General features: G+C 42.9%; 3 protein-coding genes and 2 non-coding genes across 7 annotated transcripts; 2 read left to right on the forward strand and 3 right to left on the reverse strand.

The window, feature by feature from the left end:
* Positions 1–92,698: 92,698 nt before the first annotated feature.
* Positions 92,699–856,590, reverse strand: LOC126189032 (protein outspread). 2 transcript variants are annotated; one of them, XM_049930867.1, is made up of 28 exons: positions 856,090–856,590; positions 467,581–467,661; positions 269,323–269,388; positions 189,417–189,605; positions 185,299–185,374; positions 184,958–185,152; positions 182,758–182,961; positions 180,443–180,744; positions 179,759–179,899; positions 177,811–177,972; positions 175,785–175,960; positions 163,081–163,281; positions 161,662–161,812; positions 152,292–152,459; positions 149,875–149,966; positions 141,021–141,122; positions 140,389–140,625; positions 132,728–132,962; positions 130,298–132,573; positions 129,911–130,013; positions 128,070–128,279; positions 125,584–125,731; positions 125,379–125,502; positions 119,054–119,206; positions 117,816–117,966; positions 105,874–106,009; positions 97,065–97,175; positions 92,699–94,440 (listed from the first exon to the last, which is right to left on the reverse strand). In XM_049930867.1, the coding sequence occupies exons 1-28, from the start codon at positions 856,213–856,215 to the stop codon at positions 94,304–94,306; spliced, it is 6,453 nt and encodes a 2,150-aa protein (XP_049786824.1). In that variant the 5' UTR covers positions 856,216–856,590; the 3' UTR covers positions 92,699–94,303. The 2 variants fall into 2 exon arrangements, with proteins under 2 accessions (XP_049786824.1, XP_049786835.1); XM_049930878.1 differs by lacking the exon at positions 105,874–106,009 and having other exon boundaries at positions 94,304–94,440.
* Trnat-ugu (transfer RNA threonine (anticodon UGU)) lies at positions 468,299–468,372 on the reverse strand. The gene has a single exon. It is a non-coding gene; the product is annotated as a tRNA-Thr (tRNA).
* Positions 856,591–956,041: 99,451 nt separating the features above from the next.
* Positions 956,042–984,040, forward strand: LOC126189047 (uncharacterized). Its single transcript, XM_049930906.1, has 6 exons — positions 956,042–956,169; positions 956,344–956,509; positions 957,141–957,325; positions 981,695–981,827; positions 983,271–983,434; positions 983,517–984,040. The coding sequence occupies exons 2-6, from the start codon at positions 956,357–956,359 to the stop codon at positions 983,599–983,601; spliced, it is 720 nt and encodes a 239-aa protein (XP_049786863.1). The 5' UTR covers positions 956,042–956,169; positions 956,344–956,356; the 3' UTR covers positions 983,602–984,040.
* Positions 984,041–1,024,652: 40,612 nt separating this feature from the next.
* Positions 1,024,653–1,130,357, forward strand: LOC126189036 (sin3 histone deacetylase corepressor complex component SDS3). 2 transcript variants are annotated; one of them, XR_007537901.1, is made up of 9 exons: positions 1,024,653–1,025,089; positions 1,042,280–1,042,343; positions 1,081,896–1,082,009; positions 1,090,229–1,090,430; positions 1,091,569–1,091,746; positions 1,109,246–1,109,348; positions 1,110,415–1,110,493; positions 1,125,634–1,125,718; positions 1,129,937–1,130,357. XR_007537901.1 is itself a non-coding variant. In XM_049930891.1 (8 exons), exons 1-8 carry the CDS (start codon positions 1,024,966–1,024,968, stop codon positions 1,130,030–1,130,032), a joined length of 966 nt encoding a protein of 321 aa, XP_049786848.1. In that variant the 5' UTR covers positions 1,024,653–1,024,965; the 3' UTR covers positions 1,130,033–1,130,357. The 2 variants fall into 2 exon arrangements, 1 of the variants encoding a protein (XP_049786848.1); XM_049930891.1 differs by lacking the exon at positions 1,110,415–1,110,493.
* On the reverse strand, positions 1,045,303–1,045,377 carry Trnat-ugu (transfer RNA threonine (anticodon UGU)). The gene has a single exon. It is a non-coding gene; the product is annotated as a tRNA-Thr (tRNA).
* Positions 1,130,358–1,151,130: the final 20,773 nt, after the last annotated feature.

Below are 1,151,130 nucleotides of genomic sequence, written 5' to 3' on the forward strand. Positions count from 1 at the left end.
AAGTGTGGTGTTCGATGGCTACCCAGAAGACCTGCCCAACAAGAGCATCAACTGTGCTGAGCGCCTCCGCCAAAGCAAGAGACACACTACTCCTTAGGTCATCTTTACCGAGTTAATGATGGTGACTATGACTCAGGAGCAATTCCTTTCCAATGACAGACATAAAGTTCGTCTCATTAGCTTGCTTATTACGAGGCTTGGAGATGAAGGCTTCCTAGTAAAGCAAGCTAATGAAGAAGCAGACCACCTAATTGTCAGCAAATATATATTTCTTGAAACCTGGAAGAAGAAAGACCTCATCAAGAGTATTTGGTTCCAGTAGTTTCAAAGTGGCAAACAACATCAGAAGGCCACTCATATTTCTCCTCACCGTAAGTGGATGTGAACAACTTCAGCACTCTTCAGTCAGGGCAAGAAGAAAGTGGTCAATCTACTGGTCAAAAATAAATGTCTTCTGGAAGATATCAAACCTTTCTTAGAGCATGACACTCAAGCTGAAACTATCGATGAAGCTGGCCTCCGATTTTTTTAACAACCCTCTATGGAGGTACGGCAGGAGACACTTTAGACGAATTGCGATTCGACCTGTTTTCCAAAGCGATTGTGAAATCCAGATTCACCCAAGCATCCCCACCACCAACTTCAGAAGCAGCTCGCCAGCATTGCTTGAGGATCTACTTACAAGTTCAGATGTGGATAGGACACCAGATGGATCCACTCCTCTGGGGATGGCAGGCCTCAGAGTTTGGTCTTGGTCCCATTCCTACCTCCAAAGAACCAGCTCTTCTCTCAACAATTTCCTGTAAATGCAACGAGGGCTGTAGTTGTGGGTGTCGGAGGGCTGGTATTAAGTGCTCATTAATCTGTGTCAACTGCAAGGGGAACTCATGCACTGACTCCCTCCAACAAGATGAAACTGACGAACCAGATGTTGATGAAGACCTGGATTGTATAAATGAGGTGACCAAAGTTACTGACTTTGAGGAGCCGAGTGACGGGGCGTCGGACTCGGAAATTACAGACTCTGAGGAGCCGAGTGGTGCAATGACAATCAAACGTCGACGTATTTGAAATTTGTGTACTTACTTACTTTTACCCTTTTCATCTCATACATTTATGTAAAATTTTGTAATTACGAAATATAGTTTCAAGGAGTGTCTCTCTCTTCCCGCCTCCTTTATATCAGTTGAATGGATATCACTATATTATAGCGAGGGTTAAGAACGGAGACGACGTATCTGACAAAAGACAAATTTTACAGGAGAGCTAAAACACACAACTTTAATAAAAATTTTGATTGCTTTGATTTTTTTATTTAGAGCATAATCATTTATTACTCTCAGGTTGTGCATTGTCTTTCTTGCATCATTTTGTTATAACATATATTTTTTTCACTTACAAATTTTTTTGAGCCAGGACTTTTTCTGACATGTCAGATACGAGGTCTCAGTTCTTAACCCTCGATATATGAAAAACTATTTTAATATTATTTTTCAAATTTTATAAAATTTTAATATTTTATTCTATTACTATATTAAATAAGTACAAGACAATTGGTTGCTATAGTTCTGTATTTAAAAGAGTGTACATAAGAATTACTGAAGAACTGCATTTGAAATTGTCTTCATTGATGTTGGGAAATTGTCCAACTTTAATGAGGAGCTGTACACAAAAAGGTGGTTCAATACATTCACTTTTGGTTTCATTGAATGCACAATTTATCTCTCCATATCTTTTTTCTGAACGACATTATTGATTACCAAAAAACAGATGTTAAAACGAAAATGTTTCATGAACATGTAAAATTGGCCCAATTTTGAAGAGCACCAGTATGGAAACCGGCAGTCCAAAAAATGTGCGGATGGTCTCATTCAATGCAGAATTTCATGCCCTACAATTTTTAATTCCTCTATGTTTTCGATATTGTGAGTCATTTACGAGATATAATCACAAAACCGAAAAAATACCCCTTTTTCGGGTACATTTTTGCCCCCCACCACTTTTCCACAACTCCGCCGAGAGGGAAAACCTAGGATAGCCATACTGGGACACAAACGAAACCATTAAAACAATAAAACCTTTTGTAGCAATTATTTCCGATTTGAATGCTAATTCTACTCGACTAATAATTTGCTTACATTTATTTACAGTGGTGCTTACTTAGAAGCATTACTATGTTTAACTACAGTACACTGTCGAAGCAGATTATGAAATTCTCTTCTTTACTCGGTTCTATTGAACTGGAATTATATATACATCACAGAAAATATGAAGATAAAATATTAAACTAAAAACTTGAAAGTGAATTTCTTCAGATGCTTCTACAATGTACTTAAACAAAAATAGTAGCGCATTAAAAGAAGCACCATTGTAAATAGATATAAGCAAATCATGATCCACATTGTTAAGATAAATACCCTCTGCACAAAAGTATATTTTACTCTGTGGAAGACCTGTAACATTATTTCTGTTGACTACATCTAAAAACGTCTTTGCAATTATTTATGTCAGTTTGTTATTGTCGATGTATACTGTGCACAGAAAATTGTATGAAGTTTAATAAGAGAAAGACTCTGCACAAATTGACCATAAGACTACTGTAAGTACAAGTTGTAAGGGTAACCTTAAATGGCAGTCGATGCTAACGTTTAACCTCTGCGAGTAATTTTTGAGAAAGTTGTGACTGTGAGATAACGTAATGGAAACAGAACAATCAAAACTGGGATTCGTTTCCGAAACACTCCAGCACAGTAGAACTAACAATAAACAGGTGGCTCAGGAACAGACGTTCTCCCAGTACAAAAGCAAGTTGTAACGCTACGAAACTTCCTGACAGATTAAAACTATGTGCCGGACCGAGACTCGAACTCGGGACCTTTGCCTTTCGCGTGCAAGTGCTCTACCAACTGAGCTACCCAAGCACGACTCACGCCCCCTCCTCACAGCTTCAATTCTGCCAGTATCTGGCTAAGGCTAAGTCTAATCTAGCCTTCCTTGACACACATACAATGAACTCTCTTTATATAAGTTCACGCAACGACACAGTAACCTGACCTTGCAGATAAATTTACTACTGACTTGAAAGTCAGACAAACAAATGGCCAATGAGATAGCAAAGAGTAACATAGGCCTCTCAACAATACGTACGTTAAATGAAATAGATGCAGCAGATTATAGAACCAACCTCCAACACACATGAAACTAGTAGCAATACTAAACAGGGAATAGCATGAAATGATTCTGATTTAAATCAGGGCGTCTGTTAATGATCACACTATAGAACATCATTGCTTAGTACAGGATCTCCATGCCTGTGCATTAAAAACTGGTATTTGAATAGCTAACACAGTAATCATTTCTTTCTTAAGCTCGGTTTGAAGCAATTAAACAGAATGCAAATCTCAGTACATTGGCTCTGAAGGTGACTGCTTTGCTTCATTAACTAACTATCCTAGTGCATGAGGGCCCTTAAATTTTCATGGTTTGAAGGACCATTCTCATTAACAAAACTACACAAGTATATATGAGGAATGGTAAATATTATCATCAAAAATTATTAATTAAGTAATGCACAAAAACCATAACTCTTTAAACAACTAATGTGCTTCGATAGCAGTATTTTAACCTACTCAAAATATAGTTGGCTGTGCAAGTGCCATCGCAACCCTAAATTCAAGTTCAAACAATTTCTCATGAAATGAACGCTGATAAAACTTTGTAATTCTGATCGAAGTGGATAAATGCCACAATTAATAATCTTTTTCACTTCAGATCAACTTTAGTATTTTCGGGCAGCTTTTCAAGAAAGGCAAATTATTTAAGGAAATAACTGCAGATTGATTTAAAATTGCACTGGAAGTGGAGTATTTCTGAAACCATAAAACTGAATTTTGAACGCTATAACTGCACACATTAGAAAGCAATCATAACTATTTTTACAGCTGCCTAATAAGTCTCAGGACACTCGGAACTAAACTCACTAGGATAGGATTCCTGTCCAGGTTTCTGATTTGGATAATCACGGGTGTAAGACAGAGTTTTTAGCTACACCACGAATATTATTAAAATCAACCAAATTTCACAAATACCTGGTCCATTTACAGAGTTACAAATACAAATAATTTAGTGGAAGGCTGGTGGTACTGGTGGCGTAATTTGCATTGGTTGTTAACATGACTGCGATGCACTCATGCCAGTAATGTTGGCCTCGCCCTGCTACAGATCTTCTTGGCGTCGGAATTATATTTTTATAGGGACAAACCATGCCATGGTAACAGCATCAACAAATGCAGCATCCGAGGCCCACAAATACTGCTTTAAGCTCCTCTGGCCTCAAAACTAAAAGAATGTGAGCCATTACGATTTTCTACTGTTGGCGAGATGTTAACAACAGCACTGCTCAGCCCAGACTCCGTACACGTCACAAAGGTACCGAGTTGCCACTTGCGCGGCAACCACACCATTTCCACTCTGCCAGGCTACTTCCGTAGCTGCAGAGCTTCCCCACATCTTTTACATTCATCCCTACGTTCCCTAAGGACTAAGTCATTTATAGTACGTCATACAACAAATCATTCCAGTAGTTATTTAAATCCACAAGCACATCGTTCAAAAAATTCACATAACTGAAATATGAATACATAGTCAAAAAATTTCCATGACATATACAACATTCTATATAAGCAGCACTACAAATTGGCATAGGAATATCGATACAGATCCAAAATAGGTAGAAAACAGGTGTTACAATGTTCTCCCAAATTTCTCCAACAGCTATATATAATCAACTAGCATGGAGAGCTGCATCAAACCAGCCTCAGGGCTGAACCCACAACAACAACAATCAACTAAAAGAATTGCTCGTTTTTTTATATACTGCAGCAAAGTCAACAGAAAAATGCAGAACGTCCCACATCGAAAACACTACGAAACTATGGAACAGTACACAGAGAAAAAGGCACATGAAAATGAAAATAAATTCCCGAAACGCATTGCATAAAATGTAAATAAAAGAAAGTCCTGAGTGGTAGCAGACAATTTATTTATAAACAAACCCATTATCGTGTCCGGAGTGTAGCAGACAAGTTATTTATAAACAAATTCATTATGGTATAACACATGACAAAAAAGTGGCTAAACACATGTAAGTATGAATGAATATTTAGACATGTCAGATTTAAAAAATAAACATAAAAGTTCAAAGTCAAGAGCATAGGGTACCTACAAGAAAGAGTAAATAAACTTTTGAAATATTCATAAGTTGGTATTTAACTGGCGAGTCTAGTTCCGAAATGCTGTGCAACTTTTGGAACGCCATTCCATTTCCCTTGATGCTCTCGAAGTGCGCTCCCGCTCAGAATACGGCTGATATTTCGTTGGGGCATCCCGCAGTGACACAAAAGCTCCTGCATAAAGCCCCATTCATAAGGAGAATACGTGCATCTTCAGTCACGAGTTCGTAATCTGTTCAGTCTAACCCATTACTTACGCGGTACTTCTGACTGAGACGAGAGAGTTCTTCCTGTAAAGGCGACGTGTATACGAGGTTTTTGCAAATATTGGCATTGTTATAATGACTTGTACTTGTTGCGGATGATTGTTTCTGCTTCCCTGATACGTAGCCGTCTAGATCTAAAATAGGCGTGTTATGAGTGGTATTGAGGCTTGATGGACTGGAAGAAGCTGTAGGTTGGTAGAAATTCTTTTGTATTCTCTCATAACTGAGCCAGTTATTCGGAGATCTGGCAGCTTATTCGTAGAATATAGACAGTGAATCCTCAGGTTGAGCCGCATAGCCTTTTTTGTAATGTATTCCTGGATCTGCGTTTTCCAGTAGTATTGCTCCAATCTCTCTTGAACGATAGTTTGCGGCCTAGGGTAGATCCAAAGTATTTCGGGAAATGGTTGTACCACGTAATGACACCCGGATGCGTGTAATATATTACTAATTGCGGAGGAATATTTTATGTTTTTCCAACTTACCTCTCACATAGATTATGCAGTTATCAACTTTCATTTTCACTGCGTTATCACTATGTAAATTTAGTGATGTGTCTGGCAAACTATACTCAACAGTATTCTCCATACCAACACAATGCCACTGTCAAAATCGAAGTGGTTACTGATGAAGTCAGTCGGCAGGGTTCAGATCCCTGCCTAGTCATCCAAATTTTGTACTTCTGTGGTTTCTCAAAAATCGCTTAAGGGAACAGCAATGTAACTCATTCGAAAGGGTCGAGGTTGATTCCTCTCCCCATTGGTTTCTGGCAGGTCTGCTGTCCCAACTCTAATGTCGTTGAATGCGAAATTTACCAACAATATATAATTTCTAGAAAAAACTGTTTTAAATTTCACAGCCGTTCAGTTTGTTTCCGACATTCCGTTCCATAATTAAGGGGTACTGTACAACTGCGAGCCTGTGTATTGTGTTCCTTACTAACCATACGATTTCTAGTAATAGTCAGTGCTGCGAGATGAATGTCGTCAATTATTCAAACCGTTACAATAAGTATGAATCAGACGATCATCAGTCCGAAGACTGATCTGATGCAGCTCTCCACGTTACTTCATCTTGAGGAAACCTCTTAATCTCTGCATAGGTACTGCAACCTACATCCGTTTGAACTACACTCCTGGAAATGGAAAAAAGAACACATTGACACCGGTGTGTCAGACCCACCATACTTGCTCCGGACACTGCGAGAGGGCTGTACAAGCAATGATCACACGCACGGCACAGCGGACACACCAGGAAGCTAGCTGCGAAACATTTGTGCACCGCCGCAGTCAGTGTCAGCCAGTTTGCCGTGGCATACGAAGCTCATCGCAGTCTTTAACACTGGTAGCATGCCGCGACAGCGTGGATGTGAACCGATTGTGCAGTAGACGGACTTTGAGCGAGGGCGTATAGTGGGCATGCGGGAGGCCGGGTGGACGTACCGCCGAATTGCTCAACACGTGGGGCGTGAGGTCTCCACAGTACATCGATGTTGTCGCCAGTGGTCGGCGGTAGGTGCACGTGCCCGTCGACCTGGGACCGGACCGTAGCGACGCACGGATGCACGCCAAGACCGTAGGATCCTACGCAGTGCCGTAGGGGACCGCACCGCCACTTCCCAGAAAATTAGGGACACTGTTGCTCCTGGGGTATCGGCGAGGACCATTCGCAACCGTCTCCATGAAGCTGGGCTACGGTCCCGCACACCGTTAGGCCGTCTTCCGCTCACGCCCCAACATCGTGCAGCCCGCCTCCAGTGGTGTCGCGACAGGCGTGAATGGAGGGACGAATGGAGACGTGTCGTCTTCAGCGATGAGAGTCGCTTCTGCCTTGGTGCCAATGATGGTCGTATGCGTGTTTGGCGCCGTGCAGGTGAGCGCCACAATCAGGACTGCATACGACCGAGGCACACAGCGCCAACACCCGGCATCATGGTGTGGGAGCGATCTCCTACACTGGCCGTACACCACTGGTGATCGTCGAGGGGACACTGAATAGTGCACGGTACATCCAAACCGTCATCGAACCCATCGTTCTATCATTCCTAGACCGGCAAGGGAACTTGCTGTTCCAACAGGACAATGCACGTCCGCATGTATCCCGTGCCACCTAACGTGCTCTAGAAGGTGTAAGTCAACTACCCTGGCCAGCAAGATCTCCGGATCTGTCCCCCATTGAGCATGTTTGGGACTGGATGAAGCGTCGTCTCACGCGGTCTGCACGTCCAGCACGAACGCTGGTCCAACTGAGGCGCCAGGTGGAAATGGCATGGCAAGCCGTTCCACAGGACTACATCCAGCATCTCTACGATCGTCTCCATGGGAGAATAGCAGTCTGCAATGCTGCGAAAGGTGGATATACACTGTACTAGTGCCGACATTGTGCATGCTCTGTTGCCTGTGTCTATGTGCCTGTGGTTCTGTCAGTGTGATCATGTGATGTATCTGACCCCAGGAATGTGTCAATAAAGTTTCCCCCTCCTGGGACAATGAATTCACGGTGTTCTTATTTCAATTTCCAGGAGTGTATATTTATGTACTTGTCTCCCACTACAATTTTTATCCCCCCCCCCCCACCCTCCGCCCAACTTCGATCCAACACCAAATTCACAATTCCTTGATGCCTCAGGACATGTCCTGTCAATCAATCCCTTCATTTTAACAAGTTGTGGCATAAACTTCTTTTCTGCCCATTTTCATTCAGTACGTCCTTACTAATTACGCCATGTACCATCTAATTTTCAGCATTCTTCTATAGCTACAATTTCGAAAACTTCTACTCTCTTCTTATCTGAACTGCTTATCGTCCACGTTTTACTTCCGCACAAGACTACACTCCATCTTAATATCCTTTTTATTTATTTATTTATTTAACCGGTTATCATTTCATCTCTTCCGTATTGCGGCCATCATCATTTATTTTTCTGTACAAACATCAAAATTCTTCAGTTCCTTTCAGTGTCTCATTCCCTAATCTATTTTCCTCAGCGCTGCCTGATTTTATTTAACTACAATTCAAATACCTCCTTGGTTATCTTTAGTGATTGCTAATGCACAAGCTGAATTAAATCAGGGATAGCAGTCTGGTTTCTGAACAAGTACTAAATAAGTTCTCGCTTCAGCAACAAATGCAATAAATATGGTTCAAAATGGTTCAAATGGCTCTGAGCACTATGGGACTTAATTTCTGAGATCATCAGTCCTCTAGAACTTAGAACTACTCAAACCTAACTAACCTAAGGACATCACACACACCCATGCCCGAGGCAGGATTCGAACCTGCGACCGCAGCGGTCACGCGGTTCCAGACTGTAGCGCCTAGAACCGCTCGGCCACCTCGGCCGGCCAAATAAATGTAGGGCTGCCTTCCTTCACCCTACCTTCTAAGACAATTCAGAGGAACAGTATTGCCCACATGTTCATACATTTCTCCGGAAGCCAAATGGATCTTCCCCGAGGTCAGCTCCTACCAGTTTTTTTCATTCTCTAAACCATTAGTGTCAGTGATTTGTTACTGTGACTTCTTACATTGATGGTTTGGTAGTATTCGCATCAGCTTTCATTGAAATAGGATTTAGTACAATCTTCTTGAAGTCTGAGGGTATCACGCCAGTGTCATATCTTACACACTAGGTAGAATAGTTTTGTATCGACTAGAATCATACACAGTATATTTTTTCTTTGTTTATGGCGTTTACCTCGATTAGTATATATATTATATATATTATTCAGTACAAGGGATGGACAAAAATATGGAAACACCAGAAACAACATGTTACAGTGCTTATTACAGAATAGAAAACTCGTCGGTATTCAAAACAGCTTCTGGTTGTCCCAGAATATGTTGACGGTGGTGCTCAGGGGAGAAGCGACAATCCATCCCCATGATCACAAAACCAGTCCTGGACGATGCATGTTATCTGAACGGGAGCCCTGTCGTCTTGGAACGCAGCATCCCTAATGGGAAACAACAGTTGTGCCAAGAAATTGTCCTAACCAGCCAAAATAGTTACATAGTCCTTGGCTATAAAGAGAACTTAGAGAATAACCATGGGGCCCGTGGAATACCAGGAAATGGCTGTCTACATCATCACCGGATCCCCGCCATTGGGGCTCGTGGGACATAAACTTGGCCATAAATTGGACACAGTACGAATTACGATTCGTTCGACCAAATTACTTTCCTCCATTGCCCCATAGTCTACGTTTTATGGCTTCTGTTCCACGCTTTCCTGTTATGGGTATTTACGTCACTGATTTACATCTACATCTACATGTTTACTCTGATATTCACACTTAAGTGCCTGGCAGAGAGTTCATCGAACCATTTTCAAACTACTTCTCTACCATTTCACTCTCAATGGCGCGTGGGAAAAAGGAACACGTAAGTATTTCCGTTCGAGCTCTGATTTCTCTTATTTTATTATGATTATCATTTCTCCTACGTAGGTGGGTATCAACAAAATATTTTCGCATTCGTAAGAGGAAGTTGGTGATTGAAATTTCGTAAATAGATCTCGCCGCAAAGAAAACCGCCTTTGTTTCAGTGACTGCCACCCCAACTCGCGTATCATATCAGTGACACTCTCACCCCTATTGCGCGATAACACGAAACGAGCTGCAATTCTTTGCACTTTTTTTATGTCCTCCGTCAATCATACCTGGTAAGGATCCCACACCGCCCAGCAATATTCCTGCAGAGGACGGACAAGTGTAATGTTAGCTGTCTCTTTAGTGGGTTTGTCGCATCTTCTAAGTGTTGTACCAACAAAGCGCAGTCTTTGTTTCGTGTTTCGCCTCCCCACAATATTATCTATGTGGCCTTTCCAATTTAAGTTGTACGTAATTGTAATTCCTAGGTATTTAATCGAATTGACAGCCCTTAGATTTGTGCGATTTATCGTATACCCAAAATTTATCGGATTTCTTTTAGTAACCATGTGGATGACCACGCACTTTTCTTTGTTTAGTGCCAGTTGCCAATTTTCACGCCATACAGACATTCTCTCTAGATCAATTTGTAATTGGAATTGATCGTCTGATGATTTTACGAGACGGTAAATTACAGCATCATCTGCAACAAATCTAAGGGAGCTGCTCAGATTATCACCTAGATCATTTATATAAATCAGGAACAGCAGAGGACCTATGACACTACCTTTCAGAACGCCAGATATCACTTTTGTTTTACTCGATGATTTACCGTCAATCAATACGAACTGTGACCTCTCTGAGAGGCAATAACGAATCCAGTCACACAACTGAGACGATACTCCATATGTACGCAATTTGATTAATAGTCGCTTGTGAGAAACGGTATCAAAAGCCTTCTGAAAATCTAGGAATATGGAATCGATCTGAGATCCCTTGTCGACAGCACTCATTACTTCGTGGGAATAAAGAGCTAGCTGTGTTGCACGAGAACAATATTTTCTGAACCCGTGTTGGTTATGTATCAATAAGTCATTTTCTTCAAGGTGATTCATAATGTTCGAGTACAGTATATGCTCCAAAATCCTACTGCAAATTGAGGTCAGTGATATGAGTCTGTAATTCAATGGGTTACTCCTATTTCCTTTCTTGAATATTTGTGTGACCTGTGCTACTTTCCAGTCTTTAGTAACAGACCTTTCGTCAAGTGAGCGGTTGTATATGATTGCTAAGAAAGGCGCTATTGTGTCTGCATACTCTGAAAGGAACCTGATTGGTATACCATCTCGACCGGAAGACTAGCCTTTCTTAAGTGATTTGAGTTGTTTCGCAACACCTAAGATATCTACTTTTATGTCAATCATGCTAACAGCTGTTCTGATTTCGAATTCTGGAATATTTACTTCGTCTTCTTTCGTGGAGGAATTGCGGAAAACTGTATTTAGTAACTCCGCTTTAGTGGCACCATCATCGGTAAAATTTCCATTGCTATGGCGCAGTGACGGTATTGACAGCTTTTTTGCCACTGGTGTACTTTACATACGACCAGAATCTCTTTGGGTTTTCTGCCATATTTTGAGACATTATTTCGTGTGGAAACTATTAAAAGCATCTATCACTGACGTCGGCACTACATTTCGAGCTTCCGTGAAACTTAGCCAGTCTTGGGGATGACTGATTTTAAAATTCTAGCTCGTCCTGCAAACCCGTGCTTATGAGGCTCCCTTCGTGTTGTTTTGGTGCGGAAAGCGTTCACGGGTGCGACATTCAGTTATGCAGAGACTTTTGCACCTGTCGTCCTCTTATGTTTCGTCTACAGTGACCATCCCTCACTATCACTCAACAAACATTTTCGTCCGCATTGTGACTTAGCGGAAGATATTTTTGCACCTCCGCTGTACGTTGTATAAATCTTCTATACGGTGCCCTTTGAAGCGTCAAACACTTCAGTTACCTTGGTTCGGAAGCACCCACCATACGAGCAACAACAATTTGTCCATGTTCGAATTCACGTAGCTCCTACATAATGCACTCACAACTACACGGGCCGGCCGGAGTGGCCGAGCGGTTCTAGGCGCTTCAGTCTGGAACCGCGCGACCGCCACGGTCGCAGGTTCGAATCCTCCCTCGGGCATGGATGTGTGTGATGTCCTTAGGTTAGTTAGGTTTACGTAGTTCTAAGTTCTAGGGGACTGATGACCTCAGAAGTTAAGTCCCATAGTGCTCAGAGCCACAACTGCACGATACACTGCTCTGCCCACGACCGGCACTTAAACTCTATTGAAGACATTTCACGCGTGTCGTTCCTGGTCAGATACAGCGCCAGCTGCAGACCTGGATAACATCTGCATTTACGCTACTGACCATTAAAATTGCTACACCACGAAAATGACGTGCTACAGGCGCGAAATTTAACCGACAGGAAGAAGATGCTGTGATATGCAAATGATTAGCTTTTCAGAGCATTCAAACAAAACTGGCGCCGGTGGCGACACCTACAACGTGCTGACATGAGGAAAGTTTCCAACCGATTTCTCATACACAAACAGAAGTTGATCGGCGTTTCCTGGTGAAACGTTGTTGTGAAGCCTCGTGTGACGAGGAGAAATGCGTACCATCACGTTTCCGACATTGATAAAGGTCGGATTGTAGCCTATCGCGATTGCGGTTTATCGTATCGCGACATTGTTGCTCGCGTTGGTCGAGATCCAATGACTGTTAGCAGAATATGGAATCGGTGGGTTCAGGAGGGTAAAACGGAACGCCTTGCTGGATCCCAACGGCCTCGTATTACTAGCAGTCGAGATGACAGGCATCTTATCCGCATGGCTGTAACGGATCGTGCAGCCACGTCTCGATCCCTGAGTCAACAGATGGGGACGTTTGCAAGACAACAACCATCTGCACGAATAGTTCGACGACGCTTGCAGCAGCATGGACTATCAGCTCGGAGACGATGGCTGCGGTTACCCTTGACGCTGCATAATAGACAGGAGCGCCTGCGGTGGTATACTCAACTACGAACCTGGGTGCACGAATGGCAAAACGTCATTTTTTCGGATGAATCCAGGTTCTGTTTACAGAATCATGATGGTCGCATCCGTGTTTGGCGACATCGGCGTGAACGCACAATGGAAGCTTGTATTCATCATCGCCATACTGGCGTATCACCCGGCGTATTGGTATGGGATGCCATTGGTTACACGTCTCGGTCACATCTTGTTCGCATTGACGGCTCTTTGAACAGTGGACGTTACATTTCAGATGTGTTACGACCCGTGGCTCTACCCTTCATTCGTTCCCTGTGAAACCCTACATTTCAGCTGGATGGAATGTAGTCGAATTAAGTCGGGTGATGCTGAGGGAATTAGATTAGGAAATGAGACACTTAAAGTAGTAAAGGAGTTTTGCTATTTGGGGAGCAAAATAACAGATGATGGTCGAAGTAGAGAGGATATAAAATGTAGACTGGCAATGGCAAGGAAAGCGTTTTTGAAGAAGAGAAATTTGTTAACATTGAGTATAGATTTAAGTGTCAGGAAGTCGTTTCTGAAAGTATTTGTATGGAGTGTAGCCATGTATGGAAGTGAAACGTGGACGATAAATAGTATAGACAAGAAGAGAATAGAAGCTTTTGAAATGTGGTGCTACAGAAGAATGCTGAAGATTAGATCGGTAGATCACATAACTAATGAGGAGGTCTGGAATAGAATTGGGCAGAAGAGGAGTTTGTGGCACAACTTGACTAGAAGAAGGGATCGGTTGGTAGGACATGTTCTGAGGCATCAAGGGATCACCAATTTAGTACTGGAGGGCAGCGTGGGGGGTAAAATCGTAGAGGGAGACCAAGAGATGAGTACACTAAGCAGATTCAGAAGGATGTAGGCTGCTGTAGAGACTGGGCGATGAAGAAGCTTGCACCGGATAGAGTAGCATGGAGAGCTGACTCAAACCAGTCTCAGGACTGAAGACCACAACAACAACAATGCACGACCGCATGTTGCAGGTCCTGTACGGGCCTTTCTGTATACAGAAAATGTTCGACTGCTGATCTGGCCAGCACATTCTCCAGATCTCTCACCAATTGAAAACGTCTGGTCAATGGTGGCCGAGCAACGGGCTCGTCACAATACGCCAGTCACTATTCTTGATGAACTGTGGTATCGTGTTGAAGATGCATGGGCAGCTGTACTTGTACACGCCATCCAAGCTCTGTTTGACTCAATGGTCAGGCGTATCAAGGCCGCTATTACGGCCAGAGTTGGTTGTTCTGGGTACTGATTTCTCAGGTTCTATGTACCCAAATTGCGTGAAAATGTAATCACACGTCAGTTCTAGTATAATATAATTGTCCAATGAATACTCGCTTATCATCTGTATTTCTTCTTGGTGTAGCAATTTTAATGGCCAGTAGTGTATATTCAGGCATGCATGCATGCATGCCTAAGACTGCCGTTGTGAAATACTTGAAATGTATTCACAGTTGCGAATACGGACAGCCACCAGGTGTATAATGGAATGAGGACAATGAAAATTAGTGCATGACCGGGACTCGAACTCTGATTTCCCTCATATCGCGAGTGGTCGCCTTACCATCAGAATGACTTGGTACTATCATGACACTTCAATAGACCATAGTCAAATCATCATGTAACATAAGATGCAAATGTGAGAAAAAATTAATTATGATAACAGAATAATAAATAAAAGGAGAATGGAAAAAAACGAAAATGTAGCCGAGAAACCATCACCAAGCTCACATGATATGTATCAACAAATATTTTTGTACGGCTTTTTAGTATTTTTTTAATTTTTTTATTATTTTGATTTTTTAAATATATCTTTATAGTTGGTAATAGACGCTAAAAGTAGAAGGAAAAACGAAACCAGATTACATCCGAAATAGCAAATTAAGAAAAATCCCAATTTTATTGCAAGAATTGTATACGCTCATGTATATCTATACCTTATCTATACACATTTTAAAATAGAACTGGAACGATGTTGAGCCAAAACACAAAGTAAAACGAGCAGGGAAACCAGGAGAGGACAAGCCGAAGCAATCAGACAGGGACACACATAACAAAGAAAAACACTTATCATCAGAAAAATTAAATTAACCAACACCTTGCCGACGGAAAACAAGATTCAACATGTTGGCGAAGAGATCTCGATCTCGACGCATGCGCAAGCATGTCCAATAGTCAGTGATCTTGTACAGCATGAAGTTCATGTGGTCTTCCCCCTCGCCTTCTACAACATCATGAACGAAGTGTCCCAGCAACCACAAAAGAATCTGGGCGCTATATGATGTCCGTAGTGTATGCAGTCTCAGAAGATCTAGTAAGTAAGGTCAATTGTGTCCTAATCCAAGACCAGTTTGCCATATGACCTCCACAAGCAAAGCGATGTCCTATCGTATCAGGAGACGGACAACGACTACATAAATCCGTGTCACTAAGCCCAACACGGAATTGGAATCAAGTTATTTACTACCTTATATCACGAGGACGTTACGCGCACTGACAAAATCGGAAGACTGATACTGGCCAAACTGTTGTCCATGTTGTTTGCGGCGATTCTCTTTCAACGAGGTTCGGGCAAGGTACTGCTTCCCAACGACTCTTTAGGAATTTCATGGTGAGGACAGGTCTCCATAAGATGTCCGCCCCTAAATAACTCACCACTAGATAGAGGTCACCAAGGTGTTTTAACTTATAATTTATGCGACCAACATCAATAGGGGGTTCAAATGGCTCTGAGCACTATGGGGCTTAACATCTGAGGTCATCAGTCCCCTAGAACTTAGAACAACTTAAACCTAACTAACCTAAGGACATCACACACATCCATGCCTGAGGCAGGATTCGAACCTGCGACCGTGGCGGTCGCGCGGTTTCAGACTGTAGCGCCTAGAACCGCTCGGCCACCCCGGCCGGCTCAATAGGGGGTTCAAGACAAGCAGGACGGACATACAGAAATAAATGAGACGTGAATGTGTGAGTTTCTTGAGTCATCGTCAAAACAGTACGACACACATATAGCATCTGCGTCTTACTTCGTATATCAGTCAGCTCCAAACCCCCAAAGGAACGAGGCTTCGTGATCACCTCATACCGTAAGCGAAATACATGTCTTTTCCGTAAGAAACGACCAGACAATTGCTGTAGTTTCTTTGCCATCATTGAGGGAAGCGGATAAACTTGTGCCACGTAGTAAGCTTTGCATACGACATATGTATCCAATAAAACTTCCTGGCAGATTAAAACTGTGTGCCCGACCGAGGCTCGAACTCGGGACCTTTGCCTTTCGCAGGCAAGTGCTCTACCATCTGAGCTACCGAAGCACGACTCACGCCCGGTCCTCACAGCTTTACTTCTGCCAGTATCTCGTCTCCTACCTTCCAAACTTTACAGAAGCTCTCCTGCGAACCTTGCAGAACTAGTACTCCTGAAAGAAAGGATATTGCGGAGACATGGCTGAGCCACAGTCTGGAGGATGTTTCCAGAATGAGATTTTCACTCTGCAGCGGAGTGTGCGCTGATATGAAGCAGTTTTAATCTGCCAGGAAGTTTCATATCAGCGCACACTCCTCTGCAGAGTGAAAATCTCATTCTGGCATATATATCCAGTATTCGGACTTTATGGAGCAGAGTAAGAGAACGCCTTTCATGCTCTAGTATCGTTCCCTGAATCTTTTCTGTAACAGACTTCCAGTTGAGCGCAACCATTTTGAGTGGACAACGATCGATGATGATACCAAGAGCCGGCCGCGGTGGTCTAGCGGTTCTAGGCGCTCAGTCCGGAACCGCGGGACTGCTACGGTCGCAGGTTCGAATCCTGCCTCGGGCATGGATGTGTGTGATGTCCTTAGGTTAGTTAAGTTTAATTAGTTCTAAGTTCTAGGCGACTGATGACCTCAGAAGTTAAGTCGCATAGTGCTCAGAGCCATTTGAACCATTTGATACCAAGAGACGTATGCCGATGCACCGCAATAACACATGGAACAACCGCGTCATCAAAACCTCGTAAGGGAAGAAGCTTGCATTTACCTTCATTAAGTTTTGCACCTGAACTCTAACAAAAATTATTAATTACAGCCTTCAGTCGAGGTATCTCAGCAGGACTGCGAAGTAGAACCATCACGAACAGCTGTAGTTCCGCCGGAAAGCGCCCAACCGGTCAGCTGGGATGCTAGTATCCGAAGTAGGGGCTCCAGAGACAACACAAAGTCATAGACAGCGGGCTTCCTTGAGGCACTCCCCTACGGATATTTATTGGGGGCGTCAGTTGGCCATTAACAACCACCGAAGCCGAAATACCCGTAAACAGATTTGAGAGCACTCGCCGTGTGTCAACAGTGTAACCAGCTGCCTCCAGAATTCGAAGCAGAAAGTCGTGATTAACACGATCAAATGTCTTATTGAAGCCGGCTGGGGTGGCCGAGCGGTTCTAGGTGCTACAGTCCGGAACCGCGCGACCGCTACTGTCGCAGGTTGAATCCTGCTTCGGGCATGTATGTGTGTGATGTCCTTAGGTTAGTTAGGTTTAAGTAGTTCTAAGTTCTAGGGGACTGATGACCTCAGATGATGAGTCCCATAGTGCTCAGAGCCATTTTTTGAAGAAACGAAAACAGGACGAGTTTGAAAAAAAGTTGTTGGATGTTGTGGAAACGACTTTGCAACAATCACATAAAAAGGAACCTAGGACTAATGATCCAGATGAAATGTTCTTACTTTCGCAAATGCCCCTTATTAAGAACTTTAGCCCAGCTGACAAGATGGATTTTCAATTGAAATATTTACAATTGGTTCAGTCCCACACACATGCACAGCCGTCCCGAATTACATCTGACAGTGACTAACAATCATCTCAGTCCACAAGCAGCACACCTACAATGATCTTCGAGGAAAAATCAGAAGATTCAATCCTGTTCCTTTATGCATTGTAAACAAATAATACAATGAGTAATAAAACTTCACTTACCATTTCGTAATTGATAGTTTTTCTTCAGTCCTTATACAATGACGTAGTCGAGTGTTTCTTTCATTGATAACATTCGACACATTAGGCAGCAGACTTTCGTATTACTTAATAGACATAATGTAGTACTCAAAAAACGTTTCAGTGTTTTCTTTAAGTTTGTTGTGTAGCAGACTGAATGTTCCCCTCTCTGATCTGTCCTCAATTATTGGATTTCAGTCTCTTTTGTTTACGTCGTCTCCGTCGAATCAGTAACAATGCAGCAAATATTATTGTTGCAGGTTGTTTACTTAATACATTGATTTCTCAGTGCTGCGATGTCACCCAGGCAGGTCAGAAACGCTACTGAGCCATGTATGGCCACATTCACGTCTTTGGTCGCTAGGACGCGTTGCGCTGAAAGAAGCTACATACGCGGTCGAACGTGGCCACCACCATGCGACTTTTGAAGCTGCTTCTTTAGACGCTGAGCGTCCAGCTTCAAAAAACGCAAGTGTGGCCGTAGCCTAAGTATGGTACGACGAGGTACGCAGCTTTGATGTTTTGCAACAATCGTTTCCATCACAGCCGACGTCCTACTATTAACTGCCCTCGCCACAGTCTTATAATCAAAGTTTAACCAAGTAAGTTGGTGAAAGCCATCAGGGGCAGCCGGTCCAGCGCGTTTCGGGATTAAAACAATTTTCCCACTTTGAACGAGGTCGGCACTACTCTACCATGTAACACTTCATTCAAAAGGGAGGTAAGGGTAGCATCCAACAACGGCCAAACGCCCACGTAAAACTCCGTGGGAAGGCCATCTAGACCCGGGGACTTTTGAGAAGGCGATCCCACAATAAGTTTGTAAACTTCCTCACGCTGAAAAGCAACTAAAAGCGTTGCATTATGTTCAGGTGTAATTATTGTATCCAAGATGCTGACAGACTGATGACCTCAGAAGTTAAGTCCCATAGTACTCAGAGCCATTTGAACCAAGATACTGACAAGTGTGTCGTAAGAGGTTTCAGTGGACTCATCGATTTTGTAGATGTCTACACACTACTGGTGTAAGATACGCACTATAGCAGCTTCCACCATTACGATACGTCCATCATTTGTCGTGAGAGAGTGAATCCAAGAGCGTCGGCGACGGTTCTGATGCCGAAGCAAATGATATAAGGAAGTCAGTTCTTCCATCACCAATGAACGCGGCTTCGATCGGATTTTCAAACCTTCCATTTGTACTCTCTTCAAAGTCAACAATCTTGCCTTTACCCGCCTAACATCCGCAATTTGCAGAGGGGTGTGATCCGAAGCGGCATGAAATTCACGCAGGATGGAACAGTAATATTCATAAGTTCTCCGAAAGTCTCGCCCTTCGGAAGCACAGAGAAGTATCAAATTCTGCTTCAGCCTCGGTTTTGCTAGCTGTGTCCACCAGCCAAGGCTGGAAGAGTATTTCCCAGTGGACCGTAGAGTATGCTTACTGCCTCGCATCTCTTCATCGAGAGAGGGGTCAGCTAGATGACCGACGTTTAAAATCCACGGAGGGCGAAACAATTTGACTTGTTGCCGTTCAAGATTGAGAATTGTGGTCACAGCACAGTGATCAATAAAGGAGGCTGGGACGTCTTCAGCATTAAGAATACTATCACTCAGGCAGTCTGATACGTAAAACCTATCTAATCTGCTACTAGAAGTCGCAGTAAAGTGGGTAAATTTAAGTAATGTCGGGTATTACATATCCAGACGTCTTTTAGGTGCAAGGAGCAGACCCGTTCATGTAATTCAGGAGAGAAATTAAAATTTGAAGATTTATCCGCAGGACGCAATACACAGTTAAGATCACCACCCAACAGAATACCCTCCTTATAAGTATCCTCTTTATAAAAACGCGAACGATCCACTCCGCGACCAGTGCCAGAAGGGGCGTATAAAAGAACCAAGGTAAGATTAAAAAGTTGACAACCTATGCTCCTGCCAGAATCCAACATTTCCACCTCAGCAATAGGAATGCGAAAACCAAGTAAGGAGAAATTACTAAATAACACCTCCTGCAAGAATACTATGTCCGCACATGAATCATAAATGAACTGATTCAGGGAAGCCAGTCGCAATTCTGATTCCACACGATTAACATTTAAGGAAAGGAACGTGTAGGCTTGGGTCATTGACCATAACTATGGAGGGATGTACGGAAGGTATTGAGCAGAATTAGCTAGACAGCTGAGCGTCAAGGTCCATTGCGGAGTCGACAGATGAATCAGACATCTGGGGACCAAAACCCTCATCATCACAACCTTTTTTGTTAGATTTCTTACGTGCCACTGCTCAGTCAGGTTGTATACGCTGTTTCTTTTTGCTACGTGGCATGGCGGTCTCTGCAGACGGAGGTGTGGGAGGGGTTATAGGCACAGCCTCCTGCCCCTCAGAACAAGGGTCATGTGCTCCAGGTCCAGTCACTAAGGCGGAAGCATTCTGTGGAACTACCAACGCAACGGGTGATACTTGGTCGCTAATTTTATTCTCCTCAGGAGTTATTGTAGATGGCAAATTCGGGCAACCGTCGGCGTCGGAAGAAGAAGGAGCAAGAGGACATTGCTTTGTCTCAGACTGTAACGGACACAAAGACGAAGGGGGGGGGGGTGACTCCGTTCCCTCTCCACACTTAGGCAGCTCTGGAGGAGCCACTTCGCGAACTGGAGGGATGGTGGAGATAACTTCTGCGCCACTCGCCGTGCCACGGATGGGAGGTATCGTAGCATCGAGAGGAGCAGGGACACAATCGATACGGAGGAGGTTGGGGCAGAAGGCTCAGCCAAATCCTCACCCTCACCATCTTGAGTGAGACGTCGCTTATTTGTCACTATAACGGGTTCTACCTGGGGGCAATAGGTTTCTGAACCTGTCGGGGAGGTGATGATGATGATGAGCGTTTGGCGTCATTGGCCGGGAGGCCCCTCGCGGGGCAGGTCCGGCCGCCTTGGCGCAGGTCTTATTACATTCGGCGCCACATTGGGCGACCTGCACGCCGGATGGGGATGAAATGATGATGAACACAACACAACACCCAGTCCCTGAGCGGAGAAAATCTCCGACCCAGCCGGGAATCGAACCCGGGCCCGGAGGACGGCAATCCGTCACGCTGACCACTCAGCTACTGGGGCGGACGTCGGGGAGGTAAAGGCGGAAATTGAATTACACGATTATCGGAACTGACTGTTTGCTCATTATGAGCTGAAGCAGAAGCAGGTCCGACGACGGGAGTGGAAGGAACAAGATCAGTAACTGTCAATTTGCGACGCTGCATTAATGACGGCTTTAACACAAAACCCTCCGCGGGCAATTACACTTTCATTACATAGGAAGCAGGTTCCCTCTTGACCAGTATACATGACACAGACGCGATAACCACACACTAGTAAATGTGATGGAATATTGCTTTTAACATGCATTTCCACGGAACGAATTCCACTATAACACTGCAATCCGTGTTGAGTAGACCAACGTTCACGACGGAAGTTTTGAACACTTGAACATTGGTATAGTCAATTTCAGCATCTGCGAGTGACACCATACTAACAGAATTATCTCGTGATTTCCCTAAATCACTCCAGGCCAATGCTGGGATGGTTCCTCTGAAAGGGCACGGCCGACTTCCTTCCCCATCCTTCCCTAATCTGATGAGACCGACGACCACGCTGTCTGGTCTCCTTCCCCAAACCAACCACCCAACCAACAAGAATTATCTCGATGCTTGAACGAGACTTGAGAACTAAGTCGCGACAATAATCTTTCAACGTGAAGGGGATCCATCAACTTCGCGTAAAACAGGTACTCGTCTGCGTCAAAATAAGCGGCGTGCACCTGGTCAGAGCTCACATGAATGGTATCGACAAGCCAGTCGTGGATTTCTAGAGACCCGGGCTGCACATGTCGCGTTGTTTTATCGAAAGTGAAGCTCAAAGTACCTTTTCGTGGAATACGCGTGGAAACCATTGTAGCCATAGCGGAGCGGCCGACGCTCCTGCAAGTAGACGAACACAAACAGACAGTAAGGCGGAGCGGAGGCGCTAAGACTCACTCGGCAGGCAGAAGAACACTAACGAGGAAAATTTCAGACAAGCGACGCTGCGGCAAGTGAAATAAACAAGAACCTTCCCGCTCGGCGTTCGGAGCAGAACTGTACCGTTAATCTATTCGAGCACTCCCCACAGCCAGACCACATCGTCAACCATGCGTCTACAACCTGCACCCGTACAACCATTCCCGCACAGGTGAGACATTTTAATTGAAAGTTGCTTGCCCGGTGTCGGATATGCGTGCATGTCCGAAGGCACACTGCATCGTGTTTCTGAACAACACAGGCACTGCAGCATCGCATATATCCACCGGCATCGGGCAAGCAACTTTCAATTAAAATGTCTCACCTGTAAGAGAATATACCTAATGGTTGTACGTGTGCAGGTTGGAGACACATGGTTAACGATACATGGAAATTTGGGTCTGACTGTGGGGCGTGCTCGAATAGCCTAATGTTAAGGCGACCTCTCGTGATAAGTGGGAAATCGGGGTTCGGGTCCTGGTCAGGCACAAATTGTCATCGTTGTCATTCCATTATACAGCTGATGGTTGTCCAGATTTGCATCCGTGAATACATTTCATGTATTCCACAACTGGTTGTCAGAAGACAAAGTATCGGAAGAAGGATTGGACGGTTTGGGTTTAAGGTCCCGCCGACGGCAAAGTCATTAGAGACGGAGCGCAAGCCCTGATTTTGGAAGGGTGCTTAAGGAAATACGCCACTTCCTTTTCGAAGGAATCACTGCGAAATTTACCTTAAACTAATGGAACCACCAGAGAATCGGAAAGATTGGTGCAGGACCGAATATTCGAGTAGAGGGCATCCACTTCCACCATGTTTCTAAGACTGTTCCAACGATTAAGTGAAACAGGGTAGTTGGTAGCACACCACAACGGCTGAGGACGACGATGAGCTACACGGGCCCCCGACTTAGAAGATGCAGTGCTTGGTCGAGTGGATGAGGCGCCTGCAGTCAGCACTCGGTCAGTTGCACGTGGAAAGAATGTTTCCCAGAGTACTGTGCGGCAAGTATTACGTGCAACGCAGCTACATTCCTACCAGCCACAGAACTCGGATGTGTTGACTCCAGCTGACGTCGCACTTCATGTTGTGTTCAGCTAATGGTTCTTGCAGCCTTAAAGTGGATTCTGACTTTCCTGCGTATGCACTTTTCACGGATGAAGCCTATTTCACCAGTGACGGAATGCTACGTAGCTGCAGTAGTCATGTCTGGGTCGACGAGAATCCCTGCACTACACTACAGTGCACTGCACTACAGTGATTACATTCTTCTTCCACGCTTAAATGCACCAGTGTGTACAGTATTTATCAGAGACACACTACCTAGGTTCCTGGAAAATATGCCACTTGTTATTCGTCAACGAATGTGGTTCCAACGTGGTGGTGCCCCACTTCATTTTGGACTGAGGGTTGTTGATCACCTGGATCTAGCGTTCTCGCTTCCCACGTCCGGGTTCCCGGGTTCGATTCCCGGCGGGGTCAGGGATTTTCTCTGCCTCGTGATGACTGTGTGTTGTGTGATGTCCTTAGGTTAGTTAGGTTTAAGTAGTTCTAAGTTCTAGGGAACTGATGACCATGGATGTTAAGTCCCATAGTGTTCAGAGCCATTTGAACCATTCACCTGGATCAAAGATTCCCTGAAAAGCTGATAGGCAGAGCAGGTCTTGTTTCGTGGCCAGATGTTCGCCTAAACTCACCACAACTGATTTCTTCTTCTGGGGCCATGAGAAAAGTTTTGTGTAGGAGACGCTTGTCGAGACTGAAGAGGACCTCCCAGCAAGAATTCTCACTGCCTGCGACACTGTTCAGATGGTTCAAACGGCTCTAAGTATTATGGGACTTAACATCTGCGGTCATCAGTCCCCTAGACTTAGAAATACTTAAACCTAACTAACCTAAGGACATCACACACATCCATGCCCGAGGCAGGATTTGAACCTGCGACCAGAGCAGCAGCCCGGTTCCGGTTCAAAAATGCTTCAAATGGCTCTAAGCACTATGGGACCATAGCAGTCGCGCTCTTATCGAGTTCTCTATCGGATGAAGTTAGTGGAGCCTTTATAGTTCGTAATTTTTCTCTGGTTGATGGTACAGAATAACGGCAATGGACGTGAATGGGCCCTGAGGAAAGTGGATCTGTTCAAAAATGGTTCCAATGGCTCTGACCACTATGGGACTTAACTTCTGAGGTCATCAGTCCCCTAGAACTTAGAACTACTTAAACCTAACTAACCTAAGGACATCACACACATCCATGCCCGAGGCAGGATTCGAACCTGCGACCGTAGCGGTCACGCGGTTCCAGACTGAAGCGCCTAGAACCACACGGCCACACCGGCCGGCAAAGTGGATCTGTAGTACCTGCCTGTAGTTTGGAGAAGCACCACAATGCAATGGCAAAATCCATATCCTTCCCCCAGTTCCCAGCCTGTCTTTTATACTGCCTCGTGTTGCAGGAGGAGGATTCGTTTCCGTCGAATGGTCAAAACACAGTTCTGTCACAGTAACTCAGCTTCGCCTGTCTCTACATGGGTTGCAGAAGGTGGTAGATATAGCTTTCTCCGACTTCTACTCAGTTCCGACTTCAACTGGAGTTATCACATGCGCAAAGCTGCAGAGACAGTAGCACGGAGTCTGAGGGGTAGTTGCAAGATGCATAAGGACTGCCTAAAACCATGTTAGAATTTTACTGGGGCAGATAGGTTCGAGAAAGGTAACTCGTTTCGAGATACGAGAGTGCCAGAAATATGATTCACATGTGGCTATAATCATTAAAGGACTTCTCCACAGGATCTAACGCAAGTATGTGGTTGAATGGAAAGACTTCATATCAAATCATAGACGTCATTTCTACCGAACGAGTAGAACTAGAGATCTGAAAAGCTAGTGTACATTTCTTACACCTCAAGCATCACACCATCTACTACTGTTTGTGATCCTTCTCAATCAGTCGTCGCCTATAACTCAGTGGATATATTGCAGAACCTCTCACATGGTATCAAGACAGAATACTTTACAAATACTGGAGAAAAATCTAGTGGCGGCGGCGTGAGGGGCTTGCAAATAGCGGTTTCATACCACGTTCCTTAGTCAAATCGCTTCCAAACTTCAGCGATTTTATGACGAGGTTGCATCGTGGGTTATGTGTAACCGGACTGCTGGTCTGATAATATACACTCCTACGATCACCACCTCGGTATTTGTCTGGAAAAACCACGTGATTCATAGGTAATGCCATATGTGGACTTATAAAGCCAGTATAGCTTTTAACATGGATACTTTGTGCACATGTTAAACGAAGATCGCTTGTGATGGTATTTTTTTAACATATAGCGGTTTGTAAGACAATTACGCCTCTCTTTCTAAGGCACTCGCAAGAAAAACTTATGAGACATGTCCACCCATTATTGATTTTCGGTAAGTATTATTTTGTATCGCCAGGAATCAGTTATTAATGAAGTATTATACTCAGTACTAGGGGGTGAGTGAAAGGTTCGTCCTTGAGCATCAGGCTTTTAAACTATGTGTTTGTGTTCCGAGAAGTGCAAAGGAAATAACTATATCCAGTCGTAAGGAAGGTATGGATCAGACGTGGAGTACTGTGATAGCAAAGGGAAGAGTATGTCAAGTCATAAGAATGGTACCTATATTTCTATTTCCAGAGCCACAGCCATCAACAGGGTGTATTTCCGGTGCTTCACTCTTTGTCGAATGTTGTTAACTGAGACTGCAATGGTAACATTTAGCTGTAGGTACAGGGATAAAATATATATGAGACCAATTTTTTTCCCTAGGGAGCAACTGCACAGTCCATGACTGCAGCGCCTTAGACCGCTCGGCTAAAGACTTATGTCCAGCACTGGTTGAGTCCTCTTCCCGCCATTTCCTAGGATGAGGTGGTGGTCGGATTACTTAGGTTAGCGGAGGTAGCCCAAGTGCCCTTTCTTTCCCGCTATTTTCGTAAGTTAGTAGAGATAGCCCAAGTGACCTTTCTTTACCACCAAAATTCAAACTTCTCGTCAGTTCCTAGGAAGAAGTGGCGGTTGGATGACTTAGGTTAGTGGAGGTAGCCCAAGAGCCCTTTCTTTCCCACCACTTTCTTAAGTTAGTAGAGATAGCCGTGGTGTGTTGCATTGTCCTGGTGGAATTTGAACTTACCGCCATTTGGTGGAGGAGGAGAGGGGAATGGGGGTTAGGATAGCGGAGGTAGCCCAATTGGCCTATCTTCCCATAAAAATCCGCCATCTTGGATGACATCATGGCCGCCATCTTGGATGACGTCACGCGCTGTTGCCAAGTCTACAGGCCACCATCTTGGATGACGACATCACCACCATCTTGGATACATCTGGCAACAATGGAAAGTGTCACCACGCTGCTTTGTTCCACTACTCACCACCTCCTCATACTCTTACGGATTTATGGACAGCCCTGCAAGAGTCATGTTGTCAGTTCCCTCCAGCACTACCTCAGACATTAGTCGAGTCCATGCCATGTCATGCTGCAGCACTTCTGCGGGGACCCTACACGATATTAGGCAGGTGTGGCCAGTTTCTTTGGCTCTTCAGCGTATACATAAAATTACAGGCGCCAGAGCCTATGACAGTGAAGCTCAGTTGTTTCGTTGGATGACCTTTCCGGACATGGGTTCCAATTCAAAATGGTATGCACTTACTTCCCTCTACAAGTCCTAGAAATTTGTAATGGGAATTTCCGTTCACCCTGTGTGTAGCACATTTCTCAGGATACTGCTTTTATACTACATTTGTTTCAAGTTCTCCTGGACTAGTCTCAAAAAATTCCTTAAAAAATGTACAAATATGCTGTCATCAAGTAGTCACTATGTTTTATTTTGGAGACTGGTAGTACTTTTACATTTTTTGAACTGTCTAGTAGTCTGTTGTGTGATAGTACCCAGTTTTAGCAGGGTGTTTATAGTAAGTTTTACACAGATACTGTTGTGATAATCATCTTTGATTCTTGTTCTATAACTGTGCGGTTCTCTGTTTAGCATCTGTGCACAGTTTTTTTTGGGATACATGACTGTTTCATATGTGTATACAGAGCGCAATGTCAAAATTTTAAATGCTCTGAATTCGATTTCTAAAGATTTTCTCGGAGATAGCCTTCCAGCTCAGCTCTAGTCGTCTGTTTACGTTCATTTTTGCTGCCCTATCCCATTTTATTACACTGTATAATGAATGTGGGTGAACTAGTCCAACTTTAACATTTTCGTTCAGGTGATATACCCTCCTGGAAATTGAAATAAGAACACCGTGAATTCATTGTCCCAGGAAGGGGAAACTTTATTGACACATTCCTGGGGTCAGATACATCACATGATCACACTGACAGAACCACAGGCACATAGACACAGGCAACAGAGCATGCACAATGTCGGCACTAGTACAGTGTATATCCACCTTTCGCAGCAATGCAGGCTGCTATTCTCCCATGGAGACGATCGTAGAGATGCTGGATGTAGTCCTGTGGAACGGCTTGCCATGCCATTTCCACCTGGCGCCTCAGTTGGACCAGCGTTCGTGCTGGACGTGCAGACCGCGTGAGACGACGCTTCATCCAGTCCCAAACATGCTCAATGGGGGACAGATCCGGAGATCTTGCTGGCCAGGGTAGTTGACTTACACCTTCTAGAGCACGTTGGGTGGCACGGGATACATGCAGACGTGCATTGTCCTGTTGGAACAGCAAGTTCCCTTGCCGGTCTAGGAATGGTAGAACGATGGGTTCGATGACGGTTTGGATGTACCGTGCACTATTCAGTGTCCCCTCGACGATCACCAGTGGTGTACGGCCAGTGTAGGAGATCGCTCCCCACACCATGATGCCGGGTGTTGGCCCTGTGTGCCTCGGTCGTATGCAGTCCTGATTGTGGCGCTCACCTGCACGGCGCCAAACACGCATACGACCATCATTGGCACCAAGGCAGAAGCGACTCTCATCGCTGAAGACGACACGTCTCCATTCGTCCCTCCATTCACGCCTGTCGCGACACCACTGGAGGCGGGCTGCACGATGTTGGGGCGTGAGCGGAAGACGGCCTAACGGTGTGCGGGACCGTAGCCCAGCTTCATGGAGACGGTTGCGAATGGTCCTCGCCGATACCCCAGGAGCAACAGTGTCCCTAATTTGCTGGGAAGTGGCGGTGCGGTCCCCTACGGCAGGTCTTGGCGTGCATCCGTGCGTCGCTGCGGTCCGGTCCCAGGTCGACGGGCACGTGCACCTTCCGCCGACCACTGGCGACAACATCGATGTACTGTGGAGACCTCACGCCCCACGTGTTGAGCAATTCGGCGGTACGTCCACCCGGCCTCCCGCATGCCCACTATACGCCCTCGCTCAAAGTCCGTCAACTGCACATACGGTTCACGTCCACGCTGTCGCAGCATGCTACCAGTGTTAAAGACTGCGATGGAGCTCCGTATGCCACGGCAAACTGGCTGACACTGACGGCGGCGGTGCACAAATGCTGCGCAGCTAGCGCCATTCGACGGCCAACACCGCGGTTCCTGGTGTGTCCGCTGTGCCGTGCGTGTGATCATTGCTTGTACAGCCCTCTCGCAGTGTCCGGAGCAAGTATGGTGGGTCTGACACACCGGTGTCAATGTGTTCTTTTTTCCATTTCCAGGAGTGTATTACGATGGAACTCTGGCAGTGAAGCACATTTGTCCCTGATAGGAAAATGACATTCCTTATTCCATCATATGGCCACCTGTCTTTTAGGTTTAGCAAAGTGATATCTTATTTCCAAAGTGAAGTATCTCCTGAAATGAATATTCTCAAGTCGGCCGAAGTGGCCGAGCGGTTCTAGGCTCTACAGTCTGGAAGCGCGCGACCGCTACGGTCGCAGGTTCGAATCCTGCCTCGGGCAGGGATGTGTGTGGTGTCCTTAGGTTAGTTAGGTTTAAGTAGTTCTAAGTTCTAAGGGACTGATGACCACAGCAGTTAAGTCCCATAGTGCTCAGAGCCATTTGAACCATTTTTTGAATATTCTCAGGAAACAAATTTTAAATAATCAGCTTAATTTTAATTCCTTAAACCTACTTATTGAAATATGTTCTAAATGCGAACACAATGTCGAGGAAAGTCCGGTTCTTGGGGTGAGAGAGGTAATGTTGATTTTTGAAGTTAGTCACTTGGGAACAAACCCACAGAATTTGTATGTATATTTTCATTAAAGTCAGGCATAATTTTTATCTATTTAACGTAAGAATTCTACCTCCATATACCTAATCTCGAGCACTATTTAATTTGCTGGATTAAACAAATAGTTATGTTAGAGTAAAAATCACAAAATAACTGGTAAATTTCGTACAAAGGTAGTGTTATAGGCCCTTCGCTGTTCCTTATCTGTATAAATCATTTGGGAGGCAATCTGAGCAGCCGTCTTCGACTGTTTGCAGGTGACACTGTCGTTTATCGACTAGTAAAGTCATCAGAAGAGCAAAACAAATTGCAAAACGATTTAGAAACGATAAATGTATGATGCAAAAATTGGCAATCGGCCCTAAATAACGAAAAGAGTGAGGTCTTCCACATGAGTGCTAAAAGTAATCCGTTGAACTGCAGCTACGCGATAAATCAGTCAAATCTAAAGGCTGTAAATTCAACTAAATGCCTATGAATTACAGTCACAAAGGAATACATAGAAAATGTTGTGGGGAAGGCTAACCAAAGACTGCGTTTTATTGGCAGGACACTCAGGAAATGGAACAGGTCTACTAAGGAGACTGCCTACACTACGCTTGTCCATTCTCTTTTAGAATACTGCTGCGCGGTGTGGGATCCTTACCAGATAGGATTTACGGAGTACATCGAAAGAGTTCAAAGAAGGGGAGCACGTTTTGTATTATCGCGGAATAGGGAAGAGACTGTCATTGAAATGATAGAGGATTTGGGGTAGACATCATTAAAACAAAGGCGTTTTTCGTTGCAGAGCAATCTTCTCACAAAATTCCAATCACCAACTTTCCGCCGGCCGCGGTGGACGAGCGGTTCTAGGTGCTTCAGTCTGGAAGCGCGCGACTGCTACGGTCGCAGGTTCGAATCCTGACTCGGGCGTGGATGTGTGTGAAGCCCCTAGGTTAGTTAGGTTTAAGTAGTTCTAAGTTCTAGGGGAGTGATGACCTCAGATGTTAAGTCCCATAGTGCTCAGAGCCATTTGAACCATTTTGAACCAACTTTCCCCTCTGAATGCGAAAATATTTTGTTGATGCCGACCTACATAGGGAGAAACGATCACCGTGATAAAACAAGGGAAACTAGAGCTCGTACGGGAAGATATAGGTGTTCGTTCTTTCTGTGCGCTATATGGGATTGGAATAATAGAGAATTGTGGAAGCAGTTCTTTGAAACCTCTGCCAGGCACTTAAAAGTGATTTTCAGAGTATCCATGTAGAGTTAGATGTAGAAAGACTAAATTATTCATTATGTCAACGGAACAGCATTTGCATGCACTCGAAATAAAATATCGTTTCATAAAACGGCTTACCATAGTGCCCGTCAATTATCCCTAATTTACTAAAAAGCTGATTCACATAATCCACCATTCTGAGGGTTGTAAATATGCTGAGAAAGACAGCACAACATACCATCACATTATCCTTACGGCGTGTTCTCATAAAGTATGTAATCTGAAACGGTATCGTAGCCTCTGATTATCGTTCTCTTCCTTTCTCACTTTTCTGTATCAAAAATAGCATTGTTAATAAAACTGCTCTTTCGAGACTTTTGTTTATCATCGTAGAACAATCCATGAGGCTGTGGTAATCTCCTCACTGAAGTTTCACTGTCTTGCAACGTCCTGAGTTGTGTTTACAAGCCAGTGCAGTCTGACTGACACCCCGAGTGCCTTATTTTTCTGCCATTGTGATGGATTATGTCGCCTGTTTCTGATATAGCATCATCACATTTACCTGTACGCTTATTTCTTATCCAAAAGTGGCCGTATTGTATACAGACAACAAAATTCACACAAAACTTTGCAAGTCAAGACCGACTTTACGAGCACTGTTCCCACACGGTCAACAATTAAGTTTCAGCACGGGGATACACAACGAGCATCCCCCCTCCCTCTTCCCCCAACCGTCCCGCAGAAGATATTCGAACTCGTTCGGGTAGACACGGGCATTATTTTCACGTCATTAGCACATGACTGACGACGAGGAAGATTACAGAAATAATAAAATTGGGCAATAAGCAGTCAGCTCAGCTACTGGCGGGCACTGTGACGTCACCATGAGCAACATTCTTTCTCCCTGTTTTTTTTTAAATGAAAAATGTTTTTCTGGTGCTAAATTATTAATTTTAAAGGTATCCAGTTTTCTACGGTAAGCTTGTGTCGTGCACGTCGGTAACAGATCAAATCGCTGACCCACGTTCTGTTTCGAACCGTTGACCTAAATTCAAGAACTTGGTATACAATCTGCTGGAATACGTTAACATAAGGAATTAAGAGTTGCACGCTACGACTAACAGGAAACAAAGCGAATTCGCATTCTTGTCACCGACGCTAACATGCAGTACGGTAAATATGCTAAACATTGCCATTATTGGTCTGTAATGCTGGAAAATAATTGTAGACATGTGATAAGAATAAGAAACATCGACCATTTCCACTTACACACTTAATTTGCTCTTGACCGGTTTTGGTTATTTTATGCAACCGTCGTCAAACAACAGTACTGTACAATAAATGTATGTTATAATCATGGAGTGTGTGTTGTAACATCAAAGTGCAGCATTTCTAATGGGCGATGTTTTGAAACAACTACGCTGCCTGCATTAAAGTTATGTCGTAAATTGAATTTCTCTACAGAATTTTTTTTCTTCCAAATTTTTATTCGGTTGTTCTCTATTAGCAGGATAAATGCCATGTTCTTGTTTTTTGAGGCGAGCTGATTGTGGTTCTCTTACTTGTTTTCGATGACAGCAAGAAGGATGAATGTTCGCGTTCTTCGGGAATTTTTATTATTCCTGGGTGAATAGAGGAACCACTCCGTAGTTGTACAGAAGTTTCTAAAGACATTCCTGTTTCAGAATAATTTGTTGCGTCCATTTATAAGAGCAAACGTTAATTGAAACCACTTTTCTGAGGGTTCGAACATTACTGCATGGCAAAGCACTTGATTGAATGTATCTGTCTTAAACGCTCTTTTATACAATAACTTCAACAATTATAACCGAAAGAAGTTTCTTCCTCAAAAAGGTTCTTAGAAGTGATAAGATCTAGTACGACTGTCTGCTACATTTAAATTGCCTTTTTTACAGAATTTCGACAGCAAAACTCCTTCTAGCCTTGCATGGAAGAGGAATATGACATAAAACTTAAGTTCCTATTTTGTTGCGGTTGTGAAAATTACAGCTTACAACAGTACAGCCTATCGCTGTGTAAGGCTTGCATACAACTTTAACACCAGTGGGCTGCTTGTTCTGGAGGTTTCTGGAGACCCTAGGTGACGATACTTCATTCGATACTCACGTGGATATGTTTGCTATTGTTGAATCGTTGCAGCTGCGGAAGTACTACACCGAACTGCTGCGATTCTTCGGTGTGTAAGACCCGATGATAAGTCGCTGTAGATCCTGCCATGATTATGGTGGTCGGCATTTTGAACAGTCTTTAAGGTAGTACTTCTGCAGTTGCTACGTCTACGTCTTTACTCCGCAAGCCACCTTAATGTGTGGCGTAGGGTACTTTGTGTACCCAATGGCACTTCTCCCTTTTCATGTTCCAATCCCGTATGGTTCTTGGGAAGAACTGTTGCTGGTAAGCCTCCGTGTGGGTTCGAAATTCTGGAATTTTATCATCGTGGTCTTTTCGCGAGATATACGTAGGAAAAGTAATACATTTGTTGACCCCTCTAGAAAAGTACGCTATCGGAACTTTAAATGTAGAACACATCCTGGTGCAGAACCCCTCTCATGGAGCGTCTGCCACTGCCTTAGCATCTCCGTGACGCTTTCGCGATTGCTAAATGAACCTGTAACGAAACGTACTGCTCTTCTTTGGATTTTCTGTATTTCGTCAAGGAACACTTGAACTTACAGAGCGAGCTGTGTCCCATACGATCGTTCTTTTCGGAAAGCGTGTTGGTTCTTACAGGGGAGATTTTCGGTCTACAGAAATATCATAATACGCGATCATAAAACGTGTTCCAGAGTTCTAAGGCTTATAGTTTTGTGCGTCTGTTCGACGGCCCTTCTTGAAACCTGGAACGACCTGTGCTTCTTTTCTAATCATTAGAAACCCTTCGCTCATTTAGAGACCTAAGGTACACTGCTGATAGAAGACGAGCAAGTTCTTTCGCGTACACTGTACTCGAGTTGTGATTGGAAAGTTTTAAGAATGGATCCTCTACTGCTTACTGGTTTGGCGGGGAGGTACACGGAGGGTGGTGAGTGAGTCATTGCCTTGTCCTCGAACACCCTCTGACAGCAAACTGTTTTTCCTTTACTCAGATTATTGTGGCAGCTGGTCGAGTGCGGATCTGTTAGGGCTTGTTGCCGGATTCTGTCTGCGTGAAAATGGACGTAAAAACGGAGTAACGAGTTTGTGTGAAATTTTGTTTTAAAACCAGGAAATCAGCTTTGAGACTTACGAACTATTAAAAACAGCTTTTGGAGATAATTGTATGAGCCAGTCAAATGTTTTTGTTTGGTTCAACAGATTTAAAAATGGCCGCGAATCATTTGAAGATGAACCATGGTCCGGCTGTCCTTCCACCTCAAAAACGAATGAAAATGTTGTGAAAGTTTGCGACTTAGTACACTCTGATCGTAGACTTACAATTAGGGAGATGGCCGAAGAACTTAATTTAAGTTTCTATGCAGTTCAGTCAGTTTTAACTGAAGATCTAAACATGTGTCGAGTGTCCGCAAAACTCATTCCAAAAGTGTTGTAAAGTGACCAGAGACAATACCGACTTGAAGTGTGCCAAGAACTGATTAATCGGACTAAAATTGACCCAGATTTGTTAAACAGGGTAATTACAGGTGACGAATCGTGGTTATATGGATATGATACTGAAACCAAACTGCAGTCTTCGCAGGTTCGCCATGATCGAAAAAACCAAGGCAAAGTCGGTCGAAGGTGAAAACAATGTTGGTGATTTTTTTCGATTCTACCGGTATTGTGCATTATGAATTTACCCCTGGAGGACAGACAATTAACCAGGAATACTACAAATGTGTCCTTGAGCATTTGCGCGAAAAGGTGCAGAAGAAAAGAGCTGCATTGTGGAAAGACCGGAGTTGGGTGCTACACCATGACAATGCTCCAGCTCATCGTACCTTCTCCATCGTTGAATTTTTGCCCAAATTCAAAAATTCAAAATTCCTCTGCTTCCACAACCGCCACATTCCGCTTATTTGGCCCCTGCGGACTTCTATGTTTCCTAAACTGAAATTTTCACTGAAAGGGAAGCAATTTGACTTGACTGAAGACATCCAGGCAAATACGGAGAGTGTCCTTAACACACTTCAGGAAAAAATTTCCAGGAATGTTTCTATAAGTGTAAACACCGTTGCAGTCGGTGTGGGGACTATTTTGAAGGAGATGCATCACTGTAGCAGAAAGTACCAACAATGTACAATTACAAGCCCATTCTTAAAATTTTGCAATCACGCCTCGTATGATCGAACTGGTATCCCGTTAGAACCAGTGGCGTTTCCTCCGTTGAGCGATTTCATTTGCTTTTCCGTCCCTTGGTGTCTTGTTTCGATATCTGTGATTTTTTCGCTCGTGCAACGATGTAAAGGAGGCATTACAGTGCGATCTTCCTCTGTGAAACAGTTTTGGAATAAGCCTTTTAAGATTTCCGTCTTTTCTGTGTCTTCTCTGTTTCAGTGTCAGTATGATCACAGTATGTCTAGACCAGTGGTTTTCAAGCTGTTTGAGCTTCGGGGGCATTTAAAAGGCCGAAAATAATTGTGTGAGCCCTATACACACGTTTCTGAGTAATATTTTACGACAATCAATACAAGAAATAATACCGTGATAAAATAAGAATTAAGTCGTTTTGCCGGCCGGTGTGGCCGTGCGGTTCTAGGCGCTTCAGTCTGGAACCGCGTGACCGCTACGGTCGCAGGTTCGAATCCTGCCTCGGGCATGGATGTGTGTGATGTCCTTAGGTTAGTTAGGTTTAAGTAGTTCTAAGTTCTAGGGGACTGATGACCACAGATGTTAAGTCTCATAGTGGTCAGAGCCATTTGAACCATTTTTTTAAGTCGTTTTATTATGAATTTCGCGTCCAGACTACAGAAAATACAACTTATATTAATAATTATGTGAGAGATTCATGAAGCATGATTGTCATCCAACTACGAAGGCCGAGCGCCGTGTTGCCTCCTACCCTGCCAAGACGAAAGGCAAAAGAAACTATTAAGTGAAATGTATAAAAATGAAATAAAGCAATAAAACTAACGATTAATGCAAATTATAGAGAAAAGTAATAATGGAGTACAAATTAAATGTACCTTACGTCTACTCTTTCTAGTGTTTGTGAGAAACATGAGCCTGAGGTGTCCTCGCGATTTCTACAATGTTTGGAGGTATATTTGAAAGACAAACACTCATTTCCTTGTCAATACATTGAAGAGTGCCTCTCTTTTTACATTTAATTGTGGTAAGGGCAGAAAATCCTAATTCACATAAATATAACGTCGAAAATTGAAGTAAAATGTTTAAAGCCATTCTAGATATCGTCACGTATTCTTCTTTTATAGAAATACAAGTCTTCAAGAGACAATTCCTTATACTAAATCATCAGTCCACTATCAGTAGATGTAGCTGCCAGTTCTTCTTCTTCTCTTCTTCTCTTAATGCTAAGCCGAATTCACCGGAAGTTTCCATGTATAGGTTTCCAATCCAATCGTACTGTTCAGTGTTGAGGGATGAAAAATATGAACCCAGTTTCTCTTCTAAACTTATTAAATGATCTACTACTATTGGAGATATTTCATTTATGCACATGCTCCTTACCAACGGGAACACTTCCAAAGTTACCTTGAATACTGCAATCTGGCAATCCAAAATTCAGTCCGAAGGAGGTTGCAAAAATGTAAATGTTTCATTTCTTCAAAAAACATGAGAAATTCTTGTTGTAGCTCATGCAAACGGGCAAATACTTTCCCCCTCGACATCCACCTGATTTCTGTGTGTAAAAGCAACCGTCTGTGTTTTGAGTCTACATCGATACAAAGTTTTTGGAATAAACGGGTTTTGACAGGACTTGTTTTAATAAAATTATTTAACATCTGAACAACTTGCTCTAAGGCTTTTTTTTTTTTTTTTTTTTTTTTTTTTTTTTTTTTTTTTTTTTTTTTTTCTATTAAGGCCTTCCTATGAAGAAAGCAGTTAGTTACGATAACATCTTCGGCCGGCAGGGGTGGCCGAGCGTTTCTAGGCGCTACAGTCTGGAATCGCGCGACCGCTACAGTCGCAGCTTCGAATCCTGCCTCGGGCATGGGTGTGTGTGATGTCCTTAGGTTAGTTAGGTTTAAGTAGTTCTAAGTTCTAGGGGCTGATGACCTCAGATAAGTCCCATAGTGCTCAGAGCCATTTGTTTGATAACATCTTCATTTTTATTTTATTTTATTTTTATTTTTTTCAAACAAAAGAAATAAGGCCCTTAACACAGCCTACCAGTGAAGGTGCGTCATCTGTACAGATGCCTACATACGACTTCCACGTTAACTGCCACTTATTAAGATAATCATTTAAAATGTTGAAAACGTCCTCACCTTTAGTAAACACGTTTAATTCTTTGCAAAAAAGAAATTGATTTACTCTTTGATCTTTATTAATGAAATTGACAAATACTAAGAGTTGCCATTGGTTGGTAATGTCTGTTGATTCATCAACTTGCAATGCAAAGTTTTAATGGTGGAGATTATTACTGCATACATTTTTCTCAATATCAGGAGACATTTGTATAATACACTTGTGAACTGTATCATTCGACAAAGGAATCTTGCTTATTTTCATAGCTGCTTCCTTTCTAAGCATCGTCATGTCCATTTTTTTGCAAGCAGGCAAAGAAAGCGACTCACCCATAGTACGAACTTTCATACTTTTTGTTATTAGTTCAGAGACTTGGTAGGAAGCGATCAGAGCTTTATCAGAAACAGACATTACATTTTTAAAAGAATTTTCTTCCCTAGTTTGCTGTTCAGACAATCTCTTGAAATAGCTTAAAGGTTTATCTCGCAAATGTGAATGCATTGTTTTAAATATTTGCTCAATTCACAGTAGGAAAGGATAATCTTCACCCCCAGTCCAAGTGAAACCATAGCTTAAATTGCTTTCATTGTACTTACGAGTAGGCCGCTGTTTTGCTTTTTACTTGGATTATTCGATGGCATGCTTGTTTTTCATAAATCTGTCCATTTTATTCGATTGTATTTTGCATATAAGATTCACTTCTAGCACTTTGAAAATTAGCAGTACAATGTACACAAAACACGAGCCACACGTACGCTAACCACCCCTCAGTGACATATCACCTGAAAGCTCTGCGATAACGTCAAGCGCACAACAATGGAAAAGCGTTTCCCTTCTGGGCCTCGATTCTTGTGGCCTCATGGGTTTGCCAACGATAGTTTTCAAGTTCCGTTAACCTTGCTGGAAGCTTCTGTCATGAATCAGCTTGATCACTAAACTGCAGTGGAAATGACGCTCAAAAGTAGCAAAGCTTCATGAACAATGACGATTATGTTCACATCTGCAACTCATCCTTAGCAAAGAGCATGGAATTCTTTTAGTCACGGACAGCTCGAGGTCAAACAATAAGCAGCTGTCATAGATAATTTCCTCTCTCAGTTTCTCTTTTCAATAATATTTTACTGACAACAGAGAGTTATACATTTTCAATAAAATGTTATTAAAAAGTGACTGGTTGCAGATGTTATTTACAATGTTTTGATACGCTGTCGCGGTACCTAAATAGGCCTTAATGGCCAATAATCATAATATGCAATTCACTTCCTACCTGCTGTTGCAGCGCTACTCGGAAATGGTAGAATAGGTTCGCATTCATTGAGAACGAGACGAAACCTTCCGAATTCCATGGACAAGTTGTGATCACATGCATATCGCACAAGGCTCAATTTCAGCATGTTTACTATTATAAAAGAAAAACGCCCATAGGCAGATCAACTGCGAAACGAAAGCACGAGATGATCAAATAATATTTGTACGAGTTTCCGTCGGAAAAATCCGTCAGCCGTCGAATAATTTTTCACCGTTTGCTCCTGATTCTGAACGTTTGGATCTGACCAGAAATCCATTAACGCTTGACAACACTATGGATTAACTCAATGTTTATTTACAAACTTTAAGAGCGATACAAGCGTCGTACCGTTTTGTTACGGAAAGAACGCACGGAACGAGGCGTGCGAAAATAATTTGCACGGCGCCTACAGGGCGAAGGGTGGTGAGAGGAGGGATGGTTAGGAAAATTTCACGACCAGTGCTACTCATCCACTGATGCCTGTGCGCCTGGTACCAAAAAGCAACTAAGATAATAATATTTTACACACAAAAGTGAAAAAGGTTCGCTAAAAGCACATTATTTCTATCAAAAATTGTCAAATTAAGGTAAGGCTGTTGTAATGCAGTTCTTGTGCAAGGAGTTCAAGAAAATGGCATTTGAGGCATTTATTAATTATGAATGATCATGAAGCGTTATGTTGTAATAAACTTGCAGTCCATGGTTGCAGTCTCGGACTGCAAGTATTTTACAACATATCAAATAAGGTACTGTGTTGGCCACAACAAACTATAAATACAGTTACATTCATTGTTAAATGAATTAACCACACCCACCACTGCATATTGTTATGATTCAAGCAATGTGACAATTTTCTGACCATCCTGTTTATCCAGACCGCAGCATTCTGTCATCCGAATAATTATTTTTCTCGCCCCACTGCGAATTACCCTTTCCCTAGAATTCCTTACACTTCTCGGAGGTGTGAGGGATGACCTCGATGGGCCAGCAATGGCTTTATTATCACTCATTATTTTGAAGTATCTTTGTCCAGTTCCCAAACAGCCGCTACTGTTAGATAGCTAAAAAGAGAAGAGAGAAGACAGTAGGCATGAAACGTTCCGAATACTGTCGATACTACAAAGAGAATAAGCCACCTTATTTCCTTAACCAAACTGAACTAATTGACAAAACTTAAGGACTCGTTCCATACTGTACCGGTCGTGAAATGAATAAAATTGAGTGCTATATGTTCTTTTATATTTGGCCATACGTTTTCCTAAAATATTACAGGATGCACCTGGAAAATGTTCTAGGGGGCACCAGTGCGCCCTGGCGCACACTTTGAGAGCTACTGGTCTAGACAAATGGCTTCGATTCGTTTACTGATTTAACATAAGACCAGACCATTTTAGGATCTTTTTACCAATATCGTAGATAAATTTGCAGCGAAACCCTCTCTGCTTTTGTTGCAGCTTCCTATCCCTAATACGGTTGTCAGACTGTGGTGGGTCTTTTCCATCCCTCACAATTACACTTGAGACATACTTGTCTAAAGCGTGTTGTACTATGCTCTTGAACTTTGTCCATTGATGTTCAACATTGTGAGTGCTGGAGACAAGATATTCGTGATGACTTGTCACATAATGTGGAATATGTCTCTTGTCGCTCTTGATAAACAGAACGATTTTCCTGCCTTTTTTTGTATTCCTATTTACAGCCGTATTGAGTGATGCTGTAATGGCCTTATAGTCGCTGGTTCCCTGTTGTACACTGAGTTGAAAAGTTCAGTACTGTTTGACACCAGCAGGTCTAAGATGTTACCTTCACGAGTGGGTTCTTTAATTAAATGCTCAAGGTAATTTTCGGATAAGGCACTTAGAACAATTTCATATGATTCTCTGTCCCTACTACCAGCTCTAATCACTTGACTCTCCCAGTCTGTAGGTGGTGAGTTAAGATCTCCGCCTAAGTCTACAACATGAGCGGAAAATTTACTCGAAATGTTCTCCAAGTTTCCCCTCAATTGCTGCTGAGGCACGAGGTCTATAAAAACATTCGATGACCATGTTTGTTCCATCTGTAAGACTTACACTCATCCAAATTACTCGCATTCTGAATCTGTAATTTATCTTATTTCTTTGCTATAAACACGCTTCCATCACCAGCGTTCAACCTATCTTTGCAATAAACAATTCCAGGCGGAATTTAGAATGTTATTGCTATTAATCTTTGGTTTCAACCAGCTTTATGCCACTGATACGAGGGGGGTCTGATAAGTCTGGTAATAAATCAAGAAAAACTCACCTTACTTCTCGACATAGTCTCCTTAGAGGGATAGGCACTTGATCCCCTGATCCTCTAATTTTTCATCCTATCGGAAAAATAGATTCTGTCAAACTCTAAAAAATACTCGTTGACTGCAACTATCACTTCCTCATTTGATTAAAATTTCTCACAGTAACCCAAAGTTTCAAGTTAGGAAAGAGGAAAATGTGACTTTGGGCTAAATCTAGTGAAAATGGTAGATGAGGAACCAACTCAAAGCCCACTTCATGCACTTTCGCCATTGCTATCCCTAATGTGTTGGATGGTGCGTTATCCTGGTGAAGGAGCACTTTTTTACGTATCAAGTTTGGTGTTTTTCGGCCAATTCAAATTTCAATCGATCTAACAGTGATGCATAATAGGGTCTCCTTACGTTTCTGCCGTTTTCCAAGTAACCCATGACGATTATTCCTAGGGAATACCCAAAAACAGTGGCTATCCCCTTACTAGCTGACAAAATGGTCTTTGCCTTCTTCGTTTCACTTTCACGAGCCTTTGTCCATTATTTTGACTGTCGTTTTGACTCTGGTGTGTAATGATGGATCTGGGTTTCATCAACAGTCGCAGATCGGCGCAAAAAGTCTTGCGGATTGCGATTAAACATCGTCAGGCATTCTGTTGAAATGTTGAGTCGGATGCGCTTTCGGTTGACTGTGAGCAGTCGCGGCACCCATCTCTCACATAGCTTCTGCATTGCCAGTTCTCCGTGCAGGATATTATGCACTCGCTCAACTGAGATATCTACAGTCCCAGCAACCTCACGAATTTTTATTCGGCGGTCTTGCATTATAATATCATAGATTTTGTCAATAGTTTCCTTTGTGGCGACCTCAACTGTACCGCCGGAGCGTTCATTTTCGGTGCTTGTCCGACCACATTAAAATTCATTAATCCAGAAGTAAATGGTCTTCAGTGATGGCGCAGAGTCCGCGTGAACTTCATCCAATTCTGTTTTGATATGTGCCTCAGTCCAACCATTAAAATAAAAAATGTTTATTGAAAGCGTGAAACTTGGTTTCCTCCATTTTCAATCGCAGTCGACACGCTGACCATTTCAGATGGCTGTCAACACTGAACTGTACGCTGTATATTGTTGAAGTTCTTTATACGATCCTTGGAATAATCAAGTGTACCAACCGTGAAGGTGCAACAAAAATGTTCCATTCTTTCGTGGAAACTTACCAGACCTACTAAGCCACCATCGTACTCTGTGGACTTTGTTACCATTTAAAAGCGAGATTACGAGATTATTTTTGGACCTTCCATAGACGCTCCTGCAATTAACTAATACTATATTAAAGTTTTCTTTTCCCAATCTGCTATGACTCTGGGCTCAGAGGGCACCTTATCGGGCCAGTAGGCTGTGAGCCCGTACTCTATATTGATAGACCTGTTTGAAAACACTATGGAAAATGTGTATACTAGGGGGGACCCAAAAGAAACCGGATTGCGAGGGCGCTGCCACTCGTAGACGTAGTGCATGGTTCTCACGCTAGATGATGTTAGTAGAGACCTTCATGAAACAGCTGTGCAGACGGCGTCAGTGTAGAGCTGAACGTGCAAGTACGGTATTGTGTTTCTCTGACTGTTGGCGGGTTACCTCTGCGAAGTCGTTATGGCAACTTTAAAAGAACAAAGAGTGTGTGTGAAATTTTGTTTCCTGCTTTTTAAAAAAAAACTGCAACGCAGGCACACCAAATGCTTCAGGAAGCTTTCCAGGAGGACGCTACGAGCCGCACACAGGTTTTCGAGTGGTTTGGGCGCTTTAAACGTGGTGATATGTGTTTTGAAGACCAAGCTCGTTCTGGACGCCCTTCAGCATCGCGCAATGAGGAGAACATTGAAAAGGTCCGCCAAAAGATCAAACGAGGATCGTCGCCAAACGATCGACCAAATTTCAGCAGAGAGAGGAATCAGTTGGAGCTCGTGCCAGCGGATTTTGAGTGAGGATTTGCACATGAGACGTGTTGCTGCTAAATTTGCTCCGCGCCTTCTCACACAGGAGCAAAAAATCATCCGCATGAATGTGTGTCAGGACTTGAAAACAGAGATTGCACGTGATCGAAACTTCTTGAACAAAGTCATTACAGGTCATGAGAGTTGGTGTTACGGGTATGACCCAGAAACCAAGCAAGCGTCAGGCCAGTGGAGGACTCCCAAGTCTCCCAGACCAAAAACAGCAAGGCAAGTGAGGTCAAATGTGAAGACGATGATCATTGTCCTTTTTGATATTCGTGGAGTTGTGCATCGGGACTGGTTTCTGCATCACGACAACGCTCCAGCACACACGGCCTTACGAGTGACCCACTATTTGGCATCTCCACGCTCCGTATTCGCCGGACCTAGCCCCTTGCGACTTTTTCCTATTTCCACGAATGAAAAAAACCGCTAAAAAGGGAGCGTTATGACGATGCGGAGACGGTAAAAATGGTTCAAATGGCTCTGAGCACTATGCGACTTAACTTCGGAGGCCATCAGTTGCCTAGAACTTAGAACTAATTAAACCTAACTAACCTAAGGACATCACACACATCCATGCCCGCGGCAGGATTCGAACCTGCGACCGTAGCGGTAGCTCCGCTCTAGACTGTAGCGCCTAGAACCGCACGGCCACTCCGGCCGGCGGAGGCGGTAAAAACAGCTTTGCAAAGGGCACTGGACAATACCAAACTTGAAGAGTTCCAAACATGCTTCCAACAGTGGGAAAAGAGACTTGACAAATGCATCGCATGTAATGGAGAGTATTTTGAAGGTGACTGAATTAATTTTGTAAACAGGTTCATCAATAAATTTTTTATGACAACAATCCGGTTTCTTTTGGGTCCACCCTGGTATGTGTTAACTGTTTGTTGTTACTTTACTCTGTTCTTCGTGTCGTACGGTTTACTGTATGACGAATAGTAGAAAATCACCGTTCACTTGCGCCAGAATACTCAGAAAATATCCCTAAACTACCTTCGAAGTTTTGTGGATGGAGCTCGGGTTCTTCCTTAACTAGTTTTCATAAAGACAGAGTGATCTTTTCTTTCGGACTGGCTTTTTGAATAACCCTGCTTTATTCACACTCCCTGATATTAAATGTCTTTTACAAAAAATTTACTGTCCAATCGCATTTTAATCAGAGCTTTTGTAGACTTCAGTGGCACTAGCCAATACAGTGTTATTTCTTAAAATTGTTCAGTAATACTGCACTGAAAGCTGTTCTCAAAGCAGTATGCGACTTCTCTCCCAAATATACAAGGTTCAAATGCATCCTTTTCATCACTGCTACATTAGCCGTTGCTGCACAAACCGAATAAGTCTGGCGTGCTGTGTGTAACAGGGAAGAAGCACGCACGAAATGGCCGAGGACGGTGGAGCGGAAGACCGGGTTCCGACTGTTTTTAAGCCGCGCGCACGAATACGCGCGCATTCCGCGACAGCGCGGCCACGGGACCACGCGCGCGCCTGTGATACTCCGTGGAGCGCAAGCACACGCGGCAGTCCGCTCCGGTGATTCTTTTGCTGTCAAAAGCTGTTCGCGGCCCAGTCCACCTCCGTGTTCCCAAAGAGACACGTGGGGGACTTTCAAACAGAAGCCACAACTTGATTCCAAATACTGTACTCGCAGCAAAACGTGAAAATATTTTACCTTGCTTTATCATCCATTTGCAAGTGTTTGTAGAGAATTTCAGCAAATTAACTCCAGATTAAAGTACATTACTACTCGTCTGCGAACTCTGCAAATACGTTCGCGAGTTTGTCTTTCCATCGGCTAGTCTCTATCGTAGAGCGGATTGTACGCTGCACTCGGTTTAAAATTTCGTCAGCAGATTTTCTGTACCGAGGGGAACAAACAGACAGTGCCACTTTCAAATGACTTCGTTGTAAAGGAATTATTTCAACCCGTGAACAAGAAAATCTAGGAATATTTCTGCATTCACGAGCAACTGTACTGTTAGTTTAGTTATCAGTAATGGAGAGAGTTTTCATAAGCGCCATTTGGCCAGAACACTAGAAGTAAAAGAAGTAAACAGTTAACGACTCTTTTTGAATAATATCGCATGTTGCTTCGTCAGTGCGTCTCTTATCCCTTGAATCGTAACAAACTGGAAGCCTCACTGTAATTGCATCCTGTAGGCTATGCAGGCTCGGATCTAGGGTACGGCTGTGAGGATGGGATTGCGGGTGTCAAAGCTGGTCCTCCTGTCCCTCATCGCTTAAATACACTCTAACACAAAAAAATGAAAAACAGAATCACCACGAAGGCATTATCGGAATGAGGCGGAAATAAGTGAATGTGACGTACGTGTACAGACAAACAAATACACTCCTAGAAATGGAAAAAAGACACCGGTGTGTCAGACCCACCATACTTGCTCCGGACACTGCGAGAGGGCTGTACAAGCAATGATCACACGCACGGCACAGCGGACACACCAGGAACCGCGGTGTTGGCCGTCGAATGGCGCTAGCTGCGCAGCATTTGTGCACCGCCGCCGTCAGTGTCAGCCAGTTTGCCGTGGCATACGGAGCTCCATCGCAGTCTTTAACACTGGTAGCATGCCGCGACAGCGTGGACGTGAACCGTATGTGCAGTTGACGGACTTTGAGCGAGGGCATATAGTGGGCATGCGGGAGGCCGGTTGGACGTACCGCCGAATTGCTCAACACGTGGGGCGTGAGGTGTCCACAGTACATCGATGTTGTCGCCAGTGGTCGGCGGAAGGTGCACGTGCCCGTCGACCTGGGACCGGACCGCAGCGACGCACGGATGCACGCCAAGACCGTAGGATCCTACGCAGTGCCGTAGGGGACCGCACCGCCACTTCCCAGCAAATTAGGGACACTGTTGCTCCTGGGGTATCGGCGAGGACCATTCGCAACCGTCTCCATGAAGCTGGGCTACGGTCCCGCACACCGTTAGGCCGTCTTCCGCTCACGCCCCAACATCGTGCAGCCCGCCTCCAGTGGTGTCGCGACAGGCGTGAATGGAGGGACGAATGGAGACGTGTCGTCTTCAGCGACGAGAGTCGCTTCTGCCTTGGTGCCAATGATGGTCGTATGCGTGTTTGGCGCCGTGCAGGTGAGCGCCACAATCAGGACTGCATACGACCGAGGCACACAGGGCAACACCCGGCATCATGGTGTGGGGAGCGATCTCCTACACTGGCCGTACACCACTGGTGATCGTCGAGGGGACACTGAATAGTGCACGGTACATCCAAACCGTCATCGAACCCATCGTTCTACCATTCCTAGACCGGCAAGGGAACTTGCTGTTCCAACAGGACAATGCACGTCCGCATGTATCCCGTGCCACCCAACGTGCTCTAGAAGGTGTAAGTCAACTACCCTGGCCAGCAAGATCTCCGGATCTGTCCCCCATTGAGCATGTTTGGGACTGGATGAAGCGTCATCTCACGCGGTCTGCACGTCCAGCACGAACGCTGGTCCAACTGAGGCGCCAGGTGGAAATGACATGGCAAGCCGTTCCACAGGACTACATCCAGCATCTCTACGATCGTCTCCATGGGAGAATAGCAGCCTGCATTGCTGTGAAAGATGGATATACACTGTACTAGTGCCGACATTGTGCATGCTCTGTTGCCTGTGTCTATGTGCCTGTGGTTCTGTCAGTGTGATCATGTGATGTATCTGACCCCAGGAATGTGTCAATAAAGATTCCCCTTCCTGGGACAATGAAATCATGGTGTTCTTACTTCAATTTCCAGGAGTGTAGTAACAATTTCAGAAAATTGGATGATTTATTCAAGAGAAAGAGCTTCACAAATACGGCAAGTCAGTAACGTGTTGCTCCAGCTCGGGCCCTTATGTAAGCAGTTATTCGGCTTGGCATTGACTGATAAAGTTGTTGGGTGTCCTCCTGAATGAGATCGTGCCAATTTCTGTGTAATTGGCGACTTACAGCGCCAAAATCCCGAGTTGGTTGGAGGGCACTGCCCATAATGCTCCAAACTTTCTCAATTGGGGAGAAATCTGGCGACCTTGCAGGCCAAGGTAAGGTTTCCCAAGCACGAAGGCAAGCATCAGAAACTTGGGTCCTGTACTGGTGGGCATTATCTTCCTGAAATGTAAGTCCAGGATGGCTTGCTTGTAGGGCAACAAAACGAGGCGTAGAATACCGTCGACGTACAGCTGTGCTGGAAGGATGCCGCGGATAACAATTAAAGGGGGCCTGCTGTGAAAATAAATGGCACCGCTGACCACCACTCCTGGTTTCGGCCCGTATGGCGGGCGACAGTCAGGTTGGCATCCCACTGCTGTCCGGGGTTCCTTAGACATACATTCGCTGGTCGTCGGAGGTCACTTCAGAGCGGGCTTCATCACTGAAGAGATTTCTACGCCATTCAATGAGATTCTAAGCCGAAGACGTGTCTGGAGACGCCCTGGGCAGCGGTGGAATAACAATCTGACTGTCGCCCCGTATACGGCCTGACAACCAGGTTTGATGGCCTGGTGGCCTGGTGGCCTGGTGTGCCGTTTCTTTTCATAAGAAGATCTTTGGTTGTCATCCACGACATACTTAAAGCACAGCGGTACATAGACGACATACTATGCACTATCCTGGGCTGACATTCCAGCAAGACAATGCCCGCCTGCACACAGTGACAGTTTCTGCGGCTTGTCTTCGTGCTTGCCAAACCCTGCCTTGGGTATCAAGGTCGCCGAATCTCTCCCCAATGGGGAACAGTTACAGCATTATGGTCAGGGTTCTCCAACCAGCTCAGGATACTGATGATCTAATGCGCCAATTGGACGGAAATCGGCACAATATACCTCAGAAGAACATCCAACAACTCTATCAATCAATGTCAGGCCGAATAATTCCTTGCATATGGCCAGACGTGGACCAATGCATAATTGATTTTCTCAATTTGTGAAGCTATTTCTCTTGAATAAGCTATCCAATTTTTCTGAAATTGTAATCATGTGTTTGTCTGTACATGTACGTCTACATCACACCTACTTATTTCCTTCCCATTATGGTAATTCTTTCGTGGTGCATCGTTTTCTGGTCTTCGAGTGTATCACTTACTGCCACTCTCACTTCTAATGAGCCACAGAAGCCTAAGACTTTAAAGATAATAACAATGCAGTATTTTTGTATTATAGTCCCTATAAATAGAAAAAGCCGAACACAACGGCTAAGGATAGAAATTTTAAATGTGGAGAGAGCATTAATCTTATTCTGTAGACGTCGTTTAAGAAGGGATTTTTCGAAATTCCACGCCCACAGTGGTGTAATAGGGGATGAAATTTGTTTTTGAAAATATGTTGCTATTAAGGCAATTTGAAGCCAGACCTACGAAAATTGGTATTTGGTTTCTTGGCCAAGAATAAAGAAATACGTGTTTCAGTTTTCTTGGAAATTTCTTGGAAACTGGTGATTTCTTTAAACAAATCATTATAAAGAACTACTAAAGCATTTTTAAAGTTATGTCTATGGACATTGGTATCTGACTTTTCAGTTGGAAATAAAAAGTACATGTTTCAGCCCCTAAGTGGTGAAATGGGGAATGAACATGTTTATGGAAAGATGTCAAAGCATTTTCTAAGCTATATCAATGAAATGAAATATAACGTATTTTAGTGTTTTTGGAAATTCAACCCCTAAGGGGATGAAATAGGGCGTGAATGATGCACTGAGTCGTATCACCCACCCCAAACCACTATGGATAGAAACTTGAGATCTGGGGAGGGTGTTGATCTTAATCTGGAAGCACCTTCTGGTAAGGGATTGTTCGAAATTCCACTCCTAAGGAGGTGAAGTAGGGAATGAAAGTTTTTTTGAAAATATGTTGCTATTAAGTCAGTTTTGAAGCTATAACTACAAAAATTGGCATTTGAATTCTCTGGCAGAAATTAAAGTATGTGCTTCAGCAGTTTTGGAAATTCAACCACTAAGGGGAACAACAGTGGGTGACAACTTTTTTCGAAAATAAATCATTACTAAAGTCCTAATAAAGCATTTTTAAAGCCATGAAAATCGCTATTTGACTTCTCGGCTAGAAAAAAAAAATTACATGTTTCAGTGTTTCTGGAAATTCACCCACTAAGGAGGTGAATAGGGCATAGAAATTTTTATGAAAATATTTCATTATGAGTCTTGGTTAGGAAAAATATACGTGTTTCAGTGTTTTTGGAAATTCAACCCCTAAGGGCGTAAAATAGGGGATGAAAACTTTTATGAAAATATTTCGTTATATGAAAACATTTTTAAAACTAAATCTATGAAAAATTTTCTAAATAAATATGTGTTAGGTGTTGAAAGTTATTATGGGAATATCACCACGAGAATTCAAAATGCAGGATTAACAAAGATTTCTGACTCTAGCTGCCAGAACTGCTTTTCGTTCAGAATTAAATTCGGAAAAGACAATGCTTATATCGCCTTAATTAGCGTGAAAAGTTTGGAAGATGTTTCAATTTGAGAACAACATAAGAATTCGATTAAATGAAAAAGAAAATCTGTGCAGTCAACGCGAGCGAAGCAGCGTTTATCATCTGCATTTCTTCTTGGTGTAGCAATTTTAATGGCCAGTAGCGTATGTTTTCACAGACGTTACGTTGCCGGAAACGTTCCTAGAAGTTACCTAACCATTCGCAATAGACCAAATATTCTGCATTTGATTTAATTCCGGATGGTAAGGAGGGAGGCGTAAACCAACGTGACCAGCAGTTTGTAGAATCTTATGGATGGAGTACTCGACGGTCCTTGGCGTGCTTCTTTGAGCAAGCTCATAGGGAACAGATTGCAGCATGTCATCCGAGAAAGGGATAATTTCCTTTGTTAACCATGTTCCGATATCGTCTACAGTAGAATTAGATGTTGGAGTTTAGATTATCTTAACTTTGTCATGTGGAGCATTGTCGGGAGTTAGTACAGAGTCAGGTTTTAAATTGGGAATCACGTTCCTTTCAATCACGTTTCGTGCTTTTGTTGCTTCAATGTGATTGTGGTAACCTCCGTTTGCTTGATCTGACTTCCACATGGCAGGCGCATTACGAATAAAGCCATGTTCACTGTCAGCTGTTATTAGGCGTTGTCCATTTGATACTGGTTTGAAGAGACAGTGAATTGTATTATCAGTCCAAGATTTCCCATTTACAGATGATGATAAAATGAAAGTTTCGTCAACGTAAACAAGGGCCCTAATTTTTTTTGACTGCTTCAAATACGCAATTCTTTTTTCTATGATGTCGCTTATTTCTATCAATATGGGCCTGCTTGAGAGTTTTTTTTTCAGCGCAAACCTAATTTCTTTAATAACCGCCCTACACCGGTGTTGCCACCTTGAAAGTTTACAGCTTCTTTCAACTTCTGTTTAATTCCTACTATCGTAGGCAGTCGTTTTTCGTTCAGGTAAAAGTTATAACCAAGCCTCATCAGACATATCAATTTCTGCAATTGTTTTACACTTATATTTTTTATCTGGAGTTACAATTTCCTTCCTCCGCCAGCTTCCAATAGCCTGCCTTTCCTTTTAATTTTGTGGATAGTTTTACGAGAAACGTCTGTGATCACGTGGGCTCTCAGCTGAACTTATCTACCACATCTCCCGAGACCAGGCCCGGATATAGGAGGGGGGGAGGGGGGCACAACAGGGTATCAATTCATTCATATTCTTGAAGAAAAAGACCTTGATTCGCAAGGTGCCTAGCATCCAGCGGACGTTGATCTATCGATTATTCATATGATTTTGAAATGCATACCTGTTGGTTTTTGAACATTTTTGAACACATTTGAAGTTGATTTCTGAACGAATCGTTAAGTTGATTTTTGAATGCGTGCATAATGTACGTGATGTCTCTGCCAGGGGAATCCCCATCGCATCTAGAAATAAAACCTTTCCGGCGGGCAAAAGAGAATGGGGCTATAGGAGCTAAGCTGAGTAAATCCGCACGGGGGAATGCGAATCGTTGTTTGTTTATGTGCTTTATTGGGCATGTGAATGGTCAGCGTTGTTATAATTATTAGCGAAATGCACTGATTCATACCACCAGAGTGGAAATAAACGGCTGACAGGAAAAACAGGTAAGAAAGATTACATATCATCTACTGGTGTATCCAAGGAAATGAAATTTTAATGAAAATTTTTTGGCAGATCGCTACACTACTAAGGACCAGTTGTATAACGTAGTCCCCGGTTAGCAGCCACTGAAGTTCTTTACTCGGAATAGCACGTGAGAACGCCTAACCGGAGAATTAAAGGCGGAATAAGTAAACGCACGTTTAGTGAAATTAAACGGAGAATAATTTTTGGCAATGGCAGGAATAATTACAGAATTAATGAAAACAAGATTGATTGTTAGAAAGAGAAGGAGAAGAAACGGGGACATAACACAAATTATATGGAAGAATATGACGATTTCAAATTTATTTAGAAATTCCACAATGGTAGCATTTTTGAGAAACTGGAGCGTATGAATGAACAATGAAACTATTTCCTAACATAAAACTTTTTGCTCGCAATAGACCTAATAGTGCTTCGTGGATTATATTCTGTTGTGTTGTGTATGTAAATGAGGTACATAAAAATGACCATTTGTGCCAAAACTGTCTCGCTTATTTGGCGTGTGTTACAACTGCTGCGATATTAGAAAGGCCTATGCCATTTTATCTAGCAGACAGTGACAAAATAGGCGTAATCAAATGGAGAAACCATACCAATCTTGGGTACTATTCGTATTAACAGCTTTTTCTGTATTAGGCAACGACATTTTGATTTTTCATGTAGCAAAACGGTGAATAACTTCGATGAGGAATAGATTCTTTTGCAGAAAGGGAAGTACACCGTGTAAAGCTGTAGGTAGATTAGAGAGGAAAAAATGCTAGGACCAGAGGATTGAAGAAATGTATACGATCTTGCTAGTCTCTTGTCTTTACTGCTTTTATGTTTTCTATATTTAATTTTATGTCACGCCATGAGAAAGTTATTAGCTAATAGGCAATATAGAGTGCAAATTTTCGGAAAAGTTATTATTCTCCCGGGCACAAATAATTCCACTCAGAATTAATTGTTAATGTGTGTTCCTGAAGTGTCCCTGAATATTTGACTCCTTTTTGGACCAAGGTAAGTGAATTTAGATCTTAATGTAGATTGTTATTATTCCTAGTATTGATACTATGTATTGAGCTATTGGTTGGAAATAGAGACATGTGAAACCGACTGACTGGAAGCAGGAGAGGCACCATAAGACATTTTAATTTCAGAGGGAAATAAAGTGGCGTGTGATGGAAGAATGCTGTATGAAGAGGCGTGGCACAGCACTTAGGCAAACTTAAGACCAAATAACATCCCTTACATTTTTTCGAATATACATGTTTTGTGTATCAAATTGTTCAGAAAGATGTGCGCTACTAAATGAACACATTTTTTTAAAAAAATTGATTTTTTTTAATGTACTATCTCAAACGCTTCAGGGAGGGGGGCGGGGGAGGGGGACGGACGGACGACGACGACAGCGCCACTATCAATTTCAGAAATATCGTAGATCCGTGGCTGTGAACTGTTCACATGTGCGTTGTTGCCACCAAGACAATTCCTGATCATTTTAGATCAAGCACAGAGGAAACTGCAAGTTATTTTGAAATTCACTATAACTCAGAAGAGAAAATCTTATCGCTGTTTTTAGTATCTTGCAGTAGTGAGGGGTCAGCACCAACTGCGTCTGACCACAATTGCGAATTCATTTTCCAGTAGCAGGAACTAATACTCGATACAGATGTTACGGGATTCACCCAAATCCTGTAAGATGGGGAGCATGGGAAAGATAGTGTAAGTCAGGACGAAGAAAATACTACTGGTAATGCCAGGTGGGGAAAGTTTTGTATTAATGTCAGCAGACGAATTGCAGAATTACCAATGAGAACAAGTTACAATATGCCCATTCTGGATTAAGCAGACTACCTCAGAGACATTAGGAGCGGAAGGATACCCATGGGACATCTTTGCAACACAGCCTTCTTTCTAGAAAGCAGGGCATCAGATATACAACGCAGTGGTAGTCTAGTTATTGCGAATTGTTATGAGTAAGGGTGTTCTAATGTGCAGAACATTTGGACTGAATTTTCGTTCCACAGACACAAAGATGAGATGATTCTCGTGGGTGCAGCACATGTCAGATAGCATAACATAAAAAGTAGTCACTTACCTGATCATTTGTCAGGAGATTGTCAAAATCTGTGAATACATTACGGTAAACTGGAACTGCTAATACTTATGGAATTAATATACTGTCAGAAGGAAACATAGCTATGCACTTTTAGTAAATTTATCGTACGCATGATACCAAATCTTGACTGTTGAAGTGCTGTCAAAACTGAAATGTAACAGACATTTTTACTTAAACTGGTCTAACAGTCCCTGTTAAGATACTCATCTATAGGCCTGGAGTAATAGGAGTTGTGTATCAAAAAGTCTCTCAAATTCTGTTTAAACTGTGCTTTATCTGAAACCAAGTTTTTAATGGTTGCTGTCAATTTATTGAAAATGTGTGTTCCTTAAGTGTTCCTGAATATTGGACTCCTTTTTGGACCAAGGTAGGCTAAGTGAATTTAGATCTTAATGTAGATTGTTCTTATTCCTAGTATTGATACTATGTATTGAGCTATTGGTTGGAAACAGAGACATATTATTTGCAACAGATTTCATTTACGAATAGATATACTGAGAAGCAATGATTAGAATACCATGTTCTTCAATTTACAACCCCAAATAAGTCTTATTACATGCTTTTGCGCACTAAAAACTTTTGCTCAGTGTGACGAATTACCCCAAAATATGATCCCCTATCTCTTACATCGCATTGCAAATACCGACTTGTTTAGATGCTTCATCAATTCTGTGGTATACTCTTCCTTACTGAATTTATTAATGAGTTGGAATCCCAGAAACTTAATACTGTCAACCTGTTTGATCTGCATGTCTTCATATGTTACACACATGCTGGAAGGATATCTCTTTACAGGTTCTGAACTGCATGCAGTTGATCTTTTCAAAGTTTAATGACACTGAATTAGCTGTAAACCATTTGTTAGCGTCAGTGAAAATTTTACTAGCAGCCATTTCTAAATCTGTATTTGACTTGCTATTTATTGCAAAGTTTGTATTCTCTGCAAACAAATAAAACATAGCATTGGGCAGTGTAACAGATGAGGGTTCGTTAATGTACTCAAGAAAAAGTGTAGGACCCAAGGAGGAATCTTGAGGAACACCACATTATTAGGCTTAACTTCAGCATGTCTTAGCCATTGAAGAAATATTCTGCTGATAAGAGATTGATTACGCAAGTAACTTAAGGTAGAACTCAACTCAAACAATCCCTATTTTTGATTAATTTTGTTGATATGTTATCATAACAATACCATATTGATGAACAATACGTGACATTTCTGAGTCAACCAGACATATCCACTACTGTACTTGCCCAACAAACCTTTGGAAATATTACCTTCTAAGAACCTGATCTTCCAAAACAATACCTTGGATACCACCTTGCTCAGTTCACTGTATGGGTTTACAGCAGTGCAGGAAGGCCATATTAGTACAGAGCAAATGTTTCAACACGTTCAACTGTATCACAGTAGGTACCACCAAAGAATCTCATCTACAGGTAACATCTCACTCCTGGCTCTGACTTGTGCAGCCTATGTCTGTCTACAGCAGAGAGCTGCCTGTCCTCTTGAATTTCCCATCCACCATATACTGACCACATGGGTGATCCTTAGAGTATAAAATGAATAATCTTTAAGTGTAACAACCATCAAACATTTGTGAATTGGACTGGACTAACGAGAAAGCAGTTCGAGTTAAAAATGTAAATAAATATAAAAATAAAGGTGTAAAATGCAGTAAGTAATGTTTAAGTACTGCACAGATTTAACACAGTTCGGTGAACGATACATTCCTAAGGAGGGAGGAGTGCTGTGCCAACATCTTCCATGCAGACTTCACAATCTGTGAGCAAATGGGCCATTCTGCATCCTGTTTAATTTTGAAGCATGGATAGAAAATTAGTGAGATGACATGGTGCAAGCCCTGAGCCAAACACAGCGGACCACTGGCTTACCTCATGCTGCACTGACTTGGCCCTCTACATGCCCAGATGTGATGACTTGTCAAAATAAATTCTCGCCATATGAACACAAATAATGACTGCTCCAGCCCAGCAATATCTGTCTTGGACTGCTACCCATGCGAGGACTACTCCTAGCCAGCCATCAACCTGATGTGGATAACCCAGTCTCATTTACAACTAAGTGCTGACTCCACTAGCTGTGAGTCTAGATCTGATGCTGGAACCTTCCATCTTGTGTCTCCTCCAGGCTGCCAAAGACTGACTTCTTGGCATCTGCAAGGGGTCCTTGACTTGTAGTCAACTCCTGGGTGCATCGTAACAAGCACTCGTCAAGGTGCTGATGCTGTCTCTCTACTGTTGCCACCTTCCTGCTTGGTGCCCTCACATTGGACACCAGCTGGCTGCTGCATGTTTTTCTGAAGTGAGCTGCATCACCTCAGAGTCAGTGCACACCACTGAGAGGCAGTCTTCGGTAGCTGTATGATATCTGGCTGAATGAAATACAATGTTGGCACATTCCTGATTGTACAACTGCTATGATACTGGTTTTTCACATCAACTGCCCAGTTCACCATCCTGACATATATGCTGTTAAAACCTATTTGACCATCCAGACACAATAATAAGCATTTCAGCACACAATCACAAGTAGGTAGGAGCAACATTCTGCATATACGAAAGGATTTTGCATTAATTTTTTACTTTGAAACACCATTTTAATGTTGGCTGTTTTTGAGGTCAGATTAATCCTCCTGTAACAAGAAAAACCATCTGTCAAAATTTGTTGGGGCAGTGAGTCGAATGGAGCTGGGATGAAAGACTCAGGTACACCAGATTCAGGTATGTCATTCTATGCTGCTTCAATTCTTTGTCAGAGTTCATCAGTAATAGTGGCAGATGAGTCGTGGCATGCCAGTCTCTGGGCAACTCATTACCAGATGTTTCCAATGAGAGATAGATATGGAGAATCAGTCGAGTACCCACCCTCTATACTGAGCAGGTTAGGACAGCAGGGCCAGCATGCAGTCTTTTACTATCTGGTTGAAAGAAGTCAGGAGACCTCGAAGATAGGGCACAGCCTCAGTCTATTTTATGTCAAAATTGCAATGGCTGCTGTCCAATTTACGAGTGATGCAAACCAGGAGGATTGTGTTGTGATGTGTAACATCATTCCAGATACTGGACCCATATGACAATGATGAATGCAGTCTGGTAGCCTTCATTCTCCTCGAAGCCTCCACTCCTTGTTATGTCGACTGTGATGAAAAATTGAGGCCCATCATAAAATATGTGATGCCAGTCCTGTTTCCAAAGTTCTCATTTGGTGTGCCGTGTCGGCAGGCCCTTCTCAGCTGCTGCACTTAGGGAAGCACCAATAGTGGCCTCTGTGCTGACAGGCCATAGTGCTCCATAGATTGTCACATAGCCAATATGAATAACTGTCTTACTACGAACAAACCCATTACATCGCTGTACAATCCTACATGGACAAGCAAATTAATGTCTATCCTCTTCAGCACTAGTCATACAGGGCCACTGAGATACTGGAGAGTATTGAGTATGGGACTCCTGAACTTTATTTGTATGACAGTCACAGGATCTATACAAATACAAGCAGCAATATTGTGGAATGATAAACAACAGTCCTGATAGACTATGATCATGCAGCTGTCGAATTATTACATGTGCTAGTAGACATTCCTCCTCCTTATGAAAGGCATAACACAATCTTTTAACAAACAAAAAACATTCAAATGCTGTATAATCTTTCTTTATATACAGAAAGTAGATGACATTACACCTACCACCTTCATCTGGTTGCACTGAAATGCTAAACACTAGCATATCCAAACATGTAGTACAATTCATGCCAATAAGATACTTTTTGCTAGCCATCTGTCTGCTGTGGCAATTTTTGCAGTGTAGCTTTGAAATCCGAATGCTTTAACATTGTGGTATCAGGAAACTTGAGCACCTTAAGCAGCAAAAGCTCTAAGCAATTCTGGAGATCATGTGTGATGACCAAGTCATCAACACCCAAGTTCTAAAAAGAGCACCTTTCAACAACGTATAAGCTGGTGTCACCCATCATCTGGCGAAGATGGAAGGGACAGATCCTCCACATGAGTGACATCAGACTTCCATCGCAAGCACCTTGCAGTGAACGGCATTCTTGTTAGAGATGGGTTACACAGATCAGTTGAAATGAATCACGAAGAGAACCAGCTCAGTCCTTAGAGCCAATGGAAACCAGCAGAAGATTGTGAACATCATCTGCATACTGTCACCATGGTTATTGCTGCACTTTTCTTCAAAGTCAACCAAGTTCAACTACAACTACTGAGGGTGCTGCAGACAACACAAAGTTCACTCAAAAATTGCTCTGTGCAGTCAAAAATTAAAAAATAATTTTGTGCAGAACTCGAAATGGATTACATTACGCCAAAGCACTTTGCTGAGTTAACTGGTTCTTAACATCACAGAAGTGATGTACATCTAGTGCACCATTCACACTTGGTCAGAAATGCATAGAGTAGGAAGTAGATTGCAGCAGTGCCAGATGCAGGCAAGCGCGGGTGTTGTCCCCGACAAAATACGACACAGCTGTTACAACACTGCGAGGTGTAGAAACAGCTGACACAGCAGTAGCGAAGCAGAAGAAAGCAAAAGCCATTCTAAACTGGTGGCTATCTAGTCATTTTATATTATAGTCACTACTGTTAGTATCGCAGTTCTACTACCACATGCCTATGATGCTGGAGGAGATGCCATCTGGAATGCTGTTTGTGGACCACAGTTCGGCTCTGCGATGGGACTGTCCACCCTGAAACCACAGGAGTTGCAGCCACCATCACTCTGGGCCAGCACAGGCCATGGGAAGCAGTTTGACGACCATCAACACAGGGCCATGGGTCACACCATTGTGTGACCAGCTTGCTGCTCACTGGGCAGTACTGGGCGTGCAAGTCATACCACTGCACTTGTGACCATAGTTAGCTGAGGCCACCAGGACCGGAGTCATTGCTGACAGGTGGCTGTGTCACTAATCATTGCTCAGCTGATGCTGCAGTGTCAGCGTTACTGGATGACAACACACATGAGGCCACAGGATGCCGCAGCCATGTCACTGATTTCTGTATTAAACCATGGCAGGGAGCCATAATTAAGTAATTTGGGAACTTCTGGCTGTTTGACAGGCACTACACAGCATCTTCCTGCACTCCAAATCCACCAGGCGTCTTCACTGGTGTCAGCTCAACACCTGGACCTACAGCCTACAGTGTGGTGAGTCAAGAAATTTAATTTTTGCTGTCAAAGTGTTTCAATGATGGAAAAGAATCTTTACTGCCGTGCTCTTTGTAAGGTGAATTTTGTTAAAAGTAAGAAGCCTGTGGATTTGTCACACTTAAGAGGTAGTCACAGCTGTCTAGTACCTGATAAATGCATGCAGTCTAAGCTGGAAGGTCATTCAGTACTATATACAGAATCAGTATCAGTAGAATGTTTCACATGTAATCATTAAGGTCATGTGGCTAGACACTGGCGAGAATCAAAATGATTAGATGTAAAAATTAAGTTAATATATTTTATTTTGTGTCTCTTGCAATTGTTGGCGTTTTGGAATGTGTATTGAGAAGAACAAGTCTTTTACAAAGTCAGGGATGCAATGAGTATCAGAACCAGATGCAGTTCACATATTGTTGGAAAGGTTAGCACAACTGACAGCATTTAATATGGAGTTTAGTAGACTGGTAAAAGAGCAGTCTCCACAGTGAAGTATAAATTTGATAGCTGCAAGTTTAGTTGCTCCATTCTCTGGTAAATCAACTGAGGGTGTGAAAGCATTTGTTGGTAATCTTAGGAATTTGGCAGAGGTGCAAGGATGGTCTGATGCAGAACTTTGTATGGTAGCAAAATTAAGATTAACTGGAGAAGCAAAAGCTTATGCGTGTTATACAGAGGCTTTTGGGGGAGCTGGGATATTTGATGAATTCAGGAAGTGGTTGGCGCAAAGGTATATAAAGCAAAACAGTGCCACACGTTTTAGGGAACAGTTGGGCAGAGTAGCAAAGAGGCCTATGGCATTTGGAATCGGTAGAAGAATTTGTGGACAGAATAAGCATGATCTATGGTTACATGTACAAGTTGGAGTAGAATGCTGTGGTGAATGAAGTAATTTTATGGAAGGCTGAAGTGAGGGTGCTTGACACATTTTTAGGAGGGTTGCTTTCAGAAATGTCAAGGTGAGTACAGACTGGAGTGCTGACTGATCTGTGCACAGTTCTCAGACTGGCAGTAGAATGTGAGGAAATTGACATATCAACAAGCTGCAAGCTAGACAAACATTGTTTTCAGCAAATATAAGATGTTACGTGGACAGATGGGACATGTTTGGAAGCAATGTCGCCAGCTGTGGGGGACTGAGAATAGAGGCATAAGTCAGCATAATGGTAATGGTAGTTTCAGAGGTAGGGTACAAGGAAAGAGGCAGATGTTAACATGTTAAATGTCAATGGGAACCCGAAGTCCACATACGGGCATTTCCAGTAAAATTAGATGCTACAAAGTCATACACAAAGGATAGTGTCATCATAGGAACAGTACAGAAAAAGAATTGCAGGAAGTTTTTGGACAAAGGGGTGCATATGTTAGCTGCCATTGGAGATCTGTAGGATGGAACCCAGCAGAGATGTCACACCGTTGGGATTATATAACAACAAAAACAATCTATTATTGATAAAATTATTTAATTGGATAGATAAAAATATACTCACCACATGGTGGCAGAACACACACATAAAAGAATGTTGTGACTGGCAAGCTTTCAGAGCCAGTGGCCCCTTCTTCAGGCAGAAGGATTGAAGGGGAAGGAAGAAGGTTGAAGGAAAAGGACTAGAGAGGTCTATGAAATGAGGTAGATTCAGGGAAAGTCACCCAGAACCGTGGGTCAGGGGAGACTTAGCATATGGGATGAGAAGGAAAGACTGATTATTAGAGTCTGCATCACATGTGATTTGAAAATCTGAGAGCTTGAAGTTGGAAGACAGGATAATATACAAGACAGAGATTACTACTAAATCATCGTGCACAAGTTACAGCAATACACCACCTTTTTCACCTCAGCCTTCACTGCACACAGTTACCCCACCAGCCTAGTTAAAACACAGATTTCCCGGGCCATAACATCCAATCCTGGTACTGCTGATCCCTCCGCAAAACAGCTTTCGAGAACACACACAAAAAAAAAAGTTCAAATGTGTGTGAAATCTTATGGGACTTAACTGCTAAGGTCATCAGTCCCTAAACTTACATACTACTTAACCTAAATTATACTAAGGACAAACACACACACCCATGCCCAAGGGAGGACTCGAACCTCTGCCGAGACCAGCCACACAGTCCATGACTGCAGCGCCGTAGACCGCTTGGCTAATCCGGTGTGGCTCGAGCACACCATTGGTGACTCAGTATTATCCTGGTCTGGAAAGTGTTAATCAGCTACTTCGACAGGGCCATGACTTCCTAAAATCATGCCCTGAAATGAGATCCATTCAGTCTGAAATTTTGCCCACCACACCTAGAATAGCTTTCTGTCACGCTCCCAGTCTCTGCAATATTCATTTTAGATCCTATGCTCCTTCTGCACCCATCTGCCATCTGCCTACCCTATGTCTCCTACCCCTGTGACTGTTCCTGCTGGAAGACTTGCCCTATGCACCCTCCTGCCACCACCTATAATAGCCCTGTATATCAAAGGGAGAGCCAGCTGCTAAATGACGTATGTCATACACCAGTTATTATGTAAACACTGTTCAGCCTTCTACATCGGCATGACTACCACCAAATTATCAATTAGGATGAATAGGCACAGGCAAAGGGTATATACTGGTAACTTGCAATATCCTGTTGCAGAGCATGCTCTACAACATGAAATTCGTGACCTTGGCACCTGTTTCATCACACACACCATCGGGATTCTTCCTCCAAACACCAGCTTCTCAGAACTCTGCTGGTGGGAACTAGCGCTACATGTCCTTGGTTCTCGCCACACACATGGCCTTAATTTACGTTAATTTCTTCTGTCTCAGCTTTTCTTCACTGTAACTACTCTTTGCTTCACTCCGTTTTAGTGTTTTACGTCTTTCATTGTCTTTCCCATCAATTTTTCACTGGCCCTTCCCAACTCTGTTACGTACAATGCATCTAGCTTTTCACTCTTATTAATTTGTGCATGATGTTTTAGTAGTTGTCTCTGTCTTGCATATTACCCTGTCTTCCATCTTTAAGCTCTCAGGTTTACAAGTCTCAGCCGATGCAGTCCCCAACAATCAGTCTTTCCTTCTCATACTGTACAGTAAGTCTCCCCTGAACCGCAGTTCTGGGTGACTTTCCCAAAATCTACCCCTTTTTGTAGACCTCCCCAGTCCTTTTCCTTTAGCTTTATTCCTTCCCCTTTAACCCTTCTGCCTGAAGAAGGAGCCACTGGCTTCAAAAGCTTGCTACTCAAACAGTCTTGTGTGTGCTCTGCCGCCACTTGATGAGTAGATTTTTCATCTATCCATCTATCTATTACACCACTGGGATTGGTGGACATAGATCTTTTCCTGGGTACAGTTCAGTTCAGACAATGTGTAGAGATTGTGTCACACAAGAGGGCTGTGGCATAATTCTGGGGTTGGATTTCTTGCATCAGCATTGTGCCAAAATCAACCTCCGGCGGCACATGGTGGAGCTCTATGGGAAAATGTTTCAGTTGGACAAAACTGCTGCCAGTGTAGCCAAGTTGCGAGGTAAATCTATCAAGTATGACAAGCCATTTAAAATGCAAACAGTTACACTAACAGTCGATTCACACAGTTGTGTACCTAATGGTACCAGGAAACCACTAGGGATGTTGTGTGGGGTGGAATTGTTGAAAGAAACTGAAGTATTGGATCAGGCGGGTTGTTTAGTGAAAAGAAGAGTTATACATGTACAAGAGGTACATAGCGAAACAATCGACACCTATGTTTGTGGATGATTTTGGTGCCAAGGATTTAATGTTAAGAAAGGGGTGGTTGATTATGTGGACATCCTGGAAGAAGAAGAGTGGGACACATGGGGGCTCGCCACAGACTGTCGCCGAATCCCATTAAAACTGCATTACAAAGGAAAGAGAAGCTCCTAAAAGAGACTGATAAGGAATATACAGAAGAGTTACTGGTGAAATTCAGAGGTTTGTTTCTTCCAGAAGGGCCATTGCCAGTAATGCATAGTATGCAGCACCAAATACCAACAGGATATGAATCACCAGAATTCCAAGGTACTTGCAGCCAATTCTGGAGGAATTAATTGATCAGCAGCTGAAGGGTGGGATTATTGAGAAAAGTAATAGCCCATGGGGTGGGGTGGGAGGTTGTTGGAACTGTCGTTGAGCTCAAGAAACCAGTGGATGGACCATGAAAATATAATGCCAGGACTGTAACAGGATCCTACCCTTTGCCAAACATTATGGAAACCACAGACCATTTAGGCCAGTGCAAGTATTTTTCAGTATAGGAATAACTACCATCAGCTAGAAGTCACTTCAGAGGACTGACCAAAAACAGCACTTTCTTCACCCTCGAGACATCATCAATTGAGGAGGATGGTTTTCAGATCGCAGAAAGCACAGGCGACATTTCAGTGGGTGTCGAACAGAGTCAACGCATGGCATATCTTTATCATATAATTGTCCTTGCAAGTGATGTGAAGCAGCACATACAACACCTAAGGGAACTATTCCTGAGATTGAGAGCCATGAATTTAACTTTAAGTACAGAGAAGTACAATTTTGGGTTAGAAGAAGTGGTGTACCTTGGTCACATAATTAGTTAATAAGAGGTTCACACAGACCCAAGGCCAGTTAAAGCCACAGTGAATATCCTGTACCTGAATCAGTGAAGGAACTACTATCATTCCTTGGCGTCCTGAATTATTACAGTAGGTTCATAAAAGGATTTGTGGGTATTGTCAGACTATTAACACAATTTCTGAAGAAAGGTTCAAAGTTCATTTGATCAGAGGACTGTCAGCATGCTTTTGAGAAACTGAAAGAAGTTTTGTCAGCAAGACCAGTCTTAGTGTTTCTGAATTTCAATAAGGAATTTATTCCGTTATGCAGTGCACCCAACCATGCACTTTGTTGTGTGTTGTCTCAAGAGATAGAGGGCACAGAGCATCCAGTGGCCTATGCATCAAGGCAGATGAACTCAGTGGAGAAGAATTACTCCACAAAATAAAAATAAATGTTGAGCCTTATTTATGGTATCGCCTACATCAAGTATTATCTCTATGGGAAAAAGTTGTGAGTGATAACAGATCATGCAATTTTCAAATGGTTACTCAGTTGAAGGCTCTATCTAGTAGGTTGACACAATGAGCAGTATGATTGAGTGAGTTTGATTTTGAGATCATAAATAAATCTCGAAAAAAAACTGGGAATGCAGACAGGTTAAGTAAGACACTAGCAGTGTTACAAATATGTGGTAATGAGCTTGAAGAATGGCAGACAGCACAGAGGATGCATATCAAATTAAACAGTTTTATAAGCAGTCACAGTTTTGTATACAAATGGGTAGGTGTGCAGAGGAACTAAGTTGAGCTGCGAATGGTGGTGTCAGCATAGCTGAGAGATAGAGTATTATGGAAGACTAATGATCACACGTCAGCAGATCATGGGGATTGTAGTGAAACGTCCCCATAGAACAATTATACACGACTGTGCTTATACTGACACACAATATTTTTAGCACAACACAATCTGACTTTCAAAAACCCCTACAAAAGAATGGCCCTGACTAACATTAACCTATACCTTTCACAAATCACTTACCTCACAAAAATCTTCATTACTCGAACTACTGCAATACAGCGAGTGCCACTACTGCCAGCTAAATAAAAGATTCAAACTACAGAAGGCACTAACTACTGATAGGCATAGTTAGCAAATGAAAGATTTTAATAGAGAACAAACAATGTATTTACCTCAATAGTGTTAAAAAGTCACAATGTATATAGCAGTTCATGATATCCAGTATTACAAATTTCAAAACTCCGCCATCTCTCTCCTCACATCCACCACTGCTGGCGGCTCACCTCCAACTGCGCAACGCTACGCGCTGTTCACATCCAGCTGCCCAACACTACAATGGCAGACAACAATGCAAACTAGCCACAGACTGCACACAGCACAACCAGTGATTTTCATACAGAGCGCTACGTAACGTTGGCAATAAGAAAACATAAACAGCCTACTTACATAGCTCCCATGCTCCCCACAAAAAATTTTACTAATTGTTTTGGGCAGTAGCCAATAATGATTTGATAAAATTTTTCATAATTACAATAACAAAGATATCAAATGCACACACTTATTGATACAATGTTGGTCAAAAGCAAAAATTTTCTCACAGTCCATAAAGACAGTCCTGATCATTCATCACAGTAAAATTGCAGTGTTTTTCTCAAAGTCTGAACAATAAAAGAAAATGCACACGGAAGTAGTGGATTTCCATGCAGTCTTAAAGAAGTAGTGTTGTCCTTCCAACAGAAAGACAGTGCTGACTCTCGACATGCAGACAGGTAATGGGCCACAACAGAGTAAACCCACAGCAGAGTCATTCGAAGTTTTGAAGACTATTGGTAGGTAGGTCATCACAGAGCAAACCACTGTAGTCCTGGTAGAGATTACGGTATTGGTGGGCCACCATAGGTGTAGACCCACTGTAGTCCTTGTAGAGATGGCCAGCAGCCATCTGTTGTGACTGTGCAGGTGCACAATCACCAGTGAAGAGTCTTTCGGATAATATAGCAAGTCCATAACCACCACTTGTGCATTCACAAAGTTTTTGGAATTGTCCTTAGAACCAGAAATGCTGTTATCCAGTCCCTTGCTGAATTATTAACACATGTGCAAACACCATCAGTCCCTACTTCTCACATATTGTCCATTACTATGACCAACAGAAACGTGTGCAGTGAAATGTGACTTACAAGTTACTTAATTTGATGAGCTGGTGTCAATTACAATTTTATAACATAAGAATACAATAACAAAGGTACAAAATACATCATTAAAGAACATAACAATACAGATAACATTTGTAGTACAGGCTTTACAAAAAAATCGAAATAACACATACATCAGTGTTACAGAAATTATGACATAAGTAAATACATAAAAGATCAGAAGCTTTTTTCCAGGCGTCTGTCGTGCAGCTGGGTGCCCACGACGCATTACGCGAAGGTGGTCACTTAACTTTCTTACCAAAATATTTACAACAGCAGTTTCCGCTACAGTGACAGTCTCATATAAAAATATTTCAGAGGTCAAGAATTTGCGTTACAAATCTGTAGAAACAAAATCCTATTTATATAACAGTGTCCAAAAAATTTTCGTCGGCATTGTAATACATTCACGCATTTACATACATTTCATAATTCTTAAAGTACGATTCTTGGTTTCCAACAACCTTTTTCACAAACCAGAGTCCCTAACCACTACTCATTATTCCTTACCTTATTCGTCGACACATCTTCAATATTTCATCATAACAGATACGTAGCATAATCAAATAACTCATATAGCATCAGCTTATTGATCATAAACATACCGCAACAGCGTAATATACATAGTCATCGTAATAATAACATCATAACACCTCAGTCAACTCTCAAAATCGTCGTAGCTTCCTCCAGTAATTTCAAAACCTGAAAAAAATTCTCTGCTCATGCCAAAAGTGTCATCTGCCTCAAAACCTACTTTAAAAATCGTGATCCCATACCAAATATATCATTCAAAGCTCTCATAATATCACAATGGGTCCGAAAAAATATGAACAGTTCACAAAGTACAGACAAAATACAGTTTCGTAAGTGTGAAGTTATCCAACGGTGTAATTACTGCCGTAGTAAAAAAGTTTGTCTCTCTCAGTTAAATGATCAGATAGCTGTGTAATTATGTGTTAGAGAAATATGGTACCGATGTGTAAAGTTGTGTGAGCAAATACCATATTGGCTAGGGCTCCTTGTGCTTGCCAAACACATGGTACACAAAGTAAGCGTGTACCCCCCTGAGGATTAATGTAATTATACCCTCAGGTGTTACAGATTACAGCAATGGAATGAAATGTATCACGGAAAACTTTCTTTGTAATTCAAAAATCTTGAAAAATAAATGGTTTAAGTACAAATTTAACCACTCAAATGCGTGTCCTGTAGCGCTAAATGTGCGTCTTGCTGTAAGATAATTCTGTGGAAGTGTCGTAATTATCGTCCTCTGTAAGCAAAGTTCTGCTGAAGTCAATGTACTTACCTCATCATAAACGAAAGTGAAATGCTTTGTGTATAGATATCGTAGTTATTACGTACATTACCGTGATCAAGAAAGTACTATAATGTAACGTATTGTTGTGCTACGAAAGAGGCTGTCTCATTGTAGCTATACCACAAAAGTTACTACTAAAACATGTTTTACTTTCCAGAATAATTCAGAAAAACTGTGCAGATATAAAACAGAAACACCGCAAAAGCAACATTGTAAATTGTCACTCATTAGTAGCGTCGTGATAAAATCGTGTAGCTGTCACATTAACTAACCACTGTGTCATCTGGTATCTCACAGAAAGTACTTTAAATCCAGAATGTATTTTCAAGTAAACCAAAATGTTGCACTAAAATCTCATTAGCAGTACTGGTAAATGTTCTAAGTATGTGAGCCTTATAGTCGTTACGTAATCGTGCAACTAACAAGCAAGAATGCACACACACAATAACACTGTGTCGTCTGTTCACAAAAACAATGCATTCGTAATTTCTGTTTAAATAAGTTCTCTTGGTTCTTGACTGGATATTTAACTTCAAACATTGTTGCATGGTAACAGTTTCTAAGTCTGACAATGCATACTAGAAATGTGAAGTGAAAAGTTTTATGGCAAAGACAAAGTTAAAAAGCAGATTATCTTTGGTTTTACATGTGAAATGTGGTGTAAACCTTTACTCTTCCTAGTACGCAGAGTTTCAGCTTCAACGCAGTTATCATGTGGTATACGTCGGATTCTGTAAGGTCTATTGTAAACTAGAAAGAGTTTGTGACTCAAGTGTTTCATCTTATGTGACAATGAATGAGCTTTAATGAGAACTTTGTGACCAGTATATAATTTCTTTGCATTTGCTTTACCGTGTAGTTTTCTCCTTTTGTCTGCTACAGATTTTATATTTTTAAGAGCCAAATCAATTATGTCTTTGTGTCGAAGTTTACGTGTATTCGGGAAAGGTACAAGCTCTCTGATGCTGTTCGGTGGTTCTTCATTCTTTAGTACAAGAGTAGGTGGTAGAGCAGTGGAATGAATCATGAGGCATTTCATTCAGCACATTTTGAAATAAGTGTAAATATCTGTCCCAATGCTGATACTTTCTGTGACAATAAAGTCTGCAAAGCTTATTGATTTCTTTCATAATCCATTCACACGGGTTACAATGTGGTGAGTACAATGAAATAAAAACAGGTTTGATTTTATGGTTCCGAAGCATGCGTGACCAAACAGCAGATCTGAATTGCGGTCCGTTATCTGAAATGACTTTAGCAACGTGGCCAACTTCACGTAAGAAATTTTTAACAAAGGCGTTGGATACAGACCGTCCAGTGGCTTTACGTAACGGAGTGACAGAAACAAATTTTGAAGTAAGTTCAACAGCGACTAGAACGTACGAAAATCCATTCGATGTTCTGACAAGGGGTCCCAAGAGATCAACAGCAGCAAATTCTTTTAATTTAGAAGGAATGATAGGAAACAACGGAGCACGATGTGAGATAGTAGATGGTTTCGCCTTTTGACAAAGTTTACAAATAGACAAGACCAGGCGCGGCTCGTGGTTTCTATAGTGGGGAAGGCTGCGGCATTTATCGATCGGAGCCAACATAGACCTCGGGTTATGCTACAGATTAGTCTGACATAAACAACTAAGAATTCAGGTAGACGGGGTTGGCAGATCACTCTGTACCCATAATTTTACGTACTGTATCTTCTATAATCAGGTATTAAATATCATTAGAAGCTAACTTCGAGTTAAAATCTTTGGTAAGTGTTTTTATACGTCATCATTACATTTTCTGACACTTTGCAGCAAATCATCTGGAAAGACGCGTTTCGGAGAGATCTTTAATGCGGGTCTGGATGCACAAAGTTCTTTCACTTTCATTCTATGGCCGTGTTCCAAGTTTTTACCTATTAAATTGCACACTGAATTCAGATTGCGCTTGTTTCACACTCGCGGTATGTCGCAGATATTCACCAGCAAGTAAAACTCACTAAAATCTTGCAAAATATACTCCGAAAAAGAAACTTGCTAATATTACACGGTATCAACAAAAGCAGTCAGCATCAGCAAGCAAGGAAAGTAAAGTAACGGGACAAATTTCGCGCGCTTTGTCCTCTAACCACTTAGGAAACTCTCGCTAGATGGCAGTACTGGTATGTTACTGTAGTGTAGTGCACTCTGGCGGGATATTTGCAAACTTATTCTAAATGTGGATAAAATAGCCAATGGCTGAAACACAACAACTATGTAAAACTTTATCAAAACTATAATAATAAACGTCGATTAATGACGCATCGAAGCGTAGTAGAGATGTGCAGAGACAGAGATTGGATAGCGAAGTTTCGGCCACTCTACATTCCTTTATTACATAGATAGTGGAACCTGAAAAATGTGTGGTGGTTGGTATGACACCCTTAGGCTGCAAGCTCTGAGCCTTCGGGTCGCCCATAAAGAGCAGTACTATGTAGAAGCCACGCCCCCAAACCGCTACTACATGCAGCATACGGACGTTCGAAGGCGCAGCCTAAACACTACTAACCGTTCGGAAAACATCTATCGATACAAACAGTTCCAAAAACGTTGACCGCCGTTATTTTAATCGGAATGGGAAATATGCGAAATTTGTCCTGATAATTTAAATTATGTAATACGTTCTTGCGAAATTTACTTTAACATATATTTTGGGGCGGCTCCGACTCAGAGCCTTTAATTACGAGCCGCGCCTGGACAAGACTCTTCGAATTCTCTTTTCCATATTGTTAAAATAACAAGTCGTTCAAAGAATATGATAACATTTTCGTGGACCAAAATGTGCGTAGCTGAAATGAATGTACCAAATGAGCTTATTAACAAAATCGTCTGGAATGCAAAGTACCCATAGCTTGTCATCAACAGTGCAGCGTTTGAAGAGTATGTTGTTTCTAACCAGGTAATAATGCCGAATCTGAGTGTGTGTCTTTTCATGCCATTTACTTTTGATGTCTTTCCAAATCGGATCTTTATCTTGTTCGTGAGCAATGTCCTTTAAAGGTGTGGTGATGAAGTTTTCAAAGGCGACTTTCTGAATGTAAAGAATACTGAAATTTTTCTCGAGATTGCCTTCTGTGTTACTTTTCTCAAGCCCAGCCGGTGCGCGTGACAGTGCGTCCGCAACAATGTTGTCCTTGCCGGGAATGTAGACTACTGTGAAGTGGAATTCTTGCAGAAACAATGCCCAACGTTTTAACCTGTCATGATTTAATTTCGAAGACATAAGAAATTGTAAAGCACGATGATCACCGTCTACTTTTACGTGCTTGCCAGAAAGAAAGAAACGGAATTTGTTAAATGCCCAAACGATAGCTAAAGCTTCTAATTCAGTAACGGAATAATTTTTTTCAGATTTTATTAGCACTCGGCTAGCAAAAGCAATGGTTTTCTGAACGGTAGTGTCATTTTCTATGGCTTCTTGAAATAAATGGGCACCAAGACCGACTTTAGAACAATCTGTGCTAAGGCAGAAATCTTGTGACAGATCTGGATGAGCTAGTATTGGCGCGTTAAGTAGCGATTCTTTCAAAGAATTGAATTCCAACTGTGCTTGTTCGTCCCAGATCCAAATAGTATTTTTTCCAGTGAGAGAACAAAGTTTTGGTGTAACAAGAATTTGCATATTCAGAAAACGACGGTAAAAATTTACGAGACCTAGAAAACTGCGGACTTGTCTTTTTGTGGATGGAACTGGAATGGCTCTGATTGCTTGTAACTTTTCAGGATCCGGCTGAATGCCTTCAGAAGAAATAATATGTCCCAAAAACTTCACCTTTGTCCTACCGAATTCAGACTTTTCCAAGTTAACTGTAATTCCAGATTCTGCAAAAATATGTAACACGCTGTTGAGGATGCGACTGTGTTGTTCCCATGAGGCTTCTGCTATCAGAATATCGTCCACATATAAGGTGATGTGACGTTTTAAGAACTCAGGTAATATGGAATTTAGCCCGCGAATGAATGCTGACAAAGAAATGTTCAAACCAAAAGGAAGTTTCCGAAATTGATAACAAACGCCGAAACAAAGGAAAGCTGTGTATTTTCTACATTCTGTATGAATTTCGATCTGATAAAAGCTGGATCTGAGATCAATAGAAGACAACACTTTTACACCATTAAAATTTTGAAGAAGTTCTTCTAACGTTTGCGGCCTGTCTGTTTCAGGAATGATGATAGTATTGATTTGTCTCAAATCTAAGACGAGCCTGATCGATCCATTTTTCTTCTCAACAACATGTAATGGACTGTTGTATGAGCTTACTGCAGGCTCAATAATGCCCTCGTCAAGCATAGATTGTATTTCTGTTCTAACATGGTCCCTATAATGTGCTGGAATTACGTATGGTCTAACACAAAATTTAGTATGCTCACGAACACGAAATTGGTATTGAAATCCCTTGATTGTTCCTGTTTTGTGAGTAAACACTGTGGAATGTGCTTGTAAAATCTCAAAAAGGTCTTGCCTATCACTGTCATTACAATTCTCAATTGTTTGAATTTTATTCTGAATTAACTCATTAGTATCAAGTGCGCCGTCGATATCATCCCTGTCATTACTTGCAGAGTGATTGTTAGTGTCAAGTTCCGTCGAAAATTCCGAACTGTTGTCTAACAGGAGGTAAAGCCCATTAATTTCTTCGTCATGGTTTGAGAGCCAATCTTCAAATTTCAAAGCTATTGACCTACCTTCTTTCTCTAAACTTAATTCAGCATCGTGAAAGTTTAAGATTACTTTGTATTCATTCAAAAAGTCTACTTCCAATATAATTTCCGTCGACAATAATGGAACAATAAGAAAGTTCATAGAGAAGCTGTGGCTTTGACAAAATAATTCTAAGTTGGTTTGTTGGCGTACATCTACACTTTTTCCAAAGATTGCACCTTGTAATTTAATCTTTCGTAACGGAAGTATGGGACAATTGTTTGATTTGTTGCATTTGCTAAAGGCTGTTTCACTAATTACTGAAATGGGACTACCAGAGTTAAGTACTGCCGTAAATTTTATCATTTACTGTAATGTGAATCACAGGATATACAATGTTGTTATGTTTTAAGTCGTGCTCCTGGAGTAGGATGTCCCTAATGTCTTCCATTTTTACGTAATTACTAGCTATGGCAGCTGCGTCGTCAGTTTCATAAGTACGTTTTGTGGCTGCCAGCGGTATGATTCATTGCCTATTGTGTCTTTGTTGGCGCGCGTCGTTATTGGGATTTGGAGACCTAACTTCTACAAATTCGCCTAGTCGAGAGGGCCCTGCTCTGTTTGAATCCCGCCAGTTCTGATGCAATTCAGCTCTGTCGTTACGATCATATCGTCTGTCGTCATGTCGGTAGATTCCATAGTTTCTTTCTTGTCGGTTACGTGGTGGAGAAGTTCTCCCTGAATCGTAACTGCGCGCTGGACCGTTGCGTCTAAAGTTATTCTGTCTCCCTTGATAATAATTATTTTGGTTCCCATATTATCTGTTTCTCTGATTGTCTCTGTGATAGTCACTACCGTGGAGAGGCGATCTTTCCCTGTAATTATTACTACTCTGCCAACGGTTGTCATACGGGTGGTGTCTGTTTTGGTCACGGTTTGTGTTGTGAGAATAGCCTTGTCGTGTCCAGTTATTATTTCTTTCATCGCGGAATTGCGACGGATGTGACCTGTAATTGTTGTGTTCCTGTTTTCGCGTTCCGCGATTGTCAGTGTCAATTTCTAATTCTTGTAAGAGTCCCTGAAAAGCTTCAGTGTCGTCTTTGCAACGTCCTGCCAAAATAATATGTCGTAAATGTTCAAGTAATTTGATTAAGCAAATGCGGATGAGTTCTGAGGGGCTGTATGGGTTTGACAGGTACTGATTCTTGTGCAACATGTCTTCAAAATATTTCACAAGACTGGAAAATTCAGATTGTTCGAAATGTTTCTTCATTATGATGCTATGTTTTACTCAGTCTTGTATAGTTTGAGACCAATATGCTGAGAGGAAGGCATGGTAAAATTCTCCTTCAGTGTGACAATCGTGAATGACAGATCGCATTCTTACAGCTGGTTCATTCTCTAAATAGCCACACATAAATTCTAATCTGTGCTCTAATGACCAGCTGGGAGGAAAACAATGAGAGAATTGATGGAGCCACGCTTGTGGATGAATGTCGTTGCCAGAATTCTTAAATGTTTTAAATTTACGTGTAGTAATGAACAGCTTATAGCCAAAATCATCATGTCGGCGAGTCGCATATCGGTCATTGTTACGTCGTTTCGGCGGCTCCATTTCAAAATTCGGTGCACCTTGCCAATTTCTTTCATAATTTCCGAAATGCGCTGTGTAATTGTTTTGTGGCTCTTCCGTATTTCTATGTCCCTCTTCCCATATTGGGGCGCGAGTGTCCTCTGAAATACGTAATTCTTGTATTACCTGTGTCAGCTGATCTTGTACTTCCCGGATTTCTCTTTGGTGTTGCTTATTAATTTGATTCTGATTTTGTTTTAATTTCCTAATTTGTTCGCACTCTTCTGTGTCATTAAAGACTACCGGTTTTGTGTCATTCAGATTATCATCTACCTTCGTAGATAAATTATTTAGCTGATCAGAAAGTTCAACTACTTTCTCTGATAATGAACTAATTTCCTCCATGTGTCTTTCTGAACCAATTTTCAGAGTATCTACTGTGTCCTTTAAGTTTTCCTGAGTTTTTGCAAGTTGCGTAACCGAATCGGTAGATGCAACTGAGTTAATTTTAGCTTGCAAGGTCTCATGATTTTCATGAACAATAGTTTGCAGTTCTTTTATGGCTGCTTCGTGATTCTGTAATGCATTTTCATGACGCGAAAAAATAGGTTGGAAATGCTCACAAATTTGTGTTTTTACGTCATTACAGACTTTTTGACATTTCGATTCAATGTTATATAACTCAACAGTTAAATCTTCACGTGTTTGTTCGAGAGTTTGTTCCAATGAGTCTAACTTTTGAAGCTTTTGTTCCATTGCGTCTAACTGTTGCTGTGTTTGTCTCTGGTGTTGTTCCATTGTGTCTAACTTTTGAAAATTTTGTTCCATTGTGTCTAACTGTTGCTGTGTTTGTCTCTGATTTTGTTTCATTTGCTGCATTAATTGCAGTAATAATGTATTAGTGTCTGGAATCTGTTCCTCTATGCTTTTCGGCAGTGCATTTGCACCGGCAGCATTCACATTTTGACAAGCAGAAAATGTGTTTTGACTTATTTGAGAAAACGGTGAGGCCCCAAAACCTGAATCTACAGTATTTGCAAGATTGTGTCCTGTCATTTCGGATTCCTGAGGCAAGCTGTTGCCGACCGATCGATCGATAATGCTTTCCTGTTTACTACCTGTTTCACTGCCTACACCATTATTTGCAGCCCGCTCCATTTCCCTATGCACAATTACCAAATTACTAGTTTGAACATTAGCTAATTCATTATACGGTGGCGCTAACACACTGCTTTCGTCTTCACTGTCATTTCTCAATTTACTTTGGAGCCTAGTATTACGTTTTCCACACGCCATTATTGTCACAATATTTCACACGACAACACAGAAAAGCACAATTTGAAGAGCAAAATAAGAAAACACATTAACATAGCACTGGAAATAATATCTAGTTAATTGCAAGCGCGGCTGCGAAATACTTGGTGCAAATCTACATGCATGCCACAAGTGTTTTACTGTACAACAATGAAAAACTACAACTACAAAGGAAATTCTCTCTACAATTACGCGCTAGCAATAAACAAAGGCTGCACTAATTTCACAAACTACAAGAAAAAATCGGAAGATTCCAGTGAGGTATCCTCGGCTAAGGGTCGACATATGAAACGTCCCCTTAGAAAAATTGTACACGACTGTGCTTATACTGACACACAATATTTTTAGCGCAACACAATCTGACTTTCAAAAATCCCTACAAAAGAATGGCCCTGACTAACATTAACCTACACCTTTCACAAATCACTTACCTCACAAAAACCTTCATTACTCGAACTACTGCAATACAGCGAGCGCCACTACTGCCAGCTAAATAAAAGATTCAAACTACGGAAGGCACTAACTACTGATAGGCATAGTTAGCAAATGAAAGATTTTAATAGAGAACAAACAATGTATTTACCTCAATAGTGTTCAAAAGTCATAATGTATATAGCAGTTCATGATATCCAGTATTACAAATTTCAAAACTCCGCCATCTCTCTCCTCACATACACCACTGCTGGCGGCTCACCTCCAACTGCGCAACGCTACGCACTGTTCACATCCAGCTGCCCAACACTACAATGGCAGACAACAATGCAAACTAGCCGCAGACTGCACACAGCACAGCCAATGATTTTCATACAGAGCGCTACGTAACGTTGGCAGTAAGAAAACATAAACAGCCTACTTACAGTAGGTCTACCAAAAGGAGACTAGCAGAAAGACCCTGGTGGAAGAATAAGCTGAAGATGGACAAATATATATATACAGAATTGCATACAGTCTGCACAGATAGTGGATTTGTGTCAGACAAGGATAACACTGCACACATTACCTGAAACATTAATACAATTCTAACTTGTCAGGATTGATTTTTTAGGTTCTTTCAGCAAAACACTTGCAGGAAATAAATATGTACTCATGATTATAGACCATTTTTCAAGAAACATGTAAATGTTTGCAATGCCAACCAACTGGTAGCAACAGTGGCAAAAGCACTAGTAAAAAACTGGTTACTGAAGTTCAAGGTACCTGAGATGATAGTGATGGATCAGGGAACCAACTTTATGTAGGATTTGTTCAAGGAATTGTGTGAGCTTTTTTGTGTGAAAAAACTACAGATGGGCCCTTTCATCCTCAAGCTAACGGTAGAACGGAAAGAAAGCACAGGCCTTTAGGGAAGTTGGTAATATACTATGTGAACACAGACTGTACCAGTTGGGACATTCATGGTACGTGGTCTCAGGGTACAGCTTGAAGAAATGCGCGAATACGGGATTATCACCATACTAGGTAATATACTATATAGGGTCATAAGGTGCCATCACTGTTCAACATGGTAAAAACTAAGAAGGGTATTACAGGAGAATCAGTTAAAGAGTTCAAGTGATAAAGCAAATATGTAACATGGCGTGCAGGGCTAATGACAGGGAATAGAAAAGCAAGAAGAAGAAGTGAGCCATTTAGAAAATGTGCTGCCATACATGGTTGCCCAATGGCTAATTTTATTGACTTCTCATATTCCACAAGGGAAGACAAAAAAAAATTTTGTGAAGTATCAAGGGCCATATCAAGTTGTGGAAACAATGTCACCAGTGAGAGTCACGAGTCTTGCCAATGAGGATGACAATTGTACATGTGGGACATTTGAAACTGTTTCAAGTGATTCCAGATGTTATTCCAGGAAATTTGCATTTGGATCAGAAGGGAGAAGTCAAAAAGAAGGTGCAGGGTGGTGAATGAGAAGTTTTTCCTCAGGTTAGGTAGGTCAGGTGACAAGATGGTGTGGACCATAGCCCAGCTACAGATTGTCAATGAAGTAGAAGCATTGCAGGGCCAACACCTGGAAGGGGTAGTGCCGTCACTGCTGTGTGGTACAGGTGCTATTTAATGTGTGATAATGTATTACTAGTTGAGACGACTAGAGGGAGTGTTCAACAATTTCCAGAAGGGTGTCACAGAGTACTTAAAGGTGTTAACAGCGCTATGTATCAGGACACGTGGGACTTTTGAGAGGTTGACACAGATTTTGGGGGTTATACTGCATACAAGAAGGAGGAGAAGTTGGATCAATGTGGGGTGCCAACTTCTGAAAACTGTATTTGCAGTAGCTGACAAGTAGGGCATCAGAAAGATGGACAACATGGTAGAAGAAGTGAAACAATGGCTGAAAGGAAACAAGGCAGGAAGTGAGTGACACACTACACAAATCAAAAGTCTGGGGAGAAAGATGTGTTAATGAATACTTAGTTATTATGCTGCCTGACTGGGTAAGTAATGAACTTTGCAAACACTGAGGAATAATCAGTGAACTGGAACATTAAGAGGCTATGGGCCAAAGTTGAAATATTGGATAGGGAGTAGGGGTAACAAAGTGGTTGCAGTCCTTGTAGAATAGTGTTTGGGAAGCACACAGGGAGGAGTCAGAAACATTGTAAGCCATGCAGCTAGCTGTGCAAGTATGACTGGCAATAAACTTGTCATCACCAGATCAGTAACTGGAGCCGCTATGACGAGTGCAAAAAGAGCTATCGCTGTAATTAAAATTAGCCTTGAAACCCAGCCATAACAACTTGCCTTTCCATTTTAACCTAGTCACAGTAGAAGCAAGAACTGATGGAGCAAAGGTGTACATTTCAGTTTCCTTTCCTATAGCAGGGAAGCAGAGATGGTATCAATGTTATGTAGTCCACATAATCTACATCTACATTTATACTCCGCAAGCCACCCAACGGTGTGTGGCGGAGGGCACTTTACGTGCCACTGTCATTACCTCCCTTTCCTGTTCCAGTCACGTATGGTTCGCGGGAAGAACGACTGTCTGAAAGCCTCCGTGTGCGCTCTAATCTCTCTAATTTTACATTCGTGATCTCCTCGGGAGGTATAAGTAGGGGGAAGCAATATATTCGATACCTCATCCAGGAACGCACCCTCTCGAAACCTGGCGAGCAAGCTACACCGCGATGCAGAGCACCTCTCTTGCAGAGTCTGCCTCTTGAGTTTGTTAAACATCTCCGTAACGCTATTACGGTTACCAAATAACCCTGTGACGAAACGCGCCGCTCTTCTTTGAATCTTCTCTATCTCCTCCGTCAACCCGATCTGGTACTGATCCCACACTGATGAGCAATACTCAAGTATAGGTCGAACGAGTGTTTTGTAAGCCACCTCCTTTGTTGATGGACTACATTTTCTAAGGACTCTCCCAATGAATCTCAACCTGATACCCGCCTTACCAACAATTAATTTTATATGATCATTCCACTTCAAATCGTTCCGCACGCATACTCCCAGATATTTTACAGAAGTAACTGCTACCAGTGTTTGTTCTGCTATCATATAATCATACAATAAAGGATCCTTCTTTCTATGTATTCGGGATACATTACATTTGTCTATGTTAAGGTTCAGTGGCCACTCCCTGCACCAAGTGTCTATCCGCTGCAGATCTTCCTGCATTTCGCTACAATTTTCTAATGCTGCAACTTCTCTGTATACTACAGCATCATCCGCGAAAAGCCGCATGGAACTTCCGACACTATCGACTAGGTCATTTATATATATTGTGAAAAGCAATGGTCCCTTAACAATCCCCTGTGGCACGCCAGAGGTTACTTTAACGTCTGTAGACGTCTCTCCATTGATAACAACATGCTGTGTTCTGCTAAAAACTCTTCAATCCAGCCACACAGCTGGTCTGATATTCCGTAGGCTTTTACTTTGTTTATCAGGCGACAGTGCGGAACTGTATCGAACGCCTTCCGGAAGTCAAGAAAAATAGCATCTACCTGGGAGCCTGTATCTAATATTTTCTGGGTCTCATGAACAAATAAAGCGAGTTGGGTCTCACACCATCGCTGTTTCCGGAATCCATGTTGATTCCTACATAGTAGATTCTGGGTTTCAAAAAACGACATGATACTCGAGCAAAAAACATGTTCTAAAATCCTACAACAGATCGACGTCAGAGATATAGGTCTATAGTTTTGCGCATCTGCTCAACGACCCTTCTTGAAGACTGGGACTACCTGTGCTCTTTTCCAATCATTTGGGACCTTCCGTTCCTCTAGAGACTTGCGGTACACGGCTGTTAGAAGGGGGGCAAGTTCTTTCGCGTACTCTGTGTAGAATCGAATTGGTATCCCGTCAGGTCCAGTGGACTTTCCTCTGTTGAGTGATTCCAGTTGCTTTTCTATTCCTTGGACACTTATTTCGATGTCAGCCATTTTTTCGTTTGTGCGAGGATCTAGAGAAGGAACTGCAGTGCGGTCTTCCTCTGTGAAACAGCTTTGGAAAAAGGTGTTTAGTATTTCAGCTTTACGCGTGTCATCCTCTGTTTCAATGCCTTCATCATCCCGGAATGTCTGGATATGCTGTTTCGAGCCACTTACTGATTTAACGTAAGACCAGAACTTCCTAGGATTTTCTGTCAAGTCAGTACATAGAATTTTACTTTCGAATTCACTGAAAGCTTCTAGCATAGCCCTCCTTACGCTAATTTTGACATCGTTTAGCTTCTGTTTGTCTGAGAAGTTTTGGCTGCGTTTAAACTTGGAGTGAAGCTCTCTTTGCTTTCGCAGTAGTTTCCTAACTTTGTTGTTGTACCGCGGTGGGTTTTTCCCGTCCCTCACAGTTTTACTCGGCACATACCTGTCTAAAACGCATTTTACGATTGCCTTGAACTTTTTCCACAAACACTCAACATTGTCAGTGTCGGAACAGAAATTTTCGTTTTGATCTGTTAGGTAGTCTGAAATCTGCCTTCTATTACTCTTGCTAAACAGATAAACCTTCCTCCCTTTTTTTATATTCCTATTAACTTCCATATTCAGGGATGCTGCAACGGCCTTATGATCACTGATTCCCTGTTCTGCACATACAGAGTCGAAAAGTTCGGGTCTGTTTGTTATCAGTAGGTCCAAGATGTTATCTCCACGAGTCAGTTCTCTGTTTAATTGCTCGAGGTAATTTTCGGATAGTGCACTCAGTATAATGTCACTCGGTGCTCTGTCCCTACCACCCGTCCTAAACATCTGAGTGTCCCAGTCTATATCTGGTAAATTGAAATCTCCACCTAAGACTATAACATGCTGAGAAAATTTATGTGAGATGTATTCCAAATTTTCTCTCAGTTGTTCTAGCACTAATGCTGCTGAGTCGGGAGGTCGGTAAAAGGAGCCAATTATTAACCTAGCTCGGTTGTTGAGTGTAACCTCCACCCATAATAATTCACAGGAACTATCCACTTCTACTACACTACAGGATAAACTACTACTAACAGCGACGAACACTCCACCACCGGTTGCATGCAATCTATCCTTTCTAAACACCGTCTGTACCTTTGTAAAAATTTCGGCAGAATTCATCTCTGGCTTCAGCCAGCTTTCTGTACCTATAACGATTTCAGCTTCAGTGCTTTCTATCAGCGCTTGAAGTTCCGGTACTTTACCAACGCAGCTTCGACAGTTTACAATTACAATACCGATTGCTGCTTGGTCCCCGCATGTCCTGACTTTGCCCCGCACCCGTTGAGGCTGTTGCCCTTTCTGTACTTGCCCAAGGCCATCTAACCTAAAAAACCGCCCAGCCCACGCCACACAACCCCTGCTACCCGTGTAGCCGCTTGTTGCGTGTAGTGGACTCCTGACCTATCCAGCGGAACCCGAAACCCCACCACCCTATGGCGCAAGTCGAGGAATCTGCAGCCCACATGGTCGCAGAACCGTCTCAGCCTCTGATTCAGACCCTCCACTCGGCTCTGTGCCAAAGGTCCGCAGTCAGTCCTGTCGACGATGCTGCAGATGGTGAACTGTGCTTTCATCCCGCTAGCGAGACTGGCAGTCTTCACCAAATCAGATAGCCACCGGAAGCCAGAGAGGATTTCCTCCGATCCATAGCGACACACATCATTGGTGCCGACATGAGCGACCACCTGCAGATGGGTGCACCCTGTACCCTTCATGGCATCCGGAAGGACCCTTTCCACATCTGGAATGACTCCCCCTGGTATGCACACGGAGTGCACATTGGTTTTCTTCCCCTCTCTTGCTGCCATATCCCTAAGGGGCCCCATTACGTGCCTAAAGTTGGAGCTCCCAACTACCAGTAAGCCCACCCTCTGCGACCGCCCGGATCTTGCAGACTGAGGGGCAACCTCTGGAACAGGACAAGCAGCCATGTCAGGCCGAAGATTAGTATCAGCCTGAGACAGAGCCTGAAACTTCGTCAGACAACCTGGAGAGGCCTTCCGTTCAGCCCTCCGGAATGTCTTTCGCCCCCTGCCACACCTCGAGACGACCTCTCACTCTACCACAGGTGAGGGATCAGCCTCAATGCGGGCAGTATCCCGGGCAACCACAGTAATAGTTGGATCGGGGGATGCGTGGGACGAGCTGGCCGTCCCCGACAAACCCCCATCCGGACCTCTACAGTGATGCCCATTGGCAACAGCCTCAAGCTGTGTGACCGAAGCCAACACTGCCTGAAGCTGGGAGCGAAGGGATGCCAACTCAGCCTGCATCCAAACACAGCAGTTGCAGTCCCTATCCATGCTAAAAACTGTTGTGCAAAGAACGTCTGAACTAATCTACAGAGAGAGCAACAAATCGACACAAAATTTAAACGGTTATTAAAATACAAAGTTGCCTAGTAAAAGCAGTAATGCTGCTACTTGCGCACTGCTGACACACTGCTCGGCGGCGGAAGGAGACTACGCGATTTTACACTATTCAGGTGCTAAAACGCGATGCTACAACTATCAAATACTATAATACGCGCGAAATTTATGAATTAAACAATGCAAGTACCAAAAACACGCAAAGGAATTAAGAATTAAACTATGTAACAAATGAGTGAACTAGGAGTATACGACTTGCTGCTGCAGCTGCTTATCCAACGGTGGCAGGGAGCACACTGACTGTGACCAACTGACACTGGCCGTTCAAAACAAAAACAGAAGACAAACGATTACGCGAATTTACACTACTCAGGTACTAAAACGCGATTCTACAACTCTCAAATACTATAATACGCCAGAAATTTATGAATTAAACAATGCAAGTACCAAAAACACGTAAAGAAATTAAGAATTAAACTATGTAACAAATGAGTGAGCTAGGAGTATACGACTTGCTGCTGCAGCTGCTTATCCAACGGCGGCAGGGAGCACACTGACTGTGACCAACCGACACTGGCCGTTCAAAACAAAAACAGAAGACAAACGACTACGCGAATTTACACTACTCAGGTACTAAAACGCGATTCTACAACTCTCAAATACTATAATACGCCCGAAATTTATGAATTAAACAATGCAAGTACCAAAAACACGCAAAGAAATTAAGAATTAAACTATGTAACAAATGAGTGAGCTAGGAGTATACGACTTGCTGCTGCAGCTGCTTATCCAACGGCGGCAGGGAGTGATACTGAAGGAGTCTGTTAGGGTAAAAGTGCAGTGATTGTTATTGATCACAGAAGATAAGAAAAGGCATGTGGAAATGGAGGAAGCAAAGCTGCAGAAGTGTTACAAGTGTGAAGTTAAGGCTTGTCTGGACATTGTAGTAAGAGGTCAGAACTCCCGTGTGGTGAAGCTATTGCTGGGTCAGAAAATGAAAAAGGATTGTAAGCCAGTGGTGATTAGGCCCGAGTTGTACTTCCAGTAGATTGTGGCGCACCTTTGATAAAGTGACACTAGTAGCCAATTGTTCTAAAAGGCGAGGCTCAGGACAACAAGTTAAAGCTAGATGGAAGTGGATTGGTGGTAAACAGGGCATTATGTGAAATAGTGAGACCTACTTTCCATCTACCTGCCACAATTTCAGGAATAATCCATCTGAACATTTTGCAACCTCAGTTGTATTGGTCACAGAAAACTACACAAGTGTTACCTGCCATGCATCTGACTATGATGAATCAGACTTTAGGACCCAAGTTTATTCAGTCCATATACAAATCCATTAACTAGCAGGAAGGATGACTCCCTGTAGACAGTGTCGGAGCATGTGGATCGATATGGGGAGAACCAGTACCACAGGGAAACAAAATTGACCATCACTGTACCAAGAATTGCAGTGACACTTATTCTACTAAGTGTAGTCCTTGCACAAGAAGTGGAAGAAGTAGTTTGGACACAGCCACTGTTGAAACCCAAGTGGACTGGATTTCCACAACCTAGGAGGTGGTACGGGAATTATAATTTTAAGTGAAGTTAAGCTAAAAAGGAAATGACAGAGCTTAGCACAAGTAGTGCATAAGAGATTGTAATGATATGAGTAAACTTCAGTAAGAAGCAGACCAAAGCCAACAGGGCCAGCTGCCAGGGAATTTGTCACTCTAGTGTTGCTTAAGAATAATCTAGTTTAAGGCAATCCGAGGGTACAGGTCTTGTCCAAGGGGAGGGTACTGTAGTGCTCCTACCATATTTGGCCAGAAATGCACAGAATAGGAAATAGACTGCAACAATGCAAGGTGCAGGCAAGAGCAGGTGTTATGCCTTACGAAATGCAACACAGTCATCACAATGTTGCAGCCTGGTCAGGTGTGGAAACAGTTGACAGAGTAATACCTAAGTGGAAGAAGGCAGAAGCCTTTCCTCACCAGCAGACACCAAGGCGTTTAGCACTCAAGTGTTTAACAAGGCAGAGCAAAGCTCAAGCAAATGCAGCCTGAAAGCATATACATATCTAGCCTTTTACACTTAAGCCACTTGTATTAGTATCAAAGTTCTACTTCCACAGGCTGTGACGCTTGGGACGTCACCCCAAACGCTGTTCATGGGCTGCAGTTTGACTCTACGCCATGGCAGTCTGTCATGAAACCACAGGAGTTGGAGCTGTCACCACTTCCGGCCAGCATGACCCCTGGGATGCTGTTTGCCAGCTGTCAATGATGGGCAGTGGGTCAGTGCCATTGCATCACATGCCTGATGCCCACTGGACTGTGGTGAGGGTGCGAGTCATGCCACTGCACTCATGGCTGTAGTTAGCTGAGTCTACGGTGACCAGAGTCATTGCTGACATCAGCTGTTGCCTCATAAGCACTACTCAGTTGACGCTGCAGTCAGTCAGCATTGCTGTATCACATACAAGAGGTCGCTGGGTGCCTCAGCCACACTATTGCTTGCTGCATTAAACCATAATAATGCAATTTGGGAACTTCTGGCTGTTTTCTGGTGCCACACAGTGTCCCCCTGCACCCCAAATCCACAAGGCATCTTTATACATATCAGTCATCTTTTTAATAATGTGGGAATTGTGTGAGGGACAGTAGCTTCACAATTCTTGTTTTAGAGGGAACATTTTAAATTTGTCCCCATAACAGTCTTGAGATACATCCAAACTCCCTCAAGATTTTGGGAGAATTTCTATGACAAGGTTCTGGAATAATAGTTGTTAGCTACTCTGCTCTTCATGTGTGATAAAAGGACACTGAAATACTGTAAATTGTAGTAAAGAAAGTCTAACATGGCTAACTGAGGGGACTGTTATATGACTGCAGTCGTCCCTAAGAAATAGACTTAAAAATCTTATATCACGTAACTGTCAACATGTTACCGTAAATCTCAATGAGTAAGTGTAAAACTATTGCGAAGTAACTGACACACGTCAAAGCAAGACATCACCAGTTTTGATCACTGGAACATGCAAATATTTAACAATAAATTTATTAATATAAAACAATCTAGGTACCTGATCAACCACAAAGATTTACAAAGATACGCCCTTACACCGCAATGTAGCTGTCCTAAACATAAATCATTCTCTTGCAAATCAGCTGCACAAACACAGTTCTTACCTTAGATCAACTTAGCAGAAAGGAAGTTTTTTTTTCCTTTTTTGGGCTTAACTGTCACTCTACATGTGCATGAAAAATGACTCACAGGGGCTGCCAAACACTGCACAACAAGTTTGTGAAACTCCCAGACAGACAACCAATGCTCAGCAAGGATGTGAAAGCAATTTATGGAAACCACAGAAAACCCAAATGATGATGGCTAGACTATGATTTTAACCTCACTTCTCCCATAGAATATTGCACAAGAAAATCTTAAGATACAACAGCAGAAAGAAACAGATATGTAAAATCAATTTTTGCAGTACAAGAACTGATGTATGCATTGGGGAACAGTAAATATTTTCTGGAAAGATTTGAAACCAGTAAAAAATGAAGGTGCTGTGGAACAGCAGCGAATTTTTAAAAAAATGCTGAAACAAGAAAGCCCATAGGTGATGGCCACCCAGTGCTATTTTTTAAAATAATTCATAGAATTTAGCTGACTTGTGGTCAGAAAGTATAAATATTGGAATTCTGTCTAGCCTTTTAGAAGCAGGCAGTATCCTGTGGGGCATGCTGCACTGGGAAAGTTTCCAGGATTTCACAAAAATTGAGAGGACCTTCAAAGTTAAAGAACTGCTCTGAAGCTACTAAGTGGAAACTAAGTTGCAAATTCGAAGTCTCAGAGAGAATGACCAATGGAAAAGACTGGAGTCAAATCAGTAATCTGTTAGGCTGTTGAGAGCATTTAGAGAGATCAGAAAATTCTGATTTCCAACTGGAAGGCCAGTGCGAACGACAACGAGAGCAAAAGGAAACAAACATGTACTCTCAGGGAAACAAGAAGAACTGTGAATGTTAAATTTAAATTGTTAGTAAGGGGATATCATAGCCCCTAAGTAGGAATGTGGAAAATAAATTCTGTGTGTGGCAAGGGAAGGAAAGCTTCAAAAACCTAACATAATCAAACAAGGGGGTCTGTTCATTTCAAGCCAAACAAACAATGGTCCACCCACTAAATGATAAAATTAGTTAGGTCCTTCGACAGATCTTCCTTAGAGAAAGAATTATGAGTGGTGATCATTTCTAGTTGTACGTGTTTCACATTTACAAAATTTTGAGTATTTATCACACCTAGCACTTTTCCTGCAGATAATTGGAAACGGGAAGATACAATAAATTCTAGAAACTGAGGAAACAAATATAAGGCAAGATAAGGTGAAAAATAGGAACTATGTAACAAGGTTTTAGATGTAAACTTTAAGAATTTTGTATTTGCTCAGGGCACAAATGTAAACTATACTAGCCAACAGTGGCTCGATTACAAAGCCAGGGAGCAGAACCCCAGAAGAGGAAATGAAACTCAAACATTTTAATCTATCTACAAGGGAGCTCAGAGTTCAGACAATACACAGAAATGAGCACAGAAACAAATACAAAACACAACCAGCGTGACCAACTGAACAAATATGCACATGGAAACAGAGGATGGGGTAAGGCAAAGGCCAGGTCCAAGGTAGATGAAATGCATAGGTAGTGCAAGAACTGATTGATGGTTCTGGCCTATCGCCACTAGCAGGTAAACACATGGGTCAGTGGTTCTGTCCTTGCAATGCTTTGTGCACATTGTGATGGCTAGCCACACTACTCTGCCAAGAGATTAACACCAACTCATTTGCATCTGTATCAATGTCCACTGATGGAGATATTAAATCCCAACCTTCTGAAAAGGTCACATAGAGCCAAACATGCAAACTTAATGCTGCAACCTCTGTCACAAAGCTGGCGAGGGTATGAGCTTCCCTGGCAACGTAGCTGTTCCCAAAGAAGCCAATACCAACACAGCAGGCATCTCTGGAGCAGCAGAATAATGCGGAAGCTGGTCTAACAACAGGTCTGCCTGCATCAATGGGGGCGACGGCTCATCCACACAAGCCGGTGTCTTATTCCACGGGCAAAAGAAGGATGGTGGAGGGTGTGCTTACTACTGCAACTGGGAGCTGCTCACCAGGAAAATGGCACGACAAACCCCAGCAATCAGCTGGCATGGACACAACACCATTGCTGGTCCAATCAGTCGTGAATGCACCTGATTTGAATGACAGATCAGCTGTTCCTGACCGATATCCATCAAAAATAAATGCCAACCTTTGTTGCCCACCCCTACACCTCTTGGTCAGCCCCCAATTCCCCACCCCCACCCCACCCCACCCCACCCCACCACCACCACTCCTCCCCCACTGGCTAAAGGAACATGTCCAAATTACAGTCCTGTGAGGAAAGTGCAGAGGGCCATCATGAACCAGAGCTTATGACTTGGGGTGCAATAAATCCAAAAGACCCCATGGTTGGCAACCGTGCAAACATTCTGTCTCTTACTGGTTACAAGGATCTGGGTGGAGATCTTAATAGCAAAAATTATGGACGACGAGAGAATAGTAGCTGTTGATGTCGTGGAAGACAGTTTGGAAACATATAGGAAATTGGACAATGCATCATCTAACAACAACCACATGCTACCCACAATGGGGCCTGTAAAGTCAATATGCACCCTGTCTAAAGCATGCTCCGGGACAAGGGGAAAACTAATGTGATGGTACAGCCTGGTTCTGTGCACAGGCCATGCAAGCCCACACAAGATATTCAATGCCACAAATGATCAACTGCCAAAAGACATGATGCCATGTCGAAGCCATCATACGAAACATATCAAAGTGTGGCTCATGCATCATCTGGAGTATGCGACAACACAAAACCACAGGGGTGACCACATGATATCTTTGCAGCTCCATGACAAGCATGAGGACTCCCTGGACCACAATGAGGCAGTCACATAGGAGGAAAAATATAAGCTGTTCCAACTCCATTCACAAAGGAGGGTGCTCGGACCATCCTGTCTGGACTGTTGAAACTATTTTCCGAAACAACAGGTCAGCAGCCACAACCTCATTCACCATCAATTGAAAATGAACAATGTCTGCTACAAGTCATTGTCCAACAAGAAAACAAGAACCTCCTGTAGGTTGAACTCTGAATCTGGTCATGCTGGCAACTGCAATAATGCATCATCAGCATACTTCATGATGTACCAGTTCAGAATGTACTAGGGATAATTATGACAGGAGCACACCTAAGCCATACTGGGATGCATCAGTGGAGATGGGTAATGCTTTATCCAGTGTACAAGAAGCTAAACAGGGAGAGGAGCACAAACACTGGTTGAGAGACTGAAAAGCTCATAGACAATCTGCACATCCACAAATCTGATGCCCTTTTGGTGAATGAACTTAGCATAATAAGAGGTCTTGCTCAGAAAGGACTGGAGCTCATCAGATTCCTGAGAGCCAGTAAATTGTGTGTGAAATTTCATTGTGTGTGAAATTTCATTGTGTGTGAAATTTGAGGGAACTGTTGTGGTTGCCAACATTTCCGGTTTTTGGAACAGTGTGTATAAAGAGGCGATTGAAATTAGGTTGACTGATAATTTAATCAACAGAGACAATGGGTTTCCTCTTAGCAAAATGTGGAATCCTGTATTATCTCACATCAAAACTGAACGTTCTTCAGTGTGGTCTTGATTGCGATATATCGTTGCCAGCAGTGTTTCACTAAGGGCGGCGCCACCTCCCTGTTTTGGAAGGCAGAAACCGTTCAGTACACGCATGCGCCGTGTACTGAACGGTGGCCCATATAGGACGTTGATTTGCAACCTGGCGTCAGTTCTCAGTGGGATTCATCAGCATAAGCAGCATTTCCTTGAAGATGGTGAACAGTTGGATCGCCGAAATATCGAGTCAAGTTGATTTTAGGATCCGGCAGCAAACCCGAAGAGACTTTCAAGGAGAAATGGCGCCGAGGTCCTATCAATGCTGCAACTTGGCCGTAACTGCATCACACATGGTGAAGGTAATGGGGCAGGACTGACAAAATTTAAATATTGCTGATGGCTTATGGGAGATGTGTCCCAAAATTTTCTGCCTGACAAAAGGTATGAGCATAGTAAAGTGTCCAAACCTTGAAAGGGAACTGACTGACATTCTAAATGTACTTTGTCCCTTGTCTGGAAGCCAAAAACAGAAAAGGCGTCTAACCCTAAAATATCTTGCACCACCAGTTCAAAAAGGTTCAAATGGCTCTGAGTACTATGGGACTTAACATTGAAGGTCATCAGTCCCCTAGAACTTTGAACCACTTAAACCTAACTAACCTAAGGACATCACACACATCCATTCCCGAGGCAGGATTTGAACCTGCGACAGTAGCAGTCGTAGCCGTCGCGTGGTTCCGGACTGTAGCGCCTAGAACCGCTCGGTCACCGCAGCCGGCTTGCACCACCAGTGAATTAACCACTAACAACGAAAGTTGTCATTCCACATTCTTACAATGAGCTGAACTGGAGAACCGCTCCTTCACAGCAATACACTATTTACTGTAAGACACAACTTACCTAGTGGTCATTGCAACGCAGGCAGCTCCGAAGTCTGCATGTGTCTAAGTTAATAAGGCTGACTGTTGCTCCTGTACCTACCCAATACTCAGTCACCCATTCACAACCAGCATTAGCAGAATATGCTCTGGTGATGCCAAGGGGCACACGAAGACAACTTCCAATTGCAGCCTCCAGTGGCTGTTGTGCAGCTCACCAACTGTCACGAACTGATAGCAAACGGCCATTGGCACACATCACACATGGAATCTCCATATGGGTAATCCTGTCAAATATATACCATATGACAATCGAGACAGGTCCATGAACTTAACTTTTACCCACCGGGTCTGTTACAGGTGAAGGTGTGGAGCACTGCGACTTCATCACACTCATATAATCAAAGGCACCTTCACATAGTGGCTCAGGGGAAGACACAGTTGGCTGACCAATCTCACAAGACAACACCATGGGTTCTTTACCACGCATATCAAACTTTGCCACCAGTGAGTTGTCAGACATTACATCACATGTCTCCAGTAAGTTCATGTGATTCAGCAATCTGGGCACCTTCAGCTAGTGAAGGGTCATGTGTTAACTGGACAGTCAAATCTGTAATTAGTGAGTCCACATATGAAGTGGTAGACTGGAGACACTCAAATTGACTCATGAGAAACTGAGCATGTCAGCAGTCACAGTCAACCTACCTGGGGCGTTTGTGGTGCTGGTTAAACTGCAACTGTGGCATCATAACATGGGTCTGATGTCCAGATTCCTGCATCAGCAACTGACAGAGTTCATCAAAGTTAAGTCTCTTCAGTATGGTGGAGGCTTCAAATTTAGCACGATTACGTACACTATGCTGCCAGATGATAACAAGATCTCACTAACAGCTGGACTGACAATAAGTATCACCTGACAGTGCAGCAAGAACTGGCACAGATAATTCTCACATCTTTCCACAGACTTGTGAAAGCTGGCAACTGGTGTCAGTGGAGGAGGTTCTATGGAGGCACCTCGTCTGCCACCAGTGCAGTGCGAGAGTGGAGCAATTCCGTGTTCTGTTTGAGCAGTTCCTGCATCTGCTGCTGCTTTTCTTGCTGCTCCTAGAGGTGCAAGTGCTCCTGCTCCTGCCATCATTGCAAAAATGTGGGGTCTATAGCAGTCACAAATTAACACCTATGCAGATATAAAAGTGACAAAGTAGTACATTCCCACTTGTGTGCCCCTTTTCTTTCTTTTGTAGTGACAATGTACTACTTTGTCACTTTTACATCTGCATAGGGCATGACAACACTGTGACACTGGCATTGTCAGCACAAACGTTAAGTATACTAGCCGACGTTGGCTCAACTACAAAGCTTGGAAGCTGAGCCCTAGAAAAGGGAATGAGGTTCGAAATCTACAGTGTAACAAGAGTCCAGCACCCTTAGAGACAAACATGGAGAAAAACACAAAACACAACCAGTGTGAGCAATTGAACATCTAAGCACACAAACAGAGCATGATGCAGAGAACTGATGGGTCCGGTACATCACTGCTGAAAGATAAACACCTGGATCAGTGGTTCTGCATGGTTGGTTCACATGTGTCATCTGACAGCTAACCAAATTACTCTGTCATGAGTTCCCACCAACTTGTCCGTGTCCATATTGATGTCTGCTGACAGGGACACTAAAAATATGTCCAAGGTTTTTCTATATGAAGGGTTGATAATTTGCATGTCTCAAAGAGAATATATGCGAAAAGCAGTGAGTGAATTCGAGGGGTCTCATGGGGCAAAACAAGTTCTGCGATATGCTATATCATCGACTCAAAAAGTTTGAAAAACATTACAGCTTGTTGATAGGAAGACAAGCCTCCCACACAGACTGCAGCAATCTAGGGTGGGGGGTTACCTGTCTATCTTGTTGTCTTCCTTCTTCACCTGTTCCATTCCTCTTTCTTTCCTTTTTTTATAATAGCTCCACTGACAGAGCTGGTTTTAACCCTAATGAAGTTTTTTGTGTGTCATCACAAACAGCCATCTTTTCTCTGGAAGTTTCCAATCATACAAGTATTTCTATTATCCAGTTAGCATGGCTCTCTCACCCTGGAAACTGATTACCTCTAGCTTCCTTCTAATGTAACATGATTGATTGTGAGGAACTCAAGTTGTTAAATTTCTTTCAGAGAGCAAATTATTTTTTTACAAAAGGATAAATAGTGATGGCATTCACATACATTAAACAGCTAAATTAATGGCCTTGGTTCTAATAAACTTCTTTTTTAAAACAAATATGAGTGCAAGTACTTCAGTATGATTCAGAAAGAGACAAACAGCACTGAAATAAAATATTGCCCTCTTTAAAGAGATAATCATTTCACCAATAGAGAAACAAATTCAACTGAACTAATCAGAGTACTCATCGCTAGTAATATGGTAGTCATTGAAAAAGTTCAGATGAATGAATGAATGGAAGCACTAAGTGTCAAAAGTTATCTTATGTGAAGTAAAATTAGTACTTTGTTGAACCGGCACATTCATTCAACAGTGGTGGTGAAAACTAAATAGATGTTGCAGCTACACTACTTTCAGTTGTATGACACTGTGTTGATTAGTTACCACATGTGGCTCTTTTGTTCCAAATTTAGGTCAATATTTACTAAATAAATTTTAACTGTGTGAAGGTATGTGCCTTAAGACATCCAGATTTATCTGAAGATTAGGGGTACTCAGGGAAATGCTTGCTGTGAAAATAACGTACCAAGTGCCTCACTGATAGCAAATGTAATGATTTATTAATCATTAAGGTCACGGTACTTCAGTTAATATTTAGTTTATGGGCAAGAAATCCTAGAGAACTTAAGCAGTAGTATTTTGTTAGGAAAACCTTTGTTTGTTTTTCAGTTACTTTGGTAGTATCCACAAAATTCTATAGCTCTACTGAAGCTAAATAATAAATGTGGCAAAATCAAGATGCCTCACAATAAGAATCATTATTAAAACATTCTCTGTTGTTAATTTTCTTTTGGCTCAAAGGAACTGATACCTTTAATAATTAAAGATCATAGAACATTTTCATATAAGTTGATGAATAAATTATACCCAAAATTGACAGAAATACACTTTCCAATAAATAAAAATGTAAATGCTATTTCTGTAAAGACAAAGATTTCTCCATAACAACCTCTTACCTTTTCCATGGTTAAGTAAAAGACTCAATGTAAATATTAAAGTATTATAGATGAGAAAAGATTTCATATGTTGACTGCCATGAAGTCACTACCAGCCACAGCAGAGCCTCATGCCCTACACCACGTGCCCACTGGCCTTCGATGAAACATCCATCACTATGCGTGTAATAGTCAGCATGTTAAAAATAAAATGCAGTTCGAGAGCAGTACTCCAAGAGCCTAAAAGGATAAAAAGCAAGTAACTGACTATCTTTTATTTTAATTCAGCAAATATAAAAACTGTGTTGTAATGTAACCACTATACAATGTCCCACCTCCAAGACAACAGCTGCCTCCAGGGCCTGCTACCTCTGTAGGAGACACGCACCTATCTGCCTATCTGCACTCTTGAGACAGGACCTCTCGCACCCCCCTCCCCCCTTCCCCTTTCCTGTGAAAGATACGCACCTGATGAGGCCAAGAGACATCCCAGGGTGGCATTGTACACCTGGAGAGCTAAAATTTTTGACACCCTATATGGATGTTTCTCTGTGGTGTTTAGAAGACTGGAAGGGGCACAGATTCAAACACCTCATAAAACTGGAGGTAAGACATTACCTAGACGAAAGAACGCTTGTTATAAAACTCTTTTTAGCATCTGCATGTACTGCCCAGAGAAGTTTGGGAATAATGGCATACCTGACACAGTGCCAAGCTGAAGTGAAAGGAAATTTTAGCAGAGGAGGAGGAGGAGGAGGAGGAGGAGGAGGAGGAGGAGACAAATGGATGAATTAAGGGGGCACAAAACATAAACTGTTAACTGGGAACATGCAGTTTGATAGGTAAAAGGAATTTTGGCTGCAATATAGTGCATGTAGCCACGGGATTTGTGGGCAGCACAAAACAGTAAAGAAGTATGGTGAACAATAATTTTATTGGCCTGAAGAGGGACATAAGCTCACCAACTGGGTGTTTGGTTACAGCCAGGGAGATAGCTCTGGAAAACACACAGAGATTGCTCTGGAAAATATTTGTAATCAAGATGGGAAGGAAAGGACACTTGTCAAACAGACGGCAAAGGAGACACTTCCTGGCACGAGTCATATACACTTGAATCCCGAGTGTAACTGCTGCAAATGTGGACAACCAAGTTTGGCCACTGCCAAAAGATATGCCCTGCTGCAGGCTCCATGGCTGTCACCAGGAAGTATGACCTGTCGTTTGAAGCATGCCTGCCTGCTACTTTCACACTCCCAAAAAACACTTCCAGCTGCCCATGGCACGTCTTCCTCCATGCTGATAGCAATCTGATTGCCACCCAGTATAATCCAATATAGCTCTCTCTCATTCAGACCCATATGCCTATTCCTTTTGTCTCATTGCAACCACAATTTAAAACCATGATAACAACCTGGAGAATCTTGTAATTGATAACTGACAAATAATTATTCCTTTTTACTTGAATGAACGCCATTTGCACATTGTATTTGAATAATTATTGTGTATAGGCACTTTAGTTCCTCAAATATAAATATTTGAAACTAATGTAATTATGTTCTTGTGGCTGATGCTCCTAACCTTTTTATATAATTTGCAAATGCTGCAGTCAAGTGCAATTTAATATGCTGTAATCTTCAAAATTTCAACAACAACAGTGTAAATAGGATGAAAAACAACTTATGTCAAGTATTACAATAAAATTATGGCTGAAATATAGAAAATAGTAATATTGCTGTGAAGTCAGCTAAGGAATGGCATCAATATTTACATAGAAGCCATACTCTGTCATTTATTACTTCACTTACAGATATTGTTTTTTTGATAAATCCAACTTACAAGACAATTGGAATAAAATAACAACTTCACATGGCATATAGTTTATTATACATTCAATACTTTAACATTCCATTCTTCAAGAAATGGCAACATTTAACATAAAACTGGCATACAGCTTTAGTTTATAGTGTTGAATTATCTGTACATAACAAGGTGCATTCTGAAATAAAGTATCACAAAAACATAACATCATGTTGCAGTAAACAGTTAACAAATCTGTGAACCCAAACGAAGGGAAACACTGTATACTGGTACAAAACTTTATCGCTTTAATTCTACACAAATTAATTTTACATAACTGACGTGCGTTTTCTCTTGGTACATACATACATACAATATGTACAATATATACATACATACCATGAGCAAAGAATTAATTTGGTGATTCACAAATGATTGCAACATAATTAATATATATGAGAACTAAATAAACAACGTAGGTGGGTTGATGAGTGCAGTTACTTTACAGTTTGTTTAAATGAACTGCTTTTATTAATGCAATACATTGTTAATTGCCTTCAGGTAAACTGTCATAAATAGAACTATATACTGTTAAATTATGAACTTTACAGTTATGTACATATTTGGTTGCTAACAGATAATGTGCTTTAAAGCCCATTAAAGATATTGCAGAAAATCCACACACACTTGCACAACAAATCTCATATGGTATAACTTATCTCAAAAATTTAAATGTACACATACTTCATACATAGAAAATAAATAATGCCCAAGAAACTATAAATGTTAAGGTGACATGGCAACTTTACTTATGCATGACACAAAATCTGAAATGGCTACTCTTTGACAATACCTGAGAATGAGAGCCACTTCATTTAACCATCATGATAGTGACAGTCATCTGTGGCACAGCCACTATCTCTGTATAGAAAAGAGATGAACATTCGACCATAAATCTCCCCTCCTCTTTCAGTTACCTCCTTGAAATTCTACTTTATACTGGAATATATTTTATCACCATCCTTGTGGAGCACTAATTTGTATTTAAAAAATCAACAAATCTCTTTTTTTTTTGGTAAAGAAATGCTGCCATATGCATTCACAGAAGAAATATAAAAAGGACTAAATCTATATCCCATATAAAAATGTGTAGCATTTTTTTGTATAAAAGATCTTAATTTTCTTTATAAAAAATGTCCCATTTTATGTGTGCCATTTTGATATAGTACAATATGGGAATAAGCTCAACTGTCTTGAAATTAAAGCTCAAAAGTCGATTTATTACACATTTACTTCTAAAGATTTAGTAGTCTGGTGGTCTCCCATGCTCATACACAACATCTCTACACTAGTTTGTAAACACAAGCAATTTTAACTCAACTTTCTCAAAATTTAATGTAATTGTGTAAAAATTGTGATTACAGCTTCTTCACACAGTACTTTGAGGCTATGTTTTTAATAGATAGTGTTTTTGTTTTCACTATTACAAGCTGAGTAAAACCTGGAGTGACACTAGTGGTGTCTTCAGTCTGATTTGCACAAGCAAACTGCTTTCTTTTTTGCAGAATAAATGGAGCTGCAGAGCTGCTATTACAGTTTAAGATGCGTGACTCATCTTTTTTTGAATCTGTGTTGTTGCATCCCCTCCCCTCCTCCGACATTCTCACACTTAGTGTTCGAACAGCTTTTTGCGCTCGGCCACCATCCCACCCAGTGGACAGGGCGATGGGGAGTGGAGGGGGACAAACCATAAAAAAGACTGCTGAAGGTCTCGTGAACAGCTGTTATCTGGACACCGCATCAATTCTGTGAAAGAAATTTCTAGATCATCAACACAGAACACCATGGATTTGCAAGGTTGTTTCTATCTCTAGAGTTTACAATAATTGAGAAGATACAAATATTGTATTTATCATATAAAATTAAAACATCAAGAATGACAGAGTGTGTGCAAAAATGTCTATGATTAAATGACATTGTTTACTGGTTTCCAGCATTCTGGAAGGCAAAACCTCAGCAACTGTGTGGTTTACCAAATTATGCAATAAAGAGCAGAGAACCATCAAAGTTGCAATATTTTTTAATTACTTAATTACTAGTTTCAAGCCTAAGCTGATTATCAAATCATTTAATAAGCTATGCAAAACCACACATTATGACAGATACAGAATACCTTCCGCACTTCAGTGTCTCAGTTAAGTGAATGAAGTTTAGCCCTGTCCTGCTTTATAAGATGTGTTTAACAAGAATGAACAGTCATGTGGCTGTTATAATGTATGATTCTGCATAGCTTATTGGATGATTTGATAATAATAAAGAAAATTAATATCACATATTCGATGGTTCTCTGCAATTTACTGTATAATTTGATACATGGCATTCAGATTTCCAGAATGTCTCGTAAGCTCCTCTCAACAAAAGTGTTTTTTATGAAATTTGTTTGTGCTTTAGCTATAGTTAGAAGATACCGATTAAATATGAGTTCTTTTAACATCCATAAAAGTCCATTATTAAGTTAACCAAAGTTATTTTTCTCTAATACTAAATATTTCCTAGACTGTGGATGCCTGTGTGTTAACACACTGCCTGTAAAAACTTAACTAAATGAAAAAATACTCTAAAAACAGAGATTCCGTGACTTACCAAACGGGAAAGCGCTGGTAGATAGGCACAATAAAAAACACACAAAAACACACACAAAATTTCGAGCTTTCGCAACCCCCGGTTGCTTCGTCAGGAAAGAGGGAAGGAGAGGGAAAGATGAAAGGATGTGGGTTTTAAGGGAGAGGGTAAGGAGTCATTCCAATCCCGGGAGTGGAAAGACTTACCTTAGGGGGGAAGGCACACACACACATATCCATCCACACATATACAGACACAAGCAGACATGTTGCGAAAGCTCGAAATTTTGTGTGTGTGTTTGTGTGTTTTTTATTGTGCCTATCTACCAGCGCTTTCCCGTTTGGTAAGTCACGGAATCTCTGTTTTTAATATATTTTTCCCATATGGAATGTTTCTTTCTGTTTTATGAAAAATACAGGGAAACATTCCACGTTGGAAAAATATATCTAAAAACAAAGATGATGTGACTTACCAAACGAAAGCGCTGCAAACCCAAATCCTTTCGTCTTTCCCTCTCCTTCCCTCTTTCTTGACGAAGCAACTGGGGGTTGCGAAAGCTAGAATTTTGTGTGTATATTGACGTGCCAGCACTTTCGTTTGGTGTATATATATAATACTCTAATATATATATATATATATATATATATATATTCCTTATAAACATTGAACAGGTACAAATGAAAGCACTACAACCAAGCTGACATCTACCCTGATCCAAGGAACAAACACTAGCTGTAAAATTTACTGATCAATAAACTTTCAAAAATGCAGCCATGTATTAGGCACATAAATCTGACAAGCAAGTGTGACAAACAATTTAGAAGAATTGCAAAGGGGAAGTAAAATTACCACTGGACATCAGTGCCTTACCAACTCAAAAGTTCAAACAATCTTGCACAGTAACTTTATTTATTGCAAGCAAAAAGCTGAAATGCCAGACCTTTATTCTTGTAGGAGAAATTAAATTGATGGACACTGACATGTAAATGAGATTAAAAAATGGAAATAAAAGAAGAAAAAGCCATGTTGGATAAACATTTGAGTGAGAAAAAGCAACAGAATAATGTACCTAACATTGTAGTGGGAGAGGACACGGGGGCAGATAGGCACTAAACTAAACAAAAAGAGTGTGTGTGTGTGTGTGTGTGTGTGTGTGTGTGTGTGTGTGTGTGTGAGGGGGGGGTGGGGACAACAAGTAGGCAATAAACCAAACAATCAGACATATTTTGTCCCCACACAATTTCAATTTTATTGTAGTAGTAGTAGTAGTAGTAGTAGTAGTAGTAGTGTATAACTGTGAGTTTTAAAGAATAGTCTCAATGGCACCATCAGTGTTTATTTAGGACAAATGAAGGAAGCATATACCCAAGGGGTCATCAATTTTGCTCATCTTTCATTCAATTGTAGTGACCCGTGTATACTCCCTTGTAAGAATGTTGTTTTAGGTTTTAAACAATCACATGACGAACTCCACAAAGCCAAAGGCTGTCATTTCATCTTATTTCACACTCACTGTTTATTTCTAAGTTAGTAGTACGACAATCATCACTAAGTATGCAACTATTCAATAACAAATTTTCTTATTTGTAACTTACAGTCACACAAATGTATGACATTAACAGACATGTATATAATATACATTGGAATAACACACAACATTATGCTACACACTGGAGACAAGGAAACAGATTAGTCACAATACCGCCACCTGCCACACTCAGTTATCCTATGTGACATGTAGAGTAGAGTGTTAGTAATGCATCTGACTACGTACCAATGCCATGTTACACTAATGCATGCCAACAAACCTGCAGGGGCGAGAGCTGGCGGTTCCTTATGCTGTTTGGATATGGAGCATTGTCCTTCCTGATTTTTGTCTCCGTCTGTATCATGTCTGTTTGACACACCGACCTCGGAAGCTGAATACAGATTAGTACATGGATTAGTTTTAATTTTTAAGCTAAAAATTTAAAGAGACAAATAGAGTGGTATTGCTTAATGCAATGTGTAGTTTTAATACCACACACTACAGTTTTGTTTCTGTTTGGTAATAAATGGCCCTCACCAAGTTACTATGCATACAGCTTCTCAAATGTCAAACAGCAACCATTAACTATAAATTCATGATAACCTTGCAAATGCAAGGCCAGATGTGATTAAAATATTCAGTGAGTTAGAAACAGCTAACCAATCATATGTAGGTAGCACCTTGTCCTGGTCTCCTTTGAAAGAAGTCAGTGTTTGTAGTAGAGGCAGTGCCCATCATGCACCCTCTCCAGCTCATCATGCCACTAGAGCTGTTGAGTGTACTTTAATGGAAACTGGGTGAACTTTCTATGGGTATCAGCACAGCAAAGCATTAAAAAAAAAAATGAGTGTGTGGACCTCCTCAGAATGAACACAACGGACACTTGCTTAGCCCCTAATTTCAATCTGTGTCCTCAATGAAACACGTCAAAAGGGCAGTGGCCAAAACATAGAGGCAGCTAGTATTGTAATCTGAAATCCATCTCTCCCTTCCTCTTTACAAAAGATTACCGTTTTCACATTTGGTGAATGCTAGTCAACGTGTACCACAAGGATGTGCTAACAATATGACAACTACGACAACTTCTCCAGGCATTTCCAAGGGATAGCAATGAAATTCACCAACTTGCTCAGGCAACCCAACTTCGGCAGTTGATTCAACTCATTTACTCCTTTGATGTTAACAGTATCATGACTGGTGTGTAAGGGACCAAGCAAGCTGAATTACCAATTTGCCACTAGTATCACCTCCATCCCTGCATCATGAAAATATGACTTAAAGACTCATCATGCACTGTTTTACTGATTGTAGGCCATAAAGGAAAGTGAAGGGGATTACTAGGAGAGTTAAGACATCAAACATGTGAATAAGGTGACAAACTAGATGATATGTTGCCCATGAGTGGATGTAAATGGCTGCTGCTGATATGTGACATTTGTTGACTGATTAAGATGACTTTCATCTTTTGCACTGGAAATGTTATGATGTCCAGAGGTTCTACTCCCCTGATCTGTTTACAATGGTTTGTGTCCCCCACACATGCTACACACTTGTACAGTTCACTCCATCTGATTAACATGACTATTTTAATTCTTCATCTTCTCCCATTTTCCCCCAATTTGTGCTTTCCAATTTACACAAACACTAATAATAAAGTCAGTCATCCATATACCCATTCCTTTTGCTCAACTATTACATTTACTACCTATTTCTCCCACACATGATTTATTTCACCTCAACAGAACTCAACCTTCAATTGGTCTTTCTTTTTATTTTGCTTTTAATTCTATACTGTTATTCCCGTTTACCATTTACCTCTACAAATTTTAATATGTTTGATTGCATTAACTTTTACAGAAAATCATTCCGATTTTTAATTCCTTATTTATCACATGAAAAGTAACATTGTAATTGTGATTCCTGTTACAGATCAAATTTCTTCTCTCTCAAACACTTGAACTGTAGTGGCAAAATATCAAACATCAAAGCAACATATTTCAAAGGAAAAAAGCTAGTTCTGATCTATCATAATTATTATGTCACTGGATCACACAACACTTGTAACATGACAAAGTACTTATGCAAATCTCTTGAATTATTTTGCCATTAGTTTCACACTCTAAATCTTGTAGGGTCACAATCAAATAAAGCAATAAGGAAAGGAATATGGATCACATTCTATGCAGATTAGGAAGCCCAGGTTCTCTGTTCGAAACACGTATCTGATTCAGAGGTGTACAAATTTTCCTTTCAGTCAGCCTGCCCCTGTCTCTGACACAACCATTAAAGCAGTTCAACCTGTTGTGATGGAAACCAAAGAGTACATGTATACTGAAGCACTATGGTTAAAGTTGGTCAACTCATGTTTCTGCAAGCCTGGCCAGTTTCGTGGGCCCCATGCAGCCTGCTGCACCTGACAAGTTTTCACAATCAATCCAATGTGGCTAATGAATGGGCAGCTATATATCTGCATAGGTAGTTTCACTGCAGATTAGTTATTATAATTAGTGGGAGCAGTAAAATGAAAAAATCAAATTATAGGATCACTGGTGAGAAATTTAGAGTTGGGGAATATGTACTAGCCATGAAACAACATGGGAAAAGTTTGTGTGCACTTATGAGGCAGCTTCAAATAAACTAGTAGGTGTCTCACAATGCAAATTGTGTAAAAAGTTACTAAACATTCATTTTGGAACCTTGAGTATGTGTTATGACATTTGACCAGCTGTTTGCTTACTCCATCAGTATTTTGAAAGAGGACAAAGAGTTAGTGGCTGACAAGTGTTTGGAAGTGTGTGCCAAGGCCTTGAGGCCGTTTATCAGTATAGAGGGAGAAGGCTTTCTAAATTCATGGTAAACATTAATCAAAACAGGAAAAAAAATGTCTCAGTAGATATTAAAACTAGTGCCTTTTCAAGTGAAACTAGGAAAATACTAACCTTTGCTAATAAAATGCCCAGAAAAGTGTTCCCTGGCATAGTGTGTGCTATTCACACTGGTATCTGTGCAAGTACAATTGACTTATAGACATGGAATTATAAATATGTGCCATGTATGTCTGTTACGGTGTTCTAAATTCGGACTGGCATTAGAATAAATATGTATTAATGCGCTCAGAATTTTCCAGTGCCCAAAAACTGGAAAAAAGCATTTGCCAAAATTAGATTTGTCACAGATCAGGCCAGTAATATTGTTGAGGCTCTTGATGCATATATAAACATCTTCGATGCATGGCTCACCCGGTGCAAACACAATCTTTGAGCATGCTCTGCAGGAACAGCATTTGAAAGAAAATGTCTTTATGTATTAGCTGTTCTTAAGTAAGTTAGACCTATTTAGACCTATGGTTTCCTCTCTACACCTGGGAAACTGGAGTTGGAAAATGACGACGACCTATGGTTTCCTACTTCAAGTAGTCTCTGTGCAAAATTGAATTCATCTTTAAAACAATGTGTTTCAACTCACAACAGAATAATTATTTTGACATGCTTCAATCAGAACATTCTCAGACTGAATCAGTGAAGGCTGTTTTAGATAGCGAATGCATCTCTGATAAAATGCTAGTTTGTGACCACTGTATACCTCCTCATAGCATTACTTAAGCCATTTAAGGAAGCAATAGTTTATCTACAGTGTGATAAGGACAAAACCTTATATTTATTTCTACTGTGGTTTTACCCCTTAATAACACTCTGTACTCAGCAGGATGACGAGGTCATAATTTTATTTCATCTGGCCCTTATGGTATTTCTTGTATGCATAAAGTTACAATGTTTGTGGTGCCTGAATACCGCACATTGAGGAAGCCAAATGACAATGAAAAAATGTGTGTTTACCAAGCAGCTTGACAGATGTGTGCTGATAGTGAGTTTTTGAGATTATGTGGGTATTTTAATTATGTGCAGTTTAACTAATGGAAGGATCTCAACATTATTCTGAAAATACACATGCTCAAATAAATATTTTCAAAATAATCTGGGTCCAACCATATTAATTTGAGATCTACAGTGCAAAAGCCGATTCAAAGAAGCCAAGAAGTAAATACAGGACATTACAAGAAAACAAAATTTGAGTACTGGACAGAAGATTCTCTCCTAAATGAACAAGTCAGTACATGCATTATAAGACATTATATGTAAAATTCACTTTTGTTTCAGATTAAAATTTCTGATTTCAATGCTCTCAAATGACATTTATTATTGTTTATAAACTGTTTTCAACTACTTATGTTTGCTAAATTAGTGAAATATATTTTATGAGGTTTGTCATAAATAACTCTTTAATTAAACTGAAGGATATTTTGTGGGGTAGAGTTCTTAGTTCTAAAATTTTTGAAACTTCTGCAAAATAACAAACTGAAAGCAAATTTTAAGGTTGGTATTAGGAACACTGACCTATTCAGCCATAAACTGTTCCTCTCATCTCATTTATTCATTAAAAACAAATTTCTACATAACAAAGTTCAGTAAAAATATGGAGGGAATGAGGGAAAAATAGAATGGATTTGGGGGGGGGGGGGGGGGGGGGGGGGAAGAAGGTGTACAAAAATTTAAGTTTAAGAAAATGGATTTGTGGTAAGTATACAGTGAATGGGTAAAGAGAACCACACTTCACACACACTGTGCAGGGGTATGATCCAATTGCTGCTGTAAATAAAAAACAAAATGAAGAACACAGCATATTGCAGTGAAAGTTTCATCCAGTTAATACAATTTGTATCGAAGTTTTAGGACAGTTCTTGTACAGTGTAAATACTCTTGCATTAAAGGAGAATACTCACCAAAAGCAGAAGCGTTGAGTTGTCGTTAGCCACACACACACACACACACACACACACACACACACACACACACAAAAAAAACTTGCTAACACACACACACACACACACACACACACACACACACACACACACACACACACACACACACACACACCCTATCTGTGCCCCTATATAGTGTCGGCTGGATTAACAGTGCCAATGCTTCATTTCTCTGAGGTGGATTCGTTGTGATGGGGGGTCGTGTCATATGGGGTGGGTAGAGGGACAGGGACAGGGAGGCACGAGGCAGGGAGAGGGACTGAGGGTGGATGGCTAGCAGCTTAGAAGAATCCATTGGTTTGCCGGCTACAAATGCAGGAGGGTGAGGTGGCAGGTATATAGGCTAGGTATGTAACACATGATTGTAGTTTCTGGTGGGAGCAGTGAATGCTGGAGACAATGTGGTGACATGAATTTGGAGGGGATGACAGGACCAAGGCAGGGGAAACTGTTGGGTGCAGGGTGGGTTACCTGACATGGAGTCCAGGATGACTATGGGAGTGGAGAATGCACTGTAAGGATAACTCCCATCTGCGTGGTTCAGAAAAGCTGGTGGTAGAGGGAACAGCCACTGAAATTAAGCATGTTGTGTGCTGAGCTGCATACTGTGCTACTGGGTGGTCAACTTTGTACTTGGAAAGAGTTTGGCAATGCCATCCGTCCTGGTGAACAGTTGGTTAGTAGTCATACTGACATAAAAAACTGTACATTGTTTGCAGCAGTATTGTTATATGGCATGGCTGTTTTCACAGGTTGCCCAGTCTCTGATAGGGTAGGATATGCCCATGACAGAACTGGACTAGGAGATGCTGGGTGAGTGTGTTTGGTGGGTCTTGCACCGCCTGCCACAAGGATGTATTACCTATGCCAAAGCGTTGGGAGTGGGAGCACCATAGGGATGGACAAGGATGTTGTGCAAGTTGGGTGGGCAATGGACAATCACTTTAGGAGTGGTGGGAAGGATCTTGCATAGAATGTACTTCATCACAGGGCAGGATGAGTGATAATCAAAGACCTGGCAATGATGTGTTTCAATTGTTCCAGTCCAGCATGATATTGGGTTCAACCCTTTGTAGCCGATTCTTGGGCAGTGGTTGGAAGATGGGCAGTGTGTGGGGATATGGCACAGGAAATCTGTCTGTGGACCAGGTTTTGGTGGGGGGGGGGGGGTAATTGCACGTCTGTGAAGGTCTTGTTGAGGACTTCTGCATACTGGGCAATGCATTTCTCGTCTCAGCAGATACATTGACCACAAATAGTAAAGCTCTGTGGAAAGTAGTTTTTATTGTGGAAAAGATGGCAACTGTCAAAATGCAGGTTATTAGTGGGTTTAATGCAGACAGAGTTGTGAATGGACCCATCAGACCGGTGGAGATGAACACCCAGGAAGGTGGCGTATTGGGTAGAGGAGGACCGGTGAAGCAGGTGGGAGATAAGGTGTTGAGGTTGTGAAGGAATGTGAATAGGGTGTACTGACCCAAAGTAAGATATCAACAATGAACCTAAACCAGCTTAGGGGATTGGGTGTTTTGGGATGTTAGGAAGGTTTCCTCTAGATGGCCTTGAAAGAGGTTGGCATTAGAAGGTGTGATGTGGGTACCAATGGCTGTGCTATAGATTTGTTTGTATGTCTTCCCATCTGTGGAAACATAGTCGTAGGTCAGAATATGTACTGTAGGGTATATAAGAAATGATGTGGTGGGTTTGGAGTCTGAAAGACGTTGGCAAAGGTAGTGTTCAATAGCAGCAAGGCCATGGGCATGAGGGATGTTGGTGTATAGAAGGGGTGGTGTGAACAGTGATGAGTAGGAATCCAGTAGGTGAAGGGTTGGGGATGGTGGAAATTTGGTGGAGGAAGTGTTGGAACCTCTGATGTAGGAGGCTAGGTTTTGGGCAACTGGTTGGAGGTAATGGTCAACAAAGGTGGAAATTCTTTCAGTGGGTGCACAATAGCCAGCTACAATGGGCTCTCCAGGACTTTTAGGTTTGCGGATTTTGGGGAGCATGCAAAAGATGTGTGTGTGTGTGTGTGTGTGTGTGTGTGTGTGTGTGTGGTGGGGGGGGGGGGCAGATGATGGAGGAGATGGCCTTAGGGGAGAGGTTCTGGGAAGGGCCTAGGGATTTCAGTAGGGATTGGAGGTTATTCCAGATTTCTGGCTGGGATCACCCTGGCAGAGCTTGTAGGTGGAGGAGTCATAGAGTTGGCAGAAGCCATCTAGAGGATACCTTTCTAGCCTCCCAAAACTCTCAACCCATAATCTGTTTTGAGTTCACTGCTGAGATCTGACTTCAGACCAAGACACCCTATCCACATTCCTTCACAACCTGCTCTCCTACTCGCTTCACCTGGTCCTCCTTTACCAAACATGGCACCTTCCTGGATGTACATCTCCACCTTTCTGATGGTTCCATCCACATCTCTGACCACATTAAACCCACTAACCATCTATCACACCTACATTTCAGCAGCTGCTATTCTTTCCACAACAAAAACTCCCTCCCATTCAGCCTTGCTGCTTGTGTATGGTGTATCTGCAGTGATGAGAAATGCTTTGCCCAGTATGCTGAAGGCCTCAACAAGGCCTTCACAGACAGACAATACCCCTCCCCATTCCCACATACCGCCCATCAGCTACAAAGGATTGAACCCAATATCATGCTGGACTGGAACAACTGAACCACATCATTTGCCAGGGCTTTGATTATCACTCATCCTGCCCTGCAATGAAATACATTCTATGCAAGATCTTTCCCACCACTCCTAAAGTGGTTCTCCATTATCCACCCAACCTACACAACATCCTAGTCATCCCTATGGCATTCCCACTCCCAATGCCTTGCCATAGGTATCATATCCTTGAGGCAGACCAGGGTGCAAGACCCACTCAATACATACACCCAACATCGCCTAATCCAGTTCTGTGACAGGCTTATCCTACCCCCATCAGAGGACGTGCAACCTGTGAAAGCCGGCATGTCACATACCAACTCTCCTGGAAACACTGCACAGCTTTTTATGTCCACCAGCTATCCACCAGGATGAATGGTCACTGCCACACTGTTGCCATAAACAAAGTTGACCATCCGGTGGCACAACATGCAGCTGAGCACAACTTAATCATATTCAAATGGCTACTTCACAATCTGTAGCATCTGGTTCCTTCCCTCGTGACCAGCTTCTCTGAACTATGCAATGGGGGTTATCCATACAACACATCCTCTGCACCTGTAACTATCCAGACTTCAATCTTGGGTAACCCACTTTCCTCACACCCTCCACCCAACCGTTTCCCCTCTCTCCATTCTGTCATCACCTCCCAATTCACATCACATCACCACCTTCAATGTGCTCCACTCCCAACCTTCACCTACAATTGTGCATTACATGCCTAGCCCATGTACCTGTCAACCCTGCTTCCCACATTCCTAGATTCCTAGTCAGCAAAATGACTGACTTCCTCCAAGCCACTAGCCACCTACCCCATGTCCCTCTCCCTGCCTCCTGCCACCCTGTCTGTCTTCCCATCCCACCCAACACACCCCCACCCAAAGCCAGTCCACCTGCTGAGAAACAAAGCATTAGCACTGTTAGTCCACTCAGCACAATGTAAGGGCAGAGGTGCAATAACTCTGAAAGCTAGCAAGTTTTCTTTCCTTTATGCATGCCTATCGACAACTCAATGCTTCTGCTTTTCAGAGTGTGGTATCCTTTAACCTAATTTATATTTATACCATTTCTGACTTTGTAGATGATTCTGGTGAAATAAATCTTGTACTTCTATTTACTTACAAACTTTGACAATCAGAACATAATATATTAAAAGACATTTAAAAGGGGAGGAGTCAACCACGAGGATATTACTTTCTTATAGCTTTTCCAATGTTTCATTTAACACACAACAATAATTTACATTTTTACTAGCACTATGTTTAATGCTCTAACAGTGAAAGCTAGACAATATTTCTCTACAACAAAAAAATAAATAAATAAAACATAATAAATCAGATTTGAAAACTGTATGAACCGAAGCTTTCACAACTGGTACACAATTTACAAGACTTCACCAAACCAAAATAGATCATACTGTAAACAAAAACACACACACACAAATAACAAATAAATGTCAACTCTGTTGTGTACAAATGCATACCTTTTGAACACGCTGCAATGGGCACATCAGCCTTCTCTGACAGGCACTGTACCAAGATTTGCAGAGAGAGATGTAGTTTTAGGACAGTTATAGCTTCTTAACAGGTTAGAAATGCATACCTTTCTCATGTGGTGGCCATGCAGTTGCCAACTGTTGCAGTCTATTCCACAGAGCTGTCAGCACAGCCCCATCACCATGGCAACCACCGCACTCATCACGTAAGCGAGAGCACAGGGCACTCAGCTCCTCCCCATGCTGTTAGTTTAACACACACAAGCAACACATTGTGACACAAGCACAACAACTGAACTTGACCAATAGATGCTGTTCTAATCTTTCTTAAAAATTATCTAAAAACTTTTGGTGAGGACTCCCATGGTATTTCATGTAGATATTAGATTTCAAGGGGATGAAAGAAGGAGGACTGCAATTAAGCCAAGTCTTAGGAGAAATTACAGGCAGAGTTACTGTCTTACTTGGCAGTATTTAATATGTCGTTGGTGACTAAGCTGCCTATATTCAATTCTGAATTGTCATCTTCCAACTTAAAAATGGAACTATAACTGGTGCCTTTTATGAACATGATCAGAGGAAAATATTAAAAATCAAATGCTCAAAGAAAGGTATGTTGAGAGATCAGAATATATGGCACTGCTGATAAAACACCCGAGACAATTCAGCCCTGCCGAAAGAGATCTACCAACAATAAGAAACAAAGAAACTAACCCAATTGTGATATTTTGATTGATTGTAATGAAAGAAGTTTACTGTTCCGTTCACTGCTTTCTCTAAGAAGGTGTCCCAAATGATTATGGAAAAGTATGTCTGAAAACGGATGGTCCTGGGAGGGCATCAATGGTGAAAATTCAGTGATAATACTGAAGTACAGATATGAACTAGCAAACACACACTTAAAGCAAACAAGCAAAACAGTCACTTTTCTCTGTGTGTAGCTGTGACCCTAGACAACAGACTCACAGTAATATCCAGTTTACAATTTACTTCTACAAACAACAAAATGACAATATTATAAAAAGGATAAATTACTACTCACCTCATAGAGGAGATGTTGAGTCACAGACAGGCACCTAAAATACTGCTACACATGTGAGCTTTTCAACAAAAGGCCTTCTTCACACACACACACACACACACACACACACACACACACACACACACAAACCTCTAGCTCTGGCCAGAGAGGCCAAACTGACCAGAGACAGTGGTAGTGTGTGTGAGATGTGCATGAGTGAATGTGTGTATGTTGCCTACTTTAGAAGGAGGCCTTTTGGTCAAAAGCTCAGAAGTTTAAAGTCTTTTTAGTGTGCCTGTCTGTAACTCAACATCTTTTCTACATGGTGACTACCAATCTGTCCTGTTCATAATACTGTCATTATTCCAGTCTGGTATTTCCACGTTTAACTTTGACAAAATTAGACATCTGAGCTTAAAAGTCTTCATCACATCTCATCTGTCTCATAATCAAGCAAAAACGTTATACAAGTCATGTAACTACAGTTAGGCAAAGTCTACAAATATTTGTGCTAGCACATTTAGTCAGGAGAAATTCAATCTGTATTAAATAAAAAGACAGTTACTTAAAATTTCTAACTATTCGTGAGTATTTTCAGTATTAGTACGATTTACAGAACAAAAAAATTTTACTGGTTGTTGCCACTGTCACATTCTCAACTACACAATGCAATCTGGATATATTCTGTGACATATATTCCATGTACAAATAGTGAACACCATGTTTGTTACTGAAATATTAGAGGTTCACTGACACAAAGAACTGTCTAACAGAATGCTTTCTGTACCACAATAAAAACTATTTTGAAGAAAAACACACGAAGCTGCCGCCGCCACCACCACCACCACCACCACCACCACCACATTTATATTTTAGAGGAATTAAACATTAACATTAAACATCAATATTGAAATAAGCAGATTTGTTATGGAAAAACCTCTGACAGTAAAGCACATCATAATCAATGAGATGACTGAAAAAAGCTCAGTTATCAGCCATGTTAACAGTATATACTCAGCAAGGGATAGTATATGAATCCCACCAGTTACACACTCCCTTTCACACTTGTTTCTGTAATTTAGTATAACACCAATCACGTGTTACAGTAGACTGGGTTACCAGCAAAGCATGCGATGATTGAACGTTTCATCATATTGCAAGTACTGGTAAAGTGAAACAAGCTATGAATGTCTAATCTGAATTTCAAGCACGTATTCCCTTTCTGTGAGTATCTGGTTATCTGCCCTGTAACTTCATTTTCCCCAGGAAAAAATTAGGAAAAACAATGCATCATTTTTTGAGATCAAATGCAAACTTCGTTTTCTGGATGACACTGTACTGTACTGTACTGCATTAGTTGTCCAAACTTGTCATGGTACACTGTAGGAATTTAATGCGAACACCATTTTTAAAATAATTACAAATCAGGACTAATCAGATGTCGTCAATTTCAACACAATTTCAGTTTCAGTAGAGTAAAAGTAAATACTGAGTGAAGGCAGAAGGATATGTAGAAATTAACAACAAAACATGTCACATAATTTAGACATGCATGTACACAACTGGGATGCATTTGCGAAGGAATGAGCACCCAATTTCCAAAGAAAAGTGATACCAGAACTTTACACAATACTTCAGGATTTTTTTAATAAGACACTTCACAAGGTAAACTGTAAATGAACCAGTGAGAGGGGTCTCATTTTCTCTGGAAATGAAGTAGCATTGTTAAAGACTGTGGTACACTGAAGGGCAAAGTAGCATTGTTCTCTGGCAAAAATATTGAGAACATAGTTACAAGGAATACAAAAGCACATGTCTGGTTTAGTTTGGTAAGACATACTACAGTAAATAATGTATAGAAAGAAGAGAGGAAATATTGGCAGTCATTTTGGATGGTGTAAGTGTGGTAAAAAACCCTTTTTTTTATTGAGAGGTATGACAATTGTACTTGGGTGCAGAACTATTTATCAGCATGAAGTAAAAATACTCAGTTGAGGCAGCAAATTTTGGGTTTCGTAGAGATGATAAACAATTGAAATGAATTTCAATTTTCAGTGCAAAAATGCTAACTTTCTTAAGATGGCAGAAACTGTTTCCCTAATAATTTCTTGGGGAAATCTTAAAAGTTTCATGAGAACAGTACATACAGCCTGTGAAAATGATTATGAAAGAGTATAGAATTTCCACTGAAATTTAGAATATGGGAGATTACAGCTAATTTGAGAAGTTACTAGTTTTCTTCAGGTGGTAGATAGTGAATTTGCAAAATGACAGACCAGATTTGAAATACATTTATGGAACTGATATTTCTTCTCACCCAAAGCAGTGGCGAAAAACAGAAATTTTAAGACTGAGGAGTAACTGAGTGAAGTGGGGTCATTCCAGGGAAAACTGGCATGAATCTGTTAACTCGACATAATATAACAAACATCTAGAATGAAGGCAGCATGTTCACCACTGGAAATAGAATAAGAGCAGCACAATTTTCTACATCTACATCATTACACAGCAAGTCATGTAACTGTGTATGGTGGAAAGTACTTCTTATACCATTGTCCATCCCTGTTCCATCTGTGAATGGCATTTGGGAAAAATGAGTGTGTGTAAACCTCTGTATTAGCTATAATTTCTCTAATTTTCTCATTGTGGTCATTTTGTGAGATATATGTGGGATGAATGTGTTGCCCAACTCTTCCTGAAATGTATTCTCTCTGACTGTCAATACTAAATCTCTTCATGTTGCACAATGCCCCTCTTGTTGAGTCTACCACTGGAGTTTGTTCAGCTCCTCTATAATGCTCTCATGCCAACTACATGGTCCCCACGATCATGTGACAAAGCACAGTGTTCTTTGTTGGATCTTCTCGATCTCTTCTATTAGCCGTACTTGTAAGGGTCCCACAGTGATGAGAAATATTCAAGAATTGGTTGAACAAGTATTTTGTAAGCCACTTCTTTTGTGGGTGAGTTACATTTCTCGAATATTTGTTCTACCAGTCGCAGTCTGTAATCTGCTTTTCCTACTATTTGTTTGTAATTGGTCATTCCATTTAAGGTCACTCTGGATAGTTACTCGCCAATATTTTTCCAGCCTTTTGTTGTCAATGCTGTAGCTGTACAACAGTAGATCTCTTCTCCTATGTATGCACAATATGTTACATTTATTTATGTTTGGAGTCAACTGCCAGACCTGCACCATTCTGCAGCAGTATCAATCTCGTGGAGGAACAAAGAGAACCAAATTTTACAAGATCTCTATTTATGGAATCCAATTTCACTTTTGTATCGGATATTTTCTTTTTTAAAAATCGTCATAACACATGAGCACAAAACATATTTCATACTTCTACAACAGACTGTTGCCAGCGATGTAAGGTCTGTAATTATGTTATCTGTCATATCACCTTCCTGAAGATCAGAATGACGTGTGCTTTTTCCAGTGCTAGGTACCCTTTGTTGCTCAGCAACGTACAATAAACTGCTGTTACAAGGGAATCCAGTTCTTTTGCATCATCTCTGTACAATTTTAAAGGTATCTTACTTGGTCTTGTTGCCTTTCCACCACTAAGTGATTGTAGTTGCTTCTCTGCTCCTTGACTGGATATCTCACTTCCATTTAGACTTTTGTAAGACGATTTAAAGGAGGGACTATATCACTATCTTTCGTGGTGAAACAATTTCGGAAGAGCGAATTCAGTATTTTGGCCCTATCTCCATTAGCTTCTGTTTCAGTGCCAGTATGGTCGCTGAGAGACTGAATAGTTCATTTCAAAATGCTCACTCGTTTTACTTCCCGTCTTCTTAGAGTTTTCAGTCATAGCAGTTGGCAAAATTTTAATTTCAAAGACACCGGATGCTTCTATCATTGCTCTCCTTATGCTCATTTTTACATTTTTTAGCTTTTATTTTTCAGAATGAAGCTCTCTTTGTTTACATTGCAGATTCCTAACATGGCTATTAAGCAACAGTGAGTCTTTCCCATCACTTAAGACTTGGCTTGGAACATACTTGTCAAAGGCATATTGAATTATGCTTTTGAATTTTGATTTGTACCCCACACATTTGTACTCAGCACTGAAAACTTGATGTTGACCATTCAGACACTCAGCAATTTGTATCCTTGCAATCTTGCTAAGGAAAATTTATTTCCCACCTTTCTTAATATGCCCTTAATCATAGACGTTATCACAGCCTTCTGACCACTGATACCCTCCTCTACACTAACTGATACAAAAAGTTCATAATTATCTGTTGCTTGGAGGTCTGGTTTCCTAACTGTCTGCTCAAAGGAATTTTCAGAGAAGACATTCTGAATAATGTCATGCAAGTCATTGTCTCTGACATCAATTTCTGTATTTAGCAAGATGAAGACCCCCCCCCCCCCAAATACAACAGCATGATCAGAAAACTTATTAACGAAATTCTGAATGTTCTCTCTGAAGCATTCTAGCACTACAGTTGGTCTATACTGTCATACTGTTTTTGGCCCATCATTGATGCTTAACTTCACCCAGATTAATTCAAACCTCACTAGATGCTATTGAACTCTTTACCGCAAGAAAGACGCTGTCATATTTTGCATCTGGCCTGTCCTTACAACAAATATTCCAATCTCAATTTAGGACTTCATTGCTATTTACTTCCGATTTCAACCAACTTGTATGAAAGAAGAACATAACATGAGCCTTCCAGAAATATAAAGTAAACACGAATTAGAGGAACAGTGTGTGTAATGCAAAAGGACAGTATTTGAATAGAGTGACATTCCAGCTGCAAGTACCAAGATCTTGGAGAACAAACCAACGCAAAATTGAGACCTTAACCCATTCTGAAAAATAGAGTGAAATAGTATTAAATTACAACTTTGCTCGAAAATAGGCATATTAGTACAAAACAGTGGCAAAGTGCTAAGCAATTAGTAGAGTTATTTGATGAATTTGGGCATGTAATCAAATATATATTATTTTGGTATGGTTTGTGTGGTACTATAAAAAATTAACATCTTCCCAAATAATGCACAAAGATATTTAATATTTTGAGCAAGTACAATTTGCTTTAGCTGCAGATAATGACCTTCCTATAGTCTTAAGCATTCCAAAATATTAAACCTACTTCTTAAGAGTGAGGTACAATGTAAATTCATAACAACTTGTTGGATCACTGTTCTCTTTCAGTATCCCCTAACCCAACCCATTAAGCCCAAAGTAAAAAATACACAGAGTACTAGTATCATCACTCACATGAACAAGGTGTTTCTACTGAATTCATCAGCTAACTGATGTATCACATATTTTTAGAATTGTTTCAAAGGGCATGTCCAGCTTCTGGCCATACTGAATACTACTAGCTACGTCTGGTTGCTCAGTTAACCAACACTACCTGAACTCCTGATATTATTCTTCATTGATACACACATAACACTATGTAATTCCATTGGTCACCAATGGAAGATGTAAGCTGTGAGCAAGAAGAAAGTTTAATCTAAAATCCCTAGCATCGTTCTTCTCAGAAGTTACTGTCAATACAATGTGATGATATTTTGAAACAAAGTTCAGTTTAGATAGTAAAAATGTTTATGAAATGTAAATTCAGCTGTCTGAGTAGGATAAGTGAGAGAGTATGATTTTTAAACACATAGCCTGCCAATACTTTGAGTTAAAATCAAAACTATCTTTAGTGTTTTGATGGTGCTAGATATGGTGTACATTAAGCCATGGGCCAAGGGGCAGTTACAATGGTATTCATTGTAAGGAAAGTCTGCTGAAATCCCAAGGGTTAAAATAATTTTCATTGCTGAAATCTGGTTTTTAATGGAAGGCTGGTAGCAGAGTAGAGTACCTGGTTAGCATACTCTGGATTTAAAATATCACATGCTCATATTGCTCAGTTACACATTGGAAACACTGGCAATTTAGTGAAGGATGATAAACTGATGGCTGAAATATTAAATTCTATCTACAGAAATTGTTTCACATGAGACTACTGCTCTCTTGAAGGAGGGAAGGTCACTGGATTTTATGGGATACCTGCACACTTGCAACACTTAAAAAAGGATATATATATATACAAAGATGATGTGACTTACCAAACGAAAGCGCTGGCAGGTCGATAGACACACAAACAAACACAAACACACACACAAAATTCAAGCTTTCGCAACCAACGGTTGCTTCATCAGGAAAGAGGGAAGGAGAGGGAAAGACGAAAGGATGTGGGTTTTAAGGGAGAGGGTAAGGAGTCATTCCAATCCCGGGAGCGGAAAGACTTACCTTAAGGGGAAAAAATACAAGCAGACATTTGTAAAGGCAAAGAGTTTCGGCAGAGATGTCAGTCGAGGCAGAAGTACAGAGGCCAAGATGTTGTTGAAAGACAGGTGAGGTATGAGCGGCGGAAACTTGAAATTAGCGGAGGTTGCGGCCTGGCGGATAACGAGAAGAGAGGATATACTGAAGGGCAAGTTCCCATCCCCTGAGTTCTGACAGGTTGGTGTTAGTGGGAAGTATCCAGATAACCCGGACGGTGTAACACTGTGACAAGATGTGCTGGCCGTGCACCAAGGCATGTTTAGCCACAGGGTGATCCTCATTACCAACAAACACTGTCTGCCTGTGTCCATTCATGTGAATGGACAGTTTGTTGCTGGTCATTCCCACATAGAAAGCTTCACAGTGTAGGCAGGTCAGTTGGTAAATCACATGGGTGCTTTCACACGTGGCTCTGCCTTTGATTGTGTACAACTTCCGAGTTACAGGACTGGAGTAGGTGGTGGTGGGAGGGTGCATGGGACAGGTTTTACACCCCAGTCCTGTAACCCGGAAGGTGTACACAATGAAAGGCAAAGCCACGTGTGAAAGCACCCACGTGATTTACCAACTGACCTGCCTACACTGTGAAGCTTTCTATGTGGGAATGACCAGCAACAAACTGTCCATTCGCATGAAAGGACACAGGCAGACAGTGTTTTTTGGTAATGAGGATCACCCTGTGGCTAAACATGCCTTGGTGCACAGCCAGCACATCTTGGCACAGTGTTACACCGTCTGGGTTATCTGGATACTTCCCACTAACACCAACCTGTCAGAACTCCGGAGATGCGAACTTGCCCTTCAGTATATCCTCTCTTCTCGTTACCTGCCAGGCCTCAACCTCCGCTAATTTCAAGTTTCCGCCGCTCATACCTCACCTGTCTTTCAACAACATCTTGGCCTCTGTACTTCTGCCTCGACTGACATCTCTGCCGAAACTCTTTGCCTTTACAAATGTCTGCTTGTGTCTGTGTATGTGCGGTTGGATATGGGTGTGTGTGTGTGTGTGTGTGTGTGTGTGTGTGTGTGTGTGTGTGTGTGCTCGCGCGCGCGCGCGAGAGAGAGAGTGTATACCTGTCCTTTTTTCCCCCCTAAGGTAAGTCCTTCCACTCCCGGGATAGGAATGACTCCTTACCCTCTCCCTTAAAACCCACATCCTTTCGTCTTTCCCTCTCCTTCCCTCATTCCTGATGAAGCATCCGTTGGTTGTGAAAGCTTGAATTTTGTGTGTATGTTTGTGTGTCTATCGACCTGCCAGCGCTTTTGTTTGGTAAGTCACATCATCTTTATTTTTAGATATATTTTTCCCATGTGGAATGTTTTCCTCTATTTTTTTAATATATATATAGCAAAACCTCAGTTGACACCATGTTTCTCAATTGCCAGAAAATATTTGAAACTGTTGTGCATTGTCATAGTCTAAACCAAATGCATTCTTCCAGAATAACCATCTATGTACGTGAGTGTAATAAAGACTTTTTATCAAACAAAACTATTAAATAGTGATAAAGTTGGAAACCCTGCAAAGAACTGTGATATTGTCATTAGTGTTTAAGAGTTGTACTCAGGGAGAACATAACTTTATCATGCAAATAATAAGAGCTGAGCTTTAACATAATCAAATGTCATGTAATGTCTGTAAATGGAAAATGCCCCGTTATTTCATTACGTCATTGCTGATTAATCAATAAATCTGTAACAGCTCTCAGAAGGAAAATGCCTAAGACCCAACCAACTAGTTTGGCTCATGCTTGGCAGGTCACTTGTGCATCATCTAAAACTAAAGGACTCAGAGACATTTTGGTTCACTACCCCCTGGTTTTGAGAATACTGCCCCTACAGATCATGCCACACAACTGACTCAAAACTGATGGGATCAATAGATAACTGCAAACTGAGCATATTTCATGATCATCATCTACATGATCCTCTAATGCTTATTTTCAGAGAAAACGAGGTACGAAACTTTTGTGACTGCTGCTTACATATCTGTAAGGTTAATGCCCTTCAATGAAAGCAGTGCTGGCTGAGTAACTAATTCATCTGTCTGGGAAACTGAGGACACACGTTTGATGTATAATTGTATTCTTCATGTTTCCTCCCACTCCAAACCAAAATTGTTGGGAATCTGAGGGTTAGTAAGGTATATTTCTTCTGTGACAGACTCACAAATATTTATTTCAGCTCTGCTCTCAGGCTGTGCATCCTCTGTTATTAAAATTGTGCAACTGGAAAACTGTAGTGAACAACCTGATACTACTAAATACACAAAAGGATGACTTATTACTAACAGAAGACGACCATATTGTTTCACAAAATGTATTTTATTCTGCAGATATAGAATAAAAATTCTCTGCACGTATGCTCATTGTTTGCAACAGAATCATAATGAAGAACTATTCCTTTCAATTGTCATGTATAACATTACTGCTGGAAACCATCACTCCTTGAAATTCAGAACTATGCCGTGACTAACAGGCAATGAGGATAGCATATCTGGAATCTTGCATATGTGTGCACTTTTCCCATATGTCAGTACAAACAAAATTTCACCCACTTGTCCGTGATCCCTCATGATGAATTCAGAAAAGTCCTTCTCAGAGTTGTTTTCATACATAGATGATCCAAATTTTCATTCTTTGCTAATCCAAGTAGTTTGAAGAATTTATTTATCTACCTTGTTATTATTCCTGATTGATTTATTCACCTTATTCGGGAGGACAACAGTTCAATCCCGCGTCCGGCCATCCTGATTTAGGTTTTCCATGATTTCCCTAGATCACTCCAGGCAAATGCCGGGATGGTTCCTTTGAAAGGGCACGGCCGACTTCCTTCTCCATCCTTCCCTAATCCGAGCTTGTGCTCCATCTCTAATGACCTCGTTGTCGACGGGACGTTGAACACCAATATCCTCCTCCTCCTCCTCCCCTCTAATTTCGATATGAAGAGAAATAAATAAGAAAAAAATGCAGAATACAAATAGGAATCAAATACAGGTCCTCGACTTCCCAGCCTGTCACTCGATTAGTGCTGCTTTCATCAAAGGTAGTTTACCTTATGCATACATAAACAGCAATCATAAGAATTTCTTATCTTAATTTCTCACAAAATAAGCATAAGTGGACCCCAAATATAATGATACAAAATGTTCAGTTTTCAATTATCTATTGTGGTGTAACAGAAATTAGCACCAGCTATACAAGGATTCTTACTACCCCAGTGTACTTTGTGAGTAAATAATATACTGTCATTTTTGGAAGGTGACTATCAACAGTATGTATAAAATGTATGTCTGACCATCATCTGCATTTATTTTAAACCCAAATGCTTTTAAAAAGGGTAAAACATGCATTTTACAAAATATACTGTCATGATATCCAGAATTTCATTTCTTATTTGAATGTTGTCATGATAGTTTTGTACATAAATGGTTGTTTCTGTGTGGTTCATGTCTTATGGAAGAGTGCAGCAAAAGGCCAATGACAGCACCTTCATCACTGCTGCCAGAATGTTATGCCAACCACTGATACACACCAAGCACGGCCAGTGTGTAGGAGAACGTCCTGCCAGCAACTGTGGCCCACCTCCATCTTCAACTGAATTACGTAATGAGAATTTTGTAATTGATGAGAAATGGATGTTGTTGTGCTAATTTGATTAACAACACTGACAATTTTTTTACGAAGTTAACATTTTTACAAAGACTGTTGAAACTATTTTTGCTCAAGATGGAGTCTCTTGATGTTCAGATTTGTAACTGCTCATCAGGAAACTTATCTGACTGACTGACTTCAACATTTTGTGGTGACTTACACCCTGGTAAACAAAAATATGAACACATTCACGAGAAACTGTAAGTCAATATCTACCAATTGCAAGGTTGATTAGCTGAAAGTTTAACTTCTGCTATACGTCTACATCAGAACAAGGGTTGTAATGCCACATTATGTATGCAGTCAATTTTGAATCAATTGTTTCTCATTAATTTTAGTCATCATTATCTCAAAAATGGAGGAACTGAGAGCCATAACATCTCTGAGTACTTCCTTGCAAGTTGTACAGTAACAACATGCTAAACGTACATGAGCCGAATCAGTCCGTCTGTCTGTCTGTCTGTCTGTCTGTCTGTGTGGGAGTCATTTTATTAACAACATGAGACACACAACCTTAGATGCACTTAACTAAGAAAATTTTTCTTGTGTAGATGAATATTCTTTCTCAGCTGCTGAACAAGCCTTTGCAGCTCCACAAACCTGAACACAACAGGAACTTTACTTGTATTTGCATCTGTTAAGCAGTCAGTTTCCTACACTTCTCACTGCTTTACACATCTCTTCTTCCCATTTTCAAACAAAGATCCTTGTTAAAAAGTTAAATTTTACTTACCTTATTCTTACTGAATGTTAATATGCTCTTTAACAACAATAACAATTGAAAACCATAGCATGCAAGTGCAGCTTATGAAACACTGTAGAAAGCACCGTACAAAGGAATATTCACACAAAATGGAGTGAGTGCTACAATAATAACTACACAAAGGAACTGTACTACAAATGACACTACCCACAAAAACATTTCCTTTCACACATGCTTCATAATGTCTGTCTACACAATATCCTTTCCGTAGACACTAGGTTACTGTCTTCAAACTACTTTCATACCTAATACAGTTCAGTGTTACAATGTCTCAAGTTTATATTTAAAGTTTCTCAAATAAACTTACAGCATGTGCAACATTCAACTGCTGTTGCAGTTTCTGTATTTCTGCACATTTTTCTTGCAATCTTGATTCCTGATGCTCTAACAATTCTGCGGCATCTTCTGATGAAATCTCATTTGCTTCAGACATTAAATGTGCTCTCAGTTGTTTGTTCCTGGAAATTAAATGCAAAATACATGTACACACAATAAAAAATAAAATCAATATTCTATTCATAGGTAACATAAGCTACTGGGTAACTTCTTTTTTGGTTTTGTTTGCTTCCCAGTATACAGCTGCAAATTCTAGTTTCAATATATTCTGAACTCAATAACATGTAACTAATTGAGGTAGCACTAAAATTATGATCTTGGAACCCTTATCAGGATGAGTAGCGTTCAATTTTTAGTCAGCATCCACATGCTATTATAATATCAATGTCTACAAAACATATAACATCCGTCCAATACTTTCCCTTCACAGGCAAAAATTCATAACTTTCTATGAACGAAATCTTGACTGATGACAGACGACTAGCCTTAAAAATCATTTTAATAATAGCAGAAGTATACTCTAAGTACCTTGTTCCATTTCATTTTAAATGCTTTTCATATTGTGGGAATGATCACTGCATACACAGGACATATTTCTACAGGACTCTTATAAAAGCAAAGGCAAAAATCAAAACTACAGAATATGAAGAGATATAAAAATTATGTTGATAATTTCTGGAAACTTATTTGCCCAAGGGCTATAATACACTAAAGAATTTTAAAAAGAAAGTCCCTCTTAGGAACTACAACAGACATAAGAAGGTGGAAATATTTCAAAAAATATGGTGTGTAGATTCTATACTTAATTCACTAACAACTACATTCATGAGCAATTTAATTAGGTATAGGTCCTGTGTTCAGGTGACACCATGGTGACTGGCATGGCCCGGTGTGCTATGTGAATAGGATATATGTCAGAGCTTCTGTTGGCAATTGGTGTGACATCTGGGATGTTGCTGAGTAAGATATGTATGCTTTGGACACAATTCTTACCTATATTCAAAAGTTGTGGGTGTTGGTTGAATGGTTATAGAAAGGACAGCTTTGGGTCTCGTTGATTCTATGACACAACAGATTTTCACCATAATCAGATTGGAAACATGGGCTACGTGTTACTAGATATGAGTCTCCAATTCAGTTGCTCATGAGTATGTAACTACTGTCTGACACACTATCTCATCAGCAGAACCATATGAAGCTACTGTGTACCTTGCATCCAGCTGAAGAATGTGTTGCTGTGCTTCAGCAAGCTGCTTGTTAGCCACACTCAGTTGCTCTTCTAGTGCTGCTGACTCAACACATTTAATCGAATACTTCTCGGACAGTGACAGAATTTCTTTCTTTATCTCTTCCATCTCTGCCCTGCAATATAAAATTCATTAATAAGAATAATTACAGCACTGTTACTGTTTATGGAAACTGTCTTCCTCCTTTTGATAACAGTCTCCCTGCCATTTAGTATGGTACAGAACCTAATTTTTCTTTCATCTGAGCACTATATGACATGTGTGATGGTCATACAGCTAAAATGGAGGACAGTAACAAAACCCTTGTAAAAGAAAAAAAATATACGTCTCAAAAATCTATAATAGTTTATTTTATTACGAGTTCCACTGATTCAAATAGCATTACAGTTGCTAGGTTACAGTACAAGTTAGTGTTTTTTGCAATGTTTAGAACTATGAAATTTTAATAAAATTTGCAACAACAGATACAGTACCGTACAATATACTAGATTTTTGATACTCATATCATCTAATGACCAATCATAATACATGAAAATAAGTAAGGTACATAGTACAACAAACACAACAATAATTTTTACATATACACTATGAGATGTTCAGAGTACTAATAGCTTGATATCTGTAAATCAATATGATATATTTTACAGCAAAAAAAAAAAAAAAAAAAAAAAAAAAAAAAAAAAAAAAAAAAAAATTATATATATATATATATATACCTAAAAACAAAGATGATGTGACTTACCAAATGAAAGTGCTGGCAGGTCGACAGACACACAAACGAACACAAACATACACACAAAATTCAAGCTTTCGCAACAAACTGTTGCCTCATCAGGAAAGAGGGAAGGAGAGGGAAAGACGAAAGGATGTGGGTTTTAAGGGAGAGGGTAAGGAGTCATTCCAGTCCCAGGAGCGGAAAGACTTACCTTATGGGGAAAAAAGGACGGGTATACACTCGCACACACACACACATATCCATCCACACATATACAGACACAAGCAGACATATTTAAAGAGATACACACACACACACACACACACACACACACACACACACACACACACACACACACACACACACACACACACACACACACACACACACATCCATCCGCATATACACAGACACAAGCAGATATATATATATATCTTTCACGCCGATCACCTGCCGCCCTACCTAAAACCTCTTTCCTCATTACCTTAGCCAGCTTCATCCTGACCCACAACTTCTTCACTTTTGAAGGCCAGACATACCAACAATTAAAGGGAACAGCCATGGGTACCAGGATGGCCCCCTCGTACGCCAACCTATTCATGGGTCGCTTAGAGGAAGCCTTCTTGGTTACCCAGGCCTGCCAACCCAAAGTTTGGTACAGATTTATTGATGACATTTTCATGATCTGGACTCACAGTGAAGAAGAACTCCAGAATTTCCTCTCCAACCTCAACTCCTTTGGTTCCATCAGATTCACCTGGTCCTACTCTAAATCCCATGCCACTTTCCTTGACGTTGACCTCCACCTGTCCAATGGCCAGCTTCACACGTCCGTCCACATCAAACCCACCAACAAGCAACAGTACCTCCATTATGACAGCTGCCACCCATTCCACATCAAACGGTCCCTTCCCTACAGCCTAGGTCTTCGTGGCAAACGAATCTGCTCCAGTCCGGAATCCTTGAACCATTACACCAACAACCTGAAAACAGCTTTTGCATCCCGTAACTACCCTCCCGACCTGGTACAGAAGCAAATAACCAGAGCCACTTCCTCATCTCCTCAAACCCGGAACCTTCCACAGAAGAACCCCAAAAGTGCCCCACTTGTGACAGGATACTTTCCGGGACTGGATCAGATTCTGAATGTGGCTCTCCAGCAGGGATACGACTTCCTCAAATCCTGCCCTGAAATGAGATCCATCCTTCATGAAATCCTCCCCACTCCACCAAGAGTGTCTTTCCGCCGTCCACCTAACCTTCGTAACCTCTTAGTTCATCCCTATGAAATCCCCAAACCACCTTCCCTACCCTCTGGCTCCTACCCCTGTAACCGCCCCCGGTGTAAAACCTGTCCCATGCACCCTCCCACCACCACCTATTCCAGTCCTGTAACCCGGAAGGTGTACACGATCAAAGGCAGAGCCACGTGTGAAAGCACCCACGTGATTTACCAACTGACCTGCCTACACTGTGAAGCGTTCTATGTGGGAATGACCAGCAACAAACTGTCCATTCGCATGAATGGACACAGGCAGACAGTGTTTGTTGGTAATGAGGATCACCCTGTGGCTAAACATGCCTTGGTGCACGGCCAGCACATCTTGGCACAGTGTTACACCGTCCGGGTTATCTGGATACTTCCCACTAACACCAACCTGTCAGAACTCCGGAGATGGGAACTTGCCCTTCAGCATATCCTCTCTTCTCGCTATCCGCCAGGCCTCAATCTCCGCTAATTCCTAATTTCAATCTGCCGCCGCTCATACCTCACCTGTCTTTCAACATCATCTTTGCCTCTATACTTCCGTCCCGACTGACATCTCTGCTCAAACTCTTTGCCTTTACAAATGTCTGCTTGTGTCTTGTATGTATGGATGGATATGTGTGTGTGTGTGCGAGTGTATACCTGTCCTTTTTTCCCCCTAAGGTAAGTCTTTCCGCTCCCGGGATTGGAATGACTCCTTACCCTCTCCCTTAAAACCCATATCCTTTTGTCTTTCCTTCTCCTTCCCTCTTTCCTGACGAGGCAACCGTTGGTTGTGAAAGCTAGAATTTTGTGTGTATGTTTGTGTGTCTATCGACCTGCCAGCGCTTTTGTTTGGTAAGTCTCATCATCTTTCTTTTTAAATATATTTTTCCCACGTGGAATGTTTCCCTCTATTATATTCAATCATATATATATATATATATATATATATATATATATATATATATATATATATATATATATATATCTGCTTGTGTCTGTGTATATGCGGATGGATATGTGTGTGTGTGTGTGTGTGTGTGTGTGTGTGTGTGTGTGTGTGTGTGTGTGTGTGTGTGTATACTTGTCCGTTTTCCCCCTAAGGTAAGCCTTTCCGCTCCCGGGATTGGAATGACTCCTTACCCTCTCCGTTAAAACCCAAATCCTTTTGTCTTTCCCTCTGCTTCCCTCTTTCCTGACGAGGCAACCGTTGGTTGCGAAAGATAGAATTTTGTGTGTATGTTTGTGTGTCTATCGACCTGCCAGCGCTTTTGTTTGGTAAGTCTCATCATCTTTCTTTTCAGATATATTTTTTCCACGTGGAATGTTTCCATATATATATATATATATATATATATATATATATATATATATATATATAAAAAGAAAGATGATGAGACTTACCCAACAAAAGCGCTGGCAGGTCGATAGACACACAAATAAACACAAACATACACACAAAACTCAAGCTTTCGCAACAAACTGTTGCCTCATCAGGAAAGAGGGAAGGAGAGGGAAAGACGAAAGGATATGGGTTTTAAGGGAGAGGGTAAGGAGTCATTCCAATCCCGGGAGCGGAAAGACTTAAAAAAAGATGTCTGCTTGTGTCTGTATATGTGTGGATGGATATGTGTGTGTGTGCGAGTGTGTACCCGTCCTTTTTTCCCCCTAAGGTAAGTCTTTCCGCTCCCGGGATTGGAATGACTCCTTACCCTCTCCCTTAAAACCCATATCCTTTCGTCTTTCCCTCTCCTTCCCTCTTTCCTGATGAGGCAACAGTTTGTTGCGAAAGCTTGAGTTTTGTGTGTATGTTTGTGTTTATTTGTGAGTCTATCGACCTGCCAGCGCTTTTGTTGGGTAAGTCTCATCATCTTTCTTTTTAAATATATTTTTCCCACGTGGAATGTTTCCCTCTATTATATTCATATATATATATATATATATATATATATATATATATCTAAAAACAAAGATGCTGGCAGGTCGACAGACACACAAACAAACACAAACATACACACAAAATTCAAGCTTTCGCAACAAACTGTTGCCTCATCAGGAAAGAGGGAAGGAGAGGGAAAGACGAAAGGATGTGGGTTTTAAGGGAGAGGGTAAGGAGTCATTCCAGTCCCGGGAGCGGAAAGACTTACCTTAGGGGGAAAAAAGGACGGGTACACACTCGCACACACACACATATCCATCCACACATATACAGACACAAGCAGACATCTTTGTTTTTAGATATATTTTTCCTTCGTGGAATGTTTCCTTCTATTATAACTATATATATATATATATATATATATAAACAAAGATGATGTGACTTACCAAATGAAAGTGCTGGCAGGTCTACAGACACACAAACGAACACAAACATACACACAAAATTCAAGCTTTCGCAACAAACTGTTGCCTCATCAGGAAAGAGGGAAGGAGAGGGAAAGACGAAAGGATGTGGGTTTTAAGGGAGAGGGTAAGGAGTCATTCCAGTCCCGGGAGCGGGAAGACTTACCTTAGGGGGAAAAAAGGACGGGTATACACTCGCACACACACACACATATCCATCCACACATATACAGACACAAGCAGACATATTTAAAGACAAAGAGTTTGGGCAGAGATGTCAGTCGAGGCAGAAGTGCAGAGGCAAAGATGTTGATGAATGACAGGTGAGGTATGAGTGGCGGAAATTTGAAATTAGCGGAGATTATATATATATATGTTCACAGTATAGGACATTCAAGTTCTAAAACTAAACTACACAAATGTACACTCATTTATGCTAAAAAAATTCCCTAAATGAGCAGAATGAATTTTAAAAATGTATGTATCAACTTGTTCTTGAATGCATGAGTAATTTACACCTTTCTGCACAAGGGTAAGATTTGTCTGATTACTGTAAAAGCATTGTTTTGCCCTCTGTATTGTGACCGACTTCATATAGTGACCACAACGTGCAACAAGGTTTTGAAAAGCCAATGTTTTTGTTAATGAAGTATACACAGTAGAAAAGTAGATGTCATTCTAAAATCCTATACTTTCCAGAAAAGATTCCTGCAAGACTGTCTTGGATCAACACCACTCATTATGTTTCTAACTCTCTTCTGAGTAACAAGAACTTTTTTTCTGGCAAGAGCTGGTTACTCCAAAAGTTTATGTTGCAAAACAACAAAGTATTGAAACATCTTAAGTATGCAGCTCTGGTGCCATCATAGTGTGTAGATGAAGTCATTATGAATATGGCAAAATTTGTGGAATGAAGTCTTTTTGACAGATCTAGGAAATGGCAGGGCCAATTAATTTTGTTACCGATGTACACACCAAGAATTTTTAGAGTCCACTTGCTGTATTTGTTGTGCATTACATTTTATATTTATATCCTCTTGTTCTTTCTGTTGCTCATGAAATTGTACCTAATGAGTTTTTTCGACATTTAGAGAGAGTTCACTACACTAAACCAGTACACCATATTATCGAATGCACAGTTAGCAGACATTTCCAAGTTTTCCCACCTATTTATCCATTGAATGTACTCTGACAGAGTGAGAGGTCATTTCTAAGTATAAGAAATAGCAAAGGCGCCAAAACCGATCCTTGTGGCACAGTAGTTTAACAGATGTGTGTGTAACTGGCTGGTCACTACTAAATAATCATCTCAACCACTTTACAACATGCTGAAACCATGCCTGTTTATCCTTTTCTTGTTAAAAGTCACCACTTGTAATTTAAAACATGCACCATCTCATGGTTATCAAAAATAATATACAGAGGCATAAATTTGGAGTTGCCCTTATTGTCCGTATACTGCAGAATGGTTGAGTGCAAGGGCATAAATTGGTAACTTCCCTTTGCCATAGAAGACAGTCATGTGCACCAAGGCAGTACCCCATCCATAACTAAGGCAGAATGATCTTTTCCCATCTCAGTAGGAGGTGGGGTGTTTTCCTAGGCCTGTTGATTGGGTTAATCTTCATCTCAAATTATTTTGTATTCATACTATTTATTTAATTGGGGGTTGGTGAAAAGCAAACTTTGTACTAAAATTCTGAAATCAGTGATACAAGAAGCAGCATAATGAAGCTACATACGAAACACTTACAAAAAGGGAAAATACACAGACTGTTTCAAAGTCATCTGTTATGCAATCATGGTATACTGCTCCCCGCTTACTCGCTTGGAAATTATGGTTCTAGCACCAAAACTTTTAAACATAACATTTGTACTTGCTACAATGCTAAATGATCTATTATACCTTTTTTCCTACACTTGTTAGCTGCATGCAGTTCTATATAAAGCAGTTTCTAATCAGAAATTGTTTAGACTTACTCATGTTCTTTATGAAGTGCACCAATGTCGTGTGTAGACTGCATCTTCTTTATGAATTCAGACTTAAATTTTGCAATCTCTTTCTGAACTTCAGTTTCATGTGCTTTTCTCATAGCATCTAGGGCTGAAAAATTGGTAGGGTTATTTAACACACAATTGACTACCATATTATAAAGCATCTGTTAAGATTAGTTTTAATGCATACCTGCAAGGGTGGCCTGTGTTTCCTCAGCAAGTGCCTGCTCCTTTTCCAGCCGCAGTTGTTCCAATTCCTGACGATGTTTCTCTTCCAATTCAGCTATTATACGTCTGTGAGAATTTTCCATTGCAACCAATCCTTTTTCACACAGAGCCTGTTAGAGCAACAGACAGAATGTTACAGCACTATGTTAAAATCAGAAATCAAGTCGCTTAACAAGCAACAAAACTTTACACTGTGATTCATGCCGCTTATGATGTAACTGCTGAAATAGTCCATGCTATGGCATTATCACTTGCAGCTAGAATTCCTTATGTGCATGCATCAGAACAATTCTGCATTATTCGCCACAAATTACTGCATCTTTTCCCCCTACAAGATGCCAGCTGGTCACACAGCTGGTTGCGTTATTCGCCACAAATTACTGCATCTTTTCCCCCTGTGTGTGTGTGTGTGTGGGGGGGGGGGGGGGGGGGGGGGGGGGGGAGGGGGGAGAGACAACCTCATGTCCCTGTAGCTCAAAAAAGAATTTTTTGTACTCTGGCCCGAAAAATGATTATTCTAAGAGCTAGGAAGTTTCTTTTTGCCTGTGCCTATCGACAGCTCAACACCTTTGCTTTAATCGAAAAGTGTTTCAGTTCTACCAGAACTTTTCTACAACAAAAATAATAAGAGTTCAGCATCATATAAACAATTAGAAAGATTTTGTTGAAAACATGTCATGCTCTTTTATGAGGAACTGCACTTGAATTTCAGTTCAGTAATACAAGAAAATCAAAGAACACCTAAATTTGGACAGAATAAAAATTTGAAACTTTATCTTCTGAATAATGGTGTAGTGTTTTAAGCAGCACAGGACCTCACTCACTCACAGATGGTTTATAAAGTTTCAAATTATATGACTGAGTGGTTAGGGGAAGAAGAAATTCACCTGCTTGAATATGGCCATCACCATTAAAAGGGCACTGTGTATTTAGAAGACACCACTATTGATAAAGAACAAAATTTATGTCATATGAAGCCTTAGAGTGCCTACACAATGTCATCTGATGCCTTACTCTTCTTACTTATTTTGAGGATAACACAATGAAAATGTTACCCAGACTATGTTCAACAATATAAGTATACAGCACAACATAATTATGAGCCTTTATTGGATGACTGCCATACAAAAATGGAACATGTTGTTAGAAACAGGATGAAGGATGGCTCACTGTATCATATTTTTTTAAAATACCTATTTCTCAATTCAATTTGACATTTCATAGTGATTCAAGGTGTTGTCTAAGCTCTGGCATCAACTTTGCTGTTCAGTTTTTTCTTTCCTTTTTTTTTTTTTTGTTGTTGTTGATAATCCTGGTCAATACAGATTAACTGTTGTGCATTACTACTCCTCAATTATGTCTGTCTGGGGATCAGATGTACACTAGTATTTGGTAAAAAGTTGCTCCATCTAAATATTCTGCCAAAAGCTGCCTTCATTACTCATTGAATACTGGCCAGTTATATGGCTGAATACATAATATGCTTTCTGTTGTACTTTCAGACAAATTTTCTCCATTACAAGAACAAATGATTGACAATTACAGCTCACATACGACAAAGGAGATGATGTGCTCTGGAGTAAGTGATGTTTCTCAACACAGTTATTTTCACTATTTTCATAGCAACCATTAATTTGAGTAGTTTTGTATAATAAAAAGAGCAAGAGCATAAAAGATTTTAAGCTCAATTCCATACAAATATTTTGGAAGTACCAACATTACTTTGATCAGTTTAACACTTGTTTAATATTTATCCAAAGCCACAGAAATCAAAGTCTTTCAATCTTTACGATGAATGGTTACCACCTGCTTATTTTTTCAGATAATACAGGGTGTACATAAAGTCCGGAAACACTTTCAATTATTTATTGCACAAGAACCAAACGTTGTACAAATATCATACCTATGTCATTTTGAAGAGAAACCCTGAAGGGTTTTTTTTTAATATAAATATATACCACCACAGCGCAGTTTGATAATTTGCAGATAGTCAGCACTAGTTGCAAACATGGCGAGCAGACGTCCCAGTGTGAGTGAAGTGAATGTGGAGCCATGCTTGTGATTAGTGCTGACTATCGACGAATTACCAAACTACGCTGTGGTGGTATACATGAAGAAAATCTTTCAGGGTCTCTCTTCAAAATGCAATATGTATGACATCTGTACAGTGTTAAGTTCTTGTGCAAAAAATAATTGAAAGTGTTCCCAGGCTTAATGTACACCTTACTTTTAAATTTACGTGGTAATTCATGTGTACTTTACTGGAACACAGAAACATCAGAAAACTGTGTGTACACAAACTATAATAAATTTTCCAATAGATTAGAGCCCAAGATTACAGTTCTGCTTGATATTCCAGGTGAACACTATTAAATCAAATAAATTCTTCAAATAGTAACATTACGAATTCATTTGTATGGTAAAAAGAAAAGAAAATCATTGTCTTACCCTGAGGTGTTCAATTTCAGCTTGATATCTCTGCCTGATGTTCTCCTCACCCTCAATGTCCCTTTCAAGTCCTTCTGCTAGAGTTTTTTGATATGCAGCTCTGAGATTTTCCACCTGTTGTGTGTATTCAGAGTCCAGAGTACCCAGCCTACGTTCAAGGCGGCGGGCTCTTTCTTTTAACTGTGTCTGCTCATGTTCATGTTGAGCAATCTATGTGAAACATATAATAGCTATTTTTAATTACAATTTTAATAACAAAATTAAACACTTTAATCTGCAACAGAAGTAAATATGACAAGCAAATCACAAAAACCCAAGTCATTTACAGCTTGATGAAGCCAATTCTCACACCACTATTTCATAAATGTTACATTTCATTTTTTACTGTACAGCGTATAGACAAAAAGAGATAAGAAAAAAGTCTGTAAGATATGAAGAATGCTAAACTTCTTGACATGGCACATTCTAGGCCAGAGAGAGAGAGAGAGAGAGAGAGAGAGAGAGAGAGAGAGAGAGAGAGAGAGAGAGAGAGCAGTTGCTATTGTCTAAAAATAGCATATTTTATTTGTGATGTACGAGAAGGGTTGCCTACATGCAGATTTATAACTAAAACTGTGATGTTAAAAAGAAAATACATTATTTCTAATATACATCCGTATTCCACAAGCCACCTTATAGTGTGTGGTGGACACTTCATGACACACTGTTCAGCATCCTTCAATATACTCTACACTACTTCAAACATACTGTGTTGTTACTGTTCAAAGAGCTTATCTCTACATTTACTGTTTGCAGTAAAAAGTTAATGCCAGCAACTCATTAATTTCATTCATTTTCATTGTGTACTGCACAGGGAACTTCTGTCATCAGGTAAAGAAATTTAAGTCTGTAGTATGTGTGTGCAGGGGACAAAGGAATTATGAAAATCTTATACTTTATGATTCTGCAGTTGTCTCTCATGGTCATCAGAATAACCACAGAACTGAGAGTAATTAAGTGGTCGAACTATCAGCCACATCTAGTATGTAACAATAAAACTCGTGACATTATTTAGCAACTACAACAATGTGTACAGGAGTTCTTATGTTTTACCTGGCCTATCATGAACTTTACATAAGTGAAAGAAACAAATGAAGAAACAGGTGTTCTGTAACAAAACAGGTATTACAAACACATTATTCATCATTTACTGAAGTTTGATACGACATAGGGAGAGGAAAATAAATATATGTACACTAGGCAACAGTAAGAATAATCAACACTGTAGATGTGGAACAACACAATTAAAAATGAGCTTCATGTGACATTAAAACCACAGATAGTGTAAAAAACAAAAACAGGTACTAAATTTATGATATGATTCTGGATCAAGGTAGGGGAAAGGAAATCTACAGAAAAAGTGGCTCAAGGGGATAGCATGTGACAAGAATCAAAAAGATACAATTTCTCCAAGATTTCTGGTGAGGTGATACTGATGTGACCAGTAAGCTGATGAAAGTAGGCCTGGCAAACATTTCTCATCACCAGTCTAATCTATATTTGGAATCCCAGAGTGAGATTTTCACTCTGCAGCGGAGTGTGCGCTGATATGAAACTTCCTGGCAGATTAAACCTGTGTGCCGGACATAGACTCTAACTCGGGACCTTTGCCTTTTGTGTGCAAGTGCTCTACCAGTTGGTAGAGCACTTGTCCGCGAAAGGTAAAGGTCCCGAGTTAGAGTCTCTGTCCGGCACACAGGTTTAATCTGCCAGGAAGTTTTATATTTGGAATAGTGGTAATTTTTACTGTGATCATTTAACAATGAATTTACAAATAAAATAAATTCTTGAATAATTCTTACAAGAGCCTGCTGTTGCTGCTCCAACTCTGCTTTTAGAGCTTCCATTTCCTGTTGATGTGACTTTCTCAAGAGTGATACACTTTCCTGGTGGATCTCTTCAAGCCTGAGACAAGAAACAGTACAATAAAATAACTGTAATGGTTGTGACTACCATGTGATAGGTATATATCTACTGCTTCCTGCATGTATTACTACTTTATATGATTTGATGTAAATAACATACATTGCAGATTACAATGCAAGTATGAAAGATAATACACATCATAATTTACAGTCAAGCTGCATGTCAGTAGATCTGGTGAAGAAGTTAGGCAATTTACAATTTTTACATAATTATCAACTGATCATACAAAATTTTATTTTTCTTGATGAATAATTGGGTCTTACCTTTTCATTTGTTCCTGTAGTTCCATGCATTTCGAACACTGGTGTTCATGCAGCATGTACCTATTTAAGTTGGCCACCTGTTCTCGAAGTGCGGAACATTTACTACACACACTGTGCCAAGTTACTTCCATATCACAATCTTCCACATCTGTCAAATGTTGATATCCTGCATCAATTTCAGCTGAGCACAACATTTCCTGAGAAGTTAAATGATTACGAAGAACTGCTAGATCTTTTTCCAGGTAATAAAGATCCTTAAGAACTTCTTGAGCAGATTCCTGATTCGCCTTCTGGCCAGTTAGACAGTTAGGTTTATCACTGGAGCCACTATCAAGTAATCCTTCACACTCAGAATAAAATTTGTGAAATAAGAATTCAAATTCTGAACCAAGTTTCACATTAGTCTCGGGTGTTTCATCATCCAGAAGTCTGGCAAGAATTGGTTCACTGTCTAAAAGGTGTACTACATTTGAATCTGTGACACTGTTTTCCACCTGTTGTGGGAGAGGTGATCTATCTACTACTGAAGAAGATTTTTCTTGCACGATTACACTAATTCTAGCATCAATTAAAGCTTTATTAGCAATCACATCTGCAAGTTCTGCTAACAATTTTCTTGAGTCTTTTGTGCTTTGACTGTGATCAAGGTTCTTTATTATATCTTTATTCTGTTTCAATCTTATTATATACTCTTCATACTTCTTTGTCAGCTCTTCAATACCCATTTCCATTTCTTTCCTCAAAATTTCTTCAACCGTTTCTGCCCACTGTTCCAAAAATGAACGCTGTGTTCCAATAAAGGTAAAACTGGCTTGCCTTTCTGCTGTCAGACTAGATTCATAAGCTTGACTGCACCTCATCGCAACATGTGATATTTCAGCTTGTATAAGTTCATGATTTACTGTTTCCTGTGCAACTGTCCAAGCTTCTCTCAACTTCTTATCTTCTAGTTTACAGTTGTTTGCTTCAACTATTTCATCAGTGTGGCTCAAGGTCTCATATGCCAAAGACTGTGCTAACTCATCTATTTTCACTTCCTTGTATTTTTTCACACACATACTAAGATCGTTCTGTTTCTGCAAAAGTATATTAATGACATGTGTATCTTGAGTGCCAGAACGTACAGTGTCTTTTACTATTTTTGACTGAACTGCATCAGAAAGAGCTAAAGTCCCCTGTACAAGCAATCTTTCAGAAAGAATTTTTGTAAGATGTTCAAGGGAGCTTTGTGAACTTTTGTAACCAGAGTTATTTGTACCACTTAACTTCAGTTTAAGAGCTGATATTAGCCTACTACTTTCCAGAATCTCACTGTCAACTACCCACTTTTTAAAATCCAAAAAATTTTCTTTGCTTTTTAAAACAGCTTGCAGTACCCTGCTTATTATAACTGTTTCATAAGCCAGTTTTTCTGCGAGAAGATTTAATGATGCTTTGTAGTCTAACTGGTTACTGGCATAAAGACACTTTCTTTTTTCAAAAAGTGTTGACAACTTCTGTCTCAAAACATTTTCTAGTTGACTTACTACTAAATTTACAGAATTTCCAATTATTTGTACTTCCTCAGAGTCAAATACCCTATCTGTTTCACTCTCGCAGTACTGTGTGTTACACTGCTGCAGAATATCTTTAATTTCTGACAACCTACATTCTAAGGATAAGAAATAATCTAACACTGAAGAATGATCGACAGACTCTCTGTAAGTCTGCATTATGTTCAAACACTGTTGTACTTTTTCTCTTGATTTTGCAATCATTGCATCTAGTGCATGTAAGCGCACCTCTGCTTCAGAACATCTGTCACTTTCTGCTTGTTCAACACTCACCTCCACTGGCAGACCTGAGTGTTCTGGATGTTCTGGTGATGAACTTTGTGTCGTCATGTCTACATCATCTGTCTCTGATGCCAAGCTTTCAGTCGCTTTGGCCACTTTTGACTCCAGTGCAGACAGACGAATCAGAACCTTCATTGGCTCAGAGCTTGTTGCACTATCTAATGACTTTCTCCTTAGACGAGCTGATGAAGATTTCAAATTCTCATTGCTACCCAGTTCCTTCTGTGTTAGCTGTGGCGATTCACTTCTTGACACCCTAACTGATTTAGGGATATCAGTGAATGGTCGTCCTGCTTCCAGTGCATTTATTTTTGCTTCTAGTTCTCCCAGTTTTTCTTCTAGTTCTTTACATATCTGAAATGATTCTCTGCCCTTTAAAGATAGGGAACGTCTTTTTTCTCGGGAGTCTGACTTTGAAAGCTTCTGCTTCAGGCTACGAACCTGTGTAAAAATAATTAATCAGAATTTGTACTTCATAAAAATATGAATATTTTCAATGACAACATTTTAGTATTAGACTCTTTACAAAGTGACTAGTTATTTGAAGAATAATGTATACGAGTAAGTACTTAAAGAAAAGTCATTTTCCCTTTACCTGTTTCTCAGCAGAGGTAAGTTTTGACGTTAAATCTTCTATACGTGACACCATAAGTGCAGCCTGTGCCCTCTCATTTTCTTCGCGGTTCTTTGCATCTTGCCGCAGGGCAATACATATAAGTTCAAGATCATCATAAAGAGCATGAGACTCACGTAATTCACGTTTCATCGCTTTAATTTCCTGCACAGCTTTCTCAAAACGTGCTCTGAGTTCATCACACTCTTCCAAAACTCTGGAAAACATTCAGTTCTTAACATATGCATATTAAAGAATATAATTTGAAAACAGCTTGTTCAGTACTCACAAGAAAACCCACAAAATAGTGGAGTAATGGAACATCTAACACCAACACAAAGCATTTGAAAAAGAATCCTTAAGTCTAAGAGTAGATAACTGCATGGTAAGAGCTTGCTTCAGATTTATTTATTTATTATTTATTTATTAATTATCCATCTTTAAGCACTAAAAATGCTAACAATGAAATCTTGTGTGTACATACACATTTACAATTACATAAACATCATTATTGTTTGCCAGATACAAAATTGCCTATCATACTGCACATGATGTACTCAATAAATTCACATGTATATAAGTTTCATTTAAACTATATTGTACTTGAGATCATCTTTGGGGCACATTTTGAACTCTTCTTCTATATAAAATGCTTTTTCTCGAAGCCATTTCTGTGTGGTGTTTTTGAACGTACTCGGTGGGCACACTGTGTAGCTGCACTGGCAAAATATTTTTACCCCACATATTAGTAACTATCTGGACTTTTCTTAAGTCTGATGACTATGATGCTGATTTGCTGTTTTAGGCCTGTGTTAGTTGATGGACAGATAGTTGTATTTTGTGAATGTATTCATTTTCTTTTGTATTTATTAGTCAGTTTAATATAAAGAGGGATGTAACTGTTGGTATTTTTAGTTTTTTGAAATATAGTCTGCAAGGCACGTTATTTCTAACTCCAAAGATGCATCAGTTGCTTTCTTTTGCCAAATGAAAACTTTTTTGCTCCAGGGGAATTTTCCCATAACAAAATAGCATATGTCAAGTGTGTGTGTGTGTGTGTGTGTGTGTGTGTGTGTGGAAGAAGGCATAGTATGCATTGAGCAATAGCTTATCATTAACACAAGACCTTAGCTTGCCTAACAAGTATGTAACATGTGTTAACTTAGAAGAGAGATAACCGTTATGATTCTTCCATGTTAATTTTGAGTCAAGGTGGACCCTAAGAAGTTTAAAAAGTCCAGTCATTGTCATCATCTGTAATATATAAACTAAAGAAAATATTACAGTGGTTTCATGATTGATACACAACTCGATAATTTTGAACCACTTACTAGCTGCTCCGAGACAATCCCTACTTTCCTGGTTTAATGCTCTTAAGTCTTTCTCAGCTGTAACAAACCATCATATTCTTTAACTGCACACTTTGTTTTTTGTTACTCAGATAGGATCTGCTTAGAGATAATTCTGAGCATCTAAAAACATAGCAGCAGAGTTTTTCCTAGTAGAATTTTATGACAGAGTCTAATGCTTTGCTGAGATCCACGAGAACAGCATTTACAGGTGATCTCGATTCAGATTACAATAGTGTAAATAAAAAAAAAATTTTAATTGCTTTTACTGTTGACAAGCCATATCTCAAGCCATACTGTGAGTCACTAAGAATGTTATTCACAGACAGATGTTTACTGATTTGGAGCTTATGCTGTACTCTAGTGCTTTCGACAGGATGGGTAAAAGAGAGATTGGTCGGTAATTATTAGGACGACTCATCTTGATTTGTCACAGGAAATCATTAACAGAATTCTAGGCCTTTGTCGATAAGGTGCGGCCCAGTTACATAAAGGTGTAAGACCATGTCTTCTGGCAGTTCCCATAATTTTCCTGCTACTTTAGGGCAGCTAGTTTTGAATGTATCTGACAGCGCATAGATAAATAATGTAAATGCATTTTCAATATGAGTACTCTGGAGCAGAATGCCATTCCAGTTCGTCATTTTTAGCCTGTGTTTCAAGTTATCAGTGTTCTCCTCATTCAGCAGCCCGTGTACTTAATTTCATTGGAGTCAGATGCAGGCCTTTTAGTTTTTAATTTAAACCAGATACCTTTATGGTCTGGAAAAAAAATAATTATTATTATTATTTACAGCTCATGCAAAATTGATACGTGTTTCAAAGTTTTACTGATCTTCAAAGTAGTCACCAGCATTGTGTATAACCCGTTGCCAGCAATGATACTCTAAGCAGTGCCAGTTGTGTTGACAGTTCGAGCAGCGCGGTCTATTGCCCGATGAATTTGTAGCAGTTTTGAAGTGAATATCGTAAAGTGTTTCTTTCAGTTTATTGAGTTGAACTTACAAGGTCTTAAATCAGGGGAGCGCAGTAGGTGGCATAGCACTTAGCAGCCCCATCAGTCAAACAAATCAGTAACAGCTTGCACTGCACTTGCTTGAGCATTGTCCAGCAAAATGATGGTCAGATCCTAAAGAAAGTGTCATCACTTCTGTCTCTATACTGTTCATTTTTGGAATGCAACCTACGACCAGCTTAGAGACAGAAGTGATAACACTTCCGCAGTGCAAGCTGTTACTGATTTGTTTGACTGATGGGGCTGCTAAGTGCTGTACCACCTACTGCACTCCCCTGACTTAAGCCCTCGTAAGTTCAACTCGATTTCTAAACTGAAGGAAACACTTCATGGCATTCATTTCAGAACTGCTACAAATTCATCGGGCAATAGCCTGTGCCACTCAAACTGCCAACACAACTGGCACTGCTAGGAATACCATACGACTTCCACATCGCTGGCAATGGGTTATACACAATGCTGGTGACTAATTTGAAGATCAGCAAAACTTTGAAACACATATATATTTTGTACGAGCTGTAAATAAATAGTTGCCACTATTAAAGTTCCAACCCTCATATATGTTAATCATTAACACTAAAGGCACTGTAATCTAAGTCTATGCCACTGCAAACATATATTGAGCCCCTCCCTCCTCCCATAGTTTTGTATTCATCTACAGTGACCCATTACTAAGTCAAAACCTGATGCTGCATATAACTGCAGTTAATTTTCACTTAGCCAATGTTCATTAATGCGTAATATAATATTCTTGTTCACTTCTAACAAAATTGTTGAGATCATCAGTTTTATTTTTTAAAGACCTGATATTCCTGTGTACAAATAATGAAGGGTCATGTTCACAAAAGAATAGATCTGGATTCTTATGTAGCAGCACATCAGTTTGCTTGTACATTCACCACTTGCAGATTATGTAGTTACATCTATGGCCAGTTTCTTGATGCTTTGGAAACAGATGGTGATGATGAAGTGACTTCCCCAGTGCAGCCATAAAAAAATTACTGCTGCTTTCCGGACCTTTCCTTGTTCTGGAAGACACACATATAGTAGATTGTTTGCTGTCACACATGTAGTAGGTACTTCATCCCCTTCTTCCCCCCCCCCCCCCCCCCCCCTTTTACACCTTCATTGCCATCACAAAGTGTCTGAGCACACACTTATTTACTTTGCAGCCAGCCTGTTTTAGCACACTGATTGGGCTTTTGCTTTTAATAGATCCATTTGGACTTGAGATGGCAACTTGATACTTATCTGGGCAGGTGCACTGACAATTTCCAATGAATTTCTCCTTTGCTGAGGAGAAGTGGAATGGGTAATGGTTTTACCTCTCTCTGTCCTCTGAACACCATGCCCCAAAGCTGGTTTCATCATCTGAATGAAACTTACTGAGGAGGTAACTAGGTTTGTCAATGCAGGCATCTTACATTTGCATGGAGAAATAGCAATACTTCAATATATTTTCTGTTTTCCTCGTGTTAAGATGCATTCCAAGCTTCATGTAGTCTCCTCTTTCTAATAGTTGGTTCATGTCAATTACAGTGATGTTGGCACATACATGTACTAGTTCCACTATACACTGAAGAGCCAAAGAGACTGGTACACCTGCCTAATATAGTGTAAGATCCCTGCAGAAGTGTTGTAACATGACGTGGCATGGACTCTATTAATGTCTAAGTAGTGCTGGAGGGAACTGACACCATGAATCCTGCAGGGCTGTCCATAAATCTGTAAGCATGTTGCAAGGCATACCAGATATGCTCAATAATGTTCATGTCTGGGGTGTTTGGTGGCCAGTGGAAGTGTTTAAACTCAGAAGAGTGTTCCTGGAGCCACTCCGTAGCAATTCTGGATGTGTGGGGTGTCTCATTGTCCTGATGGAATTTCCCCAAGTCTGTCGGAATTCACAACAGACACGAGTGGATGCAAGTGATCACTGCACATGCCCCACACCATTACAGAGCCTCCACTAGCTTGAACAGTCCCCTGCTGACATGCAGAGTCCATGGATTCATGTCCATCCACTTGATACAATTTGGAATGAGACTCATCCACCCAGGTAACATGTTTCCAGTCATCAACAGTCCAATGTTGGTGATGATTAGCACAGGCAAGGTGTAAAGCTTTGTCATGTAGTCATCAAGTGTACAAAAGTGGGCCTTCAGCTCCAAACGTCCATATCGATGATGTTTCATTGAATGGTTTGCATGCTGAGACTTGTGGCCCAGCATTGAAATCTGCAGCTATTTGCGGAAGGGTTGCAATTCCATCACGCTGAATGATTCTCTTCAGCCATCATTGGTCCCATTCTTGTAGGATCTTTTTCCAGCTGCAGCGATGTAGGAGATTTGGTGTTTTGGCAGATTCCTGATATTTACAGTATACTCGTGAAATGGTCGTATAGGAAAATCCCCACTTCATCGCTACCTCAGAAATGCTGTGCTGACTGAAACACCAAGTTCAAACCCACTTAAATCTTCATAACCTGTCATTGTAGCAGCAGTAGCCGATCTAACAACTGCACCAGACACTTGTTGTCTTACATTAGGCACCGTATTCTGCCTGTTTGCATATCTCTGCACTTGAATACACATCAAGATTTATATAATGTATATCATTTCTGGCTCGTAAATTCTATATGGGATTTAATACACAGTTGTAGTCTTATATAACTCACTTTTGAGATTAATGTCTGTACTGAACCCAGTTTTATTCTAGAACAGTCATTAAAACCTGCAATAACAACCACTAAAAATCATAGGAGAAAAGAACATAGAAAATCGATAGAATCTCTTTTGGAACCATGTTTTTCTTTATTGGAAGCTAATGCGGACAGTAACCTAAAGGTGAAAAAGGGTTTCTATATTCTGTGCAAATTGGTTATCTGTGTACATTTTTTCCTTTGACCATATGTACCTTCGCCTGTGACCTGGAGTCTTTACTAATGTTAATAACATCACTCCCCAGTCCTCCCTAGCCCACAAATTATCTGCAGATGACAAATTTCTGTTCTAATATGGATTGTTTATAGAGTTCTCTTGGATAATTGCAAAAATATCTGTGAGATATGGAAGAAATAAGGTCTGATGATTTTACTTACAGATAATCCACAAGTGAAGTTTGGTGGCCTACAGAACAGTATTTGAATTGGTTCAGGTCATTCTACCAAAATAATCCAAATTATTAACAAAATTTGTCTGGGATAACAAAATCTATGCGGATTATGAAGGTTTCTTGAATCTATAATCTCAAAATATTTATTCCTGAAACCATAGTAATATACATCACGGCATTCTTGTTATTATAGCAAAAGCTTGGTTTTCTGGGCTGCTGGTTAACCCTTTCGTGAGCCGTGGGAAACATGCTTCCCACTACAATGAACTCGCTCCTAGTCCCGTAGGATTCACAGTTCCCACCTCTGTACGGTGCTACCACCTAGTGAACAGTATAGGGTACTACTTCCAGTCGGAAGTTCCTGCCGTTTTTGCTGTACCTTCGCACAGAGGCATTGTATAGCTGAGTGTTGCTCTGTAGAGGAGCCTTTCAGTGTTGTTTGCGTGACATTTTGTGATTTTTTCCTCAAAGCTATAGTATAAGGTAAATACTTTTGATTTACCCAAATTTATGAAGGAAAATGTAAAATTGGAACAAGGGGAATTCCAGTTTGAAACAAAAGGAGCCATTTCTGCAGTAAAATGGATGGATAACCATCCAGTCACTTTCCTATCCTCAATTCATGTCCCATGAGAAACAGCCACAGTGAAAAGTAAAGACAATGATGGTACTAGTACAGAGATTTCTTGTCCTGAAGTTGTGGCAGAATACAACAAAATAATGGGTGATGTCGATAAGAGGGATCAATTACGAGAAAGGTATGCTATTGGCAGACATTCTGTAAAATGGTGGCACAGAATATTTTATTTCCTGGTGGATGTTGCTGCAGTGAACAGTTTTATCCTGTGCAAAATAAGTAAAAGAGAATGTGGACAGCATGATCAGCTCACATACAGGATCCATCTAGCCAGACAATTGATCGCTGGCTTCTCATCCCATAAAAGGCATGGACAAAAACCTGTCTTTCCGGCAAAAGGGGGTAAAGTACCTGAAGATTTTCGGGGGCTGTAGGGGAGCATCAACCCATTTTAGGAGAAACCTACTGGACGTGCCGTCATTGTAGCACCAAAGCTGCGGAAAAGAGCACTCACTGTGTTTGTACATATTGTAAAATACTACTTTGCATACACCCATGTTTCATAAATTTCATGGCAAGTAATTGTGAACAATCATTGTAACAAGAGAAGTAAATTTATCAAATAAATGTGACATATACTGAAAAAGTTGTTTTTGTCATTTAACTCCAAGGAAGGGCAGTGGGAACAATACTTCCCACCTTCTTGTGTGACCTCACTTTCACAATTGAAGCAAATTTGATATTCTGTATGATAAATATACCTATATGTTAACTACTATCTGCTCTCCATTCATTAAAAAAAAACTGCTAAATAATTTTTCCCACGAAAGGGTTAATGAAAACTTCAGAGTAATTTAGGGGAAGGAAGGACTAAACTCTCACAGCTTGCATCCACATCTGCAAGTTGTGGTAACAATAAGGAAAAAGAAAAAAAGTAGAAATTAGTCTAAGAAACATCGTTTCTTACATCAGCTATACACATCGAAACCACAAAATGAATGTGCAAAAGAGACCAAGGGTATAATATTTAGAAAAAAAAAAAAAGTATCAGCTGGTGGATTACATGCACTGTGTCAGATGAAGGATTGCCTGAAAGAAAACAGGATTACCAGCAAAAAGAAGAAGAAATGTTTGCAAGCTGCATAGAACGTATGTTCAGAAATTGCAGACAAAAAGACAAAACTTGTAAGTAACTGATCATAACAATGATAATAAATTAGAATCAGGAAATGTATATAACTCATCAAGATGCACACTATGACAAATTATAAGACTACATAAAATCTGTAGGAATCCTCGCAATCAATCGCTAATATCCTTAAAAAGAATTTATTTTCTACAGAAACTTGTTTAATATATGTATTATGATTACTCAAGTCAAAGTGCAAATCGGAGTTAACTGAGCAATGCTTGAGAAGCAGAATTTAAACCTGTTGGTGACATGATAAACCCATGTGAGAATGACAGAGCATCTGGCCCTTGAGAAGCACCCAAAATAAGTCTGCATGATTATAGTCTTTATTCCAATTACGATTTTTCCCGCACAACTCTTGCACACTTTACTGTCGCGTGCGCGTGCACACACACATACCTGTCCTTGTCAAGGGATGACAAATCACGTCGAAGGTCAATGTTTGTTAGGTCACTCAGTGAACCAAAGCTCCGTCGCATCTCTCGTGAAGGTGACGTGACAGTTGAAGAGTGACGGCTGTTCTCTCTGGCCATCGCAACAGTCCTCTCCAAATGTGTACAACGATTCTCTGATTCTTGCAAGGCTGCTTCGGCATGTTTCAGCTTCTGTTGCCAAATCTCGCCATCCCTGCTATATCTGCAACAGTGAAACAGTTAATTGTGCTTTTTGTACCTCTGTGAGTACAAATGCCACTAAAGTCACAATGAAATTGGTTCTACACTTCAGTTTTGTTCATTATGCTTTAAAGTGCTATCAGCAGCGAGCTCACTCACACTAAAGTTGAACTGAAAGTGTTTAGAACAATAAGGATGGAGCTAGACACTATTAAGGAGTTGCTTTACTGTGTATGTATCTTAAACTTTGCTTATTTCAGTAAAGTGAAGAAATACAGACCACAAAGATGCATCAGCATGGAGGTACAGCAAAACTACTGTCCAATTTCCGACTGAATTGTGTAGTATCAATGCTTTAGCTGAAGCCAAACTTTGTTACTAATAAATCTACAAGCATTCAATGGAAACAGAACTTACCTGTCACTAATCTGTTCGTATAATGATCGCCAGTCTGGGCCAACTGCCTGCTGCCTCCAACGTAGCAGGAGTTGTTCATGCTCTTCTAGCAGCTGCTTGTAACTACAGACAGATACAATATGCTTGCCGAATGTATCTACTATGGATAACCTACTCTAAACACTCAATTGCTAGAATAATATGAATAAAACAAAATTAACTAACATTACACTGCTGATATAAATTCTCATGCTAAACTGACAGCTGACAAAAGGTGATTTACTATTATGGTAAATTGCAGAACTACAAAATACTCTGCAAAGCAGTTAAGCTCAAATTACTGTATTTCTTAAATAGGTTACTTTCAACATAGACATACATCTGACTACACAATAAAAACTGCCATGGTGCTTTTCTCAGTTTACCACTTAACTGATGCTCATCAAATTTTCCATTACAACTTTTATTCAACACTTGGCTGGGCAAATGGGGAATACATAGTTCAAAATAAGTAAGTCCCAAAATAACAATCTAAAATTTCCCTAAGAAGTTAATACAAACCATATGTATACACAAATAATTAAGGGAATATATTTGTCAACTATGGAAAAATGCATAACAGTAAAATATTATAGACAGAATATCTGATTATAGTTAAGATCAAACTCTTGAGAAACTGGCAAATTGAATGGGAGTGGAACAAAGAAATGAACTGGGAAGGTGAGAGAGCAAATGCAAATGGATGACAGAAAGGTGCTGCAAATAAACTCGACAGATTAAACGAAGTATGGAATATTGTGACAGTAAAGAAAGGAAAACATGCAATTTGGAAAGAATCAGAGGTAAAGGAGAATCACAAGTAAACATGGGAGGGACTATGAGTTCAAGAAATAAATGAATGGGCAAGTCTTTATTTTAAAGTATCACAACATGAAAATATAACTGTTTCTGATCCAATTTTGCTGATGCTGATACACATCAGTCTTACCTATGTTGAGTAGGAAGTAAGTTAGTGGACCCCATAGTGTATTTTAATGAGAAAGGCATAAATGAGCACAACTATAACTTTTAAAATGTATTGCCTGTTACATACTATAATAGTGAGGTCTGTTCATAATCTTTTGATGTAAGATAGTTCCCAAAGTACTTTTCAGGATACATTCCTGGATTTCTCTTTAATGTCTCACAGCAGAAAATGGTTTTCCTGTTTACACCATTTTCATTTCTTTTCATAGAGATTATTCACTCCTTCATAATTTGTTTACAATTAAGATTATAAAATACATCCTCCAATTCATCCTCTGAGTAAAAAGTGACGGGAGTCCATTTTTGATGAGATCTTTTTCTATAAGAAAGATGCGTGTATCATTCTTTTGCTGTTTCTTATACAATATTGCAGGAAGTTGCATGCCACATCAGAACTCAAACCTGGAACCCAGTAAGAGCATTGCCCATGAAAAGGAGTCATTTTCTTGATTCCTGGTCTGTACAAAGTTTGAATGTGCAAGATGTTTTCAGTGTTTAATGCACTGCAATGTAAAAGACTCATTCCATATATTGTTCTAATTTCTCGTTTTTTCAATGACCTGGAAAATTTTCCTTGACTGCTTAACGGCCCCATTCTATGGATTCATATTTTACGCAAACCCTAAACAACTCAAGAGCTCGTGTAGAACTTGCCAATTAATATGGCCAACTGTGTGCACTTGCAGAACTTGCACCAAATGAATCACTATTTGTGACATTAATGGAAAATAATGATGAATAGCATGCTAAGGTGTTATCTAGCCAGAATACCGAATGTAAAGAAACACTGTAATATTCTGTGAATAGCACAGACAAGAAATTTGAATGCTTCACTTGGCAAGTTTCTTCAGATTATAGTAATTTTTATTGAATCCCACCTTTTAAAACTACTGTGTTATTAACTACAAACCTATTTCTTCTGGCAGATATAACAACAATTTCATGTAGTTCAATGGCCTAGTGAAAGTCTTTCAATTGGACACTATTTTGTCAACCTGCATGTCCCTATAACCTACCACAGTTATACAATTGGGGAAATGGACCTAGAATCTAACATTGAATCCACACCATGTGATGTTTCTGGCAAATCTCCACATTATTGAGACTTGAATCCTAAGGTAAAAGGCACACTGAAACATCTCTTGTCTGACCAGAATTGATCCCGCAGACTTTCAGTTTCCTGGCGATTGGTTGGTTGATTTGGGGGGAGGGGACCAAACAGCGATGTCATTGGTCTCATTGGATTAGGGAAGAATAGGGAAGGAAGTTGGCCATGCCCTTTCAAAGGAATCATTCCGGCATTTGCCTGAAGCAATTTAGGGAAATCACGGAAAATCCAAATCAGGATGGCCAGACATGGGTTTGAACCGTCATCCTCCCAATAGCGAGTCATGTGTGCTAACCACTGCACCACCTCGCTCGGTTTTCCTGGTGAGTGCTTTCCTGCTAGATCACCTGATTTATGCAAGTCTCTTCAGGTGTGACAGAAAAACTAAATGCAACATGCAAAAATCTCAGCTGGAATTTTCTGAAGTTCACAGCATGTTCAATACTGCATAAGGAATGTCTTCTTTTCATCTGCTGAAACTTGTTCCCATGAAGGCTGCAATGAATCTTTTGTTAGTGGAGTTGCTTTGGTATTTTTCATTCTAACAAGTTTATAAATAAGATTGTCAATGAAAAACAGTTAAAAATATTGTAAGTTAACATTGCGTGCTAAGTACTTTGACGACCTTGAATCAGATCTGTCTGACAAAGAGTGCAGGGAATCAATAAAATCACTATAAACCTTTCAGTCACACGTAGCTGCCTTCCTTACCATTAACTTTAGTCATTGCAGTTTACATTACAGCCTACAGGAAGAATTTTCCTTACCTACTGTCATCACTAAATGCACTCTCATTCATAGTAAGCTCAAAATGTCACATCACAATATTATTATTCTTCTACATATATTTTGCCAAGTATTTTTATATGAGCAAAAACCATGCAAAAGGTACAATCAATTGCGTACATCAAAACTTCCAGTGTAATGTGAAACTGAGCAAATAATTTATGCTATCTGCTGGATAGATTTAGTACTACATTAGGATACCTGTAGCTGTCTCTCTTAGCACAGGAAACAATTTTATTACTGATTAAAGATATAAAAGATAAAAAAATATCCAATGTTTCAGCCACTGTCTTACAATGAAATAGGAAAGGAAAATCATTATGTTGGACAAAATGTAACATTGGTTTGGAAACAGTGATGAAAGAAGAGACAAACATTGAAGAGGGATAACAAGATCGGAGACATTTGTTCTCAGTGGCAAACAATCAGCACGCAGTCACATCCCCTTTTTCCAATTGAATACGGACTGGAGAAGCATACCCATTCACTATATTGAAAACTGGCTGTTTTATTCTATGACATTGCTTTTTGGGGTGTTTTGTTCTGGTGGACAATGAGTGTTGCATACAAAGTCCTGAGCTTTTCAGCTCTACTGTTTTAATTATATGTACGAGTGGCTTTTAGTGCCACAAAACCAGTAGTGATCCAATAATAAAGGACTAAATACAGCTGAAGCCATTTACCAATACCCAAGATGACTACCCATAGCTGTGGTTGCCCCACCTACAAGATTGTCTGCAATCAGTCACAGGTTACTGAAACTTGGTCATTTATTTTACATTACAGAAAAAAACTAAAAGCAATAAGGATAACATACAAATGACTACTATAAGTGCTCTAATTTCTGAACTGATTAATTCTTATAAGAGAAACTTAAGTATCAGCAGGAAAACTAAATTCTCTGTAGCAATATTACTATTCTGCTAGGTTATTAAGGGAAAAAAAATTGATTCTCAAAATGGAAGTAGACAACTATTTTAGAATATCTGTCAAGGGCTGTGGCAGACATAGCCACAAAATGTCGCTTAGATTTGAACTATGTACCAAGACACCATCATCACACTCATTCTAACACTGTGGCTATTTTATGTTCCCATATTATTAATATTTGTTAAAAGTTTGTAAAGCTCTCATCAAACTCAAAGGGTGATTTGAACAATGCAGTCCTTCACTTGCAGTCGTTCACTAGGCACGGTTCCTCTAGACGGTGTGCTGTTGCCTTCCTCCAACCTTTAAACTTACTTACCCACCCAATTACAGGGAAACTTTCAGTTTAACGTAGGGTTTGAACCACAGTGCAGTTCAGCATTTTCACATAAACAAACATTTGCCACAAATGAAAGAAGTGCAAAGCGACAGACAAAAATTCCAGGACTGGCCACAGACTGAATCCAATACCTTTGGACTCATAGTCTGGCATTTTACCACTGACATAAGAAACCACCTTCCCCCCCCCCCCCCCTTCTCCCCCATGAACTTGCCGCTGGTGGGGAGGCTTGCGTGCCTCAGCGATACAGATAGCCGTACTGCAGGTGCAACCACAACGGAGGGGTATCTGTTGAGAGGCCAGACAAACGTGGTTCCTGAAGAGGGGCAGCAGCCTTTTCAGTAGTTGCAGGGGCAACAGTCTGGATGATTGACTGATCTGGCCTTGTAACGCTAACCAAAACAGCCTTGCTGTGCTGGTACTGCGAACGGCTGAAAGCAAGGCGAAACTACAGCCGTAATTTTTCCCAAGGGCATGCAGCTTTACTGTATGGTTAAATGATGTTGGCGTCCTCTTGGGTAAAATATTTCAGAGGTAAAATAGTCCCCCATTCGGATCTCCGGGTGGGGACTACTCAGGAGGACATTGTTATCAGGAGAAAGAAAACTGGCGTTCTACAGATTGGAGCAGGGAATGTCAGATCCCTTAATCGGGCAGGTAGGTTAGCAAATTTAAAAATGGAAATGGATAGGTTAAAGTCAGATATAGTGGGACTTCGTGAAGTTCGGTGGCAGCAGGAACAAGACTTCTGGTCAGGTTAATACAGGGTTATAAATACAAAATCAAATAGGGGTAATGCAGGAGTAGGTTTAATAATGAATAGGAAAATAGGAATGCGGGTAAGCTACTACAAACAGCACAGTGAACACATTATTGTGACCAAGATAAACACGAAGCCCACACCTACCACAGTAGCACAAGTTTATAAGCCAACTAGCTCCGCAGATGATGAAGAGATTGACGAAATGTATGATGAGATAAAAGAAATAATTCAGATAGTGAAGGGAGATGAAAATTTAATAGTTATGGGTGACTGGAACTCGATAGTAGGAAAAGGGAGAGAAGGAAACGTAGTAGGTGAATATGGATTGGGGGAAGAAATGAAAGAGGAAGCCGCCTGGTAGAATTTTGCACAGAGCATAACTTGGTTCAAGAATCATAAAAGAAGGTTGTATACATGGAAGAAGCCTGGAGATACCAACAGGTTTCAGATAGATTATATAATGGTAAGACAGAGATTTAGGAACCAAGTTTTAAATTTAAGACTTTTCCAGGGGCAGATGTAGACTCTGACCACAATCTATTGGTTATGAACTGTAGATAAAAACTGAAGAAACTGCAAAAGGGTGGGAATTTGAGGAGATGGGACCTGGATAAACTGAAAGAACCAGAGGTTGTAGAGAGTTTCAGGGAGAGCATTAGGGAACAATTGACAAGACTGGGGGAAAGAAATACAATAGAAGAAGAATGGGTAGCTTTGAGAGATGAAATAGTGAAGGTAGCAGTGGATCACGTAGGTAAAAAGACGAGGGCTAGTAGAAATCCTTGGGTAACAGAAGATATATTGAATTTAATTGATGAAAGGAGGAAATATAAAAATGCAGTAAATGAAGCAGGCAAAACGGAATACAAACGTCTAAATAATGAGACCGACAGGAAGTGCAAAAATTGCTAAGCAGGGATGGCTAGAGGACAAATGTAAGGATGTAGAGGCTTATCTCACTACAGGTAAGATAGATACTGCCTACAGGAAAATTAAAGAGACCTTTGGAGATAAGAGAACCACTTGCATGAATATCAAGAGCTCATATGGAAACCCATTTCTAAGCAAGAAAGAGAAAGCAGAAAGGTGGAAGGAGTATATAAAGGGTCTATACAAGGGCGATGTTCTTAAGGACAATATTATAGAAATGGCAGAGAATGTAGATGAAGATGAAATGGGAGATATGATACTGCGTGAAGAGTTTGACAGAGCACTGAAAGACCTGAGTCGAAACAAGGCCCCCGGAGTAGACAACATTTCATTAGAACTACTGACAGCCTTGGGAGAGCCAGTCCTGACAAAACTCTACCATCTGGTGAGCAAGATGTATGAGACAGGCGAAATATCCTCAGACTTCAAGAAGAATATAATAATTCTAATCCCAAAGAAAGCACGTGTTGACAGATGTGAAAATTACCTAACTATCAGTTTAATAAGCCACTGCTGCAAAATACTAACACGAATTCTTTACAGACGAATGGAAAAACTGGTAGAAGCCGACCTCGGGGAAGATCAGTTTGGATTCCGTAGAAATGTTTTAGCACGTGAGGCAATACTGACTCTATGACTTATCTTAGAAAATAGATTAAGGAAAGGCAAACCTGTGTTTCTAGCATTTGCAGAATTAGAGAAAGCTTAAAGCTTTTGACAATGTTGACTGGAACACTCTCTTTCAAATTCTGAAGGTGGCAGGGGTAAAATACAGGGAGTGAAAGGCTATTTACAATTTGTACAGAAACCAGATGGCAGTTTTAAGAGTCAAGGGACATGAAAGGGAAGCAGTGGCTGGGAAGGGAGTGAGACAGGGTTGTAGCCTCTCCCCGATGATATTCAATCTGTATATTGAGCATGGAGTAAAGGAAACAAAAGAAAAATTCGGAGTAGGAATTAAAATCCACGGAGAAGAAATAAAAACTTTGAGGTTCCCCAATGACAATGTAATTCTGTCAGAGACAGCAAAGGACTTGGTAGAGCAGCTGAATGGAACGGACATGGTCTTGAAAGGAGGATATAAGATGAACATCAATAAAAGCAAAATGAGAATAATGGAATGTAGTGAATTAAATCGGGTGATGCTGCGGGAATTAGATTAGGAAAAGAGACGCTTACAGCAGTAAAGGAGTTTTGCTATTTGGGGACCAAAATAACTGATGATGGTCGAAGTAGAGAGGATATAAAACGTAGACTGGCAATGGCAAGGAAAGCGTTTCTGAAGAAGAGAAATTTGTTAACGTCTAGTATAGATTTAAGTGTCAGGAAGTTGTTTCTGAGAAAGTATTTGTATGGAGTGTAGCCATGTATGGAAGTGAAACATGGACGATAAATAGTTTAGACAAGAAGAGAATAGAAGATTTTGAAATGTGGTGCTACAGAAGAATGCTGAAGATTAGATGGGTAGATCACATAACTAATGAGGAGGTATTGAATAGAACTGGAGAGAATAGGAATTTGTGGCACAACTTGACTAGAAGAAGGGATTGGTTGGTAGGGCATATTCTGATGCATCAAGGGATCACCAATTTCGTATTGGAGGGCAGTGTGGAGGGTAAAAATCGCAGAGGGAGACTAAGAGATGAATACACTAAACAGATTCAGAAGGATGTAAGTTGCAGTAAGTACTGGGAGATGAAGAACCTTGCACAGGATAGAGTAGCATGGAGAGCTGCATCAAACCAGTCTCTGGACTGAAGACCACAACAACATAAGAAGCCACATTGTTATATGTTTATGAAAGTGTTACACAGGGAGGAGCAAATAAAAGAGGCCCAGACAAGCAGCAGTATTAACGGACGAGGAAAAGACCTACAGTTACTTCCAACAGGATGGAGCAACTGCCAATACAGCTGGGTGAACCTTGGAGCACATTTACATACTCTTCATGCCTGACAGAGTTGTTAGCAGACGTCAGCCTGGTCACCTCTCTAGCTGGCCACCCAGGTCTCCTGGTATGACTGTGTGCAATTACTTTGTGTGGGCAGCCCTCAAGTCTAAGGCAAATTGCAACAACCCTCATAGTCTTCAAGAACTGCAGCAGAACATTTCAGACGAGTTTGCAGGAATTTCAGCTGTCCATCATCAATCTGCCTTCAGCAACTTGCTGACCAGGGTCAAAAAGTGCCAGGAGATGAATTGGGGTCAGTTTAAACATCTTCTACAGTCAGGTTTCCACTGCTGTGTTTCTTTGTGCCCTGTAACTCTGTTCTCCGGGCCACTTTTATTTGCCTCACCCTGTACTAATTCCCCCCCCCCCCCCCTTCTTACATGAAATTCACAACTATGTGTAGTATGGTGAGTATGCTGGCTATCAAAGACCAACATTGCAACTAAGGTGTACCTGACAAATACATCAGTGATTTGTACGTATAATACTACACTTCAAATGGGAATATTTAGGATTTTAGGACAAATCCAAAGCTTGAAAACTAATAGCTACTCAAGAGTGAAACAGATTTGGAAACAAAAAAATGCAGCTGCTCACTTTAAATTCAACGACATGATGAAAACAGAGAGAAAACACGGTCAACTCAGGAAACAAAAAATATGGGTGTAAGAATTTTAATAACTGATTACCTCTGATGTAACAAAACCAGATCTCTGCTGTTTCTTTCCATTGAAATCGTGAGGAAAGTTTTCAAATTAATCATTAAATATGTCTCAGATTCGACATTTTTTTTTTAAAAATGGGAAATGTTTCTGGCTACATATTTAAACTTCTGCCTTAATGACTTACCTGTACCACTTAACTTCCGAAAGTATTCAAGAAGAAAAACATACAACTTATGTTTGAGATTTAAATAGGGAATAACAAAGAAAGTACATTAAATGCACTCAGTCTAAAAGATTCTGAATATCTAGTTTTGTAGTTTTATCTCTAGTTTAAAAACAAACATACAATGGTGAATCATAATGATTTCAGCATTCTTACCTTTCTTTGAGTCTTTCCAATTCCTCTGCTTCTCTTGTCCTAACTTCTAACTGGTGTTCAGTTTTCTCCAAAGAATTCATTAAATCTTTTACCTGAAACACAAACATTTAAGGAACTTTTAATTCCTAGCTTTTTTGGTTTAAGAATCATGTAATAAGGTTGTACATGTGTAAGTGACATGAAGACACTGCAAGGTTTCGGACTGACTATACACCGAAGTGTCAAAGAAACTGGTTATAGGCATGCATATTCAAATACAGATATATGTAAACAGGCATAATACGGTGCTGTGGTCAGCAATGCCTAAGTGAGACAACATGTGACTGACGCAGTTGTTAGAGCAGTTACTGCTGCTACAGTGGCTGGTTATCAACATTTAACAGAGTTTGAACGTGATGTTATAGTCGGCGCATGACCAATGGGACACAACATCGCTGAGGCAGTGATGAAGTGGAGATTTTTGGGACCCCTGATACGTCTAGATACAACTTTGACAGGTGACTCGCACATAAGCATCCTGTCTTGTCACCTGCATCCATTCATGTCCATTGTGCATTCCGACAGTGTATAATGTCAAGGAACAAATTTCAAAATTGGTTTTAGACTGACATTTCCAAGGGCAGATGTGAACCATAATTTATTGGTTATGACCTGCAAGTTAAAACTTAAAAAGGTAGGAAATAAAGCAGATGGGATCTGGATAAACTGAATAAACCACAGGTTGTTAGAGAGTTTCAGAGGGAGCATCAGGCAACATTGGACTGCAGCAGTCAAAAGGAATACAACAGAAGATGAATGGGTAGCTCTGAGAGATGAAATAGTAAAGGCAGCAGAGGATGACATATGTAAAAGGCAAGACCTAATAGAAGTCCTTGAATAATGCCAGAGATATTAAATTTAATTGTTGAATGGAGAAAATATTAAAATGCAGCAAATGAACCGGATAAAAGGGAATGCAGATGTATAAAAACAAGACTGGCAGTAAAAGCAAAATAGCTAAGGAAGAAAGGCTAGAGGAGAAAAGTTAGGCTGTAAAAGCATGTATAACTAGGGGGAAATATAGATACTACCTATATGAAGATTGAAGAGATTGGTGGAGAAAAGAGAAGCAACTGTATGAATGTCAACAGCTAAGATGGTAAGCCAGTGCTAAGCAAAGAAGGGAAAGCTAGAAGGAATTTGAGAGAGCCTCAACAAGAGAAATGAACTTTAAGAGACTATTATAGGAGTGAAGAGGATCAAGATGAAAACGAGCTGGAGATATGATACTGCAAGAAAAATTTGGCAGAACACTCTAAAACCTAAGCCAAAACAAGGCCCCCTGAGCAGACGACATTCCCTCAGGATTTTTTAAATCCTTGGGGGACCCAGCAATTATTCCACTTCATGTGCAAGGTGCAAGATATAGGAGACATGTGAAATACCCTCATACTTCAGGAAGAATGTAATAATTCAAATTACAAACAAGGCGGGTGCATACAGTTGCGAATATTTACCCTCATACTTCACAAAGAATGTAATAATTCAAATTCCAAACAAAGCAGGTACTTACAGTTGTGAATATTACAAAACTATCAGTTTAAAAATTATGGTTGCAACCTCAGGAAAGACCTGTTTTGCGTTCCAGAGAAATTAAGTTACATCCAAGGCAATACCGACACTCCAATTTTTCTTAAAAGCAGGTTAAAAGAAAGTAAATCTATGTTTATAACATTTGTAGATTTAGAGAAAGCTTTTGACAACATTGACTGGAATATACAAGGTGTGATTGGACAGTTTAAAGAATGGCTCCGCTACTGCTTACTGGTTTGGCGGGCAGGTACACAGAGGGTGGGGAGAGAGTCATTGCCTTGTCCTTGAACGCCCTCTGACAGGAAACTGTGTTTCCTTTATTCAGTTCATTGTGACAGCTGGTTGAGTGCAGGTCTGTTAGGGCTTGCTGCTGGATTCTGCCTGTGTGAAAATGGATGTAAAAACTGAGCAACGAGTTTGTGTGAAATTTTGTTTTAAAACCAGGAAAGCAGCTTCTGAGACTTACGAACTAATAAAAACAGCTTTTGGAGATAACTGTATGAGCCAGTCAAATGTTTTTGTCTGGTTCAACAGATTTAGAAATGGCCACAAATCATTTGAAAATGAACCACGGTGCAGCCCACCTCAAAAACAAATGAACATTTTGTGAAAGTTCACTCTGAACGTGTTTATGCATGCCACCAGTCCTTCTACCTGATACTCTAAACGTGTGTACCTCTTGCTAATCAGCACCACCAGGCAACAAAAATTCAGTTCAGTTGTATGAGCACAAATCAGTTCACACAAACAACTCAACATTTCCTTTACAATTTTGTTAATAATAATCGATCATTTTCATTAAATCTAAATGGATATTGACTCTGCAGATTTCCCAATCTTTTTACCTTATTTTCAAGTGCAGCAATTTCCACTTTGTTTTGCCGTAGTTTGAGAAGCTCTTTCTCTGCAATACTGACATCACACAGAGCAATGCTTAGACGTCGTTTCAAGTCCTCTACCTCTGTTGATTGACTCTCTGCCGAGTCAAACAAAGAGCTCTTCACCGAGTCGACCTGAAACAGTTTTCCTTTGAAAAATGTGCAAATTCACAGTACAAAAATGACATAGTTCTACTAAGCATTTTCTCTGGGGTGTGGATGTCTACAGAAATACAACAACTGGAAAATACAAACTTTTCACCTATGTGCAGCAAAAAGTCTGGATTTGAGTAATTGTTCAGAATCATTTATTTCTATTTACCTTGAGTATTGTAAATGGCCATTTCTAAGAGTATTAGCTTTCATATGAAATCTCATATGTCTTCCCACATTTTTGGTTGTCTTTTCTTTCCCTTAACTTCTTGAAAGAGATAGTTCTAGTTGAGAAAATTCAGTATCAGTTACTTGTTTGGGGGAGGCGGGGTAGCCATTGGATGAAACGAAATTCACTTGACTTCTAGTCTGGCTATGTTTCTGTGGAAAGCTAACAGTAATACTTCTTGTTCTACAAAGTCTTATTAAATAAATAATTTACGCAAAAAATTGTTAACAGTTTACTTTGTTTCTGGTGTCTGTTGCACAACACCATAATGGCAGAGGTATGTGGCCAGAATAGTGAAATTCTACAAAATTAATTACTCATTATGACAGAACGGAGGAGGACGAGGAAGAAGAAGAAGAAGAAAAGCATTAAAATCTTCATGTCCCATAATAGTCAGTGAAGATGAATCGAGTTGGGACAACTAACAAATTTTGGCATTGTAAGAAAATGAAACACCTACAGCCGTCCTTATGATCTTATTTATTGTGTAGCTACCATTTCTGGCACTTCAATGCACCATCTTTAGGCCTTAGTTCATGCTTAAAGGGTTAACATGATCCATATATATGCTGCATCAGTGGCCAATGTAACACGTTTATGCAGACTATCTGTAACTGTGATGTCAGCATCCAGTCAATAGTCCGTTGATGGTTGGAGATAGAAGGTAAAAGATACAGGTAAAAGGAACATTAGGGCAGCAGGAAGGTTAAAGGACAGGAGGGGGAGGGGTGGAGGTGTGTGTGTGTGGGGGGGGGGGGGGGGGATCTAATGAAGAAATGTTAGTCAGGAGACAATGTGGGGAAGAGAACATGGATGGAGATGGAAATCATGGTGCAAAGAAGCAAGGTGGAGCTCAACCGATAAACCTACCCAAGGGTAGGCAGGCGATGTCCCAGTCACAAAAAGAATAAAATAGAAGAGGTGAGCAGGGGAAGAGCGGATAGTGATGGCATACAAAACCAGGAGCTGGGACCACGAAACCGCAAGGGGAGGGATCCCAGCATCAACCAGAAGACTACTGTCATGTCTAGTGTGAAAGCAACTGGTGGCTAAACTGATACCACGATAGTGAACTGGGTCCAAGAGGAGCAGCATAGAAGGGGCAGCTGAGCCACAAACTTAATGACCACAGTTCAGATGACCCAGAACTAATGCCCGATAAAAGTGGAGAAGAATCGAATGATCCGCACCCCAAGAGGTGTGAACAAGGAAGTGAAGACATTGAGTTTAAGAAAACAGCCAACCTTCAGATGATGGATATGGGGTAACCAAGTAAGCTTGTTGTCAAAAAGATGACCCATGAAACAGAACTGGGGGACCACAGTCAGGTGTTGGGCATTGAGGTACAGCTCTGAATCACAAAGGACGTAGTATGGTGACAAATATACACCACCCTTGACTTAAAGGAACAGAATTAATAATCATGCAGATGTCCATGAAAAAGTACAGTGGAAGACATCCTGAAACTGTCACTCCACAGAGGCCACTGAGTGGGAGCTAGATCAAATACATAAACCATCTACACAAAGAGCAAGGGCGACCAACGGTCTGGCGAAGGCCACGAGTCCATTAATTGCAATGAGAAAAAGAAGTATACTTTATACAGAGCCCTGTGCATTATCATTCTCCAAACTGGTGAATGAAAGTTAAGAGTGGGCCCCAAAGACCCACTTGTGGAGCGTAAGGAGGATGTGATGCCACCAAGCTGTGTCATAGGCCTTACAAAGATTGAGGAAAACTGTAACAAGATGGTGGCACTGATAAAAGGTCTGCCAAACTGTGGTTTTCAAATCAAAGCAGATGATTGACTGGAGACCATCCGTTCTGAAACCCACAATGGTAAGGAGAGAAAAGGTCCTGAGATTCAAGGACCCAACTGAGCTGAGAAGCCACCATCGATTCAAAAGCTTGCAGGGGACATTGGTCAGACTGATTTGCTGGTAACTATCAAGGGACGGTGGAACCCTTCTGGGTTTAAGTACAGGAACCACAATACCACTGAGAGGAGAAAATGCCTTGGAGACAAATACAGTTAAATAGGGAGGAGATATTGTCACTGAAGAGGATTGAGTTGTTGAAGCTATTGCTTATGGATGGAATCGAGGCCAGGGTCTGAACCATGGGATGAAGAGAGGGCCAGAAGAAGTTCTGATTCAGTAAGAAGTGGGAAGTTTCAGTCCACTGTTCCTGGAGGAGTAAGGCAGCTAGATAGGAGGCTGACACCAATGTCATCACAACATCTATCACTAGGTGTTCCATGAGACCCAATGGATCTGTACAAAGGTCACCTGGAAGGGCAAGGTCAGGGATGGAAGGCTGTCAATTGCAACTGGGGGGAGGGGGGGGGGGGGTGGAGCATAGCCCACACCCATGACAAAGGGACACAAGAACCTAGGGAGGAGACAAAGAATCCGTAACACACCTGCTTGCTCTGTTTGATTAAGTAACGGGCTTTGGCACAAAGACATTTGAATGTAATAAGACTGGTGGGGGATGGGTGCTGCTTAAGATGTTGCAAGGCACGACAGCGATTGTGGATGGTGGTGGCAATGGCTGAGCTCCACCATGCAACTAGCCAGTGGTGAACGGGGCCCGAAGAGCAGGTAACAGCAATGTCAATGGTGTGAATTATCTTACAGGACACATCACAAATGACTTCATCAATACACTCTAAGAAAGAGGGTGTAAACATTACCTGGGAGGTATATAGAGGCCAATCAGTGTGATGGAAAGTCCAGCAGGGTAACCAATCCATTGGGAGGTAAGAAGGGAATGAGAGAATCAATGTGAAGTGGTCACTATCACAGAGGTCATTGTGTGACATGAGCAAAAGACCAATGCAGAGAAAATGCCACAGGTGGCAATAAAATGAGTAAGGGAACCATCATTTAGAGGGCACAGGTCGTGGTCTGCAAGAAACTGGTCAATTAGGAGCCCCCGACTAGACAAAAAAAAGCACTGCCCCACGAAGGATGGTGGTTAAAATCCCCAATAAGGAAGAAGGTAGAGAGGGAGGAAGTTTCTGAATGAAGGCAGTTACGGCAAAGAGTGTAAGTGGCCTGTCACAAGGGTGGTACAAAGGGAAATCCATGTACTAACAATGTCCGTACAGACCGATGTGCAAATGCCACCAGAGGCCTTCAGAGGGCGAGCATGGTTCCGACAGAATGCACTGTACCAACGAAGAGTCATTGAGTTGGCATTAGTAAAATAAGATATCTAGAGTCACAAGCTGCCAATTAGAAGAAAATAAGGGATTGCAACTGTCTTAAGTGATGGTAGAGTCCACTGCATAAGCAGGTAATGGGGATCTCAGTGGGAGGCGAGTGAGCTGGTGCCAGTCACACCACTGAGTCAATGTGTGTCACCAATGAGGATGGGGTGACATCCATAAATAAGAGGTCAGACTCAGCTTGTGAGGGGAGAGATGGCACCTCTGGGGACACCAGAGGGGGCTTGTCCTGAGACTTACAGTTCTTCTTCTTCTTCTTCTCTTTCATAGGTCAAGGAGAGCAAGGCATGGAGAGAGAGCAGGCCTCTGCAAGATCCGGAACTGAGAGTGGGCAGTCTTGGGGTGCATGGACTGTGGGTCCTGCAACTGAGCTGTGGCAACAGATCTCTAGCATGGGAGACACTGAGGGAGAGGAGTCCTGGGAGTAAGCCCCATCATCAATGGGTGCCGAAGAAAGAGGATACATCTCCAGCTGAGGAGGAGGAGGAGGAGGAGGGGCACCCGGAGGCCAAGGGCATGGGAACTGCAGGGGAGGGGAGAAAGGAGAGAGGGGCAGGACTAGTGGGGAGGAGAGGGAAAGGACGTAACAGAGGCAAAGTTAGATGTCATGAACACAGGGTGAAATAGGCAAATTACTGATGAGCCTCAGTGTATGATAAATGATCAAGGGACTTATACTCCTATATCTTCTTTCCTTCTTATAAACCAGGCAGTCTGCTGAGTGTGGAGAGTGATGCTCATGACTATCAACACACAGGTGCCGGAACACAGGGGCTCCCCTCATGGAGTGGGTGTCGACATTCATTACAAAGAGGTTTCTCCATAAAGTGGAAATACGTATCCGAAATTCAAACACGAAAAATATCTCACAAGTGGCATATAACTTCACATCGTGCTGATAACAAACAAGCTTGATCTTCTCTGGGACAGATCTCACTCAAATGCCAGAGTAAAGGAGCCAGTATTGATGCAACTGTCCTTACAACCTTTCTGAACATGCCACACAAAATGAATTCTCTGTGATTCTGAACTGCCCCAGAGTGCCTCATCAGTTTGAAAGTTGAGGTCCATAGGATAAATCACTCCTTGAACCATATTCCAAGTCATCCCACCCCCCCCCCCCCCCCTCCCCCAAGCATGAAGGGCCATAGATTGGGTGGCAGAAGTAGTTTTGATCAACAGTGAACCAAGCCAAATCTTAGTGAGAGGTTTCACTTTATCAAACTTGTCTTCGGCATCTTCCACAAATAGTAAGAGCTTGGTGGTAGTGAAATTGTCCCTGTCTGTCCTAGTGCCGGCCAGGCAGTGGGGAAAGTGTTTCATCCCAAGTCAGTGAGCCTGGCCAACCTCCCAGGATGCAGTCAAGGAAGGGAAGGCTAGAGTGTCATAAGAAGCAGTATTAAATGATTCATTGCCAGCTGAAGAGATGGCCATATAATACCAGCCAATTTTTTTTTAACTGTGGACAAAACTTTCTCTCATCCTCTACATGGTAGCATATGGCACACTTTGTTAACAGGTATTTTTCTGTTTACAGAGACAACAAGAGTCTCTAAATTGTCAATACCAATGCACAGTGCTCTGTTTACATGGCAACTTCCTGTTTTAATTCCTTCTGAATGCATGCTGCAGTGTCCTGTCCTGGATGACCCTTGGTCGCAAGTTGTGAATGCAGTTTGTTTAGGGGTCCAGCTACACACACTGAGCAATCACAAGCCTGTTATATTGTGGATTCCAGAGGCAGTGAAGCCTGAACTTACTGCGGGGATTATAGTGTGTAACTAAGTGGGGCATAAGGAGTGAATTCTGGCAGTGGACATTGATTTGGTGTGTCTGTATCACAACTTTCTAGTTACCATTTGCAGATTGTGAGCCGATACGACAGTGTTCACTGATTTGGCAAGACACTATGTTCATGTGATGATGTAAAGGGACTGACTTCGTATCGGTGCACATTGTTCACAAGCAGTGGTCTGATTACTTTATACTGTCTCTATGAATCTGACTGTTCACTACATTTTAACGTTGTTCTATAGTAAATGCTTTGTATGACTGCACATTGTTCATGCACAGCCAGCTTGTTAGACTTGCAGATAGGACCACTATACTTGCAGGCTGCATTAAGAAGCCATGGTTTCCCATTTCTAATACTGAATTTACCCACTGAGGATCAGACAGACCTAACTATATTTTTGCCACTTTTGATTTGTTAGTACCGTAAGGTACACGGAATCAAGACCTATGTTACGATCAAACAAGCATAACTCTATCTTATGTAGTTTCCGTTTCAGTTTTCAACGTATCTACATTTTACGAAAAATAGTAAGGATCAGACAGAAGAGCTAATCCATTTTTAAACCACAGGACACAGTGTTAATTTGCGAAACGGAACAGCTCTTACATTTCTCTGATCCTAGCAGGACTATTAGAAGTTGCTTTTCCCGCTACTTTTATGTAGACGCATCGTCGCCATCGTTCTGTGACAACAATGAAATGCGATTTCCTGGCAAGGAAGACAAATATTGTTTCAGTTGTGAACAGATTTACAAGCAAATAGGAGCACTATGGAGTCCACAGGAAGAAGGACGGTGGAAATGTGCCTGGAGAAGGAACAGAACTTAATGGAATCTTGTAAGTATTAGAATCTGTTCTTAGTGTGTATATTTCAGTACTAAGAACTATAATAAAATAAATAATAACAATAATAATAGTCATAGCTGAAGAAGAATGTGATGTGGAGATGCTCAGGACATCATTGGTTCAGGACAGATGATAATCCTCTGAACCGAACAACACTACAGATTCTGGTGAGTAGCCAAACAATTAGTGAATACCTGTCATGTTATTATTACAGTCAGCAGTGTTGAACATAGAACGTCCCTTGTAAAGAATGTTGTCACAAAAACTGTTGAGGATGCAACTACTGCACAAGTAACTCATCGCACTCAGGATGGGGAAATTGCAGATAAAAATGCTGGTATTGAGAATATTAACAAAACAAAGACAAAAAAGGGTAGCCGTTAAAAAGGAATGATAAAGAAATCAAAGAAAAATCAATTGACAGCATGGTAGGGCATATATTTCTAAGAAGAATTCTGAAGTTCTTGCAAGAAATTTGAAGCCAAAAGATTGCTCTAAATGTCCACGACAATACTGAGCAACACAGACAAAATATGCATAGAGCCTACTGGGATCTTGGACCAGTTGAGCTACAAAGACAGTACCTAAATAAGTTAGTGGAAGAAGAAGAGAAACAAACTGTGAGGACACAATCGGGTAACTCATGAAGGAAGAGGACCAAAAAATTCTATCTAATAAAGGGATCTGATAAAATTCAAGTGTGTATGCAGTATTTTCTCAAGGCATCTGACATTTCTGAAACCTTTGTAAGAAATACTATTGGAAAGAAAAAACTGAGAAAGAGCGAAGAGGATGTCATGGGCCAGGTATAAAGAGACCAGAAGAAAGTAAAGAGTCTATAAGGAAACACATGAAGAGTTTTCCTACCCTTCCTTCTCATTACAAGAGGAAAGAATGCACAGCAGATTATTTACCTGCCGATATGTGCATTAAGATAATGTATGAGTTATATTGAGAACAATGCTATGAGGAAGAAAAGGAAAACAAAGATTTTAAAAGGGAACAGGAAGAGCATTTGAAAAGGAAAGAAATGGCAAGGGATTTTAAGAACATTAAGAAAGGAAATGCAAGAAAAGGTGAATCTTTGCTAGTTGAATTTGGCTTACAAGCTGTGCTTTACTGCCCTAGAGTGGATGCAAAGGCAGTATTCTATAAAAGAAAGCTCTCTGTGTACAATGTCACAGTTCTTAATGTAGGAGGAAAAAAAAACAGATTGCTACATGTGGGATGAGACAACAGCAAGAAGGGGATCCATGGACGTGGCTTCATGTATGTGGGATTTTTTGAAAAATCATGCACAAGGAAAACTGATAACTTTGTTTTCTCATACATGTGGGGACCAGGACAGGAATGCCAACATGAACACTGTATGTTTGCATGCAGCGAATACACTGGACATTCCAACTATCGACCAATGCTGTTTTGAGCCTGGACATTCATTCACAAATGGAAGTAGACTCGGTGCATACGAGCATCAAAAGAAAAAGTAAACATATGGATATTTTTCATTCCATTGGCTGGTATACAACTGTAAGAATGACCTCCAACAAGAGTGACATAAATGGATAACACTCAAATTTTCGATTTCAACCAGCTCCAGAAAAAAATAATTCAGAATAGGAAAACTGCTAAGAATGGAGAAACTGTGAAATAGCTTAAGATTGTTTGGATATAATATAGGAAAGATCAGCCTGAGATGATGTTTCTCACATATTCCTACGATGATCTTGCTTATAGTACTCATTTAATAGCACTGACACACATTCCCATATCTTGTTCCGTGTAATCTGTATTTATAAAGACATTATTAACACAACTGCAGTAATCTTTTATTGATAATATTGCTTAAAGTTGCATATTATTTGTTTGGCATTCATATGTTATATAGCAGCAGTCCTTAAGGTAAGGATTGGAAAAACTTAACTACGTGCATAATTCCATAAAATATTTCATTGGTGTTCACCAAGTGACTACAATATGTACCACTTAGTAGAAAACAACAATCAATGAAGTATACTTTTTATTTACCATATAAAGGTTTGTGAAAACTATTATAAAGTACTCAGTTTTTTGGACAAAATCTTTAAATCGAATTATCTCAGAACACTGTTTTTGGAGTTACGTTTCTTTGATCCTAAATGGGTGAACTGTTTCAGGGCAGTCTGTGACATTTCCTTATATTGTTATGAACTGGAGTGGGTTGAAGTTGATATATCAAAGTACATGTCATGACAGTATGAGCTCTTAGGATCCAACGAATTATCCTCATGGTTCAATTTAAATTTAGTACCAGTCTGCTCGTAAGTTGTTAAAATGAGCATGTGTTTTTAAAACATACTAGAATTGGTGTCCCGTACACCAGTTGCCTCCCCCTCCCACATTTCTATCCCACACAGCAGTTCCCACACAACAGTTCCCACACAACAGTTCCCACACAACAGTTCCCACACAACAGTTCCCACACAACAGTTCCCACACAACAGTTCCCACACAACAGTTCCCACACAACAGTTCCCACACAACAGTTCCCACACAACAGTTCCCACACAACAGTTCCCACACAACAGTTCCCACACAACAGTTCCCACACAACAGTTCCCACACAACAGTTCCCACACAACAGTTCCCACACAACAGTTCCCACACAACAGTTCCCACACAACAGTTCCCACACAACAGTTCCCACACAACAGTTCCCACACAACAGTTCCCACACAACAGTTCCCACACAACAGTTCCCACACAACAGTTCCCACACAACAGTTCCCACACAACAGTTCCCACACAACAGTTCCCACACAACAGTTCCCACACAACAGTTGCCCTCTTTCAAGCTGACAGCCCTTTCCAACCCCTCCCCTCACTTCCCAGCTCTTTCTCCCTCCACCTACTCTTCTGACGCAACCCCTCACCACATTCTACCTGGCAAACTGCAATCTTGGCACAACTGATTCTGAAAGTAAGAAATTTATTTATTTTAGTTTTGTTCCACTCGATCCCATTTTCATAACTGGTAAATAGTCATATCTCTTTAGAGTAAAACATACATTACACATATTTAAAAAAATCGTTCTAGAACTTACACCAATGCTTTCCTCTGCATCAGATTCAGGAAGTTCCCCACAGCATGCCAGTAAATCTTCAGGACGAATAGAATCCAAAGTAGAGTGCCGTGATGAAGGAGGAGATGATCTTGACCTTTTATATACACGTGATCTTGAGTTTGATCTGGACCTATAAGCGAACAGAACTTAAGAAGTCTTGTAATGAGGTGAAACATTGTACTAATGCATCAGGTAGAAATTTTTAACTGTACTGAAGTTTCACGGAGTCAGTTTTACAAGCTGTAGGTATGGTAAAATATTATTTTCAAACTCACTGCAGAAGAATTACTAGCCATTAGAGCCACATAAAAAGAATATAACAAGCTAAATGTCACAGGGGTTAACATACAGGCACTGAGGAATTGTCAAAGTTTACTGAGGTAATGAGCTGGCCAAGCAATGTGCATCTGCAGTCATAAACAAAAAATAGAGACTGCAGCTGTTCACTGCAGATGAAGCATTCATGACTGAGGGAGGAGGTATTTTCTATACAGGAGAAGACAGAATGCGTATTATGGCTGGCTGAAATGTGATCAGCTCTAAGTGCAATGGCATTTCTGGGCAGAGAATGGCCCTGTGCTCATCTCTCCCTACAGCATCATGCAGTGGGACCATTATTTTTAATAGACACGAAGTGCTGAATCACAGTAGGGAAAACACTGAAACACCAGACCACTCAGATGGCCAACGACGATGTACCACGCATCAGATGTCAGAAGTCCATGGGAATCAATTCATGCCACAACACCAGAACTGAACATACTGGAACTCAGTGCCGATTGTTCTTCAGCCAGATCACAAACAGTTTGCTGAGATAATGCTGGAATGTGCCAACAATAACCGTTTCAAATGAGGTCATGTTTTATGTCAGTGGAAAAGACAACAGGCACAACTGCATGGTTTGATGAACTGAAAACCCACATGGTACGATTCTATACAAATATTATAGTTTGATGGTGAATCTTTGATACTATCTGCTGAAATGTGGAATCATTTAATTGCACCCTTACTCACTATGCCAAAGTTGTGTGCTCCTATCTTAACGAGATGTTTTCAGCCCACTGGACTGAGAAAGAGTACCAACATATGGTCACCATGCTCACCTTATGGGCCCCTATTGTGAGAGTCCACAAGAGGTAGTGTGTGGCACTCATGTGACTGATGTTGCAAATTTGCTTAGACACATTCTGGTGACTACACTTCTGCCAATGGCTGTGAATTTGCAGCAAGTGACAGAGTATCACTAGATACAGTCTATGCTGCCAATAGTTCTCATGCTGAGGTGTTCTTGCCAACTATGTAAACCTCGTGCACTTTTCAAGTCATATGCCTTTTGTTCTCATTTGTTCATTGCGGATACCTCTTAATTTTTATGTATTACAGAAGATAACAAATTACCTGGCTTTCTCTTTAACTCTTGAGATAGGTGTCCTGTTTAGTGGTGGAGATGGCGGCAGAGGAGTTAGAGATTCACCCCAATCTTCACTCTCCCTCCTTCCACCTTCTGATGCCGTTCTGTACTCTTCATCTGAAGAGAGTAGTACAGACCGTGGTGTTGCTGGAGTGCTTGGGACAATGGATGGTTCCGCACATGCCAACCTACAAAACACAGTATGCCATTACTAAATTTACCATTTTCATATATAATCACCACAGTAAAAAAGTCACATTTACTAACTAAATTTATACACAAAACTTGGCTGAAAGTGAGTTTTATCGTATTTACTCGAATCTAAGCCGCACTTTTTTTCCGGTTTTTGTAATCCAAAAAACCGCCTGCGGCTTAGAATCGAGTGCAAAGCAAGCGGAAGTTCTGAAAAATGTTGATAGGTGCCGCCACAACTAACTTCTGCCGTCGAATATATGTAGCGCTACACAGGCATCCTTTGTCAGCACAAAGACAAATACTGGCGCCAAAACCTCTGCGTCAGTAAATAAAATTTAAAAAAAAAAAAAAAAAAATTGGAAGACGAGCTTTTTTTCTCCGCCCGAGTTTCGACCACTGCTTTTTCATACATAATCCAACAAAGTAAATACAAATTCCGTATTGTTCATCTTCGAATTTCAATGTACTACGAAAATCCGACTGGTAATACTGGGATTTTTGTCAATATGGCCAACTCTACGTTCTGAATTTTTTCCTACCTGTGAGAAGAGATGGTTGCTAATACGAACCTGATGAAATGTGAATCACATGCAGTATTCTCTTCACCATAAGAATAATACGAATATAAACATTTTGCCATGTATTCTTTCGTGTTTGCTTCTATCTCATTTAAATCCTGTCTGCCAAATAAACTACGAAACTAGAGTGAGACAACAGCAAACGCGGAAGAATATACGTATCGTGTCATGTTTATATTCGTATTACTCTTATGCCTAATAGTGATACAGTCAGAAATGAAGCACGGCAACTGACGAGATTTTTAAATCTAAGATGACTAATTTCTGTGCAGAATTTGATGTACTAAAGAAGCGGCCGCAAAGATTTTCAAACGGAGAAAAATTTTCGCCAAACTCTCGTTCAGAACATGTTCTATCATACGCAGTCTATTATTTGGTTCTTGTTGATCATTATCAAAGAAAGCAGCAGTGTAAGTAACAACAAATAGCAGCCTCTTGCCATTGTTTCGCTAATGAGACGATTCCTCTCTTTTTTTAAATTGTAGGCGGTGGTAGCGCGCACAAAAGCAAGCCATGCTGCGAGCAGCAACAGGCCGTAAACACGCACTATCAGAATGCGACAAACAATGCATGACACAGTATAGTAATGCATTTTCAGCTTCGAGTGACTGACGTAAACACCTATAACATAGAAAACGGCACTTATCAGATCAAAGCAAAATAAGCAATCGATTCAAATCAGACGAAGCACGTGAAAAAGGAAGGGTATCCGTATAAATACGGACGGAGCGCCTGACGCATAGCAATGGCTACCTGGTAAAGCTTAACTGCTAAGCTTTCGACTCGAACCAAACTACTGTAGCTGTATCGTCATTCATTCGACCTAAATTGTGTCTCACATTACAATGGACCAACTTTGTTTCGATTTGGAGGTGCGGCCTAAAACTTTTCTCTCCCCTTGAATTTCGAGTCTCAAATTCCAGGTGCGGCTTAGATTTGGGAATTTTTTTTTTTTCCTTTATTTCGCGTCTCATTTTTCAGGTGTGGCTTAGATTCGAGTGCGGCTCAGATTCGAGTAAATATGGTAAATTGTAATTAATGAAAAATAACACAATTCCATAACTTGAATCTGCACTGTCATCTTAAAAATAATCTTTTGCTGTAACAGTATATTTTGGCAACAAATCTACACTGAAGCCAAGCCCTAAAAGCTGAATAGTCCTCAAGTTTTTTTTCAATTTTTTTCCAGATAACTCTAAAAAATCTGTCACAAAAGCTCACATAATGTTATTATATAACACTCAGCTCTTATTTTCTCAAAACTAACACCTTAATGCACACAATATTTGTCACATACCACAGAGTTTTTGCATAAATTAGTTTTACTGTCAATCTATACACAACGGATGCATAATTGATGAAGAACAGATGCATAATTCATGAAGCTTCACAAGTTCAACTTAAGGAGGGGAAGGAATAAAACTGATCATTATGCCTTCATTTTTACACCACAACAGAAAACTGAAGTCTTGTTTGCTACGTTCTCATTTTCAGTGGCAGTCCAAGTAGGTCCCAAGAATTAAGAAAACCAGCATTGATCCTGATGATGCAAATGAACTGTTAAGTTGCTAACTGCAATTTATGGATCAATTGTATCAAATCCCTAAGAATTTATTAAGCAGTTAAATGACAATAACCACTAATCAAATTATGTATCATCAGAAATTGGTGATAATTGTGCTCTACAAGGCTCTCCAGATACCTACTGATGGCTTTTAACAACTGTTTTAAAAAATTAAGATGCTCATGCATAATTTAAAACAAAATACCAGTGGTTGAAAATACCGCTTCAGTTGTAATTTTTTTTTTAGTATCCCATGACCGGTTTTGGGCTGTTACAAGCCCATCTTCTGGTGTTGTACTGGAAATAGCAAGAGACGGGAGATAATTTTAACACACCGGAACACACACAAAAAAATTTTTTTTCTAAAAAAGTTTTAAAAACCTTTAAAAACATTTTGAAACCCAACAGGAGGTTTTGAAAGGTTTTTTTAAAAGATTTTTTAAAATTTTCTTAGAAATTTTTTTTGTTTTTTTGTGTGTGTTGCGGCATGTGAAAATTATCTCCCGTCTCTTACTATGTCCAGTATGACACCTGAAGACGGGCTTATAACAGCCTGAAACCTGTCGTGGGATAATAAAAGAAATTTACAACCGAAGCGGTATTTTCAACCACTGGTATAATACTCAGTTGCGGATGTTCTTCCAACAGGACTGTTTGTTAAAACAAAATATTTTTCTAGAATCTTGAATTTACCAAATACTCAGCACCATGTCATTTTGGAATTTAAGGGCCTATACTTTTCTATACTCTACTGCCATAACATATTGCCATCCAGTACTGGATCCTTACCAGATAGGCTTGACAGACGACATTCCCAATGTTCAAAGGACAGATCATTTTTTATTACCATCAAACAGAGGGGAGGAGGAGGGGGGGGGGGAGAGAGAGAGAGAGAGAGAGAGAGAGAGAGAGAGAGAGAGGAGAGGAGAGGAGAGAGGAGAGTGTCACGGTTACAATAAGGAGTGTGTGTCACGGTTACGATAAGTAAGTTAGGGTGGCAAACATTAAAACAAAGGCAATTTTTGTTGCTGTAAGATCTTATAACAAAATTTTAGTCATAAATTTTCTTCTCAAAAAGCCAAAATATCTATTTGACCATCACCTACTTGGGGAGAAATGACCACCACGAAAAAATAAGATCTCACATATTCATTTTTCCTGTTTTCAAAGAGGGTGGAAGAGGAGGGAGGTGAGTATCTTGGGAGAAGGTACGCAACCAAAGTTGTAAGGAGTGAAAACATGAAAATGCAAATGAACCACTTACTTGCCAACAATGTACATTACTGTAAGAGATCGTACTCACTCATTCACTTATGTTCCAGTGATCCCACCTTTAGAAGTCCTACTGAAGCCCAAAATTTAAGGCGAACTTCAATGCACGATGCTTTTAATAGTTTCCACAACAGGACTGTCCCAAAATCTCTTAGAAAACCCAACTAGATTCTGTTGATATATAAAGTACACCACCGGCAACATGAAATCAGTACCTTCACTACACAATAACAATCGTGATGTCAGTGCCACTAAAGCACATGGTTTTCTGAAACTCCTTAACCAAAGGAGAACTACTAAAGATGATAGCTGAAGAGGGATTCACACTTGTTAACAAGAGAGCAAACAATACATACATCACACACAATGGTAGCAGCACCCAGACATAATTCTTTTACAAAGGCAACAACCTCGAAATAATGGACTACAACGTGATATATTCTGCCGTGAGACACCAATAAAGAAACACTGTCCAGTGACAACCACCTTCCAAATGAAAGAACCTAAATGCACACAACAGAAAACAAAATACACAGGAAGAACCTCCAGAAAGATGGACGAGAATAAAATACACGAAAATGGGGACAAGCTTACCGTCTTTGAGAACAAAATACAAGAAAAGAATCTAAGGACCTAGATGCTGCAGTAACAGCACTAGAAGACATAATTAAAGCCACAACCACTACAACCAATGAGGGAAAGGGATGGTTCGATCAACAATGCTACACAGAGAGAAAAAGAGTCTTACTAGCCCTCCACGTGGCCAAACACACACAAAAACAGGACGACCTGATCACATATAGCAGACTCAGAAAAGAATACGAGAATGTCCTAAAAAAAAAACGAGATGATTTCACAGAACTCAAAGCTAAAAGAATGGTGGAAGAAGCAAAAGAAAATCCCTACGTAGCTCTAAAGTCATGAGTCTCAGACAACGGGGAAAATAGAGATGCCAGTCTGGGAGGACCACTTCACCAACATCCTAAATCAACAGAGAGTCAACAAAGCTCAAGAAACAACAAGACAATACGAAGACATCAGAAGGTTCACGACAGAGGAAATTAGAAACACTATGTCAACACTGAAGAACAAGAAGCAGCAGGGCTGGATAGGATATTCAACACACACATCAAGGCAGCCCAAGAGGTTTTAATTCCAGCAATCCCGGACATGATGAACTCCGCACAGGATGAATCCTGGAGAGATGGAGAACCTCAACAATCACAATGCTGGACAAGGGGAAAGGAGAACCACATGACCCGAACTCATACCAGGGAATCACCCTACAGAACAACCTCCTCAAAATACTGAAAAGCCCAATGAAGACAAGACCAACAGAAGAAAACGACAACAAGATCCAGAGGAACAATTTGGATTCAGGAAAGGCCGAAGCACCCTACATGCAGTCAAAAACCTAATAGACGACAGAGGAGAAAATAAGACTCCCGAAAGGAAAATTTCACACAGTACTCGTCAATTTTGCAAAGGTGTTTGACAATCTCAACATGACTGTAACACGCACCAAACTAGAACAGATGGTGGAACAAAACAAGGAACTAAGCATCTTGACACACAACATCCTGAGCAAAAATGCCATCATAATATCAGAAAACATAATAACCTCGCAAGAAATTACACAGACAAATGGAGTGTCACAAGGAGACACCCTCAGTCCCTTCTGTTCAACGTAGCCACATACGACGTGGTCCTAGCAATAAGAACTTTGACTCCGTCCCTCAAGATCTATATATACGCACATGACATGGTGGTGGGATCACACGATGCAAATGAACTACAGGAAGAAATAAATGCTCTTGGAACATGGGCTGAACACAACGGACTGCAGATAAATGCATGAAAGATTGTACACATGGTCTTCAGGAAAGGATTATGTCTATCCATGAAGGACAAAATATACCTCAAACGAGAACCTCTACAAACTACAAACAGCTTCAAATATCTGGACGTAATGGTTCAGCCACATCCAAAGCCATCTACATCAGGTCACTAAGCGAACTATCCATGGATACAGCCATGGTCCTCTTTGCAGCCAAAATTGTTCCTATTCTAACATACGGAATAGAGATAACATGGGAAAAGCTAAGCTATGGAGACCTACTACGAATGAAAAAAGTGAAAAACAGATTCCTGAAGGAAACCCTTGGAATTTCCAACCACACAAAGTCAAGACTAGTGTACAAACTCTATAGAGAAACATTTCTAGTAGAGGACCTGAGATGGAAATTCAACTTGCCCTACACAGACAACTGGAAGAAAATGCAGCTGGAGAGGGAGAAGAAAAAGAAGGAGATATGGCCAGAGTTCTGCTCTTCAGAGGCCATGATGAACAGAGCATGGACCAGCACAATCCAGAGCTCAGAGCTCTGGTGTGATGGGTGCTGTAGTTTTTTCCATGTGGGTGACTGTAGTGGCGTGGGAATAGGGGAAGTAAATGAGACTCATCAGTGGTTTTGTAGGATTTGTAGCAGAGATAGGAATATACTAGAACAGGAGGGGAAAATTGCCACCCTTCAGGCTGAGTTGGACAAGGCCAGGGGAGATCTTGACAGGTTAAGGGTAAAGAGAGGTGGGAGAAAGGCAAAGAGAAGTGGGAAGTGGCAACAGGAGGAACAGGCCTAGAACTTTGTCTGACAGCTTCATGGTGAATGTGGAAAATAGATTTGATCTGTTGCTTCAGTTAGAAGCTGGTGAGCCTCAAGCAGTTGCAGGTGTAGACAGGGCACAACAAACTTCCAGCGGCAAATTGAAAAGTAAGAATGTAAGGAAATCAGTAAAGAGAAAGAAAGTGTTGTTGTTAGGTAGTTCCCATGGAAGAGGTGTTGGCCAACTTTTGCAGGATGAACTAGGATCAGAATACCAGGTCACCGATTTTTTCAAACCTAGTGCTGGTCTGGAGCAGGTGACAGAGGATTTAGGATCACTTTGCAAAGATTTCACTAAGAAAGACACCATGGTTATAGTGGGTGGGGCAGGTAACAGTATTGACAGACATCCTGGGTACAGTATAGAGTGTGACCTGGCGTAGATTGCCTCACCATCGAAGCATACTAGTGTTGAGTTTGTATCTGTTCTTGGGTGCCATGACCGACCTCATTTGAGCTCTTCTGTCAAGAGTGTTAATTTGGAGCTGGAACGGCTGCTTATGTCGGGTGCAGGGTCACACATTGGTGTGGTTCCTGTTGATTCTCTCAGTAGGTGGGATTATACTAGGCATGGCCTTCACCTCAACAGGAAGGGGAAGGGTAAATTGGCTGGGGAAATAGCAGGAAAGTTAAAGGGGGGAGGCACTGTCATGAGTGGTAAAATACCAGTGGTTATAGGGTTCAGGAAAGACCCATTTTTAGGGTAGGGAGGACAGAAAGAAAGCAAATTTTAAGAGAGGTTAGAACTGAGACAAACCTTAAGTTTGAGAAAGAAATCAAAAAACATAATTCCAGCTTATTACATCAGCATAAACAGCTATTGGTTAAGAATTTTCAACAGTCGGCAGATATTATAACTCTACCAAATTTTAACTCAGTCAATGTGAAATGTCAGCTATCTTTATTGCATCAAAATATTCGAGGACTGAGAAATAAAATTAATGAATTAACTATCTGCATAGATGAATTAGAGTCTTCAAACCCAGCTGACACAATCTGCCTCTCTGCACATCATGTGACCACTGGTATAGAACTTTTAAGTGTTACAGGGTTTAGGTTAGCATCTCACTTTTGTAGATCAGAAATGGAGAAAGGAGGAGTTGCCACATTCATTAGGAACTGTCATAAATTTAAGAACATAAGACATTCATAAATTTTGCCTAGAACAACATATGGAAGCATGTGCAACAGAATTAGAATTTCACAAAAAATCCTTCATAATATTAAGTGTATATCGAGCACCTGCAGGTAACTTTAATCTGTTTGTAAACCACCTTGAAGCTGTACTGGCCCATTTAACAACCAAAAACAAAGAAATAGTTGTTGCTGGTGATTTCAATGTAGATTTCCTTAAAGACTCTCCCAATAACAACTTATTTGAGTTAGTAACACTATCATTCAACTTAATTCCCACTGTAAAGTTCCCCACTAGGGTAGCCACTTGCTCACAAACAGCCATTGATAATATCTTTATAGAAAAGTCCAATGAACAAAATTATGTTACAAAACCAATAGTCAATGGCCTCTCAGACCATGACATGCAGTTCCTTTTGTTAAATGTTAATACTGAACAGGGTATAAAATCTGTTAAATCTGAGCTCAAGAGGGTAATCAATAAGCCAAAAATTGATTATTTTAGGACACTCCTCAGAGACATTCACTGGACTGATCTTTACAGCACTCATGGCATGAATGAAAAATATAACACTTTTGCTAATAAAGTGCTTACCTTATTCGAACACTGTTTTCCCCCAAAACTTACCAAGGTTAGAGCAAAGTCTACAAAAAAGCCATGGATTACTCGAGGAATAGGGGTATCTTGTAAAACAAAAAGGAAACTGTATCTGTCAATTCGAAACGGTTACGATGTTGATGCTATAGCACATTACAAGAAATACTGCAAAATATTTAAGACTGTAATACCGATGTCAAAGCAAATATATTACAAGGAAAAGATAGTCATATCAGATAACAAAATAAAGACAATATGGGATATAGTGAAGGAGGAGACCGGTAGAACCAGACACGAAGAGGAACAAATAGCATTAAGAGTAAATGATACATTGGTGACAGATGTGTATAGTGTTGCAGAACTTTTTAATAAACATTTTATAACTTTTACCGAAAAGATGGGGTTGTCAGGTTCGGTAGATGCTGCTATGGAATACCTCAGACCAGAAATTTCAAGCAACTTCCATAATATGAATTTGACCCCTCACTACTCCAACAGAAATAATGTCCATCATAAAATCTTTAAAATCAAAAACATCTAGTGGGTATGATGAAATATCAACAAACGTAATTAAAGAATGTGATTCCGAGCTAAGTAACATATTAAGCTATCTGTGTAACCAGTCATTTATCAGTGGAATATTTCCTGAATGGCTGAAATATGCTGAAGTTAAGTCACTGTTTAAGAAGGGAGATAAAGAAATAGCATCAAATTTCCGTCCAATTTCACTGTTGCCAGCATTCTCAAAAATTTTTCGAAAAAGTAATGTACAGTCGGCTTTATAACCATCTTATCTCAAATAACACTGTCAAAGTCACAGTTTGGATTTCTAAAAGGTTCTGATATTGAGAAGGCTATTTACACTTACAGTGAAAATGTGCTTAATTCATTAGACAAAAAATTGCAGGCAACTAGTATATTTTGTGATCTGTCAAAGGCATTTCACTGTGTAAATCACAACATCCTTTTAAGTAAATCAGAGTATTATAGTGTAATAGGATATGCTGCAAAATGGTTCAAATCTTATATCTCTGGCAGGAAACAAAGGGTGTTATTAGGAAAGAGACATGTATCAAGCATCATCCAACTGGGAACTAATTACATGTGGGGTCCCACAAGGTTCCATTTTGGGGCCCTTACTTTTTCTTGTGTGTATCAATGACCTTTCATCAGTAACATTACCACATGCCAAGTTCGTTTTGTTTGCCGATGATACAAACATTGCACAAAAACGTGCAGTAAGAGTTATATGTGGTGTGAACTCAAGATCATCCTGCAGAAGCCTGTTTAGGGAACTAGGGATACTAACTACTGCTTCCAAATATATTTATTCCTTAATGAAATTTGTCATTAAAAATATATCACTTTTTCAAACCAACAGCTCAATTCATGGAATCAATACTAGAAATAAGAATAATCTTCACAAGGATTTAAAGTCACTTAGTCTCATACAAAAAGGTGTGCACTGTTCAGGAACATACATTTTCAATAACTTGCCAGCAGCCATAAAAAGCTTAACAACCAATGAAATTCAGTTTAAGAGAAGCCTAAAGGATTTATTGGTGGCCAACTCCTCCTACTCCATTCATGAATTTCTCAGTAAAACCAACTGATTTGTGTATATAAAAGTACAATACAACTTCTGCGCAATTTCAGTGCAGTAATGTGTTCATTGTAAATTGTGTGTGTGTGTGTGTGTGTGTGTGTGTGTGTGTGTGTAAGTACAATCTAACTTCTGCACCATTTCAGTGCAGTAATGTGTTCATTGTAAATAAGTATTATAGTAGTTGTATTACATGTTTATTACCTTACAAATAAATAAAAAACTTTTTTATTTTAAATTCAGTGCATTAGTATTTGTAAAATGACTTTCATATGTGTTCATTAAAAAATGATGATCATTCCACTTGGGACCTGTGCAATGGTACAGTAGCTTATTTGTTTTAGTTGTAAATATTTGTCATGTATTGTTGTTTTTCTGACATGTTCCACATCCTGGAGGACCTCCTCACTACGGATCAATTGGAATGAAAGTAAATCTAATCTAATCTAAAGACACTTCATAAAGACGAAGACATACCACGATCCAGACTCAATATGCATATGTGAACTCTGTGAAAAACATTGTGACAGACACCACATACCAAAGTGTAAAAACCATGTGAATCAATCATAGACCTCTGTGTTAAATAATATATCTCAATATGCACAACTTGTGCACAATAAAGTTTATTATATATTATTAACCAAAGGAGGCGAAGCAAATATTCCAGAATTCAAATCAAGAATAAAAGCTAACATGAGTAACTTAGAAGTAGATATTACCGGTCCAGTGAAGCAGTTTAAATCACTTAACAAAGGCTAGGCCTCCAATCTAGATTGTATACCAGTCAGATTCCTTTCAGGGTATACTGATATAATAGCTCCATACTTAGCAATCATATACAACAGCTCACTCATCGAAAAAACTTTAACTAAAGAATGGAAAGTTGCACAAGTCACAATAATACCCAAGAAAGGAAATAGGAGTAATCCACTGAATTACAGACCCACATCACAAAAATCGAGGCTTTTGGAACACATACTGTGTTTGAAGATCTAGAAAATGATTTATTGACGAACAGTCATCACTGATTCATAAAATACTGTTCTTGTGAAGCACTGGCTCTTTACTATCACGAAGCAATGAGTGCTATTGACAGGAATGTCAAATTGATTCCATACTCTTTTTATTTCCAGAAGGCTTTTGACACCTTTCGCCACACGTGACTTCTAATCAAATTGTGTGCCTATAGAGTATCGTCTCAGTTGCATGACTGGATTCACAAGTTCCTGTCAGAAAAGTCACAGTTCACAGTAACTGAAAGAATGTCATCAAGTAAAATGGAAGTAATATTTAGCACTCCCCAAGGAAGTGTTATAGGACCTCTGCTGTTTCTGATCTACATAAACAATTTAGGAGACAATCTGAGCAGACCTCTTGGATGGTTTGTGGATGATGGTGTCTTTACTGTCTTGGAAAGTCATCAGACGATCAAAACCAACTGCAAAATGATTTAAAAAAGGTGTTTAAGATGTGAAAAATGGAAATTGACTCCAAATAGTGGAAAGTGTTCAGTCATCCACATAACTACTAAAAGAAATCTGCTACATTTTGGTTACACACACACACACACACACACACACACACACACACACACACACAAAAAATCACACAAATCTAGAAGCTGTAAATTCAACTAAATCCTTGGGGATTACAATTACAAATAACTTAAATTGGAACTATCACACTGACAATGTTGTCTGGAAAGCAAACCAAAGACCGTGATTATTGGCAGAACATTTAAAAATATAACAAGTCTACTAAAGAGACTGCTTACACTATGCCTGTCCGCCCTCTTCAGAAATACTGCTGTGTGATGTGTGATCCGCATCAGATGGGAACGATGGAGGACATCGAAAAGGTTTAAAGAAGGGCAGTTCATTTTGTATCATTGTGAAATAGGATAGAGAGTTCCATGGACAAGATACATGAATTGCGATGCCAATCATTAAAACATTGGCATTTTTCATTGTAGAACCAACTTTCTCTCCTGAGTATGGAAATATTCTGCTGACATCCACATACCTATGCAGAAATGATCATGGTAAAATAATAGAAAACAAATCTTACACTGAAAGACTTAAGTGCTCATTTTCACCGTGTACCACTTGGGAGTGGAATGGTAGACAAATAGCTTGAAGGTGTTTCAATGAATCCTCTGCCAGGCACTTAAGTGCAAATTGAGTAGTCATGATTTAGATGTAAATGTAGATGATACAGAATGAATCGACACATACTTCAGCAGAAGCTCTTCATAGAAAAATGATCTGTACACAGCACCACCAGCAGCAGCAATAGTGTCACTAAACTGCCTAACAATGTTTGTCCTTGTGCCAAATAAGTTTGATTTACTAAATAAGAAAGAGTGCTTCTGCTTTGGAAAAAGATGCAGCTTCATCAGTTATACTAAATAGCTCCTGTTTACCTCCTACCAGTAGTTTAATATTTATGGTGTTATGAAAGGACAGATTGCTACTCAGCCAATAGAGGAATAGTTGAGTCACAGCCAGGCACAACAAAAAGACTCTTATATGTTTAAGCTTTCAGTCAAAGTGCCTTCTTTTGAGGTAGAAAAAATACACAAAAATTCATGCAAGCACAGCTCAGAGTGTGCCAGTTGTACTTACATGAATGTACGTATTTTCTACTTTAAAAAAAGGCCTTTGGTCAAACGCTTAAATGTATAGCAGTCTTTTTGTTATGGCTTCCCGCAACTCAACATCTTCTCTATACAGTGAGTAGCAACTTCTTCTTTTCAAAATACTGTCATTATTCCAGCCTCAGTTTTCCACTGTTTAATATTTGCTTTATTACACTGGTAATTTAAAAGAAAATAGTTATCTAGATTTGTAAATACAGTGGCCTGTTTACAATTCACTACTACTTGTCATCCAATTCTGTAATGAATACTTCAACTTGACATATATCTACCAGAAATTTTCAACTGCTTAGCTTAGATCATTTGTAGGAGGGGGCTAATGAAGTACATTTTCAATTTTCCTTTGAACTGCTACATATTTCTAATTTCTTGCTTTTACTTTACTGGAGAGTGTGATCCGCACTTCACATACTAGAAAAACTTACAATGGCCTACAAGAAAGTTGATTTCCTCCAAGGTCACTGTCAAGTTTTGCATCAGTCACTATTACACCATCCACAACAGGATCCTTCAATCCTGCAGCTCGACGGAGTGCTACCATCCAGTTTGCTCTAATACCAGACGTAACAGCTGATAGCACACACTGCTTGCTGTCCCATGTCTGTAATAAAATACAGCTCACATTAGCTACATAAGTACTGTACAAAATGGAGTAACTTTTCAGTTAACAAGAAATATATGTCAATTATTTCCAGAAACTATGAAATTGAATTTAAAGCAACCATGCTGAATTGGTTTTAGAGGTTATTTTCAATGACAAACAAGACACTTCACAGTAATATTAAAACTTTAAACATGGCTGCATTGTCAACGACCGTTACAAGGTAAAATTAAAACAATTGCAGCACTTTGTCACAAAAATAATGTCGTTTCGAACTAGTTTTAGGCCACTTCTATGAGTGCCTTCATCAGAAACAAAACCTTTAAAACTGGCACGACACGTATGGCACGTGACACGCCAGTTTTAAATGTTTTATTTCTAATGAAGGCACTCGTAAAAGTGGCTGAAACTCTTTTAATTTTACACTTCATGGTCACAAATTTCTCTCTAAGATTCCAAAATATATTCTGAACACTTGGTCCATTTTTCTTAAGTGGATAATTATCATTTTTATTACACTTCTGGCAAACGAATGTGAATTTATGTATTTGCAGTTTTTAAAGTAAAATTTAGGTTCATAGCATACAGCATTACAATGCTACATAAATAGCACATATATAGAGCATACTTGAAATTAGTGTACTAAACAGATGAGACTGGAGGAAGAGATTAATAATGGACAAACAATACAACAAATTTATTACATCTTACGTAACGAGATGTTAGCACCCACAAAACGTCTGGCAGTGAACGAGTAGCAACATGATGTGTGGTGCCCACAAAAAGTGCCGAGTTTCAACCTAACTGCTGAGCAGAGAGTCCGAAAGCATGGTGAAAAAGAGACATGGGACTAAGAGTATGTGACAGCACAAAAGATTTAATGGCATAAATTCAAGAGAGCACAGAAAAAGTAAACAAAAATCCAAAATAAGCTAGCATGTAACTGACTTCTGAGTTCGCATAGCCAAAGCAGTAAAGTTACGAATCCAGAAGCGCTGCTGAATGTGTGCAACTCTCACACTGCTTACAGTGGAGTCACAGATCACTCTGACACCTGATTGCAAACCACACCAGGTCTGACAGTGCAAGTCTGACAGAAATACCAAAAAATTCAAATCCATTTGTATAACTCTGAGGTAGAAACAGTGATAGGCTAAGTAGGAGAAAAGGGTATGAGTAATGCTGATCATCGTCAGAAACTCTAATAATGTTCACAGTGCTATGCCCCATAGTCCATGCCCCAAAGCATGGACAGAATGTAATATGTTAATGTTGCCACATTACTATTGCCACCTATATTTCTGTAAGAGAGGCAAGACTGTGTGAAAATGCAATCTGAGCATTGGAGCATCATGCAAAATTAACATTCCCCATAGTGCTTTGTTGTTGTTGTCTTCAGTCCTGAGACTAGTTTGATGCAGCTCTCCATGCTTTATATGACAATATTATAGCAAAGTTTACATATGAAAAAAATGGTGTGCAACTCTCATTGCACATAGTAATTAATGGTACTGCTACATAAACCACTAAGAATACAAACAGTTTTCAGCTGAAAAAACAGTAACAAGATTTTTTTAAAAAACTGACACTTAGCTCTATTACAGGTGACAGTTCAATCAAAAAAATGCCTTTGTAGCTTTTCAAAATTGACATGCACATACAGTGTTCTCACATATTTCACAAACCACATAAAAATTGCCAACAATACTATGGTCTCTTAAGGCAAGCAAGAATACTATCCATAAAATAAATTTTGATCATAAAATATAGACAAATGTATACTGACAATTTGAAGCAATATTTGTGAAATATCTAATTCTTGCACAGTTTCCTATCATGAAACTACTTACATCTATTTGGAAGCCGTAATTTCTGGCCACTTGTACTTCAATCACATTGCTGACTCCATTCAAGTCAATTACACCATCCAGTATACCATTGTCTTCTGCTGTAGGATCTCTATAATACATCAAGGCAGCACCACGAAGAACAAACCAATGTTTATTCCATTCCTAAAACAAGACGTAAAATGAGCACATAAAAATTAAAACTGGTTCGGACAACAGAAAAAGGTGCCCTGGACACATTCATTTTTTAACCTTAAAGTAAAGCCTGTTAGCCAACACCTTCAAACAAAGAAAAGAAGAAATCACACCTGAGAGGAACATGTAAATATACTTGAAAACAAAATTAAAGAGTGTCCATACAGGCTTCCACAATAAAAATTAATTTTTTTCTTCTTTTTCGTAGTCTTAATTTAATTATGGAGTTGTCCAGTTTATATATGCTTACAGAAATGGCTAAAAGTTTTAAATGGACAGCTAAATACAAAGATAATAGCCATAGAAAACCTGATTTTTCTCCCAGCACCTAAAAATGTTCACACAAATTACAGAAATTCAGCCAGGTAGCGCCTCTGACAACTGCTCTTGGCTAAGACATTACCATAAGTTCTTTGAACAGAAAACCAGTCTTATGAAGTCACAACAGAGACAGAAACACAGATAATATGCACAGTCCTCCTTCCTTCACTATGACTTGGAACGTGTGTGTGTGTGTGTGTGTGTGTGTGTGTGTGTGTGTGTTTTTGGTAACAGTTTCCTTCACAAAGCTTCATTGTTATGCTATTTATATGTCCTCCTTCATCCAGTTTTACACTGCCAGATTATCGCTATACAGAGTGAATCAACAATAAAAAACAAAAGCAGGATAACAAGTACCATACATTCCTTAATCAGTATCACCATCCAATAGCAATATGTAATTACATCAGGCCTTTTATGAGGTATAATATGAGGTATAATATTGTGATAGTCTTACCACTACATAACCAATATTTACAATAATTATGGATAAACATACAGGAATAAAGAGATTGTCAGTCATACCTAACTAACCAATAATTTTTACTGTAGGATAAACAATGATTATGTTAATAGTAAGGGTAACAAAATATAAGGTGAGGCACACAATACAAGAGAGATTAAAGTAGATGAACATGGAGAGAGTGGGCAAAGCAATGAAGATAAAATTATGGGAAAATGAGAATAAAAAACCTCATTGATGATAGCCAATAGTTTGAAAAGTATGCAGAATGCTAAAATATGAGAGATAAGTGAAATAAATGGAAAGCCTGCTGAGACTAATGGAACTGTAGTGAAAAGGGGAGGGATGTGGGTAGGGTGGAGGAAGTAGGGAGGAGGCAGGCAAGAGGGGTGAGAAAGAAAGGATTAATACAAGACAAGCTCTAATTAATGAAAGAAAGAAAATTTACACAGTTACGTTCAGCTCCCTCTATAGAATTATATGGCTGTGTCACTGGCTGAGTGGATTCAAATAAAAATTTTGGTACAGCAAGTGGACAGAAACCATACATGTTGCACAACATTTTCTTCCGAATTACAGTACCTCTGCAAGCAGCTTGCCTGTACACATTTATCCACTTGTTTATTGTTTTTGTGCTCAACCTAACACAAAACTCCACAGTGTCTTTACAGAATAGATCATTTAAAGGACTGAAATATGCAATGCAAGGTAGGTGAAAAATGAGATGTGTCGGGAGAAACTGAAATGATCACACGGGTAGACTCAGGGTGGGGCTTAAGACTGACTGAACAGTGCTAACGCAACAGCTTTTACTAAAGAGTTAGAAAGACTACAACATACATTTCAAACACGGTGAAGAGTGTTGTGGGCTATGAACACAATAGTAAGGACATCAATATATTTAAATTAGAATAATTTGTAGAGCTTATTTTTTAGATTAATTGAAGGAATATATACATATAAATATCACACCTTATTTGTACCCAATTTCATTAGCCAGCCTTTCTTGATGTTCAGCAGTTCCTCTGCAGGGAGATCAACACGTAGCTCAGAATTTGGTGAGTATCTTTGGCTTGAAAGGTCGAGTCCACAACCATCAGGATCTCCACGTACCTTGAAAAGCACAATAATCATTTATAAATATGAAAATACGTTATATAGTTTCAAAACATTCTCCATTTCATGCTTTGGAAATAAAATTACCATTACTGATGACTAAAGAGTAGAATGGGCTATGAAATCTATTGCAAAATCTGATAGAAAAAGACTGAAAAAGTCAATATCAGAAGTACTAACATATTTACTACTGAATGTGAACATTCTTGGATGTGATCATCAAGTACTGATTTTTGTCAATGATAGAACAAAGTTGGATTATCCATATTTCACAGGTCACTTTGCACTCCATTGCATTTGAAACTCTTCCAATAGACAAAGTGGACTGGTAATTACTGAAAGCACAGCATATTTCTCAAAACTTCCAAGAAGTAAATTTTTCCAGAAAAACGATTGCTTTATCTGCATACTAAAGTAGTTTCTGTCAATTATGAAAAGGACATTAACATTAAAAATTTTGTTTCTTAAGCAAAGCACTGTCAATATAAAGGAAAAGGAAATTAGTGCAATATAAATTCCACTTGCATAATAGGTACTAACATTTGATTTTTCCCGTAATAGTTTATCATCTCTGGTATCAGCTTCTGTCATTCCTCGCAATGCAGGATTGATAAATGGTTTCTTTGTTTGATCTTTTAGTTGCTGTTCTTCCTCACTACATTCACCATCTCGAGTAGGCTTCAAGCTGCTGGCTTTATGGAGGTAGAGACTACTGGCAATAGGAGCATTTCGCTTGTAGCGGACCCTTGTTATAGAGTCTGCAATATCCTTAAGTTTTTCATCTCTTTTGCTCTCACTATCATAATTATCAAACAGTATCCTCCGAGATGAGTCCGTTTTATCTGTTGGAATATGAAACCATGATTTTAAGCACACACTTAAATAATTAGAAGAGACCAATACATTTATCTAGTTACAAAAAAAATTTCAAATGTGTGTGAATTCCTAAGGGACCAAACTGCTTAGGTCACCGGTCTTAGACTTACATACTACTTAAGTTCTTATGCTTTAAAAAAAAAAAAAAAAAAAAAAAAAAAAAAAACACCACACACACACACACACACACACACACACACACACACACACAAGGGAGAACTCTGCTGGAGGGGCCGCGCAGTCCGTGACATGACGCCTCAAACCACACGGCCACTCCGTGCGGCCACCCAGTTACAAAATACAGGGTTTATAAATAACAGAACACCAGCAGAAGGACGGACAGAACAAAGAGGGATGTATGAATATACATCACTTGTGGGACAGTTAATAATCTGATCTCCTTTCTACACAGGTTCATTTTCTGTGGGTATTTTCTTCAAACAACTGACTAAATAGTACAATGTACATTGGCTGTCGCAAGTGGTTGTGAACTAACAGTCTGACATTTGAATCTTTTGCATTTGTAGTACCATCTTTTTATTCAAACATGTATGCTCCCTTCCCTCCCATTCCTCAGTCCACTGATCCCATATTCTGGAGGGACAATCACATATTTAATTTTCACTATAACCTCATTTTAGAGCTATGGGTTTTCATCAGCATATAAAGATCTTTAATATACAACGATACTGTTCTCATGTAACGTGCATGTTTAGTGACTGTGCCTGATTAATGGTGCATTTCCAGGTATTCTGCCAAGTTGTTGTTTCCACTTTATCCAACAGGTTTTTGAGGACTGACCTAGCCGTCTTCTTCATGTGCTGCGAGTTTTGCTGTTAACATGTTAAGAGCCAAACTAGCAGCACATGAAGAAGAAGACGGCAGGGTTGGTGTTGAAATTCTGTGCAGAAAATGGAAAGAACAACTTTGAAGAACACCCAGAATCACACCATTAATCAATCATGTTACAGAAAATGTGTGAGTGTTCTATGGCACTATGCCAACTGCCAGTGCCAGTATCCGGGATGTTGAGAACCAGTTGTGGGCCAGCTTGCCTCAGGGGAGGACATAAATGTTTTATGCCACCCTTCCCAATCTAATCAGCTCTTGCATCCAAGGCAGAGGGGGAGTAATATCATACTGATAAATGGGCTCACACTGCCAAGTACTTTATAAATTTGCTTCGATATTGTTATCACTGAAATTATATGACATATCCCAACTGGGAAGTAGTTTCATTCATTTCCTGCGACACTTCTTAATGCTTCACTTTTTTTGTGAGACAGTGCATTTTAAATGCATCACAAAATTTGTTACGTGCTGTGCCCAATGGGCTATGACCCAAAGAGGAGGACACTGCAATGCACTTCATGTTTTCCGTGCCAGTCTGAAAGTTTCAAATTCAATTTTTTACACGATTTTAACTATAATTGAGTGATAATCTGAGGCTTTCCACTAATACTTTCAGAGGCCAATTTTGATCATCTATTCTGACAGCTCTACGTTTTAGATAACGGTCAGTTAATAACGAGCACTTTGAACAACTACCATGCCTCTCAATCATTAAATGATCTTAATATTACAGAATAATAATATCACTACCAATGTCTCCTAAATATTACATGGATGTCATGATGTATATTGGAGACAAATGTGAACAGTCTTGACTCCAATGAATACTACACAAGTCACAGTTCAGCTTATAAATATATTTCAAAATCGGCAATAGCACTCTAGTAATAAAACACATTAATTTAATATCTTACCAGAACTATGTGGATATGTCACTCACACACACACACACACACACACACACACACACACACACTCTCTTCTCTCTCTCTCTCTCTCTCTCTCTCAGCTTTTTATCACTAAAAGTAAATAAAAACATAAGGCAGTTTAAATTATGAGATTACAATGAAATTATCTTGGCAAAGCTTTACTTTTAAAAAATTGCAGAATTTTATTTTAGATTTCACCTTGTATATCAGCTGACGCCATTTTCCTTTCTCGCCACGAAGGAAGAATACCAGGTACACCAGAGAAATCTTCCGAGAAACTTCGGGCTGACTTTACTCCACGTTTCTCTCTATTTACAACACGTCTAGTTCGACTCTTTTCCTCTGTTTGTATTTTATCTCTTGTTGGTGGTGATGCTGATGACACAGGTTTGTCACCATACCCTTTATTGAACAAAGAAGTAAATAATAATTTCACAGTTATGTATAAAATGTACAAATTATTTATGGACAATGTAGGAAAAGATAGATTGCCACTTACCATAAAGAAGAAATGTCAAGTTAACAGACAGGCATAATTAAAAGACACTCACATACAGCTTTCAGCCACAGCCTTCATCAGTAACGGGTGTCTCCAATGAGGTGTCATCTTTACTGATGAAGGCTGTGGCTAAAAGCTATCTGTGAGTGTCTTTTAATCGTGCTTGTCTGCAGTCTACCTTTTTCTACAATGTTGATGTTCCTACCTGAAGTTTCCATTGTTTGATTAAAATTATTTATGGAAAATTCCTACAGTACTTGGAAGAACATAGGGCATATTAAAAACTGCACTACGCAGTATTGTTGTTTCATTACAATATTTGTTTTATAGTCCATAGTGAAATTCTACACAGATCCAATAAAGACAGAAAACTAACATTACTTTAAATTCTCATGGTCAGTAAACACCAGTCACAGAATCGTTACTCTGCAGTCACTCTGCAGGAGAGACGCTCAGTAGCTCGGTACGGGCTTTTGTCAAAGTTTCGAGAACATACCTTCACCGAAGAGTCAAGCAGTATATTGCTCCCTCCTACGTATATCTCGCGAAGAGACCATGAGGATAAAATCAGAGAGATTAGAGCCCACACAGAGGCATACCGACAATCCTTCTTTCCACGAACAATACGAGACTGGAATAGAAGGGAGAACCGATAGAGGTACTCAAGGTACCCTCCGCCACACACCGTCAGGTGGCTTGCGGAGTATGGATGTAGATGTAGATGTAAATGTAGTCACATCATTGCTGAAGTAGCAGCCACTTAATGTTTTTCTCGCCATAAGACAGTATGCTTGTTGCAAAAAGTGTAACTGTTCCCCATCAACATTCCACTGACTCCTATCTTCCCTCTGACTCGCTCTCTTTTTACCTATTCATCACATTCACCAGTTATTTTGTCCCCATTACATAGAATGTCTGTATCAGTACTAACATGTGTGCTGTTTTGGCATGTACATTCTTGTACTTCTAATCTGTATAATTTAATGTAAGATTTATTTTTCACAGCTTCTTTGAGATTGCATTATACTCGTGTTTCTACATAGATATATACAGCAGTTGTAAAAGGTCAGTGCGGCTGGTCCCGGCGGAGGTTCGAGTCCTCCCTCGGGCATGGGTGTGTGTGTTTGTCCTTAGGATAATTTAGGTTAAGTAGTGTGCAAGCTTAGGGACTGATGCAGTTAAGTCCCATAAGATTTCATACAGACATTTTTGTAAAAGGTCATTATCTTTGGACAAACAGTCTTTGTACAGCTATAAACTCTCACTTATGGATCTGCAGCTGATGGTCTAATGGCTAGCGTTGCTGCCTCTGGATCACGGGGTCTCGGGTTCGATTCCCGGCTGGGTTGGGAATTTTCTCTGGCCGGGGACTGGGTGTTTGTGTTGTCATCATTTCATCATAGTCATCGTCATCATCATTTGTGACAGTGGCTAGATTGGACTGGGTGAAAATAGGACTGTGTAAGAATGGGGCCTTTGTACAAGCGCTGATGACTGCGCAATTGAGTGCCACCAAACACCACCACCACCACCACCACCACCACCACCACCTCACTGATGATGTGTTGCCACACTGCTTAGTCTTAAGTTGCTGGGAATGGCCTCAGAAGCCAAGGGGCCTCAGAAGCCAAGGTCACTTCACAACTAATTTTAAAATAAATGTTATTGTGGAACATACATACTGCGCATTTTAGTTTTTAATATGTATAGATTATTTTCACATGCTATACAGATATGTTGGTAGTACTAAATGTAAAATGGGAGATCTAATTACACTATTATGTCTAAATCATTGTGCTAACAGACAAACCATGTCCAAAAGCAGAAGTGGTTCACTTGTAAACACTTGGGTATGCATGAATGAATGTTTGTACTCATTTCACAACAAAATTTTATTACCTTTGGTTGTTTCTGTTGTTGGTGAGGTGTGCAACTCTGATGGGACAATGGTTGATTTTGGTGAAGTCACATCTCTTGTTGGTATCACATCTGCTTCACTCGTAGTCCATTTACGCTGTGGCGCTGGAGGAGGTTGTCGTAAAGGTTCAGTATGACAGCTGTTGAAGCGTGGTCGTGTGTCGCTTGGAGTAGTTGCTAGTAATGAAAAATGTATGAAATGTGGCTTTATTTCAACAGTGATTTTCATACATCTGGTGCATAAATTACATTAAACAAGTCAACATACCAACTCCCTCTGCCTTAACTTTGTAAAAACAAATAATAATCAAGCTAACATTCACCTCTGACTGACTGTGTAGGTGGAAGTATACTTGATGACTGACCTCCAGGAAATGTTGCATTCCTTTTGTGCCGCCCCTGTAAAAATAGCAGGAATCCATTTAAATGAGCTGTAATGTAAGCTTTTTGTAGTTCTGTGAATACAAGCTGCTTGTTAATGTCACACATTATGCTAATTGGAGAACACTTCAGAAATGAGGGTGGGAGGAGTGGGTGCATCACACCGTTACGTGCAAAAAACGAAGGTATAAAAATACCTTCCTGAGATCCAAAAAATTAGCACTGAATGCTTGTGTTTACACTTTTCTGAAACAGGACAGTGGATCCCCCAGTACTGAGCACTGATCTTTATCTAATGTAATAGAAAGTACTATATGACAGTAATTGTGAATCATTAATCACAGATGTCATAAGATCATGTAATTAGGAAATGTATAATGAATACCACAAAGACAGGCTAGTATTAAGTTCTCATAATGTCAACAACAACAACAACAACAACAACAACAACAACAATAATAATAATAATAATAATAATAATAATAATAATAACAACAACAAAATGTTTACAAATATAATAAGCTACTAATCCACTAAATAAAATCTTTGATACTGCACTATTCCTCTCAACATGAAGCAAAGTTTATTAAACGCTATCAGTATTACAAGTTGCAACTCAGGTGATGTGAAATTTAAAAACTTTCTGTACGAAGGAAAATGAAATGCAATTGTTGTAGAACTGTAATTTTTTCCACTAACAATATCACTAGTGGTAAGCTAGGGCGTGATAATCCTAATCAGAAATAAACATAGTATCTTGTACTTACAGCACTTGCACTGCACTAAAATTCATATACACTGTTGTACTTCATCAAAGACCCTAAATTATTTCACTCTGAAAAATCAAGTGGTCTGAAGATGGAAGTGAGGAGTCACCAAGCTACCAGCAGAGACTGCATGATGAGCCTTGACACAGGCAGGAACTATCCAATTTGGCCTTATCCCAGATGGCAAGTGCTCAGTCATTCAACAATTACATAACCCAACAGCTGATATGAACAGTAATTTCAGTCTTCCTCTATTCTAAATGGTAGGAATTTATCACCAGCAACGTAGCAAATTAATTTCAGTTTCAATGTCTGTACTTAACCGTATTTCACATACAATACATTTATTTAATTGTTTCAAGTAACAGCCACAGCTTTGGCTCTTTTGTGAATATCTGAATAAATACAAAAATATTTGAGTGACAAGTAACACTACACATGATGACAATGACTTTAAAACAGATAAAAAAGGTTAAGAATTAAAGTCAAGGAAATAAAAAATGTGGTACAGATAATGTCTGACACTTTCATTTATTTCACTTCACTGCTAAATGAGGAACAGATTTCAAGTCTGTTATCTTGTACTGTACACCGTGTCCCAGGAGGAATTGTCAGTATTCAGGGATATGACAGGAACAACCATTTGAAGCTAGGAACATATGCCCAGTTCCAAATGATTTCCACAACAGAACACATTTAATGTATATTTGTTTTGTGCTTGTGATGTGCATGTTTGTTTCTTACCTACCCACCCCTTTGACATTTTATTCTAGCCCAACTTAGCTTGTTGCTTTCAGCCTCTTTACTCGGGATGTATTTCTGTCATTTTAGTCCACTGGATGCGCAGTTGTCCTCGATGTGTTGTGAGTGAAGTAGTATGATGGATTGAGAATGTATCAGACAGAAATATTGGTTAACTGCATGCCACACATCTACACTCATCAAAAGTATGTAAATATGCTGCATGTTTAAGACTCTTGCGATGCCAGTATTCCTGCTGCATCAAATAATACTGTCCGCGCTTTCGAAAAAATCAAATTCCTCATTGTGGCGTGTTTACCAGAGTTTTTAGCACAATGCATGGAACAGATATTCTTTCAAGTTCCCCATTTTTTTCTGAACGTGTAGTTCAACAACCTGTATAGTAAGCGCAACACATTGTTTAAATGTGTGCAACATGGTCCTACTACTAGCACACAGCGACTTTCTGCACTTATCAACGTGTGGCAAAAAGCTGAAAACTTGAACCCATTTCACATAAAGCATGTCCACTATCTTCAGAATGGCGACAATGGCACACGACATGAATTCTGTCACTGGTTAAATAGCAGTCATCACTTGCTTCCATTGATACTATTCACTGCTGAGGCCATGTTTACATGGAATGGTATCCCCATATGGTCATTACAGAGTGAGTCCTGCTACTATTTCTACTCCAGTCCTATACTGGACAACTGTCTTTTTTTGGCCAAATATAAAGTCTATTTTTACTACATAAAGAAACTAGTCACAGTTAACAAACAGCCCTTGATCAAAATTGGAAGATTATAACAAGACCAGGATGGTATGAAGCAATGTGCAATTGGAATACTAGAGATCCAGGAAATAAGAATCAGGGTTGAGAACATGATGGACAGGAATACTTAACTTAATGCTATTTGTTTAAGAGAACTGAGCATTATGCACACAAGTTAGTGAAGGATACATCAAAAGGCAAAACTTCTAGCATAATACACAGGTGAGCTTTGAAGTGAGGAATATAGATGAATAAAACCATGGTGATTAAAGATATGAAAATTGCAAACAAGTTAAAGCACAGCATGCTAAAATATGATCAAAAAGTCTAGCTGTAATAATGGTGTAAGCTGGTCTCAAGTTAACTTGCAATCAAATTACAGTACTTAATGCAGATACTGTCTGGGAGGTTGAAGATCAAGCAGTTGAGAATATACACAGCTTTCATTATTTGGGCCGAACGTATAAGGGAAGCTACAGATGAACAAGAGCATATTGAAAAGATATCAGATACTGCAGAAGCTATTACACAATGCAAGTACAACCTCGTACACGACAGTTTGTATACAGCTGGAAGAAGACGTATGAAAAATTTTAGAAGGTATCAGGAGAACAGAAAGTGACATTTAGTTGGGATACATAGATCAAGACTGGAGTTGCTTAAGCATATTGAATCAATTTCAAGTATTATACATAAGAGAATTCCAGTGTATGTTGTTAAGATGTATGAAGACAACTTGTTGACCACAAAATATGGAACAAAACATGCTTAACAGCAAACAATTGGATGTAAAAAAATTAAGCAGCACTGGAGTGCAAATGGAATACGTAAAACAATTTATCTGCAGCAAAATGATGGAAGATGTATAATCAAAATTAAGATCACATAAGCAGAGAGAAACAGATGCACGAGAATAGAGGTATTGTGGAGGAGGGGGAGGAGGAAGAGGAAAAGGAAAAGAAAACAGGTGTGCTGTTTATGCTATAATTGTTTGCAGATACATTTATTTCATTCTGTGCAGATAGTTTTACTGAGTTCTAATGTAAAAATAAGAATCACCACTGTAATGCTCAACATCACTGAAAATGGCAAAGAATCATTTAGAAATCTGGCATCAGAAGTCGCTTAGTGATTATGTTGAACTTGCATTTATAAGAATACATAATCAGTTTCTTTTTGTGGAAAATTGCATTTGGATACAACAGGTAACGACAATGTTACAGTTGTAAGTGGTGGTATCCTTACGTAAACTTTGATTGTATGACCTCTAGGTGACATGATCAGTATTTGCTACTTGTGGTAAGACTTAAGTTTCCCAATGTAAAATGTATGAACCCCCCTGAATTTTAATCACTTGAACTATCTATGTCCTGACAAATGTTAGTATTTATTACATTTTCAGATGTGACTCAGGTGTTCTGAGATTTTTGTATCTTTCTTTTTACTCAAGCATCTTCTTTTGTCTCTCATTCTAACACCATCATTTCCTTTTACACCTTCTCTGAGGTAGTTAAAATCTCTTCCTTCATTCGATATTCCTGAATGTTCCCTCTCTTTCTCTGTGAAATCTACGAAATATTGAGTATGAATGAATAAATGAACTTGTAAATTATGGGTCAAAATGCTACTAGGTCTTGGTGGATGTACAGGACAAGATGTTATTAGAATAACTACAATAGGCTAGTTATATAGATGTAAATACGGGTCTACATTCTATAAGTAGGTATATCCATACTAATGCATTTGCATAAAATTTAATATCTCTAGAGGTACATGCCTTGGATCTTGGGTAAACTGACAGTCCATCTGCCCACCAACGGCATTCTTCACGGCTGGTGCCTTTGACGAAATGAACGCCATCAGGTGCTGTGATCGCTAGACTAAATGCATTCCCCGTCACTTTCTCAGCATCTGCCACTTCCAGCACCTTGTTCATATCAATGCTTGCCTGGGGTACTGTGTCGGGCTGCAACATAAGTAACAAATAGTGTTAATAAGTATCAAATAGTGTTAACATTAATTATGAAAGACAAACATCTATATCATGTTGCTGAATATTGTATGTTTATCTTTCTGTAATTTTGAAAATTTGTGAGGCTGCCCTGAATGAAATCACGTGACTGGGGAAAAAAGCAACCCCTTCTGGTAAATGATGAATCAATTGAATTCTGACATGCTACACTGCAACAGACATACTACACTGCAACACAAAAATTAAGAATAAGAGACTGTCCAATTAACGAATTTTCAAAACTAACACTGTTCTGCAGCAACAGCCATCAGCTAAGTCAGAGCCTTTGACTTTAACAAAATAACGTTGCACATCACACAGAAATGTATTCTGTAGATTTTTTGTGATACTGAAGTAAAGCTCATTAACAGAAATACTGATATCTTCAAACATTTTACCGATTCTGGCCTAAGAAACTAAAAAAAAAGAAAAGATTGACTGTGAGGATGGTAATGACATCCTTAGAGGATTCCTATGTTGGATATATCAACTTCGCATATTGTTCCCTCACTGGTAGAAAGGCTGCTATCAAGCCGACAGTTGGTTTGAACAAAACATGTTCTATGTTAACATTTGGAAACTTTTGGCGTCAAAATTTGTTCGTCCAGCCACTCACGTTATACGGGAGAGTGACTACGTACTTGCTAAAATAAGGTGGTAACTTAAGTTTACCGTCGGTGTCAACAAAAAGTTTTAGTCAGGTATTCGTGGAACTCTAAAGGTACAAAGTAAAACGATATTACAAAAATTACTTGAAATGCTCATGCACATAACAGTGTACGAAAATTAGTAAAATTATATCACGTGACATCTGGTCGTCTATAGCCCTTCATAACGTAAGTGGTAAAATAAACTACACCTTTTATGTACAAATGACATACTGCAACAACAGGCTGTTAGAAAATGTCGATTTTCGTGTTTGGCAGCATTCAGGATTCGGCAGTTTCACGACAAATTCACTTGTATTCATTCTAGTAAAAAGAGAAGAAACGCGCATACTGCTTCTAGACAACCTATAACAACAATCTTATAAGTTTTCAATTCCACTCCAAAATCTACTACCCCAGTGACATTATTATTATTGTTGTTATTGTTGTATAGTGCACACAATTATTGTGCGTATAATACACAGAATAAATAAATATAAAAATCAATAATCACCCCAATGCCCACAATGATTTCCGATTATCCTCACAAGTTTAACTACAGAATCCACAACAACAGAGTGCGAAGTTGATTCATGATCGTACGTAACGTCTACCGTAGCAAGCTACACTGGCGTTTAAGCGGGAGAAATTGTGCCTTCTTTATTTTCGCAGTGATTGTATACTGTTCACCAAATCTTGCCTTCACAATTCAGTAAACACGATATTCGCAAAGCTAGCAGTCCCATCTACGAAAGTGGTAAACAGCAATGTGACGACGGTTTAAAGGATGGTGGGGGGAAAAATGCGAAAGGAAACATGCGCGAAGTTGCATATCCACATCGTTACCGTTTGTATCTTGTCAGGTGCACAGGCGTCTACAGAAACTGTCAGTGCTCATGATAACTTTTTGTTGTTGGTGGTAAAGTGATCCAATTTGTGTAAAACATTCGCGGTTTCGAGAACGTTTTATACAACAGTGTCGTTGCGAAAGACTTTGTTCTCAAAGTGATTCAGTTTCTCAACTACTTAAGCAGCTCTACTTGGAGGTGGATTGTTTAGTCGATTGTCTTAAAACGACTCAAAAGACGCTGCTATACAAGATGGTCTTCTAGGACATATGGTGAGGCAGCTCTTTAGAACTTAGCATATGTACACAAGGCGTCGTGTAATACACTGGGGTGACAAGTGTCATGGGACAGCGATATGCACAGATACAGATGGCGGTAGTGTCGCGTACACAAGGATAAGGCATTGTCGAAGCGGTCATTTGTACTCGTGTGATTCTTGTGACAAAGTTTCCGATGTGATTATGGCCGCACGACCGGAATTAGCAAATTTAGAATTCGAAATGGTATTTGGAGGTAGACGTATGGGATATTCCGCTTCGGAAATCACTAGGGAATTCTATATTCCGAAATCCACGGTGTCAAGAGTGTGCCAAGAATACCAAATTCTAGACATCACCCCTCACCACGGACAACGCAATGGCAACGGCCTTTACTTAACGAGCGACGGCAGCGGAGTTTGCGGAGAGTTGTCATTGCTAATGCACAAGTAACAGTGCATGAAATAACCGCAGAAATCAATCTGGGACGTACGACGAACGTATCCGTCAGAACAGTGCATGGAACCAAGGTTACTAACAAGGAACTATGGCAGCAGACGACCGACGCGAGTGTCTGGTAACAGCACGACATCGCCTGCAGTGCCACTCCTGCGCTAGTGACCATATCGGTTGGACCCTAGACGACTGCAAAAGCGTCGTTTACTCAGATGTGTCCCGATTTCGGTTAGTAAGAGCTTATGGTAGGGTTAGAATGTGGCACAGATCATACGAAGCCATGGACGCAAGTTGTCAACAAGACAATGTGCAAGCTGGTGGTGGCTCCATAATAGTGTGGGCTGTGTTTACATGGAATGGATTGGGTCCTCTTGTCCAACTGAACCGACCACTGACTGGAAATGGTTATGTTCCGCTACATAAAGACCTTTTGCAACCGTTCATAGACTTCATATTCCCAACAACGATGTCATGCCACTGGGCCACAATTGCTCACGACTTTGAAGAACATTCTGGACAATTCGAGCGAATGATATGGCTACCGCGTGACTGCTACGGTCGCAGGTTCGAATCCTGCCTCGGGCATGGATGTGTGAGATGTCCTTAGGTTAGTTAGGTTTAAGTAGTTCTAAGTTCTAGGGGACTGATGACCACAGATGTTAAGTCCCATAGTGCTCAGAGCCATTTGAACCATTTTTTTTTATATGGCTACCCAGATCGCTCAACATGAATCTCATCCAACATTTATGGGACATAAGTTAGTGGAAAGGTCAATTCGTGCACAAAATCCTGTAGCGACAACACTTTCGGAATTATGGACGGCTATCTAGGCAGCATGGCACAATATTTCTGCAGGGGACTTCCAACGACTTGGTGAATGCATGCCCCGGCGAGTTGCTTCACTACACCGGCTAAAAGAAGGTCCAACATTATATTAGGAGGTGTCCACTGACTTTTGCCACTTCACACTGTATGACCAACAGAGACAAAATGGACCACTGAATAAGCAGTTTCTGAGAGAAACTGAGTACCAGTGCGTCCGCCTTTAGAGATGTGGTCTTATGTATTAATAAATTTGGACTGTATTAACAAATCGCTGCAAGAAAAGAGTGCTACCATTGATGTGTCAGAGTTTGATACTTGGTTTCGCGTAAAATATTTAACAGCTACATGCAGGAGTAGTGCTGAAACAGACAACCAAAGCCAAAGATGATTGTGAGCCTATATGAGTACAAGACAGTTTTTGTGTTAGAAGGTTGAAAAGAATGCCCTGAGAGGTGGCTGCGACGAGGCACAACCGATCTGTGTTTAGAAACTGTTTGAGCTAGAGTACCTCAATGTTCGCGATGGACTGAGAAGCGTAACGGAAAAACTGATTCCTTATACATGAAACCATTTCGCCTAACTTTAATTTCATGTGAAGATATGCCTTAAATGAAAGCTCTGTACCTTATCTTGAAAAATTTGCAGCGTTATCAATCAGCGGAGTTAGTTAACGAAATAGCTGCTTTCAAGTTCCTGGTGAAAGAGATAATGAAGAGCATTCACATGACTTCCCATTTGTTTATTGAAAGTGGGTGTAACACATTCTTCTTCAAATAACGATGTAACTATGACGGCATCTATAATGTGAACGCAATTTCAGCGAATTAAGGACGGTAAACTACTTCAGATCGAACATAGATGAAAGCTGGCTGTCAAGTTTTGCAATCCCATCGATAGAATATGACACTGTTAAGTAAAGTCGGTAGCATGCGTTACCTCATATGTTCTGAAACGTCGCGCATAAAAACGGGGTTCTTCCGCTGATAGAAAGGTGGGGTAAAGTGTTTAGGATAGTCCTTGGGCTAGGGACCATTTTTATACCAAAAATGGTTCAAATGTCTCTGAGCACTATGGGATTTAACTTCTGAGGTCATCAGTCTCCTAGACTTAGTTCTACTTCAACCTAACTAACCTAAGGACATCACACACATCCATGCCCGAGGCAGGATTCGAACCTGCGACCGTAGCAGTCGCGCAGTTCCAGACTGTAGCGCCTAGAACCACTCGGTCACTCCCGCCGGCGTTTTTATACCCAACGGAAAGGTCGTGTGTCACTAACCTGCAGTACACGGTCAATGTATGAATATTACACACTTCCTCCTGCTTACACAAATGGAGCAAACAGGTTGGTTCTTTTTGCAGTTGATGTAGTCTATGGTGGGCCTTAGGGGGATTAGAGGCACGATTAGTTCATGGGCGGTTCCTTAGAAAATCCAAAAAAGGTCCATTTGCTCATACCAAAATCGAGCTGCGAATTCCAATTTTTACGATATAGTCCTAAGATACCGTGATCGAACAATCTTTAAAATTTTATTGGTATCTTCATCCGTTTTCGAGGTACAGAGGTTCAAAGTACCCTTCCTGTACACGTAAAATATGTACGCAGTCCGGTGTGAGGCGAAAACATAGTTCGTGACGTTGCACGGAGAGATGTGCTGCAAAGTGACTCCATTATCAACAGAAGGGTACTAGGAACCCCATGTAGTACTGAATCATATGCAAAATTTTGGTGCATATAAAATCCGGTCTGAGGTGTAAAATTAGTTTTGTGTTATTTCAATTTCACGTAAGTAAACTATCAGAATCTTAGTGACCAATAAAGTTCTTTTCATATTAATGACGAGCCCTACTGTGGCAGGGAAAAGAAGGGAACCGTCGGAAAATGATCCTATTGGAACACAAAAAAAGAAATAGGCTATATTTGTGTTTAAAAGTTGCCTCATTTTACCTTCCTTAGCACTTTTAAAATTTTCTAAATAATTGTGGCGCCCGAACATATTCGTGCATTTTATTCTGAGAGAGGGGAAGAGACTGTAGTGGGACAGACGGAAAGGTAATAATACTTAAAGATAACAGACAGTGACTGTGGTATAGAAAGAGCACAGGAGACACTCGTGGTGTGAAACAAACGGGACACAGTGACAGGGGAACATAGTTTGCATAGACAGAACAGTGATAGAAAAAGAGTGAAGGAGAGAGTGCGGGTGGCAGAGGAATAAAGATAAGGAGAAAATAGAAGAGTGTGAGAGCTAGTGATAATGAGAGACAGAGTCTATGACCGTGACCGAGATATGGTGACAGTGAGAAGAGTCAGCTGCAGTAGGAATGAATGAATGAATAAATGAGGTAACGGGGGGGGGAGAGAGAGAGAGAGAGAGAGAGAGAGAGAGAGAGAGACTGTGGTGGTGGTGGTGGTGGTAGTAGTAGTAGTAGTAGTAGTAGTAGTAGTTCAGAACGAAGGACTCTGTGGCTGTAACGCAGGAAACGACGACAGTGAGTTGGGCTGAATGGGTGAGTGACAATGGGCAAATGGAGGTGGATGCACTAGCGGTGTGGGCGAGTCAGAGTTAGCGGAGCTTGTGGGAGTGAGAGGTGAGTTGTCATATTAAAGGGAGTGTGAATACGTTCCCGTGCCAGAATTTTTGGGAAAAATTTTATGGGTGCTGAGGAAGGTACAATGAGACAGCTGGTACCCCACTTTTCAGTAAGAGTCTTTTAAACAGGAGCATATTCGCCTCTTCCTGTTCCTATAGGAGCATTTTTCCGCTAGTTACAATAAAATCGCCATTTCTGGAAAAGGATATTTTTTCAAAAAATTGGCTCTGAGCACTATGGGACTTAACATCTATGGTCATCAGTCCCCTAGAACTTAGAACTACTTAAACCTAACTAACCTAAGGACATCACACAATACCCAGTCATCACGAGGCAGAGAAAATCCCTGACCCCGCCGGAAATCGAACCCGGGAACCCGGGCGCGGCAACCGAAAACGCTACCGCAAGACCACGAGCTGCGGACGATATTTTTTTTCCAACTCTTAAGTGTAGACCTTTATTTTGCTTCTGATTAATAATTCATGTGCTATTAATAATTTATGAGTAGTAAATAGAGTATGATATTTACTATAAATCACACCAAAACCAATGTGCATTAGCTGCCATATATAATAAGATATGGATTTTGTTTTACTTTCAGTGTTTCTAGAAAGTTCGTCAGGATGGTACATTTAATTTCTCGTATACAGTAATTTTCGTCAACATAGTTAATTTAAGTAATATTTTTAATATTGCTTCATTTTTATTAAACTTACTTACAAAACTGAAAATTCTGCCAAATATACACAGAAAAAATCGCAGAATTAAGGTAGTTTTACGGTGAGGGGTGTGCGGTTGTTAGCTATGGCAGTCCGCAAGCCTTTCATCTTGTTATTTATCCAATTGTGTTTATAATATTAAAATGTGTGAGTAGCTACAAGGAAATTCGAAATGATTGTAAAAACCTTCCTATACTTAATGACGTATTTCCGATGTCGATTGATACACAAAAGACGTTAAAAAGAGTATAACACTCAGTCTCTTTTAGCAAGTAACTAGCGACAACTTCGTGAATCCACCTATAGTTGAATGATACACAAAATCAGCCGTATGTATAAGAAATGAATAATCTCTGTCCATTCGAACAACTGAATAAATTTTGGAGTACTGGATTCAAATATGACTTATGCTTTATTTAAGAATACCACCAAAGCGACTGAAAGATGTCTATCAATGACAGCATATTCATTTATCATTAGAGACTTAACTGCGAAACTGACTAGATCTAAATGGTTTGGAATCACTCCTATGTAGCCATTTTTTATTGCTGACAGCGTACCTCACAAATCGGAAAATACTTTGTGTAGCTGTAAAATGTTAGTTGTCCTGTAATAGCAGATTCACGTCGAACTGTAACAAACTTGGTGAGTCGATTCTGGTAATGCAGAAAGACAAGCGAAGAGTACCACAATGTAACTAATAGGATCACGTCTGAGAAAGTGCCGTGGTGTCCAAACCAACTTCTAGTATGATGAATGTTGTATTTAAGATATTTATATCAGCATCTGCGGAAACATCCACAAAAAGACTTCACTCTGTGGAAACACTACGGCCCTCCTCTCGAGAAACGCTGCGTGGTACATCTGGAAAAATTGTTTTTGATCTGCACTGTACAGACACTGTTTTCCATAAACCTTTCTTCCAAGTCTGGAGCCTTACCTACCTCCTCGAGTGTCTCAAAGTTTGAGCTTTCCTTTGCTTTTCCTCTCTGCACTTTCTTCAACACGGAAAGAAAGAAAATAGTATACCTCTATAACTAAATATACGACAAAGGCACCTTTCTTGGAACAGTAATCATACCAATTAAGAGATATAGCAAGAAATCTGAAGGACATAGTACTCAGCCTAATTTCTCATGTAGCTTAGTGTTGCTAAGAGTGCTGAATAAAAGGCTAAATGGCAAGCTCGATAGATGGATTGAGGAGGAGCTGTTCTGATATAGAAGAGGAAAAGAAGTAAAAGATGCTATTGCCCTGTTAAGATTTATAAGGGTAAGATGTATCGAGGAAAGGAGAGAAATTTATGTTGTAGTTTGGACAAGAAGAGAATAGAGGCTTTCGAAATGTGGTGCTACAGAAGAATCCTGAAGATAAGGTGGGTAGATCACGTAACTAATGAGGAGGTATTGAATAGGATTGGGGAGAAGAGAAGTTTGTGGCACAACTTGACTAGAAGAAGGGATCGTTTGGTAGGACATGTTTTGAGGCATCAAGGGATCACAAATTTAGCATTGGAGGGCAGTGTGGAGGGTAAAAATCGTAGAGGGAGACCAAGAGATGAATACACTAAGCAGATTCAGAAGGATGTAGGTTGCAGTAGGTACTGGGAGATGAAGAAGCTTGCACAGGATAGAGTAGCATGGAGAGCTGCATCAAACCAGTCTCAGGACTGAAGACCAAACAACAACATTTCTTTTGGAAAAAAAGCTTTCGACAGAGTTCAACGGAACAAGCTGATGGGTATTTTGAAGAGGAAAGGAGCAGACTGGAAAAAGAGAAGACTCATACAGAATCTATATTGACAACAGAGAGAAAGAATTATTGGCAATTTAATGTCTGAGGGAAGCAGCACTGGAAGGGGCGTTAGGCAATGTTGTTGGCTGTCCCCTTCGTTGTTCAACTTATACCTGGAAGAGATTATTGCGAAAGGCTTAGATGGAAGTGTGTATAGGTGGAAGAGAAAAAGATTGTATAAGATGTGCTGATGACATGGTATTACTGGCAGAAAGTGAACAAACTATAAGTAAAATGCTGAAAGATCTGAATTAAATGGTGCGGAATGTGGGATGAGAATAAGTACAGCAAAAACAAAGAGAATGGTAATCGTCAAACCAAGGAGACTGGCAAATATTAGTATAGAGCATGTTGTTACTGGCTAGGCAAGAGCATTTAAATATCTTGGAAATACAATCATTGAGGAGTTGAGATGTCATCAGGATGTGAAAACTCGCACTGCTATAGCAAAGGCGGCATTCAGTAGAAAGGAGATTATTACGTGGCAAACTGGATAAATGTCTGAAGAAAAGACTAAGCAAGTGTTTTGTCTGGAGTCTGGCAATATATTATGAGGCAGAAACATGGACGCTGAATGGAAAAAAACACACCGCTAGAAGTATTTGAGATATTGATGTGGAGGATAAGCTGGATGGAAAGAGAGAGTAACGAAAGAGTGTTGGAAAAGGTTGGTGAGTGGAGAAGACTGCTGTAGGTTATAAGAGAAAGGAAGAAGAACTGGGTGGGACATTCATTGGGGCGGGAGTGATTGTTAACATACAGTTTGTGAGAGGAGAGTGGGAGGAAGGAGGAGATACAACATGATAGATGACATAAGGGAAACGGAAATTAGGCGGACGGCAGAAGACACGAGAGCATGGAGAGTTACTATGTGCAAATCTGCCGATGGGCAGAACACTAATGACGAAGTGAACACACTGCCGACCATTATAGTTGCAGCACTTTGAAAGATAGTAAAAGTTGCTTATTATGTGTATACAGTACTAGCGAACACGGAAATCTCTCGCTTCTCTCTCTCCACCTGAATCGGTGGGGATCACTGATACACAGGCTATGACAGACCTCTCCTGCACCTGGATCTGGATTTTAATCTGCATATGGGTAGGATTACGACGTTTCGGACGATTCAGATTCCGTGTTATCCTAATCATAATACGTTGTAAATAAAACTTTCCTGTTAGAACTGACCGCGAGGAAGAAAACAGAACACTGCATAGTCGCATAAACGATTTGTCTTAATATTTAAATGCCCTGTTATCTCAGTTACAACTGACTGCGAGAAAGAAGACGATAGCACACATATTCACAACACAGCGTAACACTATGTCTTGCAATCGTTTTGAAAAGAAAGCCTGTACCTCATAAACTCAAAGACTGCTATCCAAGTTATCGGTTATGCGAACCAGAGGCGATCGTGTCGGGTACCCAACGGTAAGCTACACCAAGAACGATGACGAATACAATCCGACAACCTTCGTTCTCCTCGTCCATTACGACGCTGTACGCAACGACAGAGCAAAAGAAGTGCAGGCTCCCTCTGACCCTTATGCTTCGAAGCATGTGTAATAAAAAGGTGTAGATTTATGAATAATGTCAGAAGGTTACCCAGTGATAATTGTTCATAAAGAAACAAATAGACTTGTTACTGCATGCGTCCTTTCAAACAAATGAATGACGCATGTCATACGTTAGCAGTCTCAGCTGCATTTCGCTCTCTTTCTGACTGTTATGTGCCCAACCGAAGCAATAGGCAAATGACCCTCTGAAGTATGAAAGCTGCATTATCGAAAAGACCAGAAGTGTTAAAGTAACACTAAGGCTCGTCCACAGGACAAAACAAAGTTCACAACGAGTTACAGTATATGCGCTTTCCTAGAATAATAAAGGAGCTATTCAAAGACTGAAAAATTTTAGGTAGGTTGAAGACTGATACACTCATTCCATCTCTGAATGAACGTAGACACCTGTACCAACAGAGGCACTAAGCAGCGTGTTTGCTGGCAACAGCTACTACAGTAGTTGAAATCAGTATAAGGGCATGGATATCTGTAGGAAAATTAACATTGTTGGTTGGAATAGTTGTACACAGTGTATATGCAACAGCATGAGATCCAGTATACCGACAAATGCAGTCAAACGGTATCGAACTTGATGTCAGTAATAGAGTATATAAAAAAAGAGTCATCAACGATTCAGATGGTACATGCTGGAACTCGGTACAAAGGCAGTCGGCTATGTGACTTTAATGCAGATAGGAGACAGACCTCATTCGTGACGGTGCGTGCTATGAACCAAGTGAAAATCAGTGCGTCACAAGGAAATAGGACTCTCTAATCGTCAAATCGCCAAGAAGTTAAACCGTGCAAGTAGGGGATTGATAATTCTGTTAGACTGGGCGCACGTTATGGACAGAACGGCAACATAGAAAATTATCTGAGGCATGAAAACTGTCACTTCTGTGCAACGCAAGGACTACAAACCATTATTCTTCTCAACTTGCTGCTGCTTTACAGTCGCCAGTAAACGTCAGATGTGTACGAGAAATTTTGTTACATGATATATTGCATTCGAGAAACAACTGCTGAAACCTGCTCTAACTCCCAAACATAAACTGGATAGAATGGAGTTTGCTGAAAATCATGTGTCATGAACTTCAGAATGTGATAAAGTGATCTTCAATAATGAGAGAAAGTTTAATTTAGATGAGCAGGATGGATTTCAGTATTACTGGCAAGAGCTGAGAACAGAGCAGCAGGTAAGAACGAGCAGAAATTATGGTGGTGAAGTGTTATTATCTAGGCAGTCTTCTGCGCTAAAGGTAAATTACGCATTCCTTGAATGAACAACTGACTGAACTCTCAACATGTGCACTGAGATGCTACAGACAGAACTGATCAGGATGCATGATGACCTAGAGGCCGAAAGTCTTATGTTTCAACAAGATACTGTATCTGTTCATGTTTCTGCTACAACCAAAAACTGGTTTTTAAATAAAAAATATCGACGTCTTGCTCTGATGTGCACATAGCTTGGATTTGAACCCCGAGGAAGAACCATTGGGAATACTTGCAACGCGTGTTTATCGCAATGGAATGCAGTTCGAGGCCGTAAGTGAGATGAAAAGAGCGGTACGAGAAGAGTGGGCAACTATTTCGCGGTAAGAATTGCAAAGCCTAACAAATTCAATACCGACGAGAATGTTTTAAGTAATTAGTAAGAAGGGAAGTTAGACAAAGTACAAACAATACACGTCTGGACGAGTGTCTTTATGCCAATTATGTAAGAAACTGTGTGTTTCTGTCTTTATATGTACCTACTAATTTCATAATAAATTCGATACGTGCGTGCTTCAGACATTGTACTATTAGTTTTCCAGGAACCCTGTCTTTATACTGATGTCACTACTGTATAAGCTCAACATACAGGAATCAAGTATTATTTTCAAATTCGTACAGCCAAAGAAGTGTCAGTCAGATCAACACAAATGTTCAGTGAGCAGGAAGCAACCGCCTTACCTAGTTCGAGTGGGAATAAAAGCCTCCATCAATGCAGGCGTACGTACAGGAACTAGGGCCAGGGCCGCTAAAACTGTTAATTTTTTTTTCTATTAAGCAACAGCTGTATTACGAACGGGTAACGCAAAAATACTTCATAACGGTGCGCTAAGAAAGACGTGAGTGTCGCAAACGTTGCAGTGCAGATGGGAGCAGTGTGGGCTACGAATGATGGCGAGAGGACCGCCGTGTGGGCCGAAATTTGGTCCTGGGAATGGTGTGGGATAAGAGGGGGGAGGGGGGGGGGGGCGTGTAGGAATGCGCCCGGCTCCGCGCTGTGACCTTCGCACCGGCTACTACCGCCAGATGGCGCACAACTCTGGAGCCACCAACCTCCTCGTACACACAGGCGCTACTCCACTGTCAGCTCACTCGTCTCGCTAAACAAGTTGCGCCGAACGTCAAACAATGGAACAATGTGGCTGGCGTTAGTTTATATCTGTGAATTCCACGAGTAACCCATTTGAAAACATCACGGTACAAACATCGCAGTGCCTTAGAGGCATGGTGCTATGTAGTCAGTAAAATGACAGGACCAGAGTTGGTTACGTGGGAGAGCTTAAGTGGTTGCCTGTAGTTAAGTCGAATATGAACCATGATGTAGTTAACACAACCAAATTTGAGTTTCAAAATCTGTATCCACCGAAATAAATCATGGCTGCTCTCTTCATAACCTTCGTTTACATTTCTCCGAGGGACTTTAAGAAGTTAAGTCACTATTTCACGCTTTCCCTCGTGTACTGGTAGTGCGATATTCCTTAGTAAGCTCTTCGACGCAATAAAGTGAGCAAAAGATTTACAGTTGCTACTATCGACATTTTTCCTGGTCATCAGTTTTCATCTGGATATTCTTCAGTAGACGGAAGCAAGTCTGCTAAGACAACAAGTCCGAGTTCCGGTTGGGAATATTACTTGATCATTCTGAAAATTGATTTTAATTGATCACAATAAACTCGATGACCTATCATTCAGTCCAGCGATGACACAAACAAATTAGCGCAAAACTGAAAATAAGGGAAACTTATGACAAGACCCGTGGTCTCTCGAACAACGAAGCGCGCAATGTTACAGAAGAAAGGTGCAGGTCGCTCCTTTCTATAAGAAAGGTCGTAGAACAGATGCGCAGAACTCTTGGCCTGTGTCGCTGATTTCAAGGTGTGGTAGACTTGCGGAACGTTTTTCCTGCGTACATATTAAATGGAATTTACTGGATGATGCATTATGGCTTATACATAATTATTGTGAAATATGACTGTGCTTTCGTTCTCGATAGTGAACGAGACCCATCTCAAAACCACTCAGATGAATATGTAACGGTATACAGAGATGAGCGCTAGCAGAAGAATACGGTGACTTTAACTGTGTGAACCATTCAAAGATGTTAACAGCACCTGCGACCTAAAGAGGCAGTTGGTATCTTTCTGATGAACTCATGGTTACGGCTATCGCTAGAGCGACATTCTTCACACTAAAACGAGATCGACAAAACATAACGATTGCATAGATAAGTATCAGCACCGGTTTCCCGAGACTTCTGCTGTGTCATTGTTTTGCAGAAACTCTCAGCTCTTCCTTCCGTGCTAAGTAAAGTCAGCATTCCAGCTTTCCAGTTCGGTAGTTCGATGACAACCCAACAGGAGAGACAACTGAATGGGATACACTGACGTCACTAAGTCAGTTCCGATCCACAATTTGACAGTTTCTATCCGGTAATAGATTTCCCAACCAACGTCCAGTGCGCCCTGCAATATATAAATAATACGCGTACACAAACGCAGCACAATTCTTCTCTGTCCCTGACACTGCGAATCAGGAAGTCACTGAGGTAACTCGCCTGTTTCGAAGAAGATTATGACCCTTACTTTAATTTATGATAAGCTTCCTTATAATTTCTAGTTTAGAAACGTTAAACGCCTTAATTTCTGGATGTTTCTTGGCATCTTTATTTTACAAGGAAATGAGAACGAACGAGGCAGACTTTACCATAGATGCAAAAGAAAAACCGCATCAAATAAACTTCGCTCCTGTTTATACGTGAGCATAAGTGGGCAAAATTACAAATACGAAAGCAGTTCGAACTCCTTTTGAGAGCTTTGGCCTGTTCCTATTGATTGGTTCATTTTAACAACGTACCCAATACGAACAATGCTATACTACGTTTTATTTGCCTTTCTTCGCAAACGAAGAATAGCGATTGTTGTGGAAAGCATGATGTAACCCGCAGAAGTGCCACGAGAAAGATTCATTACCTGATTCCCGCGAACAAAGACTCTGAAAAGATACGGCGTTTTCTCAGGTAAGATGACGCTTGAATAAGAAATCTGTTGTGACATTTATTTCAGCATAAACCTGCTATTTCTCAGAAACAGTTACGAGCGACCATAAAGATAGCAGTTTGGAATGGTCCGTCAACTATCATCGAATACGAGAGCTGCAAGTTAACTGCTGCCCTATTGCGCTGTTCTTATAGTACAGGAACGCAATTATCAGAACGAAAGTTGACTTTTTTTAACATAAGGAAGAAAGGATATCCGACGAGAATAGTCTGGTGTGCAGTGTTTCCCTGTACAAAACAAACATTACTAAAGCGCTACACTCGAAATTAAAGAATATGACATTGTTTGGTACGTATTAGCAGTCTTGTTTTTTTCTTTGCTGCTTAGAAGTGATGCTGGATAACTGATCCATCTACAGCTATACATATACTCTGCAATACACTGTCGAGTGCATAACAGAGCGTACATCGTAGCAGTATTGGCCACTCACTGCCCTACGCCATTAGCGAATGCAACGAGAGAAAAACATGTTTCTTCGCGCTCTCATTCCCAACCTGATCTCAGTTACCTGTGACAGCGTTCTTCAAGTACCAATTCTCTATAGATGCTCAATGTGGTAACGTGGCCTAACTTCCAACAATTTCCGCTTAAGTTCTTGAGCATCCCCGTTTCACTACCATCTATGACTGAAGATCTTCGTAGCGCTCATCTGCTGCCTTACCTTCCTGATAGCGAACCAAACGCTGGGGTAGTGTTTTGGAGGACACTCCACTGAAGTGTATTGTATGTGGTTTCCTTTACATCTGCCTTGTATTTTCACAGAATATTTTCTACAGTCTTAAGTCTTCCAAACTCTTTCCCCAAGACCGATTTAAAGTTTTCGCACTCTTTCCTTTCGCTCAATAATACAGGGTGATTCAAAAAGAATACCACAACTTTAGGAATTTAAAACTCTGCAACGACAAAAGGCAGAGCTAAGCACTATCTGTCGGCGAATTAAGGGAGCTATAAAGTTTCATTTAGTTGTACATTTGTTCGCTTGAGGCGCTGTTGACTAGGCGTCAGCGTCAGTTGATGCTAAGATTGCGACCGCTCAACAGAAAGCTTTTTGTGTTATTGAGTACGGCAGAAGTGAATCGACGACAGTCGTTCAGCGTGCATTTCGAACGAAGTATGGCGTTAAACCTCCTGATAGGTGGTGTATTAAACGTTGGTATAAACAGTTTGCAGAGAATGGGTGTTTGTGCAAGGGGAAAAGTTCTGGACGGCCGAGAACGAGTAATGAAAATGTAGCACGCATCCAGCAAGCATTTGTTCGCAGCGCAGGAAAATAGACTCGCAGAGCTAGCAAAGAGCTGCAAATTCCACAATCTACTGTATGGAGAGTCCTACGAAAAAGGTTAGTTATGAAACCTTATCGTCTGAAATTGGTTCAAGCACTGTCTGCAGCTGATAAGATTAAAAGAATCGATTTCTGTGATTTTATCCTTGCTCAAATGGAAACAGATGAATCTTTCGTTTCAAAGATTGTGTTTAGTGATGAAGCAACTTTCCACACTAACGGGAAAGTCAACCGTCACAATGTCTGTATATGGGGCACTGAGAATCCGCGAGAAACAACTCAGTATGAACGTGACTCGCCTAAGGTGAACGTTTTCTGTGCCATTTCAGCCAATAAAGTTTCTGGTCCCTTTTTCTTCGAAGGTGCTACTGTAACTGGACTACAGTATCTGGAGATGTTAGAGAATTGGCTGTTCCCTCAGCTCGAACAAGAAGCACAACAATTCATATTTCAGCAGGATGGAGCGCCACCACATTGGCACTTATCTGTCCGTAACTACCTGAACATCAACTACCCGAGGCGATGGATCGGCCGCCAGGCAGCCCGTGACAGAGCAGTTCATCACTGGCCTCCAAGAAGCCCTGATCTTACCCCCTGCGATTTTTTCTTATGGGGGTATGTTAAGGATATGGTGTTTCGGCCACCTCTCCCAGCCACCATTGATGATTTGAAACGAGAAATAACAGCAGCTATCCAAACTGTTACGCCTGATATGCTACAGAGAGTGTGGAACGGGTTGGAGTATCGGGTTGATATTGCTCGAGTGTCTGGAGGGGGCCATATTGAACATCTCTGAACTTGTTTTTGAGTGAAAAAACCTTTTTAAATACTCTTTGTAATGATGTATAACAGAAGGTTATATTATGTTTCTTTCATTAAATACACATTTTTAAAGTTGTGGTATTCTTTTTGAATCACCTGTACATCTCCATTGTATTAAATAATGTAAATGTCTCCGGAATTTTTCCCCTTGTCTCGAATCGGAGACTATGGGACTCCTTTCTTGTTTACGGACATTATATTACATTCGTCTACACTATCTAATCGAAAGTATCCGGACAGCCCTATGTAATGCGAAATTGACCAGTAGATCTCAAGAGAGGTGGACACGCCAGTGTAAAAGGAGGCGGGGAGTATCGTGTTGTTAGTAGCGCAATGGGCAGAGACGGTCAAGACGATTCTCACATATTATTGAAGCTAAATATACAATAACGAGCCGAAACATTATGATCACTGCCCACCGTAGAATGCCTCCTGGTGGTGTTGCGGGCACGCGACGCCGTAAGGAAAGAATGTAAGCGGAAGAGAGACGAATGGGCAGTCATTATGCGGAAATCCACTGATATAAGCGGTTTAGACAAGGGGCACATTGCTGTGTCGCTGTGGTTGCAAACGAGAATCTCTGAAACGGCGAAGCTGGTCGCCTTTTGTCGTACTACTGTCGTGAGCACCAATGGAAAGTGACTGAAGGATGGTGAAATAACGAGTAAGTCGTATGGTATTGGACGAGCACGTCTCATCACAAAACGAAGAGGTCGGAAGATGCTTCACTGTGTAATCCAGGCTAGGCAACGATTTGTGGCATATCTGACGACAGAGTACACTGCTGGCGCAGGCACCAGTGTTTCGGAGCGCACCGGTCAAAGGTCTCATCCACATCACACGATTCCTACGTGTTGCTGTGTTGACACAACGACACCGTCAGTTATGATGGCAGCGGGCACAGTGTCACTGAGTTTTCACCGTGTATCACTAGAAACGTGTCGCTTGTCGAATGAATCGCATTTCTTGTCACACCGCGTCGATGGTTGTGTCCTTACACGCTCTCATCCAGGCGAATGGCTGCACGCAACATGCATCACGCCACAGATGCAGGCCGGCGAGGGTTACGTTACGAGTTATACTGAGCGGGGCTTCCATCGCATCTGTGACGGTAATCGAAGAGGCATCATGACAGTACTGAACTATGTGAACATTATTGCGGACCACCTGCACCGCCTCATGCTTGAAGTATCCCCCCCCTATGGCGATGACATCTTCCAGCAGGTTAACTGTCCGTGTTGCGAGGTAAGAATCGTGCTACAGTGGTTTGAGAGGTAGTATAGTGAACTCAAATTGATGTCATGGCCAGAAAATGTGCCTGATCTGTGCCCACTGGAATACATACCGGGCGGCAGCTGCGTGTCCGTAAACCACCATCCCGTAATTTGCCGGAATTTCTTGACCTGTGCGTAGACATCTGGTGCCACATACGTCTGGAGTCCTGTCAAGGACTTGTAGGATCCACGCCAAGCATTATTTCTGTAGTACTGTGCTTGAAAAGTGGAACAACACGCTATTACACAGGTGGTTATAATGTTTTGGCTGTCGGTGTATATAGTCTCTCTGCACATCCACGCACGCACAGTGTATACCAAGACATTGTAGTGAATTAAGGAATTGCGGAAACGTTATGACAGAACTTTAAAGTTAAGAGTGAGTGTATATGCTCCATTAATTATGCAAAACTTGGGAGGCAAGACCATACAGATTAGAATTTACCACACATAATTCCAGGTAGATCTGATGTACTGTCAGAAAGGGACCGTCGAGCATTTCGGTGGGTTGCTGAAAAAAAATAGCATGAAATCAGCGGGAGGAAACACTCCTGAGTTCGAAAAAGCTACCAACAGTCCAGCTAGCACAATGACTGTCGGTAGGGAGTTAAAAAAAATGGGGTACAATGTTCGAACATTTCCTCATAAGCCACACACTTCTGCTGTCAGTGCTAAGTGACGCTCGAGGTCGTGTAAAGAACGACGCCACTGGACAGTGAATGACTGGAAACGAGTTATTGGAGTGATGAATCACGCTATAGCCTGTGGCAACTCGATGAAAGAGTTTGGCGAATGCGTGGAGAACGTTACCTCCATCGTGTGTAGTGCCAACAGTGAAGTACAGAGGAGGTGATGTTAACGTATGGAGGGTGTTTTTGTGGTCTCGTCATTGCGCTTATGAAAACGCTAAATGCGGAAGGTTACCACCTATTACAGCACGATTTACTGCTTACAGTAGGCTGTTTGTATCAGCGTAACACTGCACCCTGTCATACAGTAGCATCTGTGAAAACTATGGTTTGTGGACAATAACATTCATGAAATGGACAGGTCTGCTCAGAGGCCCGACCGGAATACAATGGAACACCTTTGGGATGAGTTAGAACGTCGACTTTGCTCCCCAGACCGCAGCGTCTAACACTGCTACCCTCTGTGGTTTCGGCTTTTGAGGAATAATGGACTGCCATTCCTCCACAGACAGCTCGTTGAAAGAGTCCCGAGCAGAGTTCGTCATAAAGATGAAGGGTGGACACAACCCACATTAATATTTACTAATACTTTGGATCATATGGCGCACACTTAGATTTTCATTCATTAGACCAAGAGCTAATTCCGTCTAACATGTTTTGCATTTCTGAACGACCATCCAGCGAAAGTAGTTTCCTGAAGACAATAGCAACACCATTAGCGGAGCATTTTGTTAGTGCTGCTGACAATACGTGATAGTTCTTTAATATACAGGGTGGTTATAATTAAATTTTCGCAACTTGAGCAAGTGTGGACGGGAAACTATTTACCGTATCGGTACCCAACTTTATAGGAATGATGTTCAAGACTGGATGCGACAGTATTTGCATTCTTAGTAGTATTAGTGTCAGGACTTGCCGTTAGGTCGATGCTAGTAGGGCGACGTAGGGTTGAAACGCCAGTGGCAGTTTGCATTACAGTTGCAGACAGTCAACTTTGGTCTGAGCAAGGTGAGCAGGGCTTTACCGTGAAAGCTGCTTTGTCAAAACAACAGCAATAGTGCTGCTCCTTTTCGCGAGTATCGACGCATTAAAGGAATACGGAGAAGTCTTCCTTCCACACAGAAGTTCAAGAACATGATTCGGAAGTTCGAATTAACTGGCGATTTGGGAACTGCTCCTGGGAGAGGCCGACGCCCAGTTGTGCCACAAATTGTTGAAGTTACTGTTGCCATGGCTGAGACTGCTGGATGCAGTGTGTGATCTTCATGCAGTGTACGAGCTACCTCATGACAGTTGAACTTGCGTGGTCCACTGATCGCAAAGTGCTGCGAACGGCATCTCTAGTGCGGTTTCAGGCTGTCGTGGATGTAGCGGGTCGTCACACTAATCAACGTTTGTAACCTAGAATGTAAACATGGTACGGAATTACCAAATTTTACCCTCTCATGTGGAAATTAAAACGTGTTTCTTTCAACGGTTCATTCATTATTTCCCTTTTGCTTGCCCTTACAAATATTCCACAAACGTTCATAGTCCTACGTTCACTCTTTTATCGTACGGGTCCTCTCGAGTAGCGAAAGTTCCACCCTGTATACTGACATCGGAGGTCCTATTACGCTTCCTTCTCGTACTCTCGTTGTAGCAGTCGCCTATGTTGAAAATTCGGCGCATCGTATGCCGTACTTACTTCTTTTAGTGAAACAGCATTGTCCCAATCGGTTTACAACAGAGAAGGTACTCCTTATCATCATCTCCTGTTCGCCAGTCGGCGAACGCTTTACAGCGTTGAACGTCAGACAAAAATCTAGGAAGACTTAATCTATGTAGGCCGATTCATCTGGTTCAACTACTTACAATATATCATGTGTGACAAAGTTTTTCTTCTTTTCCATATGAGTGGTACTTTCTAAACTCTCGGCAACCCAGGACCAGGTGTTTTCAACGGGGGATGTCATGGCCACTTCCATTACGGAATTTTTGCCCTCAAAAGACATTCCTGTTGTCGCACTATTCACCGTGTCTGAGCCATTTTAACTTTTTTTCTTTTCCTGAAAACGGACGTCATTTTGCGACTCTAGAAAACACTCAAAAATGTGATCGATATGATAAAGGCCCTGCCAGTTGAAGCCTTTCAGCGCTGATACTAAGACTGGGAACAACGACTCCGCCGGTGGTAGCTGCCGAAAATACTTTGGTAGATAAAGAAAATCAGTCTCATTACTTTTATCACACTCTTCGTAAACAGCGCCGACTACTTTGGACGCAGCTGTATCTTGTCACAGGTACAAACTTGCTTCCGGCAGCAGACGGACCTACACCTGGTTTTGTTGATCAGCTGCTAGATACTGGGGCAGGACGAGCAAGTTTGCGGCGACAACACCTGACCCAGACGCGGTCAGCTGCTCATGACGGGCGACTGTGCTGGAGGTTAGGGGCGACAGCGAAGCGTCCCGCGCGCCGCCGCCGGCAGAGCTAACCGAATTACCCGCGGCAAGCTTGCCTCTCGCCTCGCCTTGCCAGCAGCCGGTAATTTACCTGGGATCAGCGGCACTCCTCTCTGGCCCTCGCTCTGCTGGGTGCGGCGCAGTCGTGAGGAGTTCCAACGTGAAGACCCACTCACGCAAGTGCACAATTTTGGAACACTTCTTATGCTCGCGTATTGTGACCGAAAAACCTTCTCTCTAGGAACCACCATGGATCCTGCGAACAACTGCCTTGTGAAGTGCTCTCTGTCCATCCACGAGACTCGGAAAGCAAGATTCAGGTTGATACTGGAAGCCGCAACGCAAGAAAAATGTAGGAACCTGTAGTGGATCGATGCTTGGGGCACAGATTGGCACTTGACCCTGAACACATACAGTCACATTAATTAAATATGTCTAGGTATGCGAACAAAGCAATTTAATATTGAATGACCACAAATAATTGGCCAGGTGCGAGTAGGCCACATGCACTGAGGGTTCTGTAAAAACTTAATTATGTATACAGACAGTTCATCCATTCCGGGAATCGAGAATCTTGACAATTTTGCTTGTTATCGAAATTAATATTGGCACGATATCGGTTCCATGGATCCAAAAATTTTAGAGTTTTTTTTTTAAATTTCAGTAATATACATGTGACAAAGTCATGCAAGAGACAGGCGATCATTATTATAACAATCAGTAGTTCTCCGTTCAGGCTCACAGGGTCGCATAGGTAAAAGTCAAGCATTAGGCAAAGAATGACTTTATTGCTGATATGATGCGTTTCGGAATTTATCCAGCATCAGATATCCAGGAACGATTACTGCATGTAGATATGGCCTTTCTACCTGTGTGTTAAACAAAAATTCGCAGTCTGCGACCATAGATAAATTCCGAACTGCTTCATATGAGGAATAAAGTCATTCAAAATGGTTCAAATGGCTCTGAGCACTATGGGACTTAACTTCTGAGGTCATCAGTCCCCTAGAACTTAGAACTACTTAAACCTAACTAACCTAAGGACATCACACACATCCATGCCCGAGGCAGGATTCGAACCTGCGACCGTAGCGGTCGCGCGGTTCCAGACTGTAGCGCCTAGAACCGCTCGACCACACCGGCCGGCAATAAGGTCATTCCTTGCCTCATGTTTCACTTTTACCACTGCGTCCCAGTCAACCTGAATGCACAAATACTTATTGTTTTAATTTCAAATTTGACGTTAGATAAAAAATGAAAAAGAAATATTTTTGTGTGATATAATTACAAACTTACAGTTTTCGGATTTCTTCTTGCTAAGTTTCATGATTCTAGGCCAACTGGAAATACCCTATAGGGTTTGATGAGTGAGTTGGCGAGTATCTAAGTATCGTTTGGTTGCGTGACTTAGAAGCTTCAATTTCTTACATCGCCAAGGAACCATAGACCTCAGTATGCGACAAAGTTAAACCCGATACGTCTACTCATTCCCTAGAAAAGGAGTTTTTAACAGTTGGACAGACAGACGGACAACAAGGTGATCACATAGGGTTCCGTCTTCACCGATTGAGGTATAGAACTCTAAAAATCAATCGGAGAAAAAGTAGGTACCAGACTGATATTCACTGGAAAAGTCCTCACGGATTGTAGCTCAGTCACGAAGGCTGATTCTTGAGGATTGCTCCTCAGCTCGGGACCCTTACCACCTAAGATGAATACAAACAGAGAAGATCCAAAGAAGAGTAATACTTTTCGTCTCTTGTTCGTTTAGCAATATCCAAGTCGTCACGGAGATTCTAAGTCAGCTCCTGTCGGAGACGCTACAGGAGAGGCTTCGTGCATCACTGTTTGGTATATGGCTAAAATTACGCGATCGCACGAGCCTTGAAAAAATAAACAAGATACTGAAATTGCAACACTAGCTCATTTCACTTTGCAATGACGCAAAAAAAAAAAAAAAAAAAAAAAAATTTCACAGAGTCCGTTTAAGAAATTAACACACAACGTTGTAACTTACGGAACTTATTAACCTTGTGACAAACTGTGTTATATTAAAAGGCCATCATGATTGGCTTCAGCTTTCTTTTTCTATAGAACGTAAGTTACTAGGTTTAACTCCAGCAGATGAAATATCAGGCAAGCGGAAACCCACCGTCAGAGATCCGACGTGTCGAACGTGCTTAAATGGTTTACCAACATCTAGCATCGCCGACACGGATGCGGAAACAATACTCGTGTGGACGGGTAGTGCTTCTCTTATCCGCGCTTGGCTCTAGATATGTCCTTGTTCTTGAAAACATAAAATCAAACACAGATAAATCCAGCGGTAGACAAAATTATTTGCAGAATGTGTTGTGTACTATCGATGCACTGCCCATATATCGAAATGAATGGTATCGATGAAGGTACTCTCTATCACTTCATGTCGTGTGAGCCCCTACCGCTCCTGCTACTCCTCTGTCGTGAGTTATAGCATAGACGAATGTTTTAAAATGGGCTCTTACACATGAGGTAGCAAACGAAATTAGGCCTAGCGTACGGTGTTTTAAATGCAGCCCCGCAGACGCTTCCTACTGGGTTGTCACGCTCGATTAAATAACATCACGTGGTTTTCTCTTATCCCCATATCCAGACATTTAGTGTGAAACAGCATCTCATCACGCTCAAGTTCGTTCCGGCCAACTATGATTTTCCAGTAAGGGGTAAAAAATTTCAAAAAGTCCGTCTCTCTATGGTATTATTATTAGTATGCACTTCTGAGTACTAATTTTTAGTTGATGCAGAAGACACTGCACTCGCCTATTTAGAATCTGGTCGAAGGTAACCGCAACCATAAATCGTCCATCGCAATGAATTCTGTGGTCTTACACATAGCTTCCCGGGGCATGCTTTTCCTTGGCGACAGCTTTTTGGCGGACTGACGTCCCAAGAATTTCCCTCGAATTTCTACAAAATTCTCTGTTCACGCGTATTCAAGCCGGATCAGATACGATAGGTCATTAATGACCTCCTCTTCAATAGTAAAGTACGACTCTCACTAGAGGACGTATACAATTAAATGCTAATACCGAATTTCTAAAGTTTATCTCGCGATCGTAATTGTTATTTTACCCAAGTTGGATGCTGATGAACTTGATAATCATTGTTTAGTTCCAGTTTGTTGAGAGAGACCCCGGCCAGTCATGAATACTTTTAAAAAGGCTTTTATTCACTGCCAGTACCGTTTTCGGACAACTAAGACGGTCTGCAGAGGCCTCCAGTTGTTTTACTACTTGTCACAGCTGGCCGCTGTGGCCGAGCGTTTCTAGGCGCTTCAGTCCGGAACCGCGCTGCTGCTACGGTCGCAGGTTCGAATCCTGCCTCGCGCATGGATGTGTGTGATGTCCTTAGGTTTAAGTAGTTCCAAGTCTAGGGGACTGATGACCTCAGATATTAAGTCACATAGTGCTTAGAGCCATTTTGAACTTGTCACACTTCTGCGCAACATACCTACACCTGAAACGTACTCCAGTGATACTTGTTCGGTCTGAAAAAAAAGACTTGTCTGTAATTGGGACTGCCTTGCTGTATATTATGAGGTGTTGATGTGCCGTTTTCGACGTGTACGCAAGGTGCTTGCCATTAAATGTTTCGTGCTTTCTCTCAAAATTTCGTATGGTAAAAGGTACAAAATATTTACCATTGCAGCACATGGAAACGAGGAAGGAAGATTACTGCTGAATTTCCTGTCTACAGTGAGTTCATTCGGATTCGTTAAGGATGGGGAAGGAAATCGACTGCGTCCTTTCAGAGCAATCATCCCTGCATTTGCCAATCATCCCTGCATTTGCCTTAAGCGATTTAGGGACATCACGAAAAACCTAACTCTGAATGGGTGTACGCTGATTTGATCCGTCATCCTCTCATATTCGAGTCCAGTGTGCTAAGCACTGCGTCACATCGCTCTGCACAGCGCAGCAGATTACAGGAGCAGACCTGTTGCTGAAAACACTGACAATGCAAGTAAACAGATGTAGCCATCTTGAGATGGACACAGTTGTCCGAAGCCGGTAATGGCTATAGAATAGAAGCTCCTTTTTTTTTTTTTTTAATTCATGATCATCGCCATTATTTCAACAGGAGAATTTTATATGTGGGTCAGCAACTGACAATTTTTTTTTCTGGAAACAGCAGGTCCACACAATTATAGTCATAATATAAGAAACATTAACACAACAGCAGTCCCTCCCAAGGGCTAATTCAATGATACATGTGCATGCGCAACCTTAGTTTAACTGTGGGAAGTGATGATTCCAGGCTGCAGCTTGACAGACTGGCACCTGGGAATGCGACCTCGGAGTTAGCAGCAAAGAAACTAATATACACTCCTGGAAATTGAAATAAGAACACCGTGAATTCATTGTCCCAGGAAGGGGAAACTTTATTGACACATTCCTGGGGTCAGATACATCACATGACCACACTGACAGAACCACAGGCACATAGACACAGGCAACAGAGCATGCACAATGTCGGCACTAGTACAGTGTATATCCACCTTTCGCAGCAATGCAGGCTGCTACTCTCCCATGGAGACGATCGTAGAGATGCTGGATGTAGTCCTGTGGAACGGCTTGCCATGCCATTTCCACCTGGCGCCTCAGTTGGACCAGCGTCCGTGCTGGACGTGCAGACCGCGTGAGACGACGCTTCATCCAGTCCCAAACATGCTCAATGGGGGACAGATCCGGAGATCTTGCTGGCCAGGGTAGTTGACTTACACCTTCTAGAGCACGTTGGGTGGCACGGGATACATGCGGACGTGCATTGTCCTGTTGGAACAGCAAGTTCCCTTGCCGGTCTAGGAATGGTAGAACGATGGATTCGATGACGGTTTGAATGTACCGTGCACTATTCAGTGTCCCCTCGACGATCACCAGTGGTGTACGGCCAGTGTAGGAGATCGCTCCCCACACTATGATGCTGGGTGTTGGCCCTGTGTGCCTCCGTCGTATGCAGTCCTGATTGTGGCGCTCACCTGCACGGCGCCAAACACGCATACGACCATCATTGGCACCAAGGCAGAAGCGACTCTCATCGCTGAAGACGACACGTCTCCATTCGTCCCTCCATTCACGCCTGTCGCGACACCACTGGAGGCGGGCTGCACGATGTTGGAGCGTGAGCGGAAGACGGCCTAACGGTGTGCGGGACCGTAGCCCAGCTTCATGGAGACGGTTGCGAATGGTCCTCGCCGATACCCCAGGAGCAACAGTGTCCCTAATTTGCTGGGAAGGGGCGGTGCGGTCCCCTACGGCACTGCGTAGGATCCTACGGTCTTGGCGTGCATCCGTGCGTCGCTGCGGTCCGGTCCCAGGTCGACGGGCACGTGCACCTTCCGCCGACCACTGGCGACAACATCGATGTACTGTGGAGACCTCACGCCCCACGTGTTGAGCAATTCGGCGGTACGTCCACCCGGCCTCCCGCATGCCCACTATACGCCCTCGCTCAAAGTCCGTCAACTGCACATACGGTTCACGTCCACGCTGTCGCGGCATGCTACCAGTGTTAAAGACTGCGATGGAGCTCCGTATGCCACGGCAAACTGGCTGACACTGACGGCGGCGGTGCACAAATGCTGCGCAGCTAGCGCCATTCGACGGCCAACACCGCGGTTCCTGGTGTGTCCGCTGTGCCGTGCGTGTGATCATTGCTTGTACAGCCCTCTCGCAGTGTGCGGAGCAAGTATGGTGGGTCTGACACACCGGTGTCAATGTGTTCTTTTTTCCATTTCCAGGAGGGTATTACTTTTTATGTCCGCTCCTGGTAGCTGAGTGGTCAGCGCGACGGAATGTCATACCTAACGGCCAGGGTTCGATTCCCGGGTCGGAGAACTGGGTGTTCTGTTGTCCTTATCATCATCATTTCTTCCCCGTCGACACACAAGTCGCCGAAGTGGCGTCAACTCGAAAGACTTGCACCAGGCGAACGGTCTACCCGACGGGAGGCCCTAGCCACACGGCATTTCCATTTCCGTAAGTCTTTTCAAATGTACATTTGCATTTTTAATGGAGTTGCTTACCTGACTTCTGAATTTCGCGCTAAGCAAATCCCATTGGTCGCTTAACTTGCTATTGACGTCTTGAATCCATGAGCTGTCACATGCTATACATCTTTTACGTTTGCTGCAATATCTTGGTAACTAGTAAAGTTATGTGAAATATGGTTTATTCTCCGGCTTCAGTACCTGTCAATAGATGGAAACTTTTTTTTATGGTCCCTGGTTTGGATGACTTGCAGGGTGAAAGAAATCGGCTTTCTGCGAAATATAACTCTCTTGAAACTGCTACAATCCGTTAAACATCCTTTAAAAATTCTTGGCAGTTTACCAGCTGAAGTGCGACGCGTTTTACCCGTCGCCAACTGAGAATTTGCCGCGAAGGAATGCGTGGTTTTAGAGAAGTCCATACAAAACATTCACGTGTACGTCCTTAGAATTATAACAATAGCATCATAAGGAAGACTTTTCTTTTTTTGTGGTGCAGGTCTATAGAATGCATCCCTACTGCTAGCCTAACAGCACGAACACAAACTGGGCTCGAGCCAGCGATCCTGGAAACAGTCATCGTTTCCGGAACGAATTTTCATTGTGCAGAGGAGTCGGTGTTGATTTGTAACTTCCTGGCAAACTAAATCTGTGTGCCGGACCAGGGGGACTCTGGCGTGGGACCTTTGCAAGTGGCCTAGAGGCAGGTTCGACTCCCCGTCCGACGCACAAAGTTTCGGTTGCCGTTTAGGGATGCTCGTTGTCCAACTCCCCAGCTGGTGGGCGTGTCAGCACGTAGCGCTGGCTGCTGGGTTGGGTAGGACGGCGTTGTACGGGGCTGGCTCTCCCGGCTACACGTGGTGGGCGAGGTTATCGGCCGGGCCGCCACGCCCCTGGGCCCGGAGCGGCGCGCCAGACGGCCGTATTGATCGGCCAGCCGACGAGCTGAGCTGAAGCTGAGTCATGGAGTCTGGGCAGCCCACGGGGAGCCCCAGCAGAAGCTGCAGGCCGCCTCCCCGACACACACAAACGTACACGCGTACACTCCGCGGCGCTGCCGTATCACCCACTGTAAAGGCCAGGCCAATCTCAACCTCAACCTCAACAACCTCAACAACCTGGCTCACACTTTGCCAAACAAGAAGACGTAACCGCCAGGTAGCTGCAGTATAGTTTCATTTACTTACGACTAGTTTCGATAATATTTTTTTGGTCAACTAACTGACACGAGACTTTCTATTTACTTATTGGTGTGTGTATTTACATTCACAGCACCTCATGATTTGCTACGTTGTCGCTAAACCGCTGTAACAAAACCTGTTTTCGAGGTTTTGAACAATACAACTAACATGGCAGAACCTAGAATCAGTCTGGTGTAGAGTTGTAGAACTATCGTAGACTACCGTAGATATGTGTTGACTATGGTTGTGTTCCTAGTAACTGTGGTCAGGTAGTGTCGTGCCCGCACTATATGTGTGTTAGGCGTGTTGCGTACCTATCGGGCGTTGCCTCATACCGATCGCTTTTTTTATGTACGCGATCAGTGCCTCACTAGGTTCCCCTAAAACTGGAAGCTGAGAGCAGTCTAGCCAATGAGTGAGGATATAGAAAGGTCTAGTTAATCTACAGAAAATTTTTGTTCTAGACAGTTATCCTCCTGTCTGTTACTTAAGAATCAACAGTATTTATAGCAAAACTGGAATTTTCAATGTTTAATTCAGGTTTTATTCGAAAACTGTTAATCAGTAACGTGAAACAGATGGATGTTGTAGTAAAAATAAGGAAAACAATACACATTTATCATATAGCGCTATAAAACGCAATTTCCTCAACAAAAAGCTAACATACAAATATCCAGAAAACAAAAATATACCAAACATCCCTTCAATACTTCGTCGAACTTACATAAAACATGCTGTTTTGTTAAAAACTGACATTCTGCGCCTGTGGCTGTGTGCAAAATATAGTTTGACTCCTACATAGAAAGTAACAGCAACCAACTGCTTTTTTCACTGTTATTTATTTATTTAAATAGCGCCGTTACCTATTTCGAACCAAAAGATTCAGCTTCAGGTGGCTATTTCACGTTAAGGTACAATTTTACATTAGCATTCGCCTTTTCTTTTCCCAACTGATGGAATTTCCGTGGGGTGATGGTGGCGACGAAAAATCCGTGCGATTACGTTCCAGTGCAGACGGCTTATGACCTTGCAGCAGCGAAAACTGTACGATGCCCTTCCTTTATGTATATACATGCACATAATCTAAAGCACCACTCACACACTAAGAAGTTTCACCACAGGTGGTGATTTGGATACACTGATCGATTATTTGGATACAATTAATTGATATTATTAATCGACTCGTTTAAATAATTGAAAAGGCCAATTACTCTATTGTTGCTTATAAGCGCCCATTCCGAAAACTCTGTCGCTAGCACGCACACTGCTCCTTCAATTGTTGGCCTGTTGTGCTGTGACTGAGTCATGCGGTCAAAATTTTGGGTAAACAAATAAAGGTAAAAAATTGTGAAATAAATTATTACTAGGATCATTTGATACGATCCTGCCGCTAAGTGCTGACGTAAGAAAAGGTATCCACCGAAAAGTATCGGTGTTGGGATGAAAATACTCGCTATTAAAAAGCATCAATTTTGTTTTTGTGTTCCTGCACAAAAATCGTGACCGATACAGAAGTTCCACTCCCGCGGAGAGCGTTCCCAAAGGATTTTACCTCCAATCCTCAACGGTTTTGGACTATAGAAGTATGGTAAAGTGATGCGGATAATCTGAACAGTCTGGCAGAAGTGACACGAAGAGCTGTGAATCATTGGCTACATGGAATGCACGACCGAGACCAAACCATCACAGAAATAATTTGTCCACGAGAAGCCTTATAGTATAAGATGTTCCTATTGCCCTTTCTATTTTAAGGGCAGTCAAGTCACAAAAAAAATGGTTCAAATGGCTCTGAGCACTATGCGACTTAACTTCTGAGGTCATCAGTCGCCTAGAACTTAGAACTACTTAAACCTAACTAACCTAAGGACTTCACACACGTCCATGCCCGAGGCAGGATTCGAACCTGCGACCGTAGCGGTCACGCGGTTCCAGACTGAAGCCCCTAGAACCGCACGGCCACACCGGCCGGCGGGCAGTCACACATTGATACGCAGTGTTCTTTGTGCGATGGCTACTTCAGCTAAGTACTGGTCCTTAAACTTTAAGGGAGAAACAACTGAATAGAGTCAGCGCCAATAGCGTGGTCCTATGAATCCAAATCATCAGTAAATGCAAACGCAACAGACAGATAGTTCGACTACTGATGCTTGCGATTTCAGGTTACGTGTTGCATACACATATTTGTTTATGCAAGGTTTTGTAACAAAGGAAAAACGAGAGGAATTAATTCGTATCACATTACACTCCGCAACAGCCAAAAGGTAAACAGTTTCACGGATGACGAGAAATTTCGTTTGTCACTGAAGTATCTCGGTCGGACTATGTTCCGAGTAAGCTCGAAGTCAGCGGCAGCAGTGCATGTGAACCACAGATTGCTATGTTGATACTACAATGAAATGAAAATGTGACTGTGCTGGTCACTTATATTCCGACCACATTTCGCTTTTGGCTCGCCAATTTTTCTTGAAGTATCATGCTGGACAGTGTTACGGAATGCCACTGGAAACAGCACATCTTGACGCCCGCCCCAGGAATCACGGTTACTGAACGCATAACGTAACTGCTCGATGGTTGTTATTGCATGTGGAACTCTGCAATACTTATCTCCAACGCATCCCTCACGTGCCCATGGGATTGCGCTGGGTAGCCGTGCGGTTTAGGGCGCCTTGACACGGTATGCGCGGCTCCCCCCGTCGGAGATTCGAGTTTTCCCTTGGGCATGGGTGTGTGTGTGTGTGTGTGTGTGTGTGTGTGTGTGTGTTTTGTCCTTAGCCTAAGTTACTTTAAGTTAGATTAAGTAGTGTGTAAGCCTAGGGACCGATGACCTCAGCAGTTTGGTCCCACAGAACTTACCACTAATTTCCAAAATTTGCTGATGGGATTTTAAGTCGGGGGAACGACAGCTGAAATGGTTCAAATGGCTCTGAGCACTATGGGACTCAACATCTGTGGTCTTCAGTCCCCTAGAACTTAGAACTACTTAAACCTAACTAACCTAAGGACATTACACATATCCATGCCCGAGGCAGGATTCGAACCTGCGACCGTAGCGGTCACGCTGCTCCAGACTGTAGCGCCTAGAGCCGCACGGCCACTCCGGTCGGCGAACGACCGCTGAGTACCCTCTCGTCCCAAGGGCGCTACCTGCAGTTTTCGATGCAGTCGTGCACTATCATTCATACAGATGAAATCAGGTCCGAATGTATTCCTGAAAAGACGCACATGGAGATGCAGTACAGTGTCAAAATAGCACTGACCGGTGAGAGTACCGTGTTCTGAGATGTGAAGGTCATACAACATTATTCCTCCTCAAACCTTAACACCTGGCCCGCCAAAACGATCATGTTCGGCAATTTTCCTGGGTGCATTACGTGGTCCTATCGGCGTGCATCTGAGGGTACGTCCAGAACTTTCCTTTTGGTCCAGTCGCTATGCGCCGAGCACCATCACAAACGGTGCCGCTGATGAGCGGATATCGACAGAACACAACGTACTGGCAGTCACGAAAAGAGCCCATCCCCATCTATTCACTGTCCCACTGTGGAGCGTGAGATTACGTGCCTTTTAGTCTTGTTAAATGTTATTGCAAGTATGATGTGTTTCTCTTCTTGCGTTTGGCACGAAGTAGTGTTCATCTGCTGCTATAGATGGTCGTGGTCGTCCCCTCCTCTCTTTCGGGCACCACTTACTGCGGTTGGGAACACTCCTCACGCACATGAAACAAAGCTTTGAGCAATACCAAACTCTTGCGCTACACTCGTCACACTTCCTCCTCCTTCCAGTTTGCCGATGATTCTTCCCCTATGTGAAGTCATCCAAACGTTGTCTCCGGGGCATGTTGTAATGTACACCACCAAAGTGCACCGTAACTACTCGCTGACTGACGCACACTGTCTTTTTCCTGCTTCTTCCACTGCTTCGTGTTGCGAGGCCAGGCCCATTTGGCGCTAAAGTCACACTGACGCGAAGTCGTGTGACGTCTAGCTTTCTGTGCACGACTGGGAGGCCTCTTGCAACATGCTCCCGCACTTTCGATTATTTTCACCGAGTAGTGAAATCGTCCTTATACTTCGTAGACCAGTGTATTACAGATATTAAATTATTTGCGTGACACATTTACTTTTCAAATTTTCTAACAAGTCCTTTTCAAATGGCGAATTTCTCTGGGCTGCAGTTTCTTCAAGGATGTGCTAAAGCGATCTACCAAGCACTGATGTAAATATATTATTATAGTGACATTTTTGTGTATAACCACGACAAAGCAGCTAAAACCATTGCTGTTGTAGAAATAGTTTGGATGGTATGTCAGCATCCGGCAGATTTTAGAATTTTAAACAGTGTATACCACACGTCCGTGATTCCAGAATGAGTTATGTATCTATTTAGTGTTGTGAAAGTAAGCAGGCCCGTTGTACAGAAACCTAGAATAGATTATATGTCATACTCCAGATCGATATGCGTTGATAGCACTGACTAGGTTTTTAAGCTATTTTAAAATTATGGACATACGATGTACGCTATTTTAAAATCCACGCCATGATGACGCAGTGTGGTGGTTATACATAAAATATTTTGTGTGTTATGGTAACTTGCATTTGTAGGATGGATCTACACCTACATCTACATACATACTCCGCTATCCACCACACGGTGCGTGGCGGAGGGTACCTCGTACCACAACTAGCATCTTCTCTCCCTGTTCCACTCCCAAACAGAACGAGGGGAAAAATGACTGCCTATATGCCTCTGTACGTGCCCTACTCTCGGTAATCTTTGTGGTGGATGGATGGAGGAGATAGTGGTCTTACGAGAATCTGCAATGAAACCCACATACTGAACAATGAGAAGCCCCCCCCCCCCCCCTCCCACTCGCATTGCCATCTCCAGCTCGCTTCGTCAGCTGGTGAACACACAGAGTTATTCCCTCTGGAAGCTCAGGGGCAATCTATCAGAGTAGTTATTTAGCGCCACAGCTCGTAAGGGCGGCCAGAGCTGAGTCGCTAGCCAGGCCTTCACGTATGGTTTGGCCCGGCTGACCACGCCGACAGCCGCAGACAGCCTTGCGGGCTCGCGCGTCCCCCCCCCCCCCCCCTCCCTCGCGGCTCTCCGCTTACGTGTCCACATAAGTGCCTCGGCCCAGGCTGTATTGCTTTCGGCACCTCTGCTTTCGCCGCGGTCACAACTTAGGCCTGTACTACACAGTAAAAGAACTTTGTCAAATGTCCTTTGTAAAAGACGTTTTGTAAAATCTTTGACAGTGTAGTAGGGTATTTTTATCATATCGGGTGGTTATAATTAAAGCGCAGCTACTTACAGAGATCCAGTGTGGGCTATAATTACCGGTTTAGAGCGAAACTTTCTAAATAATGCGTTGATGCGGAACCGACTTACGCTGGAAAACATTAGTTCCAATTCTGGCCACCAGGTGCAAATTTGGCGCCGTGAATGCAAGAAAGACGTATACAAATGTTTCCATATGTAATAGATTAGGAACGAGACATGGGTATAGAAGGTTAAGCAAGCGAGAAAGGCGTAATGTTGGATTTTCTGTTAACTGCTGCTTACACAATTTGTTCAATCCGTTCACCGGAGACGTCAATGAAATGCTGTATAGTGCCAGATTTGCACCTGTCGCCAGATTTGGAACTAATTTTTTCCATCGTAAATTGGTTCCGTATTAAAGCATTACCATGTCTACCGAGTTTCGCTGCCTACGATATTATAGCCCACACTGGACCTCTGTGATTAGCTGAACTTAAATTAAAGTTATGAACTTTAATTATAGCCGCCCCGTATCTTTTATGTAAGTTAGATTGTGGTCCTAGCTTTTACGAAAGATTTGTCAAATATCTTTGACGGTGTAATACAGACCTTAGCAACACACAGCGTCCAAGCGGTGAGATTACCGCTAGATACTTCTCTCAGCTTCCCATCTATGTGGCTTTCCATCAAAACCGGCACGCAAGTCACCCAATGTGGCGTCGACTGAAATAAGACTTGCACTCGGTGTCCGAACTTCCCCGGATGGGACCTCCCGGCCAACAATGCCATACGCTCATTTCATTCCATTAAAACGATTCATAGTTCATACATTCCCTGCATCTTCTGTTAGTCGTTCCTCGACACCCTTGTAACGTCTCACTCCAATAGTCTATCAGCCTTAAGTCGTAGTCACTGCTATATTTTTCCTTCATATTTATAAATAAACCAAATTTGTATTATTTTACGATATTTATGTATGTCTTAATATTAATAACTACGAAATAAAAAAGTAAGTGAAAACCAAGGTAACATAAGAGAAATACAATATCGCCACTACGTAAACCCAAACCAAAATCCATCTAAAATGCTTCTAGCATTGTGTTTGGTATAATTCTTCTTTTTACTTGTTTTAACCGTTCCTGCATATTTCCTTTGCGTTCCTGGTAGGTTAAAACAGCCACGTACTTAGCTACTCCTTCGACGAAATTATCTTCTCCTTCATTTCAGAGCACACAGTGTTTAGTATGATTGAGACCTGGGGATTGGGGAAGTGCTTCGGTTCGATCTTCATTTTGTATAATGTCATGCAAGGCGCAGGAGAAATATTTTTACAGGAACTGAGGCAAGAACACAAACACTACACCAAGGAGAAAGGTCCACATTAACATATGCTCAAAATGAAAAACATTTGAAAAAATCTCTCAGACACGTAATTTGACGTGCACCTGCACCCGCACAAAGAATGGTTCAAATGGCTCTAAGTAATATGGGACTTAACATCTGAGGTCATCAGTCCCCTAGAACTTAGAACTACTTAAACCTAACTAACCTAAGGACATCACACACATCCATGCCCGAGGCAGGATTCGAACCTGCGACCGTAGCAGCTGCGCGGTTCCGGACTGAAGGGCCTAGAACCGCTCGGCCACAGCGGCCGGCTGCACCCGCACACGCATACCCTTGTCGGATTATTGTTTATCACATTTGTACAACTATCTTTTGCTGGTGTCGAATGGTTTTGCATATTGCCGTGACATGTTGGTGAATAGACTCTTTATGACGAACGTGTACTGTATAAACCATTTGGCTTAAGCGGTTTCACAGATAACAATATGAAATACTGATATCTAGAGAACGCATCGGCCATGGAACTGTCTCTCCACTGCCTATCCGTCACGGCAGATTCAGCCAGTAAATAACAGTCTGACTGAAATGCATAAACCATTTTCGTCCTCTTACTTGCAAGGCCATATCCTGTAGCAACTCTTTAAGACTATACTGAATTACATTCTGGCTACGCAGTATCTCTGAGTCATTCGGCACCACCACTTTCAAACCACACATCAATCTTAAAGTGTCCTTGAATAATTTCAGAAATTATAAATTTTTGACTTGTTGACCACCCTGTTGAACTCGGGTTTAGTATTTTAAAATACTAATGCTATTAACATTTAACATGAGGAATTATATTCTCTTGTCTGAGAGGTTATTGGCTGTTTGTTTTGTAATGGAAATTTGTTCATTACACCTGTTCGTGGAGATATTATCAATGGCTATTTTTCAGCAATTAGCTACCCTAGTTGAGAGGTTTGCGGTAGGTATTAAGTTGAATGACAATGTTACTGACAATTTTGCTGCTGGTGTCAAGCCTGAAGCATCTCCTGAGAACTTTAAACCATATACAAAAAATGGTTGTTAAAATATCCCCGTCTTGTATACGCAGGCTCATCTGTAAATAGGACCAAAGATACAAACAAAGAATTGGGATTCTGTACAAGAAACCAGTGGTAGACGTTTCCCCGTGTTCGATAATCGGCAAACCGAATTACCCTATGCACATTCGGGAGGACGACGGTTCAACCCCGTCTCCGGCCATCCTGATTTAGGTTTTCCGTGATTTCCCTAAATCGCTTCAGGCAAATGTCGGGATGGTTCCTTTGAAAGGGCACGGCCGATTTCCTTCCCCATCCTTCCCTCACCCGAGCTTGACCCGTTGTCGACGGGACGTTAAACACTAATCTCCTCCTCCCTACGCACACTGACTCGAACTGCCAGTGAGATAGTCTCTCTAATGTTGTATTAGGAGATGTGTCACACGCTACAACGACCTGCTGAAAACTGGAACTTCTTCGACAGCCTGTAGAATGTGTCCTGATCATTAAGAATAAAATCGTCTAGATAGCCAAATGAAATTCTTTACTTATTACAACGTTTCGGCATATGTCATCATCAGGTATCAAAAAACTCTGAATTGCGAAACAACGTTCAGTGTCAATATCGGGTACAGATTTCAATATGGACTCTGAACCTCGTTTCTGAAGTTCAAAGTTTTTTTATATCTGAGGATGGCAGGTAGCGAAACGTCGTAATAAATAAAGACATTTAATTTAGCGATCCAGACTGTTTTATTCATTAAATATTCAAGACGACTGAGGACGAAAACTGGAAATTTGTTTCCTTTATTAATGAGTTACAGAACCCGTATAAGCATGTGGCGGTATACAGCAACAAAACGCTGGATGGTTCTGCTGTCTCCTGCTTGGAAATTTATTTTCAGACGGATTTGCATCCTTGTGCCCAACACAATTTGTGTGATCGTACATAAAAATCATATGCTCACGAACTGATATACTCTCGCGGTTAAAGAAAAACCTTTTTAGATACCAATGCGCATTAAACTTGAACGAGAAAATCTAGGGTAACAGAGCGCTTATTCCGGCTAAGTGGAAAGTTTTGTTAGTATATGTCATTAATTTAAAATTAAACGTATTTTTGCACACACTGTAACCTTTGTACCACCTCAGAACAATTAACATTTTATCTTGGCTTCTGAACTTACTTTACGGGAATATCACAATGTGGAATAAACACGCAATTTTCGGCTCTGAAATTCCTTTTCCGTCGCTGCAGGTTACTAGCATTCGCTGATCAAAGTAGCTCGCGGAGTCGTCATTCCGCTTCACGTCTAACGGTGCGATAGCTATAAAAAGCTAACTGCTTGACTATGCGTGTGAAAAAGACACTCACGTACTTGGTGGCCGAATATGATAATCAAGTAACGCGGTAAAAACTGATCATCAAAAAGAGGAACATTACGACAACTTATTAACTCAGATATTTTGAAATAATGAAATTATATACAGGTACATCTTCATCATATCACAGTTTACCTTCTATTTTTAGTATTTATTATATGAAATATTCTAAACAGACTGACGTAAAAGTGTGGCCGTATATTAAAGTGAAATACTGTGTAGTGAGCACTGGTATCTTCCAAGTGGTATATCCGCCGATTTTCTTTAGATACGCGGCAATTTTTTGTGTAGTCGTGCTTATTACTACATTTCGGTTAGGAGGAATGTAGGAATATCTTTACCTACTGGACACTTGCAAACCAAGAAAAGTGCACAGATTATTGAAGTCAAGAAGCCATTAAGTTTTGGTAATGGACTTTTCGTGTCAATATTACAGGAGAACCTCAGTTCAGGCGTGTTAAGATATATTATTCTAATCAGCAGTATTGCGAATTTTGTCACACTTTCAATCGGTACACAGACAAATGTTCTCTGTAGAGCTAAGTAGATATTTTTCTTGTACAAATGAATCAGGAGGAAAAACGAGTGAAACTGCGTGATGCTGTCTGCCGTTAGATACAAAGGAATTAAGCAGAAACAAACAAGAATAAAAGACTCGATTGGAAGATCAAATTATTAGGGTAAGGTTTTGCTTAACACCTTTTCTACGTCTCTTCCTGGACTCGGTTTGGAACCAGTTTCCGAACGAACCTGACGAACAGGTTAACAACCAGTCATGGCCCAGATATGTTCTACAGGTCACCATGTGAGACGAACATGGAACCAAGAAAGAAGTGATACCCGTTTCTCTTGCGAATAAAGTTTGCACATTCATCGGAACATACCACAGAGCATTAACCTGCTGAACTATGACTGTGAAGTCACCTAGAAGGGGAGTAGGTATCGCGATTACACAAGCCTCCCTTTTGTGGTGCAAATTTTCTGTCTGCTCTGGTGACGAAACTGTTTACAAACTACATCTCCGCTAGGAAGAACGTTTTTACCTACTGCACTGTTCCAAAGCAAGAAAACATTGCAGTACTGCCCTCAGTACGCAGCAAGAGAGAGCACACGCATTATATCGAATGACTTCCCTGATCATTACATTTAGCCTTGGTCCGTTATTCCTCCAAACAATGCATGCTGTCGCCGACCGGGGTGGCCGAGCGGTTCTAGGCGCTACATTCTGGAACCGTGCGACCGCTACGGTCGCAGGTTCGAATCCTGCCTCGGGCATGGATGTGTGTGATGTCCTTAGGTTAGTAAGGTTTAAGTAGTTCTAAGTTCTTGGGGACTGATGACCTCAGAATTTAAGTCCCACAGTGCTCAGAGCCATTTGCATGCTGTCAATACCACTGTTACGTCTGCACTAGAAGCAGTCGCAAAAGTAAATAAATAAAAACAGCATGCTAATCACAGCAACCCTGTGTCCGGTATAGTGGGAGACTTTCTTGATTTTTGGACAGCGGAGGCCAAAGCAATGTCACGCGTGCCCCCAATCCAGACCACAGAATACAGTGTTGAACGGTCTACGCTAACAGGTCCATACCCGTTTCAGTGCACAGGTTTCGAGGCTACACGACTTACGCTAAGCAGCACTGTCGATACTATGCCCCACACGACTTCGACCACTCTGCGCATTCGGACTCTCTCATATGCTGAGACAACACTGCAAAATTACTAACATGCTACTGGTATACTGTCGTAGGTATTCTCCGAATTTGTATTCATGCAGGCCACTTTTCCGACTGATTTTCACATACGCTAGTTAACATGGTTTTCTGCGAATTAACTTGTGTTTATACCGTTCTCTTCCCCCCTGAACCATGGACCTTGCCGTTGGTGGGGAGGCTTGCGTGCCTCAACGATACAGATAGCCGTACAGTAGGTGCAACCACAATGGAGGGGTATCTGTTGAGAGGCCAGACAAACGTGTGGTTCCTGAAGAGGGGCAGCAGCCTTTTCAGTAGTTGCAGGGGCAACAGTCTGGATGATTGACTGATCTGGCCCTGTAACACTAACCAAAACGGCCTTGCTATTTTGGTACTGCGAACGGCTGAAAGCAAGGTGAAACTACAGCAGTAATTTTCCCGAGGGCATGCAGCTTTACTGTATGATTAAATGATGATGGCGTCCTCTTGGGTAAAATATTCCGGAGGTAAAATAGTCCCCCATTCGGATCTCCGGGCGGGGACTACTCAAGAGGACGTCGTTATCAGGAGAAAGAAAACTGGCGTTCTACGGATTGGAGCAGGTAATGTCAGATCCCTTAATCGGGCAGGTAGGTTAGAAAATTTAAAAAGGGAAATGGATAGGTTAAAGTTAGATATAGTGGGAATTAGCGAAGTTCGGTGGCAGGAGGAACAAGACTTTTGGTCAGGCGAATACAGGATTATAAATACAAAATCAAATATGGGTATTGCAGGAGTAGGTTTAATAATGAATAAAAAAATAGGAGTGCGGGTAAGCTACTACAAACAGCATAGTGAACGCATTATTGTGGCCAAGATAGATACGAAGCCCACGCCTACTACAGTAGTACAAGTTTATATGCCAACTAGCTCTGCAGATGATGAAGAAATTGAGGAAATGTATTATGAGATAAAAGAAATTATTCAGGTAGTGAAGGGAAACGAGAATTTAATAGTCATGGGTGACTGGAATTCGACAGTAGGAAAAGGAAGAGAAGGAAACGTAGTAGGTGAATATGGATTGGGGCTAAGAAATGAAAGAGGAAGCCGCCTGGTAGAATTTTGCACAGAGCATAACTTAATCGTAGCTAACACGTGGTTCAAGAATCATTAAAGAAGGTTGTATACATGGAAGAACCCTGGTGATTCTAAAAGGTTTCAGATAGGTTATATAATGGTAAGACAGAGATTTAGGAACCAGATTTTAAATTGTAAGACATTTCCAGGGGCAGATTGTGGACTCTGACCACAATCTATTGGTTATGAACTGTAGATTAAAACTGAAGAAACTGCAAAAATGTGGGAATTTAAGGAGATGGGACCTGGATAAACTGACTAAACCAGAGGTTGTACAGAGTTACAGGGAGAGCATAAGGGAACAACTCACAGGAATAGGGGAAAGAAATACAGAAATACAGTAGAAGAAGAATGGGTAGCTTTGAGGAATGAAATAGTGAAGGCAGCAGAGGATCAAGTAGGTAAATAGACGAGGGCTAATAGAAATCCTTGGGTAACAGAAGAGATACTGAATTTACTTGATGAAAGGAGAAAATACAAAAATGCAGTAAGTGAAGCAGGCAAAAAGGAATACAAACGTCTCAAAAATGAGATCGACAGAAGTGCAAAATGGCTAAGCAGGGATGGCTAGAGGACAAATGTAAGGATGTAGAGGCTTATCTCAAGAGGGGTAAGATAGATACTGCCTACAGGAAGATTAAAGAGACCTTTGGAGAAAAGAGAACTACTTGCATGAATATCAAGAGCTCAGATGGAAACCCAGTTGTAAGCAAAGAAGGGAAAGCAGAAAGGTGGAAGGAGTATATAGAGGGTCTATACAGGGGCGATGTTCTTGAGGACAATATTATGGAAATGGAAGAGGTAGATGAAGATGAAATGGGAGATATGATACTGCGTGAAGAGTTTGACAGAGCACAGAAAGACCTAAGTCGAAACAAGGCCCCGGGAGTAGACAACATTCCATTAGAACTACTGACAGCCTTGGGAGAGCCAGGCCTACCATCTGGTGAGTAAGATGTATGAGACAGGCGAAATTCCCTCAGACTTCAAGAAGAATGTAGTAATTCCAATCCCAAAGAAAGCAGGTGTTGACAGATGTGAAAATTACCTAACTATCAGTTTAATAAGTCACAGCTGCAAAATAATAACGCGAATTCTTTACAGACGAATGGAAAAACTGGTAGAAGCTGGCCTCGGGGAAGATCAGTTTGGATTTCGTAGAAATGTTGGAACACGTGAGGCAATACTGACCCTACGACTTATCTTAGAAGAAAGACTAAGGAAAGGCAAACCTACATTTCTAGCATTTGTAGACTTAGAGAAAGCATTTGATAATGTTGACTGGAATACTCTCTTTCAAATTCTGAAGGTGGCAGGGGTAAAATACAGGGAGCGAAAGGCTATTTACAATTTGTACAAAAACCAGATGGCAGTTATAAGAGTCGAGGGACATGAAAGGGAAGCAGTGGTTGGGAAGGGAGTGAGACAGGGTTGTAGCCTCTCCCCGGTGCTATTCAATTTTTATATTGAGGAAGCAGTAAAGGAAACAAAAGAAAAATTCGGAGTAGGAATTAAAATCCATGGAGAAGAAATAAAAACTTTGAGGTTCGCTGATGACATTGTAATTCTGTCAGAGACAGCAAAGGACTTGGAAGATCAGTTGAACGGAATGGACAGTATCTTGAAAGGAGGGTATAAGATGAACATCAACAAAAGCAAAACGAGGATAATGGAATGTAGTCGAATTAAATCGGGTGATCCTGAGGGAATTAGATTAGGAAATGAGACACTTAAAGTAGTAAAGGAGTTTTGCTATTTGGGGAGCAAAATAACTGATGATGGTCGAAGTAGAGAGGATGTAAAATGTAGACTGGCAATGGCAAGGAAAGCGTTTCTGAAGAAGAGAAATTTGTTAACATCGAGTATAGATTTAAATGTCAGGAAGTCGTTTCTGAAAGTATTTGTATGGAGTGTAGCCATGTATGGAAGTGAAGCATGGACGATAAATAGTTTAGACAAGAAGAGAATAGAAGCTTTCGAAATGTGGTGCTATAGAAGAATTAGATGGGTAGATCACATAACTAATGAGGAGGTATTGAATAGAATTGGGGAGATGAGGAGCTTGTGGCACAACTTGACTAGAAGAAGGGATCGGTTCATGTTCTGAGGCATCAAGGGATCACCAATTTAGTACTGGAGGGCAGCGTGGAGGGTAAAAATCGTAGAGGGAGACCAAGAGATGAATACACTAAGCAGATTCAGAAAGATGTAGGCTGCAGTAGGTACTGGGAGATGAAGAAACTTGCACAGGATAGAGTAGCATGGAGAGCTGCATCAAACCAGTCTCAGGACTGAAGACCATAACAACAACAACAACAACAACATATACCGTTCTAGCGCAGTTGGAAAACTGTACAGGAAATCCGGATGACCTGCGTTCGTAGTAAACGCTACAGCAAGTGTGTGTAAATGGACAGATGGGTAATGTGGTATAGTAAATGTATTGACGTCTGCCACGGGGATCTTGTCAACGGCGGTCTGTGAGGCGTGCCTTTGTGGTGCCGAACGCTCAGGCACTGCAGCTGAACGCCAAAATGCAGAGTCAACAGCACGGCTCGGCTGGCTGGTAAACAGACGCCGGCCGAGAAGTAACACTGGCTAAAAGCTTTGCGGCCGAGTGACTTCTAAATATTTCCTCACAGCCAGGTCACACGTGTTTGTACTAAGAATACCGGCTGTACACAGCCGAGGAGGCACGAGTGGGCTTCCCAGAAAGAACTGTGCCACATGGATCGATCAGTACGACAGTCAGGCGCAAATGCGAACAGGTAAGTGTACATCCCTCAGATCGAACTTACTACTGTTGCATTTAGAATTACCACGAGCTTACAATGATATACTGTCTTTGTAGGAAAGATGTGGGTGGATACGTGTAAGGGCAGGTGTTTGATGAGACGTAACGAGACCATGTCACAAAAGAGATTGCAATCTATGTTGTAACCACCACCTGACTTGCAAACGTATTTCGGATGACCCTATCATTGTGTGTAATCGACGTTCATATGGTCTAAGGCGCTGCAGTCATGGGCTGAGCGGCTGGTCCAGGCGGAGGTTCGAGTCCTCCCTCGGGCATGGGTGTGTGTGTTTGTCCTTAGGATAATTTAGATTAAGTAGTGTGTAAGCTTAAGGACTGATGACCTTAACAGTTAAGTCCCATAATATTTCACACACATTTGAACATTTTTGACGTTGATATATAAAGTGGACCGATGTTCACTTGGCGTATCCCAAATGAGGTGAGATCGTTGTTGAAAAAGACGTCCAGCTGCACTTTCCTTTGAGAAAGGTAGTTTTAAAGAACGGAGCAAAGTCATGAGAGTAGCAACTGGGTTGTACCCTGCCTGGAAGTGCCTTCAAACAGAAAGTAGCAAACTTAAAATGGGCTTAAACCTACCACAAGTCATTTTAAACATAACCGCGGCTAACTTAGACTATGTAGCTTTAAAATAACTTCTTCCTTACACATGTTTAAGAGATTGTTAACCAAATGTTATGGTCATCACATCGATTAAAAATTTACCCTTATGTGTGTGGTGAAAGTACATGATATTGCGTTATTTTCTCGACCTCCATCCATCTTCAAATACACTAAAAAGTTGTTTTAGATACCCTTGAAACGGCTGCAACTGCTCGTCATTGTAGCTTCGTGTGAGGATAATTATTCCCTTATTACGTAAGACTCTCAAAGAGCAATAATTCGCAAACTAACGCCGTCACGTTTCACTTAGTAGGCCAATACATACACTGAAAATATTCGTGAGTACCGAAGTGACTTCGGTACTCACGAATATTTTCAGGGCGTGGGAACCAGATATGGGCCGTCGGAATGCGTGGGTTCCGAAACTTCATACCTAATATTTGTTTCGGCCGCCCACGAGTAGGTTCGTTGTCGTGGTGGTTCGATCTCTAATACAGACCTGTCTTTCGCATCTTCTCCTGAAGTGTTCCAAACAGCTCAGGAAGGCATACTCCAGCATAGCCAGCATTACTAGTCTACAAAGTTCGGTTGTGACCATGTATCCATTTGCGGCGAGTTAATTTTTCTCCATAATTTTGCTAATACTCGAAATCTCTTCATTTTTATTGTACGATCATCTACAAGAGAAACCGGGAAACAATACGACTTGGTATAATCTTTCTTGTTTACATTTCGCTGTCTACCCCGAAGAGTAGAATGGGCTGTTCCAAATCCGATTTATTGTAGAGTTCAGTTCTTTTCAGCCAAACAGTTGGCGTAGCGCGCATTTCGCGGCCACATATAGTGTTTAACAATTTTGGCCAGCATGATTTAAGCCTCCAAATTATTTAGCGACAGCCGACCGGTGTGGCCGAGCTGATATAGGCGCTTCAGTCTGGAACCGCGCGACCGCTACGGTCGCAGGTTCGAATCCTGCTTCGGGCATGGATGTGTGTGATGTCCTTCGGTTAGGTAGGTTTGGCTCTGAGCACTATGGGACTTAACATCTATGGTCATCAACCCCTAGAACTTAGAACTACTTAAACCTAACTAACCTAAGGACATCACACAACACCCAGTCATCACGAGGCATTGAAAATCCCTGACCCCGCCGGGAATCGAACCCGGGAACCCGGGCGTGGGAAGCGAGAACGCTACCGCACGACCACGAGCTGCGGACGGTTAGGTAGGTTTAAGTAGTTCTAAGTTCTAGAGGACTGATGACCTCAGATGTTAAGTCCCATAGTGCTCAGAGCCATTTGAACCATTTTTTATTTAGCGACAAATTCAAACACCGCTCTTGTTCATTGTTAGACTGTGCTGTACATACAGACAGCAAACCTCACTGGATGAAGAAATTTGTTTTAGATCTTAGCGATCGTCGGAGATCCAGTCCGAAAGTTACAGCGAGTGCAATATTTCTTTCGGACACTGTCTTTTTCACTCATTCATTTCACACAAAATACGCGTTGGCAATAGCCGGACCAGCAAGACAATTTTTTCGTGACTGAAGTTGTTGAACTAAAGGACGCCTGAGGCCATGGAAGAACCACCACGAACTGCGAAACAAAATTAGCCGGCAAACTGATTCTAATTAAAACCACCTTTCAAATCGTGAACAAAAAAAAAGGAGCACAGAAAAACACGCTTTTCAGCTCATGAGTTGACAGCCGCTAAACGGAACGCAACTATGGAACTCGTTCTACCAGTTGTTTACAATTACAACAATTGATAAATCTGGATGTTCCTAGTGAATGTCTCTTCTCGAAGGGAGACCACTTCAAATATTTTCTGTTCTTGTTAGGCAATTTACTTCTAAAATAAGACATAGTATGTCAATAATTTCTTCATAAAAGTGACAAGTCCCTAGGAACCAACTAGTAAAGTTGAAAACAGGTTGGTGAGGTCGTGTTCATAATATACTTTATGTTGATATTAACAGGTGTCTTTTGCCTTTTATAACACTAAGCGTTGATACGTGAGTTGCATTAAAAGTATACGTTTTCGGAAACCATACTGGCTGCCGTGAGAACATTGTTTTGTTCCACCAATGTCATTATGTTTGAACTTTGTCAATGTTGTAGAACATTGCTGCATTTAGAGGCTAATAATTCATGGCGGTTGCTCTCTCATCCCGAAGGTGTATAATCACACGAGGTACTCTGCAGTCCCGAAGACGCTAGAAACTTTCCTGAACAAGTTTGCTTATAAACTCACTTGACAAAAACATTAGACACAACAGTAGAACACACCGTCGGAGTGGAGCGCTGCAGATATTGTAGAAATGGCAACAGCAGTCAGGTAAGCTCCACCGCTCACGTAAGACTTGCCAGAGAAGTGATGTGTTTACGCCAGTCTGGTGAATGGAATCAGTGCAGAAAGATGAGTCTATAAAGAGACGTGGCATGATAGCTGGAAGAAGCTATCGTGTTTAAACGTGCTAATGACCAAATCGTGAATAAAGCTGCCCGATTTGTTGGTGTACCAAGTAGGACTGTTCGAAGTGTTTACAAGGAACAGTGTACCACTCAAAGCCGTGTAGGTCGTAGAAAGATCCTAACAACAGGTGCCGGAATTTCACTTCTGGTCAGTGACAATCACTATTGCTGCTGTCAGTGAATGAAGTCTCGTCTCCATCAGTTTCCGAACGACCACTGCGAAGCAAACTGCATGCAGTAGACACAGGGAGTAGGGCGCTTCTCGAAAGGCCATGCTTTCCTCAGCACATAAAGCTGTATGACTTCACTGGTACAAAACAATATAACAGTTGGACAGTAGCTCACTGCAGGCGTGTCATGCGCTCCAACGAATCGTGGTTTTGTCTTTTTTTCAAATGAGGCGAGTGCAACGACAGCCCAACAAGGCTGCCAGTAGCGTGCAGCTATTGTAGGCCAGACCAGAGAGGGTTCTATGATGTTTTGGGTATTTTTTCTTAACGTATCTTGGGCCACTCATTCGTGTGACCGTGAACATGAATCAGGATGAATCCTCTTGGCAGATTAAAACCGTGCGCTGGACCGGGACTCGAACCCGTGACCTTTGCCTTTCGCGGCCAACTGCTCTACCCATTGAGCGACCCGAGAACGACTCACGACACGTTCTCACAGCATTATTTCTGGAAGTATCTCATCTCCTACCTTCCAGACTTCAAGTAAATTCTTGTGAGTAACTCGCGAGACTAGCATTCCTGGAAGAAAGGATATTGCCGAGACATGGCTTAGTTACAAAGTGAAAATTCATTCCGGAAACAATCTCCCACGCTGTGGCTGAGCCTCGTCTCCGCAATATCCGTTCTTCCAGCAGTGCTAATCCTGCAAGTTACGCACTAGATTTGTGAAGTTTGGAAGATAGCAGACGAGGTTCTGGCGGAATTAAAGCTGACAGGACGGGTCATGTGTCGTGCTCTGGTAGCTCTGTTTGTAGAGCACTTGCCGGCAGAAGCCAAAGGTCTCGGATTCGAGTCTTGGTCCAGCACGTGGTTGTGATCCGCCGGGAAGTTTCATATCAGCGCACTATCCGCTACAAAGTGAAAATTCATTCTGTGTGGGTCAGTATGTTTATTTCTATATTATCGATGATCTACAGGTGTTCTTTCTTCTATCACGTCTTCATGGTATGCTATGGTGAGTCCTATCCTCCGATGACTGCCTCTGGACACGGGGTCCCGGGTTCGATTCCCGGCGGGGTTCGGGATTTTCTCTGCCCGGTGATTGAGTGTTTGTGCTGTCCACATCATTCGTAAAAGTGGTAGACTGGACTGTGTAGAAGATTGGGACTTTGTAAGGGCGCTGATGACCGCGCAGTTGAGCGCCCCACAAACCAATCATCATCAGAATCATCATCCTCCTCCGATATGACAACGGCCGCGTTTACATGGCCTAACGAACACATTCATGGTTTAACCAACACTCAAGTCATTCTATCGCACCTCGACTGACACGCTAAATCAACCGATCGTAAACCCAAACCACTTGTCCGGGACTATTTGGAACAGTGGATGAAATGTAGGTATTTTGTAGCCTCACGCGACCGAATCATCAATGAGTGGTGTTAGCTGGATATACCTAACCTGAAGAAACTTGTGGACTGTTGTGAGGTTAGAGGCGATGCTACACGATAGTACCATGATGTCTGCTCGGCTACTCTTTTTTTTTAAGTTTTACGTCGTTCATTCCCAGCTTCGTTCTTTTTAGCCCAATATCCGAACAGGGTAGGATTTGAGCAGAGGGGCTCCCACTTGTGAACATTTGGGAGGGTATTTCCAGACCTGGATTTGCCAAAAAACCAAGGACAATCTCCCGAATATCTCGGTCGGACTGTCGGAATGGGACTATTTAAATTTATTTGTGTACCAATGTTGTGCACTGTCCCGGCCAAAACTTACAAGTTGCGTATGTGTGTGTCTGAGATGTCTTTTTGCGGCCCGATTGTGTTACCAGCGCAACTACTCCTATCCTGCGAGCGCGACCAGCTGATAGGAGCAGCTCTGATCTGACGAGCGACCTGTCAGCCGAGTTGGTGGCCAACCTGGAGGCAAGGCCGCGTCCCAGAGTCCTTGAGCCGAGCGCGATGGCAGCAGCAGAAGCGGCCGCAGGCGCCCCGGGCACTTGCGGCAGCGGGTTTTAATTTGGCGGAGCAGGTGCTGGCTGCATTCCAGGCGCACAGCGGTACCCGCGAGGTCAAGGCTCCCCGTGGGCGGGGCCTGCCGGTGGCCGCCTCACACACGCCGCTGCTGCACGGCACAGCCTGGCATTACACACTTTACCGCGGTCCTTACCCCGTCCGATGGCTCGTTGCTTCCCACAGGTGTGTGACTCACCTGACACGTTTGATGTACCTTGCCCCGGTACTCGAAGTCGGATATCCGCATGACGCAGGAGGAAACGAGGGGTAAAGGGCTCTAACAGCTATGTTATCCGAGCACGCCCCTCAGCTTAAAACTGCCATTGCTCGAAATACATGTAAAAACTGTTCAAATGGCTCTGAGCACTATGGGACTTAACATCTGAGGTTACCAGTCCTCTAGAACTACTTAAACATAACTATCCTAAGGACATCACACACATCAATGCCCGAGGCAGGATTCGAACCTGCGACCGTAGCCGTCCCGTTGTTTCGGACTGAAGCGCCTAGAACCGCGAGGCCACCGCGGCCGGCGAAATACATGTAAAGTTGAAGAAGAAGAAATAGAAACTTTCATGTTTGCCGATGACATAGTAAATCTATCACAGACGGCGGAGGACTTGGAAAAGCAGCTAAGCATAATGGATAGCTTATTAAATTCTTCTGTACCCGCTGCGTAGCGCATGTCTTTTAACAACATTGTATAATAATAATTTCTAATTCCAAGTAGGTTGCTAAGTTTCATTGCTTTTATTTTTCAACAGGCTTATTTCGAATATTTTGCCATCAGGTTATTCGTAAGTAAATGACACACAATTTTGGTACATTATTTGTAATTTGAAAGTAATTATAAAATGGATTTCATTATTCTACATTTTTATATACGTCTGATGGTCTTAACGTCCATGCGATATCGGTGGTTCTGTCACTGCATATTTGCTTCTTAGTAACGTTCCGTTGGTGTTATTGTAATAACAATCGTTGGTTACCACCTTATCTGATTTATTATTTTATGATGATGATGATGATGATGATGATGATGTTTGGTTTGTGGGGCGCTCAACTGCGTGGTTATCAGCGCCCGTACAATTACCCAATCTTTGCTCAGTCCAATTTCGCCACTTTCCTGGATGATGATGAAATGATGAGGACAACACAAACACCCAGTCATCTCGAGGCAGGTGAAAATCCCTGACCCCGCCGGTTATTATTTTATGTAGTTATCAGATTATATTCTTCGCATCGGTATTTTCGTGACACATTGTTTGACAGATAAACCAGCGATATTGTATCGTTATAGGCATCGCTGTTATGGAGGTATTTATCTTTGCATGTCTATAACACATCGCTGGGTGCTGTCATTGTAATCTAGTTTCGTAGGCGGATTTCGGTAAAGGTTGTGTTCGTTCTTTTTAATTTTCTTAAGTGCGTCTTTGACTGAAATGCATGATGTGGCTAGCCTCTTGAAAAAGAGGTGAATATTAACGAAAGGAAAACAAAGGTAATGGACTTTGGTCGAATCGCATCAAATCAAACAATGCTGAAGGGATTAGGTTAGGAACTGAAACACCCGTAACAGTAGATGAGTTTTGTGATTTGTGGGCAGTAAAATAATTCACTTTGCGCGAAGAAATGAGACTACAAAATGGTGGCTGCTAATTGCGAGAGAAGCGTTTCTGGGAAAGAGAAATTTGTTCACATCAGACGAGAATTTAAGTGTAAGGAAGTCTTTTCTGAAGATGTTTGTCTGGAGCGTTGGATTGTACGGAAGTGAAACGTGCAAGATAAACAGTTCAGATAATGAGAGAGCTGAAGCTTTTGAAATGTGACGGTGCAGAAAAATGCTGAACATTAGATGGGTTGATCGGATCACTTATAACGAGGTACTGAATCGAACTGAGGGAAAAAATCTGTCGCACAACTTGACTAAAAGAAGCTATCGGCTGATATGACACATTTTAAGGTTTAGAGAAATTGTGTATGAAGTGTGTGTGTGTGTGGGGGGGGGGGGGAGTGGTGGTAAGTATTGGGGAGAAAGATTATAGTACGAAGTTGAGCAGAGATGAAGAGGTTCATAGATGGTAGACTAGCACGGAGAGCAACATCAAACCTGTCTTCGAACCGAAGACGACAGAAAGAACATTATCCTTTCGCTCGATTTGCTTATGAGCAAAATTGTAAAGCTCCGGATTATTATCAATTTAGGCAGAACGAATTCATCCAAGCAGCTCAGAGATACTGATGCTAGAACAACAGGGTAGAACAACAAGGCAAAGGACTATTAAGTGGCAGGAGTTGAGTTATTGGGATACAATATATTCAGATAATTCAGACGCATCGTAAAATAAATTTTGCACCGCCGTTGTATGTTTCGCCTAAGCCTTTTCAAGACAATTTCAACCATATCATAACGCAAACTGAAGCACCCAACTAACGTATTTCATTCCTTAACAGGGGAGGAAACTTTGAATAATAGTCGGACGTACACTTTGTATGCTATGTACACCGTCGGTCCAAAAAATTGTGGGACTAATTTTATTCGTGGTGTATAAGCGACGTAGGTACTGTGGCAGATGTAAACTGTCAGGCAGTGTTAAGTGGTGGACTTGGAGCCGTAGTGCGTCGACGTCGCCGTGCCACAAAACGTAATCGACCAAAAGCTCTGAATCAAGCGTTAAAGGCATTCTTCAGAACATCATCACGTATTGCTGGGCCCACAGCACAGTACAGGTCGGTGTAAGACATCATGGAAATGAATGCTCCAAACCAGCTACAATAAGGTAATACGTTTTTAAATATCTTACCTACAGGCCTGAATCGGCTTATTGCCATTGTCAAGTTACCTGCGAAATTACGTCAGTAAGACTATCTGTACAAAAATTGCGGCTGTTTTACATCTACATCTGCGTTGGTGCTTACGTCTCGTTGGAAGTGACGACCACATTGCATCTATAGTAGTCTTTCTGTCATATCTCGGTAAGTATAATAGTTCTTGTAGTTACGAAACGTAAAAATTCGTTTCTGTCAGATATTTTGACAATTCAGTTTTTGAAGATCTCTACTATGATTCTATATGTTCACAAATTATATACAACTTACCAGAGATGCTGTTACCTGTGAATGTTTTTATTTTCCTTTAAATTTTATCCATGGGTCGTGTAAGTTTCGTTTATCATTTGGCTATGTATTTCGTGTTCTATTGTGTCAATAAAATTTTATAGATCGTATTTATGTTTAAAATCTTTGCGTTCATTTAGAATGTCTTGTGGTTACTTCCTTGTATAAATATAAATTTCCTGCTCTTCGAGAATGTTTATAGCAAGTACGTTCGGCATGTTTCGTAATATCTCTAACGCAGTTTCAATTTTCTCAGTTCCGTGGTGTTGTGTTTTCAAGTGTACATAGATGGCTGGCTCTGAGCACTATGGGACTTAACATCTATGGTCATCAGTCCCCTAGAACTTGGAACTACTTAAACCTAACTAACCTAAGGACATCACACACATCCATGCCCGAGGCAGGATTCGAACCTGCGTCCGTAGCGGTCGCACGGTTCCAGACTGTAGCGCCTAGAACCGCTCGGCCACCCCGGCCGGTCCTGAAGCATTAAAACCACCGTCTTAACTTGTTATTAATCATCCAGCCTGGAAACGTTTTGGACTGACGAGGTACAGCGATTGGGAGAAAAGTATGTTGCTCCAAATGAGCGACGGACAACCCGAATCAGAACAGGGGTACGCTCTTCTATCTCCTACGAAGTAGTTTCGAGAACTGGGTTATTTTCTGGATATGTATGTTCCAGTTCCAATTATAATTATCTTGTCTTATAATCCCTTTCTCCTCTGCCCTACCTTGCTCGAAAGTCATCTCAAATATATATCACATAACGATGACGCCAAAGGAAACAAGACTAATTCTAAAGTCAGCCAAGAATCAACAGCCGTGTTCCTTATTTTGTTACTGTTCCGTTTAGTCAATACAAGACTGTAATGAAGATTTTCAGGCATCATGCGTGGGAATCTTTGGAAAAAAAATCATAAAATCATTATTTTTGTGAGAGGCTATTTGGAAAATTTCCGAAGATAGTATTCGAGTAACAGTAAAATTGTTTTAATGAATTCATTGTTTACATTGCGTGCAGACCAGATGAGCAAGGTGTTTTCGGAGCCTCTGGTTTCGCAAATATAACAGGAAAGGTAATGGTACGAGGTACGTCCAGCTATTTACTGTACAGTGGTCTGCGGGATATCCGTCTTGCCATAAAACTAGGTTGCCCCAGGTCCGTCTACCTGAGTTAAATACCTCCAACTATCTTCACAAGCAGCACTGAAAATGACGTTTCTCTTACCACTGTGTCCTTGATCTTTAACTTTTGCATAATTAAGTCAGTGACACATCCAACGTCCGGTATACAGGTAAACATAATTTTCAGGAGTAGATGTACTGCTATATCTTACTACACCAGCGGTAACGCCTGTCTCCGGCGTCCACTTACTGTTTCCCTTGACGGCGATCTTGCCCGCAGTGTTCATTAATCCCGAGCGAAAGATTTACACGCGAGTGCGGCTCTCGCCTTACTAGGCAAGTAGGGTACATTCCAACACACCCTTTTTCTCTTCTTTTCTTTGCGGAAAAAAACGATACCGTTTTTAACGCGAGCGGCTGTAGGACAACCCGGAGGAAGTTGCAAATAACACGAGACACCTTCACCGCCACTTACCTGTCGCTTGCCATAAATTACGCGTCCTGCACTTTGAATTTAATGCCACGAAACGCCTTGTGTCACGTCTTAACACATGCAGACTGACGAGAAGCAGGTACACTTTAGAGGTGGATCTTTTAAACGTTACAGAAACAGACGCCACACCTTAGCGACGTCCGTAAGGGCGGAGACAAGGTCGCCGTGACTAACAGTCGCAGGACATTTCCATAAACGTCACGGTGTCTCTTAGAGAATGTATCCTCCGGAGGAGAGCGCTGAGAAAGGCAAACAGCTGCTGCGAGATGGCAACGGCGTAGTCTGAGAAAAGCAAGCAGTGGTCACGGCGTACGTCTATAAGGTACTGTTCTGGCAAACATCCACGAAATGGTCGTGCGTCATCAAAGTGAGCCGCATTTAAATTGGTACGCTAACCACAAAACGACGCTACGAGGGTATTTGTGTGTCTCAGACCGACTTCGGGATCTCAGCGTAAAGAATAAGGGATTTGGCAAGGTGACCAGATCGCCCCGTAGACTGCTATCTCGCTACACAAGGAGGTGACCTGCACTCAGATCGAGTGCACGCGCTGAATAACTACGGCAGATCCGGTACACTCGCCAACCTTTGGGTAATTTTTACCCATTGTTACGACACCCAGACGAACAATGAAGTTGCTACAGTCTTTCAGTGTCAGAGAAACCAGACAAAAAAGTCAAATTAAATGTAGCTACAGATAGCTGCGACAAGTCACTTATGAAATATTTCTTTATTTCCATTTAGTAGTTTTTTAGCTTTTTCAAGCTCATCTTTATATAAGATATGCACGAATTACGTGTTCATGTTTATAGCATGCACTGGGTGCTGGAGATCGCTTCGCGACAACATGAGCTATTGCGGTGTTGACGTACAAATGACAGCTTGAATTATCAGTATCTATCAGCCGAAGAGTTAGACACTGTTTACTGTTCGTTACCATTATTTTGTAAACACTAGAGTCTTAGCAGAAACTAGGCAGGACCCTCCATATGCTGCGATACGGCAGTTTTACAGGGCATTCTGGATGCTGACTGGTTTCTGTTGACAGTCTAGTGTTCACAAAAGAAAAGGAGGACGTATCCGAAGCCATCATGGAAATGTGAATCTGGCAGTGCAGGGTAGTGAGGGCGGGGGAGTAAAAATTAAAGAAGCAGATTAAGACTTGATTATTGTAAGCAGGTTCAAAATGATGTAGGCTGCAGTAATTATGCAGAGTTGAAGGTGCTTCCACAGGACAGATAAAATGGAAAGCTGCATCAAGCCAATCTTTGAAGAAAAGAGCACCACCACCACCACCACCACCACCACCACCACCACCAACAACAACAACAACAACAACAGCAACAACAACAACAACACAATGTCGCTGGAAGACTCCCGAACCCAGAGACAAGCTACAAACACCTTCTGGATGCCTAATCTGAAAATTAAACTGAAAACAGTACTTCATCGAAATTTGTAAATATTTCCGAAGTGAATTGTTGTGTGTATCTGAATCTATCTATACCTCATTTAATGTATTGTCACGCAGTTTTTCAAAATCAGCACAGATAAACACGAAACAGCAACAGTTTTATTTATTCACGGTCGGATGTGAGCACCTAAGTTTGTTATCAATCAGTCTGTTATCAATCAGTCTGTGGGAACCCGACGCAAGTAAATTAGTTCTATGCTATTAGTGCTGTTCTGCGTTTATGCGAAATTACGTTGATGGCTATGGGGGAGACTAAGGAGGGTACGTAACCCGATGACTGAACATAGACTACTCCGCTTGAAATAGCATCAAGCTGTACACAGGGCTTAACGTCCCCATCCAGCAGACGAATAATCTACAACAGAAAAATATGAGACGCTGAAAATCTTGAATTAAATCAAGCAATTGGCGTGCACGTTGGATATCGGGTACTACGCGACCACATTCCCCGTCTTTCGTCTTTCTAGACAAACTATGGAGTGGGTAATAGCATTTATCTAAGTGCCAAAATTGGGAAGTTCCCTTTTTTTCGTAGTAATGTGCCCACTGACGCCAATGGATGATGCAGCCGCTATGTCGAGAGCTAACTGCCCATCAAAGGGATGTAACAACTAAACACCAACTTGACCTCAAAACTTTTAAAGAGAAAAAACTACACTTGTAAGTTTTCAGGTACAGCAATCGACCCCACGTGAAAATTTTGGCGATAATTCTGACAGTACGCAGTTACAACCTTCTGAAAGAACAGGTTTTAAACTTCAGTGCGCACCAGTTTAAAGTCTTTCGTTCCGCTCCACAGCAATCACCTGTTGCCCGAGCACCAAGCACCCGTTTAGCGGAGTGACAACCAGAACCCTCTCGTATTCGCGGGCAGCCGCCGGAAGAGGGGCGGGGTTAGTGGACACATCTGGCCAAAGTGTTGCTTGAGATCACAAGTTATTCTACGCGAAAAATAGGTAAGTACTGTGAGTACGTAATATGTCAACCTCACGGACATACACGTTTAACAGTATTTTAACAATATTATGGTGTTGATATTCTACAGCTATGTATATACGTCTCAAAATCGAACTGAATAAACCTAAGGAATTTGAGAATTACTATAAAATGAACTTGACGATTTTCAATTTACAATTTAAGCACGCGATTTGCGTTTAAGAACGGCAAAACTTCTGCAAATCGACTTCACTATAAAAGCGCCAGCTTTAAAATCCAAAGAAAAATCGCAAAACAGTGATGTTGATAATTAAACAGTTCTATCCTGAATGAGATTTTCACTCTGCAGCGGAGTGTGTGCTGATATGAAACTTCCTGGCAGATTAAAACTGTGTGCCGGACCGAGACTCGAACTCGGGACCTTTGCCTTTCAAGGCAAAGGTCCCTAGTTCAAATCTCGGTCCGGCACACAGTTCTATCCTATTTATTTAATGATCAATCGTTTCATTCATTTTCACTGTATCTGTGAATCGTAACATAAAGCTGATTTAGGCAAAATAATATCTGGCGCCACGTACAGGTTAGAAATCGCGCATTTTGACACGGTGAACAAATGGTGTTATCTACGTCAAAATAGTATTTTGAAAACCTCTTACCCCGCTGTGCAGTACTTCGTGCTCGGATATTAGATGGCTGCAGAGGGGCGGAGTGGGTGAAAATTTATAAATTGTAGTTTCACATGGTCATAACTGCGCACAATTACAATTATAGTCCAAATTTTTGCGTGGAGTAGATTGCTGGGGCTGATGCTTTGCACTGTGCTGTTTTCTTCTTAACGTATGAGGCCAGATTGGAGATGTTCACTTGTAAGTACCGCCAGCATTATCATCAAATTGTGTATGAGACCTGTGTCTCACTCTGATATAGTCTGCTGCTCTTAAAGTTTACTGTTCCATTTAGATGTGGGTGTTTTGTGAAACGGATGTCTAAGCTGTCAGTTCATCAGAAAATGGGAAGGAGGAACGGAAAAGGAAGCTGATGCACGGACAAGGAGTCAGTGGAAAGTACTACACTACTCAAAAGAGATACGGTAGGACAAATCCTCTCAAGAAAATAAACAGAGAAGTTAGCCATGCTACACGACTGCTCAGAACAGGAGCTGATCCCGGAATCGTTTACCAGAATAACAGCTATAGTGAGCACCTTCAGTAGGAGAAGGCTTTTACTCTGAAGTGAGGAGTCACTGCTCTTTACAAGAGGTCAGCAGAGTCTCCGTGCTTGTCTGCTGCGAAACCCTGGAGTGTAATAATGAAGGCGGGCATCCGTGGTATGCTTGAATATTTGAGTGAACGAAGCAAGAAAGTTTAAAACAGCTTAGTTTAAAATTCGGTTTCCCAAAATGGACGTAACTCTTTCTGACTGATAATTGTAAAAACAGTCGTTGGGCCTGGTTTTACCACAATTGTTGCTGTACCTGAAAATGTTCATTATTCTCAACAGTTAACAGAAGAATAAATAATCTGTTTAAATTTTTTCCGGTGTACTTGTTACCTCTCTGCCGAGAATTTTTTTTTAAGAAACTTCGATTAATTAGTTTTTCAACTCTACAAATGTAGTGATACAAATTTTTCCACCTGAGAGATTTGAACAGGCTATCTTCAGATCGACTGTCAGCACAGTAGCGCTCGTTGGCGAACTCAACTACAGAAGCTGGTTCTGCCTGAGGTGTCTGGGGCTTCGGGGAGTTGGCGGACTCGGGGAGGCTGAGCTGGGACTACTGTGACACCGTACTGCGAGGGCAGGCGTGCAGACACGGGAGAGAAGGCGACTCCGGCGCGGCCAGGCGGTGCACAGAGTGCTTGCCCGTCCTGCCCGCCGGCCGCCGGAATGTTAATTGCGACGCACATGTCGCGCCGCTTTCTCGCCAGACACGGCTTTCGGTCTGGCCCCAGCCAGAAGCAGTCTCCGCCCAGTACCAGCAATGCACAGGTGCGCCACTCCTACAACGCCGGAATGAGTCCCACCCTCCGCTCACACCCAAACCACCAAATGTTGTGTATCAACCTAAACACCGACATAATTCGCGCTGTGTGCTGTCGTTAAGTACAACATGTGTAAATGGCAATTAAAAGCAACACCACAACTACGGAGTATAGGAAAAGTGTATACTTGGTAAAGCGTCAGATCGTTGTACTACAAAGCCCGAGTTCGAAACCCAATCATGGCGATATTTTTTTTAACAATTTACGCGTGAAATTCTTATATGGGAGAACAGTTTTCTGACATGTAAAAGGACGTTTCGGCAGAGTACATTTGTATTTGGAGACTAGAAATCTACTCTGTAGGAATCAGCATGGGTTTCGGAAAAGACGATCGTGTGAAAACCAGCTCGCGCTATTCGTCCACTCATAGGGCCATAGACACGGGTTCCCAGGTAGATGCCGTGTTTCTTGACTTCCGTAAGGCGTTCGATACAGTTCCCCACAGTCGTTTAATGAACAAAGTAAGAGCATGTGGACTATCAGACCAACTGTGTGATTGGATTGAAGAGTTCCTAGATAACAGAACGGAACATGTCATTCTCAATGGAGAGAAGTCTTCCGAAGTACGAGTGATTTCAGGTGTGCCGCAGGGGAGTGTCGTAGGACCGTTGCTGTTCACAATATACATAAATGACCTTGTGGATGACATCGGAAGTTCACTGAGGCTTTTTGCGGATGATGATGTGGTATATCGGGAGGTTGTAACAATGGAAAATTGTACTGAAATACAGGAGGATCTGCAGCGAATTGACGCATGGTGCAGGGAACGGCAATTTAATCTCAATGTAGACAAGTGTTATGTGCTGCGAATACGGAGAAAGAAAGATCCCTTATCATTTAGCTACAATATAGTAGGTCAGCAACTGGAAGCAGTTAATTCCATAAATTATCTTGGAGTAGCCATTAGGAGTGATTTAAAATGGAATAACCATATAAAATTAATCGTGTGTAAAGCAGATGCCAGACTGAGATTAATTGGAAGAAACCTAAGGAAATGCAATCCCAAAACAAAGGAAGTAGGTTACAGTACGCTTTTTCGCCCACTGCTTCAATACTGCTCACTAGTGCGGGATCAGTACCACATAGGGTTGATAGAAGAGGTAGAGAAGATCCAACGGAGAGCAGCGCGCTTCGTTACAGGTAATCGCGAAACCGTTACGGAGATGATAGATATACTCCAGTAGAGGGCTCTGCAGGAGAGACGCTCAGTAGCTCGGTACGGGCTTTTGTTGAAGTTTCAAGAACATACCTTCACCAAGAAGTCAAGCAGTATATTGCTCTCTCCTACGTACATCTCGCGAAGATACCATGAGGATAAAATTATAGAGATTACAGCCTACAGAGAGACATAGATGTAGATGTAGATACCGACAATCCTTCTTTCCACGAACAATACGAGACTCGAATAGAAGGGAGAACCGAGGTACTCAAGGTACTCTCCGCCACACACCGTCAGGTGGCTTGCGGAGTATGGGTGTAGATGTAGATGTAGATAGTGTCATCTATACAGATGTACTCTATAGATGTGGTATTTGCAGCTAAAGAAGTGAAAGCAGACTGCCAAAAGAACATTACTACAAATTCCGAAACGTCCCTTTACATGTCAGAAAAATGTTCTCCCATATAACAATTTCACGTGTCAACTGTTAAGAAAATCACTATAATGGATTTCGAACTCGGAACCTGCGTAGTACGATGATCTGACGCTGCTGATCACAGTCGTCTGCAAAACGGGGAGAAGAAAGGGGCGCCCGAGTCCCGCCTTCATCCGCCTTTGGGATATGGAATATTGAATTTGTATTGATCGCAGAATTCAGTTTTTAAATAATTGGCTATGATTCTACTAAACCGCCTACTGAGCATATTGCGATATTATGTTGCCAAGCGTCAACGGAAACATGGTACTTTTAGCCACTAGTAAATTACGCCTTTGACATCTGCTCAGTAGCGTTTTCGTCACCGTTTCACAACGGAGACGAATGCGAATCCGAATCTCTACAGAACAGTGCCGAAATAAAGTCACAAAATTTCTTTTCCGTCGCTTTCTCTTAGATTTACTGTACAGAGATAGGGCACATCAAACACCATGGCGCAAAGATTTAGTCAACAACACACTGGACACGCACCAAATCTCTCGCCAGTACAACATAAACCTGATCATAGTACGTCTGGCTGAACTCCTTCGCAAAAGTCCCAACGATATTCAACAGGCAGAAATAGAATTGCAAATTCTGCAACCCCCTGGTATAGCAACGTCTCAGACTGGGGATAACGACTTTTCGGTTCAATCTCAGGCTGTTCAGAATCGGTTCTAACGGCCAGTTGGATTGTGGGTTTTGGAGGCATTACGTGGCGTAACGTCAGACTACTTTACAGCTCTTTTGCTCAATGACTAGGACAAGTCATGCTGCTCAGAAGGTAATTCAGTTGTGTAAACGTGTTGTGAAATAGATGTTAAGCTGAGTCATTGTATTAGTTTTTACGTCGCACGTCCCCCTAATGCGCCATGCACACCAACACACAATTCAGAAACTGAATACAACAATGTCTCTACGAAACAGATTTTTGCAAGTCTTCCTTAACGAATTTTCTCAGCGACGATGAGGAAAGGGGGATGGTATGACACGTCTGGTTTATAATACACAATTTCAATACAGGAGTTCTTTCCTTTCTCTTTTATTTTTGTGAAAATTGTAACTACATTATAACGCAGTGCATTGACGATAATATGCATATGTATACATAACATGTCCAGTGGTATCATGTCTCTGAACAATAATGTAAATTGACACCTGAAATCTGAAAGACGAGCCCTCAGTGGTAGAAACGCGTCTTACTTTTAAAATAAAATAAAAAAAAGCCCACTTGCTGAAGGCAAATTTTTTTTTACTTTTACAAAAATAATACAGTCATGGTTACAGCTCTCTCAACAACGAATGAAATGTTATGTATTAATTATTACTGTCAGACGTACTAATTGTTATTATTAGTTATTACGTATTTTTGTTACTTAATTACAAATTTAATTTAAAGAGCCTTCGTTGGGGAAGGATCCGAGATCGACTCCCGGTATCGCCTCAGAGGTAGACATCTAGAACGGGGTCCACTCAGCCTAGTTACGCCAGATTAGGAACTGACTGAATGAAGGAGCATAGGCACTACCAGGTTTTCTCTACTGGCAGTAGCGGCAGAAGGGATTGGCGACATACTAATCACGTGTCCCACGATCGCAGATCGCTCCACGCACTGTCTTGTAGGTAGCAGTCGGCTACTCGAAACAGATCTAAGACCTAATCCCGCGAGTGGTGTTAACGCTTACAAATTTAAAGAATCGGTATTACAGCATCAGAACTAAAATGCGAGGTGTCATCTAAACCAAGGAAGTATAAATCAACCGTTAGCAATAACGGAACACAGTACTGATACCACCAAGTAACGTTTACTTCCATTAAGCGAGGTGGGGTAGCCGATAACAGACTAGATTGGTATTCGAGAAGCCTGGGGGCGTAAGTCCTCACCCAGTCATACTGTCTTAGATTTTCGTGGCTTTTCTGAGCTATGTCAGGCAGGTACTGCGATGGCTCCTTTCGCAAGCGATATGCTTCCTTCTTACATTTTTTCCCAACTTGGCTAGTTCTCAACCCTGATGACCGTTACGTCCACGGTTCTTCCTTTCTTTGCTCCTCCCGATAGGTTATCCTCGCTGCAAATAAATGGTGACATTAAATGAAACCTACAAATGGCTCAACGTAAGACCCCAGAATTAACAAGTGAAGTGGTGCTCACATCTAATTACTGATTGTACAATAATTTTATTACTCTGAACTGCGCAGCTGAGAGTAGATATGTACAGGCAGCCTAGGTAAGTGGTATTTCACGGTCAAACGCACTGCGTGTTAAATAAGCTATCTTGACTGTCGTTCGGCCATTCAGCCGCCCCCGACCAGTCTACGTCTGCCTGTGACTGAGGTAGGAGGGCAGAACTAATTGGAAGACTACGCTCTCAAGACACACAGGAAGAAGTACAGCAGTGGATGACCGACAGAAAAACGGTTGTGTAGTTAACTCTTCGCGTAGTTTGATGATCATGCACGCAACTTTGTTGAACAGTACTGCGAAGTCATGGCTCTAGTAATGTGACTGTGATCATTCCCCTGCTGTTGGTCAATAGTACTGTCAAGAGGGAACAATAACATCGTTCACAAAAACTGCGAATTAGAATTGCACGAAGGAAGGTAGGTTAGTATTTAACGCCCCATGAACGATGGTATCATTAGCGACGAAACTCAAGCTAAAGTTGATCATGACAACGGCTAATTTTTGGCCCTAATCATTTCAGTGGAACGATTTCGGTATTCGTTTAAGTTATTTGGAGAATGCAAGTAGATGTGTTCCTGGTGATATAGTACTAAGCCTTGAAGAGCGTTACTTGAAATTTATTAATTTGTACGTTTGCTGATAATGCTGTAGCTCGTAACTTTTTTTAATATGTGATTTCGCAGGTTTCCTGCCGTGATATATGCAACGCAAAGTTTCACCTTGTTAACGACAACGCAGTAAGGAGGAGAGTATTCGTAACACCTGACATAGAACTCTAAACAGCCAGTGAAATATGTACACAAAGAAATAACATCGGTGGACATCTAAAAATCTATTTCTCGTTGCATATTGTTTTCACTATCGCTCCGCGGAAATGAATCAAAAACGAGAAAATACGTAGTGCTGACACACGATGGTTGGTTTTGACATAATGCAATGAAAGTGTTGCTCATAAACAGTAGCTTATTAAGAATTCTACATTAAAATGATGTCCATAGTAGCTTGTTCTTCTCAGAGTTACACTGTTGTTGGTGCGAAGCAACAAGTTACGAAAACCTGTCTTTAGAGAAGCCAATAAACAAACTGTGAGGATACGGTAGTCACTTGCTCACATATATTAATAGAGTGGCTGAAATACTGAAATAGTTGGACCTAACAGTTGACATACCGCATTTTTACTTCACAATGTGAGCAACGAACGGGTGAGTAGTGTCAGTGAGTGCAAAGAACGCTTCGTGGTTGGAAATCCGAGTACGGCAGAAGTGTGTCGTCTTCGTCGCGTGTTTAATTAAGATAAAATGTAAATTTCTGCTGACGTACATTGTATTAGTTTAAAAATACTTTAATAGTATACGCGAAATGTTATTCGAGTAATGTTAATATCACTAATGATGTGAATGAACAATAAATACGAAGCAAAACGTAGAACTACATCTGGTGATTTCATAGTTTATTGGATACATATACAAAAAAGTTACTTTTTTCACCATCACTCCCCTTCTTTGCCCTCCCTCCCCTCTCCCCAACCTACGTTACACCACCGTAGAGATGGGAGGAAGTCACAATGCAATCACCTAAACACACATTTGCCTGAAAAGAAGAACCTGCCAGCAGCAGAACTAGAGAAAGGAGGGCAAATTATAAAGAGTAGACACAAGCGCATTTTCCGCGTGGGATCCATCAAGGAAACAAGCAGTGTGGCGCAGTGTACTGCGGCACAGCAATCCTTCACCACACATTGGCAGCTTTAGATCTACACTTGTACCACCTTCACTGCCGTAAACTCCACACCGCCCTCAATCCGATGTGCTATACCAGTGGTCACGTCTCTAGAAGTGATCAAAGCATATGAAACACAATGTGATCAAAATCACAATTTCCAAAACTGCGTTCCGCGTTACACTAGTGTTCTGCGAGAAATGATTAAGTGCTCCGCGAAAAACTATTAATAAACGTTTTTGTTAGGCATTTTGATGATATTAATAACTTTTTAAATTTTTTATGATTGTTGCGTTACTTGTTATGATTTAAAGTTGAAGTAATCCCTGCGTAAAACAAGTTTTTCTCTTTTTTTAGAATTTTGTTAACCTTCAAGATAAACAAGGTATTCTGTCAAAGTGCCATGATTCTCAAAGTGCTCCGTCAGCGTAAATGTTTGGGAACCCCTGATCTAGATCTGTGTATGTACTTTGCAAACTGCTGTGAGGTCGATACAGGGTGTACTGCCCACTGTGTCACATGCTAGGGTTTCTTCTCATCCCAACTGCGCATGGGCGTCTCTGCCATATTTATAGAAATTATTCACCTTAAACTAGTTCATGAAACTTCCTAGGAAGACTCTCGTAGGAGCTGGCGTGTACCTACAACTGTCTTCCAATTCAGTAATTCTTTTTCCTTCTACTCTCTATCGCGAATCAAACAGACGTGTGACCATTCGTGCTGCATCCCTTTGAACAGTTTAAATCTCTCTGGTATGGATCAATTTTGTAATATGAGACGCACAAATGTTTTGATGGCAGTCTCCTTTGTAGACTGACTGTATTTTCCCAGCATTCTGCTAATGAACGGGAGTCTGTCGCTTCATCTACGACTGAGCTTATGTCATCATTCCATTTCATATGCAAACACATCCGGTACTTGTATGAATTAAGGGTGTTGAAATCACAAAATGGTTTCTCCTGGGATAAAAATAAAGGTTCTTTTCTGTACGAAGGTGCTGCAGACTCCGTGACAGCCAGGTCTTATGCGCCCAACACAGCAATGCGTCGTATCTCGCGAAACTGGTTGAAAGTGTCACAGTAGTCCTAATCCGTGCTTGGCCACTGGCGTGGTGACGGCGACTATTCTCCTCTCAATATCCACTGCACAGTGCGTAGTCGACAGCGGTGGGCCTGTCGGAGCGTCCCGAGAACCCTCAGCGGACGGCGACATTAAGCCTCTTAGAGAAACGACGGCGACGGCGGCGGCGACCACTCGCAGCGAGTGGGGAGCCCGAGGCGGCACTTGGCGGGCTTGCAGTGCCAGCGCGGGCTTCTCTCCTGGCAAGGGGCTTCCAGCGCTCAGGAGCAACTGCGCTGCGCCGTTCGCAGCGGGGCACCCGTCAAAAGAGGGCCGAAGGGCTGACAGGCATTCGTGCCACACGTGACAACGTACCGGCTGGGAAAAGTCCCCAAAGTAGGGGGTGCGAAATAGCAGCTGCAGCCCTCTCTTCGAAAGGTTAAAGCCTAAATATCAAAACTAATTCCAATTACATTAATTGTAAATCGCCACAGCAACTGGCCACATCAGTACGCCACTGATACCTTCAATGCATTTACACTCCTGGAAATGGAAAAAAGAACACATTGACACCGGTGTGTCAGACCCACCATACTTGCTCCGGACACTGCGAGAGGGCTGTACAAGCAATGATCACACGCACGGCACAGCGGACACACCAGGAACCGCGGTGTTGGCCGTCGAATGGCGCTAGCTGCGCAGCATTTGTGCACCGCCGCCGTCAGTGTCAGCCAGTTTGCCGTGGCATACGGAGCTCCATCGCAGTCTTTAACACTGGTAGCATGCCGCGACAGCGTGGACGTGAACCGTATGTGCAGTTGACGGACTTTGAGCGAGGGCGTATAGTGGGCATGCGGGAGGCCGGGTGGACGTACCGCCGAATTGCTCAACACGTGGAGCGTGAGGTCTCCACAGTACATCGATGTTGTCGCCAGTGGTCGGCGGAAGGTGCACGTGCCCGTCGACCTGGGACCGGACCGCAGCGACGCACGGATGCACGCCAAGACCGTAGGATCCTACGCAGTGCCGTAGGGGACCGCACCGCCACTTCCCAGCAAATTAGGGACACTGTTGCTCCTGGGGTATCGGCGAGGACCATTCGCAACCGTCTCCATGAAGCTGGGCTACGGTCCCGCACACCGTTAGGCCGTCTTCCGCTCACGCCCCAACATCGTGCAGCCCGCCTCCAGTGGTGTCGCGACAGGCGTGAATGGAGGGACGAATGGAGACGTGTCGTCTTCAGCGATGAGAGTCGCTTCTGCCTCGGTGCCAATGATGGTCGTATGCGTGTTTGGCGCCGTGCAGGTGAGCGCCACAATCAGGACTGCATACGACCGAGGCACACAGGGCCAACACCCGGCATCATGGTGTGGGGAGCGATCTCCTACACTGGCCGTACACCACTGTTGATCGTCGAGGGGACACTGAATAGTGCACGGTACATCCAAACCGTCATCGAACCCATCTTTCTACCATTTCTAGACCGGCAAGGGAACTTGCTGTTCCAACAGGACAATGCACGTCCGCATGTATCCCGTGCCACCCAACGTGCTCTAGAAGGTGTAAGTCAACTACCCTGGCCAGCAAGATCTCCGGATCTGTCCCCCATTGAGCATGTTTGGGACTGGATGAAGCGTCGTCTCACGCGGTCTGCACGTCCAGCACGAACGCTGGTCCAAGTGAGGCGCCAGGTGGAAATGGCATGGCAAGCCGTTCCACAGGACTACATCCAGCATCTCTACGATCGTCTCCATGGGAGAATAGCAGCCTGCATTGCTGCGAAAGGTGGATATACACTGTACTAGTGCCGACATTGTGCATGCTCTGTTGCCTGTGTCTATGTGCCTGTGGTTCTGTCAGTGTGATCATGTGATGTATCTGACCCCAGGAATGTGTCAATAAAGTTTCCCCTTCCTGGGACAATGAATTCACGGTGTTCTTATTTCAATTTCCAAGAGTGTATCTGAGTACGAAATGCTGCAAACAAAGATGGGAAAGCTGTCTCGTATACCTTCGGGCAGTGAAAAGGACGGCAAGTTTGGCCGTTAGGCCGAGACACACAGTACAGTCCCGATATCCTTCAGCCTTACTTGGTCAGCCGGCCGGAGTGGCCGAACGGTTCTAGGCGCTACAGTCTGGAGCCGCGCGATAGCTACGGTCGCAGGTTCGAATCCTGCCTTGGGCATGGATGTGTGTGTTGTCCTTAGGTTAATTAGGTTTAAGTAGTTCTAAGTTCTAAGGGACTGATGACCTCAGCAGTTAAGTCCCATAGTGCTCAGAGCCATTCGAACCTTACTTGGTCACATTTTGCGAGCAGTAGATTTTAGAGGATGTTCGCCGTTATCTTGGCAAGAGGTGAGTCGGGCGCGGTTCTTTCAAGTCACCCCTGCTTGTGTTGGTCTCTGAGTCAGGTGATAGGGACCTAAATCAACGGAAAAATTCAAACACGAGTTGTTCTCTCTCAGTTTTTCGCAGTCCTCGAGTTACGTGACAGCTCGCGGTCCGTCTCTCCACCGCTGCCGGTGCACCGACATATGAGTAGCTTCCGTAAGTTAAGTAGTACAGTCATTGTGTCCGCCCCACACAAAGCCGCCACGATAGCTCAGCGTGTTCGGTCAGATGGCTGCTTGCCCTCTGTAATAAGAACAATAATAAAAAAACTGAGTAAAGGAATCAACGATCAGCTTGAACGGATGTCTAGTGACGTCCGCCTAGACCAATCGCAACGAACTATATCGAACAAAATGACAAAAAGAAAAAAGAAAAAAAAAGGGTCAGCGCGTTGGACTGCCACGCACGGGGTCCCGGGTTCGATTCCTGGCTGGGGCGGGATGTTTTCTCCCCTCAGGCACTGGTGTTGTCCTGTCGTCATCATAATCATCATCATCATCATTTCTTCCCCACTGTCGACGCGCAGGTCGCCTAATGCGACGTCACACTCAATAAGCCCTGCACTTGGCGGCCGAACTTCCCGTCTGCGAACTCCCGGCCACTGACGCCATACGCTCATTTCCATTTTTACTGTCATTTTCTCCATCGTGTAATACGACATCATTTTCACTCCGGTGTGGCCCTTCCTGAAGAGACTTCTGGGGGTCTTTCTGCAGCAGAGTAATGTGCTGCAACTGTATTCTCTTTTTCACTGACAAATTTTGCCGGTCGGAGTGGCCGTGCGGTTCTAGGCGCTGCAGTCTAGAACCGCGTGACCGCTACGGTCGCAGGTTCGAATCCTGCCTCCGTCATGGATGTGTGAGATGTCTTCAGGTTAGTTACATTTAAGTAGTTCTAAGTTCTAGGGGACTGATGACCACAGCAGTTAAGTCCCATAGTGCCCAGAGCCATTTGACAAATTTATCTTATTATTGGGGCCAGTAACGGCAGTAGGGAGGAGCTACCTTATTGCTTGCAAGATATGATCATTATCAGTAAAACTACACGGCAAAAATCTCTCCTGCAAGTAGGGCAAAAAAGCTGCATTGCCTTGCAAGGGATAAATTATTTCACCACCTTAGTTGAGAGCGAACTAATTTCACTTGCACGACAACATCTGCACCAATTACCGTCCACCTAATCTAGCTCCTCCATCCCCGCCATACTGCTGTTAACTGGTGGACGCAGATGAGTCCTCTGCCCTGCTGTATACGTCAAATAGCTTTAAATGTGTCGCTAAGGTTAAAAAGTCATAATTAGTCACTGCTCTGTAGCAATCCGTTTGCATTCAGATAAATTCCTAGATCCAGTCACGACTGGATCTGGACTGGAAATACATACAGCTAATAAGATTTTTTAAACTGGTTCTTTTTGCAACGGCGTCGCAAAACACGCCGAAGAAAAAGTTTCAGGATATCGATCTAAAGATGTGTGTCAAAAAGCCACACCAAAATTACACTAGCTTCCAGGGAAACACGGTTCATCCCCAGTGTAATAAACTTCGCTCAGTTTGTTTCCCTGAACAGATCCTGCTCCAAAGGCACCAGATCTAACACAATGGTGCCACCGTACACTCTACTTTGAAAGTCTCAACCCTTGTTCAGCTACCACAACAAAGATGCTGCCATAAAATAACGCGCGCCTCTCTCTCTCTCTCTCTCTCTCTCTCTCTCTCTCTCTCTCGCGCACGCACACACACACACACACACACACACACACACACACACACACACACACACACTAAGAGAACCAGCCCTGAATCAGATTTTTTTGTTCAGAGTAACCCTTGATATTTGTGGAAACTTTGAGAATCTTTAGCATAATATCAAAGAAGTGTGTTTTTCGCTCACGTAATTTGTCACCAGTTCACACACTCCATTCTGAACTGACGTCTGACAGAATCACTCTTAACGCATAGTAGGTGCCACCGACGACATCAAAAAGATCTTCCATCATCTTAGGTATTTCGAGCACACAGGCACGTTTAACAATTGGAGGGGACATGCAAAAATCTCATAGGGGTTGCCTTTGTCTTGGGTTCATCCGAATAAGTACAGTGTATTTCGGTACTATGAAGAAAGCTAAGTCTGAGAAAATCTATTAGGGAAAGTGGAGAGGATGAGAATCGGCTGACGAAAAAAAAAATAAAAATAAAATAAAATAAACAACGGGAGCTGACACTGAAATTTTGATGCTTCAAGTAGGTCCGTGTATTACTCTGAGAGAAAAACTGTCTTGTCCATTTCAATACCGTACATATATCAGAAGAGGCTAGATAAACCGACACGTACGCATCATTCGTTGTGGCAGCCTTTCTGTTGAACGGGAACGACAGCCGTTAGGAAGATGAAATAGAAAATGTCATGTGATTGCCAGACATTTGGCCAGCTCCCCAAAATCGAATGCCTTTCACCCTATGAACCTGTGAATTCTATCAGGTGCTGCTGCTTATTTATATATCCATTTGGTCGTGGGTTCGCAGTAGCGAATATCGTCATTTATTGATTATTCTATGGGCTCCACTATCTCACATTTCAACACTTCGCAGAGACTACCTGCTGCCCAGTCGCCAGTGAGTGGACGATCTGGAACAACGCGTCTACAGCGAAGGTCAATGTATATACTGGAATGTCCTTAGCAAGAAACAGAGTATTATTGGAGACCACCTGTGCCATCCGGTCGGTGATATCCTAACACTTGTGAAGCCAATGTGAAATTTATTGAGAACAATGTAATGACAATGGTGATTCAAACGCAACAAAAACAGTAGAAGAAAACTTCGTTACTGCTTGGTCGACCGGTTATCTGTTCACCACAGAACAGTGTACCCGTTTCAGCAGCGCCGCGCTTTCTTCGAGGAGGACAATGGCGACTTTTTCCCCGCTGCTGGTGCCAAATAGGAGCGCCTTCTCTTGTTTAGCAGTAAACAGAGCGACCGCAGGACAAGCTGCGGTTTCGGGCCTCTGCCGAGTGGGGGCGAAAGGCGCGATTCCTGTAGCGGACGATCCACAGGAATGACGTTTTCGGCGCGGATGTTGCCTCATTAGACAGAGGAAGAAAGCTGAAGTACGTTGGCGCGGCCGTTTCAGGTGAAAAGGAACGCCCCAGCCTGTATCAGATCGCTTTCTCGGCGGCGCACGGAGTCCGCCGCGGGCTGTCTGGCTCTCGTGGACTCTTACACGGCCAGTAACGGCCCAGGGACTAGCGGATCCATGACGCGCTCACCGCCAGCGTGCATCTAATTTACGACCCTCTATTATGCCGTTCGTGATTCGCCCCCATGAACTACCCGCCCCCCCCCCCCCCCCCCTTCGCCCGGCAGCGCTCAAATTTATTAACGACACGAAGGCCTGGACGTGGCTGTTGCTTCCGTACTGTTCGTCTACGGCGCCAACGGTACACCAGCGTATGATACGCTATTAGCATGGGTATCGACAGAAATTTATTTAGGTCGGAAGGGGGACAGGTTCTGAAATTGTCGTTTATATAAATGAGTTGGTCAATTTCGGACGTGTCATGCCACAAGCCACATAATGCTACACTTGGCTAAACGTGAGATATTTTTTGTGTTTGTGTGTGGAATTGCGATAAATCAGTTCTGCAACAGAAATCTGCAAAATATGCCTCAAAAAAACCACACGAAAATGGTATAACACACTACAATATTTATTGTTTTACATTCCGGTTTCGGCTGTTACGTCATCCCAGAGAGAAAGCTTTTGACAATGTTGATTGGAATACTCTCTTTCAAATTCTGAAGGTGGCAGGGGTAAAATACAGGGAGCGAAAGGCTATTTACAATTTGTACAGAAACCAGATGGCAGTTATAAAGAGTCGAGGGGCATGAAAGGGAATCAGTGGTTGGGAAGGGAGTGAGACAGGGTTGTAGCCTATCTCCGATGTTATTCAATCTGAATATTGAGCAAGCAGTAAAGGAAACAAAAGAAAAATTCGGAGTAGGAATTAAAATCCATGGAGAAGAAATAAAAAACTTTGAGGTTCGCCGATGACATTGTAATTCTGTCAGAGACAGCAAAGGACTTGGAAGAGCGCTTGAACGGAATGGATAGTGTCTTGGAAGGAGGATATAAGATGAACATCAACAAAATCAAAACGAGGATAATGGAATGTAGTCGAATTAAATCGGGTGATGCAGCCGGGCGGATTAGATTAGGAAATGAGAAGCTTAAAGTAGTAAATGAGTTTTGCTATTTGGGGAGCAAAATAACTCATGATGGTCGAAGTGGAGAGGTTATGACTGGCAATGGCAAGGAAAGTGTTTCTGAAGGAGAGAATTTTGTTAACATCGAGTATAGATTTAAGTGTCAGCAAGTCGTTTCTGAAAGTATTTGTATGGACTGTAGCCATGTATGGAAGCGAAATGTGGACGGTAAATAGTTTGGACAAGAAGAGAATAGAAGCTATCGAAATGTGGTGCTACAGAAGAACGCTGAAGATTAGATGGGTAGATCACATAACTAATGACGAGGTATTGAATAGAATTGGGGAGAAGAGAAGTTTGTGGCACAACTTGACTAGAAGAAGGGATCGTTTGGTAGGACATGTTTTGAGGCATGAAAGGATCATCAATTTAGTATTGAAGGGCAGCGTGCAGGGTAAAAATCGTAGAGGGAGACCAAGTGATGAATATACTAAACAGATTCAGAAGGATGTAGGTTGCAGTAGGCACTGGGAGATGAAGAAGCTTGCACAGGAAAGAGTAGCATGGAGAGCTGCATCAAACCAGTCTCTGGGCTGAAGAGCACAACAACAACGTCATCCCAAGGTAAGAAGATGAACAGATGTGATTGCGAAATTTTTGTGTGATCAAAGGTTTCTACCAGTGCATTTACAAAGTATCTCAGTTGGTTTCCATAGCAGACAATTATTGAATTTGATTTAGGACCAAAACTTGAGGAAAATTTCAGTAAAAATACTACGTAAAACTATTTACCTTAAAAAGGATGTGACAAATTAAATAATGCACTACATGACAAAATTACAACAATTTTTCTGAAATTGAAAATAAGTTGAACAATTCTTAGTAAGCTTCGCTGGAATGTTCCAAGAGGGTGACTGAACAAGATAATCTCGTCCGTAATACCTTATTTCAAACAAGAAGAATATTACAAGTGACAGTAAACAGGTAACTGAAACAACAGCAATTACGAAAAGTAAAATTTTAACAAGGTAAGTGAAACTACAGTAACTGAAACAAAGGAAAATGGAGCGTCTGAGTAGGAGGGGTACTTTACAAAGTGGTCTGGATCGGATTATTAGCGGTATTTGCAGTTAGAAGTGGCCACTGAAGCAACATTGACTGATCATTCAGTACTAAGCTAGGACAAATGGACGTATGTTTATTAATTTGCATTATTTTAAGAAAGTACTTCTTCCTCCAAGTGTGGTTGTTACGTAAGACTTGACGTTGTACTTTGTAACTGTGCCTTCCTTTAAAGCAGCTCGTCTTAGCATCCGACTTCCTGTACCTTCGAAAAAATAATATTGTGGAATATTACAGTAGCGTCGTGTTATCAAATATTCTACCAAAAACCTACGGGAAAGTCGTGTGTGTGTGTGTGTGTGTGTGTGTGTGTGTGCTCCTAATGGACCAAACTGCTTAGGTCATCGGTACCTAGACTTACACAGTACTGAAACTAACGTATGCTAACAACAACAACACATACACCCATGCCGAGGGAGTACTCGGACCTCCAGTACGAGGGGAAAAAATCAATTAATTCAATAACTGTGTACTCCAGATTGTAGGCAGTGGAGGAGGGGCTGGGGGTTCCTAGGGGGTGACCGGGGGCAGAGAGAAAAAGAGCTGCCATTGCCCCATCTTCTCCTCCCTTGTGGAGGCCTATGCCTGTCCCTACGATTACGTCAATGATTGCACACACTCTCTATAATCGATTTGTTTTCACTAACTGTTTAATTTAAACATTTCATTCAGCATCACCTAAGTTGATTTGAACAATGATCTCCACGAACAATCTTTATTGGAGCCAATGTTCATCTGCTCACATTTCACCCAGCTTCCTGTTCGAAGTTATTTTGAGATGCCGCATCCGCGGAGTAGAATAGGCATTACGGTAGACAGCAAGCAAGCAATTTGACATTCACGTCGTTCGCAATTATATAACAATGTCTTACCACAAAAACTGTGAAGTTTGACTTTTTTATGCTGACAAAGCTTCCCTGGGGATGAACAAGAAGTGTTACATTTTAAACTCAGATATCAGAATAAAATTTTAATATACAATGAGTGCTAGTTCGCCTATGCAACTGACCCTTTTGACGACGTGCTACAAAAATATTTCACATACTGAGGAGGAAGCACTTTTATATACTTTCATTCTCCAGTCAGAGGAACCTATTCCCGTAATGACCCATGATGAATCAGGGACTTTCCTGTCAAATACAAGACATCTTCAGCTGGTAGTGCGGCAGAGGGACTCCCAATTGGGAACATTTGGGAGGGGATTTTCAGTTCCAGCAGTTGCCTTAGAAGCAACGGAAACCACCTGAGAATCCTTGGTCAGAACAAGAGGATGGGAACTATTTTTAATTTAATTCTTGGACAAAATGTCTCAGACAAAAATGTGGAAGCCGAAGCCCAGTGTACGTGATACTACCTGTTCGTGTGTGCACAAAACGAAGTCGGTGGCTTCCTCGACCTGTGCCCTGTAGCTGCGCTTCCGCCGTTTTTGCTTGTTGCGTGACTGTGTCTACCGGAGGAAATAATGTGAGTTTATTTTTCACTCCCGCAAGGCATTACGTACTCCGACAGCGAGAATAAACTTAATTTTCCGGAAGAATATGTGTAAGAAACTAATCTTCATATAGGAAAGTTAGACTTAATATCGTAACATACTACATGTTTACTACAATTTTTTGCTGAAACTGATGACTCCTGTACAGTGTAAGTGTGGGATATTTGACACCAATATTGGCCGCTAGCTGCACTGCTTTATTCGTTTGCGGAGAGCCTGCTTCCCAGGAATAGTCGGGCAACATATTATGCCCTCTCACGTACGTTTCGCGGAATGATCAAGATGAAAAAAAAATCAAAGTAGTTAGGGCCAATGTGGAGGTCTTTCCTACGATTGTTCTTCGCACGCGCGATTTGGAATGGGAAAAGACACCATAAGGTGGCTCGCGGAATGTATGTGTAGATATAGGCAGAGCAACGAAAGACTTTCTGTATATCTCCGTACATGCAGGATTTAAATCAGGCGAATTTGGTCGTTGAGGTATCAACGTTAGTTCACTGTAACCTTCTCAGACCATTGTAGCATGGTTCTGGCTTCGAGAAACGGGCAATTATGCTGCTGAAAGCAGCCGTCGGGAAAGACATCAAGCATGAAGGGATGCATGTTGTCCGCAGGTGGCGTGGTGTCTTTGATTACTACCACAGGTCCCATGCAGACGCAGGAGAATGTCTCCCATAGCATAAAATTGTTTCCGCCACCGCGCGCAGCCCGTTTCGAGCCGCCGTTCACCTTGATGACGGCGTATGTGGGGACTGCTATCGACCTACTGTAGCAAAAATTTGAGTTATCCGAGGAGCCGGTACATTTCCATTGATCAACAGTCGAATCCTGGTAGTCCCGTGACTACTGTAATCGTAATAAACAATGTCATTGGGTCATCGTGTGAACACATGGGGATGGTCTGACGTGGAGCTCCATGTTCAATAGTGTACGATGAATGGTGTGCTCCGAAACAATTGTGCGTGCTCCAGCACTGTTCTCTTTCGGAAAAGATGGCACAGTTCAACATCTATCCTACAGTACAGAGCAGACAAGCCTCCGAGCCCCACGTTCTATGAAGAGTCGTGGACGTCCAACCATTTAGCGCCTAGTTGTAGTTTCACTGTCCTCCTACCTCTTTCCGTAGAGTCCCACGACAGTAGCACGTGTACATTCGACCAGCTTCGTCATTTTCGAGATGTTCGTTCACAGGCCTTGCGTAATAATAATCTGCCCGTTGTCAAAATCGCTTATCTCAGTGGATATCCCCATTTGTAGTCCTTATCTTATCTAGGGTGATCCACCCTTCCGCGTCTGCTCCGTTTACATACTTTTGTTATTTCATCAGTGCCTCCAATGCACCGGGTGGCATCCAACGTAGCGGTGGGCAGTGCTCATAACGTTTTGGGTGATCAGTATATACTAAATATTAACAAATGGTTTTCAGCATGTCATAAGATAACTCACGAAGTTTTGCTTCCTCATTCATACACATAAATGTGAGCACCGTTGGTGGCATGGATAACGTTTAGTCGGAATTACATATCTTTCCACGTACGATTCAAGATCTCCACGGTGGCATGTTCAAATGCATTGAAAATGTTTTCTTAAAGTTATGTAGGTCTCTAACCTTGGTTCGGTACACCGGATCCCTTACAAAACCCCACAGGAAGAAGTCTAGTGGTGTGAGGTCAGGGGATCGTGGCGACCATCGAATTGGACCATCTCGTCCAATCCGGAAACTTTCCATCTACACTCCTGGAAATGGAAAAAAGAACACATTGACACCGGTGTGTCAGACCCACCATACTTGCTCCGGACACTGCGAGAGGGCTGTACAAGCAATGATCACACGCACGGCACAGCGGACACACCAGGAACCGCGGTGTTGGCCGTCGAATGGCGCTAGCTGCGCAGCATTTGTGCACCGCCGCCGTCAGTGTCAGCCAGTTTGCCGTGGCATACGGAGCTCCATCGCAGTCTTTACCACTGGTAGCATGCCGCGACAGCGTGGACGTGAACCGTATGTGCAGCTGACGGACTTTGAGCGAGGGCGTACAGTGGGCATGCGGGAGGCCGGGTGGACGTACCGCCGAATTGCTCAACACGTGGGGCGTGAGGTCTCCACAGTACATCGATGTTGTCGCCAGTGGTCGGCGGAAGGTGCACGTGCCAGTCGACCTGGGACCGGACCGCAGCGACGCACGGATGCACGCCAAGACCGTAGGATCCTACGCAGTGCCGTAGGGGACCGCACCGCCACTTCCCAGCAAATTAGGGACACTGTTGCTCCTGGGGTATCGGCGAGGACCATTCGCAACCGTCTCCATGAAGCTGGGCTACGGTCCCGCACACCGTTAGGCCGTCTTCCGCTCACGCCCCAACATCGTGCAGCCCGCCTCCAGTGGTGTCGCGACAGGCGTGAATGGAGGGACGAATGGAGACGTGTCGTCTTCAGCGATGAGAGTCGCTTCTGCCTTGGTGCCAATGATGGTCGTATGCGTGTTTGGCGCCGTGCAGGTGAGCGCCACAATCAGGACTGCATACGACCGAGGCACACAGGGCCAACACCCGGCATCATGGTGTGGGTGGTGTGGGGAGCGATCTCCTACACTGGCCGTACACCACTGGTGATCGTCGAGGGGACACTGAATAGTGCACGGTACATCCAAACCGTCATCGAACCCATCGTTCTACCATTCCTAGACCGGCAAGGGAACTTGCTGTTCCAACAGGACAATGCACGTCCGCATGTATCCCGTGCCACCCAACGTGCTCTAGAAGGTGTAAGTCAACTACCCTGGCCAGCAAGATCTCCGGATCTGTCCCCCATTGAGCATGTTTGGGACTGGATGAAGCGTCGTCTCACGCGGTCTGCACGTCCAGCACGAACGCTGGTCCAACTGAGGCGCCAGGTGGAAATGGCATGGCAAGCCGTTCCACAGGACTACATCCAGCATCTCTACGATCGTCTCCATGGGAGAATAGCAGCCTGCATTGCTGCGAAAGGTGGATATACACTGTACTAGTGCCGACATTGTGCATGCTCTGTTGCCTGTGTCTATGTGCCTGTGGTTCTGTCAGTGTGATCATGTGATGTATCTGATCCCAGGAATGTGTCAATAAAGTTTCCCGTTCCTGGGACAATGAATTCACGGTGTTCTTATTTCAATTTCCAGGAGTGTATAAATGGGCGGACATTTAGGGATCAGTGGGGCGGTGTCACACATTGCTGGAATACATAGGGTTGCGGGTGTTCCAATTGTGGCACAGGAAAATCTTGTAACATGTCCAGATAAATATCACCGTTGACTGCAGGCTCGAGGAAAAGAATGGACCCATGTGTCGATTGTGCGTCAATCCGCACCAGGTATCGACCTTTGAATTGTCTCTTTCCATTTTACGTTTAACATGAGAATGCTGTGAATCCCATATACATACGTCATAACTATTCAGTTTGACGGATACATGAAACGTTGCCTCATCGCAGAAACAAATCTTTTCCGAAAACTGATTGTTTCCGTCAGGCTTGACCAGCACTTCCATTGCAAACAGATCGCGCTGAGATTTGTCCTTACGTTTTAGTGCCAGATCTGCTGCGCCTTGTGGAGGCATAGTTCTAACCACGTATGCAAGACATTGTGCACTATACCTACAAAGTAAAAATAACTTCGACTTATCACTTATTGTAAACCATTTGTTAACGTGTACTGTAGTTTTGAAGTTTTTAAAGTCTGAAGTTGTAAACATAATTTATGGTCACCCAGTATTTCACACAATGAAAACTAATCGGATACAGCTGGTAAATAAATGTACTGCAGGAGTAAACAGTTCAACTTGCGAAATCTTGCAGTCTGATGCGCTTGCAGGACCGATTCTAACTTACTACGTTCTCGAGTCCACTTAGCGATGGTTTGGAAGGTAGTGCTCGCAGCGACAGATGATGTGTCTAGTGAAGTAATGCTGTGTTTTGATGTTCCAAAATCCGTATGGCATTTTCAGTTCTAAGCAAAAAATTTCGATTTAATTGTGCATGATATTTTTTTTCTGTCGGCATACAACGGTTATGAATTTCTGCTTCAGACAAAACTTGATCTGCTGGAGACACACCTAAACAGCGTTATCGAGCAAGGTGGTACAGTTGTTAGCATACTGGACGCGCATCCGATAGGACAACAGTTCAAATCCGCATCCGACCACAGATTCATTTTGTCGATGATGTCGGGATGAGTCATTTGAAAGGACGCAGTTTTTTTCTTTCCCCTTCGTTATTTCAGCCTGGGCTTGTTCTCAGTCTGTAATGACCTCGTCGACGTGACGTTAAGTGCAAATGTTCCTTCCTTTACGGAAAATAGTAGTTGTGGTTTCGAATTGCGTGTAAACATGCAGAAGAGTAAGATAATGTATGAGTCAGTTTAGCGTAAGGGTAAGTTACTGACTCTTGTAATACACTCCTGGAAATGGAAAAAAGAACACATTGACACCGGTGTGTCAGACCCACCATACTTGCTCCGGACACTGCGAGAGGGCTGTACAAGCAATGATCACACGCACGGCACAGCGGACACACCAGGAACCGCGGTGTTGGCCGTCGAATGGCGCTAGCTGCGCAGCATTTGTGCACCGCCGCCGTCAGTGTCAGCCAGTTTGCCGTGGCATACGGAGCTCCATCGCAGTCTTTACCACTGGTAGCATGCCGCGACAGCGTGGACGTGAACCGTATGTGCAGCTGACGGACTTTGAGCGAGGGCGTACAGTGGGCATGCGGGAGGCCGGGTGGACGTACCGCCGAATTGCTCAACACGTGGGGCGTGAGGTCTCCACAGTACATCGATGTTGTCGCCAGTGGTCGGCGGAAGGTGCACGTGCCAGTCGACCTGGGACCGGACCGCAGCGACGCACGGATGCAAGCCAAGACCGTAGGATCCTACGCAGTGCCGTAGGGGACCGCACCGCCACTTCCCAGCAAATTAGGGACACTGTTGCTCCTGGGGTATCGGCGAGGACCATTCGCAACCGTCTCCATGAAGCTGGGCTACGGTCCCGCACACCGTTAGGCCGTCTTCCGCTCACGCCCCAACATCGTGCAGCCCGCCTCCAGTGGTGTCGCGACAGGCGTGAATGGAGGGACGAATGGAGACGTGTCGTCTTCAGCGATGAGAGTCGCTTCTGCCTTGGTGCCAATGATGGTCGTATGCGTGTTTGGCGCCGTGCAGGTGAGCGCCACAATCAGGACTGCATACGACCGAGGCACACAGGGCCAACACCCGGCATCATGGTGTGGGTGGTGTGGGGAGCGATCTCCTACACTGGCCGTACACCACTGGTGATCGTCGAGGGGACACTGAATAGTGCACGGTACATCCAAACCGTCATCGAACCCATCGTTCTACCATTCCTAGACCGGCAAGGGAACTTGCTGTTCCAACAGGACAATGCACGTCCGCATGTATCCCGTGCCACCCAACGTGCTCTAGAAGGTGTAAGTCAACTACCCTGGCCAGCAAGATCTCCGGATCTGTCCCCCATTGAGCATGTTTGGGACTGGATGAAGCGTCGTCTCACGCGGTCTGCACGTCCAGCACGAACGCTGGTCCAACTGAGGCGCCAGGTGGAAATGGCATGGCAAGCCGTTCCACAGGACTACATCCAGCATCTCTACGATCGTCTCCGTGGGAGAATAACAGCCTGCATTGCTGCGAAAGGTGGATATACACTGTACTAGTGCCGACATTGTGCATGCTCTGTTGCCTGTGTCTATGTGCCTGTGGTTCTGTCAGTGTGATCATGTGATGTATCTGACCCCAGGAATGTGTCAATAAAGTTTCCCGTTCCTGGGACAATGAATTCACGGTGTTCTTATTTCAATTTCCAGGAGTGTAGTTATGGGATCACATTCGGGAGAAGCGAGGTTGAGAGCCCTGTACGGTCATTAACATCGAAGTTTTCCGTAGATCCCTAAAACATCCAAGGCGACTGCTGAAACGGTTTATTTCGAAATGTTACACCGCGTTCCTGTCCAGTCGAAGTCTAATCCGAGCTGGGGTACAGTTCTTTAAAAACTGAATCTATCTAATGCAAAGAATATCAAACCTTAATGAAAGTGACTTTTGTAACTTAAATTCTCTGCTTTACCTCGGTTATTTATGTTTGACTACCTGGGGTTAAATTTTGAAGGGAAAAAAAGTAGAATGAGCACCTCAAATACAGCAGGAACCCATCTGAGTGGCTATCCGGCGCCATCACCGCGTACGCAAATCAGAGGCCCGTTATTTCCGTGAATTACATGATCTACGCATAGACATCTAATGGCACATACCTCCACAAACCTACCAAGAAACTGTCGGATCCCTGATACGCAGAATCAGAGAATGTTTTTCGTTCCAAAGATGGACAAACAAGCTATTAAACAGGTTGAAATAATTAAATCAAGACCCTAAGCTGTCAACAGGCGTTGATATACATCAGCGGGGACAGTTGAAAATGTGTGCCCCGACCGGGACTGGAACCTGGGATCTCCTGCTTACATGGCAGACGCTCAATCCATCTGAGCCAGCGAGGGCACAGAGGGTAGTGCGACTGCAGGGATTTATCCCTTGCACGCTCCCCGTGAGACCCACATTCCCAACTTAATGTCTACACACTACATTCGTAGTGCTCCTACCCAATACACTCATTACTCGCGGCAGAAAATCTTACCGAGTCCCGTAAGAGTTCGGGCAATGTGTGTGCATCCAGCACAGAAGAAGGTCAATGACCGGTTAACCTTGACTATATGTAGTATCTGCTCTTTCGGTCATATCCGAAAGAACAGATATCATCTTCATATATTAAGCAGGTGGTCGTAATTTTTTGTCTCATCGGTGTAATTTTGAAGGTATTAAAGTCTTAAGTTGGAAAGATAATTTATGCGCACACTGTATATTGTCTGTGTGGCAGTGGTAATTTCTAGTATCCAGCATGGGCCTTCACAATCTTCATTTTGCACGCTTTACTTCCACAACGACTGTTCAGTAGCTAGTGTCTAGTGGTTGCTGGTACTCACGTGCTCGTCCACAGAGTAGCTGAGCTCCCCGTCGTCGTACAGCACGAACCAGCGGCGCTGCCATCTCTGCAACAAACAGATCCGTTATTTAGTCTCTGGATAACTCAATCAAACACGAATAAGTCAAGGCATGAGGTCCTACGACAGTTTGAAATAAAATAAAGCAGTTAGCCGAACGAATAAGAGGAGATTAGTGCTGGACGTCCCGTCGACAAAGAGGTCGTCAGTGACAGTGCACAAGCTCGGATTGGGGAAGGGCGGAGAAGAAAAGCGGCCATGCCCTTTCGAAGGAACCAACGCGGCATTTGCTTTAAGCGATTTAGGGAAATCATGGAAAGCCTAAATCAGGTTGGCCGGACGCGGGTTTGAACCGTCGCCTTTCCGAATGCCAACCGGACGAATACAACAGATTGTCACGTATTTCAGTTCGTAAGACACACACAAATTAATTTGTGTGTGTGTGATTCTCTGACTTCATGAATTAAATAAGTCTACGGTTGTCTCCGTAACAGAGGCCACTGATACGCTCGTGCGGCGGTTCTACACTCAGAAGAAGCTGGTTCGAATCATAGTAACGGAAGAAATTTCCACTGATAGTATTTTATCCGGCAAGGAGGGTAGAGGTGGTGGCGTGAATTTCCCGAACATCGGACGTTGTGCCCAACGTCATGTAATGCATCTCAAACCTTCACACCGCCTCTCGTAGACTGTCGGCGTGTGCCCCGTGCCTGTAGCGAGTTTCACCCTCTCCCCTCTATCGTCGTCGTCGTGATCAACAACACATATACCACTCTGCGCTATACACAGACTCATTACAGTCATCTGCTCTAGGCAGTTACGCTACACACACCTGGGAAACAGGCCATCAGTGGCGTTAATAGAGAAGCCTCAGACGAGACTGTGAGACGGGGGGGAGTTCGTTGTCATCTGCACTGACTGCGCTCTCAGAAGAAGAAGAAGAAAACTCACAGTTGCCAAGTCGCGGCCTCTAGGAATTGTTTACCATGAAAATATCTTTTCCGCGTAGTTTCATCTAAAGAGGGCTACTTTCAGAAAGTTAAAGCGTGGGACAATATTTTGGAAACGAACCGTTTTAGTTCTAAGACAAGGAAAATTGGATACTACGGAATCCTCACGAATTCTATTATAATTACAACTTATTTTTAGTGTCATAGAAACTAATTAAAAATAAATTTTTGATATTATCATAAAATGATTAAGATATCACTTTTTTTTTCAAAATTCCACGGTTTCTCCACTCAGGTTACTGATGCAACTACTTGTACATCAAAGCCAACTGACCGTCGTTCAGTTACCGATAGCAGTTTTTACGTATAATTGTACGTAGATGTCGTTAAATATAGGAAGCCCTCGACCATAGGTCACCAACCAAGCTATTTCAAAGTCACGAGTTGCCATAAAGTTGTTATTGTTTCATTAATTCGTCGAAGGCCTAATCCATCCAGATAGCTTTTGTTACGCGAGTTTAGGATCGAGCGAATTCTACAAACTACATAATTTATATGAAAACTTTTTTTGTACGCATCCGAATACACTTTCGTTCTATTTGATGCTTCATCTATAGAGAACACAAAGAGTGACGACACACTTAACAGCATATACACAAGCAAGAGGTGAGGCCTGTCACCTACGTGCTTCGAGGCAGCATCTCTGTCGCATGGTAACTGCATTAGCGTCCACATACGAGCTCAGCTCTGAAAACTAGTCTTTATTTTTTACATAAATATTAGAGTACGTAACTTAATTAACAAAATGAAACCCAACATAGAGGACTTTTAGAAGTGTCATGTATCTTCGTCATTTATAGTGTCACAAGTTTAAGTATCCACCGCAGAACAAGTAAACACATTTTCTCTTTCCAACGATTTTTTTATGGTTCTCAAAAAATTTTTGTTTACATAATGAACCATATGACATAAATTGTTTCGAATTTCTCATTTCAGAATTCTGCGAAGGTAAGCTCCGCACTTTTCCATTTGAGGCACTGTGAATCATAAGGCCCCCAAAGAACAGAACGAAAGTTTTGAGCAAAATAGATGTTTATGAAAATCAGTTTTATAAACAAACCACCACTCTCATAGGTGTGAACTGTTTTTTCTTAACTAAGTCTCAACATCCTATACATCCTATGAAAGAGCCTTTTAACAGTTGTAAAATTTGTAATTAGTGTGAAACAAGAATCAGAATTTAAACAACAGGTACTTTTATGCACCATATGTACAATTATGACCTGCTCCAACATCTCATGGACTTCGTTATCGCCATTTCATTAAACACATTTTGTGGCTTTAAGTTCAGATAAAACTGCCGATTCACCTCCGATTATGAAGTATTACTGCTACGATATGATGCAGACACTAAATTATGTTGTCAACCCCAGAGAACAATTGAGTAGCGCAGAGCAACAAAATTATGCTTTGTGCTTTTGACCCATATCAGAGAAAATGGTTGGACAGTTTTTCGTGGATGTTCATATACAGTGTGGCGCTACAGATACAAATAAAGCTCGTTCACCGAAAGATCACCAGATGTGAGCTTTAGGTTTTTTAACCCGTATGTACGCCACAGATTTTGTTGTGCTAGGCTACATCCACAAGAGCACTAAATTCCTATGTATAGCTGTCTTACACAATACTTCAGAACTGGTAAGATCAATACCAGCCGAATAGACTTAATGGAGTTCGTATTCTCTGCACAGAACTTTTTGATTTTTCAGTCGTTTAACACATTTCTCAGAAAGTTACCATTCGAACACGCATTCATCTACAAAAAGTAATGACCACAATATATTTTTAAAACACGTGCCTATCAGACTGCTTCTCGCTTTATTTTGTGAAGTGTGGAAAGCGGAGTTTGCCGCCGCTTAGAGAGAGCCCGTAAAAACTGGAAACAAATATATAAGGCTGTAGCCCAATAGCTGCGCGCGTTAAGTCGGCCTCCTGATAAGAACGTTATTGCACCCGAAAGCCACTAAATTTTTCTCAGTAGCGGTGCCCACGTGAACAACGCAGCGAGGCTGCAAACCAGTAATTAGCGGGAATATAACGCACCGCAAAAGGTGAGCACCGCAACCGTAATGAAGAAGGGGAAAATCTCTATCTCCGTGGGCAGCCCCATAAATTCTGCGCGGCTTATTAAGTGGATTTGGAGAAGCTCACGAGATCACTAGACTGCCTACGTACGCCATAAATACTATCTCCCGCAGCAGCAACTTGTTACCTGCAAGCAGTCTCCCAGATAAAACGCCTCGTATTATTATAAATAGCTGCGCGAGTTCCGACAGCAGCTGTCGGTGCGGGAGAAGCTGTTCGGAAATTTTTGAGTAATTATATAGTGATCTTTATATGCGAAATTTCGTTATACGCATAAATTGTCACTTTCATGTAGCTGTCTACGATCCTACTTAAAATTTTAATTTTTATTGTTTTATGCAATTTTCATTGTCTGGCAGTTGAAAGTGAATTTTAAGAAAGCGTTCATTTACAAAAAGTAAATACGCAGAACACTAAAGTATGATAACTTTTGTGGAAATCATTAGATAATGAATGGAAGTAAAACGAGCCGCATGATAGCTTTAATTGGTGATTTCTTTATTGCGACAACCGGTTTCGCTTCACTAGAACAGCATCCTCAGGTGAACTACGTAAGAAGGAAACGATCCTATGTAACATATATGATCAAAATACTACGAGGGCTGTTCAATAAAGAATGATCAATTTTTTTTTGGCAATATACCTTTACTCATCATCATAATTTTGATGGTCCTTCTCAAAGTAGACTCCCATGAATGCGATGCACTTGTCCCAGCGTTTCTGCCAGTCTTCAAATATATACTGGAAACCGTTTTTTGAGAGCTACTTCAAAATCGCCTCCACAGCCTTCACCACCGCTTCTGATGATTGATAATGCAGCCCACAAAGGCGTTTCTTCGTGTTAGGGAATAGAAAAAAGTCGCACTGGACTAAATCCGGACTACAGGGAGGGTGAGGGATGGATGCACTTCACGTTGATTTTTGCAAGATATTCAGGAACAACATTGACAATATGCGGCCGCGCATTATCGTGGTGCAGCATCCAGCCTGCTTCACGGAAATGTGGTCTTTTGCGCCTGATATGGACTTGCAATGTTGTCAGGACATCCCTGTAGTATTGTCCAGTTCCTGACGCGTGTGAATGCTGATAAACGATTCCACGAATATCAAAGAATGAGATGATCATAACTTTCCCAGCAGCAGCAACCACTTTTGCTTAAAAAAGCAGTTGGTGATGAAGGAGATTTCCCACACTGAACTTTGCTGTTTGCTCTCAGGATCAAAATGATGTAGCCAAGTTTCAACAGTAGTGATTACATTTGAAAAACTCCGAATCTTCCTCTAACATCAACTTTAACAACATGCAGACCTGCACGCGTATTTCTTTTTGCTTGGGAATCAGCAGTCTTTGAACCCATCGACCGCAAACACTTGTCATGTGTAATTTTTCTGTCACCAAAGTGTGGGTGGCACCCAATGAAATGTTCAGTATTTCAGAAAGTGATCTTGAGGTAATTCGACGATCCTCTCGTACAATGATGTTTTCTTCCGTAAGAGTAGTAACTGGAGGACCGTGTCCACCTTCCTTTGAAATTGATTGTCTCCCCTCTTTAAACATTATAAACCACCTTAGAGCTGTGCTGTAGGGAAGAACAGACTCTCCACAGGCCTCCTGTATCATTGTATAGGCCTCAGTTGAAGATTTGTTGAGACGAAAGGAGAACTTCAAAGCCGCATATTGTTCCTCGCGTGTTACCTCCATCGCAGCGGTAGGCGATACTGAACGTGTCTGACGTTGCCTGCCTCTCACGGGCGGGAACCAGGAGTCCCAACAATAACACTGTCCGCTCCTGGTAGCTGAGTGGTCAGCGCGACGGAATGTCATACCTAACGGCCCGGGTTAGATTCCCGGCTGGGTCGGCGATTTCCTTCGTTCAGGTACTGGGTGTTGTGTTGTGTTGTCCTTATCATCATCCTTTCATCCCCGTCGACACGCAAGTCGCCGACGTTGCGTCAACACGAAAGACTTTCACCAGGCGAACGGTCTACCCGACGGGAGGCCCTAGCCACACGGCATTTCCATTTCCAACAATGAGACTACTACGGAGTGTTTGTTGCACGCTAAGCTAACAGAATATCATAAGATTAAATTTTAGCGCTAGAAATTATTATCATAAAAAATTATGATCATTCTTTATTGAACAGCCCTCGTATATGAAACTTTCACAAAAATTTTTGAAATTTTTAATTTTTCTGGAGAATTTTAAGAAAAATAAATATTTATGTACCTCTTATGTGAAGTATTTAAACAGGCAGAAACAATCAAAATTAAAACATACAATAGCGTCACAAGAGCGCACCAAGACGTCCCGAAAGTTACGTGTCAATAATTACGTGTCAATAACGGCCAACGTGTCACGGTTTTAATTTAATGTCCTCGATTTCATGGTTCCACACGGTTACGCTTATCGGCTTGTTGCTCAATCAGCCTCACGGTCAGGAAGGTGTGAAAAAGCGTTTGGGAGGAGAGGGGGGGGGGAGTTGATTATTTAGATCGCTGAATGCCCCAATTTTGTTATTTCCTTATTATGTCTTTCGTTTTCAACGTTGTACTTAGATGTGGTTTTTTTTTCTCGTTGTGCACGACAGCACTATTCGCCCCGATGTCCTCTCTTTAGGGATTTGATTTTTTAATACGAACGCTGGGAGCGTTTTGGTTACCTAGTGTGACACTGTTGTACGTAAGTTTTAATTTTTACTTTTGCAGTTATTTAAATACTTTGTATAGGATCTATAAAAACATTTTAAATTTTTTTCTTAGAAGTCTAGAAGAAATTAAAAATTTGATTTTTTTTTAAAAAGATGCTTACAGTATTTTGATCATATGTATTACGTGGTATCCTTACCTTATTATGTAGTTAACCTGAGAACCTGATTTAATGCAGCGAAAGCGGTTGTGACCATAGAGAAATCACCAATTACAGCTGTGTTGCGGTTCATTTTACTTCCAGCATTAGAACGTTCTGTGTGACAAATGATTAGGATTACGAAACAGTATTATGGTCGCGCCACGAATTTTCCGCTGTTAGAGGCGCGAGTGGCACGCTAATAGCAAAGTGCCCTGTCTGCATGCGCAACACGTGCAGCGAAGTCCTACCGGCAATACATTAACCACATCACTGTAGTGTGATAAGCAGGCAACGCTTGTAGTTCACGCTGTTACTTCTCCTGTCGCTCGTGCAGTTCATCGTACATTATACTGACAATATCCAGTATGTAGTGAAGCCCTCTTTTTCTACAATCACAGCCGTAAATGTCACGGCACGGAATCAATACGAGATGGATGTTCTCGCTGTGGAATGGTTGGTTGATTTGGGCGAGGAGACCAAACAGGTCATCGGTCTCGTCGGACTAGGAAGGACTGAGAAGAAAGTCGGCCGTGCCCTTTCAAATGAACCATCCTCGCATTTACCTGAAGCGATTTAGGGAAATCACAGAAAACCTAAATCAGGATGGCCGGAAGTGGGTTTGAACCGTCGTCCTTCCGAGGGCGAGTCCAATATGCTAACCACTGCGCCACCACGCTAGGTTTTGGAAAGTTTTTTTTTCCAATGGCTGCTGGAGAAACTTTATGAACTGAACCACATTCTAAAGAAAAGAGCCATTTCTCAAAACTAAACAAATTGAATTAATATAACGGGCGTTGAAAAAGTTCCCGTTCGAAGGCCGTACAGTCCAGGATCGGTATGCCAATTAGGCAGTGAGTAGTGAGGTAATCATCCCACCGACGCACCAGGTCTACGATACGTGTTTGTTAAAACACCGTGTTCTGCTGCGTGAAGGTGTCCGTAATTTCGTGCTGCTCATCTTCGTTCGACAATACTCGTCGACTTATCAAGGTCTTTTGTAGGGGACCGAAGAGAGGGAATCGCACGGGGTGAGTTCAGGACTACAGGGTGGGGGGCGCGAGTGACGTAACTTCTGCCATCCTTCCAGAGCGACTGGCGTCTTGTGTCGATTCGCGACCAGCTCAGAACTCGACCCAACATTGTACAACGGTGGTTTTCGACAGACACGTTGCCCCATACATATTCATTATCCGACGGATGTCTACCGGTGTTTGTCCTTCGGCAGCCAAGAGAAGGATAACAGCACGTTGGTCCGGTTTGAACGCATTTGGTAATAACGTCGCCATAGTTCACTTTTCCGCACGCACATCGGAAAGACACGAATGCCACACTGGTCCCTTTCCTACATGTTGGTGCTTACATATCTGTATCGGAATCGCGCTACGTTGCCTGTACACTGCAGTAATGCCCTCAAACGGAAACGTTTTGATCGCACCTTATATTAGTGTTATTCGCTAAGCACCATTATACTGCGTGCAAAATTTAACTAACTATTCATGGATGTGGGTGCTATACATGGTGATTCCGTGATGTTGATAAAAACTGTCAGGGATGAAGGAGAACGGTAAATGTATCAATTTGAGGTAAGGGACCCTGATCCGGGAGTGAACGAGTCGAAAGTTATAAGAGAAAATCGTTCTGATAGTGGATCTCTCCTGCTGAAAGATCTTTGCTTTCCATATTTTGGGAGAAAGTAATATGGACCAATAGAAGAAAAAAATTGTCTAGTAATCATGGGCTCTAAAATGCATTCCTTAAGGCTATGAAGATTTTCTGAGTACATGGTTGGTTGGTTGGTTTGGGGAAGGAGACCAGACAGCGAGGTCATCGGTCTCATCGGATTAGGGAAGGACGGGGAAGGAAGTCGGCCGTGCCCTTTGAAAGGAACCATCCCGGCATTTGCCTGGAGCGATTTAGGGAAATCACGGAAAACCTAAATCATGATGGCCGGACGCGGGATTGAACCGTCGTCCTCCCGAATGCAAGTCCAATGTCTAACCACTGCGCCACCTCGCTCGGTTTCTGAATACATGTGTGTCACTTGAGCGAAGATGCTCATAGCTCTTAGGGTATGGATTTTAGTGACCATGCTTACAAGACTTTTTTGCTTCGAACGATCGCTCCTGTCGGTTTCCTGAATACTGATCATTCATCCTGGGACATACTGTATTTGTTTAGATCACAACGTTAGAAGAAAAATAGAAGAACTTATTGTGTGACCTGAAAATAGCGGAGGACAAAACTTTAATATAAGGTTGATTCTGTATTCAAAGCTGCGCTAGAAAGACATATATACTGCAAGTTACATGCTTTATGCTCTTACACACCGTGGTTTGCTACAGAAAAATTCCGATTTCACTAATGCAGAAGCAGCACTGGGGGATCCGCAACGGTTTTGTTACCATCAAGATTATAGGGCAATGAAAATATGCAGAAACAAGAACCCACTGTAATGAAGCCCAATGGACAGCTATCGTGGATTAACAGCAACCGAGGCTTATTTTGGACAACTTGAAGTTTGTTAATATGTGTAGAAGCAGCATGTCCCCTTGTGTGCAGGCATAAAACCTTGTGCTTCTGTTATCTACCTGCGAAGTAAGATACTGTTTTTCCTATTGACAGGTAATCTTTTGCTTAATGAAGGACATAAGGCATCCAACGCAATGTTTTATTCGTTCTGTCTGTTACATCTTTCTTGAAGGCCAGGCGCATATCCAGCATGCATCAGCTTAAGTCAGAGCTGCTAATAACGGTGGACCAACGAGAAGTCAGCAGGTATCCAAAATGTGAAAGTGTGCTGTTAACTGTACATAGTGTGCAGGTATCAGTATCTCAGGACCGGCCTTTTTTTTCGCAGCGGAGTATCAAAAGATTAACATACCTGGAACTGAAACTGATTAGTAATAAAATTATTTGTAATCCAGACGTAGGGATCTTCAATAAGCAAATCACGATCACACTATTCGTGCGGCACGTCTCTGTTAATACACTACTGGCCATTAAAATTGCTACACCAAGAAGAAATGCAAATGATAAACGGGTATTCATTGGACAAATATATTATACTAGAACTGACATGTGATTACATTTTCACACAATTTGGGTGCATAGATCCTGACAAATCAATACCCAGAACAACCACCTCTGGCCGTAATAACGGCCTTGTTACGCCTGGTCATTGAGTCAAACAGAGCTTGGATGGCGTGTACAGGTACAGCTGCCCATGCAGCTTCAACACGATACCACAGTTCATCAAGAGTAGTGACTGGCGTATTGTGACGAGTCAGTTGCTCGACCACCATTGACCAGACGTTTTCAATTAGTGAGAGATCTGGAGAATGTGCTGGCCAGGGCAGCAGTCGAACATTTTCTGTGTCCGCAACGGCCCGTACAGGACCTGCAACATGCGGTCGTGCATTATCCTGCTGAAATGTAGGGTTTCTCAGGAATCGAATGAAGGATAGAGCCACGGGTCGTAACACATCTGAAATGTAACGTCCACTGTTCAAAGTGCCGTCATTGCGAACAAGAGGTGACCGAGACGTGTAACCAATGGCACCCCATACCATCACGCAGGGTGATACGCCAGTATGGCGATGACGAATACACGCTTCCAATGTGCGTTCAGCGCGATGTCGCCAAACACGGATGCGACCATCGTGAAGCTGTAAACAGAACCTGGATTCATCCGAAATAGTGACGTTTAGCCATTCGTGCACCCAGGTTCGTCGTTGAGTACACCATCGCAGGCGCTCCTGCTTGTGATGCAGCGTCAAAGGTAACCGCAGCCATGGTGTCCGAGCTGATAGTCGATGCTGCTGCAAACGTCGAACTGTTCGTGCATTTGGTTGCTGTCTTGCAAATGTCCCCATCTGTTGACTCAGGGATCGAGACGTGGCTGCACGATCCGTTACAGCCATGCGGATAAGATGCCTGCCATCTCGACTGGTAGTGATACGAGGGCGTTGGGATCCAGCACGGCATTCCGTATTACCCTCCTGAACCCACCGATTCCATATTTTGCTAACAGTCATTGGATCTCGACCAACGCGAGCAGCAATGTCGCGATACGATAAACCGCAATCGCGTTAGGCTACAATCCGACCTTTGTCAAAGTGGGAAACGTGATGGTACGCATTTCTCCTCTTTACACGAGGCATCACAACAACGTTTCACCAGGCAACGCCGGTCAACTGCTGTTTGTGTATGAGAAATCGGTTGGAAACTTTCCTCGTGTCAGCACATTGTAGGAGTCTCCACCGGCGCCAGCCTTGTGTGAATGCTCTGAAAAGCTAATCATTTGCATATCACAGCATCTTCTTCCTGTCGGTTAAATTTCTCGTATGTAGCAGGTCATTCTCGTGGTGTAGCAATTTGAATGGTCAGTAGTGTAGTAATGCCGTACGGATAGTAATATGCCGCTATAAATGGAGCAGTATGTTTGTTTCGTGACGCAAGGAGCGGGATGCGCCGTACAGCTGTGGGTTTATCCCGCGACTGCAAGGATGGTGGAACACGGTTCTCAGGCGGCGGCGGCGGCCTCGCGGCGGGTAGCGCGCGGCGAAAGCAGGCGCGCTCTGCTCTTGTTACGGCCGCTATCGATACCTCGCAGCTCGGGTGACCCTTCTGGAATTACAGAGCCCTGCCGCCCGCGCTGTCCCTCACCCCAATTACGCGTTATTAACTTCGCCAGCAGTCTGCCGGTGATGAATTATAGCTGTCGTGTCCATAAAGTTACTTGCAACGAGAGGCTACATCCCGTTATTGACACATCGTCCAGTCACATTAATGTGACCACCCGTCAAAAGCCTGAATAACCACCTTTTGCAGCACGGACCGCTGAGAGAGACGTGCACGAAGAGAGTTAATGAGGCTTTGGAATCTACAGACATGGATGTGGCGCCATGTCGACTCCAGCGCCTTGACCAGCTGCACTGTTTCTCGGTGGAGGATCCACGGCACGTACAGTTTGACCGAGTTGGTCCACACATTCTCGACTGGGTTTTAATCCGGTGGGGTCGGGAGGCCAGGGGGGTTCAGCAAACTCATCTGGTGCTTCTAGAATGAAATATTCACTCTACAGTGGAGTGTGCGCTGATATGAAACTTCCTGGCGTGAGTCGTGCTTGCGTAGCTCAATTGGTAGAGCACGTGCCCGCGAAATGTAAAGGTCCCGAGTTCGAGTCTCGGTCCGGCACACAGTTTTAATGTGCCAGGAATTTCACATTAGCGCACATTCCGCTGTAGAGTCAATATTTCATTCTAGAAACATCCCCCAAGGCTGTGGCTAAGTCATGTCTCCGCAATATCCTTTCTTCCGCTAATGCTAGTTCTGCAAGTTTCGCAGGAGAGCTTCTGTGAAGTTTGGAAGGTAGAAGACGAGGTACTGGCGGAATTAAAGCTGTGAGGACGTGACATGAGTCGTGCTTGCGTAGCTCAGTTGGTAGAGCACTTGCCCGCGGATGGCAAAGGTCCCGAGTTCGAGTCTCGGTCCAGCACACAGTTTGAATCTGCCAGGAAGTTTCATCTGGTGCTGATCGAACCACGCACGAACACTGCGAGCTGTGTGACATGCTCCAGGTACATTGTGCCGAGAAAAAACAAACTGCATGTAGGGGTGGACGTGGACCCCAAGGACAGATACTTACTTCCGTTCATCCACTGTGCCTTCCAGAATGACAAGGTCACACAGAGAATGCCTCGAAAACATTCCGCAGGCTTGTACTCTTCCGACAATTTTTGCAAGGTGTTAGCTTCCAGAAAAATCATTATATCTTAATCAAAAAGTTTCAGTTAAAGTGAGAAGAGAAAGTACAAACTGGATCGGACTAGGAAAAGGAGTAAGACAAGTATGCTGTCTAACACCTACTCTTTTCAACGTCTACTTGGAAAATATGCTTGACCAATGCTCATTAGATGATAAAGGCGTAGAAATTGGAGGAAGAAGAGTAGGGTGTTCGAGGTTTGCTGATGACATGGTCCTTCTAGCCACAGGGGAAAAAGAATTACAGGATTTGGTGGACACCATTGAAACTAACGGAAAAAAATATGGAATGAAAATTAACACAAGTAAAACAAAAGTATTGGGACTAGGAGGAAATAAGGAAATAAAAATTATGCTGAATAGAGAAATACTTTAAGAGTAAACATGGGGCCCATGGAAAATCACATTACGGCTGCCCATATCAACGGTGAACCTCCACCATGTTTAATTCTTGCGCCTTAAACTAGGCATGAAGTCTGAAACAGTGTGGAACAAACTCGCCCGGCCGAATGGCTTTCTTCCATTGTACCATAGCACACGTTTTATGGCTTCTGTACCATGTTTTCCTGTTATGTGGATTTTCGTCACTGATGAGTGGTTTTAGATATCCAGCTCGTCCTGCAGTTCCCTGGTTATCTAACTTTCTTCGTGTTGTTTTGGTGCTGACAGGGTTCGCGAGTGCGACATTCTAACTTTTGCAGCTGTTGTCCTCTAATTTTTCGTCATAATTCTCTTCTATGAACGTTTGTTACGATCACTCAACATACACTTTCGTCCGCGTTGCGACTGATGGTTTTCCGCTCTCCCTTTATGCGTTATAAATCTTCGATATTGTGCTTCTTTAAATACCAACACTCAGGCCACCTTAGTTACGGAAGCACCCACCGTGTACGAGCACCAACAAGTTGCCCACGATAGAATTCACTTAGTTCCGACATAATGCAGTCACAACTCCACAGAACACTGTTCTGACCATGATTAACACTTGCAACATATTGAGCACATTGCACAGGTGCCATTCGAGTTTAAATACAACAGTGCAACCTGCTTGGCTGGCGTCTGCATTTACGGTTCAAATGGCTCTGAACATTATGGGACTTAACATCTGAGATCATCAGTCCCCTAGACTTAGAACTACTTAAACCTAACTAACCTAAGGACAGCACACACATCCATGCCCGAGGCAGGATTCGAACATGCGACCGTAGCGGTCGCGCGGTTCCAAACTGTAGCGCATAGAACCGCTCGGCCACCTCGGGCGGCCAGCATTTATGCTCAAGCGTTCATTTCTCGCTGCGTTTCATTATTTTTTTCCCCAATTGCTGTGAATGTATTGTGCTTTCTGTTGTTAACGATATCCAAAGATCTATAGTTTTCTTCCTTCGAGTTACGCGTCGTCTATTTCGAACTGCACGTATTTCGCAAATGGAATACCATGTTTCATCCTAGCGCCGCCACTTGCTTGGAGCACGTTGCCTCAGTCCCTGTAATTCTGAAGACAGACGCCAGCGTGCTATTGTAGTAAGTATACAGTGGCCAAGCCGCCGATCGTGGAACACGGGGTTGCGGCAGCTCGCGGTGCGGCGTGCCGTCCTTGTACGCCTGGGTCAATGACGTCACACCCACAACGAGGCGAGTCGCTGGCTCTACCACAGCAGCCAGCCTGCGATTGCCGGGCTGCCCAACGACACCGGCATCCTTCTTCCCTGCAACTTTGCGCGAGAGGAAAAAGATTAGGCGCTATCTTTCACGAAGGACTCAACTCGCACTCTAGTCAAAGATCGGGCGTAAGGGAAGAAACACCTGACTACTCCGATGCTGCCGAAAACTAACAACTAAGCTGACACACTATTATTCGACAAAGCGAACCGTACACTCAGCCAAGGCTGGAGCAAACTTGGCCACAAGATAGGTACCGCCATGTTCCTTTTCAAATCAGCGCCCGCTGCTACCTCGCAAGGAAAACTGATCGCAGATAAGGCCTTCTCGTCCAGTCGCGACAGCTTCCCGTTAAACATTTATTGCCGATGAGAAGAAGAAAGGAGTTACACTACTGGCCATTAAAATTGCTACACCAAGAAGAAATGCAGATGATAAACGGGTATTCATTGGACAAATATATTATACTAGAACTGACATGTGATTACATTTTCACGCAATTTGGGTTCATAGATCCTGAGAAATCAGTACTCAGAACAACCACCTCTGGCCGTAATAACGGCCTTGTTACGCCTGGGCATTGAGTCAAACAGAGCTTGGATGGCGTGTAGAGGTACAGTTGCCCATGCAGCTTTAACACGATACCACAGTTCATCAAGAGTAGTGACTGGCGTATTGTGACGAGCCAGTTGCTCGGCCACCATTGACTAGACGTTTTCAATTGGTGAGAGATCTGGAGAATGTGCTGGCCAGGGCAGCAGTCGAACATTTTCTGTATCCAGAAAGGCCCGTACAGGACCTGCAATATGCGGTCGTGCATTATCCTGCTGAAATGTAGGGTTTCGTAGCGATCTAATGAAGGGTGGAGCCACGGGTCGTAACACATCTGAAATGTAACGTCCACTATTCAAAGTGCCGTCAATGCGAACAAGAGGTGACCGAGACGTGTAACCAATGGTACTCCATACCATCACCCCGGGTGATACGCCAGTATGGCGATGACGAATACACGCTTCCAATGTGCGTTCACCGCGACGTCGCCAAACACGGATGCGACCATCATGATGCTGTAAACAGAACCTGGATACATCCGAAAAAATGAAGTTTGCCATTTGTGCACCCAGGTTCGTCGTTGAGTACACCATCGCAGGCGCTCCTGTCTGTGATGCAGCGTCAAGGGTGACCGTAGCCATGGTCTCCGAGCTGATAGTCAATGCTGCTGCAAACGTCGTCGAACTGTTCGTGCAGATGGTTGATGTCTTGCAAACTTCCCCATCTGTTGACTCAGGGATCAAGACGTGGCTGCACGATCCGTTACAGCCATGCGGGTAAGATGCCTGTCATCTCGACTGCTAGTGATGCGAGGCCGTTGGGATCCAGCACGGCGTTCCGTATTACCCTCCTGAACCCACCGATTCCATATTCTGCTATCAGTCATTGGATCTCGACCAACGCGAGCAGCAATGTCGCGATACGATAAACCGCAATCGCGATAGGCTACAATCCGACCTTTATCAAAGTCTGAAACGTTATGGTACGCATTTCTCCTCCTTACACGAGGCATCACAACAACGTTTCACCAGGCAACGCCGGTCAACTGCTGTTTGTGTATTAGAAATCGGTTGGAAACTTTCCTCATGTCAGCACGTTGTAGGTGTCTCCATCGGCGCCAGCCTTGTGTGAATGCTCTGAAAAGCTAATCATTTGCATATCACAGCATCTTCTTCCTGTCGGGTAAATTTCGCTTCTGTAGCACGTCATCTTCGTGGTGTAGCAATTTTGATGGCCAGTAGTGCATATTGCCGCCAGAGATGTGACTTAACGTGAAAGTGAAATGTTAAAGTTGAGAGAGACAATGACGCTCAAATTATGGCAAGATGTATCTTCGACAAAGGAGAAGCTAAGTGTAAACAGTGCATACCTCATTGACGATGTGGGTAGGTGTGTAATTAGGCAGCAATTTCTGCCGTATTATGGGCAGTACAAACGAAGACCAACTTCGCGAAAACTACACGCCTTTGGTCCTACACAACTCGCCTTCAAGACAAGCAAGCAAACTCTGGCAAGATCTGTTCTGTATAAGAGATTTCGTTTCAAAAGGTGGCCGAATAAAAAAACAATTATGTGAGCAAAGGAGACGACATGCATAACGCATGAAATTTTCAGGAGAAAATGGAGAATTAGAACTGAAGTGGCTAATGATTTATTCAGACGAAACGTGCATTCATACTCTTTAAGAACCCTAGCGTGTAACACTGTTACTACCTCTCCCTGTTTCTAGGGTATAAACACAACGGTGCTGACATCCTTTCCAGGGCTTCAGTTTTCTTTGCAGGGTAATATTTACGAAGCTGACAATGTATGTATCTGGGGACTTTTAACACGAAGCACAAAAGACGACTTGTGACAGCAAGAAATCTCTCTCTCTCTCTCTCTCTCTCTCTCTCTCTCTCTCTCTCTCTCTCTCTCTCTCTCCTCCCCCTTCCACGTCGACTACTTTGGGCTTTCGCCAGAATTCTGTGTACAGGGAATATGCGTGTTTTCCAATATTCCCCAGCGCAATGCAGCAATCAGTCCTATCAACCAACCTAATAATATATTTACAGGACGAACAAATTTATTTTACTTATTTCAGGTTCGACTTTTGTCTCTTCTTCGTTGAGTCTTTTATGTATCTCTGCATGTATTATTGATTAGGAATTTTACAAGTGGCAACGTTCTCATGCGCTTAACATCTGTTAACATTTGCATACAGGAAAAAATACCATCTTCGAATGTTGTGAAACTAGAAGATGCTAATCATCTGCACGGTAAAATACACTCTTAGTCGCAATATGGTGCTGCGCTGTTACTGCAAGCATTACGCCAGCACATTACTCGTAGCAGAAATAGAACGGGGGCGCAAGAGTAGCGTGACAAATGCTGCACTGCCGGCGGTTACGTCACAGACCGGAGCAGGGCGGCGTGCTTCCGGGCGCATGCGCAGATAGCCTTGGCGCCAGCGTTCGCGGCCGGCAGGTGTCGTGACGTCACGTTCAGTGTGCCGCCGTAAACAGCCCGGCCTGCCTTACGTAAATCGGAACATCGATGTTGGGTATTATCTCGCGCTGCTGTCCGTAAGTACACTCTGCTACCTCTATTTTCGTATGTCTTGCACAAAAGAAAGAAAAGTTAAGAACTAGAGACAATACGAAACATGAAATAGCCTGTAACGCCGGAAATGCATATCCTCCTATTTCCATCTATTGTAGTATTATTTTTTTTTCCTTGTTTTGTTACCTCAAGATATGACATTTCTGTCTCTTTGTATATTGTAATTGTTTTACTATTTGTATATTTATGCATTTATGTCGATGTATAATTGGTTTGTTTCGTAAATATCATTTGTATTTTTACGCTGGGTCTTGCCTAGGGAAAACTGCTATCGAACGATTACGGCGATAGGTCGTGTGAAGAATCAAAGTGTGTAGGATCTTTGGTAGTGTTAACTCTGCCGCGTGGAGCGCGGGCTGAGAGAAGGAGTCTGGCTGGAGTAGCGAGTGGAGCAGGTGTGTTGTGTGACGCTCCCGCGAGTTGCCGCGCTTTCGGGGTTTGGCAGCATGTAATTGCGCTCGACTTGCGATGATAGTTTCTGACATGGTGTCGCGGACGGGAAACATTAACTAGCGCACATCAAGAGCCCGTTTCGTCTGGTGACCGTGTCGAGAAGAAGGCGCGCCAACATCCAGCTTCTGCAACAGCGACGGCCGACAATGAGTGACTGTCGCCACCTCCTCGATCGACGGCTTCAAACCTTCAATCAACCATCAAGGAAGACTGGAAGCAAGTAAAGTTTTAGAACTGTATGGCAGACTTCAGCTTTTCAAACTGTACCATTTTCGTAACTATAATAACAGCAACTTAGCATGAACCTTTGTTGCTCATTGTCCCAATTGCATTACCAAGCAGGGTCCCTTCCTTTTCCGAAATGAACCCGAGTGTCGTTGAAATTTAAACGCCAGCACTAAAGTAATATAGCTAATTCTATTTCACTGCTTTAATTTCAAAGTTCAGTTAGCTGGCTACAATATTCAGATTACACAAGCACAAATTAAGAGTGCGAGTTTTGTTATCGTATTTTAGCTTACCTGTGACTGCAGCTCAGCTTGGTACGTACTAAATTTTACTATTGTAAATTGTTCAGAATCATTTAATTCAAGTTCAAAGTTAAATCTCTTATTTCCAAATTGCGTAGATTCAAGTAGTTTTTTTGAAATGATTGTTGAGGTAGTCCAAGACTAACCGTATTTTACTGAATTTCGATGTGCTTCAGAAAGAAAGCTCACTATTAACTTCAGTCACTAAATTAACTTTCGATTTTCCGGTTTTATTAATTCTTTGCTAAATTAAGTCAGGGTGTAGCGAAATTTATTACTTCTGACAAACTTTCAGTTTTCACACTACACGTGTCAACCTTCAGTTGCCACGCTTCTAGTGCTAATTATATGTGTAATAACCTTTCTTTTTCAGTTACTATAGTAATTGTCCTTAGGACTGGCGACCGTGATTTCCCCCAAATCTCAAATACCTAATTACCGCTAGTTAATTGTTAACGTAACGGCTGCACATTTACTTTCTTTATTAACTTTACCCCTTTTCAAAATTAATTTCCACCAGTTTCATTAGCACATTTCCTTTCATTTAGATGTAACCCTTTCCTCCCTCTTTACCGACAGCTTAACTTCGGTGACGATTGCTTTTCCAAAACTCCCATTAGGTACACGCGGTTTCATCTTTCACTGTCATTAAGGTCGGTAAGTGAGGGGGATGTTACAAGCCTACTGAATATTTTTAAGAAACCAACATGCAATAACCGGGATTCAGATCGTAGTACTTATCTCTTTGAGCCCTAAGGGTGTGACTCACTGATACATAGAAGCATCTCGTCAGTACACCTATTAATATACTCGAAACTTCGATATTGTTTATTTGTTTGTTTGTCCACGAAAGGAGTTCTCAGCATCAAAGTCACACAGTTTTAAACGCCACACTAACTGGGGGCAGTGGCAGCAATGGTCGTTAGATAAGGGTGTGGGAGGATAAAAGAAAGAGGAACGTGATGGAACAGAAGTAACGCAGAGTGCGAGAAAGGAGGTGGCGTGACTGTCGGCGAAACAAAAAGGTAAAGAAGCATAAAGACTAGAAGATGGAAGCATTTCCTTTACTATTTGAGTGAGAGATACTTGTCGTACTTGTTTTTAGGGTAAATGTTACACGGTTGAGAAAAGTATGTGCTTCATTCTGTTATTAAATGCGACAGGGCGTTGATTTGTGCGTGAAGTGCCGGGCAGCTTCTAGTTCCAACAGCAACAGAAAAGAAGTTCGTGAATGCTTTTGTTTTACGGATAGGCGCAGGTAGAATACTAGATGTATAGCACTGTGCTATGATGAGATGACAGATACCTGTACTCTCCAAAATCATTAAAGATTTAATAAGTCCAGCGTTTTATGTTTTAAATATGTTCCTGACGAGCTTATCTCGTTCATTTGTGTTGTGTGATTCCGGGATTCAAATTTGTAGACTTACGAGCAGTATCACAACTTGGTTTGCTCCCAGATACCAATGCCTGAAGAAGGACGACCGTGAAAATTCAAAAATTGGGAACGAACCTCCATGAAACTATATTGCTATTAGCCGTGAGCTTGTAGTAATACAAGATTTTCTTAACACTAATAATAATAATAATAATAATAATAATAATAATAATCTGTAGCTTGTAAAGATTTCCAGCGAGGTAGACGAAGTTCAAAATTTTTATGGCTGACTGAAGCTTCGAGAAAATAAAGTGGTACTTTAGCTGCACAATGAAGTAATAAATGACACGGAAGAAACCACGTGTCACATCTGAATGGAAAAGCCTCAAATCGCGCCCCGTGCCTACGCCTAGCGCGCGTAAATCAGACAACCCGCGTGACGACATCGTGTTGCGGGTTGCGTGCGCGGTTCTCTAGCAGCTATACGACTGTCGAGACTTACGGGATGATTTCTATTAAAGCGGTTTTCTTCTGGTTTAGAACATGGGAATGGTACATCCTACTTTAAAGTTGTCAATGTATGTGTCTACAGCTACGGTCATTAACACATTTTCATTAGCGGTTGGAGATATATTGCTGCAGCCTACATTAGGACTTAACGTCCCATCGTCAATTAAGTCATTACAGACGGAACCCAAGTTCGTACAGAGAATTGATAGGGAAGGAAACAACCGTGTTCTGTCCTAAGAAACCATCCGGGCATTTTCCTCGAGCCATTTAGGAAAACCACGCAAAACATAAATCTGAGAGATCTGAACTGTCCTCTGTGCATTGCGACACAAATATGACAAGACGACTGGGTTCCATATTTCTGATGTTTTGGAAGAATAACGCCTGTACTGCCTACTGCAACGAGTTACCTCTCCGGAAAGCTTGTGAGACAACATAAAAGCTGCTGGAAGGAAACATGACAACAAAACATGTAGGCCACACATTAGATATAACATCACGTACTTCCGTTCTGGAGGACGCTGAAAATCCCGAAACGTTATATGAAGAACATACAAGCTAACATCTGTAGTTTTTTATTCATGATTAAACTGTGCACGTCTATTGCTGCAGTGCAACTTCAAATCCACTGCGTACACCATATCACATTATTTCTCTTCATGCAGCTCTATTGAACATTCTTGTCTGCATTTGTTTCAAGTGGTGAACAGAACACTGCCTGTTCTTAGGGTCGATTGATCCGCGGGCGATATTCCGTCACTGATAGATAGTATTTGGTATAGCCACATATCGCAGTGATGAAACACTCACCAAGCTGCTTAAATCTCATGAATATTTACTGCAGTTATTTCACGCTTAAGCCACTTCACCCATTTTCGCAGTTCACGTATACTCTCTTCCCCCTTTACGTTTTGAGTTCGATGAAACTCGCCACGGATTTCTCTCCTGCTTCAGCTGTAGCTCAGAGTAACACTTGCACCTTACATCCTCAATTACTTGTTGTATGTATTCCAATCTCTGTCTTCCTCTCCAGTTTTTACCCTCCACAGCCCCCTCTAGTAACATGGTGGTTATTCCCTGTTGCCTTAACAGATGTCCTGTCATCCTGTCCCTTCTCCTTCTCAGTGTTTTTCGAATGTAGCATTCTTCGCCGATTCTATGGAGAGCCCCCTCATTTTTTATCAGCCCGCTTAAATACAGTTTTTCTGTCACTGTTGGCATTACCATATACTCATCTCTCCAGAAATTGTTGTACTGTTTCCATTTCACTTCACTGACCCGACTTACATCTAGATTGAGCCTTAGCATTTTTATTTTCAGTTTTTCAAATATTCCGACCACGTTCAAGCTTCTGACATTTCACGTTCCGCCGGTCTTCCCTTATTCATTATTTTTTCCGTAGTTACCTCCCCCTTCGTAAACTCTCTCCAGACATACGAATGGGGTACTAGTCCGGAATCTTTTGCCAATGGAGAGATAATCATGACACTTTTTCAATTACCGGCCACACACCCTAAGGATACACATTTTACGTGTTTAATGCATTGGTTTCCATTTCCTTCTGCTTCCACACGCCGTTTATCATTGCTGATCCTTCTGACTTTTATATTCGGTTTTCCACTTCAAGATTGTCCTGAAACACTGTCTGCTCCTACGCCCTCTTTAACAAGTCCGTTAACAAAAAGAGGGTGATTCATTATAACGGTAGTCTTCGGACGGCATTGATGAGATTTTTTATTCAGAATGTAAGCAGTGCATAGGTTAGATCCCAGGACCCAAGAGATTTTGATTAGTAATCAATGGCGCTAACCGTAGACCACGAGTAACATCCCCCCTGTATCTATCAGCATTTGCTTTCGCGGCAAATGGCTTCGGGCAACAGACGAAACTACCTCTTTCCACTGTTGGGAGAGCTGACAAGATAACGTGGGTTACGTTCCTCGGTACGAATGCGAATAGCCATGGACGTCTGAGAGCAGCCTAAGTGAAGGTAAATATTTGTCTAGGGCTCCTAGATGACTACAGCACTCTTTCAAGGCTGTACAGAGGCTCACACTTGGTGAGAGGAGTAAAGACTGAATCGCAGAGGTGTTCCCTCACGTCCAGGAGACGGCTGATATTTAATGCGATAAGGTTTCTCTAGCCGTATGTCAACCGAAGTTGTACTTGGAATCCTTCCCCGAATGAAGAAGAAATTGAAAATCTGGAAGCGATCTTCAATTGCGGGAGTCGGCACAAGTACACACTGCAAGCGCCCTCCTCCACCAGCGAAATCGAAAGGATGTTTGCTGCTAATTTCCATGTCTTTCAGAATAAGTCATGGACACAGTCATACCATATTGGTACAGATAGTATACCAGGTGTACAAGTATGAATTGCGGATTTGAGACAACAGATGTCGCATCAATGCAGTTTGCGCTGTAACGATTTGACGCTGTGCCATTTTGTTGTGTCATCAACAAGTGTCAGATGTGCGCGAGTGATAAATTGGAAAAATGTGTGCATAGTGTTGTGGTGATGTGTTCAATACGTCAAAATTTATGCGGAACAAATAGCATACGCGGGCAGCATTAATTTTTTTGTTTTCATTTGAAGAAAACTGCTGCTGAATCATACCAGTTACTTCGAGAAGCTTATGATGAACATGCTCCACCGCAAGATACACTTGAACGATTGTTTTGGCGTTTCAAAAACGGGGATAACGATGTTGCAGACAAGGAAGGATGAAGATGTGAAATTGGAAGCATTGTTGAACGAAGATGATTCGTAAACACAAAACCAAGTGCCGAGCAATTGGGCGTTAATTAACAAGCTGTTTCCAATCGGCTACGAGAGACGGGAAAGATTCAGAAGGCAAAAAATGGTTCAAATGGCTCTGAGCACTATGGGACTTAACTTCTGAGGTCATCAGTCCCCTAGAACTTAGAACTACTTAAACCTAACTAACCTAAGGACATCACACACATCCATGCCCGAGGCAGGATTCGAACCTGTGACCGTGGCGGTCGCGCGGTTCCAGACTGTAGCGCCTAGAACCTCTCGGCCACACGGGCCGGCGATTCAGGAGACAGTTAGAGGAGTACCGTATGAGTTGAACGACAGGCAAAAGGAAAAGCGGGAAAAAAACGTGACATTTTGCTCGCTCGGTACAAAAGGAAGTCATTTTTGCGTCGTGTAGTTACAGGGGATGAATCGCTTGGGCACAAAGACGATGCTCTGTGTTGGGGGGACCAGAGGGGCGTGGTCTATTACGAGCTGTTAAAACCTGGGGAAACGGTTAATACTCAACTTTACCACACCAGTTGATCGATTTGAATCGTTGCTGTTTGAAAAAAAGGCCACAATACCTAAAGAGGCAACACAAAGTCATTTTCTTTATGACAGCGCTCCTTCATATACGGTAACATGGGTTCGCGACGCGTTGGAAGTAGTCGGTTGGGAAGTTCTACCCCTTGCGTCTTACTCATCAGACATGGTTCCTTCAGATTACCAACTGTTTGCACCAATGGGTTACGCACTTGCTAAGCAGCGCTTGGTTCGTACGAAGATGTGGAACAATGGCTCGATGGATGGTTCGCAAGAAAGGGAAAATTTTCACAAACTGCCCGAAAGATGCGAACAATGTTCAACAAACGATAGAGCATACCTTGAACAAAGCACTATTTATCATTCTTCTGAATTTAACACGTATTTTTAGACAAAAAATCCGCATTTCATACTTTTAGACTTGGTATTGTCGGTATGCGGTCATCCACTATTTTCATATAAGCCTGCAATTACCAGCCTCACTCTGGCCTGCGACAGAAAGTTATTACAATTTCATCGTTACTGATTTTAGTCCTATGGCTATCTCATAGCAATCTGAGAAACTCCTGATGTAAGTACCGGACTAGAAATTACAGATTCAACTCAGCCTTAGAATTGATTCCTTGTAATATCTTTGGATCTCATAACATAAAATTTTAGGTATAGTAGTTTTAAGTTGTCTACAGTTCTGCACAAACAAACACTTTAGAAGCCACCAATGGAATACAGTTTAGATCCACATTACCAAACTCAGGTATGTCCAATGCAGTCACCAAAACTTCTCCACATACCTTACAGGATGGCTGGCGAAAAGTAAAACACGCCTAGGCTAAACCAAGGCCCTTCGTTTCCGAGACTCAAAATTTCCTAAAGATTTATCATCTGTGACCTAAACCCCACGTAAGTACAGCATGCCTGTAGTACGTTCCGTAAGCTTACAACCGACCCCATGAAATAGTTTAGCTCTAGCACCTCACATAGGTGTTTAACATTTATCCTTTCAGTCAGTTCACACTGCATTCAAATGTTGGTTGCCTTCTGCCTCAGTCCCCCCACAAACACTTAAAAATAGCCCGTAGAGCACTGGAAACACCTCCAAGTGAACAATAGCTTGTGGAATCCACTCAGTATTACACGACCACGGACTATAAGGCTTCGTCAATGAAGTGGCTGCAGGACGTTCTAAATTAAGTCCTGGTCGTAAACTTCCGAAATAAAAAACCGGATCGGATAATTAACTACTATGACAGCAGGTCTCCAAAAGGCAGAGAGGCGGTGTGCTACAGCACTTTAAACGAGGTGACTTCTTTTTCAGCTGTGGACACGCCCACTGTTATACGAGACAGAAATCGACCACGGTCACAGCTGCTCAGTAGGAGCCAGCATACAGAAATACGTTCAGGACTCGTGGTCCGGTTTCACCCGCCTTCCTTCGTCAAATGCATCCCGGCTTTTTTCCCCATTCTTGTCACACACACACACACACACACACACACACACACACACACACACACACACACACAAACTAACTATTTCTTCACTCAGGCATGATACCATTAGATAATCTCTGACTGCAGCATTACTTGTCAACGTTCACATTTATAAAGCAATGTTGCTACTACTTCCTCTCCGCACACTTTAAGCATTTTCGACTTCGAACTGTCAAAAGCCTCATACAGCAGCACTCGTCACAATCAATACGGTTACGGCATCAATTACAATATTATAGATGTCACACTGTCATATAATAGGTAGTACTTAGCATCGTTGTTATGCACTAAAACAAGGCGAACGTAGTGGAATAAAGTTATCCGTTTATTAAGCGTTTTCAAAAATTGTTTCTCGTTTTGATTATGCAATAAATTACGCGCAAGGTATTTTTAGTGTCTGTATTTCAACACACATATCGACAAGATGTTGTAGCCGCTCTGTGAAACTGCTGAACTTCCGAGAATTCAAACGGTCTTACTGTTCCACATTTACCCAGTAAAGCATGATTTTCATTATTTTTTGATAATTTGACGATGATGCAAGATAATCCCACATGCAACGACTAAATTATACTATCGTTCAACTACATTTTTCACGATACTAAAGTACCCCCATTAATGTGCACTGAAGATAGTAGGCGATCTCTATCACAAAAGCAGTTAAACTGAAACACTGGGCTGGCCGGAGTGGCCGTGCGGTTCTAGGCGCTACAGTCTGGAACCGAGCGACCGCTACGGTCGCAGGTTCGAATCCAGCCTCGGGCATGGATGTGTGTGATGTCCTTATGTTAGTTAGGTTTAATTAGTTCTAGGTTCTAGGCGACTGATGACCTCAGAAGTTAAGTCGCATAGTGCTCACAGCCATTTGAACAATTTTTGAAACACTGGTCTAAGGATAAATTCCCGTGCTAGAACATTTAACCCATATACGCTTCCAAACTTATGGATTGGCCTCTAAGGTTGAATGGACACCATTTTAGACCTTTCCACTGGGTATAGAAACAGATATTGTAACAGCAGCCAGCGATTTTATCCCCTGAGGCAGCAGTAACGAAATTTTTGTCTGTTTTTTATGAAGTCTCTGAAGAGTATGGCAAGATCTTGCTTCGATTTCAGTTTGAAAGATATTAATTGCTTCTATATTTAATGTACTTGCACATCGATAAGAGTAGTAAATACCTTTAGTGCAATAAAAATGAAACCATTTGAAAAATAGCTAGTTGTGTTAGGCAGCTAACAATGTGGAGAAGTTATTGCACCTTCTAATTTCATTATCATAACTTGTCTTCAGTCTCCTTTCCATCTATTTAATGTCAGATTGATAGGGGAACCTTGGAGAGAGAACACCATTGCAGTTGTCCAAGGACTGGATAAGGAATTGACAATGTTGAACTCTAACGAAATATGTCAACATACAAATATAGCGATTTATGTAGGCGAAGGAAAGCGGCAAAAATATGTCAACATACAAATATAGCGATTTATGTAGGCGAAGGAAAACGGCAACTCCATCCGAGGTGCGAACCTCACTTCTACCTAACATCTCAATGATTCACCATTGTACGCCTCGCCCACTAATAGGCAAAAGGTAGCTCACGTCAGCGCTATTTTCCTTGTATGAGAGAGAGAGAGAGAGAGAGAGAGAGAGAGAGAGAGAGAGACGGGGGCGGCGGTGGGAGTAACAGTGTGGGCAGATATAAAATATGTAAATAAGCAAGTCCTTGGTGACGACTTGCGTTTCCTAGGTGCACCCAGTCAAGGTTGATTGCAATGGGTTAGAGGTGACCTCGGCCAGGGTCTTCCCTTAGTGCTTAAGTGCTTCCTGCTGGTCTGTCGTCACGCCCACTACAGTATGTCACAAAAAAGCTGATGTTCCAGTTGACCTTGGCGTATTCATGTACAATACACGCGCTGCAGCAACTCTGTTGGCATCACTGCTTTTCACTACCGCAGTATTACCAGTAATTGTGATGACTTAGTAGCAAAGCACTGGAGTCTTAACCCTGAGAGCAAGTAACATGATTCTAAACTTTGTCCGGCCATTCTTCGAAGAAGAAAAACTTTTTTCTCTCTTTGTTCGAACACAGTACCACCAGCTTTGCTGTTCTAGATGGACTCGTGTCTGATCACTGTCATAGTAATTCGCTTTTTCATGCACTTTGGAGGTACAGCCTGTGGTATTTTGTTTCTTGCCGCCGTTCGGTTTTTACAGTTTAGTATGAACATTGCTTAAGCAACGCACATTTATAGTGACACTAAGGCGGCTGTGAGAACATGCATCTCTGTACCTATGGCCAAATTTTTAAGGGCCGTTCACATGACGATTCCCAACTCTGTTACAAATAATTAACTGGCTGTTGCTCATGAGCAACCGCCTGTCGTTAGTTAGTATCATATAAAATTCAGATAAACACGTTACGTGTATCAAAATGGAGACTGCTCATTTTCAACGGCCTCCATAACAAATGAACATGAGGGGTTTAACAAATATTAGACCCTATTTATCATTTTATGTAAATTTAGGCAACCAGGCTTTGGTTAAACGGTACAGGAATCAGAAGTCATGCCGATAGAGAGGAGCAGGCTTTCAGAGTCCTCCGTCCACCTCCACTAAACTTACCAGCGTTACGCAGAATTACTCCTGGCGAATACTGGAGTAAGTCCCTCCACGAGACCACAACTTCTCCCGTCGCCGACTCTGGTTATTACTCTGTTTGTAACAACGTCGATTACGACCGTAGGCTACACTGTAAACCATCTTTTCCACACAGAAAGGTGGGTCGTAGAAGTAGCCTCTCGTTGATGTACCCGGTTCCAGCTCTCGCGAGAAAAGAAGACGATAAAAACAGTATTCTGAAAGCCACGTTGACAATGAACAAGTTTCGTGTACATTTTCATCGTCATCTCCCTTCTGAGATATTGTGCAACTGCAGATAACGAAAGCACGATGATTTCTTTGGCGCACCAGGTATATTAGGTCCAGCCAGCTATCTGATTCACTGAATTAAGTGTGTTACCTCCTTCGGAAGCGAGCTTGACTACTGCGTCCCAGGAGATGGCCTGAAGATGGGACTTGGCTTGTGCGACTGTTGACTAAAGCAAATACACCCTTAAGACAAAAAAAATGACACACTACGAAGGTATTATCCAAATTGGACGGTGATCGGTAGATGTCATGTACATGTACAGAAAAACAAGTGATTAAAATTTCAGAAAAAATTGATGATTAACGCGAGAGAAAGAGCTTCACAAACTGAACAAGTGAATAACGCGGTGGTCCTCCTCTAGTCCCTATGCAAGCAGTTACTCGGCTTAGCATTGATTGGTAGAGTTGTTGGATGTTATCCTGACGGATATCCTGTCGAATTGGCGCCGTTAGATCGTCAAATTCTCTAGCTGATTGGTAGGTCCTGCCCATAATGCTCCAGACGTTCTCAGTTGATGAAAGATCCGGCGACCTTGCTGGGTAAGGCAGGGTTTGGAAAACACGGAGATAAGCGGTAGAAACACTCACGGTGTGCGGGTGGGCATTATCTTGCTGAAATGTAAGTCCAGGGTGGCTTGCCATAAATCGGGTTGTCGATGTAAGGCTGTGTTGTAAGTGTGTCGCGGATGACAACCAAACGAGTCGCGCTATGAAAAGAAAGGGCACACCAGACCATCACTCCTGCTTGTTGGGCAGTATGGCGGGCGACAGTAGGTTGTCACCCCAGCGATGTATGGGGCGTCTCCAGACACGTCTTCGCTGGTAATCGGGGCTCAGTTCGAAGCAGGAGTCATCACTGGAGACACATCTGCTCCAGCCAGTGAGATTGGACGTGTTTGGAGACGCCCTGAACAGCCGTGGGATCCCAACCTGACTGTCGCCACAATACGGCCCGACAGTCAAGTGTTGTGGTCTGGGTTACCATTTCATTTCATAGAAAGGCCCCTTTGGTTGTCATACGCGGCATCCTTACAGCACAGCGGTACATCGACGATATTCTACGTCCCATCGTGTTGTCTTTTACGGCAAGCCATCCTGGGCTTACATTTAAGCAAGATAACGCCCGCCGGAAGCGGCGAGAGTTTCTGCTGGTTGTCTTCCTGTTTGTCAAATTATAACTTGGCCAGTAAGGTCACCGGATCTCTCCACAACTGAGAACGTTTGGAGCATTACAGAAACGGCCCTCAACCAGCTCGGGGTTTTGACGATCTAACGCGACAATTGGACAGAATTTGGCACAATGTCCCTCTGGAGGACTAACAAGTCTGTGAATCAATGCCAAGCTGAATAATTGTTTGCATAAGGGCCAGAGGTGGACCAAAGCATTATTTATCTTGCTCAATTTGTGAACCACTTTCTCTTAAATCAGTCGTCCATTTTTTCTGAAATTTTAATCATTTGTTTGTAAATGTGCATCACATTACCGATTTTTGTCGTATTCGGGGAATTCCTTGGTGGTGCGCAGTGTCTTTTTTTTTTTGCCTTAGAATGTATGTCTTTCTGCCAACGGCCTTACCGCAGTGGTAATACCGGCTCTCGCCAGATCGCTGAAGTTAAGCGGTGTCGGGTTTGGCTTGCAGTTGGATGGATCACCGTCTGGGTCTGTCAAGCGCTGTTAGCAAGCGGGGTGCATTCAGCACTTGTGACGCCAACTGAGGAGCTACTTGAGTAAGAAGTTGCGGCTCCGGTCACGAAAGCTGACAATGGCCGGGACAACGGTGTGCTGAGCGCATGCCCCTTCATATCTGCAGCTAGTGATACCTACCGCCTGAGGATTACACGGTGGTCGGTCGGCACCGTTAGGCCTGTTAGCACAAAGGAATATTTCTTTCTGATTGTGTTAGTCGATTTTCCAACAGACAGCACGGTGCCTATAAGCGCAGCAGGTATAACGGTAACATAGTTTAAAGGCGCCTCTGAACTACATAACGGCCTTAGTTCGAGAAGAAATATAGCCAACAGGTTTCTTTGTATACGACATAACCAAATTAAGACAAGATTAGCGGTATAATAGTCGTTCCCACTGAGCTATCAAACTGCGGGGAAGTTGACTACTACAGTTTCTACGGGAATAAGCAGAGTGGTTTGGTGGACTACTCAGCGGTGGGTGACTGTTCATCAAACAAGGAACGTAAGCGTACAGCGTTTGTGAACACGGCAACTGTCATTTTGGAAGAAGGCAATGTCCACAGCATACTCAACCTAAACATGTATAAGAATGAACACCACTTTGTTACCGAGAATGTTGAAATAAACATAGTGGTTCATGTCTCCGGTGACCTGAACGAGCGGGCCCAATCACGGTACAAAAAACATCCCCTCCCCCACAAAAAAAAAGAAACACGGAAGCAAATCCAGCCTGAAGTGCACCCTCCACGCACCGCAGGTTAAAGACCCCATTTGTATTCGACGCTCTGCGTTATTTGCAAAGGAAAAAAACCACTCGTTGGATCAGACGATACGGCCACAGTCAGCTAATGTCGAGTTTCTGTGTTGTTTGACCCACTGAAGACGTGCTGCTCTACACGCCACTGTGATCAATGGCCCTCTGCGAAGTACCGGACTCCAAATGTTGGTTGGTTGGTTGATATGAGGAGGGGAGGGGGGGGGGGGGGCAAAACAGCGAGGTCATCGGTCCCACCTGTTTAGCGAAGGATGGGGAAGGAGGTCGGTCGTGCCTTGTTAAAGGAACCATGTCGGCATTTGTCTGAAGCAATTTAGGGAAATCGCCGAAAACCTAAATGAGGACTACCGGACGGGGATTTGAACCCTCGTCGTCCCTAATGAGTCTCCAGTGTGCTAATCACTGCGCCACCTCGCTCGGTGACTCCAAATGTCCGTTGCACGCGGTTCAAGTTGGATTTAAAGCCGATTGCCACTGATAAAGTGTGGAGCACGTCTCCGGTCCCTAACGGTTATGATCTTTCCACGACTATTGTTACTACGTCGTGTTACATGGTTGGGTGTGGTAGACCATTACCTGTAGACACTGGACAGTGGGCGCTAATACCCCAACAAATTGGGCAGTTTCATTCATAGTGTGATCACTGGTACGTCCGAAAACGATAGCTCCTTTCCTCCAGTCTGTCATGTATTCACGTCAACCAGTCTTACTGCGCCAATTCTAGACAACCGATTGGCACAAAGATAGCATATTACATAAAGTGAAGGAGGAGGGAGGAGGCGAGAAACGAAAGGGAAGGAAGTAACGATAGCTGCATCGGGACTTCGTGCGGAATCAGCGGTAACTAGTGAATGTGTGTGCTGGACGTTGATTCGAACCGAGATCTCCTGTTTACTAAGCAGTTGTGTTAAAAACTGCACCACCTCGACTTACTACATCTACATCTACGTACATACTCCGCAATCCACCATAGGGTGCGTGGCGGAGGGTACCTCGTACCACAACTATCATCATCTCTCCCTGTTCCATTCCCAAACAGAACGAGGGAAAAATGACTGCTTATATGCCTCTGTACGAGTCCTAATCTCTCTTATCTTTGTGGTCTTTCCGCAAAATGTAAGTTGGCGGCAGTAAAATTGTACTGCAGTCAGCCTCAAATACTGGTTCTCTAAATTTCCTCAGTAGCGATTCACGAAAAGAACGCCTCCTTTCCTCTAGAGACTCCCACATGAGTTCCTGAAGCATTTCCGTAACACTCGCATGATGATCAAACCTACCAGTAACAAATCTAGCAGCCTGCCTCTGAATTGCTTCTATGTCCTCCCTCAATCCGACCTGATAGGGATCCCAAACGCTCGAGCAGTACTCAAGAATACGTCGTATTAGTGTTTTATAAGCGGTCTCCTTTACAGATTAACCACATCTTCCCAAAATTCTACCAATGAACCGAAGACGACTATCCGCCTTCCCCGTAACTGCCATTACATGCATGTCCCATTTCATATCGCTCTGCAATGTTACGGCCAAATATTTAATCGACGTGACTGTGTCAAGCGCTACACTACTAATGGAGTATTCAAACATTACAGGATTCTTTTTCCTATTCATCTACATTAATTTACATTTATCTATATTTAGAGTTAGCTGCCATTCTTTACACCAATCACAAATCCTGTCCAAGTCATCTTGTATCCTCCTACAGTCACTCAACGATGGCACCTTCCCGTACATCACAGCAAACAGCCGCACATTGCTATCCACCATATCCAAAAGATCATTTATGTAGATAGAAAACAACAGCGGACCTACCACACTTCCCTGGGGCACTCCAGATGATACCCTCACCTCCGATCAACACTCACCATCGAGGACAACGTACTGGGTTCTATTACTTAAGAAGTCTTCGAGCGAGTCACATATTTGGGAACCAATCCTATATGTTCGTAGGAGTCTTCAGTCGGGCACCGAGTCAAACACTTTCCGGAAGTCAAGGAATATGGCATCCGTCTGATACCCTTCATCCATGGTTCGCAAGATATCATGTGAAAAAGGGCGAGTTGCGTTTCGAAGGAGCGATGCTTTCTAAAGCCGTGCTGATGCATGGACAGCAACTTCTCTGTCTCAAGGAAATTCATTATATTCGAACTGAGAATATGTTCGAGAATGCTGCAACAAACCGATGTTAAGGATATTGGTGTGTAATTTTGAGGATCCGTCTTTCTACCCTTCTTATATACAGGCGTCACCTGCGCTTTTTTCGTGTCGCTCGGGACTTTACATTGGGCAAGAGATTCGCGATAAATGCAAGCTAAGTAAGGAGCCAACAACTGTTACTGTTTCCGTCTGGAAGAACATACACCACGCATTCATATAACTGATCCGCTTCGGTGGGCAGTGCATCCACAACCTTAGTCTCTTATTCGCTTTCACATTTTACCTCCAGCGGGCATCTAAAATTAGAGAGCATGGAGGACATTAAACTGCATATAGGTGGCGCAAGGCGAGGGTGAGGCGACCGTAGAGCGTGCCGAAATAGTCAGCGCTTTTGCTATAAACTCTGTGTCCGGCTGGCGCAGTGTTTAACGCAACTGCCTAGTAAGCAGGAGATCCCAGGTTCAAATCCTGGTCCGGCACTCATCGCTGCTGGTCCCGGACATACTCTAGATTCAGCTGATGTCACTACTTCCTTCCCTTTCTCCCCGATTCCCCTTCAATTTACATAATATGTATCACAGCTGCGGATCCCGCATTCGTACAAAGATACCAAGTAGCGGTACAGTGGCTCCTGGCCGCCTGTTGCCATTTCTACACCATCTACAGGGCTCCAGAACGAAAAGTGTGCTCTTTAAAGGAGAGGGGGAGTTGTTGTTGTGGTCTTCAGTCCTGAGACTGGTTTGATGCAGCTCTCCATGCTACTCTATCCTGTGCAAGCTTCTTTATCTCCCAGTACCTACTGCAGCCTACATCCTTCTGAATCTGCTTAGTGTATTCATCTCTTGGTCTCCCTCTACGATTTTTACCCTCCACGCTGCCCTCAAGTACTAAATTGGTGATCCCTTGATGCCTCGGAACATGTCCTACCAAACGATCCCTTCTTCTAGTCAAGTTGTGCCACAAACTCCTTTTCTCCCTAATTCTATTCAATACCTCTTCATTAGTTATGTGATCTACCCATCTAATCTTCAGCATTCTTCTGTAGCACCACATTTCGAAAGCTTCTATTCTCTTCTTGTCTAAACTATTTATCGTCCAAGTTTCACTTCCATACATGGCTACACTCCATACAAATACTTTGAGAAACGACATCCTGACACTTAAATCTATACTCGATGTTAACAAATTTCTCTTCTTCAGAAACACTTTCCTTCCCATCGCCAGTCTACATTTTATATCCTCTCTACTTCGATCATCATCAATTATTTTGCTCCCCAAATAACAAAACTCCTTTACCACTTTAAGTGTCTCATTTCCTAATCTAATTTCCTCAGCATCACCCGACTTAATTCGACTACATTCCATTATCCTCGTTTCGCTTTTGTTGATGTTCATCTTATATCCTCCTTTCAAGACACTGTCCATTCCGTTCAACAGCTCTTCCAAGTCCTTTGCTGTCTCTGACAGAATTACGATGTCATCAGCGAACCTCAATGTTTTTGTTTCTTCTCCATGGATTCTAATACCTACTCCGAACTTTTCTTTTGTTTTCTTTACTGATTGCTCAATATACAGATTGAATAGCATCGGGAGAGGCTACAACCATGTCTCACTCCCTTCCCAACCACTGCTTCCCTTTCATGTCGGGTACTAATATTCCCTGTAGTGAGCTTATGGTCAAAGAGTGAGAAGCTGCCGTGTTCGAGCTAGACGTGCACGTAGCTCCCGGCCATACTCTGTGAAGGGCGAACCGTGCACACACTCGCTGGCTGTCGTCACACAGCAGCCAGGACTACGGAGAGCGAGCAGTCCGACTCCCCGGCGGCGCCGCGCGCGAACAGCTGGCGACCGACCGGTCGATGCCCCGGCGCGGAGTAGCGCGGCGCCAGATACCGCGATACGCACAAGAAACGGCGAGGCGCCTCGGAATTAGCATGCGTTCAATCATATCGCACGCCTGGCGCTCGCGCCGCCGATACCATCTGCGGCTATTGTGGAGCCGCTCCCGCGCCCAGCTGTTTATGCTAGTCTCCGCTCTCACGAGTGGCTGCGCTTGTACTTCCCAGGTTTCTATTCGTTGCATCTAGGCGGAGTGCGCGCAGCACACGTGGGGGAGGACAGGTCACTTCCTGCCGCTTATCTTCGTCTGAAATCTCTACATCACTGCCAGACTGTTTCACTTGCTGTCTGAAGATTCTAAAGTTGAAGATAAAATTACTTTCATCACTGCCTACCAGTGCTTTAAGCATTTTTCAGTGATAGGCCTTTCAGTAGGTTTGATGAGGTCTACCTGCTATCTTACGTAAATTTGAATATATCTGAAAAATAACGTGCTCAATAACATCAGTAATATACAGACTACACTCATGAAACCAAACAGTATGACCACTGCTCGCATAGCCCGCATCTCGTGGTCGTGCGGTAGCGTTCTCGCTTCCCACGCCCGGGTTCCCGGGTTCGATTCCCGGCGGGGTCAGGGATTTTCTCTGCCTCGTGATGGCTGGGTGTTGTGTGCTGTCCTTAGATTAGTTAGATTTAAGTAGTTCTAAGTTCTAGGGGACTGATGACCGCAGCAGTTGAGTCCCATAGTGCTCAGAGCCATTTTAGCCACTGCTCACATAAAGACCGAACGCCACCTGACGGTTTTGCGGGTACGTGACGTAGTAAGGAAATTATATAAGGGAGGCAGAGACAAATGGAGAAACCCACTGCTTAAGGCGGGAAAAAGGCTGATGAGCACGCCTCATCACAGAACTTGGAGGTCGGAGACTTGCCTGGTCTGAAAAGCAGGACAAGCGGTAATCTGTGGCAGATCTTAAGACAGAGCACAAAGCTGGTGCAGGCGCAAATGTTTAGTAGCCCACAGTCCAGCACACTTTGTTGAACAAGGAACCCGACGACATCGCCAATTACGATTGCAGTGGGCACAGTATCATCGTATTCCAATACGTATTGATCAACTTAGCAACTTGAAACATTTTACTTAAATGTTTGTTCCTCTTAGTATAAATTTAACTCAGGACAGTTACAACAAAAATTCCATGTCCCCTCATACTAAGGTTAAACATTAAAAAACATCATTCTCATCAGAAAAAGCGATCTGGAAAATATCGTGGGGGAACAACGAAGGATTAGGAGGAAAACTCTTGACTCAGGACAATCAGACTACTGATACCGACTGAAATCTCAAAAGCAATAGGCCAATTACCAAACCTGACTGGAGACATTAGAAGAGAACGATTAAATTATGCTCATGTTCCAAGCCTCCCAACAATGACGCACAGATCATGACATACTTCTGAAAGTTGTAGAATATAACATGGATCCAACAAGTTAAAAAGGACCTCGAGGGGCATCGGACAGATGCAGTGGAAATAGTAGATGGGAAACTGTTCAGTCCAAAGGTAAACCGTTCGATACTACAGTCAGACTATGAGGTTTACGAAGAGAAAATTATGAATCAAGTGGACTGATAAATAACAATAGCCCACGGAGAGCGAATAAGAGCGATATGGAAGAACAGAAATACGAATCTAAAAGCACTGTGTGATCCAACAGGATCCATACAGTATTATTATTATTATTATTATTATTAATGTAACAGTAGTATTAGCAGTAGTATAGGTAGAGACGGTGACGGGTTGGAGCTTAACGTCTCGCAAGCTAAGAGTTCAATTAAACTGGTGTATAATGTCGTACGGAAAGGAATCAGACTTAAGCGACTGTTTGCTCTCCTTCCCAAACGCATAACAAAATCTTGCTATAGACGAGCATGACAATGGCATCCAGCTAAGGTGCGCTAAAATAGTACAAGCAAGTCTTTTTGTATCTTGAATACTTTGACAGAACCCACCAGCGAGTTCCATTATCAGCGTCTTTCCTGAATACAGCCTTTGGTTCGTAGTTGTAGGAAAAAGCGCGTTAATCCGTCTCTGATTATTTTTCTCACCCGGACGCAACAAACGAGCAGCCTTTCAGGCAGAGTGCGATTGGAACGCGTTTTACAGCCGGCGCATCGGGTTTTATGGATACTTCTCTAACGCCTGGCAGGATAACGCAGTTAGCGTTCCAAACGAGAGGCCCCACAGCCGTGTCTTATATAACCAAGAGCTTGCCTGCTAGCCTTTATGACCCGCACAAACAATTTCTACTCACTGCCCAGTTGCACAATTTCATGCCCTCTGCGGGACTTCACATGTCCACTTTCACCGTGACTCGCATGTAAAATCACGTTACTGAAGCTCTGCAATTCCCAAGAGCGCATCCTCACCACAGAGTCATCCGTTGCTGTACAGTAAACACATACCCTTATTAACAAGTTCTTTAAACGGCATTAATCGGTTGAACTTTTACATGAGTGTATTACTAGGACGACACCGATTAAACAACAGTCGCCAACTAATCTACACAGAGAAAACGACAAATATTTTTCCTCAGTTTCTTCTTGATTTTCGGATTTCCCGATGTTCACTTTATCGGAGCTGTGTCTATTGGCAATACTTTGTACATAACCAGATTAATATGCATTCAAATGGCTCCTAAGGCAGGCAGCTATGTGCCGAATAGTGACTGTAACATGTGCTTGAAAGCGCACTGCTTGCCATTAAAATTGCAGAGCTATTAAGGCTATTCTGTTCAGTGTACTACATGTAAATGGTTAGCATTACAGCGCAAACGCACACAGTAGGTATGAATAACTCCACCCGTTCTGTATTTAAGGGGAAATTAGGCAGCGAGTTTCTCATTCGGAGATCCCATCTGAATACTGCTTGTTGCTGAGAAGGTAGGGTAATGTCTTGTGTGGGAAGAAGAAACGTATAGCAGCACGTATTCGTCAGCAGCAGCATCGTTAACTATCGAGAATGTAGTTCCGTTATATAGCTGCTCGCATCGGTCAGGATCCCAAACCTGTCATGTTAATAGTGAATCGATGGGTTCAGGAGAACAATACTAAACGCCAATCAGGACCGCAACGGACTGACGCAACTAGCACCCGAGAGGACAGACATTGTTCACTCGGACATGAAGGATCATACAGCCAATTCACGTGCCTCGAGTCCGGAAATGAACTTCCTTACAGCAAGCCAAGTATCGACACGGACAGAGCTATGACGTCTGGAGCACGAAGGCCTGATGATGAAATGATGAGGACAACACAAACACTCAGTTCCCGGGCAGAAAAAATCCCAAACCCGGCCGGGAATCTAACCTGGGACCCTGTGATCCAGAGGTAGCAACGCTAGCCACTAGATCCCAATACCTGGTGTGAAGTACCTGGTCTCCCACCATCCGAACTTTACAGAAGCTCTCCTCCGAACCTTGCAGAACTAGCACTCCTGAAAGAAAGGATATTGCGGAGACATTATTTAGCCACAACCTCGAGGACGTTTCCAGAATGAGATTTTCACTCTGCAGCGGAGTGTGTGCTGATGCGAAACTTCCTGGCATATTAAAACTGTGTGCCGGACCGAGACTCTCCTAGGAGGAGACGAGGTACTGGCAGAAGTGAAGCTGTGAGGACGGGGTGTGAGTCGTGCTTGGGTAGCTCAGATGGTAGAGCACTTGCCCGCGAAAGGCAAAGGTCCCAAGTTCGAGTCTTGGTCCGACACACAGTTTTCATCTGCCAGGAAGTTTCATATCACCGCACACTCCACTGCATAGTGAAAATTTCCTTTGTATCTCTACCCTCCACTATTTTTCTTTTGTCTCTTCCACCTTCCCTCTCACTCCATGCAACTCTTCCTCTTCTTCCTTACATCAAGTAGCTCTTCGACCTTCTTCGGTCTGTCTCCTCACACTCTCTCTCTCTTCCACCTGTCTCCTTACACTCCCTCTCCATCCTCACACCGTCTCCTTCAATCTGCCTCCTCAAATCCCATTCCTTTTGCGTTGCCCACCAACCCTGTCCCGCCTTCAATCTGCTTCCAAACACACGCCCTCCCTTCTCTCTCTCTCTCTCTCTGTCCATCTCCTCCTCCTTCCCCCTTCTTATTGCATCTCCTCCTCCACCTCTTTGTCTACCTCCACGTTCCACTTCCATCTTTCCATATCTTATGTCAACCCGTTTTCACCCCCACCCCAATGGGACGTAGGTGATTCCCACCTACACAGTGTTTCTTTCCAGCCAATAAGAAATATACACTACTGGCCAATAAAATTGCTGCACCACGAAGATGAGTGCCACAGACGCGAAATTTAACCGACAGGAAGAAGATGCTGTGATATGCAAATGATTAGCCTTTCAGAGGATTCAAACAAGGTTGTCGCCGGTGGCGACGCCTACAAGGTGCTGAAATGAGAAAAGTTTCCAACCAATTTCTCATACACAAACAGTAGCTGACCGGCGTTACCTGCTGAAACATTGTTGTGATGCCTCGTGTAAAGAGGAGAAATGCGTACCATCACGTTTCCGACTTTGATAAAGGTCGGATTGTAGCCTATCGCGATTGCGGTTTATCGTATCGCGACATTGGTGCTCGCGTTAGTCGAGATCCAATGACTGTTAGCAGAATATGGAATCGGTGGGTTCAGGAGGGTAATACGGAACACCGTGCTGGATCCCAACGGCCTCTTATCACAAGCAGTCGAGATGACAGGCATCTTATCCGCATGGCTGTAACGGATCGTGCAGCCACGTCTAGATCCCTGAGTCAACAGATGGGGACGTTTGCAAGACAACAACCATCCGCACGAACAGTTCGACGACGCTCGCAGCAGCATGGACTATCAGCTCGGAGACCATGGATGCGGTTACCCTTGACGCTGCATCATAGACAGGAGCGCTTGCCGTGGTATACTCAACTACGAACCTGGGTGCACGAATGGCAAAACGTCATTTTTTCGGATGAATCCAGGTTCTGTTTACAGATTCATGATGGTCGCAATCGTGTTTGGCGACATCGCCGTGAACGCACAATGGAAGCGTGTATTCATCATCGCCATACTGGCGTATCACCCGGCATGATGGTTTGGGATGCCATTGAATGGTTCAAATGGCTCTGAGCACTATGGGACTTAACATCTTAGGTCCTAAGTCCCCTACAACTTAGAACTACTTAAACCTAACTAACCTAAGGACATCACACACACCCATGCCCGAGGCAGGATTCGAACCTGCGACCGTAGCAGTCCCGCGGTTCCGGACTGCAGCGCCAGAACCGCACGGCCACCGCGGCCGGCGATGCCATTGATTACACGTCTCGGTCACATCTTGTTCGCATTGACGGCACTCTGAACAGTGGACGTTACTTTTCAGAGGTGTTGCGACCCGTGGCTCTACCCTTCATTCGATCCCTGCGAAACACTACATTTCAGCAGGATAATGCACGACCGCATGTTGCAGGTCCTATACGGGTTTTTCTGGATACAGAAAATGTTCGACTGCTGCCCTGGCCAGCACATTCTCCAGATCTCTCACCAACTGAAAACGTCTGGTCAATAGTGGCTGAGCAACTGGCTCGTCACAATACGCCAATCACTACTCTTGATGAACTGTGGTATCGTGTTGAAACTGCGTGGGCAGCTGTACTTGTACAAGCCATCCAAGCTCTGTTTGACGCAATGCCCAGGCGTATCAAGGCCGTTATTACGGCCAGAGGTGGTTGTTCTGGGTGCTGATTTCTCAGGATCTATGCACCCAAATTGTGTGAAAATGTAATCACATATCAGTTCTAGTATAATATATTTGTTTAATGAATACCCGTTTATCATCTGCATTTCTTCTTGGTGTAGCAATTTTAATGGCCAGTAGTGTGTGTTAAAAGTTGAGTTGAAATTGATCTAAAGGTTTAGGAGCAGACGTGGAACATTGACACACTTATTTTTATAACGTTCAAATGGCTCTGAGCACTATGGGACTTAACATCTGTGGTCATCAGTCCCCTAGAACTTAGAACTACCTAAACCTAACTAACCTAAGGACATAACACACATCCATGCCCGAGGCAGGATTCGAACCTGCGATCGTAGCGGTCACGCGGTTCCAAACTGAAGCGCTTAGAACCGCACGGCCACACCGGCTGGCTATAACGTTCATATCTGTTTAGCAAGAGTAATAGAAGGCAGATTTCAGACTACCTAACAGATCAAAACGAAAATTTCTGTTCCGACACTGACAATGTTGAGTGTTTATGGAAAAAGTTCAAGGCAACCGTTAAATGCGTTTTAGACAGGTACGTGCCGAGCAAAACTGTGAGGGACGGGAAAAACCCACCGTGGTACAACAACAAAGTTAGGAAACTACTGCGAAAGCAAAGAGAGCTTCACTCCAAGTTTAAACGCAGCCAAAACCTCTCAGACAAACAGAAGCTAAACGATGTCAAAGTTAGCGTAAGGAGGGCTATGCGTGAAGCGTTCAGTGAATTCGAAAGTAAAATACTAGGTACCGACTTGACAGAAAATCCTAGGAAGTTCTGGTCTTACGTTAAATCAGTAAGTGGCTCGAAACATCATGTCCAGACACTCTGGGATGATGATGGCATTGAAACAGAGGATGACAAGCGTAAAGCTGAAATACTAAACACCTTTTTCCAAAGCTGTTTCACAGAGGAAGACCGCACTGCAGTTCCTTCTCTAAATCCTCGCACCAACGGAAAAATGGCTGACATTGAAATAAGTGTCCAAGGAATAGAAAAGCAACTGGAATCACTCAACAGAGGAAAGTCCACTGGACCTGACGGGATACCAATTCGATTCTACACAGAGTACGCGAAAGAACTTGCCCCCCTTCTAACAGCCGTGTACCGCAAGTCTCTAGAGGAACAGAAGGTTCCAAATGATTGGAAAAGAGCACAGGTAGTCCCAGTCTTCAAGAAGGGTCGTCGAGCAGATGCGCAAAACTATAGACCTATCTCTCTGACGTCGATCTGTTGTAGAATTTTAGAACATGTCTTTTGCTCGAGTATCATGTCGTTTTTGGAAACTCAGAATCTACTATGTAGGAATCAACATGGATTCCGGAAACAGCGATCGTGTGAAACCCAACTCGCATTATTTGTTCATGAAACCCAGAAAATATTAGATACAGGCTCCCAGGTAGATGCCATTTTCCTTGACTTCCGGAAGGCGTTCGATACAGTTCCGCACTGTCGTCTGATAAACAAAGTAAGAGCCTACGGAATATCAGACCAGCTGTGTGGCTGGATTGAAGAGTTTTTAGCAAACAGAACACAGCATGTTGTTCTCAATGGAGAGACATCTACAGACGTTAAAGTAACCTCTGGCGTGCCACAGGGGAGTGTTATGGGACCATTGCTTTTCACAATATATATAAATGACCTAGTAGATAGTGTCGGAAGTTCCATGCGGCTTTTCGCGGATGATGCTGTAGTATACAGAGAAGTTGCAGCATTAGAAAATTGTAGCGAAATGCAGGAAGATCTGCAGCGGATAGGCACTTGGTGCAGGGAGTGGCAACTGACCCTTAACATAGACAAATGTAATGTATTGAGAATACATAGAAAGAAGGATCCTTTATTGTATGATTATATGATAGCGGAACAAACACTGGTAGCAGTTACTTCTGTAAAATATCTGGGAGTATGCGTGCGGAACGATTTGAAGTGGAATGATCATATAAAATTAATTGTTGGTAAGGCGGGTACCAGGTTGAGATTCATTGGGAGAGTCCTTAGAAAATGTAGTCCATCAACAAAGGAGGTGGCTTACAAAACACTCGTTCGACCTATACTTGAGTATTGCTCATCAGTGTGGGATCCGTACCAGATCGGGTTGACGGAGGAGATAGAGAAGATCCAAAGAAGAGCGGCGCGTTTCGTCACAGGGTTATTTGGTAACCGTGATAGCGTTACGGAGATGTTTAACAAACTCAAGTGGCAGACTCTGCAAGAGAGGCGCTCTGCATCGCGGTGTAGCTTGCTCGCCAGGTTTCGAGAGGGTGCGTTTCTGGATGAGGTATCGAATATATTGCTTCCCCCTACTTATACCTCCCGAGGAGATCACGAATGTAAAATTAGAGAGATTAGAGCGCGCACAGAGGCTTTCAGACAGTCGTTCTTCCCGCGAACCATACGCGACTGGAACAGGAAAGGGAGATAATGACAGTGGCACGTAAAGTGCCCTCCGCCACACACCGTTGGGTGGCTTGCGGAGTATAAATGTAGATGTAGAGTATAAATGTAGATGTAGATGTAGACATATTCTCTTTCTGCTGCTGGTGCAATTTTAGAGGTCAGTAGTGTGCATGCGCGCCTTCATTACATTGTAGTGTAGCACTTCTTGTCCATTGAGCATTGTATCGCTCCAACATGATGCATGAGACATCATAAACGATGCTATGAAGGAGATGTCCACACATCTGTTTCGTAGCTGTCTCTGAAGTCATCGGCATGTCGATGAACGGTAGCCAAAAGCTTTCTCAACCCGCCTGCCGTGCCGACGAGGCCATCACGCCAGGCCACAATGGGGAGTTTGCACCAAGCACTCCGCTACGCCTCGTCCACCCCGCGCCTTCCCATCACGGCGAACAATGGCGAGGTCCGGGCCCCGACGCCTGGAGACGCCGAAGGGCGCTGGCCTCCGCTCGCCACTATCGCCAGGCGGCAGGCGGCAGGCAGTGTGCGGCCAAAAGAAAGCAACACCAGAGCCAAAGCCAAACGCGCCGTGAGAGGAGGTGCGCGCGCCACAATGGCCGCCTCAGAGACAATGCCGAATTCAATTTGATAACGCCGCCAACGGGCACGTAAAGTCGTAATTTATGAGCTGCAATGAGGAAGCGATGATCCCCGGTTGCGGGCTGGTGTAATTGCCGACGTCTTTTGAAAGGTGCAGCGACTCGGCGACTAGCGGGCTCATTGCCCACAGGAACAGAGATTTCCTCGCGGCTGCAGGACTGTTACTCACCTGCCTGCACATTAATTAACTAGCTACATCGCCGCGTAATGGAGAAGCTGAGTGGATCTCGTATTACAGAGCCCGACAAACTTCTCGTGGGCGTCCACACTAAAGCGTACAGTGCAGTTGAAGACATACTCAGTGTCTGCTTCCTAATAAAAAAAATTAATTACTGATCATCATCTTGATACGAAACATTTGCACAATACGCAACTTTAAAACGTGCCTAGATGTACGCACACCGATGCTCCTCTCCTCCTAATGCTCACCCCATCAACAATTCGACTATAGTTTGTCTGTAAACTGAAGAGCGAGCAGTGCTTGTGGTTGGAGAAGTTCCCTTTCCCAGAAGAACGCTATGACTGCCGTGAAGGATGACTAAAAACAAATATAAATCTACCAGTGGAGTGCAGCATGCGGTGATTTACGTACATTTTGTTCGTACGAGTATTCGTTAATTATGTCTGTATTCTTTAGAGCGGTAATGTGTTTACTGGAAAATAGAAACTCCTCGGAGATGTCTTCGAACTTGTAATGGTTCTTTATTTACGTGACCATTACCGCACTCCAACCCCAGTTCTCGATACCAGTAATATCGGCGAAGTAACAGACATATTTTTGTGACAATATTCACATTTGGTTTTACTAATGTATAGGTACTCCGATGTATCGATATATTACAGTGATATGGTTCTTGGGTGTGTTCACATCTGTGAGACTGTCATAATCTTTGACTTACTTGTAACCGTTTTGGCGCGAATGCGCACAGAGCAGTCTTTGTTTCACTTTGCAGAAGTTAAGTTGTTATTTCGCTTTGTAAAAGAACAGTCAAGTCTTGTGTTTGGTTAAAGTGGAAATTAAATATATGAAGATTGATACAAAACTGTTTTCTTGATGATGTGACAATTAAGAAGAAGCATATGTGACTTTACAAGAAGTTTAATAAAAATGTGGATCGTGAGCACCAAGTCAAAAATTATTTCTACCATACCGTTGTTCTGATCTGGGATTGTTTGATCATTAAGAATTTCCTGAAGCCGGCCGGTGTGGCCGTGCGGTTCTACGCGCGTCAGCCTGGAACCGCGTGACCGCTACGGTCGCAGGTTCCGATCCTGCCTCGGGCATGGATGTGTGTGATGTCCTTAGGTTAGTTAGGTTTAAGTAGTTCTAAGTTCTAGGAGACTGATAACCACAGATGTTGAGTCCCATAGTGCTCAGAACCATTTGAACCAATTTCCTGAAAAACTCATTTGTTAGGTCTTCAAATATTGCTAAAATACAGATCTGGACCTTCCAGCAGTCAAAGTGGAATCACCCTAGAATCAACAAGATGAGCCATAACAACTTCGACGAAATCTTCGTGGGAATCCATTCAAGGTAAGTGCCAAAATTAATAACTTTTTTACAGTGACTTCGTTATTTCCATTATGACGATATCATCCACAGTCAATAACTTTGTTGTTGCCCGATAAAGCGAACATACGCTGCGTGAGCAACATTATTAATCTGATTTCTAACCTACTTTGCAAGTGGTGGTATTGTTAGAAACTGCGTCGCCTCTGATTCAGAAAATGCGCCGCGTAAGAGCCGGTGTAACTTGGGAACAGCATGTAGGAGCTCCTAGTGACGTTGCTGCGTAGACCGACTGCAGTTTCGCCTGCTCGCTCTTCACTTTAGAACAGTGTAAAACAGGGATACACAGACATCTACATTCTTATGTCACTATGCCAAGCTCTTGTTGCAAGCCGCCACTCATCATACGACGCTGCCTCACGAAGAAACACACCTACAGGTATGTAAGTGCGCAGGCTTTCGTGGCCATTATCACTGAACTTATAATCTTCTGTTTTCTTCTAAAATGATCGACGTTTGGAGCCCTCTGCTGGGATCTTCCTCAGGATCTTCTGATGTCCACTACTGCTAGAACACTGAACACCTACAGGTACTTAACGATTTCTATCCCTCTCTTTTGGTCTCGTGCAGACTAGACTCGAATGACGTACCTTCCTAGCTCTAAAACTAGCTAAATTCAATTATGACAAAGGAATCAGATAGATTGTATAAAAGTTGATGAACACATTTAAGGTACGCTGATCAGGGTTCAAAAGAAGCCGTCAGACATGTGCAATCATCCATCAACGTAACATCCAAACGTGTCGTCTTTAAAAACTGCATTTGTTGAACGTATGGAATTTCCCTAATTGTGCTGTAACAGACAAGAGTAGTCAACAGCATTGACACATGTGCGTTTTTAGTCGCATTTTCAGATCGCAATGAAGGTCCTTACATAACAACAGGAGTCCTGACGATGAAACTGTGATTTCGCAGTGTTCACTGGTTTGGTAAAAATTCTATGAAGACTGTAGATCGATTTTCTTTCATTTATTTCATTATCTTCGTCTGCCAAGAATATCCACTACATCTGCCATGAAATCTGTAATTATTTCGTATTTACGGAGGTAGTGGCATTGTCTCCAACCGCAGATGACTGCTGTACCAGTGTGTCAAGAACAGCTCTGAATGAGGAGAGTATTCTGGAAGGACAGAATTATAGTTCGATATTCCAAATTTTCAATTCTCGTTAACAACTTCACTAATTTACAAATGTAGATCAAAAAGTAACGCCGCCTGCATCGTACAAAAACTAATAATGACCGTATAACAGCTGAACTAGTACAGATCTAACCTGATCTGTCCTGTACACAACGCTACCGTTCAACATACTCTCTATGCACTTGATACACATTTTGCAGTGATTAAAGCTAGTCATCTAAACAAGTGTGAAAAAAACTAAATCAGCATTTTGCTTCTTGACCCATTTTCCTCAGAATGATTTTAAAGCCTTTTATTGTGAACTCTACCACGTCTGTGTCCTCGATTGGCATTTGTGACAGATGTTGTCGGCCGGTCGCTGCAGGGTTTATCTGTAACGCCCGTTTCTCAGTTACCGAACTACTTCACCCAATGCCGCACATTGCTGATGTCCATTCAGCGCCCCATGCACTTTCACGGACGAGGTTAAAACAAAACTTTAAAATAAAGCGTCAGAAAGCAAAACCTTGCATTTTTCCAAACTGGTTTTGATGCCAGTGTTCAACGATGGCGCAAATGTGTACAAATGCATGGTTACTATGTTGAACGGAAGCGTTGTGCAGAGGGCAGTTCAGACTGTGATCTGTACTAATTCGACTGTTGTCTGCCATCGGTAGCTGAGTGGTCAGCGCTACAGAATGTCAATCCTAAGATCCCGGGTTCGATTCCCGGCTGGGTCGGAGATTTTCTCCGCTCAGGGACTGTTGTCCTAATCATCATCATTTCATCGCCATCGACGCGCAAGTCGCTGAAGTGGCGTGAAATCGAAAGACTTGCACCCGGCGAACGGCCTACCGGACGGGAGGCCCCAGTCACACGATGTCTACATTCCACTGTTACATGTTAGCCATTTTAAACTTTGACAAAGGAGGCATTGCTTTTTTTATCCACCCTCGTACTTCGTTTATCGTAAAGCATAGCCAGTAAACCCCATTACGGAAAGTAATCACCCAATAAAAAAAAAAAAAAAAACGTCTGAACATCAAGAAGATTTTCGCCAGGATACACACACACACACACACACACACACACACACACACACACACACACAGACACACACACACACGTGCATAGTGGTACTAATCGCTCTAACCCTATTTCTTTCTTCGTCATTAACAACGACATAAAGGCTGCATTAGCATTACAAATACATACTTATGGCAGTGTCTCGCATAAACATTTAAACGTGGGTTTACCCCACACGAAATAGTGTCGTGGAAGTGTTTCGGGAAGCAAGTCTCGCGTGGTGTAAACGTCGTCCACCCCGCGAAACGTGTTGCGCGAGGCTCTGTCGGTGCTTGGGCGCGAAACGAAGTGTCTCGTTTGTATTATTTAGCTTGGTATAAAAGTCGTTCCTCGTTACGCCCGAGGCAGTGAACTAGGAGGTTGCGCCTCCCACACAGACAGCTCTCTTTTCGTGCCTGTTTCGCACAAAGGTTTGCTCTGTGAAAACGAAGGGAGAGACGGCTGTGTCGCGAAATAGCGTCGCGCAACCGTTTTGTGAGGCAGGTCTTGCGTAGTGTAAACTTATCTTAAGAGAGAAGGGTTGTACTTCGTAACATGCCAGCTTGCGCGAAAAAGTATAATATACGAAGTCTTAGCTGAACAGTTGCTTAGGAATTTCCAGTAAATAAGCCCATGTTACTTTAGTTTTAGTCTCAATCTGCCAACGTAATTATTTTTTTGTGTGTTCCGCGTATAAAAACGTCGTACTGCGGAGCACACTGTCGGCTGCCATGCCTGGTCGGGCAAGTGCGGGCGGAGCGAGAGCGCCGTGCGTCGACTGTGAGGCCGTGGCCAGTGGCGGAGGTGGAGGTGAGCCCGGCGCGGCGCGGTGGTACCTGCTCGCGGTGAGTCACGAGCAATTACACAGGGAAAGTTCAAAGGCGGCGCCTGCGCTGCAGATCACGCGATACGCCGCAGCCACGCCACGCCGCGCCGCGCCGGCCATGTCGCACGCCCTGCCCACAGGCACAGCCCGACACCCCGAGTCCTGGTGTCTGGATTCCGTACCAAGCAAGCGTAGCAGGAGGCACTTAACACCGTGCTGCTACAGTCGTGATTAGATGGGGCTGGTAAGCCTGTTGGTAAGTCTTCGTGTGGGCTCTAATTTTACCTTCATGGTCTTTTAGTAAGATACACTACTGGCCATTAAACTTGCTACACCAAGAAGAAAGATAAATGGGTATTCATTGGACAAATTATACTAAAACTGACATGTGATTACATTTTCACGCAGTTTGGGTGCGTAGATCCTGAGAAATCAGCACCAAGAACAACCACCTCTGGCCGTAATAACGGCCTTGATACGCCTGGGCATTGAGTCAAACAGAGCTTGGATGGCGTGTACAAGTACAGCTGTCCCACGCAGCTTCAACAAGATACCGCAGTTCATCAAGAGTAGTGATGGCGTATTGTGACGAGCCAGTTGCTCGGCCAACATTGCCCACACGTTTTCAATTGGTGAGAGGTCTGGGGAATGAGCTTGCCAGAGCAGCAGTCGAACATTTTCTGTATCCAGAAATGCCCGTACAGGACCTGCAACATGCGGTCGTGCATTATCCTGCTGAAATGTAGGGTTTCGAAGGGATCGAATGAAGGCTAGAGCCACGGGTCGCAACACATCTGAAATGTAACGTCCACTGTTCAGAGTGCCGTCAATGCGAACAAGAGGTGACCGAGACGTGTAACCAATGGCACCCCATACAATCACGCCGGGTGATACGCCAGTATGGCGATGACGAATACACGCTTCCAATGTGCGTTCACCCTGATGTCACCAAACACGGATGCAACCATCATGATGCTGTAAACAGAACCTGGATTCATCCGAAAAAATGACGTTTCGCCATTCGTGCACCCAGGTTCGTTGTTGAGTACACCATCGCAGGCGCTCCTGTCTGTGATGCAGCGTCAAGGGTAACCGCAGCCATGGTCTCCGAGCTGATAGTCCATGCTGCTGCAAACGTCGTCGAACTGTTCGTGCAGATGGTTGATGTCTTGCAAACTTCCCCATCTGTTGACTCAGTGATCAAGACGTGGCTCCACGATCCGCTACAGCCATGCGGGTAAGATGTCTGTCATCTCGACTGCTAGTGATGCGAGGCCTTTGGGACCCAGCACGGCGTTTCGTATTACCCTCCTGAATCCACCGATTCCGTATTCTGCTAACAGTCATTGGATCTCGACCAACGCGAGCAGCAATGTCGCGATACGATAAACCGCAATCGCGATAGGCTACAATCTGACATTTATCAAAGTCGGAAACGTGATGGTACGCATTTCTGCTTCTTACTCGAGGCATCGCAACGACGACTCACCGGGCAACGCCGGTCAATTACTGTTTGTGTATGAGAAATCGGTTGGAAACTTTCCTCGTGTCAGCATCGTGTGCTGCCCGTTAAATTTCGCGTCTGTGGCACGTCATCTTCGTGGTTTACCAATTTTAATGGCCAGTAGTGTACATATAGGAGGAAGCAAAATGTTGGTCGCGTCTCCTAGGAACGTACTCTCTCAGAGTCTTAACAATAAATCACACCGTGACGCACAACGCCTGTCTTGTAGCGTCTGGTATTGCAGTTTGATGAACATTTCTGTGACACTTTCGCGCTTAGTAAGTTAATTATTGGGCAAATGTAATAAAAAGAAAGTGAACCGGGTTAGAGTCGTGGCCAGGCACACAGTTTTAGTTTCTCAAAAGCAGGCATCGTCTGCATGGTACGCAGCATCCTTTCTTATTAATGTAAGATACGGACAGAACGCCACAGGTCGCGATTTTAGTAGTTTCGTTCGACAGACGCTAGTGTCCTCAGATTATCTAACACATAGTTCTGTTGACTCAGTTACTCGCCCTGAAGAGAACCTCAGAACCTCTACAAAGTCGGTCTGAACATCAGAATTGTAGGTTTCTTTAGTGTTTCATAATGTAGAAGCCTAAGACCTAAAACATTATTTCTATAAAAAAGAAACGCGACCGCGAAGCAATGTATTCATCGTTATCGAGTATGGCGGGGACTCGGGGAGACGTCCGGTTCTTCCAGAGTTTTGGAGAGTTCAAAAATGGTTCAAATGGCTGTAGGCACTATGGGGCTTAAAATCTAAGGTCATCAGTCCCTTTGATTTGTGTGACTTATCGCGTAATCGAAATTTTGCTGATTTCTTTTAGTACTCATGTGAGTAACTTCACACTTTTCTTTATTCAGGGTCAATTGCCACTTTTCGCACCATACAAATATCTTATCTAAATTATTTTGCAAGTCGTTTTGATCATCTGATGTCTTTACAAGACGGTAAATGACAGGATCATCTGCAAACAATCTAAGAGAGCTACTCAGCTTGTCTCCTATGTCGTTAATATAGATCAGGAACAATTGAGGGCCTGTAACACTTCCTTGGGGAACGCCGGATATTACTTCTGTTTTACTCGATGACTTTCCGTCTATTACTACGAACTGTGACCTTTCTGACAGGAAATGACGAATCCAGTCGCACAACTGAGGCGATACTCCGTAGGCACGCAGTTTGATTAGAAGACGCTTGTGAGGAACGGTGTCGAAAGCCTTCTGGAAATCTAAAAATATGGAATCAACTTGACATCCCCTGTCGATAGCACTTGTTACTTCATGAGTATAAAGAGCTAGTTGCGTCTCACAAGAACGATATTTTCTGAATCCATGCTTATATGTCAATAAATCTTTCTCTTGGAGGTACTTCATATCGACTGCAAATCGACGTTAGTGATGTAAGCCTGCAATTCAGCGGATTACTCCTACTTCCCTTTTTGGGTATTGGTGTGACTTGAGCAATTTTCCAGTCTTTAGGTACGTATCTTTTTGTGAGCGAGTGGTTGTATATAATTGCTAAATATGGAGCTATTTTATCATCATACTCTGAGAGGAACCTGACTGGTCTACAATTTGAGCGGAGGCCATGACTTTATTAAGTGCTTTAAGCTGCTTTGTTACACCGAGGATATCTACTTCTATGTTTCTGATCTTGGCAGGTGTTCTTGATTGGAATTCACGATTTTTTTACTTCGTCTTCTTTGGTGAAGGAGTTTCGGAAAACCGTGTTTAATAACTCCGCGCCGGTCGGAGTGGCCGAGCGGTTCTAGGCGCTACAGTCTGGAACCGCGCGACCGCTACGGTCGCAGGTTCGAATCCTGCCTCGGGCATGGGTTTGTGTGATGTCCTTAGGTTAGTTAGGTTTAAGTAGTTCTAAGTTCTAGGGGACTGAAGACCAAAGAAGTTAAGTGCCATAGTGCTCACAGCCATATGGTTCAAATGGCTCTGAGCACTATGGGACTTAACATCTATGGTCATCAGTCCCCTAGTACTTAGAACTACTTAAACCTAAGTAACCTAAGGACAGCACACAACACCCAGTCATCACGAGGCAGATAAAATCCCTGATCCCGCCGGGAATCCAGAGCCATATGAACCAGTAACTCCGCAATCGGTCTACGGACACGCACACATCTAGCCCGTCCTCCATTCACGCCACAGGATCGACGTGCACGGCTTGACTGGTGCCGTCAGACAATCACTAAGAAGATGGGATGGGCAGCCGTGTCTTCAGCGGTGAAAGCAAATTCTGCTTGGACGCAAGTGATGGTCGTTTGCGCGTACGGCGTAGACCTGGGAGCGCTATGTCGAAGAATACGTTCGTCTGAGACACTCCAGACTTTATTGTCTTGGGTATGATAAGCTACATCTCTCGTTCACCTTTGGTGCGTATTTGTAATTCTGAACAGAAATTCAGGACTGGATATGCCAAGTTCCAATGCTGCAAAAACAAACGCGAAGAAAAATATAGAATCCAATGGCTGGGGACCGAGCAAGGTGGCGCAGTGGTTAGACACTGGACTCGTATTCGGGAGGACGACGGTTCAATCCCGCGTCCGGCCATCCTGATTTAGGTTTTCCGTGATTTCCCTAAATCGCTCCACGCAAATGCCGGGATGGTTTCTTTGAAAGGGCACGGCCGACTTCCTTCCATAATCCGATGAGACCGATGACCTCGCTGTCTGGTTTCCTCCCCAAAAGAACCCCCCCCCCCCCCCCCCCCCCCGCAATGGCTGGCACAGGATCGGCCGTCGATTAACAGTGGTGGTGCGTGCCCGTGCAGTGGCCAGCCACGTAACAAGTGCTTGCAGGGGAGCGCTCGGCTGAACAGCGTTCTCGGGAAGTAATGGGCGGACAGCTGAGGCCGACGCAGCGCTTGATGCCCTTACACAACGCGGCCTGATCGACACGCCAGGCGCTGTCCGACGGAGCGCTTTTAACGGCACGAAAGCCTAACAGACGGGCGCCCTTAATGCCGGGTGTCCATATGTGAAAATGGCCACGCGTTGCCGCAGCACAAAAGCAGTGCCGCGTTCAGCCTCGTCACTGTTGACCGAGGTTGCTCGGGACACGACAGCTTATCCGGTACCTCTTACCGATTCTATCGGCGGTGTGTGTTAGCTAATGGAGCAGCAGCTTCGTCAGTAAACCTAACTGTATTCACTTTGAAAGTCAGCGCGCTAAAATTGGCCCATACTACCTAATCTTACGCCGGATCACGCTGAACAAGACAAACTGTAAGGTGACTACCGTTCTTCGCGCTCTGCAAAAGCACTTTTAATGAAACCAGTAAGACATCACCAGACACACGACCTCTCTTTCCCGTATCATTCTGTAAGTAGTGACTTCCCGAGCGCATCCATCGTATTTTGAGAAAAAATAAGTTCATTCATTCTATTACTTATTCATTATATTCACTGTATAATGTAAGGAAATCGTTTAAATTAGAAATGAGGTATTATGCTCCCGGTACAACTTCAATGCCATCTTCAAGGACGGGAAACGTAAAGTTAAATTTTCAGCTTATGGTTATGGTGCGAAGATTATCTGCTAAATGAACAGTTAAATCACAAAAATAGCTCGGGATGATTGCAATGAAGATAATTATCATGTGCTTACAGTGTAACACTAAGGCGCACGGGTCCATGTATACCTCATGGACTGCTATCACCTGGATTACCAAAACAAAATGTATTACATATCACTTAAGAAAAAATTGGAAACAGCCACGTTTTCGGTGAATGATTTATTTCGACAAAATAAATTAGCCCTCAAAATGTGGATAGTTGCTGTTTTTTCTTAAATGATATTTATGAAAACAGACGCGGTGTTCTCAAACAATCGTGGATAAAATGATGTTAGTACACTATATCTTAGTTGGAAGAACTTTAATGGAGAGTTATCAGCCAGCAGAAGGGGGAGATTTTCATCAGAGTGTTACCCTGAATGCTACTTAAGTCGTTAGCTGAGAATATATCTCAAGGATGAAACTTTAGGAGCGTTCAGCTGTATTTCAGTAATACACTGTTACTGGCTTGTCCATTCAGTTGTTTTATTCATGGTATTTAATTCAAACAATCGATTTAGAAATTACACAAAAACAAATACTGTAGTTTTTAAATCCATCGTGTGAATCAAATACCATGAACAAAACTGCTGAATGGGTAACCAATAACAAAACATTACTGATGACAGTTTTCGCTCTGTAAACTGCCGTTGATATATGTGCTTTATATACAGACTGGCGTAAGGATACCACTTGTGATCCTTCATCATTGTTGTATATACAATATCTATTTCAACGTCAACGTTATGTGAGTGAATACCTAAAATGGCCGTTACTTAGAGTGCCCAATGTTGTTTCCAGTATTTTCATAGGCGTGATTCTGACCGTCCTTTATATCTTACTAAATTATAACTGTTTAGACCCTATCCCCTATAATTCTAGTTACTATTGACAAATTACGCGATCTGTTGACATCATGACTATAAATTCCAAATTTTTTTATTAAAAGCAAACTTCTCGAAGATGCGCCTGTGAATAGCTCAATCCCATAGCAGTACTTTTTCTTGTAACAAAAGTTTTCCTTCTTTTTAAGTCTGACAATATTTAAGTGTCATCTCCATTTTCACACTCGTCTCCAGTCTGTCATGCGAACTTCGGTGTATGACATACTCTACGGATAGGTTGAATTCGAAATTTAGATTCCCCTCCACCACTTTCCCATCCTTAACACTAATCAACACTGTCTCATTCGAGATAATCTACATCCACATATACGTGACTATTCTGCAGTTAACAGCCGGCCGGTGTGACCGAGCGGTTCTAGGCGCTTCAGTTTCTCGGGCATGGATGTGTGTGTGATGTCCTTAGGTTAGTTAGGTTTAAGTAGTTCTAAGTCTAGGGGACTGATGACCTCAAATGTTACGTCCCATAGTACTCAGAGCCATTTGAACTTTTTTTTGCAATTCGCAATGAAGTGTTTGGCAAAAGGTTCATCGAAGCAGTTTGGCATTATTTCTCTACCAGTCCACTGCCCAACAGCGCACGGAGAAAACAAACACTTCAATCTTTCAATGCAAGCTATCATTTTTCTTATTTCATTCCAATAATCATTTTCTGCAGATATTTCACCGAAATGTCCTGATATGTCAATAACCTGTACTTGCTGTACTTGAGTGGGACCTTAACCAGAGAAATGCCGCTGGTGGATAACGGTCTACAGTCTACATTATCAGTAGGAAATTGCCTCCAACCTAATAGCTTGTCTCTCCTTTTCCAAACGGCTCCTGAATTTTCCAAACACTGCTGTAGCAGCAACCCTGAGACGACAGATATTGGTGAGGTCATGTCCTCCGTAGCATACAGTTTGCTCTAAAGTGGAATTTATACACTCTCTCATAATTCCTCCCAGGGGAAGGTGCAAAGGAGACAGTATGTGGAGTTTGGAAAATATGAGGACTGAAAGAAATAACATTCCACTCGATTACACGCTCGCACAGACACAGTCTGCAGATGTGTCTTCAGAGTCGTAGTGCTTACTGAAATATTTATAGTGCAGTGTGTTCACTTCGATTTACACTGTGCAAATTATGACTTTGCCAAAGTTGTGAGAGTTTGAGCGTAAATTAACTGCATGGCACATGTAGTTTTCAATTTTCGGGCAATGCTTTTCAAAGTCTATATTTTTCTTATTTGCAGTTTCTTGGGCGTTATGTTAAAGTGTCGTACTCACCACCGATGTAAACAATATTATTATTTCTTTCCTTTCTCAGACGTTACGTCTGGTTAAAAATGGAAAGTGACGCGGACCTTGGTCAGGCGTGACTTCCTTTTAACTGTACGGTATATGTTACATTGCATTTAGGAACTTTCGGGTAATTGAACATGTATCAATAATTACAGATTTCTGTAGTTGTATATATAAGTTTGGATGTAGCTGTATTGCGTTGATGTACTGGTGGATATTGTGTGGTATGACTCCTGTAGTTGATAGTATAATTGGTACAATGTCAACTTTATTCTGATGCCACATGTCTTTGACTTCCTCAGTCAGTTGGATGTATTTTTCAATTTTTTCTACTGTTTTCCTCTGTATATTTGTTGTATTGGGTATGGATATTTCGATTAGTTGTGTTAATTTCTTCTTTTTATTGATGAGCATGATGTCAGGTTTGTTATGTGGTGTTGTTTTATCTGTTATAATGGTTCTGTTCCAGTTTAATTTGTATTCATCATTCTCCAGTACATTTTGTGGTGCATACTTTTATGTGGGAACGTGTTGTTTTATTAGTTTATGTTGTTTGGCAAGTTGTTGATGTATTATTTTTGCTACATTGTCATGTCTTCTGGGGTGTTCTGTGTTTGCTAGTATTGTACATCCGCTTGTGATGTGATCTACTGTTTCTATTTGTTGTTTGGAAAGTTTATTATTATTATTATTATTATTATTATTATTATTATTATTATAAGATTTTAGATGATCTGTTGTAATCATAAAATCGCAGGCATTTGTAGCGTGTCAAAAGTGGGGGTTTGGTGGCGTGTGAAGGGAGGAAGGACAGTAGAGCACTGCGAAGAATCACCCTCCTCTTTCCCCAGGGCCAAACCATGGATCCACACGATTAAACATCATTTAAAAATTGATTGTGGTCAGTCTTAGATGGCACACGTAGAAAAAAAAAAATTCCGCGGTTAAGCTCTGAATGCTACGCGATGCCACCCAGTAGCCGTGTCCTTTCCCGACTTATGGTGTCATCTGGATGCGGTATGGGAGAACATGGGATCATCCCACCGCTTCTACATTTTGGTGACACTACTGTTTTTTTTTTTAAGTAGCTCCTCGACAGACCTCACGAGGCTGAATGCACCCAGTTCCATTCCTCCTACCAAGCAAAGAACCGGGAACTGAATCCGTGTCCCCCGCATGACAGTCTGCCGCGTTGACGCTCAGCTAGGAAGGCGGTCAGTTTAATAAGATGGTACTACTTTTTCGCCTTACGTGGATAATCTGGATTCAAAACAGGAGAACAAGCGAAGTGAGACACAACGGCGGTCCGCGTTAAACAGTGTGATTACGCGGTGTGGGCGTGAAAGCTGCAGCTGCAGTAGCTGTGGTGTAGCGAGAGCGGCCTGAACCGCATAAGCGGCGCGTGTATAACAAGCTTACCGCAGACGGCAGTATTAGCGGAGACAGGTGACGCAAGCGCGGCCCGCTGCCGTCACGACGCGCCAGCGGCCTGGGTTCCCACGCGTGGCCGCCTCGCCGCTTCTGCCGGGTGACCCGCGACCCGCGGACCCCACTTTCACCCAGACTGCCGACCCCACACTGGCCGGCCGCTCTTCTCCATTCTGGGGCAACCTGCTGTTTTCTCGCCCGCCTCCGTGCACTCGCATTTTTATCAGCAGTGCAGTAGTCGTGACGAGCAGAGAGAGGTTCGAGTTTCGAGGTCCTCTCGCCGTCAAACTTACTGTCTTACTGTTATAGGGAAAGGCAGTGTCTCCTTTCGAAGAAGTTTACTTGCGTGGAACTGTATCAACCTAAACACCGACATAATTCGCGCTGTGTGCTGTCGTTAAGTAGAACATATGTAAATGGCAATTAAAAGCAACACCGGAACTACGAAGTATAGGAAAAACGTATCTATGAAATGTGAATGCGGATATGTGTGTGGTAGGTGACTTGGTAAAGCGTAATATCGTTGGACGCCAAGTCCCGAGTTCGAAACCCAATCACGGCGATATTTTTTTTTTTTAACAATTTAAGTGCGAAACTCTTATATGGGAGAACATTTTTTCTGACATGTAAAAGGACTTTTCGGCAGAGTACATTTGTATAGATAATGTTATCTATACAGATGTACTCTATAGGTGTGCTATTTCCAGCGAAAGAAGAGAAAGCAGACTGCCAAAGCAATATTGCTACAAACTCCGAAACGTCCTTTTACATGTCAGAAAAATGTTCTCCCATATAAATTTCACGCGTCAAGTGTTAAAAAAACCGCCATAATGGATTCCGAACTCGTAACGTGTGTAGTACGTTGATCTGACGCTCTACCACACATCTTCGCATTAACACATCACAGATACGCTTTTCCTATACTCCGTACTTCTGGTATTACTTTTAATTACCGTTTGCGCAACTTCTACTGGACAACAGGACGTAACACTGGTTTGGTTGATACTCTATCGACACACAACGTTTGGTAACGATCTGAGTGTTTCTCATCTGGAGGTTTGAGTGAAAGACGCAGCGAACCCACGGTTATGGGCTGTCTATCGTAAGCTTTTACAGCACCGTCGAAGGAGAAATTGGACCACTACATTCCTTCCATTTTTGTTGTTCTGTTCTAGTCTAACAGTCTATTACAAAATTTCAAAATGGTTCAAATGGCTCTGAGCACTATGGGACTTAACACCTGAGGTCATCAGTCCCCTAGAACGTAGAACTACTTAAACCTAACTAACCTAAGAACATCGCACACATCCATGCCCGAGGCAGGATTCGAACATGCGACCGTAGCGGTCACGCGGTTCCAGACTGAAGCGCCTAGAACCGCACGGCCACAAAGGCCGGCTGCCTGGAACTGGAACGAGCGTTTCGGAGGAATGAGCCGGACTTGAAATTCAGTCACAGCCCAGCACGGATTTGGATTGACAAAGCACTTGAGGTGTTCCGAGGAAGGGAGTCGGGTCCGGCAGTGCGACGAGTCGGTGCGAGCGGCTGGGACAGGAGCCGGCGGGGCAGATCGTGCCGGAAGCGCGGGTCGGCCACAACGGGGAGCTACACGGCACGGGCGGCCGCCCGGCGGCGCCTGATGGCGCACGACCACCGAGCCAGCTCACAGCTCACGAGCCCAGCGAGCGGGGGAGGGAACGGCGCCTGCTCTCTCTCTCTCTCTCTCTCTCTCTCTCTCTCTCTCTCTCGCTGTTTTCGCCTGAATGAAATGGCGGCAACGTGGTGCGCTGTGCGTTGCAGAGTGTGCGCAGGAATGCGTTTCGCAAGGTGGCGCGGGCTGCCGTTTGGAATTCACGACCGGTGCGTGCGCGCTGGCAGCAGTGCGTACCACGACACGGCACGGCACTGCGCGGCGCCGCCTGCCGCACCGGCCGGTGAAAGTCGCAGCGCAGCCGCTGAGCGCCACCCGCACTTCAGTCTTGAGCCGCAGTAGCTCCGACCAGGCGTGACTTCCAACACGAGTCGCTTCCTAACCTTCCACATATACCCGCTATTCGTTTGACGGCATATGCGTTAGCTAGGAAAAGATTCTCGCAAAATGTTCGTCAAGTGAGGAACCCGTGCCCCACTCTTCTTCTTCCTCCTCCTCCATCCTCGCCCACGTCCCTCCCTCCATCCCCCCCCCCTCTCTCTCTCTCTCTCTCTCTCTCTCTCTCTCTCTCTCTCTCTCTCTCTCTCTCTCTCTCTCTCCACAGACTGTATTTCTGGGATTGTTGAGGAACATTTTCTGAATGTTTTGCCAAAAGGGAGCCGTGTAGTCCAGTGGTTCTCTAGAGAGAAATATTGTGATTGTAGCTTGTCATTACACTTACCTCTGATTTGTGAAAATATCTTCATAACAGTGCAAACGGCTATTATATGTAATCCCCTATCATTTAGCTACAATATAGCAGGTCAGCAACTGGAAGCAGTTAATTCCATAAATTATCTGGGAGTACGCATTAGGAGTGATTTAAAATGGATTGATCATATAAAGTTGATCGTCGGTAAAGCAGATGCCAGACAGATTCATTGGAAGAATCCTAAGGAAATGCAATCCGAAAACAAAGGAAGTAGGTTACAGTACGCTTGTTCGCCCACTGCTTGAATACTGCTCAGCAGTGTGGGATCCGTACCAGATAGGGTTGATAGAAGATATAGAGAAGATCCAACGGAGAGCAGCGCGCTTCGTTACAGGATCATTTAGTAATCGCGAAAGCGTTACGGAGATGATAGATAAACTCCACTGGAAGACTCTGCAGGAGAGACGCTCAGTAGCTCGGTACGGGCTTTTCTTGAAGTTTCGAGAACATACCTTCACCGAGGAGTCGAGCAGTATATTGCTCCCTCCTACGTACATCTCGCGAAGAGACCATGAGGATAAAATCAGAGAGATTAGAGCCCACACAGAGGCATACCGACAATCCTTCTTTCCACGAACAATACGACACTGGAATAGAAGGGAGAACCGATAGAGGTACTCAATGTACCCTCCGCTACACACCGTCAACTGACTTGCGGAGTATGGATGTAGACGTAGATGTACAGCACAAAACATTTAACGCTGCCAGAATAACAAACCAGTGACAGGACCGAGCAGTACTGAGCGAAAGCGTGAGGGCGAAGAGTAGAGTGGGCATTGCAGTTGTCAACAGTACCTACCGTGAGTAAATGGAACTAGTCTGCTTCCACACAAGATAACGCAATACATACCGTCGACATTTGCACTAATGCACATATATGTGCAGTGCAGTTTTAAAGCCAAATGGAGGTAAAAAATCAAATTAAATGTAATTACTATCTAACAAGCCGCTGTCGCGTTGGTTCACGGATATTCAGGAATCTCCAAATATTTAGTAATGACACATGAAGCAACGTGCTTCTCTATGAGCGTAATATTAGACAAAATACAATGGCATGACATTTATTATAGTGTTCCAAGTATTTCAGTAGCTATGCTTCTGATTGAGCTGTATTAAAATATTTGTCGCCATTAACTTAAAGAAAATGAACATACGTTATCAATATTAGGTGTTACGATTTTGAAATTATAGCGGCTCCATATCAGTTTTTTCTACTGCATTGCTCGAGAAGCTAAAGCCACCATAACTGCAAAATACAAAAGCCTAAAACTGATAACCCATGTTCCTTTTGCTTTGCGTTACTGACGACAAACATTTTATCCGGCTTTAACAGAACCATAGCAACTAAAACACTTTTAACACAACAGCCAATTTTATACCATTGGATTTTCGGAAATATTGCGCTCACAGAGTAACAGTTGTTTGGAATGTTATTATTTGGCATACTTACTAAATATTTGATGCTGCTCGATCTTTAAGAACCAGTCTGCAAGTAGATAGTGAGATGATGACGCTTTCTGTGTATAGTTTCAGCAGTAAGTCAATGAATTCACACGACTGATGTCTGGTTCTGATCTCAACTGACTACTTATATCCTGTTAAATCACACTACTACTACTACTACTACTACTACCAAGAGCGCCTCCGCTGACAAGTCCTTACTGTCGCCGAGTACTGGTGTTTGATTTCCGGTGACCACCTCGGTGGAATGAGAGGCCGTGAACCCAGCGCGTCATGAGGCGCTGTTGAGAAGCTGATTGGAGTAATACTCGTATGCAACGATACTGGCACGCAACCGGGATCACATCAAAAAGATTACTTTTTCGTTTATACACTGCTATAGTTTGTTTTCTTTCTTCTGTCGGTTGAGATCCTCTGTCATCAATTGAAAACATATACAGAACAACAGGTTGATCGAAAGTTATCCTGCTATACATTCGATAACGACGAAGACATTTTCAGTAACAGAAAAGCAACCGAGCGAGGTGGCGCAGTGATTAGTACACTGGATTCGCATTCGGAAGGACTACAGTTCAAACTTGCGTCCGCCCATCCTAATTAATTTTTTTGTGATTTCCCTAAATCGCTTCAGACAAATGCCGGCATGGTTCCTTTGAAAGGGCACAGCTGACTTCCTTCCCCGTCCTTTCCTAATCCGATGGGACCGATGTTCACGCTGTTTGGTCCCTTCCCCCGAATAAATCAACCAACAGCAAGGCGCTTACGACAATAGCTGTTTGAGTAACTACTTCGAACGACACGCCACATCAATCACAGCAACTGATCGAAATAAATAAACAGGTTGCACACTACCCAACCTCAGGTCCTATTTATAGATATTAACCAAAAACGTCCGTATAGCGTCAGGCCAGACTATGAGACCTTAAGTTAGGTGCTCTACGAGACGTATTGTAAAAGTCAGGGAGATATGCGCCGATCTGGTTGCTCCCCTTTTGGCACAAGAACCAGCCACTTAGCACTCTCCTCAGGAATAGAGTCTCGTCGCCTTCTCCCGCCCCTATGTCCCCTTCACCGCAGCTACGCCGGACGCCTCTCGCAATGGGCCCTGAACGAGTACAGAGCGCAGAATACGCAAGCGGCGAGAGCGGAGGACGGCTCCTTGCGTAACAGGTGGAGGCTGCAGAGTCAACGTCCGGCAGCCATTGTGGCCGCGCCGCCATCCATCACCGCCATTGTCTCCTGGCCGGTCGCGGTCCAGCTGGAAGTCGCAGACCGCGCCACGCGGCTGCCTCGTTGTTGGATTGGGGAATACACGCTGCGACCTACATTTGCGTCTGAGCTAGCGATGTGTCTCAGAATACGAGAGGCGAATGTACGAAGCCAGTGTCTGACTTGTGATAGCGTTACATATGAGGGGTAGTCAAATGAAAACGAGACAGATGGGGAAAAAAAGTAATCGCCATAACTGTTGAGACGTTTACCCCACTGTGACAGAGGACGGTCAGTGCCTTCATGGGAAAGTGTTTGCGTTTGGCAACCCGGCGAGCACCTCTTCGCTCGAATCAAATCGGCAGCCAAACGAATATCTTTCTTCAGGTCTCAGGAAATATGGAAATCGCACGAAGGGAGATCGGGACTGTATGGAAGATGTGTCAGCGTACTCGAAACAACCTTGGAAATATGTCGGCGACTATTATACTGTAACAGAATGATAATAAACACCTTCCTTAAAGTTTTTTTCGATCTGACTCGTTTTTATTTGACTTCCACTTCTCCTCTATTAGAATAAACAGTATACTCCAATCAACACTGTACACCTATCCTAGCTGAAGTATAAACAGCGGGCATATCCATCCTGCGGTCATTAAACCGCTGGTGGAATGTAGCACTTGTTCAAAATGGCTCTGAGCACTATGGGACTCAACATCTTAGGTCATAAGTCCCCTAGAACTTAGAACTACTTAAACCTAACTAACCTAAGGACATCACACAACACCCATGCCCGAGGCAGGATTCGAACCTGCGACCGTAGCAGTCCCGCGGTTCCGGACTGCAGCGCCAGAACCGCTAGACCACCGCGGCCGGCTGTAGCACTTGTAACTGAACACTTCGTATATAGTCAACATAAAAGGTAAAATTCAAGACACACAATATAGGAACTAAAGGTTAATTAATAATCCCAAAAAGTAACGTATTTTACACTCGCAGGTCACCGCTCTTTCCACAATGTATATAATAGTTAGTGTTTTTTTGTAAATAGTGTTTAGAAATGTTAATCCGTAAATTAAACTGTAGTGAATAGGGTTTGCAAGGCTGGAAGTAGTTCCGAGGCTTTCAGAGCAGGTCGGCTCAGACAGGGTAATATTTCTCTCTTTATCCAAGTCCTTCCTATCATCTACCATCATATCTCCTTAAAATTTGAATACGGTACTTTGTGTTTTTCTAACATACTTTTAATTTATTATTACTTCTATTCTCATTGCTCAAAAGAATAACTACCGTTTGTAATATGGAATGTATTTCCTAATCTACATGACAAACTGTAAAATAAACGGCCTGCTATAAAATGTAAGGCAACAGGTCCGTAAATGAGCACTACATCAAATTCAAATTCAGATATACATTTACACACTTCTAATCATTAAAATTGCAGCAGCAATAAGGCTAGTATATAACGAGATTTTAATTATTACGCACGCATACAGTACATTAAGAGGAATACATGATTAAATTTTTACGGTATTTGGAGGTGTAGCGCCCAGATAACAGAGCGCATTAAGTGCTGCTTCCAGGACACGGGGAGTCAAGTCTGTCCTGGATCCAAACCGTCTTTTGGATTAACGACGAAAGGTGGTGTGCCAGTCAGCCTGGATGTGGTTCATAGGAGTTTACCCACATCTAAATAGGTGAACACCTGGCAAACACCCACATCCCGCTTCAGGTACACGATAGGCAAACATGTAGAAAAAGTTCTCACACTTGAACATACATTTACTCAAGATGTAGACAGCTGGGGGTGCACAGGTTCCTCCCGGGGAGAGTGGTTCCATAGGGAAGGGCGTCTTGACAACGACCACTAACGTAGCCTCAAACCCATGTAAGAATGCCGACCTTGTTGGGCGTAGATGAAACGGGAAAATGCAAAAGAAGAAATTTTAAGAATTTACACGGTGGGAAATTTGTTATAGGAGGGCTATATCTATGTATTTACGGTAGTAACAACGGCTTTACCGTGATTAGGCATCGTCTCAAACTGAGCTTGGATGTCAGATATGGGTACGTTGTTCCATGCTGATGTCTCTCTCTATGCCACAGTTCATGAGCAGTGGCGGCTGGCGATTGGTCCCGCGCCATTCTCCCGGCAACCCATGACTCAACAATTTCAGTGAGTGAGAGATCTGGAGAACATGCTGGCTACAGCAACAGCCTCACGCCCTACGAAGGTAGGGCAGGACAGTAGAGGCAACAGGTGGTCTTGCGTTATCTTGTTGAAAGATAAGATCACACAGATCTCGAAGCAAGGGCACAGTTAACGGACTTCACATGTCAGAAATGTAACACCCGCTGTCTAAATTACAGGCCACCGATCAATCCTACAATCAGTATGGCAGAACGATAAACCACAGCCTCTAATGTTCCCGATCCTACAGCTGTTGCATTTCTCCTTATTATGTGGCGTAACTATCTTCTTAGAAACAACCAACATTAGAATCCAATTTTTGAATGAGAAACCCGCAGCGTAATCTTTCCTTCTATACAGAATGAACATAGTGTTACTCCTACATAGTTTGCGTGATGTTTCTGAAATGCTAATACCAATGCATATCCAAGTACGCAACAAAATTCATGCTAATTTGACGTTTGTTGCATAATCTCTTCTTGTATTTAATTTTCTGCATACCCTCTTTGCAGTATCGTTTTGCTGTTAACAGAAATATAATTGCGAGTAACAAATGTAATTTTATTCGCTGAACAGAGTTAGGATACGTCGCACTGGTGGGGTGGCCACTGTTCCTGAGACGACGGACCAACGTCCGGATTACGTCCTGCTCTTGCTCCTCTAATTACTTTACTGATTGCGTTGCTTACTTCATGACGTCTGTTTTGTGCAGGAAGGTAGGGCAGTTCTATTATTTACACTTACGAAGATTTTTAGGACGTAATGTATTGAAAAGGCAGTGGTTTGTCATCTAAACATGAGACTATAATGTCATGAAATTAGTTGTGATTAATAAATCATTTAGGTACAGCTGCTGATGTTTTCATCAGCTGAAATGAAACAGAGTTACTTCACAACTTTACACTTCCGATGGAACGTGTTACGTGAAAGAAATAGTTGGATGCCTCGGGCCCCCATCGTCGCACGGTCCACAGATCATCTACTAAATTTATTTTTGGTAACGCAAACATTTGTAATACTGAGACGGTTAGAACGTCTGGTGATTTGCAAATGGAAGGCACTTTTATTATTCCACAATACTGAGATGTACTTGCTTGCCAACGGAAGATCCACGATACGCCCAGAAAGTGAATATACAGTATCTCAGGTGAAGTGATACTTAGTATTCTACACACTCATTGAGTCAGAGTTCCTTCGAAAACCAAGAATTCTTCACTTTTTATTCCATTGTGAATGCTGTATGGATTAAAGGACTTCTTTTATGTTTTAGAAACATCATCTTGTTTTATTATCGTAGTACCAGTGTGATGTGTATTCAGTTAGTTTCTAAGCAACCACAGAAGCTGTCTACCCCGCAGTAATGCACTGAAATCCAATGAGCATCTTGTAGTGCCATCAAGTACATCATTCATTACAAAGCTATGCTTCCAACATCCTCCCGAGTTGAATCGGTAAGGTTTAGCAGTAAATTATTTTGTTTTCGATCTGTCCATTACTCCCATCACGTCTCTACAAATCGTCATAGCTATATTCTGATTACGTAGTCTTTAACACCCATTGTCTTGGGTATACCAACGTCAGACATGCAATGTAGTAGTTCAATGTCGCTTCTGCAGTCTTAGAATTAACTTGTGGATAGGCACAAATTTGGTGACACGGCCGCGTAAGAAATGTGTTCCATCAGCAAGCGACTGCTGTGTGCTAGATCAGCGTTATTCAACTGGTGTGTCGCGAATACATGTCAAATGTGTCGCGAGGTTTCTAATATCTTCTAGTATTCCGATAACAAATCTAGAATAGAAAAAATATTTACCGCCAAATCCTTTGTTGGAGTATCCCAATTTGCGAGAAATCGCTCATTATAAGAGATTATATGCATAATAAAGAAAAAATGTATGTATTTCAGGTGTTTGCTTTTTTGCATCTGGGAAATGTAGGGGTGTTGCGAAAAAAAAAAGAAGTTGATAAACGCGATGCTAGATGATCAGCTGATACTGCGGCCGGATGACGGGCGTTGCCCTACGGCTAGAGACAGGGCTAGGCAAATAGTGTTCGCGGCATGAGGCGGCTCTGCGCACGAACCGCCGTAATAAAACCATTGCATCACGAGGCGGAGTAGCGTCGTGGAGCGGCCTGGACCTGCATTTCCTGCACGGCGAAAATATAGCGGCGGCGCGGAGCTGCAGCCGGCACGAACAACTTAATGGCTGCTTCATAAAACTGCTGCATTGTGGCTGTCCGGCCTTACGGGGAAATCTTGATAAAGCAGCCGGGCCAGCGATACACACAGAAACACGTTCCTGCTTTACTGCCGCGTCTGTCTAGTTGCGGAAATAATGCTCTACCAAAGGGAACCTTATGATGTAGCACAACTGTTTCAGTGAAAAAAACACAATTACTTTATTCTGTAGTGACAACTAGCGACACTCTGATTTCCGTTTTTATTACTAGACGTCCAACTGGCTTCACACTACTTCGCAGGTCAACTTAACGTACTTAACGTATGTGGTAAGTAGCTGCATATAAATCAGTCGTTGCTGTCAACCAAGATTATTCCGAGCGCAGGGGAAGCACAAAGCCTACAATAGTGTACTTTGTGAAGAGTTAGTTGATTCTATGGTGTCAGAGTATCAACAAAAAACGAACGACACTGATGTGAGTATCGTACATGTGTCTGAAATGACATTTTATTAGGGGGGGAGGGGGGGGAGAATATTGTCTCCATGGCGTTACTAGCGGAGGGACGTCAATGAATGAAACTCAAATTTTTGCAGCGATACTGGGAAACTATGCTCAGAGATTTCCTTCAAGTTACGATGGTGGCTTCTGTCTAGCTAAGTTTCTCATAGGAACTCATGTCAAGGAATTCTCTCGGCGGGTTACTGTAATGAAATCTATCTCGATAAGCGTCAGTCATTCACTGGGGAAACATCGAGATCCATTTTGTCACTGACCTATGTGTACGTCATCGACATAGCCTATCGATATGTTTAAATTTTGTTGGACTGTCGTCCTGAAATACATAAATAAGTGTATACTATTTTTTTCTACACTACTTTCACATTAAAACGTATCTGGTACTTTCTGACGATGCCTATCAAAAAATAAATACGAAACGCGTGTGGCATAATAGAGCAACGTTGGCTTTATTCAGCTGCACATACGCGGACTTCACTTGAACTTTATAAACAAAATAATAAAGCCTGGTGTCAATTGAACGTCGAGGTCATCATCAGACCTTTAAATCAACCCAATGGAAAACGCATCAGTAATATATCAACCATGACATTGTTGAAGGAATCGACTTTCCTATTCTGTATAGTACGGTGTAGCCCGAACATGCTGCAGTCGAAGTGCCTAAATTTCATTGCGTGGAATCTAAGACGGTCTGCGTATCATTCCTTGGGATTCTCCCTCTACGGCGTTTATGTGTAAGACCATCAACAGTAGCGCTGGATGATAGTGGCCAACAAGGTGCTGACCAGCCACGTTCCAGATACGTTCAATGGGATCCCTGAAGACGAACAAGCAAATCATTTTTCGGAAAAGGCTTGCGCTTTCCTCGCCACGTGTGGCCGCTAATTATCCTGCTGTAATACGGCATTTGTAGTTGACCAAAAGAGGTGCAGGATCTCCCACTCAACAAGCTCCTGACGCAGCAGTTTCTGCTGAAATTGCCCTCGAAAATTGCCCTCGATACGTATGTTGTATTCAGTGCCGGCCCTATGCATCACTCCCGACTTATGTCCGCTATATCGACCAGCGATTTAGGCAACCAGATTCCACCTACCACAATAGCGTCTAGTCCGCACACGTGGATAACTGTCGAAAATGTTGAAGAGAGCAACCATTGTAAATAATATTTTTTGTCACACAACTCGCCAACGACGATGCTAACGAGCATATTATGAAGTATTTAAGACGTTTTGAAGCAGCCAGAATGTGATGCGTATCAGCAGTCCCCCGAGTAAATGACAGCTTCTTGTAGTCGACGCAGACAGATCCACAACCGGTACAATGCTCCAGCAACAGTGTTGACGCAGTCATCGAGTAACTGACGTACGTTGTTGTGCCGGTGTCCTGGAGCTCCATCCTGTTCGAAAATGAAGTCCGAGTCCTCCTGCAGTTGTGGAACAAGCCAGTTATCCAACATTTGAAGACAGATCATTCCAGTTACAGTGTTTTCCTCAGAAAAAAAAAGAACCGTTCACTTTTTCACAAGAAATGCCACAAAAAAACTTCCACTTTGGGCGAGTCTCTTTGGAATGTCATGAGGTTTCTGGGGTCCCAATATGGGCATGTTATATCAATTTACTTTACCGCTAACATGAAATGTTTCATTACAGAAAATTAACCGTGGTAAAAATATACCTTCTTCTAGGTCCTCTAGCAGAGCATTGCTGAAGCAACCCGTTTCCTCTTATCGCCAACGCGACGAGCTTGCCCTAATTATAGACTGTGTGGTTAAGAGACCAAACGACGTGCTAACACTCGCCAGATAGTCATATGAGGCACTGCCAGTTCTCTGCTCGCGGGGCGAGTAGACTTTCGTGGACTCCTCTCCAACGTTTCGCTTAAAATGGTTCACATGGCTCTGAGCACTATAGGACTTAACTTCTAAGGTCATCAGTCCCCTAGAACTTAGAACTACACTGCTGGCCACCGTAAATGCAACACCAAGAAAGACAAGAGGTAGCACAACAAAATTTATTGTGTAGATAACATGTTGACCAAGTATCAAATGATTACGTTTACAGACGTCTGTGACATGTGGTTCCTGCCAGAATCAGTAGCCAGAGTAGCCGCCATTGTTGGAGATCACCGCTGCCACACGTCTCAGCATTGAGTCAAAGAGACGTTGGATGTGTTCCTGGGGTACAGCAGCCCAAGCAGCTTCCACACGTTGCCAAAGATCAGCTGGGGATGTAATCTGGGTCACTCGTTGAGCAACCATGGACCACATGTTTTCTATCGGCGAAAGATCCGGAGAGCGAGCCGGCCAGGGAAGCAATTCAATCTGGTTATTGACGAAGAACCTTTGGACAATGCGTGCCACGTGTGGTCGCGCATTATCCTGTTGAAATATGGCTGTGGCCGAGCCCTGAAGGTAAGGAAGGACAACTGGCTCCAGCACCTCGGATATGTAGCGCCGGCTATTTAAAGTACCGGCAATGCGTACTAGAGGCGTGCGAGAGTAATATCCAATACCGCCCCATACCATAATACCCGGTGCAAGACCATGTGGCGGTGCATAATGCAGCTGTCCAGCATCCTCTCTCCACGGTGTCTCCACACTCGAATCCGACCACCGTGGTGCTGCAGACAGAAGCGTGCCTCGTCAGTAAAGACAACGTCATTCCATTCTGCCGTCCACATCCGTGTGTCATCACACCATTGGCGACGGAGACGTCTGTGGTTCTGCGTCAATGGTAGACGAAGCAATGGACGTCTTGCGGACAGACCACTCTGCTGTAAACGGCGTCGAATGGTACGCGCAGACACTGGATGATGCGTTACAGACGCAATGTGCTGTGCTATGGTTCGGGATGTCACTGATCGATCCGTCACTGCCATGCGCACAATTTGCCTATCAGCACGTGCAGTGGTGCACCGAGGTGAATGCGATCGACCACGTCGGTCCGTCGTACCCTCCTGCATCCAACGGTCACATATCCGCATTACAGTTGTTTGGTTTCGTCCAACACGACTAGCGATTTCTCTGTATGATAATCCACAATCTCGGTAAGCCACTATCCTTCCTCTGTCTAACTCGGATACTTGATCAAAAGATGTTCGCTGTTTTCTACGAGGCATAACTGATCGTCTTGTGAAACAACCACAAGGTAAACACACGTGCCGAACGTACACTCGTCGAAATCGTCAAGCCTTAAATGGCGCTATGAGGTGGCACCACAGGCACGCGTGATGTGCGTCTGCGCTGAAATTCTAATCAGTTGCATATCTCATCGCTGCAAACTCATGGTGTAAATTTCACTTCCTTCAGGGTGTTGCATTTACGGTGGCCAGCAGTGTACTTGAACCTTACTAACCTAAGGACATCACACACATCCATGCCCGAGGCAGGACTAGAACCTGCGACCGTAGCGGTCACGTGGTTCCAGACTGTAGAGCCTAGAACCGCTCAGCCACCCTGGCCGGCCCACGCCAACGTTTGCCGAATTCTCTCCACCAACTCACCAGAAATGCGATGTCAACCTGGACTCTTAACTTTGCAAAAGCATTCTCTCTCTTCACACTGGCGACACCAACGACGAATGTTTTAGGGAGCAAGCGGAACAATGCCACAACGCCAATGAAAACCGCGCTGGGCCGAAATCACTGACTCACTCTTTGCATACTTCACTACACGAAACACCTTCTGTTGAGCGGACGGCTTATTACTTCTGAGTTACTATAAACTGAGAGGAAGCGTTGACTGACATCTAACGGCCTTTTTCGAAACTCTAGGCCAAGACCATTCAAGTAACATACAATTCCTTGCCGGCACGTCCCGTGTCTCGTTACTACTGCCGTCAAGAAACACCCCGTATACTAACAGCAGTGAGAGAAAGTGGCAGCAGACTAGAGACTAGGTACGGGCAGGCCAGCTGCTGCTGGCGGCGTTATTGCCGCGAGCATAACGAGCCCGCGCTGCGCGTGACGGGGCCAGACGAGACGCTGCGCGACACAAAAACCAGGGACGCGCGGCGAGGCGGCGTCACGCACATGCAGAGGCGCTCCTTGCCGGCGCCCCGCGCCGTGGGAACGGCCGCCACGGCCGAACACCGGCCAGTGTCACCGGCGCGCAGAGCGCTCGTGCGCCCCGCCCGCGGACTCGGACGCGTCGCGTGAGCCGCTACGAAGTTGCCGGCGGGCGGTCGCCAGCCGCCGACAAATTGCAGAAAATAACGCCGCCTCTCCTGCTTCGGTTGAGACGGTAAAAAATACAGCCGAATATGTCTGCACACAATAAAACTCTGACATCTGCCAAGTAAAGGAAATATTAGCTGTCGTTACAACCAGGCAAGAGGTAATTTAGGCTCTTTTTGTATCATCACAAAGAATACGACGGCAGGAAGAAGTATTCATGAGAGTTAAAAAACAAAGCTGTTCAGTATAACAGACATATGCAATAATAATAATAATAATAATAATAATAATAATAATAATAATGAGCGTATGGCATTGGTGGCCGTGAGACCCCTTTGCGAGTGAATGAGGATGAAATAATGATGAAAGACACACGACACCCAGTCATCTCGAGGCAGAGAAAATCCCCCGACCCCGCCGGGAATCGAACCCGGGACCCCGTGCGCGGGAAGCGAGAATGCTACCGCAAGACCATTATTTTTTTTTTAATCTCATTTTGTTTGCTTTTGTTCGTTATATCTGCTCGGGGCGGACGTCGTAAGACATCCGTTTAAGTTCGTTGTTGATCGAGTAACTCAGTTTTTTTATTACAGAGGGCAGCTAACCCTCTGACCGAACACGCTGAGCTACCGTGCCGGCAACCATGAGCCGCGGACGACTTATGCGATGCTTCTTACACAGTAAGAGTAAATATACTTTCCCCTCTTTACGATACGTAACCATGCAGCCAAAAATAAGGAGTGTAGGAAAGAAAACGGAAATAGAATGAATTTTTCACTCTGCAGCGGAGTGTGCATTGATATGAAACTTTCTGGCGGATTAAAACTGTGTGTCGGACTGAGAATCGAACTCTGGACATTTGCCTTTCGCGGGCAGGTAGGAGACGAGGTACTGGCGGAAGTAAAGCTGTGAGGACGGGTCCTGAGTCACGCTTGGGTAGCTCACCGGAACGGTAGCTCAGCGTGTTCGGTCAGAAGGTTAGCTGCCCTCCGCAATAAAAAAAAACTGAGTGAATGGATGGCATCTACAGAGTAAAATTGCACACAAACTATTAATTAATATAATAAACGAATTACAAATATATTATTAAATTACTGATTGCAAACATCAATATGCGAAAGATTAGGGAGACAGCCACTGCAGCTATTGTAAGTCCACATCTAAGCAGGTCACCCACTGTGCAGCACGTGGAGTAGCATTTACACACCAGGCGACCGAACTAGAATGAATTTCTCTCACGGTCAAAAAAATCTACAGAGGAAAGTGAACGGATCATCGACGAACTTGAGTGGGTGTCATGGGGCGTCCGCCCGAACAAACGCAACGAACAATGAGAACAAAAATTAAATAAAGAAAGTTGATAGAACACTTGCCTACGAAAGGCAGAGGTTCCGAGTTAGAGTCTCGGTCCGCCATACATTTTCTTAATCTGCCAGCAAGTTCCAAGTAGAAATGGGTTAAACATCGGAATTAGATAAGGTACATTTGAGGAACTTTAATGATTCTCTTATCTAGGATACAACATTACACTAGATGGGTGAGATACTGATGACGTAAGACGCAGACTGACACACAGAAAGATGTGTTCCTCTTCAAAAGCAATCCTTTCGTGTTGAATATCAGTACTACTGTGCGGCTAACCCAGGGCACGATCCCAGTTGCAGGTTCTCTGGCAAACAACTTCCAGGAGCAACAAAAATTTGATTTTCAATATTTCATATAATTATGAACCACATTTAAGAATTTGATTTGCTATCGTAATTCTGCTCTTTGAGAGAGCTACGCCGGTACAAGCCGGATAGCTTGTCGTTCGACTATTTAATCTTGCATATATCTGAACATGGTGAAACTGGACGGAAACCTCACTCGTGCCACCATTGAAAAACGTTGCTGAATGCTGTCACAGGAGAAACACCGAAGAAATAGTACAACTCACAACTTAACGTTAATCCGCCAGGAACAGCACATTCAAGTTATCCTGTAACTATGCACTAATGAGTAGGAACGCAAGATAGAAAAACATAAAAAGGATCAATCAATGTATAAACAAAACCCAAATACATGTATAACACACAGCGCCTCTACTATCTGGCGCATACAGTAGAAATATCTCTAGAGTCAGCATTGTGTTCTGCGCATGTTGTCAACAATAATCTGGAATTGTCACGTGATCTTGGAACGACGCTGTTTGTTTAAGGCCAATACTCACATTGAGCGTTACGCCACGTCAAAATATTTCACAACGCATTTCACATGGTGGCATTTAGACAGGCCGTCAACGGATTGGCGTATCATATCACGGCACGTCGAGGGTTCTCAGAAGGAAGTTCTGGCCGCATCGTCGTATGCTAACAGCCCAATCCAAATTATTTTCGCCACGGTCACTCATGTTACAAGAGTGGATGTCACGCTTGTGTGTCTTCTTCATTTTATTATTATGCTTTCTTTTCGTGTCAAATTACAGATGTTCCATGACAACTTGAATATTTTTCTATTGGGTGTTCTTACATAAGCGATGCCAGATACCTGGAAGCGAAAAATTAATTAGGTTCTACAATATCAGGGCTGTCGCTCACAATGTATATACCTAAGAACATATGTTAAGGAAACAAGTCCCATTAAACAACGTTTTAAGTTGAAAGTCAATTTCAATGAAGGGGAAAGGTACAGTTGTTTATGACATTAGTTCGTACGACATTAACATAATGGATAAGGTAAGGGGGTTCCATTTATTCGTTTATAGCTACCGTTTGAGGTGTTTGATGTATATAGTTCCCCTATCTAGCAAATAAACTTCCATGTTTTTAAATGTTTCACTTCTCAGCATTTTAACAAACGAAACCGATTAATAACATACGTTATAAAGTTTGCTTTGGCCATTAGTAAACGTTGTCGTCGTTAGTTCCTCAGTTCCGCTACTATACTATGACTTTCTGTGACGTATGATTATTCACAACCTCACTTCCGCCGTTAGGTACTGAACTAAGCGAACTGGCGTGAGGTGACGTGATGAGACTCTGTAAGTGCACGCTGACGTGACGGTGCCATTACGTGATGCCCGCTCATTTTGCCCACTTTATTCCAGGCATGAAATGCAAATTGTTATGGTATCTACAACATGCCTGTACCAAATCCACAGCACCTAGACGTTATCTGTCTGTACTAGCGATATAATGACACCTTAATCTGTACGACGCATTATGGGCTAACATGCGCCATCCCGAAATCACTGTGGCAACGTATGCCAACAACGCAAAATCAGTTCAGTTCATCTGAATGCTCACTTTAGAGTTATTTCTGCTCTATGGTCTGGCGTGATTTGTTTGACAGCGCAATGTTTGTAAACACACGCACAAGGTTCGTGCGTCACGTATAATCTCATATTAAAGGTTTAACACAAGAAGTAAGTATAAAACCTAGGAACTGTTTATATGTCTTAAGGCAGCTTGACTCATCGCGCGCAGATTATCCAGACTATTGTAACATATCACGTGCTTGTCTGTTTTGAAATGTATTTAAAATACGCACGAGTGCGCAACTGGTGCGGCAGCGATATCTTTGATTTGAGCGGCTAACTTGCAGAGAAGCCATATCAGTTGCCAGTGTAGGGATTCTGTACTGCTAGTGGCATCCACTCGTTGGTTCCTTACTTATCATAAAATGAACTGTAAAATGGCTTGACAGCCCATTTCAGCTTACTTCATCTCCCCTTTTCGACTTTCAGTACATCTGAGTGGCAACAATGTACTGACATTAAAAATCAGTTGGGAAGTTTATCGAAATTGGACATATTTTCCACAAGAGAGTAATCCGCAATCCTTATTTATATAAAATGTTCTAATTTTTTCCGTCTGCAAGTAGCTGCATTTTATTTCCAAATCATCGGTTTAGGGCAATGTTGACCATCTTCAAAGCATATATTGTAGTAACAGAGTAACCCGCCGTGAAGCAACTGTCAGTTCACTGTCATGTAGTCTTATAAGACGGTGAACTACAGTGGCCGCGCGGTTTAAGGCGTCAAGTCACGGACTGCACACCCCCTCCCACCGGAGGTTCGAGTCCTCGTGTGTGTGTGTGTGTGTGTGTGTGTGTGTGTGTGTGTGTGTGCGTTCTTAGCATAAGTTAGTTTAAGTAGTGTGTAAGTCTAGGGACTGATGACATGAGCAGTTTGGTCCCTTAGCAATTCACTCACATATGAACTACAGTTCCGTTACGGCAGGCCGACCGTGGTGACCGAGCGGTTCTAGGCGCCTCAGTCCGGAGCCGCACTGCTGCTACAGTCGCACGTTCGAATCCTGCCTCGGGCGTGGATGTGTGTGATGTTCTTAGGTTAGTTAGGTTTAAGTAGTTCTAAGTTCTAGGGGACTGATGACCTCAGATGTTGAGTTCCATAGTGCTTAGAGCCATTCGAACCATTTCTTTACGGCAGGTTACTCTGTAACTACAGTATATGCTTTAAAGTTGGGCGACATTCCCCTATAGCGACAATCTGGAAATAAAATGAAGCGACTTGCAGAAGGAAAAAACAAGACAAAGTGACAATGCCAAGGGAAGACATGTAAAGTGGAAATTATTAAAAAAAGATGTCTACTAAAATGGGCAATATGACAATATAAATGGGAATATGGGTTGGTGATCACACCTAAGCAGTTAAAGCGTAGGGAGAGAGAGAGAGAGAGAGAGAGAGAGAGAGAGAGAGAGAGAGAGAGAGACGCAGGCTTATATGAAATTTAGATGGTTTTCTGAAATACGCGATCTTCCCGAGTGGAACACATGGCTGAGATCTCACTGCAGCACGGAAGTACGTATCTGAAACCATTAATTAACAATTAATCCACACTCATTGCGGATGATCAAACTGGAAAGGGATAGACAGTTACGGACACCAATATCACGGTGCTTTGCCGTTTTGTCGACTTTCTCGAAAGAGTTCCCCGAAAAAGTTATCCCAACTTCCTATTTCACAGCCGTAATTCACGTGCCCAGTAAACTTTGGGGAGAGTCCAACAAACAGGAGGCTCCGTGACACTGAAATACAAGTTGTCAGGTCATTCACCCGTTTTCCTACGTGACCATGAAGCTTATTACGGGGTAATTTTCGATGTAGTTGGTTATTCCACGACGAATCGGAAAGAAGGTGCAACGAAAGCGCTCGGAGGCGGAACTCTGCAGAATCCGCGTCGTGTAGAGCCTTACGGCTGACAACATTATTTGTCGCTTCAGCAAGTACTAGACCGTGGCAATCTGCCGTACCAATTTTTGCTATAAGTTTTTTTTTGAGAATATAACCGTAAAAATCTATAAATACAAGTAACTTTTTCTACGCACAACGGTGAGATTGAGGTGGACAAACGTCTTTTGGCCAAAGCTGCTACACCGTGCAAACAGAATGTATTCGTAGGTCGTATTTTATTTCATGCACGTAGATGTCAAGTCTACCATTTCCGTTATTACTTACGTGTAACTTCTTATGCTGGTGGTCCTTTGGTTGTGCGCACTGCTTCTTGAACTGCGGAAAATGTATGCCTAACAATATATTATTTTTACAAAGGACTGGTATTGGGAGCATGCGAACATCAAGACTTCAAAACTTCAAAACTGCATGGGGATCGTTTCCAGGGCTCTCGTGTGTCCAGCCGGATGCGGTCGTTGAAGTCCCACGATATTTCGGCGGATAACCTTTCCACCATCATCAGGTGGTTCTGATGGAATTCCATCTTAACCACCTGATGATGGCGGAAAGGTTATTCGCCGAAATATCGTGGGACCAACCATCGCATCCGGCTAGACACTCGAGAGTCCTGGAACCAACACATATGCCGTGAAAGCCTCCGATCACATACATGGGGATCCGTCAGAATATTACGTGGCATTGTTGAAGTATCCGTCACGCGCATTCTGTTTTCTTCTTACAATCGGTGAATAGATCTACGCTTGCAAATTGCAATTGTAACCTTCTTCGTTTCATATACGTCAATTTTTTTTTCTTCTTGCTTTCAGATGGTAGAGATGTAATCTGTCTTTTTCTCACTGTGGCATTCCTTCTTACCCGTATACACATCAGTTGGGCAAAAATATGGGAACATTGTGAGAAATGCATGTTCCAACATAAATAAACATGCACGCCACGGTTGCAGATTGTGCCGTTATTTTTGACCACCAGCGGCACTGCTTTTCACTGCACATATTTTGACCATCTCCGTTGATATGATCAAGTTACAATGCTTCGTGAGACAAATGCTCATACGAACATTCTATCTCATTTCGATCCTAGGAATAACATCAATTTTTTAATTTTTTAAAATTTACCAACGTTCAGAAACACTGGGTAGCACGGTAAGTTTTTCAGCAGGTCTTTTTTTGTTCTTTATTCCCGTCTTCGCTCAATCGTTTAGCTACGTGATTCTCTGGTCTTTATACTCTTTTTTTCTTTCAATTCTGCTATTAGTATAGCAAGATGACCGTTTATAAATGGAAAAAAAACTGGAGAAGAACTCTATCTCGTCTAATTACTACTTGGCTCGTCGACAAGTTCAGATATAAACTTAAAAACAGGTTCAGCATTTAGTTCTAGCCGGCCGAAGTGGCCGTGCGGTTAAAGGCGCTGCAGTCTGGAACCGCAAGACCGCTACGGTCGCAGGTTCGAATCCTGCCTCGGGCATGGATGTTTGTGATGTCCTTAGGTTAGTTAGGTTTAACTAGTTCTAAGTTCTAGGGGACTAATGACCTCAGCAGTTGAGTCCCATAGTGCTCAGAGCCATTTGAACCATTTAGTTCTAGTAATGATGAAAACCGCCTCCTGGCTGGCGGTTTATGCAGCTACCATACGCAACCACTCGCTTTTTGAATTTGGTAAGATTTAATCACCCACTAACTAATTTGCAAGCCACGTTTGTCATATCATCAGATGGATGTGGTACGGGAACATTATATCTTGGACAGTGTGCAGCTAGACCCTAGGGCCATGGTGACTGTATTGCGCGTTTGTATTCACGACAAATTCACTGCTATAATTTGTATTTCAGGCACCTTACACATACGCATACTTACATACTATTTTAGGTGCACTTAGATTAACAGTATACAAAGCTGTAAAACAATGTGCACCTGCAAGGCTCGAAAACTAGTTGTTATCAAAATCAAAACGCAACTGGTTGTACATCGTATCTACATGAACTGCTAATTTAAGTAACTGTCGCAGTTCGTTATCCAAAATGGATACGATAAGCACCTCTTAGTTCACCATGTAACCAAATGTGGCCGTCCCCTCCACCCTACCCCACTCTCCTACTTACTACTGATGAAGATTCCACTCGTGTCCTATTTTACTGGTCTATCAACGGCAGTAGAGTACTATCCTAACCCAAAAATTCGACACGAAATGGTTGTCTTGTCCTGAGTGGAGAAAGAAATACGTAAACAGTGGGCGGCAGTACTTTGCTGTACTTGGTGTGACGAGGCACTGGCAGGCAGTTGCGGCCGGCCAGACAGTGGTGACGCAACAGGAATGCCGGCACCTGCCAGACGTCCCTTGGTCCGCTTTCTCCGAGTCCCCAGCCGCGCTGGCTCTTCCCTCTCCCGCACGCACGCACACCTGTTCGCTTATCCCGCCACCTGCCCGCTTTCTCCCGAAGGCTGCTAATGAGCCACTTCACGGAAATGCTGTGGAGAGGACACATGCAGAAATTTCCATCCTCATAACCCAAATCTTGGCTGTTAGCGCTTCTTATAATCCACACATTAGAGCGCACGTCCAGGAAGCGGGTAGTAAACGTTAGCGTGATGGTCTGGAAAAATAAGGTGTCTAGGGCGGATCAACACAAGCGATAAGCGAAAAGTTGGAGCTCACGAGCCACGTGAAAGTGAACTCAACAGCGGAAAGAGATGATGCTCTGCTCTGCTCTGCCCCCACCCCCTCCCCCACCAAAAAAAAAAAGTAACAGCACTTCTATTTGTGATAGGCCAGTTCCCCCGTCAGCGGAATCTCTGATTACTTTTAGATCATAATCGAAGAATATACTGAGACGTAACAGACGAATATTGTATCCGTGCAGCAAAAAATATGGACAAAATTCCAAAATACGCATCTCATAAATTGGTATAGTGGTTTCACACATTAGCAATAAAATAATAATAATAATAATAATAATAATAATAATAATAATAATAATAATAATAGTAAACCCTGATTTCGTCTGCTTGCGTATCCTGCCAAGCTCCACTTTATTTTCAATACAGTCGTAACAGTATCTTACACACCAGTCTCTTCTTTGATATAGTTATTTGTTTCCTTGTTTATTTATTTATTGTTCCGTGGGACCAAATTAAGAAGTCTCCATGGTCATGGAACGAGTCAATACATGAAATTATAACACGATAGTGGAAACAGATAAAATTAAATATAAGAAACGTATTCAGGCGACAATTGGTAAGTTTAAATAAAGAACATCAACAATGTAACACTGGAATTTGCTTAATTTTTCAGCTCTTCCAGGAGCTCCTCGACATAATAGAAGGAGTGAGCCATGAGGAAACTCTTCAGTTTAGACTTAAAAGTGTCTGGGCTACTGCTAAGATTTTTATAATATGCCCATTCTGTTTGATCAAAATATCGGTTCTTGTTGAATTGTGAATTAGAAACCGTAAAAACTGCGTCTTACTGTGATTTAGTATCAAATTATTTTTGTCTCCAACTAATACCCACCACCCGTATTTTCTTTGCTCACTGACAAAAACTAAAACAAAAAGAAAAAATAAGGAAGACCATTGTTTAACGCTCCGTCAACGAGGTCTTGAAGCAGGAGCTCGGACTGGGGGACGATGAGGAAGGAAATCAGCCATGACCTTTCAAGGGAACCATTGCAGCATTAGCCTTACGTGAGTCAGAGATATCACGGGAGAATCAAAATCTGGGTGGCCGGACGGCGATTTGAACAGTCATCCTCCCGAATACTTGGCCATCGCCTTACCAACCGCATTCGCTCTCAGTTTTTTTAGTGTTTCTACAATATGAGACTGTATCTGAAACACAGACAAAATATTCAGATTGTAAACATCCCTTTTCAGACACTTTAGAAACTGGATTTTCAACACCCGGTATACTTTTCCAAAAGAACTCCAGGGCATTTTTCCTAATTTATTTCGCTGTCCTTCCATATCTTGTCTTCGCCACCCTAAATACAAAACCTCGTCCACCGGTTCTATGACTTCACTGCTAATTTGTACAATTCGCTTGACTTTGTGCTCATCAGTCTTACTACAACTGATTTCCAGGCCTACTCAGATACTTATACTATTAATTTATTCCAATTTTTTTGTCATTCATCCTATCTTTCACCTTTGATGACGATTTTGTAACTTAAAAAATGCCAACTTCCGACATGCTTTGGAGTCGATGTTAAAATTTGTGTGTCCGTGTAACTCTCTGTGTGAATTAAGTTCAAAAGTCGGAGGAAGGCAATAGTATACCACATGTAAAAGGAGCGCGCCTGCTACAGCACTGTAATGTTCAAAGCAAACTTTAACTTGAAGATAGATTTACTTTTTAGTGCCACGTTCGTAGTTATAGTTTCTTTGCACTAGAGATAGACACTGCAATGTTATTAGGAAAACGCGGGTGGTTCACATGTATAATTTTGCAGGTTCGTCTTAGTTACTGTTGTGGCAACTTTAAATCTTTCGACTGAAATACCGTCAATCACAGAGTTATTGATTTTTTCAACCTAGAACGTCTTCATTCGCCCTACTAGGATATACTTTCATTCTTACCTGTAGTCATTATTCACCTCTTCAAATAAACACTCTTCGAACGCTTGAACAATTTTCTCTCTGTTGTTAGTTATTTTAACTGCCGAAATGCGACGTCTACCTTGGAAGTTCCTAGCTTTCCACCTTCATACCCTTATCGGTTTCAGTTCTTTCCTTAATTATTTTTCTTTATGTCTTACCAGATATTCTAAGACATTTTCAAATAGTTCTGTTTAATTCAGCATATTCTATGAAGTTACTGTCATCATAGTCTTAAAAGTCTCGTCTTTTCTGTAATAGGTTTCTCGATCCATTCGAGTTTTTCCGTTTCTTTTGCGTTCCTCATACCTACAACAACTTTTATTTTTTGTGTAAGTAAGTGTTTATATACATAATCTTCATTTTCCATACCATGCTAAGCGTGTTGCTTAATTTGATCTGGTGTATCTCCCTATTTTCAAATGCTCGTAACCTACAATTATGAAAGCCTGATAATTTTTTTCTTTCCAGCTTTTGTGTATTTCCACATTGTACCTCACTAGTCTATGACAAACTGTAATTCCAATGTGTTTTATAAGATTTATATATTTTAGCTCGATTAAGTTTCTGCGAAGTCCGTTCCCTGGTACCTCGTGTGTAAAATGTGAATACTGATAAACGGGATCATACAAAACAGACGGCTTTGATATTTCATGTACGACATGAAAAATCCTGCTGAGTGTTTAACGAATTGCGGAATGTTCAAAGCGACATGTTTAATGATTCCCAGAAAACAGCATGTCAAGGGTCTGCTAATTCCGTTCATGAATTCTGTATACGTTATTTACTTATTTATTACAGCTGCTATCGACGACAGCGTGTCAACATTACATCGTGTACTTGTTTCAAATTGATAATTAGGTCACGAGATTGCCAGAAGGAGGACGTCTTAATGTAAACAAGTAACACGTCAGAGGCAACGAGTTGTCTCAGTCCCGCCAAACAAATTGTCAGCGGCCGTAGTAACAAATATACATCGACCCTCGTGCGTGTTACATGTGATATATATCACAGTATAGCAGAATACATTTGTTTCGAAAGGAATCTCGGGAATATTTTGCGTTCGGGTAGTATTTAACACACGCTGTGAGTCTAGTCGCCATCGTAGTTTTACATTAATTTTCCGTATTTCAGAAATAAATCATGCGTAATTGCAACATAAGACTACCGTAGACTACTATGAAGTCGTCTTCATTTAGCACACGGAGTTGTCATCGCCGTCACATGATCTTTTATTTTAGAGTAGGGATGCAGAAAGATGCCACTATAATATCGTGGCATTAATAGCGTCCTCTTGGGTAGACGAAGCCCTACTTCTGAAGCAGAAGGCATAGGCGACATTAGTAAAAGTTAATTCAGAAATGGGAGATATAAAATGTAGAGTCCTACAACGTTTTTTCTGGGTGCGCTACAGTTCTTCACTTATGTAAATAACCGTCGATCGCCTTTGAAGGATGTTCAAACCCATAGAAGTAGTTGTTGAAGCAAATCTACTTATTACCTGCCAAATTTAATCAACCCACACTAAGGTCAAATGACAGCGGTAGAGGCCTACAAAACATATACAGCAAAAGGTTAAATCTCTTTTCTTCAAAACCTGCACTGTTCAGTTTCTTGTGAGTAATGCTGGTCTGCTGAGATGAGAACCCACACTTTGAACGAAATGTTATGCGTAAAACAGCTGCTAGCTTGACAGCATGTCAGAATTGAATTTTCACATAGACAAATAACTAAGAACTTTAATACGAACTGTTTTGCAATTAGAAGTATCTCCCGTTGTGTTGACACGAAGAGCAGCATTCTTACCTATTTTGGTACTTTCAGTCCTGCTTATATTACGGCGTTATCTTTGGGTTAGTGTTGCTAAAGCAAAAAAAGGATCTGTTCAACAACAGCGAGAGTTTGTAAAGTAGATAATCACAAAACTCGTACGTAACTCATCAAAAACCTCCTCACACTCACTTCCGAGCACATTTATATTGTAATGGTACTTGTAACAATGAAAACGATTTTCGTACGAACTATGATTTACATAAACACAACAGAAGACAAATTCCTTCAATACAGAATTTGGGGTGTGATGCAAATGTCTTCAACGAGGTCCCATTACACATAAAGGATTAAACTGCAGATCACTACAAATTCAAGTCTAAAACAATGCCTTACTTCGACCAACAATCTGATAGTCTGCATTCAAGAACTGAAGATTAATATTATATGTATGTCGAACAGCAATGATTATTGTAAATAGGTCTCTTCTGACGAATGCAATAGCCGTTCTTTTACAAATATCAATGTGATCTTAATAGGAGACACAAATAGACTTTTTTTTTCCAAGGGTGGCGACATTCCTTTTAATTTAACTTAAGTTAAAATTAGGTTTGCAAGCATAAGAGGTATGTTATTAAACATAATAATAATAAAATCTCTCTATCTCCTAAATAAAGTCATGGCCAAGTTTGAGGATCTTAAATCTATCTTCAGGACATAATCTTCGACGTTTAAATACATAATCGATATAATTACTGTGACTTGGATCAAATGGCTCTAGGCATTATGGGACTTAACGTCTGAGGTCATCGGTCCCCTAGACTGAGAACTACTTAAACCTAACTAACCTAAGAACATCACACACATCCATGCCAGAGGCAGGATTCGAACCTGCGACCGTAGCACCAGCGCGGTTCCGGACTGAAGCGCCTAGAACCGCTAGTGACTTGTTACGGATTGTTTTAGTACGCCGTCACGGACGTAGTCTTTACAAACATAGCAGTGAAGAAACCAAGTAACACAGATTATGTTAATATATGCCTTGAATCAGTACACGTAAGTGAAGATGTGTTTCATAATGAGATCTCATGAGACCTACAGAATACGATGACCGACTTATTCAATCAGTCAATGAATGAATGAATGAATGAATGGTCAGTTACCCTTACCACAGAAAAATACTCTGTAGACAAGACGGCCACTGCGGAGGAAACATATGCCACTCCATTGAGACACGAATTGTATGCACTGAACACACATTATTCTATTCTAAGTAACCTGATGAGCAAGTGGTCCAGACTGTTGACTTTGTGTTTAGTAGGTATGCAAAAATTTAGAACTGTTCGCGGGATATAAGAAATTAAATGAAGTATCAAACCGAGCGAACGATTAGTGAAAAAAGTGCAAGCAAGCAATCAAAGAAAGAGTAAGAGAGGGCCTGGAACTAGAAGAGATGAGGGAGACAAGTCACTCCTCATATGCAATGAACCTAATGCAGAAAAAAATGCGAAAATGTCTTTCATTAAGAGAATAACGGCGAAAATTGTAATTGCAATAAACGAGGCGTCTTATGGCGGTACCAGAATGTGGCAGGAATACGACCTTGTTAGCATCTGCTGGCAGCGAATTGTGAGCCGAGTGACGCGCTATGCCTCCTCATTAGCGTGAAATGATAAGGCCGCGAGCGGGAAAGAGTGCGAGCAAATTGCTTCGCCTCTGCTGACCTCCTCGCCACAGCCGACGAGGCTAAGGTCATGTCAGGCGACGCGCGGAGCCCGAATGCTGGGCGCGTCTTATCTTCGACGTTCGATATTTAATAGGCCCCTAATAGTACTCGGTATCCTGTACATTCCACTGTTTTTCTTAGCTTAACGTGGTGCTTGTGATTTAATACTGACAACTAAAGAGTAACATCCTTAGCTCGAGCGCTGTGACCGAACCACCTGCCGCTAATACAAATTCTTTAACGGCTGAGGTTATGATCGGAGGACATTCTTGGATTGCCTGAACACCGTAAGCTTCTAACGTGTTGAAAGACACAAAGTCCGCAACAAGTCTATGAAATAAAAACGGCTGAAAAAGGAATAACTTTCTGCTTAGCAATCTTGAACGGAATACTACTGCAAGCAGCGCATATTTTAAAAAAAAAAGGCTTTAAAAATTAAAAATAAGCGTCTATACTAATAATAAAACTGTAACAAAGTCGTGCCTGTGCACTTAAAATATTTGCCACAACCTGACTGCATGTGGTGTATGGTGTATGACAGAATACAAAGAGACTCTTTTTAGAAACACTGCCTGTCTGAATAGGCTAATCCCCAAAGCTACTAGACGAATTTTCGCGCGGTTTTCACAGGAAATCTGAGAGTGGCTTGGCCGCGCGGGATTAGCCGAGCGGTCTAACGTGCTGCAGTCATGGACTGTACAGCTGGTCCCGGCGGAGGTTCGAGTCCTCCCTTGGGCATGTGTGTGTGTGTTTGTCCTTAGGATAATTTAGGTTAAGTAGTGTGTAAGCTTAGGGACTGACGACAGCAGTTAAGTCCCGTAAGATTTCACACACATTTGAACATATTTTCTGAGAGTGGCTTGGTTCATCATACAGGCTTTACACCCCCAAAATCGGATCATGCAAAAAAGATGTCCGAATTTAAAGTTTTAGGAGTCTGCACAGCTTCGAAGTTTCGGTGTTTACCTCAGTGAAACGACCATCATGGCACAGTACACCAAAGAATCATTAGAGGGCGCTGTTAGTTTTTTATTATTATTTATTTATTTATTTCAGTGACGGATGTTTGTATCATCGGCACAATTACGTGGCACAGTTTTGCCTTTACGAATACGAAGTAACATTGAAATTACTTTGATAGGATATACGAATGCACCGACTTCGCTATGTGTAATAAAAATGAAATTGCTTTGCCCCTTTCGGTAGGTTTTATTTATATTTTTGGCTAGTAAAAACGCTTTAATTAAGATTTAATTCTGATTTAGGTGCCTGATTATTACATTTTGGTTTCGCTTGTTTACCAATATCAATGCCTAGTAAACGGAGGAGTCTTTCTCAGTACATTAGAATGGTTAAAAGACTGAGGACTATGTGGTCTCAGTAGTCCAATGAAGCTCGTGAGGGGAGACTTCGTGCGCTCTTTTGGAAACTTCTTCCGAAAGCGAGGCGCGACGTAACACAGTTCGAGAGCGTCATGCGCTATCTCGCTCCTCTCTACATATTGTAAACAAGTCGTCAGGCTGTAGAGACAGATACGTAAAATCCGACATTATACCACGATTAAACAATGAAAAAATTTAAAGAGCCCAGACAAGTTGAAAAGTCAGGATTTGTATACGGAGAATTTAACTCTTATAGAAGTAACGTGAATGAGATTTTGTAGCTGAAATACTACTGGGTAACTGAACAGTCTGGAATGAAACTTCAATTCATAGGAAGGGAGTTCGGTAAAGCAGCTGGAGAGTTATTAAACCAAATTGTATTATTACAGCGAAATAAACGTGATAGAACGCAATAACATAATTCTAGGCCGCGACTGAGTATTGGAAAGCGTTATCGCTACCGAGGAGTATATGTTTACGTTAAAGTGTCATATCTTTCTCCGTAAATGGTAAACAGCTTCGCGTAGCATAACGTAGCATATCCGAGGAAGTGAGGATGCAGGTATGATCATCAAAACTCTCAAAACTGGAATGTATTAGAAAAGAATAGTATGTTTCACAGACGAGGAGGATAGTGAACTTCCTGGCTACTTGGTCAGACGATTGTTACCGAGTATGTGAGTAACATCCAGCGAAAGTGTACCCACAAACTTAGGTGGCGGTTGTAACAGGTCGTGGTTCTCCGTGTCTGCGGAGCCAGTATCTCCCGGGAACGATCATTTCCGAATAGCAGACGCAAAATCGGATAGCGTCCTGCCAATTTGCCGGCCGGCACGTGCAGGCGCCGAAGGCCACTGCGAGGGAAAGCGGAGGGTCGCACGACTCTGGCTGGCTGGCTGGCTGGCTGTGCCGCGACTCCCTCCCTGCCTCACTGCTCAAGGCTCTGGCTGTGCGTGAGCCGACGGCGGACCTGCGAAATGAAACCAACTAACGAGAGGCAATTTGTCCCAAAGGCGCCAGTTTCACCACGGAGACGTGGTGAGAAGGCTGCCCTGCTGCTTTCTGGCAATGCTACAACTTTGGTGCACCAGTAAAAATGCTGTGCGGGACAACACGAGCAACGCTGCAGTATTGCTGCCAGATTTACGGGTATATGGCATCCCGCCCTTCAGCTTAAAAACCAAAGTTGCGCAGAGTTCTATCTCTTGAAAGTATTATCGTACAGACCTAGTGGGAAATACCTAATGATATGACAGGTACGCTCACTAGAAATATGTGGTGCAACCTTAAAGATACGTCAACAGTATAAAAGTGCTCATCTTTTGCAGCACCCAATTAAGATCGAGCTTCGATGTGCGTTCCGGAACATTCTCTTGAAGATTTAGATGTTTCTGATGACTTGTCTGCTACGTGACATCTCTAGAGACAAGATGAACAATGTAGAGACGTTAGTCAGCAAAGCGACGTTTATGGGATAAGAGTGTTATAGTTAATACTGACTCAAAGTGAAAATTTCAGCAATATTAAAAATACATTCCAAGAAGTAAATATCTATGTCTTCCCCACAAGTAAAGTAAATAAAACGTAACAAAATACAGAAAACCAGGAACACCTGCAGAACACTCGATAATAATGTAAAATCTGTTCTCTGCACATGTTTCATTGATGGTCACCAAGTAAACTTAATGTAAGTTTTCACAGTAAAAATGCTTCAAATGGCTCTGAGCACTATGGGATTTAACATCTGAGGTCATCAGTCACCTACAACTTAGAACTACTTAAACCTAACTAACATAAGGACATCACACACATCCATGCCCGACGCAGGATTCCAACCTGCGACCGTAGCGGTCGCGTGGTTCCAGACTGAAGCGCCTAGAACCGCTCGGCCACTGCGGCCGGCTTTTCACAGAAGTTGGCTTCAATAACAATTTACAGCCAGATAGCCAAAAGGTGATTTAAAATGAAAAACGGTGAATAACTGTTTGATATTAATATAAGCTGTAGATGATTAGGACATACAAGAAAACACATGCAACTGTTGAGAACTGAGTTCTGTAATAAGAGTATAAAACAGATTGTGTTTAAGATAAAGAAGAAAGCAATATTATGATTTAACATTCCGTCGGGAATCAAATCACTAGAAAGAGCGCACAATCTCCGATAGGGCAACTATCAGGCAGGAAATCGGCTTTGCCCTTAGTGTAGGAACCATCCCACCATCCGCTTCAAGCGATTAAGGGAAACTACGAAACAACCATATATGAATGGCCGATGTAAGTTAGTTTAAGCAGTGTGTAAGTCTAGGGACCGATGACCTCTGCAGTTTGGTCCCTTAGGAGTTCACACACATTTGCACATTTTTGAGCATTTCGTGACCGCATGCTGACGTAGTGCCTGTTGGGCTTTGTTTCGGCATCTTCAGCCGCTGTTTGTTCAGTGATTTTTCTGGCGTTTCCTCAGCACTGTCGATGATTCAACCTCCATCGCTGGTTAAAGACTTTTGCGCCCCATCTTAGGATACTGCTGAAGTGTCTGGGACCCATACTAAATAGGACTGACGGCAGACATTCAATGTACTCAAAGAAGGGCGGCACGATTGGTCACAGGTTTGCTCGGTTCACCGGAGAGAATTTAACTGGCGGACATTTGAAGGTTGACGCCAATTTTACCGCGAAACCTATTTACAAACCATAAGAACCAATATTAAATGAAGAATCTAGAAATACACGGTCAGATTTTTACATGCCACTCCAATAGGGGCCGCAAAGACAAGATTACATTAACAGTAGAGCACATACAGCGCTCCATGCGTTACTGGAACGAGAAGCAATCCTAACATGTGACAGTGCTAAGTAGACTGCCATGTATTTTACTGTGTTTTGCAGAATAAATATGTAGACATACAATAGAGTCACCTGCGCGAACAACTGTGCCACCTTTAATGGTGTGTAAGATCAGCAGGCACCTGTATACGCAACACCGCAGAGGAGTTACGATAGAAAGGGAAAACCTTCCTAGAGTTATGGACGTCGCTAAAACAGAACCATGTCGAGATCTTACCAGAATCCTCTGTGATTCACCAAGAGTGTGAAGTAAGACTGTAACGTTCGTCATTGACGTGATTATAATCTGGTCAGGCTACGAATATTCGAGTCATTAACTCGAGAACATCACTTTTGATGGCTCAAATGTCGACATCGGTTGAATAGGATTAATTTTTATTGTATTATCCTAGACTGGTATTGGACCACAAAAATACGGTGCAAACGATCAAATGTACAGATGCTGCATGTTGTAAGAAACAAACGGTGCCCACCTACACCTACGTCCACAGAGTAAGTGAAACCAGACAGATGTTTTGGCCAGAGTGCTTACAACTAAGGGCTAAGAACAGGCATATCAGCATAATACCGGGTGATCAAAAAGTAAGTATAAATTTGAAAACTTAATAAATGACGAAATAATGTAGATAGAGAGGTAAAAATCGACCACATACTTGGTATGACATGGGGTTTTATTAGAACAAAAAAAAAAAAAAGTATTGCTAGACGCGTGAAAGATCTCTTGCGCGCGTCGTTTGGTGATGATCGCGTACTCAGCTCCCACTTTCGTCATGCTTGGCCTCCCAGACCTCAGTCCGTACGATTATTGGCTTTGGGGTTAACTGAAGTCGCAAGGGTACCGTGATCGACAGACATATCCAGAGATGCTGAAAGACAACATCCGGCGCCAGTGCCTCACCATAACTCCGGACATGCTTTACAGTGCTTTTCACAACATTATTCCTCGACTACAGCTATTGTTGAAGAATGATGGTGGACATATTGAGCATTTCCTGAAAAGAACATCATCTTTGCTTTGTCTTACTTTGTTATGCTAATTATTGCTATTCTGATCAGGTGAAGCGCCATCTGTCGGACATTTTTTGAACGTTTGTATTTTTTTTTGTTCTAATAAAACCACATGTCATTCCAAGCATGTGTGTCAATTTGTACCTCTCTATCTACATTATTCCGTGATTCATTTGTAAGTAGGCTGTTTATGTTTTCTTATTGGCAACGTTACGTAGCGCTCTGTATGAAACACTGGCTGTGCTGTGTGCAGTCCGTGGCTAGTTTGCATTGTTGTCTGCCATTGTAGTGTTGGGCAGCGGCAGCTGGATGTGAACAGCGCGTAGCGTTGCGCAGTTGGAGGTGAGCCGCCAGCAGTGGTGGATGTGGGGAGAGAGATGGCGGAGTTTTGTAATTTGTCATGAACTGCTATATATATGATGATATTAAGGTAAATACAGTGTCTGTTCTCTATTAAAATCTTTCATTTTCTAACTATCCCTATCAGTAGTTAGTGCCTTCAGTAGTTTGAATATTTTATTTAGCTGGCAGTAGTGGCGCTCGCTGTATTGCAGTAGTTCCAGTAACGAAGATTTTAGTGAGGTAAGTTATTTGTGAAAGGTATAGTTTAATGTTAGTCAGGACCATTGTTTTGTAGGGATTATTGAAAGTCAGATTGCGTTACGCTAAAAATATTGTGTGTCAGGTTAAGCACAGTCGTGTATAAATTGTTCTAAGGGGACGTTTCACATTCAGTTTACAAATTTATACTGACCTTTTGATCACCCGGTACATTTAAAACAAATCCTACACGGCACCTGTCTGGGTCGACGTTACGCAGCTGTCGGGTCATGCCATTGCATCGGCTTCAACTAACATCAAACCACAAACGCCTCAAACTCAAATGAGCACCTGAGCATCGTCGTTTGCGTGCTAAGAGTTTACAGAATGTGGTCGAGCCAGATGCCACGGAGAAGCCAGGAAAATCGTAATGTTGGAGGAGGCAGGGTGGAAGAATGTAATTCCGGAGAGCTGGCGTCTTGCCGACTGATGCGGTCCCCCGCAGTGGAAGCTATATGATCTCAGGGAACAAAGGCGGTCCCCCGTGAATGTCGCGTGTTCCGCAGGGCCTCGGCGGGCGCGCCAAGATTGGGCGTCGGACGGCATTGTCCGCGGCGGGCCACAATGGCGGCCAAATGTCAGGCGGGCCCTGCTCGCGTTGCGCAATGCGCCCTACGGCTCGTCGCCTCGTTATTCCGGCGTCGCGGCGCTGGCAAAGGCCCACGACCGGTAGCTGTGTCCGACATACGTTACTACAACACCGCGACACGCTTGTCAGCTTCAGAACCGGGGTCGGAGGGAGGGGTACTGTACATGGAATCAAAGCTATCATCAGTTCATTTATAGATACGGCGACGACCGTGTCCTAGCAAGTATAGCCTATGAACCCCAGAATGGCAGTCTTAGATCTTTACACCGAGTCTCTTTGAACGAGATCGTTGCATTGGGTGGACGGGGACTACGTCCTAATTAAGAAAGTATCCTGGCAGTTATCCGATATAATTTAGGGACTCGATGGAACACGTAAGGCAGGTCGGCCAGGTGATGATCTGAAGTTCGTTTCTCCGAGTCACCAAATGATGTGCCACAGTGATGACGCGGCGGTTCAAGTCCCTGTCGAGCAACCAGACTTAGGTTCATTGTGGTTTCTCTAACTCGTTAAAGGCAAATATCAAGCTGACTCATTTCGAAAGGACGTTGCCGATTTCCTTCCCCAAGCAACCTAAATACGAGCTTTTGCTCTGTCTATAATGACCACGCCGTCGACAGGATCTTCAACCTTAACCTTCCTTTCCTTCTTCGAATCCCAATTCAGTTACTTACAGCGATCGTCATGACGAGGACAGTTAGAAATGATTATTTTCAAAATACCGGGTGGTTATAATTAAAGTGCAGCTACCCTCGGAGTTCCAGTGTGGAGTTTAATTATTGTGCAGCAGCGAATCTTGATAGACATTCTAACGTATTAATGCGGAACCGATTTACGCTGAAGAGCAATTACTTCGGATTTTCGCCAGCAGGTCCAATCTGGCGCTGAGAATGCAACAAAGACGCATAGAAATGTTTCCATATGTAACGGATTAGGAATGGGACATGGGCAGAAAAAGTCAAGCAAGTGAGAAACGCATAATGTTGATTATATTATTAACAGCCACTTACAAAAATTGTTCAACATGAACACCAGAGGCGTCGACGAGACGTATTACAGCACCAGATCTGCGACTGGTTGTCAAATTTGGAACTAACTTTTTTCCATCATAAATCGGGTCCGCATCAATGCGTTGGCATCTCTACCCATCCCAAATTGAGACCTCCACCTATTTGACGAGAGCTCTTTCTTGGCACCGTGGAATGGAGGCTGAAGTTAATAACGTGAGTGAGCGATTTATTTCTCTTATTTGCTCTTGGCTCATTGTGGGCAGTAAATATAACCACGCAGGATCAAGTTAGATTTGCTGGAGTGGTCACTTGACAACGTGCAGAAACGACACTCACAATCCCTCTAACTGATTACATAGCGCATTCGACATGAAAGATATGTTTGTAAGATACATCAGCAATAGTACACTGTGCGCTTACGCGATTCTGTCGCGGAAACTCCGTCCATTGCTACTGACAATTCTGCATCGAACTCGACCGCTATTATTGCAAGAACTACAACCTGCATAAAGCATCTGTTTTTCCAGGAATTCTAAGATGTGCTTGTATCCTGAAGTATAAAAACGAAATAAAATCATACGCAGAAACGTGTACATTAATTATGGAACTGACTGTGCGTCGCTTTAATTGCTGCATTAACTCGGCAGTAAAATGGTGCAGGTGACAGCGGTTACGCACACGATGACTTGAGCGATAAAACAACTTTACGGCTCAATGCAGACAATTACGCGTATCTGTAGATCCAATCATAGGTCGTAATTGATGCAATTTAAAGCTTCATCTGGAAATAGCTGTAAAGGCAAGGAGGCCGCTGTTTGTCTACCAGCTGTAAAAAACGGAAGTTCATTCCAGTCGAATGGGAAAATGTGGAAACAGAGCGAAACAAAACTTACAAGTTGAATCGCCACTGGTAACTGCTGGCGTGTAGCCTCTCTCTCGCTGCTCCTAAAAGCTATTTTTCTTTGAGTTCCATTTTCACGTATCTTACATGTTTCACATTATTTCACAATTCGAGGCATTTTTATGAATCAATACTCAAACGGCTGAAAGCAAGGGGAAACTACAGCCGTAATTTTTCCCGAGGACATGCAGCTCTACTGTATGATTAAATGATGATGGCGTCCTCTTGGGTAAAATATTCCGGAGGTAAAATAGTCCCCCATTCGGATCTCCGGGCGGGGACTACTCAGGAGGACGTCGTTATCAGGAGAAGGAAAACTAGCGGTCTACGGATCGGAGCGTGGAATGTCAGATCCCTTAATCGGGCAGGTAGGTTAGAAAATTTAAAAATGGAAATGGATAGGTTAAAGTTAGATATAGTGGGAATTAGTGAAGTTCGGTGGCAGGAGGAACAAGACTTTTGGTCAGGTGATTACAGGGTTATAAATACAAAATCAAATAGGGGTAATGCAGGAGTAGGTTTAATAATGAATAAAAAAATAGGAGTGCGGGTTAGCTACTACAAACAGCATAGTGAACGCATTATTGTGGCCAAGATAGACACAAAGCCCATGCCTACTACAGTAGTACAAGTTTATATGCCAACTACCTCTGCAGATGATGAAGAAATAGATGAAATGTATGACGAGATAAAAGAAATTATTCAGGTAGTGAAGGGAGACGAAAATTTAATAGTCATGGGTGACTGGAATTCGTCAGTAGGAAAAGGGAGAGAAGGAAAAATAGTAGGTGAATATGGATTTGGGGGAAGGAATGAAAGAGGAAGCCGCCTTGTAGAATTTTGCACAGAGCATAACTTAATCATAGCCAACACTTGGTTCAAGAATCATAAAAGAAGGTTGTATACCTGGAAGAATCCTGGAGATATTAAAAGGTATCAGATAGATTATATAATGGTAAGACAGAGATTTAGGAACCAGGTTTTAAATTGTAAGACATTTCTTGGGGCAGATGTGGATTCCGACCACAATCTATTGGTTATGAACTGCAGATTGAAACTGAAGAAACTGCAAAAAGGTGGGAATTTAAGGAGATGGGACCTGGATAAACTGAAAGAACCAAAGGTCGTAGAGAGTTTCAGGGAGAGCATAAGGGAACAATTGACAGGAATGGGGGAAAGAAATACAGTAGAAGAAGAATGGGTAACTCTGAGGGATGAAGTAGTGAAGGCAGCAGAGGATCAAGTAGGTAAAAAGACGAGGGCTAATAGAAATCCTTGGGTAACAGAAGAAATATTGAATTTAATTGATGAAAGGAGAAAATATAAAAATGCAGTAAATGAAGCAGGCAAAAAGGAATACAAACGTCTCAAAAATGATATCGACAGGAAGTGCAAAATAGCTAAGCAGGGATGGCTAGATGACAAATGTAAGGATGTAGAGGCTTGTCTCACTAGGGGTAAGATAGATACTGCCTACAGGAAAATTAAAAAGACCTTTGGAGAGAAGAGAACCACTTGTATGAATATCAAGAGCTCAGATGGAAACCCAGTTCTAAGCAAAGAAGGGAAGGCAGAAAGGTGGAAGGAGTATATAGAGGGTCTATACAAGGGCGATGTACTTGAGGACAATATTATGGAAATGGAAGAGGATGTAGATGAAGACGAAATTGGAGATAAGATTCTGCGTGAAGAGTTTGACAGAGCACTGAAAGACCTGAGTCGAAACAAGGCCCCGGGAGTAGACAACATTCCATTTGAACTACTGATGGCCTCGGGAGAGCCAGTCATGACAAAACTCTACCATCTGGTGAGCACGATGTATGAGACAGGCGAAATACCCTCAGACTTCAAGAAGAATATAATAATTCCAATCCCAAAGAAAGCAGGTGTTGACAGATGTGAAAATTACCGAACCATCAGTTTAATAAGTCACAGCTGCAAAATACTAACGCGAATTCTTTACAGACGAATGGAAAAACTGGTAGAAGCCGACCTCGGGGAAGATCAGTTTGGATTTCGTAGAAATGTTGGAACACGTGAGGCAATACTGACCTTACGACTTATCTTAGAAGAAAGATTAAGGAAAGGCAAACCTACGTTTCTAGCATTTGTAGGCTTAGAGAAAGCATTTGACAATGTTAACTGGAATACTCTCTTTCAAATTCTGAAGGTGGCAGGGGTAAAATACAGGGAGCGAAAGGCTATTTACAGTTTGTACAGAAACCAGATGGCAGTTATAAGAGTCGAGGGGCATGAAAGGGAAGCAGTGGTTGGGAAAGGAGTAAGACAGGGTTGTAGCCTCTCCCCGATGTTATTCAATCTGTATATTGAGCAAGCAGTAAAGGAAACAAAAGAAAAATTGGGAGTAGGTATTAAAATTCATGGAGAAGAAGTAAAAACTTTGAGGTTCGCCGATGACATTGTAATTCTGTCAGAGACAGCAAAGGACTTGGAAGAGCAGTTGAACGGAATGGACAGTGTCTTGAAAGGAGGATATAAGATGAACATCAACAAAAGCAAAACGAGGATAATGGAATGTAGTCAAATTAAGTCGGGTGATGCTGAGGGAATTAGATTAGGAAATGAGACACTTAAAGTAGTAAAGGAGTTTTGCTATTTAGGGAGTAAAATAACCGATGATGGTCGAAGTAGAGAGGATATAAAATATAGACTGGCAATGGCAAGGAAAGCGTTTCTCAAGAAGAGGAATTTGTTAACATCGAGTATAGATTTAAGCGTCAGGAAGTCGTTTCTGAAAGTATTTGTATGGAGTGTAGCCATGTATGGAAGTGAAACATGGACGATAACTAGTTTGGACAAGAAGAGAATAGAAGCTTTCGAAATGTGGTGCTACAGAAGAATGCTGAAGATAAGGTGGGTAGATCACGTAACTAGTGAGGAAGTATTGAATAGGATTGGGGAGAAGAGAAGTTTGTGGCACAACTTGACTAGAAGAAGGGATCGGTTGGTAGGACATGTTTTGAGGCATCAAGGGATCACAAATTTAGCATTGGAGGGCAGTGTGGAGGGTAAAAATCGTAGAGGGAGACCAAGAGATGAATACACTAAGCAGATTCAGAAGGATGTAGGTTGCAGTAGATACTGGGAGATGAAGAAGCTTGCACAGGATAGAGTAGCATGGAGAGCTGCATCAAACCAGTCTCAGGACTGAAGACCACAACAACAACAACAACAACAACAACAACTCAAACGTCGAAGTACTATATTGTCGAACGACATATTTTACGCACTGAAGGGCCCCATAAAATACCACTAATTGACAATGATCACAGCAACAAAATCCCCTTGTTTTTTTTATCATTAGTATCAAGCTTTTGCCATCCACGGGAAGTACGAATAATATCCGCTTCAGTTCTTTTTTTCATGTTTTACTGAATCACACACTTTATTACGACCCTGTGGATCTATCATCAGGTGCAAATCGTTTTGATGCTTTGGTAACTTCTACTCTTGAGGTAATGCGACATGTGTGTTCCTGCTGTGAGAAGGTCAGACGTTAGGTTTTGTGATTCGCACATTAAATGGTGGAAAATGTGATGAGAAACCTATCCGATTCGCGGATTCCAAAATCGAACTTCTAATCCTGTCACAGTGGGAACAGACAATTCGCATTATCTCAAATGGTTCAAATTGCTCTGAGCACTATGGGACTTAACATCTGTGGCCATCAGTCCCCCAGAACTTAGAACTACTTAAACCTAACTAACCTAAGGACATCACACACATCCATGCCCGAGGCAGGATTAGAACCTGCGACCGTAGCAGTCGCGCGGTTCCGGACTGAGCGCCTAGAACCGCTAGACCACCGCGGCCGGCCGCATTATCTCACTCGGGAGCAGAAATAAATAATAGATTAAAACATTTTGCACCTAATGATGGACCAACATGACCCGAAATGCATCGTATACTTGAATAAAATGAGAAAAATAATGCAACTGAAAGCTTATTCATACTTCCCGTGCATTTAATACAGTCACATCCACAACTGCAAATTATGGATAAAACTATTTTTCCGTGTAGGGTGCCAGAGGATATGGAGATAGTTACACACACACACACACACACACACACACACACACACACACACACACACACACACACACACACTCCGTTCGGGAAGGGCCGCGCAATCTGTGACATGGCGCCTCAAACCGCGCGGCCCTCCTGCGTGGCTTAAAAATCTTAAGTCTTGTCATAATTTACCCACTGCGAGGTATAATTTTATATTAAAAGTGTAACACTAGAAGACAGGCCTTACAGTTTGAAAGTGTGTGTTTGTTTTGAGGCAGCATAACTGACGTGCAATAATAACCGGACAACGTTCACCCACCATTCAAGAAATAACAGCACTTAGCAACTTCCAACAAATCTTACAAATAATTTCAACCCTTCAAGAAACTTTTTCTCGCTGACAAGCCCACAAAATAACTGAAGCAAGAAAACATTTTCACTGTTACGCAATCAGTTATTGCGCTTGGCACTGACTGACGGAGATGCTGGATGTCTTCCTGAGAGTAATGGTGCCAAATGATGTCCACTTGGCGTTGGACCGTCAAAACCCCGAGATGGTTGGAGCGCCCTAACTATAATGCTCCAACCGATCTCAACCGGCCTGGGACCCAGCGACCTTGCTGGCCCAGGTACGGTTTGTTAAGCACGAAGACAAGCAGTACAAACTCTCGCCTTGTGCGCGCGGGCATTATCTTGCGTAAGCCCATGATTGCTCGCCATTAACGGTAACAAAAGGCGGCATATATCGTCGATGTATCCCCGTATCGAAAGAGGACCATGGACGACATCCAAACGGGTCTTGCTACGAAGGGAAATGGTACCCCAGACCATATCTCCTGGGCGTCAGCCCGTCGGGTTGTTTGGGGAAGGAGACCAGATAGCGACGTCATAGGTCTCTTCGGGTTAGGGAAGGACGGGGAAGGAAGTCGGCCGTGCCCTTTCAAAGAAATCATCCCGGCATTTGCCTGGAGCGATTTAGGAAAATCACGGAAAACCTAAATCAGGATGGCCGGACGCGGGATTGAACCGTCGTACTCCCGAAGGCGAGTCCAGTGCCTTAACCACCGCGCCACCTCGCTCGGTTGTCGGCCCGTATGTCGGGCGACAGTCAGATTGATATCAAACTGCTGTCCGGAACGCCTCCAAACATGTACTCGTCCTGGAATCTCACTTGCCGGAGTAGAACTGTCTTCAGTGATGAGCCCGACAACTTGTTTGGATACCAACCCAACTGCCGCCTGCCATACGGCTCTATAACCAAGAATAATCGTCTGAGGAGCCGTTTCATTTCATAGCAGGACCGCTTTGGACGGTATCGGCTTCACCCTTACAGCATAGCGCCACGGTTTGTTGCCCTTCGTGGTGAGCCATCTTGGGCTCACATTTCAACAGGATAGTGCCCGTTCGCACACGTTACTGGTATACCGTCTACCCTCCAAGAAACAAGGTTAGATGGCTAGCTGAAAATGAAAGTCGAGGCGGTTTTCTGAATATGTTTATCTGTATTCGACTTGTCCACGTCAACAGCAACGCCTCTCAGTATCATAAATGAAGAGGCCTACTCATTTGCTGCTGGTGCGGCCCTCCGCTCTGTGGCTGCTGCGCGCCGCAGTCCGCATCTGGCGGCCAGACGCGCGCCGCTCTCTCTCTCTCTCTCCGGGCATCCGTAACCTGACGCCGAAGCCGCCGCCCGCAGTCCTGCACACAGCACGCGAACCACACGTGCCGTTTGCATATGCTGCTTGGCACAACGTATGCAGCAGTGTTTACACAATTACTTTAAGCAACTCTCACACCAAATGTTGTTGCTGACGTACTGCGTTCCAGCTATCAAGCTACAATGGTGCGCATATCATCATCTTCAAGAGCACAGAGTAAATAAAAAAGATTAGAAACTAAAAGCCCATCTACATCTACATACATACTCCACAATCCACCATACGGTGCGTGGCGGAGGGTACCTCGCACCACAACTAGCATCAATCTCTCCCTGTTCCACTCCCAAACAGAACGAGGGAAAAATGACTGCCTATATACCTCTGTACGAGCCCTAACCTCTCTTACCTTATCTTTGTGGTCTTTCCGCGAAATGTAAGTTGGCGGCAGTAAAATTGTACTGCAGTCAGCCTCAAATGCTGGTTCTCTATATTTCCTCAGTAGCGATTCACGAAAAGAACGCCTCCATTCCTCCAGAGACTCCCACCCGGGTTCCTGAAGCATTTCCGTAACACTCGCATGATGATCAAACCTACCAGTAACAAATCTAGCAGCCCGCCTCTGAATTGCTTCTATGTCCTCCCTCAACCCGACCTGATAGGGATCCCAAACGCTCGAGCAGTACCCAAGAATAGGTCATATTAGTGTTTTATAAGCGGTCTCCTTTGCAGATGAACCACATCTTCCCAAAATTCTACCAGTGAACTGAAGACTACTATCCGTCTTCCCCGCAACTGCCATTACATGCTTGTCCCACTTCATATCGCTCTGCAATGTTAAGGCCAAATATTTAATCGACGTGACTGTGTTTAGCGCTACACTACTAATGGAGTATTCAAACATTACAGGATTCTTTTTCCTATTCATCTGCATTAATTTACATTTATCTATATTTAGAGTTAGCTGCCATTCTTTACACCAATCACAAATCCTGTCCAAGTCATCTTGTATCCTCCTACAGCCACTCAACGGCGACACCTTCCCGTACACCACAGCATCATCTTCCAAACGGAAGACGTAATATAGAGCATTACATGAGCTAGGATGCGAAAAGTATTCGACCTTGGCTTCAGCCCTTCAACAACGAAGTTTATTTCAAGCACACTATTGTGTGGTTATTGTAATTAATGTCTTAGGCAGAAGTAACAATATGAAAAGAATATTTTCCGCGGTTTCGTTTTCCAGTGGGGTTGGAGAGTGGGTAGGACATACATTGTTTACTCTTAAATACCTGAGACTTTCGGAAGACGACTGCGCAAAAACTGCAACACGTACTGAAAACAGAACCACATTTGTAGACAGAGCAGCTCTCCAATTTCGCAACTCACACTACAGGTGCTCAATATTGCCTTCGTTTGTGATGTGACAAGCATAAAGTCGTGGGTGTAATTCGCTGACGCAATGTGTCTCGGAAGGTGAGAAAGCGGCCTGCTTTGCGAGTGTGGTAGCTGTGTTGCGTATCCGCAGGTGTGAACTAATTCAATGTGACAATAAGAAGACGAGGGTTAACAATGAAACTGGAGGACAACACAAGTACAGGTCCAGTCTGTGATTATAAGAATACTGCTAACCATTGGCAGGCTTCCCTTTACCTGTGGTACACTAAAATGTGTGACTAGGGCCACCCGTCCGGTAGACCGTTCGCCGGGTGCAAGTCTTTCGATTTGACGCCACTTCGGTCGATGGGGATGAGGTGATTATGATTAGAACAACACAGTACCCAGTCCCTGAGCGGAGAAAATCTCCGACCCAGCCGGGAATCGAACCCGGGCCCTTTGGATTGACATTCCATCGCGCTGACCACTCAGCTACCGGGGGCTACACTGATATATAGCAATAAAATGCAACAAATTCAAAGTGGTTCTCTAATAACCTATAGTGGGACACATGCGTCCCGTTGGTATTCGAAGGAGTAATCAAGGATGTATCCGAAAGTTTGCCAAAATTCATTTAGAAATATCGTATCATTGTTGTATTTCGATCACGAGTTACCTTGAACTTCGTTATAAATATAATTACTAGATCAATATACAGACAGTTACGTGCGAAGATTGTAGCCAGTCAGTACTGTCCTTCAACGTGTACTTTTGAAGTTATCGTGGAACGAGCTTCCAGAACGAATTTTTACACTGCAGCCGAGTGTGCACTGGTTTGAAACTCATTGGTACATCAAAATTCTCTCCGAACCGGGACTCGAATCCAGAACCTTTGCACTAGAGCCAGAACCTTTGCATTTTGCGGACAATTGTTCTACCGACTGACCTGTCCTGGTAAGATTGGCCTCACCGCTTTATTTGCGCCAGTGCCTCTTAGCTTCTAAATTTCACAGTCACTGTGGCGCAGTGATTAGCACACTGGACACTCATACGGGAGGACGAATGTTGAAATCCTCGTCCGACCGTTCTGATTTAACTTTAACGCGATTTTCCTAAATCGCTTAAGGCAAATGCCGGGGAGGTTCCTTGGAAAGGGTACGGCTGATTTCCTTGCCTATCCTTAACCAATCCGAACTTTTGCTCCGTCTCTAATGACGACATTGTTCAATTGACGTTCAAACCCTGATCTTGCTTTTTTCCTGCCTTGTCAAACCGCTTTTCCATTTATTTCACAGTACGTGTTGCTTTACACTGTTCACTGTGGTGCGAGAAATAGTAGCAGTAGCATTAACAAACAATGCTCCATTAAGTTTCGACCGTGCAGCCGCATAAATTCCAGCTCGGCTTCTAAAATTTCGGTCATGTACCGTTCAGCCATTTCCAGAGCTAGTCTCTCGCCCGGAAATTTAATGGAGCAGTCATTTCAGAGTGAAAACATGTTGATGCACATTAAACGTTAGTCTTCCGAGGCGCCTAATGCATGGCAGCGTAATGGCGCTCGACACTGAAGCTAGCTGTTCTAACCCTGATGACGGAATAATGTTTCAACAGTATTTAGGCAAGGGAAAGAAAGCTAAAGTGTAAAGTTGGAGGTCGCCAGATCTTTCACTGTTGTCCTGAGTTGAAACTCAAACCTCTCCGTGATCTCGGGGAATAACTTCGTCCGCCCGGCCAGGTTTAGATTTTCCGTGACTTCCTTCAGTCGTTTACGGCAAATATCGGGATTGTTGCTTTGAAAAGAACGGCCGTTTTCCATCCGTACTCTTCACCCAAGCCTATCTTGCTTTCAATCTCTGATGACGTCGTCGCCGATCACACATTAGCCAGTAATTTTCAGTCCTCCTTCCTTCGAAGGAGGAAGAACACTAAATACAATGGTGTGCGCCATACGAGGAAGAAATTTCACAGACTTCGCTGGTACTACTTGGTACGCATGCGTTATGGGTTCGGTCTGAATTCCTCTCTTCCCATCCACGTCTTTTCGTTGCAGCCTGATCACAGTCAGTCATATGACACAGGTACACAGTTATAACACCTGCTGACTTACCCCAGGGACTTTATTTTACAGGTCCGTCTTGATCAGACAATTATTTTTTTTACACTTTCCTATTACCGGTTTCGGCTACTACATCAGAATATTTTATGATCTGAAGATGGCAGTAGCCGAAACTGATAATAGTGAAGTGTAAAGAAAAAAAATGTGTGATCAAGAGGGACCTGTAAAATAAAGCGCCAAATATATGATCACAACTCATTTTCAGACTTGATGTCTTCAATTTACCCCAGGGAGTCAGTCGCAAAGTACTTCCACTAACACTTTGCGCCGACTGCAATCTTACATATCCGCATTGTTTCCAACGCTCGTTGCAGAAGTATTTGATCTTACAGTACGCTGATGAAGCGTGTGTTTGCTGTTAATCTACATCTACATTTATACTCCGCAAGCCACCCAACGGTGTGTGGCGGAGGGCACTTTACGTGCCACTGTCATTACCTCCCTTTCCTGTTCCACTCGCGTATGGTTCGTGGGAAGAACGACTGTCTGAAAGCCTCCGTGCGCGCTCTAATCTCTCTAATTTTACATTCGTGATCTCCTCGGGAGGTATATGTAGGGGAAAGCAATATATTCGATACCTCATCCAGAAACGCACCCTCTCGAAACCTGGCGCGCAAGCTACACCGCGATGCAGAGCGCCTCTCTTGCACAGTCTGCCACTTGAGTTTGTTAAACATCTCCGTAGCGCTATCACGGTTACCAAATAACCCTGTGACGAAACGCGCCGCTCTTCTTTGGATCTTCTCTTCTCCTCCGTCAACCCGATCTGGTACGGATCCCACACTGATGAGCAATACTCAAGTATAGGTCGAACGAGTGTTTTGTAAGCCACCTCCTTTGTTGATGGACTACATTTTCTAAGGATCTCCCAATGAATCTCAACGTGGTACCCACCTTACCAACAATTAATTTTATATGATCATTCCACTTCAAATCGTTCCGTACGCATACTCCCAGATATTTTACAGAAGTAACTGCTACCAGTGTTTGTTCCACTATCATATAATCATACAATAAAGGATCCTTCTTTCTATGTATTCGCAATACATTACATTTGTCTATGTTAAGGGTCAGTTGCCACTCCCTGCACCAAATGCCTGTCCGCTGCAGATCTTCCTGCATTTCGCTACAATTTTCTAATGCTGCAACTTCTCTGTATACTACAGCATCATCCGCGAAAAGCCGCATGGAACTTCCGACACTATCTACTAGGTCATTTATATATATTGTGAAAAGCAATGGTCCCATAACACTCCCCTGTAGCACGCCAGAGGTTACTTTGTCTGTAGACGTCTCTCCATTGATAACAACATGCTGTGTTTTGTTTGCTAAAAACTCTTCAATCCAGCCACACAGCTGGTATGATATTCCGTAGGCTCTTACTTCGTTTATCAGGCGACAGTGCGGAACTGTATCGAACGCCTTCCGGAAGTCAAGAAAAATAGCATCTACCTGGGAGCCTGTATCTAATATTTTCTGGGTCTCATGAACAAATAAAGCGAGTTAGGTCTCACACGATCGCTGTTTCCGGAATCCATGTTGATTCCTACATAGTAGATTCTGGGTTTCCAAAAACGACATGATACTCGAGCAAAAAACATGTTCTAAAATTCTACAACAGATCGACGTCAGAGATATAGGTCTATAGTTTTGCGCATCTGCTCGACGACCCCTCTTGAAGACTGGGACTACCTGTGCTCTTTTCCAATCATTTGGAACCTTCCGTTCCTCTAGAGACTTGCGGTACACGGCTGTTAGAAGGGGGGGGGGGTTTACCGAAATGATCAAGCCAGTACAATATTTTTTAAGAAATCATATTTTTTAGTTGATACCATAGTTCGCGTGAAGAACAGTAGGCGAACAAAAAATCTTAATGTCTGCAATGAAATGTAACATACTGCGCATACATAGGAGAAGAAATCCACTACTGTGCAACTACAGCACTGATAACAAATTGCTGGAAACAAAATAGCTACGAGTAATAATCTGGACCGACCTTAAGTGGAATGTACACACAAAACAAAAACAGGACACGCACATACCAGACAGATTCACAGGAATCTGCGCAGGAAGTGGCTTATAAAGCGCTTGTTCGACAGATTCTTAAGTATTGTTCATCAGAGACCCTTACCAGGTAGTATGTTACGTCACACGATTTGTTTGTCGGCGTGAGAGCGTTACAGAGACGCTGAACAAACTCCATTGGCAGGCGCTACACGAGAGACGTTGCGCATCACGGAGTGGCTTATCACTGAAATTTAAGGAAAGTATATTTCGGGAAGAGTTGGACAACATATTACTTCCTCCCTCATACGCCCCGAGAAATGACCACAACGACAAAATTTCGAGTTTTAGAACTAATAGAGAGGTTTGCCGACAATAATTCATCCCAAGCGTCATTCGCGAATGGAACAGGGATGTTGGAATCAGTTACTAACAGAAGCAGCCTCCACCACAAACTGTCAAACGGCTTGTGGAATACTGATATCGAAGCATAAATTACCTGCGAAAATAGCTTAAAAATGCCCGAAATTTGATGTACTTCTCATTTTTCATAGTCTACGTGTAAGAGGAAGCTGATGTATTTCAACCCATTTCCCAGCTACTTTTATCAAAAGATTCACTGAGACCTTTGACACGTGTCTATATTAAAAGATACTTTATCACTGAATCACAGTTGCTCTTAGGTGTCGGTTGACCATACTGCACGCCTTAAGTACTTGAAGAGAAGCTTTGTTGCGATGCCTTATCTCATAACGTCATACTTGCGTTGGGTATGCTGTAAATAGTGCAGGTCGCTCAGCAGTAGTAGACTCGTGAAGTTCGGAAGGCTTCGGACAGCTAACGAGGAGAGAAATTTCTAAGCAGAGGAGACGGTTCCCCTTCCCTGAGTGGGCCGGAAGCAAACCTTCCGACACCGGGCCGTGGCATGTTGACCGTGGACGTCACCTTGAGCAAGAAGGCAGACCTTTCTCATAAGAGAGTGCAGAGGCTGAGGTAAGACTGGGCGCGCAGTAAAGATAGAATGCTTTTAAGGGACCCGTACTTAAAGCTCATTAGCCGCGGCGCGGCCCGCTCCCGAAAGTGGACAGTGACTGCGTAATTCGTGTCGCGCCCGGCCCGCGTTTATCGACGGCAGCTGCCCGCCCGGTCGCCTCCATTTGCATTCCGATTACCCGGCCGGACGCCCGTAGGAGCTGATATACGGCTACGGGAGGGACTTCAAAGCGTTGACGCAGGACTGGTCGGGCGCGCTCGGGGCGGGGCGTACGTCACCCGAGAGCGGCAGCAGGGGCGGCGCCAATTGTCGTAGGTCCCGCAGAGGCCGACGACCCTGCGCAGGAACGCACCGGGAGACCGGCCAGCCGCCGCAGAGCGCGTCGCCTCCACCGAGCCCTGTACCGGGCGCTACGCCGCCGACGATCGTGCGGAGTACTGACGTATTTATTCTACATCTACATATACACTGAGGTAAAAGACTCACTGGATACCTCCTAGCATCGTGTCAGGGCTTCTTTTCTACACCTACATTTATACTCCGCAAGCCACCCAACGGTGTGTAGCGGAGGGCACTTTACGTGCCACTGTCATTACCTCCCTTTCCTATTCCAGTCGCGTATGGTTCGCGGGAAGAACGACTGCCGGAAAGCCTCCGTGCGCGCTCGAATCTCTCTAATTTTACATTCGTGATCTCCTCGGGAGGTATAAGTAGGGGAAAGCAATATATTCGATACCTCATCCAGAAACGCACCCTCTCGAAACTTGGACAGCAAGCTAACCGCGATGCAGAGCGCCTCTCTTACACAGTCTGCCACTTGAGTTTGCTAAACATCTCCGTAACGCTATCACGCTTACCAAATAACCCTGTGACGAAACGCGCCGCTCTTCTTTGGATCTTCTCTATCTCCTCTGTCACACCGACCTGGTACGGATCCCACACTGATGAGCAATACTCAAGTATAGGTCGAACGAGTGTTTTGTAAGCCACCTACTTTGTTGATGGACTACATTTTATAAGGACTCTCCGAATGAATCTCAACCTGGCACCCGCCTTACCAACAATTAATTTTATATGATTATTCCACTTCAAATCGTTCCGTACGCATACTCCCAGATATTTTACGGAAGTAACTGCTACCAGTGTCTGTTCCGCTATCATATAATCATACAATAAAGAATCATTCTTTCTATGTATTCCTAGAATGGACTCAACAAGTCGTTCGAAGTCCACTATAGTAATATTGAACCATGCAGCCTTTATAGCCGCCAATAATTGTGGATGTGTTGCCGGTGTAGCGTTTTGTGCTCGAACTAACATATCGACTATGTCCCATAAATTCACTCGAACTGTCCAGAATGTTCTTCAAACCAATCGCCAACAACTGTGGCCCGGTGATAAGACGTCGTCGTTTGGGAACATGGAGTCCGTGAGTGGTTGCAACTGGTCTCAAAGTAGCCTATGGACCAGAGGATCCAGTCCACTCCATGTAAACATAGCCCAAACCGTTATGAAGCCATCGTCATCTTGCACTGCGCCTTGCTGTCAACTTCGGTCCATGGCTTCGTGGGGTCTTTGCCACACTCGAACCCTACCATCAAGCTCTTACCAACTGAAACTGGGACTCATCTGATCAGGCCACACTTTTCCACTCTTTTAGGGTCCAATTGATACGGTCTCGAACCCAAGATAGGCGCTCCAGGCGAAATCGTCCTCTTAGCAAAGGCACTCGCATCGGTCGTCTGCTGCCAAAGCCCATCAACGCAAAATTTCGCCGCACTGTCCTAAAGACACGTTCGTCGTACATCTTACATTGATTTATGCGATTATTTCACACACTGTTGCTCGTTTGTTGACACGGACAACTCTACCCAAACGCCGCTGCTCTCGGTCGTTAAGTGAAGGACGTCAAGCACTGCTTTGTCCGTGATGAGAGGTAATGTCTGAAATTTTGTATTCGCGGCACACACTGGACACTGGGTATCTCGGAATACTGAATTCTCCAACACTTTCCGAAATGGAAAGTTCAATGCCTCTAGTTCTAACCATCATTCCGAGTTAATAGTCTGTTACTTCCCATTGTGCGGCCATAATCACGTCAGAAACCTTTACACATGAATCACCTGAGTGCAAATGACATCTCCGCCAAAGCACTGCCCTATTATACACTATGTGATGAGTAGTATCCGGACATCGGTAATGCTGGGATTCAATAAGGTGTCCGCCCACCCTTAGCCTTGATGACAGCTTCCACTCTCGCGCGCATACTTTCAATTACGTGCGGGAAGGTTTCTTGGGAAATGGCAGCCCATTCTTCACAGAGTGCTGCACTGACGGGAGGTATCGATGTCGGTCGGTGAGGCCTGGCACGAAGTCGGCATTCCAAAACATCCCAATGGTGTTCTGTAGGATTCAGGTCAGGACCCCATGTAAGCTAGTCCATTAGAGGGATGTTATTGTCGTGTAACCACTCCACCTCAGGCCGTGCATTATTAACAGGTGTTCCATCGTGTTGACAGATTCAATCGCCATCCCCGAATTACTCTTTAACAGTGGGAAGCAAGAAGGTGCTTTAAACATCAATGTAGGCCTGTGCTGCGATAGTACCACGCAAAACAAAAAGGGATGCAAGCCCCATCCATGAAAAACACGACCACACCATAACATCACCACCTCCGAATTTTACTGTCGGCACTACACACGCTGGCAGATGACTTTCACCGGGCATTCGCCCTACTCATACCCAGCGACCTTGTGTACCGCGATTCGTCACTCCACACGTCTTTCCACTGTTCAGTCATCCAATGTTTACGCTTCTTACACCATGTGACGCGTCGTTTGGCATTTACTGGCGTGATGTGTGGCTTATGAGCAGCCACTCGACCATGAAATCCAAGTTTTTCCACCTTCCGCCTACCTGTCGTAGTACTTGCAGTGGATCCTGTTGCAGTTTGGAATTCCTGTGTGACGGTCTCGATAGATGTCTATTACACATTACGACCCTCTTCAACTGTCGGCGGTCTCTGTCAGTAAACAGAGGAGGTCGGTCTGTACGCTTTTGCGCTGTGCGTGTCCCTTCACGCTTCCACTTCACTATCACATCGGAAACAGTGGACCTAGGGATGTTTACGAGTGTGTAAATCTCGCGTATGACCACGTTCGAAGTCCGTGAGTTCCACGGAGCGCCCCATTCTACTCCATCACGATGTCTAATGACTACTGAGGTCGCTGATATGGAGTACCTGGCAGTAGGTGGCAGCACAATGATCCTAATATGAAAAACGTATGTTTTTGGGGGTGTACGGATAGTTTTGATCACATAGTGTATCTTGTGTACGCGATACTACCCCTACCTTTATAGGTGCATATCGCTATCCCATGAGTTCTGTCACCTCAGCATATATCAAAAAGGGAGGAGGGTGTTCCTGCGAGCTATAGCACCTTTAACACACAGCGAAGCAACAATGATAAAAATAAAACTTCCTGGCAGATTAAAACTGTGTGCCGGATCGAGACTCGAACTCGGGACCTTTGCCTTTCGCGGGCAAGTGCTCTACCAACTGAGCTACCCAAGCACGACTCACGGCCCGTCCTCACAGCTTTACTTCTGCCAGTATCTCGTCTCCTACCTTCCAAACTTTACAGAAGGTCTCCTGCGAACCTTGCAGAACTAGCACTCCTGAAAGAAAGGCAAAGGTTCCGAGCTCGAGTCTCGGTCCGGCACACAGTTTTAATCTGCCAGGAAGTTTCATATCAGCGCACACTCCGCTGCAGAGCGAAAATATCATTCTGGGAATGATAAAAATATATCGAAATAATATACTAAAAAATTTGTGCGAATGTTTGGCTACAGTATTAAAACGGTGCAGCTGCTAACTGCGCTGTTTCATTAGGTGAATCGCTGGGAACTGCGTGATATAGGAGCGAGGGTAATTCTTACCTGGCAGTTATACAAGTCAAAAGAAGCTTGACAATGTAAGACACCCCATGTTACACTGATCTTCGGCTGCTGTCGGTCTCCCAATAGTTTCCTGGATGAATTCGTTCATATGTTATGGGAAAGCCTGTGGCGGTATGGTCATCCACTATAGAAGTATGATTAAGGTGAATATATTCCTTTTTTGAACTGACGGGATTGTTACGAAACAACCAATTTGAAGTCAGTCCAGTGTTCACTTAATCCAAATGAACGCAGCTCGACTGTGCAGCATATTTGCTTGCATAAGCTATCAGCATATGCCACACCGAGTCAAGCGACAAGGAAATATCTGTGCTCGCATACGCTCGACCAAGCTTGCTTTTAGGCTCGTTGTCGTGTAATTTCAGCTTTTCGGGCAACACTGGAGCCGTGTAAATGTAGCACAGACTCAACAAGGACCTGGCCGGAGCGCCGAGCACGTGGATAGCAGAGTATGGCGTGGTCGCCGGCGGCGGCACCTCTCACAGGGGCAGAGGTCGCCGCCGCGCTGCCTCTTGCATGTCGATAATTCGTCGGCGGCGCACCGACCAATTGCCAGTTGTCGATATCCCCACATCTCACGACGGCGACCGACAGACCAGAAAGCCTCACCTGGAGAAAGGTGTGTAACACTTTTGCCGGCGATGCATTAATTTTCGCTCGTGACTGCGGATTTAAACACCCGCCGTTCAGAAAATGTCAAGACAAGGAATCGATGAGCGTCCGGAGACGGAATACTGGTGGTGCGTGCTTTAGAGCCTCGTGCGAGCTACAGACAGGCTGCTGCGTACAGGGACCGTGACTCTCAGTGTTACGAGACACCAAGGAAATTTCACTCAGTTTTGTTGAAAAACGTTAATGTGTTACGTGTTAACGGAAATTGTAGCAGCTGGCACGGTTAAGTCGCGTCAGATCGAAATTTAAGCCCCATTTTTCGATTAAATCTTTCGTTATCGAAGTCAGGAGTAAAACTAGTGGCAAGGGAAATGACTTTTTGTCATCAGTCTTCTGACTTGCTTGATGTGGCCTGCCACGAATTCCTATCTTGTATCAACTTCATGTCTGGTTAGCGCTTAAATCCTACGTCCTCAATTACTTCTTGGATGTATTCCAATCTCTGTTATATCCTACAGTTATCACCCTCTAGTGCCATGGTAGTTATGCTTTGACGTCTTAAAACATGTCCTTTTCTCTCTCCTCTTGTTGTCAGTGTTTCCATATGTCCCTTTCTTCACAGATTCTGGAGGAAACTTCCCTTCTTATCTGATCTGTCCACCTAATTTTCAATCTCTCTAACGCCTCGATTCTATTCTTTTGCACTTCTCCCCACAGTCGACTATTTACTTCCGCGCAGTGCTGTGCTCCAGATGCAAATTCTCAAAAATTTCTTCTTCAAATTAAGGCCTACTTTTCATACTAATAGACTTCTGTTGGCCAGTAACGCCATCTTTGCCTTATTTACTTCCGAAGTGGTAGAAGTGCTTCATTCGACTACCTCATGTCATTAATTTTGGTATTTATTTCATCGCTACTCTCATTTCTACTACTCCTCATTACTTTTAACCTCCTTAGTTTCCTTCAATTCATATTCTGCAGTCGTTAAAATTCATTCCATCCAATTTGTCCTGTAGCTCTTTACGATCACAGAGGTTACCAACGGCATCACCAAACCTTATCATCGTATCCTTTCACAATGAATTTTAATCTCACTCCTGAACCTTTCTTTCCTTTTCGCTGTTGCTTCTTAGATGTACACACTGAACAGTATTACTACATAAATATAGACAGTGAGTGTGCAACGGCTAGAAGAGACAGGCCTAACTACTCGACTATTCACCCCAAGCCGGGATATGTCTGTACTGAAGCCTAATTTCTAATTCTTAGTCACTGGAGATTAACACCCGGCTGTCTATGTAGTTCGTGTCAGATAAGTCGCAGAAATGGGTTTATGAGTGCTGTTACTATGCTTGTGTACATTTCTCTACGGTTTTAGGTGGTACTCTATTGCCCAAGTCGGTATCCTCCTTCCCCCCTTTTCCCTCGAATACCACCAAGATAGTGTATGACCAACATGCACTCCTCTCCTCATGCCACACAAAACCACGCCGTTACTGATCAACCTGGCTCATTGATGTAGTAGAGGTGGCCTTCACGTCCCATATTTGCATCACTCACTGTCATGTGTCGCCTTCACGTTGTCCCTCACACGTACAGCTTCACAATATGAACTGCTCCGTTAGCGTAAACAAGGCAGTCTACTTACATCTCATGTGTCCCAGTTATATTTAACGTTGTCCGAGATAATTCTGTACATAAACAAACATATAATCTAGTAAGAGAAGTGTAACGAAAATAGTTTACTATGTTATGTCCAGACCACAGTGTCAATGAAACGAATGGACTATTTTAAGCGAGTGAAAGTCAGCAATGTTGGAAAAAAAACATACTTGTTTATCCACCTAGGAACAACTTAAGTGAGTCATCACGCTAACACAATCACGTACCGTGTCTATGAGTAACCACACAGACAGTTTACAGGAGATTCCTCGAAACAGGACTGCGAGTGTACCAACTGTGTGTCAATCTGTAGCGTGCGTGCCTTCTCAAAGTTCTGAAGTGCCAGCCTACGAGCAGTATTTTAATGGAATATTCCTGAAAGGTTAACACTGTATGTGAAACACTGACTATCGCAATCACCTGCTTTTCGTAACAGTAGAGCTGCGGTTTTGGACCTTTGAAAAGGTCTAGAAAATATTACATCCTAGCTATATTACCAAAGCACAGCAAAGGGAAAAATTGGAGTTTGATTTAACACATTCGGAATCAATTTAAGGATTCTAATGTACAGTGGGAAAAAAACACTGAAGAAGCTAATGTCTGCAATACGAGAGACTGGAACATAGATAAACGAATCAGTAAAAATGGCTGGTGACTGATGTAGCTGAACATCGTACTGCTGAGAGAACCTGGGCGATTCTAGTATCACAGTAGAACATCTACAGCGATACTCTGCAAATCACATTTAAGTGCCTGGCAGAAAGTTAAGCGAACCACCTTCACAATAATTATCTATTATTCCAATCTCGTACAGTGCGCAGAAGAAACGAGCTCTTCTAACTTTCCGTGCGAGCTCTGGTTCAAAATGGCTCTGAGCACTATGCGACTTAACTTATGAGGTCATCAGTCGCCTAGAACTTAGAACTAATTAAACCTAACTAAGGTAAGGACATCACACACATCCATGCCCGAGGCAGGATTCGAACCTGCGAGCGTAGCGGTCGCTCGGCTCCAGACTGCAGCGCCTAGAACCGCACGGCCACTCCGACCGGCCGTGCGAGTTCTGACTTTCCTTATTTTATGATGATGGTTTCTCCCTTTGCAGGTAGGTGTCAATAAAATATTTTCGCATTCGGAGGAGAAAATTGGTGATTGAAATTTCTTAAGAAGATTCCGACGGAACGAAAAACGCCTTTGTTTTAATGATGTCCACCCCAAATCCTGTATCATTTCAGCGACAGTCTCATCCCTATTTCGTGATAATACAAGACGTGCTGTCCTTGTTTGAACTTTCTTGATGTACGCCGTCAATCCTATCTGGTAAGGATCCCACACCGCGCAGCATTATTCTAAAAGCGGACGGACAAAAAGTAGTGTAGGCCGTCTCTTTGGTAGATCTGTTACATTTTCTAAGTGTCTTTGGTTAGCCTTTCCCACAACATTTTCTATATGTTCCTTCCAATTTAAGTTCCTAGGCATTTAGTTTAATTTACGGCCTTTAGATTTGACTTATTTATAGTGTAACCGAAATTCAAAGGATTCCTTTTAGCGCTCATGTGGATGACCTCACAATTTTCATTATTTAGCGTCAACTGCCAATTTATGCGCCATACAGATATCTTTTCTAAATTGTTTTCCAATTTGTTTTGATCTTCTGATGGCTATATGGCTCTGAGCACTATGGGACATAACTTCTGAGGTCATCAGTCCCCTAGAACTCAGAACTACTTAAACCTAACTAACCTAAGGACATCACACACATCCATGCCGGAGGCAGGATTCGAACCTGCGACCGTGGCGGTCGCGCGGTTCCCGACTGTAGCGCCTAGAACCGCTCGGCCACTCCGGCCGGCTCTGATGACTATACTAGAAGATAAACGACAGCATCATCTGCAAACAACATAATACGGCTGCTCTACATATATAAAGTATTCTGGCTACGTCCCAGAAGTAAGAGAGAAGTTTTACAGTTAACTCCCAAGTAATGTGAGCAGTAAACGCGCCGGGAAGCAAATCAAACGTCCTCCTTACGACGTCTCCCAGCAAGGCCATGCGCCAGACTTCAGCCATGTTCTCAGAGCAAGCGCATTTGTTGACGATGAGAAACTGACGCCAGAGCCGTGGTATGTTGATATAAGCATACTGTCCTGCTCTGCTTTTACGAGTGCATCTTTTCTGGCTGCAGTGATGCGCCTCTCATAAAAACACTGCTCGAGCCAACGTCTGGTCCCCACGTCCCAGAGCTCTCAAACACCCAGACGCGCCAGCGGCTGCGCCCAGTGCCTCAGTAACAGCACGCAAAGAAATGCAACAGTTCTACAGGGTGAGGCCAACATCTGCTACAGCTCGACCCGCTTGGCAGGCGCTCTGGGTGAGACCTCATATTAAGCAATAGGATACAGACATATAATCAGCTCAGCAACAGCACTACTACTTGCTAACATAAGAAGGAAACTGCAGATCAAGTAAACATTATATTTACATATTACCTCATTTAAAAAAAAAATATTCACCAAGAACGGGTCAACTGTGCCATACGTGATTGTAAATGATCACTACCGACGGTGGGCGATTGGATAATAGGTACACGAACCCTCATCTGCAGTGATTTGTTCCCGCTTAATTGATGGCGTTGACATGTACAGCATGTGATGCATTATGACGATAATACGCCTACTCTGTTGAAAAATATACCTAAATGACTCATTATGGTCTTACGGCTGCAGCAACACGATAACTTCACAGAACGATTTGACCAAAATCATAGTACAACTTGGAAACGAAAAGGTAAAGTAACATTTTTTAGATATCTCCTTCCCATCATCGGGCATCTGCAATTCCGCGACTCCGAGCCTAAGAGAATAGAGTTTCCTTCTATCCAACCATATACGATGAACTGCAAACTTGCGCATTCCATATTTATACAGTAACAATGGTAATCACAAGGCTCATGTTGCTTTTGTCGTATTGGGCAAAACTTCATGCACATGGATAACGTTACATCATACTGCCTGACGCCAATAAACTTGCAGACATCTATCGAGAATTTCAACACTGACCTGTGTGTACTTGTAAAATTGGCACCGGGAGTACGGTTAAAGCCCCAAGCGGTACTGATTGGTCATTCTGGGCTCACTACCCCGCAATATCAGGAATCCCTTCCAACTTTAATCCCAATATCAATTTCTCTCCCTCAGCAAAGAGTCTAGGAGTCATAATAGATGAAAAGTGAAATTATACTGAGCACATAACTGCATTGTGCTAGAGGGCATCAGCATCTCTCTATGACCTAAAAAAAAGAAAGAAAAAACCTCTTCCCTTTTCTCTGAAAAAGAAACTTATACAAACGCTTATACTTCCAATTAATAATTACAGCTATGTTACCCTAAAAGGACTTTCTCAGGAAAGCTCACGGCGCCTGGCACTGGTTATGAACGCCTGCGTTCGATACATCGAGGACGTTCGACTCTTCGAGCATATTTCGCCATCATATGCACAGCTATCCTGGCTGCGTACAGAGATTTCCATACACTCTCTCTTTTCTATTGTCGTCTTAACGTACACTGTCTCTCACATCTGGCCTCGACCTTAACGCTCTTGTCTGAACAACATAGCAGAAACACCAGTTCCTATCAGAGCAAAATCCTTTCTGTCCAACTCCATCGTTCAGTCACTTCCTCGAAATCTCTTTCAGTAGAAGGAAGGCGACTCTGAAATAACTTCCTGCATTATATTAGAGAACTAAGTTACTTCTCTATCTTCAGAAGACAGTTAATGATGTATCTACTAAAGCAACAAATAATGACTACCATTGCCAATGTACGCACACGTTACCGCATTGCATCCTTCTTTCCAACACTTCTTACTTATTTCCCAGTGCTCTTTGCTGGTGCAACGTACTTAAACTTCACTTCCCCAGAAGCTATATCAGAAAAACAATCCATTTTATTCACCTATACACACTTCTTACATCTGCCGATGTCCACCACCACCACCACCACCACCATCATTATTACTATTGCTATTAGTAGCAATAGTAGTGCAGCCAGTTTTAACTTAATTAGTTCTTAGTTAGGACTTTTTATTCACATTGTCTCAACACAAACTAAAATCATTTTTATACTACTTGTGATTCAAAACTGTTGTTTTTTGGAAACGCAATGCGTATGTCACAGATCAGAGGAAGGTTCATTGGTCGCACAGGCCGTACACCATACACTTAACATGAACACCATGCGTAGCTCGAAACGGTAGTCCAGTTCGTTACAGACACGAATCATTATGTCGCTATTTACTGAATCGACAACTTCAACAATTCGATTTACCAGATCATGAAGAGCAGCTGCCGTAGGCAAGACAAAGACTTTGTTCTCCGTGTAACTGTAACGAGAAAAATAATGTATATGTGAAACACTGGTCCATTGTTGGAGTAGGCATGAAGGTCCTCATCTCATTAGGTTTAATACAGAAATAAATCACGATTCGCAGTCAATGAATAACCTTGCGCAGATTCGGTGGCCTAATTAAGGGGCAGCTTCACTGGACTGTGCACTAAAAACATTGTGGAATTAATCCAACATCGGGTTGGTGAGTTCTGTATCCACACTTTTCGGGCACGGCATCTTCAGCACATCTCGTCATGTGACAACCCGTAGACCAGTTGTTAGACAACTGGATTAAAAAACAGCGCTAAGCGTACGTTACAAATATGTTATTCCGATAACACGACAAGACGTGATTGATATCCTGACCGCTTCTTAGGTAGCCACACCACACGAAATGCGCATTTGTATTAGTTGACACCGCTGTTTTATTAGTGTTCTGAACTTCGATAAAACGTTGTGTTCTGTTAGGCTATGATATACCGACGTAGCTCATTTATTTTAGCGAATTACACTCGTCATCAAATTAATGGTAGTTTTCACAGTGCATTGCTTTACTAGGTATGCTTGTGTTGTAGGTGATATATCCTTTTCCATCAACCAGCGAACCAAACTGTCCAGCCACTTACACGGAGAGAGGAGAAAATCCCAAAAGCTTAACGTAGAATGCCAATCATTACGGAATTTGACACATTTCTTCATAGGCCAACAATTGCTGGAGGTGACCGTTAAGTTATCTGCGACAAAAAATTATTGGGACGTACCGGATATTGACCCTAATAATACTAGCTCTGGCGCTTGACACTTTATTGCACAGTTATGACACCACATTTCATTATTGTAAAAGAACCCACTGGGTCTTGGTCCCAAAGGCGGATTTGGCTCTGACCTAATTTCGTTCTGAAAACGCTCACGGACTCTGAATCAGGTGAGAGAAAAGAGAAGCGAAACATTCTCTAATATTTACGAATCCTGTCTTTTACCGCACTGACACAATGAAGTTACTTTTAATTGACATGGACTTAGGTAGAATGTATAGAAAAATTCCAGAATGAGATTTTCACTCGGCAGCGGAGTGTGCGCTGATATGAAACTTCCTGGTAGAGCACTTGCCCGCGAAAGGCAAAGTTCCCGAGTTTGAGTCTCGGTCTGGCACACAGTTTTAACCTGCCAGGAAGTTTCATACATAAATTGCTCGACTACGGACAAATGGTAAAATCGAAGACCCTACCATCACATACGACTCAGTATTTTAAATTTGGGTGGAGAAAGGATCCTTTTAGATGTTTAAGCACTTACGCCCCGAAAATTCAGTGGTATTCACATCAGTACGTACAGTTAAGCACGTGTCTAGATGACTGATCTGCATTTTACACCAGCAAAGTTCCCGAACGTGTTAGAAAGGAGGTGAGTAGTGCCACGTGCAGAAATAGAAAATGAAATTAATGGAGTCCACGCATCCAGTCTTCCCCGAAGGGAGAACAGAACACAGTGTGGAACTTTCTCCTCTCGGCCCAGCAAGACGAGGAGTAGTGTACGTATCTGATTGATTACTTAACGTTGTCCGTAAGCGGAAACGGCAGGTTAGCTGACCGGCCCGCAGTGTGGGGACGGCGTCCAATTTATCTCGTGCAGATCGACAGCGGCGCGGCGATAAATCACCGCAGCGGCCGACACAGAAATAAAGGAGGCCCGCTCTACACGCGGGCCATTACGGAGGGACTGTCGAACAGCTGGGCGCTTCGACAGCGCTTCGCCGGGAGCGAAAGCACAGCTTTCTGCTCCGGGTTTCCGCTCCACACATGCTTCCCCATAGCACAATGTATCGGGTGGTTGCAATTAAAGTGCAGCTACTCAGAGGTCTAGTGTGGTCTCTAATTGCCGTATGGGAGAGAATCTTCGTAGATACGATAATGCGTTAATATGAAACAGGTTACGATGGGAAGAAACTTAGTTCCAATTCTGGCCGCCAGGTGCAAATATGGTGCTGTGAACGTAAGAAAGGCGTGTAGAAATGATTCCTACGGATGAGGAGTAGGACGTGGGCAGAAAAGATCAAACCAGTGAGAAAGGCATAATGTTGACATTATTGTAAACTGCCGCTTACACAGTCTGTTCAATATGAGCGTCGGAGACGTCGAAAAGATGCTTGAGTCGTAAAACGACGTAATAAGTAGCTGCTAGCAGCAAGGTGTTCCTCTATACTGGCCTTCAGATCAGGTGGAGACCGAACGTGTCCCTGGTAAACGCGTTCATTAAGGTATCGCCAGAGCCAAAAGCCACAAGGGTTCAGAGTAGTTTTATCTTGCATGCCACGCATCTGGAAAACCTCTGGAGGTAACACGTTTGTGAAAGGTTGCATTAAGCAGATCTTTCAATGTGCGAGCGACATAAAATGTTCCCCTTCTTCTATGAAAACATTGCGCACTTCCAGAGCTAGATTAACACGCTGTACAAGCAGGTTTCGATAACGTGCAGACGTCACTGTACATTTGACAGGCCCTTTGGGTATTCTCTTCAAAGAAGAATGGACCGAGAGTAAAGGTGCTTGTGAATCCACGTAGGCGAGTGCAATGGCACTTGCTGCACAACTCGAGGTTTAACAGTACCCCAAATTCGGCACTTTGTTGTGCCTAGTCACTCCATAGAATATTGCCCGGCCACATCTCATCAATCTGTGTCAGAAACCGAAGAGCAAATTCAGAATGCTGCTGCGAAACCATGAGATTTCAATTGTTGCACCGTCTGGATCTTGTATGGGTATCGGGGTAGAACAGACCGCAAAACTTTCACTACTGTTGATCATGGCATGGACAATGCTCGTGACACTACACAAGCACTACCCAGGACACGTGCTGCATGGTCAGTTACAGCAGCAGCTACCTCGTCAGTAACTTCCACCGAGATAGGACGCTTTGCTCTTCCAGGTGCCACACTAAGGTCACCGGTATTTTCGAATTTTATTATCGTCTCCTTTAAATTGTTTAATGACATCAGGCCTTCCCTCAGACATTTCAGTTGGCAATACTCTCTCAATGGCGCCCTTTAATTGCTGCCATTCACATAAAACGGTTTCACTTACAGCGCCCATTCTCTCTTCTCGATAGCCGTACTGTTCACTCAACTTATGACTTGTCAAATTACAGCGCCAGATTTGCACCTAGTGGCCAAAATTGGAACTAATCTTTTTTCTAGCGTAAATCGGTTCCGCATTAAAGCATTAATATATCTGTTAAGTTTCGCTACTTTATCATAATTAAGGACCACACTGGATTTTTGTGAATAGCTGCACTTTCATTATAACCAGCCGGCACTTAGGTCCCTTACCAAATCCAATCCATTAACTGACAAGATACGCACTTTTAGAGGCCAGTGTTGCTAGAAATCCTCGTGGCAACTCACTGAATGGTTACGTAAGCTGCGCCCTTCAAACGCGCAACACATGTACTGCTACCAGTGTCCGGGTGGGAAAGTAAAATGGAACGTCCGATGCGTCTAGCTCTACCATTCCGCGTTCAAAGTCTGTTAATTCCCGTCATGTGGCCATAACCACGACGAACACCTTTTCCCCCGAATCAGATGATTGCTTCACCAATGCACTGCCATTTTATAGCTTGTGTACGCGATACTACCGCCACCTGTATATATGCGTATCGCTATCCCATGACTTGTCCCTCAGTGTATATTTACAATACATCCCGACGAAGATTCCAGTCCTCATAACCACCTTACACGAACTGAATGTGTGTCTTGTGTCTAGTACAAGCCCACTTCGGACCGCAGTCCCTTATTACACAAGACCAGCAAGCTCCAGATTCTTTAACGAATCGAACTCCCACACTCCCACATATAAAACAACTACAAATCCCTGATTACTATACAAATGAGTTAATGTTTTAAACATTTGACGTTAATCATGCAAATCAAAAAGTTAAAAATGATTGAAATTATGTTCAAAGTTTGATTGAGGTCGCTATGTGGTCTCATTCACAAATGCTGGATGAAGATAGTCTGGGTAATTTACGCTCCGCGAATTACGATGCGTCAAGACGTGTACATATTTTCTAACTAATACTTGTCTATGTTAAACCACTGACGTAAGATTATATCTCCTAATGATCAGATTGTGGCAGCATTTTAAATTTTTAAATTTGGTCAATAACTAAACGAAATACTGAAAATAAAAATTTTGTGCCTTTGGCAGCCGTAGAGAGGCAAACTGCAACTGACACCATGCAGCATGAACAGGGCTAACCTTTTATTATAGTGATACGGATATGTGAATCCGTTTTTATATTATGCACACGATCGCTGATAGCGTGCACGAGTCCTGATATCTTCAGAAGACGCGAGGTGAAGAGAACATAGGCCTTCGCGAAATATTAGAGGAATAAATTACTTAACGAGAGATCTGGAGAATGAACTGGCAATGTGTAGAAGTGATCATTGGCCTGATGGACGTCGTGGCACCGTGTCTTGTTGCAAAATCATCCACTTCCTGTCGTCGTCGAAGTCTTCGTCCTCCTCCTCCTCCTCCTCCTCCTCCTCCACGGTGAGTAGCGGCATTTTTTCTATGTTCTATCGTGACCAGACACATATGTGCTCCTTCGAATGAAATGTCAGCACCAGTAGCACTTTTTCATTTAAAAAATAACTAACGCTTTCAGCCCTCCCCCCCCCCCCCCCACCCCACCCTCGCAAGGCCATTATGCACTTATATGAATGTCAGGCGTCCTGAGAAAGTTGTTACTATAACTATGTAATGAGTCAACAACGCCCTGGGAGAAACGGAACTTTCGTATTCGTCCGCCACATTTAACGCACAGGGAAATGATGGACCATATCCTGTTCCACTATTAAACCAGTGTCCGCCTTCTTAGCTGCCGGCACAGTAGCTCAGCGTGTTCGGTCAGAGTGCTGGGTGGGCCGCTGTAATAAAAAAAACTGTGGGAGGATCAATATACGAACTTGACCGGATGTCATGTGACGTCCGCAACGACCAAACACAACAATAAAAAACGAACAAAATGTACAAAAAAAAAGGTGGGCGGTAACGCGCTCACCTGTCATGCTAGCGGGCCCGGGTTCTATTCCCGGCCGAGTTGGAGATTTTCTCCGCTCGGAAACTGGGTGTTGTGTTGCCCTCGTCATTTCATCCTCATCACCTGCGCGCAATGCGCCCAATGTGGCGTCAGCTGAAATAAAACTTGTAGTTGGCGGCCGAATTTCCCCTGATGGGGCCTCCCGGCCAACGATGCCAATCGCTCATTTCATTATACCAGTAGCAAGTATTGGGTATACTTATCGTATCAGCTGACTATAAATGAAATAATTACCAGAATTACGGTAAACTGCTATCGCTACTCCGCTCTTCAACGCTGGTGACCAGATTTACTGTTTTACATATACGGCTTTACCTATACGAGTTCCTATTGAAAAAGATGTCAACTCGGTCATGACGACATGTTTTAGAAGTGTACGATGAAATTTCAGAAAGGCCATAAATACATGCATAGCCGATTCACAGCATAGGAAAGTGGGAGTATTATTTCAGCGAGTGGTACTCTGCAATTTCAACTGTCACTGAGAGCGTAGTGTCCAGTTTTTAAGTATGATCCAGCAGCGCCAGTACAAGTTGTCCGTTATGTGGTTTACGTCATCCCCACAGAATGACGGCATCCGCCGCACGCACCTGTCTGCGGAATCACAGCACAGCATATTTGACCTTCGAACGGCGTGAAACAGTAATTTCTCGTTTTTGCCAATGCCAACGAGGATGTGATTGAATCAAATGCTCTGTACTTTCGCCGCTTCCTTTGAAGTTCAAGGCTGTCAACAGCACAGCAACGTCGTTCTCCAAGCGGAAAGGCCGCACCTTATCTCGCTCCTCTGTCGCTACCTGTACTGCTATACTGTCACTTCATGACTAGCGCGTGCTGACTCCGCCACCGCACAGGTGCCACTTCCCTTTTCTGGCTACTTAAAGCACATTAAGATCGACTTGTTAGATACGTGCCGACAGTTCTGTGCTGAGTAGTTGCGTGCAGTCACACGTTACTGTAAATAAAACGGCGGATTTACCGTACACGGGGGCCTCTTATTAAAATCAGTCAGACGCAAAGGGAGGGAACCAAAAACTAATGTCGCTTCAATTTCTCCGTTTATGTATGTTGTCCCTTTGTCCCTTTATATATACGCGGTATCCAGTGTTGCCCATATCATAAATTTCTAAATGCCATATTGCCCTTCCACGACCCTGGTTCGTGAACATTTTTTGGTAAATTTTTGCTTTCTTACCTTATGAAAAAAAAACAGAAATCTGTAGTAGTGAATCGTATTACTTTTTGCGTAATTCCCCCGAAACATTAAATACTTAACAAGTATTTTTTATTATTGTATCTATGCAGCTTATTTACTGCATTTGGCCACCTTATCTACTTCTTCCACATGACTGAGGTCAGCACAGTGTAGCTAATGCTACATAGTTTCATTCACGTTCAACCTCTAATATTTACATTTATGGCAAGAGGCTTCAAGTGGAGTATTTGCCACTTTTGTAGTTTCTTATAGCTGTTCAACGTTGATGCCTTCCAGCACACAACAATTACACCAGCAAAACGTCGGTGATGCCTGTTCGTATGTGTCCGTGCATTATCCATAAAGCGAAATAGACCTCTTCCGTGTATTTTCACTAGGCAAAAACCTTGTTTTGAGTTCATTAACTATTCTGGAAATATGTGCAATAAATGGTTTAGTTGATTCGCTCTGCACAACCAGAAAAGCAGAGTGCAGCAGTGCATCACATCACTGATAATTTGTGCCCAATACGAAAAATATTCCTTGTAGGAAGAAAAGTAGTTCGCAGCGTATCAGTCAGGGAGGGCTCTTACAGACTGGATTAGTAGAACACAGAGAGAGAGAGAGAGAGAGAGAGAGAGAGAGAGAGAGAGAGAGAGAGAGAGAATGAAAACGGCATGTTTCGACAAGGATTCGGTTTCGTTAAGCGAGAGCTTTACGGATATGCGCAGTACATGAAGGAGACGTTTATTATTGAAATTTCAAGAGAGTATATTGCGGTAGCAGTCTGACAACATATTGCTTATTCCCACACACATCTAGCGATATGACCACGAAGAGTAGCTCGAGAAATTATGGTTAAAACAGAGGTTTACCGACAATCATTCTTCTTGCATACGACTCGGGAGTGCAATAGAGAAAGGGGATGTGTGGGAGATCAGTTACTGGCACCAGAAGTACCCTCCGCCACACACTCCTCCCTCCTGTCTCTCCCCCCCCCCCCCCCACACACACACACACACATCGGGGTGGAATGTGTTACCTTAACTGTGAGCAAGTAGTGAAGTCATGTGATATGGAAGTGTTGAAAGTTTGCGAATCGTAAAAGTTGGTCGGGGCTTGGGTACCAACCCGGTATTCACCCAGTCTGATGTGAATAACCGAATAAAAACCAAATCAACGCAGGCTGACACACCGACACTTGTCGTTAACCCGCCGAGCGGATTCTATCCGGAACCGGCGCACCTCCTCGTCTCCGAAATGGCACTTTAGCCTGTGCATCTATCCGCGCGGGTCAGTGTACAGAGATACACTGGCTGATAAAATAAGTAAAGCACCCAGATGACATGGTAGGACGTCAGTTTACTTTCTTACACGTACACATCACCGGCTGCCATATGACGGATAGAACGGTTGGCAGAGTGCGTTAGTGTTGTTGAAATTTATAATGAGCGTGTATAGCATTAGATGTTGAATGATCACTGTGAAGGACACTGACGTGCCGCACACTCATGTGAGACGGCTATGACAGAGCTTGAAAGGGGCCTCAATGAGCGTCTCCATTTGGCCGATTGGTCCAACTGCGCAATATCCAGTTTTCTGGGCTATTCGATGGCCCGATGTTTGTCTGCATAGTAAAGTGAGGGGAGGAATACGCGTCGTCAAGGCTCCGACTGACCACGTCTTACCACCATCAAGGAGGATCGCCTTATTATACTACAAGCACACTGTAACCCCTTCACATTTGTGCCTAACTTTCGACTACAAGCAATGAACTCCTTGCAACATTCTGTGTTATCCGATACCACTGTTCGGAGACTGACAGTAACGGGACTACGAACTTACTGTCCCACGAGTAGGACGCCGTAAATACCGCAACACAAACGGCTGTTTTTAGAGTGGTGCCGTGACCTGGAAGCGTGGACAACTGATTAGTGGCGCTGGATTGCATTCGGCGATAAATTGCGATTCTGCACTACCTAGGATGGCAGTCATCTGCGATTATGTCTGCGACCTAGCCACAAATCCCATTCTTCCAACGTTCTGGAGAGGCAGAGTGCTATTACTCCTGGCGTAAGGCATGGGAAGCCATCAGGTATGACTTCAAGTAATGGCTGGTTTTGACTAAGGGAGCTCTGATATCACAATGGTACATTACGGACATCCTTTGTGCTCATGTGTTACCTCTCACGCAACAGTATCGTAGTGCCTTTTCCAACAGGACAACGCTTGTCCAGACACGGAAAGTGTTGCTATTATCTGCGAGATGTCGACACATTCCCACGGCCAACAGGATCCTCAGATATATGCCAGATAGAACATGTGGGAGACCAGCTCGGACGTCCCAGTGCCAGTTTCCAGGCTATCAAGGTCCAGTTACAACAGTTGTGAGCCATCTTGGGTCAGGAGAGGATCAAACATCTTTCATACACCCTTCCCAACAGTATCGCCGCATCCGTCGAGGCCAAAGAGGGTTGCAACGTCGTGCTGGAAATGGGCTCATACTGCCAAGTTCATTCCAGATTTGACGCGATATTTTGATCACTAAAATAACGACACATAACCTCTCATACCGTGAAGTTCCATTTCATTTCTTCTTCACTTTCCGAATGCTTCACTTTTCTTTCTTTTTTTTTTCCAGGCACTGTAGCTGGTTAAAGCTGTGATACTGACCCACTCGCTGGCCAGCAAAAATTTCGGACCAGTCTATTATTAATAACGGCGATGAGTCCACACACGTGTCCTAATCGCAGAATTTGACACGCACGCGCACACACACACACAGCCACACGGACTGAATTTGTTGCGGTAAGGGCGAGAATGGCGGGGGCGCCAGGGCGCAGCGCGCACGGGGCAGACGTCAGCCAGCCGCAGGGCGTCTTCCCTGCAGCGGTGCGGGCGGCCGAGTTCAGTGGGACAGCGCACCTGCTACCGTTAGCCCGCTCACTAATCAAGTGACCGGGCGCCGCCCAAGTAGGACACACACACACACACACACACACACACACACACACACACACACACACACAGTGTAGGCGATGCTCCCGACGCCTGTAACCGAATGCGATGGGTCGCGGGATCCTCTCCCGCCCATCCGGTTGCTAGGGCGTCTGCAGACCGGAGGCGCTCCCACGGCTGCGCCTATGCACGATCGGTTCCAGAAGCTGCATGCATCAAATAACATGTGCACCGTGCCACCTATACAGTGAGCTAAGCGCTCACAGGTAGGTTAGAGCAACTTCTGCTTGGTATTGAGCCGCAGTGTCTGAAGCCTCCACCTACTTTAGGCCGTCTTCTTTCGCCTTAAGCGACTTACTATGACACCCAACGGGAACGGCAATTATGCATTAATGAGTGGATAAGATGACGAGCTGGATAATAATAAATACATATTCAAGAAACGAATTTAGAAACGTTTGTATGAATAATATTGAAACTAAACTTCACGTCAGGAACCACGGCAGTCCATCGCATTATCTGATTCCCAGGTCACGCGCCAATGTATCAACTGCACATAGTGCTTGCTGCTTCCTAGTGGCGAAGTACTGCTCCATTCTTCCAACAGCACGCGTCGTAGAGGACAGAATTGCAACAATACTATTCACAGCCTCCATTTCAATACGATCAGTATTTTAGCACATTATCGTAGATATACAGGGTGAGTCGTGTAAGACGTAACACCCGCTTTATTGCGGGGGCGATTTCACGTATCGGCATGCGGTTTTCGGCGAATCATAGCGCACTATGGGGCACATAACGTTGGTACATGCACAATAATCAAAACGTTTATATTGTCCGAGATAACGAGGCAAGTAAATGTTTTTTAAATGGGACGCTATACTTTTTTTTTTACCATCATTCGAACGTTCTGGAAAATATACGTATAGTGATGTAACGCATGTTGCTGTTGTGATTCAAACTTTGCTTAAAAGAGGGCGGATGAGGATGTAAATACGTAGCGTAGGCCGTGCATGCTGCATGCATAGAGCACGGCAACTCGGCCTGCGGGTCGCGCGAGACGTGTTTACAGTCTGCAGCCGCTTCCGACCGCCTCGACCTCCAATCGTACAATATTTCCCAGCGTCTTTTAAGCGAAGTTTGAATCACAATAGCAACATGCGTTACATCACTATACGCGTCTTTTCCAGAGCGTTCGAATGATGGTAAATGGAAGTACAGCGTCCCATTTAAAAAACATGTACTTGCCTCATTATCTCGGTCAATATGAACGTTGTGATTATTGTGCATGTGCCAAAGTATGTGCCCCATAGTCGGCTATGATTCGCCGAACACCGCTTGTCGATACGTGCAATCGCCCCCGGAATAATGGGGGTGTTACGTCTTACGCGACTGACCCTGTATTTTAAGGTGCAGCAGGCAAGGGAACGCTATACTATTTGCTGCGTCCATTTAAATACAATCAGTATTTTAGTACCTGATCGCAGACATATTTTAAGCTACAGCAGGTTAGGGAACGCTCTCTCTGTAGTGCACATCGAACTAATCAACCAATCCTGAGGCAGCTCGGCATCAGAAGACGACTGTCGACATTTGTCAACCAAAATGAGTTGAAATATTTTGGTCGCATTGCCAGAAGGCAAGAGACGACGGAAAGAAAAATGACAGAGGGAAAAATCGACGGCCGACGACCTAGAGGTGCAACAGGCTAGGGGATTCACCCTCTGTAGCAGGTGGACGTATCGCCATGTAGTGGGTGCGGGGAAGATTCGGCAGAGAAAGTCGCCTGTCTATGTTTTTGGTGGTCACGACGGCTACATATTTCTATACTTTAGTAACTAATGTGTTTTAATAAATGATCTCAATATGAGAGAAACTTTACTTAACATATCTGACCGATAGACAGACAGACTGCCTGCCTATAGTACAAGAATGAAAGACGTCTCATTTTAACAGAAAGTGTATAAAATGACAAAAAATAGGGCGTAAAGGACGGTTTTAAAACTACCACTGGATACGACTGAATAACGATTGAAAACACAAACGTTTCGTGTGCCAATTTAGCTATTGTATATCTAAACCTCCACGAAAAAATTCTGATCTCAATCCAACGGAAAATCGAAGAGGCGTGATACAAGGACGAATAAGAACACGTTTTAATTCCAAGAGTAAAATATAAAGAAAAGGACCAGTGGTGACATGTTCAGGTTCATAATATATGAGAATCAGTTTATAAAATATTAACTGCAAAATAAAAAAATCGTGCAATGACCCGGTTTTGCTACTCGATATATGCCCGAATCAACACAAAGTTCGCTCTCGTCCGAACTTCAATCTTCCCTGTCGCAACCAATACAGCAGAAACTTTGACGATGAAAGCGGCAGGTCGTCCCGGGTTGAATACTTCGGAAATGTGGCGCTGTAAAAGATTTCTTCCAATACCATGAACAGCACATCCAACTAATGACTCAATCTTGATTATGATGATGATGATTGGATTGTGGGGCGCTCAACTGCGCAGTTGTCAGCGCCCGTACAAATTCCCAACCTTTGCTCAGTCCAATCTCGCCACTTGCATGAATGATGATGAAATGATGAGGACAACACAAACACCCAGTCATCTCGACGCAGGTGAAAATCCCTGATTCCGCCCGGAATCTAACCCCGGACCCCGTGCTCGGCAAGCGAGAACGCGACCGCGAGACCACGAGCTGCGGACCTCAATCATGAGGTAGCTTCGTATCATAATAATATCTTCTCAACCAAGATCAGTTGCAAGGTTTTGCTCACATTGCCAGACGGTAAGAGTCAATGGAAAGAACAATGCTACAGAGAAATATCGTCGGCCGAAGACCTAGAGGACGTGCACTGTTACAGTAGATAGACCAGATTAAGAACTTGACCGGGATGGCATGCAGCAAGCAGTTCACCTTGCCCAAGACAGAGCTTCGTGGAGACAGTTCGTCACGGAGTTTACCAAATGATGCCACTATGCCCTTGCGTTGTGTTAGATCGAAGGGGGAGAGAGAAAGATACGGCCAAATATTAATGATTTTTACTCTAGTTAAGTTGACACCTGTATGAGCGGCGAGTCATTGTGGAATATGTAGAACATGTTGTCCAAGATATCCGACGTAGTGAGCATAATCAGATGAAGAGCCGGCCGCGGTGGCCTTGCGGTTCTAGGCGCTGCAGTACGGAACCGCGGGACTGCTACGGTCGCAGGTTCGAATCCTGCCTCAGGCATGGATGTGTGTGATGTCCTTAGGTTAGTTAGGTTTAAGTAGTTTTAAGTTCTAGGGGACTGATGACCTAAGATGTTAAGTCCCATAGTGCTCAGAGCCATTTGAACCATTTTTTTCAGATGAAGAGATTAGGACAACAAGGAAGAGTTGGAAGGTGCTTCCATACCAGTCCGTGAAATGTGGACTCATAAGGCGCAGCTGCCATGCATTAAACGCAGTTGGCACGAAACAGTCATCGTTTCCGCTGCCCTATTCCTCTGCTTAGTGACAGTTGCGTGCGAACTACCAGTTTTAAGCCCACAAAAAACGACACCGTGGTGTCCTGAGGTTAGCAGCGCTGTAGAGCTAATCCCGAAGATTTGTAGCTCGGTTTACGACTTTTGTTCGTTCACACATATGCGTATACGTATGTGGCAAGACGATCGCGATGATTTAGTATTGGGTTGTCCAATAACAAGGTTAAGACGATCGACGTGTTTATATTAAAGTCTCCGCCTAGTGCATGACAAGGACATCTTATTTATGCGCGAACTGGCAATATAAAAAGGAGTTTGTCCACCTCACCGCCATTACCTGCACAATGACGAAGTGCCTTGCGGATTAAAACGACATATCACGGAGCACAACTAAAAGGTCACGTAAGATAAGCTGAAAATAGCTTGAACAAACACCGTATCACAAACGCAGTACAACTGATTCCATATAGAGGTCGGAAGTGATCTGGTCTGCAAACATTATTCTGCAGTATAAAAAATGGAAGAGAAAAAGATGGAAGCACTGAAGCACGTCAAGTGAACATACGAAACGAGAACAGAGTAAAGAGTGAACTACTGTAACTGTAGAAAATAAGAAAGTCTTCTTAATGGTGTTCATAGGAGACACTGATGCGACGCTCTCTGATGGAAGAGGAAAGAACGTGGCGTGGCGGCGTAACTGATACAGTGCTACCTGATGACACACTAAGGCTGTACAACGTTCCACATTCATGAGTGACATGATGAGTATACTGGAGTATCTGGCATTCTTCTTGCGTTGCGAATGTCAAGAAATGCTGAGGCTTTATATTTCCGAGATGACGATATTCGAAGAACCCACCGCAGTGGAACTTTTCATTTTCCTTGAGGCCAGGGATTTTTTTTTACATAAAAAAAACAGGCTTCTCCAAGCCGGACATTCCTTATAGCCATACTGACACAGCTACTGTGTACTTGCGCATACATCGCTCTCCATTCTGTATAAGCCTTCCATAGAAATTTTACAGTCTAATATTTCATATCTCGGCAAGATAAAAAGAGAAAACAGAAAAATGCGCAGACGAGACCCATATTTTCTTTATCTTTATTACTTACTTTTAGTAATAAGTTTAATCATTACATTAACCTTAACGATGCCGACCTAATTATTCAGTACTGTGAGCGGGTGAAGAACCAATAAATAACAGCTGTTTTCAGTTACGTATCATTTCGGAAGTCAGTAACAGACAGCAGCGCTATAGCCATGGGGACAACAGCACGTTCCTTGTGGTGCATAGCTTTTTGCCTTATCTTTAAAAAGGCAGTTTCCTAACAAATCGGACGCAGAAATCTTGATGCTCCACAGTGTTTGGTACGAAACAATACAGATAAGCTTTAACGATGTTCAAGGAGTTCCGTCATAAAAAGGGACCGCCTCCGCCGCTCCCCTCCAATACCCTACCCAACGACTTTCTTATCTGTCTGCGTGTCAATTTAAATGTCAACGCTTCAGTAGCCATACGGAGTTCTCGTATTAGCAACTAGTCTTTAAAAAAAACATTATACTTACAATATAATGACAACATGAGAAAGCGAGTTCGAGGCCTGCGCGCTAGGGGATAGCCCAATGATTATTCTTGGTACCCCAACTGCTAGTCGTTTGTCAAAATAAAAGTGCGATTGATGACTGGTGCAAATATTTTTTTCTTATTGTATTAGTTGCTGTTCCAATGAGCAGTAGCCGAGAGAGATGCACAAGTGTTTAGCACAATGGACTTAAATTCCCGTCCGGCCATCCAGATTCAGATTTTCTGTGATTTCGCTAAATCGTTTAATGCTTTCTTTGAAAAGGGCACGACCGATTTGCTTCTCCATGTTTTCAGAGGCTTGTGTCTCTAATGATCTGACGGGTCGTTGAATTCTGATCTTCTTACCTACCTTACGAAAGTGTAGCAGGAATATGCAATTTCTCTTCGTTATGACCTAGTAACGATCTGGACATCTACGTAGTGACCTCTCATTTTTCGTCAGTTCTTCCTAGAACGACGAAAATAAAGTTAACGACGAAAATAAAGTTAACGACGAAAATAAAGTTAACGACGAAAATAAAGTTAACGACGAAAATAAAGTTAACGACAAATTCCGCTTCCAGCAGTCTGTAAGCTGACATTTCCGCCCTTTGATGTGAGTACAGCGCATCAGATGGCCTTCGATTTTAGTTTCTTTCTTCTAAATGATATTTTAGAGGCCAACGAACACGACAATTCTCATTAATTTTTGGTTATATGCAGACTGAAGCGACGAATAAACGTTTGTACGAAGGTCGGGATTCGAACCTAAGTCTCCTGCTCACTAGGTAGATACGCTAACCACTTCGCCGCCCTGCCACAATGGTCCAACACAGCTAACCCAGCAAGCCTAAAAAAAATGGTTCAAATGGCTCTAAGCACTATGGGACTTAACATCTGAGGTCATCAGTCCCCTAGAACTTAGAACTACTTAAACCTAACCAACCCAAGGACATCACACACATCCATGCCCGAGGCAGGATTCGAACCTGCGACCGTAGCGGTCGCGCGATTCCAGACTGTAGCGCCTAGAACCGCTCGGCCACCCCGGCCGGCCAGCACGCCTCCTTCCTGAATCCAAATTTCCAAATTCCCATTCACGCCTCAACCCACTTGGAATTCCCCCTTAACTGAGAGAGCATTGCAGAGGCTCTCCAACTGTATTGGAATAGCAGCTCAGCATCGAACGAAATGGATATCCTGCCTGGACATATAATCAAGTGAAACTGCATAGTTCCAGAGGCGTTCTGAAGTCTCAATCGTCTATGATGTATACACGCAAACTGAAGCAACGAGTAAAAATTTGTATCTAAGCCAGGATGTGAACCTGGGTGTCCAGTTCACTAGGCAGATGCGCTGACGTCTACGCCACCTGGCACAGTGGCTTTGCGCAACTGCACGGGCTACCCTAGCACACCTCCTGTAACAAGACCTAAGGCAGGAAGCCCCGCTTCATTCGACACGAAGGTGCTATTACAATACAGTTGGAGAACATCTGCAACGGTGTTCGAGTTTAAGGGGGATACACCGAGTGGGAAAAGCATGAATGGGAATTCAGACTGAGGAAAGAGATGTGCTAGGATAGTCCGTGCAGTTTTGCAAATTCACTGTGCCCAGGTGGTGTAGTGGTTAGCCCATCTACCTAGTGATCAGGAGACCTGGGTTCGAATCCTGACCTAGGTAGAAATTTTAATTCTTCGCTATAGTCTGCATTCACAGATCATTGATGGTTGAGAGCTGGAAAGCTCTGTGGAACCATCTAATTTCATTCACTAAATTTTGGCCGTACACGAAATAATCAACATAGATCTTTCAGATCTAGCCAACAAGAACTGGAGATCATCAATTCCGGAAATGTTATGAACGCGTCGAAGTACCGTCGCTCCAATGGTCGAGACGCTATTCTCAGCCTACACGCTGTCCCCGCATTTCGACCGCCCACGCCATTTCAGTGCAGCGGGTCAGAGACAATCGTCAGTGATGTGGTGCGGCGTGAGAATTGCGCCTAGCGGGGAGGCGGTAAACGCTTCTGCCTTAAGAGGGGCGGCACGCGGGCGGCTCCGCCTGCAGATTAGCCGGGGCGGCGGTTTCACAGGGAAGCGGCGCGGCGCCCGGTTACGGCCTCCGCCGGCTATCTGGGCTGGGATCGGCGCCGGGCGCCGGCTCGGCCGCCGTGATCGCGTCCGCCGTTACGCGGCGAGGCGAGGCGAGGCGCATTTCTGCAGTGCTCGTAACGAGGCGGCGCGGCGTTTAAATGCGAGAAACCGCCGGCGCGCCGGTCTCCGGGGTCAGCGGGCACCGCCGCCGGCCAGCGGCCGCACTGCGAAAGTCCGGCCACTGCGCCGGTCATGCTGAATCTGCAGGATCGTAATATCTCTATCTCGCCGCCGATAAATTCACACGTCCACTCGCTTCATCACATCGGAAACTCCAGATACTGCTTCCTACGCCGTATCGCGGCGCCATTTTCTTGGAAGCTCTCAGTACCCCTAAATGTGTACGTTTCTGCGTTAAGAAAAATAACTGTCAGCGACGTTTCGGCTACAGTGGCAGTGCTCTTCCCTGGGTAGACATGAATACTACCCCACTGGCCATTAAAATTGCTACACCAAGAAGAAATGCAGATGATAATCAGGTATTCATTGGACAAATATATTATACTAGAACTGACATGTGACTACATTTTCATGCAATTTGGGTGCATAGATCCTGAGAAGTCAGTACCCAGAACAACCACCACTGGCCTTGATTCGCCTGGGCACTGAGTCAAACAGAGCATGGATGGCGTGTACAGGTACAGCTGCCCATGCAGCTTCAACACGATACCACAGTTCATCGAGAATAGTGACTGGCGTATTGTGATGAGCCAGTTGCTCGGCCACCATTGACCAGACGTTTTCAATTGGTGAGAGATCTGGAGAATATGCTGGCCAGGGCAGCAGTCGAACATTTTCTGTATTCAGAAAGGCCCGTACAGGACCTGCAACATGCGGTCGTGCATTATCCTGCTGAAATGTAGGGTTTCGCAGGGATCGAATGAAGTGTAGAGCCACGGGTCGTAACACATTTGAAATGTAACGTCCACTGTTCAAAGTGCCGTCATTGCGAACAAGAGGTGACAGAGACGTGTAACCAATGGCACCCCATACCATCACGCCGGGTGATACGCCAGTATGGCGATGACGAATACACGCTTCCAATGTGCGTTCACCGCGACGTCGCCGAACACGGATGCGACCATCATGATGCTGTAAACAGAACCTGGATTCATCCGAAAAAATGACGTTTTGCCATTCGTGCACTCAGGTTCGTCGTTCAGTACACCATCGCAGGCGCTCCTGTCTGTGATGCAGTATCACGGGTAACCGCAGCCATGGTCTCCGAGCTGATATTCCATGCTGCTGCAAACGTCATAGAACTGTTCGTGCAGATGGTGGTTGTCTTGTAAACGTCCCCCTCTGATGACTCGGGGATCGAGACGTGGCTGCACGATCCGTTACAGCCATGCGGATAAGATGCCTGTCATCTTGTCTGCTAATGATACGAGGCCGTTGGGATCCAGCACGGCATTCCGTATTACCCTCCTGAACCCACCGATTCCATATTCTGCTAACAGTCAGTGGATCTTGACCATCGCGAGCAGCAATGTCGCGATACGATAAACCGCAATCGCGGTAGGCTACAATCCGATTTTTTTTTTCAAAGTCGGAAACGTGATGGTACGCATTTCTCCTCCTCACACGAGGCAACACAACAACGTTTCACCAGACAACGCCGGTCAACTGCTGTTTGTCTATGAGAAATCGGTTGGAAGCTTTCCTCATGTCAGCACGTTGTACATGTCGCCACCGGCGCCAACCTTGTGTGAATGCTCTGAAAAGCTGATCATTTTCATATCACAGCATTTTCTTCCTGTAGGTTAAATTTCGCGTCTGTAGCACGTCATCTTCGTGGTGTAGCATTTTTAATGGCCAGTAGTGTATACCGTAGATGGTCACTTCGACTTAGCCCCTCAACTGCATGAAACATCAATTTTTTAAGAATGCTATTGATGTTACTGGTTTGCTTCAATGGAATGTTGGGGTTGCTAGCAGCCATCAGCGTCTAACAGGCCTCATACAAACAACTTGAGACGCGAGCGGTACCAGCAAGAAACTGTTACTGCGCTCCCGATGTTCAGCACGAGGAAATCATAAATCTGCATCTCATTCACCAGCAACTGCCATCCTCTCTCATAATGTATGATGTAACACACACACACACACACACACACACACACACACACACACACACACACACACACCTTGCACCGCAGAAAGCTAAATTTCCGACCTCTTTTACCACAGCAAATCACTGATACCAACTGTTTTCTTATTTCGCTTTGTGACGTAATGTCATACCAAATAGAGGAATCACGACAAAATATAAGTGCACCATCGACAGCATAGGACTCCAGTTCTCAAAAGAACACTGGCCGAAACGTCACTGCAGCTGTGACCGAAACGTCGAGGTACCATGACGAGAAAACTTACATGTTAACTAAGAATACACGATTTCTTGGAGTAACTGGCATAAGCGCCCCTTAGTGACTTGTTCCGAATAACGATTCCGGTTTTCCAACCAACGACGTATCTTTCTTACACCTCCTCCCCAAACCTGTATCCCTGCACTAACACAAACTCAGCACATTGAGCGCCTGCCTATCTTACCATATAAAACTCCGCCCAAACACGCCACGAAAACCGAACTGTACCGACCGGCCGCCGTGTCATCCCCAGCCCACAGGCGTCACTGGATGCGGATATGGCGGGGAATGAGGACAGCACACCGCTCTCCCGGCCGAATGTCAGTTTACGAGATCGGAGCCTCTACTTCTCGATCAAGTAGCTCCTCAGTTTGCCTCACAAGGGCTGAGTGCATCCCGCTTCCCAACAGCGCTCGATGGTCTCCCATCCAAGTGCTAGCCCAGCCCGACAGCGCTGAACTTCGGTGATTTGACGGGAACCGGTATTACTACTGCGAATCTTGCCATATTCCCACTCTAAACATTATTGGGAAATACCTATCTCTGAAAGAACTGCGTAGTCCAACTTTTCATTGACAGCTGATTTACTGAGATGGAGCACGACCTTGTATTGGGGGAAGATGTGAGGGACAGTAGTTCGTGGCCTCGTTTCAGAAACCGTACCGGTAATCGCCTTAACAGACTTTCTGAAAGTATGTACAACCGAAATACAACGTATTTCACCTCTCACTATTTGATGAATGAATTCAAAAGCAGTTCGTAGGAAATGGGAAGCTCTGTTTTTAGTCCGGCTGTATATATTATATGTAAAAAATATGAGCCCTGGCTGTGGTTATGACGCTGCATAAATTCATAATTATTCTAAGTTAATCAACAGCTGTGCACTATACCTTGCTTCACGCATATTCTGAAGAGTAGGTGCGCGAACTGGTCGGTTTACAATCCACTTCTGCCCAGGGAAATCATGAGTCTTATTAAGCCACTCTTTCTTCGTCTAATTTGAGCTTTAGAATTTATTCCATTTTGCCAATTAGCCATGACACGACCTGAGCTATTGAGTTAAAACGTCCAAGCGAATAAGTTCATGTACCCCAACTTCCAGATAATGCCAGGGATAGTCTCTTTTGTTTCAGTTTCTACTTACAGAGCACCGTCGTAAGTGTAAATCAGTTTTGACTAAACACACATAGTTTGATACTGGAACTAGAAACAGGCAAAGGACTTATTACTCACAAAACAGCTACATTTCTCTACTATTTAAATGATCACCTTAAGAAACGTTGCCTTAGAACTTGTTAAATATTCCACGTACAAGTTAGATTCTCAGGAATTTTCTCGTATCTCTTCTTTCGTAGATAGTTCTGTGTAGGCTGCCGTATCAGTAGAAGAGGTTAGAATTCGGTCTTCCGTAATATACTCTCAAATTATCTCAGTGCTTAAAGAATTATAAAATTTTTCCTCTGTATTTCGTGAATATTCAAGAAGTGATCAGTTCTTACGCACACTGTATACATGTTTTGCAGGCATGACAATTAGATTTCTATGTGTGAGTCACAACGTTCTACAATCCCGTATCGCCCATTGCGCTAAAGGAACAAGTTTGTCTTACTTTGAGCTGTGATACCGCAGGCACCAGTAACATGTTATGATTTTCTACAATGTCCTAACACAGCTCGTTTCATCAAACTCTCGTATCTGTACAATTTTTTTTTGTCCTTGCCAATCTATAAACACTGCAAAAAACAGTACGTCTCAGGAAACAATTACAGCGTTATGTGAAGGTAGTGCTGAGCCATTCGAAAGCACATTCGCTGCTAAGAATCAGAACTGACCTTTGTCAAGTTCATCAGCACAGCATGAAATTGAGAAGGCAGTAAATAGGAAACAGTATTGTTTGGAATATAGATATTTCTGTACTGAATGGACAATCCAAAATAGAACGAAAAACCGGATTTCAGAGTGCAGGCGAGATTAAGACAAGTTTAAAGGCACAAAGTTATTACTGCATTATATGTCCCTACGAAAATCAGTTACCTGAACATAGAACTGCATCAAACCAACCTTAGGACTGATGGCCCAAAATACGGCTCTTCCACTACGACAACGCATGAAGAAAATTGAGAGTTCATTTTATTTAATCTTTTCTCGTTACAAGATTGTCGTGAGCTAACCCCCGCCCAGACAGAAGCAATGGTCAGGAACAGTGTTGTCAGGTGAGTCATGTGTGCACAGGGCGAATACCTCTGACGCCACCAGCTCAGAATATACGGTAGCACAGTCGGCGAGGATCGTCGTCCAAAATACCCGCGGCCTCTAGTGAGAACGTTTTAGGTCACGAGAATCTAATTAGCCGTATCAGAGTTACGCTGGCCGTGCGAAAAGAAACAGGTCCGCGCTCCGGTTATGCAAAACCAGAGTTCTGCGAATCTTCCGGGGAGGAGGTGGGGAGCTTCTGGTTTCCAGGTCGCGCCGGTCGCAGGGAAGTGGGATAGATGCCTCGTCCCTAGTCTGTTACACATACGGCTTGGAAGTACGGTGCGGTTGTCGTACAAGTTAAAAATTCGAATTTAATTGGTCCGTGAGAAACTCTTTCTAACGTCTCGACGCCGTAACAAGTACCACAGTCGTCTCCGTCACAAACACGCAGGGAAGAAAAGGCTTTCAGAGTGTTTTCGAAACAGCTCAGGAGTGTTGACGAACTAAGGGAGATAACGGAATACGAATAGGGTAACTAGGGTACGGCAGCCGAGCGCGTATTCTAAGCGCCGCTTCCGTGGGAGCGCAGTTCTCTGACTGGCAACAAAAAAAAAAAAAAAAAAAAAAAAAAAAAAAAAGTATAAGGAAGGGCAAAAAAGGGAGAGAAGGAATGGAAGAAGTAGAAGCAGAAAAAGAAAAAGGTGATAGTGGATTGGAGGGCACTAAAATGGGAAGAGAGAGGATATTTATCAGCCATTAGATGGATCCATTCTCGTTACGCTACGTGAGCCATGTTAAGAGAAGTGTAAGGAGTTTAATTTGTGTTTGACGTTTTGTTTGTTGTTGCTTTGCACTGATCGGCAAGTAACAATAAAAAACAATCGCGTTAAGTTGATTTTGGATTGAGGGTTACTTCATTTCTTTAACTGTGTCTTTTAAGAAGTATTACTGAAAGGTGTACCTTTTACTTCATTGTGAAGTCTTGTGCATCTCAATATACGAATGAACAGGTTAATCAGAGATGAGAGTTAACAAAAAAGTGGCACGATGTCAGCCCTGAGCTCCAGTTACCACAGTTACGTTACTGCGAGTGCCTGAAATATTTAATCCTCATGAGGAATTTTGGAATCCAGACACCGACGTAACAGACACTGCAGTGAGAACGTTCGCCACATGATAACCAGGAATGTCGATATGAGTACACAAGATGGACCTGCAGATGCAGCCACAGTGAAATTTCGCAGCGTGGTGTACTTGCGACCAGTTTGTTGTGGTGGCATGTACGGTCGTACTGATAAACTTCGGGGCGTTAAACCCCTGGCTGGTCGCACTTTGGTGCTCCCAAGTGATTGCTATTGTCGACGTTTGTGCTTTTTTCTGGTATTCCGTATCAGGGGAACGGCGGAATTTATTCATCGTTCTAAATTGTTTGTGGTCGAAGCCGACTAGACTGACTCAAGGGCTTAGGTTTTATCATAATATCCGGAGTTCCCCCAAAACCTGTTGGGAGGAAACATTTGAAATTCTTGGTCGGAGGTAGCACTTTACAGGAACTATTTTTGGTGGGAGGCAGGAAACGCTCAACGGAAATTCCTGAACTCTTTTTGCTGAGTGTGACAGGCTGAATAGCCTAAATATGAGAAATACTGCAGAGTCGTTTGGAGGTCGCGAAGTAGAGGAGTGGGTGGCAGCTCTCGTGGGGCGTCGAAGTCGTCTGCCCTATGGGTGACGACAGATTTTTCGTAGTGGACTTACGCATTCAGGAGTAGGTGATCCTTTGAGATCAACCAAGTTATTTATTGCAGTACGTAAAACTGGGAATCCAAAAGAGCTTTTCCGTAAGCGGACGTGGATTTTTAGTTGAGCCATTTCCGGTGTTGGTGGCAAATGTCGCCGTTTAGCGAGTGTAGGCAAAGACCTTAAATTGGTTGTGGAGCCAGGTACTTGGCTGGCCGCTGGTGTTTAGTGAACGAAATGGGCTGATCGTAGCCAATAAATTACGTTTGTTTCCGTGGAAACCTGAAACGTCGCGTTTTTGTGCGACTTTTTCTCCTGTTACCTTTATATTGCTGTTTAGCCAATATGGAGATAATGTTATTCAAAGAAACCATACCGGCATTTGCCTGAAGCGATTTAGGGAAATCACGGGAAACCTAAACCAGGATCGACAGACGCGGGATTGAACCGTCGTCCTCCCGAATACGACTCCAGTGTGCTAACGACTGCGCCACCCAGGATGAGGGGTATCATGAGAAAAAAATGGTTTGAATGGCTCTGAGCACTATGGGACCTAACATGTGAGGTCATCAGTCCCTTAGAACTTAGAACTACTTAAACCTAACTAACCTAAGGACATCACACACACCCACGCCCGAGGCAGGATTCGAACCTGCGACCGTAGCGGTCGCGCGGTTTCAGACTGAAGCGCCTAGAACCGGGTATCACGAGAATATAGCAGTTGGGGTAGTGTGTAAGAGAGAGGTTGTGTGGAGGAATGCTTCGATGGGGGAATTCGGGAGAGTAAAGATGGATGCCGTTGCGGACCAAGCCTTAGGATGTGGGTCGAGAGAAAAGGAGCCCCGCCCGTGGGTGGTGGGACGGGTCTTTTTAGATCTGGTAGGACTGGTATATACCAGGGCGGATTTCATTGTCGGGTAAGGGAAGGGGGATTAAAGTTCCATTGCTAGGGCTTGTGGAGAGAGTGAAGGTGTAGCGTTGGAGGAATGTGGTAGAAGAGGCGCGGCAGAGTACCAGGAGCAGTGAGCAGGAGAAGAAACTAGAGGGTGGGTAGTGTCGCGTTTACGAGTAACGTAGGATATTCAGAGGTGTTCAAGATGGGTTCAGGCCGCAGCCGCTCTTTGGACTTCACTCCACACCACACCACACCTCGCCACCCCACCCCACGCCACGCCACGCCACGCCACGCCACGCAACCCCACGGAATTTCCGGGGACATACGAAAGCGATGTTTCAGGGTGACTAACTGACTGGCCAGTAAAGCAGACTAGAACACTTGCGCAGCGCGCCCCCGCGAGTGATGCAAGGCGCGCCCGGAAGCGGGTAATTTGCCCGTCCGCCGCGCGCACTGCGCAGTCCGTGCAGTGCCGGCCGGCGCGGGCTTCGCTAATGCGCTCGTCCTGTCGTCCCGGGCTCGCTGCTGACTAAGCCACGAGTACGTTCTGACAGGCTCAGGGTCACGTCGCCCGCCACATACTGCTCTTCCGCCACGCGCACCGTGTAGCCGTGGCGAAACTCAAGGTTGTCACTGTCTCCTCGGCTGCGTCTTATCCACGACCAGTGCGGTTGCGTAACGTCTAAGCTCCCTCGTCAACTGCTCAGAAAGATTCCTTTCTCATAAACAAATGAGTCGCCTAGATGCGAAACTGTCTATATCCTCCATAACCGGATTTGAGAAAAAGTGGAAAAACTGTGTTTTCACTGGGTAAATACACACTGCCCTACACTGTATGTTATATACATAAGTATGGATTAGTACAAAACCATTTGGGCTATTGAAAAAAAATCAGGAACTCAATGCATGTAAGATACAAGCAAAATAAAAATGGACTTGGACAGTTTTGCATCTGACTTTGCAGATGGTCACTTTTGCATGCAATTGAAATGGACATTGACAGTTTTGAACCTGACTAGTTGCACATGAGGAGAGGATATGGGGTGAACATGAAACTGTGTATTCAGTTTTAATTTCTTTTAATATTTCTGAAGGTACATGGTGTAACAACTGACAAACTGCAATCCATTGAATACATCATATCTGGAACAATGTCTTCATCATCTCCTGCTAGGCATTCTGATTCAACTGATGCCCCTGACCCGCTGGAACCTAGTAATGTCATGTACCACGACAGGGATTCACGGTCCCTCCAAGACTCACCATAGTGTTTCTCGAGGAGTTTTGAAACATCTCCAGTTTCTTTTCATTAATAGGAACAACCGTGTTCGTAATGCAGCTCGAATTTATGTGTCCTAAGTGTTTCCCACGTTAGCATACGGACACTGGTAGGTTGATTTTAGAATTATAATTAGGCTCCCTTTAGACTTTTATAGCATTCTGAGAATGTGTATAACTTTCAGAATAAACAGCTGTAAGAGACCACACAAGTACAATGTTTACATGCTTATGGTAGCCATCTTGCATTACAGTCACACGACCCCAGCCTTCAATGTGATTTGTCAAAAGGGACAAGGCAAGTTTTGCACCCAACTTACTGATTGACATGGACAGTTTTGAATCTAACCACACTTTTCGTGAGCTGTTTTCCATAGGACATGGAGAGCTTTGAGCATAAATAGCATTCAAGCATGTGTAAAATGTCATGCTCTACAATCCAGAGTTGCCAACTCAATTTTTTTAAAAAGTGGACATGGACAATTTTGTATCTAAGCGACTCAAATACTTTTAGTGTTTACAATTACAATTTACACCGATGGGAGAAAACGCCAAGAAGTAGTTGTGCGACATTAACAAAAGTTGACAGGTGTGTTTCTACATCTGAAAGATGATGTCTATTCAAACTTCACGCCAGACGCTCAAAACTGGTGCTAATAGCCCCTCTATGAAGATGCAAATTAGGCTTGTTTTAAATACACGCTGTGAAGGTCGTGAGCGTTAGTTAACTTTGAGATTGGATGTGATGAGTTGATGTTAGCCCAGAATGCCTTTAAGGTGAGAAAGACTCCATTATCAGCACCTATCAAGAGACTTTTCGATCACGCACACTTACTGCGGCAGGCATGCAGGTGATCTGTTAAAGCTCGTGGAAATAAATTCCAAGAACCAAATCACATCACGTTCGATTCCTGATGCACGCAGTTTGCGCCATAGATACTTTTCCACGTATTAGAACTAGGATACTGTTCACTGTACTGCAAATAATACCAAAAGAAATCTTCAATTGCCTGCAGTTGCAAGTAAACATAAGATGCGACATTTTTGAATACATTCATCTGTCCTGAGTCCTGTACCTCAAATGAGCAGATTCTTGTGTCTGGACGGGTGGAACTGGCGTGCAAGAGTAGCGACAGAGAAGAGAGGCATACAAAGGCTGAAAAACGTAACGAAAAGAAAAATGTATATTTTTTCACTCATTTCGATTATAATTTACGTACCAGTAAGCGGAATCTCACAAGTACTTTTATACGAGTGAGGAGGTCACAAAGTAACAAACATGTCCCTATCTCTATCCAGGTTAATGACAATATTAAGTGTTTTAGTCAAGTTTCATAAGTTGTCTGATTCATTAAAGTGACTACTAAGTTATCTCCTTTCCAGTTTCCTCAGATATTACAGTAATTTTATGGATTTTCTGTCCCTCGTTTAACCTACACTCTCTCTCGCGCGAACTAATCGCCAGCAAACGAGAATATCTTTTACCAAGCGATTGTTGTTGAAGTTACTACCTTTCCTCATTCTTCTTTTATTTACGCCCTATAGGGCGTTCTGAGAGATAGTGTTAAGTTAGTTAAGGTGAAACGCTTTTTTATAATTAGCGGGAATGTATGTCAGAATTTTACTCACGCTTCGTCACTCACCGTATCGACGACACGTTAAACCAGAAGGAAAACAGATGCCGTCTACTACTCAAAAGTTACAATATTTCGGTATTGCACTTTTCTTCAGGTCTGGCGGTAAGTTGGGAATGACCATACCTTCTGATCCCTCGCCATTCTCCTCCACTGTTCCCCGTTCCTTACTGAACTTCACCTTGTATTCCATTACATTCGAAGGTACTAGTTTTTTTTTTTTTTTTTTTGCTGTGATGCAGCAGTACTATGTAATTGTAGGTGTAAATAGACCGCAGACAAGCTTTCAGCTCCTGTTTATTCGTAAATACCTGAAAACATCACGAACGTTCTCAGCCGACTTACAGTTTCCAGTCTTTGCAATTGAAGGGAACCGTGAAGATGTACTATGAGGAGAGCAGACGGGGAGGGCCTTTCTTACGCTTCAAAAGACACTAACCCCACTAATCGAATTTTGAGAGTCTATCGACAGAGTGCCTTTACGTTGACAATAACTTTGGTTTGAGAATATGATCCGATGTGTGGCGGAGGAAGGACAGGGCATTTTCTCCCTCATCGTTTATTTTTATTTATTTATTGTTCCGTGGGACCAAATTAAGGAGAAGTCTCCATGGTCATGGAACGAGTCAATACATGAAATTATAACACGATATTAGAAACAGATAAAATGAAATATAAAAAAAAACATATTCAGGTGACAAGTCGTAAGTTTAAATGAAGACAATCAACAATGTAACACTGTAATTTGCTTAATTTTTTAGCTCTTCCAGGAGCTCTTCGACAGAATAGAAGGAGTGAGCCATGAGGAAACTCTTCAGTTTAGACTTAAAAGAGTTTGGGCTACTGCTAAGGTTTTTGAGTTCTTGTGGTAGCTTATTGAAAATGGATGTAGCAGAATACTGCACTCCTTTCTGCACAAGAGTCAAGGAAGTGCATTCCACATGCAGATTTGATTTCTGCCTAGTATTAACTGAGTGAAAGCTGCTAACTCTTGGGAATAGGCTAATATTGCTAACAACAAACGACATTAAAGAAAATATATACTGTGAGGTCAATGTCAGAATTCCCAGATTTTTGAATAGGGGTCGACAAGTGGTTCTCGAACTTACACCACATATAGCTCGAACAGCCCGTTTTTGAGCCAAAAATACCCTTTTTGAATCAGAACAGTTACCCCAAAAAATAAAACCATATGACATAAGCGTATGAAAATATGCGAAGTAGACTACTTTTCGTGTTGAAGTGTCACTTATTTTAGATACTGTTCTAATGGTAAATAAAGCAGCATTTAGCTTCTGAACAAGATCCTGGACATGGGCTTTCCACAACAGTTTACTATCTATCCGAACGTCTAGGAATTTGAACTGTTCCGTCTCGCTTATAATATGCCCATTCTGTCTGATCAAAATATCGGTTCTTGTTGAATTGTGAGTTAGAAACTGTAAAAACTGAGTCTTACTGTGATTTAGCATCAAATTGTTTTCCAAAAGCCACAAACTTATTTCATGAACTACATTATTTGTTACTGTTTCAGTATTACACACAAGATCCTTCACTATCAAGCTGCTGTCATCAGCAAACAGAAATATTTTTGAATCACCTGTAATACCTGTAATAATGTTGTATTACGACAACATACGGTACGTGAGAAGACTGCCGCTACATCTCCGAATCAGCTGCAAGGTCTGCAATTTCACCGCCATGGCCATTAAAGAATTAAGTGACGACACGTCAGTGTTATTGCGACTCGGGTGAAGCCAGCTACGAGAACAACACCGCCGATGACAGGTGCGGGTTACCGCAAGGCCCTAATTACCCGCGGTTCACACGGGAGGGTTTTTCTGCCGCACAGCCTGTTGTTTGCAATCCCCTGAGAACTGCGCGGGTTCTCCACGGGCCACAGAGCGGCGGCCCGGCTAATTACGGAACGGGTCCCGAGTCCGATGCCGGAACGCTGCTGCGGCTGCGGATATTAAGTCGTGCGGCCGGCGTCTGGCCGTGCCTGCCGTTCATCTCGGCGCTGACGCCTCACGCAGCCGCAGGCACCGTTACACGGAAGCTCCGGATAATAAATTAACGCCACCTGCGCGCGATAACAATGCGCAAAAGCTGCCGGTCGCGCCTCCGTACGTGCCCTCCGCGCGTGCACAATGCGTCTCGCAGCTCTGTCGTGAGGTTACGTCGCCTCTTGCGATTGTCGGTGACTTCACACTAGTCGTCGGTGGCCATACTGCAATTGCGTGGCCAAGTAACGGACGTGTCAGAGGCGACGTAGAACAACCGTACAGAAGAGCTCATCACATGACCAGGCACATGAAGGCGTTACTCTGCAACACTATTCATGTGGGAAAAGGGCCAATGAAAGCCTTGTAGCATCGAAGAAACAACAACGCGTAACGCGTCTCCGATTTTCAACATTTGGGTCATTCGGCAGACTTGAATCGGTGGATGCTGTGTGACAAATTTTTAATTCTTCACGATCTGTATTTATACTTTGAGAAGCACTGAAGTGCATGGCAGGGAGTACGTCCCACTCTACCAGACATGACGGCTTTTTCCTGTGCAGAGCGCTGGAAGAATGGTTGTTTAAATGCCTCTTTGCGTGCTGTAATTTATCTAATCTAGTCCTCACTATTCCTATTGGAGCGATACGTAGGGGATTATATTTTTCTCCTAGAGTCATCATTTAGAGCCGTTTATTGAAACTTCGTTAATAGAATTTCTTGGGACAGTTTCCATCTATCTTCAAGTGTCTGCCAGTTTATTTCTTTCAACATCTCTGTGACTCTCTCCCACGGGCCAGACAGAGCTGTGACCTCCTCTGCTTGTCCCATGTGATGCTGGTCCCACACATTTGAGCAGTGTTCTAGGTGGATAGCACGAGTGGTTTGTAAGCTGTCTCTGGAAATACGGAAGCGTCCGATCCCGCCCGTCTGCTTTGACACATGACGTCACAAATATGGCGGAAACGACCATAAACCACGATTCCAATATGGCGCATATAAAGTCGTTACGTACACATTATGAGGACGAAAATACATCAAAAAAACAAACACACACACATTCCACAAAAAGCCTAATGACACTAACGGGACAAGCGCGAGAAATAGGTTTTTTTTGGGTGGGGACAAACTAAATATAAACAAATTTAGACACCCACCCCCATACAAAACCACGCAAAACGACGAAAGCAACCGACATCACAAAACTCCCCAAATACCACTAAACACAATATCTTCTGGAATCGGACACTTCCCTTGACCTATATAGCTCAACAGCAGCTCCCGATCCCATAATTTATGTAGCTCAAAAACATATCCCGATACCAATACCAATATTCACAGCCACACATTGGGATCGAACACTTCCCTTGACCTGTTATCCACATACAGCCGTCCCTGGTCCGAGACGCCGGAACTTTAAGTAAGCCTAATTTCTTCACGACATACTGAACACTTCACGATTTCAACCAAAAATCCGAATAGTTGAAGAAATTTTATTAGAGACAACGCACTGTCCCCCATCATAGCCGACAACCGAAAACTGTTGACCCTGTTTGTCATATCCATACCTACCAACAACATAAAAAAGCAATTTACCAAAATTCACACACGACGCCACACTCGCAAACTAAACCAAAAATATCACCTAACACACCACCAGAGAGCACCACCGATCGCGTCAAAACGACACCTACAAAGACGCCACTCTCAAACTAAATTCCGCGCCGTCGTGACGTCACACACCACAACAGCATTACGTCACAGGTCAAAGCCGACAGGTGGGATCGGACGCTTCGGTCGACCCCTGTCTCTTTCGTAGACTCATTGCATTTCCTTAGTATTCTACCAATAAATCTACGTTACACCCAGATATTTTAAGAGTTTACCGATTCCAACTTTGACTCAGTAATACCAAGATCCTGAATCCAGTCACAAATTTTGTCTGATAACTCATACGAACATAATTTTGATAACAAGCGTAGGTGTGACACTGAGTCAAATGCTTTTTGGAAATCGAGAAATACAGCATCTACCCGACTTCCTTGATCCATAACTCTCAGAATGTCAGGTGAGAAAAGTGCCAGTTGGGTTTCGCAAGATCGATGTTTGCGAAATTCATGGTGTTTGAGATGCGGGAGGTCGTTCTATTCGAGACACCTCATTACGTTTGTCTCAGAATATGTTTTAAGATTCTACAACAAATGGACGCCAAAGAAAATGCAACTGCAAGTATACCGCGAAAGTCAGAGCAGGTAACACAGAATGACTTTTCACTTTGCAGCTGAGTGTGCGCTGGTTTGAAACTGCAAGGTGGTAGGTACGAGCTCAGATACTGACAGTCGTGGAGTTTTAAGGGTGGGTCGCGAGTCGTGCTTGAATAGCTCAATCGGTAGATCGGTAGAGCACTCCCTGTGAAGGGTAAACGTCGCAAGTTCTAGTCCCGGTTCGGCACACAATTTTAATCTGATTGAAAGCTTCAGATTAAAACTACTGTAAATTCCGTGCAATTACAAAAGAATGAAACACCACCCTGCACGCCGGCCGGGGTGGCCGAGCGGTTCTAGGCGCTTCAGTCTGGAACCGCGCGACCGTTACGGTCGCACGTTCGAATCCTGCCTCGGGCATGGATGTGTGCGATGACCTTAGGTTAGTTAGGTTTAAGTAGTTCTAAGTTCTAGGGGACTGATGACCTCAGCCGTAAAGTCCCATAGTGCTCACAGCCATTTGAACCATTTTGAACCACCCGGCAAGGCTATTCATGCATTATGATGTTGTCCACAGACAGGTTCCAACGCCACAATGATGAAGCAAAATAATGGAACACTTGCGCAGTATCGTCAATCGGCGCACTGTCTGGTACTTCTCAATCACTCAGAGAAACAAGTTTCTACTTTGACACTCTTCTTTGCAGAGAATGAACGATTCCTTTGTCAGTGAGATGATCCATTTGTGAAACGCTGGAGTCTTGACTCAGAAACTGCTTGCCAACACGGAGAAACACGTAACAAGCAATAACGATGTGTTCTGGCAGTGCGCACTTCTGAATTTACGCGGAAATGGACACAGTAACTTACATGGTATTTCTCAGTACTTCTCAATGAACGTTGCAGAAAATTCAGAAAAACCCTCACTGTTTTACTACATAAAATCCTAGTTGTTTGCATTATGGGTGCCTATGGAACTGACCTTAGCTGTATGTCTTACCCCAGAAGCGGCACAAAATGTAGAAGGCAAAGTAGGCTACAGATGTAACACTAACTTTTTATTACTGAACTCCTAAACTCTGTACCAATTGGTCTCGGAAGACCCTGACTGTACTGACCGGCCGCCGTGTCATCCTCAGGCGTCACTGGATGCGGATATGGAGGGGCGTGTGGTTGGCTCACCGCTCTCCCGCCCGTTTTCAATTTTCGTAACCGGAGCCGCTACTTCTCAGTCAAGTAGCTCCTGAATTTGCCTCACAAAGACTAAGTGCACCCAGCTTGCCAACAGCATTCGGCAGAACGGACGGTCACGCATCCAGGTGCTAGCCAAGCCCGCCAGTGCTTAACTTCGGTAATCTGACAGGACCGGTGTAACCACTGTGGGACGGCCGTTGGCATAACTTTTTATTAGTTCTCTATGAAATCGAGATTCAAACTGAGGTACCGCTAAATGTTTTGACAGATACCCTTTGCAATAAATTCTGGCGCGTGCGAATGCAGCCAGCGCGTAACGGAATTTAAATTTCTCGTCGGAGACAAAGGGACCTTTTCAGGTTCATTAAGATATTGAGCAATCAGTAAAGGAAACAAAAGAAAAATCTGAAGTAGGAATTTAAATCCATAGAGAAGAAATAAAAACTTTGAGGTTCGCCGATGACATTGTAATTATGTCAGAGACAGCAAAGGACCTGGAAGACGAGCTGAATGGAATGGACAGTGTCTTGAAAGGAGGATATGAGATGACTATCAACAAAAGCAAAACGAGGATAATGGAATGTAGTAGAATTAAATCAGGTGATGCAGAGGGAATTAGATTAGGAAATGAGACACCTAAAGTCCTAAAGTAGTAAAGGAGTTATGCTATTTGGGGAGCAAAATAACTGATGATGGTCGAAGTAGAGAGGATATAAAATGTAAACTGGCAGTGGCAAGGAAAGTGTTTCTGAAGAAGAGAAATTTATTAACATCGAGTATAGATTTAAGCGTCAGGAAGTCGTTCCTGAAAGTATTTGTATGGGGTGTAGCCATGTATGGAAGTGAAACATGGACGATAAATAGTTTGGACAAGAAGAGAATAGAAGCTTTGGAAATGTAGTGCTACAGAAGAATGTTGACGATTAGATGGGTAGATCACATAACTAATGAGGAGGTATTGAATAGAACTGGGAAGAGGAGGAGTTTGTGGCACAACTTGACTAGCAGAAGGGATCGGTTGGTAGGACATGTTCTGAGGCATCAAGGGATCACCATTTTAGTATTGGGGGGCAGCGTGGAGGGTAAAAACCATAGAGGGAGACCATTAGAGGAGTTCAGAAGGATGTAGGTTGCAGTAGTTATTTGGAGATGAAGAAGCTTGCGCAGGAGGACTGCATCAAAGCAGTCTCTGGACTGAAGACCACAACAACAACAACAACAACAACAACAACAAGTGGCAGAAACCACTTCAAACAAATTCTGGTGTGTAGGGTTGGAGTTAAAAAAAATGGTTCAAATGGCTCTGAGCACTATGGGACTCAACTTCTGAGTTCATTAGTCCTCTAGAACTTAGAACTAGTTAAACCTAACTAATCTAAGGACATCACAAACATCCATGCCCGAGGCAGGATTCGAACCTGCGACCGTAGCGGTCTTGCGGTTCCAGACTGCAGCGCCTTTAACCGCACGGCCACTTCGGCCGGCTTGTTGGAGTTCATGAACGACACGTTTGAACTGATGTATTCAGTTTTGTGGCTGTCGGTAAGAGTATGGGCAAGCGCTGTCGGTAGGCAAGAGACCGCGTCTCATTTTTCTCAACACCTCACAGAAGGCTTCAGACTTTATTGTCCTTCCACATACAAGGCTGCTTTAGAATTCCGAAAATTGGTAGGCTCAACTTTGCTGGTTGTTTGTTCTCGGTGTTGCACTGGGGTCCATATCCCGTCGAGCCAGCGATTTTGTTCAATTGGCTTTCTCCTTCCGCATCGTAACGGGAAAGAAAGTCTGGCAGCAGTCATCCGTTGAGCTTTGGGATTCTCAGTAAGGAATTGTGGAACTCTACGAGCACAGCAGTCGTGCTACCCTAACTACTTGGTCACGCAAAGCTCTGACTAAAATACAAAAAGTTTTAACGAATTTCTTTGTTAATTTTCAGCACCAATTCGTTGCTCGCTACGGACGGACTTTTTGCATTACAATGAAATTTCGTGTTTCTCCTTTTCAACGAACGGCACGACTGGTGCACAACACCTTCACTCATCACCTTTGTTCCACATACAACACAAATTCCGCATCGAACGTTTTCAGTTTCGAGATCTTTTGCCACTAAAAAACCTTGTTACGGAAGAGATCACGGTTACAATTGTAACGCTCATTTTGCACGTCTAACGTAAGCGTTACAGAATGTGACTTTCTCGCTAGTGTCTTTGGTCTAAAGACTCTGACTTACGGCGTAAGTCACGGCAGCCACCGCTCAGTTCCTCGAATTAATTCTCAGGGTACATAAAAACTGTGGTCACCCTTCCGATAGCTCTTGCACTGTTTTAGAGTTGTACAGAAAGGGCCGCCGAGCTTAATATCACGCTCCTTAGAAGTGATCATAAATTCTGCTGTGTGTGATTGAGCGAGGGAGTGTACCAGAGAGGTATGAGATATAACAAGAGCGTTGCGGCGCATTCCACTCACCAGGAACTGTACGACACCAAATAATAACGATGAAAAAGTTTTCCACCTGCAGGATTCCAATCGGGTACCTGAGTCGAACGGGTACGTTAGTGACTGCGGCTACGCAGGCGAGTCACGAAGACAGGAAGTTCGAAGGATAACCACTTTCACGCCACAATCCTAACCTACTGGCTTAAAGGAAGGAAGAGACCCAGCGAGCCGTCTCCGGGCACGTATTCATAAGGTGTGGCGTTCGAATTTGCGCAAGAGCTCAGATAAGGCAGTGAGGGGGAGGGAGGGTTATTCTGTCGCGAGAGTAGCTTTAATCGTAAAAACGAATCACATCTGCGATCTCGCCTTTGTCAGGATATTCGACAGACTTTAGAATCTTGAATATTTCGTTGAGTTTTTATCTCAGGAACTGGCTGATAGCAAGAGAAAATTAAGCGCTAATAAGCGGAACCCTATGTTTAGCAATACTTGATAAAATAGATTGATTTCGCGCCTGGAGTAGCCAACTCTATCAACCTGCAGATGCTTTCCTGTCTCTAAGTGTACCATAAAGGCATATCATATATTTAGTGTTACCGTTGGTAACTTCATCCTTATAACGCGTATTCGTCTCGTATAGCTTCACGGTAGCCACGCAAGACAAAACAATAATCTCTACAGTCTTAGTTGTGCAATATGTACTGTGTGCGGCCCTTAAATGATAAAAATTAACCTTCGCCTGATAAGCCCGTGTCTGGTTCGGATATTTCTTGCTTAGTGACCATTATCACATCCCATCGACACTGGGAAACCGATGGGCAGGTATCAGGTACAAACACTGCAGTTCATCACCGAAATTCGAATGTCTGTACCCCTATTTTTGTCATGGTAGCTATTGTATCTATCCTGTCATTCATCTCCTTTTTTTATTTTGTAGTTAGTAACAGTAACATTACCAGCTGCATTTAATTGTTTTATTCATAAGCAACTGGTTTCGGTACACCATCTTTAGGCCCTTGGCTGCAGCAAACATACCATTTATCTGACTGTACAAAATATATCAGAATATCTATAGTTACTTTTAAAAAAATGAAGTTCATACGTTAACTACGTTAGTCTAATGTATTAACATTGTTTTTAAAAAGTAGCTGTAGTTATTCTAATAAAATATTTTGTATACATATACGCTTTTGTGAAAAAGCATTGTTGACGATCCGAAGTTGCAAGAAATTTTTGCGGAATTAATTCGCTGACAATGTATTCCTTGACACTAGTTGTATTAGGTATAGATCTGCTACGCAATACTGAGATGTGAAAATTTGTGCCGTACCGTACTCGATAAGTTAGAAAGCCATTTATCTTCCGTCACTATTGGGTGGTACAGCTAGTGTCAAGTAATACACAATCATATATTTGGAAAATATTTTCCACAGTACGATAACGGCTACATTTTCTGTGCCCAGGGCGCTGAAGATTAACTGTAACACCGAAAACGGTTGCGTATGAATAAGAACACACAAAATAAATTGACAACCGTTGTCCATCTACCAGAACATGGATATACGGAGACCTTTATTTTGCAAGGGGAGACCACGACGTTGGGATCACAGATTTATTTCACTTTGTACACATTTAGTACGCCATTAAAACAATGTAATGTCCGAGTAGCAAGACGCACTACTCTGGCAATTCCGAGAAATTCGAAAGAGAAGTTTTATGCGTCTGTTATGTAACTGATGTATCTATTCCTAGGTGCTGGACTCTTTTCAACTTCCGGCATGGTGGACAAGTAGCCGGCACGGTAGCTCAGCGCATTCGGTCAGAGGGTCAGCTGCCCTCTGTAACAAAAAAACTGAGTTAATGGATCAACAATTAACTTGAACAAGCATCATGGGCCGTCCGTCTCAAACAAATTCAACGACCAAAAACGAACAAAATGAGAACAAGTAAGAGGGTTAGCTGACCTCTGTAACAAAAAAAAATCTGAATGGATCAACAATGAACTTCAATGGCTGTCATGGGGCGTCCGCCCCGAAGAAATGCAACAAACAAGAAGGATCAAAATGAGTTTAAAAAAGAAATGGTTAGCGTTCGAGCTACGTAATGTGAACGTGTATGAGGCGATGCTTCGACTCCCGCTCAAACTTTATTTTTAATATTTTTTCATCTCTGGTCATGCTATTTAACTTAATGTGAGAGGTAATATAATTTTTAAAAACCACGTGTATTTGCATAACATTTTAGTGACTTTCGTGTTATCTGACTACTTACTGTTTTTAATTAAATCTAATTATTAGAACGAATATAACTATCGACAAGTAAATGAAGAAACGTATAGAGTTTTCCTAAAAATGTATCCCCGTTGTGATTTCCGAAATCCCTTATACATGCAGTCTGTTAAGGTACCCGGAACTACTTTGCACACCAACGCTTCGAACTGCAGACACAGAAGCAGGCCCCATCTGGTAATTAGCGGTGCGACGTTGCTAACGTAGCAAGAACTAATAGTGAAGGTGCTAATTTTTTGAATGTCACAAACTTTACACATGTGCTACAAAAATTAAAGTTTGAACGGGAGTCGAACCATCGTCTCAAACACGTTCGTCTTACGAAGCTCGAACGCTAACAACGTAACCACCATGATCTCAAACATCGGCACCTAAGCACAGATACAGCAGTTACATAAATGACGCGTGAAACTTCTCTTGCGACTTTTTCGGAACTGCTGGAGTAAAGGACCTCACTAGTTGCACATATGTTGTTTTAATGGGCTACAAGAGGTGTACACAGTTTGAAGTAAATCCGTTTTGTCAACGTCGTGGCCTCCCCTTGTCAGTTTTATCACAGTGGAGGATGAATTCAGCTCAGATTTCATGAAGAAGATTTCAAACCACAGGGAATACATTCGACGCAAAAGAAGGAAAAAAGTAATATCTGAAGAGGAACTTCTTACGTAACAGTACGTTGTCCTCTATGGTGAGTGTTCACAGGAGACAAGGGTATCATTCGGAGTGCCCCAGTGAAGTGTGATCCGACCGCTGTTATTTCCTATATACATGTATGATCTGGTGGACACGGTAACAAGCAGGCTGCGGGTTTTTGCTGATGAAGCTGTGATGTACGAGGTGGCGTCGTCGTTGGATACAAGATGACTTACACAAAATATCTAGTTGGTGTGGTGAATGGCAACTAGCTATCAATGTGGAAAAATGTAAGTTGGTGCAGATGAGTAGGAAAATTAAACCCATTATGTTGGTATGCAGCATTGGTAGTGCTCTGCTTGACGCAGCCAGGTCGATTAGGTACCTAGGTGTAACGCTCCAAAGCAATAAGAAATGGAATGAGCATATAAGGACTGTTGTAGAGATGGCGAAATTTGGATTTCGGTTTATTGGGAGACGTTTAGGAATGTAAGGTTCATCTGTAAAGGAGACGTACAGGACGTTAGTGCTGTTCGAGTTTTTCCGATGAGCAGCAGGTTGGATTGAACGAAGACACCGAGGCAATTGAGAAGTCGGATGGTAGATTTGTTACCGGTAGGATGGGACAACACACAACGATTTACGAAGATGCTTCGGGAACTTAAATGGCAATCATTGGAGGAGAGGCGATGTTCTTTTCGAAGAACACTACTGAGGAAATTTAGAGAACTGCCATTTGAGGCTGACTATATAACAATTCTATTGCCACCAACCAATATTTCCTGTAAGATATAACGGAGGCATATAGATAGTCGTTTTTCCCTCGCTCTATGTACGAGTGGAACAGGAAAGGGCATAACTAGTAATGGTACACGCACTATACGGTGGCTTGCCGAGTACGTATGTACATGTAGAATATACAGTCTTCTCAATGACGGGCAGCTTAGCAAATGAGGCCTATAAAACTAAAAAGGGAAATACATACGGTAAGGATATTGATTACGTGTCAAGTCATGTAGTGCATAAGATGACCAGTTTGGCGTGAGAATCCTCGAAAGCCAGCCGAGAGATTTTCCAGGTGGCGCTACGATGGCTCAGAGCTGTGACGGCGCTCGGAGATGATCGGCTGCGAAGCGAGCCGGCGGGTCATCCGTGCCATCAGCAGGATACGAACCCGGATCCGGGCTGTATCAGCTGTGCTGTTGCGACCCACATACGCGCCGCGCCTGGGAACCGCTAAGGCCGATGCGCAGCCGCGGGCGCCTGCCGCCTGCCTCTGCCTCCTGCCGCCAGGCCCGCCCCAGCCGCGCGCCCCGCCGGCCACCCACCGCCGACAGCCGCTGCGCTGCGCTGCACCAGCTTCCCTCTGCAACACACTGCGGCTCGCGCTGCCCCACTTCCTTCTCGCATATCGTGATATCGCAGCATTAAATGCTGTCGCACAGCTCCGGACGGAAAGAAAACTGGCCAATAAAATTGCTACACCACGAAGATGACGTGCTACAGACGGGAAATTTAACCGACAGGAAGAAGATGCTGTGATATGCAAATGATTAGCTTTTCAGAGCATTCACACAAGGCTGGCGCCGGTGGCGACACCTACAACGTGTTGACATGAGGAAAGTTTCCAACCGATTTCTCGTACACAGACAGCAGTTGACCGGCGTTGCTTGGTGAAACGTCGTTGTGATGCCTCGTGTAAGGAGGAGAAATGCGTACCATCACGTTTCCGACTTTGACAAAGGTCGGATTGTAGCCTAACCCGATTGCGGTTTATCGTATCGCGACATTGCTGCTCGCGTTGGTCGAGATCCAATGACTGTTAGCAAAATATGGAATCGGTCGCTTCAGGAGCGTAATACGGAACGCCGTGCTGGATCCCAACGTCCTCGTATCACTACCAGTCGAGATGGCAGGCCTCTTATCCGCATGGCTGTAACGGATCGTGCAGCCACGTCTCGATCCCTGAGTCAACAGATGGGGACATTTGTAAGAGAGCAACCATCTGCACGAACAGTTCGACGACGTTTGCAGCAGCATGGACTATCAACTCGGAGACCATGGCAGCGGTTACCTTTGACGCTGCATCACAAGCAGGAGCGCCTGCGATGGTGTTCTCAACGACGAACCTGGGTGTACGAATGGCAAAACGTCATCTTTTCGGATGAATCCAGGTTCTGTTTACAGCATCATGATGGTCGCATCCGTGTTTGGCGACATCGCGGTGAACGCACGTTGAAAGCGTGTATTCCTTATCGCCATACTGGCGTATCACCCGGCGTGATGGTATGGGGTGCCATTGGTTACACGTCTCGGTCATCTCTTGTTCGCATTGACGGCACTTTGAACAGTGGACGTTACATTTCAGATGTGTTACGACCCGTGGCTCTACCCTTCATTCGATCCCTGCGAAACTCTACATTTCAGCAGGATAATGCACGACCGTATGTTGCAGGTCCTGTACGGGCTTTTCTGGATACAGAAAATGTTCGACTGCTGCCCTGGCCAGCACATTCTCCAGATCTCTCACCAATTGAAAACGTCTGGTCAATGGTAGCCGAGCAACTGGCTCGTCACAATACGCCAGTCACTACTCTTGATGAACTGTGGTATCGTGTTGAAGCTGCATGGGCAGCTGTACCTGTACACGCCATCCAAGCTCTGTTTGACTCAGTGCCCATGCGAATCAAGGCCAGTGGTGGTTGTTCTGGGTACTGACTTTTCAGGATCTATGCACTCAAATTGCGTGAAAATGTAATCACATGTCAGTTCTAGTATAATATATTTGTCCAATGAATACCCGTTTATCATCTGCATTTCTTCTTGGTGTAGCAATTTTAATGGCCAGTAGTGTATCAGTTTTAAATTTATTTTATCCGTCTTCGCTGGTGCTGTCCCACCTGTCAGCTGTAGTCGTAGTGGTACACGACTCCTAAGTATCTGGTATGAATCCCGGGTTGTGAAGATGATTTTCGTCACCAGCACGTTGGCGCACAGGTGATGTTGGCCCAGCGTCTCCAGGCACTGGACTATGCCCAACGTACTTGTTTAACAGAATGAATTATCAATCACGAAAAGAACACTCCAAGTGACATAACCCGATTTCCGAAAAGCACTCCCTAGTGGCAGAGGCGTCAAAATAAGCGAACACGTGCCTCGGCGTATCCGTAGAAACATGACTGTTTCTGAGAAAACGACGGTGGTAGTTACATCTGTTACTTAGATGCCAATTAGCGCGCCACCATTTCATCCGGTGGTGACACTTTTGCGCCCCGTGTTCGAAATCAGATTTCTTTTATTTTATTTTTTTTTTATTTACCTACCCATGTCCGTAGAAGATTACTACACGAATGTGGAAAAACAAGAAATGAATGCACCAAACCTTCCTGAAGAATAAACGTAAGAATTAATAAGAGAATGAAATATACAAGTATGACAGTTTAAAAATATTGTAACGCCTAAAAATACTATACATACATATATTACATTAAAAATGCATGACACTTACTGTCAGACCCAGTTATAATTTTACAATTATTGTAAAGTCCTTGTAAGCTCTTAGTAAGAAACATTCGTGCGCTAACACTCTACAAGAATCGGTAGATAAAAGAATAAAATAAATAACAATCAGGTTTCGAACATGGGTCGCAAATGTGCGATCCGCGACGGTAGCCATTGTGCCACCACTTCGGTGGAACTTATGTAGAGCTAAAAGGCACTTAAACTACATGCAAAACTTTGAAAGTCGTTCTCTACGAAATGATTGTCTACGGATAGGCTGCCACACGTGTTCGCTGTTTTGGCCGCTCTTCCACTGGGCGAAGTTTCTGGTAAATCGAGTTATGGCACTTGTCGTGTTCTCTTCGTCAGCAGCGGAGTGTATGCTGAACTGAAAACTCTCGATGTGTAGCAGACCGGAACCCGAATCCAGAAACTTTGCCCATGAGGGCAGGTCTTGCCTGGATAGCTCAGCCGGTAGATAATTTGCCGTGGGAGGCCTAGATTCCAGGGTCGACTCCTGCTCCTTCACAGGGTTTTAATCTACCAGGAAATTTCAAATCGGCGCACACTCCGCTGCAGAGTGAAAGCTCATTGTCGAGATAATTCCCTAAGCTGTAGCCAGGCCATTTCTCCGCAAAGTTAATTGATCCCCGATTACTAGCACCGCGAAGTGCGTGAGAACACTTTTGTGAAATTTGGGATGTAGGAGAGAGGTAATGGCAGAAATGATGCTGTGCGGGTAGGCCGTGAATCGTGCCTGAATAGCTCAGTTAATTAAGAATCAGCCCGCCAAACGCAGAGAAGTTCGAGTCCCACACTAGCACATTGTTTTCCATCTTCCAGGAAGTCTCGAATCCCGGGTTGAATCCCGAGACTCTTCATGGAGAGGCGGCATATGGACCACAATCAGATAAAGATCTTACGACACAAGAGATCCGAAGCATTATTTCTTAGGGCTGCTCAAGTGACGTCACCGTGTTCCACCATGCATGTTCCCTTCAATTACGTAACCATTTGTGAAAACACAAACGTAACAATGCAGCTTGACCAAGGTAGCTGTATACCTGGCGACGACTGCAACACAGTCCCGTGTTACGCTGTAGAGAGAAACAGACGTCTATTTGTATCCTCAGGATAAATGAATAATGGAGGATCCTCTCCGAAGAACGAATACAGAAGAGCGAGAAACGAGTACGCCATGGGAATACTGCAACTTAAGAATTTCCAGCTGCACCGTTGTTTATGCAGGCACTCCTTTTGCTTAGTCAAAAGCATTCTTTAACAGTCGTTTGTATGATAAATGCAAATAGGGTAGTGAGGGACTAAGAGACGTGTTCCCTCAGTATTTCATCATGTCCCACGATGACACAAAAAACTGAGTCACAAGCCATCCGAACTAATGACTGAACAGCCAACTTCTACCATTTTGTTTATTCTGGCGTGCAGCCACGATCGGAACAACGAGAAAAGGCTCTCCGGTGGCGGTGTTGAGATATTGCGACGTTCCGACGAGTGTCAGTCATCATCTTCTGGCAAAGTGAAGATGATGAGTGTGTAACTTGTCAAACGTCGCCGTGTTCCAGCACTGCCATCTGACTGAAAATCCGAGACGATTTCATCATCAGTCACGGCGAGAAGGTCTATGTTCACAGTAAGATTAGAACAGTTTAAAACTCCCAACAAATGTGAACGTTTACAAACAAAAGCAACATTGTAACAGTTTTCAACAAAAATTTTCTGCACTGTCCATCGCGTTCTCTAAGGCGCACAACGTTTTAACGGAGTCTGTTTAAACATAATGATAAGCGGACATATTGTACACCGTTCTAGAGCTAGAAATAGGTAATTTTCTAAGTTTCACCTTCCTGTCGTTCTGATGGAAAAGAACAAGATCTAAAATCATCTCAAGGCTAATGCTAGAAGCGTCCCAAATAAAATTGTGAACGAAAACATTTTATCAGGTACCGTAAGAAGAACTATGATACTACATCAAAGGAGTGGAAAGACTCAACTGAATTTTAAGAACTAACAGGCGTTTGTAAGGACAACGCAGACGATGCTGATGAACAGTGAACTGATTTACGCAGTACATCTCATAGAAGTCAGAGCATTTTATGTTGTATTAATTAGTAAAACTGACGCTAGACTTAAGTCTGTTTAGAAAATAGAAAGCACAGGCTTTACCCATAGTTATCCGGAACCCCTGGAAGTTGTTAAAGGAAGAATTACCCCTTCTATAACTCAGATTCATTGACAAAGTATACTGAAGAGGTTATGGCGGGTATTACAAGCGCCTTTGAAAACTTACTGTGGCCGACGACTTACGAAGGGGTGTGCAAACAATTCCATATACTAATGAAAATGAATGATTTTAAATGTACTGTTGTTACTAAACAAATATATAAACATTTGCAGGCAACTACATAAGCGGTAAAGTATTTAAAACTGCCTCAAATCACAATATATTACAAATACAGTAACGGAAGGAAAGAACCACAAATTTAGAGCCCATAAAATTTTCAGTTGTTCTGTGGACCACACTTCCGCGAAAAATGCTTAAAGATTCAGCATGTAAAATTTACTGAAAATATATAATCTAATTTAGACAAATTTAAAACACTCCTATTTACTCATCTAAATTGGATGCAGCCACTGTTAACATATTTGTGCGCGGAAAAAGTGAATATTACTCACCGATCATCCCTTCAGTAGGAACACATTACCCTCTCGTAGGCTACCGAAACCACGCACACAACATACCCGAATAATACAAGATTCATCTCTATAGGATGTGTTTGGATACACTTCATTTGCTTTTCCTGACATTCACTACTTTATTACCATTCAATTTCCTGCTGCTAATGGGTACCCGTTCACATTTGAATCACTTATCACTGAATGGAAATGCTTAGAGAGGTAGCGAGGGCTCAGCGTCTGGTGTAATGGATCACAGAAAGGTTACTGGGAGGGATTCCAATTTTCATCCTGCGGTGTCTTCGTTTGCTCTGGCACCGCATGAGAACTTTGTCTTCCTCTAGCTTCGTCTCTGCGACGCAACCGGGCACGATCTCCACTCCGTTTATCTTCTAACCGTCGCTACATTGCTTTCAAATTTGAATCAGTTGTACTGTTACCCGCGAATGCGTGTGCTGTCAGCAATAAAGTAGCCCAGTAGCGCTGCAATTGTAGCGACTTATAAAGTAATAGAAAGAAAATTTTTGAACGCATTCCTTACAAAAAAAGATAGGTCTGAACACTATGGAACTAAACATCTGAGGTCATCAGTCCCCTAGAACTTTGAACTACTTAAACCTAACTAACCTAAGGACATCACACACATCCATGCCCGAGGCAGGATTCGAACCTGCGACCGTAGCGGTCGCGCGGTTCCCGACTGAAGCGCCTAGAACCGCTCGGCCACATCGGCCGGCCCATTCCTTACATTTTCTACATATCTGTTGTCCCTATCTTCTTACACTGTAGCAACGCCTGCCACACTCGAAAAATTGGCTAACAGGGTTTTTCATCTTCTGGTTTTCATCTTCTGGTTTTCATCTTCTGGTTTTCATCTTCTGGTTTTCATCTTCTGGTTTTCATCTTCTGGTTTTCATCTTCTGGTTTTCATCTTCTGGTTTTCATCTTCTGGTTTTCATCTTCTGGTTTTCATCTTCTGGTTTTCATCTTCTGGTTTTCATCTTCTGGTTTTCATCTTCTGGTTTTCATCTTCTGGTTTTCATCTTCTGGTTTTCATCTTCTGGTTTTCATCTTCTGGTTTTCATCTTCTGGTTTTCATCTTCTGGTTTTCATCTTCTGGTTTTCATCTTCTGGTTTTCATCTTCTGGTTTTCATCTTCTGGTTTTCATCTTCTGGTTTTCATCTTCTGGTTTTCATCTTCTGGTTTTCATCTTCTGGTTTTCATCTTCTGGTTTTCATCTTCTGGTTTTCATCTTCTGGTTTTCATCTTCTGGTTTGAGTCAATCTGTCTAAAACGAAAGTGGACCCAGCAAACGTCGACCACAGAAGTGTGGGCGGCGAATCTCCACGATAACCTGCTTTATGCGTATAAGGGAAGACTATCAATTCCTGGCTGATGCACGTATAGGTTAAACTAAACTGCGACATTTACTGAAAATTTTCAGTACTAACACATCATATACACTGTTGATTTTTAACCAACTCCTGGCAGCCGAAGTAACTACCGACAGCCAATGTAACCCCAGACAGCCAAAGCAACCGCAGACACTGCCTCGGTAGCTGCGCGACCAGTGCGGCGCATTAATAACCAGAGAGGCCCGGGTTCAGTTCCTGACCGGGCGGATATTTTATCTGGTCGGGAACTGGACGTGCTACTATCCTTACTTCTGTATTGCCATAACTGTCATTCCAGTATTGCGATAACTGTATAGGTACGTCTCGAAGCCCAATAGAGTAAATAAAAAATAGCCACTGATAGTCAAAACAACGGTCGACCGCCAAAGTAAACAGATAACCATTCAACTCTTGGGGAGTAGAAGTAAAGAACGCCACGTGAGCCAAAGTATCTCAAGGTTGAGGTACTTAAGCTGGTCGGCCTTGCTCAGCGACAGAAACAGGCAGCACTGCACCCTGGGTAGCGAGGGCGTCGAGAGCCCTTGGCTGCGAGGGCGCTCCGGGTGAGCGGCGCCCGCGGCAGGCAGAGGGCCATCGCGTGTCCGCAGGGCCGGGGCGCAGGCCCTCTGAAAGCCCTACTGCCGCTCCGCGCCAGATAATTAATGGCCTCGCCTCGTCATTTGTTATCGCCAATAGGCGCTCGTCTTAAAAGGCTCTCCTGCCTCCACGCTGTTGCTCGGCGCGCCCTCTGCTGGAGCAAACGCGATGAGATGCTCGTTTGTTTTCTTTCAAGCGAAGCACTTAAGACGACTCAACGTCGTTATCACGCTGTTATTTCATAAGCAATCAAATCACACCAACCTCCAAGAGTAATGAACCGGGAACATTGGTAAGGTTTCTCTCAGAGAAAACGCCATTAAATGACAACTCTAACTACTTTCACCAAGATATGCCGGTGTGCAAACACATTGTATGAACATCACCTACTACAAATATGTCTCACCCTCTCAATATTCCTTGGGCAGCAGAAAGGAGTCACTAATTCCTAATTCTGACAAGAGTGTTCTTTCATTCAGCATACCTCTAAAGAATGTAAACGGGAGCACAGAACGGTCACAATCCCTCAGACTCCTACAATGAAGCTAAAGGTGCAGAACCGTATTTTTATTATCACATCGACTGTAAAACATATGGTACTGTTCACTATCTTTTCCTGCAATGCCAACGAGTACGATATATTAAAGAAATTTCCGGCTATTGTTTCAGAATGCTAAAAGACGAAAACACATTGCACTTTTCCCTAGTGCTTATATTCACGATAAATACTTGCACTAAAGCAGAGGAAAGAGAAACTGATGCACAAGGGAAATACTCTCCTTGGACATTATCGGCTTATCCAAGCTAACTGAGTTCAAAGAACATATTTCTTCGGCTTCATGAAATTTCTGACATGCCAGCGAAATGTTGCTGACTTGTTCTTCCAGTGTATCTATTATGTATGTCGTCGGGTTACACTCGAGAGCCATTATTCTCTATTTTGTTTAAAATGGCGATTTGTTTAACTTCGAAGTAAGTATTCTGAAATATTTTTTCATACAATTAACAGAACATCCATTTGCAGAGTAAACTACTAAGGCTCATGAGTAACTTCTCTCTGGGAGGTAGTGGACAGTTTTCGTGATTGTTTCAAGAATCTGCTTCAAGTAAAAAACGCAACAAGAATGTATGGTGTTCAAACAACCTTTAGGGACGCAATTTGGGCACCTGCGTCGTAGTGCCCAGCAAAAGGCTACGTTTTGTGATGTTACAAATAAGACCATCCGTCCCACACGTGTAAGCGTACCCTATGCAAACCAACATCAATACCACTACACTGTGAAAACGCTTTTACACTTTCTTCTGCAGTATTACCATCGCACCATTTTATGGTCGGAGAAGACAGCAGAGTCAGTTTTTCTATAAATGCTTATCGTATTGTAATTGGCTGAGATACTTAACTTTTGATACATGCTCTATCGGAACGGTTTTATAAGTCATGTTTTATTTTACAGCACGTGTTTGTGCATTATCAAATTATCATGTTGACGAGTTGTGCTGGGAGGTTACGGAACGAGAATTGAAAATTGACCACAAAAACTTGCGAAAGTTATTATTTTGTTTGAATGTCTTAGGTTATTTTGCGTTGTAATCTGCTTACAAGAGATGAAAGCAAGCTAGAATTTAGTCTGACATAGGCAACGATATTATTAGAGACTAAACACTAGTTCGGATGGAGGTGGACGGGAGAAGTGGATGGTAGTGGGCTGTTTAACGAATCAATTCTATCTTAGCTAGCAGTGACTTTGGTGAATCACGGGGAACAAAAATCAGGATGACAAGGCGAGGTTCGGACAACCATTTCTCCCGTATGTCAGTTTAGTCTATCAGTCACAGCTGTACTTTGCTCTAAAAGTAAACGTGGGATCGACCCCTTAATGTAGCTTGGAAGCGTTGCCATGTGCAGACATTTAACACAGATGCCGCTTTTTGTAACAGCATTCTTTTCCAACAGAGAAGTGAGGCTGCAAAACCTGTGCCTTCTCGTCATTATCCTAATTTTCTAGAGATGATTTTGATGATTCGGCGCTGTGACCATTCAAGTTAATCGTATAACGTGAACTTCCATGAGTGAAAATGTCACACCAACTAAAATATTTCGGGTTATGATGTGGTCTAACGAATTTCTTAAGAGGAGAATTTAAGAGAGAATTTCTCAAAGAAAATGATTCGACTACAGCACAGCACCTCGGTATATAATCGTTAGCATTGCACTTGGCACAGAACGTAACGGTGGAGCGAATCTTGAATGAAGAAACCATGTATCAGTCTGCAAGGCATTGGGAAAACAATGACAGGCAGAGTTTCAGTGACCACCACTATAGGCGTATCGTATCAGAAATGCAGTATATAAAATACGAAATTTTCAAATTACTGAGTTAGCAAGTGTAACAGAGCACTGGACTTTGATGTTACGCAAGCCTTGCACCTAGAGTAGCATTCGATTAGAAACAATTGCAAGATCAAATACCTACGTGATCTGCACTGGAGTGATTTGAAAGATAAGTGGAAAGGTAGTAGTCGTCAGCAGCTTAGACTAATTTCAAGACTTCTAATAAGAAATCAGGAAAATGCTTACTTTGGTGAAACTTCGAGTTCAGCGAGATGCCAGTAACCTTGATGGAGAATGTGGAAGGGAACATTCCTACTATAAGTGGGAATACATTGGATGCACAAGCTAAAGGAAACAAGTTTCGAGATGTGAACGTGGGTTGGGAGTAACAAAATATTGTTATAAATTTGTACTCACAGAATACTCGATTATTATTTGCACCAGCGTAGTTTCCTCCATGAGAGTATCTTCTTATCCAATGAAATGACTACAAATAATCTTCTTTGTGAGACACTTCGGTGCCAATAAGTAACCGCCGTTACGTATTTGCCTGGCTCCATATGGTATTGTAGGGTAGGTTAGGCGTTCCGTCTAGACGTTGGAATCACGTAAACAAGTGAGGTGGTGGGATATCGATACGGAAGTTGGCGACCAGGGTGAGTGACTCCCGTAAACTATCTCGAGTAAAGTGAAGCAAAAGGTCAAACCAACGTCCTGGAGGAGTCTTGTCTAGTTACGTCAAGGTGGATACCTAGGTGGACTATCTAAATGATCTCCAAATTGGTTCAGGTTCCATAACAAATCGGAATGAAGTATTTGTAAGAAAAAAAATTTGAAACGAACTAAACGAAAACAGGCGGAAACAGTTGCAGTCCTCTTTAAATTCTCGTCTTCATAATGTTAAGGGCCTCCTCAAACTCCAATGGGTGACTAAGGAGAAAGGGGTGAAGAAGTGGTTCAAAAAAAATCCCGAAAATTTTTGTGTATGATGAATTATAACACTACATGATCTCGTCGCAATTTTTATGACTGCAGACTTACATTCATATATATTTAAGAGATTCGGCCAGACGTAGGAGAATACCAGTGGGTTTATTTTCCTTGCTGCCTATGTGCACGGTACAATGGTGGACAGCGAATAGTAAATTCACTGTGCCATTCACCAGGCGTTGACGTGCAGAGTAAGAAGGTTGAATCAGAATTGCGTTTAGCGCGCCACGTCAGGTCTGCCAGAGAGCAGGAGAGTATGCGCGCATGGGTGAGGTCAGAAGCCTCTAGGGACTGTGTCAGACAGGTGGCAGACTCCGAGCTTTGAGTTACACACACACACACACACACACACACACACACACACACAGTGGTGACAACAGTCAGCCAGTTCGCCCTCACATCAAAGGCAATGCTTGCTGTACGCCTGGCGCGACCGCTTCGCCGGTCACGCCCCTGCTCCGCATACGCACGTGGTCGCAACTCGCCGTGTCTGCTTCATCAGAACGCACACAGGAAGCACCGCACTAACAACAAATGACGAAGCAGTAGATTCCCAAGCTACGTGCCGCAGGTCCAAATTCAAATAACAATATAACTACTAAAAATGAACAGAAATGTAACTGCATCCTTTCGCACTATGCCAAACCAGCTCAAATTATACTTTTGTCAACCGGACACTAGATTAAGACACTAACAGGACTTTCACTGCCGTCTATGCATTGGTTCTTTGAGAAACCGTTGCTAAACACTTAGTAAGAAAGGAAATAACTGACTCCTACATTTATTACTTGAAAACTTATTTACTTTTCCATTTGCGCACAAGCACACCAAAATTCATTGATATACACTGCTAGCCACTAAAATTTGCAACAGCTTGAAGGACAGCAAGTAAAGAAATGTTTCTTACAGCAGGTATATATAATCGAACGAAGATTACATTATCAAATTTGTAGGCGAGTTGGATGTATACAGGGTGCAAAATTACAAAGAGCTACCACCAAAGGCAGCACTAATCGCAGTTGCTGGCAAATTGTGGCGTACAGCTCTCTCGGCAGCCCATTACCAGATGTTTCGATTGGGTGAAAGGTTTGGAGGACGTGCTGGCCAGTGCTACAGCCGAACGCCTTATGTATAGAGGTAATTCAGAATGACAAGGGAAACTTGCGGTCTATCAAGAGGACCTTGAAGGAAGGGCACAACCTCCGCCGTTAACACTTCTGCAATGTAGCGCCCGCTGTCCAAATTACCGCTTATGTTAACCAGAAATGATACATCAAAAAAAAGTTTTCCATCAATGCGGTTCCCAGAACTCGGGAAGATAGACATTTGATTGTGGAAATTATATCACAGACACCGTCCCTTTGACTGTTCAGAGATGTCACTAAACACTCCTAAAGATGTAAACAACCGTGCATGAGCAGCGCCTATTAGGCGGAGGGAGTCCGACAGCCGATCAGTTCCAGTCATTCCACCAGGAAGGAGGTACACGGCTCGTGTTGTCTAGACGGTGTTGCCTAGACGGTCAATACCGCGGCACGATCGCGTCCGTATTGTTACTTTATGCCAGGAAGGGCTCTCAACAAGGGGAAGTGTCCGGGCGTCATGGAGTGAATCAAAGCGACGGTGTTCGGACATGGAGGAGAGAGACAGGAATTGTCGATGATATGCCTCGCTCAGGCTACCCAAGGGCTACTACTGCAGTGGATGACCGCTACCTACGGATTATTGCTCGAAGGAACTGCGACATCAACGCCACCATGTTGAATAATGCTTTTCGTTCAGTCACAGGACGTCGTGTTACGACTCAAACTGTGCCAAATAGGCTGCATATGCACGACTTCATTCCCGACGCCCATGGCGAGGTCGATCTTTGCCATCACGACACCATGCAGCGCGGTGCAGATGGGCCCATCAACATACCGAATGGACCGCTCAGGACTGGCATCACGTTCTCTTCACCGATGAGTGTCGCATATGCCTTCAACCAGACAATCGTCGGGACGTGTTTGGAGGCTACCCGATCAGGATGAATGTCTTAGACACACTGTCCATCGAGTGCAGCAAGGTGGAGGTTCCCTGCTGTTTTGGGGTGGCATTATGTGGGAGCCGACGTACGCCGCTAGTGGTCATGGAAGGCGCCGTAACGGCTGTACGATACGTGAATGCCATGCTCCGACCGACAGTGCAACCATATCGGCAACATATTGACGAGGCACTCGTCTTCATGGACGACAATTCGCGCCCCCATCGTGCACATCTTGTAAGCGACTTCCTTCAGGATAACGACATTGCTCGACTACAGTGGCCACAATGTTCTCCAGACATGAACCCTATCGAACTTGCCTGGGATAGATTGAAAAGGGCTGTTTACGGACGAGTTGACCCACCAACAACAACTCTGAGGGATCTACGCCGAATCGCCGTTGAGGAGTGGGACAATGTGGACCAACACTGCCTTGACGAACTTGTGGGCAGTATGCCACGACGAATACAGGCATCCATCAATGCAAGAGGAAGTGCTACTGGGTATTAGAGATACCGGTGTGTATAGCAGTCTGGACCACCACCTCTGAAGGTCTCGCTGTATGGTGGTACAACATACAATGTGTGGTTTTCATGAGCAATAAAAAGGGCGGAAATGATGTTTATGTTGATCTCTATTCCAATTTTCTGTACAGGTTTCGGAATTCTAGGAACCCATGTGAGGCAAAACTTTTTTTAGATTAGTGTAGTCTTGTAGGCCAGCGACAACCACCATACCACCTCATGCTGGGCGATATGATGTTGAAGAATGCATTCTGGCAACGTTAAATCTTCTCGAAGTCACCATATAGGGATACGTCCATAGTGATGCTGCACGCAGACCGATGAGTCGTATGGAAAGAATATGCGTCCTAAAAATCTCCGAAAAATTGCTTGGCATGCGCCAAAGGATATATAGACATCAGCAGCAACCCCTCTGGTGGTGATTCGGCGATTTTACAGAACTTTCTTTTTCCTTTACATTGTCGTCAAAAATTATATGTTATAGCGTTCAGGGCCGTTGTCGTCTTCAACGTCTTCTCGATCTTCTTTGAAACGTTTATATCACGCATAAACTCTTGTTTTATCCACAGCACGTTCGCCAAACGCCACAGTCAACATTTCGAATGGGGTGCTGCACTTTATTTCCGTTTTTAAGCTAAATTTAATGCAAAATCTTTGATCCATCTTCTCCGTAAATAAAAATTTGACAAGCATTCGAAAACTCCTATAATCTTTTCGATTGTCAACAATAAACTAAATATTCAAAACACCAGGAACTTTTGTACCAACAATATAGAAAAATTGTTGAAAATTGGATGCATAAAGCCCGCGATGTTAAAAAATTCCCGTTGCTTTTTGACCGCAACTCGTGTGTAGTACAGTTCATGCCAATTTGGCGTCTGAGGACGCCTTTGTGGTGATGCAGCTTTGATGGCCATAATAAAGCCACTCGGTCGTGCTACTATTTATTCAATAAAAGGAATTTCTTCGTTGCTGAGACGACGTTTTGAGTGCTTTGAGCCAGGCTGACAGCGTCCGGCGGCGGCTGGGCTGAGTGCTTGAGGCAGGTCTGGAAGGCGTCCGCGGGTCGCGCCGCTCCACGCCGTGAACCCGGATGCGTCGCCGATGGCTATCCACCCATCCGCGCCGTCGCCGCCGCCGCCGCCGCCATTTGCATTTTCCCAATTGGGAGCCAGACGCGCGCACCGCAGCCGCCTGGCCTCACGTGCGTGTGGTAACCACGCAGCGGGGGTCGCCGCTTATCGCAGGCTGGCCATCTGGTAAACACTGATCCGGCTGCCCAGATAACAACCCCTCTCCCTTTCACCATCAGGCTCCTGCGAATAAGTACTCGGCGTACGAAGAAATCTTCGTGATGCAACAATTAATACGCTCTGTACCGGTGATTCATCTCCGGAGACAGCAGGGTATTGGTGCGGAAAGCTATGTATGCGTTTTCACTTTTTCCTTCGTGTAGATTACTATTCACAGCATTTGACACGACTAAACTAAGACACAAAACACGGGCAGCAGTTCTGGTGCCGACTGTGTGTTTGAATACTGAAATAAGTCAAATTATTCTACAGGATGTTCAATCGAAACGAGAAAAAATAATATTCATTCTTCAACAATGCGCTATAGACATTTTGACGCTTCCCAACTTTCAGCAAACAATGAATAGGCCCCAGCCATCTATACCGACATACTGATGAAACCACATTAAGTAAAATATATTGCTACATTTAAAACCGTTTACGAGGGTTTGAGAGAAGAATTGAAATATGAAAAGACATCTCCCGAGTAATACAACCAACCGGACGCCTTAAGCAAGGGTGCCGTATAGCACTTACTCTGTTTCAATAATATTTGGACGCACTTCTCAAAGAATGGATGGAAAAGTGTATAGCAATGGGCATAGATATAGGAACTATCGAGTCTACTATCCGATGACATCAAATAATATTGGCTGCAGATGAATAGAGTACATGATGATGAAAATCTTACAAACGTACCTTACCTCTGGACTATCTATAAATTTTCATAAAACAAAAAATTTCTCTGCAGGAAATAAATACACGGCATTATCAAAGAGATCAAAGGTATAAATACCTCGCATTCATCATCTCAGATTACGGTTCCAGTAAAGACCAAATACGGCAAATGACAATATAAATTGAACAAGCAATCTATAGTTTGAATTCCATCATTTGGGCAGAAATATAAAGAGAAAGAAAAGAAAACAAGTTGTATGACTCAGTAACACAAATCATTTATTTACATGGAGCGGAACCCAGCGCAGAATGAGAGAAACAGATTGATGAAGGTGGACAGTGGACATGTAAAGAAGAAATTTCAAAGGTTTCCACAAGAATCAAGAGGCTCGGATACGAGATTGCGAGAAAAGGTCTAAAAGGCGCTAAACAAATGGCTTAAAAATAGACTTTCGAAATAACTGAACACTTCATCACCACTTCATCATCATCGGTTTTTACACCTCTCATTTCCCAAACATATTGCCGAGGTAAGTCAACTTAGAGCACTGTTATTTAAAGCTGGGTATCAGTATGTAGCGATGGGGTAGTTGTACTTTCAACAAAAATAGCTCAAGTGTTCTACCATCCGCAGCTCGTGGTCTTGCGCTAACGTTCTCGCTTTCCGCGCACCGGGTCCCGGGTTCGATTCCCGACGGGGTCAGAGTTTTTTCCCTGTCTCGGAATGACTGGGTGTTGTGCCGTCTACATCATCATCATTCATCCCCATTACGGTCGGAGGAAGGCAATGGTAAATCACCTCCGCTAGGACCTTGCCTAGTACCGTGCGGGTCTCCCGCATCGTCCCCTGCGCTCCTCGGAGTATGGGAGCTCATCATGTATGTCCTACTGCTACTTCGATACTTCATACGATGTTCTATACACACAATTAAGATGACGCACACTTTTCTCGACGTTCAGCTCAGGGTCAAAGTCGAGTTTGCTGGGAAATGGTACGCAGACGGAATGGGAGAGGGGGGTGGGGGGAAGGTGAGTATGACCAGAGCTGTCTATAGAAAACTGACCGACAATGTGGCAAGAATGACCAAATAGAACTGCATAAAACACGGAAGTGGACGACCAACGATTACCGAGGGAGATGTACTGAGAAGTGAAATCCTACCTTTGGCGAAGAATACGTTATGCTATGTTTTGTCGAGCTAAAACGGTGTATCAAATCGGAAATCAAAGTAGCAGCTGCCCCATTCGCCCCTGAGAATCAGAATTTCAATACACTTAACGAGCCGAATGAAAGTTTCAGATTGCCACAAGAAATGTCGATGGAATGGTTCAAATGGCTCTGAGCACTATGGGACTTAACTTCTAAGGTCATCAGTCCCCTAGAACTTAGAACTAATTAAACCTAACTAACCTAAGGACATCACACACATCCATGCCCGAGGCAGGATTCGAACCTGCGACCATAGCAGGCGCGCGGTTCTCGACTGAAGCGCCTAGAACCACTCCGCCACAGCGGCCGGCTCGATGGAATGGAGAGAACCCAATGCCAGTACGAATCTGCGAGTCAAACTCTGAGGTGTGCTCGAAAGAGCATATCCCGCAAAAGTAGGAAACAAGTCGAGAAAGACAGATCTTCATAAGCCGATATTCTCACATGTAAAATGTTTCATTTTTTCGCTTACGTTATCATACTCAGGCAACATGCAAGTCGGACCACCAACCTAGGACTGAATTATAGTTCCCGAATCCGGACAGAAGAGTTGGCACGCGGACAAGGCACTTAGTCGTTAGACACGACGCCTGTTTAGTGCCTGTGTGTCGGTCGTGTCGACCTGCAGCAGCGTGCACCGTCAGGGCCGACAGGAGCTGTGAACCTGATCGCACGAGGAGGCAGGGGAAGCAGGCCGGAACGCCGCTGCAACCCAGCTGAGCAGAAAGCCTGCACGCGCCCCTGGCTGGCTGTGGCCACCACGGCTGGCTCGCACCGATACACACGCTGATACCGCGCCTACCACACGCCCGCCCTGCGACCCCACACCGCGATCCGGCCGATATGGCTGCTGGAAACAACACTGACCCGACGGCTGCATTTTAACGTCGTCAGTCAAACGACTTTAGGACCGACCGGCCAATCGAAATGTGACACTCTGTACTACCAATGTAACATCTAACCGTCTCGTAGTATTATTGGTGGTGATAAATTTCCCCGTATTAATTAGAGCAGATTCCTATCCAAATTTCAGCAGTCCCATCGACATTCCCATTTCCCTCGTATCTATCTAACTTGGATAAGGTGGACCTCGTTTCCAGCACAATTACTCAATAATACTGAACTAAGAGATACCTGAGGTAATAACATTTCTTAAGCATACGATAGTTAATGCAAACAATAATGGTTCTGTTCCTTTACTGTAGCCAAGTAACTGATGTTAAATGACATTTATATCCAGTGACCAGTTCTGAAAATTAATTTATTTATTGACTGAAAGTTTCTCAGGCTCTTGCTATATCATCATTGTTGTGGTCTTCGTACCAAAGACTGGTTTGATACTGCTGTCCGTGCTATTCTACCCTAAGCAAGCAGTTTCATCTCTGCACAACAACAGAATCCTGCATCCAGGTGAGCTTTGTCACCACATTCAAGCCTTGGTCTCCCTCTACCGACGGCCGCGGTGGCCGAGCGGTTCTAGGCCCTTCAGTCCGGCACCGCGCGACTGCTACGGTCGCAGGTTCGAATCCTGCCTCGGGCATGGATGTGTGTGATGTCCTTAGGTTAGTTAGGTTTAAGTAGTTCTAAATTCTAGGGGTCTGATGACCTCAGATCTTAAGTCCCATAGTGCTCAGAGCCATTTGAACCATTTTTTTCTCCCTCTACCATTTTTATCCTCTTGCAAATTACTGAATTACCAAACCGACAATTCCTGTCCCTCACTCAAGTTGTGCTACAAACTGCCTTTTCCCCTCATTCATTTCACTGATTCCTCATTAGTTATACAGTCTTCCGGAATCATATTTAAGTCCCAAGTCTCCACAGATACTACTGGGCTGCATCTATGATATCTGTATTCTCGAGGCAGGAAAATCAACCCATTGCGGTAGTGTCTATGGTGCTTGGGGACGTGCGTCCATTAATCTCAGACTACAACATGCAGTAAAACTGTTATGAAAATAACGTTATTGGGCATTTCGTCTGGCGCAGCGTTTATCTGAAGCTGCTTTAGCATTTCTATGAAATTAATATACGTAAAGCATTAGAACAAGTGATCAAAGCTCAAAATGCTTTATTCAGAAACAAATTTAATGAAATTGAATAGTTTGTAGAGCATGTCGCCGCCGCCGCCGCCGCCGCCGTCGTCGTCGTCGTCGTCGTCGTCGTCGTCGATGATGTTTTCTGTCCAAAGACAGATCTGATGCAGCTCTCTATGCTTGATCTTGTATGCAAGCTTCTTCATCTCTGCTTGACTACGTTAAACCATATCTATTTGAATATGCTAACTTTATTCGAGTCTTGGTCTTCCTATACAACTTTTACCTTCCAACCTTACCTCGATTACGAAACTAAAGATTCCTTGATACATCACGATGTGACCTATCAACTGTTTCCTTCTTTTACTCAGATTGGGCGATAAATTTATTTTTCCACAGTTGGATTCACTATTTCTTCATTAGTTATTTGATATGCGCGTCCAGTTTTCGGTACTCTTCTGTAGCACTACATTTCGAACGTCTATTTTCTTCTTGTCTCAACGGTTTATCATACACATCTCACTTACCTCGGTACAAATACTCTCAGGAAATACTTTATAACCCTTAAATTTATAAGCTACATTACCGAATTTCTCCTTTACAGAAAGCATTTCTTGCCGTTGACAGTCTGTATTTCACATCGTACTTAAATTTTATATCCTCCATAATTCAAACATCATCAGTTATATATGACTGATCGTACATTTAAATCATTATAGACGGAGCGCAACCTGGAATTAGTCAAAGATGGGGAAGAAAACCACCCGCGCTCTTTAGAGGAACCATCCTGCTCTTTCCCAGAAAGATTTAGGGAAATCACGGAAAACCTAGAACTAGATTAACGGATGGGGATCTGAACCGTCAACCTCCCGAATGCGAGTTCGGTGCGCTAAGCACAGCGAAACTTCACTCGGTTTTTTCCTGAATGCTTTTTGCATCAGTTAACACCGCCACTTACTGCAAAACGCATACATCATAAGGCTTCATTCAAAAACATCATTTCCCTGCTATGTGCAATTTCCACGACGCTCAGTCGTGATAAAGTTGCAAATGTTAGTTTTCCGCTTCTGTTCATAAATTAATCACGTACCTAATGTAAACAACTAAGCATGTGTCTGAACAACGGGAATAATGTGTACTTTCATCATCGCAATGTATACAGTAGCCGATGGCTGCTCGTGCAATGTGTTTTCGACCTCTGATACTCCCAGATAAGTCTATATAGAATTAGCGGGAAAGTGGTACGGACTTTGCTTCAGAACAGATAACGAATCTCTAAGAGAAATGCTGAAATACGACGGGAAACGTTTGGTAGAGGAAATCAACTACTGTCACTCAGTCTTCTGCGACTTGAATCGGGGTAAGACTTTGCTTACTATTTACCTTACCATGTTTGGTATCATCCCCCCTGACCCCGACCGAGGGGAGTGCACTGGCGAGATAGCGAACTCGCGTTCGGGAGGTCGGCGGTTCAGGCCCGGCCGGTCGCCCACATTGAAATTTTCCGCTATTCCAGTAAAAACTCACGAATGTTAGGATTCTTCCGTTGAAAAGTACACCCTTAACTCTGTTCATGCGCTGCGACGAAGTCTTCTCCAGCTAACGAGCATAACTGACGATTTGTCGACACAGTATGCATTCGATGCAAGTAAGAATTAACTCCTTACTCCCACCAAACTGTCGAATGAGTTTTATTCTCCCCCGACATTTTCACGCAGAACTACACTCCTGGAAATTGAAATAAGAACACCGTGAATTCATTGTCCCAGGAAGGGGAAACTTTATTGACACATTCCTGGGGTCAGATACATCACATGATCACACCGACAGAACCACAGGCACATAGCCACAGGCAACAGAGCATGCACAATGTCGGCACTAGTACAGTGTGTATCCACCTTTCGCAGCAATGCAGGCTGCTATTCTCCCATGGAGACGATCGTAGAGATGCTGGATGTAGTCCTGTGGAACGGCTTGCCATGCCATTTCCACCTGGCGCCTCAGTTGGACCAGCGTTCGTGCTGGACGTGCAGACCGCGTGAGACGACGCTTCATCCAGTCCCAAACATGCTCAATGGGGGACAGATCCGGAGATCTTGCTGGCCAGGGTAGTTGACTTACACCTTCTAGAGCACGTTGGGTGGCACGGGATACATGCGGACGTGCATTGTCCTGTTGGAACAGCAAGTTCCCTTGCCGGTCTAGGAATGGTAGAACAATGGGTTCGATGACGGTTTGGATGTACCGTGCACTATTCAGTGTCCCCTCGACGATCACCAGTGGTGTACGGCCAGTGTAGGAGATCGCTCCCCACACCATGATGCCGGGAGGTGGCCCTGTGTGCCTCGGTCGTATGCAGTCCTGATTGTGGCACTCACCTGCACGGCGCCAAACACGCATACGACCATCATTGGCACCAAGGCAGAAGCGACTCTCATCGCTGAAGACGACACGTCTCCATTCGTCCCTCCATTCACGCCTGTCGCGACACCACTGGAGGCGGGCTGCACGATGTTGGGGCGTGAGCGGAAGACTGCCTAACGGTGTGCGGGACCGTAGCCCAGCTTCATGGAGACGGTTGCGAATGGTCCTCGCCGATACCCCAGGAGCAACAGTGTCCCTAATTTGCTGGGAAGTGGCGGTGCGGTCCCCTACGGCACTGCGTAGGATCCTACGGTCTTGGCGTGCATCCGTGCGTCGCTGCGGTCCGGTCCCAGGTCGACGGGCACGTGCACCTTCCGCCGACCACTGGCGACAACATCGATGTACTGTGGAGACCTCACGCCCCACGTGTTGAGCAATTCGGCGGTACGTCCACCCGGCCCCCCGCATGCCCCCTATACGCCCTCGCTCAAAGTCCGTCAACTGCACATACGGTTCACGTCCACGCTGTCGCGGCATGCTACCAGTGTTAAAGACTGCGATGGAGCTCCGTATGCCACGGCAAACTGGCTGACACTGACGGCGGCGGTGCACAAATGCTGCGCAGCTAGCGCCATTCGACGGCCAACACCGCGGTTCCTGGTGTGTCCGCTGTGCCGTGCGTGTGATCATTGCTTGTACAGCCCTCTCGCAGTGTCCGGAGCAAGTATGGTGGGTCTGACACACCGGTGTCAATGTGTTCTTTTTTCCATTTCCAGGAGTGTATATAGCAAACAGCAGAGTTGTGCACAGAGGTAGCTCGTCTATGTCTAATTTCTCCAACGGCATGTCCAAGTGACCCCAAAAATTATTGCTCTGCTTACTTCATTTAAATTTTTCAAGATGTGACAGGTTATACAGCCAAGTATTTTACCTCGATAGAGAGCTACGGCAGCGGTCTATGACGATCAGCGTTTGTGAACAGGTGACGCATACGTACTACAAGCACGCGCTCAGTACTGTTAATCCTTGAGAGTGTCGGCAGTGCAGTTCCAGCCTTACCTTTGATCACCTTCCAAAGCGCTGCTTAACAGTTACTTCGTATGGTGAACTGCTTACCTGTGAATAAAAGAGAACAGGGTGTAAGGCATAAATCTTTTGTTTGTGAGTAATAGGTTGCCGTGTACCAACACTGATTCTAATATTTATACTACTGGGTAAACTTGGTGAATGGAGCATTGGGATGGTGCTTTGCAGAGTGTACAGCCAGAGTTGCGATGAAGACTATCAGATGCATCAGCTAAATGTCTTTTCCATCGAGAATATCACTCGAAATGGATAACGTTGCGGAATGCTACGAATGAAATAGGTCCGTACCATTGTGTCCCTGAACAAAAATTTTGTTCATCATCGACGCCTGTCCCATAATGCACTATTACCCTGTAACGCAACGACTGAACTGTGCACAGACACTTCCGACTTAGACACCCCGCGAAACAACTTTAAACGCCATATCTACGTGCAGCAATCGATGCAGGAGATCTGGTGATGGATAAATTCCGAAACTCGTCATGGGAGCAATAAACTCAGTCCTTGCCTGATGTTTGACTTTTAATATTGCGACCCAGTCAGCCTGAATGCAGAACTACCGATTGTTTTAATATCAATTTTGAACTCTGATAACAAATGACAAAGTTTTTTGTGAGATATAACTACAAATTATAAATTTTCGGATTTTTTTTCCTTTACTAGTTCTGTGGAACCTTGTTTCATGCCAAATTTCATAAGTCTACGTCAACGGGAACCACCCTATAGGTTTCGATGAGTTTGTGTGTGTGTGTGTGTGTGTGTGTGTGTGTGTGTGTGTGTGCGAGTATCAGTATTTGTGTCATAAATGGCTGTATACTTTGATTGGTCTGACATAGCTTAATTTTTTTTACACCCTCAAGGGTCCGTAGACCCCCATAAACGGGACAAATTTCAACCTGATATGTCTACCCGTTCATAAAAAAAATGTTCTTTGGCGTCAAACGAACAGACATATCGACGACAAAGGGTTCCGTTTTTACCGACTGAGGCACGCAACTCTAAAAAGCAAAAACGGATTAAAAGAAAGTATGACATTACAATGGAGCAACTGGAAATTTAAAATGTCTTTTTCACAGAACGATAAGAGAATGTCGAAAAGATCTGCTGTTTCTACCAAACGTAAAGAAGTAGTGCAGCTGCAGTTAGGCAGCGAATTGCATCGTCAGTTAATAAATGTTAAGTCAAAAGAGAACTTTAGAGCGGGTAATGGCCGCTTTCAAGCAATAAACCTGAATTGTCGTACTAATAGCTTTAGTACACTGACCAACGCCAGAAATTGACTTAACGTATGTGTGTCTACAGGATAACGGTGAGGGTGGCAGGGTGGGGAGGCAGAAGGGGAAAAGGAGGGGAGGCGGGGTGGAAAGGGGGGAGAGGAAGAGAAGAGGGGAGGTGGGACTGTGAGAAAGGTGGAACCCCCAGAAGAGTAATGAATGCACTCATCAAATCATCTAAAGTACGTAACAGTTGACATGTGTGATGTACTTTTCTGAGAAAATGCTGCAGCAACTGCTAACTCAGTAACTCCCATCTTCTGGCAAGCTTATCAAAACTTTTACCCTTTGCCAAAGCGATGTTCCAAAATAACCAATATAAACTGAATTGATTGGCCTACCAATGAAAAGTGGAGAATCTTCGTTTTTCCCCCATCTCATGCACTCCTTAAGAAACTCTACTGTGATCACTTGTTGCACGACGGTCCTAATGTGAGTTGATGGACCAAAACTTTGGCTGCGGACTTCAGTCTCCATACTCTTAACGTCAAAGGATATCGTGTTAATTATGTCGTTGTAGGTCTCTTTGACGAAGCGAGTGTAACTATAAAAGAAACAGCTGTGAATTAATATCACAGTCTTACTGTAGTAGCATTTGTCATTTTTATTACTGTTATTAAGACCATGTAAATATTTCTCTGTATGTTATTTAGCACTTTTAATAAATTTACTGTAGATCTATTTGCGTATAGGTAGAAAACAAAATAGAAAAAATAAAAGACAGAGCTGCGGGTTAGAGTGGCGTCGCTGAAATTGGTACGGATTTCAATCATCATATTCATCTGCGTAATTCATATGGTACCTTCTGGTGACATCTATGGATACTGGTAATAATATGTACAGAATCATTCGCCGATATGTCAGTGTGTAGTGTGACCTAATGGAGAAAAACTGCACGGTGCAACAGTGACTGAAGAGAAAGTTGCCGGCCGCTGTGGCCATGCGGTTCTAGGCACTTCAGTCTGGAACCGCGTGACCGCAACGGTCGCAGGTTCGAATCCTGCCTCGGGCACGGATTGTGTGATGTCCTTAGATTAGTTAGGTTTAAGTAGTTCTAAGTTATAGGGGACTGATGACCACAGATGTTAAGTCCCATAGTGCTCAGAGCCATTTGAACCATTTTTGAAGAGAAAGTTAATAATTACATAGAGTGAAAAGTAAACCTGTTTTTTTTCCACACTTTGTATACTGTTTGGTTAAAGGATGGCTGTTTACAGAAACAACATATGATTTCGCGTAATTTTAAAATATTTTCAGTAACTTTCGTAGCTAAAGATAATGGGTGTACGAAAAAACTATCATTTGCTGTTCATTTTTTTCTCAGCCAGTCTAAAGACAGTACATTTCCAACGCTATTCGCAGAAGAGATTAGTTATTGTGGTCCGTTGTCTACAACAACAATAATGTGTCTGCAACGGTACTGGACGTACTCTGTTCGCTTTATCTTTAATACCTACAAGACAAACACTGCACTTAGGAAACAGCATTGTACGTGTACATTTCGTATGTCTCCGTCATTAAGCTCCTCATACTCATTCTGTCTCATCGTCAAAAATTAACGAATGAGAGACAACAGCGTGATTTTAATACTGGTGTTTTAGTTTTAACGCAGACATAAAAGACGAGAATTTGAAACTTGAAATTGCCTTCTTCGCTCTAAACCGTTACAAGATTATTTTGTAGGTCTGTAGAAATTCTCCGTTTCCAAATATGATTATTTATAGCTTTGACTTTTACAATAAAGTCTTCCCAACCCTGTCTTCCGGAAAGAAGAATGAATTAAAACTTGTTAATTGTATGACCCTGATACTAATGCAAAATGACTGCGTACTGTGGACCACAGGTACTCTGTAAATTTGTTCTACAGCGCCTGTAGATTGCACTGCAGTTGACATAGTCCAGTTTTTTTGATGATGTCTGGGTTTATGGCAGAGATCTCAGAGTCCAGTCTCGACGAGGTTACTGATACTATTATAATCGTTACTACCTAGTGGTGGAGCTCAACTCTCGTTCTCTTGTCCAGTATGTAACGTGGAATTAAAATTATTAAAAGACCGTTCTTCGTAGCACAGCACAAAACGTTTTATTTTACCCTCCATTACCAGTCACTAAATACATACATATTGTGTGTGTGTGTGTGTGTGTGTGTGTGTGTGTGTGTGTGTGTGTGTGTGTGTGTGTGTGTGTCCCACATCTTCTCCTGTACCACAGGACCGATTTTAACCAAACTTGGTACACATATCCCTTACTGTCAGTCAACAAACGCTATGGGAGTAAGAATCACCTAGCTATCATGGTTTAGGAGATGAACAATGAGATGCGTGAAAAACTGCCGTGTCGTGCACGAAATTTTAATACATTTATTTTTTACTACGAAGAAACTGCTACAGATGAGTCAACTTAAGGAAATCCCCGACACCTTCCACCGCTTTTGACAGCTTTCAACGGCGAGCGCAAACGGCTGTGGGCGAAAACAGTAGTAGTCTACAGAGCTATGAAGAAGTGTTCCTTCAGAGACGTTTGCAAAATCGCGTTGTAGATACGCGAAGCAGCTGCGGAATTATACGTTTCTGATATAAAATTGGCAAAATGAATACGCGGGCAATGCTGTGTTATAAGCACGAGTATAGCCAAGGATTCATTCTGTACGGTTCTGGTTATTGGAGGATCAGAGATACTGGTACAAAAATCCTTTGACAACCATAATGTTTATAAGACATGGGAATGTCCTCTTATTATTCACATTGTACAGCCGATCAACTGTCTGACGAAGAATTATATATCAGGGTTCACTTACTATCTTCAAGACACGTATTATAATCAAGCTGCAAAATGTTACTTAACATTTCACAGATTTGCTGTACATTAACATCTAAGCCTTGAATACAAGGGCTGAACTCTCTTCTTCCACGTACTACTTAACAGACGGGACAGTGATCATGAATACGGTGATTAGGTTATGTGATTACATCTCCATTCTTGGTAAAGCACGTTAGCGGTTATCATCAACAAAATGTGCAGCCTATATGCATATAAGGGACTGTACTCTGTTTTATTTATGAGACCATGTCAATGACCCGATATTCTGAACGTGCTCACTTCTTTCTCACGCTGCGTCATCACAGACTGCGCCGACCCGAACGACCACTGCGATAAGCGGGAAGCCAGCGCACGGTTCAAGTACGGCCGAGAGGCGGCGTGTTTATGCCTCTGCGCCCATAGCTAGCAGTTTCTGCAACCACTAACCGCTCTTTCTTCATATATAGTCGCGGACTGTGGGTGTACTCATTTTGTCTCCAGAACTTCCTGCAGTTAAGGAAACATCAATTCGCACACCTGAAGTCTGTCTCCTCGGCGAACACCACCCCAGCATCGAGCTAGTAACTAATACAAGACATCCCTGTGCACGCTCTAAGCCGCAGCACTTGTCGGCAACAATTGTAAATGTACCTTATGAGAACTTGATGCCCGAACTCGCGAAGGAGTTGCAAATTTTCCGTACTGAAAAATACCTCCGTTGATCACTGTGGACCAGTAAGTCCCGACATCATAAACATTTAACGCTTTGTAACATCAGGGGTCACGACTCACCCACGGCCTGCGCCCAGAAAGTCTACTCACCAATTCCCTGACTTTGTGAGCTTAGGATACTTACTGAAACTGCTTACACATTACGACCATACAGCTCATTTGACTGCAGGTGCAGACGATCACGTGGTATCCTAATGGATCAGACCCAATGAACGTTTGAATACTGTCCCAATTAAAATCCAAATCGCAAAATTTCGCCTTAGAACATTCTTCCCTGCAGTCTCGCAAATGATGTTTCAACGCTCGTCTTCCCGTAAGATGTGCCCGTACTGTCATAACCATCATCAATAGTGGTGGTCATATCATATAAGAGTCAAAGATGTGGTAAACTAAAAAGTTGAAATTTCATGAATACTCGTTGTCCTATGGATCAACAGACGAGATGTTGCATAGGAGTCACGAGATGGTTCTTACTGAGAAGATGCCTCAGTTTACATTGTAACATCAGGCCGCCTGACATAAAGACAATGGTAAAGAATATTAGAATGCTAGGATATGTTTGAAAGTGGCAACCATCGTACATTTCGGCTGTAAAACCCCTGCACGTAAAAGAAAATACAAAACCTAAAATAACGGGTGCTGACAGGTGTGGAAACTTCAGAAGTAGTTTTGGCAAGACACTGTTGCAAAATATTGACACTATTATTTACAGAAAATTGTAAAAGCTAGTAGAAGCAGATTTCAGAAAAGATCATTTTGCGTGCCAGAGAAATGCAGGAACAGGTAATGTAATACCAACATCAGGGATTTATCTCAGAATATAAGACTGAAGCAACCTATTATAACATTTGGAGATTTATCTAAAGTTTGTTAATGTTGACTGGACTGCACTCTTTGAAATTCTTAAGGTAGCAGGAATAAAATACAGGGAGCTAAAGGTCTTTTACTACATGTTTATGTACAAGACTGCAGTTATACGAGCGAAGAACATGAATGGGAAACAGTAACTGTTATGGGAGTGAGACATGGTTGTAGCTTATCTTCGATGTTGTTGTCAAACAGCCTTTCCAATGAGCTGGCAGTGAAAGAAACCGACGAAAAGTTTTGGAACGTAATTAAACTTCGAGCAGAAGAAATCAGAACTTTGAGATTTGGTCATCGCATTGTTACTGTGTCAGGGAAGGCAAACAATTTGCAAGAGTAGTTGAATGGAATGGATCGTGTCTCGAAAATAAGTTATACAATGAACATCAGCAAATGTAGAACAAGGCTATTGGAATGTACTAATATTATGTCAAGCGATGCTGAGTAAGTACGAGGGACGTCCGTTAAGTAATACAACACAATTTTTTCCGAAACCAGGATGGTTTTATTGAAGATCAAAATACACCATATTCCCTTCTCTTTTGCTACAAAACTATTTTTCAACATAATCTCTATTCACTGCGACGGCCTTACGCCACCTTACTGGGAGGGCTTGTATGCCGGCATGGTACCACTCTAGTGATCGACGTCGAAGCCAATATCTTGCTACATCAATAACCTCCGCATAATCCATGTACTGTTTCCCGCAGAGCGCATCCTTCCCTGGGCCACACAGACGACAGCGAGATCTGGGCTGTACGGTGGATGACGAAAAACGGTGCAGTTAAGTTTTGTGAACTTTTCTCGGGTGCACAGACTTGTGGGAGCCCTTGTGTTGTCACGGCGAATGAGGAGTTCGTTTGCATTTTTGTGGCGACGAATACGCTGAAGTTGTTCCCTCAGTTTCCTGAAGATAGGACAGTGAACTTTAGAGCTGATCACTGCACCGTGAGGGAGGACATCAAACAGAATACCCCTTCAGAATCCTAGAAGATCGTCGCCATGACTTTACCGGTTAAGACTGCGGCTCTTAACATTTTCTTCGGAGGAGAGGTAGTGTGGCGCTACTCCATGGATTACCGTTTCATTTCCAGTTCGAAGTGATGAACCTATGTTTCATCGCCTGTGACAAAGTTCGACAAAAAATTATCCCTGTCGTTCGTTGCTCATTATGATCTTCTGTTAGACGGCGAGGAACCCAACCGGCACACACCGCAACTGGTGGACGAGTGTGTAGCCCTACCAGCAGAGACGTCCAGCTGAGCAGTGAGGTGTTTGTGATCCGCCGATCACCTCCAATGAGAGTGTCTGCGCGTTACGAGACTGCAGGAGTCACAGCTGTGTGTGGCCAGTCAGCGCGCGGGAGATCGGATAGGTCTGCGAGACCTTCTTGCTAAGATGACAGACGCCTCGCCCAACGACTCATCATGCTTTTGTTCACTGCCAGGTCTCCGTAGACTTTCTGCAAGCACCTGTGAATATCTGCGATGCTCAGATTTTTTCGCCAGAAGAAACTCAAAAACAGCTCTCTCGGCCTGAGTGGCCGTGCGGTTCTAGGCGCTACAGGAGGAGGATGGAGGATATTAGTGTTTAACGTCCCGTCGACAACGAGGTCATTAGAGACGGAGCGCAAGCTCGGGTGAGGGAAGGATGGGGAAGGAAATCGGGCGCGCCCCTTCAAAGGAACCATCCTGGCATTTGCCTGAAGCGATTTAGGGAAATCACCTAGGCGCTACAGTCTGGAGCCGAGCGTCCGCTACGGTCGCAGGTTCGAATCCTGCCTCGGGCATGGATGTGTGTGATGTCCTTAGGTTAGTTAGGTTTAATTAGTTCTAAGTTCTAGGCGACTGATGACCTCGAAAGTTAAGTCGCATAGAGCTCAGAGCCATTTGGACCATTTTTGAACAGCTCTCTGCTTGGAACGCACCTCAGTTGCAGACACCATTTTCAAGCCTATCGGACTTCATGAAAGTCTAGAGGCTGAATAGGGAATAATCCACAATGTCCCACAAGAACTTCCATATTTTTTCAAGCGAACTGGCCGAGAGAAAAAAAATGTGTTGCATTACTTACGAAACGCACCTTGTAGATCAGGAAGTGAAACACTAGAAGCACCAAATGAGATTTGCTTTTTGGCCAGAAAAACAACTAATTATGGCCGCAGTGGAGAGGATATAAAATGCAGACTGGCAATGGCAAAAATAAATAAATAAATAAATAAATCTGAAATGGAGATATTTGTGAACATGTGCCTGCAGTGCAGATAAGGTGACTGAATGACGTATCAAGGGGTCTTAAGGACATTAGGTACTCTTAGAAATCTCACTTCCGCAGTGTGGTACAAGTACCTCGGTGAATGCTCAGGGTGGAGCCTGGACGCCGCCACCGGCACAGGCCGGCCGGCCGCTGTTGGTGGACGTGCGGGCCGCGCAGTCTGCCACGGCAGACGTGACGCGATAGCCGCCAGATACACGACGCTAACGACGGCGCGCATCCAGAGCGCTTTAAAACGAGCTTCCCTGTCGCGGGGCCGCCACGCTGAAATAGCAGCTTTATCTCTCAGCGTCTGGACCGCAACTCTCCTCCTCGTCAGAGTGGGAGGGAGAGCGCGTGTTGCGTGCGTGCGTGCGTGCGTGCGTGCCTGTGTGTGTGTGTGTGTGTGTGTGTGTGTGTGTGTGTGTGTGTGTGTGTGAAAGAGGGGAAAGGGATGTCACAGAGAAGCCACGGTGTTTAACTGAGAGTTGCATTGTTTATGGTTTTCAGAACTTTGTTATCTACCAATACAGTGAGGTCGTTTGCCTTCGGAATCTATAGTTAAATTCCTCTGCCGACGTCAACTAACAGCGCGTACCATCATCTTCCTTATCTCCTCATTCAATCACGACTCATGTGCGGGAAGTGAGACTGTTGGTAAGCTGAATTACTCTCATTTAGTGTTACGAGTTTTTCCTAAGATACATTAGAAGGAAAGTAACACGTTCGATGGGCTTTCTTCGAATTTCAGCTGGCATCCTCACCGCGACGTACGACTCTCTTTCGGTGTTGGCCGCTGCATTTGGATGAGCATCTCCGTGACGCTCTCGCACCTGCTGAGCGAACCAATGACGAATAGCGCAGTTCTTTCCATCTTTTTCTCTTAGTACTATCCGGTAAGGGAGACACACGAACTGTATTTCAAGAACAGCTCAACTGAGGTTTTATATTTTTTTCCTTTGTATCACTGTCCACAGCTCGTGGTCTTGCGGTAGCGTTCTCGCTTCACGCGCACGGAGTCTCGGATTCGATTCCCGGCGGGGTCAGGGATTTTCCCAGCCTCGAGAGGACTGGGTGTTGTTGAGTCATCATCATCATCGTTCATGCTCATTACGGTCGGAGGAAGGCAATGGCAAACCACTTCCGCTAAGACCTTGCTTAGTACGGTGGTGCGGGTCTCCGCTCCTCGGAGTATGGGACCTCATCATCATCATCATCATCATTACGAATTTGAAGCACAATATTTTTTAAAAAGTGCGACAGTATTCGTGGATTGATTACCAATCGATGATGGGTCTTTCTGCTCATTAGTTTGCCGCTGGCAATAGCATTTTCGGAAACGTGTGAACAATGATGTTTGGGGACCACTGTTTTAGCGGGTTTATCTCCGCTCTCGTTAAGTCGCACGTCGCATCCGCATTCCAAGACCTGCTGTATGGAGAGCAATAAGGAGTACCTTACAATGCTATCAGTACAAAACCCAGCGTCATTATGAACTGTTAACCAGCGATTTTGTGACGGGGAGAGTATTTGTGATGTGGACACTTAAAAAAAATGGGGGAAAATGACGATTGGTTGCCTAAAACGTTGTAGACCGACTAAGTCCATTTCACACTCTGACACACAAACACAGCTGCAGAATTTTGGTTACGTAAAATCTAGAACTTCCAAAATAAAATGTTCAAATGTGTGTGAAATCTTATGGGACTTAACTGCTAAGGTCATCAGTCCCTAAGCTTACACACTACTTAACCTAAATTATTCTAAGGACAAACACTCACACCCAGGCCAGATGGTCCATGACTGCAGCGCCCTAGAACTTTCTGGAAATCCCATTGTATGACGAGAAAGTCAAGGTGTGGTGTTGATTTATCCTATAAATCATGACCGGGCCCTTTTTCTCCGAGGAAATTCGGGATGCTGCTTTTAAAACTGTCAGCGTGACGGGTGAGAGGTACGCTGATATGTTACAGAATCACATCATTCCTAGCCTAGCTGATGAACATCGAGTGGGAGGTACGGCTTTTATAGGGGATGGCGCTCCATCTCATTGATACACGGCTGAAAGATCCCTTCTTCACATCGTTTGGTGCTGAGCCGGCACATTCGTCATGCCTCGCCTTCCAGATCCCCAGACCTGAATTCGTGTGATTATTCGTTGTGGAGTTACCTACAGTCGCGAATCTACCGCAATCGTCAGTCTTCATTAGGGATGCAATAACACAACATCCGACGACAATTTCTCACCATGGCTACAGTGCTGTTCAGAACACTGCACCTCTACTAGTGTTGGTGTTCATGAATGACTGCCGCCATGTTGAGCATTTGTTATGAACAATATTGTCTTTCTTCAAAATCAATTTTGATGCTAATTATTGCTTTTGGATCATATGAAACGCTATCTGTTGGTAATTTTGTGCTTCTTTTTTCGTTTCAATGAAACCCCATGGCATTTCAAGCGTGTGGGTCAATTTTTACCTCTTCCGGGTCATCCTGTATTTTTTTAAATGTGTGTTTTCCGCTGTTTTTTATATACTTTTAATCTTCTCTTCAGTAAGTAAAAATGGCTGAAGAGCAGTGTCATCGGATCTAAGACCGACCAATCGCGGGGATTTTAAACAACAATAAAGGAAAATAAATTTTTTGTTAGTCTTCGATGGACCAACAGATGATGAATGGCAGATACCCAGTAGAAACACTGGGTAGTGTAGAACACGACGATTGGGAGAATGCCCTAAACTTGTATGAATACGTCTACAAAGAAGTCAATATAATTAGGACTATGTGAGTTGGACAGCGGAGGACGATGAGGTGTGATTAGATCAAGAAGAGCAGGAAAAACCTTGCTGAAGGAACCAACCTAGCCGTCTTCTGATGTGACTTACAAAAATGATTGAAAACCCGGATGAGTCAAATGGGGTTTTTACGCTTCCCGAAACCGAACAGTGTCTTAAGCCCTGAGTCAAATGCCTGGCTGGAACGCACCATCCAACGAAACGTAGTTACGTATCTCCTGGCAAAATAGGTACGAAGCAGACGTACCGCAACGTATGGCGGCGCCAGGCTCCCATTTGCTAGTGCTACGCCCCGGGGGAAGAGCATATATGGTATGGGCGGTAGCACTGCTAATAGCGGCTGCGGGGCAGTCCGTGGGTATGTTGCAACGCGGAAGCGCGGCGCAGTGCGGCCGGCGGCAGATAACATCGGGTGACACCGCGAATGCTAAGAGCAGACGCAGATGGCACGGGGTCGTCGGCCTGCTAGATGACCCTCCGCGGACAGGCCGTGCTTACGCTGCGCCTGCACGTGCCCGCACCACGCGCTCTGCGGCCTGCACCTGCGACGCCACACCCCGCTACCGCCGACCAGTCCCCTGTCGCACGGACTGCTTCGTCGTTGCTCTCGCAAGACAAGTACCCTAGCTCGAACGGCCAAAATCAAACAAAATCTACGAGGGGGCGTTCACTAAGCAATGCGACACATCTTTGCTCAAAGAAGGTAGGTTTATTCAGGATTCCAATGCACCACATTATTCTCCGCTCATTTGGCAACAAAATCCTGTTTGTCAACTAAATCTCCGTTCAATGCGACGGCCTTACGCCATCTTTCTAGGCGGACTTGTATGCCCACATGATACCACTTTACTGGTCGACCTCGGAGCCATCGTACTGCTGCGTCAGTAACCTCCCTGTCGTCCACGTTCTGATTCCCGCGCCGCGCGGAGTGGCCGTGCTGTTTGAGGCAGCGTGTCACGGATTGCGCAGACTCTCCCATCGGAGCTTCGAGTCTTCCCTCTGGCATGGGTGTTGTTCTTAACGCAAGTTAGTTTAAGCAGTGTGTAAGTCTAGGGACCGATGACATCAACAGTTTGGTCCCTTAAGCCGTCAGCACACGGACCGTGCATCCGAGCGTTGAGCGTGCCGAGTTTCTGACGCTAAAGCATGGAATAGCACGCTCGGGAGTCTTTCCGAACGTGCAGAGCAATATCTGGCATGTCAGACATTCTGAGCGTGCGTCTGAGCGTTGACCAATGAGATGGCACATCGCCACATACGTCACACGCACGCCGTCTCCCTTCAGTACAGAGTCGTGAGGCGCCATATTGGCATTCATTTCAAGCCTATATGTATGTATGTATGCCGTTTCTGAGCACCAGAAAATTGAGAATCACTGGAAAACCCGTTGTTAACTGTGTGATTCGTTCCAATAAAATAATGAGAAACATCATATTCGTGGCAAAAGAATTATTGTAACTGCGTACGAGAGTAGGCTATTTGAAGGCAGCGACACACTGAAGATCCACCCAAAACGCATTGTTCTTGGTATAATTCGTTATAATTAAATTTGAGTTCGTAACATATCTACGATTAAGGTTTTTACCGATCGGTAAGATACTATGATTAGATACAAAAGGCGTGATGTTGCTTTAGAGTAATGAATAGCGTCACTGTCCAATAATGAATTTTTTTTTTTTTTTTGGGGGCGGTGGTTCGCCTCCTGACAACCAATTTTTTTCCCCCTAACATTCGCGTTTTTATTAGGTTCTGATACTTTATTATTAGTTCAATATAGGTATAGACTATAATATTTCATGCTATGTAAATACAAGTTCACCTTTTTTTGAGGGGTGACTGTTCGATTGGCTTAATCTAAAGGACAGCTTGCGCTACTTGTATAAAGATATTTTGCTCCTTCTTCTTTTACGTAATTCACATGTTGCAAAGATTCTGCAACTGGGTAGGAACAGTGATCAAGTAAGTCAGACCTTGGGGTTTCACTAAAATGTGGGAATGATGAAATAATGTTTATCTTATGTGGAGAAGTATTCCAAATTTGTACGCACTGTTTGTAATGGAACTTTTCTAAGGCTGCGTCCTTATTGATTGAACATGGTACTTTGCTTTTCGTGGACGATGGAGGAAACGTGCGTTTTAATAGAGCTAACGTGGGAATATTACGCGCGCCCGTTGAGTAAACAGTGTGATTTACGAACTAGAAACATCCCTCAACAGCCGCTGGATTCCGTTGCGATTGCGTATACCACGTTGGGGCCCACGTACCGTATGCACAAGTCGCATCGCTCCTGAACGTTCAGCAGCACGTTGAACTTGGCACGCTCAACGTTAACGTTAGACAGCACGGTCCGTATACCGACGGCTTTAGGAGTGTATCCTTCGTTGGCCCACACAGATGCAAGTAAGGAAGGTGCGAGATTAGGGCTGTACGGTGGATGAGGAAGAACAATCCAATGAAGTTTTGAGAGCTTCTCTAGGGTGCGCAGATTTCTGTGAGGTCTTGCGTTGTCATGGGGAAGGAGAAGTGTGTGCATTTTCTGTGACGACGAGCACGATGAAGTAATTTCTTGAACTTTCTGAGGCTAGCACAGGTGTGTGCGGCCGGCCGGAAAACAGGCGATCGGACAGATTTGCACGACACTGTTGCGCTGATGACAGGCGCCTCGCCCAGCGACTCACCGTGCTTTTGTTCACTTCCTGGTCTGCGTAGATGAATATTTGCGATGCTCTGGTTTTCCGTCAAATGGAACACCGAGACACCTCTCCGCTTGGAACTCACCTCCCTACTAAACGTCATTTTGAAAGCAGTGTACAGAGACGTCATCTATTGGCACTTCAGGAAATTAAGATGTATTGCAGCGAGGTATTCCACGATGTCCCACTACAAATTCAGCATTTTTCAATCGAAACTGGCCAACAAAATGAAGTATTACCTTACTTACTGAACACACTTCGCATTTTAAAATACAATGACGTACCTCTTTGCGAGAGCTATGCGGTGCAACACTTGGGCGGAGCGGAACGTGTTGACATTTCTGCAGAGTCCAATACACTTTAGGTACTGGACCCCGCCGCTGGCTTTCCAGAAGAAGGATTCGCCGATTTGCTCGTCGAATTCTACTCCTTTGCTGTGCGTGTTCTTTATTGGCTATGACTACCTCAGCTTTCTCAATCAGTGAGTGATACAGCGCTATCGTCGCCTCCCACTTGTTCGTCGTTTTGTTTTTGTCCAGTACGGCGCTATTTTACATGTGTGCGCCAACAGTAACATAGCATCTATCTTGGACTGTGGAGACTTTTTCCTATTGTAAGTAAGTTTAATAGGGGACGAAATGAGAGAACCACCTCGTGGTCTTCCCTGGAAACGACATAAAGATCGTTGCAGCAGCAACACTGGCAAATGACATGCAACTATATCCATTAACTCTCGCTCACATAAATACATCTTATTTTAACAAATAAAAGATTGTTTGATGGATGTTGGATGCTGAAACTCCTTGACTTTTGATATAACGAAAGTCTGAAAAAAGAACTGCCACCAATTACTTTTTATGCTAATTTATTTTGCTGTTAGCCTTATAAACATTGTTGTTACATCCTGCAAGCAACAATTTATGCAAAACTGATTTCCTTAAAGATGTACAAATGTAATCTAGCCCTTTCAGCCAAACAGAATTAGGAAAAGAACGTAAGAATTTTCTGTGTTCGTTTCCCGCTGCCAATTATAGCGTTTCTGTAAGGTTCTCAAGTTTGCGAGGCCCTTTGCAAGTTTCACTGTCGGTATTCGAACCGACTCTCTCTGTATCGAGTGGTACCAAACTAGCCTCCGTTGGGGACTTCAGTATTTCAACGGAATCGCCTTCATACTAGCCAAGAGAAAACGTACCCAGTAACCTATTTAACGGACAACAGCGCCGTGCACTTCTAATTTAGTTTAGAAAAACTATCTGTTTGAGTGACCGTTCTTGTAATATTTAGAGGCACGCTTCGGCGGTGCGACGGAACGTTAAGCACAGCGCACTGATTGGCACAGAAGTTACAACAGCCCCTTGCGCCTTTCTCATCACGAGGTGTGCAGGTGGCTGCACTTACCGCGCGCCCTCACCTAGGCGGCAGTCGTAAAGAGCTCAGCTCCGTGCCTGACACCGTTTCCTGGCAACGCCAACTTCACGACCACTACACCAAATGACTCACTTCCCTTCTAGCGCAAGCTTATGATCTGCTTTGTAGCCAGTAATTCTTCCAAGGTTAGTGCGTAATTATTAATCTACCGGTGGAAAATCACTTTTTATCCTTCTTGGCTTTCAAATATACACTCCTGGAAATTGAAATAAGAACACCGTGAATTCATTGTCCCAGGAAGGGGAAACTTTATTGACACATTCCTGGGGTCAGATACATCACATGATCACACTGACAGAACCACAGGCACATAGACACAGGCAACAGAGCATGCACAATGTCTGCACTAGTACAGTGTATATCCACCTTTCGCAGCAATGCAGGCTGCTATTCTCCCATGGAGACGATCGTAGAGATGCTGGATGTAGTCCTGTGGAACGGCTTGCCATGCCATTTCCACCTGGCGCCTCAGTTGGACCAGCGTTCGTGCTGGACGTGCAGACCGCGTGAGACGACGCTTCATCCAGTCCCAAACATGCTCAATGGGGGACAGATCCAGAGATCTTGCTGGCCAGGGTAGTTGACTTACACCTTCTAGAGCACGTTGGGTGGCACGGGATACATGCGGACGTGCATTGTCCTGTTGGAACAGCAAGTTCCCTTGCCGGTCTAGGAATGGTAGAACGATGGGTTCGATGACGGTTTGGATGTACCGTGCACTATTCAGTGTCCCCTCGACGATCACCAGTGGTGTACGGCCAGTGTAGGAGATCGCTCCCCACACCATGATGCCGGGTGTTGGCCCTGTGTGCCTCGGTCGTATGCAGTCCTGATTGTGGCGCTCACCTGCACGGCGCCAAACACGCATACGACCATCATTGGCACCAAGGCAGAAGCGACTCTCATCGCTGAAGACGACACGTCTCCATTCGTCCCTCCATTCACGCCTGTCGCGACACCACTGGAGGCGGGCTGCACGATGTTGGGGCGTGAGCGGAAGACGGCCTAACGGTGTGCGGGACCGTAGCCCAGCTTCATGGAGACGGTTGCGAATGGTCCTCGCCGATACCCCAGGAGCAACAGTGTCCCTAATTTGCTGGGAAGTGGCGGTGCGGTCCCCTACGGCACTGCGTAGGATCCTACGGTCTTGCCGTGCATCCGTGCGTCGCTGTGGTCCGGTCCCAGGTCGACGGGCACGTGCACCTTCCGCCGACCACTGGCGACAACATCGATGTACTGTGGAGACCTCACGCCCCACGTGTTGAGCAATTCGGCGGTACGTCCACCCGGCCTCCCGCATGCCCACTATACGCCCTCGCTCAAAGTCCGTCAACTGCACATACGGTTCACGTCCACGCTGTCGCGGCATGCTACCAGTGTTAAAGACTGCGATGGAGCTCCGTATGCCACGGCAAACTGGCTGACACTGACGGCGGCGGTGCACAAATGCTGCGCAGCTGGCGCCATTCGACGGCCAACACCGCGGTTCCTGGTGTGTCCGCTGTGCCGTGCGTGTGATCATTGCTTGTACAGCCCTCTCGCAGTGTCCAGAGCAAGTATGGTGGGTCTGACACACCGGTGTCAATGTGTTCTTTTTTCCAATTCCAGGAGTGTAGATTAACGGAAAAATCAGTACACCAAAAAATAATGTAGAGTAAGGAAATATTTGGGAATACATTTGTCTAGCTAACATATTTAAGTGACTAACACTGCAAGATCACAGGTTAATGTAAGCGCGAGATGAGCCATTGTAAATGTGAAACGCTGGTATATCAATAACCGTTGTAACCGAAAGAACGTTGAATGCAAGCATGCAAACGTGCATGCGTTGTGTTATACGGGTACCGGATGTCAGTTTGTAGGATGCAGCTCCACGCCGGTTGCAGGCGGTCGGTCAATATAGGGACGGTTAATACTGTTTGTGGATGACGCTGGAGTGGATTGGAGACGGATCTGGGTATCAAACAGGCCAAGGTAACATGTCGGCGCTCCGTAGAGCATGTTCGGTTGCAACAGCGGTACGTAGGCGAGCGTTATCCTGTTGGTGAAAACATGTCTATAATGCTGGCACAACAGATCTAATCACCAGACTGACTTACAGATCTGCAGTGAGGGTACGTGGAATAACCACGAGAGCGCTTCTGCTGTAATATGATATCGCACCTCAGAGCAGACATCCAGGTGCATGTCCAGTGTCTTTATCACGCAGGCGGGCTGGTTGCAAGCCATCAAATGTGTGTGAATTCCATGTCTATAATGCTGGCACAACAGATCTAATCACCAGACTGACTTACAGAACTGCAGTGAGGGTACGTGGAATAACCACGAGAGCGCTTCTGCTGTAATATGATATCGCACCTCAGAGCAGACATCCAGGTGCATGTTTAGTGTCTTTATCACGCAGGCGGGCTGGTTGGTTGCAAGCCATCAAATGTGTGTGAATTCCTAAGGGACCAAACTGCTGAGGTCATCGGTCCCTAGACTTACACAGTACTTAAACTAACTTATGCTAAGAACAACACACACACACATGATCGAGGGAGAACTCGAACCTCCGGCGGGAGGGGCCGCGCAATCCGTGACATGGCGACGTAGACCGCGCGGCTGCAGGCCACCAAGTGGCCTTCTCCTAACCTACACACCAGCCTGCCCAGTTGGCCGTGCGGTGTAACGCACGGCTTTCCGGTCGGGAAGGAGCGCCTGGTCCCCGGCACGAATCCGCCCGGCGGATTTGTGTCGAGGTCCGGTGAACCGGCCAGTCTGTGGATGGTTTTTAGGCGGTTTTCCATCTGCCTCGGCGAATGCGGGCTGGTTCCCCTTAGTCCGCCTCAGTTACACTGTGTCGGTGATTGCTGTGCAAACAAGTTATCCACGTACGCGTACACCACCATTACTCTACCACGCAAACATAGGGGTTACACTCGTCTGGTGTGAGACGTTCCCTGGGAGGGGGGGGGGGGGGGTGGTCCACTGGGGCCGAACCGCACAAGGGTTGGGTGTGGGGGCGGCGGAGGGGTGAAGTGGACTGCGGTAGTCGTCGTGGGGTTGTGGTCCACTGCGGCTGCGGCGGGAACGGAGCCTCTCCGTCGTTTCTAGGCCCCGGTTAACATAGAATACAATACAATACAACATACACACGGCCATCATTGGCACCAACGCAGAACCAGTTTTCATCAGAAAACACAACAGACCTGCACCTTGCCATCCAATGGCTCTCGCTTGAGAGCACTTAAGTCGCAAATGGCGATGGTCTGGAATCAGTGGTATGCACGCTACAAGGCGTCTGCCTTGTGGCTGTGGTTGACGTAAATGATCTGTAACAACTCGTTGTGTCACTGTTGTGCTAACTGCTACTCAGACAGCTGCTGCAGATGCAGTACGTCAAACACGATGACCTTTCCTCTCAGTGGTGCCACGAGGCCGTCCGGAACCTGCTCATCTTGCGACCCTACGTCCTCGTGACCACCACTGCCAACGTTCAAGCACAGTGGCTACATTCCTCCCACGTCTTTCTGCAGTATCTCAGAAGGAACATTCAGCTTCTCGTGGCTTATCAGACGACCTCGTTCAAACTCGCGTGTTGATAATGGTGTCTTTATCGCCTTAAAGGCATTCTTGACTAACAACAACTCACCACATCCAATCTCAGAGGTAGCTAACGCTCACGACCTTTACAGCGTATATTTAGGGCAAAGCTGATTTGCATCCTCATAGCGGCACTGCTATCGCTACTCTAACGCGACTGCTGCGAAATGTAAATAGACATCATCTTTCAGATGTAGAAACACGCCTACCAACTTTTGCATAACTCCTCCTTGGTCTTGCAATTTTTTTATTTCAGTGTATAATTATGGAAATAGGGTTCTGCCCTCAGCAGACACTAATTATTCTTGAAAACTCATTCATGTGTCGGTGAAGGTCCACGACCGTAAGTGGGATCATTTTATTTTCTGTCTAGTAACAACTAAAATATTTGAATGATACCATGTACAGTTTTGGGCTGATGGTATTCATGTTCATAACTTTATGAACAAAATGTACACGGTGTCTCTCCAGGCGCATTTTTTCTGGTGTTTAGACAGATATTTGCAATTTAGTTTTTTGCATTGTGCAGCTGCAGTCCGCTTAACAGTTGTAAGTAGGCTGTTTAGGTTTTCTATATTGGTAACGCCACGTAGCGCTCTGTATGAAAATCACTGGCTGTGCTGTGTGCAGTCTGTGGCTGGTTTGCATTGTTGTTGGCTATTGTAGTGTTGGGCAGTTGGCTGTTAATAGCGCGTAGCGCTGCGCAGTTGCAGGTGAGCCGCCAGCAGTGGTGGATGTGGGGAGAGAGATGGCAGAATTTTAAGACCGGACGATCTGGACGTGTGTACGCCAGAAAGAGTAAATTTGTAATACTTGATGTCATGAACCGATATAATGACTTTTGAACACTATTAAGGTAAATACATTGTTTGTTCTCTATCAAAATCTTTCACTTGCTAATTATGCCTATCAGTAGTTAGTGCCTTCAGTAGTTTGAATCTTTTATTTAGCTGGCAGTAGTGGCGCTCGCTGTATTGCAGTAGTTCGAGTAGCGAAGATTTTTGTGAGGTAAGTGATTCATGAAAGGTATAGGTCATTGTTAGTCAGGACCCCATTCTTTTGTAGGGATTATTACAACTCAGAATGCGTTGCGCTAAAAGTATTGTGTGTCAGTTTAAGCACAGCCATTTATAATTTTTCTAAGGGGACGTTTCACAGTTACTGCTCGTCGCATCTTTGACGCAACGCCCAGTTTCAACAGAAAGCGCCGGTTAGTTTCCCCATTAGAAAGGAAACTATTTTTAAATGTACTTTTACGTACTCAATCGAGTGAGCGGTCTCAATTACTCTAGTGCGATTTTCGTTTTGTCGGCATGTATTAACACGAAAGGTGAAACACAAAAAATAATCAGTACTCCAGAGCCACTGAGCAGCGCTGCTGCATGGCGGCAGAGGGCAGCGCGGGCCGGCGGGGCAGTGCTGACGCTGCAGAGTACCCGTTATCAAATGGCTCTGAGCACTATGGGACTTAACTGCTGTGGTAATCAGTCCCCTAGAACTTAGAACTACTTAAACCTAACTAACCTAAGGACATCACACACACCCATGCCCGTGGCGGGATTCGAACCTGCGACCGAAGCGGTCGTGCGGTTCCAGACTATAGCGCCTAGAACCGCTCGGCCACTCCGTCCGGCACGTAATTGCAAATATGTACCGCAAGACCACAGAAAAAGCGTATGAAGACTCTTAAGAGAGACACCCTGTAGACCTTAATATCACATACTGATGTAAGTGTAGATGTTTGCCACTTACAGTACGGTTGATATTTTGCTCCAGTGTGACATCTACAAATAATCATGGTTTCTCAACAGTGTATTACACACATTTATATAAATTCTTTGCCCACAATGAAACTAACGTTACATTACTGCAATTCAATTACCTTACACTTCGCAGTCAACACCGATTTGTTAGCTGTTCTTCAAATATCATTTCCTAGGTTACTGTAAAAGCCTTCAAAATAACCAACAGTTTCATTTTAGGCCTAGAATTTCCATAGATACATGTACGTTGTAATACTGTGTACTACTGAGAAGTCCTGATTATTAGCAGAGTATGAACTGGAGCAAAACATCAGCTGTGCCGGACATTACAGTCAGTTACACAAAACCTCAGGATGTACTATCAAGCAATATATATTTTTAGAAATGTTATGTATGCTATCAGCGAAATTTCTGTGTGTTCTTTGAAAGAAAAGAAAATTAAACCACTAACTTGTTAAAACTTCACCGAAATATGTACAGGTGTTAAAGAAAAATGTGTCTCTGCTCAAAGTATAGCCCTATTTCTATAATTGCTAATGCCTAGTTATCTTGTTAACTTTCATGGACGGAAGGAAAAAGGAATTTCCACTAGTCGTTTAGATGTATTTCGGAAATAGCAGATAGCGTAATATATTCAGTTAGGTGGCGGGCATATCTGACTCAGATCGCATCTGAGTGTCACGTTTAGGATGAGTTTCGCGTTAGGAAAATTAGATCTGGTAGTGAGTTCGAATGCTGTGCTTCATATACTTATAGAAAGCGTACAACAATGTCTTGTCAGTGTAACAGCTCGTGTGAAAAGTACGAAGTACAATATACCCTTAAAAAGAAACACACAAAAAATATTCTATGCACAGAGAAAAAGTTTCTGTATAAATATGGTCAGAACATAACCACATTTATAAAACTTGTTTAAAAGTAAGAAAAGGTCACTACAGCGTTACATACGCCTTAGGCAACCATATTTACTGCACGCCGTCGGGCGTGACGACAGCACACGCTTCTTCTATCCTTTCGCGCAAATGGTTTAAATTACTTTAAGATAGAATAAAAGTTACTTAGGCGCTGGCAAGAAACACTCACAGGCGTGTGATACGAATTTCGAAGTCGGCTCGCAATAGCACCTCTATGAACTTGCGGTTAAGGAATCTATTCGTTAAGTGCACAGAGGAGCCAATGAAAAAGAAGCTTGAAACACGTCTTAATGTGTAGTCGTCATTAATCTTTCCGACCATGACAATTTGGCAATGCTTCTTACTAACAATCTTATCTGAGCAGAACAACCAAACCGGTGTTTATTATATATGTTCACTACACTAGTCAAACTATGTTGAGGTCTATGGTATTTCAGTTATTACTCTTCCCGAGTTTGATCCAAATAAATCTTGTTAAACCTTAATTGTGGCTGGTTGCTGTTACAATTATGGACCTTGTAGTACTACAGCTACTGTTCTAAACAAGTCAATTTTCGACAAAATACGGTTATCCTTTCTGCACCAAGTGAATACATCTACATCAGGGAATACACACATAACACGCAAGGCATTAGTAAGTAGTTCGCTAATAGTTCTATACATAATCTTTGAACAGGAGCCAATTTGGACATACATTCATCACGGAAAAACAAACAAAAAAAACTACGAAAAGCATTTTCTATCAACGAATGTATCTGTATATAAATTGCACAAGGAGATGAAAACGGTCACTAAAAACAACAATTAAAAGAGGCAACTAACAGATACTTCAGAGGTAACGCATGCTACACTATTAAATTTTACACTGAGTCTTCAGAGTAGGAATTAAAAGCTAAAGGTAACAGCTACACCACTTTATCGCATTACAATATATAATCTCAATGTAATGCTTTTGCAATCAATCTAATGATTTTTCGAAAAAGTGCGCCAACATCTACAGAGCATTGCAGCAACGTCTTTTTCATTCTACTCATGTCAATATCTCACACATGAAGTGGGACGCTGACTCAGTTTTCCTAACAGACTGAAGGGAGCACATGGAGACATGCATGTTCGCGGTCTTGTAGTCACCAGCGTGCCTTTGCGAGGGCAGCGGTGCTGTACGAAACCAGTTTTACTGTACGATGTATGGGGAAAATTGTTTATGATCAAGAGAATCCTGTAGAGTAAGGACCAACCGAATGAGGCAGTGCAGTTGTTAAGACACTGGCTCTTGTCATACTCGGGATGGTGGATTTTGCTCTATTAGGTCATCCTGATTTAGGTTTTACTAAATCATTTCAACAAGTGCCGGGATGGTTTCTTCAGCAACGCCACGGTCACCAACTTGTCCTGAACTATCCTCATAAACATATGTTCTGTGTGTGTGTGTGTGTGTGTGTGTGTGTGTGTGTGTTGGAGTTATGTATTTTCATTGTACATTGTATTATGGTAACAAATCCTATATTGTGAAATGATTCCTCGATGTATAAATAAACAAATAAATAAATAGACAAATAAATAAATGAAATGCGGGAGAAATAAGATATCAAAAAGATCTGCAGACGCAAAAAAGTTTTCTTTCTGGAAAGACTTCCACTGGTATCAAATATTGGTAGAACCGTGAATAAGTTTCGTAAGAGTGTGTTTGGACCAGAACATGTAACGGAAGTGAGACGTGATGTCAGAAATAAAGAGAAATAGTAAGGATTTGGAATGCAGTGTTTTTGAAGAATGTCAAAAATTAAAATCTAAGCAGGATAGAGGATGAAAAAACTTTATGGAAGATCCTTACGGGAAGAAGAGACTAATTAGTGGAACAATCGTTATAGTCCTTGGAAACAGTTAATTTGGTGCTGGATAGAGCATTAGAGCGGAAAAAATAGGAATAGGCAAGGACTACTATATGCACCAGATAGAAAAAGATGGGAGCAGCATCAAACTGGGCGAAAGATCGATGACGAAAAAACTAAAAATCAACAAGTCACCTGCAAAAAAATTGTGTGTCCATGTTTCACGAACTAAGGCATTCTGTCCACACTAGAAATAGGTAAGGCTCCCGTCCACTTTTCCTTGGTGTGTATCGATACCAGAAAGTGGTCTGCAAATTGTTAGTCTCGTCCAACAGTTTCCTGGCGTTAACTGCTATTAAGTATCTTCGGCGGTCATTATACCTACCCATGTAGCAAAGAGAGAAACTTTCATAGCAGAAGTTGCCATCTCTCTGTCTACCAATCACTGTCATTTCCTGTAATAGCAATGCTTCCTGCGAATCTGCCCGATTCACCACCTGACTTTGTAACGGAAAGTCTCATTAAGCAGCCGGTTACCAGCGGTAACAGGTTACTTAACAAGCCCCGCCTCGCAGACCGAGGACACGAGTTCTAAATCCAAACAGTGGGCTGCTAATCACGTTGGCACACAGCCACATGCCGACACCTCTCCACGTCTTAGAAAACGTGGAAATGTATTTTATGCACAACCATCATAAATCCTGGAGTATCTGAACGTGCTCGTAATATGTGAAACGTTCATGTAGCAGTGAACGCCTTGTCTCACTGTAAACATTAGAAGCGTGAATTTCAGCTAGTGTTGCGTGATAAACGACGTATCTAAGCATTCTATAAAGGAAAATGTAGGCGAACTGTAGCACTCTTCTAATACCTGCCGAAGACATTACGTTGAAAAAATCATGCAGTTACCAGTAAATATGTCTTTCCATTTTAGTAGCGGATACTTAAAGCCAAGCAAGTTCATACATATTCAGGACACACGAATAACAAGTTCGTGTGTGATCAGGAGCAAGAACTCACCTTGGTGCGGTTGAGTGGGTTGGAGAAGTCCCATCCTGGCGCCACGAACAAGTAGCCGCACTTGACTATCGTACGCGTCGCCTGCAACAGACAAGCAGAAGCGTGCTGTGAGAATGTGCACACAGAACTTTCATTTCAACAGCAATTTTATTCTACTCTTACCAAATGTGAAGCATTAATATAAGCAACTGTCAACTTCTTAACAATTTCATACAACATAGTACACTTCACTGGCAGCTTCATGCTGCAGGTGAAGATCCAAGTTAACACAGAGATACCACAGTGTCTGTATACTGTGGTGATACCTCTAACCAGCTCACTAAGTTCCTCCAACAAAAGGAAACTAGGAACAGCATCGTTCTTTGTAGTAACTAAAACGTTGTACTCTGCGCTAACTACAGATGTCAATCAAGCTGTACATTGTTACAGTAATTGATGAAGTTTAATCATGGGTATGGTGATGAATAAGAAGGGCCGTACTAGAATTATAATATAGGGAAGTACTCGACAGCATGTCTGTCGTGCACCAACGATTTATATTTTCTTAAACAAAAACAATTTTATATATACTAAGATGGTATCTGTTCTTTGGGACATGTCCGAAAGAACAGATACCATCGGTGACCATGCAGCTCGTTAGAATGAAATTACAATGAAATGAAGACCCTTAGCTGTATACAGGCGTTGACATACATCAACGGGGACAGATGAAAATCTGTGCCCCGACCGGGACTCGAACCCGGGATCTCCTGCTTACATGGCAGACGCTCTATCCATCTGAACCACCGAGGACCCAGAGGATAGCGCGACTGCAGGGATTCATCTCTGGCACGTCTCCCGCGAAACCCACATTCTCAACGTACTGTCCCGCACTACATTCGTAGTGCCCACGCCCATTATACTCATTACTCGCGGCGAGTTGCCGATTCCCGTAAGAGTTCGGGCACTGTTTGTGCATTCGCAGAGAAGAAGATGATGGTATATATATATATATATACAGGGTTATTACAAATTATTGAAGCGATTTCACAGCTCTACAATAACTTTATTATTTGAGATATTTTCAAAACGCTTTGCACACACATACAAAAACTCAAAAAGTTTTTTTAGGCATTCACAAATGTTCGATATGTGCCCCTTTAGTGATTCGGCAGACATCAAGCCGATAATCAAGTTCCTCCCACACTCGGCGCAGCATGTCCCCATCAATGAGTTCGAAAGCATCGTTGATGCGAGCTCGCAGTTCTGGCACGTTTCTTGGTAGAGGAGGTTTAAACACTGAATCTTTCACATAACCCCACAGAAAGAAATCGCATGGGGTTAAGTCGGGAGAGCGTGGAGGCCATGACATGAACTGCTGATTATGATCTCCACCACGACCGATCCATCGGTTTTCCAATCTCCTGTTTAAGAAATGCTGAACATCATGATGGAAGTGCGGTGGAGCACCATCCTGTTGAAAGATGAAGTCGGCGCTGTCGGTCTCCAGTTCTGGCATGAGCCAATTTTCCGCGGGCTACGCGTGAAACTTGCCCGCACGCATTCAACCGTTTCTTCGCTCACTGCAGGCCGACCCGCTGATTTCCCCTTACAGAGGCATCCAGAAGCTTTAAACTGCGCATACCATCGCCGAATGGAGTTAGCAGTTGGTGGATCTTTGTTGAACTTCGTCCTGAAGTGTCGTTGCACTGTTATGACTGACTGATGTGAGTGCATTTCAAGCACAACATACGCTTTTCTCGGCTCCTGTCGCCATTTTGTCTCACTGCGCTCTCGAGCGCTCTGACAGCAGAAACCTGAAGTGCGGCTTCAGCCAAACAAAACTTTATGAGTTTTTTACGTATCTGTAGTGTGTCGTGACCATATGTCAATTTTAATGGAGCTACAGTGAATTTATGAAATCGCTTCAATCATTTGTAATAGCCCTGTATATATATATACTAAGATGGTATAGTTAAGGCTCACCGGCCACTTGACCATCTTCTTCTTCTCTGCGAATGCATAAACAGTGCCCGAACTCTTAAGGGAATCGGCAACGCGTCGCGAGTGATGAGTATGATGGGCGGGGGCACTACGAATGTAGTGCGGGACAATACGTTCAGAGTGTGGGTTTCGCGGGAGGCGTGCCAGAGATAAATCCCTGCAGTCGCGCTATCCTCTGGGTCCTCGGTGGTTCAGATGGATAGAGCGTCTGCCATGTAAGCAGGAGACCCCGGGTTCGAGTCCCCGTCGGGGCACACATTTTCATCTGTCCCCGTTGATGTATGTCAACGCCTGTAAGCAGCTAAGGGTGTTCATTTCATTGTAAAAACAATTTTGACTGAAGTCAGAACTAATGTTAATTATCATGTTCCTCGCGTAAAAAAATACAAATCTATGAAATAACTTACCGACGTTTATAAAGACACTATCGGGTACAGATGACAGACAGAACTACGTGCAAAGAGGAGCTACAGTGGAACCTGACGATGCGGTAGATGCGTTGTCGCGGCAGCTGCAGAATGCGGATCGACAGTTCATCTTTCGATAGTGACAATAACGAATATTGAATATATTTCGTAATTTTAGACGTTCTTACCACTCCTGAAAATTTAGAACCCGTAGGTACAAGGATTTCTTCAACACTGTGTCTGACGCGAAGTCCACTTTGGTGTACATGGATTACACTATGCGGACGTTACGTATTTCATGTTTCAGTCCGCCCGGGTTTGATTCCCGGCTGGTTTGGTGATTTTCTCCGCCCAGGGACTGGGTGTTTCTGTCATCATCATCATCATCATCATCATCATCATCATCATCATCATCATCATCATCACAATCATCATTTCATCATCATCGACGCGCAATCCGCCGAAGTGGTGTCACCTCAAAAGACTTGCACCAGGCGATCAGGTCCAACCACCGAGAGGCCATCACCACACGACATTTCAATTCCGTTTCATGTTTCAGAGGGCTAACAGGATTGAGGCTGAGTAGCCCTACTGGGTCCTATGTAAAGGTCCGATCGAGGTTTGCGAAATTCACTACTCACACCACAAATCAAAGTTTCCAGAGTACTACGTCACTTTTGCAACCAAGTTCTAAGGGAATTCGACAGAGCGTGTTAGGTTGCCATAACCTAGCTGGTCCTAACCGCCAACTACCTTCCAGGTGAGGTATTCTTGTGGTCATGGTGCCATTCTCCGCGTAATTAACACATCTAGAGGTCACAGCTACGTTAATAAAGATCAGTAATTAAACCGAGGGAAGTTACATCGAAATTAAAAGCATAAAAATACTTTCATAACTAACGAATAACGGTATCTAATTTCCGTCTCTCTCTCTCTCTCTCTCTCTCTCTCTCTCTCTCTCTCTCTCTCTCTTTCGTCTTGGGACCACATACTGCACATTTGTTCACAGTACGGACTATACAACTAATGTTATTCTGAATTTATCGCTTACCTCTTGCTAACCATGAACGTCAGTGAGTTTGCGCTTTGTAAGACGTCCACTGAACATTGTCTCAACGGTTGTACAGTAATTGCCCACTTGGGCAACAGCGAAACCAGTCATGACAGCGGGTGAAATTTGCGAAGCGACAGGGTCCGATGAGAGAAAGAGATATCACTCAGCTGGATTTCATGTGGCGCCTTCACGTTCGATGAGCTGTGTCACCAGTAATTACTTTGTGTAATATTGAAGAACAGAAAAAACAATGAGACTACAAGTACGCGGAGCACTTGCACGTCACTGAACGTACGTTCTCTCCTATCTAGCGGAAACTAACCTAACACAACATTTCACCCGCAGCACTAATCATCAAATCGACCGACATTCTAGTTTAGAAATATTTTGTAACTTTTTGTAGATCTTTATCGCTTTATAATCCCTTGAATGTCTTATTAGATTTCTGAAAGGCGTTAGACACTATACAACATCGTGGACCAATAACCAGGATACGACCATACAGAGCAGTTTATATTAAAAATGAAGAAATTCCTCCAGCTGTATTTAAGGTGTCGAGTTCATTTTGGCAACTAGTTTCAACGTTGTAACAATGTTATCTTCAGGCACCTACACTTGTTGACGTCAACTGCGTGCCGCTGATACCAGAAGTCAGTGGTGACATACGGACGTGCTCCCTGTGGCCTTCCACACGGAACAGCAGAATACTGACGATTTCCGGCTTATACAAGATATGCTCTGCAGAGTGGAGGAAGAGAAGCCTCGTCTGCTGAAGGTAATCGAACACCCAGCCATCTTCTGAGACACGATGGTATCATCGACAGTATCACTGAAGGGACAGTGGAAGGAAACATACAAGAGGCAGACCGAGACTAGAATACACCAACCAAATCATGGAGGGTACCATCTGCTATATACCCCTCTCAAAGAGGAAGACCTAAGATAGAAATGCACGGCCAACTGCTGGAAACCAACCTGATGGTTGAAGACCTATGTAGCAAGGAGAATAAGAAGACCAATGCGAGAGTATTACAAAAATGCTACAACTTACATGGGAGTACCTAGAGGGGAGAACATAGAAAAGGTTTAGAGAATCAGCACTGGCAACAGACTCTAGAACGATCCTGCTGTCATCAACATCTCTTACACGGATCGGAAGAAAAGAGAAATGGGAGCTCGTACGAAAGCGTATAGACAATCGTTTTTCGCTTGTTTCATTGGCGGATGGAACAAGAAAGGGAATGAAACTTCCTGGCAGATTAAAACTGTGTGACAGACCGAGACTCGAATTCGGGACCTTCGCATTTCGCGGGCAAGGTAGGAGACGAGATACTGGCAGAAGTAAAGCTGTGAGGACGGGGCGTGAGTCGTGCTTGGGTAGCTCAGTTAGTAGAGCACTTGCCCGCGAAAGGCAAAGATCCCGAGTTCGAGTCTCGGCCCGGCACACAGTTTTAATCTTCCAGGATGTTTCATATCAGCGCACACTCGGCTGCAGAGTGAAAATTTCAATCTGGAAGAAAGGGAATGACTTACAGTGCGCCGCTGGTGGTTTGCAGAGTACGTTTGTAGATGTCGAACAGATAGCTGCTGTAAAGTAGTTCCACCCATTACAGAAATAATGACCTAGCCGTGCTATTCAGTACGACGAGAGGACGATCCGTTGTTTTCGAGAACGAAGGTGCTAGAAATGGGAGCTGCTTCTACGACCGGCATTCAAAGCGGCGTTAAGGAACAGCGATTGAGCAATCTCGGCCGGAGCATACTGTGAATGGGGGGACAGAGGATTGGACGCAGGCGGGATGAAAGAGAAGGGGCCCACAATGGCGCTCTGGGTGGCTCCGCCGCTGGGGCTGGCGGTGCGTGCGGCCGCGGCAGGGCTGGGCTGGCGCCGAGATGAAGTCGCAACGCCGCCGTTTGTTTTTGCGGCGCGCGATCGCCAGGCACGGAGCCGGGATTTCACGCCGCGCCGGGAGCTGCCAATGGAAGCCCGCCCTCGCCTCACCTGTGATTACCGCAGCGAGGGCCGCCTGCGGCGCCGGTGGGATGCTCAGCCCTCCTCACAACCCTGTCTTCCGCCCTCCTCCTCTTCCGCCTTCCTTTCTCGCTATCTCGCAGAAAGACCCTTTGACACGTCGCAACGAAACACGAAATTACATGAAAAACTAAAACCTGAGCCGAAGCGTCATTTTGCACACGAAACAAGCTCCTGATACGACTGACATAACACAAGTTTCTATTTCGACTTGCGTGCGTATTTGCCATTCTCTCATTGTCGGTTATCGACGTATCTCCCTAATATCATACTTCTAGTCAAAATGAGGTAAAGCTGTCATCAGCGCGAATATTGGTTTGCCGCGCGGGATTAGCCGAGCGGTCTGAGGCGTTGCATTCATTGACTGTGCGGCTGGTCCCGGCGGAAGTTAGAGTCCTCCCTCAGGCATGGATGTGCGTGTTTGTCCTTAGGATAATTTAGGTTAAGTAGTGTGTAACCTTAGGGACTGATGACCGTAGCAGTTAAGTCCCATAAGATTTCACACACATTTTTGAACAATATTGGTTTGAACACCAGCTAACTTTACGAGGCATGATCCTATTGGAGGCCTTTCCCCAACCTCTGAATTTACTTACTTAGCCAGTTACGGGGGGACCAACAGTTTAACGTAGACTCCAAACCAATATGCGACTCGGCATTTCTCAAGCTGATAGAGGTGAAAAGCTTTAGATCTGCATTGTTTCTCTACCACTAAATACTTAATCTGCAGTGCGAGGGGTGTTCTGTAAGTAACAGAACGTATCTTTTTTTTTCCTAGACCAATTCCGGGTCAAAAACTGCGGAGTCGCTATGGCTCAAATGGCTTTGAGCACTATGGGACTTAACATATGAGGTCATCAGTCCCCCAGAACTACTTAAACGTAACTAACCTAAGGACATCACACACATCCATCCCAGAGGCAGAATTCAAACCTGCGACCGTAGCACTCACGCGGTTCCGGACTGAAGCACCTACAACCGCTCGGCCACAGCGGAGTCCCTATGGTTTCACGAAGTTCCGATAGGTAGCGGCGCTATTCGTAGTCTTAGAAATGTGCATCTATAATGGATGTGCGTTCCAAGCAGAGACCTGTCACTGTGTTTTCTTTGGCAGAGAACCAAAGCATCGCAGATATTCATAGCCACTTGCAGAATGTCTATCGAGAGATGACGAGGCGTCCGTTATCATCGGAACAAGGTCGCGCAAATCTGTCTGATTTCCCGCGTGCCGGCCGGCCGCACACAACTGGGACTCCTGCAATGTTGAAACGTGCGGACACTCTCATTAGAGATGACACAAAGAACTTCTCCTTCTCCGTGACAACGCAAGACCTCTCAATAGTCTGCGCACCCGAGACGAGCTCACAAAACCTCACTGAACTGTTTTTCCTCCTCCACCCTACAGCCTGGATCTCGCACCTTCCGACTTCCCTTGTGTGGCTCAACAAAGGATCCACTCCGCGAGAAGCAGTATGTGGATGATGGCGAGGGTACTGAGGCAGCAAAACGTTGGCTCTGACGTCGACCACTAGAGTGGTACGTGCGTACAGGCTCTCCCTGGGAGGTGGCGTAAGGCCGTCGCATTGAACACAGATTTAAAAAAAGTGTTGTGTTACTTATTGAATGCCCCTCGTATAAACACAGTCCACCAAAAGTTATTCATACCGCTAACACAGCGTAACATGCTTCTTGTCTTCCTGAAAGCCTCAGTTCCACGAGGATAGGGAACCCACAAGTTACTTCGGGTGTGCTGTACCCAGCTGAAGCCACTCAACGTGCAAATGTATAGCCGCACGCGGAAAGCAGCGAACCCTTCAGAAAACACTAAACGCTTAGTCTCAACACAATGTGACCGAAAGCTTTCGGACAGTCCTATGTGATACAGAGTTGACCACTCATGTCACAAGAGACGAATCCACCACAATAGAGGGAGGCAGTGAATATTACGTTGTCAGCAGAGGAGCACCAGCAGGAGAACGAGCCGCTCAGGAGCGCTCAGTGACTGGTCATTGGATGTCAGATGAGTAACAAATTCGTGACGGTATTTGAACCTTTCTAAATGTGCGCAAGTTGACTGCTGTTGCTGGGATTGTGAATTGAAGAGACAACCACAGCTAAACTGTGAGGAGGCTCTTATATGGGCAGTGACATAGCTTACTGAGATACATCGAGCACGACCGACCTGGTCACGGAAGCACTGGACAGTGGATGACTGAAAAAAAAAAAGAGCGATTTAGAGCGATGAATCACTATGGAAATCCGATGGAAAGGTTTGGATTTGGCGAATTCCTGGAGCACGCTACCTGTCACTTGCCGTAAGGAGTAATGTCAACAGTGAAGTACGTAGACGGGAGGTGGTGGTGGTGACCGTGATGTTTTTCGTTGTTAGGGTGCGGTCCTCTTATTGCAGTTAAGAAAACGCTTAATACCGAAGGGTATTAACAAGTTTTACGGCATTGCATACTGTAAACAGAGTATCAGTTCAAAGACGATAATTCTATCAGCATGAAACTGCACCCATTCATAAAGCACCATCTGTATGGCAATGGTCTGTGGACAATAACGTTCGTGAAATGAACTAGGGTGCACCGTGCCCTGACCTGAACCGAATAGAACGAATTTTGGAAATCTGTGGTAAGGACTATGGGACCAAACTGCCGAAGTCATCGGTCCTCGGTCCCTAGGCTTATACACTACTTAATCTAGGTTAAACTAACTTACGCTAAGGACAACACACACACACAAATTTATATATATATTCTCGAAGGACGACTCGAACCTCCGACGGGGGGGGGGGGGGGGGGGGGGCGATCGTAACAAGACGCCCTAGACCGCACCGCTACCTCGCGCGGCCAAATAAAACACATTTGGGATGAATTATAACGTCGATTTAACTCCAGATCCTAGCGACCAAATGAACTATCATCTCTGGTTTCCATTCTTTATGACGATTCCTCCGCAAACATTCCACAAGTTATTAGAAGGTCCTAAGCGCAGTTCAAGACGCCACAAGGGTGAACGTTGGATATACCTCATATCCATTATTAAGTGTCCGGACATTTTTGTTCAGATAGTGTATTCCGTATTTCTCACATTGGGATTAAGGAAAATTTGCTAAATGAAGTATATTTCTCTCCATCGTCCTCTACGGTAACTGTCCGTCTCTCAACATCTTCTGTGTAGAAACAGTAATATTCACTACTACTGATTTCATTCGCTGTTCAATGGTTCTTTCTTGTATTGAAAATGAAACTTTCTTTACAAGCTGCAAAACATTTTCGGCGCTACAAATAAAATAACGTTCTAAGAAATTACAAGAATCAGTTTGCCACTGTCTATCAGTAGTTTCCTATGAAATAGAGCAGTTTATCAACGCCAGTTTAGTGCATCAGCAAACTACGGGATAAGAAGCACTTGCAAAGGGATTCGATTCTGAAGTAACTCAGTCTCTCGAAAGGTGTAGTGAGCAGTGACATAGCTTACTCAGATAAATGGAGCCCATGACAATCCTGATCGCGGATGCAGCCAAGAGTAAGTCTCGTGACAGGCGGTGTGTAGTGTTACTTGCGGTAGATCGAACATGCCGACTCAGTGAACAGTATGGAGTAGTTCTGGAGGAGGGGGCCAGACTGAGGCCAGACTGGGGCCAGAGGCCTCTGCTAGCTGGCGTGGGACGGCATTCCGGACGCGGCGCCCCATCAGCGCCGTGTTCGGAATGTTATCTGTGACAACGGCGCAGGTGCCCGCCAGATGCGCCGTAGGCCGGAGTGCTCCACGAGTCCCCTGAGCGGACCCGCAGTCCGCGCGCACAGCCCCGTGACCGGGGCATCCGCTCTAGCGGCCTTCACAGCTGCAAATCTAGTGTTCTCTTCGTTGTACGCTTCCCAACTGCTGTAAGACTACTGAACGCTGACACAAACGCAAAAAATTGTTATTAAATTTGAACTCAGCAGGTCTGCAAAAGAGAGTATTGGTACAGCATAGTTCTGCACAATTCCAGTTACATAGGCCAACGGCTCACTGCGTACGTATATCTGGTTGTTCGTTCTCCCTTATGAAATTTACATGCGTAACTGTTGAGCATCTTTACAATTGTCATTGTTGTTGTTGTGGTCTTCAGTCCTGAGACTGGTATGGTCCAGCTCTCCATGCTACTCTATCATGTGCAAGCTTCTTCATCTCCCAGTACTCACTGCAACCTACCTCCTTCTGAATCTCCTTAGTGTATTCATCTCTTGGTCTCCCTCTACGATTTTTACCCTCCACGCTGCCCTCCAATACTAAATTTATGATCCCCTGATGCCTCAGAACATGTCCTACCAACCGGTCCCTTCTTCTTGTCAAGTTGTGCCACAAACTCCTCTTTTCCCCAATCCTATTCAATACTTCCTCATTAGTTATGTGATCTACCCACCTAATATTCAGTATTCTTCTGTAGCACCACATTTCTAAAGCTTCTATTCTCTTCTTGTCCATACAATTTATCATCCATACATGGCTACACTCCATACAAATACTTTCAGAAACGACTTCCTGACACTTAAATCAATATTCGATGTTAACAAATTTCTCTTCTTCAGAAACGCTTTCCTTGCCATTGCCAATCTACATTTTATATCCTCTCTACTTCGACCATCATCAGTTATTTTGCTCCCCAAATAGCGAAACTCCTTTACTACTTTAAGTGTCTCATTTCCTAATCTAATTCCCTCAGCATCACCCGACTTAATTCGATTAAAATGTAACTATTACCAGGTTTGTCAGTCCGTTTAGCTTAACTGTTACAACACTGTTATACCGATGCCGTATCTGAGTACCTATGGAACATCGGTCTTCGCACAGGTTCTGCCTATTCTTATCTCACAGATTATATGCTGAAGAGCATTAATAGTACTGAAACTTAGAATTAATTCTTGAGTTCTATTGAGAAGGCAAGTATCTGAATTTAAAAAGAACTTCTGAAATCGAATTTAAATGTATGAAAGCTTGACATTATGTCAAGTCGAGATAACTTGGCGGCAACTGAATTATTATTCTAATTTTTGTTTCGCACTCTATCACCGTATTTGTCTCTATAATGCTTATTGGTTTAGTTCAAATTTTGAACATCATGTGATCTAGGATAGTTGCTGAGCAATGGGGCAACTTTATGTGGGTGTGCACAGCCTCCACAACTCACTAGAAGAAATATGAAGAATGTGCACGGCACATAAAGTTGACCGGTTGCTCCGCAATTAGATCTGAAGATGTTCAAAATTTGAAGAAAATCGCTAATTATTGTTAAGACAAATGCGACAAGAGGCTGCTAAACAAAAATCAAAATAATAATTTAAAAATGTTTTCAGAATGATATTCATGTTTCCATAAACGTTTTCCCGGTATGTGACCCCGTCGTCATGTTGTTCTATGGACTGACGTACCGGCCACTGTTACGAGTGCTTTTCATCAGGACTACTCGTTCAATCCCGGGTTCTGACTTTACATACAAAAACACAGTGCATTTATCTAGACAAAAATTTCCCCTGTACAGTAACTCTACTTCGCTCTGATGTCTCCATTGTTTGGTAGCAAAAATTTTAGTGAAAATTCCCAGAACAACTCTGAACAGCTGCGCTGTTTGGTATGCGCCAACTGCGTTCCCCCCCCTGGCTGCAGCTCGTGCGTGCCGGCCCGTCCACAAGCAGACACTGTTCCGCACAACAGCGCCATTATCCTAGCTACGCACGCGCGCCCTGCGTCACGCGATGTGCTTTTCTAAAAGCAGAATTACGCGCGCTGCACTAATTCAGCGGATCAGTTGGATGCAGAACACGTTACTTTCTAAAAATATCTCACGTATTCTTTATACCGATACAGAATGTTCGTGGATTGATGATGGAAGATAATGTTGGTGCTGCTTAAGACTGCCGCTGATAATTTCCGTTCGTTGTGTTTTCCGAGTGTTCCATCGTGTTTTCAATAACCTTCGCTGTCCGCCCCTGGTAGCTGAGTGGTCAGCGCGACGGTATGTCATACCTAACGGCCCAGGTTCAATTCCCCGCTGGGTCGCAGATTTTCGCCGCTCAGGGACTGGATGTTATGTTGTCCTTATCATTATCATTTCATCCCCTTTGACACGCAAGTCGCCGAAGTGGCGTCAACTCGAAAGACTTGCAGCAGGCGAACGGTCTACCTGACGGGAGGCCCCAGCCACACGGCATTTCCAAAACCTTCACTGAACTGATGCTGTTAGCAGCGTATAGTCGTAAAATATAGTCGGGAACAAATTCTCTCTCAATCTTTATCGGGTATTAGGTGTTGTGCAACATGTTCTATAACGCTATAGCCCTCAGGAGACATCAGTTATTTATCTGTTCACTTATTACTCGGATTTTTTTTTTTTAAATTTTAATGTCTATGTTTACGCGAAGTACTCTACTCGACTATTAAGGATTCCATTGCTATTTCACGATTAATAATTGGTAGAGATCATTGAGTAGTTATGAGAGTTTATGAACATTTCAGAAATTTCTTCATAAATAATTGTGACCTGCCCGCATAGACGCGCGTTAGAAAGCCGCTTCTGTGGTTCGGAGAGCCTCTTCGGATCCGGATCGAATACCGGGTTGTTCCTATATACTGCCTTTTACACGATCCGCAAACACTTCGAAAACGTTTCCACACTTCCACACGTATAACACTAACAAACGGGGCACACAATTTCCGTCCCTTTAAGGGGGGTAGGTTGGGTGGAGGGGGGCGGCAGGAAGGGCATCCTGTCACTATATAACACTAATATTGCCAACTACAGGTTAACATGCCGACTCTGTGAAGATAACGGCACAAGGCTACGAAAAAGAAGAAGACTTCATAAATAATCTACCCGTGAACTGCTTCAACAGGAGTGTAATATGTGTGTCAGTACAGGATAAAAGGTGGGGAGGGGAAGAAAGAAAGAAAGAGAGAGAGAGAGAGAGAGAGAGAGAGAGAGAGAGGTGGAGAGGAGAGGGGGCAGTAATCGTGGCTTGTGGCTGCAGCGTCAGTTGAGGACGCACGAGGAACTGCGCATGCTCCGGCAGAGATCTAGAACCACTAATGAATTCCCGAAAGAGCGTTCTGTTCTGCGAACGCTGTCTCATCTCTGTGGCCGGTGTAGCAGCTTCCCAAGAACAGCAGAATTTTCCGCAGACGGGACGCACTCGCTACATTCCTCTTGTGCTGACCCTCGAATTTTTCCATCTGCACTCTATATTATCATTTGACGTAGAAAAGATCGAGCTAAATCTTATAGTGGGCGCAACACAACATCCGTTATTGTACTGGCAGACGTAAAAAATGAAGAATCATAAAGACGTTCATTGTTACAAACCGACTGTCGTGCATAATGAATTCTGAATCACCCGATGAAGGAGGTAGCTTAGGGACCACTCCTTCAAACGATTCTTAATTAATGCTCGTCAGTCTTTATTTCTTATCAGGTAGGATTAGTAGGAGGATATAGAGAAGATTTATGTCGTCACTGGTTTGTTTTTGACATCATCGTGCAACTGTGGTAGTTAAACGGGATGCTAATATACCATTCTCTTATCTCAAGACTTGTTCTGTGAATAGCAAAGTGTAATGAATTTCATATTTTATTTGTAGTACTTAATTACATCGAAAGTGAAAGAGCTACAATTAGAAAGTTTCTAGAAAGCATCACGCAATCTCGGCCATTGTCTTCTCTGTAATAATGTCGGGTTTTAATTATTCACTGCACTGATACTTACTGAATAATAACAAAACACCTAAGCATGAGAACTCATTGTTACAGTTTCAGCTGAGTTCAGCAATGTTTAGCTCCCTGTTTTACAGACATTGCAAATGAAACACAAAATATTCTCCTGATCCACACATCCAACATGTGTCCAGCCTCTACACTTTAAACACAGCACTCAATCTTTTTCTTCAGTTGACTCTAAACACGTAATGCAGTTTTCAGTATATTTTATTGATCCATTACTTTCAGTAAATCCTAGTTTTCTTCGCCGCTTTGTAATTGGCTTTCCACAGCCAGCCTTTGTGTGGTTATTTTATTTTGGAGCACACAACACAAGTTCGTCTTTCTTCGGCTCTCTTTCAGACCTTATTTCTTCTGCTTTTAATCTCTTCTCTTAGGTGGCGATGTTTCTCTTTTTTAATTGGTGAAAACGCTTCAGCCGCCTTACTCGCCGTCATTTTGTTAAACATAACATTCCTCACAGCCATCCGCATGAACTCTTCATTCCATTTCTTTCCCATTTCGTTTCTCACTTTCAGCCATTTCAGTCTGAGGAGAAGGAGAAGAAGAAAAAAATGTAATTTAAAATCTGAAATTAATACATTAATAGTGTCCTATATGGAACAAATACTGTCTCACGAAATTCCAATCATCAACTTTCTCCTCCGAATGCGAAAATATTTTATTGATGCCGACCTACATAGGGAGGAACGATCACCAAAATAAGGAAAATCAGAGCTCATAAGGGAAGATATAGTTGTTCGTTCTCTCCGCGTGCTATACGAGATTGGAAGAATAGAGAATTGTGCCAGGCACTTAAATGTGATCTGAAGTGCATCCATGTAAATCTAGATGAGGGCATTATTCAGAATTCAGCAGGATTAAAAAGTCTCTGCCAAGAGAGGCAGTGAATGTGCACGAAATAAATGCCAAGTACGAAACTAAAGATAACATGGTATTGTTTACTAGACGAAGGAACGTTTTACTCGAAATGGATAACGAACGCCTCCTGTGTCATCTAATTTTCAACCCCAAATAAGCTGCCAAACATTTTTCCGCCAAATAGCCGAGCCGATAAACAGAACTGAAAACAAAACAGGACAGCACGAAATTCAGGCAGCAACAAACTGTAGCACCGTGGACCAAGACTGCTCTTTCGCGTCTTACACGTGAATAAATATGGAGCAAGATGCTTCAGGTGGCCGTGTATTACCCCTAAACCTCTTAACACGTAGGAAAGATACTTGGCCTACTAAGAGTCTGATGGACAGAGAGCGTGTCCGTCTTGACACTTCAACCGCCATTACGAATGCCGGTCAACTGATCAGTTAAGAGGGCAGTGAAATCGTTACTTTGGCCACTAGTCCAGGCAGTTTCATGTTGTTGACATGTTGTCGACTGAAGTGTAACTGGGAGCGACCGCTCTTGAGGCCGTAACTCTCTTATCGGAGAGCAGTCTACATCTACATGATTAGTCTGCAATTCACACTTATGTGCTTGACACTGGATTCACAGAACCACTTTCAGACTATTTCTCTACCGTTTCGCTCTCAAGTGGCACGTGGAGAAAATGAACAGCTTCATCTTTCAGTGCCAGTTTGGTTTCTCTTATTTTATTACGATGATAATTTCTCCCTACAGGACATTGTTTGCATTTTGTAAGTGCTCTGACAATAAAACGTGGTCTTTGGTTCGCTTTCCCCACATCGTTTTGAACGAGGTTGTAATGCTTCCAGTGTAAGTTACTTGTAATTATTTTCCGTAAGTGGTTTAAACGTGAATGATTTATGGTATATCGGAAATTTAACTGACTTTTTTTTAGTTTTCTTGGTAACGACCTCACATTTTTTATTGTTCACGGTCAATTGGCACTCTTCCATTTCATGTAGGTATGTTGTCTAAAGCACACTGCAATTGGTTTTGATTTTCTGATGAATTTATTAGACACTAAACGACAACATCGTCTTCAAACGATGTCGCATTTCGGTTTCGCTAGATGATTTCTCGTGATGATTACGAACTGTGACCTTTCTGACAGAAGATCACGATTCCAGTCGCACAACTGAGACACTGTCATCATAGGCTCGCAGTTTTATTAGAAGCCAATTCTCAGGAACCATGTCAAAAGCCACCTGGAAACCTAGAAATAGGGAATCAACTTAAGATTCTCCAGTAGACAGAAATAATTTTTCAGACGTTCTCCTAATTTCTGCCTAATTTGCAGGACTAGCACTCCTGAAAGAAAGGATATTGCGGAGACGTAGCTTAGCTAATGCCCTCTGTAAAGTTCGCAAGCTGGAAGATGGGTTGCTCACTCAGTAGAACAATTGTCCGGGAAAAACAAAGGTCCCGGATTAGAGTGAACACACACACACACACACACACACACACACACACACACACACACATACATACATACATACATACATGCGCGCGCAGAGAGAGAGAGAGAGAGAGAGAGAGAGAGAGAGAGAGAGAGAGAGAGAGAGAGACTGACTTCCGCCACTTTTGAGCTTTTTGCGCTTGCTGGGCGCACCCAACGGCTCCACGAAAGGCGAAAGAAAGTGCGCGATCGGCCCCCATTCGGGGCGGCGCTTAGGGAGAAAGTGAGTCCACAGGCAGGAGCCAAGTGCACAGGAAAGCGTCGCAGAACCGCCACTGGCCAAATTTCCGCCAACACGACGATACAGAGTCATTTCGTACTCGTGACTCAATGGTATTTGTTTTCCTTGTTATGTCTGCAACACAGCATTTGATTAATAGGGCCTCAGAGAAGGAAAGGTGGAGGCCTAAAGTTCCTAATCACCAGTCACTACGCTAGTGTGTTGGGCCAAATTTCCTTGCAGTGTCTCTTCGAGTGATGGCGTGTGACAACTGTTGACGGTGGTTCGTACTTCGGGTAGGGTCGCGGAGCTCTATGTGCCTTCTCCATGTTTTCTCAGTGCCATCAGCAACACGAAAGAGACACTGAAACACATTGGGCAAGCTTCACAACCAACCACACTCAGCAAAAATGTGTAATACACAACTCACACCCTTAGCTACGTGTGGGTGACATTGTGAACCGAATATCTCACCAATACGGCCAAACAATACTCTACGACTTTAACTTTTTTTTAAACTAATACTTCTTTTCACCTTGCTTCCTTTCGCGACTGAGCGAGTAACGTAGAGTTTATTAAAGATAAAGAAATTTAACTGCAGTGAAAAAGCGGACATGCAGCACAATGTAACTTAGTTTTACAATGTGTTTTGCGTCCTACCAGCCTGTCACTTTCCGTGCGACTTTGCATATGACTGCAATCAGCAGTTCCTAGAGCTTCTCACTCATTTTATAGCACGAAGTCGTCATTTGCTTAAATCTACAGTTATGTTTAGTCCCAAATTTAAGGTATAATACGAGCAGCTTATCGACCGCTATTATCTACTACGTACTGTAGTATATTGTCGGGTACGGATTAGTACAACTGCTGAAGTATGGTCTACAAAAATGACAAGTTAACACTCATTTAATTGCTCTTGACAGATAATCTCTCACACTTAGAAACTCCAACGTCAGCTAGGATCTTGTGGTAAACTGCTGTTGTACTCAGTTTGAAAGAGGCTCTCAACTCCTTAAGAGGTGCTAGTCTTCCTTTCGTTACAATAGTGTCGCAGCAGACCTTCGATATTTTGTCTCACAATTCCTAAAAAAGAGCCCAAAATATTTCAAGTGGAACGGAAGGACCGGGATACAATAAAGAAAACTACGGGTCTTGTTGAGGAGAGGGGGAGGGGGGGTGATACGTAAAGTATCAGGCGGAAAGAAGTGGTGCACAAAAACACGGAGATGCAGCTAGAAAAGTAACAGATGGAAAGTATCAAAGGCCAATGGGGCGCTAAGCGGACAAAATTAGTTCGAAAATGTCCACAAACACTTAAATCGCAGTGAGGTGTAGGAAAGAGATGACCTGTACAGCTGAACGAAAATGCGTAGTTTTACTCCATGAACACCTAGACCGATCACTGACAAAATGATAGTCCGGTATTTCGTTGTCTTGAGTTCTCTTTCACATCTGCCAATCCTAGCGGGCGAATTTCGGCAACTGGCTAGGTCAACCTGTCGAATAAAAGCTGTTCCCTTTCGCGGACAGTTGTAACTGTGTTGGGTATGGTTGCCTGGACCAACCCGGTCCCGTTCGTTCAAAGTAGGTAGTTGGCGAAACGCTCCAGCGTGCGAACGTATATCTCAACCAGGCAAACGCCGCAGTGGGCGGATTGCGCTTTAGAATGAAGACAGATGCCGAGACACCGTGCCAAGCGCTACAGCTTGCGCGCGTCTTGTGCAGTTCGTAATGCATTTACGAGACTACGCGTATTTTTATATCTAATACCGCGTGGAACTAAAGGCAGCGCAGTGAGCTCTCTCGCACTATACGCTCACAACGAAAGTGTACAGTGCAGTACCAGAGGCCTGAGAGTGAACCGAGTACTCCAAGCCTATAGGGTGACCTGTCTGAAATTTCATTCTTATGCAAGCTTATTTTCAGTATAAAAAAAAGCTGTTTTTACAGATGAGGAACCGTGTACACATGAAATTATTAAATGTGTCTAGCGCTACTGGATCTTTTCAGGTGGAGTTCGAAACATAGTGGCACATAAAACGTTAACGTGCAACCTATTCTCATGTTTTGGACTTCAGGGACATCGGAGCATCTTAGCTACGCATCTCGCATACTGTTTTCTGTGGTGCAGTGGCAACAGAACGAGTGGTGACGAGGTGGGCTCTACAGCAGACCACACGGTGTGAGAGACGGTCACTGGGACATTCCGTAGCATTCTGTTGTGTTTAGAGGTGAGTCCGCTCTCTGTTTTTGACGGCGGAGCGATCAGAGCGATGTCAAAATGTCCGTAGACGAACCAGCTATTCTCCAGGCCTTTCTAACCCGCGGAATCGGGGTGTGGGGGGAGGGTTACTGGGTAACACAACAGGAGTGATTTGTTAATTGTTGAGGGGCGACTGAATGCTTGTCAAAATGTGGCACTACCATGAAATATTGTTGTCATATACTACTTGATCAGAGTACCAAGTGGCATATTACAGCAGGACGAAGCGAGTCCTTCTCCCCCACCCCTTCCTGACTGCAGTTCACACCACAATGGTTCGAGGAATGTACGGATACTTGACGTATGTGTAAGGTGTATCCGAATTTACAATAACGTTATTTGGTGGATTATTAGTTTCACTTTTGGCACTGCACCGAGTTGGGCTCTTTGCATAAAACAAAATAGTTGTCGCCCGCAGAGAATGCTTAGGATGCGATGGGAAGACTTATACTTTGATGTCAGCCTCCAGCCAGAGAACACAGGAACTGGCACAGCATTTGTTTCAGGCAATGAAAAAAATTCCTCAGGGTGACTTTCGGAGGCAGTTTGTTTCCACCCAACGACAAAATACAAAAGCGTATTTTTCAGAGCGGAAGTCACGCTTCTTACTCATCTCGATGATTGACGTAAGTTCCAAATGAAATTGAAGTTAATCATACCAAACAGCAGTGCCTGTGTTATGAAGTATGCTGGAATGTTCCTTCGGAGATGAATGCATATCCGAAGAACAAAATGTTTCAAATGGCTCTGAGCACTATGGGACTTGACTTCTGAGGTCATCAGTCCCCTAGAACTTAGAACTACTTAAACCTAACTAACCTAAGGACATCACACACACACCCATGCCCGAGGCAGGATTCGAACCTGCGACCGTAGCGGTCGCGCGGTTCCAGATTGTAGCGCCTATAACCGCTCGGCCACCCCAGCCGGCTCCGAAGAACAAGCTCTGCACAAGGGCAGATTGTGACACATGGGCGACGACATAAGAAACTTCGGGTCTGGCTGTGATTCGTGCACGGATAGACGAAGCGGTTAACGCTACCTCCCGCGTAAAACGGAAAATCCTGGTTCGGGTTCCGATTCGGCAGAAAATTTCAATGTCATTTCAATATACAGCCGATGGTGTTTGATATTCACAATTGCGAATGCTATTTTTTTATGTATTATTTTATGTATGAAGAAGACGTCCACGAAGTTTGGTCCCAATAACCGTCGCCGTCAGTACCTTAATGCGAGTCCAATGAGTGTATACATCTTGGATTTCCTAGTAGTCTTTTCAGCTAAGTGTACGGAAGCTCGAATTTCCCAATGCAAGTGGTTCATGGTGTGGGTTCCTGTAGTCATGTCCTAGTTCATGAACCACGGGCAACGTATGAGTGGCCAAGTAAGTGGTCCCGACAGTCGGGATACCAGTTACTTTGGAATAAGGCTGGGCATCTCGGACATATTCTGAGTCGTGGTCACCTTTGTGCTCATACGGCAAAGACTACCAAATCCACCGGTTAGTCCCTCAGCCGTTAGGGGTAAAACCCAATGGGACTCGGGGCAAGTAAGGCTAGCAACCTGCTTCCCTGGTACTTTAAATATGATGCTGGCAACAATCAGAGCAAAATGCCTCGGACCTTTGGAGGTGACGGAGTCCCACCTCTAACTGACAAACCAGGGACTCCTACGATACGACTTGGCAAACAAATGGTAATGAGATGGGGAGCTATTAATATCAATGGGGGCTACTCTGGGAAGAAGGTAGAGCTGGCAGAGGCTGCAAGTAAGATGGGGCTGGACGTTTTAGCTGTTAGTGACATTCGGGTAAGGGGTGAGAAAGAAGAGGAAGTGGGAGAATACAAGGTCTACCTGTCAGGAGTCAAAGCAGGAATAGCACAATGGGGTGTAGGGCTTTACATCAGGAAAGAAATGGAACCCAGCGTAGTTGCAATAAGGTATGTAAACGAACGACTGATGTGGATAGATTTGACAGTGTCTAGCAAGAAAATTAGGATTGTGTCAGTATATTCGCATTGTGAAGGGACAGATCAAGATAAGATGGATAGTTTTTATGAGGCACTCAGTGATGTAGTTGTTAGAGCGAAGGACAAGGACAGTGTTCTGCTCATGGGTGATTTTAACGCCAGGATTGGAAATCGAACAGAAGGGTATGAAAAGGTTATGGGTAAATTTGGAGAGGATATGCAGGCCAACAGGAACGGGAAACAACTCTTGGATTTCTGTGCCAGTATGGGCTTAGTAATCACAAACTCCTTTTTTAACCATAAGAACATTCACCGGTATACTTGGGAAGGCAGGGGAACCAGATCTGTCATTGACTATATAATAACAGATCAGGAATTCAGGAAGGCTGTGAGGGACACACGTGTATTCAGGGGATTCTTTGATGACACTGATCATTATTTAATCTGCAGTGAAATTGGGATTGTGAGGCCGAAAGTGCAGGAGGTCAGGTCCATATGTAGGAGGATAAGAGTGGAGAAACTTCAGGATAAGGAAATCAGGCACAAGTACATACAGCGATCTCAGAAAGGTACCAGTTAGTTGAATGTAGTCAATTACAGTCATTGGAAAAGGAATGGACAAGGTACAGGGACACAGTACTAGAAGTGGCTAAAGAATGTCTTGGAACAGTAGTGTGTAAAAGTAGGATGAAGCAAACAGCTTGGTGGAACGATACAGTCAAGGCAGCCTGTAAAAGGAAAAAGAAGGCTTATCAAAAATGGCTACATACCAGAACCCAGGTAGACAGAGAAAGTTATGTTGAAGAAAGAAACAAAGCCAAACAGATAATTGCAGCATCGAAGAAGAAATCGTGGGAAGACTTTGGAAACAGGTTGGAGACTATGGGTTAAGCTGCTGGAAAACCATTCTGGAATGTAATTAGCAGTCTTCGAAAGGGAGGTAAGAAGGGAATGACAAGTATTTTGGACAGGTCAGGAAAACTGCTGGTGAATCCTGTGGATGCCTTGGGCAGATGGAGGGAATATTTTGAAGAGTTGCTCAATGTAGGTGAAAATGCGATGAGTAATGTTTCAGATTTCGAGGTAGAATGGGATAGGAATGATGATGGAAATAGGATCACATTTGAGGAAGTGGAAAAAATGGTCAATAGACTGCAGTGCAATAAAGCAGCTGGGGTGGATGAAATTAAGTCGGAACTCATCAAATACAGTGGAATGTCAGGTCTTAAATGGCTACACAGGATAATTGAAATGGCCTGGGAGTCGGGACAGGTTCCATCAGACTGGACAAAAGCAGTAATCACACCAATCTTTAAACATGGAAACAGAAAAGATTGTAACAACTACAGAGGTATCTCTTTAATCAGCGTTTTGGGTAAAATCTTCTCAGGTATTGTTGAAAGGAAAGTGCGAGTATTAGATGAGGACCAATTGGATAAAAATCAGTGTGGGTTTAGGCCTCTTAGAGGTTGTCAGGACCAGATCTTTAGCTTACGGCAAATAATGGAGAAGTGTTATGAGTGGAACAGGGAATTGTATCTATGCTTTATAGATCTAGAAAAGGCATATGACCGGGTTCCTAGGAGGAAGTTATTGTCTGTTCTACGAGATTATGGAATAGGAGGCAAACTTTTGCAAGCAATTAAAGGTCTTTACATGGATAGTCAGGCAGCAGTTAGAGTTGACGGTAAATTGAGTTCATGGTTCAGAGTAGTTTCAGGGGTAAGACAAGGCTGCAACCTGTCTCCACTGTTGTTCATATTATTTATGGATCATATGTTGAAAACAATAGACTGGCTGGGTGAGATTAAGATATGTGAACACAAAATAAGCAGTCTTGCATATGCGGATGACTTAGTTGTGATGGCAGATTCGATTGAAAGTTTGCAAAGTAATATTTCAGAGCTAGATCAGAAATGTAAGGACTATGGTATGAAGATTAGCATCTCCAAAACTAAAGTAATGTCAGTGGGAAAGAAATATAAACGGATTGAGTGCCAAATAGGAGGAACAAAGTTAGAACAGGTGGACGGTTTCAAGTACTTAGGATGCATATTCTCACAGGATGGCAACATAGTGAAAGAACTGGAAGCGAGGTGTAGCAAAGCTAATGCAGTGAGCGCTCAGCTACGATCTACTCTCTTCTGCAAGAAGGAAGTCAGTACCAAGACTAAGTTATCTGTGCACCGTTCAATCTTTCGACCAACTTTGTTGTATGGGAGCGAATGCTGGGTGGATTCAGGTTACCTTATCAACAAGGTTGAGGTTACGGATATGAAAGTAGCTAGGATGATTGCAGGTACTAGTAGATGGGAACAATGGCAGGAGGGTGTCCACAATGAGGAAATCAAAGAAAAACTGCGAATGAACTCTACAGATGTAGCAGTCAGGGCGAACAGGCTTAGATGGTGGGGTCATGTTACACGCATGGGAGAAGCAAGGTTACCCAAGAGACTCATGGATTCAGCAGTAGAGGGTAGGAGGAGTCGGGGCAGACCGAGGAGAAGGTACCTGGATTCGGTTAAGAATGATTTTGAAGTAATGGGTATAACATCAGAAGAGGCACCAATGTTAGCACTGAATAGGGGATCGTGGAGGAACTGTATACGGGGGGTTATGCTCCAGACTGAACGCTGAAAGACATAATCAGTCTTAAATGATGATGATGATGATGATGCTGAGCTATAATTCCGAAATTCGATTGCGGATTACCCTTTGCTGAAAAGAATGGGAGAACCCGGTTTCTAGAAGATGTGATCTGCTTTAGGAATCCCGCCGACTCAAGAGTACTAGCTGCGTGTGGCCGTTGCGCTAGGTAGGGAGGCGGCGAGGGTGCCCCGCGCTGGCGCGTCCAGGAGACGAATCCAATTACACTGGCATCCAGCGGGCGGCGGGCGGCGCGCCCAAAAAGACGAGCGGCCATGTAAAACAAGTTCCCCGGCGGCTCGGCTCAGCTGCGCCCGCGCCCGCGCTTGCCCACACTCCGTTCGCAGCCTCTTCCGACTCCGGCAGATTCCTCCTGCAACTGTGTCTCTCTCTCTCGTCCTGCCTTCTTGTTTTACGCTTTTATTTCCCGGCGGGATGCGGTGATTGAATATCTCCGAGAAGACAGGAGCAACAAGAGCGGCGGCCGTGCGGATGCGGCGAAATTTGAGGTCGCAAGCAGATTGAAACTGCGGCTGTGTGGTCCCTCACCCGCGCAGCCACTTACGAACCACGGCAACCTTGCCAAGCATGCAGGTTGGCGAAACATAAAAATAAAGGAGCAGAAGGCAACTACCACCGTTTTAGCTCGTTATTTTCGCCTCCGAGACTCACCTCGTTCTAAATACTGCTAGCTGCAATATGATACTTGCCTTCTGTAAGGAAGCACCACGGGAACTCTGAGAACTTCATTATAGAATACCAACATTTAAAGTTATTTACATCGTGTGCTTCACAAATACCAAACCGTGACGCATTACTGTCGGGTCAACTAAATACCCAGATGAAACATATACAGAAAAGGGGGCAAAAGGGACTAGAAAAGAAGGCGAATGAACTATCGGGATTGGCCGGCCGGTGTGGCCGTGCGGTTCTAAGCGCTTCAGTTTGGAACCGCGTGACCGCTACGGTCGCAGGTTCGAATCCTGCCTCGGGCATGGATGTGTGTGATGTCCTTAGGTTAGTTAGGTTTAAGTAGTTCTAAGTTCTAGGGGATTGATGACCTCAGTAGTTAAGTCCCATAGTGCTCAGAGCCATTTGAACCATTTTTTTTACTATCGGGATTATCAGATGCACAGCACACAGTTTGTTGGGCTGTTTAAATAATTGTCTTGGCATTCTACTGAAGTCATCCAGGTTATTATTTTTTTCTATCAAATTCAAGTAACTGACATAAATTCTAGATCCCTTGCCTTTAATTTCTAATACATATCTTTAATTTCACATGTTTCCTTCGTAGGGGACCACAATCGTATAGAATAATTTAAGAAATTTTCGCCGTTTGACAGGAAATTGTTTATTTACTTCACATAACCATAATTTTGCTTTAAAGGCATTCTCAAGTGCATGTTGAAATGTTCCAATACAGTCGACCCGTCTGTGACATGTTATCACCGGAAAAACATATTTCTGGTCTCTGAGATACATAATATGGCAGACATTGTGCACAGTGAGTAACTATTAACACACAGTATGGCGTAGTTAACAGCCAATGCCTTCCTGTAACCAGCATTCATCACACCTGTGCAACCTGAGCTGATGCACACTACCAGTATTAATAAATTATTGGTACAGCAGTAACCCAAAGCATGGGCATACAAACAGAAAATTTGACTGATATTATTTCGGAAGTATCTGTGCTCTGAAATGAGACGACTCGATACAGTTACGTCATTCGAATGCAGTTAAGTCAGACAGAGTTAAAACGTCCACGTAACTGCATCCATGAAAATGTTTTTAGAAGGGCGCGTCCGCGTCTCGAGCACGTAACAGTACTCGCTGCCGTACTCCAGTTGCGCACAGCGCATGATAACTGTATAGTTTTTCGGATTTATTTTGATTGTGTGTAATGTATCAGAACACAATAACATCACTTGGTGGATTTATTACTTTCACTCGTGGCGTTGGATGGAGTTGCGCTCTTTGCATAAAATAGAATAGTTCCAGGAGAGTAATGCCATTACTTGACATAATTCCACTTTGAACCAATCTGTATTAGGAACGGTTCGAACTCCGAAATAAAAACCTGCGAGTTGTACCCGCCCGTCACCACATGAAACAACTTCGGACGTCGTGCAACATTTCATAAATAATTTGGCCACTGTGCACAAGAGAAACACAATCATAATGAAACAACAAATGGCTCTGAGCACTATGGGACTTAACATCCATGGTCATCAGTCCCCTAGAACTTAGAACTACTTAAATCTAACTAACCTAAGGACATCACACAACACCCAGTCATAACGAGGCAGAGAAAATCCCTGACCCCGCCGGGAATCGAGCCCGGGAACCCGGGCGTGGGAAGCGAGAACGCTACCGCACGACCACGAGCTGCGGACAAATGAAACAACAGTTCAATGAATTTCTGATTATATTTGTTAAATAAGGGCCGCCTACTCATGGGAGAAGTTGTAGGTATTAGGGTTCATAAATGGATCGTTATCACAATAATAATAATTTCTGCAAATTTAAAAACCACATGGAATCTTACTCGCATGTTACTCTTGGAAAACAGAAACAGAAAATTAACATGAAAAACAGAAGCTAATCACATGGGACTTCGATTGAAATCTTTAGGAAGACTGAAAGAAGAACAAATCAGAGTTTCTCTTCTACGTAATTTTCATTTTCAAATAAGCAAGAGAAATAACCTAATCAACTGTGCTTCAAAAGTGCAGAAACAGTCATATAAATGCGAGCTGCCCAGAGTACGGATGCTGGAGATATGAAACTAAGACCTCAAGCTGTAACAAAAAGCAACACTTACATCTTCAAACTGCACAGTCAGCACGGGATGTCAAATAGGAAGCGAATGGTTATAACGTCAAGTTGTCTGTACTCAACACAAAGTGTGTATAGGAGCGATAGCTAGCTTGTTGCCAATGTGACAAACATGAATGTCCCTGGAATCACGAAAATAGAGGAGTACTCTGCAAAAGTCCTCGGCTGTAGAACACACATATGCACAGACATTGTACAAAGCTCACACTGAATTTGAACGGTCTTTTAGCACAGATTGACGAGGCTCACATAATGTCTAGAACAGGAGGCAACGTACAGGATAGGCTGAACAGAAAACACACTTCAGAAGGCGCTGAATTTCTCACCTCTCGTGGGAATAGAAAAGTAGGATTCTTGTTGACATCCATGTTGATTGCATACCTGCTACATCTCAAGCGGGCACTTGGAGGTCAAGGCGCCATTGCAGCCGCGATTCTCAGATTAACTCCCAGAAACTTCAACTTCAGAATGCGCCGAGCAGACTCTGGGGGACCACCCCAGAATTGCCACCGAACTTTAACGAAGCCTTCTTGCTGCAGTTCCACAGTAGGCATGGCACGTCCCGGAATCAGCAACTTTGCGTGGGGACCTTTCAGTCACCATCCAACGGTCAGTGCTGCCCGCCTTGTATATGAAACGAAATTAACTATAATGATATAGGATTCATAACCGACCTGTACCAGTCATGTTACATACTTTATCAACCAGTGTGGTTGGAATCCAGGCAACGAGTATGCGTAACAACACAGCTCGCTGCAGCTGAAGAAGACGGCTGGATTGGTGGGCGAAGTATTGTGGACAAAATAGAAACAACTATTTCGTAATGTTTAGCGCAGCTGTAATCGTCAGTGACAGTGTGTGTTCCTTAAGACATGCAAGCCCCCAAAGGGCTAAAATCACGATATCATACAACGACGTCAAAAGTCTTGTGATAGCGATATGAACATAAACAGATGACGGTGCTACCGCGTGCACAAGGTACAAAAGGGCCCTGCATTGGCAGAGTACTCGGGCGATTAATGTGAAAAGGTTTCCGACGTGATTATGTCCGCGAGACGGAAATTAAGATACTTAGAATGCTGAATGGCAGTTGGAGCTAAACGCATGGCACAAGCGCTGAGAATACGACATTTCACCCTTTACCTCTCATCACAGACAACGCAGTGGCTGACGGCCTTCACTTAACGACCGAGACTAGCGGCGTTTGTCAGTGCTAACAGACAAGCAACACTGCATTAAATAACCGCAGAAATCAATGTGGGACGTACGAGGAACGTATCCGGTGAGACAGTCTGGCGAAATTTGGCGTTAATGGACTGTAGCAGCAGACGACCGACGGGAGTGTCTTTACTAGCACCACGAAATCGCCTGCAGCCCCTCTCCTGGGTTCGTGACTATATCGACTGGACCCTACACGACTGCAAAACAGTGGCCTGGTCCAATGAGTCCCGATTCCAGTTGGTAAGAGCTGATGGAAGGTTTCGAGTATGGCGCAGATCCCACGAAGTCACGGGCCCAAATTGTCAACAAAGCACTGTGCAAGGTGGTGGTAGCTCCATAATGGTGTGGGCTGTGTTTACATAGAATGGACTGGAAGCTTTGGTCCAACTGAATTGATCATTGACTGGACATGGTTATATTCGGCTACTTGGAGACCATTTGTAATCATTCATGGACAGCGATAGAATTTTTATGGAAGACAATGCGCCATGTCACCGAGCTACAATTGTTCGCGATTGCTTTGAAGAACATTCAGGACAATCCGAGCGAATGATTTGTCCACCCAGATCGCCAGACCTGAATCCCATCCAACAATTATGAGACATAATCGAGAGATTAATTCGTGCACAAAATCCTGCATCGTCGTCACCTTCGCAATTATAGGCGTCTATAGAGGCATCACGGGGCAATATTTCTGCACGGAACTTCCAACGACTAGTTGAGCCCATTACAAAGTCGAGTTGCTACACTACGGCGGGCAAAAGGAGGCCCGAAATGATATTAGGAGGTATCTCATGAGTTTTGTCACCACAGTGTATTAAGTGACATCATCACCTAAGTGCACATCTCTGTGAGGAATCCTTTTATCCTACAAAACAGAAATCAGTGACTCCGCCGTTCGGGCAGAGGCCACCGGCTGCGTACAGCGACGATTAACAAGAGAGAGGGAAGTGCCGGCCAAGGCGCCAAATTAGCATCGGCTTGCGGGCCTCGTGTGGAGATGCCTATCTGGCTGCGCGGGCCATTTGTTGCAGTCTCCACTGGCCAGCCGCACTCCGCCGCGCCGCATCGCCGACAAGTGTCGAACGCTGCGTAACAGCTAAAATTAGCGGTTGCTTAGCACTCGGGGGAGCGAGCGGTGCCCCGCTCGAGTACGGCCACCGACTGGAATACGCGACATGCCTGCGGACTCCCTCTACTGTGGAGGGGGCTCAAGGTCACCAGGATTGTACTCTGGAGGGGATATCGAAAATTAGAAATCTTCCGTTAGCCCGTAACATTACTGCGAGACATGAAACATGAGCCTGCTTTGTAAAGAAGTAAGACCGGCAAAACATTTGTTATCGTAGCTCCTGTGCTCACTGGCATACACAACTTGGTCTCAAAGAGAGGGAACTCGACGAAAAACTCCTTGAAATAATCAATAAATTGAAATGAACTTTATTTCTCGGTTCTTGATGTTTCCGTTGTGGTCTCTAATCCGAAGACTGGTTTGAGGCAGCTCAACACGTTAGTGTATCTGGTAACAGCTTTTTCATCTCTGTATAGCTACTGCAACCTACATCCATCTGAAGCTGCATATTGTAGTATTCCTCGACCACTGAAATTCACAACCTCTCACCCTCTCCCACATTACCAAATTGCCGATTCCTTTATCACTTCTTTCCTCCCTAATTCGATTCAGTACCTCTTCATTAGAACTGTTGTTGTTGTGGTCTTCAGTCCTGAGACTGGTTTGATGCAGCTCTCCATGCTACTCTATCCTGTGCAAGGTTCTTCATCTCCCAGTACCTACTGCAACCTACATCCTTCTGAATCTGCTTAGTGTATTCATCTCTTGGTCTCCCTCTACGATTTTTACCCTCCACGCTGCCCTCCAGTACTAAATTGGTGATCCCTCGACGTCTCAGAACATGTCCTACCAACCGATCTCTTCTTTAGTCAACTTGTGCCACAAGCTCCTCTTCTCCCCAATTCTATTCAATACCTCATTAGTTATGTGATCTACCCATCAGCATTCCTCTGTAGCACCACATTTCGAAAGCTTATATTCTCTTCTTGTCTAAACTATTTATCGTCCGCGTTTCACTTCCATACATGGCTACACTCCATACAAATACTTTCAGAAACGACTTCCTGACATTTAAATCTATACTTGATGTTAAATTTCTCTTCTTCAGAAACGCTTTCCTTGCCATTGCCAGTCTACATTTTATATCCTCTCTACTTCGACCATCCTCAGTTATTTTGCTCCCCAAATAGCAAAACTACTTTACTACTTTAAGTGTCTCATTTCCTAATCTAATTCCCTCAGCATCACGCGATTTAATTCGACTACATTCAATTATCCTCGTTTTGCTTTTGTTGATGTTCATCTTATACCCTCCTTTCAAGGCACTGTCCATTCCGTTCAACTGCTCATCCAAGTCCTTTGCTGACAGAATTACAATGTCATCGGCGAACCTCAAAGTTTTTATTTCTTCTCCATGGATTTTAATACCTACTCCAAACGTTTCTTTTGTTTCCTTTATTGCTTGCTCAATATACAGATTGAATAACATAGGGGACAGGCTACAACCCTGTCTCACTCCCTTCCCAACCACTGCTTCCCCTTCATGTCCCTCAACTCTTATAACTGCCATCTGGTGTCTGTACAAACTGTAAATAGCCTTTCGCTCCCTGTATTTTACCCCTGCCACCTTCAGAATTTGAAAGAGAGTACTCCAATCAACATTGTCAATAACTTTTCTAAGTCTACAAATGCTAGAAACGTAGGTTTGCCTTTCCTCAATCTTTCTTCTAAGATAAGTCGTAGGGTCAGTATTGCCTCACGTGTTCCAACATTTCTACGGAATCCAAACTGATCTTCCCCGACGTCGGCTTCTATCAGTTTTTCCATTCGTCTGTAAAGATTTCGCGTTAGTATTTTGCATCTGTGACTTATTAAACTGATAGTTCGATAATTTTCAGATCTGTCAACACCTGATTTCTTTGGGGTTGGAATTATTATATTCTTCTTGAAGTCTGAGGGTATTTCGCCTGTCTCACACATCTTGCTCACCAGATGGTAGAGTTTTGTCAGGACTGGCTCTCCCAAGGCTGTCAGCAATTCTAATGGAATGCTGCCTACTCCGGGGGCCTTGTTTCGACTGAGGGCTTTCAGTGCTCTGTCAAACTCTTCACGCAGTATCATATCTCCCATTTCATCTTCATCTACATCCTCTTCCATTTCCATAATATAGTCCTCAAGTACATCGCCCTTGTATAGACCCTCTATATACTACTTCCACCTTTCTGCTTTCCCTTCTTTGCTTAGAACTGGGTTTCCATCAAAGCTCTTAATATTCATGCAAGTGGTTCCCCTTTCTCCAAAGGTCTCTTTAATTTTCCTGTAGGCAGTATCTATTTTACCCCTAGTGAGATAAGCCTCTACATCCTTACATTTGTCTTCTAGCCAGCCCTGCTTAGCCATTTTGCACTGCCTGTCAATATCATTTTTGAGACGTTTGTATTCCTTTTTGCCTGCTTCATTTACTGCATTTTTATATTCTTTCATCAATTAAAGTCAATATTTCTTCTCTTACCCAAGGGTTTCTACTAGCCCTCGTCTTTTTACCTACTTGATCCTCTGCTGCCTTCATTATTACATCCCTCAAAGCTACCCATTCTTCTTCTACTGTATTTCTTTCCCCCATTCCTATCAATCGTTCCCTTATGCTCTCCCTGAAACTCTGTACAATCTCTGGTTCTTTCAGTTTATCCAGGTCCCATCTCCTTAAATTCACACCTTTTTGCAGTTTCTTCAGTTTTAATCTACAGTTCATAATCAATAGATTGTGGTCAAGTCCACATCTGCCCCTGGAAGTGTCTTACAATTTAAAACCTGGTTGCTAAATCTCTGTCTTTCCATTATATAATCTATCTGAGACCTATTAGTATCTCCAGGGTTCTTCCATGTATACAACCTTCTTTCACGATTCTTGAACAAAGTGTTAGTTATGATTAAGTTATGATCTGCGCAAAATTCTACCAGGCGGCTTCCTCTTTCATTTCTTAGCCCCAATCCATATTCACCTACTATGTTTCCTTCTCTCCTTATCCTACTCTTGAATTCCAGTCGCCCATCACTATTAAATTTTCGTCTCACTTCTTTTCTCTCATCATACATTTCATCAATTTCTTCGTCATCTGCAGAGCTAGTTGGCATATAAACTTGTACTACTGTAGTAGGCGTGGGCTCCGTATCTACCTTGGCCACAATAATGCGTTCACTATGCTGTTTGTAGTAGCTTACCCGCACTCCTATTTTTTTATTCATTATTAAACCTACTCCTGCATTACCCCTATTTGATTTTGTATTTATAATCCTGTATTCGCCTGACCAAAAGTCTTGTTCCTCCTGCCACCGAACTTCGCTAATTCCCACTATACCTAACTTTAACCTATCCATTTCCCTTTTTAAATTTTCTAACCTACCTGCCCGATTAAGGGATCTGACATTCCACGCTCCGATCCGTAGAACATCCTCTGGAGTAGTCCCCGCCCGGAGATCCGAATGGGGGACTACTTTACCTCCGGAATATTTTACCCAAGAGGACGCCATCATCATTTAACCATACAGTAAAGCTACATCTACATCTACATCCATACTCCGCAAGCCACCTGACGGTGTGCATGCCCTCGGGACAAATAACGGCTGTAGTTTCCCCTTGCTTTCAGCCGTTCGCAGTACCAGAACAGCAAGGCCATTTTGGTTAGTGTTACAAGGCCAGATCAGTCAATCATCCAGACTGTTGTCCCTGCAACTACTGAAAAGGCTGCTGCCCCTCTTCAGGAACCATACGTTTGTCTGGCCTCTCAACAGATACCCCTCCGTTGTGGTTGCACCTACGGTACGTCTATCTGTATCGTTGAGGCACGCAAGCCTCCCCACCAACGGCAAGGTCCATGGTTCATGGTTTCATTAGAACTACTGATCTAATATTCAGCATTCTTCTGTAGGATGACATTTCAATAGCTTTATCATCCACATTTCACTAGGGTAATTCTACACCCACCTGACTACTCTGCAATTCGCGTTTAAGTGCCTGGCAGAGGGTTCATCGAACACCTTCAAGTTATATCTCTACCTTTCCACTCCCTAACAGAGCTCGGGAGAAACGAACACTTAAATCTTTCCGTCCAAGCTCTGATTTCTCTTATTTTATTAAGATGACAATTCCTACCAATGTATATGGGCGCAAACAAAATATTTTCGCAATCAGAGGACAAAGTTTGCGATTAAATTTCACGAGAAGATCCTCCTGCAATGAAAAACGGCTTTGTTTTAAAGATTGGCACCCCATTTCACTTATCATGCTTATCATGTCTGTGACACTCTCTCTCCTACTTCGCGGTAATACAAAACTTTTGTGGTGTCCCCCGTCAATCCTATCTGATGCGGAGCGCATATCGCGCAGTGATACTCTAAAAGAGGACGGACAAGCGTAGTGTAGGCAGTCTCTTTAATAGATTTGATGCAGTGTTCTGCCAATAAAACACAGTCTTTAGTTTGCTTTCCTCACATCATCATCTATGGGGCCGTTACAATTTAGCTTACTCGTATTTAGTTGAATGCACAGCCTTTAAATGCGTGTGATTTATCATGTAATCCACATTTAGCAAATTCCTTTTGGTACCCATGTAGGTGACACCAAACTTTTCTTCCCAGACAGAAAGGACTTCCTAAGACTTAAATTTAAATTCAAATTCTATGTCGGCAAATTTCTTTTTTTTTCGTAAATGCTTTTCTTGCTGTTGTCAGTCTGTATTTTATGTCCTCTCTATTTCTGCAGTCTTCAGTGATTTTACTGCCCAAATAGCGAAACTGATCTATTTTTAGTGTCTCATTACCTAAATCTAATTCTCACAGTACCGCCTAATTTAATTTCACTACTTCGAATTACAGTTACCGGCGTTTTACCTTTGTCGATATTAATCCTGTAACCTCCTTTCAGCACATTAACCACAGCGTTCAGCTCATCTAATCCCCTTCGCCGTCTCTGATAGGTGTTACAATGTTATTGGTTAAATTTAATTATATATAGTTATTTCAAAAAGCAAGTTACACATACCGTCAGCGCTACGACCACTGCCCAGTAACTCAGCGCATTGTCAGAAGAGAGGACGTGTTGAGAGTTTTTGCAGACACAGTTCTTCTGCGTTACAGGTAACAAATGTGTCACATAGTGGGAGAGAAATGCCGTGGCTAATAGAATCGCACCCCAAAGTTAAAGAACGCGGGACAATCAGATTCTTTTGGACAAAAGTCTAAATCCTTACGGTGTATGGACCAAATGCAAAGTCTCGTCGAGCCGTGGTGAAACGGTGCCAACAACTTGACCAAGGCCGCACAAGACGTGGTTGATACCGATTGGGAAGGAAGGCCACAGACGACAATAGCCTCGCAATCGAGAAACAATAAATGGAGGAAAAGAGGTTATACAATGGTGAGAACGTTTACACAGCATTTCTCGAGTGGCCCCGTCACCAAGGAACTAATTTCTACCATAGATGAATTTAGCGATTGGTGGAAAGTTCGAACCGTTGTTTACAGAGATTTTGTGGCTATGCTGAAAAATTGTGTTACGCATTTTTGTCACTTTGATGTGTGGTGCAGAATTCAATTGCCCTGTCATAATAATGTTCATCTTACTTTTTGAAGTCCCTTGGCATTTCTTCTCCCTAAACTCTATAGACTTAACCAATTTTCTCCTTGGTTTCCTTTACTGCTGACACTGCAGGTTGAAAAACATGGGCTGGGGGAGACGGGGGTCGGGGTAGACTACAATCCTATCTCACTACCATCTCAACTACTGTTTGCATTTCATGTAATTCACTTTTTTTTCTTCAGTAGAGTGTCAAATCAATTTTGTATTCTACTTTTCAAACAAACTGATGTCAATAACAGAACAAAAGTTAGATTTCGGATTTTCTAGCAGAAATCTCCGTTTAAGTAATGCTGTATCAGTATTACATGGATTATTTCACTTAATAATATCCTTATATTTTAAAAATATAATTTCTTTCCGTTGGTTTCGTGCTCAGTGCTTCACCAATATTACGGCTTTGTTTGTGTGGTGTCCCCCGCCCTATGTATCATATATTCAGCAAGCCACTATACAGTATATGGTGGATTGTGTTTCCTGCCATTACCAGTTACTCCTGTCGTGAAATGAGCGAGGAAATAATTACGGTCTGTATGCCTCAGCACGTGCACAACTTTCCATATCTTCACCTTACAGTCTTTATACGACAACGACGCTTGCAGGTATTAGTTTATTTTACAGTCCATTAAAATAATGGTTGTCTAGGCAACAGCGTACAGCATTTCCAGAGAAGAACGTTAACTTTCGTCTGCTTAAGTTCCTCAAATATATCCACAACATGCTTGTTATTCTACAAATACCTTGTAATGTGCGGACAGTAATGTTTACAGACTCTGGCACTCATCTGGAAAATTAGTGTTATTTCACGGAGAGATGAGTTGTGTAAAACAACTGATGATGTTGGTGAGTCAACAACGAAAACACTATTTTAGTCCGCTACTGCCAACCTTTCGGTATGACAGGTTTTGAGAATTCGTTCACGTAAACGAAGTATGACGAGGTTAAGTGCGTCATGCCACTTCGCCAATCTCAGAGCGTTTATGTAAGTTCAATTAGCAGTTTGTGTTCTAACCAGGCTACAGAACTGATAACTTGATTGAATAGTTTTTTGCAGATTTCTTGATTTTCATTGGTGACTACCATATTTCCACGTACTTCCCACTTTTTCTCTTCCATTTAGCACTTGGCGCGTTCAGTGACTTACGTTCATTTGAATTATTATTCGCCTCTTAATATACAAGCTCTTGAAAGTTAATACTTCTGGAGTATCAAATTTCTCAGTGCTTAGATTTTTAAAACAAATTTAATAACCGAACGCTACAAAAACAAGCACGTAATGTACAAATGAGATTTATGGAGTGTCGAAATAGGCTTCGTTGAAGTCCCAGGTCCTGATGGCACAATAATGGTAAGAAAATACTTTCCTGAAAGCAAACCTTACATGGAATTCTTCATGCGTTCTCAAGTGACAAGTATAAACACAATTTTCCTTAGCCAATGTCAAACGACAAATGAGTTCAGTGCAGTGGTATTAGATGAGACACTTGTTACTTTAAGCTGACTTATGAGTTCGCAAATTATATCTTCAATGTCGGCAGCCTACTCTTCATTTGACGATTAAGAGCTATTGAAACTAATACGCCACGAGAAGTGCAAACCAAATTCACAACATTCGATAGTGACTGCGTCAGTACCAACAGAACTAAAACGGTGGCTCGACAATCTTGCGAGAGTGAATGCCACCTGCTGCTCATATACTGAAGACTTCCGAGGCAAGTTTAGGGAGACGAAGCAGGGAGAACAGCAAAACGGTCACGAAGGCACTAAATAAGGAAGGAATAAAGAAAGAACAAGTGAAATGGTAAGTAATGGGAGCTAGAAGAAAAGGAGAAAAATAAAAAAAAACGTGGGAGGCCAATACTTTAGACAGAAAATGACACAAAATTAAGCGAGGAAAATGGATCAGAGAGAGAGAGAGAGAGAGAGAGAGAGAGAGAGAGTAGCGCTCCCGCAGAGAAAGTACGGCATCAGTCGTGAAAATGGAAAGCCGAGCAGGAGTGCCGTGGGAGTTCCTGGGAAGACGCAGACCGCCTAAGCCGGCGGCGGCCGCTATCGCAGCTGGGAATTGCGATTAACACCTGTCCAAGGCCGCCCCTGCAGCGCACCGCATGGACCAGCCGCGGCCCCTATGTACAAGCCAGCCGCACACGCTGCTGACCGTTTCACGCTTTGTATACATAACGCAGTATTACAGTTAAATTAATTTTTTAACAGTACGTTCCTTTAAAGTAATTAATAAATACATTACACAAAAGATTGGTCACCCGTGGGACACATCACGTTAATGTGGTCTAACAAAGTCGTTCAGAAAAAAGTCCACTAGTTTCTTGAAGTATGCTATAGCCAGGTACAGCCAAATTAAATCCCGTAGAGCTACTAAGTTCCGGAGATGTTGACTTACGTTTCATCCGCATTTACAAACAGTCCTACCCATTTCTATGGTATTAAGATCGGGTAGTGAGCCAATTGAGGTCTGATAGCGTTTCCTCACTGTTCGTGAAACCACGAATGTGTGGGTCCAGTATTTTAAACACACCATTATTTTTTCACAATATATGTGAATGGCCTAGTGGATACGGTCGTAAGTTGCATGACGCTTTTCCTGGATGACGATGACGTGTGCAGTGAAGTTGCAACACTTGTAAATTGTAGCGAAGTGCACGGAGACCTGCAGAGGATCGACGTGTGGTGCAAGGAGTGGCAACTGACTTTAAACGTAAGCAAAAATAACGTATTGCCCGCACATACGAAGATCCATTACTGTATGATTACACGTTCGCAGAACGATCGGCGGAAGAAGTCGCCTCAATAAAATATCTATGAGAATGCGTACAGAGCGATTTAAAGTGAACGGCCACGTAAAACTAGTGGCAGTAAAGTAAACGCCGGCCCGCCCGGTTGGCCGTGCGGTCTAACGCACGGCTTTCCAGGCGGGAAGGAGCGCCTGGTCCCCGGCACGAATCCGCCCGGCGGATTTGTGTCGAAGTCCGGTGAACCGGCCAGTCTGTGGATGGTTTTTAGGCGGTTTTCCATCTGCCTCGGCGAATGAGGGCTAGTTCCCCTTATTCCGCCTCAGTTACACTATGTCGGCGGTTGCTGAGCAAACAAGTTCTCCACGTACGCGTACAGCACCTTTACTCTACCACGCAAACATAGGGGTTACACTGGTCTGGTGTGAGACGTTCCCTGGAGGGTCCACCGGGGGCCGAACAACACAATAACCCTGGGTTCGGTGTGGGGCGGCGGAGGGGTGAAGTGGACTGCGGTAGTCGTCGTGGGGTTGCGGACCACTGCAGCTGCGGCGGGGACGGAGCCTCTCCGTCGTTTCTAGGTCCCCGGTTAACATACAGTACAATACAATATAATACAATACATACAAGGTAAACGACAGCCACAGTCACTGGAACGATTCTCAAGAAATGTAATCCCCCCAGAAAGGAGGTACATTAGAAAACCACTCGTTCGACCAGTACTTGAATATTTCTTATCAGTCTGCGATCCGTACCAGATAGTATTGGTAGAGAACGAAGGGAAGATAGAGAAGATGCAGAGAAGAGCAGCGCATTTCGTTAAAGGTTAATTTAGTAAGCGCGACAGCGTCACAAATATACCCAGTCAACTCCAGTGGGAGACGCTGCAAGAAATGCTTTCTGCATCAACGCGAAGTTAACGACAGTATACGCTCCTAGAAGAGTCAACCGGTATATTGCTTCGTCCCTCGTATATCTCGAGAAAAGACCAAAAGACCAAGAAGGTAAAATAAGAGGAACTCGAGCTCACATGGAGGCTTACCAGCAATCGTCCTTCTCGCGAACCATTCGTGACTGGAAAGGGAGAAGGGGGAATGTCAGTGGTACACCTGCACCGTACACCATAAGGCAACTCGCGGACAGTGGATGTAGATGTTCTCATCCAGGAAGAGAGGAGCGTCCCAGCATGCTAATCATTCCGCTGCAGAGACAAGGGCAACTCTTGGTCACCGAGAACGACCTCCACAAGGTCTTGTGCGTTTCTTTGTGCCTTTCTTTCTACGGAACTACTACACAACCATGAGTAGCACTTCCTTCTCTGGTAGGGAAGAAGTCGATGGTTTAATCTTAGTCTCGGACATATGTAAGCCTGCGCCACATGTGCAAGTCAAATCGTTTTGGTGCCATAGTTACGGACTCCAGATTGGAGGGTAATACTATACCTTATTCTAGGACTGATTGGAAACTGCATTATCGGCGTGTTTTAATGGCTGAGTATTTTAAAATCTTGAGGCTCATAACATCGTCCTCCAAATCTTGGAATTTCCAATTTAAGATGTATCTTCTACGGTCTTGGAATATATGGAAATTATAATTTTTTATAACGGATGACATGAAAATGCGACTCTAACACTATGTCGCTTTGTGAAGAGCTAGCCGTATCTCCCGCTTGGAAGGGCTGAGCTGTGCCGCTTCATATCCTCGTATTACTTGGAAGGAAGGAGATAAAGAGTTTAACGTCCAGTCGACACCGCGGTCGTTGTAGACGGCGCACAAGCTCGGACTACGAAACGGTGGGGAAGAAAGCAGGAACAAAGGAACCAGCCCAGCATTTGCCTGGAGCATTTTAGGGAAATCACAAAATAACCTAAACCTGGATGGCCGGGCGGGATTCGAAACGTCGTCCTCCCGAATGCGAGTCCACTGTGCACACCTCTGAGCCACTTCGCTCGGTCGTCTCAAATGGAGCGTAGCAATTTTGCCCTCATACGGTTGCAGCAAACAGCAGGTAGTCATAACCACAGTACCGTTACGTGGTGGAAGCCTTTTCCGGCGTGTGTTCCGTGAAGCTAATCACTGGCGGTCTAGATGGCTATTAACCGTACGCAGAAGCGTGTCGGAGTTAATTTCCGGCGTTCCACGTACCGTGAGTAAAGCCGCGATGGCGAAGCGGTGTACGCTGAACAGGAGGTGCGTGGCGCCTCCAGAGCTGAGCGCTGCGGAAATATCTGCTGCCGAAATAGAAGCGCAGCCCAGCCCAGCCGGCGGTCGCCGACCTCCCCTCACCTGGCCACTCCGCGCGCTAGCTGCAGCCACACAATGCGCCGCCGTTGCTACAGCCGCTCCGACACGCTCCTGCCGCTGCACATGAGCAGGGCCATACACAGTGCGATTAAAGGCATCCTGTCATCTACTACTGGACATTAATGTGAGGTATGTCCACCGATCGCCTTTGCGACTCCTAGGAATTTTGTAACGTGTCTGTGCCCCTTTGGAGGAAAGTTAGCCCATTCTTTCTCAAGTGGCGGAGCCAGAGTCCATGTTGGATGCTGTGTCCTCGAGGGAAGAAAACGTTCTAAACCATCCCAAACGTTTTCTGTTCGGTTCAGGTCGAGAATATGAACTGTCCTGTCCATTTCAGAAGCATTATTGTCCACAAACTACTGCCTCAAAGATGCCGCTTTGACAGCGTACACTGACAAATAGGTACAATCAATCATCGTCTCGGAACTACTACTCTACTTTACGAGGAACACGAAGCTACAAAATGTGTTCACATTCTGCCGCATTTAGTGTTCTCTTAAGCGGAATAACGGTTTCACCTCCTGCCACTTAACGCCACCACCTCTGTACTTCACTGTTGCCACTTAACATGCAGTCAAGTAGCGTCCTCTGGACATTCGCCAAGCCCAAAGCCTCCAATCAGATTGCCAAAGTGCATTCGTGTTTCATCACTACAAATCATTCGTTTTCAGTCATCCACTTCCCAGCGACGTCGGTTTTTAAAGCATCTCAAGTGTCGCTTAGCACTGACTTCAGACATGTGCGTCATTTGAGGAGCTGCTCGACAATAATACCCCTCTCTTTAACTCCCTAGAGCTAGCTAGACTGCTGGTTGCATTTTGAAACTCGGGAGTGATTGCTTCCGCTCATTTCATGCGATTTTCTACAACCACCCACAGGAGTACTCGACGGTCCATATCCGTCAGTACATGAGGTCTGCCTGGTCCGGGTGTAGCTGTGGTTATTCCTTCGCGTTTCCACTTCACAATCACATCACCAAGAGTGACTTGGGCAGCTTTAGAAGGGTTGAAATGTTGCCGATTCATTTGTTATTCAGGTGACAATCAATGACTAGTCCCCGTTCGAGGTCACTGAGGTCCCCTGACTGGCCCATTCTACTATTAGTGCTCCTCTATTGACAACTTAATTCTCCCTGCCTCCTTTTACAATTGTGTAAAAAAAAAAATAGGCAAGTTCCTATGGGACCAATCCGCTGAGGTCATCGGTCCTTAGGCTTACACACTACTCAGTACAACTTTAATTAACTTCTGCTAAGAACAGCACACACACCCAGGTCCGAGGGAGGACTCGCGCCTCTGACGGAGGGGAGCCCAGCGAACCGTGCCAAGGCACCTTAGATCGCGCGGCTACCCCGCACGGCTATTTTACAATGGTGGTGGTTCCGTTTGTAGGACGCGTAGCGGTCAATTCCACATTACACAGGAATGTCCGCATTCTTCTGTCCCTGGATATAATAACCAAATGACTGACAAGTGTTTGTTTACAGGACAGCTACCGTAGTACCCACCAGTCAGAGCACGATTTCGGTTCTGCGCCCAGTTGTCAAATCGCTCTGCTGCCACAGGTGCAGGTTACTAGTCAGCTCTGGACAACAACTGCGGTCTATTTCTCAGTTCTGTATGTTTCGTTTACAGTACCTTTGGAGCTAACTGTGAAACTGCTTAGGAAGGTAGTAAGAGTATTGTGATCCTCCAAAGCGTACTCAGTGCTGCACGTACTCAGTACGGAATGCACAGCTGCTGCTACCGGAGTCATACTGCACTGGCGCGTAAAGGTGAATTGAAAATCTTCGCCCACGGTTCCCACATTTTGCTCACTTGTCAATGACTTCGTTATTCTGATCCACAGCCAACCTGGCTTAGTCACAGTGGCGTTGCTTGACGCCACCCAAACATCTATGAGACATGTTCAGTGAATAAAAGGCAGTCAAGACTATGTCCGCCTCCGGTAGCTGAACAGTCAGCGTGACGGATTATCAATCCTCTGGGCCCGGGTTCGATTCCCGGCTGGGTCGGGGAATTTTCTCCACCCAGGGACTGTGTATTGTGCTGTCATCATCCTTCCATCCTCATCGACTACAGGTCGCCGAAGTTGCGTCAAATTGAAAGACCGGCACCCGGCGAACGGTCTGCCCGACGGGGGACCCTAGCCGTAAGATTAAATAAATAAAGTCAAGATGATGAATAGACTTTCAAAGAATTTCAATCCTTGTGGAATACAGTTAATCGAGTATTTATCCGGCTTTTGAGACTGGCAGTCGCATTACACAACGAACTTGTACTCGTATACGCCTAGCACGAGATCTTAAGGTCCAGATATGCATGTTCATGAAAAGAGCTGCTCCTCTACTGACGTAGAGTCAACAAACCTCTATTGAACTGCTTGACACAAAATTCTTAACACCCTTCGATCGTAACCATCACCTGTTTTTCGCACAAATACTAGCTGACTTTCTTTAGGATGATCTTCTCAGTTGTAAGGAGTATTCACAACTCAACCCAAAAAAGTCCAACAAAGGTGAGTAACCCATTTCCCGTAAAACACTCAACTACACAAGGCTTCGCTTCAAAAAAAATTTTTTACCATTTTTTCTAAAAACCAGGAGACGCTTGCTTCTCACATTTCATATATCACTTTTGTACAAGTTATTAAATGTGTCCTGATGGGCGCACTGATGTTTAGTGTCGTAAAATAAAAGTACGTAAATGAAGTAACAGACTGAGCAGAACATAAAATGGTGAAAAATGTTGAGGCAGGGAGAATGTCAACAGTAGGCTACTCGTTATTCAGCCAAAGCAAATGGCTGTTGTCAGACACTGGCCAACGTCCAAAGTTTTATCTCTGTCCATCCACCAGGAGTAAGGCGCAATACGGACGCCAAATATACACATTAACAAACAACAACAAGAAATGGAAGAAACGAAGATTTAGTCTCACTTTTTTAGGGCGCAAAGACAACTAGGGTCATACGCGCCCATGTCACAACTGCAGAAAACGAAGACAAAGAGAGGAGTTAAAACACAACCACACGCGAACCCCAGTCGACGGAAGAGAAAACAGCTAAAAACAGGTACGTGGAAAAAGGTCTATAAAATACGCCGAAGACACACAAAGGTCTTGGACTAAAAGTTTAATGTACTTCGCCATATTGATACGTCGGATAAAAAGTAAAAAGCGGTCGACAGCCCGGGCTTCGTTCGCTGAAACGGCCGCTAACTCAGACGGCAAACACAAACGAGAACGTAATTGGTAAAAAAAAAAGGGGGGGGGGTCATTCCGTCAGGAAATGGCATACCGTCAAAGATTTGGCGCAATGAGTACGAAGGATGGAGAAGCATCACTGAAGAAATGGCGATGGCTAAAAAGACAGTGCCCGATACGCTACTAAGAAAATGGTTCAAATGGCTCTGAGCACTATCGGACTTAACGTCTGACCTCATCAGTCCCCTAGAGCTTAGGACTACTTAAACCTAATTAACGTAAGGACAGCACACACATCCAAGCCCGAGGCAGGATTCGAACCTGCGACCGTAGCAGTCGCGCGGTTCCAGCCTAGAACCGCTCGGCCACCACGGCCGGCGATACGCTACCTAGCTAAAATTATCTCCTCAGGGAGGGAGGGCCAAGAGGAGGTCGTCCAAGCCGCTGGGAGAGGATTAATAACCCGGACCTTGTTCCCATGAATGGAGCACCAGTGGTGATGCCAAAGTGACACCATGTGTTGATAGACGGCAACACAGAGATCATCGGTGGGAGTGTGAGAACTAGCTCGCTGAGGTATGAGGACAGCAGCCTTGGCAGCAGCGTCAGCGGCCTCGTTTCCTATCAGACCGACATGGCCAGCAATCCACAAACATCACAGCGGCTCCACCAGGAGTGAGCGAGTGACAGCTTTCCTGGTCCCGTTGCACTAAGGGTTGGCGGTGTACGGGACACACAGGCTTTGAAGGGTACTGAGATAGTCGGTGCAGATGACGCAACTGAAAAGCGTGGGTCGCCGGATGTACTGCGTGGCCTGATACAGCACGAAGAGCTCTGCTGTAAATACTGAGCAGTGTTCCGGAAGTCGGTACCGAGAAGGATTTGGAAAATGTTAAGATGGTTAAGACGGAAAGAAGCAGACTACAGTATATGGGGAAGCTCATCATAAGAAGGCACAGAATGTTAGCAATAGCACTAGGAAAGACAGTAGGAAAGGAAATCTACTATAGTTAAACTTCATGTGGCACTTGAGACATATTAACGCGGAGAGAAGAAGATGGGAGACAACATTATCACAATCCGATGATACAAAGTTGTAAGAAAGCCCACGTCAATTTCGTTGCTCCTATGTAGAAATGACATTCGGCGAAAATGTAGATCATTAGGACAGACCACTTGGACAGGCTATGTCTGCAAATGGGACGAGACTGCGTATGCCCACGCAACGACTAAGTTAACACTCCTACAGCGGTTGAAGGAATAACCAGACCAAAGACAGTCATGAGCAAGTACTGGTAACAAACTGGAAAGATAATGCCTGTTACATAAGTGCGAGATACAGCAGGGTTTATGAGGGTGCTGTGTTTGCCTGCTAAGCACCGTGGCCTCGCATGTCACTCGCTCACACCGCAAGCAGTAACGCGTCAGCCGCGAGCGTCATCCTCGCTGGGTACTGAGGCACACGCCCATTCTGTGGTCTTCCCGCGGGTTACGCTACTGCTACTTCACAACATCGTCTTCCCAAGGAATGTAACTTAACTACTAACGTCCTCTCTCTGTCGCAGTGTCTGCAGTCCTATGATCGCTTGATGCTGCAGACACGGCTGATGAACACATTTCAAGATGTTTAATATCGTCTAGATGTTGAGTAATTTTTGTTCGATTACGTGGTAGAATCCTGCCAAACAATGTATCACATCATATCCTCTTGCTGACGCACACATGTTTTCGATAGTTGCCGAAGGTAAACCTTAAGTTTGAGTATGGTGATGCTATCTGCTGCAGAAGTGAATAAAACACACAGTTGTTCCACCTACCGGTCCTGTATAATTCACTTTCCGCCTTTTCGAAGTCACTTCAAGTGGAACAATTATGCATTTTAGTAGCCAGCGAAAAAGGCTACAACTCAAAATCGCCAACACAGATCCATAGGCAGTGTGGCGCAAAACTACAAAGGGCCTGTGTGCGTTCCAAGTTAACAATTTCATTGATTTCCCTCAAGTAGTCCTTTAATCCAAACGTTGGTTATGATTTTTCGTGCAACGTTTCCTTATAATTCGATGGATACTCTGTGGAAAAATGAACAGTATATTGTTACATGAATGTATATTTACCCAGTACGCTAAATCTCAGCGAATACTGGGCCATTCAGTCAAGAAACATCAAACTGTATTTCCTGGCGCAACGTATATGTGTTGGCTGTATTGCTAAGGAGATACATATAAAACTCCTCTTTAAAAACATTTTGTTTCAACAAACCGGCATTTTCCGTTCACATTGGTTCTTGCATGAAATCCGTGATGAGCAACATTTGCTTGGATGACGCCATCTATTAACTGCAAAAACGAAATTGGCAAAACACCATGAATAGTGGGCACGTCGACTCTTTGGAGAGAGATCCAGTGAATATATCACACAAATTATTAAACACACAGAATGAGTTTAGTAGTTCAAAAGAACCTTTGTGGAATGCCTGAACTTTTAGTGTATGTCTGAATACCTTCCTTTTCTTAATGTACTGAACACACTGTTTAATTTGATCTATTGTGTCTCAATGTTGTTAAAGAAATACCTCACTTGTAACTTATAAATTTGACTTAATACCTGATGACACTGTTTATAGCTTTGTATTTATTTTTGCTCTGCGTCTTACGATGGCTTGTCCACTTGCAATTCCAAAGTGATTAAGGGCCGTTACATACTATCAATTTTTTCTAGACTTTTGGTCAACTGCATTCAGTTCCCGTCTTAGTTCCACTTCGTTCTTGGTAAGTCAATTTCGTAAATGTTTTGCTATGGAAGAATGTGTTAAGCGAAACATGATGATCTCGTCAAATTCTAGTATAGTATTACCTAGGTAATTTCTGGTATCATATCGTAAGTTCCTCATTGTAATATCGTTTTTTAGTTTTTTTTCCTACTCTTGCATTAAAATCTCCAACCATCATCTTGTCCTGTGAAATAATGTCATATCAGTTTTTTAAACTCTTCGTAGAGGTCTTCTATGTTACTAATTTCCGCGATGTTATATGGTTTAAGTCGTCCTCGAATTCTCTTTCCAGTGCCACAGAAAAAATTATGCAGGATGTAAACGATCGCTGTTTGTATAAAACGGTGTAGGTATAGTCGAGGCGAACAAATTTATATATGAAAATTGCTGTCTATCAACTCAGGAAACAGCCTAAGACTGTCCTATAAGAGCCACCTAAGCTACAATGAATGTACGGCACAAGATTTTAATATCATCGTCGAACATTCAAAACCCATGGTTCTTGTACTTACAAAATGTAAAATTGATGTGTGTATAAATTTTACCTCAAAAGACCTTGAATTTTATCAGCATAAAATTAACAATTAAATCGTTTTGTTTGTCTTGTGATGAAATTACTGTGCTCGTAAGGATTACGTTTGGGTCAAATTGTAAACATAACTAGTATTGCATAATATTTACAGAAGTCTTTTCTTTTCATTGCCTCAAGGAAAAGTTTGGATTGATACAGTTAACAAAATAGCCTCCTCGTGAGAAATTCAGCTTGACCTTTTCTCACATGATATCCTAAAAATCATGGATGGAGAGCAACAGGAAGATTCCCTATTCCTAGAGGTGTAGAAGTCATTTGAAACGGAGTCTCACAGCAGACTGTTGAAGGTCGAAACATACGGTATAGCCGGCCGGTGTGATCGAGCGGCTCTAGGCACTACAGTCTGGAACCGCGCGACCGCTACGGTCGAAGGTTCGAATCCTGCCTCGGGCATGGGTGTGTGTGATGTCCTGAGGTTAGTTAGGTTTAAGTAGTTCTAAGTGCTAGGGGACTGATGACCTCAGAAGTTAAGTCCCATAGTGCTCAGAGCCATTCGAATCATACGGTATACGTTCGGTTCAAAGTCTTCTTAAATAATAAAACTCAGTACGTTGTCCTCGACGGCGAGTGTTGATCAGAGACAAGGTTATCGTCTGGAGAAGCCCAGAGAAGTGTGACAGGACAACTCTCATTCTCTATACACACAAATGACCCGACGGACAGAGCGACCAGCAATTTACGACTGCTTGTTGATGACACTCTGGTGAACGGGAAGGTGTCGTCGTTGACTGACTGACTAGTAGTATACAAGATGATTCAGAATTTCTAGCTGGTGTGATGAATGACAGCTTGCCCTAAATGTAGGAAAATTTAAGTTAATGCACGTGAGTAGGAAAAACAATAGAGCATTAGTGCGTGCTGCTTGACACAGGAGCCATATCTGTGAAATAGATTGGTGTAACGTTGGAACTCAATACAAAATGGAATGAGCACGGTAGGTTGGTAGTAGGGAAAATGAATTCTCGACTTAATTTTATTGGGAGAATTTTGGGAAAATTGTGGTTCATCTATAAAGGAGACGGCGTATAGGACGCTTGTGCGATCCATTCTTGAGTACTACTCGAGTGGTTGAGATCCCTACCAGGTCTGACTGAAGGAAGACATCAGAGAAATTCAGAGTTGTGCTGCTAGACTTGTTACCGGTAGATTCGATCAGCACGCGATTGGTACGGAGATGCTTCCTGAACAGAAGTGGGAGTCCCTGAAGGGTAGACAACGCTCTTTTCGCGACGCACTATTGAGGAAATTTAGGGAACGGCCATCTGAGGCCGACCGCAGAACTATTCTACTGCAGCAACGTACATTTCACATACGAGAATCGTTTTTACCTCGCTGTAGTTGCGAGTGGAACGGGAAATAAAATGACTAACAGTGGTACAGGGTACCCTCCGCCATGCACCACGCGGTGGCTTTGAAAACCTCGCGCTGCCCGCATGTGCTGTAGCTTAGGTGGCTTTTGTGCACTAATTTGAGGTAGTTGCCTAGTTGATAGACTGCTAGTGTCCTGTTCATCTCGCATTCTCCTACAATAGTGTACTAAACAGTTATCGTTTCTAGCTACCAAATGATGGTACTGACTTTTTCGTCAGGACTTTAGATACTGACTTGTGATTTTGTGATATGATGACATGATTGGAGACCGTGTCTGTTATTTGAAGACAAATGTTGATAGTGTTGAGACAGCAACCAGCCACAAATTTATTTTAACTTCCTTTATTCAAAAGGTACCGTTACCGGTTTCGAATCATTACTATTCATCGTCAGACCGCTTTCATGCTTTCATTACAACATGTGCTGCGTTTTTTACTGATTTGTTATTCTAAAATGTAAATAATACGTAATTATAAGCACGTCACAAAGATGGTTAAGTTACAGATTTCCATTGGGATGCGACTCACGTGAAATGTCGGTTTGGAGTACATGTGTTTGTAGTTTTCGTCCTGCATACAACGTTTGTAGTTTTCGGCGCATTCATTCACATCATTGCACACTTAAACTTGCATTCAATGACAAATCTGAAGCGCTCAATTAAGCATTTCCACCACATTTCTATCGTTGCACGTACTGACGTTTTTTATCTTATTATTGTACAATAAGACGTCAGTATCGTTATTTGGTACTTATGGAGGTTAAAAATCAATTGTTTAGGTTAGAAAACCTGTCGCCTTGTTAGTTACAGCTCAGCGAATATCTCAACTCGATATATTTTGTGTGGCCTGTCATATGCTCGCATATATGGAAGCCTGTTTTCTGGTCATAAACGCAGCTGCTTATGCCACAGCTGCAGCGCTGTACATAGAGTACGTATGTTGACTTGGACGTGAGCTGGGCAGTCAGGCATTGCTGGCAGACAGCGTCGCTGCGAGCCGAGCCCGTCGTCTTGAAAGCCTGCCCGGCTCGGCTCGGCTCGGCGCGGCGTCGTATTTTACAGTCCTTTCAAGGAAACCTGGCCACTCTCTCCGCGCAAACGGCGCAGCAGACACCAGCGGCGCTCCCAATTTGAAAAAATGAACAAGACCGCCGGCCTGACACAACACGACGGCCCCTCCTTACGCAGAAGCGCGGCTGCCCGTCACACTTGTCTCTCCTACTTTCGAGCGCATGCACACTGGAGGCCAAGCCGCGTCGACACTGCTAGCTTCAGACATCAGCTGTCTCCGCTGCCCAAATACGGTTTCTTCTTTCACAGAAGGTAGACGTGACACAATGCGACCCGTACACAGCGAAACTCTGAGTTTTTTACCATGCGGAGCGAGCACGTGAACGAGGCCCGGATCGAATGGGCGATGTTGGATTAACGGCCATTCGCCATCCTGAACGGCAATTTTAGGTGAATTATCTCCCAAAAGCCAAAACATGAACATTAAAAACGAACAAGTGGCCGAGCGGTTCTAGGCGCTTCAGTTCGGAACCACGCGAGTGCTACGGTCGCAGGTTCGAATCCTGCCTCGCGCATGGATGTGTGTGATGTTCTTAGGTTAGTTAGGTTTAAGTAGTTCTAAGTTCTAGGGGACTGATGACCTCAGAAGTTAAGTCCCATAGTGCTCAGACCCATTTGAACCATTTGTGTGTGTGTGTGTGTGTGTGTGTGTGTGTGTGTGTGTGTGTGTGTTCAACTTCTGTGCGTTCCTATACCATTCGCCCGATTACAACAAAACTTTGGTGAGCTGCGAGCACGCGTGCAAAGGTTTGTGTGAGGGTAAGAATCAGCAACCACCCGTAACAGTATGGGTAAAAAAGTCACATAGGAGGTTAACTCTGGAACTCCTATAGCAATTTCAATCTAATTTTCTGTATACATGACTCGTCAGTTGTGAAAAATAGTGTCTGAGCAAGATACTCCTACTACTGTCAGAGCTGGTGGTAAGCATGAGAAGAGGTGATACGCAGAAACGTTCGAAAACGATCTATTTACATTTCTTTCCTGTAAGTATGGTTCAAATGGCTCTGAGCACTATGTGACTTAACATCTGAGGTCATCAGTCCCCCAGAACTTAGAACTACTTAAACCTAACTAAGCTAAGGATATTACGCACTTCCATGCCCGAGGCAGGATTCGAACCTGCGACCGTAGCAGTCGCGCGGTTCCGGACTGAAGCGCCTAGAACCGCTCGAACACCGCGGCCAGCTTTCCTGTAAGTTGATGAAGTACTTTGAAAGTATTAAAATATCCCCTTTCTAATAATATTATTTTAGGTAATATCCGAATAGCATGACAGCAGGTCTAATCTGCCCAACAGTAGTTACTATAGCCTTCCTCGGGGCTGTTATTTTTATAGATTAATTAATGGTAATCATTGCTTTCAATAAAGCACTTAAGTTATTCCACACAATATTTTAATTATAACTGAAGTTGATTGGAAGTTTAATAAAAAGTATTTTCTTTCTTGGTAATCGTAAGCTCTTTGCAGCGGGCTCTGTACCGTATAGTCTATAGTCAGCTTGAATATTACCTCGAAATTAGTTAGGCTGATATACTAGATCGTCTCCAAATCGAGAGTCTGTAACGTCTGACCATAATTAACAAAATCAACTAAAGGAGATGTTCTGTTGTTGAAAATAAATCTCGGAAGATAAACTGTGACATCCCCTTCGAGGTAGACGTTTTCTTATCGTTGAGACTGCTACACATTAATCATGAATTCCTCCGTTTCACGTCTGTCATCTGACAACGAACGTTAACAGAGAGCAAATGCGTTATCGGGTAGCGCGCAAGATTGCTGCTGCGCCAATTATATATGCTGTGGCACGTGAAATTTCCTAACTTATTTCACCATAAACTACAGTACAAAGCGCAATGTGTGCCTTATTTGCGATGTTCAGTGCATCAACAATTTAGTGAGAATGGGCAATGCAGCGACCCAGTAATTTTGTCAGAGCGTTTCGGGATGACAGATCGTGCCACACGGCTGAATACCACGGATACATTTAACGTCCTCTCTACAGTCGCTTGTAAAACAGCCGAGAATCAGAGCCAGCGAGAGTACTTTTTCTTGTGGCGACAGTCAGGTACTGGCAAAATTGTAAGTTTCCTTAGAATTCAGATAAAACTGCAGGCGAAATTCGATATATACTGCTGTTTGCGGTGAAACAGTCGCCGGGAAATGTGTTAGTAGTGCGGTCCAAGTCTACTGACGAAATGATTCTTCAGCTTTGTGACTCAATGTCGCATGGGAATTTACGTTAATGCATCGTCTCCGAGATACTGCAGCGAAGTGTAGCATATCACTCAGGGTGCAGGACCGCAGTTTGTACCGGGTGATCAAAAAGTCAGTATAAATTTGAAAACTGAATAAATCACGGAATAATGTAGATAGAGAGGTAAAAATTGACACACATGCTTGGAATGACATGGGGTTTTATTAGAACCAAAAAAATACAAATGTTCAAAAAATGTCCGACAGATGGCGCTTCATCTGATCAGTATAGCAATAATTAGCATAACAAAGTAAGACAAAGCAAAGATGATGTTCTTTTCAGGAAATGCTCAATATGTCCACCATGATTCCTCAACAATAGCTGTAGTCTAGGAATAATGTTGTGAACAGCACTGTAAACCATGTCCGGAGTTACGGTGAGGCATTGGCGTCGGATGTTGTCTTTCAGCATCACTAGAGATGTCGGTCGATCACGATACGCTTGCGACTTCAGGTAATCCCAAAGCCAATAATTGCACGGACTGAGATCTGGGACCTGGGAGGCCAAGCATGACGAAAGTGGCGGCTGAGCACTCAATCATCACCAAACGACACGCGCAAGAGATCTTTCACGCGTCTGATAATACAGCTTCACTAAAAGCGCCTTTTCAGGCAACGTCAACATGCTGCGACTGCTGGCGCATCTGATTCTCTCTCTCATTACAGCTCCTTTTATACACGACTGTCATGGTCACTGACGTTTTGCTGTCCAGCGTCATCTGTCGGACATTTTGGGAACTGTTTTTTTTTTGTTCTAATAAAACCCCATGTCATTCCAAGCATGTGTGACACTTTTTACCTCTCTACCTACATTATTGTGTGGTTTATTAAGTTTTCAAATTTGTACTGACTTTTTGATCACCCGGTACATCACAAACAGCACTTGGCCAAATCTTCTCGCCTTTCGTCTCTTACCTACTGAAGAAGACGCGCTTGCAATTTACGTACATCCGCAGGCAAGCATCAGTAGCTGGTAAGTGGAACGTGACGGCAGCCGACGCCTTATCTGCACAGACTGTTGCTGTTCCGCCGCCGTAGTTTCGTTGTGAGACAGTAACAGAGCGGACACACGTCTACTTGCGCGGAAGCGAGTCGGCTGCCGCGGCACCGCCTGCTGGCTGGAGACGGCCAGGGCGTGTTGTGGTCGTAACGGCCGCCGTCCTCCCCCGCCTCATACCGTATGCGGCGGATAGTGGTTGCCGCGCCGCGCCGCACTGCGACGCGTGCTCCGCATCGCGCCACAAACGCCAAACGTACCGCCCAGACATGCCACGGAGTGCCTCCGTGCCGTACGCATTCCACCCAGGAAACTGGGTATGGAAGTCTACACACTACCCCCTCCTGATAGCAAACCCGCTGTAAGCAATGTGTTACGTGCAGAAAGAAAAGCTGCACAAGAGACTACAATGCAAAGTCTCATTAACCTCGAGGTATATTTAAAACGATACCTGTCGATGACAGTGTGTCTAAAACGGAGTTACCTAAGACGGTTTTGCGAAGTTCCTTCACCAAAGAAGATGAAGTAAATATTCCAGAATTCGAATCGAGAACTGTTGCCAACATGAGCACCTAAGAAGTAGATAGCCTCGGTGCAGCGAAGTACCTTCAATCACTCAATAAAATAAAGTCTTCCGGAAAAAAATTGGAAATTTGTGGTAAGATCTTATCGGACCAAACTGCTGAGGTCATCGGTCCCTAATCTTACATACTATTTAATCTAACTTGAACTAACTTACGCTAAGGACAACACACACACCCATACCCAAGGGCAGACCCCGCGCGGCGAAAAGTCTTCCAGTACACTTTTTATACCAGTAAGGTTCCATTAAGAGTATCCTGATGTAATTGCTCCGTATTTCACCGTCACATACAACCGCTCACTCAACGAAAGATTCGTATCCAAAGACTGGAAAATTACACAGGTCACACCATTACCGAAGAAAGGAAATATAAATAATCTGCTTAATTATAAACGCACGTAACTAATATCAATTTTCAGTAAGATTTTGGAACGTATACTGTGTTCGAAAATCACGAAGTATCTTCTAGAAAACACATAGTCAGCACGAAGTAATACGTGCTACAGATAGGTGTCTAAACTGATTCTGCATTTATAGATTTACCAAAGGCTTTTGACGCCATTCCTCACAAGCGACTTCGACTCAAAATGCGTGCGTCGGAGTATCGTCTCAGTTGTGCGACTGGATTCGTGATTTCCTGTCGGAAATGTCACAGTTCGTAGTAAATCACGGAAAATTCGTGGACTAAAACGTAAGTAATCTCTGGAGTTCCCCCGTGCCGTTATATAGGCCCTCTGCTTTTCCAGATCTATGTAAACGATTTAGGGGACAATCCGAGCAGCCCTCTTAGACAGTTCGTAGACGATGCTGTCATTTACCGTCTAGTAAAATCATCAAAAGATGAAACCAACTGCAAAACGATTCAAACAAGATATCTAAGATATCTGTATGGCACCAAAAGTAAAAAGTGTGTAGTCATCCTGGTAAGTACTCAAACAACTCCGTTAAATTTTCATTAGACAATAAACCACACCAATCTAAAGGCTGCCAAGCCTACTAAATACCTAGAGATTATAATTACGAACTTAATTGGAGTTATCACGAAGATAATAATGTGGCGAACCAAAGACTGCACTCTATTGACAGAACACTTACAAAATGGAAAACTTCACTTAGGAAACCGCTTACACTACGCTTGTCTGTCGTCTTCTCTTTTACTGCTGCGCAGTACATAACCCTTACCAGACAGGCTTCACAGAAAATTCAAAGGAGGGCACCTCGTTTTGAACAGTCGCGAAATAGGGGACAGAGTGTCACGCATATGATACGCGAGTTATGGTGGCAGCCATTAAAACGAAGGTCTTTCTCGTTGCGGTGAGATCTTTTCAAAATTTCTGCCACTTACTTTTTCCTCCGAGTGCGAGAATACGTCGTTCGTAGCCACCTACGCAGAGAGAAATGACCACCATAATAAAATACGAGAATCAAGTGTTGGTTTTTCTGAGCACACTTCGAGACTGGGACGGTACAGATGTAGTCTGCAATGCACTGAAGTGGAAATTGCAGAGTAGTAATGTAGGTATATAGGGAGCATTAGCTTAGTTTGACTAAGACATGGGCTTGTTGTGGGAACGATTCTAGTTCTCACCTCAAGGTAACCACAGAAAAATTAATCAGTAGGACTCCATAAGGGAGCCACGCCATCGACCAACTTCATTCGTTCTCTGTAAGTTTGTCTTCATCGCAATGCAAAGCAGCAAATAGGTAACCCGTTACAGTTGCGGTGGCTGTATATCATGCTGACAGTGGATGCGGCATAGGTAACGGCTTTATAATTTACCCTCTGCATTGTACATTTATGGGTACTTTTAACACAGTGTTTTGCGATACCATTAGGAGCCATTACCTGAACATGGTTTTTCAACCAATTAATCCGGTTTTCTAACTGCTTCTTTAAATTGGGATCAAGACCCTCCTTAAATACATCAGGTTTTAAAACTTGCTTTGTGGTTGTTGATAATAAAGTTTCACTTCAGCTTTGTCCTCTTGCTGGTAATCTGCTTCAGCGTGATGCCATTCTGCATAGCATTCCAATAACCACTTCCAACTCCTCGGGCCCCTTTAGTACTTTCATTCATCAGAGACAGACAATGAACGCTCTTTGTATTTAGTGTCCCAGTGAGGTTACTGCGAGGAGGCTCTCTTAATTCCAATATTGTTCAGATGACAGTGTATGGCACCACGTGAGTGAAGTGACAGCCACTGTTATCAATTGGATTTAGAGACATTTTCGTTTGCACTAATTGCGTCTTAAGCTAACGCACATGTACATCTCGCAGATTGTAGACCAATGCCAAACGTGCAGATTCTGCCAACCTAAATCTCTTACGTCATCTACTATTGGCAGTCAGCTACTGAAAGCAAAATTACACCTATTCCAAACTCTATGATCTGGGGTTCTACAAAGCGCTTGATTTCTTTAATTAGGTTAGCCTATGTAATGCCAGATGTTTATGTAAGTTTGCATACCACTATTCAAGTGCCTATAATGAAAGGTAGAATCAACTATTATCTTGTTGTGAAACGTGTTCAGGCTCACTTCCCTATATCTTTCAGAGCGACAGTCCATTGAACAGAACGACTGCGCGATCAACTGAGGGCTGTATGTTTTTGTATGGCACTAACAAGGGTGATAAATGTCTAGTTTTTCTACAGCTGCCTGAAGAGATTTCAAGCTTATTTACTAACGAGACTCGTGGTTATTACCTCCTTTGCTTTGCCGATAGATGTAATGAGCATTCCATCTCTAATTGGAGACCTGGTGATTCATTACAGAAGCTAGCAAAGCGCTTTCAATTGCTGAAGCCTCATACGCTTTGGCAAGAAAGAAAATCTACGTGCAGAGTAATTTCGAGGTTAGCAGCTAAACTACGAGGCTCGGTGACATGGCAAAATGATTTTCTTCTCTCTTTGAAAGTACACAAAAAACATATACACATGTTTGAGTTTCACTGTTGAACCGCTTTACTTTTACTATTACGTGCTACTTAAAAATGTTGCCTCAGAGTTCTACGAGCACAAGCGAAGATCACAGAAGTCAGTTCGCTATTTCCAGTCGAAATTTTTCGAGCACGAAATCGTGACAGACCAGTCACTGCTCCTGCTCCTGTTTAAATACTGGTTGATATATTCGAAGTGTATTGTCAGTAGCGCGATATTATGTTCACACAAACGCGCGAATAGACTGTCTTACGATAATATGCACTGGCAAAGTAATTACATTTAATCATCACCAGGTGCAGCTTCATTTATGTCAGCGGTTCGTATTGGCGTCGAACAGCTGAGGTCACAGTTACAGGTATATGCATTTACATTTACATTAAGTAAAAGTATCTCCTTATCTATTTTCTTTTGCCTTTTCGGGTTATTTTAAGGATGGTCCCTTTTGGTATCTCTTTCACCTCCGTCGCAGCTTCTATAGGTACTTTCCTTTATTCCATTCTACAGACTTATTTTCCTTCCTCTCCTCCTCCTCCGTAAATGGATTTCACCACACAGCCAGTACCAGTTCCATCAGTATTTGCTTTTCTTCAACTTAAATATTAATCGTAGACATCGTCTGTAACGCTACAGTCTTGTTCAGCCTGTCACAGAAGACTCTCTAAACATTTCGAGGGTGTTCAAGGCTCTTCTAAATATTTTCTTTCACACAAACTGACCCGTTTAAGGTACTGATAGTAAAAAGAGGTCAGAGAGACGCAGCCAAATGTTTCTCACACGCACACACACAACTGACACTGTTAACAGCTGCCTACGTGTTGCTTTTTCAGACGCTACGCTAAGCAGCGGAACTGTCCCTGACCATTCTTCCCCAGGGAGGCGGCCAATGACATAAAAAAGCCACACGTCCGCCTGTTAAGAGCACTTGAGTGAGGACCAATGGCTAGTTGCACCAAGAACAAAACGCAGGCGCCGCTGCTTTGCATGTAAAGCAGCCGGCCTAAGGTCCGATCCAAGGAGTCCTCTGTCGTCGGCCGCCTTTGAAGTCGAAGAATGAGTGGCGAAGAACGTGACTAGGCGCTGCTTACTTCTGCAGCTCGGCTGTCGCTGCGTACGAGGCGTCACCCTCTTGTGGCCGCCCGCTGTATGTTTCCACTTCCCACTGAGCGAGAGCTCATTAAACGTGTTATCCATATTTATAAGGTAAACACACGCTGGCAACAGAATCGCCTGAAGTCTCTCCATTAATTGCTAGATGAATAACGGTTCTCACCATCATCGGACCGCGATAAATGTTCACTAATCAGGGTCAGCTATTTCAATCACCGCTTTCGAACAGTTGCTTTGTTAGATAACATCAACGGACATTTCCGTTTCGTAAGTTACCAACGTCTATAGTCGTCAATAAATATTAATTTGAGCTATGAGCTAAAATGCAAATATATTCGCGGCAAGCTTCTCATTTCGGTATCATTAACATTGGCGGAACGTGTCCAACGGCAAGCGAACGAGCATTTCAATTAATATCGCCGATCTGGCCAACAAACCTTTAGAATCGTCACCTATTCAGCAGTCCAGGGTCTTTCACGTGATGCGCTACACCGACAGTCTGATGGAACGCAGCCTAGGTGCTGTTGAAATGGTTAATCTGACGTGGAACTTGTATACAAAACGTAAGTTGCTTTGCCATGGTGGACTGTCAGATTAAGCGAAGAAATATTTTTTTTCATATCACCGAAATAAGTAATATCCAGCCTCGTTGGTGAGGTGTGCCTCAGTCACACACAATCCTAGTAGCGGCTAACTTTTTAACCATCGACTCGCCATAGGTAGTAAAGATGGGCACGAAAAATATTATTGCTAGTCCACACTATACAAGAAATTTGATTGTGACAGGTAAACGACAATGTATTCCCTACACAGAAATCGCTGCTATGTGTCAAGATGACACATCATTTACTGCTGTCAAGGCTATGAAAGTTTGTTTCCGGCAGAGATGTCAAGTAGTCACAAACATCTTGTCTACACGAAACCGGAAGCATTTGGTTCAAAACGTACGCCTTTAAAGAGCAAAAGTTCAGGTCCTGTCGTACTGCCCATCATACGTTGTATAAGTATATACAATTTAAGATAAAATAGTGACTTAGTTTAACAACAATATTCGGAACAATATCTGAGAAAACGGACTTCCGAACAAATTAACAAGAGCGTGCAGGGTTACTGCCACATAAAACATTAATAGCAGCAAGTGTACCAGTAATAAGAGTTACACATGAACTCGACAAAATCTAGTTAGACATTGTCGGAAGATACTTTACAAAATCATAGGAAACTATAGTTTCTCGGCGAATCTACATCTACTGGAATTAAATTTCACCAATCACCAATATCGGATTTTCTTAATAATCCAGATTATGAACTAAAACACATTATATGATGTTATGTCGTGCAAAATGTATTCTCCGAAGCTCATCTGTAGCATCGTAGCAAATATTAGTTTTTCTCCTATGTTCCATTCACGGAAGAATGGCACTCTCAGTGTGAATTGTAATTCCACTAACTTTGTCTCCAAGATTGTTACGACAGGACCATATACCGAGCACCTCTTCCAAATAGTTGTCTATTACCCTGCCCCTGGTGTTATTCAGTTGCCAGTTTCGTTATGTGACATGTAGACTGAGTCAGTTCAGTAAAGGCTGCTCTTAGTGATACATCATGTGACGTCAATCGGCAACGGTATTTGCCGATCTGTTTCATACCAAATACAAGAACTTAATTCAAACTGTATGTCTCATCAATTGAGCGACCTCGAGTTAGTCTGGCTGCGTATTCAGTGAGACTGTAGTTAGAGTGTCACTAATTTTATCAGCGACTGATTAAGGCATCTTCCGCGCCGGACTGTCTTACTCACAGTTAAAAAAACTTCTTATTGAAACACAGTTTTAATCTTTCAGGAAGTTTCTTATCAGCGCACACTCCACTACAGAGTGAAAATCTCATTCTGGAAACTTCTTATTGTTTGTGTCTGTATAGCTTTTGACAAGTAACGTACGAGATCAGTTTTAGGAAGATATAAAGTTTGATTTACTTCCTCATATCAGATTGTAAATCTTGACAGATCACACCCCGCCAAGAAAAGAAGTAAAAAAAGCGGCAATTTTTAGTTTGTGTCACTGAAAAATACGTACGAAGTGCCCCAACGTCACGAAACACGTCAGACCCCTATTTCCCAATTTGTCCACTTCACGGCAGTTGAGTACTTCATGATCCACCACGGCAAGATGAGCGTTGCTATCGATGGGTGTGCATGGGTCATTCAAGAACAGCAGTAAGTTCAATGTAACTTTTATATAAGTTTATTACAAAGTACGTGTTTATAGAGTGCCTATAACTTACATTACAATTTCCTGATCACTGCTGTTGTATTTATAAAGAGTGTTTATACGTTGGAGCGCATAAAAAAAAGAAAAAAGAAAAAAGAAAAATAGAAATTTCTGTTATAAAGGAAGTTCACACAAAACCTCTTTTTCGTGTGGAAAGTATTCCTACCTTATATAAGCTCATGCACAATTCAACGTTTTCTAAAATTGTTTTCCTTAAATTGTACCTAACTGATGATCTTTATTAATTGTATTAAGTTTCATAAATTATAATTCCGCATTTTGTATTTTTTCTAATAATTCAATTTCGACGTGTTTTTCATTTTGCCTGATGGAGGTTCGAATGTCATATTGCATTGCAATTAGTAAATAAAGATCTTATTTGGGGTGGAAAAGTGACAAAAGTATTACGTGAGGAGTCATAAGAGAAACAAAAAGTTTTAGAAAATCGAGGAAAGTGGCATCTCAATGAAGTAATCAATAATTACCCGATAACACCTCACATTCTACGAGAAAAGAACCGCATTTTTATATTACTGTTGCATAGAATATAATGGAAATTATTGCCAAAATGCTTCCACGAAATTTAAAGGAAACTAATACTATTTGAATATAGGTAACTACACTCCTGGAAATGGAAAAAAGAACACATTGACACCGGTGTGTCAGACCCACCATACTTGCTCCGGACACTGCGAGAGGGCTGTACAAGCAATGATCACACGCACGGCACAGCGGACACACCAGGAACCGCGGTGTTGGCCGTCGAATGGCGCTAGCTGCGCAGAATTTGTGCACCGCCGCCGTCAGTGTCAGCCAGTTTGCCGTGGCATACGGAGCTCCATCGCAGTCTTTAACACTGGTAGCATGCCGCGACAGCGTGGACGTGAACCGTATGTGCAGTTGACGAACTTTGAGCGAGGGCGTATAGTGGGCATGCGGGAGGCCGGGTGGACGTACCGCCGAATTGCTCAACACGTGGGGCGTGAGGTCTCCACAGTACATCGATGTTGTCGCCAGTGGTCGGCGGAAGGTGCACGTGCCCGTCGACCTGGGACCGGACCGCAGCGACGCACGGATGCACGCCAAGACCGTAGGATCCTACGCAGTGCCGTAGGGGACCGCACCGCCACTTCCCAGCAAATTAGGGACACTGTTGCTCCTGGGGTATCGGCGAGGACCATTCGCAACCGTCTCCATGAAGCTGGGCTACGGTCCCGCACACCGTTAGGCCGTCTTCCGCTCACGCCCCAACATCGTGCAGCCCGCCTCCAGTGGTGTCGCGACAGGCGTGAATGGAGGGACGAATGGAGACGTGTCGTCTTCAGCGATGAGAGTCGCTTCTGCCTTGGTGCCAATGATGGTCGTATGCGTGTTTGGCGCCGTGCAGGTGAGCGCCACAATCAGGACTGCATACGACCGAGGCACACAGGGCCAACACCCGGCATCATGGTGTGGGGAGCGATCTCCTACACTGGCCGTACACCACTGGTGATCGTCGAGGGGACACTGAATAGTGCACGGTACATCCAAACCGTCATCGAACCCATCGTTCTACCATTCCTAGACCGGCAGGGGAACTTGCTGTTCCAACAGGACAATGCACGTCCGCATGTATCCCGTGCCACCCAACGTGCTCTAGAAGGTGTAAGTCAACTACCCTGGCCAGCAAGATCTCCGGATCTGTCCCCCATTGAGCATGTTTGGGACTGGATGAAGCGTCGTCTCACGCGGTCTGCACGTCCAGCACGAACGCTGGTCCAACTGAGGCGCCAGGTGGAAATGGCATGGCAAGCCGTTCCACAGGACTACATCCAGCATCTCTACGATCGTCTCCATGTGAGAATAGCAGCCTGCATTGCTGCGAAAGGTGGATATACACTGTACTAGTGCCGACATTGTGCATGTTCTGTTGCCTGTGTCTATGTGCCTGTGGTTCTGTCAGTGTGATCATGTGATGTATCTGACCACAGGAATGTGTCAATAAAGTTTCCCCTTCCTGGGACAATGAATTCACGGTGTTCTTATTTCAATTTCCAGGAGTGTATTATCTCAGTTATTGCATTTCTGAGTTGTGTTACCGTTACTACCGGGATGCGATATAATGGCGCAGTATCACTCCGTAACATATTAATGTTTTTGTACTATTTACTTCTTTCCTTTTTCATCTAAAATAATTATATTTGTTGCCACTTACAATATGTGTTATGACCAATACTGAGTGCTCTGTACGCACTGAAGTAAATGTGTTGTATTATTAGCTGTACGACTTATGTAAGATGGCGATGGCTGCACGGAATGTGTATTTGTGCCAATAGAATAAAAATAAGAGAAACTGAGCACATAATATGAGACGTCAAGTAACATCTCTCATGCGAGAGAAACTAACATCCCTCACTGGCACTGTGCGCTGCCTCCGAAACACAACGAGCTGTCACTTTCAGCTACAATCTACGAAGTTAAAATCCGGAATTGGAAAATTTTGCAGAAGCTTAACGGCCGGTAGAAGCCACACTCAGTGAATGAGACTGCATTGCATTTATACGCCTTGCTTTTAGGGTACATTTAGCACAACAAAACGGAACGCCATCCTGCGGCCCCAAGAGATCAGTGACGATCGGTGTGAAATCCAACAGGAATTGCTGCTGTCAGTTAATACAGGTGCATCTCAACCATTCTCCGAGCGGACACTGGGAAGGGGACTGTATCAATGAACATTTGGAATCGAGTACCTCGCAAAATGCCACTGCTCGTAGAGGTGCATAGTTGTATGTCTTCAACGGGCCAATCAACAAAGACTTGACAGTAGGTGAGCAGGTGTATAGTGTTATCCGACGAACCACGATTTTACCTCTTTTTCCACTGATGCAAGGTTTCAAGGACACCTAGAGTCCAATTAGGTCTTTAACCGAAAGATTAACAGATTATAGAAAAGCTACGTAGAGATTTGGGAACCATGAAGGTCATTGAAAGTGCCAGGATGAATTCAAGGTATACAGCTCCTGAAATAACCTATGAACAGGCTACAATGCCAGACTAGATGCAGACCTTGTTACCAGGAAGATTCCAATCGGCAAAGGTGTTCGCAAAGGTGACATTTCTCCGAATCCGTTCACCCTTGCATTGGAAGATGCATTCAAATCACTAGACTGGAATAACACAGGAATAAAAATCGATGGCGCACATGCAAATCATCCGCGTTTTGTTGTTGATGATAATGATGATGTGCTCGTAAGCGAAGATTTGGAAGAATTAAAGAGTATGATCCTGGAACTAAAACTTGCTTCTCTGAGGACTGGCTTGGAACTTGGAAATGAACGTCAATAAAACTGAATTGCTAAGCCGTACAAACAACCACATAAAGTCAAAAAGCCGGATTTTTGTGAATACATGTACTTTGTCCACAAAATTAAACTAGGGGAGAAAACAATCAAGAAGTAGAAATTCGTTGCAGAATAGGACTAAGCTGAGCAGCGTTCCAGAAACTAAGGTTTCCACTGACCGACAAGGATGTCCCAAATAATCTGAAAGCTAAGGTCTATAATATCTGCATACTATCAGTTACAACCTACGGCCTGGAAAATGTGGCCTCGGCTAAGGCCAAGTGCTCGTAAACGAAAGTGCACACAACGAACCATGTAGCGACAGATGTTAGGAGTCAGCGTCAGGGAAAGGATTCGGCCAGAGGACGGTAGAATGGGAACCTAGATAACAGACGTCATAGAAATAATTGTAAGACTGAAGTGGCAATGAGTCAGATACCTAGCTCGACAAAATCACGGCAGGCGGACTCCTAGAATTGTTTATGACGTGAAGCTGGCAGCTTGAACACGATGGCACCACATGGCCCAATATAGAAAACAATGGGAACATACGGAATTGACCTGTATCCAGTGGTGGATTAAAGTATGCTGTAGAAGAAGAAAGGTGGCGGGTGTAGCAGAGGACGGAAGTAGTTCTGTGTGATGTTTGTTTTCCGCCCCATTCATTCATGATACTGTGGCCATGAATCTTAATGTTTATTGTAACATTCTGGGTGAACAAGTGTTGCCCTTTCTTCTAAATCTTTATCATTATGCTATACAGTCCGATTAAAATTACTATATTGTTGACGCCTTTCACTTGCCGCTACAGAGCTGTCATATCAACTGCCAGCTAGCGCTCGGTTACAGGTGACACACAAACAAGGCGGGTGACTTCACAACTGCCGTTATAATTTCTCGCTATCACTAGTTACCTAGAACTATCCTCGCACTGGCTATACGAGCTGCCGTGTTACCGACCGATGAGCAGTCCTGGTTGGCACTCGGTTGCAGATTATAGGCAACACAAGCAGACAGGAAGATAGAAAATAAGAGGAAATAAAAAAGTCAATACGATGATGAAAATGACGCGGCAAAGAACAAGAAATTAAAAAATTACTTTTAAACCAATTACAGGAATAAAAATAATCAAACTCCTTTTATTAGATTTAAATATAAAAATATCGTTACATTTGACGAGATTCTAACCTTCAACATTCTACACGTCATGTTAATACGCTACCCATTTTTTAAAATCTCGTTTTGTTTGTTTTCGTTCGTTGCACCTGCTCGTGGTGGACGTCGCAAGACACCCGTTTCAGTTCGTCGTTGATTCATGAACTCGGTTTTTTATTACAGAGAGCAGCCAACCCTCTGACCGAACACCCTGAGTTACCGTGCCGGCAACCCATTGCGCTAAGACAACAATGCCGTGCGAGGCTATCTAATGTAAGCAGATCTCTGTGATTATGAGAACTGTATATGCAACACTGAGTCACGTCTTATGCGCAAGAATCCAGTAGTGTTTAGAATGTTGGCCAAGGAATTGGAAGTGAACTGACCAGCTATTGTGACAGATTGGAGGAAACCAACACAAACGCGTGAAATGTTAACTATAAACTAATTTTAATCGGATTATAGACACTTTCGTCTGCTAAGGTGATACATGTTCACAGGATTGCACGTATACACTTCAGGTTTGACGAACTCACTGGCAAGCTATCGCATCTCGACTGGTCTGCTGAATCACGCTATCGTATTCCCACAGAACGTGTCTGGATGAAAGGAAGCAGTGAACATTCAAGCACTTGGTAACTCTACGGAATCTAATCGGTGAGTGGTTTCAGGCGGATGTGTAATAGGTGAAGAAACTTATGAGACGCACTTCCTTACCTGAGCCCAATATCAAAGTTAGAGACAGTGTCACACAATATTATAGTTGTGTCTTACGGGGTTCTTTTTTTTTTCTTCATTAGAAGTATTTTCAAACTGCAAATATATTACGTCAATACGATTTACTGGAAACATGAAAATTTGTACCGAACCGGTAATCGAATCCTGCTTTCCCGGTCTTCTTAGTCACTTCCACTATCCATGCACGCTACCAGGACCGACCCAAAATTCCGCATGTCCCACTTTCTGCTTACTACAGTGCTCGCACAATTACGTGACTGCAAAACAGGGAAATGTTTATTTATTGTCAGGTTGCCTTGACTTTCCCATGAAGTACACTACTGGCCATTAAAATTGCTACACCACGAAGATGACGTGCTACAGACGCGAAATTTAACAGACAGAAAGAAGATGCTGTGATATGCAAATGAATAGCTTTTCAGAGCATTCAAACAAGGTTGACGCCGGTGGCGACACCTACAGCGTGCTGACATGAGGAAAGTTTCCAACTGATTGCTCATACACAAACAGCAGTTGACCGGCGTTGCCTGGTGAAACGTCGTTGTGATGCCTCGTGTGAGGAGGAGAAATGCGTACCATCACGTTTCCGACTTTGATGAAGGTCGGATTGTAGCCTATCACGATTGCGGTTTGTCGTATCGCGACATTGCTGCTCGCATTGGTCGAGATCCAATGCCTGTTAGCACAATATGGAATCGGTGGGTTCAGGCCCAACGGCCTCTTATCACTAGCAGTCAAGATGACAGGCATCTTATCCGCATGGCTGTAACGGATCGCGCAGACAAGTCTCGATCCCTGTGTCAACAAATGGGGACGTTTGCAAGACAACAACCATCTGCACGAACAGTTCGACGACGTCTGCAGCAGCATGGACTATCAGCTCTGAGACCATGGCTGCGGTTACCCTTGACGCTGCATCACAGACAGGGGCGCCTGCGATGGTGTACTCAACGACAAACCTGGGTGCACGAATGGCAAAACGTCATTTTTTCGGATGAATCCAGGTTCTGTTTACAGCATCATGATGGTCGCATCCGTGTTTGGCGACATCGTGGTGAACGCACAGTGGAAGCGTGCATTCGTTATCGCCATACTGGCGTATCACCCGGCGTGATGGTATGGGGTGCCATTGGTTACACGTCTCTGTCACCTCTTGTTCGCATTGAAGGCACTTTGAATAGTGGACGTTACATTTCAGATGTGTTACGACCCGTGGCTCTACCCTTCATTGGATCCCTGCAAAACCCTACATTTCAGCAGGATAATGCACGACCGCATGTTGCAGGTCCTGTACGGGCCTTTCTGAATACAGAAAATGTTCGACTACTGCCGTGGCCAGCACATTCTCCACATCTCTCAGCAATTGAAAACGTCTGGTCAATGGTGGCCGAGCAAGTGACTCGTCACAATACGCCAGTCACTACTCTTGATGAACTGTGGTACCGTGTTGAAGCTGCATGGGCAGCTGTACCTGTACACGCCATCCAAGCTCTGTTTGACTCAATGCCCAGGCGTATCAAGGCCTTTATTACGGCCAGAGGTGGTTGTTCTGGGTACTGATTTCTCAGGATCTATGCACCCAAATTGCGTGAAAATGTAATCACATGTCAGTTCTAGTATAATATATTTGTCCAATGAATACCCGTTTATCATCTGCATTTCTTCTTGGTGAAGCAATTTTAATGGCGAGTAGTGTACATTAGCGCAATGCTTGTATTTGACTGTGACTATAGTTCGACGTAGTGTTCCTTCGAACTTCGTGGTACCGTATTCGCAATCCGCGAATACATTTCATTATTTTACGCTGCTATCGATCATCAGCAGCGTCAAATCATTCGGAGCTATATGCATGCATGGGGGCCACGGGAAGTGCTACCCTGCCTGCGCCGGCTGCTAGGAAAAGAAGCCGGCGCCACAGAGGGCAGGGCGGCGAGCATTGCGGGGCAGCGGCCAATCGCGAATATGGTCACGGCGCCGGAAGGCACGCAAAAGGCGCGCGAGCGCGCATCGCAACGCAACGCGGCGCAGCGCGGCGGTCACCCACCCCCGCGCCACTTGCTGCCGCCGCAGGTCCCTAACGGCTCCCAATAACAATACTGGCAATAAAATGCCGCGTTGCGTGTGCGAAACACAACCTGCCCGTTAGGCACAACTGGAGCGCGGGAGAGTTCATTCCCCTCTGCTCGCTAGCGGGGACACCAGCCGCGCTACGACAACATTCACGTGGCTTGCGTGACGCACTGCATTTTCAAACGCTACAATTATTGTCTGCCCCTTCGAATCTCATTGCTAGACGTAACTCTGGCAACATTAGCACATGGTAAGCTAAGGATGGCAGCTATGGATTCCGTACCAGTTGTTTGCATAACGCGAAGGAACTCAATTTGTATAGGCTGTTCTTTTATCTTAAAATAAACACTATTTCATTATTTAGCTGGAGATGTACGTCCCGTAGTGAGTTATCCAGTCTCCTCGTTCTGTATAAAATAGAAGCTTCCAAGTTAAATCAATCGCCAAGTAAGCCGTATTACAGGTCATGTTTTGGTTATCGAAAATACAATTATTGAGCGGTATAAGTGCCTTGCAGCTGACCTAGGACCTTAAGATTTTGCACGAGTCGAGGTTTAGCAGCCACATTACGCGAGAAAACGCGAGAAGTGTACGCATAACGCGAAGGAATTCGATTTGTATAGGCTGTTCTTTTATTTTGAAACAAACGCTATTTCATTATTTAGCTGTTAGCTAATTTCGCTCCCTTAGACCTATACAGATTACGCGATTGTTACAATTAAACTTTCGCTACTTGAATACTACTTACCGCATGGGTACACAACTTTATGGTAATGATGTTCAGACCGTGCGCTGCAGGATATGCGTTATTAGTAGCGTTCGTGTCGTAACTTCTCCTTACGCGCCGTGACTGGTACGGCGACATAGGGCTGAAACTATACAGTATCAGTGTGTCACAAGAGATTAACATTACATAGCCAAAACTCAACCTGAGTTGTTTCGGGCAGCAGTAGAACGAACTACCGAGCGGTCGCACACTGATGGGTCTGGACAAGGTGATCAGGGCGTAACTACTAAAGATGTTTTATTAAAACAGCAACAATAATGCTGCTGCTTTCTGCGAGTATCGATGCATTAAAGGAATATATACAGACCTTTCCGCATCGGGGCTGAAGAACACGATTCAGAAATTAATATCGATTTGGGAGTTGCTCGCAGGAGAGGCTGATGGCCAATTCTGCCACAAATAGTTGAAGCTACTGTTCGCATGGTCGAGAATGCCGGACGCCATGTGCGATCTTCGAACAATGCACTAACTGTGTCACAACAGCTTAACATTTCATGGCCCAACATTCAACCTGAGATGCTTCGGGCAGCAGTAGAACCAACTACCGAGCGGTTCCAGGCCGCATAAGGGACGCGCTTTTTCCATTTCATTTATCGACTTGACATCTGGGTTAGTTGCGCCTGTTCTTACTGCGGTTCTGCTAAATCATTATAAGGGACACCACCACATGTTACTTCAGCAACCACACTTCATCAGGGCTCTCCGCTTTTCCTTTCTCTTACTATTTCTAGCCATTTTCTCCTTCCCTTCGCATCTTTTCTAACCCCTTTCCCCCTCCGTATTATCCCCCTACACACACCTAATTTCCCAACATCCATTCGCTTTCCATTGGTACTACTCATCAGTCTTCCACATTTATAACCACACCCTGCTGCCTGCTAAATACCTTTTTCCCCTCCAACAACAGGTAATTTTTTTTGCCAGGCCAGGTCCTTCAACTTTCACTGCAAGTACACTGTTTCCTTTCTAATACGACCCCTTTTTAAAACATGTTTTAAATATATGATTACTCCTTTAGTTTTACAGTATTAAAGAAGTCTGTTTCATTTATCTTCATTTACGTCATCCTTCACAAGTTTTAAAAACCTTTGTAAAAATCTCACCTTTTGATTTTTATTTTTTCGTCTGTGTATGTTACCCACCCTTTGTCTGAAGAGTGGGTCGATTGTACAGCTGACGGTCCACCCCCCACCAACATCGGGCGAAAGAAGAAACTTGTTGCCTTTCGCATATACAGCTGTCTTGATCACGACATGCCGCAAAAACAACAATTGTTGTTGTAACGTAGTTTGATAACTTCCAAGGGGACGGAAATTAACTGCTAAATAATAAAATAAAGTATTTATTTCAAAGCAGAAGAAGAACGTACGTAGTAAAATGAATGACTTTAAGAAATTTACGGTGGACCATACACAAAAAAGTCTTGTTCACACTACGACCTGAACTGTTCCTTCATCAAGTGTTCCACATGCTGTAGGTGAAATGGGTACAGGCTTTGTACGTGTTATGTTCGCCTCACTCGTGAACGTAAAAAATCAAGACTTTCAGAAAACGGTTTCTTTCTAGGTGCGTGACTAGGCTGAATGACAAATTGCTGCCGATTTCTACTGTTAACCTTAGATATTTGAACTCTGTGACAGGCTATAAAAATTCGCCAATAATCTTAGAAGCAGATACCAGAGCACATTAATCGTGGTCGGAAAACTTCCAAGTCGATTTCCTCAAGTATTTTTGATAATGACATCGAAATGCTTTGGGAGGGGCATGTTTGAGTTCTCAACGTCACTTTCAGCTGAACTGCACTTTGGTTCGGAGTCCACGTCTCCTGTAGCTGGTTCGGTAATTCAGTTCGTATCGCCCCAACTGTGGTGTTCAAACTAACCTTCTAGTTTGCTGACAGCTTTACTTAGTACATAAAACCAAGCTTGATTACCTGAAGTCCCCCTTCGTCATACCAAGGTGTCTTCACTTTTAAGAATATGACGCCGCCTAGCAACTTCGCCTTCCACCTGCAGTCCCCCCACAAAACCGTCAAAGGCGAGACTACTTGGATAACTTCCAAAGCAGAACGCCTCGACTCTGTTGAATAACGCCGCCGTTAATCCGGCGACGTCTCGGCAGCCCGTTTGCAGTCGCGGCCCGTTAATTACCGACAGCGCGTTCAGAACAAAGCAGCGCTTCTGCGGCTGTGATTTATTCAAACGGCGCGTGTAATGAAAGCGGAGGTGCGGCCCTGCCCGGCGCGTGCCATTCGCGACTGCGCGGCGCGGCGCGCCGGAGACTCGGATTTCACGCATGCTCCAGAGTGCGTGTCGGCCAGACATCTCGGCAATGCGCACGGGCTTATTTACGCCGTTCTTGAACGTCTTCCAGAGGAGCGACCGCTGCGGCAAGGACGGCGGCGGTCAGGGACGCGCTAGCCACAGTCTGCGCTCCCAGCTGGCGGATGAACTGCTGTGCAAACGAGAATACTGCGCTCCTTTTATAACCTCCCGGCCTTCGGCGCCGCTGTGGGACTAATGGCACGTGTTACAAAACGCTTAGCTGCGCCTCGCACTAACCACAGAAGACAACTGCAAGATCGCTCTGATGCGATGGTGCCACTGTCTACGCAGCTCCTCCTGCAGTGTCCTGTACTGAATTATGATAGTCTATCTTAAGGGGTGCGAACTCCGGCAAGCAAGTAGCTCCGGCAAGCAAGTAGCTCCGGCAAGCAAGTAGCTCCGGCAAGCAAGTAGCTCCGGCAAGCAAGTAGCTCCGGTAAGCTTGATTTGGGGGAGAGTGTCACAGTGATACTGAAGAAACTGAATTGGAAGGCTCTCGAAGATAGACGTAACCTATTCCGAGAAAGTCTATTAATAAAGTTTCAAGGACCAGCTTTAATTGATGACTCCAGGAATAAACTAGATGCCCTACATATCATAGGGATAGTGAGGATAGGATTAGGATAAGTACTGCTGCACGCAGGAATTTGAACAATCGTTCTTCCCACCACCCCGCATACGGGAATGGAATGGGAAGAAACCCAATAACTGGTACAATGGGATGTACCATCTGCCATATATGTGCCAGTGGTTTGCAGAGTACAGATGTAGATGTAGAAGTAACTCCCGCTAGTATCCTTCCAAGTAAACCGTACCCCAGGTAACTCCTCCTCTCCCACGTAACCCCCCCCCCCCCCCCCACAAGTACTTGCTGAAGTGTTCACATTAGAACAAAAACTTGCAGAAGTTACTTTTTCAGGTGGATTGGGCAAGTTGATTTCACGAACTTGCGGCTAGTGCTTATGCAAGTGCATCCACCACAGATGTGATGTGGCATAGGCAAGTGGAAGTTTAGTTTACAGTGTCGTACTTCAAAACCAGAGCAGTTGCCACTGCTGTATTGTTGTTATTATTATTATTATTAGAGATCGTGACGAAAACAAAGAGATAAGAACAAAATAAATGTTGGTGTGAAAAAATATGTTAACAAGTGTACATATTTTAATTTTCAAGAGACACTGTTGAGTGAATTAAAATCAGAGAACTTCGCTCAGATAAAAAATTTTCTTATAATTTAATATGAAGTTTTGAACATCTCTTGTGTATGGTGCAATCAAATAAGGTAGGTGCGCCAAGTAAGGCGATAGGCCCCAATAGGGCCACCTCTCTTCTTCAATTCAGAACCATACAGCCAAATTGGTCGGATGCAGCACCAACATGATTGGAAACCGTGTCATAGTGACGAAAGATAAGAAGAAGCTCCATCTTTTGCGGTTTTCTTCTGCAACGTGGTTATTGGTTTCAAAAAGTTTTTGCTACGTTGCTAAGGCAAGGTTTTCTAAGCTCTGGTGTAACTGAGTGTTGTGGCTGCTTTATGAACTGGTAGTTCTTCTGAAGCATATTTATGGTGGATTTGAAACACATGAGTTATTTTAAGATGGTCTTATTAGATATGGTAAAAGCATTCGCTGTAAGGATGAAAGTTTTATGTAGATAAATAAAACCATTCTGGACTTATTGGACTCCCACGCCTGTTTTTTCCTTCCGCTGTAATTACTTGGTTCGTTTCATATGACTATTGTGGGTATCTTTGCCTGAGAGCTTATTATTTGGTTCCTTATGGCAGTGTTCGCAGATCATGATGTAGATGTTTATTTCCCGAAGATCAACTGAAGCGAGCTATTGTCGCTGTCAGGAATGGAATGACTACCAAATGTGTCTCTTGCATTTACAACATTCCTCGCAGTATTCCAAGAAATCATTTTAGTTCTGCAGTTCAGGTAGAAAGGGTAGGCCGTCTACATAACTCACTCTCGACCAACAAAATCAATCAGGATTATCAGGATGCCTGAAACTGGACTGCCCAACACGCCTAAAGTTAGTTCAGCCTTTAGTATACCTTCGGTGCAGAACATAATATCGCTCATACATTTTCATTTGTAAAGGATTTAGCTGGAAGGATGAGGTTTCGTGATTCGCAATCCAGGTATCGCTAAGAGAAAGGCACAGAACCTGAACTCTGCACGTGCAATGAAATTGAATCCATGGATATTTCATTTCAACAAATTGCACGAGGTAATGGGAGAAATCTATTTGATGGACAAACCACACAACGGTTGCAGAGTGACACTGAAAGTATACCAACACCAATGGTTCTCGACAGAAAAGTCAAAATCGTGCAGTTACTGACTCCAGGACATGCAGAAAATGTAACGATTGTGGCTTGCGCGAATGCTATTGGCCAATCAGTCCCTCTCATGATATTGTTTAAGGGACGCAAACTAAAGCCTGAATGGACAGAAAACTTAAGTTGGATGAGAGGGCTTGGTGACAACAAAAGGCTCCATGACATGCATGGGTTCCACTGAATGGTTTAAACATTTTGCCAAGTATAAAACGACTGGCACGGCTTTATTGATATCTGATGAAGCTTCATCTCAGATCGATGTAAACGTTGTTGAGTCAGCAGAGGAGAATGATATTGATCTTCACTGTTTTCCAAGCAAGACAACCCACGCCCAGCAGCCAAGCCCTTCGAGGCATTTTGGGATGACGAAGTGCTGCGATACCAAAACATTCCTGACAGGAGAACAACAAAAGTTACGGTTCGGGAATTTTTTCTCGAAAGTGTGCCCAAGAATTTTGACTAAGAGCAATGTAATTTTTGGAGTCCGGAGCTACCCCAAAGTCATCCCCCCTGAATTTTTTGCTCGCACTGAAACCACTGTGGAAGGAAACCCTGCACCAACATAAACAACAACCGGTGGCGCGGAAAACTTCATGACGAAGGCAATGGAGGATGGTGACACACTAGATGAAAACACTTCCGATCTGCCTGATGGATATGAGACGCAAGACTTGCAGTGGAACCTGATGAAGCCGATCGAGGTGAAGGAGTTAAAGTCAACGAAGCGACCTCACAAGATTAACCCCTCCCGAAAAAACGGATCCCTCGGTCCCCCTGTTCATCGACTAGCGGGAGGTCTTTCACAGACAGCTTAAAAACCTTTGACATGAAGACTCGTACGCAGAAAAGCAAAAGTGTGAATTACTCGGGGGCAAACCCCAAAGATCAACACGAGAACAACGGAAGACAACGTTAATAACTTTGGGAGTACACCTCTCAAGCAGGACCCAGCACTTCTAAACTGGATACATCTGTATCTTGGTATTGTTTAATCTGCACTGACAATTTGGTAGAAAGAATGATTAGCTCTTCACTATGTGGAACTATAAGTTCACGAATTTTGTGCCGGGATCGGCAAAGGAGACACTCTTTATGGAAGAAACACTGTAGAGACCAATATACGTTTCTTATTGCCACACTTCTCGTTTCATGGTCTCTCTCCGACTGCGTACAAATTACAAAGCTACATTAAAATTCAATTACTGCAGGATCTCGGTTGATAAAAAAAGTATCAGCATTAATCATACGGAAAACTACTTCTCTCATTGCGCATTATCACTTGTTGAAAACGTTGTTAAGATAACACGTACCGCTTAAGAAATTTGAGAGCAAACCACGCTATGAGAGGCACCTAGTATAATTATCTACGAGGATACCATAACGCCGCAAAATGGAAGGCAATATCTGAATGCCATACGTTTGTTCTGGGAAAAAAATGCATTATGAAAGCGTTATGAATCATTTCCATTGCCCATGGAAGAAGATTTTTGGGTGTGTATTTTGCTTTCAAAGTAGGTGGTGTCTTGCCGTGGAGATTTTAAACAAACGTATTTCCAAATGTGGTTGAAATGACTGGCTGTAAGGAATTGTATATCTACGATATGCAGCTGTTTTATTAGAAAGCTTCGGCCGAGATCGAAAAAGACACTGGAAGGTAATGCATGCGCTGTTCCTATCCACGGCAATGAAACCTCTCCCTCTACCAGAAATAGTCCTGCTGGAAGCTCGGCATGTGTCAGCATTGCAGAGAGCAAAGCGAGCAAGAAATTGGCTTTCCTTTTCCGCTAACGCCGTCGCCATAAATACGGGCTCAGTGACATTAGAGGAAGCTGGCTGGCTGCCAACAGCCATCCGCGCCACGGACGCATTTTCTCCATCGTAAACAAATTACACCAAGCCTCTGTCCTCCATCTGCGATCGCTTTCTTGCCACGAACGGCCTCCACCAGCGATGCGACTGTACTGCTGGTATTAACCAGGCGTTGTGGCATGCCTTCAGAAGGAACAATTACTGACACAAATTGTCAACGTTGACATTACACGTAGCTTCACTGGTGCAGTGGATCAAATGAAGTATCTTCAAATACGCAATCAAGTACATATGTGGTTATGATTACGAACGTCATATAATTTAATCAAATCCTTCACACGCAGTATTGATACACTTTCCGCACTCGCTACTGAAACTGTTAAGCAACAGAAAATGACTTCTTATAATTTTTTTCCTCTCTTTCCACGCGTAATTTATAGCGCTCATCACCGATGAATACATGTTAAAGAGTATTGTTGCTGCTACTGAAAATGGAACTAAACGGTTGGGAGGACATGAAAACTGGTCGAAATGTCATTTAATCTTCGAGATGGCGGCAATGTGCAGCCACTTGAGAGAATAATGAAGCAGATTGTTGCTGAGAATAGCATCGAAACTTGGACCTTGTAGACAGAGTTCAAACTCAGATGGACAAGAATGGACAAGGAAATCGGTTGTGATTTCGGAATTATCCAAGTGCGTAATATGAATGACGAAGCGACATCACATTACCTGAAAAGGCAGATAGAGAGTCAACATCCAGATACAGGTATCCGAGGAACTCAGTACTTTTACTGATGTTGAAACGGAGACCAAAAGAGTAAACGTGTCCCAGAAAGAATTAAAAACAAGTGTTTGGGTTAATTTCTCTTCGTTCAGAGGTCTATCGTACAGGACGATTACTTGGTATGTTAATCCTACACACTGAGGTATATGAGCAGAGAAACCCATATCCCAATAGGACAGGGCACCGCCCCATTGTCACGGGAACGCTAATAACAAATCGGTACCTCCATCGTCGATGAATTCGCGGCAGTCGGCCGTCGGAAACTTCTCCATACGGCCTTGCCGGTCCCTGGATGCGTACCAGTGAGAGAATTTCGTCTAAGCCTACGTTTATATCCCTTCATTTCCAGCAACAAAGGTTAGGATTTAAAGCCCCGTTAACGAAGAGTTCATTAAGGATGGAACACTGGCTAGGTCTGCGTGGACATAAAAGCAGCCATATCTTTTCCAAAGTAACCATTTCACCATTCGCCGCAAGTAACTTAGAAAAACCACGGGAAACTTGGGCCCAACTTCTCCCGAATAAGTGTCCTGTGCAAAGAAATTATCGTCGTCTGTATGAATGTGATCCACCTGATGTGAAAACAATTAAGGAATGGTATAGGAAGTTTCTGGCAACAGGAAGTGTTCTGAAACATTTCTGGAACGTTTCTCAGAAGCCCACTTAAGTCAATTTCGTCAAACATCTAGACAACTTGATGTACCTCTATCAACATTGCATCGTTTAGTTTGCCAGCGTCCTGGTATGTGTGCTTACGAAGTGTAAATTCTGCAACATCTGACGCCGAACGACAAACCACGCCGACAACAATTTGCTGCGGATATGCTGCAGCGTATTTTCATTGAGCATGTTCGTGATAGCCCTAAACTAAATATCTGGTGCAGGCTAATGCAGGACAGGATTGTTGGAACAAACAGTGAATTTTGCGGAACAAACAGTGAATCGGTCAGTGTATCTGGACTTCTTGGAGCAGTTTGTGTACCCTCAGATACAAGACTTGCAACGCAACATCATTTTTCAACAAGATGGAGCTCTGCCGCATTGGTCAACGGCTGTTCACAAGTTCCTGGATAAGAAATTTCCCAATCGTTGGATCTGACGCGGAGGACCCACTGCCTGGCCACCACGTTCACCCGACATTACGCCGCTTGATTTCTTCACGTGGGGACTCGTGAAGGACCGCGTGTATGCGACCAAAGTGGACGATATTCCTGCGTTGCAATATCGTATCACTAATGCGATTGCAACAGTAACAGAGGAAATGTTACAAGGAACTTGGCAAGAAATTGAATATAGACTCGATTTTCTTCGTGGTACAAATGGTTCACATGTAGAGATGTATTGATGATAAAGAAATAAATTCTTTGAGATGCTCTACAATGTGGTGCATTTTTTATTGTATCTACTGTAGTTTTTTTTCCTTGGCCTCTGGGCCTTTGAAGTCAGCGAGGTTTGAGTTGGACACCCTGTATGTAGCCGTTCTCAGTCTTTGCACAACTGAAGCCCCACGAAACTGTCCTATAATTTTTAATTAGTCTGTGTATCTGTTGAGACAAGACTAAACTGCTTTCGTCCAGCCATAACTGTGAATTCCTTAATTGCTCTGTCAGAGGACTCATCAAACTAGAGCACATGAAATATTAGTTCACTTTATTGTATACATTAATACAAGATTTACTTAACTTTAACACACTTCTTTGCCACATGATTGCTGGGTACTTTGCAACTGTCATTGACTAACAAAGCATCACTTGATCCACATGTATTAAGAAACTGTTCTCTTCTAGTAGAAAATACAACATTTACGAAAGTACATTTCATTTTAGACTTTAACAATTGTCACTGCCCTACACGATGATGACTGCTGTACACGAGGTCAAGAACTGGGAAATAGCTCTTCCAAGCTCGATTCTACACTCCTGGAAATGGAAAAAAGAACACCTTGAAACCGGTGTGTCAGACCCACCATACTTGCTCCGGACACTGCGAGAGGGCTGTACAAGCAATGATCACACGCACGGCACAGCGGACACACCAGGAACCGCGGTGTTGGCCGTCGAATGGCGCTAGCTGCGCAGAATTTGTGCACCGCCGCCGTCAGTGTCAGCCAGTTTGCCGTGGCATACGGAGCTCCATCGCAGTCTTTAACACTGGTAGCATGCCGCGACAGCGTGGACGTGAACCGTATGTGCAGTTGACGAACTTTGAGCGAGGGCGTATAGTGGGCATGCGGGAGGCCGGGTGGACGTACCGCCGAATTGCTCAACACGTGGGGCGTGAGGTCTCCACAGTACATCGATGTTGTCGCCAGTGGTCGGCGGAAGGTGCACGTGCCCGTCGACCTGGGACCGGACCGCAGCGACGCACGGATGCACGCCAAGACCGTAGGATCCTACGCAGTGCCGTAGGGGACCGCACCGCCACTTCCCAGCAAATTAGGGACACTGTTGCTCCTGGGGTATCGGCGAGGACCATTCGCAACCGCCTCCATGAAGCTGGGCTACGGTCCCGCACACCGTTAGGCCGTCTTCCGCTCACGCCCCAACATCGTGCAGCCCGCCTCCAGTGGTGTCGCGACAGGCGTGAATAGAGGGACGAATGGAGACGTGTCGTCTTCAGCGATGAGAGTCGCTTCTGCCTTGGTGCCAATGATGGTCGTATGCGTGTTTGGCGCCGTGCAGGTGAGCGCCACAATCAGGACTGCATACGACCGAGGCACACAGGGCCAACACCCGGCATCATGGTGTGGGGAGCGATCTCCTACACTGGCCGTACACCACTGGTGATCGTCGAGGGGACACTGAATAGTGCACGGTACATCCAAACCGTCATCGAACCCATCTTTCTACCATTCCTAGACCGGCAAGGGAACTTGCTGTTCCAACAGGACAATGCACGTCCGCATGTATCCCGTGCCACCCAACGTGCTCTAGAAGGTGTAAGTCAACTACCCTGGCCAGCAAGATCTCCGGATCTGTCCCCCATTGAACATGTTTGGGACTGGATGAAGCGTCGTCTCACGCGGTCTGCACGTCCAGCACGAACGCTGGTCCAACTGAGGCGCCAGGTGGAAATGGCATGGCAAGCCGTTCCACAGGACTACATCCAGCATCTCTACGATCGTCTCCATGGGAGAATAGCAGCCTGCATTGCTGCGAAAGGTGGATATACACTGTACTAGTGCCGACATTGTGCATGCTCTGTTGCCTGTGTCTATGTGCCTGTGTCTGTCAGTGTGATCATGTGATGTATCTGACCCCAGGAATGTGTCAATAAAGTTTCCCCTTCCTGGGACAATGAATTCACGGTGTTCTTATTTCAATTTCCAGGAGTGTATATCGACCGCAGTGCGAGGGCTCTGCAGTCCTGTGAGCGGAGGTATGGTCTTCTGGGGTGCCTGCCACACGTCGTTGCGGATTGCACCGAGACCTCGCTAAAGCCGTCGGCGCAAAGACCGTGTTGTCGAACGTTGACGTTGAGCGTGCCGAGTTCACAGTGTTGCTGAACGTTCAGAAGCGATGCGACTTGTACATACAGTACGTGGGCCCCAACATCGTATACGCGATCGCATCGCGCTCCAGTGGCAGTTGTCGGCTGTATCTGGTTCGTGTATCACATTGTTCGCTTACGAAATGGACGGGCGTAAAGCTCGTATATTAGCTTCTCCACATGCTAGTCGGGTTGTTCTGCCTGTAGTACACATAAACAAAAATTTCAATATCCGTAAAAATATTACAACGCAAAAGGGAAGTACGATGTCCAGTCACACAGTTCCATTACAGATAGTGCGATAGAAAATTACTGTAGTCCTCCACATAAGATAAAAATTATTTTATTGTTCTGAATTTTTAGTAAAATCCTAAGTACATTCTTACTTACTACTTAGTAGCAGAATCACTACAACATGTGAATTACAAAACTTAAAAGAAAAAAAAGGGCAAAGGATCTTACTACAAGTAGTGCAAGGTAACCTGTAGATTAGGTCAATTGAACAAAGTCAGTCCTTAAAAAAGCGCACTTCTATTTATATAAAACATAGTGTATTGTAAGATATATTTCTATTAAACTAATAAGAAAGTATCAGAACCTCTTAAAATCGCGAAGGTTAGAGTAAAAATATTTGGATGTAGCCGCTATTCATTGCACTCTTTTTTTGTTAATCCCACTTTGTTTGTTACTGTTAGTTTCATTTGTTCGGGGGAGATGTCCTGTGACACCCGTTCAAATTCATCGTTGATTCTTTCACTTTTTTTTATTTTATTACAGAGGGCAGCTAACCCTCTCACCGAACACGCTGAGCTACCGTACTGGCGCATTATAGTGACCAATATTAGATGACCGTACCTGGTATCTTACTATGTCCTCAAAGCCTCAATCCTAGCTATATTACTAATTGAAATTTAATGGTAAACAGTTCCAAGAACAATACGTTTTTAATCGATCGTCAATATACTGTTGACTACAAATGGCATACTCTCGCAAGACGATAAAATTCAAGTTACAATAATTATTTTACCAGTAATATGACGTTTTTCGTCATTTCATTACAACTTATCATTAACGGCGGGTTTTCGAGAGCTCCTCATTTTACTGGTGCTCAGAAACAGTATATACACATACGAGCTTCAAGTGAATGTCAGTGCGGCGCTTCACAGCTCTGCACCGAAGGGAGATGGCGTGAACGTAACGTAGTGGCGTCCTGCCATCTCATCGGTCAACGTTCAAACGTGCTTTGAGAATATCTGACAGCACAGTCGAAAAGATTCACAATATGCTGTTCCACGCTATGATGTCTGAAGCTCGGCACGCTCCACGTTCGGCCGCACGGTCCGTGTGCCGACAGCTTAACGTCTGTGTTCCCTACTTTGGTGTGGTACCGCGATCTGTGGACGATACCACAATATCTGCAGATTCCGACGGAGGCGGGCAGGTGACACAAACAAGCGGTGTGCCTTGGGCCGTGGCCTTCCTCGTCAGCGCTATCGCGACCGGAAGCTGCGCGCCGGCGCACCTGCTGACCCACTGACGGCTGGCGGCACGCTCCACGGCTTCCTGCCGCAAGAAAGCCCGCTCCATTCGCGTCGTGACCCCTGCAAACCGACCATTCAAATCGCACCGCTAAGCACGCCGGCCGCCCAAACCTCGGCGCTGGCCTGGTAACGGACCCTGTCCCACTCACAGCGATGTTTAACTGTTCCAGCTTCTAAGCTGACCTTCACGCATCCACATATGTACGCTCAACATGTCGAGCGAGTCCTCGATTTTACTCTTTACACACGTAAACAAATACACTTTCATACATTAGGTTGGTGCATAAATTCATAGCGAATTCCCATAAGTTTAATAAACAGCACAGATACACATAACAGAGACTTTAGTCATCAATAACAATATAATACTTCCAGTCCCAAAGAAAGCAGGTGCTGACAGATGTGAAAATTACCGAACTATCAGTTTAATAAGCCACGGCTACAAAATATTAACACCAATTCTTTACAGACGAATGGAAAAAATGGCAGAAGCCGACTTCGGGGAAGATCAGCTTGGATTCCGTAGAAATGTTTGAATACTGACCCTACGACTTACCTTAGAGAATAGATTAAGGAAAGGCAAGCCTACGTTTCTAGCATTTGTAGACTTAGAGAAAGCTTTAGACAATGTTGATTGGAATACTCTCTTTCATATTCTGAAGGTGGCAGGGGTAAAATACAGGGAGCGAAAGGCTATTTACAATTTGTACAGAAACCAGATGGCAGTTATAAGAGTCGAGGGGCATGAAAAGCAAGTAGTGGTTGGGAAGGGAGTGAGACAGGGTTGTAGCCTCTCCCCGATGTTATTCAATCTGTATATTGAGCAAGCAGTAAAGGAAAAAAAAGAAAACTTTGGAGTAGGTATTAAAATCCAGGGAGAAGAAATAAAAACCTTAAGGTTCGCCGATGACGTTGTAATTCTGTCAGAGACAGCAAAGGACCTGAAAGAGCAGCTGAACGGAATGGACAGTGTCCTGAAAGGAGGATATAAGATGAACATCAACAAAAGCAAAACGAGGATAATGGAATGTAGTCGCATTAAGTCGGGTGACGCTGAGGGAATTAGATTAGGAAATGAGACACTTAAAGCAGTAAAGGAGTTTAGCTATTTGAGGAGCAAAATAACTGATGATGGTCGAAGCAGAGACGATATAAAATGTAGACTGGCAATGGCAAGGAAAGCGTTTCTGCAGAAGAGAAATTTGTTAACATCGAGTATAGATTTAAGTGTCAGGAAGTTGTTACTGAAAGTATTTGTATGAAGTGTAGCCATGTATGGAAGTGAAACATGGGCGATAAATAGTTTGGACAAGAAGAGAATAGAAGCTTTCGAGATGTGGTGCTACAGAAGAATGCTGAAGATTAGGTGGGTAGATGACATAACTAATGAGGAGGTGTTGAATAGAATTATGGAGAAGAGAAGTTTGTGGCACAGCTTGACTAGAAGAAGGGATCGGTTGGTAGGACATGTTCTGAGGAATCAAGGGATCACAAATTTAGTATTGGAGGGCAGTGTGGAGGGTAAAAATCGTAGAAGGCGACCAAGAGATGAATACACTAAGCAGGGAGATGAAGAGCCTTGCACAGGATAGAGTAGCATGGAGAGCTGCATCAAACCAGTCATAGGACTGAAGACCACCACCACCACCACCACCACCACCACCACCACAACAACATATTCTCCTTCACTATTTACAACAGTCTGCCGACGCTAGGATAACTTTTCGATTCGGTCACTGTAGAAATCACGTGGCTTTGAGGCGAAGAGCTCGTCAAGCCATGTTCGGAGCGCATTTTCATCTAAGGTGAAAATCTGAAGGCGCAAGATCTGATGAATGAGGTGGGTGCGGAATAACTTCCCAACCCGACTCTCCTATAGTATGTCAGTCTAGCAGAATACGGGCGGGCGTTATCACGGAGCAGCATCACTTCACGCAGTTTTCCTGGTGGTTGTTCTTGGACTGCGCCTGCAAGACGTCTCAAACCTTCTCTTCTTTTCATTGCGTTAGCATAAAGACACCATTTCTGGTCATCAGTAACGGTAAAGGGCAGGGGCGGTAGGTGTTGTTCACGAGACAATTTATGAAGAGCAAGCAGAGATGCTCTGGCTGATTTTTGTGATTTTGCTTTAGAGCATGTGGTAAGCACACAGCCGACTTCTTAACCTCGCAAATGTCGCACGGTGGTGGAATGATCACGGTGTATCACATTTGCCAGTTCTCGAGTACAATGACGTGAATCATTATGGATTAATGCGTTGAAATCATCTTTAACAAACCGTGAAGGTCTTTCTGAAATGGAGAGTCACTAACGTCAAAACGATCCTCGGTTACATCTTCGCAAGATCTTGTACTTCTACTTCATAACCATCAGGAGGAACTGGAGACTATTTCTGCTGAAAAAATTGTCCACAAACAGTACTAAGGTAAGATATTTAGTTTACGGTATTTTGATTACGCATGGCTGACATGTTCTATCTTCTATCATAAAATAAACTGTGTGCTTTCCCTTTGTTTATTTAAACACACATGACGTGTCATTAACAGTTGTTCTAATGAATATAATCAAAAATTTCGTGTTATCGTAATATTCAGCACTACAAATTGACACTGCAATACTCCTGTAAATTCCCGGTGGAGACCAATGGGACAGAACGGCCTTCTAGTCATCCCAGTTTCGGTTCTCTGCGATTTATATAAATCATTTAAAGCAAATATTGATACAAATACGCCGGCCGCTGTGGCCGAGCGGGTCTAGGCGTTTCAGTCTGGAACCGCGCTTATGCTACGGTCGCAGGTTCGAATCCTGCCTCGGGCATGTATGTGTGTGATGTCCTTAGGTTAGGTAGGTTTAAGTACTTCTAAGTCTAGGGGACTGATGACCTCAGATGTAACTCCCATAGTGCTTAGAGCCATTTAAACAATTTTTGGATACAAATACACCAACAAGATCAACGCCGGTACTTACTGCTTCTAAATTTGCGTTACTGCTCAATTTTTAATGACGACGTTGAATCTGCGGGTACGCAGTGCAGCACAGGCCTCCTTTAGATTTCAACCAGCAAGTGAAGATTATCCAACAATAGTGCACCCAGTTAACAGGTCGAATATCTTGTTCGTGTGTACTCCAGACATAATTTACAACAGTGTTCACATACAATTGGTTTAACATTTCCTCCCTTTTCCTATTACATTCGCAGATGTTGCGCTGGAAGAACAACTGTCATAATTTCTGGAAACAAGCCAGACCTACACTGTCATAAAAGTGGTAAGTATTTAAGTTGAGACAACAGGTTTCTCTACTCGTTTCGGAATGTACAATGTCTGAATTTTAAGCGTAATTCGCGTTACATAATGCTGCACAAACTAGATGGAGGACTCAATTGTCAGGTCTGGTCAGTAGATCACTTCATTCTGTGCCTTTTAACAAATTATAATGGAATAAAGAGATTCAGAGGCCGGAAGAAGCAGCAAAAATGTGGAACACCATCTCCTACTGCTGGCTTTTTTATGCTACAACGTGAAATCTCCATAATTTTGTATAGGCCCTGAAAGCACGCCGAGAGAACAATTCCATACTACCATTAATTCCCACAAGCGTTAGACTGTATGTTTGGCTTTACCAAAATATCAGATATGCGTAACTTCGAATCCACGTCTTCATAATGCTCGCATATGACAATGTGACACTAAAAAGACTATTAAATATGTGACAAATTCTAGTCTAGTAAACATCGGATCACCTGTATGTAGGGCAGATGGCAAGGGGCACGGCTCGGTTTGTAAAGAAGATCAGCTGTCGGTCCATAATCGGTGTCTTTGGCAGTTGGGGGAACGCTGACAGAAAAAGGAAGCAACTAGAAAGTGCGGTAGTGCCGCATTCAGGCCGGAAGGCCATTCCCGTAAAGGACTCGCTATCCGGGTAACCTGTGTAGCGATAGCCGCTAACGGCCCAGTCTGCCGCATGATAGTACCACACACACAGCACGCCACTTTGGCCCTCTACTCACTCAGTGACCTCTGTCTTATTTTCCTCTTCGTGTATACAATTAAACTTTCAATAGGTTCCTATGGCTGCGTAAGCCAAAAATTAAAATGTGCTTTGCATTCTTCTGACTATAGTCTCCCCGCCATTGTGACCAATGCCTGTTTGAAGTAAATTGATAGCAGGAAGGAAGTTGTCTCAAACTTGCTACTGAACTCTCTTTATTTTTTTAATGTAAAATGGTCGATTTAGAAGTTATCAGTCTCATCTGCAGATGTACTTGCTCATGTTAATAGTTATAGTGGTGGTGGTGGTTAGTGTTTAACGTCCCGTCGACAACGTGGTCATTAGAGACGGAGCGCAAGCTCGGGTGAGGGAAGGATTGGGAAGGAAATCGGCCGTGCCGTTTCAAAGGAACCATCCCGGCATTTGCCTGAAACGATTTAGGGAAATCACGGAAAACCTAAATCAGGATGGCCGGAGACGGGATTGAACCGTCGTCCTCCCGAATGCGAGTCCAGTAATAGTTATAGTAAGCGAGTGTATAATAATACAACTGTGTTACTTCTTACTAATTATGCCTTACAACTTCCTTGCTCTCTTACCGTCGTGAGATTTACTTCCGCCAGGAACTTCACGTCCTACCTTCCAAAGTTCGTAGGAATTAATCTGCGTAACTTATAGGAATGTTAGTCTGCCAGCAAATCTCAAGTTTGTACTTACTTAGAATTTCGACTGTACTTCAGATGTTCTAACTCAGTTTTTCGTATGGTCTGGCAAAACAATCTATACCAAATACTGAGAAACAGTGAACATTTTCAAAATCTTTGGCTGTCGGTGGCCATTGACTGTTACCAGCCTGGAGCATAACGTATACAGACCGCAGGCACTATTATTGTTTTGGAATCAATAAATAAATTTGTTGGGTGTCGAGTTAGGCCGTTTTAACAACATCTGGAATTTCGATTTATTTGTCACGAGGGAATCAGGTCAGGTTCAAAACAATAAAAAGTTTGCCAATCACATCTTCGACCAGACTGGAGCGAAAGTGTCTGTGTCTCTGTCTCAATGATCCTCGGTCTGTCCACAGCTCAATGTTGCTACATTTATTCAACTACTGGAGGGTCCTGTTCTCTGGCGGAGTGAGAAACTGCTGTCTCGTAGTCAGAATAATCGGCACTCCTCCAATTTTCTAAGGTTCAGAGCCACGTCACTGTCTCATGCATAAAAAATGTAATTACTGAACTAATGTGGAAATTTGCTGTAGCTCTTCAGTTCTCAGTACTTAGGACACTGGCTGTAAAATTTCTTCAGAGAACAAATATAAGATCGCGCCTGCCTCATTGCAGTGACTCAGCTGCAGAGGGCAACCTCGCCAATAGCCACAGACGTGACGAAGTGTAAGATGATAGGACTTCACATAAGACACCACGAGTCCTCTCAATAGGACTGGCTCCACTTCTTCCACAGCAAGAGACAAGAGCAATGGACTTACTATATAATCTCAGCCACAGGTTTTCGTACTGCAGAAAAGTCTGTGATAAACGTCGTTATATTATCGTACCTTACACACCTTTCATACTTTTCTATATTCCGTTTTATTATCTGAATCTGCTTCTTCTATTTCACCAACTGTTTCTGACAAGGTACTACACTCCCCGAGAAAAATGTTCGTCACATCGTATTGTAAGTTCAGCTTGCACTTTTTAAAGAGCACAATACCTTATCTTGTAAATGTAGACAATACCAGTGAATATATATCAGAACAAATTCTTAGCTGCGCTACCTCATTTGTTAAAATGTACTCGTCATATTCTGCACTGGATAATAATCTTGTGTGTTTTAGATTTAAAAATAGGAAGAATCGCCGAATTTAATAGCAGATTTTAAATAGCACAACCCATTTGCCACTAAATGGTTCAAATGGCTCTGAGCACTATGGGACTCAACTGCTGAGGTCATTAGTCCCCTAGAACGTAGAACTAGTTAAACCTAACTAACCTAAGGACATCACAAACATCCATGTCCGAGGCAGGATTCGAACCTGCGACCGTAGCGGTCTTGCGGTTCCAGACTGCAGCGCCTTTAACCGCACGGCCACTTCGGCCGGCCATTTGCCACTAGACTGATGAAACATCAGCTGAAGACCATTACCAGATAAATTTAATGAGCCCCAAATTCAGGCAATAATTAGACTATAGAATACAATTCTAAAAAAATTGTGTGTCCTTTACATACAAGCGACTCAAAGACTAGAGTACAAACTATGTCAAGATGATACAAATTGGAGATAAAAAGAGAAATATTGACGACAATTATATACTACGTTACATTCGCTTGGAACAGTTATTGTTTCCAATTCTATCTCATCGTACAAAATATTACCGCGGTAACAACACAGATTTTTTCCCTATAGTGTACATCGTCCCTCATACAGTCTTCCCTTTCACGTATTTACCCGGGTGCGCTTGCGGCGATACGCCGATATCCATAAACAGAGCAGCCAAACACTAAGTGTACAGCAGACCAAGAAGATGTACAGCATGTCCTGGCGGGGAGGACAATGTGGCTAGTGATCGGCGGGCGGCAGAAACCGTGGCCGACCCAGTTTCTAGTTGGAGGAGTCTATTTCTGTAGAAGCAGCGTGCTTCGGTGCGCTACGCCACGCCACTGAGCCGTGGGCCAGTTTCTCGGAAGGCTGCGCTCTGGCTCTGTGCTCCGCGGTCGCAGACACTGAAGCCTCACAGCGGAAAACTGTGCCAGGAAATGGTACTGCCTGCTGAGAAGTAGGACCTGCGACGCAACTAGTTTTAGCCGTGTGTGTGTGTGTGTGTGTGTGTGTGTGTGTGTGTGTGTGTGTGTCTCGATAATTACATACAGATTAACATCGTATTACTGCGATCAATGTTCAGTTCGTGACTGTTTCAAGAAAGTTATAATGTACACTTCCATAGAGCAGAGTACCAAACGTGTTTACGACGGAGTGTGTTATCTGGTGGGCACAGAAGCATCACAAGGGCAGTACTGAATTATAAAATTTAACTAAGACAGATGTATTTACAAACGCAGATCTATACTTTAATCTGTATCACCGATGGAACGGTTCAAAAATGGTTCAAATGGCTCTGAGCACTATGGGACTTAACAGCTGCGGTCATCAGTCCCCTAGAACTTAGAACTACTTAAACCTAACTAACCTAGGGACATCACACACATCCGTGCCCGAGGATGGGACGGTCACAGGCAGTTGACGTGAATTATCAGCTTTGAATGTACGATGAACACCAAACGTTACAGACAGAGCTCCTGCTGTTGATGGTGATTATGAAGACAGTATGGTAGATCGTATGAACGATGGACATCCCCGCGTCAAGTTTATATAGGCTATTCGGAAATTCCCGTTACAAACTTCTAGCTCTTTTAGAGGGGAGCGAGTACATGATGTTCTGGATAGGAACACATGTCCGGAAACCTACTGTTTACATCCTACGACGGTTTCAATTCAGATGTGTAACGCGTCCACGTCTGCTGAGGGAAAGAGTTGCTTGTCCTGGTACGCAGTAGGTTAGACACGATGACGTGTACCGTCAGACGATCACTTGATGTCACTTAACACGTATGCTAAGTTTAATTTACGGGACTCCTATAGAGATAGAGGAAGATCTACTGGCACGAGTTCTGGTGGGTGCACTGGAAAGTGAAGAGACGCCAGGCCGGATGGAGGGTGTGTATCAGAGCTTGCTTCGTATGTACTGAATCTCTAACGACGCTGGTGGTCGCTGCACAGAGCCGCTCTTATAATGCATCAGTACTGTTCTGGCCGGCCGTTGTAGCCGAGCGGTTCTAGGCGCTTCAGTCTGGAACCGCGCGACTTCTCCGGTCGCAGGTTCGAATCCTGCCTCGCGTATGGATGTGTGTGATGTCCTTAGGTTAGTTAGGTTTAAGTAGTTCTAAGTCTAGGGGACTGATGACCTCAGAAGTTAAGTCCCATAGTTCTCAGAGCCATTTGAACCAGTACTGCTCCGTACTCACAGATTCCGCGTTCTTTTTTCTTTGGATTAATGTAAACACGTAATTTTTAAATGTTACTACAAACAGATGTGCTTAACTAATAAATGGTTCGTTATGTTTCCCTTCGGACTGTTATCTAATTATAGTACTGCGCCATGCCTAATTCAGTTGATCAAGCACAAGTAGATGATTTAAACTTCTGAAATGAAACCATAAAAATACTGCATACTCATTCCCTTCTACAAGTTCCAGAAGTGTGTAACGGGAATTTCCGAACACCTTGTATGCGTTGTCATGAAGTTATGAGGTATGATTCCTTTTCACAGGGACCAAACAGTAAATTCATTGAATCTAATATTTGAATGATTGTGCTTGTTTTTATGAATTAGTAACAAGATAATACTCAGGCAGATATAATAATAGCAGAAAATGCAGGGGGCGCTACGTTTCGGGAGAAACTGTTAAGGTAAAGATGGGAAGAAGGAGAAGGTGGAGGGCAAAATGCATCCATTATCTTGAAAGAAGGAATCAGTTTCGAGCAGGCAAGAACTCCGTCGTCCTCCCTTGGCTGATGACATCGTGGTCATGAGAACGAAGTAACTTTCCTCACAGTGTCATCAAAGTCCTGCCATTATCTTGTAACGATAAAGCTGTTGCTTCAAGAGAAAGCTACATAAGCACATTAACGCCAAGGAAGTGTATCGACAGGACAACTAAAAAATTGAAGACGTATCCGAATGATTGGGAACACTCCCACTTCGATGCCAGTAGTTAAATGATCCTCCTCGGCCGGAAAACTTTTCCATGTTTTTTAAAGAAAAAAAACTCGCTCGCAAATGCAGGAAAGTGTTGCAAATAGCGCTGGAGTGACATAAGAGCAAATTAAATTTTCCAAGCCAGCTGCAAGTAGTAATTCTGAAACGTCGCAGAGATAGTCTTGAGGACAATCAGCTGTGTAGCGGGCGCGATGCTAGGGGAGAAGCAGCATGATGGTAACGAGGCCGCTTCATGTTTGAGCCCCGCCAGCGCCCAGGGCGGAGGCAGAACAGCAGGTGGCTGGACGGCGCACGTAGTACTGGCGTCCGATAAACGCTGGCCCTCATTAAACATGGGCGCTCGGCACGCCATGACCAGCCGCGGGGCCTGCCCGCTGGCCGCTGCTTCATCCTTACGTCCACGCGACCCTCGCGTCCTTATACTCACGAGGAGAACACGGGAAGTGCCATAACGCTATTTCCCAGAAACTTCGCTCAGTGGAAGGGGAGTCAAAATACGCCTACACGTGTCTCGGCTTGTCCTTAGATACTCGACTGTTTCTGAACAAACGACGGTCAAAGTTATCGAGGTACTTTATGTGCTTTTTACAGTGCGATATCCTCAGACGAAATGCTGGCTCAGTGGCCAGCATTGCGGCTTCCTAAATTTTGCGCCCCGTGTTCGAAACCGAATAATTGTTTTAATTTCTTTTACTTCATTTTATTTTTGTTGTTTTCATTTATCCATCCATGTCCGTAGAAGGTTACTACACAAATGTTTCTTATCAAATTAGGTGATGAAAAGGCGTTATATTTAATATAAAATAACAACTGGATAAACTATAAATAACTTCACACAAACAAAGTGTGTGTGTGTGTGTGTGTGTGTGTGTGTGTTATGTTGAGTTTCAATCTTTGTAAATTCTCATATTCTGATATTTCATTCTCATACAAATTCTTACAGTGATTCTTGTATTTTATTCATACGTTTACTCATCAGGAGAATGTTGTGTATTCCCTTGAATGATACAGATCGTAGAAACAGTCGAAACATAGATATTCCGAACACCACGAGCATCGCGCGAAGGCAGGTTTGCAACAGTATGAATTTCACTCTGGAGAGAAGGATCGTAAACATTGCTGAAGATTTCACCCAAGCGGTCTAGGACGCTGCAGTCATGGACTGTGTGGCTGGTCCCGGCGGAAGTTCGAGTCCTCCCTCGGACAAGGGTGTGATAATTGTCTTAGGATAATTTAGGTTAAGTAGTGTGTAAGCTTAGGGACTACTGACCTTAGCAGTTAAGTCCCATAAGATTTCACACACATTTGAACATTTTTTTTTTGTTTTATTTTTTTTAAGATTTCGCGGGTTGCCAATAATTTAAAGATACACTACACGAATTTCACCGAAAACAATATCACATAATTTTCTCATTCTTTTCATTCATTCTTCTGATACATAATTCGTAGCGAATTAGGATAACGTTATGTGAGGTCACACTAAAAGACATACTTGGAAAACATCATTGGAGAATACCCAGCGCATACGAGGACAAACAACAATGAAATAATGCTTGTGGAACTCTGTCAAATCTTCAGCCTCAAAATTATGACTACACACTTCAAGAAACATTCCAAGAAGATGAAGACTTGGAAAACACCAAATCAACTCCTTGGAGAGCTCCAAATTGACCACATAACCATTTCTAGAAGAGAATTTAAGACAGTTCAGAGCATTAAGGTACAGAAAGCAGCCAAAATAGATACGGGTCATTATCTTGTTAAGCCTAAAATTAAATTCATCCCACATTCAGGAAGAAAAGATAATAAACCTATGAGAAAGCATTCTGAAACAAGGAATATGAAGGCAGAAACTCAAAGTTATTTCAAATCAAAATTGCAAGGTGAGACATGGGACGAAATGAAGTGTCAAATAACGCAAGCTCCAGCAGAACCTCTTCCAACGAAAACTAAACAGAAGAATATCTGGGGGAATGAAAAGTGCAAGTGGAAAACAGACAAAAGCTTTGGCAAAAATTTAAATCAAATCCGACACAAATCAAGTTGGAAAGGTTCAGAGAAGGTAGAAAAATAGCCTCCTACAGAATCAGAAACGGAAAGAGACTGTATGAAAGACTATCCCTTCAACAAATACCGGTGTACTTCACTCAAAACAAATCCAGAGACTATTACCAGTCTTTCAAAAGACAGGATTGAACCTGTTCTCGATGCACATATAGGAGAATACCAAGGTGGATTTAGAAAAGGGAGGAGCTGTTTGGAGCAAAGTATAAGTCTTAAAAATTACTTAAAAATTACGTAATTAGGGAAATTACGTACAAATGACCAAGGAAACTGCAACATTTTAGCATACTATTTCGAAGGTCTCTTCAACTGTAAAGCGCCTCCAGAGAAACCGGAATTCAAAACTCCAGAAGAAATCCCTGCAGAATCACATCCACCAACTTTAACTGAAGTCCGGCAAACTGTAAAATACCTCAAGAACAAGAAATCTTCTGGTGAAGATGGAATCACAGCTGAACTTTTGAAACTAGGTGAGGAAAAAGTAGCACTATACCTCGGTAAAGGAAATTTGGAGAACCGAGAAGATCCCAGAAGATTGGAGGACGGCACTTATACATCCACTTCACAAAAAGAGTGACAGATAAGATGCGAACAATTACAGGGGGATTTTCCTTCTATGCGTTCCATAGAAGATCCTCTCCAAGATATTACTGAATAGGATTGAACCTGTTCTCGATGCACATATAGGAGAATACCAAGGTGGATTTAGAAAAGGGAGGAGCTGTTTGGAGCAAAGTATAAGTCTTAAAAACATAATTAGAACACGTGCTGGTCAACCACATACTATTGATTTTAGAACAGCGTATGACTTGATAGACAGAGAAAGCCTCATTATAACTCTAGAGGAATTTTGAATTGACAGAAAAACTCGAGAGATAGGAAAGCAAACACAAAGATACTAGGTCCAAAGTCAAATTTCGAGGTAAGATTTCTGAACCTTTTGAAATCCAAACGGGTTTGAGACAAGGGGATGGACTCTCGCCAATTCTATTCAATATCACTTTGAAAAAGATTATGAGGGGGCCGCTGGAGGAATGCACACAACAAAAAGTAAAGGGAATTTCTTTTAGACGATCAGTTAAAGGACTTACGATACATGCACTAGCTTCTGCAGATGATATAGCTCTCCTGTCCGCAAATATAGCAGATGCAATTAAATAAATAGAAATCTTAGCAAAGCATGCAGGTAAATTTGGTTTACAGATATCACAAGACAAAACTAAATTCATGTCTAACAAATATAAAGAAATCAAAGAATTGCACACAATTATTTGATGTATCGAAAGGGTCAAACACTTTAAATATTTGGGAGAAACAATATCGGATACTGGCATAGAAAAAGAAGCTGTCAAACTTCGAGTAGCTAAACATAGGAGGGCACCTATTTTTAACACAGAAGCTGTGCAACAAAAAATGCCTATCTCGAAATGCAAATTTATTACATCACAATACAGTGACGGGAACAGAAGTTCAGTATGCAGCAGAAGCACTCTCCCTCAAGAACGAAGGACACACACACATAAGCTCGAGAAGAAGGAATATTAAACACATGGTTTTCGTTTTACACTCCCACTTTTCAGACTACACTATTCACTAGACTGATGCTATTTTGTCTGTAATCTTCATTTACAGGAAATGAAGTGGTATCACGGACGCATAAAAGGCAACTGCTGATTAACTATCAGTACCAGTGGATCTTCCACGTGTGAGCTAAAGCACACATGTACATGTCAAAAGTAGTGGGTGGAACTATTTTTTTTCTACTGTATGTTCAAATGGTTCTGAAATGGTTCAAATGGCTCTAAGCACTATGGGACTTAACATCTGAGGTCAACAGTCCCCTAGACTTAGAACTACTTAAACCTAACTAATCTAAGGACAACACCCACATCCATGCGCGAGGCAGGATTCGAACCTGCGACCGTGGCAGCAGCGCGGTTCCGGACTGAACTGCTGTATGTCAATTGTCCTGGAGAAGATTCTAGCATTATCTTGCAGAATTCAGTGGAGACGCAATACGAGGAAAGAGTAGGTTCTACGAATTAATTTACGTTTTCCTTCGGTCTGTTTGTGCTATTTCTACGCGGTGTCCGTGCCAAGACGAGGCGTGTTGGACGAGGCGCAGCGGCACCGGAATGGAATGCTGGGGCAACAAAAGCGGCAGCAGGTGCTGCCCCGCTGAGACGGGACAATCTTGGCCCGGCCTGGCCTCGAGTGCCCTGCCCTGCTCGTAGGGCAGCCCCACAAAAACCAGTGGCAGGCTGCAGCAACACGTCGTACCGGGGAATGGATGGAAGTCGGCAGTCGCGATCAAAACTGCGCACACTCTGGTGTCACACGATGTACGGCCAAAGTACTGCAACAGTGGCTTACTCGGATCCCTGAAGGTAATCTGCATTAGGATTAGGTACCCACGGTGGAAGGTGAGATATACCGGGTGTTTTACAGTGTTTCAAATTTGAGTAACAAGACACGTCGATGGTGGCGACATCTATTAGTAGTGCGGAGTTTCAACTTTCATTCTATATGCAAGTCAGTGATCCTGTCATACTGGTCGAAGCAACGTCGTGCGTCCGTGTGCTATTTTCGCTACGGCGAATCTGTCGTCCGCCTGCAATGTGCCTTTCATTCAGCGGCGATATCCAATTCCAACTCATGGAACATACTGAATTGGATAAGAAACTTCCGTGCAACTGCCAGAGCATCAAATCGAAAGTCAACCCGCTCTCGGAACCCGAACCTCCGAGAACAGGTCCCGCTTAACTGCTTTACCTGCGCCAGACTCCCATCTGTAGGGGTTATTTGAAATCTAGAGTGTACTTCGACCGACCAACAAGCTTGCGGCAGTTAAACGACGGAATTCACGATGCAATTTCCAGAATTCCTCTCGCAGTTATGAAATATGTGTCAAACACTGGATGGAACGGCTCGAGACGTCTGGGGCCGCGAATGTTCGTCATCTGTCCGATGTAGTATTTCGTAAGTGAACTTTAATCAATATTGTTCCAGGTGTAAAATGTTCAAATTTGTTTCGCGGTTAGTCTGCGAGTTATTCAAATTTGAAATCTTCAAAACATAGTGAAACACGCTGTATATACTGGTTGCATAAGCAGTACTCCAGCACCTATTGAGAAGCGCTGTTGCACTGCGTTAGTAGACTGCGCGGCACTTACCCAAGTCGCTGCTGTGGTCCCTGTTATTCTTCCTGTGTTTCGTCCCCGTTAAGTACATATCGATAAAACGAGTTTAGTACTAGACTAATTTAGGACCGCTAAATCGAATGGGCACGTAAAATGCGGCTTTCAAAAATCACCTTATTTGTAAATGGAAACAGACCGACGCTTTCCGCCGACACTAGGTGCCGCATGAAACGTGGAGTGAGCAGTATTTACGCATTCCAAAAACTGATTTCAAATACCTCCCAAAATACCAAAGAAAATACGACTGACGACACTTGAGATAGATTTTATATATCATTCATGGTGTGCTATTTGACTCATCGCAACAACTTTGATCTGACGATAGGTGGCAGGATAAACATTAGAACGCAGTGAAGCTTATTTTCCCCAACTGCTGTCATTACGTGAACGGACAATTTAGAGTGTTATCGTCAAGGACAGCGATGCACGATGTGGTTTCTGTGGATGGATGGTGTAAACACTGCGAATATTGGAGAGGGATTGGTGGCAGTACGAGGAGTGTGTACAGCGTCACGAAAATTGCTCTTGCAATCCGACAACGCTCGTCCCCGTACGAGTCGTAAGACCGTGGCTGCCATCGTCGAAATGGGGGCTCCAGGTACTGCCAAACCCACCATATGCTTGTAACTAGGCCCCTTCTGGTTAACACTCACTCGGAGCTATGAATAAACCTCTGGGAGGTCATTATTTCGCAGATGTCTAGGAAATGCGAAAACTGTCCTCCTGTGGGTGCAACAAACTCCACGAAAGTGGTTCAAGAAGGCCCTACAGAAGATAAACGGATCAAGTCAGGAGAAAACTGTTGGCATGGCAGTACCTGGAACCCCATTCCAGCGATGATAGCCCTGGTTTTCCGACTCATGTGGGGACAAGCGTTGTCGTGTTGGAAGAACATTTCTCGTGACTGCGCACACACTCCACACACATCGCCTGTCAATATCCGCAGTGTTTACACCCTCCTTCCACAGAGCCGGCCGGGGTGGCCGAGCGGTTCTAGGCGCTACAGTCTGGAACCGCGCGACCGCTACTGTCGCAGGTTCGAATCCTGCCTCGGGCATGGATGTGTGTGATGTTCTTAGGTTAGTTAGGTTTAAGTAGTTCTAAGTTCTAGGGGAGTGATGACCTCAGAAGTTAAGCCCATAGTTCTCAGAGCCATTTGAACCATTTTTGAACCTTCCACAGAAGCCACGTCATCCAGGGCTGTTCTTGATGATCACACTGCAGGTTGTTCATTTACATAATGAGAGTTGTTGGAAAAATGAGCTGTACACTTACAGTGATTGTCCTGCCACCTGTGGTTAGACCAGAGCACTACACGATTCCAGTTGTAATGGTGAGTCAAATGGCGCATCGTGATCAATAGGAAAAAAATAAAGTGTGAATCAATATGGAGGGCCCCGTTTTATACATGGTGTAACGGTTCTAAATGCAGATTTTTTAATATGTGGTACCTTAATTTATGCACACATCATTGTGTTGGTTGTTTTTTCTCTGGGATGAACATTCTTCCCACAAACATATCAGAAACTTTAAGACCCGATGTTTTCTACATTGCTGTATCTCGGCCGCGAAGTGAACGATGCCTGTTACTAAGACTCCCGTGCAATACGTCCACACTGGTGCTACAGAAGAATGCTGAAGATTAGATGGGTAGATCACATAACTAATGAGGAGGTATTGAATAGGATTGGGGAGAAGAGAAGTTGGTGGCACAACTTGACTAGAAGAAGGGATCGGTTGGTATGACATGTCCTGAGGCATCAAGGGATCACCAATTTAGTATTGGAAGGCAGCGTGGAGGGTAAAAATCGTAGAGGGAGACCAAGAGATGAATACACCAAGCAGATTCAAAAGGATGTAGGTTGCAGTAGGCACTGGGAGATGAAGAAGCTTGCACAGGATAGAGTAGCATGGAGAGCTGCATCAAACCAGTCTCAGGACTGAAGACCACAACAACAACAACAACAACAACGTCCACACTTTAAGAACTGACTGCTGCCCAGGGGAAAATATACATTAAGGGCTTGGTCTTGCCACTTATACTTGGAGGTACTACCCAACCTAAAAACATTCCACTTGTAATAGCTGCAATAATTAGTCTGCGAAGGACGCACATACGGATGTAACTTTGTTCAGTATACCGCCCTCAGTCACCAAAATAAAATCTCCACTAACACCAGTTATATCGTGTATATATTTTACGTAAGGGGCCAAGCTGAAACATGGCGCGATGACGACGACTGATTTGGAAATGTTTATCAGGCGTAATAATCATAGAACGATGGAGCTTAGTGACTGCACTGAAGCTTCCTAGACTTTACTCCTCAGTAAATCGTTCTCAATGGGAAAAGTACAGGCCCCGGCCACGCTACCGTGCGCTATGTATCACAAAATAAAGATCGGCGTGGAAGCTAACTCGTCTCATTTACATGCTGTTTACGCACAAAAAAAAACATGCAAAATGACAGAGTAATAGTTTGAAATGTTCTGGAAATAATAAACCCTGATGAACAGTTCGCTGTAGACAACAAGAAAACAGCTCCAGTAATTTTTTTTAATTCGGCGGCACTAGTTTATGTTTGAAAAAGGTGGGTTTCCCAAAATACTTCAACACACTACCTATCGTGCTGAAAGGCAACGGGGAAGAAAACAAGCATTGGTATGGTGAAATTGAGAGTCAGTAGCTGGTACCAGAAAGAACGAGAGAGTGGTGTAACAGGTGTCACATCACGTCAGGTACGAGGCACGCCGCAGACTGAAGGATCAGCCAATAGGGTCAACCGTCTTTAAAAGTCTAGTGACACGCGCTCGTCGCCGTCTCGTGTTTATGACTGACTGGCCCGCAGCCGAAGGAAAGGGTGAAGTAATTGTGGCTTAGCAACTGCTCCGCCAGGACATACCTTCCTTGCTGCGCCGTGCCATTCGAATGTAATGGCGCAAGTGTTGGTGCAGCGCTGCAAGATGAGAAATTCAGTAGCGGTCGATGGCCCCAGCTAGCGCGGCGGGCAAATGACGAGATTAGTTTGATCGTAACTCGCGGCGACCCCGGACTGAAATAACATGCCTCTCTCAAGGAAGACAAATGGAAACCGCGACTGTCTCGCAAATTCTTTCAGAGTTCTCTGTTATGGCTGTGCGGCTGTAGTAACAGCAGCTGAATGACTAGTTCTATTGACAAACAGCATAACGGTATTTATCTTAATTGGCTGTAGCGTCGGTGCTTGGTGGAATATTGCACATCACAGCAGACTTATTGACCACTTAAGAGTTAGCGCTCACAGCCCAGCTTAAGACGCTAAGTGTCAGCGTAGTGTCATATAAACATGCAGTCATCTCTCTTCCTACCGTTGCAACGAATTCAATCACGGACAGCGAAGAAATCGGGGAAAGAAATAATCAAAGCGTTTGGCATGTGGTGCTATAGAAGAATAATGAAAATCAAGCGGACAGATAAGAAATGATATCGCTTGTATAATCGGTGAAGAAAGCCATATCCAGAAAACGCTGACAAGTGGAGAGGAAAAAATGGCAGGACATTTATTAAGACATCAGGGAGCAACTTCCACAACACTGGAGGGAGCCGTAGAGGGAAACAACTGTAGAGGAAGACAGAGACAGGAAGCTACACACATCCAAAAAGAAGTTTTGCATTACCTCGGTTCCGAGAGCTCCGGAACCTGTACAGAAAATTGGAATAGAGATCAACATAAACATCATTTTCGCCTTTCTTTAAAGTCAGTACCGCCATTAGACTTAAATTTACAGTGTTACATTACACTTACAGAATCATGATTTCGGCTTCAAAGTACCATTATCATGTGTTTTAAGTGTTATAAATTGCCTAAGATGGCATACTGTCGTATTAAAATACAGTATTAGACACATTGTCTAAGGGTCGATATTTCTGGCAGAGCCTGCTGCTTTGTTTCATTACTGAGTACACCATCTCTGAGTCAAGATGGTGTACTCAGTAATGAAATAAAGCAGAGGATATTTAAATGTCGGGGTGTTGTAAATTGTATCTACCAAAATTCAGAAGCCTTACTTCACTGTATTTACAGAAGCTCTTAAAATGTTTTGGCTAAAGCTCTTTAGAAGCTTTCTTTTATTTCGGAAATCAAACAGCGAAGATCTGCTACTTCAGAAACATGTTGTGTTATCTAACGTTCGTGAAAAACTAAGCTGGCACTCGGCAAGGCGGTTGATGGGAGCGACCGAAAACGGAAAATCCATTTACAGTCTCACACATAAGCCACGGCGCCGAGTGTCAACTTAGTTTGCGCGGACAGTACGACGCACCGACGGAGCAGCTACGAAGGAGGTACTAAGACGTACAGTCCTAGACCTGTCTTTGTCGGGCCATTATCTGTGTTGCGCGTTGCGTTTCCTGGACTGCCGGACGAGCGGTGGTTATCACGGAGCCGACGCCTAGAGCCCAAACCACCGCGGCGGCTTCAAAAGGCGGAGGCGGCAGGATGTCGTGATAGGCGCAGACACAGGGACAGGGGTCAGCTAACAATGGGCGGCCAAGGGCGCGGTCGCCAGCCGCAGCCGCGCCCACTCCACGCTGCGAACGCTCCAGCTTATTGAGGGGAGGAGGCAGCGATGAGCAGCGTTGGCGGGAGAAAATAACGCTCAAGTGGAAGCGTCTAGTCGCTGTGCACGGTACAGCGGTAGTCAACTAAGCTTCCATATATGCTTCGTTAACTTTATCATCCAGGATATGTTTAGGTAAGGTAGTAGGCTCTTCTGGATTAAGGAAGTCGAATCGTTACGCTGCCAGATACAAAGACAATAGGTAAAGACAACCCCCCCCCCCCCCCCACACACACACACACACACACACACACACACACGCACGCTTCCCATCCCCCCCCTCCTACTACAGATTTATTTTCTTAAATTCTAAAAACGTTTCAGGCATTCAACATCCAATCGAAACACATCAGATGAAGTGCAGCTTGCTAATCTCACGCAGCTTGTCGAGTATGGTTCGGCAACCAACTATCGCCACCATTCAGCATTCGAAACTGACTGAGACAAGGAGATCAACTGACGCCAATACTTTTTAACTTTGCCTTGAAAAAAGGGAGTCGTGCTTGGGTTGCTCAGTTGGTAGAGCAATTGCCCGCGAAAGGCAAAGGTCCCTAGTCTCGGTCCGGCTCACAGTTTTAATCTGCCAGGAAGTTTCATGTCAGCGCACACTCCGCTGCAGAGTGAAAATCTCATTCTGAAAACATCCCCTAGGCTGTGGATAAACCATGTCTCCTCAATATCCTTTCTTTCAGGAGTGCTAGTTCTGCAGGGTCCGCAGGAGAGCCTATGTATAGTTTGGAAGGTAGGAGACGAGGTACTGGCAGAAGTGAAGCTGTGAGGACGGGTCGTGAGTTGTGCATGGGTAGCCCAGTTGGTACAGCACTTGCCCGCGAAAGGCAAACGTCCGGAGCTCGAGTCTCGGTCCGGCACATAGTTTTAATCTGCTATTAAGTTTCAATGCAGTCGTTGTCGTAATGGGGAAACGGAGCGGTTTATTTGTCGTCCAAAATGGCATGATCGTTGGACTTCGGTCCAAGGATAGAAGCATTTCAGAAATGGCTAAGACTGTAAGTTGTTAGCCTGCCGCCGTGGCTGCAGTATACCGCGCATGGCAAAACGGCATTATCAAAAACGGGCGTCGGGCAATTGGGGTGCACCGCGAACCACAGATAACTGGGGGTAAACGACGGCTACAACGATGTGTACGGCCGAATAGTTGAGCATCTGCTGAGCAACTGAACACCCAGATGAACCAAGGAGCTGATAATAGTGTCTCCTCAACGACCGTTCAGAGAACGTTGCTGCTTATTGGCGTACGCAGCTGGCAGCTGTCCATGGGCGATGACGGCTGGAATTCGCACGCCAGTGCCGCAACTGGACGTATATTGAGTGGCGGCAGGAGGTATTTTAAGAAGAGTCACGTTTTATTCTCCGTCGGACAGATGGGCGTTGGCGCGTACGGCGTGAAACGTCTGAAAGCAAACCCCCTATAGCAATCGTCGGAAGAGTCCATGTCGGTGGAAGAGCGTTATGGTCTGGGGAATGTTTTCGTGGTATTTCTTGGGTGATCTCGTCATTCTGGAAGACACAATGAATCAACCAACTAGGCACTTATCCCTGGGGACCATTTTCATGTAGTTTATTATTCCTTAGCACGATGGCATCTACCTGCAGGATAATGCGACGTGCCACACGGACCACAACGTACATGCGTGGTTCGAAGAGTACTAGGAAGAGTATAAGTTTCTCCCTTGGACTCCAAACTCCGGATTGAAACCCAATCGAAAATTGTGGATCCACCTCAGTGGTACCGTTCACGCCATCTACATCTACATCCATACTCCGCAAGCCACCTGACGGTGTGTGGTGGAGGGTACCTTGAGTACCTCTATCGGTTCTCCCTTCTATTCCAGTCTCGTATTGTTCGTGGAAAGAAGGATTGTCGGTATGCCTCTGTGTGGGGTCTACTCTCTCTGATTTTATCCTCATGATCTCTTCGCGAGATATACGTAGGAGGGAGCAATATACTACTTGACTCCTCGGTGAAGGTATGTTCTCGAAACTTCAACAAAAGCCCGTACCGAGCTACTGAGCGTCTCTCGTGCAGAGTCTTCCCTGGAGTTTATCATCTCCGTAACGCTTTCGCGATTACTAAATGATCCTGTAACGAAGCGCGCTGCTCTCCATTGGATCTTCCCTATCTCTTCTCTCAACCCTATCTGGTACGGATCCCACACTGCTGAGCAATACTCAAGCAGTGGGCGAACAAGCGTACTGTAACCTGCTTCCTCTGTTTTCGGATTGCATTTCCTTAGGATTGTTTCAATGAATCTCAGTCTGGCATCTGCTTTACCAACGATCAGCTTCATATGATCACTCAATTTTAAATCACTCCTAATGCCTACTCCCAGATAATTTATGGAATTAACTGCTTCCAGTTGCTGACCTGCTATATTGTAGATAAATGATATGGGATCTTTCTTTCTATGTATTCGCAGCACATTACACTTGTCTACATTGAGATTAAATTGCGATTCCCTGCACCATGCGTCAATTCGCTGCAGATCCTCCTGCATTTCAGTACAATTTTCCATTGTTACAACCTCTCTATATACCACAGCATCATCTGCAAAAAGCCTCAGTGAACTTCCGATGTCATCCACAAGACCATTTATGTATGTATATTGTGAACAGCAACGGTCCTACGACACTCCCCTGCGGCACACCTGAAATCACTCTTACTTCGGAAGACTTCTCTCCATTGAGAATGACATGCTGCGTTCTGTTATCTAGGAACTCTTCAATCCAATCACACAATTGGTCTGATAGTCCATATGCTCTTACTTTGTTGATTAAACGACTGTGGGGAACTGTAGCGAACGCCTTGCGGAAGTCAAGAAACACTGCATCTACTTGGGAACCCGTGTCTATGGCCATGTGTCCTCAACAGCTGACCACGGCACTGGAGTAAGCATCGCTCCACATCATTCTCTGTACCTTCTAGGATCTCGCCGACTCTCTTCCTGCACGTCTCGCGTTGGTCCACACTGCAAAAGGTGGTTATTCAGGTTCCCAACTGGACAGTGTATTACCTCCTTGCGTGGATGTTGCAGTCGTAGATGGAATGGTCTGGCGGCGCTATGTCGACAGTTTGCTACAAGCCATTCGCGGGGTACATCATACGGCAACGTAAGTAATTCCATCAGAACGCTCGTCCTCGAGCAAAGTAACTCGGCAAGCCCGACACAGAAGGCCGTGCCCAGTGGGTTACGAGTGTGGGCCGAGCTACAGTGAGACGACCGGAGGGCGCTACCTGCTGGTGGCTGCCGTGACCGGGCACAGGAAACAGAGCAGAGCGGCTGCGGCTGCGGCCGGAGCTGGAGGAGAGGAAATTACAGGAGTGTCGGTGCGGCCGCTGTGTAATTTGAAGCCGTCCCGGCCTCTCCACGCCGCCGGGGACGGCCGCCGCTCGCGCCCTTGAACCCGCCGCGGCGCGCCGCCTGCACACGTGCGCCCGCTCTTCCGTATTTGTCTACTGCCTCTCACTCGCGGCTGTCACTGCCGTCCGTACACTCAGAATTACCTGCCATTCAGTGCGCTCGTAAAGAAGTCCAATCCAGATGCCATGCCTCTACCGCAGCGCGGTTAATAAGTTCACCGTCGACAAATTTATCACCTTTAGCAGACACCGTGTAACATTGCATCTGGCCTCGATAATAGCCACACTACGGTGAAGAACGGAGTGAACAAGTTTCTTCAGCTATGACATATCCAGATCAAGCCACTCATTGGTGGTTAGACACTACAGCGTCCCAATCCTTAGAATATACAGTCCGCGACCATCTAACAAACTACCTAATCACCAATTGTCTACTAGATGAACACCAATCAGGTTTACATAAACATTGCAGCACAAGATCTGTATTAATGAACTTAATAAATGGCCTGAAGCTTGCCATGGATGCATAATGGGAGACACTTCAGCAGAGCCTTTGACACTATCAACTTCGACATTTTACTTTCCAAACTTAGCAGCCTAAATTTCTCGCCAAATGCAGCGCAATTATCTCGTTCATACAGGACGTCCCGCCAACAATGCGTCGCGTCCGGCACCATAAAGTCACAGTGGAGGTGCGTAGTATCAGGCGTTCCCCAGGGTTCGGTATTTGGTCCTATACTCTTTTTTATTGTATGCCAATGATGCGCCATCAGTTTTGTCCTACTGCAAGTTCACCTCATATGCTGCTGATCTCCAGTTGCATCAAAGTGCAACGTCAACAAACCTGAAGACAGCTATAGAGAATCTCAGTAAAGATCTGAGTGCACTATTAAGATAGGCGCAGGATATAGGATTAAAGCTAAATCCATCCTACACCCAGCCGGTACTGGTTGGTCATTTAGGCTCATTAGCCCAGAACATGGCGAATCTCTACTATGTTTAAACCTAAATGGGACAAATATTAACTTCTCTCCTTCAGAAAAGGGTCTAGGAGTAATAACTCACGAAAATGTAAGTTGGATCCGGCACGTAACTGTAATGTTCAAAATGTTCAAATGTGTGTGAAATGTTATGGGACTTAACTGCTAAGATCATCAGTCCCTAAGCGTACACACTACTTAACCTAAATTACGCTAAGGACAAACACACACACACACACACACACACACACACACACACACACACACACACACACACACACACACACCCCCCCACACACCCATGCCCGAGGGAGGATTCGAACCTCCGCCGGGACCAGCCGCACAGTAACTGTAATGTGCAAGAAGTCATCAGCATCTCCCTTGCTCTACAAAAATATAAAAAGCTCTTCCCTCTTGACCTGAGAAGGACAGTTGTACAAACATTTATACCTACAATTATTGATTACATCGATGTTATCCCGCAAGGCCTTTCTCAAGTAAGGTCACAGCGCCTGGAACTGGTTATGAATGGCTATGTTCATTATATCTGTGATTGTGATGTTCAACTCTTCGACGATATTTCACCATCGTATGTACAGCTATCTTGGCTGTGTGCAGACAAGCGCAGAGATTTCCATGCCCTCTGTCTTCTCTGCTGACTTATGAAATTACAGTGTACCCCATATCTTTCCTCGACCTTAACGCTCTAGCCTGAACTACATGGCAGAAATACGTGCTCCCATCAAAGTGAAATGCTTTCTGTCTCTTTCCAATGTCTGGCCACTTTCTCGACATCCTTCTCAGTAGCAAGAATACGACTCTGGAATATCCTCCCACATTACATTAGAGAAATGAATAACATCTCCAGCTTCAGAAGACAGTTAACGACATAACTACTACAGCAACACTAATGCGTTTACTCAAAATATAACGTGTGACCTTTAAGCATGTAGCGAGTATTTTATGCAAAAAGGGTATTCCGCATCGTTGACTAGGTAACAGCCTAGTAGGAGTGGAAGCTCCATACCTTTCTTTCACCCTGTTATGAAATGTCGAAGGTTCATCTTTGTCGTGGAACGTTAAGTGCTTGTGGAGTGTAGTCGTGTGTTTGTATTGTTGTAAGTATAGAATGAAACGAGGATTTCGGGGCGAATTTCTTCTCGTGCCTCCAGTGAGAGCGATGCTGCAAAATGATCAACAGAGCTGATGTAATCTGCTATTAGTAGTACGAGGGGAAGATTATTAGAACTGTCAGGGACCGATGCAATAAACATCAGCGACACACCCGACTAACACAAACCGAGAAGATCAGCTGCCGCCTATGATTATCTCGAATATTAGCACGAAATGAAATATGAGTCTACTAACATTACACCGTTAGTAAAGATCCATCGGTTCGATAGAGACTTACAGCTCTGCCTCTCCAGTCTCTTTTCTTGAACGGAGTAAGGTACACACCGGCATCAGTACTGCACCTTCACCAACCATGGCTTTATAAAGCAATGACGGATTTCCTCGTCTGTAGTGGAAGTATAATGGGTCGCGGGCGTTCTTCACAGCGTGAAACTCCGCGAAAGACTAGGTCTTCGTTCCGGCATTGTACAAGATAGAAACAATGCTTTGCTGAAGCGGCTTTGCTTTGTAACGTTAGGCTCATGGACACAACAGCTACCAGTGTGGAAAAGAGGGCTAGGACGGCGTTGTCATTGTCCGTGGCTGTGGTGAAATCTTACTCGAAGTCGCACCAGTTAGCCGGAAACTAAATTCTACTTTCATTTCTTTTGACTGATTCCGCAGCGTCGGCGTGTCGTAAGTTTTAACATTTATCCTTGATGAACTTTTATTTGTTGTTTAATGGTGAATGTTATTTGGGGGGGGGTGGGGGTGGGGGGAAAGAGGAATTTAAGTATGAACGTACTGGAAAGCGAAGCCCTAATGTTACTCTGTAACCTCGAGTGTGAGGGAAACGATTGCATCGAATAGGTACGAATTCTTCAGTCATCAAGGCCAAATAAAGATAGTTTCGTGCCAAGTCACTCCTTTCATTATGTCAAGATATTAATGACATTTTCTTACACGTACTGTCGCTGTAGTACAAAGTAATTCACACATAAAATCTCGATACGAGACTTGACAGCGCTTCTTCACCGCTTTCTAGGATGAAATTTGTGATAAGCGCTGCCGTACCGTTGCTACTTTTTGTCTTAACGTTAAAGAAACACACAGTCAGCGCCTCATTATAAGCGATATGTTAAACAGAAACTATCTGGTTACTGATACTTTCTTCGACTCTGAAATATGGTAGGTGCGCACACAGAATTTGCAGATAAAGACATGGCAGACGTGTTGAAAATATGTTTCTTGAATACGTTACAGATGCATATCAGTCCGCTATTCGGGCCAGAATCTTTCTTGTCCATTCACTGGTAGAAATGTAAGATTCGAGACCTGTAAGATCACGTTATGACTCTGATTCAAAGTCTCGTTCTGTAGCACTCCTAGTGTACTTTTCAAATTCATCCAATACTCTCCAGCATACTCTGACAGACTAGCTTCGCTGCAAGAAAGAACGCGGCGGAAAGTAGCTTAGCTACAATCAGGGGATTATTACCGGAAATGCAATTTCAGTGTACAACGGAGAGAGCTAGTAAGTGAACTTCCCCATTATCATGTGCGTCTACCTGTGAGCCGATCCGGAGCTTTGTGTGCAATTTATAATTTTTACAATTTAGGAATACCTAGACATGGGAAGTATGAAACTACGAAATGAAATGATCTCACACGCACAGTCCTGGTCAAAACAAATTGTTTATGTTCCAATGTACGTTGCTGGGAAACGATAGATCTCTAAAAGTGACACTACTTAAAAGATGTTTATACGACCAAACGTAGGGCACACCGTACACGAGAATGTGCAAAATCTACTGAATATGACACAGTACAAACGAAGAACTCAAAAACGTACATATAAACGAATTCTAGAACATGCTTATGAAATTTATGCCAGAAAATTCTACGAGATAGACAGAATAAATGAATAAATAAATAAATAATAATCTGTTAATTACTTGTCCAGTAAGAATAACGAACAGTCAGATCAAATTACATTTAAGTTATCTTTATACTAAACATTTTGTTGTTGTTGTTGTGGTCTTCAGTCCTGAGACTGGTTTGATGCAGCTCCCCATGCCAGTCTATCCTGTGCAAGCTCCTTCATCTCCCAGTACCTACTGCAACCTACATCCTTCTGAATCTGCTTAGTGTATTCATTTCTTGGTCTCCCTCTACGATTTTTACCCTCCACGCAGCCCTCCAATGCTAAATTTGTGATCCCTTGATGCCTCAGGACATGTCCTACCAACCGATCCCTTCTTCTAGTCAAGTTGTGCCACAAACTTCTCTTCTCCCCAATTCTATTCAATACCTCCTCATTAGTTATGTGATCTACCCATCTAATCTTCAGCATTCTTCTGTAGCAGCACATTTCGAAAGCTTCTATTCTCTTCTTGTCCAAACTATTTATCGCCCATGTTTCACTTCCATACATGGCTACACTCCATACAAATACTTTCAGAAACGACTTCCTGACACTTAAATCTATACTCGATGTTAACAAATTTCTCTTCGTCAGAAACGCTTTCCTTGCCATTGCCAGTCTACATTTTATATCCTGTCTACTTCGACCATCATCAGTTATTTTGCTCCCCAAATAGCAAAACTCCTTTACTACTTTAAGTGTCTCGTTTCCTAATCTAATTCCCTCAGCATCACCCGACTTAATTCGACTAGATTCCATTATCCTTGTTTTGCTTTTGTTGATGTTCATCTTATACCCTCCTTTCAAGACACTGTCCATTCCATTCAACTGCTCTTCCAAGTCTTTGCTGTCTCTGACAGAATTACAATGTCATCGGCAAACCTCAAAGTTTTTATTTCTTCTCCCTGGATTTTAATAACTACTCCAAATTTTTCTTTTGTTTCCTTTACCGCTTGCTCAATATACAGATTGAATAACATCGGGGAGAGGCTACAACCCTGTCTCACTCCCTTCCCAACCACCGCTTCCCTTTCATGACCCTCGACTCTTATGACTGCCATCTGGTTTCTGTACAAATTGTAAATAGTCTTTCGCTCCCTGTATTTTACCCCTGCCACCTTCAGAATTTGAAAGAGTGTATTCCAGTCAACATTGTCAAAAGCTTTCTCTAAGTCTACAAATGCTAGAAACGTAGGTTTGCCTTTCCTTAATCTTTCTTCTAAGGTAAGTCGTAAGGTCAGTATTGCCTCACATGTTCCAACATTTCTACGGAATCCAAACTGATCTTCCCCAAGGTTCTAACAGACGGCTTCCTCTTTCATTTCTTAGCTCCAATCCATATTCACCTACTATGTTTCATTCTCTCCCTTTTCCTACTGTCGAATTCCAGTCGCCCATGAGTATTAAATTTTCGTCTCCCTTCACTACCTGAATAATTTCTTTTATCTCATCATACATTTCTTCAATTCCTTCGTCATCTGCAGAGCTAGTTGGCATATAAACTTGTACTACTGTAGTAGGCGTGGGCTTCGTGTCTATATTGGCCACAATAATACGTTCACTATGCTGTTTGTAGTACCTTACCCGCACTCCTATTTTTTTATTCATTATTAAACCTACTCCTGCATTACCCCTATTACTAAACATTTTATAGTGCTTTTTTGTACTGAGTGCCAAAGGAAGTTTACGGTATCTAATGTATTACTTTTTCCTGCTCTGTGTTTCTACTACGTCAACATTTTGATGGCGCTCTATTTTTGCTACGACATTTGTTTCCGCTGTTAGGTGGTCCTTTACCGTCCAGAGAAATGAGCTATAGGTTCCATTTACTACAATCTGTCGTAACCAATTTTACAATTATATTGGTCATCTGCTGCTATTAGTGGAAATACAACGAATATTACTAGAACTGCACATAAAGGTATCACTGAAAAACAACAACAACAACAACAACAACTACTACTACTACTACTACTAAAACTTTGTGTTCTGCCTTGCGGCAGGTCTTGTCATGGGGAAAGCCTCATCAGAGAGGTCCACCGCATGAGCGTCAAGGGAAGTGATTCCAGTGGTGGTTTCCCGATGCCTTCCACTGACGATGATGAAATGATAATGAGGACAACACAACACCCAGTCCCTGAGCGGAGAAAATCCCCGACCCAGCCGGGAATCGAACCCGGGCAACTTGGCGTCACCGACCGCCGCGCTGACCACTCAGCCATCGGGGCGGACACTACTACTACTACTACTACTACTACTACTACTACCACCACCACCACCACCACCACCTCTACTATAATTATTATTAGTTGGCCCTGATTTACTACTACTATTACTACTACTACAACGACTACTGTTTGTAACATCCAAATACTGTGGTTCTACTACGATTATGTTTATAACGTTTAAGTTGCTGAGTACGCATAAGTAGTTCAACATGGAGTAAGAATGGCACGCACATTACTATTATTGGATTGCTTAGTTGCTCTATAAGTTCTGTGCCGGATCAGCAATACTATCGGGTCCATCAATATCTCGCTGCTCGCAGCATAGAGGTGGATTAGAGCACTTTACTTATATTTAACTAGGAAGCACTGATTACTCTCGTGTGTTACAGTGTCCATTCACAGATCCGTTACTCAGCCGAACAGCATAAAATGACGAATCTCCACGAAACAACACGTCTACTTCCAAAACAGTCATCAAAGATTCGGCTAACACCGTTATGGCTCCCTGCTCTTCCTACATCCATTCTTATAAGACAATATTTCCTGTCGAAATAACAGATATACGACTAATTTAGCTACAAGATTTTCGAGAAGCGTGTAAGCAGTAATTCTTCGAATAATACGTTCGCGAATGAAATTTGTAGTGCACTGCGAAAAATCGCTCAAAATGTGGTGGTATTTGCAAACCCTCACTGGTCGCACAGGAAAACAACCAAGCGTGTGAGGCCAGATGGCTCGGTATTAACACAGTTGGCGTGTGCGAAGGCGTCGCACAGTGCTGGGTAAGTGGCAGAGTTAGCCGGGCCCACGCCGTCGAGTTTCTGCGGACGCTCGCGTCACACAGGAAGCGCAGCCGGCCTCGTGCCTGATTCTGCGGCTCGCGCTGGGCGGCGTAGGAAGACGCGAAATGCCAGTGAAGTCATCCAGCAAATTGCGGCACCAATTCCATGTGGCGGGCCTCATGAGACAAGAGAGCTGGGCCGCAAATTATCCAATTGCTGCGCCGCCGCTGGCGCCCCATTTTCGTCGGCTGTCGCGCCACGCTCCTCCCCATCCGCGCCTTCCGCCACAAGCTGGGTCGCCGCCCCGTCTTGCCAATTAGCTGAGACAGTCGTAACTCGGCATCCGTGTGAACTTGTCTCTCACTGGGTGCAGCAAGTGGCTGAATTCTATCTAATCTGGGAAAATATACTTCTGGCCAGTAAGATTTCAGCACCAGGAAAAGTAGCAAATAATATTTCTTCTTATGGTTATACAAAATAGTAGGAAGATTGTTTTTAAATAGCCCCATATTCAGGATGTGGGCATAGAGCAGCAGAGATGCAGGATCCTGTACTGCCGCTCGTGGGAAGGTCCTAGTGAAGGTGGTTTGGTGTTGCCTTCCTCCGACCTGTTATGAAGTGTTATCTGTGTCGTGCGGATGAGTGTTTTATGCGGTGTAATGTGTTACGGATGAAAAGAAGCCGGCTCGTAATATACTCCTCGCTAGATGCACCAAGGGGGATGTCCAGCTTAACGTCCCCATCCACCATCAACAACGTCGCATGCTCCCATTTCCTGACACTCTATGGAGAGGTTTGGAATTTAATCCAGGCTATTGGCGCAAAGACTAGTGCCCAGGAACTTTACGCCACCACCTCGTCGACCAAATACTGGCAGTGAAACTTTCGTCCACCACAAGGATTCGAACTAGCTTACTACAGAGTCAAGCGCCACAGCAGAAGTGTGCCTTAGCCACCTCGGCTTCGGAGGCGTGCTATTTCGAAGAATACATAATTAAATTCATAGTTGACTTTGGGGTACGTAGCGGGCTAAATTTAGCACAAAGAGCAGCCTCCTCTGGCAGCAACAACGGTCAAACTTGCCTGGCATCGAGCTGCATAAGCTTCATTGTAGCAGCTGGCGAGTGGTAGCGGCTTTGTTTCCAGGCAACCCGTAACCAGATGGTTTTGTATGGTGCAGAGATCTGGATAACCTGCTGGCCTGGACGACCGTCAAACATTCTTTATCGAGGAAGGTTACGGAAACATGTGATCTTGTGTTGTCTTGTTGAAACGTAACATCCGAGAGACCTCGAATACAGGGCACAGCCGCCAGCCTTAGCAAGGCAGACATGTAATGGCTGCTGTCCAAATAAAAAGTTGTGCAAAAACAAACATGATTCTGTTGTGTACCCAGTGGCAGCCCATATCACCGTCCCAGGAGCTAAGCGATTATAGCTAAAAAATGTCAACTGGCAGTGTTCGCTCCCTTCGCTCTAAACGCGGATACTCCGTCGTGATGATCTACGCACAACTGGGACTGCCGGCCGTAGTGGCCGAGCGGTTCTAGGCGCTACAGTTTGGAACCGCGAGACCGCTACGGTCGCAGGTTCGAATCCTGCCTCGGGCATGGATGTGTGTGATGTCTTTAGGTTAGTTAGGTTTAAGTAGTTCTACGTTCTAGGGGACTGATGACCTCAGAAGTTAAGTCCCATAGTGCTCATAGCCATTTGAACCATTTTGAACAACTGGGACTCGTCTGAAAGACGACGTGCTACACTCTTGTGTCCAATCTTACTGGTTGGCGCAGCACTGTCTACGTGCGCTGACAGTATGTGCTGCAGACGTTGTCGCACTGTCTTTACCGATACTTGTCTTGCTACAAACAAGCCGTTTTCCTGACCCAAGAAAATGTATGTGAATTCCTAAGGGACCAAACTGCTGAGGCCATCGGTCCCTAGTCTTACACGCTACTTAAACTAACATATGTTAAGAACAACACACACAAACCCATGCCCGAGGGAGGACTAACCTCTGGCGGGAGGGGATGCGTAATCCGTGACATGGGGCCTCAAACCGCACAGCCACTCCGCGCGGCGCTGAACCAAGATACGTAACGCGTAAGTACGATTCGGCACGATGGAATGACCAATATGTGCGTCCTCTTAATTGTGTGGGTCCGCCGAGATCCTGAATCCATGTACGCATGAAAGTCGTGGAATTCCAATCAACACGAGCAGCAAATTATCATAAAACGATAAACCGTAACCTCGACAGGCTACAGTGCTGCCGCTGGCGACTTCCGACATGCGCTGAACGACTCTTTACGAGGCATAACATGTTGCTCTCACAAACAAACTACATTCAAATCAGACTTCTGAATAATGAACTGATTGCGTAATGATTCTTTACAGTACACTGTATACCAATTTGACATTTTCTGCATGCCGTCTTCACGGTGTTGAAATTATAATTGTTAATCGTGTAGGTGTTACGGAGAAACTGAGGCGTATGCTCTGATCATCATATAGATAAGACTACTCAAAATAATTATGGAAACACAATTTTGGCCATCTGCCTTACTCCATTGATCAATAATGAGGACTGGATATGTTACGTGATTATACCTGTATCTTTCACTGATTTAGTACACAACAAATCATCATTACATACTCCATCGTTTACATAAAAAGAAGAGAAATATTCGACAGGTATCGAAAACAAAGAGAAAACAGTCGTTTATCCAGTCATCCTGGGTGTTTTTCATTTGCCTTTGAGAGCCTCATCCCTTCCGTGAGCGTTTGTCACTGTCTGACACTTACATGCCCCGTTTAACCTTACGGATCACCCCGTTTAACTTTACGGATCACCCTGTGGTAACCGTTTTCATTCTTCAATGAGAGCCTATGAGAGGGTTCTTATGTTCCATATTCGCTGACGTGGAAAACATCGGGTAAAAACAAACAAATGGTCGTTTATTTATGCTGCCTCAATGTTTCGCTACAAGAAGCCCGTGAATCAGCTGATTAATCAGTTGCTATCACCTTTGTATTTGAAAGGTGATAGCAACTGATTAATCAGTTAAATACAACGAAATAGATCTAGCCCAAAACTATGCACTGCCGCTTTCACGTTAATTCGCAGAAGGCTGACTACCCTTGTTGCGACAAATTGAAGAATGAATCCTAAAAGTTTTTGCTGCTATTTAGTGATGTAACTACATACTCAGGATTAGGTCAGCTTGAGAAAAAAAAACATTTACGCAGCAATGTGTTATCAAATACGGTCTTCTCACGGCATAAAATACAAAGTAAACATTGGTATAATACTTTAAAACAGTTGGTTCATTTCCAGGGTGAGTAAGAGCTGTCAGTCGGAAAAAAAATCAGATTAGTTTAACTTTACTGAGAGCTGCCGTCAATAGTTTTACAGTAACCACATGAAAGTTGTGCCCCCAACACAGCAAGACAATGCCCGACAAGGGGGAAATAACGATTCAGTCCCCGGTGAATAACGGTGTAATATCCCTACAGTAACATTGCACAATAGCGCACATGCTGTGCAGAATAAAGTACAAAAGCGAAAGAAAAATCTCCGTACCAAGGTTCAGTCTCGTTCGATCGACGACTGTCGAAGAGATGTTTACGAAAAAATTAAAAACTGCTCTCCCCCCGTCTGTATTAGAAGCGATAGTAATGCAGGCGCAGACGATTAAAAAAATCGTTAGACTCTGCGTAATAGTTGTTTATCATGTGTTTTGCTGGATAGCATTGCTTGATTGTTCCACTATTCACAGGTGTCAAGATAAAGTTTGGACACGCAGGTGAACAGCTGAAACGGGATGAGCAGCTGTTAGTTGCGCTCGAGCAGAGGGCCCGCGCAACAACAGCTGTCGCGCCCACTAAACCTCTGAACGGAGCAGGCGAGCGCAGCCCTCAAGGCCCAGAGGTCGCCGCGGCCGCCTTTTTGAATATGGAAATGAAGCGAATGCTAATAAAATTCTACGCGCGTCGCCTTTCTCGTTACCGGGCGACATCGAAGACCATCGACAAAAATTACTTCTTCTCTCCTCTCGAAAATATAGCTTTGGCGAAAATTTATTACCAAATTGGCAGTGGAATTTAAAACTATCATAAACAGTTCAACAAAAACATGACAGAATGTTAATAAAAATACGCACCTGTTGATTCAGAAAACAATGTACAGTCCAGATTTCTTTTAACTCAAATGATTTTGATTTTGTTTTTCGAACTTATTTCTTAGTCAGTATATGCCATATAGCCTGTACGAGAGAATGAAGGAATTGAAAACACCATGCCATCTGCGATCGCCCTTTATTGATCGAAACGAATGAAATAATAGATCTTTTCGAAACAACATATTTTTATATTGGAACATTTATCCATTCGAATGTAATGTACTGCATGCTACGCACATTGAGAAATGTTTGGCAGAAGATTTGTGTATCACTGAAAGAAATTCGAATAACATATGAGACGCTCGAGTTGAGGGATGAGAACAGGTTTCGGGAATTCACCGTTGTATTTCTTTCCATTAGATATCTTTCAGTCCTGCATGTTCTACACTTCAGCACACATCGTGTATTCCACAACACACCATTGAATGGCTTGCGTACTGTTTGTTGATCCAGAAATCAGATTACGTCCACGAGGAAATTAAATTACCAGTGCCCTGCGTCCTTATTTCGGTAGAAACGAACTGTATACACCCTACAATAATGTCATTTTGTGCGATGAAATTAAATGTGCGTATGGCATTATTTGCCGGGAGTCTCATCTGGGATGTTCGGCCGCTTGCCGCAAGTCTTTTTATGTGACGCCACTTCGGCGGCTTGGGCGTCGATTTTGATGACCACAACACACACACACACACACACACACACACACACACACACACACACACACACACACACACACACAGAGAGAGAGAGAGAGAGAGAGAGAGAGAGAGAGAGAGAGAGAGAGACTCACGAGCGGAGAAAATCCCCGACCGGACCGGAACCCGAGCCCGGAACCCCCCTGATCGAGAGGCAGACACGCTAACCATAAGACCAAGAGCTGCTGACATTTTCTACGGTAATGATAAGTACTGAAGTCGTTTAATCTTAGAGTGTTACGCGCAAAGTCGAGAAAAATGAAAACTGTGCGAGGCATGCCCCACAAATCGTGTTTTTCGCGGTTACCGCTCCTGCAGTCAAACATTCATGCACGCCTCACAGGCTGTCGACCTTCCATCCACCAAGTACTCACTTTTCTTCCAAAACTACAGAGAAATTCTCCCGCCTACACTGTAGGTCTAGTGTGCAGTGGAGAGAGATTGTATTATGGCTCTCTCTGCGACAAGCTAATACTGCAGATTTCGTAACCAAGCCTCATCGCCATTGGCGTCTTTGAATCGTTCCAAGCACTGGACGTAAACTTCAACAGAACAGATTGCAGTATCGACCCGGATCGGTATTAACCGATCATCAGTACCGAAGGCATTGCGTACCCACAGCTATTTAAGAGCTGTTACCTATTCGTTAACGATCTTTCTACGCGTTCATGTCCGTTATTACAAGCATTCTGCGTCTTCTTCACCGAAGCATTAGTCAAAGGGGCTACACTAACTTACGTACGCACAGAGTTTCCATCAGTGTTTTAGCGGTTTAGTCAGACAAAATCAAATAATCATGTTTTTGAGGGACGATTACACGATTCGCTTACGTACAACCGGTTGTACGTATACGGATGGTGCAAAGATACAATAAAATAAAACTCATGATGTACGGCATCTTATTCTCGAAAATAACTTTTCCCATTTACAAAGGCTATTTTTCGCTCAGAAACGGGCAGCTGGAGCAGTGTGTGGTGTTCGTCTTGTCAGCCCCTGTTCAGGAGACGGGGATCTGACACTGGTCTCTCATTATATATTTTCTTTTGTGTCACTTATTAAACCCAAGAATTAGAAGCTTTCACTCAGTTAATATTAGGCAGAAATCCAATCTCCATTTGGATGACACCACCTTGATTCTCGCTACATCTATTTTCGAAAAGCTATCTTACGAGCTAAAATATCTTACACAAGTAACTCTCCCACTTTCAGACATAAATTAAAGAATTTCCTCATGGCTCACTCCTATTCTGATGGCGAGTTCCTGGAAAAGTTGAAGCCAACTCCTGTGTTATATTGTTGATTACGCTAATACATACTCAGCAGTTTGTCGGCAGGATATGATTAGTGCACATTGTATTTTATTTATTACTAGCCTTTTCCACGCAACTTATGCCATGTATGTGTTCGACACGTATACTGAATGCAACTCGCCACCCCCCCCCCCCCTCGTTCCTCCCCACCGTGTGTCTGTCCACCTAATCCTTTCATCCTTCCACCTCTATCTGCCTATCTCCTCCTCCCCAATCGCTGTCTCTCTTCAACTCCTCCTCATTTCCTACACCCCTCTCTCTGACCATGCCCTCTCCCTCATCCTCATCACCTGTCCCTACATCTCCCATGTTCATCTGTATGTTTAGCCCCTGTAATACAGTTGAATATGCAGGCTGATACTACTCCCACAACAAGTGCAAAGCAGTTTGATTTGTTCACACAAAACATGCGTGCCATGCAGGACAGCCTATACATCAAGGGCTGAAAAAAAACACGTTTTTTCCCCCTCTCCACTCGTATTGGAGCTAGGAGATTATAAACCCCACAGTTCTGATATTCGTGAGGCCTACTGTTTCTGTGCCAAATATTAGCTGAAATCAATCCACGGGTTGAGGAGGAGATCCAGGACATACACACATATACCAGTACATACACTCTGTTTTATATATATTACCAGCAGTTTTACAGTCTTTTAAGCTTGTTTGCTGACTAACTGTCATGAGTAACGCATCAGTGAATATTTCACACTAAAATGATAAAAATGTCTTTAACATTGGGAAAGATTTAGTATCATGTAAATGTAAACAGACTGTTCATTAGGTTTTGACGACAGAAATATTAAGAGCAAGCAGTTAAAAACTTACTTGCTTTAGACAAGGAATTCAGGTAGGATGTTCCCGAAATATAGGGATGTTATATAGGGGTCAAATTATCTGATGACTAAGCTGTCCATGGCACAACTGCAACGAAAATGCCACCAGTGCCCAAACAGTATATCAGTTTGCTTTGTACCACCGCCTGCATCGAATTCCACGACAAAATCACACGTCAGCATCACCTCTGAAAATACACGATGCTGTGTGGTAGTATGTTTTGTCTACACCCGTGTGCAATTTCTCAAGGAAATTAAGTTATTCGGTAACAATGCTCTAGAGATCTCTAGTTTGGCCCCTGAAACCACTAAGCAAACAAACTTACACACGATTAAAGTTCCCAGCCTTATGTGGATCCATATTTTTCGCTGCAAACCCATGATTCCTCTGTTACGGATCTAAATTCCACATCGGGCACGAGTGTGAATCTTAAATCAGCCGCTACTTTGTGTCCACACCAGAACAATGAAAAATGACAAGTGTGTGTGTGTGTGTGTGTGTGTGTGTGTGTGTGTGTGTGTGTGTGTGTGACGGGGGGGGGGGGTGAAATTGTATGCAAACGAAATGTCCTCAAAGAACAACGTGTTGAGCTGACAGGATGGCTGCATAGTCAAACGATAACGAGGCACAATCACCACCCTATCTGCCTCCATAGCTCAGTGGTCAGTGTGGCTGACTGCCATGGGGAGAACATGAGTTTTTCCTTGGTAGGAGGACTGGAACGCGGTGCACACAGCCTCGTGATGCCAACTGAGGAGCTACTTGACTGAGTAGTAGCGGCTCCTGATCACGAAAACAGACAGCGGCCGGGAGAGCGACGTGTTGAACCCGCGCCCCTTCTTATCAAATTCAGTGGCGCCATTGGCAGGGGAAGACCCGGCAATCGTCCAGTGGTCCCGGATGGGCCTGTGGACGCAATTTTCGTTTATGTTACAATCACCACATTATAGAATTAAGTGCGCAGGATTTTGAGGCTTCTGTCATTGAACTTAAAATCTTCTACGTTGTTAGGGCATGTCATATTCCTCTTCAATTTCTTTTCAAATAGAAGACGTTTTGACTCCTCTGCTTAGACTTCTTCACCACTAAATGCCGTTCAGGTAACTGGGTGCACCAGAAGATCCTGAAGAAGATTCCAACCAAGTGTTCGGAACGTCGATTGTGTAAAAAGACACCGCAGAGTAACAGGACACGGCCTAACAACCCAGAAGATTTTGCCTGACGATATTGCAAACTATGATGTTCATAACTTCATATGCATCCCGAATGACGAGCTAGCAGAATAGCTTCGAAGTCCGTCATACTGAGTTAGCGAGCTCAGGAGAAGGCAGGATCAAAACGGAGTAGGACGGCTCATCACCGCAGCGGGCTGTTTGTCGGCGCGCTCGTGTCGCGGCGGCGCGGACAATGGGCCGTGGGCACGGGCCATTGTGTGGATGTCCCGCAGCGTGGGCTGCGCCGCGCGCCTCAAGTATTCCGCCCTCCCGCATATTACCCCACAGATGCTTATCGGCCGCGCCCGCCTGGCTGTGGGAAACACTCTGCATGTGCTCCTCACATGCTCACGTGTTTGGGTAACGACAACCATACCGCATTTCTCCACACGATGTTGCTTATTCGCTAACGAGTGATTCTGGAAGACTACAGCAATGTCTAGTATGCGCATAATGGTTACAGAGGGTGTTGGACCAATGAGAACAGATGTGAGCGACGGTCCTATCATTCTGCATCCACTGGTTCACTAAGAGACCTACATGTTAGCAATTTTGGAGGATTTGTCGGCACGTTATTGTACCTCGACGAGGGAACAGGAAAGGACAGGACTGTTGGGAAACGGAGTGTTAATGCCAAGTTCACTGACGAAAGTTGCCAATTTTAGAGTGCACCGTGAGATTTGACCAAGACAGATTCGCGAAAGTAATAGCTGATCGGTCTTCAAGCCTGCAAGATTTACAGTTCGTGGACTGCACCGCCGATGAGATGTGTTCAAATGTGTGTGAAACCTTATGGGACTTAACTGCTAAGGCCATCAGTCCCTAAGCTTACGCACTACTTAAGCTAAATTATCCTAAGGACAAACACACACACCCATGCCCGAGGGAGGACTCTAACCTCCGCTTGGACCAGCCGCATAGTCCATGACTGCAGCGCCTGAGACCGCTCGGCTAATCCCGCGAGGCGCCGATGAGATTTCCCCAGACAGCGTTGTTAGGAAGCACAGCACCTTGCGTAAATGGTAAAGGACTGAACATGCTTCACAATGCATGTGGAGTTCGCAGTCTTTCCTAATAGAGTTTTGGGTACATTGCGAATGATAAAACCTGTACCATGAAGAGACACGCGCACTTTGAAGTTAATGGAATACATAAAATGAAGGCAATTAGTGTTCCGAAAGCGTCTTAACCTCTGAAGACTACAACGCCAGTAATGTGTTACGACATATTCGTTTACAGAGAAAGTACGAAAGGCGGCAGCCAGGAGTCGTGTCTACAAATCGTGACAATGTTCCAGTTTTATGCAAATTTTGCGCAATTTCATGCAAATTTCAGTGAACCTAAAGCTGCTATTTATTTGTGAGTACTATTTCAGACAGCAGTGTGCCGTGCAGTGAAGTGAACACTTCATTTTACATAGAGATGGAAACAAGTATGCTTTTGCTAGCTTGAATCGTTACTGTGACGGTGTCAGCTCGTAGTCAGCGTAATGCTTCCTCAGAAATGTTGCGAAAGTGTTCGTCTGCAGTAATGTTACTGCTTGTCTGGGTAGTGAACAACAGTCATTTGTCCGGAGTTCGACTGAGGCATTTATGTATCCACCGTGAATGATCCACTTCCATTGCGTAATATTGAACCGTCGTGTCAAAACACTAAGAACATCGCTCATACGGACACAGACCCAAATGTTGAAATGGTTCGTACTGAATATCATGGAATTAATCGCCGAACGCAACCAAAAATATTAATAAAAATTGAAACCGGTAACATTTACAATTCTAGTTTCATACCAGTTAGACTAGCTATTCAGATGAACGATTTACACCGAGTAAGAGAACTAACGTGGGACCGGAAGTTGGTGCACGGCCTTGACCTGTACTTCTATGGTGCCGCTTTTGCGCTGTGTAAAATAACGGGAGCGTTTGTCCGACAGCCAAGCTCGAGCCTGGTTTTCAGCCTGCCAGAAAAGGAGCATACAGACGGGATCCGACCTACGCCATCGGTCCGTCTGAAGCGTCGTGTGTAAGTGCAAACGACACGGCCGACAAGCGGAGGGCATTCCGTGACCCGCGGTGCTGACCAGACGGGAGCGCCGCTGAGCTTGTACCGCTAATGACCGCAATTAAAAGGCCGCGATAACGGCCGCCCGCCACCAATCAAACAGCATTTGCATAGCCGCGCCTTGGCGCGCTGCCATCTCACTGGGAAGGCACATCCACATCGCCAACAGCTCCTGCTGGTCTCCCGTCTTCACCAGCACGCACCTCCTCACTCACGTACTCTCCACTAGTGCCCGACTAGGCCACCATCGACGTGGATAAAGTTTTTGTGTACATAGTTCCGCATAGTCAGCGCATACACGACTTTCCCAATAGAGCGCGCCCCGCTAAGCACAACAGCGCAGGCGCAGCGCTCGTCCGTCTCCGCACTACGAGATGGCGCTGTCTTAGAGACGGACCAAATTCTGCTTCCGCCGATCCGCGTATTATTATGTCACGCAGCCAATGAGACTGCTGCTAACGTAGAACCTTTTCTCCTCGCGGATCACACTCGCGCAGTGATACCTGAACGCTCGAGGTATTATAACGAGTGTACAGACCTCCGACTAGTCAGTCTGCATTAGTCTGTAGTCAAGTTTCAGTCTGCGCCTAAGAAGATTACCATATTCCTGTACATAGCCATGAAGAGAAATGGATAGACACTTTGTGAAGTATCAGAGATATGTGAGAATAAGATTAACGTACCAAGACCAAAGGAACTTCACATTGTCAATTGTAAACAGCATCCAGAATCAAGTTACGTAATATCTATTATTTTTATTATTTTAATAAATGTGTGTGAAAATTAGTCAAGTTCTGTTTAAAGTTGGTCACCGTCAATCTGCTACTCTAAGCGTGCAAGTGGCATTTCTATCGTCTGACCTAACGGCAGAAAATAAACACGCCACAATAAGACCACGAGACCTATTGCTGACACTCGCCTACTCGCCTACTAGTCAAATAATCTGATGGTGTGTGTACCGAAGGTCTTACAGTATGCACACCACAAAAGTAGTCAACGTACGCGTTTCCCGCTTTCCTGTTTGCCAGTGTCAGTAAATTGGAAGCAGTAGAAGTAAGTGTTAAAAAAATATTTTGGATAAAGAAAGGGCAACTATGCCTCTTTACTTTTACTTTTACATGTTCGGAAATGTATCTTAGTATTTCAGCCGCACATGGGGCCCCGTCTTGCGCTTCTTTCTTGTCCACCCACAAATCGTCGAGGTTACATCTGTAGGGACAGTTTGGACAGGCCATGAGGTGTTCCATGTCTTACACAGCACCACAATCGCACTTTTCGTCATCCTTGGAATGCACCTCTGTTGCAGACACCATTCTGATGCTACGTATAGCGGCGCCACGTATTGGAACTTCATCAAACTATAGCGACTGAAGCAGGAACATTTCAGAAAGTTCCACAACTAATTCCGCATTTTTTCAAACGAAACTGGCCGAGAAAGAAATGTGTTGCATTACTTATTGAACACACCTTTTATTAATGGCAATGAAGTCTCAAATTTGTTCAATTCAGCTGTATCTCCTTTTTGTTTACGATGTGATTGCTCACTCCTCGCAGTTTGATTACTTCAGCCCATTGAACGAAGAGGTGAATTTTAAGTTAGTTGCGGCCCGGCTGCATAGACATTAAGCTATCCAGCCGTATACTGGCAGGAAGTCAGATTAGGTCTTAATACTTCATTCAGCAGATAAGATAGAAGTGACGTTTTGGAACAACTTTTCACGGCATTCAAATTAATTTACTTAGGAAATCAGAGTAACACCACGAATCGTTCGAATACCAATTTGGGACATACTTTTTAGTTTCTAGGTTACTAGAGAACATGTGGTACATACAAAGTAGCCTCAGCCGATAGATACCCGGTGTTTATATAATTGAACTGCAGATACTCACTAAGGTCCAATGTGGGCTGTAATTAGCGTATGACAGCGAAACTTGGTAGATACACTAATGCCTTAGTGTGGAATCTATTTACGCTGCAAAAATTAGTTCCTACTGTTGCCACCAGATGTAAACCTTGCACTGTACATCATCTCGTCGACGACTCCAGAGCTCATATTGTGTGAAGGGTGGTCAGTAATAAAATCAATTTTATGCCTTTCTCACTTGTTTGACCTTTTCCGCCAACGTCCCACTCCTAATCCATTACATGTGGAAATATTTCTATATGTCTTTCTTGTATTCACAGCGCCAAATATACACCTGGTAGCTAAAATTGTAACCAGTTTTTTTTCCAACGCAAATCATTTCTGTATTAATGGCTTAGAATATCTACCACGTATCGCTACCATACGATAATTACAGCAACACTGCACTACTTTGAGTAGCTACAGTTTAATTATAGCCACACTTCGATTACATAACAGCATTTGGCACTACTGTGATACCTGAAATCCTCATTTATATCAACTCTGGCTGATTGAGTACCGGATTGGCGTAATGAAACACGGAATTATTTCAATGTTCACACAAAATTCTCTGTCGGACAGTAACGAGTTGCATGTGCTTCAAAAACAGATGTGTGCATCATTTTCCAAGAAAATAAAAAATGGTTCAAATGGCTCTGAGCACTATGGGACTTAACATCTGAGGTCATCAGTCCCCTAGCACTTAGAACTACTTAAGCCTAACTAACCTAACGACATCACACACATCCATGGCCGAGGCAGGATTCGAACCTGCAACGTAGCAGTCGCGCGGTTCTGGACTGAAGCGCCTAGAACCGCACGGCCACCGCGGCAGACAAGAAAATAAAGAAACTGGAAATATTTGAGCCACAGAATGTACATATTACGTATGATTAGCCACTGTAAAATAAGTGACTGGGCAATTCTGCAAGAAGAATACGAATCTACTCTCGATGTTGCTACGATAACCCTTCCAGTACCAGGGTGGCCGAAGTGTTGTTTTTCACACTTGTGAAAGTCAAATGCATAAATAAAAAGTGAGTGCTATTGAACATTTCATTACATATCAATGTTTCTGTGTTCACGACGAAATTAACATGACACTCAGAAGAATAAGAAGAAGAAGAAATACTAAAAAATGAATCTCTGAGGTCACACTCTTGACAAGATTTTGATCCACGACATGATATGGAAATATCTGACGTGATCCCAGCACGCCGTTTCTGATCGACATACATTCTCTGCATCGAAATGTAAGCTGGTGTTAACATTCGCGACGGACCGTAACCCTGTGCCAACTCCCATCTCGAATACAGATTTCTGCCTTTCCAATGCCAGGATCTGCCAAGTGGGTTTCCCAACCACAGCTTGTTAAAATTTTGTTAAGGCTGGTGGTGTTACTGCGCTCTACGAGTGTTGGTGAACGCTGGACTTTATTCGATGACTATCGTTTGTCAAAAATGTTGATCTCTAGAAAACTGGTGCATGACCAACGTATAAACGGGTGTTATTTGTTTTCTAAGACCATGACATAGCGAAAGGCAATATCCTCACTTGTCTGTAATATTGTTAGTCAAACAATACACCACGATCAAAGATTTGTAAATTATGTAAATCCAGCAACTCAAGAGTTGAACAAAATTGTAAATAAATGAAAGACAAACAATCGCACATCACACTTGCGTCTATCTTGCTTCCTTGCTTACTTATTTACAAGGGTTTGAACTTAAATAGTGGTAACACTGGTGTGGAAACACTATGCAATGGAATCTACTACTGTCGCTGATAGCACACGTTGTTGACATACCTACCTTACCTCCGAGGGAATGAACTCGCCCGTCCCACGTCACCGTCGTGCGCACAATCCAAGGAAACACAGTCACTTGTGAGCGAGCAGTTTAACGTAACGCTGTCACTACGTTTTCGAAACAGGAACAACGGAGTTGGATCAAGATTGAATGTGCCAGAGGTCCTACAGCACGACAGTGTCATCAAGGTCTTAAAGAGGCCTACGGGGAATCGGCATTGCCGTACAAAACAGTGGCACTTTGGGTAAAGGCCTTCAACGAATGTCGGCAAACTGTGGCAGACATGCATCTAACGTCTCTGAAGAACAAGTGCATGCTGTTGCCGCGTTAGTGGACAGTGATCGACGCCATACGATTCCTGAGCTCGCCCACGAAACCGGATTAGCGCTTAAGACTGTGCTTAGAATCCTGAAGGAACGCCTGAGCACGCGAAAAATTGCATCACAATGGGTTCCGCATGAATTGATGGAAATGCAAAAATGGATGCGTTACGACGCTGCTGAGACGCACTTGGAGCGCCAAGAGCGAGAAAGAGAGGCTTTCTTACGCCGTATCATAACACTGGATGAGATTTGGGCTACATCGTACAAGCCAAACCAGAAACGCCAATCCAACGAGTGGCGTCATTATGAATCGCTGCGAAAGTTGAAAGTTATGGTGAGAGTTATGGTGATTCTCATGTACGACTGTCTTTGTGTTATCCTAACGCATTACGTTCCTCCACGGCGGACCGTCGATGCACAGTATTACTGTTCGGTTTTGGAGCATCACCTGCGACCAGCTTTGCGAAAGAATCTGCGACACTTTCTGCGCAACCCACCTATCATTTTGCACGACAAAGCGCGGGCGCATACAGCGCAAGCTGTGGCTGCTCTGTTCGGTCAATGGGACTGGAAAGTACTGTACCATCCACCATATTCCCCGGACTTAAGTCCTTGTGACTCTGATTTGTTTCCCAAGGTGAAGGAACCACTTCGTGGCATTCTCTTCAGAACTGTTCCAGAGATTCGACAGGCAATAGACCGCTCCATTCACACCATCAACAGAACAGACTCTGCTAACGGTATACTACGCATTTCACATCGCTGGCAACGGGTTCTACACAACGCTGGTGACTACTTTGAAGGAGAGTAACAGGTGCAAACATGTAACTCTTTTGTATCGGTAGTGAATAATTAATTGCCACTGTTTAAAAATGGTTCAAATGGCTCTGAGCACTATGGGACTTAACTTCTGAGGTCATCAGTCCCCTAAAATTAGTTAGATTTAAGTATAAGCCTAACTAACCTAAGGACATCACACACATCCATGCCCGAGGCAGGATTCGAACCTGCAACCGTAGCGGTCGCGCGGTTCCAGACTGTAGCGCCTAGAACCGGCGGCCATCACTATTTAAGTTCCAACCCTCGTATTTATTTACAATTTACTTACTTACGACGCATATTATACTTCCGTATCTCTGTATTATTCTGGAGGCGCTTACCTGAAACAAACGAAAATAAATTTTAAAATTCTGTGAATTACTAACCTCAGATCTGTTACTGCTGCCTATGATGTTGTTTCGAATATCTAACAGGGTCTGCCTCTAGGTGACATGACAAGCTGTGGATGAATGTAGAATATACGGAACTGCTTGTTACATAAATCAAGCCTTAATGGGGCAGCTGGGACAGCAAGATTTCACAAATAAAAAAAGTTTACTGCAAACTAAAGCGTTTAAAATAAATTTCAAAGAAGGTAATCTAGTATTAAACTAATGAATCTAAAAAGTTACTGGAAACCTCAGTGGTCATGGAATGACTGACGGAAGGAATGAAACCAAATAAATAATTTTTACTCTCAGACTGACAAACATCCAAAATTCGTCAAAATCAAAAATCATTCACTCTCTACGAAAATTCAAACGAGGCATGGGCAGCGGCACGATCAAAGAGTTTATTGACAAACTTAAGTAGCCATATGACTTCATACAGAAAACTTAATTCATCCACGAATACTCCATCTACGTGTGCTATCGTAAAACAGAGTGTGAGATGTTTAGTTTAACAGCTGTACGTTAGCGATCACTGAGGAACAATTTAAATCTTAATTACTATGGTCGTCGACTCCGGCAGGATCAACAAAGGCGTCAAAGATATATTAAGGCACGGTCATTTATTTTTACACCCACGTTTTGTCAAAAACAGAGGTAGGCTGAGCATTGAGTAGGATACGGCGTAATGCAGAACAACGAAACACATTTCACTGCTCTGCTCTCAAAGGGAGGCATTGTCGGTGGGAGACAAAAGGCGAATGCTGTGGGTGAAATACCTCTAGCCTCCGTCAAGGCGCGTTACTCTATTCTGAAGCTCTCTCACCCATTTTATGCCAACATGTACTTCCTGACTCTCGGAACTGCATTGCGCACAAGACCTGTTTCACTACTGCAGACTTTTCTCCAGTGAACACAAACATTGCCTACCCCAATTAAAGCTGGCTGCTTGTAATGCGTTAAGAGCTCTATTTCTGTCCCATAGTATATTGAGAACGCAAACCTTAGTCCTACTTGATTTACGGTCTCCCACCGCAGCACAACGCTTCCAAAATGAATACACCGCGATAAGGAAAAAAATGGTGATCATTCAACTGTATCAGCGTTTTCATCACAGCGCTCAAACGTACGAGACGCAATCATTGTAACTTTCCCTGCCTTGTCATCTACGAGTACCTAAATTTGAAAGCCAACGTACACTGTGATTAAGATAAAGTTACTACCGGTATTGCCAATCACATTTTGTTATTATGTAGAAAGCAAGAAAACTCTCGTCAGGCGTATTTCCCTGCCTGAAGTGTCAACTTCAAACATTGACGTTGTCTGATCATGGACAGCATATTTCTTGTGGAGAAACGACATCCAAATGACAAGAGTGTATATTTTAAATTTTAAATAAGCTAATACGAATTTTAGTTGCCATTAGTTTTTTTGTGCACATTTGGTTCCCATATTTTGTGTAATGTCTCTGAGAATGTGTACGTTATAACGAGTGTTAAGTCGAAATATTAAGTGAATTTGTGAAGATAAGGGAACTTTTTCTAGCTATTGTCGAATCTACCAAACTCAAGGAACTGACAATAAAAAACATTACTCTTCTAACATTTAAATTGTCCACTTTTGTCATAGTGACAACACGACGTTGTTTTGCTCTGCTCGCCCAAATTCATGTCTCCGCACACTTTCTCTGTCTACGAACCATTCAATATTTCCAAGTGTTTAGCACAAAATTAGACGACGCAAAGATGATACTTACATTATTCCCTTATATGGCAACGAAACCGCATTGGAAACAAAGAAGTCGAAACCCTTTATCAAATGAACAGTCGGAGCACTACAAGCAAAGTACCCGCGATACAAAAACCCTGGTAACTAATCTTGAGTAAGTTTTCTGTGGTCCTTTTAAATCAGTCCAGGTAAATTCATCCTTCGCCAAGAAAATGACCCACCTTCAGCCAATAACCACCTGAAGTAGTGCAAAGTGCCAGTTACCCAATATGTTGATAAGACGTTGTACGTTAAATCCTGCATAGATCAAAGCGACTTTGTAGCATGTAGATTGAAACGCTTCTTCACTTTTTACACAGCTACAGCAAATTCCATATCAGAGACCCAGAGAATAGTCGCTAATCTATTTTAGTGTGCCAGCGCGCCACTCAACGCTAGAGATAAATCTTCGTGAATTTCTCATCTCTCTCATACGAAGGGAACTAGGCGGAGAAAATCGACAGCACCGGACACTGATGGCTAAAGCGAGGTTGAGCGTGATATTCGTTCGTGAGTGATACCAGATGGAATACCCCGCATACGAGGCAGGTCCTGAAAGCGAGGCAGGAAGCTATCTCGCAGGGTACGAATTTACTGCGTCACGATGAGGTAGCATAGCTGGGGTCCACAGATGTGCGAAACTGCACAAATGGAGGTGCCTTATAGCAGCCCGGGAGGAAACAAGAAGTACAAGACGTGTGGCAGCTTGGAGCTGCGAATTAAACAGTCCCGCAGAGCCGCGGGGCAGTGAATCTCGCAGTCGACCCGGGTCCTGCTACGGTGAATCAGCGCCAGGGAGCACGGCTCCAGCTATCACCCTCTGTGAGCCTGGCAACAGATATCCTTATAGATATGAGTGGTGTCTGCTCTGTCGGACATGTCTGACAGCACAGACACCACTCGCGATGAAGTAGTTGGGACATTCGCATGAATAATTGGGGAGAAAGAAATGGAAAGGAAATTGGACGAGAAAGAGATAGCAAGGAAATAATGACTTCCAGCTGCACAGGGCACTGCGGCAGTGCAAAGCCGAGAGTTGAAAATGGATCATCGCACAGTAACGTCTCCCGCCCATTAACCCTATACTCGCAGGTTCCTGATTAACGTAGGTATTCGGACGTTGGTTGTGCATCCGCAATGAAACTTTTTCATCAAACAGCCGTGGCGATTAAGGCAACCGTTCTAGAGAAGCGGAGCATCCGTGTTCGAGTCCCTGCGCTGTACAAATTTTCAACTCTCGCCGTTGCATTGCCTCCAATGCCTTGCGCGGCTCGGAGTCAGTATTTCCTTCCTGTCTCTTTCCCAACCTTTTCCTTCCCATTCCTTTCATTCCAATTTTTCCATCATTGTATATTCTCTGAAACCGCTTGTCGATGGCGCTGATACTAATTATCTTCTTGTTTCCTAGCGTTTATCATGACATATAGAATCACTTTTTTTTTAATACTTGGAAAATTTATTTTATTGTAACTCTGGATGCAGGAGGAGGAAGAGATTTAGTGTTGAACGTCCCGTCGACAGGGAGGCCATTGTAGATGGAGCCCAAGCTCGGATTGGGGAAGGATGGAGAAGGAAAGCGGCCGTGCCCTTTTGAAGAAACCATCCAGGAATTCACCTTAAGCAGTTTAGGGAAACCACAGGAAAACCGAAGTCAGATGGCCGGACGCAGGTTTGAACCGTCGTCCACCCGAATGCGAGTCCCGTGTGCTAACCACAGCACTACCCCGCTCGGTCTTTCGCCTGATACCTGTCCTGTCAACAAATTGGTTAGTTAATGTAAGGGAGGTAAGTCGTCTATGGGATCAGTCGTGAATCGTACTTTGCTCCCAGCGTTATCGGAAATTAACTGTTTGTGTGTATGTTATTTCAAAATGTTCAAATGTCTCTGAGCACTATGGGACTCAACATCTTAGGTCATAAGTCCCCTAGAACTTAGAACTACTTAAACCTAACGAACCTAAGGACATCACACACACCCATGCCCGAGGCAGGATTCGAACCTGCGACCTGTATGTTATTTTCTGAGGCAAATACTAGGGAGCATTTGCCCTAATGAGCGTGCATAACAAGCTAGAAACGACACACCGGCGGGTTAGTGTACCAGACCAACGATTGTCAATCCGCCCTACAGGTTCGATCCGGGCCTGGTTCACCTGTGTGTCACGGAAGCTAGAGCGTTGCATATTTGGGTCAGATGTTCTTCCGTACGCTTTCAAGGTGAACACAGGCCACTTGCCGCTGTCCACCACATTGCCAGTTACCTCTTCGCGAAAATCTGATGGCCAATGAAAAACTTTTATTACATATTAACCCAGTTTACTAAGAGACCTACTCTGATTTCGTCAGACATGTTTTCTGTTTTTTATTCATTTGCGTATTAGGTTGTCGCTGTTAAGAATTTTTACTAATAAAAGATTATACATTGAAACTGAACTTTCAGTAAATTCCTTTTCACATAGGAATAAAAGAAATCTACCAGTCGTTGCTTTCTATCAACTGTGACTTAAATGTCTCTGGTTTCCTCGGCGCAATTGATTGATAGTGTGCTTCCGGATGTTCAGCCAAGTTGTAGTTTCCATTTCATGCACAATATTTCGACGAACGATCCAACACCTTACAGCATCTGAAGAATACTGTGCAAAAAATGGAAGCAACAACGCATCTGAAATCGGGATGAGCCACGGCCATGGTAGCGTATTATGCACGTGCCCTTTGGAACGTGAACAACACTAGAGTGTATCTTTGAAGCGTGGCTTGCACCTGGGGACAGTTATCGTTAGTCACCACAACTTCGCTTCACAATTCAGCTTGCGCAACAAGACTGTTGATTTACCCCAAGATAAACCTTGGCAGAACAACCAATGAACCAGTAGCATGGTTTCTTATACCCCGAAAATTTTCTTCGGTTTCGTCTTCGGAGCTTCGGCGGTGTCACGTATAGTGACACTCCCAGCCCGAGTAGAATCCACATGCTGTTAGGCTCAATGCACACGAGCACAACAGCTCCTGCTCGTAGCGCCAGAAACACTGCTACACAATAAATCAGTGATTACACTGAACCAACTACTACAGCAGAATAATTATATTTTTAGCCGACTGATTTGTACTTCCAAATGAAATTTCTTACGTGAAGAGGAAAAAAAAAATGCTGGTTAGGACAATTTCAAGTTTTGAATAACCATATCCGAGCAAAGATGGTCACCGCTACAACATAAACACAAAACAGTATCATTTCTCTCTACATACTGTTTCGCAACAAAACCCTCGCAAAACATTTCACACATTTATTGCTATCATGATACTCCTTGTGAGATGTGTCCGACATTCCACGGTATTTCTTCGCTTCTTCAACGAACAATTCCACATCCAAACCGGCTACATCCGTGACAAGCTGACTGCTACTGTTGCTAGGTTTGCGAACACGTGTGGACTTCCAATTCTTCCTCGACGACTGCTGCATAGTGGCGATCTTAAGAGATCGTTGCGATGCAGCAGTGGTTGGCGAGCGTAATTTTATCGCCGCCTATTAGTGCCGAATTCGCAGTTTCACTGTCAAATTGTGGGTGTTTCCATTGTTTTACATATACTGCTAAAACGCGCGAGTAAGTGACGTTGTGAAATGGCGATAATAAAACGCTCGTTTGCATCGAGCCTTGCAGCGTGCGTGACCAATTACGCGGCTTACTTCTCTTACATTTACGCAAAGAGTTCTTGAAAGAAGTATGTCACTGCTGTAGACTCTATTGCAACTAAATAATTCGGATACATTTACTGACAGGCTTGGATTGAAGCTCTGCACTACTACATGTTGCATAAATTATATATGCCTGCCTCGCACTGCCTCACGAGCCACGTTTGAACGTGTTATTACTCCAAACCCAATAATTAATAGCTTGTACCACTTCAACTACTTTCAGGAAATTCCGGGGTTCGAACATGGCACTGGAATATATGTGCTACTAACAGTTCACACACCGCGTGTAACTGGCTCGTAGCAACTTCTGCTGATAATGTCCATTAAAACAAAACATAAGGACAGTTTAAAATGTACAGATGAACATGCCACATAAAAGCACAACACTTATAATCCACGGAAACAAATGTAATTTATAGCCTTCAATTAAACCTCAACCAAATAAGTCACTTTTATCAAACACCACCTCCATTTCGCTAATGGGCAAACGCTCTACACACTACTGAACGCGTTTTCGTTCACCGAAACGCAATATTCTCCAGTAAAATGGGAAGAGCAAACAGAATTCTAACGCAACGCACGGGAAAGCAATTGCACTTTCCATACTTGGTTGATCACTAAGGATCACATGCTATCTACTTCACAAACACACTAAGAAACAACGATTCCGCCCCAGAGCGCTCATGTCTTGCTTTCTATGCTCTACAAGCCGTGTCTGCCAACTTACCCCAACTGAACGATATCCAAACAGCACCAGAAATTATTTTTAACATTCAGACCTTTCAGACTGCTAGCTTCACGAACAGGTACCTCCACTGGCCATTTCCCGCACCCGTTAAAGCACTATTAAGCAAACGGCTGCTCTCTGCCTGCGATTTTCGAAGTTTATTCGCAACAGATGCTGGTAAACACTGGCAATCGTAAGAAAATCGCTTGACCTTGAAACCGGCGTAGCAGGTCCAGACCACAATCAATTTAGGCGTGCTAGGGAAAGACTGACATTTCAGGGCAAAAAAGAAAGGCCGCCTTCCCCCGGAGGATACCGGAAGCCGGCTACGTCGTACACCGTCCAAAAAAAATGATACCAGGGGCGTTGAGTGAGTAATGTAACACATTTTTCCCGAAGCAAGTTGGTGTCATTCAGGATTCCAATAAACCATATTATTGCCCACTCTTTTGGCTACAAAATCATGTTTTTAAACATAACCTCCGTTCAATCCGAAGGCCTTACGCCATCTTACTGGGAAGGCCTTTACGATCGTAAGATGCCACTCTACGATTTGACGTCAGAAGCAACTTCTTGCTGCATCAACAACCCCCGCATCATCCACGTCCTGCTTTCCGGAGAGTGCATCCCGCATTGGGCCAAACACATGGAAGTTAGAAGGTGAGGAACCCGTCGAGCACACATCCTCGAGTATCTCAACTGGTGAACGACCAACAGAGACGTCCAGCTGAGCAGCAAGGTGTTAGACAGTGATCCGTCGATGACCTCGAGAGAATGTGTCCACACACTGCAACATTGCTTCAAAGCTGTTTGCGACCGGCCTTCACGCGGGAGATTGGACAAGTTTGCGCGATCTTGTTGCGATGATGACAGACGCCTCAATCAACGATTCAGTGTGCTTTTGTTCACTGCCAGGTCTCCGCAGATATTCTTCAAGCTCCTATGAATATCTTCGATGCTCTGGTTTTCCGCAAAAAGAAACTCAGTGACAGCTCTCTGCTTGGAAGGCACCTCAGTTACAGACGCCGTTTTGAAGGCCGCCAGCTACTGAACTTCATGAAGCCGTAGGGGCTGAAGCGAGAGAATGTTTCACGATGTTTCCCAACAAATTCCGTAATTTTTCAACGTTAATCGGCCCAGAAAAATATGTGTTGCATTGCTTATGGAACGCCCGACGTACATTACAATAATCCTTTACCTCTGAGCACTTTGGACGTCTTCCAGTTTGTATTGTATTGTATTGTATTGTATTGTATTGTATGTCAACCACGGACCTAGAAACGGTGGAGAGGCTCCGTCCTCACCGCAGCCGCAGTGGTCCACAACCCGACGACGACTACCGCAGTTCACTTCACCCCTCCGCCGCCCCACACCGTACCCAGGGTTATTGTGCGGTTCGGCCCCCGGTGGACCCCCCAAGGAACGTCTCACACCAGACGAGTGTAGCCCCTATGTTTGTATGGTAGAGTAATGGTAGTGTACGAGTACGTGGAGAACTTGGTTGCGCAGCAATCGCCGTGCAACTGAGGAATAAGGGGAACCAGCCCGCATTCGCCGAGGCAGATGGAAAACCGCCTAAAAACCATCCACAGACTGGCCGGTTCACCGGACCTCGACACAAATCCGCCGGGCGTATTCGTGCCGGGGACCAGACGGTCCTTCCCGCCCGGAAAGCCGTGCGTTAAGCGTTAACGTTGAGCATGCCAAGTTCAACGTGCTGCTGAACGCTCAGGAATGATGCGACTTGTGCATACGGTACGTGGGCCCCAACGTGGTATACGCGATCGCAACGCAATCCAGCGGCAGTTGAGGGATGTTTCTAGTTCGTAAATCACACTGTTTACTCAACGGGCGCGCGTAAAATTCCCACGTTAGCTCTATTAAAACGCACATTTCCTCCATCGTCCACGAAAAGGAAAGTACCATGTCCAATCAGTAAGGACAGAGACACACAAAAGTTCCATTAAAAACAGTGCGGTACAAATTTGGAATACTTCTCCGCATAAGATAAACATTATTTCATCATTCCCAGATTTTATTAAAGGCCCATGGTCAGTCTTACTTAATCACTGTTTCTACCCAATAGCAGACTCTTTGCAACATGTGAATTACGAAGCGTAAAAGAAAACGAGCAAAATATCTTTCTGCAAGTAGCGCAAGCTGTCCCGTAGATTAAGCCAATCGAACAAAGTCATCCCTCAAAAAAAGGTGAACTTATATGTACATAACATAAAATATCATAGTATATACTTATATTAAATTAATAATAAAGTATCAGAACCTAATAAAAACGCTAATGTTAGGAAATAAAACACAGAAGTGTCAAGACGCGAACCACCGCCCCAACTATCAAATCAATACGAGACAGTTACGCTAATCCAACAACACACGGATACATGTCGCAAGTAATTCAAGTAGGTTACCCGTTGCAGAAAACCTTGTCGTAGATACGTTACTACTTGAAATTTAATTATCACAAATTGTACAAGAACAATGCGTTTTGGGTCACTGCCTCCAAATAGCCTACTCTCATAAGACGCAAGTTACAATAATTCTTTTGCCATGAAAATGATGTTTCTCGTTATTTTATTGGAACGAATCACACAGTTAACAACGGGTTTTCCAATGATTCTGAATTTGCTGATGCTCAGAAACGCCATATATACATATAAGCCTGGAATGAATGCCAATATGGCGCCTCACAACTCTGTACTGAAGGGAGACGGCGTGCGTGTGGCGTGGGTGGCGTTGTGCCATCTCATTGGTCAACGCTCAGACGCACGCTCAGAATATCTGACATGCCAGATATTGCTCTGCACGTTCCGAAAGTCTCCCGAACGTGCTATTCCACGCTATGACGTCAGAAACTTGGCACGCTCAACGCTCGAATGCACGGTCCGTGTGCCGACGGCTTTATGATGATGATGATAATGTTTGGTTTGTGGGGCGCTCAACTGCGTGGTTATCAGCGCCCGTACAATTATCCAATCTTTGCTCAGTCCAATTTCGCCACTTTCCTGGATGATGATGAAATGATGAGGACAACACAAACACCCAGTCATCTCGAGGTAGGTGAAAATCCCTGACCCCGCCGGGAATCGAACCCGGGACCCCGTGCTCGGGAAGCGAGAACGCTACCGCGAGACCACGAGCGGCGGACCCGACGGCTTTAGACCGCACGGCCAACCGGGCGGGTCTTCCAGTTTAGTATGTCATCGCTTCACACTGTTTTCGGTAAATCCTGGAAAGACTGCACGTGGCCTGGTACAGAACGAGCGATCTCTGCTATGTGGCACATACTGCTGCGCTGACCTACCATTTCCGAGCCGCGACAGCAGGCGGCCGTCTATAGCCTGCGGCCCACAATGCGGCGCGCTCGACCGCGAAAGCCGGCGCACAATGCAAAACGGTCGCTGCGGCGCGGCGGATTAAAAAAGGAGGGAAAAAAAAGATATATCCCCGTGCCTGCCGGCCATTGTCGGTTTAACGGAAGCGTGGCGTCCGAGACGCGGAGTGGCGGCTCAGAATGCACAGGCGAGTCGTTCCCCGCCGTGGGGCAGGTCCCCTCGCTCCGCGGGCAGCGCCCGGCGCCGCTTTGTGCTCCCACTTCTTCTGCGTCCGCCGTCTTCAAAGCGCTCTCTGCCCGATTCCCCGCACGCCACGCCGCGGAATACTATGGCCCATTGCTAGACTCCTCCACAGCGCCGCTTCCTACTTTTTTTCCGCCCTCGCGCAGAATACGTAAACCGTAATGGAGTTTGGAGATTGGACGCGCACCGCACAGCGTCGAAAAAGGCCGGTCGCGCCTTGCGGCCACGTGGACGGACAGATCGGTTCTTGCGACTCGCCGTTACGGGGCGAGCAGCCGAGTACCGTTAGGGGCGACTGAAAACCACACAGACTCCGCGAGGTGTCTGCAGCGGCCGCCGTCTCGGCAAGAAGTCCGCGCTGGGAGACCGCTCGACCGCACCCGCAGGGCCGTCCCCGGGCGCCTCGGCCACACCTTGCGGTGGTTGCCGGAGGGTACTTCGGCGAACCCCTGTTCTTCCTTTCCTCCCCCCCCCCCCTCGCCTTCTCTGACATATTCGCGAATGGTGCGTCGGAAGATTGACTGCCGATCAACCTTCGTCTGATTGTCCATTATAATTATCCGGGCTGTTATGCCGTGGTCGCTAGCGAGCCAGTGGGTGTGTTGGACCTTCCATCGAGTTACGGACCCCCTTGATGATGTCTCCCGCAGCCGGAGACGAAACGTTGGGAATTGACACAGAATTCATCAACCGACCACGGCATAACAGCCCGGATAATTATAATGGACATGATATTTCCGGCCGTGAAAGTCTACATTTTAGTATCTTCGTCTGATTTTATCGTTATGGGGGGGGGGGGGGGGGGTAGGAAGTCAAACGGGCCGTCTTGGAGCAGGAGAGACACCACAGGACATTTTAATTTCCACTGCCTATACTTTTACGAATAAATTCATAAAACTTTGTCAGCATGACCAGGAAGGATTCAGGTTTCACAATCATAGCAGTGCAAGTTCAAAAACATAACAAAATATTTTTTTTTTACGTGTGAAAGTTCATCATTTTTTCACTTCTATTGGCTGCATTTGATCCTATAGGTACACGTTTCTTCAGAAGTAAGAAGAGATTTTTTCGATGAATTTTGCACAGCGTACAAACCATACTTACAGGTGTATGAAACTCTAGAAATTATTCAATTTATGAAAAAATGAATGTGCTGTTATATTTTGAACTTCATGTTTAGAAAAAACTCAAATTTTATAGTTAATTATCTCAATTTTTACCACAGTTTTTAACAGATTTGGAAAATTCTAAGTTTCATACACCTGTAAGTATGGTTTGTATGCTGTGCAAAATTCATTGAAGAATCTCCCTTACTCATGAAGAAAAGTGTACCTATAGCAACAAATGCAGCCAACGGTAAGTGAAAAAAAGGTGAAATACAAATGTAAAAAAATAAATTATTTTCTTATATTTTTGAACTTCCACCACTATAAATGTAAATCCTGAATCCTTTCTGGTCATTCTGACAAAGTTTTATGAATTTATTTTTAAAAGTATAGAAAGCGGAAATTAAAATGTCCTGTGGTGTCTTTCCTGCTCCAAGTCGTCCCGTTTGACGCCCTACCCCCCTTAAGGCTAGTTTACGCGACGACACTGACTTGCATCACTCGTGACGTGAAACGAGTAGCTCGCGGATGGTTTCGTGCATGACTGTTGACACGGCGCCACCACTGTACACGTCAATTTAGTCGTTTTGTGGTTGCTGTACTTGCGGTGGAGTTAATGCCTCGTTGGGTAAACAAAAGCAATCAGAAATGTGTATGGGTTCGTGACTGAATAAAAAAAATTACTTCAGCTCAGCGACCTTCGTGAAAGAAATTGGAGCAGTACGCCACAAAAGTTACTTTAATCATCTTAGAATGACACAGAGCCGTTCACATTTCTTCTAAATACAGTTAATAAAGCAAAAAGAAACAAAATAGCGTAATGCGGGAACGATTGTCGCCAGAACTCTCGGCCTGCTCAAAAATGTAGCTTTAGTTCGTTGTGACGCTTTTCCGTTAACATCATATTTCATTAAGCCTTTATCATGGCATGGCGCACTAAGTTTCAGAGACAGAATATAGCTCGCCGTGTTGCGGGAAATGCGTTTGGAATTTTAATTTCCAAATTCCGCTTGTGTGGATAACCAGTTCCATTACGCCAACAGGTAGTTGACAAAATTGTTGGAGCTACATCGGCAATTCACAGCCGGCAGAGAAAAACACAGCTCACAGATCATGAGTATGTCGATAATGAGTTTACCGGCCAGGAACACGGAGAAGCATTAACTCTAGAGGGGGGGGGGGGGGGCGGTGTGTGGAGCTGATAGAGAAACGTTTAAAGACTAATTCTTGATGCTGAACCTGTACAGTGGCAACATTTCAAAGTTGTTTAAACTGAGCGGGAAGTACTACTGCTGTAACGTTTTGAATAAATGAACATAGAATAAAGGATTCAGCTTTTCAGATTTGTGATGTGTGTTGCCTTTCCTCAGTCTCAACGGACTTGCCGCAGTGGCTCCACCGGTTCCCGTGAGATAACCGAAGTTAAGCGCTGTCGGGCGTGGCCGGCACTTGGATGGGTGACCATCCGGGCCACCATGCGCTGTTGCCATTTTTCGGGGTGCACTCAGCCTCGTGGTGCCAATTGAGGAGCTACTCGACCGAATAGTAGCGGCTTCGGTCAAGAATACCATCATAACGACCGGGAGAGCGGTGTGCTGACCGCACGCCCCTCCTATCCGCATCCTTAGCTGAGGATGACACTCCGATCCTTTGCTGTATAGTAAAAACTAGCAGCTTCACCATGCACAAGCCTAAGCGGTAGACATAAGAAATGTTCCGACTCTCAGTGCGCAAACCCGTGACAACTATGTCAGAGAGAAGCAGCATTTTTTAAAAAATGTGATAGACACAGTTAAGGATCGCTATGCATAATCTGTTTTATTCGCGGCACACCATTCCATATTTCACGTTATCCTCTGACGGCACCAGTCGACCTGCGCACGTCGATGCTGTAGCGTTAGTGAAAGACGGGGTAGAAGTGGGCGTGTCCGCAGTTCCACTACTGATAACCGATTAGCAACAGTTTGTTTTGACACGTGTGGGCTCACAAGACTCTGATCTGTACTATGGTAGCTGTACGATCTGCCACTGTTGCCCTCTCATTACGACGGGCGGGCGTCTGTAATGCACGGGCGTCCAGAACTTTCTCTACGGATGTCAGAATGTTCACGTGACCACTCTTACCAGCGTCGTTGCACAATTGACGCAGCACGTCCATCTTGTGTGGCAATTCTCCGAGAGGACCACCTCTTCACTCTAAAGGCTCCAATGTGACCCCTTTCAAACTCGTTTAGTTGACAGTATGAAGCATGACTGCGTATCCATAGAATGGTTACCTGCTTGATTCAAAGGTCTGCACCACACTGAGATTTATGGCTGTGAGTATTCCTTATTGGAGGGTAGTAGTCACAGATGGCGCTCTGGTAGCTATGCCACAACGCTATCTGTTGGCAGGCGATGCTGAAACCACCAGCCAATCATCAGCCGATCATCTATCCGCCAGGTGGCATAAGCTGTCATCGGATCGAAATCGACACGACGTCGTCTTCCCAAGTGTACTTTTTTTTCCGGCAGTGTGCATTGTTTGAATGTTGTTTTTACGTAAGCCCTCATAAATACGGTAGTGAAACTCCCCACAACGCCGACGCCTCTTTTTTAGCTTTAACGTATCACGTATAATTAAGTTGTCTAGGTTTTGGATCACAAGATCCATAACCATTTCCATTAGTACATACGGGACCAGTACTTGTTTATAATTGTTGATGGTCCAGTGAACCAGAGACTGCTGTGGCTCATCGCCTAAATTGGGCTTGACAAGCAGATGTGCAATCGCCACTTCTAAATGCTACTTCAGAGACGGGATCAAACTCTCAACTTACTATGATACTTACAATGATTATACGTAAAGAAGGAAATTCTGTAGATGAGTTCTTTTTGGAAAGATGTGCTATCAGGATGTTTTATATTTCTTCTTTTGCGGGTACTGTCAGAATCTGGTAAAATCAGGGTGTAGCTCACTGGAGGCATCTCAGAATCAACGACAGTGTGCTGCCTACAGTGTAGTTATTTTGTCAATGGCTAAGCCATGGGCGGATAATGCAGTTACACCACCGCATGCGTAGAAGAAAGGAATTTAGATAAGTCAGCATCTTCGATACAGACGATTAACCCAGTTGAAGTGTAATTACGAGTTATTAGGTACCCTTTTGCACATCCGCCCGTATTTTTATACGTGCCTTCCAGGAAGTAAAGCAACGGAACCTGTGGTTTCCTAGGGCTGCTTCTGCTCTTGTTCGTTTGCTGTCGTTACTGTTGGTAACAGTACTCTGAAATGGCCTGCCTGACTGCGCACGCGCGATAGCTACCTCACCACGAGAGATAATAGCAGCAGCAAAACAATCCTCTGCCACTAATGGCGATGCTTCGAGTGGCCTACACGCATGCTCCGGGAGTCAATTAGCGGCCGTGCGGCCGATCTAGAGCAGACGACCTTCCTTCACGAGGTGCGAGCGCTGTAGCTCCCAGTGTAAGGCAGCGAGATGAGGGGCAGTATTTGCCCCCCGACCGATGTCTCTTGATCGCAGCGATTCGTGAAATAAACAAGGCGAGGTGAGGCGAGCTCATTATATTCCGTTCCTTACTCACAGACAACCCACTCTTGCGGCATTCACATCCCCTACGCAGTGACATCTTCCGACGCCACTGCAAGCTCCTGGCGGTGAACCGCCCGCTTGTCAAATACAGATGTTCAGCCCAGCAACCTCGTTTTGCTTTGCTTTTCTGGAGATATAGACTGGTACTAAACTCTGCCTTGTCCAGTCTTTTTTAAGAACTTTTACAATCTTTAGTACTCTTGAAATCACGATATCTGAAAAGTTACTGTGATAGCACATGCCTAATACGTAGTAATGGCGTAAAACTGACAAATGCTTTCCACGCCCGCTTTTGAAATACTGGAAGCGATTTATAGATTACAACCTTATTGATATAAGCACAATTTCTACCTGATGTTTGAAGTATTAGAGGCAGAAATTGGAGAGGTGAAAAGAACAAGAAATAAGAAAGAGTGGATAACAGGAACTATGTTGAGAGAAGAGGAGCCACAGGTGATGTTGAAAAGTATTTCAAAAAGAAGCGAGGCGTGAGGAATGAAGATAAATATAGGAAAGATAGAAGTGATGAGAATAAGCGTGGTGGAAGCTCCAGTTAACACATTCTTAGCCAGAAAAAGGATGGGAATATGGAACAAGAAAAACATTTTCTATGCCTGTGGAATGTCGTGACATGTAACGGAAGCTGCACAGAAGAAATATTGGATGATATACATCCAATATACATATGGATTGGGGCTAAGAAATGAAAGAGGGAGCCGCCTGGTAGAATTTTGCACAGAGCACAACTTAATCATAGCTAACACTTGGTTTAAGAATCATGATAGAAGGTTGTATACATGGAAGAACCCTGGAGATACTAAAAGGTATCAGATAGATTATATAATGGTAAGACAGAGATTTAGGAACCAGGTTTTAAATTGTAAGACATTTCCAGGGGCAGATGTGGACTCTGACCACAATCTATTGGTTATGACCTGTAGATTAAAACTGAAGAAACTGCAAAAAGGTGGGAATTTAAGGAGATGGGACCTGGATAAACTGACTAAACCAGAGGTTGTACAGAGTTTCAGGGAGAGCATAAGGGAACAATTGACAGGAATGGGGGAAAGAAATACAGTAGAAGAAGAATGGGTAGCTTTGAGGGATGAAGTAGTGAAGGCAGCAGAGGATCAAGTAGGTAAAAAGACGAGGGCTAGTAGAAATCCTTGGGTAACAGAAGAAATATTGAATTTAATTGATGAAAGAAGAAAATATAAAAATGCAGTAAGTGAAGCAGGCAAAAAGGAATACAAACTTCTCAAAAATGAGATCGACAGGAAGTGCAAAATGGCTAAGCAGGGATGGCTAGAGAACAAATGTAAGGATGTAGAGGCTTATCTCACTAGGGGTAAGATAGATACTGCCTACAGGAAAATTAGAGAGACCTTTGGAGATAAGAGAACCACTTGTATGAACATCAAGAGCTCAGATGGAAACCCAGTTCTAAGCAAAGAAGGGAAAGCAGAAAGGTGGAAGGAGTATATAGAGGGTCTATACAAGGGCGATGAACTTGAGGACAATATTATGGAAATGGAAGAGGATGTAGATGAAGACGAAATGGGAGATACGATACTGCGTGAAGAGTTTGACAGAGCACTGAAAGACCTGAGTCGAAACAAGGCCCCCGGAGTAGACAACATTCCATTGGAACTACTGACGGCCTTGGGAGAGCCAGTCCTGACAAAACTCTACCATCTGGTGAGCAAGATGTATGAAACAGGCGAAATACCCCCAGACTTCAAGAAGAATATAATAATTCCAATCCCAAAGAAAGCAGGTGTTGACAGATGTGAAAATTACCGAACAGTCAGTTTAATAAGCCACTGCTGCAAAATACTAACACGAATTCTTTACAGACGAATGGAAAAACCGGTAGAAGCCGACCTCGGGGAAGATCAGTTTGGATTCCGTAGAAATGTAGGAACACGTGAGGCAATACTGACCTTACGACTTATCTTAGAAGAAAGATTAAGGAAAGGCAAACCTACATTTCTAGCATTTGTAGACTTAGAGAAAGCTTTTGACAATGTTGACTGGAATACTCTCTTTCAAATTTTAAAGGTGTCAGGGGTAAAATACAGGGAGCGAAAGGCTATTTACAATTTGTACAGAAACCAGATGGCAGTTATAAGAGTCGAGGGACATGAAAGGGAAGCAGTGGTTAAGAAGGGAGTAAGACAGGGTTGTAGCCTCTCCCCGATGTTATTCAATCTGTATATTGAGCAAGCAGTAAAGGAAACAAAAGAAAAATTTGGAGTAGGTATTAAAATCCATGGAGAAGAAATAAAAACGTTGAGGTTCGCCGATGACATTGTAATTCTGTCAGAGACAGCAAAGGACTTGGAAGAGCAGTTGAATGGAATGGATGGTGTCTTGAAGGGAGGATATAAGATGAACATCAACAAAAGCAAAACGAGGATAATGGAATGTAGTCGAATTAAATCGGGTGATGTTGAGGGTATTAGATTAGGAAATGAGACACTTAAAGTAGTAAAGGAGTTTTGCTATTTGGGGAGCAAAATAACTGAGGATGTCGAATTAGAGAGGATATAAAATGTAGACTGGCAATGGCAAGGAAAGCGTTTCTGAAGAAGAGAAATTTGTTAACATCAAGTATAGATTTAAGTGTCAGGAAGTCATTTCTGAAAGTATTTGTATGGAGTGTAGCCATGTATGGAAGTGAAACATGGACGGTAAATAGTTTGGACAAGAAGAGAATAGAAGCTTTCGAAATGTGGTGCTACAGAAGAATGCTTAAGATTAGATGGGTAGATCACATAACTAATGAGGAAGTATTGAATAGGATTGGGGAGAAGAGAAGTTTGTGGCACAACTTGACCAGAAGAAGGGATCGGTTGGTAGGACATGTTTTGAGGCATCAAGGGATCACCAATTTAGTATTGGAGGGCAGCGTGGAGGGTAAAAATCGTAGGGGGAGACCAAGAGATGAATACACTAAGCAGATTCAGAAGGATGTAGGTTGCAGTAGGTACTGGGAGATGAAGAAGCTTGCACAGGATAGAGTAGCATGGAGAGCTGCATCAAACCAGTCTCAGGACTGAAGACCATAACAACAACAACATCGGAAACAGAGGATTTGAAAAACTGAAGCAGTTACTGACAAATAGAAGAATTCCAATGGAGCTAAGGAAAAGTTTTATACAGCAGTGAATTAAGACAGCTAAAAACAAATAAGAAAGATATTTAGAAAGTTTTAAAATGTGGATATGGAGAAGTATGTTTAAATTGAAGTTGATCGCCGGACTTGAGATGTAATAAAGAAAACAGAGGAACAACGGAAATTATTCGAAGTAACCAGAAAGAGGAAATAATCTTGACTGGGACATGCGTATACTGCATAGGAATTGTCTGCAGCAAAGAATTATGGATGGGAATGGAAGGAAGAGAATTAGAATGATAGATGATATTAGAAGATAACCAACACACAAACAGATGAAGGAAGACGCTCAGAACAGGAGAAAATGAATAGCCTCCATAAGACAGATGCAGAAAAAAAGAAAGGAGAAGAAAAAGAATAAGACTCAATATACGTTCAAGAATGCTAGTTGACTTGTAATGGCTTCCAATACTCTTACAAGAGAGTGTGTGTGTGTGTGTGTGTGTGTGTGTGTGTGTGTGTGTGTGTGTGTGTGTGTGTGTGTTTCGCTGCATAAAGGCAGAAGCAAACGAACTGCCCCGAGGAGTCGTTAGCGTCACTTGAAGTGTGCATAGGCTGCAAAACAGCTCCTTACTGCTGAGGTGAGAGCTAACTAAACTTGGAGGAATATGAAGCAATGTAGCCGCAGGGTCTTCGTATTAAAACTCATCACTTTCACCTTCATGCTCCGTAATGGTCAGTATAAGCGATGGAACGCCAATGCCTTAAATAACGCATGTGTGAACAAGATGACACCTTCTTTCTAACAAGGCATAAGCACTGACTTGAGAACAAATGGGGGGAGGGGGTGGGGTATCATTTTATGCTGTCAGAAAGTATGTACATTCTCAGTGTCTGATACGGTCTTAGCATGAGATGCCCACAAGATTTTAGCAGGTCGATATGTAGATGTGAATGCGCTGAGAGGTTGCTCATATTTTCGGGAAAGTCCTACGTATGCACAAGTAGCAGAACTTGACACTGTTGCACATCCATCATGTCTGCGCCCTCCAGTTAAAAGGACTCTGGGTGTCGATCGAGAAGCGGGCTTGGTCCGCGCTGATTTTAGGGACCGTATCAGCAAATGATTCGAGATTTTGACCAATAACACGAATTCCGTCTCTTGCCAATTCCCACTGGTACATTTTCTGCCATCTTCAAGTCTTCTGGGAAAATAAGAGGTATTATATGTCACTGTCGTTGATTTCGGGCAACAGTCATTAGCGAAAATAAGTAGACTCATCTCATTGCACCAGAAATCAAATGCTACAACATGGGGAGTAAATTACGAAATCTAGATTTACGAGCAAAGTAAGACTTGCTCACTTCTAGATGTTAAGGCGAGGTTCGCATCTTTCGTGACCCTTAGAACGAACGTTGTTAGAAGTAAACTAAACGCGTTCGACTGCACTCTTGTCTAATGGGGTGGAAGCTGTCCTATTAGCTCTACACGGAAGTCTATTGTTGAACATTCCTTTATATGGTGTGCCAGCAAAGACTGAAACAACACAACTAATATGAAATTTTCACTACAGTCGACATAATCCTCTTGAGCTTCAGTAAATGTTTAGATAACTAAAATAATTCTCATTTATTGTTCCGTCTCAGTTGCACATTTTTAATTATATTACATATTTCGATCAATCTGGACAATCTTCATATCTATGCAGTTTCGTGAGTTGGGTACTCTGATATGTGTTTCCGAGTAGACAAGGCGGGTTGCTGACGGAACTACTTAGATCTCAAAATGATCCAGAGTGATCGAAATATGTAATCTAATTAAAAATGTGCAATTGAGACAGAACAGTAAATGAGAATTATCTGAAATATGAAATTTCTTGATATCAATGGCTCATACATGCCGTTTAAAGCGCTCTGTTGCGATATACCGACAGTTCCGATTTAATTAATAATTTCAATGGCGTTTCGCAGTGAGCAGGAAGCAGTGCTAAGTCTACGGACTATCAACTCTTGCAGAAAGCAGTAAATATGGAGAAGATGATTAAAATCTATGTTATTCCACACAACTTTAGGTAGTAGCTGTTTTCCGTATACAATCTCGTACCTACGGAGTGAGACGGTGCAATGTTATGGTTAGCACACTAGACTTAGGTCAGGGATGAAAGTGGTCGAAATTCTTATCCAGCCAGCCCAGATTAAAGGTTTTCTGGTTCACGAGAAATTTCCTGTTCTGCTGATGTCCAGTCTGAGCCGGTGTTCTACCCACAACGGACTCCATGTCAACTAAATGTGAAAGTTTAATCTTTCTCTGGGCATTCTGCCTTTTTGCATCTATAAACATCGAAGATTAACCGTTACTCCCGTTTTCATCTTGAGTAACCCAAATGCAATTCAAAAATGGTTCAAATGGGTGTAAGCACTATGGGACTCAACATCTGAGGTCATCAGTTCCCTAAACTTACAACTACTTAAACCTAACTAACCTAAGGACATCACACACATCCGTGCCCGAGGCAGGATTCGAACCTGCGACCGTAGCAGCAGCACGGTTCCGGACTGAAGCGCCTAGAACTCTCGACCACAGCGGCCGGCCCAAATGCAATGAATTGATAATATGCCCCGGACGTTTCCTCTTTCATCTGGTCTTGCACAGTGAATTGGAAATAAAGAGGAAAGAGATGGACGTACAATGTTTGTGAGTGAATTTCTACATCTAGGGAAGCAGAAACCGTTAGCATTTCCCGTTACATAAATACTTAAGCACGCGTGAATACTTATCACTACACTTAGAGACACGGGGGATAACTCAGACCGCCTGATTATCTAAGAGGATAAACTAGCCTCTGGCACCAGATAAGTAATCAGTGAAGTCCCAAGTCCAAACAAAGTACGAAGCGACCATCTTACTTGAATCTAAGACAAAAACCGTTTCTTACAACAAATGAACATTCTGTTGCTGTTAAGAGGACGCTATCTACATCTCCGTATCTTACACAGGTATTGTGCTTTCGGCAATCACGACTGGCGGATCGCCGACTCTTCAACATGTAGTTAGATCACAATGGACCAATGTTGTCGTAGAGAGTTTAACGAGAATGTATTTCATTCTCCATATTGGGCCGCGTTCATCTTTCACCCAGACGATACGAGGTTGCTGATAGTTTCATTGCTTACTACAGTGTAACACACAACAAAACGAGTAGCGTTTATCGTCAAGTTGATGTTGCGGCCTTTAGGTCACACAACTACAGAAGGCTAATAATAGTACGCAAAACTAGAATGGCCACAAGGGGACTTTACCCTCCTCAAATGTGGTTTTAGGAGAGAAGATTCTGAAAGCGCAAGACATCGCGCGAAACGGCGCGACATTCGCTGCAAATGTGACCTGATTAACAAGCATTAGCAGCTACACAAGTTTCCCCTTGTCGCGAATTGGTAGCACGTCCTCCGACCACAGAACATCCGGTTGTGGACGACAGGTAACCGAGCCCAGAGAAGCCTGCCGGAATGGCGATCTCAAGAAAGCGGCGGACACGTCTAACTGTACAGGCGTATAGGATGGCGTGAGGATGCATCAGTGACTGCTACGTCCAATAGATCATTTCTCACCCATTCTACGTCCACTGGATCATTTCTCATCTGTTCTATCATCTTTTGTTCCTAATATCACATTATGCAGCAATACATTTCATCTATTCCCTATCAGTAACTGGTATTTTTGTTCTATGGTCACCCTGAACTTTTCTTAAATGTGTTGTTGTAATGTTGCTAGAGAACGACGTGCGCAACCACTGCCATCAACCGAGCTCACAGGCGTAACTTGCACATCGTTGAACATACTATTCTTGTAAGACACAAGATGGAGGGTAGCAAAGTGAAATGGTGCTCTGCAAAAATGAACAAATGATGACGCGCGCGCGCACACACACACACACACACACACACACACACACACACACACACACACACCTCCGCAGACATGCAGTAGTCACCAGGGAACAAACAAAAGCCGGCCGGTGTGGCCGTGCGGTTCTAGGCGCTTCAGTCTGGAACCGCGTGACCGCTGCGGTCGCAGGTTCGAATCCTGCCTGGGGCATGGATGTGTGTGGTGTCCTTAGGTTAGTTAGGTTTAAGTAGTTCTAAGTTCTACGGAACTGATGACCTCAGAAGTTGAGTCCCATAGTGCTCAGAGCCATTTGAACCATTTTTGAACAAACAAAATAGTCCATCATCATCACCACCACCACCACCACCACCACCACCACCACACTGTTGTTGTTATTCGAACACACTGACGTGACAGTTTTGGGTGGGAGTGCTTTAAATTACGATAGAGGTCGGGGCTGTGACGCTTCGTTTACGATACCGCCAACCTCAGCAATCAATTACACCACAGCCATTACGTAATAATTTGTTGTCTCTGCTTTACTTTGTGTTGTGCGTTGCTCTTTGATATCTTATTTTGAAATTAGTCCGCCCTCTTCCGGAGTGCTGCTGTAAGGCTTAGGATCCGCGTCAGATAGGACTGACGGAGGACATCGAAAAAATTCAGACACGGGCAGTTCGTTTTGCATAACCGCGAAATAGTGGAGACAGTACCACGAATATGATACGCGAATTGGAATGGCAATCATTAAAACAAAGACTTTTTCCTTGTGGCAGGGTCTTCCCGCGAAATTCCAACCACCAACTTCCTCCTCAGAGTGTGAAAATATTCTGTTGGCGCCCGGCTACACTGGGAGAAATGATCATCACAATAAAATATGACAAATCAGAGCTCTCAAGTAAAGATTGAAGTGTTCAGTCTTCCCGCGCGCTATTCGAGAACAGGACAGTAGAGAAATAACTTTAAGGTTGTTCGATGAACCCTCTGCCAGGCATTAACTGTGAACTGCAGGGGACTCATGTGGATGTAACTGTAAGTGAAGAGACTAATCCTGGTGCATCACAGGATTCGAATACTACTTTCTCAAAACCAGAACCGTTCGGCTGCCTCTATGGCAATATGTTAGTTACGCTTTCGCTTTAGCACGAATCACGGGTATAGGCTGCCAGCCCTCTGTCAGGGAGACGGGCTGTGATCCCCCGCACCGCTCCTCACATCTTAGTCTGTGTCAGATCTTGTTTGTTTACCTTTGCGGCTGTATGTCAAGTTACAATGACCGCACTACGCAAATTTTCACAGTTCAACGGCACAGCGTTCACGTTTATTGTTTTTGGAGAGTGTCTATCCAGTCAGAGATGTGTTTACAATGAATTTAAAGCGCTATAAAAGAATAAATATCTGAAATTTTTTTGATAGAGTGTATAAATGATACGTTTCCGAGTTTCGGTGACTTCAGATGCTGACTGCAGCTAACTAATGCTGCTGGTAATCTACTTCGTTGTCCAACTTTTTAAACTCAGACATTTCTGGTTCAACCGCATGCTTTTGAGAAGTATGTTTTAGTATTTCTCGAGCCAACAGAAAAAAAGATTAGGAAGGTCGAAGCCCGAGGTCTCTGAAATGCTGCTCGATCTTCGACCGAAGACCCGCATGAGGAGAGAGAAGAGGCGGCGGTAAACATCGCTTAGGTAACGATAACACGGACGACCTTGGGGCTCTTCGCTAACTACTTAACACCAGCTCGGAGCTGCAATTTGCGCGCCGCCGCCTTTGCCTTGCACGTACGCAGCTCACGGCGCAAATATCTTTCCTTGCTAGTAGCTGGAATCTCTCAACTATGGACGGAAGGGAGATTGGGGTTACTGTCCCGTCCACGACGATGTCATTAGAGACGGAGCACTTCTTCGGACGGGAAGGATGTCTGAGGAAATCGGCAGTAACCTTTCGAAAAAATCATCTCGACATTCCCCTTGAGCGATGCACGAAAATCTTGGAAAATCTAAATGTACTTAGTCTTTTGATAATTTGAACCTCTATCCTCTCGAATACAAAGCCAGAGTCTTACCATTGCGCCAGCTCGCTGGGTCTCTCGCTCGTATCGCAACAATTAACACTGCTTGCAAGTCGCTAACATTACACTAGCCAATAGGGGAGTGGCAACCCAGGGGAGGCAATGAATGCTGCATTTTGACAGTGATCATCATTTTAGAGAAGAATGTGTGACGTGCACTTCTTGTCCACGTGATCACGGTTCTTGAGAGTGTGTGGAAAATACTAAACATAGGCGAGTACGGGACCGGCATTTCCAGACAATCCTCCGAAGCTGTCTGCGTGAAGTTCTCAGGGCATGAAGTGAGTAGCACAGATGGAGACATATGACCAAACGTAGGCTACCTATGCTCGATGCACTACGTTGAAGCAAAGTTTCTATGTACGTCACGCCTGGACGCCACACGCTGATATCGTCGTCATGCTCTTAGTACACTAGATCCTAAAACGATGAACCAGGCGACTTTCTGTTAAAGCTCTTTCGGTCGATTGATTTGTTGATTTTTCTGTATTGAAAATAAACTCAAAGCTGTCATCAAAGGCCGGCCGAAGTGGCCGAGCGGTTCTAGGCGCTTCAGTCTGGAACCGCGCGACCGCTACGGTCGCAGGTTCGAATCCTGCTTCGGGCATGGATGTGTGTGATGTCCTTAGGTTAGTTAGGTTTAAGTAGTTCTAAGTTCTAGGGGACTGATAAGCTCAGATGTTGTCCCATAGTGCTCAGAGCCATTTGAACCATTTCGTCATCAAAGGGTAGTTTGTTTAAATGCCACAGCACTGTAATAAACGTATTTGTATTTGAAATGTTAGGCCGTGACTTCATCAGAGTTGACAATATACTTCCCTAATCCAGTTGTAGGACGATTTGCAACTCAACATGGAATTCCAACCACAATGTAACATTTTTCAGGACGCGAAATATTAGCATAAGAGTACGTACTGTCACAAAAAACATTAAAATCAACCATGAAACGAGTTTTGGATCATGCTCGCACTGTGTCGCAAACACTCGCGCAGCAACAGCTACATAGTACGACCTAGATAACCCTTCATTTACGATTTACGTGAGCAGTACTTCATTACAGTTTGCAACGCAGAAATATACCGTTGGAGGTGAAAGATCTGAAAAGAATGTCGGTTAGGGCTCAATCAGTTGTCGACTCTGGCACTATAACCAGTGGAGATGGTGGAAAAATGGAAATGTCTTTATTTGCAGGAGCATCCGCGGCTTTTGGACTAAGCGATGTACGGAAATCGCAAAAAAACTAAAACGAATGGCTTTCTGTAAACGTCGAGGAGAAAAAAAGGAAGACTGGATTTCCCGTCGACGACTAAGTCATTAGAGATGGAGTACGAGTACGGATGGGTCAAGGGAGAAAATCTTCAATATATTTTTCTAATTTACTATGCTAACCTTGGCTCATTTAGAGAAACCACAGAAAATAACAATCAGTATGGCCTGGCGGCGATCTGAACCCGTTCCTCCAGACTATGAGTCCGCTGCCACTGTGCCAACTCATTTGATCGATCAATTCGATCAGTGTCTCTGCAGGTTAACCATAAAATCTGACTCGATACCAAAAACAGCAGGCTTCGCAGTACAGGTATAACCGCAATGATGGATTTGTTGTTGGGTTTGTAGCCTCTTCCGCATTAACTCGACTCAGACAAGCATGAAACATACAATAACCATATTTCTTCAACATATAAGTGAAAATACGCACTCGAGTCCACTGTAAGGAGAATAATGCTGCGATGTACCAGTTCTGGAAGTATACTTGCAGCTAATTAATCTGCAGTAATTAAATTCGTAGAACAAAACGCTGTCCGTTGTAATTTTACAAATATATAATTTGCTGTGCAATCGACCAATTCCGACTAACAAGCCATTATCGAGAACATATACAGTAGCATTATGCACTATGTCGCACTACATGGGGCATGTAAATCAAATTATCAATTCACATGTGAAACCACATATAAATAAAAGAATGCTTTGTATCAAATACGATAGGAAGGAAAGTAAAACACTTCACAATAGTATTTTTTTTTTGTATCATGAGGACGAAGATACCGTCCGTTCGCTGCAGAATCACAACACACACACACACACACACACACACACACACACACACACACACACACACACACACACACTAGTCACATGAACATACGGAATGAATTCGTTATCAGCCATTTTGACGAGATTATGTAGTAAATAAAGCTCACATCATGTATATCAGGATAGCTTGTAGTATTCATCTTTCTGCTCGTGATGATCTGCAAGTAATGACGAGTATGGAAAGTAAAGAAAAAAAAGTAATGGCACTAAGCATAAACAGGAAGACAAAGGTCTACTGGTAATTGTTGTTGTTGTTGTTGTTGTTGTTCGGTCCGAACGCTCGTCTAAGGCTTGTCTCCACGCTAACCTGCCCGTGCAAGCTTCTTGATGTCTGAATAAATACTGCGAACTACATCCGTCGATATGGGTTCGCTGAATGTCATCTGCAAAGGAGTTCGAATGAGTGAAGAATGCTTCGTGTTTTTATTCTTTATTTAATTCCAGCGACATAAGGATTCCTTCAGGACCATTAATGCCGAAGAAACGCACAGTATCTCTCTTGATGAACTGAACTACCTCGAGAATTTTGTCCACCTATTTCAGCTTCGTTAGGACAGACTTGTCAGAAGCGCATGAACCTGTGAGCCAAGTCGTGTTTTCATCTTGTTCGGGCATTAGACAGAAATATAACCAAGATAAGATGCATTCAGTACGTGACACTTAAGATTTCCCCTATAGCACTGTGTTGGTGTAACACGCGAGACTTTGCTTCGGACTAAAATTTTCTACAATTTCTCAGTTCCACTTTATGGTAAGTCTTATAACATTAGTAACTTCATTCTTCGCTATAACACACGCTGAACACAGGTGACATGTTGTCAAACCAGTGGAGAAACTTTGACGAATATTTACTCATTCGTCAAGTCTTTTGTGCCCGTGGAGGTATAATGCAACACTGCAGGTTACTGTTGACAACCAGACTTAATTTTTTACACAGAAATAATTATACATTAATACGTTCTTTCATAACTAAATGAGTGCACCGCAGTGGCCGTATGTTCGGAGTGAATGAATTTTGTTCTTCGCCCAACCCAGAAAAGCAAAATACGAAATGCCTCAGGAAAGCGTCTCAGTCATTTTTTCGAAATAAGCGATGGCAGCAGTAGGAGACGGCTATTTCCCAAGGTGGTAATCAACTCGCGGGAAATTAACTTCCGTATTACATGCATCTGGCGGCGGTACCGCGGCGACCGGCAACAAAGGCAGTCACAAATTTTCGTAAGCGTCGTATTTCGCAAGAGCTGATCGCTGATGAGGCACCTAATACGCTCCCATCCGGCATTCGATCGGACTGCCAATCGCAGGGCGGCTTAATACTCGGCAGATGCGGCCAAGTACCGTATCGATCGGCAATTAGGCCGCCGCCATTACCCGGACGCCCATACTGGCGCCAATCACGTAGCGAGTGGCCGCGTTATTACTCGCTAGCCACTCCGCGCTCAGCGTTATGCGGTGGATTAAGTCGCATTAAGTAGCACACCGGACTGCCGCGACTGGATTTCATTACGAGACGGTTCAGCAGTTAATAGAGCGCGGTTGCGTTAGCGCAGGGATGCTACTAGTCCGCTTCCGGCATCAGTGAGGGCTGTTAAACAGCCAGTAATCACCAGCTAAGAGTGACCAATTGTGAAGCCAAGCGACAACGTTCAAATTTTAACAGGAACTGACTGCATCACCAGGAGAATCACAACATAAGTATGCTTAAAAGTCACATAAAGGTGGTACCGTATAGATCGTGCTACATTATACAAAAACAACACAAAAACTCTTTGGCTTTTAAATCAGACTTTTTGGGGTATACTACCTTGATACAAAATAAGCTATACTGTTAAATTCACTAAGGGAGTACGAGGCGCGTTCAATAACTAACGCAACACTTTTTTTCTGAAAAAACTCTGTTTTTCAATATAATCTCCATCCAGCGCGACAGTCTTACGCCACGTGACTGCGAGAGCCTCTACAGCTACATTCTATCACTCTACTGGTCAACGTCAGAGTTAACGTCCTGCTACACTACTGGCCATTAAAATTGCTACACCAAGAAGAAATGAAGATGATACACGGGTATTCATTGGACGAATGTATTATACCAGAACTGACATGTGACTACATTTTCAAGCAACTTGGGTGCATAGATCCTGAGAAATCAATACCCAGAACAACCACCTCTGGCCCTAATAACGGCCTTGATACGGCATTGACTCAAACAGAGCTTGGATGGCGTGTAAAAGTACAGCTGCCCATGCAGCTTCAACACGATACCACAGTTCATCAAGAGTAGTGCCTGGCGTATTGTGAAAAGCCAGTTGCTCGGCCACCCAAACTTTTTCAGTTGGTGAGAGATCTGGAGAATGTGTTGGCCAGGGCAGCAGTCGAACATTTTCTGTATCCAGAAAAACCCGTATAGGACCTCCAACATGCGGTCGTGCATTATCCTGCTGAAATGTAGGGTTTCGCAGGAATCGAATGAAGGGTAGAGCCACGGGTCGCAACACATCTGAAATGTACCGTCCACTGTTCAAAGTGCCGTCAATGCGAACAAGAGGTAACCGAGACGTGTAACCAATGGCACCCCATATCATCACGCCGGGTGATACGCCAGTATGGCGATGACAAATACACGCTTTCAATGGGCGTTCACCGCGATGCCGCCCAACACGGATGCGACCGTCGTGATGCTGTAAACAGAACCTGGATTGATCCGAAAAATGACATTTTGCCATTCGTGCACCCACGTTCGTCGTTGAATACACCATCGCAGGCGCTCCGGTCTGTGATGCAGCGTCAAGGGTAACCGCAGCGATGGTCTCCGAGCTGATAGTCCATACTGCTGCAAACGTCGTCGAACTGTCCGTGCAAATGGTTGTTGTCTTGCAAACGTCCCCATCTGTTGCTCAGGGATCGAGACGTGGCTGCACGATCCGTTGCAGCCATGCGGATAAGATGCCTGTCATCTCGACTGCTAGTGATACGAGGCCGTTGGGATGCAGCACGGCGTTCGCTATTACCCTCCTGAACCCACCGATTCCATATTCTGCTAACAGTCTTTGGATCTCGACCAACGCCAGCAGCAATGTCGCGATACGATAAAGCGCAATACGATAGGCTACAATCCGACCTTTATCAAAGTCGGGAACGTGATGGTACGCATTTCTCCTCGTTACACAAGGCATAACAACAACGTTTCACCAGGCAGTGCTCGTCAACTGCTGTTTGTGTATGAGAAATCGGTTGGAAACTTTCCTCGTGTCAGCACGTTGTAGGTGTCGCCACCGGCGCCAGCCTTGTGTGAATGCTCTGAAAAGCTAATCATTTGCATATGACAGCGTCTTCTTCCTGTCGGTTAAATTTCGCGTCTATGGCACGTCATCTTCGTGGTGTAGCAATTTTAATGGCCAGCAATGTACATTAATAAGCTCACCACATTCACGTACTGCTTCCCGTGGAGTTCATCCTTCATCAGCCCAAACAAATGGGAATCGGAAGGTGCGAGTTCCGGGCTGTAAGGTGAATAAAAGAAGAACAGGCCAATGATGTTTTTTGAGCTACTTTCAGAACTATAACATGAGTGAGGCATTGCGTTATCATGGGTAGTAGTTCGTTTGCATTTTTTATGACGACGAATACGCTGAAGTCGTTTCTTCAATTTTGTGACGGTAGGCTAAAACACTTCAGAATTGATCATTGCACCATAAAGGATGGCAACACACAGAATAATCCTTTCATAGTCCCAGAAGACTGTCGCATGACTTTAGCGCCTGGGGGGTGTGGCTGTGAATTTTTTCTTCAGAGGAGAGGCCGTGAGATGCCACTCAGTAGACTGTTGTTTTATTTCCAGGTGATGAATCCATGTTTCATAGCCTGTGATGGTAATCGAGAAAAAAATTATCGCGCTCAGCAAGAAACCCTGCCAGATGATCCTTCGTTTCTCTTTATGGTCTGCTCTTAGGCGGCGGGAACCGAGCGGGCGCACGCCTCTGAGCGTGTCAGCACTATCAGAGAGACATCCAGTTGTGCAGCGACGTGTTCGTTCGTGGTTCGTCGACCACTACGAATAAGAGTGTCCGCTATTTCCAACACTGCAGGAGTCACAGCTGTGTGTGGCCGGCCGGCACGCGGGAGGTCGGACAGATCTACGTGATCTCGCCCGTCGAGTCACTGTGCTTTAGATCACGGAGTAATATTAGTAATTTTCGCCTCACGAACATTAATATACGCTCAATAGTCAACGCCTGACGGCCAAAAGTTATCGAACAATTGTAAAGTAAAAGAAATGAACCATCGCATAGCAGCTATTATTCTTTATCTTTGCCGTTCTTGGGCAGTGCCTGTAAATCTCTATGTACATGTATCGATTAATGATATAAAAAAAGAATTCCGTTGTTTCGAGACGAATGAGGCATTGGACGCCTCACCTTTTACTGTTTGTATTCCATGAAAGGCGGACGCGGACTTGCATTCCGCATCGGTACTTTCTATTTTATGTGAAAATATTCAGTAAATATGATAATTGCTATTTTCCAATCAGAAAGCATGTAGTTTCGTGTAATTTTACGAACAGACAGCATCAAGAGGACATTTTGGCTGTTATGTATAAAGTAGTTAACCAGAATGGTCGTCTATTGTAATTTAATATGAAAGGTACGTAGTATTAAAAGACGTGTGTTAAAGATAAGGGTGGTTATTTTAGTAAATTAACCTTGATTTCCATCTCCTCATTTACTTGAATGTTAATTATTGTGTGTTAGTTCATCACCAGAAATTACGATCACGCCGGTGGGCCGAACGCAGCATGAGGCAGAAGGAACACTATCGTTTTCCTATTATTTCTGAATCAGCTCTTTTTTTAAATTGTATAGTGTTGCATTTCTTTTAAAGTCCATAAATCTTCTGATCCCTTAGCGTTGCTCCGGGTATGACTACATCGCGACTATAAAAATGCACGGAAATGATAAGGTTTCTTCCGAACAATCTCAAATAAATCAGTCTGCTGCTCTTGTTCAAAATAATAAAACCAGGTATTTAATGCTCAACGTATGTTATTATAATAGTGTAATCACTTCCCGATTCTGTTGAAAAGTGGCCCACCAAAATATTCACTTTTTCGAAATTTTTCAAAAAATATAAAACAACAATTCTTTTTCTTTTCGCCACCCCCCTCCCCCTCCAAGAGTAACGCTACAACTGCCAGGCCTCCGTTGACATTCTGCAAGCGGCTATGAATATCAGCGATGCTCTGATTTTCTGCAACGAGAAACACAATGACACCTCTCTATTTGGAGCACACCTCCGTTACAGACGCCATTTTGAAGGCTATGCATAGCACCACCACCAAGTTGTAGGGGCTGCAGAGGGAATTCTCCACAATGTCCCACAAAAAATTACGCATATTTTCAAACGAAATGGGCCGAAAAAATGAGTTGCATAGCTTATTCAACGCCCCTATTATATACAGGAATCACCTACGCTCTTTCCCAGTGACGCTGGACCAACCGCTGGAAGAGACGTTCTCGATAGGGAGGTGTAGATCAATGGCAGAGAGAAGTGTTCCTGTGTTAAGGACACAAATACCATTAAATGATCGTTTACGGCTTATCTTAGAAGGTAGATTAAGGAAAGGCAAACCTACGTTTCTAGCACTTGTAGACTTAGAGAAAGCTTTTGACAATCTTGAGTGGAATACTCTCTTTCAAATTCTGAAGGTGGCAGGGGTAATCACAGGGAACGAAAGGCTATTTACAACTTGTACAGAAACCAGATGGCAGTTACAAGTCAAGGGGCATAAAAGGGAAGCAGTGGTTGGAAAGGGAATGAGACAGGGTTGTAGCCTCTCCCCGATGTTATTCAATCTGTATATTGAGCAAGCGGTAAAGGAAACAAAAGAAAAATTCGGAGAAGAAATAAAAACTTTGAGGTTCGCCGATGACATTGTAATTCTGTCAGAGACAGCAGCTGAACGGAATGGACAGTGTCTTGAAAGGCGGATGTAAGATGAACATCAACAAAAGCAAAACGAGGATAATGGAATGTAGTCTAAGTCGGGTGATGCTGAGGAAATAAGACACTTAAAGTAGTAAAGGAGTTTTGCTATTTGGGGAGCAAAATAACTGGTGATGGTCGAAGTAGAGAGGATATAAAATGTAGACTGGCAATGGCAAGGAAAGCGTTTCTGAAGAAGAGAAATTTGTTAACATCGAGTATAGATTTAAGTGTCAGGAAGTCATTTCTGAAAGTATTTGTATGGAGTGTAGCCATGTATGGAAGTGAAATATGGACGATAAATAGTTTGGACAAGAAGAGAATAGAAGCTTTCGAAATGTGGTGCTACAGAAGAATGCTGAAGATTAGATGGGTAGATCACGTAACTAAGGAGGAGGTATTGAATAGAATTGGGGAGAAGAGGAGCTTGTGGCACAAGTTGACTAGAAGAAGGGATCGGTTGGTAGGACTTGTTCTGAGGCATCAAGGGATCATCAGTTTAGTATTGTAGGGCAGCGTGGAGGGTGAAAATCGTAGAGGAAGACCAAGAGATGAATACACTAAGCAAATTCAGAAGGATGTAGGTTGCAGTAGGTACTGGGAGATGAAGCAGCTTGTCAGTATAGAGTAGCATGGAGAGCTGCATCAAACCAGTATCAGGATTGAAGACCGCAACAATAACAACAACAACAACAACATCGACAGGTTTTCAATGCTGGCAGATGACTGGCGTGAATGGAGTAACCGAGCATGAGAGCGTCTGAGTCTGGCAGTGAATGACAGCGCGCGAAGCCGGCCAGCTGCGGGCGCCTGCGGCCCGGCGCGGCCTGGCGCCAGCGAGCATTCCGGCACGGCCGGGTCCCGGGGCCCGGGTTCGCCAGCACCGTTACTGCGCCGCGCGGAAAAACGCGCGCCCGACCCACCTGCCGACAGCGCCCGCTACAAATGACGCCACTCTCGTCACGCGCCTCCCACAGCTGTTTGTCGTTAATATCTCGCTGACGATCCGGTTTCAGAGTCGCGGACAGGACAGACCACTCGGCGCAGCTCCAGCTGTCTGTAACTCTGCGCCCAGTTCAAATAAAAACAGAACTTCCAATAGCGTATTACACTAAAGCGCCAAAGAAACTGGTATAGACATGCGTATTCAAATACAGAGATACGTGAACAGGCAGAACACGGCGCTGCGGTGGGCGACGCCTATATACGACAACAAGTTCAAATGGTTCAAGTGGCTCTGAGCACTATGCGACTTAACTTCTGAGGTCATCAGTAGCCTAGAACTTAGAACTAATTAAACCTAACTAACCTAAGGACATCACACACATCCATGCCCGAGGGAGGATTCGAACCTGCGACCGTAGCAGCAGCGCGGTTCCGGACTGAAGCGCCTAGAACCACTCGGCCACGAAACCATAGCTATTTCAGATGGAGCTCAACTAGGACTTTGATTAAATTTGTTAAATCGTATCCTCAAAGATTATGCCAAATTCGTCGATAAGTTAAAAAAAAGTCGAAGACAGATCGGAATGATTATTATAACGATTATGCAGTTTTTTCACAGTTTCTCCAGCACTCCCAAAAGCAAGATTCCTAGCCGTTCACTGTGTTGCTTGCGTAAACTGCCAGTACGTCAGAAAAGTCTTTGTGTACTGTCCTTACGTTAGTATTTTATTTCTACTTCTTTATTCGCATTTCTAAGGCATCAGATATGGCAAATTGTTTTGCATCCAGCACTCTTACGTGTACCAGCAGTACATACATCATTCGTCGTTGACGCCACGTTCGCAGTTAGCATATGCACACGCAGAAATATACTGTTACACTGAGCAACACGTTAAGATACAATAAAGAGAAACAGTGTTCTACACTAGGAGTCCAGTTATGTTAGTATGCATGTTTGACGCTTGTAACAACGAACGGAGACTACTTTATAGAAATAAATCTCAAAGAGAGCGACGGACTTTTTAATTTGCACGATGGGACTTTGCCCTCGCTGAATAACGCGAAAGGCGTCACACGGGAAGAAGTCATTCGCCGCGTCCTGTTGCCAGTGACAGACTGTACGAGACACTCGCGAAGCGTAGCAATTACACGGCAAATAACGCGTCTCATTTAAACCCAGCGGGCGCAAGGCGAGCTTTCGCTGATTCTTTGTTCGCAGTGCGCGCATCCCTCTTTCTCTTTGTGTGGAGACAGCCCATCACGCGGTGTCTGGCCTGCTAATGTCTCGCGTGAACACCTGGCTTCAACTCGACAGCGCGCTGCGGCGACGCTTTCAACGAATTCCAGCATCCCTGAAGCCATACCTCAGAAACTCTTCTGTAACGCAGAACAGTTACTATGAAGTGAAAATCTGTTTAGCAACCGACCACTATACTGACCAAACAACTAATTGCACAGTATCATTGCTGTGACATCTACTCGTATATGTATTACAAATGCAGCTTCAAAATGGATTTGTTTATATCGTGTCGCGGTTTGTTTGCCTCTGCCTTTATCCTTAGGCAGCGACTCGTGCCTTTTTTCTTCCAGAAATGCTTCATACTCGGCGCATTGTTTCACAGCGTCTAATATCCTTTTTACAGTTAGTGTGAAGGCTGAAAGTGCTCAGTGAGTTCACGTGCTCTACCAGTGTTAGTGAATACTCAACAAATGGTTCAAATGGCTCTGAGCACTAAGGGACTTAACATCTGAGGTCATCAGCCCCCTAGAACTTAAAACTACTTAAACCTAACTAACGTAAGGATATCACACACACCCATGCCCGAGGCAGGATTCGAACCTGCGACCGTAGCGGTCGCGCGGTTCCAGACTGTAGCGCCTAGAACCGCTCGGCCACCATGACCGGCAGTGCTCAACATCGTTCGATGAATATTGTTTGTCAACAGTGAAGATCTCTAGAAAACTGTTGCATGAGCAACGAATAAACGTGTCTTCGTTTATCTATGTCTCTAAGACTATGAGGTAGCGAAAGAATGTTCTTACTTCTCTGTAACGTTGTGCGCCGAAACAGTACACCACAAACAACCGATTGCAACTGCCGCCAAATGAGTTACGTAAAACCACCATCACAAGAGTTAAAAGTAATTATAATTAAATGAAAGACAGAGAAGCGCGCACCCCAAATGCACGCTTTCTTTCTTACTTACTTAGGACGCGTATTATTCCTCTGTACTAGTCTGGAGACACTTACCTGAAACAAATAAAGACCAATTTTAAAATTCTGTGCATCAAGTATTTACAAATGATTTTTTTTTTACTTTGGAAACGTATATTTTGCCTAGTACGAATTGATCTATTGTTGCCAGCACCAAATTTTTTTTCTAAATGCATCCCTATCTGAGGGCCGTAGAACATTTAAAGTAAACAAAAAAAAATATGAAAATATTTTCCCTAAACAAACTTCGCACCCGGGAGATAGCTGACATAATCGTGTGTGTGTGTGTGTGTGTGTGTGTGTGTGTGTGTGTGTGTGTGTGTGTGTGAGGGAGTGAAGGGGGTGGGAGGAGAGAGAGAGAGAGAGAGAGAGAGAGAGAGAGAGAAATTGCAAGGTCAACGTTTCTAGAAAAGCAACATCAATGTTATAACTGTAGAGAATTCTGGTGCGCTTTTTCGTATTGTTCCGACTATGGATACAAGGAATTTGTTTTCGCGAACAGTGGGAACAAGAAAAGTCAAGGCTGTGCTACTTGCACCAACACTCGCGCATCAGTGCGAACGCGTGGTAGAAAGCTGACACCTGGTGCTTCATCTTCCGTCGCCTCATCAGCATGACGATTCGCGAACCATTCGCGTTCTCTTTTCGCATAAAGGCTCTCTGCATACTCGACAAGCAATGCAGATGCGAAAGCTATTCGAACGCCAAATGAATTAAAATAGGGCTACCTCCTGGAGTAATTAGAAATGCGGTGCAACTGCGCAAGACGCGAATGCACTGCCAACACGAGGCAGGTCCAGACTGCCTGATGGCGTTCACATTATACTAGGCGGCTTTCTCCTGCTAATTTTCTTCTCTGCTGACTCTACAGGCGCTGTGGAGCTGGTGCAGAATTTTTCGTCTTTCTAGGCCCAAGGTGAAAAAGCGAATTACTAATGTCGACGGCACGTGAAGTTCTTGGAGGATCAGAAACCGTGAAGGAAACTGCGGACACCTAATATAGATAACCAAACAATTGTCTGAAATTAACTTCTCCTAAACAGAAGTCCTATGGCATAACTAATGCGTCTGCTTCCGCAATGCATTAAAATGTTAGGTCCGCCATCTATGGCGCAACTCCCTTTGATAGCTGTAAAAGCAGTAAAGTCGCGCTCTTAAGTAAGCACTTCGTATAAGCGTTATAGCATAACTGGTGATTTTTTTGGAGAAATTCTCATATGGAACGTAGGCATTAAGGCGGAAGGCTGTTGAGCTGTAGTGACCCCACAGAAACAGTCTGCCACTTTATTATGAGCACCCATTCCACTCCTTACTGAAGCACAATCGTGCTTTTGTTTTCGATGCATCAGCTAACGAAGAACACACTAGCATTTCGCCTATCCACACCACCGTTATGGCTGTTACGTGACGCCTATAACCAACTACGATAATTTTCACGCAGACGATGGTGCCAGCTTCCACTTCACAATATTCCACGATTTCAGTCGACGTCACTAAGCAGTCTTTTGTCACTAGGAGCCACAATACACGGAAAAGTGCATCTGTCACTGAAGTGAGACAAACTGCAGAACTTTGTAATTCCAGCCGCAATTTGTTGCTGTTGCAAATATAGGTCTACAAATAACTTGTTTTTGCTATATGTGTTCTTGAAGGTTTCATAACTTTACTGCCGAAAAAACGAGCTACACAGTTACGTTCTCGTTTTTTGATTTATCTGTAGCTTGGCATACTTTCTTACGCTATTTTTAACATTTCTAAGTTACAGTTTAATGACATTATTCCGACGTTTATTACGAATTCAATGCTCTAGTTAGCCTGACAGACAAATTTCTATTGCAACCTTTGTGTTCATGAAACATTGAGGAGGACCAGAGCGTAATTCACAGACTGGTCATTCAGATAAAGATTTCGCGTGGTTTCCCTAAACCGCGCAAGCTAAATACTACGACGATTGCTTTGACAAGTTCAGTGCCAATTTCACCACGGTCTCTCTCCGAAATCTAGATTGTCTCGTCTATGTGACGTTAAACCCTAATGATCTTTATTTTTCATGAGCGAGAACGGGTACCACAGACAAAATTATTAATAAGATCGAAGTAAAAATGTTTCCTGATTAAGTAACAACACTTTTTCGTTATTTCCCGTTTCTTTTACTTTGAGAGACAGTGGTATTTGGAAGGAGCGAAGTCCGTTCCCGTTCTGGCCATCCTCACTTCACTTCAATGCGTGGACAGTTTTTATACAGAATTATGGCTGATTCCTGCCTCAATCTTGTCCAGCTAAGCAAGAGCTATGGCCCTACTGACTTCAAACCATAACCTAGTCCCTCTTTTCTGTTTTAAAAACCTGCAATTGAACGTTCCAAAGAAGCTGTCAGCTACATTCGTCAACTAACGTTGTCATATGGGTGGCGAACAGCAGGAAGGTAGTTAACAGCGTCGCGCGACATGCTAATAACTTGTCGAGTACACGGACTACAATACCTGCAGCTGTATCTGTCAATAGTATTTTATCCGCAAAACAAGACGTAACAGGACACAGATACAGCTGCTGGACGCACAATTCGACACGAATGCTCCACGTCTGGCGCTCGGCACGAATGTGCTGCAGTATCATCTGCTGTAAGGTGCCCAGCTGCAGGAGAGACTGTGTTTCGTAACCAGTGTCTTAGAACAGGTGGCTGCGACATATTCAGCCATCAGACAACCGAAGAGACAGCAGACGTTGCTGAATTGCGCAATACGGATTACAACATGGAAACCCTTTCTCGTTTCCTCCTACAAGTGGCGTGCATTAATTTCAGTAGCAATTAAGTCAAGAAGGTAAAGTATCTTCATCAGTATGTTTAGTACCACCAAATGAGAACAGCCTAAAGCCAGTGATATTATCTACCATGTGATGAATGCAAAAACATTAACATTGCTACTCTTCGACTGTGGGCGCACATAGATGTGTAAAAGGCTATCTGCACGGAACTGAAACATCTTCATAACTGAACTGCTACGGTCGTCAATGTATCTTGCCCTAATTTGTTATTTAGAGAACGTTTGTTGCGACTCTTGAGAGCTACGACACTGCTGCGCATGTGCCATAATATTTATCTACAGCAGGGAACACGAGCACAACTGTCCAGTATACTTTATTCAGTAAGCGCATAATCGAATGACGAGATCAGCATTCTCACTTCGTTAGTAGGCGCAGTTCGTGTTTTAAGATTCTTTGTGATGACTTGTCTTCTCAATAGCGTCTTAGGTAGAAGGTTTTTATTTTATATGAATGCGAAGAGTCCGGAAGAACAGACGCCACACAGGATCTGAAGCTGTGATACATTGTATGTAAATTGAAGGTAGAGGGGGGGGGGCGTGGGGAGAAATGGAAGGAATTACCGAAGTCAACTGCATAGGAATATCACTCTCAGCGGCGACGAGTGAAAATGTGGGCCGGACCGGGATTCGAACCCGGGCTCTTCTGCTTACTAAGCAAGTGTTATCGCAGTTACACGGACTACCTTGGCCCGCTTTGCGGCCAACCCACATTCCTATCGAGCGCCACCTATCTGCAGCCCCCGCCCATTCCCCTCCATGCTCTCTACTCAGACTCCCGCAGGAGGTCGGACGTACACCGAAGAAGATGGGTACATTGCCCATCTAGGCCAATTCGTTGTACGAACGTGTGGTATCTGTTCTTCCGGACAAGTCTACGGTGGTTGCTTCGTCCTTTTATTTTCCAATTGATCGTGTAGGCTTATTTCCTTGCTCCACCATTATAGATGTTGTGTGGTATCAGTCTATGCGTATTATCCACACTGCCTTGAGGCATGCGTCCTTTGCTATGCCACACTGAGTGAGTGTGTCTCACAATGGCTGGTAATCACATTTTCTAATTTAAGTTTTGTTGCATGCTTCTCAGAACTCATAACCAGACTTTTACTCTGTTAGTTCAGTACGGGCGATGATGACCTCGCTGTTGAATTCCCTATACATACCACCACCATCACCGCCGGTACTAGATGTGACAGCAACATATGACCAAACGACTGCACATGACTTTTCTCGTGGTTGCGGCAGTACTAAACTAGGTTGTTAGAGGGAAGAACATGGAGAAATTATAACTGCACTAACATTTAACTTCTAGGTCACTAATTAAGAATGAAGCGAAGTCAAGACTTGAACGTCATGTCAACAACAATGGAGCGCTAGCCGAGCTAAAAGAACGCTGGTGTCAGAATACGGATTGGATTCATCCAAGGAACTCACACAAATTTATTTGAAGTAATTTAGATAAAAACAAGGAGTCGTGGATCAGAGCGACGACTGGACACAGATTACTTTGAAAATATGACGTAATTCTGTAAATTTCTCTTCATCTCAGTTTTGAAAACAAAAGTGTCGATCATGTGGAACGTTTCTTGACTGTAAAATCAAACCTGATTTTAAAAAAATGCTCTGCCACTCAGCCGCGTGTCGTCTTCCAAATGATGTGGTACTTCGGCGAGCTGACTTTGTGCCGTCTTCAGGTGGTCCTGATGACCGCTGGACGCCCAGCGGAAAATGCTTAAAGATGACAACAAGTCAGCTTGCTGAAGTACTGAACCATTTGGAAGACGTCACCTGGCTTCAGCAACGCCAGAAAACTTAAAATCGCCCAGGAAAATACCTTCCTGTAAGGTTTCCCTTTCGGTGGTGTCTGTAAACGTACCAGCACGGATCTATCGTGTCTCAGATTAAAAAAAATCCACCACCCTCCGCTTAGGTAATTGGCCGGGTCGTGTTACAGAGGCGTTGGCGCGTACAGCAGTACTATCTAGCCCAGCGGATTGCACGCAGGGATCCTGTATCTCGGGCCGGCAACGGCGCGCGTGCGTGCGTACGCGCCCGCCGCGGCCCGCGCGGTGTCGAGTTCCAGCAGCCAGGGCACGCGCCCCGCCGTCCAAATGTCACGCGCCTATATATAGGCAGCCGCGCCTCTCCCGGCCTCTGTTTACAAGTAGCCGGCAGGGCCGCCGCGCGGTCGCCGACCAAGTGTTCCTCTCGTCTCTCCGAGATCTTCGGGCGTAAACCTGCCATCAAATGATATAAACTGGTCTTGTTATTTAATTGTTCTCACCTAATGCACTGTAATCTAGAGATGGTTGGATCAGAAACTGACGGCGCCGCTGCCGCCGACCACTGTTGCGTAAAGGCCCCCAGTAGATATTCGAGTCATCACGGTCTCTCGTTATATGCACCCATATTGCTCATTCATGTTTTCTAATGCAGTTTACGCACTATTAGGTCGTCGTCTAGGTCTTTTCTGATATCTACGAATCCAACGAAGAATTTCCATGGACCCTCTAACATCTGTTCGCTTGCCGTCATGTCCCGTCCAAGTGCATTTCGTTTTCGTTGCAGTTATTATTATAACTTCCAATGCAGTCTGTTGCCGGATGAACGTACACTACTGGCCATTAAAATTGCTAGACCACGAAGATGACGTGCTACAGACGAGAAATTTAACCGACAGGAAGAAGATGCTGCGATATGCAAATGATTAGCTTTTCAGAGCATTCACACAAGATTGGCGCCGGTGGCGACACCTACGACGTGCTGACATGAGGAAGGTTTCCAACCGATTTCTCATACACAAAAAGCAGGTGACAGGCGTTGCCTGGTGAAACGTTGTTGTGATGCCTCGTGTAAGGAGGAGAAATGCGCACCATCACGTTTCCGACTTCGATAAAGGTCCGATTGTAGCCTATCGCGATTGCGATTTATCGTATGGCGACATTGCTGCTCGCGTTGGTCGAGATCCAATGACTGTTAGCAGAATATGGAATCGGTGGGCTCAGGAAATACGGAACGCCGTGCTGGATCCCAACGGCCTCGTATCACTAGCGGTCGAGATGACAGGCATTTTATCCGCATGGCTGTAACGGATAGTGCAGCCACGTCTCGATCCCTGAGTCAACAGAGGGGGACATTTGCAAGCCAACAACCATCTGCATGAACAGGTCGACGACGTTTGCAGCAGCATGGACTATTAGCTCTGAGACCATGGCTGTGGTTACCCTTGACGCTGGATCACATACAGGAGCGCCTGCGATGGTGTACTCAACGACGAACCTGGGTGCACGAATGGCAAAACGCCATTTTTTCGCACGAATCCAGGTTCTGTTTACAGCATCATGATGGTCGCATTCGTGTTTGGCGACATCGCGGTGAACGCACATTGGAAGCATGCACTCGTCATCGCCATACTGGCGTATCACCCGGCGTGATGGTATGGGGTGCCATTGGTTACACGTCTCGGTCACCTCTTGTTCACATTGATGGCACTTTGAACAGTGGACGGTACATTTCAAATGTGATACGACCCGTGGCTTTACCCTTCATTCGATCCCTGCGAAACCCTACATTTCAGCAGGATAATGCACGACTGCATGTTGGAGGTCCTGCACGGGCCTTTCTGGATACAGAAAATGCTCGACTGCTGCCCTGGCCAGCACATTATTCAGATCTCTCACTAGTTGAAAACGTCTGGTCAATGGTGGTCGAGCAACTGGCTCGTCACAATACGCCAGTCACTACTCTTGATGAACTGTGGTATCGTGTTGAAGCTGCATGGGCAGCTGTACCTGTACATGCCATCGAAGCTCTGTTTGACTCAATGCCCAGGTGTATCAAGGCCGTTATTACGGCCAGACGTGGTTGTTCTGGGTACTGATTTCTCAGGATCTATGCACCCAACTTGCGTGAAAATGTAATCACATGTCAGTTCTAGTATAATATATTTGTCCAATGAATGAATACCCGTTTATCATCTGCATTTCTTCTAGGTGTAGCAATTTTAATGGCCAGTAGTGTATTTTCCCTTCTCCCTTAGTAACCTCCGAGTTTGATCTATTAGGAACTCTCAGGATTTTATGTAGGAAGTCAAGGACTTACTGGTGTGTGTCAAAACTGGGAATATTCAATGACTGTGAACTTCTCAGATACATCAGAACCTTGGTTCTGAGACAGGAAACCTCGACGAAACTTAACAGAAACTGATGAATGAGAGCAAATTACACTACAAGACAATGATGAGAGAGTTTAGTATGAAAGTAGTTATCAGAAGTACGATACAGTTCTTCGGTGGAAAACTGCGGATACGATAAACAGGAATGTCATAGTTCAGACGTTAGAAGAATCTGCAGAGATTATCATCTTTCGGCATACCACATCCTTTCAGAAAAAAATGAAATATTTGTAAGGCATTTTTGCTCGCGAGACCCCATCTGGGAAGTTGTACCGCCTCGTGAAAGCCTTTTTATTTGACGCCACATAGGTGACTTGCGTGTTGTTGTTGTTGTTGATGATGATGATGATGATGATGATGAAGAGGACAAAACACACGCCCAATCCCGAGCGGAGAAAGTCACCCATTACGCCGGTAATCGAACCCGGGACCCCGTGAACAATTGTCAGCAACGCTACCCACAAGACTACGAACTGCTGACTCGTCCAGAAAAAAGTACGTATAAATGAACTTCGAAATGATTAAATCGTAGTAAAATTAAGTTGATAGTAATTTATGGAAAATTAGAGAAGTGCTAAAGCATTTAGCAGTTCTAAATCACGTTCGAATTGCAAGTGATCATAGACTCTCAAGACGAGGAATAAAAACGAACACAAAGCCTCATCAGGCAGGGACTGAGTGAACTATGAGAACTTAAATAAGAATAGGTAAATATTACCTTAGATAGACGTTTGTGGTCACACCAGAGGACTGGTTTCTCTAACAATAGTCGAAGGAAAATTGGTGCGTGTCCAGGGTACCGATCGCAAACCGACTCGCTGAATTAAGTATCAAGACAGAGGGCAGCCAGAACACAGGTCTCCAGACCACGAAAGACAAGAAAGTAGCCTTTTTATTTTATTTTTTTTTTTACTTGGGATCACTTGTGAATCTGAACTGCTGCAGGAAATTGGTGATACGTGTGGATGATACAAACAGAAATTGTTTTATTACTACTAACATTATTCACATTAATATCTATAGCAAGATATGCAAAGAAAGACGAAGCAGAAACATTTAAGAAATAAAAAAAGTGAGATTTACAAGTGATGTGAACGACTTAAGGACCTATCAAAAAGTTTCCTTTCGAAAGCCGTACAGACCAGAATCGGTATGCCAAGCAGACAAAACCGCCCTGAGCACTGAGGTAATCATCACAGCGCCGCACCGGGTTCAAGATATGCGTTTGGTAAAACACCGTGTCCTGTTCCGTGAAGAAGTCCTTAACTGCCTGTTGCACATCCTCGTCCGACAGGAATCGTCGACTCTGCAAGACCTTTGTAAGGGACCGAAGACGTGATAATCGCATGGGGAGAGATCAGGACTAAAGGGCAGGCGCTGCAGTGCCTCCTACATGCGTTGGCCTAACTTCTGCGTTACGACAGCTGCGATAAGGGGACAAACCTTATCATGAAGCAGAGGACCCCTCGGGGTGCATCATTCCACAACGGTCGTTTTCGACAGGCATGCTCTCTCACGAACATTCTTCGTTCTCCGATGGGTGTCCGCAAGAGTCTGTCCTTCGACAGTAAAAAAAATGATAACAGCTCGTTGGTCCTGTTTACACGCATTTAGTAATAACGCCGCCGTTTTCCACATCCTGCTAGGTAAATACCGGGCTAGTCCCCACGCCCCGCCTCAGTTACACGACTCGCAGACATCTGAAACACATTCCCACTATTTCACGATTTACAGTAGACGCAGACAGCTGGGGTACACTGATTCCGTCCCGGGGGGTATGGGGTGGCGGCAGGATGGGCATCCGGCAACCAGTTAACATTCACCATGCCACATCCGTACTTAACCCTGCCGATCCTGCACACAATGCGGGATAGAGGCAGTAGCGAAAGAAAGTAATAACGCCGCCATATTTCACGCTTCCGTATTTACCTCACGCTCGTGGGAAAGACACGAATGCCACACTAATCCATGTCTACACGTCTATACCCACTTGGGAATCGTGCTATGTTTCATATACGCTGTAGCAACGCCACCGGACGCTACCTTTTTGATCGCCCCTTACAGAAAGCGGCATACCAGGGGAGTTTCAGCGAAGTAATTAAAACAGCTGATCGAACAACTCGTGGCAAAGATCAGAATATTGTGGTCACAGGGGCTTTGCATTCTGAACTACCGCAATTTGAATCTACTGAAAGTGATGTATCATGTTCACATTTTGACATAATGAAGTGTGCGTAATGTTGCGTATTACTTTGTTTCAGTTACTTCCTGGAAACTCAACATTTCGACTTCGATAACTACTAAGGGCAGGACAACAAAGCAACTTTTATTTTGGGAACGAGTTGTGCTTTTGTTCTATTCTTATTCGTTAACGTAAAAACATTGCTTGTATACAAGTGTATAACTCTACACATAAACGATCTTGATAGGTGGGAGAATAGACATCACCACCTTACTATGAATTCATTTTCACTCGGATTTCGCCATTGTAGCTGGGGTACTTCCCTTTTAAGTTTTCAGCCGAAGTTCAAGTACTGACCGCATTGCTGCCACTCATCTCTATCTGATGGCAATGGAATGCTTTATCAGATACACGGCTATCTGGAAGGCGTAAATATTGTGTGAGGGCGGAGGAGTGTGCTCTGTGTAGTAAGATAACACACTTCCCACTTAATCTCTCCCCCGTCCGTATCTTCAACTTGTTTCAACTAGAATTCCTAACAAGAAACAGTACTGCGTTTCATAGCTCCACATTAATGTTCTACCTAAAACTACAATGCACTTTTAATGAGGCTGAATTTCCAATTATTAGCTTGAGCTCCCTGAGTTTTCACTTAATTAGAACTTGCGCTGAAGCTGATTGCCTGGCAGAGCAAAACTTAGCCTATGTCGAAGATTGTCTTAGTAAGTTCGTTGTGCCAGTATTATGTTGCGTGTATTACTAAGTGACCTTCTCAGAACCCGATGCAGTTGCTGTTTGTTCGTATAGCAGGTTACATGGTTCAAATGGCTCTGAGCACTATGGGACTTAACATCTGAGGTCATCAGTCCCCCAGAACTTAGAACTACTTAAACCTAACCAACCTAAAGACATCACACACACCCATGGCCGGGGCAGGATTCGAACCTACGATCGTAGCGGTCGCGCGGTTCCGACTGTAGCGCCTAGAACCGCTCGGCCACACCGGCCGGCTAGGTTCCAGGGGCAAAAATAATTCGATTTTCAGTATTTCGCGTCATTATTGATCGAATCTGGAAATTTAAAATGCTACCATAACATACTAATTAAGAGGTATAACCTTATGTTAAAGGTGTAACTATTACCGTTAGCAACAGTGGGTTTCTCTTCAAGCAGCGCAACTGACGTCCCGCTAATAGCCTGACTTCATTCACCCAGTAATTTAGAATGAGAGCACTTCGCGACTTCCAACAAACCGAAATTATGCTTAAACTTTTCTTAACCTACTTCTCGCTTATATGTTTAACTTCGAATACATAAGATATCAATTCTTCTGTAAAGTAGTAACTCGTTTCAAGCGGTTTTATACATCGTAGATCGATTCTTTAAGGAATAACGAGGATACTGGTAGTGTGCCAACCAAGGTAGTTTTCATACGAAATACCGATAAGTTAGTAATAATACCACGTCATTAGAGAACAGTAAGAACGTCAGACGAGCACTCCAGATAAAGAGAACATTTGTTTCGAGTGAAGAGATGGCTAACAAATAATGGATTTAAATGAAGACTTTATAATGTAGAAAACATGGTCGAATAGTAGCACTTGAACTTCACCCGAACTACCAAAGAAAACCCAACAAATTAATACTTCTGAGTTACCTGCTACAGTCTAAGAAAATGCCTATATGTTTCAATGTGAGGGGCACTGTACTACATTCAACAGCTTATCTCGAAATTTCAGACTAAGGAAAAAGAGAGACGTAGTACGACCAACATGTAATATGAAACGTCCCCTTAGAAAAATTGTAAATGACTGTGCTTAAACTGACACACAATATTTTTAGCGCAACGCAATCTAACTTTCAAAAATCCCTACAAAAGAATGGCCCTAACTAACAGTAACCTATAACTTTCAGAAATCACTTACCTCACAAAAATCTTCGTTACTGAAACTACTGCAACACAGCGAGCGCCACTACTGCCAGCTAAATAAAAGATTCGAACTACTGAAGGCACTAACTACTGACAGGCATAGTCAGCAAAAGAAAGATTTTGATAGAGAACAAACAATGTATTTACTTAATAGTGTTCAATAGTCATAACATATCAGTTCATGATATCCAGTATTACAAATTTACTCTCTCTAATGGACACACGTCCAGATCATCCGCTCTCAAAACTCCGCCATCTCTCTCCCCACATCCACCACAGCTGGCGGCTCACCTCCAACTGCCCAACGCTACGCGCTGGTAACAACCAACTGCCCAACACTACAATACGGACTATTCCAACAATGCCACCCAGCCACAGACTGCACACAGCACAGTCAGTGATTTTCATATAGAGCGCTACATGGCGTTACCAACATAAAACCCTAAACAGCCTACTTACAGTAAATACCCTGCTATCAATGTTCTTTCGGATACATCGGAAGTAACACGCCGGGCCACATACGTCAGTTCAGTGACAATGAATGTAATGCCATATAGTATTTTAGTAATGCTGCCACTGCATGTAATAAAAGGCTAAAATAAGAACATTGGTTTGCAGTCTCAAAAATAGAGATGAAATTACAGCATACCAGTTAACCTGGCGTTAGCAGGAAATAAACTGCTGCGAATTGGTGAGATGGCGAAAACTGGAAAAGTTAATTGTGTTAGCGAATTGCATGAAGCCATAGCAGATAGTATTTTGTGTTCTTGTAAGAGAGAGGGAGGTATACTTGACTATTTATTTAATCGTATGGTGTTTTTATACAATATACAGTTGTTATAATACAAATGATTTTATACAATATACTTATGATATAAGACAAGATTAAACCTTAAAGTCCGTGTTTTTCAACCAATTAATAAAGCTGGGTGTGAGTGTGAACAAATCGTCGGGAATTCCAGGGTATGAATGAAGTGGACAGCGTTGGACTAGATGTTCATTTGTCTGCTCTTCTTGGTTACATTCACACATTGGTGAACTGATCCAGCACCATCTGTACCTGAAGTAGCTACAACAAACACGTCCAGTCCTTAACCTGTTGAGGAGGCACCAGAGGATCCTCGGTAGGTCAAAACCTTTTCGCTTCTTTGTGGGATCAAGGTGATAGGCTCTTGTTCCCAATGTTTTTGTTGACCATTCATGCTTACAACTTTCATTTAGATCAAAACCATCCGCGATGAGTTGTCCTGTAGTAACACTTGCTGGTCTTCTTGATCGCAGTCGTTGCTGTGGCGGATGACAAAATTCCTGGTGCAGTGGTAGAGAGGGTGATGCAGAGATTTTCTTGGCCTCCCTCAGCAGATCTTGTTTCCGCCTTAAGTGAGGTGGAGGACTGTGCTTCAATACAGGTAACCAGTGGCATGGTGTTGATTTGATGGAACCAGTAATGCAGCGCATTGTGTCGTTCAGTTTTGTGTCTACCTTCTTCCCATGTACACTTTCCAACCAGACAGGTGCACACCACTCGGCATCAGAGTACACAAGACTGATGCCACTTAAACGCAGACAGTCAGCAGAGGTTCCACAGGTGGTACTACTGAGCTTATGTAGTATGTTGTTTCTTGCAGCAACTTTATGAGAAAGCTTGGTGATGTACTGTTTGTAGCTCAGGATTCTATCTAGAGCGATTCCGAGATATTTTGGGAAAGGACTGTACCTCAACGTTCGTCCATTGAGCAGAACTCTTGGTTTGTAGTTCGCAGCACGATTCGCTAGATGGAAACAAGAGACTTCAGTTTTTGATGTGCTTGGGATCAATCATCAGGTCTTAAAGTTGACATCTTCTCTATATCCTCCGTAAGAATTAGTTCACTATCTTCGAAATTACTGCTCTGTGCTACCAGTGCGATGTCATCAGCATAGATGAATTTAGTTGATAGTTGGTAAATCATTAATGTATAAACTGAATAGTGATGGGGCTAAAACAGATCCCTGTGGTAGTCAATTATTTAGTTTCCGTTTGTGGCTTTTAGAGCTGCCTAGACACACTTCAAATTGCCTTTCATTAAGCATGCTGGATATTAGATCCACAATTTCTCGACTTGGTACAACTTGCAGTAGCTTGTAGATCAGTCCCTGTCGCCAGACAGTGTCGTACGCGGCCGTCAGATCGATGAAGACAGCTAATGATTTCAGATGGCCTTGTAAACCTGCTTCAATATTGGTAGTTAGGGCAAGAACTTTATTGGTGCAGCTGCGTCCTTGTCTGAAGCCAGCTTGTTCAGGAGGGGTAGCAGCCTCGACGAACGGTGCTATTCTGGTTAGGACGACTCGTTCCAAAAGTTTGAATGTACAACTGAGCAGTGCTATAGGGCGGAAACTTTCAGGGCTGTCTTCAGGCGTGCCAGGTTTGGAAGTGGCTATAACTTTCGACAGTTTGAATTGTCTGAGAAGTTTGTTCTCTTTGAGTACGTAAGTGAAGAGCGAAGTGAGCTAGCGTATGCCGTATGGGCCCATGTTCGGAACAAGTTCATTATAGATATTGTCGGTGCCAGAAGCCTTACCGACTTTCAGTTGCTTGACAGCACTTTCTACTTCCGCTATGGAAAAGGGCCTGGAAAGCGGCTCGTTTCTTGGGGCGCTGCGCTTGAGGTTAGAGAGGTTACATTTTAATGCTCCGGTATGATTATTGTCCGTCTTTGCCCTTGTGAGGACTGCGATCCGGTTAGCAATGAGGTATGGACTCAATTTAGGATACGGCTTTTTGTGGTGTTGCTTGTCAGTTAGCCCATTCAAGACTCTCCATGCTTTCCTACTTGACTTCGCAAATTCATTTCTTTGAGTGTTACTTCCCATTTCTCTCGTCTGTTCTTGTTTAAAGAGTAGCTGTGAGCCAACTGTTTGATTTCCAGAACTTTGGTATTTACAGGTTATATACAATATACTTACTAGACTTATGTTAATCTATCTGCAGACTGACACTATTTTCCGTTTTTCCATGTAGTCGTAACCACAGGGAATATTACTGTTGTTTAAGTTAAGAGCTCCAGAAAGGAGCTACTACAGTAAAACAACTTCAGTGGGAATTTAAAGAAAAAATGAAGTAATTTACTGTTGCCGAAGAGTGCGGTAAACTCTTCCAGACCAGATGTCTTGTCCAGTCTCGTAGGCGTAACTGTACGAGGAGGAAAAGTGGTATTCACACTACAAGATAGACGCTATTTGTTTTTTATGACCATAATCATTGGAAAGGAAAATTATAGTTTAACGCCCCGTCGACGGCGTTGTACACTCCTGGAAATGGAAAAAAGAACACAATGACACCGGTGTGTCAGACCCACCATACTTGCTCCGGACACGGCGAGAGGGCTGTACAAGCAATGATCACACGCACGGCACAGCGGACACACCAGGAACCGCGGTGTTGGCCGTCGAATGGCGCTAGCTGCGCAGCATTTGTGCACCGCCGCCGTCAGTGTCAGCCAGTTTGCCGTGGCATACGGAGCTCCATCGCAGTCTTAACACTGGTAGCATGCCGCGACAGCGTGGACGTGAACCGTATGTGCAGTTGACGGACTTTGAGCGAGGGCGTATAGTGGGCATGCGGGATGCCGGGTGGACGTACCGCCGAATTGCTCAACATGTGGGGCGTGAGGTCTCCACAGTACATCGATGTTGTCGCCAGTGGTCGGCGGAAGGTGCACGTGCCCGTCGACCTGGGACCGGACCGCAGCGACGCACGGATGCACGCCAAGACCGTAGGATCCTACGCAGTGCCGTAGGGGACCGCACCGCCACTTCCCAGCAAATTAGGGACACTGTTGCTCCTGGGGTATCGGCGAGGACCATTCGCAACCGTCTCCACGAAGCTGGGCTACGGTCCCGCACACCGTTAGGCCGTCTTCCGCTCACGCCCCAACATCGTGCAGCCCGCCTCCAGTGGTGTCGCGACAGGCGTGAATGGAGGACGAATGGAGACGTGTCGTCTTCAGCGATGAGAGTCGCTTCTGCCTTGGTGCCAATGATGGTCGTATGCGTGTTTGGCGCCGTGCAGGTGAGCGCCACAATCAGGACTGCATACGACCGAGGCACACAGGGCCAACACCCGGCATCATGGTGTGGGGAGCGATCTCCTACACTGGCCGTACACCACTGGTGATCGTCGAGAGGACACTGAATAGTGCACGGTACATCCAAACCGTCATCGAACCCATCGTTCTACCATTCCTAGACCGGCAAGGGAACTTGCTGTTCCAACAGGACAATGCACGTCCACATGTATCCCGTGCCACCCAACGTGCTCTAGAAGGTGTAAGTCAACTACCCTGGCCAGCAAGATCTCCGGATCTGTCCCCCATTGAGCATGTTTGGGACTGGATGAAGCGTCGTCTCACGCGGTCTGCACGTCCAGCACGAACGCTGGTCCAACTGAGGCGCCAGGTGGAAATGGCATGGCAAGCCGTTCCACAGGACTACATCCAGCATCTCTACGATCGTCTCCATGGGAGAATAGCAGCCTGCATTGCTGCGAAAGGTGGATATACACTGTACTAGTGCCGACATTGTGCATGCTCTGTTGCCTGTGTCTATGTGCCTGTGGTTCTGTCAGCGTTATCATGTGATGTATCTGACCCCAGGAATGGGTCAATAAAGTTTCCCCTTCCTGGGACAATGAATTCGCGGTGTTCTTATTTCAATTTCCAGGAGTGTATTAGAGGCAAAGCACAGGCTCCGGTTACGAAAGAATAGTGGTTCAAATCGGTCATGCTCTTTTCAAAGGAATTGGCGCACTATTTGCCTTAAGTGATTCAGAAAAATCATGGAAAACCAAAATCTAGATAGGCGAAGGGGAGGGGGCGGCTTTACTGCTATCCTTCCGAATGAGAGCCTAGTTTTAACCATGTTGTTGTATCACTCTGTGTAATGACTGAGATGTTCATTTACTTCATATGCTAATCAGCCATACCTGTGCTGGAGATTTTAAAAGATTTATGATTCTTACACTTTTTGAGTACAATTTGAAGTAGCTGGGATATGTCTACAATACCTTCAATAGAAGTGGACGTCACGTACGTAGTATATTTCGTAATTCGTAACAACACGTCGTCCCGGAAAAATGATTCTTCTCTGTCTGCAAAGTACTTGCAAATTTTTACATTCTGTTAGTAATTGAAGAAAAGAAGGAGCGTCTTTAGTATATATGCTTATTATACAGAAGTGAATCCACAGTATATCTCCGCTACAGGAACAACAAACAGCACAAACCTTTCATGCGTCGTAACCTTTATTAATTCAACAATCTTGCATTCGAAAAAGAGAGTTATTCAAACAGATGAATAATGGCTGCAACAAACTAAGGCGTCATTCTGGTAACTCCTCTGCGTTTCATATCCAAGTACATGATCTAAGTTTCAATTACGAGCAGCTACAAATAATAGGCAGATCACAGAAGCCTACGCTGAGGTTCAGTGGGGTATAATTTCCAGGGTTTTTCATCTCAGGGCAACTGTATGAATGGCGGCCTTTTAGAGGCTGTGAACTACGCATAAGGACCGAAACGAGCCCTTTGTGATTCTCAGTTACCGCACAGCTGCGCCGCTCGACTTTTGAAGAGAGGCTCCGATAACCACAATCACGGCCGCGCAGCTCGAGTTCCGATTTCACAACAAAATGCGTGCTATCACCACCGACTGAACAGCTGCCGTAAATCACAAGCGATTGCGTAACGTGTTTTGGCAAAGTCTCTTTGTTTGGATCCGCTTCATTGCGATGATGTTTTAATGCTGTCTTCGGTCTCAGATTTATTGGTTAGTGTTGTATTTTTAGTGCCTGCACGTTCTTGTTCCCCACTCGGCCGCCCTCTACGGCTTACATAAAACTTCATTGTATCGTCAACTATCAAAGAATAAAAATTCATGTTTTCCTCGCAGCTGCCAGTGATTTCTTAGACATTACTCAGACCGTATCTCTACACGGAGGAAAATATATTGTACGTTCAATTGGGCCTGCAGCATAGTACACGTCACAGTACAGGTATAACCTTCTGAAAATGATAGCTCCAAAATGGCTGCAACAGCTGTTTCGGCCTTATTGCCAGTCTCAATTCAAATTAGACGTAACTTGAGAACGGCAATAAAGTCGAAACAGCTATCGTAAAGAATATTAAACTACTTGCATCTGGTCTGCAACTACCATTTTCAAAGAAACATACGTTAAATTAATATATATCGTCAATCATATTGCGCTGCACACTTTCAGTAGGGTTTGACACACTACCACTCTCATCTTGCGGCAACGTTACTGTCTGTGTCCCATTGGATTCGTGTTAGCAGTATCAAAAGAACAACAGAAAGAACGCTATGTCCAATTATGTTTTCTAGGTTGTCGGCAGTATCGTGACTTCTACCTTCGTCTTATTTAAGGTTTAAGGGGGCGAAGCAAATACGCAACTCGTTACCGTGTAGTGTGCATGAGTCACAACACTGCCAACATGCATGCAGACTCCTCAAATGCAGAAGTTAATGAGATCAGATCGCCATTCTCTCGTCCCTAGTGTATTCCAGTACCTGACGTGTCGTACAGGGAGAAGATCCTATACAACATCGTCTGAATTCCAGTAGCTTCCTGAAACCAAGATTGAAGCCGAAATGTGGTTGCGTGCTTTGATTCGGTTACAGTCGGACAATGACAGACGATCTTGTTTGAGGAAGCGTTCCGACATGCATGCCACAGTGAACGGGCGGAACCGCAGATATTACGGACTGACAAGAACCTACACGCTCGCATGCCGATCGCTGATGGTTTGTGTCCACATTTCCATGTTGCTGCAGCGACTATGCAGATATTATACCTACTGTATGCCGCGCTCTGCCGAAACACTGTATGCCTACTTTCTCCCCTGAGCTTCGTATATTTTACCAACCTTCCTCTGTAGGAAGGAATAGTTAAAGTGTAACCCCTCTCCAATAACCTCAGTCATGTGAACACATTGCGTTCACGATGGGCTGAAGTGCAGCACTAGCTGTCAAGTACGAAACGTGCTAAGAAATAAAAGGTTATCGATGTTTAATTACTGACAGATAAGGGGATGAGGGTGAGAAGAACTGCTTGTGCTCAAACGAACCGTCGATACACCTGTAATGCCACCAAAACGTTGGTGGTCGAGACGTACTCTGGCTCGATAACCCACAAACCATCAGATATAGCACTACAGCAAAATTGCCCAGTCTTAGCCATAAATTCTGCTTGCTATGGCGAGTGTGAAGTAATTCATGATCAGCTTCAACTGCCACCCACCTTTCCTTCGATTGTCAGCTACGACCCAGTAGGGTATTTCCGACGCGACCTTTATTGTATGTCAAACATTTTAGCTACACATAATTTTTGCTAAAGAGGGGCAAAATCGACTTCAGTTTATCCGAAGAATTTTCGGAAAGTGTAGTTCACATGTAAAGGAGACCCCATATAGGACGCTAGAGCGACCTGTTCTTCAGTACCGCTCGACTGTTTGGGATAATCACCAGATCGTATTAAAGGAAGTTATCGAAGAAATTTAGGGGGCGGACTCTTAAGATTTGTTAATCGCAGGTTCGAACAACACGCAAGTGGTGTTACGTAGATGCAAGTTTTACAGAGATGCTTCGGGAACTCAAATGGGAGCCCCTGGAGGGAAGGCGGAGTTATTTTCGAGAAACACAGTTGAGAAAATTTGAAGAAGCGGCATTTGAAGCATAATGCAGAACGATTCTGCTGCCGTCAACATGCACTTCATATAAGAATGACAACACAAGATTCCAGAAATTAGGGCTCATAAGGAGGCATATAGACAGTCGTTACTCCCTCCCTCTATTTGCGAATGGCACAGGAAAGGAAGTGACTAGTAATGGTACAGGGTACTATCCACGACGCACAATACAGTGGTTTGTGGAGTATCTATGTCGGTGTAGCTAAAAATTACATTATGGACTGTATTTCTCGCGCGATACAGAAAGGAAGATATCATCCAATCGATATAGATGTCATTAGAGACGGAGCACAATCTGTGTTTCTTTCAAGGATGGGAAAGGAAATTGGTCGTGGTCTTTCAAAAGGAACAATCCCAAATTTGCCTGGAGCGATTTAGGAAAATCTCACGTCCACGAGACTCAGAGGGCCATAGACACGGGTTCACAGGTAGATGGCGTGTTTCTTGACTTCCGCAAGGCGTTCGATATAGTTCCTCACAGTCGTTTAATGAACAAAGTAAGAGCATATGGACTCACAGACCAATTGTGTGATTGGATTGAAGAGTTCCTAGATAACAGAACGCAGCATGTCATTCTCAATGGAGAGAAGTCTTCCGAAGTAAGAGTGATTTCAGGTGTGCCGCAGGGGAGTGTCGTAGGACCGTTGCTATTCACAAAATACATAAATGACGTTGTGGATGACATCGGAAGTTCACTGATGCTTTTTGCGGATGATGCTGTGGTATATCGAGAGGTTGTAACAATGGAAAATTGTACTGAAATGCAGGAGGATCTGCAGCGAATTGACGCATGGTGCAGGGAATGGCAATTGAATCTCAATGTAGACAAGTGTAATGTGCTGCGAATACATAGAAAGAAAGATCCCTTATCATTTATCTACACTATAGCAGGTCAGCAACTGTAAGCAGTTAATTCCATAAATTATGTGGGAGTGGGCATTAGGAGTGATTTAAAATGGATTGATCATATAAAGTTGATCGTCGGTAAAGCAGATGCCAGACTGAGATTCATTGGAAGAATCCTAAGGAAATGAAATCCGAAAACAAAGGAAGTAGGTTACAGTACGCTTGTTCGCCCACTGCTTGAATACTGCTCAGCAGTGTGGGATCCGTGCAGATAGGGTAGACAGAAGAGATAGAGAAGATCCAACGGAGTGCAGCGCGCTTCGTTACAGGATCATTTAGAAATCGTGAAAGCGTTACGGAGATGATAGATAAACTTCAGTGGAAGACTCTGCAGGAGAGACGCTCAGTAGCTCGGTACGGGCTTTTGTTAAAGTTTCGAGAACATACCTTCACCGAAGAGTCAAGCAGTATATTGCTCCCTCCTACGTGTATCTCGCGAAGAGACCATGAGGATAAAATCAGAGAGATTGAAGCCCACACAGAAGCATACCGACAATCCTTCTTTCCATGAACAATACGAGACTGGAATAGAAGGAAGAACCGATAGAGGTACTCAAGGTACCTCCGCAACACACCGTCAGGTGGCTTGCGGAGTATTGATGTAGATGTAGACCGAAACGTCGTCCTTCCAAACGCAACTATCGTGCCATCTGGCTCGTTTCGCGTAGTAAGGCACGGAATTGTTCTAGAGATTGACTTTCGCTGTGTCATTCGTAATCTGGGTCCTCGACAGAAGATTCTCCCGTGGGGTTGCGATACTGCCGCCCGTAATGGCCTTACTACTACAAACAAACCTGGCAGTGATTAAAGATTAAAAAACAGTGCGAAAGTTTTAACAATAGAAGAGTTTCATTGCGATCCGATTGCCCTAGATGGTTTTCACAGGCACGCTGAGTCTGGCTGCACCTGCCAGCCGCAACAGGCAGCACTGCCAGCTTCTCCCCTCGCCCGCCCCCCTTCCCCCCCCCTTCGGCCCATGCAAGCCCTCCCCCATTCTGACGCTAATACCGGTCTGCGGGCTCCCGGTTCCCCCGCAGCGATGCACCGTGCGAGATCCTTTCGAAAGCACCCCTCAAAGTCCTCTGCGGCATCTGCATATCCATTCGTGGGCGGCGAACAAAGTGCGACGACGGAAAACCAGCTTCGTTCAGCCCAGCCGCAGGCGACGTTCTCTGAAGGGGGTTGGCTCACCGTATCAGCACACGCTACTGCTGCTGCAGACAGGGTCTCCTAACCAGCAGCAGCGGTTAAGATAAAAATGAAAATAAAAATTGCCGTTTAGGGGAGAGCGTTCTTATTACCAATAAATGCAGTAATATTGAAGGGCAATACAAGCACAGAAACTCGTTTCATTATAAAAGATTTCTATGGCTTGCCGATTCTGTCATGAATAAAAAATAAGGATGGTTCCCAACGTAATGTGGTCTGGTTGCACTGAGACTGAGCACTAAAATACATGTCCATACGATTCAGATAAAGCACCGGTTGGTTCAAATGGCTCTGAGCACTATGCGACTTAACTTCTGAGGTCAGCAATCGCCTAGAACTTAGAACTAATTAAACCTAATTAACCTAAGGACATCACACACATCCATGCCCGAGGCAGGATTCGAACCTGCGACCGTAGCGGTCGCTCGGTTCCAGACTGTAGCGCCTAGAACCGCTCGGCCACTCCGGCCGGCAAAGCATCGGTTGTTTTTGTTTTTTCCAATAACGTCACTTTTACCTCTGCGCATGGTATATGAATGTGAAATTGACTAAACTGTACCTAGCTATTAATTCGAGGCTAGTGTTTAACATTTCCCCAATATCGAGACCACATAAGATAGCTAATAACCTTTGATTCTACCTTCCATCCACACAGCCACCCATATATGCCTAACTGCGCATCCACCTAAAACTGCGACAGAGGTTAGCGAGCCGAAGGAAAGCATGCGCCGACCACCTTCAAATCATCGTGCCTACAAAATCACTGTGACGTATAAGCCACTTTCGACTAAAGGATATTATACTTTAGAAAGGACAGTTCGTGGTTTGCAAGTCCTTAGATCGTGTTTAATACGCTGGCTTCAAACTTTGCGAAACATTTTCTACAAAGAAGTGTGATAGAAAATGTGAAACTGTTTTTTAAACCTGTCGGTACGTTTATGTTAGTCTGCCGTCGAAACAGCATTAGAAGAACTTTTCTTAAAGTTGCACGATGTAAATCTGAAAGAGAAACATTGACACACATTTGTTACTACAAAATGAGGCAATGTTACTAATTAACGACTTTGTCAGTAAACAATCAAATTGTGACATGGTGTCAAAGATGCTACTACGCTTTTACGCAATTATTAAATTAACAGACCCTGACGGGATATCCACTGAGCGTCAAACGTCATTTTCTTTCATATACTCCTATTTGGCAAAAGGTAAGTTCTATATAAAATAACAAATGTATTATGGTACTGAAAAATTGCTTGAATTGAATGGTTCTTAACAATAGCGCATCGCCTGGTAAAGAACTGCGGTTCAAAGCAAGTTTTGCGTTGAGAACAGTTTCAGTTTACAGTTCATAAGCTGTGCGTCTAAAGCGGAGGGGGGAGGGGGGGGGGGGGCGTTCTCCGTGAAACTGCTGTGTGTGGACGCCGCAAGCTTGGATGCTAGGGGTTGTATTACATGCTCTACACACTAAAGCCTATAATATTCTCTAACGCTGCGTCGAAATCAGCTGGCGGGTCGATTGGCTCTGTACAGTGAGGAGATGCTTGCATTTAATAGAAGTTAAAACAGTCTAATAGTATTTAACTCTAAGAATATCTAGACAACATCATTAATAAGTGCTAAGTGTAGGGCACAAAATAAACCACGATTAAAGTTTCTTTGAGACCTGATTGTCAAAACTGTTGGCGATAGGAATTCTAAACGATGTAATGTAAGCGAGGTGGTGTGTAAAAGCCGTTGCAGCTATAGCTAGCTGTACATGGGGCATGGTGCATTAATAGTGATTACTTAACACTTCACTCGTGCAGCATGAAGGGCACCATACCGTTTCTCCACTACGGACAGGGAAATGAGCTGAAGATCTGATCTCCCAATAAACGGCCAAAAACATGAAACGATAAATTAGTTGGAACATCGAGCTCTCGAGCCTCTAACGTTAACTGAAGAAATAGAGCGGCTGCCATTTCTGCTCTTTATTTAGCTGCCAAAAATTTTGGGTTTTCGCTCATATTTAGACGGCTTGCAGAAATCATGTAAATTACTACCCTTTTACCTAGCATCGTATGCTAATGAAAATCACCACATGGCAGATGTTATGCAACGCCTGCGGTCTGTTTGAACTACGAGTACATACGTAAATAGTAGAGGAAGAACCTGCTAATGGTGACACAAAAAAAAAAAAAATGAAAGTAGCAGACACATTGCTGCAGCACACCGACTCTCATTCCGGGGGACGACGGTTCAAACCCGCGTCTGGTCATCCTGATTCAGGTTTTCCGTGATTTCCCTAAATCGCTTCGGGCAAATGCGAGATGTTTGCTTTGAAGGACACTACCGACTTCCTTCCCAATCCTTCCGTAATCCGATGCGACCGATGACCTCGCTGTTTGGTCCCCTCCCCCATGTCAACCAACCAACGTCAAGAACAACACAAACAAAACTATTAGCGCTATACGAACTACTTATGGACTAATGTTCTAACCCTCTCTTACGGTTCTGAAATATTCTCTCTCTCTCTCTCTCTCTCTCTCTCTCTCTCTCTCTCTCTCTCGCTCTCGCTCTCTGAACCGTACTGTTTAGTGCGTAAATGCAAAACTTCCCTTTTATACACCGTTGACTGTGTTTCTGCCTAACGTAGATTCACTCACTGCAGCCACAACAATGCTGCTCTGAATAAAAATACGTTCGAAATGAACTAGTATCGAAATGGCAGAATTAAAAAGTGAATGATCTACTGGGTCATAACTTAGAGCATCCGAGAACTCAGTACAGCACTAAACGTACAAACTCGATATAAAGTACTATCTATGTAAGGCCCTAGCTTGTCTTTAAGTAACAAATTTTTACAGCGTCGCATTTTGTAATAATTTTTCATTTTATAATATGACAGAAATAATAAATGTTGTATTGTACATACATTCTGCCAAGATGTACGAGTAGTTCACATTTCACGACGAAGCATTTTCAATTGTTACAGCAAAGATACGTATAGCTGATAGGCAGCGCTCCGTTTCCAGAGATTACTGTATCATTTATAAACTGAAGTTCTGGGGAGACGTTAACTGTTTCGCATAGTGTAGTACACGTATATATGCCGCATTGCATTTACAAAGTTCGAAAATACACGAGACTTGATTACGTGATTTAGACTTTTGCATTCCTATGATTCACAGTACAGATAAAGGATAGTTATATCAGAAACGATCATACTCATGATTTATCGTGTTGGCGTGACTATTTTCTTGTAAGCACGCTTTGAAGACACTGCAGGATCATAATCAGATGATGGCATTAACAAAAAAAATTATTTCGGGAACCGAACACAGATGTAATATCTTAGGTTAAGATCATTATAATTCTAATTACTTATATCTCGTAGAACCTACAATAATCTGCGACATTTTTTAAACTAAAAATTATATATTTTATAAATTAAATATTATCAGATAACACATCGCGAGTAATTGTGGTTCTTGTCTAAAACCATCTTGTAATTACATAGCGGACGTAGTGTTTATCAGTGTCTCGATGCAACAATAAAAGGATGTATCCGTATCCGAATATAAAGCACAGTTGGGAGTCCATGACTTCCTAGACACGCACAGTACTGTTGTGTGCCCACGGAAATATTTGCTGATTTAATCACGTGCGAGTCTCGCCGCTATTCGTGTTTCGTAGTATGTCCGTATCCTCCACGTCTATCCATCTGATAACTGCAGAATGTACGTAAAGAATGTCTCATTTCACGCTCAGTTGTGATTGTTGCCTCCACTGCTAAATGTCAGGTTTTTCGACAACCTTTGGCAGAATTCTGTACGACTCTGCAGAAAATCAGTAAAAGCTGAACAAATGATCGACGGTACTGTTGTACGGCCTCAGATTGTGTCAAATTCTGGCTGTGCCAAAAGGAAACTTAACGAACCACAGCTCCCCTTCTTTTGTGTGTCACGTTTTCGAAATTAGAAAATGGCTCTGAGCACTATGAGACTTAACATCTGAGGTCATCAGTCCCCAAGAACTTAGAACTACTTAAACCTGAATAACCTAAGGACATCACACACATCCATGCCCGAGGCAGGATTCGAACCTGCGGCCGTAGCAGTCGCGCGGTTCCGGACTGAAGCGCCTAGAACCGCTCGGCCACCGGAGAAATTAGAAGCAATGTTCATTCTTTGGCGAACGTAATTCTGGTTGATCATCCACCCTACACTCCAATTGCCACGACTGCGTATCTGAAGCACTGTAATAGTCGAAAAGCTGTAAAACTGGGGGAGACGCTCTCTCTCTCTCTCTCTCTCTCTCTCTCTCTCTCTCTCTCTCTCTCTCTCTCTCTCTGTGTGTGTGTGTGTGTGTGTGTGTGTGTGTGTGTGTGTGTGTGTGTGTGTGTGTGTGTGTGTGTGTCGGGAGGGAACACACGAACTAAACAAGGAAACAAAAATGAAATAAAGTGAGAGAAGAGCTGTTTAGAATCTGATGTTAACGTTGTTCGGCTGTCTACTGTGGAAGAATTTTAATCCCCGACTAGTATTTAATCCTTCTTTATAGCGTCCCAGCTTAACACAGCCAACAGATTCGCGGCCGGGTAGAATGACCTACAAAACATCCTCTTCCGTGAACACATTTAAAAACACAGAACAGTTAACCGAGAAATAGCCAATTTGAACCGTTCCGTGCCCCTTCTTTTATTGCCAGACATAAACCGACGGTGATTTAAGGCATTTAAAGTTTCGACTTGGCTCTTTGTAAGCACTAAAGAACGCTAGGTAACATTAAAAGCGTTCCAGAACAAGAACTGTCGCTTCGCATCAAACAAGCCTTATAACACTCAGACAGTTGAGGAACTTCGTATTCCGCACTTCGTCTAAGTCATTCCAGATAAGGGTACCTCGTTGAAGGTGCTGCCTTTTAGACCGTGTCTGGGAGAAAGCACACGCCTCGTCAGAAACTACTCTCTTGACAGTCCCGTCGGCTGCACGACAACTTTCTTTCAGCAGACAACTGCCAACTCTGCTAATATTGCGATCACGCTAACGTCCACTATCAGCGTCATGTCAACACACCGAGCCGTTGCGACACAGGCGGGAAAGCGGTCGCATCGCTGTCGGTTTTGAAGCCACAATAAAAAGAAGTATCACACGTTACACACGTAGGTTTAAAAACAGTTCGGAAGTTAAGCTACTACTCTACAAACCGGACCCGTTCCGTTACTGGCGACTGCTACGTAGTAGCGCTATTATTGGTAAATTTTCCAAATTTGAACTAGACAAAGCACGACTGGAGTGCCGTTCAATATTCATTTCAGTGAAGTAAATATTGTGCGAGGTATGTTGCTTAATATCCAAAAAATTCGATTGAAAAAAAAAATCAAATTTTCATCTTGTGTTGCGTCCAAAATGAGGAAAATACGTAGGACCATCTTCGTTAGCACGTTATATCGATTTTAAGAAATATGTCAACCTTTTCTCAGTAAAATTTCCAAGCTACACCAAACTGTAAAATCCGTTGACATTGATCGCTAAGGAAATGGGGCCTTAAGTATCAAATATTATTTTTAGTTTTCGGTACACATATTTTCTGTGGGCGTAATAGAGCTTCGTGGCTTTTTCTTTAAATTTTACGATACCTATTACCCTTTCCTTTGTTATTAATGATCGATACATTGCTTTATAAAAAATATTGACTATCTGCATAGTTCTGGCATGTTTAGTTGTTACTGACGCGATACTCTTTTGCGAATGGAGTCTTCTTTTTAATGAGACAGAAAAAAATTATTTTTTTTACACCGCGCCCCTTTATTGCTGTACTACATTTCTTGAACTGCATCTACGTCTATACACCGCAAGCCATCCTGCAGTATGTGGCAGAGGGTATTTTCGTACTACACTCAATTCTGCCTTTCCTGTTCCTGTCACCAATAGTTCGCGAAAAGAAAGATTCTCGGTAAGTCTCCGTGTGGGTTTGAATCTCTTTAATTTTATCTCCACAGTCTTTTCGCGAGATACAAGTACGAGGTAATGCGTATTTGTTTACTCTTCTAGCAACGTACACTCTCCGACTTTTAACAATAAACCACACCGTGATGTAGAATGCCTCTCTTGGAGCGTCTGCCATTGAAGTTCGTTGATGATCTCTGGGAGGCTTTCGTGCTTACGAAATGAACCTGTGACAACAGGTGCTGCTCTTCTTTGGATCTTCTCTATTTGCTCTATCGGTCCTATATGGTACGGAACCCATACTGACCAGCAATAATCCAGTGTTGCTCGAACGAACATTTTGTAAGCTACTTCCTTTGCTGATGGACTACATTTCCTGAGGAGCTTTCCAATGAAACTCAATCTTGCATCTGCCCTACTCACTATTAATTTTTCTGTGGTCGTTCCAGTTCAACACATACTCCCATGTATTTTATGAAAGTAGCTGACCTTACTGATTCCTCTACAATTGTGTAATCATACAATAAAGGGTTCTTCTGCCTATGTATTACCAGATGAGTATGTTTTCTAACAGATTCAGTTTTCAGGAGCCACTGAAGTCGGCACGCTTTGACTATAAATCTTATTTTACAAACTGAAAATAATGGGACCTTCGACAATATGTCGAATGTAAAGATATGATGTCTAACATCTGCCCTGGAAGTGGCGACATAGTAAACGCCATGTGATTACAGCGACAGAATTTCAAGGAAATTTTGGCAAAATTGATTTATATCTTCCAAATACTGCTTTAAAAATTTGATTACCGGAACGGATACATTATTATCACAGTTTAAATTTACCTTCCTGTAGCTATTTGAAATTAGATTGCTGTACTTCCCGGAAACGAAAGTAATCTGCGTTTTCTTTACCTCTCTGCGTCGTAGTAATTGGTGGCTGTTTTATAATATTGTATATTATATGTGTAAGATGCTTACCGGTATCGTAATGAATGTAATGCAGAATATATAGAATGCTTGGTTTGATGTAAGACAGGTTCTGATGACGCTAATCTTGCTTATTTAAATAAATCAAGAAATAAATCAGTAAAACTTGTTCCATGAAAAGACAACCTTCTCATACTCTAAATCGAACTACAGTAGATATAAAAAGATTTTACAAACCTTGACGGCCATAGTCTGCATCTGTACATTAAACAGAAACCAACCAATTAATTAATTCTAAAACTTTACAAGTTTTAGGATATAACTGGCCATAATTTTGAAGTTGGTAAGCTGCAAAAACCGCCGAAGACTTGAAACAAAAACGTCTCAAGTGCCGAGCCATGAGTTAAGTATCTAGATATTTAACGCTTAGTTGCACTAATAATACGTTTTATTTGAAATTTAAGCATAGTGTAGATCTAGTTTCCAAAGCAAATTACCAACAGTGAACTGTAGAACTATGAAAAACCTACTGAAAGTGGAAATGCAAGAAAAAGCTGTAAATGCCATAGTTCAACACTAAGCAAAAGGATGATAAAAATTCGTTCTACTTTCGTAAAACTGTATGTCCTCATTGTTTGTCAGGTACAGCATCATATACAACAAATTTTTCTTCTCTTCTTCACAGATGTGGGTTGTAACATAGAGGGCTGGCACTTGCATTTTATTGATGACCATTACTCTTACAAATTTTCTCGACATTGGCACACCTTCCGACGTCTTAGTTTCACTTAAGTTTCCCCTGGTATTAACTATATGCCGCTTTCGTTTGTGTAAACATAGCCACAGTACTTGGATACGTTTAGATTTGCTGTGTTAATATTACAATCTGCTACTATCTAGAAACGTAAGAAGTCAGACGCATTCATGTTACTGACAATAAATGGTATTATTTGTCTTGATTGTTGTCATGTCCTTTACATCTTCTGGAACAATACATTTGGCAGCTCAGGAAAAAAACAGTCTCTCGAGCTATGGTGTAGGTTAGCGATCAGTAATGAGCTTTAGTAGAAACACATTTACAACTTGAACTCTTGTAATCATTCGCTCCGTTTTTCATCTTTTTCCTCATTGCTGCCACAGTATCTTCTCCTTTAATTCGCATTCCTTCCACTCGGCCATTTACAAACAGCTGTTGCCTCTGCCATTTTATTTAACAGTGAGGAGTAATCGCGCGGAACATAGAACCTTACATATGTTAACAGCTGTGGCTGTTAAACCCAATGCCATCTGTTGACTGCATTTGGTACTACATTTTCATTCGTGGCATTTGGGTCTTTTAAATGTTATCGGGCTTGATATTTAGGTCCCATTTCACACGAAACTTCAACATTCCTTATTATGGCACTTAGAAACTTTTTTATTTCAAGTCTTCATTTTGTTTAAAGATGGCAAGTTTAAAAAACAAAAACAAAATCAGGGGTGGAGTGTTTCACTGGCAAAAAGACAACGGTCAATGACAGTACTTGATTCTAGCTGCAACTTCGTGAGTTCCGTTTCGTATTTGCACATCGCACCAAGTCTACTTAGTGTACTGCTACGTTGCTAAGAACGGATCTTGTCCGCCGTTATTGAGTTATTGTTCTATGAAGCTAACAAATCACGACCGAGCAGCGCACAGGTTACGCACGAATGGTCTGCAACTGAAAGGCTTTGGCACAGGGCAGCCTGCAGCGGGGAACACAAGCGCCGCCTGGCTGTTGCTTAACGCAAACACGTTCACAACCTCGGCGAGGCTTCTGCTCTCCGAGAAATATTGACCACGGGCTGCTTCCTCATTCATCTGCAGTCAACGATCTTACGGCATATTAACTAGCTTATTATTCTTGGCAAGCGCGCCTCGCCATTGACTCGATACCGACGTTGTGCCGAGTTGAAATCAATCCCATTCATATTAATAACTTACTTTTCGCCTGTCACTGTATTTAAAGCTACATTCTTCGCATTTTTTTGTGGTGCATAATGTTTAGAGTGTCGAGAAAGACTATAACAGAGGACTGTAGAGGACAAACAATTATTAAGACACGTGAACCATATTTTAATGGCTCTACAATGATTAAAAAAACTTTCTATAGCCAAGATCATCTAAATACAGTACTACTTTATTTTCGACAACCGGTTTCGACAGACGTTGCTGTCATTTTCAGGTGTTCAAAAATTTGTGTTACAAAACGTGTTAAAATGGTTCAAATGGCTCTGAGCACTATGGGACTCAACTGCTGTGGTCATCAGTCCCCTAGAACTTAGAACTACTTAAACCTACCTAACCTAAGGACACCACACACATCCATGCCCGAGGCAGGATTCGAACCTGCGACCGTAGCAGTCGCGCGGTTCAGGACTGAGCGCCTAGAACCGCTAGACCACCGCGGCCAGCAAAACGTGTTATATGTACCGCTCACAGACGATTGTCAATACACAGTAAAATTCACCTTTGCATACATGTTTACATTAGCTTGACATGTTCCATTCATTGATGATCCACTTAAGACGGCGTTGTTTTAGATGGATCATCAATTAAAAAGAACATGTCAAGCTGTACGTTGTGATTTTAAGACTTGACAATCATCTCTGAGCCGGCCGGAGTGGCCGTGCGGTTCTAGGCGCTACAGTCTGGAACCGAGCGACCGCTACGGTCGCAGGTTCGAGTCCTGCCTCGGGCATGGATGTGTGTGATGTCCTTAGGTTAGTTAGGTTTAATTAGTTCTAAGTTCTAGGCGACTAATGACCTCAGAAGTTAAGTCGCATAGTGCTCAGAGCCATTTGAACCATCATCTCAAATGTACGGTCATGGCGATGTGCAAACGTGCTCTTGATTGTATGTGTTTTATTTCGGACAAACCTTTGTACAGTGTGCTGTATTTCATCCATTACTAGGACAATTTAGACTGAGGCTCCAACTTAAAATGGTCATGTTCTGCAACATAATTTTCTGAAGACCGGAAAGTGACAGCAAAGTCTGTCGAATGCGATTGTCGAAAATAATGAAGTCTTTATGCGTTTTTGACTATAGTAAGTTTTTTACCAAGTAAACCAGATCGCTCCTTCTCATTTCTCAACACGAGAAAATTCAATCTACAAATATATTCGTTATACTTCATTATGAGTAGTAGCTAAGAATCCAAATTACAGGGTGTCATTTTATGCCTACGACTGCTTGCTTGATAGTTGTCTCTGAAGTACACATTAGACATCGGAAAAAGCAAAGCAGATTATAATTTTACGGCCGAATAATTTTGTAGCGTCGAAGGGGGCTATAAAAGTCAGTACTAGTCTGTTTTGTAGCGTTTCACCCGAATGTTGGAGTATTATGATGTCTGTATACGAAAATGCCTTGTGCGCTTATAGATTCCAGAATTTCTCTCTTTAGTCGAGGGTCAGAGTTAGTAGGCTAGTTTAGTTTCTGCATTAATTTTTTGCATGTTCCAAGGATCATTTATCCAAAGAATAACACTCATTTCGCAACACTTTGTGCAAACGCGGCATCATTTTGATGTCACGAGCAATATCGGCAACCACAGGAACTGCTATCGACTTTGTGACAGGGAAGAATGCGAATGTTGCTCTTCGTTTCACTGGCAGCAATTTAAGCCGTCACTTAGGTTTCTGCTCAACCACACTCTCGGAAATCGCCAAATATTTATTTCATCCTTACTTCTCTAATCAGAGATAAATGTAAATAGCATTAAATATTGCAGAACATGCTTTTATTACATTCATAAGAAAGTCCCGTAATTTGTGGACAACGCTAAGGTAAAAAAATTACTTGTAGCAAGATGCGAACCTACATCCTTTGACACTAGAAACCACACATCATCATGTAAAAGCATATCTTGGTTATCACAGGATCTCTCGAGGGTGTGTTATTAACTGACATTTAATCATAATGGCGACATGTTTGTGATAAATTTTCAAGTTAAAATACAAGCGTGTTACACGCTTAATTTGTAAATTATTTAAGATAACAACTCATTTCTGTGAAAGCGCTATTATGAGAAAGCATTGGCTCAAAAACGGTTCAAATGGCTCTGAGCACTATGGGACTTAACATCGGAGGTCATCAGTACCTTAGAACTTAGAACTACTTCAACCTAACTAACCTAAGGACATTACACACACATCCATGCCCGAAGCAGGATTCGAACCTGCGACCGTAGCAGTCGCGTGGTTCCGGACTGAAACGCCTAGAACCGCTCGGCCACAGCGCCGGGAGAAAGCATTAACCGTCGACAAATCATTACGTGACGTTTAATTATAACAATAATTACAAATAGTACCACGAACGATGTATTTTTTTAAATCTCTGATACGCGTGCATGAAGTCTTGCGAGAAGCCCATAAAGAACGCAAACTAAAGTGGACAGCAGTGGTTGCGGTTGTCGATACAGTGTGACGTCAGATTGATATCACGTTTGCAGAAAGCCTTGTGAAATGGGTGTTACCCTGTGATAAACGTATAGTGCAGTTAAGACTACGCACGAAATGCTGAAAGATACGATACCTTGAGTTAGAGGAAACCGATAACATCCGAAAGAGTTAAACAATCCGAAGAGCACATATCGGTGAACAGCCACGCATTTTAAAGCAAATGACGTCAGTGGCCCGCAGTAATTTACAGTTTGGTTTTCTGAAATGAGCCATAATTTATATAATGGGAATTGCATATACAAATACAAACCTCTCTCGACAACGTTAATTTCATGCTAGGGAACATCGACGGCGAAGAAATGTTCTCCATAAGCGTAGATTTTTAACAGGCGAAATACCTCCCCAGGCAGATGGGTGCGTAAATCTGCACATCCGTCGCGTGAAGGATTTTCAAGCAAGCAAACGAGTGAATTTTATTCGTCCAGAATTTTTCAGAAATGAAGTTAAGGGGGGACGAATGTACATAGCGATAAAGCAATCATTTTCTTTGCAGGAAAAAAATGTTTTAGTGAGAAATACTCTGACCTGCTTCCCTTCCACGAACTATGAAGGAATATGGCTAGGTTGTTTTCCAACAGGATGAACCACCATTGTATTACGGCATGTGAACCTCAACTGCATTTAATGAAGAGCGCGGAACGGAAGCGGCAGCGAGTATATTGTGGTCGTCTCTAAATCGTGAACTCATGATATACGTTTCCTTGTTCCGAGAACACTTAGTCGAAGTTCTGTCAAAAGTAAGTAAGCTGATGGAAACTTTTCTATGGTAAGCTCAGTATGATCCAGCAAAAATGAAAAGAAACCATCATTTAGATGTGTGGAACACCAACATAGGGAACCCGTTTAGAAGTTTAATGACAAACTTAAATAAACAAAGTCATTTCAGAGAGTGTAGAAAGACAAACAAACAAAGGAACAATACCTTAACCACGAATAATGAACTGCTACAGTGCCAACAGTCGCCATTGAGTTTTGGAAACACTGGATCCTGAGAATAGTTATTCCGAAACCCTCTCCACAGTTTGCAGGTACTCGTGTTTTCTGCTGACTGTAATTCTAAATATTTCCAAGGAATAAGCTGCAGCGTTAGAAACGTCCGTAGATACCGAAGAAGAAGAAAAATGATGTGATACGAATTTGTGGGAATGAAAGAAAACTGTTACTATGTGTACACTGTCTGGCACCCTCCCCCTCCTCCCCCCCTCTCTCTCTGTCTCTCTCTCTCTCTCTCTCTCTCTCTCTCTCTCTCTCTCTCTCTCTCTCTCTCTCTCTCTCTCTTTCTGTGTGTGTGTGTGTGTGTGTGTGTGTGTCACTGACTTTAGCTCGGAAGACTTGATCAGGATCAAAGTATGCAGTATTCTCAGTATTCTAAACATTCAACACGCATTTCGCCATTACAAATAGAAAAAGTTTGCTGTTGTTGTACTGTGTCAACAGCCGACGTGTTAAATGGACGACGACAAACGTGACGGTCTGTGCGGTGGATAGCATGTACTTGGTGAATTACGCAAAATGCCTGAAGGTGATTGCCGCTACACTGATGTAAAAAGAATACTAAAGCACATGATCGATTCACAGATTCTAGCCTGCAGAATCTTCGTTTCAAAGCGTACGTTCCGATAACAATACCGCTGTTAAAAACCATCGTTTATGCATGCTAAAAGCTTTTGTAATTACCTGATATCCTGATACGGGAACTAAGCGAGGTGTCAAGAAGTTGTGAATGACAGCAGTTACTGACAATCCAAATGTGGTTACAGACATGGATAGTACGTACTCGGAGCGAACAGTTCTTACCAGAAGTTGTTCGTATTCGCCGAGTTGTCTCATTATTTATTGATAATTTAGTCAGGAACAGTTCACCGACACATTCTATGAGATTATGTTTAGCATGGGTCGCTACGAGCGAAACGTGTGGAGAATTGGTTTCCTGTCGAGTTTCGAAAATCTGCATGTAGCGTTGGAGTTCTGTAAGGTTGCACGTAGCTGACAGCCGCAGTCGATTACAGTAGTCGGTGATAACAGATCAGACAGGTGGATTAAAGTTAAGACCGCTGCAACTGGCGCTGACGTAACGTCTGGTTTAGACAATGGACAGCCTTAACAGCTGAGAAATGACTCTCGCCTGACATTATACGAAGTTACCATATACGTCCGACGTCGCAGAGTCCGATTCAAGCCACATACATTAGAGACCTTTCTAGACGCGGATTCAGGCTAAACACGTACATACACGGAACATATGTAGAACCCACAGCGCATACATTTGCTTAATCATGTAGCAGAGATTGACAATGAATACCGTGCAGTGGAACACGATTACAATATGCCAACCCACTTTCCTCTCTGTTCCTCTCCGCTTTTCTTTCCTCCGGTTGTGAGGCTTTTCATTATCTCATTACTAGGCATTGTCTATTTCGTAAAAGATGACGAACACTTTACAGAGTGTCGTTGTAATTACCTTGGCGAATTAGAGCATGGCACAGACTGGGAATAAATAACAATAAAGAAAAAGAGAATGGACGTCAATGGAAAGGTGGGTTTGAACACTGCAGTCTTCCATTAGGCATAAACTGTAGATCTTTGCTTTCCTTACAGATGTTGCATTCAGTTGTAGGGGAATCTACAATCTGGAGAGTATTACCAAGCATGATGCAATTTGATTTCTTACAGACTTGAAGTACTGAAAGAGACGTAAGATATTTTAATTCCGGGAAAAAAGATCCTATCATCAACCGTAGACAAATTCATATGCATGTAATTGTAGCCTTCTATATAATCTCTCTGAACACTTAACCGCAAGAAAATTTTGAGACTAATGATTATAGCTGTTATATGTTTTAGGCTAGTTAGTGTAAGTAGGCTGTTTATGTTTTCTTATTGGCAACGTTACGTAGCGCTCTGTACGAAAACCACTGGCTGTGCTGTGTGCAGTCTGTGGCTAGTTTGCATTGTTGACTGCCATTGTAGTGTTGGGCAGCTGGATGTGAACAGCGCGTAGCGTTGCGCAGTTGGAGGTGAGCCGCCAGCAGTGGTGGGTGTGGGGAGAGAAATGGCGGAGTTTTGAAATTTGTAAGACTGGATGTCATGAACTGCTATGTATATTATGATTTTTCAACACTATTAAGGTAAATACATTGTTTGTTCTCTATTAAAATCGTTCATTTGCTAACTATGCCTATCAGTAGTTAGTGCCTTCCGTAGTTTGAATCTTTTATTTAGCTGGCAGTAGTGGCGCTCGCTGTATTGCAGTAGTTTGAGTAACGAAGATTTTTGTGAGGTAAGTGATTTCTGAAAGTTATAGGTTAATGTTAGTCAGGGCCTTTCTTTTGTAGGGATTATTGAAAGTCAGATTGCGTTGCGCTAAAAATATTGTGTGTCAGTTTAAGGACAGTCATGTATAATTGTTCAAAGGGGACGTTTCATTAGAACCTCCACGTACATGTAGCAAGAGAAAGCCATTAATACTCATTTTCCCCTGGGCAGCATGTCACGTGTTGACTCGTGGACGCAAAACGGATAGTCTATATTGATAGGCGTAGTCCACTTAGTGGTGCAGTATGACCGAGCAGAAAACACCAGGTCGTAAAGTTTGTGACGGGATTGTGGGAAGGCTGTTAGACATAGAGAAAAATAAACAACACATTGATGTGCGTACGTACTAACGTACTACATATAAAAATACTTGCACTTAGACTCGTCACACTCTGTACACAATACCCACAACTAGGGAGTGATGACACTTCTGAAGTAAACTAAACAATTTTGTATACTTCAAATAAATACCTTACCCTGATATATCCTCGTACCTTATCTTACCTGGAATCTATTTTAGCGTACACTTACAATTTCTAAAGAAGCTGAACACTGCAGAGTCTTTGTGGGCAACTTCAACCAGTTGCCAGTCACAGTTATGTATGATCTGAGTGAACTTCAAGTTCCGTGCTTTTCTTTTATGAAACGAATTTCAGTGTTTTCGCCACGGAACAGGAGGCTCCAAAAACAGCGAGGTACTCTAATCGCACAATTTGATCCAATGATTTACCCGCATTCTCTCTCTTTTAAAGAACATGGAACGTGAAAGAGAAGCGCAAATTTGGATGCAGTGAAGGAAAAAAGCTACTTTAAATCGCCTTTGCAGCTACTAAGAATGTTAATTGATTTTACAAACGCATTACGTTCCATTCGGAAAACACTTTCAGTAGTCTAGAATGAACCATATTTACAATTTTGGTTTGCTTTTAGATTTATAAACAGTTTAGAACGACGAATACGTGTGATTTTCAATTACAGCTTTTTGTCTGGTTCCCAGTTACATCTCCAAGCGTTGTCTGCACATATTTTCTACTTTGGCTTGCAGTATTAATCATTCGTTGACGTGTTACACGACAAAATATTGCACAATTTAACATTTTTTTTACTTTCTCCTCGCTGAACGTATGTCTGTGTGTTTTGTGTTTGTAGTGTTGCCAACCTATCAGTTATTTGTGGTTTTAACTTTGTCTAAATAACATTCGTTGCTCCGTAGTTCCCCATACGTGTACTGTCTCGTTTCATTTATCTTGACATGTCTTTATTTAAATATGTTAGTGGAATGAAGGAGTTAATTATCTAAATGGAGAATGGGAGGGGGGGTGGAGGTGGGGAGCAAATATGAACAGGAGGGGGTAGTGAACAATGAACTCAAATTAGAGGAAGGAAGAGTGGTTTGGTATGGAGACGGACAAAGAGCGAGGGGGATGGAGGTGAAATTGAGGGGAAGGAGTCCCCTACTTGGTATTCATTGTTCACTGGCTTGTACTTATCTTCGCCCTCCCTCCCCCCTCCCTCCCCCCTCCCTCCCCCCCCCCCCCGGCAATCTCGCTATATTTGGATCGTTAAACACCACACTACTACTTCATCTTGTATATTAAAATAAATGCACATGAACATAATTAAAACGACATAGCACACGTATGTTAAGCCCCAAATCAAAAGAATAAATTAGGGTGAAGTGAAAGCCGGTACTAGCAGATAAACTGGCAACACTACACAGGTACATGTAGTTCCCCTGGAGAAAGTAAATAAACACTGATTGTGCAGTGTTTTGTTTGTTTTACATGAATAAATGTGTTGCGTTGTGAACCAAAATGTAATTAGGCTAAACATGATAGAGCAAACCGCGGGAGTTCCTGAAATATATGCATGCAAACTTCACTTCCAGAGGTGCACAGATGTCAGAAAAAAAGTAGAAATCACATTTCAATGTCTTTTGCTACAAACCGTGTTGAGATCTAGAAGCAAACCAGAACAGTGAATATGTTCATTCCACATCACTCTGCTATTTTGAATCGCTACGCCTAAAAGCGTACGGCAGAATATAAAAGAATTTTACGGCTTGCAGAGACCGACTTTAAATATCTTTATTGTAAAGCGGCTAAGAGAAATACGGCCACAGAAATGGAGAATTTGCGGTTAAGGAGTTTGCGGAAGACAGTGTTATCTTATGTGACGGAGCTGCCTCAGATACGGGGCAGAGACTAAACTCACGCGCCACCGTCCAGCACAGCTTACGCAAAACCGTCTCCCAGAAACGCACGCGCCCGCTCCCTTGTTCGTGTATAAACAGCCTCCTTCTACATCTGGCAACGGCACATACCGAGAAGACTCACCGCCACCTTTTAAACTCCGCTTACTCTTCAGGGGACAACAATTTATCGCCTACCGCTATCTCATGTTCATTCTGAACGGTAGCACAGAAACGCGACGTCTTACATAAGACAGTTTAGCGCTTCTGTTTCGTAACAAAACTGGTCCTGGCAGATAGCGTATGTGATCCGGAGGTGGTGAAAGCTTCAGATTAAACATCTGCGAACAGACAACAGAGACAGCAGCCTCAAAATGAGTATTCGTGCGACGCGGCCTAATGTGCTGAAATTAGGGCACTTGATGAAACTATAAAACACATTTACGTAACAATGTGTGAATTTACATACCGTACAGACCGGACGCGACAAATCAGTTAACTTTGTTCTTGACTGTTCTTACCACTGTGCACAACCATATCTTCGTAAGCTAGGATGTATTGTCGTTAAGACACTATCATAGGTGAGAATGGGTAATCTCTTGATATTTTCGATATTGTCTTTATATGTTTAAGAAAACACTTTGACTTGCATATGCTAAACGGATAGAAATACGACATACTTCAAGCGTTAGAGATGAGCTTTTGGAACACATGTGCTGAAAGCCACGAAAAGTCGAAATGTAACGCAACTGGGGTATTCCAGCCAAACTGACTTAATCCACACGAATAATAATTTGAAGCCATACTGACTATTAATCCACCGTGACTGTTTCAAAAATGTGAAAAGGATTTCGAATACCGCTACTGAAACTTGTTGGCAACTAAATTATTTACTTAGCAATATGTTTCGGGATGGTATCTCATTATCAGTCTTATTGGCATTACAACAACATTTAACACGTGCTTATACAGGTATTAAAGTTTTTTTTATATAACTGCTGTGTTCATATTTGTTTTTGCTGCGTAGCAGTTTTCTAGTGATGTGTTGAGGTATCGCTGTTTCTATTGCTCTTTTGGACTTCTTCACCATTGTTTACAGGGCTTCACATCGTTGACTTTAAGGACGCCGTTGTAAAGTCTGTGAACAATGGTGAAGTAGCCCAAAAGAGCAATAGAAACAGTGATACCTCAACACATCACTAGAAAACCGCTACGCCGCAAGAACAAAGATGATCACAGCAGTCATATAAAAAAAAACTTTAATACCTGTACAAGCACGTGATAGATGTTGTTGTAGCGCCAATGAGCCTGATAATGAGGTATCACTTCGAGACATGTTGCCATATAAATACTTTGTCAACTGATTTTGTGGCTGGTAGCGGTATTTGAAAACCTTTTCACACGAATAATGACGCATGACGTTGTATTTGTCGCCGTTGCGAGAAACACCTTGTCTTCAGTTCCACAATCTTTATTGCGATGATGCTGATCATGATGATGATGACGAAGACGACGACTGTCCCTCTGGTGCAAAACTGTTTTGGCGTTAACTTCTGCAACCTGAGTGTCAACGTTGTTGTCCATTTACGCAATAAGTTTCTCATTTTGCCTCATAGGGCTACGTCGAACCTGTTTTGCGTCTTTCCCCCTTATAAAAGCCTCGTGTCTACGGGAAACGATGCCGATGCGTTCGTTGCCGCCAACGTCAGTCTCAATTCGACTGCCATCTGAGATATTCCCATGTGTTTGAATTACGTAACACACCGTATGTTTTTTCTCCCTGTATCAACTGAGATCACAGCTGCAAAATACTATCTCGAATCCTATCACTGTTTTTTTTTCAGGTTTTTAAGATTTTTACGGGCTTCACAAGTGAGGGATAACCGCCATCGTTAACTGAAATAACTATATTTTTGCGGTGAGATGTGGCTTGTGTCGAGTTATAGTTAAAACTGTTAAAGATAGTCACATACGTCGCTTAGGCGCGTAATTTGTTCTTTTTGTTCTGCGAGTTTACGTATTTTAGAATGTTATACAAGGTGTCCCAAGAGGAATGGTCAGTATTCAGAGATTCATTCGACGCAAAAACATCTAATGAACAAGAGCTCTAAAATCAATACGTGAAGACTATAAGCAACTTTTCTGTAGAAGAGATGTGGGTCACATTAACGAAAGATGAATAAGAGCTCATACCTCTTAAGGTATGCACTTTAGAGCCCATGTTTATTGGACATTTTTCTTGTTCCGCTCCATAATATCTCCTCCCGTAATATGGAGAGCGAAGAGTTTGCAGTAGAAGAGGTTTATTTCACAGTATCGAAGATGAACTGCCCATGGCTCTTAAAGTAGGCATTTAGAGCCCCTGTTTACTGGAGGTTTTGGTAACGCTGACCGTGTGTTCCGCTCATTCTTAATAAGACGTGTGTACAGCGGACTATTATCACAGGGCTACGGATGTCTGTCTCGTGCAGACAAATGACATCTGTTCGATACATACTAAACTCTGAACTGAGATATTAGCTCACAATTTTGTAACAAGACACAAAGAAATTGAAGACATTAGCTGCCGGTAGGTATTGATTTATATCAACGGGGCAAGACGAAAAGTTGGCCGGGCTAGGATTCGAACTCTAGTCTGCTTACCAGGGAAATGTGCTGATCACTACGCCGTTCGGGCAGAGTGGTCACTACAACCGCACGGACTCCCGTCAGACCCAAGCTCTTAACTTATATCGCACACTAATTATTTAGTGCCCTGTTTATTAGCCTCATTACTCGTGGCATGTCGCCGATTTCCGTAAGAGTTCGAGCTTTGTGTTCATCTGCACTGAAGGAATCATTGGCCGTCATCACCTTAATTATATATGTGGTGTCTGTTCTTTGGGACGTGTCCGAAGCGATTACACCCAGAGCGCCATCACGAACCGTAGGGAACAGACTACTGGAAGCTGGGTTGAGATCTGTCGTAGCCGTCCGAGGTTTACCGCTGACACCGTACCACAGACTTGCATGGTATAGAGCAAGAGTGAACTGGACCTTCGAGTGACATTCTGTGGTGTCTAGCGGTGAATCTCCCATCTATTCTTAGAGGCAGGTCGTTGTTGGCAGGCCCGTAGACGACCTGGTGAAAAACCACAGAATGTAGCGTTTCTCGAGACGCTTACTTCTCCAATTCCGGAATCATGGTATGGGGAGGTATTGGATTTGACAACAGGACCTATTTCTTACTTGTTTAAAAGAAGCTGCTGTTGGCCAGTCTGTAGCAAGAATGGTAAACCAGGGTTTTAAATAGCATATTACAGCAGGATAATAGGAAATCCCCACACAGCTGTTCACACAAGCAACGCCTTGCACAATGTATGTATGAAGCCTTGAGTGGACTGCCTGTTTCCTGGACTTATCAAAGAGCGCGTTCCGGATGAGCTGGGAAAACATACTTCCATAGCATCCTCCAATCTTCAGTAACTGACACCGCATGTGGTTCAGGCATGCCAAGAAATTCCTGCAGGCGGCATTCGGAGGTACCAGCGGTATTCAATGAGTAATGCAATATATTTTTTTCTGAAAGCAGTTTGCTTTTATTCACGATTCCAATACATCTTATCATTCCACACTCTTTCGGCTACAAAATCCTGTACTTCAACATGATCTCCGTTGAGTGCGACGGCTTTACGCCACCTTACTGGGAGGGTCCGCATGGTACCACTCTGCTGGTCGACGTCGGAGCCAACGCTCTGCTGCATCAGTAACATCCCCATCACCCACGCACTGCTTCCCGCGGTGTGCATTCTCCACTGGGCCAAACAGATGGCAGTTGGAAGGTGCGAGATCCTGGCTGTAAGGCGGATGCGGAAGAACAGTCCAATGAAGTTTTGGGAGATTCTCTTGGGTGTGCTTTGTATAAGGCGTTGAGAAGTTAGTTCCATTTTTTGGGTGACGAACACGCTGAAGTCGTTTCTTCCGCTTCCTTCCGATGGAGGACATGGAACACAATAGTCCCCCCAGAAGACCGCCGCCATGACTTAACCGGCTGAGGGCGCCGCTTTGAACTTTTTTCTTTGGAGGAGAGGTGATGTGGTGCCACTCCACGGATTGGCGTTTTGTTTCCGGTTCGAAGTAATGACCCATGTTTCATCGCCTGTGACTACGTTCGACAAAAAATTGTCGTCATCAGCCTCTTAAGGCGCAAGCAATCCCACACATATAGTCCTTCGTTGCTCTTTATGATTTTCTGTTAGGCAGCGAGGGGTCCCAGCGAGGACTCACCTTTGATTACTCCAACTGGTTGACGAGAGTGGCAGCTCTACAAAGATCTCCTGTTGAGCAGCGAGGTGTTTGTGATCCTTCGATTATCTCGAATGAGGGTGTCCGCACGTTCCAATATTGCTGTAGTCACAGCTGTGTGTGGCCGTCCCGGCCGACACGCAGCAGGTCTGACAGGTTTCCGCAACCTTGTGTGATGATGACAGGCGTCCCTCCCCATCGACTCGCCGTTCTTTCGGTCACTGCCAGGTCTCCGTGGACATCCTGCAAGCGCCCATGAATATCTGCGATGCTCTGCTTTTTCGGCAAAAGGAACTCAATGACAGCTCTATACTAGAAACGCACCTCTGTTACACTCGCTATTTTGAAGGCAAGGTACAGCGCCGCCATATAACGGAATTTCATTTAATTATAGGGCCTGAAGCGCGAATATTCCACAATGTCGCAGAACAGAGTTCGCATTTTTTTAACCGTAATTGGTCGAGAAGAAAAGAGTTGTATCACGTCTTGAATGCCCTTCGTAGTATGGTTCTCTTTGCGTCTATGACGACGAAGGGAAGAGCTATCTTATCGATGCTGGAAGTTGTTGAACTATGCGACCATCATCAAGGCTTGTGGCATTTGTGACTGCGTTCTTCACAAACAATGACACAAGCCGTGGAATTGGGGTGGGAGTCATGCCTCATATTGATGTTTACCATCAGTTCAGAATAGAAAGACAGTTTAAGAATTTTCTACACGTTACGTGATGCGCATCTCCACGAAGTTTGAAGGACCTCAGACTGGTACCTCATTACGCAACGTTCACCATTTCCGTCGGCGTATCTGCCGCAGCCTGTGCAACGCTAGATGGAGTCGTTGCGGCTGTGACGCACCGCCGGCCTTCACGGACTCGCGCTCAGCGGCGGCAGATAAGAGGATACCTGCGACAATTGTCACGTTGGTCGCGGCGTGCGAGTTGTCTGCTATCTCTGGTGGGGTGGGAGGCCGCGTCACTTCGCCTTGCGTAACCGCAGGCGTGCACGCTATCTGCCGGCGCCCTCGCCCGTCTGTCGCCAATGAGGCGTCGCCCCATAGAGCAGGCTTTCACCTCGCACCCACTTCTCACGGCGGCGTCGCGATTTTAATTCCTAGTGTCGTTTCCACGTAGTTGCCAGACCGAAATAGTACCTTATCATTGTCACGATCGCGTCAGCAGTGAATGTGCTAATCCACAGTTCCTTGCGGTTCGTGCACAGCCAAAGGTGGTAGCCTTTTTTCTTCGAAATACTGCAAACAATGCCCCATGGTAATGTTTAATCTATAGCTTTTGTCAGGCGACTGCTATAGGAGGAGCTTTTTTAATTCCCTATCCACGTTGGCCGGACGGGCTTGGTGTGTCGCAGCAGATCTCTAACCATTTCAGCTAGAGCCAGACGACCAGTCAATGGGGCAAGGAGTAACAATAATGATTCTTGCGACCAGTGCTCTTTTTCTAAAAAAAAAAAAGTTTGAGGGTACTCCGACAGGGGATAACATGCAGCGAAAATTAGTTATAACTGAAGCATGGGATACCACTCGCCTGCTTTTAGCCGCGACGTCATCAACGTATCGAACTACGAAAAATATGGTATCGGACTCTTCAGTTGACTTTACAGTTCAAATGAAGCAGGCGACACCGAGAAAAACACAATAGAAAGTGGTATCGAACACTTCAGTTTACGTCACCTCAAATGAAGCATGCGATTTGAGCGTACGCATATCCGTTTAACACTACCATCGCCCACTATTAGCGGGCGAAGGCACTAACTACATGCTTGTCGAACTGGCTGCCAGCGATTCAGCTGTCGAGAACGATTGCCGCAGCTTCGAAATGCTTGAAACATCAATGACATCGATTTTCCCACCAAAAACTGCACTGGTATCGTTCGTATTGCAGTTACCAACACGAAACAATGAAATAAATATTTACGTCCGTGAAATAAATCTTTGGCACCCTTCCAAGTTCTCAACTTCGTAAAAAAATTACTTTAGGTGTACGCATCCCCCAGAAAAACAGCACTACTTGTGACAAGCTGTACTATGTAACTGTTCATGGAAGACCACCCCCTTCCACCACTTCTACAGTCGATTACCTTTTCCTGGCTTGTGGTTGCCAGCTCTGGTCTTGTACAGCCATGCTGCCGATAGTTAAGACATTTGTATCTCATCCACTGCCATAAAAGCATGATCTGCGATAGCTCTGCTGCTTCCCAAGGGCTTGGTTCTCAGCTTCAACATGCTGTTTTTGTTGAGGGTATTATCTAGTACAAATTTTGGAAGTTTGTGGGAAGGTCTTATGGGACCAAACTTCTGAGGTCATCGGTCCCTAAGCTTACACACTACTTACGCTAAGGATAACACACACACACACACACACACACACACACACACACACACACACACACACATACACACTCCGACGGGAGAGCCGTCCGGACCGCCACAAGGCGCCTCAGACCGCTCGGCTACCCCGCGAGGTGATTTATCTAGTACAATGTAGGCTTTCACGGTCTGTGCCTTTTCAATTTTCTGTCTGATTTGTTGACGCCCGCCACGAATACCTCTCTCTCTCTCGTGTCAACCTCTTCATTTCAGAGTAGCATTCGCACTGCGCTTACTTCATTAAAAACTTACGGGTTGAGCAGCTGTGATCGATGTATAGAATGAACCAGAACTCCACTGACAAGATTTCGGAGACCCTTCAGGAATATTTTCGAAGTATTTTTATATAAAGGACGCGTGGCCTATGATTGTTCGTTACAGAGTAACTTAATTTCGTTTGGTTTCTTACCCCTTTTGTCGCTATTGCATTGAAAATATCTGCACAACAGTTGCGTTGTTGACGGGATGCGCTTTCTTTCCCTTGTCTGGAAACCAGTTTGGTCCATTCACTCACGGCAACTGCTGTTGACAACAGTAAGGCCTGCTTTATTCTTAGTGGTTCAAATCGCTCTAAGCACTATGGAACTTAAGTTCTGAGGTCATCAGTCCCCTAGAACTTAGAACTACTTAAACCTAACTAACCTAAGGACATCACACACATCCATGCCCGAGGCAGGAGTCGAACCTGCGACCGTAGCGGTCGCGCGGTTCCAGACTGTAGCGCCTAGAACCGCTCGGCCACTCCGACCGGCTATTCTTAGCCCTCAACCTTGCATACAGTACTACTCTATCCTTTGTCGGGTCTGTTTTTCCGGCAGTGTTAGTTGTACGTCGGCAGCAGCACACAGCAATAACGAGATGTTTACTGATGAAGAACAGGTCGATATATGTCTAGCCTATGGGGTCAATGAACGCATTTGAAAAGTGGCTCAGCTGTTCCCACAGCGACGGCATTCACATAACAGTAGTTTTGAATCTGTACATAGGCGCCATCGAATAACCGGCTTCTTTTATGTTACTACGTTTTGGTGATTACATGTTAGATCTTCCTTCTATGAAAGTGAAACTGTGATATCAGGTATCGATACTGCCCCACGGGCGTCAATATTTGTAGCGGCACAGCAAATTTCCGTCAGACGCCTATAGAGGTCGTGTGGGGTCCTGTGGACCCAATGGTGCACGCCCGCTGAGCCATGCCTACGGCAACACTGGATTACGAGCGTCCTGCGCCGCCGCAATACAGCAGGTCTGGCGGCAGTCACTCAGCCCCTCTTGCACTTGGAGCCTCTTCGCGACGACACCATCGTTTGTGATTAGTTGAGAGAGCCTCATCCTTGTTGATACGTAGAGCTCGACTCTTTGTTGATGCATTATTTGTCATGAGTCTACGTACATCTGGAGAAATACAACCTAAGTAAATCTTTTGTTCACTGTGTTCAAACTGGTTCAACTGGCTCTGAGCACTATGGGACTCAACTGCTCAGGTCATTAGTCCCCTAGAACTTAGAACTAGTTAAACCTAACTAAACTAAGGACATCACAAACATCCATGCCCGAGGCAGGATTCGAACCTGCGACCGTAGCTGTCGTGCGGTTCCAGACTGCAGCGCCTTAAACCGCACGGCCACTTCGGCCGGCTCACTATGTTAACTTGTTCGCTAATCATTTCTGCTCCTGGTGGTGGTGGTGATTAGTGTTTAACGTCCCGTCCACAACGGGGTCATTAGAGACGGAGCGCAAGCTCGGGTTACGGAAGGATGTGGAAGGAAATCGGCCGTGCCCTTTCAAAGGAACCATCTCGGCATTTGCCTGAAACGATTTAGGGAAGTCACGGAAAATCTAAATCAGGATGGCCGGAGACGGGATTGAATCGTCGTCCTCCAGAATGCGAATCCAGTGTGCTAACCACTGCGCCACCTCGCTCGGTTCTGCTCCTGTTCATCTTTCTAGGACGATAGTTGCCACACCACTCTGTTGAGCACCTCTTCTTGACGTTGTGTACGAAGTCTTACACAAGAGAAAATATGTTCACACCAACAAGAATAATTCTGGTGACAAAGCCAAATAAATCATAATTACATTAGTAGTCTGTAACGAGCCACAGGGGACTGCAGATCCCTCATATCGAAGTACTCAGAAAATATCCCCGAACAAGCGCCGAAATATTGTCCGTGGAGTTCTGTGTAGCCCTCTGTAGAACTACTCCCTGATGTTTCATCTGCGACTGGAGCAGGCATCGTCGGTGGTTTCTGTTTTGCCTCTTCAGATGTCTTCCGCAGTCGGGGAAGAAATATCAGAATATTTTCGCATACCGACCACGGCCTCTCAGACCGGAAGTTTTTTAATTTGTTTAACTTTTTCACAAGCGGGCTGCGTTGACTATTAATGCCTTGAAACTGAAGCGCTTGGGAGAACAACGTGACAGGTGCTTTCGAGCGTGTTAGCGGACTGCTTCGGCTTAATTTCTGTCAGTGTTGAGCTCGCGAAGAAAAAGTAAAGCTGTCTGACTTACGGCCATGTTTTTCATTCGAGAGCATATATAAAACTTAACACGCTAGCAGTGAATTCGTATTTCTGTTCATACGCAGATATATGTGTGTGCGTGTAACTTCCCGATACAGCGACACCGTTAGGCCTTGTTCCGGAATATCCAGTTCGCCTGCCTCGCAGGAACGCCTCGTTTCAAACAGAACGAGCTAATACGTCAGCTTTAATCACTGTCGCAGGCACGCCCGACGAGTTCAGCGCCCGCGACTCTTCTCGATATGCGGAAGTTCAAGCACGGGGTGCCACTCCCAGCACCCAATTAGCAACCGGTAAAGGCCTGTTCCATCTCACATACGGCTGTGGAGAGCCAGACGGGACCAGTAAAAACAGAAAAAAAGTAATAAAAATGTCCGGCACACGGGCGGCGGAGACGGCGGTGGCGCTTACGAAATGGCAGGCTGTGTGTTGCAAGCGCCGGCGGCCCGCGAGAGCGACGGCCCACCTACGGCCGCCCAGCGGTCTGCTGACGTCAGCGCCGCCCGCGGCCACTTGACGAGTAGGCCTCACCATCTGTCCCTCAGCACGCAGTCGCCAGTAAGGAGCACAGAGGCGCGACACTGGAGGGTCGCTGACCCTCAACTGCTAGCCGCGGTCCCTACTGGAGCCGGCATCGCGTTTGTCCTCCGGCGCTGCTGAAAATACACTACTGGCCATTAAAATGGCTGCACCAAGAAGAAATGCAGATGATTAAACAGGTATTCATTGGACAAATATATTATACTAGAACTGACATATGATTACATTATCACGCAATTTGGGTGCATAGATCCTGAGAAATCAGTACCCAGAACAACCACCTCTGGCCGTAATAACGACCTTGATACACCTCGGCATTGAATCAAACCGAGCTTGGATGGCGTGTACAGGTACAGCTGCCCATGCAGCTTCAACACGATACCACAGTTCATCAAGAGTAGTGACTGGCGTATTCTGACGAGCCAGTTGCTCGGCCACCATTGACCAGACGTTTTCAATTGGTGAGAGATCTGGAGAATGTGATGGCCAGGGCAGCAGTCGAACATTTTCTGTACCTAGAAAGGCCCGTACAGGACCTGCAACATGCGGTCGTGCATTATCCTGCTGAAATGCAGGGTTACGCAGGGATCGAATGAAGGGTAGAGCCACGGGTTGTAGCCCCTCTGAAATGCAACGTCCACTGTTCAAAGTGCCGTCAATGCGAACAAGAGGTGACAGAGACGTATAACCAATGTCACCCCATATCATCACGCCGGCTGATACGCCAGTATGGCGATGACGAATACACGCTTCCAATGTGCGTTCACCGCGATGTCGCCAAACACGGATGCGACCATGATGATGCTGTAAACAGAACCTGGATTCATCCGAAAAAATGACATTTTGCCATTCGTGCACCCAGGTTCATCGTTGAGTACACCATCGCAGGCGCTCCTGTCTGTGATGCAGCGTCAAGGATAACCGCAGCCATGGTCTCCGAGCTGATAGTCCATGCAAACGACGTCCAACTGTTCGCGCAGATGGTTGTCTTGCAAACGTCCCCATCTGTTGACTAAGGGATCGAGACGTGGCTACACGATCCGTTACAGTCATGTGGATAAGATGCCTGTCATCTCGACCGCTAGTGATACGAGGCCGTTGGGATCCAGCACGGCGTTCCGTATTTCCTGAACCCACCGATTCCATATTCTGCTAACTGTCATTGGATCTCGACCAACGCGAGCAGCAATGTCCCGGTACGATAAACCGCAATCGCGATGGGCTACAATCCGACCTTTATCAAAGTCGGAAACGTGATGGTACGCATTTCTCCTCCTTACACGAGGCATCTCAACAACGTTTCACCAGGCAACGCCGGTCAACTGCTGTTTGTGTATGAGAAATCGGTTAGAAACTTTCCTCGTGTCAGCACGATGTAGGTGTCGCCACCAGCGCCAACCTTATGTGAATGCTCTGAAAAGCTAATCATTTGCATATCACAGCATCTTCTCCCTGTCGGTCAAATTTCGCATATGCAGCACGTCATCTTCGTGGTGTAGCAGTTTTAGTGGCCAGTAGTGTAATTTGTCAACACACCTCTCAGCTTGATTTTAATTTTCCACATGCTTCAGTCATCCGTCTGTCGACTGGTTTGGTGTGATCCATCATCCCTTCCTATCTTTTACAGTTCTCACCAGAGTATAATGAAGAGTCAAAATGCTAGAAATACACGAAGGACCGACGCTTAGTGCCGAGATCGGCTGACGATCCTCAAACAAATGCAGCGAGAATAGGCGGAAACACCCGTTATTGTAAGATTACAAGATTACCAAAAAATGGATGGAAGCAGTCACATCCATTAAATATTTGGACGCAAGCGTCAAAACCATTTAAAGTGTAATAGCTGCATGAAACTAATCATAGGTAAGATAGATTGCATACAAGTTCATTGGAAGAATTATCAGGAGATTTAGTCCGCCCAAGACGGAGGAAGCTAAGAAACTCCTCGTTGAACCAAAACTCCATTATTACTCCTCAGTCTGCCACCCTCATCGGGTATGATTGATTGATTCATTCTGTTTGGTTTTTGGGCTCTCAACTTAGCGGTCATCAGCGCCCGTACAAAGGCCCAATTTTTACACAGTCCAATTTTTGTACACAATCCTATCTAGCCATTGTCACGAGTGATGACTCCAACCCGAGGGGGAATCGAACTCGGGACCCCGTAATGCAGAGGCAGCAACGCTAGCCACTAGAACACGAGCTGCGGACTGAGGACTGATTGAGAAAACAAGTAAGATCCAAAGAAAGCAGGCCATTCTTGAATGGAATTTTCACTCTACAGCGGAGTGTGCAGTGATATGAAATTTTCTGGCAGATTAAAACTGTGTGCCGGACCGAGACTCGAACTCGAGACCTTTGCCTTTCGTGGGCAAGTGCTCTACCAACTGAGCTATCCAAGCATGACTCACGCCCCATCGTCACAGCCTTAATTTCGCCAGTACCTCGTCTCCTACCTTCCAAACTTCACAGAAGCTCTCCTGCAAACTCTGCCAGAAAGTTTGATATCAGCGCACACTCCGGTGTAGAGTGAAAATTTCTTTCTAGAAACATCCCCCAGGCTGTGGCTAAGCCGTGTCTCCGCAATAGCCTTTCTTCCAGGAGTGCAGTTCTGCAAAGTTTGCAGGAGAGCTTCTGTGAAGTTTGGAAGGTAGGAGACGAGGTACTGGCGGAAGTAAAGCTGTGAGGAGGGGGCGTGAGTCGCGCTAGGGTAGTTCAGTTGGTAGAGCACTTGCCCGCAAAAGGCAAAGGTCCCGAGTTAGAGTCTCGGTCCGGCACACAGTTTTAATCTGCCAGAAAGTTTCAAAGCAGTGCATTTCGTGACAGGTCCATTTAGTAACTGCCAAAGCGTAACGCAGAAGCTTACTCATATCCAGTGGCAGACGATACAAGAGAGGTATTGTGTATCACGATTACGGTTTACTGTTACAATTAATTGCGCAAACATTATTCCGAAGTCAACAAATATATTATTTCCTCCGACAAATCTAGTGAAATGCCCATGAAGGTAAAATTAGGAAAATTCCAGCCCACGTGGATGCTTACCATTTGTACTTCCAGTGCACCATAAGCGGATGGAAAAGAAGGGGGGGGGGGGCGAGTGACAGTGGTGCACGAAGTATCCACCTCCACACATCATAGGTGGTTTGCAGAGGATGAATGTAGATGCACTACACCCAACATCGCTCACGGTTAAATTGTCCCGCCATTCTGCTTCCTCTGGCGGCAGTATTCTAGCACCATTTAGGAGATGCCTCTACACCCAGCCTTTTCCATTTTTGGTAAGCATTTCCGAAAGACGACACATCTGGAAATTTTTTGCGCAGATTCTGTCCCAGCGGCAGTGATAAGTCAGGGAGGGCATCCGGCCGCAGCTATTACCAATATCCATATAACAAGCCGCCACAGCAGACAACCGCGAAAAGAAAAAAGTAAAAGGGAATATTCATTTTCAGTAAAAGCTGACTTAGGAGCGATCTGACTTTTTTTTTGCCGAAACTACCTTGTTACTTCACCTTACTACATGAAGAGAAAATAAGGAAAATACTAGTTCCAGCACCTTGGCCGGGTTTTCCCACTGTGCCATGTTGCCCTGCACACAACGTGATTCACATGTCAGTGTCAGTGCTCCTCCTCCTCCCCCCCCCCCCTCTCTCTCTCTCTCTCTCTCTCTCTCTCTCTCTCTCTCTCTCTCTCTCTCTCTCCCTCCCTCTCCCTCCCTCCCCCCCCCCCCCGTGCCCCGCCCGCAAAAACCGCGTCCTCTTCCTTGTTCCTCATTATACCAGCCTTCAACATATATTGCTATCACCTCTCCTACGCACAACGCGAAGGCGAACTCAGGCGAGGTGCAGTGTGTTTGTCGAGTACTTCATTTCGATTTATGAGCTTCCTGCTTACAGCTGAGCCACTCTCAGAACGTCTTCATAGCTCTCAGCTGGGGACGTCCAGATACAATTACACGGGGCAGGTCTTTGCGTCGCATACGTAACAAGTCGGGATTACGGGGGACGGCTAAGTGGCGGAGCATTTCCAAGTCTAAGGCCGCGGCCCGTACAGGCGGAGGCCTCGTCAGCGTCGGTGGGACTCGTTCCCGCGGCCGGCTGCTGGCGCTGCCAGCGGCACGCCCGCATAGTCCCTCCCTACAAGGGCACCGCCGCCGCCGCCGCCGCCGCATACATTACCGCTGCCCTAGCTGGCTAGCTAGCCGCGCTCAACACAGCGCCTGCTCTGACGGTCAACAACTGCATTTACACTGCCAAGTGCACGGCGGGGGCACGCTGATTACCGGCACAGTACTGCTAAATATTGCACAGGCATCTCTCTGGAAAGCTGGCAAACAGTGTAGCGAAGAACGCCTGCGAGTACATGGATTAGACGCAGCAGTCCTGGTGATGTACTCCTTGCTACTGCTTGAGCACACTGATTCACTCCGCGCGCAGATACAACGGCGTTGTCGTTGGTAGCCATGACCCCCTGCAGAGAAGAATTTACTACGAGGATAATTCCAAAAGTAAGGTCTCCGGTTTTTTTAATAAATTCATGTTGTTGTTGTTGTTGTTTTTGTTTTTGTGGTCTTCAGTCGTGAGACTGGTTCGATGCAGCTCTCCATGCTACTCTATCCTATGCAAGCTTCTTCATCTCCCAGTACCTACTGCAACCTACATCCTTCTGAATCTGCTTGGTGTATTCATCTCTTGGTTTCCCTCTACGATTTTCACCCTCCACGCTGCCCTCTAAATTGGTGATCCCTTGATGCCTCAGAACATGTCCTACCAACCGAACCATTCTTGTAGTCAAGTTGTGCCACAAACATTTCTTCTCCCCAATCCTCTTCAACACTTCCTCATTAGTTATCTGATCTACCCATCCAATCTTCAGCATTCTTCTGTAGCACTACATTTCAAAAGCTTCTATTCTCTTCTTGTCCAAACTATTTACCGTCCAGGTTTCACTTCCATACATGGCTACACTCCATACAAATACTTTCAGAAATGACTTCCTGACACTTAAATCTATACTCGATGTTACCAAAATTCTCTTCTTCAGAAACGCTTTCCTTACCATTGCCAGTCTACATTTTATATCCTCTCTACTTCGACCATCATCAGTTATTTTGCTCCCCAAATAGCAAAACTCTTTTACTACTTTAAGTGTCTCATTTCCTAATCTAATTCCCTCAGCATCACCCGACTTAATTAGACTACATTCCATTATCCTCGTTTTGCTTTTGTTGATGCTAATCTTATACCCTCTTTTCAAGACGCTGTCCATTCCGTTCAACTGCTCTTCCAAGTCCTTTGCTGTCTCTGACAGAATTACAATGTCATCGGCGAACCTCAAAGTTTTTATTTCTTCTCCATGGATTTTAATACCTACTCCGAATTTTTCTTTTGTTTCCTTTATTGCTTGCTCAATATACAGATTGAATAACATCGGGGAGAGGCTACAACCCTGTCTCACTCCCTTCCCAACCACCGCTTCCCTTTCATGACCCTCGACTCTTATGACTGCCATCTGGTTTCTGTACAAATTGTAAATAGCCTTTCGCTCCCTGTATTTTACCCCTGCCACCTTCAGTATTTGAAAGAGATTATTCCAGTCAACATTGTCAAAAGCTTTCTCTAAGTCTACAAATGCTAGAAACGAAGGTTTGCCTTTCCTTAATCTTTCTTCTAAGATAAGTCGTAAGATCAGCATTGCCCCCTGTGTTCCAACATTTCTACGGGATCCAAACTGATCTTCCCCGGGGGTCGGCTTCTACCAGTTTTTCTATTCGTCTGTAAGGAATTCGCGTTATTATTTTGCAGCTGTGACTTATTAAACTGATAGTTCGGTCATTTTCACGTCTGTCAACACCTGCTTTCTTTGGGATTGACCTGTTACTCATAGACCTGTTTATTTCTACAATGGTTTACATCAGTTTACAGCTTGAACATTTAGCTATTTTTCGACATAATCACCATTTCTGTAGATGCATTTTTGTAGACGTTGTGGCAGTTTTTGTATGCCAATGTCATACCAGCTCGCCACCATGCTGTTCAGAAAGTTATGAACCTGTTCTTTCACCTCGTCGCCGGAGCTGAATCGCTTTCCGGCCAAATGTTCTTTTAACCTAGGGAACTGGGCGCCAAGACTATAGGGTGGGTGGGTGGGTGATTATGTTCGACTGAAACTGTTGCAGGAGAGCAACGGTTTGCCGAGAGATGTGTGGGCGAGCGTTGTCATGGAGAATGTGTACGCCCTTGCTCAACATTCCTCTTCTCCAGTTATGAATTGCCCGTTTGAGTTTTTCCAAGGTCTCACTGTACTTGTCAGCGTTAATTGTGGTCCCAGCGATTCCGCTCCGACGACGAGGTGAAAGAAGAGGTTCATAACTTTCTGAACAGCATGGGGTCGAGCTGGTATGACATGGGCCATACAAAAACTGCCACAGCGTCTACAAAAATGCATCGACAGAAATGGTGATAATGTCGAAAAATAGCTAAATGTTCAAGCTGTAAACTAATGTAAACCATTGTAGAAATAAACAAGACTACGTACTTATAAAAAATTAGGAGACCTTACTTTTGGGATTGCCCTCGTAAAACTATTTACGTTTTTACATAAACCAGTTTCCAAATGTAGCTCACGTGGATCTGCTTGCAGCCTGATCAGCTGCTACAAACACATCAGTATAATAATAAAAAAATTAAAAGAGTATCATTTATGGATGTGGAACACCGAGATTATGAATAATAATGGGTTTCCAGGAATATCGGCAACCATTCTCGTTGTGTGATGGTCCAGTTTTTATTTTTACCTTGCCCGGTTTCAAGTCGCTCAGCGACTCATCATCGGAAGTCACACTGTTTTTAATCACAGATTGTAGCATTATTGGGGGGCGGGGGGGGGGGGGGGGGGACTGGGGGGTCAGGGTCGTTGCGTCCTTTAGGTGTGGCAGAGAAAACGGAACAAGTGAGCACTGAGTGTGGCGAGATATCAGCAATTATTTCCATCATAAGGTCGACTTGAAGGCATTAATTGTAGCTATTTGCATCCAGAGGTTTACTCCTAATGCTCGAATCACTTTACTTTGCCACAGGCGATCACTTCCACGTGTTAACAGAATGTAAAGAAACCAAAGAGCGCGACTTAAGCTAAGGATCGAAGGTCTTGTGCTGGGTCCACTAATTATTTTGTAGTAATGAACATAATTTAAATCGCTTATATAATTCAAGATCAATGTGCAACTTTCAACAATGAAACTAACGACCAAAGAAAATCTCTGCTCCGACGCTGAATCTTTGAACATTAGCCTAAGTCACACTCTTTGGTTTGTGTACATCCCATTAAGCACGTGGAAGTTTACCTGTGGCAAAGTTTGTATTGTGCTGTGTAATCAACGTAACTGGGAAACAAACTGTATTTTCCAAAGTTAATTGCGTACTAGCACATGTGGAGGTAACTAACTAAATAATGATATCAAAAAGGGAAACACTTCCTCATGTTCTGCGAACTTATGTTTATTTCGTCACGATCCGGCTGTTATCATCTAGTTCTGCCAAGCACCGACAGAAAATTCAGTTAACATTAACTAAGTAATGCCTTCAAGCCGACGTTGCCATTCAAATAATTCCAGATATCGCCAGATTCGGAGATTGTTTGTTCCATTTTCCCATCCTCACACAGCTGAAACATCCTTCAAAAACTGCGTACCATCGGCAAACTGTGTACCATCTGGTGATGAGTCGCTAAGCGACTATAAACCGGCAGTGGGAAAATAAAAATTATATCTTCTCAAAAGGCGACTGGTTGCATTTGTTTCTAGACACATTTACATTCCCATCAGTTGAAAGCGCCCGTGCGTAAATACCTGTTAGCAGCAACAAATCTGACAAGTTTGTGAATACAAAGAAGTTGAGCAACAAGTCATAGATGGAGAAGCTGATTCAAATGGCTCTGAGCACTATGGGACTCAACTTCTGAGGTCATCAGTCCCCTAGAACTTAGAACTACTTAAACGTAACTAACCTAAGGACATCACACACATCCATGCCCGAGGCAGGATTCGAACCTGCGACGGTAGCGGTCGCGCGGTTCCAGACTGTAGCGCCTAGAACCGCACGGCCAGGTGGAGAAGCCTACTAAGAAAAAGAGTAACAGGAAGATTGATCTTTCCTAAACGCATGCGACAGAAACTAACAGCATTTTCCCACTTACAAAGCTTGCATTGCCATAACCTCCAGACCTACATTCACAGTCTTAGTGCTAAGGGAAACACTGATACTGGCAAGTGTATACTTCGATTTTCACAACGTGTAAATGATAATGTTTCAGGGCTGTAAAAGTTTGTTGACGTAATATTTCTTAAATCAATATCGTAACATGTATTTCTAGTATCTTGGGATGCATACCTTTGAAACGATGTGCTCTGAACTTCACTCTCTTGGAAGGTATGCTACACCGAAATATGACCTAAATATATTACTTTTTAAAACAATTTATTATTATTATGGAAAGAACAGTTGCTACTCACCATACAGCGGAGATGCTGAGTTGCACGTAGGCACAATAAAAAGACTGTCAGAAAGTGAACTTTCGGCCAACAAGGGATTCGTCGAAAGCAGACAACACCAAAACACACACACACACACACACACACACACACACACACACACACACACACACACACACACACACACACACAAAACCACAGTGCAGTGTGGTCGTGTGGGTGTGTGTGTGTGTGTGTGTGTGTGTGGCCTTGTTCGCCGAAAGCTCTTTTTGTCGTACCTACCTGCGACTAAGAATATCTGCTATACGGTGAGTAGCAACTGTCCTTTTCGAAATACCATTACATCCATCCTGGATCTTCCATTGTTTGATTCTGTTTTATTATCATTGTTATTAAATGCAACGTATCTGTGATATGTTGTAACTTTGGGTAAAAAAGTTATATTTGTTTGAGTGGACATGGATAATTTACAGTGAAAGTAGATATAACGTACTTCAGAAATACAAAAATATCAAGAGTTGCTTAGTGGTCTTTCTTGTGCCCCCTCCTCCAACAGGGACGCCCAAGATGAAACATGTTATGAAAATCCCCCCTGCATCAGGAACAAAGAATCTATCAAAGGATATCTCCCACTGTCCTGCGATATTATTGTCACTCTACATTTTAGGTGGATACTTGTGTCAACGTAGTTCTCATGGAGTGATCAGAGATTGTCGGAAATGTGACGTTAAAGCTGCCGCATTTCGGAAGAAAGAGCGAATTTATGTTAACCGTCACCAGTATTCCCTATACGTGCAACTAACAGCTAACTGCCGACCCCATTCAAAGTATCGGCACCACTCGGGATAAGGTGTCGCATATAGCCGCAATTCTTTCTACAGCGTGAAGCAACTGCTCGCTCTTCAACCACCACAATGCAGTCTTAATACATCTCTCTGAGTGGTAAACGACTACTGCAAAATGCTTAATGGACAAATGGGTTCTGAACGCGCTTTCTGAGTAACGCGCACCGCTGTTGGAAAAGCGCTACTGGTCGTAACACTGATGTGGTTGTAGAACTCAGGAGCGCCTGCGAGATGGCACGCGGATGCCTTCTCACGCCTCTACACCTGCTGGCAACCTGTGTAATATACGAGTCTGATAATTTACATCGGAAACGCCAATATGGCCGCTCCTCAAGTGTCACCAGCTGCCCGGAATCTCTATATTTGCATCAATATTACGTACATGAATAAACAACAACTTAATTTATTACTGAGACGGGACCATGATGCACGGACATTACAAAAAGACGAGCATACTTGCCGAAGAGAGGTTTTAAACTCGTTCCAGCAGCAGTTAATTAATATCCATGACTTAGACAGCCCGTAGCGAAAATTCCGCTTCTCCAGTTTCCGTATCAATTTGAAAAGCAAACAAGCACATCCTTTTCCTGTGCCGTCAATTGATCATCGATGGTTGGCAATTTTAGCACTCTACTTTTTAGTCCTTCTCCTACCAGTTGGCGTTATACAGGTTTAATTATAATCGTACTTGCTCTGTTTGTGCTGTTGTGGAAGTGATATTTTGGTGCAATGTTTGAATGCCTTTCTTAACCACGCATCATCGGAAAATGTATTAGTAGCCTGCGAATCGTACTTATTTTCTTTTATTTACTATTTAATGCGATTCTGTGGCTGAGACGGGGAATTAACCCGACACTCTGGTAAAGGAAGGCGTGGAAACTGCCTGGCATCCGCACCAATGCTCACCAGAGTACCAAACATTGATAAGAAACACAGATTAATTCCGGATCTGTCATATTCCTCTAGACATTCAAGTCACTGCTGAAAGATATCATGATGGTAAACCACTTGAATTCGCTCATTTTAATAAAAGTTTTGAGAAGAACGTTTTGTATAGCTCCAGCTGCAATGAATACAGATTTGATGACTTGGAAGCTCGTTGAAGCTGTTATACATAGAAAAGTCTTAGTGTTGGAATGCTATAGCGAAATTCTGCAGAGGATCGGCTCGTAGTGCGGGGCTTGGCATATGACCCCCAAAATAAACTGCTGGGCAAAAACATGGAAAAGACCCGACAGATGTTCAAATGTGTGTGAAATCTTATGGGACTTAAATGCTAAGGTCATCAGTCCCTAAGCTTACACACTACTTAACCTAAATTATCCTAAGGACAAACATACACACCCATGCCCGAGGGAGGACTCTAACCTCCGTCGGGACCAGCCGCACAGTCCATAACTCCAGCGCCTTAAACCGCTCGGCTAAACCCGCGCAAGACCCGTCAGATTTTGATTACACGTGTATACATATGCCTTCTGGCCCTTATGCGCTTATCTGGACCAACCGACCGCCGTGTCATCCTCCGAGAATGGAGTCATTGCATGCGGTGTAGGAGGGCACCAGGTCAGCGGACGGCTCTCCCGGCCGTTGTCTGCTTCCCAGGCCTTGGAGTCGCTACTTCTCAAATATTCAAATGTGTGTGAATTCCTAAGGGACCAAACTGCTGAGGTCCCTAGACTTACACACTACTTAAACTAGCGTATGCTAAGAACAACACAGACACCCATGCCCTAGGGAAGATTCGAACCTCCGGCGGGAGGGGCCGCACGATTAGTGACATGGCGCATCTAACAGCGCGGCCACACCGCGCGACGCTACTTCTTATTCCAGTAGCTCCTCAATGGTATTACAAGGCTGAGTGTCGCCCCTTCCAGTCCTCCGAGAGAGGAAAACACCCTTGCAGTACCGGTAATCGAACCCTGGTCATCGGCATAGCAGCCACATATACTTGCCAAGTAAAAGACCACATAACCCTAGTCGTGGGAAAGGCAGACGTATGACGTATTGGAAAAATCTTCAGGCAGTGTAGTTAACCCACGACAGAGGTATCGGTAGCTGACGAAACGCTTGACACTTCACTGTTGTTAGTCAGTCCGGTGACACATACCGAAAATGGTTCAAATGGCTCTAAGCAATATGGGACTTAACGTCTGAGGTCATCAGTACTCTAGACATAGAAACTACTTAAACCTAACTAACCTAAGGACATCACACACATCCATTCCCGAGGCAGAATTCGAACCTGCGACCGTAGCAGGCGCGCGGTTTCGGACTGAAGCGCCTAGAACCGCTCGGACACATACAACATAGGATTTATAGTAACAGAGGATCAAGAGAATAGCAGTGCATTTCGCCACGGCTTCATTTAGTAAATGGGGAAGTGTCACGGAAATGCTCATTCAGCTCTAGCAGACGCTTCAAGATAGGCACTATGTATCACCGTGTGCTTTACTGTTAAAACATAGTGATCCAGCATGTCGCTTCAGTCTACATATACGCTATGTGATCAGAAGTATCCGGACACCCGGCTGAAAATGACTTACAAGTTCGTGGCGCCCTCCAGCGGTAACGCTGAAATTCAATATGGTGTTGGCCCACCCTTAGTCTTGATGACAGCTTCCATTCTCGCAGGCATACGTTCAATCAGGTACTGAAGGATTTCTTGGGGAATGTCAGCCCTTTCTTCACGGAGTGCTGCACTGAGGAGACGTATCGATGTCGGTCAGTGAGACCTGGCACGAGGTCGGCGTTGCAAAACATCCCAAAGGTGTTCTATAGGATTCAGGTCAGGACTCTGTGCAGACCAGTCCATTACAGGGTTGTTATTGTCGTTTAACCACTTCGCCACAGCTCGATCGTGTTGAAAGATGCAATCGCCATCCCCGAATTGCTCTTCAACAGTGGGAAGCAAGAAGATGCTTAAAACATCAATGTAGGCCTGTGCTGTGATAATGCCACGCAAGACAACAACGGGTGCAAGCCCCCTCCATGAAAAACACGGCCACACCATAATTCCACCACCTCTGAATTTTACTGTTGCCACTACACACGCTGGCAGATGACGCTCACCGGGCATTCGCCATACCCACACCCTGCCATCGGATCGTCAGATTGTGTATCGTGATTCGTCACTCCACACAAAGTATTTCCACTGTTCAGTCGTCCAATGTTTACGCTCCTTACACCAAGCAAGGTGTTTGGCATTTACCGGCGTGATGTGTGGCTTATGAGCAGCCGCTCGATCATGAAATCCAACTTTTCTCACCTCCTGCCTAACTGTCGTAGTACTTGCAATGCCTGATGCAGTTTGGAATTCCTGTGTGATGGTCTGGATAGATGTATACCTATTTCACATTACGACCCTCTTCAACTGTCGGCAGTCACTGTCAATCAGTAGACGAGATCAGCCTGTACATACATGTCAGCATTTTTATTCTAACAATAGCGTATCCATCAATGGTTCGCAATTGCTAAATATGTATGAGAATTGGATATATGTTCTGATCTCCTCCCCTCTTCTCTGTCAGTTTCCTCCTCCTCCTCCACCTCCCCTAAAATCCCTTCTCCACCCCCTCTCCGCCCTCTCTCTACTCATCTCGTCTTTCCCCCTCTACATCCATCTACCCCCTCCATCCATCTCCTCTTCCCTCCTCTTTGTGACTTCATCAGCCTTGCCTTCTTATCGCCAACGAAACTTTGATTGGGAACTGAAATAGCTTGGAGTGGGTAAATTGGTTGGGGTCACTGGTACACGGGTTATGAGAGACATCCCCTGCTGGTGCTGGATTTATGAGGAGAGCAACTTCAGTGACAGTACTCCGCATAGATTTAATCTGCGAACGGGTAGCATTAACAAACCTTCAGTCGATTCAGAGTCCGTGGTAGTATTTAACCATAACCAGAAAAGCCATAAATATAATTCCCTGTTATCTGTGAAAACCGGCTTCGAAGAAGAAAATAAAACAGCACATAACTGTGTATACAAATTTTGTTTAGAATTATGTATGAGGTGAAAGAATATACTCTTACATGGTGGAAACAATTTGTCTACTGGTTTGAATGCTCTGCTGGCTGCGAGACAGGAAACTAAACAGCGCATTTTCATATTCACAACGTAGCACAGCATTTTCTCTCCAGCAGTCAGATTTAATAGAAACCCTGTATATTACTCTTTAAAATTTATGTATAAATGGTTTACGTCTGTGTAAAAACTTGAAGCAAGTATGTCAAGAACTTTTCGATAATTTTCCTAATAATTTTTCGTTATTATGTATTATATACATATTCAAGTATTAGAAATATACAGTATTTGTCAAAACGTTTGTGAGACTATCTCGTTAAAAGCTGGCGTACATTGGTAAACAACCTTTCGAGATTTTTGGTAACAACGTTTCCCATTACATATTTATAAGCAGTATATTCAACGTTGTTATCAAAAATCTCGAAATGTTCTTGACCAATTTACACCAAATTTTAACGACATAGTCTCACAAACGTTTTGGCGGACAAATGCTATATGTTTCCAATACTTAAATGTGTATATAGTATGTAATAGCGAAAAATTGTTAGCAAAACTGTCGAAAAGTTGCACATACTCGCATGCAACGTCGTATCAAAATTTCAAACCAACTGGTGAAGAACTTTCGCAGATTTAAGATTTTGAATAAACGAATCTTTACAAGTTTTATCATCATCGCTAGCAAATTTCTTTTTCTAGCATTTCGACAACTTACCAATTATCTTAAATCGGCTGATAAGAGATATGAAAATAATGAAGATTAGTCGAACTTTTTCCATCAAAGAACTATAACATCTGTACGTGTTGCACGCGGCTTCGATCGCATTAATAAAACAAATTTGTTTCTCTATGACAGAAGTCTAAGAGACCTTCCACCTTCCTTCATAAAACACGGTATAGGTCTTGGCCCCATCCTAGGCGAATGCTGTGAATGTGGGACGCACAACGTAGCTCGGCACTCAAGCGGAGGATGCTGGGAGAGTAAACAAGCGATCTCCACCCAGCTCGTGGGCTCCGGGAGAGAAGAGGTGAGGGTTGGCGGCCAAAACAGACCCAGAGTCCTCTTCTTCCCACCGCAAATGGCACAGTGGAATCAACAATGCGTTTACAATGCTATGTTCCTACGCTGGGCTGTATCACTTCCTAGGCTGGCAATGGACAGAAACAGTACATACCGGTACTGCTCCGAGCCGTTCGACTTCCATGAATGCCTCCACTCCCAGGAATTGGCGAAGTCATATTTTGGGTATAGTAGTCATCAAGTGCAGTGTGGTCTCTCTGAATCAGCTTGAGGCAATGGCCGTGATGGTTCTTTAAAAAGGAGACGGCCGATTTCCTTTCCCTACACAAGATTTTGTTCCGTCTGTAAATGCAGCTAAGACCTAACCTTACTTCTTCCCTACCTTCCTTTCTCCCGTCAGTTAGCCCGTCAGCAGCCTTCACTGGCTCTCTCCCGTCTACAGTGGAAATTGTTTTGTAAACAATATACGTGAATACACTGGATTGGTAGCATACACGCACGTAAACATCCTGAGAGCCGAGGTGTGTGTGTGTGTGTGTGTGTGTGTGTGTGTGTGGTGGGAGGGAGCGGCAAGGAGCGGCCGCGGTGAGCAGGGGAGTGGGATGGGGAAGGGGGAGGGGGAGTGGGATGGAGGAAGAGAAGGAGGGGGGTGGAGGAGATGAATAACGAGGCGGCGTGTCGCAACGTGATCCAGCGCCGCGAAACCCGACGCAGGGACCGACCGGACCGGAGCGCCGCGTCGCGGCTGCAGCCAGACGACACAACACGATCGCTCCGCTCCCCAGCAGCAGACACCCAGGTAGGCAGGCGCAGACACACGCCTCTCTCTAGCCGTACCCTCACCGTGCGACAACAACGCCGCAGCAACAAACTGTCACCTCTTAACACGAAGTTCCTTTAACTTCCCGCACACATCAAACATACTAGAGAAGGAAAGTCAATGCGTGTACTGAGTGACGCCTATTTCTACGGTTAGTCTATGTTGACAGGCGTAGTCTACTTAGTGGTGTAGTATGACAGTTTAGGAAACACCAGGTCGTAAACTTGGTGGTGGTGGTGGTGGTAAGTCTACTGGACCAAACTGCTGAGCTCATCGGTCCCTAGGCTTATACATTACTTAATCTAACTAAGGACAACACACACACCCATGCCCGAGGGAGGGCTCGAACCTCAAGTTTGGGGGGTGGGGGTGGGGGGGAGCCGCGCGAACCTAGGCAAGGCGTCTTAGGCCACGCCGCTACCCCGGGAGGCTGCAAGGAAAAAAAAAAACAGTTCCCCCTTTCTGTCATGACCGAGACATGTTTGCCCCATTATTTGTAGCATCCTGTCAATAGACTCATAACTACGTAATGAATTTTGTTATTCTTGCCATATGTTTATGCATATTAGTCGAGAAAAATAATGAGGAAAAAAAGAGATCTCAGGTCTTTTAGTGATAGCACTCAGTTGCATTTATTTCTGTATTACGCAAGCTGAGCCTTACGACAGCAAACAAAGCTATTAGAGGATGCAGACGCGAAAATAAATATATAACAGCTCCTTTGTACCAAAAGGGAGCAACGAAGAGGATGATGTTATGGGTGGCCGGTGTCCTCTTTCTACAGCACAAATGCACACGTGAATTAATACGGTTCTTTATTTACATGAACATTTACTTATCTTCAATACAGTCCATGTGTTGTGGTACGCCAGCCGGGATGGCCGAGCGGTTCTAGGTGCTACAGTCTGGATCCGCGCGATCGCTACGGTCGCAGGTTCGAATCCTGCATCGGGCATGGATGTGTGTGATGTCCTAAGGTTACTTAGGTTTAAGTAGTTCTAAGTTCTAAAGGACTGATGACCTCAGAAGTTAAGCCCATAGTGCTCAGAGCCATTTGAATCATTTTTTGTTGGGGTACAAGCTCATCAGTAACAGTCCTCTTGCAGACAGTATAGGTAATCTCACTATTACAAACTTTTGTCTCACTGCTAGTCCCGCTATGAACACTAATCTGGTCCCTATGCCCTGTCGTAGCCTCCGACGTGCTCTGCGAATAATTGACAGGTGCCAACTGGATGACTGAGTCAGTGAGGCCCTTCAGTCAGCGGCGGTGTCCTAAATACTTGCTGCTGAGAGGGCGTTGGAGGAATGTTGCCTGTCGGTGTCTCTCTGGCCTCTCTCGTGACAGGCGCGCTTGATCCAGAGCCTACTAGCGATCTTAGCACTTCATCTTTGCCGACTGGGGTACTGGTGACAGCTTACGCCAGCACATGAATAGTGTGAGAAACTATTAGAAAGGTACACCAGAACAGCTGATTATAATAAATGATCCTTATTAACGTCCGACTGTTTCGGCATTTATCGCCATTGTGTAGTATTCGCGATTACAACTTCGTCGGGACCGTGTGAAGATGGGAGTGTCATTTTTATTAAAGTGACTATATTGTACTCACTTCTAGAATGATGTAACGTCCATATTGCGTCTTTAGTGAACTGTCTGATAACTGTCAGTGTTTTGATTAGATGGCAAACGACCTTAATTATTATGGTTTGGTAGCAATTTGACAGTTCTGCTCTTACGACATTATATGTTCACAAAGATTATGCAGATGAACAGCGATGTTATTTTATTAGCTAAATTTTGTCACTATTATCTCTGGTTGTGGGATATATATTCGCAGGTACTTGACAATGGCGATAAACTCTGGAAATGCTTGTGTTGTGGCAGTAAAGCCTTCCTTAAAAGCAGGAACATCGGCCTTTTTTTTTTTAAATTAGACTACTTTAAATATGTATTGTACCATAGTCATACTCTGAATAGTGCAGCTTGTCATCGGTTACATTAACTACTTACGGCCTCACAGTTAATAAAAGTACGGGCATAGCTGTGATCAAATTTTAAACAGTTGTATATAGATACTAAGACTGGAAAGACGGCACCAATCACGGGCGACAACAGCCTGAATTGTAACTGCTAAGTTTTTACGAAGCAACACACGGCTGAATTAAGCTTCAAGCCTCACAGAAACGTCATGCAAGCTTTAATATACTCGCAATTTTATTATGTGCTACAGACCCACTCCTGTGGCCTAAGTAGGGGGAGAGTGGGACCCGAGGCAGATCTACGTGCGGGATTAGCGACCACTGATATGGCACAGTGAGTAAATGTCTCAGGGAAGAGACTCGACTGGAAGATGTAATTCTGACTGTGGTGGAATTGAGAGAGGGACGGATAGGATACTACAGTCGGGCGACAGACCTAGGAAGTTATTTGCTGGTCCCAAGAGTGAGAGGAAGTCCGAAACGACGACTTAATCGAAGGTTGGCGGATAAAACGTGGACGAGCAAATGGATGGGACAGTCTAGAGGAGGGCTGTGTACAGCGCTGGATGTGAAATGGCTGAAGTGGTACACCTGCCAATTTGTTTAGGTTCACCGCACTCCCCCTCTCTCCCTCTCTGTACACAGCTGTTCTGGCGAACGGCATTTCGTCTTACAGAGGAGCGCCACACACCAATAATAAAAACAAGAAACATGCAACAGGGTGCACGCGATTCGTAGCGTGTCTACACATAGCGTACATAATATTCATGTACTTTGATTAATGTGAGGTTTGAGAGCGTCCAGGGAATCAAAAAAATACCACAGAGGCGATGTACAAACACTTATCAGATCCCGGCGATAAAAAAATATAGTATAAAGAAAAAGAAGAAGAAGAAGAAGGAGGAGGACGACGACGAGGAAGGGAAAAATAACATCCAGTTACTCTTGACCTTCAATCTCCCCTGAAATGCCATCGAGGATCCACTCTGATTCCTGGGTAAAATTTGAGAAAGGTAAGTGACTACCTTGACGATGGGAGTTGATAACTAATAACCTAGGTAAAGCACTATATATAAGACGGGAATGTTATCACAGCTGAGAAAGACGTTAGTCTGGTTAATGCCTATCCGTTTGGATAGCCGTCTAGTAACTATGCTACCGTTGGTTGAGCGCTCTGCCTCACTGAAGCACACGGGTCTTCTCCATGGCGATGAGCGTCATTCGCTCAGGTCGTTGCTGCTGAGTGGAAACGAGGAAGCAGAAAGGAACAATTAAACGTGCAGCACTGAAGTCACCTTGACGGTATTACGACGCTACGATTCATGGACACCGTGCCTCACCCACACTGCCGGCGTTCCTAGTAAAACAAACACGTGGGGGGGAAAAAAGTGGAAGTGTGTGCGTAAGCGCAGGGAGCGGCAGAGAGAGAGAGAGAGAGAGAGAGAGAGAGAGAGAGAGAGAGAGAGGGGGGGGGGGGGGGGGGTTGGAGGTAGGGAACTCCCTAGGCGTAGTACGAGCGCGGCGGTGCGTTACGCAAGGCGGCAACACTTTACGACAGTGACGTCGCCGCACCTGGCGCCTGCGTGGGAGTACGGTACTCGCGGGAGCCGAGCTGGCTGTGGGTTCAGCCGGGGCTGGCTGCCTGTTGCGTAAAGCGCCGCCTCGCGCGTGGCCGACTCGCGGCCCGCTGCTGCCGGCCATTCAGGTCTGCTCCGAGCAACGAGGGACTCGCGCTACGCCAGTACAACAGTGCTACCATCACGAACGAACAAACAAAGCCCACGAGAAGCAGTCGAAGTTTCAAACATCACATCAGAAAAATAATGTTACCTAATTAATTCTCTGCTTCCATAGGTACGTACACACTAGGCCTGCGAAGACCAACGAACGACAGACACTGGATTCGGCGAAACATTTGTTGCCAATGCATTGGCGTTCGCTTTCTCATCTGCACGAAACGAAGGGCTTAGCACCAAGGGATTCGTCCATACGGAATAGCAGTTGGCTCTGAAAACTTGCCGGCGTCACTCCAGTTTTGTTATTGTTAAGAAGTAGTGTTTTAATTACAATTTCATCGACAGATATTATGAGGGAAGAAAAGGCTTTAGCAGCCGTCGCATATGCAGCGTTTAGTTTACTGCAAGAATCTGATTATCAGAGAAAGAAGAAGAATACATGTTACTAGCGGACGATCTTTCTTTTCAAAAGTGGAGAGCAGTGTGGTAGGACGAAATTTATGTCTGCTTAAATCCGAATTGGAACATGGGTTATTTGTTAATTTTTTTCCGAATGAAAGCTACATAACTGTTGTTGTATTGTGTACGCCCTAAAATTGTTGGGGAGCTTTTAGGAGAGGTGTACCTTCAGCAGGAAGATTAACGGTCACTCCCAGTTTTGGCTTCTTTTTTCCTTTTTTTGTCGTTCGCAGCAGAAAGATGTCAATAAACACTCTATTTTCTTGAATGAAAAAGAATGAAGTGGCCAACCGTCTCTCTGTGAAGAGCCTGGTATTGCAAGAGAAGTGCAGACCCTGGTGCTCGTAGACTGCAGTGTCATAATCGAAATGATAGCGGAACAAGTGAAAATCAGTGACGGGTCAGCTTTCAATATCTTGCACCATATACGCTGAATCTGAAAAACTGCCACTGGTGTCCGCGACTGCTCACACTCGCTCAAACAGTCCGCCAAACCGAGGCAGCAGCGGCAGTGCTGCACTTTTGTCACGCCAATCCCGACTACTTCTTTAGCCGAATAATCACCACTGCCGAGTACTGGGTGTTTCACTGTGACTCCGAGGCAAAGCACGCAGTGGGAACACGTGGATTCGTCAACGTTGAAAAAGGCAAAGACCCCACCACCATTGCACCAAGTGATGCCGAGTATTTTGCCATTGTTTAGTACTAACAGGTCCTGCTCATGAGGGGCAAATAGTGGCAGGAGCATACTGCTGAAGTCTTCTGACGAGATTAAAGGAGGCTATCAAGATATAGCATTGTGGGCAACTGTTCAAGTGGGTACTGTTGCTCCACGGCACCACTGCAGCTCATTCTGCACAGGACAGAGTCGCTTAAGCTGCTTTTTCATGCTATCCGATTTTGCCTCACCCTTTGTGTTCTCCTGAGATGGAACCCAGTGACTAATGGCGTTCGTGCTCACTCATGCTAATGTGCTACACTGTTGCGGCCTGTAGTATTTTGACTTACAATGGTAGTAATCTTAACTAAATTGAATATACGAAGGTGGTTTGGAAAGCCCTCGGAACGGAATAGAAAAAAGTACTTACATCACTGAAATTTTTTTTAATTTCTCAACGCAGTCTCCTTGTAAATTAATGCATTGGTCCAAAGATGTTCCAGTGCCTTGATACCATCTCAAAAACGAGTTTCCTCCAGGCCTGCAAAATAGTTGTGAACTCCGGCTATCAATTCTTCGTTTGAAGTGAATCTTCGTCCACCAAGAAAAATTTTCAGTTTTGGGAAGAGATGGAAATCTGACGGAGCTATATCACGTGAATAAGGCGGGTGTGGCAACAATTCATACCTTACTTCGTGTAATTTTGCCATGGCGATGGCACTTGTGTGTGGGCGGGGATTGTCTTGTCGCGACACCCATCTTGCAGATAATTTTTTCATTTCTAATTCTTCAGTTAAAATGTGGCATACCCTTTCAGACGATATTTGGCAAGCGTGAGCAATTTCACGCAGTTTCAACCGGTGATCCTCCATGACCATTTTGTACACTTTTGCAATGATTTCTGGAGTAGTGACATCTTGGACGGCCACTGCGCGGATCGTTATCTAAGCTCTCGGATCGTCATCTAAGCTCTCCCGACCAAATTTCAATTGATTTGTCCACTTGGTAACAATTGAATATGAAGGAGAGAGGCGCGCGACTGCTACGGTCGCAGGTTCGAATCCTGCCTCGGGCAGGGTTGTGTGTGATGTCCTTAGGTTAGTTAGGTTTTAGTAGTTCTAAGTTCTAAGGGACTAATGACCACAGCTGTTAAGTCCCATAGGGCTCAGAGCCATTTTTGGAGCTTTTAATCACTGCTCGAATCTCTATTTTTGCCATCTTCGCAAATCACTACGCGGGAACAACAACAGATCCACGTCACCGCCACAGCTCTCTTCCAACAGCACTGACGCGGCACGTGTTTACAGGCAACAGTCCAATGTACATCAAGTGAACTTTCCAATATGGCAATACAATTTCTAAGGGAAAGCCAATACAAATTAATTCCGGAAAATGAATAAAGCCTGACATGAAATAAATCATCGCAGTTATTGCACAGACAAATTGCTTTTTCCAGTAAATACAGGGTGGCGCACGAAATGTGTTACCAATTGTTTCTTTCACAATTTACGACGCACATTAGATATCCTGCTGGAATCTCTACAGCAGTACGAGCAGAGCTTGGAGAAACAAATGAGTTACGAAATGACGTGTAATTCACGATACTGCCGCTAGGAGATTAGTAAGCAGCAATGGCTGACAATGGGAGACTGACGACACAGCAACGATCGGCAATTGTGTTACTTTTTCATGAAACGAAAAGACTTGTTTTGACTCAGAGGCGTTTTCGACAACAGTTATCACACGATGGGTCCCTTGCAAGAAGACCATCCACAGATTGTACGATAAATTCGTACAGGAGGGAACAGTATTGGAAGCGAAGCGACCTTGGCCTAAGCCTGTTTGCTCGCCGGAGAATATTGAAGCGGTACGAGTTGCTGTACAGAGAAGTCCCGGGATATCGTGTCGAAAGGCAGCAGTGCAACTGGGAATATCCAGACGCTCCGTTCAACGCATTCTTACAAGTGACCTCCATATGTACCCATACAAGATGACCTGTGCACAGAAGCTCACTGAAGAACATAAGCAGCAGAGACTACTGTTTGCTTAGTTGGCGGAGGATAGGGAAGAAACTCTCAACAACCTTTGGTTTTCAGACGAGGTTAACAAACAAAATGTACGCTTTTGGGCCACTAAAAACCGACAAGTGCTTCATGAACGACAATATTATGCTCCGAGGATTACAGCGTGGGCAGCAATTTCCAGTCACGGACTTATTGGACCCTTTTTCTTTATAGAAACTGAACAGCGAGCGTTATTTGAGCATGCTTCGCAATAGCTTCATTCCACAGCTTCTTGCTACTGCCTTGTCCTTCAACACGCAGTGGTTCATGCAAGATGGAGCAAGGCCACATACTGCAAACACTGTGTTGGGGTTTTTACGCGAGCGTTTCGACATGCGGATCATTTCACTCAGGTTTCCAAGTCGCTTCAATGACTGGACAAAATTGGCCCCACAGTAGTCCAGACTTCAATCCATGTGACTTTTTTCTTGGGGGGTACCTAAAGGAAAAAAATTTCCCGAAACGTCCAGGTGATTTAATGGAGCTCAGAAGACTTATTCTTCAAGCTTGCAGTAAAATTACGGAAGACATGTGCCATAGGGTAATCACTAACTTCAGTGTTCGTTTGAAGAAAGTTAGGAAACGAAATGGTGGACATATTGAGTATGTGCTGAGTTACAACAAATCTCCATGGACGGCTCTTCATTGTAGTATATGTTCCTTTCAGTTGTAATGACAAAGTTTACATTCAAAAACAAAATGGTAACGCATTTCGTGCGCCATCCTGTATATGACACAAAGTGTGTCTGTCGTAATTTTTTTATTGTGCTCAAGTTGTCACTGTATGCCGAAAACCTCTTGGGTTCAGTTTTATTGTCTCTGTACCGTAGCTCTGAAACACACGCGTGTACGGCAGTCGTTGCTGATGCTCTGTACAATTTATTTCCTCTGTTACAACTCACTGATACTAGAGCCATGGGTTTTATTGTAGGTCAAGTAGCGATAATTTAATAACTTTGAGCTTGGGGTTTTCAGCTGCATTTTTCTTCGTTTAGGACGGAATTGTTGCTCGTGCGCCACTGTGAAGTTTGACAAGATATAATGAACATAGCGAAGTTCTGCTTTAAGCTGTAACTGACGATTAAATGCAGGAGACTTTATGTAAAAGCAGTACTTTATACTGACAAGTTTGTCCATATCAAATGAGCGGATCTACTCAAGGACGGGCCCATGCTACTGTGGCAACATGCTATCACGAGTACATCGTCCCGTTTGTGAATGAAGTGGAGCATCCACTAATAGTCGTTCAGCGGAAACATACCTCTAACAGCAATTTGCGTTTCACTGACTCGGACGCTGATGAAACATGCTGCTACGTTATTCATCTTGATGGTTCGAAGTTGTACATGGGAGGTCGATCATTACCCATATCCCCGGCTGCAACTACTTCTAGTCTCAGAACGACGATGAGTCGGCAGTTTAAGCAGATCGCAAGATATCGCCCGTTTTTCACTAACAGCAAGGGACACGGCTCGGTACGCCCTGCGGTGAAAAGAAAACTGTTGATAACCTTTCCCGTTAGGTTGCGCGAATTGCCGTCGCTAAATCACATCTGGCAGCGCAGCCAGAAACCGGCTGTTGGTGGGTATCATTTTTCACGGAAACAAGAGCCCGGCGTACAGGCAACACTTAGCAGCCGCTCTAGGTACCTGATCACCAAGTCTCTCTCGCTCTCGTGTGCGCATGTGCCGCAGGCGGCGGAGACGTACGGCTTAAAAAGGCCACTTTGCGGTTATTCGCTCCAGGGCCACGCCCCGCCTCGCATAAATCACGTCGACGGAACGCGTGTTCAGTATTTTATGTGGGCAATGGCAACCTGCTGTGGGGGGCAGGAAGCGTACGCGGTGATTACGGCGCCGTGCGAGATAACCGCCATTACCGGTAGCAGAAAACCGCCAACGACGGAGCCCGTGGTGCGCAATTTTACGTTTTATTAGCGCAATTATGGACGCTACCGGTCGCTTCGGCGACAGCCAGTAAAGCACGCGCCAACTGCTTCCACCAGTCTACCTCATCACCAAATTTATTTCCTATGTAGGTTGTAAGTTTCCGGTTATTTTTCCTTGCATTCGTTCATGACTAGTGTGACGGCATCCTCTATTACTGCACCGTGCTAATATTTTCGTCTCTCACTACCAACCTGTAGCGTATCAAAATATTGTGCCCCTGGTTGATATAGCAGATCTCCCATACCCTTACTGGATATCCGACGGGAAAGAAATGCGAATAATACAGGAAACCACTTGGGGGCCACGATGTACGATCATATGGGGCATCTCGGAACTTCCTGACTGGACTGAGGATTTATTGGTAGGGAGGACGCAGCGTGTTATCTTGAATCGAGAGTCATCGGCAGATACGGATGTAATGTGTGTGTGTTTTTATCTTAAACAGCATGAAGGTGACTGATCGTATCATAGAATCGAACGCCATCTAGGATGTTCAATTTAAATATCTGGAAGGCTGCGACCAGTGGAAGGTGAGGTAATGCATGATCAGCGATCGGACTACGGGCGACCGCCCCAGTCCAAATCAAGGAAGTTCGAACTCAATCATCTGGTTCAATATCTGCTGTACAGCGCACGCCGCTCAACGTGTTCCTGCTTTGTCTGGTCATACTATTACCAAGTGTTTTGTGGAAAGAGATTTGGTGTCACTTTTCATTAGCAATCGCTCACGCACTCTAGCGATATAAAACAACAAATAAACGCTGGATTACGGAGAATTTGAGTCAGAGTGCATTTAACGCCGAACCTAGGTAGAATTCGAGTGCCATGTCCGGATCTGGAAATTTAGTGGTGAATATCAATCCTTAGGCCCTGTGGTGAGGACTTTATAGTTGTAAACCACCTTATTTTCCAATGCACATAAAACCCTTCTTCGGAAACCTAGCATTGCAGGAGGTCCACCTTTCTCCATCATAAGGAGCACTTACTTCAGTCGGTAACAGCCCATGTCATGTGATGTGATTTAATGAAAAATATGGATATCGTTCTTTAGATTCTGAAGGCATCTGTATATACGACGTCATAGTATCGTCTTCTCTGTCTTTCCGCTTCTCGCCAAATATGCATTTCAAAAGAACAATGGATTCGCCGACAATGGCGATTTCCTCATAAGAGGGTAACGCCCAGATAGAGCGTTATCTATGCAACTTCCACGTTCTTGACAGCTGTTACCCAACCAGTTTGTTCTTTGGTACAGTGTGGCGAAGAGTCATAGCTGTTACTGAGATATGAGAGCGATTCTTTCTCACGAAATGCATTTTGTATGCTGTTTCTCAACTTGAAGGCATTTTCTCCATATCAGACAGCGGAGTGTATTAATAATAGATAAATCCATACTCTTGAGTACATTCTGCCATGGATTACTTAGCTTTTTCTCAGTAATGAATCTTACCCTTACCTAATATTCAAATTCTGAATACCTGAGCCAAAACATAGGAAACGTGAGGGGCAAATAAGGTGAGTTATGTGTTTACCTCAAGACCGAGACAATATTGCAACGTGGCACCAGCAATATCCTAAAACCCGATTATTTGTTTATTTATTTTAACTGGCGTGATGTGACATGTTCGGATTTTAATTAGACTTCGTATTCTTGAACACTTAGCTGTCATATGTAGACAGTGATCAATGTAACCCAAAGTCAGAAGTGAGAGTAATATCATAGTTTTACACGTAGGCAATAAAATTCCAAGAAACTTTTGCCGAACCCAAAGTTAGGGCTTTATACTTTATACTCTGGTTTCATTTTGGAGTCCTCACTTACTAAACCAGTAAGTGTGCATTTCCTCACCAGAACTGTCGTCATGGGTGTCATCAGAACTTGAGCCAAGTTTTATCAGTACGGGAAGTCTTGTACAGAGTATGTTTTTGCAAATCACAGAGAAAGTCATCATAAATCTATAATCCACGGGATTTGATCGCGAGCAATTTAAGCTAATTAAAAATTGCGTAGTGTTGAGTACGTTTACGGTCTAATACGTGAAGAAAGCGGCAGATATTTAACTAATAGATTTCAAAACGTGAAAAAAAGAAAAGAGAATGTTGGCCATGGTTAGGCCCGAACTACTTATTGCCTCGTCTTCACTCCTAAACAGTGAGTGTGATAACAAAAGGACACTTAAGTGCTACAGCTCTTTTTGCCCATATCAAACTGATGTACATCTGCAAGTTAAGGTAACTTTTTTGATAAGCACAATATGCTCAGTAAATGGCCTACGAAAGATCAAACTCATTTCTGCCGTTACATCTCGGCAGCAGAACACCTGTTATGGAACTTCAGAACTCCGTGCGCGAGAATTTCTTGAAGTCCGGCTGTCGTGGGACGACCCTATGCAATTCCACTGGAGTAGCAGTGATAGTTCACCAGTTTCTGACATATTTTCAAACTGAATCAAACTAGTATCTAGGAACAGTACTTGGAAAGGATGGAAGGAAAACCATTTTAAGTTACGCCGCACAAAATATCACACTTTCAAAATGGCTCAGTTTACAAATTTAGCAGCAGACAGCTGTTTCGCAATTCACACAGATACGAGAATCGCGACGGTTGCGTCACTGACAAACTGTGAAGATTTAATACGACAGTATCGGTTTTTAATGGTGTGCCAACTTTGACCAAAGTCTTTGCCAGATTATCCAAATTCGTTCTACGTCTCTGGTGGGTAAAACAGAAAAATAAATAAGAACTACGCTTCTTACGCAATTCGTTAGTTTCCACGACTGAGGCACGGATCAGGTTTTCAGACGAAGGGAGTCTGACGTGAAATCTGAAACGATCTCCGCCGTTGCGTAACTGAGCCGCGCTGAACTTAGGACGTCCGCGGACCGCGTGATCTCACGGACCCGTTGCCGGATGAGACCCCAGCAGCACCGGTTTGCTGCAACACACTTACGGCCGGTTCGGGAGAAGAGGCGGCGTATCGCCTGGTAATTGGTACCAAAGTACACAACATCCCAAATACGTGGACGGAGGTGAGCAGGTTCTCCGCTCGCTTCACCGTCTCCCCGAGCGTCAGCGAGGAGTCGTTCGCCTCTGTCCCAATTCAGTGCATATCCCAGCCATCAGTGCGGCACATTTGGCGAAGTAAGAACTTTAAGACTTTTGCACCAATCTTTGGCCCAACTGCAGTCCCAAGTGAACAATGATTCAGGCGAATGCAAAGAGTAACAGAATGGACCGACAGTTGTAATACTTACAAGGGAACCTCCCCATCGCACCCCCCTCAGATTTAGTTATAAGTTGGCACAGTGGATAGGCCTTGAACAACTGAATAGAGATCAATCGAGAAAACAGGAAGAAGTTGTGTGGAACTATGAAAAAAATAAGCAAAATATACAAACTTAGTAGTCCATGCGCAAGATAGGCAACATGAAGGACAATGTAAGCTGAGGAGCGCCGTGGTCCCGTGGTTAGCGTGAGCAGCTGCGGAACGAGAGGTCCTTGGTTCAAGTCCTTCCTCGAGTGAAAATTTATTTTCGCAAAGTTATGATCTGTCCGTTCGTTCATTGACGTCTCTGTTCGCTGTAATAAGTTTAGTGTCCGTGTTTTGCGACCGCACCGCAAAACCGTGCGATTAGTAGACGAAAGGACGTGCCTCTCCAATGGGAACCGAAAACAATTGATCGCAAGGTCATAGGTCAACCGATTCCTCCACAGGAAAACACGTCTGTTAATTCTATACGACACTGGTGACGGCATGTGCGTCACATGACAGGAATCTGTTGTCGACCCACCTAACTCGTACACTTGGCGATTGGGTAAAAAGATTCTTCTACCTTGCCCGATTTAGGTTTTCTTGTGGTTGTGATAATCATTCCCAAAAAGTGATGAAAACGTAAGAGTTTGTCACATAAACTGCAACAAATGAATGCAACAGTTTCACAGTTGCACAGTCTTCCCTGTGCTCTGTCAAAACCTATGTTTTTAACGATTTCAAATTTTTCCGTGTGTAGACCGTCAAATCCTGCATATTTCCAAGCAAATCTGAACATGTCCTCGAATTTTGGAGAGCGAAGTTGATCATATAAAAAATTAAACTTTTCACTCGAGGGAAGACTTGAACCAAGGACCTCCCATTCCGCAGTTGCTCACGCTAACCACGGGACCACGGCTCTCCTGAGCTCAAATTCTCCTTGATTATGCATATCTTACACATGGAGTTCTCAGTTTGTATATTTTGCTTATTTTTTTCATAGTTCCACACAACTTCTTCCTGTTTTCTCGATTGATCTGTGTTCAGTTTTTCAAGGCCTATCCACTGTGCCAACTTATAACTAAATCTGAGAGGGGTGCGATGGGGAGGTTCCCTTGTTAGAACCGCTGTTATCATTCACGTAACGTCTCACAGACTAATTTGTAGTTATTAATTTCTTTGTTTCGTTACGAATGTAAGCAAAATTCTTTTACTTACTTAATCTTCAGCACATTAGTTGCTTTTGTTGTTACCCTGTTCCTCCTGATGCCATTCTCGATGTACAATCAAATACCGAGCGTGGCAGCACTCGTGGTTAACACATATACTTCTTCCGACCATCTATAAAAGTTTTTTTTCCGTTTTCACATTCGATCGCATCAAGCGAATATTGGAATGGTTCTTTGGAACAGCATCGTTCCCTATCCCTCCTCTCTAACATCCTCGACGTCAAACTCCGCCCTTTCTTCGTTCGCTCCTATCTAACGCTCCGTGGTCCAAATGAATGTATTAGAACAAAGACTGGCGACTGTTCAGAAATAAAGCATAGTCCAAGGAACGTAAACACTTCACGTATTTCATAAGCAATTCAAGATGCCGAATCAAGGGTATTACCGAGGGGTAAGGCGCTAACGCAGGGGTAGTCTCTTGTAGAAAGTCTTGAGATAATGATCTAACGAGAAATGGAAGAAACCAGGTTTTTTTTAAAAAATAGTGATACAGACTTACTTTTTAACTGCAATGGGGACCTGTAGAAAACTATCCGCAGAGATCGGGAAATGTGGAACTGAAAGGACCATCGCTAATGTCAGAGTGTGGTTCTGCCGTGTAAACAGCACCCATGTATATTACAGATGTAATCATTCTTAAGTTCGAGTTTACGCTCTTCTCTACATGTACCAGAATCCTTCAGAAAACACGCTTAACACAACATTAGTACCAAAATTATGTATTATCAGTGCACTGAAAGGAACGCATTGAAGGTTAATAATGACTATATTGGACCAGGCCATGGAATTTGTACTCATATGAACTGAACCAAAGAGAAGACACTACAATAAACACAGTGAGTATGGCAATCTCTTTGTAAAATATCCCACTGTTTACAGCAAGCCATAACCTATTTTAAGAGCCATGAAGCACAGACGGGCTTATTAACTAAAAACAACGTTTCTCAAATGAAACTGTGTGAAATTAGCGCTTTCGTCTGAAGTAAAATTTGATGATGAAAACAAACTTCACGACTTGGTTGCTGTATATGGAAGTACAGACTGTAGAGGTGCAGTTAGTTTTTGAATCAAGATGGAGTACCTAGCGTTAGAAATAAGAAATAGTGTCTGCAGGAGGATCTTCACAAGACTATCATCTTAATGCGTCCTTCAAGCCCTGAACTGTTGCTAATGTCTATTTTTTTCCTGTTAGATCACCGTTAAAACAGTTTCTGTCTCAGAAATGTATTCAAAGTTTTTACTAGCGCACATTTCGTGAGTTTCTCTGAATGTATGCTCAGTGTATTTCCATTTCAGTTTTATAACTGCCTCTGACATCCTCGTATGTTCTATGAACATTTTGTTTAACATCCAGTAGTTTCCTGTAATTTCGACTTCTTTTCTATTTTCCGATTTGCAACTTGTTGGTCGATTTGCGCGACTGTACTCCGTGTCTACTGCCATACTTCATAGCTTGCTGTGAATGGTGAGTAACTGGGATATTTTCTGTCTTGCTTCATTCGCTTATCTAGTGCAGAAAAAAATAAGTATCTATATACCTCTCTATGCTCCCTGACCCCATTTATCTTATTCTAATGATGCCTGCGCGAGCTGTAGCATGGTGGCAACACAATGCTCGCAGTGTTTTCTTCGAATAAGAATTATGGAAATCAGCGCAACAGGATCCCTTGAGAACGTCATCTTTCTTATAGGATGCTCATTTAAGTTTCCCGAAGATTTATGTTACACTTTCGGATGGTCTACGTCGACCTGTAATGTTCCTAGCAACGTTTCTCTAAATTCTTTTGTTGGCTGTTGTCATGTCCACTTGCTAAGGACTCTAAACACTGGCAAAAGGTACTAAATAGCCAGTGGTAGAAGAGTCGCGCGCCATTTCCTTTACAGACACACTATGCTTTCCCCAATGTAATAATAACAAATTTTCCCCGACACTCTTTTTACGTGATGGTCACACTTCACATCGGATTTTAGCATCATTTCTAAATGGTTAAGCTGTGTGACTTGCTCAATATGTTCACCACTACTATTGTCATCAGGTAAGGCGGGCATTCAATAAGTAATCCTACACAATTTTTTCAATGCCAGATTGTGTTGAAAAAAAAAATGCGAATTTTGTAGTGGGATATTGTGGAATGTTTCGGCTTCATGACCCGCAGTTTCATTAAGTTCCGATAGGTGGCGGCGCTATACGTAGCCGTCACTGAGTTTCTTTTGGGGGAAATCCCGAGCATCGCAGATATTCATAGGCGCTTGCAGAATGTCTACAGACACTTGGCAGTGAACAAAAGCACGGTGAGTCTTTGGGCGAGGCGTGTATCAACGCACTAGGGTGGCGCGAACCTGTCCAATCACCCGCGTAGCGGCCGGCCGCACACACATGTGATTCCTACCATGTTAGAACGCTGAACACTGATTCGAGGTGATCGAAGTTTGATAATCAAACACCTCTCTGCACAACTGGACATCTTTGTTTTTAGTTCTGACACTCTCGTCAGATATTTGGGGCACTGAGAGGTGTGCGCCCGCTGGGTTCCCTGCCGCCTAACAGGAGACCATAAACAGCAACGATGCATTGCGCGGAATTGCTTGCGCAGTGCGAGACTGATCGTGACAATTTTATGTCAAACATCGTCGGGTGAGGAAACGTTGGTTCACTACTTCGAACCGGAAACAAAACGCCAATACATGGAGGATAATGCTTAAAGCCGCACCCTTAGCCGGTAGCTATGGCGACGGTCTTCTGGGACTCTGAAGGGCTTATTCTGTTTGATGTCCTCCCTCATGGCGCAACGATCAACTCTGAAACGTATTGTGCTAACGTCAACAAACTGAAGAAACGATTGCAGAGTGTTCGTCGCCACAAAGATGCAAACGAACTTTACCTTACCCATGTCAACGCAAAGCCTCATGTAAGTCTGCTCCCCTATCCAACCTACTGCCCGGATTTCGCACCTTCCGACTTCCATCCGTTTGGTCCAATGAAGGATGCACTCCGCGGGAGGCAGTATGCTGATGATGGGGAGATTATTGATGCACCAAGGCGTTGACTCCGACGTCGACGAATGGAACGTTACCATGTGGGTACACAGTTCCTCCCAGTAAGGTGGCGTAAGGGCATCGCATTGAAAGGACATTATGTTATAAAATAGAGTTTTGTAGCCAAAATAGTGGGGAATAATACGGTGTACTGGAAACCCGAATAAAACCAAACTACTTTCAGAGAAAAAAAGTTTTTCATTACTTACTGAACGCCAGCCGTACTACCCGGGTTCGTTCTTGAGATGATCGAACATTTATCCACTTTTATAGAGGGATGCCAGTCATTAAGCAGGTAGAAATTTTCTCCAAGTATATCTGCATCTCCTTCAGTCCTCCTACACGTCTTCTTTGACATTACGCTGTCTAGTTGTTGCCACGATAGCTGCCAGGACCTCGTCAGCCCGGAGTCCCGCAGAGCTTTCCCCGGAGAGCATTGTCCCTCGCCGTGGCGTCTCTCGCAGAGCCCTGTAACGAGCCCGCGACCACGCTGAGTTACGGTACACGCCCGCCATAGTCTTCGACTGACTCCACCTCTGTTTCTCTTTAGCGTCCAACCACCACAGCCATAAATAACAGCGCAGGCAATTTTCACAAAGTTGCTCTGTCTCACTCACCTACTCACGGATTGCAAACGAATTCTGCCACAGCCCTCAATTTTCCATGTCGTGCCTTTTCAAATTTATTCCTCTTCTTCTCTTCTAGTTGTCCGTGTACGTTCCAAGGAATGAACTTAAGAGTCATTTATAACAAATAGTAACAATATTTAAGAAACCATCATTTTCTGTCTTTCCTTTCTGACCAGACGTAAACTGACTTGTAGGAAAGACTAATCATCTCACCCAAAAAATTCTTCGTGGTGAAGACAATGCTCGAAAGAAAGTGCCCCTGGGCGGAAAGATTCCTTAGCGGCAGAAATTATTATTAGCTTAATCTTACAAAACTAGTTAAAGAAAACAGAACGTAAGCTTAATATATAAGACAATTTCATAAATAGTGTATATATTTGATGTTTCACTTCACATGCTCATGTCTGTATTTTTTATCTTTATCAACTATTACGTTCTGTGGTGTGATAAACTTCACTTACATGTAGATCTAATTGCCGATTTTTTCTTGAAGTTTGCATCTTCTCAGTCACTGACTGGGCATTTGTACAATCTTTTATCTTTAATATTTCCCGAGGCATAAGCGCGAAATGTACGAAAGTGTGAGACGGGCAAATACAATAACGAAGACGTTATTAATAGGCCTACAGGGTGTCCGGTCTAGAGGTATACAAAAACATTTGTCTGTATTTCAGTACCTATTAAGATTTATAACTTTATTTGTCCGACATCGTACACAGGACAAACATTTTTTTTCATATTGGTACAATACAATGTGGGCACCGTTTGTAGGTAAACATATCGAAATGGTATCTCGCGCCAGATCTTCATAAGCATGACAGATGTTACGGCTTTTACTGCAGCGAAGATCCGTTGTCTCAAATGCACCGAGTCTGGAACCCTTGTTCTGTAAACAATCTTCTTGGTAAACTTCCATTCACTGAAATCGAGCGGAGTCAGATCGGGAGACCGAGGCTGTCTGGCAATAGGACCCCCATTCCGATCCATCGCTCACTAAACGTCTCATGGAGAAATGATACAACGTCCCCGTGACAGCGGAAGGAGTGGGCACAATCATGCGGAAAAATGACGTCGGGAGACATCTGTGGAACTGCATAGTTCGCCAACATGTCGAGACAGCTGTGGCGTGTGACTGGCGCCCATGCTAGTGAGGATCACATATCTTGGAGAGTGTCTCTATCGACTGCGTACTCACCCTACAACAAAAATGTGGAGTTACTTCGTTATTAGGTTTTGTTTTTGTATACCTCTAGCCTGGTGCGAATCCTGCTGCCTAGGGCATGGATGTGTTTGATGTCCTTAGGTTAGTTAGGTTTAAGTAGTTCTAAGTTCTATGGGACTGATGACCTAAGATGTTAAGTCCCACAGTGCTTAGAGCCATTTGAACCATTTTGAACCTCTAGCCTGGACATCCAGTAAGTGCAGTGCATCGTAATCGTTGTGTAACATCGGCCTTAATCTGAGGACGAAATTGTCGGAAAAAGAGTACGTTTCCGGCAGTAGCAGCACTGTATAGTAGTGAATCACGGGCAGTGAGAAAACACGAAAAGATGACATTCAAAAACATTTCAGTGTGTGTTGCTATAGAAGGATTTTAAAAGGAGGCGGACTGACAAAGAATGAGAAGGTTCTCCGCAATATCGGCGAAGAAGCGGACATAAGGAAAACACTGACAAGAAGAAGGAAGAAGATGACAGGTCATTTGTTAAGACATCAGAGAATTACTTTCATGCTGCTAGATGAAGTGTAGAGGATAAAAACTGTAGTGGAAGGCAAGTGCTGGAATATATCCAACAAATGACTGAAGTCGTAGGGTGCAAGTGCTAGTCCGAAATGTTGAAATAGGAGAGGAATTCGTGGGGGGGAAAAAAGTCACTGTAGTGACGCAGAACTCAGTCTTTTGCTATGCATCACCCTACGCCCACTGCAACACTTCTGCCTGTGAATCCACTTCCGATTCTACCCAAATATCTTACTCTAATTTATTTTCGTTCTTGAGTTGCTGATGTGGCACTGAAATGAAAACATTTCGACAAAAATCGAGTAACCTTGTCCAATAGGCCGTGTCCGCTTGAGTCCATATCTTCATCAAAAAGCGCTAATTCCCACTGTTACGGCTTAACGTACATGATGATATAAAATCGCACAGCATAAAATGGTTCAAATGGCTCTGAGCACTATGGGACTTAAAATCTATGGTCATCAGTCCCCTAGAACTTAGAACTACTTTTTTTTTTGTTAGTTATAGTTCGTTGTGTTTGGTCTGGGCGGACGTCACAAGACATCCGTTCAAGCTGATTGTTGATTCCTTGACTCAGTTTTTTTATTACAGAGAGCACGCAGCCCTCAGACCAAACACGCTGAGCTCACCAGACTACCTTAAACCTAACTAACCTAAGGACAGCACACAACATCCAGTCATCACGAGGCAGAGAAAATCCCTGACCCTACGCGAATCGAACCCGGGAACCCGGGCGCGGAAAGCGAGAATGCTACCGCACGACCACGAGCTGCGGACCGCATAGCATAGCAATAAGGAAGGAAAGTTCAGCGTTTAACGTCCTACCGACAACCAAGTCTTTGAAGACGGACCACAAGCTATTAACCAAACGGAAGTTGAACTTTGGTTCTCTCGTCTGCTACGTGACATTGCAATAGTAGAGATCAGAAAGAGTGCAGTTCGCCTTATTTAACGTTGGTAAAAGCTTACGCAGCGTTCGTTCAACAATGTGAGTGTTGACATACGCTTTGGCAACCAAACAGCAGTTACATAGTATCTGTAGACTTTCCAATACTTGGAAACGTATCTGGACTCACCAGACAATCGTTCTAAGCAAACGGTGCGTCATTTCTTATTGCGAACTCATTTTCCTTTAAATGCGTGGAAGACACGTTCAGCATGCGGCCCACTTTCACATGATTACGGCAACAGTTTCCTTAGCAGCATTCGCAGAATACTACCACTAACACAAAAAATGCACGCCTTTACCACGTGTCTCTCTATCCTGACTTTTTGTATTGAAATCTTATCTCCGCAACCGCTAAAAATAACTTTAAACGCGCAGCTAACTTCGTACTTTTATCACTGCTGAAAGGCCGTTTACAACCAGTCCATATAGGTTCACGTGAAGAGCGCTGTCATACAAGATAGGCCAATTAAGCCCAGTCTGAGTATGATTTGGAATCGGTTTCCCTGACAACCTTGTCTGGTTACCTATTTTGGCCCCAAGAACAATACAGAAAAGACCCAACCGCGGTCACACATGAAAACATTTACCGGATTCCTTAGCCGGCCGAAGTGGCCGTGCGGTTAAAGGCGCTGCAGTCTGGAACCGCAATACCGCTGCGGTCGCAGGTTCGAATCCTGCCTCGGGCATGGATGTTTGTGGTGTCCTTAGGTTAGTTAGGTTTAACTAGTTCTAAGTTCTAAGGGACTAATGACCTCAGCAGTTGAGTCCCATAGTGCTCAGAGCCAAGCCGGATTCCTTGACACCGCATTCAACCTTAAGAAGTGAAGAGAAGAATGGCATTCGTACATCGAACTATGACATTTTATAATAACGGATCGTCACTGATCGAACGACACTGTGAAGTACAAATTAAACGCACAAAACTGTTGATGTTCGACGTTATTGGTTTAGTTAACCGGTTTTTAGCTTACAAGGCTATCAGACTACAACTCGCGTCGCTAAGGAGGGTATAGTACTGATGAACAGCTCTGAAAAACATATTACACGTGGAGAGAAGAATCAGTTAACATGACAAAATATTCCACCACGGCCCAGTTAGTAACCAAAAAAGTAGTGAACGCAAGACGAAACTGATTTCACAGAATTTGCAACTCATAATTAGGCCACATTATGTCTCCAAGTAAAGAGGAACATTTGCAGCTGCAAATAAAGTCACTGAGACCGCAAAATATACGTGGCTACAGAAACTGTCGCACTGTCGGAGATTAAACTTATTTTGCTATGTCTAGCATTTTTTTCTCCTCTTCAGAGTTACTTACCAGTACTGTAGCGTCTTCGATGAAGATAGTAGGTTTAGTATGATGACAGCCTTTAAGCCAAAATCCGGATAACAGAATAAATTACTACTGTGGTACATTCACAATTTTGCGCTTTTGATTTATAGCTATGGAGTTGTTTAACAAGCAGTGACGGGAGAAGCAGTTGGCTTATGTAAATCAATATGGCCAACTCTTTTTTCTATACTGGGTGATTAACTAAGTTTACATTAGCTATTGTATTACTTTTTCCTAATTTATGTTGTTTGTAGTACTAGTATTTTAACATTTCGGTGGTTACCTATAAGCTAATGTGCATACAATTTTCATTTGGAATCTTTTTTCACTGTCAGTCGGGTGTTTCTTTCCTATCACTGGAAAAGAGCCATAGGTTTTTGACATTTCAACCAGTTTTAACAATTTTCATTTTTATCTTTGCATATCCTGTTGCTACCACTACAACCACCATCATTTTACTATACGAGCTACCATTACTCTAACTTAAGTCATAAATGATATTACTATGGTTCTACAACAATTACTTTAGATGAAATTTTGGGTGGTGATCTACATTAAGTAGTACATTGTGTTGTATTACAGACATTAGCTGGATTGCATATCATCTCTGGTTTTTGTGTACGTTCTGTACCAGCTCAACCGTGCTATCGGATCCATCAATATCTTGCTGCCTCCAGACCACATGGGGACGGAATCACAGAGTCTTCCAGTAACTGCTGGCCCCACCTCCCTTCACTGTTCCGTGAATGGGCTATCCGGCCTCGTCCTCGTTCCCTACTGGTCTGAAAAATTCGGGCAGGACGTGCGCTAGTCATATACGGACGCCATCCACGATGTCCGTACGCAAGCCATTGAAGGACACTGACGAGGTCCGTCCTGTCGAACGGAGCGGGTGCCTGCTGTAACAGAGACAACACGTGAGAACGGAATTGCACCCCATAATCAGATAGCAGAAACACGGCTCCGTGTACAGTGCCTTATGTGGCGACCCATGCAGGACGGAGGACGTCACGTTCGCACCTAATCCGGTCGGAAAAAACCACGGACGATTGCGGGCACCCCGTCGGATTGGGCGCCCAAGGGCCGGGCTGAGGCCATCCGTGGCGCCTTCCCTTCACCAGAGCTTATCAGCGACGCTCTGGAAATGTTAATGCCCAGTTCGTGTGGCCCGCGTTAGCCGCCGCCGTCGTTCGCGTGCTGGTGTCTGCCATTTGGGGGCCGGCACCAGACCGGACACGCCTGCCGCAAAAGTACGGCGGAGGGCCGGACCGCATAGCTGCCCACATCCAGCTGTTCAGATCTCTCACAAAAGATTCAGTACTAAGCACTTGAGTATAGGCAAATGACAGAGAGGAACTGTTATACATTACACCGTATATTGTTTTTGTTTTGGGGGCGCAAAACTGTCATGGTCATTAGCGCCCGGTCTGTAACTTAGGAAACGGTTAAAAACGAAAATGGTAACCAGCAGCAATGGGAACGAAACTAAAAGCAGAAGGAAAGCTTAAAAATCAACTACAGAAAGGGATTGGTTGTCCCCAAAAAGAGCTTCAAATGACTGACGTCATCTCACTGGCACTAATAAACTCGAGAACGCGATCGGCTGAGCGCGTGTCATCTGCTAAAATGGAAGATATATCAGGCGACAGCTGTAGATGGGCGCGTAACGGAGTAAAATAGGGGCACTCAGTTAAAAGGTGTCTTACCGACCACAGCTGAGAGCAGTGGGGACAGAGTGGGGGAGGATCGCTGCTTAAAAGATGTCGATGGCTAAAAAGACAGTGCCCTATCCGGAGTCTATTTAAAATTACCTCCTCCCGACGACGCGTTCGGGAGGAAGAGGTCCAAGCACAGGGAAGAGCTTTCACGTGCCGCAATTTATTATGGGGAAGTGTCGACCAATGTGCGTGCCAGAAAAGAACAACACGACGACATAAAACGCTCCGTAGATCGGCGAAGGGAATCGATCGAATAGCTGGCCGAAGAAGAGAGACTGCAGTTTTGGCCGCTATATCGGCCGCCTCATTGCCACTGATACCAACGTGTCCTGGGAGCCAGAGGAACGCCACAGAGATGTCCCCCCCCCCCCCCCCCCATGGAGCAAGCGCAGGCAGTCCTGAATCCGGTGGACCAGAGGGTGGACAGGGTAGAGAGCTTGGAGACTGAGGAGAGAGCTGAGAGAATCTGAACAGATAACATACTGTATCCGCTGATGGCGGCGGATGTATTGGATAGCCTGGAGAACAGCGTAAGGCTCCGCAGTATAAATCGAACACTGGTCGGGAAGCCGAAATCGATTTGGGGTGTCGCCAACAACATAGGCACTCCCTACACCTATCGATTGAAAAGAGGCAATATCGCAATTCATCGGATCACACTAAACGCCTCCAGTCGCTGCTGTTTAGTTTCTCTATCGTTTGGCAATCTGAAGGCGCGCATCTGTGTGGCGCTGTGAGCAATGGACTTTGGTGAGGTACCCGACCCTAAATGTCCATTGTATGCAGTAATGTTCGCTCCGAAACTGCAATCACTGGCAGCAGCAAATCTGTTTTGAAACTAATTGTCATTCATCAGGCCTGACTTGTCTTCAGTCCCTATCGGTTAATATCCTTTTACGACCACTCTTCACACGGTGTCTTACATGGCTGCAAATGGTAAACAATTTATTGTAGGTACGTTGGGCAGTCAAAGTTGATACTTCAACAAATCGGGCAGTTGTATTCAAGGACCGCTCATAGCCATAGCCAAACGAAAGATGGTTCCTCTCTGTCATTCCGTTACGTCTCCATATTGCTCTGTCTTATTGCGCCATTCCGTACAACCAACTGGCACGTTCCAACCACCTCAATTCCAGACTTCTGTCTGTGGTACTGTCAGCTAACAGCCTGGCAACAGTTCCACCTATGTACAGCACTGCAATATGATCAATGTGCGCTTTTAAGAGGATGATTAGTATTTCGTCCTGTAAGCTTATTTAACTACATTCCTGCAGGAAACAAATCGTAAGTTTAGAACTTTTAATTTATACCAATCATGCAGGATGCGACTATGTTGCTGTCCCTAAGCAGAATCGTAACACAAGCCAATCGTAGCAGGCGTGTTCTTCAACAGGTACGACGGAAAAGTTGTTGCTCATCTATGAGCATATGGACTGCGTACTCAGATTTGTGTAGAAACTTCGTATTTCCTTCTTGAGATTGTCGCAAGATGGTGTATTTATGATCAGCATTGATGAAAATCTTTTGAAATAGTCAACTAGTTTCTAATCACACAGTTTATTGTGTTTTAAAAGAGAATCCCAGCTTCCTGAAACTGTCGAGCAGCGTTAAACGACTAAATTTTGATGACGTGAAAATAATAATGGTAAACGTCAAAGATCGAGTTCCATAGCCAAGCTCTTAGACTAATGAAAGTAGTCGTTTCAAAACCCAGATAATTTATCTCCAGAACTGGGTATGCGAAGAAAAAAAAGTTGGTTAGCTTGCCATTCTTGATCACAAAATGTGCAGTAATGTCCAACGTTATATTCCAAAGACGTAATAATCGCATACACTTGTAATAATAATCGCATACACTTGTAATATACTTACAAAGTCTAGTTACTATCATTTTGGAAAATCGCTAAAAATAATGAAATTTATATGATTGTGGCCAGTAAACAACTCTTAGAGGCTGTTCATTAACTTTTGGTCTTCGACTACCTCTGTACTAAATGTGGAAAACAACAGGTAAAGATCTTGTCTACTCCGTCAAGTTAATAATACACAGCCACTTCTTGAGACACAATGGTGACAGAATTTCAAGAGTGCAGTCATGTGGATGGAGGTTTTTCTAAGACTGAATAATTTCAGAGAAACTAGTGAACGGAGCAAAGCGTTCAGTTTCGTTACCCACGTTACAGTCGAGCGCCTTCTACGAAGACAAGTCGACCTCAGCGCAAAATACTGACAAAAATGAAAAAATCCAGTCACGATTCACTGAGCTATGTTTTGACCATGAGACGCTCAATTATCTGCCAAAAGAGTTTGGCTGAAGGAAAAGCAGCACTTGTATCAATTTTGCTCTGCGTCTGGAAACGCGAGCTGCTGCCGAAGAAATGATGCTGTTCTAGCAAGACTGTTCATGAATGTTCTGAATGGAAGAACCCCATTCGGGCTGAAGAGCGTATGTGCGTCGCAAATAATGAGAATAATAGTTGTGTAAAGAAATGTATAATTGTGGCGCTGTACTTTAGATTTTACGGAATTATGAAACAACATATGAAAAAAAGCTACAGCACAGTATATGCAGTCCCAATTTATGTTGACCACTTCTAATATATTTTTCATTTTACTTTAAGACAAAAATGTATCACGTAAATGTTATTTAGTTACCAGACGACATAACCAGCATACTGCTTTTCTTGCAACTTTATGCGTTACGAAGATACGAACAGCAGAACCTATTTTAAATAGTAAGTACCCTATATTTTTAATTCGGTATCCACTTTTTCTTAGCACACTGGACTCGCATTCGGGAGGACGACGGTTCAATCCCGTCTCCGGCCATCCTGATTTAGGTTTTCCGTGATTTCCCTAAATCGCTTCAGGCAAATTCCGGGATGGTTCCTTTGAAAGGGCGCGGCCGATTTCCTTCCCCATCCTTCCCTCACCCGAGCTTGCGCTCCGTCTCTAATGACCTCGTTGTCGACGGGACGTTAAACACCAAGATCCTCCCTCCTCCTCCTCCTCCTCCTCCACTTTTTCACCAAAAGACCTGTTCAAAAATAAACCATAGTATACTGGCACCATTCGCGTAAACAGGACGTTATTAGAAACCTAACAGAAAACTGTCTGACTCTCCCAGGCGGACAAGTTGTGTTAGGCCGGTTAGCTGCACTGTGTGCTGGTAGAGAACAGTCAAAGACAACCTTGTATTTCGATTTCAGCAGTATCATGGTTACATGAATAGTCCACTGTGATGCATTTTCGAACAAATCTTAAGGAGAGGAAGAGGTATACCTAACGAAAAAGAGGTACTGGTGCTCAAATCTTCGTAACGAACGTTACAAGAAAGGCAATTATGACGGTTGATGTCTTCCCTGGTGACATAAAGCAGGCATTTTTTATTTTACTTATGGAGAAAAAGTTATTTTAGCTTGTCACGTCAAGTGGGACATCATGTTTATCTCCTGACCACTGGTTTCAAATACGAAACGAAGTCGATCGTCAATAATTCGGAACCACTAACTTATATAAAGTGTAACAAAAAAAAAAAAAAAAAAAAAAGAAAGAAAGAAAAAAAAAGCCTTTCAAAGCAAATCCATTTCAAAGCGACTTGTGCAGGTGATAATAGACTGCACTTTTGATCATAATGCACAAACACGCACGCACGCACACGCACGCACACACAAGCACGCACACACGCACGCACACACGCACGCACACACGCACGCACACACGCACGCACACACGCACGCACACACGCACGCACACACGCACGCACACACGCACGCACACACGCACGCACACACGCACGCACACACGCACGCACACACGCACGCACACACGCACGCACACACGCGGGCTAGCACTTGGATAGGTGACCATCCGGTCTGCCAAGCGGGGTGCACTCAGTCGGGAGAGCTGTGTGTTGACCACATGCCCCTTCGTATCCGAATCCAGTGTCGCCTGAGGATGACACAGCGGCCGGTCGGTACCGTTGGGCCTTCGTGGCCTGTTCCGGCGCAGTCTAGTTTAAAAGACTATAACTAGACTGCGCCAGAACGAGTCACAGTCAGGCAGTCTACAAACTTCCCCACGCTCGCCTCCCTCAGTTCTCTGCATATCTTGTGAAGGCCCGAGGCGACTAGACGGCCGTCTGCAGCTCAACAATTCTCCAGTGGCCAGGTCGTGCCAGAAGATTGGTATGTGGATACGGAGGGCCTTGTGGGAAGTTTCACAAGGCGGGGCGCTTCCACGCGACGATGGGGAAATGTGCGGCGAGAGAGATCCGCGGAGGGTCCTCCCGCGTAGGTGTGGCGCAACCTCTTCCGAGGAGCACACGCTCCTGGGAACTGCAGCGCTGGCTGGGTAGGCGGCGGGGCGTGGAGAGTGATTCACATCACATGCCGTGGGTCGCTCACTTCTGGTCTAAAACCAGTAAGAAAGTGAACCTGCTACTGTAACGTTAACATCTGTTTCTTCAAGCATATTTTCCCCAGCCTGTGGTCATCAAAATAATTTCTTCAATAATTACCCTACACATGTTTCTAGCCGCGATCGCCAGAGCCCGCAAATTCTGGAGCACTATCAGGAATTAGACTGTAGACATGTAAAGGGAGAGAGAGACATTGTGGAGAACAGTTCATCTTCTAACTAAGAAAGAATTTCTTCGGCTAACCGACAAAAGCTGCCTCAGTGTCTCAGAGTCAGGCGCGTAAAACTGATGGCTAACGAGGGGTGGGGGTGGGTGAGGAGGTGGAGCTAACTTCAGCTTCGTGATTCCAAGATTCGACTCCAGAGAACTGTACCATGTTGACATCAGATTTGTTTTGATCTCGATCCCCATCCACAACAATGAAAAAAACTAACCTAGACAAGGTACAAGAGAAATCCACGCCAACTGTTGAAGGTAACGGCAGAACATCCGCATGAGGGGTAGCGCAGTAATTAACACGTTACTCTTGTCTTTTGTTTACCGCTTGTAGAAGATTGTTGAAGTGATTTTAATTTGTCACTGTTGTCCCTCTAAATCAAACTGACTGAGGCTGAATATGCTCCGTTTCGCTCAGTAGATATAGACAAGTCACCACCACTTAATAGTTCAAGGTGCCATGAAGTACACTTCACTGCTGAGAACGGCTATCTTTTAATATCGAGCCTGCCGGGGTGGCCGAGCGGTTCTAGGCGCTACAGTCTGGAACCGCGCGACCGCTCCGGTCCCAGGTTCGAATCCTGCCTCGGGCATAGATGTGTTTGATGTCCTTAGGTTAGTTATTTTTAAGTAGTTCCAAGTTCTAGGGGACTGATGACCTTAGAAGTTAAGTCCCATAGTGCTCAGAGCCATTTTTAATATCGACGTATAAAGCGCATTCCTATAGAAAACATCGCGCAGCCACCACATCGTCGGTGTAGCGCCCAGCGTAAGCCAGCAGTCTTCTGTTAAAATTGATTATATAAATTAAAATATAAACACATTACCTAATAACTTACAGGTTTTCAGCCAAGTGAGCTCATCTACATGACCCTAAGTTTCTAAGAACTTTGTACAGCCAGAATGAGGCTGGAAGGTAGGAGAGATTCTGGCAGGAGCGAAGCTGTGGGTGATAGGATGTGAGCCATGCCTGAATGGTATAACCAGTTAGACCACTGCTCGACGGACTGAAGGCTCCGGGTTCGAGTGCCGGTCCGGCACACAGTACTACCTTGGTAGGAAGTTTCAGCTTTATACGAGTTTAGCTATCCAGAAAAGACGACAAATCATACGAAATGTAGCGACTGCGGTGCAATCTGCAGAACACTGACTTTGGTATGGGACAGCACTCCTATCAATGTTGGAGCGTACTGCTGAGCAAGCCGGTGTTTGGCTGACAGGCTCGCCACGTGTGGACAGCAGAAGACGCGGCAGCAGCAGGCAGGGTGGGGCAGGCCGAGACGCCGGATGTTTTCCCGGCAATTACCTGCGCCTAAGCGGGCGCGTAATTGGCTTTCGGCACCGGTGCGTGTCGCCGCCCCGACCGCTGTACTGCAGCACACAGCATCCAGCGCACAGGACCAGAGCCTTTTCCCACACGACGCATCTCCATAAAAAGCACGTCTCCCAGTGGTTTCTGGAGGTCTGCGAGGTAGAGCGACAAAAAAATAAGTGTGTGATACGGCTCGTGAAAGGCACGAAGTGTACGTAGGAGCTATCAACGTGCTGAAGTACTGTCGATTATTGTTACAGCTGGAAAATGGGCTAATAGTGGCACTGCAATACAATTGCAGCATTTCGAAGGTATGTTTATTCTTGACATATTGTGTTATTTACATTTCTTCCGGCCTGCCTCTAAGTGAAGCAAATTATTCACTTACAGAAACAATACAGGAAAACCAAGTGAAACTTGGAAAGTGTTTTAAATTGTAGAGTGTACACACTTAAATGTTTGGCAATGACATAGTAATTGCGACGGCAAAGGATTTCGAAGACCAGTCGAGCAGCATATATAGAAGGTTAATAATGGGAATGGATAGTGCCATAACACGAATATCAACAGAAGTAAAAGATGGGTAATGGAGTCATGTCGAATTAAATCACGGGAAGCTGAAGAAATCAAACTTACTGGCAGATTAAAACTGTGTGCCGGACCGAAAGTCGAACTCGGGACCTTTGCCTGGCAAGTGCTTTCCCAGCACTTGCCCGCGAAAGGCAAAGGTCCCGAGTTCGAATCTCGGTCCGGCACACAGTTTTAATCTGCCAGGAATGTTTCGTATCAGCGCACACTCCGCTGTAGAGTGAAAATTTCATTCTGAAGAAATCAGATTAGGAAACGAGACGATAGAAGAAATAGATAACTTTTATTATCTGGGCAGAAAAATGAGACGACCGGCGAACAATGAAAGATATAAAATGCAGAGTGGCAATGTCAACGAAAGCTTTCCTGGAGAAGACAAATATGTTGATTTTGTGAAGGTAGTTGTGTCGAGTGTACCAGGTTCAAGTGAATGTGGACGAAAAAAAAAAAATTAAGCGGTACACCACCAGCACAAATGAAGCACAGTGGATAGATGGAGTAAATAATTAAGAGGTACACCAACACCAACAAATGAAGCACAGTGAGTAATGGGAAATATTTGATCCTGAAAGGAAGCAAACTGGGAGTATATCCATCGTTATCAAGTCCTTACAAACAGACCGAGGGAGGTAGCGCAATGATTAGTAAACTGGACTCGCACTCGGGAGGACGACGGTTCAAACCCGCGCCCGGCCGTCCTGATTTAGGTTTTCCACTATTTCCCAAAATCGCTTCAGGCAAATTATGGGGTGGTTCCTTCGAAACGGCATGGTCGATTTCCTTCCCCATCCTTCCTTAATGCGAGCTTGTGCTCCGTCTCTAATGACCTCGTTTTCGACGAGACGTTAAACACTAACCTTCTCCTTCTCATCCTCCTTATAAACAGAGATATTTGTTTCACAGGTTGCTGGAATTTCGGCCCTCAATCCTAAGGCAAGTTTGATGACGGTATAATCAATTCCTGTTGCTTACCAGCTACAACTTTAGTTTGAGCTTAATTGCTGTATTCCACCCAAATACAGACGATGGTGAACGTAGAGTGAGTTGTAGTGGTAGTGGTAGTGAACGACACAGAGCGAGGAACGCAATCGACCGAAGTTCTTCCAGTAGATGCTGATTGCCATGGAAAATACCCCGTTGTTCCAGACAGGCCAGTATATGAGAACACTGTCAGTGTTCTACATTTATCATCACATGGTTATATTTTCCACACATCGTGTGACCTGTATCACTCACATAAACAGCCAAGGGTGGAGTCATTCAGAAAGCATTCTGTGATGTTTCCTTAAGGGGAATTAGAAAGGAAAAAAAATTATCACATTTTCGAATTTTTATCTTATTGTAAAATTTGCAGTTTTCTGAATAAAACTGTGTATATATCACTTATAAACTCACATGGGAAGCATTTTATTTTGTTGTTGTTGTTTATTAAAATATAATCTACACCAGTTGAAAATATTAAAATTTTTAGGCGCATTACTTCAAGATCTAATAAAATCGGTGATTTTTTTATATAGAAGGTTGTGGATTGCTGGTTATGAAGGCCATGTCCAGAAGAGTATGGGCATCAGGTTGAGGAAGTTGAAACATAGTTTGAGAGACAAGAAACTTTCTGATGGTAAAACCGTAAGAGGCAGGCTGACAGACAAAATCACTGATGAACTACATCAGTATTATGAGATGGTCATTAGAAATAATACTGAGGATTTGTTGAAAATGAAGCAAGCAGTATGGGCTACCTTCTTCCACAGACTGTCAACTGATGGAAAACCAGTAGACCACCTTTGCCCTCCTGGACGTGATTCATGGTGCAATTACCACAATGCCCAGTACTCAAACAATTCATACAGCTATAAACATTCCATCCCAGCAGCAGTCATGGATATCATAAAATCTATTTACAGAGACCTGGCAAATCAGGAATTAGTGAAGAATTATCTGCATGGTCACACTCAAAATCCCAGTGAGTCGTTCAATAGTCTTATATGGACTCGCTTACCAAAAAAATGTTTTTGTTGGAATGAAGATACTGAAGTGGGGGGGTCAGTGATGCCGTTATTGCTTTTCATGATAGCAACATTGGTAGGGTGAAAGTGATACAGCATATGGGAATTAATCCTGGAGCATACTGCATCAGAGAACCTGAGCGGATGGACAAGGTTCACTTTGATAAAGCAGAGTATGCAGCACAGTTGGCCACTAAGGAGTCCAGAAAGAAGAAAAGAAGAAAAAACTTGGAAAAAGATCAAGAGGATGATATACAGTATGGTGCAAGGTGCTTCTGAGTTACTAAAAATAAAAAGTTAAGCATATATTAAGTGAGTTATAGTCTTTTGAAACTTTAGAAGCCGTTCCTGAAAATTTATGTTTTCTGTTGCATTTTTCCCTAAATCTCAGAAACCACTTCGAGAAGAGTATTAAAATTTTCAGGCGGTAATAACATACATATCGTGAGTCTACTGAACTAAAATAAGAACATAATATTACATATAATCAAAATTATTTAGGATAACGTACAAAAAACTACACAAAATTTTAACCATGTAATAAAAAAATTTTATTTCCGAAAGCAGTGGCTGAAATGCAATTATTGTAGTTCAGTAGAGTCAAAACATAGGGTTTAATGTCCTGTAAAAGTTTCATGACAGTGGTTCCTAAAATACAGGGAAGCCAAGTCACTAAATTTAACACTGTCGGGATAGCAAGTAATCCTGTACTCTTTGCTATACTCCATGTCTTTCAAGCCAAAATGCTAGCATCAGGGAAAGTTTCAAGGCCACCATAATCAGCATGATTGCCCCAAACAACGGCCAGTGAATGTCTCGAGATGAAAGGGTATGTTCGGTTCCATCCCCTACTATCGTTGCTTGCCAGCGGTCGATACATTGTTATCCTAGCCGTTAAGAGGACGTCAAACCCTGGCAAAAAATTCACATACACAGAAAAAAAGAACAAGGACTGGTTCGCAGCTTTACACACGCGGACACTGCTGGTATTCGTTCCCTAAAACGAGCGCTTACGTGGACAGCTCAATTTGCATGTCCGTGGAGAATCACGCCCCGAGAGCCATTTCCCTTTCTCTGCGCGCTGACAGAAAATGTATTCTGCACACCAGAGGGTACCGCGAGCAGGGCGTCTTATTCTCCACGCCCGCCCGCGTCGGCGAGCGGCCAGAAAACGCAAACACCGCAATAAAGCAGGTCGTTTTCTGCAACAAGAAGAAGCAGATTGCAGGAAAAAACAGAGGACTCCGGTCCCGAAAGAAATGACAGCCAATTACCGCGACGGGGCGAAACTTAAGTCAAAATTTTTCGACAGCGGTGACACCGACCACTTAAATTTATAACGCCGCGTCGAGTGTGGGCGGTCGCACGAAACGGCGCTGAATATTCATGCCGGGGGGCGTGGGTGTAGCCGGCCCAGGCCTCCCTCCATACGCGCGGCATCGGCATCCATATGCAAACCCCCGGCCTGCGCTGCCCCGGTCTGCCCTCGTCAGGCAGTTGTCGCTGTAATTACACAACTGGCAGCTCCCGCGATTCGCTGCCGCCAGCTGCCCGAGTTTCTTCGCGCAGCAAACCTGCCTTATCCAGACGCCGATTACACGTCTTGCCGACGCCCCAGGCACGTCTCCGGTGATCTCTGTGGATCGATTACTACTGCTAATTGTACATTTTGTACTCTGGATTACCTCGACCAAACAAGGCAATTACACCCATTAAATTCCCTATTCATAAATCCTCTCCGACAGCAGGACTCCTGATTATCGGACTGCGCTTTGCATGAACCTGATTTCTTCCCTGTTTCCCCTCCTCACCTCTCCCAACCCACGGTCCCATTTTCTAAGGTGTACCGTCTTGAAGTCTTATTCTTGTTTAAGTGTACATATATATCAACCACATTTTCAGTTTATAAAACGCTTAATAAGTACAGGCTCATTCGTAAGTACTTCCGGGGTTTCAAAACACGAATGCACGAAGGCTACAAGACATACAGTAAAGTGACACGTGTTAGCGGACAGAGCATCTATCAAGTTTCGATTCGTAATAGGCGCCATGGCGTAGTTGCAGAGCGCTCGACTAGGGGGTAGGCGTCTCAGAACATTGCGTACTGGTAAAAATTCTAATTTCCATTATCGTAAAAGCGCTGCCTTGCAAGACTTTGTAAAGAAAGCAAAATTTTTGGTTTTCTCTGAATTTTACGTTCTTGTAAAATAAGAATTTAAAATACAGCATTTTCATTATAATTAACGTATTAGTCTTTTCAAGTAAGAATATTTTTTTGTTTTTTTGTTTTGAGAAAATCATCCCAGTCTTTCTCCCAGTAGATTATGTTGTGATTTTTCAGGTGAGATTCTTTTCGTATCTTGTTGGATATCTCCCTTTTCACATCTCCCGCTTCCACTGCGCAAATTCTAAGCATTTTCTTTGTAATTCGGATTTTTAATGGGCCAGCGAACAGTGTGTGTTTTTTTGTGCAGTGCAGAGTTTGATATTTTGGAAATGGTAACAGTTTTGATTTAATTTCCTGCACAGTAATCGCCGGTTACTTTTGTCTTTGTGTAAATGTGTGCACCGAGACACGCTATTTGGAACAGTAATTTGCATTCAACCTTTTTGTAAGAGAGGACAGTGCATTTTACTCTGAGTATAAAAGCAGTCAAACATTTTAATGCTCACGAACGAGCGAACGACCGAGTCACGGCAAATAACGTTCAAGTTCTGTGGCTCAGTGAGTGTGCCCTCGATCGATAGGTATGACACCAAGTGACTGGAGCTGGTGTTTAACGGAAGTGACGGAACCCAAAAAAGCGGTGTTTCGCGTGACTTTTGACCTGATGACGAATGGCTATCTTGTTTTGTCATTGTATTAATTATCTGTGGTAGTTCCGTGATAATACTGGAAGACAGTGTAGTGACTGCCTGCGACGTACATTTCACCAGTCCAGGGGTCGGAGTTTCTCGGTTGCGGATCCGTCGTGCCAACAGTCCCATCAAGATGTTCTCACAGATTCTCGATGAGGTTTAAACACGGTGAGTTTGGCGACTAGGGAAATGGGGTAAACTCATCCGGCGCTCTTCGTAACACGCACGTACACTCCGAGCTGTGTGACTAGGTGCAATGTCCTACTCGTAGGTGCCATCGTGCCGAAGTAAAACAAACTGCATGTGGGTATAGACACGGTCCCAAAGGACAGATGCACACTTATGCCTTCCAGAATGACGAGATCACTCAGGAAATGCCGCGAAAACATTCTCCAGTCAATGACGCCCCCTCCTCTGGCCGACAATTGTTGTAGGGTCTTTGCTTTCAGTTGTTTCACGCCGTATACGCCAGTGGCTATCTGTACTATGGAGCATGGGGTGTGATTCATCTGGGAAAGCCGTCCAGCGCCGTTCAGTGGACATTCATATGCGGTATAGATGTGCAAGTTTCAGCGTTCGTCTCTGATGATGAGCAGTCAGCAAGGGTGCATGAGCCAGGCGCGTGCTGCGGATGCCCATATGAACTATTGTTGCGGAGACACTGTTGGTAGACCCTCGGCTGATCTGAGTGGTCAATTGCTCAACAGCTGCACGTGTGTTTGCCCGTTCATATCTTCGCAGCCGTCGTTCACCCATGTTGTCTACGGCCCGTGGTGCCCCACAGCTACCTGGGCGACGGTGTTTGAAAGCACCATACTGCCATGCACGGTGTACTTCAACCACGGTGGCATCCGACCAGTGTACAAATTTCGCCGTTTCAGAAATGCTTCCACCCTTCACCCGAAAGGCAATGATAGGCAATGATCATGACCTTTTGAAAGTTAGACCAATGGCTCCTTTTCCGCATTACAACGCCGGCCGGAGTGGCCGCGCGGTTCTAGGCGCTACAGTCTGGAACCGCGCGACCGCTACGGTCGCAGGTTCGAATCCTGCCTCGGGCATGGATGTGTGTGATGTCCTTAGGTTAGTTAGGTTTAAGTAGTTCTAAGTTTTAGGGGACTGATGACCTCAGAAGTTAAGTCCCATAGTGCTCAGAGCCATTTTTGAATCGCATTACAACGACGACTGCAATTTTTACGCGTGCCCCCCCTTCCCCCGCCCCCATCTCACCCGACACAGCCGCCCGTAAGTGGTTGCTGTGTTGACGTCGAACATAGGCGGGTTGATCTCATTAAACGTACTGGAATGTGTACAAACGACGAAGAGTTGTCTTATTACAAATTTGAATATCTAAACACGTTTGATAAGAGGACAACACCCTCTTATGCAGAACGATAAGCTGTGACAGACCACATAGTGAGCTGTAACTTGAGAATGGCCTAACAGGCCAAAATCGCGACCGTTTTGGATAAAAACACTTAAGAGAGGTAGAAAATGTTGTCCTTTGTAAAATACTGCAGGACTATAGAGGTAAGTAAACAGAAAGTAATAGAAATACGGCTCGCGTATTCAGCATTCTTTTGATTCCTCTTTGCCTGAAAAAAAAATCACCTTTTTTGCACTGGATCTGCAGCTGTGAAAAGGGACTGTGGTCTGCAGTAACACCAAGAAATGAACTGCGTAATTATTCAGCTGAAGATGATGGTGTGAACCAGCGAAACGTTAGCACTACAACAAATACGTAACACGGTGCATAAAGGACATTCAAAATTTAACATATGAAACAATAGTGGTCACCAGGTGAAATTATTAGAATATAGGAGAGCTTTTTCAATATAATGTATCTTGGGCGCTCTTATACAGTTCTCTGTTACTTACACTGCGCAGCTCGCAGGAAACTTACCTGAAACAAATAAGAAATAAAAATCAGCCAAATGTATTTGACGAGTTGCTGAATAATTAACATAAAGCTATTTTAACCACATCTGAGTACAGGAGTAAAGAAGCATAATAAAAGGAACGTGTAGAAGCCGAAAGTAAAAGTTTCGTCTTGAGACTGAAGCTCACCCATTGTATCCGTGTTTATCACAAATACATTTATTTTTGGATAGCTTCAACCTCAAGACTGAAATTACAGCGCCTTGCCAGGCATTTGCGGAAAGAAAATAAAAAAAAGAGACATTGATGATGATGATGTAACTCCAGTGAACAATGTCTAAGGCAGAAGCAGAAAAAATATTGTTTCCTTAAGGTAGAACCAATTCAAAAACTAATTTGTGTGTGGTACTGTGCGACAGTATACCAGTATTAGCTGTCTTATTTTTATTAATTACGGTTACAGCCATTAACAACACTACCACTGATAACAAGAAAGGAAGTTTATTAATTCGTATCTTTTTAGTCTTAAGGACACTGTCATTGTCACTCACTCGAAGATAAAAAATGAAATAAACAAGAAGTAATATTCTTTGAAACTATGGTTTGGATCAACAGTCTGGTTGAGGCATAATATACTGAAAAATCGTTTCAGGTGTAGCCCCATGGTCTTAAACCATGACTACGAAAACGTGCCAGCTACGCACATTAAAACGCTTATAGACAGGGACGATGGCGCACTACTGTAGGGCATACTTCGGTCAGATATCGTTGCCTAGACCGAGCGAGTTTGCGCTGTAGTCAGCACAATGGCCTTGCATTCGAGAGGACAACGGTTCAAATCCATGTCCAGCCATCCTGATCTAGGTTTTCCGTGACTTCCCTAAATCGCTTCAGACAAATGCCGGGATGGTTCCTTTGAAAGGACACGGCCGATTTCCTACTCCAACTTTTCCTAATCCGAGCTTGTGCTCCATCTCTAATGACCTCGTTGTTGACGGGACGTTAAACACTAATCTCCCCCTCCATCCTCCATGCTTAGAACTGCTGATGGAAAAACAGCCGAAATATTTCGTTCACATAAAAAACAGTCCACTTCTTCCGTCTTTCAAAACGTTTTTGCAGACTTTCAAACGTTTAAAATAGGAGTCGATATTTCACTGCATTAACAAAACATTAAACTCTTCCTTAGGAAAAGAAAGGAACATTTCGGAGCCATCAACTGTACAAGTACACTTTTATTCCCTACCAGTTTCGGTTAAATACGCTCCTGCGAAGATGGTTTTTTAACCGAAAGCGGTAGAGAATAAAGTTGTATTTACAGCTGATGGCTCAGAAATGCTTGTCTTCAAATATTTGACACCTGTAAACAGTTCTCATAAAATTTCTAAAAAATAAAAAAATTTCGCATTTCGTAGGATACATTATTAAAATATTAGGACGGAATGTGAAGTCGATTTACAGGTAGTCTCTACATACTGTAACAGCTACAGATTTGGCTCTCTTTTTGTAATCATTTTGGTAGCGATAGTCGCCTGGCTGTCACATAACATTTGTATAGTGTAGTAGACAATTCGTATAATAAAGTGCAGTAAATACTGAAAAGTGTACTGTTGCTAGTGCTAAGTGTTCAGATAGTATGGAAGTGTCGCCACAAGAGATAATCGCCTCTAAGAGCAGAAAGGGGAACTACAAACATAAATTTCCTCCTATTGCCGGTAAATCTGTACTTTAGGGCCGAGAGCAACAGCAGTTTATGGACTTCCACCATGTAGCCAGATGAGAACGAGGCGTCCGGAAATAATTGGGGAAGGGAGGGGGGAGGGCGAACCTCCACCTTCAATAGCTACCATGCGTCGTTACAAAACTGAAAAGTAAATGGAAACGGTGGTCCTTCGTTCCACTCGCCACCCACGTTGTGTTATCCCGTAAGCATGAATGTGTGTGTAGCATTACCTACTGCGGATGGGAACGTTACGCACGAGCGCATAGGAGAGGTAGTATTTCGAAAGGCGGGTTTGTGCGGAGAGAGAGAGAGAGAGACAGAGAGAGAGAGAGAGAGAGAGAGGGGCCCCCTCTTATGTAGGTGAGTGACCGCGGCAGGCGGCGGCAGGGTCACGCCGCACCTGTGGCTGACACCGGCTGGACCCACGGCCTGCAGGGGCCCGACACGGCCGAACGCGAGACGCGGCCATGTTGCCATTAGCGAAGTACCTCCATCCCCTCCGTCAACCGTATCGCTATATCTGCAGTGACTCAAGGCCTGTCTACTCAGGAACGCGGTCCACGGTACGATAACTGGTGACCTTACTTCTACGTCCCCCACATACTAGTCGCATGCAGCGAACAACGAAAGCCCTCAAAAATCGTACCTTTGAAACTTCCTGACAGATTAAAACTGTGTGCCGGGTCGAGACTCGAACTCGAGTTCCAGTCTCGGCCCAGCACTCAGTTTTAATCTGCCAGGAAGTTTCATATCAGCGCACACTCCGCTGCAGAGTGAAAATCTCATTCTGGAAACATCCCCAAGGCTGTGGCTAAGCCATGTCTCCGCAATATCCTTTCTTTTAGGAGTGCTAGTTCTGCAAGGTTCGCAGGAGAGCTTCTGTAAAGTTTGGAAGGTAGGAGGCGAGGTACTGGCAGAAGTAAAGCTGTGAGGACGGGGCGTTAGTCGTGATTGGGTAGCTCAGTTGGTAGAGCACTTGTCCGCGAAAGGCAATAGGTCCCGAGTTCGAGTCTCGGCCCGGCACACAGTTTTAATCTGCCAGGAAGTTTCATATCAGCGCACACTCCGCTGCAGAGTGAAAATCTCATTCTGGAATCGTAGCTTTTGTCCCACTGCTTCTATTGTAGGACGAGGAACATTAACATGTTTGTCCTCCGTAAAAATGCATGTTATTTCCTAAATGTAATATACGCTGCGTTAACAAAAATTGTGCGATAGATTTATGGACGTATACACGTGGGAGAATATCGAGAAAGAACGATAGAGTCTAGCGTACTGTCGATATCGCGAGCGTTAGAATCGAAGCGGATAATCGAATTGGACAAGAATAGGGTGGAAACTAACGTAGTCTTGTGAGACCTTAATTTTTCCCGGCGAATTGAATGTTCAAACAACTTACGGGTTTGCTGCCGGGTGACGTCGTCGAACACCGCCAAAGGCGGTAGTAGTCTTGTTTAGGTAACCCACCTGTTCCCGATTACAGCTGTGATAAGCCATCCGTAGCCCAGAGGTTCGTTTGAACACCACAGTGCTGCACTAGGCGTGGAACTACTGGAAGTGGTTTCTCCGTCCTCTGTGCCGAATTACGCAGCCAGCCAGAGGGGCGCTAGCGTTTGAATGGATTCCGATTGGCTGTAGTGAGACGAATCTTCGAGGCACGGTTTTTCATTCTAAAGAAACATATCATCGTTATATTCCTTGTTTAAGAAAATCATCAGTATAATTTGATGCTGTCCTCTAACTTTTCCAATCTTGTGATAATCTTTTCATCTTCATGTAGCTTTTTCACCCAACAACTTACTTTGTCTTGATCTAAAGAGTAAAGTAAAAATTATCTTGATTAGCGAGTCATTGTCTGATGTGTTGGTCTAGTGGTACAACATATGTCTGGAAATCGAGAGTTTGTTGGATCGAACTTTTGTCCTGTGGACTTGGATGAGTGTCTTCTTGTGGGTGTTGTAGGTCTGTGATGGAAATGCCTGATAGGAAAAAATGGTTGCAATTATGCACAATAGTATTATTGCCTAACTGCTACTTCAGTTATGTTTATCATGTAGATAAGGATAAGTATTATCCATATCCACAGCTTTAATTAGGCCTAAAATCGAAACTAATAAAAAGCTATATTAGCCAGTCAATATTGTCAATTATATTTTTATAGTGTAGAACATGATGCATGATCATCTTTACCCTAAAATGGCGTTTAGGGAAGTAAACTGAACTGAAAATAAGCTATAAAAGGCCAGTGCATTACCGGAGCGTCATGTGTACTCGTCAAAAAGTTTCCGACAGGACCATGGGCGCACGACGCAAATTAACAGACTTTGGACGCGGAATGGTAGATGGAGTTAGACTCGTGGGACATTCTATTTCGGAAATCGTTAGGGAATTCAGTATTCTGAGATCCATAGTGTCAAGTGTGCCGAGAATACCAGATCTCACCTCGGACAACGCAGTGGCGACGGCCTTCACTGAACGACCGAGAGCAGCGGCGTTTTCGTAGAGTCGTCAGTGATAACAGACGAGCAACACTGCAGAAATCAATGTGCAACGTATGTCGAACGTACCCGTCAGGACAGTGCGGCGAAATTTGTCGTCGGTGAGCTACGGCAGCAGACGACTGACGCCACAGCCTTTGCTAACAGCACAACGTCTCCTAAGCAACGGCCTTGCCACAGTGGATACACCGGTTCCCCTGAGATCACCGAAGTTAAGCGCTGTCGGGCGTGGCCGGCACTTGGATGGGTGACCATCCAGCCGCCATGCGGTGTTGCCATTTTTCGGGGTGCACTCAGCCTCATGATGCCAACTGAGGAGCTACTCGACCGAATAGTAGCGGCTTCGGTCAAAGAAAACCATCATAACGACCGGGAGAGCGGTGTGCTGACCACACGCCACCCCTATCCGCATCCTCAGCTGAGGATGATACGGCGGTCGGATGGTCCCGATGGGCCACTTGTGGCCTGAAGACTGAGTGCTTTTACAAGGTCTCCTGCAGCGCCTCTCCTGAGCTCGCGACCGTATCGGCTGGACACTAGATGATTGGAAAACCGTGGCCTGGTCAGATGAGTGCCGATTTCAGTTGGTGAGAGCTGACGGTAGGGTTGGAGTGTACCACAGAGCCCACGAAGCTATGGACCCAAATTGTCAACAAGGGACTGTAAAAGCTGGTGGTGGCTCCATAATGGTACGAGTTCATTTACATGTAATAGACTGGGTCCTCTGGTTCAACAGACCTGATCACTGGCTGGATATAGTAATGTTCGGCTACTTGGAGACTATTTCGCGATTGGCTGGAAGAACCCAGATCGCCAACCAGGTGGCCCAACATGAATCCCATCGAACATTTATGGGACATAATGGAGAGATCAGTTCGTGCAAGAAATCCTGCAGCGGCAACAGATTCGGAATTATGGACGGCTATAGAGGAAGCACTTTTCTGCAGGGGACTTCCAACGACTTGTTGAGTCGATGTCACGTCGAGCTGCTGCACTAAGCCGGGCCAAAGGAGGTCGACACGATACTAGGAGGTATCCCACGTCCTTTGTCACTTCAACGTGCAGTACTCACCGTCTTAATTTAACTTTTATTCAAGTGTTTGCATTCTCGTAATTATTGGTAGTCCGTCTTCATACGAGATTCATCGGCACACAGGACCAAAAACTTAGCCATTCCAGGTGACATCAAGCTAATATTACGTAACATTATCTCTAGCCTTGATATGGCCTCAGTTTGGCGAGGAAGACAGTTTGGGTACGCCAAATTCAGCTGAAGCCACTCATTCATGACCAGAAGACCCCCCAATTCCTTAAAGAATCTCATGCCCATGTGTAAAAGAGCAACAGACTTCTGATGTGCAGTCATGAACTACCGACTGCATACCTTCGATCGCAGCACCGCGAAACGGTATTAATGAAGAAGGTGCTGACCCGCGCGCCAGTGGAAAAAGCGGACAGCGCCGCACCTCCAGAAAGACAGAGTTCAGCGTCCCCTGTCAACGCTGACTTAACTATCCGCCCATCGCTCGTCGGTCCCAGTACGGTAGCAGACTTCGAGAGCATCAATACTAAGTACTATGAAGACGATACTTAGCTTCAGGGAGAAGTAATTGCATTTAGGAGGCACAGGAGAATATCAAGCCACATCGTAAGGGGAAGTTATGTTTGTTTCCTTTTTGGAAATAAAGTACTATTAATTTGAAAGTTTTATGTACAGATCATTTTGGATTCCTGCCACCGGCTTCCGCAACTTCTCCTGTTCCTTGTTTGTATCGGTGCTGACTTCCACAGTACCGGTCACAACATCTGATTACTATACAAACGAGTTAATGCGCAAATATTTGACGCTAAGCATGTAAACGAGAAAAGGATTAGAAAAGCTTTAAAATTACGTGGAAAGCGTTCTGGACGTCGCTAAGTGCTTTCTGTTGTGTACCAGGCTTAACAGTAGACAACAAATACCACGAGAGGCACCCACCATCTGACACAAACACTCGCCTGGCGCCTCAGTTCCAATGGGAAGCCTCTAGAAGGCGCTTACAAAATGGTTCAAACGGCTCTGAGCGCTATGGGACTTAACATCTGAGGTCATCACTCCCCTAGACGTACAACTATTTAATTCTAATTAACAGCCGGCCGGGATGGCCGAGTGGTTCTAGGCGCTTCAGTCTGGAACCGCGCGATCGCTACGGTCGCAGGTTCTAATCCTGCCTCGGGCATGGACGTGTGTGATGTCCTTAGGTATGCTAGGTTTAAGTAGTTCTAAGTTCTAGGGGACTGATGACCTCAGATGTTAAGTCCCATAATGCTCAGAGCCATTTGAACCTAATTAACCTAAGGTCATCAAACATATTCATTCCCGACACAGGCTTCGAACCTGCGACCGCAGCAGCAGCGCGGTTCCGGACTGAAGCGCGTAGAGCCGCTCAGTCACAGCGGCCGGCTAGGCGCTAATAAATTCAAACCACTTCCCGCTTCTGCGCCACATACGTCTGTGCCTCACTTTCGTCCGCCGATGTGTTGTTAGCCACCAATGGGTGTGCTGCCAACTGCAATCTACTTTGCTTCCGCATTGTACCAGTGGAGATGGAAATCCTTCCGCCTCAGACACTCAGCGCAGTTTCGATCCTGCAGTCATACAGCTCAGTACAGTGCCTGCAATAATGCTGCATACACGTTTCTACGTGTTCCGCTGAGAAGACAACATTCTGACTTAGCAGTTGCTATTTACAGAGTAATACGAGAATCAAGCGTGAGTGAATAATTACACTCAGTCATAGTGACAGTATTATTGACTTCCAAGAGAAAGCGAAGTTATTTAGATTTCACTGTATTAGGTACAGGACATCACTTGCCATGCATCCAACTGTACCACAATTCAGCAGCAGATGCTGATTGTTACATTTTGTGTTGTCACTTTTCTGTTATTGTGCTGGCCTGTCAAGCAAGTGTTTAATCAATGAGGAGGCAATCTGCCGTCTACTTTACTGAACCACAGTAGGAATTAACGTTTCTGCTACCGTGGACGTCTGGCCTGAATTAATACTAGCGTTTAGTAACAACATTCCAAACACTTTCATTCTCAAATACTGGTAATTTGCACGCCGTGAGTTACACTGCCTCAAGACTTCAACCCATTTCCAAACTGCAATACTTGACTGACTGTGTGAAAGCTGTAACTTAAGATCATACCCATTAATAAGTAGGCTATGACAGCATTTTAAATTTTCAATTTCGGTCAATATTTATATGAAATACTGAAAATCAAATTTTATTGGCCTCTGGAAACTACCCACAACTGGAATTGGTTGTCTGCGCAGCGGGTTAGTAGTTTAGTAATACTGTTTGGATCCCGTAAAGCTCCCAGACTGCGGTTGTGGTGATCTCTACCTTTCACCTGTTGTTCAAAATAGTTCACATTCGGATTGGAAGATTTAAAAAGCCAGTGTAGATGGGATAGGCTGCCTAACTATTCGTCAGACGTATGCATTCACAATACGATTGTTGTCATCTCTGAAGTCAGTATACGATTGTCGTCATCTCTGAAGTCAGTATACGATTGTCGTCATCTCTGAAGTCAGTATACGATTGTCGTCATCTCTGAAGTCAGTATACGATTGTCGTCATCTCTGAAGTCAGTATACGATTGTCGTCATCTCTGAAGTCAGTATACGATTGTCGTCATCTCTGAAGTCAGCAGTGCCCACAGCATACTTAAGATGTTTAAGAAACGGGAGCACTTGTTCAACAAGAATGCGGTGGCAATCACCTGGTTTACAATCTCGGTAATCCGAATGAGCAGGCCCAAATCATCGTGAATAAATGCCTCTAACATACCACCTAAAGCCTCAGCTACACCGTCCACACACTGCACTTTAAACGCTTCATTGACAGAAGATGCACTCGACGCCTTGTAGCGTCCGAGAAGAGGTAACATCGCGGTTCGTCGAATCGTACCTCACACCATCAGTAAATTACTACCAGTATCTGTGTTTTTATCCCATTGAAGACCTAATCCTTTACGTGCTGCTGTGAGCAACGGCCTTTTGCGGCGTATCCCTATTCAAATGCCCAATGCATCCAGTTTCTTTCGTAATATTCCACCCGAGATAGATCTGTACCTGTTTGCGGTAGACCTGTACTCACTAAAAGTAGAACACGACGGCTCTCTTCTGCCGTTCTGTCACGTCTTATGCCGACCCATTTTACTCCGCTGATTCTACACAACTGACTAAGACATTGAAGTACACACTACGTCACTGCCATTGCGCACGGGGCTCACGACAAATATGGACCCAGCAACGAACTGGTGACGTCACACAAGTCGGCTTGTGCGCAAGGCTTCGGGAACGTTCGGCTTCTTGTAGCGCCCACGGGAAATCAATATAGAACTGAAAATTTTCTCAGTAAGGGTTAGTCGTGTGTTATTGAGAGCTTGCATGCATGAGTTACTGAAATCGTCTGAAATAGTTGCTCGTTCCCACTGCTGATACTCGCAAGACCTGCAGTGTCACGAGCTTTGACGTACGCGCCACAGCCTGTCTTTCTGGTGTGCCTCGCATGGTGTACGTCCGTGATGGGAGATTATACAACTGCCTGCTAACAGTTCTACACCGGTTATAGCGTCCCGAAGCGACCAGTGTGTTATAGCTGCTTTTGGCTGTTTTGCTAATTTTTTAGATAGTGAGAAAGTGGGAGTTTAACATATAATCAACACGGTGTTCATTAGACCCGTAACACCAAGACATATGGAGAAGAACTAAGGGACACTGCTGACTGATGCATCCCTGCCTAAAGAGAATTAAAAACCTTATGGATCGGAGTAGACTCAGGCCACGCTTCTTTGGATTACGAATCCATTGTCTTAAGCAATGTGTGCACTCTTTCGGTTCTGTTGGAGTTTCAACTTCTCCGAATCTGTAGTAATCAAATGTGTCATGTACTTCTGATAGTTATCTCTGGTGAAAGACTTTGCAAGAGTTCTTCTGCAATGAATACGAAGAAACCCGATAAGCGATTCCAAACCAGTATCTAAACTCTAGAATAAATATTAGGTTCTGGTTCTTCTGACAGTGACTCACTTTTTAAGTTATTATTTTTAGGTAAGTACTATAAAACATGATGCATCGAAGTCTTTCTAGCTTTCAGAGAATTTATCCATACTGATTTACATTACAGTTTTACCTCTTAGATCAAGTGTTCCCAGAAAACATATGCAGATATTACAACAGTGGAATTCTCTGAGGAGAATATACTACTATACCCTTTTTTCAAAATATGGAATCAACTTCACCACAATTTCCTAATATCATCTGAGTAATTGAACTGCACCGACATCATTCCCGGATTAGCTATAATTTGCCGTCTGCCGTGACAGGTACACAATGATATTTGTCTTCGCTTTTGATTTGTTTACAAATCCAGCTACTACCTGTTCTGTTCGAAACAGCATCACTTATCCGTATTTCCAGTCAATTGCAGTTTCCATTCTTTACGCACAGATCTGTGTATGTTGCCTTGCACGATTGCGGCTCTAGGATTTGGATGTTGCGATCAGTTTCGATATATCCTCTCTCTTTACGACTATCTCACTTTCTGAATCCTGGGAAGCAATTAGTGAAAAATTCGAAACTTATTTTACAGTTCTCTTCGTGCAACGTATGTCCTGTTCTATAGAAAATTATATGGGCGCAAAGCATTGCCTGTTATTAGCCTCTGCAGCAAAACTACGCGTAAAAAGTATCAAGGCAAAACTCCTAGAATCCACCATGTTCGTGCGAAACTGTTTCTATCGATTTGTGGACGACACTCCTGTTTTACGACCGCATAAGTTTTCACTGTTGCTAAGAACATGTAAACTTTGTCCTCTATGTAACATTCACGGTGTAACTTCTGTATGAGGACTACCACCTTGACCCTGATCCACGGAGTTCCCGTGTTGACATACAAGTAGTTTTCAAAGGAAAAGCGCACTCACGCCGACTTTGTGCTAGACACCAGCAACCCCTACGGAACAGTTCGACACGAAGAAACAGAAAAAATTCAAAAGCCACTTGTCTGCCGTACGCTGATACAATCCCCGAAAAAACAAATACTATACGAAAAAATTATACCTAACACATTCCATTTTCGCAAAGAAAATTCAGAGGCCTTCTTCGTACCGTTCAAGACGATCGGGTGTATACCCATAGTGCATACACTCCTTATATGGCATCTCGTATGTGGAACAAACCATTGCAATAGTCAACGCGACTTAGAAGGCGTAACAGCATTGCCTTGACTACAATCATGAAATTAGTTACGACAGGAGTGTCGTTGCAGATACGCTATCCGGGACAGCGTAATTAAGGAGTCTGTCAAGACAACTATCAGAAAATCTAATGAACAGGCACTGAGGTTCCACTTTAGGTTGAGTTTATAAAGTTCTTACCGGCCATCTCATCCGTCACAGACGAAAAACGCCGAGGGGATCAGCGTTTCACGGAATGGCAGTACGTACCGGTACATGGACAAAAATTACCGATTGAAGGGCGCAGTAGACGTCGCGAATCAAACAGTATTATGATCAAAGACGTGTCTCCAACGATACCTAATGATGCGTTTGGAATGCAACTGGCGAAATCATGTAAGAAGAATATCTAATTAGAACTGCAAGCTCAGTCGACAAAACTTCGTGCACAGAAATCGAATCGTCAAATTGCTAGAAGACCTACTCTTTCTTATCTCTGGTTGTTAATAATGAATTATTAACAACCAGCTCCAGTGCACAGTAGATGTGGGTTCGGATTCGAGTAGAGTACGAAAGGACCTCGGGTGCAGACTAATGCATTTACCGGGAGCTACACTTAGTAGTGCCTGAAGTCGTAGTTCGCAAACGGTCGTGGACTGTCGATTGTTAAAACAACTGAATTTCTAATGCTATTTTGTCTAAAACTGACATTGTGAGACCGTGGCTGTGTACAATTAATGTAGGTTAATTCTTACAAAGAAGAAAACAGCAACCACCCACTATTAATAGTGCTATTTATTTAGGTAAATAGCGCCGTTACCGGTTTCGAACTGGCAAGTTTATCATCAGATGGCTGTTAACATGACTTTCAAGATCCGCTTTACATTATCGTCCGTGGAATAATAAAAATCGAAAACGGACGATAATGTAAAGTGGATCTTGAAAATCATGTGAACAGCCGTCTGATGATGAACTTGCCAGTTCGGTAACAGCGCTATTTACCTAAATAAATAGCAGTATTAATAGTGGCTGGTTGCTGGTTTCTTCTTTGTAAGAATTAACCTACATTAACTGAATTTCTGTCCTGAGAGAAAGGATTCGCAATCGTTAGCAGCGTGTGAATAGCAACATTCCTTCAGAAGTAAATGTGGAATGAAATATACCCAAGCAGTATCAGGCACGCTGTTGTTAATAATATAAATGTATGCTGTATCACATAATATTAGTAGGTATTTGACTTTTTTTCAGTGGTAATGATATGGTAACAGGGACCACACGTACTAAAAAATTGCACACACGAAGGAATGATCTGCATCAGTCAACCTCATATTTCGAAGGTTGTTTTTGTTGTTGGGTTAGGGTATGAATGGGCCAGACTACAGGGTCGTCAGTTCCTTTTTCCTCAAGCAAACAAAGCTCAAGATAAAACAATATGCGAATATAGTTTGGGAAAGTAAAAGGGGGAAGAGGAATGGGGAACCACACCGACAGAGAGGAGGAAAGGAATGAGCGAAAAAACGGTGCAAACGTACAACACAAGGGCGGCCGTTGTCACCGAGTGGTTCTAGGCGCTTCAGTCCGGAACCGCGCTGCTGCTACGGTCGCAGGTTCGAATCCTGCCTCGGCATGGATGTGTGTGATGTCCTTAGGTTAGTTAGGTTTAATTAGTTCTAAGATCTAGGCGACTGATGACCTCCGAAGTTAAGTCGCATAGTGCTCAGAGCCATTTGAACCATTTCGAACAAGTAGGCAAAAGACGAACGCAAAGACAAACAAATGGAAAGAAAAGGTGATAGAGTGTTAAAATGGAGAAGGCCAGACGCCCACCCTTACATGGCACGATAAAAAGGCCCCCACGAATAAAACGTAAAACTAAATCTGCTAGTGAGGCAGTGTCGCCCAACACAGTAGGTAGGGTGCTGGGAAGGTTAAAAGTCCGACGCAGAGCGGCTAAAATTGGGCAGTCCAACAAGATGTGATACGGCATACCTTTATATTATTAACAACAAAGTGCCTGATATTGCTTAGGTATATTTCCACCAATGGTTCAAATGGCTCTAACCTAGGGACATCACACACGTCCATGCCCGAGGCAGGATTCGAACCTGCGACCGTAGCGGTCGCGCGGTTCCAGACTGTAGCGCCTAGAACCGCTCGGCTACTCCGGCCGGCGGTATATTTCATTCCACATTTACTTCTGAAGGTATGTTGCTACTCGCACTTTCTCGCTGCTACACCATTGCAAATCGTTTCTCTCAGGACAGAAATTCAGTTGTTAAACAACCGACAGTCCACAGAAAGACAACATTTCCTAGGGGTTCTGTGATTTCGGCCTTCTGGAATACGTGAACGGTCGCAACCTCACGTTTGCGGAATTCGTTTCGATTGCCAGGTTGTGTCTCGGCAGAGATGACCGTGCTCGGGCTCACGACACCGGCGCGAGTCCCTGCTACTCGCAGCGCCGCCCGCGGGCCGCGTTATTACGTTATCAGAGCGGCCAAATGAGAGCGCGGCCGGCGTTCATGTTTCATTCAGCGGCCAGAGGCCGGCGACTGGCAGATTTACGGCGCTCTCGTTCTGCTCCGTCATACGCGCCGGCCGCCGCCGCCTGCATTATTCATGGCCGCCGTTCACCACCAATAACAATTTGCGCACTGTATATTATCGCGGACGGGAAGGTGGTTGCAAAGCCGTGGAGATGCGTGCGTGCGTGCGTGGCACGCCCACGCCTCGCGCGCCCGCTCGGTTGTTGACTGACGCCTCGGGCGGCTCCTGTTATATCGCAAATTGCGCCAGTCCGCAGGTAAGGTTGTGACTAGTGGTTTCAGGAGTTACTAGGATAGTGATCGAGCAGATCTGTGGCTCATAGGAACGGATAATGGAGTGCAATTGTCCTAGGGTCATTATGCCAGTGAAATCCGACACTCTTACCCACAGTTGGAAAATAAGAGGGAACAATTCGCAGAAGATAGCTGGAACAAGTACCGGGTGATCAAAAAGTCATTATAAATTTGGAAACTGAATAAATCACGGAATAATGTAGATACAGGGGTACAAATTGACACACACGCTAGGAATGACATGGGGTTTTATTAGAAGCAAAAAAATACAAACGTTCAAAAAATGTCCGACAGATGGCGCTTCATCTGATCAGAATAGCAATAATTAGGGTAACAAAGTAAGAGAAAGCAAAGATGATGTTCTTTACAGGAAATGCTCAATATGTCCACCATCATTCCTCAACAATAGCTGTAGTCGTGGAATAATGCTGTGAACAGCACTGTAAAGCATGTCCGGAGTTATGGTGAGGCATTGGCGTCGGATGTTGTCTTTCAGCATCCGTAGAGATATCGGTCGATCACGATACACTTGTGACTTCAAGTAACCCCAAAGCCAATAATAGCACGGACTGAGGTGTGGGGACCTGGGAGGCCAAGCATGACGAAAGCGGCGGCTGAGCAAACGATCATCACCAAACGACGCGCGCAAGAGGTCTTCCACGCGTCTAGTAATATGGGGTGTTTTTTTTTTGTTCTAATAGAAACCCATGTCATTCCAAGCATTGCGTCAATTTTTACCTCTCTATCTACATTATTCCGTGGTTTATTAAGTTTTCAAATTTATACTGACTTTTTGATCACCCGGTATATATTGGAACATGTATTCACGAGAACTTATAAAAAACTGGGAGTACACGCTACGATTAACATTTCTGACTCTTTACAACTGTGTGCCGGACAGGGATTCTTTGTCGATGCCTTTCATAGGCCTTTAATCTAAGCACAGGAATCGATTGAAAGTTTCAATTTGATACTAGAACGTCGCCACACGTCGGCCCGTTGCTACGACTGTTTAGCAGGTGGGATATCAGTTAACAGGCTTTGTGACTTGTCTACTGTGGTATGGAGAGTACGTTTTCACGTGAAAATGTCCGTTTGCTGACCGGTCGAACTTAGTGGGAGAAAATACTGTCAACTTTCTTTTTCAGACAACATTTAAAGCATATATACTCGTAAATTTGCAAAAATCTATAACAAAATGCTGTCTCGTAAAATCTTACACTGTCGAAAAAAATTAGTTTGTTGGTTGGTTGGTTTGTGGGTTAAAGGGAGCAGACTGCTACGGTCATCGGTCTCAAAAAATTAGTACACCCTATTAGAGGTTTTCATTTCACTCAGTATTTACTGTTGGAACAGTACATATGGAGTGCATGGAATGATTACATTTACACGTCAATAGTAGGAACTGTTCTGAGATACCATGAATCGATCTATGCTGAAACCACAATATTAGTACGTGGTGTAGCCTCTTCGCGCGGCAATGCAGGCGCTGACTCTGGCATCTGGCCGATCGTACAGATGGTGAATACTGTCCTGGGGTACGTTTTTCCATGCCAGCTCGATCGTTCACGTACTTTTGTAAGAGTTATTGGTTGACCAATCGTACGATCAATTCTCGTCCAATCATATCCTACACGTGCTCTGTTATAGAAAAGCCGCAGATCATGCTGGCCTGGGAAGCTGTTTCACGTCTTGCAGAGAACGGCGAGTTTCACGGGGAGTGTGTCGGCGAGCATTATCCTGTTGGAACAACACAGCACCTTCCAATGATGCAGGAACTGCAAAAGAACGGTTCTAACAATATTCTGCACGTACCTAGCGCTGGTTACTGTCCCTCCAGAAATACCAAAGATGAACGAGAGTTGTAGCTTATTGCATGCACCACAGACCCTAAGAACGGGGAGGGGCCAGTGTGTCTTGAACGAATGCACTCTATGAGATAGCGCTCACCAGGTCTACGTCGTACGGTCAAGCGACCACCACTTGCATGCAAGCAGAATCTCCTTTCACTGCTGATCACCACGATGCGCCATTCCAAATCGATCCTCTGACGGCACCAGTCGACCTGCACGTCGATGTTGCGGCTTGAGTAGAAGACGGGCTATAAGCATGTGTACCCGTAGTCCTACTACTAATAACCGGGTCGCAACAGTTTGTGTTGACATGTCTGTGCTCAGAGGCCCTCGTATCCGTGCTGTGGTACGTGTACGATATGCCACTGCTGCCTGCAACACGACTAAACTGTAGCGCGTCTGTACTGCGTCGACGTCCAGAACCTCGTCTACGGGCGAGAGAATGTTCACGGGAGCACTGATGTCAGCAACATTGCATAACTGACGCAGCACGTCCAAGATGTGCGGCAATTCTCCGAAAGGATCATCATGCCACTCGGAAGGCCACAATTTGACTCCTTTCGAAGTCTCTCAGTTCGCTGCAGGAAGCATGAGTGCGTCTCCGTGGCGTGGTTGCCTGTCTCTTGCTTGCGAGTTTCACACATTTGTGCCATACTGTACCTTCCGGCTGTGAGTATTGCCTATTAAAGGGTATACTGAGACGGCTCTCTTATAGCTATGCCACTACGCTGTCTGTTGGTGGACGACGTTTAAACCATCATCAGTACACCTGCTATCCTCCCGGTAGCATATGCCATCATCGGATTACACGTCTTCCCAGGTGTATTTATTTCTTACCGGAAATATATACTTGGAAAAATGCATGACGCGATGCTATCTTGCAATGCTTTTTATTTGTTATGACTATTTATTGAATAAGTATTACACGAGAACATTGTTTCATGCAATTTTTCCAGAAACACCGTCAAATCACTAATACCTACGAGATGATTAATGCGTTAAATAATGGCTGAGCCCACAACGAATACATCATGCATGTTTCTGTTTTTCGCGCGGTATTTGTTTTGCCTATGGTGTTAGCACCAGTGCGGGCGCATTCGTATGTTTGTTACGAATCAGCTTTGCGTAACGTTATAAACCGGTGTAGTGTGGGACCGTGTTTAAATGGCTCTGAGCACTATGGGACTCAACTGCTGAGGTCATTAGTCCCCTAGAACTTAGAACTAGTTAAACCTAACTAACCTAAGGACATCACAAACATCCATGCCCGAGGCAGGATTCGAACCTGCGACCGTAGCGGTCTTGCGGTTCCAGACTGCAGCGCCTTTAACCGCACGGCCACTTCGGCCGGCCGGACCGTGTTTAACAACGACATTAATTGGGTGTCACTGTGAAAAGCTACCGGAGCAGTAATAGGACTAACAGAGGCATAAAAATATTGGATGGAATGGAAGTGAAAATTGGTATTGAATTGAAAATTACTGCAAATAGCAAAGGATGGCGTCTCATATGAGTCGTAAATGTCTCGAAATGATATGTAATTTGAGTCAGAGCTCGCATCAAAAAGAATCCAAAAAGCCTAAACAGTCCAGTGGCGAGGGAATGCAAGAGCTACGGCGGCCACTAAAAGGAAAGGAAAGATCTATGCAAAGCGATTACGTAGCTACCCCATCAATCATGCAGCGGCCAGCGAGAATCTAAACTTTGCATTTATCTGTTTTGTAACCATTATACTACTCTTTGTAACCACTACGTTAGAGATATTGAGAATTAAGTTCATAGCAAACACTTACGATTTTATACCAACATTTTCAGGAAAAATCTGCGGCGTGAACCCGAAATGCGCAAACAGAATTTTATGCTGTTGTTAGTAGTTTCCGTTCACTATAGTAAAGACGGCTCGCCCGGTTGGCCGTGCGGTCTAACGCAAGGCTTTCCGGGCGGTAAGAAGCGCCGGTACCAGGCACGAATCCGCCCGGCGGATTTGTGTCGAGGTCCGGTGAGCCTGCCAGTCTGTGGGTTGTTTTTAGGCGGTTTTCCATCTGCCTCGGCGAATGCGGGCTGGTTCCCCTTGTTCCGCCTCAGTTACACTTAGTCGGCGATTGCTGTGCAAACAAGTTCTCCACGTTCGCGTACGCCACCATTACTCTACCACGCCAACATAGGGGTTACACTCGTCTGGTGTGTGACGTGCCCTGGAGGGGAGGGGGAGGGTCCACCGGGGCCGAACTGCACAGTAAGTCTGGGTTCGGTGTAGGGCGGCGGAGGGGTGAAGTGGACTGGGGTAGTCGTCGTGGGGTTGCAGACCACTGCGGCTGCGGCAGGGACGGAGCCTCTCCGTCGTTTCTAGGTCCCCGGTTAACGTAACATAACGTGGTATGACGGTCTATCAACAATCTCTCCTGTATTTAGTTATGGAAGAACGCTTTCGGGAAGTGTCAGGTCACTTTCGTATAAAAGTTTCTCGGACCGTGAATCACTTTGATATCTACGTCTACTCCCAGCAAGTCATCTTCCAATGTATGGTGGAGGGTACTTGTGGTACCGCTACGATTTCTCCCCTTCTCTGCTCCATTCGCGAATGATGCGTGGGAAGAACGACTGTCGATAATGTGCTAGGTACACCACCCCATTCTGCGAATATTGTAAGTGACTAGATCTATATACATTGTAAACAGCGTCATCCCCAGAGAGCCACAACGCCCTTTTGTGCAATCAACAGCAGTTGCCTCTAGCCACGAGCGCCATACACGCTTGCGCTGAGAGGGAAGGACCCCGGCTCCAGGCTTGACGCAGCCTTCTCCCAACGGATGCCGTATCCCGTTCATGAGCTGGCAACAGGTCAGGTTGGCAGTGCAGGCATTATGGCATGCAAAGCTATTTAACACCCGCCTAGAGGAACAGTGAAGGGAGAAGAAATTACAGAGGAGCCAAGGAATCGAATACCAATTACAGACTAAAGATGGTAATAAGTACACTAGGTGCGCGAGGATGAAAGGGACTGGAATAGTGTGAGAAAAGATGGCAATAAGCACACAAGATGCGCGAGGATGAAAGGGACTGGAATAGTGTGAGAAGGGTGGAAGGAAATGTGTAACACATGCTGCGCTGTTCTAACCATGCAAAAGAACGGTTAGGCGTAAGCCTAGGTGATAGATCAGGACGCTACGGGTCTAGCTGTGTTTTATGGCAGCACAGTAGTTTGAAGCGAGATAAGTCGAGCAGGCGAGCACGTGGAGTTGGCGGCAGTATCCAGCGGAGCGTATCAGCGCAAGTGGCGTGCACCTCTGCGGCTTATCGAGTATCAGTGACGTCAACCGGGAAGCGGGGCAGAGCCTGTATTACTGTATAAGCGATGCGGGGAGGTTCGGGCCGGCTCCCACATTAAGTGGGGGCCGCCGAGAGGCGCGGTCGTAAGTTGCCGTTAGGGCCGGCCAGCGCACTTACTTCCCGGTAACACGAGCGGAGGCGTCGTGCCGGCTCCGGCGCCAGCTGCAACTCGTCCGCACGTCCCAGCTGCCATTCGCGAGCCAGTGGCGTGCAGTGCCAGGGCTGATAACGCTCAGTGACGGCCGTCATCAACGGCGGCGTCCGTACTGCACAGCAGGCGTGTGCCCCGTTACGAAAGCGCTCCCCACACCTGCCACAATTCTCCCCACAGCCGGCCGCAGTGGTCTAGCGGTTCTAGGCGCTCAGTCCGGAACCGCTCGACAGCTACGGTCGCAGGTTCGAATCCTGCCTTGGGCATGGATGTGTGTGATGTCCTTAGGTTAGTTAAGTTTAAGTAGTTGTTAGTTCTAGGGGACTAATGACTTCAGATGTTAAGCCCCATAGTGCTCAGAGCCATTTGAACCATTTTTTCTCCCCACATCACACAAATAACTCGCACGAACTCAGCCTACGTTCTTGTCCCCTAAACAGTCAACAGAAAGCAACGACTACAGAAATGATTTTTGAATAAATGGTCTTGCGGTAGCGTTCTCGTTTCCGGCGCACGGGGTCCCGGGTTAGATTCCCGGAGGGGTCACGAATTTTCGCTGCCTCGAGATAACTGGGTGGTGTTGTGTCGTCTTCATCATCATGATTCATCCTCACTATGGGTCGGAGGAAGGTAATAGCAAACCACCTCCGCTAGGACCTTGCCTAGTACGGCGGTGCGGGTCTCCCACATTGTCTCCTATGCTCCTCGGAGTTTGGGAGATCATCATCATCATCATCATCATCATCATCATCATCATCATCATCATAATCATATCTAAATATTTCTATTTAATACCGTATAACAGTGCTGAGCAATGGCTAGAGTATTGGGTTACAATACCTGAGAAGAGTACTTCGATCCTGGTTGAAATGTAAAACTCATTTTTCTAAGCTAATTTGGATCGCTTGAATAAACATTATGTCATTAGGGAGGACCCATACATGAAATTTCGCCTCTGGAGCTTTGCAATATGATTTACAATTTCGCGTCAAAGTATTCCTTAATAGCACGTCCATACGTTGTGTATCGTCGATTCGTCTGACTGCAAATTAGCACTATCTGTTTACATACAACTAGATAACAAGAAAAGCACCTAATATACTATACCTTATAATGTTAGACACCTGTAACGACTGTTTGTCACACCGTCAAATTGCCGGCCGCTGTGGGCGAGCGATTCTAGGCGCTTCAGTCCAGAACCGCGCTGCTGCTACTGTCGCACGTTCGAATCCTGCCTCAGGCATGGATTGTGTGATGTCCTTAGGTTAGTTAGGTTTAAGTAGTTCTAAGTTCTAGGGGACTGATGACCTCAGATGTTGAGTCCCATAGTGCTTAAAGCCATTTGAAGTGTTAACTTACTATACTATATATACGTAACCAAATCTGATTACTTCGTAATTCGCAACACAAAACTGAACTGAGAATGTAAACAAAATGTTTATTTACGTTACAGGATTATATACAGCAATTCTGCCTACACTAAAAAATAATGTACTCATATCTGACGCAGGAAACTTTGTAGTAATACTTGGGTAATGAGGGTTTCAGTGCACTTAGTAAAAATGTTATCAGCATTGCTTACTCGAATCGTTTCACTTATTTTTCGGCCGCACGGTTAGAGGCGCCACGTCACGGATTGGGCGGCCCCTCCTGTAGGAGGTTCGAGTCCTCCTTCGGGCGTGTGTGTGTGTGTGTGTGTGTGTGTTCTTAGCATAAGTTAAAATAGTGAGTAAGTCTCTAGGGACCGATAACCTTAGCAGTTTGGTCCCTTAGGAATTCACACACACACACACATTATATATATATATATATATATATATATATATATATACTCCTGGAAATTGAAATAAGAACACCGTGAATTCATTGTCCCAGGAAGGGGAAACTTTATTGACACATTCCTGGGGTCAGATACATCACACGATCACACTGACAGAACCACAGGCACATAGACACAGGCAACAGAGCATGCACAATGTCGGCACTAGTACAGTGTATATCCACCTTTCGCAGCAATGCAGGCTGCTTTCTCCCATGGAGACGATCGTAGAGATGCTGGATGTAGTCCTGTGGAACGGCTTGCCATGCCATTTCCACCTGGCGCCTCAGTTGGACCAGCGTTCGTGCTGGACGTGCAGACCGCGTGAGACGACGCTTCATCCAGTCCCAAACATGCTCAATGGGGGACAGATCCGGAGATCTTGCTGGTCAGGGTAGTTGACTTACACCTTCTAGAGCACGTTGGGTGGCACGGGATACATGCGGACGTGCATTGTCCTGTTGGAACAGCAAGTTCCCTTGCCGGTCTAGGAATGGTAGAACGATGGGTTCGATGACGGTTTGGATGTACCGTGCACTATTCAGTGTCCCCTCGACGATCACCAGTGGTGTACGGCCAGTGTAGGAGATCGCTCCCCACACCATGATGCCGGGTGTTGGCCCTGTGTGCCTCGGTCGTATGCAGTCCTGATTGTGGCGCTCACCTGCACGGCGCCAAACACGCATACGACCATCATTGGCACCAAGGCAGAAGCGACTCCCATCGCTGAAGACGACACGTCTCCATTCGTCCCTCCATTCATGCCTGTCGCGACACCACTGGAGGCGGGCTTTTTTTTTTTTGTTGTTGTGGTTTTAGGGCGCAAAACTTCTATGGTCATTAGCGCCCAGCTCGTGACTTAAGACAGTAAAAAACCGAAATTTAAAACCAGCAGCAATGGGAACAAAGTCAGAAAATTGGAGAAACTAAAAATAGAAGACCGCTTAAAAATCCACTACAGAAAGGGGGTGATTGTCCCCAAAAAAAGCTTCAAATGACTGACGTCATTTCACTGTCACTAATAAACTGTATAACGCGGTCGGCGGAGCGCGTGTCATCTGCTAAAATCGACGATAGATCAGGCGATAGCTGTAGACGGGAGCGTAACGGATTAAAATAGGGGCATTCAATTAAAAGGTGTCTTACCGTCCACAGCTGAGAGCAGTGGGGACAGAGTGGGGGAGGATCGCCGCTTAAAAGATGTCGATGGCTAAAACGACAATGCCCTATCCGGAGTCTAGCTAAAATTACCTCCTCCCGACGACGCGTTCGGGAGGAAGAGGTCCAAGCGCAAGGAAGGGCTTTCACTTCCCGCAATTTATTACAGGGAAGTGCCGACCAATGGGCATGCCATAAATGAGCAACATGGCGACACAAATCGTTCCGAAGATCGGTGAAGGGAAGCGACTGAATAGCTGGCCGAGGAAGAGAGACTGCGGCCTTGGCCGCTATATCGGCCGCCTCATTCCCACAGATACCAGCGTGTCCCGGGAGCCAGAGGAACGCCACCGAGACGCCCCTCAGGTGAAGCAAGCGCAGACAGTCCTGAATCCGGTGGACCAGAGGGTGCACAGGGTAAAGAGCTTGGAGACTGAGGAGAGAGCTGAGAGAATCTGAGCAGATAACGTACTGTATCCGCTGATGGCGGCGGATGTAGTGGACAGCCTGGAGAACAGCGTAAAGCTCCGCAGTATAAACCGAACACTGGTCGGGAAGCCGAAAGCGATTTGGGGTGTCGCCAACAATATAGGCACTCCCTACACCTAACGATGTTTTCGAGCCGTCGGTGTAAATAAATGTGGCGTCCGTCATTTCTGCACATAGAGCAGCAAATGCCCGACGATAAACAAGTGTAGGGGTACCATCTTTGGGAAATTGACAAAGGTCACGGAGCAGGCAGATCCGGGGACGGAGCCAAGGCGGTGCTGTACCCCAAGTTGTCAGGAAGGTTTTAGGAAAGCGGAAGTAAAGAGAATGGAGCAGTTGACGGAAGCGGACTCCCGGGGGTAGTAGGGAGGAGGGGCGGCCTGCATACCCTACATCAAAGGAGGCGTCGAAAAAAAGGTCGTGGGCTGGATTAGCAGGCATGGAAGACAGACGGCTAGCATAACGACTCAGGAGGACTGCTCGCCGATTGGACAGCGGAGGTTCAGCAGTCTCAGCATAAAGGCTTTCCACAGGGCTAGTGTAAAAAGCTCCAGACACTAAACGTAATCCACGGTGGTGGATAGAGTCGAGACGCCGAAGAATAGACGGCCGAGCAGAGGAGTAGACTATGCTTCCATAATCCAATTTCGAGCGCACTAAGGCGCGATAGAGGCGGAGAAGGACCACTCGGTCCGCTCCCCAGGAGGTACCATTCAGGACACGGAGGGTGTTAAGTGATCGCAGACAGCGAGCCGAAAGATAGGAAACGTGGGAGGACCAGCATAGTTTTCTGTCAAACATAAGACCCAAGAATTTAGCGACGTCTGAAAACGGAAGGTTGACAGGACCTAGATGTAAGGAGGGCGGAAGAAACTCCGTACGTCGCCAAAAATTGACACAAACGGTCTTACTGGGTGAAAAACGGAAGCCAGTTTCGATGCTCCACGAGTGGAGGCGATCGAGACATCCTTGAAGACGTCGTTCAAGAAGGCTGGTCCGTTGAGAGCTGTAGTAGATCGCAAAATCGTCCACAAAGAGGGAGCCCGAGACATCAGGAGGGAGACAATCCATAATTGGATTTATGGCGATGGCAAACAGTACAACACTCAGCACGGATCCCTGGGGTACCCCGTTTTCTTGGGAGAAAGTACGGGAGAGAGTAGTGTTCACCCGCACCCGAAAAGTGCGCTCTGCCATAAATTCGCGAAGAAAAAGGGGCAGCCGGCCTCGAAAGCCCCAAGAGAACAGTGTGCGGAGGATGCCTGTCCTCCAACAGGTATCGTATGCTCTCTCCAGATCAAAAAATATTGCTACCGTTTGGCGTTGCCGGAGAAAATTGTTCATGATATAAGTGGAGAGAGCGACATGATGGTCAACTGCAGAACGATGCTTCCGAAATCCGCATTGGGCTGGTGTTAAAAGACTGCGGGATTCCAGCCACCAAGCTAAACGGTAATTCACCATACGCTCCAAAACCTTACAGACACTACTCGTGAGAGAAATGGGGCGATAGCTAGAGGGGAGATGTTTGTCCTTTCCAGGTTTCGGAACGGGAACGACAATAGCTTCCCGCCACCGTCTGGGAAAGGTGCTGCCGGTCCAAATTCGATTATAAAGGCGAAGGAGGTAACGCAGACTATGGGTGGATAAATGCCGCAACATTTGGACATGGATACCATCCGGTCCTGGGGCGGAGGAGCGAGAAGATGAGAGGGCATGTTGGAGTTCCCGCATGGAGAAAACAGTATTGTAGCTTTCGTGATTTTGGGAGGAGAAAGCAAGAGGTCGCACTTCCGCTGCACGTTTCTTCGGGAGAAACGCTGGCGGGTAATTTGAAGAGCTCGAAATCTCAGCAAAGTGCTGACCCAACGAGTTAGAAATTGCGACGGGGTCCACTATGGTATCATGCGCGACAGTGAGCCCAGAAACCGGGGAGAAACTAGGCGCGCCTGAGAACCGTCGAAGCCGACTCCAAACTTCCGAGGAGGGAGTGAAGGTGTTAAATGAGCTAATAAAGAATTTCCAGCTTGCCTTCTTGCTATCGCGGATGACGCGACGGCATCGCGCACGGAGCTGCTTATAGCGGATACAGTTGGCCAAAGTAGGATGGTGACGGAAAATGCGAAGAGCACGTCGCCGCTCACGTATTGCGTCACGGCATGCCTCGTTCCACCAAGGAACTGGGGGGCGCCGGGGCAATTCAGAGGTGCGTGGTATTGAACGTTCCGCAGTTGTAAGAATAACGTCGGTAATGTGTGTGACCTCATCGTCGACGCTGGGAAAGCGACGGTCATCGAATGTCGCGAGAGACGAAAAAAGTGTCCAATCGGCTTGGGCAAACTTCCAGCGTCGCGGGCGCATATATGGCAGTTGAGGCTGCAGTCTGAGGACACATGGAAAGTGGTCACTCGAGTGTGTATCATCAAGGGCGAACCATTCGAAGCGCCGAGCTAGCGGAACAGTACCGACCGCAAGGTCCAAATGAGATAAGGTTGTCGTGGAGGCAGACAAAAATGTGGGGACCCCAGTGTTGAGGCAAACTAGATCCGCTTGGTGGAAGACGTCTAGCAATACGGAGCCACGTGGACAAGGGTGTGGAGATCCCCAAAGCGGGTGGTGGGCATTGAAGTCCCCAACCAGCAAATAGGGGGGTGGAAGCTGACCAAGAAGATGAAGGAGATCAGCTCGTGCCATTGGTGTGGACGATGGAATGTATACAGTACAAAGAGAGAACGTGTATCCGGAAAGTGAAAGACGGACGGCGACAGCTTGGAAGGAAGTGTTTAAGGGGATTGGGTGATAATGGAGAGTATCACGGAGAAGAATCATGAGTCCTCCATAGGCTGGAGAGCCTTCAACAGAGGAGAGATCATATCGGACAGACTGAAAATGAGGGAGAACAAAGCGGTCATGGGGACGCAGCTTTGTTTCCTGAAGACAGAAGATGACCGGCGAGTAGGAGCGTAAGAGGACCGACAATTCATCCCGATTGACTCGAATGCCGCGGATATTCCAGTGGATAATGGACACGGGGTGAAAAGAGAATGGAGGAATGTGACCAAAGTTGCTGTCAACTCAAAGACTGCTCGGAGCTAGCAACCGACAGCATGGAATGGCATTCAGCCGAAGGCAGAAGATCCTGATCCATAAGTTGGTCAGGAGCAGTCCCTGCCACCAGCGATCGGCCGGTTGACCGGCCACCAGCAGTGCGCCTCGGCGACACAGAAGATGGCCGAGGGCGATTTCCGCCAGGTGGTGCTGTAGAGGGGGCACGCCTTGGCGGAGAAGGAGAGGAACTGGGTTTCTTTGTAGCCTTCTTGGAAGAATGTTGTTTAGATGAAGGAGGAACCGATGGTTGTGAAGCTGCGGTCCGTAAAAACTCTTCATGAGTATGCTCTTTTTTCGAAGACTTGGCGTCCGACTTTTGGGCTCGAGATGTAGCAGAACCCGACGAAGGGTGAGCCATAGAGTGGGCAGGCGAAAGTGGTGAGGTTGAACGAGCGATCTTTGCGCTGGCCGATCTGACGACCGTGGTACTAAAGGTGAGGTCGCAAGTCTGCGTGGCCGCCTCCTTTGTTGGCCGAGGAGAAGCAAGGACAGTGCTGTATTTTCCTGTCTGAGGCACGGTGGGCTTGCGACTGGCGAATAATTTTCGAGCAGCAAAGGTCGACACCTTTTCTTTCACCCTTATTTCCTGGATGAGCTTCTCATCCTTAAAAACGGGGCAATCTCGTGAGGAAGCAGCGTGGTCACCCATACAGTTGATGCAGCGAGGGGATGGAGGTGGACAAGCACCCTCATGGGCATCCGTGCCACACGTAACACATTTGGCTGGATTGGAACAGGACTGGCTGGTGTGATTGAACCGCTGACATCGATAGCAACGCGTAGGGTTTGGGACGTAAGGGCGAACGGAAATTATCTCATAGCCTGCTTTGATTTTCGATGGGAGTTGAACTGTGTCAAATGTCAAGAAGACAGTGCGGGTTGGAATGATGTTCGTGTCAACCCGTTTCATTACTCTATGAACTGCCGTTACGCCCTGGTCAGACAGATAGTGCTGAATTTCTTCGTCAGACAATCCATCGAGGGAGCGTGTATAAACGACTCCACGCGAGGAATTCAAGGTACGGTGCGGTTCCACCCGGACAGGGAAGGTGTGGAGCAGAGAAGTACGCAGCAATTTTTGTGACTGGAGGGCACTGTGTGTTTCTAACAACAGGGTGCCATTCCGTAATCTGGAACAAGACTTTATAGGACCTGCAATTGCGTCGACACCTTTCTGAATAATGAAAGGGTTGACCGTGGAGAAGTCGTGACCTTCATCAGACCGAGAAACAACAAGGAACTGTGGCAACGATGGAAGAATCGTCTGTGGCTGAGACTCAGTATGCTTACGTTTGTGACTAGACTTAGTGGAAGGTGAGGAAACCATTGCGGAAGAATCCCCCATGATTACCGGCGTCTCCGATGGCGCGCTCCTCCCTTGTGGGGGCCCTCTCTGAGGGCACTCCCGCCTTAGGTGATTGTTCACACCTCAGGTCACACCTCCCGACAAACGGACGGAGGGACCAATCGGCATTTTCGGAAGGTATCAGCTCGGGTAATCACCCCTCCCTGGGCCTGGCCGTTACCAGGGGGTACGTACGTGTCCTACCTGTCTACCCGGGGCGGGGAATTACGCGTTACCCCGTCACCGGCTACGCACGAAGGCGTGGGTCGGCCTTCAGACACGCACAGGGAGGAAGAAAGAGAAAGGGAAAGGAAGGAAGAGAGGTCTCAAACGCCGCAGCGGAGAAAAGAGAAAGAGAAGAGGTAAGGAAAAGAGAAGGACAAAGGAAGGAAGAAGACAGAGAAAGACAAAGGAAGGAAGAAGACATAAAAGCAAGGAAGGCAAGAAATGCAGTACATTTACGGGCGTCCGTCTCCGGACGTAGGCACAAACCATACTCCCAGATGGGGAGAAAGAGAAGGAAAGAGCCAGAGGTGAGGGGAGGAGGGGCGAAGATAGGGATGGGGAAGGATGCGGAATGGGAAGGTATGCAGCCCGGAAAGGAAGGAAGGCCACATTAGCTCGGGGTCCCGTGCTCGCTACGCACGTATCCACAAAAGAGTTGTGGACCCCCTGGGGGGTGGAGGCGGGCTGCACGATGTTGGGGCGTGAGCGGAAGACGGCCTAACGGTGTGCGGGACCGTAGCCCAGCTTCATGGAGACGGTTGCGAATGGTCCTCGCCGATACCCCAGGAGCAACAGTGTCCCTAATTTGCTGGGAAGTGGCGGTGCGGTCCCCTACGGCACTGCGTAGGATCCTACGGTCTTGGCGTGCATCCGTGCGTCGCTGCGGTCCGGTCCCAGGTCGACGGGCACGTGCACCTTCCGCCGACCACTGGCGACAACATCGATGTACTGTGGAGACCTCACGCCCCACGTGTTGAGCAATTCGGCGGTACGTCCACCCGGCCTCCCGCATGCCCACTATACGCCCTCGCTCAAAGTCCGTCAACTGCACATACGATTCACGTCCACGCTGTCGCGGCATGCTACCAGTGTTGAAGACTGCGATGGAGCTCCGTATGCCACGGCAAACTGGCTGACACTGACGGCGGCGGTGCACAAATGCTGCGCAGCTAGCGCCATTCGACGGCCAACACCGCGGTTCCTGGTGTGTCCGCTGTGCCGTGCGTGTGATCATTGCTTGTACAGCCCTCTCGCAGTGTCCGGAGCAAGTATGGTGGGTCTGACACACCGGTGTCAATGTGTTCTTTTTTCCATTTCCAGGAGTATATATATATATATATATATATATATATATATATATATATATATATATTTCCATGAAAACGACAGATTTGTATTTGACATTGTATCCTATTTCATGCGAAATGTAACCACCCAATGATATTTTCTTTAATTTTCAACAACTTCTGTGATTTTAATTAACGGAATTACTACTACCTGCAACAATGTTCCCGTTATTAACGAACGTAAACAAGACCCGCGAACATCGCGCGAGGGGCGCCAGTACAATGTCAGATGTTTACTTGCGCTGTGCGACGTTACATTAGGTCTAGAAATAAAAAACATTCAGTGTTCCATATCTGACTACACCTGAATAATTTCTTGACGTTTGATGTTATTGGAAGACCACGGTGTTCTCTCGCTCGTTATCACTTGAGAAATTTTCCTGGAATATTCAACAACAGCGGAGCAAGGTAAAGAAGTACACGCCAATATTACTTTTGAACAATCTGAGTTACAACCGTCTAGCTTCACGAACTTTTATTTCAGCTATCTTCCTCAAGATTAGTATTTGTAAAGACTTCTACTTTGATTTATTTATTTTTCCGACAATTATTATCCACCGCAAGGTCGTTACAACGCTGGGTCTTAGTCTACATTTTCTTTTATTTGTAAGGTTGTTCTGTACCCGAATGATGTAGTACACGCGTTTACTTTTACGACAGGGGGTCGGGGGAGGGGGGGGGGGGAGAATAACTTATAACTGAAGAAGAGGGAAAGTAAGGGTTTAGGCCGTGGTAATACAACAGAGTGAACGTTTAAGGGATAAGTAAGTTTTTATAGGAAAAATAATAGAGGAGGAGCTTAGTGTTTAAAGATCCGTCGAGAACGAGTTCAACAGAGGCTGATCACAAGCTCCGATTATGGAAGGGTGGGAAAGGAAATCGGCTGTGCACTTTCAAACGAACCATCCCAGCAATTGCCCGAAAAGATTTAGGAAAATCACGGAAAACCTAAATCAGGGTGGCTGGACGCGGCTTTGAACCGTCGTCCTTCCGAATGAGAGTCTAATGTGCCAATAAAATAATGGGAAGAGAACCCTGACTTCTGAGTTAGAAGTAAGCAACTGGAAGTATTTTGTGTAAGACCTACAGTTATTGCAGTATACCGTGTGTTTGAATATTAGCTAACAAAAAAATAATAACAACAACAATAATGTAGCCTGGCATCGAACTCATCACCTGAAGACTAACGTCCTTTTAATCAAATTACAATTTTATTGAAACAAAACTTTGTTACGCTAACGGACAGTACAACTAACAACCATCTGAAACATCATTGGACAGAAAAACCGCTACTCATTTCCAGAATAAAGCCAAACCCATGTCGTCAGCTTCTAAACGTAATCTGCTCACTAAGCAAACAGATGCTCCTATAGCCGAACTACAGTTTTTTTAGGAAGGGTTTACAGCATAGCAGCCAACACCGATCAGCAAATGGATGCCAATTTTCCTTTATCTCATCAATTAACTCCAGCCATTGCTTTCTTGATCCCAGATATCACTTGCATATCTTTAGCTTCTGTAAGTAGTATGTAGTACTTCCATATTTTTTAATAACTGTAACTACATGACTTCGTTGTTATGATTCTGTTGTTAAGTTCTGCACGTCAGAGTAAAAGCAATTAGTTGCAGCCAGAAAAAAAAATCTCACGATAGGACTATGGACCACTATTCACGCATTTCGTGACGGGGATTATGTTTCAATACCGTCCTCCTGTCACGAGCCAATCAAGACAACTGACTACGAAAATTGACGCGCCAAACTGTTGAAGCTTCCTATTGCTTTAAGGTATCTTTACTTGCAATTTTTTTCGCGAGTTCTTTCACAAAGGGGAAGTTATGTGCCACGGGATCGACGGGGACTGTGAACATGGACAGACCATGACAAACATAACCCACTTCACGGGGCGAGCGTGCTCGTCGAAAACAAGCTTTTCCACGGCCTCAACAATACTTGAGTAATGCCGTTCCAGTCGTGTTCACCGCTATCTCAAACGAACATCTGTACTATTTATTGTGTGGGGGGAGTCGAGAAACACTGATTAACATTCCTAACTTTTGATTCATGAAACTGGAATGTTCGTTTCGCTGGGGAAAATGGGAACAAAAGTAATGGTCCGGCTGTAAATAAAAGCTAAACGTATTATTAACCTGGGTAGTCTCCCGCAGGAACGCTGATGATTACGAATAAATTTTGCTCCGAACTTTTAGAGGCGCCCGCGGCGGTTTCTTCGTAATTATAAGAACTTACATTAAGCGCTATCTGTAATCCCCTTGTAATTCGTAGCGCAGACAGGGCGGCCCATGTTATCGTTCATCTGAGACACACCGACCTGCCTCTACGACCTCCCGTTGTGGTATAAGCCGTACTAGTCCAAGCCTGGATCTCGCGAACTGACTCCGTGAAATTCGCAAACAGACCCACCTTACTCTTGATAGCTCTTCCCAACAGTCACAACCACATTGTACGAAGGATGATCTATGTTAATGAGTTTGGTATTTAATTTCGTTTGCCATTCAGAGCAGTATCATCAAAGTTCTGTTTGCTTCTAATGAATATGGTTATTCGTATACATCAAAGGAGTATAATTCTGCCATCTTCAAACCATTTATTGTACATAAAATAATCATTTTCACATAGTTACTTTCCCTGGGAACACCAGGACGGGGAGAAAAGAAGTCTTGAGAGTACAAATGCCGTCGCAGTGTTTTGGCAAAGCCAAACGTTCCTGTTTAGGAGGGCTTATACCATCCTGTGTCCTCATGTGAACCTAGGAAATTTTGTGGTTGTCTTGCATGACATTGTAGGAAATACTGCAACCATCCACAATTTTTCTTGAAATGGTTTCATTATACTATTACTAGTTTCGGGTCTCAGCCCATCGTCAGATGGTAAGCGTTAATTTCTTGCAAGTTTACAGTTTTGTCCTAAATATAACAAAATTTTTTTGCGATGCATAGTTTACAAAAAAAAACTACATTTGCGTCTTAAAATTTAACAAAGTTTTTGTGATTACACAGTTTTACACTTATGTATGTTCTATACAATGTATTTATTTTCTGAAAAGCCGTTCTTTATATATCACAAAAGAGAGGTTGGATTTTTTTTACAGTCCATACCGAACACAGGAACTGAATTAAATCAAGACAGCGGATGTATTTTACATCCGTCGCTGATTTGATGTGCCAAAGAACATGATATATGTGTGTGCAGGTACGTTACACTTCTGGTGTTACTTCAAAGATATTTCTACGTAGTACAGATAATATTATACAGTTAAACATTTAATAATTTAGTTCTGAAAGATGCTGGTAATGGCCAATGAAGAAATTTCTCTCTGTCAATTAACTGTTTCTGTCGTTTCAATTTATAGAAGTTGATGAAATTATGAAAGTACATTTGGTTTATTTTAATTCTAGTCGTTCATTTAGTATGCAGTCAAGTTTATTTGCTAATATGGTTGTACATTTGTAATTCCTCTAAGAAATTCATCTGCATTTTTTTTCGGCAAAATGTAATATTTCTAAGTTTTCTCCTATGCTTATGTCTGTGTTTCCGTGTCAGGCCAAGTGAGTAGTGAAAGTTGACTTATGTAAGTTGAGCCTGCATGTGCGTGTTCCAAGAGTCTTATATTAGAATTCCTTCCTGTTTGGCCAATGTAAAATTTGAGGCACACAGAACAATTTAATAACCTGTGGTGTATTTCAGTTTTTAATTCTAAGCTGTGAACAATTTTGTTTCATTTTATTGTTTATGGAAAAACTAACTTGGATATTTTTGGCACGGAGTAGGTTTATAAGCCGATATGACACTCTATCAATGAACGGTATGCAGAAATGTTTCACACAGTTTTGAGGAGCTATTTGTGCTTAATTGCTGTTTGTTTTGGACTCAGAGCTATCTTTGCTACTGTATTTCTTTTTAATTCTATTGTGAAGGTTTACGATGGAGTCAGAGTTGTAACCATTACTGTGGGCTACTAGTTCGATTGTTTTTAGTTCTTGTAGTTTATCTTCCGTGTCCAAACGGATTTTTTTCCATTCTGTTGAGCATTGTTCTATAATATGCTAGCTTGTGTTTCTCGAGTTGACATGATGAGCTGTTAATTGTGACATCTGTTGTAGTGGATTTTCTGTATATTTTAAATTTATATTTACAATTATATTTACTAATTTTTAGATGCCATTATCAGTTTCATGTTTCTAAATGATTTATGGAAATATTAGTTAGTAGGCTACCTAGGCAACTGCCCAATTGCTAGGCCATCTTCCTGTTCATAAAACTTGTTACTGGAGCTGAAGTAGTTCTGTGATAGCACCAAGGTTAGAAGTTCAACAAGCTCAAAAAATGCAGGTAAACTGATCTTTTTATATTTAAGTTATTTTTAATTGCTGAGATTGTTTCTTTTGATGGTGTATCTGTATACAAGTCACTATATCGAAGGATGCGAATCTGGCTGTTTGGTATGGGAATGTCCTTCACGTTTTCCGAAAGCTAATAGCTATTGTTTATACAAAAATTATCTTCAAAAGTAAAGGCCTTGGTGAGTTTTTCACTGATTTTGTAGGAAGGGCTCTTTTGCGAGCTCACAATCGGACGTATAGGACAATGTTCTTTGTGAATCTTTAGTTGCGACCGAAGTTCTGAGGCTGAAGGGTTCGTTACTGTGCTTTCAGATTTTTCAAATGAGGTTAGGAAGAAGTTACACTCTTTGACGACTTTTTTGAGCTTAGCCTTTAATTTTAGGGTTGGAACCGAATTAATTTCTTTTATGTTGTTGTTTCTCATAAAAATCGAATGTCTTGTTTATGTAATCTTCACACATTATTACTGCAGAGCTTTCTTTATCTGCTGTTCTTTATTCTCCCTGAGGTTTTTTAGTTATTTTCTAGGATCATTTGATCCATGTGAAAATCTACATTGTGCCTCGTTGTGTCCATGTGTTTCTGGATTAGTTTGTTTATTTCATTACCTGCTGCATTTTATCACAATTATTTAATTTGGCTTTGTCGCATACAGTTTTGGTTTTAACAATTACGTCTTTAACGTTATTTATATTTGTTCTAGATTTAATGTTGTGTTACAAGCCCTTGTTTACAGGGTTTGTTCAGTATCAGTGAAAGTAATAGTTGTGGAATTGATAACTCTATCAAAGAAACAATCTTCACCAGAGAGAGGGGTATTGTATGGTTTCTTGCTTTAAAGTAGGGCTGTTAATTTCCTCTTACGTCTCTGTGATGTGATATGATGTTCTGCGCTAAAGAACACACTAATTTCCTCTACAATCCAAGTTCGTTTACATTTTTGTGGCGACCAAAACGCGGAAGTTGTTTCTTCAGAGTTGATCGTTGCACCATGAGGGAATACATCACACAAAATAACTCTTTCAGAGTCCCAGAAGACCGTCACCGTGACTCCACCAGCTGAACGTATGGCCTTCGATTTTTTCTCCAGAGGAGAGGTGGTGTGGTGCCATTCCATGGATTGCCATTTTGCTTCCAGCTGTAAGTGATGAACCCACGTTTCGTCGCTTTTGACGATGTCCGACAAAAAACTGCCACGATCAGCCTCGTTGCGCGAACGTTGCTCTCTACGGTCTACTGTCAGGCGGCGAATACACACCTCTGAATACCCCAGCTGGTGGACGAATGTGTCAGCGTTACCTACGGAGGCGTCCAGATGTTCAGCAAGGTTTTTTGTTTATGATGCTTCGATCACCTCGAATCAGAATGTCCGCACCTTCTAAAATTCCACGGCCGGCGCGTGGGAGGTCGGACAGGTTCGCGCGATCTTGTTGCGATGGTGACAGACGCCTCGCCCAACGACTCACCGTGCTTTTGTTCACTGCCAGGTCTCCGTATATATTCTGCAAGCGCCTGTGAATATCTGCGATGACCTAATTTTCCGCCAAACTAAACCAAATAACAGCTCTCTGTTTGGGACGCACCTCCGTTACAGATTCCATTTTGAATGTTACCTATAGCGGCGCCACCAATCTGAACTTCTTGAAACTATAGCGGTCGATGAGGAAATATTCCACCAAGCCTCACAACAAACTCCACATTTTTGAAACCTAAACTAGCAGACAAAAATTTTTCTATTACTTATTGAACGCCATTCGCATTTCCTGTTAAGGACGACCATGGGTGAAATTTGAACCCAATTACGTGGGGACATAACCGACAAAATTTACGTTCCAAACACATCTGCGCTGAAGTTAGTGGCAGCTCGTTATCACACATTCGCCGTTATCTAGCAAACGGAACTCTTTCTGTTCACTAAAACGCTTCTGCACATGATATTTTCACCCGTTCAGTTTCCGCTATTAATTATGATTATAGGTATTTGTTTTTTCTCGTCGCACAAGGAAGGAAAATATAGTTCTCGTGAAATTCGCCGATTTCCTAAATCTCTTACTAGCTGCTACCATGAGTGAGGAAAGTCCTGCGCGTATCCCTATCAAACTGTCTCGAGCTCACTGGCTGCAAGGAGAGTTTGCGTTTTTAATTACAGAAGTGCTCGGACCGGTGTACTCAGTATAGCGGCTTGTCGTGTGCAGCTGCCATTAGGACGTATGTGATAGCGCGCGATCGCACGGCAGAGAGCGTTTAATGGCGAGCTGCCGTTAATTGGCGCGTAATGAAGATTGTCGTCAGAATAAAGGGGCCGAGAGGGGCTTTTGTCGCGGGGCTACCCGGAGGCTCCGGCGGGCAGTAAGCCGCCTTGGGCTCGCGCCGCCTGGCAATTACTCAGCTCTCGACGACGTCCAGAGGCGCGGAGGCAGCCGACGCCATTCGGAAGCCGCTTCCTGACAGGCTGTAGTCGCGGAAAAACTTTTCTGTGGTACACTAGACCAATCACATGCGCTGACGTGGGACTGGAGCAGTAGAGGAAAAGCCTTCAACAGTTCCTCACTGCTGACTTATAAACAAAATACGCCATTGCGAAATACCATCAGAAGTAAGTTCCAAAAAATGGCTCTGAGCACGTTGGGACTTAACTTTTAAGGTCATCAGTCCCCTAGAACTTAGGTTAGTTAGGTTTAACTAGTTCTAAGGACACCACACACATCCATGACCGAGGCAGGATTCGAACCTGCGACCGTAGCGGTCGCGCGGTTCTAGACTCTAACGCCTAGAACCGCTCGGCCACTGCGGCCGGCATAACAAGTAAGTGAAGTGATAAATTTTTCTGGCAAACAAAACTCTGTTCGTCGTTCTCGATAGGAAACCGAAAGCGAAATCACCGTGATGTACGGTTGTTCAGATGCTATCCACTGTATACACTGTTAAAAATAAAATAAATAGGAGAAGATAAAAAACCACACACCAAGAAGGATTATGTCCTAATGGGACAGATATCGGCAGATGTAATGTACATGTGCAAACAAACAAATGATTATAATTTCAGAGAAGCTGGATGATTTATTCAGGAGCAAGAACTTCACAAACTGAGCAAGTGAATAATGTTTTGGTCCACCTCTGGCCCTTATGCAAGCAGTTACTCTGTTTGGGATTGATTGCCAGAGTTGTTTGATGTCCTCCTGAAGGATGTCTGGACGAGTTCTGTCCAATTGGCGCGTAGATCGTCCAAATCCCGAGCTGGTTGGAGGCCCTGCTCATAACGCTCCAAACATTCTCAATTGGGGAGAGATCCGACGACCGTGCTGGCCAAGGTGGTGTTTGGGAAGCACGAGAACAAACAGTATAAACTCTCGCCGTGTGCAGACGGGCATTACCTTGCTGAAATGTAAGCCAATGATGGCTTGCCATGGAGGATAACAAAATGGGGCGTTGAATATAGTTGACGGATCGCTGTGCTGAGAGGGAGCCGCAGGTTACAACCTCCCGCACCGGAGACCGTCACGCCTGGTTGTTAGGCCGTATGGTGACTGACAGTCACGCTGGTATCACACATCAGTACGGGGCCTGCAGTCTCACTGACGTGAGCAGAATTGTCTTCACTGATGAATCGCGGTTCGAACTGAGCCCTGACAATCAGCGAAGGCGTGTCTGAAGACGCCCCGGACACTGATGGGACACCATCAGTACTGTCTCCCGCCGTACGTCCTGACAACTACGAATGATCTTCGTTGATCCATTATGTATCGTGTGACGACTGGCATCAACTTCTTGATGCAATACTTTACCAATAGCCGTATGTATTGTAGAAATTTATTTTATTTTATTAACTTCTATGTGCTACCAGTTTCGGCATTACATTGATGCCATCTTCAAGCCCCCACTCGTCATAGCCGTAAAACTTTACGACTATGACGAGTGGGGCTTGAAGATGGCATCAATGTAATGCCGAAACTGGTAGCACATAGAAGTTAATAAAATAAAATAAATTTCTACAATACATACGGCTATTGGTAAATTATTGCATCAAGAGACTACGGATGATAGTCTGGGTTGACATTTCTTTTCATATCAGAACCCCTTTGGTTGTCATTCGCGGCACCCCTACAGCACAGCGGTAAGTCGGCGATATTCAACGGCCCGTGTTCTTGCCCTTCGTGACAAGCCATCCTGGACTTATATTTCAGCAAGATAATGCCCGCCCGCACACACTAAGAGTTTTTATAGCTTGTTTCCATGTTGCCAAACCCTTCCTTGACCACCAAGGTCGCCGAATCTTGCCCATTTGAGAACGTTTGGAGCAATGTGGGCAGGGCTCTCCAACCAGCTCGGGACTTTGGCGATATAACGCGACAGTTGGACAGAATTTGGCACGATATTCCTCAGGGATCGACTATGGCAATCAAGCCAAGCGATTAACTTTTGTATTCCGCCTGGAAGGCGGTGCGTGGGTCTGCTCCTGTGATCTGCGAAACAGGCCGAATGAAGGAAGCGAGTAGGAGCAGGAGAGGTAAAAGCACTTCGGTACTGCGTGTAACATTAAAGAGGTTTAAAATAGGCAAAAACAAGTTAATAAATGGTCAGAGGTGGACCAAAACATTAACTTTCTCAATTTGCGAAGCTCTTTCTGTTGAATAAATCATTCGATTTTTCTGAAGTTGTAATCATTCGTTTGTCTGAACATGTTGTAAGACGTGTCTATTTCTATTCTCTATTGTCAACCCACAATTTATGAAAGATGTTTATATTTTATTAATAGGATTAAGTAAGAATAATCAGTATTTGTCATGTTGGAAATAATTGTGGTAGCAGGGAATGTCTTCACCAAAGTATTGTTGGCAAGAGAGACCGCAAATTAATATAATTTTAAAAAGGACGGTAGAGACCGAGTATGGATACATTTTAAGAAAAGAGCAGGAAAGACCGCGCATTGATACATTTTGTAATGGTAGCAGGGATTGTCTGCACCAGAAAGCATTGTTGGCAGGAGAGACCGCACTTTAGCGTTCGTAGGAAGAGTAGTAAGCGAGATGTGAAGCCAGTCGGTAGCAGGTCTGAAGCGAGAGGTTGAGAGGAGCAGTGTGCCTGCCAGCTACCAGCTATGATTTACAAGAGATTATAAACGGATGTACAGAGACATCAACTAACTATTACCATGAGAGGAACTAATATTATTGAATTAATTTTTTGAGAAACTCAAGACTACTGAAGGTATGTTTGCGTAATGCTAGTTGTAAGATTATGGTAAAAAGTATGTCCCATTTGAACGTTTGTAAAATCATTTCATTACCAACAGTAAACATTTGAAGAGTTTTCAGAATATAATTAATTTTTGCTAGCAATGTTTCATTACTGATTATAATCCATCCCAGAAACGATCAACGTAAAACTTTGCGAAAATTTTATTATTGTCAAGAAAAAGTGTAACTATGAATTACGTAACTTCAGTCAAATTAATTAAAGAATAACTTCAACTTTGGTAATAAATACAGCCTCTTTTTATGACAGCCCACCAGCAGTTAATAGAGCATAGTAAACCAGAGTAAGTATATTCATGTCGCAGTTCGATGTAGCAGTCAGATGGCGATCCAATAACAGTAAAAAAAGTAAGGAACAGTTTTGGGTTATTGCAGATAACGACTGAGGGCCACGACGACGACACATTCTATGTTTCGTCGAAATAATCAGAAAATCGCTTTTACGAAGCATCAATTAAATTTGTATGCGAAGATTGAGAAAGAGAATAAATTTCAAAGGGAAGATTTCATTTGTTATTATTAAGCAAGAGACAGAAATCCTAAGGCAAGGTTTCATAGGTTATTGTAGAAGGGAAGCTTATCATTAAAAGAAGAGATATAGAGGAGACGGGAAGGTTTCAGTGTACATCACATCTAACGATTTCCGACCCATTCGGGTAATTCCTTCGTGATGTGTCTTTTTTTGTTTTAGAATGTATGCAACCGTCCCGTAGATGAGGTCGCCTGACTCACTGTTCGCAGATGCCTCAGTTATGGTATAAAACTGGGAAATTCTGATAGTTTCAAAACGCGAAGCTACCTACACCAAGTGACCCACACTTACTGTTTTAACAGCTATAATAAAACGCTCCTAAGCCGACATGATTTCTGTGGTTCGTCGGTACGACTAGCTGGAATCAGATACAATAATTAAATATCGGAGGGTACATATCAGGAGAACATTAAGGTAAAATGACTAGACAAATCCTGCCGCGGGGAATGAGACTTGGCAGGTTGGTTGGTTGATTTGGGGGGAGGAGACCAAACTGCGAGATCATCGGTCTCATCGGATTAGGGAAGGAAGTCGGCCGTGCCCTTTCAAAGGAACCATCCCGGCATTTGCCTGAAGCGATTAAGGAAAATCACGGAAAACCTAAATCAGGATGGCCGGACGCGGGATTGAACCGTCGTCCTCACGAAGAGACTTGTCAGACTGAGATTCACTGGAAGAGTACTAAAAGTAATTCACTCACTGAGGAAGTGCCTGAGAAATTGTCGGCGGTAAATTCTACAGCTTTGTTCGTCTATGTGGAATCTGTGTTATGGCACATTAACGAAAGAGCCAGTGATAACTCCTTATTTGGTAGGCGTCGCAGCAATAACATTCTCCGAGGGGAATTATTAAGTTTAGATGTGAGGGTGGAAACCTAGTGTTTTTGGAGAAGATAAATGTACTACACCGCTTCATGAACTTGCATCTTAACTCGTGTGTGGTTCATTATAGTGTCTGAAATGACTGTGCATGCATTTACGTAGCCACTCCATGAAAGGGAAATACTTATTTTCTCAATATTCAATATTCGCTTTCTAATTTGTCTCACAGTTTACGCCCTACGTTCGTACAGAAAAGGAAGAAATATTCACACTTTACTTCACAACGGTTAGTTCTCTACAATTCATCTACCCAATGCTTGATTAATTCCACCCAGAAAAGCGTGCCATGACGTGCTAAAATGTGTAGTTATCTCCCGACTGCAAATATGCAGAGACAACAGTAAGTTAGCAAGGTCAGATAACGGCATCCTTTACGAGCGTCGTATCTTCGCGTTGTTTGGACGCTACCGCAGCGTACCGTAATGTTTGAACTGGTTGTGCTCAGAGTAAACGCGCGTCAGAGCGGGGCAAGATCACTGGAACAGGGCTGGCCATTATGCTTCAAGCTTCTCACAGAGCCTGCCGACGCGAACTAGAAGATGCACAGGATCTTCAAGATAGTCAATGCAACACTGATGTAGTGCCTCACTTTAATAGCTAGGACCCGGCAGGGTCCAAAACCGGGACCTGTCGCATCAACGTGCGCTGTCTGTATTTCTCAAGGGCCAGACAGTACAGGAAGGATGTACAGCAAACTAGTCAGCTTTAACTTTTTATTTGAGGTAAAGTGCGTCTGGAGCATTGTTGGTTTAGAATTTTAACTCCAGTTAGGAGTATCATTTAATGACAAATTTTCTTAATAATACACAGTTCGTGAATTGACGTCGAATGAAGGAAGGATGGTACTTCCATCGACATCAAGAGAAGCAGGGAAAGAAACATTGTTTGTTATGTGTGGAGTACGAATTGGGACACAGTACCATTCGACAATCGCCCAGTCTTATTTAAGAAACCATAATATACCAAGAATAAGTTGGTCAGACGTGGATATTATTATTCAACTTCTCAAATAATAATCCATTATGTTAGCCACTGTGCTATCTCTCTCAGTAAAACGGTGAAGATGAAATAAGAAAGCGAAATACGGAGGTATAAGAATTAAGATGTAGGTTGCAATAGTTATTCAGAGACGAATGGATGGCACAGTATTGAGTAGCGTGGAGAGCTCAATCAAACCAGCCTTCGGACCTTAGACCACAACAACAACATTTTGAGGTGGTTAAAAAGATTTAAGATTAATGAGAAGAGACAAAAGAAATGCATAGCACTGGTTGGTAGTCTAAATCCATCAACGAGGAAAGAAGGAATATTAAGGTTCTGAGTTCCGTCAGCAATGAGGCCATTAGAGACGGAGCAGAAGCGCAGACTGCGGTAACAGCGGGGAAGAAAATCTGTCGTATCCGTTTCAAACGAATTATCTCGGGATTTGCACCGAGAAATTAAGAGAACCCTCGGAAAATTTTAATCTAAATAACTGTACGGGGATTTGAACCCCCTCCATCGAGATCGTGACTCCATTGTCCGAACCACTCTTTTCACTGAATGGGATGTGTCAAGCAACTACAAAACGTGCTTTACGTTTCTGTATTTTTGTAGTATTGTTTGAACAGAAGATTGCACGTAATAGAAGTGCTGTAAAAATCTTGCCCCAAGCAGCGGCACGAAAGGAATAATGGAACATTACGGTTAAAACTTATCACAGTTTTAATCTTCCAGGAAGTTTCATATCAGCGCACACTCCGCTGCAGAGTGAAACTCTCATTCTGGAAACATCCCCCAGGCTGTGGCTAAGCCATGTCTCCGCAATATCCTTTCTTTCAGGAGTGCTAGTTCTGCAAGGTTCGCAGGAGAGCTTCTGTGAAGTTTGGAAGGTAGGAGACGAGATACTGGCAGGAGTAAAGCTGTGAGTACCGGGCGTGAGTCGTGCTTCGGTAGCTCAGATGGTAGAGCACTTGCCCGCGAAAGGCAAAGGTCCCGAGTTCGAGTCTCGGTCGGGCACACAGTTTTAATCTGCCAAGAAGTTTCAAAGAAAATCTTTTTCAACAACTGGCGTGGTTAGCAAACTGAAGCGATATTCGGCATACTCCAATATAGCCATCCTCCTTTGTCTCTTCTTTGGAGTTCCTGTAACAATTTTTAACAATTACCGGTAAGATTCCCAAATAGACTACCGACGCTTTCTTTACAACCGTTGGATATTCTGAATCCTTGATTCCTCTCTAATGATCTAAGTTAAATTATCATCTTCCTTCTTCGAACTGGAGTTTGATTTTATATGAATAACATTCTTATCATCTAAACCACGAATGTATCAATGGTCCACTTTGCTAGAGATACTGTGCCACAGTCTTCCTCGCATAACTCAGTTGATTTGTTTCGTGACAGTCAACACTAACATAATAGCCACACTTCATCATTTTTGAGGCTCACCATTAAGACAGTCACTCAGACAAGAACATTGGAGGGTATGATCGATATCGCAGGCTATGCACTTACTTAGAGATGTGTTAATTACAAGAAACTGTCACTTCGAAAAGATATGACGCACTCACTCATCTGACGTCGAGACAAACATTACCACAAATTTCTGAAACAACAGACAGAAGGGTAGATAGTGCGTTAAGTGTCAATGGACCAAGTCAGTGAATGGAGTGAGTGTATGAACGCCATAAAAATATTATTCACTGGCAGCTGCACTTTGCTGTAACATTTCTCCCTATTATAGCAATTGTGCTACTAATTTTAAATAAGACAACATTCGTCTACACGTTGAATTGATCTACTACACATTTGATGTCAAGTAGACACTGGATTCTGCTTCACTTACAAATTTACTAGAAACTGCCCAAATTTTCAGAATGTTTATTCTAGGAAAAAGATGCATCTGTGACATCCATTGAACATCACTGTCCAACAGCCGTTTTGATACAGCAGCTTTCCCACACAACAACTTAGGAAGAAGGAGGAGGAGGAAATTAGTGTTTAACGTCCCGTCGACAACGAGGTCATTAGAGACGGAGCACAAGCTCGGATTAGGGAAGGATGGGGAAGGAAATCGGCCGTGCCCTTTCAAAGGAACCATCCCGGCATTTGCCTAGAGTGATTTAGGGAAATCACGGAAAACCTAAATCAGGATGGCGGGACGTGGGATTGAACCGTCGTCCTCCCGAATGCGAGTCCAGTGTGTTAACCTCTGCGCACTTAGGAAGAAACTTTCAAGCTTGCATAACTCATTGACATGATATACTTATTTCTGATGGTGATACTGATGTACTGCTTTGGTTGTTTCATGGTACTATCACTAAATGCTTTTTGTTGATGATTTCAACATGGTACTGTAGTTTGTATAAAAGAAGAAGACAGAAGGAAAAAAAAGGAAGGAAACAAGAAAGGGAGGACGTAGGGAAGAGAGAAAGGGGGAAACCAAGATAGAATCAAGGTGAGCAAGGGAGACCGGGAGGAAGCAAGGGAGAAATGGATGAAGACCAATGTGCTATCAAGGTGAAATACGTTATAGAATCAGCGCACACCCACACCATACTGATAGGAAGATAAAGGAAGCTGCATCCGGCCCGCACCCAACCCCCTCCCCCCCCCCCTCCTCCTACTACGCGACACTGATATAATGGAATTACAAAATTAATAAATAAATCTGTACGACTGGACCGACATTTGGTATGCACCCCTTCTGAATGCGAGTGTATTGGCTCTACCACCACGTCACCTCACGTTCTCAGTGGGTGCAAGTGCTTTTTAGCGAGAACTCGCAGGGTGAAACACACAAAAACTGGCAGAGAGGGCAGACTAACTGCGCGGCGCGGCGGTTGCCACAGGAGTCCGGGAGGTTTCCCGGAACAACTCTGGCCTAGTGGTCGCCTCTGATGAATGAACGGCGTGGCGAGCCGGCCGGCGCGGCGTGGAGTACCGTTGTGTGGCCGCGCCGTAAATGGATTTCCCTCATCTTTTAAGGAACTTACCGGCCGGTCAAGCACGCGTTTATAAATATTAATGGCGGCCGGATTTATGTCGCGCCGCGTGCGGTAGCGGCCGCGATAAATTGCGCCCACACCAATTGCAGTCTTTATAATCGGTGAACAGAAGCATAACGTGCCACTGCTGTTGGGAGCATCATACTCGTCAGCACGTAGCTTGCCCTAAACCGCACCAGGGGCAAACAAGGCCTTCACACCGAGTGAAGCGACTAGGACTGGACGCTGAAACTGTCTTAGCATTGAAGATTTCATCTCTAACAATACCATAGTGCTTAGATGATATGTGGCAGTTGCGAATTGAGGCGTTGTTTAGTCAACAAATTTTCTTTTTTGTCATCAGTCCTTTAATTCGTTTGAAGCGACTCGCCATGAATACCTCTCCTGCGCTAATTCCTGCAAGAACAGCACTTACACCTAACATCCTGAATTATTTGCCAGATACAGGGCTATTACAAATGATTGAAGCGATTTCATAAATTCGCTGTAGCTCCATTCATTGACATATGGTCACGACACACTACATATACGTAGAAAAACTCATAAAGTTTTGTTCGGCTGAAGCCGCACTTCATGTTTCTGCTGTCAGAGCGCTCGAGAGCGCAGTGAGACAAAATGGCGGCAGGAGCCGAGAAAGCGTATGTCGTGCTTTAAATGCACAACAGTGCAACGACACTTCAGGACGAAGTTCAACAAAGATCCACCAACTGCTAACTCCAGTCGGCGATGGTATGCGCAGTTTAAAACTTCTGGATGCCTCTGTAAGGGGAAATCAACCGGTCGGCCTGCAGTGAGCGAAGAAATGGTTGAACGCGTGCGGGCAAGTTTCACGCGTAGCCAGCGGAAGTCGACGAATAAAGAAAATTGGCTCATGCCACAACTGGAGACCAACAGCGCCGACTTCATCTTTCAACAGGATGGTGCTCCACCGCACTTCCATCATGATGTTCGGCATTTCTTAAACAGGAGATTGGAAAACCGATGGATCGGTCGTGGTGGAGATCATGATCAGGAATTCATGTCATGGCCTCCACGCTCTCCCGACTTAACCCCATGCGATTTCTTTCTGTGGGGTTATGTGAAAGTTTCAGTGTTTAAACCTCCTCTACCAAAAAACGTGCCAGAACTGCGAGCTCGCATCAACGACGCTTTCGAACTCATTGATGGGGACATGCTGCGCCGAGTGTGGGAGGAACTTGATTATCGGCTTGATGTCTGCCGAATCACTAAAGGGGCACATATCGAACATTTGTGAATGCCTAAAAAAACGTTTTGAGTTTTTGTATGTGTGTGCAAAGCATTGTGAAAATATCTCAAATAATAAAGTTATTGTAGAGCGGTGAAATCGCTTCAATCATTTGTAATAACCCTGTATATTCCTGTCCCGTTCGTCTCCTACAGTTTTTACCCTCTACAACTCCATGTAATACTACATAAGTTATTCCTTGATGTCTTAACACCCTGTCACTCAGTCCCTTCTTCTTGTCAGTGTTTTCCCTACGTTTCTTCGCCGATTCTGCGGAAAACCACCTCTTTCCTTATCTGTCCAGTTAATTTTCAACTTTCTTCTAAGGCACCATACGTCAAACACTTCGATTCTCTTCCTTCACAATTTTCCCACAATCCATGTTTCGCTACCATTCAGTTCTGTGCTCCAAACGTACATTCTCAGAAATTCCTTCCTTTAATTACGGCCGATCTTTGATACTACTAGATTTCAGTTGGCCAGGAATTTCGTCTTTGCCTCTGCTAGTCTGATTTTTATGTCCTCTTTGCTTCGTCTGGCGTGTATTTTGCTTCCAAGGTAGCAGAAACCCCTCACTTCGTCTATTTCGTCATCACCAATTTTGACATTGCGTTCATCGCTCAACTCATTTCTGCTGCTCCTCATTACTTTCGTATTCCTTCGCTTTACTCTAAGTCCATAGTGTGGGCTCATTCCCCTCTAGCTCACACACTTTTTTTCTTAGAATTTTGGATATCTTGCACAATTTTACATCGTTGAATACTTTTTCCAGATTGAAAAATCTTATGAAAGTGTCTTGATTTTTCTTAAGCCCTGCTTAATTACGGTAATTCAGTGGCAACTTCCTAACAGCATCTCTGTTAGCTGTACCTTCCCGAAAGCCAAACTGATCGTGGTCTAACGGACCATAACATTTTTCCTCCATTCATTTGTATGTTATTCTTATTGGCAACTTGTATGTATGAGATATTAACTTGATTGGTTGATAGCTCTCATTCTTATCTGGGGATTGCGTGGAAGTTACGAAAACCTAAATCTGAACGGGACGTGTGTTTACAAGTATTGTCTAGATGACCGTTGCGTTTCAGCGATCACGACGTCATACACTCCTGGAAATGGAAAAAAGAACACATTGACACCGGTGTGTCAGACCCACCATACTTGCTCCGGACACTGCGAGAGGGCTGTACAAGCAATGATCACACGCACGGCACAGCGGACACACCAGCAACCGCGGTGTTGGCCGTCGAAGGGCGCTAGCTGCGCAGCATTTGTGCACCGCCGCCGTCAGTGTCAGCCAGTTTGCCGTGGCATACGGAGCTCCATCGCAGTCTTTAACACTGGTAGCATGCCGCGACAGCGTGGACGTGAACCGTATGTGCAGTTGACGGACTTTGAGCGAGGGCGTATAGTGGGCATGCGGGAGACCGGGTGGACGTACCGCCGAATTGCTCAACACGTGGGGCGTGAGGTCTCCACAGTACATCGATGTTGTCGCCAGTGGTCGGCGGAAGGTGCACGTGCCCGTCGACCTGGGACCGGACCGCAGCGACGCACGGATGCACGCCAAGACCGTAGGATCCTACGCAGTGCCGTAGGGGACCGCACCGCCACTTCCCAGCAAATTAGGGACACTGTTGCTCCTGTGGTATCGGCGAGGACCATTCGCAACCGTCTCCATGAAGCTGGGCTACGGTCCCGCACACCGTTAGGCCGTCTTCCGCTCACGCCCCAACATCGTGCAGCCCGCCTCCAGTGGTGTCGCGACAGGCGTGAATGGAGGGACGAATGGAGACGTGTCGTCTTCAGCGATGAGAGTCGCTTCTGCCTTGGTGCCAATGATGGTCGTATGCGTGTTTGGCGCCGTGCAGGTGAGCGCCACAATCAGGACTGCATACGACCGAGGCACACAGGGCCAACACCCGGCATCATGGTGTGGGGAGCGATCTCCTACACTGGCCGTACACCACTGGTGATCGTCGAGGGGACACTGAATAATGCACGGTACATCCAAACCGTCATCGAACCCATCGTTCTACCATTCCTAGACCGGCAAGGGAACTTGCTGTTCCAACAGGACAATGCACGTCCGCATGTATCCCGTGCCACCCAACGTGCTCTAGAAGGTGTAAGTCAACTACCCTGGCCAGCAAGATCTCTGGATCTGTCCCCCATTGAGCATGTTTGGGACTGGATGAAGCGTCGTCTCACGCGGTCTGCACGTCCAGCACGAACGCTGGTCCAACTGAGGCGCCAGGTGGAAATGGCATGGCAAGCCGTTCCACAGGACTACATCCAGCATCTCTACGATCGTCTCGATGGGAGAATAGCAGCCTGCATTGCTGCGAAAGGTGGATATACACTGTACTAGTGCCGACATTGTGCATGCTCTGTTGCCTGTGTCTATGTGCCTGTGGTTCTGTCAGTGTGATCATGTGATGTATCTGACCCCAGGAATGTGTCAATAAAGTTTCCCCTTCCTGGGACAATGAATTCACGGTGTTCTTATTTCAATTTTCAGGAGTGTATTTATGAGAACAGAAACTTTCCACTCCATATTGTCAGAGGCAAACGCGAACGCCAACAGCAGCATGCGAGACGAAAGAGATAAAAACGGTTTGCACTAAAAATAAAGGTACTGCACCGTAAGGAGCGTACGTAAATATTAAGATACGATCTTACAATGATGTGTAGAAACAATGTTAAAATTATACCGAGCACTTGCTACACGCGGTTAACTTTTCAAATGCTATCTCAAATGAGAGAAACGACAGTGCTGTATCGAAATCATTAATACTATACATTAAGGTTTTATCTACGTCGCACTTAAGTCGGGTGAACAATGTATCTCACGCCCTATGGTAATTAACTTTTTACGACAGTGCTACCTTTCCTCAAGACTCTAATGCCGTTTTCTGGCGGCATGACAACTCAGACAAACTGTTTCTGCCACTTTTAAACTTTTGATGGAACACCTGTGCATCAACTCTAAAGAAACGAAAGCTTATCTCTATAATGTGAGAACGATTACTTTCTATCGTGCAGAACCTGCATTCCAGTGTCAAGTGAGGGACGTAACCTGTATCCTGTCACATTTATTTTCTAGTAGCTGTGTTGGCTGCTGAACTTTAACGTGATGGAACATAGGTTATGTAAAAATATGAGAGGCACAGATAAAGATAATTATTTTGTTTGAAGAGATTTCGGGATTGCAGCCCGTCGTCGTAAACTTCTAGACATTTCGATTGGACACCTGTCACAATTGTTAATTTTTTTTTTAAGAAACACAGGCTGAGGTTGAATGCTAAATGTAAAAATGCAAACGCATACCGACTGCGTAAATTACGATTGTAATGCCAGTAATTTTTCATCCATCAAACGGACTGCAGTCTATATCCTGCAGAGTCTTTAAACTATGTACGTGAGAATTTGACAAACAAGACAAAATGAGTAATGTTACATTACTGTAAACTCTTTTCGTATTCCCTCTCGATAACTAAACTCAACTAATTCACACTGCACAAAATGTAATGGTAATTTCCGTGAAAACATCAATGCATACATTAGTGACACAGTCGATCTGAATAAGAACTCTTAATTCGAAAGTAAAATTAACTTCTTAACATTATTTACCAAATTATCTCAAGACAGAACAGAATACAGCGGCAATAAGTCTCTGTTATACACATGCACATCAGCGTCAGTCAGTACCAGTCCAAGAAAAGACAACAGTGAGAATCATTAACTGCGAATAATCAATACTTCTTTTATAATTGATGTTAAAGCCACGAGAAAGCACACGGTTGACAGTTATTATTAAACTCGCGCGCTTTATTCGTTGTCCAGAACCGCTTATCAGCGATTCCAACTAATTTCCCAATTTTACAATTTACGTGATACTATACGTCTTACGAATAAGAAAAAGATATCCTTGTGCTGTATGCCCTTGACATTTAATCAACCATTATCAATAGTATGTAGTGGAAAGGTCATCACAAATTCCATTTATATAAAAAATTGCTTGCGTAAAACATTCATCATTGGGATGCACTCGTGCTTTACTGGAAGCAGTGCTACTGGGGATGAAACCACCATGGCAGTTTGTGAAACGAGCATACGGTAGCATTCCAACACAGATTCTCCGGACAATTACACACACTTCTACTTGTAAACGCTTGTACCAAGCTTGTACCAAGAAGGAAACATAATAGTGGTATGGATTTACAAGGCATTCATAGTAAACAAAATGCTACGAAAATATCCCGCCATTAATTTGCCTGACACCTTCTGATAGCCCGTGTTAGTCCAGATAGGAAAACTGAACTCTGTGCCTCAGTGGTGAAACTTACACGAGGGATTAATACGCGTTGCTGGGCCAAACAGGTGTCATATAACCAAAGTACAGAGTTTGAACGAAGAGAGATATCGCCGTTAGTATATGTGGTTTGTCATACTCTCGAATTGAATCCCGTGTGAGATCTAAGTCTACTACGGTAATGCATGTGAGACCTGAGGCAGAGAACCGAACAGTTTGAATTCCCAGTAGTATAACACGCTATGTACCATTCTCCACGTGGTGGTGACTGTAGAATTTAATTTCTAGCACCAGCAAAACCTTGAATACTCTTACTCGAGCTCTACTTCCTGGTAAAGCAATTTTTTGCAGTCTGCTATGCCAAGGACTGCATGTGCATATTCATTTTCACAGAACATCCAAGATGGCAAACCAAAGACTACTTTCTCCGCGTTGTCGACATCAAGGGATAGCCCTGTCCTTGGAGTTTAGTTTGATCTGGTTACATGTAAAAGTTGCTTGAACGTGAGACACCATGCAATTCACGCAATCCTATGAGGTATCATTTAAGTTCTTTGACAAACTGAAGGGATTACTCTTGTAAACCTTGAAATTTGATTTGAAGATGATTAGTATGGAACCGAAAACTGCCATTTTAAAGATGGAAGCAGTCTTGAATAATAATAATAATAATAATAATATCCGTTGAACAACACATTGTGTATTTTCTCCGTGGACAGCATGTGAAGTTGCGCTTTCAGAAGTTGTTGGCGGAGTGGTTAAGACACTGCAACTTAGTCGAGAACAAATGAGCTAAAATCGGTATTTCGCAAGCAAGATACAGGGTCTTCGTTGTTGTCCTAAATGGCTTTACGTAGCAAATAGTCCCGTCAACAGATCAACGCTATTTCATACACCATCTGTGCTCAGTCTCTTATAACCTGTACTTCAGAAACAGCTGGGGTACCTTTTTGGTATTTCACTAATGATGCCAAGAGGCGCCAGTGTACATTGCAGGTGAGGCACGATTGTCAATGCAGTGAGCAAACTCGGGAGAGACTCCGTCTCTGCGTCACTTACGCTGAGGTGACAAAGTCATGGGATATCGCGTACACGAGGTATAAAAGGGCAGTGTATTGGCGGATTTGTTATTTGTACTCCGGTGATTCATGTGAAAAAGTTTCCAATGTGATTATGGCCGCCAGATGGGAATTAATAGACTTTGAACGCGGAATGGTAGTTGGAGATAGATGCATGGGACACTCAGTTTCGGAAATCGTTAGGGAATTCAATATTCCGAGATCCACGATGTCAAGAGTGTGCCGAGAATACCAAATTTCAGGCATTACTTCCCGCCACGACCTACGCAGTGACCGACGGCGTTCACTTAATGACTGACAGTATTGGCGTTTCTGTAGAGTTGTTAGTACTATAGACAAGCAGTGCTGCGTGAAGTAACGGCAGGAATCAATGTGGGACATACGACGAAGGTATCCGTTAAAACAGTTCGGCAAAATCTGGAGTTATTGGCCTATGACAGCAAACGACCACGGCGAGTGCCTCTGCTAGTGGCACATCCCCTGTAGCGCCTCTCCTGGGCTCGTGACCATCTCAGTTGGACCCTAGACAACTGGAAAACTGTGGCCTGGGGAGGTGAGTCTATTTCAGTTGGTAAGAGCTGATGGTACGATTCAGGTGTGGCGCAGAGCCTATGAAGCTATAGACCCAAGTTGTCAACAAGGCAGTGTGTAAGCTGTTGGTGGCTCCATCGTGCTATGGGCTGTGTTTAAGGAATGGAATGGGTCATCTTGTCCGACTGAACCCATCCCATCACTGACTGGAAATGGTTGTTCGGCTACTTCGAGACCATTTCGCGACTGGTTTGAATAACATTCCGCACAGTTCGAGTGAATGATTTGGCCACAAAGATCGCCCCCGCATGAATCCCGTCGAACATTTATGGGACATAATCGGGGAGTCAGGTGGTGCACAATATCCAGCACCCGGAAACATTCCGCAATTATGAACGGCTAGAGAGGCAACATGGCTCAATATTTCAATGGGGGACTTCGAAAAATTTGTTGCGTCCATGCCACGACGAATCACTGCACTACGTCGGGCAAAACGAGGCCCGACATGATACTAGGACGTATCCCACGACTCTTATAAGCTCCGTCTGTACGTGTTGTTTACAGGAACCAAGAGTAAGTGTTATCTCTAACGATCTTCACTCAGTATTTCCCAGACTACTCTCATCACCTATGCAAGACGCAAATCACGCTTTCGTGAGAATAACTTAGTACTGTGTCCTTTTATCTTGGGCACTTCTTCAGGCGTATCTTATCCCCGGAGTATCTTCGATAACACTTCGGCCTGTCGGTCACATCAAAAAAGACAGCTTCGGCTCTCTTTAAGATAGTGACGCTTTCCAACGGTACCCGTCAGCGTTTTCCCCCCGCACACAGCCGTTACGCAATGGCGTCGCGACGCCCCCGCCCGCATGCTTGCCAGCAGGCGTCACGGCGCCGGCGCCGGCGCTGTTCGGCGTGCGTACAGCGCCGGAAATAGCGGAATTTCCCTGTGAGTAACGCGGTGCGTGACCCAACTGCCGACAGCTCGCGGGAAACGTGCGGAGCCGCGGAATGAGACCATTACGCCGGCACCCGACTCTTCTCACACGGATCATCTTGACTCGCCTCTGCTGAACACGCGAGCACACTATTACAATACTGAGCGGGGCGCAGCGTGATTACTATCGAGCATGTATGCTATTAGAATAGACATGAAAGGAATTAAGGTCTGTTTAACGTCCAGTCGGCGACGAAACTGATTATCGTTAAGTGCAGTAACTTACATATGATTTCGACGATGCGGAGCACCACAGCTGAATAGACACTAATATTAATGATCGATAAAAACCACCTCAGCTGTATTATTACACATTTATTGCGTTACGGGCGGTTTCGTTCGTAGATTATCTTTAGGTGGTCTCCAGTTAAACAAAACAAAGAAGTATTTATTTAGTTTGAACAGATTAGGGCCTTCAGTTCCTCTCTTACATCGGACCAGGCTTTCACACATATAGCACTTTTATTTTCACATCTTAGTTACTTAATAAATAACAATAATACGACAAACAGTAATAAAGTGATTTGAGTGCGTGTACAGACAATGTTAATAAGTAGTACTGAAAAAGACTTAATAGTTTAATACTAGCAGTACTTCTGCTGCTGCTGCTTCCAATAACAAAAACAGTAATAACGATAGTGGTAGATACAAAAGAATTTATCGACGTGCAAAATAGGTATTTTCTGGTATAGTGACATCTGGAGAAAGGAAATTTAAGCAGACCGCACCAGCTAAGACAAACAGGAAAATGTGGTTCGACAGGAGGACGTAAAATGGTAGCGAGTGTGTATAGCGACAACGGATGCCATTATTGTTATTTCATTAGATATGCCATTAACTGTCTTCTCAAAGTGGTGATGTTATTCAGCTCCATAATACGATGAGGGAAGGTATTCCTGAGTCGGTTTCCTGATACTGAAAAGGAGTTCGAGAATGCGGCTGAACTGTGAAGCCACGCGGGATTCGCCGAGCGGTCTTAGGCGCTGCAGTCATGGACTGTGCGGCTGGTCCCGGCGAAGGTTCGAGTCCTCCCTTGGGCATGGGTGTTTGTGTTTGTCCTTAAGATAATTTAGGTTAAGTGGTGTGTAAGCTTAGGGACTGATGAGCTTAGCAGTTAAGTCCCATAAGATTTCACACACATTTGAACATTTTTGAACTATGAAGCCGGACAGAAAGGATTTTACTCTGATCGGGACAGGTATTTTTAATGTTGTTGTTCAGATAAACATCGAGGAGAGATATGAGGGACAGCGTACGCTGATAAGACTATAGAGGGGACAGACTGTACGGAAATATCTGCACTTGTCTGCATGCTGCCGGCCGCTGTGACCGAGCGGTTCTAGGCTCTTCAGTCTGGAACCGCGTGACCATTACAGTCGCAGGTTCGAATCCTGCTTCGGGCATGGATGAGTGCGATGTCCTTAGGTTAGTCAGGTTTAAGTAGTTGTAAGTTCTAGGGGACTCGTGACCTCAGATGTTAAGTCCCATAGTGCTCAGAGCCTTTTGAACTTTTTTTGTCTGCATGCAGCCAGGATAGTTGTCCGTATCAAGGCGAATTAGTATCGAAGATTCGAACGTCACGGATATATCGAATACAGGCATTTAAAATCAGTTCCAGGCGCCATGAACTATCTTGATAAAGGCCTTCCAGGATAACACCGCTAAATTCATAGAAGTGATGAGGTTTAAGTGTTTGTACGAGCTTCTTTTACAGGTGAAGAGGGCAGAACTTTTGATATTTTCGTAGGGCATGGAGAGATGATGTTGTCTTCTTGCATATTACGCTTACATGCTCAGTCCAGTTTAGATTTTCACCTACTAGTATTCCAAGAGCGAGGGCAAGTAGGTGACAGTCGTTCCATTTGGGATTAGAGATGTTAGGAATTCCAATTATTTCTTGCTAATGAGGCTAGAACGACCAACCACTTCAACCTGTTTTTTTTGTTTTTTTTTGTAATCTCATTTTGTGTTTTGTTCGTTTTCGTTCGTTTCATCTGCTCTGTGCGGACGTCGCGAGACACCCGTTTCAGTTCGTCGTTGATCCGTTAACTCAGTTTTTTTTATTACAGAGGGCAGCTAACCAACCCTCTGACCGAACACGCTGAGGTACCGTGCCGGCTGATGTTGGATGGGTTGAGCTTTAACGGTATTTCTGTAGACATTCTGATAGTGCACACAAGTCATTAATTAGACTAAAGCTATAGCAAATGGTTCAAATGTCTCTGAACACTATGGGACTTAACGTCTGTGGTCATCAGTCCCCTAGAACTTAGAACTACTTAAACCTAACTAATCTAAGGACATCACACACATCCATGCCCGAGACAGCATTCGAACCTGCGACCGTAGCGGCCACAACGACCGGAAGAGCTATAGCATCTTAACGAATAAAATAGGCAGCTCGCACTTCCAACAGTCAACACCGAGTTGTATTAAAATCATGACGTAAATGGTTTGGTTGTGCTGTGTAATGCTAAAGACCAAATCCGGAAGCAATGATCAGTAACATACTGCCGACCGCCTGGCGAGCACACAGGGCATGCTACATAATTATACAAGACTGGGTGCCTTCACTGTTTATCTTCTTAATTACGATAGAGCTTTGTATAAATACTGGCATTTATTTTTCTTCTTTTGTGCATGACCGTAGCAACTGTAACACAGTTCGACTAATTTTATTTATCACATATGACTAAAACCACCAGTTTGGTTGATTAGCTCTTTTACATGTACAATGACAGTAAGTCTCCTTTAACTATCTCATTTATGAGCTATGATCTTCCTGCGAGATCGTAATTACCGTTTCTAATATATTTCACATAATTATTTAACAACCGTATTTTATAATTATTGACTTACTGTCATACCTGCCGAATGACGATGCAGTTTTTGTGTTAGCGCTGTCATCTGCTCTCTTCTCATCGTGCATAATCGTTTGGTTAGCCTTTGTGTTTTGCACAAGTTTTGGATAATTGTGTAGTGTATTTTTATTCTTTAATTGTCAGTTCTGTACTTGCTTGTGCGGATTATGATGCACAGTCTATTATCGGACTGGACAGAGGCTAAGTCTCTGGCGGAGCGGCCCTCTCCGGACAGTCTAACGTAGGCAGCGTGCCGAATCTATTCGCCGAAGTTCCGCCATGCCGTGAGTCCGTTTGTGATCATTGCTTGCGGATTTGCTCTTTAACCTTACATACGACAACCAGACAATTTACATCGCGATTTGGCACTACTCCGTGAGTTTTTATTACGAGACTTTTGACAGTGGGGGCTGCTTATTTTATTCACTAAGATGCTGTAGGTTTAGGCTCATTTCTTATTTTATTTAACTGTAGGGTACGTGAAGATGTTCTAAGAACGAAACGGGCCGTAGCACAATGTATAATAATAAAGCTGCGGTGAGGCGAGTTTTCACTGATCATTAATATTAGTCCATATCATTGCTGCAAGCAGAAGCAGACGCCATGAACTTGGGTAGTGAACACTTGCCTCCGCAGCAAACGTCATTAACAGTCGTTAATGCTATAGCAAAAAATGTTCAAAAGTGTGTGTGAAATCTTACGAGACTTAACTACTTAGGTCATCAGTTCCTAATCTTACACACGCCTTAACCTAAATTATCCTAAGGACAAACACACACACCCATACTAAAATGTAAACATTCACGGCCGGAAATACACTCCTGGAAATTGAAATAAGAACACCGTGAATTCATTGTCCCAGGAAGGGGAAACTTTATTGACACATTCCTGGGGTCAGATACATCACATGATCACACTGACAGAACCACAGGCACATAGACACAGGCAACAGAGCATGCACAATGTCGGCACTAGTACAGTGTATATCCACCTTTCGCAGCAATGCAGGCTGCTATTCTCCCATGGAGACGATCGTAGAGATGCTGGATGTAGTCCTGTGGAACGGCTTGCCATGCCATTTCCACCTGGTGCCTCAGTTGGACCAGCGTTCGTGCTGGACGTGCAGACCGCGTGAGACGACGCTTCATCCAGTCCCAAACATGCTCAATGGGGGACAGATCCGGAGATCTTGCTGGCCAGGGTAGTTGACTTACACCTTCTAGAGCACGTTGGGTGGCACGGGATACATGCGGACGTGCATTGTCCTGTTGGAACAGCACGTTCCCTTGCCGGTCTAGGAATGGTAGAACGATGGGTTCGATGACGGTTTGGATGTACCGTGCACTATTCAGTGTCCCCTCGACGATCACCAGTGGTGTACGGCCAGTGTAGGAGATCGCTCCCCACACCATGATGCCGGGTGTTGGCCCTGTGTGCCTCGGTCGTATGCAGTCCTGATTGTGGCGCTCACCTGCACGGCGCCGAACACGCATACGACCATCATTGGCACCATGGCAGGAGCGACTCTCATCGCTGAAGACGACACGTCTCCATTCGTCCCTCCATTCACGCCTGTCGCGACACCACTGGAGGCAGGCTGCACGATGTTGGGGCGTGAGCGGAAGACGGCCTAACGGTGTGCGGGACCGTAGCCCAGCGTCATGGAGACGGTTGCGAATGGTCCTCGCCGATACCCCAGGAGCAACAGTGTCCCTAATTTGCTGGGAAGTGGCGGTGCGGTCCCCTACGGCACTGCGTAGGATCCTACGGTCTTGGCGTGCATCCGTGCGTCGTGCGGTCCGGTCCCAGGTCGACGGGCACGTCCACCTTCCGCCGACCACTGGCGACAACATCGATGTACTGTGGAGACCTCACGCCCCACGTGTTGAGCAATTCGGCGGTACGTCCACCCGGCCTCCCGCATGCCCACTATACGCCCTCGCTCAAAGTCCGTCAACTGCACATACGGTTCACGTCCACGCTGTCGCGGCATGTTACCAGTGTTAAAGACTGCGATGGAGCTCCGTATGCCACGGCAAACTGGCTGACACTGACGGCGGCGGTGCACAAATGCTGCGCAGCTAGCGCCATTCGACGGCCAACACCGCGGTTCCTGGTGTGTCCGCTGTGCCGTGCGTGTGATCATTGCTTGTACAGCCCTCTCGCAGTGTCCGGAGCAAGTATGGTGGGTCTGACACACCGGTGTCAATGTATTCTTTTTTCCATTTCCAGGAGTGTATCATGTCCATTATAATTATCCGGGCTGTTATGCCGTGGTCGGTTGATGAATTCTGTGGTGATTCCCAACGTTCCGTCTCCGACTGCGGAAGACATCTTTAAGGGGGTCCGTAGCTTGATGGAAGGTCCAACACACACACTGGCTCGCTACGAAACGTTGGGAATCACCACAGAATTCATCAACCGACCACGGCATAACAGCCCGGATAATTATAATGGACACACACCCATGCCCGAGGGAGGACGCTCACCTCCACCGGGACCAGCCGCGCAGTCCCTGACTGCAGCGCCTAAGACCGCTCGGCTAATCCCGCGCGGCAATGCTATACCACATCTCGCTTAAGCAGCCGGTTCACATCATCGTACCTTCGCCGTCATAGGGCGGAGAGGCGGTGGTGTAAAATTCTGATTGTAGTGTGCGTCAATTTCCTTGATTATACTCCAAAATTCTACATAGTTTCTCACAAAATGGCGACAAGTGACCCTGTCGATGGTGATCCGTTTACAAGTAGGAACCGTTAAACCCAACGGCTCCGTTCTTGTTGGCAGAGAGGACTAGCATATGGCCAGCGTAGTGTTCCACCCATCATAAAATAGCAGTTAATTTCAGAATTACTCATCAGAGTTGGTTGCTTCATGCTACTTGCGTGACAGAACTGGGTTTCGCCCATCTTTTCTACCAATGGAATCCTCTCTATCACAGATTCAGAGAAGTCATATATAGTTCCTGCATTACATAAACCGAATATATTTAAGCCGAACTTTGGCTTTAACACTAAACTGGTTTACTAGACATAATACTATAGCGTTGCTTTCCTCCGGCCTATCTGAACAGATGTATCCAGCCGGTTTTAAGGGGGCGTGCTGTTTAACGTGGACTGCCAAGTGGGATGGAACTCGACACTTTTCACATAAACAAACAATTCTTTCAACTGACTGGGTGACTTCTGGATCCGCAGTCTGGCTATTTACTACTGAGAAGCACCACGTAAACTACTGTTGACGAAAACTGGTAAATCCCTTACCGGGTGAGCTTGGTGGGCTCTTCGGAAGTCGCCTGTTTCTGTCGGGCGTACCATTCTAATGGATGTAGTCACTATCATTTCTATCAAACGCTTTACGATGTGGTTATTTCTTGTTCGTACCGTGTGTATGATTGTGGTGACTGGTTCTGCACTGTTTGTGTTCCACTGTACTACCAAAAATATGGATTCATCTTCGGCAAATTTCCTTGCACAGTACAGATTTTTATTCCATCTCTGAGGGCCGGTGTGGCCGAGCGGTTCTAAGCGCTTCAGTCTGGAACCGCGCGACCGCTACGGTCGCAGGTTCGAATCCTGCCTTGGATGTGTGTCAGGTTCGAATCCTGTCTCGGATGTGCGTGGTGTCCTTAGGTTAGATGGGTTTAAGTAGTTCTAAGTTCTCTGGGACTGATGACCTCAGATGTAAAGTTCCATAGTGCTCAGAGCCATTTGAACCATTTTTTCCATCTCTTAACGACATCGTTGTTGACAGGACGTTGAACCATAACCTTCCTTCCTCCCGTTACACACCTCGTAGAGTTTGCAATGTACTAAAGGAAGATTTCACACAGACTTGTGGGCGTAGACGCATTCCATCCACTTTTTGCCGACCCGAACACTAAGGATGGAAATGTCTTTCTGCAAAGATTAGGACAGACTAATCCGTCTCGTGGGCAACTGGATAAAAGGTCATTGACACAGGTACCTAATGTATTAACACGTAATCTGAAATATCTAATTTACAGATGTTCCAAGGTACAGAAAATAGTTCTACTATCAGCTACTTGTGACGAAAATTTGTGCCTGACCGCGACCCGCACCCATATTTTCCACCTAAGCGGTCGCCTTACAACTTAGGCTACCAGAGAAAGCCCCCCGTGTCCGCCCAAACCTTCCACACGTCACACTGGTTCGATCCGAATGGTCGCGTATTTTTATGACTAAGCGTAAGAGCACTATTGTTATTTTTTGTATCGTCATTTTAGCCTCGCAAAGGATGATTATCTAGTATTAATGTCGACAGTATCTGTGCTGGTGCAGTCATTACGTTTGTTACAACACACTGTCCTTCAGACTCAATTTTGAAGCACATTGTAATGTAATAAATGCAATTATTGTATCAACAGAGACACTATCGTCGCCAGCCGCTTTTTCTTTTCGAAAGACTTCATTTAACGGTTTTTCGGACTTATTCGGCGTCTCCTACGAAGGAACCCATTCAAGTTTTGGCGAGTCTCTCACAACTGTCTTACAGCAACTATCGTTGATAAGGCTGTGTTTGCTCCAAGTGCATTGGGCCTTGGATGCTTAGACTGGAAGTTCATCAAGGAAATGCCGAAACGACACTCTTCTGTCCCTAGCCCGTTCCACGAATTCCTGTAGTGGCTTAGGTTATTAATTACCTCATAGCATAGAAAGATAAAAGTCACTTGAACCAAGATCATGTAACAGCAGCTCTGGAGAAAAGTCTTACGCAGCAGCATCAGTTCCTTGTTTTCTATTAATGCTTAGTCCTCTGTACCTCGGGCGCTAGCGGCGCAGACTCAATGCACGTTCTACCTAGGGCGTGAAGGGTGTCTTTCAAGGCAGTATTATGTGGGTATATACTGGGTGATAAAAGTCATGGAATAGCTCCTAGCATCCTGTTTCTTTTGCCCGGCGTAGAGCAGTATCTCGACGAGGCAAGGACTCAACAAGTCGTTGGAAGTCCCCGGCAGAATTATTGAGCCATGCTGCCTCTACAGCCGTCCACAACTGCGGAAGTGTTGCCGGTGCGGAATGTTGTGCACGCACTGACCTTTCAATTATGTACCATAAATTTTCGATGTGATACATCACGGGCGATCTGGGTGGCCAAATAATTCACTCGAATTGCTCAGAATTTTCTTCAGCGAGTCGCGAACAATTGTGTAACGGTAACATGACATCCTTGTTACCGATCAAGGTGGTTAGCACACTGGACTCGCATTCGTGAGGACGATGGTTCAATCCCGCGTTCGGTCATCCTCATTTAGGTTTTCCGTGATTTCCCTAAATCGCTTTAGGCAAATGCCGGGATGGTTCCTTTGAAAGGACACGATAGACTTTCTTCCCTAACCCGATGAGATCGATCATCTCGCTATTTGGTCTTTCCCACCAAATCAACCAAACCCAACATCGTTGTTTGGGAACAAAGTTCGTGAATAGCTGCAAATGGTCTCCAAGTAACCGAACATAACCATTTCAAGTCAATGATCGGTTCACCCAGTCCATTCCATGTAAACACAGCCCAGACCATTATGGAGCCATCACCAGCTTGCACAGTGCCTGGTGGACAACTTGGGTTCATGGCTTCGTGGGATCTGCGTTACACCTAAACCTTACCATCAGCTCTTACGAACTGAAATGGGAATCGTCTGACTAGACCACCTCTTTCCAGTCGTCCGAGATCCAACCGATACGGTGACGAGCCCGGGAGAGGCGCTACAGGCGATGTGCTGTTAGCAGAGGCACTCGCGTCGGTCGTCTCCTGCCACAGCCCATTAACGCTGCATTTTGCCGCACTGTCCTAACGGATACGTTCGTCGTAGTCCCACACTGATTTCTGTGGTTACTTCACGCAGTGCTGTTTGTCTGCTATCACTGACAACTCCACGCAAACGCCGCTGCTCTCGATCGTTAAGTGAAGGCCGTCGGCCACTACGTTGTCCGCATTGAGAGGTAATGCCTGAAACGTGGTGCTGACACTATGGATCCTGGAACACTGAATTTCCTAACGATTTCCAAAATGGAATATCACATACGTCTCGCTCCAAAAACCATTTCGCATTCAAAGTCTTAATTCCCATCGTGCGGCCATAATCGCGTCGGAAACCTTTTCATGTGAATCACCTGAGTACCAATAACAGCTTCGTCAGCGTACGCGGTACTACTGCCATCTATATATGTGCCTATCGCTATCCCATGACTTTTGTCACCTCTGTGTAAAGACAAAGGAAAGGGCTAAAACGAGGCAGATCGACTGGAAGCAGCCAGCTCCACGAGTCGGCAATTGCAACGGCTAACGGCTGCCCAGCGGCAGGACCGGTCATGCAGGCGATGACGCGATGCGTGGGCGGCAAGTGCCCGCCGCCGCCGCTGCCTCCGGGCGCATCAGCTCGCGAGCAACAGTAGAGGGGGCCCGCATCACTGCAGACTCAGCTCTGGCTGTACACTGTGCAAGGATAACGCCGGCAACCACGTCTTAGAAAGCAGTATTAAGACGATAATGCTGACGATTATAGTGGGACGCCTGGTCTGCGCGTCAGACGGGTAGTAATAGAGCCAGAAAGCAGCTACAGGAAGATTACGAACATTCATGCAGAACTACAAACGTCAAGTATGGTCACCTGCCGCTGTGGAAGATAAAGTCACTGATGTGGCGTAATTACCTCTGACTCCCACAACCAAATCCACCTTGCACACTCCGGCGCTCTTGTCAACACCGCCTCGGAAAGGCAATAGCAGCAGCGCGTGGGAAACTCTGAGCGCCAGAACGGCGCCGTTGCTAATCTCTGTCCCTGATATACCGGGCGGCTGTAGTGCTCGGGGTCACGTTTTCTGAACTTTCAAATTTTTTTGCTCTGTTGTGGCGGAAGCGGGACTTATAGAATGAGTCAGCTTTGGGCTTTCAGTGTATGCAATGCGGTTCAATTTGTTGCGTTGTCAACCCCACCCCTCTCCTCTCCTCCGCCAACCTGCTGCAATCACGTCTCCATCTCACCCCCTCCCCTTGTTGCACTTCCTCCACGGCTTTCACCAACAGACCAATCACCAGATAAGCCTTTCTCTAAACCCTGCAAACTTTGGAGACAAACATCTGTACAGTGTTACCTTATGATAGCAGTATAGATATCTGTATTTATTGGTTGCAAGACGGAAATGAAAGCTGTATGTAGCTCCGCTATCAAGTTTTTATTCAGTTAAGTAAGATGGTTCAGAATACAGCTGTCAGATATAAACCGAAGCCTCTTCTACATATATTTTTCAAGTCAAAACAGTAACGTCCATTCCACAAAAAAGCTATTAGTGCCTGTTTGAAACACGTTGAGGTAAACATTTCGGGAATTACTATCCACTCAATATTTCATAAAAAATCAACAATCCTAGGTCGGCTATGCACCTAGTTCATTGGCGACTAAGAAACGCTTGTCCGTAAGTAACGAATTCCGGTGTCATAAAACGCTATGGAAAAGTACTCTTAGTCTTGCAGCAATCTTTCCTATATTTTTAAGGGCCCTTATCAGCTCTATAAGCATTCCGCCGTCTATACATTTAACTGAACGTTGCAAAGAGAACAAATAAATAACTGTTCAGTATAAACATTTGAATGTTCCCAAGGTTCCTTATTAATAACAAACTATTGAATTTGAAAATGAATGAAAAATATTCAAAATGTATTAAACAGATCGAACAAGTTGACCTGTGTGTGCTGTCACACACTGACACAAGACTAACACATGGCGCCATTTTTTTTAAACGTAGTTATGTAGCTTCTTTGATCTCGGATGGCGCAATATTGTGAAAATTGTGTCACTACTTTTCTCGAGGAAAAGCGGGAAACGACGAACATGTACCATTGTCTACCGGAAATTCAAACACTGTTTCCGACGAAAAATTCATCAAAAGTAGCCCGAACTATGACAGGGTTTGAAACTCACTCCGAATGCGAAAATATTTTGTTAATTCCCACCTACAGAGGGAGAAATGACCATCGTAATAAAATAAGAGAAATCAAAACTCGCACGGAAAGACCTGGCTGTTCATTCTCCCACGTGCTACTCGAGAGTGGGACGGTCGAGAAATAGTCTGAAAGTGGTTCATTGAATTCTCTACCAAGCACCTGGATGTGAACTGCAGAGTAGTGATGTTAGATGGCGGATTAGAATCGTGTGCCCGATCGCGACTCGAACCTGGAACGTTGCCTCCCGCTGACAACGCTCTCACCCTCGCCCTACCCAGGCACGAAGCGTGTCTTTCGTCACTGATTCACTTCAGTCTCTCTCTCTCTCTCTCTCTCTCTCTCTCTCTCTCTCTCTCTCCTCTACTTCCTAAACTTCACTGAAGTTCTGCGTACCAATCTGGTGAAAGGATATTATGGACAAATGGCTCAGCCAAAGCCAATGCAGCGCTCACTCCGCTGCAGAGTGAAAGAGCCTTTCTGATGGCGATTTTTGTTTTACTCTTCAACTGCTCAGGAGATGGTATGTGCTCACTTAGAAAACAAAATGATTGACCTTCGCTACTCTCCTTCAGTTTTATGTAACGTCTATTGAAGAATACGTTAGTTGGTTGATTTGAGGGAGGGGAACAAACAGCGAAATCATCGGCCCCACCGGATTAGGGAAGGAAATCGGCCGTACCCTTTCAAAGGACTCACTCTGTCTAGTCGATTAGTGATTGCCTAAAATAATTTTAAAGTTCGGAACCCTGAAGTGAAGGAAGCCGAGGTGGTTCCAAGAATGCGCCGATGTTGCTAGACAAACTGTAATGCTAGAAACATAATCAATGAGAAGGAAAACAATGATTCACATATACTAAAATTACAAAGAATACCAGAACTCAGCAGATGCAAAGAATCTGAAAGAGGAATGAAAGAAGTCACTGATGGATTTACGAAGACATACTGATGGGACGTGGACGGTGGCAGAAAAGCAAGATCTAATCAAAAAACACCAACGTGTCACACACTATCATATACTTCAACACTGAATCATTTACTGTACCCCGACATATGTATAATTAGTCCGTCAAACAACATGACTGTAGAGTTGTTAAACCGACCAGAGAATACATTCTGTATGTTATCCTCGTCGTTGAAACGTTCACCAGCAAGGCATCTGTCTTCTGAAAGAGGTGGAAATCGAAGATTCTATGTATAGTTTTAAGAAATTTCCACCGTTTGTCTGTTAATTATTCATTTATTGTAAACCAGCGTGATTTCGGTTTTGCAGCCATTCTCAAATGCATGTTGAAATGTTGAAATATGTCTGACCCATCTCTCATATATTTTAACATTTCAGCATGCACTTCAGAATGGCTACAAAGTCGAAATCATTACTGTGTAAAATGGCTCTGGGCACTATGGGACTTAACATCTGAGGTCATCAGTCCCCTAGACTTAGAACTACTTAAACCTAACTAACCTGAGGACATCACACACATCCATGCCCGAGGCAGGATTCGAACCTGCGATCGTAGCAGCCGCGTGGTTCCGGACTGAAGCGCCTAGAACCGCTCGGTCACACCGGCCGGCATTATTGTGTACAATGAAGGAACAATTAACAGTCAAATGGTGAACATTTGTTTCAAAAAATTCTATATGACTGTGGTCCACCACGAAGTAAAGTCCTGGGTATAGACTGCAGAGATGACAGTTTCTGTCTGTCGATGTCTGATCCACTATTCTGAAACATCACCTCTAAGTTATGCTCACTTAGTGTGTTCGCGACAACTTCGTCACACTGAAATCGAACCGCACAGTTTAATGCTTCAGTCATATATAAGGATAAAGTTTATTTCAGTACGACGAGCATCGGCGGAGCGGTGCCTTCATCAGCTGGACATCTGTTAAAGATCATTTTGCACGAAAATGGTTCAAAAGTAAGATTTTGTTGTTGTGTGTGCCACTGAATCAATACAACAACAAAAACAGCCATAACAAAAATGAAGTAGGCATGCAAAATATTGTTTATTTAATATATGGGCACACAATGACAACATTAAGGTGCCGAAACGCGTCATGCTGAAATAAATGCTGTAACTGAACGTGACCGAAGGAGCAAAACTGTGTTGTGTATAGAACTTCACCAGAAACTGCAGTAAGTTTATGAGGTTGCAGGCTCCAGTATTACCCACCTGAAAAAAAAATGTTACTCGCATCCTACATTATACATGCGGCTTTTTATTACTCAGAGTTCATTGCGACGACCTTTAGCCCTCATCGGTTGATTAAGTTCGTGATACGAGCTGCACTAGGCAAACGTCTGATTCTTACGGAATGTAGAGTGTCAAATGACTGACCGAGAAGAAACATTGTACAGGTAAACTCTTTTTACTTTCGGAGTGGCTTCTCATCGAAACAGAAAAAATGTCTTACTTAACGGCCACCTGGTCACCCTCTGAATCCAGTCGAAACAGTAGTACTCAGTAGTGCCGAAATACGTCAAGGACATTGTGGGCTGAAGGTCGAAAGAAGCGCACGTACTTCACGCTTCTTATTCTGGCACGACCACGAAAGAATAAAGGAAATATCTTCAGTGACCTCGGCCGAGTTAGGAAAGGCTAGCTTTGTTCCGAGCGCTGCGATTCGACCGTGTCACTCTGCATTCTGATACCGAAATTTCTGCTAGTAGCTAGCCGACAGCAGTCTGCTTCCACACTACGGGAGCAGCGGGGCGTCTGGCGGGCAGCCACATGTGGCGGTAACCCTGGCCGCTGACACAGATTCCGGCCGTGGGCGGCGCTGGCGGCGCTTATCTGCGCTGCCGCATCGGCCGATACGGTGGCGTCGCGCGTCGCGCCTATCAGATCGCCGGGGGAACTGAGGCACGACAACACTGGTAGCAGACGCCCGGCCCGTCCCCTGCCCTAGCCCTAGCTCACACTCGTCGCGCCGCGGGTCGACCTCTGCCACACAATATCGACAGGTCGATCTGAGCATACCGTTCGCAACGCCCAACAATGGCTCGTTACGGCGCGCGCCGCACCTCAATTAGAAGCGTCAGTCACGCCACTACAGAGAGCGGCAGTCCTAATCTGTACGGTCGCCCAGGTAGGTCTGGGCCTAGTGCGGCGAAAAACCTCTATCGGCGCTTGCAGTTACGGTACATTATGAAAGTAGAAAAAGAACTGCTTGTAATTTGAAAACATGGGAGCCAAACCAGAGGCAGTATCGCAAGTGTAGCGTTTGACTCGTTGCTGAGTTCTATTACGGGGCGATTGTTAATGTCGCTGTTCTGAACAGCTGTATAATTTTGTGTCGCATTGGTTCTTGTGCAACATTATCTTGCTTTGATTGTCATTTATAACTGCATTCATTAACTATAGTTATTATTGCATATGTTTACTACTGTTATTTTTAAGGAAACTATCCAAAACATGAGTGGTTGATTATTTCATATTATAATATATATACTTTGCTTTTCTTTCTCTGAATAAATGGCATCCATCCGATTTCTTTCTTTCCGTCATTGGATACTAGCCTTATTCCCACAGCTTAGCCTGTGTGTGTATTCGACACATATATTGAACAACAACTCCTCTTCCCCTCTTTGCGTCCTCCCTCTATCTGTCCACTTCATCCTCTCTCCCCTTTCTGTCTCTTTATCTCATCCTCCCCACTCTATTAGCCCATTTCCTCCACCCTGTATCTTCCTTCCATCGCCCTTTGATCATATCCACCTGCCCCCTCTTTTTCGATCTCAACTTACCTCTCTTGCTTCCCACTTGACCACAACCCCTCTGCACCTTCCACCTGCCTCTTGTCTCTCTGCCTCCTCTGTCTGTCATTTCCTTCTCCTCCTCACTCTGTCCATCCCTTGCTTTATCCATCTTAATGGGTCCCCAGCTATGCTCATCGGCATTTGTGCCTCCTGCAATACAGTTCAATAAACAGGTCAATACGGCTGCCACAGCACACCTGTCATGCATGGAGGCTACACATTAGAGACTTTAATATCATTTATTTGCGTTTACCGTACGGGGGCACTATGCAAAGCAGGTGGATAAAGCATGCCGATACTAATCCAATACAACACACCTATGATGCAGGGCAAGATACATGTCCTGGTCCAGAAAAACCGTTTCTTGCCCCTGACATGTAGTCAGCCCTGCAGAGCAGGTTGATTTGGCAAGCTGATACTGTTCCCAGAAAACACAATTGTCACACAGCAATGGCTGGAGAAAAACACGTTCTTTCATGTATCTACGCTCCTATTGGAGCTAGGATGTTACAAAATTCTCCTCAAATTTCGGAGATGCATATCCTCGCAATCTTTGGCTACGAGCCACCCAGTAACAATGACTGAGGTAGAGCTAAACAAAAAATTAGGAATCGAGTTAGAATATGCCAATTCCCCATATGAATAAGTGTCTGGCCTACTGGGCATGCACGTTCGTGAATCATCATCTACGGCCCACTTTTAAGCAGACATCAGCAAGATGCCACCTGCACAGGCGAAGTTATTGGCGCAAGCTAAGAAGTGAACAACTTACTGATCGCTCGCTCCATAAGCCACTGGTTGTAGCTACAAAACTTATTAGTACGGCAACCACCCCCCCCCCCCCCCGCCTCCTCCTCTTTCTCTCCCCATCCCATTCCAATCAACTGACGCTTGACCGAGCGAGGTGGCGCAGTGGTTAGCACACTGGACTCGCATTCGGGAGGACGACCGTTCAATCCCGCGTCCGGCCATCCTGATTTATGTTTTCCGTGATTTCCCTAAATCGCTCCAGGCAAATGCCGGGATGGTTCCTTTGAAAGGATCCTAATCCGATGAGACCGATGACTTCGCTGTTTGGTCTCTTCCCCCAAACAACCCAACCCAACTGACGCTTGGTGTCAAAAGAACCAAATGGAAGATATTTCCTGGACTGGAAACTGAGACAGGGAACGGAAATTCGTCGCGTATCTATACGTGACGCGTCCTAGACCTGTCTCCACTGAGACTGAGTATCGACTAAACAGAAGGAAACCTGAAACTAGGACGGGAGACAGTACCGCGGGGGCTATAGTACACAGCCGTGGGTCCACCAAGGCGGGCGGACTGGCAAGAGCAGGGAGTTGGAGGCCGCGCGTTGCGACAGCGGCAGGCAGTTCAGCACAGCGCAGCGCAGGTGCCGCGGTGCGCTGTTCGGCCGGCCGTGGCCCGGTTCTGACTCCTGGCGGCCGCGCCAGGTCCCGCCGCCTCCGGCTCACACGCCAGCTTGTCCGCTCTGGCCTCACAGCCGGCACCGAGCACTCCTAATGTCCCTCCTGCCGTACCTTCTGGGCTCCCGTGGCGTCGCACCCAGCACCATTTGCCGTCGCGAGTAAAATTCACGCACTCTCATTATCTTGCACCGCGCAGTACTAATTACGGGATGTGCCACACTCTAGGTTCACTCGAAAAACATTATTGGCGGTCCCAGAATAACAGTCTTCACTGCTTCACTACGAAAAGAAGGTGGCCACCCTCACTTTTACTCGCGAGACAGGGTTGAAATATCGTGGTTGGCGCCATGGTTCAACAACCATTATCTCTTTTGTTATGGAAAATAAACACCGTCCGGCTCTCAACTTCAGGCGGCAGACACCAAAGCTGATCGGCAGCACAGAATGAAACCAGTAGTCGCTTGTAAAAAGTTCTGGTCCAAGCGGTGTTTGTTTATTTATTACCGATTTAAATTGCCACTGCCCCCCCCCCCCCCAGAGCCAATAATTAATGGTCTATCTACTGTATATTACTAAATAGTTAATCCGATGCACAGCTACAGTAGCGGATTGCCTCTCTAACAGCTTCTAGGGACAACAAGAATATTTATATTCAATATTTCAGACAATTATTGAGCAAATTTAAAAAGTTAAAATACTCTCATGATGTACTCGTTACGATATAACGTATAATCTTATATTAAAAGCTTAACACAATGAGACGAGTACCGGTTGGTTATAATTGAAGTGCAGCTACTCACTAAAGCGTTAACGCGGAACCGATTTGAAAATTTTAAAAAAGTTCCAGTTTTGGCCACCAGGTGCAAATCTGTAGCTGTGAATTGCAAGAAAGATGCACAGAAATGTTTCCATGCGTGATCGACGAGGAACTGGACGTGGGCAAAAAGAGATTTGATTATTAACAGCAGTAGTGAAGTCGAAGTAGATACTCCGTGCGAATTGGTATGGGTGGAGGTTATAATTAACAGCCGAACTAAGTTAATAATTAGCTCCTTCTACCGACCCCCGGACTCCGATGATATAGTTGCTGAACAGTTCAGAGAAAATTTGAGTCTCGTAACAAATAAATACCCCACTCATACGGTTATAGTTGGTGGGGACTTCAACCTTCCCTCGATGTATTGACAAAAATACTTGTTCAAAACCGGTGGTAGGCAGAAAAAATCTTCCGAGATTGTCCTAAATGCTTTCTCTGAAAATTATTTCGAGCAGTTAGTCCACGAACCCACGCAAATTGTAAATTGTTGCGAAAACACACTTGACCTCTTAGCCACAAACAATCCAGAGCTAATAGAGAGCATCATGACTGATACAGGGATTAGTGATCACAAGGTCGTTGTAGCTAGGCTCAATACCGTTTCTTCCAAATCCACCAGAAACAAACGCAAAATAATTTTATTTAAAAAAGCGGATAAAGTGTCACTAGAAGCCTTCCTAAGAGACAATCTCCATTCCTTCCGAACTGTCTATGCAAATGTAGACGAGATGTGGCCCAAATTCAAAGATATAGTAGCAACAGCAATTGAGAGATTCATACCTCATAAATTGGTAAGACATGGAACTGATCCCCCATGGTACACAAAACAGGTCCGAACGCTGATACAGAGGCAACGGAAAAAGCATGCGAAGTTCAGAAGAACGCGAAATCCCGAAGATTGGCTAAAACTTACAGACGCGCGAAATTTGGCACGGACTTCAATGCGAGATGCCTTTAATAGGTTCCACAACGAAAGATTGTCTCGAAATTTGGTAGAAAATCCGAAGAAATTCTGGTCGTATGTAAAGTACACAAGCGGCGAGATGCAGTCAATACCTTCACTGCGCAGTGCCGATGGTACTGTTACCGACGAATGTGCCGCTAAAGCGGAGTTACTGAACGCAGTTTTCCGAAATTCCTTCACCAGGGAAGACGAATGGAATATTCCAGAATTTGAAACACGAACAGCTGCTAGCATGTGTTTCTTAGAAGTAGATACCTTAGGGGTTGCGAAGCAACTCAAATCGCTTGATACGGGCAAGTCTTCAGGTCCAGATTGTATACCGATTAGGTTCCTTTCAGATTACGCTGACACAATAGCTCCCTACTTAGCAATCATATACAACCACTCGCTCACCGATAGATCTGTACCTACAGATTGGAAAATTGCGCAGGTCACACCAGTGTTTAAGACGGCAAAAGAAATCCGTTGGAATTCGATTACTCGATAAATAGTACAATTGTCAAGGCTGTCAATTCAACTAAGTACCTGGGTGTTAAAATTACGAACAACTTCAGTTGGAAAGACCACATAGATAATATTGTGGGGACGGCGAGCCAAAGGTTGCGTTTCTTTGGCAGGACACTTAGAAGATGCAACAAGTCCACTAAAGAGACAGCTTACACTACACTCATTCGTCCTCTGTTAGAATATTGCTGCGCGGTGTGGGATCCTTACCAGGTGGGATTGACGGAGGACATCGAAAGGGCGCAAAAAAAAAAAGGGCAGCTCGTTTAGTATTATCACGTAATAGGGGAGAGAGTGTGGCAGATATGATACGCGAATTGGGATGGAAGTCATTAAAGCAAAGACGTTTTTCGTTGTGGCGAGATCTATTTACGAAATTTCAGTCACCAACTTTCTCTTCCGAATGCGAAAATATTTTGTTGAGCCCAACCTACATAGGTAGGAATGATCATCAGAATAAAATAAGAGAAATCAGAGCTCGAATAGAAAGGTTTAGGTGTTCTTTTTTCCCGCGCGCTGTTCGGGAGTGGAATGGTAGAGAGATAGTATGATTGTGGTTCGATGAACCCTCTGCCAAGCACTTAAATATGAATTGCAAAGTAGTCATGTAGATGTAGATGTAGATGTAGCTTACACAATTTGTTCAGTATGAACTCCAGAAACTTCCGCGAGATATACGGCGCTGGATTTGCACCTGGTGCCCAAAATTGGAACTAATTTTTTCCTAATTAAATCGGTTTCGCATTAACTCATTAACGTACCTCCACATTTTCCCTGCCATACGATAAATACAGCTCCCACTGGACCTCCGGGAGTAGCTGCACTTTAGTTGTAACGAACAGGTGTTACAGTTAGAAACTGCGTATTTGTCTTGAGGCAGTAGAACTCACAGCTGACAAATTAGACTATATTCTCCACGTATTGAAGAATGAGAGCACTTACTATCTTCCAACTAACTTTACACGTAATTTCAAATGTTTTCTAAATTTGCTTGCAAGCTTAACGTCAAATATTCAACATATTAACGTCTTTGTAACGTAATCATACGTTTGATGCTGTTTTATACATGGCAGTTTGATTAATTAAAGAACTGGTGGTGGGGGCGGCGGGGTTGGTGGAGAGGGGGGGGCGACAGTTTTACTAGTAACGATCTAACTAAATTCAGAGAGACTGCGCTATCAGGCCAATGGTTTGCAAAAAGAGCAAGGAATGTCTCCAGCTAGTTTCTAGTAACTTGTGTCGAGTAATTTACACAAAGATAAAAATAAGATAGCCGGCCGGAGTGGCCGTGCGATTCTGGGCGCTACAGTCTGGAGCCGACCGACCGCTCCGGTCGCAGGTTCGAATCCTGCCTCGGGCATGGATGTGTGTGATATCCTTAGGTTAGTTAAGTTTAATTAGTTCTAAGTTCTAGGCGACTGATGATCTCGGAAGTTAAGTCGCATAGTGCTCAGAGCCATTTTTAAAAAAAATAAGATAACAGTATCGAAATCAACGAGTTAAAAATACCACATATTAATTTTCCGCAGGCATATATTTAACTTATTGGCTCCAAATAATCCTCTAAGTCTACTGGTTGTACTGAAGACAATCTCCTGCTAGCTGACGGCTCCACACAGTGATATAAGGATTGTGCCTACTAAGCACGTGCACGTGCACGTGCTATGTCTCCAAACAGCAATACTCGTCTAAGCAACTCGAAAATGGTTAAGCACAATTCCACACACATGCAAACGAACGCACTTGCGATTTCCAACAGATGCTGTAGAAACACTCCATAATGAAAAAGTCACTAGCCCTATAGCCAGAATTGTGGGCCCTGGCCACATCCCATTAAGAACGATTACGAAAATACATATCTATCATCTCCAGGGGCGACAAAACCCCTTTCATCCAAACCAGCTCAGAGGTTGAACCCACGGTAGCGGCCAACAGTGACATGTTAGACGCTGAGCCTTATCAAAGACGCCCTTCTACTGGCGTCGACTGCCTTAACCGCATTAGCTATGCTAACGAACTAGCAAGACATCCGCAGCGGTCAGTAATATGGACCAGCATGCGGGGTTTCAACGTCAGGCGCTGTGTACGGCGAAGTTTGTCTTCGAAAGCCGTCTTAGTACACTGCGGGATCTACATCTTCATCTACATTTATACTCCGCAAGCCACCCAACGGTGTGTGGCGGAGGGCACTTTACGTGCCACTGTCATTATCTCCCTTTCCTGTTCCAGTCGCGTATGGTTCGCGGGAAGAACGACTGTCTGAATGCCTCTGTGCGCGCTCTAATCTCTCTAATTTTACATTCGTGATCTCCTCGGGAGGTATAAGTAGGGGGAAGCAATATATTCGATACCTCATCCAGAAACGCACCCTCTCGAAACCTGGCGAGCAAGCTACACCGCGATGCAGAGCGCCTCTCTTGCAGAGTCTGCCACTTGAGTTTGTTAAACATCTCCGTAACGCTATCACGGTTACCAAATAACCCTGTGACGAAACGCGCCGCTCTTCTTTGGATCTTCTCTATCTCCTCCGTCAACCCGATCTGGTACGGATCCCACACTGATGAGCAATACTCAAGTATAGGTCGAACGAGTGTTTTGTAAGCCACCTCCTTTGTTGATGGACTACATTTTCTAAGGACTCTCCCAATGAATCTCAACCTGGTACCCGCCTTACCAACAATTAATTTTATATGATCATTCCACTTCAAATCGTTCCGCACGCATACTCCCAGATATTTTACAGAAGTAACTGCTACCAGTGTTTGTTCCGCTATCATATAATCATACAATAAAGGATCCTTCTTTCTATGTATTCGCAATACATTACATTTGTCTATATTAAGGGTCAGTTGCCACTCCCTGCACCAAGTGCCTATCCGCTGCAGATCTTCCTGCATTTCGCTACAATTTTCTAATGCTGCAACTTCTCTGTATACTACAGCATCATCCGCGAAAAGCCGCATGGAACTTCCGACACTATCTACTAGGTCATTTATATATATTGTGAAAAGCAATGGTCCCATAACACTCCCCTGTGGCACACCAGAGGTTACTTTAACGTCTGTAGATGTCTCTCCATTGAGAACAACATGCTGTGTTCTGTTTGCTAAAAACTCTTCAATCCAGCCACACAGCTGGTCTGATATTCCGTAGGCTCTTACTTTGTTTATCAGGCGACAGTGCGGAACTGTATCGAACGCCTTCCGGAAGTCAAGAAAAATAGCATCTACCTGGGAGCCTGTATCTAATATTTTCTGGGTCTCATGAACAAATAAAGCGAGTTGGGTTTCACACGATCGCTGTTTCCGGAATCCATGTTGATTCCTACATAGTAGATTCTGAGTTTCCAAAAACGACATGATACTCGAGCAAAAGACATGTTCTAAAATTCTACAACAGATCGACGTCAGAGATATAGGTCTATAGTTTTGCGCATCTGCTCGACGACCCTTCTTGAAGACTGGGACTACCTGTGCTCTTTTCCAATCATTTGGAACCTTCTGTTCCTCTAGAGACTTGCGGTACACGGCTGTTAGAAGGGGGGCAAGTTCTTTCGCGTACTCTGTGTAGAATCGAATTGGTATCCCGTCAGGTCCAGTGGACTTTCCTCTGTTGAGTGATTCCAGTTGCTTTTCTATTCCTTGGACACTTATTTCGATGTCAGCCATTTTTTCGTTGGTGCGAGGATTTAGAGAAGGAACTGCAGTGCGGTCTTCCTCCGTGAAACAGCTTTGGAAAAAGGTGTTTAGTATTTTAGCTTTACGCTTGTCATCCTCTGTTTCAATGCCATCATCATCCCGGAGTGTCTGGACATGATGTTTCGAGCCACTTACTGATTTAACGTAAGACCAGAACTTCCTAGGATTTTCTGTCAAGTCGGTACCTAGTATTTTACTTTCGAATTCACTGAACGCTTCACGCATAGCCCTCCTTACGCTAACTTTGACATCGTTTAGCTTCTGTTTGTCTGAGAGGTTCTGGCTGCGTTTAAACTTGGAGTGAAGCTCTCTTTGCTTTCGCAGTAGTTTCCTAACTTTGTTGTTGTACCACGGTGGGTTTTTCCCGTCCCTCACAGTTTTACTCGGCACGTACCTGTCTAAAACGCATTTTACGATTGCCTTGAACTTTTTCCATAAACACTCAACATTGTCAGTGTCGGAACAGAAATTTTCGTTTTGATCTGTTAGGTAGTCTGAAATCTGCCTTCTATTACTCTTGCTAAACAGATAAACCTTCCTCCCTTTTTTTATATTCCTATTAACTCCCATATTCAGGGATGCTGCCACGGCGCTTAGTTCCAGGATCGCTGTTCAAATAGCTCTGAGCACTATTGGACTTAACATCTGTGGTCATCAGTCCCCTAGAACTTAGAACTACTTAAACCTAACTAACCTAAGGACATCACACACATCCATGCCCGAGGCAGGATTCGAACCTGCGACCGCAGCTGCAGCCCGGTTCCCGACTGAAGCGCCTAGAACCGCTCGGTCACAGCGGCCAGCAGAATCACTGTTAGGGGGATCTTATGCTACTCCTCGTGAAGATATAGCTGCCTTTTGAATATCTGACGGGAGATGCAGGAAGAAGTTTAATGTATCATTAGCGAGCATGTCCGAGAAGAAGATTTGAAAAAAATGATTACCCAATTCGGATGTTAATTGTGAAAGGTACTTTATTTCCTGTTAAGTCTAATCCGTTACACGGCCGAGCTGTGTGGACGTGTTCTTGATTGTTAGCTACGCGAGAGCTGATGTAGAACAAACCAAGTGCAAGCAATAGCGGCAGCGGAGATAGCGATATGGTCTGAAATATATTTTCGTAGCATTCTGTAGCATCCATAATCAACAGGAGAACTCTCTTGAGTCATTTGATCACGAATTAGTCCTCAGAGGTGACGCTGACTGAACGTAATTTTCCATTCATTACGACGACAGATCGAGCACAAAGTTTGCTCGGGTTGGTACCGACTAGATGTGTCCGCCTGTCGCTCTAAAAGCGCGATTAGAGCTTGGTTAGCCGTTGTTAATACCCGACCTTAACCCAACTGGTTATCTAATGAACAATCTCAATCGTAATGTTTCATGTGTGAACCCCGCCGAGATAGTCACCGTCTGTACAGGTCTAAGCATTTCCAGAAATCCGCGAAGGTCGCGAAGGTTGAAACAATCAAATAATGCGGTCGGCATTAGGGAACCGTATATAAATGGACAATACGCAGTAAGATGACTGGGTGTCGTTTCCACTCCGTACGTGTTCCACAAAGGTCCCTGCTGGTGCACAGCACAAGGTCTCAACACACGTCTAGCAGAAGGATTGCGCAAACCTCACTGGAAGTATACCGACCGCACCACTCAGGTCGATGCAGTCAGGACATCGCGAATTCTTGGATACACTTCAGCCTAAGAACTTTGCTTGTACAAATACACCTCCGTGCATAACTGAAGTCCCTGGGGGTCAGCAGTTCGCCACTGTGAACCGTGTGAATGAAGAGCCAACATTAATGCGCAGAGAACTGGGAAAGTAACGGATTTTGGCTGCACTTTTATGGAAGCTGACATTATGAGGTCTCACAGAAAGGACGGCAGGAAGATCCTGACCCATCAAGAGAAGGGTTATCGTTAAGACGTCATGAGAAGACGTGAAGACGGCAATACGATGTGCACCACAGAAGAAAATTGAAGTTCTGACTTGGAGATACGTAAGAATAAATTATTGTAGGAGGTTCGGTGTGTGGGAGTGTTACTTTGTTTACCACTGCCGTTTCCTCTTCCAGTAACGAACGATGCGCCGGAAATACGACTGTAGTAAATCTCCCCGAGAGCTAGAACTTCCCTAATGTTACCTTATTGGGGTTTTCGCGAGATGCTTGCAGGAGGAAGTAAAGTGTTGCTCGGTTATTCTAGGAATATACACACTACGTATTTTATTAGTAATACTCTCCGTACAGCAGTAACTGATGTCCTGTAGTGTCTGCCACTGTAGCTGGATGACCATCTTCGCACTTACTAACCGAACCTGTGGTAAAATGTGCTGCTCTTCTTTGGATCTGTTACTTCGATCTGTCCTATGAGGTAAGAGTCCCAAGTAGGTTACCAGTGCCGGTCCCAGACACGGTGGGAGGGGGAGGCCCTGAATGTACAACATACAACTGCCAGTTATAACCTGAGAAGGAGGGGGAGGGGGAGGTAGAGGAGTGAGGGTGACCTTGAACAGAACTATTCCAAGTTTGTAACCTGACACCGGAAGTCCTTATCAGTGACATTGACATAACGTTCTTATGTATTCTCGTACATACACTGTGTAACTACAGTCCCGCACTAAGGAACAGTACACAGCACTTTACAGTATATCAGAACCTGCTCGTGTCACTTGAAACTCGACTGACTGCTGACCGTGCGGTGAACCGCTGTTACTCTGCGCGCCGGCAATAGGTCTTAATACAGCGATTCGACAGTGTGTAAGGCGAAACGGCGCTCATTCGTTTCCACGCTCGAACAAGTTCCGTGCTAGTTTATTGCGGGCTCCGACAGAGCGTAAGAAAATTGACCCAGTGGGGATTCCATTCTCGGACGACAAACAAGAGAGCGACCAGCCGGGGGCCTCGGTGCGCCACGGCGGCGGCCTCAATGGCGCGCCCCGGGTGGGCCAATGAATTCAGCGACACTGGTAGCCGGCCGGGCGCGTACTCACTCTCTGTACACCGGGCGCCCTGCTAAATCAGCCCGACAGCCGAAAGCGGGTCCTGCCACGGCCGACGCGAATAAATCAACATGTGTTTACGGGCGCGCGCCGCCGGCCAGACAAATGGCTGGCCCTCCGAGTGGCCGCGGAAAAACGACAAAACTGCGAGCACGCGCTGTCCGCTGGTACGCGCAACCAGTCCCCACACTGGCCGCTGCCCACTGCCCGCTGTTCCGCTTCTGGCTGCTGCGCGCCCGCTGCCCTATGGGGTAGTCAGCAAAGTTCTAATTACCACATAGAAAAATAATGTTCTTGTTGTGGTCTTCAGTCCTGACATTGGTTTGATGCGGCTCTCCATGCTACTCTATCCTGTGCAAGCTTCTTCATCTCCCAGTACCTACTGCAACCTACATCCTTCTGAATCTGCTTAGTGTATTCATCTCTTGGTCTCCCTCTACGATTTTTACCCTCCACGCTGCCCTCCAGTACTAAATTGGTGATCTCTTGATGCCTCAGAACATGTCCTACCAACTGATCCCTTCTTCTAGTCAAGTTGTGCCACAAACTCCTCTTCTCCCCAATTCTATTCAATTCCTCCTCACTAGTTATGTGATCTACCCATCTAATCTTCAGCATTCTTCTGTAGCACTACATTTCGAAAGCTTCTATTCTCTTCTTGTCCAAACTATTTATCGTCCACGTTTCACTTCCATACATTGCTACACTGCATACAAATACTTTCAGAAACGACTTCCTCACACTTAAATCTATACTCGATGTTGACAAATTTCTCTTCTTCAGAAACGCTTTCCTTGCTATTGCCATTCTACATTTTATATCCTCTCTACTTCGACCATCATCAGTTATTTTGCTCCCCAAATAGCAAAACTCCTTTACTACTTTAAGCGTCTCATTTCCTAATCTAATTCTCTCAGCATCACCCGACTTAATTCGACTACATTCCATTATCCTCGTTTTGCTTTTTTATGTTCATCTTATATCCTCCTTTCAAGAAGGATAATGTACGCAAATAATTTTTCCTAGCCTGCAGTCCCGTTGTACACAGAAATCCCAGCGCCACAATACAGCAGTATGCCGTTACAGAAGCTAAAACGAGATGAGAACACCGCTGACAAAGTGAAGTATTATATGGTGGGGATGGCGGTTATCGCTGAAACAACCGTGTTTCGGGTTTTTCCACGCCAGTTTCAAATGACTACTAAATCCGTTCAAGGTAAACGGTTCCTGAAATAACCGATTCTCGGCTTCTTTTTCCTATTTTTTCCTGCAATAAACATAGAAATCGAACAAGGATTGAAATATTTGGACTCTGTTCCAGCATTCATAGAATCAAAATATTAAATAGGCAAGTACAAAAATCTTACTCTGTCCACCATTCCTAAAAGGTGATAAGCGACTAAATACTATAAAATTTCACCGGCCTTCTCCTACCGATTCGAATTTTTTGAAACTCTGCTCAAAAATCAAGTTGTAATCTGGGATGATGCCATTATTTGAGCTTTACGAACTGTCAGTGCCGAAGGGTGAAAACTGAGGTTGAAGAACTCAGTTTACGTAATATAACTGCGTAGGCTTTCTCGGGCAGAGTCAACTGGCATAAACGTTTACCGAGTATCGTCCCGCGTCGTAATGTGAAAAAAAACTATACTGCAGAAAGCAATGTTTCGGTCACGGTTACAGTGGCCGAAACGTTTGTTTCTGCAGTATAGTTTTTTCACATGATGACGTGGGACGAAAATTGGTAAACTTTTAGGTCCTCTATTTTTCGTGTTACTTTGTCGGCTTTCAGAGCCAGAAGCAGTTAATGGCATATTATGGATACAAAGGCAGCGGATCAGTTACTTTATATTTTTATTCTAGACATGAATGAATTGTTGTTAAGTTTTTAATTTATTGCTGTTACCGTAATTTCCTTCCTCATTTATTATTTCGTACAGATGGCAGGCAACTCTTTCATGTTTTAAATCAACGCCAGTTCGCAAAAATATTTCCCGACGAGGTTTCGTGCCATTCCGCGAAACAACGGATGTCCCGAGACGGCAACGAGAAACTACGGTGTTCATCGGCTGGGGGCACAACTTGCACACTGCACGTATTGAATACCTAAAAATACGGCAGCAGGGACGATATTGTCTCAGCAGTGCTGTAAAACTTCTTATGCCATGTGTCTGTTGCTCGTTTCTGTCGGCATTGTTACTAAAACAGCACTGGTCGCATTCCCCCATTTTGTGTAATAGTGCAATATTTCAAATCAATCGAAATTTTTCGAATGAAAATTACTCCTTGTTTTTTTTAGAAAAAGGAGTATTTAAAAGCGAAAAATTTTAACACATCTGCTAGGGCTAATTGATATTTCGTTGTTTTACTCTGGTATTAGTACACAATAAACACCTGTTAGAACCGAGACCAAACAAATTCCGAAAATTACCGGTTATTCAGAACTAAAATACCGTTACCGGTTTTTACTGTCGTATCTAAATTAGTTTTCCGCAGCATCGGCAATATTGCTGGTGTGTCTGGCCTTAAGGTGGTAGACCAGGACGAGGCACTATTATGGAACCTTTATTCATGATTTTTTCAATAAAACAAAAACCAAATTACGAAACTGACATTAGACCTATATCGTACACCCTTCAGATTGTGTTATGCGTTGTTTTTGAGAACACTACACCACATCCAACGAAAGGCATTCGCCGAGTGCGAGGGCTACTGGTGGATACCACAATTTTCAACATAGAACAAATTTTCTGTGAAACTGATGATATTGTCTAACTTAGTATGTAGGAACATTTAATAAAAAAATTTCTTAACAAAATAGCGGCGCTCTGAAATAAAAGTCAGTTTTTCGACATCGCAAAAATCGTATGTACTGCAGCACAGAAAACGCCGTCTCACAAGTTACAAAAACGTATTATGTAATTGCATGTACATTCCATAAATTAAAGCTCCCACCAACTTGAAAATGTTGTTTTAAAGAAACAAGCTCCTGAAATTTCAAGTAAGTGTTTTATAATACTGAAACTGAACAAACCTTTAATCGGCGGTGTGAGCATTGTACAATTGGCCTTTTTTTCGCCGATGTCAAAATGCTCTCATTTTCAAGATATATAGATTACGTAGCTTCCGCTTGTTCAGAACAGAATTTTGGTTGATACTAATACGCTCTATGGTACTACCGCTATTCCGTCGGCAACTATTAAAATATTACATCGGTTGCTTAGGAGCCCTCGGATGGGCCACACACCCACGCAGCATTTTGACATTTATCGCATGAATGAATCTTAAAAACGGACTATCTAAGGAACATAATAAGCCAATAAAAATTAGGCTAAAACAATTTCTACCATGATCTACTCCTGTGAGTGGCCAGACATCTGCAGAATTCCCAGTACCAAAAATCTCGCATAAGGTAAATAATAAAATGAACGGTAGGGCGACACAAAGAAGGCAAAAAAAAAGAAAATGACTTGACTTCAATCCAAACGCGTCTCTGAGTCCAAAACTTAAGACTTCGCCGAAGATGGCTATAGGACAGCCGTGGAAAGTACACATTGTTTCCCCTTATGTTGACTGTGTTATGCGGTCAATAAAGCCGTCAGCATCAGGTGCTAATTACGAAATCAGGCTAACAACGTATCTGAGATGCTTTGGTACTTAAAATTATGAAGGGCGTTCAAAAAACCCACGATGAGTGCGGTGGGAGTGACCACTGAAATTCTTCTGCTTCAAATCATATCGCTGCTATTAGGTTCGGCAAAAAATGCGTCTGTTGCAGCCTGACTACATCAATGAATCAGGATTTTTCAGGAGATTCTTTCATGCGCTGAAGCACACTTACACATCATCTGCAGTGCACCCAGCACGATCGGGAGTTAGTATCATCGGCTTTGGTGAGCGTGATACTTCTCCCCTCTTACAAAGGCGATAGATAGATTACGACAAACAAGAAAACGAGTATTGGCAACAGGCACTGCAGATAGGGCACGGCGATTCTACCAAGAAACAGGCAGATAGGTGCCCACCGAGATACGGACTGCGTGACGTCGTCGGTGGCTTATTGCGTCACTTTCCACATGGTTGAAAGACTAATTTTTTGACTAAAGATCAACCAACTAACATCGTCACAAAGAAGTAACAAACCAGTTTAACGCTGATCGCATGCAGCACAGGTATGTCGTAACTAAAACACTTTTGATCCTAGCAGTGAAGAGAAGCAGGACTGAAATTTATAAATAATTATACTAACCACAATCTGCGACATTGTTGCGTATGAAAACAGTGATCCTGGAAATACAGAATTTCTTTCTTTCATTCCACTGTATGACCCAACACTACCGTCAGACTATCGATTGTGGTCAGTGGTGACCCTCTCCAAATCTGTTCAACACGTTCTAATGATGGTTTTTGTTATATCAGCATGTGTTTCAAACGGATCTCGAGATCGTTGCCACTGCCCGAAATCGATGGTCTGACGGCAGCTTCCGTGATCGTCGGCTGGAATTAAAAAAAAAAAAAAATGGTTCAAATGGCTCTGAGCACTATGGGACTCAACTTCCCAGGTCATTAGTCCCCTAGAACTTAGAACTAGTTAAACCTAACTAACCTAAGGACATCACAAACATCCATGCCCGAGGCAGGATTCGAACCTGCGACCGTAGCGGTCTTGCGGTTCCAGACTGCAGCGCCTTTAACCGCACGGCCACTTCGGCCGGCGGCTGGAATTAAAGAAACCAAATACAACAATACTGATGTCTCGGCGAAAGGTCACCTCTGCCATCTCTCCACAAGTTATGCATGAAAAACGCTTTTATACTCAGAAAATCCGACGTTGCTACACACGCAGTGCTAATACTTGCACACCCAGCTGAAGACAGGCCACCATTATACGAGTTGGGGGCAAGATGATTAAGCTTCGAATCAGTATACATTGCAAAACGTGAAAATTTTAACTAGAGCATTTGATTTCACTCTCTTTCGAAGAGAAAGAAGCAAGATTGTATCAAGAAAAAGCAAAAATGTATCAAGAAAAAACGACGTCTCCGTATTTACGAAAGTAATGAAAACAGTATTACAGAAAGCTATTACACACTGTCAGTAACATCAGAAACTGTACTAGTGACGCGCAACTTTTAGTTCGAAGATCCACCCTTCCCGCTGCAGACATACAGTTCGTCTGGTTAAGCTGCTAATTGGACTGTAGAAGCTCTATTACCCTTTTACTACGAAACACGGAAAGATTTTATTTTGAAAACAAGGATTCATATCAACTTTTAATTTCTTGTTGCACTCTCTCATGCAAGACAATGCGACAACTGTGTCAGTACAGCCAACGTCAACAAGTGTTCCAATAAACGCCTGCCGCCGGCCGGAGTGGCCGAGCGGTTCTAGGCGCTACAGCCTGGAACCGCGCGACTGCTACGGTCGCAGGTTCGAATCCTGCCTCGGGCATGGATGTGTGTGATGTCCTTAGGTTAGTTAGGTTTAAGTAGTTCTAAGTGCTAGGGGACTGATGACCACAGCAGTCAAGTCCCATAGTGCTCAGAGCCATTTGAGCCAAACGCCTGCCACGGACTGCTTGAATCTTCTTCAGTCAGTGCTCCTTGACCAAGGACTTTGAAATCACAGTATCAACGTAGCCCATCTACCACCATTACTTTATTTGAAGAACACTATAACGTCTTCTCGAAAATTTTCTTGTATTTTTGAAAAGTTAAACTGAGAGTTTCTTACATATATTCCTCTCGCACATCTCTCCCACCTGCAAGGTAATTTATGTCAAATCGATGACGTACATAAATATTACTTGCCAGCCTCTCCAATTAAATGACAGAGGACTTCCGCTGTTCCTCCTCCTCCTCTCACCCCCCCCCCCCCCCAACCCACTCCTCCTAACCTTGGTATTCTGCGAAACGACGATGTACACCTAATCAATACAGTAATGGCTACGTTGAGATCAGACCGTCGATTACTACAAGATCTAAGCTGCTCTATCACGAACGTGCCCCCTAATGAGCTGTTCAAGGTAGTTTTGAAACTGCGTTTAGCACGATTTCACGAGTGTCCTTACCAACGCCAAATTGCAAAACAACTTCCACTACAACGTTCTCTTTAAGTTTTACATAATTTTTATAATTAAATTCTGAAAATATTTTCCCATTTCTATCTGTCACATCGTTTTCTTAAGAGTTCAGACAAATTTCGCTGTGGCATACAGCAAAGTATCCTTATATTCGTATTACAACTTCATTTGCGATCTTTTCAGTGAAGGAGCTGCATAGTGCAGCGCATCTTTTGCGACCCTAAATTTACCCAAACTTCATTCCCAGTACTATGTCACGATTAGTATTTGCTGTATACCGTCCTTAAAAGATTGTAACTCCAGTCCGACTACAAACATAACGGGCACCGTTGATTTAGCAGCGGAGAAGGATGTGCAGTGAGTGAAAATGACAGGGGGAGCCGCGGGGACTGTGGCAAGGCAGCTGCCCCGCGCAGCTGCAGTGAGTGAGTGTTTCCCTGCGAAGGAATAGTACACCCTAATATTCCATCATCACCTTGCAGTTTACTCCCATAATATCCTATCATTGTTCGATGACGCATATGCTAATTTCAAGGACAGTTTGTTACAGCTAAAATTCTGAAATTAAACAGTTAGAATGGACGAGGGACAGGTGTTGTGGCGGGGATATAAGACGCAGGCAGCCAAAGATCGCTTTCTTCGCTACAAGAACTCTATTGATATGGAAATAAACCTTAATTTGAGGAAGAAAATTCTGAGAATGTGCGATTGGAGCACAGCACCGGATGGAAGTGCGTCAAGGACAGTGGAAAATCCAGAGAAGAATGTCAGAAAACGAAACGTGAGGTGTGGTGCTACAGGAAGATATTGAAAATCAAATGGACTAGTAAGTTACGAAAACAAGAGTTTCTCCGCAGAAATGACGAGGAAACGAATACGTGAGAACAGACTAGAAAAAAGGACAGGATGACAGCGCATTGCTAAGACATGAAGTTTAACCTCCACGGTACTAGAGGCATCCGTAGACTATAGGGGGGAAAAATAATACACACAACAAATAAGAGAGGACGTAGGACACAGGTGTTCCTCTGAGAGAATGAAGTTGGAATGGGAGAGGAGACCGTGGCGAGAAGACTGACGATCCAGAAACTGACTATGTTCAAATCCTCCAGCCACAAATTTATTACATATGCCGTACAAGAGATGATCAAACCAAATTTGTGCAAGCAGATGCGAAGCGTGTAATGACTTATCATAGTAAACGACAACGAACAAAACACTTATAACGTTGAAGAAAAAATACTAGTAAAACTACAGTAATTAGTTCTGAACTGAAATTGCTACGTAATGTTACAGTTACAGTAAAGGTTAAACAACAGGCAGACATTGCCTGTCGCTTGACAAACGTGTCATGACAAGCTACAGCAGCTCACAGTGCCAATACTCTCAATTGTATTTTCAGGATACAATCTCTTAGAAAGTTCACGATGATTCTGCAATTTCTAGCAATTTTCACGTGAGGGTAATGCCGTTTCTACTGAAAAACTAAAGTTTCAGCTGACTGAATCCTGTTATAAGATGATTCGTTGATCACGATGCCGCTCACACGACAGGAACAGGCGAATGCCGAGTCACACAAAGTTCAGAAGTCTCTGACACCTACCTATTCTACACTACTAGCCATTAAAATTGCTACACCAAGAAGAAATGCAGATGATAAACGGGTATTCATTGGACAAATATATTATACTAGAATTGACTTGTGATTACATTCTCACGCAATTTGGGTGCATAGATCCTGAGAAATCAGTACCCAGAACAACCACCTCTGGCCGTAATAACGGCCTTGATACACCTGGGCATTGAGTCAAACAGAGCTTGGATGGCGTGTACAGGTACAGCTGCCCATGCAGCTTCAACAAGATACCACAGTTCATCGAGAGTAGTGACTGGCGCATTGTGACGAGCCAGCTGCTCGGCCACCATTGACCAGACGTTTTCAATTGGTGAGAGATCTGGAGAATGTGCTGGCCAGGGCAGCAGTCGAACATTTTCTGTATCCAGAAAGGCCCGTACAGGTCATGCAACATGCGGTCGTGCATTATCCTGCTGAAATGTAGGGTTTCGCAGGGGTCGAATAAAGGGTAGAGCCACGGGTCGTAACACATCTGAAATGTAACTTCCACTGTTCAAAGCGCCGTCAATGCGAACAAGAGGTGACCGAGACGTGTAGCCAATGGCACCCCATCCCATCACGCCGGGTGATACGCCAGTATGGCGATGACGAATACACGCTTCCAATGTGCGTTCACCGCAATGTCACCAAACACGGATGCGACCATCATGATGCTGTAAACAGAACCTGGATTCATCCGAAAAAATGACGTTTTGTCATTCGTGCACCCAGGTTCGTCGTTGAGTACACCATCGCAAGCGCTCTGTGATGCAGCGTCAAGGGTAACCGCAGCCATGGTCTCCGAGCTTTTTTTTTTTTTGTGGTTTTAGGGCGCACAACTTCAATGGTCATTAGCGCCCTGACTACTCTAAGAATGCACCGCGAGGCACAAGTTGACAACAACTAAAAGGGAAAACACGATAAAAGACAGACTGACAGGCATATGATTAAAAAACAACATCATCAAATGTCCTTAGCGAGGTTTGTCAAATTGATAAAACGAAGAACACGAGCAGCTTCTCGTGGGTCATCCGCTAAAATGGCATCGAAAGTATTTGGCAGGTTAAGATCGAGGCGCAGTGTGTTAAGATCTGGACAGGACATTAAAATGTGTCTAACCGTCAGCAAGTGCCCACATGGGCAGAACGGCGCCGGCGCAGCCGTCAGCAGATGGCGATGGCTGAACCGGCAGTGTCCAATTCTTAACCGGGCTAAAACGACCTCCTCCCGCCGAGAAGTGCGTGAGGAGGACGTCCAAGCCACGGGAAGAGGTTTTAAGGCCCGAAGCTTGTTGTCGGTAAGTGCAGCCCAATCGGCATGCCACAGCGATAAGATGCGCCGACAAATGACCCCGCTAAAATCGGACGAAGGGACACAACAAGAAGCTGTCCGAGGCTGGAGGACCGCAGCCTTGGCCGCGGCATCTGCAGCTTCGTTCCCAGGGATACCGACATGGCCAGGAACCCACATAAAGCTAACCGGAGAACCGACGTCCACCAGCTGCTGAAGAGAGCGTTGGATCCGGTGTACGAAAGGGTGAACCGGGTACGGATCACTGAGGCTCTGGATGGCGCTCAGGGAATCTGAGCAGATGACATAAGCAGAATGTCGGTGGCGGCAGATGTAAAGAACAGCCTGGTAGAGGGCAAAGAGCTCAGCTGTGAAGACCGAACAATGGCCATGGAGCCGGTATTTGAAACTTTGTGCCCCGACAATAAAGGAACACCCGACCCCGTCATTGGTCTTAGAGCCATCTGTATAAATGAAAGTCATGTTGATGAACTTCGAACGAAGTTCCAAAAAACGGGAGTGGTAGACCGAACCGGGGGTGACCTCTTTTGGGAGCGAGCTGAGGTCAAGGTGAACGCGGACCTGAGCCTGGAGCCAAGGTGGCGTGCGGCTCTCGCCCACTCGAAAGGTTGCAGGGAGTGAAAAATTAAGGTGTTGAAGGAGGCGACGAAAGCGAACTCCAGGGGGTAGCAGGGCAGAGACATACAACCCGTATTGACGGTCAAGAGAGTCGTCAAAAAAGGAACGATAAGACGGATGGTCGGGCATTGACAGTAGCCGACAGGCATACCGACAAAGCAGTATATCGCGCCGGTAGGTGAGTGGCAATTCGCCAGCGTCAGCATGAAGACTCTCTACGGGACTGGTATAAAATGCTCCGATCGCAAGTCGTAAACCCCGATGTTGTATGGAGTTGAGGCGGCGTAAGATGGATGGCCGTGCAGAGGAGTATACGAAGCTCCCATAATCCAGCTTGGAGCGGACGATCGACCATGGTCTCCGAGCTGATAGTCCATACTGCTGCAAACGTCGTCGAACTGTTCGTGCAGATAGTTGTTGTCTTGCAAACGTCCCCATCTGTTGACTCAGGGATCGACACGTGGCTGCACGATCCGTTACAGCCATGCGGATAAGTTGCCTGTCATCTCGACTGCTAGTGATACGAGGCCGTTGGGATCCAGCTAGGCGTTCCGTATTATCCCCCAGAACCCACCGATTCCATATTGTGCTAACAGTCATTGGATCTCGACCAACACGAGCAGCAATGTCGCGATACGATAAACCGCAATCGCGATAGGCTACAATCGGACCTTTATCGAAGTCGGAAACGTGATGGTACGCATTTCTCCTCCTTACACGAGGCATCACAACAACATTTCACCAGGCAACGCCGGTCAACTGCTGTTTGTGTATGAGAAATTGGTTGGAAACTTTCCTCATGTCTTCACGTTGAAGGTGTCGCCATCGGCGCCAACCTTGTGTGAATGCTCTGAAAAGCTGATCATTTGCATATCACAGCATTTTCTTCCCGTCGGTTAAATTTCGCGTCTGTAGCACGTCATCTTCGTGGTGTAGCAATTTTAATGGCCAGTAGTGTATCTAGAGACTGGCGAGGTTTGTGAGATGAAAGCGCTTGAATATGAGGGACGTCGCATGCCCTGTGTTGTGGGTCAACGTTGTTGCTGACCGGTACAACTATGCGTTTGCCACAGTCTTCCGACTGTCGGGGACGCTTCGACAGACGTTAAAATTAACTGGCCAGTCTTCTAATTCCTTAAGTACACCACCTTCGGCATACATACAGAGGACGCCTTCGCGATAATAGCAATGTTTTACCCCTGATAATAACGACTGTGTCAGTCACCATATGCGTAGGTTCTGCATGTGATTTGAAATGACTTTGCCACTGAGGATCTTGTGCTTCTTACTCTCGTCTACATTATCCAAGGCTATTCCAAAATTTGGAGTTTGCAAGCATTTGTATTTTATTGGCAGATGGCATTATTGGCAAGGTGACACTATCTGGAGTTGTTCGGCCAGCTGATACAAATCTTTATATGTGATGCCACTTCGGCGTCTTGCGCGCCGATTAAAACCCAGACTAAAAACCTTGAACCCTGCCTTTCGCGGGCACTGCTCTTACGACTGAGCTATCCATAGCTTACTACCCTCCCATACAGTTTCGCTTCTACCTGTACCAATACTCTTTCTAAGTTTCACAGACTACCTCCAGCACAACTTGATGCACAATTTTAATCTCTCCGAAACTTTCAAAACAGTATACGCTCCGCTGCATACTGAAAAACACATTCCAAAAACTGGCTTGAACGTGTACTGAGTTTCTTTGATGTTGTTTTCTAATATCAAGCTTAGGAGCTTTGAAACCTGACCGGACAGGTCAGTTTTCCTGATGTTTTGTACTTTCATTTTGCTAACAAAGCAGGATTTGCACGTGAACACCATGTTATCGTGCTTTCTGCTTTTGGTGGCTTTTCTGAAAATCTGATGCTGTGCTCTACGTAACTTGTAATGGAACACTTATCTGCGCCATATATCCAGTACTTTGAACGACATCTCATACTGTTCTGGAGAGCCAGAGAAGTCTTTGAGAGGCTATAAGAAAAGCTATCCAAATTAAACAATATCACCTGACCTAATACTGACAAAATGGTTCAAATGGCTCTGAGCACTACGGGACTTAATATCTGAGGTCATCAGTCCCGTAGAACTTAGAACTACTTAAAGCTAACTACCCTAAGGACATCACACGTCCATGCCCGAGGCAGGATTCGAAAATGCGACCGTAGCGGTCACGCGGTTCCAGACTGAGCGCGTAATACTGACAGAATTGAGTAATTTTCACATATGTAGATTGCAGGAAAATTGTACTGTTTCTTTAAAAATTCGTAACGATGGTAACGGAAATATTGGTAAATGCTGACTAATTTTGTGTTTTCAAGAACGTACTGCAAATCGTAATACTGAATACAACACAATCTTAAGTAACCCTTTATTAAAGAGTCGCGTGTGCCTCCATTTACAGATAATTTAAGCTTTTCAATTTCCACGCCTTGGTGTTCGCTCATTGTGCTTTTTTCTTACGGGGAAACACTTGTCTCAAGGTCACATACACTATTCCATACGGCGTTTAACTTCCTGTCCGGTTCTCAGTAGCCACTCCAAAAAAAAGTGTTTCAACAGGTGTCGACATAAATCGCAATCACAGATACACAGTACTGGGAAGCAAACGCCTGCTACATACTGAACCAGCATGACTCAACCCATTGATGTAGTTGCTTGCGTCAGAACTGATGGCGTGGGCCGGTGCTTAAATCCGACAGGCGTTCTCAGTTACTGATGCTATCTTAAGAATCATGCACGCACTACAGAAGAGATCTTCAGTCTGTAGATACCGCCAGAAGATAAATTTTCTGTAGTTCCCGGGATCAGGTCCCGGTACTGCACTGCCCTCAAGTTAGCCTCGGCAGCGATGACATGCGCCTAGGTAAACACCCTCAGATACGCGATGTGCAGATATTTTTTTAAAATGTCAGATTTTACGACACGATTTCGCTCGACGCAGACAGAAAGGGCACACGGATTTCTCGCCGCGAAGGAGGGAACTGGTAGTAACTTTAACATGCCTTTGAGAGTGGCGACCCTCGTAATAACGGGCTAAATAGGATACTGTTGGTTCTCCGCGAAACCAGGCTTGACTGGATAGAATCCACCAGGAAGGATGGAAGTGATGGCCGACGTCCGACTTCTGCACATGATTCAGGCCTAAAACATGAATGATTCACCTCCCTGCTGAAACCATGAACACGCGCGTCGCAGTTGCTCATTGGCACCTGGTCGCCTCCATACAACTATCAGGCGTCGGGAAATCCTACACCTGCCATTGCAAGGAACACGATTGCACTGTGCCAGATTCCATTCTAGGTGTTCCCTGGTCCATCTTGACAGCGGACCACGTTACTGTAGGGTTTGTGCTGTCTGGAATAGGCGCCTAGAGGCCAAATTGATTGTGTGGAGACGGCTACGCACTGTCTAAGTCAATACGGCTCTCTCCGTTGAGTGAAAAAGTACGCAGTTTATTATAGTCTCCTCAGGATACCTACGACGCGTAAGTTGCAGGTGGCGGTCATTATCTTACATTGCTGACTACGAACCATCACTGCTAGGATCTTCAACATTGTGTGTCTCACCATGCCGGCTAGATTCTCGATTGACATCAATGTGATGTGCATCAATTCGGTAGGCATCTTCCCGAGTTGGTAGTTCATATTACCGTGAAGTGACAAAGCATGCATATTGTAAGCTTGAAAATTCAAATAAAATGATCCTTCGGGGCATTTTGATAGACCGAACTGTGTACAGAATTAGCTTTTTCTTTTTCTCTTTGACAGATTATTTGGACTGGGCACACAGTGCACTCTCTATTGGACTGCGCAGGAAATGCAGGTTCGCTGTTATGTCTTACAAATGTGCACTTACGCAGGCATTTCCTGTGGTCTAAGGAGTATCAGTTTACCAAATAAGGGTTGCAAAATATTGACACGAATTAGTTACACAAGAATGGGAAGATCAGTTTGGTTTCCGCAGAATTGTAGAAGCAAGCTGAAGCAATACTGATCTTACGGTTTATCTTAGAAGATAGGTTGAAGACAGACAAACCTACGTCTAGAACATTTTTAGAATTAGAGACAATGGCAATGTGGACTGGGCTAAACTGTTTGACATTTGATGGTAGCAGGGACATAACACAGGGACCGATATGTAATTTACAAATTGTACAATAAACAGACTCGAATTTTAAGGGTCTAATGACACGAAAGGGAAGCAGTGGTCGAGAAAGCAATGAGGTAGGGTTGTAGGATATCCCCGATGTCATTCAATCTGTCAATCTGTACAGTGAGCAATCTGCAAAGAAAAACAGGGAGAAATTTGGAACGAGAATAGACGTACAGGGAGAAGAAATAAAAGCTTTTCACCACTTTTTTATGGTTTACACGAACTGAAGATGGATGTAGAAAGCAACCGTACCTAGTAATCGTAGTTCAATTGCTTAAGAAAAAATTTAAATTAAAAAAATTCACAAAAAACTGGGGTTGGCCGATGACATCGTAAATCTGTCAGAGAGGCTAAGAACTTGGAAGCGCAGTTGAAAGGAATGGTTAGTGTCCTGATAAGAGATTGTAAGACGAATGTCTAGGAAAGTAAAATAAGGGTGATGGAATGTAGTGAAAGTAAATCAGGGATGCTGTGGGAATTAGATTAGGAAATGACACACTAAAAGAAGACGTTTTGTTCTGATATCTGGGCAGCAAACTAAATGATGATGGCCGAAGTTGGGAAGATATAAAATGCAGACTGGCAATAGCAAGGAAAACATTTCTGATAAAGAAGACTTCGCTAGCACCTAACACAAATTTAAATGTTAGGAAGTATTTTCTGAACGTGTTTGTCTGAATTGTAGACTTGTATGGAAATGAAACGTACTGGATAGGCAATGAGATCATTGACGCTCTTGAAATGCTGTGCTAAATAAGAATGCTGAAGAGTAAATGAGGTGGTGCCGAATCGAATTGGGGGGAAAAAAAGAAATTTATGGCGTGACTAAAAGAAGCGATCAATTGACAGGATACATCCTCCTGAGGCAAAGAGGAACTGTCTCTTCAGAAGTGGAGGGAAATGTGGAGGGGGGAGGGGTAAAAATTAAATAGAGTAAGGGCCAGGGGCCGAATACAGTAAGCAGGTACAGTTGGATGTAGGGTACGGTAGCTATGGAGGGAAGGGCAGGTTTGTGAAGGATAGACTAGTATGGAGAGCTGCATGAAACTAATCTTTCGATACAAGAAAGTGTGTTGAGAAAGAGGTTTGACACACACACACACACACACACACACACACACACACACACACACACACACAAAGTGAAAGTAATGGTTGGAAGAGGGGGGGAGGTTAGGCGAATTAACTCACTGATATCAGCGGAGTGTCTGCCTGCGCAGCCGGCAGCATAGACTCCTGCTCACCCCCGTGATGTTGCAGGGGAGGTCGGAGGCCAGCAGGAGCTGCAGGTCGGTATAGAAGTGGCAACGGCGGCAGAAGCGGCGCGCAGCGCCGCGCAATCATGTGTTGATGAAGTGTGGGCTGCGCTGGCGGGGTTACGTAAGCAAGCGTGGCCAGTGTTAGCCCCTGGTGCGACGTCGGCTGTGCCGCAGGTAACAGCCGTCACTCTGACACGTGCTCCCTACCAGTAGGAGGCGAAGGGGCGCTCATATGCGACACCGAATCGAGACTTTTCAGCCAACCCCGGGTGTTAACATTATTCTCCCCATAAATCGTTATTCAACCCCGGCTCCCTCCATCTCCTGCTCCTCCACAACCACAAGCGTAGATCCAGCCAGGTAGCTGCACCAACAGTACTATCACGACGGACAAATAACAGTTACCGGTACTGGTACTGACAGATACGATTATTCGAAGCTGCTATGACAACGAGAAGAGTGGAGAGGACACCGCAGTTATTGTATACACTGAAAGGGTCATGGGATACCTCCTAATACCATGCCGGACCTCCTTTTGTCGGGCATAGTGCAGCAACCCAACATGACATGGACACGTCTTAGGAGTCCCGTGCAGAGATACTATTGAGCCATGCTTCCTCTATAACCATCCATAATTGCCAAAATGTTACCAGTGCAGGATCTTGTGCACGTACTGGTAGAAAATCAGTTGCAATTCAAAACAGCTTCCAGTCCCGGATGATTTTGACGGGAATCTTATACCAGTCCTGCTACAAAATATTAGCTAGATAATGGAGGTGGATAGCGATCATGCACACTTCTCTTCTAAATAACCACTAAAGCACAATAATAGTGACGTCTGATCACTGGCGACCAAGGGAGAGGAGACAGTTCTTTCTCGTGCTCACAAAACAAGTCATGGACAATGTGAGCTGTGTGAACAGAGATCCTGTCAAAACTTCCTGGCAGATTAAAACTGTGTGCCGGACCGAGACTCGAACTCGGGAACTCTGCCTTTCGCGGGCAAGTGCTGTACCATCTGAGCTACCCAAGCACGACTCTCGCCCTGCCCTCACAGCTTTACTTCTGCCAGTATCTAGTCTCCTACCTTCCAAACTTCATAGAAGCTCTCCTGTCTCCGCAATATCTTTCTTCCAGGAGTGCTAGTTCTGTCAAGTTGGGTAGCTCAGATGGTAGAGCACATGCCCGCGGAAGCCAAAGGTCCCGAGTTCGAGTCTCGGTGCGGGACACAGTTTTAATCTGCCAGGAAGTTTCTTATCAGCGGACACTCCGTTGCAGAGTGAAAATCTCATTCTGGAGAGATCCTGTCGACTTGCAGCACAGCATCACCATTGTACCATAGGAGAGAACTGCTCTATCCAAATAGTCACATAGCCCTTGTCAGTAATACCACCTTTCACTATACCATACAGCCCATGGAATACCACAACAAGGGGACCCAGATCATCACCCCCGCCATGTTTTCCTCCGCCCGGCCAAAAGTTGGAATCTATGTGAATCAAGACTCATCCGACCAAATGGCTTTCTTCCACTGCTACACAGTCCAGGTTTTATGGTTTCGACACCACATTTTTCTCTTACCGGCATTTGCACCAGTGATGAGTGGTTCTGGAATTCCAGCTCGCCCTGGCAATAACCTGCTAATCGTAAGGTTTGTGAAGTTTTGGTGCTGACAGAGTTCACGAGTGCGACGTCCAGTTACGTAGTGACTTTTGCAGCAGTCGTCCTCTTATTTTTTGCCATACTCTCCTGCAGTGACCATCTGCCATGATCACGTCCGCGTTTTGACTTAGCGGATTAGGTTCTTCCGCTTTCTCTGTATGCAGTATAAATCTTCGACACGGTGCCGGTTTAAACACGAAAAATTTTTGCTACCTTAGTTAACGAAAGTACCCACCTCACTAGCAGCAAAAAATTTGCCTGCTTTCGAATTCACTTAGCTCCGATATAAGGCGCTCACAACTACACAGAGCAGTCTTATGACCATGACACATTTGCGACGTCGGAAGTCATTCTATAGGTGCCGTTCGTGGCAAATACTACGCGCAGCCTGCAGGTTCCGCTACAATTTGCATTTATTTTCAAGCATGCATTTTTGCCAATCCCCTGTATTTATAGAATGGTTGAAATTTCTTGTCTTGTTAACGTCGAAATTCTACATCTACATTTATACTCCGCAAGCCACCCAACGGTGTGTGGTGGAGGGCACTTTACGTGCCACTGTCATTACCTCTGCCACTGTCATTACCTCCCTTTTCTGTTCCAGTCGCGTATGGTTCGCGGGAAGAACGACTGCCGGAAAGCCTCCGTGCGCGTTCGAATCTCTCTAATATTACATTCGTGATCTCCTCGGGAGGTATAAGTAGGGGGAAGCAATATATTCGATACCTCATCCAGAAACGCACCCTCTCGACACATGGACAGCAAGCTACACCGCGATGCAGAGCACCTCTCTTGCAGAGTCTGCCACTTGAGTTTGCTAAACATCTCCGTAACGCTATCACGCTTACCAAATAACCCTGTGACGAAACGCGCCGCTCTTCTTTGGATCTTTTCTATCTCCTCCGTCAACCCGATCTGGTACGGATCCCACACTGATGAGCAATACTCAAGTATAAGTCGAACGAGTGTTTTGTAAGCCACCTCCTTTGTTGATGGACTACATTTTCTAAGGACTCTCCCAATGAATCTCAACCTGGCACCTGCCTTACCAACAATTAATTTTATATGATCATTCCACTTCAAATCGTTCCGCACGCATACTCACAGGTATTTTACAGAAGTAACTGCTACCAGTGTTTGTTCCGCTATCATATAATCATACAATAAAGGATCCTTCTTTCTATGTATCCGCAATACATTACATTTGTCTATGTTAAGGGTCAGTTGCCACTCCCTGCACCAAGTGCCTATCCGCTGCAGATCTTCCTGCATTTCGCAGCAATTTTCTAATGCTACAACTTCTCTGTATACTACAGCACGCGGTTCCAAACTGAAGCGCTTATACTACAGCATCATCCGCGAAAAGCCGCATGGAACTTCCGACACTGAGGATGGAGCGTTAGCTCAGGAAGAAGAACAAAATGGGGGGAAAATGTTACCGTTGGGCTTTTAGCTATCCCTCCCGGTATTTATCTGAAGCGATAGCACAAGAAACAATTTGGTTGGTCAAAGAAAGATATGAGCCATACAATGTAGGCTTCTAACTTCCAACCACGGCCTCTCAGTCCAGATGTTTTAACTTAAGAAAGATATGAACTACTTTCCTCTCGAGTAGGTCCAAGCTCTTTCTGTAGAATGTTCTAAGAAAATCTGATTATTTCCGTACAATGGAACAGAGAAATCAGCACGTAATGACAGTGATCGCATGAAGCCTTTCACACGAGTATATGTCACCTCACCGTCCCGATACTGGAGCAATCCAGATTAATACGCGGTACGTGTCTTGTCAGAGGCCAGTAGAAAGGCAAGACCATACCTCGGATACCGACATCACCAACACCAAAGACTCTGACACTAATTTCTGTTATTACTCTTAACTTTCTACGAGCTCTTTTTTCCTGGCTGGCGAAGGCGGTATACAGCTGGCCTCAATGGCGAACACTCTTCAATTGAAGAGTGAACGCAACTGCTACGGCAAGGTCGTAAATTTCAGTTGAGCGGGCTACTAAAAAGCTAACGAGACCATCAAGGACACAAAGAAAACAAGTTTCAAACTTCGACAACAATCCAGCTGGTTGTCGCTGGCGGACCGTGAGAAGGCACGAGCAGTGACCGGCGCCTCGGAACGGCCGTTAACGAGCCTTTTACGCAAGTCGGCAGCCCCTCGCTGCTGGTGGTCCCGCCGTATCCAGCAGTGAACTCGCGACACCGCGGGGCTCGCCCCCCTGTAATTGCTTCGCCCTTGATTCTCCTCCTACTCGCAGAATTTACGGTGCTGGTCTCGTCGACTGAGGACACGGTAGTCCGGCCAGCCACCTGAGGCGTTTGTAGCTCAACCCCCTAATTCCGTCTTCTTCACGAACGTAAATACTACAGCGGTCAAAATAAATGTTGCATATTGCTTTACTGTCAACACTGGACACAATATAAATCGAAACTGATTTTGTTCTGCCAAGTACAGTAACAAGGAGACAAATATAAAGGAGACAAATGTAAACACAAATAAAACAATAAAAACAAAACCTTACAAAAGATTCCGCTGTAAAAACTGCAGGTTCTTCTCACTGTACCTCGCTTTCGAACCACTTGGTCCTTCTCGTAATTGGAGACATTTCTGAATGCGGTTAGGCATTCTCCTTACCAGAGTGCCCAGATACTGCCCCATTCTTCCACAGTGACTTCCATGGTGCCCTGTAATACTAGGTTTGTCCGGAAAATACGAATAAAAGTTGAATAATAACTTTATTTTACATTTACTGAGGTATTACAATATGGGCTCCTTCAAAGTACTCGCCCTGAGACGCGATACACTTCTGCCAACGCCGTTTCCACTGTTGATAACATAGCTGAAAGTCTTCAGTTGTGATGTTCAGTTGCCGTGTCGTTTCCGCCTTGATGGCTTCCAAATCTCCCAAGTGCCGCCCCCGAAGCACCATTTTGCATTTCGGGAACATGAAGAAGTCACACGGGGCTAAATCGGGTGAATAAGGCGGGTGGTCTGTCACGGTGATTGAGCTTCGGGCCAAAAACTCGCGCACAACGAGCGACGTGTGAGCGGGCGCATTGTCGTGATGAAGGATCCACCTGCCACCTTTTGCCAACTCTAGTCGAACTCCGGCCACACGAGCTCTGAGACGTGTCAGAATTACAATGTAAAAATTTCCGTTCACTCTCTGGCCGGGAGGGACAAATTCCTTGTGAACAATGCCCCTAGAATCAAAGAAAACAATCAACACTGTCTTCACATTGGACCTTGATTTTCGCGACTTTTTTGTTCTCGGTTCTCCTGCTAGTATACATTCCTTGCTTTGAGATTTGAGCTCCACATCGAATTCGTAAAACCAGGACTCGTCTCCAGTGATGACTCGGTTGAAAAAGTCCCCTGGTTCCTCTGCTTCCAACTAATCCTCACAGCACTCAACCCTCTTTGCTTTCTGTTCTGGCGTCAAGAGCTTCGGTACGATTTTCGCACACAATTTCTTCATTTCAAGTTTTTGTGTCAGGATTTCGTGAACGATTGTTTTGGGGATTGACAGCTCGTCAGCAATCATTCTGACTGTCAATCTACGGTCTTTAAGAACACAAGCCCGAATTCGTTCAACATTTGCACTGGAATTCTATGTCGACAGGCGTCCTGGGCGAGGGTCATCGTTCACTTCTTCTCGGCCATCCCGGAACCTTCTTAACAACTTGTTCACGGTTGGTTCCTTCAGAGAATTGTCTCCGTAAACCTGTTTCAAACACTCAAAAATCTCACGGCCATTCTTGCCTAGCTTTGCAAAAAATTTGATGTTGACCCGCTGTTTCTCAATCAGAGAGAGCTCCATGCCGACGGCAGGTGAAAAAGGGTAACTGTCAACAAGCTGCCGCACACTCCCACCTTCATGCAGAGTGCTCCAACTCTAACTGAGCGTTGATGGGATTGATTACAGCAGTAGTCCCACCTGCGGAGACTGCAACTTGTAACATAAAAACATTATTCAACCTTTATCCATACCTCCAGTGCGACAGAACGATTGCAAACCGCTCCTTTTAGCACTGCACACGCATTCTAAATGCAGTTTAGGTCCCCAGAGTATGTACGTCATTCGGTTCAATTGATATATTCGACTACGAAGCTGTTCAGAAGATTGAGATGACGGGGGCGTGCGTTATCGTCCAGCAGCGTGAATGCCACTCCAGTATGTTAACCAACGGAGCCATAATGCTTAGAGGGATGTCATCCCGATACTTCACACCAGCCATTCTCTCATGTACAGACACGACGGGTGTCCTTCGCTCACGTTGATTCCAAACCAAAATATGACTGAACCGGCTTGATAAGGGTATCGTTCTACAGTACAGCTAGCATGTAAACGTTGTCCTCGTTACTTCAATACACATCCAATGTATCAATATCAGTATTGTCAGGGTGGAGACCTATAAGGTTCTCATCAAAAAAGAGCGTTTTGTTACACGGTTGCCCAGTATACAAAGAGTGGTTTGGCGCCCACGCGACACGAGCCCTCTCCGAACCCGATATGTAGGAGGAGCTCTGAAATTTCTTCTACTGATGAAACCCGCTTCGAATTCAGAATGAGATTTTCACTCTGCAGCGGAGTGCACCGATATGAAACTTCCGGGCAGATTAAAACTGTGTGCCGGATCAACGCTCGAACTCGGGACGTTCGCCTTTCGCGGGCAAGTGCTCCACCACCTGAGCTACCCAAGCAAGATTCACGCCCCGTCCTCACAGCTTTAGTTCCGCCAGTACCTCGTCTCCTACTTTCCCAACTTCACAAAAGCTCTCCTGCGAAACTTGCAGAACTAGCACTCCTGGAAGAAAAGATATTGCGGAGACATGGCTTAACCACAGCCTGGGGGATGTTTCCAGAAAGAGATTTTCACTCTGCAGCAGAGAGTGCGCTGATATGAAACTTCTTGGCAGATTAAAACTGAGTGCTAGTTCTGCAGGGTAACACGAATACGTCACTAGACTAATTAATGACCGTTATATCTAATAGGCACTGAAAGTTCGCTCTAAAAATCGAATCTTTCCGTCAACATTGGGTGTCATATGAAAGGCGAAATAGCAGATATCCGCTGAAACACCATAGGAAATGCGCCTGACGACTGTGATGAGGAACTGCCAGTATCTGTTTCGAGGAAACCTGAGCTAGAGGAGCAGCTCAACACAAATTGTGGAAAGTTTAGTTTCAATATTTCCATTCTTCAGTTTCTTGACCATATATGTACAATGAAAATCAAACACCGCAGATGACTTTCCCCATGGACTGCCACTGAAGTATACTGTAACATAAGCAAGACGGAAACCCTCAAGTGGGTCTTGAAAAACCCTGAAGGAGTATTTATTCCAAAATACGTGTACGAAATAAAAATATAAAAGGAACATAAATGCAGTCGATGATTTTATACATATTACTTATTCCCTGCCTCCGTTTGCCACGTAAAACCATTAATGATTCGTTTGAAAAAGGAAAAGGAAAGTTCTACGCGAATCGATAAGTAGCGTCGACGTAGAGTTTATCGCGAATCAAATCAACAGCAACAACGTACCTTCACGAAATGTGTTTGTTTAGCCAGTATCTCTTAACTAAATAAATAAAGTACGATCAACTTTTGCAGCTGATCTTTGTTCTTTGCTGCAGGTCTACATTTTTAAATAATTAATTGAAAAGTATTATGTTTAATAATTCTACCAGTTGTGATTTCTCTGCGGTACGTTCGATATGTTGTGCTGAAAACGACGCGTGTAAAAATTTTATTTCACGATACCTGTCTACAATTTTTTTTCCAGATTAAATAGTACATGTCGACTAAGTTACACCCTGGAAGTCCAGAATCTAAGGTTTCCAACCGAAACCAATGAGAGTGCGAGTCGTTTCGGTTGACAGAATGCCACCTTACAGGCAGGTCATAACAAAAAAAAAGTAAATGAATTTCGCATGTGACTAGTTTTCAACTTACGAAACAAGTGAGTTTCACAAATAGCTCTTTATGAAAAAAATACTACCGGCTGGGTATCAACATCTGTTGAAAGCAAGTCACTTCTCAATATTAATAGCTAATATGGGTGACTATTCAAACCCCGACCGGCCATCCTGATTAGTATTTTCCGTATTTTCCTCTAATTGCTTAAGGAAAATCCCGGAACTGTTCAGTTAACAAGGACGCGGCCGTTGTCCTTTCGCTAATTCACGCTCCATTTCTAATAATGCTCACGTTGTCGAGGGGACGTTAAACCTTAAACTTTCTTCGTCAGATTTCTCCTGGCCAGCTGGAGGATCGAGGAAATTACATAGCATTTTGCATTCATTGCCAGTCTTTGTTTTCAGGGAGGTCATCATTCTCATCCAATCCACTAGATCTTCTGCAGGCCGCTCGGTACCGAATTTTGTTTTGTAAGTCACACTTTATTTCACTTTTTGAGTGGGGTACTATTATGAGATCCTGTGGCGTTATTCCTGATTTTCTGACGTCCCCTCAAAAACGAGAGCATTATTAGAGATGGAGCTTGAGTTAGGGAAAGGAGAACGGCTGGGTGCCTGTGAAGTGAACAGTTCCGACATTTACTTTAAGCGATTTGAGGAAAATACGGAAAACATCAATCAGAATGGCCGGTGGGGGATTTGAATCGCCATCCGTCCGAATGCGATTCCAGTATCTTATCATTTCGCTCTGTCTAAATTCAGAAACCTAAAATCAAACCACCTACAATAGGTCCATTTCCAGTCTAGGTCAAGTGGCAAAACCAATTCTCGGGTTCACACCTGTTCTTTATTGCTTACGTATATTTCATGAACTGTGAAAGTTTTATTTAGATCAGTTGATCGATTATCTTTTCGGTAGGATCAACGACAAGTCGTATACCTTTCCTAAAAAGCGGTTACGATTGCATTGACACAAATACTGAGTTAGTATATTACCAAGTGAAAATGACACACTCTACAACTGGACTTGCATAAGATCTTTCGTATTAAAGATGGCAGTGATGGCTTTACAAACACAAAAGCGATTACACTATCACGTTTTTTATCTCCGTTCTCTCTGAACAGTGGTCACATCGTCAAAGGGTGGAGAACAGCATTGCGCTATGTTGCAGAGCTGAGCGTAGTTGGCGAACACGCGCGTCTCTGCGTTAACTCCTCGCTCTGAAACCAGTTTCCCGATCTCACTCGTGGAAACGATAACGTCAGCCTCAATACGGCGTTCGGGTGGAACGGAGACAGACTGTAGACTGTTTGCGCGAGATAGGCGGATACAAAGAGACAACTGTGTCACTCCAGGTATGAAGGCGTTCCATGGAAGTGCCCATCCCCTCGCCGGCTACGCACAAGCTACACGCTTTCCCGTTGCTGTCTACTCAGCCTTTCAACATACCTACGTGAAAGGCCACAGTTTCCGGTAAGGGGGTTCGCTGTCAGTTTATGACGACTACAGATGTCAAGTCTATATTTTAGTTATTCTGTCTTCAGGATACTAGCTCGTTCCCCGAACACTGTCACAATACTCCACGTCCACAAAACAGACTCTAATCAAATCTGGAGCTACATGTAGCCTTCGTAACGCCTAGCACACAAAAATAATGTACGACGGTCGCTCCGATTTACGGTAAAATTTCGAATTATAGATAAAGTAATACTGCAGCATTACTACGAACATCGTCTTCGAGTCTAGCGATTCTATTATTCTTCATTCAATCCTTTCAAGGGTTTTTTTTATTATATTGGTCTCTCCAAATTCCGTTCCACGTCACAAATTTTTGAGTGGTGTGTCATTCAGAAGAACTTTTAATCGTCATTACTCAGTAATTTTTTGTTATTTCTTCGAGATATATAAGTGAATTTGTCTCCTTGTTGACCGCTATTCTGCTGTTAAAAAAAGGCGAAAAACCACTTGAAACAGCAAAGATGATATTTATATTTATCTGCGCGGCTAATAACACTACCATGGTATACAGGTCATCATTTTATTAGGCACTTGCTACCAATCGTCCGTTCCAAAACAATGTTGGTAACGCATTGCAATGTTTCTTGACTTCCGCAAGGCATTTGATACAGTTCCCCACAGTCGTTTAATGAACAAAGTAAGAGCATATGGACTATCAGACCAATTGTGTGAATGGATTGAAGAGTTCCTAGGTAACAGAACGCAGCACGTCATTCTCAATGGAGAGAAGTCTTATATATGACCTTGTGGATAACATCGGAAGTTCACTGAGACTTTTTGCAGATGATGCTGTAGTATATATCGAGAGGTTGTAACAATGGAAAATTGTACTGAAATGCAGGAGGATCTGCACCGAATTGACGCATGGTGCAGGGAATGGCAATTGAATCTCCATGTAGAGAAGTGTAATGTGCTGCGAATACATAAAAAGAAAGATCCTTTATCATTTAGCTACAATATAGCAGGTCAGCAAGTGGAAGCAGTTAATTCCATAAATTATCTAGGAGTAGGCATTAGGAGTGATTTAAAATGGAATGACCATATAAAATTAATCGTGTGTAAAGTAGATGCCAGACAGATTCATTGGAAGAATCCTAAGGAAATGCAGTCAGAAAACATAAGAAGTAGGTTACAGTACACTTGTTCGCCCACTGCTTGAATATGCTCACCGGTGTGGGATCTGTACCAGATAGGGTTGATATAAGAGATAGAGGAGATCCAACGGAGAGCAGCGCGCTTCGTTACAGGATCATTTAGTAATCGCGAAAGCGTTACGGAGATGATAGATAAACTCCAGTGGAAGACTCTGCAGGAGAGACGCTCAGTAGCTCGGTACGGGCTTTTGTTGAAGTTTCGAGAATATACCTTCACCGAGGAGTCAAACAGTATATTGCTCCCTCCTACGTATATCTCGCGAAGAGACAATGAGGATAAAATCAGAGAGATTAGAGCCCACACAGAGGCATACCGACAATCTTTCTTTCAAAGAACAATACGAGACTGGAACACAAGGGAGAACAGATAGAGGTAATCAAGGTACCCTCCGCCACACACCGTCAGGTGGCTTGCAGAGTATAGATTTAGATGTATCAAAATGTAAGTGTGATAAAAGAAGCTTACGCGGTAAACAGCTTTGAGAATGCTAGTTGGAAGATTACAAAAAAAATGTGTAACTTGTGATTGCGGAAATACATTACAGAACGAAGAAATTTGTGTGAGAAAACCTACATTTATCGTTTGAACGAGTCCATACTATTAACTACAACATATATGAGGTAGTATGGTGCTGTTGGAATTACCTGACGATAGAATTATGTTTGAACGCGCTAATTTACTCTAATACACGATATCGTTAATCACAACAGAGTTAAATCAGAGAAAAAAAATCTTCGTAATTTAATGTCTATAACAACGGAACATATACATATTTTCAGCCCATACACGTTTATCTGCAGAAAAAGATGCGATTGCTATGAGTATCTTCGTGGCCCGACGATTCGAAGTTCGTGTCCTTGTACCATGACTAAATATCAGAATATAGAGGAACTGAAAGTACCCGAAACTACTTAACACAACGAAAACATGTGAACGAGTACGACTTACAATCATCTTCACCTCGTGCGATTCGTTATGGAATCAGCTCGTGAATTTCTTCAAGAGGAATTTTATAACATTCACCATGCAGCATTTCCGCCAGCTACGATAAGCTGGTAGTGTGCAGTTGATAATTTGCACAGTAACTTAGTGGTGCAATAGCCTGTCCATTCTACAACCGCGTGGAGGAAGGCGGAATGGCCTCCAGTCCCAGCGGCATGTGCACCAATACTGAAAGTTGGGCTTTGTAAGGTTGATTCATAACAATAAGGTAATTTTTTTAAAAAAAACATGCAATTGGAACAACATAGTCGTTCTTTTAAGCGGCCCACCTCCATTGTCCTCCGGCATTAGCTATATCAGTAGACAGTCATTTGTCACGTCTTGCTTGTGCCGGCCAGTGCTATACGGTCTACTGCAGCAGTAGAGTCCGTTGCTCGGCCGCTGCTAGAAAACTGGCAACTCTTCGTTTTCTGCTGTTCCACGTTGGGACTGCACTATCGAACAGACTCAGAAAATTCCACTACAATAAATATATGTGTCCAAAATTCCCCGCTGTCATTTCAACAAATCACAACTTGGTAGAGAATCTTCGTGAACTGCTGAACGTTTTACAACAAACAAAGTTCCCCCCCCCCCCCCTCGTTCTTTGTTGCAGATTTAACTTGCAGTGCATCAAAATGGCGAGCGACCAGAGGCTGGAACAATGTGTCATCTGGTATTGCGGAATTACCGACGCCGGTGTGGAAGGGCACCAGTAGCGAAACAAGCATTATGCTTCAAAAACTTTATTAGAGTCAGGCAGTATCAAAGACCTTTCTCAAAGTGGAAGCACCCCTGCGTCTCAAGCATGTGCAAGCTGCATTTCAGTGCAATCCCCACAAGTCAATGACATTGCTATCTTTTGTGCACGGATCAATAAAGCGATCAGAACTGTTGATGTTACAGTGCCGACCTGAACATGAGCAGAACTCTAATATCACCTTAATGTCCTAAGAGCGACGAATGGGGCACACATTGAAATTCTGGCACAATTAAAAAAAAACAGAGCTGCTAACGTATTACAGCAAACGACGATGCCCTATCTCTAATAATTTACAAGATTTTTTTTTTAATTATACGAGTTTATGGGCACTCATTGGCGAGGTTGTCAGCGCTGAAATTATAGCGGGGCATTATGGACACCCTGCGTGTTTGTAATGAGAAACAAATCAACGTCTCTGAATACTGAACCTGCTTATACTACCTCTCTGTTTTTATCCGCGACATTATACATATGGCGCACACAAAGCGCAAAATACACGCCGTGGCAAGAACCATCATCTCATTGTATCGTATTCAATGGTTTCACCAACTCACAAGGAAAGTGTTACCTCTGTACCTAAACGTAGACGTTGTTTAACGTATAATTTCCGAGCCGCACCTGTGTGCTCAAATGCTCATCAAACGACTACTGCGTCAGCCAGAGCCAGTATCCACGAGGAGTGAGGGGGGGGGGGGGGGGGGGAGAAAGGTGTTATCCAGTTTGGTGATGATGGGTCAGCCTTTACCTAATTCTCCTAAACAGGTTTTGACCGGATCCTAGATGGCTACGTTGAAGGTTTGTGATTTCCTGTCACGACCAGTACTTCCCACCATTCGTTGCAAAAAAAAAAAAAAAAAAAAAAAAAAAAAAAAAAAAAAAAAAAAAAAAATCTGAAGATGCCGACAGGAAGCAACGCCTAACAGTAACTCTGTTAGTTGGAGCTAGAAATACCTACATTTTGCTCCTGATTCTGACTGGCTGAAAGGCCTAACACTAAATAATTTCGTGGAGCGGTTTGTAACTAGCGAAATCGAGAAGTCAGCCACCAGTCCATACGAAGCCCCCGGGGGTATAGCGGGTGTCGTGAGCCCAGTAGGATGGTGCTGAGGTTTTAGAAGTATTGCTTGTATGGTGTGAGTGGGGCGTGCATAATCCCCAGTTGTCATTATAGTCGTTTTCCGGGTTTCTGAGCAAAAACAACTCACTGAGAGAGCTTTTCCTAGGTGTACAGATGTCGCATGTTGGAACGCGGAGACATCAGCAAGCTGGTGGTCGTATTTGATAACAACGAGGCGGGCTTGGCGAGGTATTATAGGTAATAAATTCCATTTGTTGCAGTGCAAACTTGTGGCGTTTTAGTGTGTGTTCCCTTTAATTAATAAAGACTGTCATCCAGTTTCTTTATGCCACAGATACTATGAACTGATAGGAGACATGTAGCCGTTTGCGACAATGTTGAAAGTACGTACTTAGATTGCTACAGGTCACTGATTAGTGATTATTTTAAGCCTGTCTCTCAGGGCAAACCGAGGCAGGCGACTCTTCTTTCACTTGATGCCGTATGTGTAGCTATGCACAGAAACAATCTGGGGCCACCGACAAACGTTTCCGAACAAGTCAAAGGAGCAATACGGCGCGTAATCCATCTTGCGCGCTGCACTTTGTTAAAAGAACATGGATCTGGCCGTGGTCGAAAGTTAGTCTTCGCCAGACGCTAGGGGAAACTCCAGCATTGGACGAGAAGGAAAATTTCACTCTGACTACGCTACACAGCAGGCTCTCAGTACACACTACATAAAAAAATTTAACGAAATCATTCCAGTCTTTCGTAGCCACTTGTTGACACATTGCCTTTTGACTCCTGTCTCAGATGTTTCGGCGGAAGTTGGCTGGACGATTTTGCTGATGGTTCGCCAGCACGAGTGGCTGGTATTGTCAAAGCTTCACCCTACGCTGCTGGTAGCAGACTGGACTCGTGGCCGTGTCAGGAGATCGTATATGCCTGCCTCGCCGACCTCCGAGGGCTTGTCCCTGGTCACTGCCGCTGCGATTCCCCCTTGCTAGCTGCATCGGTCGCTCGCTGCAGCTCGGGAATCCACAATCCTTTTAGCCTGAGGCGTTCCTCTGTCTTGTTGAAGCTACTGTCATGTTTGCGTGTTCTATGGCTTCCCTAAACAGGCGGGCGTGGTAGCTCTTCTCCACAGCAACAACTTCCGTGTCGGCGAATTTTATAATGTGGTCGGTGTTATACATAGCGCGTGCTTCGCCACGACCGATCCTCGAATCTGTCCCAAACAGCAGTACCGTTTATTTTCGGTGATCCGGGTGCTAATGTGTCGTCCAGTCATTCGTGCACACACTTTTCCACGTGTACGGACACGGAGTACGCGGTATATTTCCGACATTGCAACTGGGTCCCTTTCGCCCGTTACCGATCTGAGACATAATTTCATCATCTTCGTTGGTTTGTGAACAATCCTCACGCCTTGTTTGTGCAACAACGCAGCCGATTTTGTTCGTCACCCTGGGGATGTATGGTAGAAAGGTGGTATCGACATTTTTTATTATGGTGTGTCACTTCGCTGAGTGTTAGATTTCGTGACACGTGCAACTGGTGGAGTAGCTATTGCTTCACAGAACACTTTCTAAATTTTGGATCTAGAGTCGGAGGTGCAGCGGCTCCCAAATTCGTCTCGCTCGCGTTATGAGGATATTATTCACTCATATTTTCTGTCTCTGGTAACAATTTGTCAACTTGTGCAGGTATCGGTCCGCGTCTGTCTCCGATAGACGCCGTGTCCCGGGTTCTCACCGTTCATCGTAAGAACCACACGTAGAAACGGCAGCTGATGGTCTCCATAGTAAATTTTGTGTTGCCATGGAGTCTGTTCAGATGTCTTATGAACTCATCGAGGCGTTTGTTCACAGACCATTCAGATAGACAGGTGATGGACTTGGCACCTAGTAACTGTAAAGTATGGTACAGTTATGTCTACGACACCTTCGTCGGTAGAAGCCGTAGTGGAAAAGTCTTTGTTGGGATGGGTCTACGATCCGCCAGTACCAGTATCCCCGAACATGAACGGTACTGCAGATCGCGACAGGTGGAGAAATAGGCCGTGGCGGAGCACGCGGTGTGCGAGACGGACCACGCAACAAAATTCCCAACTCCCATACGCCTACGTTCTCGCTGTGGAGAAGGGCTAATACTTCCGCTCATTCAGGCAAGCCATAGAAGTCGACAAAGACGACAACAGCTTCAACAAGAAAAGAAGAAAGGCTCCAGGTGAACAGGTCCTGGATTTCCGTGTTGCAGCGAACGATCGTTTCAGGTAGCAAGTGGACAACCACAGCGACAACGACCAGCGAAAAGTCCTCAGACGATGGTGTGACAGGTACGTACGATATCCGACAGCGAGCCCGACTCCAGCTCGCCATCAAGAATGGAATGTGAAGTTCTGAGCCAGCCACGCACACTGGCGAAACGTCAGAAAAATTTGTCAAACAAACGTTGGCTAAAAAACTGTCAGTGTTGTCCCCTCCGGCTTGTTTGAGCACGTATGACGTCACACTTCACATCATCATTACGTTACGGGTAAAATTTCGATGTTGACAGACGGCTCCAAAACAAGCCAGGGCACCGGCTTTGCTTACTTCTGCAGGGATCTGCTATCTTGGGCCATGTTTAAGCTTACAAGTGAAGCCAGCATCTTCACTGCCAAAGTTTCTGCGGCTCAGAAGACCCTTCGATATGCGGCAAATCAGATCAGTTCGACGACGTCCTTACTGTCATGGACTGAAAGAATGCACTGGAAAACTTGGAAAAGCAGCAATGGGGCGCCAACATTAACCGCCATGTGCTCGAGATAATTAAGTTAATCTATCGGTGTGAAAGTCCAGTTATTATGGAGCAAGGGACACTCAGGTATATCATGTAACGAGATAGCGGACCACCTGGTGAAACAAAGTGTGACTGTCCGCAGCTCGTGATCTAGTGGCTAGCGTTGCTGGCTCTGGATCACGGGGTCCGGGGTTCGATTCCCAGCCGGATTGGGGATTTTCCTCTGCCTAGGGACTGGGTGTTTGTCTTGTCCTCATTGTATAATAATCATTCGTGACAGTGGCTAACTTGGACTGTGTAAAAATTGGAGCTTTTCTAAGGGCGCTGATGACCACGCAGTTGAGCGCCCCACAAACCAATCATCAACACCATCAAAGTGTGATCGAAGGCCAACCTCATTAGACATGTCTTCCATATTCAGATTTTGTCGCTGACATAAGGATAAAGGTCCATCATAAATGGTCACAGATGTGGGGTACCCGTGCGGTCTGGGGCGCCTTGCCACGGTTCGCGTGGTTCCCCCCGTCGGAGGTTCGAGTCCTCCCTCGGGCATGGGTGCGAGTGTTGTCCTTAGCGTAAGTCAGATTAAATAGTGTGTAAGCCTAGGGACCGATGACCTCAGCAGTTTGGTCACATAGGAACTTACACAAATTTCCAAAATTTCCAAATCAAGCTATCTCGATATGATACAATTACTGTAAAGCGAATCCTGCTGTGACACGGCTTCACGTACGAAGTCCATCCAACTGACATTGCACACATCAACCATATAATACTATGGTTGTTCACCCTGACAGGAAACGCCGCACGTTTCCGAAGGCCTTTATCAGAGCAGAAGTGGATATTCGGTTGTACGTCAGACAGAAGGTATACATCGAGTGTAAGTTGTGATACATGGACTGTGTTGAGTGCGTTACTATACAAAATGTACCATTAAGTTTATTTAACTCTGACTCTGCCAGAACAGGTTCTGAAGGCTCAACAGTACCGACCGACAGCCGTGTCACCCTCAGCCCACAGGTGTCGCTGGATGTGGATATGGAAGGGCATCTGGTCAGCATATCGCCAAATAATGTAAATGTCGTGTGTCTGGGGCCTCCCGTCGGGTAGACCATTCACCGGGCGCAGGTCTTTCGATTTGGCGCCACTTCGGCGACTTGCTCATCGGTGGGGATGAAATGGTGGTGATTAGGATAACACCCAGTCCCTGAGCGGAGAAAATCTCCGACCCAGCAGGGAATCGAACCCGGGCCCTTAGGATTGACAGTCGCGCTGACCACTCAGCTACCGGGGCCGGACAGCATATCGCTCTCCCGGTCGTTGTCAGTTTTCGAGACCGGAGTCGCTACTTCTCAGTCATACAGCTCCTCAGCATGCAAACACTACTTGGCAGACTGGGTGCTCACCCAGCCCGACCGCGCTCAACTTCGGTGATCTCGCCGGAACCGGTGTTACCACCGCGGTAAGGCCGTTGGCATTAAGTTTATTTGGAATTAATATATTTTTTGGTGTCAACGTCGTATGTATACGAAATCTGTCGTTACTCGCTTCTCTGGTTCAATGGTTAACGGCAAAAGCCAATAAACTAAAACGACGTCTTCTATTGGTAGGTTCAACAGACGCGGCATTTCCGTTGCCACACGGCGTCGTATTTGACACGCCAAGTTCAGTTATTTATTTGTAGGGTGTGAATCCATCTACACAATGCAAAAACTGAACTTTAACAATACCGGTAATTTGCACCTGACCTCTCGTTGGAGACACCAGGTTCGTATGAGCAGTTGCCAGCGGGCTCGTGCGCATGCGCAGAGCTGAATTCGCCTATGAATAGTGCCTTCCTCCCGCTTCTGGCTACTTGAAGCGTGGCTGTTTGCCGTATGAGCAGTAGCAGCAAGTGGCCAGATGCTACCCGGAAAAATTTTTCCGGCGCGCCCAAGCTGGCAGATTCGTGCATGCGCAGAGCAAGCTGAGTTAGATCACAAAGCACTTCCTCTAGGCCTGAAGTTATTTCTTAATTTGTGTTTACGTCTTAAATTTCTAGAATGCCATTGTATGCTAAATTTTAGACTGACAGCATACCGTGTTTTATCGTTTTAACACCCCAATGGCTTCATATTTGTTCCTAGAGTAGAATATAAACTGTCAGTTTTTACAGTTTCTTTGTCTCACAGACAACCTTGTTGATTTTTTACACATTTTGAGATAGTCATGAAATTTATTGTCCTTTATTCTGGTGTAAGCTACACAAGGAACTGTTTCTTTTTTTCTTTTTTTTTTCAAGAATTTTGTATTCCACCCTACTAGCTTTTGCAGTGCTGTGTAGACGTAAACCTGTCGGAAATGCTGCATAATAATATTGCAGAGTACGAATTAAAAAAAAAAAAAATCTGTCAAAGTCACCCCATAGCATAATGTTATGGTACTTCGAGCTGTGGAGTCTAATTTTGAAATGATATTTTGCTAAAACTGCTTCCTTATTTGCATCCTTTATCTGGGTGGGATGTTTGTTGTTGTGGTCTTCAGTCCTGATACTGGTTTGATGCAGCTCTCCATGCTACTCTATCCTGTAGAAGCTTCATCATCTCCCAGTACTTACTGCAACCTGCATCCTTCTATATCTGCTTAGTGTATTCATTTCTTGGTCTCCCTTTACGATTTTTACCCTTCACCCTGCCCTCCAGTACTAAATTGGTGATCCCTTGATGCCTCAGAACATGTACTACCAACCGATCCCTTCTTCTAGTCAAGTTGTGCCACAAACTCCTCTTCTCCCCAATTCAATACCTCCTCATTAGTTATGTGATCTACCCATCTGATCTTCAGCATTCTTCTGTACCACCACATTTCGAGAATCTCTATTTTCTTCTTGTCCAAACTATTTATCGTCCACGTTTTTTCCATACATGGCTACACTCTATACAAATACTTTCAGAAACGACTTCCAGACACTTAAATCTGTACTCGATGTTAACAAATTTCTCTTATTCAGAAACGCTTTTCTTGCCATTGCCAGTCTACATTTTATATCCTCTCTAGTTCGACCGTCATCAGTTATTTAGCTCCCCAAATAGCAAAACTCATTTACTGCTCTAAGCGTCTCATTTCCTAATCTAATTCCCGCAGCATCACCCGATTTAATTCGACTACATTCCATCATCCGGGTGGGATATGATAAAACAATTGCTGTAAGTACAACTCTGTATGTCCTCTCAACAACATGCCACAGGGCTGCACATGGTCACGTGATGCCCCACCACGCACGGAATTCTACCAGAAATGCGACGAAAAGCGTAAGAGCAGAGCAAGCACCAAGCACGGAGTGCCTACGTCTTCGTAGCTGCGTATGCGCAAGTACAGTCTGTTGTCTGGCGCTGTCTGGTAACCGGACAAACGAACCTTGAACGAACGTACCAGGTACAAGCGGGCTTCGTCTGTCCACAGAAAGTTCCACGACTATTCATTCTGCACTTCCATGTGAGCAAGAAATTCTACATCTACATTTACACTCCGCAAGCCACCCAACGGTGTGTGGCGGAGGGCACTTTACGTGCCACTGTCATTACCTCCCTTTTCTGTTCCAGTCGCGTGGGGTTGTCGGGAAGAACGACCGCCGGAAAGCCTCCGTGCGCGCTTGAGTATCTCTAATTTTACATTGGTGATCGTCTCGGGAGGTATAAGTAGGGGGAAGCAATATATTCGATACCTCATCCAGAAACGCACCCTCTCGGAACCTGGACAGCAAGCTACACCGCGATGCATAGCGCCTCTCTTGCAGAGCCTGCCACTTGAGTTTGCTAAACATCTCCGTAACGCTATCACGCTTACCAAATAACCCTGTGACGAAACGCGCCGCTCTTCTTTGGATCTTTTCTATCTCCTCCGTCAACCCGATCTGGTACGGATCCCACACTGATGAGCAATACTCAAGTATAAGTCGAACGAGTGTTTTGTAAGCCACCTCCTTTGTTGATGGACTACATTTTCTAAGGACTCTCCCAATGAATCTCAACCTGGCACCTGCCTTACCAACAATTAATTTTATATGATCATTCCACTTCAAATCGTTCCGCACGCATACTCACAGGTATTTTACAGAAGTAACTGCTACCAGTGTTTGTTCCGCTATCATATAATCATACAATAAAGGATCCTTCTTTCTATGTATTCGCGATACATTACATTTGTCTATGTCAAGGGTCAGTTGCCACTCCTTGCACCAAGTGCCTATCCGCTGCAGATCTTCCTGCATTTCGCAGCAATTTTCTAATGCTGCTACTTCTCTGTATAATACAGCATCATCCGCAAAAAGCCGCATGGAACTTCCGACACCACAGCGCGCGCATGCGCACAGGTGCGGAGGGCGGGCAGGCGGCGCGGCGGCAGGCGTTGAGTCAGGCAAGCGCTGGCAGGCGCTGGTGGACGCGGTGCGGTGTCGCCGTCGCCGTTGCTGCTGGCTGGCCGTGGCAGTGGCCAAGGTTAGCGGCCCGGCCCGGCGCGGCGCGGCGCGGCGCTGCGCTGCGCTGCGCCGCAGGAGCCCGGCCAGCAGCCGGCGAGCGGTCTGCATTCTTCGGGCATCACTCAGCGGGCCCGCGGACGCTCCCCACTTGACACGCGGGTCGCGCCTCCACGCAAGTTCACGGACGCCCGCCATCGTTCATGTGCGACGCCGCCGCAACGTGATTTAGCACAACCGCAGCCCATTCCGCAAGCAACTCATCTCAATTACTCTGACACGAGGCCCCGAATTTATCCCAGTGGAGCGTTTCCGAAAATAATACAAACATACGACGAGCCTTAAACCGTAAAATATCGCTAGCTGGTATTTTTTGTAATCTTGAAACGTCCCCTTAGAACAATTGTACACGACTGTGCTTAAACTGACACACAATATTTTTAGCGCAACGCAATCTGACTTTCAATAATCCCTACAAAAGAATGGCCCTGACTAACATAAACCTATACCTTTCACAAATCACTTACCTCACCAAAAATCTTCGTTACTCTAACTACTGCAATACGGCGAGCGCCACTACTGCCAGCTAAATAAAAGATTCAAACTACTGAAGGCACTAACTACTGATAGGCATAGTTAGCAAATGAAAGATTTTAATAGAGAACGAACAATGTATTTACCTTAATAGTCATCAAAAGTCATAATATATACAGCAGCTCATGACATCCATTTTTACAAATTTCAAAACTCCGCCATTTCTCTCCTCACATCCACCACTGCTGGCGGCTCACCTCCAACTGCGCAACGCTACGCGCTGTTCACATCCAGCTGCCGCTGCCCAACACTACAATGGCAGACAACAATGCAAACTAGCCACAGACTGCACACAGCACAGTCAGTCATTTTCATACAGGGTGGCGCAGATGGATCGGGTGGTTTTGAAGTGGACTGTACGTCTGGAGGGGGGGGAGCCAGGTGTTCGGCGACTTCGTCCTGTGGTGGGGGGGGGGGGGGGGGGGGACGGGAAGTTTCAGTTGCAGGCTGGCAGTCAGTCGCGATGGCTACGTGGTCCGTTGAGCATCGTGTTTTCGCAGTGGAAGAGTTCATACGCAATAACGAGTCAATTGTTGCTGTGACGCGTGCCTTTCGCCGGCGTTTCAACATCCCACCTCGCGGTAGTGTTCCTAAGCGAGATACGATATTGAGTTGGGTGCATAATTTCCGCACTACTGGTTCATGTGCTCCAAAATGGACGCCTAGACCGCCAACAATAACAACGCCTGAGAACGTGGAGCGTGTGAGACGCGATGTCACTGCGAGCCCACGTCGATCAACGAGACGTCGTGCTCAAGCTCTTGGAATGTCACGTCGGAGCCTTCAAAGGATTCTTAACGAAGAACTGAAATTCCACCCCTATAAAATCCTGTTGGTACAGAAGATTCTCCCAACAGACCATCTTCAAAGGCTTCAGTTTAGCCAACAGATGTTGGAGTTATTGGAAGATGTAAACCTGATTATCATGATGTCTGACGAGGCTCACTTTCACATTAACGGATACGTAAACAAGCAAAATTGCCGTTACTGGGCCGACACTAACCCAAAAGATCTACACCAACGGCCTCTCCTTAGTGACAAAGTGACGGTTTGGTGTGGGGTTTCTAAGGTAGGGATAATTGGTCCTTACTTTTTTGAAAATGAAAGGGAGCAGGCGGTTACTGTTAATTCGCAGCGTTATGTGAACATGATTGAAGATTTTCTTCTCCCACAACTTGAAGAGAACAATTACGACATGGGCAATATGTGGTTCCAACAAGACGGGGCAACTGCACATACCACTAGGATATCAATGCAAGCTGTACGCGCTCTGTTCCCTGGCCGTTTGATTTCCCGTAATGGAGATGTCCATTGGCCCCCTCGCTCACCGGACCTCACGGTATGTGACTTTTTCTTATGGGGCTATTTAAAAGCAAGGGTCTACATGAACAAACCCCGGACCATTCAGGAGTTGAAGGCAGCAATTCACACCGAAATCACATCAATTCCTGGTGATGTGCTTGAGCGGGCAATGCGGAACGTTAAGGACCGACTCCAAGAATGCGTCGCTCGAGAAGGAGGGCATTTGATGGATGTAATTTTTAAAAACTAACATTACTATTTTTTTGTTAATAAACTTCCATTGTAACTACACGTTTTGCACTTTATTTCAATCCAATACCTTTACAATTGACAGTTTGACAAGTATTTTAAAACCACCCGATCCATCTGCGCCACCCTGTACCTAGCGCTACGTAACGTTGCCAATAAGAAAACATAAACAGCCTACTTACAATCTTTCCAAGGCGTTTGCTTGCGTAGATCACGTTGCTGTCTTGCAAGGGAATGGTCACACTTGTCATGTCGAAACCAGTGTTGCTTTTTTCTTTTTTTTTTAACCGCTGTGAATTTAACGTTGAAAACAGCTCGTACGAAATATTTTAGCTGCTGACATGTCGTGGAATTCTGCATATAAACTTTATGAAGTAAGACATTTGTCGCACGGTTTACGCGCTTGGAACTGCTTACTGTACAGCCCTCACCCCTCTCGCTACGTTATGCCGACGCCATCTAGGGTCAAGATGGCACCAGCTACGCGCTGTTCTCCTGCCACAGCAATGAGAGAGCTGATTCCCCCAGTGAAAGCGATCGTAAGACAAACACTCGCTGACACGTGCCACTGATATCTACAACATTCTTTCAAAGTTGCTATGAATACGCCGGCCGGGGTGGCCGAGCGGTTCTAGGCGCTACAGCCTGGAACCGCCCGACCGCTACGTCGCAGGTTCGAATCCTGCCTCGGGCATGGATGTTTGTGATGTCCTTAGGTTAGTTAGGTTGAAATAGTTCTAGGGGACTGATGACCTCAGTTAAGTCCCATAGTACTAACGTGGTTCAAATGGCTCTGAGCACTATGGGACTTAACTGAGATCATCAGTCCCCTAGAACTTAGAACTACTTAAACCTAACTAACCTAAGGACATCACACACATTCATGCCCGAGGCAGGATTCGAACATACGACCGTAGCGGTCGCGCGGTTCCAGACTGTAGCGCCTAGAACCGCTCGGTCACTCCGGCCGGCTAAGTCCCATAGTGCTCAGAGACATTTGAACCCTTTGCTATGCAATAAACACGAATAAATACACAGAACACGTCAAAATTAATTTAACTTCCTGTAACTGCCGAAAAAATGCTATATACTTGTTCGTATTCATGCAATGTTACGAACATACATTTCTCGTGCACTAAAAACATACGAGTAAAGACGACATATGACAGCCGTTATTGGACGTCTTTAAACAAAACTGGGCCGGTCTCAGAAATTAATCAGACCTAATATCATTGCATTTCGAGGAGTGCCAAGCATATTTAATCAAATTTGAAACCGTGAAGAGGAACACTTCTTGGTAAGCTGTTTTCGGCATTAAAACAGTTTCAGCACAATTTTCACCGAGTAGAAAACTAAATTTCACAGCTGCACGTTGTTCACTTAAACTAGCCATCATAAAAAACGAAACACGAACAAAAGAGCGGTAGCGAAAGCTATCACTGCAGACAAATAGAACAAGTTAGATCGACAACAAAGGCGGCACTGAACTGGCAACTCTGCAGTATACACGCATAGCGGGGAAGAAATGCACAATATACAAATATACAAGCTCCGCCGATGGCAATGGGTTATTTTTTTTTTTTACCTCTCGTATTCACCACTATATGATAACAATAGTGTACTCCACACCTCGAACACTAGAAGAAAAAAACCACCAATTCCCATAAGTGGCTCAAACAGGAGTTCAATATGTACGTTTAGTTGTTTCATGATTTGCTCGATATGTTTACATTCATTGTGTCTAATAATACACAGAAGTAGCACATCCTGTAACATTTATACGAATATTAGGACCACTGAGCTTATCAAGAGAAGCAAACGACCAATAGTTAAGATAATTCTTTAGCCTAGTGAAAGATACTGCACTTTCTATGTGGATCCAGATGTGCGAAGCATGCTACCGGAGGAAATAGATCATACAGCATGTTTTCACTTGAATTATTGATGCCACAGACTCTCGAGGTGAAACAATGTCCTTTATGTGGTCACATGTGGGGGAAGAAACATTCAACGGTTGGAAATTAACACTTAGAGTCCGCCGGACAATAGTGGCTTTTCCATGAACTTGCGCTTAGCGAAACTGTTCGTTAAGCGCATTTCGCAACATTGTAGATACGTTCCTTTGAGGTTAGGACTCCTCCCACGAAGTATGAATGAACGCTTGTTCTGTTAGAGGTGGTACTGCGCGGACGCCATGATGTGCCTCAGCTGGAGGTACCAACGCTAATGAACAGAGCGTTTGGTTCCGCCAAGTTAGGCAAGACAACTGTGGGAAGGGCCTGCAGACGGAGAAACGCGCTGGAGAGAATGGCCATCGCTGGCGAACATGAAAGAAGACTGCGCGTTCATAAAGAGCGCCACGGCGAGGCCGCCGCGATGGAGGGAAAGGTCATCTCCCTGTGAGATACGGCGCGCCTGCATCGTAAAGCGATACGCCGACCATTACCGAAACTGGGACGCGCGTAAATCGGCGGGCGTAACTGCCCACGGTTTATTCCTCCAGCAGAAACGCCGCGCGGTACCTCCCGTCGTACCCCTCCGCCGTGTTGTCTCTGTGACTGTTCTTTCAAGAGGTCTATTCCAAGCAGCAAAGCAAACTGCAGTAATATCTTCCAAGGCGATCATCTGCTGAATTACTAGCCTCTGCAATTTTCAGAGTTTATGTTTATTATTATTATTTTTTTTCGTTTTTGCAGACAGACTATTGCACTGCTCAGAGTTAATCACCACCAGAAAATAATCGTCAAACTAATACTACAAGACTGCTTGCGAAATATATTTCTGCCTCTGATCTCTGAAGTTCCTGGGTTCACTCGAAACGTTCAGACCGTTACAGTACAAAACATTTCTTTCTACACTGAAGCGCCGAAGAAACTGGTATAGCCATGCGTATTGAAAAACAGAGATATGCAAACAGTCAGAATACGGCGCTGCGGTCGGAAACGCCTATGTAAGGCAACAAGTCTCTGGCGCTGTAGTTAGATCGGTTGCTGGTGCTACAATGGCTTGTTATCACGATTTAAGTGAATTTAAACGTGGTTTTATAGTTGGCGCACGAGCGATGCTACACGGCATCTCCGAGGTAGCGATGAGGTGTGGATTTTTCCGTACGAACATTTCACTTATGTACCGTGAATATCAGGAAGCCAGTAAGAACATCAAATCTCAGACATCGCTACGCCCGGAAAAAGATCCTGCAAGAACGGTAACAACGACGACTGAGGAGAATCGTTCAACGTGACAGACGTGCAGCCATTCCACAAATTGCTGCAGATTTCAATGTTGGGCCATCAACAAGTGTCAGCGTACGAACCATTCAACGTAACATCATCGAGATGGGCTGTCGTAGCCGAAGGCCACTCGTGTACCGATGATGACTGCACGACACAACGCTTTACGTAACACCGACAATGGACTGTTGATGACTGGAAACATGTTGCCTGGTCTGACGAGTCTCGTTTCAAATTATATCGAGAGGATGGGCGTGTACGGGTGTGGAGACAACCTCATGAATCCATGGACCCTGCATGTCAGCAGGGGCTGTTCAAGCTGGTGGAGGCTCTAATGCTGTGGGGCGTGTGCAGTTGGAATGATCGAAACGGTGCTAGAGGAAGTGAAGCCAATAGGGGGAAAAAAAGGGGGGGAGGGGGAGAGAGAGAGAGAGAGAGAGAGAGAGAGAGAGAGAGAGAGAGAGAGAGAAAGAACGAAGACGACTACACTTTTTCTTGATGATTTATCTCAGGTAAGTATGATCCAAAGATTGTAATCAGTTTCATGCAATAGGCAGCAGCCTTTGGACTGAAAATGTAGTTCGTTAGTGGTACTGAGTTTTAACGAAGCAGTGAATGGGGGACACAGAAGCAGGCGCGCTAGCATAAGAACTGCTGCTGAACGGGTGGGAACGCGCAGAGGGCCCCCAGAGCGCGCCCCGCAGCGGGGACGTAGCGGTGTCTGTTACGTGACGCGGGCACGGCGGCGGCGGCGGCGGCGGCGCGCCTGTCTGCAGCGCAGTCGGCACTCGACCCGGCAACGCTCGCTCGCCACAGCCGCAGTCTGAGCCCCGTGATTGACGGGGCTTCCGGCCGACCATTCACGGCGAGCTTGCCCATTCAGCGGCCGCCTCTTTCTCGGAAACCTGCGGCCGCGTCACAGGCCACGAGAGCTGTCCGCCCCAAATCCTTTGGACACCGCCGACAGGTAGTCGTCGCGACAAGTACGGACCTCTCCGTACGAGGCGAGCGCAAGCAGCGGGCCGGAGCGACCCAGCTGCGTACCGGCAAGCCTGCCATCACAGCGCGCGGGCTCAACAGAATGGATGACTGACTCTGCGGCATTCTGCTGATTCTCACGTTACTGGTATCAATCTTCCGTTACGTCTACGTGCAACAGAACTTTAGCAAGACGAAAACCGAACGACGGAACCAGATTTTTGTGCTGATGAGTTTTTACACGTTAAGGCCAGATTCAATTTTTGCTAGCTCAGTCAAATATCGGTTTCAAGCTATCTTCCATTAGGAATGTGGGAATATATAATAAAGACAGAACAAATCGGTTGGCTGCTGGAGCCGTCTATATGCACTACTTAATATGTAACATTCATAGAATAGCAGTAGTCTTGAATCAACTGTGACAGAAGCCCAAACAGGAGACTGACGTACTAGGACATGTACTGAAACTACGAAATATTGGTATGTAATCTAATGTACTAGGGGGCGTCTGAAAAGTCCGTGCAAAAAATAAAAACTACTTACGTGTTTGGGGTAAACCTTTTTTTTTATTTTTCGACATAGTCTCCTTTCAGACTTACACACTTCGCCCAACGCTGTTCTAATTTGTTGATCCCTTCCGAATTATAGGAATTGTCCAAGTCTGCAAAATAGCTATCAGTTGCTGAAATCACCCCCCTCGTTTGAATAAAATGTCCCACCAGCCATTTCTTCAAGTTGGGGAACAAGTAGTACTCCGAGGGAGCCAAGTCTGGAGAATATTTGGGGGGGGTGGGGACGTGAAACGAGTTGGAATCCTATTTCCATTAATTCTGCGACGACAACTGCTGAGGTGTGTGCTGGTGCACTGTCGTGATGGAAAAGGACTTTTTTGCGGTCCAATAGCCGGCGGTTTTCTTGTAGCTCTGTTTTCAAACAGTCCAATAACGATGAATAATAAGCACCTGCAATAGTTTTACCCTTTTCCAGATAATCTATGATGATTGCCCTTGCGAATCCCAGAAGACAGTCGTCATAACCTTTCCGGCCGAAGGAATGGTCTTCGCCTTTTTTGGTGCAGATACTCCCTTGGTAACCCATTGTTTAGATTGTTGTTTGGTCTCAGGAGTATAGTAATGTATCCATGTTTCACGTTCAGTGACGAAATGACGCTTAAAGTCCTGCGGATTCTTCCTGATCAGCTGCAAACCATCCATGCAACACTTCACACGATTCCATTTTTGGTCAGGCGCGAGCAATCTCATGTCCAAACGTTTATGCAAAATATTATGTACCTGTTCCTTCCACATGCCCACAGCACTAGCAATCTCACGCACCATTACTATATCATGGATTTTATCAAAGATTTCTGGAGTCGTCACCTCCACAGGGCGTCCAGAGCGTTCAGCATCACTTGTGCCCATATGGCTACTCCGAAAAATTTCAAACCACTTATAAACTGTTCTAATCGAAGGTGCAGTCACCGTAATGTTTATCAAGCTTCTCTTTAGTGTTCTGCGGCGTTTTGCCTTTCATAAAGTAATGTTTAATCACCACACGAAATCCTTTTTTCGTCCATTTTTTGACAACCACTCTACTTTCTTGATTCACACGAATGTCAAACGCAAAGAAGTAGACCAATATGGCTGAAACTTGGTGTGAGTTCTTTCCAAAGATGATACTAACTAAACATGATCTCGATACGCACCGGTGGTGCCATCTCTCGGACTTCACACGGACTTGTCAAACGCCCCTCCTATAAGCCATATAGATTATGCCACGAGTTACAACTTTTCATGCAAGCGCCTGACTACGTTCTTCTTGTATTTCTTTAGCATTGATAATGGCTAGGCACTAGCCGAAATCTAGATTTGCTTTAATAAAGCTTGACAGGAAAGGACGACTGATTGCTGTGCTCCATCATTTTGAAAAATATCGGTTTGTGATCGTCAGCTGTTTTACATGAATTAATCTCTGGGAATCAGCTGATCCTGTTTCCGATTTAATTATCAGAATGGCCTTTTTCTCATCAGTTACATGCACGAGCGAACGACTTTTTGCTTACTCTAAAATTTCTTTTTTTATGTAAACAGAAGGGGGAGGGGGAAGAAAGTAAAGGGAAGGAACTAATGATGTCAGCTGCATAGAGACTTTGTGCGGAATCAGCGGCGACGAGTGAAAATGTGTGGCGGACCGGGACTCGAACCCAGGATCGCCTGCTTACTAGGCAGTTGCATTATCCACTACACCACACGGACACGTTTATCGCAAATGCACGGACTGTCTCTGCACGTTCCCCTGCCGAATCACATTCCCACCTACCGCTACCTATACAGTGTCTCCGTCCATGTCCTCCGTGCTCCCTAATTTTAGATTCCCGCTGGAGGTCGAACGTGATTGTGTATTCCCACAGAAGGTGGAGGATTCACAGCCCAACGAGACGACTCGGTTCAGTGAATGCATATACATGTAATTTCTTGTTCTCCTTCGCTGCACAGTAAATCACCATCCGGATCAGTTGACTTTTTAAAACGAAGTGGGAATCTGACAAAACAGTTTCAAGAATGGTAGAGCTTTTGCATGGGAGTGGACGCTGATTATGGGACAGAAAATTCGGTAGTTTAGGACCGCATTTTCTGAATCGACAACTCTTAGTGTTTACATGAGCCACGAGAAGCGGTGTTGGAAAATCAGTTTACAAAAACTTAACTTGGAGGGGTCCAATGTAAAATTACTGCTTGTCAAGGTCTTGTTTTATTTTCCACCCTGTTCCGGTTTGGTAGGTAGTTGAAATATAGAGAATAGTGCAGGCAGCAAAATGTGAAAACTGCAACGGGTCAATATATACGAGTATCACTGTTTATGATACTTTCAAATACGCAGCGCATCCCCACTTTCGTTAAAATTCTTGAGATTTCTTACACAGTTAGGAGTATCGAAAACACGTGAACATTCTGCGAAATGAGCTACACTTTTAGCTTTTTCATTTACGTAGATATCCTAGCATCTCTAATCTTTTCAAATGGGTGACTTATTTAATTGCATTCCAAAGCTTGTAGAATCAGTAGTGAAATAAATGCATGTTAATTATCGCAGCGTAACTATTAAAGTAAAAATAATTACCCCAATTTTTTTCTAAATGTAAGGGACAATCATCCCTCGAGTATCCGTGCACGATTGCTGTGTTATTTAAGCGAAAACCTTCAACGAAACTCTTCATAGCTCAAACAATAAAAACTCTAGAATCGTTATTTTATTACTAAATATCGGTTTGAATCGAGCGATCATCTTCAGGACAAAACTAAGCCCAGTCGTCTCAAACAATCACGCACGAAATATAATTTTCAACATAGGAGTTCATAGTGATGAACATGGCAAATAGCAGGTAAGATTCAAGACTGAATAATAAAGAAACGGTTTCGAATGTATAAGACCAGTGCTGGAGTTTTACCTGTGTGCAAAATTTGTTGCATTGTCCACCTAAACACACCAGTAGAGTAAGGCATAAAAAAAAATCTGGTACCTCATTAGCACACAAATTTTCGGGTATTAACTCCACAACAACGTCCCACTCCCTTACGCTCACTACCGCTTGTCGACAATCTTGAACGGAAATGGGGGAGTTTCTGTCGTTTACTCTTGAGGCGCGTTTGCCTCAGTAGCTAAGTAGTTGGCACGGCTCACTGCCATGAGGAGGACCAGTGAACGATTCCCGGTACTGCAAGAGGTTTTTCTTTGCTGGAAGGATTGGTGTGGGGTGCACTCAGCCTCGTGAGCCCAACTGAGCAGCTAGTCGGCCGATTAGTGGCGGTTCTGAACTCAAGAAATCCAACAACGACCGGGAGAGCAGTGTGCTGACCATATGTCATTCCATACCGCATCCAATGACCTTGTTAGCAGAGAATGAAACGGCGGTCAACCACGTCCAGTCGGCCCGTCTAGAGCCAGAACGCGGAAGTATACCTTTTTACTTTCACTTGAGGCAGAGCTTGATAACGAATTTTATTAAAATATGTGATGGCAATGAATCGTATGCACATATAATTCGGACTATTGCCGAACAGCCCGAATTACACACTATGTGATCAAAAGCATACGGATATCTGCCTGAAAATGACTTCCAAGTTCGTGGCTCCCTCCATCGGTAATGCTGTAATTCAATATGGTGTTGGCCCACCCTTAGCCTTTATGACATCTTCCACTCTCGCAGGCATACGTTCAATCAGGTGCTGGACGGTTTCTTGGGGAATGGAACCCCATTCTTCACGGAGTGCTGCACTGAGGACAGGTATCGGTGTCTGTCGGTGAGGCCTGGCACGAAGTCGACATTCCAAAACATCACAAAGGCGTTCTACAGGACTCAGGTCAGGACTCTGTGCAGGCCAGTCCGTTACAGGTATGTTATTGTCGTGTAACCACTCCGCTACAGGCCGTGCATTATGAACAGATGCTCGATCGTGTTGAAAGATGCAATCACCATCCTCGAATTGCTCTTCAACAGTGGGAAGCAAGAAGGTGCTTAAAACATCAATGCAGGCCTGTGCTGTGATAGTGCACGCTGGCAGACGACGTTCATCGGGCATTCGCCATAGCCACACCTTGCCATCGGATCGCCACATTCGTCACTGTGCACAACATTTTTCCACTGTTCAGTCGTCCAATGTCTACGCTCCTTACGCCACGCGAGGTGTCGTTTGGCATTTACTTGCATGATGTGTGGCTTATGAGCAGCCCCTCGACCACGACATCCAGACGAGGTCTGCCTGTACATTTTTGTGCTGTACGTGTCCCTTCACGTTTCCACCCCACTATCAAACCGGAACAGTGGACCTAGGGATGTTTAGGAGTGTTCAAGTCAACCTTCGGGTTGATGACAGTTTCACTTGTATTTATTTTTATTTATTTATTATTTTTTATAGCCCACTTGGTGCCAGCTGATTTTCTCTTTCGGCGAAGTATACATTTCAATGTATCATTCACAAAATATATTTCCAGTACGTGACGATCACAACTGATGATGATGTGAATTATGACAGTGGGATTAGCAATACGGTTGTGTTCTAAATGTAAGCTCTATTATGTCACCGACTTTGCTTGCACTCAAGCCCAAAAATCCCCACCTCCCCCTCCGCAAATACAACGGCTACTGTGACATGCCGAGTACTGAACGAAGAGGCGGGGACGACGTAATACTCGTACAAGGTTTACACTAAGTTCATAAAAGTCACGGGATGCCTCCCAATACCATGCTGGACCTCCCTTTAGCGCGGTGTAGCGCAGCAACTCTACGTAGGATGGACTCAACAAGTCGTTGGATGTACCCTGCAGAAATATGGAGCCATCGTGACTTTATAGCCTTCCGTAACTGCCAATTTGTTGCCGGTGCAGCATTTTGTGCACGAACTAACATCTCGATTATGTCCCATAAATGCTCGACGGGATCCACGTATGGCGATCTGGCCGGCTAAATCATTCGCTCAAACTGTCGAGAATGTTCTTCAAAGTAATCGTAAATAATGTCGGCCCGGTGACATGACGCATCGTTGATTGGGAACTTAAAGTCCATGAATGACTGTAAATGGTCTCGAGGTACCCAAAGATAACCACTTCCAGTCAATGATCGGGTCAGCTGGACCAGAGGACTCTGTCCATTCCATGTAAATACAGCCGACACCATATGAAGCCACCACCAGCTTGTGCAGTTCCTTGTTGATAACTTGGTTCCATGGCTTTTTGGGATCCGGCCCACACACTAATCCTACCATCAGCTCTTACCAACTAAAAGTGGGAATCTTATGACGAGGTCACGGCTTGCCAGTGATCTACGGGCCAAACAATATAGTCACGAGACCATAGACAGGTGTGTCGGGTAATGTTGTGCTGTTAGCAAAGGCACTCGCGCCAGTAGTCTGCTGCTACAGCGCAGTGACGCCAGATTTCACCGCATTATCCTGACCGATTGTTCGTCGTACGTCCCACATTGGTTTCTGCGGTCAATTCATTCAGTGTTGCTTGTCTGTTAGCACTGACACCTATCTACAAATGGCGCTACTCTCAGTCGTTAAGTGTGGAACGTGGTGAGAAATTTGGTATTCTCGGCACGGTCTCGACACTGTGGATCGAGAAATATGTAATTCCCTAACCATTTCCGAAATGGAATATCCTGTGTGTCCAGCTCCAACTACCATTCCGCGTTCAAAGTTTGTGTATGCGAAACAACCGCCATCTGTATATGTGCATATCGCTATCCCGCGACTTGTTACCTCAGTTAGTATACCTTGAACTGGCCTTACACAGCCCAAATGGTCCACCGACTCGCTCGTCGATCCACGTGACTGACTGTGGACACAGTGACTGCTCGGGAGATCCTACATGCCAGCACTGATGTTGTGTGGGCTAGTAGGGAGAGGTTCGCTGGTCAAATCGACGCATCGGGAACATGGAACCGACCGCAGACCCACCGCCCACACTCTGGCGGAGGGGTGGGGGTCAGACCCGCTCGGAGGACGAGTCACCCGGCTGGTCCGCCTGTGTATGAGGGCCTTGCACGCGTCAAGCAAACGCTGTGACGATTCCTTCAACATGGCCAACCCCGGTACGGTTTCCTATCCTCGTGGCACCCGAGACCGACCCCACAGTCGGCGGGACGAGGATCTCCGGCGCGGCTGGCCGCCTCCTTTTGTCCTGGCGCGGTGCGGTGGCTGCGCAGTATGACCGCGGCGGGCAGCGCCACTGCCTTTCCCGGCTCGGCAAGAAGCGGCGGGTGCCGCTGCCGCGCTTTCCCACGCTCCTATTTTAAGTAAGGCAGGCAGGCGGGCCGCTTTTTGCCGGAGCGACAGTCCCTGGATGGGCACGGCACTTGCCTTCTATGACGAGCGGGTCGCGCGCGCCGCGCCGCCCACGTGACAGGAAAGCCGGCCGCCAATTACCGACCGGTGACGCGACAGTCCGGGCCGCTCCGCCGCTCTCCCGAGAGCTGCCCGCGCCAGACGGCCTGGCTCCGCGGGCCCGCCTTCCTACTCGCCCCTCCGTGCGCAACACAGTGGGCACCGAGCCTTTCGTGGGTTCAACCGAAACCAGGTCTGCCAGCTTCTCTGTCCTAAGTGATAGGCGAATGAACCGAAACTGGAAGGATAATTCGCTGAAATAATGTGGTACACGTGCTCAGTGCTACAGATTGGGAAGGGGGAAGAGTGCGTAGCATACTGCCCTCTCTTCTCCTCCATCCCTCTTCCCATATTCAGACGCACACTCCTCCTATTCCATTTGGAGATGATGCGCGAGAGCAAAAATGGGTACCACCCTTCAGTATGAGCGCCAGCTTGTCTAACTAGGGGTCGTCGCCATTGCGCGAGTTACTCGTCTTCCATGAACATTCATCTGATTTCACAAGACTACACACTACCTGATCAAAAGTAACAATGGCTCTGACCACTATGGGACTTAACATCTGTGGTCATCAGTCCCCTAGAACTTAGAATTAGTTAAACCTAAATAACCTAAGGACATCACACACACCCATGCCCGAGGCAGGATTCGAACCTGTGACCGTAGCGGTCTCGCAGTTCCAGACTGCAGCGCCTAGAACCGCACGGCCACTTCGGCCGGCGGTGTACTGGGAGATCAGCCTATCCGCCGTTGAGAAAACTAAGTGCTTCGAAATTTTTTAGATGCTGGTGTCAGTGCGGTAGTCCGTCCTGTTGAAAAACGAAATTTCTGGGGTATTTGGTTGCAGCAGCCAGTCAGATGTAGCCAGCACGAAGACATGAATAATGGGGTCGAGTTAAGTGGCGTGGTGGTTTGGGCACTGATCTTCGGTAGAGCTGGGGCGGTGTACAAATTCTCCACCGTCCATCCTGATTCAGGTATTCTGTGATTTCCTTTAAGTGCTTTAAAGTAAATGCCAAGTTGGTCTCTGAAAATGACACGAGCGATTTCCTTTCCCCTGCTACCCTACTCTGAACTTGTGCCAAATTAACGTTAAATCCCAATTTTCCTTCCTCTACCGGTGTCATGATCTACTGGAGCAACGCATATACAGGGCGTTACAAAAAGGTACAGCCAAACTTTCTGGAAACATTCCTCACACACAAAGAAAGAAAATATGTTATGTGGGCATGTGTCCGGAAACGCTTACTTTACATGTTAGAGCTCATTTTATTATTTCTCTTCAAATCACATTAATCATGGAATGGAAACACACAGCAACAGAACGTACCAGCGTAACTTCAAACACTTTGTTACAGGAAATGTTCAAAATGTCTTCCGTTAGCGAGGATACATGCATCCACCCTCCGTCGCATGGAATCCCTGATGCGCTGATGCAGCCCTGGTGAATGGCGTATTGTATCACAGCCGTCCACAATACGAGCGCGAAGAGTCTCTACATTTGGTACCGGGGTTGCGTAGACAAGAGCTTTCAAATGCCCCATAAATGAAAGTCAAGAGGGTTGACTCCAGGAGAGCGTGTAGGCCACGGAATTGGTCCGTCTCTACCAATCCATCGGTCACCGAATCTGTTGTTGAGAAGCGTACGAACACTTCGACTGAAATGTGCAGGAGCTCCATCGTGCATGAACCACATGTTGTGTCGTACTTGTAAAGGCACATGTTCTAGCAGCACAGGTAGAGTATCCCGTATGAAATCATGATAACGTGCTCCATTGAGCGTAGGTGGAAGAACATGGGGCCCAATCAAGACTCACCAAGAATGCCTGCCCAAACGTTCACAGAAAATCTGTGTTGATGACGTGATTGCACAACTGCGTGCGGATTCTCGTGAGCCCACACATGTTGATTGTGAAAATTTACAATTTGATCACGTTGGAATGAAGCCTCATCCGTAAAGAGAACATTTGCACTGAAATGAGGATTGACACATTGCTGGATGAACCATTCGCAGAAGTGTACCCGTGAAGGCCAATCAGCTGCTGATAGTGCCTGCACACGCTGTACATGGTACGGAAACAACTAGTTCTCCCGTAGCACTCTCCATACAGTGACGTGGTCAACGTTACCTTGTACAGCAGCAACTTCTCTGACGCTGACATCAGGGTTATCGTCAACTGCACGAAGAATTACCTCGTCCATTGCAGGTGTACTCGTCGTTCTAGGTTTTCCCCAGTCGCGAGTCATAGGCTGGAATGTTCCGTGCTCCCTAAGACGCCGATCAATTGCTTCGAACGTCTTCCTGTCGGGACACCTTCGTTCTGGAAATCTGTCTCGATACAAACGTACCGCACCATGGCTATTGCCCCGTGCTAATCCATACATCAAATGGTCATCTGCCAACTCCGCATTTGTAAACATTGCACTGACTGCAAAACCACGTTCATGATGAACACTAACCTGTTGATGCTACGTACTGATAAGCTTGATGCTAGTACCTACAGCAATTAGTCGCATGTCAACAAGCACCGAAGTCAACATTACCTTCCTTCAATTGGGCCAACTGGCGGTGAATCAAGGAAGTACACTACATACTGACTAAAGTAAAATGAGCTCTAACATGGAAATTAAGCGTTTCCGGACACATGTCCACATAACATCTTTTGTTTATTTGTGTGTGAGGAATGTTTCCTGAAAGTTTGGCCGTACCTTTTTGTAACACCCTGTATATCTAGTTGCGTCACGAATTGAAAAAAATCCTCGTTTACTGTGTTGGTACAGGAGTATGGAACGGAATAAATGAGCTAAAAATATTTCTGACAAGTTGAAACACTATTGGACTGGAAATAAAACTTAACCATGCATTACATTCTGGCCAGCGGTCGACAATCGTAGAGAGACACATCAATAAATTACGACACATCCCGGCAGAAAAGTAAGAGTTTACTCAGTGGTAAGACATTGGACTCGCTTTCGGGTGTATGCCGGTGCAAATCCTCGTCGAGCCATCCATATTTAGATCTTCGGTGGTTTCGCTAAATCGCTTCAGGCAAATAAGGGGATGGTTCCTTTCAAAAGAACACGACGAACTTTTCCCTATCCTCTCCCAATCCGAACCTGTACCTTGTCTCTGATGATCGTGTCATCGTTGTCGGTACGGTAAACCCTAATCTTTCTCTCTTCCTTCCTTCCTAGAAATCTGAGATTGTTATTAGAGGAATTTGTGATTGAAGCTAACGTTTTTATACTGTCGTTTACATGGCTTAGGTAAGCTGACCACCTATTCTCTATTTGTACCGTAAATGAATGGGGAGTAAAAGTTAACAAGTTTGATTTTACACAGTCCAAGGGGGGCAAGTAATGTTATGTTGTTCACCAACTTTACTGCATCTCAAAAGTCCAAAGACATTTTTGGTCGCTATTTAGACAGCATTCGCATGAGCAACAAGAAATTCGTACCTGAAAGGCGATGACTCTCCTACTGAGACAGTTTTGAATTGTTTGCAAATAAACAACGGGAATATTTGAACAGAGTTTTACAAGACTGACAAAGAGACGTCTGCTGCATGACGTGTAATATCAACGCCTAAATGATTATTTGCTATGAATTTCTAGCAGCTTGTGGATGAAGATCAGTACTTTGAATTCAAAACGAAGTTTTCCATCTGAATTTTCTTTTTTTGTAGTACGCCATTCACCGAATTGTTTGAAATTAACTTGTAACAGAACTGAACGTACAGCTTGAAGTTCTAACAACAAATGCCCTGACGCAGTAACAGCAGAGCGAATGAGGCCGCGAGCTTATGCTCGCGATTTTCGTTGACACTCAGTATTCGTAAAATGTTAGCATCTCAACCGTCAGTCAAAGGACGTGGCTAAAAAGTCCCGCACATCACCGCAAATCTGTATTAAAGGAGTGACAGACAAATAAAGCTATGCCAGTCAAGCAGATTAAAAATAGCGACCGCTGGACATTGCGTATACGGCTAGCTACGCCCCCGTACTGTAATAACAGACGAGGCTTACGCATCGTAATTTGGGCGGACCCTAAGCAGTGCACCAGTTACCTGCGCAGCTCAGCTTCTGAACGAACTGAAGGTATCGGGAGTACAAATGGTGACGCATACCTGTAATTCAGTTGATACGGGCGCGGTACTCACTGCCGTGCTGTGACTGTGTGGAATACAGTTAACGTTACATTTTTCTCTGTGTAGATCCAGATCTAAATTTCTTAACAGTGCCTCTCAAATCATTAGTAGCTGTTTTTTCGAGGTACACATATAAATTAGCTTCTGCATCTGTCATTATGTGGCACATGAGTGAGTGTAAGTCAGACGACTAGATCATGATCCATTCTTACATTCGTTTTTATTGTTTTTTTTTTGCCAAATTTGACCGACTTTGAGAGACCTCTTTAATGAGAGACCGCCAACTGGAGTGTAATTTTGGTACGTCCTAAGAGCAACACCTTGCGTGTTTGCGATACAGATCTTGAGTTTACGAAGCTCGCGGTGATTACAATGGATAGAGTAGGAACCACGTACTGAGCATTAAAACCGAATCCATAAAAACAGTATCTGACCAGCTGAAAAAGTGCTGTGTTGTTCCGGCCTTCTTAAACAGTTAATAAGCAGGGTAGCCATTCCAGGGCAGCAGAATTGAACACAATTCCTACAGTTAGCTTTACCTTGGAATAAGTTGTATTGTAGGCCTCTAGTAGGCGGGATGGTGCTTCAATAGAATTGCCGACCACGTTGGACATCAGGTGTCTGTGCCAGAGATCGAAGCAATATGCATTATCACTGCTCAATGGCTTACAAATTTCACTGTTGCAACTCCAAACAAATGAGCAATTATTACCGATTACGAGGACACACACAAGTTAGGGCTGTAGCACGATATATTTATCACCTGATGACATTCAGGGATTGCAGCCCGTCGTTCGTTGTCGAACGCAGAATTTCACCTAGACAGCTATAAATACTGACAGACATCTCCAGACTTCAGACGTTTACAGTGGAAAAGATGCAATGGCGTGCTTCACAATGAACTGCCATTCACTGCAACGTGAAAACTTCATGATTCTCTTTACCAACTGTTGTATCTCGTTTACAAAAATTTCCTGGAAGAGCTAAATTACGAAACAGAACTCTTAATCTGACCACAGTTACCTTCTACAACCGACAGTGCTGAATATTAGCGAAGTACCTTTATTCAGGACAAACCTCAACGTGGTATTGACCGCGCAAGGCGACTTTTGTGGCCGGCGTCAAAGGCCGTTGAAATCTCTATGGAATCTGAACGAAATTCATAAAGATGAGAAAGAGTGCTATTGGAACATGGTCACAATCGGCACTGCTATTAAGCGATGACTAACGGCCTGCTGTACGTCCTCTAGTTGTGCGATCTAGTAATTCCTGATTCGGAATCAGCTCTTCCTACGTAGATTGATCCACAAAAAGCAACTGTGTACAACGATTCAGAAACTGACTGGGTTGAGAGAACTAACAAGTTTGCCCTGCTGCGTGGAAATATCAGGACTCCTGCACCACAGAACTCGCCTATCAGTCTCCTGAAACAGACGTCTTGTGGAACACACAGTACACAAGAAATAGTTTTACAAACTTAATGAGCGGATTCCTCTAACAAAAGCTAGGAAACATCTATTTTAACATACAATCGATTTCGTTTTTGAATTGTTAAAAGAAGAGAGTTTTACCAAGTTCGTATGTCATAAGACCATAACAATTGTTCAAAACATGCTTCAGTCCAGGAAGTACCCTCAAACATTTATGGGCAGATAAAAAGTCTCGTGGTGCAGATCTGGCTAGAGAACACTTTCGAATGTGAGATTACTACGTTGATTGGGGAACGCAGAAGATAGACTGCTTAGCCTTTATCGCGTCCCAGTACGTCTTATAGGTGCTGTATACGAGAACTTTATTTAAAAAAGCTGGCTCGCACTTACTGTAAGATATGCCTCTGTAAATAAGAGGAAACATGTGGGTTTTAAGAGTGATAGATCTACAGCGTATTTCAATTATATTGATGGAGTTACACTGGACTGAATATGTATCAGGGCATATGGGTAGGTAGTGTAGAATCACTTCCATGACCCATACGCTTCCCCGGTGTCTGGATTAATATCTCTGTGAGCGCACCTTAATTTGTTTATGCAATATGCATCCTGGTAAGGTGTTTGAGAGGCTGTGACAGTCCATGCTCCAACGATTACATTTATGTTCACAGCACAGTAGCCGATATTATGAACATTTGTGCAGCGGTTCTAACTTGTGTTCTTCATAAAATGATATTTCATTAATAAATCCAAACGAAAAAAATTCTAAGATAGGTTTGTATTGGCAATTCCTTGTTTTAATACGAAGCATATGTCTAGAAACCTTGTGAAACTACTGTTGTGACAACCTGCTGCAGGCAGACACGTTCAATGTCCTTTATTTTGGACAGAGGAGCGACCGTGTATCAAGTCTCCACCAGTAAACCTTTTGACAACACGAGTTTTCCACAGAACTGACAAGTGTTTGCATCTTGCAGAACCAGTAAGCCCCGATGTGGAGCAAAAGTCAGATCCACGAGCAGTTCGCTAGAGACGGTGAAGGAGGTTGCGTACGATCTGTTTAAAGCGAGAACGACAAACAGAAATCTTTTACGATGGTGTACTGATTGTCAAGATGCAGCAACGTTCCCAATTTTCCAGCTAGATCAGTCAGAACGTTCAGTACCTGAACGCCAATGCCTCAAGTGGTGCTGGTCTCTCTGAAATAGTGGCAAGCTATCTGTCGAATGAGGAACAACAAATAGCACCAAAAGTACAAAATAGGCGAATGGTTTTCCCACTATCTAGCAGCGAAATCAAAAAACCAAAAGAATGAATGTGTGTGTGTGTGTGTGTGTGTGTGTGTGTGTGTGTGTGTACATACAATAATTTTTTGCTCTACTGCCGAAGTGAGCCATCGCCTCATATTGCGCTGGAGAACCTAGGGGAAAAAATGTATTTCACAAGTCACAGTACTCAAGAGGTGACTCAAAGAACAAGTTTTTACATTAATTCTCGAAAATGTCTTCAAGACTGAAGTTTCTAAATCTATGACCGTTTTAACAGTTACTCGTATCTTGCGTTACAAGCATTGCATGCCTTAGCTCCAAGCCCTTAAAAGAATCTGCAACTGTGTCATGGACCACCATACCTGCCGCTCTTCGGTTTATTATTATTTTTGAGATGCTAAAGCAATTACAGACAACTGCGCTGTTATAGTAAACATAACAAGTATAATACAACTATGGGCATCACGTTACTGGTCCAACGTTCGGAGTATACTTCCACTAAATAAACTGTAAACACTAGTTACGATACTCGGTGATCCAAATATAAACAGTGACGACCGGCAGAAAGTGGGACATAACTCTTCTGTTTCTCACATGTAAACATTGCTCCGGAGCGGTTTACAAACGTGTCATGAACACTGCTGTTTGTTTACGTTACGAGAAAATGCACAGCGTTCACTTTTGTTTACGTTAAAAGAAAATGTACAACGTTCATTTAAGGCTAGTTTCTTGGTTGAAGCTCGTCCCAAATGTGGCATTTTATTTGAATAGTTTAGGATTTTGGTTCCGCAGCAATACTAAAATTGTACAAATATTAGGCGTTCCGGTGTACTCACCCTGTTGCTTTCCAGAGCCTCAGCGCTGTGTTCCTCCTTCTGACGAAAGCAATTCGCACACTTGCTTTTGTTGAAAATGTTGGGAGCAAACTGTTTGCACTCAGGCCTCATGAGTGCTGTTGACATGTTGTCACACGAGTCGACACACACCGACGTATAATACAATGCTCTCAATCCTGGATCTTCGGCATTGTTTCACTTCGAACATATTTATCCACCAAATGAAACTAAAATTTATGTAGCAGAGCAGCAACGAGATCTCCCAAATGGAAATTCGATGCCTCGCTAACAAATCGTTACTACGTCAACCGGGTTCTCGCACAGTGATCGATGTAAACAACAGCAGCGCCAGACGTAAGGAGCAGCACTATCCATTATTGCACGTAGTGGCTTCCGGCCACAGCACAGGTCGTTCACATAATCGTACACAGTTCGATCGAATCGTTGAAAAGACGCTTGGCAGAACCGTATTTCGCAACTGAGCAAAGCGAACCTCTACCTTGCGGCCCAACTCGCGACTGACTACACAGTCCGCTGCCCGCTGTGACTAGCGTCCATGAGCAGAGCGACAGCTCCCACTAAGCCGTCTGCGCATGCGCGCGCGCCGAATAGCACGCGTAGCGGTGGCAAACCGGCGCTCGGCGCGCTACCTCGTGAGCCACTGCGGCGGTAGTAGCGTCGTGGCTGCGCGGAGCCACTCATGTTGGCGCAGCCTGCAAATAAGTCATCGAACGAATTTTTGGACTACTAAATTAATGTCTGCTTCTCAATAACCTTCCTGCAGATGTCATGATTCCGTCTTGTCAACGCAATTCCGGAGTATAGGTCTAACTCAAGAAGAGCAAATGAACACTTCAAGGTTTGCCGATGGCATTGTAATACTGCCAGCAACGACACAGAATTTGGACTACCTAAGGCGTTTGCTTCCTGTTCTCTGAATATTTGAACTGAACTAGAAGACACTACGTTCATTGTACGAACCTGAAAGAACCTTTGGTCCCTGTTTGCTGAGTTTATAGTAGCTGGCCGGCCTCGGTGGCCGAGCGGTTCTAGGCGCTACAGTCTGGAACCGCGCGACCGCTACGGTCGCAGGTTCGAATCCTGCCTCGGGAATGCATGTGTGTAATGTCCTAAGGTTAGTTAGGTTTTAGTAGTTCTAAGTTCTAGGGGACTGATGACCTCAGAAGTTAAGTCCCATAGTGCTCAGAGCCATTTCATAGTAGCTGTTGCCAGCAAAAACGCTACTTCGTGTCTTTGTTGGTTACGAGTAACTACATTCGTCCAAGCCTGGAATGACAGTGTCAGTCTTGAAACAAATTTCCTAAATATTTCAGTCTGCATCAGTCCAAAACTTGGTGAATCACAGGTAACGTGAACCTCTTTTGTAAAATCAAGACGGCTCAGAATTATATGCTTGGTGAGTAGTTGCTTGATCCTTTGGAATCCATACAAATTATAAAATTCCACATCTCTTCTTAAACCACGCGACCTATTTCAGCCAAACTTGGCACACACACAGGGTGACAAAAATTGAACTACACTCCTGGAAATTGAAATAAGAACACCGTGAATTCATTGTCCCAGGAAGGGGAAACTTTATTGACACATTCCTGGGGTCAGATACATCACATGATCACACTGACAGAACCACAGGCACATAGACACAGGCAACAGAGCATGCACAATGTCGGCACTAGTACAGTGTATATCCACCTTTCGCAGCAATGCAGGCTGCTATTCTCCCATGGAGACGATCATAGAGATGCTGGATGTAGTCCTGTGGAACGGCTTGCCATGCCATTTCCACCTGGCGCCTCAGTTGGAACAGCGTTCGTGCTGGACGTGCAGACCGCGTGAGACGACGCTTCATCCAGTCCCAAACATGCTCAATGGGGGACAGATCCGGAGATCTTGCTGGCCAGGGTAGTTGACTTACACCTTCTAGAGCACGTTGGGTGGCACGGGATACATGCGGACGTGCACTGTCCTGTTGGAACAGCAAGTTCCCTTGCCGGTCTAGGAATGGTAGAACGATGGGTTCGATGACGGTTTGGATGTACCGTGCGCTATTCAGTGTCCCCTCGACGATCACCAGTGGTGTACGGCCAGTGTAGGAGATCGCTCCCCACACCATGATGCCGGGTGTTGCCCCTGTGTGCCTCGGTCGTATGCAGTCCTGATTGTGGCGCTCACCTGCACGGCGCCAAACACGCATACGACCATCATTGGCACCAAGGCAGAAGCGACTCTCATCGCTGAAGACGACACGTCTCCATTCGTCCCTCCATTCACGCCTGTCGCGACACCACTGGAGGCGGGCTGCACGATGTTGGGGCGTGAGCGGAAGACGGCCTAACGGTGTGCGGGACCGTAGCCCAGCTTCATGGAGACGGTTGCGAATGGTCCTCGCCGATACCCCAGGAGCAACAGTGTCCCTAATTTGCTGGGAAGTGGCGGTGCGGTCCCCTACGGCACTGCGTAGGATCCTACGGTCTTGGCGTGCATCCGTGCGTCGCTGCGGTCCGGTCCCAGGTCGACGGGCACGTGCACCTTCCGCCGACCACTGGCGACAACATCGATGTACTGTGCAGACCTCACGCCCCACGTGTTGAGCAATTCGGCGGTACGTCCACCCGGCCTCCCGCATGCCCACTATACGCCCTCGCTCAAAGTCCGTCAACTGCACATACGGTTCACGTCCACGCTGTCGCGGCATGCTACCAGTGTTAAAGACTGCGATGGAGCTCCGTATGCCACGGCAAACTGGCTGACACTGACGGCGGCGGTGCACAAATGCTGCGCAGCTAGCGCCATTCGACGGCCAACACCGCGGTTCCTGGTGTGTCCGCTGTGCCGTGCGTGTGATCATTGCTTGTACAGCCCTCTCGCAGTGTCCGGAGCAAGTATGGTGGGTCTGACACACCGGTGTCAATGTGTTCTTTTTTCCATTTCCAGGAGTGTATATGAGAAAAAAAACTTGAATTAGTTACAAACTACGACGTGCAGACACTTTATTCAACGTGTAAACGTTACTACAGATATTCGGATTTAGGTTATGACATTTTCGATACGCCTGTCATCATTGCCGATGATGTGGTGCAGACGAATAGCGAAATTCTGCATGACACGCTTACGTGTCGGAACATCGATGATGTCGATGACCTCCTGAATAGCTCTTTTCAGCACAGTAATGTTTTTGTGGTTATTGCTGTACACCTTGTCTTCAATATAGCCCCACAAAAAGGAGTCACATGTGTTCAGATCGGAGAATATGGCGGCCAATCGAGGCTCATGCTACTGGCCTCTGGGTACCCCAGAGCCAGAATGCGGTTCCCAAAGTACTCCTCCAGGACATCAAACACTCTCCTGCTTCGATGGGGTCGAGCTCCGTCTTAATTGAACCACATCTTGTCGAAATCAGGGTCGCTTTCGACAATGGGGATGAAATCATCTTCCAAAACCTTCACGTGCCGTTCGGTAGTCACCGTGCCATCATGGAACATCGCACCGATTATTCCGTGACTGTACATTGCTCACCACACAGTCGCCTTTTGAGGGTGGACAGACTTCTCGATCGCGAAATGCGGATTCTCGGCCCCACAAATGCGCCAGTTTTGCTTATTGACGAATCGATCCAAATGAAAGTAGGCTACGTCGCTAGACCAAGCCGTACAGCGCATAGTAATTCCCATCATGCCCCGCAGGCAAACCGTTCAGAAGCAATGGCGATTTTATTTCATATAGTTCAATAACTGTCACCCTGCATCATTTACTGTCTGGTAAGAATCACTGTTGGGATAAAAACCACCAACCTATCAAAGAGGTAGGGTCGTAAATACACTCCTGGAAATGGAAAAAAGAACACATTGACACCGGTGTGTCAGACCCACCATACTTGCTCCGGACACTGCGAGAGGGCTGTACAAGCAATGATCACACGCACGGCACAGCGGACACACCAGGAACCGCGGTGTTGGCCGTCGAATGGCGCTAGCTGCGCAGCATTTGTGCACCGCCGCCGTCAGTGCCAGCCAGTCTGCCGTAGCATACGGAGCTCCATCGCAGTTTTTAACACCGGTAGCATGCCGCGACAGCGTGGACGTGAACCGTATGTGCAGTTGACGGCCTTTGAGCGAGGGCGTATAGTGGGCATGCGGGAGGCCGGGTGGACGTACCGCCGAATTGCTCAGCACGTGGGGCGTGAGGTCTGCACAGTACATCGATGTTGTCGCCAGTGGTCGGCGGAAGGTGCACGTGTCCGTCGACCTGGGACCGGACCGCAGCGACGCACGGATGCACGCCAAGACCGTAGGATCCTACGCAGTGCCGTAGGGGACCGCACCGCCACTTCCCAGCAAATTAGGGACACTGTTGCTCCTGGGGTATCGGCGAGGACCATTCGCAACCGTCTCCATGAAGCTGGGCTACGGTCCCGCACACCGTTAGACCGTCTTCCGCTCACGCCCCAACATCGCGCAGCCCGCCTCCAGTGGTGTCGCGACAGGCTTGAATGGAGGGACGAATGGAGACGTGTCGTCTTCAGCGATGAGAGTCGCTTCTGCCTTGGTGCCAATGATGGTCGTATGCGTGTTTGGCGCCGTGCAGGTGAGCGCCACAATCAGGACTGCATACGACCGAGGCACACAGGGCCAACACCCGGCATCATGGTGTGGGGAGCGATCTCTTACACTGGCCGTACACCACTGGTGATCGTCGAGGGGACACTGAATAGTGCACGGTACATCCAAACCGTCATCGAACCCATCGTTCTACCATTCCTAGACCGGCAAGGGAACTTGCTGTTCCAACAGGACAATGCACGTCCGCATGTATCCCGTGCCACCCAACGTGCTCTAGAAGGTGTAAGTCAACTACCCTGGCCAGCAAGATCTCCGGATCTGTCCCCCATTGAGCATGTTTGGGACTGGATGAAGCGTCGTCTCACGCGGTCTGCACGTCCAGCACGAACGCTGGTCCAACTGAGGCGCCAGATGGAAATGGCATGGCAAGCCGTTCCACAGGACTACATCCAGCATCTCTACGATCGTCTCCATGGGAGAATAGCAGCCTGCATTGCTGCGAAAGGTGGATATACACTGTACTAGTTCCGACATTGTGCATGCTCTGTTGCCTGTGTCTATGTGCCTGTGGTTCTGTCAGTGTGATCATGTGATGTATCTGACCCCAGGAATGTGTCAATAAAGTTTCCCCTTCCTGGGACAATGAATTCACGGTGTTCTTATTTCAATTTCCAGGAGTGTAGTTCAATAACTGTCACCCTGCATCATTTACTGTCTGGTAAGAATCACTGTTGGGATAAAAACCACCAACCTATCAAAGAGGTAGGGTGGTAAATATAACAGGTCATAAGACCATTAATCTATTAATAATTAATTAACGAATAGCTTTTCGGGTAACCGATTAACTTTTAAGTTACTTTTAAAATACATTAACGCACTCTTTTACTTCCGTTAACTTTCTTTGAGTGAGTTAATCGTTAATAAAGTACCCACAATTTATGACAAAAATGACGTCGCGCCGCCGTCGAAGTCGTATTCTGACAAGTTCGGGTGAAGTAGGAGTGCGGCTACGCACGATTGATGTACACAGTCGAATGCGAGTGTTGACTGTTTATCGTTCCACTATGTGATCAAAAGTACCCGGACACATGGCTGAAAATGTCTTACAATTTCGTGGCGCACTCCATAAGTAATGTTGGAATTCAATATGGCGTTGGCCCACCCTCAGCCTTGATGACAGCTTCCACTTTCGCAGGCATAGTTCAATCAGATGCTGGAAGGTTCTTGGGGAATGGCAGCCCATTCTTCACGGAGTGCTGCACCGAGGAGAAGTATCGAAGTCGGTCGGTGAGGCCTGGCACGAAGTCGGCGTTCCAAAACATCCTAAAGGTGTTCTATAGGATTCTGGTCAGGACTCCGAGCAGGCTAGTCCACTAAAGAGATGTTGTCGCGTAACCACTCCGTCACAGGCCGTGCATTATGACCAGGTGCTCGATCGTGTCGAAAGATGCAATCGCCATCCCCGAATTGCTCTTCAACAGCGGGAAGCAAGAAGATGCTTAAAACATCAATATAGGCCTGTGATGTGATAGTGCCAAAACAACAAGGGGTGCAAGCCACCTCCATGAAAAACACGACCGCACCATAACACCACCGCCTCCGAATTTTACTGTAGGCACTACACACGCTGGCAGATGGCGTTCAGCGCGCATTCGCCATACCCACACCCTGACATCGGATCGCCACATTGTGTACCGTGACTCGTCACTCCACACAACGTTTTTCCACTGATCAATCGTCCAGTGTTTACGCTCCTTACACCAAGCGAGGCGTCGTTTGGCTTTGACCGGCGTGATGTTTGGCTTATGAGCAGCTGCTCGACCATGAAATCCAAGTTTTCTCACCTCCTGCCCTACTGTTATAGTACTTGCAGTGGATCCTGATGCAGTTTGGAATTCCTATGTGATGGTGTGGATAGATGTCTACCTATTACACATTACGATCCTCTTCAACTGTCGGCGGTCTCTGTCAGCCAACAGACGAGGTCGGCCTGTACACTTTTGTGTTGTACCTGTCCCTTCACGTTTCCACTTCACTACCACATCGGAAACAGTGGACCTAGGGATGTCTAGGAGTGATGAAATCTCGCGTACAGACGTATAACACAAGTGACACCCAATCACCTGATCACGTTCGAAGTCCTTGAGTTCCGCGGAGCGCCCCATTCTGCTCTCTCACGTTGTCTAATGACTACTGAGGTCGCTCTCGTGGAGTACCTGACAACAGGTGACAGCACAATGCACCTAATATGACAAACGTATGTTTTTGGCGGTGTCCGGATACTTTCGATCACATAGTGTGTTTGTTTACTGAGTTCGATTTAAGCAACTTACTACGTTTTGTTCAAGTGTTGCGGCATTTCATCCAAAGTCCCGGTTGATATGGAGTGAAATGTATGAAAACTGTAGAGTGGAAGTAGCAAGGAAACAACTGATGGAAAAAGTTGTAGAAGACTCTTTGAGGCTCGAAACCAACGAAAGTTCAAAGGGCAGAGATACTTTAAGCGGCGGTGGAGAAAACAGCAACAACAAAGACGAACGGGAAGATTTTTTGATGTCTGTTACACAGTCTAAAAGGAAGCCTAGAAGTAACACATTGATAAAAAGTAAAGTCCAGAATCTAGTCAAAATGCGGCTTGAAATGAAAGAAAATACTCATTCAGTAATGCCGTATTTCTTGGAGAACAGGTTTTAGAACGTTTATTTACTAAATACAAGGTGTATCAAAAAGAATATGGGGTACGGAACAACCACGTGAAATTGTACAACATGAGAGGGACTCCCAAAATTTAGTGTATTTTGTGCAGTTTCACGGAAAAAGGTGTGTGGTCCATTTTTCTTCTCTGAGTACATTGTTACAGGAAGCACGTATCTCGACATGCTTGAGAACTTCCTTTTCCCACAGTTGGAGACTGATTTGAACGACTTCATTTACCAACAGGATAGGCCACCACCACACTGGCATCTGAATTTTTAAATCAAAGGATTACTGAACAATGGATCGGGCGCAGTGATTCAGCCTTACATTACTGGCTTCCGAGGTCACTGGACCTGACTGTATATGATTGTTTCTTGTGGGGGATTATAAAACATTGTGTTTATGTGCCTCCGTCACCAACAACAATGAATGAACTGAGACGTCACATAACACCAGCTGAGGATGCTGTAACTGAAGACATGCTCGTTGCAGTGAGGGAACAATTTGAATATCGCACTGACATATGCCGTGCTTCCCAACGGGGGCATACTGAACACCTAGCAAAAGGTATGAAAAAAAATTTTGGGTTTCCCGTTCATCAAAAAACCAAAATTCATTGTATATGTTTATTAGACATAGGGCTATACACATATTGACATGTCAAATCGGATGATTCTTTTTGATACATCCTGTATAATATTCCTATATCCGGGGGAGCTGCAGCCGAACGACCTTTTTCTGTGGGCAAAGACATTTTGTCACCTAAACGAGCCTAGCTGTCGGACGAAAATCTTAATATGTTGGCGTTCTTGAAGGGAAATATGAAGCTTGTGTAAGGTACTAACTGATTCTTCTGTATTTTGATTCTCCCGTGATTTAACATTCATAACTAAATAACAATGAAACTAAATGATTAAAATGGTTTTTTTACTTCTTCGATGTCGTACCTAAACTTCTGCAACCAAAAAGTTTTTATTTAAGCAACGGTAATGGGTTTGATTCACTTGCTCATTTTATTACATTCGAGACACAAGGTTTACCATTACGAGTAAACGATTATAGATTAAATGTAACCTCCTCAAAAGTAACGCTTTAACGTTTAACGAAGTTAACGTTTTTAGTAACGGATTGACGTTAATTTTTAGATTCACGTTGCCCAGCTATGGTTGTAAATGTAATACAGCCCACCACGCGAGAATCTCCATCCAGTGCTTGAGACTGAGAGCACTTAGAAGACAGTGTACTTACGGGATTCAGGAACGGCCAGCACCTGCCAATATCATGCAGTCCAGTGTGTTAAAGTATTGTACCCCCCACAATTGAGACAAAATTTAGACAGCTGAATGGCATAGATAGTGTCATGAAAAGCGGTTACAAGATGGACATTAAGAAAAGTAAAACAAGGATAACTGTAGACGACACAGAGAGAATTGAGAAGGAAATGAGACCCTAAAGGTGATGGAGGAGTTCATGATTTGGACCGTAAAATAACTGATGAACGCTGCAAAGGCTGACAACTGAAGGAAAAGCTTTTTTGAGAAAAAGAACTACACTCCTGGAAATGGAAAAAAGAACACATTGACACCGGTGTGTCAGACCCACCATACTTGCTCCGGACACTGCGAGAGGGCTGTACAAGCAATGATCACACGCACGGCACAGCGGACACACCAGGAACCGCGGTGTTGGCCGTCGAATGGCGCTAGCTGTGCAGCATTTGTGCACCGCCGCCGTCAGTGTCAGCCAGTTTGCCGTGGCATACGGAGCTCCATCGCAGTCTTTAACACTGGTAGCATGCCGCGACAGCGTGGACGTGAACCGTATGTGCAGTTGACGGACTTTGAGCGAGGGCGTATAGTGGGCATGCAGGAGGCCGGGTGGACGTACCGCCGAATTGCTCAACACGTGGGGCGTGAAGTCTCCACAGTACATCGATGTTGTCGCCAGTGGTCGGCGGAAGATGCACGTGCCCGTAGACCTGGAACCGGACCGCAGCGACGCACGGACGCACGCCAAGACCGTAGGATCCTACGCAGTGCCGTAGGGGACCGCACCGCCACTTCCCAGCAAATTAGGGACACTGTTGCTCCTGGGGTATCGGCGAGCACCATTCGCAACCGTCTCCATGAAGCTGAGCTACGGTCCCGCACACCGTTAGGCCGTCTTCCGCTCACGCCCCAACATCGTGCAGCCCGCCTCCAGTGGTGTCGCGACAGGCGTGAATGGAGGGACGAATGGAGACGTGTCGTCTTCAGCGATGAGAGTCGCTTCTGCCTTGGTGCCAATGATGGTCGTATGCGTGTTTGGCGCCGTGCAGGTGAGCGCCACAATCAGGACTGCATACGACGGAGGCACACAGGGCCAACAGCCGGCATCATGGTGTGGGGAGCGGTCTCCTACACTGGCCGTACACCACTGGTGATCGTCGAGGGGACACTGAATAGTGCACGGTACATCCAAACCGTCATCGAACCCATCGTTCTACCATTCCTAGACCGGCAAGGGAACTTGCTGTTCCAACAGGACAATGCACGTCCGCATGTATCCCGTGCCACCCAACGTGCTCTAGAAGGTGTAAGTCAACTACCCTGGCCAGCAAGATCTCCGGATCTGTCCCCCTTTGAGCATGTTTGGGACTGGATGAAGCGTCGTCTCACGCGGTCTGCACGTCCAACACGAACGCTGGTCCAACTGAGGCGCCAGGTGGAAATGGCATGGCAAGCCGTTCCACAGGACTACATCCAGCATCTCTACGATCGTCGCCATCGGAGAATAGCAGCCTGCATTGCTGCGAAAGGTGGATATACACTGTACTAGTGCCGACATTGTGCATGCTCTGTTGCCTGTGTCTATGTGCCTGTGGTTCTGTCAGTGTGATCATGTGATGTATCTGACCCCAGGAATGTGTCAATAAAGTTTCCCCTTCCTGGGACAATGAATTCACGGTGTTCTAATTTCAATTTCCAGAAGTGTATTTTAACTTTCAATATAAATTTAAACATTAAGAAGTCTTTTCTGAAAGTCTGTGGTGTAGCCTTATATGGAAGTGAAATACGGACAATAAACAATACAGAAAGAAGAAAACAGAAGCTACAGAAGAATGCTGAAGATTCGGATAATTAATGAAGAGGTACTGAACTGATTCAAGGAGAAAATAAATGTGTAGTGCAGCTTGGCTAAAAGAAGGGAATGCTTGATAGCACATTACGAGGTGTCAGAGAAAAATAAATTATAGAGGGAAACCATCGCTTCATTATAGTAACTACAAATCAGCATAGATTGGAACATTTACAAAGAGGTGAAGAGGCTTGTACAGGGCAGACTGACGTGGAGCGAAGGATCGAAGCAACGTTTGGACTGAAGATCACAATAACAGCTCTGTGTTTATCATTTGTTTCAATACGTCACAAGCAAGTCTTTAACGTCAGTAAAACTTACTCTCGGACAATTAAATGGAAGATAAAGCCCGCAACTGCTGTATACTGCAGTCGGTATTAAATGCAGCGACTGTCGTCGACAAATACAAAACTCTTATCTGCACCAACCTCAGCTACACAACAACTTCATGTGTTACTCGACAAAACAAACCGGACTCGGCGGAATCAAGAACTAACTTGGTCACGTCAGTAGGTACAGCAACTGTTTGGTTCGAAGTAGTGTGTATTGTTATGTCGCAGTGCAATCACGAAAAACGATCACAGAAAATCAAGGTCATCAAGAGAAAACGCTACTGAATATGAAAGAGACGGAGCACACTATAAAAATTCCCTTGACAATGTGCGTAAATTGATATTACACAAAATCTGAGCGAAGAGGAAATAAACGCAAGAGGAGCAATGAGAGTACTGTTCAACGACTTTAAAAGCAAAATTTTGTCAACCGATCTGAGTAACAATCCAAATACGTCTTGGTCTTACGTAAAATCAGTAAGCCGTTCGAAATCCTCTTTCAATTCACTCAGTGACCATACCGGCACCGAGGGGCGAGATAATAGAGAGAAGGCGAGAACACTGAATTCGATCTTCCGAGACTGTTTGAACGCAGAAGATCGTAACACGGTCCCTCCTATCAATACAAACGTCGGCATTGTAGATATTAACCGATCGCAGAAAATAAAGAAGTTACAGTCGCTTAATAGCGGAAAGACATCAGGACCAGATGAATACCTATACGATTCTACAAAGAATGTGTGAAAGAACTTGCTCCCGTTCTAGCAGTAGTTTATCGTAGAACGCTGGTGCAGCGAAGGGTACCTAGCGACTGGAAAAAGGTGCAGGTCATTCCCGTTTTCAAGCAGGTTCGTAGGACAGATGCACATAATTATAGGCCTATACCGTTGACGTTGTAAGTAAGTAGTCTGTTTGTATGTTGGCAGCGCTATAGACTGTGTTATTATTGCTGAGAGCACTCTGCGCCATCGGCAAGGTATTCTGTGGTTGGACGGACTAGCAGTTAGCGACTGGGTAGGAAAGTGTATGGACAAGATTTTCTTAGTGGAGACTGTGTTGGTAGGACATGCATTGTAAAGTGAGATGAAAATATGTGTTTATAAGAAAATACGCAAGGAAATATATGATGATGGATGTTTGATTGATAATGTTTAGGTAGTGGAATTATTGACAACTATATAATTTTTGGAACTGGATGTTATACCAATAAGGAAAAATTTTTTGAATACATTGTTTGCTCTTCAACAAAATCTTTTTTCCGCTAACCCTATACCTTCTAGTAGAGTCTATAGTAGTTAGAATATTTTTATTTAGCTGGCTGTAATTGCTACTTGCTGTAATTGCTGTAGTTCGTGTTATGAAGATTTTCTGTGAGGTAAGTGACTTACGAAAAAGAATGGGGTTTCACGGTTGGGATTCGTGATTTAAATGGGTTTAGGCGATTAACAGTGTTGGAAGTAGTTTCTTATTTCTTTAATTTCATATTTTTCAGATTTTTATTATTGTTAGGATTTCTTTCAATTCAGGGCCGTTCTTTTGTGTTAATTATTTGAAGCCTTGTTGTCGATGTATAGCAGTCAGATTGCGTTGGGCTTGTATATTGTGGATAATAAATGAATAAGTTAAGTCTGAGTTGTCTTTGTCAGGGAAAATTTTGTAGGTCAGAGTTTAATAAAAATAATTAAAGAGGTAGTTTCAACGTCAGTCTGTTGCAAAATTTGGAACATGTTTTACGCTCAAGAATTACGACGTTTTGGAGACTGAAATTCCCTTTGCATGGATTCTGCAACAGCGATATTGCGAAACTCAGCTCGCTTTGTTCCTCCATGAGATCCGTAGAGCTGTAGACAACGGCACTCAGTTTGACACCGTGTTCCTGGACTTCAGGAAAGCACTTGACACCTTCCCGCACCGCCGTTTAAGGAAAAAAATACGAGCTTACCGAATGTCGGACCATATTTGCGACTGGATTCAACACGTCCTTCCAGATAGGACTTAACGCCTCGTTCTTAATGGAACAATACCGACAGTTTTAAAGGTAATTTCCAGAGCACTGCAAGAAAGTGTGATCGAACCGTTACTATTTACAATGTATGTAAATGGTCTTCTAGAAAGCGTCGCAAGTTCTTTAAAACTCTTCACAGGTATTGAGTATGTCTAGAAGAAAGTGGCAATGCAGGAAGACAGTATCTATTTGCAGAAAGGCCTGCAGATGACTGATGAATGGCACAGGGTCTGGAAGTTGGCCCTGAACGTAAATAAATGTAACATATCGCACATACCTAGGAAAGGAATCGAATCCTTTACATCTACACTATTGATGACAAATTGCTGAAAATAGTATCTTCCGTAAAATATCTAGGAGTATCTATCCAGAGCGACCTTAATTGGAATGACCACGCAGCACATGCCAGAAAGAGATTAAGAAAAGGAAATGTATCTCATCGACGAAGAAAGTGTTCTTCAAGGTGCTTGTTGGACCAATTCTTGCCGGCCGAGGTGGCCGAGCGGTTCTAGGTGCTACAGTCTGGAACCGCGCGACCGCTACGGTCGCAGGTTCGAATCCTGCCACGGGCATGGATGTGTGTGATGTCCTTAGGTTAGTTGGGTTTAAGTAGTTCTAAGTTCTAGGGGACTGATGACCTTAGAAGTTAAGTCCCATAGTGCTCAGAGCCATTTGAACCATTTGGACCAATTCTTGACATCGTTCATCACTTTGGGACTTTTACCAGATAGGACTGATAGAAGAGATAGAGAAGCGCTTCGTCACCGAACTGTTTAGTCAGTGCGAGAGCGCTACAGGGATGATCAACAAACTCCAGTGGTAGACGTTACAAAAGAGGAGTTGTGCATCAAGGAGATGTTTACTACTGAATTTTCGAGAGAGCACTTTCCGGGAAGAGTCGGGCGGTATTACTTCCTCGCACATACATCTCGCTACATGACCACGTCCAGGAAAATTGAGAAATTGGAGCTAATACAAAGGCTTACCAACAATCATTATTCCGACGCGCCATTCGCGAGTGGAACAGGTAAGATCAGTTGGTGGTACCAGAAGTACCCTCCACCGCACGTCGCTAAGTGGCTTGCGGAGTATAATGCAGATGTAGATCCAGATGTATCCGCAAATTTTGCAGTATTATTAACAATGCAAAGAAATACCAACTTGGCGAAAACTTCACAGTTTGTGTTGCACAGAACCAGATTTTCTATGTTAACAAGTAAGCTGAGAAAAATGTTCTGTCTCCCCTAACAAAAACAGTAGGGGGGGGGGGGGAGGGACTCAAAAAAATATGAAATCTTATGGGACTTAACTGCTGAGGTCATCAGTCCCTAAGTTTACACATTACTTAACCTAAATTATCCTAAGGACAAACACACACCCCCATGCCCGAGGGAGGACTCGAACCTCCGCCAGGACCAGTCGCACAGTCCATGACTGCAGCGCCTCGGCTAATCCAGCGCGGCGGAGGGACCCACCTGATGAAAGATCCCATAAGTTGGATTATCGCTTAGACTGCTACATATGTAGATTAGCCTTCTTGCATTGGTTGTCCTCGGCATACGTTATGTGTTTTGATCCATATTCTGTTGTAATATTCAGTGTTCCATAGATGTAGCGGAGGTCCCTCAACTGAAGTAAATGTTAAAGATGAGAGATGGCAAAGAGAAAGCAAATTTCGCAATGTTGTCAGAACTAAGTTCATTGCGTTGTGGCCTGTTTCGCAGTTCGATGTCCTCACAGGAGTATATCAACACAAACAGAAACTGGTTTCAGGTTTCCGGGGATGTTGCCTCCATTGTTGTTCACATAATCTCTGAAACCTTCTCTTACATTTGGAAAAACAGAGAAGAAAACGATCACGCATTTTTCCTCGATTTTCTTCCCCTTCTAGCCATTGCCTCGCACTGTCACAGAACCATTTATTACTGTCCAGAATATCAGTCTCTTTCATGAAGAACATCAATTCTTCATTGTCGTTCGAAATTAGCCTTTCTCTCACATTGTAGCCAAGGCTCGGACAGGACTGTGTCCTATTGATTTGGATCGGCATTATGTTTGATTCTCTTCTGAAAACCAGCTTTCTCCGCTTCCTTCATACAGGCACGAAGCATTTTCTTCAGTAGTTCAGTAGCTCTTATTGATCACGTAGTCGTCCTATATAATAAAGGACTGTCATTTTGGAGTTACTGCGAGAGGATGCTAATTTGCTCAAGAACAGCAGAAAGGAGCGCAACGTTGCACACGAACCCGGTGCTTGATAGTGCTTTCTGCAATCCACTGTACTCTTCCCTTACATTTGATTATATAGTCATGTCATTTCAACATCTATTAAAGTCAGAGTAAAAAGTCTCGTAGGATTTCTATACTGCTTCCACTGTTCTGAAGCTTGAGGCTGCCTCTCGCTCTAAGAATACTTTAGATATTTTCTTAAGTTCGGCATCTAACTCTTGTGCAACAGGTAACAGTTCATATTGATTCCTTTGAGTTTGACGGTACAATGCATACAGCTTACTAAAAAAGAAAAGCGATAACATGATGCACACCAGGAAGTCTTCAATTTCTTCAGTAATCGCTAGTTAAATTCAGTGATAAAAACTATGATATTTATATAGTTTATTGTCCTTGTTCTGAAATTTTTATAAAACAGCTGACTCCTACCTATCATTAATGGCATCAATGCATGCTCCAGTCAAAATCTCATTCGCATAACTCACAGAAAAATCAAGCTTCGAGAAACATTTTAAAGTTTCAGCTTCTATTATTTCTGCATCCGTTTTTTGAAGTTCAGTGACATCCAGCAAGAAGTATTTACATTACAATCAGTCACTTCTGACCTTACATACACTATTAAAACCGACTGTGGAGCCACGGATGTAGACTCGTTAATGACTACAAAGATCTTTGAATTCTTCGACATTATGGATGAACAGAGCCTCTTTCTTATAGTGTCCGAAACGCAGTCTATGATGTTGGCACAACTCAGTTTACTACGCAACGCTTTTCCCATGTGAAGGCTATTTAGAAATTGAAAATCCACAAGGTTGTGAAAGTGTAAACACGGCCTGTTACTTTTTGTTACAAAATATGGTGTGCGAAACACTTTCGTTGTACTTTCATGTTTTATGCTGTTCAACTACGATGTTTTCTAGAACATTATCCTGTCTTTTTTTCGTTGCCTGCATGCAGTTAACCCGTCTATGCATGACGTACATCGTTCGCACATTTACATAACTTGGATCCATTGGACCCATTATGTCTAATACGAGAATTCAAATGAAAACAAGTATTTTTTAGATATTATGATACACGAATATGTTGTTTTAAGGTTTATCAGAGCACTATAAGATAGGTGAGATCATTTTTAATAGTTTTCTGAAGTTAAAACTATGCTTTTGAATCCTAAATAGATTTCTTTGAATATGTTACACAACGAAAACATAAGCCAGCACCATTCTTTATCACAAACTATTCACAAATTGATGATTATGGTATAGACAAAGAACAAATCATTAAACAAAGAAGCAGCACATTAGTTTTTACAAATGTTGCACACCACACTGCTATGGTCCCAGCAACACCTTTTGTGCACGTACAGTGCACTCAGTTTTTCTGTCCTTAGAAACAGGACACAGTGAACACCTTCTCTTCTGCCAACGCATTGTACTATTGCTCTTATTTACAGAATAGTAACGTATTTCTCCACATTCGGGAATACAGATTTCTGCAGAAGGGGATTAGAAGATCTGACCATAGACGGATAGATCATCTCCAACAGAAGAGGTTCATAAATGGGAACATGCCAACCTTTTTTTTCTGCTTCAATGTAAAGCAAAATTCCCCAGACGGTGAACATTTCTTCTGTAATTACATCATGCCAATTTATTTCTTCATATGCAAACTTTTCTTGCCTCTGGGTTTATGCCTGCTCATCAACAATGACTAGAGGAATAAATAAAGCCCATGCATCTTTTGGTGTGTAAGTGATTATGCCTCTTGTTGGTCCTGGTATATATTTCACTCATTTGTGTGGAGGCGTTCTATTTTGCACCTTTGGTGGTGGCGGAGTGGGGGGGGGGGGGAAGTGGTTTACTCCATCTCCATAAGATACCATGTAGGGCAATTCTTGTTATCACATTCACTTCTCTTTTGTCCAGACATTACTACCTACATCACCATCACCACTGCCTCGTTCTTCATCCAAAGAGTTGTATGCCGCTGCCTGAGGCACAACTACGTGGTTTTCATCCGAAGCAGTAGTTATATCCGACAGGGAATCGTCGTCTTCAGCTACCCATTGAGTAACAACTGATTCAAAATTTAGGCTTGAAAAACGTATGTTGCTTTCTTTCCTGATCCTTTTTTTTTTTTTTTTTAGATCTCGATCCTAACAGTCTATGTCACAAAGAATAGCGGGAAGAAATAACCAAGGTCTTCTTCTATGGACTGCTGTCTATGATATTGTTTAGTGTTACAAATGACCAAATGATGAGTATCAAACACAACACTGCTTTATAGCAAACTTTTTCAACATTTCTGTACTGCTTCACAGACTTGTAAACATCAAATGCAATATTTCACTCTCTTACACAACGCAGTAGCACGCTATTTGACACCTGAACAGAGTTGCAAGTTATAACAATGTATTTTCTGCAATCACAACAATGTGTTTGTGTGACAATAACTTAGTCTCTGAATTCAAGTAAAAAATCATTGCTTACAACCCGACCTAATTCAATGGCACTACGATATGAACCACAGGGCCCATGGGGCCCACGTTATTTAAGTGTATGGTATAAAGAAGAAAACGCGACACTTAAAACTAATGGTAAAAATTGTGAATACTACATTTAATACGTTATTAAATATTAGAAGAGAGCGTAGCTGATGAGTGGGAGATCCATTTTTATTCCATAGAGCAGTTAAAAGTTAAAGCTCTTTCCGGGCCCAGCCGGCCGGTGTGGCCGTGCGGTTCTAAGCGCTTCAGTCTGGAACTGCGTGACCGGTACGGTCGCAGGTTCGAATCCTGCCTCGGGCATGGATGTGTGTGCTGTCCTTAGGTTAGTTAGGTTTAAGTAGTTTTAAGTTCTAGGAGACTGATGACCACAGATGTTAAGTCCCATAGTGCTCAGAGCCATTTGAACCATTTTTTCTTACAACAGGATATTTAGATGTTTTTTTGGGACGCCAAATAAGACGGAGATACTTCACATGATTGGATTTTATCTTCAACATTACCTGTACCGGTGCTACTATTTGTATATGACATAGATGGGCCATTATCAATTTCACGTTCTTTCGAACCATGCCAATCACCTCCTGTAGTTGAAACACCCAACTGGATTTTATTAAATATACTATTCTGCGTTTTATATTGAAAAATAACAGTTTTCATTTACTAGCACAATTTATACATTTACCACTTAAAAATGTAATATGGCAGGCGTTAAAACAGCAATGTAATACGTAGGACCCATAGACGTCAACACAACTGTTCCCTAAAACGTCTACAGCTTCACTGAGCCGCAAACCTGTGCAGATCGTCATGACTAACCATTAATGCTATTAACAATCTAAAGCTGTGGGTATAGCGGAGCGCCGCGGCACGTTCATAGCAGCTTGGGACACAGAGCAGTAGCGCGGATCGTAATGGAGTTGCAGGCAAAACGATACTGAGCAGAGTGGCTCTGAGCGAATCACACAGTGTTGCCAACACACGTTTATTTTTTCCGTCAAACCAACATCCAAAAACCCGTCAAAATGAAGTATCTCCATATTTTCTTGCAAAGATAAGAAAAAATAAAACTTATTTTAAAACATTACATTCTTTACTTTGTTTATGCCTCGAGCAAACATCTAAAAATCCGCCAAAATCAGATTTCTCCGTATTGTCATGCAAATAAAAAGACGAAATTAAAATTTATTTCAAACATTATACTCATTCCTAGTTTACGAGACGGAGAAACATTTTAAAATCAGCCGAACTCGTCCAAAATGTAAAATATGTATTATTATACAACTACATCACATTTTAACGGAACAGTAACGAGCAAATTTAAATACGCTCCATTAAATTTCGGGCGTGGAGTCGCACACCTTCAGCTTATACTTCTAATATTTAGGTTGTATAACGCCCAGTCATCTTTAGAAAGAGCCGACAGAAAGATGGCTGGACAGTATACAGCCGAAATATTAGAAGAAGAAGAAGCCGGTGTGGCCGTGCGGTTCTAGGCGCTTCAGTCTGGAACTGCGTGACCGGTACGGTCGCAGGTTCGAATCCTGCCTCGGGCATGGATGTGTGTGATGTCCTTAGGTTAGTTAGGTTTAAGTAGTTTTAAGTTCTAGGAGACTGATGACCACAGATGTTAAGTCCCATAGTGCTCAGAGCCATTTGAACCATTTTTCCTTACAACAGGATATTTAGATGTTTTTTTGGGACGCCAAATAAGACGGAGATACTTCACATGATTGGATTTTATCTTCAACATTACCTGTACCGGTGCTACTATTTGTATATGACATAGATGGGCCATTATCAATTTCACGTTCTTTCGAACCATGCCAATCACCTCCTGTAGTTGAAACACCCAACTGGATTTTATTAAATATACTATTCTGCGTTTTATATTGAAAAATAACAGTTTTCATTTACTAGCACAATTTATACATTTACCACTTAAAAATGTAATATGGCAGGCGTTAAAACAGCAATGTAATACGTAGGACCCATAGACGTCAACACAACTGTTCCCTAAAACGTCTACAGCTTCACTGAGCCGCAAACCTGTGCAGATCGTCATGACTAACCATTAATGCTATTAACAATCTAAAGCTGTGGGTATAGCGGAGCGCCGCGGCACGTTCATAGCAGCTTGGGACACAGAGCAGTAGCGCGGATCGTAATGGAGTTGCAGGCAAAACGATACTGAGCAGAGTGGCTCTGAGCGAATCACACAGTGTTGCCAACACACGTTTATTTTTTCCGTCAAACCAACATCCAAAAACCCGTCAAAATGAAGTATCTCCATATTTTCTTGCAAAGATAAGTAAAAATAAATCTTATTTTAAAACATTACACTCTTTACTTTGTTTATGCCTCGAGCAAACATCTAAAAATCCGCCAAAATCAGATTTCTCCGTATTGTCATGCAAATAAAAAGACGAAATTAAAATTTATTTCAAACATTATACTCATTCCTAGTTTACGAGACGGAGAAACATTTTAAAATCAACCGAACTCGTCCAAAATGTAAAATATGTATTATTATACAACTACATCACATTTTAACGGAACAGTAACGAGCAAATTTAAATACGCTCCATTAAATTTCGGGCGTGGAGTCGCACACCTTCAGCTTATACTTCTAATATTTAGGTTGTATAACGCCCAGTCATCTTTAGAAAGAGCCGACAGAAAGATGGCTGGACAGTATACAGCCGAAATATTAGAAGAAGAAGAAGCCGAAATTATGCGAAGCACGCCCAAAATTTAATGCAGCAGTCATTGCGCCACAAAAACGTGAAGATGCACAAATTTAAAATTATTTACTCAACTGTGTTGATTAAATAATAACAGTTCATCTACATCGTCCCCTGCCTCTTTTTCAGTTGATGTGCTGGATTGTTGGTCTCCTCGGTAGCCATTGTGCCAATTTGCTAGCTGGCTGCTGTGGCCGAGCGGTTCTAGGCGCTTCAGTCCGGAACCGCGTGCCTGCTACGGTCGCAGGTTCAAATCTTGCCTCGGGCATGTATGTGTGTGATGTCCTTAGGTTAGTTTGGTTTACGTAGTTCTAAGTCTAGGGGGACTGATGACCTCAGATGATAAGTCCCATAGTGCTTAGAGGTATTTGAACCATTTTGAGCTAATTTGCTTCAGAGTGTGCTCTGGTAAGACGTAATTATGACAGCACACACGCCTATGTCCAGCCAACACAATGAGAACTGCTTTTACCATATTGGTTTTAAGTCTATTCCTGAGGGAGGTTTTCACTTTGTTGAGCATGTTAATTGCTCTTTGAACCTCAATATTTGACCAAAGTAACATTAAAAGCATCATTGCAAAATCTGAGAGCTCCTGAAATTTTGGGAACTAGCGTCTTTGTATGATGCGATCTCTGGCCAAAGTTGTGTTCTATTGTCGACATTTTTCCATTAACAGTAGTCAATTTTGACCAGTGAAAGTCAATTTTTGTTATTTCTGTGTCAGGTAAATGAAATTCCTGAGCTAGCGGAATTATACTCCGTTTCACCATCTTCAAACACTGGCCTGGCGCAATTAGGCACACTTTTTGCAAAATCTTCACCTCTGGTCGTCTGCTAAGCAAAGCAGAAAACTTTCACATCTACTGCGAAAAACTTTTTCGCTTTCTGCGTTAATTTTGTTCTTTCGTTAGTTTTACCAATGAAACTTCTACTTCATGGCCACGATAAATATTAAGAGATTTGTATTTTCTAACGTTTACCGTTAGCAAATTCTCCTTATGACCGGAGACAACAATCCGCCTCGTAAGACCTAAAAGAAGAAGAACTAAGTCTTGCAGTAGCTTTGAACGGTCTGCTGACGTGGTCTAAGAAACAGAAGATGGCATCAGCGTACGTACTGTATAACAGTTCAGCTGTGTAGCCCTTTGGTGTCTGGATGTTTCAAAATGTGTCTGTAGTTCAAGCCACTGACTTAAAATGTGATAACAGCAACTTCGATCGATAGCCACCTTGTGTCCGATTCGTGTATAATTTTAAGGGGTTAGGCTACATCATTTATTGCTTTAAACAACTTCCTATACATGGTTTGTCTACAAGAATATTTAGAAAACCACGAATAACTTTCACACATTAAGAACTCAAGATTCCTTGTCAGCATTTGGGAGCAGAGGACACTGCTAACTGAACTGAATGGCAGACACCGGGGATCAATACAACATTAGGAACCTCACATTTCAGTTTCTGGTAAACCCCATTGTTAATACCCACCATTACTGAGGCATTATCCGTACCAATTCCTCTCATTCGTTTAATGCCTAAATTATAATCTGAAAGTAATGAGTTTACTGCAGTAACGATACATTTAACGTTCCCCTGTTCAACAGTTCCTAAAGAGGTGGAAATATCTCTGCTTTGCTGTTTTGAAAAATATACAATGCACACAGCCAATAGTTTGGTGACAGAAATGTCTGTAGATTCATCTACAAGAAGACTGAAATTTCCATTACCAACATCATTCTGTAGTTCTGATTTAAGGTGCTGGAAGAGAATGTTCCTGTTCAAAGCACTGCTTCTTCCACGCTGTAGCCGTAAAAGAGATGCATGATTAGCACTTTGAAAACGTTTCTTGGTTAGATCTGAAAGATGATCATCGGACCTAACTGCACAGTGATTAACTACAAACAACGTAAGAGCAGCTTCAGCAGCTGCACGTGTGTACGTATATTTGGTAGACTTAACTGACAATGTTGACTGTCGTGAAGATCAAAAAGATTCAGATGCTTTTAAATGTTTCTTAATGCACATTTAGGTTGCATTGGAAACTACTAGGTTCCCAGGGCACCTGTAACAACCAATCCTTTAACTGTTTATCACTTAACCACTCTTTTCTGAAACGTCGTACATACCGCTTGACATTTTTTTTAGCCATGTGCAGTCAGTCATAAAACAAACGAAAAGAGCACTAGACACTAGCTGTTAAGCACACAATAACTCACCACAACACTGTAGTCTGTAGCCTGTAGTGATGGGCTAAACTGCGATTTTCCGATATCAGTGATTTCTGTGAATGCTACTTTTCAGTATCTGTTATTCTTAACTGTGATTTGTCGCAGTTAAGAGTCGCAGTTAAGGAACATAGGTCGTGTATCCCTCCGCCACTGCTATTTCTGCGATTTCTGCTACTTCCGCGATTTCTGCTACTTCTGCGATTTCTGCGACTTCTGCTACTCCTGCGACTTCTGCAATTTCTGCTACTTCTGCGATTTCTGTGACTACTGCGATTTCTGCGACTTACCACCGTATGAAAAAGTTACATCTGTCAACATAGAAAATTGCATCTCAACAAACCTGTCATTGGCAAGTATGTTTTACGTTTTTTCTTCCGTTGGCTTTAATTTTGTATTAAAGAAACAACTGTGAAAATATTAATAGTATAATTAATATGTAAGTAGCTGTACAGTACCGTAATAGTTCGTGTTTAGAAAATGAATTCTAACATATTGTTATGTTCACAGGTACCTGAACTACATTTCAGTCACTCAGTGAAGTGTGATAACTCAAAATATCATTGTCAACAGATCTGAAGAAATTGCCACTGCGTCTTTAGACCGTTTTCGTCAGACGAGAGGTTAGTTTCTAAGCGTTTCGATGGACTTAATTACTTCAGTGAGATCGTTCTTGTGAATGTGATATCAATTATAGCAAATATTAGCAATCTACTCTGTCAATTTTATTGCTAGTAATTAGTGACAGCAAAAATTGTTTAATAATCCTTGTGTTTTTGCAGACGCAGTTCTGACTCTGATTACTGGTTGGTGTACGTATTTATCCAGATCAAGGCTGTTGATAGAGACTCGTGAAGATTCAAGACAGCTCTTAGAGGATTTGCAGTTTAAAAGTGAAATAATTGTGAAATAAGTGTGTGAATGATTAAACTGTGTTTTATTGAAGTTGTTGTGAGATTTTAAAGGAATAATAAATGTTAAATACAGTCAGTGAATAATAAAAATCTCATTTTCCACATGTTAAGCCGTCCAATACCCGTAATTTTCCGCCACTTACTTTTTAAAAACACTTGTTGGAGAGTGATATGCCGCCCCCCCCTTTCTCCACAATCTTGGTGTGACACTGACCTGTAACATATCCCGAAGTCTACAATATAAGGCAATGTGCAGCAAACAAGAAAAATAAATTAGTAGTAAAACTGGCTTAACAGAGTAATACGAAGAGAAATTCAGTAGCACTATGCCTGGCAATCAGCAGCAGCAACTGCTATAACTTATACCTAAACATGACAAAGCTCGAGCAGAAAAAATATCACAGTAAAGATGGCCACATCTAATACCTATGTCACATCTTAACACTAGAGTGATGCATCACGATAACTTACTCTAGCAGACAAGTTACGAAATCATTAAAAAATTATTTATGCAATTCCTGTGAAGGGAAATGTCTATTTATGTTCCCTTTTTTTGAGAAAGTAGATCATAAGATTATTGTTTAATGGATCTGTAGGCAGAAAATATTTACATTAGTACATCTATTAAATTTTATTTTAACCAATGCTGCAGTGCAGCTAGAAACTAGATATTAAACAAAATGAGCAAATAAATACATAAAGCAAGAGGTGAAACGTCATTCACTAGGCAAATGGCATCTCCAAAAGCAGTAAAAACATCTCTCAACCAGAAAGGCAATAGCCGTGAAATGTTTCTCATCGTTTCATTAGTCATTTCAGTAAATATCGGAAAGTGTCGTGTTTGCGATGCTTTCTACAAAGGAATGTCAATATCGAGGTTAATGGTCTCCCTTTTTTTTCTCCACCTAATGGCTTTTTCTCCAGGCAGGTGGCACAGCTGGGTGCCCACGACGCATTACGTGAAGGTCACTTAACTTTCTTGCCGAAATATTTATGACAGCAGTGACAGTCTCATATAAAAAATTTCAAAGGTCGAGAATTTGCTTTGCAAATGTGTAGAAACAAAATCCTATAAATATAACAGTGTCCAAAAAATTTTCGCTGCCATTGTGATACATTCATGCATTTACACACACTTCATAACTCTTAAAGTACGATTCTTGGTTTCCAAAATCCTTTTTCACAAGTCAGAGTCCCTAACCACTACTCATTATTCCTTACCTTATTACACATATACATATTCGTCGACACTTCTTCAATATTTCATCATAATAAATATGTAGCATAATCAAATTCCTCATATAGCATCAGCTTATTGATCATAAACATACCTCAACAGCGCTGATGACCTCGATGTTGAGCGCCCACAACCCCCCCCCCCATACCTCAACAGTTAATACACATCGTCATCGTAATAATAACATCATAACACCTCAGTCAAATCTCAAAATCGTAGTAGCTTCCTCCAATAATTTCAAAACCTAAAAATAATTCTCTGTTCATTTCAATAGTGTCATCTACATCAAACATACTTTAAAAATCATGATCCCATACCAAATACATCATTCAAAGCTCTCATAGTATCACAGTGGTTCCGAAAAAATATGAACAGTTCACAAAGTACAGACAAAATACAATTTCGTAAGTGTGAAGTTATCCAACTGTGTAATTACGCAAACATTTGTCACTGATGTAGTAAAAACCATGTTTGTCTCTCTCATTTAAATGATCAGATAGCTGTGTAATTATGTGTTACAGAAATATGGTACCGATGTGTAAAGTTGTATAAGCAAATACCATATTAGTTAGGGTGTGTACCCCCTGAGGATTAATGTAATTATACCCTCAAGTGTTACACATTACAGAAATGGAATGAAATGTATTACGAAAAACCTTAGTATCTCTGTAATTCAAAAATCTTTAAAAATAAATGTTTTAAGTACAAAATTAATCACTCAAATATGTGTATTGTAGCGCTAAATTGTGCGTCTTGTTGTAAGATAATCTCTGTCATTACTTGAGGGTAAAAAATGTGCCAAGTGTCGTAATTATCGTCGTCCATAAGCAAAGTTATGTAGAAGTCAATGTACATACCTCGTAATAAACAAAAGTGAAATGCTTTGCCTATAGATATCATAGTTATTACGCTTATTGCCGTGATGAAGTAAGTACTGTACTGTAATGTATTGTTGTGCTACCGAAAAGGCTGTCTCATTGTAGCTATACCACAAAGTTACTACTAAAACATGTTTTACCTTCAAGAATAATACAGAAAAACTGTACAGATATAAAACAGATACACTGCTAAAGCAACAATGTAAATTGTGTCACATATTAGTAGCGTCGTGATGTAATCGTGTAGCTATCAAAGAAACCAAATGCTAAGTCATCTTTAATCTCACAGAATGTATTTCAAATACAGAAAATATTTTCAAGTAAACAAAAAGGTTGCATTAAAATCTCATTAGCAGTATATGTTCTAAGTATGTAAGCCGTATATTTGTTATATAATCGTGCAACTAACTAGCAAGAAAGTACAAATAAGAACACTGTGTCGTCTGCTCACTATAACAATGCATTCGTAATTTCTGTTTAAATAAGTTCTCTTGGTTCTTGACTGGATGTTTAACTTCAAACATTGTTGGATGTTAACAGATTCTAAGTCTGACAGAGCATACTAGTAATGTAAAGTGAAAAATTTTATAGCAAAGTCTAAGTTAAAAAGCAGATTATCTCTCAATAAACGGTTTTACATGTGAAATGTGGTGTAAACCTTTACTCTTCCTAGTACACAGAGTTTCAACTTCAACGCAATTATCATGTGGTATACGTCGGATTCTGTAAGGTCCACTGTAAACCAGAAAGAAATTGTGACTCAAGTGTTTCTTCTTATGTGACAATGAATGAGCTTTAATGAGAACTTTCTGACCAATATATAGTTTCTTTGCATTTGCTTTACCGTGTAGTTTCCTCCTTTTCTCTGCAGCAGAACTTATATTTTTAATAGCCAAATTAATTATGTCTTTGTGTCGAAGTTTACGTGTATTCGGAAAAGGTACAAGCTCTCTGATTCTGTTTGGTGGTTCACCATTCTTCAGTACAAGAATAGGTGGTAAAGCAGTGGAGTCATAAGGCATTTCATTTAGCACATTTTGAAATAAGTGTAAATATCTGTCTCAGTGCTGATGCTTTCTGTGACAATAAAGTCTGCAAAGCTTATTGATTTCTTTCATAATCCGTTCAGACGGGTTACAATGTGGTGAGTACAATGAAATAAAAACAGATTTGATTTTACGATTCCGAAGCATGCGTGACCAAACAGCAGATCTGAATTGCGGTCCGTTATTTGAAATGACTTTATTAACGTGTCCAACTTCACGTAAGAAATTTTTAACAAAGGTGTTGGATATAGACCGTCCAGTGGCTTTACGTAACGGAGTGAAAGAAACAAATTTTGAAGTAAGTTCAACAGCGACTAGAACTTACGAAAATCCATTCGATGTTCTGACAAGAGGTCCCAAGAGATCAACAGCAGCAAATTCTTTTAATTTAGAAGGGATTATAGGAGCATGATGTGAGATAGTAGATGGTTTAGCCTTTTGACAAAGTTTACAAATAGACAAGACTCTTCGAATGCTCTTTTACTGTTAAAATAACAAGTCGTCCGAAGAAAATGATAACATTTTCTTGGACGAAAATGTGCGTAGCTGAAATGAATGTACCAAATGAGCTTATTAACAAAATAGCCAGGAATGCAAAGTACCCATAGCTTGTCATCAACAGTGCAGCGTTTGAAGAGTATGTTGTTTCTAACCAGATAATAATGCCGAATCTGTGTGTGTTTCTTTTCATGCCATTTACTTTTGATGTCTTTCCAAATCGGATCTTTATCTTGTTCATGAGCAATGTCCTTTAGAGATGTGGTGATGAAGTTTTCAAAGGCGACTTTCTGAATGTAAAGAATACTGAAATTTTTCTCGAGGTTGCCTTCTTTGTTACTTTTCTCAAGCCCAGCCGGTGCGCGTGACAGTGCGTCCGCAACAATGTTTTCCTTGCCGGGAATGCAGACTATTGTGAAGTGGAATTCTTGCAGAAACAATGCCCAACCTTTTAACCTGCCATGATTTAATTTTGAAGACATAAGAAATTGTAATGCACGATGGTCACTGTATACTTTTACGTGCTTACCAGAAAGAAAGAAAGGGGATTTGTTAAATGGCAAAACGATAGCTAAAGCTTCTAATTCAGTAGCGGAATAATTTTTTTCAGATTTTGTTAGCACTCGGCTAGCAAAAGCAATGGTTTTCTAAACAGTAGCGTCATTTTCTATGGCTTCTTGAAATAAATGGGCACCAAGATCGACTTTAGAAGAATTTGAGCTAAGGCAGAAATCTTGTGACAGATCTGGATGAGCTAATATTGGCACGTTAAGGAGCGATTCTTTCAAAGAATTGAATTCCAACTGTGCCTGTTCATCCCAGTTCCAAATAGTATTTTTTCCAGTGAGAGAACAAAGTTTTGGTGTAACTAGAATTTGCATATTCATAAAACGACGGTAAAAATTTACGAGACCTAGAAAACGGCGGACCTGTTTTTTTTTTTTTTTTTTTTTTTTTTTTTTTTTTTTTTTTTTTTTTTTTTTTGGATGGAACTGGAATGGCTCTGATTGCTTCTAACTTTTCAGGATCCGGCTGAATGCCTTCAGAAGAAATAATATGTCCCAAAAACTTCACCTTTGTCCTACCGAATTCAGACTTTTTCAAGTTAACTGTAATTCCAGAGTCTGCAAAAATATGTACACGCTGTTGAGGATGCATTTATGTTGTTCCCATGAGGCTTCTGCTATCAGAATATCGTCCACGTATAAGGTGATGTGACGTTTTAAGAACTCAGGTAATATGGAATTTAGCCCACGAATGAATGCTGCCGAAGCAATGTTCAAACCAAAGGGAGGTTTCTGAAATTGATAACAAACGCCGAAACAAAGAAAAGCTGTGTATTTTCTACATTCTAGATGAATTTTGATCTGATAAAAGCTGGATCTGAGATCAATGGAAGAAAACACTTCTACACCATTAAAATTTTGAAGAAGTTCTTCCAACGTTTACGGGCTGTCTGTTTCAGGAATGATGATAGTATTGATTTGTCTCGAATCTAGGACAAGCCTGATCGATCCATTTTTCTTCTCAACAACATGTAATGGATTGTTGTATGAGCTTACTGCAGGCTCAGTAATGCCCTCGTCAAGCATAGATTGTATTTCTGTTCTAACACGGTCCCTATAATGTGCTGGAATTACATATGGTCTAACACAAAATTTAGTATACACACGAACACGAAATTAGTATTGAAATCCCTTGATTGTTCCTGTTTTGTGAGTAAAAACTGTGGAATGTACTTGTAAAATCTCAAAAAGGTTCTGCCTATCAGTGTCATTACAACACTCAATTGTTTGAATTTTATTCTGAATTAACTCATTAGTATCAAATACGCTGTCGATATCATCCCTCCCAATACTTGCAGAGTAATTGTTAGTGTCAAGTTCCGTCGGAAATTCCGAACTGTTGTCTAACAGGAGGTAAAACCGATTAATTTCCTCGTCATGGTTTGAGAGCCAATCTTCAAATTTCAAAGCTATTGACTTACCTTCTTTCTCTAAATTTATTTCAGCATCATGAAAGTTTAAGATTGCTTTGTATTCATTCAAAAAGTCTACTCCCAATACAATTTCCGTCGACAGTAATGGAACAATAAGAAAGTTCATAGAGAAGCTGTGGCTTTGACAAAGGAATTCTAAGTTGGTTTGTTCGTGTACTTCTACACTTTTTCCAAAAATTGCACCTTGTAATTTAATCTTACGTAAAGGAAGTGTGGGGCAATCGTTCGATTTGTTGCATTTGCTAAAAGCTGATCATTAATTATTGAAGTGGGACTGTCACATCAAGTACTGCAGTAAATTTTACGTCATTTACTGTAATGTGAATTACAGGATATGCCATGTTGTTCTGTTTTACGTCGTGTTCCTGGAGTAGGATGTCCCTAATGTCTTCCATTTTTACGTAATTACTAGCTACGGCAGCTGCGTCGTCAGTTTCGTAAGTACGTATTGTGGCTGCCTGTGGTGTGAGTCATTGCCTACTGTCTCTTTGTTGACGCGCATCGTTATTGGGATTTGGAGATCTAACTTCTACAAATTCACCTTGTCAAGAGGGCCCTGCCCTGTTTGAATCCCGCCAGTTCTGATGAAATTCAGGTCTGTCGTTTTGTCGGTAGTTTATATAGTTTCTTTTTTGTCGGTCATGTGGTGGAGAATTTCTCCCAGAATCGTAACTGCGCGGTGGACCGTTGCGTCTGAAGTTATTCTGTCACCCTTGATAATAATTATTTTGGTCCCCATATTGTCTGTTTCTCTGATTGTCTCTGTGATAGTCATTACTGCAGAGAGGTGATCTCTCCCTGTAATTATTACTACTCTGCCAACGGTTGTCATATGGGTGGTGTCTGCTTCGGTCATGATTTACGTTGTAACAATAGCCTTGTTGTGTCCATTTATTATTTCTGTCATCTTGGAATTGTGACGGATGTGACCTGTAATTGTTGTATTTCTGTTTTCGAGTCCCACGATTGTCAGTGTCAATTTCCAATTCTTGTAACAGTCCCTGAAAAGCTTCAATGTCGTCTTTGCAACGTCCTGCCAAAATAATGTGTCGTAAATGTTCAGGCAATTTGATTAAGCAAATGCGGATGAGTTCTGAGGGGCTGTATGGGATTGACAGGTACTGATTCTTGTGCAATATGTCTTCAAAATATTTCACAAGACTGGAAAATTCAGATTGTTCGAAATGTTTCATCATTATGATGCTATGTTTTTCTCGGTCTTGTGTAGCTTGAGACCAATATGCTGAGAGGAAGGCATGATAAAATTCTCCTTCACTGTGACAATCGTGAATGACCGATCGCATTCTTACAGCTGGTTCATTCTCTAAGTAGCCACACATAAATTCTAATCTGTGCTCTAATGACCAGTTGGGAGGAAAAGAATGAGAGAATTGATGAAGCCACGCTTGTGGATGAATGTCGTTGCCAGAATTCTTAAATGTTTTGAATTTATGTGTAGTAGTGAACAGCTTATAGTCATAAGCATCATGTCGGCGAGTCGCATATCGGTCATTGTTACGTCGTGTCGGCGATTCCATCTCAAAATTCGGTGCACCTTGCCAATTTCTTTCATAATTTCCGAAATGCCTTGTGTTATTATTTTGTGGCTTTTCCGTATTTCTAAGTCCCTCTTCCCCTGTTGGAGCGCGAGTGTCCTCTGAAATATGTAATTTTTGTATTACTTGTGGCAACTGATCTTGTACTTCCCGGATTTCTCTTTTGTGTTGCGTATTAATTTGATTATGATTTTGTTTGAATTTCTTAATTTGTTCATACTCTTCTTTGTCAGTGAAGGCTACAGGTCTTGTGTCATTCAGATCATCATCCACCGTTGTAGATAAGTTAGTGAACTGATCCGAAAGTTCGGCTACTTTCTCCGATAGTGAACTTATTTCCTCAGTGTGTTTTTCTGAACCAAGTTTCAGAGTGTCCTGAGTTTTTGCAAGTTGCGTAACCGAATCGGTAGATGCAACTGAGTCAATTTTAGCTTGCAAGGTGTCGTGATTTTCATGAACAATAGTTCGCATTTCCTTTATGGCTGCTTCGTGATTCTGTAATGCATTTTCATGACGCGAAAAAATAGGTTGGAAATGCTCACAAATTTGTGTTTTTACGTCATTACGGACTTTTTGACATTTCGATTCGATTTTAAGTAACTCAGCAGTTAAACCTTCATGTGTTTGTTCAAGCGTGGTGTCTAACTTTTGAAGCTGTTGCTGTGACTGTTTTTGATTTTGTTCCATTGCGTCTAACTTTTGAAGATTTTGTCCCATTTGTTTCTGATTTTGTTCAAGCGTTGTGTCTAACTTTTGTAGCCTTTGTCCCATTTGTTGCATTAACTGTAATAACAATGCACTGGTGTTCCTCAGTGCTATTCGGCAGTGCATTTGAAACGGCAATATTCGCATTTTGAAAAGCAGAAAATTTGTCTTGACTTATTTGAGAAAACAGTGAGGACGCAAAACCTGAATCTACAGTATTTGCAAGATTGTGTCCTGTCATTTCGGATTCCTGAGGCGAGCTGTTGCCGACCGATCGATCGATAATGCTTCCCTGTTCACTAATTGTTTCACTGTCTACACCATTATTTGCAGCCCGCTCCATTTCCCTATGCACAATTTCCAAATTACTACTTTGAACATTAGTTAATTTATTACTCGGTGGCGCTAACACACTGCTTTCGTCTTCACTATCATTTCTCAATTTACTTTGGAACCTAGTATTACGTTTTTCACACGCCATTATTGTCGCAATATTTCACACGATAACACAGAAAAGCACAATTTGAAGAGAAAAATAAAAAAAAAACACATTAACATAGCACTGAAAATAATATCTCGTTAATTGCTAGTGCAGCTGCGAAATACTCGGTGCAAATCTACATGCATGCCACAACTGTTTTACTGTACAACAATGAAAAACTACAACTACAAAGGAAATTCTCCCTACAATTACGAGCTAGCAATAAACAATAGCTACACTAATTACACGAACTACAAGAAAAAATCAGAAGATTCCAATGAGGTATCGTCGGCTAAGGGTCGACATATGAAATGTCCCCTTAGAAAAATTTGTGAATTACTGTACTGGTAAACCCCTTACGTTATTTGATTTTCAAACAGCTGAGCAAAACTGTACGTACTCAGACATTTCTCTCTTTTCTTATTCTGATCATCACTAAACTGGCACACAATATTTTTAGCGCAACGCAATCTGACTTTTAATAATCCCTACAAAAGAATGGCCCTGACTAACAATAACCTATACCTTTCATGAATCACTTACCTCACAAAAATCTTCATTACTCGAACTACTGCAATACAGCGAGCGCCAATACTGCCAGCTAAATAAAAGATTCTAACTACTGAAGGCACTAAATACTGATAGGCATAGTTAGCAAATGAAGGATTTTGATAGAGAACAGACAATGCATTTACCTTAATAGTGTTCAAAAGTCATAATATATATATCAGTTCATGACATCCAGTCTTACAAATTTACTGTCTCTGATGGACACACGTCCAGATCATCCACTCTCAAAACTCCGCCATCTCTCCCCCCACATCCACCACTGCTGGCGGCTCACCTCCAACTGCGCAACGCTACGCGGTGTTAACAGCCAACTGCTCAACACTACAATAGCGACTATTTTAACAATGCCCACCAGCCACAGACTGCACACAGCACAGCCAGTGATTTTCATACAGAGCGCTAGGTGACGCTATCAACAAAAAAACCTAAACAGCCTATTTACATAAGTTCACAGAAAATGTTTTTCAAAGTCATAGGTCGCAGAAGTCCTCTCAGCAATGCTAATGCCACTGGTTGAATTTAATAGTGTGAGTGACTCTAATCAGTTACTTCCCCAGCCTATGACATTGCTACAGATTTCTTAGTGCTTTGTTAGTATCCTGACTCGTTTCGAAATTAATTGTAATGCTAATTTGGACATAAGCGTCTCAAAAACAGAATGTATTACTTCTGATTATTATAGTCTGTTTTTAGTAGTGTACAGCCAGCCACCAAAATTTCAGTCGAAGTATCTAGTTACACTGTGTTTATGACACAGCACATGCTTGACTTTCCGTGTAGGCCACATTACAACTCACAGTTAGTTTAATACTGACAGTAGCAACGCTTCCTCCCCAGGTTGTGCACATTGGAGAGAAAATGTGACATATTCCTAATAGTTATTTCTCGATCAATGTTGCAAAAGCAATTCGTTTGCAGAATATCATTATAAATTATTAATTTAATATTCACTGCATTCAGACTTTTGACACTTTAAACAATTTTTTTTTTTTTTTTTTAGTTTTCTGGATGGCCTTAGCTCCTGATATCTATTTATGGACATACGCAAGCTAGGAATTTTAAATACCTTGACGAGAATGTTGGTGACTGTGCTTTTCCCAGCTTTTAAACAGCTCGCTTCCATGGACAGACTGTAAGTAGACATAAACCTAATCATTTATATTTTCCTTTACTGACCATTGCCAAAATTCTAATAAGCTGATTCACATATTTGTATACAGATAAGTACTTGATGGTGCACATATACTTTGTGAAACCAGTCATGTCTTTGAAAAAAGAATTTTAACAGTTGCAGCCATCGTTCTTATACATTAAGTAATATTCTGACTGTGAATGCCCTCAATACAAAGCGTTTTGTTTCTATAGTGCGTGACAGTAGTAGCTCTGTGTTCTGAACCACTTTGTTATTGTGGATTGCATGCATTCAGAGGCAAACTTGATTGGTTTATGAACCCCTCACCTCCCCATAACCTACTGTTCTATTAACTGATTCATGACCCCATGAGGCTTGATTTATGAACCCTGGGGATAATCTGTCCATCCAAGAAAGCCCCCACTCCTCTACCTACCCCAACCCCCTTTAAAGATTCAACCCCCTCCCCGCCTCCTCGACAATACAAGCGCACATTTGATATCAAATTTGACTAATTAATAAAATCTATCAATTAATTAACCCCTCCCCCTCTGGGAAATCCCCCAGCCCTCCTGCTCTCCTACCCCATTTGGAAATTAGCAGCAAAAGGACTCAGTCTGTGCTGGAGAGGAAGGATCTCATGACAGGAAATTCTAATCAATGTCAATTACATAGCAAAGGATACACCGTTGATTTATAAAATTCAATTTGCAGGCTTTGGATCTCTATTTTATTTGGTGGAAAGAGCTCATCATGCTCTGCTATTTGGTAGACGCACGTCTTGTAAAACACGTTCAAAAGAAGTAATTCAATAACTCGCCTTTTTTCCAATAGTAGAAAGAACACCGTCATGAAATCGAGGTCAAAATAAATCAACAAACATATCTACACCGTCAAAAGTCTTTCGATCCCATCTTTGCACCAGCTGCGGGGCAGACGTGTCGGCTTCTTCCTGTATTTGCACACACAGTATGCTTTCCAGCAACCCAACTGTCGGGGAATGAAGACTGATGCACAGCCAACCACCTTGCATATTACCACACATGCAGATCGGGAGAGAGGCATGCAGCCCAGAAGTCATGCTAATCCCTGAACTAACAAGGGAACCTCCCCATCGCACCCCCCTCAGATTTAGTTGTAAGTTGGCACAGTGGATAGGCGTTGAAAACTGGACACAGATCAATCGAGAAAACAGGAAGAAGTTGTGTGGAACTATGAAAAAAATTAGTAAAATATACAAACTGAGTAGTTCATGCGCAACATATGCAACATCAAGGAGATTGTAGCATAAGGAGCGCCGGGGTCCCGTGGTTAGAGTGAGTAGCTGCGGAACGAGAGGTCCTTGGTTCAAGTCTTGTCTCGACTGAAAATTTTACTTTCTTTATTTTCGCAAAGTTATGGTCTGTCCATTCGTTCATTGACGTCTCTGTTCACTGTAAGAAGTTTAGTGCCTGTGTTTTGCGACCGCACCGCAAAACCGTGCGATTAGTAGACGAAAGGACGTGCCTCTCCAACGGGAACCGAAAACATTTGATCGCAAGGTCATAGTTCAACCGATTCCTCCACAGGAAAACATCTGATATATTCTATGCGACACTGGTGACGGCATGTGCGTCACATGACAGGAATATGTTGTCGACCCACCTAACTTGTACACTTGGCGAATGGGTAAAAAGATTCTTCTACCTTGCCCGATTTAGTTTTTCCTGTGGATGTGATAATCACTCCGAAAAAAGTGATGAAAACGTAAGAGTTTTTCACATAAACTGAAAATAAAAATTTAAACTTTTCACTCGAGGGAAGACTTGAACCTAGGACCTCTCATTTGGTAGGTGCTCTCGCTAACCACGGGACCACGCCGCTCTGTGACATCCATTGTCCTTGATGTTGCCTATCTTCGCATGGACTACTCAGTTTGTATATTTTACTAATTTTTTTCATAGTTCCACACAACTTCTTCCTGTTTTCTCGATTGATCTGTGTTCACTTTTTCAAGGCCTATCCACTGTGCCAACTTATAACTAAATCTGAGGGGGGTGCGATGGGGAGGTTCCCTTGTAAGTACCAGGTGACAGCAACCCTTTGATATTGATATCTGAGAAACTACTGTCAAATACATGCCCCCCCTCTCTCTCTCTACTTCTCTCTACTGCTCTCTAAAGTTGCCAGTTCCTATCATGTGACACTGTTTGGGAGAATTCCGACCAACCTGTCCAAACCAACAGACCATCGTGTCTCAAAAAACTGCGCTCATTTCTTTGAGACCAACCAGCAGCCAGGTCACCACAGCCGCTGTCCCCTTTGTTCGTGGCAATGTTATTTGCCACCTCAAGTCGCTGCGGGACCTGTGATATACGTATGACAAATTGATGAGACGACCAACCGAACGACCAACCAACGGTCGTTCCGCTCCAATTTGTCTCCGTCGGACAGTTCATGTGTGTTGCCATCGGTCGGCGAGCACTGGCTGCCCGCGCCTCACCGGCGCTCTGTCCCCGACTGCGCTGCTGGTCCGTCTCCAACTGTCTGCCAGACACACGACGACCCGGAAATGCTATTGGTTGCTCCAGAGATGGTGCAACAGTACACTTACCGATACGCGCTGCTGCTGCCGTTAAGGACAAGTAAGGCAGGAAGTTAGTGACGCCAGTAAATAGAGTAAGAAAACGAGGGGGCAGTACCGTAATAGAAGATGACAAACAATAAATGGCACGAACACGAGCCGTGCACGGCTCAGAGCGTAAACATTGGACGATTGAACAGTGGAAAAACTTTGTGCGGAGTGACGAATCACGTTACGCAATGTGGCGATTTGATGGCAGAGTGTGGGTATGGAGAATGCCCAGTGAACGTCATCTGCCGGCGTCTGTAGTGCCAACAGTAAAATTCGGAGGCGGTAGTGTTATGGTGTGGGTCGTGTTTTTCATGGACTGGGTTTACACCCTTTGTCGTTTTGCGTGACAGCACAGGCCTACATTTATGTTTTTTAGCATCTTCTTGCTTCCCACTGTTGAAGAGCAATTTGGGGATGGCGATTGCATCTTTCAACACGATCGAGCACCTGTTCATAATACACAGCCTGTGGCGGAGTGGTTACACTACAATTACATCCCTGTAATGGACTGGCCTGCACAGAGTCCTGACTTGAATCCTATAGAACACCTCTGTAATGTTTTGGAACGCCGACATTATGCCAGGTCTCACCGACCGACAGTGATATCTCTCCTCAGTACAGTACTCTGTGAAGAATGGGCTGCAATTCCCGAAGAAATCTTCCAGCAGCTGACTGAATGTATGCCTGCGAGAGTGGAAGCTGTCATCAAGGCTAAGGGTGTGCCAATTCCAGCATTACCGTCGGAGGGCGCCAAGAACTTGTAAGACATTTTCAGCCATGTGTCCGGATACTTTTGATCACATACTGTAAGTCACCAGCTATTATAAACGCAATCACAAGACTATGTTAATGTCACCCTGCATAAAAAGTATTCTTGGTTCTACAGGAACACACAAGTATCACTGACGACATCCATGTTAAAAACTATACATGCTTTATAAATCGAGGTATGGTATTGCTTATCAATAAAGCGATCTTCCACACAAACACTGCAGCATTGAATATAGACGTTGATTGCGGAGATGAGAAACTGCGGTTGCATGTCACCAGAGGTATAAGCTCGTAATTAAATCACCCTCCATAATAAATTTAGAAAGTGTTTTGGCTAAGGAACTCGGTGCTTAACTGATATTTGTAACTCCTTCATGCCGCTGCTAGATATTTTCCACGCTAGCAAACAGTATTTGTAACACATTCTATCTCGATACCATTCAGACAGCGTAACGGAGGTTCTGCAATATATTCACGGGGTTATCGGTGAGGGAGGATAATGATTGATTGAGAATGATATACAGTAGATATGAAGAATCACTTAAAAATGCGCTGCTAAATTGAAGTTGTTAGAGGTGAGCAAAATCCTCTGAGCAATACACCAGCTTTCCATATCTGTAGTGTTCCGCTTCCTGGTAGAAATTTTGTTTGCGATTTGGAATCAAGTCTCTCCATTCAACCATATACTTGGGTTGGATCCTATCGAGATGTCTTTTAATGATTACAACGACTGGTGAATCATATTCATGGCACTCTCATGTCTCAAAACACTCTGACTTTCAAATCTTTTCACACTACGTCGTTTATTTTTATGGTTTACCGTGTACAAATACATGTGGACAAGAGGGGTAATCTGCAGGACGTAACCCCATAGAGCACAAATAGTATCCACCATTAGTTGTCAATCCCACAGGTAATTTTATCAGGTTTTCCATAATTTCAATGCATTTTACTCAATTACGTGAGATCCAGTCCAACACTCTCAACAAGTTGTCACGTCAACAAAACGCCTCACTGTGTCGATCTCGTGATGCTATCAGCTAATGACACTGCAGCATGGGTCTTAATTTCTGTATCATCGCTAAACCACTCCCCCCACTATGAAGATTCCTGGCAGATTAAATTTGGGACCTTTGCCTTTCGCAGGCAAGTTCGCTATCATCTGAGCTACCCAAGCAAGACTCACACCCCGTCCTCACAGCTTTACTTCTGCCAGTACCTCGTCTCCTACCTTTCAGTCTTAACAGAAGTTCTCCTGCGAACCTTGCAGAACTAGCACTCATGGAAGAAAGGATATTGCGGAGACATGGCTTTGCCACAGCCTGGGGCATGTTTCCAGAATGAGATTTTCACTCTGCTGCGGCATGTGCGCTGGTATGAAACTTCTTGGCAGATTAAAACAGTGTGCCGGACTGAGACTCAAACTCGCGGCCTCTGCCTTTCACGAACAAGTGCTGTACCATCTGAGCTACCTAAGCACGACTCACGCCCCGTCCTCCTGCTTTACTTACTGGCAGAAGTAAGTAAGGCGATGTAGACGTGTTTTCTAATTCCAATACTGTAACTGCCGTTCTGAGGACACTTTTCTCTACCAGTCTTACTCACGTCATCCGTACAATTACACACGATCTCTCAAGAAGCTTGCGTGCTGAGGAGTTTAGCACTCTTTATTGGTGTATAGTTGATACCAGCTTGCTACATTTGAGGATGTTGCGGCGATAATAACAAGAAAAAGAAGAAGAAGAGACGTTTGAGTTGTGCATGATGGAGCTTCAGACAGAAGAAGTCAATTCTGTAGAACTGTCGTAGTGTCTGGATTCCATACCAAGAAGTTGCTGGGAAATGCATAGTCGAGGTGTTTGATATGTGAAATTACACGGCATGGTACACTGACTCCCTGAAGGGAACACACTCTCTTCCACACAAACATTTCTGAAGCAGATGTATACACAGGGATTGCAGTATCTCGTAAACTTCCATTACTAACTTAGAATCACTGCAGTTATCAAACTAGGACTAAATTTATGCCCAAGCTGTGGCAGAGAAATGGAGTATTTCGCATACATCTTCGTTCATCTAGAGGAGGCTGTTGAAATAGATTTTCATCGATGTACATGATTCATAACACATGCGTTGGAAGTCCTCTGCTGACTGTGGTATGAAGCGATATGGTGTTAACGATTTCAGATAGAGAGCGCTCTAGGTCACACACGAAAATGCAATTGTATACGAGTCGATCACAAGTTATAACACGCAATTGATACACCACGAGAGAACAACGGAAAAAATGGTTAAATGAGTAATAAATGACCTACAGCAACACGTCTTCTCTCTAGAACGCATCATCAGTCTACCATTAAATCATACCTCGCTACAAACCCTCTCAACTGATCACTCCATATGATCATTCTTTAATACAGATCCACGCCAATTTAGAGACAGATTGTTCTTTTTTCCAGGAAAGCATAGAGGACAGCAGTCAACTTGCATGTATCACTATTATCTCAATCAACATACAGCAGAATGATGTTAAAAACCATGAAGCAACTGTTCTGTAAGTTATTTGTTAGCTGACGCAGCGTGGTTGTGACTGGTGACCAGTACAGAGAAGCAGAAGAAGAAGTAGAACAGGTGTTACATTCTTTGCGAAAGAAACATATCGAAGCATATTGATTACATGGAGCTCAGCTCGTTCTTTTCCTTTAGGAGACGTCGAATGTAGCGGTATATTACCCTCTACTTCAAGACAGTTTCAAATCAAATCAGGGCCAGTGTGTAGAGAGGGTTGGTTAAAGACAGAGGAAGAGTTACGAAATGCAAGAGAGAGGCCGTATAGAGTTTTGATAGATCCCTTAGCCTATAGCTTCAGCAAAGGGGTAACTCTTGTTGAAATAGATGGATGAGTGCTAGAGTTCTGAATCTCTGATTTTATTCCGCGAATACGAGAATACTTTGTGATTCCATCCACATACGTGGGGGAGGGGGGGGGGAGGGGGGGAGCAGAGGGTAAATCGTAATAAAATCTTACCGAATTCAAGTACTTCGTTTAAGGAACGTAGCATCTGAATCTCCTCTCTGCTGATGGCTATTTCCTACACTAAGAAACTGTATTTGTATCATATGATGTAGGTCGCGTAACAAGGGTAGTGATATGACCACGTGTATATGACACCAGCAGTCTGATGGACAGTGTGGTGTAGCATTGGTACAGAAATTGTGAACCATGTTGCAGTGTCGTTGACAGATGGCATCAAGAGATCGACGTGATGATATGTTTTGTTGACATAACAATTCGTCAACAGTGATGGTTTAGACCTCGAGTAATTGAATAAAACGCGTTTAAATTACGGAAAACCTGGCAAAATTACGGAAATTGATGGAAAATACTTAAATATGATGACAATACGACAAAAAATGAGGGATGAGGACATTTATCTGCTATCCTAGCTGTATGAAAATCATTGTGTTCTTCCACCGGTGGGACTGACAACTAATGGTGCATACTATCCATGCTCTATGGGTTTAAATCCTGTAGAATACCCCCGGTTATATGTGTAATTACGCACTGTAAGACATAAAAATGAATGGCACAATGTTCAAAGATTTGGAGGTCAGGATGACTACACCTAGGGCACCAAAGCATCGACGATATACCTGAGTTCAATATGCGACTCCAATTTCAGGAATCAGATCTCTGGTTCTCTTCGAAAAACAGAATCCAAGACATCAGCTACCCATAATTGTGGAAGATGAGATTAAATGTGGAGATCATCAGTTTCAAACAGCTGTTTCGAAATGCTTCACAATGTCGTAAACTCCTCCAGTTTCCATGTGCCGCTATGTCCTCCACATTTTTGTCAATAAGAAACACCCCTCTGACTTTTATTTCAACCATCTTGTGTGTTGTGGGAGTAGCGTAGTTTACACTGTGTGATATCCAGCTACCTGTGAGAGCCGATGTATTGGAATGTGTTAATGTCGGTGTAGCACCTGACACAGATCTTGAAGCTGTAATGGAAAAACGGAACGTATGGTGGTGTACAAAGCTGTAGTCGTACACTGTTTGTATGTGCTACAGAGGAGAAGCAGTGCATCAAACTGTTTATGATAGAACAGCACAGGAACCCTCTGTCGTGACTGATAGTCTGTGGGATATCGTACTCCTATAGTATGGGCAATGAAACTTTACACTGGTCTGTGCAAGCGACTTCGATCACTAGCTATTTGCTTCAGTGGACCAATACCTGTGTATTTAATAGGATCGCCACATATGCTCGATGTCATCATGCAAACAGTATTTGTTTTCAATATATTGGAAGAGAGGGTTGAGGTAATATATTATCAAGTTCTCTACTAGGTGAGGTTAGTGAGGTTTCTATAGTTCATACTTTTTCTCTGTTGGATGGTACAGGATAACATGAGGGAGAAAATGTTTGGGTGACAGCCGTGAATGCACCCTGAAAGATGCAGACCTCCTTCAGACTTCAGTACCTGTATACAGTTTGGAAATGCACCACAATGGAGTAGCAAAATCCTTGTTCTTCCAGTTCCCATATGACATGAAGTCTTCCTAATTTTCCCAATAAGAGACACCCTGATAACTTCTCGTACTGTCTTTTCTACTACCTTGCGTTGCAGGAGAAGGCTTTGTTTGACACTGGCCTTACACATCAAACCCAATTGACGAGGCTATGACAGCATTTACCCATTTCAACAAAGTAGCGAAAACACGGTTCTGTCGCTTTAACTCAGCTCACCGCGTTTCTCCATTGGATGCAGAAGGTGGTAGATATAGTGCTCTCTGACTTCCGCTCAGTTCCGACTTGAACTGGAACGATCAAATGCACAAAGCTGCAGAGAGGGCCAATCAGAGACTGACAAACAGCTGCAAGATGCAGAAAGGCTGTCTGAAACCACGCTGTAATTTTGCTATATTGGATCCTTGACAGATAGGTTAGAAATAGGTGACTCATTTTGAAATATGAGGATACCACGAACATGATTCACCAGTGACTGTAATCATCAAAAGACATTTCCATAGGATCCAAAGCAAGTATGTGGTTGAATGGAGAGACTTGATTCCAAATCGCAAACAAAATTTCTACTAGGAAGCATAACTGAAAAGCGAGTCTATTGTTCATAGGATACTGTACATTTCTTACAACATCAATTTACTGTTGCATTTTTTAAGGGACGCCTTACATAGCACACTGTCAACTGTATGTAATCATTTTTTGTCAACCATCATCCTCCCTCACCTATAACCCCATGGATATATCGCAGGACCTCCGTTACACTGTCTACATGGTACCGAGATAGAATGTGTTACACATCCTGTTTGCTAGCTTGGGAAATATCTAGCAGCAGCATGAGGGAGTTGCAAATACCAGCTTAATATCACGTTCCTTAGCCGAATCACTTTCCAAATTCGGAGATAGGGGTGATTGTATTACGAGCTTACACTTCTGGCGACATGCACCTGCACTTTTGTCTGTTAATACACACTTCCACAATCATTGTCTATATACAGTGTCACAGTATTTGTGTGGAAGACCACTTCATTCAGAAGCAATACCATACCTCGATTTATAAAGCATGGATAATTTTTAACATGGATATCGTCCGCGATACTTACATGTTCCTGTAGAACCAAGACTCCTTTTTATGCAGGTGACAGTAACATAGTTTGCCGATCGTCCGATCGTGTTTTCAAAAGCTAGTCGTTTATAAGCCGATTACGTCTCTCTTCACCAGAAACATTGGTATTACTCGCAAGAAAAACAAATGAGGCATGCCCATCGATTGAGGATTTTCACTCAGTGTTGTTTGGTGCTACCAGCATTGAGTTATTGGCGAAGTATTATACTTAGTAGAGGATGTGTGATAGATTCGTTGTGATTGGCAGGCTTATAAAGTATGTGTTGAGGTGTAAAGTTACTGCCGTCAGTGTTCCAACATGTGCAAGAAATCTGACAATGTCCGATCGTAAGGGAGATATGGATTTGACTTGGAAAATTGCATCGATATCCGTATGGGGAATGAAAGATTTTACATGAAAAATTATGTCCAGTCATAAGGAGGATATAGGTATGATATTTAACATGAGATACGTCCCACAGCCTCAGCCTTCAGGAGGAGAATTTTCCAATACTTCGCTCACTGTTAAATGTTACCAGGTTGGGGTTGGAATCGTAATATTTAAATGTAATTACAGTGTTAAATATGCAGCTGGTTTTTTAGGACGACTCTGCCAGCAGTTTAGTTGCATGGCGGAGATAGCCAGTGATTGGAATGAACTGACACTTCCAGCTTACCGCTGTCGTGAGCGGCAGGACAAAGAAAAGTTCCAGCCGGCCGGCTAGTCGGTTCTGTCCTGCCAACTGCAGCGGCCAGTCCTAGCGGCGGCTCTGGCGGCACTCTCTGGGTAGCTGAATCTGAATAATGAACTAATACTCAGTATATATTGGACGGTCTGCACAAATGTATGTGCTGCATTTATTCTCCGTGCTAATTTGAGCGACTCAGCATTGATCATTGCCAAGTACTGGCACTGGATGTGTTGATAACATCTAAATTCCTACCACTCCAATCATCTCTGGGTGCCCGCCACAGCTGGGGTGGTGCACTCTGGCACGCACATGTGTCCACGACTGTGGCTGCAGTCATGGCAGCAGTTTTCTGCGACCTCTGAGCATTGGCGCTGGTGGTGTATGAGGGGATGGACGTGCCGCGTGTGGACATCCTGGGGCGTGGGGGTTAGTGTGTTGTGTGACAGTTTTCCGCGATCTCATGCATCTAGCCGTGACAACCACTAAGAGTGTGGTTTAGTGCTTCTCAGTACATTGCAGTGCAGTCTGTCTTGTAGTGATATTTGTTCACGTTACTATCCTATCACGCAGTCGGCCTTTTCCTCCTTCTTCTTCGTTCTGGTGTAGCTGAGAGAACAAACTAAGAAATTCTGTTGTTCTTTATAAAATGCTCTTAGCAGGCCTAGAGAGGTCGGGAATTCCACAACTATGACGGTATAAAAAATTCATGCCGAAATTCAAAATACCAACACCACCACTTCCAATCGAGATGTTGTAAGGAGTGTGATAGAACTCTCCAATACATAAAACGATAAGTCCAACTTAACGCTATTCTTTGCATTGTGTAAGCACTGAGATATCGATAGTAACAATGTAAGGGCGAAACTTGGGAACGCGATCCTAAGCATTGTTGTCAGACGATGTCTGTCTGCAAGAGTGGAAGTAGTAGTATCAGTCGACAGCTCGGAGACAGAAGACGTGTCACGTTGCCCTCGCGTCTGTGATGGCATGTCTTACCATACTTAAGGCCTGATTTCATTTATATAGCCAGAAGAGGTTTAGATGGCTTAGCTACGCTTGAAGATGGAATTCAAGATAAAATTCGCAAGTATGGCGCAAAAACAATTGCAAGGTTAGGCTCATGATTGTTAAGGCCAGTCCTCACGCAACGATCTGTCTGCGCACATCACATCTGCGCAGACAGATCGTTGCTTGTGGACAGAAGATTTGCACCAACCTGAGGTGTGTGCAAACCTGGAAGTTGGAGTTGGAGGTTTGAGCGAAACCTCTCAAATCTGTGGGTTCAAACCACATCTGCGCAGACAAGTTGGAGCGTGTGCTCCCTGCCGCCGTTGGATAAGCAGCTGCCAGCAGCAAGTCGTATACTCCTAGCTCACTCATTTGTTGCATAGTTTAATTCTTAATTTCTTTGCGTGTTTTTGGTACTTGCATTGTTTAATTCATAAATTTCGAGCGTATTATAGTATTTGAGAGTTGTAGCATCACGTTTTAGTACCTGAATAGTGTAAAATCGCGTAGTCTCCTTCCGCCGCCGAGCAGTGTGTCAGCAGTGCGCAAGTAGCAGCATTACTGCATTTAATAGGCAATCTTGTATTTTAATAACCGTTTAAATTTTGTGGCGATTTATTTTCGCTGTCTGCAGATTAGTTCAGACGTTCTTCGCACAACAGTTTTTAGCATGGATAGGGACTGCAACTGCTGTGTTCGGATGCAGGCTGAGTTGGCATCCCTTTGCTCCCAGCTTCAGGCAGTGTTGGCTTCGGTCACACAGCTTGAGGCTGTTGCCAATGGGCATCACTGTGGGGGTCCAGATGGGGGTTTGTCGGGGACGGCCAGCTCGTCCCACGCATCCCCTGATCGGACTACGACTATGGTTGCCCGGGATACTGCCCGCATTGAGGCTGATCCCTCACCTGTGGTAGAGTGGGAGGTCGTCTCAAGGTGTGGCAGGGGGCGAAAGACATTCCAGAGGGCTGAACGCCTCTCCAGTTTGTCTGACGAACCGGTTTCAGGCTCTGTCTCAGGCTTATACTGATCTTCGGCCTGACATGGCTGCTTGTCCTGTTCCAGAGGTTGCCCCTCAGTCTGCAAGATCCGGGCGGTCGCAGAGGGTGGTCTTACTTGTAGTTGGGAACTCCAACGTAAGGCGCGTAATGGGGCCCCTTAGGGATATGGCAGCAAGAGAGGGGAAGAAAACCAATGTGCACTCCGTGTGCATACCAGGGGGAGTCATTCCAGATGTGGAAAGGGTCCTTCCGGATGCCATGAAGGGTACAGGGTGCACACATCAGCAGGTGGTCGCTCATGTCGGCACCAATGATGTGTGTCGCTATGGGTCGGAGGAAATCCTCTCTGGCTTCCGGCGGCTATCTGATTTGGTGAAGACTGCCAGTCTCGCTAGCGGGATGAAAGCAGAGCTCACCATCTGCAGCATCGTCGACAGGACTGACTGCGGACCTTTGGTACAGAGCCGAGTGGAGGGTCTGAATCAGAGGCTGAGACGGTTCTGCGACCGTGTGGGTTGCAGATTCCTCGACTTGCGCCATAGGGTTGTGGGGTTTCGGGTTCCGCTGGATAGGTTCAAATGGCTCTGAGCACTATGGGACTTAACATCTATGGTCTTCAGTCCCCTAGAACTTAGAACTACTTAAACCTAACTAACCTAATGACACCACGCAACACCCAGTCATCACGAGGCAGAGAAAATCCCAGACCCCGCCGGGAATCGAACTCGGGAACCTGGGCGTGGGAAGCGAGAACGCTACCGCACGACCACGAGCTGCGGACCCACTGGATAGGTCAGGAGTCCACTACACGCAACAAGCGGCTACACGGGTAGCAGGGGTTGTGTGGCGTGAGCTGGGCGGTTTTTTAGGTTAGATGGCCTTGGGCAAGTACAGGAAGGGCAACAGCCTCAACGGGTGCGGGGCAAAGTCAGGACATGCGGGGACCAAGCAGCAATCGGTATTGTAATTGTAAACTGTAGAAGCTGCGTTGGTAAAGTACCGGAACTTCAAGCGCTGATAGAAAGCACCGAAGCTGAAATCGTTATAGGTACAGAAAGCTGGCTGAAGCCAGAGATAAATTCTGTCGAAATTTTTACAAAGGTACAGACGGTGTTTAGAAAGGATAGACTGCATGCAACCGGTGGTGGAGTGTTCGTCGCTGTTAGTAGTAGTTTATCCTGTAGTGAAGTAGAAGTGGATAGTTCCTGTGAATTATTATGGGTGGAGGTTACACTCAACAACCGAGCTACGTTAATAATTGGCTCCTTTTACCGACCTCCCGACTCAGCAGCATTAGTGGCAGAACAACTGAGAGAAAATTTGGAATACATTTCACATAAATTTTCTCAGCATGTTATAGTCTTAGGTGGAGATTTCAATTTACCAGATATAGACTGGGACACTCAGATGTTTAGGACGGGTGGTAGGGACAGAGCATCGAGTGACATTATACTGAGTGCACTATCCGAAAATTACCTCGAGCCATTAAACAGAGAACCGTCTCGTGGAGATAACATCTTGGACCTACTGATAACAAAAAGACCCGAACTTTTCGACTCTGTATGTCCAGAACAGGGAATCAGTGATCATAAGGCCGTTGCAGCATCCCTGAATATGGAAGTTAATAGGAATATAAAAAAAGGGGGGAAGGTTTATCTGTTTAGCAAGAGTAACAGAAGGCAGATTTAAGACTACCTAACAGATCAAAACGAAAATTTCTGTTCCGACACTTACAAATAAAAGTTCAAGGCAATCGTAAAATGCGTTTTAGACAGGTATGTGCCGAGTAAAACTGTGAGGGACGGGAAAAACCCACCGTGGTACAACAACAAAGTTAGGAAACTACTGCGAAAGCAAAGAGAGCTTCACTCCAAGTTTAAACGCAGCCAAAACCTCTCAGACAAACAGAAGCTAAGCGATGTCAGAGTTAGCGTAAGGAGGGCTATGCGTGAAGCCTTCAGTGAATTCGAAAGTAAAATTCTATGTACCGACTTGACAGAAAATCCTAGGAAGTTCTGGTCTTACGTTAAATCAGTAAGTGGCTCGAAACAGCATATCCAGACACTCCGGGATGATGAAGGCATTGAAACAGAGGATAACACGCGTAAAGCTGAAATACTAAACGCCTTTTTCCAAAGCTGTTTCACAGGGAAGACCGCACTGCAGTTCCTTCTCTAAATCCTCGCACAAACAAAAAAATGGCTGACATCGAAGTAAGTGTCCAAGGAATAGAAAAGCAACTGGAATCACTCAACAGAGGAAAGTCCACTGGACCTGACGGGATACCAATTCGATTCTACACAGAGTATGCGAAAGAACTTGCCCCCTTCTAACAGCCGTGTACCGCAAGTCTCTAGAGGAACGGAAGGTTCCAAATGATTGGAAAAGAGCACAGGTGGTCCCAGTCTTCAAGAAGGGTCGTCGAGCAGACGCGCAAAACTATAGACATATATCTCTGACGTCGATCTGTTGTAGAATTTTAGAACATGTTTTTTGCTCGAGTATCATGTCGTTTTTGGAAACCCAGAATCTACTATGTAGGAATCAACATGGATTCCGGAAACAGCGATTGTGTGAGACCCAACTCGCTTTATTTGTTCATGAGACCCAGAAAATATTAGATACAGGCTCCCAGGTAGATGCTATTTTTCTTGACTTCCGGAAGGCGTTCGATACAGTTCCGCACTGTCGCCTGATAAACAAAGTAAGAGCCTACGGAATGTCAGACCAGCTGTGTGGCTGGATTGAAGAGTTTTTAGCAAACAGAACACAGCATGTTGTTATCAATGGAGAGACGTCTACAGACGTTAAAGTAATCTCTGGCGTGCCACAGGGGAGTGTTATAGGACCATTGCTTTTCACAATATATGTAAATGACCTAGTAGATAGTGTCGGAAGTTCCATGCGGCTTTTCGAGGATGATGCTGCAGTATACAGAGAAGTTGCAGCATTAGAAAATTGTAGCGAAATGCAGGAAGATCCGCAGCGGATAGGCACTTGGTGCAGGGAGTGGCAACTGACCCTTAACATAGACAAATGTAATGTATCCTGAATACATAGAAAGAAGGATCCATTGTTGTATGATTATATGATAGCGGAACAAACACTGGTAGCAGTTACTTCTGTAAAATATCTGGGAGTATGCGTGCGGAACGATTTGAAGTGGAATGATCGTATAAAATTAATTGTTGGTAAGGCGGGTACCAGGTTGAGATTCATTGGGAGAGTCCTTAGAAAATGTAGTCCATCAACAAAGGAGGTGGCTTACAAAACACTCGTTCGACCTATACTTGAGTATTGCTCATCAGTGTGGGATCCGTACCAGATCGGGTTGACGGAGGAGATAGAGAAGATCCAAAGAAGAGCGGCGCGTTTCGTCACAGGGTTATTTGGTAACCATGATAGCGTTACGGAGATGTTTAACAAACTCCAGGTGGCAGACTCTGCAAGAGAGGCGCTCTGCATCGCGGTGTAGCTTGCTCGCCAGATTTCGAGAGGGTGCGTTTCTGGATGAGGTATCGAATATATTGCTTCCCCCTACTAATACCTCCCGAGGATATCACGAATGTAAAGTTAGAGAGATTAGAGCGCGCACGGAGGCTTTCAGACAGTCGTTCTTCCCGCGAACCATACGCGACTGGAACAGGAAAGGGAGGTAATGACAGTGGCACGTAAAGTGCCCCCCGCCACACACCGTTGGGTGGCTTGCGGAATATAAATGTAGATGTAGATGTAGAGATCGCCGCAAATCTGGCGCGTAACAGCTGTTTGCTCAGTCTAGTGTTTGTATTTGTGCGCACAGGGCATTAAAATAGCTGATACTCGTCAGTGTTCTCGAGAGTTTGTTAGTGAATTCATTGAAATATATAGAAACCACCCATGTTTGTGGAAGATTAAAAGTAAAGAATATAGTGACCGAGACAAAAAGGCAGCACCATGCAATGCTCTAATTGAAAAATTGCGGGCAATTGACGCCTCGGAAAACAGAGAAACAGTAATTTTAAAAAAAAATTCGTTGCAAACTGTTTACCGAAAAGAGTTATCCAAAGTTCAGAAATCTACAAGATATGGTGTAGGAGTAGATCAAGTATACCAGCCAACGTTATGGTATTTTGATCTGCTTGGCTTTCTTAAGGTTCGCCCTGCAAATCTCGTAGTTAATTTACGTGAGAAAACTGCTTTCGCTTTAGCAGCCACTGTCTACACCATTTTGACCGCTTTCTGTTTCCTGCGGTTGGTCTGAATGTTTTTTGCAACAGAAGTTGCGAACACAGACCACAACAGAACTTCCTCCATTTCTATATTTCAAAATAACTGAATTAAATTTCTGACGTTTACGGGGAGCGTAGTCGCTTGCCACTGATATTTCTTTTTTCACCGACAGATGGCGGACGAGTAGTAGATTGGGGTTTGTGTCGTGTGAACACACCACATTTGCAGCGATCTTTTGCATGTACAGACATCTGCGCGGACAGATCGTTGCGTGTGGACCGGGCTTTAGTCCGAGTTTGGAATAATCCCATGTTTTGCTTGTCAGTGAAATAAGCCTCCTTATCCTCCAAATAATTATTATTATTATTCTCGACATCTAAATAACCTGCTGTAGTTACTAAATGTTAATGCAATTTTAAAACTGTAATAATTTGTTAATCTGGCACTCAGCCATTATTGACACATGTCATTTGTCCTTGTAATTATTAATATTTGTTCATGATAGTCTTAAGTTTCTAATAGACTTAATTAATGAAGTCCCTTCTCAAAAGTTATTTAGTAGTTAACAGGACTCAAGCAAACTCATTCTTAGTAACAATAAGCTTAAGCCATTGCTGCTGCATGCTGCTGCGCTTTGCTGTAAACCACATGGAGAAAGGCAGTCATCAAAAGGGGTGAGACTGACATCCCATAACATGCCATCCAGTAAATTCCGTTGCACAAATCAGATTTTGTAACATCTGAAAATTCTTGTTCAAAAACGCAGTCAGATGGCTTAGGTAATCATTTTACAGTTTCATTTGTTCCTGTAATGTTTCAGATTCAAATACGCAGTCAGGTAGCTCATCCAAATGTTAGTTCTAGGTTTTTCATGTAAAGATCTGTTGAGGGCTTAAAAGACAGTGAAACTGACACTCATACAACATACACACAGTGTTATGCAGGTTAGATTTAGCCGCTGCTGCTGCAAATTTGTTGCAGAGATATTACAATGTCAAATCCTCAATTGGACAATTTATTGTTTCAAATTGTGGTACTGAGAGCAAACATATCAATCCAACCCCTCCACAGATTGTTTAACGACATAGCATGAAATTTGAAACTTTTAGCTACCTCTAACATAATTAACCTCCTGCCAGAACTTTTCCATTATCCAGCAACCGAAGGAAGGGAAAGAAAAAATCTGAAAGGATTTGGAAACCGGGCAGTTGCGGGATCGAATCCTGCCACTTACACCAGTTCTAGCATCCACTAATAGAATATATGAAAAAACTACCCTCACACAGGGTATATATTTAATAAATTAATGAGTCAACAATCTGATAGAGTGAAGGAATATTTTCAAGACATCCACAGCTGGGCATTTACGAGGTATCCACTAATTTATTCAGGACAAGGGAGTGTTTAGTGTGGCACATGACAGACGCTCACTGGGTAGGAAGTAGCCACCTGACGGAGAGAGATCATGTTTTGGGAAGACTTTCCCAGGTATCAATATCAAAGTGTTGCCGCCACTTGTATCAGAGAGTTGCCGAGGGAATTGGAGGGAGGATTTTTGGGAAGTTGCTTGTTCTAGTGTCCTTTGCTAGTGGTACTGTGAGCTAACTCAGTCAGTATCTGTACAGAGGAGCTGATTCCACTGTCCTGGTATGGAAGGTGGGTGTTTAAGAGCAGATATCACAGGTACTGCAAGTAGAAGTAGCCACTTAAGGTGGCAAAGGACATTACCCCGAACAAAGGGGACCACGATCTTTCGGGTGACCTGGCTGCTGGATGGTCTCAAAGAATTGAGCGAAGGTTTATGAGACACTGGTCTATTGGTTTGGGCAGGTTGGCCGGAATTCTCCCAAACAGTGTCACACGATAGGAACTGGCCATGTGAGAGAGTGGTAGAGAGAAGGAGAGAGAGAAAGAGAACATATATTTGACAGTAATTTCTCAGGTATCAATATCAAAGGGTTGCTGTCACCTGGTCCTTTTTTCTGGGATTAGCATGACTTCTGGTCTGCATGCCTCTCTCACAATCTACATGTGTGGTACTATGCAAGGTGGCTGGCTGTGCACCTGCTGGCAGTGGTTGCATGCCCGAGCAGGCACAGTCTGTGCACAAATACAGGAAGCAGAGGACACATCTGCCCTGCAGCTGGTGCAAAAATGGGATCGAAAGACTTTTAATGGTGTAGATATATTTGTTGAGTTATTTTGACCTCGATTTCATGATGGTGATCTTTCCACGATTGGAAAAAAGGCTAGCTATCGAATTACTTCTTTTGAATGTATTTTACAAGACCTGCATGTGCCAAATAGCAAAGAATAATGAGCTCTTCCCACCAAATAAGAAAGAGATCCAACTCTTACAAAGTGCATTTTATAAATCAACAGTATATCCTTTGTTGCATAATTGATATTGATCTGAATTGAGATCCTTCTTCTCCAGCACAGCTGAGTCCTTTTGCACCAATTTCCAGAAGGGGTAGGAGAGGGAGAGAGCTGGCGGATTTCCCAGAGTTGAAGTGGTTAATTAATTGATAGATTCTATAAATTAGTCAATTAATTTGATATCAAATGTGTGCCTGTATCGTCAAGGAGAAGGGGAGAGGGTTGAAGATTTCCAGAGGGGAGGTGGATGTGGAGGGGTAGGTGGAGGGGTGGATGTGCAGATTATCCCCAGGGGGTCATAAATCAACTCACAGGGGTTCATAACTCAGTGATGTTTGCCTCTGAATGTATGTGACCCACACTAACAAACACAGCTTGTCCCACTACTTATTATTATTCTCTTTTTACTCCCAGCATCATCACCAGTTTCGGCTAGGTATGGTTTTGTGAAATATGGTTCTCAAGATACAGTGGCTAACTGCTGTGTGCATCGTGCAAACTATATGGATACGGCAAGTTGGCATCTGGAATATATCCTACAACAGTATCTGCTACTGCATCTCTCACCTAATTTGATGATTTCTTCATTGGAGAGACATCTGAACCCTCCAGTTTCCAGAGACTCCTGCATGACACACTGATATAAATTGTTTACATCCAGGTACACAATGTAACTCTGATCATCAGATGCATTAAACTTTTCACCCATTCACAGATTATTTGCCTTCGTGTGCCTTTGGACACATTGGCAAGTCCCCAACGAATCCTGCACACAAATAATGATTTAATGTTCTCACACTCAAAAATTTGATGTTGAGTTCTGTGCTTTTGTGCGTTGTGTCCCATGAAAGGTCTGGGTATTATAGAAACCACAATCCTGAATGTATGTCTCCATGTGCACACTCTGGAAAGTCTAGAAAATACCTGCAAGTAAGTTGACCTCAATGTCCATATAAAGACTTTCATAACCTCCTAAATCAGAGATGTTAAACTTCTGCCAAACATTCACCCATACTCCACATCCACTATGCATCAGCCTGCAATATTGCTGGAAAATGCAGTAAAGTTGGAAAATATGTTTTCATTGAGTTTTTCCACCGGGATCCAAATATTCGTAAGGGAAGAACCCTTTCTTCTTCATGAGTTGAAACTTAACATCATCAGGATATGCAGCTTGACTGAGGTGCATGTCCCCCAGGTGCAAATTTCTGAAGTGTTATGTACATAAAACATGATGAGTGCAAGAAGCTCAGTGTAATGTTCCTGGTGATTCATCTGGAAATTAATATTTTTCAGTGCTCTCAGGTAGGAAACTGACCTAATCATTTTACAACCAAAATCAACCATGAGCTTAACAAGGAAATAAGCTTCTTACCTGCTCAAATTGTCGGTATATGTCATAGCAGTTGGTAGTTCACATTGTATGCATTGTGTGTTGCTCTGTGGAATATGCTAATTAAATGACAATGATCACCGTGTGGAGTTCAGACTTCTCTATTTCTCTGTCTATTGGCAGCTCATAAACATCGTGGTTATTTGCATTCCCATGTAATACATAATTTTCCTACAGTTAAGTCATGGGTTTATGTGAGAGGTCACAACAGCTTTCATTGCAAGTTCTTCAAGGTCAGAGAGCAGCAATCAAAATCGTTATGACTTGTATTATATATGCTTACAACCATTAATGTCCTGGAATATGGTATGTGCTGTTCTGTAGAGGTAGTATGTGTTATGGTGGGATCATCCTCACAGTTTGTCATAGCACTGAGGAGGCACTCAAAGTCGGCATATGCTACAATCCTGGTGCTCGAAATTCTTAAATTTTAAGAACTTATACTCCTCGCTAGCCACACACAGCAGTTCCTGTGTAGAACGATCCGCCAGATGCTTTGTTAATCGCTCACTTGTAGTAAAAGACTCCAGACACCTAAGGCAAATATGCCATGTACCACAATGTTTTGACAACTGTGGGGGAAATTAGATAGGACGTGTTTTTGACTCAGCAGTAATGTTGTTTTTCCCCTCAAGGATAACAACAAAACTACATGTTTTTGATGCTGACTAGCGAAATTATAAAAGTGAAGGGGTTCAACGATTTTGTGTGTAACAACATTGTCATCTGAGTTCCTTTCCTCCAAATGGTAAACATGAACTGACTTACGAGGGTACTACCTCTCAAATTTACGTATATCCTGGAGTGTAATGGGAAAATCAGTACCATCGAATTCATAATGTCCACGAACATTAAACTATGTAAATATGAAACATTTATGGTGTGAACTGTCAAAAATAACAGGAAATATTACGTCACACTGAATAAAACAGTACAAAATCGACGTGAAATCGATATTTTAGAATTTCAAGCGAAATAAAACGAGAACAGTCACCAGGTACAGTCTCACTATATATATATATATATATATATATATATATATATATATATATATATATATATATATAGTGAACTGTACCTGGTGAAATTCTAATATATATATTTCAAAACAGCTGTCGTAATACTCAATAAATGTTTTAAGCAGTGATACTGGAACCTTACTTACAATTTGGTACTGAGTTGCATGCTCAGGAGGATTCTCGTAATTTCTTTCGCAAGCCAAGAGTGGCCACATAAAGCAAAAGCCATTCTCATGATTTTGCACATTTTTTATAGTTATATGTTCAGGAGGAGGGATATAGGAGGACCCCCATTTAATGGATAAAAAATGTATGATCGGATATTAAGGTGAAGTAATCGTATGAGACTCTTACCAGCCCCTCTTTACCTCATTTCGGAAAATTTGGTCTGTGTGACAAGTTCAAATCTTGTAAACACACCGCACTTGAGATGCCCAACGATGATATACCATTTCCCCCCATGTATCGACAATGCTTTTCACCATCACCATCATCTTGCAGGGGCTGTAAGAGTTGCATTATAACACTGCACTAGACTTAATGGCAGGATGCCATGAATCCTTCATGATTTTAATATGCTCTCTTTTCTAACAGGGTAGACACATGTTTAAGAAATGGATCAGGTCTTGGTAACCTGCAGTAGAATTAGGTATGCGAGCATACCAGAAAAGCTGGTGAAAAACGAACTTGGTGCTTGTCTACAATAGTAGGACAGGTCAGGAGACTGCTGCTAGTAAGTGGACAACTACAACTAGCTGATAGTCCAGGTTGTGGTGAATATGACGACGTTGCCAGTCCAGATCGAAGTAAAAGTGACGACGTCGACGATCCAGGCCATTGTATGTCGACATTCTGGGCCGAAAGACCATCTCCTGATTTTTCCAGCTCTTCTGTCTGAAAAAAAACATAAATAAGTGTTGTGTGTGTGACAATTCCAAACAAGATTCATATGTATGCATAATTTTTTAACTGGTGCTCACATAGGTCATAGTCAATATAATTATTGGTCCAGTGGGATTTCATCTAAGCATCAAGAGGCTGTAATTTGGGCATGGCCCTCAAAGTATTGCTCAGCTCAGCATGGGGATCTATGTCATTGACAAATTTCCCCATCGCCATGTCGTTATCCAAACTCCCTTGAAACAAGGAACAACAGTTAAGCAATGTTTGTAAGCATAAATTATTATTTGTGGTAGAAACACTTTTTATATGATTTACCATTTACATATTTATTCATCAACAGTTGGAGTCCATATCTGGGAACTTACACTCAAGAATGATGCCCTATACTGGAATGGGAAAATGTTGGCCATTTCATTGTGTTCAGTGCCTGTCTCATACACTGGAATATCCTTATGAACCATGTGCAGAAACTAAAACATATGATACACACTGTATGCAAGCGTAAATTATTATTGCAGAAATAGTTTTTATGTGAATTATCGTATACATATTCCGTAATGTTACATGTATTAGGGCGAGCTAGTTGGGCACCAAACATTGCTACAAGGTAAGTTGAAATTGATGTATGGCTGAACACTAGTGGGTCTGGAGCTCAGGGCAGGCTGCAGCACATGCTGCAGGCCAGCTGGGAATGAGACAAGGAGCAAGTGGCTGGTGTGGGGCGGCGGGTGGAATTAATTGGTTTATAAATGTAGAATGTTATGTAGAAAAGATGCATTTCCCGGCCGATTAACCATATGTGGGGCGGCGGGTGGAATTAATTGTTATAAAAATGTTCCTATTATTTATGCAGTCTTCTGCCATTCTCAACACTGGTTCTCTAACTACAATATTGGCAACCAGAAAGTGATTAGCAAAATGTGAAGCCTGTAATTAGAATTCCTAGTGCCCACTTCATCTGAGAAATACACTTACAGCTACAGCTTATAGCTCTGAGGAATTAGGAGATTGTCTGGGATTCATAATCAAAAACGATTCTCTCTAAAATGTTCACTATAATCTGAAAGTCACAGACCAAAAAGAATCCACACAATCCAACTAACAGAGCTGTTCAGAGTCTAATGCGCTAATGCAACTATAACTGTTCAAATTAACTGTTTAAGTGAATGCTCGCCATAATTTGATGATAATGTCCATCAAACGCCACGCTAAATAATGGTAGAATGTCTGTCCCGCGACGGCACGTGAAAATACGACATACGCAAACTGAAGATAGATCATTAAAGTCACCCCAGAATTAACACTTCACTCGAAAACGATTTCATGGTTACGGGTATCCCGAGTAACTTATTACGACATCCGAGGCTGTTTATAGCAATGATACCGACGCGACGTGACTCCCGGCACAGGTGGCATGCTATTCAGCGTCTGGAGAGAACTGGGGCCTTTTTTCTCTCGCGCAGCGTTCTTATATATAAAGCCGCGGTGCGGACGGCTAAGGGAACGCCTGATGAAAATTGCTCTCCCGACTAGCCACTGGGCTAGTAATGCACCACTTTAAGTTATTGAATAAATCACCGCTTCCTTTGCTGATGGCCGATGAAGCTCTCAATTTAAATGTGCATTCAGCACACAGGTAAGTAATCATAATAAAAGTCTGACGTGGCTACGTCAAATATTTTGGGCGAGAGAATTAATTTAATTACACTACACGCAGTAGACGAGCTCTGAACTTGCCCTTTGGAGATACGCTATCGCTATAGTTTTATAGTTATTCAGTTGAAACATCTCACATCTTTATGATTATAGCGGATCTCCCTTCTACTTAAATTTAAACATCCTAGCCTTATTTATTAGCCTACTTAATCTATCTTGCTTCCTTAATTTTTAAGACAAAAACCAGAAAATCATGAATTTCAACTAAAATTTTAATTTGTGAGATCCAGAATACTGTTTCTACTAAATTATTATGCAAAAGGAATCCAAATATAAATTTTTAAGTTTCTAGCTCTTTTCTGTTGCGCCAATGATTTTTACAGAAAAACGTCCAATTTTCGAAAATGGTTAAAGTTATTGAACTGATATTCAACACATATTGATTTAGTATTACTCCTGACATGCTAAAAACGTTTCAGGTTATTTACTTGATTTTTAAAGTATTGCGCAACATTTATGACGTCAGAGCTGGTTACAGCGGACTAGGCTGGCACACAATGGAAAGACTGATGTGAATTTTATACGGCGTGAGTAGGCTGCTTCCCTACACTGGCAACAGGAAAACCCTGGTATGAAGAATTTTGACAACATGTCTATCACTTAACAGGGCCAACTATGCTCCCAACAATTACAGGGTTTGACACAAACTGAAAGATGGCCTCTTACAGCTCTTTGAGAGTCTACAATACTTTAAAATCAACTATTAATGAAATCTGTGAACATTGGCGATTCCAGAGAAATGAAACACCTCCAATGACACAACAAATTTCAGTATCATCAAGCACCGACGTTAATATTTCACAGTGGATAAATAATTACACGATGAATTCTGAATTAACACATTTTAATCTGAAACTTACTGGCAGATTAAAACTGTGTGGCAGACCGAGACTCGAACTCGCGGCCTTTACCTTTCTCAGGCAAGTGCCCTATCATTTGATCACCCAAGTACGACTCACGACCCGTCGTCACAGCCTTAACTCCGCCAGTACCTCGTCTCCTACCTTCCAAACTTCACAGAACTCTCCTGTGAACCTTGCAGAACTAGCACTCCCAGAAGAAAGGATATTGTCGAGACATGGCTTAGCCACAGCCTGGGGGATTTAATTCTGGAAACATTTTAATTTGTTTACGCGATTTCAATAAACGATATCTCAGATGATAGCATTACACTACAGCTATCACCCCTGAAAGCTATGTCTGTATCTATTTTATTTATTGATTCACAAAGTCTTTTATATCTGATTCAATATATAAATGTTAGTCAGAACATTGTATCCACCACAATAACACAGTAAATGAACACAGCATCAGTACCTCATATTGCCATACTTGAGTGGCTATTTAATGAACAGATTACTATTTTGTGATTAATTTTATTTAAATGTTGATTACTAGCGATCTTAAAAACCTATGCTAATTTATAAGTGGTCAATCACATGTGTTAGTGAATACCATTATTGAAAAGAGAACCAAAAGATGCTTCTGCCAAAAAGACATAAATAACTGTTTAAACACTACTTCAGGTCAATATGTAGTCATTTATTGTGAGCACATTTGCACAAGAATGATGGCTTTATTACTTATGAACCAACTGTTACTTATATTTTTTGTAAATGATATGAGTGTAACCAAATGTTTAAGACCTTTCTTTATTTAAATATTGTTGTAATACCAGGGCTATTTCGAAAGTAAATCCTGAGTGGTCGCAAAATGGAAACCACTGTGAAAATCCAATGAAGCTTTACACAGATGTGTTGGGCTGTGTCTCCACCATACCTGTAGACAGATTCACATTTATCTTTTCAGTTCTGGGGGCACATTGTGCACACAAACGTGGCTATGCAATGGCGTCTACGGCCAAGTATGAGGACCTTGTTAGAGATTTCTCCTGGAGTCATGCAGCCCACAAAACACAACTGTCAAGCTGTTCCTTCTTCGAGACAATTCTTAGCCACATTCTGCAGGGGCAATGAAGATGGTTCTGCAACGTTTTCGATGGAAAGTGTGTGATCATATGCAGTACAGCCCGTAACTGGCTGCCCCTGTGTTTCGTCTCTGGTCATATGAACTGCTGGCTTTAAAGAAAACATTTTGATACAGTCAACAAAATGTAGACCAGCCTAGAGTATTGGCAGAAGTATAGGCGGCAGCCTTCTATTATGAGAGTATTGGAAAGTTCGTACAATGCTACGACAAATGTCTAAGTTGGTCCTGGAAGGTTTAGCTAACTGTTGCACATAAAACATTTCTTATTTTCGCAGTCGTTTCCGTTTCATGACCCATCAGAAATTACTCTCTGAACAGCCATCATATATAGTTTAGTCCGAGAGGTGATCAGCTTGAATCAGATCATGTCTGTAGAGCTTAAGGACGATGTATTTTAGGTGGGAATGGTCTCCAGACAATGGAAGAGCAGATAGTAGCGTAACAGTACGGAACTCAAGTGGAGACTGGGACTTTTTGAGTGAAGAGCTCAAGGGAGCGAAACTGGGCATTTTGTGGAGAGTTTTGGAAGAATGCACACCTATCTGACGTATGTGACTAAGACATACAGGTGATTGTTTCTGGAAGGTGAATTGGCCACTACAACACTTTTGAAGGGACTTTATATTTCGACAGTTCTGAATGTGCTCCAAAGTAGGATTCTAACATTTGCCATGTGATTTACAGAACTGAAAAAAGAGAGAGTATGAGTTACTAATCTTCGTATTGAGTGTGTTACTTTGTGAATCATCATGTTGAACTCTGAACTATAATCAGCTGGTGAATCTTTCGTGCACTGTGATCACGAATTGGACTTACTTTTCAGAAGTCTTTATGACTACTTAGATTCTGCTGTCGATCTCGTAACGCTTTCAACATAACTTTCGTGAATTGGTAAGAGTATCTTTGTCCGTATTTTAAATGAATATTGTAGGATTACTTGCTGTTAATTTGAGATGTCCTTTTCTTGAATTGATATTTATTTGTTATAATTCTCCATCGTCTACATCAATTATAGACATTAGGATGGAACACCTGTTATTAAGTTATTCATTTATCTTTTATTTTATATTTCTGTGTATTTTATTAATTCGCAATTCTAGCCAGTGAATAGACGATTTGATTGTAGGATAACAGCTATAGGTTATTATTTGCATTGAATTAGCTGTGAGGTATGAGAGCAGATATGAGCAGCTCGACATTCTGCCGGGGACTGGGTGTTTGTGTTGTCCTCATCATTTCATCATCATTCAAGACAGTGGCTAGATTGGACTGTGTGAAAATTGGGACTTTGTAGAGGCGCTGATGACCAAGCAGCTGAGCGCCCCACAAACCAAACATCAACATCATCATCATCATCAACACTCTGACTATAGAGCCATGAGTGGCCCAAGTACCCAAAGTACAAGTCACTGTAGGTTAAGACACACCGGGTTGTATAGTTTACTATTTGGAAGAGCAACTACACACAAGTAATTAAGACGTCTACAACTGGATCCCAATTGTGTGACGTTCTGGCTGAAATAGGGGTCATATTTTTCGTTGCCAAATCGCATCGTCTACATGAGGGCTGGGCCACTCATCGTCAGGGAGCTGACTATCCCTGACATAATATGGGATCTGAATGTCCCTGACATAACACCATTCGACAAACTATCTCCAGACATGTCTTTGCTGGTCATTGGGCCCCAGTTCAAAGTGGGACTCATCACTGAAAACAATTCTACTCCAGTCAAGGAGCTTGTAACGGAACTGAAATGATGGTGGGCTGACAGTAATTTGGAGCCCACGTGTCGGAAACGGGCGCGCTTGTGTGAGACTGCCAGGGAGTGCACCCTGATGCCATCTATTGGTGAAACTGGGAATTAGCGCTACCTGTCAGACAATGCACTAAGCTCTCGAAGTCAAATGTATTATTTTTCTTGGTAATTATAAGTTATTACTGTATAATTTAATGTTGTAAAGCGCTAGTAGTAAATCATTATGACTGGTATGAACTCCAGGGTAATAAATATAAATATTCTTAAATACTAAATGATTTCAGTAAAAAGGTGGTAGGGGAACGCCCCCACTCTTGGTGATACGAGTGTAGCTAGGGGTAGCTGGAGACACAGGGATTGAACAATGCAATGGCCTGGGGAGTGCTGACGTGATCGGACGTGCGTAACTGTGCTCACGCAAAAGTGATTGTGCAACAGCGAAGAGGCGAATATCGTCGCCGTTTGTGGAGTAAAACGCGACGAATGGTTGTTGAAGCCGCCTCTATGCCACTGGGGCTGATTGTAAGAGTTCCTGCGCGCAGATTTTATGGCGGACGTGCAGTAGCTTATACGAGTGCTACGGCTCGTAGTTCCAGCCGCCATTAAGGGCATGAGGCGTGAAGAGCTGCGTTAGCCACATGCATCTCACCACCAGCACCGACACGTCTACCCAAGGCAAGACTGCTTGCAATTGTTAAGTCGAACTTTGTATACATGTAAAAGGAGAATACCAGTTTTCTTTTATGCAAGTGCAGAGGACAGAATATAGTAATGACTAAAATTACGACGCATGTTGTTCATTGTAAAGTGTAGTAACCTTAAACATAGTATAGTGAAATCAGACTGAGGCCACCATCGCCTCTTTCATTTACAATTCTTTTGGTTGTAGGATACTTTAGCGTATAAGAATGTTGAAAAGAGCAATGGTCACACCAGAATGAGTCGCCTATTTATAGTTACTTAAATTTTTCTGAGTAACCTTTCAAGTAAAGTCACTTAACTAATTCGGTATCAATTGTCCAAAGAGTAATATCCAAAATCATTAAATAAGTTGAAGGATAGAATTTTGTTAACCCAAGTTGCATAAACTGTCTTGGTAGTAATTACCAAGCCAACTCACAGAAATTGAGAGAGTATTTGCTTTGTAGAATCATCTAGAATGATCAGAAATAGTAAGATTCAGAATTAAGTTTAAATTCAACTCAAGCCATTTCACTTTGAAACGAGCCAAAAATTGATTTATTCTTTTGCTCCTTCAGAGCTGGCGACTGTAGTTATAAGTATTTTTAGGAGGATTCGACGGTAAGTCTGCTGCTCTCGTCGTGCTGATAGGATTATCCACTGCTGCTAGCAGTGGTGATTGGATACGTAAGCTCACTACCAAGTTAAGTGGGTCAGGTAGGCAGTGTTACCGTGTGAACTGTAGGGCACTGTAGGTCGTGGATCGAACCCATTCAATCATCACAGCTCTTAGGGAAACAGTCCGGTTAGGAGTGTACTAATCATTAGGTAAATACTGGCGAGTAACGGTCAAAAATGTATACACAAGTGAATTTAGCAAGGTCCACGTAGCACCTAGTTAATGTGGTGCAATGGCGAGGGTAGGAGTGGAGTAAAAGTGAGCTGAGCTTGTGGCAGCTGTGCTGTATTCAAATATTAACAACGTGGATTCACTACTACCTCTTACCATTAGGACTGAGCTATTTACAGTTAAAATACGTAGCAGTAAGCGCAAAGGCGTGACAGCAACAAGTTCGTATTGGTTTTATACATACGGAATTAGGAAGCGGATCATTCCGTCAGTGGAGGGGGTTAAAACAACCGAGTCAGTTGAGAACATACCCCATTTACTGATGGAAAGATTCGGCGGTTCGGTCGCATGTGGTGATCGTGACAGGACATGCCAAGTTTGTAGAATAATGGCTGCAATAAAAGTGTTTTATATAAACTTGTAGTTTCAAGAAAATTTTAAATTTAAAATTCTGTTGTAGACAAATATACCACAATTGGTAAGTTCAAGACGACAACCTGCAAAGCAGCAAAAGAAAGTCCAATAGTAGGAGTTAAACAAGTAATACTTGGTTTAATAAACATTTCTATTAGGCACGAAATACAGCAGCATAAGATGGAGTCGAATAGTAACAAGCAAGACGAAAACATTACAAGGTCAGACCCAGAATTAGGGACCATAGATACTGTTGTAGGGTTGGAAAATCTTATAGATGAATCCACACCCATAAGACAGGAGGAACGGGAAGTGAAACCAAAGGTAGTGAAAAGTGAACCCAATGTATCTGTGGATGCAAGTCACAAGGGAGAGGATATGGAATTAACAAGTTTGTTAAATAGGATGATGGCGCAAATTCGAGAAGGGAATGCTAGTTTGAAAAAAGAAATGGCTAGTCATATATCCCAATTGGATGAAAACCTATCTGGTAAAATAAAAGCCAATTTAGATATTTTGAATACGCAAAGCCAACGTATCACAGAGGTAAACGAATCAGTAAATAGCATTAGGGCTGAAATAACAAATGTTCAGAGAAAAGTCACAGAAATAGAGAAAAGATTTGATACTGAAATTCAGAGAATAGAGAAATCAGTTGAACCTTTGGTTGTGAAAAATTAGAACCGATAATTGAAAGTAAATTACAGGTAATAGTACCAGTTGTAAAGAAAGAGATCGTTAAAGAAACGGCAGCTGATATTGAAACACTGCGCAATACCATGTTGAGTTTTGATGCATGTGTGCAGGAGCAGGAAAATACACTGCGTAATGAGATAAAATTGTTAAGTCAGCAAGTTCAGAATCAGACGTTCCTTAACTGTAGTGGTATCCCATTGGTAATGCAAAAATCGGAAATACTGAGTAGGGAGGAAAAATACGATCCTCAAAAGAAACAAGGTGGATGGCATCCAATGGATTTTATAAAAAATTGTGAACGTGTCTTACCAACAGACATGTCGGATAAAGTAAAAATTAATTTAGTAATAGACGCTTTAGCAGGTCATGCTAAACGTTGGGGATTGAATTTGGATATCGACAATTTGAAGTTTACAGACTTCAAAGAAAAGTTCCTTGAGGAATTCTGGAGCACACAACAGAGAGATAGGTTGTGGAGAGAATTCGTTGTCGCCAGAATGCCAGAACATGGGCGTGGGCTCATGAAATAATACTGTGAAGGATGGTTCAAGCGTTTGGAGTATCTTAAAGATCGTAGATCAGAATCGGAGATAGTGTGGGAGTTGTGGAAAAAGCTACCTGACGATTCAAAGCGTTATGTAGGAGGCACTCATCGAACATTCGATGAATTTTTAGAAAAAATCGAGAATGAAGATAGGTGGCGTGAAACTAGAGAGTTTCGAGGTTTCAGAAATCAGAATGGAATAGTAAAAGGTGATAGGAATGAACCGCAAATTAACATGATGAGAGGAAGAGGTCAAGGAGGTAACTCTCAGCGAGGGAGAGGACACTATCAGGGAAATAGGATGCATTATCAAAATCAGGAAAACTAAATACCGCGCAGGTCAAGGGCCTAACGCGCGCGGAAAGAAAGAAATGGCCCAAATATAGGGAAGATCGGAGTAGTCAGTACTATAGTAGGATAGTGCGTCGTTCGCCTGAAGAACAGTTACATAAACGAAACTTTGCGAAGTATAATGCAGGGATACAAACAGAGGAGAGAGAGCAGGGAGGAATTATTAAGGGAAATGAAGTAGGAAAAGAATATCGGTCGGATGTGAAGGCTCACGTGAATGAAATAAGTACAATTCGAGGTCAGAGTGACGAATTGATGAAGGAAGAGTCAGAGAGTGCGTTGTTTGTCCGTAGGGATGGCAACTGTGCAGAGAGGCAGGGGCAAGGGAGGAGTGATGTGACTTATGGTAAAAGGTTCGTACGAATAGTCGACGAATCGCATCGAGAAGTAATTAAAGAGGAAAGGGTGGATAAGAAAAAGGGGCATAGTGCAGAGACGCATGCCGAATCAGAAATTACCTCGTATGCAGAATATGTACATCAGCCCAAAAGCCAGCCAGCACAATTAGAAAGATCTTCCACTCAAGTGATTAATTTCGACCCGAATATGACAGAGTTAGAGAGCCATACCGATTACGATGTGTACCTAGTGACAGCAAGAGTACATGACTGTGATGAAGATTCTTTTAAACAAATTAGAGAAAGTGTATCTAACCAAGAGAAAGAGTGTTGTGATCCCTGTAGTACTGAAGCAAATGAGTTGAGTGAGACTGGAATTCTATTAGTAGGGGAAAATAATGAAAGTAAGAGTGGCGAATGCACTATCCAACAAAGGGAAAGTAGAGAAATGGATTATAATTTGAGAGAATTATTTGAACCCGAAGAAGGTCATATTTCTAAGGAGGAGGAATTATCGTCAGAATCATCAGAAAGCATCCAGGGAGAAAAAGAAGTAGAGGAAGTTTCCGATTCCGCAACCGAGAGTTCAGGCATGACAGATTCGAATGAAAACGAGATGGCATTAAAGAGCCTAGACGAAGGACTATTGGAAAAAGTGGTGAAAGAATTTAGGATGAAAAGGAGAAAGAAACCTCCAGATGGAATGGTCAGTATAAAAACCGGAAAAATAATATGGCAAGACTTGGCGGTGGAAAAGGATTTATTATGGGAAGATAAAGAAAATATGAAAGAGGACAATAGGATGCAAACAATCCTACCCATTAATGTATGTGGGTACGATTTATATGTATTGTGGGATACGGGTGCTCAAATAAGTGCTATTTCGCACGCATTTTTTGAGATGATCAAAGAGCAACGAGGAGTAGTCATGATGCCAGTAACGGGTGTTAAAGTGATAGGGGCGACAGGGAAATGTAGTAAACCTGTTAAACATCAAGTGATGATGGAATTTAAGATAAAAAACAAGCTATTTTCGAATGCATTTTTAGTAGTTCCAGAGCTCAGTGCCGAGATCATTTTAGGCATTGACTGGTTAATAAAACAGAAAGTAATTATAGATTGTGACAAAGGGATAATAGTTTGTAAAGTTGATAGTGCGGTATTAGAAATACCATTTGAATCATCTAGAGTAATGGAAGAGAACCAGCTGAGATGGGTATAATTTAGAGATGATCATGATTCAGGAATAGGTCAAAAATTCGATTGGTTTCTGGTGAGGCAGATAGTTGAAGATGGAAATAAGGAGACACTCCTTCGAAATGTAGTGGATAAAACGGAATGACTATCTGATGCCCAAAGGGAGGATCTATGGCAAATTCTGAAAGAAAATCAGGAGGTATTTTCGGACAAACCAGGACGAGTGATAAATTATGAGTACTGCATGGAGGTAGAGGAGCATGAACCTTTCTTTAAACCACCATATAATGTACCCTTGTCTAAGAAAGAAGCAGTTCAAAAAGAAATAGATAAAATGGTTTCATGTGGGGTCATTGAACGGAGTTCTAGCCCATATAATATCGCATTGGTGATAGTAGGTAAGAAGGATGGAAGTGTATGAATAGTGATAGATGCTTGTACTCTGAATAAAGTAGTGAAGAGGGAGTTGGATCGTCCAGAAAACATAGATAATTTATTGCAGAAGTTTAATGGTGTAAAGTACATGACTAGTTTAGACCTAACTGCAGGATACTGGCAAATCCCATTAAGTGAGGAGTCTAGGAAGTACACGGCATTTTTATTCAATGGCAAATGCTACCATTACACAGTGGTACCATTTGGCCTAAATACTTCCGTCTCAGTGTTCATTCAGGCTTTAGACAAAATTTTAGGGAGTGAACTTAGTTCGCTAATCACGGTTTATGTAGATGATCTGTTAATTGCTACAAGGACATGTGAAGAGCACATGGAGTTATGCGACAGGGTGTTCAAAGCTTTAATTAAAGGAGGAATGACCCTGAACCTGAAAAAATGCGAGTTTGTGAAGAAAGAAATAAAGTTTGTAGATCACATAGTAACACCAGAGGGAATTGAAAAGGATCCCAATAAAGTCAAAGCAATAAGAAATTGTCCGGCTCCCAAGAATAAAAAACAACAAAAGTCGTTTATAGGACTTTGTTCCTTTTATCGTAAGTATGTGGATGATCAGGTGTTCAATAGCCCACATCCGAACAACCTACTTAAGAAGAACAGTGTGTATATATGGACTGAGGAATGTGAAACAGCATTCAACCGGCTAAAAGACAATTTGGCTAAAAACATAAAGTTATGGCACCCTGACCTGTGTGAACCATTCCACATGACAACAGATAGTTCAGATTATGGATTGGGAGTATCCATATTTCAGGAGGTAATGATAGATGGGGAAAAAACTCATAGACAAATAGCATTTGCGAGTAGAACCATGTCTAAGTATGAAAGAAACTATACAGTTTCAGAGAAGGAGGCTTTAGCTATAGTATGGGGTTTTAGGAAATTTCAACTTTTTTTATGGGGACATCAGACTGTGGTCCATACAGACCACAAAGCTTTAATATTTTTGAAGGACTGCAGATTGTTACATAACAGGTTGACCAGATGGGCGCTGTTTCTACAACAATTTGATATAGAGATCAAGTATGTTAAAGGGAAAGAACATGCAGTACCGGATGCTTTGTCGAGATTACCGGAAGGATGTGAGACACTAGAAAGTGTAAAGAATAGGGAAGATGGTTTTGAGGTGAATTACTTCAAAAAAGCGGAAGGAAGAGAAAAAATTAGGGAAATGTGTCGGAATACGCGAAGATATCAAAGTGATGATGATGCACTCAAGTCGGTAAAGGTCAAGTTTGACAATCCGGGCGCAACTAACATAAGGGCTTCATATAAAATACATAAAGGTGTACTGTATCTTCAAAGATTAAATAATCCAGGGAAGTGGAGAGTATGTTGGTCGGAACAACACACTGAAGTGCTGATAGATTATGTTCACTTGGCATATGGCCATTGTGGTGCACGGAAGTGTACCGATAAGTTAGATGAATGCATTACCTTTAACAACATGGCACGAAGGGTAGCACAGAGGATAAGATCTTGTGATCTATGCCAAAAGGCGAAAGTAACAAATGCAACTAATCAAGGGCCCATGCAATCAATAAAACCTGATGAAGTATTAGAAATAGTAGCAGTAGATATCATTGGACCATTACCGAAAACCGTGGGGGGTTTTGTGTACATATTTGTAGCAGTTGAACTTTTCTCAAAGTATATAAAGCTATATCCCTTGAGAAAAGCTACTGCCAGAGCTGTGTATGATAAAATGGTGTGTGATTATTTTGTGAAAGTAGGGAAGCCAAAGAGAATACTATCAGATAATGGTGTTCAGTTTTGCTCAAAAATGTGGAAGGATGGGATAACTGAGAAACAGGTAGAAGTGGTACATATCTCAGCTTATCACCCATCAAGCAATCCGGCAGAATGATATATGCGTGAGATAGGTCGGTTATTTAGGACGTACTGCCATAGTAACCACAAGAAGTGGGGCATGTATGTGAGTGAATTCGAAGAAATCATGAATTCATTAACAAACGAGAACACTGGATTTACTCCAGAAGAAATCCTGAAAAAGACAAGAAGTAAAAGTCTAGTAGAAGACCTACTAGAATTTCCAGATAGAGTTGAATTAGATTATGATAGTAAAAAGAACTTAGTAAAAGACAAGATGAGAAAACAAGCAGATGCGAGAGTTCGTCGTCACCACGAAAAAGTAAGGAATCCTAAATTCAAAATAGGTGATCTCGTTCTTGTAAAAACACATGAAAAGCCAAGTGAAATTAATAACGAGATCAGCAAATTTAAATATATATATAATAGACCATTTAAAATAGTGTCCATACCCAATGTGAATGCTTATTATTTAGAGTACCCATTAACAGGCAAACGCCTGGGAGTAAGAAACATAGTGGATCTCAAAAGGTATGAACCACGAATTCTACCAGATTGAAAATAAATATACAAATAAATATTAAAGTAAACCAACATGTAAATAGTTTTGTTTCTTTTGTTCTATGTGAAAGGTAAATGCTCACTAAAATATATTGCAGTATTCTAATGAAACTTCTAGTTTAAGTAGAGACTAAACAGACTGGGAAAGACTGAGCTTCTAAGAAAGCCTTAATAGATGTGTAAATAAGTGTTGTGGAAGAGGTAGAAAAGTGAGGAGGTAAAGTGAAAAGGACGGGCTACAAAGTAATAGGCGCATAACGTGTGTTTTACTTGCCTGAGATAAAAGAAGTGTATTTAAAACTTTGTAAAAAAGATGTTTAAAGTGTACTGTGTTTAGAAGTAAGAAAATTGGAAAGAATATATGTAAATCATTTATGTAATGTTTAGCAGGAAAGAGAGAAAGAATTGGTGTTTAATTTTAAATACGTAATATAAGTATCGAGGTGTATCAGTAAGAAAGGGAAAACCCTTGGTAAAAAGCTTAACGAACATTTCAGATTCATTATAGGAGAGACTTCTTATTGAATTATCACTGTAAGATACTTCAGTAAGAAGTGGGGCATGTGTAACGGAACTGAAATGATGGTGGGCTGACAGTAATTTGGAGCCCGCGCGTCGGAAACGGGCGCGCTTGTGTGAGACTGCCAGGGAGTGCACCCTGATGCCATCTATTGGCGAAACTGGGAATTAGCGCTACCTGTCAGACAATGCACTAAGCTCTCGGAGTCAAATGTATTCTTTTTCTTGGTAATTATAAGTTATTACTGTATAATTTAATGTTGTAAAGCGCTAGTAGTAAATCATTATGACTGGTATGAACTCCAGGGTAATAAATATAAATATTCTTAAATACTAAATGATTTCGGTAAAAATGTGGTAGGGGAACGCCCCCACTCTTGGTGATACGAGTGTAGCTAGGGGTAGCTGGAGACACAGGGACTGAACAGTGCAATGGCCTGGGGAGTGTTGACGTGATCGGACGTGTGTAACTGTGCTCACGCAAAAGTGATTGTGCAACAGCGAAGAGGCGAATATCGTCGCCGTTTGTGGAGTAAAACGCGACGAATGGTTGTTGAAGCCGCCTCTATGCCACTGGGGCTGATTGTAAGAGTTCCTGCGCCCAGATTTTATGGCGGACGTGCAGTAGCTTATACGAGTGCTACGGCTCGTAGTTCCAGCCGCCATTAAGGGCATGAGGCGTGAAGAGCTGCGTTAGCCACATGCATCTCACCACCAGCACCGACACGTCTACCCAAGGCAAGACTGCTTGCAATTGTTAAGTCGAACTTTGTATACATGTAAAAGGAGAATACCAGTTTTCTTTTATGCAAGTGCAGAGGACAGAATATAGTAATGACTAAAATTACGATGCATGTTGTTCATTGTAAAGTGTAGTAACCTCAAACATAGTATAGTGAAATCAGACTGAGGCCACCATCGCCTCTTTCATTTACAATTCTTTTGGTTGTAGGATACTTTAGCGTATAAGAATGTTGAAAAGAGCAATGGTCACACCAGAATGAGTCGCCTATTTATAGTTACTTAAATTTTTCTGAGTAACCTTTCAAGTAAAGTCACTTAACTAATTCGGTATCAATTGTCCAAAGAGTAATATCCAAAATCATTAAATAAGTTGAAGGATAGAATTTTGTTAACCCAAGTTGCATAAACTGTCTTGGTAGTAATTACCAAGCCAACTCACAGAAATTGAGAGAGTATTTGCTTTGCAGAATCATCTAGAATGATCAGAAATAGTAAGATTCAGAATTAAGTTTAAATTCAACTCAAGCCATTTCACTTTGAAACGAGCCAAAAATTGATTTATTCTTTTGCTCCTTCAGAGCTGGCGACTGTAGTTATAAGTATTTTTAGGAGGATTCGACGGTAAGTCTGCTGCTCTCGTCGTGCTGATAGGATTATCCACTGCTGCTAGCAGTGGTGATTGGATACGTAAGCTCACTACCAAGTTAAGTGGGTCAGGTAGGCAGTGTTACCGTGTGAACTGTAGGGCACTGTAGGCCGTGGATCGAACCCGTTCAATCATCACAGCTCTTAGGGAAATAGTCCGATTAGGAGTGTACTAATCATTAGGTAAATACTGGCGAGTAACGGTCAAAAATGTATACGCAAGTGAATTTAGCAAGGTCCACGTAGCACCTAGTTAATGTGGTGCAATGGCGAGGGTAGGAGTGGAGTAAAAGTGAGCTGAGCTTGTGGCAGCTGTGCTGTATTCAAATATTAACAACGTGGATTCACTACTACCTCTTACCATTAGGACTGAGCTATTTACAGTTAAAATACGTAGCAGTAAGCGCAAAGGCGTGACAGCTACAAGTCCGTATTGGTTTTATACATACGGAATTAGGAAGCGGATCATTCCGTCAGTGGAGGGGGTTAAAACAACCGAGTCAGTTGAGAAGATACCCCATTTACTGATGGAAAGATTCGGCGGTTCGGTCGCAAGCTTTCAGGCCAATCTGGAGATGCCCCAAATAGCAGTGGGATACCAACCCGACTGGCGCTTGCCACACAGCCAGAAAATCAGGATTGATGGTTGGGGTGCCATTTCTTTTTATAGCAGGTTCTCTTTGGATGTCATCTACAGCATCCTTGCAGCACAGCAGTACATAAACGGTATTCTATCCCCCACTTTGTTGCTTTCATGGCAAGCCATCCTGGACTTACATTTGAGCAAGATAACACCCACTCACACATGGCGAAAGTTTCTGCTGCTTGTCTTCATGCTTGCCAAATGCTACCAATTGCATAAACTGAACTGATACATTATGTTGACATTTTGTTTCTGTAAAGAAAACATACTGTTCATGTTGTTACAACACATATGCGAGGAAATAGCATAAACAGCAAATTTCTGCAAGGTACATAGCAAGATTTACACTATTAAAAAGTGAAACAGTGAAAAATCACTTTTTCAAAAATACCTTAGGTAACAAAACAATTACATTCACTAACAAAGTTTATGAATTCAATTACTACAATAAACAGGTAAATGAAAATCTGTTTCTGATTGACTCATTACAGAGCATTACCTGTTCAAGGGTATACTGATACAAACACAGTGGTAAAACAGTTATCAGATTAGATTAGTACTTGTTCCATAGATCATGAATATGACACTTCGTAATGATGTGGAACGTGTCAGGTTAATAAAAGGTGTCTACACAAAATATTACATGACACTTAATATTTTTAATTTTTTTCCCACTTATTATATCCAAAAATTCATCTAATGAGTAGAAGGAGTTGCCATTAAGAAATTCTTTTAATTTCCTTTTAAATGCTATATGGCTATCTGTCAGACTTTTGATGCTATTAGGTAAGTGACCAAAGACTTTCGTGGCAGCATAATTTATCCCCTTCTGAACCAAAGCAAGATTTAACCTTGAGTAGTGAAGATCATCCTTTCTCCTAGTGTTGTAGCCATGTACAGTGCCATTACTTTTGAATTCGTTCGGAATAACAAATTTCATAAGTGAATATATATATTGTGAGGCTACAGTAAAGATCTCTAGCTCTTTAAATAAGAGTCTGCAGGATGATCTTGGATGAGCTCCAGCAATTATTCTGATTACACGCTTTTGTGCAATGAACACTCTTTTAATCAATGATGAGTTACCCCAGAATATGATGCCATAGGAAAGCAGAGAATGAAAATAGGCATGGTAAGCTAATTTACTCAGATGTATATCGTCAAAATTTGCAGTGACCCTAATAGCATAAGTAGCTGAACTCAAACGTTTCAGCAGATCCTCAGTGTTTTTTTTTCCAGTTCAACCCCTCATCAATGCATACACCTAGAAATTTTGAATATTCTACCTAAGCTACCAATTTCTGATCAAAGTCTATATTTTTCAATTGTGTCATTCCATTTACTGTGTGGAACTGTATATACTGTGTTTTGTCAAAGTTTAATGAAAGCCCATTTGCAGAGAACCACTTAATGATTTTCTGAAAAACATCATTTTCAATTTCACCAGTTAATTCTTGTGTGTTGGGTGTGATAGCTATACTTGTATCATCGGCAAAAAGTACCAGCTTTGCATCTTTGTGAATATAGAATGGCAAGTCGTTAATGTACAGGGTTATTACAAATGATTGAAGGGATTTCACAGCTCTACAATAACTTTATTATTTGAAATATTTTCACAATGCTCTGCACGCACATACAAAAACTCAAAAAGTTTTTTTAGGCATTCACAAATGTTCGATATGTGCCCCTTTAGTGTTTCGGCAGACATCAAGCCAATAATCAAGTTCCTCCCACACTCGGCGCAGCATGTCCCCATCAATGAGTTCGAAAGCATCGTTGATGCGAGTTCGCAGTTCTGGCACGTTTCTTGGTAGAGGAGATTTAAACACTGAATCTTTCACATAACCCCACAGAAAGAAATCGCATGGGGTTAAGTCAGGAGAGCGTGGAGGCCATGACATGAATTGCTGATCATGATCTCCACCACGACCGATCCATCGGTTTTCCAATCTCCTGTTTAAGAAATGCCGAACATCATGATGGAAGTGCGGTGGAGCACCATCCTGTTAAAAGATGAAGTCGGCGCTGTCGGTCTCCAGTTGTGGCATGAGCCAATTTTCCGCAGGCTACGCGTGAAACTTGCCCGCACGCGTTCAACCGTTTCTTCGCTCACTGCAGGCCGACCCGTTGATTTCCCCTTACAGAGGCATCCGGAAGCTTTAAACTGCGCATACAATCACCGAATGGAGTTAGCAGTTGGTGGATCTTTGTTGAACTTCGTCCTGAAGTGTCGTTGCACTGTTACGACTGACTGATGTGAGTGCATTTCAAGCACGACATACGCTTTCACGGCTCCTGTCGCCATTTTGTTTCACTGCGTTCTCGAGCGCTCTGACGGCAGAAACCTGAAGTGCGGCTTCAGCCGAACAAAACTTTATGAGTTTTTCTACGTATCTGTAGTGTGTTGTGACCATATGTCAATGAATGGAGCTACAGTGAATTTATGAAATCGCTTCAATCATTTGTAATAGCCCTGTATATTAAGAACAGCAGAGGACCCAAGACCGAACCTTGTGGCACCCCACTCTTTATTGTTCCCCAGTTTGAGAAATCACCAGTTTTTCGCATATTATGTGAACTGCATATTTCAACTTTCTGCACTCTTCCTGTTAGGTATGATTTAAACCATTCAAGCATTGTCCCATTCATACCACAGTACTTGAGATTATCTAGAAGTATTCCATTATTTACACAATCAAAAGCATTTGATAGATCACAAAAAATCCCAGCGGGTGACTTCCGGTTACTCAGAGCATTTAATATTTCATTAGTGGAAGTATATATAGCATTTTCCGTTAAAAAACCATTTTGGAAACTAAACTGACATTTTGTTAAAACTTTATTTTTACAAAGGTGTGAAGCTACTCTACAATACATTACTTTTTCAAAAATTTTGGGTACGGCAGTCAGAAGAGAGATTGGGCGGTAGTTGTTGACATCAGAGTCATTCCCTTTTTTATGCAGTGGTTTAACAATGGCATACTTCAGTCTATCTAGGAACATACTCTGCTTTAGAGAGCTATTACATATGTGGCTAAGAATCCCACTTATTTCTTGGGAACAAGCTTTTATTGTTCTGCAGGAAATGCCATCAATTTCATGTGAGCTTTTTTTCTTGAGAGAGTTTATTATCTTCCTAATTTCAGTAGGAGAGGTGGGTGGAATTTCAATTGTATCAAATGGTGTGGGTAAGGCCTCTTCCATTAACTGCCTTGCTTCTTCTAATGAACATTTAGATCCTATTTTCTCTACAACATTTTAAAAATGGTTATTCAAAATGTTTTCGACTTCCGGCTTGTTGTTTATCAAGTTTCCATTCGCTTTGATGGTGATGCCATCATCACGTACTCTTGGTTGCCCTGTCTCCCTTGTAATATTATTTCAAATTGTTTTGATTTTGTTATCAGTGGTACTAATCTCAGACATGATGCACATGCTTCTGGACTTTTTAATAACCTTTCTTAATGTAGCACAGTAGTTTCATAGTAGTTGGCTGTTTCTGGGTCATTACTGTTTCTTGCTGTTAGATACAGTTCACTTTTGTGGTTACAAGATATTTTTATTCCTTTAGTAAGCCAAGGTTTTTTGCGTGGTTTCTTGTAATTTGATTTGACTACTTTCTTGGGGAAACAGTTTTCAAATTCTCTTACAAGTGTATCATGAAATAAGTTATATTTTAAATTAGCATCGGGTTCCTTGTACACCTCATCTCAGTCTAACTGCTGAAGATTTTCTCTGAAATTTCCAGTTGTTGAGTCATTAATTGAATGCATAACTTTGGAGGGTAGTTTTGAATTACTGAATGGAGCTATGTCATATACTGTAATTAGCTGAGCATCATGATCAGAAAGCCCATTCTTAACAGGACAAGAATTTATGATTTTTAAACCTGTCTTGGTCTATAAAAGTGTTATCGATAAATGTGCTGCTGTCCTTTACTATTCGAGTAGGAAAATTAATGACAGATGTCAAATTGAAAGAACTGAGCAAGACTTCCAGGTCATTCTTCCTATTACACTCTTTCAGTGAATCAACATTAAAGTCCCCACAAATAATAATTTGCTTTCCCCTATCTGACAGACAGCACAACAACGCATCCAAGTTTTCCAGGAATAAATGAAAGTTCCCTAAAGGGTATCTATATACTGTTACAATTATAAAAGAGCCCTCCTTCAGTTTAAGTTGACCGGCGCATGCTTCTATATGTTGCTCTAGACAAAACTTTTTTGTATCTAAGCTTTCTACACAGTGATAACTTTTGACATATATGGCAACTCCTCCTCTCACCTTATTCTCTCTACTTATATGTGCAGCTAGTTTATAACCACTGATATTTACCTTTTCCATATCAGACACAATGTGATGCTCAGACAGGCATAGTATATCTATTACATTATCAGATTCAATGTCATCTAAACAAACCAGGAGCTCATCTACTTAATTCTTCAATCCCGGAATATTTTGGTGAAAAATGGTAACATTATTTTTTACTTTCCTTTTGTGACAATCTACTTTTTTCTTTAATCCACCAATATTTTAGTTAAATATGGTAACATCATTATTTACTTTCCTGTTGTGAGAATTTTGTGTTTTGGACCTCTTTAGCACCTGCCTTTCTGAACTGCTCATTGAACACTGATATTAGTCTAAAAAAGAGGTACATCCATGAGTACTAGTGTCCCCCCTTATGGATTTCGCTAACAAACCTGCCAGTTTACCCTTTCCTTTCCTATTGAGGTGTAGGCCATGCCTTGTGAAATTCCCCCTATCAATAGCCTCGACAGGAACCAATCCAATGTCTGACAGAGTGCCCCCCTACGCAACTGACCAACTCCATATTTACCCTCCTGACAGAGCGGTTCAACTGGGGCTGATCATGCCGCACAAATGCAGGCACCAGCCCAGCACTGGTATGGGTCGTTGCTGAGGCTATTTTCACCAGGTCACACTCAATACTGTAGCCCTCATCCCTATCAATACTGTTTCCCACTCCACCCACTATCATCACATGATCCTGCTTTGTGAAATCATTGCACAAGGAACCTATATCCTCTACCACCTGGCTAATACTTGTACTTGGCTTGAAAAAGTTTGTGACCTGGTACCTGTCACCTATAAGTTTTGTGTAGAGAAACATATAGAAGCATGCGCCTGTGAGCTTAAATTAAATAAAGGAACATTTATAATTGTAACTGTATATAGGACCCCATCAGGAAATTTTCATCTATTTCTGAAAAATTTGGACTCCTTGTTGTGCTATCTGTCAGACAGGGGGAAGCAAATTATTATTTGTGGGGACTTCAATGTAGATTCTCTGAAAGAGGGTAATAGGAAAAATGACCTTGAAGTATTACTCGGTTCTTTCAATTTGACACCCGTTATTGATTTTCCTACTCGGGTGGTAAAAGATAGCAGCTCACTGATAGATAACTTCTTTATAGACCAAGATAAGCTTAACCAGATAAATGCTCAGCCTGTTGAGAATGGTCTTTCTGATCATGGTGCACAGCTAGTTACAATATATGACATAGCTCCATTCAGCAATACTAAACAGTCCTCCAAAGTAGTACGTTCAGTCAACGATTTAACAATTGCAAATTTCAGGGAAAGCCTACAGCAGTTAGACTGGGATGAGGTGTACCGTGAACCTGATGCAAATTTAAAATATAATTTATTTCATGACATTTTTGTAAATGCATTTGAAAACTGCTTCCCCAAGAAAATAGTTAAATACACTCGTAAGAAACCTTGTAACAAACCATGGCTTACTAAGTGTATAAAAATATCTTGTATCCAGAAAAGGGAAATGTATCTGACAGCAAGAAAGAGTAGTGACCCAAAACTATCAAACATTATAAAAACTACTGTGTTATATTAAGAAAAGTTATTAAAAAATCCAAGAATATGTGTATCATGTCTGAAATCAGCAACTCTGATAATGAAATTAAAACAATTTGGAATATTATTAAAAGAGAAACAGGTCAACCAAGAGTGGAGGAAGACAGTATTACCATCAAACTGAATGAAAACTTTACGAACAAAAAGTCAGAAGTTGAAAATATTTTTAATAATCATTTTCTACATGTTGTGGATATAGTAGGATCCAGGTGTTCATTAGAAGATGCTAGGCTGTTAATGGAAGAGGCCATACCTATGCAATTTGATACAATTGAAATCTCACCCACTTCTCCCTCTGAAATAAGGAAAATAATAAACTTGCTTAAAAGCAAAAACTCACATGGAATTGATGGCATTTCCAGCAAAATACAAAAAGCTTGTTCTCAACAGATGAGTAAGATTCCCAGCCATCTGTGTAATAGCTCTCTGGAACAGGGTATTTTCCCTGATAGACTGAAATATGCTATTGTTATACCTTTGCATAAAAAGGGGGATAGATCTGATGTCAACAATTACCGTCCAATCTCCCTTCTAACAGCTTTATCCAAAATTTTTGAGAAAGTAATGTATTTAAGAGTAGCTTCACATACCTGTAAAAATGAAGTACTAACAAAATGTCAGCTTGGTTTCCAGAAAGGTTTTTCAACAGAAAATGCCATATATGCTTTCACCAATCAAATTTTGAATGATCTGAATAACCGAACACCACCCATTGGGATTTTTTGTGATCTCTCAAAGGCTTTTGATTGTGTAAATAATGAAATTCTGGTAGACAAGCTCAAGTATTGTGGCATGAGTGGGACAGTGCACAAATGGTTTAATTCATACCTAACTGGAAGAGTGCAGAAAGTTGAAATAAGTAATTCTCATAACATGCAAAGATCAGCACATTCCTCAAACTGGGGAACTATCAAGAATGGGGTTCCACAAGGGTCAGTCTTGGGTCCTTTGTTGTTCTTAATATATATTAATGACTTGCCATTCTATATTCATGAAGAGGCAAAGTTAGTTCTCTTTGCTGATGATACAAGTGTAGTAATCACACCTGACAAACAAGAATTAACTGATGAAATTGTCAGTACTGTCTTTCAGAAAATTACTAAGTGGTTCCTTGTAAATGGACTCTCACTGAATTTTGATAAGACACAGTACGTACAGTTCCGTACAGTGAATGGCATGATGCCATTAACAAATATAGACCTTAATCAGAAGCAGATAGCTAAGGTAGAATATTCAAAATTTTTAGGTGTGTCCATTGATGAGAGATTAAATTGGAAGAAACACATTGATGATCTGCTGAAACGTTTGAGTTCAGCTACTTATGCAATAAGGGTCATTGCAAATTTTGGTGATAAACATCTTAGTAAATTAGCTTACTACGCCTATTTTCACTCGTTGCTTTCATATGGCATCATATTTTGGGGTAATTCGTCACTGAGGAATAAAGTATTTTTTGCACAAAAGCGTGTAATCAGAATAATAGCTGGAGTCCACCCAAGATCATCCTGCAGACATTTATTTAAGGATCTAGGGATATTCACAGTAGCTTCTCAGTATATATACTCTCTTATGAAATTTGTTATTAACAACCAAACCCAATTCAAAAGTAATAGCAGTGTGCATAACTACAATACTAGGAGAAAGGATGATCTTCACTATTCAAGATTAAATCTAACTTTATCACAGAAAGGGGTGAATTATACTGGCACTAAAGTCTTTGGTCACTTACCAAATAGTATCAAAAGTCTGACAGATAACCAACAAGTATTTAAGAAGAAATTAAAAGAATTTCTGAATGACAACTCCTTCTACTCCATAGAGGAATTTTTAGATATAAATTAAAGAAAAAAAATAAAATAAAATAAAAAAATTAAAAAAAAACACAAAAAAATAAAAAGTTGATATATTAACTTAAGTATGTTGTTAAATTAACTTAATTGTGTCATGTATAGGAAAATTTGACTTGTTCCACATCATTACGAAATATCGTATTCATGATCCATGGAACTAGTATTAATCTAATCTAATCTAATCTAATCTAATCTCTACTCGAAAAATTAGGCCTAAGCAGCAGGAAGTAAACAAACGAACTTTTCGTGATTGCTAGAACACTACGCAAATAAAAGAAAAACTTTTTATGGTGAGCTTGAAGAGTACACTAAAGAACCTATTTAATTAGTTAAAAGTGTTCAACTATAATTAATTACAACCTAAATTACTTAACTTTCACAAGAGCTCTGTCTCCGTATGTGCGGCCTTGTGCAGGGCTACCAACGCAATCAGTTTCCATAATGGAGGTAGGAGATGAGATATTGGCAGAATGAAGCTGGAAGAATGGGTAGTGAACTGTGCTTGGGTGGTTCAGTTGATGCGGCACTTGCTTGCAAAAGGGAAATGTCCCGAATTTGAGCCTTGGCCTGGCAGGAAGTTTCTTGGTTATTAATTAGACATTAGGAAAGTAAAATATGAGTAATATATAAAATAGTTACATTTTCAAATGAAGTTCAAATTAAGATCAGAGTGACACATGTTTATTGGAAAATGATCATATTTCACATATTATAACCATGATATTCACAAAAGACAAACAAATAAGTTTCTCCCTCGTGTTTTTCCTGCATATTAAAATAGTACAGAAAATCGGGTGTTTGTGCACTATTTAATGTAGAGCTTGATTCTGTGAACTTCGACCCCAACCAAAGTAACAAGCAAGTGAAAAACATGTAATTCTACTGATCCCAATCAAAGTAACATGTTCGCAAAACATATAACTTCTACAGTTAAAGTGACATGGACCTATGAATCACCTAATTATTAAAAAGAAGTGTTTAGTTGACAAGGCCAGACAAAACTCTGCATTAAATGATATTTGGGATGAGACCTGAGATTCTGGGTGATAAATAACCAAACTGGAACAAAAAAAATGAGTAGGTAGATAAACAAACTGGTGCAGAACCTACAACAGGAATGATATGGATAAATAATTAAACTGGGACAGAACCCAGGGCAGGAAAGACGAAGATATGAGTGTAAAACACATTCTACGTCTCTACAGTAGCTTTATTTTTGTGCCTGCATATTTCACTCATTATTAGGTTCATTACTAAGCCTAAAACAGCGCTACAAGATGGTAGTTTTAGAGCCAGAACAGCATCAGTTTTCAGCTTACCTTTCGAAGGAATCTTCAACAGTTCACTTTTCAAATACCTTTCGTAATCAGAATCAGTAAAACGTAGTGAACACACATGATCACTTTCACTAAAGATGAATTTGCACATTTCCAAGCATTTATCCACTGTCTCATTTAATTCCTAAATTACTTACTTTTCTACTGTGGTTAGTACAAATGGCAACTGCACAGCAAACTATTGTTTTTCACTTAAGAAGTTATTCTAAAAAATCCCTCTGAACACTAATAATTATGGCATAATCCTGAGCTCAATTGCCAGTCACTAATAAAATTTCACTCTGCCATAAGCGACTTTGTTTTCTAAGGTAAATGCATTTACAACATAATATGTTGCAGCAATTGTGGGCTACTGAGTGCTGTTTGGGTGCACTCTGACGTCAATGCGGCGTCTCGCTACTCAACATACACCTTGTGATCCCTACTGAACCGGTGGATACACCCAACGGGGGAAGATACTACCCACTATGTAGTGTGTCCACTAAACAGTAGTGAACCCCCTGTGCAATCAATTTATCAAAATTTCTCTTACATATATAATTGAAAACACTATTCTTTTCTACACACAATAACTTTTTCTAGACAAATGTTACTAGAACAGGATGTGAATAAATCATTCCACAATGTGATGTTAATATCTAATAAATCTGACTTGTCGTATACTAAATATTTCCAGACAGATATATTTTTTTACACAGCACAGCAGTTCCAAAATGTGTCCAAAATCATGAATAAACATTTCTATTTCTTTGCTGGTGGAAGCTAGGGTGGCAAAATATTTTGCCATTTGCATTCTGTTTGCTCTCATATAACAACTACATGTGGTGTCTTCCTAAGTTCTATGTTATGACACTCCATCATGCATCATACAGTGAGCTGCAGAGTATGTGTGTAGTGCAGATTTATTAGTATCTCTTATCTGCTACTTTGTGTCAGCTACTAGGTTCGTTTTGATTAAAACAGTACTTTGCATACTTTCATTCAATTACATTATGCAGCATCGTATTCTGAGCATCTTCCCCAACCAAGATTATGTTTCTCAAGTTTAAAAGCAAATTATTTATTTTTTGTACTCAGAAACATTCTGTCATAGCTGTTTTGAAGATTATGCATGATGACTACTGCCCCTAAGTATATACTGAAATAAGAACAGTTTTCATATATGCTTATAAGTATTAATTTTTGCCCTGAAATTGTGAATAATTCAGGATCATAGATTTTTGAGAGTATGCTAGCAGCCATAAAAGGTTTAGCATCTATTAAAATATAGCTTAAGATGAGTTCCTTCTACTCCAACTGCATAACAGGAACAACTGTTATGTATCTTATTATGAATTGAGTCTACAACACAGTGTCTGTGGATATTAAAAACAATAATGTAATTTGTAGAAACCCTTTTCACCTGATGAATCTTGGCTCTAAAAGCCAATGAAATTTTGTACGTTTCTTTGTGAGTTTCTAGTTTTCCAATTTTTTGACTTGTTCTACATCCTTGAGGATCTGTCGACTGTGTATTTATCTAAATGTATCATTTCTTTTTCTGTTCTGTTGTTGATACATCTTAATCTGATCAGTATGGGCTACAAAACACACAGTGTGCCTAATTGAATCTAATATTAAGTAAATGTTAGCACTTAATTTTACCTTGTGGAAAGAGAAGCTAGCACTGTTAGTTTAGGGCATATAAATGTCTGTTTGGTGCCAGTTCTAAGAACAGGTGACAACAGCAGTACCTACTTTTCCACATATTCATTTCTATGGGTTACAGGTGCTCCCCTGAGTAAATGAAACTAACAGAATCAAAATATTTATTGATTTTTTCAGTATGTTTCATGCAACTGGCTACTCCAAAGTATAAAACAGAATCAAATTGTATATGGTAATGACTTACATCCACTAACACAAAAAGTTATGTGCTTTTAAACAATTAGGAAAACATTTAATATAATGACTGGTTTTATAAGAATTCCTATATAGAATTTTTGCCATTTCATGTAACTTTCCAATATTCTTTCATATTTGTTTGATGTTATTAAAAATGCTGGATGTTGTAAATTGTTGAAGTATTTTATTCGTATGTACATATACTTATTTTTTGTAGCTGCTCAGAGGTGAGTTGGTTGAAGGAGTAAGTAACGATTCAGCTCCCATAAAAAAAGGTTGATCCATAACATTAAATGTGTAAAGTGTAATAGATACCTAAGAAATGATATCTTGTGTGATATGTGCGATTGTTGGAATGACTTTCCTTGTGAAAACATTACCGAAAATGCCCTACCTGAAGGAAGCAGAGATTGGATTTTCCCAAGGTGTACTGATACAATAGGTAACATTGTAAAACCTAACATAGTATCTGAAGGAGATAAAAATTCTTTATTATCAGTTATTGCTGGGCTACAAGAGAATTTAAAAATACTGAACGATGAAAACGGAAGCCTCAAGCATACCTTGGAAGAGAGTGATCATCAGGTATGTCTCAATACTTCTAAATCAGAAGAATTGCCAGAAAGCTCACAATAACAGGTCCAGCAGAGGTATGGGAAACTGCGAAATCGAAGAGAAGCTCTTACAAATCCATCAATAATAAATATGGGCAGGATTTTGTATTATCAATTATTAACAAATATAATTCATTGCAGAACACAGATGATATAGAAATTGTATCAGCATGGCTATCTGACAAGGCAGTGCAAGAGACTCAAACATAGTAAATAACAAACTAATATATAAGAAGAAAGGTAAAATCATGATTTACGCAGTAGTTATGTGTGAGGTTTATCAGTTAAGTCAATGGAAAGCAGACCATCTGTGATGGACGAGTTTTAAATAGAAGGAATCGTTGAACCAGATGCTGGATTACAAGATGTTTCAATGTCAAACAAGAAAGTCAGCAGGGCCCCCATGGACAAAGACTTTGTAGTGGTAATGGCTGGAACCAAACAATATCAGCAGAAATGGGAGGAAGACAGCTAATGCGACACTACAGAAGACTCTCAAAGTGTTAACCCACACCAATGTGATTGTCGTCAAGTTCCTCATCGACATGATTTGCCTCAGTGGTCATGTGCCAATTAGGGAGTGGGGCAAACCAATTAGGAGTAAAAAGCTATCTGTAAGCACTTTAAGAACATTTTCGTAGTTAACACCGGTAGTTATAGCAGAGATTGGAATACCAAACATGGCCAATACCTCAACAAACTAGGTAAACGTGTTTTAAGTAATACAACTCTGAGAATAATATTGGATAAGCTTCGGAAGGAAGAAAGATCAGTACTCTGTTTGGATTATGTTTCAGCTGAGATGACAAAAACCAGAGGATTAAACCATGTTAGATGTTCCAGTACTACAACACAACCTCATCAACTTTTATATGTCAACTAAGTAAACAAACCAAAAAAGTAACCCCAAAAGTAGAGTTTAAAATTGGGTTCCTCAACATTCATGGCATCATGGATAGAAACCTAATAGTTAATGAATTTTTGAATGAACACATTTTATGTTTAAGTGAATATTGGTGTACAGATGAAGATCTTGGGTACAAAGTACTGAATGATTACAAATTACTTAGTTACTGTAGTAGAGGACATGAGTTGCATGATTGGGAGGGGGTGTAGCAATACACGTAAAAACTCCTCTTGTGTCAAACAGTGGTAGGTGAGATCTCAGCACCCTTTGTGATGAAATACATTTTGAAATTTCAGGTCTGGTTATTTAGAGTCTTAAGTTTCATTCTTGAGAAACTTGATGATCTCTTAATGTACATCTGTACCATATCAAAATGAGAAAAAAATTGAATTGTCATCGATGGGGTGGTTAGGTCAAGTTTTGATGTACTGCAGGACAAAAAAAATCTGTGAATTAGCTCAAAAATGTGCTTCAACAACTCAATCTTTATTATGTTAACGGTAAGCCCACACAAGGCCCTGCCTATGTGTGTCCTCTGATATAATTGCTTTCCCTTCCCACATAATGATACAGTATTTATCAGTCTTAGTAATGTAACTTCAGATTAATCTGAACCAAAATCTAAATTTGTCACTGCTAGACCAATTAGCAAAGTGAAGATGGATAGGTTTAGTCATTCCCTCACTTGTTAGAGCTGGGACTCCCTTTTCAGTAGGCTTCAGCGTTGTTCTCTGAGATTGTTTTCATGAAATATGTTTGAAAGCATCATCCCTCTGAAAAAATATGCAGTGAATATTAGTAGTAACTACAATAATAAGAAAGCAAAGGAAAAGTATACTCCAGAGTTAACACAATTGGAAAGTACTGTCATGACATGGTCTGCATAAAAAAGTAATTCTGAATTGTATAAGGTATTGTATGTTAAAGCTAAGCATAAATATCTACATCTACATTTCCAAGGATACTCTGCAAGTCACATTAAAGTGCCTGGCAAAGGGTTCATCAAACCACCCTCACAATTCTCAATTACTCCAATCTTGTATAGCACACAGAAAGAACGAACATCTATATCTTTCTGTACGAGCTCTGATTTCCATTATTTTATCACGGTGATCGTTTCTCCCTATGTTGGTCGGCTTCAACATAATATTTCCTCATTGGGAAGAGAAAGTTGGTGATTGGAATTTCGTGAGAAAATTCCTGCACAATGAAAAACGCCTTCAGTGACATTCTCTCCCCTATTTCGCAATAATACAAAACATGCTGTCCTTCTTTGAACTTTTTGGATGTACTCCGTCAAACCCATCTGCTGAGGATCCCATACTACACAGCAGCATTCTAAAAGAGGATGGACAAATGTAGTGTAGGCAGTCTCCTTACAAGATCTGTTACATTTTCTAAGTGTCCTGCCAATAAAACGCAGTCTTTGTTTAGCCTTCTCCACAACATTTTCTACATGTTCCTTCCAATTTAAGTTGTTTGTAATTGTAATTCATAGTATTTAGTTTAATTTACAGCCTTTGGATTTGACTGATTTATCATGTAACCAAATTTTAATTGATTCCTTTTAGCACTCATGTGGATGACCTTATTAGGGTCAATTGCCAATTTTTGCACCATACAGTTATCTATTCTAAATCGTGTTGCAACTTATTTTGATCTTCTGATAACTTTAATGGTCAATAAACGACAGTGTCATCTGCAAACAACCTAAGACGGTTGCTCAGATTGTCTCCCAAATCGTTTATATAGATAACGACCTATTACACTACCTTGGGGAACGCCAGAAATCACTTCTGTTTGACTCCACATCTACATCTACATTTATACTCCGCAAGCCACCTAACGGTGTGTGGCGGAGAGCACTTTACGTGCCACTGTCATTACCTCCTTTTTCTGTTCCAGTCCCGTATGGTTCGCGGGAAGAACGACTGTCTGAAAGCCTCCGTCCGCGCTCGAATATCTCTAATTTTACATTTGTGATCTCCTCGGGAGGTATAAGTAGGGGGAAGCAACATATTCGATACCTCATCCAGAAACGCACCCTCTCGAAACCTGGACTCTTGCAGAGTCCGCCACTTGAGTTTGTTAAACATCTCCGTAACACTATCGCGGTTACCAAATAACCCTGTGACGAAACGCGCCACTCTTCTTTGGATCTTCTCTATCTCCTCCGTCAACCTGATCTGGTACAGCTCCCACACTGATGAGCAATACTCAAGTATAGGTCGAACGAGTGTTTTGTAAGCCACCTCCTTTGTTGATGGACATTTTCTAAGGACTCTCCCAATGTTTCTCAACCTGGTACCCGCCTTACCAACAATTAATTTTATATGATCATTCCACTTCAAATCATTCTGCACGCATACTCCCAGATATCTTACAGAAGTAACTGCTACCTGTGTTTGTTCTGCTATCATATAATCATACAATAAAGGATCCTTCTTTCTATGTATTCGCAATACATTACACTTGTCTAGGTTAAGGGTCAGTTGCCACTCCCTCCACCAAGTGCCTATCCACTGCAGATCTTCCTGCATTTCGCTACAATTTTCTAATGCTGCAACTTCTGTGTATACTACAGCATCATCCCCGAAAAGCCGCATGGAACTTCCGACACTATCTACTAGGTCATTTATATATATTCTGAAAAGCAATGGTCCCATAACACTCCCCTGTGGCACGCCAGAGGTTACTTTAACGTCAGTAGACGTCTCCGCATTGATAACAACATGCTGTGTTCTGTTTGCTAAAAACTGTTCAATCAAGCCACACAGCTGGTCTGATATTCTGTAGGCTCTTACTTTGTTTATCAGGCGACAGTGCGGAACTGTATCGAACGCCTTCCGGAAGTCAAGGAAAATAGCATCTACCTGGGAGCCTGTATCTAATATTTTCTGGGTCTCATGAACAAATAAAGCGAGTTGGGTCTCACACGATCGCTGTTTCCGGAATTCATGTTGATTCCTACATAGTAGATTCTGGGTTTCCAAAAAAGGCAAAATACTCGAGCAAAAAACATGCTATAAAATTCTACAACAGATCGACGTCAGAGATATAGGTCTATAGTTTTGCGCATCTGCTCGACGACCCTTCTTGAAGACTGGGACCACCTGTGCTCTTTTCCAATCATTTGGAACCTTCCGTTCCTCTAAAGACTTGCGGTACACGGCTGTTAGAACGGGGGCAAGTTCTTTAGCATACTCTGTGTAGAATCGAATTGGTATCCCATCAGGTCCAGTGGAATTTTCTCTGTTGAGTGATTCCAGTTGCTTTTCTATTCCTTGGACACTTATTTCGGTGTCAGCCATTTTTTGTTGTGGATATAGTAGGATCCAGGTGTTCATTAGAAGATGCTAGGCTGTTAATGGAAGAGGCCATACCTATGCAATTTGATACAATTGAAATCTCACCCACTTCTCCCTCTGAAATAAGGAAAATAATAAACTTGCTTAAAAGCAAAAACTCACATGGAATTGATGGCATTTCCAGCAAAATACAAAAAGCTTGTTCTCAACAGATGAGTAAGATTCCCAGCCATCTGTGTAATAGCTCTCTGGAACAGGGTATTTTCCCTGATAGACTGAAATATGCTATTGTTATACCTTTGCATAAAAAGGGGGATAGATCTGATGTCAACAATTACCGTCCAATCTCCCTTCTAACAGCTTTATCCAAAATTTTTGAGAAAGTAATGTATTTAAGAGTAGCTTCACATACCTGTAAAAATGAAGTACTAACAAAATGTCAGCTTGGTTTCCAGAAAGGTTTTTCAACAGAAAATGCCATATATGCTTTCACCAATCAAATTTTGAATGATCTGAATAACCGAACACCACCCATTGGGATTTTTTGTGATCTCTCAAAGGCTTTTGATTGTGTAAATAATGAAATTCTGGTAGACAAGCTCAAGTATTGTGGCATGAGTGGGACAGTGCACAAATGGTTTAATTCATACCTAACTGGAAGAGTGCAGAAAGTTGAAATAAGTAATTCTCATAACATGCAAAGATCAGCACATTCCTCAAACTGGGGAACTATCAAGAATGGGGTTCCACAAGGGTCAGTCTTGGGTCCTTTGTTGTTCTTAATATATATTAATGACTTGCCATTCTATATTCATGAAGAGGCAAAGTTAGTTCTCTTTGCTGATGATACAAGTGTAGTAATCACACCTGACAAACAAGAATTAACTGATGAAATTGTCAGTACTGTCTTTCAGAAAATTACTAAGTGGTTCCTTGTAAATGGACTCTCACTGAATTTTGATAAGACACAGTACGTACAGTTCCGTACAGTGAATGGCATGATGCCATTAACAAATATAGACCTTAATCAGAAGCAGATAGCTAAGGTAGAATATTCAAAATTTTTAGGTGTGTCCATTGATGAGAGATTAAATTGGAAGAAACACATTGATGATCTGCTGAAACGTTTGAGTTCAGCTACTTATGCAATAAGGGTCATTGCAAATTTTGGTGATAAACATCTTAGTAAATTAGCTTACTACGCCTATTTTCACTCGTTGCTTTCATATGGCATCATATTTTGGGGTAATTCGTCACTGAAAAACATGCTATAAAATTCTACAACAGATCGACGTCAGAGATATAGGTCTATAGTTTTGCGCATCTGCTCGACGACCCTTCTTGAAGACTGGGACCACCTGTGCTCTTTTCCAATCATTTGGAACCTTCCGTTCCTCTAAAGACTTGCGGTACACGGCTGTTAGAACGGGGGCAAGTTCTTTAGCATACTCTGTGTAGAATCGAATTGGTATCCCATCAGGTCCAGTGGAATTTTCTCTGTTGAGTGATTCCAGTTGCTTTTCTATTCCTTGGACACTTATTTCGGTGTCAGCCATTTTTTCGTTTGTGCGAGGATTTAGAGAAGGAACTGCAGTGCGGACTTCCTCTGTGAAACAGCTTTGGAAAAAGGTGTTTAGTATTTCAGCTTTACGCGTGTCATCCTCTGTTTCAATGCCATCATCATCCCAGAGTGTCTGGATATGCTGTTTCGAGCCACTTACTGATTTAACGCAAGAACAGAACTTCCTAGGATTTTCTGTCAAGTCGGTACATAGAATTTTACTTTCGAATTCACTGAACGCTTCACGCATAGCCCTTTGACATCGCTTAGCTTCTGTTTGTCTGAGAGCTTTTGGCTGCTTTTAAACTTGGAGTGAAGCTCCAAGTTTAAGCTTCCTCCCTTTTTTTTATATTCCTATTAACTTCCATATTCAGGGATGCTGCAACGGCCTTATGATCACTGATTCCCTGTTCTGCATTTACAGAGTCGAAAAGTTCGGGTCTGTTTGTTATCAGTAGGTCCAAGATGTTATCTCCACGAGTCGGTTCTCTGTTTAATTGCTCGAGGTAATTTTCGGATAGTGCACTCAGTATAATGTCACTCGATGCTCTGTCCCTACCACCCGTCCTAAACACCTGTGTGTCCCAGTCTATATCTGGTAAATTGAAATCTCCACCTAAGACTATAACATGCTGAGAAAATTTATGTGAAATGTATTCCAAATTTTCTCTCAGTTGTTCTGCCACTAATGCTGCTGAGTCGGGAGGTCGGTAAAAGGAGCCAATTATTAACGTAGCTCGGTTGCTGAGTGTAACCTCCACCCATAATAATTCACAGGAACTATCCACTTCTACTTCACTACAGGATAAACTACTACTAACAGCGACGAACACTCCACCACCGGTTGCATGCAATCTATCCTTTCTAAACACCGTCTGTACCCTTGTAAAAATTTCGACAGAATTTATCTCTGGCTTCAGCCAGCTTTCTGTACCTATAACGATTTCAGCTTCGGTGCTTTCTATCAGCGCTTGAAGTTCCGGTACTTTACCAACGCAGCTTCTACAGTTTACAATTACAATACCGATTGCTGCTTGGTCCCCGCATGTCCTGACTTTGCCCCACACCCTTTGAGTCTATTGCCCTTTCTGTACTTGCCCGAGGCCATCTAACCTAAAAAAAACTGCCCAGTCCACACCCCACAACCCCTGCTACCCGTGTAGCCGCTTGCTGCGTGGTGTAGTGGAGTCCTGACCTATCCAGCGGAACCCGAAACCCCACAACCCTATGGCGCAAGTCGAGGAATCTGCAGCCCACACGGTCGCAGAACCGTCTCAGCCTCTGATTCAGACCCTCCACTCGGCACTGTACCAAAGGTCCGCAGTCAGTCCTGTTGATGATGCTGCAGATGGTTAGCTCTGCTTTCATCCCGCTAGTGAGACTGGCAGTCTTCACCAAATCAGATAGCCGCCGAAGCCAGAGAGGATTTCCTCCGATCCATAGCGACACACATCATTGGTGCCGACATGAGCGACCACCTGCAGATGGGTGCACCCTGTACCCTTCATGGCATCAGGAAGGACCCTTTCCACATCTGGAATGACTCCCCCCCAGTATGTACATGGAGTGCACATTGGTTTTCTTCCCCTCTCTTGCTGCCATATCTCTAAGGGGATGACTTTCTATCAGTTACTATGAACTGTGACCTCTCTCTCCAGTCGCATAACTAAGACGATATTCCATAATCACACAACTTCAATACAAGCCACTTGTGTGGTACAGTCTCACAGGCCTGGATATCAAGAAATATGGAATCAATTTGAGATCCCCTGTCAATAGCACTCAACACTTCATGCAAGTAAAGAGCTAGTTGTGTTTTACAAGAACGATGTTTTCTAAATCCGTGTTTACTGTGTGTCAATAGACCATTTTCTTCGAGGTAATTCATAATGTTCGAACACAATATATGTTCCAAAATCCTGCTGCATATCGACTTTAATGATATGGGCCTGTAATTTAGTGGATTATTCCTACTACCTTTCTTGAATATTGGTCTGACCTGTGCAACTTTCCAGTCTTTGGGTACGGATCTTTCACCGAGCGAATGGTTTTATACGATTGTTAGGTATAGAGCTATTGTATCAGCATACTTTGAAAAGAACCTAACTGGTATACAGTCTGGACCAGAAGACTTGCTTTTATTAAGTAATTTAAGTTGCTTCACTACTCCGAAGTTATCTATTTCTACGTTACTCATATCGGCAGCTGTTCTTGATTCGAATTCTGGAATACGTACTTCGTCTTACTTCGTTTTGTGAAAGGATTTCGGAAGGCTGTGTTTAGTAACTCTGCTTTGGCAACACTGTCTTTGATAGCATCTCCATTGCTGCCATGCAGGAAAGGCATTGATTCACTAGCATACTTCACGTATGACCAGAATCTCTTTGGATTTTGTGCCAGGTTTCGAGACAAAGTTTCGTTGTGGAAACTACTATAAGCATCCCATATTGAAGTCCACACTAAATTTCGAGCTTCTGTAAAAGATCGCCAATCTTGGGGATTTTGCGTCTGTTTAAATTTTGCATGTTTTTTTCATTGTTTCTGCAAAAGTGTTCTAACCCATTTTGTGTACCAATAAAGATCATCTCCGTCGGTTGTTAATTTATTTGGCATAAATCTCTCAATTGTTTCCGATACTATTTCGCTGAATTCTAGCCACTTCTGATCTATACTTATATTGATAATTTGGAAGGAGTGGAGATTGTCTGTCAGGAAGGCGTCAAGTGAATTTTTATCTGCTTTTTTGAATAGGTATATTTTTCTTTTATTTTTGAGGATTTGGGGGTTACAATATACAATCTCGCTATGTCAACCCTGTGTTCACAAATCCCTGTATCCGTTTTGATACTCGCTATTAACGCTGGATTATTTGTTGCTAAGATATCAAGTGTGTTTTCACAACCGTTTACTATTTGTGTGGCCTCATGAACTAACTGCTCGAAATAATTTTCAGAGAATGCGTTTAGCACAATTTTGAGTGATGTTTAATGCATATCTCCGGAATTAAACATATATTTTCGCCAGCATATCAAGGGTAAATTAAAGTCACCACCAATTATAACTGCATGAGTGAGGTACGTGTTTGAAATCAAGCTTAAGTTTTCTTTGTACCTTTCAGCAATGGCATCATCTGAATAAGAAGGTCGGTAAAAGGATCCAATTATTATTTTATTCTGATTGCCAACAATGGCCTCTGCCCTCGCAGGAACTATCTTCCTCAATTTCATAGCAAGATAAAACACTTCTAACAGCAATGAACACGCCACCACGAATCACGTTTACCTTTCCTTTTGGAACACCATTAGGTTCCTTGGAAAAATTTTGCCTGAGATTATCTCCGGCTTTATCCAGCTTTCAGTGCCTATAACGATTTGAGCATCAGTGCTTTCCATTAGCGTTTGGAGCTCTGATACTTTCCCAACACAGCTATGACAATTTACAACTGTTATACCGATGGTTCCTATATCTACTTTCTTCCTGTGTTCGGCTGCATCCTTTGTGACTGAAGCCCTTTTTGTATTTTCCCGAGACCCTCTAACCTACAAAAAACCGCCCAGTCCACGCCACAGAGCCCCTGCAACCCGTGTAGCCACCTCCTGCGGACAGTGGACTCCTGACCTATTCAGCAGAACCCGAAATCCAACCAACCTATGGCACAAGTCGAGGAATCTGCAGCCTACACGATCGCAGAACCGCCTGAGCCTCTGATTCACACCCTCCACTTGGCTCTGTACCAGAGGTCCGCAATCAGTCTTGTTGACTATGCTGTAAATGGTCAGCTCTGCTTTTGTCTCGCAAGCAAGCCTGGCAGCCTTTACCACTTCTGTTAGCTGATCGAAACCAGAGATAATCTCTTCCAATTCAAAGCGACACACATCGTTGGTACCGACATGAGCCACTACCTGCAGTTGGCTGCACCCTGTACTCTTTATGGCATTTGGAAGGGCCCATTCTGCATCCGGAATGACTCCTCCCAATACGTGTATGGAGTGTACATTGTCTTTCGTCCCTAAGGGGTCCCATAACGCTACCGACTATCAATAATCCCACCCTCTGTGATTGCCCAGATTTTGCAGGCTGAGAGGTTAATTGTCAAACAGGACAGGCGTCAGCATCAGGCTCAGCGACAATGTCAGTCACAGACAGCATCTGGAACCTGTTTGTCAGACTAACCAGGGAGTCCTTACGGTCAACCCCCTGGGAAGTCTTTCGCCACCTGCTACGCCCTGGGGAGACCTCCTACTCGACCACAGGTGAGGGGTCAACCTCAGTGCGAGCAGTAACTGGTCTGGCCACTTGCGAGGACTGATTGGAGGACTCGGACGTGCTGGACGTCTGTTGGATCCCCACAGCCAGTCCACAACAGTCGTGCCCATCCACTGCAGTTTCAAGCTGTGTAACCGAAGCCATCACAGCCTGGAATTGAGAGCGAAGTGACACAAATCGGCTCGCATCTGCACACAACAATCACAGTCCCTATCCATACAAAAGACGGTGGAAAACTAAACTACCCAGATAAACGGACTACCAGCATGTGCTAAGGAACTCTTCTGTAGACCATGACCAAAATGCAGTATCTTTGTCTAATAAATTAGATTAATACACAGAGATTCAAGAACCTAACTACCAAAGCACTCATGTGATACTAAACAGTTTGCCTCTGATTAGGAAAAAAATCGGTTTACTTTCCAATGCAAACGAAAACGCGAGAATCATAGCTGTCGGATATTGAATTAACACGCAAAAATTCAAGAAACTAAACTATTAAAGCTCACAGATGGTATTATACAATTCGCTCCTGGTTAAGAACTCGGTTAGTTCCCTGTTGATGCGTCAGTCTCGGCCGGCTGCTGCTGCCAAGCAGGCAATCAATGAAGCAAAGAAACTATGTAACACAGAAAACATTGAAAACTCCAAAAACAAATGTAAAAAAGCCTGGATTGTGATCAATTCTATTGTGCTAAACAAAAAAATAATGTTACTATAACCGCAGAAGAATGTAATAAATTTTACATCCAATCTATTGAAGAGTTTAGTACTATTTAATATAAACCCCCAGAAAATGCTCTTAATATCATAGATAACTGCTTTCAATAGCCTCCCCTGGTCATTTTCACTTTTACTTTCACAGAACTATGTAAAAAAATGTTCAAATGTGTGTGAACTCTTATGGGACTTAACTGATAAGGTCATCCGTCCCTTAGCTTACACACTACTTAACCTAAATTATCCTAAGGACAAACACTCACACCCATGCCCGAGGGAGGACTCGAACCTCCGCCGGCACCAGCTGCAGCTGCACAGTCCACGACTGCAGCGTCTTAGACCGCTCGGCTAATCCTGCATGGCAGAACTATGTCCAAAAACCATCCTGCAAATAGTGAAACATTTCAAGAGTTCAGGTAGTATGGATTACTATGATCTGATATGTAATATGTTGAAAGATGTTATTCTTTGTGTAATTAATTCTTTAACTTATTGTGTAAATAAATCTCTAATTGATAGTATGTCCCCTGATATACTAAAAACGTCCAGAGTTGTGTCTGTATATATAAAAGGTGAAGAGAACAGTCCCACTAATTGTAGGCCTAACTCAATAACCCCTGTACTGTCTAAAAATTTTGAAGCAGTTATTTATAATGACGTTAGTGTTCAATTGGATAAATCAAATATAATTAGTGATAAACAATTTGGATTTATAAAAGGTAAATCCACAACTGATGCAATGAATTCCCTAGTAAAATTTCTTCTAGATGTGACTGAGGCTAGGAGCTATGCCTAGGCTACTTTTTGCCTCCAGAGCAGAGCTTTTGGCTGTGTAGAGCATGACTCTTTGTTCAATAAGCTATTCCATTATGATTTCATGGCAACAACATAAATATGTTTTAATCTTCTCTAGAGAACCGATAACAAGTTATGTGCCCCAGTGTGAAGTCAGATTTAGTTTATGTTAGGTCTGGAGTGCCACGAAGGTCGGTCTCCAGACCTTTATTGTTTTTATTAATGATTAATGATCTGCATCTGTTCATAAATTCTCATGCGATACTGTATGCCAACTACACAATTTTTCTATATAAAAGTACAAATCTAAGCACACTGAAAACATTAACTGAAAATACCCATTCTAATTCTTCATTATGCTCTAGAGTGAACAGTTGCCTACTAAATGAAAGTAAAACACGAGTACTTCACTTAAATCTCAAAAGGATTCCTAACAATCATGAATTAGAAACTGTTAAATTTTTAATTGTTCTTATTGTCAGTAAATTGACCTGGGAACCACACATTAAAAATATAACTCCTAGACTTTCAAGAGTTATTTATTTAATCAGAAAAATACAAAGATATGTTCCAAATAACTATCTAAGATCAGTATTTTGTGTTTTCTTCCAAAGTATCATATTATATGGAATCTTATTGTGGGGTGGTAGTTGTCATGCAAATGGCATTTTACTCTTGCAGAAGAAAGTTACAAGAATCATAATTGATTCCGATAAAATAGAGGATTGTAAACCTCTGTTCATGAAACTGAAATATCTGACAATAGTAATCTTATTCATCTATAAAGTTTTATTTTATGTCAGAAAGAATATTTTTAATTTTGTGCTGAGAAGTGATGTACGTATTTATAACATTATAACTCTAGAAATAGAACATATGTACATGTGACATATCACAAATTTTCTAAATCACGTAACTCCTACTTTGTCCTTGTGCTAAGGGCTTTTAATAGGTTAAGAGTAGATTTTAAAGAATTCCCTATAAATGTTTTAAAGCTAAATTGTATAAGCTAGTAGTAAACAATCCTTGTTGCATAGCTGACGAATTTTTTGTAGATGAAAATATTTCTTTCTTACATCTAGTTACTAGTTTTAACTATTTCATATAAACTAATTTACGTTATTATAGTAGTTAATGTAGAAACGTATGCTTTTGAGTTTGTCTATTGCTGTAAGAGCTGGATGACAGTGAAATTTAATTATTATTGTTACTGTTGTTGTTGCTGCATGTGGGAACTTCCTATTTTTACTGGCATGACTTAAGACTCGCAACTTTTGTCATGTCACAAAAAGTACAAATGGTGTTACTTTGTCGTGTCATGTTCTTTCCACCACTGCTGGTTGTATATCGAAACATGTATTCTATCGCAATTATCGTGGATTAATTGCTACTCCACTCCATTCGTTTTCATCGTGTTTTCGTTGTTTTAGTGAAAATAGTGAAACCAGTGGTCAGCAGGTACTCTTTCGCAGCCTTTAGAGTTACAAGAATTGCAACATATGTTTATTTTCTGTAGCTGTATATATATATATATATATATATATATATGTGTGTGTGTGTGTGTGTGTGTGTGTGTGTGTGTGTGTGTGTGTGTGTGTGTGTGTGTGTGTGTGAATCCGAACCAATGATGTATCACACAATCTTGGAAGACTTTTGGATTAATAAATAAATAAACTTAATAAGGTAAACCACCCAATTATTGGCGCTTTAAGAACATGTTTGTAGGGTAAATTATGTATCCTCAATACTTTCCTTGCTTGAAGTATAATTCTAACACAAAACATACTAGAATATTAAAGTAGCATTATACTACAATTACAAAAGTTTTATACTTTATTTTCCATGTGAAATAAGTTGCTTAAAAATATGTAAAATTTTACCAGTTATTGGCACAATTTTCCAGTAGTTGGCATGCACATTACCAGTCATTGTCACCCCCAATTTATAACGACTTTACTTATCATTAATAATATTATTACTCACAACTAGCTATCACAAGCTGTTCCTAATACTTGGAAATGCAATAGAAGGTGAAAATTAAGAAAATAAAGAAAAACTGAGAATCAATTTATTAATTCAGTAAAATTACATAACACTCTATACAAATACAACTATGAATTGCAGAAACACCAAATTGAGTTTGTTCTCAGTTCTTTCCTTAGTGTGAGTACTATTCCCAAAGAACTGCTATGCATAGGCCTTTGTGTGATGCTAGCAGTAAGAATTTATTCCACCGATTTGGAGAAATCATTTTCATCATCAAAGGCATCAGTGTTGTCACTATCATGTACCACATAATAATTATGGCATAAAAAGAGATCATCATCTGAATCATCTGGGGTATGTATTTGATGCCCACTGGGGATGCTTGTAGAGTGGAAAAGTTTTTTACAGCTATTACATTCATATCCCTTCTTGGAAGAAACACTTCTTGTACATTTGAAGCACATTCCACGTAACTCTTTTTCTTTATTCCTCATGCAACCACTTGTAGAAGCTGGAGCGTTCTCAACCTCTGAATGCTTAGCTTGGGATGTCAGCTCTGTCAGAATGCTGTTATCTCTCTTCATTTTCTTCTTTTTATTAATTTGTTCAGTGGCTTGCTTTTTCATTTTCTTCTCTTCTCTTTCCTGCTTTCGTTTTTCTTTCTGTTTCATGGCATCCTCCTTCATTTTTACCTTTTCCTCATGCGGGTTATTCCACTTTCTTGAGGCTGAAACAAATGGGACTCGTTCCACTTGTCACTTTCCTTTCTTTTTTGGCGTTTCTGCCAAAGAAGCACTTAGTTTATACATTTGGTAGAATTTTATTTACTATAGGCGTATCTTCTGTGTCATCTCTTCCTGATGAACTCTGGCTAGCTTCTTCACTCGAGGCATGTTGTGGATTTGAAATTTCATTTCAGATTTTCATCAGAAAGGGACACGTTGGCGTCTGGCGTGATTTCAGTAGCTTTCTGTTCCTGTTGTTGGTTTTCATTTTGATAACATTTCCATAGCCGATATAGAAGAAAGAAATCTTCTCCATGAGTGTTTTCTGTCACATTCTGTATAGTCTGAAATTCATTTATTTTCTCTTCTCCAACAACCTGAACAAAAGTGTCGAATGGAAGAGGCAGGATTTCTGACTTCCTGCTGTTGCTGTTAATATTATTGCGGTTAGAAACATTCCTACCCAAGCACTTTGAGAAATAAATGTTATTTGGGTTCCATCGGTACAACCCGGTAGCTCTGAAACCATTTTTAATTGTGTTTTCAAGGTCCATTTTTTCAATCATTTCTTTCAAGATTGGTGCAAAGTCCTCTTTAGTTATAGCTTTTTCACCGTTGTTTGTTTCCCATGTGAATGCAGCATTCTTCCATTCACTTTTGAGAGGTCTGAAGGCAGCAACATCAGCAGGCTGTAATATTTGTGTAGAATTGGGATACAAAGATGTCAGAATAATTTTAAGATCTTTACACATCTCGCTCAAGTGGTATGTTAAATGGGTTTTATGCCCATCAACAAACAGAATTACTGGTCGTAGGCTGCTATTTTCTTGTAGCTATGAACTCGAAGAAAACTTCAGATTTCATGCATCCATTGTCACTTCTCCCGATGCCCCACTTTTCAGGAACCTTGCTGATAACGTTGGTAGGAATTCTCTGATAGGGGTAAATTATCATTGGAGGGCACATCTTTCCATCTGCTGAGAATGTGCACATGATAGTGAGAGTAGCTTTGGCTGGACCTTTCTCTACTTCATAGACATTTTTACAGCCCATGGGTGCAAGTACAATGTCTTTCTTAGGGCATAGAACAAAATTAGTTTCATCGCCATTGAAAATCGGCTTGGACATGACAGCACATCAAATACATTTTCCTCCTTAAGGAGGTCTTCTGTGGACGTAAACCATCCTCTCACGTCTTGTTCACTAACACAAGCACTTGCAGCAGTTGAACCCTCAGGTGTTCTGTCAGAAACTTCCGGGTGCCTTTTTAAAAAGGCAGAATACCATTTGTTACCAGGGGTGTCATCCTTAAAAGGATTAGGACGTTTACTGTCATGAAGAAATTCTTGCCTGAATATCTTGTTTTCGCCATGGGAATCCCTTCCAAGCACATTCAAAGATCCACCTGAAAAGATAATTAAGAATATTGTCAGATATAATGAATTAGCTTGTAAATTGTCAATGAGTCAATATACAGGGGTGGCAATACTCACCAAACAAGGGTGTTTTCCTCCTCTGTGCTCAGTATAGGCGCTGGCCCATGGGATGTTTTGGTATATTTATTACTCAGCCGGAATTGTAATGTTGATCTGGGAATCCCATACATTCTGGACGCTGCTTTGAATGAGATGCCTTTCTTTACTTCTTGGAGTGCTTTCTGAAGGCTTTCTTCACTGTATCAATCTTTTTGCCAAGACCCATATTTCATTCAGTTTACTTCTATAATGAAAGAGATGCAGAAAAATGTTAAAATCAATGCCAATTATTGCTTAATAACTTTCCAGTCATTGGTACATAATTTTCCAGTTATTGGCACACAGTTTTCTAGTTGTTGGCATGGTTCCATTTACTGGCAACAGCTATCATTTGAAGTTGATGTTTTTACAGCTACATTTATTTCCCATTCCTATCAAGATAAAAATGAATTTCACTATGAAAGTGAATCAATTCAAAATACCAGTTGTTGGCACCTGGTGCCAATAACTAGAATTACAGGCTTTGCAAAATCCAGTTATTGGCACAGCTTAAACTTCTACACTTTTGAGGTTAGAATGTTTCAATGTATTCCAGTAACTCCATACTGATTGTATTTGATAACCATGGTATCATAATTTTGAAATATGAGATGTCCACACAATTACAGCACTTAATATACGGCAGTATTTCTTAACTTACCTCTTAGAAAATCCTTTCTTGGACAGGGAACTTCACAACAATCGACTTCAGGTCAGCTTCCTGCCAAACCAGTTCCTAGAAGGTGTTGAAACAAATGCAGCGTAACAAGAGAAAACAGAGGGCTTCATCTGTTTCTAAAACAGCACTACCAACTTAAAAATTTCCTTATTACAAAATGTTTCTTAGCAGGGTGCCAATTACTGGTGGGGTGCCAATAATACGGTCGTTTACCCTATGTAACCAAAAAAAGTATGTCGTGTAAACTTCGGAATTTGCGAGACTAAACACTGTATAAATTGTGATTATATACAGGAAATAGCCTCCGAGTGTAATGCAGCAGGTGTTAATCTAAAAATTAGTTATTCAAATTGCATACATCAGTGAATACATATATTCTAAAATCTTGGAAGAATGGCGTGTCTGCAGATGGTATTTACTTGCCAGATTTTGGTTCGTTTGCATAGCAGACAGCATTTTCTCCACCGAGTGTTTTTTATTTTATAAATGTGTTCGTGATCCCTGATTTACCTCTGTGCAAAATGTATTTTCGGATCCAACATTTGGGTTTCGTCTTCCTTGTATTTAGCTCTTCTCGCAGCTCTAATGCCATGACCTGCACTATAACATTCATACCCGCTCATATGATTTCAGTTGAAGCTATACTGGTAACTGTACAACGACTAAGAATTTATGGGGTCCTGTGTGAACGGTAAATCATGGTGCGACAACAGAATGCCACAAGCTGTGGCGTCACATTAGTTGCGTTATGAACCTGGCTTTAGGACAACGACATAGAGTTATTAATATGAGTGCTCAAGTTATGCTTGGAATCGTCGGTTAAAGCACAGAAACGATCAATATGTTAATATATATATAAACGGTGAAATGTATCCACATATTTTCCAACGATATTTTGATGTTTCGATATCACGTGTTGCAGTCGACTGCAGCTTTACGCATTCTTGCGACTGTCTTTTATTAATCGAAACCGCGAAGGTTGATAATAGAACATAGTTGTTGATGCAAATGCGTGTTCTGAGTGTAGGAAGGTAACTGCGACAACTGTGAAAAAAGAAATCCACTTCTTCTTATATGTTACACCTTTATTATTTTGTTATCATTATTGGCTCTGTATTTGTAATTGCCATGCAACGTGCTAGGTAGTGCTGCGTTTTGAGGTTATGATACAGTGTTTTTGTTTAGTTATGCTGCTTTTCTTCCAGATACAGATGACAGATGTTGGATGGATGGTATTGTCGTTCTGTAGTAGCAAATGCCGAAGGAGAGGACGATGAAGATGATGAAGAAGAGGAGGAAAGTCAAGAAGAAGGAATTAATTATAAAGCCCAGTATAGGAGCTTGAAAAGGAAGTTAAAGGATCTTATCTATGTGAGTTACGATTGCGACAGTTTCTCGTTTGATGACGTTAATTTAAATTTTCAATGTGTGTCAGCTATATATTATGTTTTCATTATTGTGACTATATTGTAAAAATGATGCGGAATTATTGAACAGCATTAGCTTTGACACATTATAGCGATTTCATGTCTACTTAGGAATTCGTTTGGTAAGCTTTTCTGTGACACGTTGTAGCGTTAAATTATACTAGCACGGAAATCTGATTATGGGTATAGATGTTTTGTTCAATTGATGCACAGGCTTGATTTTGGCCTTGTTAAGTGGAGAGATGCGTTAAGTGGGTGTAAGACTGCATAGTTGTATGAAGTTTTGTTACTGCCATTTGTAGAAACTGAGAATGGCATTAATTTTTGAAAAGTTGTTCTGTATTTCATTCTTGCCTGATTAAAAATAGTTTCGCGTTTGCCCATTTTCATTCTCTGGAGAGAAGCGAGACTGTTGTTGATACTGGTAGAGAATTAATTTTGATGTAACGGTATTCGTGTTAGAACAATGTATTTTTCTTCTACAGTTTTAAACTGCGATTGTGCCACCATCATTTTTTGTGTCTAAATCTTACAATATCTCACATCACTTATTTTTGTTGGTGGGTAATTTTTAGGAAAATGAGTGTTTCCAAGAAGCACTTAGGAACAGCCAGCGACGTCTGTTGAAGATTGCAAGGGACCGCAGTTTTCTGTTGGACAGATTACTTCAGTATGAAAAATTAGATATTACATCCAGCGAAAGTGAAGAAACAGAGTCATCAGATGATGGTGAAATAGTTCGCACAGATCAGTCTAAGAGGTAATCCTAATTTATTATTCAATGATAAATCTGTGGTTCTAGAATTGCTGTCTTTATTTGGGAATTATTTGTGACACAGGCTATTACACTATTACTTCAGTGATAAGAGAACAGGGGTTCAATTTCCTTGATTTGTATTTTACTATTTAATCATAAGAGAACAGGGGTTCAATTTCCTTGATTTGTATTTTACTATTTAATCATTCCGTCCCAACTGATCTAATCTCCCTACCATATAATCTCAATAAAATTAGGAATTTGGTTTATAGCTTTCAATACTCATCGAATGTAATTTTACAAATTTTTAAAACTTGGTATGCAGATGTTGCACTCACTTTAATGAGAGTGATTAAAATATTGTATTGTAAAGTACTGTTTGACATTTTTGACAGAAGATTCCGTAGTTGTTAAGGGTGGTCTCCCTGTGGAACGTCCTGTGTCAACTCGCTGCTGAGTACAGTAATCAATTTACGAATTGCAGGATTCATTTCGGAATAATTCAGATATCGTAGCCACTGAAAGCAAAGAAAAATTAGTCAAGAGGAATATTCAGTTGTTGACTAGTTGTTGACTTTGACCAGTGATATAATATTAATGGCTGCTGTGACATCACCTTTCAGTACATATTTTTGAACTTTTGTTTTTAGTTCGTGAAGCCAAAAATGTGAAACGAAAAAAGTCTTGCTGTGGCGATGGCCTGATTTGTAGTATAATCCAGTGTCTGTGTTAGGTTGGAGAATGACAGTTGGCTGTTGAGTTGATGAAGCCAGCGAATGTGAAAGCCAAAATTGTGATTGTATCGACAGACTGATCTGTAGTGTAGCCCGTTTGAAAAAATTGCTTTTGATGTCACGTTATAGTTGCCCTGTGGATTTATGATGTTTGTCATGTAGTTTTGTATTAGTAATCAAAACTGATGACTAGTATTGAACCTTCATCTTTATCCAAAAATTCAACATGTCAAGTATCTTTAAAATTTGGTCATTAATTTTTCGTTAAAAAACTTCAAAAAGGATCTTTCTGTAAAAATGTAGCGTACTTTATGATATGAACGATCACAAAGTCCTCTAGGCATTACTGTTACACAGTTTCAGAGACATTTGAGGTAAAGGGGATCCAAAAAAATAAAATACAGAAGCGTTGGATTCCACCTGTCTGCTTTGACCCATAATGTCACAAATATGGCGGAAACGACCCTACACTAGGACTCCAATATGGCACCTATGGCGTCATCACGTAAATGTGACCACAAGCACGAAAATGCATTGAAAAACCTAATGAAACTAACGGGACAACGTGGGAAATTGGAGGATTTTGGGTGGAGTCATAGTAAATATAAACAAATTTAGACACACACCACCATACCAAACCACAAAAACGATGAATAAAACGACAACACCAAACTCCCCAAATTCCACTAAACACAATATCCTCTGGAATGGGACACTTCCTTTGACCAATATAGGTCAACAGAAACTACCAATACCAAATCATAAAACCCGAAACTACAACCACGTCCACAATCATCACTACCTCAGAAAACATAACGAACCAACAAATTTGGAATCGAACACTTCCCTTGACCTGTTATCCTTACAAATTCTCAATATACAGCTGTCCCTGGTCCGAAACACTGGAACTTTATTGAGCTTCATTTCTTCACGACATCTAAACACTTCACGACTTCATCCAAAAATCCGAATAGTTGAAGAAATTTTATTAGAGACAATGCACTGTCCCCCATAATTGCCGACAACCAAAAACTGTTGACCTTGTCAGTCATATCCATACCTACCAAAGACAAAAAAAAAAAGCAGTTTACCAAAATTCACACATGACGAACAGAAAAAAACTACAGTAACGTCGAAATAACAAAACTAGAATCATTAACTCACTGAAAAATATTCCGCTGAAAGCACAGTCCCGATACCACACACGTGCAATGCTATCACGCAAATGAACCCCATACTCCACGTAACACGCTACCCATAAACACACCACCAGAGAGCACCACCGATCACATTAAAATGACACCTACAAACACACTACTCTCACAAACTAAATTCCTTGCCGTCGTGACGTCACACACAACAACAGCCTTACGTCATGGGTCAAAGCCGACTGGTGGGATCGCACGCTTCTGTCGACCCCAAAAAAGTTCACACAAAGTTTTACTCCATTTTGAAGTCCTGTAACCCAAAGGGAAATCTCCATTTGTTAGCTTATATTAATATGTGGAAGAACTGTAATTTGTTTCATGGACACACTTTGGGAATATTGCAAATTAAACTTATAGTGGAAAATAACTTCCATTAAATGTTTCATATAGGTTTTCCTAGGTGGACTATATTACACTTCGTATTTAGGCGTATCAAAGAAATTATCATTACCTGGAACTTTTAGTTGAATTTATTTATATAACTGTTGCGGTTCAGAAAATTATTAATTTAAGAATATACTTGTGAGAACTGGGGTAGTCTGCATCTTTATGAATGTCTTCACATCAGACATGATGCGAAGACTAGCAAATGTTAACATTGTTCCACAATCTGTGAAACATGGTCAGTATGATGTAGCTGCTCCTTTTACATATAAAGAACGAAACTTACCCAGATTTCATTATGGGTTTTCGTAATGCTGATGAACTGCTCAACACTGTGTGGGCTTATAATTCGAATTAAGAATAGTTTTGTATGTCATCTGTTGACGTATCTACGTCGACATACATACGCCACACAATGTACTGCAGGTAGTACCCTTTGCCATTGCCTGTTATTCCCTTTCCTGTTCCACTCGCAAATGGGATGAGAGGAAAAAATGACTGCCTAAATGCGTTTTTGCAACTCCTGACATTTCTTATATTGTCTTTGAAATTGTCATGTAACATGTATCAAGGTGGCAGTAGGATCATTCTGCAGTCCATCACAAATGTATATTCCCTAAATTTTGTCGGTAGTGCTTTGTCATTCTTCTTCTAGGGGTCCTCATTTAAAATCACTGTTGGGTGTATATTCCACGGGACGACTAGGAAAAGTGCGAGAATTTTTTAGAATCCTGGGACTTTTTCATTGTTTTAGTTTTTGGTTAAATTTCTGTAATTTTGTCTGGTAAGGACTGATACTGTAGCAAGAATATTGCTTTAACCTGCTGCTGCAGCAATAAAACATAAATGAGAGAATAACACCAAAATAAAACTTAAAATGCAAAGAAAATGTGCCATTTACATAATCAGAACACAATGCACGCACAAGCGTCCACTTACAGCGAAATGTGTCAGAGGTTTGAGGATGAAGACTATGCAATACTTCGTAACAACAAACTGCTTTTGGCATCTCAGCTGTTTGCATTTCTAACAGGTTGTGGAAAAATATTGTGAATGGTGGTTTCAGGCAGTTACTTTCAAAGTAAATAGTAAATTTCCTTTTATGCAATATGGCTTAAGTTACACTTGATAATGTGCAGTGAATGAATGTCTTAAATCACTGACCATTTGACTCTCATTCAAAACTTAACACTTTGAGGACCACCCATGTAGAAAAATTGCAGGCCCCAAAGACCAGCCATTTATGCCATTATTTAAAATATTACTGTCACATTTGTGTTTGATATTCTTAAAGGGCAATAACAATGCCAGAAAGTATAATTATCCTTAAAAAAACTGTGAGGTGAGTTCTTGAGCAGTTTCACATGTAGGGCTAATGGGCTTTTCTGTGGAAATGCCGAAGTGCTCGACAGAACATGTAATCAGCCAGGTAACCCACGGAATGCTTGTTGCACAGCAGTGAAGGATAATCATGCTTGTCACAAATTTTTTTTCTTTTTTACGCCAGTATTTCATGTGAAAGCATAGCTTCTTTTGTCGATATGCTGTGTGTAATTTAGTTCTCCTATTTGTGTGTTCGCACTATTCAACTGTGATTTTCCTGCTGATTGACTAAATCACATGTCCTGTGCTCTGAACATCTGCCGTCATTGTCTGGCAAAATCACATTACATGAGCTGTAATTGGCTGACAAAAGTGCATCTCACTATTAATTTCAGTGCTTCAGAATCTCACATGATGTGGAATTCGTATTCATACTTTCATAATATGAAAATATGCGATCTACATGTTGCTGCGCATTAAAGATTTTTCCAAACTGCTTTGCTTTTTGCTGGGCATCATTTCCTAAAGTGATGAGTTTTACGCCATTGTATAAAACATTTGCTATCCAATGGGTTTATAAGTTTTACGGCTCTGAAAATGTACTTTCATCTGGGGTGTGGTATATTTTGACCTGGAAAATGTGCATTTTTAGCCAGTAAAAAGTATTTTTAACAGGGACTTCTGGGAAAAATCCCGAACTCTCAAGTTGCTTTGCAACATTATACATATTTAATTGGCATGATTATGTCAAATGTTACACCACTAATACTATATTAAAACATTATAGGATTAGTTCCCCTACCCGTCTGCACTAATTTCAATTTTTCCACATTTAGAGAAGCTGCCATTCACACAAAATAGAAATTCCATGCACATTACCCTTTATCCTCCTATAGTCAGTTAAAGACATTGCCTCGTACCATGCAGCACCATCAGCAAACAACCGCAGGACAACGTACTTGGTTCTCTTAACTTCAAAATTCTATGAGCCACTGTACCATATCTTTTAATGGAAGACAGCTTCCAACCCCACCCACCTCAAAAATAAATTAAAAAAAATGGTGGTAACGTAACAAAAATAGTGGTGAATGATTTAGCCAAGATTATTTTTTTTTCCAAATTATTGGTTGTTGTTATTCTTTTCTCTTTATGTATATTTGTTTATTCTTATTGCTAGCAAATATTCTCTGTAATTACAAACATTTGTGCTTTGCTCCGTGACAGAGAAACAAATACCACATTCAGATTTTCATTAGCCTATTTGTTTAACCAGAGGAAGCCAGTGATAATTTCTGTGGATAAAGATTACACAGATGACACATTGAACCTAACTCTTAATGATAATGTTAAATTCCAGTATTATGATGATGATGATGATGATGATGATGATGATGATGATGATGATGATGATATTATGACCAATTGATTCCTGCTGTTGGACACACACACACACACACACACACACACACACACACACACACAAAATTGCATGAGATATAACGGCCCTCAATAATGTCACCAGTGTGTCTTTACGACATCATTGCTGGCATTGTATTCTCTTCTACCGCTTTCTCTGACTTTTCTATGAAGATTAAACCAGTTCATTTCTGTGCATAACTTTTAAAAAAGGGGATTAAGATATTTCCATTATTCTCTGTGAGTCTAATGTGTCACTGTGCTAGCTGCTTTGCAAGTTGAACCCCAGTATGGTCAGTCACATATTTCAAGTAATCGTTCACACTGAAACTACCTACACATTCGTGATGCCATTCAGTGATACACAGATTGCATTTAAATAAGTTTTTAAAAAATTTAAATTGGAAAAAGAGTTGTTTTAGAATCGACTAGTTTACTCTTTTTCTCCACAAAATTTTTCTTTGCAGTATTTTTTTTCTGTATATGATGACAGTAACTGTTTTAGAAAGAACAGATACGATTGATGACCTTCCAGCTTCTCTAGAAGTAAATGATAGCAAATTGAAACCCTCAACTGTCGACAGGTGTTGTTGATATACCTCGATGGGGGCAGCTGAAAATGTGTGCCCCGACCGGAACTCGAACCCGGGATCTCCTGCTTACATGGCATACGCTCTATCCGTCTGAGCCACTGAGGACACAGGTGAACAGTGCAACTGCACGAACTTATCCCTTGCACGCTTCCTGTGTGACCCACATTCCCAACTCTCCACTATCTACATATGTAATGTTCCTAATAGATATTTGCCCATCCACTCATTACTCGCCACACTAAGGTGACGATTCCCGTAAGAGTTTGAGCAACCTGTTACTATCTTCATATATAGTTAAAGGCTAACTGGCCATTGACCTTTGTCTGTGAGAGTGCGCTCAAAAACTCTTACGGGAATCGTCATCTTAGTGTGCGCGAGTAATGAGTGGATGGTCAAATATCTATTAGGTACATTATGTATGTAGATTGTGTACAGTTGGGAATGTGGGTCTCACGGGAAGCGTGCAAGGGATAAGTCCCTGCAGTCGCGCTATTCATCTGTGTCGTCGGTGGCTCAGAAAGATACAGCGTCTGCCATGTAAGCAGGAGATCCCGAGTTCGGGTCCAGGTCAGGGCACACATTTTCGCCTGTCCCCATTGAGGTATATCAACAACACCTGTCGGCAGCTGAGGGTTTCAATTAATTATCATCTATTCTAGAGAAGCTGCATGGTCTTCAGTGGTATCTGTTCTTTTGAGAACAGTTACTATCTTCATATAAAGATTAGATCATCTCAAGAAAGTATCCGAATAGTACGACTGGAGTTCAGTAAGTAATGAAAAACTTTTTTTTCTGAAAGCAGGTTGGTTTTATTCAGGTTTCCAGTATACCATATTATTACCCACTATTTTGGGTACAAAACTCTATTTTAGAACATAATGTCCATTCAATGCGACGCCACCTTACTGGGAGGAACTGTGTGCCCACATGGTACCGTTACATTGGTCGACGTCGGAGTCAACGCCTTGGTGCATCAATAATATCCCCATCACAACGTACTTCTTTCTGTGGAGTGCATCCTTCATTGGACCAAACGGATGGAAGTCGGAAGGTGCAAGATCCGGGCTGCAGGGTGGACGGAGGTGCAGGCTTGCGTGAGGTCTTGCGTTGACATGGATAAGGAAAAGTTCGTTTGCATTTTTGTGGCGACGAACACACTGAAATCGTTTCTTCAGTTTGCTGAAGGTAACACAATACGTTTCACAGCTGATCGTTGAACCATGAGGTAGGACATAGCTACCGGCTGAGGCTGCGGCCTTAAACATTGTTGTCCTCCATGTATTGGCGTTTTGTTTCCGGTTCGAAGTAGTGAACCAACGTTTCATCACCCAACGTCGTTCGACATAAAATTGTCACGATCAGTCTCGTAATATGCAAGAAATTCCGCGCAGATGATGCTTCGTTGCTGTTTATGGTTTTCTGTTAGGGGGCAGGGAACCCAGCGGGCACACACCTTTGAGTGCCCCAACCAATTGGCGAGTGTGTCAAAACTAAAAACAAAGATATCGTTGTGCAGAGAGGTGTTTTGTTATCTTAAGTTAGGAAGGTTACGTATGTAGTTTGTGGAGAGTTCGGAGTGTGGGTCTCACGGGAAGCGTGCAAGGGCTAAGTCCCTGCAGTTGCGCTATTCATCTGTGTCGTCAGTGGCTGAGATGGATAGAGCGTCTGCCATGTAAGCAGGAGATCCCGGGTTCGAGTTCTGGTCGGGGCGCACATTTTTAGCTGTCCCCATTGAGGTATATCACCACCTGTCGGCAGCGCTCTCTCTCTCTCTCTCTCTCTCTCTCTCTCTCTCTCTCCCTCTCTCTCCCTCTCTCCCTCTCTTTCTCTTTTTGTCTCCCCCCCCCCCCCAGCCTCCGGTAAACTTTTAGACTGTGATCTTCACTCTCCATTCGACTGTCAGTGACTGGGATATGTGAGAAAACCAGCCACGGCTTGCAGAATTTTTTACACTGATGATCCTTCCATGTGTGTGCTAGGATCTTCACTTAATGAGTGTTACCATGAAGTATAAATTAATTAATGTACTCCCCATGGAAGAAATTCAGCATTGATGTCATTACACATAGGCCTAACAAAAAGCAGCAAAATTGTGATTAGCTAAGGACAGAGCCATTTAAAAAACAAAGGTTAAAATTGTATCTGAAGAGTCCTACCTCAGTAATTCATATAATGCCTTGCACAGAGGTTCAACAAGGACGCTTATCAGAACACTCACGTTTTACTCAAGAATTCACGTGTTTGCGGTCTGTGGATCACTCATGTGACCAAGTTCTGTGACAGATCATCATCTCCAAGAAATATCAAATCTTTCATTTATTCATGTCATAGACATTTTGATGCTACAATTCCACAAGCTGTCACAATGCAGCTGTCAGCATTGTTGATGCTGTGTTAAGCCATTAATATTTTATTTTGCTACTGCAGATAAGTATCTGGAGTACTCACTAGTACATAGTATACAGAGCTCTGTATTTATGTCAAGTTTTCTGTGCTTCATGACTAGATTTCATCCATAGCACATCTGCACTTCCTCTCACCTTGGTATGTTTCCATAAGCGATTAAATAAGTTTACCCCATATAACACGTAAGATTTCCATTCTCCATTACTGGATGGTGTCTGCAACACTTTCACTGTTCATCCCACATTCACACATTTCGATACAGTGTTCATTGGAGCCTTGGTAAATGCAGTTTTACTTACTATTTAATAATGTCCTAGTCTCTTTGGTTATTGCCACTCTGTGGTGAAGGCATTGCATAAAACACACACACACAGGTGTGCACCCACAATGAACTTGCAAAGGCCAGCCGCGGTGGTCTAGCGGTTCTGGCTCTGCAGTCCGGACCCGCGGGACTGCTACGGTCGCAGGTTCGAATCCTGCCTCGGGCATGGGTGTGTGTGATGTCCTTAGGTTAGTTAGGTTTAAGTAGTTCTAAGTTCTAGAGGACTTATGACCTAAGATGTTGAGTCCCATAGTGCTCAGAGCCATTCGAACCATTTTGAACTTGCAAAGTCCAAGTAGTGCCCTGCTCACTCTGAGCAATCGATTACACTTTGAGGTAAGTCATACAACTTACAATCATTATCACTATAAAGAGAGGAAGCATTTCTCCAATTGGCAGATTATTTATAAGAAACTAAACTTGTACCTCAATCCTTACTACTGTAGTTGGGGGTTCAGGCTCGTACCTATCTCACATGTTCTTTGACAGCCAATGAGCGGTCAGGAGCACTCTGCTGTGAGTGTTTTATACATTGCGAGTGTTATGCTTGATTGTAGCAAGTTAATTAGTGACTTTTTATTCCATTTGTTGTGAGTTGTTGGGGCTGATGGTAGTGGTAAGCAGCACAAAAGAGTGAGTGAGAGATGTATTATACAGGAAACATGCTTTCATAAAGAGCAAAGGATGTGCACATATGTACCACAACCGTCACTTGGAACCAGCAACAGTGCACTCCCCATCCTTGTTCTGGCCTTGTGAACTGTCATCATTCATGGATTGGACTGTAGTAATATTGGAGGCCCCATATCCATTACACCAGTACATTTCTGTATGTCACGTATACAATTGTTAATGGTTGTTATGATACTTTGTGTGTTAAAGAACGAATAAGACTATCAGCAGGTGTTTGCCAAATGAAAACCATTGTTTTAGTCCTAGACATGAAATAATAAAATTGAAACCAAAATGTATGGGAACAAACCAACATCAATTATTTGCCAACTCCAGACTATTTCTCAGTGGCATTAATGCTCGGATGGAACAACATTGCTATACTACGATAATCTATTCCTGACACATATTTACACCTACCACATTTCAGTTAACACAAGTGGTGAGGGGGGGGGGGGGGGGGGGGACCTACGGATCATTCCATGCCAAGCGGTCTAGAGAAGGGTTATTCTAAACTGCGTTCTGTGGAACATTGGAATTTTGTGGGAATTAAAGTAGTACACCACTGGAAACTATTAATAAGATAGCATTTTTCCAACATTCTAATTACACTAACAACTTTTTAAAATTTTTTTGTGATTTCTGTATTATTAATTATGATTCAAAATAAAAGTAATCAAACAAGGCGTTTCATCAAAGTACCAAGATTCTCAAAATGTTATATCGAGGGGGGGGGGGGGGGAGGGTTAGGAATCCCAGGTCTAGAGATTCCATCACGATGATCATGGCTTTTGATGAATCATTCACACATATTCCCAATAAACACAGGTCATGATTTACAATCACAAATTCAGTAATTGCAGAGGTATAGTCATTTGTTTGACCCCCGTAGCACAGCTTTCAGTGCAATATTTTCTTGACAAACAAAACTTGGCCATGTTGTGTACCTTTTTCCACACTTCTAAGTGATATTAATAATTAAAAAATATTTTATGGATAATTTGAAGCAAAGTCAGCCAAAGAAACGGCTGCTGGAAAAAATATGAAGTCCAGCTTTTTGTATCTCCACAAGTTATCACAGGATAAACCTGACACTCAACATGTAATAACTTAACAATGTAAATTTCATTGTCTTACCACTTTCCAATAGTTTGTATATTGAGGACAAAATCAACTATGTTTGTACGAACTCCAAAAAAGGCTATTTTACCCCTCTTTTTCTTTTCTTTTTTTAAAAAGTATTTTCTGCACACCATTAGAAAGATGAAGTTATAAATTGCCCAAAAACTAAATTCGCTTTTGCAATCCAAGCATATGAGGCCCTGAAAAGCTGCAACAATGTGGATGTATAATGAAAATGTGCCCATATTTTGCGGGTACTCCAGTTAAATCTGACATTTCTTAATTATCTTTCACTGTCATTTAATTATCTCTGGGGAAAGGAATGTCAAAAGTCCTGATGAATAGGAAATGGGCTCTAGTGAGAACGACTTGGAAAACTACATGACTCATAATGACATATTTCAGCCAATTCCTCTACTTTAATAAGTTCAGAATAAAACTAGTTAGAAATTACAGAATCAAAATAGTTACAAATTTCAAAATTTAAATAGGCATTACCAAGGTGCTGGAGATCATGGTAGCAAAATTGTTGCAGAAAAGCTGCAAGGTACATCCTCTAAACTGCATTCAGGTTTTATACCATTGCCATGTTCTGTAAAATTTGACGAAATGCATAGCAGTCTGTCTGACATTTTTTGGAAATGGATATATGTTACTGCATGTTTTGATTGTGTCTTTGTTTTCCAAGCTATCAGTGTGCTAGTTTAATTCTGGTTTGCATGTAAGTAGCATTCCAAAATAAATACCCAGTCAAAATTCTCATTAATATGAATCCTTTTCCAAAAGATTGAAGCTTTTTATGTACTAGTTACTTCCTAGTTTCTCCACAGCTCGTGATCTAGGGGTTTATATCAGAGGGACACAGGTTTGATTCCCAGCTAGGTTGGAGATTTTCCTCACTCGGGGACTGAGTGTTTGTAGCATCTTAATCATATATGATGATGATAATAATAATAATAAAAAATCAGATTTGAGTATGAGCGGAATTTGGACATGTTTTCACAGCACTGCCCCCTTATTATTGTTTTTAAGCACCTTATGTGTACATGTTGCAAAAGTAAGTCAGTTTTTTAGGTGGTTTCAAACATAAGCTTTCTGATGAAAGTGGGTTAAAAATACCAATTTTTTCCAAAAATTGTCAAATTTGCTCTCAGTTTGTAAACAATTTGAAAGTAGAAGGAGAATGAAATTGTATATTCTAGGAATTTGTGTTGGTAAGTTATTATATGCAAAGTTTCAGGTTTATCCCACGATTACGAGAAGCTAAGCTGCCCACATCTTCTTAAGTGGCTAGTTTTAGAACCAACATTCCTTCAAATCATCTACACAAAAATCGCTCAGACTGTCTCACTGGTCACATTCAGAATATGTTGCACAGTGCATGCCTTGAACTCACCTACATTGGTAGTTGGGAGCACTGAACACAGCATCTTTCAGATAACTACATAGTCAGAAGTCTCACAGATTAAGATCAGGTAATCTCAATGGCCAGGCTGTAACGAAATGGCGGTTGATAATTATAGCATTTAAAAAATGCCTCTGCAACAGGTGATTCAACAGCTGTGGAATGTGTCATGTTGCATAAAAATGACCATACCCACACGTCCTCACTGTTGAAGGATTGGAATGATATTGGTGCACACAGTTAACTTCACAGATGTGTGAGTAGATTTTCTGTTACCCATATTTTGCAATTCTTTACACTGTACTTCATTGACATTTTCTTGGAGATGAAAGCGGGCTTCGTCTGTCCACAGAAAGTTCCACGGCTATTCATTCTCCACTTCCATATGAGCAAGAAATTCTACATCTATATTTATACTCCACAAGCCACCAAATGGTGTGTGGCGGAGGGCACTTTACGTGCCACTGTCATTACCTCCCTTTCCAGTTCCAGTCGCTTATGGTTCGCGGGAAGGACGACTGCCGGAAAGCCTCCGTGCGCGCTTGAATCTCTCTAATTTTACATTTGTGATCTCCTCGGGAGGTATAAGTAGGGGGAAGCACGCTACACCGCGATGCATAGCGCCTCTCTTGCAGAGTCCGCCTCTTGAGTTTGCTAAACATCTCCGTAACACTATCACGCTTACCAAATAACCCTGTGACGAAACGCACCGCTCTTCTTTGGATCTTCTCTATCTCCTCCGTCAACCCGACCTGGTACGGCTCCCACACTGATGAACAATACGCAAGTATAGGTTGAATGAGTGTTTTGTAAGCCACCTCCTTTGTTGATGGACTACATATTCTAAGGACTCTCCCAATGAATTTCAACCTGGTACCCACCTTACCAACAATTAATTTTATGTGATCATTCCACTTCAAATTGTTCCGCACGCATACTCCCAGATATTTTACAGATGTAACTGCTACCAGTGTTTGTTCCACTATCATATAATCATACAATAAAGAATCCTTCTTTCTATGTATTCGCAATGCATTACATTTGTCTATGTTAGCGGTCAGTTGCCATTCCCTGCACCAAGTGCCTATCCTCTGCAGATCTTCAAGCATTTCACTGCAATTTTCTAATGCTGCTACTTCTCTGTATATTACAGCATCATCCGCGAAAAGCCGCATGGAACTTCTGACTCTATATAGAGTGCACATTTGTTTTACTGGCAGTCAGCGTGAAGCAACTCAGGAACATGTGTTTTTTATATGGGTAGCAGTACAGGGTGTTTCATAGGATTTTATATGCTGCACTCACAGGAATGTCCATGTTGTTGTTGTGGTCTTCAGTCCAGAGACTGGTTTGATGCAGCTCTCCATGCTACTCTATCCTGTGCAAGCTTCTTCATCTTCCAGTACCTACTGCAACCTACATCCTTCTGAATCTGTTTAGTGTATTCATCTTTTGGTCTCCCTCTGCGATTTTTACCCTCCACGCTGCCCTCCAATACTAAATTGGTGGTCCCTTGATGCCTCAGAGTATGCCCTATCAACCTATCCCTTCTTCTAATCAAATTGTGCCACAAATTTCTCTTCTCTCCAATTCTATTCAGTACCTCCTCATTACACACTTTCCGTGCCATTGCCAGTCTACATTTTATATCCTCTCTACTTCGACCATCATCAGTTATTTTGCTACCCAAATAGCAAAACTCATTGACTACTTTAAGCGTCTCATTTCCTAATCTAATTCCCGCAGCATGATCTACCGATCTAATCTTCAGCATTCTTCTGTAGCACCACATTTCAAAAGCTTCTATTCTCTTCTTGTCCAAACTATTTATCGTCCATGCTTCACTTCCATACATGGCTACACTCCATACAAATACTTTAAGAAACGACTTCCTGACACTTAAATCTGTACTCAGTGTTAACAAATTTCTTTTCTTCAGAAACACTTTCCTTGCCATTGCCAGTCTACATTTTATATCCTCTCTACTTCGACCATCATCAGTTATTTTGCTCCCCAAATAGCAAAACTCATTTACTACTTTAAGCGTCTAATTTCCTAATCTAATTCCCGCAGCATCACAGATTTAATTCGACTACATTCCATTATCCTCGATTTGCTTTTGTTGATGTTCATCTTATATCCTCCTTTTAAGACACTGTCCATAGTTCAGGTAATTTTCCGTGCGTTGCATGTTTGCACACCATTACTCAACCTCTCCTTTATTGCAGTGGCTATAGCTTCTGCTGATACTGGATCTGTTGTTTTGCTCTCTCTGCCACATTTTACTTCCATTTTGCATATTATGCTGCTGAAAGTGTCTTCTAGTGGAATAATTTTTGTTAATTTATTTATTTCCCCAAAACTTTTCCTTCTCCTTCTCCTTTGATAATATTCTACTCAAGTTTGAAACTGTAACTTATATTAGTGAAATGCAAGATGATTATAACTTGCATTGTTAACACGGTAAATGACATGGAAAGATTAATTGTCCCCAAAAATGATGGCAGAGTGGCTTTTGTATCTTCCACTGCGTAACTTGATTGAGATGAGCCCAAACTTGCATCGAAATGTAAATTGATAACTTTCTAGGCATCAAATTCACTATAATGTTCGGATGCCTACCCAGAAATGTTAGAACAATGATTGTGGCACATGGGCTTGATACATGCTGTTAACATAACAACAGCTAATGACAGACTAGATACATAGATGTTGTGTATGTTACTGTTTGCCACAGGGAGGGAAGAGTGTGACCTGGTGCACAGGTGATTTGGAAACTGAAAAGTAGCTTATAAAACTGTCCTGTTGCAACTTAGAATAATTCCTGATCAGTGGCTTAGTTGATTAATGAAAGGTTAAACTTAGTCAAGAATAATTGGAGCAACAAAAGTATAGTATCAGATTTGGGAAATAAATAGATGCAGTGGCACTACTGGCAACAGTAATTTTGGGTGTTTCCAGACTTCAGTACTAATTATGTTAACTAGTATCCAAAAAATTAAAACATATTGCTGTAAAGTATGGAGTCGTAACTTTATGATGGTAAGTATCAATATTTCCAAAACTGTGAATTAACTCAATCACAATTTTACATTACATATTATTAACAATGATTTCAGTAACTCATTACTTTTAGTTGATATGGTTTCCAGAAAACCTAAACACGTTATTGTAACCAGCATATTACAAATTATCTCCTGAATAATAAATTTGCATGAAATATAGTCTGAACACCATTTGATAGATGTGGGAATACAGTATACACAGAAGTAGGACAAAAATATGGAAACCCCAAAAACACAACACACAACCATTCCTGATACAGTGTAGGAGACCCATTCACTCTCAAAACAGATTCCATTCATCCCTGAATGGATAAACACATTGCCTCCATGGTTTTCAGGGGCATCTGAAATCATTCTTCCAGCATAGTAGTGGCAGGTACAGGTAATGGATGACCCTTCCCTCCAAAGTAGACCATAAAGGCTCAGTAATATTGTGATCTGGTGACTGGTGACGAGGGGAGGTGAGACAGTCCATCCTCGTGCTTACAGAAAACCAATCCTGTATGATCTGAACTGTGTGAAAAGGGTCCTGTCATCTTGGAACACAGCATCACAATTTGGGGAAAAAACTTCGTACCGAGGGATGGACCTGACCAGTCATAATCCTTGGCTGTAATGCAACCTTTCAGAGTAACCATGAAGCCAGTGGGGCACCATGATATGGTTGCCAAAATAATCACTGAATCTCAGCCGCATTTCAGACATAAATTTGGCCAGAAGTTAGAAACAATGAAAAACGAGGCTCATCTGATCAAATAACATTCTTCCATTGTTCCATAGTCATGGTTTTATGTCTTGCTCACTTAAGTTTTCGTATTACAGGCTTGTACATTGCTGATGAGTGGTTTTAGAATTCCAACTTGCCCTGAAATTCCCTGCTTATGGATCTCCCGCTGTATTGCTCTGGTGCTAACAGGGTTCATGAGTGTGAAATTCAGTTTGCAGGGCCATACACAGCTGTTGTCCTCTTTATTTTTCATCATAATCATATGGCACCTCTTGAAATGCCGCACATTTAGGCTACTTTTGTTAGTTACTTTTGTTACAGAAGCACCCACCATACAAGTACCACCAACAGTTTGCCCTCATTCAAACTCACTCTTTCATAATGCACTCACACTTGCAACATGTTTGGGACATTGCACAGGTTCTGTTTTTACGCAAATACTACAGCACAGTCTGCAGGCTTAGCTAGGATTTGCATTTGTTTAAGCATGCATTTCTCGCAGTGTTTCAATATTTGTGACCAACCTCTGCATATGTGATATATATAAATCATTTTAAGCGAAAAATGGGGAGAAGAAGATAAAATAGAGATCTGATAATAGTAGATGGAACAGTTCCAGCATGCTCTGTTACAAATAGCATTGCCTACAAACATTTATAGGCAAACCTGCTCTTTCACAGTCTTGCTATGCACTAGATTTGCACCCACATACTTTCCCACTGTTACGGGAGGCGTAAAAATCTTAAATGCTCCTTTAATTTATTGCACAGTTCTAGTGTCGCAACAGTAATGTTTGTGCCCATTTCCATGCCATAGTAATGGATGATTTATTCATTGCTGTCTTTTGTATACCTGAGACTCTTTGACCAGCTGCTGATCTAGCTTGTCCCCATGCCATCGCGTGAATCAAACTTGTCTGGAGCTGCTTCTACTTACACCTCCAACCAGCTGTTTGAGGAAATGCATCAGTCACACTTTCATTTCTTGCCCTTGAACCATGGAATTTCTTATTGAATCTTTTAAGCCTATTACCTCAAATGGCTGTATGCTGATGCTCTCTACGTCAGTTGTTGCTCTAAATGTGAAGCATCAGTTGCATCTCTTGTATTTCTGTTGTATTCTCAATTGATCATTCCATCCCCTTGGGTACATTGTCACTTTTCCGATTGGCCACATGCATATTTTGGTGCCACCCATCTACCCTCTTGTAATAAATCAACTTCATGAATCATCACTAAAAATTCTCAGTGACTTTGTCATATAGTGTGAGCAACTTCTCAAGGTATTCGATTGGTATTTTGTTTTATTATATAGACAAATGTCTGCTGGTGACATCTCGTGGTCCCAGCACTTTGCTTTCTTAAGATATTCCCTGAAATACTGTCAAGCCGTACTATTAACTGTTGTACATTTCAGAGTCAAAGTTCGCATAATCTTGATATTTTTCTGTAGCACCTGCTGCCCAGAAGCACTGGACTCGCATTCGGGACGATGATGGTTCAAACCTGTGTTCAGCCGTCCGCATCTAGGTTTTCCGTGATTTCCCTAAATTGCTTCAGGCAAATGCCGGGATGGTTCCTTTGAAAGGGCATGGCTGACGTCCTCCCCTAATCCGGGCTTGTGCTCTCTCTCTAATGACCTCGTTGTTGACAGGAAGTTAAACACAAATCCTTCCTCCTGCCCACAAGCGGTGTCACCTTGCAGCTGATCTGTAGCAAAAAGTTACTTACGTTGCTCATCACTTCAGCAAGAAGACAAAACATCAGGAAATGATTTGACAAAAGCCAATGGGTAGACTTACTTCCTTCCAAGCAGGAAAGTGTAAGTTGCTACCTTCTGCAACAGGGACCCGTCCAGCTAACTTCTCCCCACTTCATTTGTAGTGCTGTACTGCGCTTGGGATGCCCACTCAGCTTTTAAGTGCAGAGATCTGTGAGTTTGGTGCACAGATTTTCCATTACAGATCTTGGGATGGGAGCATTATCTCCCTCAGTGCCTTGGCTTGTAATTTTATCATGTTGACTTGCACTTGCACAGTGTGTAGTTCATTTAGTACCTGGCACTGAGCCTTAAGATACATCCTAGACTAGCACCATGACTTAGTTAACCTTTGTTAGCTCCAGGTTTACCAACATGGTATTTAACCTTTCATTAACAAATGTTTCAGCTTCCTTGTATTGTTGGGAAAATGCCTTCATGGGGCTCTTGTTGTGGCTTTCCTGTTGACTTGTGCACTGTTCATCTAACCTACAGGGTTGCCCTTTGCGCCACTCATCAAACTTTTTCTGCAAAATATCCATGAATTTTTTTGTCTAGCTACTCGGTCGATTTTACTAACTCCTGTCAGAGTTTATACCCCAGCTTTTTAAATTTCTGATTTAATATTAACAGCTTGGTTTGTCAGCCAGGTGTTCACCGTTTCTCTTCTACATCTATATGACTACTCTTCAATTCAAAGTTAAGTCCGTGGTCCGTGGCAGACACAGCTTTTTGGGAAGTTCCTGTCTTGAAAATAGTGACATTTTTCTCGGCTCCTCCTCATCAAAGGTTTTTAGTTGCAACATCAGCACAGCAAATTGTTCTGCTGTGGCTATAAATACTAAAAATTCCATACTAGGCTAATATCTAAGTGTTTGCCCCCTGGATAAAAATGATGGGTGTAGAATCAATACTAAATTAATGTAACTTGTGTGTGTTTGCTGACATTGCTCTCTGTCATACATTTGGTTCTAAACAATGGAAAATCCAGGATGGAATGTAACACTATTATGAAAAGGATAGTTGCTACATATCATATAGTGGAAATGTCCGAGCCTCCTCCTTACTCTAATCACCCAGTTGTGTCTCCCATCATGCACTGCTCCTTGCAGTCTGGCTTTATCTCCCAGAGACCTTGGTTATGTGTCTTCCTGTTGTGCCAATCAGTGCTCAGCATGTCCACTATATGGTGAATAGCAACTACCCATTTCGTAGTACATTTGGTTTTCTCATTTTAGTTCCTTCCTATCATCTTTTGGCTCTTTATAGTTTCCAGTGCTCATCAGACTGGGTGCATTAGTGCTGGTTAAATGTGAAACAGAAATTACAAGACCTGCATTATTACATACCATTACGACTACTGTATTTATGTGTAAATTGATTCTTATGAAACTTTGCATATGAAGATTTCTGTCCTGTCCCTGTTTGGTTGTCGTCCATAACATATGTTTTATTGGAATACAAATTCCTCTCTAAAAATGTTATATCTTTGCTACTAGACAAATGGAGCTTTAAACATAAAAGAAATAGTGATTAATATTGAAAAATGTAGCAAAGGCAACTTCTTTGAACTCGTCTGTTGTTAGTGTCCTTTTCCCTTTATAAATATTTGTTTATCCTTATTGCTAGCAAATACTCCCCTACGAACGTCTGCTTCACTCTGTGATACAGAAAGAAGTACCAGATTCAGATTTTTATTATAGGATGAACTTACCTCTCAGCGATAACTAACTAAAGCCTACTGAAATGAAAATTATCTATTCCTGTTACTGAGAGGGAAAGTGTATGAGTTAAAACACCACTTGCGTAACACATAACAGTATTGTGATTTATTCTGTTATCTGAACTGTCACTAATAGTGATTGCTCATATTTTCTCTTAACATATTTAACTTACTTGATAGTGTTCAGATTTTGGGTAATTGTTTTGTAAGGTTTGTGAGAGGCTGTTTTGAAACATACAGTATCACAGCATTAGTGTGCTGCATACTCTGTAATGTGAAATTTGAAAGCATCTTAACAGTTGTATGTTGCAGAAGTACAACATAATGACTTTATCGAGGGTTAAGAGGCTTACGAGTGGCAGCAGATGCTTGCCTTGCAGCTGTCTGAGCATTACATTACCAGCTCCGGATAGCAGTGTCGCTGTGCCCTGCAGCACCCACCACAGCTCTCACCTTCTCTTGATGCTGCAAGCATTCCACTCTTTATTGTTGTATGTCATTCATAGTTCATCTATCCTTTTAGAAGTCAAAGCATTGTTAACTTATTTGCCCTTTTGTAGTTACAGCCAGATCATCATAGCCTATACTGAAATTAATTATTTCTGCCTTTATCATAATTTCATCTGTGTAGGCTGGAATTAGTACACAGAGAGAGATTGCAGAGTGGTGAAGTCAATGAAATAAGGTTCAAATATGTATCATATCATTTACATAGTTCCTTATATCAGTGTGCCATGTCACCACAAGCAGTTACTTCCCCCATCCATTTCTGTGTCTATATCCATGTCTACATCCCTATTCTGAAGCCACTGTGAAATGCATGGCAGAAGGTACTTCCCATTGTACCAGTTGCTAAGTTTTCTTCCCAGTCCACTCGTGTACTGAGCACAAGAAGAAAGATGGCTTAAACACCTCTGTGCCACCGTAATTGCTCCAATCTTCACTTTGTGATCCCAATGGGAGCAGTACGTAATGTATTGTAGTATATTCCTGGGTTCTTACTTAAGGCTGGTAATTGCAGCTTTCTAAGTCAGATTTCACAGCATAGCTTGTCTCTATCTTCATGCTTTTGCCAGTGAAACAAACCTGTGACAATTTGCATTGCCCCTCTTTGTATACATTCACTATCCCATGTTAATCTTATTTTATACATGTTGCACACACTCGAGAAATATTGCAGGATGAGTTGCAAAAGTGTTTTGTAAGTATTCTCCTTTGTAGACTGATTACATTGCACTAATGTGTTACCAGTGAACTGAAATCTGCTACCAGTTTTACCTACTGCTGAGCCTAAGTGAGGATTTCATTTCATATCCCTACAAATTGTTACTCCTGTGTATGTATGGTTTGACCAGTTTCCAGTTGTGCCTCATTGATGTTGTAGTCACAGGATACTATAGTTGTTTGTTTTCTGAAGTGCATGAAGTTACATTTCTAACATTTAAAGCTTGTGCTAATCTTCGTACCAGTTTGAAATCTTATAATTGAACAGTTTTTATTAGATAATACTTGATTATACAGTACTTCATTGTACAGTACATAATTATAAATAACTGTACCATCTGGAAAAAGTTTGAGGTTATACGTAATATTGTCTGCAAGGTCATTAATGTATAACATGAATAGCACAGGTCCCAACACACGTACTGCAGGAAAGAACTTATTATTCCATCAAGAAATCGTTATTGCTTAGGAGTTTTAATGATTATAAAAAGAAGATATTGATATCTTCCCAGATTTGAAATTCGGTGAGGAATCAGTGATTTGCCTACATAATGAGCATATTCTTCAATGAACTGTGAATTCTTGCAAAGGATTTGTTGTAGCCCCCATTCAAAGATAATCATGTTCGAAAATGCTTGAGGCTGATGTTGGTTATGGTGATCTGACAGTGATGATAAGTTTGTCAGCATGAAAGTTGTTACAGAAAAATTTACCATGCTTAACTTGTTTTGGTGCCTTACCATTAAAGTTTCAAAAGAGGGCCTACTGTTTAAAAGACAGGAAAACATTGTGGTAAGTGGACACATCACTTCATGGTTTAAATTTTTCTGAGCTGCCCAGTTGTAAAAGCTGTGGAGTTTTCATTGATTTGCTTGACATTTTAAAGCTGTGGTGCATTTCAAATTGTGCTAAGAAAACTGTAGGCTGTTTGTTCGGGGTGTGTGGAAAAGACAGTTACTGAGTTCATCATTTCAAAAAGAACTTTTAACTTCCTTAGAAGTTAAAAAATGAAAATGGCATACTGGCATTGGCAGAAAATAAGAGGGGCAGATTTCATTCTGAAGAAACAAAAAAGGGCCTTTTTCATTTCTTTCTTTTTTCCCCACTCTGACAATTTTTGTCAGCTTTGTGCAGCTGTGGTAATAAGACAATTCAACTTTGTATCCTGCAGTTTCTAAGTTGGTAGCTACAGTTAGCAGTGAGTCAATGCAATAAGTTTCACAAGGAGACCACTCTTAACTATGTAATCATTTGTCAAATGTGACAAAGAATTTTGAGTGTCAAGCACGACATTTTCTTGAATTAGTGCAACACATCAGGTATTGCAATCAAGAACTACAAATTTGTATAGTTATATTTAGGAAGTTTGGACTCTACATACCAAATTTTAACAAAATCTGTGTTGTTAAAGTGGAGGGGGAGGAGGGAGGGACATAGACCAGGTTTCCTGGAATGAGTCTAATGGTATACTAAGGACCTTGCTACTCGTACTACATGTAATTGAATATGAAGGGGTTATAATATTCAAAGTGGCTGCTAATACACAAGTGTTGGCAAAATTAAGAGCTAAATCTTAAACTTGATAAAGCAAATTTTATGATATACTATTCGAGCTATGTCAGAATATTCTGGCTTTCAGCAGTTTTCTCTGCAGGTTTTTTCAGGAGAACACTATTACCAGTCTCTGGGATGACTTAGGTACAGTTACTTTCTGGAAAGCTATAGATATTCTTTGTTCCTCGCCTATTGAAGAAGGACTCCGTACCAATATTAGTCCTAGCCAAAGTGAACCTCTTTCTTTATGACAAAGTTGCAGGACGTTAATGTAATCCTTGGAAGGTGCTGTGAAAAACAACTCTCCTGCTGCCCCCCGTTCTTCAAAGAATCGAACACTCGTGTATAAAACAGCTCCAAACATCTGCTTTCTTTACAAATAAGACAATGTGTTAAATACACACATCAAAAAAAATTTTTGCATCACCTCGGTTCAGAGTGTTCCAGGACCTGTACAGAAAATAGGAATAGAGATCAATATAAATATAATTTTCTCACTGTTTATTGCTCATGAAAACCATACATTGCATGTTGTACCACCATACAGCGAAACCTTGAGAGGTGGTGGTCCAGATTGCTGTACACATCGGTACCTCTAATACCCAGTAGCACATCCTCTTGGATTGATGCATGCCTGTATTTGTCATGGCATACTAGCCTAAAGTTCATCAAGACACGGTTGGTCCAGATTGTCCCACTCCTAAGGCCGGTATTACACTGTCATATTTCTTTGTCATATTTCTTTGTCCAGTATCTTTGTCAAAGATATTTGATGGTTTAATAGGGAACTTTGTCAAATGTTGTCCAATATTTGATCAGATCTAGGGCCTCGCTGTAGATTTGATCAAAGAAGTCGCTTGTCTTCTGTTCACTGCAATGTGAAATGTTACCATATGGAGTGCTAGCATCACTGCATTCTGTCGTCTGTAGTGTTTTTATAAACATTGTGGGTAAATACAGTTGGTTTGTGCCGACAACTACAAAATTCCAGAGTGAGATTTTCACTCTGCAGCGGAGTGAGTGCTGATATGAAACTTCCTGGCAGATTAAAACTGTGTGCCGGACCGAGACTCGAACTCGGGACCTTTGCCTTTTGCGGGCAAGCTCTACCAACTGAGTTACCCAACCACGACTCACGCCCCGTCCTCACAGCTTCACTTCTTCCAGTGAGCGCTTGCCCACGAAAGGCAAAGGTCCCGAGTTCGAGTCTCGGTTCGGCACACAGTTTTATTCTGCCAGGAAGTTTCAACTACAAAATTAATAGAGATGTATGAAGCTGATGAGGCGCTTTACAATGTGAGGCACGCTGAATACAAAAATAGATTACGAAGATTGAAGACCTAACCGAACCTAGCCTAACCCTCTCCTGTAGCAAGGAATCGGCGTGTTATAGTGAGCCTGTCTTCTGCAGATGTAGCAGTTCTTAAGTGAATATTGTGCTTTGTGGTATGAGGATACACTTCATTGAGCACATACAGAAATGTATGATCATCCATTCTTAAGTAATTGATGTGACTTGACGTCCTTCACTATAAGCTCACTTAACAAATTTTGTTGAATGCTTTTATCATGTCGTCATAAAACCCACGACTTCACCCAGCTATGTTTCCTTCCCCCCCCCCCCCCTCCCCCCCCCCCACTTCTCTTCCACATATGCACACTGTGCAATTGTGGTACATGCAACTGCTGCGGTTAATAACAAGTTGTTGTTGTCAGCCATCTTGAAATTTGACGAAAAATATGATGACAATGTAATACCCCTTCTAGCACTACGTCAAAGATCTTTGACAAATATATTTGACGGAATACTTGATCACATCTTTGACAAAGAAATTTGATAGTGTAATACCGGCCTTAATGACGATTCGGCGTAGAACCTCCAGAGTGGTTGGTGGCTCATGTCGTCCATAAACAGCCCTTTTCAATCTATCCCAGGCATGTTAGATAGGGTTCATATCTGGAGAACATGCTGGCCACTCTGGTCGAGCGATGTCATTATCCTGAAGGAAGTCATTCACAGGATGTGCACGATGGGGGTGCGAATTGTCATCCTTGAAGATGAATGCCTCGCCACTATGCTGCCGATATGGTTGCACTATTGGTCGGAGGATGGCATTTACCTATCGTAAAGCCATCACGGCGCCTTCCATGACCACCAGCAGCGTACGTTGGCCCCACATAATGCCATCCCTAAACAGGAGGGAACCTCCACCTCGCTGGACAGTGCGTCTAAGGGATTCAACCTGACCGGGTTGCCTCCAGACACATCTCCGACGATTGTCTGGCTGAAGTCATGTGTGATACTCATCAGTGAAGAGAACGTGATGCCAATCCTAAGTGGTCCATTTGGCAATTTGTTGGACCCATCTGTATCGCATTGCATGGTGTTGTGGTTGCAAAGATGGACCTCACCATGGACGTCGGGAGTGAAGTCTAGCATCATGCAGCCTATTGCGCGCGGTTTGAGTCACAACACGACGTCCTGTGGCTGCACGAGAAGCAATGTTCTACATGGTGGCATTGCTTTCAGGATTCCTCGGAGTCATAATCCGTAGGTAGTGGTCAGCCACTGCAGTAGTAGCCCTTGGGCGGCCTGTGTGAGGCATGTCATCGACAATTCGTGTCTCTCTGTATCTCCATTTATTTGCAAGATAAATTTGCTTGTTGTAGTTGAAGTACACATGGCTGATAATGTAACTTCATTTAATAGTGCAAATTCTCTAATTCTGTTTACAGAAGGAAAGTAGAGCAGAACATCAACAATCACACGTCCGTAGGTCAGTCATCCTCTGGAGCTGCCAGGAACCATAACCCAGTCAAGAAGAAGAAACCACAACTTAAAACTCCAAAGCAGAATAATACTCCTCCAGTAAGTTTAATTACTGTGGTTTACACTTCAATTGTTTAAAAATTTACTTGTTGGTAGAGTTCGTAATTAATTTCAGCCTAATGATTTTATGAGGGTCACTCCAAAAGAAATGCACACTATTTTTGTAAAAATACAGTTTTCATTCAGCATGTGTGAAAGTTTTACAGTTTGTAGATACATCCTTGCCACTTTTTTTCAAACTTCCCATGAGTGGTGCCATCACGGCATGTCTTCAAGATGGCTGCTACACTTGACGTTCGTCAAAAACAACGTGCTGTCGTAGAATTCCTGTGCTGTGAAAAAGAGACAGTGGGAAACGTCCGCAAGAGGTTGAAAAAGGTGTATGGAGATGCTGCTGTCAATCGCAATACAGTTAGTCGGTGGGCAAGCAGGTTACATGATGAAAGTGGGCACGGCAACATTGAGGATTGTCCTCGCAGCGGCAGGCCTCGTACTACACACACTCCAGTGTGTAGAGAGTTAACAAATTGGTGACTGCTGACAGATGCATCACAGTGAACGAATTGTCACGCTACATTGGGATAGGGGAAGGAAGTGTTTGCAGAATACTGAAAGTGTTGGCATTAAAAAAGGTTTGTGCCAGGTGGGTTCCCAGGATGTTGACAGTGGCTCATAAAGAAACAAGAAAAACGGTATGCAACAAACTTTGGGAACGGTATGAGAATGGTGGAGATGAATTTCTTGGAAGAATTGTGGCAGGTGATGAAACATGGCTCCATCGTTTTTCATCAGAGACAAAAAGGCAATCAATGGAGTAGCATCATGCAAATTCACCCAAGGAAAAAAAAATTCAAACCATATCTTGTGCTGGAAAAGTTATGGCTACGAAGTTTTTCCGATTCCGAAGGACTCTTGCTTGTGGACATCATGCCAAGTGGAGCCACCATAAATTCTGATGCATATGTGATGACACTGAAGAAACTTCAAGCTCAACTGAGTAGTGTTTGACCACATTGGCAAAAGCAGGATGTTTTGCTGTTGCATGGCCACATTTCAGTCAAAAAACCATGGAATCGATCACAAAACTCGGATGGACAACACTGAAACATCCGCCTTACAGTCCTGACCTGGCTCCATGTGACTATCATCTCTTTTGGAAACTGAAGACTCTCTTCGTGGAACAAGGTTTGAAGATGATGACTCCCTTGTGCACGCTGCCAAACAGTGGCTCCAACAGGTTGGTCCAGAATTTTATTGCGTGGGTATGCAGGCACTGGTTTCAAGATGGCATAAGGCAGTTGAGAGGGATGGAAATTATGTGGAGAAATGAAAATATTGTTCCTAAAGGATGTATCTACGAATTGTAAAACTTTCAAACATTTAGAATAAAAGATGGATTAAAAAAAAAAAAAAGTGTGCATTTCTTTTGGAATGACCCTCGTATATGTTGGTGATAGGTTTATTGTAGTGATTCATTTCTAGGTATTCGGAAATGTGCCAGTTACCATGCTCTCAGATGGGCATATGACTCCAGAAGAAGTTGAACGACACTTGGAATCTAGGCAGTCATATCTGGAGCTTGTACCAGAAAAGGCTCTCCCCACAGTACCTGCAGAGATGTTCAGTAATGATCCGTCTTTAGACAGGTAATGCATTACAATTAATTATACATAAATTGTTAATTGTCACCATGTTGATGATTCTTAAAGATAAGTCTTGTTTTTCCAGTGAATCAAATGAAATATTTGAATTAGAAACATCTCCAAGCAATATGGGTGAAGACTGTCTGAGTGTTGACATGATAGCTGAGTGAACAATGTCAGCAAGAAAAATGAGCTTTCATAAGTATTAATTACCACTAATGTATGCTTAAGTAAGAACAGCAATATTCTGTGTAAATACAGCTCACATTTATGTGATTATTTTCTCATGTCAGTTGTCTTTTTCTCTGTAAATAATTTGTTACCCTTTTTTCATTAACACAAATGTGAACCAAGCTAGCAAGAAAATAGCCTGTGTGGAGAAAATCTGTGATAAGCTTGTTGAAAGACTATTTGTGTTTTCTTCTCATTTCTTTCCAGTACATTTAAGCTGTGAATGTCCAATCCATAGTTGCTGCATGAATGACGTATTACAGAACACTGTACCACTTTTGAGTGTAATTTAGTGCTGATTTTAGTAAGGTAATTTTTTATGTATATTTGCCGTACTCTGTAACATGATGCCTTAAAATAAATATAAATAATGCCATTTTTTATTGTATGAATATACCATTTTTTCCGTTAAGAAGAAAATGACTATTTCTACAAAGCATTTTTTGAAATTGCAGATGATTTTCAGCCAACATGAGTTCATTAATGAATGGGAGCTATGTATAAAGGACAGTTGCACAGGGCTGGGGGGAAAAAAATTCTCTTGATATGATAGTACGTATTCATGGATTTCCATGTTGTGTGTGATTTTCTACTCATATTTGTCAAAGAAATCCAAAAATGGTAATTACATCATGCCACATTCCCAAGGAAAAAAAGCTTGTCTTCACACCAAATGTAGGTTTAAACACCATGGGCCTTCATTTGAGAATATCAGAATTCACATTCCCTTCTGGTAATGCACACATGCCTCTGTGGTTCTTTTGCATAGGAAATTGCACATTCTCTTTCTCATCCTTGTGTACTGAATTTGCTTGGTACCTTCCTAGAAGATAGTCTCCATTCCTTCCAAACTAACCGTGTAAGCATCGACTAGATGTGGCTTAAATTCAGAATAGTAGTACTGACTACAGTTAAGACATTTTTGGAAAATAAATTAATAAGAGACAGAACTGATCTCCCAAAACAGGTCAGAACACTGTTGTAGAAGCAACAAAAAAAGCATGCCAAATTTAAAAAAGATCTCCAACTCTTAATGGTCAGAGAAGTTCTACAGAAGTTTGAAATTTAGTACAGATGTCAATGTGAGATGCTGTCAATAGTTTCCTCAAAAAAACTCCATCTCAAAACCTGGCAGAGAATCTAGAGAGATTCTGGTTGTAGCGCAAGACACAATCAATACCGTCACTTGGCTATAGTGATAGTAATGTTACCCATGACAGTTACACTGAAACAGAGTTAATAAATGGGATGTATCGAAATTTACAAAAGAAAATGCAGTAAATATACCAGAATTTGAATCAAGAACTGCTGCCAATGTGAGTAACTGAAAAGTAGATATCCTCGGTGTAGCAAAGCAACTAAAATCGCGTTGTAAAGACAGCTCTTCCAGTACAGATTGTATACCGATTAGATTCTTCTCGGAAAATGCTAATGTAATTGAATATAATAGCTTCATATGTAGCAATCATATTCAACTTCTCGTTCGACAAAAGATCCACCTGTAAAGACTGAACAGCTTCATTGGTCGCACCAATACCCAAGAAATAAAATAAGAGTAATTGACTGATTTACAGATCCATATCCCTAATGTCAATTTGCAGTAGGATTTCGGGACATATATTGTAATCGAACAATATGAATTATCTCAAGGAAAATGATTAGTTGACACACAGTCAGTTCACATTCACAAATTACCATTCTTCTGCCACACAACTAGCTCTTTATTCTCACTAAGTAATGAGTGCTATCATCAAGAGATCTCTAACTGATTCTCTATTTCTGCGTTCCCAGAAGACTTTTGATACCATTCCTCACAAGCAATATCTAATCAAATTGTGTGCCTATGGAGTTTCTTCTCAGTTGTGCGACTGCATTTGTGATTTCCTGTCAGGAGGTTCATTGTTTGCAGTAGCCGATAGAAAGTTTCCGAGTAAAATGGAAGTGATACCTGGCTTTCTGTAAGGAAATGCTACAGAGGCATTCCGTAAGGGAATGTTACAGGTCATCTACTATTCCTAATGCATATAGATGAAACAATGGAAAATCCAGGATTTAATAATGACAGTATTATGAAAAGGACAGATTGCTGCTCACCATATAGTGGAGATGTTGAGTTGCAGGCAGGGACAACAGAAAGATTGCTAAGCAAGTAAGCTTTCGGCCAAAAGCCCGTCTTCTGAATTAGACAACTTACACACACACACACACACACACACACACACACACACACACACACACACACAGGCGTGTGCACATTCATACATTTACGCACAAATAAATGACCATTGTATCTGGCTGCCGAAGCCAGAGAGCGAGCGACAGTGTGTGGTGTTAGAAGCAGTCTGGGTGGTGGAGTAATGGAGAATCTGGTGTGGTGAGGGGGAAGGATAGCAGGGTAGGGTTGGAGGACAGTCAAGTGTTGCTTGTGGGAGCATACGGGAGCGAGGTGGAGAGAGGGTAGAGCAACTAGGTGCAGTCAGGAGTTTAGACAGAGGGCGAGGAGGGGGATGGGGGAGCAGAATGGGAGAGGACTAAAAAGACCATGGGTCTACTGATGGATGTCCCACTCCTGACTTGAACTGCCACTATCCAACACCTCTACAGCAGCCACTAAATTTCCACCACATCCCCTCATAGCTGACAAACACTGCCTTGCAGACTTGCTATATTTACACCAACCTCAAAAACTCCCTCCCACAACCGAACATAAGGCAGAACCTAAACAGATGCCAGACGAAGTCATGAACCTTTCCTCCAAAAGCATTAGTCCTACAGAACTATCTGCCCTTTTCAAAGACCTTTCCTTTTGTCCTACTTCCAAATTCAACCATGCTGGACTTGTTCAAAAGCTTCCCTCCTTATCCTGTTCCCTACAGTGGAAATGTTTTTTGCCATCAACCCGACAAATCAAACTCGACCAAAGACCAATGTTCAACCCTTCGTAAACCAGTTCATTCCTCCATCCAACTGTGATTGAATCCCACTGCCCTCAAATCACACCCATGTTAACTTTCCAACATTTCTTAACCTCGACCTTGCCTCACCATCATTTCTCAAATCCCTGAATATCCAAACTAACCTTAAATCTGCAGAAAAAGCACAGTCCACCATCTAAAAACTGATCCTGACCTTATAATTCTACCTGCTGACAAGGGTGCCACTTCTGTCGTTTCGAACTGTAAGAATTACCTCATGGTAGAACTCTGGCAGCTGTCGGATTTGTCCATGTACAAACCCTGCCACAGTGACCCCATTCCAGAAATCCAACAGGATCTCCATGTCCTTAAAGCTACCACAGAACTTTTTCCTAGAGTCTTTCTTTCTCCTCACCAGTGCTAATCCCTCACTCCTGGCCCCTACATGCTTTCTAAAGTCCATAAATCCAACCACCCAGGACGCCACATTGTGGCCAGTTACTGTGCTCCCACTGAGAGAATATCTGCTGTCGTAGACCAATGCCTTCAGCCTATTATCCGTAACTTTCCCTCCTATATAAAAGACACCAGCTTCTACCTTTACACTAACGTTCGTTCCTAACACCCATGACCTTGCTCTTATTGAACACTGCCTTTCTCATTGCCCAATGGATCCCAAACCTGCAACCTCCTTTCTTGTCACCATGACACACTATATCCTCGCTCACAGTTACTTCTCCTTTGAATGCATCACCTACAGACAAATCTGGGGTACAAAAATGGGCACCTGCATGGCACCGTTTTATACCAACTTATTCATGGCCCATCTAGAGGAATCTTTCCTAACCAACCAGAATCCCAAACCCCTCACCTGGTTCAGATTCATTCGTGACATCTTGGTGGTTAGGATCAATGGTGAGGACACCCTCTCTGCATTCCTTCAGCACCTCAACAGCTTCTCCCCAATATGCTTTAAACGGTTCTCCTCAACCCAACAAGTCACCTTCCTCAATGGTGACCTCCACCTCAAAGATTGCTACATCAGTACTTCCATCCATATTAAACCTACCAACCACCAGCAATATCTTCACTTCGACTGCTGCACCCATTCCATACTAGTAAGTCCCTTCCATTCAACCTACTCACCTACAGCTGTCGCAGCTATAGTGACAAGTGACTCCTCTTGAAATATGCAAAAGGGTCTCACTGAGGCCTTCACAGATTGCAATTACCCTCCCAACTTTTTACAAAGAGAGATCTCCCATGCCTTATGTCTCTAGATACCCAACTCATTCCAAAGTTCCACCATCTGGCCACATTTCAGCTTTGCTCTTGTGATTCAGTACCACCCAAACTACCTCTCGTCATGCCCTGAAATGAGGAATGGCCTACCCACTGTTCTTCTGACCCCTCTCACCATGGTGTTCCGCTGCCCATGGAACCTATGCAATATCCTCGTTGTTCCTACTCGACCCTGCTGCCAACCACTTGTCTGAGGGCTCGTAGACCTGTCCCATACATGCTCCCACCATGACCTACTCCAATCTGGCTACAAGATTACTTATCCCAACAAAGGCAGGGCTCCCTGTGAAACCAGTCATGTGATCCACATGCTAAGCTGCAACCACTGTGCTACATTCTACATGGGCATCACAACCAACAAGCTGTCTGTCCGCATGAATCGCCACTGACAAACTATAGCCAAGAAACAGCTGGATCACTCAGTTGTTGAGCACACTGCCCAACACAGTGTTCTTCATTTTAATTATTGCTTCACAGCCTGTGCCATCTGGATCCTTCCTACCAGCACCAGCTTTTCTGATTTGCACAGGTGAGAACTCTCCCTGCAATGTATCCTATATTCCTGTAACCCTCCTGGCCTCAAACCTTTGTTAGTCACTGTCCTTCACAACCTGTCCCTTTCTCGGTTCTCACTCCAGCACTACACAGCCTTCTATTCTACCAGTGCATGCACGCATAGTATTTTTACTTCTTTTCTGCTGCTCCCACCCCCACCCCCTCTGTCTAAATTCCTGACTGCACTTAACTACCCTACCCTCTCCCCAGCTCATCCCCGTATGCTCCCACAAGCAGCACTTGTACTGTCCCCCACCCCTAAACTGCTATCCCTCCCACTCCTTGCCCCAGCCTCCTCCTCATCTTCACCACCCTGATAGTTTTACCGTGATGTGCTTTTGCTTACAGTAGGCATCGACAGCCAGATACATTGGTTGCCTGTCTGCGGCTCAACATTTCCACTGTGTGGTGAGTAGAAGTCCATCCTTTTTATAACATTATAATTTATGTAGATGATTTACCAGACAATCTGAGCAGCCCTCTTATTTTCCCTGCAGATTGTAGTGTCACTTACCATCTAGTAAAGTTATCGAAAGGTTAGAACGAGTTTCTATGATTCAGACATTCGTACGGTGCGAAAAGTGGCAATTGATCCTAAATAACGAAATGTGAGAGGTCGTTCATATGAGTATTAAAAAAATCCATTACATTTTGATTATATGTTAAATCATGTACATCTGAACACTGTCAATTCAGCTAAATACTTATGGATACTGCTTATGAACAACTTAAATTGGAATGATGACACAGACAATTCTGCAGGGAGGGCGAACAAGAAAACAGGGTTTTATTGGCAGAATGGATGCTAAAGGTAGACTGAAAAGACTACGCTATGTGAGCAAAAGGATCTGGACACCTGGCTGAAAATGATTTAAAAGTTCGTGGCGCCCTCCATCAGTAATGCTGGAATTCAATATGGTGTTGGCCGACCCTTAGCCTTGATGACACACTTGCAGGCATACGTTCAATCAGGTGCTGTAAAGTTTCTTGGGGAGTGGCAGCCCATCCTTCATGGAGTGCTGCACTGAGGAGAGGTATCGATATCAGTCGGCGAGGCCTGGCACGAAGTCAGCGTTCCAAAACATCCCAAAGGTGTTCTGTAGGATTCAGGTCAGGACTCTATGCAGGCCAGTCCATTACAGGGATGTTATTGTTGTGTAACCACTCTGCCTCAGGCTGTGTATTATGAACAGGTGCTCAATTGTGTTGAAAGATTCAGTTGCCATCCCCGAATTGCTCTTCAACAGTGGGAGGCAAGAAGGTACTTAAAACGTCAATGTAGGCCTGTGCTGTGGTAGTGCCATGCAAAACAACAAGGGGTGCAAGCCCCCTCCATGAAAAACATGACCGCACCGTAACACCACCGCCTCCGAATCGTACTGTTGGCACTAGACACGCTGGCAGATATTGTTCAGTGGTAATTCGCCATACCCACACGCTTCCATTGGATCGCCACACTGTGTACTATGATTCGTCATGCCACACATTTTTCCACTGTTCAGTCGTCCAATTTTTGCACTCCTTACACCAAGCAAGGTGTTGTTTGGCATTTACCAGCATGATATGTGGCTTATGAGCAGCCACTTGACCATGAAATCCAAGTTTTCTCACCTCCTGCGTAACTGTCACAGTACTTGCAGTGGATCCTTATGCAGTTTGGAATTCCTGTGTGATGGTCTGGATAGATGTCTGCCTATTACACATTACGACCCTCTTAAAATGTCATCGATCTCAGTCAGTCAACAGACGAGGTCGGCCTGTATGCTTTTGTGATGTATGTGGTACTTCATGTTTCCACTTCTTGGTCACATCAGAAATAGTGGACCTAGGGATGTTTAGTAGTGTGGAAATCTCACATATAGACGTGTGACACAAGTGACACCCAATCACCTGACCACGTTCTAAGTCTGTGGGTTCTGCGGAGCACCCTGTTCAGCTCTCTCATGATGTCTAATGACTACCGAGGTCACTGGTGTGGAGTACATGGCAGTAGGTGGCAGTACAATGCACCTAGTATGAAAAACATATGTTTTTGGAGGTGTCCAGATGTTTTGATCATAGAGTGTACCTACACCGTGTGTCTGTCTTCTGCCAGGATATTGCTGTGTGGTATGGGATCCTTACCAGATAAGATTGACGGAGGGCACTGATAAAGTTCTAGGAAGAGCAATTTGTTTTATATTATACACTAATTGGTGTGGCAATCATTAAAATAGAAGCATTTTTGGATGTGGCAAAATCTTTTCACAAATTCCTTCCCCAGTGAAGAAATATTTTATTTATGTTCACCCGTATAGGGTGAAATGACGTTCTAAAGAGAAATCTGAGCTCGCACAGAGAGATTTAAGTGTTTATTTTTCTCACACGCCATTTGAGAGTAGAACTGTAGAGAAATAGTGTGGAAGTGGTTTGATGAACTTTCTCCCAGTCACTTACACCAATTATGAATTGCAGAATAGTCATGTAGACGCATATGTGAACTCAAGCTCAGATGAACCCATTGCCAGTGGGACAGTAAATCCTAATGTTCTTGCCCTATTTGACTCCTTTTCTTGGTGTGTCTGTATTGGAGATAGTATTCCCGTCTTCCTCTGACTTGTGAACTGACTTACCCCTTACCCATCCAATTATAAGGAGCATTTACAATTTAATGTTGAGTCACATTCTTATTTACTCCAATATTGCAGAAGCCTTCAACAATATCTGCAAAAGACTGTTCAAGAATTGTGTAGTGTGTGAGATAAGTCATTTCTCATTAACCACATGGAAAATGGTTTGCGGGAGAGGTAATTGAAGAGAGCACAGGTAAGCATTAACTTTTCCCCCTTTTGATACCTTCAGGGTAATATGTATTTGGTGCGTTTGTTGGCGTTTCAGAGGAGAATCACTTAGGTGTAAAATTTTCTGAATGAAACAGTTGTAAGTCCACTTAGGAATATCAAAAATATTATGAAAAGGATAGATTGCTACTCACCGTAAAGATGACACGTTGACAGAGTGGCCAGAGATAGCAGTCAATTATCCTTGAAATGTGCTTGTTTGTAGTGTGTGTGTGTGTGTGTGTGTGTGTGTGTGTGTGTGTGTGTGTGTGTGTGTGTGAACATCTTGTTAATTTTTACATAATGTGTCCCAATGATCAGGGCTGTTCACATATATGAGACGCTGTGTGTTTTTGGTGTAAGAAGAGACCTTAAAAATATTCTAAAACTATCAGTTAATAGATTGTATTGGTGTTGATCGAACAGTAAATGTATTGAGAATTCAGTCAGAAGGCTTTGATGATTAGGCTCTACAGCATGTGTATCTGCCAATTTGAACCTATGGGCCACTTCATGATGCATTTGGACACACATACTCTTGTTTTAGATATATTTTATTGGTGACAAAGAACATGATATGAATTTCTTGTAAATGGCAAATGGAAACATGAAGAGATATTGGTGTCTCAACTGTGTTGCTTCCATGTTAGTGTCTTTCCAACACCAATAAAAACTTGAATAGTTCATAACTTTTGATGTACAAATTGTGTGATACAGGCCCTAGTTTCATATTAGTCATCTTAATGATAGCTTCAAATCTGTGTACTGATTGTTATTATGCAAAGTGTTAGCTTTTAGTAATATTGCCTGGGTACTGGACCATATCATGATGGAGAACTCTGCTCATGGCTTAAACCAGCTCACCTTATAAACATTCGTCAAACACATTCTCTGCTCTTTCGTGTAGTATTGCACTTCAGAATCACACCACCAGCATTTGTAATTGTATGAAACGAGTCGTCTTTCTCGTATATCAACCTTCCTACATGTATGCAGCTCTTCCATCCTGACAATATACAGAGCTTATGGGAAAACTATGGCTTCTTAAAAATACCAAAACTTGTTTATCAAAAAAGAAGATAAATCGAGAGGATTGTTATCTTTTATTATTAAATAAATGCTGTGAAAATGATTTATGAAATTAATATATGTCAAGAGAACACATTGTCAATGAAAGCAATGCAGTGGATGTGCCATTGTAAGAAAAGTTTGTTCTGAAGGGAATATATAACATGGCGAAAAATTTTATTTTTACCTTTTGCATTCACATAGATAAAATGTCATAGTAAATGTAAATATAAGATAGAACTTTTCAATCTTTGTACCTAGACATTCAGATAAATTGCAGCAAACGTAAGTAATGAGATTTTTTTCTTTTGATTTAATTGGAATTTCCATGTGTCTCATTATGTTTAGGAGTAAGTTGAACATATTTTCACTAGAGTGCATTACACCACTCTGAACCCTTGACAAGGAAACAAACTATGCTTGAAGTTTTTTTTGTGTCTTTTGTTTTGATTTTATGGAGCATAGTACAATTGAAGTAGATTCTGTCAGCAGCAAAAGAATTATGAGAAAAATACTATGAAGTGAAAGTAAAAATTCCCAGATTCTTAAACAGACCTTTGCAGGATGCACAGTTTAGTTTTCATAATATTCTGATTGCTTGCATATCCTGAACAAATACTTCACTTAGTTCATGTGTACTGCCCCAGAAGGTAATTCCAGTCGACCAGAGATACTCTGTGTGCTTCGCAGAGTTCTGGGGTTCCACAAGGCCTCTGAGAGGGCTCTGCCAGAATAATGCCAACGTAAAGAACAAAGCTCATCAAGGTTTGTCACACACTGAGAGAAAGAACTCCTCTATAAATATTGTATCAGTGTTGATTTTACAAAAGCAATTTTTTTTCTGTGTGCCTAACAGATAAAAACGAAGCAACAAGCAGCATATAAATTTACACTAATGCTGTGACCAAAAACTACAAACCAAAGAATGTAACTTGTAAGAGTACGTATGTAGTGACAATATTCATCACGACGCATCCATACTCTAAAATTAAACTGTCGATTTTAAAGACAGAATAGTGTGTTAGCTTAAAGGTGTTGCAACAAAATCTTGCATTGAAAGTTCAGAGCTGGTCTGGCTGACAGATAACAACTTCCAGCCTCAAGGTTTCAAGCAGTAAGATATCTGACTAAAAAAAGATGAAAAAAAGGAAGTTATGATGAAACTTACACAAAATTTCAGATTTGTTGAGTACAACAGCTCACCTCTACATGTTGTGTAGCAAGCTACTTCTAAATAGTTCCATGGTACCTGCTAAGATAAATCGATATTTACAAACTACACACCCCAATTGAAAAGATCAGAATGAAGAATGTTTTTATACGTAACAAAGAACAATTAATAAGTCAAAAAGCTAAGAAGCTTGCGACTCAAACTGTGACTCAAAAAGCCACAGAGGCAATTTACTCTCATCAAAAAAGGTTTTGCATCACCCCAGTTCTCAGAATTACTGAAGATAGACATTGGCTGTGGATATTGTATCACAAACACAGTCCCTTTGACTGTTTAAGAGATGTCACTAAACCCACCCAAAGATGTAAACAATGATGTGTAAGCAGTACCTGTTAGACAGAGGGGGTCCAACAGCCAATCAGGTCCCATCACTCCACCAGGAAGAAGGTACACGGTTCGTGTTATCTGTAGTTGAACCATGCCTAGACAGTCAATACTGCAGTTCGATCGCGTCCGCATTGTTACTTTGTGCCAGGAAGGACTCTCAACAAGGGAAGTGTCAGGCATCTCGTAGTGAACCAAAGCGATGTTGTTCGGGCATGGAGGAGATACAGAGAGACAGGAACTGTCGATGAAATGCGTTGCTCAGACCGCCCAAAGCTACTACTGCAGTGGCTGACTGCTACCTATGGATTATGGCTCAGGGGAATCCTGGCAGCCACGTCACCATGTTGAATAAAGCTTTTCGTGCAGCCATGGGACGTTGTGTTGCCAATCAGTGCACAATAGGCTGCATGATGCTCGATTTCACTCCTGACGTCCATGGCGAGACCCGTCTTTGCAACCACAACACCATGCAACGCAGTACAGATGGGCCCAACAACATGCCGAATGGACCGCTCAGGATTGGCATCAATTCTCTTCACCAATGAGTATCGCATATGCCTTCAGCCAGACAATCGTCGGAGACGTGTTTGGAGGCAAACTGTTCAGGCTGAATGCCTTAGATACACTGTCCAGCAAGTGCAGCAAGGTGGAGGTTCCCTGCTATTTTGGAATGACTTCATGTGGGGCTGAGGTACGCTGCTGGTGGTCATGGAAGGCGCCGTAATGGCTGTACGATACATAAATGCCATCCTCCAGCCGACAGTGCAACCATATCAGCAGCATATTGGTGAGGCATTCGTCTTCAAGGATGACAATTCGCATCCCCCATAGTGCACATCTTGTGAATGACTTCCTTCAGGATAATTACATCGCTCAACTAGTGGCCAGCATGTTCTCCAGACATGAATCCTATTGAACATGCATGGGGATAGATTGAAAAGGGCTGTTTTTGGACGACGTGACCCACCAACCACTCTGAGCGATCTACGCCAAATCGCCATTGAGGAGTGGGACAATCTGGACCATCAGTGCTGTGATGAACTTGTAAATAGTATGCCACGATGAATACAGGCATCCATCAATTCAAGAGAACGTGCTACTAGGAATTAGAGGTACCGGTGTGTACAGCAATCGGGACCACCACCTCTGAAGATCTCACATTATGGTGGTACAAAATGCAATGCATGGTTTTCATGAGCAATAAAAAGGGCAGAAATGATATTGATCTCTCTTTCAGTTTTCTGTACAGGTTCCAGAACTCTCAGAACCGAGATGATGCAGAACTTTTTTTGATATGTGCATTTGGTCAGCTATCACATTGCACAAGCGGGCGAAGCACCCACTATAGCTGAGGATTTAATAAAACAATCTGTGTCATGCATAACACAATGTATGCTTGATGAAAAATCTGCGAAGCATCTTTCTAATGCCAGTTTTGAATGACCCTGTTTTGCATCGAATTAACGATCTCGGAGGCTATAGCAAACAAGAACTGTTGGCCACATACTATAGAAAAAGCTTGTATTGCAAGTGGATGAGTCGACTAATGTTACAGGACTGGCCGTCGTACTGATTATTGTACTATATCCATATAAATATTTAATTGAAGATGACTTGCTTATATGCATATTGCTGCAAAACTAACACTATTGGAAAAGAAATTTTTAGCACAGTTAACAATTTCTTTGAAATAAACTGTCTCAATTTGTAAGATTGTATCAACATAAATACAGGTGGGGTGAAGGCCTTGAATGACTGGTGAAACAGCAGGAAGTGGTATCACTAGTAAAAAAGTAAAGCGTCAAACTGCAGTGCCAACAATTCTACCCTGCATTGACAAGCACTCTCAATAATAATAATAAAAAAAGACATTGCCAAATCTGAATCCTGATAAAGCAGTAACATAATGAACTGTTAAATCTCACTCCTTTCCATGCCAATTGTTTTCAATATTGTGTGAAGATTATGTGAGCAGACATAAAACACTCCTGCTCAAACCTGAGGTTAGATCGTTATCTCGGGGCAAGACCTTAACAGTGACTGACATTTCTTTGAAAATGAAAAACCCTTGGAGCAAAATGACTTGCTTGTTCAGACTAAGCTGTTTGGCAGATATATGTTGTTGCTATAATTAGAGTTCCCATTTCAATACCCTGTTTTTTTTAAAAAAAAAAAAAAAAAAAAAAAAAAAAAAAAATTAAGAAAATCTGCTGAGCATGATGTCAAATTTGATCAGAATGTTAATGGAGAAGGAGAAAACAGTATGGAAGGAAAAAAGTAATTAAACTTTACCACTATATGGTGCTGTAGACAGCAGAATATGCGAAATAAGATGTGGAGTACACTGCTGATACTCATTTTGCATCTGTAATGCTTGACATGACTGTCTTGATGCAGGATTGTGCATTGCTGGTATAGCTGTTTTACAAGAATGGTCACTGTACACTAGTAGCTCCGCAGAAGTTCTGGGCACTCAAGGGTATGAAAAAATTAATTGGTTTGATGTCTGTCAAGGGTTTGGAGAAAATGGTCATGAAATTCAGAAAGACAGGTTCTTTTGAAATGCAGTGAGGCAGAAGTACATAACAGTTGATCAGATATCAGTAGCAGATGTAGCTGCAGCAATGCAGAAGATGAGTGCTGGTGTGCAGACATGCACTGCTCAGGAAGTTGCCCAAACCTAGTTGAACCCTGAGATAGGAGGTTCTGAAATATTTCGTGAGGATTGGAACGTGTATTGGAAAGACAGACACCGTAGGAGATGGTGTCTTCATTGCAGTTGACAAAAATATTGTGTGTACTGAGGTCGAAGTAGAGTGTGATTCTGAAGTTATCTGGACACGTTTAACAGGGCTAGGGGAAATAAAGTTAATTGTGGGGTGTTATTACTGGCCACCAGGTTCCACGGTGACAGTTCTAGATTCATTGAAAGGGAGTCTACATTCTGTATCGCAGAAGTACCCGGATCATGCTACATTAGTCGGAGGCGACTTCAACCTACCTAGTATAGACTGAGATGTCTTTGGATTCATTACAGGTGGTACAAACAAGCCATCGTGTGAATTACTTTTGAACACAGTATCCGAAAACTGTCTTGAGCAGCTAAATCGACAGCCAACACGTAATGGAAATATTTTAGATCTGGTAGCCACGAACAGACCAGACCTCATCGACGGTGTCAGTGTTGAGACAGGGATTAGTGATCATGATGTTGTCATTACGACTATGGTTACGAAAGTTAAAAAGTCGGTCAAGAAGGCTAGGAGAGTATTCTTACTAGAAAGAGCAGATAAACAGTTGTTAGCATCCCAATTAGTAATTGAATCGACTTCATTTACTTCCTGTACAATGGATGTGGAAGAATTATGGGCAAATTTTAAACACATTGTAAATCACGCATTGGAGAAGTATGTGCCGAAAAACTGGGTTACAGACGGAAAAGACCCACCGTGGTTTAACAACGCAATTCGGAGAATGCTCAGGAAGCAAAGGCAGTTGCACTCGCGGTACAATTTAGATTGGGAGAATGAGGACAGGCAAAAGTTAGTAGAGATTCGTGCTGCTGTAAAAAGAGCGATGTGTGAAGCATTCAACCACTACCACCGTCATACCTTAGCAAAAGATCTTGCTGAAAACCCAAGGAAATTCTGGTCTTACGTAAAATCGGTAAGCGGGTCGAAGGCTTCCATCCAGTCACTCATTGATCAGTCTGGCCTGGCAACGGAAGACAGCAAAACGAAAGCTGAAATTTTAAATTTAGCATTTGAGAAATCTTTCATGCAGCAGAATTGTATAAACATACCGCCGTTTGAGTCTTGTACAGACTCCCATATGGAGGACATAGTGATAGACATCCCTGGGGTTGTGAAGCAGCTGAATGGGTTGAAAATAAATAAATCATCAGGTCCAGATGGGATTCCAATTCGGTTTACAGAGAATGCTCTACTGCATTGGCTTCTTACTTAGCTTGCATTTATCGCGAATCTCTTGCCCTACATTAATTCCTGAGCGACTGGAAAAAAGCGCAGGTGACGCCTGTATATAAGAAGGGTAGAAGGACGGATACTCAAAATTACAGACCAATATCCTTAACATTGGTTTGTTGCAGGATTCTTGAACATATTCTCAGTTCGAATATAATGAATTTCCTTGAGACAGTGAAGTTTCTGTCCATGCAAGGCTTTAGAAAGCATCGCTCCGGCGAAACGCAACTCGCCCTTCTTTCACATGATATCTTGCGAACCATGGATGAAGGGTATCAGACGGATGCCATATGCCTTGACTTCCGGAAAGCGTTTGACTCCGTGCCCCACTGCAGACTCCTAAATAAGGTACGAGCATATGGGATTGGTTCCCAAGTATGTGAGTGGCTCGAAGACTTCTTAAGTAATAGAACCCAGTATGTTGCCCTCGTTGGTGAGTGTTCATCGGAGGTGAGGGTATCATCTGGAGTGCCCCAGGGAAGTGTGGTAGGTCCGCTGTTGTTTTCTATCTACATAAATGATCTTTTGGGTAGGGTGGATAGCAATGTGCGGCTGTTTGCTGATGATGCTGTGGTGTACGGGAAGGTGCCGTCGTTGAGTGACTGTAGGAGGATACAAGATGACTTGGACAGGATTTGTGATTGGTGTAAAGACTAACAGCTAACTCTAAATATAGATAAGTGTAAATTAATGCAGATGAATAGGAAAAAGAATCCTGTAATGTTTGAATACTCCATTAGTAGTGTAGTGCTTGACACAGTCACGTCAATTAAATATTTGGGCGTAACATTGCAGAGCGATATGAAGTGGGACAGGCATGTAATGGCAGTTGTGGGGAAGGCGGATGGTCGTCTTTGGTTCATTGGTAGAATTTTGGGAAGATGTGGTAAAGGAGACCGCTTATAGAACGCTGGTGCGACATATTCTTGAATACTGCTCGAGCGTATGGGATCCCTATCAGGTCGGATTGAGGGGAGGACATAGAAGCAATTCAGAGGCGGGCTGCTAGATTTGTTAGTGGTAGGTGTGATCATCATGCGAGTGTTACGGAAATGCTTCAGGAACTCATGTGGGAGTCTCTAGAGGAAAGGAAGCGTTCTTTTCGTGATTCGCTACTGAGGAAATTTAGAGAACCAGCATTTGAGGCTGACTGCAGTAAAATTTTACTGCCGCCAATTTACATGTCACAAAAGACCACAAAGATAAGATAAGAGAGATTAGGGCTCGTACAGAGGCATATAGGCAGTCATTTTTTCCTCGTTCTGTTTAGGAGTGGAACAGGGAGAGAAGATGCTAGTTGTGGTACGAGGTACCCTCCGCCATGCACCGTATGGTGGATTGCGGAGTATGTAGATGTAGACATAGACATTCCTGTGAGCATGGTGCATAAAATTCTATGAAACACCTTGTATTGCTATCTGCACAAAATTGAGTTGCTTCATGTTGCCCTGCCAGTAACACACATTTGCTCTAGAATTTCTTGGCCGCATGAAAGTGGAGAATGAATAGTTATGGAACTGTCTGTGGACGGACAAAGCCCATATCCATCTCCAAAGACTTGTCAGTACAGTACACAGAATTGCAAAATATGGGCAATTGGCGGGTAGGGCCACTTTTATACAAGGTGGTACTCCTCTATACATTCTGTAGCTAGTGAAGCAGCTGTTGCAGAGACATTTTGGAAAGGCTAGAATTATCAGCTGTAATTTCCTTACAGCCTGGTCCTCCAGATCGCTTGACCTTAATCCATGTGGCTTCTGGCTGTGGGGTTATCAGAAAGGTACTGTGTTCTGTGCTCAGATTAAAAATGTAACTGAATTGAAGGCATTCATTATACAACACATTATGAATGTATCTACTCAGACACTCCAATTCGTTATGGAACCTGTTCTTTCTCTATTTAAACTTGTGGCAGAAAACAGTGGACAGCATGTTGAACAGGAGCTGTGCTACTCTCATGAGAATTAGAAACTGGCCCTCCACATATTTTACAACACACACCTTCACCTAACACCCTTGTTAGGATGTGTAAATCTATCAGAATATAACCTAACCTACCATTTACATCACTTTCGTTTTGGGAAAACTGTGTATCACAATGTTTTATTTTGATCTTCAAGGTACTAGTGGGTTTTTCTCTAGATGCTGTTGGGTTTCCCTATATTTCATTGTCTATAATTTCACATGCCACATGTTGAACACAGTGTTTCCCTTTATATGAAAATATATTTCCATGAAACCCACATTTCTTAAAATCTTTCATTTTGGCATCATACTTTACTTTTTGAGATTTACCAATCTTTTCCTCACTTTTCCTTGTGCTGCACTAGTGTCAGTCCTAGTCGAGGGAAAGGGAAATTTTATCAAAATTCAATGAAGAGGCAGTTGGACGATGGAATTTGGGGCCGCTGGCAGAGTGTGGTAACAGTCGACAGCCAGCAGGCCAGGCAATGTAAACATGGCACCTGCAGGTATGGAGCTGTGACGGCAGTATTTCACGCTTGATTTGTTTTGATTGGTACAGGGAACTGCAGCGTTACTTGAAGTTATTGCTATGCATGAGGCGGGGCACTAGGCCAGAGCCAGGAGTGCGATTTGTAAGTGGCTGACGAGTGGGAATTTATCCTTGCCATAGTTTCTATTTCTCTCTGACACTACGTCAGAAGCAAGGGGAAAACCAGTATAAATAGATGGGCAGTTTTAGCTAGAGAGAGTGTGCCAGATCAGTCAAGTGTCGGGACGGACATGTGCTGGTCTACGCTTACAGGGACCAGTCTGGCAGCAATGTTGTAAGTAGTCTACATAAACTTGTACTTCGTTTCTATGTACTTGTTCGAGCTATATTCTGCCTCTGGGGACACAACACTGGGGCGGGATGGAACAGCAGCTTGGAACTTGGAGGTCACATGGTCTGTCCGAAAGAGGGAAGTGACAGTGGTCTGCTGCAGGTCCAGGAGGGGCTCGGTTCCACTCCAGTCTAAAGGCCACATTCGCTTTCCACCTAGTGTACCGGGATCCGGGCGAGGCGTACTCTGCAGGAAGCGCGGCAGTGCTGCAGCAGCGCCAAGGACGGTGGCGGATGTTGCCATCCAGCAAGCACCACTAGCAGCAAGTTGCAGCACTGCATCCAGGAGGGCACAGGTTCGAGTTCGGTCCTGTCCTGGGAGCAGCAGCGGCCCGAGGACCCCAGGGCACCAGTACATCCACCTTCTTCCCATGGTCGGACAGAGCAGGCCAGATGGGGCGGAGGGTGGCAAGGACCAGGGACTGTAGCAGCCTCCGGAATCGTGAGCAGCGCGGCGCAAGACGTGACGCATTGGCGGGCAGCAACTGGGGTGAGCGAGGCTGAATTCCAGCTGAGCGGACTTGATGACAGAGCAGTGGCATCGGCATACCAGGGGTCAGCTGAGGTGGCTGGACTTGTGGCAGCGCTGCGGGCGGCATGCCGACACTTTGCTGCACCCATCTAATACTCTAAATTAGTTGAATAAAGTAACACTTGTGAATACCACTGTATCACTCTACACTGCCCCTCGACACTCATGAACTTGCTCAGCCTCCTGATGAAATATGGCACGGTGGGTCCGGGCTTCAGCTCAGCCATCTGGAGTCTATGGTTCGACCCTCCTGAACCCACAGTACTCAGAAAAATGATACAATACTGTTTTCGACAGTTCTAACAATACAAACAAGTAATCTAACCTTTATAACGCAGCAATCCTCAGCCTTCTACATAAAAAATTACCGATTTTACTAGATCTTGAAGTAACGCACTTAAAAATTTTAACATTTTCACCTGGTGTAGATTATATTTAAAAAAATAAAATACTTCCCATGTGAGTTTATAAGATTTTATTAGGAAAACTGCAAATTTTATAATGAGATAAAAATCCAAAAATGTGAAAAAAAAATTTTTTTCCATTCTAACTCCCCTTAATGTTAGTCCTACCAAGTTAACCCAAGTTCACTATTCTGCTAGAAACACCATCACAACTATCAGAATTACTAGTTTTTAATGAACTGGTGAATTTTGATATCACCTTAGAGCTTGTGTGTTAGAATCTAATCTGTCGTTGTATTGCATTCAGCATCTGTGGAAGTAAATGCATCTGTATTTGGTTATTAGTGGGTGCAAGGTTTACTGACACTCTGACATTACCATGGAATTTAGTGGACAGTGATAAGAATATGTCTTTATTTATGCCAGAACTGTTTTCTGGGAGTTCAGTTTAATTTATATAATTATTTTTCTGTGTGTGTCATTTTTTAATATTCTGTATTGTTGGTCTTATTCTTGGAGTAATTTACTTTTGTGCATAGTGCAAGAGTTTTGCTTTCTTAATAACAGACTGTAGGCTTGTACAATATTTGTGGTAATGGAGCTTCAACTTTCAAGCATAGCTTGTCTTCTGGATTGCATAGATCTCTCTTCTTAGCACAAGATACTTAAGTACCAGGAGCTACCCACCCCATAGTTGCTTCTATTCATTCCTACATTCTTTCAGTTTACACATTGTGTTACATTTAACCCTTATCTGTTCTAGAGTAAAATGTCACACAGAGTGCTTTAGAAATAATTTTAAGGAAGAGTTAAATTTGTCCATCTACACTGTCTACTGCATAAATCTCTCCCCAGTGTTGTTCCCCGTAATTTCTCTGTGTGTACTGTGTTGTGAGAAGTTGTTCATGTTCTGTAATGTAATATTTATTTATTTAATGGGTCTGTAAATGTAGTGTTACAATGTGTGCTGTAGGAAGTGAACCAATCCTTAAGTACTACAAAAATTTCTTACAATAAAACAGAATTTTGAAATTAGAAATAATGTTACATAACACCGTACTAATGAGGACATTATACGAAATTTTTTCCGCTCAGGTACTCCCTCACAGAATAGAAGCAATACTCAACCAATTTATTATTGTCTATTACTGTTCTTGTGTATCTTGGTAATGCATTATACAGTTTGATGGTAGGATGGAGTTTCCCTTTTTGGAACAGTGCTGTATTTGTCTACGGAACATGCAATTCATTCACTTGTAAATAATTTAGGGATAGCTAAAGGAGACCACTCACCAAAAAGTAGTAATATTAAGCGGTCGACAGGCAGACAGAAAAGAATAAAAACTAGCTAGCTTTTGGACAATTCCTTCAACAAGCTAAAGAGAGAGCACACACACCTGCGTGCGCACACACACACACAGCAGAGTGGTAGAATTTCATTTTTGCGAAATAGTTGCCTGTATGACGCTCTTAGATCTGTTACTAACATTAATCTGATTATCTTTTTGTGGTGCCTGAAAAATTTCTTGCTTGCTCTACAGTATTCTCAAAATACTCTTCCATATGTCAGTAGTGAGCATTGAAAACATATAGTCCTTAGATTATCGTGTGAGGTGAACTTAAGTATTATTCTGATAATGAAACATGTCTATTTGTGTAGCCTGTTTCACATTTTGTTGTATCCAAATGACAAAAAAGCTGTACTCTTTATTTTGGTAATTGTTTGTGATTTAGTTCGATATGAGGGTTATTTTGTTGGTGACCTATTCTGTATGGTAAAATATATCCACTGCAAAAGTTTTTTTTCTAAGTTTATAAATAAGTTGTTTGCCTTAAAGTAATCTACACTACTGTATAAAGGAAAGTCATTTAACATTTTTACCAAAAATATTGAAAAGTACTAGACTGATTTACTTCGGGTTTGTAAACAATATTGTAATAAGGATTTGAACAACTGTAGACTATATATTTTAAATATATATATTTAATATATAAATATGTACATAACATAGCGAAAGTCATTAGCAAACACATAAAAAAGTTTGACGAACTTACTTCAGATTTTTACACGATGTTCTAATAAACTTTCAGATGGATGTAGCCTGTAGATTTTTTTTAAACAGCAATCGACAGGTTTTCTGTTAAAACAGACTGGGAGAAAGAAAATGCTACGCTGTGGAAATGTGCAATTTTACTTTCTTTCTCACAGTCAGTTTTGACTAGGACAGCAGGACATTTAAACTATTAGATAATTTGCCTCCCCCATAATTTTAAACTAAATTTGTATACACAACTCTGTACTGCTTTGTTTTTTCCCTCACAGTCGATTTTAACAGAAATTAGGAAAATTATATTCATGGCTTATCGGCTTGTGATTAGAATACTACTGTAGAAGCTTGAGCATCCAAAAGTTGTAATCCTACTCGTTCCATATTAAAACTGTGTGAATACTGGTATTGGAGCTACTATCCTCACAGATCCAGCAGCAGGAGAGGCCTCTCATATCTCATGTACCAATGATACCAAGGGATTTACCCATTTATTTTAAGTGACTTGAAGTACTAATAAATTATTTGTTGGCTATAACAATAAACAAGGCTCGAGGTCAGCAAGAGGAGAAGAGGAGATTTGCATAGAGGAAAGTGAGTGAGGAAATGGGCATAGAGAGAGAGAGAGAGAGAGAGAGAGAGAGAGAGAGAGAGAGAGGTGTCAGGACATGTATCCAGTCCCCACACATATTTAGCATTTGCAAAGCACTGCCAGGTTTGCTAGTCTACTATATTCTCAACAGCTTTGATGTTTTCTTCCAATATTAGTTTAATATTTCCTGTTGTAAGGTGCTGATGTAATCTGCAAGTAGTTATATTTTACTATGACTGTTTATTATTATTATTATTATTATTATTATTATGAAAGTTGTTTACCCACAATGAAACAGAATTGGTCCCATTATGGTTCCTTGAGGCACAGCTTGTTCAATTGCTAATAGAAATGCTAGTCATTTTCTTCATGTGCTATATGTGTGTGCTGCTTTCTTTAATGGAGGTAAGATTTGATCTAGTCATGAGCTGCTCCTATAATACCTAAATAATGTATCGTCATAAATATTTTACCATGGTTGACGGCATCAGAAGTCTAGAAATATGCATTAAACATAATCCTACCCTGTATTTATTGCCTGCAGTGCTTCATACAGAAAATAAAACATAGCTTGTTTCAGGTGAGTGATGGCTTCAAAATTGATGTTGAGATTCTGTTTAATATCTTGTATTTAGTTAAGAAATGTGACAGTACATCATAAAACAGTAATTAAAGTAATTTTGGAAAGACTGACAGGTATGATACTAGTCTTAGTTTTTCAGTTCTTCACAGCTTTCTTTTTTAGGAAACATTTTTGCAGTTTGTAAGCTATCTGAAAAGGTAGCCAGTAGAGAAGGACAAATATGTAAAATAAGCTAATGATTCAGGGAATATGTTTACACATTACTTTTGTAAGCAAATCTTCCTGCATAGTGTTTAATTTTTATCTTAATTACTTGCTGTACTTCATTTGTTATAATGAGAAATGTTGTTTTACGTGCCTGTTCTGTTTTTAGATTCAGATGTATGAAATTTTTATGAATGATATTTTGTCCAATAAGCCTATGAGCTACATTTACAAAAAGTATGAAGCACTATCTACATCTTTTGGGTTGCTGGAAATTTGGCAGTTTTTATTCATCTGTATATTATCGTAAATGATTTAAGGAGTAAAGGTAACAACTCATTGAATACTGGTAATAAAGGTGTTGAGTCACCTAAGGCACATAAACAAGACTGAGAGCATCACTATCTCCTGGATGAATCCTCTTTCAAGAGCACATGCACAAATGCATGCCCACATGCCCTAATTTTGAAATTGGACTTCTGCACTGGACACTATATGTGGATACTGTGTGCAAAATATGTTGTGAATAGGGTCAGCAGTAAAGAAGTAATAAACTATAATGGCATGCCTGATGCTGAAGTTTTCTACATGAGCAGCAAAAATGTAGTGTGCGATAAACTTCTTTTCCTTTCAGCCTTTTGTGGGAGGTGTCAGTGTTAAGAAATTTCATAAAGGTTTGAAATTATATGAAAAATTTGTTGTAAGTCTCATTCTCAAATACTGTATGAACATAGTTTGTGAAATTTGCATGCCGTGAGTTACACTGCCAAACATATGCAGATATTTCAGACACACCACTGCTCAAAATCGACCCGAATAGTCCTCAGGAGGTGGCATAAAGGGCATCAATGAAATCATACCTTGCCTTGTAGCATTGAGTTCCACATATTTTACAGTCGAAATAACAGTTTGCTGTGTGATAAGCAACAGGATGATGTTATTGATGATGTGCGACTTTTCTGACAGTCCCTGGATGATTCAGCCCTTCTCTAAGGACATCATGGTCATGTAATGCCACTGAACATGATGTGACCCCTTTGAAATACACCCTGACCCCAATTTTTACCCTTATTACTTGTGGAACGACTAGGCACCATTCAACAAAATGTAATTGTGATCCGAAGCAGCAAACTGTGTTAAATGCTTTTTCTGTTCTCCTATTTTGCATCCTCCTGCGGGGAATGCAACATTGGCACGTGCATGAATAAAATGGGCAGAGTCCCTCTAAGACCCCAGTTTGGCAAAATCCTTGGTGCCACCTGCACATCTTTGTTGATCACTTTTTATCTGTACAGAGACATCAACGCCCATTCAGCTGTGTGGTGCTACGCTGCTTCTCTAATGCCTGCTTGTGGGCATGTGGAATGTAAGAGGTGTTGAAGGGGTTGCTTGCCCTGCTACATTTACAATGACGTGAGTTTAGAAACATCTACCTGTTCCAAACATTGTTTCTAAGTCTGTCTGCAACTTTGTTTGTTATTTGTGTCTCCATTCACACTAGTGGCAAACATTTCCGTTCGTGCATTTGCATCATCTGCAACACTGGATCCGGAGGAAAATATTTCACTTTGCATATTGCACTGTGTGGCCACTACATTCATTGAAGATGATGAATTAATGATAAGTAATCATCACTAATACTCAACAAGGATATAGTCATCATGTTGGATGAAAAATATACTGTAGTAAATGTGGCGGAAATGATATGCTGCATGAACTGAATGTGGAAGAAGACACTCTTTTTGTAATATCAGTAGGTTGTCACAGTCTGATTATAGAATTCTTACGTACTTGATAGAGCCATTTGCTTCAAAGAAAGACACAAGATTTCTGAAAAGCAATTCCTACGAACTGGCGACTTGCTGTTAGTCTTCGGTTTTGTCGACAAGAAATTCCTTTCAGAACCTTGCAAGTTTATTTCAGATTTTGAAACCAGCTATATCTCAGACAGTTCCTGCAGTCTGTGAACAACAGTTGAATAATTATGTAAAGTCAATTGAGTTATGTAAATAACGTAGAATTATTTGTTATATTGTGTACTGAAATACTGATCATACATTAATACATAAAATCAAATCATCTTCATCTACCACCATTTCTACAGCAATGACACAACTGGTGCTAGTTGCATGTGACAGGAGACTCTGCAGTTGTTGTCAGTTCCCCTTCCTTGTCCATTGTCACTGATGAAACTACTGTTCGCTTACATAAATTCAGTGTCAGAAAATTTTGGAAATTTGTGGTAAGGACTATGGGACCAAACTGCTGAGGTCATTGGTCCCTAGGCTTACACACTAATTAATCTAACTTAACTTAACTTATGCTAAGGACAACAACAACAACAACACACACACACACACACACACACACACACACACACACACACACACGAGGGAGGACTTGAACCTCCAACGGGGGGAACCGCAAGAACCGTGCCAAGATGCCTCAGACCATGTGGCTTCCCCCTTGGCAATTCAGTGTTGCCTCAAAAGATACCTCCGTACTATGTTAGCAGAGATTTCAGTTTATTTTCTATATCACTGCTGCTGGTTTTAAGCACAGCGGTGATTTTCTGGCTGGTGTCCTGTTTTAACTTGGAATTTATGTAGTTTTCACTTCACCCATCCAAGTACTCCGCTGTCTCGTAGAGTGAGATAAAATATCTATTGTCCTGAAGTAGCAATTAATATTTGAACTTATCATTCTCTGTAAGGCAAATTTCTTGGTGTCCACCTGGACAAAAGTCTTTGTTAGGTAAACCACTTTAATTTTTGGTGACAGAAACTCCACAGTAGCTTGTACTTGATAACCCACCTATCAAAAATAGTTCTAAGTCAAACCTTAAAAGTTGTATGATCTGAAAAAATTTATCCACTGCTTAATTTGGTACTGAATTACAGGGCTGTGTGGCAGACCTGCATCTGAATAGAATATTTATATTACAGAAGAGAGTAATTAGGTTAATGCATAAACTGAGGCCCTGAGAGTACTGCCATGAAAGCTTTGTCCAACATAAATATTTAACAATGTATTGCTTATATTTGTATAGACTTATTATGTTTTTGTGAAAATAAACACAAAGTATAGAAGTACAGTCATACGTGTAATTATGATACCAGAACTAAAGGTAACTACTTCAGGCAGAGGACAAAATTAGAAATGACTGGTTCTCATATTAATGGGCCGACTTGGTTCAACAAGCTACCATGTACTATGAAAACATATTAAGTAGAGCTGTTCTGCATTGAGTTAAAAGATTTCCTAGTAAGTAAGTGTTTGTGTTCACTCAGTGAGTTCTAAGCTACATGTCCTCTGTTTTTACATATAATATCTTTAGAACATTAAGATGAATATCTGTGCCACTACTATACATAAGTGTTATTTGTGTTAATTTATTACTCGGCCTATGTATGAAATTTGCAAAAGCTGTCAGCTTGATGGCTACATGCAAAAGGATATAAATAAATAAAGCAGTATTAAGCAAAGAAGAGAGGAAGGAGTATGTAATGGGATTATACAAGGAAAATTAATTTGAAGGTAATGTTACAGAAGGGTTGAGGACATAGATGAAGATGAGATAGAATATATTATACCATGAGAAGAATTTGACAGAGCACTGAAAGACCTAAGTCGAAATAAGCCACTGGAGTAGATGACATTCCCTCACAAATACTGACGTCCTTGGGAGAGCCAGCCAAAACAAAACTATTCCACCTGGTGTGCAAGATTTACGAGACAGGCAAAATAGTATCAGACTACAAGAAGAATGTAATAATTCCAATTACAAAGAAAACAGATGTGAATATTACCAAACTATCAGTTTAATAAGCTGTGGTTGTGAAATATTAACACAAATTATTTATAGAAGCATGGAAAAATTGATAGAAGCTGACCTCAGGGGATTCCAGAGAAATGTAGAAACATGTAAGGCAATACTGACCCTACAGCTTCTCTTAAAGGATAGGCCAAAGAGAGGCAAACATATTTTATAGCATTTGTAGACTTAGAGAAAGGTTTGGACAATGTTGACTGGAATACACTCCTTGAAATTCTGAAGGTGGTGGGGATAAAATAGAGGGAGTGCAAGGCTATTTAGGGGACTGATGACATCAGATGTTAAGTCCCATAGTCCTCAGAGCCGTCTGAACCATTTTGAAAGGCTATTTAGAACTTGTACAGAAACCAAACGGCCATTACAAGAGTCAACAGGCATGAAAGGGAAGCAGTGGTTGAGAAGGGAATGAGGCAGGGTCATAGCCTGTCGCCAATGTTATTCAATCTTACATTGAACCGGCAGTAAAGGAAACCAAAGAAAAATTTGGAGAAGGAATTAAAGTTCAAGGAGGAGAAATGAATTCCGGCAGAGGTGGCAAAGGGATTCAGAGAGCAGTTGAATGGAATGGACAGGTTCTTGAAAGGGGAATACAAGGTGAACATCAACAAAAGCAGAACAAGGCTAATGGAATGTAATCAAATTAAATCAAGCAATGCTGAGGGAATTTTATTAGGAAACGAAACACCAAATGTAGTACATGAATTTTGGTATTTGGGCAGTAAGATATATGATAATTGCTGAATTAGAGAGGATATAAAATGTAGACAGGCCACAGCAAGAAAAGCATTTCTGAAGAAAAGAAATTTGTTATACTGAATATTGATTTAAGTGTTAGGAAGTCTTTTATGAAGGTATTTGTCTGGAGTGTAGCCATGAATGAAAGTGAAACATGGGTGATCAACAGTTTAGATAAAAAGAGAATAGAAGCTTTCAAACTGTGGTGGCATAGAAGAACACTGGAGATTAGATGGGTCGATCATGTAACTAGTGAGGAGGTACTGAATAGATTTGGGGAGACGAGGAATTTGTGGCAAGACTTGACTAAAAAAAGGGATTGTTCGACAGGGCACTTTGAGACATCAAGGGATCACCAATTTAGTGTTGGAAGGAACTGTGAGGGGGAGCAAAAAATTGTAGGAGGAGACCATGAGGCAAATACATTAAGCTGTTTCAAAACAACATGGCTTGCAGCAGTTATTCAGAGATGGAGAGGATTGCACAGGATAGTGTAGCACAGAGAGCTACATCAAACCAGTCTTTGGGCTGAAGATCGCAATCACAACAACAACAAAATGAGAATTGTGATGTCATCAGCAAAGAGAAAGGTTCTCTTGGTAGGTAAGTTTAAGGGACGTTCATTTGTGTGAAGCAAGAACAATAAAGGGCCTAAGACTGATCTTTGTGGAACCCCATTTTTATGGATTGTATAGATGCAAGTACAGTACTGGCAATTTCCTGATATGATTTACTCAAATATGTTGTTCTCAGTCTTTAAGATAATGTTTAAACCAGTCAGAGCCAGTTCCCCTTGTCCCGTACAGGAATAAATCTTTTGCAGCAAGATGTTGACATTAACTGTGTTGAAGGACTTTCTAAGGCCACAAAAATACCTGTTGTTGGTAGCTTCTTGTCAATAAGACTAATTGTAAGTGTAAAATTTAGTTCTCTTTCCTTGGGAGCCAAACTTTGCAAGAGACAGAACGTTTATGTATTTAATCTGATCTCATGGTGCATTCAGATATCCTGCTGAATACTAAGAGTACTGCAGTTGCTATGTAATTGCTAATATCTTCTCTGCTCCCCTTTTTGTGTCTTGATATGAACTGTGGTATTTTAAATTTAGTTGGAAATGTGGTACTTAGGAATAATGAGTTTATTATGTGGGATTTTGATTTACTAATAAGCTTGCTGCATTTATGGAAGAGGAGGTGCAGAAGTGTACCTGGTCATGTAGATGACATTTTCTGTATTTTAGACAGAGAAAATTTTTCTGTCTCTATGTCTGATGTCAGTGGTAAGAACAATGAGTCAGTGCAGATATTTGAGACCAGTTCTGGAGGTGATCTGTGAGATTTTCAAGTGTTTCTGTAAAGTATGTTAATTTACTGTAGGTTAATGTTGCTTCTACCTGTGTATGTATTAATAATTTTTCATGTGCAGTTACTTTTGTTTTATGATGATTCGAGCAGGTAATCATTTGCAGCATTTTGGTGGCTGCACTAACTATATTTCTACAGATCTTTTTATATGTAGTAATGTACTTCATTCTTTACTATTGCCAAATTTGGTTTTCTGAGGGATCAAAGCTCTCTCTTTCTTCTAGATGATGTAATGAAAGCTGTGGTGATCCATTTTGAGGGTTTCCTTATTTTTGAGGGAAGTGGCGGTTAAAGTGACAGCTTATAAAGTTGCTATCTACAGTTTGGTGCTGGTATACAGTCTCCCTATGTTCTGTCATGGAAACAGTACTGGTTGAAGAAAATCCGTTTGTTATGTAACAAGTACAGCAAGGAAGACAGTACTGAGAAAATGTCAGTGCTCTCTTTGACGTGAGATGGCTTCAGATGGGGAAGCATGCTGATGTCAGTAGTAGACCAGTGGATGGTAAGCATGTGGCATGTTTCCTCAGGCAATGGTGGCAACCAGTGAATGATACTAGATACTGTCAGCATACTGTAGCCCTGAATAAGGAACAGAGTGCAGTGACTTGTGGCAGACAGTGCAGAGCACCCTTGGTGCAGCTGGCCCATACCCACTGCCCAGCATGGAATGTACTGGGCCAGGCAGGATAAAACCATGACCCCCAGAATGGATGATGGCAGTAGTGTGTGCCTGCACTGGGTGATGGTGAACAGTGACAGCACATGCTCTCTCAGGCAGCGATGGCTGAGATGTTAGATGGCTGAGACTTGAATGCTGGTCCATTAGGCAGGCGTCCGGCAGCAAATGATAATCACTGGGAGAGTAACCTGATGGTGGTCAGATTTAGCACAGGCTGTGACCTTGGCTATTGAAGACAGCATCTGGCAGTGGCAGCTCACTGATGCATCTTGGCTCAAAGACTAGCCTGGACCTCCTCTAGTGTCTAGCCACTGTTGATGGCCGAGACTGGCCTTGTATATGGAAGCTGGTCTGCTGTCTTTCCTGAAATGATAGCAGTTTTGCTTTTCAAGTCGAAGCACAAGTCCTGATTGTTGAGAAGCATGACATTGTTGCTCCATTTTTCCCATCATATCAGCAACTCCACAGTCCTGGTGATATTGTAGTAGTGCTGCAAGTTCTCCTATCAGGAGCTCCAGGCAGTGACTTCTGCAACATCAGTGTGATGAATGCATGTTCTTGCACCTGCAGCTAGTTAGTGAGTCTTGTTGCAGCATCATCTTTATGATGATGTTTTGCTGAGTTGGTCACAAGAGTGTTCCTCTTTGTTTGGTGGAAACATGGTGTGACATATGTCTTTTTCATTGCTGAGGGAGCTACATATGCATATGTTAAATGGTATGCTAGTGATATTGTCTTTCATATATGCTTCTCCCTGTATACTTGAAAACTGAAACACTGGTCTATACTGTGATAACACAACACATTCTATTTCAGAAGACCTCATGTAGTGCTCAGTATGGCATAATATTAATAGATCTGACAAGTCACTGTTACTGCCAGCTATGATATCTATTTCACTAAGTTTATTCTTGAGCTCTTGTACATCATAAAAGTAAATTTTTTGGACACAGCTGTTAGAAATAAATGCATATTGGTGACAGACTTTTGATACTATCTTATTCGCTAGTACTGACTCATGAAATTTGCTGGGAATATTTTAAAGGGCTTGTATCTTGTTTGCAGAAGGTAAAGTCTACTATTTTTTTTTTTTCAAGGGGGGGGGGGGGGAGGATTTGAAGCTGCTGCTAGAATCTCTGTGACTGGTGGTGCCACTGTTAGTTTTGATGCTGATGGCAGCAGCTCTGCTGATGTAACTAATGATGATTCAGCTGCTACCACTGACATTGGTTCTAAACTTGTTGATGCACTTGCTGTTGTTACTAGTGAGGATGCTGATGCTTCTACTTTCCTCTTCGTTTGTCTCATTTTTCCTGCATTTGACACAAAGGGATTCAAAGTGATTGTGTCAAGCTGTCTTAGTGTTAAAAATTTGTTCCCAAGGCTGTTTAAATGAAGACCATGTGTAAAATGGAATCTTCAACAAATATAAGTGGTATCCAAAATATTTGCATTTGGAAACTATTTTCATATATTTAAGAGTTTTCCTTTACAGCACTAATCCATTTGTTGTCATATGATTAAGATGGTAGGTCATACACATTAACATATATAATGTAAACCACCCCAGACTAGAACAACTGAACCAGACCGTTCATCAGGGCTTTGATTACCTATCATCATGCCCTTTGATTATCTTCGTCATACCCTACCAAAGATCCTTTCCATCCCTCCTAAAGTGATGTTCTGTTGCCCATCCAACTTCCACAATGTCCTATTCCACCCTTATGCCACTCAAAATCCCAACCCTCTAACACAGGGATGATATCCCTGTGGAAGACCCAGGCGAAAAACCTGCCCAATCCAGCCACACAGCCCTTCCTATTCCAGCTTATCCAACCCCATCAGAAGCTGGACCACTTGAAAAAGCAGTCATGTCATATGTCAGCTCTTTTGCAACCATTGCACATCTTTTTATATCGGTATGACTACCAACTGACTGTCTACCAGGATGAATGGCCACCACGGTACTGTGGCCAGGAGCAAAGAAGACTGCTCTGAGACACAACATGCAGCTGAACACAACAAGCTTGATTTCAGTGGTTGCTTCACAACCTGGGCCATCTGCATCCTTCCCTCCACCACCAGCTTTTCTGAACTGTACAGATGGGAGTTATTCTTAAAACACTTTCTACACTCCTGAAATTATCCTGGCTTCAACCTACAGTAACCTACTGTCTCCACACCATCCACCCAACAGTTTCCACTCCCTCTCTCCTGTCATCTCCTTGCTATTCACATCCCCCACCCTCATTGTGTGCCACCCTCATTGTGTGCCACCCTTTGCCAACACACACACCTGTCTTCCTCTTCTGTGTCCTCCCCCGCCCCCTTTCCCTCCCCATCGCCTCCATTGTCCACATTCTCCTGATAATGTGCCTGGCATTCTTTATGCCTCCATCTAGGCTCTGCAAGCTCTGCCAGAAAGTGTTCTTCTCTCTCCCTACCCATACTCTGCTATCCCTTCCCCTTACCCACCCTCTGTGTTTCTGCCTTCGTTCCTTGTGACAGTTGCATTCTGTTCCCAGCTGCCAGAGATGCAGTCGTGTGTCTGAAGCATGCTTGCTTGTGTGAATGAATGTGTTTGTGTTTTCTTTTCTGAAGAACGCTTTGTCTGAAAGCTAAATAGTAACAGTCTTCTCATTGTGTCTGTCGGTAACTTGATGTGTCGTCCTAATGGTGAGTAGCAGTCTATCACTTTCCTCATATTGTTGATATTCCAACATGGAGTTCCCATTGTTTGATTTCGCCTAATGGTTTTTCTTCCATCCCACAACCCTGTGATGTTTTCCTTTCTTACTATTCTCTACAGCTTTACCCATCTCAACATCTTTCTCTTCTTTCCTGTGTTTTTTCATCACATTTCAAACCCCACATGATCTGATTTCCAAGTCACATGGTATCAATGACCTTCTCCATGCACAACATGATTGTTGGTGCAGCTTTTCATGCTCCAAATTCTTCCCACTGATAGTTGTTATTATTCCTATTGATCACATTTCCTCCTTCATCCTTGCATATTTTCATGTTTTATTTTCTACTCCTACCTCATACACATACCACACAAACTTGTAAACCTCAGCCTAACCAGATGCCCTCCCTCTCTCGTTCCTCATTCCAATATGCCCATGCTCCCATACCTCAACTACTCCTTTTCTCCCAAGTTTTTTAACATTATGTATTGGTGCTTATTCTTATGGTGTTTAACCATTTTTCAAATTTTTATGTATTTTTAAGTATTTGTGCTTGTTTTTGAGTGTCTTTGTGTATTTTTACATGTCTTTTCTGTTATTCAGGTTCCCTGACAACCACCTAACACCTTCATTTGCCCATTACTGCATCATTCCCATTTCCCCAATGCCATCCCTGCATAGTGAACCCATGCTCCATCTATCTGCACCAGTGTCCCTTTGCCTGGCTAAAACATGATCCCACATTTTGTTCCTTAAATTCTGCCTAAACAATGGACTCCCCCCCCCCTCTCAAATGTCCTAACCATAAAAATTCCCTTCTCTGGAACTCACTCCTCCTTTCACATTAACAATGTCTTTTTCAGACTCTGCCAGACCCTGACCCTCACAAAACTGGTAGCACAAAAAACAAATTTCTATGGCACAGGCATCATACAACAACCTCTGGTCCCTCAGCATGATACTGTCACTGTGCAATCCCTATCACATACTTTACATCTCTTAAAGTGAATCCCTTGCTTTTCAGCACCTGGAGGATCATTCCAAACATCACCTGTGTAAGTTATCCAACCTGCTGACATCCTACTGCTGCCTTGGGGCACCACCATCCATCCCCTATCCTAGCCACATTGTTTCTCTTCATTAACCCCTCATAGCACCAAGACCATGCCTAGCTGACCTGTTCAACTTGCTACATCTTCCAAAGCTCTCACCCTCAGGGGCTCAGCAGCATTGATTAGCTGAGTGCAGGCTTGGCGACCCTGTGTTTCCTCAGCTGGGGACTGGTAGACACTGCCAATCTCCTGTTACCATAAGCCCTGGGCATGCTTCAGTGCCCTCTGTATGGTGTGGTGATGGTATGTTGCATGTCTCAAGGAACAGGGATCTTGGCTTGACCGCCTGGATCACAAGGACGGGATAAACCTCTATAAAAAAAACCTCAATCTCAAGGTGTGGTGTATCTCGGGTAATGAGCTCACTGATCGTTTGGCTGGGGGAGCAGTCACTTACCCCCCGTTTTCTGTAACCCCTCATGCAGCGGATTTACGGCTTCATATCAAATCCCACTTTGCACAGTCATGGGCCAATTCTTGGGAGGCTACTCCCCTGTCTAATAAACTTCGTGCGATTAAGGTGACACCAGGCCCGTGGCGTTCTTCCTTTCGCCTCTCCCGAGAGGACTCGACCACACTGTGTCGTCTCCGCATTGGCCATACCAGGCTGACCCATGGTTTTCTTTTGCGTGATGAGCCACCCCCACTTTGTGGTTGTGGAGCCTTCCAGTCAGTAGCCCACATTTTGGTTGAATGTCCCCTTCTTTTGGCTCTGCGTGCTAAATACAGACTCCCCCACACTTTACCTTTGATATTGGGTGACGATTCCTGGATGGTCTCTCTGGTTCTCGGTTTCCTCCGGGAAAGTGTTTTTTATTCTCAGTTTTAAGGTTTTTAATCTCTCTCTAGTGTTGGGGCAGGGCGGTGAGTGTTTGGGTGTCTCCCACTGTACGCCGTGTTCGGAGATTCCCGATTCACCTCCCTGACCAAGATCCTCTTTTCTTCCCCTTTTACTCTGTTTTTACCCTTTTTTTTAAGGATTGGTTAGTCTCCTTTTCCCATATGTACTTTTACATTCTAGCGGTTGCACCTTTTAAGTCACAGGTGGTCTTGCCTATGCTGCTTCAGCGCAGCATTGGGTTCGTTTTCTTGCTGACTTCCCTCATTTTGTTTTTACCATTGACAACATGACTGCCCTTTTACGTTTTAAGCTTTTTCCCTTTTATTGTTCTGACTTTCTTGAGATGTCCCATTAGCGGAATGGACCATATTTGAAACAACGGACTGATGACCTTGCTGTTTGGTCCCTTAAACCTCAAACAACCAACCAACCATCCAGAGGTTTTCCGGTAATTGCAGCTGTTTACCGATAGCAGCAGATCTGAAACAAGGGTGCCTCCAAACAACATCCAGAGACATTGCTCAGATGCTGGCCGAACATTTTGCACTAACTACTGCCAATGCAAGTCTGGATATGGAGTTTTGTCGCTATCATACGACTGTAGAGAGGGAAAAGTTGGATTCCAGGTCCAACAGTTCTGAAGCCTACAACTCCCCTTTCTCCATGTGGGAGCTCGAATCAGCACTGACTGAGGTCTGTGACACTGTGCCCGATCACAACCAAATCCGGTACTGCATGCTTCGACATTTGCCAGCAGCATCAAAAGAAATCCTCCTTGAATGTTTTAATCTAATATGACAGACAGGCAACTTCCCCAACTCATGGAGGGAGGCAATTCTGATTCCTATCCTCAACCCAGGAAAGAACTGCACATGTCCCAGTAGTTATCAGAGTATTGCCTTAATGAGCTGTGTAGGAAAGACCCTGGAGCAAATAGTTAACCATCATCTGGTCTGGTTGTTAGAGACAGGCAACTCCTTAGCCACTCTCAGTGAGGATCCCAAAGTTTCGGTCCACTGTCAACAATCTGACTCCTAGAGGTAGCTGTTCAGCAGGCTTTTCTCCATAAGCATTACTGTATCTGCATATTCTTCATTATAAGTAAGGCATATGATACTACTTGTAGACACTGTATTCTCGCACAACTGCATCATTGGAGCTTTCGTGGCCACCTCCCCACCTTCATACAGTCTTTCCTATCTCAGCTGTTTTTTAGGACCCAAGTTGGCGACATGTTGTCTGATCTATTTGAGCAGGAGAATGGTGTTCCTCAGGGCAGTGTTTTTGTTCCTCCTTCAGTATTGCAATGGCGAGCCGTCAATTGAAACTTACAGTGGAGAGGTTAGGGGACTGGGCTGCAAAGATGGGATTCCAGTTTTCGGCAGATAAGTGTGTGTGTGTGTGTTCATTTTAATCATTCTCATCGTCTTTTTAATTTGCATGCCTTGAGTGTGGGGGACACCATCCTACATTTTAGAGGCACAATGCAGTTTCTGGGCCTCATTTTTGACTCCTGATTGTCGTGGTTACCACACCTGAGAGACCTGAAAACCAGAACCGTGAAGGCACTAAACATCACCAAGTGCATCAGCCACAGGTGTTGGAGAGCAGACAGTGTGTGTCTCCTTCAGTTTTATTGGGCTTTTGTGCATTCCCGGCTTGACTATGGTTGCACAGTGTGTGGGTCAGCGAGGCCCTCTGACGCTGTCCGTCATGAGGGGATTTGGCTGGCCACAGGTGCTTATCGGACCAGTCCCATACCTAGCATCTGCGCTGAGGTGGGGGAACCGCCACTTACCACCCAGCACCAGCTCCTCATGGTACATCAGGCGTGTAAGTTCCTTGCAGCTCCACCTTCACCCGCACACCATACTGTTGCTCGTCCACCTCTGGAACGATTGTTTTCCAACCGTCCACAAGCCAAGTTGCCATTTGGGATCCACCTGCAGTGTGTGCTGTAATCACTCAGTGTGGAGCCAGTACAACCCCAAATCCAGGGTTTTAACCGTCTGCTGCCCTGGTTACTGGAGAGGCCCAGAGTGATTTTAGATTTGGTGCAGTAAGGGGAGATAGCACTCCTACTTCCGTTTTTAATGCGATATTCTCTGGTATTTTATCTGAGTATCATGAACATGTAGCTGTTTTTACGGATGGGTCTAAGCAGGGGATTCTGTTGGTTGCTGTGTTGTTTTCCCAGATTGTGTCATCTAGGTCTGACTGCCTCCAAAATTTACTGTCTTCGGTCCAGAATTATATGCAAGCTTGCAAGCACTGGAGCAGATGAGACATTCTTGCAGTGTTAAATTTCTTGTCTGCTCAGATTCTCTGAGCGCCCTTTACTCTCTCCAACATTTGTACCCACCAGATACGGTAACCCAGAATATCCAGGATGCCCTCCTATAACTACAATGATGGGGAAGGAGGTATCTTTCTGCTGGGTACCTGGGCACATTGGGACTGTGAGGAATGAAAGGGCAGATCGAGCAGCCAAGGAGGTGTGTCGTGATCCTCTAGTATTTTGGTGTGCTATCCCCCTGCATGCTATCATCTCGCAGTTAAGGTACAAAGTCATGTCTCAATGGGAAGACAAGTGTCTGGCAGTGACTGATAATGAGCTCCATGGCATCAAGCCTGCAACTCAGCTGTGGAGTACATCGGAGAGACGAGGTCCTTCTTGTTGTGATTCTTGAGTTTCCCCCGGCGTATTTGATAGTCAAAATATCCACGGGTGTGCTGCCGGTCTATAGTGTCCAACGGGCACAATATTTCGGCAATCATACATGTCGCCATCATCAGGTGAACTGACGGACTGAGCTCCTGTGAACATGCCGGCACGGAGATCCGTACGCTATGGCTGCCCAGAGGGAACTGGGTTCGGTCGCGGCGGCGCGCTCCCTCCGCCGTCCGCACCACGGTCGCGCAGTGGAACAGATTGCGACGGCGTCTGAGATGACGTCGGTGTGATGGCTCTGTCCGCCGTGGTCGTCACAACTATACGTTTTCTCGATTTACTCTTGATTAACCCAATCGCTGGAACTGTACATCAAATATATGGGAATAAAATTGTGCAGTCATCTTCCAATACTAATGAAGAATACCATAGAGCTAAAGGATTTCAGAAAAAATTGAGATCACTCCTAATAAAGCTCTGCTTTTAAAGCAAATGATAATTCTTAGACTCTGTCTTGACACAGTAAGCAGCATGTGACAAAGCAGGTTGACTCTGACCATCCATCCTACTATGTCTGCACTCCTGTTTCATACATTAATGTCTATATGAAGTTTTCACTAATTTTCTTTTCACTATTCCAGTGTTGCAATTCCTACATTAATCATATGTTATGAAACTTACTAAGATTGTAGAAAAAAATCCCCACACAAAACTTGATTATCCAGATAATTCAGTCTGTTATTGTGATTGCAATGCACTATTTAGTTTCACCAGAAATGAAGGCCAACAGAAGTTACTAGAATTATAAAATTTCCTTGCCATACGGAAAATCTTATGAGTTAAGACGTAAGTTCAGAAGGAAAGACCAACTCCAAATTTAAGACCTATTTTTCATCTTTTCTGTAAAGTATTTACATTAACTCAAACTTAATCACTTTAAAAGATACTGTTAATTAAAGATTTCATCTGGCCAACTTTCAGTGCCAATTATAGGCAAACTACTGTGTGTCCAGGATCTGTAGATATCGCCTGACTTTCCTGACTCTATTGACACCTTTATTACTGAGCAAGGTTCCTTAATTAAAAATTAATAAATTTTAACATACAAGATGGATCCTATGGTCATAAATCTGGGATCCCCATTGTGAGGCTTGAAGTAGTACTGCATACTTCAATAGATACTGCTCATGAGAAATAAAATACAAACAAAATATAATGACAAAATCAATGGCAATAAGAGTTTAACTTTGTGATCTATAGAATTTGCAAACTATTATAAGTTAACAAAGTTCAGTGATATCCTCTTTATAAGGCCAACATTTACACCATTCCAGTCAGTTTGTGCTCTCAGTAATTCTGTTCATTCTGGTCTTAATCTTCATGTGGTATAGGTTCAGGTTAGCTAGTCAGTATTTTAGTCCAGTCATGGAAACCGTTTGTGTTGCCTCACCATTTGTTTAATTGAAGCTGATAAGATATATTTTATGATTATGAGCAATAGACATCAAAATGTGTTTTTTAGGTAATTTGTATTATCTTTGTGGCTACAGTAGTAGTTCCATTATGATTTTTATTTAATTGCATGTGAAGCAACTTTTGATCACTTCATCTGTACTGTGTGCTCTTTTATTTTCTGACATAATTTTTAAGCTCTGCATATGTCTGTGCTAACTAATTGCTTGTAAACTTTGTTAGAGACTGTAAGAGACCTGGTCACCACTGACAGGATCTTAAAGACATGATTAAAGATTGGTTGAGATACAATTTTGAACTTGGGGAAAAAAAAAAGAAGAAGAAGCTTCTCACTATTAATTTTAACAATAGATCCTATAGCAGCAATTTAAGGTGGCAATCCACAACAAAAGCTTATTTCATAGCAGGTGGGTTTAGTTATGTGACAGACAGCATGCCTGGGCAGCAAGAGCCCTATGTCTAAGTGATTTTATCCACCTAAAGTTATGTATGTCAGTGTGTGTAAATGGTCAAATGAGTATAAATTTTCTGGTTTTAAATCTTTGCAGCTGTAACCTACCTGAATGATGCGATAATGATACTGTCTGCAGAGTTCAAATATTCCTTAGTTATATGTGTGTGTTTATGTTCTTCCTTAAATACATATTAATTATTTATTTTTTTAACTCTTAATTTGCAAGAACTCTCAGATCAGATTAAAACCCATTATGTAAAGCAGTGTATCTGAAAACATATATTTTTTAAAAAAATGTGTTGTATTTTTCTGAACTCTTCAGTATGTAGATAATATTCTTCTCTGGTGTGCAGCCGGATCATAACATCATCTTGACACAATATTTCAGCAGTCCAACTGGCCGCCATCTTCAGGTGAGAGTGCTGGTACATGATCTCGCCGGAACTGACTTCTCAGTGCAAGCGGCATCCCGTATATAAGCCGCAGAAGGCCCACAATGTGTGCGCGAAGAGGTGCCGTAACGGCCCTCTAGTACAAGCAAACATACCACGCCGCCGTTGCCTGTTTCCACCACTGGCGGCGTGGTATGTTTGTATGATGGTATGACATCCATGCTGTCATTTGACAAGCCATAACATGAGTGAACAGTATAGGTATTGAGTAAAGAGACTGTGTGGTGCTGTTAGTGAAACTGTTTTATGTGGACAGCAGCAGTTACAGTGCTACACTGTGTGAGAGTTGCAGACTGAAAGGACTGAGAAGGGACCCGATGTCATTAAATGGTTTAAAGATGATGACAATGAAATTCAAAAATATGGGTAAGCTTGGCGTGGCACCTGGAAGAGGAAGATGTCATATCCCAGTGGAAGTTATTGATGAGGTTACTGTTGCTGTTAACTGGCCATGCAGCACATGGCCTGGGTAGTGCTGGTACTCATGCACTGTCACTGTCCATCCCATCACCAACCGTATGGAACATTTTGTGATCTGTTTCACGCTGGTACCTGTACAAGATCTGGATTGTGCAGCAACTGAAATTGCAAGACCTGCAGCAACATTCTGAATTTACTCTTTGGTTTCTGATGTGGATCAAAGTAGACGACATGTGGCTGGGCAAAAGTATGTGGAGTGATGAGACACATTTTACACCAAAGGGTGTGGTGAAAACACAGAATTAACAAATTTGCTGCACTGTCAAACCAAGCATAGTGCATGAAGAGCCATTGCACTTGCCACATGTGACCGTGTTGTGTGTATTCATTAGTACCTTTATTCTCAATACCTCCTTCTTTAAAGACAATACACCCAGAGGGCCTGTCAGGTATACTGTGACATCTGCACATCATCGAGACCTCCTTATGCAGCATGTAATTCCTGCTTTGGAATAACACAGCTGCGCAGAAACAACTTTTTTCATGCAAGATTAGGCAACACCTCATGTCACTTGCCCAGTGAGAGATCTGCTTAATGCAACTACCACAAACATGTTCTCCCCACAAATGTTCTAAATGCATGGCCTGCAACACTGCCTGATCTGAATCCATGTGATTTTTTTAGTCTGGTGATATCTAAAAGAATGTCTTTACTGGAGACACATTTGGTCTCTATCTGATCTGTAGGCGCGTATACAGGAACACTTTGCTCAGTTCCCACCAGAACTGCTATGAGCAACTGTGGATCATTGTTTTATAGACACAGCATCTCATCAACATCTCTGGTGCCCATATTGAACAAATTATGTAAGTGGTTGGTAATAATAAAATCACCATTATGTCTTTCTCATTTGTTTTACCTATTCTGCCCATGTACAGTTCCTAATTCATTTCACCTGGAAACATGCATTGCTCTCTTGACAGCCAAATGCTTTTTGTTCAGCATCTATCCACATATAGCCCTATTCTTTATTTTACACATATTATGCTGCAGTCTTTGTTTATCCAGAAGTTTCTTTACACTGATTGTGTATCATGGAGGTTCCCTCCCATTATGAACGGTTTTGCTGGGTACATATCTATCCAGTGCATGGTCAACTAGTCTTTTTAACTTGAGCCATAGTTCCTCTACATGCTCCTGCCATGAGCTGAAATTTTTGGGTTCCTCATTGAGATATGACACTGTTGACTTTGTATATAGTTTATGGAACACATAATTCTTTCTGCTTTTTTTAGTTGCCCTTTGTACTTTGGTAATCATTGTTGCCATGACCGTGTCATGGTCAGTGATACCAGTTTTATTGTGGACATCCTCAAAGACGTAAGGTCTGTTTGTCGCCATTGTATCCAATATATTTCCATCACAAGTAGGGTTCCAAACTATATGTTCTTCATAGTTTTCAGAGAAGGCATTTAGTAATGTTTCACAGAATGTCTTATCATGACCGCTACAAACAAAACTGTAACTTTCTCAATTGATAGGTAGATGATTAAAGTCTCCACTGATGATTACAATATTACTATTTTATGCCCACTCCTGATATTAAGTCGTGCCCAAACAATCTTGTTTGTAGCGTCAACTTCTATCTAGTGGATTTGAGGTTCTTGTCTACTATGACGAATACACTACCTCCATTTCCCATTAGCCTAACCTTTCGATATACACTAAGTTTTCTCCAAAAGTCTCACTGCTATCAATTTCAGGTTTCAACCAGCTTTTTGGTACCTAGAATTATGTGGGCTTTGCTGCTTTTCAATTGCGCTTCGAAGTCTGGTACTTTGTTGTGAATGCACTGGCATTTAACCACTGGGATTTTAATACTCTCACCAGTGGGAGGCATTTCTTTTGATCTTTCAATGATACTTCTGGCTTTTCCAACAGATATCGTTATATGGGTTGAATTGGGGGGGGGGTCACCTAATCTGAAAAACCCTTCTGTGCACCACACACGCAGCCTCTGGTGTATAGTGCACATCAACCCTATGCTGCATATCCAGGAAGTCGCAGCCTAGCTTGTAACATAACCTTCGAAGTCTCTGGTTCAGCCCTTCCACTAGGCTCCGAACCAAAGGTCAACGATCTATTCTGGGAACAACTCCGCAGATTGTGAGCTTCGTTGAGGCTCCATACGCAAAGCTGGTCTTCTCAGCCTTCTCTGCCAGTCGCTGGAATAACCCAAATATAAGCTCGGGAGCCCAGACGAGAGGCCTCAATTGTGCCACAGTCTGCAGTTGTTTGCACCCTGTTCCCTCTGTGGCTGCCGTTCGTGTGCACTATGCAGTGGACGCGTACCAATGCCGTTACATGTTTTAGTCGGACTCGTGCAGTCATATAGCATCGCCTAACTTGTTCGACGAATACCGCTCCAGTGAACTCTCGTCTCTCAGCCTCAAGGACCATAAAAAATTCAATACAGTACACGTTGCGAACATCGATAGTAAAGCAGTAGCAGCAAACAATATTGTGAACATTGTTTCACACCCAGTGTAGATGTGGCTTTAGGTTTGCTGTACAGACAGATCGTTGCGTTTGGACCGGCATTTATGTGTCGGAATATTTACTTGAACACAAAAAATGACGAATACTTGAATTTTAATTTTATTTGATATAATGCGTATAACTTTTAATTTTTTGCAATTTGTGTAGAAAATAAATACCATGGTAAAATACGTAATCTACATTGTTGTAGTCAATGAAAAATCTCCCAATCATATCGTGAGTCGATTTCTGTAATTGTAACTGGGATCAGAGACAATTCACTCGTTTGTATATGTTGCTATCATCTGTGATTTAAACAGTGAAAGCGTTAGTTTTGGTTCCGAGCTTGAGGCGGTAATGTTGTGGCAGTATGGATTTTGTCAGGTTGAAATTAGGAGACGGATGCTAGGTTCAGTATAGATTTTACGTGTGTAGAACGATGGGAACATAGATATGTTTAGGCTGGCTGTGTGTTGTGTCAGGATTTACTGTTATGGGCCACGAACATTGTAATCAAAAGAATGCCTGTTTACGCTGGCATTTTTATAAAATATTTCACCGTCCCCTGTGTATCACATAAACAGTTACTTATACGTAGTGAAATATTTTGACACATTCTACAAAATGTCTCATCATGGACCTTCATATTCGCCAGCGTACGTACACGACGAGTATGATTTTGAAGATGACAACGACGATGATTTGGACGACGACAGAGAGAATGACGAGCACGATGAAAGCGATGAAGGTAATAATACGATAGCGGATGATTGACAAAACCAGTTTGTAAGGCAGCTGTCTTATACAGGACTTGATTAAAGCTTTTGTGGCAAATTAAATCTTTTTACTTTTCATAATATTTCAGTGATTTAATTTGTTGTGCAGTGACAGACCGGTAATTCCTGATCAGACTAAAGGTATCTTAAATTGTAAACTGTCTTAAAACGGTATTTGGGTTCGACCTCTGGCTTTATCAACAGTTTTGAAAATTGATTTTATTCTTCTTCAAGATTGTCAGTGAGGGTCAGCATTCATCAGTGGATGTTCATGTGTCATGCATTATTAATTTAGGTCCTGAATAACTGACGAAGCTCTTATGAATTTTAGGCATACCGGTATATTAATATAAAACTTCCATGTAGATAGTTTAAATAGATATTAAGCCTAGGAGTACCATAATATGGTATTGTATTAAAGTTTATAGAATAGCTGAAATCGTGATTTATTGTAGAGTGAAATGAACTGCTAAATTCCATGGTTGCTTTGTAGTAGAGCATTAGGCATATGTTACCCAGTCAAGACAAATAATACTGTTATTAGCAGAAGAGTGTCATATGGATTCTTAACTTACAGGTACACCCAACATTTGATATGAAAGCATGTGCCTACTGCCTAGTGTTACAGAACAATTGTAGAAAAATCTTTCTGCCTTTCTTTCTCTCTTCTTATGGTGTGAGGAAGTCAGTGCAGGAAAAGGTGAAGGCTTATACATGTGTTCTGGAAGAGAAACGTTCAAATTCCAATCCCTTTCCTTTGAGGGATGACCTTCATGTCGATTTTATTTTTTTATTGCACATCTATATAATTTCTTCTCTTTTCGAATTTGCTGTCTGCTTTTATCTCCTATGGAGTGAGGTGGCCAAGAAAGCTCACATCCAAGAAGGGAGTTCAGACTCTTTGTGGCCCTCCTGATGTAAGTTTTTTTGTGGCTTTCTCAAGTTAAGACAAATGTTGGTTGGGTCCTATGAAAAGGACACAACTAATTTATGTTCCTCTCCTTTCTTAAATCTGAGCTCCTGCTCATTCTTTAATGATGTGATTGTTGACTGGGTGCTTATCTCTAACCTCCTCACATCTCTGTTGATAGAACTACCACTCTACATGTTAAAGATACAATAGAGTTTTACAGTGGGAGATGTAAAATATCAACCAGTTCCCCATATAGGGCCTATTATATAATATTTTTAAATTGTACGCTGTAATTACCTGAAAAAGCTTCTTTTTGTGATGGAAGGCAAATATTTTAGTACTGTACCAGTGTTGTGCCTTTCTCTACATTCTTCTAACCTTTTCTAATGTTATATGTGCCCAAGTGGCAATAAACAGTCTTGATGAAACTTGGTGGATATGTAGATAGGGCAAAATAGTGCAATACATATATTTTTGTTTGTGCCCAATTTTATGTTTGGGTCAGTCCATGCCAAATCAACCTATGGTCTGGTTCTTGATGTATCAAATTTTGATAATTTGGTTGTATGAAAAATCACAAATTAAATTAAAAAAAATTTTTTTGGACCTTTCAGTTCTGAGTTATTAGTTTCAAAAACTTCCTAAATTAAGCGCAATGTTAATCACTACATCTCCCTAGACTTACTGACCTAAAATTTGTACCATTTTATTCAGATTCTTATAACCTTTGGTAGTATATGCTAATTTATGATATCCATTACAGTGCTGCATTTTCCCAAATGAAATTGTTTTTTAATTTTTGTAAATTTCAAAATTATATTTTTTGTTTTGAAAAAAAAAAAGTTATTCACTCATTATTTGTTAATGTGTGTGCCAAATTCCATGATGGTGCTCCAGCAGGAACATAATAAAATTAATTTCATTTTATGATAAGCGCAGCATCTTGTGCATTAGTTTTTTGGGCCTTTGACTTGTAACTAAGGTGTAATACGTTAAGTCAAATAACTGTCAAAGAAGTATTTTTTATTTAATGATAATCAGTTTAGTACATTATTACAATCATACACTTAAAACTGAAATTAACATTCAGCTTTCAAATGTTAAGTGTGACGATATTTTAACATGCACTGTAACAACACATACTACAAAGAGACTACAAATAATTTAGTTAATTATGCCATCATTTCACAGACACGTTAATATGATTCAGTATTATTAATTAAACAATGATGTAGCTGTTATTTGAGTGCCTTGTAAAGAGACTTTTTTACTCATTTTAAACAAGGAAGATGTTATGGTGATCCACTAACCATCTTATTACAGTCTAACATTAGTGTCAATGGAAGGGTCCTATTTCACCCATTTGGTTTGACCTGTCTTAGCTGTGACATCATTGAGGTGCAGCGTGTTAGAAATAGTTTGTGCTTGCCAAAGGTGTGAACTGGAGCAAGCCATGGCACATTCTAGTGTGTGATGTACGTTTCTAAATTGTTTGATTGCGTTGTTAATAGATAGAAAACTTTTTTTACTATACGTGGATGTTAAAACAAAGTTTACTAGTCATTGGTTGGTTGCTGTTATGGGCGACAATATGGCTTGTGCAATTAAAGTTCTCCAGTTATATAACAGCTTGGTGGAATGTGTAAAGTGTTTGCAGTGCATGGAAATTATGATGTTGGGCCAAGTTTCTGCTTCTCAAACCAGGTACAGGAGTATGTGCCAGTGTTTTCAGTGATGGTTATTTTTGTGTGTGTGTGTGTGTGTGTGTGTGTGTGTGTGTGTGTGTGGTGTGTGTGTGTGTGTGTGTGTGTGTGTGTGGGGGGGGGGGGGGGGGAGGAGGTGTCTGGTATCGTTACTATCCTTAGAGCTATATCGGTCAAATGAAATGTTAGATTCCAGATTTTTTCATTTTTAAATTTTTGTTCGGTTTATTCGCGAGGATTTCATGTTTATTTTTTGGTATGGTTTTAGAATGGTGACATTGTTACTGTATATTTAGCATGTCACCACCCAAGACCATCTACTTCCTCTCCCTCCCTGCCCCCCCCCCCCCCCCCCCCCCCCCTCCCCAATTAGTTTTTAGCTGAACTGAAATATGGTTGCCATATATGTATCATCTTGGTGGTGTCACAGGTCAAAGCAGTGGCAAAATTGGACACTTGCTTAATTTTATGTATTGCACTTTCCTTTGAAATAATATAACCTATTTCCCCCCAAGCAGTAATGACATCCTTAATGTAATGGCACACTCTTGCACAACTCTACGTCTGATAGTTTATATGTTGTTCCAGTGGCAGTTGAGGAATTTAATTTGCAAAGTATGAAGTTTTTTTATTACAGCCAATTTATCTGATCTTCTAAGTTGTGAAAAAGAAAGATCTGGTCCACAGTGATGTGTAAATAAAAGGTTTACTTCTCCTTATTCATCACTGTATTGCACAGAAGGCATCAACCAGGATTGCTTTAGTTTCTGGAAATCAGGGTGTTTGAAACACATCAGGGGAATTTGGGGGGGGGGAGGGGGGAGGAGACATTGGGAAAAATTTTGTTCTTGTCTTATCTGTAATGGATCGGGCCTGCCGATCTGAAGCTGTTAGGTTCCCACTAATGTGTAGGCCCTGCCTGTCAGATCTAGTCTTACCGATCTGCCCACAGGCCAGGTCTGTTTGTGTGTGGCGTAACACAGTGGATATTCATGGTTTATCAGTGGACCCAGGACTGCGGTGCTCTTCAGCAGGCCAGAGGCCATGGACGGTAGATTTCAGGAATTCAGACTCTCTCACCCCAAGTATGTTGTACAATGTGGTGTTTTATAGACATTTTATTTGTTCTAGTACATTTTGGGACTTCAAAAGTAGCCTGGTTAACATATTGTAAAGTATGGAGAAGAAAATTATGTCACTGGCAGTTTGAACACTATATATTAGTATATTTCTCAAAAGAAAAATCGCAAAATACCTGTAAAATAATAGATATACCACAGTGGATAATAACTGACAATAACGAACATAGTAGATCCGATATTTTATTGGCGGTCACCTACAGTGGTTGTTTACACAATTCTTCCCCGCCTTATACACTTCTTTTAAGAGGCCTACATCTTTCTGAGGTTATTCTTGAGATCAGTGAAGGTATTTTAAATCTGTAATGTGACTCCAAGGAAATGCGTATTTCTGTCACCAAATGTGTGTTGGTTTTATTGAAATGAAATGACATCAGTGGTTTTCATGAAATACATGTACTATTTGGCATGCTTTCTCCATCTAAAAACAGTTCATTACAAAAGATGTTGGTGTTAGTACTTAAGATTTTTTTCTCACTTTGGGAAACGCCACCTGCTTGCAAGTTTTTTTAATTTTAGATATTACCTGACTTCTGCTATTGTTTCGTGTACCATAGCTGCAAAGACATATTGTCAACGTACCTCTTAACTTACCCTTGAGTTTTCAAAATTTGTCAGGGAAAAATGCTAAAACTTGTCTGGAAATCAGGGAATTTCACTTGAGGCAACCCTGTCCACTGTTTATTGTCATAGGCACAAACAACAAGTCCTGTAATCTGTTCAAAAGGACGCAGCATATGGGCCCAATTGAATGTTATGAACATAAAAATCCTTAAAAGCCAGAAACAATTTTTGCTTTACCTTTAGGTTTGCCCATAGGAGTAAATGCATGATACTTCTGTGCCCTTGCGACTGCTACAGCTTTATAATAACTGTAACTTCTTGCCAAGCTCGATTTTTATGCTGCATGTTCATCATTTGTCATGTAGAAGTGATTGATGGCATATATGCTTTACCCCTCTAAAACAATTCAAATGAAGTAAATATTTGCTCATGTTGTTCTCCCACAATTGATTAATATGGGTGTTAAGAAAACCAGTTAGACTGTTGTTGTGTGTGCATATATCAAGTCACTATTTTCATTCTGTAGGAAAACTCTCAGGTGACAGAGTGGCACAAACATGCCACTGTCATGATTTAAAATGCCTAGTTTACCAATAAAACATTGAACCTCTCATGTCGGAATAAGTACAAACTTCACTTAGTAGCTGGTGTATTTCAACATGTGCCTTTCAACATTTTATTGGATGATTTCTGCCACCTCATCCCTTGAGCTCATATGCCTAAAGAGCTACACATGCACAAAGCCCCTTGGTGTGCTTTGCTAATTTGGTCTCAATAATTAATTTCTAATGAAAATGCATACTATCCCTTACATTATTGATGGTAATTGTTACATGGCATAGTTAAGTACAATTTCAAAAGGATTATGTATGCTTAATTAGTTCTCCATTATTTTGTTTTAACAACAGCCTAAGGAACCAGATTGCAAACAAAGTGCAGTTGAGATACAATAGTCAACACGAATAGCAGTAAAATAAAATTTATTTCCATGTTTTCCCTTAGGGGTGACATCATGACATTTGGTACACACTTTAACAAGTAGTGTACAACTAATATATATTTGATAAAACAAAAAATTTCTATTTCGAAATTTTCAGAATTGGAAAAAAAAAGTTTGGGAAAATTTATCATTTTTATGAATTTGGTTAAGCAAATCATATTTTCAAGGTCTGTAATGAACTGACTGAAATGGTATAAATTTCAAGTCTGTACTGCGAATACTTTCCAAGATATGACCATTTAAGATTTCAAAACATGGCAAAAATCACTCCATTTCGAGTGCTTTAAAAAGTGATAATTCAAAAACAATATGTCCAAAAAAAATTAGTATTGTCTTTTGTCTTATTTTCATATGTAGAATAAATGGCAAAATATTAAAAGATTCTAAATCATCAGGGTTCATTTTTCTTTCTTTTTTTTTTTATTATTGATTGACTTCACATGGAATGACAGTTTTAAGGGGTAAAAGTCATCAAAAAGTAGTTCGGCATTTAGGGTTTAGAGTGAATATTTTTGAAATGATATATGAAAAATGTTTTTCATATAAAAGTTGATATGTAATTAAGGCTCCTGAAAACTGTGTAATCAGTTTTTGTACCAATTTGAAATTTTGCAAAATTTCGTACCATCATTAATTAATTTTTGAAAATAAAAACTTTTGTTATGAAAATAAATTAAATCAGCTTTCAGGTCACATACATTCCTGTGTAATAAAGCTGGATCCTGAAATACGATTTTTGGAAAATAAGCTTTACACAATGTGCTGTCTGAGCATTTTCAACAAACCTCATTCATTACTATTCTAATTATTTATTTTACTTATATTTCTTTTATGTTTTGAACTATCATTTTACATTTTAAATTCATGGCTTTTATTGTTTTTTACATGTGATTTTTGTTTACTGAAAATAATAATTGATTGTTATGATAGAAAATAATTACAATAATGATAATCTATAAGGAATGCCTAAAAAATGATGATTTTTTTACACTGTGCAACTAAAAGGAATGAAGTTTCGTCACATAATGTAGGCCTACACGATGGAGAAGACAACATAAAACGGAATTCAGCAGGATTTAAAATTGTCGTGGGTGATCCTCTAAATACCATGATTTGTGTCGTTGTATTTCAGTACTTTGATAAGCCTTGGCAAAGAGAATTGATTCTGTACTAATGACTGCACCATGATTATAGTTTCTCAAATAGAAATTGATATCATCATCGGATCTAAAAGTCGTCTCACAAAGTTCTTCTAACACTGAAAGTTGTATACATCCAAGGCTCCACCTGTGCTGTCGAATCCCGTATGAACAAGTTCCTTGTCCTCTGGTATGATGCTCTAAATAGTTCTTTCACATTGAGCATTGCAAGAATCTAACAATAATACGGATATTGCTCCCTCACTGAGAAAGAAAGCATCTTCCAAATACTTTTTGACATGGTCAAGTGTTTCCCAAATATTGGTATTTTCACCAGGACATAGCCTCCCAGGGGGCTCACCACTCTTTAGCAGGTTTGTGCTTGGCTACCACAGGACCCCAGCCTTTGCTGCGTTGCAGCATTTTTTCCTTCTGTGCTGAATGTCTATCTTCTTGCTATTCTTTTTCCCCTCCCTTGGGGAACATATCTGGGTATTATTGGGGATGTCCTGCATTCTGTCGCTCACTTTTCCTTTCTTTGTTTCCCTTCTCCTCTCGTTCCTCTGCTTTGGCGTTTGAGGATACTCTTTTTTTCTTCTTCCTCCTTGTGCGCTCCTGAAGGCCGGCCCACGCGTGTCACGCATAACAGGTGACTGGGTAACATGTAATTCTCAGCCCCAGGTAGACAGGTAGGGTTAGCACATACCCCCTGGTACAGGCCAGGCCCAGGGAGGGGTGATTGCCCGAGCTGTACCCTTCCCAAATTGCTGATTGGTCCCTCTGTCAGGTGTTCGGGAGATGTGAACAATCACCTAAGGGGTGTGTGCCCCCTAGGGCCCCCAGTTGGAAGGAGTGTGCCATCGGAGACACTGGCAATCATGGGGATTTTCTCGCAATGAGTCAATCATCTTCCCACTCAATGTCTACAAAACACAAACGTAATGAGGCTAATGATTCAAAGCCCCTTCCCACTGCACCATGGTTCCTCATGGTGTCACGTACTGAAGACGGTCAGTCCTTTGCCATGGGAAATCCATTTATTATTCAGGAAGGTGTTGATGCAATTGCTGTGAAAGCCTGCTCTCATTTATGGAATGGCACTTTGCTTTTGGAGACCTCTTCTGATTCTTAAGCACAACTACTGCTTGCTGCCTCGCTTCTCCATGGTTACCCTGTTTGTGTTGAGGCCCATTTACACCAGGCTTCTTGGTGGTCTAATAGAGGCCAAAATCTAATCTTATCTTTCTGATCAGGGTGTCATAGCCATCCATCGTATAATGAAAAAGATTGATTCCTCCTCAGTGCTCAGCTGCACTCTCTTTCTCACCTTTGATAGAGTGGTGCTTCCATCCAAGCTCAAAGCAGGCTTTGAAATTATAATAGTCCAGCTGTACATCCCGAACCCAATGCGCTGTTACCAGTGTCATTATTTCAACTACTCTAGAATGCCTTGTCGACACCCAGCCAAATGTGTCACTTATGGTAGGGATGTGCACGAGGGCGATTGTCCACCTCCTCCTCCCCGCTGTGTCGACTGCAATGGCGGCCCTGCTGCCTTCTCTCGAGATTGTCCCGTGTATCTTGATGAGTGGGCTGTCCAAGAGAGTCGGATAAAGGAAAAAGTGCCTTACCCAGTAGCTAGCAAGTTACAGGCTAATCGCAAACCCTGTTTTCTTCAGTGTGGCACCTATAGTTATGTTCTTGTTATCTGTCACTCCATGAAGGACTTGGCCACGCAGCCATGTGACCTCATATTCAGCTGTGAGGTTGTGAAATCACCCAGTGTCAAGGTAGCATCGCCATCCCCCTGTACAGCTGTGCAACAATTTGTCAAACTCTCGCCTCAGGGGCGCAGCCACCAGCTACACAACCAATAGGCTGGAAAGGACAGGAGTAGTTCTCCTGTGAAGACTTCCTCCATCCCTCCAGCCAAACACCATCCAAGTCTTCCTCTAACTGGAAGGGCTCAAAGAAGTCTACCAAAGGCAAATGGTCTTCTCCTTCGCCAACTCGAAGATCCTCTTAGGTGGTGTCACCACGTGGTACCCTAGCCCGGCCGGCCTCAATCTCGCTGGTGAGCACCAGCAACTGTTTTTCAGCATTGGACTCCACCGACGGACCGCGCAAGCACGCCGATGCTTCTGTGGACCCCTTGGAGCAGGGTCCTCCTCCTTCTGTGCCCTGTAGCAGTCAGTCTACACCAGCTATCAGTAAGTGGCCGCCGAATTGACACCCCTACATCTCTTTCCTCATCAGGACTGTCTTCCAATGGAACATTCGTGGCCTTTTGTCCCACAAAGAGGATTTACAGCTGCTTTTAGTGTCCCTTTGTACTCTGCCTTCAGGAAAAGAATTGATCTTCCCCAAGGTCGGCATTCCATGTCATGGGGGCGTTATACTGCTCATATGGGATTACATTCATAGTCAACCCATCTCCCTGACTACCCGTCTTCAAGCTGTTGCAGTTCGCCTTTTACTTCCCCACCTGACTTTTTCCCGCTGTACCATTTATATCCCTCCGTCATTTGATGTCACCCGGGCAGACTTCCTTCAGCTTATTGCGCAGCTATCTCCCCCAATTTTGCTACTCAGTGACTTTGATGCGCATCATCCCCTTTGGGGTTCTCCCAGGACCGGTCAGAGACGTGCCCTCTTGGCTGACCGTCTTAACCAACTTAACCTCTGCTGCCTTAACACTGGAGCACCCACTTTTCTTTCCGACTCCTCTCACACCTATTCCCATTTGGACCTGTCCTTGTGCACTGCTCTGCTTGCCCCTCATCTTGAGTGGTTCGTTCTTCCTGACCATGACCATTTCCCGTGTGCTATTTGTTTGCTGACTCCTACCCCATCCACGTGCACGCCTGAGTGGCAACTTCTTAAGGCTGACTGTCAGCTTTACTCCTGCATGGCAACCTTCGAAGAACATGATTTCCCCAGTTGTGATGATCAGGTAGACTATCTCACCAGTGTTATCCTTATTGCTGCAGAACATTCCATTCCTCGCACTTCCTCTTTACCACGTCGTGTCCCTGTCCCTTGGTGGACTGAGGCATGCCGCAATGTCATTCACACACGGAGAAGTGGTCTCCGCGTTTTTAGCCATCATCATATGGTGGCAAACTGCAGTCATTATAAACAGATGAGTTCAAAGTGTCCTTGTGTTCTTCAGGATAGCAAACGAGCTGGCTGGATTTCATTCACTAGGTCTTTTAACAGTTCCACCCCTTCCTGCGCCGTGTGGGCCAACCTCCGATGGCACTCTGGGACTAAGATCCATTCCTCCATTTCCGGCCTCACAGTAGCAGATGATGTTACTGTGGACCCCATTGCTATCTCCAACAACTTGGGCCACAATTTTGTGGATATTTTGAGCTCTTCCCACTATCACCCTGCCTTCCTCCATCGGAAACAAGCGGAGGAGGCTGGGGCATACCCTTCTCTTCTCTGAATCGTGAGTTCTGCAGTGCTGCCTTTACTATGAGGGAGCTCAGTTCATACCAATCCTCCGCCCCAGGGCCAGAAGCCATCCACATTCAGATGTTGCAGCACCTTTCTCTTCAGGGCAAGCACTCTCTGCTTAACATGTACAATTGCACCTGGGCAGAGGGCACATTCCCTGGATGCTGGCATGAAGCCACCGTCATACCCATATCCATACCTAAATCCGGTATGGACAAAATCCTTTCTTCTAGCTACTGCCCCATCTCTCTTACCAGCCGTGATTGCAAGGTGATGGAACGCTTGATTCATGCCCGGCTGGTATGGTAGCTCGAGTCTTGCAATTTACTGACGAATGCACAGTGTGAATTTTGGTCGCGGCGTTCTGCAGTTGACCATCTCGTTACTTTGTCCATCCATATCATGAATGGTTTTCTGTGGAAATCCCAGACTGTGACCGTGTTTTCAATTTGGAAAAGGCCTATGACATCTGCTGGAGAACTAGTATCCTCCGTACTCTTTACACTTGGGGCTTCTGTGGCTGCCTGCCCTGTTTTCTTCAGGCATTTTTGAAAGATAGTTTTCAGGGTGTGTGTGGGTTCTGCCTTGTTGGACACTTTCATCCAGGGAACAGTGTACCTCAGGGTTCCGTCCTGAGTGTTGTCCTCTTTGCTATCGCCATTATCCCTGTCATGGCCTGTCTCCCAGCGGTCATCTCCAGCTCCCTTTTTGTTGACGATTTTCTCATCTATTACAGTTCTCCATGGACCTGTCTCACTGAGCAGTGTCTTCAGTGGTGTCTTGATTGTCTTTACTCCTGGAGCATTGACAATGACTTTTGCTTTTCCACTGACAAAACTGTCTGTATGAACTTGGCGAAGCAAGTGGTTTCTCCTACCATGTTTACATCTTGGGTCTGTTGCCCTTCCATTTGTTGAAACTACGAAATTCCTGGGGCTTGTGCTCGATAGGAAACTGTCTTGGTCCTCCCATGTCTCTTACCTGGCAGCCCACTGTATGCGCTTCCTCAATGTCCTACATGTCCTCAATGGTGCTTCCTGGGGTGCCGATCGAACAACCCTCCTCCGTTTGTAGCAATCCCTTGTCCATTCGAAACTAGACTATGGGTGCTTTGTTTATGCATCTGCATGCCCATCCCTCTTATGTCATCTCAACACTATCCACCATTGTGGCATCCGTTTAGCCACAGGTGCCTTTTACACCAATCTGGTTGAGTGTCTGTATGCTGAAGCTGCTGAATTACCACTGTCCTACTGCCGTGACTTTCTCCCCAGCAGAGTCCACTTTCGGCACTTGTTACAGCGACTTAACTTCGCACTACCTGCACCTTTCCCAGTGGGTGTGAACCCTTTGCCACCTTGGCTTTTGAAGTGGTGCGTGTTAACCTTGTCCTTCATTTGCTTCCTAAGGACACTACTCCGGCCTCAGTCTGTCGCCTTTAGTTTTAGTACCTTTGTTGTATGCATTGATGGCTCTAGGACTGACTGTGGGGTCAGGTGTACCTTCGTCATTGGCACCCGTGCCTTTAGATATCAGCTTCCGGCACACTCCTCCATATTTACAGCCAAGCTCTTCGCCTTGTATCAGGCCACGGAGTACATCCAGCGACACAGCCTTTTCAATTGCGTCCTCCACTAACTCTCTCTGTGCCCTTCCCAGCCTATGTGTGCTATACACTGCCCATCCCTTAGTGCAGCTGGTCCAAGAAAACTGTCACCTGCTCACTCTTGATGGAGCCAGTGTGATGTTTCTGTGGGTTCCTAGTCATGTCAGTTTGCCAAGAAACGAGGCTGCTGACACTGCTGCCAAAGCTGCGGACCAAGTACCTCAGCCCTCAAGTACCTATATTCCCTCCGAAGACCTATGTGTTGCCGTCTGTCAGGAGGAGGCATCCCTTTGGCATTGCCAGTGGTTCTCCCTTCCATTTGCTAAGTGGCGCTACCCCACCACTTCGTACACATTGCGCCCAAGTTTTAACTGTCTACCACTTACTGATGGAATATTCGTTTTTTGACCTTTTACGTTCCCATTTGTGTTTGCCATCTGAGTTATCAGCCATTTTAGCAAATGGCGTGTGGGCTGTTGACTGCGTTTTACTTTTTATCTGCCAAAGGAATATGGCAGAGGCCATTCAATTTTTAGTTTTGGACCTCTGTTTCTGTATGGTGTCTTTTTTAGCCCTTTTCCCTCATGCCTGCATTTAGCTGTCTTCTGTTATGTCTGTTGGGATTGGTGTATAGTTGGTTTTTTTCTCCTCTCTGTCTTCGAGTTCTATAGTTTTGACTTGGGCGTGTATGACCCCAGTTGTTTTTGCGCCCTAAAACAAAAACAAACGAAACAACCAGGACATATGGGGATTCAAAAAGGTTTTCTTGAATTCTCGATCCAGACTGACCGTTATTTTTTCTTTCCGCTTGTGGAAAACGCATTTTCTGGTAATCTACAAAAGCGTCTCACCCTGTCCACTCATTCTAATGTAAGTTAAAACTGCTTCTTTTGTTCTATGTGGTATATAATTAGGTTTCAGAATCACTGTCAGAAATAAAATTGTGTGATGTTTTAGTACAGTAACATAACTGGCAATGTTGCACCAGAAAGCTTGGTGTAAATGGGACAACTTTGGCAACTTAGAATTTTGCCTTTTTCTGACTTCTTTCACACTTTTTTAATCAAGGATTTTTGAGTCTTTGTACAGATTATTAGAGTGCCGAGACTTATTAGAACGAAACTGGAAGCGCTAAGGCATCAAATTTGTGACTACAGTACACTAAAGCTCTACAGTGATTAATAAGCAAGTGGACAATTGAAACACAGTAAAAGAGTCTGTAATCCTCGAACAATTGAAAACAAAGTGAAGAGTCTCCATTTAAAGAAACCGGGGCATCAGACTGCACTGAGTAGTGAAGAAGAAGAGATCCTCAAACAAGTCCTCGTATGTACAGATTGGGGAATGCCTCTTGGTGTCCTGGTTTTTCCACCAATCATGAAAAATTTCTTGGATACTATGAAGAAGCAGATTTTATAATTAAAAAATAACTTACCTGGCTGTAGCTGGTACTGTTCTATTGTGAAATGGCATTAACAAATACTTTCTTCATGAAGTGCCAAAGTATTTCCCATTCCAAAACTAGCATTGGAATAGAACAGCTTAAAGCATACTTTAGTCATCTGAAAGACTCGTTAGAAGGAATTCCTCTATCCCACATATTACCCCATGACAATAAAATTTGACTGATGATACAGAGCATAAAAAAAAAGTTTTACACTCCTGGAAATGGAAAAAAGAACACATTGACACCGGTGTGTCAGACCCACCATACTGGCTCCGGACACTGCGAGAGGGCTGTACAAGCAATGATCACACGCACGGCACAGCGGACACACCAGGAACCGCGGTGTTGGCCGTCGAATGGCGCTAGCTGCGCAGCATTTGTGCACCGCCGCCGTCAGTGTCAGCCAGTTTGCCGTGGCATACGGAGCTCCATCGCAGTCTTTAACACTGGTAGCATGCTGCGACAGCGTGGACGTGAACCGTATGTGCAGTTGACGGACTTTGAGCGAGGGTGTATAGTGGGCATGCGGGAGGCCGGGTGGACGTACCGCCGAATTGCTCAACACGTGGGGCGTGAGGTCTCCACAGTACATCGATGTTGTCGCCAGTGGTCAGCGGAAGGTGCACGTGCCCGTCGACCTGGGACCGGACCGCAGCGACGTACGGATGCACGCCAAGACCGTAGGATCCTACGCAGTGCCGTAGGGGACCGCACCGCCACTTCCCAGCAAATTAGGGACTCTGTTGCTCCTGGGGTATCGGCGAGGACCATTCGCAACTGTCTCCATGAAGCTGGGCTATGGTCCCGCACACCGTTAGGCCGTCTTCCGCTCACGCCCCAACATCGTGCAGCCCGCCTCCAGTGGTGTCGCGACAGGCGTGAATGGAGGGACGAATGGAGACGTGTCGTCTTCAGCGATGAGAGTCGCTTCTGCCTTGGTGCCAATGATAGTCGTATGCGTGTTTGGCGCCGTGCAGGTGAGCGCCACAATCAGGACTGCATACGACCGAGGCACACAGGGCCAACACCCGGCATCATGGTGTGGGGAGCGATCTCCTACACTGGCCGTACACCACTGGTGATCGTCGAGGGGACACTGAATAGTGCACGGTACATCCAAACCGTCATCGAACCCATCGTTCTACCATTCCTAGACCGGCAAGGGAACTTGCTGTTCCAACAGGACAACGCACGTCCGCATGTATCCCGTGCCACCCAACGTGCTCTAGAAGGTGTAAGTCAACTACCCTGGCCAGCAAGATCTCCGGATCTGTCCCCCATTGAGCATGTTTGGGACTGGATGAAGCGTCGTCTCACGCGGTCTGCACGTCCAGCACGAACGCTGGTCCAACTGAGGCGCCAGGTGGAAATGGCATGGCAAGCCGTTCCACAGGACTACATCCAGCATCTCTACGATCGTCTCCATGGGAGAATAGCAGCCTGCATTGCTGCGAAAGGTGGATATACACTGTACTAGTGCCGACATTGTGCATGCTCTGTTGCCTGTGTCTATGTGCCTGTGGTTCTGTCAGTGTGATCATGTGATGTATCTGACCCCAGGAATGTGTCAATAAAGTTTCCCCTTCCTGGGACAATGAATTCACGGTGTTCTTATTTCAATTTCCAGGAGTGTATTTCATGGGGGCTACAAGTATTCAGAAAGTCATAAATTCTACCAAAGCAAGTGTTTCTTTAATATTTGCAGCTTTGGCATCAGGAGAACTACTTCCTCCTTTTGTGATTTATCATTCGAAACTGTTATGGGACGTGGATTTTAGGAGGACCAAAAGAAACAAAATATGGCAATACAGCAGGTGGACGATTTGATGCTCTGCATTTTGAAAAGTGGTTTTTCCATGTTGTGCCAGTGGCAAAAATCCACCTGGCCCAAATGTTCAATAGGAGATACAAAGGTATGCAGAACTCAAGAGGTTCGGTTTGTGTTCTTGCCTCCAGCATCCACTCATCTGTGTCAACCTGTGTATTTTTCAGCCTTTGTTTTCTGTAAAGGGAAATGGAGAGCCATATTGTCAGATTATAATATGAAGAACTCATTTAGTTCCATGATGATTGAGAGACGTGCATTTCCCAAACTGTTGGCAAAACTTCTCTTTGCTTTGGACGAAGGAGAGAAAATGAAATTGAACATCATATCAGGGGTCAAGGAATGTGGCATTGTGCCACTAAATCCTGACACACTTTATTCTAGAATCACAGATGAAGAGAGAGCTGGTGGTAATGACAGCACTACAAGAATTAGTGATTCACTCTTAAATTACCTTCGAGCCTGATGCAGAAATAAGGGTCCACTGAATAGAAGGAGAGCTGATATGGTCACAGGAGAAGCTGTTAATGAATCACACTTGATGAACCATCAATCTCGTCAGAGTACCTCTGTAACGAAACAAATTGGGGGTGTGCGGTGGGGCAAGGTGTTAGATGGAAGAACATTCAGAGGAATCCCTCTGTGCTTTTTCTTTTCATGACACAAATTGACTTTGAACCTGAACAGATGTTGAACCTTGGAAGAACTAGGTAGCCAGGAATTCGTTGATCTCTCTTTTTGCAGTGAAGAGGATTCAGCCATTCATGAACATAATTAAATTAGTGCCGGAACTACCCAGGATCTTAAGACTGAAGTTTGAAATGTTTGTTGTAGTAAAATTAATGAAAAAAAAAACTGTCAAGCATTTTGTTGGCAAGCTTATTCAGTTCTATGGAATCGGGGAGTTCGAGGTGTCGTATCCATCTACAGGAGATGGAGAAATGTTGTTACTTTCCAGATGGGCCAGATGAAACATCCCTGAATGTAAAAGACATTGTGTACATAATTAACAATCCTTACAATTGAAATCGAGGCAAATTTTTCTTTTCTTATGAAAATATTGAACTTTGCTTTTATCCTTCAACTTAGAAGATTTAAATTTTGTATGCACCTATCTGTATCACTTTCTTTTACCTATCTTTGCATTAAAGCATTTAATACCAACGTGGAAATTGTTTTCAGTGCTTTAAACTTCTTTTTTGGTAATTTTTTTAGTGGTTTCCACTGATTTTAACACAGCTGCAAAGTTGCCCAGTTCGAACAGGTAACTTTGCACATTTTACATTTTTTTTTAATGTACAAATTCACAAGTTGTAATATGTTAACAGATTATGAAGTTAGAGATCAAGACTCTTGTTTTAAGATGATTTCAAAAAACGTTTTTTTGCATTATTGGATAAAAACCAGGCTGAAGAGGAAAAAAGTGGCAAATTTGTCCCAGTTTACAATATGTGAAACAGTGAATTGAAAAACAAAAAGCTATGAATTTAAAACATATAACAACAACTTAAGACATAAAACAAATACAAATAAAATAAATAATTTCAATAGTAATGATTATTTCGATATTTTAATTAGGTATTTTGAAAGTACTTAGACAGCACATTATGTACAGTTTATTTTCCAGAAATGGTGTTTCAGGTTCCAGCTTTATTATACAGGGATGTATGTGGCTTGAAAGCCTGTCTAATTTTTGTGTTGTAACAAAAGTTTTCATTTTTCAAAATTAATTAGTGGTTGTCAAGTATTTTGCAAAATTTCAAATTGTTACATAGGTTTATTATATAGTTTTGAAGAACATTAATTACTTATGAACTGTTATATGAAAAACAGTTTTTATATATAATCATTTCAGAGATGTTCCCTCTAAAATTAAAATTACAAATTACCTTTCATGTTGTGTTTCACCCCTATAAAATAAAACTGGACATAAACAAATAAATATGTGTTGAACTATTTAGCTCTCTCTGCACACCTGCCAGGTCTCATCAAGATTGCATAGTGACATTTGGCAATGTTTCCTTGTTAGCAGTTAATTAACCTGTAATGTGAGGTCTGTGTCATGAGTGCCAACTTACAAATATAGGGGAGCCTATTTCTTCTTCAGATATGAATTTTTTTCCCTCTTAGTTAGCACTGAATTAGATCATCCACATTCTTATTTGATCTGTTGGTCTTTGCATGGTGTATGCAAGAATTGTGCCATAAGCAGTGTTACAGCCAGTGTCTTCTCCTTTCATCACGAGGCTGTGGTACAGTCGTCTCTAAGGATCTTACATGGCAAGAGAACATCAGATGTGTTTATTAAAATTATTGTTCTTTAACAGATGGTTATTTTCTAATTCTTTTGTTTTACTTCTCTAGATACGGAAGAAGCCAGTGAAACAGATATGGGAAAATCCGAAGAATACACGGAAATCAAAGAGCAGTAAGTAAATGCAGTTACATTTGTCTTTGAAGCTAAAGTAATGTATGCTTGTATTCTAATTCCATAATGAAGTAGGCATACTATAATAAAAAAGCCTTGCACAAATAGTCAGATAGTTGTTAAGATTTCACAGTGATGCAGAGATTAGCATCTTGCTTTGAAGGTTCAAAATTATAAATATGAATGCTTTTCAAACTGCAGAATAGTAGTATAGTAGGGGTAAAATGTCACACTCTATAACTGAGTCGGCGTAAGTTGATACCTGACAGTTGCAGTGGGCTGGGCATGGCAACTTTGTGGGATTACCTCGACCATTAACATATTGCAATTTTGTAAATGTCTCCTTGGCAATGCCTCATTGTCGTCACAGCTCTGTAGGTGGCTTTTGTTTTTGCCTGCAGCTGTTAGTGCACTGCAGTTGAAAGCTGGCAACAGTGCTGCAAGCTATCAGGGAGTCTGTCTTGATTACAGCTCAACATGGTAAAGGATAACATAATAATGATGTAAAATAAGAATGGGATTGATAAATTTAAACAAATATGCCCTCTCCATAATTCAGTTTTCTCTTTTCTCATTGCAAAAATTAAGGAACTCTACTTCTGGTTCGATTCCTGGTGGGGTCAGGGATTTTCCCAGCCTTGAGATGACTGGGTGTTGTTGTTATGTTGTCTTCATCGTCATCATCATCATCATCATCATCATCATCATCATCTTCCATCCCCATTATGGTTGGAGGAAGGCAATGGCAAACCACCTCTGCTAGGACCTTGCCTAGTCGGCGGCGGTGTGGGTCTCCCGCATCGTCCCCTACACTCCTTGGAGTATGGGACCTCATCATCTACACCACTTCCATTCTGCACCTATGTACATACTCTACAAGTTACCGTACAGTGCATGGTGAAGGGTACCTTGTACTATTGTCACCCATTTCCTTCCCTGTTCCACTAGTTCAAATGGAATGAAGGAAATGTGACTGCCTAAATGCCTCCATTGAGCCCTAATTCCTCTTATCTTCATGGTCTTTACATGAAATGTATGTTGGCAACAGAATTATTGTTCTGCAGACAGCCTCAAATCCTGGTTTTCCAAAATTTTCTCAGTAGCGTCTCAGGAAAAAAAAAATGTTGTCCTTCCTCCCAAGATTCCCTTTTGAGTTAAAGAAGCTTCTCCGTAATGCTTGCGTGCTGATTGAAACTACTGCTAAGAAATCTACCAGTACGACATGCTCGTTCCATTTCATATTGTTCTGCAGTGTTCAAGATAGTTAATCAATGTGACTGTGCCAAGCAGCACATTACTTATGTTATATTAGAATATTCTGGGATTGTTTTTAACACTCACTTGTGGTAATTTACGTTTTTCCACATTTAGAGTAAGCCACCAATCACCACACCAACTAGATATTTTATCAAAGACATCTTCTATCGTTCTACAGTCACTCAATGATGATAGTTTCCTGTACACCATAGAATCATCAGGAAACAGCTGCAAATAGCTGCTTGCCCTCTCTATCAGATCTTTTATGTATGTACAGAATAGCAGCAGTCCTATAATTCTTTCCTGGGGTGCTTCTGATACACCATTGTCTCCGATGAACACTTGTCATCCTAGTGTATTGGGTTCCTTTACTTAAGAAGTCTTTGAGCCACTCATGTATCTGGGGAATCTATTCCATGTGCTCATACCTTTCTAAACACTCTGCACTGGGGCACCATCTTAAACACACTCTGGTAGTGTGCCTGTTTATCTGTGGTTCTCAGGATGTTGTGTGAGAAGAGGGCAAGCTGAGTTTCACATGAGTGATGCTTTCTAAATCGGTTCTGATTTGTGGACAGAAGCTTTTCCATCTAAAGTAAATTTATCATATTCAAACTCAGAAAATAAGAATTCTGCAGCAAACCAGTGTTAAGGATATTGGTCTGTAATTATGCAGGTCAGTTATTATTCCTGTCTTTTATTTGAGTCACCTGTACTTTTTTCTCAGTCAATTAGGACTTAGCGCTTATGACATAGGTGGCCAAATGCTTTGCAAGTGTGTAGGTCGGTGATCTGATGGCTATATCAGCACAGCAGTGGCATTCACGTGACAGTCAACCACTTTACAATGTGAGAGGAGACGTCTGCCAAAAGCTCCTGGGCATCAAACCACTTGACATGGCTTGAAACCCGAGAATATTTTTTAAATGATATCGCTGTGAGAGCATGCATTCGTACACAGCGTTATCTTAGTAAGATTATCGTGCAAAAATGATTTCTGAAATGCAAAATTTAAAATGTCTGCTTTGTTTTTGCTGTCTTCTGTTGCCATACCACACTGGTTGATGAGTACCTCGATAGAAGCCTTTGGTCCACATAGTGATATTAAACGTAGAACCATAATTTTCTCGAGTTCGCAGCAAGATCTTTTTCTAAGTTATGATGGTGGAAGGTGTTATATGCTTCACAGGTCGATCTTTTTGCAGAGGCACAAATTTTTACTAAATTTTGCTTTTGTCATTATTGTGTTCATTTTTGAAATGAGAGTGCAACCATCTCTGGTTCTCACCCCTTTCTGAATGTTATTATTAAACCAGGTGGATCTTCTCTTTCCTTAATCCATTTACTCAGCAAATATGTATCCACAGAATGATTCACAGTTGCTTTAAACTTTAAGCCGTAATTTAGGTCCATCATAATGGAACTAAATGATGTCCATTCATTGTCTAAATGAGATGCTAACCGTTGCTTATCTGCTCTTTCTAGCATTAATGCTCTCCTAGCCTTCATCTTGGATTTATTCACTTTAGTAACCAGTGCCACTAAGAGATCTTGATCACTAATGCCTATAGCTGCTGACACTGATAATAACTCCAGTTGTAGCTACAACATTTAAGATATTTCCATTGTAATGATAAGTAAATGGACACCCTAGCTGCAAACAGGTGTTGATGTACTTCATTGGGGACGTGTTGAAAATGTGTGCCCCGACCGGGACTCGAACCCGGGATCACCTGCTTACATGGCAGACACTCTATCCATCTGAGCCACCGAGGGCACAGAGGATAGTGCGCCTGCAGGGACTTATCCCTTGCATGCTCCCCGTGAGACCCACATTCCCAACATGTCCACACCACTACATTCGTAGTGTGCCTAATAGATTTTTGCCCATCATACTCATTACTCGTGGCAGATTAATATACCAAGACCCGTATGAGTTCGGGCACAGCATCCCCAATGAAGTACATCAATGCCTGTTTGCAGCTAGGGTGTCCAGTTACTTATCATTTCATTTCTAGCAATGCTGCATGGTCATCAACGGTAACTGTTCTTTCGGGAACAGATACTACCGTCATATATTTCCATTGTGTGTAGATTGTCTAACTAGCTGTTCAAGACAGTTTCTGGAAAAATGTTCAAAAGTACTTCACAAAACTGTGTGAGCGTACCATCTGAAATGAATCAATAGGCACAGAGTCTCTACTGTGTTAAAGTCACCTGCAACTAATATTGCAAGATCTGGGTATTATTTCCACACAACTGACCATAGACTTTATTTGAATATTGCATCCAGTTAATTTCCCTGTTGGATTCAATTTCGATCTCGATAGGTAACATGTTTTTGTAGATAGCAATGAAACAGTTACTACTACTCCTTTGGCATCCAGCCTTTCTTTTCAATATACATTCCAAGTCATGCCAAATACTTTGAAGCTTCCTGCTTCGGGTTTCAGCCAGCTGTCAGATTAGAGAAAGATTTGAGTGTGAAAGTTTTCCTGGTGGGCAGTGAAATTTCCAGTTAAACCTTGACAGTAGAAGTATCCTTGCCTTCTACACTGTTGGATTTCGCTCTCTGCGCATCTGTCTTGGCAATCATTTGTCAGAGGACCTCAAACTATAGGCAAGCCTAAAAAATCCCCGTGTGCACTCCCCAAGTACTCTGTTACCCAAGTAGCTGCTACCTTTGTGTAGTGCACCCCTGACTATTAAGGTGATTCCTACAATTATTCACCCTATAACCCAGGTCCAGAAATATCCAACCCTCCCGCATGGCTCCAAACCAAAGGACCCCGATTAATTATAGAAACAATGCTGTCGATAGTGAGCTCTGCTTGCATTCCGCATGTGAGGTCAGCTGTCTTTACCACTTGCACCGTCTGCCTGTACAAAGTGAAGACCTTCCTAAGAACCCAAGTGCCGACATCAGTGGTGCTGACATAAACCACAACTTGTGTATGATTACATCCTGCCTGCTCAATAACTGCAGGCAGGGTCTCTTCAACAGTTTGGATGAGGCCCCTGTGCCAGACAAACTGAGTACACACTGGATTCCTTTCCATCCCTAAAGGGCTCCATAACACATCTGATGTTGCATCTTGACAGCATTGAGCAAATAATTAAACTGAGTAAGAGAAATTCTTAACCTGAGGGGATACAAGCCTACATTTTTTTCACTCTTTTAGTGACAGGGGATATAACAGGAGTACCCCTATTACACTGTTAAAGATGTAGTTGATCATATGAGAAAGTCAGTATTCAGTGTGCCCAATTTAGTGAGAAATTAACCAACAACTGATGCAGAGCTACAGAAGGCAGTTTATAAGAAGTGGGCAGTGAGGATACATTATGATGAGTAACAGTCAATCACAGGAGCATGCTGCTTATTCACGTGTGTAAATTACAGAAATCTTATTCTGATATATTAAGAATTGTTCACTTGTAATACAGGGGTTTGACAAAAACATGGAAACATTGCAAGAAATGCATGCTTGAACATAAATGCAGTGCTAGCCAAACCTGCAGGTTGTGCTGTTGTATTTGACTACAGTGGCACCTGTGCAGAGTCCTCAACAAGTTGCAAGTGTCAGTCATGGTCAGAAAAGTGTGAGTCCATTATGTCAGAGCCAAGTGAATCCAGACGTGGGCCATATGTCGGTGCTCATGTGGTGGATGCTTCTGTAACCAGGGTAGCCGAAGTGTTAAATGTTTCAAGAGGTACCATAATCAAATATTTATACTGTGTGTGGGAGAAGTTGAAAATCATCATCTGCTGATTCACAATGTAAACTAAAGTGTCGTGTGAGTGATTGTGTCAGTCAGTCATTCAAGGAGATTGTGGAGAAAAATTAAGACGATTACAGCTACAAAAGTTACTGAAAAACTAAATTTCACACTTGATAACCTTGTCAGCACCAAAACAATATGAACAGAGCCCCAGAAGCAGGAAACTGCCAGTAGAACGAATTCCAAAACCATTCGTCAGTGATGAAAATGCCCATAACAGGAAAATGTGGTATCAAAGCCATAAAACCTGGACTCTGGAGCAATGGAAGGTTACACACTGTTCCCAACTTCTGGCTGAGTTTACATCCCAAGAGTGAAACATGGCGGGAGTCTCTGACGATTTGAGCAGCCATACTGTGGTATTCCATGGGCCCCATGGATACTGTCAGTCACATTACTGCCAAGAATTATTTGAGCCTTTTGGGTGATAAGGTCCGTCCCGTGGTACAGGGTTTGTAACCTAATGGTGATACTGTGGTCCAAGGTGACAGGGACCGTACACAGTGCTTGCATCACCCAGGACCAGTTTTGTGAGCACGAGTATGAATTGTTGCGTCCCCTCTGACCAACACAGCCACCAGATCACAGTATTATTAGGCATTTGTAGTATAATTTGGAGAGAGAGAGAGAGAGAGAGAGAGAGAGAGAGAGGTAGGTGCATGATTGACTGATTGCTATCTATCTCTATAATTGTTACCTGAACTTGTCACTATTTTGCAGGAAGAATGGTATAAGATTTCCTTGAATACCATACAGGACCAGTATTTATCCATTGTGAGACGACTGGATTCTGTTTTGAATGTGAACAGTTTTCCTACACTGTGTGTGTGTGTGTGTGTGTGTGTGTGTGTGTGTGTGTGTGTTATCCACCCCTTGTAGGTATTGCAGTGCTCACCTCCCGTTTCCAGATTTCATACTGAATTGGAGCTGTGTGCACAAACGAATTGTTAATGCCAAATGGCTGGTCATTGTCTTGTTGTAGGTAGTGGTCATAAGTAACACGACACTTGAAAAGAACTCTGCTGGTAATCATTTTAAATAGTAGGTAGTACAGTTCGCAGGTGTGCCAACTGGAGGCAGAAAAAACACTTCGGACTCGTAGTTGGTGTAACATTATATAAAAAAGCACTTAACTTCCTTCCATATTTGAAATTCAACTTGTGCCGTATTTTAAAATGTTTTGTAGGTACTAGATGATACCTTTAATATACTATACTATCAAAAATCAGAATTTTAGTGTTGCTAGAAATCTCTCAGCTGATCATAAGGTTGTTCAGAATTTAGAAATATGGTGCAGAAATTGACGTGCAGTTAATTGGTGTTTAATGATTGGGTTGTGACGTAGTATTTGAAATTATGGATTCATAATACGTATGTATGTGAAATGGAAGAAAGAAATGAAGTGATAAAGATAAATTGTAAGATGTCAGTACATAAGCAACTGAAGTAAGATGACAGGATTAACGGCAACAGGATCAAGAATGAGATGAACACTATAGCATCAGTGAACTTGAAAATTGCATTTAAGATACTAATAAGTTCTGAAACATAGACCATTAATCAACAGAAATTAGTTCAATCAAAGCTGCTTTTTGATTCTGAAGTAATTATAAATATGGGCAACTGCAATTGTACTCACCGTTATTACAGAGAAATTGATAGTGTTTCCAGGCATCTTGTTCTCTGTGTGTTGGTAAGCCAGTGGCCATGAGAGAATAAAGTTACAGCAGTCATAAACATCATATTAATGTAAAATTCTGTGAAAATGATTGTGTCAAAGATATAAAGGTTGTCATAAGATATATAACATTCTTAAATGCTTCATAATACATATTACAGGCTGAAAACAACAAATAAAAAATGAACAGCAACTGCTCACCTGGAGATAAATATTGGGTGGAGCAAAGGCAGACAGATAGCCCCTATCCTTCTAATGACAGTTCTTGTACGTGAGAAAGAGTGGAAAATACTAAAGTTAAAAAAGTGTGTCCATTTACCATTTATTGTTCATCTGCAGGTAAAAATCAAATAATGGAAAATCCAGGATGGAATGTAACATTATTAGAGGAGAGTTGCTACTCACCATATAGCGGAGATGCTGAGTCACGATGTTGTTGTTGTCGTTGCCGTTGTCGTTGTCGTTGTGGTCCTCAGTCCTGAGACTGGTTTGATGCAGCTCTCCATGCTACACTATCGTGTGCAAGCTTCTTCATGTCCCAGTACTTACTGCAACCTACATCCTTCTGAATCTGCTTAGTGTATTCATCTCTTGGTCTCCCTCTACGATTTTTGCCGTTCACGCTGCCCTCCAATGATAAATTTGTGATCCCTTGATGCCTCGGAACATGTCCTACTAACCGGTCCCTTCTTTTTGTCAAGTTGTGCCACAAACTCCTCTTCTCCCCAATTCTGTTCAATACTTCGTCATTAGTTATGTGATCTACCCATCTAATCTTCAGCATTCTTCTGTAGCACCACATTTCGAAAGCTTCTATTCTCTTCTTGTCCAAACTATTTATCGTCCATGTTTCACTTCCATACATGGGTACGCTCCATACAAATACTTTCAGAAATGACTTCCTGACACTTAAATCTATACGCGATGTTAACAAATTTCTCTTCTTCAGAAACACTTTCCTTGCCATTGCCAGTCACGATATGCACAACAAAAAGATTCACTCAATTGTAGCTATCGGCCATTAAGGCATTTGTCAGCAGTACACTCTCTCTCTCTCTCTCTCTCTCTCTCTCTCTCTCTCTCTCTCTCTCTCTCTCTCTCACACACACACACACACACACACACACACACACACACACACACACACGTATGTACGTCTGCAGTCTCAGCAACCACACTGTGAGCAGCAGCACCAGTGCATGATAGGAGTGGCGACTGAGTGGGGGTAAGGAGGAGGCTGGGGTGGGGAGGGGGAGGGATAGTATGGTTGGTGTGTCGGACAGTGAAGTGCGCTGCAGTTTAGACGGATGGCAGGAGAGAAGTTGCGGAGGGGGGGATAAGTAGTGGAATGGAGAGAAATAAAAAGAAATTAAAAGACCAGGTGTGGTGGTGAAATGACGGTTGTGTAGTGCTGGAATGGAAACAGGGAGGGGGCTGATGGGTGAGGACAGTGACTAACGAAGGTTGAGACCAGGAGGGTTACGGGAACGTAGGATGTATTGGAAGGAAAGTTCTCACCTGCGCAATTCAGAAAAGCTGGTGTTGGTGGGAAGGATCCATATCCACTCCTGCACCAGGCTGGAGTAGGTGGTGGTAGGAGGATGTATTATGGGACAGTCTTGCATGTAGGTGTATTGCAGGGGTATGAGCCTTGAGGTAAGGAATTGGGAGCAGGGGTTGTGTGAGGATGGACAAGTATATTGTGTAGGTTCAGTGGACGGCGGAATACCTTTGTAGGAGGGGTGGGAAGAGTAGTGGGCACGACATTTCTAATTTTAGGGCATGACAAGAGGTAATCAAAACCCTGGCGGAACTTGTAATTCAGTTGCTTCAGTCCCGGATGGTACTGAGTTATGAGGGAAATGCTCCTCTGTGGCTGGACTGTGGGACTTGGGAGGTGGTGGGGAACTGGAAAAATAAGGCACAGCAGATTTGTTTTTGTACAGGGTTGGGATGATGATTACAGTCAGTGAAGGCTTCAGTGAGACCCTCGGTATATTTTGAGAGGGGCTGCTCGTCACTGCAGATGCGATGACCACGGGTGGCTAGGGTGTACTGAAGGGACTTCTTGGTATGGTAGCAGCTGTTGAAGTGGAGGTATTGCTGGTGGCTAGTAGGTTTAATGTGGACATGGTTCTGATGTAGCCATCTCTGAGGTGGAGTCAACATCTAGGAAGGTGGCTTGTTGGGTTGAGTAGGACCAGGTGAAGCAAACGGGGTAGAAGTTGTTGAGCTTCTGGAGGAATGTGGATAGGGTGTTCTCACCTTCAATCCAGATAGCAAAGATGTCATCAATGAATCTGAACCAGGTGAGGGGTGTAGGATTCTGGGTTTTTAGGAAGGATTCCTCTAGATGGCCCATGAATAGGGTGGCATAGGATTGTGCCATGCGGGTCCCCTTAGCCACACCCCACATATGTTTGTAGGTAATGCCTTCAAAGGATATAGTTGGTCATGACGACTAGGAAGGTTTGGAATTCATAGGGCGTCTGGAAAGGTAGAAGTTCAATAGCAGTAAGGCCATGGGCATTAGGAATGTTAGTGTACAGGGAGGTGGCATCAATAATGAGGAGCAGGGCACCGTGTGGTATAGGGACAGCAACTGTGGAGAGTCGGTGGAGGAAACGGTTGGTATATTTATATAGGAGGATAGATTCCGGGTAATAGATTGAAGGTGTTGGTCTGCGAGAGCATAGGTTCTCCCAATGGGGGGCACAGTAACTGGCTACAATGGGTCATCCTGGGTGGTTGGGTTTATGGACTTTAGGAAGCATGTAGAAGATGGGAGTGTGGGGAATAGTAGGGGACTCTGGGGAGAGGTTCTGGGATGGGCCTAAGGATTTGAGTAGTGACTTGAGATCCTGCTGGATTACAGGGGTCACTGTGGCAAGGTTTGTACTTTTGCGTAATTTTTTTGGACGTAATTCTACCTTCCTAGATGTTGACCTTCACCTCAGAGATGGCTACATCAGTACCTCCATCCTATCAAACCTACTAACCACCAGCAATACCTCCACTTTGACAGCTGCCACCCATTCCGTACAAAGAAGTCCCTTCCTTACAGCCTAGCCACCCACGGTCGTCGCATCTGCAGTGATGAGCAGTCCCTCTCAAAATATACCGAGGGTCTCATTGAAGCCTTCACTGACCGTAATTACACTCCCAACCCTGTACAAAAACATATATCCCGTGCCTTATCTTTCCAGTCTCCCACCACTTCCCAAAGTCCCACAGACCGGCCACAGAGGATCATTCCCTCGTAACTCAGTACCATCCGGGACTGGAGCAACTCAATTACATTCTCCGCCAGGATTTAGATTACCTCTTGTTGTGCCCTGAAATGAGAAATGTCGTGCCCATTATCCTTCTCACCCCTTCTACAGTGGTACTCCGCTGTCCACCAAACCTACACAATATAATCGTCCATCTTTACACAACCCCTGCTCCTGATTCCTTACCTCATGGTTCATACCGCTGTAATAGACATAGATGCAAGATCTGCCCCATACATCCTCCTATCACCACCTACTCCAGTCCGATCACGAACATCACCTATCCCATCAAAGGCAGGGCTACCTGTGAAACCATTCATGTGATTTACAAACTAAGTTACAACCACTGTGCTGCGTTCTACGTAGGCATGACAACCAACAAGCTGTCTGTCCGCATGAATGGCCACTGACAAACTGTGGCCAAAAAGCAAGTGGACCACCCTGTTGCTGAACATGCTGCCAAACATGATATCCCTCATCTCCAAGACCGCTTCACAGCCTGTGCCATATGGATCCTTCCCACCAACACCGGCTTTTCTGAATTGCGCAAGTGGGAACTTTCCCTCCAATACATCCTATGTTCCTGTAACCCTCCTGGCCTCAACCTTCATTAGTCACTGACCTCACCCATCCAGCCCACTCCCTGTTCCCATTCCAGCACTACACAACCGTCATTTCAGTGCCACATGTGGTCTTTTAATTTCTTTTTATTTCTTTCTACTATGACACCCCCACCATACTATCCCTCCCCACCCCAGCCTCCTCCTTACCTCCACACAGTTGCCACTCTCATCATGCATTGGTGCTGCTGCTCGCAGTGTGGTTTCAGTTATCTGAGACTGCAGATGTGTGTGCAAGTTGTGTTTACGTGAGTGTGCGTGTCTATTGCTGACAAAGGCCTTAATGACCGAAAGCTATAATTGTGTGAATCTTTTTGTTGTGCCTATCGTGACTCAGCATCTCTGCTATATGGAGTGTAGCAACTTTCATCTATAGGTAAGTGAGTGCATTTCTACTTCCTGTCAGTCTTAAGGTTATCAGTTCCAAAACAAACTAGATAGGTTGATCTACATCAGCAGGGTGAACATCAGTTGTAAATTAAACCCCTGTAAATGGAGCATTGTACAAATATCATTAACATCATTATCACATTAAAAATACTGAATGAATTTTAGATGAAGTTCTGGGGGCTATAGGTAAATATAGAAGAAGTTGGTGAAGCAAAATTGATAGAAGCCAGAAACATTTAATAAGGCAGCTTTTGGCAATAACCACCCCAGCTGACATTGTTGAAGCAGCTGTATGTTGAATATGTGTGAGCATCATACGACTTTATTACTAACAGTGCTCTTTTTAAATTTCCATTTAAGGGGGTGATCTGAAAGAAACTACAGCTAGCACTGTCCTGATTTATACGCTGACATTATGTATGAAAAAACCAAGGACATTACAAAATGTGTGAAAGTGTGTGCAAATGAGTTGTATGATCCTTGGCAAGGGTGAAAGTAACAATTACCGGAGAATACGAGTTGGAGAAAAGAAATAATTCTGTGGTATAGTAGAAGTTTTCACTTCACTGCTGTAGAAATGCTATAAAAAATCAAGACGAATCTCGTAGACCGAGATGTACAGGAAGATACACCTTGGGTCATTGTATTAACAGATTGTCTGAGAAAAAGTCAGTGAGATGAGAAGAGAATGAAGATTACATGAAGAGTAGACTGAAACTTTTAAGGATGACAAACACAATATTAGTAACTAGAATGTCAAGGAATTAAGATACGATGGTGTAAAATTGAAACTAGGTCCACTGTCATAACTGCTAGTTGTAAGTAAAAACAGCGAGGGAGAGAAGGGGTGTGTTGTGGCACATCAGTAATGGGGTAAGGTATTGGGTTTTGATGAAGAAAGGAAATAGAAATGTTTGTGAAGTGAAAGAAATAGTGTAAAAATGGGATGAAATTAAAAAGAGGTGCAGGGAAAACATGGTGCCGAATGATCACTATCCTCCCCCTGTAATTATGTTCAAGGGAGAGTAGTAAATACCTGTTTTTTATATTTTTTGTGGAGTCTCCACCTCTAATCATGAGTTTCTGTGTAATATGTTGTAATACTTACTATGACTAGGGGTTCATCGAGGACATCTTCGGGCAGTCTGTTGTATTCCATTTTCAGTAGACTTTCTCAGTTTCATTTTGTAATATCACAACATTGAGTGGAGCTGTTTACATCTTAAATATCCTTAAATATAGGGTTCATATGTTAATCTTTCTTGTGACTGAAGGCTTCAGAGGCACTATATTTTCTGATTGTGGTGATGCTTTGTGCAAAGTCCCTAGATGCTTTGGGATTTCAGTATTTTATTACATTCTTTTAAATGTGTTGCAATGTACGCAGTGAATGCTTGCCAGTGTTTAGTGTAGCAGCAGTAGTCTGTGTAGTGTAGCTTGTTCATTTATTTGTATGTTCTGTGAATCATAAATGCAACCTCTTAAGATCTGGAACATGTCAGTTTTACATTTATGCAAGATCCATTAACTAAATAACAGAAAAAGTCACTTAAAAACTAAAAATCTTTGAAAAGTTTGTGTTTCTGTTATTTCTGGTGGTGTCCTAGAACTATCACCAGATTGAGCTGGCATGCCTGCCTCATGAACAGGCTGCTGGGAATTGGTGGAACATGATAGCGTCACCCTTGCAGGTTTCATTCCTTCTCGTGGAGTAGTGGAGTGTCATTACATTTCTGGCAGGCGAAGGAGTATACCAGTTGAAGTTCACCATCAGTTGGCAGTGCAATACAGCGAAGTTGTTTGAGTTCAGCACAAGTGTATGAGTGGACTGATAAGTTCAAATGTGGTGTTACATGTGTTGAAAATTCACCACGCCCTTGACGCTCTTTCTGTGCAGTCACAGAGAGCAACTTTGCGAGAGTTGAATTGATATGGGAAAACAGGCATACTATGGTGAGTGATGATGCAGCAACAATGAACATGGGTGTCGAATCAGCCAACATGTACTGATGTTCAAGAAAGTGAGTGTGAGATGGATTCAAAACTATTTGAAATTAGAAATGAGCTGAAGGCTGTGTGCAGGGAGACTTAAGGTTCATTCCCCATCTCGCGCACTTCCCCTGAATTGGCACCTTCAGATTATCACATTTTTAACACATTGAAAGAAGCACTTCGCTGATGATGAGGAAGTCCAGGCAGCAGTGCATAACGTGTTACGCGCATGGCCCCAAGAATTCTTTGGATGTGTAATTGAGATGCTTATCTAGTACTGGCATAAGTGAATGGAACTTGAGGTGAATTACGCTGAAAAATTGTTGTTTTATTGCATTCTTGTAATGGATGAAAAAATTATTTTTAATTGAATGTCTCTTGTAGTTCATATTGGTGAAAAATTTGATATGCTGACCATTCACACAATTGTCTTAAGCTATCTGTTTTGCTCTTTACATATAGTGAGCTATACTCAGTTATGTTCAGTCTCAGTCTCAGTCTCTCTCTCTCTCTCTCTCTCTCTCTCTCTCTCTCTCTCTCTCTCTCTTCCCCCCCCCCTCCATCACCCTCCCTCCCTCCCTCCCTCCCTCCATTTCTTGTGCCCAGTGCACACTGACGGTCACTACCCACAAATCATGGATCTTGTCTCACTGGTGTGACTCGTGAAGCAAAAATACGGATAGCTGTACCGTAAGTGCAACGACATCGGAGTGTTATCTGTAAAAACATGAGTAACTTAGTTCCTGGAGAAGGCAACAGCTTTCACAGTGGTTGAAGGGCAACAGTATGAATGATTGACTGATTTAACCCATAACATTAGCCAGCACGGTCTTGTTATGGTGGTGCTGTGAATGGTTGAAAGCAGTTGTTTTTCCCGAAGCTATGCAGCTCTGCGGTGTAGTTTCTCACTCATGCCAATGTTGATACCATATATTACTGACTATAAGACGCTATGGACTGTAAGATGCACCTTAATTTTTAACCATTTTTTTTAAAAATAACATTTTTTACCATTTTTATTAGTAGATTGCAAAGTCAGACTAAAAAGAAATTCTTGGTTTATAAAGCCGAACTTACCTTTAAAATCCCTGAAAATTGTCGTCTGAACTTGAAGATCATCATCATCATCATCTTCTTCTTCTTCTTCTTCTTCTTCTTCTTCAATGTTAACCTCTTCATATGTAAGATGGTCTTCATTGCCATTGAGAGTGTTACTAATGTCACATTTCTTGAAAGATTTAACACTGTCTTCTCTCATTTTACACCACAACTGTTTTATCCACTTTGTTTTATTGTAGGTTGTTCTAAAGCTTTCTTTGGTGTGAATTCATGCTGGGTTTCATTGACATCCATTTGTTCCATTCCTCTTTCATATACATTTTAAATGGTGTATTTATCGAGACATAAAGAAGTTGCAATTGTGAATTTAGTCCTCCTGGAATAACAGCAAGCTCTGTATTTCCCTGTCTCAATTTCTCATTTAAAGCATTTCTCAAATGACTACTAAACTGATGTAGCACAAGGCGAGAACTCTTCTTCAATAAATCACCTTTCCTTCTCTCCTACACTCTGCTAATCCATAGTTTCATACCAGCCTCGTCCCTCCAACCCTTGTCATGCATGTGAAAATCACCACCTGGTGGTATTTCAGAAGGTTTTGGTGTTGTTTTGCACTTGAAAATGATCATTAGATTAAGTCTAGTACCATTGGCACAACATGAAAGGACAATAGTGTAGCGCATTGTCTCATGTTCACTTGTTTTTGTAGTTACTGTTTTAGCACCTTCTGTTTTTGAGCACATCAAATGTCAGACGAGTTTCATCTATATGCATTACTTGGAATGATTCCACATTAGCTTTCTTTCGATGTTGAATAATGAAGTGATGGAGAGATAATATTTTCTCTTCATACTTTTGTGGTGTTTCTCTAGATATTTTGGTTTTGGTTCGCATGCTAAGCCCAAAACACTTCAAAAGTATTTGAATAATTTTTGTGTTAATTGTAATGCCGTTTTGACGGTGTCCTTCAGTCCATGTCAGTACATCATCTTCTAGATTTGAACATATTGCATTCAGTCCTCTATTTGCACATTTGGCCTTCCTCATTTTTTTTCAGTTTTTCTATACTAGCCCACAAGTTTAAATTTTTTTTTCAGTTGGTGAAGTGCTGAAATGCTGCTCAGTGGGTCTGTTTCCATGTTCTTCTGCATATGCTATTACCTTCCATTTATAGCACGCATCATATGAATACCTTTTAATTTTTCCTTTACAAAACTAACTACTAATAGAAACAGTGTACTGTTACTAATAATACGAATCACTTCCCATTAGAGTGCACCGACACCGTAGACTGCAGTGACACATCATAGACTAGACAGTGTTCTGGGTTTGTGTTGGCGGGGTGGGGCGGAGGACAGTTTTAGCAAGCTTGTGATTCCCCAGATATAATGTTTGTTGCATTAGTGCACTGCTGCTGCTAGTTGAATCCAATGTTGCCAGATAGAGAGAGGTTTCCTGCGCCATCAAATATATGGCCAGTTTTAAGATTGGCGGGAATTTTAAATAAAACACTGGACATTATGTTAATTTTGAGTATGAGCCCCCTTAATTTTGGAGGCAATTTTTGAAGAAAAAAGTACATCTTATAGTCTGTAAAATATGATAACTATGTTACTTGCTGTGAGGCGGTGAGCATATAGATACTTCACACTTTACTTCAACTGGTATCGCTGCAGTTCGATAACGAAATGAATGAATGTACCGTGAAGTTTTTTTTGTTCAGAATCTGATTCATTGTCAGCGGAAGATGAAGAAGGTAAGGAATGGCAGCAAATAAGAAAAAGAAATCTAATAGTAAATGAGTATTCAGAAAGTTGTAATCGACAACATTCATTGCAGTGACCCTGTAGCTTTAAACAAATTATATTAGAATGAAGAAACAAATAAATATTTTGTACCACTCATAAATTCTTTACTGAGCAGCTGGCAGAATCATTTCTGCCAGTCTGTTAAGAGATGAAATGAATACTTATATTGGCACACTGCTTATCATGGGTGTAGTGCAACTGCCAAAAGTTACACTATATTAGTCTAATAGGTATTGGTCTAAGAGCTACATTTATATGAATGCACTAATAAAAAATGCCATGACACATGGGTCAAGAGGAACATTTGATATGAGTTGTTGGCTTTGATCAGTGACATAACATTAATGGCTACTATCACATTACTTTTTGGTGCATATGTTTACAGTTCTTTTAATTGGTGAAGCCAACGAGTGTGAAAGCAGTGGGGATGGGGGGACTGATTAGTGGTGGCACGTTGCTCTATAGCTTTGCCTGTGGTCTAGGTTAGGTTGGAAGGTGACAGTTCGATTGTGAGTTGGTAGAGCCTACAAATCTGGGGGGGGGGGGGGGGGGGGAAGAAGGGGGGGAAAAAGAAACTGGTTGTGGTGACGGACTGATCTGTAGCTTAGCCCATTTGAAAAAATCAGTAAATTCTCAATATATTATGGATATGACAACTTCCGGTGAGCGTTCTTCAATTGTGTAATCATAAAATAGTGTGTCTGTCTGCCTGTTTATGTGCAATATGTTAAATTTGTCTGTGTTGTGGTTCAGTTTCCAATTCCTGCATGAAGCATCTATCCTCTGCAGGTCTTCCTGCATTTCACTATGATTTTCTAGCATTATGACTTCCCTGTATGCAACAGCATCACCCAAAAGCTTCATGGTATTTCTGATTTTACCCACTAGGTCATTTATATAAATTCTGACAATGAATTGTCCTATAACACTCTCTTGGGGTATGCTTGAAGTGACTTTCACGTCTGAAGATTTCTCTCTGTTCAGAATGAGCACTATTTTCTGATTAAAACTTCAGCCCAATTACACAGCTTGTTTGATACTCTGTACACTTGTATTCTGTTAATTTGGTAGCTGTGTGGAACTGTATTGTGAATGCCTTCTGGAAGTGAATGAAAATGGCATCAACCTGTGCACTGGTGCCTACTGTTTTCAGGGTCTTGTGAACAGTGTAAGCCAGGTTTCACACAATTGTTGTTTTCGAAACCTGTATTGTTTCCCCCTGAAGAGGCATGTAACTCTTTCATGAGTATGTGTGCTGTGGCCATGGGACCCGAAGCTGTTGAAGCTGTTCTTTCTTTCTTGTGGCACTGCAACATCCCATCTTGGACTATCTTTACTTCTGTTTCTTCTCGTGCACCCCCTACCATTGTCAGACCTCCTTTTGTCCGGCGTAGTGTAGCAACTTGACAGAGTGTGGATTCAACATGTTTTCGTAATTCCCTGGCAGAAGTATTGAGTCATGGTGCCTCTACTGCTATCCATAAGTGTGGAAGTGTTCCCTGCACAGGGTTTTGTGCACGAACTGACCTCTCAAACATTTTACATAAATGTTAGATTGGATTCATGTTGGATGCTGGGTGATCTGGATGGCCAAATCATTTGCTCAAATTCTCCAGAATGTTCTTCAAACTAATTGTGAAAAATTGTGACACAGTAACATCACATTGTTGTTTGGAAACATAATGGCCAGGTGGCTACAAGTGGTCTCAGAGTAGCTGAACATAACCATTTGCAGTCAGTGGTCAGTCTAGTGGGACTACAGGACCCACCCACCCCATTCCATGTAAACACAGCCCACACTATTATGAAGCCACCCTCAGCTTGCGTAGCATCTTGTTGAAACTTGAGTCCGTTACTTCTTAGGGTCTGTGCCACACTCAACTCAACCATCAGCTTTTACCAACTGAAAATGGGGCTCTTCTGACCAGCCAGGGTTTTCCAGTCACCTAGGATCCAAACGATATGGTCACGAGCTCAAGAGGGGTGCTGCTGTCAACGTGCTGTCAGTTGAAGGACTTACATCGATCACCTGCTGCCATAGCCTGTTAATGGCAAATTTCGCACCACTGTCCTTCAGATAGGTTCACCGTATATCCTACATTGATCGATGTAGTTATTTTGTGCAGTGTTGCTTCTCTATTAGCACTGATAACTCTACACAAACACTGCTACTCTTGGTGGTTAAGTGAAGATGATTGGCCACTACATTGTTATTAGTGAGAAATAATACCTGAAATTTGGCATCCTCGGCACACTCTTGATACTGTAGAGCTCGCACTATTGAATTCCCTAAAAATTCTGAAATGGAATGTCCCATGCAGCTAGCTCCAATTACCATTCTACATTCAAAGTCTGTTAATTCCTGTCATGTGGCTGTAATCATGTGGGGGAAACCTTTCCACAGCAATTGCTTGAGTACAAATGACAGCTCAACCATTTCACTGCCCTTTTATACTTTGTGTTCACAGTACTACTACTATCCGTGTATATGTATATTGCTATCCAATGACTTCTGTCACCCCAGTGTAGTGGTAGTCTATGATGATGATGACCTGGCTATTTCCCTAGGTACTGTTTATGTTTATCCACATCTTCAGCTATTTCCCTTTCATCATTTACCAGCACCTGAAGAAGGCAACGAGTTACGTGGCCGAAATATTGTGCCAAAGTGACACAAACATCCAGCAGTAGACCCGATTATTCCACATGTCAAGATCTCGCTGGGAAAGCCTAAAGAGTTACTATTACAATCCTGCTACTTTTCCTACCCTGGCTACTCCATGAGAAGAGGGACTGACTGGAAGCAAAACAGTTTACTCAGTACATGGCATACACTACAACAGATGCAGACACTTCTATGGTAACAAAGCCATTATTTTTTACAGAACACACAAAACGAATTTGGAGAAGTTGAATTACTGTGAAAAATGTGTAATAGGTCACTACTGTTCAAGGCATCACCTGCTGCACAATCTCAAGACCATACACTCCAGATAGAAGAGGAGCTATGAGCTAATCATGAACAGTGAGGTGTGCATTTTCTCCAAAGTGTACAAAAAGGGCTTGAGGATAAATGAACAGGCACGGGCTCCATATTGCATATGCCTTTGTGTGTCATTTGTAATCAACACCAACCTCGAAGTTCTCTCGTTTCCCAATGAAATAAGCATATAAATCACATGACTGTCTGTCATGTACTGAGGCAATAAGAAAATATGAATGCCTGTCCTGTCGAGGTGATGGCTACTATACAAAAGTCGCGCTGCTGTCACCCCCCCCCCCCCCCTGCCCCACCTCTTGCCCCACCCTCCCACTTTTAATACTTCTAAACCAGATCTAGTGCCTCCCTTCACTCACATGGTTCCTGCAATGTCCTCTTTGGGAACTAATCCCACTTTATTCTACAGTCTGTATCATTGCCCTCCAAGAAACCTGCTTTATTGATGACTGTCCCAACACTTCCTAGTTACTGTGCATTCTGTCGGAATTGTAATGGACGCAGGAGGGCAACTGGAGTAGTCTGTACATTGGTTTGCACATGTCACCAATGAGGGGATTCCCCTCTGTATCAAGTTGGTAGCAATAGTGTTGAGAGTGCAAACTACCCCACCAATTGTCATTTATAACATTTTTTCTATCTCCAGACAGGCACTTACTTCCCTTCAGATGACCACCTTAATCCAACAGATGTTCTCCCCTTTCTCCTACGTGGGGATTTCAGTACTCAGTACCTCCTATGGGGAATTAACACTTCTTCTGGGAGGGGCCTTCTGATAGACCAGCTTCTTTCCGATCTTGATTGGTGCCACATCAATGACAGTACTCCTCCCTACGTCAGTACTGCTCAGGGCAGCTTTCAAGGCATTGACTTTAAGATCTCTTCCCCTAATCTCATACCTTGCTACATAGGTCCCTCCATCGTGATCTTTCCACAGTGACTACTCTCTGGAGATTTCGGCATTCCCTTGTCACCACCCAGTGTACCAGTTAGCATGATGGACTCTTCAGAGAATCAGCTGGCAGTTACATACTTTTGCTTTCATCTTTACCTCCTCTGTTAGATTGCATCAGCGATATTGTGGGAGACATCTTCGATGCAACTGGAACTGCTGTTCATCTTTCTACAGGCATGCTCTGCCTCTGGCAGTCCTGTGGTGGTTTACAGACATTGCAACAGCTATTAAGTATCATTGTATGGTTCTGCAATGTCTCGAGCGGCGTCCGTCACGGGCCACCCTCCTTTTTAAGCGACTCCATGCCAAGGCTTGCTATCTAAGTACTGAGGAGGAATGCTTGGAGTGCTGCGTCTTCTCCTTGAGAATGTACGCTTCTTCCTCCCACGTGTAGGGCAAGTTTTGTAGTCTTCTGTTCTGGCAATGTTCAACAACTGATATGGGTTTCTTCCTCCAGGGTGTTAGTTTTACCGTTGCATCAGTTCTTGCTGAATACCTTACAACTCGCTTTCTGAAAGCGTCGGTATCTTACAAGGCTACTTTTCTAATGCTAAAGTTTGCCCGCACCCCTTCCTCATACCCCCTTGCACCTAGTTGAACAGCTCCTACATTGTTAGCCTCAGCTGACCATCAGTTCCAAAGAGCCATCTGAAGGGCTTCTGCTTGGACCCTGCCTCACGGTTTCCAGGTCTCTCCAGCAAAACACAGGCCGTGTGTTTGTGTTATGATACCACAGCCCATCCTGATGCTTATCTCTTCTTGGATACCTGTCTCTCTGATAAAGTGGGGCTTTTTTCCCAATTAAGCTCTGATGTTACCTGCTGTTGCTTATGCTTATTTGTGCAGCCATCCAACTTAAGAAGCCTGTTAAAAATTTTTCGGAACATTCATAATTTCACGCCAATGGTGTGTTGGAGCAAAATGCGGATGGCACCCTGCACACGCCTATGTTTAATGTGTAACTGTTGGAAGTTTAATTGTTGTATATCTGTTAGTTATTGTTCAGGGCTGTATTGACAGAATGTTGTCGCACAGTTTACAAATTTCAAGATGGGAGAGCTAGAGAAGCGACGTGTCTGCATGAAATTTTGCTTGAAACTCGATAAAATCTTTACAGAGCCACACCAAATGATGCAGGAACTCTACAGTGATCAATGCTTAAGTCATACTCAGTGTTACAAATTGTTCGCATGATTTAAAAATGGCTGGACGGAAGTTAAAGGTGTCCCTTGTTGAGGACGCCCGTCGACGTCTACCGATGATGCTCATGTCGAGAATGTCATCGAAATTGTGCATGACAATCAAAGACTAACTGACTCAAAGAGTTCAGAAGAATGTAACATTTCAGTTGTATCAGCCATGAAATCCTGACACAGCTACTGGGAATGCATTGTATTGCCACCAAGTTCGTTCCACGACTCATGAGTCCAGACCAGAAAGACCTTCACCTCGCTATCTGTGAAGAGCTTTTGGATCACGCATATCGGAATGAGATGTTACGTTGAGAGAATCATAACTGGTATTGAGGTGTGGATCTACAGTTGTGACATTGGGACCAAGGTTCACTCTTCACTATGGGTTGGGAAACGTTCTGTAAGACCAAAAAAGCTTGTCAGGTCCGGTTGAATGTTGAAGCCCTGTTGATAGTTTTCTTTGCTTTGAGAGATTAGTTCATCATGAATTTGTGCCATAGGGACAAGTCGTTAACCGATACAAATACACAATAAAATTAATATTGTTTTTAAATCTTCACCAAAAAATAGTCAAATACTTAAAAACACTGACCAGTAGTGCACAGCAGCGCCACATACAGTGGGTATTACAAAACTGCATCAAAATGAACAGCAACATTAGTATTAAAAGGAAAAAAAATAGGAGCTTAAAAATCCTTATCGCTTCCGATCGTGTACAAGTTTAAAAATTTTATTATGTCAAACTTTACAAATTCTGTGCAGATAAAGCAACCTTTTTCATAATATGGCCCACATAAAAACAAATATTAAACCACAAGTTGTCCTTTTTTAGGCACCAAAAATGTACTTGGCACCCAGAGGAAAAGTTAGACAAGAAATGACTATATGCCGTTTCTTTACAACCTAATAAATAATAACTGCCATATGCAACATAGGAACCATATATTATTGAGGAGCAATCGTACAGGTAATATAGGCTAACAGGAAGAAACCCAAACAACTTTTTAAATAATTTGGTGGTGAAGACCACATAATCAGCCAGTAACCTGGCTTCATAATATGCCATACACATCATACTACAATCAGCGTAAAGGCACAACAAACCCAGAAACTTTATTATTCAACCAGCAGCAGCCTATAGGCACCACAGACAATAAAACATACTTAAAACAAGAGCTGCACTCCTCGGTTTATGAGCAGTAGAATATAATGGGAGGGCATGCAGCTTTACTGTATGGTTAAATTTTGACGACGTCCTCTTGGGTAAAATATTCCGGAGATAAAATAGTCCCCCATTAGGATCTCCGGGCAGGGATTACTCAGGAGGACGTTGTTACCAGGAGAAAGAAAACTAGTGTTCTATGGATCAGTGTGTGGAATGTCAGATCCCTTAATCAGGTAGGTAAGTTAGAAAATTTAAAAAGGGAAATGAATAGGTTAAAGTAAGATATAGTGGGAATCAGTGAAGCTAGGTGGCAGGAGGAACAAGACTTTTGGTCAGGTGAATACAGGGTTATAAATACAAAATCAAATAGGGTTAATGCAGGAGTAGGTTTAATAATGAATAAAAAAATAGGAGTGCGGGTAAGCTACTACAAACAGCATAGTGAATGCATTATTGTGGCCAAGATAGATACGAAGCCCACACCTACCACAGTAGTAAAAGTTTATATGCCAACTAGCTCCGCAGATGACGAAGAGATTGATGAAATGTATGATATAAGAAATTATTCAGATAGTGAAGGGAGACAAAAATTTAATGGTCATGGGTGACTGGAATTCGATATTAGGAAAAGGGAGAGAAGGAAACATGGTAGGTGAATATGGATTGGGGGTAAGAAATGAAAGAGGAAGCAGCCTGGTAGAATTTTGCACAGAGCATAAGGTAACCATAGCTAACACTTGGTTCAAGAATCATAAAAGAAGGTTGTGTACATGGAAGAAGCCTGGAGATACTAGAAGGTATCAGATAGATTATATAATGGTAAGACAGAGATTTAGTAACCAGGTTTTAAACTGTAAGACATTTCCAGGGGCAGATGTGGACTCGGTCACAATCTGTTAGTTATGAACTGTAGATTAAAACTGAAGAATCTACAAAAAGGTGGGAATTTAAGGAGATGGGACCTGGATAAACTGACTAAACCAGAGGTTGTACAGAGTTTCAGGGAGAGCATAAGGGAGCAATTGACAAGAATGGGGGAAAGAAATACAGTAGAAGAAGAATGGGTAGCTTTGAGAGATGAAATTGTGAAGGCAGCAGAGGATCAAGTAGGTAGAAAGACAAGGGCTAGTAGGAATCCTTGGGTAACAGAAGAGGTACTGAATTTAATTGATGAAAGGAGAAAATATAAAAATGCAATAAATGAATTAGGCAAAAAGGAATACAAACATCTCAAAAATGAGATGAAGTGCAAAATGGTTAAGCAAGGATGGCTGGAGGAAAAATGTAAGGATGTAGAGGCATATATCACTAGGGGTAAGATAGAGACTGCCTATAGGAAAATTAGAGACCTTTAGAGAAAAGAGAACCATTGTATGAATATCAAGAGCTCGGATGAAAAATCAATTCTAAGCAAAGAAGGGAAAACGGAAAGGTGGAAGGAGTGTATAGAGGGTCTATACAAGGGCATTGCCCTTGAGGGCAAGTATTATGGAAATGAAAGAGGATGTAGATGAAGATGAAATGGGAGATATGATACTGCGTGAAGAATTTTACTGAGCACTGAAAGACCTAAGTCGAAACAAAGGGCCCAGGAGTGGACAACATTCCATTAGAACTACTGATAGCCTTGGGAGAGCCAGCCCTGACAAAACTGTACCATCTGGTGAGCAAGATGCATGAGACAGACAAAATACCTTCAGACTTCAAGAAAAATATAATAATTCCAATCCCAAAGAAAGCACGTGTTGACAGGTGTGAAAATTAACAAACTATCAGTTCACTAAGTCACAGCTGCAAAATACTAACATGATTTTTTTACAGACGAATGGAAAACCTGGTAGAAGCCGACCTCGTGGAAGACAAGTTTGGATTCTGTAGAAATGTTGGAACACGTGAAGCAATACTGACCCTACGACTTATCTTATAAGATACATTAAGGAAAAGGCAAACCTACGTTTTTAGCACTTGTAGACTTGGATAAAGCTTTTGACAATGTTGATTAGAATACTCTCTTCCAAATTCTGAAGGTGGCAGGGGTCAAATACTTGCAATGAAAGAAGGCTATTTACAATTTCTACAGAAATGAGATGACAGTTACAAGATCGAGTGGGCATGAAAGGGAAGCAGTGGTTGGGAAGGGAGTGAGACAGGATTGTAGACTATCCCCAATGTTGTTCAATCTGTATATGGAGCAAGCAGGAAAGGAAACAAAACAGAAATTTGGAGTAGGAATTAAAATCCATGGAAAAGAAACGAAAACTTTGGGGTTTGCCAATGACATTGTAATTCTGTCAGAGACAGCAAAGGACCCGGAAAAGCGGTTGAACAGAATGGACAGTGTCTTGAAAGGAGGATATAAGATGAACATCAGCAAAAGCAAAACGAGGATAATGGAATGCAGTCAAATTAAATCGGGTGATGCTGAGGAAATTAGTTCAGGAAATGAGACAACTAAAGTGGTACTGAGTTTTGTTATTTGGGGATCAAAATAACAGATGATGGTCGAAGTAGAGAGGATATAAAATGTAGACTGGGAGTGGCAAGTTATGTGTTTCTGAAGAAGAGAAATTTGTTAAGATCAAGTATAGATTTGTGTCAGGAAGTCTGTTCTTGAAGTATTTGTATGGAGTGTAGCCATGTATGGAAGTGAAACATGGACGATAAACAGTTTAGATAAAAAGAGAACAGAAGCTTTCGAAATGTGATGTTACAGAAGAATGCTACATGGGTCGACCATGTAACTAATGAGGTGGTTCTGAATAGAATTAGGGAGAAGAGGAGTTTGTGGCACAACTTGACTAGAAGAAGGTATTGATTGGTAGGACATGTTCTGAGGTGTCAAGGGATCAACAATTTAGTATTAGAGGGTAGTTTGGAGGGTAAAAATCGTAGAGGGAGGCCAAGTGATGAATACATTAAGCAGATTCAGAAGAATGTAGGTTGCAGTAGTTATTTGCAGATGAAGACGCTTGCATAGGATAGAGTAGCATGGAAGGCTGCATCAAACCAGTCTCTGGACTGAAGACAACAACAACAACAACAAAATATAATGATGATGTAAGAACAGAATCACATACTGTGAAGTATGCAATGCATTTTTATGAAATGAGAAAAGGAGATTGAAGGGGTGATGGTGTGGGGAAGCACAAATTCCAGGTGGTAGCCAGATAGATAAAAAAGGTGGAAACTGAACTCAGTCATGACAATGAACTAAAGGAGCAAATTGCTGCTACGCGAATGTTAGAAAATGATTAGAAGTGCTGAGGTGGAAATGGAGGAAGGAAAGGTGGTGAAGTAAAAGATCTTGGTGTGTGAAGCCCCAGTGTACAGGAGTTCGTGGTCCAAGGTTTGGTGGAAGTAACAATGGGGTTAGTGGTAGAGGAGAGAGTATAAACTGTATGTCATTTTGGAACAGAACAGAGAACCAACTAAACCTTGTTCGTTCAACACTTTCTTGCTCCTTTATTTTGCTCTTAAAAATCTCAAGTTATTACAAAATATCCAACTGCATACCTTTCAATACATGATGCAAAACCTCAAGTGAAGTGTGTTGTCTGTAGTACCAACACTATCACCAAATTTTTTTAAAATGCTGTTCAAACATCATCCTATTAGGAGGACCTACATGTTCTTTAAAGCGGGTGACAAAACTTCTACACATTAGTCCAATATAAAATGATTCACAGGATCTATATTGAACATACCCAGCCGGATGAATTATGTTTACCATTGCCCTGACTCCCTCCCAGCTTGCCGAACCTATGTTTCAACTTACACCTTAGTTGCCCCCTCGTAGGAATCCTATCCTAAATCTTTGTGGGAAGGAGTGGGCCACCTTTTTGGAGATGGGTCTCCTATATTGCAACATTCGGTACTTTTTTATATCATCTGTTCGTGGTGGTTTCACCTGCCCATGCTTCCTGTACAAACTGGAGACCAGTGACTGCTTATAGCGATTAGCCACCACAGCCTGCTTCAAAGTGTTTAACTCTTTATTAACTTCGTCCTCATTTAGAGGCAAACTCAACAGTCGTGTAGCACGAAATAGGCTGCCTTGGGCCTAGTGGGATGATTGAAATCATTGCATATTATGGCATCTGATAACTTAAGCTTTCAAAAAATTGACAAGGCTCTCATTAGTCTCATAAGAAGCAAATCCAGGAAACTCAATTTCATATCCACTCAAACTTCCACCATATACTACACCCCTCTCCCCCCGTCCCCCCTCCCTCCTGCAACCACATGCCCGCCATAAATGCACATGAATATGGTTATGCTATGTCTTCCTCCATTTTTGGTGCCTTGAAAAGAGACAACTTGTGGTTTAATGTTTGGTTTTCATGGGACATATTATGAATAAGGTTTTATCTTCACGGAATGTGCAAAGTTTGGTGTGATATCAATTTTTATACTTGTAAATGATCATGAGTGATAAGAATTTTTATTCTCTTGTTTTGTTTTCTTTTAATATTAATACTGCTGTTCATTTTTAGAGATCTTTGTGTGCCTACATGGCATACAGTGATGTAATATGTGCCATTTGTGGTGCTGCTTCTATGTACTACTGGTCTGTGTTTTTAAGTATTTGAATCATTTTGGTAAAGATTTAAAAACAGTATAAATTTTATTGTGGATTTGTATGGTTATTGTATGAATTGTTATATTCTTCATTGTTGAAGAACATTTTAATAAATAAAAGTTTCCTGTGTCCTGTCAGGGCACCCCCTGCAAGAGGTTTCCTTACGGCAGAGGAAGGAGTAAACTGCCAGTTATCTGTATGTAGTGTGAATATACGTTACACATTGACATCTTCAGAAGTGACATTGTTACATAAGTTTAAAATGATATGTTCTGTAACTTCAGCTTAAGTGTTTAGTAATAACTATATTATGCTTGAGTGTAAATTTGTTTTTCTGCCGTGTAGGTTGATTTGAAAATGGGCCTTGGCCCAAAACTAGTAATCAATGAAAAATAAAATATTTGCAACTTTTCATTTTATTGTTCTCTTAAACTTGTCCATTTATGCTCAACATTGTCCATAGAGGAGATGAAATTTTCATGTTGATCTCATATGTAATCTGAAATCTGTTTTTGTTCACTCTTGCTACACAGAAATATCATACTATGTTTCTTTGTTTCCCTATTTACTGCTGTATTCAGTGATGCTGGGAAGTCCCTCTGTTCACTGATTACCTGTTTTAAGCGCCAAATTCATATTCTCGAGGAGAAAAAACCTAGTTTCACAAAGCGCCTAGCATCCAGCGCACATTGGTCTATCGATTACTCATATGATTTTGAAACGCATCCCTGTTTTTGAACACACTCTGTAAGTTGATTTCTGACTGAATCATAAGTTGATTTTTGAATGCGTGCATAGTGTATGTGATTTCTGTCAGGGGAATCCTTGTCGCATCTAGAAATAAACTTTCCTGCTGGCAGAGGGGGACCGGGCTATACGAGCTGAGCGGAGTAAAGCTGAACGAGTGAATGCCAATCGCTGTCTGATTATGTTGTTGATTGAGTTTGTGAATGATCAGCGTTGTTATAATCACTGGGGAAACCAACAGTCAGACTACCAGAGTGGAAATTGCCCCAGTTCGGAAATATCGTAGATCCGGGTCTGATGCGCGGAGCAGTCAGAGTTATAGTGGGGAAGTGTGTAGTCTCCACGTGACCCATGTTTACATTTAGTGATTTTGCTGTTTCCTCTTCGTTTACTGCTCTCACATCGGATCTCCAGGCAGGGACTACTCAAGAGGATGTCGTTATCAGGAGAAAGAAAACTGGCGTTCTATGGATCGGAGCGTGGAATGTCAGATCCCTTAATCGGGCAGGTAGGTTAGAAAATTTAAAAAGAGAAATGGATAGGTTAAAGTTAGATATAGTGGGAATTAGTGAAGTTCGGTGGCAGGAGGAACAAGACTTCTGGTCAGGTGACTACAGGGTTGTAAACACAAAATCAAATAGGGGTAATGCAGGAGTAGGTTTAATAATGAATAGGAAAATAGGAAGGTGGGTAAGCTGCTACAAACACCATAGTGAACGCATTGTTGTGGCCAAGATAGATACGAAGCCGATGCCTACTACAGTAGTACAAGTTTATATGCCAACTATCTCTGGAGATGATGAAGAAATTGAAGAAATGTATGATGAAATAAACGAAATTATTCAGATAGTGAAGGGTGACGAAAATTCAGTAGTCATGGGTGACTGGAATTCGGTGGTAGAAAAAGGAAGAGAAGGAAACATAGTAGGTGAATATGGGTTGGGGCTAAGAAATGAAAGAGGAAGCCGCCTGGTAGAATTTTGCACAGAGCACAACTTAATCATAGCTAACACTTGGTTCAAGAATCATAAAAGAAGGCTATATACATGGAAGAAGCCTGGAGATACTGACAGGTTTCAGGTAGATTATCTAATGGTAAGACAGAGATTTAGGAACAAAGTTTTAAATTGTAAGACATTTCCAGAGGCAGATGTGGACTCTGACCACAATCTATTGGTTATGACCTGTAGATTAAAACTGAAGAAACTGCAAAAAGGTGGGAATTTAAGGAGATGGGACCTGGAGAAACTGAAAGAACCAGAGGTTGTACAGTGTTTCAGGGAGAGCATAAGGGAACAATTGACAGGAATGGGGTAAAGAAATACAGTAGAGGAAGAATGGGTAGCTTTGAGGGATGAAGTAGTAAAGGCAGCAGAGGATCAAGTAGGTAAAAAGACGAGGGCTAGTAGAAATCCTTGGGTAACAGAAGATATATTGAATTTAATTGATGAAAGGAGAAAATATAAAAATGCAGTAAATGAAGCAGGCAAAAAGGAATACAAACGTCTCAAAAATGAGATCGACAGGAAGTGCAAAATTGCTAAGCAGGGATGGCTAGAGGACAAATGTAAGGATGTAGAGGCTTATCTCACTAGGGGTAAGATAGATACTGCCTACGGGAAGATTAAAGAGACCTTTCGAGATAAGAGAACCACTTGTATGAACATCAAGAGCTCAGATGGAAACCCAGTTCTAAGCAAAGAAGGGAAAGCAGAAAGGTGGAAGGAGTATATAGAAGGTCTATACAAGGGCGATGTATTTGAGGACAATATTATGGAGATGAAAGAGGAAGTAGATGAAGATGAAATGGGAGATACGATACTGCGTGAAGAGTTTGACAGAGCACTGAAAGACCTGAGTCGAAACAAGGCCCCCGGAGTAGACAACATTCCATTGGAACTACTGACGGCCTTGGGAGAGCCAGTCCTGACCAAACCATCTGGTGAGCAAGATGTATGAAACAGGCGAAATACCCTCAGACTTCAAGAAGAATATAATAATTCCAATCCCAAAGAAAGCAGATGTTGACAGATGTGAAAATTACCGAACTATCAGTTTAATAAGTCACAGCTGCAAATTACTAACGCGAATTCTTTACAGAAGAATGGAAAAACTAGTAGAAGCCGACCTCAGGGAAGATCAGTTTGGATTCTGTAGAAATGTTGGAACATGTGAGGCAATGAAAGGGAAGCAGTGTTTGGGAAGGGAGTGAGACAGTGCTGTAGCTGTTATTCAATCTGCATATTGAGCAAGCAGTGAAGGAAACAAAAGAAAAATTCGGAGTAGGTATTAAAATCCATGGAGAAGAAATAAAGACTTTAAGGTTTGCCGATGACATTGTTATTCTGTCAGAGATAGCAAGGGACTTGGAAGAGCAGTGGAAAGGAATGGATAGTGTCTTGAAAGGAGGATATAAGATGAACATCAACAAAAGCAAAATGAGGATAATGGAATGTAGTCGAATTAAATCGGGTGATGCTGAGAGTATTAGATTAGGAAATGAGACACTTAAAGTAGTAAAGGAGTTTTGCTATTTGGGGAGGAAAAAACTGATGACGGTCGAAGTAGAGAGGATATAAAATGTAGACTGGCAATGGCAAGGAAAGCATTTCTGAGGAAGAGAAATTTGTTAACATCGAGTATAGATTTAAGTGTCAGGAAGTCATTTCTGAAAGTATTTGTATGGAGTGTAGCCATGTATGGAAGTGAAACATGGACGATAAATAGTTTGGACAAGAAGAGAACAGAAGCTTTTGAAATGTGGTGCTACAGAAGAATGCTGAAGATTAGATGGGTAGATCACATAACTAATGAGGAAGTATTGGATAGGATTGGGGAGAAGAGAAGTTTGTGGCACAACTTGACTAGAAGAAGGGATCGTTTGGTAGGACATGTTCTGAAGCATCAAGTGATCACCAATTTAGTATTGGAGGGCAGCATGGAGGGTAAAAATCGTAGAGGGAGACCAAGAGATGAATACACTAAGCAGATTCAGAAGGATGTAGGTTGCAGTAGGTACTGGGAGATGAAGAAGCTTGCACAGGATAGAGTAGCATGGAGAGCTGCATCAAGCCAGTCTCAGGACTGAAGACCATGACGACGGCGACATCAGATGAGAACAAAACGGATTTTCGTGGCCGGGAGCTGTCAAGTGAATTAAAATAAATTCTCATAATTACGGAAGGCTAATATATGTTACTGGTTTCAGATTTTATTTTATTGCCACTTTTCTGACAGTCACGCATTAATTGCCTTGTAGAAGAATGAAGATATTTTTGTCGCTTTGCTAAAGAAATTTGTTTTTTATTAACCTTTTACGCCGAGGCAGTCAATGTGTTTGAAATGAAGTGTTTAGTTCCACGCCATTGACTAATTTCAACTGCTCGCTGACCGAGCAGGGTGGCGCAGTGGTTAGACACTGGACTCGCATTCGGGAGGACGACGGTTCAATCCCGCGTCCGGCCATCTTGATTTAGGTTTTCCGTGATTTCCCTAAATCACTCCAGGCAAATGCCGGGATGGTTCCTCTGAAAGGGCACGGCCGACTTCCTTCCCAATCCTTCCCTAATCCGATGAGACCGATGACCACGCTGTCTGGTCTCCTTCCTCAAACCAACCAACCAACCAACCAACCAACCAACCAACCAACTGCTCGCTGCATTTCAAGTGCACATTTTCATCGCTCTAGCACGTATGGCATTATGCCATAATAAAGAATCAAAAATGAGTTAATACAGTACTGGTACTCCAAGAAAATTTACAACCCGAAACCCACACTGAAAAGCTTAATATCAGGTCGAGGCCTATATCATTGGGAATCTGGATATATGAATGTGCTCTGTAAGTATACACTTTAAATGTGCCATTTTAGTATGGTTCACGAAATTCTGATGCTCTTGGAGTATTCTCTGATGTCTCTCTTCCTTTTATGACATAATGTAAGATCTTTCAATGTTTTACACGTACGAACATACGGGCTTCCTGTATCATAGTAGCTGCCAAAGCGCGGTGGTGCCTGTTATCTGGCACTCTCTGACAACTACTGAAACGAATCTATTTCTAACAGGTCGCAGGAAAATATTGCAAATGGTGGTTTGAAAAGCGTTACTTTCAAAGTAAATTTCCGTTTACGCAAGTTGAACTTCATGTGAGAATGTACGATTAATTTCTTAAATCACAGAGCGTTCGATGACGAGCCATTTTGAGCCCAGAAGGTCAGACATTCATGATGTTATTATGAGCAAATTGATGTAGTGCTACGGGAAACTCTCTCTTCTCTACGGTAACCAATTTATTTGTGGAAAACTTAGAGGACAATTCACTGGACTCGGCTAAAAATTTTACTGGCACATTTGTGTGATACATGTTAAAGTGTAACACACGCAAAGAAGATAAACATTATATGTGAAAGCTTAGTTTCTCTTGCAACTTATTAACCTTAGAGACCAATATTATGTGTGAAAGCTTTTCTTTTCTTTTAGCAACACTATGTATATTAATTTAAAACATTAACTTCGCCTGTTTGTGCATCCGTGCTACTTAACAGTGATGTTGCTATTAGCCGACTGTGGTCTGAATAACTGCTGTCATCGGCTGGTGGGATCACGTGACATGAGCTGTGACTGGCTTTACAAAAGTGCATTGCAATCTCGATTACAATGGTTCGGAAAGTAACATGTGGTGTATGGTGGAATTCGAATTTATACTTTTCTAATACGAAAATATGCAGCGTACATGTTGCTGCACATCAAAAATCTTTCCAAAAGGGGTTTTCTTCCCTGAATTTAGTTTTCTAAAAGTGCCAGGAAATTCTACGCATGTGTATAAAAACATAACAATTCAAAGGATTGATAAGTTTTACAGTTCCGAGGGAAAATATACTGTCGCCTAATAACACAGAAAAAGTGTGTTCTCTTCCAGGAGAAAGTGTATTTTTAACCGGGAAACCCAGGATTTTTTTTTCTTTGTCTGTGTATGCACCCTGCAGGTGGAATGAGAAGTATTCAGGGATATGACAGGAATATTCATTTGAAGCAAAAATATTTCGTACGGACATATGCCCTATTCCAAATGGTTTGCAAGATAGAAGACATTTGACGTACATTATTTTTTTATTTTCTGTATTATTCAGTACTTTTATCAGGTTTACGCATCTACAACACTTAGTATACATTATAACATGTGTTTTACAAAATATCATTTTAAAAATACGTGTTTTTATCACATTGAACTGTAAGAGTTATCTTGCACATCACATCAATGAGGGCAGCAGTATCTGTGGTGTGACTGAGCATTTCATCTCTTGTATTAATGTTTTGTTTATACACCTGTCTTCATCCAACCCCATAAACAAAAATCTAATGATCTTGGTGGCCAGTTAATTGTACTAACACAATCAATACAGCAATTAGGTTAAGTGCAGTTGAGACGTTCCCTTACATGTTTGGTGAAATGTAGAGCGGCTCCGTCATTCCAGTGTGTGTGGGCAAAGGAACGTCCTCAAGGTGTTAACCTAATTTTTCAAGAAAGTGCTTGTAATTCTGTCCTGTCATTTCCTTTACTAAAATTACTGGACCTATCAAATGTTACTGATAATGCTGCACCAAATATTAATCAAAAAACTGAGTTGTAAATTGGTGTCTGCCATAGCTTGTGCATTTTCCTGTGACCACCAATGTGTACTACGATTATTATTATTACATGTGTTTTTGATTCTTAAACATGGCTTCGTCAGTGAATATTGTTAATGGAAACAATGTTGTTTAACCAGTGAAAAATTCAACTGATGTGGCATTGTTGCCATTGTGAAGGTCGTGGACATACTGTATGTGAAGTGGATACTAGTTTCCCACTTACAGTGTTTGCCATACACGAGACATTGATTTGTTCATACTGTCACCATGCACTGGCAGTGGGACTGTGCTGCACCAGTTCAACAGTGTGTTCCTGTTGCTGCAAAGGTTGTTAAACTAAATATTCAGAAGAAAAATTGGGATTTGGAAGAATATCTGTTTCACGCATGTGCTAAAACTCTGGTAAACACTCTAAGACAGTCTCTGATTCACACTCTATCCCTTGCACTACTTAACTCACAACACACCATGGACAATTGCAAGTTCATTGGCTAGTTTAATACCAGGATGACATCCCGAGCAAAGAGGCTGAAATTAAGGTAGGTTGGGTCAAAGGAATTAGGTAGGTAAGACACAGGTGTGCACCACTAGCCCAGAAACAAATGTACATTGTTTTCAGTTTTTACATTGTGTTTTGTCACAGAAACCAGTTAGAATAGGGTGTATGTTCATATGAACTTTATTTCAAATGAATGTTTGTCATATCCCTGACTGTTGACCATTTCTTATGGGACACTCTGTATACATAAATGAGCTGATGGATTGGGTGAGCAGCAGTCTGCCATTGTTTGCTGATGTTGTAGTGTATGGGAATGGGTAGTCATTGAGTGACTGTAGGATGATACAGAATAACTGACAGAACTTCTTTTTTGTATGAAAAATGGCAGCTTGCTCTAAATGTGGAAAAATGTGAGTCATGGAGGTAAGAAGGAAGACTAATTCTGTAATGTTCGAATACAGTACAGTGCTGCTAGACACAGTTACGTCGACTAAATATCTAGGCATAATGTTCCAAAGTGACGTGAAAAGAAATGACCATGTAAGGTCTGTTGCAGGAAAGGTGAATGGTCGATTTTGGTTTATTGGAAGAGTTCTAGGAAAAATCTTGATTACTGATAGTCCACAGTTACGGATGTGACAATTGTACAATTGACATTGAAGCATTAACATGAAAATAAAAATGGATAGAACTGAATGTGAACAATATACATTGCAGGTTTGACGATGTAAGTTGTATTGATTTGCTACTAAACAAAAGAGAAGGAAGTTTTACAAATGTAACATAGCCATCTCTTCTCATGGAATGGCTCTGGTGTGTTTGAGATCCTCAGGTTGGATTAAATGAAGACATGAAGCAATTTTGAGGCATGGTGCTAGATTTGTTTTGGTTGGTTGAGTCAACACGTGAGTACTACAGAAATGCTTCATGTATTGCAATGGGAATCCCTGACAGGCAGAAGACATTCTTTTTGCAAAACACTATGGGAAATGTTAGAGAACTGACCTTTACAACAGACTGCAGAATGACCACAATATGCATCTCACAGAGGACCATAAAGATAAGATAAAAGAAATGAGGGCATCTACAGAACATGTAGATTAATGCCTTCGACAAAAGGCATATTTTCTGGCCTCCCACTCTTGGGAATGATCTTGGAGACATTGAAGCTGCTCAGCTATTTGCATTCTGTTGTAATAAGTGTCTATGGGAAGTGGTTGAAGGATGATGATTTGAGTAGGTGACAAGGTGCAAGACATTGATTTCTCATCACAGATGGTGATGCATAAGCAGTGAACTGTGGCATATCTGATGGAAAGAGAAAAATGCTGATGCTGGCTTAACTGTTTCTAAGCACAGTTCAGTGTACATTGTTGAACATTGCAGGTGACCCTTACTGTTTACATGCTGATGTCATCAATTACAATAACAGTGGGCACGAAATCATCAAGATTGGACTGTGGATCAATGGAAGTGTCGTCTGGGTGGATGAATCACATTTCTTGTTAGACTGTGTTGATTATTGTGTCTGGATATGCCATAATCTAGTAGAACTTCTGCTCCATGGACAAAGGACAATGGACACAGTACTATGCTATGGGGGACATTCACCTGGGGTTCTATGCGACCTGTGGTAGTAACTGACAGATTGACTATGGGAACATTATTGCAGGTCACCTGCCTACCTTCATGCTTGATTTCTTCGACAGATGGCGTCTTCTGGCAGGATAGCTTATATGTCGCAAGGCCAAGATGGTGCTACAGTGGTTTAACTAGTGTGATAGTGAACGCAATGGTGATTTCTTGGTGAACTAATTTTTGTCTGATTAGAAACTGACGGAACACATCTGGACCTCTAATTGGATGCCATCAGTGCACCCACAAACAACCAGCATGTAATTTATAGGAATTCCATGACCTGTGCATAGACATTTGATGCCACATATCTCTGGAAATGCACCAAGAACTTGCCAAATTCGTACCGCGCACAATTATCGATATATTGCATTATAAAGGCAGACCAGTGTGCAGAAAAGCAGCTACTCAGCCTTTTGGGCCATCAATGTATGTTATGTACTAAGACAGCTGCAAAATGTGCAGCTGTCAAGAAAAAGAAAATGTTTTCCCTATGTTATTGATACAATGCAAAGTATGAATGAAAATGCAGTCGACCACAGTGAATAAAGTGGTTTGTGGAGTGTTTGGAGGTAAGTTCTGAAAGCCAATAAATGTATTTAATTAGCACAAGTGAGATATTCATTGTCATTAGCATAACATATTTTGTAAGCCTTAGCCTTCTGTAGAAGATTGTTCCTTTCTTCCCTGTTTAGTGCCAAACTTTAATTTTGAATTCCAAAGTTTCTTATGTTCTCTCTGGCAGTTCTTATCTTAAAACTCCCCTTGTTCCTTGAGGCGCTACGCTGAATATCTTCATCATGCTCTTTTTATCTCTCAATATATGTTCTGCCAATTCCAGCCTTTTTATTTTAATGTAAATGATATTTGGGTTTGCTTTGTGGTGAATACATTGGGCTTATGACCAGTCTGCAGTGATGCAGGGTGTGGAAGTCCTGTGTTGGTAAATTCGCAGAGGTTGGGATGGATGTGGATCCCCTTCATTGTAGTTTCATGAAGACAGCAGAATGTGGAGCTGCCCTAGTGCTTAGTTGTTCAGATGGGGGACAGGAACTTGGAACCTTGTGATATAGTAATGGCAGCAGCATCATAGACGTTGATGAACATCACATTGCTACTTTGCTGTTAGGCTACAGGGTTGCAGTGCAGGTGCTTCCAGGTGACTTTGTGGAAGTGTCGGCATGTATGGGTGTTACTCGTAAATGTTATGGAACAGAGGTAATGACCAAGATCTGACTATTGTCATGTGGCAGATAATATTCAGTTTTGGATTTCAGGACTGACATTATTCTAGCAGTTTACTTCTGCTTCAAGGCAAGTGAAACTATGCACATGAAACATATGAACCAATTTCTATGAATGGGTGTTCATTAGGACAGCCTCCATATCTGTAGGTTCATCTTTTTAGCAGCTGTTTCAAAACTTGTAAAGGCTTCCTTCATTGCTCTTGGGTGTTCTTGCAAGTAATGTCAGTATCATCTGCATATGCCAGCATCTGAACTGGTTTGTGCAGGATAGTCCCCCTTGCATTGATGCCCGAATCTTACGACCTTTTCTAGGGAGTCAGGATAATGAATGTCCCAGTTGTACTCCATTTTTAGGGTTCTGTACCTCAGCTGGTAGAAACAGAACCCTCATAGCCAGCCTGACTGACTGGACCCCCTTTCTCTCAGGAACAGGTAGAAGTACTATTTTGAAATTTACGCCACATACCAAGGTATATGGCCCCTTGGTGGCGTGAAAAATTAGAACTAAGTCAGTGTAGTTGAAAGGTACAGCAATTTGCCATGGATTTCAATATTCGCGAATTCACTCATCGAAACCTATCAGTGAACTCTCAAATCAAATCTTGGTCTTCTTTTAAATGTAGCCTTCACCTCTCAATGGTGTGATGAGTCTCATAGGGAGGGGGGGAGAGAGGAGATAGTTCAGATTCCACTTTAAACTGTAGATCCTCCTTCCCTGGTTGGATAACTGGGGTTGTTTAGGGACGCGCAAGTCACTGAAGTGTCAAATAGAAAGACTTGCATAGGACATTGAACAACACAGAAATCATCATCATCATCTATATACATAATTAAATTTGTGCGGAACCATCAAATACGAGATTTATTTGCACATGTCCAGTTTTTATTTGTGGTCACAGCACTTGATGACTTATTCTGTATCTTAACTTCACTCCACATGTTTTCCGTTGTAGCTTTCACTCAAGACGATAAATTCATTAGGAATCTCTTACTCTCTCATTGCTATATACAGCCCATTCTGTCAATACTGTAGTAGACTGATCTGAAGTTTTTAAAAGACTCAATTTGTATCAATGCCAAATTCTTTGTGTTTTCTAGTACTTGATGTATTGTGAAGATCTAATCAACAGTAGTTCTTTCTTGGGGAAAAAAATTGACATTTACAGTCACCAACAGCATTTTCAGCATAGGATACAGGTCTGTTAAAGAGGATGCATGTCGGCAGGCTGGAGGTTTCCATATCATTGTATGTGTATTGTTGTCATTAAGAGATGTACTGTCCACTACCATATGTCTCATGGAATCAAAGTGTAAAAGTCTGACCCCATTGTCATTTTAGTTATCATGAAGACTGTATTTTCCAATGGAAGACCCGTCTTTCCCCATTTTAGCCTGTCTTAGCTTCTCCTCTGACATTCGTTGCATATTTCATCTAACTCATCATAAAAAGCATCTTTCTCTTCTTTTCTCTTAGTTGGTTCATGGTCAATCTTGAGACTATAGTTGAAGAATTTCCGTCTGCATAATCAGTGTGATTTTGCGTGTAAGCCCATAATATTTTATCCTCTCATTTACAATAAAACCAATACTAAACCTGACATCTTTACTTTGACAGCTATAAAATATCATGTGTGGGTGTGCATACGTCAGCTTGGCATTTCTTATGTTTTATTACTATGTATCCACTAGTGGGAAATGCACCCACTGGACCTCTTTTTTCCCCTGTGAGGAAAGATTCTGTTACAGCAATTCCAATATTTTTCCATGCAGACTGTAACTGGTATAGAAACTGCAGTCTAACACACTGGAAAGAGTTAAGCCATTTGTGTGAATTTTGACATTTGCAAAACATGTTGAAGGTAAAATGTGATGAGGTGGTATTTCATTTTTGTGTAAAAAAATAAGTACAGCCAAATTAAAAGATATTGGGATGTGAGAAACTGTGTACCGACATACATGGCAGTCCCTTTGTTAACTCTTGGCTGTGGAGGTGAGACAAATAATTGTAATTACTCTGTACTGTGTCTTCAACAAGTTGAGGCTCAATCTAAAATACAATATACAAATGTAAAGCTGTTGGGTAATATAAGGACGAAAATTTAATTGTGGAAATTTAATGTGCTAAAGGCAAGACAGTATTTGTCACTGTACACATAGCAAGGCCAGTATATAGGACACAGACTTAAGTGGTTTGTCTAGACAGAAAATACAGAAAAATACACTAAATCATGTCGTATAATAAAGAAAGAGGCTTTTTACCTTAGGCTTTCCAGAGGGAATGGAATAAGGGTCTCTTGGTATTCAAATATAATGTTGCTAAAGGAGAACTATGCAGAAACAAGTTCACAGTGGGATGTGAAAGAAAAAGATTGTTATGGGAGCATTGTTTGTAGGTGGAATAACAGAGAGCGATACCAAGAAAACAACGGGAAACTGCTGAAGCAGTAGTCTGTGGTATATACTTATAGGGCACAACAGGAAGAGTTGAGTGTGGAAACTGGTTTGGTTCAATCCAGTGTCATCAATAAGAGAACAAAGACACTTGGCCATAGACAAAGTTTTACAAGCAATTTTTTAAGGAGTATTAGGAAAGGTAAAGTGTAGGAAATATGGCCTATATAAAACTAGACTGAGTTTACTGCATGAATGGCATCAACTGCTAATGAGGAAAGTATTGTTTGGTTCTTAATATCTTATTTGACATTTGCACAATAAGCTTGATTTATTGATTCTTAGCTGATATAAAATGTGATAAAATTGAGATTCTAGCATTCTTCCATGTTAGTAACAGATTGTTATTGAGAACAGATACTCCATTTCTTCCAGAAAAAAAAATAAAAGAAGGAAGGTCACAGTCTTTAATATTGTAATAATTAAAGACAGCAGTGTAGATGAAAAGAAAATTGGAAAAAAAGACGTATTTACACGAGATGTGTGTATTTTAATCAGTGGCAATTAATTTTAAGCTGTTCAATGATATTTTGTCTTAGTATTTACTGGAATTTACAATTGTTAACATTTTTATGGAAATTTGTGTTGCAGAATGTACCAAGACAAACTTGCCAGTTTAAAGAAACAGCTCCAGCAATTGAAAGATGGGACACACCCAGAATATAACAGAAAACTGAAGAAGTTAGAACAAGCTTATAGAGAGAGGTAATATTTTGAAAAATTGTGTGGTACAGAAAGTCATAATTGTCACATTATTATTATTATTATTATTATTATTATTATTATTGGTCATCATTTTCAACATGGGAGTGGTCATCAAGTAGTTAAAACTTAAGTCTTTCCATTACTGTCATTATGGTTTCTTTGGATTAAATCTTTTGAATGTTTGTTACTAAGTGTTTATAACATTACAGTAGATAACTAATTCAGTGCCATAACGGAATGCGCAAAAGTTGGCAGGTAGGCACACCACTCTCAGTATGGATTCTGCATATTGTCTGTTTCTGCAAGCTTAGACAAAGGTGTTGTGTGCATGCAAATGCATTAACCCTCTGTGTGTGTTACTACTTTTTGTGCTTACACCATCTAAAAGTAACAAAGTGAGTGGGAAAACCACTACTTTAAAGGGAAAAAAGCGGCATCTTCTTCAGTTACATTAAATAACAGTTCTTTATCTTACGCTGTTTAGTGTTTATCTTAATACACTAGTATTTTTCAAAGGAAATAGTTGTCTACATTACAGCACTTACCATGCAGCTCTGCAATGGACATTCCTGTTTGAATTGGACCTAAAAGGAATTTTCTCTCCTCTAAGGTGCCGTGGATGACAACCACAGGGGTCCTACTAAGAAATGAAAAAACACCCCAGGTCATCTCTCCAGATTGTTGGGCCGGATGGTGGACAACAGGTTGGTATCCCACCCTGCCTGGGGCATCTCAAGACACGTCTTCACCATACGGCCCGACAACCAGAAGTGATGGTCTGTGATGCCATTTCATTTCATAGCAGTACCCCTTTGGTTGTCATCCGCTTACAACTCTGCAGTACATTGATGATATTATATGCCTCGTTTTGTTGCCCTTCATGGCAAGCCATCCTGGGCTTTCCGTTCAGCAAGATAATGCATGCCCACACTCAAATGTTTCTACTACTTGTATTCATGCTTATCGGACCCTACCTTGGCCAGAAAAGTTACCATGTCTCCCAAATTGAGAAAGTTTGGAGCATTATGGGCAGGGCTCTACAACCAGCTCGGGATTTTGACGATCTAAAGTGCCAGTTGGACAGAATTTGGTACGATATCTGTCCGGAGAATATCCAACAACTATTAATCAGTGCCAAGCTGATTACCTACTTGCATCCAGATGTGGACCAACACATTGGTGACTTGCTAAATTTGTGAAGCTCTTTCTCTTGAATAAACAGTAAAAGTTTTCTGAAACTGTCATCATTTGTTTGCCTGTACGTGTACATCACACCTACCAATTTGCGGCGCATTTCTATAATTCCTTCATGTTTTTCTTAAATAGTGTATATTCCCTTGTATGAGGTTGGTGACACTGTCAATATGTCACTCTGTTTGCAGGTAGGCAGGGGAAACTATGGGAGTCGATCAGTGTCATTTCTTTTTGATGGGGAATGACCTATTCTTATATGTGTACTATATTTTATCATACATTTTCATTAATGCAAAATTGTTATGAATGCTCTATATGTTGTTAAATCGAGAAAACATTTTACAGATCAATTATTGTAATGTCTTTCATTGCAGTCTGTTGTCTTGCCTGTTTTCACAATCACATATTTTGTTCATTTGTAGAACAGTTTAAGATCTATTCTAAGTATAGAGCAGCAAGTCAATTTAAAGTGCCGTGCTCTGCTTGTGTAACACAGTTGTCAGAATAAATGCAATAGATGACTGCAGTAAAAGACAAAATAATAAGTGTTCTGTTTGTATACAGCTACCAATAATTTTGTAAGCTGAGGGAAATTAAATTCAATAAAAAGTGTCTGCACATAACGTCGTCCTATATTGTAATTTGTTCTACAATAGCAATCTGACAAAACAGTCCAATTGCAAGTACTTTCACTACATCACATTCAAACATGTCCACTTGGTGAACTTAATCACCGTTCTCACCTTCCTATAGATAAATACTTTGCCAAATTGACAGACTGTCACAAAAATTAAACTAATCTCATAATGGGGAACTTAATACAGGGTGTCCCACATAAAACCAGTATGCCTCATGCTTGAGATTCAAGTAATAATGGACTAACTAGAAAAGAATAGGTAATAGTAACATTAAAAAAAAAACATGTTTTTACATGTTTGTCAGAGATGCTGGAAGTTGTGGCCGCAGCCATCCATGCGTCACAGACTTCGTGTGATGGTGTTGCTTGCAACACACTGTAATTCTGCAGGCATGATGATTATAATTTTTCTAGTAATGTGTTGTGTGAGTATTGTCTGCATACACTTTGCATTTTAGTGTACCCCCTAAAGACAACACGATGTTAAGTCAGCGGAACTTTAGGGCCAGATGCCTCCACTGCCAAGCCTGTTTTCAGGGAACATGTTGGGGATGTGGGCAATATTTTGGTTGGATATGTGAGCAGTTGCTTTGTCTTGTTGGAATACTGCAAACAGCTTCTCTGCACCTGTTAATTGTGTGTAGAAAGATTCAAAGGTCTTTAGATATCTTGAGTTTTTTAAGGTGCTATTGAAGATGTGAGGTCAGTAATGCACAAGCAGACAGTGCACACCGCACCTGTATTTTCCAAATGGAGGAGTTCGTCACGCAGAATATCTGGGTTGGCCTGCAGCCAGTAACTGGAATTCTCGGAGTTTACCTAACCTAACAAATGAAACCAGGCCTCATCAGACATGAAGTACAGCAAGGATACCCAAGTAACCATTGGCACTTGATGTTAACAACCAGTTACAATAATTAGTTCTTTTTCCTGATCATTAAATTTCAACACTTGCACCACACTCATGTGATGGACTTCTAATTTAATGTCTTTTAATACATAATGCACAAGATACACCAAATGCTGCAGTAACCTCCTGATGACCAATTTGCGGGAACTTCTCGTAATGTTTGACTTTCTCACTGTCAGTCACCTATTCCTTTGCACATTGTGAACGGGTCTTACAGCCTCTATTTCTTGTAAGATCTTGAATAATGGTGGTTGTTGGCTGATAAAATGCAGTGTAACCAACCTTAGACACAGGGTTTCCACTTCACAAGAAATTCAACTAGAGTTAGTCAGTACATAAGGCATACTTGTTTTATGCAGTACACTCTGTATAATGTAAGAGTTGAAGTGATGTAGCAGTGGGCAACCAATTGGAGGATCAACTCAAGAGCCTGACATGCCTTTACTGTTTAAACAGTTCAAACAGCAACTTATACTGGCTTCGCACGGGTGGCACTGAATGTTGGTTGCAGCAGTAATAAATAAGACACAAAAACCTTCCTTGTGAATCTGCCATTTAGTGAAAATCCTATCAAAATCTCTACTGTGTTTACTGAGATTAGCCATCACATTCAGGCAGAAAAGTGCAGTAGGAGCTTTAATTTAGTAGTACATGTAAATATCTTTCTAATGTTAACAACTGCAAGATCTTTGATATCAGTATACGTCCACTCTACGTATCATCAATGCATAACTTAGTTCATAGTAGGTACACTACTGGCCATTAAAATTGCTACACCAAGAAGAAATGCAGATGATAAACGGGTATTCATTGGACAAATATATTATATTAGAACTGACATGTGACTACATTTTCATGCAATTTGGGTGCATAGATCCTGAGAAATCAGTACCCAGAACAGCCATCTCTGGCCATATTAACGGCCTTGATACGCCTGTGCATTGAGTCAAACAGAGCTTGGATGGCGTGCACAGGTACAACTGCCCATGCAGCTTCGACACGATACAACAGTTCATCGAGAGTAGTGACTGGTGTATTGTGATGAGCCAGTCACTTGGCCACCATTGACCAGACATTTTCAATTGGTGAGGGATATGGAGAACGTGCTGACCAGGGGCAGCAGTTGAACATTTTCTGTATCCAGAAAGGCCCGTACAGGACCTGCGACATGCACTCGTGCATTATCCTGCTAAAATGTAGGGTTTCGCAGGGATCGAATGAAGGGTAGAGCCACGGGTCTTAACACATCTGAAATGTAACATCCACTGTTCAAAGTGCCGTCAATGCGGACAAGAGGTGACAGAGACTTGTAACCAATGGCACCCCATACCATCAAGACGGGCGATAAGCCAGTATGGCGATGACGAATACACGCTTCCAATGTACGTTCACCGCGATGTCGCCAAACACAGATGCGACCATCATGATGCTGTAAACAGGACCTGGATTCATCCAAAAAAATGACATTTTGCCATTCGTGCACCCAAGTTCGTCGTTGTGTACACCATCGCAGGCACTCCTGTCTGTGATGCAGTGTCAAGGGTAACTGCAGCCAAGGTCTCAGAGCTGATAGTCCATGCTGCTGCAAACATTGTCGAACTGTTTGTACAGGTGGTTGTTGTCTTGCAAATGTACCCATCTGTTGACTCAGGGATCGAGACTTGGCTGCATGATCCATTGGAGCCATGCGAATAAGATGCCTGTCTTCTCGACTGCTAATGATAAAAGGCCGTTGGGATCCAGCATGGCGTTCCGTATTACCCTCCTGAACCCACCGATTCCATTGCTAACAGTCATTGGATCTCGACCAACGCGAGCAGCATTGTCACGATATGATAAACTGCAATCACGACAGGCTACAATCTAACCTTTATGAAAGTCGGAAACATGATGGTACGCATTTCTCCTCTTCACACGAGGCATCACAACGATGTTTCACCAGGCAATGCTGGTCAACTGTTGTTTGTGTATGAGAAATCGGTTGGAAACTTTCCTCATGTTAGCACATTGTAGGTGTTGCCACCAGCACCAAACTTGTGTGAATGCTCTGAAAAGCTAATCAATTGCATATCACAGCATCTTCTTCCTGTTGGTTAAATTTCGCGTCTGTAGCATGTAATCTTTGTGGTGTAGCAATTTTAATGGCCAGTAGTGTAATTAAAATGGTTAGATCTTTTTTCTAATTGTATATGGCAAATATTGCTAAATCATGTTTGAATATTCCCACCATTTTTAAGATACACAACTGCACAAAGATGTGAGAGCATTTTGCAACTGATATTTCATAATGTGCACAAAGAACTGACTTGCATGGTAAATTTCATATTATCTAGCCAATTTATCAGAAAACAAAAGACTACTTTTACCAGCTGATTATATATGCTTCCTGTTTCCAATTGATTGTTAGTCATTTCCATTGTCATGTGCATATTCAGCACAATTTGAATAAGAATGAACAAATCAGTAAATTAATCAGTGATACATATGTTTATATTATTTTACTTGCGCTTTCCTTAGGAATTGTTGCGTGTAACTTAGTTACACCACTGTTCTGATGAGGCTATTTTTACAGTTTCCAGAGTCTCCAATGGATTTACTTCTGCCTGCACGAATTTTAATTCTTCATATGCCTCATAGTATTTGATTTGAACTCCTGCGAGCCCAGTGCTATTAATACAGCAGCTATATTTGTGATGGTAGTGTGATAACACTGTGCCCATAATTCCCAGCTAGTTTGTTCAGAAACAGGTGTATTCAAGAGGCAGCTGAGCAAACGCTGAGGCTTGCTCCCTTCCGGGGAAATGAGTGCTTGTGATAATATGGGCTAGTCTGATGTCATTATTTGGTTCTGGAGAATTGCAAACTGTGTGCTGTTCTCAGAAGAATGACAATGTGTTAGGTTTGATACAGTCTATACACATCCATGTATACTTATGATATAATGCTTAAAGCAAAGAGCAGCTCATTTTAAGTTGATGGAAAGCACCATGATGGCTGAATTAGGAACTTCATAGATCAGGCACACCAATGTAAATTTACAATACATCAGTGTGGGATGCATAGCTGAAGTTAGAACTTACACTTGCACAATGTGGCTGGCAGTTGAGTGACACGTTTCAAAATGAAAAAAGTCTCATAGACTTGTATAGAAATTTCCCTCAACATAAATTTTGATGACTTGACAAGTTTGTAGCTATAATCATATCGATGTTTGGACATACATACTTGCGAAAGCAACTTATTCGCAATGAAGAGAATGAAATCCATCCACAGAACCTCACTGACATACATATCTTTGAATGGTTAGTGCTCAGGATGTGGTATCGGAAATTGGTTCTTAAGTGAAAATCCAAATAAGTGGTATTCATTAACATCCAATGTTTTTATGCTTAATATGTCAATAACATATTGACAAAATACAAGTTGACGTAAGTTTAAACATAGTCCAGAAACAAAAGTCATCATCACACGGCATCATTTGTAAGGAATAGATTTTGTAGTTAGCTGCACTGTTAATTAGCTACATTCATTTCCAGAGAATCCACATTAGCGGTCATAGAATGTACTTGTTAACAACAGTTTCTCATGCAGAGTTGTGTGTTCGTTCCTCCTTCCTACACCCCCCCCCCCCCCCTCCCTTTCGAATCCCCATTGGTAATCACTGTGAGCTGGCTGAATGCTGACTGCTGTGATGTAATCATGAAGCAGCTTGCATGAGCAGATCTTTGAAGAGGCAAGATCCACAAAGTAGGAAGCAACTGAAATTGATTGTGAAAGAAATGTTCCACTTTCACAGTTTTGTTGTTGAACTGTTCTTGGATTTGGACATAAAAAATGCTGTACTTTATTTAGGTGACTCTTAGTGCCACCTAAGGCTTGTTGAATGGTAAAGGGCATTGTCCAAAATAGTTATGAATGGTCTACTTATTTTTCTTCAACAGTAAATCTTCAGTCACTGCTGAAATGTGTTCCCATGTATTTTTAATGGTAGTTGGATGTTTTCTGTTAGTTGCAAGTGTTGTAGAATTTTCTCTGAGTTGTAAGTGTTTTCTCCTTTCTCAATTAATAAGAATAAATATGAATTAACTGGAAGTGTTAGTAATAATAGTCCCAGTTGGTTAATTTATGTAGGTGGGAACTTAAGTAGTGGCAACACTGCTATGGAGACATGATGCAGTGGAATCTACTATTGTCACTGATAGCACCTCCGAGCAAATGGACTCACCCGTCCCATGTTATTGGCGTGCGCACAATTGAGGGAAACACAGTCACTTGTGAATGAGCGGTGTAACGTAATGGTGTCATTATGTTTTCGAAACAGGAACAATGGATTTTGATCAAGATTGAATGTGCCAGAGGTCATACAGCACGACAGTGTCATCAAGGTCAAAGAGGCGTGCGAGGAATCGGCAGTGCCCGCCCATCATTTTGCACGACATAGCACAGGCGCATATAGTGCAAGCTGTGGCTGCTCTGTTCGGTCTATGGGACTGGGAAGTACTGTACCATCCACCATACTCCCCGGACTTAAGCCCTTGTGACTTTGATTTGATTCCGAAGATAAAGGAACCAGTTTGTGGCATTCGCTTCAGAACTGTTCCAGAGATTCAACAGGCAGTAGACCGCTCCAATGCACCATCAACAGAACAGGCTCTACTAACGGTAAAGTACGGCTTCCACATAGCTGGAAATGGGTTCTACACAACACTGATGACTACTTTGAAGGGCAGTAACAGGTGTAAACGTGTAACTCTTTTGTCTCAGTTGTGAATAAATCATTGTCACTATTTAAGTTCCAACCATCGTAGATTACAGATTGATCATATAACTTATGACAATGGTAGTTACCCAACGAAGGGTGGCTTGAAACTTCGGTATTGGTTGAGGAGTCAGTTCAGAATGATTTTTTGATTGAAATATCAAATATTAATTGAAAATCACTTTTCACTCTCAAAGTGCTAAGTGTTAAATATTTGGATTTTATTTCATTTTGGGTGTGGGAGAAATAGATGTAAGTAGATGAAATTTGGCTGGGAAGTAATGTTTATAATCTCACTCTGTTGTTTTCTGGCTACCGTGTTCATTGCAGTTAAGTGATATTTCATTTGTCAAATTGAGAGATGAGTTTTGAAGCAAAGTGTTTTTCAGTGGAAATATTGAGCAGTGTCTGAACTACAGATAAAAGTTGAATTGTATGTAACCCTAGATTACTAAACTCCCATAAAATTTAAAACTGCAGTAGGGTATAAAACAGGACTTCTGTACTTAATCTAATATGTGACATAATATTCGAGATCAAATACTTGAAAGTAACTAATGCATAATTTATAAATTATGAGATTCTTTGAATAAAATGTGTAGTAGTAAACTTCACGGTGGTTCAGTAGTAATGTAAGATTTTCCAGCCTGTAGTGTTCTAGGGTTAAAGTGTGAAAGAGAGAAAAAAGCTAATTTGGGCACCTTCCTTGTGTGTTTCAGGTTGCGTTTAAACATCATTTCAAGGGATTATTTAAATGAGTGTGTGGAAAGAGATTACACTATTGAAAAAAAGGCAGCAGCAAAAGAATTTGAAGAAAAGAAGATAGAACTTCGTGAGACGCTTATAAGTGATTTGGAGGAAAAGAGAAAACTTATAGAATCTGAACGTCACACTATGGAGTTGACAGGCGATTCTATGGAAGTAAGTATTGTGAAGTACTGTAGTAATCTATCGAAATATGATGAAAACCGAAAATAGATTTTTTTCGACCTGAACCACAGTGTGGTCCCATTAAATCTTGAAACTTTTGAATAAGTGTGTGTTTTAGTGGGTATAAGGAAGAAAATAGGTTAAGGAAAATGAAGACATGAAGAAGTAAAAGTACTATCTTCTTTAGGAAGACTTACAAGGAAAAGGTGTTATTGTTCATTATAGCTGGGATTTATTTTTCTTCACCTTTGCAGTTGTTTAGAAACTTACCCAAAAACTTTGATCTCTTCTCTCTTCCTCTTTTACTCCTGTTAAATGTTCACATTGGGCATGGTTCAGTTTCTTTTTCTGTAGCCATTCATTACATTCTTTTAAATCTTAGTAAAGTTTTAGTCTTAGTTATTCGTTTTCTGTATAAAATAAGAATAGTTGTGACAGTTTTAAGTGAACTACAGGCTGCAGTGTATGTCTGACAAGTGTGCGCTTGACTGGGACTTGTCTCTGCTTTTCATTGACAGTGGGCAACCAATTGGACTATCCATGCGTATCTCATGGAATGACTCAAATCTTTAGCTTACCAAAGGCTTCTCCTTCGACGCAGTTGGACTTCTGTAGGTAGACTGGTCCACAGGGATGCTGTTGAGATAATTTACTTTTTTTTCCAGTAGAGTATGAACAGCATCAGTAAAATGCCTCAGATTAAGTTGAGATATCATCTATAAATTTTCTGCCAGAGCCACTAGTCCAAATGTTATGGAAAATCATCTATGGATTTTGTTGGTGTGGAGAGAGTTGAATGGAAGATTGAAGCTTAGTTGGTTTGTAAAGCTTGATCAGGCAGGAAATGGGTTAGTTCTTGTTTGGCACACAATTTTGTCATGAATGTTTATAAATGATCTGGGAACTACATGATTTCAAATTTTTGATGTGTATTGTGAAATCTCGTTCACTTGTAACTAGCAAAAGTAAAGTGAATCACAATACTTCCTTAAAACAGGATAAGTGTGATATTGGGAAAGACTTTTGAATTAAGTAAATTATTTTTATTCCTTGCAATATAACTCATGTGGAGACACATTATTTTTGTTAGTTTAATTTCTTACTGTAATTATAAATCAATATGTTCTAGGTGAAACCAGTCATGACGAGGAAACTACGTCGTCGTCCAAACGATCCAGTTCCAATTCCAGAGAAGAGGCGGAAACCTCCACCTGCACAGTTGAATTATTTATTAGATGAGAAAGAAATAGAAGCAGATCTTAAATTAATTAATAGAGGAAAGTTAATGGGACCTATCAGAAAACCAGGTTATGATCTACCTATCAGAATTCATTGATTTCAGTTGATTTTAAAGAAAATTGTATTACTTATAAAAGAAGAGACAAGAGGAGTGAGGATGAAGCAGTGCTTTATGGAAGGGATAAAAGTCTGTGAAGTTAGAACAGAATAAAATTCATGCCAGTTTTATGAAATGAAAAGTACACATACGTTTTGCTCAATTTATTCATAGTTACTGGTCTGAAACATCTCTGCAGATACGATGAGTGTTGGGAATATGAAAGAGTTCTCAGCATGAAAACTGATAAGCAATAACTCATTTGAAGGGAGCAATAAACTTTCATTTCTGTCCAGTATAAGAATGCAGAATATTTTGCACAACAGATGGTAGATAATTTTACAGAGAGAGAATTAATATGAAGGCTTTGATTTGAAACATTGTAACGAACAAAGTTTGGTGATACACCAGTATAGTAATGGAAGAAGATAGCTGATTACTCAGTGAGCAGAATAGCCACTGAGCAGCACACATTTAGGAAAGGATATATATATATATATATATATATATATATATATATATATATATATTTAAAAAGAAAGATGATGAGACTTACCCAACAAAAGCGCTGGCAGGTCGATAGACACACAAATAAACACAAACATACACACTGTGTGTATGTTTGTGTTTATGTTTATGTTTGTGTTTATGTTTGTGTTTATTTGTGTGTCTATCGACCTGCCAGCGCTTTTGTTGGGTAAGTCTCATCATCTTTCTTTTTAAATATATTTTTCCCACGTGGAATGTTTCCCTCTATTATATATATATATATATATATCTGTGTGTGTGTGTGTGTGTGTGTGTGTGTGTGTGTGTGTGTGTGTGTGTGTGTGAGGGGGGGGGTTGATTGATTGATTTGATTGATCAGAAAGGATGATGATTCTGGCATACAACGTGGTCTTGCAGTTACTAAGTGCTTTCACTTAGGCCTACAACAAAAGGACCATTCATAGAGAGTATACAGATGCTGGTGCTCAAACTCCTCATTGGCTACCTCAGAATCTCTAGACCCATCAATGCTCATTGTAGCAGGTCTACTACAAATTCCAGCAAGAACACAATAGCTTAATTACCTTTGCAAAATATGTAATTACTGCAGTTTATGTAAACTCGTAAACCCTTTGGAGATAAACTCCGTAACTCGTTTTTTTAATTTTACTTTCATGTTTATTTTTGTATTTTTAAGTTTTTAGTGTACTTCTGTTTTAGTTGATGTAATGAAGATGATAATTGCAATGATTTTTGCAGAAGATATTTTTGGGGAAATGTGGGGAAATGTTCACTTGGACTAAGTTACTAAAAATTACTTAGGTTGTGCTCAATAATAGGTCAGACTTTATGGTACAAACAGTCAGTAAGGTTATCAAGCAAATGTTCATAAACACCTCAGTACGAAGAGATGTACAGCTAATTTAATTTTATAGCTGAAATATATGAAACGTTAAATGTTTCTTTTTTTTTTGTTTCCTTTCTTTCTCCCTGTACTACTTTAAAAATATATGGGCACTACAAGGCAACATGTGGTGTAATGTAGAAAACTGGCTAGTAAGTCAGCTTTTTCTGTTTTGTTAGTCATTGGCTTCATTAGCTGTACTGTTTACACATTTGGTGATTTGAATATCGTTACAATTTGCATTTTATTTGTGTGCAGTAGGTTTTTTGGTGTGAAGTACAGTAGTTTACTTTTTGGGAGTGGAGAACAGGGTTTTTATAGGGAATCCTCTAGAAATGTAGTAAGTCAAGTCTTGTGCTGTGGTATAATATTGTGAGTGGCTTATGGACTGGGCTATCTGTTTCCCACCCTGTTTATTCAATTTTTTTTGCTTGTTTTTGCATACATGTAAAATACTACAAAGTACTTTCTGTCTTCATCAAAGTTGAGTTTTACTGCTTAGTGGAAACAGGATTTCTCTAGGTGTGATAAACATGTCAGCTGCTTTCACTTTCACCTTCATTTCGATGTCCTTGAACTGTTCTTACTACAGACGGATGCATGTTAAAAATTGGAAGTGCAATATATTTTCATGGGTGTACTCTGAAGTTCCATCTCAAGCTTTTTTGTGTTTCTGCTTTGTTCCATTCATAGTCAGTGTCACTTTTCTGCACCTACCCCCCCCCCCCCCCCCCCCCCCCCCCCCCCCCCCCGCATTCTGTTCAGCTTGCCTTTTTCTATTGTTATGTGCATAGATAGTACCACCGTCATTCGCTTCTCATTTTAATTGTTTTGCTTCTTCCATTTAGCCAAAGTGAAGTCACAAATATCAGCACAACTTTCCAATGTGGAATGGCAACATGCTTATAGATGGCTTTTACTTCAGTTAGCAACGTTATTCTCCATGGACTTGTCTTACGAATGAGGAAGTGAAGACGTGGTAGTTTGGTGCCTTAATTCACATACAACAAACCAACCACAGTTTTACAGAACTAGCTCAGTATCTGTTCCTATGGACCTCATTCTTTGCAAGTCTCGTGAAATACTACTGCTTTGTAGCTCTACAAAGGAATGTTTGCTTCTAGATCTCTAGTTGCACTTAAGATTCACTAGTTGGCAGCTTCCACTATGTTATCAGATTTTTGTACTTACTTCTTAGAGTTACTAGATCATTTTCTGTACCTGTGTTAAGTGGTGTGGAATTGTAGCACTCCCATTGATAGCTCAAGAGTGCACTACACAAAGGAACAGCTATTCAGGTTGTAGAGTACTTGTAATGCAAGTGGTTTTCTATGAGGCTGGATGGTAGTTTTGAGATCCTCTGATGAACATTCACCAGTTGATACGCAGAGAGCAAAATCGGATCTCATACAATGTAAAGACACTTAGACGGTTGAAATGTTAACAATAAATTGCCTAAACATTTGTTACAAAGTTCATGAACTAAGTGCATTCCAGGAAAGCTGTCATGCTCAAATTGTTCGTGGAACCGAGAGCTAGTTGAAAACTGACGTAAAAAGCTCTGAAATGTTCAGTTAGACATTAAACTTTTATCGAAAAGGCAGATCAGATGCCAAAGGAAGGAGAGTGTTTATTCAAGCTGACAAAAATATTGCCTGTTACAGTCAAAATTGCATATTGAGTCTGACTGTGAAGTTATCTTGATGCTGGTCTAGGTTACCTCAAATTAATTATTGTATGTCTTTACCAGTCACCTAATTCTTCTGTGACAGTTTTAGAATTATTCTGTGAAAGCCTACACTCAGTAGTACAGAAAAACCCAGATCATGCATTAGTAAGAGGATGTACTGGTAAGTAATGCCTATGAATTTTTTATGTGAAATCTCTAAAAATAATTTATTAGCGTTTTATATGTTTATTTGTCATGCCTACACAGTTATTTCTCAAGATGGGGACAAACATGTATCCCTTCGAGAGATTAGTTAGTTGGTGCTGTCACTGTAGAGTGTTTGATTTTGTTCAGGAGGGCACAACCTTACCTCAGCTTGCACCAGTCCATCACTATCAAAGTGAAATCTTCGAAGGTGTTTTCCAAATTTTGGAAAAAGATGAAAATTGGATGGAGCTGAGTCAGGACTGTATGGAGGATGATCGATGACAGTGAGAGTTCTGGCATTGCCATGCTGAAGGGGAGGGTGCTCCATATGAGGACAAACTCTTCGAATTTGAAACTCGATTACAGCACGCTGTTTCTCATGCAGTGACGTAGGTACACAACACACTATCATGTTACACGCTACAGTTCATACCCCTCTAGTGGCAGAGGGCTGCAAATAAATTAAAATGAAGAATAAAGATGTAGAATGTTAATAAAGTTGTAACATCTAAAAAACTGAATGAGTTTTCACATAAAAAAATTCTGAGGCATTACTTATTGTCGCAGCCTTGTAATTGGAGGCGACTTCAGTCTACAGAGTATAGATTGAGACATCTGTGGGTTCAGTGCAGATGGTATGGACAGGCAGCCTTGTGAAGTACTTTCTGTAAAGAGCAGATAAAGAGTTGTTAATTTCTAAAATGCTGAGGATACAGATATTGTTGCAATCTTGGTTCAAAAATGTCATTTGAAGCTAATTGAAGAAAGATTCTACTGCTGCCAGTATACATTTTTTGCAAGGACCGTGAAGATAAGACAAATTAGGGCTCATATGGAGGCATATTTACGAGTGGAACATGAAGGGAAATGACTAGTAGTGGTACAAACTAGCCTCTGCCATGAACCAGGTGATGGCTTGTGGAATATGTATGTGGATGTAGATGTTAGACACAGATGTAGATCTTCCCCATCACTGTTTACTTGCTACTTTTCCCTGGCAGAGATGTTTGCTGCTCTCCTGTCCCTTAAAAAATGTGAATCTAGTGCTGTCATCGAGACTCCCATTCATACGTCTTCAAAATAGTTCATGTCTCCTATGTCGTTTCTCATATAGTCAGTAGTCTTTCACCGTCATTCAGTGACTTAGATAGACCACTGAGGCTTCGGGATGGTAGTGTTGTGTTAAAGTGCTGCCAACCTGTCAAACCATACTGCCGTCGGTAGTATCATTAGTAGATGTTGTTGAATGCAGTTTCATTTTTATATGTAATTGGATACATGTGTCATTATTGAACATGTCTGTAAGTCAGTTTGTTTTTGTTTACACTAAATGTTTTGTGTTTGTTGGCGCCTTTTCACTTGTGCTTCTGCAGATGCTCGCTACAAACTCTGATGCACAAATATGATGCTATACAACAGCTTTTTGAAGTTGCTTTCTTTGTACTCTTTTTTTTTTTTTTTTTTTTTTTTTTTAAGTGTTAATGAGTAAAAATGGAACCATTATAGGATTACTTCAATGTCAGTCTCTTGATCCCCCTTTTTGTTAGGAACAGGTAGAGGTAGTAAGTAGAAATTTGTCACATTCTAAGGTCTAAAATTCCTTGGCTGTGTAAAAAATGTAAGCTTCTGTGTCCGTGAAGTCGAAAGATCCAGTCATTTATCTCGTGTATTTTGATACTTGCAAACTTGTTCTTAAAAATGTATTGTTAAACTAATTATCTGTGCAGATAAGTGTGTATGGAATCCTCATAGCATGAGTCCTACTTGCACATGGCCATTTGTATATACACACTCACTCTAGACCATATATCCGGGGTTGTAGGTTGTGGTTTGTGTTACAGAAGTTTTTGTTTTTTATAAAAATTATGATAAACAATGAAATTCAGGTCCTTGGGAGTCTGGCATCTATTATTTTGTTTTAAAGGCTATATAGTATGCTAAAAAACTTCCTTTGTAGTGCACACAGACTCCTTCATTGCTTAAAGAATTTTTGTTTGTGTTGATTTAGGAACTGATTTTCATGTGTAACTATGACTCTGAATCTGCTATAAAACTTGCATCGATATAGGCTGCAGGTTGTTTTCATCATACATTACACAAATTAAATCAGTTACAGATTGTTTCTTGGTCTGTTCTTCACAATATTGTATACTTGTAATTATTGCAATGGATCTGATGTGCAGTATTAATACTACTGTGTTTCTATATAACAAGCAGGTAAAGTACAGCATTGATTTACATTAAGTAGGAAACAGATTAATATTTAAGAAAAGCTCTTGTTATAAGTAACATGTGGATCTAGCATTCAGGATGATGACAGTTCAAATCTGCATCCAGCCATCCAGATTCAGGTTTTCAATAGTTCCCCTAAATCGCTCCAGGCAAATGTCAGATTGGTTTCTTTGAAAGGGCGCCATTGATTTCCTTCCCCATCCTGGAAACACAGTGTGTGTGCTCCAATTCTAATAACCTCGATGTTGATGGGACATGAAACCTTAATCTTTTTCCTTGTTGTTACGGTATATTGGTACATCTTTGTTCATGTTGTCTTTCATTTTAACATTAATCTTTATGGTCAGAATAAAAATGCAACATAAAAAATCCTATTAAGGCCTGTTTTTTTCACACATTTTGACTTCTTTGATCTGGCATTTTATATATTTTATTACCATAGTAGCAGGTCTTCGTAAGAGAATGTAAAACTGTAATTACTATATAATCATATCATGATTCATACTTCATTCAAAAACATATGGGAGCAAGTGATGTAATTTCGTATGAAAATATGCACTTTGCTTCCATTTGGTGCTAGCAAGTAGTGTTCCTTAAGTAAATAGCTGACAAGAACTACACGAGTTAGTGCTAAAATATTGACAGTATGTAGCCTTGTGAAAGAAATAACATGAAATATGACAGGTATGATTTTGATCAGTGGTGTTAGATTTTAATGTGGACTTTACACATATTGATTGATAGTCAAAGTTTTTCATCAATACTGTTAAGTTTCGGAGACATTCAGACATTAACTGAATTACATGGTATTTCATATGTAAGTTTGATCATTCTGTTAAATTGGTTGTTCTGGCTGAAAAAAATTGAGAGAACTGAGATTCTTGCAACAAAGAATGAGCCCTAGGTACGTGTGGATTGATGTACATATACTTATGTGTTTATAAAAATTGGTGGTTGTCTGTCTGACATGATCAGAAGGTAAATGATGGAATGCATGGCAATCATTTTTGGTAGTACCCGGCAGTGTGCTGCTTAAACCAAGATATGAATGACGTATATTCAAAGTATGCATTTCAATCTTAGGTGCTTAATATAACAAAAATATTTTTAAAGTAGTTGTGGTATTTGTGTTTCATTCAAGTGGATAAATTGGAATACCAAGCCATCATAACTTTATTGGATGATTATTGTCAACAAAAACTGTTATGAAGTTCGCAAATGTGTATAAATAGTTCTTATCTGCGTGTCTGAAAGCACACACTGTTTATGTTCCACAGCTCCACGAAATACGCTCAAGATTAGTTCACTGACTGCATATTCTTTGACAACATTGTAATAGGTATCAGTCTCCTTTCCAGTAGTGACATATGAAAATAACTGCTGGTGCGGGACTCGAACTCGGATTTCCTGCTTATTGCAAGTGTACGGCTTAACCACTTTGGCTGTCTGAGCACACTTCCTGGACTGACTCAAACTTCCCATGTCATACTGTCTTACAGGTTCTATTGTAGTTCTCTAAATTAATTGCCTAATGCTCGCAACTTCCCCATGAGAGGCAGAATGAGACATTGAGTAATAGAGACCAAAGTCATTGTCATGTGCCTGTCTAGGGCTGCTAGGAAATTCATGTTTCAGTCCCCGTCTGGCACAAACTTTCATATGTAACTATGGGATGGTAGATCTATGCCTAGCACAGCTGATGTCAAAGAATTTGCAGTCAACAAACTAATTTTGAAAGTTTATGAGTAGGCTGTTCTTCACATTCAACAGCTAAGAAGTAGATGGCTGAATTCAAATATGGCCTTCCCTCTCTTGAAGGTGATTTAGGTCAAAGATGCCACGTAGTACTAGTCCTGAAAATTGTGCAATATGGTGTTGGATGACAGACAATTATAGGTCTATGAAATAGCCGATATCGTATGCAAACTAGAAGACAGAATGCAATAGATCTTATAATAATTAACTGTGAATAAGTGTTATACAAGTTGGGTGCTGCATTTGTTGAATAATGATAAAGAAAGGGGGTTATTAACAGTGCTTGGAAGGTTTAATTAAAAAATAATAATATATGAAAAATTCAGCTTGAGAATTACGAATTATTTAGGAATAAAGGAGACGACTCACCGAAAGAAAGAAGCGCTATGTTGTCAGTAGGTACACAGGCGAAAGGTACACAGATTTAATAGTTTTTGGACTGAACTTACTTCTTAAGCTTGTAGGAGAAGCAAAAGTGCAGACCTGGTGTATAACATGCCTGCTTTCACAGGTGGCAAAGCCTTTGATGGGTAGGACAAGCCTGTGATTGGACTGGTGTAGGTGGTGCTGGGTGAGTGGATGGAGCAGGTCTTGCTTCAGTCTTCCACAAGGGTGTGATCCCTGTGGCAGTGGACTGGGGGTGGGAGTGGACCAGGATGTTGAGGAGGTTGGGTGGGCAACAGAACATCACTTCGGGAGGGGATGGAAGTATCTTGTGTTGGATGTCCCTCATTTCAGGACATGATGGTAGCCCTGATAAAGGACGTGGTTCTGTCATTCCATTAATGGGTGGTACTGGGTAGCAAGTGGGGTGCTTCTTTGTGGTTGGTTCTTTGGGTTGGTGTAAGACTTAGTAGTGTGTGTGGGGGGGGGGGGGGGGGGATGACTCTGGAGATCTGTTCGTGAATTAGTTCTGGAGGTTATTGTCCATTTGTGAAAGCCCTTGTGAGGCCTTCAGCATACTGGGCAAGAGAGTTCTCATCACTGCAGATGCGTCTACCACAAGTGGCCAGGCTTTGTTGGAGGGATTTTTTGGTGTGGAAGGGGTGGCACCTGTCAAAGTGTGGGTACTGTTGATGACTGGTGGGTTGTGTGGAGCTATGAGATGAGGAGATCGACATCTATGAAGGTGAAAAGGTGGATGAAGGAGGACCAGGTGAAGTAGGTGGGAGAGAAGGTGTTGAGGTTGTGGAGGAATGTGTCCTGGCCTTTGGTCCAGGCTACAAAGACATCAGTAAACCTAAACCAGACCAGGGGTCTTGGGTTTTGGAGTTTCGGGAAGCTAGAAATGCTTCCTCTAGGTGGCCCATGAAGAGGTTGGCATATGACAGTGCCATGCAGGTGCCCATGGCTGTGCCATATATTTGTGTGTGTACCATTCCTTCAAAGGAGAAATAGTTAGTGATTATAATAATATTACTGAAGATGAGACATTGGCCCACCAAGGAGATGTCTTGTCGGCTAGGTGTTTCACAGCTTTTATGTATTCAAAAAATAAATAAATAAATAAATAAATAAATAAATAATCTTGAAAAGATTCACCAAACCTGAAAATTATGTAATGGGAGGCATAAAGGTGACAACTAATGGTAGAGTTAAGGCATTGATTCTTTCAGGGGCACATAAACAAGGCTGAACATTCTTAGCTTCCTGACAAACTGTTCTCCAATGTTAATGGGGTATCGATACACCTGCATGGTAACTACGGTGTGTGTGTGTGTGTGTGTGTGTGTGTGTGTGTGTGTGTGTGTGTGTGTGTGTGGGGGGGGGGGGGGGGGGGGGGGGGGGGGAATGTGGACATGCGTGCGTTCTCCATTATTTTTGTGCCTATAGGTGACCGAATGTCTCAATACTCTTTGCATTATTTGTATTCCGCATAGACCTTTCCTTTAGCGTGTTTGTAAAGCTGCAAATTATGTTATGTGGGGAACAATAAACTACTTCAGAGCACATGGTTGTATACATTAATAGAGGGAAAGCAACTACATACCACCTCCATGCCTAGTAAAGCACTATGGTGTTAAAAACTTCTTTGGAATGGCGACTGCTTTTAGTGAACTCTGCTTGTTGTATATAATGTACAACACCACAAACCACCTAAATCATAGGCAACAAAATGCAGAATTTCCAGACAGTTGTTCCACAAATATTGTAAGTATCAGTGTAATTGTAGCTCTATTAAGAATTTTAATCCACATAATGAACACAAATTTCAGACAGGCTCCATACCACCAGTAAAAGCAACAAAATGTGCCACAGATGCTAATCTTAGTTTGAAACAGATTGACATAAAAATGAAGCACTATTTACAGCTTTGGTTTATCCTGAGCCATTGAAGCAGTGGAAGGAAGAGTGTGTGTGACCCTGTACCAAAAACATGAAATTGGGTTAATCTGCCGGAAAGGTTTTTCTTTTTTCTTTCAGTTTTTTCGTGTGTGACAAACCAGTTCTTATTTATTTCCTTGTAAGAGGACCAACTGAATGAACAAATACAAGAGTAGAGACCTAGGTTGCTATGTTGCACAACAAAATTGTTTTTCTCTACACAGTCCATCTTTCCACATCTGCTTTGACAATTGGAAAATTGAGAGATCAGGGCATTAATGGTTGGAGCATGCAGTTTTTGGTAGTTTCTGCACTCTGTAACTCCTGTTTCTTCCACATCTAAAGAAACCTGATTCAAAACAGAGTTCAGTGAAGACATAATGACAAATGTGGACATGTTCTACAGACCTTCCAGAATAGTGCTTCAGAGGTAAATTCTACTTACTGGAGAAACATTGGGCACAGTAAAGTGATGTTACAGGGGACAACATAAAAAATTTTATTTTTAGGTATAAACTTTCCACTGCCTCACAGAGAAAGTATGTATCTGCTTACATGTTGCAGATTTATTGTATTTACTTAAATGAATCTATTGCATGCCTTGGTGCTCAGACATGTATTTACTTTCTTTGATGTAGTGAACTACAGTTGCAATTTGTCATGAGGTCCGTTAGGGGACGGGAAGGAGGGTTTCTAAGAGAATATCTAAACTTGTGAAATAAAAGAACTGTTACACATATCTATCTCATTATGACTTTCAAACAAATGAGAACTATAACTTTTCCAAAGCTTTTTTTCCCTGACTTACATGAAGCCAAGTGTCATATACAGTGATTTCTACAGTGCTATAAGAAATTTAAGTACTGGCGTTTAACAGTACACGTGGATACTGAACAGTATATCAAAAAATGAATAGAATGAATCATTTTGATAGATGTAGAGTCACTGTTTTGTCTATTTGAGAAAAAGATTAGTTCTAGAAATCTGCCTATTGTAGATTACGGATTTTTTTTTTTTTTTTTTTTTTTTTTGTCATTCTGTGACAGAGAGAGCACGATTGACTTGTACGTGGTAGAAATAGAGAAGCATGTGAAGTTTCCAGTGCTTGAGAATTCCTCCTTTGTGAAGAGAGAGTGGAAAATAGGACTGTGGAAAAGGAAATAATAAGTTACGTAAGTGCTGGAGAACGATAGAAATCTCTCTGAATTGTTGCTCAAGTGAGAGAATTTGAGAGTACATATATACGAGCTTACAACATTTCAAAGAACTGTTAGTGAATTTACAAATAAAAGATAAAAGGAAATGGGAAAGACAATTAGACAACTATGGCAGATGTGGAGAGACAATCATGAGAGAGAGAGAGAGAGAGAGAGAGAGAGAGAGAGAGAGAGAGAGAGAGAGGAAAATGTGAGAATGTGATACACTTGTGGTGGGGCAAAAATGTGCAAATAGAAAACATCTGAAAAGAAGACTTTGAAAGAGATGAATGTCAATATAAAATGGATGTGGGTTGCAATGGTGTAACAGTCCATATTTGGAGTATTATTCAGTTGTGTGTACAGCAGAAGGCTAGCTGTGGAAGTATACAAAGGATTTTTGACATCAAGTTTGTTTGTGTGGCCATCCTCTGCAGCAAGCACAGAAATACTTGTTTTGTAAATAAAACGGCCTTTTGTTGCTGAAACTTATTTTTCCAAGGTATGTTTTGCCTGTTTCTTGCTTTAAGGCATCTTCAGTGAGGTCTGTAATGATGCAGTTGTGTTATTTTTAGATTATGAAACAGTTGACTTAGCGTTTTTTTTTTTTTTTTTTTTTTTACGTGATTAAGTTATTACTTACAGTTTGCTGTGATCTGCGTTTCCTCTCATCTGGTCCAGAGGTTGCACTACAACTTTATTTTTGAAACATAAGCACAGTTTTGTATTCCGAACTTGCTTGTTGCTTATTGTTTTGTTTTTTGCTTGTTATATCCAGAAAGTTAATTTGGTTATTCTATTCTCTTTCAATTGTGATGATTATATTTTTATGTACTTTGTTGGAGTCAGTATATAGTTTCTCAATTTCTGTTTGTGGTTCATCTATTAAGCAGAGGATGTCATTCATATACCTAAACCAATATAATGCACTGTATTCTTTTGCTACTATTTTTGTGAAAATGATCTGTACAATGTGATTTCCAAAAATATTTGCTAAGGCTCCTGGAACAGGGGACCCCATTGGTAATTGATCTGCTTATAAATAAAATTCGTTAAAATTTCAACCACTCTCTAAGAGCTATTACATTTGTATTCAACACTGTGTGTGTGTGTGTGTGTGTGTGTGTGTGTGTGTGTGTGTGTTTTTTAATATATTCTTTGTTAGGTTGCTAGCACAGAGGTAAACAAACCAAAGAGGAAGAAACACATAATGAAGTTACAATATTTATGTTGTTAAAAGCACAGTGTTCGAACAAATAGCTACATCTAGTGGTAAAAGAATAATAGTACACCGCAAAAAAGGAGGAGAAATATGGTGAACAGTGCGAAAAAGTTCGGAATACAAAACTGCGCTTATGTTTCGGAAATAAAGTGGTAGTGCAACCTCTAGATCAGATGAGAGGAAACGCATATCACTGCAAACTGTAGGGAATAAATTAATCACATAAAAAAATGCTAAGTCAACTGTTTCATAATCTAAAATAACACAACTGTATCATTACAGACCCCACTGAAGATGCCTTAAAACAAGAAACGGGCAAAACACGTATGGGAGAAATAAGTTGCAGCAACAAAAGGCAGTTTTATTTACAAAACAAGTATTTTTTTTTTATCACTCACGGCCTTGATTCAAGAAAATTACACTCAAAGATCAGGTGGCATTGTGTGTAAAATCAATATTGCTTCGATGTGGTACTATTAATCTTTGTCTGTAAAGGATGGTATGAGACACATGCCTGCACACAAGCACGTCTTGAGACTGTTGGTATGCAAAATATTGTCAAGGTTGGTTGGTTAGTTTCATGTTTGATGGACTACTTGCACGATAAACTGTAATGATGTGGAACAAGTCATTTTACATTCAAATCTCAAACTTATTTGTAAATATGGCTACATGCTGGACACTTATAAAGTGTTACTTTTTCTTCAGAATACAGATGTGTGTTAGTAATTTCTGCCCACCACATTTTAGACACTGCAATAATAGAAATTCTATGGAATACAAGGAGTTGCCAAGGAGAAGCTTTTTCAGCTTGCTCTTTACTTTGCTGTTTGTCAGACATTTCATATCACTGGTAAGTTGTCAGAAATTATAATTGCGGTATTGTGCACCCCTTTTTGTTCTAAAGACAACCATACTGTGGAGTAATGAAGGTCATTTTTTCTTCTGGTATTGTAATTATGTGGATCATTGTTCATTGCGAATTGCATTGGGTTATTTATAACAAAATTCTTGAGGGAATAAACATACTGTGAAGTAGCAGTCAAAATGCCCAACTCCTTAAACAGATGTCTACAAGATGATGATGATGAGTGAGCACCGCATATTATTCGTACAATTCCCTTCTGAGACTAACTTTTAAAGAAGAGTTACCCCAGAACATTATTCCGTATGACGTTATTGAACAAAAACATGGTAACTTTGTTACTTCTCTCTCCCCAAGATTTTCAATGGTTCTAAGCGGAAATGTGGCTGAACTAAATTGTTTTCAGAGTTCCAAAGTGTGCCTCTTCCAATTTAAATTCTTGTCAATGTGGACACCTAAGAATTTTGAAGTTTCCACTCTATTTATTACTTCTTCACTATGTGTTACTCTTATCATTGGTGTGGTACCACTACATGTGGAGAACTGAATATGTAGTGTCTTTTTAAAATTGAGGGTGAGACTGCCCAAAAAACCAGTCAATGATACTTTTAAGAACATTGTTGACTATATTTCTATATTTTCTGTTTCAGTATGTGTGCTTGGATTGATTACAATACTGCTGTCACCAGCAAAAAGAAGTAATTGTGCTTTTTTGTGTAGCAGATGGAAGAGTGATTGTGTGTGAGAAACAATAGTGGATCTAAGATTGGGCCTTGGGGAACCCTGTATATTATTTCTCCCCAGTCAGAATTATGTTCCCAGACTAAAACTTTCCGCATTTTTTTCATTCAGAATGATATCTATTGGTTGGCTATACCATCAATCCTATGAAACTTCAATTTATGTAGGAGAATACTGTGATCCACTCAGTTAAATGCCTTAGATAGGTAGCAGAAAATACCAACTGGTATTACTTTATTACTTAATTCTTGTAAAATTTGGTGAGTGAACATATAAATGGCATTCTCAGTAGAGCAACTCTTCTGAAATCCAGCCTGAGATTTGTTGAAGATATTATTGTTGTTCAAGTGAGATACTGTTCTACAGTACATCACTTTCTCACAAAATTTGGAAAATGATATCAGCAGGAAACAGGTTGGTAGTTACTTATGCCTCTCCTGTCACCTATCTTAAAGAGGGTTTCGACAAAGGTACATTACAGTCTCTCGGGAAAAATGCTTTGAGTTAGTGATGCATTATAGAGTTCAGATAAGATGGGGCATATTAAATGTTCAAATGTGTGTGAATTCCTAAGGGACCAAACTTCTGAGGTCATCAGTCCCTAGACTTACACACTAATTAAACTAACTTACACTAAGGACAACACACACACACACACACCACACACACACACACACACACACACACACACACACACACACACACACACACACACACACACACACACACACACATGCCCGAGGGAGGACTTGAACCTCCAGTGGGAGGGGCCATGCAGTCAGTGACATGGCGCCTTTAACTGTGCAGCGGCATATTATATGGGAACAAATTTTCAGTACTTGATGCAAAACACCATCAAAACCAGATGAGCTTTTATTTTTTTGAGAGAATATATTAATTTTCTTAATTTCAGGAGGAAAAGTTGGTGTTAAATTCATATGATTGGATTTTATGACAGTTTGCTTTTTAACATACTGCAGTGATTATCTAGAACTCTTTGTCCCTATACTCTCTACTATATTTAAGAAATGATTATTAAATATATTTGTTACCTGTAACATATCGTTTATTGCCATCCTTTCAGTTCAGTGATTATGATGATATCCTGTATTGTGGTTGTTTGCCGTGTCTCTTATTTCACTGCATTCCATAAGTCAAAATTACTGATTTCTGAAATTATGTGCATGTTCCTTGATTTTTGATAACTTTTCTTCATAATTTTGAGTAGTTTTTTGTAGTGTAGAAGTACTGCAGAATCTCTGTAGTTGTTCTTGCCAACAGATACATTTACCTTTTCCTTTCACAAGATGCTTACCCTCTAGTGATCCATGTTGTTTTTTTTACAAGGCTGTTTGATGTCCTTTCTGTTTAGCTTACCCATGTGTGTTTGCAGATATTTCTGTGCCATGAAGGCCTAGAAAATGAGGGGAAAAGAAGTTACCCATGAACTAGTTGCACATGAAGAAAATACAGTAATCTACTATTGGTTTGCATGTTGTGAAAAGAAGTGTGGGGCTGGGCCAGATGAACAAGGGCAAGAAAAGGAGCATGGTGTTTTAGAAAAGAACTGGTGGATTCTGACAGGCTTATCAGTATTCTAAAAATTGTGGTAGTTCAGGTCCATAATGTGTGGTTATGGGAAAAAGTCAATAAATCTGGAGCAGATCAGATGACTCTGGTTTTATAACAATCAGAGTTAGTTGTTATTACAAACACAAATCTGATTACAGTATACACTTTTGAACATACCTCACAGGATATTCACTACCTTGTGGGTGGATTTCTGATGTGTAGTAGCCCACAACTTGCTAAAATTTGTCTGAACAGGTCCAAGACAGGTCCAGTCCTTTTGATAGCACCCAAGGTGCTATATAAGATAGGCATTAAGCTATCTTGGGAAGAGGTGGATTGACCATAGACACCAGGGGAGTCTGTTGATGAAGTAGTAAGGGTATGCTAGCAGACCCCAGGGATAGTATAATTTTGATGGTAGAAGTATGCGTGACCTTGTTTTATTCTCTTTGATCATTCCCCAGCCTTTAATACCCACTACTTTCTGAATCAAATTTGCTGGCAAGAAAGATCCATTTCTTTATATGCATTTCATGTCTTAGTGACCAGAAAATAGGGCGAGTGACCATTTACCATAATTCATTATTATGACTGCATTGCAACACTGTGGTAGTTTCTGCACCATTGTGGTTGAAGTTAGGAGACATACTCATGAGAGAGACCCTACATTTGGAGTGAATAATGAGTAATTAGTAATAACTGCTGACGTGGCATGGTTGTCCAGCTTTGAATTGGCTCACAGTCTGGTGCAATATAGATGACATCTGGCTCACACTGCAACAGAAAATAAACATAATGCAGTGTGAAAAACAATCTTAGTAGTATCAATTTTATCTGGAGTAATGTACTCAAATTAGTCTTTCCTGGAGAAATGCCTGGCTCCCTACCACTTCTAAGATGAAATCATCCATGTGTGTGGTTTCAGTCAAATGCATACATCGTGTCTTCTCCATATTGTGCAAGACAGTCTTTCAGATGACTAGTAAAGGATCTGATGATATTATGGTTATGTGTGAGGCTGCACTACCCTATTTTCTCAAACCTGTCTTTCCAACAACCAGTATCTCTTATGCAATTGTTCATTGTTGTATTTACTTTGTGCCACAACCTCTAAATAACGAGACTTTCCTAATAAGTAACAAAATCATCAGTTAGTTGACATACGAATGGAGGATTATTACTGTAGAGAATTTCATGTAGCAAACTGAATTCTCAGAACATATAGCTTACAAGGTGCATGTCATTAGGGTGCATAACGTTTGACTTGTTTTCATTAACAGTTCACTGGGCATTGTTACCACAGTCCAAATTTTGACTGATATGTTATCAGTTCTACTTCATGAATCTGTTATCTGCAGTAAGCCATATGAACTTCTTCTGACTATTCCATTTTCCTCAGATCTTTTTTTAACAAGGATTCCTTCATCATGTTCTAGAATGCAGCCCCCCCCCCCCCCCCCCCCCCCGCCCTGCGCACACACACATGGGCCTGCTGCACTATATCTTAGCTAACAGATACCTTGTGGTCATTTGTGCAGTCAACTGTTAGTATCATCTCTGTTGTCAGATGAGTTGTAAGTTGTTGAACATTTTCTATTTATTGTGTATGCTAGTTTGCAAAATGGGGCAGAATACAATTCTCCATTTGTCGATTTGATTATAGCTACATTTCAGAGTCCATTCTATTTTATCTTTCTCAGGTGCACGTGTTTCTTTGGAGAGATTTAATGAAATTGACTCTCCATTTTCTTTTGTTTATGTAACTGTTTGAAATATGGCCTTTGATGTCTATCATTGATAAATTCTGGGAGTGATGAAATATCTGTCACTTTAGAACAGCTAAAGTGAGGAATACGTGCTGTTGCATACATCGACCAGTACAGAGTGTAAATTTTTTTTATAATGAGTTTAGAACTAATTACTTGTGCCTTCCTTTCTTCACCAATTTCCAGAGATTGCTTCAATGTGACAGGCATACTTGTGTTTCTTCCTGAATGAGTTTTTCCTTTAATCAGTTTTATATGGCAATTACACATTTGGAATTAGAAAACTTTTTTCGATTTTCTAGTAACCCATTTCTTGTTCTCTACTAATGGTCCTTGTTTTATTATTGATTTATTTTGTCCATATATATTTGACTGTTCTGGTAAATAATGTTGTGTATTTGTTGTTACGTTCCTCAAGGTTGATCATTCCGTTTATTCCATATGTTAGTGCTTGGAATTGCAAATAGGGAGATTGTGTTTTTTGACATAACTATTAATGCATATTCATGGATGGTATTTGTTTCCAGCTCTTGTGTCCAACACTGGTTTGCCTGTTACACCAGCTGTCCCAGAAAATTCACTACCAGAGACAAGAATTGAAGATGGTAAATTGCTCTATGAGAGGAGATGGTAAGAGATCTTTTGTCAGTATTCTTGATCTTTTGTCAGTATTCTTGTTTTGAAATTAGCAAAAATGTTTAAAACAGTGGTTGAAATTTAAAGAGTTATTTGATTATAGTATTACGTAAAGAGTGGACTAAGACCACCCCATTAGTTACCCACCCCATTAGTTACTTGTGTAGGTATTTATTTTGAGGTATGACCAAAAGCAGCAGTTCTTATGTGTAGATCTTCGAGAGTACTTGTGAAGCAGCACTGGAGTCTCAGTTGAAATAAGGCTTAAATGTGTTATCTTCAGAAATATGGAAGGAATTTCTCAAATATGCATTGCAATTAAGTTGAATTGGAGATACAAACAGAAAATAGTAAATGTATGTATCTGTGCAGTACTTGTAGTGTATTAAGAAGTTTAGTGGTCAGTTTTAATTTTTTTGTGTGTTTGTGTATACTAACATTAATTGGTGGTATGATTTGCTGCAGTATCTTAGTGCACTTTTTGTTGTCATTATAGATCAACACTTCTTCAGGATTTATTGTGAAATTTATGGCAGTATATTTCTAGACCAAAAATTCTAACCTTCTTTCAACTTTATTCCTTTTGATGTGAAGTTAATGGGTAATACCACAGAGAATGGAATGGCCAAACGTTAATCTAGTGTTACATTAAAGTGACTTTTACTTCAGTGTGACACAAATGACCAGAACATACTAAATCCCTCGTTTTAAACTATTATACACTATGAAACTTAACAAAAGTGCACATCATTTCAAATTTGGAAATAGGGGACTGTATATTTGTGGAATATGGTCCAGCTTTAAAAAAATGAGTGGGAGTATGAAAGGTAGATGATACAGGCAAGATTAGGAACTGGAATTCAAAAGAGCAGGCTAGTAATTTTAGAGATTTTCAGACAGTTACCTGTATCTAAGTATTTCACCTCCACATCACAAACATCTGCTTATAGCCAACCCTTGCTACTGTTAACTCATTATTAGCAATGGAACTTCTTTGTGTTTACATTCCATTTTGTATGAAGTTAGTGATCACAGGTAGCTCTGCCTCTGGTGATTTCAGTGGTCCCAGTGGCTGGGCTGGAGTTACTAGTGATAGATGGATGCATTGGACAAGATATGCATCTGGAACGGCTGTACAGGTAAGATCCCAGGGGCAGAACACTGCTTAAGTGAATTATAATACTGCACAGTCATGATGGTACAAGAAATAAGCATTGTTTCAGACCAGGTACTGCAATGCCAATTGTAAATTTTTACTTTGTCATGCAGTTTTAGATCCCAACTGAGCCTTTAGAATTTGAGAGACCAGTTAATATAAACAATTCGTTTTAGCATCTTGCTGGCTTCTTGACAAGAGTCATGGTGAAAGTTTTTGTGTATTTTCTTATTGTAACCATCACAGCATCCATGACATAATTTTGGGGAATGGAGAACCTGTAGGAAAAACAGTTTCATGCTTGACTGTAGGGATCTCATTTGGTCCAAAATAAACAAACCATATTGGCAGTTAGTATATTAGTTACACTGTGTGCTAATATCTTTTTGATTTCCAGAATTTCGTGTGTTCACTGTGCTCAAAAGAAATAAGATTTGTTGTTTAGATTCAGGTGATGCCAAAGAGAAGCTCTGCATTTTTGTACCTTTCCTTTCAAGGGAGTGAAATAATGTGGACATCACATAATGTTATGTAACATAGTTGACAGTCTTTTACTTTGTTTTAAAGTTCTTATTCTTACATTTTTGTTAATGTTACTTATTATGGAATGTGATGCGATTGTCTTCGAAACACTAAGTTCAAAGAAGTCACCTATTTATACATATAAGGGTAAATGAAATACATAATGACACTAGTGCTGTAGTGAAAGGAAGATACACCATCAAAGTCTACTTGAGAACAAATGTCAAGAAAGGAATACTTGTTATATTATAAAAAGCTGTCAGGAGTCAAAGTGGTAACAGCAATTTGCTTCCAAGCCAAGAGCATCAGTCTAACAGTTAGGTTTCTGCAATTCCTTTCCATCATACCAAGTTCGTGCTGCATCTGTGTTGACTGTTTTCGTATTCAAACACATACAGCCCACTCACTATGCAAATTTAGGGTGAATTACCAACATAACCATAGGGTAGATTTAGTATTGTTTAGGCCTGTGTGGTCACTTCTTGTCATTTTGTCTGTTGGCTTCTGTTTGTTTCTTCGGCTGACATTCAATAAGTGGCTGGCATTATCAAAGGTTCATACTCCATTGCTGGTGGCCGATTTAAGTCGAGCTCGTGGGCAGATACGTACCTATTGTGCAAACATCAGAGGGATTTTCCAGGTCATTACTGCTGTGATTATCCCCTTAATAGATGTAACTGCAGTTTGCTGCAGCACAGAAATCCAGTATCCTTGAGGCTTTTTTTCTTGTTGAAGCTGTCGTCATGTTTGCGAATTTGTAAGGCTTGTGTGGATGAACTGGTCTGGTAGCTCTTCCCCGCAGGGGTGTACCACAGAAGTAATGACCTAGAAAAGCCCTGAGATGTTTACATGACAGGGACATCTTTTCTGACTGCGATCTAGACTCCAGTCAGCCACCAGCAATGGAGGGTGAACTTCTGACAATGCTGGCAACGTGTGCTGATGAAATGTCAGGAAAAGTGTTAAACTAACTTCAACTTAAGTATGTGAGACAGAGGCTGACAGGCAATATGTTACTGTAGGTTACCAGATGACAACTTTTTAAATACATTAATCTTACCTGTGTGTTTTGAAAGTAATTCTTTACAGTTGCTAATACTTCCTCAAATTTTTGAAGAAATTTTTATACATGGTACAAACATTTTTTACACACAGTATAAAAATTTTTAAAAAATTAGGAAATAAAGTTTAGGTCAATTGCCAAAGTAACATGTCTTAGGTTCAGTCTCCTATTTCAGATGTGACTGACTGAAATTGACATAGTATACACGAGTTAAGATTGCACCACTGGTTTTTAAAATCAACCTGTGGTGTGGGTATTACCTAGACTATTAGCTTGACTTGCTTCAGAGTTGATTGTACACCAGAGCACTTATTAAAGAACTGACCCTTAGATGATTGTAATAATGGTAGACAGGTTAGTGAAGTAATATACAAATAAACTACGCTGTTAAACATCTTGGGATTAATAGTGCTGTCAAAACAAAATAATTATCACTTAAACCCAATAAATGTATCTTTGCCAAATACAAATGGTGGCCTTATAAATTGTGAATTCAAGTGAAAACAAAGTACTTTTCTTACTTTGTGTGATAAGGTCCATAGGACCTCGTGATATCCAATTACCCGTACAGTTTGGCTTGCTGTCTGGATAGCATTCTCCCTTTTCTCATCAAATTTTGCTTTGAAGTTACTTCTTTCACTGCTTCTTTAATTGCACGTGCAGTTACCTTCAAGTTTTGGTATAGCAGAATATTTCCATCCTCTTCATTCTCCAGTACTTCAAAATGGTTGGTCAATTTGTTCTTGAAAGTGCCTTATATTACCATTGCTCAAACGTTCCTGATCACATTCAGTAATCTCTCTCTCTCTCTCTCTCTCTCTCTCTCTCTCTCTCTGTGTGTGTGTGTGTGTGTGTGTGTGTGTGTGTGGCCCCCCACCTCCCTCCCTCCCTCACTTCCTGGGTCCAAAAATTCTGTTGATCACTATCCTGGCTGGGAAGTCTGATCGGCATCCACTTACTTATTCACGTCTATATCACTATAAATTTAGTTCACTGACATCCTACCAGAGAGAACCAAGTTCCCACAATATATTTTCTTCCTGATGAAGTCAGTACTGCTTAGGAACAATTACATTGTGTACACTGTGCTTTCCAGTGGGTTCCTTGAAGGATTCTTCTTTCCCTGCTTTCACATTAAGATCTCCCAAGGTGGTTTTGTTGTTCTCACTTGGCAAATTGTTAGACTATCCCTATCTTCTTGTAGAATAAATCATTTTTGATACCATCACTCTCTTCAGTTGGGGCATAACAGTTTATATATGTGGCGAACTGTTTCCTGGAAACTACTGCTACATGTGAGACTCTGGGATTAATTGATTTTAAAATCTAAAGGACTGGTACACTAGGATTCACCACAAAACCAGTATCTAGTGAGAGATTTGCTTCCAAGGTTCAATAGAACATGATATAGTTCTCCATTTCTACAGACACAGTTCCTGTCCACCTTTGCTCTTGCAGAGCCAGCAAGTGTATTCCATATTTATCAGCTTCCTTTACAATGCAGTTTGCTTCTCCAGGCTGGTTTTGCTGCTCCAGGCTAGTATAGCTAGGTATACTTCATTTCGTACTCCATGTTCTCACTTGGTCATTTTGCAGAGATCAGCCCTAGCCAAGATTTTCAGTACTTGATGCAAAACACCATCAAAACCAGATGAGCTTTTATTTTTTTGAGAGAATATATTAATTTTCTTAATTTCAGGAGGAAAAGTTGGTGTTAAATTCATATGATTGGATTTTATGACAGTTTGCTTTTTAACATACTGCAGTGATTATCTAGAACTCTTTGTCCCTATACTCTCTACTATATTTAAGAAATGATTATTAAATATATTTGTTACCTGTAACATATCGTTTATTGCCATCCTTTCAGTTCAGTGATTATGATGATATCCTGTATTGTGGTTGTTTGCCCTGTCTCTTATTTCACTGCATTCCATGTAGCAGTCTTTCAATATACTACGAAAATCTGACTGGCAAGACTGTTCGGGATGTTTGTCAATATGGCCAAATCCACGTTCTGAATGTTTTCCTACCTGTGACAAGAGATGGTAGCTAATAGGAACTTTTATGAATTGTGTATCACATGCAGTATCCTCTTCACCATAATACAAAGGTAAACATTTTGCCATGTATTCTTTCGTGTTTGCTGCTTTCTCATTTAAATCCTGTCTGCCTAATAAACTACCAAACTAGAGTGAGACAACAGCAAATGCGGAAGACTATACATAATACGTCATGTTTATATTCGTATTATTCTTATGCTGAATAGTGATACTGTCAGAAATGAAGCACGGCAACTGACTAGATTTTTAAAACTGAGATGACTAATTTCTGTGCAGAATGTTGTGTACTAAAGAGACGTCTGCAAAGATTTTCAAACGGAAATTTTTTTTCGCTAAACTCTCGTTCAGAACATCTTCTATCATACACAGTCTATTATTTGATTCTTGTTGATCATTATAAAAGAAAGCAGCAGCGTAAGTAACAACAAATAGCAGTCTCTTGCCATTGTTTTGCTAATGAGACAAGTCATCTTTTTTTTTTTTTTTTTATTGTAAGCGGCAGTAGCGCGCACAAAAGCAAGCCATGCCGCGAGCAGACAGGCCGTCAACACTCATTGTCAAAATGCGACAAACAATGCATGTTACAGTACAATAATGCATTTTCAGCTTAGATTGACGTAAACACCTATAACAAAGAGAACGGCACTTATTAGATCAAAGCAAAACAAGCAATCAATCCAAACCAGACGAAGCACATAAAAAGGAAGGGTACCTGTATAAATACGGACGGAGCGCCTGATGCAGAGCAATGGCTACCTCGTAAAGCTTAACTGCTAAGCTTACGACTCGAACCAAACTACCATATCTGTATCTTCATTCATTCAACCTAAATTGTGTCTCATATTACAATGGACCAACTTTGTTTCGATTTAGAGGTGTGGTCTAAAACTTTCCTCTCCCCTTGAATTTAGAGTCACAAATTTCTGGTGCGGCTTAGATTCGGGAAAAATTTTTTTTTTCCTTTATTTCGAGCCTCATTTTTCAGGTGCGGCTTAGATTCGAGTAAATACAGTAAAAGTCCAAAGATCTGCACTCGAACTAAGATAATCACTTTAGCTAGTGTGGCTGCTTCAATATCCAGACTGTCACCTACTGTGGCCAATACAGCTTTCATGATGAAAGACTACCCATCAAAGACAAATAACCAAGTTGGTGCTACTGTTCACCCTTAAATACTTTGTTTGAGAAAGGTTGTAAAATGTGGGGCATGAGAGGCAGCTCACCCACAGCCTAAATTGAAAGGCAGTTCAAAATAGATTGATAAGTAAATATACGTGTGAGTCAACAATGATATTCTACCTTATTGGAAAAACAGGGAATATTAACAGAACTTTCATTTAGGAAAGTGATGGGATGAATTGATGTGTTGGCAAGAAACTTCTCATATCTGCAGTTCAGTGGAACTAATACTGGGTGGGAAGCTCCTATTGGCCCATGTGGTGAAGTAGGAACTCAAGTATGTAGAGTTATGCTACATATCGTGCTCGGCAACTAGGCACAGGATGTCCTTAAGTACAGTTGTTTGTGTTCATTTGGGTATGTGTTCAGTTTAATGATAGTATTACTCTATAGAAAAAACTATGCAGTGAAAACGTGATGTTTGGTAAACACTGTGAGTGGTTTCACATGTAGCTCTGTCTCTAGTGTCATAGCATTTATTCTTGGATTGGGCTGGAGTAAGTGACAATAGTTGGGTACAAAGGATATGTATTATGACGGGAATAATTTCAGGGGGTAGGAACTGGACAGTAGGGATAATTGTCTGTGATGGTGTGGAGGGTAGGAGGGTGTTGGTAGGCAATGGTAGGTTATGTTGGAAGGGTATAAGGGAGTCTTAGTCTGTTTCAGGGCTTCACTTAGTAAGGCATAGCCTTTGTGGAGTAATGTGTTCAGGCATTTGTGCTGCTTGGTGACAATAGAGGTGCCTAGCCTTTTTTATGGGTAGCAGCTGCTTATTGGAGGGTCAAAGAAAACTGCCTGGAAGATTTGTTTTGCTGGAGAAGAAATGCTGGGAGAGGTGATGTGTTTAGATTTTGAGGGATTTGGTGTTGGGGCTGGAAGTTCAGAATAGATTCATGGGCTGCATTGAAGGGATTCATACATGTTGAAGAGGTGGCTCAAAGTGAAAATGTCACTTATTGATTGCACTGATTTGGCCTGAGAGTTGCATGTAATCCTCAATCGGAAGATAACATTCAGCAAGGTGATAGTGGATTTGGAGAAGATGAAGTTAGATTGAGTTCGTAAAAGATGTTGTATGTATGCCATGAGTCCAGATCACAGAGACTCAAGCCTAGGGCATATCTTGTGGAAATTGAGACACGCCTCTTTCATGTGGCTGTTTGAAAGGTGACACAGGGTAGCGTCAACCTGGTTCTGATTGCCATCCTCCTCTGTTTGTAGGTCTATGCCTTGAAGGTATAAAGTAGTTTTGAGTAAGGGTTATGTGGGCTAGTGTGACTCTGGTATTTGGGAGACTTTCAGGTTGTGGAATTTCATCATTTACTAATAAATCTTCCTATTCTCAAACTACATTATTCATTGCACTTTACCTGCTCTAAATTGAAGTTAGCGAAATCTTTACCAATTTACTATCATTGACCTCATTTCTCCAATGTCTTACCCTTCATCATTGCCATCATTCTCACATCTTGTTGGTCCCACTCAGCCTAGGTTTAGAGTGATTTCTCACCACTTTCTTATTTTTTTCCTTCTTTTTTTCCACCCAATCTTCCCCAATCAATCCCTTTCCTCCCACTAGATGGAAACAGTGTTTTTAAAGATAGGAGCAGTATTTTCTTTTGTGCTTTTAGTAGCAGCGGCATTAGGAGTAGCATCTGCTGAAGGTAAGTATGGACAGTTATTTTGTCTCTGCACAATATAATTTTGATTTTGTTAAAGAATAATGTAAAGATAATTGAAATTACTTACACATTTTTGAGAAACTCTGGCTTATCATTAGTATGAGTCAACCATTTGCTCAACATGGGGTGACAATCATTGTGAGAGTTGTTAGGTTCAGAGTGATTTGTGTGCCCATTCTTTCTTGCACAAAATGTGAAACTAAAAATTAGTTTGTATGTAATACAAAGTTGCTTAGCAATCTGTTTCATGCTGATTCTGTTCAGTTCTCCCTTTGGTAAGGCCAGGCATCTGATCAGGGGGATGTGAATGACTTGCAACCAGCATATATTGAGGCTCCTGTTGCAGAAGCAGAAAAGTGAACAACAAATTATGTTGTCATGCTTATCAAAACAGAATGTATAATGAAAAAAAAAAATGTTTTTAATGGGGTTGTTAATGAGGGAAAATGTCACAGGTTGTCATTTACAGGGATGATGATATTGTTTATTAATACAAAAAATCATTGATCACTAGAAATCAGTTGGTAGATGGAGCCGAACTTTAATGGCACCAGTTAATTTGAAAGATGGCTATATTTAGATTTACACTACGTATTGAAATACATTTGTAAAAACATTGTAGTTGGACCATATCACTTTCTTACTTTTCATTTTGAATATTCAAGCATATTTCATACGTGATTATATGACACTGAATTTTTTTAAAATAATTTTTGTAATTGTGTTTATTTAGTGCCTTGAGGAATTTTAATTTCTGTCACTGACACTTGAGCTTGTTGACAAACCATGGAGAGATCTATGTAACAAAATACGTAATACCTCAGCTCATTTAGTACCAGAGTTGTGAATTTTGTATGGTAGGTGTGTGTAGTGCACAGTCAGTTCTTCTCTCTCTCTCTCTCTCTCTCTCTCTCACTCACACACACACACACACACACACACACACACACACACACACACACACACACATACATACACACACCACAAGTTATTTGATTGATGATCACACATAACAGTAAAAATTGAGACAATTGAACTGCTGTACCGACCATCTCACGTTTCAGGCTTAAACAGCAGGAGATATTGAATCATCTACATCTACTATGTGGTTGCAAATCGTACTCCAAACTATCATATTTATTGTGCTTCATAATTATTCAATTACAATATTTATTAGTGATGATGTGTGCTGCACTTTTATGCAATATAATTAGTTAATTCCAAACAGAAAATTTTAAAAATATGTAGAACATAAAAATAATTTATTTAGTATGAGTGACTTAGTATTTTAGATTTTCTAAGCAGTTTACATGTCAGTCAGTCATTTTTCTTAAGATATAAGAGTATTGACACTTAAATTCTTTTCATGAAGTGTAACTGTTGAATTTCTATGCACACATCATGGAATTTACCATGTAACTCAACTACAGCAACATGCAAAGTATCTTGGTGTTATTCTTGTGTTTTCGACTCACTAATGCTTTCACTTATATTTTAGGATTTTCCATTGTATTATTTTCGTCTGCCACTGCTGCAGTTCCCATGTAATTGCAATTTTGTGCCTTACTTTCAGTGAAACACCAACTTTGGTATTTTTTAATATCTCAGATCATGTAATGATTACCATCACAACAATTATATGTTTCCTTTTTTCTCCCAAAGGGAGGGGGGCTACGACAGATGACAGTGCAGTTTAGCTTTAACCACAGATGTTCCATTTTGTGTAGGCTAAAGTTAGTATTCAGAGATCTTGCACCTAGGGGACTGACAAAAATTTGATTAATTAAATTTATTGAGGTCTTCAGTGATTTGAATTTATAGTATACAGACACATTTTGAGATATAGCAACTTATTTTACTCCAAAAGATACACAGCGAATAACAGTTTACATCGTATATGTTAATTTTGACAAATTAATTATTTATGAAAGATAATGTTCCTTAAGTACTGGCCACTTTTTCTGGCACACCCATCAACCCTCTGCGTGAAGTTTGTCATCACTCTCCCCAACATATTAAAGGGTATAGCACAAATTTCTCGCTCAGAGGTATCCTTTAATTGAAGCGCTGTATGTTGCTTACTGATGTACACTTTTTTCTTCAGGAAGCCCCAGACGAAAGTCACATGGAGTAAGGTCTGGAGATATGGCTGGTCAGTCAACATCTCTGTTGGGTATCATTTTCTCTAGAAACAACTTCCTTACTTCAGATATACAAGCACTGGAAGTGTCAGCTGTTGTGCCATCTTGCTGAAACGAAGCATTTTGACCATTTATGCCACAGTGGCGAAGTTCCAAGATGAGAAATTCATGCAATTTGGTCAGATAACACTCTGCGTTCATGGTGACAGCTCTCTCATTTTCTTCAAAAAAATAAGGCCCTGCGACACCAAATTTCCCTAAACCAGCCTATCTTATAACGCTGTCACACTACAGTAGGTGCTGGAGCAGTTGCTGAGGTTTGTTTGGAGACAAGTAATGACAGCTTTGTTTATTAGCATTGCCATTTAGGTAAACATGAGCCTCATTTGACTTTAAAACTACAATTTTGGGTTCTTTCTCCAACATCTCCTCCATTACTTCAGCAATACACTTCAATGTCATGAAATCTTGAGGCATCAACCCTAAACAATCACAGTTTTGTAGCGACTAAAATTTAGATGGTGTAAATTGTGTTGAACACATGTATTTGATAATCCAAAAGACTGTGTGTGTGATATTGCAGATCGTTTGGGATGCTGTTGAATTGCAGGAGGCACAACTTCACCGTTGTCATGTGATGTGGCCGTATTCGCACTGCCTCCCAGTTTTTTCTTCAGTGCACAACCTGTCTTGTGGAAGTTCTGACCCATAGCAACTGGTATTATGGATTGGAATTGTACCATTACGTGGAACATTGAATTGGAGATGGAACTTCCTCTGAGTAGTGGTCACAGATTCCGCACTTTTAAAGAACATCTCTATGATGAATGCATGGTGTTGCACAGTCCATCTCTCGATTGTAACTAAACTGGTGCTGTAGGGGAAAACGATGAACCCAAGCACACCCCTCCAGTACGTTGACTCACCCGATACTACTTGAGCCAACAGCATCAGTTAACATGGACTCACCTTGTATATCAGTTTAACTTCTTTTTAATTGAGTCTGAAATCTGAAATGCAACTCCCTTCAAAAACTTGCAACTACTTACTATGTCACGTACCTTTGTAATGTACAGTACACTGTGCAGTCACAATTCCTGAAATTATCATATATCTCGTAATACATTCTCTATTTTTTCAGTGTGATTTGTTATGCAAGGGGAGACATAATGCTTGTGGAGAGTTGCAGAAACTGTTCGTAAGTTACAGCTGATTATTCGAGTCACAGTTGTGATTTAACATATACAGTTACAGGCTTTGGCTGTTACTGGCAACCAGTACGTTTGCTTAGTTACAATGCGACAGTAACTTTGGTGTCACAGGGCATTATTTTATTGAAGAAAATGAGATAACTGTCACCATGAACATTGGGTATTATCTGACCATACTGTGTGAATATCTCATCCTGCAACTTTGTCGCTGTGGCATAAATGGTCAAAATGCTGTCCCATCATTAAAATGATGTGGATAGACATCCAGAAAGGTTTCTGTGTGTCCTAGATCCCCCCCCCCCCCCCTTCTCCCCAGCCTGTCTTCGAATGATGAGGCAGTCATATCCAGTGACAGAAGTGGACAAGTTACTTTGTAACTAAGTGAGAAGATTTGAAAACAGCTGATAATGCCCAAAACCAGTAATCTGTATTAAATCACAACTGTGGTTCAAATAGATGGTCAGCTATAGTGTGGTTAATGTCTTCAGTCCAGAGACTGGTTTAAAAATTACTTTTTCTACAGTTTTAATTTGTATTTATCATTTTCATTTTTATTTATCAGAAAACTTTTTTTCTGTCTTCCAATTGTTTTTTTGTATACAGCAGTTAAAAGCAACATTGACCTAACCTTTTCATGGGCTCTTTTTTCTAAGCTGGTTACAGGTGTCAATTGGTGGTTCAATGACTTGCTATGAATCACTTGTCACACCATGGCAAAACAAAAATGTTAAGGCAACAAGTTTTTGAAAATTTGTGTAAGAAGATTGCTTTCCATGGACCCTGAGATGATACTACAAAATTTTCTAGGATTTTTTTATTATAAAAATTGACACTGCTAAACAAAATAAAAATACAAGATTGCTAGATTACCTTTTATTTACAAAATATTAACGGAAATTTAATTCCCAGATGTTATGGAACAGTGTGAAACACGGATATACACACAAAGCAACATTGGAATTGGAGCATATTATTTTGTCCTTTCTTCTTATTTTCTTGTACTGCCCAAACAACAATGCCTATACTTCAGTTTTCTTCGGCTGGTTTTCACCCACATTTGAAAGTACGAGTTCATCAGAAACACCAATGCTGTCTGCTTTTTTTAAAATGAATACAAGAGGACACCCACTTCGTTTCCATGGTGAGAACCCTGACAGTAATTCTCTTTGCTAACTGTAAACAGAGTGTTAGCTGCTCTCCATTTCCTGTGACTGCTGTGTACAGTATAAATGCATTTACAATGGCAGAATCAACTAGAAAACAAAAAATTGTGCACCACCGTTTTAGAGAGCCCTGTCTCAACCTCACACGGTTCTCACTTCTGATCGAAGAGGTTCACACTGCCCTTTACACTGTGGTACAGACTCACAGCACTCGAATGAGCTATGTTACGCATGGAACCGTCTCTTTCTTTTCTGGAAACAAATGTTCCATCCTTGGGAGATGTTCTTGTAGACAGAACTGTTTTTTTTTTTTTTTTTTTTGTCTTGCCACTTTATTGCAACTTCTGAATCTTTAATCTGTGCCTTGAACTCACCTCTTGAGTCATTTTTTCATCATTTCCGGAAGAACTTTGCTGTTGACGTAGACACTACCTGCAGAATATACTTGATTATCCAAAAGTGTTTTCATTAGGTTGCACACAATGAAATAATTGTCAAATGCAACAATACATTTACTATTTTTCAAAGTTGGACACAATGCAAGTATAACCATTTCACCAAGAGGAACTTTGGCATTAATATCTTCCCCTGTTTCACAATAGATATGGAACTTCTTAGCATCAGACATTGTACCCTCTTTTTATAGTCCTCATGGGCATATATTGTTTTATGCTCAGTCTTCCTTTGGTAGGTATCATAGCATCATCAATGGATAATCTGCCAGAATGAGTATACGCTTCTAAGAAATTACTATTTAGGACATCAGTTTGTGGTCTCACTTTATAATTTATTCTATCCAGGAGCACCCTTCCCCACAGCCTTTGAATTATTGTAGAGATGAAGATTTTCTAAATCTGTTTTGAACCTTCGTAGAGCGATCACTTTTGATACTGATTCAACATGCAAAAGAGGATCTGCACTCCAGTAGTTTGATAAGTTTATCTGTTTGTAGCTGCCCATAATGATGAGCAACCCAATAAATGCTGTTATTTCAGATTTTGCTGTGTCCACCCAGTTCTTTGTTGTTACAGGTGTTTGAGTTCATTTGAAGATTTTGTTGCTCTGGGGATGCATATAAGTTCGTTTTTTCAACAATATTCTGAATGATACTTTCACTGAAGATATCAAGAAAATACTCATATGGACTATTCGTTTTAGATAATGCTTTCTTTGGCAGTGTTTCATCCCAGTCATTTCAGGACTCTGACCACTATCACTCAGAGTGGAACTTTTGTCAACTTTGTGGAAGAACCTGCATCTACCGATCACATTTCATGGACTGAAACGTTGTCTACTACTGAGGGGATCCGTTGTTGAAAAGTAATGGGAGACACTGTTTGGATGCTCAGTATATCATTTTCCTCATATGTTGAAACATCATCTGATTCGATCTTGGAAACTGACTCGTCCTCAGGGAGTGAGAAGATATACTCCACCCATCTTCCTGTCTGGTGAAGTAATTCTGTGATGAAATACCTCATATAAGTGAATGTGCCTAATAGCAGCTCAATAAACGGGCTTATTGTCTACACTAAAAGTGTGAAACAGTGCTAGATGTGTGTCCAACTTGGACTGTGGGGGCAAAAATTCCCACATGTTTAAGACATAATTTTGGTGTGTTGACATAAAGAAAATGACATAAAATATCAAATAAGTACCATGCGGTTACTTCCAAATGCCACTGTTTGCAGATAAACAAAACCACAAAATAACAGCAAAACGTCTTTCTGCCACCAAACTGAGAACAAGAGACAAATAATACTCAGTCAGTTGCTAACAGTGCGAATGCTGGCAGTGGCAGGAATTTTCGTGTGTTTCTCATTCTAATCTACAGATGGTGGCACCAGCAAGACGTGGAATCTTTAGTCCCTTGGACCATGGAAAACAATAGAGTGTGTGGGAAGGTATTTTCCCATTGCCCATGAAATGGTTAACTCAATTTAACAACTGGGATGGAAAGATTTCTGAGTTGCAATACTAAAAACTTTACTTAATAAGGGAGAATTCTTCATGTAAACTTGTCAAGAAGGAACTTCCATTTAGGGCAGTGATAGCTTTTGTTATCAGTGCTGTGTTAAATTTTTCAATTTTGTTACATTAAGTAACAGTTCTGTGCAGTAAACAATAACGGAGGCCATAAATTAAACATGAACAATAGAGCCATAATCTAAAGTTAGTGAGTCATCCATCTTTGTTTCTTGTCTGTAATGCACTGAAATATTCATGGTAGGTGGCAATTGCATCCAGGCAGTCGACATATTTTTCTTGATGCTGATGTCATACAAATAAGACTGGATAGTGAAGACAGTTTCAGAATTCATTTTGCGTTTTCATTTGAAGCTAGTTAAACTGTATGCCACCATTAAATGTGAACTTGTAGAACATTATGTATTATTTGGAAAGATCAAAACAGTACCACTAAATGTGTAATATTTTTCTCTATTTGTTTTGTACTGTCCTGTGTGTAATAATAGTGAACTTTTTAGTTGACTTCAAAATAAGTCTTATTATCAACAATGAAACTTCCTCTTTCACATTTACAGTTATATTGCATCACACATAGCACAAATATAAAGTTTATTCGTATGTGCTTGTTCATTACCCTTAAGAATTTACCATTAAGGAAATAACAATGACTGTAAATAAGAAACAGTAACATATCTGTAAATGGCCCAGCAGACAAGCTTCATCTACATGAAACCATGTTACGTGCCTTTTCTGTTGTGCTTAGAGTTGGAGACCTAATCAGGTACACACATTAGAAATCTTAGTCAGTAAAATTTTTCTGGGTTTGTGACTGCATTGTCAGTATGTAAAACTAATGACATTTGGGTCACTGTTGCAAGTGACCTCCTTCAGGGTGTGTTACTGACTGTGACAATGGCCGTGGAAGCCTACATTTATATAATTAGATATCTTGTTTCTGCCTGTTATGTAAGATAATATGTAATTGTTAAGGCAACCAATTCCTGAAGCCTATATCTGCTGGATGCAAAATTGGTGGTTTCCGAACTACATGAACATACTCAATTGTAACTGTCACACTTAAGTTGGAGTGCTTGACAGTTATGCCTCTAACTTTTGTAAGCTCATATGGTTTTACTGGATCGACAGGGTGAACATTAATAAAACCAACAAACTGCAGAGTCAGATTGCTGACAAAAAATGGAGAAAAAAGTCATATGAACATGTGTCCGGAAATGCATTGTTGCCACAGTAGATGGCACTGATGAATGACAGTTTCTCTGTCCATGTGTCGTGTGTTCCTTTTGTGTTGCAGGCTGTGTGTTTGATGCAGCATACTGTAAGCAGCAGAATGGTCCAGTATTCCTGTTGGGAACAAGGCGAGAAGGTGTTTGTGTATGGCCAAGCAGATAGAAATGGTAGAGGGGCAGCACGACTATATCAAAACAAGTACCCACGCAGACACCAAATGTGTGACACAACATTTGAAGTCCTTTTTGGGTGTTTCGTGTGATCATGGAGGCTTTGAGACAAACGTGCAGGGAGGCGACAGACTGTGCGTTCACCAGATTTGGAGGACCAGGCTCTGTCAGGGTATTGATAGGAACCCTAGGACAATCTACAGATAAGTGACCTGTTACCATGGTGTAAACCAAAGTATGATTATGTGTATCCTCCATGACAACTATTACTATCCTTATTATCTGCAACACACAAAAAACACACATTAGATGGTCAGAGCAACTGTCATATGTCAGCACCACTTATCGTGGCAATGACGCATTTCTGGACATGTTCATAGAACCCTTCTTCCTCAATTTCCAGTTAGGAATCAGTTCCTGCAGTTTGTTGGCTTTATCAATGTTCGTCCTGTATATTTTAGCAGAATGGATGAACTAAAATTGTTCTGCCATGATGATGATCTCGTTAGCAGCGTCCATGTTCAGTGCAAGAGGGTAGTCGTCCATCCCATTTATCTAATTGATAACACTGCTCCTACTTGGAGGGTTGCAGACTAGAGTTTTAAATGGCAACAGCAGCAGAGTTAATGAAATATATTGTGTACGGTAGGAACTTCAGTGAAGTTTACTTTAAGTTTATGTTTTTCAAGAAGCTGTTGTATTTCTTCCAGGTATCATCGAGGGCAGCCTGTTTACGTTGAGGGAAAGGACATCTCTCGCTTTTCAGCAGTAATTTCTGCCATTGGATTGGATGTGGTAATTTTTCCCCTTAATTTGACTCTTCTTTTCATGTACTTTGATGTGTAATATATTATTTTAGTGCAAGGATGAGTAATTGAGATTTTGTTTTAATCAAAATTTGACTGATCAAAGTAGAATCAAGGAAAAGTTTGTCAGTCTATCCTTAAAAAAGTGCTGTTAGCTTCAGAAACATTTGTATTCTTTACAAAGGGAAGTAAAAAGTAAGAATTATAATTCAAATAAAAGGAAGGTGATATTTTTACCAATTCTGTTATTAATTAATTAATTTATTTATTTAAACATATCAAACAAAAGGCACATAGATTTCTGAAAATATGCAAGAAAACATCATTTTACAAAGAAATTGATGACTTTTTTTCAAGCTTCAGTGACCTCCACTGTGCTTTTGAAGGGAATTTTATATTGTGATCAAAGCCAGAAATAAATAGTTGTCTGTTTTTGTTCATAGGCTGTAAATGTGCAACATTTCCTATGACAACTTTCCCTCTTTTTGAGTCACAGATAGAATCAGTTCCGGTTTTCCTTTTCATTTTTCTGCTTTGTCATTATCGTTGTTCTTGTCACTCAGAATAGCCAAAATTTCAACATCAGACGACCACAAACTCGCACATTGTCATTGTCAAAATGTGTGAAATTATGAAATTTCACATTTTCTCCTAAGTCAGGAAGCATGTCTTAGGTCTTTCGGAATTTCTGTGCTCTCCTGTTGTTCCAGTTAATTCTGGTGCTCCCTGATGAATCCACATTTCTTGAAACAGTTCCGAATCATTATCAGAGTAACATTCTTCCATGTTTTATAAGCCAGGGTCATCAATGTCAAAATTTTTATGATGGACCTCTGACCATCCTCAGTGCTATTTGACACAGTCATTGCTCCTTATTTGCAGTAAAAAATTTTAAAATTCTGATCAAGCAGATGTAATTGTGGGATGGTGTTACTGGGGAAAACACGAAGTTACATATCATCTAGAAGTGATGTGTTATCAACAACTCCACAATCATTGAGAAGCACAGGTTTTTGGTTCTGTTTTTGTTATATCTGTTTAGGCTTAAAAGCCATTTGTTAAACAATTCTGTTGTCACGTTTTTTTACAGCAGTGTTGAAACGCAAGAAATAATCTACTGTCTTTGAAATGTTCAAGGATGGCAGCTTTTTCTATAAAAAATGTTTTAATTTCTGGGAACTTTGCTTGTTCACTGCAAGCAACAGTGTTACTGTTCACTGTTTCCCGCCCCATGACATTTCTAATCTTAATCTTTAAAAGCTCAGACTTCCACCACAAATCTCCTTAAGTGTGATCGATCCCTCCCTCCCGCCTCCCCCTGAATTCTTTAATGCCCAGCTTGACAGTGAAAAATTTAAGCATATGCACTGACAGGAATGTTTCATCCTCTATTGTATAAGCCATAACAGTAATCAATCTTGGAGATTTGAGATCTCACCTTCTTGAGATCACGTTCTCCCTGTGACAAGTTTTCAGCCGGCCAACTTTCCTGCTTCAGGATAATAAACAGTATGGATCACAGAATCTTAAAAGTTTTGCAGGAGTCACGTGTGTATTTAGTAATGTAAATTACGCATTGTTGAGTAAACAAAGGAGTACCATAAAGAGTTTAAAGATGAAACATTTCATGAAACAGTTTGAGTTGCTGAGTATTCCTTTAGTTACTACACAGAATACACATGACAGTGAAAATATGAACATGTACAAAAGAGAGGTTTATCATGAACAGATAAGACATACTAGTGCTATCCGATATCTGCATTTATACTCCACAAGTCATCTAATGGTACGTGGTAGAGGGTACTTCAAATAAGACATCGATTTTCCACTTCTGCTGCTCCCCATTCAGTACTTAATGGTATTTGTGGCTTAAATGAAAGACTAGTTAGGGACAAATTGAAATACACACCAATACTACAATGTGTAGAAGCAGTTTCCATGTAAAATTAGGATATTAAGATGAAGGGGAATGCAGAAGTAACAGGAATTACACTCTGATCAGCCTGAAGGTTGGTCGAAACAGTGAGGGTAAAGATAAGTTGGCTAACATTTCAGGGGTTTTGTGAAACACCTGTACCTATAGGAGCACAGTTGGCATTTAGCTAAGATTAAGCAGCATTATCACTGTTAGGTAAGGTATTAAGATGATTCTGGGTTTGTTGGGGTTTGATTTTTATACTTGAAGTGCTCCTGTGGCATTGTGCGTGGAAAAAGACACCCTTTTGATGAGTTTGTCAGTACAAGTAGTCGCTCAGTCTGCAGCACTGTGGGCACACTATGAAGCTCCTCCCTGGTGAAATTCCATGGTTTTTGTGAACACTGATCTAAGAATGTAGAATGGAGAAAAGAAAATAATCTGACAACAGAATTCGTCTGACGAGATGTTCTTGTGAAACAATTAAATTGTAATCGGAGTTGTAAATTGAGTTTGATATATGGTCTCGCCAGTAAACAAGATTGTGTCCAGAGTACATAGCCTTTTCTTCTTCATAGTAAAAACAGTTTTATGGGAAGAACAGTTGGAAGAAGCGGAGGTTCTGTCTGGTACAAGGTGAAAGAACACTTAAAGGCAGGTAAAACCCTCACAAAGCACTTTAGACATGTTACTAGGTGTGATCCTGTAGGAGCCAGGGGTGCTTTTCTGTGACCTGTGAACAGATTCTCAATCAGCAAAGGTGAAAAAGAAAGAATGGAGTATGATATCTACAGAACCAAATTCCGTATGTTATTTGGACCATGTTCTAGATACAGAAATTATAAACCATACATAGACCCTGCCTACACACCACTACCTCCTTGTGGAAGAAATATAGAATGAAATAAAAGAAAGAAGTGAAAAATTGTTATTGTTTTTAATATTGGATTATTTGTTGAGGTGTTAACAGATTACATTCCATTAGCTTTCAACTGTAGTAATAAGATATGTAACAGTCAGAAGCATTGTGTCACTTCAGATGTGAAACTAAAATATTTTAGAAACTTGTAGAGATATCAAAACGAGGTTTTTGATGTGCTAGTACACAAAATGGTAGAACTGCTCAGTGATAGAAAACTGTTCCCCATGTTGCTGTATAGTCAAATTAGATCTCTGACATAAAGAATTTGACATCACGTCTCAGAAGCAGCAAAATACACATTAGATTTGGAATCGGGCAGAACTTCAACAATTCATTAAGAACCAGAAATATTGGACACTTGGGGGGGGGGGGGGGGGGGGCGGGGGGCATTGAAAAGAGGCCTGCTGGAGATCCATAAAGTAAACAGATGGCATGGCAGTGTCTCCTCACTTGATGCCTTTAATATACTTTGATCAAAATATTCTTGCTAAAAGTCAGTCAGATCCCATGATGACTTTGAAAAGCTGATCTGGTGTAACCTGTGTGAACAAGAAATGTGGATGGGCACAGCATTATGAAGTCTCTCATACAGTAATACACACAGCTTGTTGGGATGAAGAATGACTCTTCAACAGTTGATAGGTTTTGAAAGAGGAGAATAGTGTTATGATGATTTATTGTTGCACTTCGCTGTGGAACTGTTCATAAATATCAATTGGGTTTATGCTGAATATTGAAGCTACGACTGTGTGCCTAGTGGAAGTTCCACAGTGTTGCATGATAAGCTGTGTGGCGAAGCTGATGGAGCAGCACTATGTAGGGAGTCTTTCCCTTCATTCTTAACGTATTTTCATCTCTCTATTCATGAAGTTTCACAGCAGACCACAGCATGTCCTCTTCGAAAGGGCGTAGGAATTTTGTCAAAAATTAAGAGTTCATTGTAAAATCTGTAGTACATTTTTAACATGCGGACATTGAACATATAGTGGAATACTTACCCCATCACATGCTGCCACTTACTGAAAACCTTATTCTGAGATCAGGATTTCAAGAAAGCTTCGTAGCTAAGTTCTGGTGACTCATACCATCTACTGGAAAATGAAACGGGGGGGGGGGGGGGGGGGGCAAATTGTATGTCACATTGTTTGTCACGCTATTGGCTTGATGGTGATAATTATTATACGCAAATAAATAGTTCGACATTTGTAACCAAATAAAAAAAATATGCCCAATCAGTTCTACTCCACTGTAGTTAAAATTTTGTTTGTGTTCTATTTTACTGTTGCTTTCTTGTAAATAAGTCTTCTACATGTAGTTTATATTGACATTCCTGCAGATACTCTATGGAAATGAAATGTTTGTATTCACAGGTCTGGGTGAAAAAAGTCTCTGATGGAAACAAGGTTCGCATTTTTCTGTCGCAGTTGACACGTGGGAAGATCTCAATAAAAAGAAGAGCATCATAAGTGTCATAAACATGTCGATATCCTTCAAAATCTTTGGATTTCTCTGAAATAATTACTTTTGATGTGCAGACCATAGCATTCCCTCATTGCATATCTCTGGCCATTCAGTTTTATTAAATCTGCATGATATTCTATGCAGAATATGTAAGTAGCATTTATTCTAAACCAGGAGGTGGTATCATCTCAAATATTGGAAACGTCAGTTTAAAATGTGATAGAGTGCTTCATAGACCTTGCTTGTTTTACAAGTGTCTGTGTACAGCACCTAATTTTTATAATATTTGTATTACAAATACTGTAAATAAACGCTATTTTGTCTCTTTTACTTATCAGTGCTTTTGTTGTTGTTTAGAAGTGTACACCCTTCTAGTGTTTCAAAGTTATTGACAAAGCCTTGCGGGAAACTACATGCAGTTGTTCTGAAATTGTCTGTGCATGCTACCAGTTGAGTTACTAAAATTAAAATAAGTGTACTGTATGCTGAAATTTTTTTCAATGAAGGAAACGAAATACTTAATTGACGTTCGATGTTTTGTATGTTCTGTATGTCCCTAGATGGAAGTGATTTGAAAGGAGCTGATAGCAGTGACAAGATAATGTAAGTATAAATTAAAGTAGTTCAGACTTCTGACCCTAGACAGGCCAGTTGGGGACCATCAACCACTATGTCATCCTTTGCCGGTGGCATCTTTGGATGCGGTATATAGGGGCATGTGGTCAGCACACCACTCTCCAAGTCGTCATAAGGATTCTTGATCTTGGACTAGCTCTGCAGTTGGCCTCATGAGACAGAGTGCATCCCATACCAGTCCTCCCAGTGAGAAAAATCCCTGGCAGCACCAGTAATAGAACCCAGGTTGACTTGGAGCAATCAACCATGCCGACCACACAGATGCAGAGGTGGACTAAATGTAAGTATGCAGTGATACAAACAGGGCTACGTGTCAGGGTGACGTTAAATTCTGTCAACCAGAATGAGAGTGTCCTTTGAGGTGGCAGAAACTAAAAGAGGAATAATGGCTTCCAAAACAATTTTTTGTCTTTGGAACAAAGAACAAACTAAAAATAAAGGAAAAGGGAAGAAAAAAGAAAGATAGAGGGGTGAAGATTGTCGTATTGCAGTCCTGCTCCCTACATACTTCCTAAAGATTGTAAACCCATCTACTAAGGAGCTGGTTTCTGTGCCTCACAGAGAGAAAATTTCTGTCCTTGTGGTCCAACACTCTCAGCATATTCCCTGTAACCTACACTTTGTATGAAAGACACCAACCGTGGCCGGAGTGGCCGAGCGGTTCTGTGCGCTACAGTCTGGAACCGCGTGACCGCTGTGGTCACAGGTTCGAATCCTGCCTCGGGCATGGATGTGTGTGATGTCCTTAGGTTAGTTAGGTTTAAGTAGTTCTAAGTTCTAGGGGACTGATGACCTCAGCAGTTAAGTCCCATAGTGTTCAAAGCCAGTTGAACACCACCCATTTACTCCCCTGACTCTCCATTCCCTGTCCATCACTGTCAATGCCACTTCCCTGTACACTAATATCCCCAATGAGTTTGGCCTTGCCGCTATCTTTCCCAACACTTGACTGACTCCACATCTACAACCACCTTCCTGGTCACCACGGCCCATCTATATTCTCACCTGTAATTACTTCCCCTTTGAAGGCATCACCTACAAACAATCCTGTGATTAAGCAATGGGCACTCACTGGGTACCATCCTATGCTAACCTATTCATGAGCCAACTAGAGGAATCCTTCCTAAGCACCCATAAAGCCGGACATCTTCCCTGATTCAGATTCACTGATGACATTTTCGTGACCTGGACTTTGTGAGGACACCATATCTGCATTCCTCCAGAATCACAGTACCTTTTACCCATTTGTTTCACCTGGTCATCCTCAGCCCAGAAAGCAACCTTGCGTGATGTTGATGTCCATCCCAAGCATAGCTTCATTGATATCTCTGTCGACATCAAGCCTAGTAATCACCAACAGTACCTTCATTTAGACAGTTTCCACCCATTCCACACCAGAGAAGTTCTTTTCATACAGCATAGGCAATTGTGGTCATCACATCTGTAGTGATGAGCATTCACTATCCAAATATGCCAAGGGTCTGACTGAGGCCTCCACAAACTGAAATTATCCTCTCAACCTTGTCCAGAAACAGATCTGCCATGCCTTGTCTCACTAGTCACCTACCATTCACTACACACCCACAGTCCAGCCAGAAATGAACACTCCTCTCATTATTCAATACCACCTAGGACTGGAGCAACTGAATTACATTCTCTATTAGGGGTTCATCTATCATCCTGTCCTGAAATGACAGATATCCTCCCCACTATCCTCCCCAACCCTCTGACAGTGATGTACACCATCTACCGAACTTTGTCCATCCCTACTCTGTCCCTGCCACCAACTACTTGCCTCATGGCTAACATCGCTGCAATAGACCCAGATCCAAGACCTGTCTCATACGTCCTCCCACAACCACCTATGCTAGTCATGTCACTAGCATCTCCATGCCATCAAGGCGGGGCCAAATTTGACAGCAGCTGTATGGTCTGCAAACTTAGCTGCAAACACTGTGCCGCATTCCACGTGTGTACACTACCAACAGCTGTCTGCCCACATGAATGTCCATTGCAAAAATGTAGCCAGGAGACAGTGGACCATCTGATTGCTGAACATACACTATGTGATCAAAAGTATCTGGGAACCTGGCTGAATATGACGTAAAAGTTTGTGGTGCCCTTCATTGGTAATGATGGAATTCAATATGGTGTTGACCCACCCTTAGCCTTGATGACAGCTTTCACTGTCGCAGACATACATTCAGTCAGGTGCTGGGAGGTTCCTTGGGGAATGACAGCACATTCTTCACGGAGTGCTGCACTGAGGAGAGGTATTGATATCAGTCGGTGAGGCCTGGCATGAAGTCGGTGTTCCAAAACATCCCAAAGGCATTCTATAGCATTTTGTTCAGGACTCTATGCAGGCCAGTCCACTACAGGGATGTTACTGTCGTGTAACCACACCACCACAGGCTGTGTATTATGAACAGGTGGTCGATCGTGTTGAAAGAAGCAATTGCCATCCCCGAATTGCTCTTCAACACTGGTAAGCAAGGCGGTGCTTAAAAAATCAATGTAGGACTGTGCTGTGATAGTGCCATGCAAAACAACAAGAGGTGCAAGCCCCCTCCGTGAAAAACATGACCGCACCATAACACACACTGTCACTGCACATGCTGGTGGATGATGTTCACTGGGCATTGGCCATACCCACACCCTGCCATCGGATTGCCACAATGTGTACCGTGATTCGTCACTCCATATGTTTTTCCACTGTTCAGTCGTCCAATGTTTACACTCCTTACATAAAGCGAGGCATCATTTGGCATTTACCGGCTTGATGTGTGGCTTATGCGCAACCGCTCGACCATGAAATCCAAGTTTTCTCACCTCTCACCTAACTGTCATAATACTTGCAGTGGATCCTGATGCAGTTTGGAATTCCTGTGTCATGGTCTGGATAGATGTCTGCCTATTACACATTACGACTCTCTTCAACTGTCAGCGGTCTGTTGTCAGTCAATAGACGAGGTCGGCCTGTACGCTTTTGTACTGTACATGACCCTTCACATTTTCACTCCACTATCAGATCTGAAACAGTGGACCTAGGGATGTGTAGGAGTGTGGAAATCTCACGTACAGATATATGACACAAAGTGACAGCCAATCACATGACCACGTTTGAAGTCTGTGAGTTCCGTGGAGCACCTTATTCTGCCCTCTCACTATGTCTAATGACTACTGAGGTTGCTGATATGGAGTACCTGACAGTAGGTGGCAGCGCAATGCGCCTCATATGAAAAACGTATGTTTTTGGGGGTGTTCGGATACTTTTGATCATGTAGTGTACCTGCCAGCCAAAACTTTCATGACTCCTTCACAGCCTGTGCCATGTGGCTTCTTGTCATCAACAATAGCTTTTGTGAACTGCACAGGTGGAAACTGTTTGTATGACATGCGGCCGGCCGGTGTGGCCGCTTTAGTCTGGAATCGCGAGACCTCTATGGTCGCAGGTTTGAATCCTGCCTCGAGCATGGATGTGTGTGATGTCCTTAGGTTAGTTAGATTTAAGTAGTTCTAAGTTCTAGGGGACTGATGACCTCAGATGTTAAGTCTCATAGTGCTCAGAGCCATTTGAACCATTTTTATGGCATACGCTTTGTTCCCATAACACCCCTGGCATCAACCTTTGCTAGCCAGTAGCCCCCACATCTGCTCCCTTTACAGTACGCATGCGCCTTCTGTCGTGCCAGTGCACTTTTCTCTTCTCTACATGGGTCTATTCTGGTCATGTCAAGCAGGCCTGGACAGGTGACGCAACTGAAGGAACAATGAAAGTGTCGTATGACAAGGGAGGGCAGATTTCAGGTTTTCTCCCAAACATTATCTTGCTTTTTAAATCAAATGTTAAAGAAGATTATCATGAAAAATGAACCATGTTACATTTAGCAAGAGTTTTATAGAGTCACTAATTGCAAATATGGGGAAGTTATCGTCAGATGTTGACAAAGTTTCCAACCATCTGGATGATGAAAAGACACCTAACATGGCAAAGTGAAAGAAGGAAATAATTGATTGGCTTCAGTTGTTGTACCATTGATGTAAAGTGGTAGTCTTAGAAAGATGGAGGTAATGGAACTAGTATTTCTCCATAAACCCCAGTTCCCCATTTACAGAATCAGCACGGTGGCAAAAACATTGGCATACAATTATTAAACAATTACATCTCCGTTGCCATTTGAATGTAGTAGAGCTGATAAGGAAACAAATTAAAATTTATGTTGCCAGGAGTAATAACAAATTTACTGTGTCTGCAGTTGAAGTAGTTGCAAAATAAGCTGTTAAAGATGTTTTCTCTGAAGACTGGCAGAAAGCTGTCAATCATACATGGAGCATCATGGAAAAAGTATGACGTACTGAGGCAGTCTACATCTACATCTACATCGGTGCTCCACAAGCCACCACACGGTGCATCGCAGAGTGTACCCTGTACTGTTACTTGTCATTTCCCCTCCTGTTCCACCAGCAAATAGAGCGAGGGAAAATCGACTGTCTGCACACCTCCATAAGAGCCCTAATTTGTTGTATCTTATGTTCGTGGTCCTTTGGCGCAATGTATTTTGGCGGCAGGAGAATTGTTCGGCAGTCAGCTTCAGATGCCGGTTCTCTAAATTTGCTTAGTAGTGTTTCTCGAAAACAATGTCACCTTCACTCTCCATGGATTCCCATTTCAGTTTCGGAAGCATTTCCGTAACACTTATGTGTTGTTTGAATCTACCAGTAACAAATCTAGCCGCCCACCTCTGAACTGCGTCAATGTCTTCCTTCAGTCTGATCTGTTATGGATCCCAAACACTCGAATAGTACTCAAGAATAAGTTGCACCAGCATCCTATCTGTGGTCTCTTTTACAAGTCAACCACTCTTTCTTAAAATTCTCCCAATAAATCAAAGTCGACCACTTGCGTCACTACCACAGTCTTCACATGCTCATTCCACCTCGTATCTATTTGCAGTGTTACGCCCAGATATTTAAACGATTTGACTGTGTTAAGCATGACACTAGTAATACTGAATCTGAACGTTACAGGTTTGTTCTTCTTACTCATCTGCATTCACTTACATTTTTCCACATTTAGGGCTACCTGCCATTCATCACACCACCTGTAAATTTTGTCCAAGTCGTTCTGTATCCTCCTATAGTCACTCAACTTCGACACGTTACCGTATGCCACAGCATCATCAGCAAGCAACCACAGCTTGCTGCCCACCCTGTCTGCGAAATCATTTTATGTTTGTAGAGAACAACAATGGTCCTATCACACTTTCCAGGGGCACTCGTGACAATATCCTTATCTCAGGTGAACACTCGGTATCAAGGACAAAATACTAAGATTCTATTATGTAAGAAGTCTTCGAGCCAGTCACATATCTGTGAATTTATTCCATGTGCTAGTACCTTTAACAGCCTGCAGTGTGACACCATGTCAACTGCTTTCTGGAAATTTATAAATATGGAATCTTCCTGTTACCCTTCATCCATAGTTCTCAGTATATCATGTGAGAAAAGGGCAAACTGAGTTTTGCATGAGTGATGCTTTCTAAAACCATGCTCACTCATCTACATAAGCTTATTAGTCTCAAGAGTGTTCATTATATTTGAACTGAGAATATATTCAAGGATTCTGCAGCAAACAGAAGTTAGGGATACTGGTCTGTAATTTTGCGGGTCTGTTCTACCTTTCTTATATACTGGAGTCACCTGCGAGTCTTTTGAGTCGCTTGGCACTTTGTGCTGTGCAAGATATATTAACGATAAATGCAAACTAGGTAAGGGGCCAGTGCCATAGAGTACTCTTTGTAAAATTGAACTGGGATGCCATCCAGACCTGGTGATTTATTTGTTTTCAAATCTTTCAGTTGTTTCTCTACACCAGAGGTATGCTCATTTCTATGTAGATGAAAAGTCATTGGTATGATTTCATTCACATAATGTGTTCACCTAACTCAGTAATGAAAAAGTTTCCCACATTTTGAAAACTTGGTGGCCTCATCAGAAAATGGGCTTTAATAGACTGTCATTACATCATCTTAAGAATTTATTGATGCCAATAAAGCTAAAATGAAAATGAGGTGTAGCTTATCCAGAACTCAATGATACAGTTTCATATTTGTACACTGAAAGGTTTGAGAGAGTTGTGGGGGCAAGGAGGCAGCTCAGGTGGCGAGGAGTATGGATAGCAGGGTGGGGTTGGAGGACTGAAGTGCTGCTTGGGGAAGCATAGAGGGATGAAATGGAGAGAGAGTAGGCAAGCTAGGTGCAGTCAGGATGTTAGATAAAGGACCGGGTGGGGCACAGCAGAAAACAAGAATTTTAAACAGTTAACACTCACTGAATAGGCAGCTACTGTTAGCCAAAATTCACTGCTCAGTTTTTAACCAAATGACGGCTATTAGTTCTGGGTGGTCATTACATAAAAACCTACCGGGAGGGGGTGGGGGGGGGGAGGGGAAGGGGAAGAGTGAGAAGTAAGGACATACATGGAAGTTAGTTAACTTGGACAGGGTGGCCACCGTCTTTCCACTCCGTAAGCGCCCAAGAAACCAAACAGCCTTCATTTGTGTCAAATCAGCAAAGTAACTTCCAAGTTTTGGTGTGTCTCCCAAAATATCATGTCCACTCACAGAAACCATTCCACAGGGCACGTGATAGCTGACAGTCAAAACCAGGCTTGGCCCGTTACAGGAGCAGATTTATTCTCTCTGTACCATCCAGAACTCCAAACCTCTCGCACCCCTGGCTGACTTGTATACTGTGACATGGTCGTGTTGCATTGTAAGGCGCCACATATACCTTTTGTGTATTTATACGTGGGCCACAGGACCACACCTGCCCCCTTAAGGGTGGGGGCTCCACCTATCAATGTTGCTCCCTCAACTCCATCTTCGGGAGCAACGCCCTCCTGACCGTCAGGTCCACCAGTCCCCACATCTGAGTAGGAGGAGTGCCCCTCTTCTTCGGTCCCTCTCACATGTATGGGGTCCCTTGGGGCTCTACCCTCCAAGGCCCCACACAGTGCACAAGTTAGCCAGTGGCTCAAGGAGCAACAGGCCGCAGGTTGAAGGGCTTCCCGCTCTTCATCCTTACCTGATGCTGCTTTGGGGAAGCCCTCCCAGCAAGCTCCAAAAAGAGCGGTGGGAGTACAAACAAAAGTCCAAGAAAAAGAAACAACCTGTTCCACTAAAAGAGGTTCTGGTGGTCACCGCCGCCACCACCACCACCACCACCACCACCACCAACAACAACAACAACAACAACAACAACCAGTTCTGCCTCTGAGGACGAGGTGGAGCTTCTAGTGTCCCCTGAGGACCAAGCTCTCGCCAATGCCTCCGACACAATGCTTCTAGCCATTAGCCCTTCACCGTTGGCAACAGCTGACCCTAGGGAGTGACCTGCATTCTATGTCCCTTCATGCCTTACCAGAACACAGAAAGCATTATCCTCTAGTGGAATTGCGGCGGTTTTTTCCACCACTTGGCTGAACTAAGACAGATTTTAAGCTCAACGACTGCTCTCTGTATTTACCTCCAAGAAACCTGGTTCCCAGCAATGCCGACTCCTGCCCTTCATGGCTATTGAGATTTTTTATAAAAACCGGACTGACTGTAACAGGGCATCAGGTGGCGTATGTCTGTATGTCCTTACCTCTGTATATTCTGAATCAGGTCACTGATTCAGAATATAGAGGCTGTTGCTGTGAGGATAAGGATGACCTTGGATTTACCGTCTGCAATGTCTACCTTCCTCCAGATGGTGAAGTACCTCTTAATGAGTTGGCTGCTCTAGTGTCCCAACTCCCCCCACCATTCCTACTTTTGGGGGACTTCAACACCCATAACCCCTTGCAGGGTGGTGCCGTGATTATTGGCTTGGGTAGAGATGTCGAGAATCTTCTCTCTCAGCTCGACCTCTGCCTCTTAAATACAGGAGACCCCACACACTTCAGTGTGGTTAATGGCACGTATTCAGCCACTGACCTGTCGCTTTGCAGCCCCGGACTTTTACCATCTGTCCACTGGAGGTTTCATGACGCCTTGTGTGGTAGTGAGCACTTTATGATCCTCCTGTCAATACCCAAGTGTCACACTTCTGGACATTTGCCATGATGGGCCTTAATAGGGCCGCTTGGCTGGCTTTCACATCTGCTGTCACTGTTGACACTCCTGCACATGACGCTATTGATGTGTTGGTCGAGCGGGTCATGGTGTCGATCGTATTGGCTGCGGAATGCGTGGTTCCTCTTTCTTCCAGGTGCCCTCAGTGTAAAACTGTGCCTTGGTGGTCACCAGAAATCGCTGAGGTCATCAAAGAGCGTAGGCGGGCCCTCCAACGATATAACTGACATCCATTGTTGGAGACTCATTCTTTTTAAGCAGCTCCGTGCCTGTGCCTGCCACCTGATACAAAGACGGAAGCAAGAGTGCTGGAAAAGATACATTCCTACATTGGTTCTCGTACCCATGGCTCCCAATCACTGAGCGTTTTGCTCGGAGTTTTGCATCTGCAAACTATCAACCAGCTTTTTGTTCCTTGAAAGATGGGCAGAACGATGGCATTTGTCTTTTACATTGCGCCACCCTGAGCCATACAATGCTCCTTTTAGTGAGTGGGAATTCCTCAGTGCCCTTGCCCATTGCCCTGACCCAGCTCCAGGCCACGACTGGATTCACTCCCAATTTCTCAAACATCTGCCCGTGGCCTCACTGCATCAGGTTCAATTTATCTTGAATTGCATCTGGGGTGAGGGAGTGTTCCCGTCCCAGTGGCAGAACAGCATCATCGTCCCAGTGTTGAAACCTGGGAAGAACCCTGCAGAGTTGGACAGCTACTGCCCCATTAGCCTCACCGCCATTCTCTTAAAGTTACTCGAATGAATGGTGAGCTGGAGGTTGTGTTGGCTCCTGGAGTCCCGGGGCCTTTGGCTCCATCCCATGGTGGTTTCCGCCGCGGCCGCTCAACGACTGATAATTTGGTGTGCCTTGAGTCTGCCATCAGAACAGCTTTTTCCAGGCGCAAGCATCTGTTAGCCATCTTTTTTGACTTATGGAGGGCCTACGACACGACCTGGCACCACCACATCCTTGCCACACTGCATGGGTGGGGCCTCCGTGGCTCACTTCAGATTTTTATATGAAACTTTCTCTCCCTCCATACCTTCCGTGTTAAAGTCGGGACCTCCTTTAGCTCCTCCCATAAGAAAGGGGTCCTGCAGGGCTCTGTATTGAGCTTTCCATTGTGTTAATTCACTATCAATGGCCTAGCAGCAGCTGTAGGACCGTCAGTGTCGCCCTCCTTGTATGCTGACGATTTCTGCATTTACTTCAGTTCCTCAACCATTGATGTTGCTGAATGCCAACTACAGGGAGCCATCTGGACTGCGCAGTCATGGTCTCTCACCCATGGGTTTCACTTCCCTGCCAACAAGACCTGAGTTTTGCACTTCTGTCAGCGATGGACAGTCCTTCCTGACCCTGCTCTTTTTCTTGATGGCCTTACGCTACGTGTAGTTGAAATGTATCACTTTTTAGGACTGGTTTTCGACACCTGGCTTACGTGGCTCCCCCACATTCGTCAATTTAAGCGAAAGTGTTGGCGGCATCTTAATGCCCTCCGCTACCTGAGCAACACCACTTGGGGGGGCAGAACCCCCTACATTGCTGCGGCTCTACCAAGCCCTAGTTCAGTCACAACTTGGCTATGGGAGTGTAGCGTATGGTTCATTGGTGCCCTCAGCATTGAAGTTGCTTGATCCTGTGCACCACTGTGGGGTTTGTCTAGCGATGGGTGCTTTTGAAACAAGTCCAGTGGCCAGTCTACTAGTGGAGGCTGGAGTCCCTCCATTGCACATCGGGAGTCTGCAATTACTCGCCAACTATGCAGTGAACGGCGCCCTCATTCAGGGATAACGATCGCTGTATGTATCCGTTCCCTATTGTCTGAACTCGAGTCCTTTTCTTTACAGCATCCTGTGCAGGTCCATAAAGATTCGCCTCTGTGGTGTATGCCTCAGCCGAAACTACAGCTGGACCTATCGCATTTCCATAAGGACTAAGTTCTTCCTGAGGCACTTCACAGTCACTTCCTATTGATCTTTGACGCGTCCCAGGGTTTTGAAATCCTATACTGACGGCTTGCTGGTTGATGGTCACGTAGACTTTGCCTATGCTCACTTGGCACATATCGAACAGCGCTCCTTGCCGGATGGCTGCAGTGTCTTCACTGCTGAGCTGGTGGCCATCTCTCGTACCATTGAGCATATTCGTTCCTACCCCGGTGTGTCCTACCTGGTCTGCAGTGATCCGTTGATTGGTTTACAGGCCATTGATCAGTGCTACCCAGGCCATCCTCTGATAGTAACTATCCAGGAGTCGGTCTGGTCATTCAGTGGTCTTTGTATGGACCCCAGGGCATTTCAGAATTCCAGGAAATGAGCTCGTTGACAGGCTAGCCAAATAGGCCACCCGTAAGCCACTTCTGGTGATTGGTCTACCCAAACCTGACCTCCGATCGGTGTTATGCTGTAAAGTTTTTGGGATTTGGGATGCTGAATGGCGCAACTTAGTTATGCCCAATAAACTCCGCACCATCAAGGAGAGCACAAATGAGTGGAAATCTTCTCTGTGGGCTTCTCGCAGGGACTCTGTGGTCCTCTGCCGCCTTCGCATCAGCCACACTTGGCTGACGCATGGCTGTCTTCTCCGGCATGAGGCCCCACCCTGTTGTCGCTGCGGTCCACATTTGGTTGGACTGTCCACATCTGAGACAGAATTTTAATCTTTCTGACACACTTCCTTCGATTTTAGGAGACAATGCCTCCACAGCTAACTTGGTTTTACGTTTTCTACGTGACACCAGTTTTTATTCTTCAGTTTAAGCTTTAGTTCCTGTCCTTTGTCTCCCTGTGCTTTATACCCTAGTACTTATGGGTTGGAGATTTTAATGTGTTGCAGAGTGGCTGGCTCATCCTTTTTTATCCTCGTGATCAGTCAGCCCAGAACACCTGCTCTACTGTTTTAAGCTCTTCTGTCTCTTTCTTGAGTGTCTGCACTTTTCTTGTCTTCGGTAGCTCCCAGTGTGTTCAGCTTTGTGTTTTTTTTCGTCCATCTAGAATTCGTATAGTGTGTACTGTTTGTTTCCTGTTTTATCCCATGGAATTGGTTCAATGAAAAAAGGGGGCTGATGACCAAGCAGTTTGGTCCCTTTAAAAACCAAACGAACCAACCAATCACTGGAAGACAATGCTCGTTCTGGACATGCTCATCATGTCATCACACTGGAAATGGTTGCGGAAGTAAAGGCTTCAACCGCAGAATCGCTGTGTATGAGATCCATCAATTACTGGGTAATAGCATGGGCACTGCTGAAGTGTGTGACTGGGTCCAGGCCTGGATCCGACAGCAGCCTACTAGCTTCTTCAAGGATGGAATTGACCGGCTAGTGTCGCATTGGTATAAATGTGTAAACAGTTTTGGCGACTATTTTTGAGTATGTGTACTGTGTATAACTACATTTTTGAGTTAATAAAATCATTACCATTTCTTTACATTAGCGACTGGGTTTCATTTGAAAGCCCTTTATATTTCTGCAATTTTTTTAAAAGAATTGTTTATAGTGAAGGCATAAATAGACAGGTTTTCATCATCACCAGCAAAAAATTTTCCTGAGACATGTAGTAGTTGTTGTTGTTGTCTTCAGTCCAGAGACTGGTTTGATGCAACTCTCAAAATGGTTCAAATGGCTCTGAGCACTATGTAACTTAACTTCTGAGGTCATCAGTCACCTAGAACTTAGAACTAATTAAACCTAATCAACCTAAGGACATCACACACATCCATGCCCGAGGCAGGATTCGAACCTGCGACCGTAGCAGTCGCTCGGTACCAGACTGTAGCGCCTAGAACCGCATGGCCACTCGGGCTGGCGATGCAGCACTCCATGCTACTCTATCCTGTGCAAGCTTCTTAATCTCCCAGTGCCTACTGCAATCTACATCCTTCTGAATATGCTTAGTGTATTCATCTCTTGGTCTCCCTCTACGATTTTTACCCTCCACGCTACCCTCCAATACTAAATTGGTGATCCCGCGATGCCTCAGAACATACCCTACCAACTGACCCCATCTTCTAGTCAAGTTGTGCCACAAATTTCTCATCTCCCCAATTCTATTCAGTACCTCCTCATTAGTTATTTGATCTACCCATCTTATCTTCAGCATTATTCTGTAGCACCACATTTCGAAAGTTTCTATTCTCTTCTTGTCTAAGCTATTTATCGTCCATGTTTCATTTCCATACATGGATACACTCCCCAAATATTTCCAGAAACGACTTCCTGACACATTTGTATGTGATGTTAACAAAGACCTTTCCTTGCCATTGCCAGTCTACATTTTATATCCTCTCTACTTCGACCATCATCAGTTATTTTGCTCCCCAAATATCAAAACTCATCTACTACGAGTGTGAGTCAAATGAAAACCTTACATTTGTAATAACCCGAAATTTTGCGCCGTTATCCTGTAAGTTGGTAAGCGTGCTACAAACAGCGTGGCAAATGGCCTGTTGGTGGCAGCATAGTGCAGATCCACACATACTATCGCAGTATCACTATAAAGATGGCCGCCCCACTTGTGACTTGCACCAGGGAAAAACAGTGTTCTGTTATTCGGATTTTGTGTAGTGAATGTGTGAAACCTATTGGAATTAATTGATGAATGAAGGTACAGTACGGTGATGCATGTTTGTCACAGCAGCGAGTCTACGATTGGAGTAGGAAGTTCACAAATGGTGTGACTCCTGTGGAAGGTGCTCCTCGTCCAGGTCAGGCACAACGAGTTGTGACTCCACAGGAACATTGCAGCAGTTGAAGCCGTAGTGAAGGAAAACCACTGAGTGACATTGCAGCATGTTTACAGACGAGTCAGCACACCACATTGTGGATGATGTGCTCCAGTTCACAAAAGTCTCTGCAAGATGGGTGCCACGGCAGCCGACTCCTGAAATGAGAGAAAGACATGTTGATGCTTGTGAAGAACTTCTTCGGTGCTTTCAATGAGAACTTGATGGCTTCCTTGCAAGAATCGTTACTGGGGACGAAACCTGGGTTCACTTCCACCAACAGGAAACAGAGAGAGCGATCAAGGAATCGCGCCAGTCCTCATCACCAAAACCAAAGAGGTTTCGAACAAAACCATCAGCAGGGAAGGTTATGCTGACACTCTTTTGGCATGAAAAAGGCATCATTTTGGAGCATTACATGCCTAGAGGGACCACTGTCACCAGTGCATCATACACAGATCTCCTAAAAATCATCTGCGGCGTGCAATCAAATCAAACGACATTGCTGTCAGCAGGTGTCCTTTTGCAGCATGACAATGCAAGGCCCCACACTGCCCATACAACAGCTGCAACAATCACCAGCCCCAGCCCCAAGTGATTTCCATGTGTTTGGACCACTCGAAGACACAATGGGAGGAAAGAAGTTCCGTTCTGATGAAGAGGTATGCAACGCGGTGCATGGGTGATTGCGCAGGCCACCAAAAGAATTTTTTTCTAAAGGAATTTGTGCATTTTGTAAGCATTGGAGGACTTACATTGAACGTGGGGGAGATTATGTTGAAAAGTGATACAGCTTTGTACTACTTCTGCACAATAAATAATATTTAAAAAAATATTTAAGGTTTTCATTTGACTCACCCTCGTACTTTGTGTCTCATTTCGTAATCTAATTCCCTCAGCATCACCATATTTAATTCGACTACATTTCATTATTCTCATTTTGCTTTTGTTGATATTCACCTTATATCCTCCTTTCAAGAAACTGTCCATTCCGTTCAATTGCTCTTCCAGATCCTTTGCTGTCTCTGACAGAATTACAATGTCATTGGCAAATCCAAAGTTTTTATTTCTTCTCCCTGGATTTTAATACCTACTCCAAATTTTTCTTTTGTTACCTTTACTGCTTGCTCAATATACAGATTGAATAACATCGGGGAGAGGCTACAACCCTGTCTCACTCCCTTCCCAACCACTGCTTCCCTTTCATGCCCCTCGACTCTTATAACTGCCATCTGGTTTCTGTGCAAATTGTAAATAGCCTTTCGTTGCATGTATTTCACACCTGCCGCCTTCAGGATTTGAAAGAGAGTATTCCAGTCACCATTGTCAAAAGCTTTATCTAAGTCTACAAATGCTTTGTTGATCTATCTTCTAAGATAAGTCGTATGGTCAGTTTTGCCTCACGTGTTCCAACATTTCTACGGAATCCAAACTGATCTTCCACGAGGTCGGCTTCTACCAGGTTTTCCATTCGCCTGTAAAGAATTTGTGTTAGTATCTTGCAGCCGTGACTTATTAAACTGATAGTTTGGTAATTTTCACGTATGTCAGCATCTACTTTCTTTGGGATTGGAATTACAATATTCTTCTATAAGTCTGTGGGAATTTTGCCTGTCTCATACATCTTGCTCATCAGATGGTAGACTTTTGTCAGGGCTGGCTCTCCCAAGACCATCAGTAGTTCTAATGGAATGTTGTCTACTCCCGGGCCCTTGCTTCCACTTAGGCCTTTCAGCGCTCTGTCAAATTCTTCACGCAGTATCATAACTCCCATTTCATCTTCAACTACGTCCTCTTCCATTTCCATAATATTGTGCTCAAGTAAATCGCCCTTGTATAGACCCTCTGTATACTCCTTCCCCCTTTCTGCTTTCCCTTCCTTGCTTAGAACTGGGTATCCACCAGAGATCTTGATATTCTTACAAGTGGTTCTCTTTTCTCCAAAGGTCTCTTTAATTTTCCTGTAGGCATTATCAATCTTACCCCTAGTGATATATGCCTCTACATCCTTACATTTTTCCTCTAGCCATCCCTGCTTAGCAATTTTGCACTTCCTGTCGATCCCATTTTTGAGACGTTTGTATTCCTTTTTGCCTGCTTCATTTACTGCATTTTTATATTTTTTCCTTCCATCAATTAAATTCAATATCTCTTCTGTTAACCAAAGATTTCTAGTAGCCCTCATCTTTTTACCTATTTGATCCTCTGCTGCCTTCACTATTTCATCTCTCAAAGCTACCCATTCTTCTTCTACTGTACTTCTTTCTCCCATTCTTGTCAACCGTTCCCTAATGCTCTCTCTCAAACTCTCTACAACCTCTGGTTCTTTCAGTTTATCCAGGTGCCATCTCCTTAAATGCTTACCTTTTAATCTACAGTTCATAACCAGTAGATTGTGGTCAGAGTCCACATCTGTCCCTGGAAATGTCTTACAATTTAAACAGTGGTTCCTAAATATCTGTCGTACCATTATAATAATCTATCTGAAACCTTCCAGTGTCTCCAGGCCTCTTCCATGTATACAACATCCTTTCATGATTCTTGAACCAAGTGCTAGAAATGATTACATTATTCTCTGTGCAAAATTCTACCAGGCGCCTTCCTTTTTCATTTCTTACCCCTTTCCATATTCACCTACTACTTTTCCTTATCTTCTTTTTCCTAATGTTGAATTCCAGTCCCGCATGACTATCAAATTTTCATCTCCCTTCAGTATTTGAATTATTTCTTTTATCTCATCATACATTTAATCAATCTCTTCGTCATGTGTGGAGCTGGTTACACAGGATTCAGAAATTTTAAGGATGTTGTCATCTGCCAATCATTTTTTCGTATTCGTTTCTACACGTCAATGTTATGAACATAAACCAGCCAACAGTATAGTTTCGGTAACACCTGTCCTTACTTTCCTAGATTTTACATTTTCCTATCATTTGCATTGGTCTCATCATAAGCCGTATTATCTCAATTGTTTTTCTACCATTTAAAATCTTGTATGGATAACATTTTCCACATTTTGTGCTTTTTACAACTATTACAAGCTTTAACATCGATTTTCAGATTAATTCGTGTGGAAACTACTTTGTGTTTTGCTTGTGTACAATGTGAAAAAAAAAATGTACAGTCCGTTTCACAATTGAAGTCATTTTACGTTCCGTGAGAAATATATTTGGCATTTTAGGGGTATTTTCATAACATTTCCACCATGTTACGTCACCTGACGGTATTGTAAACTGCAATATTTAATGAAATACAGCATTTGAGTTTTTTTTCTTCGTAAAGGAAAGTCATTTAATGCACAATGCAATACACAAGAAACATTTAATTTCAAGTTAGTACGATGAGTTTGTACTAAATTTGTAAGATTTTTGTTCACAAGGTCGTCTACATCTTTGTTTTGTTTGCCACAATAGTAACAAAATTACTTCAGTTTCCAACTGCATCTTTATGCCGTTCAGACTGCATGTGCATTTTTACGGATACAAGACACTTTTTGAAATAGGTGAATGGACCGCTTATGGACGTGCCGTGATGACTGGAATGCATTATACGTGGTCTGAGAACAACACACAACTCACGAGTGCACCTTTAACTGCTTTCCAATAACCAACTATGGATGTGGTTACAGTCAATCTGATCAACGTGTTCTCTTCATGCCATCTACATCATTCCTGAAATTGTAATTTTTGTCAGGCTGCCATAGATTGTCATATCATTTAATCATACCAGTACGTTTGCAATCGCCAGTCTCCTATTTTTCAATGAAATTTCTAACATCGGAAATATTGACCAGGAGACTACTATCCTTTTTTTTTTCCCACTGTTCAATCGTCCAATGTTTACGCTCCTTACACCAAGCGAGGCGTCGTTTGGCATTTACTGGCGTGATGAGTGGCATATTAGCAGCCGCTCGACCATAAAATCGAAGTTTTCTCACCTCCCGCCTAACTGTCATAGTACTTGCAGTGGGTCTTGATGCAGTTTGGAATTCCTGTGTCATGGTCTGGATAGATGTCTGCCTATTACACATTACGACCCGCTGTCGGCGGTCTCTGTCAGACAACAGAAGAGGTCGGCCTGTACGTTTTTGTGCTGTACGTGTCCCTCCACGTTTCCACTTCACTATCACATTGTAAACACTGGGCCTGGGGATGTTTAGGAGTGTGGAAATCTCTCGTACAGCAAGTAACACCAATCACCTGACCACGTTCGAAGTCCATGAGTCCCGCGGAGCGACCCATTCTGCTCTCTCATGGTGCGTAATGACTACTGAGGTCGCTGATAGGGAGTACCTGGCAGTAGGTGGCAGCACAATGCACCTAATATAAAACGCATATGTTTTTGGGGGTGTCCGGATACTTTTGATCACATAGTGTAACTGCTGTGGATCTACCACAAAAGTTCAAAAATAATTGGCACGGAGTGATAACGGAATAAATCTGCTCGACGAAGCATGTGTGGGACACGACATCGCATACGCAGCAAATAAAGATCGTCACACTGCCGATCGAACTTAGCTGATAAAGCGAAGGCAGTACGTCCGAGAAGGGATATTGGTGTAAGTCAACGCACTGCAGCATTTGCAGTTGAATAAACTGTGTGTAGTAAAGTTATAGGGCTTGGGTGTGAAAAAGTTTAACCAAGTTATGAGCGCTGCATGTATGGCGTTAAGGAAGAAGGTGATAACCAAAGGTTGCATGAAAAACAGTGTCCTGACAGCGTTGTATGCAGCTAAAAGCGCACTGAGACAGGAAGGAGCGGGGAAAAAAAAGATCGATTAAACCACTCGGGACTCTACCAATACCCGAGACGTTAGCTAGAAAAATTCCCTTCCTCATTCCTACCCTAACCGACCCCTGAGGTGTGGATTCACTGGCTGGGGGTGCTGCAGCCAGGGCAGCCGGGAGCAGGCGTGCAAGGCATGACACTTCGTCGCTAAATAGAACGCGTGAAAAAAATTTGTCATCGTCCCGTAATTTCTCTTGTGTCCAGTGGCAGAACTGTACACGACGTTCAAAGTCGTCGCCATGCAATTCCTGGTGCATAAAAATATGGTACGGGTACAATCGATGTTGATGTAGCATTATCAACACCGACAATTTTGATATATCCGATTCTCGCGCAGTTTGTCTGCTACTGATGTGCGGGTTAGCCGCGACAGCAGCTAAAACACCTACTTGGGCATCATCATTTGTTGCAGGTCGTGGTTGACGTTTCACATGTGGCTGAACACTTCCTGTTTCCTTAAATAACGTAACTATCCGGCGAACGGTCCGGACACTTGGATGATGTCGTCCAGGATAACGAGCAGCATACATAGCAAACGCCCGTTGGGCATTTTGATCACAATAGCCATACATCAACACCATATCGACCTTTTCCGCAATTGGTAAACGGGTCATTTTAACACGGGTAATGTATCACGAAGCAAATAACGTCCGCACTAGCGGAATGTTACGTTATACTACGTACTTATACGTTTGTGACTATTACAGCGCCATTGTCACAAAGCGAAAAAAGTGGTCCAACTAAAACATTCATATTTCTTTACGTAACTCACGAATATTTAATAACAAATGGGGGTTCCTATTTAAAAAAACGCAGTTGATATCAGTTTTACGTATGGCACCGCCACCTAGCGGGCCAACCATAGCGCCATCTGGTTTCCCCCTTCAAGCTAGACGAGTTTCGTTGTTTGCAGTTTTTTCGTTTGATGCTTGTTTCGTGCGATATTTGGCCCGGTCACTACCAATGGATCATCCTGTATAATCCTCTCCTAAGAATGTAATTGATATCAGACGGTACGAATTAAAATACGAAACGTCTGTCTGTTGGATCCCATTAACAACGGCAGGTATTACGACTTGGGAAGGAACATCCCCAATGGGGATATTACTACGTAATAGCCATCAGAGGCGGCCTCCAGATGGCGGTTCCCGCTAAGGGAATCTCCTTGGCGGGTGCATTTGACTGACGAAACTCCTCTCTTCATTCACTTGTCCCGGCAGCACATTGCCCGCTGATTGCCCGCTGATTGTTTGCTGCAACTTAAGAGTGCAAGCAGTGTATATTCGTTTAAGTTTTAGGAACTATAGGAGGAGAAAGAAGCGTCCGTAAGATGAGTATGATTTTCCATTTTAACTGTACTAATTTTTAAAACTAAAAATTCCCTGTTTTATAGTCGCTGTTTTAGCACATTAATTGTTGACGGCAGTGTCTATACAGAACTTTGAATCCTCGGTCGGACGTAACGTTCTCCAAAAGTCGCCGCAATTCACCTTTGACATTAAAAATTAAATTTTCGGTGAAGTTTATAGCATTTGTGCAGTGATCATATAGGCTAGTGCTACTCTGATCTCCTTTCCTATTGATGATATTTTTATTAGTAACACCACTTGGAAAACGTCATTTACACCCAGTAAGAACTGTATGAACGAAGGACTTTTAAACAGTAATAGCACAGTTAATTCTCAAAATAATGTAGGCATCTTTATCTGCTTTTAAGGAAGGAGGGCGCAATTTTATCCCAATACGCATTTGATTCTTGTGGTAAACTGACTTTATGAAATTTTGTCAGTAATATAATCATGATTTCTAATCTATCATGAAAAGTTTCGCATATAAGCTCAGTTGTCCTGACGAGTTTTGCCGTCTTGTAGGATAAATTCAATGCCCCCGCTTGTACATCTACATACATTATGTAAATTTCATTCGTTGTGCCAATGATACATAACTTGCTACTTTCACGTATTACACTGTCTGACACATAGGATTTTTTAAAGTCATTAGCCTGCGTTGTTAATATCAGAATTAATCGAAAACGAGTTCGTTTTAGTTACATACCAACACGCGTTGGAAAAGAATTGACCTAATTTTATTGCGACTTTCGGCTCACAGTCGAGGACAAATGACGAAATTTCACTGCGATTTATGGTTTGCATTCGAAGATAAATGGCATAATTTTCGTACGATAATTGCAGTGTGCTGTTGCACAGTCAGTGGCGAATATACACAACTGGCCATTAAAATTGATACACCAAGAAGAAATGCAGACGATAAACGGGTATTCATTAGACAAATATATTATACTAGAACTGACATGTGATTACATTTTCACGCAGTTTGGGTGCATAGATCCTGAGAAATCAGTACCCAGAACAACCACCTCTGGCCGTAATAACGGCCTTGATACGCCTGGGCATTGAGTCAAACAGAGCTTGGATGGCGTGTACAGGTACAGCTGCCCATGCAGTTTCAACACGATACTACAGTTCATCAAGAGTAGTGACTGGCGTATTGTGACGAGCCAGTTGCTCGGCCACCATTGACCAGAGGTTTTTAATTGGTGAGAGATCTGGAGTACGTGCTGGCCAGGGCAGGAGTCGAACATTTTCTGTATCCAGAAAGGCTCTTACAGGACCTGCAACATGCAGTCGTGCATTATCCTGCTGAAATGTAGGGTTTCGCAGGGATCGAATGGAGGGTAGAGCCACGGATCGTAACGGATCTGAAATGTAAGATCCACTGTTCAAAGTGCCGTCAATGCGAACAAGAGGTGACAGAGACGTGTAACCAATGGCACCCCATACCATCACGCCGCGTGATACGCCAGTATGGCGATGACG

Source organism: Schistocerca cancellata, chromosome 1 (assembly GCF_023864275.1).
Source record: "Schistocerca cancellata isolate TAMUIC-IGC-003103 chromosome 1, iqSchCanc2.1, whole genome shotgun sequence".
In the NCBI taxonomy this organism is placed as follows: Eukaryota; Metazoa; Arthropoda; class Insecta; order Orthoptera; family Acrididae; genus Schistocerca; species Schistocerca cancellata.

What these genes read in the sequence shown, in the direction of transcription:
- LOC126189032 (XM_049930867.1), bottom strand. Translation starts at nt 856,215, where the DNA reads ATGTCAACAGCACTCATGAGGCCTGAGTGCAAACAGTTTGCTCCCAAC. An exon ending in CAACTTTCTTGTAGGCCATT is followed by an intron (nt 163,282 to 175,784) that starts GTAAGTTTTTCT and finishes TGTGTTTTGTAG; the next exon opens with GTTGGCATGTGCGGAACCAT. An exon ending in ATGCAGAGGAAAGCATTGGT is followed by an intron (nt 152,460 to 161,661) that starts GTAAGTTCTAGA and finishes AAACTGTTTCAG; the next exon opens with GTCGACTCGGTGAAGAGCTC.
- LOC126189047 (XM_049930906.1), top strand. Translation starts at nt 956,357, where the DNA reads ATGTTGGATGGATGGTATTGTCGTTCTGTAGTAGCAAATGCCGAAGGA. An exon ending in AGTTAAAGGATCTTATCTAT is followed by an intron (nt 956,510 to 957,140) that starts GTGAGTTACGAT and finishes GGTAATTTTTAG; the next exon opens with GAAAATGAGTGTTTCCAAGA. An exon ending in AGCAGAATAATACTCCTCCA is followed by an intron (nt 981,828 to 983,270) that starts GTAAGTTTAATT and finishes ATTCATTTCTAG; the next exon opens with GTATTCGGAAATGTGCCAGT.
- LOC126189036 (XM_049930891.1), top strand. Translation starts at nt 1,024,966, where the DNA reads ATGTCTCATCATGGACCTTCATATTCGCCAGCGTACGTACACGACGAG. An exon ending in TGACAGGCGATTCTATGGAA is followed by an intron (nt 1,090,431 to 1,091,568) that starts GTAAGTATTGTG and finishes AATATGTTCTAG; the next exon opens with GTGAAACCAGTCATGACGAG. An exon ending in GGGACCTATCAGAAAACCAG is followed by an intron (nt 1,091,747 to 1,109,245) that starts GTTATGATCTAC and finishes ATTTGTTTCCAG; the next exon opens with CTCTTGTGTCCAACACTGGT.